The sequence below is a fragment of the Dendrobates tinctorius genome, unplaced genomic scaffold (genome assembly GCF_039654945.1).
Source record: "Dendrobates tinctorius isolate UK_male_01 unplaced genomic scaffold, ASM3965494v1 ptg000093l, whole genome shotgun sequence".
Classification (NCBI taxonomy): Eukaryota; Metazoa; Chordata; class Amphibia; order Anura; family Dendrobatidae; genus Dendrobates; species Dendrobates tinctorius.
Window position 1 is genome coordinate 20,395,169 of NW_027361761.1, and position 1,153,433 is coordinate 21,548,601.

The 1,153,433-nt window shown below is 43.9% G+C and overlaps 3 protein-coding genes across 11 annotated transcripts; 2 read left to right on the forward strand and 1 right to left on the reverse strand.

Annotated features, from left to right (window-relative positions):
- Window positions 1–88,326: 88,326 nt before the first annotated feature.
- On the reverse strand, window positions 88,327–666,954 carry SUPT3H (SPT3 homolog, SAGA and STAGA complex component). Of its 7 annotated transcripts, XM_073586530.1 has the most exons (14): window positions 665,338–665,829; window positions 661,829–661,938; window positions 604,124–604,221; window positions 388,767–388,851; window positions 318,874–319,027; window positions 295,226–295,312; window positions 291,387–291,474; window positions 284,288–284,427; window positions 229,219–229,294; window positions 206,489–206,601; window positions 205,113–205,220; window positions 204,853–205,032; window positions 184,566–184,676; window positions 141,069–141,164 (listed from the first exon to the last, which is right to left on the reverse strand). In XM_073586530.1, exons 5-14 carry the CDS (start codon window positions 318,928–318,930, stop codon window positions 141,084–141,086), a joined length of 1,041 nt encoding a protein of 346 aa, XP_073442631.1. In that variant the 5' UTR covers window positions 318,931–319,027; window positions 388,767–388,851; window positions 604,124–604,221; window positions 661,829–661,938; window positions 665,338–665,829; the 3' UTR covers window positions 141,069–141,083. The 7 variants fall into 7 exon arrangements, with proteins under 7 accessions (XP_073442627.1, XP_073442628.1, XP_073442629.1 ...); XM_073586526.1 differs by lacking the exons at window positions 141,069–141,164; window positions 318,874–319,027; window positions 604,124–604,221 and adding an exon at window positions 88,327–89,200 and having other exon boundaries at window positions 665,338–665,798; XM_073586527.1 differs by lacking the exons at window positions 141,069–141,164; window positions 318,874–319,027; window positions 604,124–604,221 and adding an exon at window positions 111,119–113,247 and having other exon boundaries at window positions 665,338–665,811.
- Window positions 596,361–846,045, forward strand: RUNX2 (RUNX family transcription factor 2). Of its 3 annotated transcripts, XM_073586535.1 has the most exons (8): window positions 596,361–596,531; window positions 596,701–596,855; window positions 763,893–764,185; window positions 779,017–779,173; window positions 796,094–796,198; window positions 820,693–820,866; window positions 828,942–829,103; window positions 839,414–846,045. In XM_073586535.1, exons 2-8 carry the CDS (start codon window positions 596,798–596,800, stop codon window positions 839,887–839,889), a joined length of 1,425 nt encoding a protein of 474 aa, XP_073442636.1. In that variant the 5' UTR covers window positions 596,361–596,531; window positions 596,701–596,797; the 3' UTR covers window positions 839,890–846,045. The 3 variants fall into 3 exon arrangements, with proteins under 3 accessions (XP_073442636.1, XP_073442633.1, XP_073442635.1); XM_073586532.1 differs by lacking the exons at window positions 596,361–596,531; window positions 596,701–596,855 and having other exon boundaries at window positions 762,137–764,185; XM_073586534.1 differs by lacking the exons at window positions 596,361–596,531; window positions 596,701–596,855; window positions 820,693–820,866 and having other exon boundaries at window positions 762,137–764,185.
- Window positions 764,303–767,005, forward strand: LOC141098498 (uncharacterized; the record flags this gene model as incomplete). Its single annotated transcript, XM_073586334.1, has 1 exon — window positions 764,303–767,005. A coding segment is annotated over one exon (1,014 nt), but the record flags the coding sequence as incomplete, so codon positions are not given.
- Window positions 846,046–1,153,433: the final 307,388 nt, after the last annotated feature.

Below are 1,153,433 nucleotides of genomic sequence, written 5' to 3' on the forward strand. Positions count from 1 at the left end.
CGCTCTTGCAGGGACTGTTTTAACAGCACATCTCTCATCTCGGTAACAAACTGGTCTCAAAGCACTACGTTAGTCGGCCCTACTCCCACACCGTCCTTCCTGACTATGGCAGTGTGAATCTCTTGTAATACATGCTGCGTCACCATCTCCACCTCTCTTTAAACCTGGCTACATAGCCGCATGCGCAATTCCCCTACATCTGTGGGGTTTCCATGAGTCTCCTCCAGTATGTGCAATACTTTGTCAAATGTATCCCGTTCTTGAGGGGGTCGCAGCATAACTGAATCCCTCGCCTCTCCCTCCAAAGCCGTCATGGCTCCCTCCGCCTGCAGGGCGGGAAACATAGGGTGTATTCTCATCATCCCTCTAATACGCTCAGTCCAGCTGCATAACATGGTGTTATACCCATTGAACTTCGGAAGATTCCTTAACATTGCCCCCAGGGAGATACTGGACCTAGGACCCTCCCCAGACGCTTGGTCTGCCTCGTCCATATGGGTAGACTGCATCCTGCCGACTACGCCAAGTATAAGGTACAGCAGGAACGTGGGATGGAGTAACAGACCAAAGGCAGAGCAAGGGTTAAAGGGGGTTTAGTAATACAGTGGATACTCCACGCAGGGAGAAGTGGGGAAAGGGCTTACTTCAGTGGGGGTATTATAACTAAGAAAAACAGGTTTAGGTAAATAAGGTAAACAGTTCAGTAGTAATAAACTTATCAAACCAGCGACTTCAGCAGTTGGAGTCCTGGGTGTAAACTTTGGCGCCAAGGCCATGGCGTGTTTGGGGTCCGGTGTAGTCCTGGAGAAGATGGCATCCTTGACCCTGGTGACGGTGGTGATTCCTTGTGGTCCTGGCGATGGTCCTGGTTCCAGAGAATGAAGGGACGGAGAGGATGAAGTCTCTATCCTGGGCAGAGGTTAACACTGCGCGGTGACGGTATGCAGACTTATCAGGGCACAGTTCAAAATGGGCCACCCGGGTTTACTGCTGGTATGGGCGCGTCTCTACATTCCTCCGTCAGTGGTGTCAGCAGTGGCGGCGGTGTCAGTGGTGTCAATAGTGTCAGCGGACACGGGACAAGTGTCTGTCGACGGTTTCTGGTTGTGGCGCTGCGGCCCCTCAGGCTTGGGCCTGCTCCGACGCGATGCTCTGAGGTCGGAGCACTCACACTGTTCACCTGCACGCTGCGCTTTCCCACCAAGACTGTCTCGTTTCCCGAGCGCCACAGCTTTTTAAGCTTAGCGGCACCCACCGCCACTGAGTGCAGAACTGGTCTGGGGCCTTAAGCTTTCTCCCGTGCAACAAAGGTGACAGCCCCGACCGTTCCGGATCCATCAAAAAGGTACGCCTGACCTGGTTCTTCTCCTTACATTTGCTCAGATTGAGATCTTGGGAGCCGAGATCTCAGGAAACAATATATACAGAAAGACAAACAGGTAACCAAGTATGGTCCTAAACACATCGCTCTTTGGGAGTATTTTCTATTGTGTTGATATTAAGAACCATGCCTTCCAAGAGTAGTAACTAACCATTGTGATAACTAGAAATAAGGTGCAGAAATTTCGCTACTGTCCAGATCTCTGAGTGTTCCATATGCCTGTAAGAGGGACCTGCCGGCTGGGGCCAGCCAATGGAGGTGACCACCCTGTTGTATACGTCTGTGTTTAAGGTTCTATGAAGTGGCCCATGCTTTCCAGCACAGTACCACAATGCTCCCGAGGACAGTTCCTGTCCTCAGAGTTCCTTCACTTCAGGTTCTCCCTCACACACAGTTTTCGATAAAAATGGTGCCAAGCAAGTCATAAAGCTTCAAGGAGATACTGATAAAATTTAAAAGATGTAAACCCACCCCAAGATCCTGACTCCGGCAATTTTTGAGCTCCAGAGGCCTCCGATAAGGGGTCAACAGAACCCTTTTCTCAAAGAGCTTCCTAATCAGAGTCCTGATCTCCCACATTATCAGATCCCACCGACGAATTACCTTTAGAACCAGTGTAGCTTAAGCTGGAAGATGTCCATGTGGTGTGCAAAGATCCTTCACTTACTCTCCGGCCCTGACTCCCATTCCAGGAAGAAAGGCAGGAGAATACCCAAAAAGGAGCCCTCTCTCTTCAGAGGTTTGCCATATTGATGTTAATGAAGATAAGTTTTGATCATGTTTATTCTTTCCTTTAGGGTCAAAGACCAACCCTTCCACTGGTTCACCTTCTGAATAGAAAACTCTAGCATGCTGTCTCTATTTTGTTTGGCGTAATATACATGGCCAAATTTGATGCCGGAGACTTTTGAAGAGACCTTGTTGCCTGGAAGGGTTCCCAGTATATTAAAACCAGGATCAACACCTCACAGCCATACACTCTCACACTTATCCCTGTTGACCTTGTACCTGGATGTCTCTGAGTAAGTGATCTACTGCTGACATCAGTCACTGTGCTTCCCCATAACAGAAATCTAACACTGTGACGTCATTTTCATACTCCACCACCCTCAGGGTGGCTTTTGGTGTCACCCAGATCATTCCGACCCCAGCTAATAGTCCACGCTTTTTTATTTTTTTCACTCTATTTTTCCATCATCATTTTTTATTCATTATATTTTTTTCACATATTTAATTTTTCCCATTATTGTTTATCATTTTTTCTCAGTGTTATGTGAGTGCTCAGTAACAATTGTTTTCTTGTCATATTATCATAATCATTTTCCTTCTTTTACTCACTTTAGTCCTTATTATTACATAATTTTAATTGTCTCAGCTGGGCAAGTTCTTTATCTGCTTGCTGGAGTTACACCCAGTCATCCCGAGGTCGTCCTAGCACCCGTTCTCCAGACGCCTCTCTGATCATTCCTCGCGTCACCTCCAATTACATACCAAGGTCCAGAAAACCAGGAATCTCTTCTGCCTCCAGTTCTTCATCTCGGTCTCGTTCAGGCCACTCATGAGTCACTCGAGAGAGAGCATCAGCGTGTGTATTCTTGGCCCTGGCCCTGTAAGCGATCTTGTACTGATATTTTGCCATGCGGGTCATCCATTGTTGTTCCAAGGCTCCCAATTTTGCATTTTCAGGTGGGCTACAAGTTTATTATCGGTGCGCACCAGGACTTCGGACCTCAACAAATACTATGCAAACTTTTCGGTCATTGCCCACACCAATGCCAACAGTTCCAACTTGAAGGAGCCTGTGCAAAAAAGCCCTGTTTGGGAGAGAACAGACAAATCGCGGCGCCCTAAGTGCTTAAACACAATATTGTAGTCTTTAAAGGGTGCACAATTTTATGCACTCACCTGATAGGAGACTAATATGGCTTTAGATTGTGTATCCTCAAAAATCCTTCCCTCTGGGATACTTCTCAGTAGACAGGGCTTGCAGCTTGCCTCGGGTGGATCCAAGTGAAAGAGCCAGGTTCAGGCTCACACAGGATGAGTAAATCAAGAAAGGCACATCCAGCCCATGAATGGCAGCACTTCCCAGGACTCACATCCAAAGATGATATTTCATATTTTTTTATTTCATAGGTTAAAAAAGAAGAGATACCTCTTCTTTTTTAACCTATGAAATAAAAAAATATGAAATATGATCTTTGGATGTGAGTCCTGGGAAGCTCTGCCGTTCATGGGCTGGATGCGCCTTTCTTGATTAACTTGAAGGAGCCTGTAATTGTCCGGGTTCCGTTCCGAGCCGTGAAGACACCGGCTTGCATAGGCTATCACTCGTTCCTTTCCTCCCTGCATTTGTGATAGAACGGCTCCCAGACCATGTAGACTTCCATCAGTGTGAATGATGAAAGTCTGAAGAAGGTGTGAATGAAAATGGCCTCTGTCAAGGCCATTTTCAAGGCTCTGAAGGCTTCTTCCTGGCTGCTTCCCCATTGAATAGCACGATTCTTTGAACCAGATGGCACTCCCTTTAGTAGTTTCAATAGCGGACTAGCTAGACAAGTGAAATTCTTCACAAATCTTCGGTAGTACTCAGTAAGCCCCAAGAAGGCCCAAAAGTCTCTCACTGTTGTCGGGGTGGGCCACTCTTGCACGGCCGCTATCCTTTCACACGCAGACTGCACTCCTTCACCGGATACAATATGTCCCAAATACTCAATTTGTTTGCGAAAAAAGGAGACATTTTTGAGGCTTCACCTTCAGGCCGTGACTCTACAGCCGACTCAACACTTGCTCCAGTCGCCGAAGATGATCTTCAAAGGTGGACACGTAGACGATGATGTCATCGAGGTAAATAAGTGTTGCTTCAAAATTCAAGTCTCCCAAGCTTCTCTCCATCAACCGCTGGAATGTCCCAGGGGCGTTGGTCAGGCCAAAGGGCATCCTATTAAACTCAATCAGTCCCATAGGCAGTACGAACGCTGTCTTTGGCCAGTCGTGTTCAGCCATGGGGACCTGCCAGTACCCGCTGACCAGATCTAGGGATGAAAAGTACTTGACCTTTCCCAAGGCAGACAGTGATTCCTCAATTCTGGGCAATGGATAGGAGTCCCGCACTGTACAAGCATTCAGTCATCTGTAATCAACACAGAACGCAGGGTTCCATCCTTCTTCCTGACTAATATGATGGGAGCCACCCACAGGCTCTGACTTTCCCGTATGACCCCAGTCTGCAGCATGTGAGCCAGCATCTCCTTTACTTCTTTATACATCTAAGAAGGTATCTGCCGATATCTTTCACGAACTGGTGCAGCACTTCCTGTAGGAATTTCATAGGTGATAGCTTGAGTGCACCCGAAGTCACCTTCATGACGGCAAAGACCTCTTGATATCGCTCTAACACAGCTTCCACCTGTTGTACCTGCAGAGGCGAGAGTCCCGTCAATTCGGCCTGCATTTGCTCCAAGGTTTGGTGACCCTCCCTCATGCCTCCAGATGAGTGTTCCGGTGTCATTGTAACGGCTAGGGTCCAGGAATCTCCTTGTATTACTGCCAACTGCATTGCATCCAGTTGCACTTGTTCTTCTGGTATTCCCAGGACTTGAGCCATTTCACTCTTAAGCGAAAGGGTGAGGCTATCAACTCCCAGGTTGACGCACTCCACTACAACGCTACCGTCATAGACTGTGGCTAATGTTTGAGCTAGGAGTTGCTCTATCTGCACCTCCACCCCTCAAGGTGCATTCAGGCTTGTACTGGCAATGTGAGTACCATCTGAGCAGGCGGTAGAGTAAGTTTAGCAGCTGCGGGAATCATCACCTTTCCTAGAACCTTCCCTTTGCTTGATGTTTCCTGAGCCTGAGCAGCTGAAATCAGTTGCTGAAGTACCTTTCTTTGGGCAGTTTGCAGGCTCCAATGGTCCAAAAAGGCCTCTTGCGGCTCACTGATCAGGAGAGTTCCGATTTCTTTCAGTACATTCATCCCAAGAGTCACCACAGGCCCGTCATCGACATCCGCTGAGACCAACACGACTCCTTTTCGGCCTACATCCTTTCCACACACTCTAATCACCATCCAGACCACCCCTGTGACCGAGATGGGCAACTGGTTCACTGCCGTCAGTTTGGAAAATGACGTCTAAAGTAAACTTCTGGCACGCTGGTCACTTGCGATCCGGTATCAATCTAATATATAAAGCTCAAAGTGTATATGTATGTATGTATGTATATATGTGTGTGTACGTCCGGGATAGGCATCCGCACCGTCACAGCTGCAGCCACAAAATTTGGCACAGTCACACGTCTGGACCCCGAGAGCGTCCTAAGCTATGTTGTGAGGTGAAATTTTAACCCCGCGCGTTCCAATTCACCAAACAATTTTGCCCCTATCTACATACTGGGGAAAAAGTGTTTGGGCATCAAGCCCCGCCCCTCATTATGATGTCATAATGCCCCTATCTACATAATGGGGAAACAGTGTGTGCGTATCAAGCCCCACCTCTCATTATGATGTCACAATGGTTGCCATTGGAGGATATGTATGACGGGTATATGGGCACGGGACTATGAGATGGAGAATATATATGATGGGTATATGGGCACTCGACTATGGGATGGCGAATATGTATGATGGGTATATGGGCATGGGACTATGGGATGGAGGATGTGTGATGGGTATATGGGCATGGGACTATAGGATGGAGGATGTGTGATGGGTATATGGGCACTCGACTATGGGATGAAGGATATGTATGATGGGTATATGGGCACGGGCCTATGGGATCGTGGATATCTATGATGGGTATATGGGCACGGGACTATGGGATGGAGGATAATTATAATTTGTTATAACTAACCACAGTTAGTTACTATGCCCGGGCAGCGCCGGGCTCTTCAGCTAGTTAAACAATAAACTACCTGCCCCTTCATTTCATCACAGACAGTAGGGCTCATAGAGATTAAACCTCTGGGACTCCCGTCTCTCCTCCTTGGTCTTTCAGGCTCCGAGATGCGTCCCCCAGCCACGCAGCCCACTAGTTTAACGGCTGTCGTGTGAGGGACCGTCACCGACTCACACAACCTATGGCATAGTGTCCAGTGTTTCCTCACTTGAAGCAAGTCGGATCCCATTCTGCACAAGGCTGTCTCGTTCCCTGATGAGGCTCGACGAACAAGCGGGACTCTGATTTGCTCCTATCTCTTGATGTATTTTGGGCTAAAACGGGGACTCTTCTAAGGCTGGGACACTGTTCTCGCATTTCCAGTATTTCCTTCCGGATTTCCTGGGTCCACTCTGATTCAGCTGCAGGCAAGGTGGGTACCTCATTGCTCCGGACTATCCCTGCTAAGGCCGCCGTACCCTGTTCCTGATCTCTTACGGGCGCTTCCGCCCCTATTTGTAGGAAGGTCATATGCATTTTAGTACTTGGTTGCTCTCGCAAAGCTTGTTAAAGCGGCGCGTCCCTGATGCCCTACACAAACTGATCCCTCAGTATCACATCAGGGGGTCCTGCTCCTATAGCCCACACATCCTGTTTAGTGATGTGCGCATTCACCTCCTGCAATGCATTAATATACTGGGTCACACACTCTCCTTCCCTCTGGATGCGGTGAAGCAGTCGCATCCGTAATTCCCCAACATTGGTGGGATCCCCATGCATTTCTTCCAGGATCTGCATTGCTTTGTCCAGAGTATCCCGCTCGTGGGGGGGACAAAACATAACAGAGCACCAAGCCTCACCATCCAGAGCCATCACAGCAATCTCCGCTTGCATAGCAGGAACCATGGTGTGCATCCTCAACAAGCTTTTAACATGCTCGGGCCAGTTCCACAACATTTTATGACTCCCCAGGAATTTTGAGAGATTGCTGAGCATGGTCCCCAACGGCAAGCTAGACCTCAAGGCACGTCATGATGGATTGGTCTGCTGCATCTGTGTCCAAAGATTGCATCCTGCCGACTACGCCAAATGTAAAGCAGGTAAAAGGATGCAGTAACACAGAGGTGCAGAGCAAGGGTTAAGAAGGGTGTGGTTTAATTAACACAAGAGGGGTTCTCACAAGGAGTCAACAAGGGGTTGAACAACTTAAACAGTGTAAGGGTTATTTTAACTCAATAGTCTTTTTATCAGGTTCAAGTTATCGTGACTCCACTATCCTTTACACGCTTGCAATCCGAAGGGTGATTGGATGCCGGCAGAGGCCAGTGCTGCGTCTTCAGGCTTCTCGTTTCCTGCTTCTGGCACCCACCAATACTTGGATGCCCTCATCGCAATGATTCACTGGATGTCCGACTCTCGGTACACCCGCTGGTATCTGAATAGTCGCACCGTGACTCTTCCCTCGTTGCACACTCATTATTACCTGGGAGTCCCCACTGTGCCCATCCTGGGTCTCTGTTCTGCAGTCTGTCTCTTTCTGCAGCGCGCAGCAGGTCCTTGCTCTCTTCCCTACGATGGGAACTCTCTGCCTTTTCCTGCGCTTGACTCTCCCTCTTCTCCTCGCTTATCACACCCCTTCTCTCTAGGTCACGGGTCCTTTCCAACTACCATTTCCTTCCCCCCTTCAACACTGGATGTGGCCTTGGCAGTTCCAGACCAGGATGCTCATAGGTACCCACAGCCCAGTCTTCTTCCTTACATAGCCACTGCGTATTAGAAGATGACTGAAAATTTCACATCATGGAAAGTAAGTAAAATACAGAATAATAAATAAATTGTATATCTCCACTCTGCAGTCTTCAGGCCTGATCCTCATTGATGTATTATAGGTGAGGGATCATCCATTTAAAGGGAACCTGTCACCAGGTTTGCCTGCTATAAAATACGGCCGCTGCTTTTCAGGGCTTATCTACAGCATTCTATAATGTTGTAGATAAGCCCCTGGTCTGACCTGAAAGATAAGAAAAATAAGTTTTATTATACTCACCTGGGGGGGCGGTCCGATACGGTGTCGAAGGTCTAGGTCTGGCGCCTCCCATCTTCTTGAGACGCCGCCCTCCTGCTTGCTTCCTTGCTCTTGGCATTGCACCTCTGCGCAGGCGTACTTATCGGCCCTGTTTGAGGGCAGAGCAAAGTACTGCACTGCACAGGCGCCAGGAGAGGTCAGAGAGGCCCTGCGCACTGCGCACTGCAGTACTTTGCAGGGCAGAGAAGTGCGCCTGTGTAGAAGTGCAATGCCAGGAGAGATGAAACAAGCAGGAGGACGGCATCACAAGAAGATCGTAGGCGCAGGATCCGGACCTGCAACACCCATTGGACCATTCCGCCACCCCAGGTGAGTATAATGAAACTTATTTTTCTTATCTTGTGGGTCAGACTGGGGGCTTATCTACATCATTATAGAATGCTGTAGATAAGCCCAGAAAGGCAGCGGCTGCATCTTATAGTGGCCAAAACAGGTGACAGGTTCACTTTAAATTGACATGACAACTGAAGTTCACCTTCAAGATAACATCATCAACACATTGCCTGTATTTATGTAATGGGCTTACGGAATGTTGTCTGATTTTAACTTTATCACTGTGCATCTGCTTTATGTACCGGTATGTCTATTTAGGTCACTGTGTGTTCTGGTAAGAGAGTCCAACCTTGTGATATATCATGGAAAGCCAATCCATATATAGTCTTACATAATCTTAACTGATTGTGAGTTCCTCGAAGTGAGGAGGGGAAATATAGAGTGTTCTACTTATGGCTTCAAAATAGAATCTTGTGGTTTGGCAGAAGGAAATGAAAGTCGTTGTATCTCCAGGTCACCACTAAAATGCTGGTAAGGTTGGCAGTAACTGATATTCATTACTGTACAACAGCTGTTGGGGTGCTTATGTAGAAATAGTTTGTGGTCTTGTACTCCATGCACATTAGATTATCCACATCAATGGGACCTCTGTCACAAATGGATCACAGTTCTCAACTCGAGAAACCTGTATGGTTTACGAGAAGATAACTGTCTTTTAGGGTTAAGGAATGAGAAGATTCGGTCTGTGATTTACTTCTGTTTTTTTTTTTCTTTTTTAACCACTAGCATATTTTTAGGATACATTCATCAATGTATTTGGACTTTATCTGAATTATGTGCCTCACTATAGGGATTATACCTTTTAGTAACAAGAGTGATTGAATGTTGGAATTTCAAATTCTTGCCATCCACAAGACCCTTCCAAAGATCTAACAGTGTTCTCCATACAGGTCTCAGGCCAACACTAGGAAGTCTAAAGTTTTCACCAACCCTACAGGCTTTTAACAGAAAATTCCCACTGAAATCTCATATTGTTGTTAACCACTTTGCCCAAGTCCTGTGGCATTCCCCGCAAATATGTATGACCAGAACAAGTTCCACAGCTGGTTGTCAATGGAGAAAATGCAACATAGACTTTTCCTTCCGGTTCTCACCTTGGTGCTTGAGCCTTCTGACTATCATACTTGAATGGTATCAACTATGTCTCTGGTTGCCTCTCAGTTCTTTTCTCGTTACCAACAATTTCAACTTTCATCACAATCTTTAGCTTTCACACTGCTTACATTCTGCTGCACAGTTCATATATTTTTGCATGTGTTTTCCCCAAAACCAAATCAACAGGTGGAGAAACGTGGCCACGGTCAACACCCTAATGATTCTGGAAGTGTTGGTATCCACTGGGGGAGGTAAGGCCCACTGTTGCTCTCTAACCTGTACTTACAAGTCCTATGCATCCTCTCTTACACAGTAGGGTATGAGAAACTACATTGGATATACTGTATGGATTCTTAGGTTCTCAGTAAATACACTGACATGAAAAGATTAATGAGTGGATCTCCCAGCTTTCTGACAGTGCTGAAGGAAGCCTTCATACATTTATTTATTTTTCGGTTTCTTTTTACTTTTCTTTATGTCAGATCCGAATCTCTAACTCAAAACCTACTCGAAATCCAAACAGTTTTTAATACACTTTATGACAAGAACATCAGAAGACAAAAACTAACATATACATATTTGGTATCCTAATTTATGCCCCACTTAGGTGCCTGATGAAGATTGGGGCGAAGCACACTTTGGAGCATACTTGAATACACAGCTCGACACTTCTACCTCGCTATTGTATTTTAAACCATTATAATTGTTGCTTCCTTTGTTACGGTGCACAGGCTGTTTAATAATTAGGTTGACGATTGTCTTTTTTCTATGCTGTCAGGGGTATTACCACACAGTGGTTCAGCCCAATATAGCTACATTGTATTTGCTAAATCCAGGATTTGAAGTATTGTGGCCCCTCTTTTTTGTGGTTTCTGCTAATAGTTAACAATATTTTAAATGTGTATTTGAAAGTCAACTCTTTTTATCATACAGTGCCTTGCAAAAGTACTCGGCCCCCTGGAACTTTTCAACCTTTTCCCACATATCATACTTCAAACATAAAGATACCAAATGTAAATTTTTGGTGAAGAATCAACAACAAGTGGGACACAATTATGAAGTTGAACGAAATTTAATGGTTATTTTAAATTTTTATGGAAATTCAAAAACAGAAAAGTGGGGCGTGCAATATTATTCGGCCCCTTTAACTTATTACTTTGTTGTGCCACCTTTTGCTGCGATTACAGCTGCAAGTCACTTGGGGTATGTCTCTATCAGTTTTGTATATCGAGAGACTGAAATTCTTGCCCATTTTTCCTTGGCAAACAGCTCGAGCTCAGTGAGGTTTGATGGAGATCGTTTGTGAACAGCAGTTTTCAGCTCTTTCCACAGATTCTCGATTGGATTCAGGTCTGGACTTTGACTTGGCCATTCTAACACCTGGATACATTTATTTGTGAACCATTCCATTGTAGATTTTGCTTTATGTTTGGGATCATTGTCTTGTTGGAAGAGAAATCTCCGTCCCAGTCTCAGGTCTTTTACAGACTCCAACAGGTTTTCTTCAAGAATAGTCCTGTATTTGGCTCCATCCATCTTCCCATCCATTTTAACCATCTTCCCTGTCCCTGCTGAAGAAAAGCAGGCCCAAACCATGATGCTGCCACCACCATGTTTGACAGTGGGGATGGTGTGTTCAGGGTGATGAGCTGTGTTGCCTTTACGCCAAACATATCGTTTTTCATTGTTCCCGAAAAGTTCTATTTTGGTTTCATCTGACCAGAGCACCTTCTTCCACATGTTTGGTGTGTCTCCCAGGTGGCTTGTTGCAAACTTTAAACAACACTTTTTATGGATATCTTTGAGAAATGGCTTTCTTCTTGCCACTCTTCCATAAAGGCCAGATTTGTGCAGTGTACGACTGATTGTTGTCCTATGGACAGACTGTCCCACCTCACCTGTAGATCTCTGCAATTCATCCAGAGTGATCATGGGTCTCTTGGCTGCATCTCTGATCAGTCTTCTCCTTGTTTGAGATGAAAGTTTAGAGGGACGGCCGGGTCTTGGTAGATTTGCAGTGGTATGATACTCCTTCCATTTCAATATGATCGCTTGCACAGTGCTCCTTGGGATGTTTAAAGTTTTGGAAATCATTTTGTATCCAAATCTGGCTTTAAATTTCTCCACAACAGTATCACGGTCCTGCCTGTTGTGTTCCTTGATCTTCATGATGCTCTCTGTGCTTCAAATAGAACCCTGAGACTATCACAGAGCAGGTGCATTTGTACGGAGACTTGATTACACACAGGTGGATTATATTTATCATCATTAGTCAATTAGGACAACATTGGATCATTCAGAGATCCACAATGAACTTCTGGAGTGAGTTTGCTGCACTGAAAGTAAAGGGGACGAATAATATTGCACGCCCCACTTTTCAGTTTTTGAATTTCCACAAAAATTTAAAACAACCAATAAATTTCGTTCAACTTCACAATTGTGTCCCACTTGTTGTTGATACGTCACCAAAAATTTACACTTGGTACCCTTTTGTTTGAAGCACGATATGTGGGAAAAGGTTGAAAAGTTCCAGGGGGCCGAATACTTTCGCAAGGCATTGTATTTTAAGGATTTTAGCTTCTTTTTTGACTATTTCAGAATAGCAAACCATTCAGTACAGAGAACACGTTCTTAATGATGACCAGTAAATGGTGTAAATATAGGAATAGAATTATTTATTTTCTGCATTTTACCCATAATAAAAGTAATATAACTTATACTACATTATAATTATATACATTAGGTGTACAGTCAAATGGCGCCTAAAAACCAGCAGAATCTCATATAATGATGTTAACATAAATATAAAAACTTATGGCTGTTATGGCTATGAATATGGAAAGGAAATAACTAAAAAAAATTCTCTCCAGTTCCTAACGAGTACAGCATTCCAAAAGTTAACCGCTTCCCGACCGCACACAGTAGATAAACGTTGGCGCTTGCTGGGCTTTGAGCAGCGCCGACGTTTATCTACTGTCGGCGGTTTTGTGCCCCCCGGGACCCCCACATACCTTACAACGCGGGGATCCCGGTGCACAATGCATGCTGGGACCCCCGACGTCATCGAGACCTGATTGGTTCAGGTCCTGATGACGTCAGCGTCACAGCAGCCAATGGGAGCGATCGCTGGGAAAGCTGCTTGTTTCCCGGCGATCTCCCTCATTGTAACGCGGCTTCTCCCTCTGATCTCACTGACAGATGATCAGAGGTGAAGCAGCGTTACTGTGTGACTAGATCGCTGCCTGGCACAGCTGATCGCTGCCTGGCACAGCTGTGCCAGGCAGCGATCTTGTCACACAGTAACGCTGCTTCACCTCTGATCATCTGTCATTGTGAGATCAGAGGAGAAGTCACGTTACAGTGTGCCAGGCAGCGATCTAGTCACATAGTAACGCTGCTTCTCCTCTGATCATCTGTCAGTGTGAGATCAGAGGAGAAGTGGCGTTACTATGAGTCAGATCGCAGCGCAGCGATCTTGTCACAAAAATAAAAAAAAGTAAAGAAAAAAAAAGAAAAAAGCAGGTACACAGGTTAGGGCTAGGGCAAGGGCTAGGGTTAGGGTTAGGGATAGGGCTAGGGTTAGGGCTAGGGTTAGGGCTAGGGTTAGGGCTAGGGTTAGGGCTAGGGTTAGGGCTAGGGCTGGGATTAAGGTTATGGGTGTGTTGGTGTTAGGTTTGTGGTTAGGGTTATGGTTAGGGCTGAGATTAGGGTTAGGGGTGTGTTGGGGTTAGGGTTGGAATTACAATTGGGGGTTTCCACTGTTTAGGTACATCAGGGGCTCTGTAAATGCAATATGACGCCCGCAGACCATTCCATCAAAGTCTGCATTTCAGAACGTCACTACTTCCCTTCCGAGCCCCACCGTGAGCCCAAACAGTAGTTTTCTCCCACATATGGGGTACCAGCGTACTCAGGACAAATTGGACAACAACTCTTAGGGTCCAATTTCTCCTGTTACCCTTGTGAAAATAAAAATTGGGGGCTAAAAGATCATTTTTGTGGAAAAAAAATGATTTTTTTATTTTCACGCCTCTACATTATAAACTTTACTGAAACACTTGGGGGTTGAAAGTGCTCACCACACATCTAGATAAGTTCCTTGGGGGGTCTAGTTTCCAAAATGGGGTCACTTGTGAGGGTTTCCACTGTTTAGGTACATCAGGGGCTCTCCAAATGCGACATGGCATCCGATCTCAATTCCTGCCAATTCTGCATTGAAAAAGTCAAACGGCGCTCCTTCCGTTCTGAGCTCTGCCGTGTGCTCAAACAGTGGTTTAGCCCCACATACGGGGTATCTGCGTATTCGGGAGAAATTGCACAAAAAATTTTGTGGTTCATTTTCTCTTTTTACACTTGTGAAAATAAAAAAAAATGGTTTTGAAGTAAAATGTTTGTGAAAAAAAGTTAAATGTTTATTTTTTCCTTCCATATTCCATTCATTCATGTGAAGCGCCTGAAGGGTTAATAAACTTCTTGAACGTGGTTTTGAGTACATTGAGAGGTGCAGTTTTTAGAATGGTGTCACTTTTGGGTATTTTTTGTTATATTGACCCCCCCAAAGTCACTTCAAATGTGAGGTGGTCCCTAAAAAAAATGGTGTTGCAAATTTTGTTGTAAAAATGAGAAATCGCTGGTCAACTTTTAACCCTTATAACTTCCTAAAAAAAAAAAATTATGTTTCCAAAATTGTGCAGATGTAAAGTAGACATGTGGGAAATGTTATTTATTAACTACTTTGTGCGATATCACTCTCTGATTTAAGGGCATAAAAATTAAAAGTTTGAAAATTGCAAAATTTTCTAAATTTTCGCCAAATTTTGATTTTTTTAACAAATAAGCGCAGCTCATATCAAAAAATTTTTACCACCATCATGAAGTACAATATGTCATGAGAAAACAATGTCAGAATCTGTAGGATCCGTTGAAGCGTTCTAGAGTTATGACCTCATAAAGTGACACTGGTCAGAATTGAAAAAATTGGCCCGGTCACGAAGGCAAAAACAGGCTCAGGTGTGAAGGGGTTAAATTGCAACTTTGCGGCATACAGAAAGTCTCTTTTTCAAGATTTACACATTTGGTGGAATTCTTTGCTATTCTCTGGTTATATTTAAAACAAAAAAAATAGAAGAGAAAAACTGCAAAAATCTTAATAAATGGTGTCATTATTGGTGCCAAGAAATCGAAGCATCAGGGGGTGCTCTTCTTCTCGTCTCAGGGATTGTACAAAAAACCCATTTTCATATACACTGATGGGGAATTTTGAGTTAATATAGAGGACTCCTCTGTTCAGGATTCTCATCTATCGGCCAGAGTGAAGAACTGTCTCTCATTCCTGAGGACTGGTCCACTGCTTTATTACGCCTCTGGAGGCACTGTGGGAAAACTGAACACTCCCTAAAAATTGAAAATAGTATATTGTAATATATATATATATATATATATATATATATATATATAAAAGTTTTAAATCACCCTACCTTTTCCTTTGAAAAACACGTTGAAAATAAAAAATGCAAAACATAAAATGATATAGATTAGAATAAATAAGAAAATAAAAAATTCAAAACATAAAATGATATAGATTAGAATAAATAAGAAAATAAAAAATTCAAAACATAAAATGATTTAGATTAGAATAAATAAAACTATTTTACAGCTGAATGGAAAAAAGAAAACAAATGAAATGTGAGAATTGTCGCTTTACTTTCCCAAAAATGCCAAAAGAAAGCTTTCAATATGTCTCATGTACCTCAAAATGGTGTCAATAAAAATGTCAGTACTGTATGTAAAAACCAAATGTTCATGCAGGTCTATCAATGGAAAAAAAAAAGTTACACGCGTCAGATAAAGCGAAACAGATAATTTTTTTTTTACAAAGTTAAAATCAAATTTATCCACTAAAAAATAAAAAATGTATAAAAGTTTGGTGTCGCCGTAATCATATTGACTTGGAGAATCATGTCACCAGGTAATTTTTTTTCTCTGCAATGAATGCTGTAAAAACATAACCCAAAAAAACTAAACAATAGTATGGTAAAATATATGGTGTCATTCAAATCTTTAATTTCTTCTGCAAAAATCAAGCTCTTGAACAGCTACGTTGTCAGAAATTTTTTTAAAAAAAGTTTAAAAACAGAGTGTAAAACAAAAGAGCAAAAATTACAAAATTTCCAGATCATTAAGGGTTAAAAACGACATGAGGTTTAGCAGGTTGATCCACTCAAAATCAGGTCTCTTCTGTTTCCCCAGTGCAGCGCTTAGTTTAACATTTACAAGAAAATAATCCAGCTTTCCTTGTATTCCTGAAGCTTTGGTGAGATCTCATCAATCAAAAGGCTGAGTATTGGAAAAGGCACAAGAAAGGCTGCAGTTTGTGCAGTGTAATAACAAACCATCCAAAGCACAATCTATGATAGAGCACCCACTCGACCCATAGCAGTGATAGGTAATAGAGGGCTTCCACAGGACACTCCACATTAGAACTTGATAACCAAAGACACCATAAGGAGTACAAAGTCCAAAGTATATAAAATATATATAATTTTATTAGACATAATTGTCACAAACATGAATACATACAAAAGGATCAGGTAATGAAGGGAAGGTCACAGATAAAACACCATGTAAAAAATGCCAAAGTGCATTATACCACCATGGGAATAGATTATAAAAGTACTAGCCAGTATATATACTAAATCCCCCACTGTTGGAACCGGCCAAAATACAATTAAATATACACCATAAATAAATGCCCCAAGTGCTTACCCATAGGCTATATGAATCACGACCAAAGCCCCACGCCACCGACACGCGTTTCGCTGCTCTTTTTCAAGGTGCCGTACTGTGTGTCACACCAGGCCGATTTTTATATCCCTCCATTTCACAATCTATTAATCACAGCATATGTCAATGGTAACGCCCCCGGAAGTTACATCATCAGCATCATAATGACAGAATGCCAGACACAGCGCATACAATCAGTCACACACCCCGGAAGTTACATCACCAGTGTCATAGCAACATGATGCCAGTCACAACCATACAACCAGTAAAGCTCTGGAAGTTACATCCCAATCGTCATAGTAACATAATGCCAGTCACAGCACATACCACCAGTAACGCCCCCCGGAAGTTGCATCATCAGCATCATGGTAATATAATGCCAGTCACAGCACATACAACTGGTACCACCCCCCGGAAGTTACATCATCAGCATCATAGTAACCTAAAGCAAGTCACAGCGCATACCGGTAAGGCCCCCGGAAGTTACATCATCATCGTCACAGTAACATACTGTCAATCACAGCACATGCAACCGGTACCACCCCCGGAAGCTACATCATCAGCGTCATAGTAACCTAATGCAAATCACAGCGCATACAACCGGCAACGCCCCCGGAAATTACATCATCAGCGTCATGGTAACATACTGACAATCACAGCACATACAACCGGTCACACCCCCAGAAGTTACGTCATCAGCGTCATGGTAACATACTGCCAATCACAGCACAAAGAACCGGTCACACCCCCCAGAAATTACATCAACAGCATCTTATAATATGATGCAAACTCCAGCATACATGACACCCAGAAGAACCTATCAATGATTTCATAGCAACGTAATATTGTGCACCAGATAAAAGAACGGTCACAAAGGGACCACAATAGCAGCGCTGTCCACAAACATTAGCGCATATTTCTGGTAAAACCCCCTGGAAATTACATCACAGGAGGCATGGCAAACGACGTTGTATGTCGGCAAGTCAACAGATATCACCGACACACGCACGTCATCACCCAGCGCCCCCCGCAATGCTCCATGTAAGACACAACCAGAAGTATGCACACTTGTGAAACAACCAAAGGGCACCAAGACATTGATCCAAAATTACATACAATAACCACATATTATAAATAATGTATCGCAAGAATACATATAAAAAAAGTGAAGTGAAAAAACAATTACAATCATATACATAAATGACACAATAAAAAAACCAATATATCATATAATAGAAATGTGAAGTGATATCACCACAAAAAGAATAAATACAATAATATAAAACAGTGTAAAAAATATATATCAGTGCAAAAAATATATATATACATACGGTACATCATATAAATATATGTACAATAAGTGAAAATTATTATATATTATGAATACATAATTATCATGTAGAATAGACGGATCCACGCCAGAGTCGAAAGGATCATGGAAGACCTGCAATGTTATTCATCTCTCCAAAATCCAATCCATCACATATAACAACTAGAAGACTAGAAAAACAACCAGATAAAATACAAGAGACAGAACACAAACAAGGACACAACAATTAAAAGAAAACCAGGATGCTAAGGAGATCAAAAAACCTCCCTAGAGAAACGAGCTAAAACTCAATTGCTCATTGAGACCTGCCGGGGCTACAGTATCCAAAACCGCAATCCACCGACATTCTCGTTGAGCTAATACACGCTTGAGGTCACCACCCCTGATGCCGGCATGAATCCGATCAATTCCCCAGGCAACAAAGCCAGTGGAATTACAATCATGCATAAGGTGAAAATGCTTGGGAATGGCCTTCAAAGAATTGATGTCTTCCACTTCTCGAGCAGCCTCAATGTCCCTAACATGCTCCCTTATTCTTACACATAATTCTCTAGATGTCAAACCAATATATATTAGTCCACATGGACAGGTAGCATAATACACCTCAAAGGTGGTTCTACAAGTAATGTATTCTCTGATCTTATAGACATTGAGGCCACTCGAAGAAGAAAAGGACACAGCACGTTTCAGATTTTTACAGGCCAAGCAATCACCACAAGGATAAAAACCCACCCTCGGTTCGCCTGCACCAAAGAGCATGGGAATGTTCTTCACGAAGTGACTCTTAACCAAAATATCACGTAAATTTTGGCTTCTTCGTGCTGTCATCAAGGGGCGTTTTGGAAGACATTGACGCAATATGGGACCTGTTTGAAGCACCGACCAATGACGATTAAGGATTGTTCTCATCACATCCCATCTGTGGTTAAAGGTTGAAATAAACCGTAAATCAACTTCAGTTTTATCAGACCTCGGACACTCCACCCCTCTCATCAAAAGACCAGCCCTAGTTGAACTCTTCGCCCTCCGATAACCCTTCTTAATTGCCCGATTGCTGTATCCCTTCTCTCTAAATCTCCCCCCAGGTCCATGGATTGTTTTTCAAGCAAGTCATCAGTAGTATAGATCCTCCTGGCCATAAGAAACTGACCAACTGGGATGGAACTGATTGTGGATCGTGGATGGGAGGAGGACGCATGTAAAAGGGCATTCACAGAAGTCTCCTTGCGATATAGGTCAGTATGTATCAGACCATTATCCTGCACCCTTATTGTAACATCAAGAAAAGAAATCTCCTTCTTATCAAAAACATACGTGAGTCGGATATTGGAATCATTGCAATTCAATCCTGTAATGAACGTATGTAAATGCACAATGGGGCCCTGCCATATAAAAAGGATGTCGTCGATATATCTGAACCATCCTATAATTTGGGGAGAGGCGTGTGCACCATCCAAAAATAAACCACGCTCCCAAAACCCTAATAATAAATTAGCATAAGATGGCACACAAGCCGCCCCCATGGTGGTCCCCTGTCTCTGCAAATAAAATTTATCATTAAAAGTAAAAAAATTATGAGTAAGGATGAATTGCAACAACTCCAACACCAACTCACGCATGTCCGTGTCCAGGTTACTATTTTCAAGGAAAAATCTGGAAGCCTTCATGCCGTCTTCATGTCTAATACTCGTGTAGAGTGCCTCCACATCCGCTGTGACAATGACCATATCAGAATCAACAAACAGCCCATCCAGGCGACGAAAAAAATCATTGGTGTCTCTGATATGTGAGGGTAGCGTCTCCACCTGGAGACGCAAATAATACTCAATAAACCTACAAGTAGGTTCACATAACCCCCCCACACCAGAAACAATTAGACGGCCAGGAGGAGAGACCGGATCCTTATGGACCTTGGGGAGGAGATAGAAAGTGGGCAAAACAGGGGCCTGTACACACAATCCCTTCAATACTTTTTTAGAAATTATCCCTCTTTCAAAAGCCATCTCCAAAATGTTAAACAATTGGCTCTGAAAAGTAGATAAAGCGCTATGTGAGAGCAAGGAGTATGTTTCTTTATTACGCAATTGTCGCATAGCCTCCCTTTCGTATTTATCCACTGGTCAGATCACCACATTTCCCCCCTTGTCAGCTGGCTTTATTACCACATCATCCCATTTCTTAATATCCTCGAGAGCCAATCTCTCAGATGATGACAAATTGTCTCTTTTACCTCTATTATTGATTGATCTGAGGTCCTCCGTAACTAGACAGGTAAAGATCTCCACTTGTGGACAAATAGACAATTGGGGAAATGTGGTACATCTGGTCGTAATGGCTTTTCCATGAATCTTCCATGCAGTATGTTACCATTTACGTGATACTTTGGTTAAGAGTCACTTTGTGAAGAACATTCTCAGGCTCTTTGGTGCAGGCGAACCGAGGATGAGTTTTTACCCTTGTGGTGATTGTTTGGCCTGTAAAAATATTACTTGTAGAACCACCTTTGTGGTGTATTATGCTACCTGTCCATGTGGACTAATATATATTGGTTTGACATCTAGAGAATTACGTGTAAGAATAAGGGAGCATGTTAGGGACATTGAGGCTGCTCGAGAAGTGGAAGTCATCAATTCTTTGAAGGCCATTCCCAAGCATTTTCGCTTTAAGCATGATTGTAATTCCACTGGCTTTGTTGCCTGGGGAATTGATCGGATTCATGCCGGCATCAGGGGTCGTGACCTCAAGCATCTATTGGCTCAACGAGAATGTCGGTGGATTGCGGTTTTGGATACTGTAGCCCTGGCAGGTCTCAATGAGCAATTGAGTTTTAGCTCGTTTCTCTAGGGAGGTTTTTTGATCTCCTTAGCATCCTGGTTTTCTTTTAATTGTGTCCTTGTTTGTGTTTTGTCTCTTGTATTTTAACTGGTTGTTTTTCTAGTCTTCTAGTTGTTATATGTGGTGGATTGGATTTTGGAGAGATGAATCACATTGCAGGCCTTCCATGATCCTTTCGACTCTGGCATGGATCCGTCTATTCTACATGATAATTATGTATTCATAATATATAATAATTTTCACTTATTGTACATATATTTATATGATGTACCGTATGTATATATATATTTTTTGCACTGATATATTTTTTACAGTTTTATCTTATTGTATTTATTTTTTTGTGGTGATATCACTTCACATTTCTATTATATGATATATTGTTTTTTTATTGTGTCATTTATGTATATGATTGTAATTGTTTTTTCACTTCACTTTTTTTATATGTATTCTTGCGATACATAATTTATAATATGTGGTTATTGTATGTAATTTAGGATCAATGTCTTGGTGCCCTTTGGATGTTTCACAGGTGCGCATACTTCTGGTTGTCTCTTACATGGAGCATTGCGGGGGGCGCTGGGTGATGACGTGCATGTGTTGGCGATATCTGTTGACTTGCCGACATACAACGTCGTTTGCCATGCCTCCTGTGATGTAATTTCCGGGGGGTGTTACCAGAAATATGCGCTAATGTTTGTGGACAGCGCTGCTATTGTGGTCCCTTTGTGACCGTTCTAATATCTGGTGCACAACATTACGTTGCTATGAAATCATTGATAGGTTCTTCAGGGTGTTACCGGTCATGTATGCTGGACTTTGCATCATATATGATGCTGTTGATGTAATTTCTGGGGGGTGTGACCGGTTCTTTGTGCTGTGATTGGCAGTATGTTACCATGACGCTGATGACGTAACTTCCGGGGGGTGTGACCGGTTGTATGTGCTGTGATTGTCAGTATGTTACCATGACGCTGATGATGTAATTTCCGGGGGCGATACTGGTTGTATGCGCTGTGACTTGCATTAGGTTACTATGACGCTGATGATGTAACTTCCGGGGGGCGGTACCGGCTGTATGTGCTGTGATTGACAGTATGTTACTATGACGTTGATGATGTAACTTCCGGGGGGCGTTACTGGTTGTATGTGCTGTGTTTGGCAGTATGTTACCATGACACTGATGATGTAACTTCCGGGGGGCGATACCGGTTGTATGTGCTGTGACTGGCATTATGTTGCCATGACGCTGATGATGTAACTTCCGGGGGGCGATACCGGTTGTATGTGCTGTGACTGGCATTATGTTACCATGACGCTGATGATGCAACTTCCGGGGGGGCGTTACTGGTGGTATGTGCTGTGACGATTGTGATGTAACTTCCGGGGCTTTACTGGTTGTATAGTTGTGACTGGCATCATGTTGCTATGACACTGATGATGTAACTTCCAGGGGCGTTACCATTGACATATGCTGTGATTCGTAGATTGTGAAATGGAGGGATATAAAAATTGGCCTGGTGTGACACACAGTACGGCACCTTGAAAAAGAGCAGCGAAACGCGCGTCTGTGGCGTGGGGCTTTGGTCGTGATTCATATAGCCTATGGGTAAGCACTTGGGGCATTTATTTATGATGTATATTTAAATGTATTTTGGCCGGTTCCAACAGTGGGGGATTTAGTACATATACTGGCCAGTACTTTTATAATCTATTCCCATGGTGGTATAATGCACTTTGGCATTTTTTACATGGTTTTTAATCTGTGACCTTGCCTTCATTACCTGATCCTTTTGTATGTATTCATGTTTGTGACAATTGTCTAATAAAATTATATATATTTTATATACTTTGGACTTTGTACTCCTTATGGTGTCTTTGGTTATCAAGTTTGTGCAGTGTGCAGCAGCATACATCTCACAGGTGTAGGGACGTGGATTGTCTGACCCTGAAGACAACAATCATGCTGTGTGTATAGTGTCATGAGGTTTCAGATATAATAGTGATCTTATTTAAAGGGAATCTGTCACCCCATTTTTGGCCTATGAGATGCGGCCACCGCCATCAGGGGCTTATCTACAGCATTCGGTAATGCTGTAGATAAGCCCCCCGATGTAACCTGAAAGAGAAGAAAAACAAGTTATGTTATACTCACCGGGGGGCGTGGTCCGGTGCGGTGGGTGTCACGGTCCGGCGCCTCCCATCTTCTAGCGATGACGTCCTCCTTCTTACTTCTGCCACTGCTCCTGCGCAGGCATACTTTCTCTGCCCTATTGAGGGCAGAGTAAAGTATTGCAGTGCGCAGGAGCCGTGAGACGTCAGAGAGGTCCAGCGCCTGCGCACTGCAGTACTTTACTCTGCCCTCAACAGGGCAGAGAAAGTACGCCTGCGCCAGAGCCACGGCAGAAGTAAGGAGAAGGATGTCATCTCTAGAAGATGGGAAGCACCGGACCAGACCGCGACACTCATTAGACCAGACCGGATGCCAGGGTGAGTATAATATAACTTATTTTTCTTAACTTTCAAGTTACATCAGGGGCTTATCGACAGCATTACAGAATGCTGTAGATAAGCCCCTGATGGTGGTGGCCGCAGCTTATAGGCCAAAAATAGGGTAACAGATTCCCTTTAATGCATTTGTCATGGTTTGAGCAGGGTTCTTGCCCTGCACTCGCAGGGTTAAGTGTTCGTGGCCTCTTTCTGGATCTGGGAGGGGTATTTATACTCACTCTTTACCAGGGTTCTCTGTCAGCTATACTGTTGTTCTGGTGTGTCTGACCCCTGGTGTGCATGTATTCTGCGTTGCTTGTTTGCTTCCCGTGTATGACCCGGCCTGTTCCCTCACTCTGTACTCCGTCTCTCGCTTTGGTACTACTGTCTTCTCCGGTTCTGACCTCCTGGCTTGGCTATCGTTACTCCGTTACAGTTTGTCCCTATTGTACTGTCTATTGCCCGTTCTGGTTTTCTGACCTATTGCTACGTCCTGACTATCCTTTCTGTCTAAACCCCGTGGTACTGTATTGCTATCTGGTGCTTTGACCCTGGCTTCGTCTGGTTTCTGTCTCTGTCTATGCCCCTTGGTAACATTGTCCCGTAGTTACCTTTCTAGGAGTTTCCCTGCAGCTCCTAGATCTGTGGAGCTTAGGCCACGCCCCCAGCAGTCATGTGCTTCAGGTCCTGATACTCTGAAGCACGCATCGTCACCGCTGCTGCCCTGCTCCACAGGTATCTTTGAGTACTGTCTTTGTACTCAGGACACCCGCAATGGCTCAGTGAGCAAATGCAGTGCGGTGTTCCTGACAGCATTATGGTAATGTGCAGAAAAAAAAACAAGTCTTTGATAAAGATCCCTTTTTGCGATCGAAACGTGTTGCTTGCTGTCCTCTGTGCACACCTGGTGCGGTCTTGGAGCTTGCCTGCTGTAATGTTTTAATTATTTGAATAAATTCGAAGATTTTTATCCAAGGAGCTGGAACAAAGACTTGTTTTTTTTCCTGCAATTTATCATCTCATCAGGATGGAGTTCCTTTGCACCTGGAAGTTTGGTGAGCTGGCTTTTCGTTTTCTAGTACATTATGGTAATGTACAGCAAATGAGTCATGAAAAGTGTTAATGTATAATGTGAGTAGTGTATAGTGCAGGATTAGCTTCGGAGAGCACAAGCAGTTTATATAGTAAGTAGTTTAGCAATAGTATATAGGACATAGGATAAGAACAATAGGTTTAGTCTATAAGATAAGAAATAGTTAAAGATAGAACTAGCCCTGTAGGTGGGAACTAATATTGATAAAGGGAGGGTGTGGTATTTTCTGATAGGATGTGGTTAGAGAAGTGCAGTGCCAAGGTCAACTTCAGGTGAGATGGGCTGCTAAGGGCAGCATGGGCCAATCGATCGAGGCAGTGGGAGGGAGGCCTTATTGAGTTCTGTGATGGATATTACTGTAACATCTGGAGCCTAGGGCTCAGGCCAGGTGCCAAGGAGTGGGTTTGGTCTTCTGACATTTTGAGGTCGGTGGACATGGAATTACGTTGGAGGCAGGTGGCCGGTCCCAGGTGTACTGCCGAAGTGGACAAGAAATCCCTGAGGCTGATGGAGTCAGTAGGCCTAGGAATAGGCCAGGATGAACGAGTGGTAGGAATGAAGAGGTAGTGTACTGAGGAAGAAACATGAAATACTGTGCCCTATCCCACATGTCACCACCTGATGAACTTGAACTAACCAGAAAACGTTTGCCTGTTGTAAAGACCTTGGTGTCACCTGAATTGTGTGCGGCGGCTCCTGAGGACAGAAGCCTGGAGGCAGCGGAGGCCAGCAGCCTACAAGTGAGTGTGATGCACCCCGCACCCTACAGCACATTGGAAGTGGAACTGGGACACTATTTGTCTGTAAAGTGCCAAAGCGAAACTGGACAGCAGCTCTGTTATGACTACAGCTATGCAGCACTTTACACAGGGAGTGTAGAAACTGCAGCTTACTGCATGGAGAGACAGAAGATTGGAAACAACTACAATCATTCACAAGAAATATCCTTTCTACAGGAAAAAATTTATGTTTTTATACGGCACATGGGTCCATCTACTATGCATTATCAAGGCAGAAAACTTGAAAAATAAGCTTATATATCTATTCTGTCCAGTAGAATCTATTCGATGCAAATTGAATTCATGTTGAATTTTAGGATATTCACTGGACCTGGCGAATTACAACAAATTATTATTATTCGATTTGCATGAATCTCCAAAAAATGCCCACTGCAATTTTTCAGAAAGAAAAAGACTATGCATGAGTCAAAGAAGACACATGTAACCTTAGATACAACTGTGGCACCACAGGAGTCCGGTTGCCACTGTGTCATTGCCTCCCTCACAGGGGGTGTTGTCATGCCTGGAAGCAAGGAGGGGTTCCCCTTGCTAGGTAACACCAACATCCAACATGTTTCCTGACTTCAGACCAGAAGGGGGAGCTCTAACACCTGGTTTCAGGAGAGTTTACCTATAAGTTCTGGCCTGGAAGCGGTTTTAGTCAGTCTGTGAGAGAAGAAGGAGGGAAGTGAAAGAGAACCTAGGGAGTGGAGCTGTGACCAAGCTCACCCCAGAGCTGAGCGCTAGAAACCGGACGATGGAGTCCGCGGCTGCATGGGTACAACAGTCCCAGCAGCTGAATCCGGAGGGTAGGGAACTGCAGGTCCCCTGGCCCATCACACACTAGGGGCACAGCAGCAAATCACAGCCCGGAGCCGCAACAAAGGAGCGACTCCTGCAATAGGCTCAAGCTGCCTGCCATAGGGCAAGTACAGGGACTATAATGAACAGAGACTCAAGCATAGCTATAAGCAGCAAGGACCTCAGAGAACAGCGCAGCAAAGAGGCCTCCAACTCCATCTGGCTTAGGAGACCCTAGATTGCTTCCAGTCTGTCTGGAACTCCATTTCCATTTCTAGCAGTGCTCCGGTCTGCATTCCAAACCATTAAGTTAAGGTAAAGGAAACTATAGTTCATGTATCTGCAGTTATTCATTATTCCCTCAGTACCGCACCCCAACGTCACTATCACTTATAAGAACTATAACTGCCTTGGGGCCTAGCTCTACCTGTGGAGAGCTGTAACAACTCTACTGCATCTACAAAGGCCCCAGCGGTCTCCTTAGGCAGCGTCAGTCATCCCCTTATTGGCAAACACCATGGGTGGCATCACAAATTAATCCCTTATAAACATTCCCCAAAATCATTTTATTGCACGCCCAGGGCCACGGACAGGGTCACTGCTGCAGCGACATCCCCTGAAGAACTGATCGGCCTGGTACCAAGTACCCCCGGCCATAGATGGCGTCGCACAACCACGTGAGATTCCCCTTAATGACTTGCAGCTATCACATTGCACGGTATAGCACCGTCAATCAGGAGGGACTACCATAGCCTGTATAAAAGCCAAGGCAGGGAATGCAGCAAACATTTTGTTGTAAAACTGTATAATGAGATGATGTCACAGCTCATGGTTTAGCTGACCATAGAGAATTCTCAGTGGTTTCTGTCCTAGATAAGGACACCAAAGGTACCATAACTAGTGGCCACTAGAGTTGAGCGAAACAGGTCGAAAAAATTCAAAAGTCCCCGACTTTTGGCAAAGTCGGGTTTCATGAAACGAAACCCGACCCTAGGATGAGGTCGGCCACGAGGTCGGCGACTTACGCGCCAAAGTCGCGTTTCAAAAGTTTGTTTTGCGCTCTTTTTCAGCCAATCAGGATCCACGGACACTGTGGGCAACGTGATGACATAGGCACAGGTCACCACCATCTTTCAGAAGGGCATGCAAGTGATTGGCTTGCTTTGGTGGGCGTCACAGGGGGTATAAAAGGGCATGCACGCCGACCGCCATCTTACTTCTGCCGATCTCAGTATAGGGAGAGGTTGCTGCTGATTCTGTAGGGAGAGCGTTAGGCAGGGAAGAAGCCCAAAAAACTGCTTCTGCTGCTAGCGATTTGGCCTGCACAACACACCAGTCACTGTGTGTGCAGTGCAAGGGGAGGCTATATAGTGGTGTATCAGTGGTGTTGGTTGTTGGGCTGCCTTCTAAGGCTTCCTGACAGGCTGGCATTGCTGTTTACCCACTGCTCCGCAAACTGCTTTTTTAAAAGCAATCCAATCTCCCTTATCCTCTAGTCACTTTGGTCACAGCTGTGCCATCGAGCCTGTCACATAGCGCTCAGATATTCATTGGGCCTCAAACTGCTTTTTTAAAAGCAATCCCAATTTTTTTTTTTTGTCCTGCTGAGAAGAAAAAAAAACTGCTTCTGCTGCTGATAGCAATTTGGCCTGTACAACACACCAGTCACTGTGTGCAGTGCAAGGGGAGGCTATATAGTGGTGTATCAGTGGTGTTGGTTGTTGGGCTGCCTTTTAAGGCTTCCTGACAGGCTGGCATTGCTGTTTACCCACTGCTCCGCAAACTGCTTTTTTAAAAGCAATCCAATCTCCCTTATCCTCTAGTCACTTAGGTCACAGCTGTGCCATCGAGCTTGTCACATAGCGCTCAGATATTCATTGGGCCTCACACAATCCAAAAGTGTCCAGTGTCCAAAAGTGTGTGCAGAGATTCAAACTCTCATTTATCCTCTAGTCACTTAGGTCACAGCTGTGCCATCGAGCTTGTCACATAGCGCTCAGATATTCATTGGGCCTCACACAATCCAAAAGTGTCCAGTGTCCAAAAGTGTGTGCAGAGATTCAAAATCTCACTTATTCTCTAGTCACTTAGGTCACAGCTGTGCCATCGAGCTTGTCACATAGCGCTCAGATATTCATTGGGCCTCACACAATCCAAAAGTGTCCAGTGTCCAAAAGTGTGTGCAGAGATTCAAACTCTCACTTATCCTCTAGTCACTTAGGTCACAGCTGTGCCATCGAGCTTGTCACATAGCGCTCAGATATTCATTGGGCCTCACACAATCCAAAAGTGTCCAGTGTCCAAAAGTGTGTGCAGAGATTCAAAATCTCACTTATTCTCTAGTCACTTAGGTCACAGCTGTGCCATCGAGCCTGTAACATAGCGCTCAGATATCAGTGGGCCTCACACAATCCAAAAGTGTCCAGTGTCCAAAAGTGTGTGCAGAGATTCAAAATCTCACTTATTCTCTAGTCACTTAGGTCACAGCTGTGCCATCGAGCCTGTCACATAGCGCTCAGATATCAGTGGGCCTCACACAATCCAAAAGTGTCCAGTGTCCAAAAGTGTGTGCAGAAATTCAAAATCTCCCCTGTCCTATAGACACCTTGTTTTACATACTATATAGTTTGTTGGATTTTGTCTACATTTCTACCAAAAATGAGCTAGGCTGGTGGAAGAGGCCGTGGAATTGGGCGGGGGTTGGCAGCTGGTAATGATGGTGTTGGTGGTGGATCTGATGGTAGTGGCAAGAGCAAAATAGGACCGAATGCAGGAGGTGTTGAGCCTGCGTCATCGTCTGGCTACATAAGGCCTCGAACGCTTAGTTTTCTAGGAGTTGGCAAACCGCTTTTAAAGCCAGAGCATCAGGAAAAAGTTTTGTCTTACATTGCTGACTCAGCCTCCAGCTCTATCGCCTCCTCTTCTTCAGTTGTAAAAAGTAAAAGCACTGAGTTGTCATTGGAGGCTCATGTTCATGAACCACACCTTTCCTTGTGTCCTTCACCCCAACCAAGATTGAAGGATGACGCAGGCCATACTACTGATTACTCCATGGAGCTGTTTTCACATACCATGCCTGGATTATCAAGTGAAATGGTGAATTACCCAGGCCAAGATGAATCTGACATGGAGTGCACTGATGCACAGCCGCTGATAGATGATTCTGCTGGTACATTCACTCAGAGCACTACATTGTCCTCGCAGTGTACAGAGCCAGATTCTGACCCTGATGAGACTCAGGTGCCCCTTCCCGCACACTATACCACCATACACGGTGACACAGAGGAAGGTGCACATGACATAGAAGAGGAGGTGATGGATGACCCAGTTGTTGACCCAGATTGGCATCCATTGGGGGAAGAGGGTGCTGCTTCCAATAGCTCAGATGAGGAGCATCCACAGCAGACATCGACATCGCAACAGCTGTTATCTGGCAGGCCCGGAGCACTCCAAAGACAGGTTCCAAACATCAAAAGAGTTGCTGGACAGCTTGTCCAGAGGGTCAAAAGATCACAGCGTGCTAGGCCGCAAAATGTCTGCCAAAGTAGGAAGAGTGCAGTGTGGCACTTTTTTGAACAAAATCCTCATGATCAGGCCAAGGTTATCTGTAAGAAGTGCGCAAAGACCTTTAGCCGAGGGAAAAATCTGAAAAATTTGAATACCAGTTGCATGCTTAGACATTTAACCAGCATGCACTTGCAAGCGTGGACACAACACCAAACCTCAAGTGCCACATGTGCAACTGATCACAACGAAGGTAGTCAGCAACGCTACATTGTTTCCCCCACTGTAAGCCCACCGGTTAGCACAGCAGCAAATGTTGAGGTGTCGTTGCAAGGCCACAGCAGTCAGGGAATCCCACTGTTATATCAACGAAAGACTGATTCTAGGCCATCAGAAAGAACACCAACTCCATCACCATCATCAACCCTCTCTCAGTCCGCCCTGTCCACCGCTACTTCCACCATATGCAGCTCTCAAGTCCAGCTCACCCTCCCAGACACTATGAGTAGGTCAAGAAAGTACTCAGTCTCTCATCCGCGTACACTGGGTTTGAACGCCCACATTGCCAAACTAATCTCGTTTGAGATGATGCCCTTTTGGTTGGAGGAAAGCACAGCTTTCCGCGAACTCATGGCCTATGCAGTACCACGCTATGACCTACCCAGTCGCCACTTCTTCTCTCGCAAAGCCATCCCAGCCCTCCACCATCATGTGAAAGACCGCATTGTCCATGCACTCAAGCAGTCAGTGGAAAGGTGCACCTCACAACTGATGCATGGTCCAGTCGGCATGGCCAGGGCCGTTACTTGTCCATCACTGCGCACTGGGTTAATGTGGTGGATGCAGGGTCCACAGGGGATAGCGGTGGTGGGACAGTGCTGCCTAGCCCACGGTATAGGAAACAGTTGGCTGTAGGCGTTCGACCCTCCTCCTCCTCCACTCCTCCAGAAGCGAAAGCTCGTCCACAGAGCGCAGACATACGAGCACTCCATCTGCAGCTGCCACTGTTGCACACGATGTGTCCCCCTATCGAGCAGCTAGTGGAAAGCGTCAGCAGGCTGTGTTGCAGATGATGTGTTTGGGCAACAGACACACCGCAGAGGTGCTGGCCGAGTACTTGAAGCGACAAACTGAGTCATGGCTGGGCAGTGTACATCTTGAGGCAGGCAAGGTAGTTAGTGATAACGGCCGTAATTTTGTGGCAGCCATAGCCCTTTCAAAACTCAGCCACATACCTTGCTTGGCTCACACCTTGAACCTGGTGGTGCAGTGCTTCCTCAAAAATTATCCGGAGTTAACAGCCCTGCTCCAGAAGGTGCGAAGACTGTGCGTGCACATCCGCCGGTCGCCTGTACACTCCGTTCGTATGCAGAAGCTGCAGCGATTGCTCCACCTTCCCAACCACCGCCTCATTATCGACATTGCAACAAGGTGGAACTCCACCCTGCACATGGTGGAGCGGCTGTGCGAGCAGAGGCAGGCCATAATGCATTTGTGGGAGGATACACGGCCAGGCACTTTGAGAGCAGACATGGAGTTGACAGGTGTGCAGTGGTCGAAGCTGAAAGACCTTTGTAAAGTTCTTCAGTGTTTTGAGGAATGCACACGGCTGGTAAGCGCAGACGACGCCATCCTAAGCATGAGCATCCCACTTATGCGTCTGCTCATGCAAACTTTGACGCACCTTAAGGAGCAGGCGTCTGCAGCCAATGTTGATGAGGAGGAAGAGGAGGAGGGAATCCTTGATGACATTCAGCCATTGTCTGCTCAGGGACCTCTCCTGGACGAGGTGGAGGAAGAAGAGGAGGAGGAGGAGGATGATGGGGATGATTACTTAGGGGAGGAGGATGCATCTCGTGGGGCAAGTGAAAATGTTGGCGTGGCAAGGTCTGGTACAGGGTTTGTGCGTGACTGGAGGGATGTGGATTTGCCAGAAAGTGCTCCTCCACCCAGCACTCGCAGTGCATCATTGACACCGGGAACATTGGCCCACATGTCAGATTATGCCTTGCAGATCCTAAAAAGGGACCCCCGCATTGCCAAAATTATGAACGATGACGACTACTGGTTGGCCAGCATCCTGGATCCACGCTATAAAGGCAAATTACAAAACATCATGCCACAGGAGAACCTTGACCTAATATTGGCTAATAAACAAGCAACTCTGGTAAATCGGTTGCTTGAGGCATTCCCAGCACACAGCAGCGGTGATGGTTCTCACACGAGCCGTACGGGCCGGGGGCAGCTTGGCAGAGGTGTTCGTGGTGCACACAGCAGAAGTGGCGTTGGAGACAGGGGTTTCATGACAATGTTGTGGACTGATTTTTCAAATACCGCTTACACAACTGGTAATACTGCATCGATGGAAAGTGACAGGAGACAGCAGTTGTCAACTATGGTAACAAACTACTTTTCCTCCCATATCGATGTTCTCCCACACAGGTCATTCCTCTTTGACTATTGGGCCGCTAAACTGGACACCTGGCCTGAATTGGCACAATATGCCTTACAGGAGCTCGCTTGCCCAGCTGCAAGTGTGCTATCGGAAAGAGTCTTCAGTGCAGCTGGATCAATCCTGACAGAAAAAAGGACCCGTCTGTCAACCCAAAATGTGGATGATCTAACCTTCATTAAAATGAACCACGCATGGGTTTCCAAGGATTTTGTCCCACCTTCCCCTGATGACACATAGGGTGACAGAAAAATGGCTTGCTTTGGTCCACCTCTTCCTGGTACTTCACCTATTTCGCCTTTTGCATCAGCTGAATGTCCAACATCAACATATGCCACTTTCTAAAACTCCCTAACTGTGCTGCCTCCCCCCCATGGCCGGGGTCACCACCTACCGCACGACACCGTGCGAATGCCGTTGCCCTGGACAGGTGGGTAGGCCGACTCTTGGGCGCGGGCACTGGCACAGGGTCCCTCATAGTGCAATCAAGTGTCTCTGACGGTGGTGGTGCACACCCGCCGTCAGACACACCGCTGTACTATGAGGGGCCCAGTGCCAGTACCGACGCCCACGAGTGGGCCCCCCTTGCTTGGGCAGGGCCCCAGCATTTGCAATCTTTACCTCTCCCTGCTCCTCCGCTGTGTAATCTGGGCCGTCAAATCCATACTGTGCCTGACACCGTCTGAGCCTGCCTCCTGAGACATATATTTTGAATGTGTACGCTATCCATACATGTTATCCAGGGATACGGTACCCTTTCTAACCTTTGTGCAATCACGTGCAATCCATACTGGGCCTAACACCGTCTGAGCCTGCCTCATGCTGTATAGACATATATTTTGAATGTGTACGCTATCCATACATGTTATCCAGGGATACGGTACCCTTTCTAACCTTTGTGCAATCACGTGCAATCCATACTGGGCCTAACACCGTCTGAGCCTGCCTCATGCTGTATAGACATATATTTTGAATGTGTACGCTATCCATACATGTTATCCGGGGATACGGTACCCTTTCTAACCTTTGTGCAATCACGTGCAATCCATACTGGGCCTAACACCGTCTGAGCCTGCCTCCTGAGACATATATTTTGAATGTGTACGCTATCCATACATGTTATCCAGGGATACGGTACCCTTTCTAACCTTTGTGCAATCACGTGCAATCCATACTGGGCCTAACACCGTCTGAGCCTGCCTCATGCTGTATAGACATATATTTTGAATGTGTACGCTATCCATACATGTTATCCGGGGATACGGTACCCTTTCTAACCTTTGTGCAATCACGTGCAATCCATACTGGGCCTAACATCATCTGAGCTTGCCTCCTGAGACATATATTTTGAATGTGTACGCTATCCATACATGTTATCCAGGGATACGGTACCCTTTCTAACCTTTGTGCAATCACGTGCAATCCATACTGGGCATAACACCGTCTGAGCCTGCCTCATGCTGTATAGACATATATTTTGAATGTGTACGCTATCCATACATGTTATCCAGGGATACGGTACCCTTTCTAACCTTTGTGCAATCACGTGCAATCCATACTGGGCCTAACACCGTCTGAGCCTGCCTCATGCTGTATAGACATATATTTTGAATATGTACGCTATCCATACATGTTATCCGGGGATACGGTACCCTTTCTAACCTTTGTGCAATCACGTGCAATCCATACTGGGCCTAACACCGTCTGAGCCTGCCTCCTGAGACATATATTTTGAATGTGTACGCTATCCATACATGTTATCTGGGGATACGGTACCCTTTCTAACCTTTGTGCAATCACGTGCAATCCATACTGGGCCTAACACGTCTGAGCCTGCCTCATGCTGTATAGACATATATTTTGAATGTGTACGCTATCCATACATGTTATCCGGGGATACGGTACCCTTTCTAACCTTTGTGCAATCACGTGCAATCCATACTGGGCCTAACATCATCTGAGCCTGCCTCCTGAGACATATATTTTGAATGTGTACGCTATCCATACATGTTATCCAGGGATACGGTACCCTTTCTAACCTTTGTGCAATCACGTGCAATCCATACTGGGCCTAACACCGTCTGAGCCTGCCTCATGCTGTATAGACATATATTTTGAATGTGTACGCTATCCATACATGTTATCCAGGGATACAGTACCCTTTCTAACCTTTGTGCAATCACGTGCAATCCATACTGGGCCTAACACCGTCTGAGCCTGCCTCATGCTGTATAGACATATATTTTGAATGTGTACGCTATCCATACATGTTATCCGGGGATACGGTACCCTTTCTAACCTTTGTGCAATCACGTGCAATCCATACTGGGCCTAACACCGTCTGAGCCTGCCTCCTGAGACATATATTTTGAATGTGTACGCTATCCATACATGTTATCTGGCGATACGGTACCCTTTCTCACCTTTGTGCAATCACGTGTAATCCATACTGGGCGTGAGAACGGCTGGCGAGCTGTTAAGCAAGCTACAGCACCTGTCCAGACAAGTACAGGGATTCCCTAGCGAGGAGACTTATTTGATTGTTTTCAATGTTGGGACAGCAATTTTTGGGGAGCACTATACTCTGGAGAATGATAGATGGGGCCCACCATACACTGGAACATTCCAAAGGTGGACATCAGACACTGGAGCAGCATTTACAGGGCCCATTATACACTAGAGCATTAGAAATGGGGCCCATTATGTTTGGAGCATTATTTGGGCCCATAAGACAGTGGAGCTTCATCCATGGGGACCAACATATACTGTAGCATTATGTGGAGCTCATCATATACTGTTTCAAACATTATATGGGACCAATGATTCTGTATCGAGAAATAGATGGGCCTCGTCATGAGATGTAAAAAGTGAGGTATTTTTCATTGTACTATACCGCTATTTCTCTGCCGTATCGGAGCATGATGAGTTGTGGTATGTGTTAAAGGGGCGCTCTTTCGCCCAGGGCACATGAAAACCTGGAGCCAGCCCTCCCCCACCACAGTTTGTAGCCAAATAACCCCCATTTTTCAGTGCGTAACTTGTATTATGAAGTTAATTAAGGCTGACAAGCTTAAGAAAGAAGAATTGATGCTTTTGGCATTCAAATGGGCACTGTAGGTGTGTTTCCTGTCCTCCTCTCACTGCCGACTTTTATTCCCCATTGACTTACATTGGGTTTTGTGTTTCGGGACGACCCCGACCTTTCCCTATAATCGGACGATCTTGCTCGACCCAACTTTTGGAAAAGTCGGGTTTCACGAAACGAAACGCGACCCTAAAAAACCAAAAGTCGCTCAACTCTAGTGGCCACGTAACAGAAATGATAGCTGATGTCTATGGCTATCGCTACTGTGTATGTCTATGGTTGGGAAATTAGATTTTGCGCTCTGTGGGTGCAGATAAACCATTGTAAATGCATACATACAACAGTTTATAGAAAGATTACCTTTATCATATTGAACTCTGTATTTAGCAGATACCTTACAAGTCCCATCTCCCCACTTTTTGCCTTGTTTCTTCTTGCCCCCCCCCACCCCTTTTTCTTTGAGCTGGCTTAGAAATTTATTAGCTTTACTAATATTTTCTTTCTTAGTTCTCTAAAGCAAGCTCAAACTTTGCTAGCAGCGGCTATGTGAAGGCCTCAAACCACATGTTTATTTTCCTAAGCTATAAAAAGTTTATGGGAGCTGCTGGGATTCTTATAGGCCACTGAGCAGTCATTTAGCCCGACATTCCACATTGATACAGAAGAGCACTGTCCTATACCAGAGGGAAATCCTTGTGACATAGACGATGAGAAGCCAACGAGAACACAAACGCCTCCAAAAATATATCACACGATAAAATATATGACCTAGTCTTCCATCGGAAAAAAATAAAAGTTCCACGTTTTAACCCTTCCAATTTTTTCTTATTTTCTGCCACAACCGACCAGGAGCAATGTCCAGGTGAGGATAATTTCCGCTGTTGCAGCTTTCTGAATAGGGTCCCCGGAGAGACCTGTGGTGTTAACATATAGTAGCCAAAGAAGTTCCTCTTAAATATCGACTTGAAAGCCAAGAAAGCAAGCTCCCTGAGATCTATGTTCTGTATCAACCACATACTTCGCAGAACTTCGGACACTTCCTTATGGCTTCTCTGTGGAAATGTAAAGTTTCTTTGAGATATTTATTTTTGGAAAATAAAGTGGGGTTCAGGCATAACAAGTCTGAAAATGAGGAAAAGCAGACACCTGGCAGAGTGTACAACAGCCACCCAGTTCTTTACAAGGGCGCATTCTTGCAACTTTGCATCAAATGGTAAAATTTTTCGAAAAGTGCATACAAATTTAAGTCTGCGGCTAAAAGTCGAACTCAAGAAGAGATACACAACACCTCCTAAAAATAAACAGTTCAAAATGGGAAAAGTTCAAGAATGACACTTAAGCTTATAAATAATTCTTCGAAAGAAAATTTCCCAAACTGAACAGGCTAAAATATCTCTCATCCTTATGCTAGTAGACATCGGCATCACAAATATCTGAGATGGTTTCAGGAGGTGACTAAATGAATAACTACTAATCCTCTCTCCATTTATTGAATAGAACAAAAACAATGGCCAAGTTCATTTCCTTTGTAATTGATATTGGGAAAGGAAGGTGATAAAATAAGGAAAAGCTCCTGTATGCTCCCCGTGTAAGGCACTCCGGAATACACAATATAATAATTTCAGCAGAACTCCAGAGGAACTGGATACCCGATGTGTACATTAGTTACCAGCTGATCGCTGGTCTCCCGCCTGTCACACGCAGCGATGCGTGCTGGCCAGCGGGAGACCAGCGACAAAAGAAATGTCCAGCGGTTTCCTACAGCGATCAGCGATACCGGCAGGGGGGAAGGTGCTGTTCTGCCATGCGCTAGTATAGACTTACTTGCTGCTGTGTGTATGAGGACGGATGTATGATTCTGGTGAATGACTCATTATAAAACCCCTTCCCTCTGATATTACGTATGTGGCTAGGGACTGAGTCAGAATCAGCGCCAGCGCTCATCTGCTGCAACAGCCACAGCTGCTAGCGTCCGACATTGCGCTTGCGCCTCAGCCTTGTCGTTTAGCGACAGTGTCCACGCCGCTCTGCAGTAGCAGCCCCTTTGCGTTCGCAGTTGCGATGCCGCGCACACGGTAGGTCTAGACGGACATAGTGCCGCCGTCATGGGCTACTTCTGCGACCTGATACCGTGCGTGCGTTTTTACTGAGTACTGTGACCTCAACAGGCTCAGCCCTTTGTGTTTGTACTTATTTGGCATCTCTGTGAATTAACTGAGATTGCTCTGCGCACCTGGGTGGAGTTTAACCCTGTGCGCATTTCCGCCATATTGCTCCTGCCAAGCGGATATATCACCTACTGCACGGTGGACCCCGAGCGCTGAACGCACTGTATTATTATTTTTATTTAGTGCGTTCCGCCGTTCCTAACAGTCACAGCCATATAACTAGGGAGAAGGCCATAAAACACTGAAAAAACTGTACAGATCGTGTGAGACAGCACAGCAGTGAAGAAGATTAGTACGTGAGGAAAACAGAAAGGTGTCATACATGTTTTTTGGAGGCTCTAGAGTTCTTTCGATTTCAAGTGAATTTCCTGGCAAAATTCAGCAAACCTGGCAAATTCGAATTTTAAAAGATTTGCTCATCTCCACAGGTAAATGAGATAAATGTCTGATTGTGAAGACTCCTCTTATCAATAGATAAAGGGTTCCAAGCCCCTACTCCCGCATATGGCTTGACATGAACGGAGAGGTGCATTCATTGTCAATAGGGCCCTTGGAAAAAGCCACATTATTGGGGTACTGAGCAATCAGAAATGCATCACCTACCCTGTTTGTGGATGATGAATGTTCTTTATGAGGGTGATTTAAATATTGGTGATAAAGTCCCAAATGAGGCCAATACATTTTATTCTTCTAGTCTCGTCAACCGACAATTCAAAAAAGTCCACATCTTCTGAGTGATTCATAAAACCGTGCCCTGAGTGGGGTAATGGTATATACATCAAGTTTCCGCTGTTATTTCTTATGTCAGTCACAGGAATCTTGCTGACATCTCCAGATTTCAGAGCATTGTGTTGTATGGAGCGACAATGGCTTCAGGCCGTACTCACATTAAACCATTGTGACAAGCTGCAAATGTGAAAATCATTAACAGACTCCGGCCGGCAGAGAACAGGCCGACGCTTGTGACCTGCGGAAAGTGGAAAGTTATTGTAAAAAAAAAAAAAAATTAAAAATAAAAGTTTAATATGGGAATGATGTCAAGACTGAAGCCTCGGACTGAAGAACCTTCCGACTTCATATTTCTAGTTCACAAGGTCACATATGGTGAATGCATGACGGCTGGACAAACAATAACCTGGGAAGAGTCAAACGATTTCTGTGTGCAAGGATTTTCCAATATTTTAATTTTTCAAAAAGTAATGATAATTTGGTAAGGAACATGAACACTTACATAGCATACTGAATGCAGATTTACTCTGTGTTATACTCCAGAGCTGTGCTCACTATTCAGCCGGTTGACTTTTGGTAGCGCCGACAACATTCTTGACAAACACTCCTCCAAAAGGTAACCTGTCATGTAAAATAACGCTATAAACCTGCAGATATGGGGTTAATCTGCAGGTTAACAGCATTCTGACACCATGCGGCGCCCGCACTGAAAGCACCACTGTCGGGAGAAAATTAACTTTATTCCCCCCATTGTTGACTGAAAGCTCTAGTGCTAAGCCTGCTGTCAGTCAGTGCCGGGGGAGCAGTTACAGCCACCGCTCTCTGTACACTGAGCAGTAACTGAAACTATGCCCGCGTGACCCCTATGGAAAGCAGACGCTGCTGGGGGGAATAAAGTTTATTTCCTTCCAGCAGTGGGGCTCTCAGTGCTAGCACCACATGGTGTCAGAACGTTATTAACTTTCAGATTAATCTCATATCTGCAGGTTAATAGCATTATTTTACATGACCGGTTGCCTTTAATTTAACTTTTGCTTATAGGATTACCAGAACTTTTATTAGCAAAAATATAATTTTTTGAGTCAAAAATTGTCCTAAAATTATGATCACTAAGTGTCTTCTGTCTGGGCAATTTCTTGCTCACTGCCTGTTGTCAGGTCTGATCTACAGACAAGCAGGAATCATAACAGGAAACGAAGATGTGTCTTTACAAGGCTGATACGGTTCCTGACACTTACTCAGACACATGCAGGGCCAATCTTAGCTTTTTTTGCCTGAGGTAAAAATGTAATTGGTCCCTTTCCCCATCCCCCCAAAAAATTACTATTAAAAAATCAACACAAAAAAACCTAATAGAGTCCTCCCATTGGCTGTGGTCTCATGATGCGTGATATCTGCAGCCAATTATGTAATAAATAAATGCATGGATACTGAACCTCACCCAATCCAGGAACCCAGCCAGATTCAACGCTTGCATGCGCTATTGCAAAGAGCTTAGAAGCGCTAGGAACCTGGTCACCTCTGATAGACTGCAGCAGTGTCGGGAAATCTAGGCCACAAGCAGTAAACAATAACATTAAAAATCCCTACATTCTTAAGAATAGGGAGAATTTTTTAATAGGTAGATTGCAAAGTTGCTTGTTTTTACCCTTTTAAGAAGATGACAATGATGCTTTAAACCCTTTAAACACCAGGGAATTTTTTGCACTTTTATTTTTGCCTTGCCTTTTTAAGAGCCATAATTTTATTTATTTTTCCCTCAATATAGCCACACAAGGGCTTATCTTTTCCAGGAGAGGTTGTAGTATTGAATTGCACCATTCATTTTTTCACACTTGTGGATTGTGGACCCAATGCTCCATGGTCCGGACTTAAGGCCCCGTCACACACAGCAATCTCAATAGCGAGATCGCTGATTTTGTGTCGCCACAGCGATCTCACCAGCGAGATGTCTGTGTGTGATGGGGATCAGCAACCGGCCCCCCCGCCAGGTATCATGCACGGCCGTTTTTGATCGTTGGTCTCCCGCTGGCCAGCGTGCATCGCTACGTGTTGCAGCGGGAGCCAACGATCAGCGATGCTCCCAGCGCTCTAAGCAGGCGCTGGGAGCTGGTCTCCAAGGTAAATATCGGGTTACTAAGTGGCGCGTGTCACTTAGATACCCGATGTGTACCTTAGAAACCTGCGTGCTTGCAGCTCCCGGCGCGAGCACGCAGGTTTCTAAGGTACACATCGGGTAACTAAGTGACGCGCGCCACTTAGTAACCCGATATTTACCTAAGAAACCAGCGTCCTCGCTGGTGCTGATCGCTGGTGAAGCTGCCTGTTTGGCAGCTCACCAGCAATCATGTAGCGATGCATTTGCGATCCTGACAAGGTCGTATCGTTGTTGGGATCGCTGGTGCATCGTTTAGTATAACGAGGCCGTTACCTTTGGAGAGGCATGGCTAAACAGTCACCTGGTTTTTGCTAGAGCTCCTGAGTTAGGATTGAGCTGCAGATGGCTAACAGGTACCACTCCAAGAGCATTCCCCTGTAATGTGGAAGCTGACCCCAGGGGTCATGGATCACAGACACGGACTCGGATTCCAAAGCAGGACTGGATACTGATGCAGGTTCAGACAGTGCGGATCCTGTAACACTTGACTGGACGGATACTGGTACTGACTCAGGTACAGCCGGAATGGATGCAGACGCTGGTACCACCGGAGCAGCTTCATGTTCAGATACCGCCTGAGCTGTCTCAGGTTCAGGTAACACTGGAGTAGTTTCAGGTTCAGGTAACATGCATAACGGGAACCGATTCAGGTTCAGACTATACGGGCTCATCAACTGGTCCAGATTCTAATAGAAAACGTTCAGGAACAGGTTCAGGGATACTGTAGGTTCCTTGAACTGACAACTATCTAGCAGGGACAAACTTCAACTAACATTAGAGAGAGTGATGTACAGGCAACTCCCTACAGGGTAGTGTGCCTTAAATACTAGATGCCTCTCAACTCTTGGCAGGGGGCTGATTCAGAGTTTGCATGCCAACCCCTTAAGAAACGGGAAGTGTGCCACCGGGAGACCTGCATGATGTACGCAGGCCAAGGAGACCAGAAAGCCATTTAGCGAACGGAGACAGTATATACCTGTATGTCATCTCCCCCTGTATATAGTATATACCTGTATGTCATCTCCCCTGTATATAGTATACACTTGTATGCAATCTCCCCTGTATATAGTATATACTTGTATGCTCCAAGTAATACCATTTAGTTAGAAATTGTAAAGAAGGACTATTTTAGAGTGGCATTAGTTGTAGCTGTATAAAGAAGTTTAAAGCGAACCAGGCATTGTCGCCATGGCAACCTATTATGACATCATCATCACCATGGCAACCATTATGACATCAAAGTCACCATGGCACCGTGGCTTGATACACACACACATACACTCATCTAATATATAAAGCTCAAGTGTGTGTATGTATGTATGTATGTATGTATGTCCGGGATTGGCATCCGCACCGTCGCAGCTACAGCCACAAAATTTGGCACAGTCGCACGTCTGGACCCCGAGAGTGTCCTAGGCTATGTTGTGAGGTGAAATTTTAACCCCGCGCGTTCCAATTCACCAAACAATTTTGCCCCTATCTACATAATGGGGAAAAAGTGTGTGTGTATCAAGCCCCGCCAATCATTATGATGTCATAATGGTTGCCATGGCGACGCTGATGTCATCATAGGTTGCAAGCCCCACCGCTCATTATCATGTCATAATGGTTGACTATGGGATGGAGGATGTGTGATGGGTATATGGGCACTGGACTATGGGATGGAGGATATGTATGATGGGTATATGGGCTCGGGACTATGGGATGGAGGATATGTATGATGGGTATATGGGCATGGGACTGAGATGAAGGATGTGTGATGGGTATATGGGCACTCGACTATGGGATGGCGAATATGTATGATGGGTATATGGGCACGGGACTATGGGATGGATGATGTATGATGGGTATATGGGCACGGGACTATGGGATGGAGGATATGTATGATGGGTATATGGGCATGGGACTATGGGATGGAGGATAATTATAATTTGCTATAACAAACCACAGTTAGTTACTATGCCCGGGCAGCGCTGGGCTCTTCAGCTAGTGTTTATATATATAGATACAGGGGAGATGACATACAGGTATATACTGTATACAGGGCAGATGACATACAGGCATATACTATATACAGGAGGAGATGACATACAGGTATATACTACATACAGGAGGAGATGACATACAAGTATATACTATTATAATGATTATATCCCCGCCCACTCCGTATAGCCACATTCACTATAATATCCCACATCATCCCATCAGCCAGAGCTACCGGAGTACTACCCCTAATATCTCACATCGTCCTGTCAGCCAGAGCCACCATACTACTACCCCTAATATCCCACATGATTCTGTCAGTCAGAGCCACCAGACAACTACCATTAATATCCCACATCATCCCGTCACAGCCGCCGGACTACTACCACTAATATCCCACATCATCCCGTCAGAGCCACCGGACTACTACCCCTAATATCCCACATCATCACATCAGCCAGAGCCACCGAACTACTACCCCTAATATCCTACATCATCCCGTCACAGCCGCCGGACTACTACCCCTAATATCCCACATCATCCCATCAGCCTGGGGTCAGAACCAGAGTGCTGAGTGGAACGGTCCTAGCTTCCATACCGGAGATCCCTTTAAGAGAGGCATGGTGTCAGAACCAGAGCGCCGAGTGGATTTGCCCTGACTTCCATACCAATGATCCCTTTAATAGAAGCCTGGGATGAGAATCAAAGCGCTGAGGGATTTACCCTAACTTCCATACTGGAGATCCCTTTAAGAGAGGCCTGGGGTCAGTACCAAAGTGCAGAGTGGATTTGCCCTCACTTCCATACCGGGGATCCCTTTAAGAGGGGCCTGGGGTCAGAAACAGAGCGCTGAGTGGAAATGCCCCAACTTTCATACCGGGGATCCCTTTAAGACAGCCTGGGATCAGAACCAGAGCGCGGAGTGGATTTTCCCTGACATGCATAGCAATGATCCCTTTAATAGAATCCTGGGGTCAGAATCAGAGCGCTGATGGATTTGCCATAACTTCCTTACAGGAGATCCCTTTAAGAGAGTCTGGGGTCAGTAACAGAGCGCTGAGTGGAAATGCCCCAACTTTCATACCAGGGATCCCTTTAAGACAGCCTGGGATCAGAACCAGAGCGCGGAGTGGATTTTCCCTGACATGCATAGCAATGATCCCTTTAATAGAATCCTGGGGTCAGAATCAGAGCGCTGATGGATTTGCCATAACTTCCTTACTGGGGATCCCTTTAAGAGAGCCTGGGGTCAGAAGCAGAACACTGAGTGGAATTGCCCTGACTTCCATACCAATGATCCCTTTAATAGAAGCCTGGGGTGAGAATCAGAGAGCTGAGGGATTTACCCTGACTTTCATACCGGAGATCCCTTTAAGAGAGGCCTAGGGTCAGAATCAGAGCGCAGAGTGGATTTGTCCTCACTTCCATACCGGAGATCCCTTTAAGAGGGGCCTGGGGTCAGAATCAGAGCGCAGAGTGGAATTGCCCTAACTTCCATACCGGGGATCCCTTTAAGAGAGCCTGGGATCAGAACCAAAGCGCTGAGTGGATTTTCCCTGACATGCATAGCAATGATCCCTTTGATAGAATCCTGGGTTCAGAATCAGAGCGTTGAGGGATTTGCCCTAACTTCCATACAGGAGCTCCCTTTAAGAGAGCCTGGGGTCAGTACCTGAGCATTTGAAGGCAATTGCCCTGACATTCTTACCGGGGACCCCTTTAACAGAGCCTGGGGTCAGAACCAGAACGCTGAGTGGAATTGCCCTAACTTCCATACCGGGGATCCTTTTAAGAGAGGCCTGGGGTCAGAACCAAAGCGCTGGATGGATTTGCCCTGACTTCGATACCAATGATCCCTTTAATAGAAGCCTGGGGTCAGAATCAGAGCGCTGAGGTATTTGCCCTAACTTTCATACAGGAGATTCCTTTAAGAGAGGCCTGGGGTCAGTACCAAAGCGCAGAGTGGATTTGCCCTCACTTCCAAACCGGGGATCCCTTTAAGAGAGGTCTGGGGTCAGAACCAGAGAGCTGGATGGATTTGCCCTGACTTCCATACTGGTGATCCCTTTAAGAGGGATGATGTGCTTATGGGATGGAGGATGTGTGATGGGTATATGGCAGAACCATAGCGCTGAGTGGAATTGCGCTAACTTCCATACCGGGGATCCCTTTAAGAGAGCCTGGGATCAGAACCAGAGCGCTGAGTTGATTTTCCCTGACTTGCATAGCAATGATCCCTTTAATAGAAGCCTGGGGTGAGAATCAGAGTGCTGAGGGATTTGCCCTAACCTCCATACCAATGATCCCTTTAAAAGAGGCCTGGGGTCAGTACCAAAGCACAAAGTGGATTTGCCCTCACTTCCGAACCAGGGATCCCTTTAAGAGGGGCCTGAGGTCAGAACCAGAGCACTGGATGGTTTTGCCCTGACTTCCATGCTGGAGATCTCTTTAAGAGGTATGATGTGCCTATGGGATGGAGGATGTGTGATGGGTATATGGGCACGGGAGGGGGGATTCATTTCTGTCATGTGCTCTATGCTCCTTTCTGGGGGGCAGACAATGGCTGGGAGCTTATGTTTCCAGGGATGCTAGATTTCTCCCACCCGGTCAGTGTCTGCTGAGGTGGTGTGGTGTGGGAAAACTGTTGCTCATAGCAACCAATCACAGCTCAGCTTCTTTTAAACAGCTTTGGTGAAATGAAAGATGCTTAGTGATTGGTTGGTGATACACACATACATACACACATACATTTGCCTATCACCCATTGATGAGCGAATCTGAACTGTAAAGTTCAGGGATTGTACCAGACACCAAGTATCCGGTGCTGAACTCCGAAAACGGACTTCTGGAAATCAGTTTTAAAGTTCGGGATGCAGAGAGAGAGAAGTCAATGGGGACCCCAACTCTTTTTTTTGTTGTCTCTCCCGCTCATTCCTAGCCACGTTATGATGAGTGTTTGAAAGATCGTCTGATTTCCTACCCCAAAAAATGACAATTGTTTTTCATCCGTATGTTCATTTTTCACAGCAACAATTTAAAATCTCACAATAAGGCTATGTTTTCTGGCCAGAGTTATCAGTGTAAGTAATTGCATTGGATCTCCAAAACCTGGATGTGTATGGTGCCTGTATGGCATCTGTTTATTTTTCTTTAACATACCAACTCAGTTTACTGGGCGAATCTGATCAGAAAACGGACACAACTAGCGCGGGCTGAGATTTCTTACATGCAGACCCTTGGCTCATTTGTAAAAATGCTAAGGTGAGCTATCGCATTAACCTGCCTTTCTCCGCATGCTGTCTGCGTGCTGTTTGTTTTCATTACGAAAGCACATGGATGTATGCCAGTCTGAATTAGCCCATATGGCCATAACTTTTTATCTTGATGATATCGGTTGTTGTGGAGTGGGCCACTAAGTACCATAAGTGACTGAGATTGGTGTTGGGGATAGCTCATTCAGTGAAGGGCGATGATGGTGCATACAGTCAGAAATATAACTTACTCTGCCATCTGCTGCTGCTTACGGGGTACCTGTGACAGCGCACACGTGAAGGGGAGGCCACGTTAGCACCAATCTCGCAGGTTGTCCAAAGCCAGCAGGAGCAGTTAGCATTAGCATAGTAGCCAATCAGAGCTGCAGGTTGCATTTTGGTTAGAGTGCGGAGTAGAAGTTTTATTTTGTTGCCCTCCAAGACACATCAGACTCATTTTTCGTAGCAGATAGCTGTGAAATTCTAATCTCCTCTTCTGCCCCTATGCTTATTTCCAATGTTGCCTCTCCTCAACTTTATTTACCTTGTTCACGTTTCCTACAGTAGATCGTTCCACTTCAACTTTAACCTAGCTTTCCCAATGCCTTGCATGCTAATTATCATATATACAAAAGTGCAGATTGATACATACCTAAAATACATTAATATACAATGCAATATGCTGTGTCCCATGAATGGAACAACTTGTTATATATTTTCTTTGTTATGCATTTCATTTTGCTGTTGCTAGGGAGAAGTCCTGCCCCCTGAAGTTCGTCACTTTGTCTCTCCTGTAGTTGATGATGTTAGCCCTTGCTCCTCCCTTCTTCTTCATTATCAGCCATCTTTGGATGCACATGTATACTTCTCTGTTTGGGATTACTCTTTCCACCTGCTGCATTGTACTTAATACAAGACTTCAGAGAATATCACCTCTGTTTCTCCTGGACTCTTACTACAAGTCAGTGCTGGCTGAGTTGGCACTATCTGAGGAAGCCTGGCATGTGAGTACAACAATCATACAGTTATCTAAGGGATTGATGGCTAAGGATTTAGACTCATTCTGCCTTGAAGAGTCAGAATAGTGGAAAGAGTGGCCTGCCACCAAGAACAGTATACAGCTTACAATCCAGAGAATAGAACATCTATTAAGCTAATTGTGAAGACATATCAGCTTACATAGAGTCTGCAGACACTGCCTGTGCTGCTTATAAACAGCAACATTGTATGTGAGCACCACTGCAGCTAGGAGCAGAATAGCCGCACTCTTGGCATTCCTGTGTACAATGGAAAAGACAGGAAGAATTTCTAATTCTGTGCCTGATTTACAACTGCAAGAAAAAGACACAGTATCAAATGCAGCCTTCAGTGAAAGATCCAAACGCTTCACTAAACCTACATGGAAGGTCAAATACAATCTAGAAACCACCAAATGTGAATTATTTTCCAGTGTATCACCCTGGAGCGATTTTACTCAGTATACCAGTCTTTCAAGGACACTTGTGAGAAATATACCTCCGTCTTGGTTAGACTAAACACACCAGAGTCGCTAAAGGAACTTCAGAGCTTTCAACAACTCAATTCTGAATGTGACTGCACTGTGCGCGACATCATGAAAAAAATAGAAGCAAAAATCGCACAGATGTCGGAAGTATCATCTCACAAATCCAGGTCCGCTAAGTACTGAAAGCACTCATCCAGATCAAGTGCATCAAAATTCTCTACCCTCAGTGAACAGCTTATAAGAGCATGTGCCAAAGCGGAAACTACAAAAGTGCAAGCCGACTTTTCTCAAAAGAAGGCAGACATCGGAGCTGAATCTGCACGCAAGAAGGCAGACATGGAAGCTGAATCTGCATGCAGGAAGGCAGACATGGATGCGTTGACAGAAAGGGCAGAAGCCGAGGCTGCAAATAAGAAAGCGGAAATAAAAGTCCTAGAGAAAGAATGCAAACATGCGACAGCCATGCAAGGTTAAAGATCTTTGAACAAGCTCTAAGTGAGAGTCAAGGGGACAGTATCAGCTTGTGTCAGATAGATAGATAGATATGTAATTGCATGTACTATGCGCTGCGAGGGTTTGCCTCTTCATATGCTGGGGGGATTCATAAGTCTGCAGTTACACAGAGTGATTGTAGACTTAGCGATTTGGACCAGACAACCCCTTTAATCTTTGCTATGGATTCCTCACCACTATATACACTGCTATGCAGACAGGATATCATGGCTTGCAATGCCAAATCTGTGGTAAGCAGCTCATGACATACGGTGTGTTCCAGGGAACTCTAGCCTGCTTCAGGCTCAGGTGGGCAGGTGATACCGTCACTTTTGTGCCCCAGCCCTACATTGAATATTGAGCATGAATAGATCTTAGTAAGCCATGAACCCACTCACATTTTTCTCCACCTAATAGTAATATAAACTTTTTTTTCCAGTAGCTATAATTAAATTTTATAACCGCTGCACAATACAACCCCTTTTCCCCAATCGAACCGGTCAAGGTGAACATGAACTGTGTACAAAGTGCAAACTTCGAAAAAAATCTAATCCGGCCATATGAGAACAATAATCAGGAGATATTTATTGTCTGGTTTTGAAATGTTTCAAATATTCAAAGCTATAAAACGTCAGGGGAAAGTCGACTTCCTGATGTAAAAGACACCATAAATTTCCCTTTCTTTAGACAGAAGATGAAAAAAAAATGGATCAATGTAATATTTTGTTTGAGAGGGTGAAAAAATGCAGAAAATAACAGAGCCAAGCTCGCTGAAAAACCCCAGAGGGCATCCTCGTCCTGCCTTGGGGAGTCTGAAGGAAATCAACAGCAGCCAAGTGAACAATTCCTGCAGAATAAATTGGAATATATTTCCAGGACACATTTGCCGAGCAATGAAGCAATAGAAGTCTGCTTCCCACTACCCGCTGTCACCCCTCGTTCACCGGCCTCTAATTCACTTCACATCAAGTTAGTTATTAACAGTCACATGTTAACAGTGGAAAAAAATGAAGAAGGTATTTATGGATGGATAGATAAAAAAATAGTAGTAAAATTGATATTATTCAACTTGCAAACCTGTGATCTTCTCTTGCTGCACCCATTCTGAAGAACGGACAGTCTCAGATTTTATTTTTCAAAGTAGACCTGTGTCCTGACTTGATCATAGGTATTGCCTCTCCACTACTGATCCACCATGCACCACTCTGCCCTTTTATCCCTGTTGAATAAGTTGCTGGATTGTGCTCATTAGTGATGGCCGAACCCCTGAATGTTCGTGTCTGGTGGGTTCGGTCGAACAATTAAAAAAAGTTTGGTTCGGATACCAGGTCAGTACCCGAACTAGAACCCAGACCCCATTCACATGAATGGGTGGTCCGAACATTCGTTGTTCGCCATGCTGTCATCTACATGACAGTGCGGCAAGCACAGGTTCTGACAGGCGGTAAGATTATTACCACCAGTCAAAGTGCTGTGGTTACCACGCTGGCAGATGACAGCATAAACCATCAGCTCTGACCAGTGGTAAAAAGTTTACCATCAGTCACAAGCAGCTGCTGATGGGAGTTCTACTGCCATAAGTCTACGCCTGCTGTCACTGATAACATCGAGAGCAGGTGGTGGCTGATGGGAGTATTAATCAGCTAGCGCCTGCGCTATAAATAAGTAAAGATAATGGCATGAGTTTCCCTGTATTTTTGTTAACCAGCGCAGGCAAAACTGACAGCTGCAGGCTGTGACCCTCAACTGTCAAATTATCATGGCTGCTTATCAAGAATAGAGGGTCCCCCCATACTGTTCATTAAATTATTTAAATAAATAATTTTAAAAAATGCTGTAAGGTCTCCTCATTTTTCATAACTAGCCAAGCTAAAGCAGACAACTGGGGGTCTGCAGCCTCCCCAGAAAAGGCATATCTATGAAATCTGTTTTGCCCTGCTCTTTGCCACTTGCCCTGTAGTGGTGTCAAGTGGGGTAATATTTGTGGGGTTGATGTCACCTTTGTATTGTCATGTGACATAAAGCCCAGGAGGAACTCATGGAGATGTCTCTATAAGACGCCTCTCCATTACTAACTCTAAAGTCATATTGTAAATAAAAAACACTGTGAATAAAGTCCTTTATTTGAAATAAAAATACGCACTGTTTTACAAATTTATGTAAAAATAAAAAATACAGTTTTATTCACCTTATGCCCATTCCATTGATGCCCTGGTCTCCTGTAAACAAACAGAAAATAATAAGCAATACTACTCACCTAACACCCATTCCATTGAAGCTCTGGTCTCCTGTAAAAAAATAGCTAAATTAAAAAACAACCATATCCCTCACCTGTCCAACATACTGTACTGTCCCATGCTGTAATCCATATCTGCGATAAATGGTTTTCAACCTAAACTGTGCCAAGATACGATGTCCAGACTGAAAACCCCTGGAGAATGAGCTGCTGTGAGCACAACATCAGTGAGCAGCAGTGATGTAATCAAGGTTACTGCAGGTCACTAAGGATGCATTCCCAGCCAGGCTGAACTGCGGTGACCTCAGTGTGAGAAAGTCTCAGTGAGTTCCCCGCAGTTCACCTTCAGAAATTATTAACCTCTGGGCTTGTTGTCACCTGACAATATAAAGGTGACTTGAGCCCCACAAATTTCACCCTACTTGCCACTGCCACAGGGCAAGTGCAAAGATCCTGACAAAGCAACAAAATTGGCATATCTAACAGATGCTCCTTTTCTGGAGTGGCTACTGTTTTTAGGTGGGGAGGCAATATCCATGGCCCCTTACCAGCCTGAGAATACCAGCCATCAGCTGTCTGCTTTAGCTTAGCTGGTTGTCAAAAAGTAGAGGGAACCTACGGCATTTTTTCAAATTATTATAATTAAAAAAACTTCATGGGGTCCCTCTATTCTTGATAAGCAGCCATAATTAATAAATCTGACAGCTGAGGGTCACAGCCCACAGCTGTCAGTTTTGCCTGAGCTGGTTAACAAAAATATAGAGGCTCCAACGCCATTTTTTATCTTTATTTACTTATTATGCAGGCACAAGCTGATTAATACTCCCCATCAGCTGTGCCTGCTCTCACTGTTATCAGTGATTATTTATTTAAATAATTTAAAAAAATGGAGTGGGAACCTGTCTATTCTTGATAACCAGCCATGATAAAGCTGACACCTGAGAGTTGCACCCCACTGTTAGCTGTGTTAGCTGGTAATCAAAAATAGAAATGATCCCACTGCATTTTTTAAAATGTATTTACTTGTAGAGCAGGAGCTGGCTGATAAATACTCCCATCAGCTGGCATCTGTTCTCATTGTTATTAGCGACAGCAGGCGTAGGCTGATGGGAGTATTCATCAGCCGGTGCCTGTGCTATAAATAAGTAAATAAAGAAAATGGCGTGAGGTCATGGCTGATGCAGATGTGGGAAGGTTGAACTGACAGAAAGGTCTGGCTGTGGAGAAAGGCAGAGGGATAGCGCAGTGTAGGCTGAGATACAGAGAAATGGGTGTCATGTGGTAGTTTGACCATTAGAGGGCAGTGGGGAGTGTAGGAGAGAGTGACAGTGTAACTGCCATTGGTCAAAGGTAGCTGTCAGGTGATAGTGGGCGGAGCTACCAGGACTGGGAGTATAAAGGCTGAGGGAAGGTTCTGGAAGGTCCAGTCAGCCAGGGGAGCTCACTAGAGAGGAAGATCTGCCGTAGAGAGAAAGATGGTAAAAGCCTTCAGAGAGTGACTGACAGTGGAGACGGTCACAGGGGGTGACCCAAAAGGACAGTAGCCGCAGATGGAGACGGTCTGGGGGTACCAAGTGGATGGTGTACTTTGAAGGGTGAAACGCTGTGGTGGAAGTGCCTAGGGCAGCCACGGTGGGAAGAGCCACAAAGGACGCCACGATGGTGAAACAAAGAAGTGAAGGTCCTCGGGTCTGTGAGCAAGAGAACAGTGAAATTCCTGCGATGAAGTGCTGTGGCTGTCAGAGAGGCGGCCAATAAAACGGACCTGTTGAATATAACTCCTGTCTATGTCTCGTGTCTGTCGGTGGCAAGAAGAGGGTCACCCCCATTCCTGTTGGATCAGCACTCCCCCCTCACCTATCCTACATTTGGCGTAGTCGGCAGGATCAATTGCCACCAAAACAAAACCTTCAGTGACAAGCCTGCCCCCAAGTACCACAGGCCCCCCCAGCTGTGCGGGGTGAAGGATTTTATTTTTTTTTTGTTTGTCTCTGTGGATTACAATTTGGGACTGTCCTCCGGATTGCTGGCTGCCAATAAGTAAAACCGGAGCAGAAAAGTGTACTGTTGCAATGGCTGTGGCATTTCAGCATCAGGAAAAGACACAGGAGTTTGCAGCTGTAACGGACAATCTAGGACTGTGTCGCATCCGCCCCTGGGGGAGCGGCTTATATCAGGAGACAGCCGCCCTCCCATGCTGGACCTTGGAAAATGGGTGGAGGGGCCAACCAACACCCCACCCCCGAGCGAGCGGGAGTGGCCCTGGTGAAGAGACAGAGTGTAGCTGCTTGGCGCCATTTAGTCTCGGGAACTCGGGCGATATGCGACGCTGCAGTTGCCGTGGCCTCGGACGCCTGGAGTGGAAATGGCGTCAGTAAGTTGAAACCCGTTGGGAGACCTGCCCCTGGGAGCCATTCTCGGTGCCCCGTACCCCGATGCACTTGCCGGTGGAAGAAGTTTGAAAATTATCTCCCGCGGAGCCATTGGGCCTGGAGGCCGACCCTGCCGGACGACAGAGTAAAGATCCATGGTGATTGGAGGAACTGCGGGAAAGCCTGCTGGGAGCCGCAACGCAGGGGAAGGTGAGCGTTCTGGTGGAAGAAGCTAGAAAAGTATCTCCCGTGGAGCCATCAGGCCTGGAGGCCGACCCTGCCGGACGGCAGAGTAAAGATCCATGGCGATTGGAGGAACTGTGGGAAAGCCTGCTGGGAGCTGTGACGCTGGGGAAGGTGAGCGTTCCCCCGGCCTAGCTGGTGGCACTACAGACAGATCCTGCCCCCACGCCCAGTGCACCAGACAAGACCCCGGGCCCTGACGCCAGCCATCGGCCCCCCCGGCCAACCTCCCACTCTCCAGCAACTATGGCCTTGGATGACGTTACTCCTCCTGACCAACATCCCGAGCCGCCCCACCTGGCGACGCTGGTGCGGAGCCAACCTGCAGCTGCCCCTCCCGTGATCTGTCTTCTGGCCGCGGCCTGTTTACCGGAGCCTGCTGCCCCTGCCGTGATCTGCCTTCCGGCCGCGGCCTGTTCACCAGAGCCTGCTGTCCCTTCAGGCCCGCCGCAGGTCACCGTGGCCTACTTACCGACACCCGCGGCCGCCGCAGTACATCAGCGGCCATACCTGCGGCCTACTCATTGGAGCCCACGGCCGCCTTGATTCCAGCTGCGGCCGACTACACAGCCTACCGGATAACACCTGTGGCCATTTCTGCCCCGTCCGCTGCTCCAGTTGCAGCCTGCTCCCCATTGTCTGCGGCTGCCTCTGCTCCACTCTCGGCTGCGGCCCGCCCACCGGACTCTGCGGCCTATACCGGACCCTCTGCTTGGGTTGCAGAAATTATTGAAAAGAAGGCGGCCAAGGTTCCTCGGGTGCTCCGGTTTCCTCCCACATTCCAAAGGCATACTGATAGGGAATCCAGATTATGAGCCCCATCGGGGACAGTGATGATAATGTGTGCAAACTGTAAAGTGCTGCGGAATATGTTAGCGCTATATAAAAATAAAGATTATTATTTATTTATTATTAATGGGAAGTGTGGGCGTTACTCCATGAGAAGGGGGAGGCCGCCATGTCTGTTCCACGGTCACACGGACGGCTGGTATATATGGACACTGGCAAGGGCTACGGGTTTATTAGAGACACCACCGGCTACAAAGTATATCTGAACGTGGCCTCAATTAAGCATGGCCGGGTTCCGCGGGAGGGAGACCTAGTCTCCTATTATAAAGAATATTGCCCCCGCGGCTTCTATGCTGTGGCCATCATCGCGTACCCGAAAGGGTACGAGCCCCCATAAAGAGGTGAGGACTCCTGGGTCTCAAGCATCAGGGACACTCGAGGCCCAGAGATATTGTTGGCATTCCAGAGACTCTACGGCTGTGGAGTCCCCCCGTTTTGGCAAAACATTGGCAGCCAGGAGGTGGCCCGGAGCACATGTATAATGGACTGCCGGGACTGCAGTGCACCGTTGCACAATGAGGGGACTGTCCGGCGTCCCCGTAGGAAGCATATCCTCCTGATGCATCAGGGATTCCTAATGAGAGTGTTTTACTCAAAGGAAGGGGGAGCACCCCTGTCCTCATTTGATTAATATTTTTTTTAGTTTGCTTGTTTGTCTGGAGTGAATTGTTTTTGTTAAAAAAGAAAAAGGTAAAAGGCTAAAACAAAAAAATGTTTTGATAAAAGACGTATTGCAGTAAACGTGGTAAAGTGTGTAGTAAGTTTGACATGTTGAAATGTTATAAAAAAAAGTGTGTGTTCAACAGGTCCCGGGTACTTGGAGCGTGCCGACCATGACGACTTTAAGTTGGCAGGACGACAAGACAAGAAGAGTGTAGACAGACAGTGGTCCTTGAGTCAGGCCCCAGTACCACATACCCCCAGAAGGTTAGGAGGACGTTGACGATGACCTGGTAGGTTAGGGCCTCGATCAAGATGTTAAGAGGGTGACAGAAGGGTAGAGCAGTGGGACGTACACATCTGTAGAGTAGTCCGGATGGACCTAACCCAACCTGAAGGAATTGTCATGGTGGCGTACGCGATGGTGAGTAAGCCGTGAGCTACTCGGAGCTGCTCCCGGTTTGGTTCAGCCCCCGTGTATCGTGGGCTTGGCTCAACAACCGGTTCGACAAAAGAAGGTGGGAAAGTTTCAGAATGGAGAAGAGGAAGACAAGATTGTCGAGGATGACAATGGACAAAGGAAGGGAGAATGTGGGGAGGTTGAACTGACGGACATGTCTGCCTGTGGAGAAAGGCAGAGGGATAGCGCAGTGTAGGCTGAGATACAGAGAAAGGGGTGTCATGTGGTAGTTTGACCATTAGAGGGCAGTGGGGAGTGTAGGAGAGAGTGACTGTGTAACTGCCATTTGTCAAAGGTAACTGTCAGGTGATAGTGGGCGGAGCTACCAGGACTGGGAGTATAAAGGCTGAGGGAAGGTTCTGGAAGGTCCAGTCAGCCAGGGGAGCTCACTAGAGAGGAAGATCTGCCGGAGAGAGAAAGACGGTAAAAGCCTTCAGAGAGTAACTGACAGTGAAGACGGTCACGGGAGTGACCCAAAAGGACAGTAGCCACAGATGGAGACGGTCTGGGGATACCAAGTGGACGGTGTACTTTGAAGGGTGAAACGCTGTGATGGAAGTGCCTAGGGCAGCCACGGTGGGAAGAGCCACAAAGGACGCCACGACGGTGAAACTAAGAAGTGAAGGTACCCAGGTCTGTGAGCAAGAGAACAGTGAAATTCCTGTGATGAAGTGCGGTGGTCGTCAGAGAGGCGGCCAATAAAAACGGACCTGTTGAATATAACTCCTGTCTCTGTCTCGAGTCTGTCGGCAGCAAGAAGTGGGTCACCCCCCATTCCTGTTGGATCAGCACTACCCTCCTCGCCTATCCTACACAGACATCTAATGCCCTTGTGTGCCTTTACTGTTCAGGTTCACCCATCACTATCTGTCATCCCTTATGGCAATAAAAGGTACTTATCTCCTGGTCAATTAGGATTATTGACCAATCATGACACTTATTCCATTCCTTGTAGAGTGCAAGTTTTCATGTGCAAAGACCTCTCTCCTGTATAGTGCCAGCTCTTATCTAGAGGGTCCTCTCTCCTGTAGAGCATCTGCTCTTATGGGCAGGGATCTCTCTCCTTTACATTGTCAGCTCTTATGTGCAAGGAACTTTCTTCTGTAGAGTGTTAACTCTTATGGGCATGGACCTCTCCTTTATAGCGTCAGCTCTTATGGGCAGAGTCCACTCTCCTGTAGAGTGTCAGCTCTTACGGGTAGGGTCCTCTCTCCTATAGAGTGTCAGCTCTTATGGGCAGGGTCCTCTCTCCTGTAGAGTGTCAGCTCTTACGGGCAGGGTCCTCTCTCCTATAAAGTGTCAGCTCTTATGGGCAGGGATCTCTCTCCTTTACATTGTCAGCTCTTATGTGCAAGGAACTTTCTTCTGTAGAGTGTTAACTCTTATGGGCATGGACCTCTCCTTTATAGCGTCAGCTCTTATGGGCAGAGTCCATTCTCCTGTAGAGTGTCAGCTCTTATGGGCAGGGTCCTCTCTCCTATAGAGTGTCAGCTCTTATGGGCAGGGTCCTCTCTCCTGTAGAGTGTCAGCTCTTACGGGCAGGGTCCTCTCTCCTATAAAGTGCCAGCTCTTATGGGCAGGGATCTCTCTCCTTTACATTGTCAGCTCTTATGTGCAAGGAACTTTCTTCTGTAGAGTGTTAACTCTTATGGGCATGGACCTCTCCTTTATAGCGTCAGCTCTTATGGGCAGTTCCACTCTCCTGTAGAGTGTCAGCTCTTACGGGCAGGGTCCTCTCTCCTATAGAGTGTCAGCTCTTATGGGCAGGGTCCTCTCTCCTATAGAGTTCAGCTCTTATGGGCAGGGTCCTCTCTCCTGTAGAGTGTCAGCTCTTATGGGCAGGGTCCACTCTCCTGTAGAGTGTCAGCTCTTATCGGCAGGTTCCTCTCTCCTGTAGAGTGTCAGCTCTTATCGGCAGGAGCCTCTCTCCTGTAGAGTGTCAGCTCTTATCGGCAGGAGCCTTTCTCCTGTAGTGTCAGCTCTTATGGGCAGGGTCATTTCTCCTGTTCTGCTTTGTTCCCAGTCTCCTCAATATTTACCTAGGACAAAAAATGATGTGTAGGTATTTGTCCCTATAATGCCCATGTCTGCCAACCATCCACCAGCATGTACACTAGTAAATGAGGTCAACAAAGTTTTGCCCTAAGCCTCTTATAACCTCAGTAAATTATGCAGCTGCAAGATGAGCAGGAAATACAAGCACCAAGCGCTCCTTACACTCCATCAATCCTTGGTCATGCTAGTTGCATGTCCAAAAAGTGTCAAAAAGCTATTTTGTAGGGCAGTGCCAAGAGCGGGTAATTAGGGGTTTGTTTCCAGGATCACACTGAGAAGGGAACACTATATAGGGATTCATGGCTCCCTGCGTGCAGTTACCTGGCGCATTGTGCGCTCTTCATTACCTGGAGATTTATTGCACTGTAGTGTTGTGCAAACTTGAATAGACAAGTAAAGACGTTTATACCATGTTGTGGCTTTTCTGGTCAGAAAAAGATTTGTAAATAAGCGTCTGTCAGACCGTTCAAGATAGACAAACACAGCGCGGACCAAGGAAAATAAAATCAAGCTTTTTTTTGGAAGAATGCGTGTTAGGTCTTTATATTCTCGGATTGCGCTTGCCTGAGACATATGCTCCTCTGGAGCAGATATTTTAGGCGATGGGCTGAGATAAAGGTGGGGGCAGAAAACATTCAGTGTCAGTGATGTTGCAATAATTTGTGACTAGAGAGGAAAGAATTGATTCGTAATGAATGAAATCAGTTACAAATTTCCCAAAAAATTCAGATTCGGCAATTCTATTTGCACCATTTTGAGGTTCTGCTTGTCTCGCTCCATACTCCTCCCGCCACAGCCGGTCCTCAGATCAGCTTCCTTATCTAGGTCTCTGCTTGGCACCACAATGTCACATAGAATCAGGTGGCGCTAAAGAGTTCAAGTCCTCTTTTTCTCTGAAGAGGCAATTTGCATATTAGGCTGTGTGCACACGCTGCGGATTTTGCTGTGGTTCCGCAGCGGTTTTGGCCGCTGCGGACCCGCAGCAGTTTTTGCTGCGGTGTACAGTACCATGATTCCCTATGGGAATCAAAAACCGCAGTGCAGACGGTGCGGAATTTTCCGCGCGGATTATCTGCGGTTTTCAATCCGCAGAAAGAATTGACATGTCAATTCTTTCTGCGGATTCTCCTGCAGTTTGCCATCTCCTCCATTGAGGAGATGAAAAACCGCAGGGCAAAACCGCAGAGCAATCCGCAGGTAAAACCGCAGGTCTTTTGACCTGCGGATTTTACAAAATCCGCACGGATGAATCCGCACATAATCCGCAGCGTGTGCACACAGCCTTATTTTCCCAGAGGAGCATTGCACGGCGAATAAGCCTCCTTACCTTGACAAGCCAGAGCTGGCATGTCACTCTCCACAAGGAGAGACTTTACCCCTTAGACCTCAGTCCAGAGCCTCTCACCTAGCCAAATCAGTTCTCATACTTTGCACTGACGAGGAACAACTTGTTATGTATTTTCTATGTTATGCATTTCATTTTGCTGTTGCTAGGGAGAAGCTCTGCCCCCTGAAGTTCGGCCCTTTGTCTCTCCTGTAGTTGATGATGTTAGCCCTTGCTCCTCCCTTCTTCTTCATTATTAGTTTGCTGTAGCCATCTTTGGATGCACATGTATACTTCTCTGGGATTACTCTTTCCACCTGCTGCATTGTACTTGATACAAGATTTCAGAGAATATCAACTCTGTTTCTCCTGGACTCTTATTACAAGTTCAGTGCTGGCTGAGTTGGCACTATCTGAGGACGCCTGGCATGTGAGTACAACAATCATACAATTATTTAAGGGATTGATGGCTAAGGATTTAGAGACTCATACTTCCTTGAAGAGTCAGAATAGTGGAAAGAGTGGCCTGCCATCAAGAACAGTATACAGCTTACAATCCAGAGAAAGGAACATCTATCAAGCTAATTGTGAAGACACAGCAGTTTACAGAGAGTCTGCAGACACTGCCTGTAAACTGCAACATTGTATGTGAGCTCCTCTGCAGCTAGGAGCAGAATAGCCCCAATCCTTGGCATTACTGTGTACAATGAAAAAGGATGCATTTCTAATTCTCTGCCTGATTTACAACAGCAAGAAAAAGACAGGATCTCATGCAGCCTTCAGTGAAAATTCCAAACGCTTCACTAAACCTACATGGAAGGTCAAAGACAATCTAGAAACAGCCAAATGTGAATTACTTTTCAGTGTAACTTCCCTATGGGAAAGGGTGCAGAATCAAGTGACTGTCTTATCTATGCCTGGAGCTCATAAGTTACCACCAGAAGGAGCCCTGGAACGATTTTACTCAGCATACCAGTCTTTCAAGGACACATGATAAATATACCTCCATTTTGGTGAGACTAAACATGCCAGAGTCTCTAAAGGAATTTCAGAACTTTCGTCAACTCAATTTTGAACGAGACTGCACTTTGAGCAACAGATCTGCTAAGTACTCAAATAATTCATCAAGATCAAGTGAGTAAAAATTCTCTACCCTCAGTGAACAGCTTAAAAATGCATGTGCTGAAGTGGACAATACAAAGGTGCAAGCAGTGTTTGCCCAAAACAAGGCAGAAATGGAAGGTGAATCTGCATGCAAGAAAGCAGAGATGAAGGCAGACATGGAAGCTGAATCTGCACACAAGAAGGAAGACATGGAAGCTGAATCTGCACACAAGAAGGCAGACATGGAAACTGAATCTGCACGCAAGAAGGCAGACATGGGAGCTGAATCTGCACGTAAGAAGGCGGAGATAGAAGTCCTAGAGAAAGATGCAAATGTGCGACAGCCATGGCAAGGTTTAAGGTATTTGAACAAGCTCTAAGTGGAAGTCAAGGGGACAGTATAAGCTTGTTTGAGATAGATACAGAGGACCCCCTTAAGCGCACAAGAGACTATGTACTAAGCCAAAACAACAAACCACCAACCATCACTAACATTCTTGTCAGTCCCGACACTTCTCCAAGGCACCAAGACGCTGATCTGCCTTCAAGGTCAGTCCAACGCACAAGCAATGTCCAAACCTGGATCTCATTCACGCCCCAACACGCAGCCAAACACTGCACCTCAGCAAACTCCATATGTCAACATCTACATGCAACCTAACGTGACAACAAGTCACTAAACCGTTGACAACCACATGGCTCCAACCTCACATATGACAGAGACTGTATGCATGAAACCGGCTGCTGGGTTAAATCCTTATGCTCTCCATATGTTCCCACATTTCTGAACCAAGAAGCTACAACCAACAGCACTACTCAGCCAGCAAGTGTGCTCCCAATGTAAGAAAATACAGACATGTCAAATTTTGCGAGGTACATGATTCGCCGAGAACTCACCAACACCGGCCTCACAAGGTTCGATGACCAACCTGAAAACTACAGAGGGTGGAAGTGTGGCTTTAAAACTGCAACTAGTGACCTCGGCATTACTGCTGCTGAAGAGCTGGACCTGCTGATTAAGTGGCTGGGACCACGATCCACAGAGGAAATCAAGAAACTCAGATCCGTTTTTATCAGCAATCCAGCGGCTGGTCTCATGACCACATGGGACAGACTAGAGAAAAGTTTCGGCAGTCCTGAAGTTATAGAAGATGCACTGCTCAAACAATTACAGGTTTTTCCTAAAATATTCGGCAAGGTCGCTTCAAAATTCCAGGAACTCAGTGACCTGCTGTTTGAACTCCAGCTGGCCAAGACAGACACACATCTACCTGGCCTCAGATGTCTGGACACCGCACATGGGGTGAAACCCATAGTCTCCAAGCTGCAATATAACGTGCTAGAAAGGTGGACTATGCTAGGGACAAGTTACAAAAAGGAACACCAGGTGTCCTTTCCTTTGTTCTCCTACATCTGTGAGTTCATCAAAGACATTGCAGAGCGTAAGGCCAACCCAAGCTTCACCTGTGAAGAACCCACCGACACAGCTTCACTCGCTCCCAAATATGAGAGCCCTCATCAAATTGACAGAAAACGTAGAGGCCCAGTATCGGTAAAAAAGACTGATGTTCTTCCCACACCAGGATCGGTTCCTGACAAGGACGACAAGGGTGAAGGAGTCGAGAATCCAAACCGTCAGTGTCCCATCCACAAGAAGCCACTTCCGCTGAAGAAATGTATTGGCTTCAGAAGGAAACCACTCCAAGAACATAAGGAGCTTCTAAAGAAGTTTGGAGTATGCTTCAGATGTTGTGCTTCTACCGAACACCTTGCTAAGGACTGTAAGGTTACAATCAAGTGTATGGTGTGTGACAGCGAGGTCCATGTATAAGCGCTCCATCCATCCCAGCTTAACCCTACACCTGGGCCTTCTCCCACCTCAAGCCATGGCGGGGAGAGTACAGGCCAAGCAGCAAGTCATCTCGCAGTATCTTCTTCATGCACAGAAGTCTGTGGAGAAGGTCTTTGGGACAAGTCTTGTGCAAAGATTTGCCTGGTAATGGTATATCCCAAGGGTCACCCAGATAAGGCCGTGATGGTGTATAGCATCCTGGATCATCAGAGCAACCGATCACCAGCAAGGTCAGAATTCTTTGCTCTGTTCGATTTAAAGGGAAGCGCCTACACCTCCACCTTAGGCACCTGCAGCGGCATCTCAGAAGTCTTCAGAAGATGGGCCAGTGGTCTCATCATAACGTCTCTTAAAAATACCATAGAAATACCTCTACTCACAGTCGTCGAGTGCAATCAGATACCATCCAACAATGAAGAGATCCCAAAGCCGGAAGCCACTCTTCATCACCTTCACCTGAAGACTATAGCCAGCAAGATTCCAGCTCTCGATCACAACGCAGAAATCCTGATTCTACTTGTGAGAGACATTCTCTGCTTACACAAGGTACGCCAGCAAATCCATGGCCCAAATGATGCACCATTTGCTCAGTGCATCGACCTAGGCTGGGCGATCATAGGGAACGTCTGCGTAGACAAAATGAAAAGACATAACGCTATTTTCTCCCACAAGACGCACATCTTGCCAAATGGTCACAGTGCTCATTTCCAGCCATGTCCACATCATTATTGGGTGAAAGAGAAACTGAGTGACACCAAGTGGCGACGGCCACCACTTGACGACAACCTCGGGTCAACGGTGTTCAATCCCACAAGTGAAGGCAATTTGGCTCTCACAAGAAAAAATAAAGAGTTTATAAGGGTTATGGACAAAGAATTTGCTCAAGACGACTCCAACAGCTGGGTGGCTCCATTACCCTTTCGTTCTCCAAGACTAGTTGCCAAACAATCTGCAGCAAGCAACTGCAAGGTTCTCTTCTCTAAAGCTCACTTTGAAAATTAGACCAGAGATGGAAAGACATTTCATTGATTTCATGCAAAACATCTGTGACAGAGATCATGCAGAACCCGTACCACCACTGAAGGAAGGAGAATAATGCTGGTACCTTCCGCCCTTCGGGGTCTACCACCCCTCAAAAATCTAACCAGATCAGGGTAGTATTTGACTCCAGTGCTCAGCATGAAGGTGTCTCCCTCAACAACTTGTCAGGACTCTGAACATTTTTTTTATTACCTTTTGCACATTACTGCCCTCTTCCAAGATGGCATCTTTTGTCTCATGTGCCCTGTGGCTTCCTGCTTCATAACTCCACCCCAACCTTTAGTCTGTGCTAGAGTATTCTTTCCTGTGTCCAGCTCCAGACCCCGGTGGCTCCCTGGCTTTGTACCTGCTCCTGTGAACCTGTGTGGAGATCCTACTACTACACTCTCTGAGTTTCTGCTGCATACACCAGTCTCCAGTATTCCTCCTGCTTCTGGCTGCTTGTGTTTTCTCCCATCTGCATTTGTTGGACATGTAAGCTGTTGCTGCTCTGTAAATACCTGAGATTTGTACCCAGGCCTCCCTGGATGAGTTAAGACATTACTTGAAATGGCTTATAATTATATCTTTCTGTGTATGGACTAAACAAAGACTTACTCGTGTCAAGTATCCTCCAGTACAACTGTGCATCATAGACTTTCTGCTCGATTGCATTCCTCTCTGATGTTTCCTACAGACTGTTACACTGCATTTAATATTTACACCAAGTGTTGTGGACTTGAGTTTTTCTCTGCACCTTTTTAAATCACCGTGTGATAACATAGACTTTACTACTTATAAACTGTGTCCTGTAGTTGTCTTGTTCCACACAACAAAACTCCTGAGTTATCCCTTATAATTATTAAATAGCTTCTCACTGAACCCAACATGAACAACAGCCATATAGGAGAGTTGATTCACTTCAGGAAGGAACCCGTGGCGATAATGGCCGATATCCAGCGATGTTTCATTTCACTGTGAAGGAAGACAGTAGAAAATATCTCTGGTTCCTATGGCACAAGGGCAACAACATCCACGATTAGTCATAGACTACCGGATGAAGGTACATGTCTTCGGCAATAGCCCTTCACCTGCTGTAGCGATCTATGGACTGAGACGGGCAGCTCAGGAAGGTGAGAGAGAATATGAAAGCGATGCTTGTCAGTTTGTAGAGGAGAACGTCTACGTAGACGACGGGCTCAAGTCTTTATCCTCGAGTGAAGAGGCTATCGATCTGCTCTCCTGGACTCAGGAAATGCTCTCTTCATCAAATCTCAGGCTCCACAATTTTGTCTCCAATAGTCAAGAGGTAATAGAAGCGTTTCCATCTGAAGACTATGCCATGAGCTTAAGAGACCTTAATTTAGGTTCCGAGGTCCCTCCCACGCAACGCAACCTTGGTCTGCTATGGGATATTAAACAGGATGCATTCACCTTTGAAGTGTCGCCCTGCGACAATCCAATCACCAAATGAGGAGTCCTATCTGTCATAAACAGTATCTACGATCCTCGGGTTCGTCGCACCCATCACCATTCAAGGCAAGATACTGCTAAGACAGCTCACTGCCAAAAATACCGATTGGGATGCTCCGCTGCCGTCCCAAAAAAACAAAGATGGGAAGCCTGGAAGAAATCTCAGAAGGTCTTAGAACAACTTCAAGACCCACATTGCTATACTGTAAAATTTTCTTCAGTTGCCAGCAGAAGAGAAGTCCACATTTTCGGAAGGTAAAAGTCAAGGTGACAAAAGGGGTTCAACTCCAATCTTCTTTCACCCAGTCACTGAACTGGTGCTACTTTTGCCAAAGGAGGACGTCACATGAACTGAGCATTGTTGCTGGACTCCGCAACAGCGGTGAACATACCTCCTCATACCCCAGCTGTGTTAGGACATAAAAATGCTCTGTGCAACTGGACTTGAACACTTCCTCGTGGATTAAACATTACCATTGGATTATTGGGTTGGTGGAAGAGTTGGCTTGTTGTGGCTTTCCCAACCTGAAGATGGGTTTTTCTATTGAACTCTTATTCATTTTTTCTTTTTTCAAGGACTACGCGTCATCACTCAAGTATGGATTTGAATTGTTGCATAGTGTTTTCTTCTCTCTCCTCTTTTCAGGTTCCATGTCGGCGTTGGACAGCAATGACTCATCACGTCATACAGAGACATTGTGAAATCTGAACATGTCAGATGGGGAGTGTTGTGTCCCATGAATGGAACAACTTATTATGTATTTTCTATGTTATGCATTTCATTTTGCTGTTACTAGGGAGAAGGCCTGCCCTCTGAAGTTTGTCCCTTAATGATGTTAGCCCTTGCGCCTCCCTTTTATCAGTTTGTTGTAGCCATCTTTGGATGCACACGTATACTTCTCTATTTGGGATTACTCTTTCCACCTGCTGCATTGTACTTAATACAAGATTTCAGAGAATATCAACTCTGTTTCTCCTGGACTCTTATTACAAGTCACTGCTAATCATACAGCTATCTAAGGGATTGATGGCTAAGGATTTAGAGACTCATACTGCCTTGAAGAGTCAGAATAGGTTCAGACAGGACCGTTGGTTTAGATAGCAAGGATCAGTTTCACAGGTACTGGTTCAGACAGAATGGCTGGTTTAAGCAGGATGGGTTCAGGATTCCAGGTACTGGCTCACACAGGATGGCTGATTTAGACAAGACGGGTTTATAATGACCGGTACTGGTTCACACAGGACAGCTGGCTGGTTTAGACAGGACGGCTTCAGCTTCACACGTACTGGTCCAGACAAGATGGCAGGTTTAAGCAGGAAAGGCTGATGATCAAAATGAGTGGTTCAGACAGGTCGGCTGGTTTAGACTGAACAAGTTCAGCTTGAAGTGAATTCAGCTCCCGGCACAAACAAGCCAGGTTCAGGTACAGACAGGACAGGTTCAGGAACAGTGACCTAAAAACTAAGCAGCAAGTGTAAGGCTAACTAGACACTAAAGCTGCTCAGTCATCTCCCTACAAAAGTGGCTGCCTTAAAAACGTGCAGCCTCCCAACTATAGGCTGGTGACACTTTACAGAGTGCGCGCGCTGCCCCTTTAAGGTGCAGGAGAGCGCTCATCCTAAGTGTGTGGGAGGAAGGGCCCCCGCCGAGTGTCTGGGCCGGAACCAAGGGGACCGTCATCTAGGTTCCAGGGGAAACCGTTTCCGGGGGACAGAGTTCAGGGACGGACCGTGGAGACTGACAGGTGGGCTGGGGGAGGAGCCGATATAAAAGGGGGGGTCACAGTGAGTCAGCAGAACTGGACAGAAAGAGCAGGAGACCGTGGGAGCGACTGAGAGCCAGAGCAACTTACCGGAGCCAGGAAGGAGGACAGAGGCAGGAGAGACACTCACCCTGGACATCAGTGGGACGGCGCCGAGACGACCATCCGAGAACCGCTGCCCCGCGTCGACCGGCGGCCGCTACCGCCTCACTCCAGCCCGCGGCTGCGGCCTGTCTCCCGCCGCTGCAGCCGCCCCGCTTCCACCTGTGGCCACGGCTAGTTCAGTGCCATCGGTGGCCACCACTGTCCCGCTCCAGTCCGCGGCAAGGGCCGGGCCGTTGCTCGCCGCGGATCCTCCGTTGCAGCCACTGGCTGCACAGGTGGGCTGCCAGCCGCCACCCCGCATCACCGCTGCTTGCCCCTATCCGGGGGCTGCGGCCCATCTGTCCAAGGACTCCTCCGGGGCCTGTTGTGCCCCTGCTTCACCAGAGTGTCGGAACGCTCGAAGACTATGACAGATCCTCAGCGACTGGGCCCAGCGGCTGCTACGCCGAAGAACCATCGTCCAGGACGCCGAGGGAGTTCGGGATGGTTAAGTGACACTATATAGCAAAGGACCCGTAGTCAGCCATACCGCGGCCCTATAGTGACCGGCTTTTGCCGGATGTAGTCGTGTGCTCATATTTCAGTGTTTTCTTGTATTGAGTCCCTGCGAGGACAATTCCTGTTATTTGTTCAGTTGCTTAGACTACCCCTGTGGATAGTTACCTATAAACCTATAAAAGTTATTACCAAAAACACAAAACCGTCTCGCGTCTCGTCACTGCATCCCGCGTACCTGCCAGTACCACATTTGGCGTAGTCGGCAGGATGCAGTCTCCGAGCGCGGACAATGAGGGCCCCCAGCCCAGCATTTCTTTGCGGGCTATGCTAAGCAATCTACCCAGGTTCTCCAGCAGCAATACTATGCTGTGGAACTGGACGGAGTGAATGCGTGGGTTATTTAGGATGCATCCGCTAACCCCTGACCTAGAGGCAGAAGTGGCCCTGATGGTGTTGGACGTGGAAGCCCGGGATTCCATAATGTTGAGGCCCTGGGGGCAGCAAAACACCTTCGTCAGGGTGTTACAGATCTTAGAAGAGGCCTATGGAGGAGTTGGAGGAGGCGCTTGGTCAGATGCAAAATGAAAAGGCTCCAGGAATGGATGGCCTGCCTGGCGAGTTTTACAAAACCTATGCACCCTTACTGCTACCTAAGCTACTTAAGGTATTTGAAGAGGCTGAAAGGCAGAGGGTCCTCCCGCCATCTATGAGGGAAGCTTTGATAGTTTTAATATTAAAGCCCGGAAAGGATCCAGAGGTTCCGGATTCATATCGCCCGATTTCCCTATTATCAACAGATGTTAAATTATTGGCCAAGGTACTCGCCAATAGGATGTCCCGAGTTATCTCATCTGTTATACAGAAGGATCAGACGGGATTTATCCCAGGCAGAGCCACATCTATGAACCTTAGGAAACTATACTTGGGGATTCAACATAGTTCTGGGGAGTTGGGGGGAAGAGCAATTTTGTCCTTAGACGCCGCTAAGGCGTTCGATAGTTTGGAGTGGGGTTTTTTGTGGGCGGTACTTCGGAAAATGGGCTTTGGACACAGATTTATAAATTGGGTGAGGCTGTTGTATGCCTCGCCGGTGGCGAAGGTTGGGGCTAATGGCAGGGTCTCTGAGTCTTTTCCTCTTGGGAGAGGTACTAGACAGGGGTGCCCGCTCTCGCCCTTGCTATTTGCTACTGCGGTGGAGCCATTGGCAGTTGCAATTCGGAAGTCCAGAGAAATAATGGGATTCAGATGTGGAACTGTGGAGTTGAGGATATCATTGTACGCGGATGATTTACTTCTATATTTAGATAAGGTACTTTCCTCGATTTTGCCGGCAATGGAGGTCATTCGAGAATTTGGGCTGAGGTCTGGTCTTCGGATTAATTGGTCCAAATCAGCTTTAATGCCGATAGACCCTCTCCCGGCGGATTTCTCAGATTTGCAGATACCGGTCCCTGTAGTTCGGAGGTTTAGGTATCTGGGTATAATTGTTAGTCCTGCCCCGAAGGATTTTCGGGCTCTGAATCTGGAGCCCCTGTTGCAGCGATTTAGAGCAAAAGTACATACTTGGTGTCGCCTGCCGTTGTCGAATATTGGTAGATCTAACTTAATCAAAATGGTAATGATGCCACAATTATTATATTTGATACATAATTCTCCGGTGTGGATCTGTAGGGACTTTTTTGCAAAAATAAATACATTATTCCGGGAATTAATTTGGAAGAAAAAACAGGCTAGGATTCGCTTGGAGATACTGCAGCGAGGGAAGGAGGAGGGAGGATTGGCGGTGCCAAACCCATTCATATACTTTATAGCCTCCCAGATGCAACATCTTAAGGGTTGGGGTAGAGACGGGGCGTGTGACAATGGTGGTGATATTGTGAGGGAAGGATCGGTATGGAAATATCCAGGGTGCCGGTTGGAGGTGGGAAGACGGCAGATAAATGGGGCACGATACCCCACGTTGGCTATGATTTTCAAGGTGTGGGATAGGGGTAAGTCTCTTTTGAAGATAAATGGGCCTACGGAATTGTGGCCATTGTGGCGAAATCCGGATTTGCAAGAGATCAAAAAGCTGGTGGGGTTCGGAAGATGGGAAGATAAAGGGATTTATCTGGTGTCACAAATTTTGCAAAATAATACTCTTAAGAGTTTTGAACAATTGAGAACAGAATTTCACCTCCCGCACGTCTTCTTTTATCAGTACTTACAGCTAAGACATGCATTGGAAAAACAGAGAAGGACAAATCCGGTGATAGTGACACATAATCAAACACTACATATGCTACTTACATCTGAGTCTTCTAGGGGACTTATCTCTGAATTATATAAAAGATTATTACCTGCCCATCTGGAGACATATCCACTGACTGCTGCTAAGAATAAGTGGGAACGGGACGTTGGCCCCCTGACGGAGGACCAGTGGTCCGATATTCTAGAACAGGTCCCTAAAATGGCGGTTTCTGAGTGCCAGCGGCTTTCGCAAATATATCTCATTCACAGGGTATATAAAACACCCAGCTTATTATTTAAAATGGGACTTAGGCCCAATACACAATGTGTTAGGTGTGGGCAGGATAATGCCCACTTGATGCATGTTATGTGGGAGTGCGGGCACATTGGGGATTTCTGGAGGCAGACCCTGGGACTCATAGCCCAAGTATACCATATCACAATACGACCGTCACCTCGTCTATGTTTGTTGAATTTGTGGGAGGAGGGGGTTGACCCGGACTCTGCAGTGGCCCTGGGAATAGCACGCATCCTGTATCAGGCAAGAAAGATACTTGCATATCATTGGTTGGATCCTATGCCACCAACATTGTCAGAGCTTAAAAATAAACTAAATAATGTCATCAGATTGGAAAGGGGGGCTTATTTAAAAAGAAATGCATTAAGAAAGTTTTACAAAATTTGGCAGCCATGGATGGAGTCACCGGGTCTCCCCTCGGGCGCACTGGTACGGGATGCGATGTTGGACCAGTTGCTGTTGTGCTTGCGATGAGGGGATGCTTGGGGGGTGAAAATAAAGTCTAGTGCCCTTTGTGGCGAAGTAGATTTTGAGTGGCGCGGTGGGAGGGAGCTGGGGTGGATTGGACCTGATATCCGTGGGGGGCGGGGGGGGGCGAAATATGATGCGGAGTGGCGCGGCTGGCGGGGATGGTTTTCCCGCTGAAATGAGGCACTGATGTATAATTTTGATTTTTGTTTATTTGTGGAGCCATGTTGTTTATAGGCTCAATTTTATGCAAATATCTGTGTTTTGAGATTTCTTCTTTTTATTTATTGTTACACAGGAAGAGTTTTACCCTTTAAATAATATTTGCTCTCAATGTAAATTTTACTAGCTATATAAGATGTCATATTCTTTCTGTATTGATTCCTGAATGTTTAATAAAAAAGATCTGATTCAAAAAAAAGAAGAGGCCTATGGGGACCCGACCGATGTGGGGGAACTGTGAACCCGGATGTTTAGTCGCAAGCAGAAAGAGGGAGAAATAGTGACCCAGTATATGGGACTGTGGACGTAACATTACGTGACCTGTTAGTGACCAGTTTACGAGACACCCTGACGAGACAGGCTTTGCGAGAGCGGGTGCGAGTGGACCCACATCTGACCTTTTCAGAGATAGGGAAGGAGGCACATGTTCGGGAACAGGAGAAAGAGGTGATGGTCCCTGTGGGGATGGCTCAGAGTATCGAAGTATCCGTAAGCGCCCTGGGCGAACCCCACTGGGTACAAGAGGTGAAGCAAGAGATACAGAGTATTAAAGGCGAATTGGCAGAAGCCAAGAAAGAGGCCACAAGGAGTCGGCCAGGGCTGGGTAAAGGAGGCATGAACCATCGCGGCCCTCACCCAAGTCGGTCCCCACGACCATTAGCCTGTTACGACTGTGGAGAATTGGGACACTCCGCCCGAGAGTGCCCACATTCCAGGAGGAACCCGCCCCACAGTCCAAGAAGAGCAAAGGACCATGAGCGCTGGAGATGCCGCCCGGAGCCCACTACACGGGGTGGTGGAAGTCACGAAGACCTGGTCGCGTGGTGTCCAGTGGTATGGGCAGAGGTCGAAGGCCGTGCCATACTATGCCTAGTAGATACGGGATCGCAAGTAACGACCATGCCAGAGACTTATTTGCGGCAGCATTTTCCCGAAGCAGTGAGACCTCAGTGGGGGTCCATGAAAAAGTTGGTAGCCGCCAACCTCCTACCAGTTCCTGTCTTCGGAGTAGCCTGGATGCAGATTTCGATAAGCGGAAAATCACTTGGCCGCCGGGGAGTGGTCCTGACCCAGGGAGATGCAAACAGCAAACATCGGTTACTCTGGGTATGAACATACTACGAGAGTTCGGCAACCTCCTCCTTAATGAGCCCATGCAAGAGACTCTGAGCCAGTGGGGCTCCCGCACGGCCCAGGGGCGGGTCTTCCAGCAGTTGGTGCGGGGAGCACGAGTCCTCCAGGACTGCCAGGAGGGCGAGGTATCGGGGAAGGTGATCGCACCGGCAGCTCCTCTACTCATGCTGCCACCTGGGCAGACGGTAGTAGCCTTGCCTATTTGGGCCCCTGTGCCCCTGGAGGGAGTAGAGATGCAGGTGGAGTCATGCTTCTCAGAGCGCCTCCCTTCTGGAGTCCTGGTGGCCCGCACCCTAGCCACCATGCGGGAGGGGACTGTCCTGGTGCGCTGCGTCAACCTAGAAGACCAAGACATCGTCCTGAAGCCACGAGCCGAAATGACAAAACTGGTGAGACCTTTGGAAGAGGTGCTGCCGACCCCTGCGTTTCAACTAAAAGTGCAGACAGGGGACCCTTGGGCGGTGTCTATCCGGTCTCTTCAGGCCATCGGGACCTCGACAGAAGAAAAGGTCCGAGCCATCCTGGAAATTATGCGAGCATAACTCTCTGGCCTTACACCAGCTCAAATTCTCCAGATAGAAATGCTTTTGGGCCAGTACCAGGAGTTATTCGCCAACCACGAAGACGATTTTGGATGTACCACAGCCATTACGCACGGCATTCCCACAGCAGGAACCGCTCCCATCAGACAGCGGTATCGGCAGATTCCCCCACAACTATACCAGGAGGTGAAAACTTTACTGGGCCAAATGCTGCGGAAGGGGTTCATCCGAGAAAGCCAGAGTCCCTGGAAAGCCCCATCGTATTGGTTCGCAAAAAGAATGGCACCTTGCGGTTCTGTGTGGACTATCGGAAATTGAACGCATGTATCATCAAGGACTCATACCCGCTGCCTTGGATAGAAGAGTCCCTATCCGCCCTGGGGAAGGCAATGTACTTATCGACTCTACATCTGGCCAATGGGTACTGGCAAGTGCCGATGTCGGAGGAAGACAGGGCCAAGACTGCTTTCTTTCTTCCCATGGGACTGTTTGAGTTCAATCAGATGCCGTTTGGGCTGGCCAACGCCCCGGGGACCTTTCAGCGGCTGATGGAGCGGTGTCTGGGAGATCTCAACTTCGAGGCCACGCTGATATATCTGGACGACATCATCATCTATGCCGCCACGTTTGAGGACCACCTGCGGTGGTTGGGGCAGGTACTCGGCCGGCAGCAGAAGTACGGGTTGAAGGTAAAACCCCAGAAATGACACCTGTCCCGCACCGAGATTGAATATCTGGGGCATACCGTCTCAGCCGAAGGCATTAGACCGTCCCGGGAAAAGGTTGCCGCAATCCAGGGATGGCTTACTCCCGAGACGGTAAAAGACGTGCGGGCCTTCCTGGGGTTAGCCGGATACTACCGTTGTTTCGTAAAGAATTTTGCACGCCGAGCCCGGGCCCTGCAAGACCTGCTAAAGGGTGCTCCTGCCGGGGCGAATGGGCGGAAAATCCAGGGGCAACAACCGCAAGAAGACGCTTTTCAAGACCTCAAGGCTGCACTCTCTTGCGCCCCGGTGTTAGCTTATGCGGACTTCTCACAACCGTTCATACTGCACAGCGACGGGAGCCTCCATGGACAAGGGGCTATGCTGTCACAGGTTCAAGACGGCCGAGATAAAGTGATCGCCTATGGTAGCCGATCACTTCATGACTCCGAACGTAACCCTGACAATTACAGTTCCTTTAAGCTTGAGCTCCTTGCAGTAGTGTGGGCAATGACGGAGCGGTTTGCAGAGTACCTGGCGGGCTCCGAGGCCCTGGAGCAGCGATGGGTGGCCTGGATGGCCAAGTTCAACTATAAGATCATCTATAAAAGAGGAGCTGAAAATGAACACGCCAACGCCCTCTCCAGGATCGGGCACACAACCCCAGGGAAAAGTCGGGATGACGAATTGGAAGGGAAAGAGATGCCGTTCGCCCTCACCACCACCGCGCTTGCAGCTGTCTCACAGGAAGCGTCCCATTCGGGACCCTCATGGGGAATGCTGGAACAGACACGGGACAGATGGATCCAGCAGCAGCAGGAAGATGGAGAAATTGGACTCCTGCGTCGATGGGTAACCACCGGCAAATTGCCCACTGACACACAGAGACAAACTTTGTCCCAGAATATGTTGCTGATGTTGCGCCAATGGGAGAAATTAGTCATCAAGAAGGGGCTATTATATTGTAAGGCAGTGTCACGGGTGACGTCTGATATAACTTGGCAGGTGGTCGTGCCCGAAGCCCAACTAGGTGAACTGGCTCGGGAAGCCCACGAAAAAGGGGCTCACTTTGGTGCTCAAAAGACTTTACAATGGTTACAGCAGATCGTTTACCATCCACGCTTGCACACTGCTGTGGAGGAAGTTTGTCGAACCTGCCGCCCATGCGAGCTCACTAAACCACCCGCGCAACGAGCCCCGGTGCAAACAATAGTGACATCAGCTCCCCTCGAGCTTCTCACGGTGGACTATTTAACCATAGGTCCCGCGTACCAGGGGTATGAGCATTGTCTCGTTATGGTGGATCATTTCACCAAATTCGCCTTGGTAACCCCCACCCAAGACCAAACTGCAGAGTTGGCCGCCTATGCAATTTGTAAAAACTTCATCCAAGTGTACGGCTGCCCGCAACGAATACATTCAGACCAGGGAGCGTGCTTCCTAGGAAAAGTTATGGAAGAATTACATCGTCTCTATGGTATCGATAAGTCCCAGACTACACCATACCACCCGCAGGGAAACGGAGCCTGCGAACGATTTAACCAGACACTAATTCAAATGTTGCGCACCCTGGAGAGTGACCGAAAGGCCCGCTGGCCTAAGTATGTCCCTGAACTGGTGTGGGTTTATAACACTGAAAAAGATAAATTTCAGCTCACCTCTTGTAGGTTCGTAAGAACTATTGAAAAGCTCTGAGCACGGACACGTCTCTGCCAGGACGTATAATAAGTCCATGAAAAGGAAGAAAGGTCCAGCTCCAGAAATGTAAAATCCAGGATTTTTATTGTATCATATTTAAAATACATTCATGGCTGCTTGTGATCAAGTAACGGCAACAAAGTTCACCGCATGGGGATATTCTCCAGGTCTCTTCAGAGTAGTGACTTTGCAGCAGACCCAGTTAGCCCACCAGAATCGACCAACCTACCACCATCCACCACCCCAGAAATCTCCTCCTCAGTCGAACTTAGACGCCCCGAGCAGTCAACAGCTGACAAACCCCCCGAGGGTTACGAACAGGACCAGGTTGTATGGCGACAAGAACTGTCATCTCCAGAGACTAACTCAAGCCTACAAAAGCCCTCACCCGAGGACTGGCGAGCATACAGGATGGGGGAGTGTGGGAGGAAGGACCCCAGCAGAGTGTCCGGGACAGAACCAAGGGGACCATCATCTAGGTTCCGGGGGAAACTGTTTCCGGGGGAGAGTTCAGGGACGGACTGTGGAGACTGACAGGTGGGCTGGGGGAGGAGCTGATATAAAAGGGGCGGGGAACGCTAGTCACAGTGAGTCAGCAGAACGGGACAGAAGGAGCAGGAGACCGTGAGAGCAACTGAGAGCCAGAGCAACTTACCAGAGCCAGGAAGGGCAGAGGCAGGAGAGACACTCACCCTGGACATCAGTGGGATGGCACCGAGACAACCGTCTGAGAAGTGCTGCCCCGCGACAACCAGCGGCCGCTGCCGCCTCACTCCAGCCCGCGGCTTCGGCCTGTCTCCCGCCGCCTGCAGCCGCCCCGCTTCCACCCGTGACCGTGGCTAGTTCAGTGCCGTCGGCGGCCACCACTGTCCCGTTCCAGTCCGTGGCAAGGGCCGGGCCGTTGCTCGCCACGGATCCCCCGTTGCAGCCGCTGGCTGCGCAGGTGGCCTGACAGCTGCCACCCCACATCGCCGCTGTTTGCCCCTATCCGGGGGCGGCGGCCCATCTGTCCAAGGACTCCTCCGTGGCCTGTTGTGCCCCTGCTTCACCGGAGCGTTGGAATGCTCGAAGACTACAACAGATCCTCAGCGGCTGGGCCCAGCGGCTGCTACGCCGAAGAACCATCGCCCACGATGCCGAGGGACGTCGGGACGGTTAAGTGACACTATATAGCTAAGGACCTGTAGTCGGCCATACCGCGGCCCTATAGTGACCGGCTTTTGCTGGACGTAGTCGTGTTCTCATATTTCCATGTTTGCTTGTATTGAGTCCCTGCGAGGACAATACCTGTTATTTGTTTGGTTGCTTAGACTACCCCTGCTGATAGCTACCTATAAACCTATAAAAGTTATTACCAAAAACACAAAACTGTCTCACGTCTCGTCACTGCATCCCGTGTACCTGCTAGTACCACAAGTGCATTGCCAGGAAACCTGCACGGCTTGCACAGGTTCTAGGACCTGGGAGCTGCGAAGCGAGGGGAAGAGCAGAACAACCATGGCGGTGAGCATGTCGGTTTCCCTGCCGGGGGGGATGAGGAAGTACCATGTAGGGACACTGGCTTTACAATCTGCTTCTGTGCCAGTTCCACACACCTGCCCCATACATAGGACATACTTTTACATGCTGCTGAGGGTGTGCATTAAAGAGCTTTGCTCAGTTTAGAAAAATGTTTTTCATATATTTCATTAGTAAATTTGGAGCTAATAAAAAAGGATGTCTTCTGTCAAGGATCCGCCTCACCTATTGGCCAAAGTAGATAGCACATACAAGCAGTGTCTCCTTTGGTGGCGCTGTAGAGAAATTAAACACCGCTGGGTTTCCCCACAAATCACAGGTGATCACTGGAGGTCCCAGTTGTGGGTAACACTATTCCACTTATCATCAAGGGACTTTTCAAAACAAGTATGATTTGACCAAGGTGGAAATGTCTTTATTAGCCTTCAATAAAAAGTGTACAAAAATTGTATGCACCTTAGACGCCATATTGTGCCATACAGTACCCACACTGTTATAATATGCCCAATAAGTCATCATAATGCACAATAACACCTGCTCTGGGGGTAGAACTGGGCCCCTTTACCTCTTAAGCCCCTGTGCGACTGCACAGGTTGCACCAGTGGTATGACCGCCCAATGATATACATCAGAGCTTTCCAACATGGTGAGATGTGAGAAGAACTTAATCTAACACCCAACTATAGGATCTATGCATCATCTGTAACCAGGAAGATAGAGGAGCCCGCACTGGAGCTGTAAACATAAAGCAAGAGGAGAACTTTAATTAAGGCTAGTGTCAAAGTTGCTTTATTTCTCATTTTGGATGCAGTAAAGCTATAAATACCAGGATCCCTAAGATTACATACGCTTTATAATTAGTCGTTTTTACTGTATGTGCCCACACAGAAATATTACTCCTAGTGAAGCCTGTGTGTTCTCATACAGAATAGTAGCACTTCATGGGCTCCAGAGTGCCCACCACACGAAGTATGATGCCCCCACAATATTCCCAACACACAGTATGATGTCCTAGAGTCACCACCCACACACAGTATGATGCTCCCTCCCATAGTGTTCATCACCCTATATATTGCTCCTGTTTGTCCACCACACAGTATAATAACCCAACTGTCTTCCACTACACAGTATTCTGCCCGTACAGCCTCCCACACACAGTTCAATTTCCCCATACAGGCAATCCACTTTCATATGTGTCCTGCTTCTCTGCTGAGCTGGTCTATGCTGCCAGTTACATTACCTGAAGGTTCTTGCAGGTCCTTAACTCTACCTAGACTTTACAATTGTATTTGTGATCTAAACATAGAGTTAGAGTTGAAGTCGGGACATACTTCCAACCTCCCAGGGCAGTACCCTAATTTAGGATTGTGCCACATGATTTGGGAGGGTTCAGACATAAACCTTCATTATCCAAGAACCATCCTATAGACTCTGTGCAAATAAGGCAGGTCATGATCATGGGCCAGGAGGAACCCAGTGCCCACTACCCCAGAAAAAGGTCTGACAATGAGGATTTCATCCTAGTACCGAACAGCAGTTAGAGAACGATTCGCTATCATGTGGAGGTTTGTGTGACCCTCCAAGGCTATGCATCCCCAGGACATCACTGATAGACCACCAAAGCCAGTCATTCTAAATCAGGCCTGGGCAAAGTGCGGCCCACGGGCCACATCCGGCCCTCTGGCTCTCAGTACGGCCCGTGGACCGAGACAGCCGTGGGGCTGGAAACCCGAGGTCTGCGGGCCGCACAGTGCCCACCCGCTCGCTCACTACTCCCGCAGTCAGCTGTGTACCTCCGGAGAGATAGTGCATCGGAGACAGCAACAGAAGCAGAAACGGGGTGCCTGTGAACGGGACGAGGTGAGTATGTGGTGTTTTTTTTTCATGTGTATGAATATGGGGGTGGACATGGGGATTCTATGGGGTGAACATGGGAATTCTATGGGGGTAAACATGGGAATTTTCTATGGGAGTGAACATGGGAATTCTGTGGGGGTGAACATGGGAATTCTATGGGGGTGAACATGGGAATTCTATGGGGGTGAACATGGGAATTCTATGGGGGTGGACATGTGGATTCTATGGGGGTGAACATGGGGATTCTATGAGGGTGCACATGGGTACTCTATGGGGGTGAACATGGGGATTCTATGTGAGTGAACATGGGGATTCTAAGGGGGTGAACAAGGGAATTCTATGGGGGTGAACATGGGAATTCTATGGGGGTGAACATGGGAATTTTATGGGGGTGGACATGGGGATTCTATGAGGGTCGACATGGGGATTCTATGGGGTGAACATGGAATTCTATGGGGGTGGACATGTGGATTCTATGGAGGTGGACATGTGGATTCTATGGGGGTGGATATGGGGATTCTATGGGGGTGAACATGGGGATTCTATGGGGGTGAACATGGGGATTCTATGGGGATGGACAAGGGGATTCTATGGGGGTGGACATGGGTACTCTATAGAGGTGAACATGGGGATTCTATGGGAGTGAACATGGGGATTCTAAGGGGGTGAACATGGGAATTCTATGGGGGTGAACATGGGAATTCTATGGGGGTGAACATGGGGATTCTATGGGGATGGACAAGGGGATTCTAAGGGGGTGAACATGGGAATTCTATGGGGGTGAACATGGGAATTCTATGGGGGTGAACATGGGGATTCTATGGGGATGGACAAGGGGATTCTATGGGGTGGACATGGGAATTCTATGGGGGTGAACATGGGAATTCTATGGGGGTGAACATGGGGATTCTATGGGGATGGACAAGGGGATTCTATGGGGTGGACATGGGTACTCTATAGAGGTGAACATGGGGATTCTATGGGAGTGAACATGGGGATTCTAAGGGGGTGAACATGGGAATTCTATGGGGGTGAACATGGGAATTCTATGGGGGTGAACATGGGGATTCTATGGGGATGGACAAGGGGATTCTAAGGGGGTGAACATGGGAATTCTATGGGGGTGAACATGGGAATTCTATGGGGGTGAACATGGGGATTCTATGGGGATGGACAAGGGGATTCTAAGAGGGTGAACATGGGAATTCTATGGGGGTGAACATGGGAATTCTATGGGGGTGAACATGGGGATTCTATGGGGATGGACAAGGGGATTCTATGGGGTGGACATGGGTACTCTATAGAGGTGAACATGGGGATTCTATGGGAGTGAACATGGGGATTCTATGGGAGTGAACATGGGGATTCTAAGGGGGTGAACATGGGAATGCTATGGGGGTGAACATGGGAATTCTATGGGGATGGACATGGAGATTCTATGGGGGTGAACATGGAATTCTATGGGCGTGGACATGGGGATTCTATGGGGGTGGACATGGGGATTTTATGGGGGTGGACATGGGGATTTTATGGGGGTGGACAAGAGGATTTTATGTGGGTGTTCATGGGTACTCTATGGGGGTGAACATGGGGATTCTATGGGGGTGGACAAGAGGATTTTATGCGGGTGGACATGGGTACACTATGGGGGTGAACATGGGAATTCTATGGGGGTGGACATGGAATTCTATGGGCGTGGACATGGGGATTCTATGGGGGTGGACAAGAGGATATTATGGGGGTGGACATGGGGATTCTATGGGGGTGGACATGAGGATTTTATGGGGGTGGACATGGGTACTCTATGGGGGTGAACATGGGGATTGTAAGGGGGTGGACATGGGGATTTTATGGGGGTGAACATGGGGATTCTATGGGGGTGAACATGGGGATTCTATGGGGTGAACATGGGGATTCTATGGGGTGAACATGGATATTCTATGGGGGTGGACATGGGGATTCTATGTGGGTGGACATGGGTACTCTATGGGGGTGAACATGGGGATTCTATGGGGGTGGACATGGGTACTCTATGGGGGTGAACATGGGGATTCTATGGGGGTGGACATGAGGATTTTATGGGGGTGGACATGGGTACTCTATGGGGGTGAACATGGGGATTCTATGGGAGTGGACATGGGGATTCTATGGGTGTAGACATGGGGATTCTATGGGGGTGGACATGTGGATTCTATGGGAGTGAACATGGGGATTCTATGGGGGTGGACATGGGGATTCTATGGGGGTGAACATGGGGATTCTACGGGCTCGGACATGGGGATTCTACGGGTGTGGACATGGGGATTCTACGAGAGTGAACATGGGGATTCTACGGGTGTGGACATGGGGATTCTACGGGGGTGGACATGGGGATTCTACGGGGGTGGACATGGGGATTCTACGGGGGTGGACATGGGGATTCTACGGGGGTGGACATGGGGATTCTACGGGGTGAACATGGGGAATCTACGGGGGTGAACATGGGGATTCTACGGGTGTGAACATGGGGATTCTACAGGGGTGAATATGGGGATTCCATGGGCGTGGACATGGGGATTCTATGGGCGTGGACATGGGGATTCTATGGGGGTGAACATGGGGATTCTATGGGGTAAACATGGGGATTCTATGGGAGTGGACATGGGGATTCTATGGGCGTGGACATGGAGATTACATGGGCGTGGACATGGGGACTCTATGGAGGTGACATACAGCACATGGGGATTCTATGGGTATGATGTACAGCACATGGGAATTCTATGGGGGTGACATGCAGCAGATGGGGATTCTATGGGTGTAGCATGCAGCACATGGGGAGGCTAGGGGGGTGACATGCTGCACATGGGGAGGCTATGGGAAGGCTGTATACTGTCATGCAGTATATGGGAAGGCTGTGTGGGGCTCATGCAGTATATAGGGAGGCCGTGTGGAGCTCATGCAATATATGGGGAGGCTGTGTGGGGCTCAATCCAGTCGGTACATGGGGAGGCTGTGGGGGCCTAATGCAGTATATGGGAGGCTGTGTGGGGCCTCATTCAGTATGTGGAGAGACTTTAGGGCTCATGCTGTATATAAAACGGCTATGTGGGGCTCATGCAGTATATGGGGAGGCTGTGTGTGGCTCATGCAGTATATGGCGAAACTGGGGCTCATGCAGTACATGGGGAGGCTGTGTGTGGCTCATGTTGTACATGGGGAGGCTGTGTGGGGCTCATGCTGTACATGGGGAGGCTGTGTGGGCTCATGCTGTACATGGGGAGGCTGTGGGGGGCTCATGCCGGATATAGGGAGGCTGTGTGGTGCTCATGCTGTATATGTAGTAGGCTGTGTGAGGCTCATGCCGCATATGTAGTAGGCTGTGTGATGCTCATGCTGTATATAAGAGGCTGTGGGGGGGTTAAAGATATATAGGGGGTGTCAGCATACTTAATTCTGCTCAATATTAAGTGATACAATTAATATTAATAAATTAATATTGAGTAGAATCAATTTCAAGCTATTGGTTCGGCCCTCCACAACAGTCATGGTCTCTCATGTGGCCCCTCGGGAAAATTAATTGCCCACCCGTTCCAGATGAAGTTGCCAGAAACATAATGCTCATCACAGCCAAGCCAGACTCTTTCATAATGGACACTTATGCTCAGTGTGAATCTGCTCTCTCTCACCTGTGAAGAGAACGGGAGCCAATCTGCCAATTCTGGTGATGCCAATTGAGCTGCATAGTGGTGTGCTGTGAGTGCAGTTCCCAATAACAAACATTATCCCTAATGGCCTCATGGAGTCTGTGACAACTTGGTCAGAGACATGCACTCTAGAAGTCATGCAGATCATTCTGTAGGACTCTAGCAGTGCTTATCTTGTTCCTTCTGGCACAAAGGAGTAGATACTGGTCCTGCTACTGCGTTTATGTCATTCTATGTCCGTCTTACCTCCTTTAATGGCTGGTGTCTTGGTATCTGCTTCATGCTCTTGAGACTGTGCTTGGAGAAACACAAAAACTACTTGTGATGGAACGCATGGATGTGCCATCCTGGGGGAGGTGGACCACCTGTGCAACCTGAATGGGCTGCAGGTATGACCTCGCGCTATCAGTAGTGACATGACCATGGGCAAAATGTAAAACTACCGAAGAATCAGTCACCATTTCCCTTTTGGGGGTTCTCCAGTGTTATCCTTCTTATCGGAACCAAAAGCGGTGATTGAGTCACCATCACTTCTGCTCGTAAAGGGACGCACTGATACCCTTGAAGTTTCATTGACTTGGGCTTATACGGTGATGGATGTGGGAAAGGTGAAGAGAAAGAGCTGGCATTTCGAAGAATTGAAATGTACCGTAATTTTGTGATGGACGGTCAAGTGTTCCCCCAAAAAATTTTGAGCAGTGCATATTGACACACCAGCTGCCTCTATGTATATATATATTCTTGGATGGGTTACAACTTACAAACCACAGAACAGTTCAGTTGTATTATAAAGGGTCCAGGATTCATCTATTTTTTGGTATACAGTATATTTACAATGTCACATTTCCAAATGCGAAATAAAAGGAAGCTTCTCCCAGAGAGAAAACAGACATTATGGACTATATACAACAGAACGAAAACACATTGGACCAACGTCTTATATAAATAATCCCACACAGAAAATTATATACACATTGCGGGAAAATTGTAGGCCGGGTTACACAAACAGTGAACGGGATCATTTTATTCTCCATTCTGTTTAGAACTGAGGCAGAACGTGTATAATTTTGCCATACACTGGGCTCCTCAGTGCTAAAATGGTACAGAAAAACGTACCATCATGCAGAGCAAAATGACTATCCATATGCACAACGTACAAGCAATAATTAAAGAGCACTATAGCCCCCAGAATAGTCACCAGTCCCATGTAGGGGTTATCCCAACTCGGACATTAATGGGATATCCTAAGAGCTATGATTCTGGTCCTAGTTGTAGGATCTGCATCTTTCTCTAGAACAGGAGTGGGAAACCTCCGGCCCATGGGTTGTTTATGGCCCGAGATGTCCCTCTCTGGCCCTCCGGGCATATACCCAGGGACCGCGATACTCGGGCAGGCAGACCCATTTTGCCGGCTGCTGGCACTTTAATTCCCCCATAAACAGCGAGCACACACACTACCGAATAATGCAATGTAGGATTACGTCCTGACGCTGGCCAGAATTCTGCCGTAAATTGCTTTGAAGAGTCTCTAATTTTTTTAATAATGTGAAATTGAGCAATAATGTTACTTTTGACGTTTTCACTCCAGTTTCGGCCAGCTCCGCCAAAATGGGTGGAACCGGGATGGAGGTGTGAAACAACAGCTCATCTACTTCATGATGAGTTGCGGCATTCCTTAAGTTAGAAAACTTACTCCGGTCCATGACTGGGGTAAGATTTGTGGTAAAATGCATACAGGCACACACCACTTGTCAGACATTCCTGATTCATTATGGGCTGCGCGTTATACTTTACAAAACTGTACAGCGGAACAGCTTTGGGTGGAGCTGCTTCCAAAATGCTGCCAATACGCCATGTGGAAACATACCCTTAGTTTTTCTGTAATAAGCCCTCCTACTCTGCACTCATTACCTGTATTAATTACACCTGTTTGAACTCGTTACCTGTATAAAATACACCTGTCCACACAAACACATTCCAACCTTTCCACCATGGCTAAGACCAAAGAGTTGTCTAAGGACACAAGGGACAAAATTGTAGACCTGTACAAGGCTGGGATGGGGTACAGGACAATATGTAAGAAGTTTGGTGAAAAGGCAACAACTGTTGGCACAATTAATAAAAAAAAATGGAAGAAACACAACACAACTGTCAATCTTACTCGGTCTGGGGCTCCATCTCACCTCGTTGGGATGATTCTGAGAAAAGGTCAGGAATCAGCCCAGAACTACACGGGAGGACCTGGTCACTGACCTCAAGAGAGTTGGGACCACAGTCTCAAACATTACTGTTAATAACACACTACGCCATCATGGATTAAAATCCTGCAGGGCACGCAAGGTCCCCCTGCTCACAACAGCACATGACCAGGCCCCACTGAAGTTCGCAAATCACCATCTAAATGAACCAGAGGAGGAATGGGAGAAGGTCATATAGACAGATGAGCCCAAAATAGAACTTTTTGGTATCAACTCCACTCACCGTGTTTGTAGGAAGAAGGATGACTACAACCCCAAGAACACTGTCCCAACCGTGAAGCATGGTGGGAGAAACCATCATACTTTGGGGGTGCTTTTCTGCAAAGGGGACAGGACAATAGCACCGTATTGAAGGGAGGATGGATGGGGTCATGTATTGTGAAATTTTGGCCAACAATCTCCTGCCCTCTTTAAGAGCATTGAAAATAGGTCATTTCTGGGTCTTCCAGCATGACAATGACCCGAAACACACAGCCAAGGCACGTAAGGAGTGGCTCCGTAAGAAGCATTTCAGGGTCCTGGAGTAGCCTAGCCAGTCTCCAGACCTGAATCCAAAAGAAGAGTTTTTAAGGAAGCTGAAACAATGTTGCCCAGCGACAGCCTGAAACCTGAAAGATCTAGAGATCTGTATGGAGGAGTGGGCAGGAATCCCTGCTGCAATGTGTGTAAACTTGGTCAAAAAGTACAAGAGACATCTGACCTCTGTAATTGCAAACAAAGGTTTCTGTACCGAATATTAAGTTCTGTTTTTCTTTTGTATCAAATACTTATTTCATGAAATAAAATGCTAATTATGTAAAAATCATACAATGTGATTTTCTGATTTTTTTTTTTTAAGATTCTGTATCTCATAGGTGAAGTATACCTACAATAAAAATTGCAGACCACTCCATTCTTTGTAGGTGGAAAAACTTGAAAAATCAGTAGTAAATCAAACACTTATTTTCCCCACAGTTTATGTAAGGGTGTGACAGGAGAGGTCATACGCCTCTCCCCCTAAAGACAAAGTCTACAAGGAGTGTATATAAATATTGTGCTGTGACGTGGTTTTATTGTATTTCGTGAGTAATTTGTGAATCTTTGTAGAGTTCTATAGGCACTAAGAGGTATGGTAATGTATTGTGATTAGTGTATACGGTAATTTTATGCATGTATAGTGTATAAGGAAATCAGAGTATATGAAGCATAGCATAGGACTTAGGGATTAAGTAAGAAATTGGGATGATTTAGCTGGGGACACATTAGAAATAGGAAGTTCAGTGCATCAGGTTAGAAGGTAGTAACTTAAGTGAAATAGATGAAAGGTGAAGTTGGGGCAGACAGAGAAAGGAGACCGTTAGTGATTGGTCCAGCCCAAAGTGAGAGTGGTTAGGGCCAGTATAAGGAAACCGCTTCCTGGTTTAGTCAGTTTGTGAGGAGAGTTTGTTGGTGACAGTTGCTAGGGCGAGTACAAGGTGCAGTGGGCTGAAGCATGGCGTGGACGAAGACGTTCTGGCGGTATGAGGTCGCACAAAACTCCCTATGGACATTAATGCGAAGTGCAAAGCCTACGTCTCGAGTTGGGGGCTATGGAGAGCATCGACAACCCTTCCGTAGAGAGGAAGATGGGCATGGAACCGTGTGAGGGGAAACAATGCGGATTTCTGGCATACTGCGGACCATGATTATGAAATCCTAGGGCTGACAGGAAGATCAAGTGTAGGGGTAATCCACGCTGAACGTGAGAACAGGAGTGAAATGTTCTGTGTGGAGGAAGCAAGTGGCGGAGGGTGCTGTGCCACATACTGCAGGTTAAAGATGGCTGTACTTGATCTGTTCAGTAAACATTAACTAGTTCCAACGAACCGGATGTCCCCTGTTGACTGTGTGGTTGTTCCTGCATCCGGGATCGTGGATGCCTGCAGCCAAAACACACAGCACATGGGAAATGTGACACCGTTTATTTGTGGGATATATATATATATATATATACACACACATACATAGTGTATATAAATATATATATTATATACACACATATACAGTGGATACGGAAAGTATTCAGACCCCTTTTTCACTCTGTTTCATTGCAGCCATTTGGTAAATTTAAAAAAAAAAATTCTCATTAATCTACACTCTGCACCCCATGTTGACTGATAAAAAAAAAAAAAACAAATGTAGAAATTTTTGCAAGTTTATTAAAAAAGGAAAAACTGAAATATCACATGGTCATAAGGATTCAGACCCTTTGCTCAGACACTCATATTTAAGTCACGTGCTGTCCATTTCCTTGTGATCCTCCTTGAGATGGTTCTACTCATTCATTGGAGTCCAGCTGTGTTTAATTAAACTGATAGGACTTGATTTGTAAAGGCACACACCTGTCTATACAAGACCTCACACCTCTCAGTGCATGTCAGACCAAATGAGGATCATGAGGTCAAAGGAACTGGCCAAGGAGCTCAGAATTGTGGAAAGGCACACATCTGGCCAAGGTTACAAAAGAATTTCTGCAGTACTCAAGGTTCCTAAGAGCACAGTGGCCTCCATAATCCTTAAATGGAAGTAGTTTGGGAAAACCAGAAGTGTTCCTAGACCTGGCCGTCCAGCCAAACTGAAGCAATCGTGGGAGAAGAGCCCTGGTGAGAGAGGTAAAGAAGAACCCCAAGATCACTGTGGCTGAGCTCCCCAGAAAGTCAACTATCACTACAGCCCTCCACCTGTCGGGGCCTTTATGACAGAGTGGCCTGATGGAAGCCTCTCCTCAGTGCCAGACATATGAAAGCCCACATAGTTTGCTAAAAAAAAAAAAAAAAAAAAAAAGCTCATGAAGGACTCCCAGACTATGAGAAATAAGATTCTCTGGTCTGATGATGCAAAGATAGAAGTTTTTGGTGATAATTCGGTGTGTGTGGAGAATACCAGACATTGCGTTGCAGGGACAGCAAGACTGGTTGCAATTGAAGGAAACACGAATGCGGCCAAGTACAGAGATACCCTGTATGAAAACCTCTTCCAGAGTGCTCTGGACCTCAGACTTGGCCAAAGGTTCACTTTCCAACAAGTCAATGACCCTAAGCACACAGCTAAAATAACAAAGGAGTGGCTTCAGAACAACTCTGTGACCATTCTTGACTGACCCAGCCAGAGGCCTGACCTAACCCAATGGAGCATCTCTGGAGAGACCTGAAAATGGCTGTCCACCAACGATCACCATCCAACCTGACGGAACTGGAGATGATCTGCAAGGAAGAATGGCAGAGGATCCCCAAATCCTGGTGTGAAAAACTTTATGCATCATTCCCAAGAAGACTCATGGGTCTGAATACTTCTGACCATGTGATATTTAAGTTTTTGGTTTTTTTTTAAATTTGCTAAAATTTCTACATTTCTGTTTTTTTCAGTCAAGATGGGGTGCAGAGTGTACATGAATGAGAAAAAAAAGAACTTTTTTGAATTTACAAAATGGCTGCAAAGAAACAAAGAATGAAAAAATTATGGGGGTGCTAAAACTTTCCGCACCCACTGTATATGTAGACATATTATATATATATATATATATATATATATATAGATAGATAGATAGATAGATAGACACACACACATATACAGCTCTGGAAACAATTAAGAGACCACCACTATAAATCCCTGCCATGGGCAGCCCATTCTCAAGACCTGAACCCCACTGAAAACCTCTGGAATGTAATCAGGAGGATGATGGATAGTCACAAGCCATCAAACAAAGAACTGCTTACATTTTTGCCCCAGAAGCAGTGTGAAAGACTGGTGGAAAGCAGCCAAGACGCATGAAAGCTGTGAATAAAAATCATGGTTATCCCACAAAATATTGATTTCTGAACTCTTCCTGAGTTAAAACATTAGTATTGTTGTTTCTTTGCATTATTTGAGATCTCAAAGCACTGGTTCTTTCATTTAACCCCTTAGCGACAGAGCCAGTTTGCAGCTTAATGACCAGGCCAATTTTTACAATTCTGACCACTGTCCCTTTATGAGGTAGTAACTCTGGAACGCTTTAATGGATCCCGCTGATTCTGAGACTGTTTTTTCGTGACATATTGTACTTCATGTTAGTGGTAAAATTTCTTCGATAAGTCTTGTGTTTATTTATGAAAAAAACGGAAATATGGCGAAAATTTTGCAATTTTAAAACTTTAAATTTTTATGCCCTTAAATCAGAGAGATGTGTCACAAAAATTTCTTAATAAATAACATTTCCCACATGTCTACTTTACATCACCACAATTTTGGAAGCAAAATTTTTTTTTGTTAGGAAGTTATAAGGGTTAAAAGTTGACCAGCGATTTCTCATTTTTACAACAAAATTTACAAAACCATTTTTTTTAGGGACCACATCATATTTAAAGTTATTTTGAGGGGTATACATGACAGAAAATACCCAAAAGTGGCACCATTCTAAAAACTAGACCCCTCAAGGTGCTCAAAACCACATTCAAGAAGTTTATTAACCCTTTAAGTGCTTCACAGGAACTAAAGCAATGTGGAAGGAAAAAATTAACATTTAACTTTTTTTTGCAAAAAATTTACTTCAGAACCAATTTTTTTTTATTTTCACAAGTGTTAAGAGAGAAAATCAAAACAAAATTTGTTGTACAATTTCTCCTGAATACGCCGATACCCCATATGTGGGGGTAAACCACTTTTTCAGCACACGGCAGAGCTCGCAAGGGATGGAGCGCCGTTTGACTTTTTCAACGCAGAATTGGCTGGAATTAAGATCGGATGCCATGTTGGGTTCGGAGAGCCCTTAATGTGCCTAAACAGTGGAAACCTCCAACAAGTGACCCCATTTTGGAAACTAGACCCCCCAAGGAACTTATCTAGATGTGTGGTGAGCACTTTGAAACTTCAAGTGCTTCACAGAATTTTATAACGTAGAGCCGTGAAAATAAGAACTCCATTTTTTCCCACAAAAATGATCTTTTCGCCCCCAAATTTTTATTTTTACAAGGGTAACAGGAGAAATCATACCCCCCCCCACAGTTGTTGTGCGATTTGTCCTGAGTACACTGATACCCCTTATGTGGGGGGGGGACCACTGTTTGGGCGCATGGGAGAGCTTGGAAGGGAAGGAGTGCCATTTTGGAATGCAGACTTTGATGGAATGGTCTGCGGGCATCATGTTGCGTTTGCAGAGCCCCTGATGTGCCTAAACAGTGGAAACCCCCCACAAGTGACCCCATTTTGGAAATTAGACCCCCTAATGAACTTATCTAGATGTGTGGTGAGCACTTTGAACCCCGAAGTGCTTCACAGAAGTTTATAAACGCAGAGCCGTGAAAATAAAAAGTCTTTTTTATTTCCACAAAGGTGATTTTTTAGACCCAATTTTTAGACCTCCAAAGTTGGTAAATGGTGGAAACCTCTCAATTCTTGCTCCAACCCTAAACCCAACACACCCTTAACCCTAATCCCAACCCTAACCTTAATCCCAACCCTAATCCCTAATCCTAATTCTAACCCTATTCGTAGTTCGCCGTAACCCTAATTCTAACCCTAGCCCTAACCAGAGCCCTAACCCTAGCCCAACCTTAACCCTAACCCTAGCCCAACCTTAACCCTAACCCTAGCCCTAACCCTAATGGAAAACTGAAAAAAAAAAATATTTTCTTTATTTCGTTATGTTGGCCTAACTAAGGGGGTGATAAACGGGGGGCTTATGTACTATTTTGTTTATTTTGATCACGATGATAGTTTATCATCGTGATCAAAATGAATGAATGGAATCTGCCAGCCGGAGCCAGCAGATTCCTGGCGGGCGCACTGCGCATGCGCCTGCCATTTTCCCCGGATCCAAGATGGCAGCGCCCACCGGAGGACGCTGGCGGGACACAGGACCACCGGGAGGGGACAGAGGACCTTGGAGAGGTACCGGGGGGGATCGGGTACCCTCTTTCTCTCTCCTCTGATGTGCGATCACATCAGAGGAAAGAGAAATTAAATGTAAAATCGCGGCTTTTTTTTTTTTTTGCGGACGCCGTTATAGGGTTAATAACGGCGATCGCAAAAGCAGGGTCGGTAAAAACCAACCGATTCATGTTCTCTGGGTTCTCGGCTACCCCCGGCAGCTGAGACCCCGGAGAAAATCTGACACTGGGGGGTGCTATTCACTTTCTCCACAGCGCCGTGAATTAGCGGCGCTGTGGTTTTAGCGCAGATAAATACCGCCGTTAAAAGGCGTATCGGCGGTCGCTAAGGGGTTAATTATGACCATTTCTCATTTTTAGAAAAAAAATACAAAATTTATTGCTTGGAAATTCGGAGACATGTTGTCAGAAGTTTATAGAATAAAAGAACAATTTACATTTTACTCAAAAATATACCTATAAAGAGAAAAAGCAGACAAAATGAAAATTTTGCAGTGGTCTCATTTTTTTTTGCCAGAGCTGAATACATATAAACCCACACACAATATATATATATATTCATTGCCATTCAACACATTTGTGTATTTATCTTTAATGAAAGGTAATACTCAATGATTGAATATAGATTTATTAGAAAGAAAAAAGAACATGTAAAAAATACAGAACTGTCCGATATCCTGAAAAATACAAAGGGAAACTTGACCCTTTTATTAGTTTTCAGTCTAAAGAAAAACCATAAACAAGAAAACATTAGGCTCAGCAGCTCCTCAGCGAGGATCCGTCGTCTCCATGTACGATCACACCGACGGATGTAGAAACATGTAAGCAGAACACAAGCCATGGGAACGGTGCTTTGTGGACACGATATTGATGCACGACTCTCCTACCTATGTATGAGAACCTAGGGGCTGATCTGGACATCAGTAACTGCTGACAACAGGGAACAATAGCTGATATTCTACTACACAGAAAGAAGATACAGTAACAGTAACGCCCCCTTGAAATGTGCTGGAAAAATTAGAAATAGTCGAGCAGTTTTTGGCCGCTCTGATGTGACACATGACACCTGAAAGTATGAAATATATTTCCTGCACAGAATGGAAACCAGAGCATTCCCTTCTCCAGGCCATCTATGTAAACAGGCTCGACCCGACATAAGGGATGACAGCGCGTTTCGCATCCGTGGGCAGATGATGGCAGTGTGCTTTGTGATGTGCATTCTCCTCCACCTACACACAAAGCCCCCAAACATCCTGCCGGTAATGAGCTCAATGCTCCAACTAGTAAACAAGCGTGAAGATTGAGGGGGCTGAAAATGAGACATCCAGCCAGTGCACAGTCACAACAAGCAGCCCACTCACTCCAGGGATCAGGCTCTTCCTTCTTCCATGGAGGCATCACCTTAATGTAACCTTCTTGTTTTCCCTTTTCCTTTCCGGATTTATTAACAGGCTAAAAATGGCATCCCGCTCCTGCGGTAGGCGCTCTGCAAAGAGAGGGGGGAAAAAAAAAAAGAGACAATGTGAAAGAGATGACAACTTGGACCGAGTGGGCCCATCTATTAATAACATGTGGTCTGTATCATGTGGGAGGCCACCTAATAGCTGATGGTGTAGGCGTCACTGACACAAGCGCCACTGCAGCTACAAACATCACATTAGGAGCTTTAGCCCCTATGAGGGACCCATCACGGTTCCTAAGAAATATATTTTAGAAAATTACTTGTATTCCAAAGGAAATAACAATTCTGGAACATCTTTTATTACATCTCTGTATTGTGCCATTCCTCTGTTATTCCTCCTGAAAATTTACAAATAAATTGACAACTAGGTGTTACTAGCTGGAGGAGTGTCCTTACACAGTGTGAAACTGTCCAGTGATGACCATGGCAGGCTGTCTAGGGTCATGTCCCATTGACAAAGCTGTACATTAATTTATATTGATCCAAGTGAAATAACATAGGAGTGGTAAAAGGCGTCATTGACATGAGTAAGCGTCACCACAGCTGCACACGTCAGACAATGTGAAAGAGATGACAACTTGGACCGAGTGGGCCCATCTATTAATAACATGTGGTCTGTATCATGTGGGAGGCCACCTAATAGCTGATGGTGTAGGCGTCACTGACACAAGCGCCACTGCAGCTACAAACATCACATTAGGAGCTTTAGCCCCTATGAGGGACCCATCACGGTTCCTAAGAAATATATTTTAGAAAATTACTTGTATTCCCCAGGAAATAAAAATTCTGGAACATCTTTTATTACAACTCTGAATTGTGCCATTCCTCTGTTATTCCTCCCAGAAATGTACAAATAAATGGACAACTAGGTGTTACAAGCTGGAGGCGTGTCCTTACATGGTGTGACACTGTCCAATCGGTGATGACAATGTCCGGGTGTGTAGGGACACGCCCTATTGACAAAGCTGTACATTAATTTATACTGGTCCAAGTGGAATAACAGAGGAACGGTATAACACAGAGTGATAGGAAAAAAAGCTCCTGAATTTTTATTTCATGGAAAATACAATTAATAAATTGGACTTGAAAAAGTCAGGAAAAAACTGACAGCTCCACTTTAACCCATTCCTAGCCGTTTTGTATTTTTGGAGATTTTTTTTTTGTTATCTCATCTTTTCACGATCCAGAAGTTTCTTATTTTTCAGTCAACATAAATGTGTTTGGGTCGTTGTTTTTTCTCCAAGACTCCAAGATGAGTTGTGGTTTTGTCATCAATTATGTTACTGAGGAATGTAATGAAAATGGAAAAAAAATCTTTGTGGCGTGAAATTGAAAACGAAACATGAGAAAAAAAATTTGTAGGCATTCCCTGTAATGTGTGCGGGTAAATGGTAATGAGATGAGCTGTGACATCGCATATTGTGAATGATGGATTCTGTGTTATTTACTGTATATAGAGGTGTCATCAGACATTGTAAAGGAGGAGGTGAGCTGTGACATCACCTATTGTGAATGGTGGATCCTGTGTTATCTACTATATATAGAAGGGTTATCAGTCATTGTATAGGAGGAGGAGAAGGGGAGCTGTGCCATTACCTATTGTGAATGGTGGATCCTGTGTTATCTACTGCATATAGAGGTGTTATCAGTCATTGTACAGGAGGAGGTGAGCTGTGACTGCTGAGCTGTGTATCTAATCCTATCCTGTGTGATACTGACTGCTGAGCTGTGTGTCTAATCCTATCCTGTGTGATACTCACTGTTGAGCCGTGTATCTAATCCTCTCCTGTGTGATACTGCCTGCTGAGCCGTGTATCTAATCCTCTCCTGTGTGATACTGCCTGCTGAGCCGTGTATCTAAACCTATCCTGTGTGATACTGATTGCTGAACAGTGTATCTAAACCTATCCTGTGTGATACTGTCTGCTGAGCTGTGTATCTAATCCTATTCTGTGTGATACTGACTGCTGAGCTGTGTATCTAATCCTATCCTGTGTGATGCTGTCTGCTGAGCAATGTATCTAATCCTCTCCTGTATGATACTGTCTGCTGAGCTATGTATCTAATCCTATCCTGTGTGATACTGCCTGCTGAGCCGTGTATCTAATCCTATCCTGTGTGATATTGACTGCTGAGCCGTGTGTCTAATCCTCTCCTGTGTGATACTGTCTGCTGAGCCGTGTATCTAATCCTATCCTGTGTGATACTGACTGCTGAGCTATGTGTCTAATCCTCTCCTGTGTGATACTGACTGCTGAGCCGTGTATCTAATCCTATCCTGTGTGATACTGACTGCTGAGCCGAGTATCTAATCCTATCCTGTGTGATACTGACTGCTGAGCTGTGTATCTAATCCTCTCCTGTGTGATACTGACTGCTGAGCTGTGTATCTAATCCTATCCTGTGTGATACTGACTGCTGAGCTGTGTATCTAATCCTATCCTGTGTGATACTGACTGCTGAGCTGTGTATCTAATCCTATCCTGTGTGATACTGCTGAGCTGTGTATCTAATCCTATCCTGTGAGATACTGTCTGCTGAGCCGTGTATCTAATCCTATCCTGTGTGATACTGTCTGCTGAGCCGTGTATCTAATCCTATCCTGTGTGATACTGTCTGCTGAGCCGTGTATCTAATCCTATCCTGTGTGATACTGATTGCTGAACCGTGTATCTAAACCTATCCTGTGTGACTGTCTGCTGAGCTGTGTATCTAATCCTATCCTGTGTGATACTGACTGCTGAGCCGTGTATCTATTCCTATCCTGTGTGATACTGTCTGCTGAGCTGTGTATCTAATCCTCTCCTGTGTGATACTGACTGCTGAGCTGTGTATCTAATCCTATCCTGTGTGATACTGACTGCTGAGCCGTGTATCTAATCCTCTCCTGTGTGCTACTGACTGCTGAGCCGTGTATCTAATCCTATCCTGTGTGATACTGACTGCTGAGCTGTGCATCTATTCCTATCCTGTGTGATACTGACTGCTAAGCCGTGTATCTAATCCTATCCTGTGTGATACTGTCTGCTGACCTGTGTATCTAATCCTTTCCTGTGTGATACTGACTGCTGAGCCGTGTATCTAATCCTATCCTGTGTGATACTGTCTGCTGAGCCGTGTATCTAATCCTATCCTGTGTGATACTGTCTGCTGAGCCGTGTATCTAATCCTATCCTGTGTGATACTGTCTGCTGAGCTGTGTATCTATTCCTATCCTGTGTGATACTGACTGCTGAGCTGTGTATCTAATCCTCTCCTGTGTGATACTGACTGCTGAGCCGTGTATCTAATCCTATCCTGTGTGATACTGTCTGCTGACCTGTGTATCTAATCCTATCCTGTGTGATACTGTCTGCTGACCTGTGTATCTAATCCTATCCTGTGTGATACTGACTGCTGAGCTGTGTATCTAATCCTCTCCTGTGTGATACTGACTGCTGAGCCGTGTATCTAATCCTATCCTGTGTGATACTGTCTGTTGACCTGTGTATCTAATCCTATCCTGTGTGATACTGACTGCTGAGCCGTGTATCTAATCCTATCCTGTGTGATACTGACTGCTGAGCAGGATAGGATTAGATACACAGCTCAGCAGTCAGTATCACACAGAATAGTATTAGATACACGGCTCAGCAGTCAGTATCACACAGGAGAGGATTAGATACACAGCTCAGCAGTCAGTATCACACAGAATAGTATTAGATACACGGCTCAGCAGTCAGTATCACACAGGAGAGGATTAGATACACGGCTCAGCAGACAGTATCACACAGTAGGATTAGATACACGGCTCAGCAGTCAGTATCACACAGGATAGGATTAGATACACGGCTCAGCAGTCAGTATCACACAGGATAGGATTAGATACACGGCTCAGCAGTCAGTATCACACAGGATAAGATTAGATACACGGCTCAGCAGTCAGTATCACACGATAAGATTAGATACACGGCTCAGCAGTCAGTATCACACAGGATAGGATTAGATACACGGCTCAGCAGACAGTATCTCACAGGATAGGATTAGATACACGGCTCAGCAGTCAGTATCACACAGGATAGGATTAGATACACAGCTCAGCAGTCAGTATCACACGATAAGATTAGATACACAGCTCAGCAGTCAGTATCACACAGGATAGGATTAGATACTCGGCTCAGCGGTCAGTATCACACAGGAGAGGATTAGATACACGGCTCAGCAGTCAGTATCACACAGGATAGGATTAGATACACGGCTCAGCAGTCAGTATCACACAGGATAGGATTAGATACACGGCTCAGCAGTCAGTATCACACAGGATAGGATTAGATACACGGCTCAGCAGTCAGTAACACAGGATAGGATTAGATACACGGCTCAGCAGTCAGTATCACACAGGATAGGATTAGATACACGGCTCAGCAGTCAGTATCACACAGGATAGGATTAGATACACGGCTCAGCAGTCAGTATCACACAGGATAGGATTAGATACACGGCTCAGCAGTCAGTATCACACAGGATAGGATTAGATACACGGCTCAGCAGTCAGTATCACACAGGAGAGGATTAGATACACGGCTCAGCAGTCAGTATCACACAGGAGAGGATTAACTACACGGCTCAGCAGTCAGTATCACACAGGAGAGGATTAGATACACGGCTCAGCAGTCAGTATCACACAGGATAGGATTAGATACACGGCTCAGCAGTCAGTATCACACAGGATAGGATTAGATACACAGCTCAGCAGACAGTATCACACAGGAGAGTAATAGATACACGGCTCAGCAGTCAGTATCACACAGGATAGGATTAGATACACGGCTCAGCAGTCAGTAACACACAGGAGAGGATTAGATGCACGGTTTTTATCTGCAATATAATCATAATTTGTTATAACCAACCACAGTAGGTTACTATGCCCAGGCAGCGCCGGGCTCTTCAGCTAGTATATATATATATATATATATATATATATATATATATATATAATCGTTGAGAGTGGAAGACCCCTTTAATAACAAAACATTGAATATTGCTGTAGCCCATACTAGGCGTTGAATATTGGCATTTGAATAACATGGCGCTACATAACTGGCGATGGCTCCTGCTCTCGGTTTTATATAAACGATATAACGCAGCATCTCGTGGCTCTTCCTCCAACCACACAATTCCGATTCCATGTCTTCTATTCCAAAGAGGGAAAACAAGATTTCTCTCCAAGACAAAAAAATAATTTCCTCTGTATTTTTTTTGGTCCTTCCTTTCCAAATGAAAAAAAAATGTCTATAAACTAAGACTCACAGGTTAAATAAGGGTTATTATTATTTAGGGCAGCTTTAAATTATATTTATGGCACTTTACAATTCAATTAGGCAGTGGAATTTGGTCCAATACTGGTTTCTGCTCATGGATAAACACTGATCATTATCATACCCCTCACCCTTTTTAAGAATTGGACGAACCAGGTGATATGAAGCATGACAATTACACTGAAGTAAATACGTTTTGTCACCCATAAAATAAGGCTCCTGCGTTTATTACGCCTCCACATAGTTGAGCTAAATACCCATCCATTCTTTGCTAGTTCCTCAGGGGCGGGGAGTTCTGCACAGGTTCCACCCCTCATAAGTAAATCTAGACTCATTTCTCTTCAAGAACCCCAAAGTATGCTTTTCTGATATGTAAACAGTTTCTTTAACCCAAGGGTCTACAACCTATAGATGTGGCTCGCAGTACTATTAATTGTGGCTCACGGCTGTCTGCCAGCTTGGTGCATTCGCTGTAGGTCTAGCAAACAGGTATGAAGAGCACATCTCAAAATGGTGAATTCTGTGAGTAGACCAGCACAGAAGAGCAGATCTGGATGCACTTATACTGGTCTTAGGGATTTTGAGATAATTTATGTATCGTAGCTGGAGACAGGATGGTACTCCCTGTCAGAGGAGGTCCTTGAAGCTGGATGTGACACTACTATGTTGGGAGTGCATGATGGAAGAATACTGAATGGGAGTATTGTTGGTACCCCTGGATCTTGGTGTACTACTAACAGGTGATTTGTATGGAAAAGCTTTGGTTATCATTATATCTGTTATGGGGACTTTCTTTGCCGTTACTTTGAGGGGGCGAGAGCTGGATGTGGCTCGCAAACCTCTCTTGGAGCTGAATGTGGCTTTCAAGGTGAGAAAGGTTGGGGACCACTGCTCTAAACTGATTGCTATCCACAGCAGAGGGTCTATGTTCTGAGAGAAGTCCTAAACTCCTTGTCCAGAGGCCGTACCCTCTTTGTTTCAGGAGCTCAGGCTCACAGCCCTACTATTCTAGTGAATGCCTCTTCTTCGGGAATTAAAATATTGCAGAAACAGACTCAAATCCTGGATTGTCATGGGCTTTACTGTTTCTGAGATCTCAAATGAGGCATAACCCATTGATTCAACCCCAGTTTTAATAAAAATGTTACCACTTTCATCACTATCATAAACCCCAAAGTTTTAGATCTCAGTGTTGAAGTAGATAGGTCTGTACTGAACAGCCTAGGACCAGAAGCATTGGTACTGTAGGGCTATATATGCAGGAAGGCACCTTGAACAGTAAGGAATAGCAGAGAAGATCTGCTGATCAGTACCTGAAGCAGAATGGAATAGCAGAATTGGATGTGCTGGATGGCACCTAGTGCAGCATAAAACAGTGCTGGATGTGTCATAAAACTGACATGAAGCTTATGAAGTAGAGCACAGTGGTACGGCAGAGCTTGGTATGTCAGGAGCTTTACTCCAGTCCAGTGGTACAGCGCCGTGGCATGGCAGAGCTTGGCATGTCATAAGCTTTACTCAAAGCTTATTGAGCAGAGTCCAGTGGTCCAGCATAGCTGGATATGTTGAGAGGCACACTTTGAAAGAGAAAGGAACCCAGAGGTATGGTAGTGGTGAGGATATCAAACTAACTGAACAATCAAGTGGCAAGCTACCACCTGAGCCAGCCTAAAAACCAAAAGACTGTGATAGGAGAGGTCCGTCATGGGTTACACCATGGTAACCCGACGTGTACATGTGCAGAGGGAGTCCGTCGCCGGAGGAAGAGGATGGAGAACCCGGCGCTGAAGCTGGGGCAGGTGAATAAAACTAAGAATGAGAGCACTTGTTTTTCTGGAAGACCCAAAGAAGAACATTAAGTACTAGATGGTAAGGGTCCATAATATTTTCTAGTTGTGGGATTACTGTGGTTTTTTTAAACAATTAACAAGAAAATACATAGGTTTCGCCAGGAATTTGCCCTGGGAAAAATTATGACATTGTATTATTTTCATACAAATACATATTGGTCCCACCACTGGAGATGATTCTGAGGCCCTCCTTCCAGTCACAGTCTTAAATCTTTGTTTTGATCACTGTATACAGAACTTGTCGTCAATAAGTCCTAAAAACTTACTTATGAATCATCCCAAGAGAAATGGCCCCTGTGACAAGTGATGGACTCTAAAGAGCAGAGCTCAGACCCAAATCCATAATAACTGCTGTCCCGTGGATTCGGCAGACACTACAGAAGACAAGCGCTTTAAGAATAATACATGAATACTGAATGTTTACATAAGAATTTTCTATGGTTTCGGCTCAATATCATAAAGGAAAACATCTGTCTGTTGGGTTTACGTGAGGTCTCCGCATTGGACACTATTGAGTTACTTGGTATCACCTGCGCTATGGTTTCTGCCAGGCAGCCCACATACAAGCCCGTCCTGTAGTAACTTATATTATAACACACAAGATTTATGTCTCAATTTATTTTAACACCTTTTCTTAATCTGGAAATCAGTTGCTCCCAATGGCAACATTCGAGGCTTGAGAATCAGCAGTCTTCTCCAGTTTATACTTGGTCGAGTAACCAGAGAAAGTTTGGATTCCGGATGGGTGGTCCTCCTGCCTTTGTTTTGGAAAGTTTTTTTGGCAAACAGATGAAAATAAAATGGCGGAGTGGGCTTGTGGGATATCAAATAAAACAGGCTTCCAACAGGAGCTGTAAATTGTACAATTACCGGGAGGAGGTAGGTGCACATGTGCAAAGCTCTCCGCTACTAATGTGATTTATATTTTTACTGCTTTGAGATTTGGAACACCTACTTCTGCCAGGAAATTTTCCTCTAAAATTATCACATTAAAAAAAGCTTAAATATCCAAGGCATCAATATATACGGAAACACAGGGCTACCTGTTATAAAACCTTTAAGACTTGATTCACGGTTGGCAAAATAATTCAGCTATCGGTTGGCCTCCAAGACTGGGATGAACAGTTGCCTTAGATTTTAGGATCTAAATTTCGATATTCTCGCAATCATGAAACTAGTGTGATACCAGAATTACTATTTTTATTTTTTTTTTAGAAATGTAGATATCTCAATTTACACAGTTCAGTCCAATTAAAGGAGTTGCTTAATGTCTGCCCAGTTATCGTGCCATCATTTTCCATAGGTTATGTATGGTATTGCGGCTTACCCCCATTATAACCAAATACTTCACAGCCTATGTACTCCAGACTCTTATTCATTCTCTGTCAGCACAAAATGACTGTTTAATAGTGATGAGCGAGTATACTCGTTGCTCGGGTCTCCCAGAGCATGCTCGGGTAGTCTCCGAGTATTTTGGTGTGCTCGGAGATTTAGTTTTCGTCGTCTCAGCTGCTTGATTTGCGACTTCTAGACAGGCTGAATACATGTGTGGAATGCCTGTTTGTTAGGGAATTCCCACATGTATTCAGCCTGTCTACAAGTAGCAAATCATGCAGATGAGACGACGAAAAATAAATCTCCGAGCACACCAAAATATTCGGAGTTCAACTGAGCAACAATGCTACTCGCCCACCACTACTGTGTAACCAAGCACCAGCGCTTGATTCACACTTGCCATGACCAAACACCTTCCAAATTACTTGTTGTTCATCTACTTTCATCCTCCTCTTCCTTGATTGACATCTTTGGCTTTACAGGAGCCACAGAATGGAGGAAATTGATGGAAAACAAATAGGCGGGAAGAAGTACTGAAATGTTTAGCATGCCAAGGGTTTAGTGGGCATCGGTGATTGGTGTGACCAGCCATTTTGTGCTGACCGACTTCATTTAACACCAAACTAAGGCACTACTTGGGTCTTGGTTAGAATGTGCCAATTCTAAAAGTATACAAGAACAATAGGTATTTTTCTTAATTGCTATTCACTTGTGGGGAGAATTTGTGAGGGATAACATACTATTTGGGGGGATGTTAGGATTCATACAGTGTATGGGAAACTATTAGGGCTATCATACCGTGTTGTTGGCGTGCTGTGGAGAGCTCATAGAATGTATTCAGAGCTGTGGGGACATAATACTGGGTGTGGGGCTTTAGAGGTCATCATACTGTATTGCTGAGCTGCACTGGAAGCCATCATATTGCGTAAGAAGAGCTGTGGGGGCATCATACTTACTGTATGAAGGGCATCATACTGTATGAGGATCATCATACTGTGTGGGAACCATCATTCTGTGTTGGGGCTTTGAGGTCCATCATACTGCATGGGGGACTGTGGGGAATAAAACTGTGTGTCGCCGCTAATAGAGCCATCATACTGTGTTGGCGTGTTATTACACTTTGCATTGGGAGCTGTGGGGACATTGTACTGGTGCAGGGTGGTGTTGGGCCATAAAATGTGTGGGAGGCTCTGGAGGCCATCATACGGTATATGGGGAGGTGTGGGGTCATAATACTGTGTGAGGGTCATCATTTTGTGTGTGGGGGTCTGTGGGGTCCATACTGTGTGGGGAGCCATTCATATTGAGTGGAGAGCTGTGAGGTCCACCACACTGTGTGCCATGGAACGGTTGTGGGGACATCATATTGTTTGAGAAGCTGTGCGGGCATTATAATGTGTGAGGAAGGTTGGGGAGGCAACTATGGGGACATCATACTGTTTAGAGGGAGCTGTTGATCAAAGTACAAGGAATAACAGGAAAATAATATTTTAAACATTACAAAAATTTGTCAATTAAATAGTGTTGATTCGCTGCTCCGGGTAAGACTACAGGTTACAATAAGTCCGATTGTAACATGTTTTAGCAGTAGCTGCGAGTTAAGAGACTTAGTTCCACTCAATATTAAGCGATAATAATAATATAAAACAATATGTTAAAGGGTAGTTCGAAATCACTTTTCCTATCTAGTTAGTCCCATAATTCTAAACTAATTTCATTGATGACGCTTCATTTTAGGGAGGCGCAGAGACTATGAAAGTGACCGTAGCCTCTGTCTCCTGCCTGATGATGCTTTGATTATCCCAGCATGCATTGGGGATACTCAAACGAATCGTCATCACGCAGGAAGTAGATAAAAAAAAATACAATAGCAGTTACATATTTAGTTAGGGAGCAGTAGGGAATTTTTAAAGTATATTAGAAAATAGCTTAGATTATTGGACTAAACAGATAGGGAAAAATTATTTGCCTTCGGAACACCCCTTTAATATTATTTTTGAGTCAAATTTGTTTCAGCCCATCGATTCGGCCCTCCACAACAGTCATGTTCACGGAAATTAATTGCTCATCACTAATATAGACGACCCTTTTAAGTAGGAAAACCATTTAAAGGACGTTGCAAGATTTCTTCTCTTTGTTTTTCCTTGCATGTACGGTACACTTTCTGTAATTTTCTTTTACATGAATCGAAATAAAGATTTTTCTTTTCACTCCTTTTCTGAAATTCTGGACCCTTTTTCATACATGGATTTAAAATTTGAGATTTTTTCTGTACATCGGCTTTCCAATTTTTAATTCAACCTTGTAACAAAAGCCAATATATTCTTCAAAAAAGGGAGCCTTTCTGGGTTTTTGGCTGGTTTCCCAATACATTCTTTCCAAGTTTACTATTATTTCCCTTCCATTCATTGAAGTCATGGTTCGTTCTCTTTCTTCTGATTTTCTGTCTGTTCTTCACCTGACCCATCGTGGCAGACATTTCTCCCAACGCTATACGTGTAATTAATACAATAACGATCTGCATCTTGTGACATCTCAACCATGTGATAATGAGTCACTCTGTGCTACAAAACACATGGTGATAATGCGTCAACTTCAGTGATATCGAAATTCAGAATAAAGACTTGTAGCATGAAAGCTTCTTCCGAAGATGAAAAGGCCGCTTCACTGTGTGTGGGCTACTGATCTAATTAGGGAAAATAAGGACAAATGTCATTCATTGAAATCAAAGAACGATGATGGCTGGTCCTGATTAGCCCACCCCAAGCACAAACGGGTTACTGTGTGTCTGCGACGCACAACACTTCTCTCATCTTCATTCCAGATTCCATTGGATTGAACTTATCTGAGAAGATCGATAAAATCTGAAGCACACACTGGTAAACATTACGGGACGTTACGAGAACACCAGTTCGGCAAAGCCTGGTCTACAGAACACTAGGTAGAACATGCTGGAGGTTAGACAATCCCGTAAAATGAACGCCTGGGAGGAAATAGAAATAGTTTTTACAACATTATTAAATTCTTCCTCTTTGGAAGCCAAACTCCAGCATTCTTATCCTCAGTTTTAAACAGAACCTTTGGAAGCCATGTGGAATTGTTTGCATGGATTACCCACAATGACTTCTATTTCCAAAATGATTTTTTTTTTTTTGTTATGGGGGGGGGGGGGGGGGTGTCTATAATTTGGCGTATTGGATATAGCTAAACACCAAACATGCTCCAACTAAGCGTCTCTGAATTTAGCCCTTGGTCAACCATCTGGGTTACAGGAAGAGACTGAAGATTATTTTTTTCCCTATTCATATTGGTCATACATGTATACAGATGGTTTAATGATCATGTAACGGTTGTGGAAGCTATGTTTGGTGGTGGTAGAACCAGGACACTCACAGATGTGTCCTTTCTTACCTTTCCCTCTCGGCTCAAAATATCCCAAGATGAGTGTCATGGGATGACCAGCTTTGAAAGGCAACATCATTTTGTGATACTCTGTTGGGAGATGTTTATGCTAGGAGTGTCTCTATGTGGCCACTCAGAAGTTGTGATGTGACTGGCAGCTGGGCCATGGTTTTGAATTTATATTGCGAAACATTGGAGTCTTCAAAGAAAACCAGAAAATGCAGGCCAAACTGCAGGCAGGACGTTACAGTGCTGCCGGGAGTCCGCCTTTTTCAACTTGTCTTCCATGCAGATTTTAAAGTATGTTATTCTCTGAAAAGCCAAAGGTTTTCAGAGTTAAAACACATGGCTAAAATCATACAGCCAGTGTCCGATACATGCTGCCCATGGACTTAGCAGCTGTTAGGTTCCCTTTAAATACATTATCTTACTAGGTCTATCAATATCATACATATAGATTAGGATTCATGCTCGGCAGTAGGCACTCGCTTAGTACAGCCACAGATCTTGCAAAGCAAGGTAAGGTTTATTGTGTTTCTCCAGCATAAGTAAATAAGAAGACATAACAGCTTTCCTTCAGCCCAAAACGTATAATTAACCACAAAGTCCTTTTGTCAGGGTAGGCACTAGTGATGATTGACCTTGAACAGTAAAGTTCGGGGTCCATACTGAACACCTACTGTTCAGGTATGGCACAGAGGACATCGAGTGTTTCCCATGTGGTCATCTGCATAACAGCACGAGAAACACCGATGGCTCTGATCTACGATAAGATTATTACCACCGGTCAGAGTGCCAGCAGCTGTGACCGGGGTAAAAAGTTTACCTCCGATCACAGAGGCGTCGGTTGATGCAAGTACTACTCCCATTAGCCTACGCATGCTTTCATTAATACCAGCGAGAGCATGTGCTGCTGATGGGTGAATTCATCAACCGGCACCTGCAATATAAAAAAATTTATACAAAACAATGTGGGGTCTGTTCTAATTTTGATAACCAGCATGGCAAAACTGACAGCTGCTGTATCATGGCTGGTTATAAAGAATAGAAGGGTCCCCATGCAGTTTTTGTTTAAATTATTATTATAATTTTAAAACAAGGAGTGCGGTCTTCCCCATTTTTGACAATCAGCCAAGTTAAAGCAGACAAATGGGGGCTGGTATTTTCCTTTTTTAAATAAATTTGTAAAACGGGGTGTGGATTTTTATTTCAAATAAAGGACTTTATTCTAGACGTTATTTATAATATGACTATGGGTTTAATAATGGGTAGGCATCTTAGAAACGCTTCTCTATTATTAACCTGTGGGCTTGATGTCACCAGACAATAGAAAGGAGCCATCAATTTTGTTAGGCTAATTTTTGGGGGTTTTGTGTGAAATGAGGCCCAATTAGCTTTTTTTTTCTTGAGTTGTTCCATTACACAAAAAAGGAAATAAACATGTGTATAGCAAAACATGTGCATAGCAAAACATGTGCAATAATTTTATGGGAGAAAGACTAAACTTTCTGGAACAATTTCAAGAGTGCCAACACTTTTGGCCATGACTGCGTATTTGTATACACAGTGGGTGAAGTATTGAACACGTCACAAAATTTTTCAATCAAATATATTTTTTAAGATGCTACTGACATTAAATTATCACCAGATGTCAAACCCATCCAATCCACAAAGATTGGCAAAGAAATAAAACCACAGACGTCCATAAATTAAGTTATGTGTAATAATAGGAAACGACACAGGGAAAAATTATTGAACACAAGAAGAAAGAGAGGTGCAAAAAGACATGGAATCTATCAGTAATTGGAAAGAAATCCTGCCACTTAGTGAAAAATAATAGCTGGTTCAACTGATGACCTATAAAAAGGTGTCTCATTACCACAGTGACAAACAAGAAACATCTCATGATGAGTAAAGCCAGTGAACTGTCTTAAGGCCCGGTCACACTAAGGCCTGTTTCACACTTCCGTTTTTGACCATCAGTCAAAATCTGCCATTTTTTTTGGCGGATCCGTTTTTTTCCCCATTGAGTTGCATTACCGGAGGATCTTGACGGATGGCCATCCTTTGGATCCATTTTTTTGCGGATCCGCCAAATTTTTTGCATCTGCCGACATGCCTGGACAGACCCTGCAACGTTTTTTTTGCTGCAGGATCCGCATTTTACAGTGCGCATGCCCGGAGAAAGGAAGTCAGCCGGAAATATAACCCTGAAATCCTTTCTGGCGGACGAAAAACACTCTCTCTCTCTCTCTCCTTCCCGGGCAGCGGCTCCTTTAAAATTCTTCGTTCGGCGGATCCGTCAAAAAACAGTCCGGTGGCATCCGTTCACATCAGTTAGCAACGGATCCGCTTTCCGCCATTTTGGCGGATTTTAACTGACCCAAAAAAACGGAAGTGTGAAACAGGCCTAAGCGAGATCGCTAGCGATATCGCTTAAGCGTCACCGATTTTGTGACGCAGCAGCGATATTGCTAGGGATATCGCTATGTGTGATACTTACCTCCGACTGGCTCCCCCGCTGGCTATCGCTGATCGCGAGAGAACGTCCTGGGGCGTTTATCGTCGGCCGCTTCCGGCTGGCGCTGACGAGCGACGCGTGGACACGGGCGGGAGGACGTCTTCATCACCGCGTCTGACAGGTAAGTAACGACCGCCGACCGCTGCTGCATCGCTGGTGACATCTGCCTGTTTGGCAGCTCACTAGCGACCATTTAGCGATGCACCAGTGATCCTGACCGGGTCGTATCGTTGTCGGGATCGCTGGTACATCGCTAAATGTGATGGTACCCTTAAGAACTTCACAACCTTAGTGTTGCAAAACATACTCAATGCTTTGGTTACAGAAGAATTTATAAACTACTGAAGGTTCAAGTGAGCACTGTTGGGGCCATAATCTAGGAGTGGAAGAAACATCATTTCACTATAAATTGGCCACGACTAGGCACTCCTCACAAGGTTTCAGAGAAATGAAAAGAATCAGAATTGTCCAACAGCCAAGGACCATATATGTGGAGAGCTACAGAAAGATCTGGAATCAACAGGTACCATTGTTTCAAATAAAACTATAAGTAATGCACTCCACCTCCATGGCCTGTATGCACGCTCACCAAGCAAGACTCCATTGCTGAACAAAAAGCATGTTCAAGTGTGTTTAAAGTTTGCTCAACAACATTTGTACAAAAGAAATACTGGGAGAATATAGTCTGGTAAGGTGAGACCAAAATTGGACTCTTTAGGTGCCACAATACACTCCATGTTTGGAGACCGAAAGGAACTACATTTGACATTAAAAAGAAAAAAAAAATACCAAAAGTGAAGTTTGGACGTTGGAACACCATGGTGTAGAGCTGTTTTTCAGCATATGGCACTAGCAAACGTCACATGATTCAAGGAAGGATGAACGCACAAATGAACAGAAACCGTCTTGATAAAAATCTGCTGCCATCTACCAGGATGATGAAAATGAAACAAGGGTGGACATTTCAGCAAGACAATGATCCCAAACACACAGCCAAACTCCCTCGGTTTCAGAAAAAGAAAATAAAGCAGTTTGACTGGGCCATTCTGTCACCTAACCTGAATCCAAAGGAAATTTATGGAAGGCAATAAAGCTCAGAGTTCCTAGAAAGAGCCCACTGAGACTTCAGGAGTTAAAGAGTGTTTGCATGGAAAAATGGGCAAAAATCACACATGAGTAATGCATGTGACTAGTTTCTCCATAAGCAAAATTTGCAAAATGTAGCAGATCATCCACTTGTATCTATAAAATTGCTTCTTTATTCCAAGATCATTAAAAGTTCTTTCTTGCTGTCCAAACTTTCATCTATGAAGTGTTTTCGGCACAGATACCGCCCTTTGTCATAAAGATTACATCGGTATACTAAACCGACTGTCATGTCAGCCAATCATATATATTTTGCAAAAATCCCGTGCAAATCTCAAAAACCGAAGTCAATGTTTTTAACTGTTCATCATAGTTTTTAGACAAAATCTGTAGATAATATTTCAATATAAATGAACTATACATTAACCTTGTGTATATATATATTTATATTTATTTCCATAGTGGGAAAATAAGTATTTGATACACTGCCAATTTCGCAAGTTTTCCCACCTACAAAGATTGGAGAGGTCTGTATTTTTTATGATAGGTACACTTCACCTGGGAGAGACCAGAATCTAAAAAACTCATTTTCATTTTACTGCATCAATTAACTATTTGATACAAAAGAAAAGCAGAACTTCATATTAGGTACAGAATCCTTTGTTTGCAATTACAGAGGTCAGACGTTTCCTGTAGTTCTTTACCAAGTTTGCACACACTGACGCAGGGATTTTGTACTCCTCCATACAGATCTACTCCAGATCTTTCATGTTTCGGGGCTGTTGCTGGGCAACATTGAGTTTCAGCTACATCCAAAGATTTTCTATTGGATTCAGGTCTGGAGACTGGCTAGGCCACTCCAAGAACTTGAAAAGCCACTCCTTAGTTGCCCTGGATATGTGTTTTGGGTCATTGTAATGCTGGAAGACCCAGCCAAGACCCATCTTCAGCACTCTTACATGGGGAAGAAGGTTGCTGGTCAAAATCTCACGATACAGGACCCCATCCATCCTCTTTTCAATAAGGTGCAGTCATCCTGTCCCCTTTGGAGAAAAACACCCCCAAAGTATGATGTTTCCCCCACCATGCTTCATGGTTGGGGTGATGTTCTTGGAGTTGTACTCATCCTTCTTCCTCCAACACGGTGAGTTCTATTTTGGTCTCATCTGACCATTTGATCTTCTCCCCATGCCTCCTCAAGATCATCCAGATGGTCACTGAAGAACTTCAAACAGGTCTGGCAGGATTTTAATTAATGATGGCGTAATGTGTTAGTAATGGTAATGTTTGAGACTGTGGTCCCAGCTCTCTTCGGGTCACTGACCAGGTCCTCCTCTAATTCTGGGCTGATTCCTGACCTTTCTCTGAATCATTCTTACCCCATGAAGCAAGAACTTGCCTGGAGCCCCAGATCGAGGACGATTGACAGTAATCTTGCGTTTCTTCCATTTTCTGATAATTGTGCCAACAGTTGTTGCCTTCTCACCAAGCTACTTGCCTATTGTCCTGTAGCCCATCCCAGCCTTGTGCAGGTCTACAATTTTTTTCCCTGGTGTCCTTAGACAGCTTTTTCGTCTTGGCCATGGTGGAGAGTTTGGAGTGTGATTGAGTCTATAGACCGGTTTCTTTTATACAGGTAACAAGTTCAAACAGGTGCAATTAACACAGGTAATGAGTGCAGAGTAGGTAAACGTCTTAAATAAAAACTAACAAGTCTGTGAGAGCCAGAATTCTTACGGGTTGGTCGGAGATCAAATACTTATTTCATGCTATAAAATGCAATTTAGTTATTTAAAGATCATACAATGTGATTTTCTGGTTTTTTTTTTATGTTTAGATTCTGGTCTCTCACAGGTGAAGTGTACCTACGATAAAAATTACAGACCTCTCCATTCTTTGTAGGTGGGAAAACTTGCAAAATCGGCAGTGCATATAGAGTTAGGCCAAGACTGTCAAGTTTGATTAAAGGGCTTGAACAAAAACATGCTGTGAAACGTTTAGGAATTGCAACCGTTTTTCTACAAAGTCTCCTCATTACAGAGGCTGAAAAGTAATTGGACAAATTAACTAAAACAAAATGTTCATTTTTACCACTTTGTAGAGAATCCTTTGCAGGCAATGACCGCCTGAAGCCTGGAAGCCATGGACATCACCAAACGCAGGGTTTCCTCCTCTGTGATGCTTTGCCGCCTTTACCGCAGCCGACTTCAGATGTTGCTTATTTGTTGGTCTTTCTGCCTTACGTTTTGTGCTAAGAAAGTGAAATGTTGCACGATAGGGTTGAGATTGGGTAATTGACTTAGCCATTGCAGAATATTCTACTTCTTTGCCTTAAAAAACTCCTGGATTGCTTTCGTAGTATGTTTTGGGTCATTGTCCATCTGTACTGTGAAGCACTGTCCAATCAATCTTGCTCCATTTGGTTAAATCTGAGCAGAAAGTTTCACCTTGTACATTTCAGAATTCATCCGGAAGCTTCAGTCTTTAGTCACATCATCCGTAAACACTAGTAACCCGGTGCCATCAGAAGCCATGAATGCCCACGCCATCACACTGTCTCCACGATGTGTCACAGAGGATATGGTGTGTTTTGGATCATGAGGTGTTCCAAGCCCTTTCCATTCTTCTTCTTCCCATCATTCTCGTACATGTTCATCTTAGTTTTGGTTTCCAGAACTGGGTTGGATTCTTTAGATGTTTTTTGGCAAAATCTAATCTGGCCTATTTTTAAGGCTGATTAATGGTTTGCACTTGTGGTGAACCCTCTGTATTTGCTCTCATGAAGTTTTCATCTTTTCTTTATGGTAGACTTAGATACTGAAACACCTACTTGAAATAGTGTTCTTCATATGGGTGGAAGTTGTGAAAGGGTATTTATTCACCATGGAAAGGTTTCTGCAATCATCCACCACTGTTGTCTTCTGTGGACGTCCAGGCCTTTTTGAGGTCCCATGCTCACCAGTGCGCTCTTTTTTCTAGCATAATGTAGCAAAATGTTGATTTGGCCACTCCAAACATTTCTACTATTTCTCTGATGGATTTCTTCTTTTTTTCAACCTAATGATGGTCTGTTTCTCTTCCCCTGAGAGCTCCTTTGCATGTAGTGGGTTCACAGCAACAGCTTTCAAAAATGCAAACACCCCAGCTGGAATCAGTTCCAGACCTTTTACCTGCTTAATTGATGGATTAACGAGGGAATAGCTTATGCAATCCATGAAAGAGCATTTGAGATAACTGTCCAATTACTTTGTGTCTCTTTAAAATGTGGCAGCTACATATTAATTCCTAAACCCTTACTCCTATTAGGATGTGAATACCCTCAAATTAAAGCTGAGAGTCTGCATTTTAAGACCATATTGACTATATAAATGTATCCTGAATATGTTTTGGTAAACCGATAAAATAACAAAACTCGTGTCATTGTCCAAATATTTCTGGTCTAACTGTATACAAAGTGACAGGTTTACTTTTAAGTCTTCTCCAAAAAAAAAAATCAACTCCTCAAATCTTGCTTGAGGAATTCACATTTCAGTTTATTTAGCACCTACCAAGTAATTTTGGACAGTCTTATAGCTTGGATGACTTTAAAATCACTCTACCCATGCCAGGTTACTAACATAAAAGAACTAACTTATTACTACACAGTATGAAATATGTTCAGCCGGAGTGAAGACATAAGAAGACACCAATGGATGGAGATCTTGGGAAGACATGTGGTTCCAAATTATAATTTGTAATTTTAGAAAAGACAACATTTTCTTCAACTGACAAATTTTTGCTAAAAGCTGCCACAGTAATCCTTTTCATCAATGAAATTTTTTTTTTTTGTAAATCACAGATGGCCCAAAAGTTGATTTGAGGAGTGGAATCATGGATGTCAGCCCAGCATTTGATTTGTGCTAGGACATAGATGTCAACATCCAATGGCCAGTATACTCGCTCCCCGGTCCTCTTCTGAACCAGGCACTGTGGCTCTGGGTTTTGTCAGAGAAACAGGGCCAAAGAGCTGAAAAGCACCTGGTACGATGAAGCAAAAGAATGCAAAGGTGAGCAATCTGAAGACCATATTTTTTCATATTTGGCTCTGGTCCGGATTTATTTTGGGGTCCAGTTTGAGGGCAAAAGTGACCAAACTAACCAGCCGACATAATCTGTTGAGTCAGTCTGAGACTGCTGATTGCCTAGCTGCGTTGGGCTCCACCTAGTAACAAGAATAAGTGTTGTAAACTGGTAGTGATTCACTGGTGGCATACTCTATATGGGTTACAATACCATTTTAGCAAGTTTCACCATTATTGGTGCTGACTATTGGGACGATAGCAAAGTGAACCTTCTATAGGAACAAACGCAAAACAAATAGGAAAGAACATCAAATAAATATTTAGTCAAAAGAAGTCAAATTGTCACGTTGCCGTCAGACACAGGGACTGCTGTTCCTGCCTCGGCCACTGGGAGGTGCCGGACTGTCACGTCGCCGTCAGACACAGGGACTGCTGTTCCTGCTTCAGCCACTGGAAGGCACCGGACTGTCACGTCGCCGTCAGACTCGAGGACTGCTGTTCCGGTCTCAGCCACTGGGAGGCGCCGGACTGTCACGTCGCTGGCTAGACCACTAGGAGGCACCGTGGTTCGCCCGTGGGTAGTGGTGACAGAGAAGAGGCTCTTGTGCAGGCATCTGGTGGGCGCAGGCTCCGCTCCTCTGTCAGTCATGAAGGGGTTGGTGCATCACCATCTGGCCTGGTCTTGGGGGCGGTCCAAATGAAGTCATCAGACTGTGAACCTGTGAGGGATAGCCTGATCCTTCATATACCTTGGGGCCTGTCTTGCAGGCCGCCAGATATAGTCTTTGTTTCCCCAGTGTGCTAGTTTGTTATTTGCTATTGCTGACTCTGACCTTAGCCTGGATTTTGATTCTGCTACTGCCTAATGATTCTGTACCTCTATTGCCCTCCTGGTTTAAGACTCTGACCTTGGCCTGGATTTTGACTCTGCTACTGTCTGCTGATTTTGTACCTCTGCCGCCCGCCTGGTTTAGACCTGGACTCCTGACTACTCCTTCGGTTCCGTTAATCTATCCCTTTCTGGCGACCGTCCTGCTCTGGTCCACTGCTCTTATACAGACAGCTACCTCCTGGGCTCTGCTGTAATTCCAGATCCCTGTATAGGTGTAAAGGGTCTCGGGGTTGCTCGGGGTGCTGTCTCAATTGCAGTCCAGACTCACACCAGACGGTCGTCACACAAATATTTGCTTGGTGCTTGCTACATCTGTACCTGGCACAATCTTACATGGGTGCTGTCTACTTGGTGCAATTTTTATATTAGGAACAATCTATATTTATTATAGGGCACTAACTGGTTGCATTAAAGTTATGCATTTTGGAGGCCACTCTATCTCAGATCATGGTTTCCACCATCATCTGCAACAATCATCGCCCTTCCACTTCACTCATTTCACTGTCCCAGTTTGCCTTCACGAATTGATGCTAGACTGTTCTCCCCTGTCTCAAAACAACTCTCCAGCACTTCTTTGCACAATCCCCGATAAGGACTGACAACACCACTGTGCGGGTCTGGACCACCCATGAAGATATTCAATGATCACATCAAGAACCACATCACTAGCATAGAGCTGTACGGTTCATCCTTCAATGAAGGTCATGCTCGCCACCTGTGAGGCGCTGTGTGTTCCCCCAACATGCGCACGGAGGCATATGGAGGCCATGAGAGTGCACTGCAGTCACAGGTGTAGCTGTGGATGCAATGCAGACTAAAAATAAGTGTTGGTCTTGGACATGTTAGTGTCCAAGGCAGATTTAGGGAAAACTTGCTCTGGGTTTTTTGTACTTTGAAACAGACTACAGGATGGTAGTTGTGCAGTCTGTTTTATTCCAGGCCTGGGTTTTCCATGTGGCTGAAGGGAACAGATCCCAGTTAAAATCCCTGCAGTATAGGGGTTTAAGTGCGTCAGGTCCGGTGTGAGGGTCAGTGTCAGTCCGGTGTTTGGAGGAGTACAGAGCAGTCAGCTCTGCAGAGCTCCATCTGTGTGAGGCAACACAGGCCGGCGGAGCCAAGCAGCCAAGGCAGCTCAGGAGCCTGGGCATCCATAGTGTAGTCGCCAACAGCGTGTTTAACGGCTGCAAACCGGAGGGTATGGTTCCCGGCTGGATACTGGGTACTATGTAGTGCTGTGAACTGGACATTAATGGTGTATACTTGTGTGAATTGGACATTTTGCTGTGAAGGAACCGCACTAAAAAGACTTTGTGTTGAAGCTTTGCTGGGTCACTGCCTCATCACTGCACAGCGTGCTACCACTGCACTACACACTGTATAGTGAAGATAATATACGATGGCAATCCTTCGCACCATGCTAATTGCATCAAATGGGGAACATAGGGAAATTGTGGCAGGGTGTGTGCATTTCCCACTGTCGTGATTCAGCAGTCAGATAGAGTGGTTGCAGACTTTTTATTTTTTTCGGAGACCGGGTAACCATTATGGGTTTCGCCATGAAATTTAGCATACAATGGAAAAATTTTGCACACAGAATGCATAGCCTTACTAAAAATAAAAGCACAAGAAGTGCAGAGTTCATACTTGTGACAACGCTTAAATTGACAATTTTAACACAATATCAGCAGAACTGAATAGACTAAAAATATCTATCTGGATAATGGCGAACATCTGAGTCAGAGAGTCAAAAAATGTTCTGATTGGGTGCTGGAGTGACTAGGTATGCATGGCTTTACTGAAATAAAAAAGACCCTTAAAGGGAATGTGTCAGCAGATAACCTGATTCCAAGGATGTGTAGCTCATTAGGTTGTGTGCTGTAGTTTCAATACAATCAGTGTTTTATCCATAGGAGATTATCACTGCAGGACTAGGTGTCACGTGCGTGCCAGTCAGGATAATCTTTGTAATCCCGCCCCCCCACTGATTGGCAGCCAGTCATTTGTATACCGAATTATACACAGTTCATAAGTCTTAGCTCTGCTACATATACATCAGACAAAACAGGAATTCTATCAACACTGCACCAAGCAGTCCGTTAATTGACATTGCTGGAGTCAGGGTCTCTGCCTCTACATCATGTTGCTATCAGATTCAATAGCAAAAATCTGTTGACAGATTCCCTTTAAACATACATGTGGGTAAGGAGGGTCGCTCGTAGGTTGCAGAGAGGAAGAGATCATTGATGAACTCCAAAACGCTGGGTGTGAGAAATACACGATCAGGAATGGGCTTTTTTATAGATATTTCCACAAATTGACAAAAATCCTAAATCTATGAGAGTAAATGAACCAAAAACAACAATTTTAGAGAGGTTTACCCACCATAGACCGTAATGGCATATCTACAAGATATGCACAACATGTCAAACAGGTAAGGACACTCCTCTATCGGAAGACCATCTAACTTGACAGAGAAGTATCAGGGAAAAAACCCTTTAACGGCTACGGGCATTAATGATCAGATGTGAGCGACTGACCTGGAAGGAAATACAAGCTGGCTGTGTTGATGATGTAACCTTGGGGTAAAACAGCCATCAGCTTCTTCTTGTCAGAAAGCAGGGAGACATTGTGTTAAGTCCTACTCTGCTTAAACTCTTTGCTAAGAAAACACACAAAAAAAAATCAACAGTACCCAAAATGTCAAACTCCATTTACAGTTCAAAGACATAACCTCTCGGAGAGCGGCAGGTTCTGCCCGCAACTGTATTGTTTAGGCGAGCTCGTTGCACAGTCTGTGTTTGATCAGTTTAGGATATTGGAAAGCCTCGTACATTCTGAAGTGCCTCAATAGTTTCTTCATTCCTCAAACAGGAGTGATATAGACACGGCAGAATACGTTTCCTATTAGGCTGACATTTTTCTAACATCGATGATTACAAACATATGGCTGACTACCTACAGTAGCTTCGTGTGTAAACAGAGGAGATGGACAGTCATAACAGACAAACCGAAAATGTACAACACCAAGTGAGAAGTAACAGTATCTCAACAGATTCTGAGAGCCGAGACAAAAAAAATATTAAGAATATCTACAAAGACATTTTTGACCCTGAAGATGGTGACAATTAGACCAGTAATTCTTCATTATGTTCTGTCTTCTGTTGAGTCTTCAACCTCAACGGCAATGTCTTACTCATCAATCTTGTTGATGATTGTCTTTTTCTTCACATTTTTCGTCAACTCTTCCAAGCAAAGTATTTATTTTTGAAGAGTTTCATCTTGTGATCTGATCAAGAAGAAGCGAAAGTACAATGGTGGTCTCATTTAGTAGAAGATTTGTCTTGTCTTGGTCATTGAACCTCTCGACATGGGCCAATTCTTCTCATGAAATGTACAATTTGGTAAAGCCTTTGGCTAGTTTGTAGTTTTTCAATACTATGTTCTTTATGAAAAGTCTTTGCCACCAAAAATGTTTTGAGGCCAACCATTGAATGGATCTACTACAGAGGTAGCGTTCTGTGTTTGCTGTATAGATGTGATAGAAATATGGCCTTTCCTCCATCTATGGAGCGGTTCCTGACTAGTGGAGCAAGTTGACCGATGGATTGTTGTACTGATGGGTCAAAGCTAAAGGGATAAAACCAAAAAAAAATAAATCTGAAGGCGAGATTATGATTAAGAGAATAGCCGAGGTCAAATCAGGATGTCAGGTTCAAAAACAATCAACAGGCATTAAAAGAGTTAAACAGCCCAAAACTCAAACCGAGTGTCAGGCAAAAGATAACTGGTTAACAAGCCAGGCTGAAAATCAGAATATGAAACAGGCACCAGGAGCCCTAATAAAGTTCATAATGGTATTTACATAGAGTATCAAGCACAATCTTTGGACTTGGTTGTAGACTGTTCCCTTGTGTTGGTTGGTCAACAAAATCGAATTTACATTTTACAAAATGTTATCAGAAGGAGAAACGAAGGCTTGATTGGGTAGCAAATGCACTGCCTAGCCACATATAGTCTCATGAGACAACTGACAGAGTGGGCAAAGCGTGCACCACCCTTCCATTTTAGAGCAGTGGTGCCCAACAGTGGAGATATATGGAGCAGGAAATGGACACAGTCAGTATGTAACATACACTGCAGTGTTCACATTGAAAAGTTGGGTCATGTGTGGTGTTGAGGCTTGGTTGGTTCGGGTGTGGTGTTGAGGCATGATTGGTTCATGTGTGGTGTTGAGGCTTGGTTGAGTCATGTGTGGTATTGAGGCTTGGTTGGTTTATGTGTGATGTTGAGGCTTGGTTGGGTCATGTGTGGTGTTGAGGCTTGGTTGGTTCGGGTGTGGTGGTGAGGCATGATTGGTTCATGTGTGGTGTTGAGGCTTGGTTGAGTCATGTGTGGTATTGAGGCTTGGTTGGTTCATGTGTGATGTTAAGGCTTGGTTGGTTCGTGTGTGGTGTTGAGGCATGGTTGATTCATGTGTGGTGTTGAGGCTTGGTTGGGTTATGTGTGGTGTTGAGGCTTGGTTGGGTTATATGTGGTATTGAGGCTTGGTTGAGTCATGTGTGATGTTGAGGCTTGGTTGGTTCATGTGTGATGTTGAGGCATGTTTGGGTCATGTGTGGTGCAGAGGCTTGGTTGGGTCATGTGTGGTGTTGAGGCTTGGTTGGGTCATGTGTGGTGTTGAGGCTTGGTTGGTTCATGTGTGGTGTTAAGGTTTGCTAGGTTCATGTGTGGTGTTGAGGCTTGGTTGGGTCATGTTTCGTGCTGCTGTAATCAGCCAGTCTGTATACACTACAGTATAATATACCTTTATTTTGCACCTTAGCAGCCCTACTAGAGGTAGTCTCTTCTATTTGTATAGCTCTGCACAATTGCACTATGGTAATGCTTGTAATGCCCTATACATGTATTTATTGTGCTACCTTAACGGCTGATGGTAGCTCATAGGACTTCTGCAACATTGCTAGTTGGCAGAAAAGGAGATCAAATAGAGGTGGGCCGCTGGCCGGGTTTGGAGTGGCACAGGGAAGTTTGCGGATGCTCTGCGCCACTGCACATGGTTTAGTACTCTGACAGCTTTCTTGCAAATTAATAAAATGCTCTAACAGTTTCTGTGCAGATTAACAGTCTTTCCTTTCTCCCTGTAAATGAAGGCTTAGTTTTCCTGCAAACTAACAAAACATACTAAAAAAATCAGCTGGACGGTAAATTATTAGCCTTGCGCCAATAAATCAGTAAAACTGTTCCAGAAAACAGTCCCTGCATGCACCTTAAAGGCAGGACATACCAACATCCAGGGCACAATAAGAAAGACACTAGGTCCTGGAAATTCAGAAGTTACCATTTCTTTATATATACACTCACTGGCCACTTTATTAGGTACACCTGTCCAACTGTGTGTTAAGACTTAATTTCTAATCAGCCAATCACATGGCGGCAACTCAGTGCATTTAGGCATGTAGACATGGTCAAGACAATCTCCTGCAGTTCAAACCGAGCATCAGTATGGGGAAGAAAGGTGATTTGAGTGCCTTTGAACGTGGCATGATTGTTGGTGCCAGAAGGGCTGGTCTGAGAATTTCAGAAACTGCTGATCTACTGGGATTTTCACGCACAACCATCTCTAGGGTTTACAGAGAATGGTCCGAAAAAGAAAAAAAATCCAGTGAGCGGCAGTTCTGTGGCCGGAAATGCCATGTTGATGCCAGAGGTCAGAGGAGAATGGGCAGACTGGTTCGAGCTGATAGAAAGGCAACAGTGACTCAAATTGCCACCCGTTACAACCAAGGTAGGCAGAAGAGCATCTCTGAACGCACAGTGCGTCGAACTTTGAGGCAGATGGGCTACAGCAGCAGAAGACCACACCGGGTACCACTCCTCTCAGCTAAGAACAGGAAACTGAGGCTACAATTTGCACAAGCTCATCGAAATTGGACAGTAGAAGATTGGAAAAACGTTGCCTGGTCTGATGAGTCTCGATTTCTGCTGCGACATTCGGATGGTAGGTCAGAATTTGGCGTAAACAACATGAAAGCATGGATCCATCCTGCCTTGTATCAACGGTTCAGGCTGGTGGTGGTGGTGTCATGGTGTGGGGAATTTTTTCTGGGCACTCTTTGGGCCCCTTGGTACCAATTGAGCATCGTTGCAACGCCACAGCCTACCTGAGTATTGTTGCTGACCATGTCCATCCCTTTATGACCACAATGTACCCAACATCTGATGGCTACTTTCAGCAGGATAATGCGCCATGTCATAAAGCTCGAATCATCTCAGATTGGTTTCTTGAACATGACAATGAGTTTACTGTACTCAAATGGCCTCCTCAGTCACCAGATCTCAATCCAATAGAGCATCTTTGGGATGTGGTGGAACGGGAGATTCGCATCAGGGATGTGCAGCCGACAAATCTACGCCAACTGTGTGATGCCATCATGTCAATATGGTCCAAAATCTCTGAGGAATGCTTCCAGCACCTTGTTGAATCTCTGCCACGAAGAATTGAGGCAGTTCTGAAGGCAAAAGGGGGTCCAACCCCTTACTAGCATGGTGTACCTAATAAAGTGGCCAGTGAGTGTATATTGCAATTTGAAGGCTTGTTAGTAGATTGCAGTTTACCAAAATAGCTGTGATTTTGGCTTGGTGAACCATGTGCTAGTAGAAAAAACTTTCAGCCATGATGTGAAAACCATCAGCAAGTCAATTTTTGCTGTCAACAAAATCTAGAGAGATTTCCTTTTCGAAATGGATGTCCAGGACCACATTAGTCCATAAGCTGTGAATGGGATTAGAGTGACCGTTTCTGCAAACCCTTTTCTTCTATTCTTGAAATAACCCAGGTTTGGCCGATAAAAGATACGGCCACCTCCTTTCAGGGCTTATCTACAGCATTCTATAATGCTGTAGAAAATGCCCCAGATCCGTCCTGATAAGAAAAATAACTTTTGTTATACTCACCTGCGGGGCGGTCCGGTCCGATGGGTGTCGCAGGTCCTGGTCCGGCGCCTCCCATCTTTTTGCGATGCTGCTCTCCTGATTGCTTCTTGGCTCCCCGGCATCACGTTCCTGCGCAGGGGTACTTATCTGCCCTGTTGAGGGCAGAGGAAAGTACTGCAGTGCGCAGGCGCTGGGGTTCTCTGACCTATCCTGGCGCCTGTGCACTGCAGTACTTTCCTCTGCCCTCAACATCTTCTCCCTCATCTTTCTCTACTATCCAACTTATGTGCTCCATTCTGCTAAAGTTCTAAGGCTAAAAGTCTTCATAATCCAAACCTCACACTCCCATTTCATGCTGTACCAGTTCTCTAGAATGCACTACTTGGACAATCAAATTTACTGCCTCTTAAATTGTTACACAATGAGCAAGCAATTATTTTTTGATATTTTTATTTTTTTTATTTTTTCATTGTTAACTTTTTATTTTTACTATTATTATTTTTGAAGACAAAACCTAAGAAACAAAATGAACATATACCTTGCTGTAAGTAAAAGCCATGGTGCATATAAACATAAGGATACTTAGGGTACTTGGTAATCTATTTATGTTTACTAAGTACCCTAAGTATCCTATGTTATTTATATGCACTATTGCTTTCACTTACAGCTGGGTATTTGCTCATTTTGTTTCTAACTTAGATTATATCTTAAAAAATAATAATTTAAATAATTTATTGTAATTTATTAATTAATAATTTATGATTATTATTGGAAAGCTGAAAGTGCAAAGCAACAGAAATTCTGCCATTGACCTTTGAGTTTAACTTTCACGGTGTAAATAACTTGACAACTGTGGGTTGGTAATAATCTAAAGAGTGCTTTTAATCATTTTGTTGTGTTTTTTTTTAGTTGCAATTAACCCCTTACTGAACAGGTGATTTTATGTTTTGCATTTTCTTCTTTTCCTCACCTTCTTAGTGCAAATGGCCGTTGATTCTCTCCTCTGAGAGAATCAGGCCAATTTTGCAAAATTGATCAGAGTGTGATATCAGTGAGATCAGATTCTCTGAGATGAGGATAAGATGGAGAGAAAAACATTCTCCATGTTCTTCATTGTGTGAGTGTGCAGAAATCGGACTGCACTCCGATGTCATCCGAGTGTAGTCTCATGTTTTCCACAGACTCACTATCTTGCATGTCCCAGTGCGATCTGAATACTGGGATCAAGCTTGGGCATGCAGCGATTTTTCCCTCGGACAGTGACTTTCCAATCCGACATGTGCACAGCTCTTTAGACTAACATTGGTCGGAAAGCAATCTGAGGTTTTGTCGGACTGCAAATATGCTCGTCTCCACCTACTCTTAGAGTCATAACTTATTTATTTTTCAGTCAACATAGTTGTATGAAGACTTGTTTTTTTGCAGAGCAAGTTGTAGTTTTACCAATATATTGGAAAATGGGGAAATTGTGCAAAAAAGGTTGTTCTGCAATTTATGTTGTTTTGTTCTTACGGTGTTCGTTGTGTTTTAAAATTGACCTAGCCGTATGATTCTCACAGTCAGTACTTACGGCGATCGTAAACTTGTATCATATTTTTCTGTTTAAGTGGTTAAAAAAGAATTTGGAAATTTGTATGAAATAAAAAAAGTTGCTTGCTTTGAGATGCTGAGGACTTGTTTTTTTCAAGGTGAGCTGACATTTTTAGTGAATGCACTTTGGCGTAGATTTGACATATTGATCTCTTCTTTTTGTATTTGTGACAGTGATTAAGTACCGGTACCTTAATTCTGGCATTTCTTGTGTTTTTGCTTTTTTTTTTATCCTTTATGGCAATTAACCGATCAGTTAATTAGTTTTACAGTTTAATCAATCAAAATTTACTGGGCACAATACAATGTATTTAATTTTTTAATTTCTTTATTGTTAAAGGGCTATAATAGCCTCAAGTTATCGCTTCAGCAGCTCATAACCCTGTAGTGTCTTTATAGTTTCCTTACTATCTGGTTTCATGGAGGTGGTCCTTTCTCCTTGAGCGTCAGTTCTGTTGACCAGCATCATTGTACTACTACCCATTAACGGTCTGTCACGGCACTGTTGCAGGAAATCCTGGGGTTAGGGGCTCCTACCCTAGCTATCCCTGTGCCCAGATCACTTCTGATGGTGAAGATGCTGGGGCCACATGCCTTGCTGAGGTATCCATGGTTATGACCATTAGCAACTAGGTAACTCACTATATCAGTGGTCGTAACCATGGATACCTAAGGTCTTGCAATGCCTGCACATGAGGAAAGAGACATAGAAAATGAGAAGCACTATACTTCATTTCTAATTGGAGGTATTTACTAATAATATTATTATTACACCTACTACATATTGGTATAGGATCTTGGAAATGGGAATACCCCTATAACACAAACACAGCATTAGCAATGTTAATTTGACATCATCACAAATCTGATATTAACCCGGTAGTAAGCAACAATCCATTTAATAACAGTGCACTGACAGATGTACATGCTCTTCAAATTAAACAATGGTCCAAAAATGATCCCTCTTAGTCATTAGTGACCAGGTTGACTGTTCTGTGCATAACACGGACTCAAACTGATGATGTTGCTGTCAGAGGTAACTTCATCTTGATGGGACTGAGACAAATGATGTGCCATATATTTCATAACTGACTCTGCTTCTTCTTAATACACGTACCAGAAGCAAAGGAGGACAACTGTGACATGAGATTGGTAGTACTAGTGCCCAGATGGCTGGTGCCAGTCATGGTGGTAGTGCTTTTGCAAGCCATAGTATGTTTATTTTTCTTTACACTACCCTGCCCATTGCCATTGACACCTTTCTTTTACCATACATTTTTTACATCACTACATTTACGTTTTGGTAATATTTGAAACCCAATGTTATTAAATTCAAACTAAATAAATACTAAGAAATGCTAGGTAGGAAAACGTACAGAAAACTAAATGTGGCAGCAAACCATAGTATAGGCGTGGCGTGTCAAACTGGACTAAATAACAGGTGCAAAAACAAACTGGTGCACGTAACAAAATTCAAAGTCCCAAATGTGTTGTGATAAGAAATCTTAGGCAGATACAAATCCCAAAAGCCAGAACCTGCTCAAGGGCACCGTAGTGGCACAGCGTGTAGAGATGAAAAATTTGATTAATAAAACAGATATGAAAAAAAAAACATTTGTTAGCGGGAAGCACAATTTCTTAGGTAGACAATTGCAGGCTACAGCACTCATCTTCTTCACTGCTGTAGTTGTACAACATATTACTGGCTGGAGTATTTGTCCAATGTTTTTGAGATTTCTCTTCCTCTCGCATAGTCACCCTAAAATGACTGCTGCTTCCCCTTCCTCGGCTTTTATATTGGCTATGATAGACCCTCCTGATTTACTGTGCTATACCAAGCGATGTGATGGCTGCAAGGCATTATAGGGAAACCCACATGGTCAGGCCCTTCATGTAAGCCTAATGTGCTCCAGTCTGCAAATTGGCGGTGGGCATTTTTTGGGTGATTCATGCACATTCAAATTGGAAATTGATCAAGTTTGCTGGGGCCTACAGATTTATTAAAATTCAGCTCAAATTCGATTTGCATTTAGTCCATTCACTAATCTCTAGCAATAGCCATACTCCTCTCTAATCATGTCATATAACGGGATATCAAGTTGACTTAAAGACGAACATCTCATTCGTGGGAATGAACAGAAAGACCAGCCTGGACAGAATGACACCGAGTCCGGCTACTAAATAACATATAGAATTTTCTTCCACACACACACACAGCTACCCTTGTATATTCATCTGTCCATTGGATAATAAAAAACACAGCCGGCCACTACAGGTTGCTTAGATTTCAATTTGGCTTTCAGTTTAAAGATAAGAAGAAGCCTTGAAAAATAAACACAACGTGATATCCCAGTGCTTGTTGTGGCTCTCAGAGCCTTTGAACTGCTGGGAAAGCAGCACTTCCTCTTCCCAACTTTCGGACCCAAATACAGCTTGTCCTAATCAGATCATTGACGTCCAGCTCCTCTCGCCCCGCATTGTGGACGTTCCTGTAAGAAGTATACACAAGGCCTAATGTTCCAGACAGATGCAGCTTGTGTTCCCACACATCAGACGGGAACAAGAAGATCTAGAATATTTGAAGTAGACTCCCAGACATAAGGTCCAGTATGAACGACCAACAAAACATGCCCAACAGATCATAACAAGTGTTACGGGCTCGTAGAATGAAAACAATTCAACCAGCTTTCTGATCTGCTACTCATGGTGCTTACATCTGAGGAGGCAACCTCAGCAAACACTCAATGCACAGGGACCAGAAGTCAAGTTGTAAAGTTGAAGTTTCTTCTTCTATACTTTGTTCACATCTAAAAGAGAGACAACTCAAAGTAACGTGTTTCGACTCTTAGAGTATGCGTCCATGCCCGGTTTAGAACATGGTAGTGTGCCCTCTAACAGAGCCACAGGAAAAGTGTAAGATTGGGACCACATTTCCTCTACGTTCTGGTCTTACATTGGGCAAATAAACCAGTCGGGCAGTTTTAAGGCAGGAAATTGTGTATTTTCCATGCTCCATTGAGACACTCCAGGCGTTTGGGATGATTGAGTCTCTCTGTGCTCCTGGGAAACTAAGCAATTGTTTGGTTGGGATGCTGTGCACTAGAACTAGCTTTTGTGAGTCAGGAATCATGTGTATTGTTAGCGGCCAGTCAGCCTAGGATTTTATTTGATATCATATGTGTTTTTCTTTGGCTGCAAATAAAATGGTTGTGGCCAGTTGCCTCAAGCTTGCTTGGTGTGAACTGTGCCTTGGAGTGCCTGAAGGTGCCAATCTGACCCAAGAGACAGCGAACTCCTATCCTACTGCATAACATATAGAAAATGGGAGCACAGCCTATATGTGAGCACGGGGTGCTGACCACAGGGCGCTCCATCATGCATCAATAGTAAACAGAAAAAAAGGAAAAGAAACACAATACTGATGCGCACACCTAAAATCTGACAAATTTTATTTACCCCTTCACCTCGGAGCCATTTTCCATTTTTTTCTTTTTTCGTTTTTTTTGCTCCCCTTCTTCCAAGAGCCATAACTTTTTTTTATTTTTCGGTCAATATGGCCATGTGAGGGCTTGTTTTTTTGTACTGTTGAAGGACACCATTTATTTTATCACATAGTGCACTGGAAAATGGGAAAAAAAATTACAAGTGCGGTGAAATTGCAAAAAATGTGCAATCCCACAATTATTTTTTGGGTCACAAAATGCTAAAACTGACCTGCCGTTATGATTCTCCAGGTCATTACGTGTGCGCAGACACCAAACATGTCTAGGCTCTTTTTTACGTAAATGGTTCAAAAAAATCCAACATTTGTTAAAAAAATGATAATAAATAAAATGGCACCATTTTACGAGACCCATAGCGTCTCCATTTTTCGGGATCCGGGGCTGGGTGAGGGCTTACTTTTTGTGCGCCGAACTGACGTTTTTATTGCTACCAATTTGGGGTAGATACGAAGTTTTGATCGCCTCTTATTGCATTTTATTGCAATGTTGCGGCGACCAAAAAACGTAATTCTGGCGTTTTGAATTTTATTAACGTTACGCCATTTCCCGATCGTATTAACTCTTTTTATATTTTGATAGATCAGGCAATTCTGAATGCGGCGATACCAAATATGTGTATGTTTGATTTCATTTTATATGAGGAAAAAGGGGGGTGATTTTAATTTTTATAGCAGCTCGGCAATGACAATCTGCAGACCCCGGAATTTGTCATGCCAACCCATCGACGCCATGCGATCATGTGACAGGGTTGCATCGATGTGTGGGGTTAGTGACTCGCTTCCGGCGCGATAATGTTAAATGCCTCTGTCAACGATTGACAGTGGCATCTAATATGTTAACAGCCGCGGGTGGATCGCGATTCCACCCGCGGTTGTTAGGGGCACATGACAGCTGATGTAACCCAAACACCCCACGTGTTTCGCTGCAATCATTGCAGCTTCATCAGGGAATCTGCGGTGCGGTGATTATATCAGATCCTGATTATAATTTACGCAATTCTGATCATGAAAAATTTGCCCTTTTTTTTGCACCTTATTAGATGTGTTTAAGGTTTTTGTACTTACATTATATAGTTTTTATGGATTTTATATTATTAAAATGTCAGATTTTAGGAATGCGCATCAACATTGTATTTCTTTTTCTTTTCTATGCTAACCCCGTAACCTGTCACAGCCCATACAATGTAACTGGAGCAAATAATACTGTTATGACAATGGCTTTATTCGGTATACGCTTACACCCCACATCACTGCCACTAACCCTTAACTCGTTCAATCTGTAATATAGTCCTATGATCAATAATCCTCTATATTCCAGCATTGGCCGAGCCAACTTCCATCTGATTTCTGGTGCCACAAACGAGGCTGAATGTCTGCCGGATTTTGATGGCTCTCCACTTGCTAATTCCTTTTTTATGCCAGATTGCAAACGGCTTGTTTATTACGGGCTCATTTTTGGCACTAACCAATAAAAGCAGAGAAATATGATACGTATGATTAAAAAAAAAAAAAAAAGTTCAGTAGCCGATCCAATGACGGAGACTCGCTGCAGCAGAATGCCAAATCGAACATTAAAGAATGGAGACAGGCTTAACCTTCCAGGCCCCGTGCCAGCAGAATCAAGAGTCTGCAATACTGATATACAATCTAGCCGTAATTATATTTGCAAACATAAGACGGTAACAATGTATCCTCTCCGAAGAATGTCAGCGCGACATGCTCTAATCACGCTCGCCGCACCGGTCAGCGATCGGAGAGTAATCAACGTTGCTACAAAAGTACATGTTTACCAAACACAGGGCATAGCTTTCTATATGGAAAACCGCCGCACGGCTGGAATGAAAAAAAAACCGTACGACATGAAACGACCACAAATACATGCCGTAAGACAAATAAAAAATAAAAAAATAAATGTATTCCCAAAATTCACCTTGCAGAACTAGAAATTTATTGCAAACTAACTCTTCCAGTTTATGGCATATCATGTTCCAAGACCCACACCTTTTTTATTCTCCTGGTTGTTAAATAAGCAGTGGTGCCATGTTGTATGTGTATTTTTCCAATGCAAAATTTTTTTCCTATCAAAATCACCAAGATAGTGATCCAAGCGGTTAAAAATATAGGGTCGGAGTTCTCTCTGATTCCGACCATCGCAGCAGGATGTTGGCTGTGCCATACCGTTACATCTGACTGTTCGAACAAGTTTAATTGGTATTGATAAATGAGGTTTCTAATTTTAGGAATGTACCGGCGTTACGGAGCCCTGTTGGCGAAAATTCTATAATTTAATTGGTAGCAGCTATTCTCTGACGATGGTTTCTCACCCTATGGGAGAAATTCTTGGTGCCGTTTCAGATATTAAATGTTCTTTAGAAATTAGAAACAATCATGATTTTACATAATAATGGTGTCCCTTTTCCAATAAAGCCCCATGTGTTTCATAGCTATCGGTGTTAGGCTAGGTTTATACTTGCATTGGAGCCTCTGTTGAGATGGTATGTTCTGCCATTTTTACCAGAAGAAAAAGTAATCTGTTTTGCCCAAAGAATAGAAAATTTGCAAACAAAAGTTTTTGCTACTTTCTATTTTCTTTAAAAATTTTGAGCCCCTAAGAGGCGGCTTCATCGACACAGAAGATTTGGGGTAGAGTAAATGTCTTGGACTTCTGGCTGGATGCGTGGCACTATGAAGTATATCACCGTTAGGGTTGTGCTCTACTAGGACAGCCCCTTTCCATTGCCCACGCTTGGCCCGGATAAAATAACAAAGCCTACACCTACCTCCCGTGCCAGCGGCGTTCCTGCAGTGTCGGCACTCGTGGTCTCACGGTTGTATGACACATGGTACTCAGCACCCAAATTGAACATGAAGAGAAATCCGAACTGTAGCTGATCTCAGACTTCCTCTTCATGTTCAATTCGACAGAAGACCGGGACAGTGACGCCAGAGCTGATTGGGCGCCGCACAAGAGCCTCAAGGAGAGCAATTGCCAACACCGAGAGAACGGTGCCGGCACGGGAGGTGAGTATAGGCTTTTTTTTTATATTATCTGGGCCAAGCAAGGATTATGAGAAGTGGTTGTCCTAGTAATGGACAGACCCTTTAAAGGGAATCTGTCAACCCTTTTTTCAAATATGAGCTGCCGGTACGGCCATCAGGAGCTTATCTACAGTATTCATTAATGCTGTAGATAAGCCCCCGATGTAACCTCAAAGATAAAAAAAGCGTTATATTATACTCAGCGAGGGGCGGTCCGGTCTTTGTCCGTTGGGTGTTGCTCTGCCCTGTTGAGGGAAGAGCAGAATACGGTAGTGCACAGGCGCCGAACCAGGAAGGAAAGAAGATGATGGCATCGTATGAAGATGGGAGGCGCCGGATTGGATGGTGACACCCATCGGACCTGACCGTACGCCGGGTGAGTATAATCTAACTCTATTTTCTTATCTTTCAGGTTACATCGGGGGCTTATCTACAGCACTACAGAATACTGTAGATAAGCTCCTGATGGCCGTACCGGCAGCTCATATTTGAAAAAAAGGTTGACAGATTCCCTTTAACATGAGGCAGGTAAAACTCTGATTCTGTAGTGGAATCCAGCTTTATCATTATCATTATGTAGGCCATAGGCAGGGCCCAGTTTTACAAAAAGTGGGGTCCTGGGCAAAAGGTATATCTACTAGTAGATAAATCTGTCCTCATACATTATCATGTGATCAGCAGCACATTTTCATTTCATACCAGGCGATGTGCTGCTGAGAACTAGGAGTTCTGTTCCACCATAAACAATCCAGTCACCTGATAAAAGAGAATATTTTGCTCATTTATTGGGCGATTGGCAACATGGTTACACCTCTGAACTCTTCTTGTAGCCTAGATTTACAAATGGATGCTGTATACACACTGTATGGGACACAAACACTGTATGCTACATACACCAAGCACATAATGCACACATATGTACATGCACACATGTATACACAAAGCACATACAGAGAATATACATGTATACAGAGCACATACATAGACATGTATACACAGAGCACATACATACAGACACATGCATGCACAGAGCATATACATATGTAGATATATGTTTATTCACAGAGCACCTTCATAAAGACACATGCATACAAGAGCACATACACACAGGCACATATACCTTCCAGGAGCCCATACATTCTGATGTCTTCTCGAATATCTACAAACAGGAGCCCATACATTCTAGGCTCAATCACACACAGACACACAAATTCACAGACACAGAAGACTAGAAGATTTATCACCAGGTCATCTGCTTTTCAGTTCTTCTGACTCGCACAGAATACAGGACCTGTGGTAATATTACGGTCACATGATTATGATGTCACCAAAGGTCCTGAAACAGTCTCCACATCGGAAGCTACACTGACAATGTTATTACCAGTGCAGCTCTTTTAGATACTGGGGGCCTTCAAAGTGGTGGGGACCCTGGACAATTACCGAGTTCCTACCCCCCCAACGCCACACCTGGCCGTAAGCGGATGTGGGATTGCAGCTAATAATAGGTCAGTGCTTCCCCTGCCCCCATTGTATACAAAGCAGTGATGTAGAAAATTTTGAAAGTTTTTTTTAAAAAAAGGGAATATGACCGTAGCATGATGTAAGGACAGAGATCCTTATTCCTGTGATATATCACTTAGTTTACTGGATGCAGCAGTTGTGATAGAATCACTGTTTTCTCTTTTGCAGATCTAGCAGAGCTCGGGAAAGCTGGGCCCTGTATAACTCCGCCCACACCACTGATTGGCAGCTGCCAATCAGTGGTGGGAACGTGGTTGGACTAGGAGGCACGAGACACCTAGTCCTGTAGAGATAATATCCTGCTGATAAAAAAAAACAAAACATTGTACTGAAACATCACAAACAGCCCAGCAAGTGACATCACTGGAATCAGGGCATCTGCCTCTACGTCATTATAATCTCAGATTATATAGCAAAAAAACTTTAAATTTAAAAAAACTTTATGCAATAATTTCCTAACAGCACTTCCTTCAAAAACAAAGTAAATCAGTATAAAAGCAAGTGAATTTATTTTTCCGATTCCCAGCAAATCTCTCCTGAAGCGACTAGTGAAGTCAGAATCCCAGGAACTTCAGGTGACCCGCTCTTTGCCTCCCGTTTCAGACAAGGCTGCACTCAGTTGTAGTTTTGATTTTTTGACTCGGAGAATATTTGAATTGGGATGGAGAGAGAAATGAGATATTACAGTCCCTGTGTCATGCGTGGACCTAGCACAGATGTGCTGCCAATCTGCCAGGTTAAAGCAACACCGACCGGCAATAATAGGTGCACCGGTCCCAGAGAAACAACAGGGAATGTTCTCTTCAGACAGCAGGAACATTTTCTTCCCCTCCCTGTATGGAAACTTGTTGCTCTCCTGAGCTTTCTCCGCTCTATGTACTGTGTGCCGAGGACTGAACCTCTTTGTAGATTAATACGCGTTCAGGACTGATGCCACCCCGGGCAGTGTTCGCGAATGCAATCACTTTACAAGTGAATACTGAAAGCATTTATATACAAGTTCATAGACATAGACACCCTCCTGCAAACCTTCCAACATATGTGTAGCATTAGTCTAAAGGCATGGTCTCGGATTAGGAAAAAGGGTAGGTTTTTTGTTCTGAGGACAGCGCCACAAGTCTGTCTGGTCATGTCTGGTATTGCGGCTGAGCGCCTTTCACGCCAATGACTGTGAGATCATTTTGCAAAGCTTCTCTCTCTTCTAAGTTGATTTATGGACCCTTGACTTGATGTGACCATAAATTAGCTATGAAGAGAGATAAGGATTAAAGTTACGGCTTATTACTGGTGATTCACTGCTATGTACAATGATACATTGAGGCTGTAAAAGCCAAAAGGTCCAAATTGTTTAATAAAACCCAACTGCCAAAATGATTGCAACCCCCCCCCCCCCCCCCAAAAAAAAAAAAAACATGTCCCCATGGTCTCCAAATTGTCCGCAGTGCTGTACGACCATACATCGCCTCTATCTTGTCCGGGTCTACAAACCTAACCAGATTCTGCTACACTCTGTCAACATTTTAAGGCAAACAGTCTCCATAATCCAAACTTCCCACTCATTTCTTCAAAACTTTTCTCATGTTGCACCAGGTTTTTGGAATGCGCAATCTCAGACCGTAAGATATAGAAAGGACTGTCAGCAGAGAATGACTGGTCAAACTAAGTACATGAGCTCAGCGCACCCTTGGTGTGGCCGATCAGTTCAGTGCTCCTTCCCACCTACTTGTTTTCTCTCTGATCCACCCTTCTTCGTTTCTATGAGGCCACAACTGTCATTCAGAATAGAGTTGGGCGGGGTGGAAATAAAGGAGAAACAAGTAGGTGGGAAGGTGCAATTAAATGTATGGCCGCTCCAATGGTTCATCAAGCATTTATACTTGGCTTGAACAGTCATTTTGTGCTGATAGACTCCCTTTAGCTCCCCCCACATAAGAGTGCCTTTAAAATAATTCTTCATAAGCAGGCCTTGCACATTTTATACATTTATTTTTTTTTTCCTTATTCTTTAATTTTTGCTTCACCGTTATTTATTCATATATTGTAACTAGTGACGAGCGTGAGTGCTGGTTACTCGAGCTGGCCCTGGGTGGTGGGGTATGCACTGAGTATCGCTGGTGATCGAGTCAGATGTCCGCGACCCCACAGCCACAAATCATGAGATTGCCAGTGTTTGTCAGGAAATTCCCGCATGTTTTGTGGCTAACAGCAGCGAAACATGCGGCCGCAAGGACACAAACATCTCACTTGAGCACCCGCTCTACTCAGTGCATACCCGAGCACTCAGGGCAACCTCGAGTAACGAGCACTTACGATCATCTCTAACTGTAACCGCTTGTGAGCAGGGCCCTCATTTCTCTAGTGTGAATTAGTTTATTACTTTTCAAGGGTCTTGTGTGAAGATTGTAAGTAATCCTCTATCCATAAGATACCTATCCTGACAATGGAGTGAAGCTCGAGTATGCGCATTGTTCATGGAACTGCGGGAGAGTCCCAGTCCGGAAGTTCCATAAACAATGAGTAGAATGGAGGTGCGTATGCTTGACCTCCACTCGTCATACAAGGCGCGTCAGAGCCTCAGGATCACTGGGAGTCACAGCATTCAGATATCTGTTTTTCCATGCAGAGGGGATAACTTATATACTTGGGAGTCACCCTTTATTGTCCAATTTTCTTTATACATTTACCCTCTGAAATGTAAAAAGTAATGCATTAGTTTGAGATTATGTAAAAAATCATTATCATTATTAATTGTGAAGTTTATAACGCAATTATCCCTTTAATAAAAAATAGAAATAAGGCTAAATTCATCTCAAGACTCCTGTGTTAGGGATAAGTAACCCAGGAAACTTCCAGGGTAGACCGTCCATGGTCTGGGTGTGGTGCACGGAGTATGGACTGGTCCGGCATCCAGGTCAAATAGCTCTCATTGGTCAAAACATGATGTTCTACAGCATCAAAGGAAAGTAGTTAAAACTTAGCCTTTAATATAGGATAAGAAAAAGAGTTTAAGGGTTTTTCTACCAGAGACTTTTTGTTAATACATGCACATTCTGCCAATTTTTTTTTATCATAAATGATGAAAGGCAAAGTTGAAAACTACTTCCATTTGGTGCTGGAGAACATCCCTATGCGGACCTTTTGCCCTTCCTACAGCTGCTGACAAGTCCATGACAAATCCATGTATGCTCCTTCATTCAGGACTATATATAAACGTATACTATATATACAGTATATATATATAGTGGTGTAGTAACCACTGAGTCCGCTAGGGGGCGCTGTGTGGATGTCCCAGGAGAAAGGATGAATGGCAGAATACGGAATGGCCGTTATGTATTCCAAAGTGGGTGGCTTTGGGATGGAGACTTATGTGTTGTTCAGCAATGATATTGCTGAGGTGTTGCTTCAATGTATAAGGGAGAAGTCTCCAGGTAACTAGAGAGATGGGCGGACCTGGTTACCTACTAACCCACCCAGGGGTGTGTTTAAGAGTGTCATAATAAAGTAGATGTGTGGCTGTGTGTAATAGGACATTTGGTGAGGTCATAGCCATGTGATCACCTGTGGGTGTGGTTATGGACCATATAAGGTACCTGAGGTCTGGTCACATGAGAGAGAGCGCATGGATCTGATTGGTCCATGTGGAAGGTCCCGGCAGGCCAAGGTGGAGGAAGGTGGGCTACCTTCCTGAACACCACGTGCTGAGGCTGCTGACCCGGTGAGGCCTGTGGATATTGGTTGTATGTGAGGACGGATAAGCCTCCTGTGTTTGCTGAGGCTCCAGGACTGAGCCTGAAATCATGGACACTTATGCTTGCTTTTGCCTGAGCTAAAGGCTATTCCTTGTGTTATGTGCTGCTTTATGGGTTATGAAGCAATAAACCGCATGAACTTTAAAGGAACGTGCCTCCTGATTGTCTCCCGTGGCTCCTGAGCGAGTTGAATCCCTACAATATACATACATATAGTGGCTGGTATACTGGGCTTCAAATCCTGGCTCTGCCCTATGGAAAATAAATTAAAGTTATTGTATTTTTCGGATTATATGACGCTCCGGATTGTAGGACGCACCCCAAATTTTGAGGAGAAAAATAGGAAAAAACTTTTTTTTTTTTTAATAAAATGGTGGTGCTTCTTATAATCCATGCGTCTTATTGCTTACCGGAGGTGGTGACTGCAGTGGAGCGGGGTCCCAGGGTTGCTGCTGGAGGAGGCAAGAATGGAGCGTTGCTACAGGCCGCAGGCTGGGATGAGGGGGTGTTCGGATATGCGGCGCACCGCTGCAGCTGTCTGGTGCTGCTGTGGGGGCTCTGTCGATATCTTGCAGTGACATGGTTTCCTATGCGGTGGACTGATTCTGGGAAACTGGCTGCCGGCCGGTGGCGGCGCATAAGCAGATGGAGATCTCGGACACCTGCGGCAGCACCGGACACCCCCTCATCTCAGCCTGTGGCTGGCAAGGTATATGAGCATTATAAGACGCACCCCCATTTTCCCCCCAAATTTGGGGGAAAAAAAGTATGTCTTATAATCCAAAAAATACGGTAAATTATATACCAAGGCTCCTAACACTAGAATACTACCTTAGGTAGCTGTTAAAAGTGCACAACCACTGGCATGGGAGACTTGGGGTTCAAATCCTGGCTCTGCCCTGTTAAACATAATATACCAGTAGTGGTCCTCAATAAACATGAGAGTCTCACGAACAAGGCGAGTCATGCCGGCTCGGAAGTCGTCCGGATTAACAAGGTCCCTGTCAGATGTAGAGGGACCAGGACAATCTGATGATAAATGGGCTACTGGAACAAACCATTTATGAACAAGGCAAGAGAACCTGGAACTGATGAAATGCTTCTATAACAGCAGACCAAATGAGAGAGGATATATGAAGTGTATGAGGAAATTCTGGATGGATACAAGACCTGAATGTCCACTGACTGAGAAACAACCAGTCACCCAACGTTTCAATATCAAAGAGAAAGCTATTATCACAACTTGACATGGATCAACTGCACTGCAGATCCACCCCACATGAAGACCTGGAAGAACACGTGCAACACCCTGAAGATCCTGATCCAATCCTGCAAGTAGACAGCACTGCAGCTGATCTGAAACAGAAGATCATAGATAAAATACCATAAATACCAGAGATCGACTGCCAAGGCCCAGCAAAGGAACACCACCAGACAGTATGCTAGAAGATGACAATAGAGCACTTGCATCAATACCTACCACCACCATAACGCAAACTAATAAACTGATTTATGCTATTCTCTGCCGATGCATGGGATGTAACACTGACAGATAATGGAGGTGACTGACATGGAGAAATCCTACCAATGGCTGGAGAAAGCTGAGAAGGAATTTTACATTATATATATATATATATATATATATATATATATATCTACTATATAATTGTCTAATTCTGTCTGTCTGTAATGGAAATCCCACCTTGCTGAGTGGTCGCGGCAGTTAGGCCGCAACCAATCAGCGACAGTTGCTTAGTCGTTGCGGCAACTGTACAGGCACATTACAGCTGTTAAAGGTATCACTGCTGCGTCGCTCATTACACAGGCACAGTCCTGTACATATTCTGGAGTACAATACATTAGGTAACAGCAGAACAGTCACTGCAGCTCTGGGTGTAACTTGCGTACAATACATTAGGTAACAGCAGAAGAGTGACTGCAGCTCTGGGTGTAACTGGAGTACAATACATTAGGTAAGATCTGAACAGTGACTGCAGCTCTGGCTGTAACAGGAGTATAATACATTAGGTAAGAGCAGAACGGTGACTGCAGCTCTGAGTGTAACTGGACTACAATACATTAGGTAAAAGCAGAACAGTGACTGCAGCTCTGGGAGTAACTCGAGTACAATACATTAGATAACAGCAGCAGCTCTGGCTGTAACTGGAGTACAATACATTAGGTAACAGCAGAACAGTGACTGCAGATCTGGGTGTAACTGGAGTACACTCCATTAGGTAACAGCAGAACAGTGACTGCAGCTCTGGGTGTAACTTGCGTACAATACATTAGGTAAGAGCAGAACAGTGACTGCAGCTCTGGCTGTAACAGGACAATACATTTGGTAAAAGCAGAACAGTAACTGCAGCTCTGGGAGTAACTGGAGTACAATACTTTAGGTAACAGCAGAACAGTGACAGCAGCTCCGGGTGTAACAGGAGTACAATACACTAGATGGTGGCCCGATGCCATCGCATCGAGTATTTTAGAGTCTCTGTTAAAATAAAAAGTAGTTAAATACTCACCTTCCGATGGCCCCCGGACTCTGTCCCGCCTCTCACCACGTTCCCGGCATCTTCCAGTCCCAGTAATGCTTAGCGAGAAGGGCTGGAGATGACGTCACTCATGTGAGCGCGACGTTATCAGCGGTGTTTTGAGCAAAGCATTACTGGGACTGGAAGATGCCGGGAGCGTGGAGAGGAGAGAAAGAGTCCGGGGGCCGTCGGAAGGTGAGTATATAACTATTTTTTATTTTAACAGAGACTCTAGAATACCTGATGCGATAGAATCGGGCCACCATCTAGTATATATATAACCAGCAAATATATAGAAGCCATTGACCTGTGCACCGCACTTTACTTTGTCTGCCTTCTAACCTTGGATGTGTTAATGCGTTTTCTCGCCTTCCCGTATGACTAAACATTTTGTAACCTTTGATGTCCCAGGACAGTCCATGTCCATTTCCCACAAATAAATAATATTCGGGGGATCAGATTTAAGTGTCGGGAACAGAACAATTTTAGCCTGAGCCGAGCGGTATTATTTCTGGCCATCGCCTTCTCCTGTGACGGTATTCTTCTGATAAAGTAAACACAATGCTGCTCGAAGGCACGAAGAATCCAACACGTCGTCTACTTCGCTCACAAGTCTCGAGACCACAAACTCTTAAACACATAACGCTGTCTGCCGCAGCCGCCACACCATGTGATTGTCTTTTAATAGCTCCAATAAAATTTGCAAAGAGAAAAAATATTCTACGGCCTTGGCTTTCCAACCGTGCAATGTGGTCCGTCTCGAAGGGGATCATGTCCGGGGCCATATATGTAGAGTTTGTGAGCTACTTAAGGAGTAAAACAGGAAGTTCTTGTACTCGTTTCGTCTTTTTTATACACAATGTTCCAAGCTGAAGTCAAAGCAGAAGTTATTGATGTCAACAAGCCAAGTCCTTTCTTCTTGTTTTGCTGAACAAGGGCGGAAGAAAATAGTTTGTTCTCCTCTCTTGTCTTCTTAGGTTTCGAAAAACCAGAGCTCAGCCAAAGAGTCAAAAGAGAAGATGATGATGAAGAAGTGAAAAGAGATGATGTTTATCTAGGAAGAATATCCATGCCGGGACGTGGATATAGCATCCAAGACTTCTCATGCATCCTTAAGACAGATCGACTCTTCTCCGGGAGACGACAGACTAATTACAGTGCTGCTGCCAGGAGGGACTCACACATGTAAACCATTACGCACAATATAGATGTTCCCTCTTAGGATACTTAGTCTCATTAGATATGGTTTTTATGAATGTTATAAAATCGGGACCGAATAGAAAAGTAAAAGGTTTTAAATAGACGCAGCGTAATTCCCTTGTGTATTTATGGAACCGGAGAAACTGTGGTTTGACATTTCATTATTCATATTTTCTTTTTCTTTTCCTGCTATTTTTCCATCGGTTCCCATCTCTCCTTTTATCTGATTATATCAGGATATTTGATTTTTGGTATGGGGCACACATCCAGTGAAATAGTTTAGGGGTAACTGCGGGACAAGAAAGTCTGGTAAATGGCAGTCTGGTAAAAGGAGCTTTTAAGACAAATCTGCTACTGTTTTGCAGAAGATGGTTCTGAATGAAGCGGCGTTTATTATACATTCGCTTTTATATAATCCGATGCAAAGGTTTTCTGCCTGCCGTAACATAAATTCAGCAGTCCTTAAAGTACATTTTTGATGTCCCATTATTTCAGTTTGAGAAGGATGTGAAACCCCGCAATGAAAAAGATGACAGCAGCACAAGAGTGTGCTGACCTTGTCTGGAGCCAGTGACCTGTCTATTCTTATGAAGAGGATAGGGAAAAAGTCATAATGTATCAAAAGTTTAATTCACAGATGAACGTTTATAAGGGACAGGATCTTCAGCAGTACGGATTATTTCAAGAGACAAGTGTATCAATTTTGTAGGAGGCAGTGACCGGTCAACCTTTGTGGAATATCAGGGGGGGGGCGTTTGGCAATGACAGTGTTATAAAGTGGGTAGGGATAGAACAATTTACTAAAAAGGACACTGTCATACTTACCAATACCTGGTCACAACACCAATATACTACAGATGCGGACAGGCCCCAATGGTATATGGCGGAGGAGTCACAGGTGCAAAATACTGATGTACAACCACTCATATGCCGACCATTCAGGGAGTGGGTGGCTGTTTAGTATTTTAAATGCACAGAGATAAGGCTTGTATAAGGTGCCAGTCACACATATGTGTAGTGCACCATGCTGCTGACAGCCTATTGATCAAGCCGATAGATCAAGCAGGCTGCCAGAATCACTTAAAGGAACCCCACAAAGTGATTCACCTAAAGAACCCAAGTAGAGGAAATGTGTTTGAAGGCACGTAAGGGAGAGTAAAGGGTCCTGTACTTGTAGTGATAGTTGTGGACTGACTTTGTTACGGGGGAAGTAATTGGGAACCTCAGGTCCACAGTAGAGGAGCATTGCACAGCGAATAAGCCTCCTTACCTTGGCATGCCAGAACCGATATGTCACTCTCTACAAGGAGAAGCGTTACCTCTTAGACCCACTTAATTATATTAAAATACACTGGACTGTATTTGGCAAGATAAAATACCAAGTAGTGAAGCAGATCATGGTAGAGGCAGGAGAGAAATGAGCTGATCTTGTTTGAGACAATAAAATGCCAGTCTGTTTGTAATTAAATTAATGAAACAATCAATTTGTGTGGCAAGGCAGTAAAAGGCATCAACAGAAGGATGAGAATGTGATGCTACCAAGAAATGCAAGCAAAATCAAATTATTGACCTTAAAGGATACTCTACAAAAAGTATTTATTTCGGAATCCCATGTATTAGTTTGTCACCTGTTCTTTTCTCTTTTTTGTTGCTGGTTTGATCACTAAACTTATACTAAAGCCTATCCAGAGCAATCAGAAGCATCAAGTTTCAGAGTTTCTTCTTTATTATTAGCTTAAGCCTAAGGGGATCTATGTATCATTAGAACATTCTGTATGGTAAAAAAAATGCATGGACCTTTGCACAAATCCTCACTGCAGGGAAACAAACTCCTATCACAGTTATTGATGATAATTAGACAGCTGTGGCTCACACTTGCCACTGTTTATAAATTCCTTTCTGCGAGTTTGGGAATAGTGATATACTTAAATTATTGTGTAGCATGTGTTAATGCATTGCTGAATTTATAAGTCAATTTCCCCCCAAAATGCCCCTGAATCTAGAGAAAGATGGAGAAAGAGTCGTGATCTCTAAGTCTTAAAAGATGTTGATCATGTAGTTTTGATGGAAAAAATGCAACACTCACCAGTTTGAAAACATTCCTATGCCCTATGTCCTTTATTTCACCATGCTTGATGTAGACATGGTAGCAGACATACACTTTTAGCGAGGCATGCGGGGGAAAGAGGACGATGGCCGTTTCGCGTATAACGCTTCAACAGGTCCCGTTGAAGCGTTATACGCGAAACGGCTGGCCTTCAAAATTGCATCGATGTATTTGTGTTTTTCCATGCTGAGCACCAATTACCAGTACAACTTTTCCGCTATCTTCAGTGAACAGTTATCTATCGTCTGAAAAGATGTTGTACTAATATCCTTGTTGCCGTTCATATTTTCTTGTATTGGATAAATTGATTTTGATCATGTGCTTCAGTATTTAAAGCTTTTACCACTGTCCATCAATGCATCCTGCTCTAAGTTTTATCTGTCTCTACCGACTGCCAAGTGACCGTTGCTATCAATGTTCCTCAAAGACGTAAATCTTGGAGGCCTATTTAAAGGTGACCCATACTTCACCAAATTGCCTTAATATTAGGTCACATCCTTTCTTTGGCTTTTGCTTCTGAGTGCCTTGGTTTCAATGTAGGATTTGGCTTCTGTCTCACTGTTTTCGGATTTTACCGGGCCTTCCCATAATGTTGTGAATCTCTAGAACTCATCTTCTACAAATGACTACCAGTTACAAATTGAGCAACCGATGAAACAAACGACTGATCAATTCTGAAATTGTAGATGTGGAGGCAGTACCTTTGGAACAGATTAATTCACATCTCAACTATGAACCTATATTCCAAATACATGTGGGCAAGTTGCCCTTAATTACAGTAATTGTTCATTGCATTGGTTTTACTGCAACCATAGAAAGAAAAGTTCTGAACCTATCGGCTAAAAAGAGGTTAAAAACTCAACTTTTAGACCTTCGCCCAAGTTTTAACTCACACGTGATGACATAAAACCGAGAAAAAAAAATAGTTTGGAGTTGAAAATGATTTAAATTTGCCAGCTCCCAGGTTTTCTGGCCATCGGCCAAGACTAATTTGGATCGGGGCATTTCAAAGCTGTTTGTACAGCCTTGCATTTGCCAGAAAAAAGTAGTCTTACAGGAGAGGTTAGAAAAAGTGCAATACAAGAAGAGGTCTGTTCTCCGGTATGTAGGCTTACCGAGGTGTCCAGAATTGGTACAGAAGATAGGCTATGGAAAAAAGAAGAACATGCTGTGGACAATATGGCACCACCATTACTGTACGCACTGAAATGTATGTGGCTATAGAATACAGAACATCAAGAAGAGGATCTGCAGACTGGTCCCATTTAAGAAAATATCAGTATGACGATCTGCAGTATCGGGCATGGCTGCATGTACAGGAGCACTAATGTCTCTGGTGTAACACGACAGACAATCCAATGGGCAATCCCAAAGCCCAGAGCAAACAGAAATATACAGTAATTCAAAGATACAGATAGGGACCATGATCAATATGACAACATTTCAACAACTTTTAATTTTTCAGTTTAAATAACTTCTTTAAACTGAAAAATTGAAAAATCAAGAGTTGTTGAAATATTGCCATATTGATCATGGTCCCTATCTGTATCTTTGAATTACTGTATATTCTTTATTAAAGTCTAAGACCTTTTTAAAACCAGAATAAAGAATTTTAACCATTTAAATGGTTTCTGTACTTTCGGACAACTTAATTTAATTTGATAATATGATAGACAATATGCAAACCCATTTATAAATGAAGTCTTACCCCAGAGAAATTACTCCAAAGTGCCTGCGATAAGGTTTCCCCTGTGTCTAACATTCTGCCCACTGCCTGTAATCATGTGTAATTTGGCTGTAATAGTAGAGATGCTGAGGAGGTTTATAGGAAGTGTGAGTGTGAGAGGGTTAGATTTTTGACCTTCCACAAGCCATGTTTTAACCTTCTACAGGAAGTGCGGGCATGCATTTGTCCTTCCATGGGAAGTGAAGGAGTGTCTTTGCCCATCTATGGGAAGTACGGGTGTGTGTTTGTCCTTCTAGTGGAAGTGCAGGCATGTCTTTGTCTTTCTACAGGAAGTGAGGGTGTGTCTTTGCCCATCTATGGGAAGTACGGGTGTGTTTGTCCTTTTACAGGAAGTGCAGGCATGTCTTTGTCTTTCTACAGGAAGTGAGGGGTTGTCTTTATCCATCTACAGGAAGTGAGGGCGTGTTTTTGTCTTTCTACAGGAAGTGAGGGCGTGCCTGTCTTTCTACAGGAAGTGAGGGCGTGCCTGTCTTTCTACAGGAAGTGAGGGCGTGTCTGTCTTTCTACAGGAAGTGAGGGCGTGTCTGTCTTTCTACAGGAAGTGAGGGCGTGTCTGTCTTTCTACAGGAAGTGAGGGCGTGTCTGTCTTTCTACAGGAAGTGAGGGCGTGTCTTTGTCTTTCTACAGGAAGTGAGGGCGGGTCTTTGTCCTTCTACAAGAAGTGAGGGCATGTCTTTGTCCTTCTATGGGTAGTGCAAGTGTGTTTATATCCTTCAACTGGAAGTGTGGACAGATCTTTCAACTGGAAGTGTGGACAGATCTTTCAACTGGAAGTGTGGACAGGTCTTTGTCCCTCTACAGGAAGTGGAGTTGGGTCTTTGTTCTATGGGAAGTGGATTTGTGTCTATGTCCCTCTGAAGAAAGTGTGCTTGAGTCTTTGTCCCTCTGGGACAAGTGGGCTCGGGTCTTTGTACATCAAAAGGAAGTGGGGTCGGTTCTTTATCCTGTAATAGAAAGTGGGGGTCTGGTATTTGTCTCTCTAAAGGCAGTGGAGTTGAGTCTTTATCCCTCTACGGGAAGTGGTGTTGTCTTTTTCTCTCTATAGGAAGCAGTGGTGGATATTTGCCTCTGCTCCTGCTCTCCTGTCTGTCACAATGTATACAAACATAACAAAAAAGGTTGAATCTAAAATCAGGGCATGTAGGTTTTTTGAGAAATGGCAGGAGCATGCTAGGCGTTGATAGAAAGAAAGTTGCTAAAGCTGTAGTGCTGGCAGAATGCTGATTAACCACTCAAACAAAAATAGTGGTTGGCAAGGTACAGAGTATGAAAATCAGGACTGTTCCTGGACATATTAGAATTGCATGTGCACCAAAAGCAATTTAATTCTGCTGTAATGGATGACAACAGCGAAGTTGTGTATGTACTAAGGTGCAGGTAGACCAGTATATGTCCCTAGAATAAGCAATGGTCTCATAAGAAAACCCAAACAAGTAACTTTCTAAACCCTGATACAGGTTACTGACAAAAGAGAATAGTTGTGCTCTGTTTAAAGTACAGCAACTGTAGGCTGAGGTACAAGACAGCAGTCAGGCATTAAAACATCATTTGACGTGGTTTCAATGCGGTTTATTTTGCAGAAGTAATTATCCTGAACGGTCCCATGTGATGCTGTCTATCCTGGACAAAGTTTAATCGCCATATTTCGATATTTTCATCCAACTTATGTAGCGTTTGGCTTTTTGTTTCGTAGAGTTCATAAACCTGGTATTGCAATAGGAAACATTCATCACTTCTACGACTTTATTATTATTACTAAGTGTGCAGGACTTTACTTCACAGCAAATGTGGAGGTAGTTGGGTGGTAGCTCCTAATCACCGATGGCAGTGAAAAAGACATGTCAACTGGTACAAAGTAATACAAGAAGAAAGATTTACTTTATCCAAAAATGTTCCAATTCTGTTAAGATTAACCCTATATAATCATATATTCAGGAGATCCAGTGTACAGTTACCACTATGGGATATAGGTATGAACAGCACTCAGTTATCTACAACAGTTCCAGATCTACAACATGGAGCATTCACGTACATGGACCACCACCGCAGCTCCAGTTAAACTTCTTCGTAGGTGTTTAAGTGGTGGGATCACCCACGACGCTGATTGTTTTTGTGACACTACGTCTTTAATATTATACAAATCAGTCTTCAGAAAACCCCCCCAAAAAATCGCATTTAACTCTAGGGGATTTGAAAGTCCAGGTCCATCTATCTAGAATGGTCATAAGATAGGCAAAACTATTGTCTGAAAGCTCCTTTGGCCAATAATGAAGAGGTCACACATCCTGTAATTATTTACTGATGAAGCCAGTCATGTTGAAACATGTCGGGAAGGCTATGAGTGAATTTTAATCAGCTCTAGTGGTCTTGCAGCTATAAATGTCCTGGAGAAAAGCTATCCTAAGCTAGTGGACTTCAGCCATTAATCTAGGTAGCAGATATATTAGGTTTAGGAGAGTGATATCTCATAGAGGAGTCCCAAAGAAATACTACACATCAAGTTATTTTAATCTTTATTGGCACACATTTCGACTTATGGCAAGAAGAGAGTACCGAGTAAACAAAAGCCCAAAAGAGTGTATGAAATGTTAGGGATTTTGATTGGATGTCTATCACTAGGTCTCATTTCCATAAGGTAATTGATCAGGGGCAAAAGAAAAAAAAATGATTGAGGTAAAACTAGCTAAATATACATATGCAGTAATTTATACAAGACTACGCACTAGTGACGGACAGGAAGATTTACAAGAGCCTTAAAAGGGATGTTTCATCTGAAACCATGATTGATCAACGGATAATGCTGAGGTGTGTTACGGCCATACATTTTCCCTATAGTGGTCATTACTGGGGAAATGTAGCATTACATGGATGCCAATACTCTTTCATGCTCATAATTCATTGATGGGTGGAGTATGAGCGGGTGGTATGATTTTTTAGCGTCACAGATACCCTACCGAAATGACAGTCAAGTGGAAAGTGGTTGTCTCAGTGTGGGAAAACCCTTCTAAGTCTTAAAATATGCCATTTTCCAGTTTCCAAAGGCCTATAGGGATCAATATACATGTGCAAAATAAATGAGTTGGACAAAGGGTTATTAAGTTAATGATGGCGTACCTGTACCGTTTATGCAAGCCAGATCATTGCTAATCGTTGTTGCATATGGTTGATGACTCCCATGTATAACCATTACAGATGAAGACACAGGATACACATATTATGTGTAGGTGACAAATTGACACCGGGAAACAAAATTGTGCTTTAGATCAGTCGCTCCATTAACACAAATATATTTAAAGTGATGGCCAAATACCACGCATATCATTTCCTGCCTGAAAATTGAGTTTTTGTACCTTCCTGAAATGAATAACCATAATATGTAAGGCTATTTATCATATAACCTTTTCCCTTGGCTGCTCTCTATTTTCGCAACGCTTAAACTATTGCTGTGTCAACAGAAACTTTCCTCTTCAAGCTCAACCCACTTTTACATACAGCAAAGTCAATGTTTTCTCTCACAGGGCGAAGGAAATGGGGTCTGATGTCACACTAGGGTTAGAAAGCCCCGAATCAGCAAAAAATCACAAGTGACTAGAAGTAGTGCTGGAGGGTTATTTGTCAAAGCCTGTAAAAAAAAAAAAAAAATAGTCATATCTCACCAAATGCAAGGAACACCTATTCCACAGAGGGGCCTGCCCTTAATTTTGCTAGAATTTGGCTGGAGATATCTTATGGAAAAGGTCTGAAACAACATCATGACATGCTAGCAAAACCTTCGAAAGGTGGTGACGCGTATCACAACCACTGGGTGGCCACATATGGACAGAAACACCAGAAGCATCTCCCGACAAAGTATCACAAAATCATCTTGTTAAGAAGGTCATCTATAAATATGTTAAATCAATACTAAAGGACACATCTACATTGACAGACCCAAAGGATATTAGGTCTTCTGTCCCGTAGTAAGATACATTTCTTAAAAGTGGTTGTTCTGCCTTGTCAACGCAATTCGTAACACATGTGTTCATCATTACGAGTCTTGCAACTGAAACAAATGGTGGTTATCTGTTATACATAAGAGAAGCTGAAGAAATGAATACATTATTACATGATGACCATTCAAATGAAAGGGCGGCAAAGTGAGTATTCGGGAGATCTCCATAGTAGGAGAAGCTGTACTTAACAGTACTCCAGTCTAAGAGACAGGGATCTTAATAGTTCATAAAGACAGGGACTCTAATTAATTAAGCATACAATTGTCCACCCTCAGCTAGTCACAAATCTCTTAACATGCTTCAATTTCTTGTATCACAAAGTCAATATATTTTAAAAACTCTCTGCCCTCAGGCCATCTCCCCAACGCTCCTCTCTACCCTCGCAACATAGTCCTCTGCTCTCAAACCATCTCCTTGGTGCTCCATTCTGCACTCAGAAGGAGATGTCATAGGGTCATGGTGAAATTGAGGAACATTTAGCACAACACCCAGGACTGCGAAACAGAGACCCAAATTTGTCTCTCTCGTTGTATCCAGGACAATTGAGACCCATGGATTAATTTTTTTTTTATTCAATCCTTCAAACTTGTAAAAGCCATAACTTTAATTTGTAGGTAAGCTTGACTAGCTGAGGTTTTTCTACGTCTTTTATATTAGCTGTAGTTTTTTTTTTTAAATGCCATTCTGCAAACATGTATGCAATACATTTTTATTACATTTTTATCTGTTTAATGGAAAAAAATAAACAAAAAACATCAAGTCTTTTTTTTATGCTATTTGCCAATCATCTTAAATTAATAGATTACTGTATTGTACAGGTTGTTAGGGTTACACGAATGCCAAATAAGTTATGTGATTTGCTTATTTGTGATGTGTATTTGTTTTTTTTTTAAAAAGAGTATTAAGAAATTTGAGAATTGTGATAGAATTTCTTTACTTATTAGTGTGTTTGTCTAAAACCAAAGCTATTTTTAACATTTATATATATATAGAGGTATAGTGGTATATAGAGAGGTTTCTCTATATAACAGTACAATGTGCCTGAAAAGAAGAAAATCATTCACATATTCAGGTAGAGACAATTCTCCCATCCTCGGCACTGCAGCCTGTGGCTCACAGCTAAAACTGCTGCCTGCCCTGCTAGAGGTTGTGAGCTTGAATCCCAGTAAAGACCATTTAAATAAAAGTGAAGACTTATTTAGATGAATATATCTATGTATGTACAAGACAGAGCAAAAGTCAGAGGAGGAGCAGGGACTGAACAATTTCAGCAGTGTCCCCAGTGACACACATGCAGTGAAGCTTACTCGGTCAGGGGACAGTATACACTCCAACGACCAGCATTGTTGTCCCGACTTCATTGGTAGTTTTGTTTTTTTTCTAGGGCCCACAACTCAACTCACAAACCTTTAATTAAGGCATTGCCGATTTTTTTCCTTTCCAAACCAAACATGAACTTTAATACAATTTCATATATGGTACATAATGGTGCACAAGCCCAGAACTGAAAACCGACGTTTCCCCCGTCATAATTTCCTGAAAAATCATGATTAATTATTTGCGGATGACGGAATGGTTTTCACCTTTCCTGTTTTTCCATTTTTCACATCTTCAATTATTATTTCTCCATTAGCCGGCGATTACAAGTATCATCTTTAACCTACACAGTACGGTCTCGTGAGCCAATGTTCATAGGATGCCAAAATGCCTCGTATGACCTTCCGTCTAGAGATAAAAACGTGAATGTTAAGACAGAAGCCTCGCGAAACCTGGAGGAACCAACGAAGTCGTTTGGAATATATAAAATGTACAATTTTTATGTTTCTCCTACTATTCATTTCTTCTTGGCTACTGAGTCAGACCTGAGAGTTGATTTCATGTAAATCTGGTTTATAGCAATGTCCTGTCAATCAGGCTACAGGATATAATGTACCCAGAACACCAAATGCTCTCCATTCCACTGGGGCTGGTGGAACTCCCAAAGCTGGTGAACATATTTCCTGTTACCATAAAATCTGACTGTAGCTGGCCAAGTGTATGTCAGAAGTGACTTCCAATGACCACATGTTCTGTAGTGTTTGCTCAGAGTAATTTTATATGTTTTTCTTCTTGGGTCCTTTTTTTTTTTAATATGCTGCTAAGTTTTGCAAAGTGGCAGTCTTCCCTTCCCTTTTCACTCACTATATAAATTGCAGGAGATGAAGGAAAAGGTTCTCAGTAACATTTCGCATGGCTGATGGTATAACCTCAGGTTTTGGATGGGTCATTTTATGGAGGCACTGGAGTGTGGTGGACCAATCTGACCACTTCATGGTGATAATTCCATGGCACAAAAATGTAATATAGTGGAAAATTCTTTAAAAAGGGAAAACTCCATACCTTGGGCTTTTCATGGGTTACTTCAGCTGCTTGTATATAAAGGAGGCAAAAAAAGACTCTGATATAAAAAATCTAAATACACAAAACTCAAATCTGTAGTAGCAAATCCACAGTTCTCGCCTGATTTGGGTGAAATTTGGCACGCCCCCTCTCCACCCACAGGAGAATTCTGCGTACGTTACATCTCGCTAGTGTCCCCCCCGTCATGAGATTGAGGCCCCCAAAGTTAGGCCCTATACATATAATGGGGAAATGTGAAATCTGTAGTAGCCCGCGCTATACAAATACACAGTTCTCGCCCGATTTGGGTGAAATTTGGCACGCCCCCTCTCCACCCACAGGAGAATACTGCGTACGTTACATCTCGCTAGTGTCCCCCCCGTCATGAGACTGAGGCCCCAAAGTTAGGCCCTATACATATAATGGGGAAATGTGAAATCTGTAGTAGCCCGCTCTATACAAATCCACAGTTCTCGCCCGATTTGGGTGAAATTTGGCATGCCCCCTCTCCACCCATAGGAGCAGAATACGGCGCACGTAAAATCTCGCTAGCGTTCCCCCCGTCATGAGATTGAGGCCCCCGAAGTTAGGCCCTATACATATAATGGAAGAAATGTGAAGGTGAAAGTAAAAGTGCTGAGGGGAAAACAACAGTTGTGATTGACAGGGACGGATTATAGCGACAGCGCCAAAGAGTCGCTGCTAAAGGGGCCGCACCACCACAAACAACACGCAAACCTCATACAAACATCACACAGACAGCACACATACACTAACCCACAAGCACAACACCACACAAATGAAACAACACAAACACCAGACCACTCGACACACACAACACAAACACCACCCCACAATTACCACCCCATAAATACCATATGCACACCATACATGCATGCAAACACTCAGATGGATGCACCCTCCACACACGGATGAACATTACTGAGCAGCAATATTGGTCAGGCGAAAAGTGCCTCATAGTAAGATTGTCATTATTGCTTACTCTACAGGGAGCTTTCATCACTGAAGCTGCTGAGGTAAAGTGAAAGCTGAGCTCTTATTGGTTGCTATGGGCAACTAGACAAGTCTGCCTGTGAGGTGGTTTTCACTACTGAGATGTGAGCTCCTTCAGGTCATAGTAATACTGTGTGATGGCTGCTCTGTATTTACTATTCATCCTATTACATCTCTTATCAGTGTCAGGTGAATACTAAAGGGTCATAATACGAAGGATTGTTTTTTAAAATGTCGCCCAAAAAACGACCATCTATTGGGCAAGTTCATCCAATAGCTAAGAAAGCAAAATTGTGTCAAAGAGCTGAGACAAGTGAACAACGTGACTCGCGGCTTGAAAAGCAACGGATGATACAGGCTAAATGTAAGGCAGCTGAGACATCAGAGCAACGGGAATGTCGTCTTCACAAGAATCGGATAAGGCAGGCTGAAGCAAGGAATATGGAAACATCTGAACAAAATAAAAATTTAAAGTGTGAAAAAAAAATTTACTGTAGCAATCTGAAAATGTCAATTTCAGGGTGACACTGAAAATTGTACTTTAGCTACTATAACCAACAATTTAACATATTTTAAGCGAGCAAAGCTGCGGGTGTTCTACTAGTATATACAGTAATAACATAAAAAAAAATAATACTGACAAATGCAACCAAAAAAGTGCCAGCGGCAAATTCACTCAGCTCTGGGCTTGTGATGTACGGTACTTCTACCAGTACATATGAAGGTGCCTCAAAGTGATTTTCCAGTTTAGAAAATATCTTTCCATATACTGATTTTTAATAGTTAAATTTGAGTAAAAAGGGTTATCCAGGACAATTTTTCTTCTTAAGCAGGAGCTATGTTCTTCTGCCAAGACCTCTCCTGGCGGCGAATCTCGCACTTCGTGTGATGTCACGTTGACAGAGCAGTTCCTTCACTTCTGCTCTGTTGACAGGGCATCACTACCGATGTCATGTTGATGGACAGTCGGCTTCTGGTTGAGTTAGTGTGCCTTACACTGTATGAGCAGTGCAGTGAGATAAGTCTGCTAGTCACCCTAATACCCAGTGTAGATCCTGGAAATTAGGGTAGACAACGGGGAGCTAGCTGTCAATCAACATGACATCAGCAGTGACACCCTGTCGACAGAGCAAAGTGGAAGAGAAGGAACTGCTCTGTTGATGGATCTTACAGCAAGCGGGAGAATGGCCACCTGAGATGGCCTCTGTGACCACTTTGAGAATTGAAAGAGTTGTGCATGGCAGAACAAGCAGGTAATTAGCAACTACCTACTGATAAGAGCTTAGCCGCACAGAAGTCTTCCTTGTCGTACACTCATCTCTTGGCCACAATGAAGAGAAGTTACAAAAAGTCTTTGGAGGACCTGCCCTGTCATGCAATACACTGACAACCTACTAATTTGATTGGGATGTATGTAATGATCAGTTTCACCAGTGATGGCACTGCAGGAAAACTGAACACTTTTCACACATTTCCTTACAGATTGCAGCCGATTTCAGGGATCAGCTCATTGTTGATGGAGCCTTCTCATAAGAAAATAATGTCCAAGGAGGAGAATCCCTTTAACATGAGTATTGCATAAATTATACTCATTCTAAACACTTGTCCAAAGTAAATACGAATTCTACCAGTATGCTTTGTCTTTTAGCATTTTCTTAAGAAGCCTGAATAAGCCCTTAAAGATTTGACCATCTGACTGTATAGGGCTCACACATTACAAATGTCCGTCTACGACACGGCTTTCTGCGGCATTTCTCATACATGTGAAGGTTACCTTCTGCTTAGTAGCAAAAGAAAAACAAAACACTCCAAAGAATCCTAAACCATAGAGAAATACACTTTTCACAAAATCTCCACGTGCTACCGGCTCTAAGTACACATCTCCCAAAAACAACCGTAATTAGCCGACTCCTATCAGAAACTCGACCTTGGAAGATAAAGTTATGTTTGTGAGCGTGAATCTTTTGAGTATCATCTTGTAATTTAGCGGTAAACTTCAGACTAAATTAAGAAATAAGTTAAAATAAGTAGAAATGAGATACAGTATCGGAGTGTTCTTTCAACAAAAACATTCTGCTGCTAAAAACAAGATTATTCTGAGAATCTGTTCCAAATAAATAGTCTATCTGTCTCTTCACATAAACAGCAGACAAAAAAGTCTCACAGCGTGTCCCGCTCCCTGCAAAAACGGCGAAACCCCCCCAGAATTTGAACCATAAAATCAAAAATAGAAAAAACATTTCCAGTAATTGAAGGGCTGGCCGAGCACCGTAGACTGGTTGTTTTTGCCAAGCGTGTGTTCAGAATGGGGAGAGGTGAGTAAGCCTCTCGTAGACATATCCAGCAGCGGCGTATCTTTTGTGAAATCAAAAGGATTGGGTATTGTAAATTAATATGCCAGATCCTTCTCTCTTTTTAACATGCTCTGGTGGGGACTAGTCAAGAGGCCTTCTAGATGGTTAAAAAAAAACGGGTTCAGAAAATATTACTATCGAATAGAATTGCCAGGTCAACTATAAGGCTCAAAAAATATATTTGGCCCCTTCTGATGTCCTCAATTTTTGCATTTTTTTCGTTCTAATGCGCCATTTCAGCAATTTAACTACTGCAGTCACATAAGTGCAAAAATAACAAAAGGTTACAGTCATCCCTCCCCAACATAAAAGGTATGTATGCACGAGGTAGATACTATATACTATAGATTTTCCAGATAGAATTACAACAGCTGTAAATTGGGCAAAATTTTACCAAATTGTATTAAATTTTGCCATAGATTTCACTCTTTGCCATACTGGAAAATCCACACCAAAAGGTTTAACGTTTCATTGCGGCAGATTTTTTCCCCACCTCGTTTAGGTCTCTTGTGGATGTAGCTTATATATCGGTGCACACGTTAGCACAAGGTTGATGAAAAGTAACGATTTTAAAAACAACAAAAGATCGGCATTATTTTGGCCAACATATCACAGATAGTTATCGTGTGAAAAGAAGTCAAATGTGTCAAAAGCTTCCACCCAACAGTAAATGAGTGTGTACCGTATGGTACAAACGTGGGATTGTGTTGGTAGTTGGCTTTTTTTCTAGTTGGACATTCATTCCAACTTTTCATCAACCATAACCAAATCTTTTTTTTTCCAATGTTCTAAGACTACTACATTATATTCACACGGAAAAATTTTAAATCTTCCCAGGAGCAACTAGTCTGCCATAAATACTCCTAAGATGTAGAGAAAGCCAACCACCATTGGTAGCTTATATTATGTGGTCATCAGCTATTGAAATTCAGACAGGCCTCTCACTCAATGCTTTAGTGTCAGTGCAGGTACTTTTTCTTCTGTTTCTTCTGTTACAGGTCCTTTCTTTCTGCCTTATGCTAATTTCACACTAGCGTTTATTCCATGCAGCGCACTGCGCCGCTAAGCCCCGCCCCCTTCCGGCTCCCTGCCCGCCCCATCCGGTCATCGCATGGACGCATGCGATCTCCGCACCCTATCTTTAGCATAGGGTGCGCAGATCGTGCGCTGGCCATGCGCTAGTAGGATTTTAGCGTGCGCTGCGCACTTTTGAAGGTGTGCCCGTGTGCGCTGAACGCAGCATGTTGCATTTTGGCGCGCTCAGCGCACCTTCAAAAGGTGTGATAGTAGGCGGCGATGACCGGATGGGGCGGGCAGGGAGCCGGCAGGGGGCGGGGCTTAGCGGCGCCGTGCGCTGCATGGAATAAACGCTAGTGTGAAACTAGCCTTAGAATGTGTGATACCTTCAAAACAACTACCAGGACCTAGTTCCTTTCCCCTAGCTCCAAAGCTGGTCTTATCTTTTCATTGTTGCTGTGCCTGGTAACTATTTTGGGTCTCTCGACCTGGGCATTTCCCTGTCACCCAGTCCAATCATAGCCACACAAATTCACTATCCAAGTCACAAATTACGTAACTGAAACAAGTCCTCATGAATGTATGATCTGATGATATTTAGTTCCGAACACAGACCAAGAGCCAATATAAAAAAAAATTGTAGTTGACCACCTTAAATCCTCAAAGGGTTTATATTCCATTCTAAGAATTTAAATTAGCTTTAGCTCCAACTACTGCAGGGTAAATGTAAAGGGCGGGCTATTTATATGGATACACCTGGGCGGGCCATTTATATGGATACACCTAAATAAAATGGGAATGGTTGGTGATATCAACTTCCTGTTTGTGGCACATTACTATATATGGGAGAGGGGAAAACTTTTCAAAGATGGGTGGTGACCATGGCGACCATTTTGAAGTTGGCCATTTTGGATCCAACTTTATAAATGGCCCACCCAGGTGTGTTCATATAAATGGCCCACCCTGTAGTATTATACAAGGCTTTCTGAAGAACAGATATCAGTGGCCCTTTGAGAAGCACTTTCTGAGTGGAAGAACCTCTTTTTCATATGTATAGGATGTCTTTTTGATTCAATGGCTTTAAAATTCAAAAATATTGAGGAATCCATGAGAAGTCAAGCACAGAGATACTGTTTGGATACATTAGGAACATTGGACATAGCGTCCTGATGTTGCATGCAGAAAAAAAATACAGACTTTCATCAGTACATTTTTCATCAGTGTGTCAGTTTTCACCCACCAAAAATGGCAAAGTTTCTTCTACCCATTACAATATTAAAACACATGGTATCTATAAGCTGTCCGTGATTTTTGTTCCCAAACAGACTCACATTGGTGACTTTGATCCTTGACTCAGATCAAAGATGGACATGTCTCAGTTTTTGATTTGACGACCATGCGGTCCCCCTAAATACCCTGACATGAGAGAACAGCCACAAAGACAAAAATGGGAACGAGTTCTATCCTTAAACAGCACAGATACAACTCTGTGAAAAATGGACTTGTCATCCGTTCCGAATGTAATTTAATTATATTTTTTATGAACGGTTTAACAAAAAAAAATCTTTTTTTTTTTTTTTTTTTTTTTTAAATAACTGAATTTCCATTTTGGTTCTAGAAATGAAAAATTTTCTTAAAACATTTTTTTAAAGTTATCAGCCACTGCCACCAACTTCTTTGCCTTAATTTTTTAACCGTATCCAATTAATGTATTTGCTGGGAATACTTTTCAGTATCATCTGAACTTAACCAAGTAGCAAAACAAGAAGAAACCATTAATGCTTTTCGTAAAAAAAATAATTCCATGAATGAACTTTCCTTTCAAATCCTATAAAGGTTTTATAGAAAAATAGTAGGGTGCAGGAGTTAATGAATGAATACCAATGTGAACATCATCATCATAATTCTTGTTTAAGAAACTTGCAAAAGCAAATAATTGATGTGGTTATATAGGTTTCACGATAGGTGGTCTAGTAAGAATAGCTCCAAGTTAGAAATATCTCGCATAAAAAGCAGGAAAAAGGGATTTGATTGCAGACCCCCGCTCATGCGGAAAAAAAAAAAGCCTCTGCAACTCGGCTGGCATAAATCTGGCTAAGCATGCCTACATAAAAACAGACGCTGAGGAATTACTCCAGCATATTTATTGTCAAGGTAGGAACATTAATGAGGTGCTTGTTTTTACACTCTATCTGCCTTGTGAGCGCAGTGACCTACTGTATCCTGAACTGCTGTGGAATTAAAAGGAATGATCCCATGAGATTCACAGCTCAAAGCTGAAAGCCTATCGGATAAGTAAGATTGTGTCAAGCTGGTCAGATCAAACTTCGGGCCAACCACTCCAACCCTCAGTCAACGCAATCATTGCTAAAAGACTCAATATCAACAACTTCCCTACTAAACACGAAGATGCGAAGGTGATCACCATTTACTGACCCTATATATGAGGACTTGTTAGTGCTTACAGCCCATATGCAAGATACTACCTCCTAAATCCAGATTTTATACCAAATGTCGAATGTTCTGATATAATTATCATTGACACCCAGTAATAAATCGACCGGCCATAAAAATAAAGCCACCTGCCCAACATTCAGTAGGTGGTCGGTCTTTCTGCCTCCAAAACAGCTTTGACCCATCAAAACATTGACTCCTCAAAACCTATGAAGGTGTCTTGTATCTGGCACCAAAATGTTAACAGCAGAATGGACTTCATTTTTCCAAAAATCATCACTTTGAACTTTTTCATAATCCTTAACTATTCCTGAACAATCTTTGTGGTTTAGCAAGGGCATCATCCTACTGAAAAAGGAGCACTACCATTAGGCAAGACTTGGTCTGTACAATGTTCAGGCAGATGACGTGTGGTACATTCACATGGGTGCCAGGACCCAAGGTTTTCCAGTAGAACTATGTCCAATCACACCGCCTCCAACTGAATCCTTCTTAAAGTGCATTATTGGCTATAACTTTCATAGGAAAGTAAAGTATAACAAAATTCTTCACATAATGTCAAAGACTATGTGGTTTATCAGACCAGGCCACCTTTTTCCATAGCTCCATAGTCCAGACTTGGTGTCCATAGTAGGCACTTTTGGTGGACAAGGGTCAGCATGGACACTCTGATCAGTCCCATGCATTGGAAACTTTTCTTGTGAGACTGGATCTAAAGAGCAACAACACGCCTATGTAACCCATAACCATAACATGGGTTATCTAGACAACAAAATGTTTTAGGCTTTTTTACTGCAAAAATTGAAGAATAGATGACAAAACTTTTTGAGCTTTGTTTTTGTTGACATTAAGGACTTTTTGACACTTGCATTTTTCACTCCTTTTCTTCTGTACGGTTTTCAACTGTAAAGAAGAAAAACCCAGCAGTTTACAGTAGCAGCAAAATGACCATAGCAAGTCATCCAAAGGCTGGGGGGGGATGATGACTCATGAGGCACTAGTGATCTCCTTGTCGAGTAACGTGTGAAGTCTCTTGTCCTAATAAGGACAGCGCCCAAATGTGGTCCTGTCCCACTAAAGTGTCCCTAATTTCCCTCCCGATGGATTTTGTCCACCAGTAGCGAAGGACTCATCAGGGGAACAAGTATATTTGAAGGGAACTAAATAAGAGTGAAAGTGAGTGTAAGAGCCCTAGACTAAATCATGGAACAAAATTAATTGGTGTCTGAGGTAACAGGGACCCTTTTAGTTGGTAAAGTGCTGCTTGGCCCTTCATATATCCTTGTTCCCCTGATGAGTCCTCTGCTACTGGAGTGTGAAAAGCGTTAGGAGGGAAAATATACACACTTTAGTGGTACAGGACCACACTTGGGGGGCACTGACGTCAGAACGGAAGACGTCACACGAGGCACAACAGCAAGATCACTGATGCCTCATGAGTCATCGCTCCCCCTGGCCATTGCATGATTTACTCTGTTCATCAAAAGGGTAAGATTGAATCATTTTTTACCTTGCATTGGTGGTATTGTGCACTTTACTATTGTATTATCTGTGTGGGCTTTTCTTATGTATTTATACAGCTCCGCCCCACGTTTTATTTATTTATTCACCATTAACAGTTCTATTTTAACTTTCCCTACATACATTTATCCTCGCTGACTACATAATTTATGTTTAGATCCACTTTTTTGGAAATTGCTATTTTGGCTTGCAGATTTTAATCATCAAGGCATTTTTTTCAAATCTGCAGCAAAACGATTCTTCCAGTGTTTTTGCAGTGTTTCACATAAAATGCAGCCAAAACGCATGAAAAAAAGCATCAAAAACTTGTAAAAAAAAAAAAAAAAAAAAAGAAGCATGGGCTGTTTCCTGCCAACACCCTGGATTTTGGTGGAGAAAAATCCACTGCAAACCACTCAACTTGTGCACATACCCTGAGAGACAAATTATAACGTCAAATTTCAATGTCTAACATAATCGTATACTTCTGGTGATTTTTTTAAACTTTTTTTTTGCTTTAATTTATTGATGTGTTCTCACACATATGATGATAGCAAAAAAACAACAAAAAAGCACCTGCATAATCTGTGTCTTTTAACCTGAAATGCATTTCCAGCTCTACTTTTAAGTTGCAATTTACATTGATGTTCTGGAGCCGTCTTCACTTTTGATGGCAAGAACAGTTCAAAATCAGAAACATTGATGGAACCCAATGTAGGTCAATGAGGTCCAACAGTCATTGCCTGTATGTACTGTACAAAACCGTCTACGTTTTCTCATAAATTAAAGCCAAGATGTGAACCTAGACTAATTTTATTACTATGATGTATAAAGAAAAAATACAAATGCTTAGAAATTTTGTGAACTTTTGCAGATGCAATCAAAGTGTCTATCAGCCCTATCCCTCTTCCTTCTCCTCTCGCTTCCTAAAACTCAGTGTGGACAAAACTGAAATAATCATCTTTCCTCCATTTCACATAACTGTCCTACCCAATCTATCAGAATAACTGACCCAATGCTTTCCCCTGTATTGGTAGTCCGCTGGTTCAGTGTGACCCTCAACTCTGCCTTGTCCATCAAACCCCAGATCCAAACGTTACCACCTTCTGCCGCCTTCATCTCAAAAATATTTCCAGAATCTGTCCTTTCCTCAATACTCAATCTACTAAAATGTTAGTCCATGTCCTCAACTACTGCAATATCTTCCTCTGTGGTCTGCCTGTTAACACTCTCGCACCTCTCCAGTCCGTCCTTAACTCTGTGGGGCTTGATTAATCCACCTCTCTCCTCACTACTCCTCCACTTTTCCCCTTCACAGATCTCTTCATTGGCTCCCAATTCCCCAACGTACCCAGTTCAAACTAGTAACATTGACCTAAAAATCCATCCATACCCTTTCTCCACCATATATTTCGAAACTAATTGCCCAATATCTTCCAAGACGTAATCTTCGGCCTCCCAAGACCTCCTTCTCTCCTCCACACTTACACGTTCCTCACCTAAACGCCTCCAAATGTCTCCCAGGTATCCACATCCTCTTGAATTCTGTGCCTCATTACGTCCAATTATTCACTATAGTCGGAACTTTAAGCCAGAACTTGAAAACCCATCTCTTCAAAAAGCTTACAGCCTGCAATAACCCACCTCACCATTAACAGAGCTGTTGCAACCCCCCCACCTACAGTCTCCTTCCCCATTACCCTGTAGGCTGTAAACTCGCAATGGCAGGGTTTTCTCATTTCTGTACCAATTAAACAGGAAAGAGAGGAATAAATCCAATAAATCTAATATATAAAGCTCAAGTGTGCGTATGTATGTGTGCATGTCCGGGATTGGCATCCGCACCGTCGCAGCTACGGCCACAAAATTTGGCACAGTCACACGTCTGGTCCCCGAGAGCGTCCTAGGCTATGTTGTGAGGCGAAATTTTAACCCCACGCGTTCCAATTCACCAAACAATTTTGGCCCTATCTACATAATGGGGAAAAAGTGTGTGTGTATCAAGCCCCGCTCCTCAATATGATGTCATAATGGTTGCCATGGCGACGCTGACGTCATCATAGGTTGCAAGCCCCGCCGCTCATTATGATGTCAAAGGTTGATTATGGGATGGAGGATGTGTGATGGGTATATGGGCACTGGATTATGGGATGGAGAATATGTATGACGGGTATATGGGCACGGGACTATGAGATGAAGGATGTGTGATGGGTATATGGGCACTCGACTATGGGATGGCGAATATGTATGATGGGTATATGGGCACGGGACTATGGGATGGAGAATATGTATGATGGGTATATGGGCATGGGACTATGGGATGGAGGATGTGTGATGGGTATATGGGCATGGGACTATGGGATGGAGGATGTGTGATGGGTATATGGGCACTCGACTATGGGATGGAGGATGTGTGATGGGTATATGGGCATGGGACTATGGGATGGAGGATATGTATGATGGGTATATGGGCACGGGACTATGGGATGGAGGATGTGTGATGGGTATATGGGCACTCGACTATGGGATGGAGGATATGTATGATGGGTATATGGGCACGGGACTATGGGATGGAGGATATGTATGACGGGTATATGGGCACGGGCCTATGGGATGGAGGATATGTATGATGGGTATATGGATACAGGACTATGGGATGGAGGATAATTATAATTTGCTATAACTAACCACAGTTAGTTACTATGCCCGGACAGCGCCGGGCTCTTCAGCTAGTAAATATATAAAAATATATATATAATACCATGTGGATAATAGAATAATGTGTATTTATTTCCTCTCCATGATTGGATGGCAGACAATTCGGTAAAATGTGAATAAAAGACGTTGATTAATTCTATCCCAATCAGTCAATTTTTACATCTTCGACACATTTGCTCTACAGAGGCTACCTTTGAAAATCAGGCAGGTCTTTTAAAGGAAAGATTTCTAGAGCGCAGGTATAGTAAACGCTCAATTAAGAGGGCCTATAATGGAGCTAGGCATACTACACGCCATAATGCCCTTTATAGCAGGAATACATCCAAATCTACTAGTTTGGTTCGGTTCATTACTCAATTTAATGGCCAAAGTGATAAATTGAGGTATTATCTTAATAAATATTGGCCAATTTTGAAATCTGATTCAATTTCATCAAAATATATTGGGGATCGTCCTAATATGGCCTTCAGATCTCCAAATCTTGGTGACAGATTGGTCAAAAGTCATTATAATAATGAACCGGTAACCAGTTTTCTTTCTCAATTTCAATTGATCCCAGGGTGTAAACCCTGTGGATCTTGTGTGGCGTGCTGCAATATTATCAGAACTCGTACCTTTACCAATTCAGATAATTCTCGAGTGTATGATATTAAACAATCTATCACCTCTTCGTCTGTCGCAGTCATCTATTACGCCACGTGCCCACGCTCCCTCATCGATGTTGGCCTTACTACCCGCCAGCTTAAGGTGAGGGTGCATGAGCACGTTTTGGGCATTAAAGCTGCCAAGGATGTTGAAGACATTTCCACTATTAAGAAACTTCCGAGACATTTTAAATTACATCACAATTGCGATTCTACTGCATTGAGGGTCTCGGGCATAGACATGATTCGGGGTGGTATTAGGGGTGGAGGTCTCAGTAGACATCTTGCCCAATTAGAGGCCGAGTGGATTTGGACACTCAATACTGTGTCCCCACTTGGTCTTAATGAGAGTTTATCTTTTATCCCATTTCTATAGTTTTATGTGTTAGGAATTTTAATTTTGTTAATATTTTTATTTTATCCTTACCTTAGTTTCGCTGCATTTGGGGTTGTTGTTGTGGAAGAATCGTCACATGAGCTATACTCACGAGGAACAAGAGGAAAGAGAAATATAGGTGGAGCACTTTATTTTGATATTTTTTTTAGTTCACTATTTTTTATGTATTATTGTATCCGTGGATACTTTTATTATTATATTGCACTTTAATTATATTTTATGGCATATTATTATTGTCATTTTAATGTTGCATTATTGTCACTATTTTTTGTGCATCACCCACATTTTTATATTTATATTATTTTTTATTTCTTATTATTTTTTATATCCATTCTCAATATTTTCTTTATTATGTATTAATATTTGATTAGATATTTTCCGTCATCATGTAATGCGCATTATGCTGTTAATATATTTTGCTATGTGCGCCATTATTTAATGCGCATTATGCTAATGCTACCTATGTCTTTCCTTTTGCACGTTCTATGCATGGACATACACTTGGCACTAATAATATATCTACCGCTATATTTCTCTACATTATATAGATATATATTCCTTGATTATTGCTTCTTTATGGCTTCCTTCTGATGTAGTGTAGTGCGCATGCGCTGTCTGGTGTAAGCGGTGGTTCCATGGCGACGGCGTCTTCATGTATATGACACGTCGGGGCTTTGACCTGGTTGAGTTGTATCATATGACGCCTGCCGCCATGTGACTTCCTCCTTGCGCTGGGGGCGCATGTGCCGTTTTAAACTCATCTTTGATGGATGCTTGTATATAATATCCCTTTGCAGCACGCTGTTACCATCCCCCGGACAAAGGAGATACACTTTGAAACGCGCGTCGGGGCGCGTTTGTCTGGCGCACTGCGGGTATTCATTGGCATCCAGGTATTCTGTTGCTCAGATGTATTAGCCATTTTTGCACTAGTGTCTTTCACATATGTTTACCTGTTATCAGCTCACTATTATCAGGTATTCTGTTGCACAGCTGCATCATTAGCTATTTTTTGCACTAGTGTCTTTCACATATGCTTACCTGTTATCAGGTCACTATTTATAAGCACTTTTTGCACATTTAAAGTATTTCTTCATTACATATTATATATTTATTTAATTTAATTTTTTTCTTCTCTTTTATTGCTGTTCAACAAACCTTTACTTCTATTGATGCCTTACCTTTTATGGGATACCACGATTTTGTAATATTAGATTTTTGTTTAGTCTTTTATGTATACATATATTTAATTGTGGTGCCCTATTGTTATATTATTGTAATAGATGTACCTATTTTATGGTAATTTCTTTTATTATACTTAACACACTGTGTTGTTTAAGTGCCATTGGAAAATAAAGGCTATTTTATATATATTTAACTCATTATTATTTTTTATTATTTTTTATTTTTATTCTTCGGTTCTTTGATCCTGCTGTTTTTTTCCTTTCTGTACCAGTCGGTCATTATTAGTTTATTAGTTTCAATCTATACAGCACCATGGAATCTATGATGTTATAAAAATAAAAATATCTTCTTCATCCCCAGACATTTTGAAACTCAATTAAGCCTCAACTGAACTTTACAGTTTTGTGGAATTTCAAAAACGAAATCAAATTTTTGGGAAATCTCATAAGAAGGGATTGTCACTGACAACTTACCGTACTTCCTTGATTTAAAGGAATTTCTACACAGCTTTTTAGATGGTCAAAAATTACAATGAAATGTGAGCATTGGGGGAAGTTTTTATGAGCAAATTTTTTTAACCAGAACAGTATTTTTAATTAGGTCAAATTAACTCTTAGTCAATCGGTAACACCAATTTTAATTACTACACTCTTAAGCTAGCCACATACACGTAAATGTGGTCAAACAGTTTACATGTTTTTGACCACAGTGGCTGACCAGAAGAACAAATTGTCTCGAAATGGTTGTAAAGGCTCGTCTCAAATCACGGGTCCATTTATGAGCCTACATAACACGAGGGTTTTGTAGAAAGACAATCTCTGTGATGGTCACATGGTGGAGCCATTGTGGCTAGTTTTCAGGTTGAAGATTTTTTTTTTAATTTTACAAAAGCCAAAAACAAATCCAGTGGTAACGAGCATAGGACAACATGGTGGTTTCCTTGTGTTTATAGTGGACTGTTAAACCCAGAGTTCCCACAAGCTGGTAAGTCAGTCTTTTTTTTTCTTGAAAAACAAGAATATTTCACCAACTCTTTACTTTTTGCCTAGAATGTGTAAAACGCGAAGACTGTTTATTTTGTATAATAAAGGGTTTTGGCAAGGAAGGAAGCAGTTTGTGTGGTTATTTAGGCGTCTGTCACCAGCTTCAAAAGTCTGGCTATGCGCACGTATTATTTAACAGCTGGGGTCATGTTCAGATCACAGCACAGTTTAGCAGGAGCCGGTTAGCACAATTAACGTGCAGCATGGCTGATGAGTCCTGCAACGTGCTGAAATATACAGGAAGTTACATAGTCTCTGCCGATACACATTAGCCTGATGATTATTCATGAATGACGCCCCCACTCCCACCGGCGGTCACAAATTAGTCTCCATGTCAGATCAAGAACATTTTAAGCAAAACTCTATTTATTGGAGAGCCGGCTACATGACTGTGAGAAGCAAGATTAATTCCATCTGGCATCAATGGGACCTGGCAAGTGAACGATTATCAGTTTTGGAATATTGGATTGAAGACTTCTTTCCCAATAAAATTAAATGCGTTTTCCAATTGTAAAATTGAATTTCCAAAACTGTTCTCTCCACTATTAAAAGACTTCTGAAATGCCTCAAAAATACCTTTTGTTTTACACTTTTGCTCAAAGGTGAAATCCAAGTGTCACGGCCACATCTTTCTGCTCTACAATATCCATTGATCTCCGTATGACCAAGCGTTTTTGTTTGCCGCCTACTGATCCTCACTCTTCTTCTTGGCGCTTCACATTTTCGAAGTTAAGAACAATCACTTTCGAAATCCAAGACATTTGCACAACTGGAAGGGAAGCCTGAAAAGAGTGAGTGGGATGTCACGGGAAGTGCATACCAACGGACTCACGTGACCGGGGCAGATACCTTAAATTTGGCTATAAAATGGTACAGTGAGTTTATTACAGAGGTACTTTTTTATCTGCAGAGTAATACTAAGATTGAAATTTAGAAATGTCTTGTAAAATCTATTTAAAGAGAGCCTGTCATCAGGATCATCAATATTAAACTAAAGGTAAGGACAAAATGGGGCTGACATATTGGTTTAATACCTTTAGAGTAAAAATCTGCAGCCTGGATTTCTTTACATCATTATAAATTTCAATTTTCTCGGTGCTTTTGGGCGAGACTTTGGGTAGGGTCTTCGGCTCAGAGGACTCAGCCACGGCCCCTCTGCTGCCTTTTTCATCATGCATTCATTTAAATTTTGGGCTGGCGCTGTCTTAGCTGTGGGCGGCACTCTCGCTGATGGCAGTCTTCAGGAAAACGGTGTCTGTGCATGCACAGGTTGACCACACGAGGTGGCGCATGCGCAGAATGAGATCTGAGCTCATCATTAAGCCGACATCTTATTCTGCGCATGCGCCACCTCCAGCACCATTTTCCTGAAGACCGTCGGAGGATGATCCGCACATGTGCTGGTGCCATTTTCATGAAGACCGCCACCAGCGTGAAAGCACTGTCCACAGCTAAGACAGCGCAAGACCAAAATTTAAATGAATGCAACGGAGGCAGCGGAGGGGCAGTGGCTGAGACCTGTGAGCTGAAGACCCTGCCCACAGTACCACCCATAAATCCCACCTTGAAGCACAAAGCTAAGAGGAAACTGAAATTTATGGTGATTTAACAAAAAAACAGGTATGACAGTGCCATTCTGCACCATTCTGTCCATACTTTTAGTTTAACATGGATGATCCTGATGACATGATATCTTTAACCCTTTTACCCTCTTTGGTTTTTCCGTTTTTTGCGGTTTCATTTTTTACTCTCCTCCTTCCCAAAGCCATAACTTTTTGGCCATGTAAGGGCTTGGTTTTTGCAAGGTAAGTTGCACTTTTGAAAAACACTATTGGTTTTACCATATTGTGTACTTGAAAACAGGAAAAAATAAATCAAAACTGGTCTGACATTATGATTCTCTAGGTTAATACGAGTTTACAGACACCAAACAAGTATAGGTTCTTTTTTATTTAAGTGATGAAAAAAACATTCAAAGTTTGTAAAAAAAAAAAAAAAGTCAACATTTTCCGAGACCTGTCGTGTCTCCATTTTTCTTGTTTTTGGGCTGGGCAAGGGCTTATTTTTTGCGTGCCAAGCTGACATTTTTATTGACACCATTTTGGCGGAGCTGATGGTTTTATTGGCACCATTTTGGTGTAGATACAATCTTTTGATTACCCACTGTTGTATTTTAATGCAATGTTGCAGCGACTAAAAAAATGTAATTCTGGCGTTTTGATTATTTTTCTTGTTTTGACGTTTACCAATCATATTAATTATTTTTAGATCAGGAGATTCTGAACGCGGCGATACCAAATATGTGAAAATTTTTTTTTTTTTTATTTTGAATGGGTCAAAAGATGGGTTACAGTTATGCTGAAAAGTTTACATACCCCGGAAAAAATGTTGGTTTCCTGGCCTTTTTTCAGAGAATATGAATGATAACACCAAAACTTTTTCTCCACTCATGGTTCGTGGTTGGGTGAAGCCATTTATTGTCAAACTACTGTGTTTTCTCTTTTTAAATCATAATGACAACCCAAACCATCCAAATGACCCTGATCAATAGTTAATAAAAATAATAATCTTTATTTTTATATAGCGCTAACATATTCCGCAGCGCTTTACAGTTTGCACACATTATCATCACTGTCCCCGATGGGACTCACAATCTATATTCCCTATCAGTATGTCTTTGGAATGTGGGAGGAAACCGGAGAACCCGGAGGAAACCCTACAAACTCCTTGCAGATGTTGTCCTTGGTGGGATTTGAACCCAGGATTTCAGCGTTGCAAGGCTGCAGTGCTATGCACTGAGCCACCGTGCTGTCCGGTTAATATACCCTGGTGATTTTGGCCTGATAACATGCACAGAAGTTGACACAAATTGGTTCACCTCAATCCACAAAAAAAGCAAGCCCCACTCAGCACCGTCAACTGTTAACAGAAATATAGGGGGCTTCCACATTACTGATAGTGCAAAGGCTCTGGAAAAGCGCTTTAGCTCTTTGACCCCCAAAGGAAATTCAGCAAATTCTGCACTCCCAAATCCAAATACCCCCTCCCTTCTGAGCCCCAGTGTGCCTAAACGTCATTTAGCATCCACGCTTGGCATTTCTGTAGTGATGAGGGCCTGCCTATTTTACAGGTTGCATGTCTACAGAAGCATGAGCTGAGCATCACAACGTACTGGGCACTACCGTGTTACTAGTGACTACAATGGCAGTTTACAACTTTCACTCAGCAGCATCCATGACTGCTTGTTTCTGGAAAACACCCATGGAGTCAAAATCGTCACTACACCTGTAGGTATATTCCAAAAGGGGTATAATTTCCAAAATGGGTTCACTTGAGGGGTGATTCTGCTATTCTTGCAATTAGGGCCTGTGTATATGGAGTCCGCAAAGTATTCTAGCAAAATCTGCGCTCCAGGAGGAAAATAGCACTCCAGCCCTCCAGTGTCTCGTCGTATAGCTAAGCAGTACTGTATAGTCACATATGGGGTATTTCCACATTCAGCAGAAATTGTCAGACATATTTTGGTGCCAGTTTTACCAATATCCCCAGTGTGAAAATATAAAATCTGGGGCTAAAACAAAATTTTGGTAGTAAAAATGTAATTATTTTGTATTCACTGCCGAATGGTATAAAATTCTGTGTCTCACCTGTGGTGTCGATATGATCACTGCACCCGTAGATTAATTCATTAAGAGGTATATTTTGTGAAATGGGGGTCACTTATGGGGGGTTCTGCTGTTTGGCACCTCAAGGGCTCAAAAAAATGTGACATGGCACCCTCAAACCAGTCTAGTAAAATCTGAGCTCCAATATGGCGCTTCTTCCCTTCTGAGCTTTGCACTGTGCCTCAAAAGTAGTTTTCACCCACATATGGGGTATCTGCGTACTCAGGAAACTGGTAAAACAAACTTTGGGGTCCATTTTATTCTGTTACACTTGTGAAAATAAAAAATGTGGGACTAAAAAACATTTTTGTGTACTTTTTTTATTATCATAACTCAACATTATACACTTCTGGGAAGCATCTGGGGGTTCAAGGTACTTATCAGAAATCTAGTTAAGTTCCTTGAGGGGTTTAGTTTCTAAAATGGTGTCACTTGTGAGGGGTTTCCACCCTTTAGGCACATCAGGGGCTCTCCAAACTCGACATGGAATCTACTAATGATTCCAGCAAATTTTGCATTCAAAAAGTCGAATGGCGCGCTTACAATTCCGAGCCCTGCCACGTAACCAAACAGTAGTTTTTCTCCACATATTGGGTATTGGCGTACTCAGGAGAAATTGCGCAACAAATTGTATGGAGCAATTTCTCCCATTACCCTTGCAAAAATAAAATTGGGGCTAAAAGAACACTGTTGTGGGAAAAATGTGATTCTTTATTATCACGGCTCAAAGTTATAAACTTCTGTGAAGCACCTGGGGGTTCAAGGTACTCACCACACATCTTCATAAGTTACCTGAGGGGGTCTAGTTTCCAAAATGGGGTCACATGTGGGCGGTTTCCACTGTTTAGACACATTAGGGGCTCTCCAAACGCGATACGTCGTCCGCTAACGATTCCAGAAAATTTTGCATTCAAAAGTCGCTCTTTCGTTTCTGAGCTCCTTCCACATAGCATTAATTCCCCTGAAGGGTTAATAAACTACTTGAATGTGGTTTTGAGCACCTTGACTGGTGCAGTTTTTAGAATGGTGTACAATTTTGGGCATTTTATGTCACATAGGTCCCTCAAAGTCACTTCAAATGTGTTGTGGTCCCTAAAAAAATGGTTTTGTAAATTTTGTAGGAAAAATTAGAAATCGCTGGTCAAAATTTAACCCTTATATTCCTTAAAAAAATATGTTTCAAAAATTGTGCTGATGTAAAGTAGACATGTGGGAAATGTATTAACTATTTTGAGTGACATCTCTCTCTGGTTTAAGGGCATGAAAAAAAAAAGTTTGAAAATTGCAAAATTTTCCAAATTTTCACAAATAAATGCAAGCCCTATTGAACAAATTTTACCACTATTATAAGGTACAAAATGGCATGAGGAAACAATCTCAGAATCGTTGGGATCCATTTTAGCGTTCCAGAGTTATTACCATATAAAGCGACAATGGTCAGAAAAGGCAAATTTGGCATGGTCATGAAGGTGAAAAGAGGCTTTGGGCCAAAGGAGTATAAGATAGCGCTCTCTGAGTGTGTTGGGGACACTCGCTTGGCAACGGGATTAAGGCACACAGGAACAGTTTCTCACTTAAACAGTCTATTCAGCTTATTTACTCTGCATAAACCGAATAACGTAAAGTCCATTTCTTTACATCCACGAACATATCATGACCACCAGTCTGTTTATGTAGCAGATAAACCTCTGTGCATTTCTTACAAACCCCCCTTGTCTAAAACTACCTTCCAGGAGCTCTGCTCCACACGCTGACTCTTTGTCAGTCCTGGCTTCCAGGGAAGCTGCCTTACTAGTATCACTGACTGTCCCGTATGATGACTTGCTCAGCAAGGTCCCACATGACAGTTCCAGACCCTTAGAAGGTCGGTAGCTTCCCCAACACAGTTAGCCATCACAGGCTCTGCAGGTACATGGTCTCACCATGTGCTATTCAGGAAGTCTGTCCTCTTGCAGGACCTTCCAACATAGACCATGTGACCACACCAGAGTCTCATTATATCACGTGAGACACTCCTTGATGGGAGATGTGTATTTAGTCACTCCCGCCCAGCTCTCCAGCTAACCCTGTAACCCCAGCCCCTTATAAGCAAAACAAAAGTCATGGAACTACAGGTCCAAGAGCAACATTTCAGGCTTACAGCGCAGAGGACCTCCTCCTCTGTGACACATACCGGCCATTCACAACAACGCCAGTCACTGACTCACAGGGGTTATAGGAAAGCATTGCTCCGTGGGCAGCTCATCACCAATTTCTAATGGAGACTGTATAGCTGTTCAGGAAAGTTGTAGAGCGCCACATTAAGGGACCATATGGCCACAAGCATGAGTTTTTAGTAGAATTTACATAAAATTAAAAAAAAAAAAATCTACAAAAAGATTTTTTTTGTGAATATTTAGCCGGCCGTTCTCATTCCGCTATGTATTTACTATAATGAGAATTAATTAGTCACCAGAGCTCCAAGTTGTTCAGATTAGAACAAAGTTTCCATTGTACCAACATCGAACGCCTGAGTTTTACAGTAAACATTTTACAACTCAAAAGTGGAAAATTAAATAATAAAAATCCGGAGTCATATTTTTTTTTGTTATTTCTACTATTGTCAGGCTGCAAAATAATATTAATCATTTAATAGTCACTTAAATTGGAGAAAGGAGCATTGTTGTCCTATTTGCTTCCCATCCCCCATCGCTCCTTTACATTTCTGGCCATTTAATAACACAAAGTTGTTGTTTTTTTTTCCTTTAGACTCGCCTTGGATGATATTTTGGCCAATGAAGTCATTAGGGACTAATTGTGAAATGACTTCACTTTTATGGGTTTTAAAAATATGGGTTTATGCCTATTCAGTCATTAAACAATAATTATATATGTCTGGATAGGCTCTAACTGGAAGCACATTGCACAGAAATGTTTCAGATTGCATGTGCAGGCAGCATGTTTGGCAAAATATTCGGAAAATTAAGACATGACAGATTGAAAGGAAACAAAAAAATAAAGAGACATATCAGCTTCACAACACCAGGAAGTTCCTTAATTATTTTACAAGTTATTCTCATCATGTAAGAAATGGAAATCTTGCGACTGGAGACAATCAAGTATTATACGTATATATTATACGTGTATATTAGACCGTGGGATGTTAAATTTTAATTTTGTTTTAGCTTTTTTTTTCCCCTTTAAGTTTCCATATTATTGTCGATAATAATAAAAAAAATAATACACTGCCCTACCCTTATTTTAGAAGAAAAATAAATCAGAAATCTTGCAATTTTCACACTAGCGACTAGGCCTTATACTAGACTCACAGGTTCTGTTCTGTAGAGATGATTTTTCAGCACTTTCATTATCATCACAGACTGGATTTCAATGAAAGGAGGGCTCTGGTATTGTTTCTCTTCTATAGTGTAAGTAAGGTGTGGGTACAAAACATGCACAAGATACACAGAGAGAGGAGAAGAGGAAGTTTCCAGGGCGAAGGTGACTTTTTTCACCAAACCTCGGTAGTGGTTGAGATGGGCACTACTGGTGTGGGTTCCCCTGTAATTTTTGATAACAAGCCAGGCAAAGCTGACAGCTGGAGGCTGCAACCCTCAGTTGTTAACTTTAGCAAGACTGGTTATCAAGAATAGAGATTAGATTCGCCAGTTCTGACATTTTGCTCGGCTCTTCCCACTTGCCCTGTAGCGGTGGCAAAAGGAGTTCATTTTTGTGGGGTTGATGTCACCAATGCATTGTCCAGTGACATCAAGCCCACGGATTAGTAATAAAGAGGCATATATATGACACCTATCCATTAATAATCCTATAGTTATATTGTAATTAAAGACACAGCCAGAATAGAGTCATCTCAGGGTGCAGAGAGGAGTTCACCGGGAGAAATTTTTCATGTACCGTGAGATTTTTTCTCTTTGTGCCAGCCGTGATCACCATAGTTCCAGGGCCCGCTCACTGCAGGTCATTCCTCCTTGCTTCTCAGCATAATGCCACCATTCATACTGAAGAGCACGTCGCACAGATGGATTACGTCTTGAGAGACACTATGGATTCCAGCCATCCCTCAATCCAGCCACCCATCCATCAATTCCTCATCTATGAAGTAAGCCATCCTCCATCCATCCATCTCTCATCCATCCATCCCTACATTCTTCATTCATCCAGCTATACCTCCACACATCTCTCATTTATCCATCCATCCCTCCATCCCTCATCCATCCAACCAGCCATCCCTCCATCCCCTCGCATCTTGAACGGTTGCATCTTTGCACGGTCCAGGTTGAAAGCTATTTATCCCTAGACATGGATTAGGCAGCGGGACAGACATGTGAGGGATATGGCTGTTTTTTTATTTTTGTTTAATTACAGGAGAGGTTGGCTTCAATGGAATGTGCGTTGGGCGGGTATAACTGTGTTTGTTATTTTTAAATAAAAAAAAGAAAAAAGTGTCTTTTCTTTTTATTCCAAATAAGAGTTTATATATTTGCTGTGTGTTTATTTAACATACAACTATAGGATTAGACACCACTACATTACTAACCGGTGGGCTTGATGTCACATGAAAATACAAAGTTGACATCAACCCCACAAATATGAACCACACTTACCTCCACTACAGGGTAAGTGGGAAGAACTGGGCAAAGCACCAGAATTGGCGCATCAAATAGATGAGACAATATCAATGGCCCCTTACTAGCCTGAGAATATCAGCCCCCATCTGCCTGCTTTAAGCTTGTCTGCATGTCAAAAATTAAGGGGACCCCACGGTGTTTTTTAAAATTTATTTAAATCTTTTTAAAAAACAGTGTGGGACCCCTCTATTCTTGATAACCAGCCTTGCTGAAGCTGAGAGCTGAGGGTTGCAGCCCCCAGCTGTGAGTTTTGTCTGTCTGGTTATCAAAAATACAGGGGAACCCACACCTTTTTTTTTAAGTTCATTTATGTACAGTAGAGCGCAGGTGCCAACTGATGAATACTCCCATAAGCGGATGCCTGCTCTCATGGTTATTAGCAGCAGCAGGCAAAGGCTGATGGGCGCAGTAGTCCCATCAGCCGACACCAGTGATCAGAGGAAAACTTTTTTGACAGTGTTGGAACCACTGCTGTCTGACTGGTGGTAATGATTTTACCACCAATCAGAATCACTCTTTGCCACGCTGTCATGCACATAATTTATCATAGAATCATAGAATGGTAAAGTTGGAAGGGACCTCCTGGGTCATCTGGTCCAACCCCCTGCTCAAAGCAGGATTCACTAAATCATCCCAGACAGATGTCAGTTCAGCCTCATCAGAGAAATCCGCTTCTCTCTCCTCCTGGACTGCTATCAATTCTTGAGTAAAATATGCATTCAGTAAAGGACAATTTTCCCATTATTGAGATAGGAGATGACAGTTGGTGCCTATAAAATTCTATGGTGAGGTAAGGGACGAGGAGGCAGGAGAAAGAGATCAACACAGAAATTGTATGGCAAATTCTCTTGAAGCAACAGTTACAGTTCTCCATAAAACTTTGAGCACAAACTGTCATCTCCTATCTCAGTACTGTAAAAATCTATATTCACTTAAGACACAATTTATTTGTGAATTGATAATTTGGGGAATGAAAATAAAGTCCAGGAGGAGTAAGAAGCGGATTTCTCTTGCTAACACATATTACAAAATGTCTTATTTTCACATGTACTATTTATGAGAAAGTTAAAAAAAAAAAAAATACACTTTAAAACGCCCAATACACTTTTAAAGGGGTTGTCCAGAATTTTTATATTGATGACCTATCCTCTCTAATCAGTGGGGGTGCGACATCTGACACCTCCACCGTTCGGATTTTCCCAATGTCAACCAGAAGAGCTCAGTTGCAGAGAATCACAGAACAGTATAGTAACAGCGGCCAGTTACTGCAAATCCGCCCCTAGTGACTAAAATCCTGGACATACCTTTTATTAGTTGTTAGATGACTGCTGGTTCAGTTATTTCTAACATGACCCCTAGACATGCATGCTCGGATTAGTTGAGCGTACATCTGAATGAGGAAAAGTGTGTAATCCCTTTAAAATTCATCATACCCGTTTCTGACACAGAAAGATTTGGGTGATGTCTTATAGGTCCCTCCCTCCAATTTCATTTTTTTTTTACTTTTCTTGGACATGTGTCTATTTTTAACCATCTTGACTAAAGCCCTTTACTCATGATTTCTTACTAAACTACAGAATCTTTGGCTGCCATATTTTCTGTTAGGCCCATGAGTTAATGTTCTAGAATCTTTCGCTTATACCTTACATGCACCAACCTGTTTAACCCGGCAGATGTCTTTAATCTGTAGTTGGGTGTGTAGGTAACTTAATACTGGACTATTCAAGCACCGGGGTAGATATGTTTTTTTTTTCCTTTGCTTTTAGGAAATGACCCTAACGGTGTTTTTAAGACTCCGCCAAAAGGAACATGGAAGAAACTGTCAGTCAAAACCTCAACATCGACAGAACCTTCGAAATCTGCTCATTGCTTAAGTGAAATAAAATAAACAAAAAGTCAAGAGTTCTCGAAAGAGAGTCTGGTGCTAAGGAAAAACACGCTTAGACTCGATGTCACGTCAAACAAATAAACACTTCCAGATGGTATGCACTGGGAGAAACTGTATCTTCCATTAATCTAGGGAGGGACTCTGCAGGAAATTAAGTGTATAACCAGAATGAGGAATAGGTACAGGGTATGGTCAATTTGTTTGACATAACAATTCGTTCTTCCACCACTGACTTGTCCTCTCATGGTTTCCTCTTGACCAAAATAAAAAAAGAGCTGGTTCACAGGAAAATTGTTGATGTGGTTTGACATATTCCCTGCTCAGCAAATTAGCATGTAACGCTTATATTTAAAGCGTAACTCCACCCTCCAAATATTGATTCAAGTCTGTAGCCATGTGTAAATGAAGCCTGACCCGGGAGCATGACGCAACCAGAAAAATCAGCTGCGAACAAAAACTGTTTCCATTACAAGGGAGTTTCTGTATCTCAAGATAGAAAATCTCTCAAGGTTGGAAAGGAAAAATCTCCCGGGACACCACAAAGTTGCAGTCAAGAGTACATAATTTGTAATTGTATCCCATAATTTAAAGAGGTTTTTTAGTTTATAAAAAGTCGATAATGGTGGACTCAGGACCCTCATTTATTATCCAGACTGAACAGTAGCTTCAAAGGGTGTTTTTTGCTCTAGAACACCTTGCAGGTTACATGAACAGTCCACGATTAGAACTCTGGAAATTAGCTCTCTTCCAGAAGAGCTCAAAGATATCTACCAAAACAGAGATACCCATCTGTAGAGAGCTGTTTCCGTTTTCTTTCCCCTTGTCAGTAAAGAGCAGGTTATTGGTTGGCCCCATGTCTGCTGGAGAACTAGTGCCCTCCTAGATATGCATTAAAAGCATCTTAACAAGCTAACCAGTACCATGGTTGAAACGGACAAGTAGAAACCCCCAGACAGCTATCCACAGGAGGATGTCTCTCGTTTGTCTGAAAGCCCTATCAAGCCTCTTAAATGGGTAGGGCACTGACTTCCAGAGAAGCCACCTATGGGAATTATAGTGAGAAGTTTTCCATCTTCTGGAGAACTAGTTTTCCAACTCTTTTTTCCCTGAAAGTATTTCCTGTAAGATTCTCTACACCAGATGGATTTCTGTAAGCATTACCAGTACTTTCACTGAACGCTTGAATTCTTTCTTTCATTTACTAAAGATCCCAGGATTAGGACAATGGTAATAAAGGGGATTGGAAGTTGCCAGTTAAGTGACAAGGCGTGTACTAGTATACCAGCCATAGTATGCTTCCTGAAGAAGCTCCAAGAAGAGCTTATCAGCTGAAGATGTCCCCAAAACAGAGGTTTGTGCACAAAAAAGTGTGTCAATTGATCACGACACTTATTGTTTAGTGGATTCTCTAAGCCAAAGCCGGAGTAAATGTTGGCCAGATTGTGGTGAAAACTCCAATGAATCCCCTAGTTCTCTAAACTCAACGTCTGCAAAGAGGTGACCATTTCCAGTTTTTGCAATTGTTTCTAGAATGGTCTACCATTAATGACAGTAGTACTAAAGAAGCAGTAGGCTAGTCAGGAACAGCATTCTTAATCATAGCCAGTGGAAGCACAAAAGGTAAAGCAATATCCAAAAACAAGGCCAATGCAGAAGTCAAAATCCCAACACACAGGAACAGCACACCATCTGCTCAATGAGATTGAATAAATGTCTCGGTAATATTAACTTTTGCTGTGACTAGAGTTGGTGACAACTGATTCACAAAATCTGATCCATCAGCCACACCAGCAATCTGTGGCTACTAGAAGGGAGACTTGAGAACTGTCTCCAATCCGTCCTGAATGCTGCAGCCAGGATCATATTCCTCACCAATCGCTATACCCATGCCTCTACCTTGTGTCAGTCATTACACTGGCTAACTACCCACTCCAGAATTCAGTATAAACTTATTACCCTCACCCACAAAGCACTCCATGGCTCAGCACCACCCTACATCTCCTCTCTAGTCTCAGCCTACCACCATACCCGTGCCCTCCGTTCTGCTAATGACCTGAGGTTAACATCCTCAATAATCAGAACCTCCCACTCCTGTCTCCAAGACTTTTCACGTGCCAAGCCGATTCTTTGGAATGCACTACCCAGGCTAATATGATTAATCCCCAATCCCCATAGTTTTAAGCGTGCCTTAACCCCTTAACCCCCAAGGGTGGTTTGCACGTTCATGACCGGGCCAATTTTTACAATTCTGACCACTCTCCCTTTATGAGGTAATAACTCTGAAACGCTTCCATGGATCCTGGTGATTCTGACATTGTTTTCTCGTGACATATTGTACTTCATGTTAGTGGTAAAATTTCATTAATATAACTTGTGTTTATTTGTGAAAAAAAACGGAAATTTGGCAAAAATTTTGAAAATTTCGCAATTTTCCAACTTTGAATTTTTATTCCCTTAAATCACAGAGATACGGTACACAAAAAACTTAATAAGTAACATTTCGCACATGTTTACTTTACATCAGCACAATTTGGAAACCAAAATTTTTTTTTGTTAGGAAGTTATAAGGGTTAAAAGTTGAGCAGCGATTTCTCATTTTTGCAACACCATTTTATTTTTAGGGACCACATCACATTTGAAGCCACTTTGAGGGGTCTATATGACAGAAAATACCCAAAAGTGACACCATTCTAAAAACTGCACCCCTCAAGGTGCTCAAAACCACATTCAAGAAGTTTATTAACCCTTCAGGTGCTTCACAGGAATTTTTTGATTTAAAAAAAAAAAAAAAAAATGAACATTTAACTTTTTTCACATAAAAAATACTTCAGGTTCAATTTTTTTTTTTATTTTACCAAGGGTAAAAGGAGAAATTGGACTGGAAAAGTTATTGTGCAACTTGTCCTGAGTACGCCGATACCTGACATGTGGGAGACAACCACTGTTTCGGCGCATGACAGAGCTCAGAAGGGAAGGAGCGCCGTTTGACTTTTTCAATGCAAAATTGGCTGGCATTCAGATCGGATTCCATGTCACGTTTGGAGAGCCCCTGATGTACCTAAACAGTGGAAACCCCCCAAAAGTGACCCCATTTGGAAACTAGACCCCCCCCCAAGGAACTTCGCTAGATATGTGGTGAGAACTTTGAACCCCCAAGGGCTTCACAGAAGTTTATAACGTGCAGCTGTACAATTAAAAAATCATTTTTTCCACAAAAAATGATCTTTTCACCCTCAATTCTTACTTTTCCAAGGGTAACAGGACCCTAAAAGTTATTGTGCAATTTGTCCCGAGTACGCTGATACCCCATATGTGGGTGTAAACGACTATTTGGGCGCATGGCAGAGCTCGGAAGGGAAGCAGCGCCATTTAACGTTTTTGGCTGGAATTGAGATCGGACACCATGTCGCGTTTGGAAAGCCCCTGATGTACCTAAACAGTGGAATCCCCCCACAAGTGACCCCATTTTGGAAACTAGACCCCCTAAGGAACTTATCTAGATGTGTGGTGAGCACTTTGAACCCCCCAGTGCTTCACAGAAGTTTATGACGCCCGGGCGTGAAAATAAAAAAATTCTATTTTTTCTACAAACATGATCATTTAGTCCTCAATTTTTTTTATTTTCCCAAGGGTAACAGGAGAAAATGGACCCCAAAAGTTGTTGTCCAATTTGTCCTGAGTACACCGATACCCCATATGTGGGAGAAAACTACTCTACTAAATGGGCACACGTCGGGACTCGGAAGGGAAGTAGTGACGTTTTGGAATGCAGACTTTGATGGAATGGTCTGTGGGTGTCATGTTGCCTTTGGAGAGCCCCTGATGTACCTAAACCAGTGGAAACCCCCCACAAATGACACCATTTTGGAAACTAGACCCCCCCACGGAACTTATCTAGATGTGTGGTGAGCACTTTGAACCTCCAAGTGCTTCACAGAAGTTTATAATGCCCAGGCGTGAAAATAAAAAAAATCATATTTTTTTTCCACAAAAATGATATTTTTGCCCCCAATCTTTTATTCTCCTAAGGGCAACTCCAAAAGTTGTTTTGCAATTTGTCCTGAGTAGCCTGATACCCCATATGTGGGGGTAAAACACTGTTTGGGCGCATGGCAGAGCTTGGAAGGGAAGGAGCACCATTTGACTTATTCAACGCAGAATTGGCTGGAATTGAGATCAGACGCTATGTTGCTTTTGGAGAGCCCCTGATGTGCCCAAACAGTGGAAACCCACCAATTCTAACTCCAACCCTAACCCCAACACACCCCTAGCCCTAATCTCAGCCCTAACTCTAACCCTAGCCCTAACCCTAATGGAAAAATGGAAATAAATACATTTTTATAATTTTATTATTTTTCCCTAACTAAGGGGGTGATAACGGGGGGTTTGATTTACTATTTATGGCGGTTTTTATTTTTGGCAGCTGTCACACGCTAAAAGACGCTTTTTATTGTAAAAATAGTTTTTGCATCACCACATATTGAGAGCTATAATTTTTCCGTATTTTGACCCACCGAGTCATGTGAGGTCTTTTTTTTTGCGGGACGAGTTGACGCTTTTATTGGTATCATGTTCGGGCACGTGACTTTTTTGATCTCTTTTTATTCCGATTTTTGGGACGCAGAATGAACAAAAACCAGCGTTTCATGAATTTCTTTTGGGGGGGGTGCGTTTACACCATTCTGCATGCGGTAAAATTGATAAAGCGGTTTTATTCTTCGGGTCAGTACGGTTACAGCGGTACCTCATTTATGTCATTTTTTTATGTTTTGGCACTTTTATGCCATAAAAACAATTTTATATAAAAAATAATTATTTTTGCATCGCTTTATTCTGCAAGCTATAACTTTTTTATTTTTCTCTGATGCTGTATGGTGGCTCGTTTTTTGCGGGACAAGATGACGTTTTCAGTGGTACCATGAATATTTATATGCGTCTTTTTTTTTTATATCAATAATTTTTATTAAGATTTTATATAAAACAGATTATACACCGCAACAAACATGCGGACAGTTGAAAAATTTGTCCTATAAGAGCAGGACAATAAAATTCAAAGTAAAAACAGATAACAGCTGAAAATTCTGCATAGTAGGGTTAGGGGATACAATGTGCAACATAGGAAGCAAGGGTAGGGATGATAGGTAATAAGATCACAGGTCCACCAATCAGGACTGGAAGGACGAGAATTTGGACACCACCAGGGGAACCAGCGATTCCTTATTTTATTTTTGGTAAACATATCTGAGGTCAGAAGGGGCTCGTATTGGTAATTTGTATTGATTTTTTGGATAATTTCCAATTTAGAGGGGATAGTTATTTCTCTCCAGTGGTCTGCCAGACACATACGTGCTGCTATTAGAAAGTGTGATACAATTGATCTCAAATCGCCAGGGAATATATGTAAACCGATCCCCAAAACCGCTAGCGGACCGCTCAAACTTCCAGCCAGGCCTGTAACTGAGGTAATAATGTTAGACACTACTTCCCAAAAAGGCCGGATGAGCGGGCAATCCCACCACACGTGCCCTAGGGAGCCAACACCCGAGCAGCCCTTCCAGCAGGATCGGGGATAGGAACCATGGAATTTGGAATTCTTCAGCGGGGTGTAATACCAGTCAAAGTGAACTTTCTTAAGCTTCTCAAGATGATTGATACAGGAGGAATATTTCTGCAAGTCGCCAGAAGCGGACCACCATTGGTCCGGGGTTGAGGAGAAAGCAAGAGCCCCTTCCCAGCGCCTCATATACGCTTGTTTAGGACCATTACCAGGGGGAATTATACACTTTATATACTACCGAGAGGCTGTCTTTTTGAGAGGAGGAAGAACTAAAAAAACGCTGTATTGGCGAGCAAACAGCATTATGGCAGGATAAGGGAAATACACATGAATTTAAAAAATGCCGAATTTGCAGGTACTGGTAGAAGTTATTTCTGTGAAGGCCAAATTCATCCATTAGGACAGAGAAAGGTTTCAACTTAGAGGAGGAAGACCTGTGAAGACTCAGACGTCAAGGTTAGATTTCAGAAAGGCAGATTTTAAGGGATTCAGAAAGAGAATTGGAGGGATCCAATGGCTGGATATCCTTAAAGACAAAAATGTCCAGGAAGGATGGGAAATCTTGAAAAATGAAATTCTCAAAGCACAATTGTTAACAATTCCGAAAAGAGGGAAGAATAGGAAGCATTTAAGGAAACCAGGATGGATGAACACAGAACTTAAGCACATGCTAAAAAGGAAGAAAAAAATGTTTATAAAATGGAAAGAGGGAGGCATATCTAAAGAAGAATATAATGCTGTCTGTAGAACCTGCAGGGCACAAATCAGATTATTAAAGCTGACAATGAATTTAGGCTTGCAAGAGATGTCAAAAGCAATAATAAAGGATTTTGGGGATATGTCAAAAGTAAAAGAAAAGTCAAAGATGCTATAGGATTTTTACAGGATGAAAATGATGAAATGGTAAGACAGGATGTTGAGAAGGCTGAACTTTTAAATTCCTATTTTGCATCTGTTTTCTCTCAGAAAGGAAATGTGACATCAACTGTTCTTCACTGTCCTATTAAGGGTATAGAAGAATCCAGGATATCTATAAACAGAAAGATAGTGAGGAAACACTTAGCTAACCTAAATGAATTCAAGTCTCCAGGTCCAGATGAATTACACCCCAGAGTACTGAAGGAGATAGCAGAAGAAATTTTTGAACCCCTCTCCATAATATTTGAAAATTCTTGGAGAACAGGAGAAGTCCCAGAAGACTGGAGAAGAGCAAATGTTGTTCCTATCTTCAGAAAGGGGAAGAAGGTGGACCCAGGCAACTATAGGCCGGTGAGTCTGGCTTCTATACCAGGAAAGATCTTTGAACAAATTATTAAACAACATGTATGTCAGTACCTGGATAAGAATGAAGTGATTAAACAGAGTCAGCATGGGTTTGTAACTAATAAGTCATGTCAGACTAACTTAATTTCCTTCTATGACGGAATCACTGATTGGGTGGATCAAGGAAATGCTGTAGATATAGTATATCTTGACTTCAGCAAAGCATTTGACAAAGTATCTCATACAATCCTTATTGAAAAAATGACTAAGTATGGAATGGACAAGGCAACTGTTAGGTGGATTCATAACTGGCTTAGTGATCGGACCCAAAGAGTGGTCGTAAATGGCTGCACATCCAGTTGGAAGAATGTCTCAAGTGGGGTACCACAGGGCTCTGTCCTGGGCCCTGTATTGTTCAACATCTTTATCAACGATTTAGATGAAGGAATTGAGGGTAAACTGATTAAATTCGCTGATGACACAAAGCTAGGAGGGATAGCTAATACTAGAGAAGAGAGAGAGAGGATTCAAAAAGATATAAATAAACTGGAGAACTGGGCAGCAACTAACAGAATGGTTTTTAACAGGGACAAATGCAAAGTACTACATCTGGGCAATAAAAATGAAAAAAGCATATACAGAATGGGAGGAATAGGCCTAAGCAACAGCACATGTGAAAAAGACTTGGGTATACTAATAGATCACAAACTGAATATGAGTCAACAGTGTGATGCAGCAGCAAAAAAAGCAAATGCAATTCTAGGATGTATTAACAGAAGCATACAGTCTAGATCACGTGAAGTCATTATTTCCCTCTACTCCTCTTTGGTCAGACCTCATCTGGAATATTGTGTCCAGTTTTGGGCACCACATTTTAAAAAAGACATCAACAAACTGGAGCAAGTTCAGAAAAGAGCAACCAGAATGGTGACCGGTCTGCAAACCCTGTCTTATGAGGAAAGGTTGCAGGATTTGGGATTGTTTAGTTTGCAAAAGAGAAGACTGAGAGGAGACTTAATAGCTGTCTACAAATATCTCAAGGGCTGTCACATTGTAGAAGGATCATCTTTATTCTCATTTGCACAAGGAAAGACTAGAAGCAATGGGATGAAACTGAATGGGAGGAGACACAGATTAGATATTAGAAAAAACTTTTTGACAGTTAGAGTGATCAATGAGTGGAACAAGCTGCCACGAGAAGTGGTGAGTTCTCCTTCAATGGATGTCTTCAAACAGAGGCTGGACAGACATCTGACTGGGATGATTTAGCGAATCCTGCTTTGAGCAGGGGGTTGGACCAGATGGCCCAGGAGGTCCCTTCCAACTCTACGATTCTATGATTCTATGAACTCCTGAATTAAGAGGATATCTTTCATGACCACAATACCATTTCTCACCCAATTGCCTAACGTGAGGCCATCCACATGAAGCTCCGAGGCTCTAATAGAGATAGACTCAAATTTATTCACCTGACGAGAAGAGACCAGATCAGACCAGTAAGAAAATGCCACTTTCATTGTCTGCAAGGGAAGAGAGGGGGCAAAGGAACTAAGCACTCGGACCTCCAGTAGGAATCTCAAAGTCCCACGCGGGGCCAAGTATTTCTCCACAAGCACCCATTTGTGAGTACTAGAATCATCATGCCACTCCCTTAACCCCCCTTAGAACTGCTGCTTTATGGTACAAAAAAAATTCGGGACCCCAAGACCACCATGTGAATAACTATAAAATAAGGTAGACATACCAACCCTAGGTTTCTTTCCTGCCCAAATAAATCTGCTCACAACTGCCTGCAGAAGAGAGAGAAACCTCTTGGGGAACCTCAAGGGAAGACAACAGAATAAATAAATAATTTTTGGTAGGAACATCATCTTAACTATCTGAATGCGCGCCATCCAGGAAACATGTATTTGATTGTCTATGTCCTTTGGAATGGAATTAAGCAGAGTATTAAAATTCTGTTTGACAATATTGGAAAGTTTACAAATTCTTAGTCCTACGTACGAGAAGCCATCCTGGGCCCAAGTATATGGGACAAGTGAGGAGATTCTATTTCTAACAGATGGTGGAACATTAACCGAGAAGAGAACCGATTTTCCTTCGTTTAGCTTGTAATATGAAATCTTAGAAAATTCAAGGAGAGCGTTTTTGATCCCTATCAATGATCTTTCACTATCAGTGCAAGAGAGAATTACATCGTCTGCATATAGACCGATCTTATGCTATACAGGGCCTATTTTAACTCCAGAGATTTCTGGGTTGAGCCTAATAGACTGCGCCAGGGGCTCCATGACTAAAGCAAAAATTATAGGGGAAAGGGGGCAACCCTGGCGGGTCCCATTAGTCAGGTCAAATCTATCAGAATAGAAGCCAGCTGCACAGACCGAAGCATTTGGTTTTTTGTATAAGGCCATAATAGCACCCTTTATATTACCAGAGAAACCAAATGTGTCCAAAACGGCGTCCACATAGCCCCAGTGTACCCTGTCAAACGCTTTTTCCGCATCTAGAGACAGGAATACACCGGGGGTACCACTGGACTCAAGAAAATCCATCAAATCTATCACTCTTCTAGTGCCATCTCTAGCCTGCCTCCCTGGGACAAATCACACTTGGTCAGGGGAGACCAGGGCTGGCAAAACTGAGAGGAGTCTATTAGCCCAGACTTTTGCATATAACTTCACATCACAATTCAAAAGAGATAGATCTGAAGTTACCAGGAGGTTGGAGGCTTCCCCGGTTTAGGAATAGTAGTGATTGTCGCAGCCAAGCTTTCAGATTGGATATCAGATGAGTCCCTCCATAGTGAGAACGTTCTAACCAAAAGTGGAGCCAAGATGTGCGCAAACTGACGGTAGTAAGAATTAGAAAAACCATCTGGCCCGGGGGCAGAAAGTCTCTTACAGGAATTAATAACCCAAACTACTTCCTCCTCAGTAAGGGGGGCATTAAGAGCAGCCAGAGCCGTGGGGGAAAGTTTGGGCAAATTTAGTTTAGCAAGGAAAGAAGAAATTTCACCCTTCGTGGGCTGGTGTGTTTTAGGATCTGACTTGAGATTATATAGTTGGGAATAGTATTCTTTAAACTCACTAGCTATATGAGTAGGGTTTAAAACTTTGGACCCGTCGTGCTTAATCAAAAAGGGAATGGCCTTCCGAGCCTCCCTTTTCTTCACTCGACTTGCTAGGACCCTACTGGCTCTATCACCCAAGCTATAGAATTTGGATTTAAGCTTTTTTAGATTTTGTTCATAGGAATACAGCATAATTGATCTCAGCTGATCTCTCAGACCTCTAATAGAGTCAAGGAAAATGTCAGAGGGGTGGGCCTTGTTTGCCCTTTGCAAGAGCTGGAGTTTAAACAAAATATCATTAAATGTTTTTAACCTTTCCCTTTTCTCCATTGCTGCAATTTTGATGAGGACACCTCTAGCAAAGGCCTTATGGGCTGCCCAAAGAGTTTCATCCGAGACCATTTGATTATCATTAATGGCAAAAAATTATTTTAATTGCCGAGCGATTTTATCGCTGGTATCTTGGTTAGTGAGGATATAATCATTCAGTTTCCATTTGGAAGGAGACCGGGTAGGACCCCCCGTCTGAAACTGTTAACATAACGGGCGCGTGGTTCGACCATGTAATGGGGCCAATGTTAATCTGGTCACAACCCAAGAGTATATGCGTCTTTTTGATCACGCGTTATTGCACTTTTTGCTCGGCGGTATGATAATAAAACATTATTTTTTGCTCTGTTTTTTATTTTTATTTTAAGGGGTTCGCTAAAGGGGTTAACTAAAGGGACAGTTTTATAGGGCAGGTCGTGCGGCGATACCAAATAGGGCAGGTATCGCGCGGCGATACCAAATATGTGTACTTTTATTGTTTTTTTTTATTTTATTTCCAAAAAATTAATTTATTAGGGAATATTTTTTACTTTAATTTATTTAGCGATTTTTTTAAAATTATTTTTACACTTTTTTTTTTTTTTTTTTTTTTTTTTTTTTTAACTTTATTACATTGTCCCAGGGGGGACATCACTGTCCTATGACAGATCGCTGATCTGTCACATCACAGATCACTGTGACAGATCAGCGATCTGTCACAGGCATAGACGCAGACTTCCTCATGCCTGCGCTTTGCAGGCACTGAGGAAGTCAGCTCCCTGCAGGCCCCCAAAGGTCCCCGTCGCTATTTTGGATTTGGGGACCTGCAGGGAAGGAGACCCCCGCAGCAGCGCTGCACATTGCGCTGCTGTGGGGGGCTCAGGGAAGCACAGAGGGAGCCTCCTCCCTGCCGATGCTTCCTTTAACCCCCGGTACACCGCGATCGTGTTTGATCGCGGTGTGCAAGGGGTTAACGTGTCGGGGGCGGTCCGTGACCGCCCCTGACACATTGTGTCGGGTGTCAGCTGTGATAATCAGCTGACACCCAGCCGCGATCAGCGGCGCTCACCACGTGGGCGCCGCTGATCGCTGTGACGTACTATCCCGTCCCTGTGAATTAAATCCCAGGGCACATGGACGGGATAGTACGTCACATGGCAGTAAGGGGTTAAAAATGTAATTGTTCACACTGGCCTATCGCCTCAATGCACTAACCTAAATATCCCTGTGTGGCTCATTTCAAAATTTTTTACCATATCCAGGTTCCTCGCATCATGTTCTCACATGCTTTATGCATTTAATAGCCCTCTGTGCCTGTACTGTTACATAATTAGACTGTTAACTGATTCATGCAGCAAAAGGAACACCCGATTCTTACACTAGGGATGGTCCCAACAATAAAAGCAATTGTTACCATCCACCTTTCGAGTTTCCCCTTTTCCCTTATACCGTAGATTTTTAAGCTTGCGAGCAGGGCCCTCATTCCTATTGGTATCTGTTTTGATCTATGTGATTATTGCTATGCTGTAATGTCTATTGTCTGTAGAAGTCCCCTCTATAATGTAAAGTGCTGCGGAATATGTTGGTGCTACAGAAATAAAATTATTATTAACTGTCTTGTATGTCCTGGCATCCATGGTTCCGCTTTTGATCAGTTTGCCTGGCATGAAGTCACAGTTGGTGGTTCTCAGGTAATACGTTCAGTGGCGTCAAATTAATGACTTGGCCGATGGACTTTGTCCAATGGATCAATTCCCACCAATTCTGTGCCTCACTGCGATTTTGACTCCTGATTCAGAAATCTCCCTTATAAATAGGTCGTCAGGGGCTGGCATCATCTCCAGTGACCAACTAACTTGACATAACCAGATGATATTATTATTATTATTATTATTATTATTATTATATTATGCAGAGAAAAGTTGAGGCCCAAAAAAGTAGGGGCTACAAAAGAAGACGAGAACCAATGTTCTATCTGAGGAGGCATGGGAGTACGTCAAGACTGAGTAGCGTGTCAGTAACAGAGCTGTAAAAATACCGATCCCACTTTTTGGAGGGCGGGAGCGAGTTGTATAAAATATTAGGTAGACTAGTGAGTCCATGCTCTTTGACAAGAAAAAAAGATAATGCTTTTTAGCAAGCTCTGAGTTCAACCCATGGGTTACCGATGGGGATTTTTCTGATGAGACAGCACCTTTAAGTGCATTGTGGCAACACATACAGTAGTACCACCATCACCGCAGTATGCATTCTGCGTCAGTGACAGGTCCTCATAAATTAGCATGGCTTACGTAAAGCATGTTGTGTCATCGAATATCCTGGCTGTGGGGCTTAATGAATGTGTGAAAGGCGTATCCCTCAGATTTTATTCATTATGCTCCTCGCTAATAGTGCGGGCTCGAGCTATTTATCGAAATGTCCTTGGTTGTCCCAGACATGTTTAATTTGGATGGAATAAATGGAGGATTCAGATGTGAAGGTCAGCCCCGCTTCCGCCCCATCATCTGCTACATTGATTGAATAACTACTAGTGAGAGAGAAGACATTTCCTAAAACACAAAGAAATGAGAAAAACCTGTTCTTTAGATCTTTAAGCAAGAAACTCACAAAATCAACGTGAACAGAGGAGGGAGAGAGCGCAGATCAGAGCATGTTCCAGCTCAGGAGTGAATGTGAAGCCTCGTCTGGCAGCGATATTCAGTTTTGTCACTGGGTCACACGGACTACGTATAAGATCACATCCCCTTCTATCTATTCCCATCATTGTGACTGTTTTACATGGATATCAATAGAGAGCCGATTCATGGAAATATCATGTACGAAAGGAAAAATGACAGCGGATTGCAATTTTGGATTCCAGATTATGGCCATGTCCACCTTAGTGACAAATTTCTATTACTAGAAATATAAAAAATAAAACTTTGCAAATTTTTCATTGAAAATCGACTAACGTTTTGGGTTTACAGCTCCTACGCAGACATGTGTGTCTCCATGGTAAATCACAAACAACCCCCCCATGTAGTCTGATTCTGCAGTCACACTTCTTACTATTTGGCCCTAATATCTTGCTCACCAACTGTTACCAAGAAATGGGTGACGAAATATGACTGCTGGATCAGACTACACAGGGTTTTCTGGTCGTCTGGAACCATGGAGACACATAGGACTACACAGGAGGTGTAAACACAAAATAAAATATTTTTAATAATTGAAATTAATTAACAAAGCTGCTTCATTTTTCATCCTCAATAAAGAGGAGTAAGAAGTCAATATTTTGCTCTTTAGAAAATGATGCTGAACGTTTTACATGCCGGCAATAGGCGGCACAGCCAATGGTCCTGTTCTACACAGCATTGTCCACAGGAAAGACCCAGTAGGATGACATGAATGCATTAAACCCTTAAATGCCATAGCCAATAGGCACCTCTGCTACTGAATGGTTAGAAAGATGGAGGGGGGATGTGATGGCCTGTGATGTGAGAGTGGGGCATCTATAAGTTGCCGTAGGTCTTACACCTATATTCTGATGTTTCTGTGCCAAAGGTATAGCCTGAAACGTTGTCTTTGAGTCTTAAGGCCCGAATACATATTAGACCAATAACAACTGAACCTGCCGATATTGACGGGATCGGCAGACGGCCTAATGTGTATGAGAGCACGGGCCAACTGATGGTCGGGAGAGATGTCAATTGGTCATGTCCGATTTCAGACTGCCAATTGCGTTGTTCTCCCGGAGAGAAGACAATGACCAACGTGTCAGCCAGTGGCTTTCTCATAAAGAACATAAGAGTGCTCGGCCGAACGAGTGCTCATGCGTATGGGAGAGTCGGCTTAGATGGCTGTCGGCAGACAACTATCAAATGTGGCCCGTTTTACAAGTATAGGCAATATCGCTGTAATATGCTGAGTACACAAAGGTATTTTATCACCAGGTTACATTGTGAAGACCCCCATGTGGAACTAAAAAAAAAAAAGAATTAAATAAAAAAAAAAATGTAAAAAAGTTAATTGAAACTAAAAAATTTATGGCAAAAAAAAAAAATTCTCTCAAAGTGGATTTCTTTTGAAAAAGTAATAAAAAAAAAACAAAAATACACTACAATGCACTAAAATACACTAAAAAGTACACATAATAAAAATACATTACAATAACAACCATCTGTTTAATTAAGTCCATCCCCCGGTATGGACTTACAATGCCCAGGAATAACCACTACACAGTGTAAGGAGCTGCCGGTAGAGCTAATAACAGCTAATCGTGGAGGTGCCGGACCCTCACAGTACTGATGTTGATAATAATCTTCCCTAGAAAAAGGACATCAATAGGTCCTGTCCTGGATAATGCGTTTAAGGGTTAAAGGTTATATTTTCTGTAAGATGAGAGAAAGAATAGTACAGACCTCAGTCTTTATCAGGTAGCGGTGATGTTTTCGTTTTGAGGCCTAATTTGCAACAACTGTACAGGTTAGGTAATTTTAATTAAAATATATCCTCAGACGTCCTCCGCAGATCATATTCCAACACCTGAGTTCAGCCAATTATCTCTTTCCTCTAGTTCTATCACCAACAAAGAAAATGTCAGGAAATGGTCAATCGGTGGCTAAGGTAGGTCCCCGTTGTAGCCACTGATTGGCCTCAACAGTCATGTGATTGGCGGCAAGAATGATGGAGGAGATGAGATCAGTACAGAACCACCAAAAAGGCGGACGGAATCAACAGGTAACTAATGGTTACCATTATATATAAATTATCCAATTTATGCAAATTTTCTAAAAGACTAGAAAATTTCTATAAGGTGACTTTTCATAACATAGATTAGCCAAAATAGAAGATTTAATATATCATAATTACTAGTATTGAACCAATGTAATTATCAGAAGTGTGAGCTTGAAAAAAAAATTGGAACAGATTTACTATTATGTCTCAACCTTTTTTTTATGCATTTTAGAAGCTTTTTAAGATTTAAACAAAGGGATGTGGCTTACATGTGGCACAAAGGAAAAATGGCACAAAATAAGCCAACTAAAAAGTGGTGTAAATCTAGACTGTCTGAAAAAGTCTCAAATTCAATATCCAGCGTAAGCCACTATAATGCAGACATGGAAAGTAATTTGCCCAATTTTATTTATTACGGTAAGTTTATTTGGCCAATATATTTCTTTAGAAACCAAAAATGGAGACTAAAAGGTAGACGGCAGTGTCGGTCTCATAAACAAGAAGCGGTAGAAGAAAAAAAAACGGTTAATATCCCAAGAAGAGTTGCAAATTTTAACAGTAAAATGCAAAAGTGCTTGTTTTTATAAGTACTATCTGACAATATTCATTTATTGGATGGGAAGAAGTTCCCTGTTTTTACTCTTATTTAATTCCTTATGATCCCCTGAGTTTTCCATTATTTGTTTTATTGAAATCTGCCTTAAGGCTTTAGAGATACGGGCCTTTTTATATGGTGGTAATTTTTATGGTCGTTACAAGCAGGCTTGGGTCTGCAGATCCTCAGGGGCGTGTCTTTAGGCTGCTCTGCATAATTACCCTGTGAGCCATGCCCTTTGAGAAAAGACAATACAAAATTTGCACCAATTTCTGGAACCTTATGGCAGATTTTAAAATAAAATAAAATAAAATACTGAATACTTAGGGGAGCAGTAGAAGTAAAAGAAGAACAAAAAGTAGATAAAATACAAAATTTTCAACTATGCGTGCCTAACACATAAACAAAATAGTGATATGGAATAAAAAATGCATTTATGATTCCAAAAGGAGACAGAAATTACAAAGTTTTATTTCCCGGGAGAAAATATTTCATTTTTCTTTTTACAGAGAAAATTACAGTGACCACAAATTGTTCTCAACAATTCCAAGGCTTCTTCATAAGACCACTTGAAGATGAAATCTCCTTAAGATTACAAATATAACTTTTTTTTCTAGTCTGTTATTACGTACCGTGAATGGGGAGAGCGGGCCAATCTTGTGGCCGTAGCGTCGTATGGCCTCTCTGATGTGGCTAGGCTGAATGGCATCGCTGTTTGACTCCATCCCACCAGCTGCGGCGCTCTACAACACAAAAAAAGGACCCGAGCTGCAATTAAATGAGAAACATACAACGGGACCTTGGCACGTAAAGACGTTCAGCTCAGCCTCACTCATGACAGGAGATTTTATTCCCCTTCTGTATTTTTTGCCACATCGTCCTTCACGAAATAATTGCTGCAAGCACCCATGGTGGAATCATGAAATCCTATCTAGTCTTAGCAAAAGAGAACCACACATTCTGAGACCTTAACCAATCAAGAGCACAGGGGGGGGGGGGGCACATGATCAACACAGAGAGATTCAAACAAGTGAGGACACCTATTTTTATGAAGCTGTGTTTCATGTGTTTTAGCGGAGTTGATCAACATGGGTATGGATCCTGGGACCCCTACCATTCGCTCAAAGGAAGAGGTAGAATGACTCAGCTTGTACTCCAGTCTCGGTAAGTGGTATACAGACTCAATAGAAGATCTATGGGTCTTCACAATGGTCTGCTTGAATTTGAGTTGGGCCCTTCAGCCCATTCCCTTAAGAGATTGGTGGTGGTCTCAGAATAGGAGGCCCTACTGAGTAAAAACTGTCAAATTTTGTTAGAAAGGTCCCTTTACGATAAGAAAATAAAAAAGTGCCTCCACCTCCTAGGACCCCTTTTGATCAGCTGCAATCAGTAGGGAAATCTGGTAAATGCTCAATTTTCCTACAGAGACAGGTCAGGGCAAAAAAAACAATACGTAGTGTCCATTTCAATCAATGATTTATTTGTGTAATCCATTACAGGTTGGGTCCTCAAGTGAAAGAGACAATTTGGCCCAGGGATGAAGACCCTGGACAGAATTTCTAGACTGCCCCTATTAATAGGGTTGTCCAGTGAAAACAAGTCTACAGAATAGGTGATGACTTGTTTATCAGTGGGTGTTCCACTGTCGGGACCCGCGCCAATCAGCAGATCATGGAATTTTTATCCCCATTGTAAAATGGCGTTGCAGGTCGTTTTCCCAACAGCTGCTCTATTCATTCCCTACGTGGCTGCTGAGTAAAGACGTGTGTGGCGTTCAGTAGCACCATAGGGTATAAATGAAGCGGTGGTCGAACATGTGCACTGCTGCTCCATTGTAATGAGGATAGAAGTGGTCCATTCTGCTGATCAGTGCGAGTCGTGGCAGTTAAACTCTTACCGATCAAGAAGTGATCACATATTCTGATGCTCGGTGATAAATTGTTCACTCACACATCTGTGAAAAAAAAAAAAAGTGTAAAGTGGACCGTTTTTTCTTCCGTGTTTTTCTTTTTCATCCATTTTTAAGAACTGAAGGCGGGAGCCTGAACTTTTTATATCCACTGACTCTTAGCATTAGCTCAGTTAAAAGGGATGAAATACTGAACTAAATAGATCCCCATAGACTTTAATGACTGATTGTGTTCCACAAAACGGAGGAGGATAGGACATGTTCAGAGTCTCAAGGATCGGAAACATGGATCGGATTTAAAAACTGATGTATCACAGAATGTTAGAGTTGGAAGGGACCTCCAGGGGTATCATGTCCAATCCAGTGTGTGTGGCTCAATGATACTATATATGTCCGAGTGCTGACTGAGAAAAAAAAAATGGACAGCACACGAACATGTATAATAGAAAGGCAACAGACTTTCCAGCGAAACTATAGAACGAGTGGCATCTGGCTCACATGACCTCATCTTACAGGTAATTATCATATATCCTGCAAATACAACTGTACATTGAGACTGCTGAAAAATCTTTCTTAGAGTAGAGGAAACGATACTAAAAACTGCCTTGTATGGTAGAGATTGAGACCTATCAGGTCATACGGAGAATCCAACAAAGGGACTTTAATTTTTTAGCTGAACCTTGGAGGCTTCGTTGAGTGTGCCTCTTCCAATGGTATAACGCTGTCTAGATGACCCAGCGGTCTTTCGATGAGTGCTACTAGACCACCATGACAACAGTTTCAGAGCGAAATCCAAAATTAAAAGGGCTTTCCAAGACAGATGTCCCTTAAATAAAATTTAGAAGTGCTGAGGACAGTTATGATTTCTTTTCCCCTTCCAAGAGCATTGAGTGGCATTCAGAGCTTTGAACAAAACTCAACTCAGGCAAAAAAAAAGTCCTTTCACATGATGGTATGACCTTCCACTTTCTATACAGATTGGAAAAGGCTGCATTGTTATGGTATTCATCCAATCTGACGGTATATGCTGCTCATGGAGTCCCAAAGCGTCTTTATGGGTTGTACCAGCCAAGGGAGACCAAAAGGACACTTATTTAAGACCTTTGGATAGGCTATGTGTTGGGAACTTTTTTGGTTATATTTAATACATTTTGGGATATGAGAAGAATGTAGAGCACCCAAAGAAGCCCAATGTACTCTTAGATAACAGATGTAAGCGCTGGCCACATTTCAGCCCATTTATAGTTGGAAGGCCATGTATCGACGTGAAGGAAGCTCGGAGGAATTGATGACAGATTTAAAAAATGTTGCAAGAAGAAGCATAACATCTTATAAAGAAATGAAGGTCAATATCAGCTACAAATTACGCTCCTAAAATAAAGGAATTATTCAAGGTCATCAAAAATTTCAGTAATAGTTCCAAGCAGACCGCTAGCCATCCTGTTCAGAGGTAGACTAGTATACATTAAAGTTTTCCTGTATTTTTTTCTAGAAACACCTCTGTAGACAACCAAATGCAAATGCAGGGCAGCCAACAAGCAGCCTCGAAGTATAGACGTGAACAAGAACCTTGTTATATATGGTGGAACATTACAAACCACAATCTTCCAGTCTTGGTTTGATCGGAGTCTCAATTGACTACTTTATTCTATGCAGAGTGTTCCAGGTGAATAAATATCTCTATGTATCCATGTCTTATGGCCACATGTACACAAACACGGCATAAATGCCCTATTAAATGACCAAAAGTCTCCTGTCTGTGCCATGTCTAATGACAGAACCAATGAGTCACTTCAGGTCCACTGGCCATGTTATAGTGGTCATTGCACCCTTATTACGAGAGCAAGGTCAGAACTTTCATGAAAAATTAGATTTAAAGCCACTTTATAGAGTTTTTAAAAGAGAGTAAGAAACCTCTATTCATAGGATAACATACTCATCAATGGAGGTCCAAGCACTGGGAGACACAGAAATCCCGAAAACGGTGCTCTGCATGGAATAAAGGTTAGGTATGCGCACGTCCACTCTACTGTCTATTGGACTGCTGGATAAAGCCAAGCGTTGTATTTTGTTCCTAAAAACAGGTGAGAACCATGAGGTCCAAGAAGACAGACTGGACTCCCAGCGAGCCTGGCACTGGTTAGCGGAGTCAGAGGCCTTTGATTCAACTCTCTCCTGATACTGGTCCTCCTAGAACAGACACAGCTGAAGTAGGGCCAATAAGTACCCTGCCTTGAAACAAAGAGAAGGAAACGCCTAACCAATAATGAGCCAAACATTGACTTACAAGGTAGTTACATATAGGGGGCACTATAGAAATTTTGTTTTTCATTCTGAGGACCCTCCTAACAAAGAGGTTATTTGGATTTTGTTTATCCCCAGGCGGAGATGCCTGTAAAAATCGCAGTTACTTACCGTTAACGGTATTTCTCTGAGCCCATGGCGGCACCACGGAGAGAGGGGATCCGCCCCACGGGGACAGGAAACCTACAGATAAAAAGCCGGTACCTCTCTCCCGCATCAGTTGTTTTACAGAGCATTAAAGGAACTTCAGCCTAATACTAACACAACAACTTTAAGAAAGAATTTCTTTAATTATTAATACTGCATAGAGGAGACACCACGGGACTTTTTGACTAAACTATTTACAATAAGTGCGGACCCCACGCATGTAGGGAGGGAATATACGGGTGCCGTCATGGGCTCAGAGAAATACCATTAACGGTAAGTAACTACGATTTTCTCTTTCCCCCATGACGGCACCACGGAGAGAATTGCAGAGACTATCTATTAGGGGGGGAACACTGCCTCCAGCAACCTTTTACCAAAGGTTAGATCTGAGGAGGTGGCTAGGTCCAGCCAATAGTGGTTAAAGAAGTGGTTAAAGTGGTTAATAGCGGCTCTACATATCTGTTCAATGGAGACGCCTGCTCTCTTTGCCCAGGAAGTTGACACCGCTCTTATGAAATGGGCCGTTATTTTGCCTGGAATGTCCGCAACTTGTGACGAGTACGACAAGGTGATGGCGTCTCTTATCCACCTGGCCAGCGTGCTCTTTGATGCCTTTTGCCCTTTCTTTGGCCCCTGGAAGCAGACAAAAAGAGACCTATCCTTCCTACACTCCCTGGTGGCCGCTAGGTATCCAATTAGGCATCTCCTGACATCTAATGTGTGTAGGGCCTCTTCTCCCTTGTTTTTGGGATTGGCACTTCTGCCGCCTCTCCCTCCACACACCCTGGAGGCCCGCTGACCCCAGCGGTGGCGCCTCGGGTAACCGCCCCAGCCGGGACAGGGGGCTCCTGCTGTCATCCTCCAGACTGGTCGGCCCCGGATCCCATGGCAAGTCTGTAGGTTCCCTATGGGGACAGGAAACCAACTGATGCGGGAGAGAGGTACTGCCTTTTTATCTGTAGGTTTCCTGTCCCCGTGGGGAGGATCCCCTCTTTCCGTGGTGCCGTCATGGGGGAAAGAGAAACTTCCTTTCTCCTATTGGAACTATTCCTTTTCTGAAGACGATACTAACCACTAACGCATTTCAGTGTCATCCAATACCTTTCATTATAAACATAATACTGTATCTTTCCATGGGTTTTAATAAGGCTTGTATGTAAAGAGGTATGCCTTAGGCCACATTGACACGGTAGTATTTTGCTGGGTATTTAACATCAGTATTTGGAAGCTAAAACCAGGAGTTGGTGAAAAATAAAGTGGTGACATGTTTCTATTATACTTTTCCTCTGATTATTCCCCTCCTGGTTTTTACTTACAAATACCGATGTGAAATACTGATCAAATAGTGAACGTGGTCTTACAGGGGTTGTCCAGCGCTTATTTTAAATTTTTCAAGGCAGAACACATAAGCTCTAAAAAGCACATACTACTCAACACCGCTCTTCTGTACCACTGCATCGGTTCTCATTGGGTCTCCTCCTTTTTTTTTTCCGAGTGTGGTTAGCTAGTGACGGTCAGTGACTGCTGCAGCCAATGAGTGGCGTCAACCATTAGTCAATAGCATCGGAAGAGAAAGAGAAAAGACCGGCAGGGCACATGGCAAAAGGTCTGGAGATTTGGCAAGAGACTATGTGCGCATTATTGTTTTATAGCACACTTGTTCCCTTTCTTAAATAAAAATTAAGGGTTGGACAACCCCAAAGGTTCACTCAGCACAGGATGTATAACCCAGGTTTATGTTGATTGCATAAATAAAGGTATTAAAAATAGTATATTTGCTATTAAAATTCAGCTACAGATAGCTGATTGCAAATATCCCACTAGTAATGCAGATATCCCCTCCTTCCCGTAGTGATGGTCATTTTTCTTATATAAAGGAGTCTCTATAGAGTTCCCGAACTATAGAGCCAACCAGGTTATCAATCCTGCATGGAAACCCAAAAATTGCTCACCAATGTAAAACACAGCACTTGGACCCATTACACTCTTTATATCATGCTGCTGGTTCGATTGCAGCATATAGGAAATGATATGAAAAATTACCATCCTGCACCGATGTCCTGGTCATTCTCAGACATTGAGCTGAATCTTGCAATCTATGATTTCTCTAATCCGTAGTTAATTATAAAACATGGTTGTGCCATTTATGTTCTGCGTTTATCTCCAAAATCCTCCTCAAACACTGCTTTAAAAACTCCTGGAAAACTCTACCTATTCATTTCTTTGGAAAATCCAATTTTCTGCTGATATGAGGAGTTTCTCAAGTTTTTTTCTCTCCCTAATGGGAGTATGTCAGCCGGATTTAAGTTCATAGGAAGCTCTTTCAAAGACAAGTCTAGCAATGCCTTTACATGGCCGGTCCATTCATCCATTACTGAGAAATCAGTGTTTGAATTGATATGCAAATGAGGCTTAAGATCTATTTGTAGATCTGAAGCCTCTGTCACTCCAGCTCTATTCCACACCCAGCTCCACTTCCTTCTGCTTGATTGACGTCCTCTATGCTGTGTGACTTCAGGTAAAGAAGTCAAAAGTGAAGCAGGAGGCGGCAACTTTAAGCAGGGAATGAAGCTGTAGTGACAGAAGATTCAGATCTATCATAGCCTTTCAGCCTAATTTGCATATAAATTCAAACGCAGTAATGAAGGAACGGACTGACCATGTAAAACTATTGATGCACTTGACTTTCAAAGAGCTATATGCACATATAAAGTTGTTTTGGGTTTTTTTTTGGGTGGATGGGGGGTGAAATCCTTCTGACAGATCCCTTTTAAGAAGCTTTGAAAAATGCTCCGGGGTAAAAGCACATGTCACTTATTTGAAGCAGATCATAAAGAAAATGTCTCCAAACTAAGTACTGCCCAAAACTGAGACTGCACCAAACACTTCAGAAAAAATAAAACTTCCAAAGCCCTTCAGAAAAAAAATTTTCAGGAAAAGAAAAACTTATTAAAAAAACTCCTCTAAAAAAGAAGAGCTGTCTGAGACGGCTTCTGCTTGAAAAATGAACACCCTGTCTGAGGCGGCTTCTGCTTGAAAAATGAACACCCTGTCTGAGGCGGCTTCTGCTTGAAAAATGAAAACCCTGTCTGAGGCGGCTTCTGCTTGAAAAATGAAAACCCTGTCTGAGGCGGCTTCTGCTTGAAAAACAAATGCCTCAAAAAAGTTCTGTGCATAGCCGAACAGTTAGCTCACATCCACAGAACAGGACCAGGTCACTGCAGGCCCGACCACTTGGATTCCCAATAATCCCAAGAACAGGGCTCTGAACGCCACGCTTTTAATTAAGTGGTGGCCACATGTGCGCATGAGGCATTCTCAATGGGACTACCAAGAAAGGTCAAGGGCTGAACTATGCTACCTCCAACAGTCCCGTATGAAATGGACAGAATGGAGACCCCCATGTGCCAGCTGCTCAAATCTGATGGGACAATCAGAGCCCCGTTTTTGGGATTGCTGGAAAATTTAGAGATTGGACACTTACTGATGCATAACTTTTAATATTTGGAAAAACTTTTTAATACCTCAAAAACAGTCTAAAATATTTGCCGCCAGAGTTTTTCCTTCACAAGGCACGACTGCCACATACCGTCCCTTAAAATATAAGTCTACAGACAGAAGGACGCATTTTTTAGCTCATAGGACGCGGTCCCGAGTGAGCTTATTTCCAACAACTGGAATGAATGCAGTAAATCAGTTTAATTTCTTGTCTAGTGAACCTGGAAGAATGAAGTCCCGGTAGAATGGTCGCGAAAACTCAGCTCTGCCAACAGAAATAATTAGCAAACAGTAACTCTTGCAGAGTAGGACAAATATAGTCACAATTAATCTCCTACAAACTGTATAAACCGAGACTCCAAAGCGAGGTAAAAATAACACGCCATTCATGTTTGCACTGCAATTTGCATAAACCACGTAAAAAAAAAAAGAAAAAAAACGTTCAGCTTAATATTTTTCTCATACGGCAAATCTTGGGTAGACCACCAGCGCGCGCCCGGCCTTTGATGACTGTTCCACGGGCTCCTGTAGACTAATTTGCTAACATATTTTTCCTCTATTAAAACACCATTTTTCCTTGATTTCCATTTTTTTTTGTCATGGAATTACCTAGTCTGCTTCTGCATTCATGGGAAAAAAAAAAAAAAAAAAAAAAAAAAAGAGGTCATCATACTAACTTAAAAGAGATTCATTATTGAATGCAAAAATAAAAAAAATAAAAATAAAATAAATGATCCAGCGCCAGTCAGCAGCGGGATAATTGATGCTGTATATGTATATTCCTGGGCAGGAGCCGCTCGCATATACATATCATTACCCTATTGCGTTTCCAGGAAATAGCATTTTATATCTGGCAAAATAAATGGAGTTTCTCGTTCTTTATTATTCATGTTGGACATGGAAAAGAAAATTATATCAAATCTTCTGTAAATTTCACGGTAAAAGTTACATTTACTAGAGAGCAATAAATTAGGGCTAGGCTACTAAATGTTAGGTCCTTACCACCAGCGTAGCTACTGAGAGGGCAAGGGTTTCAACCTTACACTAAGGGGCTCTCCTGGAAAGACCACCACACTTTACTGTATCAGGCTATCTTTCCATACCTGGGGGAATTGAGACCTTACTACTATACGTTGTGGAATCAGAGGACAGCATCACCGGGCGGGGGGGCGATATTTCTATACGTTGGAATAAATAGTGTTCATTATTAGGGAATAAGGAGGCATTATAACTATACAGTGGCATGTAAAAGATTGGGCACCCCTAGTCAAAATTACTGTTATTGTGAACAGTTATGAAATGATCTCTATATGGCCTGAAGTTAAAGATGACACATTTCTTTGCATTTTAGGTAAAATATATATATATTTTCATTATTTACAATGTCAAAATTACAAAAAGTTAAATGGGTCGTTGCAAAACTTTGGCACCCTTGGAGACTAATGTGCACAGATAACTGTGACCAAGGCATCAGACCTTAATTAGCCTGTTAGGGTATGGCTTGTTCACTATCATCATTAGGAAAGGCCAGGTGACGAAAATTTCCCATCTTTATAATTACCCAGTCTTCTTTAACCTTGTGCGAAAAAACAGCAGCCATGGGTTCTTCTAAGCAGCTGCCTAGCACTCTGAAAATGGAAGTGGTGGAGGCACAGAAAGCACGAAAAGGCTATAAGAAGATAGCGAAGCGTTTTTAAGTTGCCCTTTCTTCAGTTTGAAATGTAATTAAGAAATGACAGTTACCAGGAACAGTGGAGGTCAAGATAAGGTCTGGAAGACCAAGCAAAATTTCAGTGAGAGCTGCTCGTAACATTGCTAGAGAGGCAAATCATAACCCCTGCTTGACTGCAAAAAACCTTCAGAAAGATTTAGCAGACCATAGAGTTGTGGTATATTGTTCTACTGTTCAGAGACACCTTCACAAATATGGCCTTCATAGAAGAGTCATCAGAAGAAATCCTCTACTGCATCCTCACCATAAAATTCAGTGTCAGAAGTATGCAAAAGAACATCTAAACAAGCCTGATGCAAAACAATGGAAACAATGATGTTGAAAAGGCAGAACTTTTAAATTCCAATTTTGCATCTATGTTGTTTAATAAAGCAAATGTAAAATCAACTGATCTTCACGGTGCTATCGAAGGAGTAAAAGAATCCACACTATCTATAAACTGTGAGATAGTGAGGAAACACTTAGGTAATTTAAATGAATTTAATAAATATAATCTCCTGGTACAGATGAATTACATCCTAGGATACTGAAAGAGATAGAGAAAATTGCAGAACCACTAGCCAGAATCATTGACAATTTCTGTAGAACAGGAGAAGTCTCAGAAAATTGGAGGGGGGCAAATGTTGTCCATATCTTCAATAAAGTGAAGTAGGAGCCAGGAAATTACAGGCCAGTGAGCCTTACTTCTGTACCACGAAAGATTTTTGAACAAATTATTAAGCAGCATGTATGTAAGTAGTTGGATAAGAATATAGTAATTAGCGAGAGCTAGCATAGGTTTGTAGCAAACAAGTCATGCCAGATTAATGTAATGTCCTTCGATGATTTAATCACTGATTGGGTGGATCAGGAAAATGCGGTAGATATAGTTTATCTTGACTTCAGCAATGCATTTCATAAAGTATCTCATAGCATCCTTATTGAAAAAAAATGACTAAGTATGGGATTGACAAGGCTACGGTTAAGGTGGATTCATAACTGGCTCAATGATCGTGCTCAAATTGTGGTAATTATGCAAATTGTCTCTTCAGAGAGGAAGAGGACTAGAACCTCGAAAACCACCTATCGGAAGTAGCAATCCTAAAAGTCAATGTCGACCCTTTAACGAGTCTTGTTACATGACTTAGGATAAAAGCCAAGCCAGAATCTCAATTTGCAGACACTGTGTTTCGGGGTACTGCCCCTCGTCAGTGCATAGTGTGAGATCTGGTTTGGCTGTGAGAGAGGCGTCTGACCGATATCCAAGAAGTATAATTTCTCCTTGCGGAGAATGACATGCTAAGCATGTCGAGATGAGGAGACTTAAAGCCGCAATGCTCCTCTGGGAAATATGCTAATTATGCAAATTGTCTCTTCAGAGAGGAAGAGGACTAGAACTCTAGTGCCACCTATCGGAAGTAGCAAATTGTGGTAATAAACGGTTGAAAATCCAATTGGAAGAGTGTTTCAAGGCTCTGTCCTGTCCCCATTGTTGTTCAGCATTTTCATAAATGACCTATATAACGGAACTGAAGGTCAACTAGTCAAATTTGACGATGGAAAGCTAGTAGTCATAGCTATCACTAGACAAGACAGAGAAAGGATTCAGAAGGATCTACATAAGCTTGAACAATGGGCAGTGAGTAGGGTTGATCGAATAGCATCGGATAAGTCCTTATCTGAATAGCTATAGCTCTTCCCGAACAGCTGCATCGGGAACCTGGATACCTGGAATGCTCCCAATAATCAGTTGTTCAGCTGACCGGGATGGGGCCAATCATACCAGAATAAGGACGGGGCCAATCATACCAGAATATGGATGGGGCCAATCATACCAGAATATGGATGGGGCCAATCATACCAGAATAAGGATGGGACCAATCATACCAGGAACGGGATGGGGCCAATTATAAGGATGAGGCCAATCATGCCAGGACTGGGATGGGGCCAATCATACCAGAATAAGGATGGGGCCATGCATACCAGAATAAGGATGGTGCCAATAATACCAGGATTGGGATGGTACCAATCATACCAGAATAAGGATGGGGCCATGCATACCAGGACTGGGATGGGAGCCAATCATACCAGGTTAAGGATAGGGATGGGGGCCCTGCATAACAGCATAGGGATGAGGGCGATCATTCCTGGCAGTATAAGGATGAAGGGGACCATTCCTACCAGGATAGGGATGAGGGATCCATGCATACTAGGATGGGGATGAGGGGACCATGCATACCGGGATGGGGATGAGGAGGCATGCATACCAGGGGATACCATAGCTGAATACAGTGTCCGGTATTGTTGTTAAACTGGACGCCTGTAGAAAGAGCTCCACTCATACCATTGTAAGGAGAGTTCCGCTTGACAGCAAGCATTTTAGGATTTCTTCACATGAGACTCCCCAATGGGACCGCAGCCAGTCAGTTGCTTCTGCTGGATCCGTAAAGAATATGGAGAAGCCCTCGTGGACAATCCAGAGTTTAGTTGGATAAATCATTGAGTACATCACATTCTTTTATCTAAGGTGCTTCTTGATTTCCATAAACTGTGCCGGTTGTTTCTGGAGTTCCATAGAAAAATCTGGAAAAATCGAGATGGTAGCATTGTTGAACTTAATAGGGCATTTTTGCTGTGCCAAATGTAGAATAGTATCCCTGTCCTTACAGTTGAGGAGGTGAGCCAGGAAAGGCCTAGGTGGGACACCCGGAGGAAGGGGTCTTGTAGGGACCCTGTGGGCCCTTTCCACAGAGAATGTAACAGAGAATTCATTTCCCAAAGAAGACTTAAGCCAGCCCTCCAGAAATTGCTCAGGTTGCTGACCCTCCGAGTGCTCCGGCAGACCAATGATTCGGATGTTATTCCGATGTAGTCTATTTTCCAGATCGTCCGCTTTTTGTTTCCAGGCGTTTATGGAGCCGGACACTTTGGTCAACTTAACCTCCATAGGCGCAATAGTGTCTATCTGGGACACGCATGTTTCAAATACTGAAATGCGCCCCCCAAGGCCTGCATGTCGTGCCGAAGACGCCCCACCTCAGTGTGCACGTCCTCTATTTTCCCAGTTAGGGATGATCTGGTCAGGGATATGGCCTGCATCAACTGTTCAGACGCGGGTCAGTCCTTCTTGTTCATCTCCCTCCCCACCGTCAGTGGCATGGATTTTGCGCTGATCTGCAATCTTAGTCTGAGGGATTATTTCTGAAGGACCGTTAGATGGATCAGGTCTTGCAAACTCATTTAATTTTTTCAGCTACTCCTGAACCCCTTGAGCGATTCATGATTTAAAACAATATGGTGCAGCAGGATGGATGAACTTATATCCAAGGAGGTTTCACACTCCCGGCAACAGACACAGCAGGGGTATTGAATAATATATAAGTCCTGGAACCGCTCTAGACAGCTCTTATCAAGAATGTGACGTGAGAAATTCTGGGATGGTACCAAGATCCTATGCAACAATGGGGATCTGCAGTGCCTGCAGAGACAGAAATGAGGGTCCAGAGACCCTTAAAATGGCACTACCAACGGATCTGGTGTATTAGATATGGGGAGTGCGGGGCCCGTCTCTCAGAGCACTCACCGCACATCCCTCTTAGATGCCTCCACATTATATTTCCACCGCACAAATGGCCCTTCTAGGATATGATCCGGCGTCACCTCCTTCCTGAAAGAGCACGCCTGAGGAAAATGGCCGCCATCTCACACAGGGCCCGCTGCCACCCCGAGTGTCTTCAGCGGCCTCTGCGCCGAAGTCCCACTCCGCTCTCCCGTGGGGGGCAGGGGCTTCCCGGAGTCCAGAGGGTCCCAGCGCTGCCGACATATTGCTCCAGAAGGGGGTCTCAGACACAGGATGGTCTCAGGATTGCAGGAGCCCAGACAGAGCGCGTCTTCCTCACACTGCTACATAGCCACGCCCCGAAGTTACAATTTTTGAAGAGCATTTAAGCTGATTTGTCAAAAGATTTCAGAACACAAACTGCATATGTGGCTCCCCTGAGGCTCAGTCGCCACAGAGGTACTGCACCTTCTCCTAAGGTGTGGTGCCCCACCATCCAGGTAAGGTGGGAACTCCTGACCACGCTCCAACACTCGCACCCCACACAACAGGGTAGTTCAGCAAAGCCACATTGCGGCTCTTGCTTAGAGTGTAGCAGAGCACCTTTGGTGGCTCCCTGCTTGGAACACGAAATGTGCTGGGAGGTGGGTGGAGTTGAGAATACATAAAAGAGTGGGAAGGTTTAGGATTGAGGTCAGTCAGTCATCAGGAAGTCACTCAGAGAGGATTGAGGGAAGAAGATCCCTCAGAGAAGGATGGAGGAAGGAGTGCTGCAGCAGACCTAAGTGACCCGGGTCTGCTGGCACGGGAAAGGAAAGGAGGAGAAAGACATTGACCTGAAGCCTGAGCTTCCATAGGAAAGAAAGACAAGTACGGAACGTAGGAGAATAAGAGAACACAGAGGACGTGGGTTAGGAAAGAACCCTGCCTAGAAGTTCTAAGCGCAAGGCCGGGGCCCGGTCCCCGAGGTTGTATGGACACTAATGGTTCTGCAGCAGACACCGGTGGAGTAGTGGACTGTAAATGCACTACTCCCATCTAAGACTTGGGGGCACAACAGCAACACGGATAGAGAGCCGGGACTCAGGAGTAAGGAGTCCCCGAAGCAGGCTACAGCTGTCTGCCGTACAAGTAGAGTTCTTGGGAACATCTGACAGGAGGAACTCCAATGTAACTCAGTACTAGGAGATCTTCACACTAAAAGGCGCTATAAGAGGAGACGTTCAGAAAGGCACGTGTTGGCGGAGCGTGGGAAGGGAGCATTCCATCTTGCCTGGAGGTTGGCCGAGTCTCTGACCCGGAGGACATGGCACGGAGGCCGGCACCTGTGTGTATTACAGACTGTGAGTAAAGCTTTGGAACTACAAGCCCTGGTGTCCTCCATTGATTCTTGCACCAACACACTCAGCACCGCTACATCTGGGTACCAGCTTCTACACTGCCTGCGCCTCTCCTCTTCCCCTACATCTACACTGCCTTGGGGCTACAGCTCCACCTGTGGGGAGCTTCACCATCTTTGCTGCAACCCATCACCAGCCCCAGAGGATCTGCATGCAGCGTCGGCTTAACACCTCCCTTGCCGAACACCACGGGTGGCGTCACGAACTATTCATCCAACTACATTCCACTATTCACAATTTCCCCATTACTTGGGCGCCCAGGGCCACGGTCCGGGTCACTGCTGCTGTGACACATACCACTGATACCGGCCCGATACCGAGTACCCCACGGCCCTGGGAGGGCGACCCACATACATTAATAAATAGATCTCGAGGACCAGATGAGGCTGGTGTACTCACTTTCAAAATTCCATGTAAGAATGTCTGGTAAATCTTTTGTTAACATTTCTCTGCCTCAAATGTACTCACAAAATGCTCATTTTGATTTGAGGATTATACCGCTCTTCAATACACTGGCCTCATCAGGTTTGTGAGATCTATTTAATAATGTCTGCAATTTTTATTGGGACAGATCCAGCTTAATACTTTTACTTAATGCCTAGAAAAACTGTGAATTGCTGCCAAATAATACTGCTATACAGTGTGCAAATAATGAGACATGTGAGATTGTCAGATTTTTCTAATCAATGGAAAAAATTGATTATTTTGCTTTATTTACTTTTTTTTTTTACTCTTTTATTTTAATAAAAATAAAACATTACCAAAAATATCTGCTAGGAAAATAATGCATATAGATGACCGAAAATTACATCCATTATCTGTCCACAAGCGGAAGAGTAGGCAGCAGCAGGAACATTTGGTTCGCCATGATCAGGATTAATCATGGGGTTGTGGTGATGACCAGCGCACATCTGTGCCCCGGAGGCTGCTGTGCCAGCTTCACAGTTTTGCTGAGTGACTTTCAGGGTTTTGGTCAGCAGCTGGGATCTTGTGTAATTCACAGCTGGATTCCACTCACCATCGTAGACTGGGTGGGTGTTTAGGTCAACATTTCAATTTTTATTTTTATTTTTTTACATTATTCTGTCTTTTGTAGGCTGTGTCATCATATATTTATCGTCTTTAAGACACCACGATGGAGAGTCGCCTTGTAGATCGATATTAAAATCAGCATGCAGTGTCTTAAAAGTTAAAGGAGTCAGGGCTACGTTTTCTTTTTTTTTTCTTAAAAGAGTTAACCACTACTACTCGGACACCTCCTTCTGAATCCCTTTACTCCCCAAGCAAAACATATACTCCCCTCCAGCGCCATTCGAGCAGTCTTGACACTGGCTCGCATGACATTATTATGTCACGTGATCCCTGCAGCCAAGCGCTGGCTTCATTCTCTCCTCCTATGACACAATTGACAAAAAGTTACTGACCTTGGAAGAAGATGAGGAAAACTAAAAAAACTGAAAACAGCAACGTGAGGTGAAGGGATTAATACATAGGGATTCAGAAGGGGTTGTCAGAGTAGTGGACAACCCCTTTAATTTTAACCCATTCATGACCTTTCACATGCTGGTACGTCAAAGGAGGTGTCCATGCTTTTGATGCAGGCTCCGAGGCCGAGCCCGCATCTTACCCCGCGTACTTGATAGTTGATTTAATCAGCAATCAAGAGTCTTCAACAGCCGCAGGTTGAGCACTGCTCCACCCGCAGCTATTAACCTGTTAAATCCCACTGTCAATCAGTGACAGCGGGATTTAACATGTGCCAGCCAGAAGTGCATTACAAGTCCCAATCATCAGCACCCTGTCACATGATCGTGGGGCGCCGATGGATTCTAACAGCTGGGGGGATGCAGAAGAAACCTATACTTGTCATTGTGAATCTCCTATGAATGCTAGCTCATGGCCAATGAACATAGGAGATCGTGATTTGTGCTATGCATAGCAGTGTTGAAGCCCTGCTATGTATAACACAAGAGATCGGACGATCGCATCTTCAAGTCTCCTAACGGGGATACTGAAGTCAGAAAAAATTGTGAAAAAAAGTTTTTAAAAATATAACACACCAAAAAACCCCACAAAAGTTCAAATCCATTATATCCATCCATTATAAGTTTATACTTAGAACATACAACACTGCCCTTCACCTCTCCAAACAAACCTATTTCAACACCCTCATTACCTCACTGTCCAAGAACCCTAAACGTTTCTTTGATACTTTTCATTCCCTACTCAACTCAACCCAATAGTGCAGGCTCCAACCACGGATCTTCGAGACGACGATCTGGCCAATTACTTCAAAGTAAAAATTGACCATATCCAACAGGAAATTATCTCCCAATCACCTCATACCATGCACTGTCCTCCCTCCCCCACTGCATCTAGCTCACTCTCTGATTTTGAACCAGTCACAGAAGAAGAAGTAAGCAGGCTCCTTGCATCTTCTCGCCCAACCACTTGCACCAGTGACCCATTTCCGTCACCTCTCCTCCAGTCCCTTTCCCCTGCTGTAACCGCCCACAAAAGAAAAATATTTAACCTCTCTCTTCTGGTATCTTTCCCTCCTCATTTAAGCATGCCATCATACATCCACTACTTAAAAAAACATCCCTCAACCAAAACTGTGCCGCTAACTATAGACCTGTCTCTAATCTTCCTTTCATCTCTAAACTCCTGGAACGCCTGGTCCACTCCCGTCTTATCCGCTATCTCTTTGATAACTCTTTTTTCGATCCTCTCCAATCCGGTTTCCGCTCTTTACACTCTACTGAAACTGCTCTTACTAAAGTCTCTAATGATCTACTAACAGCTAAATCTAATGGTCATTACTCCATGCTAATTCTCTTGGATCTCTCTGCAGCATTCGACACTGTGGATCATCAGCTCCTCCTCACTATGCTCCATTGGCCTCAAGGACACCGTTCTCTCCTGGTTCTCCTCCTATCTCTCTGACCGCTCCTTTACTGTATCTTTTGCTGGCTCCTCATCCCCACATTGTCCCCTTACTGTTGGGGTTCCTCAAGGATCGGTTCTAGGCCCCCTCCTCTTCTATTTGTATATTGGTCAAACAATCTGTAGATTTGGTTTCCAGTACCATCTCTATGCTGATGACATCCAGTTATATGCTTCTTCTCCTGACATCACGCCTGCCTTTTTAGAAAACACCAGTGATTGTCTAAACGCTGTGTCTAACATCATGTCCTCCCTTTATCTGAAACTGAACCTGTCAAAGACTGAACTCCTGGTGTTTCCTCTCTCTACTAATGTACCTATGCCCGACATTGCCATTTCGGTGTGTGGTTCCACTATTACTCCCCAGCAACATGCCCGCTGTCTTGGGGTCATACTTGACTCCGAGCTTTCATTTACCCCCCATATTCGATCACTGGCTCGCTCTTGTTATCTGCACCTCAAAAATATTTCCAGAATTTGATCTTTTCTTACTTTTGATTCTGCAAAAACTCTTACTGTTTCTCTTATTCATTCTCGTCTCGACTATTGTAACTCTCTTCTAATCGGTCTCCCTCTTACCAAACTCTCCCCCCTCCAATCTGTCCTGAATGCTGCAGCCAGGATCATATTCCTCACCAATCGTTACACCAATGCCTCTACCTTCTGCCAGTCATTACAATGGTTACCCATCCACTCCAGAATCCAGTACAAACTTATTACCCTCACCCACAAAGCCCTCCACGACTCAGCACTAGTCTATATCTCCTCCCTCATCTCAGTCTACCACCCTACCCGCGCCCTCCATTCTGCTGATGACCTGAGGTTAGCATCCTCAATAATCATACCCTCCCACTCCCGTATCCAAGACTTTACACGTGCTGCGCCAATTCTTTGGAATGCACCTCCCAGGTCAATACGATTAGTCCCCAATCCCTACAATTTTAAGCATGCCCTAAAAACGCATTTATTCAGACTGGCCTATCGCCTCAACACATTAACCTAATCTATCCCTGTGTGGCACAGTCCAAAGTTTTACCATAACCTGGTTCCCCGCATCATGTTCCCACATGCTTTATGCATCCATTAGCCCTCTGTGTCTGTACTGTTACACACTTAACATTATGGCTGGTCCATACAATCAGGGCAACTGTTACCACCCACCTTTCGTGTCTCCCTCCTCATAGATTGTAAGCTTGCGAGCAGGGCCCTCATTCCTCTTGGTATCTGTTATGATCTATGTGATTATTGTTATGCTGTAATGTCTATTGTCTGTACAAGTCCCCTCTGAAATGTAAAGTGCTGCGGAATATGTCGGCGCTATAGAAATAAAATTATTATTAAATTATTATTATTAAATCACCCCCCTTTTGCCCCATTGAAAATAAAAATTACCGTAAATAAAAAATATACATATTTGGTGTCGCTGTGTTTAGAAATGTTCGATCTATCAAAATATAAAGTAAATTAATCTGATTGGTAAATGACATGAGAAAGAAATTAAAACATTAGAATTACATTATTTTTCCCACGCAACATTGCAATAACATCCAATAAGAGGTGATCAAAACTTTGAATTTTTTTTCATACAAATTTCCAAAAATTTTCTCACCACTTAAATAAAAAAAAAAAAACCTATACGCTTGATATCTGCGTACTCGTACTGATCTGGAGAATCATATTGCAGGGTCAGTTTTACCATAAAGTGAACATGGTAGATAAAAAAAAAAAAAATTGTGAATTTGCACTTTTTATTGCAATTTCACAGCCCTTGGAATTTCTTTTCCCGCTTTCAAGTATAATATTTGGTAAAATCAATGGTGTCATTCAAAAGTACAACTCGTCCTGCAAAAAAATAAACCCTCATACGGCCATCTTTATGGAAAAATAAAAAAGTTATGCTCTTTGGAAGAAGGGGAGGAAAACATGAAAAAAAAAAGATACAAAAGGTCTGTGGATGAAGGGGTTAGTTGGGGGAAACAAAGGGATTCAGAAGGGGTTGTCAGAGTAGTGGACAACCCATTTTATTTTAAAGGGAGTATGTCAGCACAAAATGACCTTTCAAAGCAAGCATAGGCACTCAGCGCACCTTCCCATCTACTTGCTATGCATCTATCTCCACCTCCATCTTCCTTGATTGACAGGAGCCACAGAAGGGAGAAGTGCAGAGTAAAATGGAAAATAATTAGATTGGAAGGTGCACTGATATGTTTTGTTATGTTAAGGGTACACCAAGCGTTTGAATTGTCATTTGGTGCTGAAAGACTTCTTTTATAGAGGAGCTTGCACCAAATTTTTCATGTTGAACTGGACACACAATGTCATAGTGGCTGCATAGTAGAATAAAAGGTTGCGAAGATATTGCCAAAGTATTTGGCAGATAATGAGTTAACTTTTGTTAAGTTCAAGCAGGTTTGGACAGTTTTCACTGGGGAGCTGTACTTCTCCTTACATAATATGCTGACCAAGGATAAGCAAGTAGCAACACAGGAGAAAAAGAACACACCCAATGCCATAGCTTAGACCAGGATTATCAGTGTGTGAGATCAAAGAATACAGCGCTGACCTCCGGGTCTAACCTCCTGCATGATTAGAAAACACATCTTTCATTTAATGACCCTACGGAGGGACTGAGTTTAGCTGTGTCACATTCCAAACCCTTTATCATTTTTCTTCCTCTCCAAGCACTGTAACCTTTGATGTACTGCCCCTCCCCCTACACTGCCTGTCCACAGATGTGTCTGTATCACACTTATGTCAAATGAGCTCACATCATCTTTTAATTGCTCTGCAGTTAGAGCAGAGCAGGGTGTCATTATATCTCACACACTAATAGCTCAGAACAGACAGGTTATTCCTGTGGGAGACGTAAAGACAACCCTGATCTCATTGTAGAGCAAGTACAAGTTGCTTGATTACAGTAGACTTAAGTGTGATTACATCTCACATGTTGAGAAACTTGCACTAAGCTATGGTGAGGGCGTGTCTTTTCTCCAGTGTGTAGCTTCCTACTTATGATTGGTCAGCATCATACAGGAAGAAAAAGTACACACCATCAGTGAAAACTATTTTATAACACTAATTTGAACTTAACAAAAGTTAACTCATTAGGTGCCAATTACAAAATAGCGAAATAAAAAAAAGTTTTATTCCACTCTGCAGCCACTACTGCACCGTGTGTCCAATTCAACATGAAAAATTTGGCGAAGGGTGTTTTTTTTAATTTTAACTTAAAGAAGACATCAGCTTTATTATGTAGATCCATTTGGCCTCCTGCATTAAGATGTAAGTGCTTCTGCGAGTGCGGATCACCATAATCACATTTTTTGCCATCATTTGCATTTAAAGGGTATTTCTACAAATATTTAACTTTTTTGTTTTACTATATAAAAGGGAAAAAAAATAAGATTTTATTTTGGTTTCTAAGGCTTGCATTTGTCTTTCTTACCTTCTTCCTTTTTCTCTGTTTTGTCTTAGCTGAATCAGGTGTTTGTGATCCATTACCAAGAGATCCATGTTGGTTCTTGCCCATATGTTGAGCACCGGTTGATGGAGGATTCGGGGTGGCAGGTGGAGTGCTCTCTGGGGTGTCCGGATTACTTTTCATAGGCTGATTCTGAAAAAGGGTCTTTCACGGAAGAGATTTTACATTAGAACGGTCGGGTGATAAAGGGACAGGTGACTCGGTAGACACGGTTTGTGGCTCACCTCTGAAGGATGATGACTTTGGATGTATGTAGCAGACAAGGCATGTGTGAATGGGTCGCTGGTCTTTGGAGACATGTCTTGCTTCACAAGAAGAGCCAAATCCACTAACTAGAACCCAAGAAGTCGAGGGTGGATTAGATAAGCAATGAAAAAACGTCAACCTATTACTATTAGTGATGAGCGACCGTGCTAGGATAAGGCGTTATCCAAGCATGCTTGTGGGCTAACCGAGTGACTTTGGCGTGCTCGAAAAATATGTTTGAGTCCCCGCGGCTACAAGTCTCGTGGCTGTTCGACTGCTGCAACGCGTGCAGGGATTGCCTAACAAACAGGTAGTCCATGCATCTGTTGCGGCTGTCGAACAGCCACGAGACCTGCAGCCACGGAGACTGGAACATATTTTTTAAGCAGGCCGAACAAGAAGCAATCAACACATACTCATCCTAAAACAGCACCACTAAAAACTACAGGCCCGCCAAGCAAACACCGAGAATTGACACAAGTCAAATCAACCAAAAAAATGAAAAACATATAACCTTCAATTGTTGGCAGCTAGGGCATATGCGAGCCAATTAGAAAAACTAAAGTCAAAGCACAAGAAACAATTACAAACCCTACAAGGATGACTACAATTGTATTAAAAATGATGGCTTTATTGTTTGAAATTACATTAAAAAGTAGATAAAAACTAAATAGTGATGGGTGGTATCATCATGGAAAAATAAGTTCTAAAGAAGACATAAAATACAACAACTGGTATGCAGGTAAAATACAGAAACAAGACGTTAAACAACAATCCCAAACACATAGATGAGCCAGGCATGTGGTGAACATTTGCTATAGATAGTAAATAAAATTACAAGGAAACTTAAAAGAAGACATTGGTGCCCAAATAGATTCTTACTCGCCCCTGATGAAGCTCGATGCGAAAAGTGCGTCGGGTTATAGGGAAGGGGTACTCCATACAAGTGTGCATTACTATCATTATCTGAACTTTTATGTGATATCATGCTTACCCTAGTTATCTGTATGTACCTTAAAGTTCCTTAACATACACAACACTGGCTGTTTTATCTTGTACATTTTGAGTATTCGTCCCTCAATACTGTGATTACCCACAATCTAACTCTGTATGGATTTGTAGTAATCACACAAGGGAGTTTTGTTATTTTGCATTTATCGATCGACCACTGACCGCGATCCAAACGGATTGGAGGATTTGTCCAGAAGGGCAGCTGCCCATCTTATTTAGCACCAGCACACCTCCTCCTGATTTCCTCCAAAATACCATAAATTTTATAATAATACTTTATGGAATGTTACAGCAAACCATTCAACAAAGCAAATACTAAAAAAAAAAAAAAAAGAAATAATACCTGCGCCACAGTTTCATAGGCCAGATAGGTGAGTATCTCCATTGCCACAGCGTTTGGCTTAATCTCCATGCTGCTACAGTCCAGCCAGTCTCGGAATTTGGAGGCCTTTTTAGCTGTCAGGTTACACAAAAATATTTGGTGTCATCTCTGTTAATTTTGTATTGTTATCACTAATAATAAAGTAAGAAAGCACCAATATTCCAAAGAATACACATCCTCTATTGTCAACCCTGTATACATTATAGGTCATCAAGATGGAGGCAGTTCATTATGATGGGTGCAACCTACTTTACAACATGTCAAAATTTAATGGAAGTAATGGAGCCAAAATATTTATTTTAGCCTCCATGCGGTAAAATAGAACAGAAAGATCTAGAAGAGTGAGCGCGAGATTGAGTTTGATTATTGTATTAAATGTCCCGTTCTAGAATTAAAGTAACGCGCGCGGTGTAAAAGCACAAAACAGCATAAACCTGCATTTACTGCCTCGCACAACAGGTGTGAAGTAGACCATTCATGTTAATAGGGTGTGAACATCAGTGGTTAGTCTGGGTCACTTAATGGCCCCAATAAACCAGCAGCCATAGCGCGAAAACGTGCGACGCCACAAAGGAACAACATCTTATCTGCAATAAATGAGGTGTATTCAACATTAACAAGGTTTACAAGATAAAGTAGATTTTTAAATAAATATATATGGGTTTATATTGTATATGCATATATAAGTCTGTGTATTATACATATACACACACACAGTGGCATGTAAAAGTTTGGGCACCCCTGGTCAAAGTTACTGTTATTGTGAACACTTAAACAAGTTGAGATGAAATGATGTCTGAAAGTTATAGATGACATATTTCCTTTGTATTTTAGACAAAAAAATGTACACAATGCTCAAAAAAATAAATGGAACGCTAAAATCCCACATCCTAGATAACACGAAATTAAATATTCCAATTGCAAATCTATATTCATTACATAGTGGAATGCGTTGAGAACAATAAAACATCAATGTAAATCAAAGCAAATTAATATCCCACAGAGGTCTGGATCTGGAATGATACTCAAAATCAATGTGGAAAATCAAATTACAGGCGGATCCAACTTCAGTGGAAATGCCGGAAATTCCTCAAGACAAGAAAATGATGCTCAGTAGCATGTGTGGCCTCCAGGTGTCTGTATAACATTCCTACAATGCCTGGACATGCTCTTGATGAGGCGGCGGATGTTCTCCTGAGGGATCTCTTCACAGACCTGGATTAAAGCATCAGACAATGCCTGGATAGTCTGTGGTGCATTGGTTGATGGAATGAGACATTATGTCCCAGATGTGCTCTATTGGATTCAGGTCCAGGAAACGAGCAGGCCAGTTGATAGCATCAACATCTTCATCATGGAGGAACTGCTGATACACTTCTGCCACATGTGGCCTAGCACTGTCATTCATCTGAAGGGACCCAGGGCCCACTGCACCTAAATATGGTCTTAAAATGGGTCTGAGAATCTCATCCCGGTTACCCAACGGAAGTCAAGGTACCTCTGGCCAGAACATGGAGATCTGTGCGGCCCTCCAAAAAATGCCTCCCCACACCATTACTGACCCACTGCCAAACCGGTCATGCTGGAGGATGTTGCAGGCAGCAGATCGCTCTCCACAGTGTCTCCAGACTCTGTAACGTCTTTCGCATTTGCTCAGTGAGAACCTGCTCTCATCCATGAAGAGTACAGGACGCCTATGTCAAACCTGCCAATCTTGGTGTTTTCTGGCAAATGCCAATTGACATGTACGGTGCTTGGCTGTATACCACCCTCATTGAGTCTGTTTCTGACAGTGTGCAATAGGGAATACTGTAGGAAAATAAAAGCGCAAAATAGGGTCTTATCCGATGGAGATAGTAAGGTATGCAATCAGATTGTACTCACCTGAGGTATCTTTACTTTAAAGCATAGAAACTCATCAGATTTGACAGCTGCTGCGGATCCACAGGCCAAAGACTGATGACCAAAGAACGAAGTATCAAAATGGAGAAATTCAGGGATGTCACCCGCACTGCTGTACAAAGTACGATCCACACGATTGTAATAAAGAATTGACCATCAATTCTTTATTACAATTGTGTGGATTGTATTTTGTACAGCAGTGCAGGTAAAATCCACAAATTTCTCCGTTTTTGACAGTTTGAGCGAACACATGGATGATGGTGGCCTGCTGGAGGTGATTTTGCAAGCCTCTGGCACTGCTCTTTCTGTTCCTCCTTGCACAAAGGAGGAGGAAGCGGTCCTGCTGCTGGGTTGTTGCCCTCATATGTCCCCCTCCACGACTCCTGGTATCTGCTCCATGGTCTGGACACTCTGCTGACACACACAGTTACCATTCTTGCCACAGTTCACATTGATGTGCCATCCTGGATGAGTTGCATTATCTGAGCAACTTCTATGGGTTGTAGACACCGTCTCATGCTATTATATAGTACCTCTAGGGGTAAGAGAAATGACAAAATGCAAAAGTGACCAAAACAACAGGCAAAAAGGATGAAAACAGAGAAATAGTCTGGTCACCCCCTGCAGAATCACTCCTTTGTAGGGGTTGTGTTGCTAATTGCCTATTATTTCTACACAGTAGCGTAGCTACCGGGGGGGAAGAGGGGGCGATGGCCCCGAGCCCCGCGCTCTGATGGGGCCCACCTGAGCTATGCTATCTAACTATATCGGCGTGCAGATCGCGCCGTTACAATTACATGCTGCAGCAGGGAGTGAGTCATGTGACCGCTCCTCTGCAGAGGAGAGGGGGAGGGGAGGTCACTCACCCAATCCTGGCTGAGTGCACTCTCCTTGAAAGCTCCCTGCTGCAGAGAAGTCATCAGCTCCAGCAGCAGCCTGGAGGCAGGGGGCTCTGCCTCTGCCTGTGAGCCGCGTTCACTGTCTGCTCTGCACTTGATTGCTTCTGACTGAGAGGAGCCTGAAAGCTGAGGAGCATGCTGCTCCAGGACCAGTGGACACTGCACACAGCATGGGGATTGATGAGTATCTATGTTAATTACTATCTGAAGTGTCTAATCTGTTGCTTTGGATATATACATACAACTTACTGCTATTTGGGGTGTAATATTCATTACATGATGCTCTCCTTACGTGTTACATAGTTTTCAGGCACTTTGCAGCAGTCACTGATGCGCTATATGGCGATGCTTTGTCTTGGCCTGGGAATTTACTGCACTTGGGACTGAGAGAAAAGTGCAAACTAGAGATCGCACTGCTGGCTGCAGTCATTGAGCTGTGCAGAGAAAGCGGCGCATCCTCCCTGGCAGGCAGACGGAGGGTTAAACCAGTGTATCGATCACCTTATCTCTCTGTTTGTGCTGGCGTGTAATTATTAACCTACCTGATACCAGGCTGACAGCGAGTCCTAGAGGATTAGGGTATGTGCACATGTTGTGGATTAGGCTAGTTTCACACTAGCACTTTTGAGCGCAGCGACGGCCTGCGCACGGCCGCCACTAAGCCCCGCCCCCTGCCGCGCCTCCGCCGGTAGCTCCCTGCGTCCCCTATCTATATCACTGGGGGCGCAGGCCGTGCGCAGTATGCGTTTGGCGGCGCATGCGCCTTTTTGACGGTGCGCGGAGCGCAACCAAACTGCAGCAGGTTGCGTTTGGCGCAGGTTGGCGCACCGTCAAAAGGACGCATGCGCCATCAAATGCATACTGCGCATGGCCTGCGCCCCACAGTGATAAAGATAGGGGACGCAGGACGCATGCAGCGTCATGCACCGGTAGGCAGAGCTACCGGCGGAGGCGCGGCCTAGCGGCGGCCGTGTGCAGGCCGTCGCTGCGCTCAAAAGCGCTAGTGTGAAACTAGCCTTACTCTGCGGATTTTTCCGCACGGATTTGGCCAAATCCACAGGTTAAATGACCAGCGTTTTACCTGCGGATTTAGTGCAGATTTTGTGCGGATTTCCCTTGCGTTTTTACACCTGCGGATTCCTATAATGGAGCAGGTGTCAAAACGTTGTGGATTCCGCACAAAGAATTGACATATTGCAGATTTAAATCTGCAGAAAATCCGCAGCGTGTGCACTGTGTTCTTCATTTCTCAGACTGTACTGTACAACGCAGCAGAAACTGCTGCTGATCCGCAGGACCAAATCCACTGCGGATCCGCAGCAGAATCCGCAACGTGTGCACACAGCCTAACTAGTGTTTGCTGCTCCCAGAGTAGAGCTCCTACTGGGAAGTTACAGTAAGTCTGGCACTTGTAGTGCCACAGCAGCAGTTAGTGCTTGATGACAAATAGCTGTGGAATAGTGTGTTTCTATACAGCGATTGTTAGTGGCATGGACATGTTACTAGTGTGATATAATATATTAGTATCAGTAATGCAGGTGACTTATTGTTGGAGTGAATCCTACAATGTGGTAAGCTACAGGGGGGAGGGAGGTCACCCCGGAACCAGCGCTTTGAGGGGACCCACCCACAGCACGCCGATAGTGTTACATTCTGCGGCAGATCAGGCAGAATCGATCTCCCTGCTCTGCCACCCGGCCGCTATGGGGCCCTGCGCCAGCAGTGGGTCCCCACCTGTCATTGCAAAATCAACTGTGTTGGTTGGATGCCATTTCAGCTGACTTCATTGATGAGAGAAGGAGCATTACGCTCCCTCTCCCATCATCCCCTCTCATCAGCTTCTGATGTCACTAGCGCCAACACTGACAGGGGTCGCAATGACGTCACTACTCGGAGCCTACAGTCCGGAGATGTGCGGTAGCTCGCAGCAGTGAAGAAACCAGGAGGAAAGGTGAGTTTTGGATCTATTTTTTATGAGGCTGCCTATGGGGTGCATTATATAAAGGGCTGCATTATTCTATAGGGTCTGCCTATGGGGAGTGCATTATACTATATTGAGGACTATAGTGAACTTGTCTGGCACATTATACTATATGGAGGCTATCTAGCGGGCCATCATACAGTGTTGGTGCTATCAAACAATTTGGGGAATAATAAGCGGTCAGTGTATATACAGTGAGGGGGGATTAGACTGTGTATAAGAGAGCATCATACTGTGTATAGGGGAGCATCATACAGTGTATAGGGGAGCATCATACAGTGTATAGAGGAGCTGTACAGGGGGGAGACTCATGACATTATTAAATGTAAAGTGGGCTCTTATTGTTATAGGGAACTCAGGTAACTGTGACTGTCAAAGGGGCACAAATGGCGCTATTACTTTCTAGGGGACAAAATATGGGCACTGTTTTCGAGAGTTGCTTTAGTATTTAGAGGGCACAGAGAACCACACAGCAGGTACAGTTAAAGGGACACATACAGCAGCAGCGGCTCAGCATTGGGGTATCAGCAGGGTACGGAGTTTGGGCAGGTAGGGAGTAGTCCCATTGGTGACAGTGCTGAAAATATGAGACATGAAATGAATCCTTGTTGTAATCTCTGCAGACGAGTCCTGGCTGGAAGAAGGTGTCATGTTGGTCTGGGCCAGATGGAAAAGTGAACGATTCCATCAGAAAGAACGTCAGCTGTAAGTTACCATCTGTAACTGTGCTGTGATCTCTTATACGGTATGTTGTGTAGGACAGGTATCTACCACTCACTATATGGCGGTAATATCAATATTGGTCATTATTTAGAAACTATATTCAGCAACAGCGCGGTCCTCTGCTGAGGTTCTCCTCCACCATTATTGTGCGTCACGGAGTTGTAATCAAGGTTACCTGGTTGGGGGCCCACTCAGAAGTTTCGCCCCCCCCCTGAACCAAAACCCTAGCTACGCCTGTTTCTACCTGTTGTCTGCTCCATTTACACAATAGCAGGAGAAAGTGTTGCTTCAGAACTGGACAGGTTGATTTCACAGAAGTGTGATTGACATGGAGTTACATTATGTGGTTTAAGTGTTCCCTTTATTTTATTAAGCAGTGTATATTGACATTTTTTACATTTTGAAGCTTAAAAAAAGGGCTGATGAAAAAGTTTGGGCACCCTTGGAGATTTGTATGCTCAGATTTCCTCCTCCTGGACCTGTCTTCTGCCTTTGGCACAGTGGACCATTCCCTATTACTACAGACCCTCTCCTCTCTTGGTATCACAGACTTGGCCCTATCTTGGATTGCATCATACCTAACAGACCGGACATTCAGCGTCTCCCACTCACGCCCCACCTCCTCATCGCACCCCCTATCCTTCAGAGTCTTGCAAGATTCAGTCCTAGGGCCCCTGCTCTTCTCCATTTACACCTTCGGCCTCGGACAGCTCATAAAATCTCATGGCTTTCAGTATCACCTCTATGCTGATGACACACAGATCTACATCTCTGGACCAGATATCACTTCCCTACTAACCAGAATTCCACAATGTCAGTCTTCTCTTTCATCCTTCTTCTCCCCTAGATTTCTAAAACTTAATATGGACAAACAGAATTATTCATCTTTCCCCCATCTCACGTAACCAACAGACCTATCCATTAAAGTAAACGGCTGCCCACTCTCTTTCAAACCACAAATCCAAGCACTTTCCACTTCCTGCCATCTTCAACTCAAAAATATTTCACGGATCCGTACATTCCTACACCAATAATCTGCAAAAACCCTAGTCCATGCTCTCATCATCTCCCGCCATGACTACTGCAACCTCCTGCTCTGTAGCCTCCCTTCTAATAATCATAATAATCTTTATTTTTATATAGCGCTAACATATTCTGCAGCGCTTTACAGCTTCACACATTATCATCACTGTCCCAGATGGGGCTCACAATCTAAATTCCCTATCAGTATGTCTATGGAATGTGGGAGGAAACCGGAGTACCCGGAGGAAACCCACACAAACACGGGAAGAACATACAAACTTCTTGCAGATGTTGTCCCTGGTGGGATTCGAACCCAAGGCTGTGGTGCTATCCACTGAGCCACCATATTTCCCCTCCAATCTATTCTAAACTCTGCTGCCCGACTAACTCACCTGTCCCCCTGCTATTCCCTGGCCTCTCCCCTCTGTGAATCCCTGCACTGGCTCTCCATTACCCAAAGACTCCAGTTCAAAACCCTAGCCATGACATACAAAGCCATCCACAACATGAGTCCTCCATACATCTGTGACCTCGTCTCCCGGTACTTACCTGCACGAAACCTCCGATCCTCACAAGATCTCCTCCTGTACTCCCCTCTTATCTCCTCTTTCCACAATCGCATACAAGAGTTCTCTTGTGCATCCCCCCTACTCTGGAACTCTCTACCACAACATATCAGACTCTCGCCTACCATGGAAACCTTCAAAAAGAACCTGAAGACCTACCTCTTCCGACAAGCCTACAACCTGCAGTAACCACCGATCCACCAAACCGCTGCACGACCAGCTCTACCCTCGCCTACTGTATCCTCACCCATCCCTTGTAGATTGTGAGCCCTCGCGGGCAGGGACCTCTCGCTCATCCTGTACCAGTTGTGACTTGTATTGTTTAAGATTACTGTACTTGTATGTATTATGTATACCCCTCCTCACATGTAAAGCGCCATGGAATAAATGGCGCTATAATAATAAATAATAATAATAATAATAATACTAATAATTTCTTTGACCAAAGTTTCAGACCTTAATTAGCCTGTTAGGGTTATGGCTTGTTGACAACCATCGTTCAGGCAGGCTAGGTGAGGCAAATTTCCCAGCTTTATAAAAACCCAGCCTCCTCTAATCTTGTGCCAAAAACTGTAGCCTGGGGTCTTCTAAGCAGTTGCCTAGAACTCTGAAAATGGAGGAGGTCTACAAAGCAGGAGAAGACTATAAAAAGATAGAAAAGTGTTTTCAAGTTGCCCTTTCCTCAGTTTGAAATGTAATTAAGAAATGGCAATTAACAGAAACAGTGGAGGTCAAGATAAGGCCTGGAAGTCCCAGCAAAATATCACTTGGGGCTGCCCGTAGGATTGCTAGAGCGGCAAATCAGAACCCCGTTGTTAGGCTTCGGATTTCTGACTCTGCACAGCAGGAATCCAGAGCCGTACATCCAGCGGTCTCCCATTCTCCTCCGACCGCTCGAGGTCCTGCTCAGCAATCTCGGCGATCCGGGCGTCCTGCTCAGACCCCCTCTGTGAGTCTGGATGTTGCTGCCACCTCTGGTGCAGCAATGGTAGCGCAACCTGCTTTGCAGGGAACCGCTCCAAAGGCTAAGTCCTCTCGCCGTGCTACTGGGCATGCCCGCAAGATGACCTCTCAGTGGAGAGCAGGGGTCACATGCTCAGGTCCTGCGTCGGATCTGATTGGTCCTTCTCAAAGTACTGGAAGGTCCCGGAAGCACATGACTATAAAAAGCCCGCATGGCGGCTCGGCTATGCGCTAGTGTAGACTTATCTGCTATTTGTGTATGGTGACGGATGCATGTGACTGGTGACTGACTTATTTGAAACCCCTTCCCTCTGATATTACGAGTGGTGACAGAGTGTTGGTATTAGTCAGCGCCAGGTAGTGGCAAGCTATGCGCCACTGTGCTCACCGCGCCCATCACTAGCGTCCGACAGTGCCCGGCACTGTCGTTAATCGGCTGCAGTTACTGCCGCGCTGCGCTCAGCAGCACTTCTTGGCGTTCGCGGCTGCGACGCCACACGCTGGCTGGCTCTGTGAAGTCAACAGGTCCAGCGTTTATACCCAATTTACATTAGGCCTTCTCTGTGCTTTTAACAGAGCCTGCCTTAAGTGCCTCGGGTGACGCTAACCCGAGTGCAGTACTCCGCCTCCTGGCGAGTCTGCCATTATTCTGCAGCGGTCTTTCCATCTACCGCATGGTGGACCCCAGGCTGCGAACGCACCTCTGTTATGAATGAGTCACCGTAGCAGGCAAAAACAGAAATACTAGCTAAGTCCAGAAAACCAGAGAAGTTGGCAGCTATCGGATTGCAGACCCCTGAACCTATCAACAACAACTAGCAGTAGCCGTGGGGGGTTCCTACGGTGCCCTAGACGCCTCGATCACAGCCGGAGAACTACATAGCCTAAAGACAGAAAGGGAAATCTAAACTGCCCCAGAGCAGACCCCAAAGCAATAGGCAAGCCCCCAACATATAATGACTGTGAAGCAAGATGAAAAAACACTCACACAGATAGAAAGATAGGCTGAGCAAATGATGGGGCCCAAGCTAACTAGATAGGACAGGATAGAAAAGCTGCTGTCTGTAATCCGCCAAAACCTTATCAAAACAAGAGCCAACAGCTGATAGGGAAAAAAAGCCCTGAAGACGCTAGGCTTCAAAAAGACTATATCAGTACTCAGGTATTTTCTGAAGACAGAGCAAAAAGGAATTCAGCTCACCCCAGCAGGGAATGGCAGAAATCAAGGAAAACAATGCAAAACAAAACCAAAACACAAATGCAAAAAGTAGAGCAGAAAACTTAGCTTTTGAGGCGCAGGAATCAGACTGGTCTCCTAGAATCCCTCAGAGAGATCACCAGCAAGGCAGAAGGGCGTCGGCTGCCTTATATCCAGTCAGTAATTCCCGTCACCCAGTCATCATCATCCTGCCCAGGTGCTTGGTAATCAGCCTCCCTACCTTCCTTCACCAGAAGAGGGAGTTCATCAGACCTCAATGGTGATGGGGAAAATGGACTCACAACACACCTCCTATTATTTATATTTGGTGCGTTCCGCCATCCCTAACATTACAGTAGCGCCAGGGTCTGGCTGGTAATGGCAGATCTGCAGCAGCTGCAGTGCTACATTCGGCAGCTGGAGACCAGGTTGGCGGCTATTGAGAGCACCAATTAAGCTGCGAATGCTGAGGCTGTCTCACGTGTGCCCACACTTTTGCCCACGCCGACAATTTCTCGCCTCCCGCTCCCCGACAAGTTTTCGGGTGACAGCGCCACCTGTAGGGGATTCGTGAGCCAGTGCTCTATTCAGCTTGAGTTACTGGCCGCACGGTTCCCTACAGAGTGGGCTAAGGTGGGGTTTATTGTCTCATTGTTGTCTGGCAGGGCATTACAGTGGGCTACGCCATTGTGGGAACGTGATGATCACGTGGTTCAGGGTGCTGCTCAGTTCCTCGCGGCCCTGAAGCAGGTCTTTTTGGGACCACGGGTCACGCACGATACCTCACTCCAATTATTATCCCTAACACAGGGGTCGCTCTCGGTTAGTCATTATGCCGTCCGATTCCGGACATTGGCTTCCGAATTAGAGTGGCCGGACAAAGCTTTAGTCCCGGTGTTTTGGAGTGGGCTAGCTGAGCACGTCAAAGATGCTCTAGCTACCAGAGAGGTTCACACAAGTCTGGAGGAGCTGATTGCCGTCTCCACCCGAATTGACCTCCGGTTCACGGAGCGCGGGCTGGAACGTCTGCAATCCAGATGTAGGGTTAACTTGGCTCCCACATTCACCGAGCCGCTAAGATACCCCGCACAGGAGCTCTCATCCTCCGAACCTATGGAGGTGTCTCGCACCGGTCCCAAGTCGCGTCCGATGCGAAGCTCCGTACGTTGCTATCAGTGCTGACAGTTTGGTCACTCGGCTAGCACATGTCCTCTGCGGGCGAAAAAACATCCACGTCCAGTGGCCGTAGGTGGTGGTCCGTCCAACATGAAACCTTCTCACCCAAACCGGTATTCCGGGGCACCTTAGACAGTGGGTCCTCCACCTGGGAGGCAGAGGTTACCGTGGATTCCGGGGCCGAGGGAAACTTTATGTCCTCAACCTTCGCCCAGAAACACGCTATCTCTCTGGTATTACTGCCCCAACCTCTGACCATCAGGGTGGTTAACGGTGCACCATTACCCTCTCAGGTGACCCATCAGACAGCTCCACTCAGGCTTTCTATCTCACCCTCTCATCGTGAGATTCTGTCTCTGCTCATCTTGCCAAATGGCATCGACCAGGTGCTTCTCGGGGTTCCCTGGCTCCGTTGCCATGCCCCTCATATTGATTGGGCTTCAGGGAATATACTGGGTTGGAGCAAGGACTGTGAGGGAAGGTGCCTGAGGGGCAGTGTTCAGGTGGCTTCCACTGAAGTGCCTGCGGATTTCTCCGCGCTCCCTAAGCCCTACCACCAGTACGCGGACGTCTTCTCCAAAAAATCTGCGGAGACGCTCCCGCCGCACCGTCCCTACAATTGCCCAATAGATCTCTTGCCAGGCACAGAACCTCCTAGAGGCTGTGTGTATCCGCTATCTCTCCCTGAGACAGAGGCTATGTCTCAATATATCCAGGAGAATCTGGCTAGAGGTTTTATCAGAAAATCGGTGTCGCCGGCTGGTGCAGGGTTCTTCTTCGTACAGAAGAAGAACGGAGAGTTGCGTCCCTGCATTGACTACAGAGGTCTCAACGCTATAACGGTCAAAAACAAATACCCTCTCCCGTTGATCTCTGAGTTATATGACAGGTTGCGAAGAGCCTGGATCTTTACAAAATTAGATCTACGGGGGGCGTATAACCTGATCCGCATTTGCGAGGGAGACGAGTGGAAGACAGCTTTCAATACCAGGGATGGCCACTACGAATATCTAGTCATGCCCTTCGGCCTTTGTAATGCGCCTGCTGTCTTCCAGGATTTCGTCAACGACGTCTTCCGCGACATGCTTTCTACCTCGGTGGTGGTCTATCTGGATGACATACTCATCTTCTCGCCAGATCTGACCACCCACCGGAGAGACGTCTGCAGGGTCTTCGACCGTCTGCGGGCGAATTCTCTTTACGCCAAGCTGGAGAAGTGTCAGCTTGAGCAGGAGTCCTTGCCGTTCCTGGGCTACATCATCTCGGCCCAGGGGTTGGCTATGGATCTGGCCAAACTACAAGCGGTAATGGACTGGCAGGATCCCCACTCACTCAAAGCGGTGCAGCGCTTTCTGGGGTTCGTGAATTATTAACGCCAGTTTATACCTCACTTTTCCACACTGGTAGCTTCTTTAGTTGCTCTCACTAAGAAAGGAGCTAACCCCAACGCTTGGTCTGAACAGGTCTCCAAGGCCTTCTCCTCTATAAAATCTCATTTTGCTGGCGCTCCCATCTTACATCGTCCCGATGTGGATAAACCGTTTATTCTGGAGGTAGATGCCTCTTCCGTCGGTGCAGGAGCAGTCCTTTTCCAGAAGGATTCTCAAGGTCGGAAGCATCCCTGCTGCTTCTTCTCTAAGACCTTCTCACCGGCAGAGAAGAATTACTCCATCGGCGACAGGGAGCTGCTAGCAATGAAGTTGGCCTTTTCCGAGTGGAGACATCTCCTGGAGGGAGCCCGGTTTCCCTTCCAGGTGTATATGGACTATAAAAATCTGGTCTATTTACAGACGGCCCAGCGCCTGAACTCTCGTCAGGCTAGCTGGTCGCTCTTCTTTTCCCGCTTCTGCTTCACCCTGCACTACCTTTCAGGTGAGAAGAACATCCGTGCGGATGCTCTCTCACGCTCGGTGGTTTCAGCAGAGGAAGGAGAGGCTGAGCCTCGGCTAATTCTCCCGCCTGAGAGCTTTACGACCGTGGCTCCAGTTGCTCTCGAGTCAGTGCCACCGGGCAAGACCTTGGTGCCTCCTCAGCTACGGCCGGAGGTTCTCGCCTGGGCACACGCCTCAAGGGTAGGTGGTCACTTTGGCAATAAACGGACCACAGAACTCCTGGCTAGGTCGTATTGGTGGCCGCATATGACTCGAGATGTTAAGGAATACGTACAAGCATGCGTCTCGTGTGCACGGAACAGACCCTCTAGACAGAGGCCGGCGGGGCTATTGTATCCTCTGCCAGTGGCGGATAGACCTTGGGAGATGGTTGGCATGGACTTTGTGGTTGGCTTACCCAAGTCCGGTGGCAGTACAGTCATCTGGGTGGTCACTGACCATTTTTCTAAGATGGTGCATTTGGTGCCACTCGCACGGTTGCCTTCCGCTCGTGGTCTTGCCACACTGTTCATAAAACACGTATTCCGCCTACATGGCATGCCGGACAAAATTGTTAGTGATCGGGGTCCCCAGTTCGCGTCTCGGTTCTGGAGGGAGCTCTGCAGTCTACTCAGCATCGAGCTAAACCTGTCCTCCGCTTACCATCCCGAGATGAACGGCTTAGTTGAAAGAGCCAACCAAACCTTGGTCACGTACCTGCGACATTTTGTCTCTGCCAGGCAGGATGACTGGGCATCCTTGCTACCATGGGCTGAGTTTGCCCTGAACAATGCAGTGGCCGATTCCACTGGTCAGACTCCCTTTCTTTTAAATTACGGCCAACATCCGTGCGTCCCTGTCCCGATGCCAGTGTCCTCAGCTGACTCCAGGGTGGCAGACTGGGCAGTGGAGGCTCGCGACATTTGGGATCGCACTCAGGATGCTATCCGTCCTCTAAAGAAAGGATGAGGGCGTCTGCCGACACACATCGGCGACCGGCTCCAAGCTTGTCCCCCGGCGACATGGTGAGGCTCTCTACTCGAAATATCAAGCTGCAAGTCGAGTCCCCCAAGTTCACGCCGCGATACATTGGACCTGTTAAGGTTCTCGAGCATATCAGCTTGGTGGTCTACCGCCTGGCTCTTCCTCCACACTTAGCCATTTAGGACGTCTTCCATGTGTCCCTCCTCAAACCAGTTCATATGGCCCGGTTCTCCGAGTCATCTGCCAGGTCATTCAGACTTGTCGTCTGATGAGTTCGAGGTTAACGCCATTATGGGACGCAGGATTGTCCGTAGCAAAAAATTTTTTTGGGTGGATTGGAAGGGTCATGGACCGGAGGCTCGGACCTGGGAGCCGGTGGAGAATATCCATGCTCCACTTCTGATTGCGGCCTTTGAGCGTAGTGAGGCTCGGGGGGGGGGGGCCCTAGGAGGGGGGGCCCTAGGAGGGGGGGTAATGTTAGGCATCGGATTTCTGATTCTGCACAGCAGGAATCAAGAGCCGTACATCCAGCGGTCTCCCATTCTCCTCCGACCGCTCAGGGTCCTGCTCAGCAATCTCGGCGATCTGGGCTTCCTGCTCAGACCTGCTCTGAGAGTCTGGAAGTTGCTGCCACCTCTGGTGCAGCAATGGTAGCGCAACCTGCTTTGCAGGGAACCGCTCCAGAGGCTAAGTCCTCTCACCGTGCTACTGGGCATGCCCGCAAGATGACCTCTCAGTGGAGACCAGGGGTCACATGCTCAGTTCCTGCGTCGGATCTGATTGGTCCTTCTCAAAGTACTGGAAGGTTCCGGAAGCGCATGGCTATAAAAAGCCAGCATGGCGGCTCGGCCATGCGCTAGTGTAGATTTATCTGCTATGTGTGTATGGTGACAGATGCATGTGTCTGGTGACTGACTTATTTGAAACCCCTTCCCACTGATATTACGAATTGTGACAGAGTGTTGGTATTAGTCAGTTCCAGGTAGTGGCAAGCTATGCGCCACTGTGCTCACCGCGCCTATCACTAGCGTCCGACAGTGCCCGGCCCTGTCATTAAGCGGCTGCAGTTACTGCCGCGCTGCGCTCAGCAGCGCCTCTTGGCGTTTGCGGCTGTGACACCACACACTGGCTGGCCCTGTGAAGTCAACAGGTCCAGCGTTTATACCTAATTTACATTAGGCCTTCTCTGTGCTTTTAACAGAGCCTGCCTTAAGTGCCTTGTGTGACGCTAACCCGAGCGCAGTACTCCGCCTCCTGGCGAGTCTGCCATTATTCTGCAGCGGTCTTTCCATCTACTGCACGGTGGACCCCGGGCGGCGAACGCACCTCCTATTATTTATATTTGGTGCGTTCCGCCGTCCCTAACACCCGTTTGACTGCAAAAGACCTCCAGAAAGATTTTGCAGACTCTGGAGTTGTGGTAGATTCTCATACTGATCAGAGACATCTGCACACATATGGCCTTCATGGAAGAGTCATCAGAAGAAAACCTCTCCTGCATCCTCACCATAAAATTCAGCATAAGTATGCAGAAGAACATCTAAACAAGACTGATGCCATTTGTAAACAAGTCATGTGGATAGATAAGGTTAAAATAGAACTTGTTAGCCACAATGATCAAAGGTATGTGTGGAGAAAAAAGGCATAGATTTTCAGGAAAAGAACATCTCATCAACCATTGAGAATGGGGCTGGATCAATCATGCTTTAGGGTTGTGTTGCAGCCAATGACACAGGGAACATTTCACAGGTAGAGGGAAGAATAGATTCAATGATATTTCAACCAATTCTTCATGCAAACATAACACTATGTAAAAAAAAAAGCTGCAGTTGAAAAGAGGATGTCTTCTATAAATGGATAATGGTCCTAAACACACGTTAAAATCTACAATAGAGTACCACATAAAGCTCAAGCTGAAGGTTTTACAATGGCCTACACAGTCTCCTGATCGGCACATCATTGAAAATCTGTGACTAGATCTCAAAATAGCAGAGGATGCAAGACGCCCCAGGAATCTCTCAGAACTGGAAGAATGTTCCAAGGACAAAATGATGAAAATCCCTCAAACAAGAATTGAAAGACTCTTGTCAGGCTACAAAAAGCGTTTACAAGCTGTGATACTTTCAAAAGAGGGTGTTACTAAGTATTAACCATGCAGGGTGCCCAAACTTTTCCATCGGTCCATTTTCTTTTTTCGTAATATTTACAATGTAAAAAAATGACTTTTTTTTCCATAAAATAAAAAGTAATTGTGTCATCTTTAACTTGGGTTACTTGACGCCACCTCATATATTACATATATATAAAAATGTATGTATGTAATATATGAGGCGGTGTCAAATTGTCATCATTAATTTAGCACAACCCCCATCTGTGGACGTTGGGCACTCAGAGCATCCTCATGGAGTCGATTTCTAACCGTTTGTGCAGACACATGCACATTTGTGTCCTGCTGGAGGTCATTTTGCAGGGCTCTGGCAGTGCTCCTCCTGTTCCTCCTTGCACAAAGGCTGAGGTAGCGGTCCTTCAGCTGGGTTGTTGCCCTCCTACGGCCCCCTCCAAGTCTCCTGGTCTACTGGCCTGTCTCCTTGTAGTGCCTCCAGCCTCTGCACACTACGCTGACAGACACAGCAAACCTTCTTGCCACAGCTCGCATTGATGTGCCATCCTGGATGAGCTGCACTACCTGAGCCACTTGTGTGGGTTGTAGAGTCCGTCTTACGCTACCACGAGTGTGACAACCAACATTCAAAAGTGACCAAAACATCAGCCAGAAAGCATTGGTACTGAGATGTGGTCTGTGGACCCCACCTGCAGAACCACTCCTTTATGGAGGGCGTCTTGATAATTGCCAATAATTTCCATCTGATGTCTATTCCATTTCCACAACAGCATGTGAAATTGATTGTCAATCAGTGTTGCTTCCTAAGTGGACAGTTTGATTCCACAGAAGTTTGATTTACTTGGAGTTATATTCTGTTGTTTAAGTGTCTGGGATGATTTAGCGAATCCTGCTTTGAGCAGGGGGTTGGACCAGATGGCCCAGGAGGTCCCTTCCAACTCTACGATTCTATGATTCTGTTCCCTTTATTTTTTTGAGCAGTATATATATATATATATATATATATATATTGTGGTGTAGTGACCACTGTGTCCACTAGGGGGCGCTGTATGGATGTCCCAGGAGAGTGGATGAATGGCAAGATACTGAATGGCCGTCATGTATCTCAAGGTGGGTGGCCTTGAGATGGAGATTTATGTGTGTGTTAATCAGCAGTGATACTGCTGAGGTGCTGGTTCAATGTGTCAGGGACTAGTTACCTACAAACCCACCCAGGGTGTGTGTTTAATAATGCTATTGTAAAGTGTGTGTGTGTGTGTGTGTGTGTGTGAAGGACCTGTGATGAGGTCATAGTCATGTGACCCGGTGGGCGTGGCTATGGACCATATAATGTGGCCAGGGTAGGTCACATGGGGTGAATGCAGGGACCCGATTGGTCCATTTGGAAGGTCTTGTGTGGCTACCTTCCTGACAGCACGTGTGGACGCTGTGTTTTAATGGCTGCAAGTGCCTGAGTTCCCTGGAGGGAATGAATGTCTGCAGTATGGAGAAGCAGCCATGAGAGAACCCTGACGGGGTGAGATACAACTGTGAGGCTCAAAAGCCTGCGTATTGGACATTGCTAACAGAGTGAAGCTCTGTCATGGACGCTATGCCGTTTATATGATCTTTATGTTGCTGGTCATGGTTTATGATGCCTAATAAACCGCATGGACTGTTATGATTTTATGGAAAATCTGTGCCGGATCTGATTTTGTGGCTGCTGAGCGAGTATCCCCTACTTAAATGACAGCGCTACCTCACAATATATACACATACACACACGTGTGTGTGTGTGTGTGTGTATGTGCATAATGTGTATATTATATATAAATATACACAAACATACACACATTATATAGGTATGTAATATATGAGGTTTCAAATAACGTTGTAGTTAAATTGTCATCAATAATATATATATATATATATATATATATATATATATATATATATATATATACATACATACACACACACACAGTATATATATTGTAAATCAGTTTGTTTTTTTTAATAGCCGCAAAAAATTAAAATTATTGCCAATTTTTGATTACTAAAATGCAATCATTGCATAACTGCACTGATATGAAAAACAAAACAAAAATCCAACTGACCAGCTCCTTCAACAGAATGAGGCAAGTCTTTTGATGCATTACAAAACCTATTATATATATATATATATATATATATATATACACTCACTGGCCACTTTATTAGGTACACCTGTCCAACTGTGTGTTAAGACTTAATTTCTAATCAGCCAATCACATGGCGGCAACTCAGTGCATTTAGGCATGTAGACATGGTCAAGACAATCTCCTGCAGTTCAAACCGAGCATCAGTATGGGGAAGAAAGGTGATTTGAGTGCCTTTGAACGTGGCATGATTGTTGGTGCCAGAAGGGCTGGTCTGAGAATTTCAGAAACTGCTGATCTACTGGGATTTTCACGCACAACCATCTCTAGGGTTTACAGAGAATGGTCCGAAAAAGAAAAAAAATCCAGTGAGCGGCAGTTCTGTGGCCGGAAATGCCTTGTTGATGCCAGAGGTCAGAGGAGAATGGGCAGACTGGTTCGAGCTGATAGAAAGGCAACAGTGACTCAAATTGCCACCCGTTACAACCAAGGTAGGCAGAAGAGCATCTCTGAACGCACAGTGCGTCGAACTTTGAGGCAGATGGGCTACAGCAGCAGAAGACCACACTGGGTACCACTCCTCTCAGCTAAGAACAGGAAACTGAGGCTACAATTTGCACAAGCTCATCGAAATTGGACAGTAGAAGATTGGAAAAACGTTGCCTGGTCTGATGAGTCTCGATTTCTGCTGCGACATTCGGATGGTTGGGTCAGAATTTGGCGTAAACAACATGAAAGCATGGATCCATCCTGCCTTGTATCAACGGTTCAGGCTGGTGGTGGTGGTGTCATGGTGTGGGGAATTTTTTCTGGGCACTCTTTGGGCCCCTTGGTACCAATTGAGCATCGTTGCAACGCCACAGCCTACCTGAGTATTGTTGCTGACCATGTCCATCCCTTTATGACCACAATGTACCCAACATCTGATGGCTACTTTCAGCAGGATAATGCGCCATGTCATAAAGCTCGAATCATCTCAGATTGGTTTCTTGAACATGACAATGAGTTTACTGTACTCAAATGGCCTCCTCAGTCACCAGATCTCAATCCAATAGAGCATCTTTGGGATGTGGTGGAACGGGAGATTCGCATCAGGGATGTGCAGCCGACAAATCTGCGCCAACTGTGTGATGCCATCATGTCAATATGGTCCAAAATCTCTGAGGAATGCTTCCAGCACCTTGTTGAATCTCTGCCACGAAGAATTGAGGCAGTTCTGAAGGCAAAAGGGGGTCCAACCCCTTACTAGCATGGTGTACCTAATAAAGTGGCCAGTGAGTGTATATATATATATATATATATATATATATATATATATATATATATATATATATATATATATATATATATATATATATATATATATATATACACACACACACACACACACACACACACACACACACACAGTCAACCAACGACTGTTGATTGGCTGCAGCATTCACATTTTATCAGAGCAGAACAATATTTGCATTGGTTTTATTACATGGCATACTTCTATGCCGCATCTCGCTGCTGCTCACCATTCCATACCTCTCTATGCAGTTTCCTTCAGGTAAACCTGGACCGTGAAGAAGGCGGGTTTTACCGCTGAAACGCGTAGTCCTATCTGCACTACTTTCCTGCGTTATTGCTGTTTTGAACTGCTTGGACCATTGTATTTTAATGGATTTATCAATAAAAAGAAAGAGAAAATAATTTTTTAACAGCATCCTGGATTGCTCACGCTATTGCTGGACTTTGCTTTGTCGTTGTTCACATTTGTATGGATGGACTCCTACATCCAGATCCGGGCACAACGGAGTTAACCAGGTCAGCTGAGGTTCCAGGTGGTTCACAGGAGTGAGCTGGTCTACATTGTTGGATATATATATATATATATTTTTTTTTTTATATCACAGAATTAAAATGTCTTTAACATTATTGAGTTACTGATCATTTGAAATATTTTTCATCGGTTTACTGCTAAGACATGACTCCGATCTCCATGAACCTTGGCTGAATACGGATTTTCCATGGCTACACCATAGTGATTCCATCTTTCGGACAGCGGTGATGAGCGCGGCTTCTTTATCTCAGTGCACTACAATTACACGTGTTTCGCATGGGATAGTGGCCAGTGTGCGGTGGAGTGGACATGTATCGCAGACCACAGATGTCACCGGCCCCTTGGCGTCCACTCAAAATCCTATTGTGACTTCGGTAGACACAAGAATTCGGTAACGTGACTTCCCAATATACTACACAGAAGCCGAACGTCATCTTGTCCGGCAAGGACTCACATGAAACCTCTTATTTCTGCGCCCTCTGTCAATCCGCAGCTCAGCAGTTTTTGTTCTTTTTTAGATATATTTTTCTTCAGCACATTTATACGGAGCCTTGATTATAATTTTTAGGTCTAAAAATGTCTTTATCGCAAACCTCTCATTTACTGGAATCACTGTGATCTCAAGTACCAGTCACTTAATGTTTTGCAGATGCAGCCGGCTACGATTCAACTGAGCTCCAGGGGCGGAATTAAAGTTAGAACCAACTGGGGCTTTGTTTTTTTTTAATTATCTAATTTTTTTTCTCAATTTTCAAAAAGAAATAGAAAATAAAAAAAAAACAAAAACCACCATCTAACATTTGCCACTTATCTATAAACGAGTATAAAGTTGTCAAAAGGACTGAACTGTCCCCGTCGTATGACCGCGCTCCATGTGCTCCTTTCTTTACTACTGTTGCTGTGACCTTTCCGTGCTCTTCGTCACTTCTTCACCACGGTTTGGTCAGTCCTTACTCATTACAATCCTGCCCACAATGTATTTCTAGGAACCGAGCAGTAAGTGTGTGGGAAGCAGCTGATGCCGTCATCGTGTTATTAGATGGAGAAGTAAATTGGGGCTCTATTCAGGGCAGAATACTTGTGACAATGTGCAATTCACTTCATTCTATGATTATAGTTATTTATAGCATTGGGTCCGGAGAAATCTCGCTGCAAACAACTTGTTTTCCACTGAAATGCTGAGTAATAAGCAGATACGGCTTCTGCGAGCTACGAAAAGGTCATCAACAATACAAACAAAAAAAGAGATAAAAAGCAAAAAATCCCGAGTAAAATACAGGCAGTGAAAATGTGCACAAATGTGTGACAGTCAGAGGGCGTAGATAGATAAAGACAGTTGCTATTACATAAAGAGGATAAAAGGAGGATAGATCAATAGATTCACTGTGTGCAGAAACATTAGGCAAATTCTATTTCTGACGACTAATTTTATTAATGCTCAACTCCAGTTCTGTCGTTCAATCCAAAACGTTAATAAAATTGAAACCTGAATATGTAAAGTGAACCAGTCAGCTACAGGCATTGTCAGGTTGGTGTTGTTACACTGATTAAAATGATACCTGGGGTGAAGAAATCAGTCTTGTGGTTCTTGTGTAATCAGTGTTAGAAATTGTCGGCTAATGATATGCCCGTGCTCTGGGGCGGGACTGTAGGAAGAGTCTTATCTTCCTGCTCTAAACGAGAGAAACCAAGTTAAGACCTGCCCACAGGTCACCCCGAAGCACAAACATGTTCCTCATCATAGAGACAGACTGTTTGTGCTCTGGGGCAGACATGTAGGCAAAGTCTTATCTAATGTAGAGCAATAGGCCAGAGAAACAAAGGAGAGACCTTCTCACAGGCTGCCACGAAGCACAACCATGTTCCTCATCATAGAGACAGACTGTTTGTGCTCTGGGGCGGGAATGTAGGCAGAGTCTTATATAGAGCACTAGGCCAGAGAAACGAAGGAGAGACCTGCCCACAGGCTGCCATGAAGCACAACCATGTTCCTCATCATAGAGACAGACTGTTTGTGCTCCGGGGCAGACATGTAGGCAGAGTCTTATCTACTGTAGAGCAATAGGCCAGAGAAACGAAGGAGAGACCTTCTCACAGGCTGCACGAAGCACAACCATGTTCCTCATCATAGAGACAGACGGCTAGCGCTCTGGGGCGGGAATGTAGGCAGATTCTCAGCTAGAGCACTAGGCCAGAGAAACGAAGGAGAGACCTGCCCACTGGCCGCCATGGAGCACGACCATTTTCCTCATCATAGAGACAGACGGCTAGTGCTCTGGGGCGGGAATGTAGGCAGAGTCTTATCTAGAACACTAGGCCAGAGTAATGAAGGAGAGACCTGTCCAATGGCCGCCACAGAGCACAACCATGTTCCTCATCATGGAGACAGACGGCTAGCGCTCTGGGGCGGGAATGTAGGCAGAGTCTTATCTAGAACACTAGGCCAGAGAAATGAAGGAGAGACCTGCCCACTGGCCGCCACGGAGCACAACCATATTCCTCATCATAGAGACAGACGGCTAGTGCTCTGGGGAGGGAATGTAGGCAGAGTCTTATCTAGAACACTAGGCCAGAGAAATGAAGGAGAGACCTGCCCACTGGCCGCCACGGAGCACAACCATATTCCTCATCATAGAGACAGACGGCTAGTGCTCTGGGGCGGGAATGTAGGCAGAGTCTTATCTAGAACACTAGGCCAGAGTAATGAAGGAGAGACCTGTCCAATGGCCGCCACAGAGCACAACCATGTTCCTCATCATGGAGACAGACGGCTAGCGCTCTGGGGCGGGAATGTAGGCAGAGTCTTATCTAGAACACTAGGCCAGAGAAATGAAGGAGAGACCTGCCCACTGGCCGCCACGGAGCACAACCATATTCCTCATCATAGAGACAGACGGCTAGTGCTCTGGGGAGGGAATGTAGGCAGAGTCTTATTTTGGTGCTCTAGGCCAGAGAAACGAAGGAGAGACCTGCCCACAGGTCACCCCCAAGCACAATCATGTTCCTCATCATAGAGACAGAGAGAGAGAGAGAGAGACTGTTTGTGCTTCCGGGCGGTCTTTGCATGTACACTGGTGTCACCCTATTTAGTATTTTCTTTGATGTCACGAACAACTTTGTTTCTCTAGGGGTGTTCTCATTTTCAATCAGTTATTGCAAGTAAGCCGATCTTTGGAGTCTCTTGCCATATTAACTCTTGACTGCCATTGTTTACCCTACAGAAGAGTAATTATTCTACGACTTCGCTCGTATACTCTGTTTTTCTGTATTCACATACAGAATTTCACATTAACTATACAAAACTAAAAAAAAAAATGGAAAAAGGAACACAAACTTACAAAAACTGAGCTGCCGACTTTCACAGAATTCAGCATACTGGGCAGAGTCCATGTTCCGCGTTTGTTTTTCAGCTCTCTAAAGGAAAGAAAAAAAACATACATTTAATTGTTTTAAGATATAAGTTGTCCCAATTTTTTACTGTTCTGTAAATGCAATGGGAATGGTTTACGGGGTACTGAACAAGCTTTTTTTTTAAATACGCTTAAGGCACTGAAACGCCCTGCAGATCAGTGGGGATCCTGATCCTGACACCCTTACCGATCGCTCAAAAGAAGCTTAGGAGGCAGGAGCACAAATAGTGTGGATTTTGGTGCAGATTCTAAAACAGTAGTATCTGTGCCTTGGTTCCCCGGCTGATCTCGATTCTTCTAGCTCCTGTGACAAACCATGCGATTGCTGCAGTGATCATAGCTCGTACCAGCAAACAGTGACCGGCAAAAGACCAAGCAAAGGGAACACCGGAGGTTTAAATCAGCTACTAAAGAATCTGATTGCAGAATTTTTTCCCTTTACCCATCAAAAAAGAAAATTGTTTTATGCAATAGTTATCCCATCTCCACGTCATAGGTCACTTTCCATGGTTTGCAGCATTTGGATGAGACTTGTTGAAATCTCATCGACTTTCCAGCTACTGTATTACCCTATGGAATTAGAGTGCACACATCCCACAGAGACAATCCGCTGCAGGAAAAATAAAAAAAGAGCAGGCGTAGGAAATCAAATTCTCCAGAGCTGCTCTTCTTAATGCAGTCATTAGCTGCAGAATATATTACTGCTATAAAAATAAAAATTCTTCTTCTTCTTCTTATTATTATTATAATAGCTTTAAATAATAGTTTCAATTGTGTCGGAAGACAAAGGAAAGAGAAAAGAGAGAAAAAGGGAGAGGAGATAAGTGAGGGAAAAAAAGAGTAAAAAAGAAAGAGAGGAGGGAAGGGAGGGTAGAACAGAGAATGGGAGGGGACTGGAGAGGAGGGGAGATGAATTCTCCAATAATACATTCCCTTTAACTTTATAACAGCATAAAATATTTTTGGAGGAAATATGAAAAAAATAAAATTGTGAAACTGAACCAACCGTAAGAAAAAGAAAAAGCGTCTTGAAGATGATTTATTTTGCATCTCCTCGGCTGGCCCAGATATTTTAATTCAGGATATAGTTCTGTTTTTTTTTTATGTGGGTTTGATTTGGATGAAGATCAGATGCCACATTATTCTGAAATAAACTGTAACATCTTCTGACAAATATTCACATCCAAATGTCCCATGATATTACATGCTTTTCCTCAAGGAGAGGCAGCATTATTTTATCTCGATCCAACTGGAATTTGGTCTCAAACTTTTGAAATGTGTTAAAAGTCTCGTTTATTCAATAGAAACGGTAACAGATAATTGGATTGCGCCAGTAGCTAAGATGGAAATTCGTTACAAGGATATCATATCACCAAGAAGCTTCCATCTGCGAACAGGCTGGGAGCTCGGTACTTGAAACGCGGCTGAAAATGCATCCAAAGTCCATTCCATCACGTCAAGAAGATTCTGTGTCAAATCAGTTCTTAATCAGATGTGTCACCAACCAGAAAGCCTTTATCGGAGGAGGCCTCGGCAAACTGATCTGAGGATCTGGATTATTTTTCTATTTTTGCTGAATTCTAGATGAAATCTTACATTTTTTCTTGCACTCCAGGGTCCAAATATCGAGAGTCCTTTCCTGCACAAGTATCGCTTACAAAAAGAGCCCCGTCATTTTCTATTGAAAAACCTGGTTGGACATTCATTTTTGCCACCATTTCCAAAACCACTTCTGTACGTGACATTACTTTATTGTAATTTTTTTGTTAAGAGAATTCTACTCAAAAAACCTCATTAGCAGACTTAGTGTGAATATATTTGTACATCCTATTCCATCGGCCATGATGGTGGCCCATGTCTGTGGTGGTCCATGTCTGCGGCACAGTAGCGAGAGTGCCGCCACATACCTGCCGTCATATACGGCTCTTCTATGGATTAATCGGCCTGTCCTGTCACAACATCATCATTATGGCGTAACGTTCAAGTGAGGTTGTGCCAAGCCAGCTATTCAAAAGAAGAGCCGGGGATGATGGCAGGGACGAGGCAGTTCTCCAGACCTTGTGCTGGAGCCACAGGACACCATCTGATGGAATGGGAGTTGCGAATCGATTCATGCCACCTCTACTCATTAGCCGGCCTGACGTGATGTCGCAAGTGTGTCTTGCCAGGCCTGCTCCCACGCGAAGACCACAGGCCATTGTCATGACAGAGAGATTGGGATGTGCAAATAAGCTTTCGCCAACTCTGCAACATGAATTAAAGTTTCTGCCCAAGATAAGTTAGATTTTTACAATTTGGATCCACTTTGTGAGAACATACACGTAGGCTAAACTTCCCGTCATCTTCACCTTTTTTTCAAGAAAATTAATTAATCTAGGAGATGTAGACTTTACAATGCAGCTCAGTATTTTTTAACTGCAGACTTCATAGTTTTCCATTAAACAAAGCACCAACGTTTCTTTTTCACTAGAGAGCAGTCTCGGCAACAGAAACGTCATCTTAAGAAAAAAAAAAATACAAATCTGCTCCTTAATTACGAATCCGTCATTAGGTGTAATTAGCTGGCCTAGCTGCTCCTGAGCCATTTCCTTACATGCAGCTACATAAACATGGAAGCCGGAATACTCTTGAAGTGCTCCAGAACATAAGCGAGGCTCACGGTGGCTCGCCTCGTTGCAGGGCAGAAATCAGATCTAAGCGCTCTCAATCTATTTATTTTTGTTCTACTCCAATGGGCACTTAGCTAGCCAGGAACTGAAACCTACTGAAAGAAAAACAACATTAAGGTAAAAAATTTATCCTAAGAAAGTAATTTAAACCTGAATTAAAATTAAAACAAAACTGGAAATAGTAAAATATTCAATGTCAAAAGCAAATGGTTGTAATGTCTAAAGAAATGGGGGCGGAAAAAAACCAAAATTTCCTGCACAATAATTGGACCTTGTTTGGCAGTGGAGTCACGGGAGGACAGGAATGGGTGGACATTCAGCACACAACATTAGAAGTGGTCTTCAACTATTGGATTTCTAGCTGTTATGAAACAACCAATCGCAAAAGGCCTTGTCCCAAGTCTTATCGTTCATCCACAGGATAAGTAATACATGTCTGATCACAGATTGTCCTACTGCTGGGACCACCAACGTTTTTAGAGACCAGCGATTGCTTATTTTGCCTATCAATGCAAGTGGACTTGGGCTCCATGTACGGATAAGATCTCCACACCCTCACACAATCAGAAAAGTATCCTCCATTTTGACATAATACAAACAAATGTGTCCTCCCTCTGCGGCTGATGTTCCTTCCTGTGCCTATTGGTTTACTATAACTCAGTACAAACCCATGTGGGCACACTGAGGGCCTTATAGGCTGCATGAGTATTCAGGTAGTTTGTGTTCATGCCACTACTGTCATATCTTACCAATTTTCTGGGCACTGGGGCTTTTTCATCTGTGAGTCTGCTGATATACAGCAGAATGCAGTGGAATAGCCGAGCTAGGTATCTTCATCTGTCAGTCTGCTAACATACCCAGTAATGCTCACTGCTTGGCTCTGCTGCATCTTCATCTGTGGGTCTTCTGAAATACCCAGCTCTGCTATTCCACTGGGCTCTGCGGCATCTTCATCTGCCAGTATGCTGACATAATGAGCTGTGCTATTTTGCTTGGCTCTGCTGCATTATCATCTGTGGGTCTGCTGAAATACCCAGGTCTGCTTCATCTTCATATGTGAATCTGCTAAAATATCCAGCTCTGCTATTCTGCTGGGCTCCGCAGCATCATAATTTAGCACTGCTTCACTGCTGAACTCTGCTGAATCTTCATCTGTGAGTCTCCTGACATAGTCTGCACTGGATCTCTGGCTGCCTTATGGTCCACTACAGGATCCATTATTCCAGCTGCCATCCAGACTTTACAACATTCGCTATTTCTACTGATTTATTTCATAGGCTGACCCCTTATTTCTAGCTATTGTCATAAGACATTCCCGGTAAACTAACATTCCGTAACTATATAATCTGTCTTTAAAACTTTATCAGTATACTTATTCATAATTAAAATTTCTCCCAAACACTGGCATTCTAGACCTCTAGTCAGGCAGGTATGGCAATCTGTGGAACCACCGGTGGTGACTTTCCGTTTGTATTCATCTCACCTGAACACGCCGAAAGACTGAGCATTCCCAAATTAATAAGAAACACAGTTATGGTGGACTGCCAATTGTAAGTTTCCAGACAAAAGCTGGCCATACACACATAATAAAATCTAACAACCCTCCCAGATCAGTAGGAGGAGCCGTGACAACCCATAAGCCAATGAAGGACCCATTAGAAATCCTTGAAACATAATTAGGGATATAAGTCAAACTGGATACACCAATTAGTAAAAGCAGCTTTGGGCTTCAAGCCCATCATCAGCAAAAAAAAAAACAGGGACTTAGCTGGGCTAAAAAGCCATTGACTCAACTCTCTCATTAAAAATTTTCCATTTGTAAATCTCTAATACAACAAAAAGTTAAGGCATGGGAAAATAGAGAAGGAAAAAAAAGTAAGTGGGGAGGTGGGATTGTAGAATTGGCTGTTGGTCCCTCCCACCCATTTCCGTCAACTGTTTCTTGCAATGTCCTACATGATGGCAGACATGTCAAAGAGCTTATTGTTAGTGGGCAGTTCAGGGCTAATAAGGGGTTATGTCAGAGTCTTTTTAGGTCCCTTTTAGTAGGAACGCAATAAAAATTGAAATTACTTTAAAAAAGGCAAATTACATAGGTGAACACGTGCCAGCATTTCAGAATGAATTCCAGTAGCAGAAGATTGAGGTTCTATCACGAGGAGCAGTCACGTTGTATTACCAGAATGTGAAGCGCTTTATTCTTTTCTCGTTAGTTTAGACATTAGCTACAAAAGGCAAAACAAAAAGAATCCAGCAAAATATAAAGTATTTTAAAGCATTTTTCAACTGAGAACCAAAGCCTTCATCAGGTGAGGAAGCTCTTTGTCTGATGAAGACTTTGGTTAAAAGTCAAAAACGTGTTAGTTTAGCACTTTTAATTCTTGATATTTTATTGTATTCTTTTGTTTTACCTTTTTATAACTAATGAATAAGCCAACGAGAAAGGAATGAAGAATCTCCTTCTTCTACTATTTCATTTTATCTGCTATATCCACGGTAGTCCAACCAAGGAAACCGAGATATAGAGACAGGTCGCAGCCAATACAGAATGGTGCTTTTTTGCATTGCTCACATCGAGTCTTCTTCTCTTTTTCACTTCTTTATCTGGGGAGCACCTGCCTTCTCCTTTTTTAGATATAGTAATATTTTAGAATGGACTTTCTTAACCCAAATTGGGACAACCAAAATCATTCAAAAGGGAGTTGGTAGACAATTAAGACTCTTCGCTTTTTCACGGTCTTGAGATCCAAAGACTTTTGTTCTAAAAGTCCAAACTACCATACATATTTTCAATCTGTCCAACCAAAATTGCATTTCTTTCAGTTTCTCCGTATGAAGGTCTACAATGTGTAGAAGTTCAGAACTGATATCTTCAGTTGTTACCTCTACAGTCCACCTCACCACAAAGGGAAAATCTTGGCATCGAGAAGGCCCATGTGATTGCTGGGCATGCTTACAAAAACAAACCAAAAGAAAAAGGACCAGCGACCTTGCTGATTTACTCACAACTCAAAGGAAAAGCAAAATACTCCCGAGAAAAAAAAAAATAAAGCAATAAACAAAATTTAAAGAAAAAAAAATCAAAAACATGAGGGAGGTTTCAGCCAATATTAAACCCACAGACTAAACAGCACTAATTATAGTCACAGTTCAGGCCACTATCGTGTGACTGACTGTAAAACGTCTCAAAGTGTGCCCAGATTTATTCCTTGTTTTTGAGAATTTATAGTAAATGAGTAAAGATGAAAAAAAATTGTATGAGAATCACACGTGAGATGATAGCATTTCCCGGCTGTGGACAATCCATACTTGCAAGGAAGCCTTTAAAGAGGACTCTACCAACTTTTTCATGTTGAACTGGACACACCAAATAAGAGCGGCTGTAAAGTGGAATAAACAGTTTTTCTTTGTTGTTTTGTGTTTTTTTTTTTTTTTATTTTGCCTCACCATTATGGATAAATCAAAGTATTGGTACCTAAACAGTTAATTTCTTAGTCCAGGTGCGTGATACCAGAGAGATTTCACTGGGAACATGTAATTCTTCCCGTTTCTGATGCTCACTATTGATAAACAGGTAGCAACATGCTCCCACAATAGCTTAGAACAGGCTCAGTTTGAAACAAGTATTGACTAACAGTCTGCTCTCCCCACTGCAGAGTGATGAACATGTGCAGGAGAAGAGCAGACCAGAGTGCCATTTTCAACTCAGCTCTCATCTCCTGCAGTGTGGGGGGGAAGGACTGTGCTGAAGAGTTAAATTTCATTACAAATATATCTATTATCTCTTGGGGCTGAGCACGTTCTAAGTTATTGTGGGGGCGTTTTCTTTTTTCCCCATTGTGTTGGTGCCTGCTTATGATTGGCTAGCATCAGAAACAGGAAGAAGTACACACCTCCAGTGAAATCTCTCTGGTAATGCCCACTTAGACTTTAAGGGTATGTGCACACGCTGCAGATTCTGCTGCGTTTACAGTACAATGAAAGTGAACCTAAAATCAGAAACGCTGTGCACATGCTGTGGATTTTTCCACGCGGATTTGCTGCGGGTTCAAATCAGCAACATGTCAATTCTTTTTTGCGGATCCACGTTTTTACACCTGCTCCACTATAGGAAAACGCAGGTGTAAAAACGCAGGGGAAATCCGCACAAAATCTGCACTAAATCCGCAGGTAAAACGCCGGTCATTTGACCTGTGGATTTAGCCAAATCCTACAGGAAAAATCTGCAGAGCAATCCGCAGCGTGTGCACATACCCTAAGAATGTTAACTATTCAGGTTTGCAAATACTGTAATATCTAAAGGCAAGTTTCACACTAGCGTTTATTCCATGCAGCGCACGGCGCCGCTAAGCCCCGCCCCCTGCCCGCCCCATCCGGTCATCGCCGCCTACTATCGCACATGGACGAATGCGATCTGCACACCCTATCTTTAGCATAGGGTGTGCAGATCGTGCGCTAGTAGGATTTTAGCGTGCGCTGCGCACTTTTGAAGGTGCCCCCGTGTGCGCAGAACGCAGGATGTTGCATTTTGGCGCGCTCGGCGCACCTTCAAAAGTGCGCAGCGCACGCTAAAATCCTACTAGCGCACCCTATGCTAAAGATAGGGTGTGCAGATCGCATGCGTCCATGTGCGATAGTAGGCGGCGATGACCGGATGGGGCGGGCATGGAGCCGGCAGGGGGCGGGGCTTAGCAGCGCCGTGCGCTGCATGGAATAAACGCTAGTGTGAAACTAGCCTAATATCTCCAAAAGTAAGGGGTGAAATGTAAAAGAAAAAAATAGTATATTTTGTTCTGAAGCCTATTACATTGTGTATCTAGTTCAACATGAAAAATTTGGTGAAAGGTCATCTATAATCATCAGAAAATTTTATGATCATACAGGATATGCAGGTTTAAAGCAAGTAAGTTATACAACTGTATTGTTTCTGGGTTGGTTACATGTTGGTTTGTAATAATAGCATTAGTCAGTATGTACAGTGGGGAAAATAAGTATTTGATGCACTGAAAGAATGGAGAGGTCTGTAATCTTTATTGTAGGTACACTTCAACTGCAAGACACAAAATCTAAAAATAAAAAACAGAAAATCAAATTGTATGATTTTTACATAATTAAATTGCATTGAGCGATTGATTGCTTGTTTCCACTTGTGAAGGGAGTGTAAGGCCTCTTTCACACATCAGTTTTTTGCCTTCAGGCGCGATCCGGCTTTTTTTTGTAAAACCGGATCCGGCGAAATGCAATGCCGGATCCAGTTTTTTCCCATTGACTTGCACTAGCGCCGGATTGCGCCGGATGGCATTGCGTTTCATCCGTTTTTTGCCGGATCCGGCTACTTGTCTCATTCCGGCGTCTGGAAAAAACGGCTACTGTAACGTTTTATGTCTCCGGCGAAAAAGCCGGAAGCGCCGGATCCGACGCTTCCGGCTTTTTGCCACAATGAAAGTCTATGGGCGCCGGATCTAGAAAAAGACGGATCCTGCCACCGGATCCGTTTTTTTAAGTCTGCGCATGCTCAGATCCAATTGGCCAGCCCCCAGGAAACAGATATAACCTGCTAGACGGATCCAGCAGAAAAACGGATCCGTTTCAACAGTTCTCCAAAATTTATGCCGGATCCGTTTTTTCTAAAAATAGCCGGATCCTGCCTGACGGCAAAAAACTGATGTGTGAAAGTAGCCTTACCGTTTAGAAGTGCACAGTGGTGTCATTACTTACGTTTCCTCTTGGAGCGACACGTCCTGGGACTTGTGGCACAAGATGCCCAACCTTATAAAAGCAAAACATGATTTTGTGATACTCTCCTGGGAGGTGTTTATATCCCCCCCATCACTGCCATCTTTATCCCCCCATCACTGCCATTTTCATCCTTCCAGGAATCCTAACTCCCACAGCAGCAGCTACACCACCGACACAAGAGAGCTCCTCACTCCAAGATGGTCTGCATAGAATAACTCTATTACCGACAGTCAGCTGATGGGTCCATGTGACTAAAGGATGATCGGAGTGGTTACCAACCAAAATCAGCTGACCAGCCTAAAAGAAGCTGCCAGAAAGAACCTGACATTAACCAGAGCTGCCACAAATTCCATAATGAATTATGACATCTACCTGCAATCTGCAATAATAATAATTTGTGTAATACTATTAGCAAATACCTCCAGCTAGAAATGTAGTATAGTTCTTCTGATTTGCAATATTACCCCATGTACAGGGCATTGAAGTACCTTATGTATCCATGGTTACAACCACTAAAAACTGTGTCACTATATGAGTGGTCATAACCATGGATACCTGCACATGGGGTAAGAATCATTGCTAATCAGAAGAACTATACATTTCTAACTGGAAGTATTTTTTTATATTATTATTATTCTTACACCTACTACATATTGGAATAGGATCTTGGAGAAGGGAATACCCCTTTAACCCCTTCATGACCAAGCCTATTTTGACCTTAATGACCAGGCCATTTTTTGCAATTCTGACCAGTGTCCCTTTATGAGGTAATAACTCAGGAACGCTTCAACGGATCCTAGCGATTCTGAGACTGTTTTTTCGTGACATATTGGGCTTCATGTTAGTGGTAAATTTAGGTTGATAATTTTTGTGTTTATTTGTCAAAAAATCAGAAATTTGGTGAAAATTTAGAAAATTTTGCAATTTTCAAATTTGAATTTTTATTCTGTTAAACCAGAGAGTTATGTGACACAAAATAGCTAATAAATAACATTTCCCATATGTCTACTTTACATCAGCACAATTTTGGAAACAAAATATTTTTTTGTTAGGAAGTTATAAGGGTTAAAAGTTGACCAGCGATTTCTCATTTTTACAATAAAATTTACAAAACCATTTTTTTTAGGGACCACCTCACATTTGAAGTCACTTTGAGGGGTCTATATGGCAGAAAATACCCAAAAGTGACACCATTCTAAAAACTGCACCCCTCAAGCTAGTCAAAACTACATTCAAGAAGATTATTAACCCTTCAGGTGTTTCACAGGAACTAAAGCAATGTGGAAAGAAAAAATGGACATTTTAATTTTTCCAACAAAAATTTTTTTTAGCATCAATTTTTTCATTTTCACATGGGAAACAGGATAAAATGGATCCTAAAATTTGTTGGGCAATTTCTCCTGAGTACAACGATACCTCATATGTGGTCATAAACCACTGTTTGGGCGCACGGCAGGGCTCAGAAGGGAAGGAGCGCCATTTGACTTTTTGAATGGAAAATATGCTGGAATATTTAGCGGTTGCCATGTCGTGTTTGGAAAGCCCCTGTGTGCATAAACATTGGAGCTCCTCCACACGTGACCCCATTTTGGAAACTAGACCCCCCAAGGAACTTATCTAGATGCATAGTGATCACTTTGAACCCCCAGGTACTTCACAAATTGATCTGTAAAAAAAAAAAAAATACTTTTTTTTCACAAAAATTTTCTTTTAGCCTCAGTTTTTTCATTTTCACATGGGCAACAGGATAAAATGGATCCTAAAATTTGTTGAGCAATTTCTCCTGAGTGCACAGATACCTCATATGTGGTCATAAACCACTGTTTGTGCGCACGGCATGGCCCGGAAGGCAAGGAGCACCATTTGACTTTTTGAATGGAAAATTAGCTCCAATCGTTATCGGACACCATGTCGCATTTGGAGAGCCCCTGTGCACCTAAACATTGGAGCTCCCCCACAAGTGACCCCATTTTGGAAACTAGACCCCCTAAGGAACTTATCTAGATGTGTAGGGAGCACTTTTAACCCCCAAGTGCTTCACAAAAGTTTATAACACAGAGCAGTGAAAATAAAAAAATGATTTTTAGCACACTATTTTTAATTTTCACAAGGCTAACAGGAGAAATTGGACCACAAATCTTGTTGTCCAGTTTGTCCTGAGTACGCTGGTACCCCATATGTGGGGGGGAACCACTGTTTGGGCACACGGCAGGGCTCAGAAGGGAAGGAGCGCCATTTGACTTTTTGAAATGCAAATTACTTCCAATCGTTAGCGGACACCATGTCGTGTTTGGAGAGCCCCTGTGTGCCTAAACATTGGAGCTCCCCCACAAATGACCCCATTTTGGAAACTAGACCCCCTAAGGAACTTATCTAGATGTGTAGTGAGCACCTTGAACCCTCAAGTGCTTCACAAAAGTTTATGACGCAGAGCCGTGAAAATAAAAAAAAAAATTTTTCCCTCAAAAAATTATTTTTTAGTGCGCAATTTTTTATTTTCACAAGGGTATCAGGATAAATTAGACCCCAAAATTTGTTGTCCAGTTTGTCCTGAGTACGCTGGTACCCCACATGTGGGGGGGAACCACTGTTTGGGCACACGTCGGGGCTCGGAAGGGAAGTAGTGACATTTTGAAATGCTGACTTTGATGGAATGGTCTGCGGGTGTCATGTTACATTTGCAGAGCCCCTGATGTACCTAAACTGTGGAACCCCCCCACAAGTGACCCCATTTTGGAGACTAGACCCCCCAAGGAACTTATCTAGATGTGTGGTGAGCACCTTGAACCCCCAAGCGCTTCACAGAAGTTTATAACGCAGAGACGTGAAAATAAAAAATATTTTTTTTTCCACAAAAAAAAAAAATGATTTTTAGCTAGCAATTTTTTTTTTCACAAGGGTAGCAGGATAAATTGGACCCCAAAAGTTGTTGTCCAGTTTCTCCTGAGTACGCTGATACCCCATATGTGGGGGATGACCACTGTTTGGGTACACGTCGCGGCTCGGAAGGGAAGTAGTGACATTATGAAATGCTGACTTTGATGGAATGGTCTGCGGGCATAATGTTACATTTGCAGAACCCCCGATATACCTAAACTATGGAACCCCCCCCCAGAAGTGACCCCATTTTGGAAACTAGACCCCCTAAGGAACTTATCTAGATGTGTGGTGAGAACCTTGAACCCCCAAGTGCTTCAGAGAAGTTTATAACGCAGAGACGTGAAAATAAAAAATATTTTTTTTTCCTCAAAAAAAATGATTTTTAGCCAGCAAATTTTTTTTCACAAGGGTAGCAGGATAAATTGGACCCCAAAAGTTGTTGTACAGTTTGTCCTGAGTACGCTGGTGCCCCATATATGGGGGGGAACTATTGTTTGGGCACACGTAAGGGCTCGGAATGGAAGTAGTGGCGTTTTGAAATGCAGACTTTGATGGAATGGTCTGCGGTCGTCATTACGTTTGCAGAGCCCCTGATGTGCCTAAACAATAGAAACCCCCCACAAGTGACCCCATTTTGGAAACTAGACCTCCCAAGTAACTTATCTAGATGCCTGGTGAGCACTTTGGACCCCTAAGTGCTTCACAGAAGTTTATAACGCAGAGACGTGAAAATTAAAAAAAAAAATTTTTTCCACAAAAATATTTTTTTTAGCCCCCAATTTTTTATTTTCTCAAGGGTACCAGGAGAAATTAGACCCCCAAAGTTGTTGTGCAATTTTTCCTGAGTACGCTGATACCCCATATGTTGGGGTAAACCACTGTTTGGGCACACGTCGGGGCTTGGAAGGGAGGAAGCACCGTTTAACTTTTTGAACGCAAAATTGGCTGGAATCAATGGTTGCACCATGTCGCGTTTGGTGACCCCCTGATGTGCCTAAACAGTGGAAACCCCTCAATTCTAACTCCAGCCCTAACCCCAACACACCCCTAACCACAGCCCTAACCCCAACACATCCCTAACCCTAATTCCAACCCTAACCATAACCCCAACAGACCCCAAACCCTAATCCCAACCCTAACCATAACCCTAACCACAAGCCTAACCCTAATTCCAACCCTAACCCTAATTCCAACCCTAACCCTAATTCCAACCCTAACCCTCTTTCCAACCCTAACCCTCTTTCCAACCCTAACCCTCTTTCCAACCCTAACCCTCTTTCCAACCCTAACCCTCTTTCCAATCCTAACCCTAACCCTCTTTCCAACCCTAACCCTCTTTCCAACCCTAACCCTAACCCTCTTTTCAACCCTAACCCTCTTTTCAACCCTAAAACTCTTTTTAACCCTAACCCTCTTTTCAACCCTAACCCTAACCCTCTTTTCAACCCTAACCCTAATGGAAAAATAAAAATAAAAATATTTTCTTTATTTTATTAGTTCTGCCTACCTATGGGGGTGATAATCGGGGGGTTTATTTACTTTTTCTTTCATTTTGATCACTGTGAGAGTGATCAAAATGAAAGAACGGAATCTGCAGCCGGCAGATTCGGGCGGGCGCACTGCGCATGCGCCCGCCATTTTCAAAGATGGCGGCGCCCATCATCCGGACCCGAGGGACATCGGGAGGGATGGGGGGACTCAGGAGGTACCGGGGGGGGTGAGGGGGGGATCGGAGGCTGGCGGGGAGCAGAGGGAATGGGAGGGGGGCAGATGATGACAGCGGCGGCAGATCGCCGCTGTCATTCAGTGGCGGGGGGGCGATCGCCGGTGGGGGGGGTGGAATCGGTGTCTCCAGCCATGTCCGATGCTACAGCAGCGTCGGACATGGCTGGATTGTAATATTTCATCAATTTTCATTGATGAAATATTACTATCGCTCTGATTGGCTGTTTCACTTTTAACAGCCAATCAGATCGATCGTAGCCACGTGGGGGCGAAGCCACGTCCCCTGTGGTGAATTACAAAGCCCCCTGTATCTGCGGGTCGGGTGACCTTTCAGTGACCCCGGTCACCCGACCCGCAGGGGGGCTTTGAAGTCATGACGCCACATAGGCGTCACTGGTCAGATTTGAACCAGGTTTCATGACGCCTATGTGGCGTCATTGGTCGTGAAGGGGTTAAGTACAGTTCAGTGTTCAGAGGAATAACTCCTGACAGTCTAGTTGCTATGTATTTTTGCTTGTTTTCTAAAAACATATATATTATAGAAATTATAGAAACTTCTAGAGATCTGAGTTGCGAGACTAAGAAATATAGTCTATGCTCAAAAGAAAAAAAAAAAAAAAAAAAAGGGAAAAAATGAATGGAGGCTCGTTCTGCCAGACGTGCTCATTAAATTCCATGCATCTGTTTTACAGCTTCTCTGACCACCAACACAGGCAGACGGTTTCACCAATTGCTTGGAATAATGTCCATGGCAAATTCTGGGGAAAATCCCTGCTTAGTCACACTACGAGGTTAGTCATGGAAAATTAACTATCCTAATAACAGGCATGTTGTGCCGCGTGGAGACCCAACTGGCAATTATTTTACACATGCTGAACAAAAGAGGAAAAAAAGTTGTACTAAACCCTGAGGAGTGTATCCATGTAGATTTTTTTTTTCCTTCTCCTATAATGGAAGCATTTTTAAATGGTACAAACCCTTTAAATGACTGAAGTATGCTTCCACTTCCGTAATCACTGTCATCTCAACAAACTTTGCATAATTTAAAAAGTAGACGCAATAATACAAACTTTGGAATACATCTTTTCTGAGAAATTTGCTTCTTTCTCCACTTACGAGCCACTTCTCCTTATGCACTCATCATTTAGCCTGAATAATAAGTAAAATGTGTCAGATTATCGCTGCCTATATTGAGAGGGGAGGCGGAGAAGGAAGGAGCAGAGTGAAACAGGCGATTTCTAGTAAGCAATCTCTCAACTCAGAGCTGGATTCACAGCTACACTGCTCAATATTGCTGGATAATGTCTTCTATGATGCTGCTTCTTCTGAAAATGTGCAAGATAGAGTCAGGAGAGCACGAATCCCTCAAGTGCGTGTGTACTGTGTGATAGAGACATCATCTCAGTTAGTTTCCACTCACTAGCTCAGAGACAACTGAAGATTACAGATCGAGTCTGCGGAGGGAAAAACTGATAAAAAAAAATGGAGTATACAAGTCATTATGGTCAGAAATATTGTTATTCATCAAGTAAGCAAAACCTCAAACACATACACTACATTAAGGTCTGGGCTGCGGAAGGTGTGTAGACTTTTGAGAGACGGTACTTTTCACTGTCTACAAAACTTTGTGAATGTTTTTAAGTTTTATTCTACTTTTTGAACACACGTTCTAATTTTTTTGTTATTTTTGAATTTCTGTTTTTGTTATGTTTATATTATGATAACATATTTTAACCCCTTAATGTCGAGGGAAAAAGGGAATAGCACCGCATGGCGGCGATTCCAACTCTGTTGTATCGGCCTTGGCCAGTTTTGTGACCAATCAGGGCCAATTAACCCCTTAAAAACAGCTGTCAATCACGAGAGTGGCATTTAAGTTGATACAAGGGGGTCATAAGACCCATTCAGTAACCATCGGACCCCCCCCCCCCCGCAATGAGAATCTCGGGTCCTAATGGTTACCATGGTACCCTGAGGTCAAGTGATGCCCCCAGGGTATGGTGGCCTGTGAGATCCAGCAATAAGCTGGGTCTCACACGCTGTGTCAGTGAGACACTGACAGTCTCAGACACTGCTGTACATGAGTACAGCAGTGTATGAGACAAGTGATCAAAGTAAAAAGTATACATGTCCCACATTTAAAAAGTGTAAAAGTGAAAAAAAAAAATGTAAAAAAAAGAGCACACAAATCACGAAAATCAGTTTTGCCACTCCAAACATAATGTTTCTGATAAAACACAAATAAACAAAAAAAATTGTACACACAATTGGCATCATCGAGTCCGGAATGACCTTATCTATAAAACGGTCAGGTTATTCATTCCATTTCGCAAACGCCGTAAACAAAATTATAAAAAAACGGCACTTTTTCATCACACTCACAAAAAAAGTGAATAAAAAGTGATGAAAGAGTCATATGCAAAAAAAAAATTGTACAAATAAAATAATAAAAATGCCAAACCATCTTGCAAAAAACAAGCCATAACTAATATGACTCATTTGGCAAAAAAATAAAAACGTTACAACTCTAAGAATGTGTTGATGCAAAAACAAATTAATTTTGCTAAAATATTTGTTTTTGGTCTGGAAAAATAGCAAAGAGTAACATAAATAAATAAATCTGGTATCGCTGTAATTGTACCGACCCGAAGAACAAATCAGTCTGATCACTTATACCGCATGGTGAACCGAGCAAAAATAAAAATAAGAATTATTCTTGAACTGTTGTCTATTTGTTCATTCTACCTCCCTAAAATCAGAATAAGGCTCGACTCACATTTACCCTGCACTCTCCGATGAGCTCTTACGTTGGGGTTTCTGTGTAAAATCCCCAGAACCATGATTCAGACAAAACCCCGAACAGAACCAGTCACTTATGAGGCGGATGGAGTCACTTTGGACTGGTCTGTTTAGTGGTGTCCCATCATTTTTGGCGTCTTTTTAGTGCACAAGTGTGGGCGACCACAGATTTGTTTGTGCACACCTAAAAAGATGGGATTCAACCAGAGCAGATGCCAAAAGGAGTACGAAGTGTCTCCATCTGTCTCATTATGGTGGGTGGTTCCATTGGGAGTTTCATCTGAATCGCATTATTGTGAGATTTACATGGAAACCCCGAGTTAAGTGCTCAGCGTAGAACGCGAGAATGTGATCCCCTCCTTATTGTGGAAGTGATCGAAAAGTGTTATGTACCCCAACATGTTACCAATAAAAACCCTAATTTATCCCACACAAAACCAGCCCCCACTCAGGTCCGTCATCTGTCAGTGGAACTATAGGGGGTTGCCACGTTACTGGTAGAACAAAGACTCTAGAAAAGCGACATGGCTTCCGCCCTCTCAAATAAAATCCCATGAATGGGGACACAATGCAACTCTCTCTCGCATGAATACCCAGCACTGCCGCCGGCGGTTCAGACCGGAGCGTTCAGCTGCATAGAAAGACATGCAACTGCACACTCTGGTCCAGAGTGCAGGCGGCAGTGCTGGGCATTGATGCGAGAGACTCACGCAAGTTTCTCGCACTGCACTCGCAAGTGTGACCCCGGTCGAATGTGGATGTAAAAATAGTCACTGCAGCTACAAATAGATTCATTGAGTGGTACAGTTTCTACAATGGGGTCACTTGTTTTTTTTGCTGAGTTGGCACATTTCGATCTCCACATATGTCGCCCGCAAACTATTCCAGCAAAATCTGTGCTCCAAAAGGCAAACAGTGCTCCTTCCTTCTCAGCTCCGACGTGTAATTTCTGACAACATATGGGGCAGCAGCACGTTTTGGAAAAATTGCGCAATAATCATTTTGTACCGACAAATTTGCAGCAATTACATTTTTACTACTAAAATGTCATATTTCCAGGTCTCAATGTTATAAAATTATATGAGGTACCTAAGGGTTAAAAATACTGACTACACCCCTACATTAATTCCTTGAGGGGTCTAGTTTCCAAAATGGGGTCACTTGTTTCCACTCCTTAGGCACATCACAGGCTCTCCAAACACGACATGAGGACCGCAAACCATTCCAGCAAAAGTCTGCATTCCAAAACGTCACGCCTTCCTTTCCGAGCCCTGCCGTGTGCCCAAACAGTGGTTGTCCTCAACGTTGGCTCTATGTTTTAAACTTCTGTGAATCACCTGGGGGTTCCAGGTGCTCATGACACATCTAGATAAGTTCCTTGAGGGGGGCCTAGTTTCCAAAATGAGGTCTCTTGCAAGGGTTTCCACTGTTTAGACACACCAGGGGCTCTCCAAACGCGGCATGACGTTCGCTTTCGAATGCAGCCATTTTTGTGTTCCGAAAGTCAAACGGTGCTATGTCCCTTCTGAGCCCTGCCGTGCGTCCAAACAGTGGATTTCCTCCACATATGGGGTATCGGCGTACTCAAGAGAAATTGCACAACAAGTTTTAGGTTCCATTTTCTCCTGTTATAATTGTGAAAGTAACAAATTTGGAGCTAAAGTTACATTTTTGAGAAAAAAAAATTAAATGTTCATTTTTACCTTCCACATCGCTTTAGTTCGTGTCAAGCACCGAAAGGGTTATGACAATTCTTGAATGCTGTTTTGAGCGCCGTCAGGGATGCAGTTTGTAAACTGGTGTCACTTTGGGGTATTTTATGTCATATGGGCCCCCCAAAGTCACTTCAAATGTGATGTGGACCCTAAAAAAGTGGTTTGGGAAATTTTGTTGGAAAAATTAGAAATTGACGAACAACTTTTAACCCTTCTAACTTCTTAAAAAAAAAAAAAGTTTAAAAAATGATTCACATGTGTAAAGTAGACATGTGGAAAATGTTATTTAAGAACTATTTTGTGTAACAGAACTCTCTGACTAAAACTTTGAAAAATGCAAAATTTTCAAAACTTTCACAAATAAACGCAAGTCATATCGAACAAATGTTACCACTAATATGAAGTACAACCTGTCACGAAAAAACAGTCTCAGACTCAGGAGGGATCCGTTGAAGCGTTCCAGAGTTATCATCACGTAAAAGTGACACTGGTCAGATTTAAAAAATGTGGCCTGGTCAGGAAGGTCAAAATTTGCTTGGCCACTGAGTTGTTAAAGATCCAAATTAGAGAGACCTGGGATACAACAACAATTTTTTTTTTTCTTTCCAGAAAAATTCCCCAGTCTTGGTGACACTTTGTTACCGAGCCAAAATCATTTCAAAAAGGCATCTACATTCCGAGAACTCGCGCCGAACAATATATTACAAAGTTCTAAGAGTACAAATGTCTTTTTGTTTCTATATAGCAATCTTTCACAGTTTATAAATCTCCGAATGAAATCCAAGCCCTGAAATAATGAGACGTTTTCCCCTCCCGAGATCCTCGGCAGTCCGCTTATATTTTAGATGTCGCACGAGTTAGATTTAAGAGCATTTCGGCAAATCCAGGATGGTTTCGGTTTGATTTATATTGCTAATGACACATTATGGATTATTTCTCTAATAGCATAAAACCTAAATGTATGGAATTTCTGAGCTTCGAGGAGGAGGAAGAAAGAATGAAAGAAAGAAAAAAAAAGCGCAGCCCCTGGGGGTACAGACTATTTACTATTATATGTCTGATATACAATGTGTTGCCACGCTGATTACTATGGAGTGTTGGATCGCAACCCAACTATGCTCAATCAGCCATGTTTAGCAGTTGGCACGTATCGCCGAAAAGGATGTTATAAGCTACCAGGCTTCATGCTGAACATCCATTCATCAGCGAAGTGGTTTAACAAGAAAAGCATCAAAGCTCTACAACCCTCCTCATCAGTGCCGCACATGAATAAAGACCCTATAAAAATCAGATGTGGAGACCAAACCCCTGTAATAAGTGCAGGCTAGAAGATTTACGCACAAGATTCCAGACCCTACTTTGTACAAGTTACTCTCGTATCGTATGTCTGAAGCAAAAGAAGACGAAAAAAAGAAAAATATGAATATGGATATGTTTTCTACCGAAAATAAAATAGAATTTTAAGATTCCGTGAGAGTATTCCACAATCTTACATGTATAGTCTATTCCTTGGGATAGGAAATCAATGATTGATTGAGGCGATCCAGCTTCCTGACAGCAGAATGAAGTGGCAGCAACTTGAGCAACGTGGCGTTTCAAGAAGTATGTGAGATGGCACCATCCATACTAAGGAGGCTGAAGGTCAGCCCACTCAAGAAAAGCGGCAGAGATGGGCCCGGACACCACAACATGCATATCATAGAATCATAGTAGAGTTGGAAGGGACCTCCTGGATCATCTGGTCCAACCCCCTGCTCAAAGCAGGATTCACTGAACCATCCCAGACAGATATCTCTCCAGCCTCTGTTTGAAGACTTCCATTGAAGGAGAACTCACCACCTCTCGTGGCAGTCTGCTCCACTCATTGATCACCCTCACTGTCAAAAAGTTTTTTCTAATATCTAAACTGTGTCTCCCCCCATTCAGTTTCATCCCATATGGACATCTCTGAATCAAGGTCAGCAGTATATTAATTCTGTAGATAAAGGAACCCCACTTATTAAACATTGATGTCCTGATAATTACTAGTGGTGGTGAACAGGATGTGAAGTAGAATAAAAAATAGGAATATTTCTGAAATTTTTATTTTTGAATCATTAAAGGGAATATGTCAGCAGTTTTTTTCTGCTTAATCTGAGAGAAGCATGATATAGGGACAGAGAGCTGTGTATTGTAGTTTCAATACAATCAGTGTTTTATCAGCAGGAGATTATCGTTGCAGGACTAGGTATCACATGCCCTGCTAATCTGTTTAACCCAGCCCCTCCCCACTGCTGATTGGCAGCTTACTGACACTGTACAAAGGAAGCTACCAATCAGGGGTGTGGGCGGGGTTATACACAGCTCAACATTCTAACCGCTGCACCATCTAGTGCAAAGAAAACAAGGATTATATCAAAACTGTACCAAGCAGTCCAGTAATTGACATATTCCTGGAATCAGGATCTCTATAGTGTGCTGCTCTCAGATTAAATGGCAACAACCTGCTGACAGATTCCCTTTAATAAAGGTTAGACAACAGTTTATAAGCACTCTGGTTTCCCAAAAGGTTTCTTTTTGCATTAATGGAATTTTCTAAGGATATCAAGTGATGGCACATTGCAAGGATATGGCAGCAGTTTATCATAACCTTAGGCAGCCTAGTGCAATGTTGTAATCCCTTTGCAGTTTTTAACTTCCACCACGGCCCCAGGCTACCTGTCATGTTATTGTCAGGGACAATGGGTACCTACACTTTACATCCAGCTAGAGGAACCCTAGACTATCCCTGTGCCCTGGATTACTCCTGATGGTGGAGATGCCAGGGTCTTGTACCTGGCTATGATCCTATAATAAAATGTATCTGTTCCCTCCCCCACCCAGGAAAGTGTGGGATGGAAATAAGTAGGATAATACAAACCTGAAAGACAGGGGTAAACAGACAGGGATAAAATAAAACTACAATAATACAAACACACTCACAAAAAAATTGAGTGGGAAATAGGAGGTGTAGGTGGGACAAACCAACTGAAACAGTATAGGAAGAAAACTGCACAAACCAACTCCACACAGAAATCTCCCGAGAATCACTCCAAACGCCTGCTAGTAACACTGAACTTCTCCTTCAACTCCAAACCAGGTAGTGGTAACCATCACTGGCAAAGAAGGAAGACAGGAGGTGGATTATTAAACGGGAAGGGAGTAACAAACTCAGAACAGCTGATACAACAAAGACAGAGAACTCCTGGAGTCCAACTAAGCAGATTAACCCTTGCAGTAACAGAGCAGTAAAATCCAGAACTACTAATAGGACGTTGAAGACACTAACTACCGCAGGAGTATGTCTTACTGGACGCTGCGATCGTCTGATCCCACTCTATCGCGGTATCACGGTAACACTACCCAGTAATGCAGGAATCTTTACAGTGGCTAGTAAGAGGCCGGTTACAGCTCCCTGAACAGATGGCTGGTTTAGAGTGGCACTGTGCAGGGAAAAATTAGAAAGGTAAGGAATGCTACACTGTCTCCACAGCCCCTTAAGTCTCAAGATTGGTGGGAGTCCAAGAGGTCAGACCCAGCACGTACCGGGGCCTAGTGCTCCTGGTCATCTATGTTAGGGCTGGCGGAACGCACCAAATAATAAAACAATAGTAAGGTGCGTTCACAGCCCGGGGTCCACTGTGCAGGGGTGGTAAACTGCTGCTTAGTAATGGCGGAAGTATAAAGCGGTGTAGAAAATGTCACACGTGGGGTAACGTCACCCAGTATGAACAGAAGCGAACTCTGTTAACTCACAGAGCTGCGCTACCGCAGAGCATAAATGCCGCTGCCTATTTAGCTCAAAGCCCGGCCACGGAGCGCACAGAAAGTGGTCACAGAACTCTGCCCCAAGGACACGGGGTCAGAGTCCCTCTAGACCTTCTGAGCGAGCGGCGTCGCACCTGCGGACGCCCCTATAGACGCTGACTATGGAATATCGAGCACATGCACCGTGGCGTGCCGGGCCACTGGTGGACACTGATGCCTGTCTCAGACTCTGTCCTACCTACACCTAAGCCTGGGCGCTTAACAGGCTAGGCTGCACAACTCATGCGTACCAAGTGTAGGGGTTTCCAATGAGTCATTCACCAGAGATATTCATACATGCATACTACACTCACTCCTCATAGTCTGATAATGCAGTCTATACCAACGCATGGCCGGCAGAAATGCAAACCGTTTATAGCCGCGTCCTTCCGGGACCTTCCTGACCTTTCAGATGGTCCAATCCGAGCTGGAGAAGGACCTGAGCATGTGACCTCCGATCTCCAATGAGAGATCGTTCCATGGGCATGCTCAGTGGACTGAAAGGAGGACTTAGTCCCTGGAGTGGCTCTCTGCTGGACAGCATGCGTTGCTATAGCTGGACCAGAGGTGGCAGCAGCAACCAATCCCACAGAGCTGGTCTGAGCAGAGCGCCGGGATCGACGAGTCTGCTGAGCAGGCTCCTCTGCAGCCGAAGGGGAATGGGAGACCGCCGAATGCAAGGCTCGGGATTCCAACTTTGCAGCAGCAGGAACCCGATGCCTAACAATCAATTTAGTGTACTGCACACATGGAACAGGCTTAGGCGCTAAGTGTATCTGCTGTAATTGGAGCTAGTGCTGATTGAAGCAGTTGAACCCCTTAAATGCCACCATCAACTAACACAGTGGCATTTAGGAGGTTAGAAATGGGAGGGCTCCTTCTGACGCCCATTGCGCCGAGACCCCCAATAACTATGAAGCCAATATCTGATATTGTGCAGCTGTGCGAACTAAGGCAATATTAATAAAATAGTTATCCAAAACAGTGAACGCTGAAACAAAAGAAAAATTGAAATGGCAGAACTATGCTTTTTTTTCGGTGAATTTGCCTTCCAAAAAAATAAAATAAAGAGATCAGAAAGTAGTATGGACTCCAAAATGGCAATGATAGATTCGACAGCTCGCACAGCAAAAAAAAAAAAAAAAACTCCTACAACTCTATCAACAACAAAAAAATATTTTAAATAATCCCTCCCTAATTATAAAGTGGTTAGAGACAGGAAAGTAAATCCTCCTTTATTGTGTTCCAACCTCACAGTCAGATATTCACAAAAATTCTCCTTAAACACCATTGGGCTTGCAAATTTATTTCTAACACTTTTTCCTTGGAATTACAAAAAAAAAAATCTCAATTATTTTCCCCATCATATAATACTGATCAATATTCCACAAGTTTGCCATGAAATTTAAAAAAAAAAAAGGGTATTTAATCATGTACTGATATGCTAGCTATCTCCGTGTGTCCCTCTTTTTCAAGTTCAGAGGGGTTTTTGCTCCAATTATATGAAAGCTAAAATTTTTTTGAGACATACAACCCTCAACAATGAAACTGTAACACCAGGTTAAAAAAAAAAAAAAAAAAAAAAGTATTGGAACTAAGGAAATCAGAGGATGGAGACATGTTAGAAATGAAAGCAGCATTTTTAAAAGCTCTCGATTTAATCAGTCTGGAGTATGAGCGCTACACGCAGAATTCCCCCGCACTTATAGCCCCGTCTGCTATCAGTGAGATATTCAATGGTTGTCTGAGGATTGCGCTACCGTGTTGAATTTACTTGGGGAAATCATCAAGATCTGCTGCTGGCAGCTCCCTCTGAAATTGTCAACCAATAACATCCTAGATGAGTTTTATGGGAGACAAGTCCAAAGACGCTGCAGGTCATGACAGCATGTTGAGGCTACATGAGTCTTACCATGATGAAAAACAGTTCCTGAGACACTTTGGAGATGTGACCATACTACTGGATCCACAATTGATCCATTCTGTACTGCAAGCGAAATGGGAAATCACATACTGAGGCCAACAACCATCAAGCATTGTCTAGGCAAACCATCAGAAGCCATCTGCACAATATTGGGCTACCACCAGACCTCTGGCTACAGGTGCTCCACTGATCCAACGTCAAATCTCTCAAAGGCCATCATAGAGCAGCACATTATGAGGCAAAGCTGCAATGAAGGTGTAACCTCTTCATCGATGACTTACGCTTTTGTTTTGGAGATTGGTTTGGAGACCACATGGGCAACACCATGAAGATGCCTTCATGAGATACTATCACTATGATGCAAAGCTGGAATGGAAGTCTAATCTCTTCATCGATAACTAACGCTTTTGTCTTGGAGATTGGTTTGGAGACCACATGGGCAACACCATGAAGATGCCTTCATGAGACACTATCACACCGTTCCTACCTCCAGGATTATGGTGTGGGATGGTATAATGTACGGTAACCGGACCTTTATAGTCTTTATTCCAGATACACTAACAGTGCTACGATTAAAGAAATCGTCGTACCACTAATTCCACCACCAAATCTATTAAAGTGTCCGAAGATCCATTTTTCAACACGGCAATGTCAGGATGCATGTTGCTCGTGCTACTGTGAGAAGCCTGTGTTCCCTAAATGTGCTATTATAGCCTGCAGCATCTCCAGGCTTGTTTCCCATAGAAAAAACAAACATTTGGAGTTGATATACATGCAACACAAACGCATTTTTACATCCATTCTGTACTTCAAGCGAAATGGGAAATCACATATTGAGGCTAACAACCGTCAAGCATTGTCTAGGCAAACCATTAGAAGCCGTCTGCACAATATTGGGCTACCACCAGACCAGACCTCTGGCTACAGGTGCTCCATTGATCCAACGCCAAAGCTCTCAAGGGCCATCATAGTGCAGCACATTATGAGGCAAAGCTGCAATGGAGGTCTAACCTCTTCATCGATGACTTACGCTTTTGTCTTGGAGATTGGTTTGGAGACCACATGGGCAACACCATGAAGATGCCTTCATGAGAGACTATCACACCATTTCTACTTCCAGGATTATGGTGTGGGGTGGTATAATGCACGGTAACTGGACCTTTCTGGTCTTTATTCCATATACACTAACAGTGCCACGATTAAAGAAATAGTCGTACCACTAGTTCCACCACCAAATCTATTAAAGTGTCCGAAGAGCCATTGTTCAACACAGCAATGTCAGGATGCATGTTGCTCGTGCTACTGGGAGAAGCCTGTGTTCCCTAAATGTGCTATTATAGCCTGCAGCATCTCCAGGCTTGTTTCCCATAGAAAAAACAAACATTTTGAGTTGGTATACATGCAACACAAATGCATTTTTATATTGGCCATTAATTGGACAAAACTTACATGAAACAAAATAATCATATACCCTGATGTAACTAAGTAAAAAAACAAAAGTGCATTAAAATAACATAGGGTTCTTCGTTTTTATTAAAAAAAAACGCATAAAAGCCATCCCACCAGCGGCAAGGTGACCCTATTTGGGATGGTCCTGTCTAGTACCTGTATCCACAATTCATACAGTGCAGCTCAAATGCATTTGAGTATATAGAACATCGATATAAGAAAAGCCAGCAAAATTAATATATACAAATAAATACACCAGCAAAAAAAGTTTTTTCAATTAAATACCCATGTTATATGGCGACTCAAATATAACAATACAAACAAGGAGAAACAAAGAGTATTTGTTGCCACAAATTATATCAGAAAATTATAATTTATTGTTTACCAAAATGTTGTACAAAATACATGAAATGCCTATCACAAAAAAATACATGGGTTTATTATATGATCATGTGACTAAATCCATGGGTCAAAAAATGACCAAAAGATGCAGGACAGGATAAAGTTATGACACATGCGCAGAACAAATATCATTACATACGGATCTCATATCCTTCCAAGACATGTGCCAAACAATATAGTGAAATCAAGTGAATTAACATTTCAAGTGTTATAAATTTTCTGATATAATTTGTGGCAACAAATACTCTTTGTTTCTCCTAGTTTGTAAAATTAATATATACTTTATTAATAAAAAGGTAAAACCACATACATGAAAAACATACATATGAGAATGGAGCACACAGGTATAGTTATATATGCCTTACCATGGTTCCCCCGCTCCTGTGATTCATATATAAAGTTGGTTAGATACCGCGTCGTTAGTAAGCCATGGTAAGGCAGCCACATGCATTGCTAACTCCCCTGATGAGTATACAATAACGAAACGCGTCGGGAAACGCAACCTTCAAGGCAGGCAACTTTCAATACCACTCAACATGGTTCACAGCATGGTAAAGACTTTTGGACAGAACTCCTCGGCATTGGGTGAGATGTGAACATTTATAGCAGCCATAGTATGTGATAACGCGGTATTTTTGTTTTGTGAACTGTCTACGATCACTTGGAATGCTCACATATTAGGCCTCTTTCACACATCAGTTTTTCGCCATCAGGTGCGATCCGGCTATTTTTACGAAAACCGGATCCGGCGAAATGCAATGTCGGATCCGGTTTTTCCCCATTGACTTACATTAGCGCCGGATGGTAATGCGTTTCATCCGGTTTTGGCCGGATCCGGCAATGTGTCGCAATCTGGCGTCTGGAAAAAACAGCAACTGTAACGTTTTTTGTCTACGGCGAAAAAGCCGGACCCTCCGGATCCGGCGCCTCCGGCTTTTTCACACAATGGAAGTCTATGAGCTCCGCAATGTGCCGGATCTGGCCAAAGCCGGATCCAGTGGCCGGATCCGGTTTTTTTGGTCTGAGCATGCTCAGTTGCCCTGCCCACAGCAAACATATATAAAACCATGACAGTGGGACCCTCAGCCACAGCCAACATGCCACCCAAGCGAGTCGACAGCCGCAGGAGAAGGCAGGAGACCACTGCACCACCAGCACCACCACCCCAAATGGAGCGAAGGGACCATGGTGACCATGCAGAGGGGAGTCCACCAGCAGATGACATACGGTGATTATCAAATCCCCCATTCCTCAAAAATAGGGCCATGGAATATCAATATATTCAGTGGCCCTTTGTTTCTCTTTATTCACCAGCAGAAGACGCCGTATAGATGCAGCAGCACCGGCAGCAGCAACAGCAGCACCAGCAGCAGCATCAGGAGTGAAGACTGGCCAGCAGGAGGACACCACATCTTCTTCTGGGAGCCCTCCCTCACATCGTCAGCGTTTGACGGTAAGTTTATATTTCAAAAATCCATCATCTCTGGAATATATGTCTATTCATTGGCTTTTATTTCAAAACAGGAATCACAAGCTGAAGAGGAGCTCCCAGAAGAAGAAGGAAGGTGTGGACAGATACCCAGAGTGGGCTCGCAATTGGTAAGTTTCCTGCATCAAACGCAGAAACACAACATCACACTACATACAACACATAGAAAACAATGTAGCGCAGATATCACGCAGCAAACACATATGCCTACATCCAACCACATAATTTTTTTGCTTTTCTTTTCTAGTCTTCCCAATCTGGTGATCGGCCAAGAGGTCCTCACAGTGCCTCCCAGGATCGTCGGCGACAGCGACGCGGCGGTCACCAGCGTGTAAGTATAATATTTTTGCTTTGGCTTTTTTGAACTTTTTATTTGATTTCTTGTGGTGGCTAATTATTTTATTTTTCTCTTTTTCTTTAACAGCCTTCACAGCGTGCTCCCGACTGACGGTGAGGATGGAGGGATTGATGTGGACCACCTCATCGATCTTGTTAGAGAAAGGGAGCCGCTTTGGAATATGGCTGACCGCCGGCATGCTGATCTAATTGTGACCTGACGGCTCTGGGAGGAAATCTGTTCGCTCCTTGTGGACCGCTGGGAGGACCTTGAAGCTCGGGCCCAGATTCAAGAGCGTAAGTATATACAGTACCCGTTGCTTGATGTCAAGCAGTGTTTCCCGAACTCCAGTCCTCGTGGTACCCACGGGTCATGTTTTCAGGATTTCCTTTTCAGCAACACTATTGGAATCCTGAAAACATGACCCGTTGGGAACCACGAGGACTGGAGTTTGTGAAACACTGATGTTGTATACTAACCACTTTGTGCTTTCTCGTTTCAGGGGAGAGAATTGTGAAGCGGTGGCGGTCTGTGAGGGATCGTTTCAAGAAGGAGTTCAAAAAAGAGATGCGGGCCCCGAATGGATCTGGAGGACGCAGGAGCAAGTACAAGTACGCACGAGCCCTGTCGTTCCTCCGGGAAACAATGCTCACCAGAAGGTAAATATTACACACCCCATGTCCAAAAGTAATGTTTACATGTCTAATTTTTTTTCAGCGAGGGCCAATGACATATATATATTAATATATATATATATATATATATATATATATATATATATAGTATATTAATTGTGTTTTTTTCTCTTTGTTCCACAGCACGGTGACCAGCACTCGGAAGCCTGCACGGTTGGACCCTTCTGAAGCAATCCCTGAGGAGACCGGTACCGAGGGACACTTCGACCGCCCCGGTACATCTGCACCTTCCCACACATTCGACCCATCTGTCCCATCCACCAGCTTAGGAGCATCGTGGCCGCCTACATTACATGAAGCTGCTGGTGAGGAGATCGCTTTCCCTTTACCCCACCCTTCTGCCCCTGCCACCTCTAGTACACCTGCGGGTACTGGGCGGCAGAGGAGTCAGGAAAAGAGCTATGCCCCAGAGTTCTTGCATCTGAATGCATCTTTCCAGAACTGTCTCAAAGTCTTGTCCGAGCTAATGTCCGCAGGCTTTCAGCAGCTCAACTCCGGCATTCTGGAGGTGAAGACAATTCTGCAAACCATGCATTCAGAAGCAAGATCTTCGCCAAACCACACCTTTTTCAGGTCTGTTGTGGAGCGCATGGCAACACTATCTCCTACCCAGCAGATGCATGTAATGCATTCGTGCCACGGTGCTCTACAGCAGGTTACCTCCCAACCTCCACCTCCCACCACTGTAGTTACTCCACCTGCACCCCCTCCAGCCACTGTCCATACTCCCCCTCCTATTCAATACCAGCCACCTCCTCAGTACCAGCCACCTCCCCAGTACCAGCAACCACCCCAGTACCAGCAACCTGCCCCGTACCAAACTACTTCCCAGTACCAAACTCATTCCCCCTACCACTTCGCAACCACATCATATGCTACTCCATTCCCTGCCCAACCCTCCTCTCCACCACCTGTTCTGCCACCCACATGTCCACCCATTCTCTTGCTTTTTCCACCCCTTCACCTCTAACTGTTCCTTCCCCACCACGATCCCAGTCCTCTCTCCACACTCCCAGTGTCGAAGTGTCCCGCAGCCCCTCCAGCAGTATTTCCACCCCACACTACACTCATTTATAAATGTGTGTATTTAAATAAAAAAGAGAAACATTTTTAGCAATTAAAACAGTTTATTAAAAAAAAAATTTTTTTCAATAAAAGTTAAAGTATTGGTTTACACTGGCTGTCTGTCTTTTATTTCTGCGGCGAACTATGGTATAAAAAAAAGTACAGGGTATACAAAAGGTAAAAAGGTATACAAAACCAGGTACATTACTGTGGGTAAAAGGTAAATAAATTTTACCTTTTGGCCACAGTTGTGTTCCTGGTTGTGTTTTAGACAAAAGTATTTCACCTTTTACCAATAGTTGTGTATCTTGTTGGGGATTTCCTAACAATGTACACAACTTTTGGTAAAAGGTGAAAGACTTTGCCTAAAACACAACCAGGCACACACCTGTGGTCAAGGTAAAAATAGTTAAACCACGACAAGATAGCCAACTTTGTTTGGAAAAGGTATATACTGTTGGTACAGAAGGTACACAACTTTGGTTAAGGGCAGAAATTTATCAAACTGTCATCCTGCCAGTGTACTCTGCCTTGAGGTGACAAAGTATTCTGCAAAATTGTCCCTCATTCGTGACACCGTCACAGAACTTCTATTGGTAATGTTCTGGTAATCTTGCAAGGTGGTTTCTTCAGCGGTGTCCTCAATGGAAATGGGTTCCTTGCACATAACAAAATTGTGGAGTACCACGCAAGCTTTGATCACCTCATCCACAGTTTCGGTCTTGAGGTTGATCGCAGTCAATAGGACCCGCCATTTGGCTGTCAGAATACCAAAGGAGCATTCCACCATTCTTCTTGCTCTTGTTAGCCGGTAATTAAAAATGCGTTTTGGTCTTGTCAATCCTCTGCTACAGTAGGGTTTCAAAAGGTGTTCTGACAGCTGGAAGGCTTCATCCCCTACACAGACAAAAGGCATAGGTGGACCAGATGTTTGCGGCAGCGGTCTAGGTGGTGGGAACTGGAAGGTGTTTCCATACAGTTTACGCCCCATGGCAGACAGTTTGAAAACTTGAGAGTCATTGGAGCGGCCATAGGCCCCAATATCAACAGCAATAAATTTGTATTCCGCGTCAGCGATGGCCATGAGGACAATGGAGAAAAATTTCTTGTAATTGAAATATTCCGATCCCGATCCGGCTGGCTTTACAATGTGGATATGTTTCCCGTCCACAGCGCCCAAACAGTTCGGAAACTGACATATCTGTAGAAACTTTTCAGAAATTTCAATCCACCTCTCTGTTGTGGGCTCTGGTAAAAACTCTTCAGCTAAGGAGTCCCACAGTGCACGGCATGTGTACTTCACTATTCCAGATATGGTGGAAATCCCGAGTCTGTACTGGAAATGCAGTGACGAAAGGGATTCTCCAGTTGCAAGAAATTTGTGGGGAATTAAAAAACAATAAATTAGTTAAAAATCACAGCATTACATACCAAAAGTCAGCTATAACAATTGGAGATACAAACTACCACCAACAAGATTGCAGTGAAAGTGTGCTCTGATGCGAGCATATCCAATAAATGTGGCTTACCTTAAAGTCACCATCAGACGCTCTGCGGGTGACACGGAGAAGCGGCAATAGGTGTCCGATTTTCTTATGAGGTGTGCAATGCGCTCCACCAAGTAATCAAAATTCTCCATTTTCATCCGAACATATCCAAAAAATTTCTCCGGGTTTCGTCTAAGGTCCATGCAGAGTGTAGAATAGACCCCACGCGTCATTCTCTTGGCTGTGATGGGGTGGATCCACAAACGGCGTCGCTGATGCCTGATGCGCTGCTGTCTTGCTCTCTCCTTCTCCAGAACAATCACCCTCAAACGATTCGCCTCCGCTGTAAAATCCACCAAATTCTTCAAAATATTTCCAATGACAACATCCATCTTCGCCAGTAACTTGCTCTTCTCTCCAACCTGCACTTTCTCCTCTACAACCTGTCAAAGATGGGCTGTAGGAACACGGTATATATAGATTTCAGCAGCCAATCCCGTTTCGAAGCCCCCAAGGGGCGTTTTTAAAAACCGGATCCAGCGTAATCCGACGGAAAACGGATGGAAAAACGGATGACACTGATGAGACGGATCCGGTTTATGGTCTGACGACCAAGACGGATCCGGCAGAAAACCGGATCCGTCACATCCGGTTTTACATAACATTTGCTGGATCCGGCGCAATGCCGGATTGCACCTGACGGAGAAAAACTGATGTGTGAAAGTAGCCTTAGTGAGGCAGCATGGTTCCTGAAAAGGGTGATTTCTATGCAATTTTTTGTAGGTAGACCTGCCTTATTTATAGCTGCACTGTATGAAATATTTATTGGGCCTCATGTTTATCATGGTACGCTTTCTACAGTAACTATGAGGGAATGATTCAAGCTTATGAACTTGCTCATTTGAATATTGCTAGTGTTACAATTGGTTTGGAGATTATAATCATCTCCTAAATTTAATAAATAGCTGTATCATTAGTGGCCATAAAGTTACCACTACAGCTTTAGCTTACCATAGGAAATTATTCATCCAGTAAGGAGGCCTCATACTCATTTATGTAGGCAGATAAATACTGCAAGTATTTTTGTGTGTCTTCATGTTCTTGTGGTTTTGGTTTTGTTTTTTTTGAGTCCATTCACATGGGTGTTGTTTACTTTTTTAACTAAAAATTTAATAAAAGGTAATTTTTATCCTCGCTTATCAATATACTGTTGTTCTGATTGTGTGTCTGACCCCCCTGGTGTGCGTGTATACTGCATTGCTTGTTTGCTTCCCGTGTATGACCCGGTCTGTCCCCTCACTCTGTACTCCGTCTCTCGTTTTGGTATTACTGTCTTTTCCGATTCTGACCTCCTGGCTTGGCTATTGTTACTCCGTTACAGTTTGTCCCTATTGTACCGTCTATTGCCCGCTCTGGTTTTCTGATCTATTGCTACGTCCTATCCATTCTGCCTAACCCTTTGTACTGTCGTGCTATCTTGTGCTTTGACCCTGGCTTGATCTGGTTTCTGTCTCTGTCTATGCCCCTTGGTAACATTGTCCTGTAGTTACCTTTCTAGGAGTTTTCCTCAGCTCCTAGCTCTCTGGAGTTTAGGCCACGCCCTCAGCAGTCACATGCTTCAGGTCCTGTCAGCCTGGAGCATGCATCGTCACCACTGCTGCCCCATTCCACAGGTATCTTTGTGCACAGTTTTGTACTCAGGACACACGTACGGGCTCAGTGAGCAGGTACAGTGCGGTGTTCCTGACAGAAGGGAGGCCATGCCCTAACTTGCACAAAATGCAAACATTAAAAGAAAAAAAAAAAAAAAAAAACACAAAAATTGAGCTCATTCTGCCTCCCAAAAAATGGAATAGAAAGCGATCAAAAAATGTAATGTAGCCGAAAATGGTACCAATAAAAATGTCAACTCGTCCCACAAAACATAAGCCATAACACGACTCTGTCGACAAAATACGGAAAAAATATAGCTATCAAAATGTGGTGATGCAAAAATTTGTTTTTGATATAAAAAGCGTCTTTTTAGTGTGTGACAGCTGCCAAACTTAACAATCCGATATAAATCTGTATCGCTGTAATCATAGTGACCCAAACAATAAGGTCGCCTAATTACTAATACCACATGACCTATGACAGTACGTGTCCACGATCAGCAACGGCTGAGGGTTTGACGCTGCGTATTTACGGCGGCAATTTGGACACGGTAAACATGCACTGCATCCAAAGCACTGCTAGTTCTGGATTGTGGTTACCCCACCTAAAACTGCTCCATTAGTTATCCCCGTTACTGAACACCATAAAAAAGAAAAATTAGGCAAAAACAATGTTTTATCATCATACCGCAGAACATAAAGTGTAATAAAACATGGCAAAAAACAAGCCACCATACAGTTCCGTCAGCGAAAAAAGGTTATAGCTCTTAGAATAAAATGATGCAAAAATAATTATTTTTTCAATAAAATAGTTTTTATTGTGTAAAAGGGCCAAAACATAACAAAATATATAAATGTGGTATCGCTGTAATCGTACTGACCTGAAGAATAAAATTGCCTTACCCATTTTACCACAACGGAACGGCAAAAAAAAAGCAATTCCTGAATTAATGTTTTTTTTTTTTTCATTCTGCCTCCCAAATGTGGGAAAAGAAAGCGATCAAAAATTGTAAAGTGACCAAAAATAGTACCGTGAAAAATCTCAACTCGTCTCACGAAATACAAGCCCTCACATGACTGTCGGCCTAAACATGGAAAAATTATAGCTCTCAAAATATGTTGATGCAAAAAAACTTGTTTTTAACAATAAAAAACATTTTTTATTATGTGACAGCAGCCAAACATAAAACATACCAGATACAGTGGGGCAAAAAAGTATTTAGTCAGTCAGCAATAGTGCAAGTTCCACCACTTAAAAAGATGAGAGGCGTCTGTAATTTACATCATAGGTAGACCTCAACTATGGGAGACAAACTGAGAAAAAAAAATCCAGAAAATCACATTGTCTGTTTTTTTTTCATTTTATTTGCATATTATGGTGGAAAATAAGTATTTGGTCAGAAACAAGCAATCAAGATTTCTGGCTCTCACAGACCTGTAACTTCTTCTTTAAGAGTCTCCTCTTTCCTCCACTCATTACCTGTAGTAATGGCACCTGTTTAAACTTGATATCAGTATAAAAAGACAACTGTGCACACCCTCAAACAGTCTGACTCCAAACTCCACTTTGGTGAAGACCAAAGAGCTGTCAAAGGACACCAGAAACAAAATTGTAGCCCTGCACCAGGCTGGGAAGACTGAATCTGCAATAGCCAACCAACTTGGAGTGAAGAAATCAACTGTGGGAGCAATAATTAGAAAATGGAAGACATACAAGACCACTGATAATCTCCCTCGATCTGGTGCTCCACGCAAAATCCCACCCCGTGGGGTCAGAATGATCACAAGAACGGTGAGCAAAAATCCCAGAACCACACGGGGGGACCTAGTGAATGAACTGCAGAGAGCTGGGACCAATGTAACAAGGCCTACCATAAGTAACACACTTCGCCACCATGGACTCAGATCCTGCAGTGCCAGACGTGTCCCACTGCTTAAGCCTGTACATGTCCGGGCCCGTCTGAAGTTTGCTAGAGAGCATTTGGATGATCCAGAGGAGTTTTGGGAGAATGTCCTATGGTCTGATGAAACCAAACTGGAACTGTTTGGTAGAAACACAACTTGTCGTGTTTGGAGGAAAAAGAATACTGAGTTGCATCCATCAAACACCATACCTACTGTAAAGCATGGTGGTGGAAACATCATGCTTTGGGGCTGTTTCTCTGCAAAGGGGCCAGGACGACTGATCCGGGTACATGAAAGAATGAATGGGGCCATGTATCGTGAGATTTTGAGTGCAAACCTCCTTCCATCAGCAAGGGCATTGAAGATGAAACGTGGCTGGGTCTTTCAACATGACAATGATCCAAAGCACACCGCCAGGGCAACGAAGGAGTGGCTTCGTAAGAAGCATTTCAAGGTCCTGGAGTGGCCTAGCCAGTCTCCAGATCTCAACCCTATAGAAAACCTTTGGTGGAAGTTGAAAGTCCGTGTTGCCAAGCGAAAAGCCAAAAACATCACTGCTCTAGAGGAGATCTGCATGGAGGAATGGGCCAACATACCAACAACAGTGTGTGGCAACCTTGTGAAGACTTACAGAAAACGTTTGACCTCTGTCATTGCCAACAAACGATATATCACAAAGTATTGAGATGAAATTTTGTTTCTGACCAAATACTTATTTTCCACCATAATATGCAAATAAAATGAAAAAAAAACAGACTGTGATTTTCTGGATTTTTTTTTCTCAGTTTGTCTCCCATAGTTGAGGTCTACCTATGATGTAAATTACAGACGCCTCTCATCTTTTTAAGTGGTGGAACTTGCACTATTGCTGACTGACTAAATACTTTTTTGCCCCACTGTATAAATCTGGTATCGCTGTAATTGCACCGAAGTGAAAAATAAAGTCGTCTAATCGCTTATATCGCACAGGGAACGACATAAAAGATAAATAAAACCAATTATTCAACTGCTGTTGATTTTTCAGTCTACTTCCTAAAGGTCACAGTAAGACTCAACGCACAACTTATCCTGCGCACTGCACTGAGTGCTTACACCGGAGCTTCCGTGTAATTCTCTGAAATACGTGATTTAGATGGAAGCCCCGGTGGAAGATTCCCTATGATGAGGCAGATGGAGGCACTGCGGATGTCGTCTGGCCTAAGATCTGCAGTGTCTGTCTTTTTAGCTGTGCATAAAAGCAGGGTCCGCCACAGTTTTGAAACTTCTGAAAAGGACATCGGTGAACAGAGATCAGACGGAGTCCAGAGTAACTCTGCAGCCTCATTGTAGTGAATGGATCCCTCGGGGTTTCATCTGAATCACATCATTCAGAGATAAAGATGGAAACCAAGTGCTCAGCATAGTGTGCAGGATAAATGACGTCCAAACGTTATGTAAAATGTTCTTAATAAAAGCTTCAACTCAATCCACAAAAAAAGCAAGTCTCCTCTCAGAACAATCATGTTAATGGAAAAATATGGGACTTTCAGGTTACTGGTAGTACAAATGCACTGGAAAAGCAAAATGGCTCCCCCCACATTTAGCATCCATGTTTGGCATTTGTTTAACAATAAGAGCCCACCTGCTTTACAGGTACGTGTCTTCAGAAACATGAGTTGGCCACTACCACATACTGGTCACTACAGTGTTTGAAATTTTCACTCCGCAACATCCACAGCTGCTTGCTTCTGAAAATCCACCTATGGAGTCAAAATCGTCACTACACCTGTAGATAAATACCCAAAGGAAATCTTTACAGCCACATATAGGGTATTTCTATGTTTAGCAGCAATTGTGGGACAACTTTTGCTGGCATTTTAACCCATTTCCCAGTGTGAAAATGTAAAATATGGGCCGAAAATAGAATTTTGGTGGTAAAAATGTAATTATTTTTTCTTCACTGCCAATGGTATAAAATTCTGTGAAGCACCTGTGATGTCAATATGATCACTGCACCTCTAGATGAATTCATTGAAAGGTGTAGTTTGTAAAATTAGGTCTCTAAGGCTAGTTTCACACTTGCTTTTTTTTGCAGCGCGTTTTTCCCGCAAAAAAACGCATTGAAAAAGCGCATACAAAAGCATACAACTGCTGCGTTTTTTTCAAGCATTTTTATGAGCATGCATGAAAAAAACGCAGCGTTTTTATGCGTTTTTAGTGCGTTTTTACCGCGTTTGCGTTTTTTCAAAACAGGTGGCCCCTCACACTAACCCAAACCATGACTTTACTAACCCTAACCCTGACCCTAACCCTGACCCTAACCCTTAACCAAACCATACCCTGATCCTAACCCTAGCCCTGACCCTGACCCTTAACCAAACCATACCCTGATCCTAACCCTAACCCTGACCCTAACCCTGACCCTGACCCTAACCCTGACCCTAACCCAGACCCTAACCCTTAACCAAACCATACCCTGATCCTAACCCTAACCCTGACCGTAACCCTTAGCCAAACCATACCCTGATCCTAACCCTAACCCTGACCCTAACCCTAAACCCCCTTAACTAACCCTAACTCTAACCCAAACCCCTAAATTCCATTGTCTAAACTAATGGTAAAAAAAAAAAAACGCATGTGAAAAAAAACGCATACATAAGCATGCCAATGCGCACATATGCTCACCATAGACTTATAATGGGTGTCTTGCTGTAAAAAAACGCATTGCGCGCGCATGCGTTTTTTTTGCGGCAAGTCGGACGCCCAAAAAATGCAACAGGTTGCATTTTGTGCGCCCGAGCGCATACCGCAAAAAAACGCATGCGCGGAAAAACGCGTACAAACGCATGTGTATGCGCACATAAGCGCATCCCATGCAAAGTATAGGGAAAAAAAACGCATGCGCTATTTAGCGCTAAAATACCGCTAAAAAAAACGCAAGTGTGAAACCAGACTTATAGGGGGAGTTCTGCTTTTCTGGCACCTCAGGGGGTTTGCCAATGTGACATGGCACCCTCAAACTAATCCACCTCAAACTAGCCAGCCAAATCTGAACTCCAACATGGCGCTAATTCCCTTTTGGGCTTTGTACTGTGTCTCAAAATTAGTTTTCAACCACATTTTGGGTATCAGTGTACTCAGGATAAATTGCACAAAAAATTTTGGGGTGAATTTTCTCCTGCTATCCTTGTGAAAATGGAAAAATATCTGGGGCTAAAACATCATTTTTGTGGGAACAGTTCAATGTTGTGAAGCACCTGAGGGTTCAAGGTGCTCACCACGCATCTAGAGAAATTCCTTGAGGGGTCTAATTTCCAAAATGGGGTCAATGTGGTGGTTTCCATTGATAGGCACATCACGGGCTCTCCAAACGTGACATGATGCCTGCAGACCATTCCACCAAAGTCTGCGTTCCAAAACGTCAATCTTTCATTTCTGAGCCCTGCCGTGTGACAAAACAGTAGATTTCCCCTATATAGATGTACTTGGGAGACATTGCACAACAAATTTTGGGGTCAACTTTGTTACCCTTGTGAAAATGCCAAATTTGATGTTAAAAGAGCATTTTTGTGGGAATACTGTGATCTTTTATTGTCACGGCTTCTAAACTTATAAAACCTCTAAACTTCTATGAAGCACCTGGGAGTCTAAGGTGCTCACCACACATCTAGATAAGTTCTTTGAGAGATCTAGTTTCCAGAATGGTGTAACTAATTGAGTTTTTACTGTTGAGGCACATCAGGGGCTGTCAAAAATTCGGGTAATTAGTCCAGCAGATTTTGCATTCAAAAATTCAAATAGAGCCCCAAGTCCTCCCGTGCACCCAAAAGGTAGCTGTGCCCCACATATAGGTTATCAACAGGCTCTGGAGAAATTACAACTAATTTTGGGGTCCATTTTCCTGTTATCCTTGTGAAAATAAAAAAAAAAATTTGGTCTAAAAACATTTTGTGTGAAAAAAATGTCAATGTTAATTTTTTCCTTTCACATTCCATGAATTTGTGTGAAGCACCTGAAGGGTTAATAAAGTTCTTGAATGTGGTATTTGAGCAACATGAGGGGTGCAGTTTTTAGAATGGTGTCACTTTTGGGTATTTTCTGTCATATAGACCCCTCAAACTCACTTCAAATGTGATGTGGTCCCTAAAAAAATGGTTTTGTAACAAAAAAAAAATATGTTTCAATAATTGAGCTGATGCAAAGCAGGCATGTGGGAAATGCTATTCTTAACTATTTTGTGTGTCTTAACTCTCTGTTTTAAGGGCATAAAGATTAACAGTTTAAAATTGCGACATTTTCAACATTTTTGCCAAATTTCCATTTTTTTCACAAATAAATCCAAGTCATATCGAAGAAATTTCACCGCTATCACAAAGTGCAATATGTCAGGAGAAAACAATCTCGGAATCAGCGGGATCCATTCGAGCGTTCCAGTGTTAGGCTGGTTTCACACTAGTGTTTGATCGCGCATCGTGCGCTATCGGGGGCACGCGCAATGTTCCCCTATCTTTAACATGGTGGTCGCAGGGTCTTGCGCATGTACGCGCTCATCAGCGTTTAGCGTGCACTGCGCATTTTACAGGTGTGAGCCCAGACGCGCCGTACCGTACATGTTGCATTTTTTGTTCCGCCTACATCGTTAAAAAAATCGCGCGCGCACGTGTGCGCTCGGTGTGCGCCCAAAAATAGCATTACAGTCTATGTGGTCGCTGACGAGCGCTTGGCAGCGCGCACGTCAGCGCTTTGTGCGCGCACGCGATTTGAGTAAACAATTAGTAGACACATGTCTAAAACTCCCCCTAAATAAGCAACATTGTTTGGGAGGAGTGTAGATAAAAGAAGGTGTCTTCAGGGCCAGACCAATACTCTACAGACAGCCTTGCAGAGAGCAGACAAAAGCCCAGAAGGGCCTTCCAAGTGTGGATTCAAGCTTCAGGAGCCAAAATGTGAGTATTCTTGAACATAATGTCTGTGTGTCCTGTACAATTTTATAATGTACTAATGTATTTTTTGTTTTCATTTCAGCATGTCTTCTTTTGGATCATTGTATTCACCATCTCGGCAAGAAATGGCCCAAGCTGATCGTGAGGTAAGGATGTTGCTGCCTTTGGGTAAGTTTCGCTGCCTCTAGAAATGTGTTTTCTTTCTTTCTTTACAAACATCGGACACGGGCAGTGAAGATGGAGTGCGGGAGCGGTCTGAGCGGGAGAAGTCTGAGCGGGAGGATTCAGAGCGGGAGCAGCGTAGTGAAGTCATGGCGAGGAGACGCAATGTTAGTATATATTTTATTTTTTTCTGTCTTTATTTTCATCTTTTATCTTGCTTTTTCTCTGTTTATTTTTTTATCTGTTTCATTTTCCAAAATTCAAAACATTATAATATTATTTTTTCTAGGTTCCACAATGGGATGACGAAGTAGTAGTGTACATCGACAACGAGCACCTGATCTGCCTCGTTGAGGAGCGTATCCCGTTGTGGGACAGCCATGACCAGCAGTACAAAGACACAGTGGTGACCCGGCAGCTCTGGAATGAGGTGGCCGCAGCGATGATGGATGCCTGGGACAGCGCCTCTCCAACTTCAAAAAGGGCATTCAGTAAGTATAAAGATGCTCTGTGATACTGCATTGATTTTTGGACCTGATGGTGCTGATGTGTTTTTTGCAAGATATATTCTTGCATTAAAAACACCAATGCCATGTGGAAAAAAGTGATTGCTTTGTCAACTGCTGTCTTGATCCTGTTTTCTCTCTTGCTCCTGATGATACTGTTGTTTTCGCTGCTACATAACAGTGTCCTCAGTATCAACAGTGACTGCATTGTGTCTAGAATCTTATTTGTGCTGCAGCATTGACTGTTTGCAAAGTTCTATCCAGTGTGTGTGCTGATAATTAAGTTGCCTTAAGTGAATTTTCTAATTTTTTTAAAAAATTTTTTCCCCGAACAGTGAACAAAATCCGCACACGTTGGCCTCGATGAAGGACCGCTTCAACACTGATGTTCGTGCTGAGGGACAGGTTCGGAGTGGTTCTGCGGCAAGGCGCAGAAGAAAGTACCGCTATTATCGAGAGTTGGCTTTCCTGAGACCGGTCCCTGCCAGCAGAATGCAAGTATTTTTTTTTGGTTTGTTATTACTATGTGCTTTTCAATTCCAAAGGTGATGTTTCTTGTAAATGCATGGTACTCATGTTTTCCCTTTCTTTCCACAGCACTTGGAGCAGCACCCTGCAACCTGTCCCGGGAGCGGTTCTTCATCGATCGACCTCGGACCCGTCCCAGCCATCCGACAGCCAGGAAGCATCTTGCAGGTCAGCAACACAGACAGCTGGTGACCAGGAAGCTGGTCCATCAGGTGTTCCCCTGTCCCAGGTCTCTGTCACTGGTTATGCGGGCACTACCCGCCAGCGGCAAAGGGCCTCGGACAGGCCTGTCATGCCCGAGTTCATGCTCTTGAGCGAGGCCTTTAAGGGCAGCCTCAAGGCGCTGTCCGCCAGAATGGAAAGCGGTTTTTCCCTGATGGAACGTGGTTTTAACCACATGGAACACCGCTTCCACTCTGTTGACCAGAGCCTTGAACGTCTGGAGGCTGACCTCAACAGACCAGCGCACCATTTTTTCAGTAAAACTGAACAGGGCATGGCGGAACACCTTTGTCCTGAGCAACAGCTGAGTGTGTTACAGGCCTGCAACACTGCTTACATGCAGGCTATGCAGCAGAATCGGTATGTGCAGCAGTCAGTGGTGTCATTTCCCACAGTTCCACCGCTGACTCACTTCACCACACTACCGACTTCTGCTGCATACCACCGCACGGCCAACTGCATTCCCAGCGAAGCCGGACACCACCCCAAGTCTGAGTGCTGCTGGACACTCCTCCGCCACCACCACTATGGTAAGCGCTGCTCCTGTATGGAGCACCACCACCGCCACAGCACCACCAGCTTTGAGCCAAACCACCACAGAACCTGCTTGGGCCACTGGCACCACCAGTCAACATCAAAGGAGCACCGCCAGCACTCCTCAGCAACAGAGCACCGCCAGCACTCCTCAGCAACAGAGCACCGCCAGCAGTCTTCAGCAACAGAGCACCGCCAGCAGTCTTCAGCAACAGAGCACCACCAGCACTCCTCATCAAAGGAGCACCGCCAGCACTCCTCATCAAAGGAGCACCACCAGCACTCCTCATCTTAAGATCACTGCCACCAATACTCCTCCTCGGAGTCCCCCAAGAACTTTGGCTGAGATCCCAGACAGGCAGCCTCCTTCTTGGAGCACCGACCCAACTTTCTCCCCTTCTAGCAGCACTGCCACTGCCACCACAGAGCATCAAAGGGGTGATCCGCATTCCCTATTTTACGGGGCAACGACACAGTCCACCATCACCAGGCGGTCGACCAAAGTAAGGCGGTCACAGGCTGCAAGTCGGTCCGGGCAGGATATTCCTGCGCCAAAGGAAAAAAAAAAAAAAAAAAAATTTGTTCGTCCATCCACCCTCTCCTTCTAATGTGTCTCAACCTGCCTCCATGTCCATTCCAGAGCTCCCTTCCCCCAGTACTTTCGTCGCCCCTTCTCCTAGAACCCCTTCCTCAACCTCCAGTCGTTCCTCGTCTCTCCACACACCCAAAGTATCCCAATCTTCCCCCAAACGTCATTCCTAATAAAAAAGTTTTTTTTATTTTTTGTTACAAAATAAATGTGCACTTGTGCTTTCAAAATATTTGGATTGGTTACTGTGTCAATCGCCGACTACACACACTGCGCCATACACTTGTGTCAGTCTTGGAGATATGTGTTGTCAACGAAACAAATCTACACGACTTGTCTTTTCAACAACAGTCTCTACATTCTTGTAATATTGCACAGACTGGATCCAGCAGGGCTCCCCAACTCCAGTCCTCAAGGTCCACCAACAGATCATGTTGTATGGAATTCCTTTTTTTTGCTCTTGTGAAACCGTTATCAATAGAGATATGTATTTCATTACAACATGATCTGTTGGTGGACCGTGGGGACTGGAGTTGGGGAGCCCTGCTGGATACAGTCTGTGCAATATTACAAGAATGTAGAGACTGTTGTTGAAAAGACAAGTCATGTAGCTTGGTTTCGTTGACAACACATATCTCCTTGACTGACACAAGAAACACCAGTAATGGAGATATCTGGTGTATTGCACACACCAAATCACGGAAGGGTTCCCCAACTACAGTGTTAAAAGCCAACAAACAAATCACGTTTTTAGTAATTCCATTTGAGTTACAAAAAAAAAAAAAAAAAGGAAACATGATCTGTTGGTGGACATTTAGGACTAGATTTTGGAAACCCTGGCATAGAGGGTGGTGTTGAGTGCAAGGCATATCTATTGTTACCTTGCCTTTTTTTTTTCCATTCGCATTTAACTATTAGAGAAAAGGCAAGGAACTATAGATATACCTTGTAATTAACCACATACTCTATTACGTGTTTGAGGAAGAAACACATTACTGATGGTGAAAATAAATGTTATGTATACTTCCCAAATACCCTGACCTTGCATCACTATCACACCTGGGCAGGTGAATTGATTTTGAACCTGCAGTGTTGCTATAACTCTCCATATATTTTGCAGAAGAGTGTAGTGATGCTACAGTTTAATCTGTATTGTAATGGCCACTTGTGATAAGAATTCAGCCATGACACAAGGCCTGGCTATGTTACCTGACACCTGTATTATCTCCACCATCGCTGTTAATTGAACACACTGTAGAGATTATAAAGGTAATACAACGTGTGTGTGTGTGTGTGTGTGTGTGTATGTCACCTACTCAGGAGTATTAGTGAATTCATGATGCACAAAACACAGCATCATAAATTCACTGATACACCTGGCTATTTGCTAATGGTATTGGGAGTGTAAAAACAGAGAATGCACTCAGTACAGGTATCAAAACATTTTTTTTTATTAACATACCAACAACATGCAATAAATTTTTTTTACAGCATTTGCTCTTGCCATTCCACCCGTCCTACATCTGAGTTGAAGTATGCCGCAAATTGGTCCCTCGTTTAGCCAACTTTGACGGATGATCTGAGAGGGTGCTGAGTAAATTCAGGCAATGGGTTAGGAGCAACATCATCAAGATCTAAGTTCGGGGGCTCTCGAGAAATTACAAAATTATGTAGAACAACACAGGCCTTGACCACCTCAGCCACTGTTTCCAGTTTCAGATTAATAGCTGTGCCAAGAATGCGCCATCTAGATACAAGTATACCAAATGCACGCTCTACTGTTCTCCTGGCCCTGGTGAGCCTGTAATAATAAATTCTTTTGTTGTGGTCCAAGTCCCGGCTGGAGTAGGGCTTGAGCAGGTTTTGGCACATCTGGAACGCTTCATCACCAACCATTACAAATGGCTGTGGCGGACCTTCGGTGTTGGGAAGAGGCCGTGGCATTGGGAAATTGAAGTTGTTGCCATACAACCTCATGCCTATGTCAGAGGTCTTAAAAGCCTGGGAGTCATTCCCACGGCCAAATGCCCCAATGTCCACTGCAATAAGCATACAGTCTGCATCCGCAATGGCCATCAGTACAGTAGAAAAGTACTTTTTGTAGTTATAGAACTCAGAGCCTGTTCTTTTGGGCTTGATAATTCGGATGTGTTTCCCATCCACCGTTCCCAAACAGTTAAGGAAATTGCATACAGTCCAGAATCTGTTGGCGATTTCCAACCACTTTTCTGCGGTGGGCAGGGGCATGACTTCGGGACAAAGAACGTTCCACAAAGCCCGGCAGGTGTCCGCTACAATTCCAGACAACGTGGAGATTCCAATCCGGTACTGGAAGTGCAGTGACGAGAGGGTCTCTCCAGTAGCCAGGAATCTGTGGCACAAAGAAAACAAAAAAAATTAATATTTGTGTATACGTAATTTTTTTACACACGTTAAATTAAAAAAAAAAAAAAATCTGCAGCCTTTGGTTCAATACATGGCATCAAAAAAATTACGGCAGCCTATAGTTAACGACATGGCAGAACTGTAATTTTGCCAGATTTGGAAGAGTACATGTCATAACCAAGAAAAATCAACAGACATTGGTTTAGCAAAACTACGTACCTTAATGTGACCAGGAGCCGTTCCTCAGGAGTAATCGCACGCCGGAGTTGCGTGTCCTGTCTCCGGATGACTTCTTTTTCCCGACCAAGCAAATAGTTAAAGGTTTCTTGGGTCATCCGGGTATAATCCGTAAATTTCTCCGGGTTTGCCTGTAGCTCGCTGTAGAGGGTGTGGTACGCTCCACGGCTCTCCCGGAGTTCAATAAGGGGATGTATCCACATACGCCGCCGCTGCCGTCTTCGCTGCCTCTCTCTCTTCCTCTGTTCATGGAAAGCAACAGCATAAGCCTGAGCCGTCCTCATGTCCAGATCCAAGTCAAAGCTCTTCCAGCGCAGATCCATGTTTCTCAAGCAAATGTGAAGAATTCAGCGGTAAACAGGGTCTATATAAAGAATTTCCATAGACACGCCCACTGGTGTCCCATTGGTGGAGTGTGTTGCAAGAATTTTTCAAGGATTTTTTCTCCAGTTTATTGCGCATAAAAAATGCAAACGCATGAAAAACGCTTACAAAACGCATAAAAACGCTGCGTTTTTTTGTAGTTATGCACACAATAATGCTACAAAATAACGCAGCGTTTACAAGCGTTTGCATGCGCTTTTGACATGCGTTTTATGTGCGCTCCAAACGCAGCGCAAAAAAACACTAGTGGGAAACTAGCCTTATTACCTCAAAGTGACAGTGGTCAGAATTGTAAAATTTGTAAAAAAAATTGTAACATTTGAACGTGAAAACGGGCTCCGAGGTGAAGGGGTTAATGTAAACTGAAGAGCGGGTCTTAAGAAATTGGGTCACTGTGACTTGTCAGCACAATTTTTTTTTGTCCTTGGAAACTTCCACTAGCGATGGCTGAACCAGCGGAGGAGGTATAAAAGATGACAAGACCGGGGTCCGGCACAACTTGTGATTTCAAATTCTTTTTGGACATTGCTGAGCTTTCGGAAACATTCCTTAACATTGACTTCTGTAACAAACGTCTCAAAAATAGCCAAGAAAGTAGCAAATGACGATTGGCACCAAAAATACACAAAGTATATCCTGCTTTAATTAAAGAGTCTGCAATTTGCTGGCTCCTAAATGAGCCATTGTACGAAGCATTAAGGCACTAAAACCTACATTTACTAGATTTATACTAATGCAACATCCAAGTGTTGGACGTACAGTGGAAATCACTTAAAGGATTAGCTGCTAAGGTAATAAAATATATTAAAAAAATGCACAAAATTGCGAGAGCCAAGGCTGACGATAAAATACGGGCTGCAAAATACCGCTAACCCAAACTAGAAAATAATCACACACACACACATACCGTTTTCATACATCGTTAAAGTCCAAAACGCATAGATCTGAAGGTCCAGAATAATGTTATAGCTGTATATGATGAGGGTTCTTGTGGCCAAAGTAATGTAATTTTTTTTTTAATGTTTTCATGTTAAAATGATTATCTGAATTCCAAGAGGGGAAATATTTCAAAGGAGATTTATAACATTACAACACGTAAGAACCCCAGTGCACTGTACAAGTAAAAGCAGGGCTGTGGAGTCGGAGTTGTGGAGTCGGACTTGGAGCCCATGTTGGTAGAGGTAGAGTCGGGAGTCAGAGTCGGTGTCATAGAAATTGAGGAGTCAGAGTCGGAGGGTTGGCTTACCGACTTCACAGCCCTGGTATGAAGGAGTTGGAGTCGTGGAGTTGGATTTGGATTCGGTGTCATGGAAATTGAGGAGTCGGAGTTGGAGTCATGGAGTCGGGGTCATGGAAATTGAGTCGTCTGAGATTCGGCTTACCGACTCCACAGCCCTGAGTAGAAGTATTAAAAATATTAATTTAACACAAAATAAAGGTTTCCCCCTCCTCAGGAAACTTACCTATCCGCCATCCCCATTTGTTTGTTTTTTTTCCTTCACTTCAATATTTTTTGGAGAAAATCCTACATTGGTGAGATTGTTACAACAACGCCAATCGTTTTACCATCAGTATTAGAGATATTGTCCGTTCCGCAAGGTTTCTGCATTTACTTTGTTATCTTAAAACTTATTCTACAAATTCACTTTACAGTTTTTTTCATTTTTAAATCACCACCCCTGTTGTCGTTCCAAAGTTAAGAAAATCTTAAAAATGATTAAAAAAAAAAAAAAAAAACATTTGAAATCGTTACGAATAGAAACATTTGAGATTCCAAAATATTCCATAAGAGTAGGTGCACATGTTCAAAATTGGCAGAGCTTTGGAAGCTGCACATGTCCGCTCCGTCCAAAACACAGCCGGTTTTTGAGCGTAGGTGATTCTGCATGTGATCACTGAACCGAGCGGAATCACCGCGTCCTATACATTGTATGGGTGAGATTTATCTTGTGGAGGCTCGCGTCTCCGCAAGATAAATAGACATGCTGGGGTCTGGAGAGACGTGCCGCATGTCCGTCTCCATGGTTGATCTGCGGGCATCTGTGGACACATAGTCGACATGGGATTTCATGAAATCCCATTCACTTGTCACGGTCCTGTTAGGGTCGGCGTGCAGTCACCGCTGAGCAAGGACTCACCCACACTGCAGAGGGGCCCGTGGTCAGACACGGGCCCGGAATCAGACACGGGCGGATAGTTCAGGCAAACAGGACCTGGAGAAGCTGAAGTCAGTGAGCAGTGAAGGACCCACGGTCATGTGACTGCAAAGGGGCGGGGCTTAGCGTCCTGCTGCCAGAGATAGGCAAAATACTATACAGGAATTCTCAAAGTCAGACAAACCGGGTCATACACAGAGATAACAGTAAAGTACCAGGGATGAGACAGAACGGATAGTCGGGGACAGGCAGTGGTCAAAGCCAAACAGACATAGAAGGTACCAAGCAGAATCCAGCAAGCAGCATCCAGAGAACAGGCCAAGTCGTACACCAAGTTATCAGGCAAACAAGAACACAGCACAAACACACTCAGGGATCAACACACTCTGCCAAGGGCGAAAGTATAACTGACGGGGATAGGTGCTTCCTGAGGCCATAAGAAGCCTTCCCAGAATCAGGGAGAGGCCACAATAATGAGCCCCTGGTGTGCAGGTAAGCCTACACTGGGATCATAACCTTTGACCTCAGAAGTGCCAGTCAACAGCACTGGTTCCAGACATTAACCCCACATGTGCGAGTCAAACCCGCACTGAGATCATGACACCACTATGCTGTAACATCTGGCCGCCGCCAGTTGGACACTGCGGAAGTACACAGCGTTTACTGACTATGTGCATCTACCGTCACATTCAGAAACTGGGAGATCCCGAACATTCAAGCAATCAAATTAGAACAAATCTAAACGAAGGCTTGTCCCACAAAAAAAAAGGCCAGCTCCCAGCATGAAAAAAAAAAAAAAAAGAGTATGGGTCCAAGAATATGGCGATACAAACCTAAAATTATATGCCATGGCCAAAAGTGTTGGCACCCTTGATATTGTTCCATAAAATTACGATAAGTATTTCTCACAGAAAGTTATTTCAATTACATATTTTGTTACACACGTTTATTTCCTTTGTGTGTATTTGAACATAAAAAAAGAAAAAAAGCAAATTGGACATAATTTCACACAAATCCCCCAAAATGGACCACACAAAATTGTTGGCACCCTCAACTTAATATTTGGTTACACAACCTTTGGAATAAATACCTGCAATCAATCGCTTCCTATAACCATCAAAAAGCGTCTTACATCTCTCAACTGGAAACTTCAGTCACTCTTCTTTTGCAAACGGCTCCAGGTCTCTCATAATTTAAGGCGCCTTCTCCCAACCGCAATTTTAAGAGCTCTCCACAGGTGTTTAATGGGATTTAGATATGGACTCATTGCTGCCACTTCAGAACTCTCCAGTACTTTGTTTCCATTTATGGATGACTGTGTGTTGAAGTATGTTTGGGGTCATTGTCCTGATGGAAGATCCATTACCTAGGATGCAAACCCAGCTTTCTGACATTGGGCCCTACAATGCAACCCAAAATCATTTGATAATCTTCAGATTTCATCATGCCTTACACACAGTCAAGGTAACTCAGTGCCAGAGGCAGCAAAAGAATTCCTAAACATCTTTGAACCTCCATCATATTTGACTGTTGGTACTGTGGTCTTTTCTTTGTAGGTCTCATTCCCTTTTTAGTAAACCGTAGAATGTTGTGCTTTACCAAAAAGTTCTATCTTGGTCACTCACTTGGTTACTCTAGCTTACTCATGTACATTTTGGAAAACTGCAGTCTAGACTTTTTATGTCTGTGTCAGCAGTGGGGACATCCTGGGTCTCCTGCCATAGTGTTTCATTTCATTCAAATGTAGCTGGATAGTTTGTGCTGACACTAGTGCACCCTGAGCCTGCAGGACAGCTTGAATTTCTTTGAAACTTGTTTGGGGTTGCTTATCCACCATCTGGATTATCCTGCATTGCAACCTTTCATCATTTTTTCTCTGGCATGGGTTGTAAACTTCTTGAGTGGACAAAGGAACATCAAGATTTCTGGAGATGGACTTGTAACCTTGAGATTGGTGATATTTTTCAACAATTTTGGTTTTCAAGTCCTCAGACAGTTCTCTTCTCCTCTTTCTGTTCTTCAAGCTTAGTGTGGCACACACAGGCACACAATGCAAAGATTGAGTCAAATTCTCCAGTTTTTATCTGGTTTCAAGTGTGATTTTCAAACTGCCCACACATATTACTTGCCACATGTGAGTTTGAATGAGCATCACATGCTTGAAACAAAGGCGTTCACCACCAATTTTGAAAGGTGCCAACAATTCTGTCTGTCTCGTTTTTGTTTTTTTTGTAAAATGATGTCCAATTTGCCTTTCTTTGTGTTGTTACAATAGACATACAAAGGAAGTAAACATGTGTATAACAAAACAAGTGTAATGGAAACAATTCTCTGGGAGAAATACTTTATTTTCTGGAACAATTTCAAGGGTGTCAACACTTTTAGACCATTACCGTATGTATATATTTATATAAAAATACATATATGCACACATGTATTAATGTAAAATATATACATATATTTATCATTCAGAACGCAAAGTAACACCACCGCGGTATTATATCATGGCGAGCGCTCCTCGTACACATGGCTGCTGTACAATGCTTTGTAAGTGAAACCATACCACAACAGAACACATCCCGTCGGAGTCGCGCTGACGTCAGAACTGTGTGTTTATCATCTGTTCTGAACGTCCCGTTATGGTTTTTGGCCCCGGGGCGAAGTGGAACGCGAAGTATCTGCAATCGTCCAAAACCAAGATTACCGCTCTCTTTCAAGGTAATTGATATGTAAAAGAAGAGTAATGATTTAACCATATTCCTGGGTTGTAAAACACTTTGGCATTATTTTTTTTTTTAAGTTCTGAAAATAGATTGAAGACCAGACGGAATCTAGAGGAACATCGTAAAAAAAACAAAAAGCTGCAACGCACAAGACGGGCGGTATTAAAAGTTTAGCTTTTTTTTTTTTCAGGGAATAAAGAAATTTTGACAAGGGTGAAAACAGGTTACAAAATGAAAAATTACAGTCCTCACCAGTATCCAACCCTCCCCCGCTAGCGGTCCAGTGATACACTCTACATCCTGGTTCTGTCTCACCACACCGGAAATGGATCAAATGCCCGCTCCTAAATTACTTGTCACAGAGGCAACCTACCTAGCAGTAGGCTGAGCAGGCCTATCCACTGCATTCATCCAGAACCAGATTGTAGGAACCATAGGAAACCCTATAAGTGTCATAATGGGAGTTACAGGGAACCAGTGAGGGGGAAGAAGGTTCACTTACTTTTTTTTTTCTTAAATCTGTCTAAGGCAGCAAAAAATAATTTTTATCGTTTTGAAACCTCCTTTACCTTCTTAAGGCTGCATGACGTCTACATCCATTAATACGGGGTGGATATGTAGGTCATACTGATCGCATGGGTGAAGCTTTTGTACTGATATGATTTGCTGCAGGAGCCCGACAAATATGCCCAACCGGACTCCTTCTAGAACTGTTAGTATCGGTGTTCTCCACGATTCTAGCAGTTTAATTCCTCGTAACATGCTGTTAAAAGTGACAGTGTAACAAAGAATTTGACAGAGGGAGAACGCTCCATCTGTCAGCTCATTGGTAACCCTGCAGGGGTGCCTGTAAGTTGTCGTTGCAATCAGTGGGACAGAGTGGACTCCTAGTCTGCCATAGACTACAGTCCGTCAGATGCCGCCAGAGGCTACCGGTCAGCGGTCAGTCAAACACTGCCCTGCACTACACCAGTAGTGTACTGCATTACCTATACAATCAGAAGATCGCATGTTCATGCTCCCTTGCAAGAATAATAAATATTATTAAAATATATACAGTATATATATATATATATATATAGATATAGATATAGATATAGATATAGAGAGAGAGAGAGAGTAAAGACACCCTCCAAAAATAGAGAGGGAGGGAAGGAGAGAGGGAAGGAAGGAGGGCGGGAGAGGAAGGAGAGCGGGAAGGCAGGACAGAGGGAAGGCAGGAGAGCGGGAAGGCAGGAGAGAGGGAAGGCAGGAGAGAGGGAAGGCAGGAGAGAGGGAAGGCAGGAGAGAGGGAAGGCAGGAGAGAGGGCGGGAGAGGAAGGAGAGAGGACAAGAGGGAAAGGGAGAGGGTAGGAAGGAGAAAGGGTGGGAGGGAAGGAGAGAGGGAGGGAAGGAGAGAGGTAAGGCAGGAGAGAGGGAAGGAAGGAGAGAGGGAAGGAAGGAGAGAGGGCGGGAGGGAAGGAGAGAGGACAGGAGGGAAGGAGAGAGGACAGGAGGGAAGGAGAGAGGACAGGAAGGAGAAAGGGTGGGAGGGAAGGAGAGAGGGCGGGAGGGAAGGAGAGAGGGAAGGAAGGAAAAAGGGTGGGAGGAAAGGAGAGAGGGAAGGAAGGAGAAAGGGCGGGAGGGAAGGAGAAAGGGCGGGAGGGAAGGAGAGAGGACGGGAGGGAAGGAGAGAGGACGGGAGGGAAGGAGAGAGGACGGGAGGGAAGGAGAGAGGACGGGAGGGAAGGAGAGAGGGCGGGGGAGGAAGGAGAGAGGGCGGGAGAGGAAACCTGAATAAAATCTGAATAAATGTGTGCTCTTCCGGTCCTCTCCCCCAACAAAATAAAAGTAGTTTTGGTTCTATAACTGACCATTCATTCTCATTCAGTGAACAGCTCCTCTTAATTAGTATTCTGTCAGCACCATAGGCGTGGGAACTTCCTTTTCTTCACTTCCCATTATGTACTGCTTGCTTCTGCCATTGTCCAATGGCTGGCCTGTTCTGCACTGAAAAGCCTGCCTTTCTGTTATGCCTCTATACAGTTTGACAGAGAGGAGAGCAAGAGCGAAGAGACAAAGACCCATCCATTCACTTCCTGTACAGAGACAAAGACACGCCCCCACTTCCTGTACAGATTAAGAGACACGCCCATACTTCCTATAGAGAGTAAGAGACACGACCCAATTCCTGTAGAGCGTAAGAAACACGCCTCCAATTCCTGGAGAGAGTAAGAGACACGCCCCCAATTCCTGGAGAGTAAGAGACACACCCCCAATTCCTGGAGAGAGTAAGAGACACACCCTCACTTCCTATAGAGTAAGAGACACGCCCTCACTTCCTGTAGAGTAAGAGGCACGCCCTCACTTCCTGTAGAGAGTAAGAGACAAGCCCCCACTTCCAGTAGAGTAAGAGATACGCCCCCAATTCCTGTAGAGAGTAAGAGACACGCCCTCACTTCCTGTAGAGAGTAAGAGACACGCCCTCACTTCCTGTAGAGAGTATGAGACACGCCCTCACTTACTATAGAGAGTAAGAGACACGCCCTCACTTCCAGTAATCCATCTTATAGTCCATCCTGCTAGAGGAAGGTTTACACTTGACAGGAAATGAAAAGTAAATTTAACAGAGAAGCCAGGCCTGGCAAGAGGGCAGCACTGAAAATGGGACAGTTAAGTATTTCTCACCTATGCTGGACGGCAGGGCTGTGGAGTCGGTAAGCCAAACCTGCGACTCAGACACCTCAATTTCCCTTCCACCGACTCCACGACTCCAACTCCAACATATATTGCTTATATTTAAGTGAAAAATGTATTGTAGTACAATGTGAACATCAGACATTTAATCATTTTTATGATACAATAATCAAGATATTTAGATAGAAGATAATATATATTTATTGGAATACAACTTTAGAACAAAAATCTGTAATAAATTGTAAATATGTAATATCGATTACACACACACACATATATATATATACACACAGTATATATATATATATATCTATGTAATAAACTATGTAAGTGGCAAAAAACAGTTTTCAACAAAAACATACTAAATATCATTTGTGCAGTCTATGAATTTGTTCTAAGAAATAGAATTGCCTCCATCAGATCCTCCTTCATAGATGACCTCAAATCTGACCTAATAATTTTAAGGCCAGAGAACAACCTCTCTACACTAACTTGGGTTGGAGGCAAAGCCGTAACCACATGGGCGACATCTCTAACAAAGTCCGGGTATAAAGGAATTGCCTCATGCACAGTCAGTTTTGATGAACGGTTGAATTTTTCTTTTTCTTTGAGAACAAGTGAAACGTTTTGCTGAAATATCGTCAATCTGCTTGCTAGAGGAGACGGAGTGAAATCTTTTTCCTTGCAGCAACGCTTTGCCTGCTCCATGTCATCCAAATACTTGTCAAAGTCAAACTCCTCATCTGATGAGGATGAAGATATGGCAGCAGTAGCACCGTCAGGACCCAAGTCCTCTTGCGCCTGGCAGTCCTCCTGTAGGCCACTCATCCTAACTGCTACCTCAGTCAGAGCTTCTTTTCCTTTAGTAAGCTGTTGATCATCAAGCAATATACGATGACTTGGGTCCACATAAACAGCTGCCAGAAAATTTTATTTTCCAATAGCTGTGTGTCTCTCCGTTTCATTGAAGCAGAAATGCCATCTGCGATTAAATCTCCTCTTTGGGACAGGCAAAATAGCAAGTTCTTCCACTCCCTTATGAAAATGCCAGGAGTTAAATCCTCAGCTTGTAATTTTTTAGTCACGGTAAATAGGTGATTAAGCAATTCCTTCAATTCAGTCACCTGTGTCCATTGACCATCATTTAGGGTTACCTGAGGGTTCGCCATATCTATAATAAACGGTTTTAGCCAGGATCAAAACTGGGGGGGCAGAACCTCATACTGTTCCGCAGAATCTCATACTGCACACCTCAGCTGCTGCAGAGCCTTATACTGCACACCCCTACACTTGAAAATAAAGTCTGCACCTTAAGATGTGGTGAATGCAGTCTATTTATTCCAACTATCAATTGTTGATGTGTTGCTGAAGACGAGCAATGCCTGTCCTGGGCATCCTTTTGGGCAGCTATGAGGTGTACCTGACTGGTGCTAAAAAAAAAAAAGGAGTGTTAGTCTGTGTGCTACCCGGCTTTCATTCTTTTTGGTACAGATAAGATATGGACAGACAAATATGGATAAATGGATAGATAGAGCAGATTTCTAATCTGCTTTTGCTATTGAAAACATTATCTATGAGCTCAAAAACCTTTCAGGTGATGCGGTTTTTTAAAAAGCTGATCTGCTTTTGTAGCTGAAAAACGTATCCTCAAAAAACGCAGGAAAAACGCTGTGTGTGAATGTAGCCTTAGATCAGGAATAGAACAGCCATTTATAGGACATTTCATAACTTTCCCAAATTCCTATGAAAAAATATTCAGCACATTCTGCATTGAACTACTGTACCCAATTTATTATATATTTTAGGAGTCGGAGTCGGTCCACTTTATACCGACTCCAACTCCGACTCCACCAAAATGAGCTCCGACTCCGAAGCCCTGCTGGACGGCACACTCTTTTTCAAGGGGCAAAGTGTAAAAGTTTGTGGATTTTTACATCCAGGGCACACAGTATGTGGGACTACTGAATGAGGTAAAATGTGTTGCACTTTTTTTTGAGAAGGTACATTGTGTAGAACAATTATCATAGAACTTGGAGTAAAATTATACTGAGTCGACATAGTGAGGAGCAGTTTGTTTCAGGGGACACAGTGTATGGCGGTTTTCATTTCAGGGGGCACAGTGTGGCAGTTTTGTTTTCAGGGGGCACAGTGTATGGAAATTTCAATTTCAGGGGCATAGTGTATAGCAGTTTTATTTTCAGGGGGCAAAGTGTATGGCAGTTTTGTTTTCAGGAAGCACAGTGTAAGGCAGTTTTGTTTTCAGCGGCACAGTGTATGGCAGTTCTGTTTTTAGGGGGCACAGTGTATGGTGGTTTTGTTTTCAGGGAGCACAGTGTAAGGAAATTTTCATTTCAGGGGACAGTGTATGGCGATTTTGTTTTCAGGGGGCACAGTGTAAGGAAATTTTCATTTCAGGGGACACAGTGTTGGTAGTTTTGTTTTCAGGGGGCACAGTGTATGGCAGTTTTGTTTTCAGGGGGCACTGTGTATGGAAATTTCAATTTCAGGGGGCACAGTGTATGGCAGTTTTGTTTTCAGGGAGCACAGTGTATGGCAGTTTTATTTTCAGGGGAAAAGTGTATGGCAATTTTGTTTTCAGGGGCACAGTGTATGGCAATTTTGTTTTCAGGGGCACAGTGTATGGCAATTTTGTTTTCAGGGGCACAGTGTATGGCAATTTTGTTTTCAGGGGCACAGTGTATGGCAGTTTTGTTTTCAGGGGACACAGTGTATGGCAGTTATTTCAGAGGCATAGTGTATGGCAGTTATTTCAGAGGCATAGTGTATGGCAGTTATTTCAGGGGGCATAGTGTATGGCAGTTTTCATTTAAAGGGGCAGAGTTTATGGCAGTTTTCATTTAAGGAAGGACAGTGTATAGCAGTTATTTCAGGGCGCAGAGTGTATGGCAGTTTTAATTTCAGGGGACACAGTGTATGGCAGTTTTGTTTTCAGGGAGCATAGCGTATGGCAGTTTTTTTTTCCGAAGGCATACTGTATGGCGGTTTTCTTTTCAGAAGGCACATTGTATGGCGGTTTTCTTTTCAGAAGGCACATTGTATGGCGGTTTTCCTTTTAAGGGGTACAGTATATGGCAGTTTTGATTTAATCAGTTGTTTTGTAGAGTTTGCTTCCCTGCGTACTTAGTAGGAAAAATGAGGTAAAAAATTTGGAATCCCACTCCTGATAATGTGAGAGGGAGTAAAAAGAAACTTTACCTCCATCCGTTCTTGCTTAACTTCATCAACCTCATCGTCTTCCATCAGGGCTAGGAGCTCTCCCGTCTGGTCAATGGAGTTCAGGAAGTCCTGGGCTAGCTTCTGCCGCTTGTTTGCATTACTGTTAGCGGCCATCTTCTCTACACAAACACAGAGAGAAAGATACAGGTTATTCTTCAAGTGATATCAGAACGGCTGTAAAACGAAGCGAGGGGAGAGTGGGCATTTGTAGTGGATCAGGCCTGGTGTGGAAACATCTAGACCCGGCTCTGGGGAGACGTGTGGTGTGGCCCTCTACTAATATTTCTCTACTTAAGCCTCATTCAGACGTCCATGTATCAAGATCTGAGGGCGGACCGCGAAACACAAACTGGCCGAACTCAACGGCCTCATACAGGCTTATAAGGGGCTGTGTAGTCCTCTAATTCTGGTCAGGAGACTCGAGCCCAGTCCTTGTCAGCACTCGGATCGTAATGCACGGACGCCTAAAGGTAGCCGCACAGACCGTACTTATCATCTAAGATCAAACACACCATGAAAGTCTAATTCACGCTGCTGTCCCAGACTACCTATCCTACCAAAAGGTGCATGCTAAACCACCGACCCTGCATCAGCGGTCCTAATGGATGAACCTCTTCGGTCTAGAATTTATCACTCATCCAATGGATGTGTCCACTCTTACATGAATTTAGTTGAGGACCCCAAATTTTCTCAAAACCATATTTAATATATTATCAACATCCCTAACAGGCTGCAATTCGCTTCCCAACCACTGGATGGCCACATCTAGCTACAAATCAGAAACATCTCCTGACAGAGTATCACCAAATCACGTCTTTTTAAAGTTGGTCATCTCGAGTCAAAATGAAAGATAAGGACGGACACATCTGTGTAGGTGACAAATGCTTCCGGCTCCCTTTTTTAAAGATTAACCATCAATTAATCAACAGCGAATGTAAAAAATAAAATACAAAATTGCAATGTATTATATTAATCCATTTCTTTCTGCTCCTGGATTGATCATTCATTCTTAAAATTCTCAATTCACAAATAAAACCTATATTTATTGAAGACAGATTGTTATGTTACTGAGACAGGAGAAGACAGTTGGTGCTCATAAAGTTCTATGCAGCAGGGAGGAGGAACCCTTGATTATTCAGCTTTGTTTGCTTTTTTAAATCTGCCATACATTTCCCCAAATTTTCCTATTTCAGTAAGTGCTTATTTTTACGGTCTTATTAAGTGGTTGAAGCTTACAGGATTCCTCGTGGGAGTGTCTTTAGGCTGTTCTGCATATGTAGACTGTAAGCCACACCCCCAAGGTAACGATAAATACTAGCACTAAATAAAAAGGCTCGTAACTCTAGAATCTAGAAGACATTCAGATAGGGGTACAAATTACTCATCTGTACATATCCATTCTTATAGAGAATCTGTCAGCACAAAAAGACTGGTCAAACCAAGCACAGGGGCTCAGTACACTGTGGGCATGGACAAACCGTTCAGTGCATCTTCCCACCTTCTTCTTTTCCATCTATCTCTGCCTTCGTCTTCATCGATTGAAAAATTTGCCTCTAGAGAAGCCAAGGAAAGCGGGAAGGTGAACTGAACTATTTTGCCACACCACGGGTGACAGAGCGCCCGTAGTTTTGATACAATCTTTGTTTTCTCTGCATAAGATCCAGCAGAGCTTAAATGCTGAGCTGTACATAACCCCGCCCACACGACTGACCGCTTCCTGTGTACAATGCAAGCTGCCAATCAGTGGTGAAGGCGGAGATACACAGATTAGCTGGACTGCCTGGCATAAGACACCTAGTCCCGCAGTGATAATCTCCTGCTGATAAAACACTGATTGTTGTGAAACTAAATCAAGCTACTGAACAAGTGACACATCCCCAGAATCAGGGTCTCTGCCCCTACATTATGCGGTTTTCAAATTAAATTAAAAATTAAAAACTGCTGGCAAATTCCTTGTAAGCCGGTAGGAAAATCTTTAAAAGTGCACTGAAATACTCAATTACATGAGGGGTACATAAAGGAGAATACACCCAAAAGTCACTCCCCGCATCAATGGATGACAAAAGTGTTCTAAAAAGCCAATCAGAAATGGGGAGTTGTTGCTACAGATTTGGCATGAAGGCCAAAAAGGTAAAAATATGGTAATCCCATTGAAAAATAAATGAGTTATACATGACTGATTGAAAACCACTTGAACAGGGACCTTAGGGACCTACGAGAGGAGGAGTTTAAACTCTGAAGTTATCGATTAAATATTGCATTTGCGTCTGTTTTGGTCCACCGAAGTCATCTAGAGCTTTTCATTTACGCCTTATTTTTCTATTAATTTGCGCTTTTCTTAAAGTCTATTTTCTATGTATTTTATTTATTTATTGCCATTGTAGGTGATATTTGGGATTCATAAATTCAGAGTTTTTTAAAAAAAAAAGTCACAATATTTTGGTTCCAGGTGTACTACACTTGACACTGCAGTGACTTTATCGACACCTACTGTACATTTTTTGAGAAAATTTTGCAACATTTCACTAAATCCGACAACTTTTTCCCCTAAAGAGCCGTAAAAAGGAAAAAAAAAATCTTAATTTAATTCAAAATTCAGGAAATACATGCACCATTTTTGAAGAATTTGATGCAAAAAAAAGAAAAAGAAAAAGGCAAATAGAACAGGACAAAAAAAGAACAAAAGAAAAAAGAAAAAATGGCTTTAAAAAAAATGCACAACTTAAAAACGTTTTATAACCATCTTAAAGTTTTAATATAAAAAAACTAATATTTTACTGTTTTACGCTTTTTTAGTTTATATATATATATATATATATACACACACACATATATATATATATATATATATATATATATACACATACACACACACACACACATATATACACACTGTATATATATATATATATATATATATATATATATATATATATATATATATATATATATATATATATAGAACAAGGAAGAAATCCAGCAAGGACTCAGCAAACCAGGATTGGAGTAAAATAATAGTTTTCTTTATTTCTTCAAAAAGTTTAAAAAAACGACCCACAAGGATCAGGAACCAGAGTGCATGGCAGAAATGAACGCAAATGGGACTACGCGTTTCGGCGACTTAATCCGCCTTCTTCACGGTCCAAACCATATATATATATACACACACACACACACACACACATACATGCACAGACACTTATATACACTTTTTTTTCATTTACAGTGTGAACTAAGGCAAGAAGCAAATCCTATCGAGGTTAGGAGGTACAGTAATATTTTAAACAGAGCTATAAAAAAAATAAAATAAAATGAGAACATTCCTTTCAGGATGGTCAAAACTGTGCGAATAATATATATTTTAAACCCTCCTAAGTTATGTTAATTACTGCATAATGTCTTCCAAAAATACGATTTTCTTTCCCGATTCCTTATTATTTCAGGTGTTTTAAATCTCCGCTCAGAGGAGAGGATGGAAAAAGGAAAAATGGCGAGCCCTGAAAGGCTGCTGATGTTTCCCCATCACAACTGACGAATAACCATAGGTCTAGCAAAGGTGAATATGTTTTTACAACGCACTTCTCCTGCGTGCGATATTCCGTATGTAAATCGCAGGAGACGGCGCAAAAAAAAAATCCAGAAAATTCCATATTACATAAAAGTTAATTACCGGTATAAACTTTTGCATAAAAAGATCATTAAATATTACACCGACAAACGTATGAGTTCGTATTTCTTATTTTCAGCAGGACAGCTTTACTGTGTTGCCTGGGACAGAATCCGCAGTTATCTCATCTTTTTTTTTTTTTTTTTTTTTAAGTTAATGATATCTACATTTCAGAAAATTCAATATTACATAAAAAGTCATTATCAACTTGTACATAAAAATATCATTAAATATTACACTGACATGCGCATGAGTTCATATTTCCTGTTTTCAGCAGGACAGCTTTACTGTGTAGCCTGGGACAGAGTCAGCAAAGTTATCTCATTCTTTTTTTTTTAGTTAATGATATCTACATTTTATTCCAGGAAAATTATCTAAGTTAAGGCAGCAAAACGATACACAAACAGATATGGTCCTGTAGGGAGCTCCTCTGATATTTCTTGCTCCAAGACGGTGAGGGAGGATCTCTACCCCAAACTTGCCAGGTTTACTATTGAATGTCTTTAAAGGTGCTAAACTTATCAAAGTGGCTCATAACAGATACATTCTGCACATATTTTACTTTTTTTTTTTCACTTGCACCAAATCTTTATTGGATTTATTTTAGCTCTTTACTTTTTGCTTTTTTCACCTTGTGCCACACGTCTCTACAAAAAGCCGTGCCCACGGGGACAACAATTTACTTTTTTCTTTTAGCTTAAATTTATATATTTGGGAATAAGAATAATTTTTCCAATTGGGTTTCATAAAAAAAATAAATAAATAAAAAAATGAGTCAACTGAGCATCTGTCAGTGAGCTCATTCTGAAATTCTGAGCTGGTGACTCTTATCTGTCTGTTCCCTACGAGCTCTTTTCATTCAATATATGACCACAGACCAAATTAGAATGTGCAGGGAAACAAAAAGTCTGTAAAAAGCAAACTGTGCAACATTATTCATGAAACCCAAATTCACAAATGATTTTTTTAACCCGAAACACATGAAAGAAAAAAAAAAGTCCCCAGTGATGGACAACGCTTAAGGAAAAAATGCAAAAGCTGAAGAGTCCTTATAAATCTACCCTAATGTGGTTTTGGAGACAGAACCTTTTGCCCAATTACTGACATACACTGCATCTTCCATAAAGCCCCCCCAAGATCTGCTGCACTGTATAGACCAGGGACGCACCCGCCTGTACAGCTTTCAAGTTTCTCAAAAACATATGAAAAAGTATCCTCGTCTGGGATGTTTACATCATATGGTTTCTTTTTTTTTTTTTTTTTTTTTTTTCTTTCTTGCTTGCCTCAGTGTAATTTTTACTCAGTAACGCAAGAAATATTTCCAATTTTTAAATTTAATTTTTTTTTTTTTTTTTACATAAATAGCGCCATTATTGCTCAGTGGCTGCGTCTAGAACTGCAGAATTTAAATAATAAAGATGGAAATGTAATACCAAACACAACCACGGGGCATCAATGGCGCTGTCAGCGGAGTATAGTAAATGCCATTTATCATCTCAAAGTTTAAATATTTTTGCAATTTTCAGGTCAGTGTATATGTAAAAGTTGCTTGGTCTGTGGGTAGCTGAAATGTCTTCAAGGGAATCTGTCAGCAAGTTTTTGCTATGTAGGATGAAAAAAAAGCATAATATAGGGGCACAGACCCTGATTCCAGTAACTTAATCAGTAAAATAAAATCAGTGTTTGATAAGCAGGAGATTATCACGAGAGGACTAGTTGTCTCGTGCCTACCGGTCTAACCACGCCCCTAACACTGAATATCACTTTCTGCCTATGCACAGTAGGGTGACCGGATCTCATATGGGGGGAAAAAATGTCGGAATCTTGTTCGTCTGGACCCCACAAAACGATTCCCCTTTCCAGATATTGAGAGAGCCAAAATTTGAGCTCGATCAAACGACGTTAACCCGTGCCGCTCGTCGCTCAAAGTTTGAAAAAATCCAAATTGAGGTATTTTAAGATTTAGGTATTTTGCATAGTCTGTTAGACTATAAAGAATGTGACAACAACATTGCAGAAATAGCCCTGACCAAATTTTCGAACCATTTGTGGTATTTGAATGCAGAGTTGGTGGGATTATCGTTTTTTGATCCCACCATTACAGACAATGAAAAGTTGTTAATGGCTAATAAATTGCTCAGTAGCACAGATGAACCATCAGAGCACGCTAGGGTTGTAAATCCAAAAGTTAGGAAAGAAAAATTAAAAGAGGTAGGAAGTAACCGACTTTAACGACCTTCTGACAAAAGATGAAGAACAAAAGCAATATGTCCTGCAAGTTGTAAGCAAATGCCGAGCATTATATTCTGACGTTTCAAAAACTACTTTAACAAAAGCTCTAGAATAGATTAGATAACTATGTAAAATTATCAACTCATGTAGGTTAGCGTGCTCTGATGGTTTCTGCAATGTTGTTGTCACATTCTTTATAGTCTAACAGACTATGCAAAATACCTAAATCTTAAAATACCTCAATTTGGATTTTTTCAAACTTTGAGCGACGAGCGGCACGGGTTAACGTCGTTTGATCGAGCTCAAATTTTGGCTATCTCAATATCTGGAAAGGGGAATCGTTTTGTGCGGTCCAGACGGACAAAATTCCGACATCGATTTTTTTGCGGTCACCCTAATGCACAGCATACACAGCTGTCAAGAAGTGAAGTGGGTGGGGTTAAACTGGGCTCAGCAATCTGAGCTCTGCTACAGAAATCGGTTATTGTATCAAAATGACAGCAGATGATACATCGCTGGAATCAGGGTCTCTGCCCCTACATTATGCTTCTCTCAGATTACAAAGGAAAAAAAAAATCTGCTGACAGATTCCAGTTAATATTTCTGCGTTTTTTCCAAATTCTGGTGCAGTTTTACAGACATTCACTACAAAAAAAAAAAATTAAATGTTGTTTACATCTTCGGAGGACAGTAGAGAATGATTCCCGTCGAGTGTACGTCACGCTTACAATGGGTCGCGTGGCTCTTTTTATTTCAACGGCAGCTACTGAAAATTGCCTAATCCCAGGGTCATAAAATGAATTATTCCAATGCATGAATCGTCCTGTTGGCACCGGACCCCGCGCACGAGCACACATGGAAAAAGGCAGTCGGCATGTGTCAGCGTCGTGTCTGCTCGGCCGGGATTTTCCTGAATAATGCATTAGCAGCTGTCCTGTGCAATGAAGATCAGAGCGGCCGCCTCTGCCCATTGTCACCGCACTGAAATTACCCCCGCTGAAAGCAATTACGCTCAGCATCACTCCCACTTATGCAAAACATCTCTGGAAGGAAAAAGCGCTCTCATAAGGAGCACGACCGGATCACACCGAGCACAGCAAATCGTAACCCTTCCCAAGCCAACCAAGGCTCCACGCTTAGGAAGAGGACGCACCTGTGTGGGACTAAAAGTCTCCTTACCCTCCAGATCGTCCTCATCAATGCCCTTCAGGACCTTGGACTTGTAGTCCCGAAACACCATGTATTTCAGTAGACGTTTCAGTTTTTTCTGTAAAAATAAGTCAGATGATGCACAGCCTATAAGATCAAAGATAAAAACTGTACCTATAAAAGGGCAGTATTATAGTAGTTACCGTATTTTTCGCTTTGTAAGACGCACTTTTTTTCCCCCAAATTTGGGGGGAAAATATGGGTGCATCTTACAATGCAACATACGTTTTTTGGGCTGCCGCTACGGGTGTCCGTTACTTGCCGCCACCGCGCTGGGTCCTCCGGGTGCTGCCGCCGCGCTGTGTCCCCCACTGCGTGGGGGGCTCTGCCGTTCCATCCATGCCTGCGCGGTGGCTTGCTTCCTGGGAAATGGCCGCCGCGCAAGCGCAGATGGAGATCTCGGCACTGAAATCTCGGGAGATAAGATTTCAGCGCTGACAGAGCCCGGTGGCGGCGTCAGGCACCGGGGGACACAGCGCGGCGGCAGCAGCACTCGAGGGACCCAGCGTGGTGGCGGCAGCACCAGGTACAAAGTGGGCAACAGCATCCAGGGGACAGAGTGGGCAACAGCACCCCAGGGACAGAGTGGGCGACAGCAACCCGGGGACAGAGTGGGCGACAGCAATAAGACGCCTGGATTATAAGAAGCACCACCATTTTATTAAAAAACATTTTTTCCTATTTTTCTCCTCAAAATTTGGGGTGCGTCTTATAATCCGGAGCGTCTTATAAAGCAAAAAATACGGTATATTCTTGTACATAGGAGCAGTATAATAGTAGTTATATTCTTGTACATAGGGGCAGTATTATAGTAGTTATATTCTTGTACATAGGGAGCAGTATTATAGTAGTTATATTCTTGTACATAGGGGGCAGTATTATAGTAGCTATATTGTACATAGGAGCAGTATTATAGTAGTTATATTCTTGTACATAGGAGCAGTATTATAGTAGTTATATTCTTGTACATAGGAGCAGTATTATAGTAGTTATATTCTTGTACATAGGAGAAGTATTATAGTAGTTATATTCTTGTACATAGGGGGCAGTATTATAGTAGTTATATTCTTGTACATAGGGGGCAGTATTATAGTAGATATATTCTTGTACATAGGAGCAGTATTATAGTAGTTATATTCCTGTACATAGGGAGCAGTATTATAGTAGTTATATACTCAAACATAGGAGCCATATTATAGTAGTTATATTCTTGCACATAAGGGCAGTATTATTGTAGTTATATTCTTGTACATAGGGGCAGTATTATAGTAGTTATATTCTTGTACATAGGAGCAGTATTATAGTAGTTATATTCTTGTACATAGGAGCAGTATTATAGTAGTTATATTCTTGTACATAGGGGCAGTATTATAGTAGTTATATTCTTGTACATAGGGGCAGTATTATGGTAGATATATTCTTGTACATAGGGAGCAGTATTATGGTAGATATATTCTTGTACATAGGGAGCAGTATTATAGTAGTTATATTCTTGTACATAGGGAGCAGTATTATAGTAGTTACATACTTGTACATAGGAGCCATATTATAGTAGTTATATTCTTGTACATAGGAGCAGTATTATAGTAGTTATATTCTTGTACATAGGAGCAGTATTATAGTAGTTATATTCTTGTACATAGGAGAAGTATTATAGTAGTTATATTCTTGTACATAGGGGGCAGTATTATAGTAGTTATATTCTTGTACATAGGGGGCAGTATTATAGTAGATATATTCTTGTACATAGGAGCAGTATTATAGTAGTTATATTCCTGTACATAGGGAGCAGTATTATAGTAGTTATATACTCAAACATAGGAGCCATATTATAGTAGTTATATTCTTGCACATAAGGGCAGTATTATTGTAGTTATATTCTTGTACATAGGGGCAGTATTATAGTAGTTATATTCTTGTACATAGGAGCAGTATTATAGTAGTTATATTCTTGTACATAGGAGCAGTATTATAGTAGTTATATTCTTGTACATAGGGGCAGTATTATAGTAGTTATATTCTTGTACATAGGGGCAGTATTATGGTAGATATATTCTTGTACATAGGGAGCAGTATTATGGTAGATATATTCTTGTACATAGGGAGCAGTATTATAGTAGTTATATTCTTGTACATAGGGAGCAGTATTATAGTAGTTATATACTTGTACATAGGAGCCATATTATAGTAGTTATATTCTTGTACATAAGAGCAGTATTATTGTAGTTATATTCTTGTACATAGGGGCAGTATTATAGTAGTTATATTCTTGTACATAGGGGCAGTATTATAGTAGTTATATTCTTGTACATAGCAGCAGTATTATAGTAGTTATATTCTTATACATAAGGGCAGTATTATAGTAGTTAAATTCTTGTACATAGGGGCAGTATTATAGTAGTTATATTCTTGTACATAGTGGCAGTATTATAGTAGTTATATTCTTGTACATAGGGGACAGTATTATACTAGTTATATTCTTGTACATAGGGAGCAGTATTATAGTAGTTATATTCTTGTACATAGGAGCAGTATTATAGCAGTTATATTCTTGTACATAGGAGCAGTATTATAGCAGTTATATTCTTGTACATAGGAGCAGTATTATAGTAGTTATATTCTTGTACATAGGGGACAGTATTATACTAGTTATATTCTTGTACATAGGGAGCAGTATTATAGTAGTTATATTCTTGTACATAGGGGCAGTATTATAGTAGTTATATTCTTGTTCATAGGGGCAGTATTATAGTAGTTATATTCTTGTATATAGGGGACAGTATTATAGTAGTTATATTCTTGTACATAGGAGCAGTATTATAGCAGTTATATTCTTGTACATAGGAGCAGTATTATAGCAGTTATATTCTTGTACATAGGGGCAGTATTATAGTAGTTATATTCTTGTATATAGGGGACAGTATTATAGTAGTTATATTCTTGTACATAGGGAGCAGTATTATAGTAGTTATATTCTTGTACATAGGGGCAGTATTATAGTAGTTATATTCTTGTATATAGGGGACAGTATTATAGTAGTTATATTCTTGTATATAGGAGCAGTATTATAGTAGTTATATTCTTGTACATAGGAGCAGTATTATAGTAGCTATATTCTTGTACATAGGAGCAGTATTATTGTAGTTACGGTATATTATTGTACATAGGGGCAGTATTATAGTAGTTATATTCTTGTACATAGGGGCAGTATTATTGTAGTTATATTCTTGTACATAAGAGCAGTATTATAGTAGTTATATTCTTATACATAGGAGCAGTATTATAGTAGTTATATTCTTGTACATAGGAGCAGTATTATAATAGTTATTTTCTTGTACATAGGAGCAGTATTATAGTAGTTATATTCTTGTACATGGGGGGCAGTATTATAGTAGTTATATTCTTGTACATAGGGGCAGTATTATAGTAGTTATATTCTTGTACATAGGGGCAGTATTATAGTATATACATTTTTGTACATTCAGGCAGTGTAATGGAATGTAGAAGTTATTTTCTTGTCCATAATGGGCAGCAATAACCCATTGTCTTTTATCTTCAAAGAGGAGACTAATAAGACTACAGAATACCAAACACACAATTTTTTTCCCGTTATATTCTGGCATCAGATGTTTTGGATCTGCCAATGTAGATGTCTACTGCTATCATTTATGTTTATATTGCAGAAAAACTGAATTTCCCCAATATTCACATCTGACTCCCTGGCACCGATGGACCGGACTGCTTATATTCTGGTAGAACTATTTTTTATTCATTTATTTTATTGATATATCAGCAGCCCCTTTTCTTACCTTATCTCTGCGCATGAGAAAAAGTATATCTTCAGCGGAGATAACTCTGGCCCCTCTCATCTGAGACACCTCAGCCGCTTGTTGCAACTGAAAAAGAAAAAAGAACAAACTTTTTTTATGTTTTTAGATTTTGTTTTTGTTTTTTGTTTTTTACAAATTTTGTCATTTTTTTTCTCTTTACGGCTACCATGATAACGTACAGGCATTAAAATAAGGGACAGATAAAGAAAGTAAGACAAATCCCTGAAGTTCAGACATTGAGCTTCTTTGCAAAGTTTTTTTTTTTTTTTTGTTTTTTTTTTAAATCATGAAGATCACAGCAATACTAATGGATGTACAAGTGGACAAACCTTTAAAACAAATGTTGCACATTTGTTGTTCATACACCATTTCTGACCATTATATGACTTGTATCTTGCATTTTCCCCAGTTATCTCTTGGCAGGTTCTCGCTTTATTTTCCATTTGACTCTGAGCTGGTGGGTAGAGACTTGCTGCTATGATGTCTCCCATACAGAGGTCACACAGACACGGAGGATTCCTACACTTCTGACTTCATGACCTTTAAACTATCCCAGATCCAGCAGGACAATCTCAAATTAGGAAAGATGCTCCAATTTCCCAAGATGGCTATGTCTCTACTTCAACTCTGTTACCACAGGAATGGTGCTCTGCAATATCTCTCTGTGCCAGCATGGTGATGATTCCATGTAGCCTGGCTTTGTAGCCTCATTGCCTGTATGCTACTGAGGATTCTGCAGTGATTGATCAGTCCTCCTCTGACTCAGGACCATGAGTGAAGAGATGGCTCCTGTATGTGCTCGGTACATTCAATCATTCATTGTGGTCTGATCCAGGATTCAAACTTAAAACCTCTCTCATTCCAGGCAGCAACTTCAGAATTTTCTCTTCTTACATACTGTAACTAAATGATTTTCATTACAGTCACATTGGTCTGATACATCCCTATATACCATTATAACTATATACTAAGCAAGTATATACACACACACACGAGCCCGAGGAGACGGCCCGAAGGCAGGAAGGAACGCCGAGGAGACGGCCAGAGGGCAGGCAGGAACGCCGAGGAGATGACCCAAGGGCATGGAGGAGCGCTGAGATGGCTCGAGGGCAGAGAGGAAAGCCGAGGAGATGGCCGAGGGCAGGGAGGAACGCTGGGGAGCCGGCCCGAGGGCAGGGAGGAGTGCTGAGGAGATGCCCCGAGGCCAGAGAGGAACGCCGAGGAGATGGCCCGAGCACCGAGGAGACGGCCCTAGGGCAGAGAGAGGAAAGCCGAGGAGATGGCCCGAGGGCAGGGAGCGCCGGTGAACTGACCCGAGGGCAGGGAAAAGTGCTGAGGAGATGGCCCGAGGGGCACCGAGGAGACGGCCCAAGGGCAGGGAGAAGCACTGAGGAGCTGGCTCGAGGGCAGGGAGGAGCGCCTAGGAGCTGGCCCGAGGGCAGGGAGGAGCGCCGAGGAGACGGCCCAAGGGCATGGAGGAGCGCCGAGGAGACGGTTCGAGGGCAGAGAGGAAAGCCCTCGAGCCCTCGGGAGATGGCCCGAGCCGAGGGCATGGAGGAGCACCGAGGAGACGGCCCGAGGGCAGAGAGGAAAGCCGAGGAGCTGGCCTGCGGGCAGGGAGGAGCGCCGAGGAGCTGGCCCGCGGGCAGGGAGGAGCGCCGAGGAGCTGGCCCGAGGGCAGGGAGGAGCAATGAGGAGACAGCCCGAGGTCAGGGAAGATCGCCGAGAAGGCCCGAGGGCAGGGAGAAGCGCAGAGGTGACGGCCCGAGAGAAGGGAGGAGCGGAAAGGAGACGGCCCGAGGGCAGTGCAGAAAAGACAGCTTTTTGGCAGAGAGAAACACTGAGGGGACGGCCTATGGGTAGAGAGGAGTGCTGAGGATACAGCCTGAGGGCAGAGAGAAGTGCCGAACAGAAGGCCTTAGAGCAGACAGCAGCCTGAGGCTATGTGCCCACGTATGCAGAAAATTTCTGCATGAAAACCGGACTTCCCAGAAAACGCGCGTTTTTTTTCCCGAGCGTTTTTTGCGCATTTTCTGTGAAAAAAACGTGCGTTTTTTATGCGTTTTTTTTCCACGCGTCCCCAGACTCATAGAAAATAGCTAGAAATGCGGATTTTTCCGCAAAATTGTATTAACAGAAGCATACAGTCTAGATCACGTGAAGTCATTATTGCCCTCTACTCCTCTTTGGTCAGACCTCATCTGGAATATTGTGTCCAGTTTTGGGCACCACATTTTAAAAAAGACATCAACAAACTGGAGCAAGTTCAGAAAAGAGCGACCAGAATGGTGACCGGTCTGCAAACCCTGTCTTATGAGGAAAGGTTGCAGGATTTGGGAATGTTTAGTTTGCAAAAGAGAAGACTGAGAGGAGACTTAATAGCGGTCTACAAATATCTAAAGGGCTGTCACATTGTAGAAGGATCAACTTTATTCTCATTTGCACAAGGAAAGACTAGAAGCAATGGGATGAAACTGAATGGGAGGAGACACAGATTAGATATTAGAAAAAACTTTGACAGTTAGAGTGATCAATGAGTGGAACAAGCTGCCACGAGAAGTGGTAAGTTCTCCTTCAATGGAAGACTTCAAACAGAGGCTGGACAGACATCTAACTGGGATGATTTAGCGAATCCTGCTTTGAGCAGGGGGTTGGACCAGATGGCCCAGGAGGTCCCTTCCGACTCTACGATTCTAATTAATGAGCATGCTGCAGTTTTTACAGTGATGCATTTTTTTGCAGAAAAAAAACGCATCAATATGCACAAAAAGAGCAGAATGCAATAAAATGAATGGGATGCTTCTTTTAAGAGGTTTTTAAGCGTTTTTGCTGGTAAAACCGCTTAAAATACGCAAAAAAAACGCTTACGTGTGCACACAGACTAAGGCTGTGTGCACACGCTGCGGATTTTGCTGCGGTTCCGCAGCGGTTTTGGCCGCTGCGGACCCGCAGCAGTTTTTGCTGCGGTGTACAGTACAATGATTCCCTATGGGAATCAAAAACCGCAGTGCAGACGGTGCGGAATTTTCCGCGCGGATTATCTGCGGTTTTCAATCCGCAGAAAGAATTGACATGTCAATTCTTTCTGCGGATTCTCCTGCGGTTTGCCATCTCCTCCATTGAGGAGATGAAAAACCGCAGGGCAAAACCGCAGAGCAATCCGCAGGTAAAACCGCAGGTCTTTTGACCTGCGGTTTCACCTGCGGATTGTACAAAATCCGCGCGGATGAATCCGCACCTTTTCCGCAGCGTGTGCACACAGCCTTAAGGAGAAGGCCTGAGGCAGAGCGGAATGCAGAGAAGAAAGTCTGAGGGTAGTCTGCTGGGACCTCCATCATTCAACTGACATCTGTAGAGAAACCTGGTTGTAACCATCCGATTTCCCTGCAGCGCCACCACAGGGGAAATGAAGCATTTTAAAATGCCCATTTAAATCAATGGATATTCTGTGTAATACAGGACAGGACAGGTCCTCCAGCGCAAGGGACACTCTTGGGATATATGAAAAGTTATTTTAAGACCAAGAAACCCTCCTACTAATAAAATTGCAATTCTTTTTGCCTTATCTTAATTTTTCATACAATTACTTGTTTCTGAAATTACAAAACTGTCATATACAAGCATCCAAGATACAACGACTACAATATTTGCTACAGATAAATGTAGAATTCACTAAATCCACAACAAAGGTGCAGGAAGCCAAATAAATGGGAACTTCAAACTCACATTACATGAGCTGACGGGAGAAGGAAAAATGCACCTGAAAACGATTTCATGAAATTCTACCGCTCTCCATCTCGCACACTTGGCCAATGTTTCACTCAATATCACTGTCTGAATTGGAGCATTAATAATTCTCAGATCCCATGCTGCTAAGATCTGAATTAAGCCCATTCACAAGTTGAAAAGATCAACAAAAACAGTAGCCGGTTCTAATACCCAAATCGGAAAAAAAAAATGTTAAAAAATTAAAAAAAAAAAAAAAAAAAAAAGGAAAAATTACTTCAGAGCTGGCAAAATGACACCGGGCACAGACTTCAGCCCATAAATCATAATACAGAACTGCATTAATTTTTTTTTTTTCCACACTAATCAGACGCACACAAAACATTAACTGTATCTACGGCAGACAACAGAAAACATACAGCGTGAAACGTTAGCAATATTTTCCCTGTAAAATTCACTTGGGCCCTTACTACTACAACCAGGGCAGGGGCTCGGGGAGTTTGCAGGAACTTATAAGCAACAGTAACATAATCCAACTTGAAACTACCCTGGAAAATGTAAGAATGTGAAAAATGATCGTCCTATTTGCTTGGCAGGAGTAAAATCAACTTTTCTTCTGATTAGATTCAGGGCATGTGAGGTAGTGCTCTTTTTTTTTTTTTTTTTGCAAAGATGGAAAAAAAGGGATTTTAGGAAAAAATTGTAAAAAATAATTAATCCACATCAAGAGCATTGATTAGACATCGATGAGGAATAATCATCGGACTCCATTATGTACGACGTGGCTACACCGCCATCCACAATGCTCTGTATGTTCCGACACCTTTCCATCACAGGCAGTAGCTCTTCTGTGGGGTCAGATCAAATGGACTTATGTTGTGAACACTTTTGACCTGGCTTCTGAGTTTGGGCTCCCTCTGGTGGTTGCTGCTGGTAGTGGAGCTGGTCTGGCTGACAGAAGTCAATCACCTGAGGAGGATAATTGGAGGTCAGGTGTTACAGACTGGAGATTTAAGTGAGCAACCTTCCCTCAGTTGTTGCCGGTGATTTGGTTTTCTTCCTGAGCATTTTGGAAGACTGCTTGCCTCCTGCTTTGTCCTGCATCCTTCAGATAAGTTATTTGTCTATTGGAACCTTTTTGCGTTTGAACCATTTTTTGCTTTTCTCTGATTTCTGCTTTGCTGGTGTGAGTTCAGCCTGGTTCCCTGCTGGGACCTGTGCTGGACTCTGTTCCATATGCCACAACTCATGTCAGTCTTTTCAGTATTTTTAATCCCCTGTTATATCAGTATCTTTTGTTTTGCGTCCAGTTCACACCAGAGTTCTGATTTAGTGGGGGAGAGGTCGTGTGACCTCAGTATTTTTGCATATCAGAGGTGTTGGATTTTTCTTAGGGTTTTTTGCGTGATTGCAGACAGTATTCTTTCCTGTCCTGTTCTATGTAGACAGTTTGGGCCCCATCATTTGCTTACTCTATTTTCTGCCTGTTTTGTGCCTCATCTTGTCTCACTGGCAATATATGTTCGGGGGTTATCTATTCCTTTGGGGTTCTACTCCGGGGCAGTTTAGCTTTCCCCTTTCTCTCTTTAGGCTTAGTTAATTCTTTGGCTGGTACGTCCCACGGCTAATTCTAGTTGTTTTGTCAGTTTAGGTGTCTGAAATCCGCTAAGTTACCAACCTCTCTGGTTATCTGGTTGCCTAGCTAAATTCCCTGCTATCCTCCTCGGTTACCTAATCATAACAGACTTACCTGTGTGCATTAAGGGGGTCGTCTCATGTTTTTAAATTAAAAATCCACTTATTCTAACATTTTATACTTTACCGGCCACCTCTGCAGTCAGCTGTAACTGGTTTCCTAGGCAAGGAGAGCAGCACTTGCAAGCTCTTTTCTATAGAGCTTGAAAGCGCTGCAATAAAGTTGGTTGTATGTGACGCTAGTCACTACTCACAGACAAGCCGTAAGGTTCGGTGTCAGATACCAAGAGGGCTTGTCATAAACAAAGGGGTAAGACAAAGGCGTAGTTAGGTAACAGTCCGAGGTCAGAATTCCGGGAAGGTAGCGGATCAAGTCAAAGCAGCACGGCAAACGGATGGTCAAAGGAAAGGTCCAATATCAGGCAATGAAAGATCAAATACAGGAACAGAGCAAGCACACCATCTGAGCAAAGCTACAACTGGCACAAATTGGAGGTAGAGAGCCAGCTAAATAACCAGGTAATCTGTCAAATAACAGACACATTCAGGAAGCTCCGGCACATCCTGGCTCAGATTGGACAACTGAACTGCCACTCAACACACTGACAGCTCAGCACACCCCATCTCCGATTGGACGCCTGATCTGTCCATCACCATACTGACAGCTCAGCACTCCCCTGTCCTAGGTTGGACGTCTGAACTGTCACGCCGAAAGGTGAGATGATGGCATTGTGTCTGGCCACCTGAAGGCCCCGATGTTGCTGAGACAAAGTTGCCTCTGGATGCAACACTGTTCCAGCTAACAGCTCAGCCATACTGCTGGTCTCTCATGTCAATCATCAGGGGTAAACCAAACCCTGACAAACAGGAAGCAATGATATCATTGAGTGGTGAACTCTTGAAGATAGGATATCAGCTGACCAAAGCCTTGGGTGGCCTGGACCCCATCACCAATTCTTCTGTAGACGTCTTTAGAAGGCAGTTACCACTGCACACCGGTAAAATTTCATAAGACTGACGTTTTGGAGATATTCTGGCTTTTTCAGGGAAATAAAAAATAGTAACATAATAAAGTAGGGAGAGACAGCTGTCCACCGAACAAACTTTCAGCTGACCGCTATCTGAAGAGTGTTGCCAGTTTTAGCACCGGCTCTTGTAAACAGCCATTAAACAAGTACAAATCGACTTATACTGCTAATCTGCGTTCATTCCGCCAGGAAATTTGCACCAGGTGTTTCAACAAGGGTGGAGATAAGAAGCTGCCAGATGCCTCGACTCATCTTTGAAAAACACAACAGATTTTACAACCAGCTGTACCGGTGGGTGCAGAGACAGCAGTCACACCGGGGTGGGGGGCTGAGTGGGCGAAAAGGCTTCGGACATCAGTAGGAGCAATAAAATATAAGGTAAGCGATAGCACTTCTTCAGGTTTGACATCTCCCTTCTGTGCCCACATGCCCAGGAACACCTGAATTTTTCAATCCGATTTTCAGTTTCTCAGTTTGGGAGCAAATTTTTAACACTTTTTTTTTTTTTTTTCATCATTTTGACTGCATCAAAGAAAAGACACGTCACTTCTTTTTACCCCCACTATGCAAGTTTTAAAACTTTGTAAGAAAAAAACTTGTCATATGAACAGCAACAAGGCTTCTTGATTGAAATCAATAGGAAAGTTTCTTTTAGGAGCATGATGGAGCTTTTCAACACTTAAAGGCTGATTTCTACTCATAGCCCAAGTATACCATATCACAATACGACCGTCACCTCGTCTATGTTTGTTGAATTTGTGGGAGGAGGGGGTTGACCCGGACTCTGCAGTGGCCCTGGGAACAGCACGCATCCTGTATCAGGCAAGAAAGATACTTGCATATCATTGGTTGGATCCTATGCCACCAACATTGTCAGAGCTTAAAAATAAACTAAATAATGTCATCAGATTGGAAAGGGGGGCTTATTTAAAAAGAAATGCATTAAGAAAGTTTTACAAAATTTGGCAGCCATGGATGGAGTCACCGGGTCTCCCCTCGGGCGCACTGGTACGGGATGCGATGTTGGACCAGTTGCTGTTGTGCTTGCGATGAGGGGATGCTTGGGGGGTGAAAATAAAGTCTAGTGCCCTTTGTGGCGAAGTAGATTTTGAGTGGCGCGGTGGGAGGGAGCTGGGGTGGATTGGACCTGATATCCGTGGGGGGCGGGGGGGGCGAAATATGATGCGGAGTGGCGCGGCTGGCGGGGATGGTTTTCCCGCTGAAATGAGGCACTGATGTATAATTTTGATTTTTGTTTATTTGTGGAGCCATGTTGTTTATAGGCTCAATTTTATGCAAATATCTGTGTTTTGAGATTTCTTCTTTTTATTTATTCTTACACAGGAAGAGTTTTACCCTTTAAATAATATTTGCTCTCAATGTAAATTTTACTAGCTATATAAGATGTCATATTCTTTCTGTATTGATTCCTGAATGTTTAATAAAAAAGATCTGATTCAAAAAAAAAAAAAGGCTGATTTCTGCATGGTTTTTTTTTTTCGGTTTGGCGTGTTTTGGTTTTTTTTTTGCTTCATTTGATTCAGTTGTCAAACTTGGGGCCGAAACGACTCAAAAACCTACGGTCGTGTTTCACATTGAAACCATTAAGATTATTATTCGGAGAGTAGTTCAAGCGATTTTTCATGTGAATCTGCTCCAAATCGATGTAAAAAAAAAAAATAAAACCTCATTGTGGACATACTCTTCAGAAAACTTCTAAAACTAGACAGCACTGACTTGCAATTTAGAATTATATTGCGACCACCGCCAATTATGGCATAGGGCTACGTTTCGGGAGAAAATACACCCTTCTTCAGGCACTGTACGTTTGATTCACAGGAAAAGAGATTTTATTTTTTTTTTTTTTTTTACCTTTTTTCAAAAAAATTATATTCTGAGCTTTCCTCAAGCCACAAATTATAGGAATGAAATGATGGGACAGACACCCAATGGTCACAGGACATCCATGAAATGCCCCTCTTTATGCTGCAGTGAGGGATGGGATTATTATCACGGTGGAAACATGGAGCACAAGAGTGGATTTGGCCCTAGAGGACAGAACAGGTTTCTTGGCTGTGACGCGCGTTTCATTTCCTTAGCCAATGGATCCATGTTAACTGAACAGAGAACAAGTCCCCTGCGCCATTATCTTCTGGCTGCACATCTTTCCATTGTGTAATGTGCGCTGTTAAACCGCCGTCTGGGAAGGAGCTCCAGTTAATCGCCGACACATGTGAACGTTCCTCGTCAGATGGGGTCACGGCCAGTTTTATTTCTTCTAATTGTACCTATAATAGAGTGCTGACATTTAATGAGCGGCCAGAGCAGGGGAATAAATGAAGCTAATCAGCGCACCAGAAAACTATAAAAACGGAACGGAGCTGGCAATGACAAGACCAATATAACGTGGATGCAGGTAGAGAAGTAGAAGGTCTACATCATACACCCATTGCCCAGAGAGAAAGATATACCAAGACAGAGGTCTAAAAAAAGTTGGATGACAGCTCCTCTAATAGCATGTTGGTTGTCACCCAACTGATGTTCTTAAAGTAGCACTTCCGGATTTTTTCCCTGCCACTACTCCCTCACTATATATGATTCAGCTAGTATTATCTAATTTAGTTGCCCCTGTCTGGAAACTAAAGTCATCCATCTTTTCAGTTAGGTATTGTGATCACATGGTGACCCCCTTGAGAGTTACATGGCTTTATGTTCTGTGAAGGGGTCACCATCTCCTTCACCAGAACTTCCTGTATGATGCAACTGCATGGACTGTACCACTGAAGTTCACCATGGAAGTGCAAAGTGTGATGGACAATCAGATTGACCTATAGTCAAGGAGTTTGTATATTCTCCCCGTGTTTGCGTGGGTTTCCTGCGGGTTCTCCGGTATCCTCCGGGTTCTCCAAATAAACACTAACAGGGGAATCTAGATTTTGAGCCCCAATGGGGATAGTGGTGATATTGTCTGTATAGCGCTAACGAATATGTTGGTGCTATAAAATTAGGCATGATTAATAAAATAAATAAGAAATATAAAACTGGGAACGCTTCTTTAAAGTAGAAGGGAATAACAAGGTCTTATACTAAAGCCAATATGACAAATCCGATATTCTCAGTCTGAATACAGGCCACGATGTCTGGACCGCCTTAGGGTTTCCTGACCCAGAATCGTCAGCCTCATATATACCTACTAGAAGGTGGCCCGATTCTATCGCATCGGGTATTCTAGAGTCTCTGTTAAAATAAAAAATAGTGATATGCTCACCTCCCGACAGCCCCTGGACTCTTTCTCTCCTCTCACCACGCGCCCGGCATCTTCCGGTCCCAGTACTGTTTTGCATGAAACACCGCTGATAACGTCGCGCTCTCGCGAGAGTGACGTTATCTCCGGCCCTTCTCGCTAAGCATTACTGGGACCGGAAGAGCGTGGTGAGAGACGGGACAGAGTCCGGGGGCCGTAGGAAGGTGAGTATATCACTATTTTTATAACTATTTTTTATTTTAACAGAGACTCTAGAATACCCGATGCGATAGAATCGGGCCACCATCTAGTGTATTATACTCCTTTTACACCTGGAGCTGCTGTCACTGTTCTGCTGTTACCTAATGTATTGTACTCCAGTTTCAGGTAGAGTTGCAGTCACTGTTCTGCTGTTACCCAAAGTATTGTACTCTAGTTACTCCCAGAGCTGCAGTCACTGTTCTGCTTTTACCTAAATGTATTGTAGTCCAGTTACACCCAGAGCTGCAGTCACCGTTCTGCTCTTACCTAATGTATTATACTCCTGTTACAGCCAGAGCTGCAGTCACTGTTCAGATCTTACCAAATGTATTGTACTCAAGTTACACACAGAGCTGCAGTCACTGTTCTGCTCTTACCTAATGTATTGTACGCAAGTTACACCCAGAGCTGCAGTCACTGTTCTGCTGTTACCTAATGTATTGTACTCCAGTTACACCCAGAGCTGCAGTCACCGTTCTGCTCTTGATTCAGAACACATGACACATGCACAAAAACTGAACGGGTCATAAGACCCTGTTCACACCACCCAAGAACTAAGACACAAAAACAGAACACAGTAAGACAAACGTGCATAAATACTCTGCTGTAAAACATATGTAACTGTAAGTAGCAAGTGCTAGTAAAAGATGTTAACAAAACCAGGGTATTTTGTTGATACTTTTTTTGCAAAAAAATGTACGCTAAGCCACTCCGCCGCGTCAAGGCATACCCTTCTCGGAGCAGTCCTATCTAATATATTTAAAAACCTGAACATGTGACGCGGCGGAGTGGCTTAGCGTACATTTTTTTGCAAAAAAACGTATCAACAAAATACCCTGGTTTTGTTAACATCTTTTACTAGCACTTGCTACTTACAGTTACATATGTTTTACAGCAGAGTATTTATGCACGTTTGTCATACTGTGTTCTGTTTTTGTGTCTTAGTTCTTGGGTGGTGTGAACAGGGTCTTATGACCCGTTCAGTTTTTGTGCATGTGTCATGTGTTCTGAATCCATTGATTTCTTGCTTATGCAAGCTTTGGGAGATCCCCGCCTCTCTCCTTTGGGACATGCATAAAAAGCCATTTTGCCTAGCGAGCCCATACCGGGCAGCACCTTTCTGAACCCTGCTCATGAAGGTATTATTCACATGTTCAGGTTTTTAAATATATTAGATAGGACTGCTCCGAGAAGGGTATGCCTTGACGCGGCGGAGTGGCTTAGCGTACATTTTTTTGCAAAAAAACGTATCAACAAAATACCCTGGTTTTGTTAACATCTTTTACTAGCACTTGCTACTTACAGTTACATATGTTTTAAAGCAGAGTATTTATGCACGTTTGTCATACTGTGTTCTGTTTTTGTGTCTTAGTTCTTGGGTGGTGTGAACAGGGTCTTATGACCCGTTCAGTTTTTGTGCATGTGTCATGTGTTCTGAATCCATTGATTTCTTGCTTATGCAAGCTTTGGGAGATCCCCGCCTCTCTCCTTTGGGACATGCATAAAAAGCCATTTTGCCCAGCGAGCCCATACCGGGCAGCACCTTTCTGAACCCTGCTCATGAAGGTATTATTCACATGTTCAGGTTTTTAAATATATTAGATAGGACTGCTCCGAGAAGGGTATGCCTTGACGCGGCGGAGTGGCTTAGCGTACATTTTTTTGCAAAAAAACGTATCAACAAAATACCCTGGTTTTGTTAACATCTTTTACTAGCACTTGCTACTTACAGTTACATATGTTTTACAGCAGAGTATTTATGCACGTTTGTCATACTGTGTTCGGTTTTTGTGTCTTAGTTCTTGGGTGGTGTGAACAGGGTCTTATGACCCGTTCAGTTTTTGTGCATGTGTCATGTGTTCTGAATCCATTGATTTCTTGCTTATGCAAGCTTTGGGAGATCCCCGCCTCTCTCCTTTGGGACATGCATAAAAAGCCATTTTGCCCAGCGAGCCCATACCGGGCAGCACCTTTCTGAACCCTGCTCATGAAGGTATTATTCACATGTTCAGGTTTTTAAATATATTAGATAGGACTGCTCCGAGAAGGGTATGCCTTGACGCGGCGGAGTGGCTTAGCGTACATTTTTTTTGCAAAAAAACGTATCAACAAAATACCCTGGTTTTGTTAACATCTTTTACTAGCACTTGCTACTTACAGTTACATATGTTTTACAGCAGAGTATTTATGCACGTTTGTCATACTGTGTTCTGTTTTTGTGTCTTAGTTCTTGGGTGGTGTGAACAGGGTCTTATGACCCGTTCAGTTTTTGTGCATGTGTCATGTGTTCTGAATCCATTGATTTCTTGCTTATGCAAGCTTTGGGAGATCCCCGCCTCTCTCCTTTGGGACATGCATAAAAAGCCATTTTGCCCAGCGAGCCCATACCGGGCAGCACCTTTCTGAACCCTGCTCATGAAGGTATTATTCACATGTTCAGGTTTTTAAATATATTAGATAGGACTGCTCCGAGAAGGGTATGCCTTGACGCGGCGGAGTGGCTTAGCGTACATTTTTTTGCAAAAAAACGTATCAACAAAATACCCTGGTTTTGTTAACATCTTTTACTAGCACTTGCTACTTACAGTTACATATGTTTTACAGCAGAGTATTTATGCACGTTTGTCATACTGTGTTCTGTTTTTGTGCCACCGTTCTGCTCTTACCTAATGTATTATACTCCTGTTACAGCCAGAGCTGTAGTCACTGTTCAGATCTTACCTAATGTATTGTACTCCAGAATATGTACAGGACTGTGCCAGTGTAATGAGCGACACAGCAGTGATGCCTTTAACGGCTGCAATGTGCCTGTACAATTAGCGATGCAGCCGTGTTGCCGCGATGACTAAGAAACTGCCGCTGATTGGTCGTGGCAGTTAGGCCGCGACCAATCAGCGAGGCAGGATTTCCTTTACAGACAGACAGAATTAGACAATTATATAGTAGATAAGAATTCTGGAGATCTGCAGCTGTCCCGGACATGGCCTGTCATATTGGACCTTGACCGACGGAAGCGTGAAGCCGGCCTTATGGTGACTTTATATATGTTTGGGTGGACAGACATAATAATCAAAAAGGAGCATTCAGGAGTGGCAAACTAGGTTATTTGACCTAAGGCAACATTTACTAGAATAATGTGCCTTTTATCATGGGAACCGGAGAAGCAAAATAAAGCCACATAATATTACTTACTGGAGTGTGGCATTACTTGAGAATTGACTTTCAGCACTATGTAGGGACTATGGGGCAGATGACTATGTTGGCTATTTACGGTGGTTTATTGTGGGCTGCAGTTGGCACTATATGACAGCACATAGAGCATGAGAGGCAGCTCTGAACTTATTCTCCTTCAGTCTGGACAGAGCGGTGCTGGAAGAAACTCCAGGTCAAGTGAAACAGATATTATACCATGGCATGAACAGTACATGCTTGAAAGTGCAGAAGAGGAAGTTCCAGCTCCTATAATACTGGCAGAATGCTTATGAATGGGAAAAGCCCACTGAAAAAAAGAGTGGGCGCTAAGTTACAGAGTATGGGAAATGGGATAGTCCTTGCATATCCGAAACCTGGTATCGGCATCAGAGCTATTTTCACCTGGTGGGGGAAGAGGGCAGCAAGATTATGCTTTACTACATGTTTTAAAGTACAGAAATTCTTTAAGGGCCGAAAAATGTGAAGTATTAAGAGATTAATTTGGTAATCAAAACAGAACACTTTGTGGATTCACCTGTTGAGTGAGTGCAGCCCGTCTAATAAACTTTTGGCTGCTATCAGATAAAATTTCCATATATAAAGAGGATTATAGCCAGTCAGCCGAGATCTGAGAGACTCATTGCATCTTGCTGCAGCAAGCCAGTGTTACACTTATAAGCACATATATAAAGTGCCGTCTCTACTAAATCCCATCATTCAACCCACGTATCATCATCATGATCGCAGCAGAAGCACTTACAGTGCCGGCTGATACATTAGTCTCATAATAACAATAAGTGGTATGTGACCGGGTGCCAAGTGGAAGAGACGACTTTCCAGGATTACAAAGATTAGATGCGCGTAAAAGCCGTCTATCAAGGAAGGACGGGATCAAGCCACGTGAACTCCTCAATCCTGTGCTGCTGTCCTAATGCTGCTCATATATCTACAGCTTCTTACAATGTATTGGGGACAGGCAGGAACCATCAGTATTCCAGAGTGAATTCTCCTTTTGCATTAATATACACAACATTGTAAAAACCAGCTTAAATGCGAGTCTCTCGCATCACACACGCAAGTGTAACACCGGCCTAACACGTTAACAAGCAGCAGTATGGAGGAAATTAATATAGAGCATTACTGAGCAGTGTAGCTGGGAATCCAGTTATGTGGTGAGACAAAACAGTAATAGGATATGTGTATTAGGATATGTGTATCCACCAATCTCTTAATATGCTCCTCTCTTCTCCCCATCCTAGACTGTAATCTGATCCCTCTGTTAGATTTACTGTCTTGTCTTACGCAGAATTCATTTTAGCAATTTTTCAGAGTGAATAATGAATTCAGGAGGAAGAAGGGAGAAGAAGTGACTCATAAGTGGAGAAAGAATTAGGGTTTTCTGATAATATGAATTACAAAGTTTCTTATATTCACTTCTACTATTAATTTATCCAAGGTTTGTTGAAAGGACAGTGGCCATATAAATAAAATACATCACGTTGTCCTCTGCTATGGACTTACATTGCGCTGTCCAAGCACAGGGTGAGAAATCCATCCCTTGGAGACATGCTGCCTATTCCTTGCAGTTCATGTATAAGGTGTCAAAAGTCTAGGATCTAGACTGATGAATTGTAAAGATTCCATATGTAGATGGCAGAGAAAGGTAATGAAAAACAAAATGAATCGCAAAAGGTGCAGAACTGCCGCAAGGTGGCTCAGTGGTTAGCACTGTTACTTTTGCAGCGCTGTAGGCCGGGGCTCAAGTCCCACCGAGGACAAAATTTGCAAGGAGTTTGCATGTTCTCCCTGTGTTTGTGTGGGTTTCCTCCCACACTCCAAAGACATACAGATAGGGAAAATATTGTGAGCCCCAATGGGGACAGTGATAATGGCTGTATAGCGCTGTGGAATTCATGGCACTATATAAGTGAGCAAAATAAATAATTTCAAGGCATTTTCCAATCTTGTTGATTGTAAGAACTAGGCACTCCGTACTTACAAGGGTTGTTGACTACTAGGACAACCCCTTCTTGAAATAAATGTTTGGCCCCAATATAAAAAAATCTATACTCACCTCCCGTGCTCGCGCCGTACTAGTGGTGTGGGCACTAGCGGTACCGGGGCTCTTGCGCGGTGGAATGACATGCGGTGTCCGGTAGCCAATCAGCGCTGGTGTCACTGTCCCCGCCTTCATAAGGATTGAACATGAAGAGGAAGTCAGAGATAAGCTGCAGCCCGGACTTCCTCTTTATGTTCAATCCGTACGAAGCCGGGGACGGTGACGCCAACGCTGATTGGGCACCAGGCACCTCGTCTAATTCCACCACAGAGCTCCAGGACTGCGATTGCTGACACCGCTGGAAAGGCATCGGCACGGGGAGTATAGGTTTTTTTTACTTTATCGGGGCCAAACATTTATTTCAAGGTTTGTCCTAGTAGATGAAAACCCCTTAAAATTAATGTGATATTTATTAACGATTCAATACACGTTTATTGCACAGACAACGTTTTAGTCAATAACTTGGACCTTCTTCAGATAAACTATATTATATTAATAAAAAAAAGTAAAAAGATAAATAAATAGTGAAACACAGAAATTAAGGTCAAACAACAAAACATAAGTAAATCTATATATACCCTGTACTCCGTTTACAAACGTTTTGGCACTTGACCTTAAAGGGGTTGTTCACTATTAGGACATTTCTTGATCAAAATGTTTGGCCCCGATAAAATAAAGTCTATACTCGCCTCCCATGCCAGCGCCGTTACCAGTCTTTCCCTAGAACTCTTGTTCAATCAGCGCTGGCGTCACTGTCCCCGCCTTCGGACAAATCGATCATGAAGAGGAAGTACGGCGGCCGCTGATCTCAAACTTCCTCTTCCAGTTCGATTTGTCTGAAGGTGGAGACAGTGACGCCAGCGCTGATTGGCCGTCAGCCTGGGATTGGAGTATAGCCTTTATTATTTTATGGGGGTCAAGTGAGGGGTATGACAAGAAGTTGTCCAAGTAGTGGACAACTTGTTTAATTTCTGTATATTTAACCATTTATGTTTTTATTACTATTTTATTATTATAATCTGCAATTTGCTTAGTTTTCTTGATGCTACTTTGATTTTATAGCTAATCCGAAGAAGGTCTAAGTTATTGAACGAAACGTTGTACAACATACATGCACATTGGATGGCTCATAATTATCACCCCAACTTAACTACGGAGTGCCTAGCTGTCCCGATCTATTCCATGGGGTAGGACCCAAATACTGCACCGTCTTTTTTGGAGATCCATGATCTACACAGAACTTACTGATTTAGAACCCCCTTCTTTAAAAATGAATTTACTGACGAGTATCCCAGCAAAGAGGAAACAGATGAACGGCAGACTAGGGCACACAAATCACCACATTAACAGACAGAGCTATTTATCTGAAGGATTGCGATATATATTTCAGTCAAAAAACGGAGGTGCTCGCATGAAAAAACATGAATATTTCAATGTGAAGCGAAAAAAGGAGAAATATGCAGCACTCACCGATATAGCTGAAAATCTGTGCGTCTTTATTTCACATGAATTCCATCAATAGATATGTGGACATGCAGGACGTTAGAGGAATGCTAGGGGAGGGAGGTGCCGGATCTTAATTTGTCCTTATATTTATGCAAAGGGTTGTCATTTAGCATATAATAGGTATTACTATCGTTCAAGTAATTTAGGGCATCTTGTATACAGTATGGGCCCCGTCACTCATAGCAATCTCGCTAGCGAGATCGCTGCTGAGTCACAACTTTTGTGACGTAACAGTGATCTCACCAGCGAGATCGCTGTGTGTGACAGCGATCGGCCCCCCCGCCGGTATCGCTGATCGCTGCAAGAAACCTCTGGACATTTTTTTTGTCGCTGATCTCCCGCTGGCCAGCACGCATCGCTGTGTGTGACAGGCGGGAGACCAGCGATCAGGTGTAAAATAATAAAAAATAAAAAATAATGTTATTCTCACCTTCCGGCGTCCCGCGCAGTCTTCCCGCCTCTCTCCACGCTCCGGTCCCAGTAATCCTTTTGCAAGAATGACAGTTGAGACTTCGCATTCCGCGAGAACGAACGTCATCGCGGTAATTCTCGCATTTTATTTTTGACACGAATATTTCATCAGCGCTAACGAACACAGCGATGCCGCGCGCTCGACATCACTGTGCTGATCGCTGGTAAGTCTCTATGTGTGACTCCAGCTTATGTCTTATCCAAAATAACCAAATTTCCTCCTTCATCAGATCTCCTGAACACAGTATCATTCCATCCCTTCATTTCTTGCAAAGCTCTCATCTCAGATGCTTCCAAGTTTTTTGCTGACATGGGATAGAGTAAAGCTTCTACATCCTTGATGACCATATCATAGAAAAGATCAATACTGTTCCCAGGAGATATCGGAGGCATGAAATTTGATTTCATTTTTTGGAAATGTTTGTCTCGCAACTCGTTATGTATGTTAATTAGTAAGGTTTGTGGTACTATAAAAGAAATGACCTTAAGCTAATCCCCTCACCTGGACCCGTAGAAGCGAGTAATCGCGCAAAACAGCCATTGTCCGGCACCTCCCTCCCCTAGCATTCCTCTAACGTCCTGCATGTCCACATATCTATTGATGGAATTCATGTGAAATACTGATGAGTATGGATACCTATCCGCACCCAACATAACCATGCACATCCAGCTTACGTCTCCGCTAGAACTAATCTTAATGCATAAATGACTATACAGTATAATGCTAGCGATTGACCCTAATGAACGTGCGAAAATGCAATGGGGCTAGGGAGACGTGTGATAGGGGTGAATGGATATAATGGGGCTGGGGAGACGTGTGATAGGGGTGAATGGATATAATGGGGCTGGGGAGACGATGTGATGGGGGTGAATGGATATAATGGGGCTCGGGAGATGATGTGATGGGGGTGAATGGATATAATGGGGCTAGGGAGATGATGTGATGGGGGTGAATGGATATAATGGGGCTGGGGAGATGATGTGATGGGGTGAATGGATATAATGGGGCTGGGGAGATGATGTGATGGGGGTGAATGGATATAATGGGGCTGGGGAGACGATGTGATGGGGGTGAATGGATATAATGGGGCTGGGGAGATGATGTGATGGGGTGAATGGATATAATGGGGCTGGGGAGATGATGTGATGGGGGTGAATGGATATAATGGGGCTGGGGAGATGATGTGATGGGGGTGAATGGATATAATGGGGCTAGGGAGACGATGTGATGGGGTTAATGTATATAATGGGGCTAGGGAGATGATGTGATGGGGTGAATGGATATAATGGGGCTGGGGAGACAACGTGATGGGGTGAATGGATATAATGGGGCTAGGGAGATGATGTGATGGGGTGAATGGATATAATGGGGCTAGGGAGATGATGTGATGGGGGTGAATGGATATAATGGGGCTAGGGAGATGATGTGATGGGGTGAATGGATATAATGGGGCTAGGGAGATGATGTGATGGGGTGAATGGATATAATGGGGCTAGGGAGACGATGTGATGGGGTTAATGTATATAATGGGGCTAGGGAGATGATGTGATGGGGTGAATGGATATAATGGGGCTGGGGAGACAACGTGATGGGGTGAATGGATATAATGGGGCTAGGGAGATGATGTGATGGGGTGAATGGATATAATGGGGCTAGGGAGATGATGTGATGGGGGTGAATGGATATAATGGGGCTAGGGAGATGATGTGATGGGGTGAATGGATATAATGGGGCTAGGGAGATGATGTGATGGGGTGAATGGATATAATGGGGCTAGGGAGACGATGTGATGGGGGTGAATGTATATAATGGGGCTAGGGAGACGATGTGATGAGGGTGAATGGATATAATGGGGCTAGGGAGACGATGTGATGGGGGTGAATGGATATAATGGGGCTGGGGAGACGATGTGATGGGGTGAATGGATATCTTGGGGCTAGGGAGACGACGTGATGGGGTGAATGGATATAATGGGGCTGGGGAGACGATGTGATGGGGTGAATGGATATAATGGGGCTAGGGAGACGACGTGATGGGGGTGAACGGATATAATGGGGCTGGGGAGATGATGTGATGGGGGTGAATGGATATAATGGGGCTAGGGAGATGATGTGATGGGGGTGAACGGATATAATGGGGCTAGGGAGATGATGTGATGGGGGTGAACGGATACAGCTTTGTGCATAAAGAAAACATTTCATAAAAACCTAACCCAATGTCAGGTCGTTCTTTACTCATTTGGGACTCTGACAGCATTCCTGGTCCCGTCACACCTCCGGATTCAGGTGTTGGCGCCTCTCTGCACAGTGTAATAATTACGTGCGGATGACGAATCGGTAAGCTGCGAGTACGAACAATACGGAGGGGATAACAACGCACTTTTGACCTTGGGGGGAAAAAAAACCAAAAAACCTCGAGCATTAAGGAGTAACTAAAGAGGGAGCGCTGCTGCCAGCACATTCATTAGCCCCGCGCAGCGATCGCCCCTAATGCTCCGTAATCCCGTTAAGCTTCACGGCTACTGCTGGGATACAGCGTTACTGTAAATAGGCAATTACGGCTTTGTACAAACAATGAGCGTATTATAAAAATCAGGAATATTTCCTCATAAAAACACTTTTCAGATTTCATCTTGAAGGCTCGGAACTTGAGAATTTTTTTTCTCCCAAATAGCTTTTCACGTTCTGAAGGAGTTTAACACGTTCTGCGCTTTGAAGCAAAAGTCACTGGAAAACCCCATAAAGAGTACATCAAAAAGTGTATAAAATGAGACCATCGGGGTATCATTTTATGGGGTCTACATAGTGCTGTTGCTCTATAATTCCTCCAGGAAATATAGGAATAAACTGATAACATCAATTTAGGTTCCTAGAGTCTCAGACTATGTTCAGACACGCACCTTTTTGACAAGGAAATGGTAACAACCAGTTGTAAATTAATATTCCTTAAAGAGAATCCGTCAGCAAGTTTTTGCAATGTAATCTAAGGTCAGCACCGTGCAGGGGAAGAGAGCACGATTCCAGCGATATATCACTTATTGAGCTGCTTGCGGTCATTTTAATACAATCCAGATTTTCTCTGCTGCACATCTAGCAGTGTTCAGAATGCTGAGCTCTGCATAACCCCGCCCACACCACTGATTGGATGTTTTCTGTGCACAATGTAAATTGACAGAAAGTTGCTTCCAATCAGTGGTGAAGGCAGGGTTAGACAAAGCAGGAAGACTACATGGCACGAGAAAACACTGATTTTAATTAGACAACAACACACAGCCCAGTAAGTGACATCACCGGAATAAGCGTCTCTGCACCTACATCATGCAGCTCTCAGACTACATGGTAAAAAACTGATGACAGATTCCCTTTAAGGGGTTATCTTCTTTGAACAATCACTAAGTCTTAGAAGAATCCCAGAAAGAGGACCTATCACCCAAGTCAAAATTGGTTACTTCACGCTATTTCCAAGAAATGTTTTTTTTTTTTTAATTTATTTTATTAAAATCATATTTTGTCAGACAAAGACCTGCCTTCATATTAAATGCTCCCAAAATGGACATTTTTATGGTCACTTTGGAAAGTTGAGTCTGGAGGTGGGGATAGGCATTCTGATGCATGTACAAATAGTTTTACGCATATGTGAAACCAGCCTAATCTGTGGGAAAACCTGGTAGCAAGTGGTCAATTTTCCCTGCAGCACCCCCAGAGGAGGGATGAAGTATTACACACAATCCATTCCTATCTGAGTAATACAGGACAGGTCCTACAAAGAGAGAAACCTTCTTTGTAACTTTTCGCCTCGGGTGCACTGAAAGAATTTCCCAGCAACTTTCCAAAGTAAATACATCATCTTGCTGTCAGTGAATGGAAACATTAAATCTATATATTGTTAGATATCATTAGATCTCTCCGATATTTTACCTGCACTGCTACATTGCAGCAAACTATCAGCACTGGGAAGTGACTTGTGTTACCGATGTGTTTAGCCCAGAGAATTATCGTTTTTTGCTCCCGTCTTCCAAGAGCCATAGCTTTTTTTTTATCTTTCCGTCAATATGGCCATGTGAGGGGGCTTGTTTTGTTTGCGGGACGAGTTGTACTTTTGAACAACACCATTGGTTTTACCATTTTACCATGGTTTAAGTAAAAATGGGAAAAAAAATTCCAAGTGTGGTGAAATTGCAAAAAAGAAAAAAAAAAAGTTTGTTTTGGTTTTTTTTCTTTACCATGTTCACTAAATGCTAAAACTGACCTGCCATTATGATTCTCCAGATCATTACAAGTTTGTAGATGCCAAACATGTCTAGGTTCTTTTTTTTATCTAAGTGGTGAAAAAAAATTAAAAGTTTGTAAAAAAAAAAAAAAAAAAGCGCCATTTTACGAGACCTATAGCGTCTCCATTTTTCTTACGTGCCGAGCTGACGTTTCTATTAATACCATTTTCGGATAGATACAATTTTTTGATCGCGCGTTATTGCATTTTAATGTAAAAAAAGTTAGTTCTGGTGTTTTGATTTTTTTTCTCATTACGACGTTTAGCGGTTTCTTTTTATATATTGATAGATCGGGCGATTCTGAACACAGGAATACCAAATATGTTTGTTTTTTTTTATTATTGTTTTATTTGGAATGGGGCGAATGGGGGTGATTTAAACGTTTATTTTTTTAAAATGTTTTTAAAAATTTTTTTTTTTTTTTACTTTTTTATACTTTACTAGATTCAATAGTCTCCATAGAAGACTAGAAGCTGCGACCATCGGATCGCCTGTGCTACACATAGCAGGGCTTCAGGTCTGCTGTGTGTAACTAAAATGATCACCTGCTATGTGCGGTGGCCACAGGGGGGCGTTTATAGCAGTTCGGCCATGGCAACCACAAGGGTCTCCTGCAGACCCCAGGTTGATATGACATCCCATCGGCAACTCGCGGTCATTTGACACGGGCGCCGATGGCTGGGGTTTGTGACACGCTTTCCGTCACGATAATGTTAAATGCAACTGTCAGAGATCCACGGCGGCATTTAACATGTTAACAGCCGCGGGTGGATCGTGATTCCACCTGCGGCTGTTAAGGGAACATGTCAGCTTATGAAATCAGCTGACATGTGCCAGAAAAGATGTGGGCTCAGCACTGGAGCCTGCAGCAAACATGGGGCAGTGACCTTAGACGTACTTATATGTCCAAGGTTGTGAAGAGGTTAAAGGTTATCTTTCATTGTACAGGAGGAGGAGGTGAGCTGCGATATCATCTATTGTGAATGGTGGATCCTGTGTTATCTACTGTATATAGAGGTGTTAACACAGGATCCACCATTCACAATAGGTAATGTCACAGCTCACCTCCTCCCTTCACAATGACCTTTGCACACGCTCATTAGATGCTTCCATACAAAGATAGGGTCTGATTCTGTTTATTGCTACTAATGTACGTGTGAATTCCCTGAAACAAGAAGGCGGCTGAAAAGCCCTAGTGGCCAGTGTGAGTGTTCCAAGATGTGTAGGGTAATTATTATTCTTAATAAAGAATGTGATTATAGTAAAAAAAAAAAAAAAAAAAAAACACACATTGTCAAAAATATTTAAAAATACCTTCAACAAGAAAAATTCTGTTTTAAACAATAGTTCATTTTCTGGGGACACATTTCCTTTAGGGTGTGTATAGATGTGTAGAACTTTGGCATGATTTTGAAAACTTTTGGCATGTATTGCCTGAAAAATTCATGTATGAGCAAAATTATTTAAAAAAAAATAAAATAAAAAAAAAAATAAAAAAAAACAACAACACATTTTTCATCCAGAATTCTCCAAAACCAATCTTCTGTACGGGAGAAAATGTTTTAGCTCCTTGTAAATCCTAAGTAACACAGAATGAATTGGGTTTCTTTACAGCTCCAGCGGCGTCGGATCTGGCGGATTGTCCTCCGACATACACAATTCGTTTTCTAGTCTACACGAGCTAAGTGTAAAGAAGGCGGTAATGCTGTAATGTATGCGAGGAGCAGCCGTTCCCTCCGTGTAGGAGCCGGCCCGTTACACATGGATTTCATTTCGGAGCTTCTGGTATACACACAGCACATCACTTAGACCAAATGAACTTTTAAATCAATAACATGTACGTCGAGGTTCAGTAGACTCGAGGAAATTCTTAAAAAATAAACATTTGTGTCAAAGATGAAAAATACAATCCCGGCCCGTATATTTTTTACATTATCCAAAAAGCTTTCATGTGCACAAAACACTAAGGCCATTACTTTAAGACGCCAGTCAAAAACGCGCTGGGCACACTTTCAAAAGTTCACATATTAAAAGAAAAAAAGTTTTGAAACCCAGATTGCTTGAGACGTTTTTCGTCTAGTCGGCAAAACAGTGAAAGTCCCTTCCCTCCCCTCCCCCCCCACCAATGAAAGAATTAATTCTTACGAGCGAGACCTGGAAGGTTTATAAGGTACCTGTTGTTGTAAATGTGTCTTTAGAAATGCGCACGTCAATAAATTGCTGCACGTCATAAAAATGACAAAGTCTTCGGTGCTTCGTGTATAAGAGTAGTGTGTTAGGAAAGGTCTTCAGGGGCAGTCTGGGGAGACAATGTCCCAAACCCGCTGGCTATAAAAAAAAAAAACTTATTAACTTTCTTTTTTTTTTTTATTATATTGCTAGTTTGCTCGCTTTGCTTTAATTATACATCACAACTTTTGATCATAAATACCACCATATTATTACCATCACAGGAGAAGTCCACCAAGTCTTGGGTCACCCGATAAAAAGTAGTTTATCTCTACGAACCCAATTGCTTGTAGTTTTTAATTATTCCATCCTTGATATAAAGGGAAACCAGCTCCCAATGTCTCAACTTCCTACGGAGAGAATGGTGGTCTTCTACGTCTATAGAGCAGCCAATCCGAGAGTACAGAGCTTCGGTATAAGGCATGACACCCTTGATGACACTACCGTCGAATCTTGGATTTCCAATAGCAATCACGAGTTAGTAGTGTCCTAGAGAAGGTGTGTGGATTACACCTACGTGACGGTTCATTATTATTCCGTAAGGCCAAGTACTGCCAGGGCTCAGACAATTCAGAACCACAAGGGTCAATGTTCCAATACTCTGGGTCCCCAAATATCCCAGGCCCATTGTTACAGAACCCTAAATATCTCTAATCCCAAACATTCCAGTAGCATTGTTCCAGGTCCTCAAATGTCACAAGGTCAATGAGACCGCAAAATCCCAGTGTTACTGCTCTAGGACCTCGATATCCCAATGTTCTTCTTCTAGGACCCCAACATCCCAGTGTCAGCATCCTAGGCCTTCATAATTCTAGGACCAGAAAACTCCCAGTGTCATGGTTCTAGGACCTCAAAAGGACTGTGTCATTATTCTATCAATCTAAACATTTATGTTATGGTGTTCCAAGTCTATGAAATCCCAGTGTTATCTTTCTGGGATCCCAAAATCCCAGTCTCAATGCCCTAGAAGCCACAATATTCCAATATTGCTATTCAGGAAAACATAACAACCCAATGACATTGTTAGGAACCCCTGAAATCCCCAAATCATAGTGTCATTGATTTACTACCCCAAAAGCAAGGTCATTCTTCTAGGATCCCAATATGTAAATGAACTTATTCTAGGACCTCAAAATCCTAGTGTGATTGTAGATGGAGCACCAAAATTCCAAAAAATTATAGAGTCACTGACATAGAACCCCCAAATCAGTGTTATTTTTGCAGACTTTTGATTGGACAGTGCATAGTTTGGGGCATTTTCCATCAGGAACCCCTTCAAAAAAATTTAGTGACCTTCACGCTCATTTTTACAGCCGGGTGTTTTTCAAGAAGTGACACAATCACTAAACGTCTTTGTGCACACGCAGTTATTTGAGGATGTAGTAAAGCAGAAACTGAGTGGAAACTACAAGTTTTTGAGGTGTTCTGAGATTTGATGGAGAATTTGGGGAGATTCCACTCAGTTTCTGCTCATTGGCTAGGTGCACAGGCAGGGCCGGAATGGGACTAAAATTCAGCCCTGGCATTTGAAGTTACACAGGCCCACTAGTCACATGGTGACTATATAATATCTTTGTACACTTGTAGGTTACAAGAAGTGAGAGGAGATTAACACGACTATACAACATGTAGTCAGAGCTGTGCCCAGGATTTCAGCTCAGTCCTATTTATTGCTCTTAGGTACAGTACTCCTCCCAAAGCTCTGTCCCCTTTTGTATGCACAGTGACAGAATTCCTGGCAGAGCTGCTATCCATTGGGCAACCAGACCCCCTGGTCATAGCCGCCCCTATCATACCTCCCAAGTTTTGAAGAAGGGAAAGAGGGACAAAGACTGCATCGCGCGCAGCGCGCCGCTGCAAATTTTAGGCCACGCCCTGGCCACATGAATTTCGCAACTAGTCACACCCATGTCCACGCCCAACCGCACCCATTTAGCACTGCTGATCACACTGACTGGTACTGAGGGCACAGTGGCTGGCATTATGGGCACATTTGCTGGTACTGTGGGCACACTGATTGGTACTAAGGAAGAGAGAAAACAGAGAGAGAGAGAAAGAAAGAAAGGAAAGCCTGTGCACAGGACATCTTTTTTGCTGAGTTTTCAGAACCGAAACTGAGCAGAGCCTATAATTTTTTGAGGCGTTTTGAGATTCGGAGGAGGATTCAGAAGAGTTTCCGCTCAATTTCTGCTCCAAAAACTCCACGAACAACTTCATGTGGATATACAGTGCCTTGTGAAAGTATTCGGCCCCCTGGACTTTTCAACCTTTTCCCACATATCATGCTTCAAACATAAAGATACCAAAAGTAAATTTTTGGTGAATAATCAACAGCAAGTGGGACACAAGTGTGAAGTTGAATGAAATTTATTGGTTATTTTAAATTTTTGTGCGATTACAGCTGCAGTCGCTTGGGGTATGTCTCTATCAGTTTTGTACATCGAGAGACTGCAATTCTTGCCCATTCTTACTTGGCAACAGCTCGAGCTCAGTGAGGTCTGATGGAGATCGTTTGTGAACATTTTCAGCTCTTTCCACAGATTCTCGATTGGATTCAGGTCTGGACTTTGACTTAGCCATTCTAACACCTGGATACGTTTATTTGTGAACCATTCCATTGCAGATTTTGCTATGTTTGGGATCATTGTCTTGTTGGAAGACAAATCTCCGTCACAGTCTCAGGTCTTTTACAGACTCCAACAGGTTTTCCTCAAGAATGGTCCTGTATTTGGCTCCATCCATCTTCCCATCAATTTTAACCATCCTCCCTGTCCCTGCTGAAGAAAAGCAGGCCCAAACCATGATGCTGCCACCACCATGTTTGACAGTGGGGATGGTGTGTTCAGGGTGATGAGCTGTGTTACCTCTACGCCAAGCATATCGTTTGGCATTGTTGCCAAAAAGTTCGATTTTGGTTTCATCTGACCAGAGCACCTTCTTCCAGATGTTTGGTGTGTCTCCCAGGTGGCTTGTCGCAAACTTTAAACGACATTTTTTATCGATATCTTTGAGAAATGGCTTTCTTCTTGCCACTCTTCCATAAACGCCAGATTTGTGCAGTGTACGACTGATTGTTGTCCTATGGACAGACTGTCCCACCTCAGCTGTAGATCTCAGCAGTTCATCCAGAGTGACCATGAACCTCTTGGCTGCATCTCTGATCAGTCTTCTCCTTGTTTGCGATGAAAGTTTAGTTTAGAGGGACGGCCGGGTCTTGGTAGATTTGCAGTGGTATGATACTCCTTCCATTTCAATATGATCGCTTGCACAGTGCTCCTTGGGATGTTTTAAGTTTTGGAAATCATTTTGTATCCAAATCCGGCTTTAAACTTCTCCACAACAGTATCACGGTCCTGCCTGTTGTGTTCCTTGGTCTTCATGATGCTCTCTGTGCTTCAAACAGAACCCTGAGACTATCACAGAGCAGGTGCATTTATACGGAGACTTGATTACACACAGGTGGATTATATTTATCATCATTAGTCATTAAGGACAACATTGGATCATTCAGAGATCCACAATGAACTTCTGGAGTGAGTTTGCTGCACTGAAAGTAAAGGGGCCGAATAATATTGCACGCCCCACTTTTCAGTTTTTGAATTTCCACAAAAATTTAAAATAACCAATAAATTTTGTTCAACTTCACAATTGTGTCCCACTTGTTGTTGATTCTTCACCAAAAATTTCCATTTGGTATCTTTATGTTTGAAGCATGATATGTGAGAAAAGGTTGAAAAGTTCCAGGGAGCCAAATACTTTCGCAAGGCACTGTAGCCAACGTATGAAGGGCAAAGTGGTATCACAACAAAATAAAACTGAATAGGAAGAGTCTTTCAATAAGTTTTTCAGGCTTTGTTTGGAGTGGTCTTGCTCAAAACAACTCGTTTGCCAATAGCCTAGAAGCTTGGTCGTCACTGAGGGGGGCAACTGGTCAATTTTGGGGTAAAACGTACATTGATACTTGGTTTAGATTTTCAAATGGGCCCGAAACCAAAGCAGAGGAAGCTGCGGTCCAGGGTAAACATCACCTGCCAATTTGCATGCCATGGTAAACTTTGTGGTGAGGAATCGAAGGGATTTATTAACACAGAGAAAACATCATTCAGCCGCTACCTGGGTCACAGAGAGTCAGATTATATCAATTCTGTTATGTTCAGTGAAGGGAGAAACGATGACGTTTATTAAGCTCCAGGGTCTCGGGTTACCATGAAGAATGGCCTCGTTATATCATGACTAATAACCCGATAGACTAATTTGAGTAAAACAGTAGCACTATGGACTGATGCTGGCAGCGCTCCAAACCAATGGATGGATTTAATGTGGAGACGTAGGTGCAACTTCAGGATACATCGCATTAACTTGCTGTGTGGAAAGCCCAAAAAGAAAAAGAGGTGGCTTTCACTCCGACCCTTCCCAGGACAATTACACAAACTTTAAGCTCATTGTTTATCGAGGAGGGATATACAGTATATATCATAGGTGGCTCCTCCGCTAGGAGAAATCCAGGTCACTCATGTAAAGCCACAGGAGGCCAGAAAGCTGGCCAGGTCTACAGGGGCACATAGTATAGATCTTCGGCTTTGATGCTCATTGTATGGCCAACAAGTGGATACAGCGTTCTATCAGTAATATGCCTAGCATTCATACTGTAACATGGAGCAGCAGGTTACTGTCAGATTGCTGCTCCGGAGGCACGATCACCCGAGTCCTCCAATCACTCTTACTGTATTGTTAGGATCATGGATCGTAGAGGGAGGCGGATGGAAATGGATTCAAAACATACTACTAGATCCAGCAATAACCAGATTATCACAAGCAAATAACATTTATTAGGCTACTTTCACACTAGCGCTTTTAGCGCTGCGCTTCGTGCGCACTAGAAACGCATGCAAGAAAACGCATCATGCGTTTTGCATTTGGTTGCTTTTTTTTGCGCATGCGTTTTAGCCAGTTTGGAGGCATGCTAATTCTTAAAACGCATGCGTTCTTAAATGCAGGCGTGCGCATGTCCATGCGCACGCCAGCGTTCCCATAGACTGTAATGTGATATTTGTTTTGCGCATTCCGTGCACATGCGTTTTTTTGACACAGGTTGGACGCACAAAAAATGCAACAGGGTGCGTCCAACGAGCCTAGGCGCACACTACAAAAAAAACCGCATGCGCACAAAAACGCATACAAACGCGTGCAAACGCTAGACCGTGCGCCCCTGTGTTAAAGATAGGGACTCAGGAAGCATGCGCATGTATGCGCACGATGCGTTGCGCTAAAAAAACGCTAGTGTGAAACCAGCCTTAGCCATACAAATTTCTATTTAGATATTCTGCAGTATTGTATAGAATATTCACTATTAACAACATACTTACATTACTGATACTGTACCAATCAGGAGTTATTATACTCCAGAGCTGCACTCACTATTCTGCTGGTGCAGCCACTGTGTACATACATTACTGATCCTGTACTGATCCTGAGTTACATCCTGTATTATACCCCAGAGCTGCACTCACTATTCTGCTGGTGCTGTCACTGTGTACATACATTACTGATCCTGAGTTACATCCTGTATTATACTCCAGAGCTCCACTCACTATTCTGCTGGTGCAGTCACTGTGTACATACATTACTGATCCTGTACTGATCCTGAGTTACCTCCTGTATTATACTCCAGAGCTGCACTCACTATTCTGCTGGTGCAGTCATTGTGTACATACATTACTGATCCTGAGTTACCTCCTGTATTATACTCCAGAGCTGCACTCACTATTCTGCTGGTGCAGTCACTGTGTACATACATTACTGATCCTGAGTTACCTCCTGTATTATACTCCAGAGCTGCACTCACTATTCTGCTGGTGCAGTCACTGTGTAAATACATTACTGATCCTGAGTTACATCCTGTATTATACTCCAGAGCTGCACTCACTATTCTGCTGGTGCAGTCACTGTGTACATACATTACATTACTGATCCTGAGTTACATCCTGTATTATACCCCAGAGCTGCACTCACTATTCTGCTGGTGCAGTCACTGTGTACATAGATTACATTACTGATCCTGAGTTACATCCTGTATTACACTCCAGAGCTGCACTCACTATTCTGCTGGTGCAGTCACTGTGTACATACATTACATTACTGATCCTGAGTTACATCCTGTATTATACTCCAGAGCTGCACTCACTATTCTGCTGGTGCTGTCACTGTGTACATACATAACATTACTGATCCTGAGTTACCTCCTGTATTATACTCCAGAGCTGCACTCACTATTCTGCTGGTGCAGTCACTGTGTACACACATTACATTACTGATCCTGAGTTACCTCCTGTATTATACTCCAGAGCTGCACTCACTATTCTGCTGGTGCAGTCACTGTGTACATACATTACTGATCCTGAGTTACCTCCTGTATTATACTCCAGAGCTGCACTCACTATTCTGCTGGTGCAGTCACTGTGTGCATACATTACATTGCTGATCCTGAGTTACATCCTGTATTATGCCCAGAGCTGCACTCACTATTCTGCTGGTGCAGTCACTGTGTGCATACATTACATTGCTGATCCTGAGTTACATCCTGTATTATGCCCAGAGCTGCACTCACTATTCTGCTGGTGCAGTCACTGTGTACATACATTACATTACTGATCCTGAGTTACATCCTGTATTATGCCCAGAGCTGCACTCACTATTCTGCTGGTGCAGTCACTGTGTACATACATTACATTACTGATCCTGAGTTACATCCTGTATTATGCCCAGAGCTGCACTCACTATTCTGCTGGTGCAGTCACTGTGTGCATACATTACATTGCTGATCCTGAGTTACATCCTGTATTATTCCCAGAGCTGCACTCACTATTCTGCTGGTGCAGTCACTGTGTACATACATTACATTACTGATCCTGAGTTACATCCTGTATTATGCCCAGAGCTGCACTCACTATTCTGCTGGTGCAGTCACTGTGTACAGACATTACATTATTGATCCGGAGTTACATTCTGTATTATACCCCAGAGCTGCACTCACTATTCTGCTGGTGCAGTCAGTGTTGTGGGCATGGCTGGATCAGGAGACATGCCACACCTAGTCCTGCAGTGAAAATCTTGGGCTAATAAAATACCAATTGTGTTGAAACTACGGCATCACGCTGAGCAAGTCATGCTTCCCCGCAATCAGTGTCTCTGACCCTACATTATAACATTATACTGGTCTCCAATTACAAAATCTGCTGACAGATTCCCTTTCATATTAGCTCAAATAAAATCTTTGATGAACTAAAACATATGACAAATTACACCATTATTTACAAGCCGAAGGCTGCAACGCAGAAACAGTGTGTAGAAAATTAAGTGCCCCCTGCAGAGAAATTTAGAAGGTTACAGCCAGGTGCTGCCAATCACATGCCTGTGATACCAGATCAGCAAACGTGGCCACTGCTATAACAGAACTGCTGGTCTAGACCAGTAAGGCGAGTGTTAATACAATGCCCAAAAAGGAAAGACCTCACTGATCTTAGCGGGTCAGTTGTTGCAGACAGTCAGTCTGAGAAAGGTTTGGGCACCTGGAAGTTGTAGAAGTGCGACGATTCCCAAAAAAAAAAAGCCACAAAATTTGCTTAATATTCATATGAAAGACGTTCCCTTTTCATTTCCATTGTAAAACCACTTTGCTCTTTAGGTTTTCAGTCTTTTGAGTGTTTTTTTTTCCGGCTTTGAAAAACGCCAGGTGGGAAATAAGAAAGCGCATGTCACTTCTTTAGAGCAACTTCTGATGAAATTTGCTCAAAACTAGGCACTGTCCAATCATAAGGCTGAAAAATCACACTTCAAGAAGAAGTGAAAAATGTATCCAAAAAATCCTCAGAGAAGGAATATTTCCTGAAGTAGTGTCTACTAATAAGCTGGTCCTTTTCAAAGGTCTCAAAAGAAAAAAAAAGCAAGTAGAAAACATTAAAACATTCAAGACAGTTAACAAATCTTCCCAGGAGCGGACATCCCCTGTAAAATCGTGCTCAGAATCAGACCATGCAATGCTCAGAGAAATTTATAGAATCCTCCGAAAAAATGCAAAAATCTCAAGAGCTACAGCTCAGACTCCAAAGGCCTGAAGTAGCATGCTAAATATAAATGACAGTACAAATAGAAAAATACTGAAAAATTATGGCTTGTTTGGAAGGGCTGCCAGCAGAAAGCCTTTTCGTTCTTTAAAAGAAAAAAAAAAAAAAAAGTAAGTAATAACCAGCATAGTGGCTCAGTGGTCAACCAGCACTGTGGCTCAGTGGTCAACCAGCACTGTGGCTCAGTGGTCAACCAGCACTGTGGCTCAGTGGTCAACCAGCACTGTGGCTCAGTGGTCATCCAGCACTGTGGCTCAGTGGTCATCCAGCACTGTGGCTCAGTGGTCAACCAGCACTGTGGCTCAGTGGTCAACCAGCACTGTGGCTCAGTGGTCATCCAGCACTGTGGCTCAGTGGTCAACCAGCACTGTGGCTCAGTGGTCATCCAGCACTGTGGCTCAGTGGTCATCCAGCACTGTGGCTCAGTGGTCAACCAGCACTGTGACTCAGTGGTCAACCAGCACTGTGGCTCAGTGGTCATCCAGCACTGTGGCTCAGTGGTCATCCAGCACTGTGGCTCAGTGGTCATCCAGCACTGTGGCTCAGTGGTCATCCAGCACTGTGGCTCAGTGGTCAACCAGCACTGTGACTCAGTGGTCAACCAGCACTGTGGCTCAGTGGTCATCCAGCACTGTGGCTCAGTGGTCAACCAGCACTGTGGCTCAGTGGTCAACCAGCACTGTGACTCAGTGGTCAACCAGCACTGTGGCTCAGTGGTCAACCAGCACTGTGACTCAGTGGTCAACCAGCACTGTGGCTCAGTGGCTAGCACTGTTGCTTTCCAACAATGGCGACCTGGGCTTAAATCCCACCAAGGACAACATCTGCAAGGACTTTGTATCTTCTCACTGTGTTTGCGTGGGTTTCCTTCAGGTTCTCTGGTTTCTTCCCACACTCCAAAGACAACTGATAGGGACAATGTATGTAAAGCGCTGCGGAATATGGTGGCGCTATATAAGCCAAGCCTGGTCAATAATAGCTACACCACCATACATGCAGGCGGGGCTGGCACATACGGCAATGGTTGCCACCAGAGGATATTAGATCATACTCGATTTTCCCCAAGGACGGACGATGAGAGATAGGCGATTGCTTCTGCTGTAAGTAGAGCCGGCTCCATTACTCCGGGCACTTACATAGCGAGCGCCACTTAAGTCTCAAGTATGTAGTAATGTTTCTAATTAAATCACTTTGTGGTTATTTGCCGCCATCCACCTCGCGGCCTCCTGACATGATTCAGTGTGATGTGACATTGTTGGCAGCCTCGCCAGCATGGCATGGTACAAGCCTAATTATCTCCTCTCCAGCGAGGGGCTGAGGTCACGGCTGGGATGCCGAGGAGATTACATGTGCACTTGCTGCTACTGCAACCTCCACATCCGAATACTTCATCTCCTCCGTGGCTCTCGAGGAGCCGAGCTTCCAGGGAATCAGCCGAGAAAGAAAAAAGAATAGCAACAAACTAGGGAAAGCGTCAGAAAGTCCGAGGATCATACTCCTAGATAAATGCAGCAGATTCGCAGTATACATCTCATGTTCTACAACTTTGTAACATGTAAAATTTCTTATAGGGAGAGGGGTGCCACCATTATTTTACTATAAATTGGTGATAGATTTAGATAATTGATAGATGACAGATAGATGCCAGATAGATAATAGATAGATAATAGAGAAAGATAGATAGATAATAGATAGATAATAGAGAAAGATAGATAGATAATAAATAAATAGATAATAGATAATCTATATAAATAAATTTGAACGTATGTGTGTATCATCAACCAATCATGAAGCATCTTTCATTTCACCAGAGCTGTTAAAAAAACAAAGCTGAGCTGTGATTGGTTGCTATGACCAACAGTTTTCCCACTCAACAACACCTCAGCAGACACTGACATGGTGGGTGAAATCTACCACCCCCGGAAACATAAGCTCCCAGCCATTGTCTGCCCCCCTGAAAGCAGAGAGCAAATGACAGAAATGAATCCCCCCTCCTGTGCCCATATACCCATCACACATCCTCCATCCCATAGGCACATCTTACCTCTTAAAGGGATCATTGGTATGGAAGTCAGAGCAAATCCATCTAGCGCTTTGGTTTTGACCCCAGGACTCTCTTAAAGGGATCCCCGGTATAGAAGTTTGGACAGTTCCACCCAGCTCTGTGGTTCTGACCCCAGGGTCTCTTAAAGGGATAATTGGTATGGAATTTAGGGCAAATCCACTCTGTGCTCTGGCTCTGACCCCAGGTCTCTCTTAAAGGGATCCAGGCTGATGGGATGATGTGGGATATTAGGGGTAGTAGTCCGGTGGCTCTGGCTGATGGGATGATGTGGGATATTAGGGGTAGTAGTCCGGTGGCTCTGGCTGACGGGATGATGTGGGATATTAGGGGTAGTAGTCCGGTGGCTCTGGCTGACGGGATGATGTGGGATATTAGGGGTAGTAGTCCGGTGGCTCTGGCTGACGGGATGATGTGGGATATTAGGGGTAGTAGTCCGGTGGCTCTTGCTGACGGGATGATGTGGGATATTAGGGGTAGTAGTCCGGTGGCTCTGGCTGACGGGATGATGTGGGATATTAGGGGTAGTAGTCCGGTGGCTCTGGCTGATGGGATGATGTGGGATATTAGGGGTAGTAGTCCGGTGGCTCTGGCTGACGGGATGATGTGGGATATTAGGGGTAGTAGTCCGGTGACTCTGGCTGATGGGATGATGTGGGATATTAGGGGTAGTAGTCCGGTGGCTCTGATGGGATGATGTGGGATATTAGGGGTAGTAGTCCGGTGGCTCTGGCTGATGGGATGATGTGGGATATTAGGGGTAGTAGTCCGGTGACTCTGGCTGATGGGATGATGTGGGATATTAGGGGTAGTAGTCCGGTGGCTCTGGCTGATGGGATGATGTGGGATATTAGGGGTAGTAGTCCGGTGACTCTGGCTGATGGGATGATGTGGGATATTAGGGGTAGTAGTCCGGTGGCTCTGGCTGACGGGATGATGTGGGATATTAGGGGTAGTAGTCCGGTGGCTCTTGCTGACGGGATGATGTGGGATATTAGGGGTAGTAGTCCGGTGACTCTGGCTGATGGGATGATGTGGGATATTAGGGGTAGTAGTCCGGTGGCTCTGGCTGACGGGATGATGTGGGATATTAGGGGTAGTAGTCCGGTGACTCTGGCTGATGGGATGATGTGGGATATTAGGGGTAGTAGTCCGGTGGCTCTGGCTGATGGGATGATGTGGGATATTAGGGGTAGTAGTCCGGTGGCTCTGGCTGACGGGATGATGTGGGATATTAGGGGTAGTAGTCCGGTGGCTCTGATGGGATGATGTGGGATATTAGGGGTAGTAGTCCGGTGGCTCTGGCTGATGGGATGATGTGGGATATTAGGGGTAGTAGTCCGGTGGCTCTGACGGGATGATGTGGGATATTAGGGGTAGTAGTCCGGTGGCTCTGGCTGATGGGATGATGTGGGATATTAGGGGTAGTAGTCCGGTGGCTCTGATGGGATGATGTGGGATATTAGGGGTAGTAGTCCGGTGGCTCTGGCTGACGGGATGATGTGGGATATTAGGGGTAGTAGTCCGGTGGCTCTGACGGGATGATGTGGGATATTAGGGGTAGTAGTCCGGTGGCTCTGGCTGATGGGATGATGTGGGATATTAGGGGTAGTAGTCCGGTGGCTCTGGCTGACGGGACGATGTGGGATATTATAGTGAATGTGGCTATGCGGCGTGGGCGGGGCTCTACACAGATATATATATATATATATATATATATATATATATATATATATATATATATATATATATTCATTATAATTTGCTATAACTAACCGTAGTTAGTTACTATGCCCGGGCAGCGCCGGGCTCTTCAGCTAGCAATAGATAATAAAGAGATAATAGATAGATAGATGGATGATAGATAGATATTACATTTGTAGGCTTTGATTAAGGAGAGGCAAGATTATATATATATATATATATATATATATATATATATATATATATATATATATATATATATATATATACATACACACACACACACACACACACACACACACACACACTGCATAGTAACCAAATGTGATTAGTTGTAACAAATTATAATGATCATATTGCACATAAAAACATTTCACATCATATATTCAACACTACAGATTTGCAACACAAATTAACTAAATGATTACCCAAGTTATTGATAGTATTTTATTTTCAACTCATCCAAGAGCCTTTTGATATAACATTTTTGGTTTTTCCTTTCGGTGCAAAGATGAACAGATTTTTGGCAGTTCCAACTCTTGAACAGATCACATAAAGTTGACCATGAGAAAAGCATGGAGATTGCAAATCGATCCCTACTACTTTCAAGGACTGTCCCTGAGCATTGTTAATGGACATTGCAAATAGCAATTGAACTGGAAAATGGAGGCGTTTAAAATCAGAAAATAAATCAGATGGAATGAGTGGAATTCTTGGAATTAAAATGTCCTCTCCTTTGGCACATCCTGTTTCTGAGCTGTGTATCTAATCATATCCAGTGTGATAATGTCTGCTGAGCTGTGTACCTAATCCTCTCCTGTGTGTTACTGACTGCTCAGCCGTGTATCTAATCCTATTCTGTGTGATACTGTGTGCTGAGCCATGTATCTATTCCTCTCCTGTGTGTTACTGACTGCTCAGCCATGTATCTAATCCTCTCCTGTGTGATACTGACTGCTGAGCTGTGTATCTAATCATATCCTGTGTGATACTGACTGCTGAGCCATGTGTCTAATCCTATCCTGTGTGATAGTGACTGCTGAGCTGTGTATCTAATCCTATCCTGTGTGATACTGTGTGCTGAGCTGTGTATCTAATCCTCTCCTGTGTGATACTGACTGCTGAGCCATGTGTCTAATCCTATCCTGTGTGATACTGACTGCTGAGCAGTGTATCTAATCCTATCCTGTGTGATACTGGGCTCACCCTGCAGTCTGTGTCAGAGGGTAGTCTGTGTCGGCATGGTAATAAATTGTGTTATTTCCAGCTTTACAGAAGGACGATAACACCATAGAAATGATAAGAATAATAGGCCTCAGTTACCACAACTGTCTACAAAGAAAACTGTTGCTGATAGCAACCAATCACAGCTCATTTTTCATCTTTTAACCCCTTCCTGACATCCGACGTACTATCCCGTCCATGGGACCTGGGCCCCTATGCCCATGGACGGGATAGTACGTCTACCGCGATCAGCGGCGCCCACGTGGTGAGCGCCGCTGATCGCGGCCGAGTGTCAGCTGATTATCACAGCTGACACCCGGCACAATGTGTCAGGGGCGGTCACGGACCGCCCCCGACACGTTAACCCCTTGCACACCGCAATCAAACATGATCGCGGTGTACCGGGGGTTAAAGGGAAGCATCGGCAGGGAGGGGGCTCCCTCCGTGCTTCCCTGAGCCCCCCACGGCAGCGCAATGTGCAGCGCTGCTGCGGGGGTTCCTTTCCTGCAGGCCCCCGGATCCGAGATGGCGACGGGGGCCTGCAGGAAGCTGGCTTCCTCAGTGCCTGCAAAGCGCAGGCATGAGGAAGCCTTCTGCACTGCCTGTGACAGATCGCTGATCTGTCACAGTGATCTGTGATGTGACAGATCAGCGATCTGTCACAGGACAGTGATGTCCCACCTGGGACTATGTAATAAAGTAAAAAAAAAAAGTGTTAAAATAATTTTTAAAAAAATCGCCAAATAAATTAGAAAAAAAAAAAAAAAATATTCCCCCAATAAATCCATTTTTTGGAAATAAAAAAAAAATAAATAAATAAATAAAAGTACACATATTAGGTATCGCCGCGTCCATAACAACCCGCCCTATAAAACTGTCTCATTAGTTAACCCCTTTAGCGAACCCCTTAAAAAATAAAAAACGAAGCAAAAAATAATGATTTATTATCATACTGCCGAACATAAAGTGCAATAACGCGCGATCAAAAAGACGCATATAAATAGCAATGGTACCGCTGAAAACGACATCTTGTCCCGCAAAAAACGAGCCACCATACAGCATCATCAGCGAAAAAATAAAAAAGTTATAGCTCGCAGAAAAAAGCGATGCAAAAATAATTTTTTATATAAAATAGTTTTCATTGCAAAAAACCGACAAAACATAAAAAAAGACCTAAATGAGGTATCGCTGTAACCGTACTGACCCGAAGAATAAAACCGCTTTATCAATTTTACCGCACGCGGAACGGTGTAAACGCACCCCCCAAAAGAAATTCATGAAACGCTGGTTTTTGTTCATTCTGCGCCCCAAAAATCGGAATAAAAAGCGATCAAAAAATGTCACGTGCCCGAAAATGGTACCAATAAAAACGTCAACTCATCCCGCAAAAAATAAGACCTCACAAGACTCGGTGGGTCAAAATACGGAAAAATTATAGCTCCCAATATGTGGTGATGCAAAAACTATTTTTACAATAAAAAGCGTCTTTTAGCGTGCGACAGCTGCCAAAAATAAAAACCGCCATAAATAGTAAATCAAACCCCCCGTTATCACCCCCTTAGTTAGGGAAAAATAATAAAATAAAAAAAATGTATTTATTTCCATTTTTGCATTAGGGTTAGAGTTAGGGCTAGGGTTAGGTCCAGGGCTAGGATTAGGTCCAGGGCTAGGGTTAGGGCTGAGATTAGGGCTAGGGGTGTGTTGGGATTCGGGTTGGAGTTAGAATTGGGGCTTTCCACTGTTTGGGCACATCAGGGGCTCTCCAAATGCAATATGGCGTCAATGGGGGTTCAAAGTGCTCACCACACATCTAGTAAGTTCCGTGGGGGGGGTCTAGTGTCCAAAATGGGGTCACTTGTAGGGAATTTCAATAGTTTAGGTACATCAGGGGCTCTCCAAACGCACATGACACCCGCAGACCATTCCATCAAAGTCTGCATTCCAAAACATCACTACTTCCCTTCCGAGCCCCGACGTGTGTCCATACAGTAGTTTTCTCCCACATATGGGGTGTCAGCGTACTCATGACACTTTGGACAACAACTTTTGGGGTCCAATTTCTCCTGTTACCCTTGGGAAAATGAAAAAATTGGGGACTAATTGATCATGTTTGTGGAAAAAATACGATTTTTTTATTTTCATGCCCGGGCATTATAAACTTCTGTGAAGCCCTTGGGGGTTCAAAGTGCTCACCACACATCTAGATAAGTTCCTTAGGGGGTCTAATTTCCAAAATGGGGTCATTTGTGGGCGGTTTCCACTGTTTAGATACATTAGGGGCTCTCCAAAGGCAACATGACACCCGCAGACCATTCCATCAAAGTCTGCATTCCAAAAGGTCACTACTTCCCTTCCGAGCCCCGACGTGTGCCCATACAGTAGTTTTCACCCACATATGAGGTATCAGCGTACTCAGGACAAATTGGACAACAACTTTTGGGGTCCGATTTCTCCTGGTACCCTTGGGAAAATAAAAAAAAATGGTGACTAAAAGATCATGTTTGTAGAAAAAATACGAATTTTTTATTTTCACGCTCGGGCGTTATAAACTTCTGTGAAGCACTGGGGGGTTCAAAGTGCTCACCACACATCTAGATAAGTTCCTTAGGGGGTCTAGTTTACAAAATGGTGTCATTTGTGGGGGGTTTCCACTGTTTAGGTACATCAGGGGTTTTCCAATCGCGACATGGTGTCCGATCTCAATTCCAGTCAAAAACGTCAAATGGCGCTGCTTCCCTTCCGAGCTCTGCCATGCGCCCAAATAGTGGTTTACCCCCACATGTGGGGTGTAATATCCACATGTTATGAAGAATTCAAGGTATTAAACTTTAGATATGTTTTATTCTTCATCCTCCAGCACACAGCATAACAGTTGCATTCCCATGCTACACAGAAGTGAAACTGAAACTTCCCTTCTCATCCCTCTTGTCTCCACCCCCCAAGTCCCATAAGTCTGGCTTGCTTAAAGAGACAGATCTAATTATTATACATTACATCATCCCCTTTTTTTTTATAAATAACCCATATTACTGATAAATGCAACAACATGAAAACGTCCAAAGAAATCATATGTCCGTTTTGTCTCTTATTTGTTCAATTCCAAAACCAGAGAAACAAACAAAAAAAAAACAAAAAAAACTGTAATTACACTTCTTCAATAAGCCTCGATGGAGCTCTTCTCTCTCGTGTAGGATAACGTCTGGGCTCATTGAGAGGGTTCATTATTGATGGACCAGCTACCTCTTGTTGGTCCTCTCCACCATCGGATACCAAACCTTCCACCAAAGAGAGTTCATTGTCATCATTCTGCGGTATGACTTTAAAATATGAAGAATTTTGCGTTATGGAGTGTCCATCTCGTTCAGCTGTGATCATGCTGCCTTTCCTTTTAGTAACATAATATTTTGCAGGACCATATACAGGTGAGGTCTTGTTGGTTGGTCTTTGACTTACCACCACGACATCCCCTCTTTCGATGGCACTTGACTGTGTCCTTCGCCTTTGGTCTGCATAAGGTTTCATGGCTTGTTTGTTGGAGAAATCTGTGGATCTCACTGAGGAGTCACTCGGTCGGGGATGGCTGGTCACATCAGGGAGACATATACGCAGGGTTCTGCTGAACATTAAATGAGCTGGAGCAGCATTAGTAGTGGAGTGTGGCGTATTGCGGTAATTACGCATGAATTTGTATAATGACTGTTTCAGTGGGATGTGCTCCAGACTCGCTGCCTTGATACGCTTCCCCAGAGTGCGCATAAAACGTTCCACAATTCCATTGGCTTGCGGCCAGCAAGGTGTGATTTTCCTGTGATTGAATCCCAAGTATTCAGAAAATTGTGTAAACACATGTCCATTGAATGGAGGTCCATTGTCTGTTTTGACCACTCTTGGAATACCATATGCCGAGAAAATGTCGTCCAGCTCTGGTATAACATTATTAGCAGATGTTGAAGAGATAAATGAAATGACAGGGTATCGAGAATATTCATCAATTGTTACGAGAATGTATTGGCCATTTGGCAATGGTCCATATATATCGACTGCCACTTCCTCCCAGACAGCAGTGGGTAACGGAGACATTTGTAATGGCTCTAAGGTTGATGATGGAGTGATTAATTGACAAGTAGAACAGCGTCTAATCTTTTCTTCCACCAAGTGATCCATATTTGGGAACCACACTTTTTCTCTGAGTAACTTCTTTGTGCCAACAATTCCTAAATGACCTTCATGTGCTATCTGTATGACTAAGTTACGCAAAGTCTTAGGTACAACTAGTTTGGTACCTCGAAGAATGAGGTGTTCTTCAGTGACTGATAATTCCACACGTACATTTGAGAATAGTTTTAACTCCTTCAGATCAATCTCAGAATCAGGAAATTTTTCCTTTTGAATTTCATGCCACCTTCGATTTTGGATGATTTGTATTAGGGCACAGAGTGTCTTGTCTTTTGTTGTTTCATTTATAAATTGATCAAGAGAAAGTGCTTTTGGCACGGCATGATCTGTAACAAAACGTAGGTATTCTTCAATGGAGGAATGCACAGGTATATCATCATTAGTAGGATGTCTTGAAAGATAATCAGCCGGATTGCTGTATTTTCCAGGTTTGTGAACAATGTTATAGTTGTAGTCCTGTAGACGTAGGCCCCATCGTTCAATTCGTGCAGGCATTTTAGCTCTGGGATTTCCAAAAATTGTAAGAAGTGCTTGATGATCTGTGACAATGGTGAAGGGAGCTCCATAGAGAAATAAGTGAAAGTGTTCACATCCCCAGACAACTGCCAAGCTTTCTTTTTCAGGTTGAGAATATTTTCTTTCAGTGTTTGTTAAGCTCTTACTTGCATAAGAAATGATGTGAGGATTTTGATTGTTATCCTTGTACTGCGCTAGAATAGCACCCAGTCCCACGGGACTGGCATCCACAATCAGTTCAGTTCGAAGAGCTGGATCAAAATAAGCCATAGTGGTTGTCGAGCAGAGTTCATTTTTAATTGTTTCAAAAGAGGCCTGACAGTCTTGAGACCATTGAAAAATACAACTTTGTTTTGTAAGTTCCCGTAGTGGATTGCTGATTGTTGAAAAATTCGGAATATATCTAGCACAGTAACTTGCCATTCCAAGGAAAGAACGCACTTCACTGGCATCCTGTGGAATTGAGGCTGTTCTGATAGCTTCCACTTTCTTGGGGTCTGGTTGTACTCCTTTTGCCGAGAAGATGTGACCATAGAATTCTAATGAACCCTTGTCAAACTCGCACTTGTCTTTGTTTAAAGTGAGTCCAGCAGAAAGCAGACATTCGAAGATAGCATATAGAGCACGATTATGCTCAGCTTGAGTTTTACCAAAAACCAATATGTCATCACTGTAATTAAAGGCATTTGGGATGTGTTGAATGACACTCCTTATTGCATCCTGAAAAATTTCTGCTGCTGAGCAGACTCCAAAAGTCAATCTTTTGTATCTTCTGAGGCCCACATGGGTGGAAAATGTGGTCAAGTATCGGGACTCTGGACTCAGTTCTAATTGATGATATCCCTTATTGAGGTCGAGCTTTGAGAAGACGGTGGCTCCATTTAATAAATGAATAATGTCATCAATCGTAGGTGAGATATGTCTTTCCCTCTGGATAGCGGTGTTGGGCAGGCGCATGTCAACACACAGTCTCACTTGATCAGGAGTCTTTGGTTTTGGAACTACCACAAGTGGAGAGACCCACGGAGTGGGACCAGTAACAGTTTCAATAACGTCCTCATCCATGAGCAATTGGAGTTCCTTTTCTACCTTCTGTCTCAGGTGAAATGGAATACGCCTGTGAGGCTGGGCTACTGGACGAACATTGTCGTCCACATGAAGGTGTACTTGAGAGTCCTTTAGTTTTCCCAAACCACTAAATAGGGAGGGAAAACTGTTCACCATAGTTTGTACATCCATATCCGCAGGGTCAGTTATGGTATGAATAATCTGGATGAGCCCTAGCTCCAAGGCAGTGTGATAGCTGAGAAGACAGCCTCCCGATCCTTGTAATGTGTGGAAAGTGGTTTTCTGCCTGTTTTCTTTATATCTAATTTCAGCATCAAATTGTCCCATTATACCTAGAAGTGTTTTAGATCCATAAGGAAAGATTTTAGTCTGCACTTGTTGTAAGACTGGCCTTGTTTTCAATTGTTCATATGTAGTGCCATCTATGATATCCACTGAAGCTCCTGTATCTATTGTAAAGGTAATGTCAGTGTTGCAGATTGAGAGTGTAACACAGGGAGACTGTACTGAACCAGTGACAGAGGTAGTGAACACATAGTTCTCAGTCGCAGACATTTCTTCTGTGTCCTGATTTATCACTTTTACATCTGCAGATTTTGTCATAGGCAGCGGAGGCTTGTAGTGCGCTGATTTGCAAACAGCTGCAAAATGATTCCCTTTTCCACATTTACTGCAGGTTTGTCCCATAGCTGGACATTTGTTCTGGTGGTGAGGGAAATCCTGTCCACATCTATAACATTTCTTCTGTTTCTGGGCTTGTTTTTCTGGTAAATTTTTCTGTTTGAGATTATGCACATGTAATTTATCCCCATTCTCCATTACGGTAGCCTGATGATCTGCTATTTCTATAGCACGGGCCATTTTGAGCAAATCATGTAGAGAGATATCCTGCTGCAGAGCCTTACGCCTTAGGTTATTAGACGAGCAGGTGACAATTATTTGAGTTAGGATTTCATCATCTACATCTGTAAAGGCACATCCATGTGCTAACTCTTTCAGCCGTGTGACATAAGTGTCTATGGACTCTTCTGGAAGCTGCTTGGCAATCCTGAATTTATATCTTTCATATCTGATGTTCTGTTTGGGGTTGAAGTAGCCAGTGAGAGCTTTAGTGCAGTTGCTGTATGTGTCTGTTTCTGCTGCAGGTAACGTACTGTATATGTCATAGACTCCTGTGCCTGCACAATGCAGGAGCAAAGCTCTCTTTCTTTTCTCCTCCTTTATGTCCATGGCTTCTAGGAAATTCTCAAATCTGTTTAGCCATTTTCTCCAGTTATGGGAGAGATTAATGACATCAGTCATATCAAACTGTGGGAATGTGTGTAAGTAGTCAGCCATGATAGAGTCTCTCAGTGGTGCTGGCGTGTGAAGCGGTAAAATATAGTCTGTACTCACAGCAGTAGGTGATTATATCCCATCCTCGTCGCCAGTTGTAATATCCACACGTTATGAAGAATTCAAGGTATTAAACTTTAGATATGTTTTATTCTTCGTCCTCCAGCACACAGCATAACAGTTGCATTCCCATGCTACCAGAAGTGAAACTGAAACTTCCCTTCTCATCTCTCTTGTCTCCACCCCCCAAGTCCCATAAGTCTGGCTTGCTTAAAGAGACAGATCTAATTATTATACATTACATGGGGTATCAGCATACTCAGGACAAATTGCACAATAACTTTTAGGGTCCTGTTACCCTTGGAAAAATAAGAATTGGGGGTGAAAAGATCATTTTTGTGGAAAAAATATGATTTTTTAATTGTACGGCTGTATGTTATAAACTTCTGTGAAGCCCTTGGGGGTTCAAAGTTCTCACCACACATCTAGATAAGTTCCTTAGGGGGTCTAGTTACCAAAAGGGTGTCATTTGTGGGGGGTTTCCACTGTTTTGTTACATCAGGGGTTTTCCAATCGCGACATGATGTCCGATCTCAATTCAAGCCAAAAACGTCAAATGGCGCTGCTTCCCTTCCGAGCTCTGCCATGCGCCCAAATAGTGGTTTACCCCCACATGTGGGGTATCAGCGTACTCAGGACAAATTGCACAATAACTTTTAGGGTCCTGTTACCCTTGGGAAAATAAAAATTGGGGTGAAAAGATAATTTTTGTGGAAAAAATACGATTTTTTAATTGTACCGCTGTACGTTATAAACTTCTGTAAAGCCCTTGTGGGTTCAAAGTTCTCACCACATATCTAGATAAGTTCCTTGGGGGGTCTAGTTTCCAAAATGGGGTCACTTGTAGGAGGTTTCCACTGTTTAGGTACATCAGGGACTCTCCAAACGTGACATGGCGTCCGATCTGAATTCCAGCCAATTTTGCATTGAAAAAGTCAAACGGCGCTCCTTCCATTCTGAGCTCTGCCATGTGCCGAAACAGTCGTTCCCCCCCACATATCAGGTATCAGCGTACTCAGGACAAATTGCACAATAACTTTTGCAGTCCAAGTTCTCCTGTTACCCTTGGCAAAATAAAAAAAATTGAACCTGAAGTATTTTTTTTGTGAAAAAAAGTTAGATGTTCATTTGTTTTTTAAATATTCAAAAAAATTCCTGTGACGCACCTAAAGGGTTAATAAACTTCTTGAATGTGGTTTTGAGCACCTTAAGGGGTGCAGTTTTTAGAATGGTGTCACTTTTGGGCATTTTCTATCATATAGACCCCGCAAAGTGGCTTCAAATGTGATGTGGTCCGTAAAAATAAAATGGTGTTGTAAAAATGAGAAATCGCTGGTCAATTTTTAACCCTTATAACTTCCTAACAAAAAAAAAATTTTGGTTCCAAAATTGTGCTGATGTAAAGTAAACATGTGGGAAATGTTAGTTATCAAGTTTTTTGTGTGCCGTATCTCTGTGATTTAAGGGCATAAAAATTCAAAGTTGGAAAATTGCGAAATTTTCAAAATTTTCGCCAAATTTCCATTTTTCTCACAAATAAACGCAAGCTATTTGAATAAAATGTTACCACTAGCATGAAGTACAATATGTCACAAGAAAACAATATCAGAATCACCAGGATCCATGGAAGCGTTCCAGAGTTATGACCTCATAAAGGGACAGTGGTCAGAATTGTAAAAATTGGCCCGGTCATGAACGTGCAAACCACCCTTGGGGGTGAAGGGGTTAAACAGCTCTGGGACAGCGTGGTGAGTTTTGAGTGGCGACTTTTGTGTTTCGACTTTTATGTGGCAGGGTTGGTGTATGTGTGGTGAAATGTGTGCTGAGGGTGGTATATGTGTTGAAGAACGTGGTAGTGTGTGGAGCATTTTGTGTGTGTGTTCATATCCCAGTGTGTGGTGAGTATCCCATGTCAGGGCCCCACCTTACCAACTGTACGGTATACACTCTTTGGCGCCATCGCTCTCATTCTTTAAGTCCCACTTGTTCACATCTGGCAGCTGTCAATTTGCCTCCAACACTTTTCCTTTCACTTTTCCATTATGTAGATAGGGGCAAAATTGTTTGGTGAATTGGAACGCGCGGGGTTAAAATTTCGCCTCACAACATAGGCTATGATGCTCTCAGGGTTCAGACGTGTGACTGTGCCAAATGTTGTGGCTGTAGCTGCGACGGTGCAGATGCCAATCCCAGACATACACACACACACATTGAGCTTTATATATTAGATATACAGTATATACATATTTATACATACGCCTTGTTATGGCTGATGGGCTCTCATGAATTGGCCAATTTGTATGCCAAGTACCTTTATTTGGTAAGTATATTTTATATGGCGGTAACGGAATTCACAATGTAGATAGTCTCGGCTCAGCTATACCTCAGTGCTGCTGCACTTGTGTGTAGATAGATACGTGTCTGAAAGAGAAGTCATCAATAACAAATCATTAGAGGTCTGACAGCCGCCGTCCCCATGTCATCAGCTGTGGTTGTGACTGGTGTACCGTGCGGTAAAGCGTGGCTATGGTCAATACATTGTGCCTGCTGCTGAGATCACGTCCACTTGAATATCAAAATTGTGGCCGACCTCCTTTGGCACCGGTGTGCTGCGTTTTTTGTGAAACTGGCCATATAATTACAGAAATTAGCAAAATGCAACCAAATTAGACTTTGTGAAAATAATATGACATTTCAATGGCCATCTGCTCTTCTGGGTTATACAATAATATTGGCCGTCGGCAGCATCAGATCTACCGGCCACCGGGTTTTGTTTTCTTTTTTTTTAGGACTGGTTATTGCTCAGAAATTGCTGAAGATCGGCAAGTGGGGCTGCAGCAGACAGGCAGCTCAGTGTCCGCGCTCACATCTGCGATGATGAGAAACAGGAAAGAAAATATTTTCAAAACATTTCGGACAGAGGGAGTTTTCAACGAGGCAATTAGCGCGGAGCATTGAGCAGCGAGAGATACGAGATATCGGTGATCCTGCTGACGAGGCTTGGAGGCTCTTTATCATCGGAGACGGACGTACAGATCCAAAACCTTACCGCGAAGCCTCGTCATTGTCTCGTCACACGCACATTTCCTTCGCGTTTCCACGGGACCACATTCGGTCCATGTCCATCGTGGTATCTCAGAATATTCTTTACCCAATACTGGATGTCCTGTATCTTAGAAGATGATGCAGCACAGTTGAGGTCATCATTTCAGGTCAAGTTTTGACTTTGAGGACACAAAACACTTTTTTCTTTTTCATACAGAATGTTCCATTGAGCGACTTGGAGTTGTATATGAAATTCTGAAGGTTCTCCAGCCATGATTTGTGATGCTTCCCCATAGAAATTAGGTTCCTTACTCCCACACGTGAAATGGAGAGATTCAACAACCATGGTGTGACTTCCGGAGCCATCTGCTCTTGACGTAGATATTTGCTGCATCGGCCACTGCAACCATATAAAGATCTGTATACATGGGACGGAATTACTGCACATTATGGCATTTGACACGTGGAGGAAATTTTACAAATAGTGTATTTTTTTTCTACCCAGATATGGACACGTTGTCCACATTTTAGAGTCCACAAGCGTCAGTTTTCTTTGGCGATTTTCTCCATGGATTTGATCCTTTCTAATATAGCGGGGGCATAAACGGTACTAATGCCACATGTACATATGGATTTTGCTACAGGGTCACCAAAAATTTGCAATGAAATCCACAGTGGATTTTTATTTTCCAGTATGTGTGGACTTAAGGGGCTATTGCCATCTTTTGAAAAAGGTAATTTGATATGGCTTGTGAAAAGAAGCAATTTTCCAAAATTTTAATGTTTACCGGACATTTCCAAGCAGCCGCCGACCAAACACATGCAGTACTTTGAAAATCTTTTGAGCTTGTAAGCACTGTGCTGAGGTCGGCTAGAATTTCTGGACCATACTGGTAGCTTACAATCCCGGACAGCTTAAGTCCAAATATGGTTCCAGTACTTAAAGAGGTTGTCCATTACTTTTTCATTGATGCCCTCGGCACTGGCACCCCCTCTGATGAGCTATTATCGGTGTTGACGACGTTGGCCGCTGGCTGGAAGTACTTACTTGGAGAACTTGGCTGTCTACTTGCAGTGACCGCCATGGGGTGCTACACTATTAAATTGGAGGTGGATGTGTAGCACCCCACGGCGGCTACTACAAGTAGAAGACCAAGCTCCGCAAGTAAGTACGGCCATTGCCGTCAGCACCAATACCATCGATAGTGGACCACATCTTTAAAAAAAAACCTCATATAGCAACATCTGGAGAACACAGTTCAGACCAGCAGCATGACAATCCTGCTCATCTGTACCATCACTCAATCAACCCCATTCACCGGCCAGCAATTTGGGAGGTTGAGGAACAGATCTCTTCTGATGGATAACAGAAGTTTAGCATTGCTGCTTAAATCGTTGTGCTGTATCAGTATAATCCATCAACAATGGCTGGTGGTATAATTTCCCTATACTAAAATGATGCTTTTCATTTTTTTCTTTGATGATGCAGATTTGCCCAATGTACACTTGAATAGACGCCACGCATAGGAAACCCCTGTAAAAAAACAAGATTATTAGGGGTTAGGATTCAGAAACCCTTTTAAAGAGGACCTAATACCAGGTCAAAAGTAACCAGTTTTTGCTCTTATTTTATTCTCGCTGTTCCACTAAGTATTAAGTTTCCTTTTTTTTTTTTTTTTTTAACTTCACCCATAGGCTTCCAGAAAAATGAGCCTTTTTACCTAATGCTTATTTTATGGTCTTTAACATAAAGGCATTGCCCACAAGCTCCTCGTGGGCGTGTCTTTAGGCTGCTCTGCTATTATCCTTAGAGTACCGCCTCCTTCATAAAGGAACCATATTTCTCAGGGGCGCAGGGGGAATAAAGAATAGAAAATGGCCACAATAGTAATATCCAGTACCGTTGGGGATGTGTAACACTTGCACACGACTTTATTTGGACGCCTTGTTGAGGCTTTGATTATATAACATTATCAACCTTCCTATGAAGACATCATTTTGCCAATGGAGGGCCGGAAATTATTATTTATTTTTTTTGCTGTCACTAGAAAAAAAAAAAACAGAAATTGTAATTCCGAGTCTAGCACATGAGGAAGGTTAATCTTTAGATGGAAATTTATTTCTTGGCCGCCCATTCTGACTAGCTACATTTTTTTCTTTGAATGGTGATCGGCACATCTTGAGAGCACGTGTGCCGTGTTACAGGAGATGTTTCTCCACCACCACAAAGTTTCCGTCTCTTGTTCTGCTACGAATTGGATATGAATCATCAGAATGTTTCAGAATGAATATCCACATAATAGGATTAGTTTTTTTTGTGTTTTTTTTTGGCTTTGGAGACCTGTAAGTAAGTCAACATTAAATGGGCCCTCCAGGACTTACAGGCTGATGGACCCATCCTTAGGACAGGTCCGATGTACACCAGCGATCAGCTGTTTGTAGGTCCCATGGCGTACGGATGCAAACACTGTAAGAAGAGTAGATGATACACAATCTAGTGGCCTTTCTCGGGTACTGTAGCTCAGCTTCCAATCACTTTAATAGGAGCTTAGCTACAGTACCCGAGAACTGTGTATAGAGCTGTGGTCTCCCAAGGCCATATACTGTTCATTCCAGCCAGCTTTACAACTGATATCAGCTCTATATAGGGGTGCCGCCTCTCTGACTCTCACCGATCATTCTGAGAGGTCATCAATATCAAAATTCTTGGATAACCACTTTAAAAGCAGTCCGACACCATCAAAAATCTGTACTCTGCATTCCCATGAGTCATGGAAAATGCCTCTGGGCACCCATGTACAGGCTTAAAGTGTGGTAGGAAGACAAATGTGGTCGCCCCAGGCACCAAATTATGTGGGAAATCAAAATTTAGGGTTGGGGTTAAATTTAGGGCTAGGTTAATAGTTACACAAAAAATGTACTAAAAAGGTAAAGTAAAAATTAATGCTTACTTTATAAAATTTGTTTTCTGATTTTAGCAAAAAAACACCAGCAGACACTAGATTCACAAAATATTTGTGCTTGGAAGATGGGGGGTCATTAGTAGGAAGGGACTCAAGAAGTATTTTCTCTATGGGGGTTAGAGGACACAAATGTCTTGCCTTGCCCTGGGTCCTGCAACATACTACACAACACTTCATTTATAGTATGCAAAGGTGTGTCCATGTTGGCTCCATATACCTCTCGTCTCTAGGAATGGAGGAGGACTAGAAGGTTAACATTTTGCCACAATTCAGTTACCATTTGCAAATCGTAGGAGGCAAAAAAGTATAGACAAATTACTTAATTCTTCTATGGAAATGGATGCAATACAATCTTATCATCAACATAGCATGTGATATACAGCTGTGTGAAAAAGTATTTGCCCCTTCTTGACTTTCTATTCTTTTGCATGTTTGTCACACTTAAATGTTTTAGATTATCAAGCAAATTTAAATATTAGACAAAGATAACTCAAGTAATCACAAAATGCAGTTTATAAAGAAGGTCTAAAGTGTTAAAGGAAAATGAAATTCAAACCTACAGGGCCCTGTGTGAAAAAGTGATTAGCACCCTCCTTAAAACATAAAATAACTGTGGTTTATCACATTTTTGGGCGGCAGAGTTATAAAATCCCTAGCCACACCTGTTCTCAATCAAGAAATCACTTGTATGGGACCTGCCTAACAAAGTGAAGAAGAGCAAAAGATTTTCAAAAGTTAGACATCATCCTGCAATCCAAAGAGATTCTGGAACAAATGAGAAACAAAGTAATTGAGATCTATCAGTCTCAAAAAGTTATAAAGCCATTTCTCAAGCTTTGGGACTCCAGCAAAACACAGTGAGAGCCATGACCCACAAATGGCAAAAAAACATGGAACAGTGGTGAACCTTCGCGACTAAAATTACTGCAAGACCAAAGCGACGACTCGTCCAAGAGGTCGCAGAAGACCCCACAAAAACATCTAAATAATTTCAGACCTCACTTGCCTCAGCTAAGGACAGTGTTCATGACTCCAACATAACAAAGAGACTGGGCAAAAATAGCCTGCATGGTAGAGTTCCAAGATGAAAACCACTGCTGACCAATAAGAACATAAATGCATGTCTCAGTTTCGAAAGTAAACATCTTGATGATGCCCAAGACTTTTGGGAGAAGACTCTGTGGATTGACAAGACAAAAGTTGAACTTGGAAGGTCTATGTCCCATTATATCTGGCGTGGAAGTAACAAAGAATTTCAAAAAAGGAATATCATACCAACAGTAAAATATGGTGGAGGTAGTGTGATGGTCTGGGGCTCTTTTGCTGCTTCAGGACCTGGAAGACTTGCTGTGGTAAATGGAACCATGAATTCTGCTGTGTACCAAAATATCCTGAAGGAATATATCCAACAATCTGTTCGTGAAGCGCAATTGGGTTATGCAGCAGGACAATGATCCAATAGACAACAACAAGTTCACCTCTGAATGGCTTAAAAAAAAATAAAAATAAGACTTTGGAGGGGCCTGCAATTTATTTTATGTGGCCATTCAGCTGATGTAAAAAATAAAAGTCATCAGAAAAGCCTAGTGGGATAACATTTGTCCAAGTCCTGTCCATACGATGGAGAGCACGCACCCTGGAGAATAAGTGTCCCGATCTGGTACTACATTTAATGACCCAAATGAAAAGCGTCATACGGACCTTATGATGCTGTTAGTTTGGGTCATTACTATTGAGTAAATTCACACTTGCTTTATTACTTGTGGAATTTTGATGCATAATCCGCACGGAGTATCCATAATAATTTGGATACAAAGCCCTTGGATAAAGATTCTAGAAACCTGTGCACAATTTAGGGTGAGCAGCATGTTTTCGGTTCCATCACACCTCAACTTTGCTGCTGATTTCGCAAATCAAAGAGCGATATCTGAGGGAAATCAGCATCAAAAACGGCAGGGAACAAATACTAATTTTTCCGCAAAGGAATTTTTCTTCAATGGTGGATAAATAAGACAGATGTGAATTGTCTCAGTTGTATCGGATAATATTTGTGTGAGCGTTTATGTGTGAACTGGTTGATCGTTTTTTGGGGGTTTTTTTTGCTGCTGCTGCTGCAATTTCTGCAAATTTACAGTAAAAAAAAAAAAAAAGTAAAATTTATGCCCAGAAAAACACCCTGGTTAATGAAAAAAACTGATGCAAAATTTAAAAGAAAAACAACCTGTAAGATAGTAATAAACGCCAACACAAGCACTGACCAGCTCATTGGCAGCTGCTACGTTCACAGACGCATTATATATATATACACACACACACACATGTGTATATATATATATATTATATATATATATATACACTAAGCATCCATTAATGTATAAAGTGAATGATTTCACACAGGACTAAAGTGCTGCGAAATGTTTTGTTTCTTGTGGAGATAATGTACAAAAAAAAAAATACGCAGACATCCAGTGACCGTAATCTGCATGAATGTGACGTGTATTTAGACTTTTATGTAGAAATCACCTACAGAAATGTGTCACAAGTGTAAATGTTCCAGGTAAATAATCTGCAGAAATGCAATGTGCATGTAGGCTGAGGAAATAATCTGGATTAAAAACACATGTGACATGCACAAATGTGAACAAGTCTGTTGGACAATGTTCACACCACCCACTGACCAAAACACAAACAAAGAGCACAGAATTACAAATGTGCAGAAATACCTTGCAGTAAGACATATGACAGTAGTCAGCAAGTGCTGATAAAAGGTACCAACAAATACAGGGTATTTAGTCGATACGTTTTTTTGCAAAAAAAATGTATACCAAGCTGCTCCACCTCATCAAGGTAACCCATATTGAAGCAGTCCCGATCTAATGTATTTAAAACCTGAACATATGAACAGTGTCTAAATGAGTAGGATTAAGACAGGTGCTTTCTAGTATGGGCACGTGGTGTAAGACAGCTCCTTATGTGCATGTCACACAAGAGAGGGGTGGGGTCTCTCAATTCATGCATAAGCACGAAAAAACTGGATTAAACACACATGTGACATGCACAAATGTGAACAAGTCAAATGTGAACCACCCTGACAGAAACACAAACAAAGAGCACAGAATGACAAATGTGCAGAAATACCCCACCCCTCTCTTGTGTGTGATATGTGATGTGCGATGTGAATGTAGGCTGAGGAATAATCTGCAGAAATGTGATGTGCATGAAGGCTGAGGAATAATCTGCAGAAATGTGATGTGCATGAAGGCTGAGGAATAATCTGCAGAAATGCGATGTGCATGAAGGCTGAGGAATAATCTGCAGAAATATGATGTGCATGAAGGCTGAGGAATAATCTGCAGAAATGCGATGTGCATGAAGGCTGAGGAATAATCTGCAGAAATGCGATGTGCATGAAGGCTGAGGAATAATCTGCAGAAATGTGATGTGAATGTAGGCTGAGGAATAATCTGCAGAAATGCGATGTGAATGTAGGCTGAGGAATAATCTGCAGAATTGTGATGTGAATGTAGGCTGAGGAATAATCTGCAGAAATGTGATGTGCATGTAGGCTGAGGAATAATCTGCAGAAATGCGATGTGCATGAAGGCTGAGGAATAATCTGCAGAAATGTGATGTGCATGTAGGCTGAGGAATAATCTGCAGAAATGCGATGTGCATGAAGGCTGAGGAATAATCTGCAGAAATGCGATGTGCATGAAGGCTGAGGAATAATCTGCAGAAATGTGATGTGAATGTAGGCTGAGGAATAATCTGCTATGCGATGTGAATGTAGGCTGAGGAATAATCTGCAGAATTGTGATGTGAATGTAGGCTGAGGAATAATCTGCAGATATGCGATGTGAATGTAGGCTGAGGAATAATCTGCAGAAATGCGATGTGAATGTAGGCTGAGGAATAATCTGCAGAATTGTGATGTGAATGTAGGCTGAGGAATAATCTGCAGAAATGTGATGTGCATGAAGGCTGAGGAATAATCTGCAGAAATGCGATGTGAATGTAGGCTGAGGAATAATCTGCAGAAATGTGATGTGCATGAAGGCTGAGGAATAATCTGCAGAAATGCGATGTGAATGTAGGCTGAGGAATAATCTGCAGAAATGTGATGTGAATGTAGGCTGAGGAATAATCTGCTATGCGATGTGAATGTAGGCTGAGGAATAATCTGCTATGCGATGTGCATGTAGGCTGAGGAATAATCTGCTATGCGATGTGCATGTAGGCTGAGGAATAATCTGCTATGCGATGTGCATGTAGGCTGAGGAATAATCTGCTATGCGATGTGAATGTAGGCTGAGGAATAATCTGCTATGCGATGTGCATGTAGGCTGAGGAATAATCTGCTATGCGATGTGCATGTAGGCTGAGGAATAATCTGCAGAATTGTGATGTGCATAAAGGCTGACGAATAATCTGCAGATATGTGATGTGAATGTAGGCTGAGGAATAATCTGCAGAAATGTGATGTGCATTCATATCGCTTCCCATTGCCCTGTAGCGGTGGTGAGTGGGTTAATCTAACAAAGGGTTAATGTCACCATTCGATTGTAAGATGACATTAACCCTTTGTTAGATTAACCTACGAATTAACCCCTTAAAATAACAACTACAACTCCCAAATTTTGCACACAAACCCTCATCTAATTATTAGTCAGGGACATATTAAAAAACATGAAATGAAATGCTTTACTGAATGTGAACCATGTGTCATTTCATGTCGGGTTGGGGAATGATTTGATAGAAGCCGGCAATTTAATTACAGGCTATTCTGCTATGAAGAACTCTGTGAAATATAAATATATATATATGTTTGTCACAATAACTTGTGTGTGTATATATATATATATATATATATATATATATATATGCATTCTATGTGTCTATATCTATTCTTTGGTTTCTTTATTAAAACTGTCATAGGGCTCCATTATATGTCCATTTTGCAAGCCGGCGAGAAAATCTCAGCATACGGATTACATACGGATGCTGACATGCACAAAATACGCGACCACACCTTGCTTACGGATGACATACGGAGCACTGTTTAGGGGTCTGTCATCCGTATTACGCCTGTAAACTACGGACCGTATTTTGCGTCGGTTAGTGTGACCCCGGCCAAATGAAATAAATCATAATCCAGACGATCTATAACCGGGAATGATGTGATTCCGCGCTCTCTCCCGGACTCGCTCGCTGATGCATGCCGATAACATGAATAAGAAAAGGAGCCAAAACGAAAAACGATTTCAGGACATGATGACTCAATAAATGCTTCTTCGGCCGTCTGAGGGGGCGAAACGCGTCTTTTTTTATTCCTGTCCTGTAGCGTTTTCTCGGCAGACATGCAGTCATCAGCAGGACGGTAATATAATATGCAGTGTATAGAGCGCGGCCAGTAACACCGGCTCCCAGCTGCTTCTGATCAGCTCCTTCTGTATAACAATGCCTGTTAACCTCCGCAAGACACGAACAGAGCGAACATCTTACAGGTAATGGTAACCACATGGCGCAGCGCCTCTGAACTTTACGCTTAAATTATGGTGTGAAAAAAAGAAATTAAAAAAAAAACCTGGCGGAGCGCATTCTGTAAAATCTTCACAGCTTCTGTGGCACCATAACCAGTAATATATTTTCCAAGGGGAAAATCATTTCTCTGGACACGTGGATTGGAAAGGTTGTTTTTTTTTTTTTGGAAGGGTAGTAGAAGAGGGGGGGGGGATGACTTGTGCACGCCTTCAGGAGTTATTAGGCGCTTGTCAATGCGCTTGGTTGAGTGCGTTTCACGAGGGATAATGGGGCGAGTCACACACCACACAAGGGATCACTGAAGTCTATGGCGATAAAGGAACTATTGTGGAGCTATTCAAAAGGAGGACAATTAAGTAAAAAAAAAAAAAAGTATGTATATAAAAAATGATTCATAAAAAAAAAAAATCTTCATAAAAAACCCAAAAATCAGACTTCACTCAGTGTATCACTCATAGGGTCCCAACCAATCTCTATCAGTTCCTGTTCCATCACACCCAGGGCCCCTGCTGGTTGGTAATGATTAGCTCCCATTCCATCACTTTTTGGGCCCCCGCCAGTGTCTTCCAGTCAGCTCTTGTTCTATCACCCTCGGGGTCCCATGCTGAACTTACTGAATATGGTTTATACATTTAAGTTTGTAAAATAAGTAGTAAGCGTCACCTCCTCCTAGCGCAGAAATCTCATGGTGTCTCTGCCGTCATCTCCTTCTAGTGTCGGTTGCAGAAATCTCATTTTGTCTGTGCCGTCATCTCCTTCTAGTGTCAGTTGCAGAAATCTCATGGTGTCTCTGCCGTCATCTCCTTCTAGTGTCAGTTGCAGAAATCTCATGGTGTCTCTGCCGTCATCTCCTTCTAGTGTCAGTTGCAGAAATCTCATGGTGTCTGTGCCGTCATCTCCTTCTAGTGTCGGTTGCAGAAATCTCATGGTGTCTGTGTCGTCATCTCCTTCTAGTGTCAGTTGCAGAAATCTCATGTTGTCTGTGTCGTCATCTCCTTCTAGTGTCAGTTGCAGAAATCTCATGTTGTCTGTGCCATCATCTCCTTCTATTGTCGGTTGCAGAAATCTCATGGTGTCTGTGCCGTCATCTCCTTCTAGTGTCAGTTGCAGAAATCTCATGGTGTCTGTGTCGTCATCTCCTTCTAGTGTCAGTTGCAGAAATCTCATGGTGTCTGTGTCGTCATCTCCTTCTAGTGTCGGTTGCAGAAATCTCATGTTGTCTGTGCCGTCATCTCCTTCTAGTGTCGGTTGCAGAAATCTCATGTTGTCTGTGCCATCATCTCCTTCTATTGTCGGTTGCAGAAATCTCATGTTGTCTGTGCCGTCATCTCCTTCTAGTGTCGGTTGCAGAAATCTCATGGTGTCTGTGTCGTCATCTCCTTCTAGTGTCAGTTGCAGAAATCTCATGTTGTCTGTGTCGTCATCTCCTTCTAGTGTCAGTTGCAGAAATCTCATGTTGTCTGTGCCATCATCTCCTTCTATTGTCGGTTGCAGAAATCTCATGGTGTCTGTGCCGTCATCTCCTTCTAGTGTCAGTTGCAGAAATCTCATGGTGTCTGTGTCGTCATCTCCTTCTAGTGTCAGTTGCAGAAATCTCATGGTGTCTGTGTCGTCATCTCCTTCTAGTGTCGGTTGCAGAAATCTCATGTTGTCTGTGCCGTCATCTCCTTCTAGTGTCGGTTGCAGAAATCTCATGTTGTCTGTGCCGTCATCTCCTTCTAGTGTCGGTTGCAGAAATCTCATGTTGTCTGTGCCGTCATCTCCTTCTAGTGTCGGTTGCAGAAATCTCATGGTGTCTGTGTCGTCATCTCCTTCTAGTGTCGGTTGCAGAAATCTCATGTTGTCTGTGCCGTCATCTCCTTCTAGTGTCGGTTGCAGAAATCTCATGGTGTCTGTGCCGTCATCTCCTTCTAGTGTCGGTTGCAGAAATCTCATGTTGTCTGTGCCGTCATCTCCTTCTATTGTCGGTTGCAGAAATCTCACGGTGTCTGTGTCGTCATCTCCTTCTAGTGTCGGTTGCAGAAATCTCATGGTGTCTGTGTCGTCATCTCCTTCTAGTGTCAGTTGCAGAAATCTCATGTTGTCTGTGTCGTCATCTCCTTCTAGTGTCGGTTGCAGAAATCTCATGTTGTCTGTGTCGTCATCTCCTTCTAGTGTCAGTTGCAGAAATCTCATGGTGTCTGTGTCGTCATCTCCTTCTAGTGTCAGTTGTAGAAATCTCATGGTGTCTCTGCCGTCATCTCCTTCTAGTGTCGGTTGCAGAAATCTCATGTTGTCTCTGCCGTCATCTCCTTCTAGTGTCGGTTGCAGAAATCTCATGTTGTCTCTGCCGTCATCTCCTTCTAGTGTCAGTTGCAGAAATCTCATGTTGTCTGTGTCGTCATCTCCTTCTAGTGTCGGTTGCTGAAATCTCATGTTGTCTGTGCCGTCATCTCCTTCTAGTGTCGGTTGCAGAAATCTCATGTTGTCTGTGTCGTCATCTCCTTCTAGTGTCGGTTGCAGAAATCTCATGTTGTCTCTGCCGTCATCTCCTTCTAGTGTCAGTTGCAGAAATCTCATGTTGTCTGTGCCGTCATCTCCTTCTAGTGTCGGTTGCAGAAATCTCATGTTGTCTGTGTCGTCATCTCCTTCTAGTGTCGGTTGCAGAAATCTCATGGTGTCTCTGCCGTCATCTCCTTCTAGTGTCAGTTGCAGAAATCTCATGGTGTCTGTGCCGTCATCTCCTTCTAGTGTCGGTTGCAGAAATCTCATGTTGTCTGTGTCGTCATCTCCTTCTAGTGTCGGTTGCAGAAATCTCATGGTGTCTCTGCCGTCATCTCCTTCTAGTGTCAGTTGCAGAAATCTCATGTTGTCTGTGCCGTCATCTCCTTCTAGTGTCGGTTGCAGAAATCTCATGTTGTCTGTGTCGTCATCTCCTTCTAGTGTCGGTTGCAGAAATCTCATGTTGTCATCTCCTTCTTGTGTCGGTTGCAGAAATCTCATGTTGTCTGTGCCGTCATCTCCTTCTAGTGTCGGTTGCAGAAATCTCATGTTGTCATCTCCTTCTTGTGTCGGTTGCAGAAATCTCATGTTGTCTGTGTCGTCATCTCCTTCTAGTGTCGGTTGCAGAAATCTCATGTTGTCTGTGCCGTCATCTCCTTCTTGTGTCGGTTGCAGAAATCTCATGTTGTCTGTGCCGTCATCTCCTTCTAGTGTCGGTTGCAGAAATCTCATGTTGTCTGTGTCGTCATCTCCTTCTAGTGTCGGTTGCAGAAATCTCATGTTGTCTGTGTCGTCATCTCCTTCTAGTGTCGGTTGCAGAAATCTCATGTTGTCTGTGTCGTCATCTCCTTCTAGTGTCGGTTGCAGAAATCTCATGTTGTCTCTGCTGTCACACTGTTATAGTGTCGGTTGCAGAAATCTGCATAGAATTTGGAGCTCTCTTTCAGAACACCATTTCATTAGTAGGAAGGGTAAGCATGGGAGCATACTGGAGTGTATGGAGGAAACCAAGATTTTGCCTTCACTCCCCATTTATTACCACCGTATTTTAAACAGTGTCCTCCAACCTGCAGTGGCAACTCCTAGCATGTTCTGAAAGCCCAAGGCTTGGAGTTGTAGTATTGCAGTGGGTGGAATGACCAAAGAATCCAGTACTTCAGCAAAGGAACAATATCTCACAGAGTACTGACAATAAAGGAAAGTGCTCCGGAGTTGGAGTATCACAATTTTTTTCCCTTTTTTTAAAAAAAACAAAAAAATGAAAACAGCTGTATATTTTTTTTTTTAAAAAAAATAAAAAATTCTCCCCCCAAAAAATTTCCAACAATGAAGTAAAAAACAAACCTAAATAAAAGAAAATTGAGTTTTCTGCAGACACTGGGATGCATGACAAGAAGCAGGAATTTTTGAGTGTGAAGCGCTGGATATTAATTTTCCCCCAGTGCTGCCAAACAGAAACAATACTTGGCAATCTGACACTGGTGCTCTTAGGCGTTAAACGTGTCAAGTCAGCGGCACAGGCTCTCCCCATGTAAGACGGTGCCACCCAGAAGCTGGAGTCAGCACGGACGCACCTTAAAACATGTAAATCCCCCACAACTAATAATGTATGGAGACCCTTGCAAAAAAAAAGTCAGGGATGCGTCCCAATAAATACATGGCCGTTGTGGCCATCCAAAAAGCTCCCGGTGTATTTATACACTGGCAAAATCTGTTCTGAGCTTTACAGAGAAAACACAGAAGATTGTATCAGGACAAGAGAACAGAAAACACATGCACTCGATATCTGGAAATCAAAGACCTGCTCCGCCGGATTAATCCATAAGAAAAGCCAGCTTAATGTGTAACTCCGCTCGCGAAGGTCCCGGCTGTGGAAATAAATAAAACCCTGTAAGGAGATTTACTGGCCGGCGTTTGAGCTTTGCCGGAGCCTGTAATGAACGGTAATTAATATTATGCATTAACTCGGTGGCCGCATGTAACATAAGACAGGAAAATGGTCATTACAATAGTAGACACGTGCCATCGTAGTTTCCAAGAGTTCTTTAGACTTTTATGGCTGGCATAGAAATTCACCGAGAGCACCACACATGTGTAGTCACCTCTTTATTCCCAAGAGAGTGTCTTGGAACCCCATTGCAAAGTCTAGGTTCTCTCCCATGAAGAAAAAAAAAAGACGGGGCACGCTAGAATTTAATACGCCCAACTCTTCGTTCCTGTGACAAAATCTGTAGGGAGGCCCATCACGCACGTTAGATGGTCACAGGATGTCATCAAAATCAACTGGTTTGAACATGGCCACCTTTCGAGACAGTGATGATAATGTCGGTAAAGCACGACGGAATATGATGGCGTTATATAAGTAATGCATAATAAATTAACTAAATAATTGCAAAGAGCTGATTGGAGAGGGTACCAGGTCTCCGACTCCCATCGATCTGATATTACTGACAAAACCAAGAGATAGTCATCAATATCTCAGTCCTAGAAAAAAACGTTATTATTAACATTAGGGTCTGAAACACAAGTAGACTGCACTCAGTGTTGCTCCATGAGCTCACATTCTCTCCATAGACTCAACCTATTTATTATGCCTTGCTTATATAGCGCCATCATATTCCATAGCTCTTTACAGACATTATCATCACTGTCGCCATTGGGGCTCACAATCTAGATTGGAGTGTGGGAAAAAAATAGGAGAAACCAGAAGCAACCCGTGCAAATATGGGGAGAACATACAAACTCCTTGCAGATGTTGTCCTTCATGGGTATGAACCCAGGACCCCAGCGCTGCAAAGCAACAGTGTTAACCACTGATCCACAGAAATAGAGCAATCTAAAAAAAAGAGATCATTATTAATTTGCCCATTATTCGCGACAGGGATGTGGAGTCGTCTGAGTCGTTGTCCATTTTGGTGGAGTCGGTATGAAATGGACCGATGCCAACTCCTAAAATATATAATATATTGGATTCAGTAGTTCAGTGCAGGATGTGCTGTAAATGTTTTCATAATAATGTGGGAACGTTATGAAATGTCATATGTCTGTTCTATTAATGATCTCAGGATCGGTGCTGCACTATATGCACATGCTCAGTAGTGATCAGTGCTGTGGAGTCAGAGTCATGGAGTGGGAAGTCATGGAAATTGAGGATTCGGGAGTCAGAGTTTGACTCGGTGGTTTGCCACAGTTTAGCCCAATTTAATGATAATGGAACTAATCCACATGGGGATCTGCAGGCACATCGATGGGGAAAAAAAAGGAGAGTTTTGGCCTTGGGTTTTGTCAGTAGCGGTCCTCATTGCACCACTCTAGAATCTTTGACTTTTAAAAATTATAACAAGGAAGGAAGGTGATACTACGAAATTAGTGGCGGTACCCCAATAGATTACCAGAAAACAGTCAAGTATGTCACTCGGCTATCACCGGGAATCCCTCTCCGACAACTAGTGTGGGTCTCAGCAATCAGATCTCCACCCCTGTAGTAGTTATTGCCAATTTTTTAACTTGTCAGAACTGGAGTACCACTTTAAGTTTGAGAACCTTTGTGTTTATTGCAGCACCATGAAGAGGAGTATTTAGAAGGTCTTCAAAAGTCTATAAAAAAGGTCCCCTAGTATCAAGCCATTGGAACTGACGTCATGGAAGGATTTCGGCTTTCATGGACTTCAAATCTGGTACTATAGGCTTTTAATTGTGTTAAACCACTGAAAAAGTTTGGAGTTCCTGAACTAAAAACTATAGAAGCATGGTCAAAGGAAGATCACCGCAGGTCCCTTTTATTTGTTGCAACCCTGTGGGTCCCCAGCCATGATCGAAGAGAGCAGCATCTGACTTGTTTAATTAGAGTGATGGCTCCTGTGTATCTTACTCGGCTGGAAAAGTACAGCAACGTTCAACAGCTTGATTCCTAGGACTCCACATGTTTAGTGAACAGCAGCTTTGACAAAAATAGATGTCGATTGCAAGTATACACTGGCTCAATGACCCGCGCAGATCGTTACTACATTTCAAGGGAGAATTTATATACAAAACTTTTGTTTATGAAGTCGGAACAGGGTTCTACCTTAGAAGCTGCGCCGAAAAAAAAAATACCGCACTTGCAAAATTCTAAAATTTACTCCTTGGTTTGATTACATACCAAAAATGCAAACGTTTAAAAAAAAAAAAATAAATATAGCTGCCAAGATGATCTGGGCCAATTTTTACACCTGGAGTAAGGGAAAGAAAAAAAAAAAGGAAAAGCCAAGTGAACTTTCGCTCACTCGGGACCTGTCAAATGAAACTTAACGTCTTTCTTCTGTCGCCGCTTCTCCGGTGATGAGAAACATTGAAGCGTGAAACCAACAATAATTAATTGTTTTTAATCTATTTTGCAGAGTGTACCCAGAACCCCACTGGTAAAGGGGGATACTGAACCTAATGGAGCCATATTCTACTTCTCTGCACCATCTACATGGAAGTCTGACAGAACCTAATGGACCCATAGTCTACTGCTATGTGCTGTCTATATGGAAGTCAGACAGAAGTAAATTATGAGTCCATTAGGTTCTGTGTTCCGTCTACATGGAAGTCAGACAGAACCTAATGGAGCCATACTTTACTGCGGTGTGCCATCTACATGGAGGTCAGACAGAACCTATTGGACCCATACTTTACTTCTTTGTGCCATCTACATGAAGTCTGACGGAACCTAATGGAGTCATAATTAACTTCTGTGTGCCGTCTACATGGAAGTCAGACAGAACCTAATGGACACATACTTTACTGCGGCGTACAGTCTACATGGAAGTCGGATAGAACCTAATGGAGCCATACTTTACTGCTGTGTGCCATCTACATGGAGGTCAGACAGAACCTAATGGACACATACTTTACTTCTTTGTGCCATCTACATGGAAGTCTGACGGAACCTAAAGGAGTCATAATTAACTTCTGTGTGCCGTCTACATGGAAGTCAGACAGAACCTAATGGACACATACTTTACTGCGGCGTACAGTCTACATGGAAGTCGGATAGAACCTAATGGAGCCATACTTTACTGCTGTGTGCCACCTACATGGAAGTTGGAAAGAACCTAATGGATCCATACTCTACTCCTGTGTGCAATCAACATGGAAGTTAAACAGAACCTAATGGACCCATACTCTACTTCTGTCTGCAATCAACATGGAAGTTGGATAGAATCTAATGGAGCCATACTCTACTCCTGTGTGTCGTCAACATGGAAGTCAGACAGAACCTAATGGAGCCGTACTCTACTCATATATGCTGTTGACATAGAAGTATGACAGGGGCTACATGGCAGTAGACACAGAACACAGGATACCAACCAGCAAATATTTAAGAGTATTTACTGTGACTACTATAAGTTTATCACCTTAGGATTAATATTCTGAGGATCAAAATCCTGAGCCGGACTCCTGGCACTGCTAGTAAGTTGTAGACTGAAGGGACCACATCATTTCGGGGAGTGCCTAGCCTTTTTTTTTTTTTTTTTTTTTATTACTAGGCCTTAGCACCCTGTTCACATTAATCTGAGGTTTCTTCAACATGGATAACTGATTCTTTGTCCGCACAAACCATTCAATTAAGATAATGAAGATTCAGATGTGTATATTTGGGTGTGGTTTTCATCTGGGGGGGTGGCGTATTTTACTATTGGAGAGTAGATACTTTTCATCCACATATCCAGACTGTATTTCATCATTATTGAGAAAACAAATAGCATCTGAAACGCGTTGCTGATCAGTATACAGTCACTGCTCTTCTATGGATCTTAAATGTTTGAAATAAAGTGCTAATTTTAACCTATTTGGATCGAACTGGAAAAACCAACTCTTTTTTTTCCAGACATCCTCATCGCCTCTTCTGATTAGAAGTCCATACGAGACATCATTGTAGGAGGCATGATGTCGCAATGGTCAACTAGTCAGAAGAGGGATGTTGCAGAGTAGGACATGGCCGCTAAATTAGGGTCTTGAAATCTTTTAGCTCAACTCAAATATACGACTTTTGCTGATGTGCCACAGACCTTTCAAGGCAGGGGTGCCAAGAGCTGGAACTCCAAAGATCTTGAGATGGTATTCTTAGGGCAGGCTATCAAAGAATGTTCGAGTTCGAAGGGACCTCCAGTTCGGTCAACGGCCACTGTTTCTAAACGCTTGCTAGTTCTTCATCCTTTCAAACACAGACATAATCAAAAGTAGGGTGGTGTCGCGGGAAACCATAGAAATGTATGCCATTCTCATCAAAACACCACAGCCCTTTCAAGGCATGGATGCCAAGAGATAGATCTCCATCGATCATATGTTGATAGTCTATCCTAAGGATAGGCCACAAATTAACCTGAAAAACCCCTACAAGCTTAAATTCAACAGAGACATGAAGTTACTCATGAACTTCAACACTTCTTTATGTAAAAGGCACTCGAAACAGGTCTTATAAAAATAACAAAAATATCTAGAATGGCCTTAAAGTGCATATCCAGGAGAAAGCCCAACTGTCTTGGCGCCAGTAGCGGCTTTCCCACTTCGCTCTACACATTGATTACAAAATTCAGTACTCTCTTCTATGGTCGTCCTCCCGACCCTCATAGGTCAGCTCAGTGTTCAAGTAGTTGTTGTGCAAGCCATCACTTCCTATACTATTGTCCCACTCTCTTAGTAAGGAAGACAAGCAATCTCCCGAGATACCAAGCTCTGCTGCAACGATCCACTCTGCTACAATGAACTACAGCAAGTCACCAAACCTACTCAATGTGGCGACATCACTGGGCTCTACTACAGCTCCACAGTGAGCATCCTGACCTATTCAACTCTTCTCTAGTAGTACAGTTGCTCTACTGATCTTCCTGATGATCTCAGTGTTGTTACATTGGCAGATCTTCTTTGCCATGTAATTTACTCAACTATGCTTTAAAGTCTAACCCATGCTGAATCTCCGACTTCCTTGTGTTTACTCCTCCAGCTGCCATCCAGCCTCCATTTCTCCAACCTGTATACCTGGCTACATTGATGTCATCTGTCCCGGCTGCCCATCAACTGCCTGGCTGTTGTGATGCAGACCTCTCATCCGCTATATTTCTTTATCAGGAAGTTATCATGGTCTTCATTGTCTTACAAACATGGTGGAGCTGCCGACGGTCACCGGCCACTCTTTTTACCTCTCCTACCCTTTCACATTGCAAAGTACCAGTCTCAACTTCTTGGTGGGTTTCATCAGCTTTAATAAGTTAAAGTACTGACTGTTTGCATAGCTCCATATTGGTCCATGACATCCTTTTCATAGGGCTGAAGTGGGAAGCCTTGAGGCAGTTACAATACACTGAAATATACTGCAGAAAGCACCCACAATGCACACTGGTGTCAGAGTGTGAGGTAGGTACAGGGTGGTAGTCGTGGCGGTCAGCATTTGCGTTAGCACGCCCTGTCACATACACATACTGTCCATAGCCCTGCATACCTGTGGTCTCTTCATCGGCACCGTCAGGGTCCTCTATCCGCTTCTGGAGGCCTACATGGTCCGGTTTAGCACAAAAAGAGCCACAGTCCAATTCAACTTTCAAACAGGTAACTTTACTGATTCTGGTACACAGCATACTAGTATTCTTTTCAGCATCAACATCAGGTTTCACAACGTGCAACTTCTCCTCTGTTCCTGTCCTTCCTTCTGTCACTAAGCTTGCTTCCGGGATGGACCGCACCTTTCGATCCTTCAACGTCCTTCCTGTTCAGCCTTACTTCATTAGGGGACTCCCTCAGCCATTTCGCCCCGGTCCTGAGGGCATCAGCCCACGCAATAAGCTGCCACATAATGAGAGACCTGCCCGTACTGCTTAGTCTACGCCGGCAACTGCAATCCCACTAACACTGCACCGCTAGCACGGTTGATGTTGCTCCGTCTGGTGAAACCCTGGCCACGAACACTATATGGCTGGGCATTAATATTCAGCAAAGTTACGTGACGCGGTGTGGCCCGGGGCAGGTTAGCCCAAGTGAGCTGCATGGGCGCCCTGGCCCCAACTGACTTCTATAAGTCCTTACTACATTATACCCCGTGCCCCTCCTATCTTAACTATTTACACTGCTATTCCTACCACTAAACTGTACCCCATCTTGTGGCCAAACCTAGGCACTACACTCACCCTACCCGTACAACAGCATGTACACATCTAATATATACTTACCTTGTAATGTCTTCACATCCTGTTCCGTCCAGATCGCAGAATTCCAAGCGGCGGAAGTTCACCGACCGCCATATTGGGACACCCAAGTGATGAGTGCCTCAATATGGAAACTGCTGGTGGTACCAGCCTCTTGCGCGGTACCAGCAGTGGAACACCGTCGCACCACACACACACACACTGTATACGCCATATGCACCACACACACACTCTGTATATGCCATATGCACCACACACACACTCTGTATACGCCGTACGCAGCCTCTTGCGCGGTACCACCAGTGGAACACCGTCGCACCACACACACACGCTGTACGCATCACACAAACACATACTGTATATGCCGTATGCACCACACACACTGTATACGCCATATGCACCACACACACGCTGTACGCATCACACACACAAACAGATACTGTATATGCCGTATGCACCACACACACTGTATACGCCATACGCACCACACACACACGCTGTATATGCCGTACGTACCACACACACACTGTATACCGTACGCAGCCTCTTGCACGGTACCACCAGCAGAACACAGTCACAAACACGCCGCCGCCGGTATCAGCCGAATGATTCACTAACCACTGCCATCTTTGTACACTGCAGGCGCAGTGAATCATTCAGCTGATCCTGGCGGCAGATGTGCGACATGTCTACAGGCAGAGGAAGCCGATCACATTAAAGGGGTTTGCCCACAAACGAAAGTTCATTTTAAAAATTGTCTGTCTTGACCGTGTATGGAGCATACCATAGCTCCTGGGCAGGGGAGGAAGCAAAAGACAATACTGATATTACAGCAGGGGATCACAGAGGATTCATTTTGTGAGGTAAAATATTTTAATGACGGTCGTTAAATAATATTTTACCTCACAAAATGTATCCTCTGCGATCTGCTGTAATGTCAGTACTGTCTTTTGCTTCCTCCCCTGCCCAGGAGCTGTGGTATGTTCTGTACACGGTCAGACACAGACAATTTTTGAAATACCTACTTTGCTTTCATTTTAACACGGGGTAGGGGTGAGTGCACATAGGAAAGAGGACACACAGGGGGGAGACAGCTCAAACGAGAGAACACATTAATGGGAACCTGTCACCCCCCCAGGGCGTTTTTAACTAAAAGAGCCTCCTTCAGCAGCACTAACGAGACTTTTTAACCCCTTACAGGGCTGCACTGCAATATTACACATAAGTGATGGATTTTCAGTTTCGATTAAATTGCGGAAAATCAGCTGCATTGTGCAGAAGCAGTATCGCTCCAGATTTCAAGCCAATGCAAAAGGGAAGATGGCGTTAAATCAACATCATTTCCACTGTGAATTATATACTTCCAAAAGTGCACAGCTCTGGGCTCATTCAGACGTCAGTTTTTCACCTACAAGCGCTATCCACATATTTCACAGGTAACACTTGTACCTAGTGTAGTCTATGGGGCCGGTCACAAGTCCAATGTTTTCCTTGGATCGAACGGTTTGCACAAAGGCACCGAGACTTGTTAGATATTGATGCAAATGTCGGATCACACTCACCAATGCAAGTAAATGGATGGGTGAAAAATTCGGATAGCACTCGGATGCCATCCATGATCTTTGCATTTTTCCCAGACTGTTTGATAGGAGGAACTTGAGGAACCTCATCAGTATTTTTTTTTTCATCCAACAAAAGCTGATGAAACTCTGAGAAAACTCTTATGGTAGAAACCGGCACTGATCAAACTTATCAAAATAACCGATGATACTCGGACAGATTTTTTATACGTATTGGAAAGATCACTTACGAGTGGGGGAGATCTAAATCGGGCATGCAGTAATGTACAACTTTCCATTAGACCATGTTTACACGTTGCGCTTTTGCAATTTTTTTTTTTTTTTTTGTTTTGAGAAAGAACAAGCTATTGTTCGAAACGCGTAATCTACTACTTGTTACTCATGTGATCACACCATTTTTTGCTCTGTTTTGGACTTGTTTTTAACAATAAATTGGACTTGAATTTGCAAAGCTGGACCTTTTTTCTTTTTCCTTGTTTAGTCAAAGAGCTGTGTTTTTTGTAAAATGCATGATGTCGCTTCTTTCAGCGTTTTTGCTGCATTTTTCACCCATTAAAAGCAATAAGTGCAAAAAAACGTCGCAAAAAAAAAAAAATACTCCAAAAATGCAGGTATGAGCTGTTGCTGCATTTTTGGTGCCAAAACTTGATGAAGTTGAATCGGATTATTTTTGTATGCACTAAACTTTATTAGCATGCACAAGAGACAGATGTACCCTGGCAAAAACGTAGCAAAAAAAGCACGCACTAAAAACGCTGCAAACACTCAGAAAAACCTGCTTTTTTGACGAGAGCAGATTTTGCCTGCATGAAAACTGCAAAGTGTGAATGTAGCCTTACCGTAGTTTTGGAAAAGTTATTAAAATTTGCTCCATGAAAAAAATGACTAATATGAAATACAATGTTCCCATGACTTGTGATGAAACCCAAGGCAGTGACCACTAGAGGTCGCTGTACAAAGCTCAGACGCTGCGAGAACCTGTTGCTTCCAATCAGGTGGATTAAACACAAAACCAAAGTCAGCTGTGGCCACTTTGACTGCACAGTTTTTCTAACAAGATGATCTTCTGAACACACACCGACACAAAAACCATCGATTTTGGTTGAAATCAGATAAGGTGATGCTCTGCGGCGTTCTGCGAGCGGCTGCGGGGACCGTGCACAGTGAGCTCACAGCCCGGCTGCTGCCTCTCCGATATCTGCTGGTCTCTGAGGTTTCACCTGGACGTTCCGGCCGAGGGACACTGCAAATAAACCAGGCGAGCAGCTGAAAAACAGATCCTATGGAATCTGGCATTCCAGGGCAGGAATGTCTAAATGCACATGTGTCCCCAAAGTACAAAAAAAAAGTTTTTTTTGTTTTTTTTTTTAATTCTGAAAACTAAAATAAAAATTATGTATTTTTTCCCTGGCCTACAAATAAAAAAAATTTGACATCAGTTTGCACTGAGAATTATGGAGGACAGGGAGGTCCATCCCACATTGAGAGGGTTGGTTGCATCCCAAATTTTAATGCATTTGATAAAGAGGGTTTTGGAAAATGACTGGGGCAGTACACATGTCAAACTATAACTTAGGTGTCCTAAGGTGAGCTCAATGAGGCCAGAGACCCCATGTAGAGCAGAAGGTCTCCTCAGGAAGTCTCTGGCCTCCCTGAGCCCACCTACGTTACAGTTTGGGCATCCGGAAGTTCGTAAGGGCCAAGATGGAGAATTTTTCTTGTATAAAATAAGCAACTGAGGGTGTTGAGTTTGGGCAAGGAAACAAGTGGTCGCCGGATTGAGTTGTCGAAGTGGGAGGTACAGACGACCACATTTGACCTAAAAATGGAGACAATGCAAGTGGAAAAAACTGACCTAATACGGACATGTATACAGGTGAAAAACGCACCTCATACAAACGACAAAATGAATGTTCTTTTCAGGATGGAAAATGGACAAATTACTAAATACAGTAATCCCTTGGCTTCTCTTCAGATCGGCATAATGGCTTCAGTGCTGCCAGATGGAAGACATTTAGGCTTCGTTCACACATTAATTTCCCTTTTTACATCTATCAGAACGAGCCATTTTTTCCTCACGGGTCATATGTGTTGCATCCACTTTTTCCTCATCCTTTTAAAAACCTGAAGCAGGTAGATGGACCTTGGTTGGAAAACTGAAACATATATGATATCTTCAGTTTTTAATGGATCCCTATAGACATTAATGGTTGAGTATGATTTGCAGACCAGTTGAGTACAGGACAGCAGATTGGGACAGCCAAAAGACTGGAAACAGTGGGGTACTGCACCACACAACTGTCCCCCACCTGGGGTTTCTATTTCAAAGTTATCTCTGCAGCCTCAAGATGCAGGTACAGTGAAATACAATGGTGGGGGAAGGTCCTCTGGTCCACCATTCAGCCTTTGTTCTTGAGGCTCAGGGCAGCAGGTGTCACTAGATTGTGGTCTGAAGGTCCACTCAGCAGGAACAAACAGCACAGACTAAAGCAGTTCATATGGGAAACAAGGTAGGTTTGTTCTTGTTTTGCTATTGTTAGTCAGTACTTGTGGAAAAAACCTGTGAGGGCCATCATACTGTATGTGTGGATCTGTAGGGGCCATCATACTGTGTGTGTGGAGAGCATGTGGGCACACAACACTGTGTGAGGGTAATTGGGGACATCATATTGTGTGTTTGAGACTCATACTTTGTTGAGGGCAGTGAGAGTCTATGGGGCATCATACTGTGTGGGAGACTGTTGGGGCATCACACTGTTTGTGGAGCTGTGGGGATATGAAGCTGTGTAGGGTTACTAAGGGCATCATATTCCGTGTGGGGGGGATCAACAACACTGTTTGTAGAGCTGTGGGGACATGAAGCTGTGCAAGTGACTAGGGGCATATTGCGTGTGGGGGCATCACACCATTTGTGGAGCTGGGGGGGGGACATGAAGTTGTGTGAGGGTGACTAGGGGCATCATATTGCATGTGGGGGCATCACATTGTTTGTAGAGTTGTGGGGGGGGACATGAAGTTGTGTGAGGGTGACTAGGGGCGTCATATTGCGTGTGGGGGCATCACACTATTTGTAGAGTTTTTGGGGGGACATGAAGTTGTGTGAGGGTGACTAGGGGCGTCATATTGCGTGTGGGGGCATCACACTATTTGTGGAGTTTTTGGGGGAACATGAAGTTGTGTGAGGGTGACTAGGGGCATCATATTGCGTGTGGGGGCATCACATTGTTTGTGGAGTTGTGGGGGGGACATGAAGTTGTGTGAGGGTGACTAGGGGCATCATATTGCGTGTGAGGGTATCACACTGTGGAGCTGTGGGGACATGAAGCTGTGTAGGGTGACTAGGGGCATCATACACGCATTATACTGTGTGGGAGACTGTCAGGACATCATACTGTGTGTGGAGCTGGAAGGGCATGAACCTGTGTGACGGTGACTGGGGGCATCATACTGTATGTGAAAGGCCATTATACTATGCAGGGAGTTGTAGAGGAATCACCTTGTGTGTAGGATCCTCTACTGTGTGAGGAAAGCTGTTGAACATCTATACTTATATACATAAGGAAGAATATCAGTAGCAGTATAAACTTTATAAAGAAAACAGTAACTTTGAAAGTCAAGTATAGGAACCGCTCTGGATATGGGTTTCTGCTGCCATGCGAATGAGCCATAGATGGGTAGATTTCAAGTTTATCATGGACCTGTTTTGCAAGGGTCAATACACTATATGAGGTCAGGACTTTCGTTAATGCAATTGCTCTGTCCTCATACAGCATGCTTGTGGTCGGCAGCATATCTCCTGTCACACAAGGCAAACTGCTGCCAACAAAGAGGATTATTATGCCGGCATTAAAAATCAAACCTCCAGATGCACAAGCGATCCTCCATTCGTCTGTTGGTCGATCGGCAGCATGTTTGTACAGGCCGATATTAAGACGAGGTTGAAAATGGATTTGTGAACAAGTCCTTGTAATATGCTCCAGGTTGCTACCAATGGTGAGCAGTCCTCACATGACCTGAAGAACGTTTCTGCATCTCAGCCAGCTCACATGTCGCAGAACATTAAGCATCAAATACGAAACAGGAACATTCTGTCAAAATGACATTCTACCTTTTTGATCCTTCAACCTCGATGGAGACAACATCAATTTTTAAGCTGGTGTGTTGACATCTACTGCCAAATATAAGGCCCCGTATGCCTGCAGCCAATTATAGAGCGCTCAGACAGAAAGGGAACCAGCGCGGAGGATCTGCAAGCACTTCTCCACGCTCTTCACACATCCTCCAGACTACCAGTCTTGGATGGAGAAAACGAGTATTTATCCAATTATAGCAGCCTTGTCCATGGCGCTTATGTGTAATCAGACAATGCAGATAATGGATAGGATCAGAGTGGATAGATTATATTTCAGAAATACAGATACTTTGAGTCAAGGCAGCGTTCGGAAATACCATAAATTCTAAATGCAGTCTACACAGAATATTTGTAGTCTTCACAAAAGAAAAGCTTTAACGGCAATTAAAGCGCTTCATATCTACATCAGAAGGCTCTTTCCCAGATTCTGTCATATTTGAAGGTCAAAAGAGCACCCCTGATCGCCCTGGGTCCAGATCCTTGTATGCTTAGAAAACTGAAAGTTTTGTCTGGGTGAGGCCATGGCCAGTCGGGTGTATGTAGTATTACCAGCAAACAATTGATTTGAGTGATGGTTCTTGTAAGTTAAGGACAATTTGAGACCACCAGAAAGTTGGCTGATCTTCGTTCTGGCTCTTAGGCAGGGGTCATCTCTATGATGTCTATATCCTCTAAATGGCATATGAGCAGGGTAACTCTTCTTGAGAAACCCCCGTTCGGAATGGGGAACAAGAACATAGGTTACAGGGTAGGCTAGTAAAAGCAAGTTAAGAAAATAAAACTCAGGAAATAGGCCTGAACAGAAATGATGGTACTCCTGAAAATAATGTGACAAAAGGGACATGTTAAATCGCGGTGAGTCCACTAATTAGCATCACAGGTGTCTACAATCTTGGAATCAGTGAGTGGCCTGTATAGAGGGCTACAGATACTCACTGAGCTGGTGACATGGTGTGTATCACACTCAACATGGACCAGAGGAAGCAAAGGAAAGAGTTGTCTCAGGAGATTAGAAAGAAAATTATAGACAAACATGTTAAAGATAAAAGTTAGACCATCTCCAAGCAGCTTGATGTTCCTGTGAATACAGCTTCACATATTATTCAGAAATTTAAGCTCCATGGGACTGTAGCCAACTTCCCTGGAAGTGGCCGCAGGAGGAAAATCGATGACAAATCAAAGAGACGGATAATACGAATGGTAACAGAATAGCCCAGAAAAACTTCTAAACAGATTAAAGGTGAACTTCAAGCTCAAGGAACATCAGTGTCAGATCGTACCATCAGTCGTTGTATGAGCCAATGTGGACTTCATGGGAGACGACCAAGGACATCAATGTTGAAAAATATCATAAAAAAGCCAGACAGGAATTTGCCAAACTACATGTTGACAAGCCACAAAGCTTCTGGGAGAATGTCCTATGGACAAATGATACAAAATGGCACTTTTTGGCAAGGCACATCAGCTCTATGTTCACAGACTGAAAAATTAAGCATATCAAGAAAATAACTGTCCCTACTGTGAAACATGGAGGAGGCTCTGCTATGTTCTGGGGCTGCTTTTGCTGCATATGGCACAGGGTGTCGAGATTTCATTGTAACCTGCACAGATTCTAAAGACTATCAAGGGATTCTATAGAGAAATGTGCTGCTCAGTGTCAGAAAGCTTGACCTCAGTCGTAGGTCATGGGTTTTGCAACAGGATAATGACCCAAGACACACAGCTAAAAACACACAAGAATGCCTAAGAGGAAAACATTGGACTATTCTGAAGTGGCCTTCTATGAGCCCTGACCTAAATCCTATTGAGCATCTTTGGAAAGAGCTGAAACATGCCGTCTGGAAAAGGCAGCCTTCAAACACAAGACAACTGGAGCAGTTTGCTCTTGAGGAGTGGGCCAAAATACCTGTCGAGAGGTGCAGAATCTCATTGACAGTTACAGGAATCATTTGATTGCAGTGATTGCCTCAAAAGGTTGTGTAACAAAATATTAAGTTAAGGGAACCATCATTTCTGTCCAGGCCTATTTCATGAGTTTTATTCTGTGGAAGCATGGCTGAAAAGCAATGTCTGACTTTCATTTGTTCATTTTCATAGATTTTTTATTATTACTTTTGTCAGATTATTTCTGTGACCATTGTGGATTTTTCGGTCATTAAATGAGGGGTACCAACAATTTTGACCACGTATGTATCTGTTGTAGAGAGATCATCCTTATTCTTGTGTGTACAAGGAAACACAAGAAGCAATGGGATGAAACTGAAAGGGAGAAGATACAGATTAGATATTAGAATAAAACTTTTTGACAGTGAGGGTGATCAATGAGTGGAACAGGCTGCCACGAGAAGTGGTGAGTTCTTCTTCAATCGAAGTCATCAAACAGAGAGGCTGGACAGACATCTGTCTGAGATGCGTTAGCAAGTCCTGCATTGAGCAGGGGGTTGACACGATGACCCTGGAGGTCTCTTCCAACTCTAAAATTCTAGGATTCTATAGATTTTCTCAGTCTACAGAAATTCTCAACGTAGGAGTCTCTAGGCAATGGAATGTTCTCGACTGGTGAGAATGACTGCTGGTGGCTTTATATCCACAAATATGTATGACAGGTGTGCCGCAACCTCATCATAGATGTCTACAGGGCGCTTCATTTAGCTTATAGGAGGAGTTAATGGGATATTGCAGGGATTTGTCTCAGATGGTTTCTATGAGCTTCTTTATCCCAGTCATATAAACACAGGGCAGGTTCCGGTTTGCCGAGTTGTGTATACACCAAGTGACTTAGTACAAAGTCTTAATGTTTAGTTAGCCAGCAGATTGCTTCCATCCTGTGACTCATTAGCTCCCAGTGGTACCTCCACTTCCTTTATTTTATACAATCACAAATTATATTAGTTTGTCTTATTTTGATAACCTCGCTAATTAATGTCCTGCACAAGGAAACTTTACGAGTCTTTTAAAGCAAACCCCATAAAACAGGGACTTATTTCAGTCACTCGGGTGGCAAGCGGGTCTGTTTGCAAATACCAGACGGAGGAGCGAGCGGTGCCTGCTATTTTACCATTGTTTATCCCTCTGGATTATATAAGTTAATGCAGGCAGTGTTTTCATTTTTAAAATCGCCTCTTCTGGGGAATTTCAGAAATGTGGAAATTGAGTGTCTAGTGTTACCGTCTGAGGTGGAGGTGGGGTGGACAAGCTGGAATTAAGAGCAGGGGGGCTTGCGGATCATATTTATAGTACTGGTAGCAGGGACGGGATAATAAAATGGATTAGGGGAAGAAATGAACTTTAGGAGCTGGATGAACACCAATGTCATGGCTCCGCTACAAGAGGATGAAACTGATCTTGTGGTAATGGGTGTCGATATGTCATGGCGAGACCAGAAATGGATGAGATATTCAACTTTTATTATAAAATGTTTCTGCTCTACTGTACTGAACCAGCTCTACCTCTTGTCGTTCCTCCGAGCCAATGTTTTCTCCCGGAAGAGAAGTAGAGTTGGGGTAAATCGATTTGCTTGTCTTTGGCTGATCAATGGGAGCTTCGCGAATCGCTTCTAGCCCGCTCTTCCTAAGTTTAGGTGATCTGGCGCAACGTCAATGGCTGTAGCGTGAGGCACACGTGACATGGCACCAGGACAGCTAAACAAAATAAGAGCCGTGGATACCGTCACGCAAGTTGTGGTTCTCAGTGATCCCATAGCGGCAGATGGAGGGGGTCATGCCAGTCCATTTGTACCAACTCTACCAACAAGTGATTTGTCAAGTTCTTCAATCACCTGGCTTGCTGAGGCCAGTGATTGGCTGAAGTGGTCAGATGACTGGAAGTAGGAGTCAATGAATCTGAACCTGCATCCAATCACAGGCCTCAGCAGTCACGTGACCGAAGAACAGACATCATCACTCAACTTCAATCACCAAAGCAACCTGTGCTCGATCATCAGGGGTTAAAGTTTACCTACATCTTTAAGCTTTTCTAAACCTTCCCTTTTAAAAAAAAAAAAAAATATGTATTCTTCCAAGTCGAGCAACCCCTTCTGTTATATTAAATAGAAGACATGCACCAAATTTAAGACTTGTTTTTGGTTTTTTGTTTTTGTAATATGCTATGACTGACCGTTATTGACATCTAATGTTCATCACATGCGCAACACCGCAAGTCGATTTTTCCTTTTATTTTAGTATTTCTTTTTTACAATCTGTGATCTCTGCAGTAGCCACGTCTGAACTTCTGTGTCCCGACTTTGAATAAGGCAGCACACACTCTCCTTTCCCTAGCGAGGAAATCCCAGCACTATCTTAAAGGGTTTTGCCACGTTTGGAAGGTGTCCACTATCCAAATCTGACTGTGGTTACTAACCACTGGGACCTCCACCAATTCCGAGAACAGGCCCATCTGAATGTGTATCTGCACTTCTGTACAATTCATTAACTATGGGACTGGCGGGGAGTACCAAACACCACAATCACTGATTCTTGAATCCTTATCTTAAGATTATTGTCCAACTAGTTAAAACTTGAAAAAAAGGTTAAAATTGTGTAATATTATGGAATATTAGTATGCAATATGTGGAATATTATGTATTAGAAGTAACACTCAGCTTAACGTTACCAAGCCATCCCAATGATTCTTGGGCCCCATGCCGGTCTCTGTTTTTTCAGCCCTCTCTGGACACACATGTAATGGTTGCTGACAATCACTGGCTATAGCAGTGATCACTACAGCCAAGTGGATTGGTCACATGCAGGGTTATTGAGTCGGTAAGACAAACCTCTGGCTCCGACTCCACAGCACTGGTCACTACTGAGCATGCAAATAAAGTGCAGCACAGATTCATCTCATCTACATCTCCACAGCAGTGGTCACTACTGAGCATGTGCATAAAGTGCAGCACAGATTCATCTCATCTATGACCCCACAGCACTGGTCACTACTGAGGAAGTACATAAAGGGCAGCACAGATTCATCTCCACTAAGAATCCACAGCGCTGGTCGCTACTGAGCATGTACATAAAGTGCAGCACAGATTCATCTCAACTACGACTCCACAGCACTGGTCACTACTGAGCATGTGCATAAAGTGCAGCACAGAGTCATCTCATCTATGACTCCACAGCGCTGGTCACTACTGAGCATGTACATAAAGTGCAGCACAGAGTCATCTCATCTACAGCCCCACAGCACTGGTCACTACTGAGCATGTACATAAAGTGCAGCACAGATTCATCTCATCTACAGCCCCACAGCACTGGTCACTACTGAGCATGTGCATAAAGGGCAGCACAGATTCATCTCATCTATGACTCCACAGCACTGGTCACTACTGAGCATGTGCATAAAGGGCAGCACAGATTCATCTCCACTACGACTCCACAGCACTGGTCACTACTGAGCATGTGCATAAAGGGCAGCACAGATTCATCTCATCTATGACTCCACAGCACTGGTCACTACTGAGCATGTGCATAAAGGGCAGCACAGATTCATCTCCTCTACATCTCCCCAGCACTGGTCACTACTGAGCATGCACATAAAGGGCAGCACAGATTCATCTCCACTAAGAATCCACAGCGCTGGTCGCTACTGAGCATGTACATAAAGTGCAGCACAGATTCATCTCAACTACGACTCCACAGCACTGGTCACTACTGAGCATGTGCATAAAGTGCAGCACAGAGTCATCTCATCTATGACTCCACAGCGCTGGTCACTACTGAGCATGTACATAAAGTGCAGCACAGAGTCATCTCATCTACAGCCCCACAGCACTGGTCACTACTGAGCATGCACATAAAGTGCAGCACAGATTCATCTCATCTACAGCCCCACAGCACTGGTCACTACTGAGCATGTGCATAAAGGGCAGCACAGATTCATCTCATCTATGACTCCACAGCACTGGTCACTACTGAGCATGTGCATAAAGGGCAGCACAGATTCATCTCCACTACGACTCCACAGCACTGGTCACTACTGAGCATGTACATAAAGTGCAGCACAGATTCATCTCTAATACGACTCCACAGCGCTGGTCACTACTGAGCATGTGCATAAAGTGCAGCACAGATTCATCTCAACTACGACTCCACAGCGCTGGTCACTACTGAGCATGTACATAAAGTGCAGCACAGAGTCATCTCATCTACAGCCCCACAGCACTGGTCACTACTGAGCATGTACATAAAGTGCAGCACAGATTCAGCTCCACTACGACTCCACAGCGCTGGTCACTACTGAGCATGTGCATAAAGTGCTGCACAGATTCATCTCAACTACGACTCCACAGCGCTGGTCACTACTGAGCATGTACATAAAGTGCAGCACAGATTCATCTCAACTACGACTCCACAGCACTGGTCACTACTGAGCATGTGCATAAAGTGCAGCACAGAGTCATCTCATCTACAGCCCCACAGCACTGGTCACTACTGAGCATGTACGTAAAGTGCAGCACAGATTCATCTCAACCACGACTCCACAGCACTGGTCACTACTGAGCATGTACATAAAGGGCAGCACAGATTCATCTCATCTATGACTCCACAGCACTGGTCACTACTGAGCATGTACACAAAGTGCAGCACAGATTCATCTCATCTATGACTCCACAGCGCTGGTCACTTCTCAGCATGTGCATAAAGTGCAGCACAGATTCATCTCAACTACGACTCCACATCGCTGGTCACTACTGAGCATGTACATAAAGTGCAGCAGAGTCATCTCATCTACAGCCCCACAGCACTGGTCACTACTGAGCATGTACATAAAGTGCAGCACAGATTCATCTCCACTACGACTCCACAGCGCTGGTCACTACTGAGCATGTGCATAAAGTGCAGCACAGATTCATCTCAACTACGACTCCACAGCGCTGGTCACTACTGAGCATGTACATAAAGTGCAGAACAGATTCATCTCAACTATGACTCCACAGCACTGGTCACTACTGAGCATGTGCATAAAGTGCAGCACAGAGGCATCTCATCTACAGCCCCACAGCACTGGTCACTACTGAGCATGTACGTAAAGTGCAGCACAGATTCATCTCAACCACGACTCCACAGCACTGGTCACTACTGAGCATGTACATAAAGGGCAGCACAGATTCACCTCATCTATGTCTCCACAGCACTGGTCACTACTGAGCATGTACACAAAGTGCAGCACAGATTCATCTCATCTATGACTCCACAGCCCTGGTCACTACTGAGCATGTACATAAAGTGCAGCACAGAGTCAACTCATCTTTGACTCCACAGCCCTGGTCACTACTGAGCATGTACATAAAGTGCAGCACAGATTCATCTCATCTTTGACTCCACAGCACTGGTCACTACTGAGCAAGTGCATAAAGCGCAGCACAGATTCATCTCAACTACGACCTCACAGCACTGGTCACTACGTCACACTGGAAGCAAGGACGGGGGCGCAGAAGAGGCTAATCCCAGGGTCCTGCACTCATCAAGGTGATACACATTTCACATCTAATTGATTTAATTCAGGAGCCCAATTAGACATTTGGTTCAGGTGATGGAGGAACTAATTGACCCAGCGCTGCTACAAAAGGATGGTATGCACACCAATTGGCACAACCCTGATGAAGAGGGAAGTATTCCCTTGAAACACGTTGGTTTTGTGCCTCTTCTGCGCCCCTGTCCTTGCTTCCAGTGTGACGTTACACAAGCTCCGCCCCCACCACTCGCCGTGCCCCTCTGCGTAGCTTCCGGCCGGAGCGCGCGAGGTTACGGCGTCCTCCACGTGCAGCCGCAGCAGCTGCAGGATCAGCGCTCCAGCCGAGCACCATCACCCAGCCTACCTCACCGAGCACCAGCCACCCCAAGTAAGTGCACCAACCCAGCAGTTCGTTTCCACAGCTGGCCTAGCCTGTCATTCACCCACATCTACCACACGGGGCCTGAGCTCCAACCGCTCTCCTTCTGGATAAACTAGCGGTCACTAGCAGGCTCTCCTAGCCCAGCACCTCGTTCCATCAGCGGACACAGACCGCTACTCATCTATAACCTTAATTCAGCGCTTCACTTCCAGCAGCGCTCCTAAGGAATCAATCATTTAATACTGCAATTTATACCATTGCACAGCAAGTGCAGCTTCCAGTTACTTAACTATTATCTCTACCTCAGGCCAAACTTGTCATTGTCACTTCTTACTGTCACTGCCATATCCCCAGTTAAGAATCAGATTATTCTGGATCTAAAGTCACCTAAATCTGACATCGGTATCATTCACCATTGGACCTGGACATACTCGAGTACCATCTGTCCAGGTAGCAGCTTGCTACCTTTTCTATTGGTCAGTACAATCCTAAAAATTCTTACTACTTTATCCAGCAGTTTTTCCTATATACGGATCACCAAACAGAGTGAAGCATCCCTGATATCAAGATTCACCTCTGACCTTGGGTTCCTTCTCACACCATTAAGTGAGTATCCGTGTAATCGGATTTTTTTTTTCTCTCTGTTAGCGCGGTGAATCCTTTCCAATTTCAAATATTAAAAATTCCTTATCAGCATGAAACTTTGAATATATATATGTACACATACACACACACACATACATATATATATATATATATATATTTAAAAATAAAAAACATACAAAAATTATAGCAGAACAAAAAACAAAGTATGGGACTCATCCACACTATTTTGTTTTTGTTTGTTCCTGACATTGGCAATAGATAGAAATGAAAGTGATCCTGAAAGTCTGACCTCCATGGGAAGAAACAAAAAACAACAGAAATATCATTTGTTATCTGTCTAATTAAATCTCTAAATAGATTTGCTTCCTTTCCTACTTATGAAATTCCTTTTGCTCACTGCCCCATAATCTTTAATAAGAATGTCCGGCATGGGGCACGTAGAGGCCGCGTAGAGCCAAACATGTGAATGTCCTACAAGGAGCACGTAGAAACCTTGTAGAGTGGAACATGTGAATCTCCGTCATGGGGCACGTAGAAACCTTGTAGAGTGGAACATGTGAATCTCCGTCATGGGGCACGTAGCGGCCTTGTAGAGTGGAACATGCGAATTTCCTGCATGGGGCTCGTAGAGTGGAACATGTGAATGTCCTGTATGGGGCACCTAGAGCTCTCAGAGTGGAACATGTGAAGGTCCTGTATGGGGCACCTAGAGCTCTCAGAGTGGAACATGTGAAGGTCCTGTATGGGGCACCTAGAGCTCTCAGAGTGGAACATGTGAAGGTCCTGTATGGGGAACCTAGAGCTCTCAGAGTGGAACATGTACTAAGCTACAGCGCCACTTTCCAATTCTACCCCATTTCATAATGTGTGTCAACTCTTTGAATTTCTTTTAAATAGTAAAAATGTGAATATTGTTTATATTTCTGTTTCTCTTTTGAACACGCCATGTTTTTATGAAGCCAGGAAAGTTATCTGCTCTTTCCCAATGAGTTAAACAATTCTACATAACAGGAAGCTCATATTCACTTCGATAGATGAGCTGCAGTACCTGTGAACGGCCACTACACAGTATACGGCGCTGTGCTGTTCTGCCTGTGTATACTGTGTACATCCGATCCAATGAGGAAGCTACAAACAGCTGATCAATGGGGGTGTAGAGGTGCTAGGGGCAAGCTGGGGGGTGGTCCCTCTTCTTACCGCGCAGAGATGTAACAGAGACAAGATGAGGCAGGTTCTGGGTGCAACAGGTCCAAGTTTATTCACGCTCGCCGTCCGCCTGACGGCCTCAAAAGCACACTGTACTTCCTTCAACTCACGGCCCTCCTTTTCCAGGGCCGCTTCTCACACACCGTACGTTACACTGGGGACGCGTATGCACACACCGTCCCCTACTCACTCGTCGACGCTCCTGACAGGTCCGACACTGTGGCCGCCTTAGGCCCGTAAACCAACAGCGCTTCCACTGATCAGTCGTCGTGTCAAATATGGTGTCTCACACCCAGTGCCTCGTCCCTTCTGCGGTTCTTCCCCCCTGACGTTCTCTCTCCTCAGACCCCCTGGTTTAGATTTTCCTCACAGCGCACAGACTGTCGCAGTCCTCCTGTCACTGGAGCTCCACCTGGGGACTGGAACCTTCTGGAACCCTCCCTCAGTATTTATAGCTCTCCCGGTCCCCCCATGACCAACGGTTTCTAAAGCCCTAAGCTGTTGTCAAGTCCTTTGCTCACACTCCTCCCTGCCATCTAATGGTCAACCCAAGGTACTGCACGTCCACTACACTTTCCTAGCTGTTTCCCCACTGCAATAACTGACACCTACCTACACTGTGCAAACCTTTCCTTCTTCACTCTGACTAGTCCGTCCGTCACGTCACCTTCCCAACACTCCCCCTTCCTTTGTCCATTGTCATCCTCGACAATCGTCATCCCTGCCTTCGTCGTTCTGAAGCTACACCTACACTCTGTTGTCGGACCAGCTGTTGGGCCAAACCCACTATCTGCTCTGAGCAGCCTACTGCTACTCACCAGTGCGCACGACACATAACAACGTCTTTCAAGTTGGGCTAGGTACACCCATATTCTCTCTAGAATAATAATAATATAATAATCTTTATTTTTATATAGCGCTAACATATTCCGCAGCGCTTTACACACATTTTCATCACTGTCCCCGATGGGGCTCACAATCTAAATTACCTATCAGTATGTCTTTGGAATGTGGGAGGAAACCGGAGTACCCGGAGGAAACCCACGCAAACACGGGGAGAACATACAAACTCCTTGCAGATGTTGTCCTTGGTGGGATTCGAACCCAGGACCCCAGCGCTGCAAGGCTGCAGTGCTAACCACTGAGCCACCGTGCTGCCCTATGCTCTATGGCGTGTACCTTCCCCTACTGTCACGTTCCACTATTCGGTACGCCATGATCGAGGTCTCATACCTTCCAGATCATTACCAGCGCCCGCCTTCCTCCTTCAGGGGTGTCCGTGGTGTTGGGGACCTGACCTAGGACGGCTGTCTCTCTCACGTCTTCCAACTCATTTACCCTTCTTTCAATTATATGTCATGGTCGGCGTCCCGGTCTCCCAGACCTCCTCAACTCTTAGATCCCTACCAGATCTCACACTTTCCTTTGGTCCCGCAGACCTTCCCTTACCCGGAGCTGTTGCATTTTACTTTATATTATACATTAAACAACTTTATAATAGCACAAGTATCCATTTTAATATTTTTATTTTTCATTTTCTTTTGCTCATTTTCTTTAAACCAGCATTTAACAAATAAACATCACGTGCACAAATCCCCTCCAGAAAAAGACTAGTCCAAAAACTCCCCATAGAAAAGCCTTTCTAAATATGTTGTTTTTCACAACCTAAAAAAAATAATAACTGTGCGCACATAGCTAAAGTCGAATCAGTTCTATGTAATGCTTAATTTTACCTTTCGTGTCGCTGCAGTGAAACCCGCTGAGTTTTTCAAGTGGAAGATGCTTTTAGGAAATTAGTTCTCAGTTCTTTTAACGAACAGTCCTTTTTTAGATTTTTTTGGGTCATTTTCTAAGTGCTTTTTCACCTTTTTTTGACTGCTGCTCAAAAAGATGCCCAGGCATACAGTACAGACCAAAAGTTTGGACACACCTTCTCATTCAAAGAGTTTTCTTTATTTTCATGACTATGAAAATTGCAGATTCACTCTGAAGGCATCAAAACTATGAATTAACACATGTGGAATTATATAATTAACAAAAAAGGGTGAAACAACTGAAAATATGTCTTATATTCTAGGTTCTTCAAAGTAGCCACCTTTTGCTTTGCTTACTGCTTTGCACACTCTTGGCATTCTCTTGATGAGCTTCAAGAGGTAGTCACCGAAAATGGGTGTGCCCTGTCAGGTTTAATAAGTGGGATTTCTTGCCTTAAAAATGGGGTTGGGACCATCAGTTGTGTTGTGCAGAAGGCTGATGGATACACAGCTGATAGTCCTACTGAATAGACTGTTAGAACTTGTATTATGGCAAGAAAAAAGCAGCTAAGAAAAACGAGCGGCCATCATTACTTTAAGAAATGAAGGTCAGTCAGTCCAAAAAATTGGGAAACTTTGTCCCCAAGTGCAGTGGCAAAAACCATCAAGCGCTACAAAGAAACTGGCTCACATGAGGACCGCCCCAGGAAAGAAAGCCCAAGAGTCACCTCTGCTGCGGAGGATAAGTTCATCCGAGTCACCAGCCTCAGAAATCGCAGGTTAGCAGCAGCTCAGATTAGAGACCAGGTCAATGCCACAGAGTTCTAGCAGCAGACACATCTCTACAACTGTTAAGAGGAGACAATAAACTTTGTGCAGCAGGCCTTCATGGTAAAATAGCTGCTAGGAAACCACTGCTAAGGACAGGCAACAAGCAGAAGAGACTTGTTTGGGCTAAAGAACACAAGGAATGGACATTAGACCAGTGGAAATCTGTGCTTTGGTCTGATGAGTCCAAATTTGAGATCTTTGGTTCCAACCACCGTGTCTTTGTGTGATGCAGAAAAGGTTAACGGATGGACTCTACATGCCTGGTTCCCACCGTGAAGCATGGAGGAGGAGGTGTGATGGTGTGGGGGTGCTTTGCTGGTGACACTGTTGGGGATTTATTCAAAATTGAAGGCATACTGAACCAGCATGGCTACCACAGCATCTTGCAGCGGCATGCTATTCCATCCGGTTTGCGTTTAGTTAGACCATCATTTATTTTTCAACAGGACAATGACCACAAACACAACTCCAGGCTGTGTAAGGGCTATTTGACCAAGAAGGAGAGTGATGGGGTGCTACGCCAGATGACCTGGCCTCCAAAGTCACCAGACCTGAACCCAATCGAGATGGTTTGGGGTGAGCTGGACCACAGAGTGAAGGCAAAAGGGCCAACAAGTGCTAAGCATCTCTGGGAACTCCTTCAAGACTGTTGGAAGACCATTTCCGGTGACTACCTCTTGAAGCTCATCAAGAGAATGCCAAGAGTGTGCAAAGCAGTAATCAAAGCAAAAGGTGGCTTCTTTGAAGAACCTAGAATATAAGACATATTCTCAGTTGTTTCACACTTTTTGTTAATTATATAATTCCACATGTGTTAATTCATAGTTTTGATGCCTTCAGAGTGAATCTACAATTTTCATAGTCATGAAAATAAAGAAAACACTTTGAATGAGAAGGTGTGTCCAAACTTTTGGTCTGTACTGTATATATAAACAAAAAATAAAAAATAATATAATATATAATGTGTAATGAAGAAATTCTTTAAATGTGCAAAATAGAGCTACTAAATGGTGACCTGATAACAGGTAAACATATGTAAAAAACCACTAGTGCCGAAATGGCTAATGATGCAGCTGAGCAACAAAAATACCTGGATGCCAATGAATACCCGCAATGTGCCAGTCAAACACGCCCCGACGCGCGTTTCGGAGTATATAATTTGATTAAGTGCTTTTTCACTTTTTTGACTGCTGCTCAAAAGATCCCGGGCATCTATTGCGTCTTCCCACTGACTTCTGTTCTAAAGTATAGGACATCTTCAGAGCAGAAAAAGCTTGAAGAATGGTTAGAGCACTTCTTTTGAAGGCTTAGCGTCTTTGGGAACCGTTAACGGTTAAAAAAAAGGCCCAAAAGCCTGAACATATGAGCAGTGAGTCCTCCTTACAAAGAAATGCAGGAGTTCAATTTTTTAAATATTTAGGTAGTGCTTTTTCAGGTGGGTTTTGCAGTGGAAATCCACCTAAAAAAGCCTCGGTTTCTATCCAAATTTTAGCAGATCACTGGAACTTCTAGACGGGACACATTTGTGACATTTTTATTGTCGAAGGAACTTTTATAATAAGTAGGGATTGTCAAAATAGAAGAATCCCTTTAAACACCTATTTTACAAAAAAATAATAGGCATGTTATTTTAAGCGCTGTTTAAAATTGCCTGGAAACTCATGAGTGGTTTTCTCTTTTACCCACCCATGTGGTTTTCAGACAAAGAGAAAGGAAAAAAAAACCATGTAGAACAATAATGGCTTTAGAGCAATAATGAGAGTGACCGCAATGTTGTCAAATTAGAGAACAGTGGTCTTTATGAGTGGTGGGAAGCGTGCCTCTGTGGAGTGGATTGTTTTTGGCCGGGTTTGTGGGTAGACACCTGTTGAAACACTGCAACCTTGCAACCGGGGGTCAGCTCCTGTCAAGTCTCGTTATCAATCCCGCCGTGTTTCCTAGTGTTCTCCAGACGACCAATGTGCAAGGAGTCATTACTCTCTCTGCCCTGAGGGACAGTCATGTTACATGGATATGATTTGTGTTACGACCCCACAGGGGAAGTGGCCTCATGATGTGCTCGCTAGAAGACTGGGAAAAGAATACCTAGCGGTAATAAATCTTCCCTCCGAGAAAGAGCTAAGAGGTAAAGAGCAGAGGAAGGAGAACATTAAAGAGAAGTTTAAAACACACAAAGCTTCTGATAGAGCAAATGTCAAACACAATGAGGTAATCAAAAGGGAAATCTAAGGGGTCTGGAAATAGTCAAGAGTGCAAGGATTGTGTCCGCAATCACCAAAATACCTAGGAGCACCTACACCTCTCTAAATTCTGGAAATCAAAGGGTTATTATAGGGCTGATCAGCAATCAGAAGATGGAACATCTGAAGAGCCCAAAGCGATGGATGTCGGATAGAATAAAAAAAAAAACCTAAAGGAAAAATCTAATTTCATAAAAACATTAAACAGGCATTTCCCTACATTATGTGGTATTAAAATAATAAATTGTGATAAAATTTAAATTAAAAATCAGACAGAAAATAATCAACAATTCAAACAATGAGTAAAAGGGGTGACACAGAAGGTAAAAATCGGTATTGAGGTCAGGACCCTGGTCTAGTGGCACACTTGGCAGCCAATGGCCACTAGACCAAAGCCCTGCTCATAAATCCTGCACAACGTCATTGTTACGGCACTGGGTCTACGGATATGGAGAATCCCTACTGGAACAGCAGAGGCTTGAGGAGAAGATCAGTGTTCGATTGTCACCGGAATTAATGGTCTGTGCTTTCCTCCAAGATCGTCAACTACCTGCCTGTCAGTTCCTCTGCCCATAGTGTCATATCTGTAAACTCGTAAAGAGCTGGATATTGACTTAAAGGGCCACTTAATATGATGGTAATGGTGGTTTCCGAAAGGAGCCACTCCTTGGCTGGGTCCTTCCCTGGAGGAAGATCTGGCTAGTCCCGTGTTTGAGACTCTTAAATGAGGCTCCATGGACTTTATTTGCATATTCGTATTTCCCAGGGAGCAATGCACCTAGGATTTCACTGATTGATCGCCTTCGCCGGCTGCAGCAGTGTTTTCTTTGACTGGTCTCCCTGAGGTCAGTGATTGTTTCGTGATCATAGTAAAAAAAATGTAATAGTGCTGGATGAACCCTTTACACACTTGTTTGCCACCTTATTAGCCCATTTATCTGGGCCTAAAAAACATTAATGTTGTAAATCAGGGGTGGGGAACCTCAGAACCGAGGGCCATGTAAGACCCGCGATGACCTTTACTCCGGCCCCAGGACAGATTCCTGGGGACCGCAGTGCTTGGGCCAGCAGCTGTGTTTTGATGGACACCGATCTTGCAGTGTTCACTACTGCATGCTGAGGCACGTGCAATGAAAGATTACGCCCCAACACCAGGGACATCGTCAGGACGTACTTTGTGGGTGGAGATAGAACGTGATTTATACAGCCCCAGAGGGGTGGCTTAAATATCCAAATGGCCCTTGGCAGAAAGAAGGTTCGTCACCCCTGTTGTAAATGACGAAAATAGCGCTCTTCTCTCTGCAACGGCCACTGTAATCAAGCCTTGGACTATGTGCTATGAGTTTGTTTTTTTAAGGAAAATGAGCAGAAACGTTAATTTTTTATTTAAGAGGATTTGGGGAGTTTTTGTTCAGATTTTGCTTAAAACCTCCTCAAAAAACTCTGTGTATAGTCATAAAACACTATTCCGGTTTTGGAAACCCCTCTTCCTGGGTTTCCCTTAGCGTTGAGTTTCCACTGCTGCTCCCAGTGTCTGCTATTTTCTGCAGCAATGATGTTATATCGACAGCGCTGCAGCCAATCAGCTCAACGGCACTGAGCAGCTCTACTCAGGCAGATTTGCGGAGCTCAAATATTGGCTGCAGCGCTGTCAAGATCACATCAGCGCTGCAAACAATTACAGACACCGGGAGTAGTGGTGAAGACTCGGCATTGGACCCTGGTAGGGGGAGTAAAGCTCAGATTACTTTCTAAAACAATGAACAAGAGTTTTCTGGAAAATCCCTCCAAGGAGGATTAACGGAGTTGTTATATTGTTGATTAGCATTTGCTCAAAACCCTCAACCTGCTAAGAGGCCACCAAACATGGAGGTTCCTGTTCCCATTTTCCGCTTGTTTTCTCTCTCTTTACAATAAGCCTCTATTGGATCCCGAGCACATGACGCTGGATTGAACGTACATGCAGATCTAATTTAAGCGCTTCCTCCAGTCTCAATCAGAGGTCAAAACAATGAGTTACTAAAACTGCTTTCACTTCCTCTACACCAAAGGCCTGTCTAGAGCCTGGAGGCAGTAGGTTAAAAAAGCAATTTGTCTGCCTGCTGTCCTGTCTCTTCTCCCTCCGATCCCCCTCAACCACTTGCCTACTTCTTGTTTGGGGTTAGGAGATGTCACGGCAAAAGAGAACCCTGCATGAGAAATGTCTGCTACTTCCCGGCACAGGCTTAGCGGGTGATAGGTTAAGAAAACGTCTGCTATTCTATTTATCTACTCAGGATAGTACATAAACACTTAGCTACAGGAAGCTCCACGAGTCTTCCTAGGAAAATAGTGAGGTCCGGTCACAGCCAACAGTGATAAAGTTTCATGTTCAGCAGCCACCTGCTTCATGGAAGGACGTGAAATAGGAACCGCCATCAGACATTAGTCAGTGCACAATTTTATCAATCAGTGGCTCAGAAAGAACAGAGTCTACTGCAAGCCGTTTCCAAAAGCTTCTGGTCTCTTTATTGTAACTGATCCAGAAGGCCCTACAAAAAGTCAGGGCCTGGTAGCCTCTCGTCAGCAAATCTGAGGGAGAACAAATGTGTGTTCCAGTATTTTCATGAAGTGCCACCCCCAAGTCTGTTAAGTCTCAATATCTCGGTTTTGCTCCTCTAGAAGGAAGAGCCAGGTTGTATGTGGCCTAGGAACCCAATGCTCACATGCACAACCCCTAAACTTTCAGGAGGGACACCAATAACGGCACACTACCATAAAGAGTCTTTGATTAATCCAGATTTTGTTCCTTTAGAACACTGCTTCCCAAAACCCCATCCTCATGGCTCCAAAACACATCAGGGTTTCAGAATTTCCTTAGTATTGCACAGGTGAGAGAACCTGTGGCAGTTTCTGATACCTTAATAATAATTCCATCACCTGTGCAACACTAAAGAAATCCTGAAAACATGTGTTAAGGGCCATGAGGACTGTAGTTTGGGAGGCACTGCTTTAGGCTGGTTTCACATTTGCGTTTTTTAGCGCTGGAAAAAAACGCATATGTGCGCATGCGTTTTTTCCCCTATATTTAACATGGGTGCGCATACCTGCGCGCTTGTAAGCGCATGTATGCGATTTTCATGCGCTGCGTTTTTTTGGGGTGTGCGTTTGTATTTTCCAGACGCAGCATGTTGCATTTTTTGGCCCTGCAAAAAAGCGCATGCGCACATATGCGCACGTTTTGCGCTAAAAATGGCCATTATAGTCTATGGATGCGCATATGTGCGCACTGGCATGCTCATGTATGCGTTTTTTTGCACATGCGTTTTTTTTTGTTAACCATGGAATTTAGGGGTTTGGGTTAGAGTTAGGGTTAGTTAAGGGGGTTTAGGGTTAGGGTTAGGGTCAGGGTCAGGGTTGGGGTTTGGGTCAGGGTTAGGGTTAAGTATGGTTTGGTTAAGGGTTAGGGTCAGGGTTAGGGTTAGGGTCAGGGTTAGGGTTAAGTATGGTTTTGTTAAGGGTTAGGGTCAGGGTTAGGGTTAAGTATGGTTTGGTTAAGGGTTAGGGTCAGGGTTAGGGTTAAGTATGGTTTGGTTAAGGGTTAGGGTTAGGGTCAGGGTTAGGGTTAGGGTCAGGGTTAGTGAAGTCATGGTTTGGGTTAGTGTGAGGGGCCACCTAATGTTGGAAAAAAACGCAAACGCGGTAAAAACGCACTAAAAACGCATACAAACGCATAAAAACGCTGCGTTTTTTTCATGCATGCTCATAAAAATGCTTGAAAAAAACGCAGCAGTTGTATGCTTTTGTATGCGTTTTTTCAATGCGTTTTTTTGCGGGAAAAACGCGCTGCAAAAAAAAGCAAGTGTGAAACTAGCCTTAGAAGGAAGAACCAGATGGTAAAAGGAAGAGGAACCAAACAGTCACATGTCAAACCTAAAGATCCTCAAGAGGGACATCAATAATGACAGACCTCAAAATTAATCAGTGGGATTATATATTCAATAATAACACCAGAAGCACAAAAAGAATAACCCCTAAAATTTAGCTTTTAATTCAAAGACTAAAAACATTAGTGAAAATGACAAAAAGAAGGAGTAGTAGAGGACAAAAAATGAAGGGAGAAAAAATTGTTTTTAGTTCTCTTCAGTATTCAAATATTGGGCCAATGGCTAAGTTACCCTAGTCAGCCCTAATTTCACCCTTCCTAGCCGCGGAGGTTGGCACCCTAGTTGTAGACGATATGGCGCCCCCGCTCAACGTCGGTACCCCTAATGACCCCTACGTCTCCCTGCATATACAAAAAGGGACACAAAAAACACACACACACTTATAGTACTGAAAGAATAATGAGACAAAAATGGTCTCATAGATAATACTAAATTGCTATGAACTTATCTCGTAGTATTTCTAATAGTATAAGAACCCCAAAAAGACTTATCTCGGAGTCAAAAGAATATAATGGGGTTAATATCCGGCAGCTTAGAGAAGGACTTATCTCGTAGTCACAAAAATGCTAATAAGCTGCAAATGGCAGACCCAATTACCAGATAGCAAAATTAAAAAACGGCTACAAGAAAAAGCACATCACATTGGATAAATATTGCACACTAGAGGCAGTGAAAAAAAGCCTATATAGCACTTGCGGCAGCCATTACCTTGCAAGTGAGGGCAGAATCACCCTAATACAGTAAAAAAATAAGGCTAGCATATTCATCTGATTATACAGCGTGGTACACCAATATTCAAGTAGCAATGCATACAAAGTCACATAGCATAATTGCTCTAGATAGTGCCACCGCAGAATCTGCCAAAAATAATGTATAATATTATACTTATCAGCCACTTGATGCATATGGAAACCCGACGCGTTTCCCCCTCTTAATCCGCTGAGGGTTCATCAGGGGTCAAAAAGTGGGGTCTCATTACCCCTGGCCGAGAGAGCAATACAGTGTGCCAGGGGTAATGCTGTATTGCTCTCTCGGCCAGGGGTAATGAGACCCCACTTTTTGACCCCTGATGAACCCTCAGCGGATTAAGAGGGGGAAACGCGTCGGGTTTCCATATGCATCAAGTGGCTGATAAGTATAATATTATACATTATTTTTGGCAGATTCTGCGGTGGCACTATCTAGAGCAATTATGCTATGTGACTTTGTATGCATTGCTACTTGAATATTGGTGTACCACGCTGTATAATCAGAGATGAATATGGTAGCCTTATTTTTTTTTACTGTATTAGGGTGATTCTGCCCTCACTTGCAAGGTAATGGCTGCCGCAAGTGCTATATAGGCTTTTTTTCACTGCCTCTAGTGTGCAATATTTATCCAATGTGATGTGCTTTTTCTTGTAGCCGTTTTTTAATTTTGCTATCTGGTAATTGGGTCTGCCATTTGCAGCTTATTAGCATTTTTGTGACTACGAGATAAGTCCTTCTCTAAGCTGCCGGATATTAACCCCATTATATTCTTTTGACTCCGAGATAAGTCTTTTTGGGGTTCTTATACTATTAGAAATACTACGAGATAAGTTCATAGCAATTTAGTATTATCTATGAGACCATTTTTGTCTCATTATTCTTTCGGTACTATAAGTGTGTGTGTGTTTCTTTTTTGTGTCCCTTTTTGTATATGCAGGGAGACGTAGGGGTCATTAGGGGTACCGACGTTGAGCGGGGGCGCCATATCGTCTACAACTAGGGTGCCAACCTCCGCGGCTAGGAAGGGTGAAATTAGGGCTGACTAGGGTAACTTAGCCATTGGCCCAATATTTGAATACTGAAGAGAACTAAAAACAATTTTTTCTCCCTTCATTTTTTGTCCTCTAATACTCCTTCTTTTAGTCATTTTCACTAATGTTTTTAGTCATTGAATTAAAAGCTAAATTTTAGGGGTTATTCTTTTTGGACATCAATAATGCCACAAAACCTTGAAAATTTTTTGCTTAATCTAGATTTGGCTCCTTTCGAAATAAAAAGCCAGGTGGCAAGGTGAATAGGAAACCAATGGTCACACTGCCTAGACAATCATGAGGATTACTCATAATGTCACACCACCTTGAGAACTTGGATTTTAACCCCGATTTGTCTTATGTAGAAGGAAGAGCATGGTTTCAGGGGGCCACATGCACACTCCCTAGATCCACAAGAGGCACACCAATGATGGCATGGCATGATGAAGAGTCCTCGTTTCATATGCCTTTAACCTCAGGACTAGACTCCATGGTCATTTCGACAGGAAGTGATGTAATTTATTTGGTTCTCACCTCCTGGACTGGTGAAATTCATCTACACTCTGTACAGTGTCCCCCACTGGTCTCCTGACATTAAAATCTGGTGTTGGGCGTCGTGTGACCGCTGCAGCCTTCACAATTCTTCCGAAGAGGAAGAGTTTTCTTGATATTTGGATGAAATGTGAAGACTGCGGCTGATGAGTGGTCATATAATTCCCTCCCTGACGGAAGTTGATGTTAGGAGACTACAGGGGGACAAAGTACCAAGTGTGAGGGAATGGCACTGGTTTGGGATATGAGCATAATTTTTGGTCTCTTATGCGCTTTAAGTTTAACCTTTAAAGAACAGGACAAATTAAATTTAATGGATAGTCATGAGGATTGTACTTCTCTTTTTAAAGATGTCCTGCAGCAGTTAGGAAAATATATTGTATACCAAGGAATCCATCTGGTGAAAAAGCTTCAGAATAAGAGGGCCTTCATTTAAAAATGTTAGCCACCTATAACAATGGATTTATGTTGACTTGTTTAAAATGGATGGCATCAATGAGACCAGTCAGGGTAAATGAGGATCAGACAAGGCAGAATTGAACATGGCCGTTCGTTAGTCCAGCTGAGAAGGTTGGTATTGATGGCAACTTGGCCTTCTCCGAACTTTGGGTCAAGAGTGCGCGTTTACGAGCGGAAAGTTGTGGACCGTCTTATGTACGGCCCAGTTTAAATCATGATTTTTTAATAAAACAAAAGAAAAAAAAAAAACACAAAAGAACACAATAACACCCCTCACTCACAGGTGACTGTACTTAGTTTGCTTTTTAAGAAAGGGTGTTCCCGACCCTATAAAGTCACATAAATAAACCTGCCGAATGAATGTAGCTGCCCAATTATTTGTCCACCAAGGTTCTTATCTCTTTTTCTAAAATATTTAGCATCAAAATCACAAAAAAATGATAAACCTAAAAAGAGAAAAAAATATATATTTACCAAATTTATGAGCTGAGTGTGAACAATGTCTTCCACCAGCACAGCAGTCTCCTGCAGCGGGCGACGCGCATCACCAAGGGAAAACCTAAAACACAAAGCAGATATCAAGAAGAAATTAAACAAAAATAGTTATGAAAATAAGGCTAAAAGGCTATAAAGTCGCAATGTCAAAGATCATAAGATGCATGTTTACGAAGCTCTGTCTCACTGGACAACACCGTATTAGTGGTCTCTTGGATGCCACTAGAGGACAACCCATCTATGTTGAACCCTATGGTGGTTGCAACCAATTTTACTCAAAAATACACATTTTTCCTGATCATATAAGCATGTTTGATAATACCAGCAACAAAAAAGACAACTTTCTGTAGCCCTGAAAAGTTCACAAATGATCCAAACCCTAGAGATGACTCTCAGAAACCTCCGTCGTAAACGACGCTCCTTGAATGCTTTCCTGTACCCAAACATGGCGGTGAAAAGAACATGGCATATAAAAATGTGGTTTTCATACACCCCCCCTCTACCTGAAACTATATCTAACTCTGAAAATTATTAAGAACAATTCAAACTACGATCAATTTATCAAGTGAGGATGTCTTTTACTATACTTCATGGCCAGGCCCCGGTACCCCGGCCATGATCTTTTATTGTACCTTGGGCCCTTGTGTAAAAGTAGAAAATATGAAAGCTGGCCTCACAATAAACAACATAGGATACCATGCATTACTATTTCAAAATAGATATATATTAAAAAAAGAATATAAGAAATTAATTTTTTACTGAAATTCGTCCACCTCCGACAACAAATGTAGTAGCAAGAAGCATCTCAGTGTATTGACACATCACAGTGCACTGACACAACCCCAATGCATTGACATCCCCCCAGAGTACTGACATAACCCCAAATGCATTAACACGCCCCCAGTGGACACAACCCCATTACAGGGACACGACCCCCATTACATGGACACACACCCGAGTGCACTGACACAACCTCATTACATGGAGACCCCCAGTGCACTGACACAACCGCATTACATGGACTAGCCCCTCAATACACTGACAACCCCATTACATGGAAAAGCCCCCAGTGCACTGACACGACCCCATTACATGGACAAGCCCCCCCAGTGCACCGACACAACCCCATTACATGCACAAGCCCCCCCAGTGCACCGACACAACCCCATTACATGGACAAGCCCCCAGTGCACTGAAACGACCCCATTACATGGACACGCCCCCCAGTGCACTGACACAACCCCATTACATGGACAAGCCCCCAGTGCACTGACACGACCCCATTACATGGACACGCCCCCCAGTGCACCGACACAACCCCATTACATGGACAAGCCCCCAGTGCATTGACAACCCCATTACATGGACAAGCCCCCAATGCACTGACACGACCCCATTACATGGACAAGCCCCCAGTGCACTGACACGACCCCATTACATGGACAAGCCCCCAGTGCATTGACAACCCCATTACATGGACAAGCCCCCAGTGCACTTACACGACCCCATTACATGGACAAGCCCCCCAGTGCATTGACACAACCCCATTACATGGACAAGCCCCCAGTGCACTGACACGATCCCATTGCATGAACAAGCCCCCAGTGCACCGACACAACCCCATTACATGGACAAGCCCCCAGTGCACTGACATGACCCCGTTACATGGACAAGCCCCCCAGTGCATTGACAACCCCATTACATGGACAAGCCCCCAGTGCACTGACACGACCCCATTACATGGACAAGCCCCCCAGTGCACTGACACAACCCCATTAAATGAACAAGCCCCCAGTGCACTGACACGACCCCATTACATGGACAAGCCCCCAGTGCACTGACACGACCCCATTACATGGACAAGCCCCCAGTGCACTGACACGACCCCATTGCATGGACAAGCCCTCAGCGCACTGATGTCCCCATTACATTCTCACCCCCCCAGTACACTGTACATGCCCTCTAGCGCACTGGCACAACCCCCATTACATGTCCACGCCCCCCAGTACACTGCCATGAAAGTACTACAAGGGCATGCCCCTAGTGCACTGACACGCCCTCATTACATTCTCACGCCTTAAAGTCCACTGAAATGCCCCCACTCATCTGAACCGCCCTATTCACTGTTCAGCAGCATTAGTCCACGTGCAGTTCGGATGATTCCCAATGTCAACACAGACAGCACCGATATGGGAAAAATGTTTGTCTGAACACGCCCTTAAAAAAATATTACCAGAAAATCCTTAATGTGGACAATTTTAATTTTTGTGATTTTGTTTTTTCCCCCCCAAGAGTCAGAAATGTTTTAATTGTCGGCTGACATATTAGTGTGTGGTGAGGGTTTATGTTTTGTGGGACACGTTTTACATGTGATTGGCTTCATTCACTTTACCATGCAATGAAATTAAAATCAAGGAAAAAAAATTCCATGTGCGGGGGGGGGGCAATTCCTCCACAGATTATTGGATTTTGATTTGATGACGTTCATTGCGCGGGAAAGATGACTTGGAGACAGGACCCCCCCTTGTCAATCGGATTACGCCAACACCAGTCCTGTCTAGCTTGTATAGGTTTATTTCGTTAAGTGGTGAAAAAATGTATAATTTTGTAAGAAATAAAAAATATTAAAAAAAAAAATACTAATTTTTGGAGACCCATAACTTTTCTATTTTTCAGTCAATGGACCCGTATGAGGACTAGTTTTTGGCATTGTGATATTTGCATGGATTCTATTTTGGGGTACATATGACGCTTTTTATTACATTCTTCTGGGGAGAGGTACAGCCACAAAAAACAGCAATTCTGGTATTTCTATTTTTTTGTTGCTTTATGGCACTTACTTTACGGGTTGAATAATTTTGCATTTGTCCAGTAAAATTCATGAAGTTTGTTTAAAAACTACGGTCCCCAAAAAGCCACAATTCTATAAAAAAAAACAAAAAAAAAAAACCAAACCACTTGACTATTTGGTGGACCTCTTATCTAAAACGGTAGTCGAGGCATTTCATGTCAACGACATATCACACTTATCTTTCCCACACTCCGGCCGCCAGCTCCTTCTCACGCTTTGAACACTTGTCGACATCCGTGCGTTGGTTTTTAGAAGAAATAATGAAAAAACCCACATAGACCGGCCGCAAGCGCTTCCTCTCGATTCTCACAGGGTAAGGTCTGACTCATATATGTTGACAGTGCCCCTGTAAACCGTTTGCCTCGGAATACCTCAATCACACCCAAATTTGTCATTTTGTTCTACTGTTTTCTTTGTGGTTACGGCGCAAAACAAAATAATCTAAAGGTAACTTTCTCAGAACTGTGTTAGTTTCGCAGGAAGAGCATATGTACGCTGAGGAAGGGTTACAGTGAAAATATCTGGGGAGTGGTCCACCTCTGACAACTCTGCTATAAATCAGTCATTGGCTGCAGCAGTCAGTGCCTGTCCGGGCACAAAATGAAGAATTAGTACACAGTGCGGTACTACAGTAAAAATAGATCAGTTATATTCTTGTACATAGGAGCAGTATTATAGTAGTTATATTCTTGTACATAGGAGCAGTATTATAGTAGTTATATTCTTGTACATAGGAGCAGTATTATAGTAGTTATATTCTTGTACATAGGGGGCAGTATTATAGTAGTTATATTCTTGTATATAGGGGCAGTATTATAGTAGTTATATTCTTGTACATAGGGGGCAGTATTATAGTAGTTATATTCTTGTACATAGGAGCAGTATTATAGTAGTTATATTCTTGTACATAGGGGGCAGTATTATAGTAGTTATATTCTTGTATATAGGGGCAGTATTATAGTAGTTATATTCTTGTACATAGGAGCAGTATTATAGTAGTTATATTCTTGTACATAGGAGCAGTATTATAGTAGTTATATTCTTGTACATAGGAGCAGTATTATAGTAGTTATATTCTTGTACATAGGGGGCAGTATTATAGTAGTTATGTTCTTGTACATAGGGGGCAGTATTATAGTAGTTATATTCTTGTATATAGGGGCAGTATTATAGTAGTTATATTCTTGTACATAGGGGGCAGTATTATAGTAGTTATATTCTTGTACATAGGGGGCAGTATTATAGTAGTTATATTCTTGTATATAGGGGCAGTATTATAGTAGTTATATTCTTATACATAGGGGGCAGTATTATAGTAGTTATATTCTTGTATATAGGGGCAGTATTATAGTAGTTATATTCTTGTACATAGGGGGCAGTATTATAGCAGTTATATTCTTGTACATAGGGGCAGTATTATAGTAATTATATTCTTGTACATAGGGGGCAGTATTTTAGTAGTTATATTCTTGTACATAGGAGCAGTATTATAGTAGTTATAATCTTGTACATAGGAGCAGTATTATAGTAGTTATATTCTTGCACATAGGAGCAGTATTATAGTAGTTATATTTTTGTACATAGGGGCAGTATTATAGTAGTTACATTCTTGCACATAGGGGCAGAATTATAGTAGTTATAATCTTGTACATAGGAGCAGTATTATAGTAGTTATATTCTTGTACATAGAGGAAGTATTATAGTAGTTATATTCTTGTACATAGGAGCAGTATTATAGTAGTTATAATCTTGTACATAGGAGCAGTATTATAGTAGCTATATTCTTGTACATAGGAGCAGTATTATAGTAGTTATATTCTTCTACATAGGAGCAGTATTATAGTAGTTATATTCTTGTACATAGAGGCAGTATTATACTAGTTATATTCTTGTACATAGGGGCAGTATTATAGTTATATTCTTGTACATAGGAGCAGTATTATAGTAGTTATAATCTTGTACATAGAGGCAGTATTATAGTAGTTATATTTTTGTACATAGGGGCAGTATTATAGTAGTTACATTCTTGCACATAGGGGCAGAATTATAGTAGTTATAATCTTGTACATAGGAGCAGTATTATAGTAGTTATATTCTTGTACATAGGAGCAGTATTATAGTAGTTATATTCTTGTACATAGGAGCAGTATTATAGTAGTTATATTCTTGTACATAGAGGGCAGTATTATAGTTCCTATATTCTTTTACATAGGAGTAGTATTATAGTAGTTATATTCTTGTACATAGGAGCAGTATTATAGTAGTTATATTCTTGTACATAGGAGCAGTATTATAGTAGTTATATTCTTGTACATAGGGGCAGTATTATAGTAGTTATATAGTTATATTCTTGTACATAGGAGCAGTATTATAGTAGTTATATTCTTGTACATAGGAGGTATTATAGTAGCTATATTCTTGTACATAGGGGGCAGTATTATAGTAGTTATATTCTTGTACATTGGGGCAGTATTATAGTAGTTACAGTGCCTACAAGTAGTATTCAACCCCCTGCAGATTTAGCAGGTTTACACATTCGGAATTAACTTGGCATTGTGACATTTGGACTGTAGATCAGCCTGGAAGTGTGAAATGCACTGCAGCAAAAAAGAATGTTATTTCTTTGTTTAATTTTTTTTTTAAATTGTGAAAAGTTTATTCAGAGGGTCATTTATTATTCAACCCCTCAAACCACCAGAATTCTGTTTGGTTCCCCTAAAGTATTAAGAAGTATTTCAGGCACAAAGAACAATGAGCTTCACATGTTTGGATTAATTATCTCTTTTTCCAGCCTTTTCTGACTATTTAAGACCCTCCCCAAACTTGTGAACAGCACTCATACATGGTCAACATGGGAAAGACAAAGGAGCATTCCAAGGCCATCAGAGACAAGATTGTGGAGGGTCACAAGGCTGGCAAGGAGTACAAAACCCTTTCCAAGGAGTTGGGCCTACCTGTCTCCACTGTTGGGAGCATCATCCGGAAGTGGAAGGCTTATGGAACTACTGTTAGCCTTCCACGGCCTGGACAGCCTTTGAAAGTTTCCTCCCGTACCGAGGCCAGGCTTGTCCGAAGAGTCAAGGCTAACCCAAGGACAACAAGGAAGGAGCTCCGGGAAGATCTCATGGCAGTGGGGGCATTGGTTTCAGTCAATACCATAAGTAATGTACTCCACCGCAATGGTCTCCGTTCCAGACGAGCCCGTAAGGTACCTTTACTTTCAAAGCGTCATGTCAAGGCTCGTCTACAGTTTGCTCATGATCACTTGGAGGACTCTGAGACAGACTGGTTCAAGGTTCTCTGGTCTGATGAGACCAAGATCGAGATCTTTGGTGCCAACCACACACGTGACATTTGGAGACTGGATGGCACTGCATACAACCCCAAGAATACCATCCCTACAGTCAAGCATGGTGGTGGCAGCATCATGCTGTGGGGCTGTTTCGCAGCCAAGGGGCCTGGCCATCTGGTCCGCATCCATGGGAAGATGGATAGCACGGCCTACCTGGAGATTTTGGCCAAGAACCTCCGCTCCTCCATCAAGGATCTTAAGATGGGTCGTCATTTCATCTTTCAACAAGACAACGACCCAAAGCACACAGCCAAGAAAACCAAGGCCTGGTTCAAGAGGCAAAAAATCAAGGTGTTGGAGTGGCCTAGTCAGTCTCCTGACCTTAACCCAATTGAAAACTTGTGGAAGGAGCTCAAGATTAAAGTCCACATGAGACACCCAAAGAACCTAGATAACTTGGAGAAGATCTGCATGGAGGAGTGGGCCAAGATAACTCCAGAGACCTGTGCCGGCCTGATCAGGTCTTATAAAAGACGATTATTAGCTGTAATTGCAAACAAGGGTTATTCCACAAAATATTAAACCTAGGGGTTGAATAATAATTGACCCACACTTGTATGTTTAAAATTTATTAAAATTTAAATGAGCAACATAACTTTTTGGTTTGTAAGATTTATGCATCTGTTAATAAATCCTGCTCTTGTGTGAAGTTTGAAGGCTCTAACTTATTTGCATCTTATCAAACCTGCTAAATCTGCAGGGGGTTGAATACTACTTGTAGGCACTGTATATTCTTGTACATAGGGGGCAGTATTATAGTAGTTATATTCTTGTACATAGGGGCAGTATTATAGTAGTTATATTCTTGTACATTGGGGCAGTATTATAGTAGTTATATTCTTGTACATAGGGGGCAGTATTATAGTAGTCATATAGGGGAAGTATTATAGTAGGTGAAGGAGACAACCTTTTTTATACAATGGCCTATTTCAAGTGCACAGAGCAGGTTCTCTATCCTTCCCTTTATAGGTTAATGGGACCTTTTCAGACTGGGGATGGATGGGCATATTGAATTTTTATCTGTCAGTTTGCTGAAACTTCCATAAAAAAGGTAAGTATTACTGCAGTTCTATTACATGATTACATGAATTACATAACACATTCTTTCAGCACCAGGCAGGTTTTTCTATTTTATTACACTTTACTAGTTTGTGAAAAGAAAAGGGGGAGACAGGGCGCTTCCAATGCGTAGGACTGTATGGAAAGTAGATGAGTGCACAGCAAGTGTTAGGCTCACCTGATAGGGTTGTGAGAGTCACAACACCTATAATCGCATAAAACAGCTGCCGCAGGCTGCACGAGGTCCAAGGACTTGGTACAAAGAGAAGGCTGGTAGTGCAATAAGAGACTGCGCTGCTGTAGTAGAATTCAAGGTATCTTTATTTCCAACGCGTTTCCTGAGCCAGCCCTGATGAAGTGAGCTGGGACTGGCTCAGGAAACGCGTTGGCAATAAAGATACCTTGAATTCTACTACAGCAGCGCAGTCTCTTATTGCACTACCAGCCTTCACTTTACTAGTTTGGTTATTCTACAGCATTTGTTTTTTTTTCCCCCCTACATGAAAAATGTGGGCTGTGGCTAGAAAATTTCAGTAGAAATTCTGGACATTTTTTTTTTACCTAAGAAAAAACTTGGGAAAAACTGTAGTTAAAACCAAAAGGAATCTAGAAGCTATATTATTTATATGTATAATTTTTTGTTACTTTTTTTTTTTTTTCTAAGGAGGACAAGAAGATAAAAATTGAAAGAAAAAAAAATGCACAGGGAAGCTACGGACGCCTTTCACATGGATGCATTTTTCTTAAAAGCATCTGTGTGAAAAAGCTGGTGAACCCGGAGGAAACCCATGCAAACACGGGGAGAACATACAACTCCTTGCAGATGTTGCCCTGGGTGGGTTTTGAACCCAGGACCCCAGCGCTGCAAAGTAACAGAGCTAACTACTGAGCCACTGTGCTGCCCGTAAGGGCTCATACTCACTTGCGAGAGACTCGCACGATTCTAGAGTATGAGCCCTAAGGCAGAGACTATCCATATGAACAATTTTACAACTAATGACGGAGATGCACAAGACCAGAATAATGGCGCTATCCCATATATCTGCACCTATTTGGCAATTTTTTAGACTGCACTACCAATGATTGGAGAAAATCAGCCAAGTGCAGCCACCCAGCGCCACACGGCACGTCTTCATTCACAGAGGCGAGACCGGAGTCTATCACAAATTTACGAGACATCCTGTGGATGTGCATGGTAATAACCCATGACCAGGTCTAAAAGGGTCTAAATGATTTTTTATTTAGCTGCTGCATTTTTGCCGCTTTTTTTTTTTTTTTTTTGAGAACTTGATTTTACGTGGGATAAATTGCACTATTTTACCTCACTGGTTGAGGGTGCAAAAAGTATTTTTAAATTAATATATAATGAGGTAAAAAAAGAAAGAAAAACTGGAAACTGAACAATGCATTTCTTCATTCCTCCACTGACTCCATCCCCATCACCTTATTTACTTAAAGGGGTTTTCCACTGCTAGGGCAACCCCTTCTTGAACTAAATGTTAGGCCCCGATAAAATAATAAAGCCTGTACTCATCTCTCATGCCGGCTCCATTCCAGCGGTGTCGGTACTTGCAGTTCTGGGACTGTGATGAAACGGAATGACACGTGATGCTCGGCGCCCAATCACCGCTGGCATCACTATCTCTGCCTTTGGACATATTGAACATGAAGAAGTAGTCCTGGATGAACTGCAGCCCTGGCTTCCTCTTCAAGTTCAGTTCGTACAAAGGCGGAGACAGTGATGCAAGCGCTAATTGGGCGCAGGCGTCACAACGCATCACAGCCCGCCGGGACTGCAAGTGCCGACACAGCGGGAACAACGTTGGCATGGGAAGGGAGTATAGGCTTTATTATTTTATAGGGCCCGAACATTTAGTTTAAGAAGGGGTTGTCGTAGTAGTGGACAACCCCTTTAAGCCTCATTCAGGCGTCCGTGCACGGACTGTGATGTGCGGACTGTAGACTGACCACGGATTACTCGTCCTGAATTCAACTGCCTGATTTATGTCTCGGACCGTGTTCCACTCATTGAACGCATCATTGAATTCGCGCTTAGACTCAACCTTGGCTTTTATTACAGGTTTTGGCATCTGAAGCAAAAGGATTGGGCGATGTAATTCAATCCTTTTCTTCTCCGACATGGTCTGCTGGTAGTTTCCCATACTAGAGATGAGCGAATTGATTCACAGGACTCTAATTCAGTGGCCACATCAGTATTCTTTGTCCACTGGTCAGAAACCCTCCGAACCATTTTCTCCCTTCCGGCATCCTTGATGCCTCCTGTGATTTGTAGGCCTGGTGCAACACAAAGAGGACATTGCCCTACAGTACTAATGAGAAAACGCTCCAGAGTTGAAGTCTGCAGGATTGACGTTGGGGAAAGTCATCGATTTCAGAGGAACCGGCCGACCATCTCATATGGGGCTTCCCGACTCTTTCTGTGAAGATGTCAGGAGAGAGCAGGATTAGGCAGGATGAATTACAACGGCCACACATTTTCTTTACACCAGAGATATGATGCTGCTAAAAGCTGCTTACCCCAAACTCTACATTGAAGGCCGAGCGTGCATACGTATGAGGGAGTCAAAAATGATGGAAGCCTCCATCTATGGGCACCTTTACATTACCACTTCTCCCACTGGAGGGAAGCATTAGGCCGGGGTCACATTTGCAAGTACAATGCGAGAAACGCACGTAAGTCTCTCACCTCAATACCTGCCACTGGCGGTTTGGACCGTTGCAGCCACACACTCCTGTCCCGAGTGCCGGGTATTGAGGCGCGTCCCTGGCCTTAGTTTGAAAGTCATGCCACCATCTTACCGCCACCATTACTATTGGTGGGATCCTAGTGAAAACGGATGTCTGGGCCAATGACAACTATCCAGTCCATCAGTTTTTGTATTTTTGGATTTTTAGCATTGCAACGGCTCTCATACCTCCGCTCTCCGGATCTCCGCGAGGGTGACAAGGAGAAGGGGAGATGACCGCAATAAGAAAGTACATGTTTAAGATTTGGAATGTGACAAAGCAAAACGAAAAGTAAATTTCTCATAAATCATGTGAATAAAAAAGGCACAAAAAAAGCACAGTCAAACTATGCAATAAAAAAGCACAAATTTTTGACTTCTTTCTTTCGCACATTCACATCAGTGACACAGTGGATTTTATCAACATGGGAAGAGCCATAAACATGAATGATTTGTAGGCAGCTGCCGATGAGCGGGTGAATAATCTGCTCCAGTTGTGTAATAAGTTCCATTTGCTCACTCACAATGGGGGCCGCAGCTTTGATCAGGAAGCACACGAGACAATTATCCTCCGAGAGAATCTGAACTGGACACTGATCACTCATTTTCTTTTCTGATGAGGAGACACACAAGACTCGTCACCCACCCAACAAAGTGCCTCATTGAGAGATGCAACCCCAGGCAGCAGCGGCAGCAGAGGAGGGAGGAGGGGGGAGAAAATTCATCTGAGGCCAACATGAAAAGGCACGAGGCTTACTGGTGTATACACATTGAGGGTGTTGCTAACGATACACTTGAATTCCTGGGATGGCGGCCGCTGCGGGGGGTCTGTCCCATAAACATTTTTTTGATGATTACCAATACAGTATGCGCTTTTTTAATATCACTCGAAAGTCATTTTCTAATTTAACTAATTAAACACAGGCCGACAATTTGGTGCAATCTTGCTTTGCACTGCAGCCGCCTCTTGTGAGGAACGCTCTGAGTTAACCTTTATGGCACCAGAGAGAAGCAAAACGCAACAACAAAGTGCGTGACCGACCCATCATCATGTGTGATTTAAGAGATCCTCATGGGCAGAGCAAACAATGGACGAATGAAGAGCTCAAATACATCCAACAGCTATTTGTTTTTTTGTTTGTTTGCTTTTTAAGTGCAGGAGCAAAACCTCCCAAAAACAGAATGATTAGCTTTCTTATAGCTATAGATGGCTCATGGTCTATGCTAAATGTTAAACACAAGGATACTGTGATAGGGAGCGGTCAGAAGACAGCAGTGTCTGGTTTCCCACAATCCTGCACTGGTTAGAAGTTCTTCACCTTCTTTTTAAACAGTGCAGTCTTTTTCCATGCTAAGAGTGAAAGCGTTAATCTGTTTAGCTGAAGCTCCTGGAGCTTTCCTACTTGGATTGTTCCAGCTGTTGTGTTGGCCACTCCCCTCTGCTATATATGCTCACCTCTGGCACTTACTGCCCGGTTTGGCGTTGTAGGTGTAGTCCATGGTTGGAGTTGGCGTTTGGAGACTGTTTCTTGGCGTTTCTTTGTGTATACATCCTCATCCTCTCTGATTTGGTTCCTCCTTCCTTTAACTCCACTCTGTTGTTTGGGGAGTGTATTTTGTATGATTGGTATTTTCATTTATCCCTGTCCATCTTCCCTGGTACGTCTGGTTAATATTATCCTATACATTTCAGCTTCCTCCCTCCCTGGGTGGGAGAGGGGACAGGTAAGGGTTGATATAGGAGAATAGCAAGGCACATGAACCCGGCATCTCCATCTTCAGGAGTAATCCCAGGGACAGGGATAGACTAGGGTACCCCTAGTTCTAAGGACCTAGTTAGCGCCCACAGTCTCAAGGTACTGTGTGACACACACTCATCTTTATGGCTTTTTGCAGTTAAAGATGGCTTGTCACATACTCTAAATGTTTTTTTTTTTTCCGGTGTAAATGCTGCTGTTCTTCTGAATCTTGCATTGTTTTCCTTTTGATCCCATGCCTCTCCATTCTTGATATGGTATCCTCTTCCCTATATGCGAATATTTTTATTTTTTTTGCCAAATGGGTTAGGACCTCGAGAAGACGTCCCTATAGAACTCTAGCCAAGGCTATGGCTAATTGACTAAGACTAAACTTACCGTACATAAAGGGAAGTGGAGGCCGTATCTAAGAAACGGAAAGGCGCAGGATAAAAAAAAACAAAGCCGGATTCAAGAGAAGAGCGGCACTAACATCAGGTTAAAAAAAAAATGCATATTTATGACAAGTACAGATTCTGTAAAGGTAATTTTATGCAACTTCCCGAGCTTCAAAAGGTGATTAAAAAATTTGGCACTCACAGAAAATTCCTTATATATTGGAAAATGAAAGATTATTAACCCCTTCCCAACAAACGTCATGGTCCTGACTTTGATGTGGACTCGCACGCCAATCCCACATCTTTCCCGGTACATGATGGCTGATTTAATGATTTGCCCCATTAAAAAAAATCAAACAATTAAAATAAAAAAAATACACATATTTGGTATTGCTGTGTTCATAAAAAGTTAATTATCAAAATATAACAAAAATTAGTCCAATTGGTAAATGGCATAAAGAAAGAAAAATTGAAATGCCAGAATTACATTCTTCAAGTCGCTACAATAATGCAACAAGAGGCGATCAAAAGATCGTGTCTACCCCAAAATGGTATCATTAAAAACGTCGGCTCAGGGTGCAAAAATAATCCCTCACACAGCCCCAGATCCCAAAAATTGAGACCGTTATGGATCTCGGAAACTGCCGACACAAGCAAAAATTTTACTTTTTCTTTTACAAATTTCTGGGTTTTTTTTCACCACTTAAAAGGGAACCTGTCACCCCCCTCCAGGCGATTTTAAGTAAAAGCGCCACCTTGTGCAGCACTAATGCTGCATTCTGTCAAGGTGGCTCTTTTATTTAGGGTACCTTCCACTGCAGAAATAATCTTTTTTAAAATTAGTCAGACATACCTGATATTTGACAGGGGGGAGGTCTTTCCCCAACTGACCAAGACGTCTCTCATCCATCACTCATGTCTTCCTGTGTTGTTTGCTCCGCCTCTTCATTTTTGTTTTCAAATCATGGCGCCTGCGCTGTAGTATGTATTCTGGGGCATGCGCAGTGACCGCTGCCTGTCCTCTCTCATGACTTGGCACTCAACTTCTAGAATATTTTTTGGATTTTTTAATGCAACCAGAAAAGACGTTTCGGCCTCACTGGCCTTCATCAGTAACAGACTGCAGTATAGTAGTTAATCGCAATCAGCTGACCAACAGTGGATTCTGGGTTGCTGATGTCTGCACGGCACCCCCACCCACCAAGGTACTATTTGATTCAGGCTCCATGCCCAGCGCCTAGTGCGTTACCAGGCACATTTAAAGTGACTATGGTGTCACTTCTACTATCACACTGAATGCGATTAACTACTATACTGCAGTTTGTTACTGATGAAGGCCAGTGAGGCCGAAACGTCTATTATTTTCTGGCTGCATTAAAAAATCCAAAAAATATTCTAGAAGTTGAGTGCCAAGTTTTCTTTATTATTAATGTATGGTGTGGGGCCCTACTTGAGCACCTTCTGAAGTTGTGCATACGGTGTTTTTCTTTTACTTGTAGTAACCAAAATATAATGATTGGAAACGGATGCGGTGTAGAAGTCTTTGCCTTTGTTTTTTCTAGATCCTCGTTCTAAGTGAGAAGGCTTTGAAACCCTAAACGTTTCGTCCTTACTTTTCTTATTCTTTTATTCTACCCTAAATTGCACTAGTGCGTCTTTATTTTATTTGTTAAAGGGGGGGGGGGGAGAAGATTAAAGGAGAACAGTTTCTGGAAGTTTATTTACACAGGTCATGATTGCAGAGTGGTTAGCTAAAAAACAAGACCTTCCTGACGACGTTACCTGAGGTGACTTCCTATCTTCTAGGTTTCGCAATGTTCTCGTGAAATTGTTTCCAGAACAGTCTGACCCTGTAGTAGTATTCGTACAAAACAGCTCTGCCACCTACTTGTAAACTTAACATCTATAAACAAAAAAAAGTTTTCATCTCTTGCTGAAGACTGTCTGGTCGTTGGGAGATTTTCATATCTACAGATTACATGTTTTTGAGTAAGGTGGTGGTTAACCAAAAGTGTCAACGGTAGAGCTTTCAAGGAGCAGTGTTATACGATCAAAAGTGGAATCTCTAAGCCGCGATTCATTTGACGATGGGTGACTGGTAGAGATGAGCGAATTTGTTCGTATTCGGTTCCGAATACGATCGAAATCGAATATTGTTTTTGCAATATTCGGCGAACACAGCCGAATTTCATTAGAGTCAATGGGAGTAGAAATTACCGATTATGTTCGGAACCGATCATAAGACAAACAATTGGCACGAATATGTCAAAATCAGATTCAGAGCCAAAATCCGAACAAATTCGCTCATCTCTAGTGACTGGGGTGTAGAGTCTAAGGAATCCCTCGATGTTCGAAGTAGAAATTACCGATTATGTTCGGAACCGATCATAAGACATACATTCGGCACGAATATTGTTCGAATATGGCACGAATATGTCAAAATCAGATTCGGAGCCAAAATCCGAACAAATTCGCTCATCTCTAGTGACTGGGGTGCAGAGTCTAAGGAATCCCTCGATGTTCACTTTTAACCACCGTGAACATTATTTCTACGAGAAGTCTTAGGCCATGGTTTCCAGGAAAGACCTAAATTGGTGGTAAGTGCTGTTGGGGCTCTGGTGTAGACCAGAGTCAAACTGAGGGTCATCACCAAGAGATCACTCACAATGTGACAAACCAGAAAACACATCTTGAGCATATTCTGAGAATAACCAAGATTCAAGATGAAGCTTAAAATGGACTGATATGAGACAAGAAAATGACCAGGCCAAGGCTAGGATCACGGGCAGAAGACTACGTTATGTTCACATGACCAGAGACATGGTGTCTCTTTGTCAGCGGCATACCCGGTGACAATTTCACGCAGATGATCATTCAGGAAAATGCCGGACCCAATCTAATTTTAATGGGTTATTCCCATCTTGATAAATGGATATTGTTGGATAGTGCTTGTAAAAGCAAGCAATTTTGAAATTGAACTCTTACTCCTTTTTTCAGCTGTTCTTGAGATATTGGCGCTTTCTCTTTAGTTTACAGCTAGTTGCCTTGGAGACAGACCGTTTGTGCCAGACACTAGGATATGCACAGTGCTTACAATCTCTTTTCTATTGAGCTTGTAAGCGCTGTTTTGAAGCTGGCCATGATCGCTGGAGCGCATGGTTATTTCCGGATTCTGACCACCTTCAGCAGTGCTTACAAGCTAGACAGCAGAGTTGTTCGGCCACCTCGGCAGCGAGCTGTAAATGGCTAAAAAGTTTAATGAGCAGTAAATTGAAAAACTGATTAATTTTACAAGTACTATCCGAGAATGTCTGTCTATGAAGATGGGATGAACCCTTTTATGAGCCGGTTGCTTTTGCAATCTGACGCAGCCGCAAGGAAATAGGCATCGCTAGCAGAGACTCTGCGCAGGGAGTAGGGAAGGAACAAGTAGCGAGAGATAGTGATGAGTGAACGAGCCCAGAAAAAGTGTTATCCGGGGGGGGGGGGGGGAGTTAAAATTGCATTTCAAACTTTGAGGAAACCATTTTTTTCTTGTCAATTTTGTGGCATATTTTTGTGTAAACCGGTCACAAGTGTGTCACGCCAACCTGGGAGATCTGGGGGTAGAAGATCACTGCGTATTGTTGAAGAGGTTAACGACCCTTTCTATGCTGGTCAGAAACATTAGCTCCATTTCAGCTGCTTCTGATCTATTTGTTAACACTTCCTATAAAACCTGACCAGACCTTCTCCGTCCTGCCAGTGAAAGCTCGGCTTCCTTGCTCTTAGGAGATGCTGTGCTGAATAGAAGTTTGTTGTTGCTATTGGAGCTCCGTCTTCCTGTGCTGTGTGGTAAAGCTAAGTAGTTGAAGTTTGGAGTTGGAGTTGTGGAGCTCTGTAGTATGTGCGTGATTATCCCTTGGTCCTTTTTCCCCCCATTTAGCTTATTCCTCCCTGTCCCTATCCTCCTCCCTAATGTTGGTTAGCTTTTGTAAGGGGGTGAAGAGGAAGAAGAGCCTGAAAGGGGTTACCTTTCCTGCTCCGTATCCGGAACCACCTAGCCAGACAGCAGGATTGCCGGGGGGGGGGGGGGGGGGGACATTTGGGCCTGGACCGACTGAACCATGTGACCACAGGGGACTGTGAAAGAGGGGGGATGCTGGACAGGAAGATGTGCAGGGAAAGGGTGCCAGTCTGCAACACCACGCTCCCAGAGAACGAGAACCCCCCATCCAGAGACCGAAGGACGAGGTGTAGAGAGCGCCATATGCAAGTACGTGGACCCAGTAGCCTCCGTGACTAGAGGGGACGTCCCCCCTGACGGTGCAGAGATAGTGACCCAAGAGCGCAGTCCCGGAGACCGCAGTGACAAGCTGGGGCCCCTGAGTATGGCAGAGAGACTTCCCAGCGTGCGCAGCATCGTTCCTATGGAGAGACAGTCGGGGTATCATACAGAGACTCAGAGCAGGGGAGACTCAGGTTCGCAGCGGCTCCCTGCTTCAGCTTTAACTACTGAGGTCCAAACTTCATTTAGAGAAGAGACTCTAGAGACTGCAAGCGCCGCTGCTGTCGGTGCCAACGTGGGAGTAGATCCCTTCAATCAAGCTTTCCCCGGACTGATAAATTCTATTTTTCTGAGTTTAACCATTTCAACGCCTGCATAACTGTTTCGTTGCTTTCTACAGCTCCATTGTGCTGTTCTCCTGTTTTATACTGTCACCTTTAACCCCCAACTGCTCCTCCCAGCGTGGAGAGAAAATGCTTGTAAATAAACCTTTAACTCTTGGTCTGTCTCAGATCTGTGGTGACATCCCCAGTACCTACAGTTTAATACACTTTTGTATGATATAGATTTTCTGCTATCCCTGCTTTGCCTTGTGTCTGGTGTACCTTACATTTCTGTCCCATGCCAAATGGGGAGGGGTAGGTGACAAATTAAGGTTTTTACAGGAGTATAGCTAGGTCAAGCCTCGGGACGCTCTACCATTAAGAGTACCCCCGAAACAGCGATAGTTAAGATCCCACCTCCAGCAACAGTCTACGGCCTCTCTTCCTTACTGAAGACAGTTACAGCATAACAAAAACCTGCAAGGCAAGAAAAAGCCTTGAGGCTATGTTCAATCCTGCATCTTGGCTTCCATTAATAACAGAAGCCATGAAGCTCTGAAGAATCCATGGTACCAGAGGAACCATGGGTTTCACACAGACTTCACATCAACTTATTATGAGGGCTGTCATGTCCTGGTTTAGTTTCTTAGTATCAGACTGGACCCAGTATTGTTTTTCCAGACGCCTCAAACATGATAGGGAATAACAGGATTCCCTAGTAGTGGGCTTGTGGTGTCCAACAGAGGCGGAGACGTACTGAACACCGACCAGAGTGAGTTTAGCTGTCAAAATATTTATCAACACCTCCATTAATCTCACAGAGCATACCCATGTTGTCAGCCCTCATTGTTAATTACACCGCAAGGGGGCAGATTTATGAACCCTAGTTCTAAAGTGAAGCTGGTCAGAGTAAACTGCTCCAACTTTAACAGGTGTGCACCTTTTTCAGAATTTTGGCACATGTTGGGCTGTCGAAAAGATGAAAAATTAAATCTGAGAGCTGACAGAGATGGTCATAAAAATTTGGGTGAAATTTGTGCTAACAATTGTCAGCATTTAGTAACAATACATCTGTCAGAAGATTACTAGCGATAATCCCTCGTGGCTAAGTGTGCCAAAATAGGAATATTTTATATCACAAAACCTAAAAAAGTCACCACAATGTGCAACATAATTTTTACATATAATGATGTATAGGTGGTAAGCCTTCCATTTTTTTAATGTTTGTAGTACGTCTTTCTAACTACAATGGCTCATTCACGCCAGGGTATAACATGGTCGAATGCTACCGGCTGTTTTATAGAATAGCATTCGTCCCAATACTATTTTGTGGAGCAGTGCAGATAAGCCATAAGAAAATAGCAGCATGCTGTTAGTACATACGATATTCAAGTCAGTGCGCATGTGAATTATCAGTCTGCACTCGGAAGTCATCAGAGTTCAGCCCAACGTCAGTGGACACAGAGAATGGAGAAATTAAGTTCTCTGTCTCCTCCACACCTACAATACGACTCTCTCATGTGAGAGAATCAGATCACACTAAGGTGACACTCAGATCACACTGTGACAGAGTTTCATCTGAGTGTCAGTAGCACAATCAGCCAGAGAGCGCAGACAGCCATGTGACCTGAACCTAAGGGCTCATGCACACATCAGGGATTTTCTTGAACAAGAAAAAGGGTCAGAGCTTCAACAGAGCTTTAGATCAGAGTGCCGACAAGGGTGCCGACAAGGGTGCCGACAAGGGTGCCGACAAGGGTGCCGACAAGAGTGCCGACAAGAGTGCCGACAAGAGTGCCGACAAGGGTGCCGACAAGAGTGCCGACAAGGGTGCCGACAAGGGTGCCGACAAGGGTGCCGACAAGGGTGCCGACAAGGGTGCCGACAAGGGTGCCGACAAGAGTGCCGACAAGGGTGCCGACAAGGGTGCCGACAAGAGTGCCGACAAGAGTGCCGACAAGGGTGCCGACAAGGGTGCCGACAAGGGTGCCGACAAGGGTGCCGACAAGGGTGCCGACAAGAGTGCCGACAAGAGTGCCGACAAGAGTGCCGACAAGGTTTCTCTAATGAGAAAGAAAAGTTTCTCCACCTTCTCTTATCAGTCAGTGGAAAAAGGACAACAATCAGATTTCATCCGACTGCTGTACGATTCTTTCATGGACTCAGATTTAGATGCGACATTCGGATGGATGAATATCGTACACGTCTGCACAATCTTGCACAGACCACAACATATCACAACATGTGAATAGCCTTATAGACGATCAGAGCAAGAAATGATATCTGTGAAAACCGTGGATAGCGTTCATAAGCACAAAACTGATAAGGACAGAACATGAGCCCCAAGTGGTAGCTGTAGTCAAAGAAAGTCTACTTGTGCAATGCGATAGCTAAGACTGTAAAGTCACGCTACAAAATGTAATTAGGGGAACAGTAGAAGGGTCCCCGAATGTTGAGCTTATCCCAGAGATCAATGGTGGATAAACCCAGAAACATGAGATTAATTCCCACTGTTGTGCCACCAGGAGGGACTAAAAGTATCACTCTGTGCTGTAAAATGGGCAAAGATGTAGAGGCCGTCAGTGCAATAGAAGCTTTTCGAAAAAATATTCAAATGCCAACTCAGAAACAGATGTTCCTCCAGTTTCCACTTGGATATTTATTAAGATTGCCTAAATGAGCCGTAAAAGGTCAGTGGTCCGATTATTAAAAGGCAGAGATTCCATTTTATTTCTCTACACAGTTATGTAATTAAACCAATACAAACAGGAAGATGCCTCAGAAAGACCTTCATTCACTATTATGTGTCGGAACGGCGAGCTGCCACTAATGAAGAGATTGTGCCAAATAAAAGAGAAAACATGAAGCCTCCATGTCACATTCTTCTCTGTTCATTTAAAAAATGAAGTGTAAACTAAATTATAGTAGTTATATTCTTGTACATAGGGGCAGTATTATAGTAGTTATATTCTTGTACATAGGGGCAGTATTATAGTAGTTATATTCTTGTACATAGGGGCAGTATTATAGTAGTTATATTCTTGTACATAGGGAGCAGTATTATAGTAGTTATATTCTTGTACATAGGAGCAGTATTATAGTAGTTATATTCTTGTACATAGGAGCAGTATTATAGTAGTTATATTCTTGTACATAGAGGCAGTATTATAGTAGTTATATTCTTGTACATAGAGGCAGTATTATAGTAGTTATATTCTTGTACATAGGAGCAGTACTATATTAGTTATATTCTTGTACATAGGGGGCAGTATTATAGTAGTTATATTCTTGTACATAGAGGCAGTATTATAGTAGTTATATTCTTGTACATAGGAGCAGTATTATAGTAGTTATATTCTTGTACATAGGAGCAGTATTATAGTAGTTATATTCTTGTACATAGAGGCAGTATTATAGTAGTTATATTCTTGTACATAGGAGCAGTATTATAGTAGTTATATTCTTGTACATAGGGGCAGTATTATAGTAGTTATATTCTTGTACAAAAGAGCAGTATTATAGTAGTTATATTCTTGTACATAGAGGCAGTATTATAGTAGTTATATTCTTGTACATAGGAGCAGTATTATAGTAGTTATATTCTTGTACATAGGGGCAGTATTATAGTAGTTATATTCTTGTACATAGAGGCAGTATTATAGTAGTTATATTCTTGTACATAGAGGCAGTTTTATAGTAGTTATATTCTTGTACATAGGAGCAGTATTATAGCATTTATATTCTTGTACATAGGAGCAGTATTATAGTAGTTATATTCTTGTACATAGGGGCAGTATTATAGTAGTTATATTCTTGTACATAGGGGCAGTATTATAGTAGTTATATTCTTGTACATAGGAGCAGTATTATAGCATTTATATTCTTGTACATAGGAGCAGTATTATAGTAGTTATATTCTTGTATATAGTGGCAGTATTATAGTAGTTATATTCTTGTACATAGGAGCAGTATTATAGTAGTTATATTCTTGTATATAGTGGCAGTATTATAGTAGTTATATTCTTGTACATAGGAGCAGTATTATAGTAGTTATGTTCTTGTATATAGGGGCAGTATTATAGTAGTTATATTCTTGCACATAGAGGAAGTATTATAGTAGTTATATTCTTGTACATAGGGGCAGTATTATAGTAGTTATATTCTTGTACATAGGGGCAGTATTATAGTAGTTATATTCTTGTATATAGGCGCAGTATTATAGTAGTTATATTCTTGTACATAGGAGCAGTATTATAGTAGTTATACTCTTGTACATAGGAGCAGTATTATAGTAGTTATATTCTTGTACATAGTGTGGTGTAGTTACCACTGTGTCGGCTAGGGGGCGCTGTGTGGGTGTCCCAGGACGGGTGTACAGGCACATTCAGTGTGGTAACAGGAGCAGGGTCCTAAATGACCATTGTGGGTCTCAAGGTGGGTGGCCTTGGGATGCAGGCTCCAGGGTGTATTGATCAGCAGAGGTACTGCTGATCTTTCTGTTACACTGTGTCAGGGAAGCCTGTGTGTCTATACAACCTTTGGTGATGTCATAGCCATGTGATCACCTGTGGGTGTGGTTACAGGGCTATGTAATTGAGGTGTTTGGCACATGTGAGAGAGTGTGGAGGGAGTCTGTCAGAGTGTGGACAGACTTCCATGTGTCCAGGTGGGACACTACAGAGAGTGGCCTGTGTGCTAAGGAAGGAGAAGCCTTCCTGTGTCTGCGGCTGCAGATGCAGCGCTGCTCTGGACATTGCCCTGGCCTATGTATATTAGTTGTATATGGGGAGGACTACACCTCCCAGCATGTGCTGAGACTCTCGGTCCGAGTCTGAAGCCACGGACGTTTATGTTCTTTTGTGCCTAAGCTAGAGGCTATTTTGGTGATATGCAGATATATGGTTTATGGAGCAAATAAACCTCATGAACTTTGGGAAGAACCTGCCTCATGATTGTCTCCCGCTGCACCTGAGCGAGTCACATCCCTACAATAGGAGCAGTATTATAGTAGTTATATTCTTGTACATAGGGGGCAGTATTATAGTAGTTATATTCTTGTACATAGGGGCAGTATTATAGTAGTTATATTCTTGTATATAGGCGCAGTATTATAGTAGTTATATTCTTGTACATAGGAGCAGTATTATAGTAGTTATATTCTTGTATATAGGCACAGTATTATAGTAGTTATATTCTTGTACATAGGAGCAGTATTATAGTAGTTATATTCTTGTACATAGGAGCAGTATTATAGTAGTTATATTCTTGTACATAGGAGCAATATTATAGTAGTTATATTCTTGTACATAGGAGCAGTATTATAGTAGTTATATTCTTGTACATAGGAGCAGTATTATAGTAGTTATACTCTTGTACATAGGAGCAGTATTATAGTAGTTATATTCTTGTACATAGGAGCAGTATTATAGTAGTTATATTCTTGTATATAGTGGCAGTATTATAGTAGTTATATTCTTGCACATAGGAGCAGTATTATAGTAGTTATATTCTTGTACATAGGGGGCAGTATTATAGTAGCTATATTCTTGTACATAGGAGCAGTATTATAGTAGTTATATTCTTGTACATAGGGGGCAGTATTATAGTAGATATATTCTTGTACATAGGGGCAGTATTATAGTAGTTATATTCTTGTACATAGGGGCAGTATTATTATAGTTATATTCTTGTACATAGGGGCAGTATTATAGTAGTTATAGTTGTACATAGGAGCAGTATTACAGTAGTTATATTCTTGTACATAGGGAGCAGTATTACAGTAGTTATATTCTTGTACATAGGGAGCAGTATTATAGCAGTTATATTCTTGTACATAGGGGCAGTATTATAGCAGTTATATTCTTGTACATAGGGGCAGTATTATAGCAGTTATATTCTTGTACATAGGAGCAGTATTATAGTAGTTATATTCTTGCACATAGGAGCAGTATTATAGTAGTTATATTCTTGTACATAGGAGCAGTATTATAGTAGTTATATTCTCGTACATAGCGGCAGTATTATAGTAGTTATATTCTCGTACATAGGGGCAGTATTATAGTAGTTATATTCTTGTACGTAGGAGCAGTATTATAGTAGTTATATTCTTGTACGTAGGAGCAGTATTATAGTAGTTATATTCTTGTACGTAGGAGCAGTATTATAGTAGTTATATTCTTGTACATAGGGGGCAGTATTATAGTAGCTATATTCTTGTATATAGGGGCAGTATTATAGTAGTTATATTCTTGTATATAGGGGCAGTATTATAGTAGTTATATTCTTCTATATAGGAGCAGTATTATAGTAGCTATATTCTTGTACATAGGAGCAGTATTATAGTAGTTATATTCTTGTACATAGGGGGCAGTATTATAGTAGTTATATTCTTGTACATAGGAGCAGTACTATAGTAGTTATATTCTTGTACATAGGAGCAGTATTATAGTAGGTATATTCTTGTACATAGGAGCAGTATTATAGTAGTTATATTCTTGTACATAGTGGCAGTATTATAGTAGTTATATTCTTGTACATAGGAGCAGTATTATAGTAGTTATATTCTTGCACATAGGAGCAGTATTATAGTAGTTACATTCTTGTACATAGGGGGCAGTATTATAGTAGTTATATTCTTGTACATAGTGGCAGTATTATAGTAGTTATATTCTCGTACATAGCGGCAGTATTATAGTAGTTATATTCTCGTACATAGGGGCAGTATTATAGTAGTTATATTCTTGTACGTAGGAGCAGTATTATAGTAGTTATATTCTTGTACATAGGGGCAGTATTATAGTAGTTATATTCCTGTACATAGGAGCAGTATTATAGTAGTTATATTCCTGTACATAGGAGCAGTATTATAGTAGTTATATTCTTGTACATAGGAGCAGTATTATAGTAGTTATATTCCTGTACATAGGGGCAGTATTATAGTAGTTATATTCTTGTACATAGGAGCAGTACTATAGTAGTTATATTCTTGTATATAGGGGCAGTATTATAGTAGTTATATTCCTGTACATAGGGGCAGTATTATAGTAGTTATATTCTTGTACATAGGAGCAGTACTATAGTAGTTATATTCTTGTACATAGGGGCAGTATTATAGTAGTTATATTCCTGTACATAGGGGCAGTATTATAGTAGTTATATTCTTGTACATAGGAGCAGTATTATAGTAGTTATATTCTTGTACATAGGGGCAGTATTATAGTAGTTATATTCTTGTACATATGAGCAGTATTATAGTAGCTATATTCTTGTACATAGGAGCAGTATTATAGTAGTTATATTCTTGTACATAGGGGCAGTATTATAGTAGTTATATTCTTGTACATAGGAGCAGTATTATAGTAGTTATATTCTTGCACATAGGAGCAGTATTATAGTAGTTACATTCTTGTACATAGGGGGCAGTATTATAGTAGTTATATTCTTGTACATAGTGGCAGTATTATAGTAGTTATATTCTCGTACATAGCGGCAGTATTATAGTAGTTATATTCTCGTACATAGGGGCAGTATTATAGTAGTTATATTCTTGTACATAGGAGCAGTATTATAGTAGTTATATTCTTGTACATAGGAGCAGTATTATAGTAGTTATATTCTTGTATATAGTGGCAGTATTATAGTAGTTATATTCTTGCACATAGGAGCAGTATTATAGTAGTTATATTCTTGTACATAGGGGGCAGTATTATAGTAGCTATATTCTTGTACATAGGAGCAGTATTATAGTAGTTATATTCTTGTACATAGGGGGCAGTATTATAGTAGATATATTCTTGTACATAGGGGCAGTATTATAGTAGTTATATTCTTGTACATAGGGGCAGTATTATTATAGTTATATTCTTGTACATAGGGGCAGTATTATAGTAGTTATAGTTGTACATAGGAGCAGTATTACAGTAGTTATATTCTTGTACATAGGGAGCAGTATTACAGTAGTTATATTCTTGTACATAGGGGCAGTATTATAGCAGTTATATTCTTGTACATAGGGGCAGTATTATAGCAGTTATATTCTTGTACATAGGGGCAGTATTATAGCAGTTATATTCTTGCACATAGGAGCAGTATTATAGTAGTTATATTCTTGTACATAGGAGCAGTATTATAGTAGTTATATTCTCGTACATAGCGGCAGTATTATAGTAGTTATATTCTCGTACATAGGGGCAGTATTATAGTAGTTATATTCTTGTACGTAGGAGCAGTATTATAGTAGTTATATTCTTGTACGTAGGAGCAGTATTATAGTAGTTATATTCTTGTACGTAGGAGCAGTATTATAGTAGTTATATTCTTGTACATAGGGGGCAGTATTATAGTAGCTATATTCTTGTATATAGGGGCAGTATTATAGTAGTTATATTCTTGTATATAGGGGCAGTATTATAGTAGTTATATTCTTCTATATAGGAGCAGTATTATAGTAGCTATATTCTTGTACATAGGAGCAGTATTATAGTAGTTATATTCTTGTACATAGGGGGCAGTATTATAGTAGTTATATTCTTGTACATAGGAGCAGTACTATAGTAGTTATATTCTTGTACATAGGAGCAGTACTATAGTAGTTATATTCTTGTACATAGGAGCAGTATTATAGTAGGTATATTCTTGTACATAGGAGCAGTATTATAGTAGTTATATTCTTGTACATAGTGGCAGTATTATAGTAGTTATATTCTTGTACATAGGAGCAGTATTATAGTAGTTATATTCTTGCACATAGGAGCAGTATTATAGTAGTTACATTCTTGTACATAGGGGGCAGTATTATAGTAGTTATATTCTTGTACATAGTGGCAGTATTATAGTAGTTATATTCTCGTACATAGCGGCAGTATTATAGTAGTTATATTCTCGTACATAGGGGCAGTATTATAGTAGTTATATTCTTGTACGTAGGAGCAGTATTATAGTAGTTATATTCTTGTACATAGGGGCAGTATTATAGTAGTTATATTCCTGTACATAGGAGCAGTATTATAGTAGTTATATTCTTGTACATAGGAGCAGTATTATAGTAGTTATATTCCTGTACATAGGGGCAGTATTATAGTAGTTATATTCTTGTACATAGGAGCAGTACTATAGTAGTTATATTCTTGTACATAGGGGCAGTATTATAGTAGTTATATTCCTGTACATAGGGGCAGTATTATAGTAGTTATATTCTTGTACATAGGAGCAGTATTATAGTAGTTATATTCTTGTACATAGGGGCAGTATTATAGTAGTTATATTCTTGTACATATGAGCAGTATTATTGTAGTTATATTCTTACACATAGGGCACTTTTAAAGTACTGTAATTATGCACACTTGCTATAGTAAACATTTTACATACTTTATGTCTAGCAGTTCAATGAGTCTTATGAAAGAAAAAAGAATATTAGGCCTCTTTCACATATCAGTATTTTATATCCTAAACATGGAACATGTGAATCTTCCAAATGAGGTTTTTGTCTGTAAATTCCTCTCCTTGGCATACAAACACTGATGCGAAAATAATGCCATGTGAATGAGGCCTTATGAATAGTGAATGCTGAGTACACTATACTATATTGTGACTATTCCTATGGGTTCACTATGTAAATTTTGCTTGTAAAATCTTTGACATTTCAGAAATTGTTTGTGCAGCTTGCAGCAAGTGAGAAAGGAGGATGGTGTAGTGAAACGTGTCCGTCAGACAGCGCGCCGCTCGTCAGCATTAATACGCCTTCCTCTATTCCTCTTTCCCACGACGCACTTAGCAGAAGTCACATCATGACAATTGTTGTGTCTAGATCTCAGACTGGGAAAACACCAAGTAACTTGGGGTCACATGCAGAAAAGGAAAATCTCCAGAGCGTCTTTTGCTGTCCCCGATATAGACAGACGCAAGGCACGGACTGTTCCCCCTAGGAAATGAGGACGCGGAGATTATCAAACACCTGCGGCATGTACGGCTTCTCCTGACCTCGCACACAGCAGTGCGGTACACTACATGCAGATCTCAGCCCGGATTCATCACTGTCGTCTCTTCAGAGTCATTTGCTGTGTATTGCTTAGTATTGTGTCATTTTTTTTTTACTTTTTTTTTTCTTTCATTTTTCCTCTTTTACCCTCGACAACTTTGCTTATCCTGATGTTGTAGCCGGATGGATAAAGAGCTACTTTTAACAAATGTCACTTTTGTTTTTACTTGGGTCAATCAGAATTGACCCATCACAGTATATTGTCTATAAAGTTTTTAAAAAAAAATTGACGGTGGCAGTAGCGGACGTCGCAGTGTTAGTGATGTCCAATTTTTTGTAGGAAAAAACAAAAAAAGATCATACCTAGGAGCTTTATAGGTAGGGAACTGGGGGATTGGATCTACCAGTGCTAATTACGTCTTTTTTTTTTGGGGGGGGGGGTGGTTGCAGAAAAAAATGCTAGTACAGGGTTGCTTTATTATAGGTAGGGTATTAGTGTAGTGAACATCATTGTAATTATTTATATCATTTTTTTATTTCTACAAATTTTTTTCTTTTTTATTCCTAGTGTTCTTTTAGTGCTCTAAATGTTACTTTTTTCTCTACTTTTCTACCTCTTTTCTCTGCTTACCTGTTATACACGTATAAAACCACCACTCACATAAACATCCTCAGTATTTAGAACAACAGAATAAAAATGGCCCAGTCGTCAAGAAGACTCTTCAGCAGAGGAGGCATACGATTTTCTTGCCTCCGACATGGATTCAGGCAATGAGGAAGATCCTCCCCAATCCTCTACCTCCTCATCTAGTGAGGAACTCCCAGCAAGGCGTCCAGGTACGGACTAGGGCTGAAATTCAGCCATGGCATTTGGAATCACACAGGCCCATGTTGTTCCCATCCTCAAGAACCAGATGGGATATATTACTAATATTACCCTGGATGGAGGAAAGCAAGAATTACTATAAGACCAAAATTTGTAATGATTCCTGTGGCCTGCTGGGGTAAGTGACGGAGTCAGCGACTTTGTGCTTCATCAAAACTCTTAACAGTATGGGTGTCGTGAGAACACCGATTTTTTTAACAATGTAGCAGACAAGGCGGCCCATGACCAGAGAGGCCCTTCTAGCATTTGCCAGAATTGCCAGTCCGGCCCTGCAAGCAACCCATCCCGCAACTGATCCCATATGGACTTCACCCCCTGAAAACTCTGTCAGAGGTAGAGTTGTATGCGGCACCGTGTGAAAAAAAAAAAAAAAAAATCAGCGAGGCCTCCGTAAGCCGCTAACTGGGAAACTGTTCAGAAAGGTTGAGACCAGAGCCCAATGTAGCAACAACAAGCTGGTGGTCAAGTATAAGGACAAGATGGATAGCCTTATCTTGACCACCATACACTGTGACAACTGCTCCCTTGTCACTGTCCAAGGTACCGCAACAGAAGTCCCAAAACCACATTGTATCCTGGATTATAGGGGGGTGTAGATCTCTCAGGTCAGGTCCTCAAACCATTCAGTTGGACCTGCACAAAGCTTTTATGTTTGTTGGATGTGCAGGCGGCAATACAGTGAGATTCCTTCAGGTTCTGGAGGTAGTCATCAAGGGTCCTACTGTTTGGCGGTAAGGGTCCTATTACTTCTGAAACTGATGGTGCCCATATTGTACCAGGGAAACATTTACTCCATGAGGTTCCCCAACTATGAGGAAAGGAAGAACACAGAAAAGGAGGAGAGTTTGCGACAAAAAGGGAATACGAAATAACTCAATTTACCATTGAGAAATCTGCCCTGAGAAACCGGGCCTTTCCATTCAAGATTGCTGCAAAAGCGTACTACATGTTAATGAATTCATACACCAGGAAAACCACAAGCATTATCATCATTATTATAACTATGCCCCTAGATGAATTCCTAGAGCACTGTAGTTTCCAAAATGGGGTCTTGTGGGGGGGGGGGTTCGCTGTTTTGGCACCTCAAGGGCTCTGCAAATGCGACATGATGCCCGCAGACCATGCCACCAATGTCTGCTTTAAAAAAAAAAAAAAAAGTCCTTCCTTCCTTTCGAAGCTCGGCAGTGTGCCCAAACAGTAGTTTCACACCACATATGGGATATTGGCGTACGGAGGAGAAATTGCACAACAAATTCAGGGGTCCACTTTCTTCTGTTACCCTTGTGAAAATTTAAAATATAGGGCTAAAGCAACATTTTTGTGGGAAAAAAATTTAATGTCCATTTTCCCAGCTGAACATTATAAAATTCTGCGAAGCGCCTGTGCGCTCAAGGGGCTTACAACACACCTAGATAAATTCCTTGAGGGGTGTAGCTTTCAGACTGGGGTCACTTGTGGGGGGGGGGGCTTCCACTATTTAGGCACATCAGGAGCTCTGTAAAAGCGACATTGCGTCCCCTATCTATTCCAGCCATTTTTTAGCTCCAAAAGTCAAATGGTGGTCCTTTACTTCCTGCCGTGCGCCCAAACAGTATTATTCCATCACATATGAGGTATCTGTGTACTCAGAAGAAACTGCACAACAAATTTTGGTGTATATTTTTCTCTTTTTGCCATTGTGAAAATGAAAAATTTGGGGCCAAAGCAACATTTGTGTGAAAAATTAAAATTTAGATTTTTTTTTCCCTTCCATATTGCTTTAATTTCTTTGGGACATTAAGGGTTAATAAACTTCTTGAATGAAGTTTTGGAGTAGAGTTGAGCGAATTTGTTCAGATTGGGTTCCGAATACGATCGGCAGCAAATACTGTTTTTGCAATATTCTTCGAACACAGCCCATCATCATTAGAGCCAATGGGAGTAGAAATCACCGAATATGTTCGGAATCGATCATCAAACATGACATTCGGCATGAACTGGGCGCCAATATGGCAAATTCAGATTCGGCGACCGAATCCGAACAAATTCACTCAACTCTAGATTTGAGCACTCTGAGGGGCGCAGGTTTGAAAATGGTGTCACTTTGGGGTATTTTCTGTCACATAAGTTCCTCAAAGTCACTTCAAATGAATGTGACCTGGTCCCTAAAAGAAAATTGGTTCTGTAAATTTTTGTGGAAAAATGAAATATAGATGATAAACTTTTAACCCTTCTAGGAAATTTTAGTTATTACCTGTATTGTGATACTACCATCTGGTTTACTGGCATAAAAATAAAAAATTTGAAAATTGTGAAATTTTCATTTCTTTTTTTCTAAATTTTTTTATATATTTTCATAAACGCAAATCATATTGACCTATATTTACCTGATATTAGACCCAGTCTTGTTGCTCTTTTTTAGAAGCCGAATGGAGACGGGCAAAAATGGATTTACAGCGTTTTCTGGAGATGCTCTGATCAAGGCAAAAGTCACTGAACAGGATGGTGAGGAGGTGAGCTGTGACATCGCCTATTATGAATGGTGGATCCTGTGTTATCTACTGTACATAGAGGTGTCATTGTACAGGAGGAGGAGGTGAGCTGTGACATCACCTATTGTGAATGGTGGATCCTGTGTTATCTACTGTACATAGAGGTGTCATTGTACAGGAGGAGGAGGTGAGCTGTGACATCGCCTATTGTGAATGGTGGATCCTGTGTTATGTACTGTATATAGAGGTGTTATCTTTTTCTGATGATAATGAAACTAGAGAAAAGACTTGAGAAGAGCAGGAAGTGTGAGACTAATATTAGATGTAACGGCCAGTGTTAAATTAAAAATTAAACCTAAATAATGATATTGAAAATAATAAAATAATAAAATCATTCCGTTTTATAATAACTCCCCTTATCCCTTTCCTGGCCCACAATGTCTCACTTCTCATCCCTGTGAACCTATGAGCTGCCATAAAGGTGTATTCCCTTCTGTACCGCTCACACCTCGGATTCTATGAAGACAGATACTTCACCAGTGACAGAAAGACCAAACCACAGACAGGATAAAAGCCGAGGCAGCGGGAGAAGGCCCGGCGCAGACTTTGCATAACTCCGTCAGCTGCCGTCTGCTGTGACTGACAGGTCTAATGAAAGCCACATCCTGGGCCGCAGCCTGCAGGCACCTGGGCTCGCCGTCCGCGGAGGATGACGGAACGCTGGGAGTTTGTCAGTCTCGCAGGGGCATCCTCCCAATTTGTTTATCTCCTCGTCGTCCTTCCTGTGTTGTGCTCGGTGGAGTAACAGATTGCAAAGTCCTTCATGTCCTTTTCAATTACAAGCAAAAAGCTTTACAGAAGACTTAATGGTGAAATCCTGAAAATAAATATCAAGAAACGGTTTTGTGTGCGAATACATGATGATACGCTTCATAGATACAGAGATGGTGGGTCAGAGTCAATGGTTGGCACAAGTGTGCGGATAAGGTGTTATCTGAGCATGCTCAAGTGCTGCCGAGAGTCTTCGGCATGCTCAAAAAATATGGTCGAGTCCCCGCAGCTGTTCGATAGCCGTAACACCTGCAGGAAGACTCACAAACAGGCAATCCCTGCATGTGTTGCGGCTGTTGAGCAGCTGCGGGGAATCAAACATATTACTCTGATAACACCCGAGCATGCTCAGATAACACCTTATCCAAGCGTGTTCCTCATCACTACTTTGCACCATTATGATCTTTCTGACCAAGTACAGGTGGTATATTATATTTATACACAAAGAGCATCTATAGTGGATGATGCAACTTTCCTACTGACCTAGCAATAAGAGAAATACATGTAAAAAAAAAAAGCAATGAAGAAAAAACAGAGAAGTAAGGAAAGTAAAACAGACTGAAAGACAGAAAAAAACAGAAAAAGAAATAAGAAACTAAAACAAAAAAGAAAGGGACCAAAGGGGAAAAGAGAAAGAAACAAATAAATCACAGGAAAGCATAATGGTAGCATTTCAAAATGCCCAACATTTAATTTTAAAGATGTTGCCCACTACATTAAATAATGCCCCCATCAATTGAAACAGTGGAAAGTAGTATTTTTGTATCTCTGGTTGCCTGTGAGTGGCATTATCTCTTCACGGCTCATTCGGCATCATCTGATCCCAGCTGCAGCTGTCACTGTCATCCACTGCTGTTACGTCAAGTTCCGGGAGCCCAGAGGTGACCCAGTCCCGCACACCCCTCCTGATGGACTTGAAACTCCACGCACAGCCCAAGTCAATCAGGAGAGGTGCGCGGGACTGGTTCACACCTCTGGGTTCCCAGAACTTGACGTAACATCAGCTGATGTCAGAGGGGGCTGCAGCTGTGGTCATGTGATGCCCAGGGCCGGTTTTGAACAAAGTGGGGCCCCAAATGCTCACATATTGCACATCACACAGAAACATTTCTGTTGTATTTACATTTGCTGAGTTCAGGCCATTAAACGAGTGATCGACAATAATGAAGTCACTTGACGCTTGTTTCCCAGCCTCTTTACCCCTAATGAGGAAGAATGATTGGTACAGATCGTCCTCGATACAGTATAATGCAGACCTCATATAATACATATAGTATAAAGCACTCTTCATTTTTCTTGAAAGAATATAATGCAGCCTCCCCTCAGAACATAATGCAGCCACCTCAAAGAGTATACTACAGCCCCCTCAGAGTATAATGCAGCCCCACACACACACAGTATAATTCAACCCCCCAAACATACAGTATAGTGCACCCACCCACACACAGTATAATACAGCCCCCAGAGTATAATGCAGCCCCCAGAGTATAATGCAGCCCCCCACACACACACACACACAATATAATGCAGCCCCCCTACACTGTATAATTTAGTCCCCCCAAACACACACAGTATAGTGCAGCCCAGAAGAGTATCTAGGGGGGCAGCCGGGGCATGTGCCCCAGGCGCAGACAGCAGGGGGGTGCAGTTGAGCAGTGTCTCTCTCGGCAGCCACATTTGGACACCCCCCCCGGACCGGGAGCCGGCTGTTCTCTGTGCCGGCTGTCAATCTGACAGCCTGCACAGAGAAGCTGCAGTGCGCAGGCTCCCAGTGATCAATTATTATTATTATTATTATTATTATTATTTATTGTTATAGCGCCATTTATTCCATGGCGCTTTACATGTGAGGGGGGTATACATAAAAACAAGTACAATAATCTTAAACAATACAAGTCATAACTGGTACAGGAGGAGAGAGGACCCTGCCCGCGAGGGCTCACAATCTTCAAGGGATGGGTGATAATACAGTAGGCGAGGGTAGAGCTGGTCGTGCAGCGGTTTGGTCGATCGGTGGTTACTGCAGGTTATAGGCTTGTCGGAAGAGGTGGGTCTTCAGGCTCTTTTTGAAGGTTTCGATGGTAGGTGAGAGTCTGATATGTTGTGGTAGAGAGTTCCAGAGTAGGGGTGATGCGCGAGAGAAATCTTGTATGCGATTGTGGGAAGAGGAGATAAGAGGGGAGTAGAGAAGGAGATCTTGTGAGGATCGGAGGTTGCGTGCAGGAAAGTACCGGGAGACGAGGTCACAGATGTATGGAGGAGACAAGTTGTGGATGGCTTTGTATGTCATGGTTAGGGTTTTGTAATGGAGTCTCTGGGCAATTGGGAGCCAGTGAAGGGATTGACAGAGGGGAGAAGCTGGGGAATAGCGGGGGGACAGGTGGATTAGTCGGGCAGCAGAGTTTAGAATAGATTGGAGGGGTGCGAGAGTGTTTGAGGGGAGGCCGCAGAGCATGAGGTTGCAGTAGTCAAGGCGAGAGATGATGAGGGCATGGACTAGGGTTTTTGCAGATTCTTGGGTGAGGAATGAACGGATGCGTGAAATATTTTTGAGTTGAAGTCGGCAGGAAGTGGAAAGGGTTTGGATATGTGGTTTGAAGGAGAGATCAGCATCAAGGATTACTCCGAGGCAGCGAGCTTGTGGGACTGGGGAGAGTGGGCAGTCATTTACTGTAATTGATAGGTTCGTAGGGGGGGTCACGTGAGATGGGGGAAAGATGATGAATTCTGTTTTGTCCATGTTGAGTTTCAGATATCTAGTGGAGAAGAAGGATGAAATAGTGGACAGACATTGAGGGATTCTGGTTAGTAGGGAGGTGATATCTGGTCCAGAGTGTAGATCTGTGTGTCATCAGCATAAAGATGATACTGAAAGCCATGAGATTCTATGAGCTGTCCCAGGCCAAAGGTGTAAATAGAGAACAGCAGGGGCCCTAGGACTGAACCTTGTGGGACTCCGACAGATAGGGGGCGAGGTGAGGAGGTGGTGTGTGAGTGGGAGACGCTGAATGTCCGGTCTGTTAGGTATGATGAGATCCAGGAGAGGGCCAAGTCTGTGATGCCGAGGGATGAGAGGGTCTGTAATAATAGGGAATGGTCCACTGTGTCAAAGGCAGCCGACAGGTCCAGGAGGAGGAGGACAGAGTAGTGTCGCTTGCTCTTGGCAGTTAAGAGGTCATTGGTGACCTTAGTAAGGGCAGTTTCAGTGGAGTGGTGTGACCGGAAGCCAGATTGTAAGCGGTCGAAGAGGGAGCAAGAAGAGAGATGGGAGGACAGTTCAAGGTAGACGTGTTGTTCCAGTAGCTTGGAGGCGTATGGGAGAAGTGATATAGGGCGATAGCTAGATACAGAGGATGGGTCAAGAGAGGGCTTTTTGAGGATAGGTGTGATGGAGGCATGTTTAAAGCTTGAGGGGAAAACACCAGTTGTTAGTGATAGGTTGAAGAGATGGGTTAGGGTTGGGATGAAGACTGTGGTGAGGTTTGGGATGAAGTGGGATGGGATCGGGTCGAGTGCACAGGTGGTGAGATGTGATCTTGAGAGTAGAGTGGAGAGTCGATCTTCTGTAATGGTGGAGAAGTTGGTTTTGAAGGTGGAGGGCTGGGAAGTCGGGAGGAAGGGCTCTGGGGGTTGTTGACCAAAACTGTCCCTGATGTTATCAATTTTCTGCTTGAAAAATGAGGCAAAGTCTTCAGCTGAGATGAGTGGGGAGGGAGGAGGTGCTGGGGGGCGGAGGAGAGAATTGAAGGTGTTGAATAACTGTTTAGGGTTGTGAGACAGGGAGGATATGAGAGATGAGAAGTAGGTTTGTTTAGCTGTGGCGAGTGTGGTCTTGAAAGTAGTGAGGGACTGTTTGAATGCGATGAAATGCTCGTTGGAGTGGGATCTTTTCCATCTGCGCTCAGCAGCCCTGGAAGCTCGCCTCAGCTCTTTGGTCAGGCTGGTGTGCCAGGGCTGTCTGTTGATTTTGCGAGTTTTGGTATGTGTAAGTGGGGCAGCGGATTCCAAAGCTACAGCTATTGTGGTGTTATATAGAGCGGCAGCGTCATCCGCATTGTGTAAGGAACTTATATCTGTAAGAGGGAGGAGGGATTCGGAGAATGAGTGTAGGTCAAGGTGTTTAAGATTCCTGCGAGGGTGTGAAAGTTTGTGGGGTGGGGATTGTAGACATGGAGTGAAGAGGGAAGAGAATGTGAGCAGGTTGTGGTCAGAGAGAGGAAGAGGTGAGTTAGAGAGGCTAGATAGGGCGCAGAGGCGGGTGAAGATGAGGTCTAGTGTGTGGCCATCTTTGTGAGTGGCTGCAGAAGACCATTGAGTGAGGCCGAAGGAGGAAGTGAGAGATAGAAGTTTAGTGGCAGCTGAGAGGGAAGTGTCAATGGGGATGTTGAAGTCGCCCATGATGATAGTAGGGATGTCCGCGGAAAGGAAATGAAGTAACCAGGTGGTGAAGTGGTCAAAGAAGGTGGTGGCTGGCCCTGGGGGGCGGTAGATGACAGCCAGTTGGAGGTTGGAGGGGGAGTAGATGCGCACAGAGTGCACCTCAAAGGAAGGGAGGGTAACAGAGGGTGGCAGTGGGATTGGGGTGAAGGAGCAGGTATCTGACAGGAGAAAACCAACTCCTCCACCATGTTTGCTGCTGGGGCGGGGGGTGTGAGAAAGGTGGAAGCCGCCATACGAAAGTGCAGCAGGAGAGGCTGTGTCAGAAGGGGTGAGCCAGGTTTCGGTGATGGCGAGGAAGGAGAGTTTGGTAGTAACAAAAAGATCATGGATGTAGGAAAGCTTGTTGCAGACAGAGCGAGCGTTCCACAGAGCTCCTGTTAGTGGGACTGGGGAAGCGGGGGCTGGGTGAATGGGTATAAGGTTGGAGAGGTTACGGAAGGTTGTGATAGAGCGTGGATGGGAGGTAGAAATGACTGTGGGAATGTGGTGAGGAGGACCAGGATTTGGAGAGATATCACCAGCAGTGAGAAGGAGCAGAGAAAGTGTTAGCAGGTGGGAGCAGGAGAGGGCATGAGGGGGCTGTCTGTGTTTGGAGACAGAGGATTGTATGTTAAGGAACAGTTTTGAGGCGGAGGTGAGGTGGATGGGGAGGATTGAAGAAGAGATGAACAGTTCCTTACTAGGAGTAGGGATTAGGGGAATTAGCAGAAAGTGAAGGATTATTGGGGTGAAAGTGAAAACAAACAGAAACATTGTTTACAGTGACTGTGTCCAGTTACCTTCAGTTCCCTTCTGGTCCAATTCTGGTTTTAATTCTTAAATTAATCTTCACACTTCTAGCACACACTTATAGCAATCACAATGCAGACTGAAGTCTATGCAGACTTGTACTCTGCAATATATGTACAACTAAGTGCAGTCAGGTGTGAAGCAGAGAGGAGTGGTCTCTGCTCATCTTGGCCAGACAATTAAGAGTGGACCAGATGTATATGATCAAGCCAGAGTAAACAAGGTCATAAATAACACTGGGGTAAGCTGGGGTTAGCTGAAAGGCATACCATGTGAATGCTAGGTGCAGAGGCAAGTCTATGTGCAAAGCTGGGTGACGCACTGTGTGTCCTTCATAGACAGACAGCAGGAGAGCAGGAGAGCTGGGTGGATGGACATACCATGTGAATGCTAGGTGCAGAGGCAAGTCTATGTGCAAAGCTGGGTGACGCACTGTGTGTCCTTCATAGACAGACAGCAGGAGAGCAGGAGAGCTGGGTGGATGGACATACCATGTGAATGCTAGGTGCAGAGGCAAGTCTATGTGCAAAGCTGGGTGACGCACTGTGTGTCCTTCATAGACAGACAGCAGGAGAGCAGGAGAGCTGGGTGGATGGACATACCTGTCGGAAGAATTGTACTTACTTCATACAGACGCAGGTGTGAAGGGTTAAAACTAAAATCAAAGCTGAAGTTTCGTTTTATCCATTCTCTGAAGGTTTTGTTTCTTCATTTTTGTTGCTGTAAGATAAATTTTTGTAATTGGCATGGGCTGTCATGAAACCAGACTGTTCCCATCAGGTGCAAGATAAGGGAGGCGGGGGTGTAAAACTCTGAAGAATATGCCATTATACTATTTTCTACGCTATTTAGGTACGGACATATATGCAGTTCCGGTTTTCTTGCAATATTATTGGCTTACAAAGTGAAGCATTACCATGATGTTATTGGTAGTTGAGAAACTTGCATAATTAAGTAAAATATTATAAAAGAAGTGACTAAAATAAAGGGGCTTGGTGATCTGCCTTGATCCTCCCGTACAGAGACCCCAGTCTCCATGTGGTCATTTGAGTTGCTAGCAACACTGTGGAATACTTTGGAAATCACTGGATCAACCGTGAAGGGTTAATTTAGCCCTCCCAAAATAGCTACCTCGACACAGGTACCATTGAAACTCTGACCACTGGGACAGAGCGACGCCAGCAGCGTATTCAGATCATGTGATCATGCTGCCGAGATCACTCGCCCACCCTGCAGAGTCGCACATTGATGGTAAGTGATCCAGTGGAGCTGAAGACAAAGAAGATTAAGTGCACGGGGGGGGGGATTTTGAATGGGGATTTAATGTGTGGGGGAGATTTGGAGTGGGGATGGGGGATTTAATGTGTGGGGGGAGATTTGGAGTGGGGATGGGGAACATAATGTGTGGGGGAAGATTTGGAGTGGGGATGGGGGATTTAAAGTGTGGGTGGGGATTTGGAGCGGGGATTTGAGGATTTCATGTGTGGGGGGAGATTTGGAGTGGGGATGGGGGATTTCATGTGTGGGGGGAGATTTGAAGTGGGGATTTGAGGATTTAATGTGTGGGGGAGATTTAGGGTGGGGATGGGGGATTTGAGGACACAAAATGAGGAGCAAAGGGGGAGATGCAGAGCATGTGTGAGGAAACTGTATGGGGGGCATGTATGAAGAAACAGTACAGGGGAATGGGCTCATATGCGAGGAAACAGTATGGGTGATTGGGGAGCATATAAGAGGAAAGAGTATGAGTGGATGGGTGCCGACACACTATGGTGAGTGGGGGGATGGGTGCACACAGTATGGGGAGCGAGCGTGTGAATGTATGTGGACACAGTATGGGGAGTGATGGTAATGGGATGTGGACACATAGTATGGAGTCAGGGGTATGTGTGAGTAGGCAGTATAGAGAGTGAGGGGGTAAATATATGAGGAGACAGTATGGCGAACCGGGGAATGTGAGAGGATACAGTATGGGGGAGAAAAGTGAGTGGGCACAGAATAGAGACTGAGTAGTGGGGGCATAGTTTGGGGGACAGTGTAAGGGTACAGCCAGGAGGGGACAGTATACCAAGGAGGGGGAGTGTCATGAAAGGGTACAGTATAGAAACTAAACCCTATAGGGAGGACTCTGTGTGAGAGGACAGTGTGAAGATGGTTTTCAGTATGGAAAGGAGAGGTCAGTGTGAACACCATGTACTAAAAGAAGGACAGTGTGGGGTCATATTTTCTGCAGACAGTTTAGTGAGGGGCAATTATTTATTCAGGTGCTCGGCGTAGGTCAGATATTTTTATTCAGGAGCATTATATTGACACTTCTATCTTAAAGGGGATTGTGTGGAGATTTGCTGCAGAAGACCGGAGAAGATGGAAGTCTGCAGAGACGAGATGTGGATGAGAAAACTCATCATGGAGTCCGGACAAGATGAAAAAAAAAGGAGAACGACTCCAGAGATTACGTCATATGTAAATGCTGTGATACGGACTGATTTTCATGTTTTTATTCATGTTAGGAGCATTATAGGGGTTGTCCAGGTTTGTGATGAGTCTGCAGTCATTCTATGTGACTGCAGACTTCTGAATTCTCACAGTGCGCACACTGCACGCTGTCAGGATTATCTCGTGCTGGCGATTTGCATACATGCGGTCACATGCTGACTAGACATGTGTGGCCTCACTCAATGAAAATGAACTGAGTAAGGCCGGGCACGTCTAGATGGAGTGTGGCCAGAAGTATATAAATCACATGCTTGTGCTGACATGACTGTACATCGGCAAGGGAGAATCCTAAAAGTGTGCAGTGCATTAGTTGTGAGAATTCAGAAGCTGCAATGTCAGGATTCAGCTCTGCAGGTTGCCGTAGTCATCACATGGACACTTCACTCATATGCGATTTTCATACTTATGGTCCTGTGACAACGAGCTCCTCTTCCTGCTTCTCTCAGATTTTCACTGAACATTGAGAGCATTAGGAAGAGCAGCTCGTCATAGGTACATGACTAAGTGTGCAAGTCGCATATGTACTTGGGGGGGCGCCAAACTGAATTCTTGCTCCGGGAGCCAGAAAAACAAGATACACCTCTGGTGCAGCCCCCCACACATACAGTATAATGCAGCACCCCCACGCACACACAGTATAATGCAGACCCCACAAACACAGTATAGTGCAGCAGCCTCCCCAAACAAAAGTATAATGCAGCCCCCCACAAACACACAGTATATTGAAGTCCACCACACACACACTACTTACCTCTCCTCGTTCCGCCACTGTTCTGGCTTCTGCAGAGCATCACATTAGCTCCACTGCTGGCACACGCTGCTGAGTCAGAGGCAGAGTGATGGGAGAGAGATGACGCTCTGTCCTCCATCACTGCTTTCAACTGTATCGGCATGTATGATGGCACGCCTCGGGCTGGGGGGCCCTTCCTGGAGGAGCAGGGGCCCTAGGGGCAGGCAGACCAGGTAGCTACCGATCACCGGCCCTGGTGATGCAGAGTTAGTAGTCAGATAGCTCTTGTTGTCTGTGAGCTGCGCTATTTACAAAAATATTTCTTTCCACTGTTGAAATTGATGGGGGGCATTATTTTTGCAGTGGACCACTTCTTTATTGCAAGGCAGACCACTGTCAGAAATCCTAGACTGCAGATCATCGCTCTTTCCTCAACTCGATGGTGAATTTACGCGGCACGATAATTGGCAAGTCTGAACAGGCCTCCGATCATTCCACAATAGAGCAAGACGCTCATGCGTTGGGTGAAGCGATCCTTCGGTGTGCGCAAAAGATCATTATTCTCGGCAGCGCATCGCGCGAAGTAAACAGACCTTGTGCTGCCGAGGACAGTGGCCATCTCTGTGCATCTATTACAGATCATTCAGGGCGCATCTGAAGCCTGGTCGGGCAATGCAGCTGTTAGTCGACGGTAGCGGAACGCTGCACTTTGCGCAGTTCACCTAGAAGGACTCAAATGCTCAATGGAAAAGATCAAATTGACTCCGTTTCTTCTACATCTATGAAATTGTATTCATTATCATTACCAACATTTTAATTTTTAGACTTTAGGTAGCGATTCTAAATAAAACAAAGTGGGCAAATAAAAACTTATAATATGATCGTTTTTGTTTTATTTTTTATACTGCAATTCAAATGAATTAGACTAAGGTGCAATACCAGGCTCAGCCTCTGGACTTGAGTGGTGCTGTTTCTAGGGAAGGAACAGCTCTTTGTTTCTGATCCCGGACAATCCCTACGAGATCTCACTTTACAGTAACTTATTTTTCTATATCTCTTCTCTTATTTGTCGCTTCTCCTCCCAAGATTTTAAAGAGATCGCCGGCATCATTCCATAAATCACATAAATTGTGACATTAATGGCAGCGTATTACATTACCCTACTCTACAAGTACGAGCGAAAGCCATAAATTGACACTGCCAGGAGTGAATCAAACCTAGATCATCTGCGTGAGATCTTCGTGAACACAACGTTCTGACACGTCCTATACAAGGTGCCATCCTAGGACGCAGGGCAGCTGTTTGGTGTAAACAGGTCGCACAAAGTCCTAAAAACAAGAACATTTTCTTCTCAAACGATAGGTGTCCGGCCTAATAAACTGGACTTTACTGCCCCCATATTTGTATCCTGTTTTTCTTTCATCATCAAACTATAAAATGCTCAAAAACAGCTAAAAAGGCGTCAAAAAACACCAGCAAAGCAAAACAGCACGAGTACAACAACCAAATAAACAATACAAGTAGAAATCACCTAAAAGTCTCACCCTTTCCCGACCAAGTCTGCAGAATAAAAGATGATGACAAACACAAGAATAACTTGAGTTTCTGCAATCCTTGCAAAAATCAGCCCCCAAAAACGAAAAAAGAAAAAGAAAAATTCAAAATATTATTTTAGCTGTCGAGAACAACGTTTTGCATGTGTAAGTATATTATCACGGGTTTTTCCCCCGCTGCTTGTAATTTAGCATGTGTAAAGGCAACGGGCTCGGAAAGCAATCTGTCTACTTCTTTTAGACCCGGAGCAAAGAAAAATGAAACAGACAAAAATGAGGTGATAGAAAAGGCAAGAAAAACAAAGAAACAGGCAAAAGCAAAGAGATGGCAGAGGCGGGTACGGAGCCAGCGTGGAGTAGATGGGCCGGGGATGAATGGAGATATTCTGAGGTCTCCGCGAGAGAATAAATTAAAATGAAATTAAACTCTGGAGAAGGCGACGAGGACAAATATGTTTGACGCTTCGGCTCGAGCATCAGCCAACGCTTCCCGCTATCGCCTCCGACCGCTCCTTCCAGTATTGGAAGTGAATACAGGCGATCATGGGTTGGATGTGATCAACCACAAGTCACCCGCTAATATCCCCACAGTGCTCTAGAACCCAGGATCCAGTACACCCCGGACATTCGTGGCTTACTTGCCACTCGCATCCACAGGACCACTGCAGCCAATCACTGGCATTTCATGCTCTTTTTAGGCTATTTTTTTATTTAATTCCCAGACAATCCAATTAAAGGGAATGTGTAATTGAAAAATGACTGTTTGAATCATGTTTGTGTTATATATACACAATACTTTAAAAAAAAAATCTAATTTTTTTATTACACAAGCCACTAGGCAAAATATTAGACTTCTACTTACAGAGGTAGAAGTCTAATATATAATTGTGAAGGGAGGGGGAGGAGGTGAGCTCAGACATCACCTATTGTGAATGGTGGATCCTGTGTCATCTACTGTATATAGCGGTTATCAGTCATTGTACAGGAGGAGGTGAGCTGGGACATCATCTATTGTGAATGGTGGATCCTGTGTTATCTACTATATATAGAGGTGTTATCAGTCATTGTACAGGAGGAGGTGAGCTGGGATCACCTATTGTGAATGGTGGATCCTGTGATATCTACTGTATACAGAGGTGTTATCAGTCATTGTACAGGAGGAGGGGAGCTGTGACATCACCTATTGTGAATGGTGGATCCTATGTTATCTACTGTATATAGCTGTTATCAGTCATTGTACACGAAGGGGAGGAGGTGAGCTGTGACATCTCCTATTGTGAATGGTGGATCCTGTGTTACCATTCACTGTAATCCTGTAATAAGACTGCACCCGTTTTTGGTCTGTTTGTAACGGATCCGTTTTTACTAGAAATGTCTTCGAAAAACCATCCTTTATATAAAAAACTTATCTGTTTGCCATCTATTTTTTTTTGCTAGACAAAGATATGCAGACTACAGGGCAAATTCATCAAAACTTTTACGTCACAAAAGTGGTGGAAAATGCTTTAAAAATACATGGAGTTGTGGGAAGAGTTTGTAACTTTTGATGTTTTCGCGTGGCAAGGGTTGTGGAGTCGGTAAGCCAAACCTCCGACTCCAACTCCTCAATTTCCATGTCACCGACTCCAACTCAGATTCCACGACTCCGACTCCACAGCCCTAGTGGCTGTGTCTACCCATCAAATTCTGTAAGCCAAAAATGAGCCCAACCACGGGCTGGAGTAGCATTTCTGGCGAGGCTCATGGAGACGCATACCGCTGAAAAGATGTGCCGAATTCATGAAGTGGTGTGGGCCTCCTAATGAATCTGGTGCACTGTACTTCAGCGACCACTTCACGGAGACTGACGCGCACAATGTCAGTCTGGACCAATCACCCCCATTGTGTTTTGTTCTGGCTAAAAAATGCATAGCTGTTATAATGGTGGCAAATGGAAGACGTTCGAAGACATTTTAAAATGAATGGGTCCTGTACAGGAACACTTTAGTTCCATTCTTACGATTAAAAAACTGATCAGAAAATGATTAAGTAATTGCTTCTTTTGTTAAAGGAAATGTTAGCTTTTTTTCCTATCCGTTTTTTTTGTTAAAGACTTGTGTTCAAAAAATAAGCTACTCACTGGTTAACCCAATACTGCGAATCCTATGAACTCTGGAAAGACCAAGTAGTAACTGCTCAATTTCCCTGCAGTGCCCCCGCAGGAGAAATGTTAGAATTACACTTTTTTTTAATGAATACTCAGGTTGGGTCCTGTACACCTATGATGCAGTTGAATTGGTCACCTCTATTACCACTGACCTTCCTAAACTGATGACTTTTTTTTCTAAACTAGACAAACTCTGAATCTGTCACCTCGTTTTTGGCCTATGAGATGCTGCTACCGCCATCAGGGGCTTATCTACAGCATTCTGTAATGCTGTAGATAAGCCCCCAATGTAACCTGAAAGATAAGAAAAACGAGATATATAATAGTCACTCGGGGGTCCGATCCGATAGGTGTCGCGGTCTGGCGCCTCCCATCTTCTAGCGATGACATGCTCCTTCTTACTTCTGCCGCGGCTCCTGCGCAGGCGTACTTTATCTGCCCTGTTGAGGGCAGAGCAGAGTACTGCAGGTCAGAGAGGTCCGGCACCTGCGCACTGCAGTACTTTACGCTGCCCTCAACAGGTCAGAGTAAATGCACCTGCGCAGGAGTCCCCGCAGAAGTAAGAAGGAGGACGTCATTGCTACAAGATGGGAGGCGCCGGACCGGACCGCGACACCCACTGCACCCGACCGCGCCCCCCGGTGAGTATAATATAACTCGTTTTTCTTCTCTTTCAGGTTACATTGGGGGCTTATTTACAGCATTACAGAATGCCCCTGATGGCGGTGGACGCATCTCGTAGGCCAAAAATGAGGTGACAGATTCCCTTTAAGTAATTTCATCTAGTCCTATTAACACAACTAAAACAACACTTCTCCTGTGACATTCAGTTTGGCCATGAATGTAACCTTCTCCTCTGCCACAACGAGGTGTTAGAAAAATAGGGAACTACCAGTAATCATCCAATCCACGCACCACGGCCAACTCCAGGCTGTTTTGACAAACATTTAATGGTTTCATAAAGTCTCCCAGCTTTGTCACTCACTAATTTTTCCCCTCCCGGGTCATATATCCTAAATGTTATTAGTGTAATTTAAACCCCTAATGCTTCAAATCCCACCCTCTGCTTTCGTCTGAACACCGGGTCTTTAAAAATAAAAATTCCCTTTATTAATGCCTAAACGGCCAACAATGTCACTACCAATTTGGCTGCACAATATCCACGTTCAGCAAATGAAATATCTTTCTTGGCTCTCGCGTAAAGCCCAAACGCTGGGAGGGACGGATCGGGAATAAACTAACACAGCACGCACTTGTTTTGGACACCAGGATTAGCCCAATATTAATGTTTTCCTTGCTTTTTTTAGGCTGTAGCTTGTTACACCTTCTGTCACCGGGCGATGACAAATTTATTCAACTCGTCCATGTCGGTCTCAGAACGTTGCAAGTCGACCACATCAGTCGCTAGGAACCGGCTGTGTTCTGCACAGCTTCTAATTAATTTGCCCATGTTCTATTGGCTGAGGTTTGTCCTGTTTCCTCGGGTACACACACACACATCACCCGTATGTTCTGGCGACTAATGAGAATTGTGCCGTTTTTCAAATTATTATTTTTTTTTATTATTATTTTCTCCATCGTAGGAATCTAAGACTTGTTTAACAGTTCTGTTTTCCTGGTAAACTACAGGTCTGTTCCCAATGTCAGCAGCTCTTGGTAATGTTTTGAAGCCATAATTTATTGACGGGTGAGGAGTCATGGTTGACGCCAAGTCGATGGTACGCGAGTCAACAATTTACTTAAAGTAAACTACATACAGTATGCCATTATACTTGGCTGCAAGATAACCCTACCTCACACCTAGCTTTTAGTTTAGGCAATAAATCTTTGAAAACTATTTAAAATGAGGCAAAAAAAGCAACTACAGTAGCTTCTAGTATACAAATCTCAGATCTATCATATTTTCCAAAATTTGATATCTCCAATTTTATCCATTCGTTGAAAAGATGGCCTTTTATAGCAAACCTGTCAGCAGTATTTTGCTAAATAATCTAAAGACATTGTCAGGTTGCTGCTGTTATACTGATTAAAATACGAAATCTGTCTTGTGGTTCTTGTGTAATCAGCGTTAGAAGTTTTCAGTTAATGAGATGCCCGTGCTCCTGGGTAGGACCGTAGGCAGAGTCCCATCTACCTGCACTAAACCCATAAGAAACCTGCCCACAGACCGCCTTGAAGAATAAACATGTTCCTCATCATAGAAACAGACTGTTTGTTCTCTGGGATGAGACTGTAGGCAAAGTCTTATCTTCCTGTTCTAAGCCAGAAAAATCAAGAAGAGACCTGCCCACAGGCCATCCCGAAGCACAAACATCATAGAGGAACATGTTTGACTACATTATGGATTCTCGACTTTGACCTCTTGGATTTGGACAATAGGCTAGGTCACTCCACCAGCCAGAAGTCACTCCACCGGACACAAGTCAGACAGCCCTACATATGGCTAAATCTATGTATAAAGATTAAAAAGTGTGAAAGCCAGGTTTTCCCTGGGATCTAATAAGTGGAATGGCTAGTGTAAAGCCTATCCGTGGAAGCCCTTTTGAAAGCTACTAGGTTTCCTCAGACATATGCACTATAACATGAAATCTATGCCAAGGGAAAGAAAGTGGTTCCTCTGTGCTACAGGTTGAAAATCCAAAGGAATGATCCAGGAGGCTCAATAAAGGATATGCAGTTTTTAATATTTATATGATTCAAAGTTCACCAACGAATTCATCAGGATATAACCAAGAAGTCGGTGGACTTTGAAATGCATAGATAATAAAAAAAAGTATATTTATTGAGTCTCCTGGGTCATTCCTGTGGATTTTCACAAGGATCACAGAGGAACTTGATTTTTCCCTTGGCATTTCTAGTTTTACCGGTGGATCTGCAGCAGCTGATTACTTCCAACCTTTAATATTGTTGTAATTTAATACACAACTGTACCAGGTAAGAAAATTTTTTTGTTGCATTTACCATTGCTCACCACCAGACAAGAGCCTATTGAACTTTCATTGCTTCCCAGTTTTCACTCTACTAACTGAAGTCTATGATAAGGACTGAAGATAATGGCACAGAACATAACCCAGACACTCACAGGAATTGTAGACGTGCAGACAGTCAAAAATCTGCAAAAAAAGTTAAAAGACAAAAGTTGGATGCAGGGTCAAAGGCAGCCGTGATGAACATGCAAACTGAATATTTGCTTGTAGAGATGATCAACACTGTTGCGGCAAGGTTTTAAAGAGTGAACCTCACTATCAGAGAAAAGTTTGTAATGCTTACAGCAGATGAAGTTCTAATCAGCATGTCTGAGCCAGGATCTAATCGCAGATAGTAGAGAACAAAGAAGTTTTCTGAAGAGACAATTGCCAGCTGAAAAAACTCAATGGTGAGGGAAAACTAGAACGCACATGGTAACTTGAACACAAAACTTACTGAATGTTCAGACACATGCGAGCAGGTTGCGGGGGATTTACTCCTCGCAGGGAGATAAATGGTTAAACGAGGGAATAAACAGTTCAGGTGTAAATAATATGCAGAGACAATGAAAAGGTAAGGGCAGTTCTGTTGTACACTTATCGTGTCAGAAGTTTCCCCGACTGTACATGCTCCTTGAAAGTCAGAACGCCGACAACAGCTGGCACGGTGCTTGTCCAAGAAGGTCAGGCTGGTAAAGGTGGTCTGTCTTCTGGCGGCAGTGGTCGTGTCCGGTACCTTCCACTGGGTCCCTAGTCCATATACTGATGTGGCCGGAGGAACGTGGGCCACGGCACTGTCTGAGCCTGATGTGGCCCGGTAGATATACCCTGGTAAATCCGGGCGCAGATGGCAGTCCTGCACCCGACCTCTCTCTGGCAGCATGCATGCAGTACTCACTAGCCCGGGACATTCAACACCTTGCTCCGTGGTGACCAACGGGCACACTGCACGTCTCCTCACAGTCTCTGTCAGCGGTGGCAGCGCTTAGGCGCGGGCCTGCGATGTACGGATGCTCCGGGGCCGGAGCACGCACTGGTCCATGCTGCTCACTGTTCCCACCAAGTCACTCTCTAGGCCACTGGATCTGTCTGCTGCAGTCCATCGCAGCGCCAGCGGATCAGGTGCAGAGCGCGCTGCCTGCCCTGCTGCTCGGACACTGACGGCGGGGGCCTCTCTGCAGCTTCGCGCGCTTTCTCCCTCAGCTTCCGGCTGGGTTCCTTCTCTAAATATGCACCCTCTTCCTGGGTCATGGGGCCTGTCAGGTCCCCTATTCTTTCCCCAGGAAACAGGGGATGCAGCTTCAGTAGTTCCGGACCCGGATCAAACAGGTACTTGCAGCCTGGTCTTCCTCCTTACACACACATGGGTGTCACAGTCAGCTTTAAACAACCTTAAGTGATGATGTCACTTGAGCTCGCCGAGCAACTTGTAAAACTTGACGTGGACGACAACAAAGGGTGGCAGTTAGAGATAAAGGAAACCGGGCTTGGCCCTGATGTCAAGTCAGGTGAATAATAAAGACTAGAAGCTGGCAATGGCTGGAAAAACGAGGTCAAATCTGACTAAGAAAATTATTCTCATGGATTCGCCCATGACCACCAAGCAGAGCTTGCCTACTTTTAGTGCTGTAAACCTGGAGCAGTGATCTGTAACCCCCATGACCTTCTAGCTGCAAAACTACAACTCCCAGCACCATACAGTGATAAAGTTGGTTCATATCGCCATATATTTATGTGCACATCAAGGTTCTAAAGTCTGCTTAACTCACATCAAAAGTTGCAGACTTCCTAGATACGACCATTAAAGATCCCAAAAAATTCTCTATACCAGACTAAAGACATGTAAGGTTCAAGACAGGAGGAACTAGATTTTCACTAGAGCGTTAGTTTTAGCAGGAACAAAGTCTCTGCTTAGAAGCAATGTCAGATTTCAATGCAAAAACGTGAACCAAAGACATCAGAAATGCCTGGGCTTTCTGTAACTCTCCAAAAATAATCTAGCTGTAAAAGTTACTTCCCAACAAACTAGAATCTGCTCCATCAGCTTCCGGGTATAAACTTAATGCCACCACAGCCCTCTGGACATCCTTTTCCTCATGGGCCACAGCGCAATGAAAATAGAACATGAAGTCTATGTGAGGAAATAGAAGCCGTCCATGGCAGGAAAAATTAGGTCAAATCTGGTAAAAACAGTCAAGTATTCATTATTCTAATATTTTTGTCTACGACCACCAAGTAGCGCCTGTCTACTTTTAGTGCTGTAAACATCGATTAGTGGTCTACAACCCATGGCTTTCAAGCCGCAAATCAACAACTCCCGGCATCTGTGGGAAGAGATGGAGAAATCCATTTTACAGACCGGTGATAAAGGGGCAGCAGTCAAATAGGTGGGCCATAGACAAACTTGAAAATAAGTAGGACACATTGTGTAATTTCAACAATGACGTAATCAGTGGCTTCACATAAATGTATGACATATGTGATGCATGTGATGTCAAAGCCAGCTAAAAATCCACGGATGACTTTAGCACCGGGGCCCTCTGGCTACAAGCTAGCCAAGTTTCCAAGTTTTACACAATTGACATAAAATGGACCTTGTCCCCATTTTTGTTCTTCTGATAATATATCTTGCAGAGTATTTGTCCCGTTCTTAGAGTAGAGTACAGACCACTGTAAAGGGCAGTCTGGTATAAGCAGAGGTCATGTAAGCAACTTACATAGTTAATACAAACTCTCAAGAAGGGAACTTTTGAGGCCAGTTTTGTTTGAGTTCCTTATGTTTGAACAAGAATTATCGAAGAGTTACACGATGTTTGACAATTTTGGTGCATCTGGTACATTAACTCAACCAGAGTGAAAATTGAAGGAAAAAACAATTCACGGTTTTGGGCTGTGCTAACCAAAATGATGATCCTTGATATAAAGAAGTGGTTTGTACTCCACAATGCATTTCCATGCTGGACTGGCGTCTTTCTCAAGTGTAAAAACCAACTGTACCTATTGTGGCTTAGCGCCTACTATGTGTGTTGGGGGACACTCGCTTGGCAGCGGATTAACGTAGTCAGGCACAAGGGTTTATTACAAAACAGTCCATACGCTTCATTTAAACCTCATAAACCACACCGTAAGCCAGGTTTCACATCACCGGCTTACACATAGTCCATTACTTCATCACGTGTGGCTTTATAAAGCATTCACTAGACACGCCGAACTCTCTCCAGTCACCGGGTGACCGCACAGTTCAGTAACAGACCATGCACATAGTTCTTTTCCCATACCCGGGGTTACCTCTCAGGAGCTCCCGCTCCACAGGCTGACTCTTCATCAGTCCAAGGTCCTCAACAGAACAGCGTCTTTCACCGTTTGGGGCCGTCCCAGGCTCCGCACACACATGTGGTCTGTCCAGGTGCTATTTAGGACACTTGTCCAACACCCAGGCCACCAGGTCCAAAGTCTCACCGTGTGCTCCAGGAATCCGATCCTACTCCCAGGATCTTCCAGCACAGACCTTCCATGACATTTCACCCTGAACCATTCAGGTACACACACAGTACATGTGACCAGACATCAGTCACATTATATGGTTGTAACCACCACCATGGATGGGCGGTACATGTGTGGTTAGTCAACTCCTGCCCAGCTCTCTGACTAACCTTATAAGCCACTCTTATAAGTAATACACAAATACTTGTGGAACTATAAGTCATAGCATAACCATATCACCACAGTGGGTTTGTCCTGAAGAAGTTTGAAACTTCAAAATGCGTTGACTATTAATACCGCATTCCTGGACACTTTCTTCTCATAGCCTTCCTATCGGTAGTGCAGAATTAACCCTTCATTTCATTTGATTTTTCTCCAAGCTGTGGCTTTGCAGCACCCTTGAGCCTTTTAGTGGTTGTGGGTACAAAACCACAGCAGATGAGTACCATTACCTTTGGACTCTCTTTGGAACTCGGGAAAAAAAACTCTATTGCGCTTTTGTTATTCCAGTTTCTTCAAGTTATAAATCTGGCTTAGTCCTTGTTGCAGAGTTATCCAGCCTAAATTTTAAACCATATATTCAAAAGTGGAAAGACTAGTGTAAAATTACAAATTCATGTAACAAATTTTGTAACTTTTTGGTGGCAGAAAATCTTGATATATTCCCCGCAATGTGTTTTTAGTAGGAAATGATACCATCCAAACATATCAAGAACATTCCCATTACAATATGGCTTAATCAGAATTACATCAATGATAACCAATTATAAGTATGCAATGAACCAAGACACTGAATCAAAACGTTGCTACCATTATGGTCAGATGTGGTTAACAAAAATAGTAATTAACATATCTGCTACACTTACTTTGAGCAAAATGGGAATTATTTGGCACTCTGTCATAGGAAATCTATATTGTCTAAACATGCTTCTGTCTACTAAGGCCTTTTGTACATCTCTGAACGGCAACTCTGTACATGCCTTGATTGCTATAGAGCTGTAATCTAGCAGCTATGATGTAAAGCTGCCAACTGTCCAACTAAAAGAGTATTAAAAATGGGTCCATTTCTATTTAATTGTACTCAGTACCGGCTGGGTGTCTTATGGTTGATTCGGCAACTACACATCCCAGCAGACACTGGAGTCGAGTCTTCCAAAGTCAGAGCTAGCTGTAGGGTGTCACTGGAGGATCTCGGTAACCCAAGTTGAATTGGATTTGGAAGCAGTATTCATGAAAAGTAGCCATTGGGACCAAGCAGTAATACTAGTTACAAGGGGGGCAATATTTAATTCCAAGAGAAGGGCATCCATGCACTAAATCGAATTATAAAAAAAACAGCGCATTGTACTGACGTGACCTACAAATGTCAGCTACTCTCCCGAAACTTTCTCATTTTTTCTGACTAAGCACTTAAGGCTCCTTCACAATCACCTAGTGTATTTCTAGAGTTTATTTATCCAATATACGCCTGATACATTCCTACTGCACATTTGCAAAAGATGAATGTTTTTCTGACAGTGTCTGTGATTTGCTGTGACATGAACCAGCACACGGGCAAGTTCTACAAAGAGAAAGGTGGGGAGGTGAATCCCTCAGATTCCTGGATTGAGTTGCGGCACAAAGCTGTCCCGAGTTCGACTTTCAATCACCACCGAAGGAACTGCATGTTACGTGTGGTTATAGAAATCCACACATCAATCCTTTTAGACCTGAGCCACCAGATGGTTTTCACTTTGACCCTGGCAAGCTGCATGGTTCAGCCACAACTAAAGAGGTTAGTATAAAATTACATAACAAGCTCAAGGTACTTGGCAATGGAGATGACCTATTTGGGTTTATCAAAAGAACTTCTTAAAATATATATTATGCAAATGTAAAATATACTGAATCACAATTACGGGGTAACAAAGTACTATCAACCGTCAGGTGACTGTGTGAGAGTCAGCGATACATTCAAAGGAGCTTAACAAAATGAAAAAAAATGGTAACTGATCCACATAGGAAGCCATGGATTGTCACTTTATAAAAAGCTGGTAGACACAAAAAATTAACATTATGTAGTGTGAAGAAACTTTTCCATTCTTGGGAGACCCCACTTCTGTTCTGTAAATTTAGCTAGGGAATGGCAAACTCTTGTGAACTGTTACTGAAACCCAGCAAAGGATCAGTTTCACATTTAGCTTTTTCTTTGCCTTGGCATATGTCCACCACACACGTCAAATGCTTCAATAGGCCTCACGGTACCATGGAACGCGAAAAGAGTGTCTTTTTGGCATATTCGAGAATAGTAATCATTAGAATTCAGATGTGTCCACCCTAACCTTTGCTTAAATTCATTCAAAAGGTATTGTCATTGCTGTAGGACTTCTAAACAGAAGAACTGCTACCAGAGCCTGCCCCACACCTGTGAATGCAAGCCATATCCACCACCAGGGTAGCATGGACCTCACTTACAGCTTGCCCTACTGCAACTCAATGCAGACATTCGTGAGGGAAGACTGAAGCTGATTCAGCAATACCATGAACGAGAGGCGCAAGAGTGACAGACAGACCATCAACCAGCATCAGCCCAACTCCAGAAGGACCAATTTACCCGACTTAACAGTGAGTCAAGCAATGCCATCATTATTGAACCCTGTCACGAGCATTTTCCAGTCATGGAAAAGGACACAGATCTGGACACAAGTTTGAGGGTGATTGAAAAGACCTGCAAACAGTACCACTTGCCCAATAACCTGTGCACTCAATGTATTTAATTCAAGGTCTACGAGGCAAAGCTTTGGAGGTGTTCGACGCTCTCCCTCCAGAACAAGATGGAGACTATGAGACCATCAAGCAGACCCTGATAAGGAAATGGATCTCATGACAGCTACAATGATGTGGTAGACAGGCTCAGCACCAACTTCAAGCAGTGAGTCCAAGGACCATTGGTTACCACTATCGAGGAGCAGAACCAATTTCTTCATGTTTGCCCTGTGGAGGATCGACAGTTCGTGATGGACTGGGAGCCAGAAGAGGCCACAAAGATTGCCGATACTTTGATATCTATGAGGCCAACCATATGCCTGTTAGCCGTCGCCAGCTTGAAAGGGGGTAAGCAGACAACAAATGCCCCTGCCATTTGGTCCTCGGAGGATGTCGCCCCATCTTCCAGCACCCAGCCTGTATCTGACTCCCGCCAGTTCTTTACTTGCTATTGGCCTAGACATATCAGCACCTCCTATCCAGAGAGGCAGAAGAAGAAACCCACGTCCAAGGCCCAGAGGCATAATGCAGCAGTTTTTTATTGTGGGAAGGGTGGGTGAGAGGGTTTCTAACTTGCAGTCCGTTACTGTGGACGACACAGTCACTGTGGAGCTCAAGTACACAGGTGCATAGAGAACCCTCACCCACCCTAAATTGGTTCACCTACCATTGCTGATGGCCCAGATAGACTGGGGTGCCAGGAGGGGGATGAGGGAAGTAGGGATGTCCGAGAACCTCCCAACAAATGTTTTATTAGGAACCGATCTGGGACAGTTGGTCGCTCAATGGATTCCTGACAATGCTCCCAGATCTGGTACTTCCTGTGATTCAGATTTTAATTATGTGGATGTCAGTGTTACGCATAATGGTGACGTGTTTCATAGTACAAGAGAACTCAACCACTTCACGCTTCGGGGTGATGCTGCTGAGCATCCCCTCAAAGGAATGAAAAACAGTGGTAAAGGCGATAGGGACAGGAATGAGAGCCATGAAGAAGGCGGTCCCATGAAGCTGGCCAGTGTCACGATGAACAGTGACATGGCAAGTGGTAGCTGTCTCATGATTAGCACTGCTACTGAGGTAATAGAAGACAATGGGAAAGTGGTACCCATAGCCTATCAGGATGGTGGAAAAGTGAAATCCACAACCAGTCAGGTTGATGGTGAAGTGGTGTTATCCCCCGTGGAGACAGCATAGATAGCTGCTGTCACCTGTAGTCATAGTGCCCAGAATGTAGGTAACTCATTGCTTTCTGGACCCTCATCATCCAGCGGGATAGCAGAACCAACTATGGACTCAGAGCAGGTCACAGAAAGTTCCAGCAAGGTTGAGACCTTAACATCGCTTCTGGTTGCTTCTAGCCAAGAGTTCCAGGCGACTCTGCCCTTAGATGACAGTTTAGAGGCGTTGACGGACCACGCAGAGAAGTCCATCTCCTGGTTCAGCAAAGAAAGGGTATTCTGAGACTAGGAGAGGTTGTACCGAGAGATGGTTCCCTGTAACCCAAAATAGGAGTGGCTGAGGGAAAGACAGCTGTCCGAGCCCTACAATTTTGGGGAGGAGTTGTAGACTTCACATAAGATTCCGTTAGCTGGACACTTGGGGGACAGATGTTGCCAACTACGACTACTCCTGTATCACATGTCAAAGAGTGGGAAAGTCAGGGACTGTTCCCAAAGCTCCTCTGATATCTTGCTGGTGATAGAGGTGCCTTTCCAGAGGATTACTGTTGATATCGTAGGGCTGCTGGGTGTTACTGTGGTAGACTATGGTACCCGGATGCACTGGGTCCACCTTCAATTAGAGCCAATAAGGTGACAGATGTCTTTTTCAACATATGTTCTACAGTAGGATTTCCTATTGAGATGCTTATAGATTAGCGGGCTCAGTTCATGTTTCGTTTATTGCAAGCATTCTGTAAGAAAATGCAGGTGTAGCATCTGGTATCAAGCTTTTATTACCCACAAATCAATGGCTTGTCTAAACAATTCAATGGCACCCTTGGACTTTACGGGACTTAACAAAAAAAACATGTACCTAAGCACTAACCGGCAGGTAATTGCAACTTACCTGCCTGTTGTGCACAGTGTCGTTCTTTCCACACAGAGTGGTCACAGTGCGCTCCTGCCAGGGATTTAGTTGCCTCTGCTGACGTGACAGGGCAGCACTTCTGAGGTCATTCTGATTGACAGCCAGATCCCCGATGCCTAACTGGGAGAGCCAGTTGCCAATCAGAATGACCTCGAAAGTTCCACCCCATCTACAGAGCGGACCGGAAAAGTGTCTGCTCTGTAGCCAAGATGTCAGCAGAGGCTTCTAAAACTCCTGCACGAGCGTCTGTGACCGCTCTGTGCCGGGGAAGAACAGTGCCATGCACAACAGGCAGGTAAGTAGCAATTACCTGCCCGTTAGTGATTAGATTAAATTTTTTTTGTAAAGTCCTGGATCTATCCCTTAACTAGATGCTGGTTGAGTCCCATGGGTGCGACTGGGAATAATACTTCCCACACTTGCTGATAAATCGGTCGCTCAAAACCAGGGGAAGAGTCTTGAGGAGATCATTTGCATATTCCCAGTGCCTTCTGGGATAAGTGAAGAGTCTCCGCGAGCTCAACGATCACTGGGTTTTGGCCGTTGCAGCTGAAAAGAGGAAATCGGAAAACCAGGGGAAGAGTCTTGAGGAGATCATTTGCATATTCCCAGTGCCTTCTGGGATAAGTGAAGAGTCTCCGCGAGCTCAACGATCACTGGGTTTTGGCCGTTGCAGCTGAAAAGAGGAAATCGGAAAACCAGGGGAAGAGTCTTGAGGAGATCATTTGCATATTCCCAGTGCCTTCTGGGATAAGTGAAGAGTCTCCGCGAGCTCAACGATCACTGGGTTTTGGCCGTTGCAGCTGAAAAGAGGAAATCGGAAAACCAGGGGAAGAGTCTTGAGGAGATCATTTGCATATTCCCAGTGCCTTCTGGGATAAGTGAAGAGTCTCCGCGAGCTCAACGATCACTGGGTTTTGGCCGTTGCAGCTGAAAAGAGGAAATCGGAAAACCAGGGGAAGAGTCTTGAGGAGATCATTTGCATATTCCCAGTGCCTTCTGGGATAAGTGAAGAGTCTCCGCGAGCTCAACGATCACTGGGTTTTGGCCGGTGCAGCTGAAAAGAGGAAATCCGAAAACCAGGGGAAGAGTCTTGAGATCATTTGCATATTCCCAGTGCCTTCTGGGATAAGTGAAGAGTCTCCGCGAGCTCAACGATCACTGGGTTTTGGCCGTTGCAGCTGAAAAGAGGAAATCGGAAAAACCACGCGCCTATCGGCGCGCGAAATTTGGCTCATCTTTCATCGTTTTTAAGAAATCTCAAGATGGAAGAGGCCAGGAGCCATTTGGTGAGCTGCATTTCTTGCTACATGTTCACAGATTTACCAGTGGAAAAGCCAAACTTCACATGCCACAAATGCAAGCTTGTGTCCCTGTTGGAGGAAAAGTTGCAAAATCTCGAAGAGAGGTTAGCTACGTTGAAGATCATTAAGGAAGGTGAAGAGTTCTTGGACAGAGCAGAATTATCTCTTCATGTTACAGAAAGAGAAGAAATTCGAAGTGCACCTGAAGAAACAGAGGAATGGAGACATGTGACCCAGAGAAGCAGGAGGATCAGGAGGCAGTCAGCACCCATACTTCTCAGCAACCAGTACCAGGCTCTCACGCAGGAAAACGATGAAGAAATACATCAGGATAAGACTTTGCCAACAAACAGCAACCTTGTACGCCCTCAGAGTCCTCCTGGATGGAGAAAGAAAAATGTTGTGAAGAAACGGAGAGTGGTGGTCATGGGGGATTCCCTGCTGAGAGGAACAGAGGCCGCTATCTGCAGACCGGATATAACTACAAGAGAAATGTGCTGTCTTCCAGGTGCAAAAATTAAAGATGTGTCTGACAGGATATCAGGACTCTTCAGACCTACAGATGACTACCCATTCCTGCTACTACATGTGGGGACAAATGACACCGCAAGAAACGACCTGGAAACCATCTGCAGAGACTTTGAAGACTTAGGCAAGAAAGTGAAAGAACTGGGAGCGCAGGTGGTCTTCTCTTCCATCCTCCCAGTGGATGGCCATGGAACAAGGAAGTGGAATAAGATTCTGCAGGTGAACAACTGGCTACGTCGATGGTGCCGTCAGCAACGATTTGGATTTCTGGATCACGGAGTGAACTACTTATACGATGGACTACTTGCTAGAGATGGGGTGCACCTTACGAAGACTGGAAAGCATGTATTTGGAAGTCGCCTTGCTACACTTGTAAGGAGAGCTTTAAACTAGAACAACATGGGAAGGGAAGCAAAAGACCAGAAAAAGCCATACACCTGACAAATGCTATTGAGAACTCTGCTATTAGAAGTGGAAAGGAAGAACAAAGACGAAAGAATCTAATTAATAAAAATATTGGAGAAAGAGAAACCAATCACAAACTAAAATGTTTCTATACTAATGCACAAAGCATGGGCAACAAACAAGGAGAATTGGAACTACTAACACAGGAAAAGAAATATGATGTAATTGGAATCACTGAAACTTGGTGGGACAATACACATGATTGGAATACAAGACTAGAAGGATACAACTTATTTGCAAGAAACAGACTTGATAAACGAGGAGGGGGTGTCGCATTGTATGTTCGAAACGCGTATATCTGCACAGAGATTGAAGCTTCAGAGACTGGGAGTTCTGTGGAAACTGTTTGGGTAAGAATACAAGGACAGAACAATGGAAAGGACACCATTGTAGGCATTTACTACAGGCCGCCTGTGCAAGCCGAAGATATAGATGAACTCTTTATGCATCAGATGGCCAAGTTCTCCAAAAAATATGACATAGTTGTCATGGGAGATTTCAACTATCCAGACATTTGTTGGGAATCTCTCTCAGGCAAAACTAACAGGTCAAGGAAATTCTTATCCTCTCTTGCTGACAACTTTATCTTCCAAAAGGTAAGGGAGAAAACAAGGGGAACTGCTACCTTGGATCTAATCCTTATAAACAGGGAGGAAATGGTTGAGGAGGTAAAAGTGGCTGGGACCCTAGGAGGTAGCGACCATGCTATTTTAGAATTTTGGATAACTAGAGGTGGAAGACCTGTGAAGACTCAGACGTCAAGGTTAGATTTCAGAAAGGCAGATTTTAAGGGATTCAGAAAGAGAATTGGAGGGATCCAATGGCTGGATATCCTTAAAGACAAAAATGTCCAGGAAGGATGGGAAATCTTGAAAAATGAAATTCTCAAAGCAAAGTTGTTAACAATTCCGAAAAGAGGGAAGAATAGGAAGCATTTAAGGAAACCAGGATGGATGAACACAGAACTTAAGCACATGCTAAAAAGGAAGAAAAAAATGTTTATAAAATGGAAAGAGGGAGGCATATCTAAAGAAGAATATAATGCTGTCTGCAGAACCTGCAGGGCACAAATCAGATTAGCTAAAGCTGAAAATGAACTGAGGCTTGCAAGAGATGTCAAAAGCAATAATAAAGGATTTTGGGGATATGTCAAAAGTAAAAGAAAAGTCAAAGATGCTATAGGATTTTTACAGGATGAAAATGATGAAATGGTAAGACTGGATGTTGAGAAGGCTGAACTTTTAAATTCCTATTTTGCATCTGTTTTCTCTCAGAAAGGAAATGCAACATCAACTGTTATTCACTGTCCTATTAAGGGAATAGAAGAATCCAGGATATCTATAAACAGAAAGATAGTGAGGAAACACTTAGCTAACCTAAATGAATTCAAGTCTCCAGGTCCAGATGAATTACACCCCAGAGTACTGAAGGAGATAGCAGAAGAAATTTTTGAACCCCTCTCCATAATCTTTGAAAATTCTTGGAGAACAGGAGAAGTGCCAGAAGACTGGAGAAGAGCAAATGTTGTTCCTATCTTCAAAAAGGGGAAGAAGGTGGACCCAGGCAACTATAGGCCGGTGAGTCTGACTTCTATACCAGGAAAGATCTTTGAACAAATTATTAAACAACATGTATGTCAATACCTGGATAAGAATGAAGTGATTAAACAGAGTCAGCATGGGTTTCTAACTAATAAGTCATGTCAGACTAACTTAATTTCCTTCTATGACGGCATCACTGATTGGGTGGATCAAGGAAATGCTGTAGATATAGTATATCTTGACTTCAGCAAAGCATTTGACAAAGTCTCTCATACAATCCTTATTGAAAAAATGACTAAGTATGGAATGGACAAGGCAACTGTTAGGTGGATTCATAACTGGCTTAGTGATCGGACCCAAAGAGTGGTCGTAAATGGCTGCACATCCAGTTGGAAGAATGTCTCAAGTGGGGTACCACAGGGCTCTGTCCTGGGCCCTGTATTGTTCAACATCTTTATCAATGATTTAGATGAAGGAATTGAGGGTAAACTGATTAAATTTGCTGATGACACAAAGCTAGGAGGGATAGCTAATACTAGAGAAGAGAGAGGATTCAAAAAGATTTAAATAAACTGGAGAAGTGGGCAGCAACTAACAGAATGGTTTTTAACAGGGAGAAATGCAAAGTACTACATCTGGGCAATAAAAATGAAAAAAGCATATATAGAATGGGAGGAATAGGGCTAAGTGACAGCACATGTGAAAAATACTTGGGTATACTAATAGATCACAGACTGAATATGAGTCAACAGTGTGATGCAGCAGCAAAAAAGGCAAATGCAATTCTAGGATGTATTAACAGAAGCATACAGTCTAGATCACGTGAAGTCATTATTTCCCTCTACTCCTCTTTGGTCAGACCTCATCTGGAATATTGTGTCCAGTTTTGGGCACCACATTTTAAAAAAGACATCAACAAACTGGAGCAAGTTCAGAAAAGAGCGACCAGAATGGTGACCGGTCTGCAAACCCTGTCTTATGAGGAAAGGTTGCAGGATGTGGGAATGTTTAGTTTGCAAAAGAGAAGACTGAGAGGAGACTTAATAGCTGTCTACAAATATCTAAAGGGCTGTCACATTGTAGAAGGATCAACTTTATTCTCATTTGCACAAGGAAAGACTAGAAGCAATGGGATGAAACTGAATGGGAAGAGACACAGATTAGATATTAGAAAAAACTTTTTGACAGTTAGAGTGATCAATGAGTGGAACAGGCTGCCACGAGAAGTGGTGAGTTCTCCTTCAATGGAAGTCTTCAAACAGAGGCTGGACAGACATCTGACTGGGATGATTTAGCGAATCCTGCTTTGAGCAGGGGGTTGGACCAGATGGCCCAGGAGGTCCCTTCCAACTCTACGATTCTATGATTCATGCCGGCTCTAAAAGGGGGAGGTATCAGGAATAATTGCAAATCTATAAGCCATGGTTATCATAGTGAGTACCTGAATACTTAAAGGATTGCATTCTATTAACCTTTATATGACCCTTAACTGCAACTGAGACCCCCTACCTCCCCCTCCAGGAAACAGGTAATTAAAGTTGGTCATCTGATAAATCACAGACACAAATTCCACCTTCGAGTTTGCCTTCGAAGGGAGGTTACAAACTTATGGCCTTTGCTTCCCTAACCGCACAGAACTGCAGACAGACTGATGCAAGTTACTTTGTTCCATTCAAGTTATGAATATTGGGGATTTTTTCGGAGTCGTGACGAAGTGGCAAACGTAACGCGTTGTCTTACGTCACTGCGTGGTTGTGGTAACACTTCTAAATTAATAATCGGGCAGAAGGATGACTATATGTATGCCATGTTTCTTCTCTATGGATAGAAAAAATTGTGATAGAAACATGACAGTAATATCTCCTGCCTGGGACCTCCAGGAGCGAAGATATCATAGAAATTGGGGATCCCATAATTTTCTAAAAAGAACTAGCCAGGTCCCTGACTAGCCCTAATATTAGCCACCGGAGAGGAGGTATGTGGGCGTTACTTGTGTTAATAAAAGGAAATGCCAAACTGCAATCTGTCAGTCCTGGGAGATACAGTTCACTGCAGTTCTGTCCATTTCCAAAAACGAAGAGCTCCCCATCATAAAAATGAGAGCCAACCATGCGACACCAGGCTTATTATATTTATTCAGTGTATCCTTTTTATTTTATGTAATTGTATATACTGTATTGTTTTGACCATTTGCCATGAGTAAGACCACCTAGGTCGAAATGCGTTGGTTTCTGACCACTAGAGACCCCGTCTGCCAGCTCTTTTTTCATTATGTCCATTTTTTGCCTTTCAATAAAATATGTTTATTTGCATGTAGTTTTGGACTCATTTTCCTCCTATTTTTTCCAGTCTTGTTTGAGTCGTCCTACTCCCTACTTTTTTTTTTTGGGGGGGGGGGTTTACATGTGCACTGGCATAATATGAATAATTATGTTTTCTGAGGGTATCTGGTTTATTGTATTTTTAACTATGCATAATAATTTTTTTGTTTTTTTTAAAAAATACTATCATTACGCTGGAGATTCTTCCTTCAAGTATTGCTTTTGTCCATTTTGTAATATTTTTATCAACACTGCCTACTCTTCAGATTAAATAAATAAAATATAATGGCTCCTTTTCTCTTGCTCTATAAACAGCACCCCTGAAGCAATACACCATTTGTAACGGGTGTCTAGTCAGCTCATATAAATGCTTGGCGGTGTCAGCTAGTTCCTTTTGCTATTGTGAAGGCGCCAGTGACTGTAAAGGGGGCCTACATAGCTAAACCACCAACTCTGACGCCGATTCCTCAATTTCAGAGACTTGACTTAGACTCCCAACTCCACGGCACTGCCTCACTACTCAGCATGTACATAAAGTGCAGCACAGATTCATCTCAAATATAAGCCGGGATTCCTTAGATCAGAAACAGAACCGACATTTATAGGACATTTCATAATTTTCACAAATTTATTGTGAAAACATTTACAGCACATCCTGCACGGAACTACTGAACCCAATTTATTATATATTTTAGGAGTCAGAGTTGATCCATTATATACTGACTAACTCCACCAAAATAGACACTGACTCCAACTCCACAGCCCTGCTGTATGCTCACCGTGAGTCCCTCAATAACTGGCCTAGTAGTGAAAACCACCACGGCCTCGTCTATCACTTGTCTGCCAACTAATTGTCCTGACAATTTGAGGTAGCGGAGTGTTGTTCCTTGAAATTAGGGTTCTTCTTGACAATTTGGTAGCAGCCGGAAGATCTCTAATCTTTCCTTGCCGTTATACCTGACAATGGGTAGGTGATAACTTTATGACATGGGACCCCCACCGATCCCAAGAATGTGGCTCGGAAATATTCCAATGGAATAGAGAAGTTTTTCTACTTATATGCTGCCACTTCATTCAGATGGAACTTCCAGAGATAGTTGACCTCTGTACTTGGTTATGTCTGGCACCATTGTTACAAGGCATTTCAAAGCCCTGTTTCAGGTAACAATGGGGGACCAGTACTAGAAAGTGACAACGATAAACTTTTAAGAGGCCATACTTGACTGGGAAGTGATTGGATCTTCACTGATTAAAAAGTTTTCACCTATCCACGGAGTCATCTTTCAAAGCCAATAATGATCCTTTAATAAGGTTTACCGATAGACAGGGGTCTTCTAGAAAGTAGGAAAAAAAATCCCGGTAACAGATCAAAATATTGTATTGTAAATGCTGAACACTATCGGGTCTTCTTTGGGAGATTATTTGCCTGAAATGACTGTCTCCAATAAACGGTCAGTCGAGATCTTTATATCTTGATTGATTTACATTTAGTCCAAAATTCTTGTTTAAAGATATACCTTGTTGTCTGTGCAAACTGCCCTCACTAAAGTAAACGGACTGTGGAGAAGAGCTGTCTGTACTCCGGAAGGCACAGTGGTCGTCTAAAAATGTATCTATGTTATTCCACGTCAAGGTGACAGCTGCAGACATTCAAGCGTTTACAGAAGGCTAACTTTATCGGGACCATCAAATATTAAAAAATTGGAGTCGGAAACTCTTGGAGTGCAGAGAAAGATTGCAGTATACAAGAATACGCTGTAATCAAAGGTCTCGGTCAAGGGTCGTAATCAGAAGATTGACAGCTGATGAAGTCAGTAAGTGTTCTATTGATTATTATTTTGGTGGGTTATATTTATTATTTTTGTTTTTCAGTTGGCAAATAAATCTCTTTCTTTAAATTTTGGAATAAAAGTAGAGGGAGAATATGGTAGAAGAGAAGGTAGGAAAGAGAAACATGAAGAAAAACAATGGAGGGAAGACATGTGAGAAGATATCGGATGCAAACTCAAAGGCAGAAAAGTAGGCAGATCAAGAAAATGTAAAAAAGAAAAGGATGTATGAATGAATTGTTGCACCATGTCTGTGTCTGCTCGGCCATAAATAGTGAAAGCTATCAAGAATGAGCATCAAATTCTGTCAAAGAAAAAAAATGCTTAAAGGGATATTTTTAGATTAATACATTTCTTTAGTAAGACAACATGAAAATACGCAAGTTTACAACTGGCTTGCTTTTGTAGCTGCTCTGGTTCTTCTGTTGAGAGAACTTTTATCTTACATAGTGCACAGCTTGTTTCAAAGGAGCTCGGGTAACAATGCATGGCTGAGTGTGCGCCGTAATTGAATTTCAGGAAAAGAGTTAACTCCTAAGATCCCAACCACTTCTCTCCAGTTCATTGATTCCTATAAAGAAGCTATCTGATCACTTCCATCTCTCTCCCCTCAGCTCCTGACAAGCTACTGTTATAAACCTTGAAAAATCATCAGTCCCACAGCTTTCAGAGCAGTTCTCCTAAGTAAAGGCCCCGTCTCACATAACGAGATCTGTTGTGAATACGCTTTCTGGCCTACCTCTGGTTACTACTGAAGGTAGTGAAGCTGGTCAAATTGACAGAGGTGTTGCGAGTTCTTTTTCTGGGCTCCCTTTGGTGGTTACTGGAGGTAATGGAGCCGATCTGATTAACAGAGGCTTGCCATCTGATTATGAGGACAACGATTGGAGATCTGGGGTTTCAGACTGGGATTTAAGACAGCCGACTCCCTCTATCCCTGCTGGTGATTTTCTTCCTGTGCCTCCTGAGGACTTAAGTTTCCGGCTCAGTCCCTGCATGTTCAGCTAAGTGTTCATTTGCTATTCTGTTTACATTTGATCTGGTTTTGTCTATTTCAGTTTTGTGTGGGTCAGCCAGCTCCGGCTGGGGCTGTGCTGAATAACCATCCATATGCTACTGCTTGTGTCAGTTTGTTTTTGTCCCTTATTAGATTGGCCTCTTTTTGCTCTGCTTTCAGAATATACCAGAGTGCTGATATAGTGGGCAAAGTCGTGCAACTTCAGTATTTTTTGCATCAGACGTGTTGGACTTTTTTGCAGGGTTTTTTGCACGATTGCAGACAGTGTCTTTCCTTTCCTGTCCTGTCTAGTCAGTGTGGGCCCCATCGTTTGCTCAGTCTATTTTCTTACCTGTGTTTGTGTTTTCATCTTGTCTCACCAACAATATATGTTTGGGGGCTATCTATTCCTTTGGGGTCTGCTCTGGGGCAGTTTAGTTTTCCCCTTTCTTGCTTTAGGCTTAGTTAGCTCTCCGGTTGTGCCGAGGCGTCTAGGATCATCGTAGGCACGCTACACGGCTACTGCTAGTTATGTGGATAGGATCAGGGGTCTGCAATCTGCTTAGTTACCAACCTCTCTGGTTTTCTGTGGCTTAGCTTGGGCTTGATCTCCTGTTGTGAGTTCATTTTCTGGTCTACCAGTCAGGATCCCTCTGGTGGTAACAGGAGGTAGTGAGGCTGATTTAATCAGTAGAGATCTGCCACCTGATAATGAGGATGACGACTGGACCTCACGAATCTCAGATTGGATTTAAGACAGCCGACACCCTACTCTGGTGCTGTTGATTCCTTCTGCTTGTCAGGTCTTGGTTCTCAGCTCTCTTCCAGTCAGCTCAAGCTAAAGTTTCTTTGCTAATGTTCACACTTGATTTTGTTGTTCTATTCAGTTTTTTGTGTGGTCAGCCAGCCCCGGCTGGGGCTGTGCTGAATTTCCACTTTTATTTATCTGTATTTGCCAATTTGCTTTTTGTTCCTTATTAGATTGGCCTCTTTTTGCTCTGTCTCAGAATATTACAGAGTGCTGATATAGTGGGAGAAGTCTAGTGACTGCAGGGTTAATTTTGTTATCAGAAGTGTTGGACATTATTTTGTAGGGTTTTGGGCAGATTGCACACAGTGTCTTTTCTTTCCTCTCCTTTCTAGTTAGTTTGGGCCCCATCGTTTGCTCAGCCTATTTTCCTACCTGTGTTTGTGTTTTCATCTTGTTTCACCGTCAATACATGTGTGGGGGCTGTCTATTCCTTTGGGGTCTGCTCTGGGGCAGTTTTCCCTTTTCTTGCTTTAGGCTTATTTATTCCTCCGGCCATGACGAGGCGTCTAGGTTCATCGTAGGCACGCTCCACGGTTGCTGCTAGTTGTGTGGTAGGATCAGGGATCTGCAATCTGCATAGTTACCAACCTCTCTGGTTTTTCTGGGCTTAGCATGTTTAGGTTTTTTCCTCCTCGGTGACCCATTCATAACACTCTCCTCGGTTACCCAATCATAACAGAGATCGTTAGCGAGATAACTGAAACGTCACAGATTTTGTGACGCGCCAGCGATCTCGCTACATGTGACACATAGTGGCGACCGCCCCCCCTGCTGGATATCGCTGATTGTGCTCGAATGTCCTAGACCATTTTTTGATCGTTAGCGTCCCGCTGGCATGCATCACTGTGTTTGACGCCGATGAGCGACCTTGTTGGCGACGCAGAACTCAGGGACGCAGGCGTGAGTCGTCAGAATAGCTGCTGTGTGACAAGGTACCAACTACCGCCGAGGTCGTTATACGGATCGCCGTATCGTTGCTGCGTTGTTGAATAGATCTGCATGTTTGACAGCTTACTAGCGACCATGTAGCGACGCACCAGCGATCCTTACCAGGTCGTATCGTTGTCGGGATCGCTGGAGCGTCGCTATGTGTAACGGGACCCTAAGGCTCTCATTTTCCTAAGCCATGTGCTTGTTCAAATGCCTTGTTATTTGTAAATGTAGTGATAGCAGTGTGCAATTCAGAACAAACTACTGGGAGCTGAATGTGTTGCAGTAGAACCATAAAGCTCAGCATAAGTTTTGCTAACGCTACAGTTCTGCTATTGTCATTCAAGGAGGAGTGGCCGCACCCCAAAAAAACAAAAAACAAGGAGACACAAAGCTGTGAGATGCTGAATTCACCAGTTATAATTAACCCTTTAATGTGGCATACTTTCAATGTGGTAGGATTGATGGAAAAAAAATAGAGAACATCCATTGGTAGGCCGATTTAGGGTGTTGATAATTGAGGCTACAGCAGAACATAAGCATAAATTTCACCTGACAAATGGACCTTACTTTACGAAACTTTATACTAGGTCACGATAGGCCAAGGCAGCAGAAGACTTTATTGTGTTCATCATAATATGTAGGTTATTTAAGGTGGCAGAAGTATCAAACCTAATCCAAATAAAATCAGAAAAGATGTCCTGCATCAAGGTGACATATGCTCAGATGCAAATTACAACATGAACCTGTGGAGAAAGCGTAATGTACATCATGAATTATGTTCAAAGGGTTTTTGGTGTTTTCTCTTACTGAAAAATAGTAGTTTTAAAAATGTTACCAGTCTGATTCAATGGTTTTAACAATCAATGATAAACTGGAAACTATTCCATTAAACTTGGCATTTAAAACTGGTAGACAACACTAAAATTGTATAGTAATTTCGTGTAAAGTCTAACATTTGTTGTAGAAGACTAAGTTAATTTTTTCAAATTATTTAGATCATATGAATATCATAAATCGGTTTCTGCCATCAGAACCTTCCGTTAGAAGAGCTTAGATCATCTACAGATCTGGCCTTCCTTGCCTTTACTCTTGACTAAAGATGAGTGGATTCATGCATCCATGGCCCACTGTCCAGGTCTATGCTCTCTGACTGTGGATAGAACCCACACAAATTTACTGAGATTTCGACTTCCCTAGAGCAGAGTTTTATTCTCCAGCATTGCATAAAGTCTTTTGTGCAGCACATAGAGGAAGTCTTGCCAGCCGAGCTAATCAAACTAAGCCTGGGATCCTGGAGGATAAGGAAACTTGCACGGCTTCTGTCCACAGCCAGAGAGCATTGCCCTGGACAGTGAACCGGGGTTGCATCCGAGAGATCCACTTATTTCTACTCTAGACTCAACAAACTACATTCCAAAATGCATGGTCCAAGGGGAACAGCTTTGAAAAAACCATGTGATGCTCTGTCAAAAGAGGTCTATGTTATTTGTATCCATATGTGGCTACAGCTTGTCAAGAGTATTGCTAGAATATCACAGGGAATATGCAGGGAATGCCTAACAGCCTCGAGACCTGCAGGGATTGCCTGCCTACCAGCCGAGAGACATGCAGGGATTGCCTGCCTACCAGCCGAGAGACATGCAGGGATTGCCTGCCTACCAGCCGAGAGACATGCAGGGATTGCCTAACAGCCACGACACATGCAGGGATTGCCTAACAGCCACGACACATGCAAGGATTGCCTAACAGCCACGACACATGCAAGGATTGCCTAACAGCCACGACACATGCAAGGATTGCCTAACAGCCACGACACATGCAGGGATTGCCTAACAGCCACGACACATGCAGGGATTGCCTAACAGCCACGACACATGCAGGGATTGCCTAACAGCCACGACACATGCAGGGATTGCCTAACAGCCACGACACATGCAGGGATTGCCTAACAGCCACGACACATGCAGGGATTGCCTAACAGCCACGACACATGCAGGGATTGCCTAACAGCCACGACACATGCAGGGATTGCCTAACAGCCACGACACATGCAGGGATTGCCTAACAGCCACGACACATGCAGGGATTGCCTAACAGCCAGGACACATGCAGGGATTCCCTAACAGCCACGACACATGCAGGGATTGCCTAACAGCCAGGACACATGCAGGGATTGCCTAACAGCCAGGACACATGCAGGGATTGCCTAACAGCCAGGACACATGCAGGGATTGCCTAACAGTCAGGACACATGCAGGGATTGCCTAACAGTCAGGACACATGCAGGGATTGCCTAACAGCCACGACACATGCAGGGATTGCCTAACAGCCACGACACATGCAGGGATTGCCTAACAGCCACGACACATGCAGGGATTGCCTAACAGCCACGACACATGCAGGGATTGCCTAACAGCCACGACACATGCAGGGATTGCCTAACAGCCACGACACATGCAGGGATTGCCTAAGAGCCACGACACATGCAGGGATTGCCTAAGAGCCACGACACATGCAGGGATTGCCTAACAGCCACGACACATGCAGGGATTGCCTAACAGCCACGACACATGCAGGGATTGCCTAACAGCCACAAGACATGCAGGCGCTAGGGCTCAAAAAAATTTTTTCCAAGCATGCCAAAGACACTCGATTAGAACCCGACCGTGGCAGATAACTCCTTAAGGCTCATCACTAATGGACACATCTATATAAAGAGCACCGGCAAGGACCCAGGGTGGACATGTATTAAATGTCTCCCATTTACTTGAGTATGAGACGTGTAATACTACACTTGTGGTGTTGTGAACACTATAGATAAAATGCATCGCTGGTCATATATATTTTTTTTTTTAAATTAGATTTTATTTTTTCCAGGACTTTCCAGCTTTGTATACACAATCAACGGTCCTACAAACTATTAGGTAACATTCATAGTCATAGAACACAAGTTAGAAATAGAGTACCACTCCATGATGTTTGGATACGTCTGTTACAAAGCCACACGTACTTCATTTAAAACCGGATTCCAAAATAAGGCTTCTGGACTAAAATTAATCAGTCGAAAAATAAATTCATCAAATGACCACCCATCTCTAATCCCAGAATTTGTGGGATTGTCTGTTTATTTTATTTTAAAAAAAAAGAAAAAATAAGTTAAGTTTCTCTCTGCAGCTTCACTGTTTTTCCCTCCAGCTGGAAGGGGCAATTGCTGAGAAGTCTTCTGAATCTTAATGGTGCCGATTTACTTAAGTAAAACCTCAGGCGGCCTTTTACGTCTTTGCTTTGCCACAAGGATTTCATTTGGCCAGTTTGTATTTATTTATCTACAAATTACCCCATTTTTCTCTCCTCGGACTCGAACAAAGTTTTCAGACCAAGAAATACAAAGATTGTTAATTTTTTCACATGGTTAATGATTATTGTCTTTGGCGTAAATGTGCATTATTTACTGTAATATGGTTATTGGACATATCGACACTATTTTCTTGTTGGGTCCAAGATTTTGTGCGGATTCTTATTTTTTTTTTTATATATTTTAGTATTTTTCTGGATGTCTTTTCTCAGTAATGGAAAAAGCTGACTTCACTGAAAACAGATTTTACCTGTGAATTGAGCATTTTGAGAATAAATAAACCAGTCCAGGAGCAGGAAAAAGCAGATTTCTATGATAAGATATAAAGTTGCTTATCTCACGACTACTTTTGATTTAGGAAATAAAAATTAAAACATCCACATGCTTTAAAGAGCTATTCCAGTAAGCTCAAGTTTTCATCTATCCCCAATATAAGGGTCAACTACTCAACCAATAACCATCCGACTGCTGGATGGAGCATGCCCATCCACTCATTCTCCATGGGAGAGGTGGCTCAGGCATGCCCCTCCACTCATTCTCCACGGGAGAGGTGGCTCAGGCATGCCCCTCCACTCATTCTCCGCGGGAGAGGTGGCTCAAGCATGCCCCTCCACTCATTCTCCGCGGGAGAGGTGGCTCAAGCATGCCTCTCCACTCATTCTCCGCGGGAGAGGTGGCACAAGCATGCCCCTCCACTCATTCTCCGCGGGAGAGGTGGCTCAAGCATGCCCCTCCACTCATTCTCCACGGGAGAGGTGGCTCAAGCATGCCCCTCCACTCATTCTCCACGGGAGAGGTGGCTCAAGCATGCCCCTCCACTCATTCTCCACGGGAGAGGTGGCTCAAGCATGCCCCTCCACTCATTCTCCACGGGAGAGGTGGCTCAAGCATGCCCATCCACTCATTCTCCACGGGAGAGGTGGCTCAAGCATGCCCATCCACTCATTCTCCACGGGAGAGGAGGTTCAAGCATGCCCATCCACTCATTCTCCATGGAAGAGGTGGCTCAGGCATGCCCATCCACTCATTCTCCATGGGAGAGGTGGCTCAAGCATGCCCATCCACTCATTCTCCATGGGAGAGGTGGCTCAGGCATGCCCATTCACTCATTCTCCACGGGACTGCCGGAGATAACACATAGCAGAACACTGTGCTCGCCTGTCTCTGGCAGTGTCTATCAATAAATAGGAGCACTAGTAGCCAGACACCCATTAATCTAGTAGTTAATGCCTATTCTGTGGATATATATTTATACACACATTCACATATGCTATGCAACAGAACTTATTCCACTATTGCCACATACAAATAGAAAATGGTGTGGTCTCAGGGGTAATATTTTTCCTTGTGGAAAGTGACATGTGAGAGTGAGGAGACTTAAAAGCCATGCATGAAATCTCATACTTTGCAGTGACAAAAGGCAATACCCAGAAATATTATCTGCATACGGAGATTCTGGTTCTGGCTCCAAGTTGAAGGGTCGATATTGCCTTTTAGCATCACTGCTTTCAATAGGCAGTGCTAGGATTCAAGTGCTCTTCCTCTCTGATTTGATATGCAAATTGTCAATAAAAGTGTCCAAGGCATCTAACAGCGCCAAGGTTAACTCAATGGATAGACCCTAACTAGGTGCCCAACCATGCCTCAGACTTAGGAAGAGATAGGTTCTGAATTAACGCTAATTAAAAACTTTTTAGAACAGCTCAGGACCACATAGGATTTAGTTGTTGTGCTTTTGCTTTCCCTTCTCTGCTTTCAAAAGCCTTTTTTTTCCATTAACATAGTCATATGGGGGCTTCTTTTTTGTGAGAGGAGTTGTAGTTTTGAATGATACCATTAACTTTATCATAAAATGTACCGAATAAAGAGGAAAAAATTACAAGTACAAGGAAAAGTTGAAAACTATGTATCCCGGACAGGACTTGGCACCTGTCCACACTGCCAAAAGTACCAATACCTGGTTTACACACAACAGTGTCACTGTGCTTGATTAGCCAGCAAACTCTCCTGACCTTAATCCCATAGAGAATCTATGGAGTATTGTCAAGAGGAAGATGTGAGACACCAGACCCAACAATGCAGACGAGCTGAAGGCTGCTATCAAAGCAACCTGGGCTTCCATAACCCCTCAGCAGTGCCACAGGCTGATCACCTCCATGCCACGCCGCAGTAATTGATGCCAAAGGAGCCCCGACCAAGTATTGAGTGTATTCACTGAACATACATTTCAGTAGGCCAACATTTCGGATTTTAAAATCATTTTTCAATCTGGTGTTATAAAGTATTCTAATTTCCTGAGATAATGACTTTTGGGTTTTCATTGGCTGTAAGCCATAATCATCAACATTAACAGAAATAAACACGTGAAATAGATCACTCTGTGTGTAATGACTATGTTCAAGTTTCACTTTTTGTATTGAAGAACTGAAATAAATTAACTTTTTGATGATATTCTAAGTTAGTAAGAAGCAGCTGTATATAGTTTAAATCCTGGTCTCCTTTGAGGCTCAGCCCATAGCGAAGTTTCAGACCTAAATATGGCCGTCATGGGGGCCCCTAAGATCGCATCACGAGAGTAGACCGAAGAGTGCTGACTAGTGATGAGCGAGTATACTTGTTGCTCGGGCTTTCCTGAGCATGCTCGGGTGTCCTCTGAGTATTTTGGCGTGCTCGGAGATTTAGTTTTCGTCGCCTCAGCTGCATGATTTGCGACTTGTAGACAGGCTGAATACATGTGGGAATTCCCTAACAAACAGGCATTCCACACATGTATTCAGGCTGTCTACAAGTCACAAATCATGCAGCTGAGGCGACGAAAACTAAATCTCCGAGCACACCAAAATACTCGGAGGTCACCCGAGCATGCTCTGGAAAACCCGTGCAACGAGTATACGCGCTCATCACTACTGCTAACGTTTTGCAAGCGTTTTTCACTTGCAGAATGCTTGTGCATTCCAAGAGATTTGAAGCATCGCTTGGAAATGTGATTGACAGGTTGGTCACACTTGTCAAGCATAGTGCTTGACAAGTGTGACCAACTTTTTACTATTGATCCTGCCTATGCAGCGTCAATAGTAAAAGATAGAATGCAAAAAATAATAAATATTATTCTCACCTTCTGAAGGCCCCCGATCTGCTCTGCGGCTCTCCCGGCATCTTCTGGTCCCAGTAATGCTTTGCGCGAAGGACCCGAGATGACGTCACACTTGTGAGAGCGCGACGTCATCAGCGGTCATTAGTGCAAAGCATTACTGGGACCGGAATATGCCGGGAGCATGGTGAGAGGGAAAGAGTTGATTATCTCTCCATTTTTTATTCTATTTTTTTTACAGGATTATGGTACCCAGGGTCTGGAGGAGAGTCTCCTCTCCTCCAGACCCTGGGTACCACCCGCGCATGAAGCGCTCACTTTACTCATGGTGGGCATATCTATATGCGTAAAATGAGCGCTTCAATGCAATCCTATGGGTCCAAAATCGCCGCAATTCCACAAAAAGAATGAGCATGCTGCATATTTTTCCACTATGTGATTCCACAGCGGAAAAATCCGCAGCATTAGCACAGCAATGTTAAATCCCATAAGATTGCATGGGATGCGTTTTCTTTGCGTTTTTGCGGCGATTCCGCAGCGGAAAAACGCTGTGAAAACGCAAAAAAAAACCGCAACATGTGTACACAGCCTTAACAACCGACATTACGCCTTTTAATGACGGCAGTTAAAGTACTTTATTCCTTAGCGCTGCTTTTTATCGACATTGAGAAATAAGGGTATAGCGCACCCAGCGTCAGTAGCTGAGACCCCGGAGAACTGTGAAAGCAAAAAAAGAAAAAAAAAAAGAAGTCCGATTTCCCTGGAGCGTGGCCAGGTAAGAATAAAGTTTTTTTTTTTTTTAATTATTGAAAGCATCCAATATGTTTCCCTGGCAGGATGGAGACACATGGACCATGTGTCTCCATCCTGCCAGGGCAGACTGAAGGCACACGGGCAGATTGCAGTGTGACACTGGGGGCAGGATGGAGACGGGGCATGATTGGAGACACGGGGCAGGATTGGAGATACAGGGGGCAGAATGGAGACGCGGGGCACGACGGGAGACGCGGGGCACGACGGGAGACGCGGGGCACGACGGGAGACGCGGGGCACGACGGGAGACGCGGGGCACGACGGGAGACGCGGGGCACGACGGGAGACGCGGGGCACGACGGGAGACGCGGGGCACGACTGGAGACGCGGGGCACGACTGGAGACGCGGGGCACGACTGGAGACGCGGGGCACGATTGGACATGCAGGGCATGATTAGAGACACGGGGCAGAATGGAGATATGGAGCTTGATTGGAGACACGGGGCAGAACGGAGACACGGGGCAGAACGGAGACACGGGGCAGAACGGAGACACGGGGCAGAACGGAGACACGGGGCAGAACGGAGACACGGGGCAGAACGGAGACACGGGGCAGAACGGAGACACGGGGCAGAACGGAGACACGGGGCAGAACGGAGACACGGGGCAGAACGGAGACACGGGGCAGAACGGAGACACGGGGCAGAACGGAGATACGGGGCAGGACTGGAGATACGGGGCAGGACTGAAGATACAGGGGGCAGAATGGACATATGGGACATGATTGGAGACTCGGGGCAGAATGGAGACACGGGGCAGTATTGGAGATACTGGGGGCAGGATGGAGACATAGGGGGCAGAATGGAGATACGGGGCATGATTGGCGATACGGGGCAGAATGGAGATATGGGGCATGATTGGCGACACAGGGGGCAGGATGAAAGACATGGGGGCAGGATTGGAGACACTGGGGGCAGGGTTGGAGACACTGGGGGCAGGGTTGGAGACACTGGGGGCAGGGTTGGAGACACTGGGGGCAGGGTTGGAGACACTGGGGGCAGGGTTGGAGACACTGGGGGCAGGGTTGGAGACACTGGGGGCAGGGGTGGAGACACTGGGGGCAGGGGTGGAGACACTGGGGGCAGGGGTGGAGACAGACGAGGCAGGGTTGGAGACAGACGAGGCAGGGTTGGAGACAGACGAGGCAGGGTTGGAGACAGACGAGGCAGGGTTGGAGACAGACGAGGCAGGGTTGGAGACAGACGAGGCAGGGTTGGAGACAGACGAGGCAGGGTTGGAGACAGACGAGGCAGGGTTGGAGACAGACGAGGCAGGGTTGGAGACAGACGAGGCAGGATCATGTTCTGCAAGTAGAGCTCTAGATAACTGTTATTTCCTGCAGAGAATAGTCCTGGCTGGAAGACGTGATGGTGATCTGTTCTGGATGAAAGATGAAAAGCAAAGATGAAGGACTTCACCTAGAGACGTCACTGGAGAGTTAGTGTTACCTATACACTGACACTATACACAGAGCTCCTGTGTATAATGTTATGGATCACTGTATTACCTGTACACAGACACTGCATACTAAGTACAGATCTCCTGTGTATAATGCCACTTATGGTTGGCACTTATGGTGACATTAGTATTTTTTTTTTTTTTATTACTGATCAGTATTGTAGTATTCATTTACTATGTGGTGGTAATACATGGTCTGGACATGGTGTAGCGGTATTTGTTCTTTGTATGTGGTATTATTTGGTCATTATGTGATGGTAATATGTGGTCTGGTCATGGTGTGGCTGTATTTGTTCCTTGTATGTGGTATTATTCGGTCACTGTGGTGGTAATATGTGGTCTGTACATGGTGCAGTGGTATTTGTTCCTTGTATGTGGTATTAGTTGGTCACTGTGGTGGTAATATGTGGTCTGTACATGGTGTGGCGGTATTTGTTCCTTGTATGTGGTATTAGTCGGTCACTGTGGTGGTAATATGTGGTCTGTACATGGTGCAGTGGTATTTAATACCACATACAAGGAACAAATACCACTGCACCATGTACAGACCACATATTACCACCACAGTGACCGACTAATACCACATACAAGGAACAAATACCGCCACACCATGTACAGACCACATATTACCACCACAGTGACCGACTAATACCACATAAAAGGAACAAATACCACCGCACCATGTACAGACCACATATTACCACCACAGTGACCGACTAATACCACATACAAGGAACAAATACCACTGCACCATGTACAGACCACATATTACCACCACAGTGACCGAATAATACCACATACAAGGAACAGTCGGTCACTGTCATGGTAATATGTGGTCTGTACATGGTGTGGCGGTATTTGTTCCTTGTATGTGGTATTATTCGATCACTGTGGTGGTAATATGTGGTCTGTACATGGTGCGGTGGTATTTGTTCCTTGTATGTTGTATTAGTCGGTCACTGTGGTAGTAATATGTGGTCTGTACATGGTGTAGCGGTATTTGTCCCTTTGGATGTGGTATTAAATACCATTGTATTAGTTTCCCGGGTCTCCCCGGGTGCCGGAACGTTTCCCCTTCTCAGGACGCTGGAGGCCGCAAACCGGAAGTGCGCGTCACCGCCACTTCCGGTCAACTGCCCGCCCCCTCTGACGGGCGTGCCGCGGCTCCAATGTGGCGCTGGGAGGAAAGAGGAAGCCGGGGAGCTGTGCAGGACCCCGGCAGGTACCGTACCTCCCCGCTTTACCCCGGAGGGGGCGGAAGGGGCTGCAATGTCCCGAGCCACACCCGCGGTGGAGACGGGAGCAGTCCATGGAGGAGAGGCGAACCCCCCGACCTCGGCTGCCCAGCTTCGGTAAGTAAATAGGGCTCCGCTCGCTGGCCACGGCAGCCCCTTGTGACCTCTTCATGCTCCGATAGGGGACAGGAAAACACTGAGGTAGCAGGAAGGGGAGGGTTATTTAACTTCTTTGTGTTCCTGTACCCTATTAGGGCGGAGAGACAACCTCCAAGGTGGCTGTCGTGGAAGGTGACTAGAGAAAAATAAATAAAAAGATATCTAAATTGTATTGCATATTTTAACAAATATTTAATAGGTTACAGTAGAGTAGAGCTCGGCCAAAAGTGTCTACCATTTTATGGTGGCGGCTTAAAAAAGCTGCTAGCTATATGTGTGATCTGGAGATGGGAACTGTTAATATGTGATTGGTGAGAAGTGGAGTTTTCCCAAGAGAGAGCGATGGGACTGTGGACAGTTCGTGGGGTGGAGGGCGGGGCTGGGCTGGAGCCTGGGCGGAGTCTCAAGGGGGCCCCCAAAATTTTGCCAGTATGGGGCCCCAAAATTCCTAGTGGCAGCCCTGCCTGGCAACAATAGGAGATTTTTCCTATTGGTTCATTTTCATTACTGTGATAGGATCACCCCCTTGGTTAGGTAAAAGTAATAAAATAAAAAAAAAGTATTTTTTCCATTCTTTGCAGTTAGGTATGGGGTTAAAGCTAGGGTTAGGGCTGTGTTGGGGTTACAGTTGGGGTGTTGAGGCTACAGTTGGGATTAAGGGTAGGGCTGTGTAAGGTTGGAGTTAGAATTGGGGGCTTTAAACTGCTTAGGTACATCAGGAGGTCTCCAAATGCAACATGGCGCCCACTATTGATTCCAGCCAATTTTGCATTCAAAAAGTCAAAAGGTGCTCCTTCCCTTTTGAGCCCTGCCATGCGCCCAAACAGTGGCTTTCCCCCACATATGGGGTATGTGCATACTCTGAAGAAATTGCACAACAAATTTTGTGTCTAAAGTACATTTTTTGTGAAAAAAGTAAAATGTTCAATTTTTCCTTCCACATTTCTTTAGTTCATGTGAAGCACCTGAAGGGTTAATAAACTTCTTGAATGTGGTTTTGAGCACCTCGAGGGATGCAGTTTTTACAATGGTGTCACTTTTGGGTATTTTCTATCATATAGGCCCCTCAAAGTGACTTCAAAAGTGAGATGGTCCCTAAAAATAATGGCTTTATAAATTTGGCTGTAAAAATGAGAAATCTCTGGTCAAATTTTAACCCTTATAGCGTACTAACTAAAAAAAAAAATTATGTTTCAAAAATTGTGTTTTTCTAAAGTAGACAAGTGGGAAATAAGTATTTTATGTGACAAAACTGATTTAAGGGCATAAAAATTAAAAGTTTGAAAATTGCAAAATTTTCAAAATTTTCGCCAAATTTCTGTCATATCAAAGAAATTTTTACCACTATCGCAAAGTACAATATTAAATGAAAAAAAGACTCAGAATCAGTGGGATTTATTGAAGCGTCCCAGAGTTATGACCTAATAAAGTGATAGTAGTCAGAATAAAAATTGGCTTGGTCAGGAAGGTCAAAACAGGCTGCGGGGTGAAAGGGTTAGATCAGGATATAGGTTGGACGTTCATTTGAAGACCATAAATTTTCATAGCAAACTGCGGTATGAAGAGGAAAAATAATATTGTGTACACATACACAACCACCCAGACACACTACCAATAAGTGACGGTGGTGATTGACCGTCTGCCTTGGCGCGATACAATCTCCTAGGGAAATAACCGTCAGTGGGAGACAATAGGCCTCACATGAATGAATGCAGCTTCTGGTCGTAGACAAAACGCTGCCTTCGGAAAAGAACTGCAACCAATCTAAAAATACTGTCCCACAGCTGTTTAAAATTTATATATATATTTATATATTTTATTTTTTTTTTATTTTTAGACCATAGAAACACTGTTTGGTTGTTTCCAATTTTTCAAACCACAAAATAGTAAAAAGTGTACTCAGTCTACTGCAAACATAAATAGCAACTGCACGCTTCAGCACTTTCAAAAGGATATGGAAATTGGCAACGAAAATGCAGCCCATGTCGAAAAATTTACGAGGCCTCTGCCATATTTTGAGAGAAATACAATCAGGTAAAAATTAGGAAGATCTCTACCATCTGGGTGGCATTTTTTTTTTTTTTTTCCATGTTTTCAGTTTTACATCCCCCCCCCTTAAATGAAAGACTCTCATTATATAATCTTCTGGCTCTTGATAAAATAGGCCAATGGTAACCGTCGTATTTTTTTTTTTTACCGCAATATCGCTGCTTATGTTTAACTTCTGCAAACATTTTTCACCTTAGATATCCTCTGGAATCAAAATGTTAAGACTCTAAATTCTCCGGGACGTGTTACAGAAGCTTGGGCTCAATCGATGTCTTTTAGAGCTTTAAAGGTTTTGTTGCACAAATTAGTTTTAGTATCGTGTTCCGTCCCGAACTCCCAGAGCTGCATCTATCCCGTCTATGGAGGCCATGAATGCACGGAATAGGCTTAGAGCTCACGTCTTTGGCTGGATGCTTACATTGCTTTATCACCCCCCTCCTTACAATTCGGAGGAACACTTTTAGTTCTGTATCTCCATAGATTTAGCACGCTCGCACAAACTATCCCAGGTCCTGTGGTTACGACATCTTACCTATGATACGTTGAGCACCGTCCAGCCCTTAGTCAAGGTTCTGATGTGAAGCCAATGGGAAAAGGCTTTGACTCACTTGTACTTGCCTCTCCATTCACCATCTGCCAATTTTTTTTTTTTTTTACTGGGTCCTATTCAAAAGATTTTATAGACTTCTAATGCTACTTCAGCTCCAGGCTCATCCTGGACCATCCTTATGCCGCGTTATGAAAACGTATTCCAAGGATGGCTAACAACTAGACTTCCGAAGAGGATAAATCACTACTGATGACTTTTTTTGACATGTGAAAAAGAAAACCTGAACATCTTACCATGACTATGGTAAAAAATACTAAAGTGTTAATACTTTAAAATGTAATTTATACAGAAAGAGAGCCATGCTGACAGATGAAAGCTGGCTTAAAAATTCAGCTCCTGTCCTTATGCTTGGTTCAACCCCAACTAAAATCAAAAGAGCTGAAGACATTTTAGAAGTTACCGAATATCTTCTCTACAAACATTTTTCATTACATTATTTATTACATTCAAGAGCTTAGTTCACAATTCTGCATGCAAGAGTCACTGTGTCACATATATTACAATACTTAATTAACTGCACTGATCCGGAGTTACATTATTCTGCTGGTTCAGTCACTGTATACAGTGCTTTGCGAAAGTATTCGGCTCCCTGGAACTTTTCAACCTTTTCCCACATATCATGCTTCAAAACATAAAGATGCCAAATGTAAATTTTTGGTGAAGAATCAATTACAAGTGGGACACAATTGTGAAGTCGAACAAAATTTATTGGTTATTTTAAATTTAAATAACACTCATTATGTGCTTATAATGAAATCCTAGGATAGTCTGCGATCTTCCTTAGCCTCCCCCGGTAGAAGGCACACAAGCCGAAACGCGCGTAGGGGTCGTGGCACCGCAGGCCTGAGGCAATTACTGAATCGCATGTTTTACTTGCCCCTTTCATCTTTTTACCACTTAATTTATAAGTTATTAATACTTAATTATATAACATTTGCTACCTATTTGTATTGTTACTTGATGTCCGGAGCAGCTTGTTGCACTGAATCTTTACCTCTTTGCCTCTGATCTTCGGTGTCAAATTCTTGGTATTTTTCACTGTTTTACCATTCCTTACTAATTATGTGGATATGTGTGTTTCAAATAATTGTTTAATAAAAATCATATTTTTTTTTTACTAATTTCTGGTTCTGCATATGCGATTTTTCTTTGTATGGGTCCCTTAGATCCCATTGATCAGCATTTAAGGAGAGGTTCCATTTAGCTGAAAGGCTTTTTTGTGTTAAATGTGTGACAAGGAAGAGGAAAATCCCTGTATATTAAATAATCTGTCTCTAATGAAGATACCACCAACGTCATGAAGCACAAGATGAATAGGCGCTGTATGCACAACACCCCTTTTCACCCCATTAATTGGCCAACACACACATACATTTATGTCCTCACTACAGACCACGCCAGGGAATACGGCTCCCGGCTCCCCACCTCTCGTCAAAATAGAAATATTTGTACAAAGTTCATAAAACAACTTTTATACCCTATAATATAAAATGCCGTGTACTATGCAATTTTGTTTTTACATTCTTGGCTTATGATTTTCTCAGTCAAGGATCATAATCTGCTAGGTATGCAAATTTTATTTTTAGCTGGGTCGAGAGGAGACGATGAAACAACATGGCCGTAAAGTTCTGTGCCAGCTCCGGTTTGATTCATAAATACAGATCACCGCAATTTTAATGATGGATATCTTAGGCTTGTATATTTAGCAGTGACCAATAAAGGGTCTAGTGAAGTATAAGGTGATAAACCTCATATAAGGCATGAAGGAAAGACCTACAGCGATGATTTCCTCAAGTCATCGGCAAAGCGGGGGCAATTACATCTTCATTATATTCATATTTACTGCTTCTAGAAGACCATCCACTCAACCTTGGCATCTGAGGTTCCTCCAACATGGATAACTGACTCTTTGTCCACACAAACCATTCAATTAAGATAATGAAGATTCACATGTATATATTGGGTGCAGATTTTACCATTATATACTTTTCATCCACATATCCAGACTGTATTTCATCATGACTGAGAACACAAATAGCGTTTGAAACGCGTTGCTGATCAGTATACAGTCACTGCTCTTCTATGGATCGTAAATGATTGAAATAAAATGCTAATTTTAACCCATTTGGATCGAGCTGGAAAAACCCACCTCTTTTTTTTTTTTCCCAGACATCCTCATCACCTCTTCTGAGTAGTAGGCCAGGCAAGACATCATCGTAGGAGGCACGGCATCGCAACGGTCTACTAATCGGAAGAGGGATGTTTGCAGAGTAGGACATGGCCGATAAATTAGGATCTTGCAAATCTTTTAGCTCAAGATTTTGCTATGGTTAGATGTAGCCAAACCACCCAAAATATTGAGATGATAGATTTTAAAGGATGCGTCCACTCAAAATATTAGAGTGTCTTATAGGTAAGGCTGTGGAGTCGGGGTCGTGGAGTCGGAGCCCATTTTGGTGGAGTCGGAATCATGGAAATTTAGGAGTTGGAGGCTTGGCTTACCAACTTCACAGCCCTGGCAGGGCTGTGGAGTCCGAGACGGAGTCAGAGAGAGGTCACTGAAGAAATAACAATGTCAGAGATAAACACCTGAGCATCCCACGTTAATAAGAATACAGCCAATACAGGAAAACAAAATCCTGGCTAGTGATGAGCGAATAAATTCCTAGAACCTTTGTCAAGCGGTCTGGTCAGTATTCCATGGTTGCAGAATGAGGGTACACCAAACCACCTCTTACCTGTCAACATCTGAGAATCGTCTTTTGATTAGCCAGATTGATGCAACGTCATTTGTTTGTCCTACCACAATAATAATGTTGCACCAGGCCAGCTAATCAAAAGAGGAGCCGGGGATGCCAGCAGGTAGAAGGTGGTTCGAAGGGATCCTGATCCATCAAGCAACCATGGAATACTAACGCGCTGCTAAGCCTCAGGCCTGAAATGATTTGCTCATCTCCAAAAGCTGGCCTTATAGCATTCTTAAAAAAAAAAATAAAAAAAACACATCTTAAAAACATTTTTACTTTATTTTTAGTCTGTCTAGGGTACTTGAATCTACTAGGGGTTGTTCTATGTTCACAGAAGAAATGATGATCTCTGATGAAGCCAAGCCTGTGGCATCATATAAAAAAAAAAAAAAACTGGAAGAAGAATTTCATGAACCATTTTAAGTGAAGAACACAATGAATAATCATCAGTTCTGTGTCCACTGGTTCAAGCATAATAACCCAATCAATACCAGCTATTAGTAAAAATGAGGAGAATGATTATAAAACAACCTAATTGCACAATTTAGTAATGGAGCCCTAGGCTTCTCCAATCTTCTGGTGCAGGCTGAACATCTCCACTTTTTGTAATTGCTGACATTATATTACTCAGTGCACCCTCGTTACTTCTAGAAGCTCGGTCCATGTCCTGGACAGTTGGATAGGATGACGGCATTTCCAACGAGTTACCCAATTTTTATTTTATAGCCAAATGTGAAAAATGAAAAAAAAAAAAAAAAAAAACGAATAGTTTTATTTAAAATAATATTATATTGTCTGGGACAAAAAGCTGTGTGTGCCAAGTAGCGTCCAGATTTTGTATGTCGAGTACTCCAGCACGTTCATTTTTGAATTTCTTGGGCCGTTCAAACATCCGTGTTTTTTTATTTTTGCGTTTTGAGAATAAAATCGACCATTTTCCATCAGTGTGCTGCATCCGATTTTCTTACGGTTAGGGTCGGTGTGTCCATTTTTCTCATACGCAAAGAAAGAAAGTTTTTCAAACTTTTCTTGCCCAGTACACAGTTAAAAAAAAAAAAAAAAAAAAAAAAAGGACAGTAGATTGCATATACATGGTGTCTGAGTGTTTTTAGGTTTTTTAGGCATACCCACTCGAATGAGTTGGCTAATTTTGGCAAGTTTGAGCCGTAAAATTGGATGGTTATTTTTTTGCAATTGGTCAAAAAATTTTTTTAAAAAAATGACATGCCCATTATGACAATGATTACCCCAATGACATTATGGGTACATAATCTTTCAGCGAAAAACATGAATGCATCACACACCCCCAAGGTTGTTTGAAACTTTCATGACCAGGCCAAATTTTACAATTCTGATCAAATTTTTTAAATCTCATCAGTGTCGCTTTATATGGGAATAACTCTGGAAGGCTTCACCGGATCCAACTGATTCAGAAACATATTGAACTTGATGATCGCGATAAAATTTCTTCAAAATGACTTGTGTTTATTTATGAATAAAACGGAAACTTGGAGAAAATTTTTTGAATATTTAACAATTTTCAAACTGTTAATTTTTATGCCTCTAAATCAGAGAGTTAGGTCACACAAAATAGTTCAAAAATAACATTTCCCCAATGTGTAATTTACATCAGTACAATTTTTGAAAATAAAGAAACCCATTTTTCTTACGAAGTTATAAGGGTGAAAAGTTGACCAGAGATTTTTCATTTTTTCATCAAAAGTAGTGAAGGGACTTTTAGGAGTTAAAACCCAAAAGTGACACCATTCTAAAAACTACATCCCTCAAGGTGTTCAATACCACATTCAATAAGTTACCACATTCATTAATTTTGTTAACTCTTCAGGTTCTTCAAAGGCAGTTTTAGAATGTGGAAGTAAAAAATTAAACTTTTTTCACAAAAATTTGAATTTAGACCCCAATTTTTTATTTTCATAAGGGTACCAGGAAAAATGGACCCTAAAATTTGGTGTGCAATTTCTACTAAGCATGCCAATAACCTAATGTTTGGGTGCATGGCAGAGTTTGGAAACGAAGAAGCGTCATTTCACTTTTTGACTGCAAAATTTGCTGCAATAATAAGCGGACGCCATATCGCGTTTGGAGAGCCCCTGATGTGCACAAACAGTGGAAATAACCCACATGTGACACCATTTTGGAAACTAGACCCTGAAGGGAACTTAACTAGGTGTGTCGAAAAACAAAAAAGTTGAATGGCACTCACAGGGTATAATTACATGCTTTATTGGTACATCTTCAACGACAGAATGGGAGCAGGAGTGACAACGGCTGTTTTGCGCTACTGCGCTTCCAAGGGTCATGGTAGCGCGAAACGGCCATCGTCACTCCTGCTCCCATTCTCCTGTTGCAGATGTACCAATAAAGCATGTAATTATACCATACCATTATGCCATTCATCTTTTTGTTTTTCTTGAATGAGCATGCGAGGGTTGGTGGTATTTCCCGGCTGCAGCTCATGTACAGCAATAAATGCTGTTACTTATGGTGTCATAGCGGTGCGGATCTTCAGTTTCTTCGTTGCACTACTTGGATTTTGGCATTATCTAAATGTGTGCTGAGCACCTTGAACCCCCAAGTGCTTCACATAAGTTTATTTAAAAAATATCTAATTTTTCCACACAAAACTTTTCTTTCAGTCCCGAATGTTTTATTTTCACAAAGTAACAGGAGAGCACAATCCCAAATTTTCTTTTATTTCTGCAGAAAAATGGAAAAATTATAGCTCTCAAAATATGGCGACGCAAAAACTAGTTTTTGCAAAAAAAAAAGCGTCTTTTACGGTGTGACAGTAGCCAAACATAAAAACCAGCTATAAATTCGGTATCGCTGTAATCGCACCGACCCAAGAAATAGAGTTGCCTAGTCACTTATACCGCATGAGGAGTGGCATAAAAAATAAATAAAAACAATTCTTCATCTGCTGTTGAATTGACTATTCTGCCTCTCAAAGATCGCAGTAAGGCTCGGTGCACATTTATCCTGCATTCTACACTGAGCACCCACCTTCTACCCAAGGATCAACTGAAGAGGGAGTGCCTTTTTTAATTTTGCATTTTCTTTGGGGTCCTGTAAGGCTGAATCATAGTAAGCCTTTTGTGGCTCCCCCATTACGTATGGCGCCAGGACTTCCACCCACTGCTCTGGGTGGAGATTCTCCCTTTCGGTGACCCTTTCAAAAACGGTTAACAAGGCCTCTATATTGTCACCCAGGATCATTTTCTGGAAGGCTCTTCTCACCGCTTTTAGGATAGCAAAATCATCAAGTGACCTTGCAGTCGGAGCTGCAATTGTGCCACGAACTGCCACTGTGAGTAATTCAAATCTGCTGCTGTTGCTGGAGCTGTTGCTGCTGGAGCTGTTGCATCAGCAGCTTGTCTTTTGCTGTGCCAGCTGTTGTGCTGCTGGGCTAGCATCAGATGTTTAATCAAGTTCTCCATGCTGTCTGACGTTGCTCCCTAGCTTATAGCTGCCTTCATCAACGACATTCAGTGCTTCTGTAGCACTTCTAACACCAAATGTAAAAATACTACTCACTTGGGAACGATTGGAGGTATCACAGGAACCGTTTCTATAAGTCTAGCTGGTTTATTTGAGTCCTCAAACCACATCACAGGAAACTCAAATACAGCTCTTGTCCAATATAAAATAAAACAAATCCATACAATAGTGCTAGTTAGTCTGCCTGGCTTAGAGTTCAGCTTCTTATTCTTTTAGCAAAGGCACTCAATCCAGGAGATCTGCACACCTCCACACACACAGCCATGTGTGAGACAAACACATCTCATTTTACCAAGTGAACCACACCCAAGGGTGGAGATATGGTGAGCAGCCATTCAACTTCTCATAAGCAATCTGTCATAGCCGATTAACCCCTGTTAATCCTATATCTAATAAAGCATTACTCCAGGTACAACTTCCATCCACTATGTGTTTAACAGCCACCTTTTAGTATGTTCACAGGTTTTTTTTTGTATACCATTGATCCACAGATAAAAACAAAGAAATATCTGATTTTGATCCAGTTTGCAAATCAAAATCACCCATACAAGTCAAGGGATCCATGAAAAACAGTGTAGCACTTCAATGTTATCCGTGTTGCATCCTATTTCTGGCCGTTTTTCACATCCTACTAAAGATGAATGACTATTTGCAAGACACAGCTCCAGTAGACAGGTTAGCAAGCATCATGTGATCACTGGATTGGAGCCCATCGAATCGCCAGCTACTTGCAGTCGTCGTCGGATCCCATTTTGATTAGCCGGCTGGGTCAATGTTGTGATGTCAAGCTCAAGCGAAGTTGCGACAGTTTGTACTAACCTTCCCTGGGTCTGCCGGTAAGCCTTCGCCACTATTTCTTGTGGATGGCCTTGGTTGTGATGCCGACATCACGTCAATAGTTCAGCAGCCAATTAGTGTGCTCAGTGGTTCTGAAGGAGGTGATCTGTTTACACTGGTGGAGCCACTGAGATCACCGATTGTAACACTGCGGGAGCCAGTGACGTCAGGAGAGCTAACAGCACAATGTCCGACACCATGAACATCGGCACAGATTTACCAGTGGATCCAGGGAAGGCGAGTTCCGCACGGTTTGCTCCATAAAATCCTGCAGCTGGGGATCAACATTTACTGAAACAATGGGAACAATCCATTTAGCAAGTAACTCTACTTTAAAAACAAAACAGGGCTAATTTATTAGGATAGCTCATTGCTTACTATTCAATATGATTCTATTAACAAAATCTTAATTAGAAGAAAAAAAAGACAGCCGAGAATCCCATCTGCCCTCTCTGAAAGTAGACTATTTATATTATAGGGCAATTCTGTAATATTGGTATAATGAGCAGAATGTTCCCTTAACACAAGTATGTCAAAACATACTTCATCCAGTAAAATAAAAAATCATTTTTTATTTTCTTTTTTCTTTTTTTTCAGTTGTGCTCAACAGCTTACATAGCCCAACCGAATTTTTGCTTTCTTGGCCTTTTTTCAGAGAATATGAATGATAACACCAAAACTTTTTCTCCACTCATGGTTAGTGATTGGGTGATGCCATTTATTGTCAAACTACTGTGTTTCCTCTTTTTAAATCATAATGACAACCCAAAACATCCAAATGTTCCCGATCAAAAGTTTACATACCCTGGTGATTTGGCCTGATAATAACAAGTACCGTATTTTTCGGACCATAAGACGCACTTTTTTTCCCCAAAAAATTTTGGGGGAAAGTGGGGGGTGCGTCTTATGGTCGCAATGCACGGTACCTGGTGCGTTGGTGGCAGCGGGCGAGGCTCTGCGGTGCGGTGGTGGCAGCGGGCAGCGCTCTGCAGTGCGGTGGTGGCAGCGGGCTGCGCTCCGATGCAGAGGCGGCGGCTCCGCCGGCGTTTCTTCGCAGCCCGGAGGCCCCCCGCACACCCCTTGCTGGGCGCCGCCATGTTGCGGTGGCCTCCGGGAGCATGGACGCCGGCAAGATGGCCGCCGGTCCGGGGACTGCGCATGCGCAGCTTCAGATCTGCCACCACCGCACCGCAGAGCGCCGCCCGCTGCCACCACTGCAGAGCCCACCTGCCCCAGCACAGCTGCCCCTGCCCCAGCCCACCTGCCCCTGCCCCAGCCCACCTTCCCCAGCACAGCTGCCCCAGCCCACCTGCCCCAGCCCAGCTGCCCCTGCCCCAGCACAGCTGCCCCAGCACAGCCCACCCGCCCCAGCGCACCTGCCCCAGCACAGAGCCGCCGCCACCGCACGAGCCTGGACCACTGAATGGCCCCTGTGACTACTTCTCCACCTGTGCCGGATCCCTTCCCAGGTAAGCTGAATTCGGACTGTAAGACGGACCCCCATTTGACACATTATTATTTTTTTCCCTATTTTCCTTCTGAAAATTGGGGTGCGTCTTATGGTCCGGTGCATCTTATAGTCTGAAAAATACGGTATCAAAATATGACACAGATGGGTTTGAATAGCTACTAAAAGTAACATCCTCACCTATGACCTGTGACAAATGCCAGGAACATTGTTCCGGATGCAAAGAAAAACCCACAAATAACATCAGCTGAAATCCTGGACTCTCTGATATCTAGCGGTGTGGCTGTTTGAAGATGCACAATAAGGAGGCACAAGAAGAAAAATGGGCTGCATGGTCGAGTCGCCAGAAGAAAGCCATTACTGCGCAAATGCCACAAAGTATCTTGCCTACAATACAGAAAACAGCACAGAGTCAAGCCTCAACACTTCTGGAACAAGGTAATTTGGAGTGATGAGACCAAAATTGAACTTTTTGGACACAGCCATAAACGTTACATTTGGAGAGAGGTCAACAAGGCCTATGATGAAAGGATCATCATTCCTACTGTAAAGCATGGAGGTGGGTTGCTGATGTTTTGGGGATGTGTGAGCTACAAAGGTACAGGATACTTGGTCAAAGTTGAAGGAAAGATGAATGCAGCACGTTATCAGCAAATACTGGAGGCAAATTTGCAATCATCAGCCCGGAAGCTGCGCATGGGACGTACTTGAACGTTCAAACATGACAACGATCCATAACACAAGGCCAAGTTGACCCGTCATTGGCTACTGCAGAACAAAGTGAAGGTTCTGGAGTGGCCATCTCAGTCTCCTGACCGCAATATCACTGAGCCACTCTGGGGAGATCTCAAGTGCACAGTTCATGCTAGACAGTCCAGGAATTTACAGGAACTGGAGACATTCTATGGAGGGGAGGAGCTAGAGGAACACAGACATTCTATGGAGGGGAGGAGCTAGAGGAACACAGACATTCTATGGAGGGGAGGAGCTAGAGGAACAAAGACATTCTATGGAGGGGAGGAGCTAAAAGCAGACATTCTATGGTGGGGAGGAGCTAGAGGAAAACATACATTTTATGGAGGGGAGGAGCTAGATGAACACAGACATTCTACTGCACAAGCTTCTCAAAAGACAGATATAAAGTTCTTTGGAGAACTGTGAGTACCAACTATCATTTCCTATCTCAGTAACGGGAAAATTTGGACTCACTGAAGACAGTTTTTACCCAGGAGTTGAGAATTTTGAGAATGAAAAATCAACTCAAAGAGACGAAAGAAGTAGATTTCTTTGACAAGATATATTACAAAGTTTCTTATTTCCAAGTGAACTATTGATTTATGGAAAAAAATTAATAAAAAGACGGCTACTTTTTAAATACTTAATTCAAAATAAGTTTTTTTTCTTTTTCTTTTTTTTTTTAAGGGGTGAAGCGGGATTTACCTCGACTGGCTTTTCAACATATATGTAGAGTTTTGTTTCACAGCACATATGGATTAGACAGAAGTTTGTGGGTTCGTTGTACTGAAAAGCTTTAAAGAAAGTGTTCACCATTAATTCTTCCCTCAAACCCTGTGCCACAGAAGCGCTCAGTCATTCAAAGTTACAAACTCGCCAAGGAATCTTAAAATTAGGTGATAATAGGAGCAGTTCTCGGGATTAAAAAAAAAAAAAAGTTGTCATAATTACAAAATATTCCATTTTTTGCCGGTATGATTCAATGAATCATGAAGAAATATGAGAAATATGTACAGCAAAACCCTAATGATGGGCACATCAAAGAGCCAAGATTTACTGCCCAAGATGGCATAGGATAAAAAAACTATATATTTAATGCGCCTCCAGATGCCAACCACAGTGTAACTGCAATGCCTCGGTACGCTCATCCAGCACCAGATATTACTAAACGATTTACAACATGTACAGAGAAGCCAGAGCGTTCTGCAATTAAACAGAAGCTGCCATGTGGAGAATATTAAGAGTCGGTAGCATCTCATGTAAAAAAAAACCTAAAAGACTCTATTCCTCCATAGAACACAGGCTCCTTTCATGTAACGTTCATTTATCTGAGGGGTGAAGAAAGATGTGTGGTCTCCACAAAGATCTTCAAAGCCGGTGTGAAAACTCAATCTCCTTTAAAAAGGGGTCTATCTCATTCATTTAACACGTTGCCTGGCGTTACCCAAAAAATGGACGGTTAGAAAAAAAACAAGAACTATAGCGACCGGCAATGCAAAACAAATGCAGGCTATAAGAAACAAGCTTAGGCGAAACTCGAAAAAGTTATATTCTAAAAAAAAAATGTATATAACCCGTGCCAAAATAATTAAATTGAACTCAACTTAAAATTGTAATTTGGGACTTTTATCTAAATATTCAAATACGGGAAAGATTTAAAAAAAAAAAAAATTCTAACTTATTATACTTAAAGACATTTTTAAGCAGAACGCGAAAAAAAAGTACATTTAAAAAACGAGTTTAAAGAACTGGGAAAGTATAAACCATTACTAAGTTGGTCAACGTATGAAAATAGAATTAGACTTACCGGTAATTCGGTTTCTAGAAACCTTCCACGACAGCGTGGAGACAACCTCCTATGCTGTCGTGGAAGGTTGCTAGAGAAATATCTGTTAAGCACAAGGGCAAATTGGGCAAATTTGTGTCTAAATTGGTCAAAATTAGTTTGGCTAACCTGATCGATCTTCACGCTTCGTTTGGAAAAAACGATCGAAATGAAACGCTTGGGGTTTTTTTTTTTTTTTATCAAAATGACTTTTCTCATTAGATGCAAGGATTGTCCTACAAACCTTTTTTTTTTTTTAAATGGAAAGAAATTAAAAAGAAAATTATATTGAAATATTCTTAGCAGGTAATTTCTCAAATTAATTTGCTCGAGGGTGGGTTGGTAGAAGTACAAGTAAACAGTACTAATATATATATATATATATATATATATATATATACAGAGAGAGAGAGACACAGGGTATATATACATTTCATATTTTAAAAGTCTTCTTGCACGATTTCTACAATCTATGCTCAACTATCTTATTAACAAAAAAAAAAAAAAAAGGTAAAAAATAAAGGTATGATGAAAAACAGACGAGTACAGTATCCCGGATTGTATCGTTACAGAGCACTTTCCAGCTAATTACTCTAGCATGCTTATCGAGAGTAACCTGAGGGTTTAGCCTTTGAAAGACAGACAAATTACATGCAGCCCCTTCCTTGTCAGTGACTGCTTGGGAGAGCCCCGCAGCACGGAAGAAAATCATGTAACAAGAGCAAATAATTAAGTGCGTCTTGTACGGTCTACTGTACAAATGACAGAACACATGTTCATCAGTAAGAATCCGGTGGCTGGACGGATTACCATTCAGGAGAATCCATCACTTTGCCATGTTTATCTGGGGATGAACGCACACTCACTCCCCGATGTTACATGATCTTCTTGAGTAGACATTGTTTAAGTGTCTAGTTCCCGGTAGGCATTGGCTTGATTGAATAATGCAGCGTTTTATCCCCTTGAGTTTTCTAATATTCCCATTAGTCCTCTTAAATCCAAGCTAAATATACTCAATGTAACCAATCTTTCCATGTCGCTCGCACCTGAAAAACCACTAATTATTTTTCTTACTCCGAGCTGTTCTTTGGGAAGACTTCTAGGCCTCTCAAGGGCCGGAGGAGTTAGTGATGAATCAGTAAGACTAACAATCCTGGATCTTCCATGGCAGGAGGACTTAATTACAGGTTTGAAAAGGATGAGTTATGGGAAATGAAGAAAAAAAAAAAACCTCAAAAGCAACGTCGTCGAAGTGAAAGAAAAATATATAAATAAAAAAATATATGTATAAATACTCTTGATTAAATTCTTGAAAATAGACTTCTCGTAAGTTACATGGGACTTTTCAAATGTGTATTTCATTGGGGGTGAACTAACAACCGTATGGAATGTAGACTTGCATTGTATTTCTACCCATATCTTTGTGGTTCAGCAATTAAGGTATGTTCGAATTATGTCTATTTTTGAAAGTCAAAAATTCAAGTTTTTCAAGAGGAAACCACTTAAGTGAATACCCACTTTTTTTAAATCCTGAAGTCCTTTGTTAACATTTCTTGAAGTGTTTTGGCAATGTTTTTCTTTGGTGTTTTCTGGAAGCTTAATTTTTTTATTGTTTCTTTTTGTGGGTAATTATTATTTTTTGAGATCCATTAAGCAACGAAAAATAAGGAGTTTTTTAAGCAAAAACACAAAAAACGATCCAAAAGGTGCACAGGCATTTTCCATTGTTCTTTAACCAACCTTCCAATTGACTTTTATTATAATGTAAAGAGCGCCATCCTAACGGAATTATTATGCATACTTATATAGCGACATCATATTCCACAGCGCTGTCCAGACATCATCACTGTCCCCATTGGGGCTCACAATTTACATTCCCTATCATGTTTTGGCATGTGGGAGGAAACCCACGCAAACATGGAGAGAACAAATAAACTCAGACATACCGGTATCACTTGTTTTAGAAGCTTAGCAGTTTTAAAAGACTGAAGCATGTAAAAGATCCTCAAAAGCCTGAACATATTAACATCAAGTAGTTTTTTTGTATAAATAAGATAATTTTTGGAGTGTTTTGTGAGCATTTTTCTGACCATTTTAGGAGCAGACCTACTCAAAGAAACACCAGAAAAAAATGCAGTGTGAACATTCTCGTGCTCCTATATTTTTTCCCTTACACATCTCTAATTAATGAGAAACTTGAATTTGGTAAAGGGTTCAAATTTCTTGAGAAAAATTCAATAAAATATCAGAACTTGCAAACAAAGACCCACACAGGCTGGATTTCTTCGACATATTTTAGACCTTGCAAAATTATAGTTTGAGAGATTTTGAGACATATTGGGACTGTTCAGCCAAGAACAAAAGGTAAGGAATGACCTCTGTATAAAAGTTGGAATTCAATGAGCGTTCGAAAACTTTATGGTTGACTTTATGTTCCTGTTAACAATGGGTTTGTCTAAAAAAGGAACCTGCACAACTTATATTTATGTTGGACTATCCTACCTGAAGATCCACTGGTGGATTGAATCTCTCGAGCAACAATCCATATACAACAACTGCAACCACAGAAAGTTTGTAAATCATGCAATTAAGCCAGGTAAGGTATGGAAATTCTTCCTATAAAACTGAACCATGGATATCTACTAGCTAAAAGAAACTAAAATTCTGATCCCCAATAAGACTAAGGTCAGGTTGAAATGGAAATTATTAATGAACATCCAGATTGCTGGAAAGAGAACCCTTGACTGGCATAGTTCTCCTTCTTATCCTTATCTGATAGCCTATGCAAACCTCAATCAATACTCCTAAACTCCACATCCGAGTGTCATATGATACTGGTACTCTAAAGTCAAAAAATCTTTTGCACCATGAAACTCAGAAGAAACTGAAAAATGGAAGCTTAGGACGATGAGGGAGATCAACATAGGATAATGGCTTTTCGCAATAGTAGGTTCAGATAAAAATCTATTCTATTATTTCTAAACACTGTTTTTTGGCGATTACTTTGTATCTCCGTTCATACTGCACTCACACACACACAAATGATACACTATTTGAAAGGTAAACTTGCCCCCTTCAACAAGAAAATAGCCAAACAAACCACACATCAACGATTTGATCACAAAACACAGTTTAAACATTAATTTTCATAAACCTGCAGTAAGGAAAAATGACCTGCAGTGGCACCAAACTACCCCAAAGCACACTACTACAAAGCTGCTTACAGACATCACAAACAAATCCAAACATTTGCCATGGGGGCTTTCCAGCTTGCCGAACTGCTTGCCAAGCCTATTTCAGCCAAATTGGAGGATGAGGATTGCAAACTTCACTGCAGGTGAGGCACATATGCAAACACATTTGTAAACATGCACTGCCTATTGAATTGCACACTTGCTCCGTTCATACTCCACCCACACAAACAAATGATACACCATTTGAAAGTTCACATTACCTGCAGGTGGCAGTACACTACCCCAAAGCTGCTTACAGACATCACAAAGAAATCCAAACATTTGCCTTGGGGGTCTTTCCAGCTTGCCCAGCCTATTTCAGGTACATTGGAGGATTGCACACTTCACTGCAGGTGAGTCATATATGCTAACACATTTGTATACATGCATTGCTTCTTCTGTGATTACTTTGCCCCACACACAAATGGTGAGTCACATATGCAAACACATTTGTAAACATGCACTGCTTATTCTGTGATTGCTTTGCCCCACCCACAAATGATACACCATTTGAAAGGTAAACTTGCTCCCTTCAGCAAGAAAAGAGACAAACAAACCACATATCCACGATTTTATCACTAAATACAGTTTAAACTTTCATTTCCATAAACCTGCAGAAAGACACAATGACCTGCAGGTGGCACCTCAACCGGAAGACATTTTTTGGCCTCTACTTATCAAACCAATTTATTTTATTACCAATTTACATATATAAATACCTGTCTGTGTTCATCAGCTCATGAAATACATTTACATTTGACCAGCTTGCTTTTTCTGAAATTGCCTGTGCTTCCGACGACCAATGTGTGAAAATTTGGAAAATTTCGCACGGGCCAAGCTATTCTATTACAAGTTTCAAAACGATCGGTACAAGTTATCATGTGCAGATTTCGAACTACATGGTTTCTCCTCTCAAAAAAACTGCATCCTGTGGGCAAGCTGGTCTCAAACGTTTCCCTTTTCCCTGATTCTGTGAAGCTGCATATTTCTACATGGTTCACTGCATGACGGGCTATCTTGCTCAATTGAAAATCGAATTCTGCAAAAATTCCCCAAAGTCGAGCAGGCCTTTTTGGCTTGTTTTGTAGGTGTGCCTTTCTATTTTATTTTTCTTGTTATTTAAAGTTATTTCTTTAACATTAACTTATTGTAACCAAAAAGCAAACATTACTGCAAAGCATATCACTACTAAAATAGTAAACTTATTTCTATTTGCTGGAGACAGACTACAGAACAGAAAATTGTAGGTTTAACCAAGAAAAAAAAATAAACTATTTGAATGTAGCAAAGATTACAGAAAGATCTGTGGTGTAGTGACCACTGTGTCCGCTAGGGCGCGCTGTGTGGATGTCTCAAAAGAGAGGATGAGTGGCAGAATACGGAAGGACCGTTATGTATCAAGGTGGGAAGCCTTGAGATGGAGACTTGTGCGTGTATTGATCAGCAGTGATACTGCTGAGGTGCTGGTTCAATGTGTCAGGGAGAAATATCCAGGTAACTAGGGAGACAGGCAGACCTAGTTACCTAAAAATCCAGTTACCTACAAACCCACCCAGGTGGTGTGTTTAGTACACTTTGGTAGAGTGTGTATGAGTGTGTGAAGGACCTGTGATGAGGTCATAGCCATGTGACCCGGTGGGCGTGGCTACGGACCATATAAGGTGGCCAGGGTAGGTCACATGTGGTGAATGCAGGGACTTGGTTGGTCCAGTGTGGAAGGTCCCACTGGGAGAAGTCTCTCCTGGCTAACAGCCTGCGGAGCGGCTGTGTGTAATGGCTGCCAGCGTCTGAGAGTCCCAGAGGAGAGAGTGGATGTCTGCAGCGTGGAGAAACAGCCATGAGGAAACCCTGACATGGGTGAGATAACTGTGAGGCTGAAGAGCCTGTGTATGCCAACCTGTGTGACCACAGGGAGGACAGAGAGAAGCTCTGTCAAGGACGCTATGCTGACATGAACTTTGTGTTGCTTGCTTTGGTTTATGCTGTATAATAAACCACATGGACTATACTGGTTTTATGGAAAACCTGTGCCGGATCTGGTTTTGTGGAGGCGAACCAAGAATCCCCTATGTGAATGACAGCGCTACCTTACAGATCTTATATATTTGTGTTCCTGGAGTTATAACATATCATTTAGGATACGATATCGTAAAAAGGACAGTATAAAAGATCTCATTTATGGCCAGGAGTACCATTGAAAAGTTAAATACGAAATTAATCAGGTCACTCACACAAATAAGCGTGTAGTTCCAGATAAAAGTAAATTCAAAAGCCAATATTTTTTTTCTTTCCGGATACTATTGATATTATGGCATAAGGACATGTCAGTCTTCATCAGGCCTCCAATTTTAGGCACACGAAACATATGGACATTATTGATTGGGACTCTTCTCTACTAACCACAGCAGAGACATACTAGCAACTCTTGTTCTGATGGACTCAAACATGACCATTTCCTGGGGGGGGGTGATGAAACACGGCCCAGTGTGACCAGCGGATAATTCAGGCAAGATTTTAGAAAAAATGGTCAATGAAGAGACTCTTCGGACAATCCTTGCTTATATTGGAATGGTCATTGGTTTCTCATAAGGTGTCTCTGCTTGCATTCTCTGTCAGGGAACCTGGTACAAAAAAAAAAAATCTTCTGAAGCTCCACCACATGAAAAATTAAACGAGTGTTCTTACATCAAAAAGATATGGCAGATCACTAGGACATGCCATCACTTTATGATTGGTGGAGTTTTGAACTTTAGGCCTTCATCGATCCTCAAAAAAAAAAAGGGGAAGTGCCCATCCATCACTGCGGCACCTTCAAAGTTTCTCTCTTCACAATGGCACCTCAGGGACATGCTGTAAATAACAGATGGAAAGCTTTGTGGCTGGAGGAGGCACTGAGAAGGTGAAGACAGGGGCCGACATACTGAATCAGCAATTCTTCAACCTAAAAAAAGATCCCAGTGCTCGGACCTTCACTGAGAGTAATATTCAAGCAACAAGATGGAAAATACTTAAATGAAAGGTTCGTCCATGAAATGAAAAGACGTAAGCAAAGAGAGGGATAGTCTTAGATATGTGTCACAAGTAGAAAACAGCTACATTTAAATAAGGCCCACTGACTTCAGTGGAGGACATCCATATTGTCACACCGCTAACATTTACAGGAGCTCATAATAGTCATGGAGAATCCTTGTCTGTAGCATTAAGAGTGCATTACTATGGGCAAGTCTTTCAGAAGCTTCAATGTGTCCTCAAGTGCACTGTGATTCTTTATAAAGAGTCCGGAGGGAACTGAAGACTGAACATTTATGATCTACGGATTCCGGTGGCTGTCACCACAGAACATCGCAATAAATTAACTAACAAGTATGCCAACTTTCGGAGTATGAACTCTGAGAACAGGTAGATTATTTATGTGTATACATATTACAATAGTTTACAATATCAAGGGATATTTTTATTACAATTATTAGTGTTCTCACTTTGACATAATTCAAAAGATACTGTCTATCCTGCTGAAGTGAGCCTTCAAACTCCTCCGGTATCCAATTTTGAGATAAAGAGTTTTGACATCTCATACAGAAAGGAAATGTAATTAAAACATCTAATAAAAAAAAAATCTAATAGGTGCGAGTCGCATGGCTACACATAACCATGCACCGCAATTTCCAGAACTCCTGGAAAGGGCAGCACGTCCGTAGCCAATGCTGGCATTCTTGACGGCGTGCAACAACACCCTGTTCTCGAGATGTATGCGGATCCCAAAAATGAGACCTTCGTATATCATAGATTAATGGTCAATCCTGAGCTATGCCATAAATGTACGAGTTGGGAAAACTCATTTAAAACGTCACCTGTCTTTTCAGAAGAAGTCACGTGGAGGAATAACACTATTTCTGGCCATTATAGGTCTTGCATTTTTCAAAACTTTTCTCCTTTCTTGTTCGTGTTCTGATTTTCTGAGCTAGTGGGTAGAGACTAAATGAAGGAGTCCTGCTCTTTGTCTCTATGGAGCAAATATTCAGAAACAGCAGCAGCATGGAGGACATGATGGAGCAATAATGAGCAGTTGTGAATTGACCTCTGGGGTAAACACATTCAGTAGAAAGACAGCACAATCTGTGCCTGCTCCTCCAACCTCCTTCCCTCTCCATAGACTTCTATAGGCAGTTGGAATCCGATCCCTGTAATCTGATTTTTTTTTTTATCAAGTCGGATTTTACCTGTATTTTCAGTAGTTAGTTCAGAAACATGGGGGGAGAAGAAATAGCTCAAAAGTGGAGAAAGTAGCATATTTCTTTGAAAGGATATAGTACGTTTCTTCTTGGACTATTGATCTACGCAAAGTTTTTTTTTTTTTTAAATGAGAGCGACCTTTTGTGAATAATGCAATATAAAGTTTCACCTCAATGTAATAGGGTTTATAAATAAATCTCAGTAACCATAATTAGGGGGCCATGGCGGTAGTCCATCCACAGGAAAATAATTCCTGTAAACCTCCTCCCACCTATCAGCATCCCGCTAGCCTCTCCTGATTAGTATTATGAAGTCTCATTGGGCTTACTAATGGCTACCATGGGACAAAATTTAAGAAAATCATCACAGAAAAAGATACAGCCTTGCCAACACCAAGTCGGATACCCACGTTAAAGGCGGGGGGCAGCACACTATTTTCCACCTGTGCTGCCTCCGCCTTTATCATGTTGGTCTACTAGTGCATTGGTAGTCGAACCTGGTGTTGATAAGGCTGTTTCTGTGATGTTTTTTCCATCGGGCTTACCAATCACAAGAGGAGCTGAAGATGTTGGGTGGTCAAAGGAGGTTCACAGGGCTCTGGTCCGGCAACCACGGACTACAAGCGTGGCCACTGAGCTAGGGTCTTACAAACCTTTTCGAACTTGATCTTTGATATTGTCTACTCTCATATCGCTATCTTCTTGGCTAACATGGTGCGGGAGGTCTCTTAGCTGAACGTGAACCAATAAGATAAAAGAAAGAAAACAAGTTGCATGCAGCCGGGTATAATTTTATACCATGTTTAATCATTTCTTGCTGCCTTTTATGACTCTATATGGACTGTATTATGGGAAATATAATTCACACATGCTGTTTTTCATTCAGAGGAAAAATACAGATGCGGCTACAGTGAACAGCGAGCCAAATCTTCATTCAGATCCAGGATCCATGGACGCCACTGTAATTGAGAGACATTCCCTACCAGATAACTATAGACTTTCATTTTCCTTTCAAATAATAGCTCTTCCGAAACGGTTCCAAGGAAAACATTCGATGTTCTTTGACTTACTAGCTTATTGCCTTGAGCTGAATTTCCTACAGATTACGGCTCCTTGCTTTCATTTGCCAGAGTACGGTTTATAGACACACATTGCTTAAAGCTTTTAAACATGTAAGCTCGTTTCACAATATTTCCGTTCAAATGGTTTCTGTCTAATGAAACTCAATGTAAAAGCAATAAAAAAAAAAGCACTTTATTTTTTTATTTTTTTTGCCGGCTACACTTCGATCCGCCTCTCCATCGGGTCATAATGGGAAATGCTTTCATCTTGCACAAAAGGGATGAAGAAATATTAGCGTTTCCTAAGAAGATTGGCATTGTCTCATTGAGGCGAGATATACAAATCTATTAACCTCTCATTATCATATGATGAAGTCATAGGAATCCCGGTCTGTAATTGTGATTTCTTGTTCCAGCAGAAAAACATATGAACTAGGCTTAGTAGCCACAGATTTGTGCTACTTTATGAGAGTAAAACACGTGGTAATGGGCTGGATCCCTCAATACAAGTTTTCTGCTAAATTAACAAGTTGATGGGTTACACAAATAAAGCCCCATGTACTAAACTTTCATGGGGCTCAAAAGTTTACATACTCCGACAGAATTTTTGCTTTTTTGGCTTTTTTCAGAGAATATGATAACGCCAAAACTTTTTCTCCACTCATGGTTAGAGGTTGGGTGAAGCCATTTATTGTCAAACTACTGTGTTTTCTCTTTTTAAATAATAATGACAACCCTAAAAATCCAAATGACCATGATCAAAACTTCACATACCCTTGTGATTTTGGCATGATAACATGCACAGAAGTTTATTAAAGGTAACATCCTCACCTGTGACCTGTTTGCTTGTTATCAGTGTGTATGAATAAAAGCGGAGTGAGTTTCTGGGATCCAGACAGACTCTTGCATCCTTCATCCAGCCACTGACTTTTCTGGATTGTTAGTCATGGAGAACGCAAAAGAATTGTCAACGGCTCTACGGGAAAAGGTAGTTGAACTGTATAAAATAGGAAAGGGATACAAAAAGATATCCAGGTAATTGATAATGCCAGTCAGCAGTGTTCAAACTGTGATTAACAAATGGAAAATCAGGGGCTCTGTAAAAAACAAAACCATGGTTAGGTAGACCACAAAAAATTTAGTCCACAACTGCCAGGAATATTGTTTGGAATGTAAAGATAAACCCACAAATAACATCAGTTGAAATACTGGACTCTCTGAAAACTAGCGGTCTGGCTGTTTCAAGATGCACAATAAGGAGGCACATGAAGAAAAATGGGCTGCATGGTCGAGTCGCCAGAAGAAAGCCATTACTCTGCAAAGGCCTAAAAGTATCTCGCCTGCAATACGCAAAACAGCACAGAGTCAAGCCTCTAAACTTCTGTAACAAGGTAATTTGGAGTGGTGTGACCAAAATTGAACTTTTTGGCCATAACTATAAACGTTACATTTGGATAGCGGTCAACAAGGCCTATGACGAAAGGAACACCACTCAAAGTAAAACAAGGCGGTGGAGCGAAGATGTTTTGGGGATTTGTGAGCTACAATGGCACAGGAAACTTGGTTAAGGTTGGAGGAAAGATAAATGCAGCATATTATCAGGAAACATTGGAGACAAATTTGCAATCATCAGCCCGGAAGCTGCGCATGGGATGTACTTGGAAGTTCCAACATGACAACAATCTAAAACACAAGGCCAAGTCGACCTGTCATTGGCTACAGCAGAACAAAGTGAAGGTTCTGGAGTGGCCATCTCAGTCTCCTGACCTCCAGGGCTGTGGAGTCGGAGCTCAATTTGGTGGAGTCGGAATAAAATGGTCCGACTCCTAAAATATATAATAAATTGGGTACAGTAATTCAATGCAGAATGTGCTGAATATTTTTTCCACAGGAATTTGGGAAAGTTATGAAATGTCCTATAAATGACTGTTCTATTCCTGATCTAAGGCTACATTCACACACAGCGTTTTTGCTGCATTTTTTGAGGATACGTTTTTCAGCCGCAAAAGCAGATCAGCTTTTTAAAAAAAACGCATCACCTGAAAGGCTTTTGAGCTCATAGATAATGTTTTCAATAGCAAAAGCATGTTAGAAATCTGCTCTATCCATCCAATTATCCATATCTGTCTCCATATCTTATCTGTGCCAAAAAGAATGAAAGCCGGGTAGCACACAGACTAACACTCCTTTTTTTTTTTTTTTTTTTAGCACCAGTCAGATAAACCTCATAGCTGCCCAAAAGGACGCCCAGGACAGGCATTGCTCGTCCTTAGTAACACATCAACATCAATTGATAGTTGGAATAAATAGACTGCATTCAACACCACATCTCCTTATGGTGCAGCCTTTATTTTCAAGTGTAGGGGTGTGCAGTATGAGGTTCTGCAGCAGCTGAGGTTCTGCGGAACAGTATGAGGTTCTGCCCCCCAGGTTTGATCCTGACTACGCCCATGGTGTGAATGTAGCCTGAGGATCTAGGGTTTGTCTTAGCTGAGATAAGTCATAGTGTGTATATATATATATATATATATATATATATATATATATATATATATATATATATATATATATATATATATGTGACGAACAGCCCACCGCCGTTCGTCCACTTACGGGCGACACTAACGGGAGTCCCGCTGCCACCAAAACGCGACGGACAGCGGACCCTGTGTCACCACTATGTCACAGTCCCACCACTGACACGGGTGTATCAGCGGACGGAGGGGCGTGACACAATGCCGGCACACGGCTATCACAGGCGCAGTGGGGCTTATCTTAGTTATCCCAACACTGGCACCATGTGACCAAAAATATCCAGCAAGCTAATCTCGCTCTACAATTTGCCGCAGGGGGAGTTTAATTTGGATGCCCCACCACTGCTATCAATCTTCCAAGTACTGCGGGGATTTATGTATATCCCACTTTCTCAGTTCCACTTTGGAACTCACAGCTCTCCGGCGCCCCCCTTACCCTCAGGTCAGTCAGGGAACTGCACCTAGGATAATTGGTCGCCGGACGGGCTGCCTGTTGTGAACCGGCAATTAGGCTTCTGCAGTAAGGGAATTATCAATGCTGTGGCTGCAGACCCTTATTCAGCAATATAAGACCCTTCTGTACTGCCAGCAAGCCGTAATAGCCGTACACAACGCGCTGCCACCAGTCACGGTTACTTAATTCACAGTGTTAAATTAAGAGGGTCCGTGGCAAACCCTTTGAATTAGTAGCGATTATCTATCAAAGGCGTATAGTTCGAGTCTTAGAGCATGGAGACAGATCTAAATAATTATTTCATTTATTTTCCGAAAGAGGACAGTGATTACAGATAAAAGTTGCTACAAAATTGAGACATAAAATATGTACAGTACAGGTATAAAATAAAAGTGGAGAAAACAAAGAGATTACACTCACAGTTCCATATTGTTCCTTAGGCAGACCATGCGGCTAAGGTGGGTGGAGGCGGAGCTGCACTTCTCCGCTCATCTGGATCTTTCTAGCACGACGACTTGAGCTGTTCTGAGCTGGTTCTGCCAGGGAATGCCTTATAGACTTTCCTATGTGACATCACAGAGAGGTGCATTCTGGGTTGATCCCACCTCTCTTATCCAAGTTATGTTTTGGCTACAAAACTTAGATTAGCTATAACTTTATGGGAGAAGCTGGTATGGACTCATCAGTGGTATCATGTTTCCCAGCGTAATGAGCCCATCAAGAAAACATCAAACATCTATGCGATATGACCGTCCATTTGGGCGCAAATCATATCTCAGGTTCTGGACATCCGAGAGTTTTGCAACAGGCACCACAGCGAAGCTGGGTCTGCTCGGATCGCAGAAATATGATTTTTATATTTCTGCTGGGTATGGTTTTCGCGGGACAATCCCTTATTGTTTTATTCAAACTCCTGGTTTCAAACAAAGAGTTTAGTTCCCGCACTTTTTTTTCTCTTTCAGCTGAGAGAAGCCAAATGGTGTGAGGAAGATGGTCTAGCTAATTAACATTCCTGCTCTTCCAGAGGAAGTGGCAGGGTTGATAAAACCTGGGGGGAAAGAATTCCTACTACTGACAGTTTACAATGTCCTAGGATGGAGGATTTGTTAGCACATTGCAACAGAAAACATATCTTCGGGCATTGTACATCACATATATATATATTTATATATATATATTTTACAGACCAGAAGTTTGGACACACCTTCTCATTCAAAGAGTTTTCTTTATTTTCATGACTATGAAAATTGCAGATTCACTCTGAAGGAATCAAATCTATGAATTAACACATGTGGAATTATATAATTAACAAAAAAGTGTGAAACAACGGAAAATATGTCTTATATTCTAGGTTCTTCAAAGTAGCCACCTTTTCCTTTGATTACTGCTTTGCACACTGTTGGCATTCTCTTGATGAGCTTCAAGAGGTAGTCACCGGAAATGGTTTTCACTTCACAGGTGTGCCCTGTCAGGTTTAATAAGCGGGATTTCTTGCCTTTTAAATGGGGTTGGGACCAGCAGCTGTGTTGTGCAGAAGTCTGGTGGATACACAGACGATAGTAATACTGAATAGACAGAATTTGTATTATGGCAAGAAAAAAAGCAGTTAAGTAAAGAAAAACGAGTGGCCATCATTACTTTAAGAAATGAAGGTCAGTCAGTCCATGAAATTGGGAAAACTTTGAAAGTGTCCCCAAGTGCAGTGGCAAAAACGATCAAGCGCTACAAAGAAACTGGCTCACATGAGGACCGCCCCAGGAAAGGAAGACCAAGAGTCACATCTGCTGCGGAGGATAAGTTCATCCGAGTCACCAGCCTCAGAAATCGCAGGTTAACAGCAGCTCAGATTAGAGACCAGGTCAATGCCACACAGAGTTCTAGCAGCAGACATCTCTACAACTGTTAAGAGGAGACTTTGTGCAGCAGGCCTTCATGGTAAAATAGCTGCTAGGAAACCACTGCTAAGGACAGGCAACAAGCAGAAGAGACTTGTTTGGGCTAAAAAACACAAGGAATGGACATTAGACCAGTGGAAGTGTGCTTTGGTCTTATGAGTCCACATTTGAGATCTTTGGTTCCAACCACCGTGTCTTTGTGCGACGCTGAAAAGGTGAACGGATGGACTCTACATGCCTGTTTCCACCGTGAAGCATGGAGGAGGAGGTGTGATGGTGTGGGGGTGCTTTGCTGGTGACACTGTTGGGGATTTATTCTAAATTGAAGGCATACTGAACCAGCATGGCTACCACAGCATCTTGCAGCGGCATGCTATTCCATCCGGTTTGCGCTTAGTTGGACCATCATTTATGTTTCAATAGGACAATGACCCCAAACACACCTCCAGGCTGTGTAAGGGCTATTTGACCAAGAAGGAGAGTGATGGGGTGCTACGCCAGATGACCTGGCCTCCAAAGTCACCAGACCTGAACCCAATCGAGATGGTTTGGGGTGAGCTGGACCGCAGAGTGAAGGCAAAAGGGCCAACAAGTGCTAAGCATCTCTGGGAACTCCTTCAAGACTGTTGGAAGACCATTTCCGGTGACTACCTCTTGAAGCTCATCAAGAGAATGCCAAGAGTGTGCAAAGCAGTAATCAAAGCATAAGGTGGCTACTTTGAAGAACCTAGAATATAAGACATATTTTCAGTTGTTTCACACTTTTTTGTTAATTATATAATTCCACATGTGTTAATTCATAGTTTTGATGCCTTCAGAGTGAATTTACAATTTCCATAGTCATGAAAATAAAGAAAACTCTTTGAATGAGAAGGTGTGTCCAAACTTTTGGTCTGTACTGTATATATGCAATCGATATTACATAGTGTATTACATATTTACAATTTATTACAGTTTTTTGTGTTCTAAAGTTGTATTCCAATAAATATATATTATGTTCTATCTAAATATCTTGATTATTGTATCATAAAAATGATTAAATGTCTGTTGTTCACATTGTACTACAATACATTTTTCACTTAAATATAAGCAATATATGTGGGAGTGGGATTCAGAGTCGGTGTAAGGGAAATTGAGGAGTCGGAGTCGGTATAAGGGAAATTGAAGAGTCGGAGTCGCAGGTTTGGCTTATCGACTCCACAGCCTGTGACCTCAATATCATTGAGTCACTCTGGTGAGATCTCAAGCACGCAGTTCATGGTAGACAGCCCAGGAATTTACAGGAACTGGAGGCTTTTTGCCAAGAAGAGTGGGCAGCTTCACCATCTGAGAAAATAAAGAACCTCAACCACAACTACCACAAAAGACTTCAAGCTGATTGATGTTAGAGGGGGCAATACACGGTGTTAAGAAATGGGGTAGGTAAACTTTTGATCAAGGTTATTTGGATGTTTTGGGTTGTTATTATGATTTAATAAGAGAAAACACAGTAGTTTGACAATAAATGGCTTCATCCAATCACTAACCATGAGTGAAGAAAAAGTTTTGGTGTTATTATTCATATTCTCTGAAAAAAGGCCAAGAAATCAAAAATTCTGCTGGGGTATGTAAACTTTTGAACACAACTGTACATATTCTATTTTCCTGCTTCCAATAAGTGGCACTAGAGTTCTAGTCCTCCATTTCTCTGAAGAGACAATTTGCATATTTAATTTCCCAGAGGAGCATTACATGGCCTCGAAGTCTCCTCACTCTGACATGACAGGCTTGCCTTGTCACTCTTCACAAGGAAAAACGTTACCTCTAAGACCTCAGCTTATTTTCTTGCTAATATTTTCTGTTGACCTTAGATGTCTACAGCGCGATGTGCAAAGGTAAAGTCACCTCTGTGACGCAGGAACAGTAGTCGTACCTTTGCAGCTCTTTGTATGTAATTTCTTCTAAAGATAGTTGGGTTTGCCCCCTCTGGAGCATGCGCGCTACCACCTTATCTGCCCCTCCCCCTCCAGCACTACAAAATTCTGCAATAGCCAAAAAATCTGTTCTACAACACTGATGCCTCATTTACTGGATCCGAGCACGGCACAGATGCCCTTGAATGACATTTGGGGGCATACAGTAAGTAGACAGTAAAACAAAAAATAAAGAAGAGAAGTGAGACAGCGATGTGGGACAAAGTCTTTTTTTTCTTTTACTCTACTTAAAGTCCACCTGTTTTGCCCACTATAAGATGCGGCCAATGCCTTTCAGGGGTTATCTACAGCACTCTATAATGCTGTAGATAAGCCCCCGGTCTGACCTTCAAGATAAGAAAAATAAGGGGGGCGGTCCAATGTGGATCAGTCCGATGGGTGTTGCAGGTCCGGCACCTCCCATCTTCTTGCGACGCCGTCCTCCTGCTTGCTTCATTGCTCCCGGCATCGCAATTCGACACCAGAACGTCAAATAACAGTATACCCACCGAGTCATTATGCAGATATTGATGTCTGTAGAAAGTCTAAATGTTGGGATACTTTTAGAACTAAATCAAAGTGGTCTTCTAAAGTACACAGTCATTTGTCAGCCCCTGCTACAGGGAATGCCATGAACATCTGACAAATCAATATAAAATGTTCAACGACAGTGTGAATCCCAACTAAATTACTACAACACAGATTAGGCAAAGAAAATCATCAAAACCTATAAGATCTTACAATTTCTGTGGTCCAGCTGACCATCTGTGATCTAGATGATGGGTCACTGGAAGCTACCAACCCATATACAGAACAAGGAAGTACAACTTTTCGAATGTCACTCCGAATCCCAGGATTCAGACTACATGAAAGCCCTGGTCTTTGAAGGTCCATCACGTCTTGCCATTCTCTTCCAATTTACCCTTCTTCATGTGAACATATATTTGCTGGGTTAGCAAAAAAATAAGGAAGATTTTTGAAGGTGGTTCTCCTGCCTTGACGATAACCATAACCGAATTTGTGTTGGAATCTTATCTATTGTTCAGGACTGAACAATGCTTTGTAAGGCACGTAAGAAATAAAAAAAGTTAAGGTTCTGTAAACACCAAAAGTTAAATTACAGAGTTTTAAAGAACTAGAAACTCAGCAAAACAGCCGTCTACATACATATACCGGTAACGTGGCATGGGCAGGTTATTCGCTCTCATAACACAGCTGTGTCGTCTCACTTCAACTTCTCAACAGCAGTAAATCGTGGATTAGCGCCACTTAACTACTAATTGAATGGATGCGGCAGTCATGGTTGGTGGGTCTCAGAATATATAGTAGAGAAGGGAGAACATTACTCTAAAGACAGGAAGAGCAGTGTCCAATATTGTGAGCTGCAATCAACTTCTAAAACTATGACTTGTCCACGGTCTTAATTTCCAGGTGGTATAACCTATATAAGAATTTGAATTAATCAAAAAAGCCAATCAAACAGACGTTTTTGTACTGTTTCATGGAGGAGGGGGTCCCAAGAGTGAGATTCCCCTTGCTTTATGTCTATATGCATTAACAGAGCATTTGGACAAAGGTCATCTTCACGACAACCCTTATAACTCTTCTTGGTTAACTTCCCCATTACTAAAAAGGGCTGTTCACTTAGAATAACTTCTTTTAAAAGAAATTAGCAGGTGCAGACCCCCTCTCAAACGCTAGCCATCAGTTGCTTTTGTTTAGAGGTGGGGGTTCACAAAAGAATGGTAGACTATATGATACAAGAACTTGCCAAATCCACCAGATCAGCTCTGTGTTTTTGGTGTGGCTGCCTCCATTTCGTTTACCATGGATTGGTCCAGTCTTGAGCTCACAGAAGAAAACAAGAAGGGAAGACGTGGTTCAGACTTTGCTCAGTGCTCACAATGCTACCCCTAGCAGACATTTTGGAAAAAATCAATAGCGGTTCTCCAAGCAAGCAAAACGGGCTGCAGCAAAAACGAGGGTACTAGGTGTGATGACTGCATATCAGAACATTTTTAATTCCATAGGGTGGAGTGTCGCCTTCAGTAATCAGATGGCCTCAAAGTCCAATACCAGATACAAAGTTTCAGATTAACACTTTTGCTAATCTTTACAGACATCATCCCCAATTTATCATTTGCATTTTTAAAGCAAGTCGTTTTGTCTTGTGGCATTCCTTGCCATGTTTTTTTTTTTTAATTTTTCAAAAAGGCACATCTGGTTTGATGATCTCTAACCAGATCAAAAGATGCTCTCTTTTTTTCGTTTTACTTATTTGTGCCTTTTTATAGAAATTAGTCGTTTGATCCTTTAAATGTTACAAGTTAGTCTGAGCAAGAAAATAAAAAATAGACATATCTTGTACTCTTGAAGTGCAATAAAGTGCAATATTAAGTTATCAAAAATGTCCAAACAAATCAAATAACGGCACTTCAAATAACTAGATCTACACCTATTCCAGTTACAAGTACTTAAAGAAGTTGTCCACTACTTGGACAACTTCTTCTCATACCCCTCGCTTGGACACAATAAAATATAAAGCCTATACTCACCCTTTGTGTCGGCACTCGTTCTCCCAGGGGTCCGATGCTATTGTTGCGACACGTAACGCCAGAGCCCAATTCGCGCTGGCGTCACTGTCCCCACCTCCTGTCAAATTGAGCAGGAAGAGGAAGTTCGAGATCATCTGCAGCCTGGACTTTCTCTTCATGTTTGATTTGTCCGAAGGCGGGAACAGTGATGACTGGGCGCCGTCGTTACGTGCCCTGGGGGAACGAGTGCCGACACCGTGGGAAAAGCGCCGGCACAGGAGGGGAGCATAGGCTTTATTATCATACATTTTCTTTAAGTGGTTGTCCTAATAGTGAACAACCCCTTTAACTAGAATAATGAAAAGATTCACTGGGTTATTAAAAATATAAATCTATACTATGAATAATAAAATCAGTCAATTTAAAAACAGGAAATGTCTCGAAAAGGGGACGATAATTGATGATAAAAAAGGTATACTCAACTGCACACTCTACCTTAGAGGCATAAATTATGCACTGTCAAGTAAAAAAGTGAAGACGGTCTAATGACTCACCGATATGGTAGACTAATGCAAATAAAAAAAAATTAGAATTACCCTGATCATATATTTACAAATATATCAAAAATAAACCTTGTCATCAAAAAAATTAGGAAAAGAAATATCCCAAAGGCAGTATACAGTGGCATGTCAAATTTTGGAAACCCCTGAAAAAGGAAATGGGCGGATGAAAAAGTTTGGGCACCCTGGACTAGACGTAGATAAAGTACAATATTGCAAACATTTTTTTGTCTTTTTGAAAAGTCGCAAATGTTGAACCAGGCTGAAAAATCTGTATAATGAAAATGAAGGCCTCATTGTCAAGCAAAAGACAGAAAAATAAAAACAACATGGACAAAACCAATTAACGTCAAAAATGAAAGGCATAAACTACAAAAAGAATGAAGCAGAAAGATAAGAGTCGGTATTTTAACCAATATTACTCCAGAAAAAAGGCGCAGAGGCAATGATGTATTAGGGCCATAGTCTTAGCCTGGTTAAGCAAAAACATCATGATATTCCATACAGGAGTCATATGCAAGGTATTCTTCTTGGTCTCTCCAATAGATATAAAAAAATTGCTGGACCAAATGAACATTGCATAGGGTTACCGTGTGAGATACAGAAACTGGTAATCCAACCACACTTGAAAAAACGGCTTCTCTGCGTGTCTCAGGGTCCTAGAGATATCAAACTTGAGAACATCTGACAAGTACAACTCGATTACAAAAATACAATTTTCAAAAAATAAATAACGCTCACCTCTCTGGGTACCCCACTGCCTGACATCTGGTCCTCTTCTTTTCGCCGTTGCGCAACGCATCTTTGGCCTCTTTGCTATAGACCAGGACTTCCAGCCACATCAAGGTCTCGGAGGTCACAATGTGAAGATGTGTGCCCCAACCTTATGATGCTCGGTGACCTCCAATGTCTGAAGGCTGCTGGATGTCCTTACCTATAGTGAAGAGGTCAGAGATTCGGCACATGATGGTGGAAAGAACAAGGATGGGTGGCCGAAAAAGTGAGCATTTGCCTAATTAAAAAAAAAAAAAAAAAAAGGTAACTCACTGGCCACTCCTCTGATCGTCCTATGATCCTCTTCTTTATGCCATCACACATTGCATCTCAAGTCTCTTCACCAAAGGCCAGAACATTCAGCCAAGCCCGGGTCTCGGAGGTCATTGAATTCCATAGGGTGGTGATGCCCATCTTGACGTCAAGACCTTACAACATGAAGAGACTTATTAGCAGGGCTGAGGAATTTCCATGACACCGACTCCACCAAAATGGGCTCCGACTCCACAACTCCGACTCCACAGCCCTGCTTCCTAGGCTTGGAAGCGGCAATAAGTCTTGGCCTATAGGTGATGCAGCAGGCCACGGCATAAAGAAGAGGACTGGATGACAGTAAGGGAGTAGAGGGGCGGCCAAAGAGGTTAGTTGTGAGATGAGGATTAGATTTGTTTTGTTTGGGAGCTCTGTTCCAACTCACATACAAACTTAGGTGAGGACCAAACCTCCAGAACCTATCTAGTTCGTAAACCCTTGGAGTGCCGGTCCTTATTGCTCTACTTAAAAAGGTTGTAGAGGATTATAAACTGTGCAGCATTAATAGCATCTGATTTCTATGGATGCACTGCAATTCTCAAACATAGGAAATTGTATTTGGTCTTGTATATTTTTAATAACAGCTGCTGTAAAAAAAAAAAATAAGAAAAAAATAACAGATTGAATGCGGATGACAAATGAGAAAAAAAAAATCATCCCAAGATTTCTGGATGAAACTCAGATTTTTTTTTTTTTTTTTAACAACGATTCTTTGAACTCAGCCGTACAATGACATAAGCTTATCCCATAGGGGAAATTAAAACATCTCGCCATAGCTATTAAGATATATTACTTTTTTTTTTTGTTTCTTGCATAAAAGTATAGAAGGCCTTACTCTACACAGTTTCATCTGGCAAATAACTTGTTAAATCCCAAATATTTTCTGCAGCCAATGAGTCTGACAGTAAATTAAGGCGAAGGCCAAAACAGTGAGCAATGCTCATAAACCATAATTGCTATGGAATAAAACATGAGAACTTTGACAAGAATAAAAAAAAAAATAAAAATAAAAAAAATTCTCCCAGATCCTGGAGTTCTAATAATAAAGGGGGCTCCGATGCTTTACAATGCTGCAAAAAAAGATTTTTTTTAGAAATGTATGCATAAAAAAAAAAAAAAAAACACAACAGTCAAAAGTTTAGATAACAACCAACTTTAGAACTGGATAATTCCATGTAAAAGTAAAAAATACGGTAACTTCATAAGCTTTTGCGATACATCCAAATTTCTGTTTCTTTTTCACTATCCGTCCAAAAGGCGATCCAAAAATTCAAAAAGTATGCATTTACATACAGATGTGATCAGAATTTGTTGTAGAATGTTATAGGAATATTTTCAGATGAAACTAATTTTACACACAAATACATTTTCCCAGCCTCTAAGAGTCAGAGATGAGCAAATCAATTTGTGTGACCCAGGTTCAGTGGCCGCGCCAGTAGTCTATGGCTGCCGGACAGGCGCCCTGTGAATCGGAGCCTCTTCTGATTTTTAGTCTTCATAAAAAAAAAAAAAAAATTATAATATATATATATATATACACACACTCACACACACACACTTGTACTGTTTTGTTGCAGTAGACTATCTGTAAAGTTTATTTTCTACCTGAATGCTCTAAAAAATGTTACAAATGCATCAGAGCTTCTGGTTCTGAGGGCAGAAAGGATGGTAAGCAGGTTATACAATAATTCTCACAGTGTGGAGAGGGGAGAAAACATGTACAGTCTCTGTGAGGGCAGAGAAAACAGGTTGTTGATAAGGAGGAAAACCACATGAAGTAGAAATGAGTTCCAGATAGATGTTGTGTCAATTTATAAACTAAATGAGTGAACACAAAAGCACCATGAATACACACAGCCTTCATATACAGTATACATTGCTGGGAGAGACACTCACAAGATAAAAATCTGAAACTTGGATCACGCAATTATATCAATCTTGATATTGAACGAAGATCACAATTCTGGATCATGTTTTTTTTTCCCCTTATGACACTATTGCTATGCCGTTCTGATACTCCTCCAAAAGATTTACTAACAAGAGGAATGGTAACAAGAAATTGAAAATTATTGAGAATTTCATCTCACAGGAAAAGCAATTGTCTACTATAACATACATGTCAGGAGAGTTGAGAGCGCTGTTCGATCCTTTGGAACAACCAATGACACATTATTTTCAGAGGTTGCTAAAAAAAAAAAAAAAAAAAAAAAAGGTACGAAGCCGGCTCAGGAACTGAGCCCGCTACATACGCAGCTAACTGCAAATACAGCGATAGGTGACTCATACATAAAATTTTAAATCATACCCTTTTCTTCCTTCAAAAATAAAAATTTAAAAAAAGAAACAAAAATAAAAATTTGACATTTTGTATCCAAAAATACCTGATCTATTAAAATATTAAATTAATGAACGGCATAATAACAAAACTCAAAAAGTAATTGTAAATTGCGGCATTTTTTCCTCCTATTTCACCAAACTTAATTTTTACCATGATGAACTTCTTTATCAATTCTCTAATCAGATTTGTAACATTTCCGTGAAAAAAAAAAAATATAGGATCAATTTTTATTTCTCATACAACCTAATAAAAAGGAGGAAATATGGGGGGGGGTTAGCCTTTTTTTGGGTTCTCAATAAGATCACAATTGCATTGGAATTTAATGATTGGCAGTATATACAAGTATATATAAGGAATTACCGTATTTTTCGAATTATAAGACACACCCCAAATTTTGAGGAGAAAAATAGTAAAAAAAATAACTTTTTTTAATAAAATGGTGGTGCTTCTTACAATCCATGCGCCTTATTGCTTACGGGGGGGGTGTGGTTGCGGTGAAGCGGGGTCCCAGAGTCTCTGCTGGCGGAGACAGGAGTGGGGGCGATGCTGCGGAACCCATACTGGGAGAAAGGGGTGTTCGATTGTGCGACACTGTAGGTGTTCGGTAGTGCAGGCCGCAGTGGAGCAAGGTCCCAGGGTCGCTGCTGGAGGCAAGAGTGGCGCTGCGGGTGTTTGGTAGTGCAAGGCCTCTGACACTTTGGGCTTTCACGCACTGTTTACTATGTGGTGGACTCTGGGAAAATGGCTGCCGAGGCGGCGCATGCATTTTCCAAGATCTTGCTGCCAAGATCGCCATCTGCGCCGCATCCACGGCAATTTTCCTGGAGACCGTGTAGAGGCAGGCACGAGTGGAGATCGCCGCAAGGCTACCATTCGCCGCCGTGCCACACCGCTTGTTGCCGTACCACCACAGGACCACCGCTCGCCGCCATACCACCACAGCACACCGCAGGATCACCGCAACACCCCCAGCCCCGGGTCCGCAGCATTGACCCCTCGGTAAGTACCGTGTTCGGTTTATAAGACGCACCCCCATTTTCCCCCTAGTTTTGGGGATCATAAAAGAGCATCTTATAATCAGAAAAATACGGTAACAAATTCACAACAATGTCAAAACTAGAGATGAGCAAATTTTTCAAAACTCTGTTCCGATTACGATCGCTGGCCAACATTGTATTTGCAATATTCGTCGAATGTCTTTGGAATCAATGGGAGTAGAAATGACCGAATATGTTCGGAATCGATCGTCAAACATAAATTCGGCATGAATAGGGTACCAATATGGCACAAATAAGGCAAAATAAGATTTGGTGACCAATTCTGAACATATTTGCTCAACTCTAGAAAACATTCTTCGTATGGCGCGAAGCGGCTAAAAGAAGTGACCGGGCCATTCTTCTGTCGACGTCTATTAGAAAGCCGCTAAGATGTTAAATAAAATGCTGGCGGGACAGACATCCAAAAAAAAGTCAGAAAAGTCAAGTCAGGGAGAACACTGTAGGCGTGCTTCGTCTGCTTCAAAAACGATGCGCCTAGAAGACGCTGTGTGCACATATCCTTAGAACGTTTCCGTTCTTTCACACCAAGCAGTGATCTTCAAAGAAATGGTCCACGAATTGTGAAAATCCAATAAAATCAACACTATTTTTTCACTTTTTTCTCAAAAACATTAACTAAAGGGGGTTTTACACATAGCGATATCGCTAAAGCGTCACCGATTTTGTGACGCAGCAGCGATATTGTATCGCTACGTGTGATACTTACCTCCGACCGGCTCCCCCGCTGTCTGTCGCTGATCGCGTGAGATCAGCCGGGCCCATTTCTCGTCGGGCGCTTCCTGCTGGCGCCGTCGAGCGACGTGTGGACGCAGGCGGGAGGACGTCAGCATCGCTGCGTGTGAAAGGTAAGTAACGACCGCTGCTGCGTCACTACATCGCTAGCGAGATCTGCCTGTGTGGCAGCTCACTAGCGACCATTTAGCGATGCACCAGCGATCCTGACCGGGTCGTATCGTGGTCGGATCGCTGGTGCATCGCTAAATGTAAAGGGGCCTTTAGACTCAGAAATTAATCTGGGGATTGAAAATGTTTCACCCCATTCATTTTCTTTAAACCATTCACATTTGGAACATAAATTATCCAAAAAGTTTCCTCGGGAAGGTGGAAACTGGAATTTTGTGATTTTAACCTTCCAACTGCACGAGAGGTGTGCAAAATACTTGAGGTAAGACTGTTAATCTGGGACTAGCCTATAAAGCAGCTCAAGTAACGGGACTTAGATCTGTTTGAAGTGAGCAGTGTTAGAGAGGGCAGCAAGTGCCCACGGAGGCAGTCACCGCACATTCTTCCCCCTCCAAAGTCAATAGACCGGAGAGAAGTGTAGAGCTTCAATGCTCACATTCAGCCTTGTGTGTGTTAATTCAACAAATTGCTGATCTTCCAGCGTATTCTCGCCTGCAACAATTTAAGTCCCGTGGGCGCCAACAGACCTTCCGACCCTTAAAAGCCATCCTCTATTGGACTACCTGGTATTGGTGCTTACAGAACAACTCGTGAAGCACAGTAACCTTAAAAATATTCAAGGCTAGCCGAGTTGATGTGGATCAAGCAACATCGGAGACATCAGTAATTTGTTGACGTTGGGTGGGAGCCTTGAAGGCCGCCTTTTCCCTGATGGCATTTGTGACTCCTCTCTTGATTTGCCGGTACGGCACAACACCATCATTGCAGTGTGACACATGTGGTGTCATGCCTGGCCAGTTAATCAAAAGAAGAGCCGAGGATGCCGGGAGATAGGAGGTTCTTGGGGCTAACTTCTAGCAGACATGGCCGATGGACTGGGTCTTGTGAACCTAGTGGTTGGTTACCTTCAAGATGTCTCTCCTGGAAGTTCTATATACAAGTAGATAGGAGCTTGTTTAAGAACTTTTTAAATGGGTCAACGCAAATGTATAGAGATGAATAACCATTACTAAGCATGCTTTCAGCAGCACAACTCCACTTTTTAAAATGGAAGTGTGCTGCTGACAACTATAATTTTTTTTTTTGGCCACATTGGCTTATAATTTCCACGAAGATTTGAGTCGATGATAAGAGCCTTAAGAAGAAGTCACTATCGCTATAATGATGGAGGCTGTTCATCAATTAAAACATCATTGATGAATATTTGTGCCTGTTTTCTGGCAGAAAAAAAAAAAAAAGTTGTAATTTCCTACTTTGCTGAAAAAAAAAAAAACAAACTTTTTCTTTTATGCCACAGAGCTTCAGAATTGTCCTAAAAAGTCAACTGCGCTCATCCTGAAAGCACGTGCATGCGGTTTGATGATACCTTAATCATTAAGACGGAGTTGTAGCTCGCTGCGGTTTTTTCTTAGGACAGAAATTATGCAGATTTTGAGTGCATATTTGCCCGTGTGGTCATACTCTTAACTGGAGTTGTAGGTGGTGATTCCTTTTTTATTGTACAACTTCACAGATCACAAATTCAAGCTTTTTTTTTTTTTTTTTTATTATTTTTAACTTGACATCGTTCACCTCTTGTCTCCCTGCCGTGTAAAACCGCACAAAAACCTGGGTCCACAACTTACTAAGTTAACCAACTACACTACTTGGTGAAACTGTGGTTGGCTTTCTGTTGACTGCAGTTTTACAACAATTTCAGTTTACTACCTGCTGCAAAGAGTTATGTCCAAGATCATCTCATTCTAAGACTTCATTCACACATCTGTGTGTCACGGACTGGCCGAGGCTCCTCTGACTCAAACTCAACGGCCTTACAAAGCTTATATAAGGCTGTCAAGTTTGGGTTAGGAGAACCATGGCCGATCCGTGCATCCCAGTCTGTACTCGGACCATGATACTAACTTAACGGACTGCATTTCGAAAGGCTGTTGTTCTACAAAGGTGCTCCTCTTTAGGAAATTATTTTTTTTTACTTCATGGCTCCATAGAGAATCAGATATATGACTTTGCTGTTCTAAAAAGCAAGTAAAAGGTATTGTATATTTCTGTGCTGTTCTGTCTAAGTTATTCTTTTATGTTCATAGATTGTGTTATTTTTTCATGTTGTGTATAATAGTCCTGCATTTGCTCTGCTGCCACCTGCTGGTCTTTTTTCTGTAAGGCAGCCTGCAGCTAATTAATTCTTGCACATGCCTTTCACATCCGGGTCAAGGTTCAGGGCTTCTCTTCCTGTTAGCAGCCATTGTTAGTTTCATTTTCTGTGGGAGAGACGCGCTTGTACCGAGCTGTGAAAGGCATCAGTTTTTCGACCACTTTGCTCACAACTTGCTGCACACTTTGCTTACACTTCGTTGCTCACATCTTGTTGTTAACATTCTGCACATCTGGAGAACCTACTGCATTACCAACCATACGCTGTATGTCCAGATTTCCAAATAAACAAGTCTGGACTTCACAATCCCTGGTGTGTATCATCTCTCTGGACACTGAACAGCAACAATGGTCCTGTCTGCCCTGCATTAAGGAAACAGAAGGTAGGAATCTCTCCCAGCCCCAATCAACTACACCTCCAGTTGCCTCATGTGGGGACAGAACAATTTCCAAGTCCGACCAATGCCGTAGAACACATGTCAGGTGAATTTGGGCCAACAGTTCCGTCATTTACTAGTTAGAAACGCACCCAGTGCATAAGTCAAACATACAAAGTCAAAGGAAATGGGTTAATGTGAACCTGTCAGCAGGATTGAGCTCAGTAAACTACAGGCATTGTCAGGTTGGCGCTGCTAAACTGATTAAAACGATACCTGAGGTGAAGAAATCTGTCTTGTGTAATCAGTGTTAGAGGCTTTCAGTTAATGAGATGCTCGTGCCCCGAGCCAGGACTGTAGGCATAGTCTTATCTTCGTGCTCTAGGTCCGAGAAATCAAGAAAAAACCTGCCAACAGGCCGCCCCTAAGCATAAACATGTTCCTCACCATAGAGCTAGAGACAGAATGTGTGTGCTTCGGGATGGCCTGTGGGCAGGTCTTTTTTCGGTTTCTCTGGCTTAGAACAGGAAGATAAGTCCCGCCCCGGGCACGGGCATATCATTAGCTGAAAACTTCTAAGACCGATTACAAAAGAACCACAAGACGGATTTCTTCACCCAAGGTATCATTTTAATTAGTGTAACAATGCCAACCTGACAATGCCTGTAGTTTACTTAGCAAAATCCTGCTGACAGGTTCGCTTTAAGTGCTCTGCTAATGATAATCAATTGAAGACTCTAGGCGAATGAAAAGGATTCTGTTCGGATTATCACTACGTTTCAAAGTCACTCACTTCTTCATTAGGACCAAACCACAAGTAAAACCATCAGATGAGCACCCATTTACACCCTATCAGTCTCCATCACTGGATAAGACACTATTGCGCTTTTATAGTTTTATTCCATAACCTTATTTTTGGAGAACAATAGTAACAATTTCTCACTTGATATTCATAAGAATTACCTGTATCTTCTTTATGTATCTTTGGTCGATAGAAAAGCAGTGCCTGTTACAGCACCTGCAGTTCCTTGAGACAGAGCTTAAAGAGTTATTCTCCTCTTCACACATGGGCAAAAACCAGCATTTTTGCAATTTGATGCTTGTTAAAATTTGCTCAATTCATGATACGTTAACACTTTTCATTTATAGTTCATTGCCTAGGAAACCGACCACGGCCACCTTGTAAGCGCTGCTCATGTTCTGCCGTCTAGCAGCAGTGGTCGGTCTCCAAGGCAACGGAGCTGCAAACAAAACGAAAAAGTGTTAATATCTCATGAATGGCTGAACATTTTAATAAGCACTAAAAGGCAAATTATCATCTTCAAGTGATGACATCTGGCTGCGGTTACGTTATTTTAGAAGTAGTTTCCCCATTGAAAGTAACGTTGACCCGTTTCTTGTGCTCCCATGTCCTCCTGTATTTAAGGACGATACATTTTATTACATCTCAAAAGGGTCAAGTCTGTTCCATTATTTTTGTCAATAAAATCTTCTCAAGAAAAAATAGATTTTTTTTTATGTATATGAGACAGAGGCCACAATGAGATGAGAAATAATCATTACCGGTAAAACAACGTCACAGTGACCACACGCTGCTGGAACGGTCAAGAGTTGCTTCTGTTCCAAACACACAAACCCGGGAACTGCATGAAGTGACCGACGTAAAACACCTCCACCCAGTTTTAGTAGCTGTGCGATAAATAAAAAAAAACAAAATATGGGACTGATACCAAAGATATTTAGCTGCAGGCATCTTTGACTGTTCGTTATATAGTATAAAATGATGAGGATTTAGTAGCGGATCAAAAAGCTGGAGACATTTCTGACATCAACCAACAAGAGCAAATCATATATAAAAAAAATACAAATTTTTATTTAAAAAAATTCCAAATATACGACAACATGATAGAATACCAAAAAACAGGGACAATAAGACACAATAAAGTACACAGGAGGTATGGCCCCCAGGGGCTACATTATTTCAAGGTATGCGTATACAGATAAAACGCATATATACCTAGCTATCCAAATTAGCATGAAAAGGGATATATAACCACCAATAGCAATAAGATTGAATACCACCCATAAAGATATATGGATGGTTGTAGCACCTATCAAAGATAAACTAGACACCACCAGTAGAGTGCATACACATTCAAAATATCCCTTAATCAAGAAACATCAGACGCTGCTAAGGATATATAAAAGGTCGAAACTGCAAGCACCGGTGAAACGCGCGTCGAGGTGTTCTACCACAGGTGGTTGCCCCTCACTACATCACGACTGCAGGTAAAAAAAAAAATTTGAATTGTGTAGCTATTTTCCAAGACCCATGAAATTTGTATTTTTTGTCCGACGGAGCTATATGATGTCTTGCCCCACAAATAAGTTACAGGCTATATTAGTACCATTTTATGACTAATGCAACTTTTTAATCGCTTGTTACAGCATTTTTGTGGAATTGTGGAGACCAAAAAAATGTAATTTTGGAATTTTTCAACTTTTTCAGTTTACAGCGTTTACTAATTGGAATAATTGTTTTTATATTTTTATAGATTGGACTTTTCTGTACGTGGTGATAACAAATATGGCTAGTTTTTATTTTTAATACCTTTATATTCAATGGGGGAAAGGGAAGTGATTTGAACTTTTTTTATTGTGGGGGAGGGTGTGAAGAAACCTTCTCCTTATCTTTGAGGGTGGACTGAAGGACACTGGATAAATCTAGAGATAGGTTACATGCCTCTGTGTAAAGAGACCCCGAAACAGAGAGAGAGACACAGCCGGACATTCTGCAAAACACCCAATGGACGAGAGACAGGACAGTAGCCAATTCATCATGGCACCATCACGAGGGACATGGATCTATCATTCTATAGAAAACAACCTAGGGATTTTCAGCTCCAGTTGGAAGGATACAGATCTGCTCCATTGACCATTGCTGAACCATGGATATGTTTGGAGAAGGCCAAGATTGGGACCCTCTGGTCGCCTGGCTCCATGGAGATGTTCGGATAAGCCAGGTGATGACTCTCGTGTCAACTGGTTTTGGACCTTGTATGGAGTCAATAGATTGTCATCTCCCTACGCTTGTCGTTATCTCCTCTCTGTGTGCATGCCACAGGTGGAGTAGTGACCCTGGGAGCTCTGACGTAACATCTGCCATTGTCCCGGCGGGTCAGTGGACGGGTGAGACTTTAATGTGCACCATCTTGGGTACTGTGCTGGGACTGTTGTATGTGTTATCTGCCTCTTTTGCGGTTCAAAAAACATTGCCACACTGTTTTACACTCACCCTGTGTTGTTTGAGTAGCGTTATGCCCACGTTAAATGGAGAGCGGGCATTAGGCAGGAAGATCCATGGTCCATGCAGTTTCGCCTAGCGGACCTGGGTGCCCATCGACCCACCGTGTCTCCGCAGGGGGGTGTTTTTTTTTTTCTGATTTTGTTAGCCCGCTTAGGGTGCTTGAAGATGCTTAAGCATCAATGCATAAAGAAATCACAGTTTCCTTTGAAGCCCGGCCACAAGCAGGTTTCAGAGGAGTTCCGTAATGACAGCTGACCTCCAGCTGTCATAACAAACAATCGGCATCCCACGATCATGTCACATGCATACCTATTGGTGGAAGTAATGACAAACGGGCATATGTGATAAATGCCGCTATCATAGATTGACAGCAGCATTTAACACCCGCGATTGTTAGCGGCAGGTCCTGGCTGTAATACACAGCCATTGCCTGATGGGTGTGGGGCGTGCACGCTGTGTGAGCCCGCTCCACACACCCAGTTCCGAAATGTGCCGTATATATACAGTGGGGAAATTAAGTATTTGATACACTGTCGATTTTACAAGTTTTTCCACCTACAAAGAATGGAGATCTGGAGCTTTAATCAAGTACACTTCAACCGTGAGAGACAGAATCTAAATATAAAAACCAAAAAAAATCACATTGTATGAGCTTTAAATAATTAAATTGCATTTTATTGCATGAAATAAGTATTTGATCCCCGACCAATCAGCAAGAATTCTGGCTCTCACAGTCCTGTTAGTTTTTCTGTAAGTAGCCTCCTATTCTGCGCTCATTACCGGTATGAATTGCACCTTTCTGAACTCGTTACCTGTATAAAAGACACCTGTCCATACACTCAATCACATTCCAACCTCTCCACCATGGCCAAGACCAAGGAGCTGTCTAAGGACACCAGGGACAAAATTGTAGACCTGCACAAGGCTGGGATGGACTACAGGTCAATAGGCAAGCAGCTAGGTGAGAAGGCAACAACTGTTGGTACAATTATTAGACAATGGAAGAAACCCAAGATGACTGTCAGTCTTCCTTGGTCTGTGTCTCCATGCAAGTTCTCACCTCGTAAAGTAAGGATTATTCTGAAAAAGGTCAGGAATCAGCACATAACTGCACGGAAGGACCTGGTCAATGGCCTGAGGTGAGCTGGGACCATAGTCTCAAACATTACCATTAGTAACACTACGCCATCATGGATTAAAATCCTGCATGGCACGCAAGGACCCCTTGCTCACAAAAGCACATGTCCAGGCCCGTTTGAAGTTCGCCAATGACCATCTGGATGATCCAGAGGAGGCATGGGAGAAGGTCATGTGGCCAAATGAGATTAAAACATAATTTTTTGGTACTGTATCAACTCCACTCGCTGTGTTTGGAGGAAGGATGAGTACAACCCCAACAACACCACCTCAACTGTGAAGCATGGTAGAGGAAACATCTTTCTTTGGAGGTGTTTTCTGCAAAGGGGACAGGACGACTGCACCGTATTGAAGGGAGAGTGGATGGGGTCATGTATTGACCAACAACCTCCTTCCGTCATTAAGAACACCGAAGATGGGTCGTGGCTGGGTCTTCCGGAATGACAATGACCCAAAATACAAGCAGGGTAACTAAGGAGTGGCTCCAAAAGAAGCACTTCAAGGTCCTGCAGTGGCCTAGCCAGTCTCCAGACCTGAATCCAAAAAAAAAAATCTTTGGAGGAAGCTGACACTCAATGTTGTCCTGCGACAGCCCCGAAACCTGAAAGATCTGTATGGAAGAGTGGGCCAAAATCTCTGCTGCAGTGTGTGCAGACTTGGCTAAGAACTACAGGAAACGTCTGACCTCTGTAGTTGCAAACAAAAGTTTCTGTGCCAAATATTAAGTTCTGTTTTTCTATTGTATCAAATACATATTTCATGCAATAAAATGTAAGTGAATTATGTAAAAATCATAAAATGTGATTATCTGTTTTTTATTTTTGGATTCAGTCTTCCACAGCTGAAGTGTAACTAGGATAAAAATTACAGACCTCTCCATTCTTTGATGGTGGGAAAACTTGCCGAATCGGCAGTGTATCATATACTTATTTTACCCACTGTACGAGGTTAAAGGGATTGTCCAAGCATGGGGCTCAAGTCTGCAGTCAGTTTATGTATATCCTCACAGCTTGCACAGTGCATGTTGCCAGGACTCTCAAGTTTCAGTGGTGGGAGTGGGTGGTCATGTGAACACAAGTATGCGATCTGACTAGACTAGACGTGCCTGGCCTAAACTCATTTCACTTGTGCATGTCTAGTTGGCACATGACCGCACATCTGCAAATCGAAAACTTGCGGTTACACGACTGACTGCTCCCAAGCACCAGAGAGAGCTGACGGCACACTAGGAGGATTCACAAGTCTGCAGTTACCTAAAGTGACTGTAGACTGGAGCTCCTGGACAACAACTTTAAAAAAAGTAAACTTCAAAAATTTTAATAACTATGTATATATTAAAGCGTATAAAATATTTTTTATTCCAGTGTAAGGCAGTATATCTTTACCTAAAAAAAAGACAATCCCTGCATGTGTTGTGACTGTCGAATAGCCGGGAGACATGCAGCTGAGGGGACATATTTTCTGAGCACGCCGAAGACACTAGGTTAGCACCCGAGCATGCTCAGATAACACCTAATCCGATCACGCTCGCTCATCACTAATAACTACCCTAATAAACTGATGATCATTTATATTTTCTGTTCCTTGAAAAGCGACAAAACCACAACATAATGGCAACCAACCACAAACGATGAAGAAGAAAGGAATAAAGAGCGTCGCGCTTCGACAGAACACGGTTTTCCATTGGAAACACATCCACTTTACATTATTTTCCATATGTATAATAAAAACGTAAGTCAGATACCTAATTGTGCATGATTAAAGGTCTTCTGACCCTCTACGTTTAATTGACATCATTAAACTTTTTTTTTTTTTTTATAAATGTGTTTTTTTCCCCCTTTTTTAACAAGAAAAAGTCTGAGCAATAAAGCTATATATACATACACACATCTAAAAACATAGCTTAAAGCTACAGTATCAAAACGATCCATGACCACCCAAGTACTGTAAAGACATAAAAATAAAAAAAATAAAAAAATAAAAAGTTGTGCTTCTTATAACAATTTAATGTAGCCCGACCACACACAGATTGTGGCAATGTATTTATGCATATTAAGGGAAATCGTACAACAATGTAAGGGAACATAAATGTTGAATGTGTGCCATTTCCTGACTGATAGCTTTCAGGAGGGTTCAAAACTATAAAATTACGGTAAGGAGGAAAAAAAAAAAAAAAAAGAGAAAAAAAAAAAAAAAGAAATTCCAGCAGCTGAAAAATCAAGTCAGACTTACAAACAAACAAAATTTAAGATGGATTTTTATTTTCTAGGATGCGTTTTTTTAACATTTTATTAAGAAAAAAAAATTATTATTTCCAAGATGTAAAATTATATAATAACAATAAAAATAAATTCTAAAAAAAATATAATTTTTATAATTTTATTTGATATTATAATATTAGAAATTATAATCAAAATTTTAAGTAATTAAAGTCTCCCGCAATGTTCTGGAAAACTAAAATAATGTTTAAAAAAAAAAAAAAAAAAAGTTACGCACAAAATTAAATTGCGCTGCGGCCAAAATATTAGATTTACCCGAAACGAGATCCTAAACTAATTCTTATTTATTATATTATTCTGTAAGAAAAAAAAAAATAATAATAATAATAATAATAATAATAATAAAACAGGGAAGTTTATGGGAGAAGGAAAAGTTTGTGGCGTCACAATATTAATTACCTAACGGATGCGAGTTTGCACAAAGTCCACAAATTAAAAGGCGGTATAGGAAGCTCGGAGTTCGCGGTTTGTTCGGAGCAGACTCTACAAATAGTCGCCTCTGTGTAATGGACAATGTTTTATGGTAAAGGGATTTCATGTTTCGGCATATTACACTGACCATTTATTTGTTTTTTTTACTCCCTTTAATTTTTTTATTTTCATGACACTCGACAAAACAAGTATAAAACAGAGGGGCTATTTATACTCACGGTAAAAGGAGACATGGCGCCTTCAGGAGAAAAAAAAAAGCCAATGCAGAATAGTATACGGACAAAAAAAAAAATTGATAAAAATACAGTTTTTTAAAAATATGATTGTAAGAATTTCTAGATATGAAGGGACAGAACTGGTCTAATTTATACATTATATTCACTACTAAGTCACAGCATTAATAAATCAGAGGATCTGCAGCGGCTTGGATCGCACACAGTCAGAGCAGAGAATCATTTCTCACACTTTCAAGTCTGCCACGAGGAAGGAGATCAGGGAAAGTCTTCTCGTGGTCTCATGCGACTTTCATTAAGGGAATCTGCATAGAACTTCAGAGGCATTAATATGCAAGTAATTAGAGGAAGTCGTGAAAAAAACTATTGATTTCTAGGGAAGAAAAAAAAAATGAGGTGGGATAAGAAGGAAAGAAAGGAAAAACGAAAGAGTAAAAAAGAAAGAAGGAAAGAAAGAAAATCAAAGAACGAAAGAAAGAAGGGAAGGAAAGAAAGAAGGAAAGAAAAAAAGAAACAGACAGAAAGAAAGGAGAAGAAAGAATAAAGGAAAGATAAGAGGAGAGAAGGAAAGAACAAAAAAGGGAAAGGAGAAAAGGTAAGAATGAAAGAAAGGAAAGAAAAATTAAGAAAAAGAAAGAAAGAAGAAAAAGAAAAAGAAAGAAAGAAAGAAAAGAAAGAAAAGAAAGAAAGAAAGAAAAAGAAAAAAAAGAAGAAAAAGAAGAAAAAGAAAAAAAAGAAAAAGAAAAAGAAAAAAAAGAAAAAGAAGAAAAAAAGAAAAAGAAAAAAAGAAAAAGAAGAAAAAAGAAAAAGAAAAAAAGAAAAAGGAAAAAAGAAGAAAAAAAGAAGAAAAAAAGAAAAAGAAGAAAAAAAAAAAAGAAAAAGAAAAAAAAGGAAGAAAAAGAAAAAAAAGAAGAAAAAGAAAAAGAAAAAAAGAAAAAGAAAAAAAAGAAGAAAAAGAAGAAAAAGAAAAAAAAGAAGAAAAAGAAAAAGAAAAAAAGAAAAAGAAAAAAAAGAAGAAAAAGAAGAAAAAGAAAAAAAAAGAAGAAAAAAAAGAAGAAAGAAAAAAAGAAGAAAAAGAGAAAAAGAAAAAAAGAAAAAGAAAAAAAGAAAATGAAAAAAAGAAAATGAAAAAAAGAAAATGAAAAAAAGAAAGAAAAACAAAAAAAGAAAGAAAAACAATACAGGAAAGAAAAGTAAACGGAAAGAAAAAGAAAGAACAAAAAAGGAAAGGAGAGAAGTTAAGAATGAAAGAAAGAATGGAAGAAAAAGAAAAAAATTCAAACGAGAGAAGAGTTAGGCCACATGCACACATTGAGTATTTGGTGAGTTTTTTACCCCAGTATTTGTAAACCAAAACCAGGAGTGGGTGATAAATGCAGAAGTGGTGCAAATGTTTCTATTATGATTTTCCTCTGTCCGTTCCACTCCTGGTTTTGGCTTACTAATACTGGGGTAAAAAAAAACTCACCAAATACTGGATGCGTGCATGAACCCTTAGAAAGAAAGATGGAAAGCAAGAAAGTAATAATGAAAAGAAAGAATGATGTAAAATAGATGCAATGAAATAAAGAATGAAATAAAGAGACAAGAAAGGTAGAGTGGTTTGGATAGCCGGATGGACATAGACCTATGAGTAGGGCTCACAGGAGACCACATATATTGGCTTCGGTCTCTCAGGTGTCAGATACAATGCGGAGACACCTCAGAATACATGAAGGGATGCGTGTCCTTGTTCTGTAAGCACCAGACCACAGTCCTGACCCAACAAGCCCCAAATCATTTGACTAATAAGTGAAAAGGAGACAAGGAACGAGAAAAGAACCGTAAATACAGAAAAACTACCGTAGGAATGATCGGTGCTACTGCGTCCAAGCCGTCCATCAGAGGTCCATGTTCTAGGGGCTCCTAACCCGGACCGCTGACCCACGCCACTGTATAAGCCTCCTATGGTGCACAGCCCACAGCCGACATTACAGGGACGCCTTTCAGAGTAAGATTTTTAATATTTTAGTTGAATGTATTTTTTTACTACAATCTAATTTTGCAATAAGAATAAAATTGACCTTCTGCAGCCTTTACGTATCACAGTGCACAGACTACATCGTGAGATATCCATGAATCCGTCAGTGAGCTCATTATGTCAGGAACCTTCTCCCCCTGAAAGGCAATTTATGGCCACAGCATAGATCAACTCTTATGGTTTACTCACCCTGCTGCCAAATGAGCTCCCTGACAGATTCACTGGTAACTCATTCTACAATCTGCTATGTACCAGTACTGAGGCTGTAAAAAGTCAAACTGTCCAACCATTGAAATAATTTTTAACCAAAAATGCTTATGTTGAAATATATGGCTACGTTTCAAGGGCATTTTTGGTTTAATTAAGCAATGCTTAATGAATACATTGGATTTCAACCGCAGCGCTCATATCAGGCAGCAGTTCTACTTCAGCAACAGTTGTAGTGACGGAGTCCTAGTCCTGTTGCTCTGCAGGGTCCAGTATCTTGTGCAGGAGACAAAGAGAAGCCTTGCTGCTTTCAAAATTTTTTTTTTTTGAGAAATGTGATAAGTTTTAAGAGTTCCCCATGAAATAACAATGATAAAGCATCCTTTCTCATGAATCAGTGCAGTCATCCATTATTCCTCCTGAATACTTAGTCCCGCCAAAGAGGCGTGTCTGAATTTATCCAATAGGTCTAGAGTGTTTGTATTTGTCCAATAGGATTAGAGTGTAAGGACACGTCTGTATTTGTCCAATAGGATTAGAGTGTAAGGACACACCCCCGATTAGTAGCGGTCAATTCATCGATTTCAAAAAGGAATCATAGGAAAAGCTCAATTCAAAATTTAAAAATAAGATTCTCCAGAATCAATATGTGATTAAAAAAAAAGCTAATATTTAATAATACAGACAAGTTAATCTTAAAAAGGAATGCCCGGCACAAACAAGTCATAAATAGTGATCAGTCAGGATCTGCACCGATTGGCAAAATGGGGCACTGCTATCCTTGTTCTAGAATGGAGAGGCGATGTACAAGCTCTACCTCAAAACCATTAATTCCTTAAGGGGCTGCCGGCTGCGGAGCTCGGCTTTTCCCGGCAGCTCCATGGTGAATGAATAAAGAGGTGGTGGGGTAACCAATCAGTTCCTCTATTCCACGATGGGGAGAAAAGTCCCTTATCAGGATGAAAAACCCTCATTCTTCAGATCAGCATAGACTCCCACTGATAAATGTTATCGAGTAGGAGACAGCTTAAAGGGATTGTCTGGTGAAAACGACCAATCACATACTACGGCTAAATATATTAAATATTATATACGCACACACAACACATCTGTGATACCGAATACTTTTGAAGAGTCTGACTGTCGGCAATTAACCTGTCAAGCTCCGCTAACCTCAGATCGCGAATCTCCAAAAACCAGACTGTGATAAGGCGGATTCTGGGGTCTGGAGTGTGGAAGCTTTGTCGGAGTTTTGTGTGTGGTTACAGATGAAGAATTCTAGTACATTCATTGTGGCGAGAAGAAACCCAAAAGTAGGATTACCTCGTCTATCAGGACGAGGCTGCTGCATCTCGTCAAAAACATTACACGGTCTTCAGAAACAAGGAGCGAGAGACGACTATCAACTGCCTTTCCATTCAAATCGGAATTCCAGGCTTGGCCAGCCATGTAATACATGATTGTGTGGAGTCTGCCGAAACCCAAGCTGCTTATCGGCACTGGCTCCATAGGGCCTCTTTCAAGTACAAATAAAGTGACAATCAGAATAATGATCCCTCTAATTCGCATAAAAGGTGTCTAAAATGGTAGGAAAAAGCAAGGAAAGTCTTACAATCTTAAACATGGATCATGCTGCGAACTGCAAATTAGGGGGTCTGAAAACGAATTAAAGGGAGCCTGACAGCGGATGTATGCTGCCCGATCCCCGGGCATATATGCTTAACGCTGAATCGCTGTAGAACTTTATTGCCTTTAATAGCTAGATTCTCCCCGCACCCTCACTGGCATTGACAGGTCTCTCCCTGTACAAGGACTCAAGGAAAGACCGGTTACTCGAGGGCAGTGGGCGGGGAGAAGCCTTTGGAGATCCGCTTGTCTGACCAGTCTCCCATGCAGCTCGGTCCCTGGCGGTTATTAAACTGTTTAACTCTGAAACACTGCTGCATTTCAGAAAATGTCAATGAGGCTGAAGATCTGACGCCTCTGTCACTCCAGCGCCACCTCCTCCTCTTGCTTGACTCACAGCCTCTATGCTGTGTGACCTCAGGTAAAGGAGGCGTCAGTCAAGCAGCAGAAGGCAGCACTGGGCGGGAATAGAGCTGGAGTGACAGAAGCTACAGCTTAATTTGCATATAAATTCAAACGATGATTTCTCAGTAAAAGGAGGAACTGACCGGCCATGCAGTACTTGTGTTTGAAAGAGCTACTTGCACATATAAATAATTTAAGGGGTGAAATCCTGCTGACACTCCCTTAAACTTTACTTTTGGCTATATTTGTCTATAGCACTACTATCAAACTCTAAAGTGCTTCAACCTGTCCAAAAGTAATTATACTGAAAACATTGTGCTGTTCTCCGCCCCCCCAAAAAAATTCAGGATCCTCTGTGCATGGTAGCCTGGCAGTTCTTAATAGGGCTCCCACAAACAAATTTGCACTAATCACTGTCTAGCATATTCCAGGGATCGCCTGGCCATCACCTTTTAGCCTCTATATAGGGACGTGGGTTGGGTTGAGGGAGTAGGTGAAGCGGGCTGACAGTGTATGGACTGAAGGTCGAAGAAATGCCACTAGGTAAGGATCAGGAATAGAATAGTCAGGCAGCAGACTAGGTGAACCATGGGCTGAGGACAGAAACAGGAGTCAAACTAGTTCTAGGCCATAGCAGAGAAACAGGACTTAAGATAATTAAGGAGTCAAGATAACTTATAGCTGACAAATGGAGGCAGAGAGCCAAGGTTTTATATAGTATTCAGCCTCACCCAAGGCTCACAGAAGTTATTCCTCAAACCTCCCTGCATGGAGGCCACCACTAGTCCTACAATGTCAAGTCAAACAGCTGCACCATCACCCAGTGACGTTAGTAACGATGGTGCAGCATTTCTGATAAGGGCCCAATTGCTGGATCTATTCAAGAATTGGACCAGTCAGAATTGAGCAGGCGTCATGCATTGCACCACTCTACCTCTAGGTGGGGAATGAATGATGCAGAGTACAGAAAATGGCCATCTCCATAAATCCCATAAAGAATGAATGGAGCGCATGCGGGAATGACTTTTGGTCAAGAGCTCTAGTTCTCCGGATTCAAAGGGTTCCCAGAAGTTGGGCCCCAGCGATAAGGAAGTTATCCCTATCCAAGACAAAGAATAACTTTCAAACTTGAGACCTGTTAAACTACACACAAAGTTGTAGCATTCACCTTATAAAATGGGACCTGCCTACTGTCTCCAAACTCCAGATTGACCTACCTAGCTTTACTTTACTTTCTTGTATCCTTTCACCCATCTACTTTGAACCATTCTCCCTTGACAGTTACGATTCTATTGTCAAAGTCTGATTGAGAAATTGTGATAAATTTTTTAAAAATGTGTATTTTATAAAAGAAATTACAGAAACTATAAGTTCTTCTCGAATATGGACATTGTCAGACATGCGTGATGGGTGGCTGCCGGCCAAGCCAGATATAAAAATGTGAAAATGAGGATTGGCAAGAGGATGGCTCTTTAGATTTCTCTTCCACACATTGTTGTGATATTGAAAACGACGGCTTACAGAGACTTTCCTCCAAATACCAATAAACACATCCATCACTTGTGTAATCCAGTCTTTTGAAAGTCTAGAGTCCTGTTGATTTAACTGGGAAAGTTGTCACAAATTAAACCTTGTAACACGAGTAGCTGGCACCGGCAACTTTTTGTAACCGAACCCTAGAAGACCGACGACGTGATCAGCGGCAAAGTAAACAAACTTCAGATGAACGAGTCGCCCGCAATAATCACATGATTGCATTTCTCTGAGGAGAAGACACTCAAATTGTAGTGTTTCTGTTTCATCAGCTCCCATCCCAGACAGCTTGCCCCTCAACTTCACATTCACCGGCCCCTTGAAATATCAAGTCTGAATATGCAGGAGGTATAAGAATGTGGAGCTCGACAGTAACAAAACCTGTGAAGAGAGAGACCTACAATCTCATATGAATACAATGCAGCACTGTTTTGCCAATTGTTTGGGGGTAAAAAAAAAAAAAAAAAGAAAAAATTACTACAAGGGTTTTATTACCCATCAGAGGTGTTCAGGGTTGAGTTCAAATTGCCAAAACTCCACCTAAAATACATTTTTATACTAATCCAACCTTAGATCAAAATCTAAAAACTTTCCAAAAACTTTTTAAAACACTTTAACATTTTATCATTTTTAAATTATGGTTTTTTTTTTGTTTTTTTTTTTTTGGGGGGGGGGGGGGGGGGTTCAGGAATATTTTTCCATTCAGAGAATACCTGGCTTCCTTTTCCCAGTGCATTGTGGGAGCTCAGATGACAATACAAGTTAGGTCACATGTCTAAAAGGAGAAATTTGGAGCTTAAAGTGGGTTGGACAGGATTAGAAAAAGATGGCGGCTTTATTTGAAAAAAAGAGTTCCACAATTTTCCCCAAGGGTTGTACCTGGTATTGAAGTTCAAGTTTTATTACAGTAAATGAGACAGAGCTGCAATACCACGCATATGCTGTGAACAAGTGTGGTGCTGTTCTGTTCATAACAAGCAGCCCCAATTTTTGTAAAGCTATAGAACCCCTCTAAAAACTACCCAGCCCATGGGTTGTGAACATATGCTTTATTAAATATATAAATTGTAGGTGCACAAAAACACACGCTATATAATATATTTATTTATTATGAAGGACTCTTATACAAACACTTTTTGCAATTTTCTTATTAAATTATGAGTTTGACTCACGAAAAATTAAATCGGAATTATGCTCTTAAATTTTAAAATAAAGGTATATGATGTGCGTGCTGCTATGAGAAATCATCGTTATTATTGTCTACCTGCTAATCTATGCAGAACTACTTCTGGATGACTGGTTTGTCAAATGTGACTTTTTATCTGTAGTATTACCCTGGCTTTAGTTTTGTGGCAAAACATTTAAAACTTTTGTAATTAAAACCAAAACTTGGGAAAATTCAAAAATGATAAAAAGTTACAGCATTCTTTTTTTATTTTAAGCAAACAAGGTTTTCTTGCTCAATCTCCGATTTAATAAAATACTACATATGTAAATCTGGAAACAAATCTAGAAAGTCAGATGTTGAGCGACGGTTCAGCTTCTACCCGAGTAATACACAAATCCACATATCCGCGTCTTCGTACTCGGGTACAAATCATTGGCTCCATAGTTCATACTGTCATATTGTCTCACAAAGTAACTCTTGTAAATTGAATTTGCTGCCTCCTCAACCCCTTTTGTGGTTTTTGATGTGTTTTACTTGCTCGGAGAGTCAAGTTTCAGCGTTCCCTCGGTTCAGAGGCTGCGTGCAGCGAGACTGCAGAGGCATACGACTTCCTCAATATAAAAGTCCATATGAAATTATAACTGTGAAACACTACATTCAATAAATCAGAAAGCTGCCGGTGAAGTCGACAATTAGGAGGAGCTCCCCGATATAGCTTACATGGGACCTACTGCTTAATGAGACCATCCCCACTCCCGTTTCCCCCTCCTGACTTCTCCTGTGAAGGCTGGGTGGTCTTCACCCGCTTGCAGCCCTCACTGAGCTTGTAAATATCTTTTGCTAAGAGGTGGAACTTTTTGGTTTTCCCCTTCCTTGGACAAAGGATCCAAATTCTGGTCTTCTTGTTGCATAACCGCTTCTTGCATCCAAGCAGTTCAGATTTCCTGGCCTTTAAACAAACAGGATCATTATAGTACTTCCCAACTCTTTCCCTGGCAGCGAGGCCCGACTACTCATCTGCCTAATCAATTCATGTGCTGTTGGGCTTCTCTGAAAGGGTGCCACAAGCCCTGCTACATGCTCATCCAATTCAAACAAGATGTATTTATTAAAGTGGTTGCTACAAATGCCTCAAGAACCAAGGCAGTCCTGTGCAGAGCCCCAAACAGAACGGCTTAAAAGACTCCGGTACTGTCAGCAAAACATGAAATTGGCGTGGGTCGTCTTCGTTAATCCTTATTATACAGTGAACTAAAGACATTACAGATATTCCCTCACAGCTGCGGAGGTGGGCGACTACAATGTTTTAGATTTCGATTAAAAAAAATAAAGGGAAATTTAAGGTAAAATTTTAGCATATGTTAAAAAAAAAAAAATGTATATTAACAGTACTGTTTCAAAGGGATGTCCAAGGAAGAACACAATGGGGGATTCACATTTTGCCTAATTTACATAAAGGCATTACTGGGTTTGCAATATTACAATTCTTTTTGAAAACAAAAATTCTTCGGGCTCAAATTCTTTTTTTTCCCCAAAAAATTAGATTTGCAGTAAATAAATTTGCCATAACTCACAATGAGAGATCGAAAGGAGAGAAAAAGTACTAATAATCGGATCACTGTCATACAGTGTAACTAGACTATTTAGCAAACATTTTAGGGATCGCCTAACCATCCCGATGGCTAGGCTCCTAACAATATATTTCTTTTTTTTTTTTCTTCCTTTTACAAAAAAAAAAGATTAAGGCTAAGGTAGTGGCTAACATATAAAGGCTATCTCCTAACAATAGCCCAAAATCACCATAAAATGGCTGCTGGATCAATATTTTGTCTAATAATCTCCAATTGGCTGCAGTATAACAACTTTATATCTATCAAAATGTTATTGCGTGCCCACATCTCCCGCCTCAACTACTACAACATTCTCCTCTGATGCCTTTCGAGTAACATTCTCACACCTCTCCAGTCTGTCCTTAACTCTTCTGTCAGGTTAATCCACCTCTCCCCATGCTACTCCTTCACTTATCCTCTCTGCCAATCTTTTCACCGGCCTACTATTCCCCAATTAATCTAGTTTCGAATCCCAACACTGACCTACAAAGCCATCCATAATCTGTCTGCGCCATATATCTCCAAACCAACCTCTTCACTAATTTCCATGTGTAACTCCTCTACCCACAAGACCGCCTCTCTTCTGCTCTTGTACGTTCCTCACCCAACCACCTCCAATAATTTTCCTGAGAGTCCTCCATCCTCTGAGACTGAACACTTTAGCAGGTTGGACTGTCTCCCACAATTGAAGAAACCTCAAAACTCATCTCTTCAGGAAGCCTGCAATGATCCCACTGCCTCCTCACCACCACCCGAGCTGCTCCAAACCCCTCACCTATCTCCTTCCCATTACTTTGTAGATTGTAAGACCGCGATGGCAGATCACTCTCCCCTCTGTTCCAGTATGTCACTTTGAGTTTATTTTACGTATGTGATCTGTACTATATCCTGGAATTAAGGTATTAAAAATAAATATCCTTATGCGACAGCTGCCAGGAATTAAAAGAAAGCGCAGAATGATTACCTCGCTCTCTGATGCTTTAGCAGTGTGTGAAATGGCACTGGGAATTTTTTCTTTGCCGGTAGTTGCTGATCATGCGTCCAAATTTCAGGAAATTCAACTCAAAGTTGATCGCGCTTTGAAAATTATTTTTTACTTTTTAATTTTGTCAAAGTTCTGTATTACATTACGAATGTCAACAAAATGCCAAATCTGGAGCGCCACTGGTAATTCTAGACAGCACCTTCCCTCATTATCAGTCAGCCTTTAGAAGGCGGAGTTGAACGGTAGGACAGTATAGGATCTTTTTTTCTGTTTGAGCAGGCATATGACCGACGCAGCCGCCGATCACTGGCCATAGCGGTCACAGGTTGTCCTTTGCCAAAAGGAGGAAGCAAGATCGGTGGGTGACATTGGTAGTAATAAAAGAGGGGTGGCAGGGGATTTGTAAGCGAATAGGTATTTGTTAATTTTACACAATGCTGGGATGTTTTCAACTAGAAAAAAAAGTAATGGATGGTTAAATATATATCTTTTCCAACTAAAGATGTTTTCACCACTGACAACTCACTTCATCAGGGGTTCAGGAGAATAGCTTCCATTTTACCATTTTTTTGTGGGAGGTATTTTTGTTTTTTGGGGTGTACCTTAACATTTCAATGAAAAAAAAAAAAAAAAAAAAAAAAAAAAAAAAAAAAAAAAAAAAATATATATATATATATATATATATATATATATATATATATATATATATATATATATATATATATATATATATATATATATATATATATATACACACACACACACACACACACACACACATACATGCATACACATCACAGTATTTCGTTTTAAAACTTGCAAATAACCCCTAAATGCCAGGGTGGTGTTATTCACTCTTGCCCTTCATTTTTTCCCTCCCCCTTCATCCCAGTACTCTTTCACACAAACATATGCATTTAACCACTGTTATCTGATCCTTTTTATCGGATCGCACCCACTGACCCATATTATTCAATGAGGCCGTAGAGATGACAGGTTCTTTCACTGACAGAATAAGACTGATCAAAATCGCTGCGATTTGACTCTAAAATCGGACGACACTTATTCAAATTTATAGGTGCGATAAAAAAGAAAAATCAGATGCCACAGTATGGCGTATGACTTTTTTTTTTTTTTTTTTACAGATGCATTGAAATTCTTTCACATAGGAAACTGTTAATTGTTGTGTAAATGATTGCTGTAAAAAAAAAAAAAAAAAAAAGAAAAAAAAACCACAATAGAGATTGTATACAGAATGCACAAGGATTACAAGTGAGAGGAAAAATTGTCCCACTTTTCTGGATGAGAATGGCACCGATATTTCACACTGTCCAGAGACCCTAATTATGATTTTTAGCCCTATAAAGGTATGCTTTTTCTTTATGGCTTTTTTTTTTTTTTCCGGGATGATCAGTAGTTTTGGATGAAGTAGTAAAAATAAAAAAAAAGTTTTCGTCAACATTTTTCCGACACCCATAAAATTTTTATTTTTCCTTTGGTGGAGCTGTGTGAAGGCTTATTTATTGCACGGTAAGCCGCCAGTTTTATTGGTACCATTTTCGGGTAGCTACGAGTCGACGTTTTGATCACTTATTATAGGGAAGTGTGCTGCCCCCCAAAAAACGCAATTCTATAAAAAAAAATAAATAAATTTTACGCTTCACAGCATTTACCCTCCAGGTTAAGTTTATATTTTTACAGAAAAGACTTTCATGGACGCCGCGATACCAGATACTTAGTTTTTTTCAATTTCTTTATTTTTAATGAGGGGAAAAAAGGGTTAAATAAATATATATATATATATATATATATATATATATATATATATATATATATATATATATACACACACACACACACACACAAACACACACACATTATACATACATACATACATGTACACACCATATATATATTACTCATTTTTTCACTAGTAAGAACAAATTCATCAAAGTAAATATATTCATTATACCTTTTTAGTTTTATTTCTCAATAAGTAGGGGCTTTAGATTGAATATATATTTATATTAAAAGAGAATCTAAATTTTTCCAAATTCCTTTTAAAGATTACTAAATTAATTATACAATACTAATACAGAATTAAAATCATATATAAAAAGTAATGATGCACGGTTATGTCCTGGAGAGGAGGTTTGGAACACCTTTCGAAACGCGTTGACAAAGAACCATAACTAAAAATAAAATAAACCGCAGTACCTTCATCTCACAATCTGGATCTCCATTACTGATCAGTAGAGTGTAAAATCTACAACTTTGCTCCTTTTCACTTGTATATAAATATCATAGCATTTTTAGTATTGGCATTTAAAAATAAAAAATATCTAAAAAGAAGAAAAAAAACAAGGAAACGACGGCAGAATTAAATACAAACAGAAGAAAGTCACAAAAGAAAACTCATCCAGAATGGGAGATCTTGATCAAGAAACCCAGTAAAATAACTTCAACTGGAAGTAACTAGAGTTGAGTGAATTTTGCAAAATTCTGTTTGGATTACGATCGCCGGCAAATATTGTATTTGCAATATTTGCCGAACTCAGCCGAACGTCATTGGAGTCAATGGGACTAGAGTTGAGCGAATATGTTCGGGACCGATCGTCACACATAAATTCGGCATGAATAGGGTACAAAAATGGCAAATTTGGATTCGGCAACTGTTTCCGAACATATTCACTCAACTCTAGAAGTAAACGTGGTGAGATATTCGCTCAACTCTAGAAGTAAACGTGGTGAGATACCAAAAGGACTAGATGAAAGACAAGTGGGGAAACACGACCAAATCGCTGCGAATGTTTACTTCCCCTCCACCCCCGGTAGGCCACAACAATGGAATTTCACAGACTGAATATTTGACCAACTGGAAGAGCCGAAGTTCCGTCAGAACAATGAGCCATGAAAAATTACCTGCTGGCCCATACCGAGCAGATAATTGGAGGAAAATAAAAAGTTCTTCTTGGTGTTTAAACAAACATAACATAAAACATAGTGATGAGAGAACGTGCTCGGATAAGGAGTTATTGGAACATGCTCGGCTGTTATCAGAGTGACTTTGGCATGCTCGAAAAATATGTTAGAGTCCATGCGGATGAATGTCTCGGGGCTGTTAGGCAATCCCTGCATGTGTTGCTGTTAGGCAATCCCTGCATGTGTTGCTGTTAGGCAATCCCTGCATGTGTTGCGACAGTTTGTTAGACCCCCTGCATGTTTTGCGGCTATTGAACAGTTACGAGACATGCATCCGCAGGGACTCGAACATATTTTTCGAGCATGCCAAAAACACTTGGTTAGCACCTGAAATAAAAGCTTATTCAAGCACATCTGCTCATCATTAGTATGGCAAAAAAGACTAAAGGACACATACCTAAACTCAGCCACCCTCTATCTTATGCTGCGATGAGAAATTAGGTTTCTTTTAAATTTCATATTTTTTTGTAAATATAGATTTTTTATGTATTTACTTTGTTAAAAGCCACTGTATAACGAAAGAAAAAAACAAATATGGGCAACCTTAAGGGTTTAAAACCTGTAAGACCAGACCAGACGTGGGTCTCCCGACCTGAACTTGAACTTAACAGCCTATCATTTTTTTTTTATTTTTCCTTTTTATTGTTTTCTATAGGAGATGTGAATTTGGTTGCAGATCTGCACATAATCCATAAGAAAATGAGCTAAATTGTGGCACATAATGGGGAAATGGTGCAATAATTCTACATTACTGTCCACAAATATAAACGGACATGCTGTTGTTTCCAAGTTTCTTTTACTCGTCAAGCATTAATTAAAAAAAATGGATAGTACTTGAATGACACAAATTTGGGATCTTAAAAATAAAAAAGACAAATGAAAAGCCCCATAAACTATAATGGCAATATGTTCTGTGTGTGAAAAACAAAGAACACTGTAATATGGACGTCTGAATCAGGCTTTACATTCTCTTTTCAGAACCTCCCCTCTAAGGACTCCTTCACACGTCGTGATATTTCCAGTACTAGAAAAACCGGTATCGGCGCTATACGTGTCTGTGTGTACGTGAGTGCCATCTGCATGTACGTGTGTGCCATCCGCGTACCGGAATAGAATGCAGAATAGAAACGACAAATGTTTAGGTGTTAAATGTGCAAAGATAGCTCGATAATAGATATGGTCTAGGTAGATATCTATGAGATATATAATTAGTGCCTTGCGTGTGTTGATTATTGTATATGTATTAAGCTAATAAATAAATGAAAAAAAAATAATGTGAGGTTACCCTTTTTTTTTTTTTTTTTTTTTTTTTTTTTATAACCAGCAAAGGTAAAGCAGACAGCTGTGGGATTATATTATCAAGCTGGAAAGGTCCCAGGTTATTGGACCTTTCCCAGCCTAAAAATACAAGCCCACATCTGCCCCAGAATTGGTTTCATCACATTAGATGCACCAATTCTGGTGCTTTTCCTCAGCTCTTCCCAATTACATTGGTGCATCAGCAATTGAAATAATGGGGCTTGGAGTACATATCACAGGTGTACTTTGTCAAAAAAAAAAAAAAAAAAATAATCACAGCTGGCATCAAACCAAGCTAGCACGAAGCTCAGAAATAAGCTGAGCTGCAAAGGACACCACAATTTATATACCGCAATACCATATAAGTAATATATGTTCAAACAAACAGCAGGGCTACAGGGGCTGAAAATAGTAAATACACTTTTTAAAAAGATGTAAAAAAAAAAAAAAAAAAAAAAAATTAAAATATTTGAATCACTGCCTTTCCCCCTAATAAAATTAAGCATTTTAAAAAAATTAAGTAAACATCTGTAATTGCCGCTTTCATAAAAGTCCAATCTATTAAAGTATGAAGTTACCGTAATTAACCTGATCGGTAAATACAGTAAAGCCAAAAATCAAAAACACCAGAATTGAGGTTTTTCGTCAAAAATCCTCTAAGAAAATTCAATTTAAACAGATTAAAACACTGCATCTACAGCAATTTGATAGTAATAAAATAGATTGCCATCCAAAATATAAGCTGCAACACAGTTCAAGCGGCTGAAAAATAAAAATGTTATAGAAAATGGCGTCAAAAACCAAAACATACAGTCATGGCCAAAAGTATTGACACCCCTGCAATTCTGTCAGATAATACTCAGTTTCTTCCTGAAAATGATTGCAAACACAAATTCTTTGGTATTATTATCTTCATTTAATTTGTCTTAAATGAAAAAACACAAAAAGAATTGTCCTAAAGCCAAATTGGATATAATTCCACACCAAACATAACAAAGAGGGTGGACAAAAGTATTGGCACTGTTCGAAAAATCATGTGTTGCTTCTTTAATTTGTGTAATTAACAGCACCTGTAACTTACCTGTGGCACCTAACAGGTGTTGGCAATAACTAAATCACACTTGCAGCCAGTTGACATGGATTAAAGTTGACTCAACCTCTGTCCTGTGTCCTTGTGTGTACCACATTGAGCATGGAGAAAAGAAAGAAGACCAAAGAACTGTCTGAGGACTTGAGAAACCAAATTGTGAGGAAGCATGAGCAATCTCAAGGCTACAAGTCCATCTCCAAAGACCTGAATGTTCCTGTGTCTACCGTGCGCAGTGTCATCAAGAAGTTTAAAGCCCATGGCACTGTGGCTAACCTACCTAGATGTGGACGGAAAAGAAAAATTGACAAGAGATTTCAACGCAAGATTGTGCGGATGTTGGATAAAGAACCTCAACTAACATCCAAACAAGTTCAAGCTGCCCTGCAGTCCGAGGGTACAACAGTGTCAACCCGTACTATCCGTCGGCATCTGAATGAAAAGGGACTGTATGGTAGGAGACCCAGGAAGACTCCACTTCTTACCCCGAAACATAAAAAAGCCAGGCTGGAGTTTGCCAAAACTTACCTGATAAAGCCTAAAACATTTTGGAAGAATGTTCTCTGGTCAGATGAGACAAAAGTAGAGCTTTTAGGGCAAAAGCATCAACATAGAGTTTACAGGAGAAAAAAGAGGCATTCAAAGAAAAGTACACGGTCCCTACAGTCAAACATGGCAGAGGTTCCCTGATGTTTTGGGGTTGCTTTGCTGCCTCTGGCACTGGACTGCTTGACCGTGTGCATGGCATTATGAAGTCAGAAGACTACCAACAAATTTTGCAGCATAATTTAGGGCCCAGTGTGAGAAAGCTGGGTCTACCTCAGAGGTCATGGGTCTTCCAGCAGGACAATAACCCAAAACACACTTCAAAAAGCAATAGAAAATGGTTTGAGAGAAAGCACTGGAGACTACTAAGGTGGCCAGCAATGAGTCCAGACCTGAATCCCATAGAACACCTGTGGAGAGATCTAGAAATGGCAGTTTGGAGAAGGCGCCCTTCAAATATCAGGGACCTGGAGTAGTTTGCCAAAGAAGAATGGTCTAAAATTCCAGCAGAGCATTGTAAGAAACTCATTGATGGTTACCGGAAGCAGTTGGTCGCAGTTATTTTGGCTAAAGGTTGTGCAACCAAGTATTAGGCTGAGGGTGCCAATACTTTTGTCTGGCCCATTTTTGGAGTTTTGTGTGAAATGATCAATGTTTTGCTTTTTGCTTCATTCTCTTTTGTGTTTTTTCATTTAAGACAAATTAAATGAAGATAATAATACCAAAGAATGTGTGTTTGCAATCATTTTCAGGAAGAAACTGAGTATTATCTGACAGAATTGCAGGGATGTCAATACTTTTGGCCATGACTGTATTTCTCTTTTACAGATTTCGGAATTCATTTTTCCTTCACATAAATGGAAAAAATATATACAGTTCGCTATGTCCATAAAACATACTGATTTGGAGAATCAATCGAGTCATTTTTTTTTACAAAAAGAAACATTGTAAAAACAAAACCTAAAAAACACAACCACATAATGTAAAATTGCATTTTACAATTTTACCGAGTTTGAAATTTTTGTCCTGTCTTCCAGTACATTATATGATAAGGTGAATGATGCCACTCAAAACTACAACTAGTCCTGCAAAAAATAAGCCTTTACATGGCTATGTCGACGGAAAAATAAAACAGTTATGGCTCTTAGAAGAAGAGGGGAAATAAAAAAATCTAAAGGGTACAAGCAAACATTGGCTGTGGCGGCAAAGGGCGCAACAGGTGTCTCCATGATTGCGTGTGATAGTACATGGCCTAGGATTTGTGATCACTGATTGAACGCTAAAAAACAAACTACAGGGATCCCCAATGTTCTTCAGAATGGAAGGACCACAGGAATTTTAGACACCCTCTGTGCAGGGAACTACAACACAAGACCAGTGAATTACCATATTTTTCAAACTTTTCCCAAAAATTTTTTGAAGGAAAATGGGGGGGGGGGGTCTTATAGTCCGAATGTAGCTTAGCGGAGAAATAAGCAGGGTCAAGAGAAGGGCAGAACTGCGGGGCCTGGGCTGGGAGGATGTGTTCGAGTTTGCGTCGCTGCGTGGCGATGCTACCAAGTCCTAGGCTAGTAGGAAGGGGTGTTCGCGGTGGCGGGGGTGAAATTTTGTGAAAAGCCCAGAGCCCCAGCACTTTAGGAAAGTGGCCACCGGAGATGGCGCGTGCAGGTTGAGATCTCAGCTCCACCACATTGAAACTATGAAAGTGCAGGGGCTCCAGGCTTTCACAAAATGTCAGCGGAGTCCGCGCACTGCTGAACACCCCCTTCTATCAGCCTGGGATGGGACTCGTAGAATCACTCTGCAGTTTGCACGTCCTGTGACCTCGCTCCGCTACCGTCGCCGCACCCCGCCGGTAAGCTGAATTCGGACTGTAAGACAGACCTCCATTTGATGCATTACATTTTTTCCCTATTTTCCTCCTCAAAATTTGAGCTGCATCTTATGGTCCGAAAAATACGGTAAAATACATAGCACTGCAGGCTGCTGGGATTACCAAAAAGCGGAGAAAGAGATCGGCACTAATCCCAGTGGCCAGAGAGCCCGGCCATTCCTTATTCTATGGCATAGACTAACTTAACGATGGCATGTGATCTCCTTCTAGATCATCCAGTACATCAGACTAAATCCTAATTTTAATGGGGACACTGCCTTTTGCTCCCACATTGGACGCAGAGTCATTTCCTAAGACCGACATCTTTTTTTTTTGTTTATATTCTTAAGAAAGAACATTCTGTGTAAAGAAAAATAAAAAATAAAAGAAGCCAACCACATTTTCACAGTAGACTGAGCTACAAACCTGTAATTGACATTTTTCTGGATTCGTTTATGTTACCTATTTTCATCCAACCAGAAAACAGCAACAATGTGGTTGAAAAAAACAAAATGCATGCCTTATTGCCGGCTAATATGAAGGCATCGTGTTGTTCCTGGCACTCGCACCTTCTTTGTATGTGGGAATGAAAATAAAGGTCCTTTTTGCTTTGCCCCACACAGAAGCTGCTATCAGGTAAGGTCGGGTCTTCTTTCCCATCCTTGAGGTTGATGTGACTTGTACCTACAGTGTCTGTCGAACTGGCAGGCAATAAGGATAATGCAAGATGGAAAAGCTCAGCATTTCTAATTAAAAGGGTCCAGAAATCTCATTCTGCATTGGGTTATTAAAGATATGATATGACTATGTTTGGAGGAGGTCTGAAAATGTCAATCAGAAGAACAAAACAACGCCAGCCCCTGTTGATAACCGCAGCATAAAGGGGTTGTCCGGGCAAAACAAAACCCACTGGATATATACAACACAAACTCAGTCCTACTCACCAAGCAGCACCCACCTGGGTACAGTGGAGAAAGAGCATAGAAAGCGGTGAGGTCACAGTCCCACCAGCTGCTAGAAAGGTGTGGCCTGTGACTGACTGCTAAAGGACGTCATCATAAAACATTGGACAAGCTACTCAAGTCACCCAAGCTCTGCAGCCAGTCAGTGCTGTAGCCAATAACAGGGCACAGGTGGAATAATGGCATCCTGTCTCTATGCAGACCATGGAGTGACCTATGTTGGGACCAGTTGGGTGCTCGTAGGCGAGTGGGTGGGTGGCTACTCGTAGACGAGCATGATATATCCAGTCCCAACTTAATCAGCAGATCAGCACAGACACTGCAGCCGCACTCACATAGCATCATGTTGGCATGTTGCTGGTTGCTCCTGTCTACAGCATGGTACTGCAGACAGGAGCCGGTGAGGAGAGGCAGCAACGACACTATGTGAGAGCGGCTGCACTGTCTGTACAGAGGTACAAAGCCACTGAGTGACAGCGCTACACACGTGCTGCGTCAGATCATCCAAAAAATTAGTGCTTAGTATAAAAATTGAGGGGGGTGTAATGGTTATCAGTGCTGTGTAACTGAGCCCTTGACCACATTAATGATGCACCGAAACTCTCTACTTTTCATACAGTATAAGTTGCTTTTCTTTTGTAGCAACTAAATCACCAAGATCTATACTATAGAACTGACTTTTATGGGGGCCAAGTACCTTACCTAGGAGTATTAGTAGTTTGCCTACCATTTTGGGGGGCGACAGGTACCATTTTTGATGTTTTGTTTTTTTTTTCCTGCATGAAATACAAAGGACATGACCAGAAAACCTAAGCAGTAGTTATGGCTTGGCTTTTTTGGGTAGTTTTTTGATGCTTAGACATTTTGATCTCAATGATATAAAACTGCATTAAAAAAGCTGAAAAAAAATCTGCGCTTTCAAAAAAAAACAAAAAAAAAAAAACAGACAAATCAGAAACGCACCGTGTGGATGAGGTTTTAGAGATCTAGTTTTGCTTCTACTGTAAAACACCAAAATGCTGCATTTTCTTCCCACTTTAGCAAAAATGGCAAGAGTGAACAAGCGCTAACGTAGTAGGAAATGATCTGCTTTTCTATGTGATGCTGCATATACCGAGCGTGTAACATAGGAAGATGTAGAAGTGTGGAATTGACACAACACAATGACCAGATCCTGTTTCCTCAACAGTTTTCCAGACGACTAAAGGTGATTTGTCACAACAAAGCAGCTCCATAACTAAATGTCAAGGTCAGCTCTGCGCGGTACAAATACAATATCTATGACGTGACCCCGCTGTGCTCTTCAAGGTCATCTACTCCCCCCCCACCCAACATGGGAGTCTAGCCTGTTCAATTTCAATGGACAATCCTTTAGTTCTCCAGGAGATAAGCTGCCGTCAGAGGAGTCTAGCAGCGGGTCTATCGTAGAGGACACAGCTGAGCGTTCCTATGTATGAGAGATTTGGGAGAGATAGCTGTCACTCGACAGCCATCTAACGTGTATGGCAAGCTTTAAGCTATCGGAGACTGAGTTTTAAAGGAATAGCGCAGGCTGAAGAACAGGAAACTGTATATTGAGCATCAGAATGACCCAGGCAGAGAGTGTGAAGCCAAACCCCCGAAACAACCCCAACATACTTTTGTCGAGTTTGATAATTGGTGTCTTATCAGCCAAAAAAGAATTTGTGAGGTCAACCGATGAAGGTTTGGTTCACAGTCTTTGACCCAAAAAAATCCCATAGTTGTTGGATGGGGATGAGGTCCAGGACTTTAAAGAGGTTGTCCACTACTTTTACATTGATGAGATATCCTGGGGATAGGTCATCAATGTCTGGTCGACCGGGTTCCGATACTTGGCACCCCCCTGCCGATTAGCTGATATTGGTGTCGGCCACTGGCCAGAAGTACTCACTTGCCAAGCTGCTCCGTCTTCTGGTAGAGGCCTTGGTACTGCACAACCACCTCCTAAACAAACCAATAGGAGGCAAAAGTGTAGAACCCTGCAGTAGGCCACTATAAGACGGCCAGCCGCACAAGTAAGTAATTCTGGCAGGTGACCACCGCCAACAATTAGAACAGCTGATCGGTGGGAGTGCCGGGTGTTGGACGTCAGCCAAACAGACATTGACCTAAGGACAGGTCATTAATGAAAAAGTAATTGTCAACCTCTTTAAAGCAAACTCATGAAGAAGTGTAAATGGCAGTTTTTGGAACTTCCATCCAAGTCAATCAATTGTGACGCGCCATCACTGACAAAGTGTGTACAACCAAGTCACATGGAAGGTCTTTGGTATCAATATTGGTGCGTGTCCAAAAACTTGCAACCATCCACAGGATATTCTATAAAATATCAAAAATGCAAGCTAGTATCACTACCCCTCCATATTTGATGGCTTCTCAATCGGGTGGACATTTGATGATCTGGCTACAGTGCAGTTGAAGCCTGAATAGCAGCATCCTCTATATAGTTTCCTTGCGTTCCTCGATGATTCTTATCTGTCGTCAATTTCAGTATTTCCATATGTTTATTTTTACTAACTCCCATTTTACTTTCGGTAGGGTATAGAAAGGTTGCTGATTTTTTAATAGACTTGGAGAAAAAGCCCTCTTTTCATCGTATGTGCCGATGAATTATTACCAGTTGGACTCGTGTACAGAAGCTCTCTGACACCGTTTACCCAACAGTATTACAGTAGGAATAATATTGTTTCTCTCTCCTCTGCTCCCACATCAGAAGCTGACCTGCTGTGCACTGGCCCCGAAAAAAAAAAGTGTCCCACCCCTCCTCTCCCAAGGTGACTTCATGTGAGCGTTTTACCCAACTGTGTCTGCAAATTGCACTTGGATTGGGGTAGAAGGAAAAAAAAGGGAACAGAATAAAGGATCACATTTTTAATACAACATTAGAGGATGTGAATTATAAATGGCACGCTTTTCATATGATTAGAGGAAGGCTTGTACATGCCGGGGTCCGCACGCTGTGAGGGCAAACAGACAGCCCGTAACACGGACTTTTAATGCTGTATTGTGGTTTCCAGCTGGATGTTAGTTTTTTGCTCATTAAACATTTTCCGTGTTTTTAATAAGAAACAGTTTGTCTCCATCCAATAGCTGGTACGCGCTCTAATTGCTCAAAGTTAGAGACTAGTGATGAGCGAGCGTGCTGGGATAAGGTGTCATCTCAGCATGCTCGGGTGCTAACCGAGTGTCTTCGGCGTGCTCGAATAATATGTTCCAGTCCCTGCAGCTGCATGTCTCGCGGCTGTTCAACACATACAGGGACCCATTTGTTAGGCAATTCCTGAATATGTTGTGGCTGTCGAACAGCGGAGAGACATGAAGCCGCGGGCACTCAAACTTTTTTTGAGCACGCCAAAGACACTTGGTTAGCAATCAAGCATGCTCAGATGATGCCTTATTGTTTGATCATCCCCACCGGAGATGTGCCCTTCCATACTTTTCCCACTGATGCCACATATACCGAGATGAGCGACACAAAATGTAAACAGCCAGTGGTTGTGATGTGAACTGCATCCTGCTGAGGGCTTTGTTAAATTGTGTTACTCTATAAAGAATTTGCATTAGATGTACTTTTTAGCAAAAAGGGAAATATTTCTTATAAGTGTGTGCATCTTATAGCACACAGGAAGGTTTCCCTGTGATCGGGACAGGCGCTTACGCAGCATCCCTTACTGAGAGAACTGGGCATCAAAACAGTTCTCTCTCTCCTCCTACCCCACAATGATCTGTATGATCCGGGCCAGAGAGGAAGCTGAACCTGACCATCACTAAGGCTATGTGCACACGCAGTTTTTTGGGTCTGCGGATTTTGTAGGGAAAACCGCAGGACAAAAGTCCTGCGGTTTATCTGCGGTTTTACACCTCATAATGGATGAGGTGTAAAACTGCAGCGTTTCTGCACCAAACAATTGACATGCTTCGGATTGTAAACCGCAGCAAAACCGCGCGGGAAAAAAACGCAGCATGTGCACAGCTTTTTTTTAATTTCCATAGGAAATAAAGGTACTGTACAACACAGCAGAATCTGCTGCGGACCCGCAGGTGTAGAAACGCTGCGGAACCGCAGCAGAATCCGCACATACCCTAAAGCTGAGCGAGACCTGCACAGCCCTCGCCAGGCTGCAGGTCCTGCCCGCACAGCCCTCGCCAGGCTGCAGGTCCTGCCCGCACAGCCCTCGCCAGGCTGCAGGTCCTGCCCGCACAGCCCTCGCCAGGCTGCAGGTCCTGCCCGCACAGCCCTCGCCAGGCTGCAGGTCCTGCCCGCACAGCCCTCGCCAGGCTGCAGGTCCTGCCCGCACAGTCCTCGCCAGGCTGCAGGTCCTGCCCGCACAGTCCTCGCCAGGCTGCAGGTCCTGCCCGCACAGCCCTCGCCAGGCTGCAGGTCCTGCCCGCACAGCCCTCGCCAGGCTGCAGGTCCTGCCCGCACAGCCCTCGCCAGGCTGCAGGTCCTGCCCGCACAGCCCTCGCCAGGCTGCAGGTCCTGCCCGCACAGCCCTCGCCAGGCTGCAGGTCCTGCCCGCACAGCCCTCGCCAGGCTGCAGGTCCTGCCCGCACAGCCCTCGCCAGGCTGCAGGTCCTGCCCGCACAGTCCTCGCCAGGCTGCAGGTCCTGCCCGCACAGTCCTCGCCAGGCTGCAGGTCCTGCCCGCACAGTCCTCGCCAGGCTGCAGGTCCTGCCCGCACAGTCCTCGCCAGGCTGCAGGGCCTGAAATACTGGAGCTGAAGAACAGAATATCAGTGTCGTGTGATCAGTCACATGTCTTGAGGAAAAAGGAAACTTCATACCTGCTAATAAACTGCTCATGATTAAAATCAATGCAGGATGCCTGCAGCAGAGGTACTGTATGTGTTTATACAGCAGAGCAGTGTGTGTATGCAGCAGAACTGAATGTGTATATGTTTACATGCAGCAGAACTTCATGAATGTATATCAGTATGTAGCAGAAGTATGTGTGTGTGAATATAGCAAAGCAGTGTGTCTATGCAGCAGAACTGTATGTATATAGGTTTATATGCAGCAGAACTTTGTTTATGTATATCAGTATTTAGCAGAAGTGTACGTGTGTGTATTAAGCAGAGTTGGGTGTGTATGCAGAACTGCATGTGTAAAGGATTAAATGCAGGAGAACTTTATGTATGCATATCAGTATGCAGAAGTGTGTGCGTATGCAGCAAAACTGCATGTATATCAGCTATATCAGTATGCAGAAGTGTTTGTGTTTACAGCACAGCAGTTTGTGTTTGCAGAAGAGCTAGATGTGTAAATGCTGATCTGCATCAGAACTGTGTTTGAATATATAGTAATGGCCAAAGGTGTTGGCACCCTTGAAACTGTTCCAGAAAATTAAGTATTTCTCCAAGAAAAGTATTGCAATTACCCATGTTTTGTTACCATGTTAAATTTTCTTTGAGTGTTAAAAAAGAAAAAAAAAAAAAAAAAGCAAACTAAACTGGACATAATTTCACACAAAACCCAAAAAATGGGCCAGACAAAATTGTTGGTCCATTCCAAAATTGTGGGTAAACAATTTTGTGTCAAGCATGCGAAGCTCATTCAAACGCACGTGTAGCAAGTAACAATGTCCATGAAAATCACACCAGAAACCACACACCAATGGAAGATGTTGACTCAGTCTTTGAATTGTGTGTCTGTGTTTGCCACACTAATCATCGAGAACAGAAAGAGGAGTAGAGAACTGTCTGAGGACTTGAGAACGAAAATTGTTGAAAAATATCAACACTCTCAAGGTTGCAAGTCCATCTCCAGAGAGCTTGATGTTCCTTTGTCAACGACACGGAACATAATCAAGTTTACAACCCATGGCACTGTAGCTAATCTCCTGGACGTGAACAGCAGAGAAATATATCTATGAAAGGTTGCAACGCAGGACAGTACGGATGGTGGATAAGCAGCCCCAATCAAGTTCCAAAGAAATTCAAGCTGTCCTGCAGGCTCAGGGTGCATCATTGTCAGTGTGATCCATCTGTCGAAATTTGAATGAAATGCCAAGGCAGGAGACCAAAAATGACCCCCTCATGACACAAAGGCATAAAAAAGCTAGATTGCACTTTGCCAAAATGTACATGAGTAAGCCAAAATCCTTCTGGGAAAGGGTCTTGTGGACAGATCAGATGACACCAAGATGGAGCTTTTTGGTAATGTACATATTTCTACTGTTTACTGAAAACAGAATGAGGCCTACAAAGAAAAGAACACCGTACATAAAGTTAAATATGGTGCAGGTTCCAAGAGGTTTTGCTGCCTCTGGCACTTCGTGCCATGACTGTGTGCAAGGCATCATGAAATCTGAAGAGTACCAAATGGTTTTGGGTGGCAATGTAGTGTCCAGTGTCAGAAAGCTGGGTGTCCATCTTAGGATTATGGGTCTTCCAGCAACACAATGACCTCAAACATGCTTCAAGAAGCACCCACAAATGGATGTAAACACAGTGATGGAGAGTTCTGAAGAGGCCAACAATAGGTCTGATCTAAATCCCATTGACCACTTGTGGAGAGATCTTAAAATTGCTATTGGGAGAAGGTGCCTTCAAATATGAGAGACCTGGAGCAGTTTGCAAAAGAAGCATGCTTCAAAATTCCAGATGAGAGATGTTAGAAGCTTGTGGATAGTTATAGGAAGAGACTGAATGCAATTATTTATTCGAAAGGAAGTGCTACAAAATATCAAATTGAGGGTGCCAACAATCTTGTCTGGTCCACTTTCGGCATTTTGTGTGAAATTATGTCCTAAAAGTGCTGTGTGTTTTAGGCCACGTTCACACGTTTAGTATTTGGTCAGTATTTTACATCAGTATTTGTAAGCTAAAACCAGGAGTGGAACAATCAGAGGGAAAGTAGAATAGAAACAAGTCACCACTTCTGTATTTATCACCCACTCCTGGGTTTGGCCTACAAATACTGATGTACAGTGGGGACGGAAAGTATTCAGACCCCTTTAAATTTTTCACTCGTTGTTTCATTGCAGCCATTTGGTAAATTCAAAAAAGTTTTTTTTTTTTTCCATGTCATATTATATCACCTATCCAGGGGCGCCATCAAGGCATTAATGTGTGGGGCCCAGTGAGCAGAAGGAGCACCAGGCCCCAGATTATAATGTACTTTTGGTGCAGGGAGCTTTCCTGCCTGGTGCTGCACAGTCATCAATACAGAACAGATGCGCAGCTCCAGGGCCCGCTCCTCCTCTTCTGTTGCGCCCTAATGACGGTGCCGGCATGTACACGTTATTCGCCAAGAGGACAGTAGAAGCATAGATGCGCCTGTAGGGGGATTAGGGGGATCGTCTGAGAGGTAAGTATGAAAAAACTCTTTTTTTGAAAATTAATTAAATGAATGAGGGAAGAGGGGAACAAATGAGCATGAATGGAGACTGGGGGTGGGGTACAGTGAATGATGATGAATTGAGACTTGGTGTTGGGGAAAGCAAATGGAGATGAAATGAAACTGGGGGGTAGGGTACAGCAAATAGTGATGAATTGAGACTGGGGAATGGGGTACAGTGAATGATGATGAACTGAGACTGGGTGGTGGGGACAGCAAATGGTGATGAATTGAGACAGAGGTATGGGGTACAGTAAATGGTAATAAACTGAGATTGGGGTGGGGAAAGCAAATAATGATGGAGACTGGGGGTACAGCAAATGGTGAACTGAGACTGGGGAGAGAAAATAATGATGAACTGATACTGGGGAATGGGGTACAGCAAATGATTATAAATTGGGACTAGGGGTGGGGAACAGCAAATGGTGATGACTTGAGGGTGGGGGAGAGCAAATAATGAATTGAGGGGGCCCTGTTACTGTGCAGGACGGCACTATGTCAGTTTTTTCTCTATCTGGCTTAGTGTAGAAGTTGGGGAAAAAGTGGGGAATATGCTCTCTGGAAGAGAGGCTTTAGATAACTGTATGTTATTTTCTGCAGGGACAATTCCTGGCTGGAAGAAGTGATGGCGGTCTGCTCTGGATGAAGAAAAGCGAAGATGAAGGAATTCAACTACAGCTGTCACTGGTGAGTCAGTGTTACCTGTACACTGACACTATACACTACATAGTATATACAGAGCTCTTGTGTATAATTTCACAGATGATCCCTGTATTACCTGTACACTGACACTATAATACAGCGCTCCTGTGTATAATGTCACTGGTGATCACTGTATTGCCTGTACACTGACACTGTATACTATATACAGAGCTCCTGTGTATAATGGCACTGGTGATCACTGTATTACCTGTTGTGAGACAGTCATCCCTGTTACAGCTAGGGGATGCTGTGTAGTCTCCCCCGGACATGCATGGAGGCGTATTGAGGCTATGGGAATGCATTGCGGACACAGGCATAGCTGGGATTGCAATGATGAAGCAGTGACCGATGTCACAGGTAGGAGTCGCTGTGTGTTCTCCCCTGGTTGTGCATGGAAACGTATGAAGTCCATAGGTGTGCATGGCAGTCAAGGGCAGATTGGTGACTGAAATGCAGTTTAATAATAAAAAACAAGTGTAGTCTTGCACAGGCTATTGTCCAAGACAGATGAGGGGAAAACCTGCTCTGGAATAGGTGTTTTGAAACGGATTGCAGTATGTCAGTGGTGCAGTCCATTTTATTTCCGGTCCGGGTTTGCCATGTGGCTGAAGGCCACAGGTTCTGAGTTAAAATCCCTGTAGTAAGAGCTATGGGTGTGTCAGGTGTAGAATCAGTGTCAGTCTGGTGTGTGCTGATGTGCAGAGCAGAGGCCTGCAGAGCGCTGGCTGTGTGGGTGAAGCAGCGCAGGCCAGCGGAGCCAGCAGCCATGGCAGCTGAATAGCCTGGCACCAGCAGCGTACACAGCGATGCAAGTCATACACGGTAACTGGTCTCGGATGTGGACAATCCTGTGCCCGGAGGTGAACCAGAGGGGGGGGATGTCCTGTGCCCGAAAGACTGGCGTTTGTAACGATTGCAAAACAGGTGGATATAGTGCCCGGCTGTGATCCAGAGGATATCCTGGACTGTGTACGGCTGTGTGAGTAAAGAGACTGTGATGCAGCAGTGCAGGACACCCACGGGAACTAGTCAGAGGAAGACTGGCGTGTGTAGTGTCTGCAACACGAAATGCTGTGTGAACAGAGACTGGGATACAGCGGTGCAGGGCACCCACGGGAACTAGTCAGAGGAAGACTGGCATGTGTAGTGTCTGCAACGCGAAATGCTGTGTGAACAGAGACTGGGATACAGCGGTGCAGGGCACCTACGGGAACTAGTCAGAGGAAGACTGGCGTGTGTAGTCTCTGCAACACGTGTGTAGTGTCTGCAACACGTTATATGTACTGAAGTTATATACAATGAAGTTATATACACTTGTGTGGATTGGACTTTTAAATGCTGTGAGGAAACAGACTTTTTTGTTTGAATTTTGTTGGTCACTGCCTCTTCACGGCGTACAGTGCTACCGTGGCACTACACTGTACACTTATATACAGAGCTCCTGGTGATTACTGTATTACCTGTATACTATACACTTATATAGAGTGCTCCTGTGTATAATGTCACTGGTGATCACTATATTACCTGCACACTATATACAGAGCTCCTGAGTATAATGCCAACAGCGATCACCTGTACACTGACACTATATACAGAGCTCTTGTGTATAATATCAACGGTGATTACTGTATTACCTGTATAGAATACACTTATATAGAGTGCTCCTGTGTATAATGTCACTGGTGATACCTGTGCACTGACACTATATGATGTATACAGAGCTCCTGTGTATAATGTCACTGGTGATACCTGTACACTGACACTATATGATGTATACAGAGCTCCTGTGTATGATGTCACCGGTGATCACTGGATTACCTGTACACTGACACTATATACAGAGCTCTTGTGTATAATATCAACGGTGATTACTGTATTACCTGTATAGAATACACTTATATAGAGTGCTCCTGTGTATAATGTCACTGGTGATACCTGTGCACTGACACTATATGATGTATACAGAGCTCCTGTGTATTATGTCACCGGTGATCACTGTATTACCTGTACACTGACACTATATAGAGCTCGTGTATAAGTTCTATGGTGATTACTGTATTACCTGTACACTATACTTATATAAAGAGCTCCTGTGTATAATGTCACTGGTGATCATTGTATTACCTGTACAGTATACTTATATAGAGAGCTCCTCTGTATAATGTCACTGGTGATCACTGTATTACCTGTACACTATACTTATATAAAGAGCTCCTGTGTATAATGTCACTGGTGATCATTGTATTACCTGTACAGTATACTTATATAGAGAGCTCCTCTGTATAATGTCACTGGTGATCACTGTATTACCTGTATACTGGCACTATATACAGAGCTCTTGCATATGTCACTGGTGAGTCCCTGTATTACTGTACATTTACACTTTACACTGTATGCAATGCAGAGATTCTGCATTTAATGGCACATATGGTAATATTAGCCCTTTAGTGACGGAGCCATTTTGCAGCTTAATGACCGGGCCAATTTTTACAATTCTGACCACTGTCACTTTATGAAGTCATAACTCTGGAACGCTTTAACGGATCCCGCTGATTTTGAGATTGCTTTTTCGTGACATATTTTACTTCATGGTAGTGGTAAAATTTCTTCAAAATGACTTGTTTATTTATGAAAAAAAAAACGGAAATATGGCGAAAATTTTTAAAATTTTGCAATTTTCAAACTTAAATTTTATTAGCTTAAATAAGAGAAATGTCACAAGGAATACTTAATAAATAACATTTCTCACATGTCTGCTTTACATCAGCACAATTTTGGAGACAATTTTTTTGTTAGGAAGTTAAAAGGGTTAAAAGTTGACCAGCGATTTCTCATTTTTACAACAAAATTTATAAAACCATTTTTTTTTTTTTTTTAGCGACCACCTCACATTTGAAGTCACCTTAAAAGGTCAATATGACAGAAAATACCCAAAGTGACACCATTCTAAAAACTGCACCCCTCAAGCTGCTCAAAACCACATTCAAGAAGTTTAGTAACCCTTTAGGTGCTTCACTGGAACTGAAGCAATGTGGAAGGAAAAAACTAACTTTTTTTTGCAAACATTTTACTTCAGAACCAATTTTTTTTATTTTCACAAGTGTAAAAGGAGAAATTGAACCAAAAAATTTGTTGTGCAATTTCTGCTGAATACGCAGATACCCCATATGTGGGGGTAAACCACTGTTTGTGTGCATGGTAGAGCTCAGAAGTGAAGGAGCGCCGTTTGACTTTTTCAATGCAGAATTGGCTGGAATTGAGATCGGCCGCCATTGTCGTGTTTGGAGAGCCCCTGATATGCCTAAACAGTGGAAACCCCCAACAATTGACATCATTTTGGAAACTAGAGCCCTTAAGGAACTTATCGAGATGTGTGGTGAGCATTTTGAACCCCCAAGTGCTTCACAGTAGTTTATAAAGCAGAGCAGTGAAAATAAAAAATCATTTGTTTTTTCCCAAAAATGATTTTTTAAACCGCTATTTTTTTTTCCGAAGGGTAACAGGAGAAATTGGACCATAAAAGTTGTTGTGCAATTTTTCCTGAGTACGCTGATACCCCATATGTGGGGGAACCACTGTTTGGGCACACGTCAGGGCTCGGAAGGGAAGGAGCACCATTTTGGAATGCAGACTTTGATGGAACGTTCTGCGGGCATCATGTTGAGTTTGCAGAGCCCCTGATGTGCCTAAACAGAAGAAACCCCCACAAGTGACCCAATTTTGGAAACTAGACCCCCCCAAGGAGCTTATCTAGATGTGTGGTGAACACTTTGAAAATAAAAAAAATCTTTTTTTTTCCTACCAAAAAGATTTTTTAGCCCCCAATTTTTTTATTTTCTCAAGGACAACAGGAGAAATTAGACACCCAAAGTTGTTGTGCAATTTGTCCTGAGTACGCTGATGCCCCATATGTTTGGGTAAACCACTGTTTGCGCACCCATCTGGGCTCGGAATGGAGGGAGCATCATTTGACTTTTTGAACGCCATGTCGCCTTTGAAGACCTCCTGATGTGCCTAAATAGTGGAAACCCCTTAATTCTAGCTCCAACCCTAACCGCAACACACCGCTAACCCTAATCCCAAACCTAACCCTAACCCCAATTCTAACCAGAATGGAAAAATGAAAATAAATATATTTTCTTTATTTCATTATATTTCCCTAACTAAGGGGGTGATAAAGGGGGGGGGGGTTATTTATAATTTTTTTTTATTTTGATCACTGTGATAGGGTTCATCACAGTGATCAAAATGAATGTATGAAATCTGCCGGCCCGCAGATCTCGGCGTGCGCACTGCACATGCGCCTACCATTTTCTAACCGGAAGATGGTGGTGCCCAAGGAGAGGGGAGCGCACGGGCTAAGGACTACCGGGAGGGAGGGGATCGGGGACCCTATTTCTCTCTCCTCTGATGTGCGATCACATCAGAGGAGAGAGTAAGTAAATGCAAATTCGCGGCTTTTTTTGCGGTTGCCGTTATACAGTTAATAACGGCGATCGCAAAAGCGGGGGTGGTAAAAACCAACCCGAATCATGTTCTCTGGGGTCTTAACCACCTCCGGCAGCCGAGACCGTGGAGAAAATCCGACTCTGGTGGGCGTTATACACTTTTTCCACAGCGCCGTTAATTAACCCCTTAACGACCAGAGGCATTTTTGGTTTTGCATTTTCATTTTTTGCTCCCCTTCTTCCCAGAGCCATTTTTTTATTTTTTTGGTCAAAATGGCAATGTGAGGGCTTTTTTTTTGTGATATGACTTCTACTTTTGAACAACACCATTGGTTTTACCATGTTGTGTAAACAGGAAAAAAAAAAATTCCAAGTACGGTGAAATTGCAAAAAAAGTGCACTTCATTTTTTGATTTGCTTTTTAATTAGGTTCACTACATACTAAAACTGACCTGGCATTATGATGGCAACTCCATGATTAAGAACTGCCTGGGTCGAAACATGTTGGTTTCTATGCCTTTTTTTAAATCATGAGTGTATCCAAACTGCCTGACATTTTTTTTTTTTTTTTTTAAATCTGTTTTTAACCCCTTAACTCCCAAGAATGGTTTGCATGTTAACTCCCGGGCGAATTTTTACAATTCTGCCAACTGTCCCTTTATGAGGTAATAACTCTGGAACGCCTTCATGGATCCCGGTGATTCCGACATTGTTTTCTCGTGACATATTGTACTTTATGTTAGTGGTAAAATGTCATTCATGTAACTTGCATTTAATTTGCGAAAAAAACAAAAATGTGGCAAAAATTTTGAAAATTTCACAATTTTCCAACTTTGAATTTTTTTGTCCTTAAGTCACAGAGATGTCGCACTCAAAAAACTTAAATAACATTTCCCACATGTTTACTTTACATCAGCACAATTTGGGAACCTAATTTTCTTTTTGTTAGGAAGTTATGAGGGTTAAAAGTTGACCAGCGATTTCTCATTTTAATTTTAATTTTAGGGACCACATCACTTTTGAATTCACTTTGAGGGGTCTATATAATAGAAAATACCCAAAAGTGACACCATTCTAAAAACTGCACCCCTCAAGGTGCTCAAAACCAGATTCAAGAAGTTTACTAACCCTTCAGGTGCTTTACAGGAATTTTTTGAATGTTAAAAAAAAAATATGAACATTAAACTTTTTTTCACAAAAAAATTACTTCAGGTTCAATTTTTTTATTTTACCAAGGGTAACAGGAGAAATTAGACTGGAAAAGTTATTGTGCAGTTTGTACTGAGTACGCCGATACCTGATATGTGGGGGGGAACCACTGTTTGGGTGCATGGCAGAGCTCGGAAGGGAAGGAGCGCCGGATGACTTTTTCCACTGCAAAATTGGCTGGAATTCAGATCGGATGTCACGTTTGGAGAGCCCCTGATGTACCTAAACAGTGGAAACCCCACAAGTGACCCCATTTTGGAAACTAGACCCAGCAAGGAACTTATCTAGATATGTGGTGAGTACTTTGAACCCCCAAGGGCTTCACACAAGTTTATAACGTACAGCCGTACAATTGAAAAATCATATTTTTCCACAAAAATGATCTTTTCACCATCAATTTTTATTTTCCCAAGAGTAACAGGACCCCAAAAGTTATTGTGCAATTTGTCCTGAGTACGCTGATACCCCACATGTGGGGGTAAACCACTATTTGGGCGCATGGCAGAGCTCGGAAGGGAAGCAGCGCCATTTGACTTTTTTGGCTGGAATTGAGATCGGACGCCATGTCGCGTTTGGAAAACCCCTGATGTACCAAAACAGTGGAAACCCGCCAATTCTAACTCCAACCCTAACCCCAACACACCCCTAACCCTAATCTCAGCCCTAACCCTAGCCCTAACCCTAACCCTAACCCCAATGGGAAAATGGAAATAAATACTTTTAATTTTATTATTTTTCCCTAACTAAGGGGGTGATAACGGGGGGTTTGATTTACTATTTATGGCGGTTTTTATGTTTGGCAGCTGTTACACGCTAAAAGACGCTTTTTATTGTAAAAATAGTTTTTGCATCACCATATTTTGAGAGCTATAATTTTTCCATATTTTGACCCACCGAGTCATGTGAGGTCTTATTTTTTGCGGGATGAGTTGACGTTTTTATTGGTACCATTTTGGGGAACGTGACATTTTTTGATCAGTCCGCGTGCGGTAAAATTGATAAAGTGGTTTTATGCAATGAAAATAATTTTATATAAAATAATTATTTTTCCATCGCTTTATTCTGCGAGCTATAACTTTATTTTTTCGCTGATGACGCTGTATTGTGGCTCATTTTTTGCAGGACAAGATGACGTTTTTAGCGGTACCATGGTTATTTATATCCGTCTTTTTGATCGCGCGTTTTTGCACTTTTTGTTCAGCGGTATGATAAAGCATTATTTTTGCTTTGTTTTTTATTTTTATTTTTTAAGGGGTTCAAAAAAGAGGTTAACTAGTGGGACAGTTTTATAGGGCGGGTCGCTACAGAAGCGACGATACCAAATATGGGAATATTATTTTTTTAATTTATTTAGCGATTTTTGTATAATTTATTTTTACACTTTTTTTTTTTTTTTTTAAACTTTATTACATTATCCCGGGGGGGGACATCACTGTCATGTGACAGATCGCTGTGACAGATCGGCGATCTGCAGGCACTGCACAGGCTTACTCATGTCTGCGCCCAGCTGGCAGTGAGGAAGCCAGCTCCCTGCAGGCCCCCGAAGGTCCCCGCCGCAATATTGGATCCGGGGACCTGCAGGGAAGGAGGCCCCCGCAGCAGCGCTGCACATCGCGCTGCTCCGGGGGTCTCAGGGAAGCGCGGAGGGAGCCTCCTCCCTGCGCGCTTCTCTCCTATCCTCCCGCTACACTGCGATCATGTTTGATCGAGGTGTGCCAGGGGTTAATGTGTCGGGCGCGGTCCGTGACCACCCCTGACACGTAGTGCCGGGTGTCAGCTGTGATAAGAAGCTGACACCTGGCCGCAATCAGCGGCGCTCCCCACGGGGGGGGGGGGGGGCGCCGCTGATCGCTATGACGTACTATTCGGTCCTTGGGACTTAGATATCAGGTCACATGGACGGAATAGTACGTCTAATGTAGGAAAGGGGTTAATATGAAGAAATAGATGTTTTAAGAAACCTTGGATTTCGTGGGATCATTAGTCCAAAGAGGCACTGGATGTTATCTATTTGACATTGTGTAAACGGGAAAAAAATTCCAATTGCGGTAAAATTGCAAATCAAATGCAATCCCACACTTCCTTTTTTTGTGGTGCTTTTTAACTAGGTTCACTAAATGCTGACACTAACCTGCCATTATGATTCTCCAGGTCATTACAAGCTCATAGACACCAGACATGTCTAGGTTCTTTCGTATCTAAGTGGTGAAAAAAAATTCCAAACATTATTTTAAAAAATTGCGCCATTTTCCGATACCCGTAGAATCTCATTTTTTGTGATCTTGAGTTGGGTGAGGATTTATTTTTTTGTGCGCCAAGCTGACGTTATTAAGGATACCATTTTGGTGCAGATACGATCTTTTGATCACCTGTTATTGCATTTTAATGCAATGTCGCAGCGACCAAAAAAAACATAATTCTGGCGTTTTGATGTTTTTTTCTTGCTATGCCGTTTAGCGATCAGATTAGTCCTTTTTTTATTAAATAAATCAGGAGATTCTGAAAGTGGCGATACCAAATATGTGTGCTTGATTTTTTCTTTATTGTTTTAATTTTAAATGGGGTGAAAGGGGGGTGATTTGAACTTTATTTTATTTTTTTATATTTTTAAAAAGTTTTTATTTATTTTTTTTTAACTTTTCGCATGCTTCAGTAGTCTCCATGGGAGACTAAAAGCTGCCATAACCCGATCGTCTCTGCTACATACAGGCGATGATCAGATCACTTGTATGTAGCCAAATTACTCACCTGCTATGAGCACCGACCACTGGGCGACACTCATAGCAATCCGGAACTGACAACCATAGAGGTCTCCAGGAGACCTCTGGTTATCATGTCAACCCACCGGTGACCCAGGGTCACCGATCGGCGGATTTCCGATCCAATGGCAGGAGGCGCAAGTTAAATGCCGCTGTCAGAGTTTTTTTCTCTATCAATCTATTCGGGTTAAATTAAAGGGGTTGTCTGGACTTATTACGTTTAGGAGTCCTACCTCAGTAAGTCATCAATATCAGATCCCCCTCCATACTGATATTACTGACCTAAGCCAAGGATAGGCCATCAATATAATAAGGCCGGACAACCCTTTAAAATTTATTTAAAAAAAAAAAAAAAAAAAAGGAATTCACTTTTTGATTCCTAATTTCACCTAAAACAAAACTGTAGAAAATTAAAAGATTCTGTTTCAGCATCATGATAAGGCCTTAACGGTGATTCAAAACAAAAACATTTGGCAGAAGTATTGAATAAAAGTAAGAAAATTCTGGAATCTGAAGGCCATGGTCTCAGAAGGGTTAAATGAGAAAGCGGTCAATAGCAATCATTCAGGATCCAGCTTTAACGTTTTTTTTTTGTTTTGTTTTTTTAAACTGCTTAGGAATAATGTGACACCTTGATGCAGGAATGAGAAAATGGAAACGGTCTTAGGAGCGCAGGAAAAAGACTCAGACAAGAGATGGGGTTAAACCACAACGCGTTTCGACGGAGGATCCGTCTTCATCAGGTGGAAGTTTAAAACCTCCACCTGATGAAGACGGATCCTCCGTCGAAACGCGTTGTGGTTTAACCCCATCTCTTGTCTGAGTCTCTTTCCTGCGCTCCTAAGACCGTTTCCATTTTCTCATTGCTCCTATCCTCCATTGGAGGTTTTCGGCTGGAGCTGTGGTGGAGACCTGACATTTTTGTCTGCCCCTGGGTTGCTTCCTAAGCGCTCCTCTATGACCGCTCATCAATGACTCTTACCTTGATGCAGGAGACCCTTGATGCCTCCTCGACTAGCTATGATGATATGCTTATTTTAATTTCAGGTAGAAAAATACATGTTTGTAAATCCATTCTGGCATAGATTTTTCAAAGTAAGTACATCAGCCCCATCAGGTGTAAGAGACGTGCTTGAATATAATCCATGCAGCTTGTGTTATGGGTGACTGATTTGCCTTCTAGCTTTTATTTCAGAAGTTAACTCCCTCTCCTATTGGTTGCCTATTAACAAGTTTTTGAGGGTTTTTTTTTTTGTAAATGACAAGATGAAATCCTTTACATTATTGTTGGCAGCGCATCCTTCCCTGTGTACATGACAGGATGTGCTGCTAACAAACGATAGTTTTACACCCGCATAAAACTATCTACCATGAGCAACTCCTCATTTGTCGCTTTATCATGGGGCCTGATTTATAAGGAAAAATGGTAATGAGTGAAGCTTTGTACAAAATGATCATTTGGGTGATCACCATCCAGTGTACAAGGCCAATGGGGTAACTGACATTAACACCCAGCGCGCTCCCACCAGGAGCTTCATGGCTTAGAAGCTGCATGCAGCCTTACATCACCAAGCACAATGCAGAGTGTCTGATGAAGTGGTGTAAAGCCGCCACCACTAGACCCTGGAGGAAACGGGCTCTGGGCAGTGATGGATCACATGTCTCTATCTGGCGGACGAATCTGGGTTTGATCAATGCCAGGAGAACGTTAGCCAGCCGACTACATTGTGCCCGCTGTACGGTTGGTGAAAGAGGATTATGCTATGGGCTTGTTATCAGGAATCAGCCCCTTCGTTCCAGTGAACGGAAATCTTAATACTTTAGTACACGACATTGGGGACAGTTGTAGCTTCCAGCATTGTGGGAACAGTTTGGGGAAGGCCCTTTTCTGTTCCCCATGACTGTGCTCAGTGCCCAAGGTCAACACAGATATGGTTTGGGGGTGTTTGGTGGAAGAACGTGGCCAGCCACACAGAGGGCAGACCTCATCCCCATCCGATACTTATGGGGGAGATTCTGAGCCCGGCCTCTCCCCAACATCAGTATCTGACCTCACAAATGGTATTTTGGATGAAGGGGCAAACATATGCACACACACCTCCAAGATTTTACAGAATTTCTAACTAGAAGAGAACAAGAAGTTATACCTGCATGGGGGACAACTCCATATTAATGTTTATGGATGTGGGATGGGAGGTCAGAATAGCTCCTGAAGGTGTAATGTTGAGGCGTGGGGATCATATACACTGCAAAAAAAAAAAAAAAGGCAGACATTTCCACCGAAGTTGGATCAGCCTGTAATTTGATTTTCCACTTTGATTTTCAGCATCATTCCAAATCCAGACCTCCATGGGATATTAACTTTGACATACAGACATTTTTTTTGTTTTATTGTTCTCAACGCATTCAAGATTCAGTAATATCTAGGATGTGGGACTTTAGTGTTCCCTTTATTTTTTTGAGCAGTGTACTTTTGTCCATATTGTGTATACAGATACACATACACAAGCATTACACAGCAATAGAAAATAAAAATTAGAAATGTAAGAACTGAACAAAAGATGGGAACAGTACAAAACAGTTATCATTTCAACCGAGATTGAGACACTTAAAGGGAATCTGTCACCTTTTTTTGGCCTTTCAGCTGCCGGCATAGACATTGGGGGCTTATCTACAGCATTCTGTAATGCTGTAGATAAGCCCCCGATGTAACCTGAAAGAGAAGAAAAACACGTTATATTATACTTACGGAGGTGGGCGGTCCGGTCCAATGGGTGTCGCCGTCCCATCCGGCGCCTCCCTTCTTCATGCGATGACTTCCTCTTCTCCCGTCCTGTAATGGCTCCGGCGCAGGTGCACTGCCCTGCCCTGTTGAGGGCAGAGCAGAGTCCTGCAGTGCGCAGGCGTTGGGAGAGGTCTGGAGCCTGCGCACTGCAGAATTCTGCTCTGCCCTCAACAGGGCAGAACAATGCGCCTGCGCCGGAGCCATTTCAGGACGGGAGAAGAGGACGTCATCGCATGAAGAGAGGCGCCGGATGGGACGGCGACACCCATCGGACCGGACCGCCCACTTCGGAGAGTATAATATAACATGTTTTTCTTTTCTTTCAGGTTACATCAGAGGCTTATCTACAGTATTACAGAATGCTGTAGATAAGCCCCCGATGTCTATGCCGGCAGGATGACAGATTCCCTTTAAGATTCCTCACGGTCCAAGCATAAATGATGCACAAGTTTATAGCACAGAAAACTGAACATTATTAATGTGGGGATGCTTTGTCAGAAACCCTTATTTCTATACTGTATAGAAGTCATTACTATCACTGAGTAATACAGGCATCAGGTGGCTAGTAACGTCAATGTGACCAATTTTCCTCAAAAAAGAAAGGAACAATTGTGCTTCTGGCCGTAACGATATTGTCCCACCATTTGGAGTCTCGTGTGAAGGAAAACATCACACATCTCTCAGATTTATTAGCATTTACATGTGGAATGAATGTGTCCATTATTAAGTCTAATAGCTGATCATCTTCTACTCAGACCCCGGAACAAAGAGATTGGTGACTCCACGACCTTCACAACACCATAACTATTGACCGAGGACGATAAGTGACTCAAAAGACGGAGTGTTGTGTCACAAACTATCAGCGGACGCAACAAAGAAACTTGTTGAGGAGGACGAAGTGGACTTCAAAATATTCTAAAATTGACTAGAACCAGAAAATAGAAAATAGACTTTTGTTAGCTAAAATAAATAAAAACAAGTCTATTAAATGATGAGCTCACGATTACAGCACAGAAGACTCTTTGGAGAGGCCATAGTTCTTCTCCACAAAGCTTTACATCTACTGCTGCAATATGGTTCCCATGAAGTAATCCTACAATTTAAGTATAAGGGAATACGGGGGAACATTTTTAGTGCTTTAGGGGGGTTTCACAACATGATGAAAATATGATCATTTTACAATAATTAAACCATGGTCACTTCAAAAGAGTTTTATATTGTAACTGTCAACTGGCAAGAAAAAAACATTTGTTAAAAAAATAAAATGTGTACAAGTGAGGATAACAGACTAATGGATTTATAAAAAATAAAATTATAGTAAACTTCTTAGTTTCTTAAATTCTAACGGCAAGTGCCCGCAAGTGTGCAGGTAAGAGAACGATTCAAGGAAAGGCTATGGGTCCATGCTCCTACTGAGGGGTTCCTCCTATTGATGGGGTCTTTTGTGCTACTGTGTGGGGGAGAGAGGTCTGCAGAAGATCGTCATAGACTTTAAGGGCATAAAAATATATTAAGAAAAAAGTTAACAAAATGTAGTTACACTTTAACCCCTTAACAACCAGATGTATTTCAGTTTTTTTGTGTTTTTAATTTTTGCTCCCCTTCCTCCCAGAGCCATAACTTTTTTTATTTTTGACTCAAAATGGCCATATGAGGGCTTGTTTTCTGCGGGACGAGTTGTATTTTTGAACATCACCATTGGTTTTAACATCTCTTGTACTGGAAAACGGGAAAAAAAAAAACTCCAAGTGCAGTGAAATTGCACAAAAAGTGCAATCCCACAGTTGTTTTTTGCTTTTGTTTTTTACCATGTTCACTAAAATGGTAAATCTGACCTGCCATTATGATTCTCCAGGTCATTACGAGTTCATAGACACCAAACATGTTTAGGTTTAGTGGTGAAAAAAAATTCCCAAATTTGGTAACAAAAAAATGGCGCCGTTTTCCAAGACCGATAGTGTCTCAAATTTTCGTGATCTGGGGCTGGGTAAGAGCTTATTTTTTGCAAGCAGAGCTAGGTTTTTATGGATACCATTTTGGTGTAGATACGATTTTTAGATCGCCTGTTATTGCAATGCTGCGGTGACCAAAAAACAATTCTGATGTTTTTAATTGTTTTCTTGTTACGCCATTTAGCGATCGGGTTAATTCTTTTTTTTATATTGATAGATCAGGCGATTCTAAATATGTCTTTTTTTTTTTTGTATTGTTTTATTTTGAATGAGGAGTGATTATTTTTAATAATTTTAATTTTTTTTTTTGTTTTTTTATGATTCAATAGCTTCCCGATGGGTCGGCATGACAACCAGAGGTTTGAAGCAGACGTCTATGGTTGTCATTGCAATGATTAGCAACACGCTTCTGTTAAGCGTGAATTACCGTAAATGCCGCTGTCAGAAATTGACAGCAGCATTTAACTAGTTAACAGTCGCGGGTGGATCGCGATTCCACCCGTGGCTGTTGTGGGCACGTCAGCTGTCATGAGCCCGGAAACGTGCGGGCTCAGGGGGAGTTCGACATCGGCATACTATTACGCCCAATGTCGGAAAGGGGTTAATAAAACGTTATGACAACTCTCAGTACAGTTATCACTTATTCACAGGATAAAAGATAAATGCCAAGTAGGTGAGGTCCGGCAGATGAAACCACTCCAGTCAGATGATTGGGTCCATCACATGGTTGCACTCAATTATTGACCACCATTCCATACAACTCATCTCCAGTGAGGCAGTTGTGGTGAGGAGAAATGGTGGGTCACCATTTGGGAAATTAGCCTGGGTCTCACATAAAATAATACATTTAGGATACACTTTTCAATAAAAAAAAAAAAAAAAAAAAAGCAAAAATTAGAAAACATATGAAATAGTTAAAAATCAAGTGCTTGAACAGATTACCGATAAAGAACAGGTATAACACAATAAATCAACTAACAGCTGAATAAACCAGGATATGGCACACTATGCTGTTTTAAGAGGCTATAAAAAGGGGATTTTCTTACTTAGCCCGCCGCTTTCATCTACTCTATTGTCATTGCAACAAAGTGGCGCACAAAAGATATGGTGCCAGACCAGACTAATCAAAAAAGGAGCTGGAGATGCTGTCAAATGGGAGAAAGTTCACAAGGCTCCCACCCAGCGGTCACGGTATACTGACCTGACCACTGCACAAGGGTCTTGCAACGCATTTGCTCGTGACTATCATATGGACTTCAAAGAGGAGGGGGTCACCATTCAGGTCTTTTTTCTTTAAACTAGATTTGAGAGTCATTAAGTATCACCTTCTGAAGCAATGGTGGACCCAAACTGTCCATATATTACATGGTCATTTCTTCTTCTGAATAACCGCTAATTTGACTACCATAACTCAAATAGTGATCGATTTTACCCTCCCTACACTTTCCCATCTCTAATCTATCCTAAATGCGGCAAACAGATTCAGCTTTATGTCCAACCACTACATCCGTGCTTCAACACTGTGCCAGCCTTTGCACTGGTTACTTTTCCACTGCAGAATACAACATAAACTTATCACACTCACTGACAATGCTGCACTGCCTACAACTCCTCCCTTATCTGTTTAGCACACTCCATGCTCTCTCCACAGTGCTGAAACACTCTACATCTTCTGCACATCTCTGTCTACCACCCTAGTTTTCCACCCCACAGCGCTGCACCTTCCTACATCTCCCTCATCTGTCTATCATCATGCTAGTCCTCTACATAGTGCAGCACTGCCCTACATCTTCAACTCATTAGTCTACTACCCTACTCACCCTCTCCACAGGGCTGCACCACCCTACATCTCCTCCTCATCTGTCTACCACCTTACCCGTACTCTCAACAGTGTTGCACCGCCCTACATCCTCTCCGTCTTCTCTGTCTAGCATCTTACCAGTCCTCTCAACAGTGCTCTACTGCTATACATACCATCCCTCATCTCTGTCTAGCATCCTATCAGTCCTCTCCACAGTACTGAACTACCATATATTCTCTCCCCCCTCATCTGTCTACCAACTTACCAGTCCTCTCTAGTGTTGCATCTCTCTACATTACCTACCGTATCTGTCTACCACTCTACACATTCTCTTCACAGGGCTGCACTGCCTTACATCTCCTCCTCATCTTTCTACCACCCTACCCGTCCTCTCTACAGTGTTGCACCACCCTACATTGCCTCCCTCATCTCTGTCCAACATCCTACCCATCCTCTTCACAGTGCTCCTTCGGAAACACATCCCCACCCTCATCTCAGTCCTCTCCAGTGCTGAACCATCATTCATCCCCTCCCTCATCTGTCTAGCACCCTTCCCGTCCTCTCCAATGTTACACTGCACTACAGCCCTACATCTCCTCTGTCATCTCCAACTGTCCTCTCCACAATGTTGCACAACCATAAATCTTATAAATGTCTACCACCCTACCTGTCCTCTCCAGTGCGGCACCACCAAAACTCTCCTCTATGAGCTCTGTCTACATATCCACCCATCCTTGCCACAATGTACCCCGCCTTACATATCCACCCTCACCTCTGCCCACCATCCTTCCCTTCTTCTCCCCGGTGCAGCACTGCCCTACATTCTGACCACCTCTCCAATGACAGCGACATGAATCAGGGTTCTGTACACAATATGGATTCCGGCACTAGTGGAAGCCGCATCTAATATACATGTATGGCAAGGATTCAGATATGCCAAAAATGAACAAGATGACAGAACCACTTTAACTGCCAGGCAGACTCCAATGTAAATTAGAGGAATCTGTAAAAATCTTCCCCGAGTTGAATCTGTGAATTACTAGTTCAATGTTCTACTTAGAAATATTTCTTCCTTACCTTTTCACAAAAGAAATCAAATATATTTTTGCATATTGTCCGCAGCACCGGTTCATTGGCCAGCTGACATTGGCTCGATCATGAAAAGCATGGTTATGTCCGATTGAGCGTTAGTCCCAGGCTAAGATGCCATTTCTGTGGTATTACTGCCTTCTTATTAAATAAATACTTCTGTACATACCACCCAACTTGTCGACATGTTTCGACTGCCGCAGACAGATTCCTGCCTTTGGTGTTTTTTTTCCAGTTGCCTTTAATGCTAATGAATATGGATAAGTGTAAGAAAATAGAATCGTTTCCTCTTATCTACACTGTCTCCAGAAAATAACCTTCCTCTTCCCTGACCTCGCAGCATGTTGGTCAAACACTTGTAACCAGCAAAAGGAACATTAAAATGTTTCAAGGGTAGAAGTCAAAATACAAGGAATAAGCGGGTCAGTGTTCAAAGGCTAAGGCCGGCTTCACACTTGCGTTTTTTTTCCTATACTTTACATGGGTGTACATACACATGCGTTTGTATGCGCATGCGTTTTTTGTAGCGTGCGCTCGGGCGCACAAAATGCATCTTGTTGCATTTTTTGTGCGTCCGACTTGTCCCAAAAAAACGCATGCGCACGCAATGCGTTTTCTTCACCCAAACACCCATTATAGTCTATGGGTGCGCTGACGTTTGCATGATAATGCGCACGTCAGTGCAAAAAAAGCATGCTTTTCTTTAAAAACATGCTCAAAACCGCAAAAAACGCACACAAACGCATGATGCGTTTTTTATGTGCGTTTGCACTGCGCACGGTGCGCAGCGCAAAAAAACGCAAGTGAGAAAGTAGCCTAAGAATGGGCTAAAGTGTAACCCAAGAAAGAAATGTCCTAAAAACAGAATCAGCTTACAGACCATCAGTACTACAAGGTATTTATATCTTCCAAGGCTGTCATTTTTAAAAAAAAACAACTTTTTTTAGGGTTTACATGCAACAACTGAAGTACCCAAGAGAAACCTGTATACTAACCAATATAACAGTTTGTTATGAACCAAATGGAACGTCAACCATTCACCTCTAATATATCCTATTACGGCTCACCTAGTGAAGTGGAATCTACGCGGTATCAACATTTCCAACGGTATTAGAGCGGACTTCACTTAGGTGAAGGGAGTTCATTGGCTGTGAGCTCACAGGACCTTTCTGACGGCACCGTGGGCATGAGAACTTTCTCACATTGGTGGTGATGTTAGCCAGGTTACAGCAGTTCACCGTGAGACACTGAGCAGCAGTAGCAGACGCTGCTCAGTTTCTCTGCTGTATGGCAGGCTGTATAGTCGCATCATGTAACCATGCAGCCTGCCATCTAGATGGAGCAGAGCTAGACCCGTCGTGGGACAAATGGATTATCATTTTCTTAGCGGACAGGTGAAGAATATTGCTGTTTGTTATTTTAAATCTCTTGCAGGGGACAATGGCATCTGTGGAATGTATGATGCAGTAAGTATGGTTTAATTAAGATTGATTAAAGGAGTCTGCGTCATTGTTTCAATTAAAGGACTTTATTCTGGGTGTATGTGTTTATATACAATTTGACTATGGAATTAGTAATGGGGCGTCTTATTAAGACCTCTCCATTACCAACCTCTGGGCTTGATATCATCTGATAATACAAATATGACATCAACCCCCAAATATTACCGCACTTACCACCGCATCAGGGCAAGTGGCATGAGTGGAGCCAAGTGCCAGAATTTGCACATCTTAGGCCGGGTTCACACTTGCGTTTGGCTCATTTGTGTATGGCTGCGTACCTCCTCCCTTAAGATCCACCTACTTCCGCATGCATCCTGCATTTTCCTGCCTACCTATCTTTAACATTGGGTGCACAGGGGCAAGTGTATGTATGTGGATGCGTCCGCATGCGGCGTTTTGACATGCCCTCCGAACGCACAGAAATGCAACATGCTGCGTTCCCGTGCGGTGGGCAGGCAGGTCAAAACGCCGCATGTGGACGCATCCGCATAGAACGCATGTCCCTCTGTACCCAAGGTTAAAGATAGAGACACAGGACGCATGCAGAAGTAGGCATAGCATTGGCGAAGCTTAAGGGAACCTGGCCTTATAGATGTGCCTTTTCTGGGGTAGCAGAGAGCCTGGGGGGGGGCAATATCCATGGCCTCTTCCTAGGCTATTAATATAAGTCCACAGCTGTCCGCCTAGCCTTCGCTCGTTATTAATTATAGGGGGACTGTCATTTTTTTTTGGGGGGGGTCCCCATTTTAATAGCCAGTGACGGCTAATTATACAGCTGTGAGCTGTTAATAGCCTGGGAAGCTTTATGGGTATTACCCCCTTCCCAGGCTATAAACATCTGCCCCCAGTTGATGGCTTTCTCTCTGCTGGATAAGAAAATAATGTGGGAGCCCGTACCATTTTTTTTTTCAGAAAAATAATCTTTTAATAAAATACATGTACAGTAAGCTACACACTGTACTAATCATATAGGTCACTGACATCTATATATTCTATATGTGTATATACTGTATGTAATCCATTTTATCCTGTTGGGTTCTGCTGTGATTTTACAGTACACGGCTGCAGAATTGCTGGCTTTCTATCTATGTGTGTTTGTAAGAATATTTCCTTTGAAAACTGTGTAAATGACAGAGCAATTCTCTATGGAAAAGCTCACGTTAAAATCACATTGCAATCGGATAGCAATCGCACTGCATTCGGATGTGTATCAGATGCTAGGTGTGAAAAATCCAATTGTATTCGCATGATGCTAGTCAGTTTTTGCAGTCCAGATATCAGAACATTTTTTTTTTCATACATACAGGTATGAGCCCTTACACATGGAAAGGCAATGGTGAGTATGCAGGACAGCACCTTGAATATGGAATATAACAGCTTATAATGAGGGACAACACCTTACACATGGAAAGGCAGAGATGAGATTGTAGGGCAGCACCTTGGATGTGGAATACAGTGGCATGTAAAAGTCTGGGCACCCCTTGTCAAAATTGTTAAGCAAGTTGAAGATATCTAAAAAGGCCTAAAGTTAAAGATGACACATTCGCTTTGCATTTTAGGCAAAAAAAAACAAATCTAGTTATTTTTTATTTTAAAAATTACAAAAAGGGAAGTGGGTTGATGCAAAAGTTTAGACACCTTTGAAGAATGGAGTGCTCAGATAACTTTGACCAAGGTTTGAGACCTTAATTAGCCTGTTAGGGTTATGGCTTGTTCACCATCACCATTAAGAAAGGTCAGGTGAAGCAAATTTCCCAGCTTTATGAAAACTATCATCTCTAACCTTGTGCCAAAAAACAGCAGCCATGGGTTCTTGTAAACAGCTGCTTAGCACTATGAAAATGAAAAGGGTGAAGGCCCACAAAGCAGGAGAAGGCTACATATAAGAAGAAATCAAAGCGTTTTCAAGTTTCCTTTTCCTCACATTGAAATGTAATTAAGAAATGGCAGTTAACAAGAACAGTGGAGGTCAAGATAAGGTCTGGAAGACCAAGCAAAATTTCAGTGAGAGCTGCTCATAGGATTGCTAGAGAGGAAAATCAGAAACCCGACTGATTGCAAAAGACCTTCAGAGAGATTTTGCAGACTCTGGAGTTGTGGTATATTGTTCAGAGACACCTGTACAAACATGGCCTTCATAGAAAAGTCAACAGAAGAAAACCTCTCCTGCGTCCTCACTATAAAATTCTGCATCAGAAGCATGCAAAGGAACATCTAAATAAGCCTGATGCATTTTGCAAACAAGGCCTGTGTACCAATGGGATTAAAATAGAATTCTTTGGCCACAATGATCAAAGGTATCTGGACAAAAAAGTGCACAGAATTTCAGAAGAATATTTCATCAACCATCGGGGTGGATCAATCATGCCTTAGAGTTGTGTTAAGGCCAATGGAATGGGGAACATGTCACAGGTAGAGGGAAGAATGGAGTCCATAAAATTTCAAAAAATTATTGATGCAAACATAAAACCATCTGTAAAAAAGCTGAAGATGAAAAGAGGATAGCTTCTACAAAAGGATAATAATCCTAAACACACTTCAAAATCCACAATAGACCCTACCATCTGGAGTACTCCTGAGAGAAAACATACGACAATTTCTGGCTTCAGGATCTTTAAACAGATTATTAAACAACATGCATGCAAGTACCTGGATAAGAATGAAGTGATTAACCAGAGTCAGCGTGGGTTTGTAACTAATAAGTCATATCAGACTAACTTAATTTCCTTCTATGACAGAATCACTGACTGGGTGGATCAGGGAAATGCTGTAGATATAGTACATCTTGACTTCAGCAAAGCATTTTACAATGTATCACACACCATCCTTATTGAAAAACATGGATTTTTGTGAGTACTCACCGTAAAATCCTTTTCTCCGAGATGCTCATTGGGGGGACACCTGTACTGTGGGTGTATGCTACCGCCATCTGGAGGCTGACACTAGGCAAACACCACATGGTTAGCTCCTCCCCTGCCGTATACACCCTCGCCCTGATTGCGGGCGGAAGTCAGTTTAGTGTAAAAGCAATAGGAGAACAACAACAATCAGCCTTAATGCAGTAAACAATATGTCTGGCAAGGGACCACCCTGATACTTATGAAAAAAAGGCACATTAAACAAACACGAGCCAACCGGCTAACAGGGTGGGTGATGTGTCCCCAATGAGCGTCTCGGAGAAAAGGATTTTACCGTGAGTACTCACAAAAATCCATGTTTCTCCTTCGTCTCATTGGGGGACACAGGTACTGTGGGACGTCCTAAAGCAGTCCCTGGGTGGGAGATTGACACACCGATCCAAGCTGCATGCACCTCTTTTGTTCAAAGGTGCGCCACTGCTGCTTGGAGTATCCTTCTACCCAGGCTCGCATCCGCCGAAGCCCGAGTATGGATACTGTAATGTTTAGTAAATGTGTGCAGGCTGGACCAGGTTGCTGACTTGCATACCTGTTCCGCCGAGGCCTGATGCCGAAGCGCCCAAGAGGCGCCCATTGCCCGAGTAGAATGCGCTTTGATCCCTGCTGGAACTGACGCACCTCTGATATGATAGGCCTCCTGAATAAACGGATCCGTCTGGCTATGGTCGCCTTTGAGGCCGCGAGCCCCCTCAGGGAGCACAAACAGCGTATCCGTCTGGCGAAAAGGTGCCGTCCGCGACACATACCTCCTGAGTGCTCTCACCAAGTCTAAGGTGTGAAGAGCTTTCTCTACGCGATGCACCGGTGCCGGACAGAATGAAGGCAAGACAATATACTCATTGATGTGAAAAGAGGACACCACCTTCGGAAGAAAGGGGGGAGCTGGTCTAAGGCACCACCTTATCCTTGTGGAAAACGAGAAAAGGTGCTCGGCAAGACAGGTCCGCCAACTCCGAAACTTGCCTAATGGAGGTAATGGCTACCAAAAAAAAAACACCTTCCAAGAAAGGAACGATAAGGAAATATCCTGCAGCGGCTCGAAGGGCGCTTCCTGCAGAAAACTCAGGACCAGGTTAAGATCCCAGGTGTCCATCGGCGCCTTATAGGGGGGTACTAGATGAGAGACTCCCTGGATGAAGGTCTTTACCTGCATATTAGTACCAATCTTTCGTTGGAACAGGACGGACAGTGCCGATATCTGTCTCCTAAGGGAGCTCGGGGCCAGCCCCGAGTCTAGGCCTGATTGAAGAAAGGCCAAGATGTTGGGAATAGAGAACGTCAGGGGCGAATGACCCCGCTCTCGACACCAAGTGAAGAAAATTTTCCAGGTGTGATGGTAAATTCTCGCTGAGGTCGGTTTCCTGGCACTAACCATTGTGGCGACCACCTCACGCTCAAAACCTGCTTGGAGTTAGAATTCAAGATTCAACGGCCATGCCGTCAAACACAGGGCCCCTGAGCTTGAGTGGAAGATCGGTCCCTGGTGCAGTAGATCTGGGTGCTCTGGTAGTCGCCATGGGACGTCGGTGAGCAGCCGCACAAGATCTGCGTACCACGCCCGTCGGGGCCAGTCTGGTGCCAGCAGAATTGCTGGGACCCCCTCTGCTTTGATCTTCCTGATGACCCTCGGAAGTAATGGCAACGGAAGAAACAGGTATGGAAGGCGAAACTGGTTCCATGGTAAGACCAAAGCATCCACCCCGAACGCTCGTGGGTCTCGTGACCGAGAGACGAACACAGGCACCTGGGCGTTCGTTCTGGACGCCATCAGGTCCACATCCGGTGTTCCCCACCGTTGGCAAATTTGCTGGAAGACCTCGGGGTGCAGGGCTTATTCCCCAGCCATGACCTATTGTCGGCTGAGGAAGTCCGTTGCCCAATTTTCTACGCCTGGGATGTAGACTGCCGAATTTATCGACTGGTTCTTCTCGGCCCAATGAAGCACCTGTGCTATCTCGCGCATGGTTGCCCTGCTGCGCGTGCCTCCCTGATGATTTACGTAAGCCACAGCCGTGGCGTTGTCTGACTGTATCCGAATGGGCCGCCCTGCTAGGAGGTACTGGAAATGCTGCAGCGCCTGCCAGATCGCTCGTACTTCCAACAAGTTTATCGGAAGACGAGCTTCCTGTTGCGACCACTGGCCTTGTGCTGTGTGGTGGCGAAAAACCGCTCCCCAGCCGAGGAGACTGGCGTCGGTTGTGACCACTAGCCAGTGGTCTGGGGGAAACGGCTACCCCTGAAGAAGGGAGGATCTGGTCGTCCACCACTCCAGCGATTGCCTAACCTGAGAGGATAGCCGGCATCGCTGATCGAGGGTGAACGGATTCTTGTCCCAGGCTGACAAGAGAGCGTCGAAGATGAAATTGAGCAAACGGAATTGCTTCCTTTGCTGCCACCATCTTCCCCAGTATCCTCATCCCAAACCGAATGGTGTGAGCGACCGGCTGCTGGAGCTTCAGGACTCCCTGTCGGAGCGCTAGGGCCTTGTTTTGAGGGAGACGTACCAACCCTTGGGAGGCATCGAAGACCATTCCTAGAAAAACAATCCTCCGAGCTGGGACCAGAGATGATCTCTTCCTGTTGACCAACCAACCTAAGCGGGAGAGTGTATCCAGTGTAATGCTGACATTCTCCTTGCATGCCCGAAACGAGGGACCCTTCACCAAGAGGTCGTCTAAATATGGCAAGACGACTATGCCCCTCGAGTGTAAGACGGCCATCACGACTGCCATTACCTTCGTGAACACTCTGGGGGCGGTGGCTATCCCGAATTGGAGTGCTGCGAATTGAAAATGTCGCCCATTGATGGCGAACCGAAGAAACTTTTGATGCGGAGGAAAAATGGGAACGTGCAGGTAGGCATCCTGAATGTCGATCAAGGCTAAGTACTCTCCCTGCTCCATGGCTGATATAACAGAACGGAGAGATTCCATCCTGAAATGTTTGACTCTGATGAACCTGTTTAAGAGCTTCAGGTCCAAAACTGGTCTGATCGTCCTGTCTTTTTTGGGGACCGCGATCAGATTGGAATAAAAACCTTGAGCTTTTTCGTGCTCTGGTACGGGAACAATAACTCCGTTGTCTAGGAGTGAATCGATGGCCCCTAGCAGGGCTTTCGCCCAAGACTCCACCTTGGGAAGTCGGGAGAGAAAAAACCGTGTTGGAAGGCACCTGATGAACTCTATCTTGTACCCTGAAGTCACCAGTTCTACCACCCATAAGTCGTGTGCTACCTCGGCCCAGATATGGCGAAAAAGGAGCAGGCGGCCCCCCACCCTGCTGCTGTCGCCTACCAAAGGCTCCGAGTCATTTGGCTGAGGGCCTCTGGGTCCTGGCTCCTCTCGACCTGGGCTGGCAAGCGCGCATCCTTCCCACCGGTATGGATCTATTTGAGACCTGTCACTCCCTATCCTGGTTGAAGCGAGGTGGGCCGGTTGAACTGGCTGCTGCCATCCATCCAGTGTTGCGAAAAGCTCAAACGTGTTGGGACCTGATGAAAAGGCTGTTTCGCCTTTTGCTGCAGGAGGAAGCTACTTTTCCCTCCTGTCGCATCGGAAATGAGCCGATCCAACTTCTCCCCGAACAGGTGGCCTCCCTGATAGGGCAAGGAAGTCAAAGACTTCTTGGAAATTGAATCGGCTCGCCAAGTTCTCAACCAGAGGGCTCTCCTAATGGCTATCGCGTTAGCGGCCGCAAATGCTGCACAATTAGCCGCATCCAAAGACGCATTAAGTAGTCTCCAGCCATAGCAATCTTACTTGCGACCTCAGACACCTCCGCAGGTAGTCCTCTATCCTGCAAGGCGTTATTTACAGACTCTGACCATGACATCATGGCCTTGGCTACCCACGTCGCCGCGAACGAAGGGGCGAGCGCCGAACCTGATGCCTCAAAAACTGATTGCGCCAAACCCTCTATGAGCCGATCCTTGGGGTCCTTAATGGACGAGCCGCTAGGCACCGAAAAACAAGGACTTCGAGGCCAGGCGTGACACTGGCGGGTCCACCACTGGGGATTCTGCCCATTTCTTACAGAGTTCCGGGGCAAATGGGTATCTCACCTCTATAGGTTTCTGACCCGAGAAGCGCTTGTCTGGGCGTTCTCTGTGGCGCTGCACTATATCCATAAATTCTGGGCGAGTGCCAAATACTCTATGCGGGTGCTTGGCCCGCTTAAAGGCTACCTTATAGCTCGCAGCCAAGGTAGCATCATCTTCAATCCCCAGGGTTTGATTGACAGCTTCAATGAGGCTGTCCACTGTCTCCCAGGGTATCTAGATCAAGTGGCTCGTCTGAGTCACGATCCAAACTCTGCCCGCTCCCGCTCGCTGGTGAAAAGGAGCGTGATGCTGGACTACCCGATGCCGAGGCACCGGATAAGCCGGGAGACCTCGTATGGGTTTGTTTCCTTTGCCTTTGTCTGGCATGGGAATGGCCCCTGCAGGCCGAAGGTTCCTGTGAGGTGGAGGACCCTTCCCAGATAAGCGAGCCACTATCCTTGCCTCCCTTTGGGGCGTGAAGGGACTCGATCGCCCTTGTAAGCGAAGCCATAGACTGGGACAATGATAGCGCCCATTCCGGATCAGTCGCCAAGGGAGGCTCCTGGGCGCGTTCGGAGTCGCAGGCCTCGCACACTTTGGCGCTCTGCGCTCGTGGAAATGGGGCCTTACAAGAAGTGCATGCAGCGTACAGAAAAGTGTGTATCTTCCCTTTCCCAGCCATATTGAGCCTGCTAGGCGCTTTATATATCCAAACCAAAAGATGCTTTTTTTTTTTTCTTTTCTTTCTTTCTATATGGGAGGGGAGGGGTGGGGGAGGAGAGGCCCCCTTGCTGTTTTAGCGGTCTCCGCAGCCTGCACTTACCCGACCTGTGCCCCCCGACTGCATGCCCGACCTTCTGAGTCTCCGTGGGGTAAGACGACCTCTTTCCCGGTCGTGGCTTACCCCGCACTAAAGCCGGGGCCTGGATTTATCCGGCACCCGCCCGGCGCTCCAAGGGGCGGGCCACCGGAAGTGACGTATCGCGCCGAGGGCGGTACTTCCGCGGCCTACACTGGAAAAGAGCCGGGGGCTCAATTCCCCCCCAGCGGCGCCAGCTACTGTCCCCCGCCCCGCGCGACGAAGGGGCTGCGGCGATGGCGCGCCGCGGCCTAACCGTGGCAAAAAAGCCGGGGGCTAAATTTTTCTCCGCCGTGCGCCGTGAAATGCTGCGGCGGCGGTGGCGCGCCGCGGCGGCTGACGCAAGAACTGCTACTCTTCCTCTGGATACGAGGAGGCCCTAGGGAGACGCACACCGCTGCCTGCCGCTGCCGCCCAGGAGCCCCCCGCACGCCCGTACCTTGAGTCGCTGAAAACAGGATCCAGGTAGGCTCTTTAGGGCGGCCAGGGAGCGGGGGCTGGTGAGGGGATCCTGGACGGTGCAGGCACCCTAACTCCGTCCAGCTTCAGCCGAGGAGAGGGACCGTCCGCATCCTTGCAGCACCTTCGTCTTGCGTTGGTGGAGCAGTGGGGGCCGCTCGGACTGTCTTGTGCCTCTGAATAGCCCATAGTTTCTCTACCAAGGGGTGGTCAGGGCTAGGTCCGGCATCATGTCCCACGTCGCGGGAAAGGATACGTGGAGACGACACTCGCACGTGCTCGCCCGTTGATAGTTTGGGGAAATCGGACCCTTTCAATAGGATCCGTTGCCTCTGTCTCCTCTTCTTAGGAAAAAAAAAAGAAAAGAAAAGAGTTCTGGGGAAAATGCCCAGATTTGTCCCACGTCGCGGGAAAGGATACGTGGAGACGACACTCACACGTGCTCGCCCATTGATGGTTTGGGGAAATCGGACCCTTTCAATAGGATCCGTTGCCCCGGTCTAATCTTCATGGACAAAAATAAGTCTGGAGAAAAAGGACCAGACGTGTGCCTCCATAGACACTAAGCAAAAAACTGGCTTCCACCCGAAATCAGGGCGAGGGTGTATACGGCGGGGGAGGAGCTAACCTTGTGTTGTTTGCCTAGTGTCAGCCTCCAGATGGCGGTAGCATACACCCACAGTACCTGTGTCCCCCAATGAGACGAAGGAGAAAAATGACTAAATAAGGAATGGACAAGGAAACTATTAGGTGGATTTATATTTGGCTTAGTGTTCGGACCCAAAGAGTGGTCATAAATGGCTGTGCATCCAGTTGGAAGAATGTCTCAAGTGGGGTACCACAGGGCTCTGTTCTGGGCCCTGTATTGCTCAACATCTTTATCAATGATTTAGATGAAGGAATTGAGGGTAAACGGATTAAATTTGCTGATGACACAAAGCTAGGAGGGATAGCTAATACTAGAGAAGAGAGGATTGAAAAGATATAACAAGGAAAAATGCAAAGTACTACATCTGGGCAATAAAAATGAAAAAGCATATACAGAATGGGAGGAATAGGGCTAAGCAACAGCACGTTAAAAACACTTGGGTATACTAATAGATCAGAAACTAAACATGAGTCAACAGTGTGATGTAACAGCAAAAAAGGCAAATACAATTTTTGGAATGTATTAACAGAAGCATACAGTCTAGATCACGTGAAGTCATTATTACTAACTCTGTTTAAATATTTTTGTAATCGGATTTGTGTGTGATGCATCAGCACTAAATAGTTTAAGGTGGCGAAATGAGAAAAATTATTGTTGGCATAAATTAAATACATGGGATCAAACAACTACAAATTGGCATATGTATATATAGTGACATCTTTTGCAATGAAGCCTCTAAAAATTACACTTTACCCTTTCTGAAAAGCCACAGAGGCTGAAACAGAATTAAGCAAGAGGCACCACTAACCAAACACCATGAAGACCAAGGAGATCTCCACACAACACGATGAAGAACAAGGAGATCTCCAAACAAGTCAGGGGCAATGCTTTTGAGAAGTACAAGTCGGGGTTGGAAAAAAAATATATGCATCTCAATCTCTGATGATACTCTGGAGCACAATCAAATCCATTATCATCAAATGGAAAGAACATGGTAACTCAACAAACCTGCTAAGAGAGGGCTACCCACCAAAACTCTCAGCCCAGGCAAGAAGAGCATTAATCAGAGAGGGACTGGGAACATGGTCCGAGTCGAAGGGAAGATGGATGGTGCAAACTACAGGGATATTCTTGAGCAAAACCTATTTCAACCCTTTATTGATTTGAGACTGGGACGGAGGTTCACATTCCAACAAGAAATGACCCAAAGTATACTGCTAAAAGAACACTCCAGTTGTTTAAAAGGGAACCTTAATCCAATTGAGAATCTGTGGTCGGACTTGAAGATTGCTGTTCACCAGAGGAAAGCATCTAATTTGAAGGAGCTGGAGTAGTTTTGCATTTAGGAATGAGCAAAAATCCCAGCGGCAAGATGTGGAGAGCTCATAGAGACTTATCCAAAGCGACTAGCAGCTGAACTGACTTTGGGGGTGTGAATAATTATGCACACTGATGTTTTCAGTAATTTGTTCCTATTTTTTTGTTTGCTTCACAATAAAAATAAAACCAAATGTTCACTGTTGTAGGCACCTTCTTTACATGATCTGATGCAAGCCCTCAAAAAAGGAAAAAAGGGAAATTCCAGGTTGTAAAGTAGCAAAACACAGAAAAAGCCAAAGGGGTGAATAATTTCCCAAGCCACTGTATATACATACAGTCATGGCCAAAAGTGCTGACACTATTGAAATTGCTCCATAAAATGAGGCATTTCTCAAAAGAAAATTATTGCAATTACGCATGTTTTGTTATACTGTTTGCTTGTTTCCTTTGTGTGTATTGGAACACCAAAAAAAGAGAAAAAAAAAAAAAGCAAGCTGACTTAATTTTGCACAAAATCCAAAAAATGGTCAGGACAAAATTGTTAGCAACTTTCCAAAATCGTCAGTAAACAATTGTTTCAAGCATGTGATGCTCAAACTCACCTCTTGCAGGTGTGGGCAATAAGAAAAATGACTAAATCTGGAATGGACAAGGCAACTGTTATGTGGAATCATAACTGGCTTTGTGATCGGACCCAAAGAGTGGTCGTAAATGGCTGCACATCCAGTTGGAAGAATGTCTCAAGTGGGGTGCCACAGGGCTCTGTCCTGGGCCCTGTATTGTTCAACATCTTTATCAATTAGTTAGATGAAGGAATTGAGGGTAAACTGATTAAATTTGCTGATGACACAAAGCTAGGAGGGATAGCTAATACTAGAGAAGAGAGAGAGAGGATTCAAAAAGATATAAATAAACTGGAGCAGTGGGCAGCAACTAACAGAATGTTTTTTACCAGGGAAAAATGCTAAGTACTACACCTGGGCAATAAAAATGAAAAAAAAAGCATATACAGAATGGGAGGAATAGGACTAAGCAACAGGACATGTGAAAAAGACTTGGGTATACTAATAGATCACAGACTGAACATGAGTCAACAGTGTGATGCAGCAGCAAAAAAGGCAAATGCAATTCTAGGATGTATTAACAGAAGCATACAGTCTAGATCACGTGAAGTCATTATTGCCCTCTACTCCTTTTTGGTCAGACCTCATCTGGAATACTGTGTCCAGTTTTGGGCACCACATTTTAAAAAAGACTCAAACTGGAGCACGTTCAGAGAAGAGTGACCAGAATGGTGACCGGTCTGCAAACCATATCCTATGAGGAACAGTTACAGGATTTGGGAATGTTTAGCTTGCAAAAAAGAAGGCTAAGAGGAGACTTAACAGCGGTCTACAAATATCTCAAGGGCTGTCACATTGCAGAAGGATCATCTTTATTCTAATTTGCACAGGGAAAGACTAGAAGCAATGGGATGAAACTGAATGGGAGGAGACACAGATTAGATATTAGAAAAAACTTTTTGACAGATTGATCAATGAGTGGAACAGGCGGCAATGAGAGGTGGTGAGCTCTCCTTCAATGAAAGTCTTCAAACAGAGGCTGGACAGATATCTGTCTGGGATGATTTAGTGAATCCTGCTTTGATCAGGGGGTGGGACCTAATGGCCCAGGAGGTCCCTTCCAACTCTACCATTCTATGATTCTAAAACCATACCAGAAACCAGATAAAAATGAGAAAAGTTGACTCAGTCTTTGTATTGTGTGTGCCACACTAAATTGATAACAAAAAGAGAATGTGAACACTTGAGAACCAAAATGGTCGAAAAATATCAACAATCTCAAGGTTACAAGTCCATTTCTAGAGGTTTTGATGTGCCTTGTCCACAGTGCGCAGCATAATCAAGACGTTTACAACTCATGGCACTGTAGCTAATCTCCCTGGATGTGAATGGCAGAGACTGGTGAATAAGCAGCCTCAATCAAGTTCCAAAGAAATTCAATATGTCCTGCAGGCTCAGGATGCATCACTGTTAGCGCAAACTATTCATTGACATTTGAGTTAAATAAAACACTAGGGCGGCAGACCCAGGAGGACCCCACTGCTGCCACAAGAGACATAAAAAAAGCCAGACTACAGTTTGCCAAAAATGTACATGATTAAGCCATAATCCTTCTTGGAAAATAGCTTGTGGATAGACGAGGCCAAGATAGAGCTTTTTGGTAAAGCACATCATTCTACTGTTTACCGAAAACTGAATTAGGCCTACAAAAGAAAAGAACACAGTATCTGAAGTCAACCATGGTGGAGGTTCAAAGACGTTTTGGGGTTGTTTTGCTGCCTGTGGCACTAGGTGCCTTGACTGTGTGTAAGGCATCATGAGATCTGAAGGGATTTTTTTTGGTCACAATGTAGTGCCAAGTGTCAGCAAGCTGGGTGTGCAGCCTAGGTCTTCCAGAAGGACAATGACCCCAAACACACTTCAAGAAGCACCCAGAAATGGATGGAAAAAAAAAAAGTGCTGCAGAGTTCTGAAGTGGCAAGCACTGTGTTGGGATCTAAATCCCACTGAAAACCTGTGGAAAGATCTTAAAATTGCTGTTGGGAGAAGGTACCCTTCAAATATGAGAGACCTGGAGAAAACTGCAAAACACGAGAGGTCCAGAATTCCAGTTGAGATGTGTAAGAATCTAGTTCATGGTTACAGGAAGCGACTGATTGCAAGTATTACAACACAACGATGGTCCCGCTATGTGCAAACCAGATATGATGGTGTGTCATTACAGATCCTTGAAGTGGACATTGTGGAAAAGGGTGTGTTTAATTTGTAATAAATCAAACAAACAACGTCACCAGCAAAGCACCCCCACCACAATGCATCACAGTGGGAACCACCAATAAAAGCATCAACTTACTTTTCTGCATCTCACAAAGGAATGGCGATTAGTACCAAAAAGATCAAATTTTGACTCATCAGACCACAGTAAAGCTTTCTACTTGCCCAACATCCAATCTTATGTTGCTTGGCCCTATGAAGCCTTTTCTTCATGTTTGTGGTCTTCAGTATTGGCATCTTTTCAACAATATGGTCAAAAGGTCTTTAATGGGGCGGTCCTCATGACAGCCAGATTCATCAGAGTGAGTGTTTTCATGACTGCATTTGAGGATATCTTCCAAGATTCTGGCAATTTTTCAGATTAACTCATGAATGTCAGTCAAAGTAGTAGTGGCCTAAAGTAATAGTGTCATGTTTCTCTTTACAAAGCTCAGTGGTTCTTGCCATATTCTGGCCTAGAACAGCTGTGGAACACGGCTCAGCACAGTATGGAGTATGTACCAACGCGGCCTCTGCAAAGCACATCTGATGGTCACAAACAATGACTAAAGGCCGGAGTTTCAACAAATCAACTATTGAAGAGACGACCTATCCATTGGAAGCCATTACAGGTGATGACTGGATGAAACTCCATACAGTTATTAAACATTGTGGCTACAGAGAAATTCACTTAAATAGTGATATGCAAATAAGACTGGAAGTGCTCTGGGCGGGACAAGCACATCCTTTGCCTTGGCTACCATCTCCATTCTCAGCCCTGCAGTTGGTGATTGACATGCTGCTGCAGTAAAGGGTGGAGTTAGGCTGAGAAAGGAAAAGAGTGCCACGGCATTGTATGTGCCAAGTCCCGCCCAGAGCACTTTCAGCCTTACTTGCATATAACTCCTAAAGTGGATTTCTATGTAACACAGCAGCTCAAATATTTAATAAGGATTCACTTGTGTCCCTAAAACAAGTTTTTAGGGCTATTTTGATGGGGGGGGAGGGGAGTATGAGCCTACAGAGTCCCATTAAAACTGTTCTGTAAAACCACTCATTGATGAACATATGAATATACTGCTACCTTAGAAACCAGCCACGACATATACAGTACAGAGCAAAAGTTTGGACACACCTTCTCATTCAGTTTTCTTTATTTTCATGACTATGAAAATTGTAGATTCACTCTGAAGGCATCAAAACTATGAATTAACACATGTGGAATTATATAAATTAACAAATAAGTGTGAAACAACTGTAAATATGTCTTATTCTAGGTTCTTCAAAGTAGTCACCTTTTGCTTTGATTACTGCTTTGCACAATCTGAAAGTATTAGGATCAGCAGCTAGTACAGCGCTAAGGAAGGAGCTAGGATGCACATTCAAAGGGTATGAATTAGGCGGCATTCATAACTCACGCGCAACAATTGTCCATAAGCGGCCACATTTCTTTTCAGGGACAGCACACAAACCCATTGAGCATCAGATTAGAATGGATGTTTGAATAGATCCAGGAGAAAAAAAAAAAAAAAAACTTTAAAAAGGACAGTACAGGGACTTTTCACACCAATGTGTGAATGTAGCATAAGGGTAAGCTCTCACCAAAACTAACCATCAGAAGAGATGCAGATATGTGAAGAAGACGACTGACACTGTGGCATATATCAGTGAATTTTATTGCAATAACAATATCTGAAAATCCCTAAATTAAATGGTTAATAGTTGATAAGTTCCAAACTTGAGCGTACCCCTTTAAGACAGAAATGTACTCCAGCCCATGATTCTAGGACAATTTTAACACTGGAACCAAATTCATTAAATAGGTGCTCTCTAGTGAACCTAACACCTGTACTTATAAAATTGACCAATACATTTTGATCACCTAATGAAATGGTTGGAATCAACAGCGTACACCATGTCAAATTTGAAAAGCCATTGATGTGCCTAAACAGTGGACCCCCCAAGTGACCCCATTTTGGAAACTAGATGCCTTAAGAAATTTAACAGTGTGGTGAGCACCTTGAACCCCCAGGTGTTTCACAGAAGTTTATAGCATTGAGCAGTGAAAATAAATAAAATTTTTCCCACAATTTTTTATTTTTACAGGGGTAACAAGTAGAAAACGAACCCCAAAATTTGTTGTGCAATTTCTCTATGGAGTATGCCGTTACCCCATATGTGGGGGAAAACTACTGTTGGGGTGCACAGCAGGGCTCGGAAAGGAAGGAGTGACATTTTGGAAAGTAGACTTTCATGGAATGGTCTGCGGGCGTTATGTCGCGTTTAGAGACCCCCTAATGTGCCTAAACAATGGAAACCCAAACCAGAGACCCCATTTTAAAAGTTACACCCCTCAACGATTTTATACAGGAGTATAGTGAGCGTTTAGAACCCATAGGTACTACACAGAATTTGAAAGCATTAGGTCGTCATGTTGATAATTTTCATTTTTTCAATGAAATGTTGTTTTAGCACCAAATTTGTAATTTTCACAATGGATAACAGGAGAAAACGGACACAATTTCTCCTGAATGCGATGATATCACATATGTAGTCTAAAACTTTTGTTTGGATACATGGCAGGGTTAGGAAAGGAAAGTGCACTATTGGTTTCCAATAGATTGTGAATGCCATGTCGCATTTAGAGAGCCCCTGACGTGCAAAAATAACAGAATCCCCCCCCCCCCACACACACACACACAAATGACCTCATTTTGGAAACTAGACCCTTCAAGGAATTCAGCTAGGGGGTGTACTGATAATTTGTAACTTACAGGTGATTCACAAAACTTTATAAACATTTAGATGTGATAAAACAAAAATTCCACTAAAATACTGTTTTAGCACAAAATTTATAATTTACACAAGGAGTAATGGGAGAAATTGGACCCCACAAATTGTTATGCAGTTTCTCCCGTGGCAGTGGCCCACATGGCAGGGATCAGATGGGAAGGAGCGCTACTTCGCATATAGAACTCAGATTTTGTTTGAATAGAATGTGGGCTCCATTAGCCAAACCCCTGAGGTGCCAGAACAGCAGAAATCCTTACAGGTGACCCCATATTGGAATAATGTTGGAAACTTCACTGACTAAGGAATTGATCTAGGGGTGTAGTGAATATTTTGAACCCATCGGTGCCTCACAGAATTTTATAACATTGAGATGTGGAAATTACATTTTAGTAGTAAAATTGTAATTTTTGTATTTGCTGTAAATCTGTCAAAGTACTCAAGAGTTAATAGGTGAATCAGGTGTCCAGATAGGACCCCAAACCGTAATATAGAGGCCATTTGAAGAATCCGGCACTGGCTTTTATTTGAGGTAGTGTTGGAGACGTGTCGCTTTTCCAGAGTCTTTTCTTTGCCAGTAACGTGGCATCCCACTATAGTTCCAGTGACAGACCTGAGTGGGGGCTGGTTTTGTGAGAGATAAATTAGAGTTTTTATTGGTAATATTTTGGGGTACATAACATTTTTTTGACAAGCCTGTATCGCATTCTTGCGTTCTACGCTGAACACTTACGTTGGGGTTTCGTGTAAATCCCACAACAATGTGATTCAAACAAAACCCCCAATGGAACCACCCACCATAGAGTCAGATGGAGACAATTCGTACTCAGTTTGATTTCTGCTCCGGTGGTATCCATCTTTTTAGGCATGCACAGATCTGTGGTCGCCCACACTTGTGCTCTAAAAAGACGCCTAAAATGATGGCATATTGCCGAACACAGACCAGTCCAAAGTGACTCGATCTTCCCCATAAGTGAGTGGCTCCGTCTGGGGTTTTTGTCTGAATTGTGGTTTTGGGGAATTTAGATAAGCGTCATAAGCGCTCAGCGGAGAGCGCAGGATAAATGTGAGAATGTGAGCCGAGTCTTATCATAGTTTTTGGGAGATAGAATGAACAAATAGACAACCGTACAAAAATAGTTCTTATTTTTATTTTTGCGCAGTTCACCGTGTGGTATAAGTGATGAGGCAGATTTGTTCTTCGGTACGATTACAGCGAATCCAGATTCTGAGAGCTGTAACTTTTTTCTTTTTTTTGCCAAATGAGCCATATTAGGGCTTGTTTTTTGCAGGATGGTTTGGCGTCTTCATTTATATCATTTTTTTTTCTTTTTTACACATTACTTTTTGATCTCTTTATTCACTTTTTTGCGAGTCAGTATGACGACAGTGTGAAATGTTTGCCTTTTTTTATCTTTTTTTTATGGCATTCGCCATATGGAATAAATAAATGTGCCAGTTTTATAGAACAGGTTGTTCAAGACACGAATCTTTGTACTTTGTTTATTTTTGCTTTATCACAAATCACATTTCGAGTGGCGAAAAGGCGAAATTTGTGATTTGTATGTGCTTTTTTTTTCCTTTTTATGCATTTCATGCAACTTTTCACTTTTTAACATAATCCCACTGTGGGACATGTCTAATTTTTACTTTGATCACTGGTCTCATACACTGTAGCATTCGTGAACTGCAGTGCATGAGAGCAGTCAGTGAGTCACTAACTGTGCCTGTGAGACTCAGCTTATGGCCAGGGTCACACACTTGCTACTGCATTGCGAGAAACTCGCGCCAGTCTCTCGCATCAATACTCCGGTCAGGAGTGCCGTCGGCAGTGTCGGGTATTGATGCGTGAGTTTCTCGCATTGCACTCGCAAGTGTGACCCCGGCCTCTAGCTAGATCTCACAGGCCACCATACCCTGGGGTCCTCACATGACCTAAGGGTACCGTTACACATAACGATGTCCCAGCGATCCCACCAATGATCCAACGTGGATAGGATTGCTGGGACATTGTTAGCTGATCGCTGGTGAGCTGTCACATAGACAGCCCCTCCAGCGATCAGGACCAGCAAGCACGCTGGTTACCAACGTAAACATCGGGTTTCTAAGGGCTGTGGGGCCCTTTGAAACCCGATGTTTACCCTAGATACCAGCGTGCACTGCAGGCAGGGCGGGAGGTGGAGGCAGAGCGGCGCAGACAGACCGGCGTAGCTCTGCTATCTGCTACGCCAGTCTGACAGACTGGAGTAGCAGATAGCAGAGCTACTCCAGTCTGTGTGCCGCTCTGCCTCCACTTCCCGCCCTGCCTGCAGTGCACGCTGGTATCTAAGGTAAAAATCGGGTTTCTAAGGGCCCAGCAGCCCTTAGAAACCCGATGTTTACATTGGTAACCAGCGTGCAGCGTCGCTCATCGCTGGATCCTGCTGCCACACGCAGCGATGCGCGCTGGCCAGCGGGAGACCAGCGATGAAAAAATGGCCCAGGACGATCCAGCACGATCAGCGATACCCTGCGGGGGGGCCCCATCGCTGCTGGATGTCACACTGTCATGATCCATGCTGGATCAGGACTGATAAATAGCACAGGTAACCTTTTTTTTTTTTTTTTTTCTTAAGCTGTGCTTAAGCTTGGTTTTTGCCCCTGGTGGCCATTAGGATTATTGCACTTTGGTGTCTTTTGTTCTAAATTTGCCCCCCGGTGGTGGTGAGCATCATTGCACTCTGGTTTCTTTAGTTTGTGCACATGATTATAATGCAGGTGTGATTGCTCTGGCTCTGCTATAAAAGAGTCACAGGTGTTGCAATAAGTGTTGGTGATCGTGTTCATTTCAACCATCCTTGGTGGAGGAAGGAGCTGGAGAGCGTTCCTTGCAGCACTGTCTTAGCCCTGGTGTGGAAGGAGTCAGAGGGGATTTCCTTGTAGCTCTGACAGAGCTTGGTGGCAGCTATTCAGGAGGAGAGCTGCATTCTGGTGGAGGACTGTTGCCAAGAGCAAGTGCAACAGAGCAAAGCTAAGTGGTGTTTCCCTGTTTGTGTTTTTCCTTAGTGTGTATTAGTACAGCAGTGAGGCCAGTGCCTGCGCCACCCAGCTCCCTAGCAAGGGATAGGTGTAGGGTGTGCTAGGGCGACAGGTTCCTGATTGGCGCCCGGTGCGTAACCGGTATAGGGAACGTTAGGAGCGTTAGGGACACTGACTCAGGGGAGTGCAGGAGGTCTCCACGTCCCCTTTCCCTATCGCAGGGCCCACCGTTGTAACCGTTTCCCCTTTCCCCGTGTCTTGTTGTTGTAGTACCGGCCGGCTGGCCGTGTCACACAGGACAGTATCACGTGCCGCGTCTTGTAGTTTCAGTTACCGGCCTGCAGGTCGCATCACACAGGACGGGTCATCGTGACACACACACAGCGATCTCGCTGGAGAGATCGCTGATGTGTCACAAAATCAGCGATCTCGCCAGCGAGATCACTGTGCGTAATGGGCCCTTAAGGGCACCATGGTAATCGACACCCGCAATCCTCTTTTAACCCATTTTAACCAATTAAATTCCGGAGTTGCTATTGACAGCGGTATTTAAGAGGATAATCAGCCCCTCAGTTATTTAAGCACCTACCTAGCAAAGATATTTATCAGATAATCATTTTTTAACTCCAAATTAGGATTTTATTTTTTTTTTTTTTTTTTTTCATTTTTATATTTTTGTCTTTGGCTCTTGTGTATGGGCACAGAGAAAAATATCTTGTACCCAGTATTAAAAGAGGAGGAAAAAAAAAAAAAAAAAAGAGCCGACTGACAGCTGGAGGCCATTCTACTTATTGACATCTAAATAAAATGCATCTTATATTCACCTCTAATATACAAAAAAAAAAATTGTTCTAATCACAGAAACTTGTCTCTCCAGACTAAAAGATATTTAGAACTCCACTTATACAATCAAAGGACCTTCCTAGGTAAGAAAGCCTTTATTCACATCTGCCCACCGCAGACATTCTCCAAGCAGGAGAACTTTTTTCTTTTCTTTTTTTTTTTTTTACAACAGACATGCATTTAAGAGAGCCGAAGTTAATTGGTATCTAGCAAACATAGCGAACATGATTCACTGAGGTTATGCTGATTGCATCAAGTTGGGAGATGCAATTTCATTGTGAATGCCGAATAATAAAAACAAAAACAAAACTTTATTTAACATGTTAAAAGGAAAAAAAAAAAAAAATATTGTTATCAATTGGATTTACTACAGAACAGAAAACAAAAAAAAAAAACAAAAAAAACAAAAAAAAAAAAAAAAACAGCAGAGGTCAGCAGACCACATGGGTCCGGCTCCTTCACGGTTTATTTGGCCACACATCGTTTGTACAATGAGAAACCATTTAAAACAAAGTGGGGGGCGAACTGTAGAGTAGCTGCTATTACAGATCTACCCGAAAAAAAACAGCAGTCACAGTGTCTTACCCTATGAAGTTTAAATAGTAAAAAAGCAAATGTATAGAGGTCATCGTCTGCTGAGGTAGATGACATGAGCTATTGAGCTCCGTGATTGGCTGCTGTTGATGTGATGTCAGGGCAACAGGCAGATAAAGCCCAGGGAAGGGACAGACTCAGCACTGCACCCTGGGAGGGTGAGTAAAGCAAGTTTATTGTATAGAACAATCAGCAACAGGGGACAAAACTTTTCTGAAACCAGAAAAACCCTGAATGGGGGAGTTCATGAAAGTCCGGCTTTCTCAAAAGGATATTTGCATTACTGGAGATCATTTTTGATGTGCAGTTCTGCCATTAAATACATCCTTTCAATGGATTTTCTTTTATTTAAACAGTGTACCTCCTGCAAATGCTGCTGTTCCAAAGATTCTGGAACAGCTGTTCTTTTTTTTCTGTGCCATTCTATTGCAATGTTATGCAATAAAGGGCAAACAATGTGCAATTTTTGACCATCTAAAAACTGGGCGTATAACAGTATTTTTTTTTAGGGGCGTTTCCATTTTCTCCTCTCTGAGACCGACCAATCAAAACACAACAGCAGCATAGAGATGGAAAAATGCAAACACCAAAAGAGGAGGTCACAACTTCAGCCTTATTCAACGTGACCACGGTGATAACTTCAGACACATCATCCATTTCCGCGATTGGGTCGCTGGACCCAACTGTTACTGTTGCTTTTCTCCTGTGCTCTGAAGCTGTTACTTTCCTATGCATCAATAGTAGGAAAGGGTGCAGGGATAACGCAAGTTCGTTCAAGAGAGGCAAATCTTGTCTCAGGAGAACACACTGAGCCAGGCTGCAGCAGTGATCTTTTCTGTGGGTGTTAGCTTTTCCCTCTCTATACTACGGCCTTATTTTGATTGGACAGTGTCAGAGGAGAAAACGCAAACGCCCACAGAAAAGCTCTGTGGTATACACCCAGTCGCTAAAGGTGGAAATTTTCATATTGGGAGCTCTTTATCATCGTCGGCCATTACTTTGGAATGGAGGGGCACAGAAGAAAAACGGTTTTAGAATCAGTGGAGCAGCGGAGGCACTGAGCTTACATTAAAAAAATCCAGCAAAAAGTCCTCTAAGAGAAATCTAGATATTCTCTTTGAGTGTCAGAGGTCAAATAAATTACCTTCAAAATTTAATTCTGAATGACTTTAGGCACCTGCATTGCTGGCGGCTCAGCCACATCAAAAGTAACCATGCTAAATCTTCATAGGTTTGTAAATCCAAGAATATGCACCTTGTAAATGTATATTAAAGGGATTATCAGGGCTGAGACTGCAGTCACCTGCTGAGAAGACTCACTGAGTTTCCTTCAATAAAAGAGAATAGAGAGAAGCACAGGAGTCTAGTTGATAAGGGACTGCAAATCGCATGCATACATTCACAGGACCACCTGCCCACCCAAATCAGGACTACAGTGTAATCGTGACAGTATGCGCATCCCATAATGTCTTGATGATAGTAAAATGATTCCATTATATCTGCGATCCAATGTTTTATTCCAGAGTAATACACAATTTACTTAATATGTAAATGAGCTGTTAAGATCTATGAGCCGGACATACAGGGGTTGGACAAAATAATGGAAGCACCTAACGTTTTGGCATCATAATCTTCGAACATGTTATAAACATGCAAACCGTGACATATGGTAATGTTTTGTAGTTGATTATTTGTGTTATGTGATATGTGTATGTAAATTAACTGTTTGTTTTGCAGAATTGTAAGAACATTGATGAGAACCTGATACCAATGGCAGACCTCTCGGATTTTCAAAGAGGCCAAATTGTTGGTGCTCGAATGGCAGGCGCTAGTGTAACAGAAAGTGCCCGAATGCTTGGCGTGTCAAGAGGTACTGTCTCCAAAGTAATGACTGCATTTGAAAGAGAAGGAAAAACGTCCGCAGCAAAGCACAGGTCCGGCCAAAAGTCGAAGTTGACTGAGAGAGACCGTCGGACTCTAAAGCGAATTGTGAGAGAGGATCGCAAGACCACGGCTCCGAAAATCACTGATAAGCTCAATGATCACCTACAGAACCCAGTTTCCACGAGAAATGTTCGTCAGGAGCTGCACAAATCTGGATTACACGGAAGAGCTGCAATTCGAACACCGCTGCTCTCAATGACAAATGTTTCCAAGCGTTTAGAGTGGTGTAGAAACCTCCAGAATAGGTCCCTCGAGCAGTGGAAACATGTGATATTCTCAGACGAATCATCGTTTACCCTATTTCCGACCTCCTGCCGAGTGTACGTTTGGAGACAGCCGAAAGAAGCATTCCATCCAGACTGCCTTCTCCCAACCGTAAAACATGGCGGAGGTTCTGTGATGATCTGGGGTGCTATTTCATGGAGATCCGCTGGGCCAATGATATCCCTTCATGGAAGAATTAACAGCCGCGATTATTTAGGCATTTTGGGCGACCAAGTGCATCCTATGGTTCAAGCACTGTTCCCGGAGGGGAACGCAATCTTTCAGGATGATAATGTACCAATTCATACAGAGAATCGTTAAAGCATGGCACGAGGAACATTCTAATGAAGTTGAGCATCTCATCTGGCCCCCACAATCCTCAGACCTCAACATTATTGAGCATTTATAGTCGATTTTAGAGATTCAAGTTAGACGTCGATTTCCGCTGCCATCGCCGCTCAAAGAACTGGAGGGTGCTTTAAGTGAAGAATGGGCTATAATTCCTTTGGAAACAATTCACACCTTGTATGAATCCATACCTCGGAGAATTGAGGCTGTAAGCGCCACAAAAGGTGGACCTACACCATATTAAACTAACGTTTGTTGATGTTTCCAGGTGTTTCCATTATTTTGTCCAACCTCTGTAGATCTCCCTGAGAATCTGCCTCCAGAGCTTATTTTAAATGAAAGGAGGCGTTACCAGTGTGAGACATGTAGATTAGGAGAGCAGACCGTCAGTCATTAAATGTCATTAAAAGGACAACAAAGCTTCACACAGGGCCATAATCAGGGTCTCTGCCACTCCTTTATGCTGTCCTCAAATAACAATTCAGCTGTAATGGGAATCTGACCTTAAGTGTTTCAAATGTTTGGGCACCACATTATAAGAAAGACATCAACAAACTGGAGCAAGTTCAGAAAAGAGCGACCAGAATGGTGACCGGTCTGCAAACCCTGTCTTATGAGGAAAGGTTGCAGGATTTGGGAATGTTTAGTTTGCAAAAGAGAAGACTGAGAGGAGACTTAATAGCTGTCTACAAATATCTAAAGGGCTGTCACATTGTAGAAGGATCAACTTTATTCTCATTTGCACAAGGAAAGACTAGAAGCAATGGGATGAAACTGAATGGGAGGAGACACAGATTAGATATTAGAAAAAACTTTTTGACAGTTAGAGTGATCAATGAGTGGAACAGGCTGCCACGAGAAGTGGTGAGTTCTCCTTCAATGGAAGTCTTCAAACAGAGGCTGGACAGACATCTGACAGGGATGATTTAGCGAATCCTGCTTTGAGCAGGGGGTTGGACCAGATGGCCCAGGAGGTCCCTTCCAACTCTACGATTCTATGATTCTATAAAATCTAACCATGCTTCTTCATTTCTGGTGGGTACGACGGTAACATACTGAGTATTAACTGCATTTTCATGATGCAGTAATAATAATATTAATTTTTATTTCTATAGCTCCAACATATTCCACAGCACCTTATAATTCAGAGGGAACATGTAGAAACATGATGACATTACTGAGAAACACAATTCAACCAAGAGGATACCAAGAAGAGTAAAGGCCCGGCTCGCAAGCCTACAATCTGAGGAAATAGCGGAGACCTAAAAAATATAAAAAGTGCTTGTTATGCAAGGTACAGATATCAATGTCATAGGGTATTCACATAACGCTGCATGAACCAGTCATCAGCCAGTGTGTGTACAGTACAGATATAAGGTGGTACTGAGCACATGGAAGATAGAACAGGCAAGTGATAGGCGAGTCTAAAGGAATGTGTTTTTACCGCTCGTTTTAAACTGTGAATACTGGGAATTAACTGGATTGTCGGGGGGGTAGCGCATTCCAAAAACCTGGCACAGCACGAGAGAAGTCCCAAGATGGGAATGTGAGGTCCGGATTATAGAAGCTGCTTTTCTTTTCTTCGCCTTGAAGAATGAACCATCAAGGGTAATAGCTATAACAAACCGACGCGTTTGATCAAAAGTCTCCCGATAACAGAATTAATATTTTTTGGTTTGTTAGCTTTTCATATTCCAAAAAAGTAATCATCTTCATCCCAAATTTTATGACGCAAGAACCCGGAAGGGGTTAACTTACAAAGAGAAAAAGTTCACCTAAGGTACTAGAAAAAAAAAAAAAAAAAAAAAAAAAAAAGACACCTTTCAAATCTAAAAATACATGCAAGATGTGTAAGTTGGCTATGAAAGTGCCAAAAAAGAAAGGGAGGGGAAAAAAAATACCTGTCAGGGCAGTTATCACACCGGGTCTAATTGATTACAAATGTTTGAAGGTCCGTGCTATAAATCAGCACTTTAATTCCACATTAACCTCTCACCATCGTCCCCGTTTCCTACCCCCTCTCTACTGAATGGGGGGGGGGGCTGGTGTCTGAATAAAAAGAACCGATTCCACCAGCGCGTCTCCGGGACTTTCTACACCGATCCGCAGCAAAGCCAATAAAATATAACACTTCCTCTCTGATTAGTCGCCTAATAATTTTCGATGACCCTTGACATAACTCCCTTGTTGTATCAGGAACCATAAAAAATTAAGACGCACACCAACTAAAAATAAGCCTACAATGACTATTTTAAAGACTGTGTGTGGCCTTACCCATATATTTTTGGCACGTTGCTTATTCTCCAACCACAGCTATATTCATCCAAGAGCAGTGGCACTGGAGAGTCTCTGTCTCACCTGTCAAAGCTGAGGAACGTTCCTCTGAAGACCACCAAGAGTCCGTGGACCGGGTCCATCGTTCTACCGCAGTAAGCCCCGATAAGCCCCTACTAACAAGGGAATAATCTGCTTAGTCCGGGACATCGAGATCTCAGAAAACAATCAGTTTAATGAGAATGCGCCCATCTGACAGAAAGAACATCTATAGAAAAAAATAAAGTTCAAATTAAAAAAAAAATTTTTTTTTTTTTTTTTTTTATAGAAATCGAGGATATTAAAAGGTAAACTTTACTGGTATAAGACATTATTGAAATTTATGAAAAAAAAAAAGGATGTTCTAATAAACCAGAAGGGCAAAGAGGAACCCTAATAAAAAAAAACAAAAAACAACTATGTATGTATATATGTATTTAAGTAGACACTAAAGATAAATTGGAATCAGGCTGCCGACTTCACCACTGACTATAAAATAAAACATATTTAAACTATACAATAGAAACATAATATAGACTAGTTATTACGCGTACAAGGTGCCGCGGTTTTACTTCCAAAGAAATTTAGAAACAGGTTAGAAATTTTAATCATCTAAATATTATGTTTTACCAAATCGAAGGCAGGTCCAGCAATTCTGCTATTACCAGCCATAGGCGCGCCATTCATGGAGGAGTCGATCTGTGGACTATTATACACACATACATCATACACACTGTATATATAAGCACACGAGTATGTGTATATATTACACACAATGCTGTATACGAGTGGACAAAATATTATATATTTGTAGATTGTGAGTCCTCGCGGGCAGGGTCCTCTCTCCTCCTATACCAGTCGTGACTTGTATTAAGATTACTGTACTTGATATATATATATATATATATATATATATATATATATATATACACATATACACACAAAAAAAAAAAATTATATATATACATATACTCAAATTCCCCAAAACTTACCGTTAACGGATCACTCAAAAAAGAAGAATTGAGGTTTGTTAACATTTAGACTGGATTCATGTCAAAGATATGAAATCAAGAAAGAAGAAGAAATATTCCAAACAACCACAAAAATTAAGAGTAAAATTTTGCGGGGGTATATTAAAAAAAAAAAAAATAGATTAATATGTATTCACACAAAATTCTTCAAAGATAAATATCAGCTATTACTGATATGTAATATTTTCATCGTGAAAAAGACCTAGTAAATCTATATTATATAGTTTTATAGAATTTACCAAAGAATCATAAAAAGTCTCAGCAATGCAGCCAGACAGATATTTAACCCTACTCATCATGATTAAGGGACTCTATAATTTAGACTACCTTTATTACTACTATTTACACTGATTGTACCCACAGGGAAATTACAGAAACTACTCTTCTCAGTCAATGTAATTCAGTAGAATAATCACGGCTTGTTAGAATATAATAAATAAAATGCTTATCTCCAATATTCAATTACAGAATTTTTTTTTTTTCATTTTCATTTCTTTTTTCACTGAAAATACGATATATATATAAAATTTACTATGACTTTTTATTTTCTATTTATTGCTTGTCTATGCATAAAAAGCTGTATAGCATTTCTACACCCCCCCCCATACTAAGGGGGGGTGGGGGAAGAAAAATCAGTAGTTCTATTTTAGAAATTACTAATTTCCCTGCTAAAGTCACTAGGGGCCAATATAAATCATATCAGTGGCAGAGAAATAAAGGTCTCCATTATGCCCGTTTTCACACGTAGCCTGTACTCTGTGTGATATATTCTTACACCGGAGGAGAATGTGCGGCTAGGTAGAAACAGGGTCAGTGTACGTTTTAGAAAAGCAAGAGAGCTGCACTCGGCAGTAAAGTATCCGTGACAACGGTTATAACAATGAAGAACGCAACCTGAAAGGGGAAAAAAAATAATTTTTTTTTTCTTTTTAATTTTCCAAGCTCTGAAACTTTGATATAAAGGAGTTAAGAACAGACAAGCATGTGTTTCCATTTATCCAAAGAGCCAGAAACCATTTCATAGGCCTTGAAAAGCATCACAATCATATTTAAATAGCTATTATCTTAATATCCAGACAGCTGAAAAGGAGGTGAGAGAATGTCAGAGCGCACAAAAAAAAAAAAAAAAAAAAGACTCACTACAAGATCAACTTTCTTAGATCACAATGAAATATAGAAATAATTTGGGAATTTTTTCCTCAATATTTGGAAAAATATCTGAAAACTTATTTCCGATCAGCAACATCACAGAGATGGACTGGATTGTAAAGCACTGCGGAATATGTTGGCGCTATATAAAGATTATTATTATTATGGACCTAATCAAATATTGTATAGACTAATACAGAAGTTTTATAGAGGTATTTAGTCGGAATTTAGATTTTTTTTTTTTTCTTTTTCGAACGCGGACCATGTAAGTCAAATGTCTCTGATGACGAAGCTCGATGGCGCAGATCCCAGCGAAGGATTAGAAGGTTCCTATTATCGTAAGCCAAGTCTAGTGTATAGAATTTTTTACAAAAAAAAAAAAAGAGAAAAAAGTATTGTTATTTTATTAACCCCTTCTACAAAACAAAAGCATCAAAGCACCCCCCCCTCCAAAAAAAGAAAGAAAAAAGTACTACACAAAGGCTAAATGGTCAATGTGACGACCTAAAATATCTACAGTAGGTAATAGTTGGTTTATTCGTACCCTGAGCAGAAGCCTCCATTAAAGGAATTATCACACTGTATTTTTTTGGACTTCTGAGTCTTAGTTTTTGGATTTTTTTTTTCAAATAAGCTATATAAAATTAGAAAATGAAAAAGGCAAAAAAAAAAAAAAAAATATGAACAAAAACTTATAAAAAAAAAAAAAAACAACAACATACCTTCAAAGAAATAATTGGTAGCGTTGATAGATGTTGTTTCTGAACGTCAGATTCTCTGGTATTCATAGCAGCTCATTTTGATGAACTTCTTGAAGAAATCAACTTGAATGAAAATAGATTTCGATGATTTTATTTAAGAATTGTTTTTTTTCTTTTTGCAATAGGACTCCTGTGAAGCTCCGTCTGAAAGACTCCTAGACTATAAAACGTGCAATTTAAGGCATAGGGAAACCATGCAATTAACGAAAAGTGCTATTTTGGACGGCTTGGGAATTGATGGCATGCATTTGCTTCGAGTAAAACAAAAAAAAATTACAGGTAAAAACAGTAAATAGAAAAAAAATCAACTATTAAAATATTGGATCTGATTAAATATCTCTCCTTCAAAAGATCACAAGACAGGCTCCTTCAGTCCAAAAAGTACAAAGGATTTATACAAAAAACTTGCTCCTGGTTGCAGAAGATAGAGTGAAAGAAGAGGCCGAACAGTGGACGATTCTGCTGAAAGTAGATTGTACAGAGCTCAATATTATAGGAATTGGGAGTTACATAATCACAACCTTCAAACTGTGATCGTCCGCAAATGGCAACTAGAACATGAGCTCTTCCTCATGGTTGTCATTTCATAGCTGTCCTATGAAGGCCCTAATCTTTGAGTCCCTCATTCGTAAGGGATTCTGGAGGACCAGGAACCCAAATAAATCCAGTGTAAAATTTGTTTTTCTTTTTCCTTTGGAGGAACCTTCCTACTAGAGCTTAAGACCTTTCAGTCTTCTCTGCTTTGGACCCTGTGCAGATGGCGACGTGAATATTGTCACAATGGCACCAGAGAAGGAATGGGAAATATTAGGCTGAACGTTAACTGTCAGTTCATGAAGATGGGATCAAATCTAACGGCTAAATAGATTTATAAAACCTATTTAAGATTATGTGATCAAAGTGTACCCAGTATACGACAGGTTTTGTGGCCTATTCCCCCTAAAAGACAGGTCCTGTATGATGTATCCTGTATATTGGCAGATCTTGTAGGGTCTACCAAGTATACGGCAGGTCTTATGTGGTCTGCCCAATAAAAGACAGGTCTTGTGCGGGGTAACTAGTATATGTCAGCTCTTGTGGGGTTTACCCAATATACAGCATGTCTCATGGGGTGTTACCCAGTATACGGCAGTTATTGTGGGGTGCAGCTGGTAAATGGCAAGTCTTGTTTAACCAGTACACGAGCAGGTCTAGAAGGGTGTAGCCAATATATGACTGGTCTTGAGGGCGGGGCTGTGGAGTCAATAAGCCAAACCTCCAAACTCCACAGCCCCACCTCACTACTGAGCATGTACATAAAGTGCAACACAGATTCATCTCAACTAAAAGCAGAGATCAATACATCAGGAACAGAACAGACATTTATAGGACATTTCATAATTTTCTTAAATTCTTATCAAAACATTTACAGCACATCCTGCACTGTAGTACGACTCCACAGCACTAGTCACTACTGAGCATGTGCATAAAGTGCAGCACAGATTCATCTCATCTGCGACTCCACAGCACTGGTCACTGCTGAGCATGTGCATAAAGTGCAGCACAGATTCATCTCATCTATGACTCCACAGCACTGGTCACTGCTGAGCATGTACATAAAGTGCAGCACAGATTCACCTCATCTACGACTCCACAGCACTAGTCACTACTGAGCATGTGCATAAAGTGCAGCACAGATTCATCTCATCTATGACTCCACAGCACTGGTCACTGCTGAGCATGTACATAAAGTGCAGCACAGATTCATCTCATCTATGACTCCACAGCACTGGTCACTGCTGAGCATGTACATAAAGTGCAGCACAGATTCACCTCATCTACGACTCCACAGCACTAGTCACTACTGAGCATGTACATAAAGTGCAGCACAGATTCATCTCATCTACGACTCCACAGCACTGGTCACTACTGAGCATGTGCATAAAGTGCAACACAGATTCATCTCATCTACGACTCCACAGCACTGGTCACTACTGAGCATGTACATAAAGTGCAACACAGATTCATCTCAACTAAAAGCAGAGATCAATACATCAGGAACAGAACAGACATTTATAGGACATTTCATAACTTTCTTAAATTCTTATCAAAACATTTACAGCACATCCTGCACTGTAGTACGACTCCACAGCACTAGTCACTACTGAGCATGTGCATAAAGTGCAGCACAGATTCATCTCATCTGCGACTCCACAGCACTGGTCACTACTGAGCATGTGCATAAAGTGCAGCACAGATTCATCTCATCTACGGCTCCACAGCACTGGTCACTACTGAGCATGTGCATAAAGTGCAGCACAGATTCATCTCATCTACGGCTCCACAGCACTGGTCACTACTGAGCATGTGCATAAAGTGCAGCACAGATTCATCTCATCTATGACTCCACAGCACTGGTCACTACTGAGCATGTACATAAAGTGCAGCACAGATTCATCTCATCTACATCTCCACAGCACTGGTCACTACTGAGAATGTACATAAAGTGCAGCACAGATACATCTCATCTACGACTCCACAGCACTGGTCACTACTGAGCATGTACATAAAGTGCAGCACAGATTCATCTCATCTATGACTCCACAGCACTGGTCACTACTGAGCATGTACATAAAGTGCAGCACAGATTCATCTCATCTACATCTCCACAGCACTGGTCACTACTGAGAATGTACATAAAGTGCAGCACAGATACATCTCATCTATGACTCCACAGCACTGGTCACTACTGAGCATGTACATAAAGTGCAGCACAGATACATCTCCACAGCACTGGTCACTACTGAGCATGTGCATAAAGTGCAGCACAGATTCACTTCAACTAAAAGCCGAGATCCTTAGATCGGGAACAGGACAGACATTTATTAGGACATTTCATAACTTTCTTAAATTCTTATCAAAACATTTACAGCACATCCTGCCTTGTACTACTGTCGGACTGGGGTGCCAAGGGCCCACCAGTAACATTGACTTTGGAGGCCCACTTTTCACCTGCATACAAATATTACATGACCCTCATTCACAAATGTACCTATATCTCTATATCAGCGGTGGGGAATCTTTTATCTGCGAAGGGCCATTTGGATATTTATACCATCATTCAGGGGCCGTACAAACTCCGCCCACAAAGTACATCCTGACTCTGGCACTGGTTTCATGACTTAATCTTTCATTGCATGCCCTTCAATGTTCAGTGAGTGTGTGTGCCAACACAGCAAGAAGAAATTAATGAGCTTGTGGCAATCAAATTACAGCACTCCCTGCCCAAGAACGCGGTCCCTGAGAATCTGCTCGGGGGCCTGATAAAAGGTCATCTAGGCCTGAGGTTCCCCACCCCTGCTCTATATAATAAACTGGATAGTTTCGTTAATGAATGAGATGCTGCTCTTTCTGTACAGAGAGAATCAAGTGAATTATGACAAGTACTGCCCATACAGTAGGGTTTGGGGGGGGGGGGCCTAGATTTGCACAGGGGCCCACCAGGGGATTCCCCTGTGGGCCAATCCGAGCCTGTACTACTGTACCAAATTTACTATACAATTTAGGAGTTGGTCCATTTTATAAGACTCCGATTCCACCTCGACAGCCCTGCTTGCGGCATATTCCTGGTAAAGGGTGTATCTTGTGCGATGTTCCCAGTATGTAGAAGTTATTGCCTGCCACAGGTGTTTCTAAGGACAACTAGTGGACTAACAAGAGGCTCATTTGCACCTAAGGCTCACTGATGTGCATGGGGGGGGGATTATGATCCCACGGAAGACCTACTGTTTCCCCAATAGCTTAAACAGTTCATGCTAGCTAATACAAATAAGTACCGTATATACTCGAGTATAAGCCAACCAGATTATAAGCCGAGGCACCTAATTTCTCCACATAAAATTGGGTAAGCTTCTTGACTTGAGTATAATCCTGGTATGCATTGTCCCCTCATCCCCATCCTGCTATGCGTGGCTCCCCCCCTTCGCTGTCCTGTCATGTGTGGCTTCCCCCATCGCTGTCCTGCTATGCGTGGCTCCCCGGTCCTGTCCTGGTATGTGTGGCTCCCCCCCGTCGCTGTCCTGCTATGCTTGGCTGCCCCGTCGCTTTCCTGCTATGCATGGCTCCCCCCATCGCTGTCCTGGTATGCGTGGCTCCCCCCCGTCCCATCATTGTATGCATAGTCTTTCCCCGTCCCGTAATTGTATGCATGGCTCCCCCGGTCTCGTCTTTGTATGCATGGGATACCTGATCCCATCGCTGTATGCATAACTCCCCCCGTCCCATAGTTGTATGCATAGCTCCCCCCTCCCGTCCTGGTATGCATGCTTGCCGTTACAGAAAAAAAAAGAAAACAAAACATCCTACTCACCCTCCTCCAGTGTGCCCTCACAGCATCTCGCTTTTGCCAGCTTCCAGCAGCTCTTCCTGCTGAGCAATCACGTGGCACCGCTCATTAAGGTAATGAATATGTGCTCCACGCCTATATTCCTTACCTTAATGAGCGGAGCCACGTGATCACTCAGCACAGGAAGAGCTGTCGGCGCTGGGACCAACAGAGATGCAGCAATGGCGTGGGGGAGGGCGAGTATGGCGTCTTCTGGAAGCCTGGCGGCTGCAGTGGTCACTGTTCACGCTATTTAGAAGCGGCACAGGCTTTGGCCACAGCTCCGCCGGCTTTCTGGACGATGACTCGTGTATAACTGAGGGGGGTGTTTTCAGCACAAAAAAAAAATGCAGTAATCTTCCACGCTGCACAAACTGCCCTGAAATAGTTTGATGAACATGGCAAGGTGATGACTTCTCTCCAAATTGTCCAGATCTCAGCCCATCCATGGGGTAGGCTGGAAAGACATGTCAGAGCCATGAAGGCAGCACCTCACAACTTACAAGACTTAAAAAGGTGTATTAAAATAAGGTCAAGTAATCAGCTATTCACAGGATAAGTCATAACTAGTAGATACAGAATAAAACTAGGAGGAAAAAGTGCAATAGGGTTTTATCCAAGGGAGATAAAAGGTGTTTAAATAAGGGTCTACTAACCTGACTTAGTTATGTATACACATTTCCATCACTCATCATCAGATTGGAAAACACAGATAAGGAAGATTTGCGGATAATCTGTGTTGCTGGTATCCCATATAATAAATCCAAATCCAGACCGAAAGTACATGCATTTTTTGTTATTTAGTCAACGCGTTTCAAAGTACTATAGGCTTCTTCATCAGGACAAGAAGAAAAGCATAGTTCACACCACAATGCAGGTACATTTATAGTGATAAAAGTTCAAATTTTGGACTCTCAAAATTTGGCACAGTCACACGTCTGGACCCCGAGAGTGTCCTAGGCTATGTTGTGAGGCGAAATTTTAACCCCGCGCGTTCCAATTCACCAAACAATTTTGCCCCTATCTACATAATGGGGAAAAAGTGTGTGTGTGTGTGTGTGTGTGTGTGTGTGTGTGTGTGTGTGTGTGTGTATCAAGCCCCGCCCCTCATTATGATGTCATAATGGTTGCCATGGCGACGCTGATGTTATCATAGGTTGCAAGCCCCGCCGCTCATTATGTCATAATGGTTGACTATGGGATGGAGGATGTGTGATGGGTATATGGGCACGGGACTATGGGATGGAGGATATGTATGATGGGTATATGGGCACGGGACTATGGGATGGAGGATGTGTGATGGGTATATGGGCATGGGATTATGGGATGGAGGATATGTATGATGGGTATATGGGCACGGGACTATGGGATCGTGGATATGTATGATGGGTATATGGGCATGGGACTATGGGATGGCGGATATGTATGATGGGTATATGGGCACGGGACTATGGGATGGAGGATGTGTGATGGGTATATGGGCATGGGATTATGGGATGGAGGATATGTATGATGGGTATATGGGCACGGGACTATGGGATCGTGGATATGTATGATGGGTATATGGGCATGGGACTATGGGATGGCGGATATGTATGATGGGTATATGGGCACGGGACTATGGGATGGAGAATATGTATGATGGGTATATGGGCATGGGACTATGGGATGGAGGATATGCATGATGGGTATATGGGAACTCGACTATGGGATGGAGGATATGTATGATGGGTATATGGGCACGGGACTATGGGATCGTGGATATGTATGATGGGTATATGGGCATGGGACTATGGGATGGAGGATGTGTGATGGGTATATGGGAATGGGATTATGGGATGGAGGATATGTATGATGGGTATATGGGCACAGGTCTATGGGATGGAGGATAATTATAATTTGCTATAACTAACCACAGTTAGTTACTATGCCCGGGCAGCGCCGGGCTCTTCAGCTAGTAAATTATATTTTCTGATTAACTTCTGGGTTACTGTCCCTTTAAAGAACACGTTTGATTTATAGTAGACGGAATACATTTTGGATTACCCTTCCTTTGGAAAGTATAAAAAACGGGATATAATTTATACACTGGCGGTTGCCAGGGAGAAAATATTTTTCTAGAAGATAATCATAGACTTGGTTTTTGCAGCAGAACATGAAAGAAAGCTACATTATGTGCATGAAATAAAATGTGCTAAACTATGGTATGAAGACGACCGTCATCTGATATCAGATACTTCGGACATTTCTAGGAGGTTACCATACATTCTGATGAGTGTATCATATACCTGACATATTCTACAGTAGTAAAAATACATTTATAAGTAAAATTTTAACTTTCTATTACATTTGGATGGGTACAAGAGCTGCCTACTATTTACGTGCACTAGTATGGTCCGGAAAACCAGACTAGGGCATGCTGCAAATTTTGTACCATGGACCTCAGGTACAGGTGAAAAGTAGCCCATGTGCATGCAATGTGTTGCATTTTTGGAGCGTTTTCCTCCCCCCAAAAAAAAATGAATGGGAAAAAAATGCAAGTAAAAATGCACACAAACATGTGTGTATTTTCGGCAGCGTTTTTCCTGCCAACTAGTGATGAGCGAACGAGCGCGATAAAGTGTTATCTGAGCATGCTAGTGTGCTAACCGATATTCGAGTCCCCGCGGCTAACAAACAGGCGATTCATGCATGTGTTGCGGCTGTCGAACAGCCGTGGGGACTCGAACATATTTTTCGAGGATGCCGAACACACTCTGTTAGTACCCGAGCATGCTCGGATGACACCTCATCCCAGCATATTCGCTCATCACTACTACTGTACCAACACATTTTTGGGTATAGGCACACGGTTAGTGTTTGCATCTCGATATTTCGGCGGCAAAATCCACAGCATTGACAGTAAAAGTGCTACATAAAATACGATCGGTTTTGCGTGGGTTTTTTTTTCCCTTTTTATTTGAATAGGGGTGAAAAATGCAAAAAATGATTAAATAATTGACATACTCCAAATTTGAAAAATAGGCTTTGCTGGTTGAAATCTGCAAGGAAAAATAAGCAGCATTGACATGAGAGATCAGAAATCTCATTCACTTTTCTGGTACTATAAAACACTGCATTATGTTCTGCGGCAAAAAGGAGGGAAAAATGCGCAAAATTGAAAGGTGTGACAAAGCCCTTAGGGTGTTGGAATTCTCACAAGAACACAGATTTAATGAGGGATGTGACCAAGCTGGGTAGACACAGGGAATATCTTTTACTTATTGTGCCGCTATGTATTCTGCCATCATGTATGAAATGCCTGTATTCATGACGCCTATAAATAAACCAACACTCCAGAACCTTCCGGAGGTGGATGTCTTCTATTCTCACCAGCGGTACACGAAATCAGAGAAACTTGTAAATTGGAGTGGTTACTACTCTGACAAAGGCTTCCAAGAAAATGATCTTATCGCAGTATATTCCATAGCTAAAAGACCCAGTATTCAGCTTTATTAGAGTCAAGGCTCCATTTTTGGGATATAGAGCTCCAAATCCCAGCAAATCTATAGCATTAAAGGGGTAGTCTCATGACAGATATTTATGGCATATGAAAGGGTTACTGGTACTAACTTTGCTACCTTGGCATCCTGATCCGAAAGTGACAGGAGGGACAGAGTAAGGATAGGCGCTCATTAAGATTTTTGAGGAGTCGTTGGAAAATGGTATGTCACAGAGAAAAATTTAAATCCATAAAGACATCACAGGAAAGGGGATAGATCACCCTCACATGGATTAATTATAACTGGGAAAGTGAGAAAGACCAGTCACTTCAACTTCCATTGAAGTAGGTAACTCCTTTCATGAACAGGTAATTACAGAAGAGATTTGCTCTGAGAACCAAGACTGGGATTTGTTTACTCAGAGGCGGAGAAGTACTCTTCCAAGGCAAGAGCTTCCTCTGTTCAAACCACTGATTGCAGACTTTTTGGAACCAGTGGTCAGTTATGAATATTGCAGTTTGGATATTAAAGTAAGGTATATTTTCGCTGTCGTAGCGAAGGGACGAACATAACTTATTCACTCACATCATTGTAAGACCATTCTAAACCCCCAAACTTAATATCCCAGTATGATGGATGATGATATCCATGCCATGTTTTAGCTAGAAAGGTAAAATTGCGGTAGGAAGCATGACGACAATATTTACCGCCTGGGACCTACAGGGGCAAAGATATCTTGAAAGTTGGGGATCTCTTTAACTTCTAAAGCACCTAGCAAATCCTAAAACTAACCCCTACATGAGCTCACCAAGGGAAGGTATGTGGGCATACCCTATATCTAATAAAAGCAGAGTTTGGCTTTTGGTCATTTGTCAGTCGTGGAAGGTACAGCATGCCGTGGGTTTTGTCCTTTTTCCTAAGTAGTACCTCTCTTCACTAAGCTCTGAGCCATTTCCATGACAGATTAATTTTCTTTTGTTACCCCTTTTATTTTATGTAATTGTATATACTTTATTGTCTTGTTCACATCTAGTATCATCTTTGAATTTATTTTTATTTTTTAAAAACAATGCCTACGTTTCAGAATTACATATATAAAATTGAATAGCTCTGTTCCTCTTGCTCTGTAAACCGCACCCCTGAAGTCATACACTACCTTGTAACAGGTGTCCAATCGGCTTATGTAAACAATTGGTGGTGGCTGCTAGTAGTTCTCTTTTGTTATTCTGGAGTTGGCAGGGTATTCTAAAATATATATATTCCATGAGTTGGAATCGGAGGTGTATATATACACCATACGCTCACTATGAGTTCTCCAATAACTGGTCTAGTAGTGAAAGCAGCTGCGGCCTCATCCATCAATCACCAGACAATTGCCTAATTGTCCGGATGATTGGAAGCAGCAGTGTCCCTTGTTAAACTGGTGGCAGTGGAAGGATCATGCATGATTCCCCCAGCTGTTATCTGTGGCATGGTATTATGCACACAATTTTTTTTTTTTTTAAATGGTGGTCAAAAATTATGAGCTTTTTGGCTGGAACCGCTTAAGGAAACGCTCCTACTTTAGGGAGGATTTCATGAAGCGGTTTTGAAGAGTCTTTGAAGTGTTTTAGAAGAGGATTTTTCCTGATGATTTTTTTTTTCCATCCTTTTGATTAGACAGTGCCTAGTTTGGAGCAGATTCCATTAGGGGCCACCTCTCAGAAGTGACACACACGTTCATTTTTCAAAGCTTAAAGATGACAAAATATGCTCAAAACACCGAACATATGAAGAGCAAAGTTTTACAATAGAAATGAATAGTAAAAGTAATTCAGAAAACCTATAGCAATGAATGGAGGGAGCAGAGTATGCGCGGATGCCCCTCCTGGAGTGCGACCAGCGCACTACACAGAACAGGGAATCTGAGGGAGACAGACGAGGGTCCAAAGGTGGGATGTGCATCTATTACACATGGGGAGATCCCATTAATAGTATATAGGACCTGCTCAAACGCTGAGGAATGGTCAATCACTTCTGTCTCTTACTTTAAATTATCAGTGCGGATTTCTCTGGAAACGGACCACCGCTGTTCAAGACTTCTAACATATGAAGTCAAAAACTTTACTTACCCTTTCACACTACTTATATGTAGACGATGAGGAATTTGCTTGAAAAAAAATAATGAAGATTTATTAAAGAGATTTTCCACTACTTTATTATTGATGACCAATCGGATAGGTCCTCCATGTCTGATCGATCGAGGTCAGACACCCGGCACCCCCACCGATCAGCTGTTCTTTGTGTCTGCGGCTGGAAATGCTCAATTGCGGAGCAGCTCAGCCTTCTGATAGTGGCCGTAGCGGGGTACAACAGATCTGTCTCCTACTGATATGAATAGGAGGCAGATGTGCAATACCCAGCCGCGGCCACTATCGGAAGATGGAGCTACTCCACAATTGGAGCATTTCTGACTAGGGGCCGCCGTCGAGACTGACTGAGAACAGCTGATCAGCAGGGGTGACAGGTGTCGGCCCTTCACCGATCAGATATTGAGGACCTATCCGGAGGATAGTTCATCAATCAAAGTAGTGGACAACCTCTTTAAGGACTCAGAATGAAATGGAAAGTGATCTAGATGATCCGATGTTGGATGCGGATGCGACATTCATGTAATCAGTGCTCACAGGACTTCAAAGATATGAAAGAGCCATTGTCTGAAGATAAAAAAAAAACGGGAAGAAAAAAAGAGAGAGACTCGGAATTCTACACTTTTAATTAACAGGTTGTGGGCCACTGAGTATCAGGTAGATGTCACGATGGGCAGAACACGCAGGAACGGAACAACAATACTAACGACGGAGTTCTGCAGAATCTATATTTTCAGCTGTTTAACCCTTTAAATTCTGCAAGCACAATAATCACAGCATTTAAAAGAAAAAAAAAAAAAAAAAAAAAGGGAGGGAGAACATAAAATAGGGGGATCCATTTATTTCATTTTAATTGTGTCACAGGGAATCAAGGGCCTCATGACGTACCCGACAGATGACATAAGTGGAGAGAGGGATCTGTACGCTGGAATTATTTTGGCTGACAGCTATCTAACGTGTATGGTGACCTTATGGCCAATTCTGATTTTGTGTACAGTCGTGGTATTTCCTAACATAAACCTCTGATGTATCCAGTAGAATGCAAAGTAATGTGTTTTTGGCTTAACGTCTCCACAGCCCTGGCTAAAACTGCAACTCGACAGCTCGGCTTTTAGCGGCCACATTACTTTTTTCACAGTATAGAAAAGTTAAATCTACTACACTTTTCTGCCTAGTATAAATGAACATTTTTGCCCTTATTCATCATTACATTTGCACCTTTTTAGTTGCTTTTCACCTTATCCATTCATTTGCATTTTTTATAAGGTTATATTTACATGGTTTTGCCTTTTTTTTTCTTCTCTTTTTACCACAATTACGGATATAGTTTTTCATTATCCAAATCTTTTCGCCCAATTTGTGACCTTTCGAAACGTTGCTAAATATTTTGAACGATGGTGCCCCAACTGGAGAACAAAAATCTCTTTTTTTATGCACACTTGATGACTAAACATGTGACATTTTAAAGGATCTTGCAAAAATTTACTGTAAAAATTAAAAACTTTCTTTTTTTAAAGAATTCGGTTCCGGGGGGGGGGGGACATACCACAAAACAAAAGAATCTTTCAAATTATTATTAGTTTTTCTGCCGTGGTATTTGTTGGGAGTTCCTTCCAACATAGGGAGAAAAGGAGACGTGAACCTCTACAGCCCGACAGGTGGTGGTCCAGTTGGGTCCACGTTTCAAGTCAACTCTTGAATTTCCTCCAAAAGCATTAAAAAGGGGTTTTCTGCCTCTAACATTAAATAGGTCACCCAGTATGGAAAAAAAAAAAAAAAATAGGCATATACTCATACTCACCTTCCGATAGCTCGCCAGTCCTCCATTCCAGGTGACCATATTTCCTGCTGGTCTTCTCTTTTGGCACAGTGACTACCTGCAACTGTCTGTGATGGAATGACAAGGGAGAACATGGGCACCATGGAAGGGGGTACGTGGCCAAGGATCCACACAGAAGTTTACGTTGCTTTACAATATCAGGGCCATATGTAAAGCTAAAAAGAGCACACAAAAAAAAAAAACTTATAAAAAGACAAGCAAAAAAAAACTTTGCTGTAGTAGACAACGGCATAAACTAAACCAACATGTACACTAAATATAGCTTAATAAGAACGAGAAGTACGATCGCTTCCTCTCGGTAACCACTCCAAAGTCAGATTAACGGGTGACTGCAAAACCTGGCCAACACCGCCAGAACACAGCACAGCAAAAACACCCAGAGCTGCTGAATCGGAGGAGCAACGAGACCAGAAATTCATCCTTTCCCCCCCCCTCTCATAGACAGACGAGATTTAACCTCTGCAGAGGAACATCGTTGCCAGCATTTCTGTGACAGTCAGTCAGAGACCAGACGGAGATGAGAGGCTTTTTATAATATAAAAAATACAAAAATAAGAAAGACAACAAACAAAAAAAAAAAACAAAAAAAAAAAACACCCAAAAGCAAATTCTGCAATTCCAAAGCAGAACTTAGTCCCTATTAAATGAATTATTAGTCCAGATAATAAAAAGGGGGGGGCGCAAGAACAAAAAATGGCAGCCAGGGATATTTTAGAACATCCCCGCTTTGCTCCACAAGCTTTTTTCTGCTGTATAAGTTTGAGCTGATGCTGAATTTGTCCTCTCTCCAATTCTTCATGAGTCAGAAAAATTAAAAAGCTATATCCCCTCTGGATGCCAGGAAAGGCCTTACCACGATCCTTTTGTCAAAATAAAAAAAAAAAAAATAAAAAAAGGGGGAGAGAGGGAGAGAGAAAGCCACAGACGAAGGCTGTCCCACTTGGAGTAGCCCGACGTCATCAACCACATGATTTTGCCTCTCCAGTAACGTTGCTTGCAGAAAAAAGGAGTTTTAAAAGCTTTTTGCTTTTTTGGATTGTGTGAATGCTTCATTCGCCTCACAAACAACCACAGAACCACAAGTGCGGTGCAAAACTTTCTCCTGGAGGGACAGCACGGAGCCTCTGGTTTTTAAATGGTTAATCTCCGCAGGTCACTACCAGTCGTCAAGACCATCATTGTCAGTAAGTGCTCCTTAACCGCATTCTATGTAGTAATAGTAGTCTGGCGTTTCTTCTTCTTTTTTTTTTTTTTGGTGGGGAAAGGGGGTCAAGCATGGCATTTCGGGCAAAGTCGCGTCCTCGCCCCCGGTCGGAGACTCGTGTTTAAAGGTTCCGCCATTTGTATTTGCAGTTTGAAGCCTCGAAAAGGGATTTTACAAAATCGGGAAGTACAAAAATAGGCAAAGCACCTGTCGGGTGAGCCACGCAGGAGATCGCACCGGGCGGCCATGGCGTCTAACAGTCTGTTCAGTTCTGTGACTCCGTGTCAGCAAAACTTCTTTTGGGGTAAGTACCTGATCTAATCTTTCATCGGGGGCGGTGATATCGATTCGGGGATATTCTGCAGGCCGCAGGTAGCGCAGCACCCATGTGACAATGACGGGCACACAAAAAGTAACGCTGGTCTGGGGGGCGTCCTGCCAGGTGAAGCACCTGGAAAGCTCCTCGCGAGCAGCGCCGGCACAGTCCTGACAGCACAGTCTATTAAGTCACCTAATCACTGCAGCCGGCAGCTCGCTGTAATTCCCCTCCTATTTCCAGGCACCCCACTGTTTAAAGGAAATTAGTAAAAATAGGACCTGACCGCAGAGGCCCTAAAACACATCGGTAGATTTGATGCAGTGTGAGCTGAGCTGCTATTTGGCAGGACCACTCCTGAGCTCACAGGCTGCATGTGCACCCCCTGCTCCTCCAGCCATCTACTACGGCCCCCCGGACAGGAGCAGTCCCTCTACCAGCTGCAGCAGAGCCTCGCTGACAACTGACCGGCCCGTCCAGGAGAGCGCTGGGACACAGTCACAGAGCGTGTGACCCCGGGGCGAGGGGAGAGGAAACACGTGGGGAGCAACACATTCCCAAACCGGTCACAGCTGACTTCTCATACACTACTTCCACATCTGTGCAGCTACCCATCTGACATACCCTATTATTCATGCATCATCTTATTTTCTGTCTGTCTTAATATCTCTGTAGCCAAGTATACATCTATCTCTCCATTTATCTTTGTATCTACCTGAATATCTATGTATAGAAGTCTCTCGGTGTACATGTATCTATCCGAACATCTGTCTTATTATCTCCAGCCGTCTTACAATGTTTCCACACATCATCTCGCCATCAATGTCTATTATTTCTCCATCAATCTGTTTATCTATTCATTCACCCTTTACTTTATCCATTCATTTATCCTTCACTTTCTGACTAGATTTATCTATTTATCTGTTACTTTATCTATCCATCCGCTCCTCCGTCTCCCTACATCACCTATAGATCGCTGGTATCTACCAATGTTACCCATTTACATCATCATCTTCATCATTAAAAAAACGGAATAGCGATCATCTTCTCCATCATTCTTTATTCACAGATCGGAATTATCCATGTATCTGCCCATTATCAGAGATGTATCTGCAGCTTGCCCACATTATCTGCCCACCGTATGCATGTAGGCACCTAGCTAGATCATCTCTGCATCTCATCATACGGCTCTAGGATCCCAAGAGCACATCGCTCATTAGTGATCCCACTGACCCCCATTATAGGGCCACACAACCATCTATGCTCAGCGCCATCTCCAAAGTCTACTGTACAATTCCCACCCACAAGGCGCAAAACACTACAGACAGTCTGTGTGTCCAAATACACTATGTATAGCTATTAGTATGACAGATTAGATAGCTATCCCATAGATAAATAGATATATATGCGATAGATATCGATAATAGATACATAGTAGATAAATAGATAATAGAAAGATAGATAATAGATATATAGATAGATGATGGGTAGATAATAGATAAGATAATATATAGACTCATAATAGATAGATAAGATAATAGATAAATAGATAGATGATAGAAAATAGATATATATAGATAATAGATAAATAGATAAATACGAGATACATAGATAATAGATGATAGGTAGATAATAGATAGATACATAATAGATAGATATGAGATAGATAATAGATAAATAGATAAATAGATACATAATAGATAGATAATACATACATAGATAATAGATAAATAGATAGATACGAGATAGATAGATAATAGATAAAAGGTAGATAATAGATGGATATGAGAGATACGAGATAGATAATACATATATGATAGATAAACAAGAGATCAGAGATAGATATATGACACATAAATATGTGATCGATACCAGATAGATATAACACTGGTCAACAGCATTTTTGGTGCCAAAGATATTTCATCGAATTTAGGGTATTTTTGGGGTGCTGATTCTGAATATGTCATCAGTTTTGCCAGATTGGCTCAAGTTTTTGAGATTTTTGGTATCTTATTTATAGCACTTGTTGGTAAATGCGACGCATCATCTCATTAATTTCTTTGGATTAGTACTTGAACTGAGCAGTTCTCAATATAGTTTTGTGTTAATTAGTGTTCTAAAAGTTTGTTCATAGCTTGATTTTTGCACTAACTTTATGTTGTTGTCTGTTTTCCAGTGAAAAGCATGAACTCATCATGAAGAAGTTGTCTTAACGATCCAGACTCATTCTGTTACATTTGTGGTGAATATACACTGCCAAAACATAGAAGAAACATAACACACTTCGTAAAAAAAGTGTATTTTGCCTATTTTGGGGTTATGCTTGGGGACCAAGACAAGTTTTGGGCACCACACATAGTGTGCAAAGCATGTATCGAATTATTACGAAAATGGAGCAAAGGACAAAGAAAAAGCTTCAAATTTGGTGTTCCAATGGTGTGGAGAGAGCCAAAAAATCATCATGATGACTGTTATTTCTGTGCAGTGCAAGTACAAGGATTCAATAAGCATAAGAAACGAAAATGGGAGTATCCTAACATGGAATCTGCAAGAAGGCCTGTCCCTCATTGTGAAGATGTGCCTGTACCTGTGTTTACCATAAATAACAGTCATCATGATGATTTTTTGGCTCTCTCCACACCATTGGAACACCAAATTTGAAGCTTTTTCTTTGTCCTTTGCTCCATTTTCGTAATAATTCGATACATGCTTTGCACACTATGTGTGGTGCCCAAAACTTGTCTTGGTCCCCAAGCATAACCCCAAAATAGGCAAAATACACTTTTTTTACGAAGTGTGTTATGTTTCTTCTATGTTTTGGCAGTGTATATTCACCACAAATGTAACAGAATGAGTCTGGATCGTTAAGACAACTTCTTCATGATGAGTTCATGCTTTTCACTGGAAAACAGACAACAACATAAAGTTAGTGCAAAAATCAAGCTATGAACAAACTTTTAGAACACTAATTAACACAAAACTATATTGAGAACTGCTCAGTTCAAGTACTAATCCAAAGAAATTAATGAGATGATGCGTCGCATTTACCAACAAGTGCTATAAATAAGATACCAAAAATCTCAAAAACTTGAGCCAATCTGGCAAAACTGATGACATATTCAGAATCAGCACCCCAAAAATACCCCAAATTCATTAAAATATTTTGGACACCAGAAAAAAAATTTTTTTTCGTTGACCTGTGTAATCGATGGATATTTCCCTACTTCTTTACATCAGACCCAGTAGCTCTTCCTTCCACTTGCTGATCCACGACTGTCCGCCGCAGCCCTATCCTCCCCATTCCTGAATGTCACAGCTCAGACATATCTACAGACATCGCCGGTGAATCTCTCGGATAGGGTCACTTACAGAATTTTCTGCATCCTCTCCATCTTCAGAAGCTCGGATTTTGCCAAACAGAATTTTTTTTTTTTATCTAGATAAAAATAACAGACCCCGTGCTGTCGCCATCACCTTGTGAGATAAATGCCTTGTGGTTGGGTTATTTCTCCGCCCTCCCACCACACCGCCCCCCGCCATTGGTCACACATGAGCGTACGCAGTCACAGTGCACTACGGAGGGTCCGTGCCCCTGGGGTCTATCCCCTACCTCCACATCATTTTTTAGACTTTTCGAAAATAAATTCCTCCTACAGAATATAGGAAGAATTACAGCATTTAGATAAACAATTAAAAAAAAAAAAAAAAAAAGCAAAAACAACAAAATAGTCTGAAGGTTAAAATTATTATAACTTTCAATAAAAATAATATAATATTTATATTCAGTATGGATATTCTGCTTAGTATTCTATTTAGGGGGAAAAACTGAAAAAAGGGAGGAAAAGTAAAATGAATGAATCAGTGCACAGAGGAGAGCCAGACCACATGATCCCAGTGTTTAGAAGAGGAAGCACAGTTTACATGTAGGGCTGATAGTGAGCGGCAACCTCCACCGGAGATTAACTCACATGCAGCTGCCGGAACAGGACGGAACACCGGGGGGATCCTGCCCAATACAGAACTAGATAGATAATAGATAATGGATAATAGATAGAGAGATAATAGATAGATAAAGATACATAAACAGACTTAGATCAATAGATAAAGCAGCCCTTTTTATGCAAAGATGGGTGCAAAGCCTCCAAGGTTATCACCAAAAACTTCTTAGACATAAAAAAAAAAAAAAATGGGAGCAGCACTCCTAAGTCCGATGTAAAAAAACAAAAATCGATTTTTCCAATCCATTTTTTCCATTATGTTTTTGAATTTTGTGACTAAATAGACAGATATCGGAATTATGAATGAAGATAGAAAAATAGATATTTATGACCAATAAACAGTAATGGGCAGGTAAATTGACAGATGGTTGATGAATAAATGATAGATGTACCAGATGTACCAAACATAATATATATATATATACACACACGGCTAAAAAAATAGAAAGACTCTACAATGAATCCATGGAAAAATATGAGTTCTGAGCCATTTGTCTCCGATTTACAGCAAATTTCACAATATCTGCTGCAATTTGTCAAAATCCGCAGTGACCTCTGCTGCTTTGCACCCAATATTGGTGCAGTGAGTTTTTTTTTTTTTTTTTTTTTTTAACATGTCCATCTATCTGCTATCTCCACCTCCCTGTACCCGGCCGTGCAGATTGCTCCATCTTGTAAGAGCGGAGAGATCAGAGGCTTCCGGCGCGGCCACTTGTGAGATGACAGCGGGGCTTCCCGCTCCGGCCGCTGTGGATTTTTCCTGCCTCTCAGCCTTTTAAGCCCTAGACTGGTGTTTATTTTCCTTCTAGCAATCGGACTAATTGTTGGGCCGACTTCTGAAGAGCAGATTGTATCTGGCATGTTTGTCTACAGCCACAATTTACAAGGAACCTGCTCACGTTGGCTCCACCGGGGCAGACGATATCAGAGATGTGCGCCAACTACATAAGCTGGTCCAGAGGTTCCCTGAAATCGGCATCTTCCGGTACACGGATACGGCTGACCTATCACCGGACGACAAAGGCAAAAAATAATACAATCCCATGTTTTATCCTTACACGACTTATCGAAGGGCGAGAAGCGGAAATAGCGGATCATCATAAAATAATGGAGAGGCTGGCGGCCACACCGGGACCGGCAACACAAATACTAAGGATAGGCTACGTATCTAAGATAGATAGATAGATAGATAGATAGATCGATCTCTGGCAAAAATTAAGAGACCACTTCCAAATGATCAGTTTGTCTGATTTTTCTCTTTATAGGTATATTTTTGAGTAAAATGTAAAAATTGTTCTTTTATTCTATAAACTTCTGACATGTGTCTGAATTTCCAAGCAATAAATTTTGTATTTTTTTTTTTCCAAAGAAAAATGGTCAAAATAAAAAAAAAAAAAAAAAAAATGAAAACAGTGCTTTCAGACCTGAAATAATGCAAAGAAAACAAGTTCATAATCCTTTAGAAACAACAATACTAATGTTTTAACTCAGGAAGAGTTCGGAAATCAATATTTTGTGGAATAACCATGATTTTTAATCACAGCTTTCAGGCGTCTTGGCTGCTTTCCACCAGTCTTCACACGGCTTTTGGGTGACCTTATGCCACACCTGGTACAAAAATGTACGCAGTTCTTCTTTGTATGATGACTTGTGACTATCCATCTTCCTCTTGATTACATTCCAGAGATTTTCAATGGGGTTCAGGTCTGGAGAATGGGCTGCCCATGGCACGGATTTATAGTGGTGGTCTCTTAATTTTTGCCAGAGCTGTATAATAGATAGATGATAGATAGATAGATAGATAGATAGATAGATAAATCCATAATAGATAGATAATAGATAGATGGATAGATGATAGATTAATAGATAGCTAGATAAAAAGATAGATCCATAATAGATAGATAGATAAATAAATAGATAGATATAACATAGATAGATGATAGATAGATAGATACTGTAGATAGACAGATGATAGATAGATATATAGATAAATAGATAGATATATAGATAAAAAGATAGATCCATAATAGATAGATAGATAAATCTGAGATGGATACATCAATCTATCGGTGTCTGAAATTTATCTCAGCCAGATCTGATGTGTCTATCATTTTATAGCCCTCCGTTACTGCGAGTCTCCCCATTTCCCGGTGGCACAGGCCTCCGGTACGGTGATGGATCGGGCACCGCATGGATTGTGGCCATTCAGGAAGAATAATCTAATAAGTTGACAAATAAGCTGAGAGCCGCACTGCACAGGCCGCGCACACGATAACATTCAGGGGAGAGAAGCCGAGGCGGGAACGGGCACATTTCTGTGGAATTTAAGTACATTTAAACAGGAAATCAAAATATTAAATCACGAGCTTTCACATTTTTTTTTTACACTGCCAGAGTAACCCAAACAAGCCCTCTATCCTCACAGCGGGGGTCCCAATCCTGCGCCTCGGGGTAGGGTTACATGTTCTGTTACATCTGTATAATCCACAAAAAACTAGTAATAAATAGTGACAGAGTCGTTGATGAAGGCCGTATACATCAGAGATCCACAATGGGTATGGGAACTCACGTCTGTTCTGGTGAACCTGCTGCTCGGTAACAGACATTACACAATTTATTTACCGGTATAATAAAAAAAGATTCATATTAAATTTAAAACAATAAATAAATGACCCCAGAAATTAATACCGTCAATACATGTCAATAGTTAAAGCTGCTTCTCTAAGCTTAAAGACACTTTTACCAAAGTGGCAGGATTCCGGGACATACCCAATTCCACAGCGAGTATAAAAAACAAAAACCTATCGGGGACCAGGAAGGTTCGGATGTAATACCGCCACATCCACGTTATTACGCCACATAAATCTGGCTGAATAGATCATTCACAAATCAGCCTCGCACAACTTCAAACCCCTGAACAATTAAGGGCCTTTTTCGGCTGCCGCAGAGGACATGTGCTTTTAATTTTTAGAACATCGGTGGTCTCCAAATAATGTATTGAAGCCGGGCCGGGGTAAAGAAAGAAAAAAAAAAAAAGTACACACAGCTTGTAAGAGCAATTTGTATTCTTCTATAATACTGTAAGTCGTGTAAACACACAAAAAAAAAAAAAAAAAAAGGATTCTTAATACTGTGCAAACACGCGGAGTCATCCAAACACCGCTACTATGTAAACCAGCGGAGGACGGCCCTCAGCCGCTAACACCGACGCGCAGGCTCGTGTAATAGACGGAAAACGGAAGAGCTCACTGAACGTACCTCTCTGGAATCACTGCTATTGGACTTTTGTGTTGCGATTTTTTTCTTTTTTTACTATTAGGTTTATTTCATTTTTCAAAGTCATTTGTGTCCAAAAACTAAAAGGGAAAAAAAAAAAAAAAATCAAATCGTTGTCTTCGAGGCTTTTCTTTCAAGACTAAAAATACTTCCAATAGTGACTTTTTTCTAAAAAAATTTCAACTTTATTATGTAATTTACAAGTTTCAAGTTATCGATTTTTGCCTTGCAGTTTTCAATCTGTAGCAAATCAATTCTTTCAACGCTTTTGGCAATGCAACCATTCGGGTAAATGGGGGAGGTATGTAGCGCTTTTTCTACCAACAAGACAGTAGTAGTTGCAATTTTTTCTGCTGCAAACATTGTACATACCCTTAGGTTATGTTCACACGTTGCGTTTTTGCTGCTTTTTTTTTTTCCCCACGTAGAAAAAAAAACTTGCTCTCTTGGCAGTAAAGAAGCTGCTTACAAATAAAAAATTTTGCTGCGCATTTGCTCCTTTTTTTTTGCGCTGTGTTTTTATCAGGTACATTTGTCTTTTATGCATGGTGATAAGGTTCAGTGCACAATATAAAAAAAAAAAAAATTATGCAACTTCCTGAGGTTTTTGCACCAAAAAAGCAGCAAAACCTGATCCCTAAGAGGTTTGCTTTTTTTTTTTTTTTTTTGCTGCGTTTTAGTACTTACTCATTGCTTTCTATGGGTGAAGAAACGCTGCAAAAATGCTGAAAGAAGCGACATGCTGCAGTCTGCAAGAGCGCAGCAGTTTTCCAAATCAGTCAGGGCAAAAAAAACAAAAAAAAAAACGTGTGTGCAGGAGATTTCTGAAATCTCATAGCTTTTCCTCGTACTGTAAAAAAAAAAAAAAAAAATAAAAAATAATAATATTGCATAAAAACAGCAAAAATGCCGAGTGTGAACCAAGCCTTAGAGTAGGTCCACAGTGAGTTTTTAGAGCAGAAGTGCTTCAAAAACCACAAGGAATTAAAAGGCCACAAATGTTGATTGAGAGAGTTCTCCCAATTATTTGGATGGCTTAAAAAAAAAAAAAAAAAACATGAAAAGAACTGACGTGCTGCAGAATAGAAAACGAACCCCGTGATGGTTCAAATCTGAAAAAAAAAAAAATGTACAAAATGTTTGCACAATTATACTCTGGTTTCCAATGTTGTACAAAATGGGGGGGATCGTGCAAATGTTTGCTCTAAAAAGACACCAAAAGGAAAAAAAAAAGTTTTTGTTTTTTTTTTTTGCTTTGCACAAAATTCATCAACTCTCGTGCAGAATTTTGAGGAAAAACGAAAAACAAGAGAAGTGACTTTAATTAACCCCTTCATGACAGCCAATACGTCTTTTTACTGACCTGAAATTTAAGGGAATATCTCCATACAGGTGATGATCCAGCAGCTGTCGGCTGTCCACTATAGCTGACAACTTGCTGTATCACAAATGATCGGTGTTGGCGCCGTCCAGATCTGTTTAGCCCCTTAGTTGCTGTTGTCAAAAGTGACTACATCAAATAAATGGTTAATAGATTATGGGGGCTTCCGTTTTAATCTAATTGACACACCGAGATTATGATTGTGTGGTCCTGATGTTTGCCGTAGCAGTTCATGGCAAAATAGCGGCCTTAAGGCCCCGTAACACATAGCGTTCTCGCTAGCGAGATCGCTGCTGAATCACAACTTTTGTGACACAACGGCAATCTCACCAGCAAGATTGCTGTGTGTGACAGCGATCAGCGACCGCCCCCCTGCCGGTATCGCTGATCGCTGCAGGAAAGGCCAGAACTTTTTTTTGGTCGCTGGTCTCCCACTGGCCAGCACGCATCGCTGCGCGTGACAGGCGGGAGACCAGCGATCTGCTGGTAACTAATGTACACATCGGGTATCCAAGGGACGTGCGTCCCTTAGATACCCGATGTGTACGTTAGTTACCAGAGTGCTGATGCAGGGAGCTGGTAACTAACGTACACATCAGGTATCTAGTGACGCACGTCCCTTGGATACCCGATGTGTACGTTAGTTACCAGCTTCCTGCATCAGCACGCTGGTTACTAACGTGCACAGCGACGTCGGGCGCTCGGCGTCGCTGGTGCTGATCGCTGGTGAAGCTGTCTGTGTGACAGCTCACCAGCGATCCTGACACATTGATATCGTTGTCGGGATCGCTGGTGAGTCGCCATGTGTGACTCCAGCCTTAGAGTCTCCCGGCTACAGCGGCCAGTTCAGAAGTTAGTGACATTTAGGGGGTAAAAAAAAAAAAAAAAAAAAAAAAAAAAAAAAAAAAATCAACTTTTTCATTCCGGCTATACCACTTTGTATTAATTCCTGAAAAGCACCTGAAGGGTTAATAAACTACCTGACAGCAGTTTTCAATATGTCAGGGGGTGCTGTTTTTAAAATGGTATCATGTTTGGGGGTTTTCCAATATAGAACACCCCTAAAGTCACTTCAAACCTGGATAGGTCCTTCAAAAAAATACATTTTGTAAATTTCCTTGATAAAAATTACTGCTACATTTTTAAAACCTCCTAACAGGCTAACAAAATAAATCAGCGCTTTAAAAAATGGTCCTGATGTAAAGCCGCCATGTGGGAAATGTTATTTATTCATCTTTTTCTGGGGTATGACTATCTGCATTAAAGGGATATTAATTCAAAGTTTGAAAATTGCAATTTTTTTTTTTACATTTTTTTTGTCAAGTTTCTGATATTTTTTTATAAATAAACACAAAACATAATCAATGTAAATTTACTATTATCATAAAATATAATGTGCCACAAAAAAAAAAAACAGTCTCAAAATCACTGGGATTTGTTGAAGCGTTCCAGAGTCATGACCACATAAATTGACATTGGTCAGAATTTAAAAAATAGGCCCGGTCACGAAGGGGTTAACTTAAAAATGCAAATAATGAATCAGTGTCATACTCTAGAATTCTAAACTCATATCATCTGGAATTAATCTTACAACTATATCTCATAAAGGGTAGATTAAGTTTAAAAAAAAAAAAAAAAATTGATGCAAAAAGAGAAAAAAAACAAACAACAAAAAAAAAACTTTGATTTTGTTTAATTCCATCGAGAATTTTCCCACAGAAGGCTTCCCGGTTTAGGGATTACGCTTTAAGTCACGCCGTCCGAATGTATACATTGGTAATTTTTTATTTCCTATAGATACTAGAAGTATTAGATCACAGATCACTATGATATTTGCTCGAGGTCGCTACTTTTGAACTTTTTTGGCCGAAGGTTTACAGAAAATTTTGCATTTGCTTTGTAGACTAGAACGCCATGATGGGTCATCGGGTCCTACAAGATGTTGGTAATCTTAGAACTTATTTTTGAAAGTTACTTCTTTTTCTTACAGTATATTAGCCTGTACTATACATGCAGAGATCACGCTGCTGTCACTACGGGCTGCGTTAATGTTCCTAGTTGGTGTCAGGAGCTTCCAACATAGATTTTGTGATATTTGACAAAAATTTTTTTTTAAAAAGTCTTGCATTAAGCACTATCTTACCCACCAAAGAGGCAAATAATATGACCGGACTGGATGAACATGGTTTAAGTGAAGGGTGTCCAAAGGACATTGTTGGTATCCAGTTGTGCCATGGATCTGATAGGAGCTTGGAACGTTATACGGGATGTCCAGCAAAAACAGCATGCTCAGGCGCTAACGGAGCGTCTTTGTTAGCACCCGAGCATGCTTGGATGATAAAACGCTATCCGAGCATGTTCTTTCATTAATAATAATAATAATAATAATAAATTTTATTTCTATACCGCCGACATATTCCGCAGCACTTTACATTTCAGAGGGGATTTGTACAGACAACAGACATTACAGCATAACAATAATCACATAGATTATAACAAATACCAAGAGGAATGAGGGCCCTGCTCACAAGCTTACAGTCTATGAGGAAAGAGGTGGACACGAAAGGTGGGTGGTAACAGTTGCCCTGATTGTATGGACCAGCCATAATGTTAAGTGTGTATCAGTACAGACACAGAGGGCTAATGGATGCATAAAGCATGTGGGAACATGATGCGGGGAACCTGGTTATGGTAAAACTTTTGGCTGTGCCACACAGGGATAGATTAGGTTAATATGTTGAGGCGTTAGGCCAGTCTGAATAAATGCGTTTTCAGGGCAAGCTTAAAATTGTGGGGATTGGGGACTAATCGTATTGACCTGGGAAGTGCATTCCAAAGAATTGGCGCAGCATGTGTAAAGTCTTGGAGACGGGAGTGGGAGGTTCTGATTATTGAGGATGCTAACCTCAGGTCATCAGCAGAATGGAGGGAGTGGGTAGGATGGTATACTGAAACAAGGGAGGAGATGTAGGGTGGTGCTGAGCCATGGAGAGCTTTGTGGGTGAGGGTAATAAGTTTATAATGAATTCTGGAGTGGATGGGTAGCCAGTGTAATGACTGGCACAAGGTAGAGGCATCGGTGCAACGATTGGCGAGGAATATGATCCTGGCAGCAGCATTCAAGACAGATTGGAGAGGGGAGAGTTTGGTAAGAGGGAGACCGATTAGAAGAGAGTTACAATAGTCGAGACGAGAATGAGAAACAGAGAAACAGTAAGAGTTTTTGCAGACTCAAAAGTAAGAAAAGGTCGAATTCTAGAAATGTTTTTGAGGTGCAGATAACAAGAACGAGCCAGTGATCGAATGTGGGGGGCAAAGGAAAGCTCGGAATCAAGTATGACCCCAAGACAGCGGGCCTGTTGCTGGGGAGTAATAGTGGAACCACACACAGAAATGGCAATGTCGGGTATAGGTACATTAGTAGAGGGAGGAAACACCAGGAGTTCAGTCTTTGACAGGTTCAGTTTCAGATATAGTGAGGACATGATGTTAGACACAGCGTTTAGACAATTTACTAGTTATCACCTATCAGCAGAACGGGTGCTAACTTGTTGATCGGAGGATGACCCGAATCCATAGGCAGACCAGGGAAGTTTTATCCCCATTCCAAAATGGATTGTCCAACCTGTGACTCCATTCATTCTCTATGGGGCTGCTGGAAAACGATGAATGCAGAACTCAACAGCCCCATAGGGAATGAGTGGAGTTGGGGTCGAGCAGGTGCACTGCCACTCCATTCTAAAAGTGCCCTATTCTGCCCATCAAGGCAGGTCCTTGGCGGTCGAACGCCCACCAGTCATCAAGTTACCCCTTATACGATGGATAGGTGATGACTTGTTTTCGCCGGAAAAGACTTTAAGCTGGACTTACACGTGTGACGGTTGAACGTTCATTCCACCATCAGCCATCTCCTCCAACTCCCACAAGCATAAAAATACGGATCTGGCGAGTGTTCCAGAAAGAGCGGAGAAAGCCACTGTCAAACATGGGCTCATCTCTTGAAGGAAAAGAGGGTCAGGTGTGAAAATTAAAACTTTCAGACCCTTAATTCCACCTGCCCCATCAACATTGATTGGGAGAGTGGGAAGACCTCTCACACATTAGAATATCGGCTGATCCCAACTTTAATATGTATGGGGGGGTTAGCACTAAGTAGAACCCCACTCTCCACCGATCTACTAAACTCAGACAACATCCATGTCTAGATACAACTCTGGGCGATAGCATTCTGTAAATGATTAACACAAAAAAAACAACAACTAAAAAGAAGAGAAATGTAAATATAAAAGGTTTGTCCAGCAGTGTAATAAGAATCTGCATACGTGAAAGTAAAGGATGATGGACACCAGGTCAGTGGAGTCTTTGGTGGATTGGGTCATACACAATTTAAGGGCTTACACAAGCAATAATGCTCTCTTCGGAGAGAATCTGATTGATTATGGTAACGACACTCGGCTCAAACTGGGGAGTTTACTGTGAACCGATTCTCTCGCATGAGACAACAGCAGCACGGGTGCAGAGACAAAGGAGAACTTAACTTTTCTATCTTTTCCATTGTCTCTGTCCGCGCAAATCTAACCAAACGCCTATGTCATCGGAGCGCAGTCAGATATTTTACACGCACTCAAAAACGTGAATGGGTGAGCATGATACAATTTGTGGAGCCACTTGCTGGATGCAACGATTGTTTTCTCATTTCTCAACTCTTATTTAAAAAAAAAAAAAAAAAATAATAAAAATGAAGAAATGGAGGGATTTTTAATTCTATTCTTTACTGCTCATTTCCAAGGTTACAGGCCACCTCAGTAGTCTACCAAGAGTAGCCAGTCTCCTACGCAAGGAGCGCAGCGCTTGCAAGCTACTTGCAAAAGAGATTGTAAGTGATGCTTTGAATCCAGTCACCTTCAGCGACCCGGCACAAAGGGAAGGCTGTCTCTGCTTGTAGAAGCAGAGAGTGCAAAATTTGGGCCAAATTCGCAATCGTGCCGCAGGTCTGAACGGTCAATCAGGAGGGCATGGCTTCCTGGCAAGCAGGACGCCAGAAGGAAGAGGAGCGGAAGGGCTCCTCAACCGAAAAATACAAAAATAACAATAGTACCTAATGGATGTTCTGTCGTGTTAGATAGAAGCATCATCCATTCTAGGCATTATCACACCGGCACAAAACCTCTCTCGATTATCTTTAACTCCATATTTGCAGACTGGAAATATAATTTGCAGAGAAGATCATACATTAGAGCAGCTTAATAAAACTTAAGGACTACGATAGGAAGAATAGTTATTTTTTACAACTTGCTACAATCATCTAAAAACATAAATCACGTTATCGAACAGAAAATACGATTTCTAGGATCTCAGTTAATTAGTGAGCAAAAAAAAAAAAAAAAAAAAAAAAAAAAAAAAAAAAATGATTACCACACAGATCATTAGGAATGAGCCTCAAAACTCTCTTTGGGTCTTGGAAGGTCATCTGGCTGCCGCAGATAGCACCGCAGTGCCTTCAAGTAGACCAGACATCCTTCCTCCAAACCACAGAGACCCTGCACATGACACTTTCAAAGTCACTCAAAGTTTAGTCCCGGGTTCCCCAAATCCAGTCCTCAAGGCCCACCAACAGATCATGTTTTCAGGATTTCCTTAGTATTGCTCGGGTGATAATTGCATCACATGTGCAATACAAAGGAAATCCTGAAAACATGATCTGTTGGTGGGCCTTGAGGACTGGAGTTGGGGAGCCCTGGTTTAGTCAACCAGATATTGCATCCACACATGGTTGCTGGAAGGTCTTGAGATTCCTGCAGATCTGCTAAATGGATTTCTGGCCTGGACGTTGACAACCATCTGAAGAACAAGCCAAATTTTTTTTTATTATATTTCTTAATAAATTAAATCAGTTTCCTCAAAATGCAAACCTTTAACTGAGAAGACACCACGGGACATAGAACATGCTCGATAAGGAAGGTGTCAAGATCAACCCAACAGCGCAATGTTGGAGCGGACATTCCGCACTTGAACGTGCATGGTCCACCTAAGGCTGTGTGCACACGCTGCGGATTTTGCAGCGGTTTCGCAGCGGTTTTGGCCGCTGCGGACCCGCAGCAGTTTTTGCTGCGGTGTACAGTACCATGATTCCCTATGGGAATCAAAAACCGCAGTGCAGACGATGCGGAATTTTCCATGCGGATTATCTGCGGTTTTCAATCCGCAGAAAGAATTGACATGTCAATTCTTTCTGCGGATTCTCCTGCGGTTTGCCATCTCCTCTATTGAGGAGATGAAAAACCGCAGGGCAAAACCGCAGAGCAATCCGCAGGTAAAACCGCAGGTCTTTTGACCTGCGGTTTCACCTGCGGATTTTACAAAATCCGCACCTAATCCGCAGCGTGTGCACACAGCCTAAGGCTGCATTATCTGAGGGAAAAGATACTATATTTTAAGTTTTTAAGTGTTATCCTAGTTTCTTCAGGTTTTTTTTCCCCCTCAGTGGAGCCGGTAGGATGTATGAACAATGGATCAAACTGAGATAGAACTCTGGAGAACAAGCTTTGTTCTCCAGTATTCCATCCGTGTTTCACAGTTTCCCGCAGACTTTAATGGCAGAATCTGATCTGCAAATATCTTGGGAAGATTTTCTTTTTCTGCAGCGATTTTTAAGAGTTTTTGAAATGTTTTGGAGGACTTTTTTTTTGTCCCCGGCTTTTCCATTTGACAATGCCTAGATTGGAGCGAATTGCATCAGGAGTCGCCTCAAAAAAGCGACATCCGCTTCCCCCCCCCCCACAAGGTATTTGTTACTACATGAAGTACAAAAAATACATTAAAAAAAAAACTATGTATGAAACACAAAGCTGATTAACAGTTTTTAGGCAATTTTTGTGACTTTTTTGTTTTTGGGGGACAAGTTTTAAAGCCTCCCCTTAAACTACTCAGTCCACACATAGCCCAAGGACTCTCATCAGACGTACGTTTTTTTTCCCCCCCCATGTACGAGAAAAATGATCCTAATGTCATAAGTGATCATGTTCAGAGTTTAATCAGTTTTGCTCAGACAAAAAAAAAAATATATAAAAAAAAAAGTTTCTCTACTTTCTTTTATCAGTTCATGAAAAAGACGGCACGGTCTGATTTTTTTCACGGACCCACTGTCTTGCGTTGATTATTTCGATTCGACATCTCCGGAATTTTGCACAAACCACTTAATCCACAAAAAAAAAAAAAAAAGTATATCTACAACATTCTCGCCCCTACATATACAAACGGTCTGCGGATAATTCCCCAAATTTGTCGTTCTGTTCTTCGCTTTTCAGCGAGTGCAGTGTTAATATGGAGAGCGGGCTTCCTTCAGAAAACATGGTTTCTTCTACAAATAAATACAAGTCCTGCTACTTGAGGAATAAAATGGTTCACCCCAGGAGAACGTAAACGACGAGAGGAGGAAAAAAAAAAAAAAAAAAAAAAAAGGAGGCAAGACGGCGCAGCGAGAGAATTTGTAAACTAGGAATACATTACGGGAGCATTCACCGTAGATCGTGAATGAACTCTTACCCCAAACAATTGAGAAAAGGGAGAACAGCAAAATAACTAAGAACTTCCAGTCCGTTCCCTAGCATAAACATTGCGTGCCGTGTAGTGACAAGCAAACGCGCTTGGATAACGCGTTATCCTAGTGTCTTCGGCATGCTCGAATATAATGTTCCAGTCCCCACGGTTGCATGTCTCTGGGCTGTGCTATAGCCGCAACACATGCCGGTATTGTCTAACAAATACCCAATCCCTTTCAGTGTGGCGGCTGTCGAACAGCCACGAGACATACAGCCGTGGGGACTCAAACATTTTTCGCACACGCCCAAGATACTCGGATAATCCAACCACGCGCATCACTAGTGACGTGGTACAATTAGCACTCAATACTATGAATATTGCAACATGGCTTGGCACATGGAGATTCAGAAATATTGCCCCCTAAAGCTCTGTAACGTGGACCTCCAAATACCAGAGGCACTACATACCCCCAACATCTGTGCAATTCAGAGTTTTTTGGGTTTTTTTTTGCTTCTATGAGATATTGTCAGCGCTTTACAGATGATATCGCTGTCCCCATTGGGGCTCACAATCTAATTTCCCTTTCAGGATGTGGGAGGAAACCCACAAAAAACACTAGGAGAACATACAAACTCCTTGCAGATGTTCTCCTTGGTGGGATTTGAACCCAGGACCCCAGCGCTGCAAGTGATAACCACCGAGTCACCGTGCCACTCATATTTGTGGAGAGGTTTTTTTTTTGTTTTTTTTCAAAATTGTGGATAGGTCACAGTAAATATAAAAAGTTTAAAAACATTACACTTTGTCCACACAACTGCATTTTTATTTTTCTGAAAAATTGTAAACTCATGCAAAAAAAGAAAGAAAAAAAATACACAAGTCTGTCTTTTACCGTCATATGTAAAAGTTTGGGCACCCCTATTAATGTTAAAATTGTTATAAAGAAAAAAGGTTGTTTTTTGCAACAGCTATTTCAGTTTCATATATCTAATAACTGATTGACTCAGTTATATTTCTGGATTCAAATGAGGTTTATTGTACTAACAGAAAATGTGCAATCTGCATTTAAATAAAACTTGACCAGTGCAAAAGTATGGGCACCTCAACATAAAAGTGACATTAATATTTCGTAGATCCTCCTTTTGCAAAAATAACAGCCTCTAGTCGCTTCCTGTAGCTATTAATAAGTTCCTGGATGAAGGTATTTGTGACCATTCCTGTTTACAAAACAATTACAGTTCAGTTAAGTTTGATGGTGGCCGAGCATGGACAGCCCGCTTCAAATCATCCCACAGATGTTCAATGATATTCAGGTCTGGGGACTGGGATGGCCATTCCAGAACATTGTAATTGTTCCTCTGCATGAATGCCTGAGTAGATTTGGAGCGGTGTTTGGGATCATTGTCTTGCTGAAATATCCATCCCCTGCGTAACTTCAACTTCGTCACTGATTCTTGCACATTATTGTCAAGAATCTGCTGATACTGAGTTCAATCCATGCGACACTCAACTTTAACAAGATTCCCGATGCCGGCATTGGCCACACAGCCCCAAAGCATGATGGAACCTCCACCAAATTTTACTGTGGGTAGCAACTGTTTTTCTTGGAATGCTGTGTTTTTTAGCCTCCATGCATAACGCCTTTTTGTATGACCAAACAACTCAATCTTTGTTTCATCAGTCCACAGGACCTTCTTCCAAAATGTAACTGGCTTGTCCAAATGTGCTTTTGCAGACCTCAGGCGACTGTTTGTGGCGTGCTTGCAGAAACGGCTTCTTTCGCATCACTCTCCCATACAGCTTCTCCTTGTGCAAAGTGCGCTGTATTGTTGACCGATGCACAGTGACACCATCTGCAGCAAGATGATGCTGCAGGTCTTTGGAGGTGGTCTGTGGATTGTCCTTGACTGTTCTCACCATTCTTCTTCTCTGCCTTTCTGATATTTTTCTTGGCCTGCCACTTCTGGGCTTAACAAGAACTGTACCTGTGTTCTTCCATTTCCTTACTATGTTCCTCACAGTGGAAACTGACAGGTTAAATCTCTGAGACAACTTTTTGTATCTTTCCCCTGAAAAGCTATGTTGAATAATCTTTGTTTTCAGATCTTTTGAGAGTTGTTTTGAGGAGCCCATGATGCCACGCTTCATAGGAGAATCAAATAGGAGAACTACTTGCAAGTGGCCACCTTAAATACCTTTTCTCGTGATTTGATACACCTGGCTATGAAGTTCAAAGCTCAATGAGGTTACAAAACCAATTTAGTGCTTCAGGAAGTCAGTAAAAAGTAGTTAGGAGTGTTCAAATCAAGAAAATGATAAGGGTGCCCATACTTTTGCACCGGTCAAATTTTGTTTAAATGCAGATTGCACGTTTTCTGTTAGTACAATAAACCTCATTTGAATCCAGAAATATAACTGAGTCCATCAGTTATTAGATATATGAAACTGAAATACCTGTTGCAAAAACCAAAATTGTTATAAAGAAAAAAGGTTAACATTTATAGGGGTGCCCAAACTTTTACATATGACCGTATACTTTTCCTCCCACTGGAAGAGTTATCTGATTAAAATACTGATTTGTGAGTCTGGCCATGAAGCAATTCTTACATTTTTTGGAATTAGTACTAAACGGTACAAAACAATTCTACAATTATTTTCTGAGAACTAAATTTATAAAACATGACAACGAATTTGCCTAAACATTTTGTTTCAGGGGGAGCAGGGGAAACAACCTTAGGGAACCAACTGAGCCGTAAAGGTGTGGACGTGTACCGCACCGGTATCCCTCGCTCTAATACAACGGACGCCGGCAATCCTTGTAAACACAGATGTAGGTGTGGAAGAATTCACACTCAATGGCTGAGCTTGTGGCTTTAACCCCAGTCCTTCTGTCAGCGTCTGATTTATCTTAAGAGACCCCCAAAAAAATGTCTTCTACGGAAATTCACACACAGGAGCCAATCTTCCTCCCGGAGATAGACTTGTGATTGTGAAAAATGCTCTTTTCTCTCTAGGTCTAACGGAATAAATTAAGATGCATATGCCTCGGCAAGACGGCAGCTTGTGTGTGTAAGAAATGTTCTCTTTAGGCAAATCGTGATTCATTCTGTGGGTTGGGGTGTGGGGTAATTAATGCCTCATGAGATGTAGTTTCCAGCTTTATTGCTGGTTATGTATGGTTTCCAATGTTTTACTCTTAAGGGACCAGTTTCACCAAGGCTGCTACTTTAACAAAAAGTGGATCAGCAGATCAGCTGATCTCTATAGGTCCTCCTTCTCGAGCGGCTGGCCATACATTAACCCTGGAGAAACATTGGGATTATTTTCAACAAATGATCATTGTAAGCATTGCTCATAGATCTTGCTTACTGAATCCTCCTAAACATGCAGACTCACACTCACAAGTGTGTCTAGCGGTCACATGAGTATCCTGAGACTACCGGATGAAAGCCATACAAACCACCTCCTACCAACTGGCATCTTCAAGTCAACTCCTCATTTGATTAGCCAGACTGTATGCGTACCATCACAATAAGGACCCCAGGTCAGGCTGGCTAATCAAAAAAGAAGAGTCAGGGATGCAGGCAAGTAGGAGATGGTGCACTGTACTCGTGTCCGGTGGCCACAGAATAATGACCTAGGTGCCAGTTCAGGGTACTGCAAGTTTATTTGCTCATCATGTCTACATATTTCCATAAGTAAATACCAGACACAACTGGGGATATTCACGAGAGTTATGGCCCTGGCATGCTAAGCTCCTTAGACAGAAGTCAAAATATCTTAGAATCCTAGAATGGTAGAGTTGGAAGGGACCTCCTTGGTCATCGCGTTCAACCTCCTGCTCAATGGAGGATTCACTAAATCATCTCAGACAGATCGCTGTCCAACCTCTGTTTGAACACTTAAAGGACAACTCACCACCTGTCGTGGCCGCCTGTTCCACTCATTGATCACCCTCACTGTCAAAAAGTTTTTTCTAACATCTAATCTGTATCTTCTCCCTTTCAGTTTCATTCCATTGCTTCTCGTGTTTCCATGTGCAAATGTGATTAAGGATGATCCCTCTACACTGACATCCCGTCAGATATCTATAGACAGCTATTAAGTCTCCTCTCAGTCTTCTTTTTTGCAAGCTAAACATTCCCAGATCCTTTAACCGTTCCTCGTAGGACATACTTTGCAGACGCTCACCATCCTGGTCACTCTTCTCTGAGCTTGCTTCAGTTTTTCAATATCTTTTTGAAAATGTGGTGCCCAAAACTGAACACAGTATTCCAGACGAGGTCTGACCAAGGAGGTGTAGAGTGGGGATAATTACTTCACGTGATCTAGACAATACTCTCTTAATACTTCCTAGAACTGTGTTTGCCTTTTTTGATGCGGCATCACATGTTGACTCATGAGCAGTCTGTGATCTATCAGTATACCCATGTACTAAATATTATAAATATATATACAGTGGGGCAAAAAAGTATTTAGTCAGTCAGCAATAGTGCAAGTTCCACCACTTAAAAAGATGAGAGGCGTCTGTAATTTACATCATAGGTAGACCTCAACTATGGGAGACAAACTGAGAAAAAAAAAATCCAGAAAATCACATTGTCTGTTTTTTTTTCATTTTATTTGCATATTATGGTGGAAAATAAGTATTTGGTCAGAAACAACATTTCATCTCAATACTTTGTGATATATCCTTTGTTGGCAATGATAGAGGTCAAACGTTTTCTGTAAGTCTTCACAAGGTTGCCACACACTGTTGTTGGTATGTTGGCCCATTCCTCCATGCAGATCTTCTCTAGAGCAGTGATGTTTTTGGCTTTTCGCTTGGCAACACGGACTTTCAACTCCCTCCAAAGGTTTTCTATAGGGTTGAGATCTGGAGACTGGCTAGGCCACTCCAGGACCTTGAAATGCTTCTTACGAAGCCACTCCTTCGTTGCCCTGGCGGTGTGCTTTGGATCATTGTCATGTTGAAAGACCCAGCCACGTTTCATCTTCAATGCCCTTGCTGATGGAAGGAGGTTTGCACTCAAAATCTCACGATACATGGCCCCATTCATTCTTTCATGTACCCGGATCAGTCGTCCTGGCCCCTTTGCAGAGAAACAGCCCCAAAGCATGATGTTTCCACCACCATGCTTTACAGTAGGTATTGTGTTTGATGGATGCAACTCAGTATTCTTTTTCCTCCAAACACGACAAGTTGTGTTTCTACCAAACAGTTCCAGTTTGGTTTCATCAGACCATGGGACATTCTCCCAAAACTCCTCTGGATCATCCAAATGCTCTCTAGCAAACTTCAGACGGGCCCGGACATGTACAGGCTTAAGCAGTGGGACACGTCTGGCACTGCAGGATCTGAGTCCATGGTGGCGTAGTGTGTTACTTATGGTAGGCCTTGTTACATTGGTCCCAGCTCTCTGCAGTTCATTCACTAGGTCCCCCCGCGTGGTTCTGGGATTTTTGCTCACCGTTCTTGTGATCATTCTGACCCCACGGGGTGGGATTTTGCGTGGAGCACCAGATCGAGGGAGATTATCAGTGGTCTTGTATGTCTTCCATTTTCTAATTATTGCTCCCACAGTTGATTTCTTCACTCCAAGCTGGTTGGCTATTGCAGATTCAGTCTTCCCAGCCTGGTGCAGGGCTACAATTTTGTTTCTGGTGTCCTTTGACAGCTCTTTGGTCTTCACCATAGTGGAGTTTGGAGTCAGACTGTTTGAGGGTGTGCACAGGTGTCTTTTTATACTGATAACAAGTTTAAACAGGTGCCATTACTACAGGTAATGAGTGGAGGAAAGAGGAGACTCTTAAAGAAGAAGTTACAGGTCTGTGAGAGCCAGAAATCTTGATTGCTTGTTTCTGACCAAATACTTATTTTCCACCATAATATGCAAATAAAATGAAAAAAAAAAAACAGACAATGTGATTTTCTGGATTTTTTTTTCTCAGTTTGTCTCCCATAGTTGAGGTCTACCTATGATGTAAATTACAGACGCCTCTCATCTTTTTAAGTGGTGGAACTTGCACTATTGCTGACTGACTAAATACTTTTTTGCCCCACTGTGTGTGTGTGTATATATATATATATATATATATATATATATATATATATATATATATATATATATATATATATATACATACATACACACACACACACACACACACATTCATATACACAGCGCATGTTGACCATTGTTCAGTGTCTTCTATCTCCCCAACCGGATGAGATTCAAACGGAAAATCTGCAGCACAAATTGACTTGCACTGCAGATTGTCATGTGTATTTGGGTAAATTCAGCCCCTTTCACTCACTCTTTGGTGTGGATAGTGTATACCCTAGCACCTTTTTGCACAGACTACATCTACTTGTAGAATAAATTGAAATCCTGGTGCTCCATAGAGAAGGGCTATATAAGGACCCAAGCTGCTTTGACAACAACCCACCAATGAAAGGTGACAAAAGGTATTATACCTACTGTCTAACCAACTAAGATACCGTGGTCGATGTTCACCACAGCAACTAAGGGGGTTAAACTGCTGTGATCACCGCTAGCTCCAATCACAGCAGTTACCGATCGGCGTCTCCTGTACCCTGGCTCCATTAAACTCCTTCTGACTTCTGCCATACATACATACATACATGGAGAAAGTAAAAGACCCTAGCCAGGCCATATGGACTGACGTCATTGACTGTACACCACTTACATAAGGGCACTGTGCATTAGAAGTGGATTTTTTTTTTTTTTTTTTTTTAAGCATCTTGAGAAAAGAAAGATTTACCTTGGAATGAGATCTTCTCTTTGATCAAAAAGACGTATGCAAAGTCAAGTCTTCCAATTGTGATGTAAGAGAGGCTTGAAGGGTGGCCGTACACTAAATAGTAAACCAACGGCTATTCCTATGCCTGTATCCCTCACACACGTGCACGCTCCCATTGGCCGGGTGCGCATGACTTCTCAATAAGGAAAGGGGAATAGAGGCCGCTATCAGATACTTCTAGTGAACTAAGCTGGGCGTGTTGAAATCCAATATGGCCCGATCCAACTTTCTCCCAAGTGTTAAAAAGAGTGGGGAAACCTCTATAAATAATAAACGCTCGGCCAGGTACAACCGGATGACACTTGGGCAACTTAAAATACAAAGTTTTGGTTGGCGATTTTACAGTAAAAAAAAAAAAAAAAATCGATCTGTAATAAAAGAAGTCAGACTTTAGTTGGTCAAACTGTTTAGGTATTTCTGTAACCATAAAGTCAAGACCAACGTTTGACCTTCCGTAGATAGCGGGGCGTCACGTTGTGCCGTGTCATTCACTACACCCGGACTTTACCATCCGTCCACTCACTAAAAGTCTAATAAGTTCATTTCCCGCCCAACACCGGCAGGAATACACGTGAGCTCAGCAAGTTATTAACTACCACACACACGCACAAAATTAGAACTGTGACAACAAATCGGGACCAATTTCGACTCCCAGAAATGAGACGAAGGAAAACACACATTTTTCATAAATCCTAATAAATGATCAGTTTTCTAAAACAACCCGTCTTTTCCAAAAATAGCAAGCGTGTCTGAAAGTCTCAGCAAATTGCATTCATTAATATCCACAGATTTTAGACACCCGTACAGTTCGTTTTCTTTTTTTTTTTTGTGCCTGACGGTATTTTTATAGCCGGGGGATAAGATTTCAGTCTCCCGTACGAATGCCGTCCCCTCACAACTTTGTAGGACTAGCTGTTACACATTTAATACCCAGTAAAACCTCACAAATCCATAAGAAACAAGTATGAAAGGGCAATCCGGGAGGCAAAACATTCGGGGACACCGGAAAAAAATCCGGCTGGTCATTAGCACGTCTTCCTGATAATGGCCGACATTACTCATATGTGGAGGGTGATTTAAAAGCCATTAGTACAAGGGGATGGACGCCGGATTTATACTAAATGCGAGGCTTGCAATCGGCTCCATGTGCGACGAGTGAAGAATGTTCTGTGTTCCTATAAAACAGGGGAGGTTTTTTCCTAATTGCCACCTACCTGAGTTTAACCAATATTATGACCCTCCATTAAACCGTGAAGCCTTTACTACACCCCACCCTGTGTACGTTACATCAACATCCTCCGAGCCAAGTATTTGGACTGTTATAAAGAGGTGTTAAAACGAGGGGAACTGTAATAGGATTTAATGGGGTAAGGTGCCAAAACAAAGGAAGCCATATAGCTGAGAGGAGTAGCACAAGAAGTGCGGGGAGGTGAAAAGGGGAAACGCTCAGACGCATGGAAGAGGAGGGGGGGCGAGCTACAGAACAGCGAACGGTCCCAACTACTGACATGCAAGACACCTATCCCATGTATAGAGAGTCTTACTCTACGATAACACTGATCCACATCCACCATGTCCATCTGATTATCCACTGCACCTCCACTCCATGTCTATCGGATCCATCCAGCTAACGTGTAACTCATATCAATCCCTTTAATATCTATGCATCAACCCATCTCATATCCACTAGATCTATATATCCAATATCTATCCTTCTATATCTAGCTTACATAGAATCATAGAATCGTAGAGTTGGAAGGGACCTCCTGGGCCATCTGGTCCAACCCCCTGCTCAAAGCAGGATTCGCTAAATCATCCCAGTCAGATGTCTGTCCAGCCTCTGTTTGAAGACTTCCATTGAAGGAGAACTCACCACTTCTCGTGGCAGCTTGTTCCACTCATTGATCACTCTGTCAAAAAGTTTTTTCTAATATCTAATATGTGTCTCCTCCCATTCAGTTTCATCCCATTGCTTCTAGTCTTTCCTTGTGCAAATGAGAATAAAGTTGATCCTTCTACAGTGTGACAGCCCTTGAGATATTTGTAGACAGCTATTAAGTCTCCTCTCAGTCTTCTCTTCTGCAAGCTAAACATTCCCAAATCCTGCAACCTTTCCTCATAAGACAGGGTTTGCAGACCGGTCACCATTCTGCTCGCTCTTTTCTGAACTTGCTCCAGTTTGTTGATGACATTGATCTATTTATCTAATATCTACTATAATGCATCCTCTGATATCTATGGATCCATCTAACATCTATGTATATATCATCTAATATCTATGGATTCATCTAATATCTATGCATCTATAAAATCGGTCTAACATCCATGTACCCAACTGATATCTACATATATACAGTATGTATCCGTCTTAGGCTCTGTGCACACGTTGCGGATTCTGCTGCGTTGTACAGTACCTTTAAATGCAATGGAAATTAAAAAAACGCAGTGCACACGCTGCCGATTTTTCAGCGCGAATTTCCTGCCGTTTTAAATCCGCAGCAGGTCAATTCTTTGTGCGGAATCCGCAGCGGTTTGACACCTGCTCCATTGTCCAGGCGTCAAACCGCAGGGGAAAACCGCAAGCTAATCCGCAGGTCTTTTGACCTGCGGATTTTGCCAAATCCATGCAGAAAAATCCACAGCGCAATCCGCAACGTGTGCACATGGCCTAATATATATGATACAGCAAGCTGGCCATCCGTACAGTGCCCGGGGTTATACACAGCTCAACATTCAGAGAACATGCAGATCTGCAGCAGATAAGGCAGGGATATTCTAAAATCTGTCCCCGGCAGCCCAGTGACCCTGCTCCATCCCACTGCTCTCAGACAGATTCCCTTTCTAATGAGGAGAAGTGTAACAGAATTTAATGGAGTAAGGTGCCAAAACAAAGGAAGAAGCCACATAGCCGAGTATATGTAACATCCACACATGTATCCACCTGTGTATCTTCAGGTATCCTCACTTTCCTCTACCATATCTATGTATTCTTCCATCTATTCCCATCTATGTACTCATTCACCCATCTTCAGCGCTACTGAACAATGTCTTACAAAGCTTCATTAAGGCCCGCAAGGATAAAATAAAAGACTTCGGGACAGGCCGCGAGAAACCTGCCACACATTTAACTCTTTGCTCCGCAGCTTGGCCAGGTCGGCCCTTGCCCTCTCCATCTGTGATGTACTAACAACGTTGCATTTCACAAGAAAAATCGAATTCAATTTCGGTTTGGCAAAAAACGGGTAAAAAAAAAAATAAAATAAAGCACCAAAATGCTACAGTTCTGTCTGCACACGAAAAGAATATACTAAGAGAAACAAGTTACGTTATATATATGGCTATTACAAAGAGAAGAAAAATATAGTTATAGGGAAGGCGTTCTCCCAAAACTTCTTTTCCTCCAGGGAGCGGAGATTTACAGTAGGGGTATATACTGAAGAATGATTGTAGAACAGTAAAAAAAAGTACGAAAGCGTGACGGTACGGCACCACGTCAAATAGTATGTCCCGCCAAGTGGGCTCCGGATCGTGCGGGTCTTCCTTTTATGCATTAAGGAATCCATCCATAATGCAACACTTGATGACAACGATTTTGTAGCCCGGACTCGTCTGCTGAGAGTTGGAACATTTCCCCCCCCCACATACACAATTTTTTTTAAACTGAGCGATTAGAAGTAAATTTTTGTTTTTAAGTTATACACAATACTGACACAGTCCGGACTCTTAACTTTCCAAGTTTTGAATTCTTCATAAAGTAGAAAATAATGATTAGCGATGAGCAATCGTGTTCTGATAAGTTGTTATCCGCCATGCTCGGGTGTTAACGGGGACTTCGGTTTCCTCGAAAACCGTGTTCGAGTCCCCGCGGCTGCATGTCTCGCGGCTGCTCGACAGGCGCAACACATGCGGGGATTGCATTGTGCGGGAACTTGAACATATTCAAGTACGCCAAAGTCACTCGGTTAGCACCCGAGCATGCTCCGACAACTCCTTATCATGTTCACTCATCACTAATAATTAGTGATAAAATAATATTATTATTATTATTATTATGCATTTATATAGCACCATTTATTCCATGGCACTTTACATGTGAAAAGGGGAAATATAGACAAGTATAATAAACATGTGTAAGACAAGGGACACACAAGTACATAAGGAGAGGGGACCCTGCCCGCGAGGGCTCAGTCTACAGGGATGGGTGAGGATACAGTAGGAGAGGGTAGAGCAGGTCGTGTGGTGGTTCAGTAGACCGAGGATCATTGTAGGCTTGTCGGAACAGGTGGGTCTTAAGGTTCTTCTTGAAGGTTTCCGTTGGTGGTGAGAGTCTGATGTGTTGCGGCAGAGAGTTCCAGAGTATGGGGGAAGCACGGGAGAAGTCTTGTATGCGGTTGTGGGAAGAAGAGATAAGGGGGGAGTAGAGAAGGAGATCTTGAGATGATCGAAGGTTGCGTGCGGGTAGTTATCTAGAGACCATGTCACAGATGTATGGAGGAGACAGGTCGTGGATTGCTTTGTATGTTATGGTTAGGGTTTTGAATTGGAGCCTCTGGGCGATAGGAAGACAGTGAAGGGCCTGGTATGGGGGGAGGCTGGGGAATAGCGGGGAGACAGGTGGATGATAAAAAAAATTATAGAAACAAATTTTATAATTTGTTTTAAATATTACTATATATATATATATATATATATATATATATATATATATATATATATATATATATATATATATATATATATATATATATATATATATATTTTTTTTTTTTTTTTTTAAAAGAAACTGGAATCGGATTCATTTCCATCAACTCCGATTACATATAAAACCAGCTCCGACTCTAAGACTGACTCCACGGTTCCAAGTAGATAGCCCTTGGTAGTACAGCGAGTCCACCGCTGCCGTTATTGACAGCTCATTATTTTAGAATCCTAGGGGGATTCACAATGCGCCACTGGCTCGTCTGCTCTACAATGTGACACGAGGGACTTTGTGGACATTCAGTTGAGTGGCTCGTTGACGGTCATCTATTTTAAGCATCAAGTGCAGAATGTCGATTCTTTCAAGGGTTTTACTGTAGTTTATCTCCATCACAATCAAAATGGTTTAGTTAAAAAAAAAAAAAAAAAAAGCATAAAAAGGTACAATAAAAAAGTTCAATTTCTATTGCTTTTTCATGCAGAAAACAAAAACACTACATGTGAACAGAATTTAAGTTAACAATTGGAAACGAAAACTTTTCAAAAAAGTTACAATTCCTTTCAGTCTAACCATTTAATACAAAACTTTCTAAATATCATTCAAAACTTAAAACCCGTCGGGTCAAAAACGGTATTCGATAGAAAAGGAGTTGAAAAGGGGGTTAAATCCAAAAACCACAGTCAATTTGTAGCCTCCGAGATTGCGATCAGCCTCCCACACATTAAGAATAATAGTCTATCCTTTTAAAGAAAAGCTGGGAGGTAAAGTCCCGGTATGTGTTACCTCCTAGCCGTTCCTACTTGTGTTTACACACTCGGCCAAAAAAAGCGCAGCCCCCGTGTGCTAATTTGCTGTCCGCATCATTATTTTCCTTCTATTCAAGTGGCGTGAGGTTGCAAATATTTTCAGAAAGCGTGCCCCGGCTTTATAGGGCCCTGGTTATAGGTACTTCAACGTGGGTGGCAAGTGGAGGAGGTCTGCCCCGGTGGAACCACAATGCAACTATATGCTTTATTGCACAAAGATTCCTTTTTATAGATATGCAGACTGTATTACTTTCTTCCTCAAACTTTCGCAGCCGGGTTAACCCCCTCTGCTCCCTCGGGGGGGGGGGGGGGGGGGTGCAGCGTCCTCTCCATCGATTCTGCATTTACACTTTTTTTTTTTTTTTTAATAGAAATTCCGTTACTGTTAATATTAAGGAGAGCGACTGGGCCTCGAAAGTAGAAGAGAAGGAGCATTCAGGGAAAAAAAGGCAGAGAGCTTGTCTTACTTCAGGAGGGTGAGGGTCAGAAAATTAGGGTGTTGACAGCACTACATGATCGATAGGAAGCTGCGTGAATATCGTGTAACGCGAACACATCGAGCGCAAGTCTAAACTATTACTTCTCCGAAACGGAAGCTTCAAGATTTGACACAATCTTGCCAAATCAAAACTCATTCAGTAAAAGGGGTGGCGGAGCGTGCACGTCCAACCTCTGCAGCTCCGACTAAGATCTAACCTCGAAAAAGAAGAGGTTTAGTCTGTTTTTGCATTAAATTATGTTTTGGGATTTATTTGCTTAATATAGTATGTCACCCGCAATGGTTAAATCTAAACAGGCCATAACCGGAGTTACGATTGTGCGTGAAACATTCAATATGGTTTCTCTTATTACATGACCGTTATTGTATATTTTGTATTTTTTTATTTATTCTCGATGTCACTTCTTGTTTGGTTTTCACAAATCGACACGTTATTCTAATACTTCTTTTCGCGCTTCAGCTCGCGCACACTACGGCGTCGTTGTCATCTCATCTGCGGAAAAGGGCAAAGTTAAAATAAAAGGAAAAAACTAGCGATGAGCGAACGGGCTCAGATTAGGCGCTCTCTGAGCATGCTCGGGTGCTAACGGTGTCCTCGGCGTGCTCGAAAAGGATGTTCGAGTCCCCACAGCTGCATGCCTCGCACGCAACACATGCAGGGATTGACTATTTGTTAGTCCCGACAACGATACGACCTTGTCAGGATCGCTGGTGCATCGCTACATGATTGCTGGTGAGCTGCCAAACAGGCAGCTTCACCAGTGATCAGCACCAGCGAGGACGCTGGTTTCTAAGGTAAATATCGGGTTATTAAGCGGCGCGCGTCACTTAGTAACCCAATATTTACCTTAGAGAACAGCTCCCAGCTCCTGCTTAGAGCATCGCTGATCGTTGGCTCCCGCTGCCACACGCAGCGATGCGCGCTGGCCAGCAGGAGACCAACGATCAAAAAACGTCCGTGCATGATAGTGCACGATCAGCGATACCCCGGGGGGGGAGCAGTCGCTGATCCCCGTCACACACAGCGATCTCGCTGGTGAGATCGCTGTGGCGTCACAAAATCAGTGATCTCACTAGCGAGATTGTTGTGTGTGACGGGGCCTTAAGCCGATTTCCAGAGACAGACAGAGGATCATACCTTTGATAACAGATACTGAGAACTGCTCCCTCTCCCATACCAGAAAAGCATTCCCATTATTCACTGACATACACTTTTTTTTTCTGTGTCTACTATAAAGCAAATCTCGAACACCGGATGACAGTCCAAAAATCACATAACGAGACAATGCAAGAAATTGAGGAAAAAAAAAAAAAAAAAAAAACTAAACTGAAAAGCGCTAAAGAAGGAACAAAATAGTATAGTAAAATAAAAAAAAAAGAATGCCATTACCGAGTGATATACGGTGACCGGCCAAGGCACCTTTAATAACTACTGCATACAGGGGGGGGTTTTTGGAGAGGTTTACGACAAATATTTTTCCTGGGTAGAGAAATGTATAACTAAAGCCGGGGATGTCAAAGTATTCAAAAAGGGAGGACAATGCTACATGGTGGTAACTAGCTTCTACTGACACTACTGAGGAACCGAATGACGGAAAGTGGAGTGAATGTGAAGCGGCCGTAATAATATTGTTTTTTATAGTCCGCGTTGTAGTTTAGCCAAGCACAAAGCACAGCAGTCGACTCTGTGGTCTCAAACTGTTTCTTTCGGTCAATGCTCATTAGTTCATTGAGGTTTTTGTACAGCTAATGCTACCAAATTACACAAAGTGCTCTTTTTTTCCCCCCATGTTGTGTTTTTTTTTTTCTCTTTTTTTAGCTTATGGCAAAAAAAAAAAAAAAAAAAAAAAATCTCACATTAGAAAAATAATCAGTAGCTAATAACTGGGGGCTGTGTGTTTACAGCAATAAAGCAAAGCGATGACTATGCCCTGCGATGCACTACCCAGAAATATGCAGCTTCATCGCTTATAAAGAAGTAGTGAACAGTAGATAAAAGGTAGTATTCATTACCGCGACTTATTGTTATGGAAAAATCTTTTATGTTGTTGGAACAAAAAAAAAAAAAATCTGCAGCGCTCACATGTACTGTTTGGCACCTACTCCTATAATGTGCTGTATGGCATAGATATAAGAAATGTGACTTTAATTAGCGCAAATATTAGTCTTTTAAAATGTTTTTCAAATCTTGAGGCATCCAATAACTGAAAAAAGACATTGTCATTTCAAAATTTTGGCAAAAAATTGTCAAAATGTTTAAAAAAAAAAATAAAATAATATAAAATAAAATAAATACAGATGGCAGAAATTAAAAAAAAAAAAAAAAGGACAATGAGGTTCACCTAGACAGGTTTTATTTTTTTTTCTTAAGATGTTTGGAATTACCAAAAACAAAAAATACACTTTAAAAAAAAAATTCTGAATGGTTAATCTCATCATCAACTCAAATTAAAATTTTCAAATTAAGAAAGACAGCGATCGTATAAGATATTAAACTAAATGACGTATTGAATCCCCCAGATAACGTCCTCTTTGAAAGAGGTTGTACGAGTTATTAAAAGCGAAAATACGTCGCAAAAATATTGACAAAACTTTTCTGAACAATTTTTTTAAACTAATTTTTTACGATCTTTAATTTTTGACACAATGCTAAAGAGAAAGGGCCAACTGCAGCCAACACGATCATGTCACCCAAAAGAAAGAAAGAAAAAAAAACAATGGCACAAAAAAAAAGAAGAATATGATATCCAAGTGAAGCAAAAATGAATGTGGAATTTCACTTTTTCGGAGCGAAAAAATTGTCGTCGTCGTTTCTAAGGTCAACTCTTTGGAAAAATATTTTTAAAAGGAGGACGAGTCTATACAAAAGAATGAAATCAGAATATATCAAAATATTCTGAAAAGTAAAAGGAATAAGCTATGGAAAATAAAAGAATACAAATAAGAATAAATGTAAAGTTTAAAAAAAAAAAAAACAACTAAGGGACAAACCAGGCAAACTAGAGGATCTCTAAATAAGAAAAAAAATAAAGAAAAATTTCCATAGGAAAAGGACCACAGGGGTTAACAACACCGAAAAAAAAAAAAGACAGGCACCTTCCTGATTCTTCAAATAAAAAAAAAAAAAAAAAAAAAAAAAAAAGTTTACTTTAGGTTACACAGAAAAAAAAAAAAAAAAAGTGCATCAAGCAGTTTTTGTAAGTGCCAGAAACAACACTCAGGGTAGTAATTCAGTCAGCCGAAACAGAAACGCAAGATATTGAAAATATTAAATCAACATGCTCGATGTGAGGTGTCACTTGGAAATAATTTAATTTTTTTTTTTCTTAGACTATATGCCTCCACAGTGCAAATGAAACTTATTAAAAAAAAAAAAAAAAAAGAAGCAGAAACCCATAAAATACACTTAAGAGAAAAAAAAAAAAGTACGGGTGTAAATCTTGTACTGCAAGGTGTAACGGAGCTATGAAACCTTACCTTTAATGGATTAATGCACAAGAAAGATCGTGAGGTCGGCTTTGTCCATTTTTTCAGTACTGGAAATCAGACACTGCAGTGACTTCTGGATTTAGCACCTTTACGCGGGCAGAAAATGAATTTTTTTTTTTTAATCATTTTCTGATTTACGTACCAGAGACTCGTGATGGATTGCAAAAATAAAAATAATATGGTGCCGTTCTAGAGCATCGTCATGCCGTTCTCATGAGCTCGGCTCATGCATTTTGTAAAGCAGCTTTATTTTCGCAGCAGCGGTGAAGGGTGTATCAATGGCCGTCCTCCGCCCCCCCTCCTGCAGAACTGATAGCATCTCGGAAAATAAATAGATATGTGCACGGTTCCTGCACGGAGGAAACGCTCACAAATTCTTCTCACTGCACTGCCTGATCTGATGGAGCGAGCAACGCGCAAATTAAACAAGGGCCTACCTGTTCTCGCTACGCTCAGGACGGGGGCCAAGGCATTTTTTTCTTTATTGATTTAACCTTTCCAGGAATGTCACACATCCTCAATGTGAAGCTCCGAGGTATAAATAAAAAAGCGTGATACACCTTGGCCCGAGAGCGGCGCAAATTATTTACACTGAGAATATCCTCCGCGCACTGTCATCAAATATAACACCAGGTGTGCGGGAATCAGACGATGATGGGGAACGGATGAGACTTCACTCTGGACCAATATATAGTAACTAGCTGAAGAGCCCGGCGTTACCTGAGCCTAGTAACCAACTGTCATTAGTTATAGCAAATTATAATGATTATATTGCACACAACATTTCACATCATATATTCAACACTACAGATTTGCAACACAAACTAACTAAACGATTACCCAAGTATTCATAGTATTATATTTTCAACTCATTCAAGAGCCTTTTGATAAAAATGTGTATCTGTGTATCTAACCCTATCCTGTGTGATACTGACTGCTGAGCCCTGTATCTAATCCTATTCTGTGTGATACTGACTGCTGAGCCCTGTATCTAATCCTATCCTGTGATACTGTCTGCTGAACCGTGTATCTAATCCTATCCTGTGTGATACTGACTGCTGAGCCGTGTATCTAATCCTCTCCTGTGTGATACTGCCTGCTGAGCCGTGTATCTAATCCTATCCTGTGTGCTACTGACTGCTGAGCCGTGTATCTAATCCTATCCTGTGTGATACTGACTACTGAGCCGTGTATCTAATCCTATCCTGTGTGATACTGACTGCTGAGCCGTGTATCTAATCCTATCCTGTGTGATACTGACTGCTGAGCCGTGTATCTAATCCTATCCTGTGTGATACTGACTGTTGAGCTGCGTATCTAATCCTATCCTGTGTGATACTGACTGCTTAGCCGTGTATCTAATCCTATCCTGTGTGATACTGACTGCTCAGCCGTGTATCTAATCCTATCCTGTGTGATACTGACTGCTGAGCTATGTATCTAATCCTATCCTGTGTGATACTGACTGCTGAGCTGTGCATCTAATCCTATCCTGTTTGATACTGACTGCTGAGCCATGCATCTAATCCTCTCCTGTGTGATACTGACTGCTGAGCTGTGTATCTAATCCTATCCTGTGTGATACTGACTGCTGAGCTGTGTATCTAATCCTATCCTGTGTGATACTGACTGCTGAGCTATGTATCTAATCCTATCCTGTGTGATACTGGGCTCTCCCTGCAGTCTGTGTCAGAGGGTGGTCTGTGTTGGCACGGTATTAAGTTATTTCCAGCTTTACAGAAGGACGATAACACCATAGAAATGATAAGAATAATAGGCCTCAGTTACCACAACTGTCTACAAAGAAAACTGTTGCTGATAGCGACCAATCACAGCTCATGTTTCAGCTTGTAAACAGCTCTGGGACAGCGTGGCGAGTTTTGAGTGGCGACTTTTATGTGGCGAGGTTGGTGTATGTGTGGTGAAATGTGTGCTGAGGGTGGTATATGTGGTGAAGCACATGGTAGTGTGCGGCGCATTTTGTGTGTTCATATCCCCGTGTGGGGCGGAGTATCCCATGTCAGGGCCCCAGCTTAGCGACTGTACGGTATATACTCTTTGGCGCCATCGCTCTCATTCTTTCAGTCCCTCTTGTTCACATCTGGCAGCTGTCAATTGCCTCCAACACTTTTCGTTTGACTTTTTCCCCCATTATGTAGATAGGGGCAAAATTGGTGAATTGGAACGCGCAGGGTTAAAATTTCGCCTCACAACATTGCCTATGACGCTCTCGGGGTCCAGACGTGTGACTGTGCCAAATTTTGTGGCTGTAGCTGCGACCGTGCGGATGCCTATCCCGGACAGACACACATTGAGCTTTATATATTAAATTACATTACATTCTGTAATGCTGTAGATAAGCCCCCGATGTAACCTGAAAGATAAGAAGAAAGAAGAAAAAAAAAAAAGTTAGATTATACTCACCGGGGGAGGTCCGGTCTTGGTCCGATGGGAGTTGCGGTCCGGCGCCTCCCATCTTCATACGATGCCGTCCTCTTCTTCCCTTCGTGTCGCGGCTCCGGCGCAGGCGCACTGCTCTGCACTGTTGAGGGCAGAGCAGAATACTGCAGTGTGCAGGCGCCGGACCTCTCTCGCGCTTTCTCTGCGCCACGAGAGGAAGGGAAGAGGACTGCATCATATGAAGAAGGGAGGCGCCGGACCGGACCGCGACACCCATCGGACCGGACGCCGGGGTGAGTATAATCTAACTCTTTTTTCTTATCTTTCAGGTTACATCGGGGGCTTAGCTACAGCATTACAAAATGCTGTAGATAAGCCCCTGATGTCGGTGCCGGCAGCTCATAGTCCAAAAAAAGGGTGACAGATTCCCTTTAAGGATCCGAAGCTGCACTCACTACTCTGCTGGTACAGTCACTGTGTACATATAGTGTTATTAATATTTCTTATTATACAGCCAATTATTCCATGACGCTTTACATGTGAGGAGGGGTATACATAATACATACAAGTACAATAATCTTACACAATACAGGTCACGACTGGTACAGGATGAGAGAGGATCCTGTCCGCGAGGGCTCACAATCTACAAGGGATGGGTGAGGATACAGAAGGTGCGGATAGAGCTGGTTGTGCAGCAATATGGTGGATTAGGAGTTGTGGTAGGTTATAGGCTTGTCGAAAGAGGTGGGTCTTCAGGCTCTTTTTGAAGGTTTCCATGGTAGGCGAGAGTCTGATATCTTGGGGTAGAGAGTTCCAGAGTAGGGGGGATGTGCGGGAGAAATCTTGAATGTGATTGTGGGAAGAGGAGATAAGAGGGGAGTAGAGAAGGAGATCTTGTGAGGATCGGAGGTTGCATGCAGGAAAGTACCGGGAGACGAGGTCACAGATGTATGGAGGACACAGGTTGTGGATGGCTGTGTAAATCATGGTTAGGGTTTTGAACTGGAGTCTCTGGGTAATAAGGAGCCAGTGAAGGGATTGACAGAGGTGAGAGGCAGGGGAAGAGCGGTGGGCCAAGTGGATTAGTCAGGCAGCAGAGTTTAGAATAGATTGGATGGGTGCGAGAGTGTTAGAGAGGAGTCCACAAAGCAGGAGGTTGCAGTAGTCAAGGCGGGAGATGATGAGTGAATGGACTAGTGTTTTTGCATATTCTTGGTTGAGGAATGTACGGATCCGGGAAATATTTTTGAATTGAAGTTGGCAGGAAGTGGAAAAGGCTTGGATATGTAGTTTGAAGGAGAGATCAGAGTCAAGGATTACCACTAAGCAGCGAGCTTGTGGGACTGGGGAGAGTGAGCAGCCATTTACTTTATAGGATAGGTTCATTGTGGGGGTCAAGTGAGATGGGGGAAAGAAGATTTCTGTTTTGTTCATATTAAGTTTTAGAAATCTAGCGAAAAAGAAAGATGAAATAGCAGACAGACATTGTTGGATCCTGGTTAATAGGGAGGTGATATTAGGTCCAGAGAGGTAGATCTGTGTGTCATCAGGTGATACTTAAAGCCGTGAGATTCTATGAGCTGTCCCAGACAAAAGGTGTAAATGGAGACGAGCAGGGGCTCTAGGACTGAACCTTGCAGGATACCGACAAATAGGGGGTGAGGTGAGGAGGTCGTGTGTCAGTGAGAGACACTGAATGTCTAATCTGTTAGGTATAACGAGATCCAAGATCGGGCCAAATCTGTAATGCCAAGAAATGAGAGGGTCTTTAGTAGTAGGGAATGGTCCACTGTGTCAAAGGCAGAGGACAGGTTCAGGAGGAGGAAGACAGTAGTGTCACTTGGTTTTGTCGGTTAATAGGTCATTGGTGAATTTAGTTAGGGAACTTTCAGTGGAGTAATGAGGTTGGAAGCCAAATTGTCAGCCGACGAAGAGGAAGAGAGGTGGGAGGACAGTTCAAAATGGACGTGATGTTCCAGTAGTTTTGAGACATTGGGGAGAAGTGATATGGGGCAATAGTTAGATACAGAGGATGGGTCAAGAGAGGGCTTTTTGAGGATGGATGTGATTGAGGCATGTTTGAAGCTTGAGGGGAAAACACCAGTTGTTAGTGACAGGTTGAAGAGGTGGGAGGAAGACTGTGGTGAAGTTTGGGAAGATGTGGGATGGGATCGGGTCAAGTGCACAGGTGGTGAGATGTGATCTTGAGAATAGAGCGGAAAGTCGATCTGTAATGGTGGGAAGTTGGTTTTGGAGGAGGAGGGCTGAGTAATTAGGAGGAGGAGCTCTGTGGGCTGTAGGCCAAAGCTTTCTATGATGTTATCAATCTTCTGCTTGAAGAATGAGGAAAAGTCTTTAGCTAAGATGAGTAGAGAGGGAGAGGAGGTGCTGAGGGACGAAGGAGAGAATTGAAAGTGTTGAATAGCCGTTTAGGGTTGTGAAACAGGGAGGATGAGAGATGAGAAGTAGGTCTGTTTTGCTGCAGCGAGTGTGGCCTTGAAAGCAGTAAGGGACTATCTGAATGCAATGAAGTCCTCATTGGAGTGGGATCTTTTCCATCTCCACTCAGCAACCCTAGAAGCCCGTCTCAGTTCTTTGGTCAGGCTGGTGTGCCAGGGCTGCCTGTTGATTTTGAGAGCTTTGGTATGTGTGAGAGGGGCAACCGATTCCAGAGCTACAGCTATTATTTTGTTATATAAAGCGGCAACAACGTCCACATTGTGTTAAGTGACTTATGTCTGTAAGAAGGAGGAGAGATTCAGAAAGTGAGTGTGCGTCGAGGTGTTTAAGATTTCTGCGAGAGTGTGCAAGTTTGTGGAGTGGGAATTGTGGACAAGTACCATATTTTCCAGACTATAAGACACACCTCAAATTTTCAGAAGGAAAATAGGGGAAAGAAAAATAATGTCAAATGGGGGTCCATCTTACAGTCAGAATTCAGCTTACCCAGGGGGATCCGCAGTGTTGGTGGAGCGGGGGTCACAGGGGGTGTTCGGTGGTCCGGCGATACAAATCCCATCCCAGACTGGCGCGGCGGCCTCCAGGAAATCCCATCCTAGGCTGGTGCAGTAGGTTCGGTGGTGGCGCGGGGGGTCTCTGCCGGCATCTTGTGAAGCCCGGAGGCCCCACATTTCCATTGCTGCGATGCGGTGGCCTCCAGGAAATCCCATCCAAGGCTGGTGCAGCAGGTTCGGTGGTTGTGCTCTGAGGTGCGGGAGGGCTCCGCCGGCATCTTGTGAAAGCAGCCCAGAGGCCCCCGCATATCCATTGTTGCGATGCAGTGGCCTCAGGGAAAAAGGTCGCCGGAAGTGGCGTATGCTCAGACTGAGATCTTGGCAACGAGATCTCATCCCGAGATATTGGGAGAAAAGATCTTGGGACGAGATCTCATTGCCGAGATCTCAGTCTGAACATGCGCCGTCCCCAGCGACCAATTTCCTGAAGGCCACCGCATCGCAGCAAAGGATATGCGGAGCCTCCAGGCTTTCTGAAGATGCCGGCGGAGCACCCATGCATCACAGAGCACCACCGCCGAACCAGCCTGGGATCATCGCCCAGCAGTGTTGGACCAGGACCGCTGCAGAATCGCCCAACTCCTGCTGCCACCACAGTATTTGTAAGTATATTCCAACTACAAAAGACACACTCCCATTTCCCCAAAAAAATTTTTGGAAAAAAAGTGCGTCTTATAGTCTGAAAAATACGGTATATTACATTACTGATCCAGAGTTACATCCTGCATTATACTCCAGAGCTGCACTCACTATTCTGCTGGTGCAGTCACTGTGTACATACATTACTGATCCCGAGTTACATCCTGTATTATACTCCAGAGCTGCACTCACTATTCTGCTGGTGCAGTCAATGTGTACATACATTACTGATCCTGAGTTACATCCTGTATTATACCCCAGAGCTGCACTCACTATTCTGCTGGTGCAGTCACTGTGTACATACATTACATTACTGATCCTGAGTTACATCCTGTATTATACTCCAGAGCTGCACTCACTATTCTGCTGGTGCAGTCACTGTGTACATACATTACATTACTGATCCAGAGTTACATCCTGTATTATACTCCAGAGCTGCACTCACTATTCTGCTGGTGCAGTCACTGTGTACATACATTACTGATCCAGAGTTACATCCTGTATTATACTCCAGAGCTGCACTCACTATTCTGCTGGTGCAGTCACTGTGTACATACATTACATTACATTACTGATCCTGAGTTACATCCTGTATTATATACCCCAGAGCTGCACTCACTATTCTGCTGGTGCAGTCACTGTGTACATACATTACATTACTGATCCTGAGTTACATCGTGTGTTAAGCTTAAGAGTTGCACTTAATATTCTGCCATAAATCAAATGGTCTCACTGAAAAAGCCCTGTGGAGTATATACCCATAAAAACGTATGCATATAATAAACTATAAGGTAAAGTGACTGGTGCATAAGGGCATATATTCAAGGACCAAATATAAGGCAAAGACAAACCGCACATCACATGGAGAAAAGAAAAAAGCAATGAGCCCACAAATATACAGAAGGTAACAAAATCCTTATTGGGTTAAAAAAAAAAAAAAAAAAAAGGGGGTCAAGGTCCAAGTGATCACATCATCTACAGCAGAAGACGACAAAGTAAAATGCATATATTCTTATAAAACAGTGTGAGGGCACTGCATAAATAAAAAAGTTCACGTACAACACTAACAACAGTAGTGTTAGGGAGTGAAAACATACATTTTCACATAAACGCCCTCTCCTACTGGAATGGCGCTAGCCCCCCAAGCGCATCTCGGCGCAATGCCTTCATCTAATGTAGCTGTGAATCCAGCACTGGGGCTAAAACACTTACTAAAATACAGAATGGAGGACTTTATACTGCAATAGTAAGCAGTGTAGCTGTGCCTCCAGATCTCTGGTGACAAAAAATAATCCTTTCACCTCCGCTCTCCATAGCCTTTAATAAGCTCCTTTTCGTTGGACAACCCTTTTAATGCTCAGTATCAGGGTAGCGATAAAAATCCAAATAAGCGGCTAAAACAGCAGGTGAAAAAGGAACACTAAAAAGAACCAAAAACAATGTCTCCGCTTTCCTATATGTGAGCTACATATAGGAAATGTGTCTGCAAGCTGCCGCAACCTTTAACATGTGAATGAAGCCCACGCGTGAAAACATTACAAATGCAAATCCTTACCATGGAAGAGTTAATCCAGGAATGTGATTCATTGCTGGGGACACACAGCATTTCCAATAGGAAGCAGCAGGGCTCCACGGGGCGTAAAGGTATCCGGTGCTTTACAATGGCACATAATCAATCCTTTTATCCATACACCCCAGCAGCTGCACCGGAGTGTCACATTCGCATTGCACAATCCCTCCATTTGTAGGACCAAAATGGAAAAATAAGTCTCAGCAGGGCAGAAAAGACGTAAAAGATAAGGGGCAATGGCAAGTTCTTATTGGCGGGGTCTTGGAGACGATGTTGGCGTTCCTCCGGACGTGGGACTTCCCATGGGTGAATGTTGTACATATATAAAGAAGACTATTGAAATGCGGCTCTTTTAGGTCAAGATCTGTTTCATTATTGGTAGACTATGTCTGTAGTCATGTGTGCAAATTAATTACAAACTGGTAAATTTATAGATTCTCAGGCCCCAAAAAAAAAAAAAAAAAAAAAAAGTCCTAGCAGGGAGAAAAGAAGCTAGAATTACCCCCTGGGAATGCACTCTCCAGTGTTTCCATTTTGATGGTTTCCACTGGACCAGAAGAGGTGACCTCATGATTGGCTACAAGGTCAAAAGACTGGAGGCGCAATTGGTCCCCCCAATGACAGGAAAGATCTTAATTTTTTAAGTTTTGGATAATATAAAATATTTTAGCTAGAAGTATTTTGATAGGACTCGCACACTGTAGATCTGTAGTTCAAAGCCCAAGGGGGATTCACTTTTTTTTTTTCCTTGAAGTACAGGCTTCATAACTATGCTCATCAAGGGGGGGGGGGGGGGGGGGGGGGATTACAAACCCTGTATACCCCACACAGTGGGGTTAGAATCTTCATGCGTAGCCATGGGGCTTACATTTTTGCTGTACAGGCTTTAAAAGGAGCACCAAGGACACAAAGTGGTACGCGAACAGGCTATGGATTTTAGGGCATGCCATAGGGCCTCCACTTTTTGCTATACAGGCTTTGTAGTTATGCACATCTTCTAGGTGATAACATGGTGCCACCAGGAGACATCACACAGCAGCACGAGTCGCCTACGGATTTTAGTTTGTAGCCATAATGGCTCCACTTGTTGCTTATATAGGCTTTGTAGTTATGCACATCTTCTAGCTGAGGTTACGGAGCCTCGAGGACACAAAACACAGTGATAAGCGAATGGCCTATGGATTTTAGTACATAGCCATGGGTCCTCCACTTTTTGCTGCACCAGCTTCGTAGCTATCCACTTCTTCTAGGTGAGAAAATGACATCACACAGCAGCACATGAATCGCCTATGGATGTTAGTTTGTAGCCATAAGGGCTCCCCCATCTGCCATATAGGCTTCGTAGTTATGCATATCTTCTAGGTGAGAACATGGTGCCGCCAGGAGACACCACACAGCAGCACATGAATCGCCTATGGATGTTAGTTTGTAGCCATAAGGGCTCCCTTTTTGCCATAGAGGCTTTACAGTTATGCACATCTTCTAGGTGAGGTAACGGAGCCTCGAGGAGATCAAACACAGTGGTAATCGAATGGCCTATGGATTTTAGTGCATAGCCATTGGGCCTCCACTTTTTGCTGCACCAGCTTCGTAGCTATCCACTTCTTAGAGGCTTTGCAGTTATGCACATCTTCTAGGTGAGGTTACGGAGCCTCGATGAGATCAAACACAGTAGCACTCAAATGGTGTAATTGGCCCCACTTAGTGCTTTACTGGATTTGTAGCTATGTACATAGAAATTTGTATTTTCTAGGAGAGAAGACTAGACACCATTCAGTAAGACACAAAATGTCTAGTGGTTACACTACATCGCCATACACTTCCACTTGCCACCAGTTGGATGCAAAACATGTTCCCATAGAAATGTCCCCGCTTCTTCACACAAAACCTAATTATTTCACAGCGTTTTCTGGGAACAACGGGGACGGCTGAGCCAGCCTTACTTCCTGACTTGTTAACAAATGTTTGATGAAAGCTTACCAGACTCTCTCACGTAATCCTTATACGGTTGGGCCAGCCAAAGTTTTTGCACGTCCAAGCTTCCTTAGAGAAATACAGACCGAGCTAATTCAAGGTTGTGTTCTCGGACCATATGTTTGCATTCCTTGAAAAACTGAATAAGCCGCACAATTTATCCATATATTAACTGTAATCACTTACCTAATGTGTTTTCGCATGCTCCTAATTTTTTGGAAATTGCTAACATGCCAGAGTTTTGGGGAAGCCGGCCGGCCTGTTATGGATCGTGGCCGACAACAAACGTGAAGGATTAACGTTCAAACACAATTTACAGCAATAGTGTTTAACCCTCAAGGTCCTGCAGAGACCAAAGGGGCTTTTCGTTCTAAATAGTTTCTGTTTGAGCAAAAGTTTTAGGACTTAGAAAGCCATCGGTCAGTGGCCCTTAAGGAACCCCTATTTAAAAGGGGTTGTCAAGGCTTGGGGGCTTAAGTCTGCAAAAACTGTATGTGACTACAGATTTGTGAATATTCAAGGTGCATAGTGTATGCGCTGTGAGGATTCTCCGATCATGTGCGGACTAGTCTTCACAACTGAACTGATCGAGGCCGGACACGACTAGTAGGAATGTGGCCAGAAGCATGCAAATCACATAAGTGCTGTCACATGATCTCCCAGTGACGGCATCTGAGACTCCTGACAGCGCGCAGTGTGCCCACTGTGAGGATTCACAAGTCTGCAGTAACTGCAGAATGGAGCCCCAAGCCTGGACAACCTATTTAATTACGGGACTTCCAGACAGCAACTACACCCATGTCATGTGCTCTTATGACTTAATGAGTCTTAATTATCCAACCTTTTTGTTAACTGATGAGAGGATATTAAATCCAGCATGTTCAGTTGAAGGCCAAACCTTATGCTGCCTCAACCTCTTCTTAAACCAAATGTTTTGCCCTGATAAAATAATAAAGCTTATACTCAGTAACTCCAATGCCGGCACCATTCCCACGGTTTTGACACTCTCTCCCCAGGGCTGTGTGTTGTGATAAGTGACGCCGGCGCCCAATCAGCGCTGGCGTCACTGTCTCCACTTTTGGACATCACCTATTGTGAATGGTGGACCCTGTGTTATCTACTGTATATAAAGGTGTTATCAGTCATTGTACAGGAGGGGGAGGTGAGCTGTGACATCACCTACTGTGAATGATCCTGTGTTATCTACTGTATACAGAGGTGTTATCAGTCATTGTACAGGAGGAGGAGGTGAGCTGTGACATCTACTGTGAATGGTGGATCCTGTGTTATCTACTGTATATAGAGGTGTTATCAGTCATTGTACAGGATGAGGAGGTGAGCTGTGACATCTACTGTGAATGGTGGATCCTGTGTTATCTACTGTATATAGAGGTGTTATCAGTCATTGTACAGGAGGGGGAGGTGAGCTGTGACATCTATTGTGAATGGTGGATCCTGTGTTATCAGTCATTGTACAGGTACAGGAGGAGGAGAAGGGGAGCTGTGACATCACCTATTGTGAATAGTGGATCCTGTGTTGTTATCTACTGTATATAGAGGTGTTATCAGTCATTGTACAGGAGGAGGTGAGCTGTGACATCACCTATTATGAATGGTGGATCCTGAGTTATGCACTGTATATAGAGGTGTTATCAGTCATTGTACAGGAGGGGGAGGTGAGCTGTGACATCACCTACTGTGAATGATCCTGTGTTATCTACTGTATACAGAGGTGTTATCAGTCATTGCAATTTTGTTTGTAATGACGAAACTGTTCAAAGGACTTCTGTAAAGATCAAAAAGTGTGAAGGCCCCGTCACACTAAGCGAGATCGCTGCTGAGTCACAAGTAACGCGATCTCACCAACGATATTGCTGCCGGGTATCGCTGATCGTGCCCGAAAGGTCTGGACTTTTTTTTTGGTCGCTTGTGTCCCACAGCATGGCATGCATCGTCACGTTTGACACCTCGCCCAACGACCTCGTTAGCGACTCAGAAGCGAGACAAGGCGTGAATTTGTGTTCCCGTTTCCACGCCTCCCTCTGCTCCGACTGGTGGTCACTACAGCGTCCTGATTGGCGGGCTGGCTTTTAAAAGAAGGTAACATAATAGCGCTTCAGTGCTTTGTTCCTGACCCGGGTGTGTCCTAGTTCAGATCCTGTGCGCGTTCAACGGCTGCGACTCCACATTGTCTCATCTGCCTTTACATCTGAATTCAACGGTGCTTCTATAGCCTGTGTTTATGGTAGGTATATTTTTTTGGGGGGGTCTCAACAGTTTTCCACTTTTTTATTGTCACCTTCTTTTAAAGGCAAGGCCGCCAATCTTGACGCGGAAGCGACCACCAATCAGAGCTGAGGGGCGTGATAAAGGGAACGCAATCCCCGCCTGTGTAAATACAGCGTCACACAGTACATCCCTCATCAAGCTGTGAATCGTCAAGAGAGCCTGCCATGTGACAGGGTCCCAAGGACCGCCGACATCGTTACAAAGGTCGCTACGGCACGCCGGATCGTTGCTGCGTCGTTAGGTACATCAGACTGTTTGACATCTCAATAACGACCACACAGCGATCCGGCAACGATCCCTGCCATGTCGTATCGGTGTCGGGATCGTTAGAGCGTCGCTAGGTGTGACGAGACCTTGAGTCTCTAGAGGTCAGTTTAAAAAAAATGCAAGATTCCAATTTTGTGTTGTTTCTTTTTAGACATGAAAGAAAAAAATCAACTTTTTTTTTTTTTTTTTTTTAAATGGAACCTGTCAGGAACTTTTACCCACCCGCTCAAAACCGTTAATGTGTTTGATAGCCCTTTAAAAAGAGAAGACAAGCCAGTTGACCCTTCTATGCGACCAAAGTACAGCTCTAGCAATGAGAATTCATGTTTTGAAGTTGTGTCTGGAACTGCGTTGGGGTGAGACAATGCTCTTACAGATCCTCGCGTACTATTCCCTAGCTAGCAGCATCCTCCCCTGGCTGATTGACAGATCAGTGGCCACGTACCACAAAAACGACAAGCCAATCAGCCTGGGGGGGGGGGGGGGGAGAGGTGCTGCTAGCTAGGAAATAACAGCGTGAAGCTGAGAAACGGGAAGTGCATCATCACGCCCCAATGCACTTCAAGACAACCTCAAAATGTGATTTCTCGCTGCTGGAGAAGAAGTGCTTTGTGCTCCAAAAGAGATCGACAGGTGTAGGTTTTAAAGAGCTACACAATCACAGCAATGGTTTAGGGGGGGGGGTGTCAAAGTTTTGGACAGTTTCCCATTAACATAAAAAAAACAGATTTAAACAATTTTTCATTTTCTGAGGACACATTCCCTTTACTAGTAAAAACCCTACATTTCCAAGAATGGTCTTCAGTCAGTGCTGTAGTAGTTCGGAATTAGACAGTACTATTTGAATGCAGCTCTGGAGGTAATTGCAGAACAGGTCTACTTGCGGTAGTTTTGATAAAAATCAGTGTTTTATCATCAGGAGATTATCACTATATGACTAGTAAACCTGCTGTCATGTCATCCATATTCATGAGCTCTGTATAACCCCGTCCCAACACTGATTGGCAGCTTTGTGTCTATGCACAGTGTACACAGGATCAGTGGTGTGGGCGGGGTTAAACTGAGCTCAATATTCAGAGAACTGGTAGATCTGCAGCAGAGAAAACGGTGGTTTAAATCAAAACTGCAGCGACCAGTAAACTAAGTGGCGCATAACAGGAGTCAGGGTCTCTTCCCCTAAACCATGCTGCTCTCAGATGAGGGAGTTAAAAGGGAATCTGTTACCAGGTTTTAAGAGAATCAGTTTTCTTTAGAGGGTCCATCGGAAGAAGCAGCAAGCGAAACGCGCGTCAGGGTGCTTCTATAGCTGCCACACAAGTTGTACGCAATGCTCTTTTGATTTAATAATATTGTCATATTTTTTCAGCATTTGTACTGCATTTTATGATCACATTGGCTTCGCTGTTATTGCGTATATAGCCGCACAATGTTTATTAGCAGCAATAACATGTACATTTAGGAGCTTTCCATTTACTACTATTTAACATAATCATTTCCTAGCTCCTTTATTACTTCAGTGGCTATATACACTTGTGACATATTCTGGGAAGTATTTATGAATTTTTGTAGGCTAATATTCAACAATATTTTCATTATCCTTTGGTGCAATCACTTTCTGTCTGTAATCAATTCCAAATTTTTGTGCACCTAGTATTTGCACACACACAAAAAAAAAAAAGAAACAAAATTCTTGTATGACTTTCGTTGTTTCAATGCTAGTCCTGTCCATTTCTGGCAACTTTCTGAAAGTAGGCAGAACTTTACCAAGAGGAAGCACGGCCAACAAATTCATCATCTTTTCTGGCACAAAAGAGTGGAGTAAATTCCGACAAACGCGCCCCAATGTCACATTTCTTTAACTGATGCTCGGCATCTAAAAGATGCGTCACATTCAGTAATAGGCGAAAGCTTCAAAATTAGTTTTGCACCTCTGACACCGGCCCATTCTACCTAAACGTCTGGTGCACCAAACACCAATCTTGATTAATTAGGGGTCTATATAGCAGGTCAGATTTTTTTTTTTTTTTTTTTTTTTTTTAAACACACAAAGGGCTCGATTCATCATAAAGTCCCTTTTGCTATTCGGTTATATGATATTCATTGCTTATTTAGTCACATTTAAAAAAAAAAAAAAAAAAAAAAACAAAAAACGGTCTGTGTAGTTTCATGAAATTGGCGCAAAATAAACATTGCTCTTTTATTTAGTTTTTGTCTTTTAAAGTTGCGCAATCCATTAAAAATGTTGCATGCGTCACGCTGCCGGCATCCAAAAATCCAGGAAAAAAAAAAATGAGAGAATGAAATACATCTACGCAAAATGTTTTGCGTCTTTAAGAAATTGAAAATAATGAATCGGCGGCAACTATCTGGATTACAAAAAAAATAATAAAGAAAACACACACACACACACACACACACACACACACCCCCCCCCCAACAACAACAGTAACAACACCAGCACCAACAGCAGCAGCAGTACCAACACCAACAGCAACACCAACACCAACAGCAGCAGCAACACCAGCAGCAGCACCACCAGCAGCACCACCAGCAGCACCACCACCAACAGCAGCAGCAGCACCACCACCACCACCAGCAGCACCACCACCACCAGCACCACCAACAGCAGCACCACCACCACCACCAACAGCAGCAGCCACAACAACACCAACAGCAGCAGCAACAACACCAACAGCAACAACAACACCAACAGCAGCAGCAGCAACACCAACAGCAGCAGCAGCAGCAACACCACCACCAACAGGTCCACAATGGCACAAAGAACAGAACAGACAGGCAAGTAGAAAATAAGTGAGGCTTAAGAAAAAAATTTCCGTGTCCAAAAAAAAAAAGGCTTTAAAAACAGGAATAACTAGACAAAAATAAGCGTAAAAATCAACAACGAATGAGGCCCTAATAGTGATAGGCAAACGTATTGGGATAAGGTGTTATGTGAGCATGTTCCTGTGCTAATTGAGCGATTTTGGCGCTCTTGAATAGTATGTTCCAGTCCCCGCAGCTGCATGTCGAACAGCCGAGAGACATGCAGCCGTGGGGACACAAACAAATTTTTCAAGCGTGCTGAAGACACTCGGTTAGCACATGGGGTAGCACCTTATCTGAGCACGTTCGTCGCCCTAAGTGTTAGTGCAGTAAACGCACTTCCCAGGCATTACGAGAGAACACATCAACCTCCTTTCGAAGCCAAATCCAGAGCTACCGGCAAACACCAAGAGCTTTACTAACTCCGCAAAAGGTAAAGTCTCAGTCGTAGGGTTTGACGATGTGTTAAGAGTGAATTATGACCCATCTTCAATCCAAAAACCATATCCCTGTGGCCCGGCCATAAACATCTTGAAAAGAAAACCACCTGTGAGCGCTCGACTCGGCTCCGCTGGAAACAGGTGGAACAGATTGTAAATGATTTCACCCCAGCGGGCCGATCAGCGTTTGTATGAATCATGCCTTAATAGTTTTCTGTATTATAGAATTTCCTCTTTGCATTAACGAGAGGAGATCCGAGTGCGTTATCCCTTAAGCGCTGGATAGCAGTTACACAACATTTATTTGCTGGGACTGGGGAAGCGCTCGCAGCTTAACTACTTCACAGCTGGACAGTAGCAGCGTGCGCTACAGAAACATTAGAAAGTAGGTTTCACTTGTGCTGACATTTGGGTTTTTTTTTTTATATAAATTAATCAAAATCTATATAAATGTTGCAAAAAAGAAAACAGAAACTTAGAATATTTTCAGCACTGCTCAAATAGTTAACTGATAATCCGTCAGTGAGTTTATGACGCTTATCTTAATTCTTCGGACCTCCTTTCAGATGACTTGTGATACGAAAGTGACAATTAACTATGTAGTCATACATAGCTCAGAAAGAAGGAATATAAGAGTAATAAATAGTGATGGGCGAGCGTGCAGGGATAAGGTGTTATATGAGCATGCTCGTGTGTGAACAGAGTATCTTCAGGTGTGCTCGAATGCTATGAACCAGTCGCCGCGGCTGCATGTCTCGAGGATGTTCGACAGTCGCAACATACATATAGGGATAGCCCGTTTGTTGGGCAATCCATGCATGTCTCGCAGCTGTCGAACACCTAAGAGACATGCAGCCGCGTGGTCTCGAACATAGTGATCAAGCACGCCGGAGATACTCTATTAGCACACGAGCATGCTCATATAACACCTTATCCCTGCACGCTCGCTCATCACTAGTAATTGCCTCCCTTGTCACAATGAGCTCACTGATGTGGATTCTCAGCCAATTCATTCTGCAGCCAGCCATACACAGAGCAACAAAAGTATAAAAGGCAAATGGTGCCATATTACCAACTGTAAAATGACCTTTTAGAGAAAAATGCAAAAATGTAAGAAAAACAAACTGCCCCTCACCCCACACTTCTTCTTTATCTTTAAAAAGCAAATCACAATTGTTTTGCTTAGACAAGTAATCATTGTACTACTTCAAAATGGCCGCTGTTTATTAGACGAACAGAAACCTGTCCTAGTATGTTAATAGCACAGGCGCCTGTGAGTAGGTGCAGCAAGAAGGTCTGCTGTTGTGATCTTGAGATCACCAATACCACGTACTGTCAAGCTATATGCAGATCAAAGAAGCTGTAAGAATTCACAAAGTCAGGGTGGACAGCAATGTGAGGAGCCTCTTCTTACCTCAGCACCCCTGGTATCTCCAGCATCAGATCAGATAGACATGGTGGACAGCAGTGTGAGGAGCCTCTTCTTACCTCAGCATCCCTGGTATCCCCAGCATCAGATCAGATAGACAGAGGACAGCAGCATGAGCAGCCTAATCTTACCTCTGAACCCCTGGCATCTCCAGTATTAGATCAGATAAACAGTAGTGTAGCCAGCCTCTTCTTATCACAGCACTCCTGTTATATCCAGTATTAGCTCAGATAGACATGGTGAACAGCAGGGTGAGAAGCCTCTTCTTACCTCAGCAACCTGGCATCTCCAGTCTTAGATCAGATAGATAGGTGGACAGCAGTGTGTGCAGCCTCTTCTTACCCCAGCACTCCTGGTATCTCTAGTATTAGATCAGATAGACATGGTGGACAGGAGGGTGAGGAGCCTCTTCTTACCTCAGCACCCCTGGTATATCTAGTATTAGATCAGATAGACAAGTGGACAGCAGTGTAAGCAGCCTCTTCTTACCCCAGCACTCCTGGTATCTCTAGTATTAGATCAGATAGACAAGTGGACAGCAGTGTAAGCAGCCTCTTCTTACCCCAGCACTCCTGGTATCTCTAGTATTAGATCAGATAGACAAGTGGACAGCAGTGTGAGCAGCCTCTTCTTACCCCAGCACTCCTGGTATATCTAGTATTAGATCAGATAGACAAGTGGACAGCAGTGTAAGCAGCCTCTTCTTACCCCAGCACTCCTGGTATCTCTAGTATTAGATCAGATAGACAAGTGGACAGCAGTGTGAGCAGCCTCTTCTTACCCCAGCACTCCTGGTATCTCTAGCATTAGCTCAGGTAGACAGGGTGGACAGCAGCGTGACCAGCCTCATCTTACTTCAGCATTCCTGGTATCTTCAGTATTAGATAAGAATATCTACAGGGATCACATCTTTCCACACATGAAGGTGGGGGGGGGGAAATATGCCTACTGCATATGCTCACAGGCACCTATCCCATTAACATTTTACAGATTTTAACAAGTGTAACAAGGCGAAGGCCATTTTGATGCACAACAGTGATTACCTCTTTAGAGAAAACAAATCTGACATGCTAATTATAGGTATTTAGGAATGTATTTAGGATGACATCTCTATTCTCTCTCTTCCGGAATAATCCCTTTAAAATAGGTTTGCTTGACCTCTGTGTCTAGTGGTAATCTGAGAGCATGACCCTGCTGTGCCCCCACAGACGGAATAAAGTATTACATGACACCAGATAAAATCAATAGTCTGTATAACATACAAACAGAAGACATGATTGATTTTCTAGTCCCATATTACACTACAGATAAGCCATTGATTTTCTATTCCCAGATTACCCTACGGATAGGCCATTGATTTTCTAGTCTCAGATTACCCCTACGGATAGGTCATTGATTTTCTAGTCCCAGATTACACTATGGATAAGCCATTGATTTTCTAGGCCCAGATTACCCCTACGGATAAGCCATTGATTTTCTATTCCCAGATTACCCTACGGATAGGCCATTGATTTTCTAGTCCCAGATTACCCCTACGGATAGGCCATTGATTTTCTAGGCCCAGATTACTCTACGGATAAACCATTGATTTTCTAGTCCCAAATTACCCCTACGGATAGGCCACTGATTTTCTAGTCCCAGATTACTCTACGGATAGGCCACTGATTTTCTAGTCCCAGATTACTCTACGGATAGGCCATTGATTTTCTAGTCCCAGATTACACTATGGATAAGCCATTGATTTTCTAGGCCCAGATTACCCCTACGGATAAGCCATTGATTTTCTATTCCCAGATTACCCTACGGATAGGCCATTGATTTTCTAGTCCCAGATTACCCTACGGATAGGCCATTGATTTTCTAGTCCCAAATTACCCCTACGGATAGGCCATTGATTTTCTAGGCCCAGATTACTCTACGGATAAACCATTGATTTTCTAGTCCCAAATTACCCCTACGGATAGGCCATTGATTTTCTAGGCCCAGATTACTCTACGGACAAGCCATTGATTTTCTAGGCCCAGATTACTCTACGGATAGGCCACTGATTTTCTAGTCCCAGATTACTCTACGGATAGGCCACTGATTTTCTAGGCCCAGATTACTCTACGGATAGGCCACTGATTTTCCAGTCCCAGATTACTCTACGGATAGGCCATTGATTTTCCAGTCCCAGATTACTCTACGGATAGGCCATTGATTTTCCAGTCCCAGATTACTCTACGGATAGGCCATTGATTTTCCAGTCCCAGATTACTCTACGGATAGGCCATTGATTTTCCAGTCCCAGATTACTCTACGGATAGGCCATTGATTTTCCAGTCCCAGATTACTCTACGGATAGGCCATTGATTTTCCAGTCCCAGATTACTCTACGGATAGGCCATTGATTTTCCAGTCCCAGATTACTCTACGGATAGGCCATTGATTTTCCAGTCCCAGATTACTCTACGGATAGGCCATTGATTTTCCAGTCCCAGATTACTCTACGGATAGGCCATTGATTTTCTAGGCCCAGATTACTCTACGGATAAACCATTGATTTTCTAGTCCCAAATTACCCCTACGGATAGGCCACTGATTTTCTAGTCCCAGATTACTCTACGGATAGGCCACTGATTTTCTAGTCCCAGATTACTCTACGGATAGGCCATTGATTTTCTAGTCCCAGATTACACTATGGATAAGCCATTGATTTTCTAGGCCCAGATTACCCCTACGGATAAGCCATTGATTTTCTATTCCCAGATTACCCTACGGATAGGCCATTGATTTTCTAGTCCCAGATTACCCTACGGATAGGCCATTGATTTTCTAGTCCCAAATTACCCCTACGGATAGGCCATTGATTTTCTAGGCCCAGATTACTCTACGGATAAACCATTGATTTTCTAGTCCCAAATTACCCCTACGGATAGGCCATTGATTTTCTAGGCCCAGATTACTCTACGGATAGGCCATTGATTTTCTAGGCCCAGATTACTCTACGGATAGGCCATTGATTTTCCAGTCCCAGATTACTCTACGGATAGGCCATTGATTTCCTAGTCCCAGGTTAACTTAAGCGCCTAGTTTGCCTTCATACAGTAGGTTGTATTTCAGCGACTCTTATTTTTATACTTTAATGTTAGGTATTAAACTTGTCGTAGTCTACACATAGATGTTATATGCAGTATAACTGTAGCCAGACGCTGACATCACTAGTAGATGCTGATTCACAGCTACTGCTGCCAGGACTCCGAGTAAAGAAACAAGCTTTTGTCTAAAGGGTCCAAATAAATACAAAATTATTTAAAAAAATTTCCATATAACCAAATGGCTGAGTCATGAAGGGTTTCACAGTGCTCTGTGTGTTCCAAGCCTACAAAAGCTCAATAAAGGCACATAATAATGTACACATTGTCCTGTCTACAGACGCCATATACCATGTCAAGGGTAGTAAGAAAATGTCTTTCTTTGGAGGTTATGGCTCACTTTAATATGACACTGCAGAAACACTTACTGGAAAATTAAAGACATGACGTCACTCGTTATAGAAAACACATGCTAAAAGCAAATGTAATCGCTTCTACAAAAACTTGCTTAATAAATCATTGCACCCAGAAACTATTAGTCATGAACTCTTCTAAATTAAAGTCCTAAAGGTCATTGCAAGGATTAAGTTAAAAAAAAGTCTAAATTATTCCATCTCAAAAGACAATCAAATGCACTTTTCCTCTGTTTGCCCTAGGAAGAAGCCGACCGGCGAAACCAAAAGGTCGACAGTGAGCCGGCGTACCACTTTTTTTTTTGTTTGTGACTTTATACTGTATGTATTTTAACAAACTAATGGGTATAATTAAACCAGTTTGATCGACCTGTCTGCTGTTCAGTTGCTTTCTTAAAAGTTTTCCCTATATGTACAGTTTGTTGTAAAACCCCACAAATAAGCAAAAACAGTTCTACTCATCCTTCATCAGGACTAGCTCTGTGTCTCTGCACCGGAGATTGACTTTGCTGAAGCTAACCAGCGACCTCAGTGGCTCTGCCGCTGTAGATGGCACGGGCCCACCTTATTCAAGGGGTAACTGGCAGTGTGCAATTCCATAATACAATGCCTTGAAAAAGTCTTCATACCCTGTGAACTTTTCTACATTTTGCCACGCTATACCCAAAGACCTAAATGTATTATATCTGAATTTTATGTGATACTAGCTGAAGAGCCCGGCGCTGCCCGGGCATAGTAACTAACTGTGGTTAGTTGTAGCAAATTATAATTATCCTCTATCTCATAGTCCCGTGCCCATATACCCATCATACATATCCTCCATCCCATAGTCCTGTGCCCATACACCCATCACACATCCTCCATCCCATAGTCCAGTGCCCATACACCCATCACACATCCTCCATCCCATAGTCCAGTGCCCATATACCCATCACACATCCTCCATCCCATAGTCCCGTGCCCATATATCGGTCATACATATCCTCCATCCCATAGGCCCGTGCCCATACACCCATCATACATATCCACCATCCCATAGGCCCGTGCCCATATACCCATCATACATATCCTCCATCCCATAGTCCTGTGCCCATATACCCATCACACATCCTCCATCCCATAGTCCAGTGCCCATATACCCATCACACATCCTCCATCCCATAGTCCCGTGCCCATATATCGGTCATACATATCCTCCATCCCATAGGCCCGTGACCATATACCCATCATACATATCCTCCATCCCATAGTCCAGTACCCATATACCCATCACACATCCTCCATCCCATAGTCCCGTGCCCATATACCCATCATACATCTCCTCCATCCCATAGTCCCATGCCCATATACCCATCACACATCCTCCATCCCATAGTCCCATGCCCATATACCCATCACACATCCTCCATCCCATAGTCCCGTGCCCATATACCCATCATACATCTCCTCCATCCCATAGTCCCATGCCCATATACCCATCACACATCCTCCATCCCATAGTCCCATGCCCATATACCCATCACACATCCTCCATCCCATAGTCCCGTGCCCATATACCCATCATACATCTCCTCCATCCCATAGTCCCATGCCCATATACCCATCACACATCCTCCATCCCATAGTCCCATGCCCATATACCCATCACACATCCTCCATCCCATAGTCCCGTGCCCATATACCCATCATACATCTCCTCCATCCCATAGTCCCATGCCCATATACCCATCACACATCCTCCATCCCATAGTCCCGTGCCCATATACCCATCCTACATATCCTCCATCCCATAGTCCCGTGCCCATATACCCATCACACATCCTCCATTCCACAGTCAACCATTATGACACCATAATGAGCGGCGGCAGGGCTTGCGACCTATGATGACATCAGCGTCGCCATGGCAACCGTTGTGATATCATAATGAGGGGCGGGGCTTGATACGCACACACTGCTTCCCCAGTATGCAAATAGGGGCATTATGACATCACAATGAGGGGCGGGGCTTGACACGCACACACTTTTTCCCCCCAGTATGTAGATAGGGGCAAAATTGTTTGGTGAATTGGAACGCGCGGGGTTAAAATTTCGCCTCACAACATAGCTTAGGACGCTCTCGGGGTCCAGACGTGTGACTGTGCCAAATTTTGTGGCTGTAGCTGCGACGGTGCGGATGCCTATCAAGGACAAACACATACACACACTTTGAGCTTTATATATTAGATAAGAACACAAAGTAGCAAGTATTTGTGAAGTGTAAAGGAAATGATACATGATATTGTAATTAATTTTAAAAATATAATCTGAACATTGTGACGTGCATTTGCATTCAGTCCCCTGTAGTCTGACACTGTGTAGGACCATCTTTTGCTTGGGTCTGTCTCAATTAGTTTGCACATCTAGAGGCTGAAATTTTTGCCGCTTCTTTGCAAAAATAAATCTAGATCAGTGAGATTGGATGGAGATGTCAATTTTCAAGTCAATTGGATTTAGGTCAGGATTTTGCCATATAGGGGATACAGGGAACATGTGGAAGACGCTCTGGTTAAATGAGACCGAACTAGAACTTTTGGGGATAAATGCTATGTGTGGTAGAAAATGAATACTGCACATCACCCTGAAAACACCATCCCCACCGTCACACATGGTGGTGGCAACATAATGCTGTGGGAGGCTTTTCTTCAGCATGGACAGGGAAGATGGTCAGAGGTGATGGGATGGGAAGATGGATGGAGCTAAATACAGGGAAAACCTAGAAGAGAGTGCAAAAGACTTGAGACTGGAGGGTAGGTTCACCTTCCAGCAGGACAATGACACTAAACATCCTGCCAGAACTACAATAAATGGTTTACATCACAGTATATTCATGTGTGTTAATGGCCCAGTCACAGTCCAGACAAAAATCCCACTGAGAATCCGTAACAAGATGTGAAAATTGCTGATCACAGACGTCTCCATCCAATCCCACTGAACGAGTGTGCAAAGACGAAGGGGCAAAAATGTCACTTCTAGATGTGCTAAGCTGATAGAGAAAGACCCCAAAAGACTGCAGCAGTAATTGCAGAGAAAGGTGGTCCTAAAAAGTATTGATTCAGGGGCTGAATACAAATGCAAGTGACAATTTTTAGGATTTGTATTTTTAAAAATACTTAGAAAACCCTGTATCATTTCCTTCATGCGTCACAAATACTTGCTACTTAATAATGGTATCACATAAAATCCCAATAAAATGATGTAAGTAAGTCTGTGGGTGTAACGTGAAAGAAATGTGTAAATGTTCAAAGGGTATGAATACTTTCTCAAGGCACAGTATATAAGGTGAAGACACCTTGTAAAAGACAGCGCTGGAAGATTTTCACACAGGGTAAAAAAAAAAAAAATTACAGGGGGAACAAAAAAAAAAAAAATAAATTGCAGAATCTGCATGTTTTATAAGTTTTTTTGCAGCAGTTTTTCCTTTTTTTATGTAATGCAAGTACCTGACCTCAGAGAACATGGAGCATAAAACCAAAGAGCTACAAACCTCATTTGTACATTTTGCACCGGCATGAGAAATTCCTAATATTTAGCACGTTCACTACAACATTCTGCTGTCTACAAAAAAAAAAAAAAAAATATCACCTGGGAACAAAACACAAGATGACGAGTCAACGGGAAGTTACGGGATGATCACATACGAGAGCCCGGAGAGAGAGTGACAGGACGGTCTATTCCTTCCAGACGGGAGTAATGAGGAGTGCTGTCCTCAGATAACTTGTGAGATGCGCACACATTCTGAGCGGTCAGGGACACGGTGATAATTACTAGGATTCCACCTGTCCGAACACATGCATTGCAACACAGTGGGGTCTCCTCGGTTGAAGTATGCACGTAGTGAAACGTGAGGTCACTCGCTCTCAGACTGGGGAGACGACATACCCTTACAGCTAATGTGTCTAATATTACCTTCCTGTAACGAGTGCTTTTAATAAAAAACACTTATCTTTTTTTTTGGTGCATTTATTTCCTAACCAGTTTGATGGGTTTACTCTTTTTTTGCTATCCCCTCCCCTTTATCCCTTCTTTTTCCTCCATCTCCCGTATGCATTAAAAAAAAAAAAATAAATAATTGACACATTCATTTACAATTTTTTTTGCTATCCTATTTAAATATCAAGTATTTCGGTTTTACAATAACTGGACTAAGTTTCCTGAGAGCACAAGGGTGAAAGGGTATCTTTTGCTACAGAAGACCCTAGATATCCAAGCATTTAAATGGAACAGCCCACTGAATTCAGTAAGGATTGCAAAGTTTTCAACGGGTTTAATTTGTAAAAAGAGGGATCAGAATTGAACACCAAAAAAAAAAAAAATTTCTAATTAAAAGTGGTGATACTTTTTTTATTTTGTCAATTTCATTGTATTGAGGCCTCCATCAGTCAGTGATTTTTCTTGTGTGTGAAGGAAAAAAAAAAAAAAAAAAAAAAAAAAAAAAAAAAAAAAAAAAAAAGAGGACAGTTTGCTGGATCAAATTTCAATCAGCGTTTGGCCCGTTTTTACCATCAGTTTCATCGGATTTTCTAACAAGCATCAAATAAATAAATAAAAAAAACGATGGAGGATTCTCAAACTTCAATCAAGTAGTCAGTGAAAGCGCTTTTCACGGATCCACAGACCTGAATTTGATCGGTGACTAGGATCAAAGCCTGACATGTCTGTGCTCATGAAAAGCAAGGACTTGTGAACAGTCCAGCAGACTATAATGGATAATCGTTCTGGGTAAAAACTGATCGAACACGTACATAAAAAAAAAAAAAAAAAAAAAAAAAACACTGACATCTGAATAATATATTTTGATTTTATAGTAATTGGACTAAGCTCCCTGAAAGCACAAGGGTAAAATACATCAGTCGCATTCAGCTTTTTGAAATTCAGCACATTTTGGGAGAGATACGATGGTTTGATTGCCTGTTATTACATTTTATTGCAATGTTGCGGCGACCAAAGAAACGTAACTTTACCATTTGGATTTATTTTCTCATTTTGGCGTTTATCAACTGGATAAATTTACTTTATATTTAGATAGATGGGCGCAGCGATACCAAATATGGGTATTTTTTATTTACATTTCACTGACTTCAATAATCTTCTTTAGGTGGATTGAAGCTGTGATCTAGCGCTGCTCTGTGTAGAACAAATCATCATCTCCTATAAACACCGGCTATGGGCCTGAGTCCATAGGAGATCTGCAATGCCAGGAACAGGGGTCATCTTCAGCCCCCCGCCTGTCATCATGGAAACCCACCGATGCCTCGCCATCATGTGACGGGTGCCAATGGGTGTTTGTGACGCGCTTCTGGTAAGCACGAGTTAAATGCTGCTGTCAGTGATTGACAGCGGCATTTAACATGTTAACAGCCACAGGTGGATCACGATTCCACCAGCGGCTGTTCAGGGCACAAATGTACACCTTGCTTCAGAGACGCATTGAAGCTGTCGGAATGAGCACGCTAGGTTTGCATGAGCTGGCTTTGAGGCCGCTCGTGCAAGTTATGCTATCACGCCCACAAACCCTATTTGGCTCCTGCACGTCATACCATAAGGTCGCTTATGTACTGCCGACAGATCAGCACTGTCACAGTGTCTTTTTTTGGGTATCACATTAGCTTTTTCACACCGCTGAAGGAGATTATTGCAGTACGGTCATTACTAAAGAGGAGCAAATAAATTTGGAAAACACTGGTTCAGTTCAGCGGCCCTGTTAGCAGTCCATGGCTGCCGGATAGGTAGTCATGGTTTTAAATTAACTGGACTAAGTAATCTGCAAACACAAGGGTGTAAGGCTAGTTTCACACTAGCGTTTTGGAGCGCAGCGACGGCCTGCGCACGGCCGCCGCTAAGCCCCTCCCCATGCCGCGCCCCCGCCGGTAGCTCCGCCCACCGGCGCATGACGCTGCATGCGCCCTGCGTCCCCCATCTTTATCACAGGGGGTGCGCCGAGCTGCGCCAAACGCAACCTGCTGCATTTTGGTTGCGTTGGCGCACCGTCAAAAAGGCGCATGCGCCGCCAAACGCATACTGCGCACGGCCTGCGCCCCCTGTGATAAAGATAGGTGATGCAGGGCGCATGCAGCGTCATGCGCCGGTGGGCGGAGCTACCGACGGGCGCGGCATGGGGCGGGGCTTAGCGGCGGCCGTGCGCAGGCCGTCGCTGCGCTCCAAAACGCTAGTGTGAAGCTAGCCTAAGTTCTCAACTGGGCTAAGTTCCCAAAGAACACAAGGCTGTAAGCTATGAAGCATGAAATCATCTTTTCTCATTCTTTTGGAGGGCTCACATGGGTCTACTGTTCTCATGATAGGTGGAGGACCAGAAATTGGTCCCCCATTGATGGTACATTAAAGGGAACCTGTGCGTTAATTCATCCTGTAAACCTATTTTGATCAGCCAGCTGGTTACTATAGGTAGAGATGAGACTAGTGCACAGTGCATTCCCCGGCCTGCTTCTCCCCGCACAGGGTTTATAATGGTGCAGTCAGGCATAGAATGGTTTGGGCAACACGAACTGACTGGCAGGTTCCCTTTAACTCCTGTCCGCATTTAGTGTATAAAAGGTTTTTTTGTGGGACAACCACTTGAAGAAACACTACATAAGACAGAAAAGGTAGCAGAGATCCTCAGTCTATTTCAACCATCATCACAATTTTGCTTCTCAGTACTGAAAATGGTCTACCGGGTGCCACTTTCTCTCCCACCCCCCACGATATGATGTTGATTAACTATTCTAAAAAAAGAAATGCCGGCTGTATTAAAGCCACAGACAACCCCTTTACGAGGAATAGGTCATCAGAAAATGTCCTGTTAAAATCTTGTTTGTACAGGTATTTTTCAGGATTATTATTCACATTAAAAAAAAAAAATCTTGAAATTTTCACACTTTCCACTAGGCCTACTGAGAGAATAATAATAATAATAATAATAATAATTTTTATTTATATAGCGCCAACATATTCCGCAGCACTTTACAATTAAGCGGGGGTACATACCTTCTGTTCTTCACATCAACATGAGCAGCAGCAGACTGACTCAGACCCTATAGAAACAATATGGGGGCATGCTCTAATACAGAGAAAGGACACTGAAGGATTGAGGAGGTGAGCTGTGTGTGTATATAGAGGTGTTATCAGTCATTGTTCAGGAGGAGGAGGTGAACTGTGACATCACCCATTGTGAATTCTGGATCCTGGGTTATCTACTGTATATAGAGGTGTTATCAGTCACTGTACAGGAGGAGGAAGTGAGCTGTGACATCACCTATTGTGACTGGTGGATCCTGTGTTATGTAATGTATAAAGAGGTGTCACATACAGTTAGGTCCATATATATTTGGACAGAGACATTTTTCTAATTTTGGTTCTAGACATTACCACAATGAATTTTAAACAAAACAATTCAGATGCAGTTGAAGTTCAGACTTTCAGCTTTCATTTGAGGGTATCCACATTAAAATTGGATGAAGGGTTTAGGAGTTTCAGCTCCTTAACATGTGTCACCCTGTTTTTAAAGGGACCAAAAGTAATTGGACAGGTTAAATAATTGTAATAAAATGTTCATTTCTAGTACTTGGTTGAAAACTCTTTGTTGGCAATGACTGCCTGAAGTCTTGAACTCATGGACATCACCAGACGCTGTTTCCTCCTTTTTGATGCTCTGCCAGGCCTTCACTGCGGTGGTTTTCAGTTGCTGTTTGTTTGTGGGCCTTTCTGTCTGAAGTTTAGTCTTTAACACGTGAAATGCATGCTCAATTGGGCTGAGATCAGGTGACTGACTTGGCCATTCAAGAATATTCCACTTCTTTGCTTTAATAAACTCCTGGGTTGCTTTGGCTTTATGTTTTGGGTCATTGTCCATCTGTAGTATGAAACGACGACCAATCAGTTTGGTTGCATTTGGCTGGATCTGAGCACACAGTATGGCTCTGAATACCTCAGAATTCATTCAGCTTCAGCTTCTGTCCTGTGTCACATCATCAATAAACACTAGTGACCCAGTGCCACTGGCAGCCATGCATGCCCAAGCCATCACACTGCCTCCACCGTGTTTTACAGATGATGTGGTATGCTTTGGATCATGAGCTGTACCACGCCTTCGCCATACTTTTCTCTTTCCATCATTCTGGTAGAGGTTGATCTTGGTTTCATCTGTCCAAAGAATTTTCTTCCAGAGCTTTGCTGGCTTTTTTAGATGTTTTTTTAGCAAAGTCCAGTCTAGCCTTTTGATTCTTGATGCTTATGAGTGGCTTGCACCATGCAGTGAACCCTCTGTAGTTACTTTCATGCAGTCTTCTCTTTATGGTAGATTTGGATATTGATACGCCTACCTCCTGGAGAGTGTTGGTCACTTGGTTGGCTGTTGTGAAGGGATTTCTCTTCACCATGGAGATTATTCTGCGATCATCCACCACTGTTGTCTTCCGTGGGCGCCCAGGTCTTTTGCATTGATGAGTTCACCAGTGCTTTCTTTCTTTCTCAGGATGTACCAAACTGTAGATTTTGCCACTCCTAATGTTGTAGCAATTTCTCGGATGGGTTTTTTCCTGTTTTTGCAGCTTGAGAATGGCTTGTTTCACCTGCATGGAGAGCTCCTTGGACCGCATGTTTCCTTCACAGAAAAACCTTCCAAATGCAAGCACCACACCTCAAATCAACTCCAGGCCTTTTATCTGCTTAATTGAGAATGACATAACGAAGGAACTGCCCACACCTGTCCATGAAATAGCCTTGGAGTCAATTGTCCAATTACTTTTGGTCCCTTTAAAAACTGGGTGGCACATGTTAAAGGGAATCTGTCACCCAAATTTAGTGATATCATGTAAAGATCTCACTAAATTGTGCGTCCCATAAGGATTCTAGTAGGGCTTTTGACTCTCCCCGACCCCGCACCTTTGAGGCATAAATACCTTTTTTAGCTTGTTGGGGATGCATGCAAATCGCCGCGGTCCTAAATGGGCTAAAACTCCTAAACCCTTCATCCAATTTTAATGTGGATACCCTCAAATGAAAGCTGAAAGTCTGAACTTCAACTGCATCTGAATTGTTTTGTTTAAAATTCATTGTGCTAATGTCTAGAACCAAAATTAGAAAAATGTTGTCTCTGTCCAAATATATATGGACCTAACTGTAGAAAACTAACTATTACTGAAGATAATGAAAGAAAAGTCTAGCATAAAGCTTATTTGCCAGTGTGAAAATTGCAATGTTTTTTTTTTTTTCATTCTATTTTTGTTGATATGAAAAACTATATGGGAAACTAAAGAAAAAAACAAAACAAAACACATTTGATAAAAAAAACAAAAAAAACCCCACGTTTAGAACAATGGGTCATTATGCAACGACAGCAGTTAGTCCATCCGTCTTCCCTGACTCTAGGTGGAGTATGAAGACCCCCAGGTCACATTCTACGAGTCAGAGAATAAAGCACAAGATCTCCTGAGGGACGCGGCCCACTATGGAGAACAGCTAGGAAACTCCAAAGAATAAACCACGCTTTATATTCCTGCATGATATAAATATAAACTCCGAGACCGAAAAGGGTTTCCGATACCAAAATAAAATGTCGATCTCCGGATCACACAGGCGGCTACGTCCGGATACGTGCTGATGGCGTTTCAGGAGAATTTGCCTTTCTTTCCTAATCTAGGAGTTGATCAATACAACATTAGTTCTTTAAGGAACTACGTGCACCCCTGTTAGGTGACGAATATGAAAGGGTTTGCCCAAAATGGGAACTTATCCCCTATCTATAAGATATAGGATAACTTCTTGATAGCTGGGGGGCTGACCGATCTGGGCTGTCCCCATCATCCCCATTGATAATGAATGAAGTGGCGGTGTGCACAATCGTCCAGACGAGGCTCTTCCCCGCAGCGTTCAGAAAGTTGCCCTTTATCTAGTGGATAATTTCCAATAATTAGCTTACGACCAATCCTCTATGCAAAAAAAAAAAAAAAAAAAAAAACACAACAAGCCTGCTGTAGAAAATTCCATCAAGTCACTGCTCTTACAGTAAAGAATCCACATTTATGATGAAGTAGGAAGCTACCTGCAATGTTAGGTCATTTAAGACAAGGCATCCAGATTCCTTTAATAAAGAATCAACCATTCCAAAAGACCGCGGCTGAAAACGTTATTGTGTCACTGCTCTTACAGTAAAGAATCCACATCTGTGATGACAGAGACGCGTGTAATGTTACTTCAGAATCCAGTCCTCCGGGATTAGTGGGGTCTCAGAGACTGGGCCCACAATGATCAGGAAGTTATGCATTATCTTGTAGCTATACGATAAAGCCCAATAGTAGGGACAACTTCATGACTTCAGATAATCCCACAGGGGAAAAAAAAAATAGTAGGAAAAAAACTCACGCCTGGAATCTAGTACATATAACTTGCAATGTTACTTCATTCAAGACAGACATCCACATCACTATCAAGATGAATCAAGCATTTACAAAATTCTGTGAAAATTCCATTTTATCACTGCTCTTACCGTAAAGAATCTCCATCTATGATGAAGCACCTGTGGCCAATACGCCACGCATGTTCTGATAAGTGACTTGTAACGTGGTAGAATTATGTTCTAATCCTGAGTATCGATGCCATTTTTATGCATCCTATAATATCATATGCCTTGGCAGCAGCTGCCTGGCACTAGCTGCTACAGCTAAAGTCTATGGACACAACTCTGACATGGGAAAATGTATTTTTACATAATAGTAGAAATTAGTATAGGGTAAGTACACAGTGCACACTGAGTATCGGATGGCAGAAATTTCTGCACCCCTTGGCAGGATAATGCAGCCTCAAAAACGTTGCTGTTTTTTATGCGTTTTTGCCTGCGCTTTTCTAAGTGCATTCAGTGGGTGAAAAACGCACAGAGGATTGACACGAACCAGATTATTTTCTGCACCAAACCTGCAAATCAAAATTACTCAATGTGTGCATGACACGTCAAGGTTTCTCATTCACTTTGCTGGAATCAGGATTTGTCACAAATCCCCGCAGGAAAAAAAAAAAAGCGTCAAAATCGCACCAAATCTGCAACGTGTGCACACGGCCTTAGTGTAATTTCATTACCTAAAGTCAACCACTACGCTTCAGCTAGCTTGCAATCTGCTTTCCTTTATTTTAAAATCCCCTGACATGTATTTTGCTGCATGATTCAAGTTTCAAAATTTTCCTCTTGGGGAAATTTCTCTACCAGTAATATAGGCTGGATATGATGTCTGCACACCCTGAGACTGTAAATGCTTTCTCCTCTCTCCACATTGTGGAGATCTTTATACTGTCCTCCCAGCAATAATCCTACAATTGCTAGCTGCAAGAACCTGTGTAGTACAGTCATACTAGAACTCTATACGAGGGTGTTCAATAAATTTACCTAACAGAATATGAAAACAGAATTTTCTGAGTTAGTTGAACTTACTACTTGTCAATGTAATCCCCCCTTGACTTCAAAACACATTCTTTTTTGCCTCCAGTGATCAGATACTCTCAGAATAGGTGACTTCTAGCTGCAAGAGCAGTTAGTGCTCGGATTCTAACAGAGTGTCTTCGGCGCGCTCGAATAATACGTTCAAGTCCCCGCTGCTGCATGCCTCGCGGATATTCAACAGCTCCGACACATGCAGGGATAGTCTAACAAATAGACAATCCCTGCATGTGGCTGTCGAAGAGCCGCAAGGACTCGTACATATATTTCGAGCACGCTGAAGTCACTCGGTCAGCCCACGAGCATGCTCAGATAACACCTTATCCCAGCACGTTCGCTCATCACCATTTTCTACAACATTTAAACTGCTTAGCCCAAAACAATACTTGGTAGTAGGAAGGTGATCATCCCCAAATACATCAATCATCCTTTCATGGATTTCTTTAGGCTCCTTTGTAAGGAATTTAATCACGGACCGAAGCTCCAGATCCCTCCCTTTCTTTGGAGATCCGCAATGTACTGCACTTGCCATCCTGTCACTTCCAGTGCTTGCACCAGACTGAACTTCTACTGCTTCCGTCGCCGATCCACACGTCTCACCATGCACAGAGAACACGGACAGTAATACACATATAAAACACGTCACTCACATCATGCTCTGGAGCTCGGGGACAAAACTGGTCAGCTTTCCTGCTCCCTTCCCAGACGATGCGGTGGCCGATGACGACATGGTGTTAGCTGATGGAGTGCCGAGGCTCATCTATGAAAAATAAAGAGATCGTCAAGCGTCCTGCCACCTCACCGACGTGTCAGACAAAGGGGCAGATGCCCAAACCCACCCATCAGCTGTCATTCTACATTCCACATCTTGATAAATCTCCTGTTATTTAAGTCATTTATTTAAGTAGCTTGTAAAGCACAGCATGGTGGGAGGTGTCCGGGGCTGAAGAAGTGACCACCCTGCTCGAGATCAGAAGAGTCCTTAGAGTGGCTGGTTGTCACCTGCTCTCCCTGCACAAAGGTAAAGCAGATAAGTCCTCCCAGCCCTCGGAGGCAGGCCCAGGGCAGCATTCACACCTCTGTGTGCTAGCATCCGAAAGAAACAGACTGATTTCATCTCAGGTGTAACTTTCTTCTCCTTAAGCAAGCACTGCATGAACATTTTTTTTTTTTTATCTCCTTACACTGAAAGGGAATCTGCCAGCAGTTGTTTGCTACCTCATCTCAAAGCAGCCTGCTGTAGAGAAGAGAAGCTGAATCCAAGGATGTCTCACTTAGCTTACTGGGTGCAGCTGAGCAGCAGCGCTCCCGCCTCTAGAATACCCAGCCAGAGCAGCGCTCTTGCCTCTAGAATACCCACCCGGAGCAGCGCTCCTGCCTCTAGAATACCCAGCCAGAGCAGCGCTCTTGCCTCTAGAATACCCACCCGGAGCAGCGCTCCTGCCTCTAGAATACCCACCCGGAGCAGCGCTCCTGCCTCTAGAATACCCACCCGGAGCAGCGCTCCTGCCTCTAGAATACCCACCCGGAGCAGCGCTCCTGCCTCTAGAATACCCACCCGGAGCAGCGCTCCTGCCTCTAGAATACCCACCCGGAGCAGCGCTCCTGCCTCTAGAATACCCACCCGGAGCAGCGCTCCTGCCTCTAGAATACCCACCCGGAGCAGCACTCCTGCCTCTAGAATACCCACCCGGAGCAGCACTCCTGCCTCTAGAATACCCACCCGGAGCAGCGCTCGTCTCTGCAAAATAACCACAGCAGCGCTCCCGCCTCTAGAATACCCAGCCGGAGCAGCGCTCTTGCCTCTAGAATACCCACCTGGAGCAGCGCTCCTGCCTCTAGAATACCCACCTGGAGCAGCGCTCCTGCCTCTAGAATACCCACCTGGAGCAGCGCTCCTGCCTCTAGAATACCCACCTGGAGCAGCGCTCCTGCCTCTAGAATACCCACCTGGAGCAGCGCTCCCGCCTCTAGAATACCCACCTGGAGCAGCGCTCCCGCCTCTAGAATACCCACCCGGAGCAGCGCTCCCGCCTCTAGAATACCCACCCGGAGCAGCGCTCCTGCCTCTAGAATACCCACCCGGAGCAGCGCTCGTCTCTGCAAAATAACCACAGCAGCGCTCCCGCCTCTAGAATACCCAGCCGAAGCAGCGCTCTTGCCTCTAGAATACCCACCTGGAGCAGCGCTCCCGCCTCTAGAATACCCACCTGGAGCAGCACTCCTGCCTCTAGAATACCCAGCCGGAGCAGCGCTCGTCTCTGCAAACTAACCACAGCAGCGCTCCTACCTCTAGAATATACTTGTGCAGCAGCGCTCCATAGTACAGCAGCATAGCAATGCTCCTGGCTCTGTATAGAACTCATCTTTTTTTACAGCAGTCTCTAAAAGAAAGCCTGAGATACTAGTGCATGTCTGGCCACCGATTCATTGAGACGGAGCTCGACAGAACTGGGAATCATTGCGGCTCCCAATGTTCAGAACCTGAAGATCAAAAAGTTATTACTAATCCTATGAAGGGGTGTTAACTTCTAAAGATGCAGCAACACCGTGGTGTAGAGAATAGCTACTGCAGCATCCCGGCTCTAGAAGCAACTTGCCCGCGGCACCCTAGCTCTAGAAGCTACCTGCCCGCGGCACCCTAGCTCTAGAAGCTACCGGCACCCCAGCTCTAGAAGCTACCTGCCCGCGGCACACCGGCTCTAGAAGCTACCTGCCAGCGGCACCCCGGCTCTAGAAGCTAGTTAAGTCACAAATATGCTAGGTGCATACTTCACACAAATGATTTTTAGTTTTTTACTTTGATGCGTTTTCAGAAATTAGCTTGCCTCCCAGCAGTCATCAGTGGGAGCAGAGAGGGGATTTGGAATTTACCATAGGGAAAAAAAAAAAAAAAAAAAAAAAAAAAGCATGCCATGCCCTTATTAAACTCACAAGTGGCAGATCTGTTGCAGAAATTCCTCGGACTGTCCCTTTACATGAGACTTGTAATTCTCCATAAATACCGTATGCTGCGGAGGTTTCTGCACCAAATCTGCCAGGTGTGAACTTAAAGGGAATCTGTCTTATCCTCAACCATTATTATCCTGCATACATGGAGATAATGTGCAGGTTACTACCCTTCTAAACCTGCCGGGCCACCACACAGATGCCCGGCTACTGGGAGGAAATCTTTTTATGCCTCCTGCGAGCCGCCAGTGTTCAGCCTTAGGATGGAGTCACACTGCCGAATTTCTCCTGCGATAATCACATGACATAGCACGGACTGGCCGGCACCTCTCCTGACCTGAGCATGACAGCGTGAAGGATTACTCTGCAGCTGCCAAGCTCAGGTCAGGAGAGCAGACAGCCAGTGCGAGTTTTACGATGCGATTCTGTCTCTGCCCTTAGAGATGAGGCCGCTGCGGTTTCAGACTGAAAGCTGGCGGCTCCAGGGAGGAATAAAGATCATTTTCTCATGGTAATAGGGCTTTTAATACTGTGATGGGGCAACTTCAAAACACTATCAACCTGCAGATTTACTCCTGGCTACAGGATGGGTGGAAATGTATTGATCGGTGAGGGTCTGACTGATGAGACTTGTACCAATAGGCAAAAAGTGGCAATTATACCCCCAGTCATACACGCACACCGCTGCTCCCTTCTTTCCCGATGGGGATGCAGAGTGCTGCGTTCAGCTTTTCCCAGTAGTCTATCAGAAAGAATAAACTAAACAGAGTTCGGCCTCCGATCTGCCCCTCTGCTCTGCAATAGGGATAAAAGTGCCACGAAGGGGAATAAAATTCTCCATTCTACCAGTCGAACGGTCTGACGCCACCGATCAGCAAATTATTAGAACTTGCTTTCACTGGACAGTCGCCTTAGATGCCGCTGTCACTCTCGGCCTGGGCTTCATAGGTCATGATGATTCCTATACTGCAATACTGAATCATTTCACTGCACAGTGTAAAAATGATCATTTGATTGTCCTACGCGGATAAAAAAAAAAAATATATATATATATAGTGAAAAATAATAACAGAAAAGGTTTATCAAAATATTAAGAGTTGGAATCCTCATTCTCAGTATCGCCGCAGAGTCCCATCTATCAAAACATAAAAGTCTGGAACCCGAAAGGTGAACGCCGCACAGAAAAGCAAGATCAGAAGGACAGAATTACCGGATTTCCATGGGTGAACCTCATCTCCCCCGTGTAGCAGGAAAAAAAAAAGCGATCAGCAGTATGAACACTTTTGTCAGCTTGCCACATAAAAATAAATATATATATTACTCTTGTAAGAAAAAAAAAGGGAAGGATAGAAAAACTATAGTTGTAAATACCAATAATGTCAGGGCTGTCCTTTTCTGCACCAATAACACTCAGCACATGCTTGTCATGGAATAGCAGGGATGAGTTTGTCATCTTACACTAACAGTGTGCTTCCCAATAGATGAAAAACAATGTCTGCAACAAGAGTGAGCTCCGCTACACCGGCAGGCACTGCAGCTCCGCTACACCGGCAGGCAGTGCTACACCGGCAGGCAGTGCTACACCGGCAGGCAGTGCTACACCGGCAGGCACTGCAGCTCTGCTACACCAGCAGACACTACTACCCCAGCAGGCACTGCAGCTCTGCTACACCAGCAGACACTACTACCCCAGCAGGCACTGCAGCTCCGCTACACCAGCAGACACTACTACCCCAGCAGGCACTGCAGCTCCGCTACACCAGCAGACACTACTACCCCAGCAGGCACTGCTGCTCCGCTACACCAGCAGACACTACTACCCCAGCAGGCACTGCAGCTCCGCTACCCCAGCAGGCACTGCAGCTCCGCTACCCCAGCAGGCACTGCAGCTCCGCTACCCCAGCAGGCACTGCAGCTCCGCTACCCCAGCAGGCACTGCAGCTCCGCTACCCCAGCAGGCACTGCAGCTCCGCTACCCCAGCAGGCACTGCAGCTCCGCTACCCCAGCAGACACTGCAGCTCCGCTACCCCAGCAGACACTGCAGCTCTGCTACCCCAGCAGACACTGCAGCTCTGCTACCCCAGCAGACACTACTACCCCAGCAGGCACTGCAGCTCTGCTACCCCAGCAGACACTACTACCCCAGCAGACACTGCAGCTCCGCTACACCGGCAGGCACTGCTACACCAGCAGGCACTGCAGCTCTGCTACCCCAGCAGCTCTGCTACACCAGCAGGCACTGCAGCTCTGCTACACCAGCAGACACTGCAGCTCTGCTACACCAGCAGACACTACTACCCCAGCAGGCACTGCAGCTCCGCTACCCCAGCAGGCACTGCAGCTCCGCTACCCCAGCAGGCACTACTACCCCAGCAGGCACTGCAGCTCCGCTACCCCAGCAGGCACTGCAGCTCCTCTACCCCAGCAGGCACTGCAGCTCTGCTACCCCAGCAGGCACTACTACCCCAGCAGGCACTGCAGCTCCGCTACCCCAGCAGGCACTACTACCCCAGCAGGCACTGCAGCTCCGCTACACCAGCAAGCTCTGCTACACCAGCAGGAACTGCCAGGACTCTCACTAATACCTACTTTTCCATGACTTGGAGGTTAATTGCACAGGATGCACTGTGGAGAGCTGAGGACGCAGCCGCTCCGCAGTCACTTACCGCCTTTATTAGAAGCTCTGTAGCAGATCTATAAGCAAAACTGCCCATATGGACAGCAAGCTGCCCTCAAAAAATATGGCCGGGCCTTTCCTACTCCCTAACTAAACATGGCGGCGGCCAACTAATCAGCATCGCGAACAGCCTTCAACTTCCTCTTTTTTGAGTACGGTGGGCGTAGAGGATCAAACGTCTTTATGTCAAATCAATTAGCGACCTCGTAAAATACCAATTGTGGGTCTCTTTCTCAGTTTAGCGTTTAGTTTACCTGTAGCGCGGTGACAGAGTGATGAAAACAGTGTGACGGAAGGCAGCATGGCTTGGTCTCCCGTAGCAACCAATCACAGGGCAGCTTTCATTTTTCAACAGGGTTGCAAAATGACATCTGCTCTGTGATTTACTGGTTCTCTTAGTGTCGAATGTAGGAATTTATTTTTTTAGTGTTTAAAAAATGCTTTTAAAAAATAAATATTTAGTATTTTTTATATATATGTTTTAATGTTATTTTTTTAAATTTTTTTCTGGTCATGTCTGAGAGAAACTGGGTTGTTATAAAAAAAAAAAATTACTGACACAAAATGGCTCCTGTGATGAGCGAACGTGCTGGGATAAGGCGTCATCTGAGCATGCTCGGGTGCTCACCGAGTGTCTTCCCTGCGCTCGAAGACACACAGACAGTCCCTTCTTGCGTTGCGGCTGTCTAACAGGGGTGAGACATGCAGCCATGGGGACTCGAACACGGCTTTCGAGTACGTCGTAGACACTTGGTTAGCACCCGAGCATGCTCAGATAACGCCTTATCCCAGCACCATCGCTCATCATTAGCAGCCGCAAAATATATAAGGCCGGGATCACACATGGGAGGAACACGGCCGAGTCTCGCATGTTAATACCCAGCACTGCCGCCAGCCACATAGCAATACATGGAGCCGCACGCTCCGCTCCTGAGTGCCGGTGGCAGTGCCGGGTATTAACATGCGAGACTTGGCCGTGTTCCTCCCATGTGTGATCCCGGCCTAAAAAGAAAAATGGTGCTAGGGTACCGTCCACACAACGTCTTAATCAGGCGGATTCCGGCTGAAAGAAGCAACCGCTGGCATTTTCCCAAAGCTCGACGGTCGCGCCAGTGTCTACTAGACTCCGTGTGCACATACCCTTCATAGGTCTCTTCACATTGCAGCATTTTTTTGGGCCAAAGTCTTCTTTGCAAAAAGGCGGATCAATGTTATTCAATTCAACTTTTTGACAGTTAGAGTGATCAATGAGTGGAACAGGCTGCCATGAAAGGTGGTGAGTTCTCCTTCAATGGAAGTCTTCAAACAGAGGCTGGACAGACAGCTGTCTGGGATGATTTAGTGAATCCTGCTTTGAGCAGGGGGTTGGACCAGATGGCCCAGGAGGTCCCTTCCAACTCTACGATTCTATGATTCTATAATGTGGGCATGCAGATGTAGGGGTTTTTTCACTTAGCGAATCTGCACATGGAAAAAAAATCGCAACATGCATCATTTTCCTCCGAAAATCGGATGAGACTCACACATTCGAATCTATGGGTGTGCAATAAACATGGGCCACCATACGGAGCCTCAGTGCAGCATCCAATTCTTACCGATACATAGTAAATTGGAAATGAAATGATTAATAGCCGCTGCTGTAAAAAGAAAAAAAAGTGGATTGTATATGGACGACAAATGAGAAAAAAAAAATCACCCTGTTCTTTTAAAAAATTAAAAAAAAAAATTGCATGAAAAATGCAAAAAAAAAATATTCCTTTTTTTCAGGTACAATCTTGTCTGTGAAACTTTTAGGCTGTGTGCACACGTTGCAGTTTTGTTGCGTTTTTTTCCTTGCTGATTTTCTAGCTGAAACCCGAAGCAATCCTGATGCCAGCAAAGTGAATGAGAAACCTGATGTGTCATGCACACGCTGAGTACTTTTGACTTGTAGGATTGGGGCAGAAAATAATCTGCAGCGTGTCAATTTTCGCTCACTCAAATAAGTCAAAAACGCAGGGAAAAGCGCTTGTTTTCTCAGCTACGTTTTTTCCTGCCGAAAGCTGCAGAAATGGTGCAGAATTTTACTTTACTGTTCACACGAAGCGTTTTTGCTGCGTTTTTTTTGTTTAGTTTGTTGGGGGTTTTTTTGCAGCAATACCTGAGTGCTGGGCAGGAAAGAAGCTTAGGCAAAAATTCAGGTTTTGCTGCGTTTTTGGTGCGGTTTTGGTGCAATTTCATGCTTGTTTTTTTTATTCAATTCAATGGGTGAAAAACGCAGAAAGAAGTGACATGCTCTATATCCAAAAAAGCATGCAAAGCACAAACTACTGATGACAAAAAAGACAATGTGTGTGCATGAGATTTCTGAAATCTCATAGGCTTTGCTGGTACTCTGAAAAGCAGGTGAAAATTAGCATAAAAAAAACGCATCAAAGAAAGCAACAAAAAAAAAAACTCAGTGTGAACTTTTCCAAAGTAGGGTTGTGTGCGCACATTGCAGATTTGGTGCATTTTTGGAGCGCTTTTTCCTTGCAAATTTTGTAGATAAACCAGAAGCACTCCTGATGCCAGCAAAGTGAATGAGAAGCCTGACGTGTCATGTACGCGCTGCTTATTTTTGACTTTCAGATTTGATGCAGAAAATAATTTGCATTGCCAATTCTCTGCCTTTTTCCTGCCAAAAGCTGCAGAAATGGTGCAGAAATTTCCTCCAATGGGGCCACCGAAGAGTCGCCTGAACGAATTGGGAAAGCACCCATAGGGTATGTGCACACGCTGCGGATTCCGCTGCGACTCCGCAGCGGTTTTGGCCGCTGCGGACTCGCAGCAGTTTTAGCTGCGGTGTACAGTACCATTCAAATGAATGGTAGAAAAAAAACGCTGTGTAGACGTTGCGGAAAAATCCGTGCGGATTTGCTGCGGTTTTGAAACTGCAGAAAGAATTGACATGTCAATTTTTTCTGCGGAATCCGCAGCGGGTTCCTATCTCCACCATTGTGGAGATGGTGAATCCGCAGGACCAAACCGCAGGCAAAACCGCAGATAATCCGCAGGTCTTTTGACCTGTGGTTTATCTGCGGTTTTTGCAAAACCCGTGCGGATTAATCCGCAGCGGATTCCGCAGCGTCTGCACACACCCTAATAGAAATTAAAAGAAAAAGTCTTTTAAGTGATTTTTTTTTTTAGAGTATTTTTTTTTTTAAAAGACTCCTATAATAAAAAAAAAACCTTAGTGTGCACTTACCCTTAGGGTAAGACTCGTTTTCCTGATTTTTTTGCGCTTTTTTTTTTTTTTTGCTGCGGTTTTGGCATGCTAGATTTGGATCTTATGCATGCCGAGAAAGTTTAGTGTTGGAAAAAAAAAAAAGTCCTATTCTATAGAATCAGGTTTTGGAACAAAAAATGCAGCAAAATGCATTTCAAAGGGTGAAAAACGCTGGAAAAAAATGCTGAAAAATGCATAAAGAAGTGCCATGCTCCAATGTGGAAAAAAAACCTGCAAAGCACAAAATACTGATGACAAAAAAAAAACAAAGTGCTTGCATGAGAGTGCTAAAATCTCATAGACTTTGCTGGTACTGTAAAACGCAGCTGAACATTTGCATTAAGAAACGCGTCGAATAAAATGCTGCAAAAACGCCTAGTCTGAACATAGCCTTAGGCTTCATGCGCCCAGCAGTACATTTTGCATGCATGACTCTACTCGGATGAATGTTCTTGAATATGAAACACGAGCTTATAAAAGTGCAGAGAATTTACAATTTACTACTATATCACTGATTTATAAAGCAAAAACCAATGAGCCTTCCTATATAAAAGTCCAGGAATGCAAATGCTATTCCCATTTAATTTGCCTTCCCGGCAATGAACGTGGATAGAGCGCGTATAACCGGGTGGCCTCTTAATGACCAAGAACTGATTCAGCCCATTTTAGATCGACATCCCACAGCCCAACAAAAATGTTCCAGTAAAAGGATTGTGCTCTACAGCGACGTGCGGGGAGTCAAGGCACTGAAAGAATTTTTCGTTTTCTTCATACAGCCACAAGGGAAACCTCTAAACTATGTAATTAAAGTCTTAAGCCTGGCAGCACCAAACATATTTGTAGTGTAAATGGGCAGTCTAGGTGGGCCAGATGGCCCCTATCTAATGTCTGCCTCCGTGTCTCCGGTCGTGTACATAGAAATAGGCCTGTATTCCCTGCAAGATACACGATCCATTCATCAAACACCAGAACAATTTGCTGAGAGTCTATCTTCATAGTATATTAAAAAAAAAAAAATCACAATTCCGACCATTGTCTGTCGACATTAAGCTTGAATTCCCAAAACGGGCCGGGAATTAAGCTTTGTAGGTTTTGTGCGGACATCCTGGAGCTCATTATCCGGGTCATAAGATACCTGATACGTGTTTTTCATCCACGTGCTCTTCCCTCTTTCCACCGGTAGTCCACAGAACTCAAGAAAATGAAGAGTATATGATCCAGCTGTGAAAAAGTTCCTTGAGAACGAAACGCGTCGCTGCATGTGCACTCTCACTATTGAGGAAATTGGTGAATTGATCTATTTTATGGATCATATACTCTTCATTTTCTTGGATGCTGAACGTCTTGTCCAGATGAGGTTCCGGGCTCCATGGCTTGTCGGTGAGCTGGTTGGGGCATATTGCCCAAGTTTTTTTCTTTTTTGCATGTAGTACACAGAACTACATTCCCATGATGAGTCTTTGATGATTTTTTTACGCTACATATTTATGACAAAATGCAAGGAACCTATTTTACTTTATGGGCAACATCAAAAGCTCATCGTAGGAACGTAGCCTTATAGTCTGAGGGCCTATTCCCATGTCATGTTTTCACGTAAACTGGTGGTCACCTTAAAAACAGAAAAAAATGGAGACATGTCTACTCTAGTTTGATTTGCTGGACAAACTAATACAAATTCTGGACAGCACACCATACCCACCAACATTTGTGTTGGTACCATTTTAGTCCCACCAGGACCACCCCCTATATACCTGCCAACTGACCTAAAATGGCCAGGATAGTCCAGAATTTTTAGTCTCAAACCTAGCAAATTTGAGGCGTCCTGGTCCAAAATGTGTCAAAGTTTACATAACCCAAAACTGGACGGTCTAGATTGTACAAAGGTGTTACTGGGAAGGTCGGCAACATTCGTGGACAAAATTGTTGAGGGGGACTTATTTGTCTCCATTCCACCATAGAAGTAAAAATTGCCCCTCCCATATAGGAAATCTGCCAACCTGAATGGACTACCCACTTTTTTGTTGGATCTTATGGAAATGCCACCCCTTTTAGCCCAGATTGGCTCCAAATTTGGTCGGGATTGAAAAGGATAATTGGGCAACTTTGCTAGAAGCAATGGGATGAAACTGAATGGGAAGAGACACAGATTAGATATTAGAAAAAACTTTTTGACAGTTAGAGTGATCAATGAGTGGAACAGGCTGCCACGAGAAGTGGTGAGTTCTCCTTCAATGGAAGTCTTCAAACAGAGGCTGGACAGACATCTGACTGGGATGATTTAGCGAATCCTGCTTTGAGCAGGGGGTTGGACCAGATGGCCCAGGAGGTCCCTTCCAACTCTACGATTCTATGATTCTATGGTACAGCTGGCAGCTATGGTTCACGGATAGACTTGCTAGGAGAACCTAAGGAGACCTCCTCTTGGGCTTCCTTCAATTTTTTTAGCCTCTATAAAAACAGATGACCCTATAGCAATAAAAAGGGAAGATCTGTGGATGCTATATCAATGTTTTAGTTGACTCATGCCATTCACACTTTAGGTTGCGTTCACACTTTTCGACAAAAGAAACGCACAATGTACTTTTTAGCTTGATTTTAAACCATTATGGCAAAATGTTGCATGTTTACCCTGAGTGTAGCAAAACAAAAAAAGTATTCAACTGCAAAGAAAAAGAAGGAAGCAGCACTCACAGTGTCCAAAATCTCATTACTTTAATGCCATAAGCAAACAATGCTGGCGGCTTGGAAGGGGGGAAGGGGGGAACGGGGGAATCAAAGAAGAAGGTGTGAACACAACCATAGAATGTAGTTGTTTTTTTACACTGTTTTATTCACTTTATATAAGATTACTTCAGCAGCATTCATTTTGCTTGCACACTAGGATTGTTTTTATTCTTTTGCATGTGTATGTTTGACCTTTTCCAGGATTTTTCCTGCATGCTTCCTCCGGCATATTCCACCATATGTAGGGCAAGTGCAACAGATCCAACAATTGTAGCTGACATTATAATTAGAAGCCATAGTGCAAATGTGAATTCAACCTACAAGATAAACACGGCATACAAAGTGAACACATCCTGCAAGGTGAACACAGCCTGCAAGGTGAACACATCCTGCAAGGTGAACACAGCCAGCAAGGTGAACATATCCTAGGAGGTGAACACAGCCTACGAGGTGAATACAGCCTACGAGGTGAACACAGCCTACGAGGTGAACACAGCCTATGAGGTGAACACAGCCTACCAGGTGAACACATTCTACAAGGTGAACACAGCCTGCAAAGTGAACAGAGTCTGCAAAGTAAACAAAGCCTGCAAGGTGAACACAGCCTGCAATGTGAACACAGCATGCGAGATATACACAGCCTAAAAGGGTGAACACAGCCTACAAGGTGAACACAGCCTTGCGAGGTGAACACAGCCTACAAGGTGAACACATTCTACAAGGTGAACACATTCTACAAGGTGAACACAGCCTACAAGGGGAACACAGTCTGCAAAGTGAACAGCCTACGAGGTGAGCACAGCCTATGAGGTGAGCACAGCCTACTAGGTGAGCATAGCCTACGAGGGGATCACAGCCTACAAGGTGAACACATTCTACTCGGTGAACACATTCTACAAGGTGATCATAGCCTACAAGGGGAACACAGTCTGCAAAGTGAACAGCCTACGAGGTGAGAACTGCCTACGAGGTGAGCACAACCTACGAGGTGAACACAGGCTGTGAAGTGAACACAGGCTAAAAGGTGATCACATCCTACAAGGTGAACACAGGCTGTGAGGTGAACACATTCTACAAGGTGAACACAGCCTACAAGGTGAACACAGCCTGCAAGGTGAACACAGCCTACAAGGGGAACACAGTCTGCAAGGTGAGCACAACCTGCAAGGTGAGCACAGCCTACAAGGTGAGCACAGCCTACGAAGTGAGCACAGCCTACGAGGTGAGCACAGCCTACTAGGTGAACACAGGCTACGAGGTGAGCACAGCCTACGAGCTGAGCACAGCCTACGAGGTGAGCACAGCCTACAAGGTGAGCATAGCCTATTAGGTGAACACAGGCTATGAAGTGAACACAGGCTAAAAGGTGATCATATCCTACAAGGTGAACACAGGCTGTGAGGTGAACACATTCTACAAGGTGAACACAGCCTATAAGGTGAACACAGCCTGCAAGGTGAACACAGCCTACGAGATGAACACATCCTTCAAGTTGAACACAGCCTACAAGGGGAACACAGTCTGCAAGGTGAGCACAACCTGCAAGGTGAGCACAGCCTACAAGGTGAGCACAGCCTACGAAGTGAGCACAGCCTACGAGGTGAGCACAGCCTACTAGGTGAGCACAGCCTACAAGGTGAGCACAGCCTACAAAATGAGCACAGCCTACAAGGTGAGCACAGCCTACGAAGTGAGCACAGCCTACGAGGTGAGCACAGCTTACTAGGTGAGCATAGCCTACAAGGTGAGCACAGCCTACGAGGTGAGCACAGCCTACTAGGTGAACACAGGCTATGAAGTGAACACAGGCTAAAAGGTGATCACATCCTACAAGGAGAACACAGGCTGTGAGGTGAACACATTCTACAAGGTGAACACAGCCTACAAGGTGAACACAGCCTGCAAGGTGAACAAATCCTTCAAGTTGAACACAGCCTACAAGGTGAGCACAACCTGCAACGTGAGCACAGCCTACAAGGTGAGCACAGCCTACAAGGTGAGCACAGCCTACGAAGTGAGCACAGCCTACTAGGTGAGCACAGGCTATGAAGTGAACACAGCCTAAAAGGTGATCACATCCTACAAGGTGAACACAGGCTGTGAGGTGAACACAAATTACTTTCATACTTGTGTAAGCACAAATTAGAAAAGGATGAGAAAAACAAAGACCTCGATTACGACAGGCTGGAGTTTACATCCAGTGAACCTGACTAAGAGGAGTGTGTTGTGATCCATTATAAGAAATGTACTCCAATAAGAAACCAAAGTACATTTTTTGCTGCAATTTACACCATTATGATGAGTTTGGTGGCTGCAGTCAGCCATTTCTCCCTTAAAACCTCCAACAAGTTTTCAAAAAGTTGGCAGTGCTGGCCGTAATTGACGAAAAAGTGCCAAAAGTAGCAACATTTTTGTGCAGATACGAGTTTTTGTGCAACTCAGAATTCAGGTGAGCGTGTTTGATGAATCTGGTCCAAAAACTTAGATTGGAAAGATTTGCTCCTCTTTCACATTTTGGAACCGTTCCTGGTTTTGTATTAAGTTTTGCTTATATATTTTACCTTAGGCTCATGCATCAGGAAACCTCCCTGCACACGTGGATTGTCCATAGGCGCCCAAGCACCCAGTTTTTGGCAGAAGAGTGCACTTTTGACATTTGCTGGACCGGCATGCACCACCTTTTTCACTCTATAATAAAGTGTAATTTGCTGTAAAAAAAAAAAGTATACCGAACAATAGAAGGCTTTTTTTTTTTTTACTATAGGAGATAATTGAGGACAAATGGTACGCCATTGTTGGAGGCTTTCGGCGGAGGTGTATTGGGGGGGGGTGCTCCTGACAACTGACCGAGCGTCTACAAAAATCACCGACATGTCCTTTTTGGCTCTGAGTCAAGGATCAAAGTAACCTTTAGGCTATGTGCACACGCTGCGGATACACCAGCGGATTTTTCCGTGCAGATCCGCAGGTAAATTGACCTGCGAATTGGCCTGCGGTTTTCCCCTGCGGTTTGACACCTGGACAATGGAATAGGGGGCAAACATTGACATGTCAATTCTTTCTGCGGATTTAAAACCGCAGCTTTTCCGCCAGAGGCGTATCTAGGCTTTCTGGCACCCGGGGCAAGAATTCGGTTCGGCGCCACCCCCCCCCCGCATATGCGACTTGCACAGTTAGTCATGTACCCACGAGCTGCTCCTCTTAATGCTCTCAATGTTCAGTAAAAAACTGAGAGAAGCAGGAAGAGAAGCTCGTTGTCACAGGATCATACCTATGAAAATCGCATATGAGTGAAGTGTCCATGTGATGAGTACTGGAACCTGCAGAGCTGAATCCTGACACTGCAGCTTCTGAATTCTCACAACGAATGCACTGCACACATTTAGGATTCTCCCTTGCCGATGTACAGTCATGTCAGCACAAGCATGTGATTTATATACTTCTGACCACATTCCGACTAGACGTGCCCGGCCTCGCTCTGTTCATTTTCATTGAGTGAGGCCACACATGTCTAGTCAGCATGTGACCGCATGTATGTAAATTACCGGCACGAGAGAATCCTAACAGCATTCAGTGCGCACTGTGAGAATTCAGAAGTCTGCAGTCACATAGAATGACTGCAGACTCAGCACAAACCTGGACAACCCCTATAATGTTCCTAACAAATAAAAACATGAGAATTAGTCAGTATCACAAATAACATTTACATCCAAGTACCTTATAGATGACGTCGTCTCTGCAGTCAGTCTCCTTTTCTTCTAGACCCCATGATGAGTTTTCTCATCCACATCTCGTCTCTGCAGACTTCCATCTTCTCCGGTCTTCTGCAGCAAATCTCCACACGACGCCCTTAAAGATAGAAGTGTCATTATAATGCTCCTGAATAAAAATATCTGCAATATACTGTCACCTCACACTATTCCCCTCTAGCATCCCACCTGTTCACCATACCGTCTCCTCATATATTTACCCCCTCACTCTCTATACTGTCTGCTCACACATACCCCTGACTCCCCATACTGTGTCCATCCACATACATTAACCCATTCGCTCCCCATACTGTCTGCACCAATCCCCCATACTGTTTCCTCATACATAGTCTTTATTTTGTGTCCTCAAATCTCCCCACACATTAAATGCCCCCATCCCCAATCCCTCACACACATTAAGTACCCCATTCCCATTCCAAATCCCCCCCACACATTAAATAACCCCCCATCCCCACTCCAAATCCCCCCACACATTAACCCAATCCCCACTCATTAACCCCCATCAGCACTCCAAATCCCCCCACCCCCACTCCAAATACCCCCACACATTAACCCCAACCCCACTCATTAACGCCCCCATACATTAACCCCCATCCCCATTCATTAACCCCCGCGCACATTAATCCAATCCCCACTCATTAACCCCATCACCACTCCAAATCCCCCCCACACATTAAATAACCATCTGCACTCCAAATACCCCCACACACATTAACCCCCATCCCCACTCATTGATGCCCCCACACATTAATCCCCATCCCCATTCATTAGCCCCCCCACTCATTAACCCCCATCACATTAAATAACCCCCCATCTCCACTCCAAATCCCCCCACACATTAACCCCATGGCATCCCCACTCATTAACCCCCATCCCCACTCTAAATACCCCCACACATTAACCGCCATCCCCTCTACAAATCCCCCCCATCTCCACTCATTAACTCCCCCTCATCTCCCATCTTCGGTGGTTCTTCAGCTCCACAGAGGAGCACACTTACCACCAGCGTTTGCTTTGGGCGCAGGGGAGTGACGTCAGCAGCGTGATCACATGACCTGATCACGCTGCTGATGTCGCTCTGGCCCGGCGGTCAGAGCTTCAATTGTACAGGCGTCTGTATAGACGCCAGTACAATTGCTCCCTGGGAGCTGGCACGGCCTCCTTCTCTGCGCCGGCTGTCAGCTTGACAGCTGACACAGAGAACCGCCGACTCTCAGGCGGGGGGCGGCAGAACGCAGCCGCCAGGGAGGACACTGCGGACCGCTGCATTAGCCGGCCCGACTGCGCCCCCCTGCTGGCTGCGCCCGGGGCAACTGCCCCGGCTGCCCCCCCCTAGATACGCCACTGTTTTCCGCAGTGAAAAAAACCCAGCCTGTGCACTGCGGATTGTAAATCCTATAGACTTACATGGTACTATACACTGTCTGCGGAATTGCTGCGGATCCGCAGAGGCCAAATCCGCTGCGGATCCGCAGCAGAATCCGCAGCATGTGCACACACCCTTACAAGTCCATGAAAAGTCTCGGCCCGCGCGCCCGTTCATCAGTCCGCAGTCCGTGCGCTGATGGTTTTTAGCATAGTAATAGATTGGAGAAGCTTTGCAATTTTTCTTTTTGGGGGGTGGGGCATCCCAAAAATAATTGGGGGTAAAAATTGGACACACTGACCAAGCCAAAATGAAGATCTGACCTAGTTCATAGACGAAGAAAATCTGCACATCTGAATGAGACTTGAGACATATTTGCGGTATTTTCATCAGTCTACGTGAAGATTCAGACACGTAAATAGCCACGTAGATTATAATCGATCCACGTGCCGTCTATGGACGGAAAACTTTAAGGGCTCATTCAGACGTCCGTGGATCTATGAGGCTGTCATGTTCCGGCCTTGAGATCTGCGGCCAGTCCGTGCGTTGTCCGAGATCCACCAATGTGTGAACGAGCCCTAACATTGGAAGAAGGCAGAATACAAAACACTGCCACGTGAACGAGGCTTAAATCGGGGCCAATTTTCAGCATCGGAATAAAAAGAGGAATGTTTCCATTTTATCTTTGGAAGCGATGAGAATTAAATATAAAGTATGTTAGAAAGTTGCATAACTTTTCATTGTGCAATCTTGGAACTTTCCAATTTCTTCAGTCCCGCGAACATTTGGACCATCTGAACCTTCTCACGTTTCCATCAGATAGACCTGCCATTATTCCTCCCCTGCTGGAATTGCAGAACATGGTCATTTGGAATCTGAATGTTTTCCGGCAGGTTGAATCGCAAACATGATTTTTTTTTTTTTAAATTTGCGAACGTCATTTTCAGAGTGGCATATTTCTAGAAATTCCACCCCAACTTGTTCTAAACACACCTGGCAAAACTCAAAAGGCTCCGAACCCGAATGCAGGACAGCAGCACCCCTGACTATAGAAGACTTTAATTAACCAATATATATGTTCTCTCTAATCAAGGCCAAGTCAAAACATCTTTAAGTTATTTCATCCCAGACAAATTAAAGTCGCTGGGAGCAGACCGGCCGTCTGGGGGAGAAAAGAACGAGGCGAAACATCAAATCGTACAACAGAGAGCTTTCTGAAAACTGGGAGCAAACTGCAGAACTATCTCATAAAGGAGATCTTTCAGTGGCATTTTCTACAGAATTAGGAACATGAAAATAAAGAAGGCAGAACTGTACTCGCATCGCTTTGATCAACATTCGCTGCCAATCACATAATGGCTTCTGAGGAGGCTAAACAGGCAATTTAGAGGGACGGTGAGGATCTCGAAAGGGTTTACACCGTGTCTTTTATAACACTAATTTAAGAAGACCTCACACGTATTCCGGGACCACAGAGAGAGTGCCGAGTAATACAGGGTCCGGCTGTCGACTGAAGGAAATTAATAAACAGGATGTTATTATGATGATACCTCTAACTGCTGGGGAAAGGCATAGGCAGGGTGTAGAGCGTCATGGATCTGATGAGCCAAAACAGATTTCTGGCTGGTCAGGAGAATGAGGAGTAGAAAGATTAAAGTAGTAATTTTTATTTAACAAATTTCTTTAAAACTCACAATTATGAAAAAAAAAAAATGTGGAAAAGGCAGACAAACGAAGGTCAGCCATGAGTACACAAAGAACGCGCCAAATCAAGTGACATGTATGTGGACTATAATATGAGTAAGAGCAACCCAATGCCAGCCCATAAATGCATATCTATATTAGACCAAGTGGGCATGAATGCAGGATTGGGGAGGGTACATCTTACCACAGATGGAGAAGCTCAGTCTGGCAAAGAAACCCGGATGGCAGGACCCTGACGCACGTTTCGCATGTAAAATACTGTTTTCTCAAGGGGATATGTGAGTGGTCAAATGGCTAGCCAACCAGTGTCAGACTGGGATCAATTATACCCAGCAAGACTAAGGTCTATGTGCACCTTAATCTTGAGACATATCGAACACCAAGAGGAAGTGAGATCAGCCGCAGCCCGGACTTCCTCTTGATGTTCGATTTGTCTGAAGGTGGGGACCGTGACACCAGCGCTGATTTGGCACGGGCCTCACGTGTCAGAAAAAACCACCTGTGCGCACTGGAAACGCGAGTGCTGACACCGCTGGAACGGAGCAGGCACGGGAGGTGAGTGTAAGCTTTTTTTTTAATTTTATCAGGGCCAAACGTGAGGTATGAGAAAGGGTTGTCTAAGTTGTGGAGAGCTTCTTAAAGGGAATCTCTCACCTTATTTTTGGCCTATGAGCTGGGCCAGCACCATCAGGGGCTTATCTACAGCATTACAGAATGCTGTAGATAAGCCCCAATGTAACCTGAAAGATAAGAAAAACAAGTTAGATTATACTCACCGGGTGGCGGGTGCGGTGGGTGTCGCAGTCCGGTCCGGCACCTCCCATCTTCTACCGATGACGTCCTCCTTCTTACTTCTGCCGCGGCTCCTGCGCAGGCGTACTATATCTGACCTGTTGAGGGCAGAGCAGAGTACTGCAGTGCGCAGGCGCCGGGAAAGGTCAGAGTGGTCCAACGCCTGCGCACTGCTGTACTTTACTCTGCCCTCAACAGATGACGAAGGTGATATATTCTGAAACACGTATCGGGGCGATTTTGACAGGCACATTGCGGGTATTCATTGGCATCCAGGTATTTCTGCTGCTCAGCTGCATCATTTGTCATTTTTTGCACCTGTGGTTTACCACATATGTTTACCTGTTATCAGGTTATTATTCATTAGCACTTTTTGTTGCTTAGCTGCATTATTGTCACTTTAGCACCAGTGGTTTTTGCACTTTTTGCACATTTATAGAATTTCTCTATTATATATTATATTCATTATATATTATTTTCTTCTTTTTATCGCTGTCCAACAGACCTTCACTCCTATTGAAGCCTTATCTCTTATGGGATACCACAATTTTGCAATATTAGATTTTGTTTAGTCTTTATGCATACATATATTTAATTGTGGTGCCCCATTTTTATATCATTGCAATGTATGTGCCTATTGCATGGTAATTTATTTATTATATTTAACACATTGTGTTGTTTAAATGCCATTGCAAAATAAATCTATTTTATTTTTTTTAATTAATTTTATTCATGTTTTTTATTTTAATTATTTTGTATTCCGTTTTTTTTGTCCTGCTGGTTTTTTACTCCACCTATTCCTTTAGTTTTTATCTACATTTTACCGGATGGCTTGCCATCCAATCATGGAGAGGAAATAAATACGCACTATTTTATTACTTATATAGTATTATATATATATTTATAAAGATTTATTGGTTTTATTCCTCTTTCCTGTTTAATTCTATACTTCAGGGAGAAATACACAGACCTTACATCCTACCTAAACTACAGATAGAGACACATCCAGCCTATAACACATCCAGCCTACACCACAGGAAGAAACACATCCAGCCTACACCACAGGGAGAAATACACAGACCTTACATCCAGTCTTTACTACAGATAGAGACACATCCAGCCTATAACACATCCAGCCTACACCACAGGAAGAAACAGACAGACCTTACATCCAGCCTATAACACATCCAGCCTACACCACAGGGAGAAACACACAGACCTTACATCCAGCCTATAACACATCCAGCCTATACTACAGGGAGAAACACATCCAGCCTATTCCACAGGGAGAAACACACAGACCTTACATCCAGTCTTTACTACAGATAGAGACACATCCAGCCTATAACACATCCAGCCTACACCACAGGAAGAAACAGACAGACCTTACATCCAGCCTATAACACATCCAGCCTACACCACAGGAAGAAACAGACAGACCTTACATCCAGCCTATAACACATCCAGCCTATACTACAGGGAGAAACACATCCAGCCTATTCCACAGGGAGAAACACACAGACCTTACATCCAGCCTATAACACATCCAGCCTATACTACAGGGAGAAACACATCCAGCCTACACCACAGGGAGAAACACACACACCTTACATCCAGCCTACACCACAGGGAGAAACACACAGACCTTACATCCAGCCTATAACACATCCAGCCTCTTCTTCAGTGAGAAACAAACACACCTTACATCCAGCCTATACTACAGGGAGAAACACACAGAAATTACATCCAGCCTATACTACAGGGAGAAACACATCCAGCCTACACCACAGGAAGAAACAGACAGACCTTACATCCAGCCTATAACACATCCAGCCTACACCACAGGGAGAAACAGACAGACCTTACATCCAGCTTATAACACATCCAGCCTACACCACAGGTAGAGACACATCCAGCCTATACCACAGGGAGAAACACACAGACCTTACCTCCTACCTATACTACAGGTAGAGACACATCCAGCCTATACCACAGGGAGAAACACACAGACCTTACATCCTACCTATACTACAGGTAGAGACACATCCAGCCTATAACACATCCAGTCTATACTACGGGGAGAAAAACACAAACCTTACATCCAGTCTTTACTACAGGGAGAAACACATCCAGTCTATTCTTCAGGGAGAAACACACAGACCTTACATCCAGGCTATACTACAGGGAGAAGCACACTGACCTTACATCCAGCCTATACTTCACAGAGAAACACACAGACCTTACATCCAGCCTATGCTAGAGGAAAAACACATATAGTGTATTCTTCAGAGGCAAACACACACCTTACATCCAGCCTTTACTACAGGGATAAACATACAGACCTTACATCCAGCCTATACTACAGGTAGAAACACATCCAGTCTATATTTTAAGGAGAAATACACAGAGCTTACATCCAGTCTATACTACAGAGAGAAACACATATTTCTTACATCCAACCTATACTACAGAGAGAAACACATTCAGCCTATATTTCATGTAGAAACATATAGACCTTAAATCGAGTCTATAATATAGTCTCGATTTAAGGTCTATGTGTTTCCCCATGAATTATAGGCTGGATGTAAGGTCTGTGTGTTTCTCCCTGTAGTATAGGCTGGATGTAAGGTCTGTGTGATTCTCCCTGTAGTATAGGCTGGATGTAAGGTCTGTGTGATTCTCCCTGTAGTATAGGCTGGATGTAAGGTCTGTGTGATTCTCCCTGTAGTATAGGCTGGATGTAAGGTCTGTGTGATTCTCCCTGTAGTATAGGCTGGATGTAAGGTCTGTGTGATTCTCCCTGTAGTATAGGCTGGATGTAAGGTCTGTGTGATTCTCCCTGTAGTATAGGCTGGGTGTGTTACTCCCTGTAATATAAAATCTATACTACAGGGAGAAACACATCCAGCCTATACTACAGGGAGAATCACACAGACCTTACATCCATCTATATTAATGTGAAAGCCCATATTACTGCAAAGAATGTCAGTGATAGAGTGTTATTGACCCTTCTCCTCCAGACATATTTTATGACTCACATTATATTGTAAGCAGCAATAATATCTACAAAAAAAATAAAAAATAAGATATATGAAAAGAAGAATAAATAGAAAATAAATAAATGCAAATAAAGACAAAAACCACCGCCCATGTCAACCCTGTGGTCCTCTTCTCCCAAGTTTATGGAACCTTTACATATTAAAGTAACCAAATCTATCAATCTATATACCGTATCTATCCCATATCAGTCTATTTGTTATCTATTGTATATATTATCTATCTATTATCTGTCCCATGTGTATCTCATAGCTGCCTGTCTGTGCTCAGCCACAGTAGACGCGTGCATGTATAATATATATATCAGTATAATATGTAGTGTATGCTGTAAATTCCTATGTATACATGACTATGGCCGCTCCTGTAAACTTGGCGTTCATGTATTTATTTGCTGCCGGCCGCTCCCGCAGTGCGGTGCATTTGGGGATACCTATATATACAGGACTCGCTTCCTAGCATTTAGCTGTTTATAAACTCAGCTCTGAAATAGGTTTCTATGAAAAGTTTATAAGAAGGAAAAATAAAAGATGGTGCAAATATATAAAAGATGCATTTGCCACCCAAAATGTATCAATATTTAAATACTCATTACAAATTTGGAAGTGGTTTGGAGAGGTATGTTTTCCTCCTCTAGAATAAACTCCTTACACTGTCTGCTATATTCTGGCTTTGCTATATTTATGTTTTTGCCAGAAGTCCCAATATTTATTTAAACAGCGCTCCTCTCCCCTGTGGCTCTATGGTATATGCCTTAAAGGGCTCCAGCACTCGCACTTTAGATGCATCTTTTGATATCCAGCTGCCTGTATGGGACCTGTCTCCCCGATAGTTACACAGTAATATAAGAGTATATTTAACTCGATGTAAATAGGTAACAAAAATAAATTCAAACTTGTCTTATGACCTAAAATAAGATTTAATTGATACATAAAATTACTAATCTCTGTAACTTTCTGTTTCCACGTCAGTTCCCGTCTGCCCCTCGCTGCCAGGTCCTGTCACTTCTTATTTTTAATGATATGAAATTATGTGACTACAAGAGCCCAGTGATATCACTATAGATAATGCGTCTGTTATTACGGGAAAACTACTTTAACATGTTGATTTTGGTTATCATTGATCGTTTCCATTCACACTGGCATTATGGCGTGCACTGTTAATATATTCTCTATCGTAATCCATACTTATATCCATAGATACTGTATTTGCTTTAATATTTCATCTATCTATCTATCTATCTATCTATCTATCTATCTATCTATCTATCTATCCAGGGGCGGACACACCGCATGTGCAGCAGGTGCGGCTGCATCGGGGCCTGAAGGTGGAGAGGGGCCCCTGCAGGACGGCTAATAATGAGGGCATTCTGGCCTGATTATCCAGCCCCGAGGCTCCAGGGGGCCCCTGGCCATATTGTCCTCATGTGCGACAGGCAGGGAGAGATCCCTGCAGCTCCGCTGCCTGCAAGAGAAAATTGCCAGCAGAGTGAAGCTGCAGCGATCCGTCCTGCTCACTGCCCGCGCTTCCTGTCTCTCACACAGTCAGCAGCTCGGCTGGATGACGTCATCACCAGAGCGATGATGTCTGTGCGACAGAGAGGAACCTGCCAGCGATGGTGATGCTGTGGGAAAGCGCACGAAGAGGTGAGAGGTGCTGTGTGTGTAGGTGGATGAGAGGGCAATGATAGGGGAGAAGGCACTGGTGGGGGTGAAGTCAATGATGGAGGTGGTGGAAAGGACAATGATGGGGGTGGTGGGGAAGGAGGTAATGAAGGGGTGGTGTAAAGGACAATGATGGGGGTGGTGGGGGAGAAGGCAATAAAGGGGTGGTGTAAAGGACAATGATGGGGTGGCGGGGGAGAAATCAATGATGGAGGTGGTGGAATGGGCAATGATGGGGGTGGTAGTGGAAAGGACAATGTTGGTGGAAAGGGCAATGATGGGGAGGTGGTGGAGAAGGCAATGATGGAGGTGGTGGGGGAGAAAGCAATGATGGGATGCGGGGGGAGGAGGACAATGAGGGGTGTGGGGGATTGGGACGGGAGGAAGGGGGATTTATAATGGATTTAGGAACAGGGGAAGGTGGAGGAAGACGTTATTATCGCTTATTATGTCTAACACAGTCCCTTAGTATATAGTGTACTCGCTTATTATGTATAGCGCCATCACTCAGTATATAGTGTAGTCAATTTTTATGATGCCGTCCCTTATTATATAGCTTCCTCTGCTGTTATGTACAGTGCTGTCTCTTACATAGTGTATTCTTGTTATTTTTGTTATTCACAGCGCCCTCTTTTATTACATAATCCCCTCTCTTGTTAGATATAAAATGACTGCTGATCGAGGAGCCGGTGACCAGACAACCAGTCCATCATCTCCTCCATTAGAAAGGAAGCTTTCCCATGCTCTATCAGCCGTCATTGCATTATAAAAGCCATGGCTCTATATAATCTAATATGTAAGGGACGGTGCTGTACATAGCAAGAGAGGGCACTGTATAATAAGGGATGGCAATATACATCAATATACATAATAAAGGAGACTATGTAATGTACATGTATGTGTGTGTGGCTATATATACTGTGTGTGTATATATATATATATATATATACTAGCTGAAGAGCCCGGCGTTGCCTGGGCATAGTAACCAACTGTGGTTAGTTATAGCAAATTATAATGATTATATTGCACATAAAAACCATGCATCTAATCCTATCCTGTGTGATACTGACTGCTGAGCCGTGTATCTAATACTATTCTGTGTGATACTGTCTGCTGAGCTGTGTAACTAATCCTATCCTGTGTGATACTGCCTGCTGAGCTGTGTATCTAATCATACAGTTGTGGCCAAAAGTATTGACACCCCTGCAATTCTGTCAGATAATACTCAGTTTCTTCCTGAAAATGATTGCAAACACAAATTCTTTGGTATTACTATCTTCATTTAATTTGTCTTAAATGAAAAAACACAAAAAGAATTGTCCTAAAGCCAAATTGGATATAATTCCACACCAAACATAGAAAAGATGGTGGACAAAAGTATTGGCACTGTTCGAAAAATCATGTGATGCTTCTCTAATTTGTGTAATTAGCAGCACCTGTAACTTACCTGTGGCACCTAACAGGTGTTGGCAATAACTAAATCACACTTGCAGCCAGTTGACATGGATTAAAGTTGACTCAATCTCTGTCCTGTGTCCTTGTGTGTACCACATTGAGCATGGAGAAAAGAAAGAAGACCAAAGAACTGTCTGAGGACTTGAGAAACCAAATTGTGAGGAAGCATGAGCAATCTCAAGGCTACAAGTCCATCTCCAAAGACCTGAATGTTCCTGTGTCTACCGTGCGCAGTGTCATCAAGAAGTTTAAAGCCCATGGCACTGTGGCTAACCTCCCTAGATGTGGACGGAGAAGAAAAATTGACAAGAGATTTCAACGCAAGATTGTGCGGATGTTGGATAAAGAACCTCGACTAACATCCAAACAAGATCAAGCCGCCCTGCAGTCCGAGGGTACAACGGTGTCAACCCGTACTATCCGTCGGCGTCTGAATGAAAAGGGACTGTATGGTAGGAGACCCAGGAAGTCCCCACTTCTTACCCCGAGACATAAAAAAGCCAGGCTGGAGTTTGCCAAAACTTAACTGAAAAAGCTTAAAACGTTTTGGAACAATGTTCTCTGGTCAGATGAGACAAAAGTAGAGCTTTTTGGGCAAAGGCATCAACATAGAGTTTACTGGCGAAAAAAAGAGGCATTCAAAGAAAAGAACACGGTCCCTACAGTCAAACATGGCGGAGGTTCCCTGATGTTTTGGGGTTGCTTTGCTGCCTCTGGCACTGGACTGCTTGACCGTGTGCATGGCCTTATGAAGTCTGAAAACTACCAACAAATTTTGCAGCATAATGTAGGGCCCAGTGTGAGAAAGCTGGGTCTCCCTCAGAGGTCATGGGTCTTCCAGCATGACAATGACCCAAAACACACTTCAAAAAACACTAGAAAATGGTTTGAGAGAAAGCACTAGAGACTTCTAAGGTGGCCAGCAATGAGTCCAGACCTGAATCCCATAGAACACCTGTGGAGAGATCTAAAAATGGCAGTTTGGAGAAGGCACCCTTCAAATATCAGGGACCTGCAGCAGTTTGCCAAAGAAGAATGGTGTAAAATTCCAGCAGAGCATTGTAAGAAACTCATTGATGGTTACCGGAAGCGGTTGGTCGCAGTTATTTTGGCTAAAGGTTGTGCAACCAAGTATTAGGCTGAGGGTGCCAATACTTTTGTATGACCCATTTTTGGAGTTTTGTGTGAAATGATCTATGTTTTGCTTTTTGCTTCATTCTCTTTTGTGTTTTTTCATTTAAGACAAATTAAATGAAGATAATAATACCAAAGAATTTGTGTTTGCAATCATTTTCAGGAAGAAACTGAGTATTATCTGACAGAATTGCAGGGGTGTCAATACTTTTGGCCACAACTGTATCCTGTGTGATACTGTGTGCTGAGCTGCGTATCTAATCCTATCCTGTGTGATACTGACTGCTGAGCTGTGTATCTAATCCTATCATGTGTGATACTGACTGCTGAGCTGTGTATCTAATCCTCTCCTGTGTGATACTGTCTGCTGAGCTGTGTATCTAATCCTCTCCTGTGTGATACTGTCTGCTGAGCCATGTATCTAATCCTATCCTGTGTGATACTGACTGCTGAGCCATGTGTCTAATCCTCTCCTGTGTGATACTCACTGCTGAGCCGTGTATCTAATCCTCTCCTGTGTGATACTGACTGCTGAGCCGTGTATCTAATCCTATCCTGTGTGATACTGACTGCTGAGCCGTGTATCTAATCCTATCCTGTGTGATACTGACTGGTGAGCTGTGTATCTAATCCTATCCTGTGAATCCATGCAAAGAGGATGCATGGATTGCATGGATTCCCAGGATTGACTGTTTCCAGGTCTGGCACCCGAGATTCCCAGCTGCTGGGCTTCTGTATGCCACACATCATTTGAAGATACACGGTAACAGCGGTGCCGTCCGCTTTTTATCTTGAGTTTTGTGATTTAATCCTATCCTGTGTGATACTGTCTGCTGAGCCATGTAGCTAATCCTATCCTGTGTGATGCTGACTGCTGAGCTGTGTATCTAATACTATTCTGTGTGATACTGCCTGCTGAGCCGTGTATCTAATCCTATCCTGTGTGATACTGACTGCTGAGCTATGTATCTAATCCTATCCTGTGTGTTACTGACTGCTCAGCAGTGTATCTAATATTATTCTGTGTGATACTGCCTGCTGAGCCGTATATCTAATCCTATTCTGTGTGATACTGACTGCTGAGCCATGTATCTAATCCTCTCCTGTGTGATACTGACTGCTGAGCTGTGTATCTAATCCTATTCTGTGTGATACTGTGTGCTGAGCTGCGTATCTAATACTATTCTGTGTGATACTGCCTGCTGAGCCGTGTATCTAATCCTATCCTGTGTGATACTGACTCCTCAGCAGTGTATCTAACCCTATCCTGTGTGATACTGACTGCTGAGCTGTGTATCTAACCCTATCCTGTGTGATACTGACTGCTGAGCTGTGTATCTAATCCTATCCTGTGTGATACTGACTGCTGAGCTGTGTATCTAATCCTATCCTGTGTGATACTCCCCCTGCAGTCTGTGTCAGAGGGTGGTCTGTGTTGGCACGGTAATAAATTGTGTTATTTCCAGCTTTACAGAAGGACGATAACACCATAGAAATGATAAGAATAATAGGCCTCAGTTACCACAACTGTCTACAAAGAAAACTGTTGCTGATAGCAACCAATCACAGCTCATTTTTCATCTTTTAAACAGCTCTGGGACAGCGTGGGGAGTTTTGATTGGCGACTTTTGTGTTTCGACTTTTATGTGGCGAGGTTGGTGTATGTGTGGTGAAATGTGTGCTGAGGGTGGTATATGTGGTGAAGCACGTGGTAGTGTGCGGCGCATTTTGTGTGTTCATATCCCCGTGTGTGGCGAGTATCCCATGTCAGAGCCCCACCTTAGCAACTGTACGGTATATACTCTTTGGCGCCATCGCTCTCATTCTTTCAGTCCCCCTTGTTCACATCTGGCAGCTGTCAATTTGCCTCCAACACTTTTGTTTTCGCTTTTTCCCCATTATGTAGATAGGGGCAAAATTGTTTGGTGAATTGGAACGCGCGGGGTTAAAATTTCGCCTCACAACATAGCTTATGACACTCTCAGGGTTCAGACGTGTGGCTGTGCCAAATTTTGTGGCTGTAGCTGCCACGGTGCAGATGCCAATTCCGGACATACATACATACAGTACATACATACACACACACATTCAGCTTTATATATTAGATATATATACTGTATATATATACTGTAGCTTTGTCACCATAGAAGGATGAGGGCCCAGACATGTTTCTTGCACAGTGGCCCCAAGCTGTCAGTGTCCGCACCTGCATCTATCTATCTATCTATCTATCTATCTATCTATCTATCTATCTATCTATCTATCTATCTATCTATCTATCTATTATCTATACGTTATCTATGTCCATTACTTAAAGACTAGAGTTGAGCGACTTTTGTTTTTTTAGGGTCGCGTTTCGTTTCGTGAAACCCGACTTTTCCAAAAGTCGGGTCGAGCAAGATCGTCCGATTATAGGGAAAAGTCGGGGTCGTCCCGAAACACGAAACCCAATGTAAGTCAATGGGGAATAAAAGTCGGCAGTGAGAGGAGGACAGGAAACACACCAACAGTGCCCATTTGAATGCCAAAAGCATCAATTCTTCTTACTTAAGCTTGTCAACCTTAATTAACTTCATAATACAAGTTACGCACTGAAAAATGGGGGTTATTTGGCTAAAGTTGTGGGGGGGGGAAGGGCTGGCTGCAGGTTTTCATGTGCCCTGGGCGAAAGAGCGCCCCTTTAACACATACCACAACTCATCATGCTCCGATACGGCAGAGAAATAGCGGTATAGTACTATGAAAAATACCTCACTTTTTACATCTCATGACGAGGCCCATCTATTTCTCCATACAGAATCATTGGTCCCATATAATGTTTGAAACAGTATATGATGAGCTCCACATAATGCTACAGTATATGTTGGTCCCCATGGATGAAGCTCCACTGTCTTATGGGCCCAAATAATGCTCCAAACATAATGGGCCCCATTTCTAATGCTCTAGTGTATAATGGGCCCTGTAAATGCTGCTCCAGTGTCTGATGTCCACCTTTGGAATGTTCCAGTGTATGGTGGGCCCCATCTATCATTCTCCAGAGTATAGTGCTCCCCAAAAATTGCTGTCCCAACATTGAAAACAATCAAATAAGTCTCCTCGCTAGGGAATCCCTGTACTTGTCTGGACAGGTGCTGTAGCTTGCTTAACAGCTCGCCAGCCGTTCTCACGCCCAGTATGGATTGCACGTGATTGCAGAAAGGTTAGAAAGGGTACCGTATCCCTGGATAACATGTATGGATAGCGTACACATTCAAAATATATGTCTCAGGAGGCAGGCTCAGACGGTGTCAGGCCCAGTATGGATTGCACGTGATTGCACAAAGGTTAGAAAGGGTACCGTATCCCTGGATAACATGTATGGATAGCGTACACATTCAAAATATATGTCTCAGGAGGCAGGCTCAGACGGTGTCAGGCACAGTATGGATTGCACGTGATTGCACAAAGGTTAGAAAGGGTACCGTATCCCCGGATAACATGTATGGATAGCGTACACATTCAAAATATATGTCTCAGGAGGCAGGCTCAGACGGTGTTAGGCCCAGTATGGATTGCACGTGATTGCACAAAGGTTAGAAAGGGTACCGTATCCCCGGATAACATGTATGGATAGCGTACACATTCAAAATATATGTCTCAGGAGGCAGGCTCAGACGGTGTTAGGCCCAGTATGGATTGCACGTGATTGCACAAAGGTTAGAAAGGGTACCGTATCCCTGGATAACATGTATGGATAGCGTACACATTCAAAATATATGTCTCAGGAGGCAGGCTCAGACGGTGTCAGGCACAGTATGGATTGCACGTGATTGCACAAAGGTTAGAAAGGGTACCGTATCACTGGATAACATGTATGGATAGCGTACACATTCAAAATATATGTCTCAGGAGGCAGGCTCAGACGGTGTCAGGCACAGTATGGATTGCACGTGATTGCACAAAGGTTAGAAAGGGTACCGTATCCCCGGATAACATGTATGGATAGCGTACACATTCAAAATATATGTCTCAGGAGGCAGGCTCAGACGGTGTTAGGCCCAGTATGGATTGCACGTGATTGCACAAAGGTTAGAAAGGGTACCGTATCCCCGGATAACATGTATGGATAGCGTACACATTCAAAATATATGTCTCAGGAGGCAGGCTCAGACGATGTTAGGCCCAGTATGGATTGCACGTGATTGCACAAAGGTTAGAAAGGGTACCGTATCCCTGGATAACATGTATGGATAGCGTACACATTCAAAATATATGTCTCAGGAGGCAGGCTCAGACGGTGTCAGGCACAGTATGGATTGCACGTGCTTGCACAAAGGTTAGAAAGGGTACCGTATCCCCGGATAACATGTATGGATAGCGTACACATTCAAAATATATGTCTCAGGAGGCAGGCTCAGACGGTGTCAGGCACAGTATGGATTTGACGGCCCAGATTACACAGCGGAGGAGCAGGGAGAGGTAAAGATTGCAAATGCTGGGGCCCTGCCCAAGCAAGGGGGGCCCACTCGTGGGCGTCGGTACTAGCACTGGGCCCCTCATAGTACAGCGGTGTGTCTGACGGCGGGTGTGCACCACCACCGTCAGAGACACTTGATTGCACTATGAGGGACCCTGTGCCAGTGCCCGCGCCCAAGAGTCGGCCTACCCACCTGTCCAGGGCAACGGCACTCGCACGGTGTCGTGCGGTAGGTGGTGACCCCGGCCATGGGGGGGGAGGCAGCACAGTTAGGGAGTTTTAGAAAGTGGCATATGTTGATGTTGGACATTCAGCTGATGCAAAAGGCGAAATAGGTGAAGTACCAGGAAGAGGTGGACCAAAGCAAGCCATTTTTCTGTCACCCTATGTGTCATCAGGGGAAGGTGGGACAAAATCCTTGGAAACCCATGCGTGGTTCATTTTAATGAAGGTTAGATCATCCACATTTTGGGTTGACAGACGGGTCCTTTTTTCTGTCAGGATTGATCCAGCTGCACTGAAGACTCTTTCCGATAGCACACTTGCAGCTGGGCAAGCGAGCTCCTGTAAGGCATATTGGGCCAATTCAGGCCAGGTGTCCAGTTTAGCGGCCCAATAGTCAAAGGGGGATGACCTGTGTGGGAGAACATCGATATGGGAGGAAAAGTAGTTTGTAACCATAGTTGACAACTGCTGTCTCCTGTCACTTTCCATCGATGCAGTATTACCAGTTGTGTGAGCGGTATTTGAAAAATCAGTCCACAACATTGTCATGAAACCCCTGTCTCCAACGCCACTTCTGCTGTGTGCACCACGAACACCTCTGCCAAGCTGCCCCCGGCCCGTACGGCTCGTGTGAGAACCATCACCGCTGCTGTGTGCTGGGAATGCCTCAAGCAACCGATTTACCAGAGTTGCTTGTTTATTAGCCAATATTAGGTCAAGGTTCTCCTGTGGCATGATGTTTTGTAATTTGCCTTTATAGCGTGGATCCAGGATGCTGGCCAACCAGTAGTCGTCATCGTTCATCATTTTGGCAATGCGGGGGTCCCTTTTTAGGATCCGCAAGGCATAATCTGACATGTGGGCCAATGTTCCCGGTGTCAATGATGCACTGCGAGTGCTGGGTGGAGGAGCACTTTCTGGCAAATCCACATCCCTCCAGTCACGCGCAAACCCTGTACCAGACCTTGCCACGCCAACATTTTCACTTGCCCCACGAGATGCATCCTCCTCCCCTAAGTAATCATCCCCATCATCCTCCTCCTCCTCCTCTTCTTCCTCCACCTCGTCCAGGAGAGGTCCCTGAGCAGACAATGGCTGAATCTCATCAAGGATTCCCTCCTCCTCTTCCTCCTCATCAACATTGGCTGCAGACGCCTGCTCCTTAAGGTGCGTCAAAGTTTGCATGAGCAGACGCATAAGTGGGATGCTCATGCTTAGGATGGCGTCGTCTGCGCTTACCAGCCGTGTGCGTTCCTCAAAACACTGAAGGACTTTACAAAGGTCTTTCAGCTTCGACCACTGCACGCCTGTCAACTCCATGTCTGCTCTCAAAGTGCCTGGCCGTGTATCCTCCCACAAATGCATTATGGCCTGCCTCTGCTCGCACAGCCGCTCCACCATGTGCAGGGTGGAGTTCCACCTTGTTGCAATGTCGATAATGAGGCGGTGGTTGGGAAGGTGGAGCAATCGTTGCAGCTTCTGCATACGAACGGAGTGTACAGGCGACCGGCGGATGTGCGCGCACAGTCTTCGCACCTTCTGGAGCAGGGCTGTTAACTCCGGATAATTTTTGAGGAAGCACTGCACCACCAGGTTCAAGGTGTGAGCCAAGCAAGGTATGTGGCTGAGTTTTGAAAGGGCTATGGCTGCCACAAAATTACGGCCGTTATCACTAACTACCTTGCCTGCCTCAAGATGTACACTGCCCAGCCATGACTCAGTTTGTCGCTTCAAGTACTCGGCCAGCACCTCGGCGGTGTGTCTGTCGCCCAAACACATCATCTGCAACACAGCCTGCTGACGCTTTCCACTAGCTGCTCGATAGGGGGACACCTCGTGTGCAACAGTGGCAGCTGCAGATGGAGTGCTCGTACGACTGCGCTCTGTGGACGAGCTTTCGCTTCTGGAGGAGGAGGAGGAGGAGGGTCGAACGCCTACAGCCAACTGTTTCCTATACCGTGGGCTAGGCAGCACTGTCCCACCACCGCTGTCCCCTGTGGACCCTGCATCCATCACATTAACCCAGTGCGCAGTGATGGACACGTAACGGCCCTGGCCATGCCGACTGGACCATGCATCAGTTGTGAGGTGCACCTTTCCGCTCACTGACTGCTTGAGTGCATGGACAATGCGGTCTTTCACATGATGGTGGAGGGCTGGGATGGCTTTGCGAGAGAAGAAGTGGCGACTGGGTAGGTCATAGCGTGGTACTGCATAGGCCATGAGTTCGCGGAAAGCTGTGCTTTCCACCAACCGAAAGGGCATCATCTCAAACGAGATTAGTTTGGCAATGTGGGCGTTCAAACCCAGTGTACGCGGATGAGAGACTGAGTACTTTCTTGACCTACTCATAGTGTCTGGGAGGGTGAGCTGGACTTGAGAGCTGCATATGGTGGAAGTAGCGGTGGACAGGGCGGACAGAGAGAGGGTTGATGATGGTGATGGAGTTGGTGTTCTTTCTGATGGCCTAGAATCAGTCTTTCGTTGATATAACAGTGGGATTCCCTGACTGCTGTGGTCTTGCAACGACACCTCAACATTTGCTGCTGTGCTAACCGGTGGGCTTACAGTGGGGGAAACAATGTAGCGTTGCTGACTACCTTCGTTGTGATCAGTTGCACATGTGGCACTTGAGGTTTGGTGTTGTGTCCACGCTTGCAAGTGCATGCTGGTTAAATGTCTAAGCATGCAACTGGTATTCAAATTTTTCAGATTTTTCCCTCGGCTAAAGGTCTTTGCGCACTTCTTACAGATAACCTTGGCCTGATCATGAGGATTTTGTTCAAAAAAGTGCCACACTGCACTCTTCCTACTTTGGCAGACATTTTGCGGCCTAGCACGCTGTGATCTTTTGACCGTCTGGACAAGCTGTCCAGCAACTCTTTTGATGTTTGGAACCTGTCTTTGGAGTGCTCCGGGCCTGCCATATAACAGCTGTTGCGATGTCGATGTCTGCTGTGGATGCTCCTCATCTGAGCTATTGGAAGCAGCACCCTCTTCCCCCAATGGATGCCAATCTGGGTCAACAACTGGGTCATCCATCACCTCCTCTTCTATGTCATGTGCACCTTTCTCTGTGTCACCGTGTATGGTGGTATAGTGTGCGGGAAGGGGCACCTGAGTCTCATCAGGGTCAAAATCTGGCTCTGTACACTGCGAGGACAATGTAGTGCTCTGAGTGAATGTACCAGCAGAATCATCCATCAGCGGCTGTGCATCAGTGCACTCCATGTCAGATTCATCTTGGCCTGGGTAATTCACCATTTCACTTGATAATCCAGGCATGGTATGTGAAAACAGCTCCATGGAGTAATCAGTAGTATGGCCTGCGTCATCCTTCAATCTTGGTTGGGGTGAAGGACACAAGGAAAGGTGTGGTTCATGAACATGAGCCTCCAATGACGACTCAGTGCTTTTACTTTTTACAACTGAAGAAGAGGAGGCGATAGAGCTGGAGGCTGACTCAGCAATGTAAGACAAAACTTTTTCCTGATGCTCTGCCTTTAAAAGCGGTTTGCCAACTCCAAGAAAACTAAGCGTTCGAGGCCTTATGTAGACAGACGATGACGCAGTGTCAGCACCTCCTGCATTCGGTCCTATTTTGCTCTTGCCACTACCATCAGATCCACCACCAACACCATCATTACCAGCTGCCAACCCCCCGCCCAATTCCACGGCCTCTTCCACCAGCCTTCCTCATTTTTGGTAGAAATGTAGACAAAATCCAACAAACTATATAGTAATGTAAAACAAGGTACAAGGTGTCTATAGGACAGGGGAGATTTAGAATTTCTGCACACACTTGTGGACAGTGGACACTTTTGGATTGTGTGAGGCCCACTGATATCTGAGCGCTATGTGACATGCTCGATGGCACAGCTGCCTGTGACAAAAGTGACGAGAGGATAATGGAGATTTTGAATCTCTGCGCACACTTTTGGACACTGGACACTTGTGGATTGTGTGAGGCCCACTGATATCTGAGCGCTATGTGACAGGCTCGATGGCACAGCTGCCTGTGACAAAAGTGACGAGAGGATAATGGAGATTTTGAATCTCTGCGCACACTTTTGGACACTGGACACTTGTGGATTGTGTGAGGCCCACTGATATCTGAGCGCTATGTGACACGCTCGATGGCACAGCTGCCTGTGACCAAAGTGACGAGAGGATAATGGAGATTTTGAATCTCTGCGCACACTTTTGGACACTGGACACTTGTGGATTGTGTGAGGCCCACTGATATCTGAGCGCTATGTGACACGCTCGATGGCACAGCTGCCTGTGACCAAAGTGACGAGAGGATAATGGAGATTTTGAATCTCTGCGCACACTTTTGGACACTGGACACTTGTGGATTGTGTGAGGCCCACTGATATCTGAGCGCTATGTGACACGCTCGATGGCACAGCTGCCTGTGACCAAAGTGACGAGAGGATAATGGAGATTTTGAATCTCTGCGCACACTTTTGGACACTGGACACTTGTGGATTGTGTGAGGCCCACTGATATCTGAGCGCTATGTGACACGCTCGATGGCACAGCTGCCTGTGACCAAAGTGACGAGAGGATAATGGAGATTTTGAATCTCTGCGCACACTTTTGGACACTGGACACTTGTGGATTGTGTGTGGCCCACTGATATCTGAGCGCTATGTGACACGCTCGATGGCACAGCTGCCTGTGACCAAAGTGACGAGAGGATAATGGAGATTTTGAATCTCTGCGCACACTTTTGGACACTGGACACTTGTGGATTGTGTGAGGCCCACTGATATCTGAGCGCTATGTGACACGCTCGATGGCACAGCTGCCTGTGACCAAAGTGACGAGAGGATAATGGAGATTTTGAATCTCTGCGCACACTTTTGGACACTGGACACTTGTGGATTGTGTGTGGCCCACTGATATCTGAGCGCTATGTGACACGCTCGATGGCACAGCTGCCTGTGACCAAAGTGACGAGAGGATAATGGAGATTTTGAATCTCTGCGCACACTTTTGGACACTGGACACTTGTGGATTGTGTGAGGCCCACTGATATCTGAGCGCTATGTGACACGCTCGATGGCACAGCTGCCTGTGACCAAAGTGACGAGAGGATAATGGAGATTTTGAATCTCTGCGCACACTTTTGGACACTGGACACTTGTGGATTGTGTGAGGCCCACTGATATCTGAGCGCTATGTGACAGGCTCGATGGCACAGCTGTGACCAAAGTGACGAGAGGATAATGGAGATTTTGAATCTCTGCGCACACTTTTGGACACTGGACACTTGTGGATTGTGTGAGGCCCACTGATATCTGAGCGCTATGTGACAGGCTCGATGGCACAGCTGCCTGTGACAAAAGTGACGAGAGGATAATGGAGATTTTGAATCTCTGCGCACACTTTTGGACACTGGACACTTGTGGATTGTGTGAGGCCCACTGATATCTGAGCGCTATGTGACACGCTCGATGGGACAGCTGCCTGTGACCAAAGTGACGAGAGGATAATGGAGATTTTGAATCTCTGCGCACACTTTTGGACACTGGACACTTGTGGATTGTGTGAGGCCCACTGATATCTGAGCGCTATGTGACACGCTCGATGGCACAGCTGCCTGTGACCAAAGTGACGAGAGGATAATGGAGATTTTGAATCTCTGCGCACACTTTTGGACACTGGACACTTGTGGATTGTGTGAGGCCCACTGATATCTCAGCGCTATGTGACACGCTCAATGGCACAGCTGCCTGTGACCAAAGTGACGAGAGGATAATGGAGATTTTGAATCTCTGCGCACACTTTTGGACACTGGACACTTGTGGATTGTGTGAGGCCCTCTGATATCTGAGCGCTATGTGACACGCTCGATGGCACAGCTGCCTGTGACCAAAGTGACGAGAGGATAATGGAGATTTTGAATCTCTGCGCACACTTTTGGACACTGGACACTTGTGGATTGTGTGAGGCCCACTGATATCTGAGCGCTATGTGACAGGCTCGATGGCACAGCTGTGACAAAAGTGACTAGAGGATAAGGGAGATTGGATTGCTTTTAAAAAAGCAGTTTGCGGAGCAGTGGGTAAACAGCAATGCCAGCATGTCAGGAAGCCTTAAAAGGCAGCCCAACAACCAACACCACTGATACACCACAATATAGCCTCCCCTTGCACTGCACACACAGTGACTTGTGTGTTGTGCAGGCCAAATCGCTAGCAGCAGAAGCAGTTTTTTTGTCTTCTTCCCTGCCTAACGCTCTCCCTACAGAATCAGCAGCAACCTCTCCCTATACTAAGATCGGCAGAAGTAAGATGGCGGTCGGCGTGCACGCCCTTTTATACCCCCTGTGACGCCCACCAAAGCAAGTCAATCACTTGCATGCCCTTCTGAAAGATGGTGGTGACCCGTGCCTAGGTCATCACGTTGCCCACAGTGTCCGTGGATCCTGATTGGCTGAAAAAGAGCGCAAAACAAACTTTTGAAACGCGACTTTGGCGCGAAGTCGCCGACCTCGTGGCCGACCTCATCCTAGGGTCGGGTTTCGTTTCATGAAACCCGACTTTGCCAAAAGTCGGCGACTTTTGAATTTTTTCGACCCGTTTCGCTCAACTCTATTAAAGACATGTATTGTCTATTGAATCCAAAGCCTCTAGCATCCGTTTTGTTCCCATATATTTCACTATTATAGTGCATGACGACGATCACAGGTCGTTGTGTTTTTTTCTGGCCGAAGTAGCTGCAAAAAAAATTACAGCGACATGTCCATTTTTTTTGATACCTTTGTCACAAATAAAGATCCCCAATAGAAGTCGATCCTAGTCATTTCCGTGTTTCACTAACTGTTAGGATACGTTCACATGCAATGTTTTTGCAGTGTTATTTTTTGCTGCATTTTTACTGCAAATTAAAAGCTGATTTTTGCAGCACCAGCAAAGGCTAGGAGATTTTAGAAATGTCATGTGCACGCTTGTTATTTTTTTTCCTGCATTTCAGCATTTTTGCTTCGTTTTTTCTGCGTTATTAAACATGTACTGTACACAAATCACACATGTGGTGAGGTGAGCACCAAAAAAACACATCTTGAATCTTGAATGCTCCCACTTTGTCACACTACCAGCGTTGGTGTATTTCATCCAATGATGTTGCTATCAGTATTGTCGAGACCAGTAGTTCTACTATCGGCCAACAATGCTGCCAAGTTTCCCTTAACTGCTACGCAATTATCTTACAATCACCGTATTATTATTTTTTGTCCCATGAAGAAGCCAACAAGCGAAACCCAGGACTGGGTAGAAGCTGATGTGATGTGTGTTTGATATACCTTCGTTATTGTGAGTGTAATAAAAAAAAATCCCAAAACACATAGTGGCACACCAGCTTCTACGCAATCCAGGGTTTCGCCTGTTGGCTTCTTCCTGGGGCAAGCTGTGAATAATAATTGTGGGAAACTCCTGACGGTAAATCTGTATTTTATCTGTTTTACTGAACTTTTTTCTTGGATTTTTCTTTGCTCTGATGTCCTTGCGATGGAATTAATGCCCGGTTAAATAATTGTAGCAGTAAAATCATCAGTAGATTACAGTCAATGTTGGACTGGGTTGGCAAAGGCCCACAGTAACATTGATTCTCGGGGCCCGCTGTTCAGTTACATGAAAAAATAACCTGACCCTAGTGCACACATATACTTTTGCTTCTATGTAATATCATTTTGGATAGCTTTTTTAATTTTCTGCAAGAGTAATAGCACGGCTCATCAGCACTCCATCACAGGGGCGGCCTACTGGAGGATTCTCCTGTCCTCCTGCGGGCCAGTCCGGGTCTGATTACAGCACCCGACGTCTGGATTAGGAGAGCTAAATCTCATCCACATGGAAACCGGATTCCCCCATTCAGTCTTGGATTTGCTGCGTATTTTACAGTGAAATCTGCTGAGGATTTGTGGCAGAAACACTCCAATATTTGGACCCACCTTAAACAACAGTGTCGGTCAAAAAGGAAAAGAACGCAGACAGAACACCGCATTTTATATGAAGCCGTTTCGAGCTGTAGTCGCAGATACTTTTCTGTAAACTTTGCAACATTCTTTCCGTGTTGTTACTATGGGACAAGGTTCCACAAATTCCAGCAATTTCCCATAAATTGCACGTTTTAGATGCAGATTCTATCTTCAGTCCCCACTGGCAGCTCAGGGGTTACACAATCAGCCCTTTCATTTCGTTTGTCCTTGTGCGTTCCTTCCAATTCCTGAACATTTTCAGGAGAGAAAGTTTTAAAATAGAAGCCTCATTTGTGGGTTTTCTGCTCACGCTGAATGAGCCGTGTGTGGCCGAGCGGTCATGTTTTGTTACAATCACTGCTTGCTTTATACTGTCCTCCGTTTAACCCTTTTCATCTGACTGGTAGGAGTCAACAATTATTGTGTTTTCGACACTAGTTCATGTCAATAACCAAAGCTTGAAAACTTATCATTCTAGAATTTCTCTTGGGCTTGTATAGATGTGTTTTTTTTATATTTGTTCTTGGTTCAAAGATGACCAGCTTTTTTTTTTATTATTAATATTCAGGATACTCTGTCTGGAGATGTTTATGCTATATGTGTCTTTATGTGGCTACCCAGTGGTCATCTTGTGAATTGCAGCCCTTTAAGAGTTTTCATAACATCAGCAAAAGCACTATGTATTGTTTGTGAGAAGTCACAGTAACATTTTTTTTTAATATGCAGCAAAGATATGAAGTTTTTTTTAATATGCTTCATTAAAGGGATCCTGCCACTAGATTCATGCTGCCCGAATAATGGGCTGTATAAATCAGCGTTTGGCAGTGCGATTGCAGCCTGGTGTGATTAAACATAGCTTGAAAAGCTGGTTGTTGAAAATAGGGAGAGACTTGACCAGTCCGGTGATGTCCCAGATCATCTTCCCTCCGGTCTGCTCCAGATGATTGGCAGGTGTCTCCTATGTGTGTATGGGTCGCCCCTCACACCCAGGGCAGCGGGGTACTCGGTATCGGGCCGGTGTCAGGGGGATGTGTCACAGCAGCGGTGACCCGGTCCGTGGCTCTGGGCGCCCAATATCAATGGCGGTGATGTTAATAGTATAGTTTATATGGATAGTTCGTGACGCCACCCGTGGTGTTTGGCAAATAAGATGTTGAGCCAACGCTGCATGCAGATCCACTGGGACTGATGGTGTGGTGCAGCCAAGATGGTGTAGCTCCCCACAGGTGGAGCTGTAGTCCCAGAGCAGTGTGGGTGCAATGGATGAGGAGAGGCGCAGAATGGTATAGATGCTTGTACCCAAATGTAGCGGTGCTAAAGGTGTTAGCGGCGAATGAATGGAGGACACCAGGGCTTGCAGTTTCAAAGCTTTACTCACAGTTCGTGGTACCCACTGGTGCCCGCCTCCGTGCCGTGTCCTCCAGGGTAGAGGCTCAATCAACCTCCCGGGCAAGTCAGGGTTCTCCTCTCCAACACTCCGCCAACATGTGCCTTTCCTGAACGACTCCTCTATTGCGCCTTTTAATGTGAAGAGCTCCAGTACCGTAGTTCTCTGGAATTCCTCCTGTCAGATGTTCCTAGAACCTTACTTGTATGACAGACAGCTGTAGCCTCTATCGGGGACTCCTCTCTGAGTCCTGGCTCGCAAATCGGTTGCTGTTGTGTCCCAAGTCTTGGATGGGAGTATTGCATTTACAGCCAACTACTCCACCGGTGTCTGCTGCAGAACCATAAGTGTCCACACAACCTCGGGGACCGGGCCCCGGCCTTGCGCTGAGAACCTATAGGCAGGGTTCCTCTTCCAACCCACAACTCCTTTCTGTTCTCCTACTCCTTCGTTCCGCGCTGTTCCTTCTCCCTCTTATGGAAGCTTAGGTTGCAGGTCTACGCCTTTCTCCTTCTCTTCTCTTTCCCATGCCAGCTGGCTCAGATCACTGAGGCAGCTGCAGCACTCTTCCTAAACTGAACTCAAACTGAACTCAAAACTAACTTCATAACTGAACTCCTGTCGCCTGACCTCCTGTCAGACTGACCTTCTGTCAGCCTGCCCTCCTGTCAGACTGACCTGCAATGATAAACTTTCCCTCTCTTTTATACTAACTCCACCCACCTCCCAGCACATCTTGTGTTACGAAGCTGGGTTCCACGAAGGGTGCTCTGCTACCCCCAGCCTGAAGCTGCTAGGTGGACCTACTGAACTATCCAGTGTCTGGGATGCAGGTGTTGGAGTGTGGAAAGGAGTTCCCAACTTACCTAGGCGGTGGGGCACTACACCTTAGGAGAAGGTGCAGTACCTCTGTGGCGACTGAGCCTCAGGGGCGCCACATGTACACAGTGAAAGATTTGTCAATCAAGTGGAACAGCGTGGAGAGAAACCGCTGGAGATAACAGTGGACAAGTCAGATCTATAGCTATGGTCCCTGACTGGATTATCAAACTGTCTTCTCTGAAACACATTTCAAAAAAGAACATACCTTGCAATTGTGCAGCAAAGCTCTGATTCTACTTATTATCTAATGGCCTTCAGCTCGATCTTGAGCCATGGGAACTTGATGGATGAACGATCTGAAGGAAGATCAATCTTCTGCAAGCCTAGATAGATCCACCAGGGTCTTCTCTACTGTTATCTAGATTGTATCAAGCCATCAGGTTCCCGGTCTTCCTCTTCACCTTGTTCCTTCTATTCTTCCGACCATGATGTCCTTCTCCGGTGATCACTCTCTTTGCATGATATGTTCAGAGTAGACAAGTCGTAGCTTGGTGATCTTTGCTTCAAGTGACATGTCTGGCTTAATTTGTTCCATAATTGGTTTGCTTGGTCTTCTTGCTATCCATGGTCTTGATAGCATCCTTCTCCAGCATCACATTTCAAAGGCTTTGATCCTTCTTCCGTCTTGTTTCTTTACTGTCAAAGCTTCGCATCCATATATTACTACAGAAAATACCAGACTATGTATGTACTAGCCGTGTCTTCATCGTCAGTGAAATATTCCTCAATTTGAAGACCTTGTCCAGTGACTTCATTGTTGACTTCCCTACATCTGTTCTCCTATTGACTACCTGTTGTGAGTTCATTTTCCCCTTCGTCACTGTGGTCTGGTGAACTCCCTATTCTGGTAAAGGAAGGTAATGAGCCTGATTATCAGGCACCTGAGTCTAATGAGGATGACTGGCTGAGTGGAGTCACGGACTGGATATAAGGCTGCCGACGCCCTTCTGCCCTGCGGGTGATTTCTCTGTGGACTTCTAGGACACCAGTCTGATTCCTGCTCCTCTAAAGCTAAGTTTCTGTTTTGCCTGTTAGCTTTTTGTTTTGTTTTTTGTTTTCCTTGCTTTTCAGTATTCTGCCATTCCCTGCTGGGGTGAGCTGAATCTCCTTTTGCCTGTAGCTCTGTCTTCAGTATATTCCTGAGTACTGACATAGCTTTTTTGAAGCCTAGCGTCTTCAGGGCCTTTTTCACTGTCAGTCTTTTGGCTCTTATTTTCATAGGGTTTTTCACGGATTGCAGACAGCAGCCTTCCTGTCCTTTTCTATTTAGTTAGCTTGGGCCCCTCTTTGCTCAGTCTATCTTTCTGTCTGTGTTAGTATTTTCATCTTGCTTCACCGTCATTATATGTTGGGGGCTGCCTATTGCTTTGGGGTCTGCTCTGGGGCAGTTTAGATTTCCCCTTTCTTTCTTTAGGCCTATTTAATTCTCCGGCTGTGATCGAGGGGTCTAGGGCATCGTAGGAACCCCCCACGGCTACTGCTAGTTGTGTTGATAGGTTCAGGGGTCTGCAATCCGATAGCTGCCAACTTCTCTGGTTTTCTGGACTTAGCTAGCATTTCTGTTTTTGCCTCCTACGGTGACTCAATCATAACAGAATCACCCGCCATACCGCAGATCCTAGGGTACTCAATAGCAGGAAAGAATTGTGTTAAAAAAAAAAAAAAAAAAGTGGTTGTATATTCTTTCCTCTGTATCTCTGAGGCCGTAGGGGGAATTTTTTTTTTCTCTCAATGGAGATAATGCAATTATCTGATCGTGTGGAGCAGCTCGCTGCGGAAGTGCGGGGAATTTCCGCCTACCTTGCTCGTTCGCATGCTGTTGAACCAAAGATCCCTACACCTGATGTATTTTTTGGGGATCGATCTAAATTTTTGAGTTTCAAAAATAATTGTAAATTATTTTTTGCCTTGAAGCCTAACTCGTCAGGGAGCTCCGCGCAGCAGGTTAAAATTGTCATCTCTTTGCTGCGTGGCGATCCCCAGGATTGGGCGTTTTCTTTGAAACCAGATGATCCTATTCTGACTAATGTGAACGCATTCTTTCAAGCTTTGGGGTTGTTGTATGACGAACCTAATGCTATTGATCAGGCTGAAAAGACCCTGTTGGCATTGAACCAGGGTCGAGATTCTGCAGAGTTGTACTGTCAAAAGTTCCGAAAGTGGGCGGTCCTTACTATCTGGAATGATAATGCCTTGGCTGCTCTCTTTCGGAAGGGTTTGTCAGAAGCCGTAAAAGATACTATGGTGGGATCTCCTGTTCCCTCTGGTCTGGACAATTCTATGTCATTAGCCATTCAGGTTGATCGGCGTTTACGTGAACGCAGGATTGCACGAGAGGTGTTGCCACCGGTTGAACAGACGTCTGAACCTATGCAATGTGATAGAGTTTTGTCTAGGGCGCAACGTCAGGAGTTCAGAAGACGTAATAAGCTGTGTTTTTTCTGTGGTGATGCCTCGCATATTCTTTCTGTTTGTCCTAAACGAGAGAAACGCTTTGCACACACGTTTTCTGTTGGTGGTGTTCAACCTAAGTTTCTTCTGGCAATTACTCTGATCTGCTCCCTGTCCACATTTTCCACCAAGGCTTTTGTGGATTCGGGAGCAGCGCTAAACCTAACGGACTTGGATTTTGCTAAACGTTGTGGATTTCCGATGACACCTCTGCAGACGCCTATCCCTTTGAGGGGGATTGATGCTACTCCTTTGGCTAAAAATAAACCTCAGTTTTGAACCCAGGTGGTCATGCGGGTCGCCCCAGACCATCAAGAAAATTGCAGATTTTTGGTATTGCATGGTCTGCATGATGCCGTTGTTCTGGGGTTTCCCTGGTCCCAAATTCATAATCCAGTTTTGGATTGGAAATCTGTGTCTGTGGTGAGTTGGGGTTGTCGGTGTGCCTTTAGTGAGGCTCCGTTTTTTTCCACCTCTCCTCAGTCGCATGATGTTCCTGACTATTTGGCGGACTTTTATGATGTATTTAGTGAGAATGAGTGTGCGTCCTTACCTCCTCATAGGAGTTATGACTGTGCAATTGAACTAAGCTCGGGGTGTAAATTTCCCAAGGGTCGGCTCTTCAATTTATCTGTACCCGAGCACGAGGCTATGCGGTCCTATATTAAGGAGGCGTTGGAGAAGGGTCATATTAGACCATCCTCTTCACCCTTAGGTGCCGTTTTTTTTTTGTGGCCAAAAAGGATGGTTCTTTAAGGCCTTGTATTGATTATCGTGCCCTCAATAAAATTACTATTAAATATCAGTATCCGTTACCCCTGATTTCGGATTTATTCTCTAGAGTTAGAGGTGCTTGCTGGTTTACCAAGCTTGACCTCAGGGGGGCGTATAATCTTATCCGCATTAAGCAGGGGGATGAATGGAAGACGGCGTTTAATACTCCGGAGGGACATTTTGAGTACCTGGTGATGCCTTTTGGGCTCACTAATGCCCCTTCTGTCTTCCAGTGCTTCATGAACGATATTTTCCGAGACTTTGTCGATAAATTTTTGATTATCTATCTGGATGATATTTTGATCTTCTCCAAGGATTGGGATTCTCATGTGGAACATATTCGGACTGTGTTCCGGATCTTGAGGGAGAATTCCCTGTATGTCAAAGAATCGAAATGCCTTTTTGGAGTACAGAGGATTTCATTTTTGGGATTTATTTTGTCTCCGTCAACTATTGAAATGGACCTGGCCAAGGTACAGGCCATTTATGATTGGGTTCAGCCCACTTCTTTGAAGGCCCTCCAGAAGTTTTTGGGTTTTGCTAATTTTTATCGGAAATTTATGGCAAAATTTTCTAGTATTGCCAAGCCATTGACTGATCTGACTAAGAAGGGTGCTGATGTGTTGAATTGGTCTCCTGAGGCTGTTGCTTCCTTTCAGGAGCTGAAGCGAAGATTTACCTCCGCCCCGGTTTTGCGGCAACCTGATGTCTCACTCCTGTTCCAGGTAGAGGTGGATACTTCTGAGATTGGTGCAGGAGCTGTTTTGTCCCAAAAGGATCCTGTAACATCTAAAATGAATCCCTGTGCTTTCTTTTCCCGAAAGTTCTCTCCATCTGAACGTAACTATGATGTGGGGAATCGGGAACTGTTGGCCATGAAATGGGCATTTGAGGAGTGGAGACATTGGTTGGAGGGAGCTAAACATCAAGTTGTGGTCCTCACTGACCACAAGAATTTGATTTACCTAGAGTCGGCTAAACGCTTGAACCCTAGACAGGCTAGGTGGGCCTTGTTTTTTACACGTTTTGATTTTGTGGTCTCTTTTCTTCCTGGAACTAAGAATGTCAAGGCAGACGCCCTCTCTAGGAGTTTCTTTGCTGATTCTCCTGTGGTGACCAAGCCTGCTACCATCTTAGGCGAAGGGGTAGTTCTTTCTGCCATCTCGCCCGATTTGAGACTTGCTCTGCAAGAGTTCCAGGAGGACAAACCTGAGCGTTGTCCCAGTGTAAAGTTGTATGTTCCTGACCAGTGGAAGAAGAGAGTGATGTCTGAAGTTCATTGCTCTGCATTGGCTGGTCATCCAGGTATTTTTGGTACTAGAGATCTGGTGAGTCGCTCTTTTTGGTGGCCCACCTTGTCTCATGATGTCAGGAATTTTGTGCAGTCCTGTGGGACTTGCTCCCGGTCTAAATCTTGTTCTCGCTCTAGTGGGTTGTTGATGCCTTTGCCGGTCCCCAGGAGGCCATGGACCCATATTTCAATGGATTTCATCTCTGATATGCCGGTCTCTCAAAGAATGACTGTTATTTGGGTGATTTGTGATAGGTTCTCTAAGATGGTTCATCTTGTACCACTCCCTAAGTTGCCATCTTCCTCTGAGTTGGTGCCCCTGTTTTTGCAACAGGTGGTTCGCTTACACGGGATTCCTGAGAACATTGTGTCTGACAGAGGAGTTCAGTTTGTGTCTAGATTTTGGAGGACTTTCTGTTCCAAGCTGGGAATTCAGTTGTCCTTCTCCTCTGCTTTTCACCCTCAGACCAATGGGCAGACAGAGAGAACAAACCAGACCTTGGAGTCGTATTTGAGATGTTTTATTTCCGCTGATCAGGATGATTGGGTTTCGTTTTTGCCCTTGGACGAATTTGCTTTAAATAATAGAGCTAGTTCTGCCACTTTGATGTCACCTTTTTTTTTGTAACTTTGGGTTTCATCTTCGATTTTCTTCAGGGCAGGTGGAGCCTTCTGCCTGCCCAGGTGTTGACACTGTGGTGGAGAGAATGCACCAGATCTGGGACCAAGTGGTGGATAAGTTATCTCTCTCCCAGGAAAAGGCCCAGCGGTTTTCCAATCGACATAGGACCATGGGTCCCCAGTTTAAGATTGGTGATATGGTGTGGTTATCATCAAAAAATATTGCTATGAAGGTGGCTTCTCCTAAGTTTAAGCCTAGATTTATTGGACCTTACAAGATTTTGGAGATTATTAATCCGGTCTCTTTTCGTTTGGCTCTTCCTGTCACATTTAAAATCCATAATGTGTTCCATAAGTCTTTGTTGAAGAGGTTTGTTGAACCAGTTGTTCCTGGGGTGGCACCTCCAGACCCTGTATTGGTTGAAGGTAACATGGAATATGAGGTAGAGAAAATACTGGATTCCCGTCTGGCTAGACGGAGACTCCAGTATTTGGTTAAGTGGAAGGGTTATGGTCAGGAGGATAATTCCTGGGTCTCTGCCTCTGATATATAACGTAGCAGGTTCCCCCCTCTTTTGTATTAACTCAGTCCAAACATTGGGGTCCAGTTGCCGCAGATGTTGGCGTGCAAATTAGAACTGTAGGTGCACGTAGATGAATATTACTGTCAATAGTCTGGGTTGTAGTGTACTCACTGTAAATAGCACTGGTAGAACCACAAGTCTCAGAAGGGCACTCACTGTGTGTCTCAAACGGTCGGAGGGTTCTCTGGACACCAGCTGGGGGCGGCAGGATTTAGGCCTTTATGCGGTGGGAGTGCCGGCAGAACTCTCCGGGTCTTTGATGTTAATTGCCTCAAAGGTTGACAGGACCACGTTCTCTCCAGCAGCACGAGTATCTCAGCGGGGGCCGCCACACTCTGCAGAGGAATGCAGATCCACACCGCTCCATCTCTCACAGCAAGCTGCCACGCTCCTTCTCCTCTGAACATTTACTTTCACTTCCTGCCCAGCTCCCTCCCCCAAGTCCCTCCTCCTCCAATTCACTCTCTCTCCTTCTATCCTTCCAGGCTGTGTCATCTGACTGAAACAAGGGTCCCTGGGAATTGTAGTTCACTGCCGCTCAGGGGAAAAATGGTTAATGTCTGTAGGTCTCTGTTTAACAGCCGCTGCAAAACTCTTCTTAGTGTCTGTAAGCTCCAGTATACCGGTAGCTGCTCTGACAGTTCCCTGTGCAGGTGTTACATTCAGACAGAATTACTCTGACAAAATGTTTGAGGGTTTTATTCAATACCGTAGTTCTTTTGATTTTTGCAAAGTTTGTTAAAATGACAGTGACCATTTAAATGAATTGTTCCATATCCATAGTTCATGCAGCTCATACACCACGTGTCGGCCATCATAACTTTGACGTTATTGGGTTCTGTTTTTGTACTTGTATCTAAATGCTGCTACTTTTGGTGCGATGGGAAGCAGTGATATTATTATTATTATTATTATTATTTATTGTTATAGCGCCATTTATTCCATGGCGCTTTACATGTGAGGGGGGTATACATAAAAACAAGTACAATAATCTTAAACAATACAAGTCATAACTGGTACAGGAGGAGAGAGGACCCTGCCCGCGAGGGCTCACAATCTTCAAGGGATGGGTGATAATACAGTAGGCGAGGGTAGAGCTGGTCGTGCAGCGGTTTGGTCGATCGGTGGTTACTGCAGGTTATAGGCTTGTCGGAAGAGGTGGGTCTTCAGGCTCTTTTTGAAGGTTTCGATGGTAGGTGAGAGTCTGATATGTTGTGGTAGAGAGTTCCAGAGTAGGGGTGATGCGCGAGAGAAATCTTGTATGCGATTGTGGGAAGAGGAGATAAGAGGGGAGTAGAGAAGGAGATCTTGTGAGGATCGGAGGTTGCGTGCAGGAAAGTACCGGGAGACGAGGTCACAGATGTATGGAGGAGACAAGTTGTGGATGGCTTTGTATGTCATGGTTAGGGTTTTGTAATGGAGTCTCTGGGCAATTGGGAGCCAGTGAAGGGATTGACAGAGGGGAGAAGCTGGGGAATAGCGGGGGGACAGGTGGATTAGTCGGGCAGCAGAGTTTAGAATAGATTGGAGGGGTGCGAGAGTGTTTGAGGGGAGGCCGCAGAGCATGAGGTTGCAGTAGTCAAGGCGAGATATGATGAGGGCATGGACTAGGGTTTTTGCAGATTCTTGGGTGAGGAATGAACGGATGCGTGAAATATTTTTGAGTTGAAGTCGGCAGGAAGTGGAAAGGGTTTGGATATGTGGTTTGAAGGAGAGATCAGCATCAAGGATTACTCCGAGGCAGCGAGCTTGTGGGACTGGGGAGAGTGGGCAGTCATTTACTGTAATTGATAGGTTCGTAGGGGGGGTCACGTGAGATGGGGGAAAGATGATGAATTCTGTTTTGTCCATGTTGAGTTTCAGATATCTAGTGGAGAAGAAGGATGAAATAGTGGACAGACATTGAGGGATTCTGGTTAGTAGGGAGGTGATATCTGGTCCAGAGATGTAGATCTGTGTGTCATCAGCATAAAGATGATACTGAAAGCCATGAGATTCTATGAGCTGTCCCAGGCCAAAGGTGTAAATAGAGAACAGCAGGGGCCCTAGGACTGAACCTTGTGGGACTCCGACAGATAGGGGGCGAGGTGAGGAGGTGGTGTGTGAGTGGGAGACGCTGAATGTCCGGTCTGTTAGGTATGATGAGATCCAGGAGAGGGCCAAGTCTGTGATGCCGAGGGATGAGAGGGTCTGTAATAATAGGGAATGGTCCACTGTGTCAAAGGCAGCCGACAGGTCCAGGAGGAGGAGGACAGAGTAGTGTCGCTTGCTCTTGGCAGATATCCCACTGATATGCTCTGCAATGGCAATCCTAACCTCACATGATCCTTAGTCATCACCAAACTCCATAAATGATAAAAAGTAAAAAGAGGGAAGATTGTGTGAGTTGGCCATGAGGGCATGTCACAAGGTCAGCCCTGGCATTTTGCCTCCTTTGGGGCGCAGCTTGGGTTACTAAGCGGTAAGATAATTCCAAATATTCCATGTAATGTACTTGATACATAGAAAAGTTGCAGGAATACAAAGGTAAAACATTTTATGCAGGAGCGTCAAAGAAAAAGTTTCCGCTTTGAGAGCTCGGGAATGGTGCATTTGTGAGTAACGTCTTGACTTCTTGGCTCTGTATTAAACACTTATACACACGGGATTATCATCCCCTTATTCGCAGATGAGTCATCTGAGACTCAGACAGTGATGTGAAAGGTAGCGTCTCGTCTGACGAGGAGACTTGGGACAAATTTCTTTTATCAGCCGAGACGTAAAGAAAGAGGAAGTCGTGTATTTGCAAATGGCCCACAGTATTTTACACCATGGGAATAGGGGAAGAGGAAGCCGCAGCGCGTCCCACTTCTTCATCACACAGCTAAGGGATGCCAAACAAAGAAACACAGTCGGGGCTGCAGTGAGATGCTACCTCCCCCCCCCTCCTCCTGTCCACACTTGTTGAGAACCTTCTGTTGACTTGCGAGACCAGATTATTATAGGGTCTGGAGCAATCTCTGCACCAAGCACCTCTCCCCCATGCACAATGTACCCAAGCATTCTATATTACAGTGACCCCCTCTGGCTTAGGCCAGCAGACATTAATGGGATCCACATTTTTACTTAGCCTCTTCTCCTCCAATAACAATGATACCTTTTTTTATGAAATCCGATGTGCCAGTCATGAGAAATCTAACATAGAAGCCATATGCAAATCATGGTGGAAGTGCACTGGAGGCGTGTCAATGCAGTTGATCTGCTTTCCAGTGCAGTGACACGCCCCCAGTGCACTTCCACCGTGATTTGCATATGAACTCTACGCTAGACTACTCATGGCTGACACAATGGATTTCTATTAAAAAAAAGGGATCTCTCTTTATTGGGGAAAGAAGCAACTAAATGGTTATTCCACCACTTCCATATGTAAAAACTTGCTGACAGCATTCTTTTAAACAAAGCAAAGCATTGTCAAGAGCTCAGTGCTGAGCATGCGATTAAGCCAAGAGATGACAGTGCTGCAGAAGATACGCTGCCACTGATGAGATAGAAGCAACCCTGATAGGCCCCACCATGAGTGATCAGCCGCTTAGCTCGTATGCACGGCACTGCTGCGTATGCATGTAAGCAAGCTGAAAAGGAAAATGCTGATGCGCCATTGCAGGCCACACTGCCAGCAGGGGGTATGACTGTGATTGTTACAGACAGGGGTGTAACTACAGTCTGATGGGCCGTGGTGCAAAATTTGGGACATGCCCCCCGCCTTTATGTTGGTTAGATGTATGTGCTCTTGTAACATAATGGATCCTACAAAGACATGCTTGTTCGCCCCACATGTAGTAATGTCCCCTGTCCTGGGTGTTTCTTGCAATAATTTCCCGTATACTGGGCCCCTTCTAGGACTAATGTCCCTCCATCCTAGGCCCATTCCAGTAATCATGCCCCATGGCCTGGTCCCTTCCAGTAATAATGGCCCCATAACCTGGTCCCTTCTAGTAATAATGTTCCCTATCCTGTGCCCCTTCCAGTAATGGCCCCAGTCCTGGCCCTTTCCAGTAATAATGTTCCCTATCCTGTGCCCCTTCCAGTAATGGCCCCAGTCCTGGCCCTTTCCAGTAATATTGTTCCCTATCCTGTGCCCCTTCCAGTAATGGCCCCAGTCCTGGCCCTTTCCAGTAATAATGTTCCCTATCCTGTGCCCCTTCCAGTAATGGCCCCAGTCCTGGCCCTTTCCAGTAATATTGTTCCCTATCCTGTGCCCCTTCCAGTAATAATGGCCCCAGTCTTGGCCCTTTCCAGTAATAATGTTCCCTATCCTGTGCCCCTTCCAGTGATAATGTCCCCATCCTGGTCCTTTCCAGTAATAATGGGCATCCTGGGCACCTCTGGAATCACCAATTATGAGATTGAAGGGGCCACAGCATAGGCTCAGTGCTATGTCTCTGCATACAAGTGAACATAGCACCTGTGACTGCACCAGGAACCATTCCACTGAGTAGAGTCATGTTGAAGCAGTTGACCAGAAACACACATATACTGAATCAGCACTGTGACCCCGTCACTTGCAGGAGCTGTAGCGGTACCAGAGGGCAAACTGTAAGGTACAGCAGGTACGCTGGATGCAGTGACGAGCAGGAGGCAGATCAAGAGTTAAATGGTATTTAATACAGGGAATACGCCACGCAGGGAGAGAATAGGGGAGGTATGGGGGGTTAAGGTTCAGGAAGAGAAAGTGTTCAAATAACGGGTAAACTTATCAGTCTGATGTTTCCAGAGGATGGAGACTTGGAGATCCCGCGGTGGTGTCATAGGAGATGCCTGAAGTCTCTGGAGGAATGTGAGGCAGCCGCGTCGTATCGTGGCTCTCCTAGGTGTAGTCTTGCGGTACCGGTGTGAGGTGTCCGTGGAGGAGGCATCTGTGGCGCCGGTGCAGAAGGATGGAGATCAGCGGTGGGGCCGGGAATATCCTGCCAGTCTCTGCATGTTTACCCCGGTCAGGCCTACAGTGTGTACCAGTGTCATGCAGCGGTACAGTACGGGATGTCTCCCCAGTGTCAGAGGGGAGAGAGACCACAGTCACGCGCTACTTGCAGCCTGGCTGTGCGTGTGTCATCCGTCGGCAATGCGGCCTGGTCTCCTGGCGTCACGCTGTGGAGAGCAAGTCAACCTTCTCCTGCTGCGCTCGCTGTCTTCCCGCCAAAGAGGCTGCTTTGGCGCGCTCGTCCCTTTTATAACGGACCCGCCCCCTGTAGTCAAGTGCAAAGGTCTGTCCAGGTCAGAAAGTCCTTCCCCCAGAAACAAGGGTGACAGCCCCAATAGTTCCGACTCTGATACGAGAGAGGTACCACTAGCCTGGTCCATCTCCCTACAAAACCATCAGCAATATTCTAGTAACATTCCATTACTTAGTGAGATGGGAACAACTCTATATGTGGAAAAGCCACAAGGCACCCAGCAATGTTTCCAGGAAAAAAACCCTGCATAACTCTGGAGACATTCACCAAACCCAGACTCCTCCATCACCAAACCCAGACTCCTCCATCACCAAACCCAGACTCCTCCATCACCAAACCAAGACTCCTCCATCACCAAACCCAGACTCCTCCATCACCAAACCCAGACTCCTCCATCACCAAACCCAGACTCCTCCATCACCAAACCCAGACTCCTCCATCACCAAACCCAGATTCCTCCATCACCAAACCCAGACTCCTCCATCACCAAACCCAGACTCCTCCATCACCAAACCAAGACTCCTCCATCACCAAACCCAGACTCCTCCATCACCAAACCCAGACTCCTCCATCACCAAACCAAGACTCCTCCATCACCAAACCCAGACTCCTCCATCACCAAACCCAGACTCCTCCATCACCAAACCCAGACTCCTCCATCACCAAACCCAGACTCCTCCATCACCAAACCCAGACTCCTCCATCACCAAACCAAGACTCCTCCATCACCAAACCCAGACTCCTCCATCACCAAACCCAGACTCCTCCATCACCAAACCCAGACTCCTCCATCACCAAACCAAGACTCCTCCATCACCAAACCAAGACTCCTCCATCACCAAACCCAGACTCCTCCATCACCAAACCCAGACTCCTCCATCACCAAACCCAGACTCCTCCATCACCAAACCCAGACTCCTCCATCACCAAACCAAGACTCCTCCATCACCAAACCCAGACTCCTCCATCACCAAACCCAGACTCCTCCATCACCAAACCAAGACTCCTCCATCACCAAACCAAGACTCCTCCATCACCAAACCCAGACTCCTCCATCACCAAACCCAGACTCCTCCATCACCAAACCCAGACTCCTCCATCACCAAACCCAGACTCCTCCATCACCAAACCAAGACTCCTCCATCACCAAACCCAGACTCCTCCATCACCAAACCCAGACTCCTCCATCACCAAACCCAGACTCCTCCATCACCAAACCCAGACTCCTCCATCACCAAACCCAGACTCCTCCATCACCAAACCCAGACTCCTCCATCACCAAACCCAGACTCCTCCATCACCAAACCAAGACTCCTCCATCACCAAACCAAGACTCCTCCATCACCAAACCCAGACTCCTCCATCACCAAACCAAGACTCCTCCATCACCAAACCCAGACTCCTCCATCACCAAACCCAGACTCCTCCATCACCAAACCCAGACTCCTCCATCACCAAACCAAGACTCCTCCATCACCAAACCCAGACTCCTCCATCACCAAACCCAGACTCCTCCATCACCAAACCCAGACTCCTCACCAGATGCCAAACAAAGAAGTGAGAGCTATCACTGCACAGAACACATTATACTAGTAAGGAGGAGGACCTGTAATACTCATACATTAGTAAGGAGGAGGACCTGTAATACTTATATATTAGTAAGGAGGAGGACCTGTAATACTCATACATTAGTAAGGAGGAGGATCTGTAATACTTATATATTAATAAGGAGGAGGACCTGTAATACTTATATATTAGTAAGGAGGAGGACCTGTAATACTTATATATTAATAAGGAGGAGGACCTGTAATACTCATATATTAGTAAGGAGGAGGACCTGTAATACTCATATATTAGTAAGGAGGAGGACCTGTAATACTCATATATTAGTAAGGAGGAGGACCTGTAATACTCATATATTAGTAAGGAGGAGGACCTGTAATACTTGCATATTAGTAAGGAGGAGGACCTGTAATACTCATATATTAGTAAGGAGGAGGACCTGTAATACTTATATATTAGTAAGGAGGAGGACCTGTAATACTTATATATCAATAAGGAGGACCTGTAATACTCATATATTAGTAAGGAGGAGTACCTGTAATACTTATATATTAATAAGGAGGAGGACCTGTAATACTCATACATTAGTAAGGAGGAGGACCTGTAATACTCATATATTAATAAGGAGGAGGACCTGTAATACTCATATATTAGTAAGGAGGAGGACCTGTAATACTCATATATTAGTAAGGAGGAGGACCTGTAATACTCATACATTAGTAAGGAGGAGGACCTGTAATACTTATATATTAATAAGGAGGAGGACCTGTAATACTCATATATTAGTAAGGAGGAGGACCTGTAATACTTATATATTAATAAGGAGGAGGACCTGTAATACTCATACATTAGTAAGGAGGAGGACCTGTAATACTCATATATTAATAAGGAGGAGGACCTGTAATACTCATATATTAGTAAGGAGGAGGACCTGTAATACTTGTATATTAGTAAGGAGGAGGACCTGTAATACTCATATATTAGTAAGGAGGAGGACCTGTAATACTTATATATTAGTAAGGAGGAGGACCTGTAATACTCATATATTAGTAAGGAAGAGAAGCTGTAATACTTGTATATTAGTAAGGAGGAGGACCTGTAATACTTATATATTAGTAAGGAGGAGGACCTGTAATACTTATATATTAGTAAGGAGGAGGACCTGTAATACTTATATATTAGTAAGGAGGAGGACCTGTAATACTTGTATATTAGTAAGAAGGAGGACCTGTAATACTTATATATTAGTAAGGAGGAGGACCTGTAATACTAATATATTAGTAAGGAGGAGGACCTGTAATACTTATATATTAGTAAGGAGGAGGACCTGAAATACTTATATTTTAGTAAGGAGGAGAAGCTGTAATACTTATATACTAGTAAGGAGGAGGACCTGTAATACTTGTATATTAGTAAGGAGCAGGACCTGTAATACTTATATATTAGTAAGGAGGAGGACCTGTAATACTTACATATTAGTAAGGAGGAGGACCTGTAATACTCATATATTAGTAAGGAGGAGGACCTGTAATACTTATATATTAGTAAGGAGGAGGACCTGTAATACTTACATATTAGTAAGGAGGAGGACCTTTAATACTCATATATTAGTAAGGAGGAGGACCTGTAATACTTATATATTAGTAAGGAGGAGAACCTGTAATACTTATATATTATTAAGGAGGAGGACCTGTAATACTTATATATTAGTAAGGAGGAGGACCTGTAATACTCATATATTAGTAAGGAGGAGGACCTGTAATACTTATATATTAGTAAGGAGGAGGACCTATAATACTTATATATTAGTAAGGAGGAGGACCTGTAATACTTGTATATTAGTAAGGAGGATGACCTGTAATACTTATATATTAGTAAGGAGGAGGACCTGTAATACTCATATATTAGTAAGGAGGAGGACCTGTAATACTCATATATTAGTAAGGAGGAGGACCTGTAATACTTACATATTAGTAAGGAGGAGGACCTGTAATACTCATATATTAGTAAGGAGGAGGACCTGTAATACTTGTATATTAGTAAGGAGGAAGACCTGTAATACTTATATATTAGTAAGGAGGAGGAACTGTAATACTTGTATATTAGTAAGGAGGAGGACCTGTAATACTCATATATTAGTAAGGAGGGGGACCTGTAATACTCGTATATTAGTAAGGAGGAGGACCTGTAATACTTGTATATTAGTAAGGAGGAGGACCTGTAATACTCATATATTAGTAAGGAGGAGGACCTGTAATACTTATATATTAGCAAGGAGGAGGACCTGTAATACTTGTATATTAGTAAGGAGGAGGACCTGTAATACTCATATATTAGTAAGGAGGAGAAGCTGTAATACTTATATACTAGTAAGGAGGAAGACCTGTAATACTTATATATTAGTAAGGAGGAGGACCTGTAATACTAATATATTAGTAAGAAGGAGGACCTGTAATACTTATATATTAGTAAGGGGGAGGACCTGTAATACTCATATATTAGTAAGGAGGACGACCTGTAATACTTATATATTAGCAAGGAGGAGGACCTGTAATACTCGTATACTAGTAAGGAGGAGGACCTGTAATACTTATATATTAGTAAGGAGGAGAAGCTGTAATACTTATATACTAGTAAGGAGGAGGACCTGTAATACTTGTATATTAGTAAGGAGGAGAAGCTGTAATACTTATATACTAGTAAGGAGGAGGACCTGTAATACTCATATATTAGTAAGGAGAAGGACCTGTAATACTTGTATATTAGTAAGGAGGAGGACCTGTAATACTTATATATTAGTAAGGAGGAGGACCTGTAATACTTACATATTAGTAAGGAGGAGGACCTGCAATACTGGTATATTAGTATGGAGGAGGACCTGTAATACTTATATATTAGTAAGGAGGAGGACCTGTAATACTCGTATATTAGTAAGGAGGAGGACCTGTAATACTCATATATTAGTAAGGAGGAGAAGCTGTAATACTTATATACTAGTAAGGAGGAGGACCTGTAATACTTATATACTAGTAAGGAGGAGGACCTGTAATACTTGTATATTAGTAAGGAGGAGGATCTATAATACTTATGTATTAGTAAGGAGGAGGATCTATAATACTTATGTATTAGTAAGGAGGAGGACCTACAATACTTGTATATTAGTAAGGAGGAGGACCTGTATTACTCATATATTAGTAAGGAGGAGGACCTGTAATACTTACATATTAGTAAGGAGGAGGACCTGTAATACTCATATATTAGTAAGGAGGAGTACCTGTAATACTCATGTATTAGTAAGGAGGAGAACCTGTAATACTTATATATTAGTAAGAAGGAGAAGCTGTAATACTCATATATTAGTAAGGAGGAGGACCTGTTATACTTATATATTAGTAAGGAGGAGGACCTGTGATACTTATATATCAGTAAGGAGAGGACCTGTAATACTCATATATTAGTAAGGAGGAGTACCTGTAATACTCATATATTAGTAAGGAGGAGAACCTGTAATACTTATATATTAGTAAGAAGGAGAACCTGTAATACTCATATATTAGTAAGGAGGAGGACCTGTAATACTCATATTAGTAAGGAGGAGGACCTGTAATACTTATATATTAGTAAGGAAGAGGACCTGTAATACTTCTATATTAGTAAGGAGGAGGACCTGTAATATATAATAGTAAGGAAGAGGACCTGTAATACTTCTATATTAGTAAGGAGGAGGACCTGTAATACTTATATATTAGTAAGGAGGAGGACCTGTAATACTTATATATTAGTAAGGAGGAGGACCTGTAATACTTATACATTAGTAAGGAGGAGGACCTGTAATACTTATATATTAGTAAGGAGGAGGACCTGTAATACTCATATATTAGTAAGGAGGAGGACCTGTAATACTTATATATTAGTAAGGAGGAGGACCTGTAATACTCATATTAGTAAGGAGGAGGACCTGTAATACTTACATATTAGTAAGGAGGAGGACCTGTAATACTCATATATTAGTAAGGAGGAGTACCTGTAATACTCATATATTAGTAAGGAGGAGAACCTGTAATACTTATATATTAGTAAGAAGGAGAAGCTGTAATACTCATATATTAGTAAGGAGGAGGACCTGTAATACTTATATATTAGTAAGGAGGAGGACCTGTGATACTTATATATCAGTAAGGAGGAGGACCTGTAATACTCATATATTAGTAAGGAGGAGTACCTGTAATACTCATATATTAGTAAGGAGGAGAACCTGTAATACTTATATATTAGTAAGAAGGAGGACCTGTAATACTCATATATTAGTAAGGAGGAGGACCTGTAATACTCATATTAGTAAGGAGGAGGACCTGTAATACTTATATATTAGTAAGGAAGAGGACCTGTAATACTTCTATATTAGTAAGGAGGAGGACCTGTAATACTTATATAATAGTAAGGAAGAGGACCTGTAATACTTCTATATTAGTAAGGAGGAGGACCTGTAATACTTATATATTAGTAAGGAGGAGGACCTGTAATACTTATATATTAGTAAGGAGGAGGACCTGTAATACTTATACATTAGTAAGGAGGAGGACCTGTAATACTTATATATTAGTAAGGAGGAGGACCTGTAATACTCATATATTAGTAAGGAGGAGGACCTGTAATACTTATATATTAGTAAGGAGGAGGACCTGTAATACTTATATATTAGTAAGGAGGAGGACCTGTAATACTTATACATTAGTAAGGAGGAGGACCTGTAATACTTATATATTAGTAAGGAGGAGGACCTGTAATACTCATATATTAGTAAGGAGGAGGACCTGTAATACTTATATATTAGTAAGGAGGAGGACCTGTAATACTTATATATTAGTAAGGAGGAGGACCTGTAATACTTATACATTAGTAAGGAGGAGGACCTGTAATACTTATATATTAGTAAGGAGGAGGACCTGTAATACTCATATATTAGTAAGGAGGAGTACCTGTAATACTCATATATTAGTAAGGAGGAGAACCTGTAATACTTATATATTAGTAAGGAGGAGGACCTGTAATACTCATATATTAGTAAGGAGGAGTACCTGTAATACTCATATATTAGTAAGAAGGAGAACCTGTAATACTCATATATTAGTAAGGAGGAGGACCTGTAATACTCATATTAGTAAGGAGGAGGACCTGTAATACTTATATATTAGTAAGGAAGAGGACCTGTAATACTTCTATATTAGTAAGGAGGAGGACCTGTAATACTTATATAATAGTAAGGAAGAGGACCTGTAATACTTCTATATTAGTAAGGAGGAGGACCTGTAATACTTATATATTAGTAAGGAGGAGGACCTGTAATACTTATATATTAGTAAGGAGGAGGACCTGTAATACTTATATATTAGTAAGGAGGAGGACCTGTAATACTTATATATTAGTAAGGAGGAGGAGCTGTAATACTTATACATTAGTAAGGAGGAGGACCTGTAATACTAATATATTAGTAAGGAGGAGGACCTGTAATACTCATATATTAGTAAGGAGGAGGACCTGTAATACTTATATATTAGTAAGGAGGAGGACCTGTAATACTCATATATTAGTAAGGAGGAGGACCTGTAATACTTATATATTAGAAAGTGCCACAAAATCACAATAAAGTGGCGTAGCCATTCAGTAGAGCTGACCAATATTTCTGTGGAATGAAGCACTGGACCTCGGCCTGTCCGGGCTCATATTAGAGACATCTCCTCACAGAATTTCCCTGTTTTCTTGTTTACTCTTCCATTTCAGTGTTTAATTTGAGCATTTCATCGATATAAACTAGTGTAAGCTTTTGTTTTTGTGCGACTTCCTGACCATAGTTTATAAACTCCGAGCGATTCCAGAACTTATTATACACTCCCCAATTAGATTGGAACATGAAAACAAGCATTAATAGTAATGAACGAGCCTCGTCTTCTGCACAAGTTGGTAGGTTTCCATAGCTATATTTTGGTTGTTTAATGGGGTTTGTCAGATCTTAAAGGGGTTGTCTGGGATTTTCTAACAATTGTCAGACAGCTGGAATAACTAGAAAAAAAATAAATAAAAAAGACTTGGTAGTCCGTGCCAGTCTCTAACGATAACCTAACATACACCATTTAGTCCTGCGGTGGTCAGAAGTAAATAGTGTACGGGGTCAGGCCTGCACAGCTCCGTACACTGTGTAATGGCCGCTCATTACAGTTGAGCGACTTTAGTTGGATACGGTTTCATGAAACAAAATTTGTTTCAGATGAAACTGGTCCGACTAGGGCAAAAAAAGTCGGAGTTTCGTCCAAAACCCAACCCCAATGCAAGTCAATGGGGAGTAAAAGTCGGCATTGAGCAGATGAATGTCATCCGCTCAATGCCGACTTTTATTCCCCATTGACTTGCATTGGGGTCGGGTTTCGGACGAAACTCCGACTTTTTTTGCCCTAGTCGGACCAGTTTCATCTGAAACAAATTTTGTTTCATGAAACCCGATCCGACCAAAGTCGCTCAACTCTACCGCTCATGTGTCCTGCAGCTCATTCATTTCATTGGGCAATGATCTTCAGTACCCGACGACAGTCACTGTATGGTCTACGGAGCTTTGGTATTATGGCTCCACACACTGTTTATTTCAAGCCACTGTGAGAGCTTGTACCTACTGATTGGTAGAATTGTTGGACCCCCACTGATCTGATATTGATCAGCTTTCCTAAGTATATCGTAGTCCTAGACATCATATTGCAGTCCTAGACCATCCCTAAAGTCAAGGATACAATGTAGAAAGTAAGTGCACTTGGCAACATCCGTGAGTGGAATGAGTGGATGACCAATGAGTGGAACAGGCTGCCATGAGGGTGGTGAGTTCTCCTTCAATGGAAGTCTTAAAACAAAGGCTGGACAGATATCTGTCTGAGAAAGGTTAAAGAGTCCTGCATTGAGCAGGGGGGTGGACCAGATGGCCCAGGAGGTCCCGTCCAACTCTACCATTCTATGATATCCCCTATTTAATTTACCATGATTTTGTCCTCTCGGTAACCCACCAATGATCACCATGGGAAGATCCATATGGCCACTTAGTTCCACTGCAGGAGAAATGTATTATTACAGCCATGAATGGACATCTATTTAATATAGAACTGAGGCTTATAGAAAGGAGTGGCCACCAGCAGGAGGCCACCCTCCATTGGACTGGAGCAAGACCTCAAATGATCAGCCAGTCTACAAGGAGTCTGAGACCTTGAGAAGGGGATAATAAATTGGGATAATACTAGACTTGACATTCACCAATTGTTTAGGCCCACCTGGTGAGATGGGTTCTCTAAGCCTAAGGTCCGGGTGAGCACTCGGACCCTGGCAGTTGATCCGGCAAACAAGGAGACACGTGGGAAGTGAGGACTTGGCACACTTAGGAAACAGCGAGACGAAGTGTTGTCTAGTAAAGCACGACGTGCACAGGTGGAGTGCACCAAACAAAAGTCTTGAGTTTCAGTCCTAAAACACAGATGTGTGTCCTAATGAACCTTATGCAGGATTAAGGAGATGACATTACTGAGCCATGCCGGGCAACCTGCAAAGATCCAACGTGAAGCAGAGGGCAACGGACTGGGCTGAAGGAAGCAGAGCCCAGGCTTTTGGTTAGCTGGCTTGGCGAGACGTCACATGTGCAGCATAACGCAACAATGACATTGTGCTAAGCCGAACCAAAAAGCAGCAGTGAATACTGTCAGATTGGAGGTTGTTTAAAGGGCTCCCATCCAACGGCCCCAGATTACTGGCGTGGCTGATAGAATAGGTCACGCGATTAGAGTCCCACCAACTCTTCTATACCCATTTCTAGTGTTCAAGTACTACTGTAGACTTGCCAACAATCTAACATGCATGGAGGGTGTCTTGACATTCCCCAGTGGCAGAAGTCTAAAAAAAAACAAATAAAAGGATGGGTTATGTGGAATTTCAAAATGGCTGGTCCATTTGTCAGGCTTTTTTTCCAATGAAAATTGTCTCTTCAGAGAGGAAGAGGTCTGGAACCCTAGCGCCACCTATTGGAAGTAGCATCCCCAAAAGTCAATATCGACCCTTTAACGAGCCTTAGGATAAAAGCCAAAACCAGAATCTCAATTTGCAGACACAGTGTTTCGGGGTACTGCCCTTCATCAGTGCAAAGTGTGAGATCTGGTTTGGCGGAGTGAGAAGTGTCTGACTGGGATCCAAGGGGTAACGTTTCTTCTTGAGTAGAGTGACATGTCAAGCCTGACATGACAAGCTGAGGAGACTTCTAAGCTGCAGTGCTCCTCTGGAAAATATGCAAATTGTCACTTCAGAGAGGAAGAGGTCAGGAACTCTAGTGCCACCTATAGGAAGTACCATTCCTAAATATCAATATTGACTCTCTAACGAGCCTCTTCACATGACTTCAGATAAAAGCAAACAGCAAATTGAGATTCTGGTTTTGGCTTTTATCCTAAGTCATGTGACGAGGCTCGTTAGAGAGTCAATATTGATATTTAGGATTGCTACTTCCTATAGGTGGCGCTAGAGTTCTAGTCCTCTTATTGCATGTTTCCCGGAGTAGCATTGTAGCTTATTTGTCTCCTTGCCTCGGCATGTCAGGCTTGACAAGTCACTCTCTGCAAGGAGAAATGTTAATAATAGAGTTGAGCGACTTTTGGTTTTTTAGGGTCGCGTTTCGTTTCGTGAAACCCGACTTTTCCAAAAGTCGGGTCGAGCAAGATCGTCCGATTATAGGGAAAAGTCGGGGTCGTCCCGAAACACGAAACCCAATGTAACTCAATGGGGAATAAAAGTCGGCAGTGAGAGGAGGACAGGAAACACACCTACAGTGCCCATTTGAATGCCAAAAGCATCAATTCTTCTTACTTAAGCTTGTCAACCTTAATTAACTTCATAATACAAGTTACGCACTGAAAAATGGGGGTTATTTGGCTAAAGTTGTGGGGGGGGAGGGCTGGCTGCAGGTTTTCATGTGCCCTGGGCGAAAGAGCGCCCCTTTAACACATACCACAACTCATCATGCTCCGATACGGCAGAGAAATAGCGGTATAGTACAATGAAAAATACTTCACTTTTTACATCTCATGACGAGGCCCATCTATTTCTCCATACAGAATCATTGGTCCCATATAATGTTTGAAACAGTATATGATGAGCTCCACATAATGCTACAGTATATGTTGGTCCCCATGGATGAAGCTCCACTGTCTTATGGGCCCAAATAATGCTCCAAACATAATGGGCCCCATTTCTAATGCTCTGTATAATGGGCCCTGTAAATGCTGCTCCAGTGTCTGATGTCCACCTTTGGAATGTTCCAGTGTATGGTGGGCCCCATCTATCATTCTCCAGAGTATAGTGCTCCCCAAAAATTGCTGTCCCAACATTGAAAACAATCAAATAAGTCTCCTCGCTAGGGAATCCCTGTACTAGTCTGGATTCCTCGTCGTCCCCATCTTCCATCTCACTGCACAGTATTTCAACTTTGCAAGTGCTGTGATCCTGAGCAAGCAGGGGGGGCCCACTCGTTGGCGACGGCACTGGCACAGGGCCCCTGATAGTACGGTGGTGTGTCTGATAGCGGGTGGGCCGAACCTGCACTTTCATCTGCAGCTTCCTCTTTGTCACCGTGTAAGATGGAACTGTATATGGGAAGGGTAACCTGAGTTTCATCAGGGTCAGATTCAGGCCGTGTAGCGTGCGAGGTGAATGTAGTGGTCTGGGTCAATGTACCAGCAGATTCATCGAGCAGTGGCTGGGCATCAGTGCACTTGTGTCGCCCCCAGGAGTACGGTCGCCACAGTGGCATTACCTTCCTCCTAGGGAGTGTGATGTCATGCTTGGGAGCAACGAACGATCTCTCTAGCAGGTTAACTGATTGGGCGGCGTTATTCCCACGAGTCATGACCCTCCAAACAGCGTTCATGAAGGCAAAGTGTTTGTTTTACGTGGGCAGTATGGTTGCAAAGCTGAACCTTAAAGGAATGTCCAGAAGGGCACCACCAGGAGTGGAGCCTACGGTTAAATTCGACTCCACCTGGGAAACCTCAACCATGCCAGCTACAGAAAAGATGCACACATTGCAAGCTTAATTCCGTTAACGAACGAGACTCCGTCATGCCCCGCGGTCCGAGTCCGGCTTACTAGAGGGACACGTGAGGCTCTGGCACATGAGATTGGCCAATAACTGGTGTGTCATGCCCTTACATGTCCGTGGCTGCATGTGCGCTACACTGAAAAGGCCAGCGTTTGTCGTTTACAGGTGCAGATAACCCGCTGAACAACGTTAGTGATGGGGATCACTGATTACAATTATTACCCGTGAACAATGATTTCCCAGTAAGTGCAGGTCAACCGCAGTTCCGGAATTAGGCCTAACCGTCATTCCTGAAAAAATGAAAAACTTACGTGTGCAAACCACAGGTGCTGTAACTTGCTTAACAGCTCGCCAGCCGTTCTCACGCCCAGTATGGATTACACGTGATTGCACAAAGGTGAGAAAGGGTACCGTATCCCCGGATAACATGTATGGATAGCGTACACATTCAAAATATATGTCTATACATCAGGAGGCAGGCTCAGACGGTGTTAGGCCCAGTATGGATTGCACGTGATTGCACAAAGGTTAGAAAGGGTACCGTATCCCCAGATAACATGTATGGATAGCGTACACATTCAAAATATATGTCTATACATCAGGAGGCAGGCTCAGACGGTGTTAGGCCCAGTATGGATTGCACGTGATTGCACAAAGGTTAGAAAGGGTACCGTTTCCCCGGATAACATGTATGGATAGCTGTAATATCCACACGTTATGAAGAATTCAAGGTATTAAACTTTAGATATGTTTTATTCTTCGTCCTCCAGCACACAGCATAACAGTTGCATTCCCATGCTACGCAGAAGTGAAACTGAAACTTCCCTTCTCATCCCTCTTGTCTCCACCCCCCAAGTCCCATAAGTCTGGCTTGCTTAAAGAGACAGATCTAATTATTATACATTACATCATCCCCTTTTTTTTTTTTTTTTTTTCTATAAATAACCCATATTACTGATAAATGCAACAACATGAAAACGTCCAAAGAAATCATATGTCCGTTTTGTCTTATTTGTTCAATTCCAAAACCAGAGAAACAAACAAAAAAACAAAAAAAACAAAACAAAACTGTAATTACACTTCTTCAATAAGCCTCGATGGAGCTCTTCTCTCTCGTGTAGGATAACGTCTGGGCTCATTGAGAGGGTTCATTATTGATGGACCAGCTACGTCTTGTTGGTCCTCTCCACCATCGGATACCAAATCTTCCACCAAAGAGAGTTCATTGTCATCATTCTGCGGTATGACTTTAAAATATGAAGAATTTCGCGTTATGGAGTGTCCATCTCGTTCAGCTGTGATCATGCTGCCTTTCCTTTTAGTAACATAATATTTTGCAGGACCATATACAGGTGAGGTCTTGTTGGTTGGTCTTTGACTTACCACCACGACATCCCCTCTTTCGATGGCACTTGACTGTGTCCTTCGCCTTCTGTCTGCATAACGTTTCATGGCTTGTTTGTTGGAGAAATCTGTGGATCTCACTGAGGAGTCACTCGGTCGGGGATGGCTGGTCACATCAGGGAGACGTATACGCAGGGTTCTGCTGAACATTAAATGAGCTGGAGCAGCATTAGTAGTGGAGTGTGGCGTATTGCGGTAATTACGCATGAATTTGTATAATGACTGTTTCAGTGGGATGTGCTCCAGACTCGCTGCCTTGATACGTTTCCCCAGAGTGCGCATAAAACGTTCCACAATTCCATTGGCTTGCGGCCAGCAAGGTGTGATTTTCCTGTGATTGAATCCCAAGTATTCAGAAAATTGTGTAAACACATGTCCATTGAATGGAGGTCCATTGTCTGTATGACCACTCTTGGAATACCATATGCCGAGAAAATGTCGTCCAGCTCTGGTATGACATTATTAGCAGATGTTGAAGAGATAAATGAAATGACAGGGTATCGAGAATATTCATCAGTTGTTACGAGAATGTATTGGCCATTTGGCAATGGTCCATATATATCGACTGCCACTTCCTCCCAGACAGCAGTGGGTAACGGAGACATTTGTAATGGCTCTAAGGTTGATGATGGAGTGATTAATTGACAAGTAGAACAGCGTCTAATCTTTTCTTCCACCAAGTGATCCATATTTGGGAACCACACTTTTTCTCTGAGTAACTTCTTTGTGCCAACAATTCCTAAATGACCTTCATGTGCTATCTGTATGACTAAGTTACGCAAAGTCTTAGGTACAACTAGTTTGGTACCTCGAAGAATGAGGTGTTCTTCAGTGACTGATAATTCCTCACGTACGTTTGAGAATAGTTTTAACTCTTTCAGATCAATCTCAGAATCAGGAAATTTTTCCTTTTAAATTTCATGCCACCTTCGATTTTGGATGATTTGTATTAGGGCACAGAGTGTCTTGTCTTTTGTTGTTTCATTTATAAATTGATCAAGAGAAAGTGCTTTTGGCACGGCATGATCTGTAACAAAACGTAGGTATTCTTCAATGGAGGAATGCACAGGTATATCATCATTAGTAGGATGTCTTGAAAGATAATCAGCCGGATTGCTGTATTTTCCAGGTTTGTGAACAATGTTATAGTTGTAGTCCTGTAGACGTAGGCCCCATCGTTCAATTCGTGCAGGCATTTTAGCTCTGGGATTTCCAAAAATTGTAAGAAGTGCTTGATGATCTGTGACAATGGTGAAGGGAGCTCCATAGAGAAATAAGTGAAAGTGTTCACATCCCCAGACAACTGCCAAGCTTTCTTTTTCAGGTTGAGAATATTTTCTTTCAGTGTTTGTTAAGCTCTTACTTGCATAAGAAATGATGTGAGGATTTTGATTGTTATCCTTGTACTGCGCTAGAATAGCACCCAGTCCCACGGGACTGGCGTCCACAATCAGTTCAGTTCGAAGAGCTGGATCAAAATAAGCCATAGTGGTTGTCGAGCAGAGTTCATTTTTAATTGTTTCAAAAGAGGCCTGACAGTCTTGAGACCATTGAAAAATACAACTTTGTTTTCTAAGTTCCCGTAGTGGATTGCTGATTGTTGAAAAATTCGGAATATATCTAGCACAGTAACTTGCCATTCCAAGGAAAGAACGCACTGCACTGGCATCCTGTGGAATTGAGGCTGTTCTGATAGCTTCCACTTTCTTGGGGTCTGGTTGTACTCCTTTTGCCGAGAAGATGTGACCATAGAATTCTAATGAACCCTTGTCAAACTCGCACTTCTCTTTGTTTAAAGTGAGTCCAGCAGAAAGCAGACATTCGAAGATAGCATATAGAGCACGATTATGCTCAGCTTGAGTTTTACCAAAAACCAATATGTCATCACTGTAATTAAAGGCATTTGGGATGTGTTGAATGACACTCCTTATTGCATCCTGAAAAATTTCTGCTGCTGAGCAGACTCCAAAAGTCAATCTTTGGTATCTTCTGAGGCCCACATGGGTGGAAAATGTGGTCAAATATCGGGACTCTGGACTCAGTTCTAATTGATGATATCCCTTATTGAGGTCGAGCTTTGAAAAGACGGTGGCTCCATTTAATAAATGAATGATGTCATCAATCGTAGGTGAGATATGTCTTTCCCTCTGGATAGCGGTGTTGGGCAGGCGCATGTCAACACACAGTCTCACTTGATCAGGAGTCTTTGGTTTTGGAACTACCACAAGTGGAGAGACCCACGGAGTGGGACCAGTAACAGTTTCAATAACGTCCTCATCCATGAGCAATTGGAGTTCCTTTTCTACCTTCTGTCTCAGGTGAAATGGAATACGCCTGTGAGGCTGGGCTACTGGACGAACATTGTCATCCACATGAAGGTGTACTTGAGAGTCCTTTAGTTTTCCCAAACCACTAAATAGGGAGGGAAAGCTGTTCACCATAGTTTGTACATCCATATCCGCAGGGTCAGTTATGGTATGAATAACCTGGATGAGCCCTAGCTCCAAGGCAGTGTGATAGCTGAGAAGACAGCCTCCCGATCCTTGTAATGTGTGGAAAGTGGTTTTCTGCCTGTTTTCTTTATATCTAATTTCAGCATCAAATTGTCCCATTATAGCTAGAGGTGTTTTAGATCCATAAGGAAAGATTTTAGTCTGCACTTGTTGTAAGACTGGCCTTGTTTTCAATTGTTCATATGTAGTGCCATCTATGATATCCACTGAAGCTCCTGTATCTATTGTAAAGGTAATGTCAGTGTTGCAGATTGAGAGTGCAACACAGGGAGACTGTACTGAACCAGTGACAGAGGTAGTGAACACATAGTTCTCAGTCGCAGACATTTCTTCTGTGTCCTGATTTATCACTTTTACATCTGCAGATTTTGTCATAGGCAGCGGAGGCTTGTAGTGCGCTGATTTGCAAACAGCTGCAAAATGATTCCCTTTTCCACATTTACTGCAGGTTTGTCCCATAGCTGGACATTTGTTCTGGTGGTGAGGGAAATCCTGTCCACATCTATAACATTTCTTCTGTTTCTGGGCTTGTTTGTCTGGTAAATTTTTCTGTTTGAGATTATGCACATGTAATTTATCCCCATTCTCCATTACGGTAGCCTGATGATCTGCTATTTCTATAGCACGGGCCATTTTCAGCAAATCATGTAGAGAGATATCCTGCTGCAGAGCCTTACGCCTTAGGTTATTAGACGAGCAGGTGACAATTATTTGAGTTAGGATTTCATCATCTACATCTGTAAAGGCACATCCATGTGCTAACTCTTTCAGCCGTGTGACATAAGTGTCTATGGACTCTTCTGGAAGCTGCTTGGCAATCCTGAATTTATATCTTTCATATCTGATGTTCTGTTTGGGGTTGAAGTAGCCAGTGAGAGCTTTAGTGCAGTTGCTGTATGTGTCTGTTTCTGCTGCAGGTAACGTACTGTATATGTCATAGACTCCTGGGCCTGCACAATGTAGGAGCAAAGCTCTCTTTCTTTTCTCCTCCTTTATGTCCATGGCTTCTAGGAAATTCTCAAATCTGTTTAGCCATTTTCTCCAGTTATGGGAGAGATTAATGACATCAGTCATATCAAATTGTGGGAATGTGTGCAAGTAGTCAGCCATGATAGAGTCTCTCAGTGGTGCTGGCGTGTGAAGCGGTAAAATATAGTCTGTACTCACAGCAGTAGGTGATTATATCCCATCCTCGTCGCCAGTTGTAATATCCACACGTTATGAAGAATTCAAGGTATTAAACTTTAGATATGTTTTATTCTTCGTCCTCCAGCACACAGCATAACAGTTGCATTCCCATGCTACACAGAAGTGAAACTGAAACATCCCTTCTCATCCCTCTTGTCTCCACCCTCCAAGTCCCATAAGTCTGGCTTGCTTAAAGAGACAGATCTAATTATTATACATTACAGATAGCGTACACATTCAAAATATATGTCTATACATCAGGAGGCAGGCTCAGACGGTGTCAGGCACAGTATGGATTTGACGGCCCAGACTACACAGCGGAGGAGCAGGGAGAGGTAAAGATTGCAAATGCTGGGGCCCTGCCCAAGCAAGAGGGGCCCACTCGTGGGCGTCGGTACTGGCACTGGGCCCCTCATAGTACGGCGGTGTGTCTGACGGCGGGTGTGCACCACCACCGTCAGAGACACTTGATTGCACTATGAAGGACCCTGTGCCAGTGCCCGCGCCCAAGAGTCGGCCTACCCACCTGTCCAGGGCAACGGCACTCGCACGGTGTCGTGCGCTAGGTGGTGACCCCGGCCATGGGGGGGGGAGGCAGCACAGTTAGGGAGTTTTAGAAAGTGGCATATGTTGATGTTGGACATTCAGCTGATGCAAAAGGTGAAATAGGTCAAGTCCCAGGAAGAGGTGGACCAAAGCAAGCCATTTTTCTGTCACCCTACGTGTCATCAGAGGAAGGTGGGACAAAATCCTTGGAAACCCATGCGTGGTTCATTTTAATGAAGGTTAGATCATCCACATTTTGGGTTGACAGACGGGTCCTTTTTTCTGTCAGGATTGATCCAGCTGCACTGAAGACTCTTTCCGATAGCACACTTGCAGCTGGGCAAGCGAGCTCCTTAGGCATATTGTGCCAATTCAGGCCAGGTGTCCAGTTTAGCGGCCCAATAGTCAAAGGGGAATGACCTGTGTGGGAGAACATTGATATGGGAGGAAAAGTAGTTTGTAACCATAGTTGACAACTGCTGTCTCCTGTCACTTTCCATCGATGCAGTATTACCAGTTGTGTGAGCGGTACTTGAAAAATCAGTCCACAACATTGTCATGAAACCCCTGTCTCCAACGCCACTTCTGCTGTGTGCACCACGAACACCTCTGCCAAGCTGCCCCCGGCCCGTACGGCTCGTGTGAGAACCATCACCGCTGCTGTGTGCTGGGAATGCCTCAAGCAACCGATTTACCAGAGTTGCTTGTTTATTAGCCAATATTAGGTCAAGGTTCTCCTGTGGCATGATGTTTTGTAATTTGCCTTTATAGCGTGGATCCAGGATGCTGGCCAACCAGTAGTCGTCATCGTTCATCATTTTGGCAATGCGTGGGTCCCTTTTTAGGATCTGCAAGGCATAATCTGACATGTGGGCCAATGTTCCCGGTGTCAATGATGCACTGCGAGTGCTGGTTGGAGGAGCACTTTCTGGCAAATCCACATCCCTCCAGTCACGCACAAACCCTGTACCAGACCTTGCCACGCCAACATTTTCACTTGCCCCACGAGATGCATCCTCCTCCCCTAAGTAATCATCCCCATCATCCTCCTCCTCCTCCTCTTCTTCCTCCACCTCGTCCAGGAGAGGTCCCTGAGCAGACAATGGCTGAATGTCATCAAGGATTCCCTCCTCCTCTTCCTCCTCATCAACATTGGCTGCAGACGCCTGCTCCTTAAGGTGCGTCAAAGTTTGCATGAGCAGATGCATAAGTGGGATGCTCATGCTTAGGATGGCGTCGTCTGCGCTTACCAGCCGTGTGCATTCCTCAAAACACTGAAGGACTTTACAGAGGTCTTTCAGCTTCGACCACTGCACACCTGTCAACTCCATGTCTGCTCTCAAAGTGCCTGGCCGTGTATCCTCCCACAAATGCATTATGGTCTGCCTCTGCTCGCACAGCCGCTCCACCATGTGCAGGGTGGAGTTCCACCTTGTTGCAATGTCGATAATGAGGCGGTGGTTGGGAAGGTGGAGCAATCGCTGCAGCTTCTGCATACGAACCGAGTGTACAGGCGACCGGCGGATGTGCGCGCACAGTCTTCGCACCTTCTGGAGCAGGGCTGTTAACTCCGGATAATTTTTGAGGAAGCACTGCACCACCAGGTTCAAGGTGTGAGCCAAGCAAGGTATGTGGCTGAGTTTTGAAAGGGCTATGGCTGCCACAAAATTACGGCCGTTATCACTAACTACCTTGCCTGCCTCAAGATGTACACTGCCCAGCCATGACTCAGTTTGTCGCTTCAAGTACTCGGCCAGCACCTCGGCGGTGTGTCTGTTGCCCAAACACATCATCTGCAACACAGCCTGCTGACGCTTTCCACTAGCTGCTCGATAGGGGGACACATCGTGTGCAACAGTGGCAGCTGCAGATGGAGTGCTCGTATGACTGCGCTCTGTGGACGAGCTTTCGCTTCTGGAGGAGGAGGAGGGTCGAACGCCTACAGCCAACTGTTTCCTATACCGTGGGCTAGGCAGCACTGTCCCACCACCGCTGTCCCCTGTGGACCCTGCATCCATGACATTAACCCAGTGCGCAGTGATGGACACGTAACGGCCCTGGCCATGCCGACTGGACCATGCATCAGTTGTGAGGTGCACCTTTCCGCTCACTGACTGCTTGAGTGCATGGACAATGTGGTCTTTCACATGATGGTGGAGGGCTGGGATGGCTTTGCGAGAGAAGTGGCGACTGGGTAGGTCATAGCGTGGTACTGCATAGGCCATAAGTTCGCGGAAAGCTGTGCTTTCCACCAACCGAAAGGGCATCATCTCAAACGAGATTAGTTTGGCAATGTGGGCGTTCAAACCCAGTGTACGTGGATGAGAGACTGAGTACTTTCTTGACCTACTCATAGTGTCTGGGAGGGTGAGCTGGACTTGAGAGCTGCATATGGTGGAAGTAGCGGTGGACAGGGTGGACTGAGAGAGGGTTGATGATGGTGATGGAGTTGGTGTTCTTTCTGATGGCCTAGAATCAGTCTTTCGTTGATATAACAGTGGGATTCCCTGACTGCTGTGGCCTTGCAACGACACCTCAACATTTGCTGCTGTGCTAACCGGTGGGCTTACAGTGGGGGAAACAATGTAGCGTTGCTGACTACCTTCGTTGTGATCAGTTGCACATGTGGCACTTGAGGTTTGGTGTTGTGTCCACGCTTGCAAGTGCATGCTGGTTAAATGTCTAAGCATGCAACTGGTATTCAAATTTTTCAGATTTTTCCCTCGGCTAAAGGTCTTTGCGCACTTCTTACAGATAACCTTGGCCTGATCATGAGGATTTTGTTCAAAAAAGTGCCACACTGCACTCTTCCTAATTTGGCAGACATTTTGCGGCCTAGCACGCTGTGATCTTTTGACCCTCTGGACAAGCTGTCCAGCAACTCTTTTGATGTTTGGAACCTGTAATTGGAGTGCTCCGGGCCTTCCAGATAACAGCTGTTGCGATGTCGATGTCTGCTGTGGATGCTCCTCATCTGAGCTATTGGAAGCAGCACCCTCTTCCCCCAATGGATGCCAATCTGGGTCAACAACTGGGTCATCCATCACCTCCTCTTCTATGTCATGTGCACCTTCCTCTGTGTCACCGTGTATGGTGGTATAGTGTGCGGGAAGGGGCACCTGAGTCTCATCAGGGTCAGAATCTGGCTCTGTACACTGCGAGGACAATGTAGTGCTCTGAGTGAATGTACCAGCAGAATCATCCATCAGCGGCTGTGCATCAGTGCACTCCATGTCAGATTCATCTTGGCCTGGGTAATTCACCATTTCACTTGATAATCCAGGCATGGTATGTGAAAACAGCTCCATGGAGTAATCAGTAGTATGGCCTGCGTCATCCTTCAATCTTGGTTGGGGTGAAGGACACAAGGAAAGGTGTGGTTCATGAACATGAGCCTCCAATGACGACTCAGTGCTTTTACTTTTTACAACTGAAGAAGAGGAGGCGATAGAGCTGGAGGCTGAGTGAGCAATGTAAGACAAAACTTTTTCCTGATGCTCTGGCTTTAAAAGCGGTTTGCCAACTCCTAGAAAACTAAGCGTTCGAGGCCTTATGTAGCCAGACGATGACGCAGGCTCAACACCTCCTGCATTCGGTCCTCTTGCCACTACCATCAGATCCACCACCAACACCATCATTACCAGCTGCCAACCCCCGCCCAATTCCACGGCCTCTTCCACCAGCCTTCCTCATTTTTGGTAGAAATGTAGACAAAATCCAACAAACTATATAGTAATGTAAAACAAGGTACAAGGTGTCTATAGGACAGGGGAGATTTTGAATTTCTGCAGACACTTGTGGACACTGGACACTTTTGGATTGTGTGAGGCCCACTGATATCTGAGCGCTATGTCACAGGCTCGATGGCACAGCTGTGACAAAAGTGACGAGAGGATAAGGGAGATTTTGATTTTCTGCACACACTTGTGGACACTGGACACTTTTGGATTGTGTGAGACCCAATGAATATCTGAGCGCTATGTGACAGGCTCGATGGCACAGCTGTGACCAAAGTGACTAGAGGATAAGGGAGATTTTGAATTTCTGCACACACTTGTGGACACTGGACACTTTTGGATTGTGTGAGGCCCAATGAATATCTGAGCGCTATGTGACAGGCTCGATGGCACAGCTGTGACCAAAGTGACTAGAGGATAAGGGAGATTTTGAATTTCTGCACACACTTGTGGACACTGGACACTTTTGGATTGTGTGAGACCCAATGAATATCTGAGCGCTATGTGACAGGCTCGATGGCACAGCTGTTACCAAAGTGACTAGAGGATAAGGGAGATTTTGAATTTCTGCACACACTTGTGGACACTGGACACTTTTGGATTGTGTGAGACCCAATGAATATCTGAGCGCTATGTGACAGGCTCGATGGCACAGCTGTGACCAAAGTGACTAGAGGATAAGGGAGATTTTGAATTTCTGCACACACTTGTGGACACTGGACACTTTTGGATTGTGTGAGGCCCAATGAATATCTGAGCACTATGTGACAGGCTCGATGGCACAGCTGTGACCAAAGTGACTAGAGGATAAGGGAGATTTTGAATTTCTGCAGACACTTGTGGACACTGGACACTTTTGGATTGTGTGAGGGCCACTGATATCTGAGCGCTATGTCACAGGCTCGATGGCACAGCTGTGACAAAAGTGACGAGAGGATAAGGGAGATTTTGAATTTCTGCAGACACTTGTGGACACTGGACACTTTTGGATTGTGTGAGGCCCACTGATATCTGAGCGTTATGTCACAGGCTCGATGGCACAGCTGTGACAAAAGTGACTAGAGGATAAGGGAGATTGGATTGCTTTTAAAAAAGCAGTTTGCGGAGCAGTGGGTAAACAGCAATGCAGGAATGTCAGGAAGCCTTAGAAGGCAGCCCAACAACCAACACCACTGATACACCACTATATAGCCTCCCCTTGCACTGCACACACAGTGACTGGTGTGTTGTACAGGCCAAATCGCTAGCAGCAGAAGCAGTTTTTTTGTCTTCTTCCCTGCCTAACGCTCTCCCTACAGAATCAGCAGCAACCTCTCCCTATACTGAGATCGGCAGAAGTAAGATGGCGGTCGGCGTGCACGCCCTTTTATACCCCCTGTGACGCCCACCAAAGCAAGCCAATCACTTGCATGCCCTTCTGAAAGATGGTGGTGACCCCTGCCTATGTCATCACGTTGCCCACAGTGTCTGTGGATCCTGATTGGCTGAAAAAGAGTGCTAAACAAACTTTTGAAACGCGACTTTGGCGCGTAAGTCGCCGACCTCATGGCCGACCTCATCCTAGGGTCGGGTTTCGTTTCATGAAACCCGACTTTGCCAAAAGTCGGCGACTTTTGAAATTTTTCGACCCGTATCGCTCAACTCTAGTTAATAATAATAATCTTTATTTTTATATAGCGCTAACATATTCCGCAGCGCTTTACAGTTTGCAGACATTATCATCACTGTCCCCGATGGGGCTCACAATCTATATTCCCTATCAGTATGTCTTTGCAGTATGGGAGGAAACCGGAGTACCCGGAGCAAACCCACGCAAACACGGGGAGAACAGACAAACTCCTTGCAGATGTTGTCCTTGGTGGGATTCGAACCCAGCCTTTTCCAAAGAAAATGCACGCACTCGATGAAGGATTCAATAGCGGAAGCAGAAGGAACAATGGCCGCCAGCTCCCTAGTATGTATGGGCAGCTTCAGTTGAGCTAGTGGTCTAACGAACGAAATATCGGGGGGATCTAAAGCAAGTGGCTTCCGGTAGGGCAGTTGCTTCCATGTGCCTGATCTTGAATGGCTCCAATCCTCAGCAGATTCTACAGATAATGATATATATGGATTTATAGAGACGCGGCCTCCCACACACATTGTCTGCCTACTGTACATCTGTGCACTGTGTGTCTGCAGCCCGGCCGCCCGGCTCTGTCTGACCGAGTTCTGTCAAACCAAGACGTACAGTTCTTGAAGATCACACGTACCGCAAATGTATGTGTCACCATGACGCACTGCACGGGGTAAGATTCCTGCAAACTCAAGTAAAGGCGGAATTGATTGCAATGTTCTGGATGACTGCAGGCGTCACTGCTTCTAAAACAATAATGTTTTTTGGTTGGAAACCTATAAATTCAGTATTGAGTGCATGGCTCTAAGGCTGCGTCGCCCACCGTTGGGTAAGGGCACACATGTGGCTTTGGGCCCCATACATTGGTAGCCCTAGATCTACCATGGTAGTAGGCATGGATCGCTGTACCTGACACTCGGCACCAGGTAGACCGACCCAAGTTGCATATGGTAATGCTTAAAGGGGTATTCAAGTGCCATCCGTGACCCAAATAGCATATCCATAAATGTCTGCCAGCAGCAGGTCCCACATCTGGGATCCGCTTGTATCTCACAAAAAGGGACTTGCCTAATATCACTGTAATATTTTTTTTTTTTAACTTGTGGTAGTGTTTTTATTTTTTTTATTTTATGCTATCAAAAATTATAAATACTACATTTTTACCTTTCCATACGCAAGATGCCCTCACATTTCCTGTTTAGTGCAGGCTGTGCAGCTCACTTGTTTGCTTTGCTGTGTAGACTAGGCCGGAGATACACAAGATACCTTGAAATGTACTGCTTTCTGCAATTCACTTGTTAGCTTTGCTGTGTAGACTTGGTCAGAGGTACGCAAGATACCTTGACATTTCCTGCTTTGTTTTCTAGACTGGGGCAGAGGTGCTTAAAATACCTTGACATTTCCTTTTTTGAGTAGATAACTTGTTTGCTTTGCTATGTAGACTTGGCCAGAAAAATATGAAATACCCTGGCATTTCCTGTTTTCTGCAGCTCACGTGATAGCTTTGCTGTGTAGTCTTAGGCAGAAATACATAAGATACCCTGACATTTCCTGTTTTCTGCAGCGCACTTATTAGCTTTGCTGTGTAGACTTATCAAGATATACCTAACATACCCTGTTTTCTGCAGCTCACTTGTTAGTATTGCTTTGTCAACTGAGCCTGAGGTAAACAAGATTCCTTGGCATTCCCTGTTTACTGCTACTTACTTACTTGTTAGCTTTGCTTTGTAGACTGGGCCAGATGTGCACAATATACCCTGACATTTCATTTTTTTGTGTAAATCATTTGGTTGCTTTGCTATGTAGACTTGGCCAGAGATGCATAAGATACCCTGAAATTTCATGTTTTCTGCAGCACACTTGATTGCTTTGCTGTGTAGACTGGGGCAGAGTTGGGAATTTAATGAAAAATGACTCATTGAACGCTATCGCCCTACTAGGTGCGTTGGTATGGAATGTTATGAATGAATCTCGGCACAATAGGTACGTCAAGAAGTAGGACTTGGCTTCATGGGACATTGTGATTTTTTTTTAAAGTATTGCAGCATACAGTACAAGCGATTGTAGAAAAAAAGGTATAAAAAGTATAAAAGTAAAAGTTTTAAAAAATATGAAAAAATTGAAAAAAGACAATCGTTTGAACCACTCGTGATTTCCAATTAAAAAAATAAAAACATAAAAGAAATTTAAAAATAAACATATTTGATACCATCATATACATTTTTTTTTACTGGTATGGTTAAATCTGTAAATAAAAAAAAAGGTAATTACAAAATTGCTGTTTTTTAGTAGTCACATCTCCCACCAAGAATGCAAATAAGAACAGTCAGAACATTTTATATGTACCCCAAAATGGTATAGCTGACAAATAGAGCTCCCAAGACAAAAAACGAGCCCTCATTCAGGATTATTGATGGAACAATAAAAAAGTTACAGCTCTAAGAATTTGCTCACGCAAAACAATTTTTTTTTTAAATACAATTTTAAATTTTCTTATTACTTAAATTAAAACAACTTATACAAGTTTGGTCTCGCCGTAATCTGGAGGATCATATAGCCAGGTCAATTTTACAATATATAAATTATAGTAAACCCCACCCCACCCCAAAAAAAAGAAGGGGGCGGTTACAGTTTTTTATTCACCGATTCACCACATTTGGAATTTTTTCTTTTTTTAAAATTAATGGAATCAATGGAAACTACAACTAGTTCTGTAAAAAAATCGAGTCATCCTGTTGAGGCTATGATGATGGAAGAATATTAAAAAGTTATACTTTTTGGAAACAGAGGAGGAAAAAAACTAAAAACCCTCAGCCAGAAGGGATTAAAGGAGTTTTTTTTTTTTTTTTTTTACGTTTTGTACAATTCCTATGTGGCAGAAGAGTCCAGTCACAATAGGCAGATGACAAAGCGTCACTCCAGCGATCAGCTGGAATCTGTAAGGAAACCAAGTGTTTCATTTCCGTGTAGCGCCCCCAGAGGGGAAATGAGGTATTATTATATTATTATTATTTATTGTTCTAGCGCCATTTATTCCATGGCGCTTTACATGTGAGGAGCGGTATACATAAAAACAAGTACAATAATCTTAAACAATACAAGTCATAACTGGTACAGGAGGAGAGAGGACCCTGCCCGCGAGGGCTCACAATCTTCAAGGGATGGGTGATAATACAGTAGGCGAGGGTAGAGCTGGTCGAGCAGCGGTTTGGTCGATCGGTGGTTACTGCAGGTTGTAGGCTTGTCGGAAGAGGTGGGTCTTCAGGCTCTTTTTGAAGGTTCCGATGGTAGGTGAGAGTCTGATATGTTGTGGTAGAGAGTTCCAGAGTAGGGGTGATGCGCGAGAGAAATCTTGTATGCGATTGTGGGAAGAGGAGATAAGAGGGCAGTAGAGAAGGAGATCTTGTGAGGATCGGAGGTTGCGTGCAGGAAAGTACCGGGAGACGAGGTCACAGATGTATGGAGGAGACAAGTTGTGGATGGCTTTGTATGTCATGGTTTTACATGTATTACACAGTGTCAGTTCACTCCTGCGATCTGTCTATGTAATGCAGGACAGGAAAGGTCTTCCAGAGTGAGAGACCCGCTCTCCATTCTGGTTAAGAGATGATGATCCTTCCCTCCTTTATTCACTCGGAGTTAACTCTTTAGGTAGTTAATTGATGGTGATGATGATGGAGTGGGGACCTCATTTCATGTTTTACTATAGGGTGTTAATCCATAGACATAGAAAACCACAATGCGACATTCCTCAGGATGGACGATTGTGAGGTCTCCTTATGGGGGCGCTGTCTCGCTCTGTTTACCTGTTTAGAAGCTCCCTTTATCTACGGAAATAATGAAAGCAGGACTGTGCGGACAATGGGACTTTTCTGCCTTCAATTTCTTTAATTTGTTGGCAGGGAGATCGGACATGATACAGGAATGTAGGATTTGTAGTCACAGCAAGGCGCTTCCCGTTTTACCATTTGGAGGTGACTTGTTTTTTTTTTTCGTAGAGAACACATCCAGGAGGGGATCAAGGTCTGATGCAAAGTATAAGAGCAGACATTTCAGAATATGCAGCATGGATAACACGTGTTCTTTCTATACACTCGGCAGGCTTATAGGAAAAGCATTAGAAGAGCAGCTCCGGGACGGCATAAAAATTCCCCAACCGGCTCAGGTCGTGACGGGACGGTGTTATTATAGTGTTGCTGCACTAATATTTCTCTTAAAGGGATTTTCCATGCCTAAAATATTGATGAGCCATCTTAAGGATAGGTGTTCAATATCAGACCAGCTCGGCCATGACATCCCGACTGCCCCTCTGACCAGCTGGGACATTGAGGCACGGCCATTGGAAGTACACATTGCACAAGCCGACACAGCTGAGCTTCGCACACTTCATTTTGGCCTTTGTCGAGCGCCCAGATCAGCTCCCTTTTGCTTAAAGGGAACCTGTCACCGGGATTGTGCACAGTAACCTACAGACACTGTCAGGTCGGCGCCGTTATACTGATTACAATGATACCTGGTGATGAAATCTGTCTTGTGGTTGTTGTTTAATCTTAATTTTCAGTTTTCAGTTAATGAGAGCCTCATGCTCTGATCCCTCACTGACCTGCCCCCTATTTTACATTCTGAATATAACATGTATTGAAATAAAATCACATTCAGCAGGCAGGCGGCGATGGCGGTGGTGCCTGTGCTGTAGCATGATCGCATGTATAATATGCATTATATTTGATTTGGTGATTTTTATCCTGAAAAAATATATTTTTTTCTCAAAATGGCGCCTGCTGCGTCTGTGCAGTAGCATGTATCGGCGATCCGATAGATGCTACTGCGCAGGCACCATCGGCGCTTTTTTGCTAGAGAAAAGAAAAATGTCTCCACCAAGGTGGCACTCCACCAGATCGCCAATAGTTGCTGCTGCGCCGTTAGTGTCCTGCCAGCACAATAGGTGCTGGAACTTTCTTTTCCCAGTATGCATTGCTGATGCTACAGTCCAATGGCTTGCCTTGCAAGGAACTAAAAGCCTACCTGCTCTCTAATATGACTTCATGAAGTTTGTGTTTCTGTTCTTGCTCGCCCTTCTGTCACATATCCACCTCACTTCCTGTAGTTATCCGAAGATATGTCCCTACATCTGAGAGGCAAAACCTGATCATACTTCCTGTAGAGAAATTTAAAAAATCTTTACCCACTTCCTGTGCAGAGATAAAAAGACCTGCCCCCACTTCCTCTAGAGAGACAAACACCCGCCCCCATTTTCTGTCTAAGGACAACTACCCACCCACACTTTTTCAAGAGAGTGACAATGACCCTCCCCCACTTCCTGTAGAGAGACAAAGACCCTCCCCCACTTCCTGTAGAGAGACAAAGACCCTCCCCCACTTCCTGTAGAGAGACAAAGACCCTCCCCCACTTCCTGTAGAGAGACAAATACCTGCTCCCACTTCCTGTAGAGATACAAATACCTGCTCCCACTTCCTGTAGAGAGACAAATACCTGCTCCCACTTCCTGTAGAGATACAAATACCTGCTCCCACTTCCTGTAGAGAGACAAATACCTGCTCCCACTTCCTGTAGAGAGACAAATACCTGCTCCCACTTCCTGTAGAGAGACAAATACCTGCTCCCACTTCCTGTAGAGATACAAATACCTGCTCCCACTTCCTGTAGAGATACAAATACCTGCTCCCACTTCCTGTAGAGAGACAAATACCTGCTCCCACTTCCTGTAGAGATACAAATACCTGCTCCCACTTCCTGTAGAGAGACAAATACCTGCTCCCACTTCCTGTAGAGAGACAAATACCTGCTCCCACTTCCTGTAGAGAGACAAATACCTGCTCCCACTTCCTGTAGAGAGACAAATACCTGCTCCCACTTCCTGTAGAGAGACAAATACCTGCTCCCACTTCCTGTAGAGATACAAATACCTGCTCCCACTTCCTGTAGAGAGACAAATACCTGCTCCCACTTCCTGTAGAGAGACAAATACCTGCTCCCACTTCCTGTAGAGAGACAAATACCTGCTCCCACTTCCTGTAGAGAGACAAATACCTGCTCCCACTTCCTGTAGAGAGACAAATACCTGCTCCCACTTCCTGTAGAGAGACAAATACCTGCTCCCACTTCCTGTAGAGAGACAAATACCTGCTCCCACTTCCTGTAGAGAGACAAATACCTGCTCCCACTTCCTGTAGAGAGACAAATACCTGCTCCCACTTCCTGTAGAGAGACAAATACCTGCTCCCACTTCCTGTAGAGATACAAATACCTGCTCCCACTTCCTGTAGAGAGACAAATACCTGCTCCCACTTCCTGTAGAGAGACAAATACCTGCTCCCACTTCCTGTAGAGATACAAATACCTGCTCCCACTTCCTGTAGAGAGACAAATACCTGCTCCCACTTCCTGTAGAGAGACAAATACCTGCTCCCACTTCCTGTAGAGAGACAAATACCTGCTCCCACTTCCTGTAGAGAGACAAATACCTGCTCCCACTTCCTGTAGAGATACAAATACCTGCTCCCACTTCCTGTAGAGAGACAAATACCTGCTCTCACTTCCTGTAGAGAGACAAATACCTGCTCCCACTTCCTGTAGAGATACAAATACCTGCTCCCACTTCCTGTAGAGAGACAAAAACCTGCTCCCACTTCCTGTAGAGAGACAAAAACCTGCTCCCACTTCCTGTAGAGAGACAAATACCTGCTCCCACTTCCTGTAGAGAGACAAATACCTGCTCCCACTTCCTGTAGAGAGACAAATACCTGCTCCCACTTCCTGTAGAGAGACAAATGCCTGCTCCCACTTCCTGTAGAGAGACAAATACCTGCTCCCACTTCCTGTAGAGATACAAATACCTGCTCCCACTTCCTGTAGAAAGACAAAAACCTGCTCCCACTTCCTGTAGAGAGACAAATACCTTCTCCCAATTCGTGTAGAGATACAAATACCTGCTCCCACTTCCTGTAGAGAGACAAAAACCTGCTCCCACTTCCTGTAGAGAGACAAATACCTGCTCCCACTTCCTGTAGAGAGACAAATACCTGCTCCCAATTCCTGTAGAGATACAAATACCTACTCCCACTTCCTGTAGAGAGACAAATACCTGCTCCCACTTCCTGTAGAGAGACAAATACCTGCTCCCACTTCCTGTAGAGAGACAAATACCTGCTCCCACTTCCTGTAGAGACAAATACCTGCTCCCACTTCCTGTAGAGATACAAATACCTGCTCCCACTTCCTGTAGAGAGACAAATACCTGCTCTCACTTCCTGTAGAGAGACAAATACCTGCTCCCACTTCCTGTAGAGATACAAATACCTGCTCCCACTTCCTGTAGAGAGACAAAAACCTGCTCCCACTTCCTGTAGAGAGACAAAAACCTGCTCCCGCTTCCTGTAGAGAGACAAATACCTGCTCCCACTTCCTGTAGAGATACAAATACCTGCTCCCACTTCCTGTAGAGAGACAAAAACCTGCTCCCACTTCCTGTAGAGAGACAAAAACCTGCTCCCGCTTCCTGTAGAGAGACAAATACCTGCTCCCACTTCCTGTAGAGACACAAATACCTGCTCCCACTTCCTGTAGAGAGACAAATACCTGCTCCCACTTCCTGTAGAGATACAAATACCTGCTCCCACTTCCTGTAGAGAGACAAAAACCTGCTCCCACTTCCTGTAGAGAGACAAATACCTTCTCCCAATTCGTGTAGAGATACAAATACCTGCTCCCACTTCCTGTAGAGAGACAAAAACCTGCTCCCACTTCCTGTAGAGAGACAAATACCTGCTCCCACTTCCTGTAGAGAGACAAATACCTGCTCCCAATTCCTGTAGAGATACAAATACCTGCTCCCACTTCCTGTAGAGAGACAAAAACCTGCTCCCACTTCCTGTAGAGAGACAAATACCTGCTCCCACTTCCTGTAGAGAGACAAATACCTGCTCCCAATTCCTGTAGAGATACAAATACCTGCTCCCACTTCCTGTAGAGAGACAAATACCTGCTCCCACTTCCTGTAGAGAGACAAATACCTGCTCCCACTTCCTGTAGAGAGACAAATACCTGCTCCCACTTCCTGTAGAGAAAGATCCATCCCCACTTCCTGTAGAGAGACAAAGACCCACTCCAGTCCCTGTAGTTAAAGACAAGACCTATCCCCACTTTCTATAGAGAGATATAAATACCTGCCCCTGCTTCCTGTAGAAAAAGACAAAGACCCGCCCTCACTTCATGTAGAGAGACACAGATCTGTCCACACATCCTGTAGAGAAACAAAAAGCTCCGCCCGTGCTTCCACTAATCCGTTTCTACACTGTTAGGGATTCCTTACATTCTTTTGGTGGTGGGCAGCCTAATAGACAAAAGGGAGAGACCTTACGGCCGAGCACTCTGGAGTCATGGAGTCATTTTTTATTGTGAAAATATATAGGATTTGATACATCATTTTGCGTTTATTTCTTAAATGGAATTTGTCAGCAGGTTTTTGCTATTTAATCTGAAAGCAATATGATGTAGGGGCAGAGAGCCTGATTCCAGGATGTGTCACTTGCTCAGCAGCTTGCTGAAGCTTCAATACAAACAGTGTTTTATCAGCAGGAGATTATCACTGCAGGTGTCCCATGCCAGGTAGTCCATCTAATCTGTGTAACCCCACCCTCCACCACTGAGTGGCAGCTTGCTGACAGTGTACACAGGAAGCTGCCAATCAGGGGTGTGGGTGGGGTTATACACAGCTCAGCATTCCGAGCACTGCTACATCTACAGCAGAGAAAATAGGAATTATATCAACACTGCAGCAAGCAGCCCAGTCAGTGACACATCGCTGGAATCAGAGTCTCTACTCCTACATCAGATTCCATAGAAAAAAATCTACTGATTCCCTTTAAGTCCATTTAAATGTTTAAATAGGGAAATGTACAAAGTTACTTTTTGTTTTGTACTTTGATGGATTAGACTAATACAATACATAAAGTAGATTGCAAAAGTATACATATATATAAGTATAAAATATTGGTGTACGGATAGACAATTGGACTTTTCAGGTTGGAGAAGCTGTTTTTGGGAGGGGGCATAAGGGGTTAAATGCCTTTCTTTTAGAATTACCCTCTTTAGTTTTGCAAATAGACTTATAGTTTTCAAGCAAATACTCCAGAGAGGAGCAGCGCTCAACCAGAGAGAGAGCTCCGCCGTCCCCGAGCCGGTAGGAAGTCACGATTTGTATATCTCCACGCTCTGTGCACGGCGAAGGAGAACAACTTTGCTTATATGTCGCTTTTTTCCTTGCAAAGCAAAGTGAGAATTAATGAACGGAACTGTATCCGTAATGTGCGTGGAAGGCAAATGTAACACTCGGCGTCACGTGGAGGCGATGCAAATGCTAAAAACAACAGCGATAAGGCGACTGTGCCACGCTTTACCCCCATCTACACCGGACAATTACACTTCATGCAATATCAACAAGAAGCGCAATAAATGAGAACCAGACAAACAGAGCAAATTACCCTCATTAAGCAACGGGGAAAATATTTCTGTAGCTCAGGAATGGTTTCATAACGTCTGGAATGTTTTTGTATTATCCTAGCAAAACAAAAACCAGGGATTGTCCGGTATGAAGAAGTGCGGAGCAGCCCGGGGGCGTAAATAGGTGAGAAGACGCTGCGTGAAGACTAGGATAGGAGGAAGTAAGGTTCCTTATGTAAATAAACCCTTTGTAAATTTGGACACATAATCATTATAGGGACAAAAATGTTTTTACACCGACCCCTGATAACAGCCCATAGCATTATCCTCCTTCACCATCTATATAGCGGGCACACTGCAGTCAGGGGGTAACGTTCTCCTGGAGTCACCAAACCCAGACTCCTCCATCAGATGCCAGATAGAGGCGTGCGATCCGTCACTGCACAAAACACGTCTCCTCCGGAGTCCAGTGGTGGCGGCTTTACTCCACTGCATCCATTGCTCGGCATTATTATTACATATTATTGTGCTTGGTGATGTAAGGCTGCATGCAGCTGATCGGCCTTGAAGCTCCTGGCAGGGGCGCAGTGTTTGTGATGATGTTATACCAGATGAGGTCTGCAGTTATGGAGTGAGTCGATCGGTGGTGACCTTTCTTCCCTCTGCTCCTCAGCACTCGGCCCCCTGCTCTGTAACATTATGGGGTCTCCACTTTGTGCCTGCGTTGCTGAGTTTCCACTTCCCAGTAATATCACTCACAGGTAATGGGGGAAAATTCAGGAGGAAGAAATGTCATGGACGGACTTGTTACCACATTGTCTTCTATTACAGGACCGCGTTGGTATCAGTGAGCTCTGCACCGCCAACCATTGTGTCACATGTTAGTAAAGGCAGGGGGGCGGGAGGTTAAACACCAGGGAGGTGAAGGGCCGGAGGTTATACATCAGGGAGGTGAGGGACTGGAGGCTATACATCGGGGAGGTGAGAGGCTGGAAGTTAAACACCGGGGAGGAGAGGGGCCCGAGGTTATACACCAAGGAGGTGAGGGTCCGGAGGTTATACACCGGGGAGGTGAGGGGCCCAAGGTTATACACCGGGTAGGAGAGGGGCCGGAGGTTATACACCGGGGAGGTGAGGGTCCGGAGGTTATATACCAAGGAGGTGAGGGTCCGGAGGTTATATACCAAGGAGGTGAGGGTCCGGAGGTTATACATCAGGGAGGTGAGGGACTGGAGGTTATACATCGGGGAGGTGAGGGGCCCAAGGTTATACACCGGGTAGGTGAGGGGCCGGAGGTTATACACCAGGGAGGTGAGGGGCTGGAGGTTATACACTGGGGAGGTGAGGGGTCGGAGGTTATACACCAGGGAGGTGAGGGTCCATAGGTTATACATCGGGGAGGTGAGGGGCCCAAGGTTATACACCGGGGAGGTGAGGGGCCCAAGGTTATACACCGGGGAGGTGAGGGGTTGGAGGTTATACACCGGGGAGGTGAGGGGCCGGAGGTTATACACCAGGGAGGTGCGAGTCCGGAGGTTATACATCGGGGAGGTGAGGGGCCCAAGGTTATACACCGGGGAGGTGAGGGGTCGGAGATTATACAGCAGGGAGGTGAGGGTCCGGAGGTTATACATCGGGGAGGTGAAGGACCGGAGGTTATATACCGGGGAGGTGAGGGGTCGGAGGTTATACACCAGGGAGGTGAGGGGTCGGAGATTATACACCAGGGAGGTGAGGGGTCGGAGGTTATACATCGGGGAGGTGAGGGGCCCGAGGTTATACACCGGGGAGGTGAGGGGTCGGAGGTTATACACCGGGGAGGTGAGGGGCCGGAGGTTATACACCAGGGAGGTGCGAGTCCGGAGGTTATACATCGGGGAGGGGAGGGGCCCAAGGTTATACACCGGGGAGGTGAGGGGTCGGAGATTATACAGCAGGGAGGTGAGGGTCCGTAGGTTATACATCGGGGAGGTGAAGGACCGGAGGTTATATACCGGGGAGGTGAGGGGTCGGAGGTTATACACCAGGGAGGTGAGGGGTTGGAGGTTATACACCGGGGAGGTGAGGGGTCGGAGGTTATACACCAGGGAGGTGAGGGTCCGTAGGTTATACATCGGGGAGGTGAGGGGCCCAAGGTTATACACCGGGGAGGTGAGGGGCCGGAGGTTATACACCGGGGAGGTGAGGGGCCGGAGGTTATACACCAGGGAGGTGCGAGTCCGGAGGATATACATCGGGGAGGTGAGGGGCCCAAGGTTATACACCGGGGAGGTGAGGGGTCGGAGGTTATACACCGGGGAGGTGAGGGGTCGGAGGTTATACACCGGGGAGGTGAGGGGCCGGAGGTTATACACCGGGGAGGTGAGGGGCCGGAGGTTATACACCGGGGAGGTGAGGGGCCGGAGGTTATACACCGGGGAGGTGAGGGGCCGGAGGTTATACACCGGGGAGGTGAGGGGTCGGAGGTTATACACCGGGGAGGTGAGGGGCCGGAGGTTATACACCGGGGAGGTGAGGGGCCGGAGGTTATGCACCGGGGAGGTGAGGGGCCGGAGGTTATGCACCGGGGAGGTGAGGGGCCGGAGGTTATGCACCGGGGAGGTGAGGGTCCGGAGGTTATACAACGGGGAGGTGAGGGGCCGGAGGTTATACACCGGGGAGGTGAGGGGCCGGAGGTTATACACCGGGGAGGTGAGGGGCCGGAGGTTATACACCGGGGAGGTGAGGGGCCGGAGGTTATACACCGGGGAGGTGAGGGGCCGGAGGTTATACACCGGGGAGGTGAGGGGCCGGAGGTTATACACCGGGGAGGTGAGGGTCCGGAGGTTATGCACCGGGGAGGTGAGGGTCCGGAGGTTATACATCGGGGAGGTGAGGGGCCGGAGGTTATACACCGGGGAGGTGAGGGGCCGGAGGTTATACACCGGGGAGGTGAGGGGCCGGAGGTTATACACCGGGGAGGTGAGGGGCCGGAGGTTATACACCGGGGAGGTGAGGGGCCGGAGGTTATACACCGGGGAGGTGAGGGGCCGGAGGTTATACACCGGGGAGGTGAGGGGCCGGAGGTTATTCACCGGGGAGGTGAGGGGCCGGAGGTTATACACCGGGGAGGTGAGGGTCCGGAGATTATGCACCGGGGAGGTGAGGGTCCGGAGGTTATACACCGGGGAGGTGAGGGGCCGGAGGTTATACACCGGGGAGGTGAGGGGCCGGAGGTTATACACCGGGGAGGTGAGGGGCCGGAGGTTATACACCGGGGAGGTGAGGGGCCGGAGGTTATTCACCGGGGAGGTGAGGGGCCGGAGGTTATACACCGGGGAGGTGAGGGTCCGGAGATTATGCACCGGGGAGGTGAGGGTCCGGAGGTTATACACCGGGGAGGTGAGGGGCCGGAGGTTATACACCGGGGAGGTGAGGGGCCGGAGGTTATACACCGGGGAGGTGAGGGGCCGGAGGTTATACACCGGGGAGGTGAGGGGCCGGAGGTTATACACCGGGGAGGTGAGGGGTCGGAGGTTATACACCGGGGAGGTGAGGGGTCGGAGGTTATACACCGGGGTGATCAGTAATGATCATGGCCTATACTATATACTCATGAATCGGGGAGGAGCTTCCACGGAGCTCCCGCTCTGGATAATGATGGACCGGGGCGGTCTAGGATAAGTGGCTCCTTAGACACAAGTTAGGTATAATCAGATCCTGCCCACTTTCTGGGTCAGTCCATTGGAAAGTGTCTCTTTGCTTTTCCCTCTTCATATTTCCGCAGCCTTGATGATTTTTTAGTGGTATGAGGTCTTGTTTTATGTGGGAGAGATTGATTGTTGGCTCAATGACTCGGTCACATACATCTTTTTCTATGGCACAATTATATAGTAAAAATCAGCTATTTTGGAGCAATATCTTTGTTTTATTTTTCGCCGTTCCCATTTCACACCATGTAACCTGTTGGATGAATCATTCAGGACATTCTGGTCACGTGTACAGGTATTCGTGGAAGGTTTTCTTGCATTTCTGCAACATATTTTTCTGAATGAAATCCATTTGCTTCCTGCCCAAACATCCCATTCAGAGAGATGAAACCGATTTTCCATCATGGAATATATTTCTGCTGTTTGTGAATATAAGTTTAAAAAGCAAAAACAATAGAATTCCCAGTGGGGAAAAAAGCATAAAACTTTATTTTTATTAAAATATTATAATTATGTATATATAGATATTAAAAAAAATGGTAAAAGCTAAATTAAAGGGACTACCAAACAAACAGACAATTCCTGCATGTGTTGCGGTTGTCGAGCAGCGGAGAGACATGCAGCCGCGGGGACTTGAACATATTATTCGAGCACGCCGCAGACACTCAATTAGTACCCGAGCATGCTCAGATAACACCTTTCGCTCATCACTAGTGACGTCACATCGACAGCGCAGCGTCTTCTCTTCTGCTATGCTCAGTCTATGTGGTGTCACTGCCGATGTCAAACTTATTGACAGTCAGCTCCCTGCTACCTAACTGCGGGAAGCCACCTGTCAATCAGTGTGATGTCGGCAGTGGTGCTGCATCAACGGATTGGAGAGGAAAAGGAAGAAAGTGTCACGGGGTTGCAGCAACGGAGTGGAGCCAGAAGACCGCAGTGTCTGCTTGCTCCTACTACACTTAGAAGAAGCACTTCTCCAGTGTATTAAATGTTTTTATTTCTTCCAGCAGAACAGGGGTTAATCGGCCATATTGGAAACTCCTACATTCAGTTGTGCTGGGTTAGCCACTCTTTTTCCCTATAAAGTCTGGACTCGATTACCAAGTCCTTGTCAGGGTTAGCACTTGCTGCATGACATTGGAGTGGGACAGGTTGCTTTTGAGGAGTGCTGGAGTTTATTAGCAACTGTTGCTTGGAAATTCCTTATCCTTCCCTATTTTGCTTTCTTCCCTCTCCCTACACACCCTGGTGAATACCTCTATTATAGGTGAGTGTACAGGGTGGGCCATTTATATGGATACACCTAAATAAAATGGGAATGGTTGGTGATAACAACTTCCTGTTTGTGGCACATTAGTATATGTGAGGGGGTAAACTTTTCAAGATGGGTGGTGACCATGGTGGCCATTTTGGAACCAACTTACTTTTTTTCAATGGGAAGAGGGTCATGTGACACATCAAACTTATTGAGAACTAGATGGTGGCCCAATTCTAACGCATCGGGTATTCTAGAATATATATGCAGTTTATTTTTGAAGATTTAATAATAATAATGTAATAATGCACCCCCCCATCCTGATATGTATGGTTCTCTCACCCCCAATCCTGATATGCATGCTACCCCTCAACCCCCTATCCTGGTATGCATGGTGCCCTGACCCCCCAATCCTGATATGCATGGTCCTCTCACCCCCCAATCTTGGTATGTAAGGTCCCCTCACCCCCCTATCCTGGTATGCATGGTCCTCTCACCCCCCAATCCTGGTATGCATGGTCCTCTCACCCTCCAATCCTGGTATGCATGGTCCCCTCACCCCCCTATCCTGGTATGCATGGTCCCCTCACCCCCTTTCTTGGTATGCATTGTCCCCTCACCCCCCTTTGCTGGTATGCATGGTCCTCTCACACCCCAATCCTGGTATGTATGCTCACCGCCACCCCCCTTTCCTGGTATGTATGGTCCCCTCACCCCCCTTTCCTGGTATGTATGGTCCCCTCACCCCCCTTTCCTGGTATGCATGGTCCCCTCACCCCCCTATCCTGGTATGCATGGTCCCCTCACCCCCTTTCTTGGTATGCATTGTCCCCTCACCCCCCTTTGCTGGTATGCATGGTCCTCACACCCCAATCCTGGTATGTATGCTCACTGTCACCCCCCTTTCCTGGTATGTATGGTCCCCTCACCCCCCTTTCCTGGTATGCATGGTCCCCTCACCCCCCTATCCTGGTATGCATTGTCCCCTCACCCCCCAATCCTGGTATGCATGGTCCCCTCACCCCCCAATCCTGGTATGCATGGTCCCCTCACCCCCCTTTCATGGTATGCATGGTCCTCTCACCCCCCCTATCCTGATATGCATGGTCCCCTCACCCCCCTTTCCGTGTAGCCGCGACCAATCAGCGTTGCGGCCCCTGTCCGCGACCAATCAGCAACGCGGCCCTGTAGCCACGACTAATCACTGCCACGGCCCTGTACAAAAATAATATTAAAAAATAAAAAAAAGTTATTCTCACCTTCCGACGGCCTCCTGTCTTCTTTCCACGCGCCCGGCCTCGCGTTCCCAGTAATGCTTTGCGGCTTAGACCGCTGATGACGTCGGTCCTCTTTCTCGCTCTCGCGAGAGTGACGTCATCAGCGGTCTAAGCTGCAAAGCATTACTGGGAACGCGAGGCTGGGCGCGTGGAAAGAAGACTGGAGGCCGTCGGAAGGTGAGAATAACTTTTTTTTATTTTAATTCTCTTTTTTACAGATTAAGGCCTGCGCCTGTCGCTGATTGGTTGCGGCCTGGCGGCCGCGACCGATCAGCGACCCGCGATTTCGGTTACAGACAGACACGATAAGGCGTTTATATATATATAGATTTCACAAGATAAACAATGATGTGCTTGGTTTTAACGTAACTTTATTCTTTCATGAGTTATTTACAAGTTTATGACCACTGATAAAATGTCTTCAAAGTGCTGCCCACTGTGTTGGATTGTCAATGCAACCCTCTTCTCCCACTCTTGACACACTGATAGCAACACCGCAGAAGAAATGCTAGCACAGGCTTCCAGTATCCGTTGTTTCAGATGCTGCACATCTCGTATCTTCACAGCATAGACAATTGCCTTCAGATGACCCCATAAATAAAAGTCTAATGGGTCCCATTTTATATAGGTGTATCCACATAAATGGCCCACCATGTATATTTTATGTGTGTACAGTTTTCAGTTTCCCCTTGTCTTTGTTACCCCGTCTGTCGGGTTGGTGTACTGCGGTGTCCCTGGGTGGGGGAAGGGGACAGACGAAGGGCTAACTTAGGAGATAAGGCAAGGACGGAGGCCCCAATGCCTTCGCCATCTGAGGTATCCTGGATTACAGGGCGAGCTAGGGCGCCCCCTAGTGTTTGGGCCAGGAAAGGTGCCCCCTGGTCCCAGGTCACTTGTTGAATCATGAAGAGGATGAATGAACTCATGGAGATCAACATCCGACACTGCGGAGACACCATCACGTGTTTCTCAACGCAGTGATTCTAGAGCACTGCCCCCATCCCTTATGGGAAATGTGTAAAACATGCAAAACAGAAGCTGCGGAGACACCATCACGTGTTTCTCAACGCAAGCAATGACCAGCCAGGTCTTTGCCCGGGAAGGAACAAACATGGTATCCATCCACAGACAGCTGTTTCGGGGTACCCTGAAACAGCTGTATGTGGATGGATACCATGTTTTGGCATAGGTGGTTTCCTTCATTGGAGACTGCCCTTCCCGTGGTTGTTCCTTCCCGGGCAAAGACCTGGCTGGTCATTGCTTGCGTTGAGAAACACGTGATGGTGTCTCCGCAGCTTCTGTTTTACTCGTTGAATCATGACAGAACATCTCTGCTGATGTCACCTGAAATGAAGCAGCAAAATCGCTGGCAGGAGAGGACGGTGGCCTGTGAGTTGGTAAGAGATTGGCGTCGGGTAAAACAGGCAAATTGTCCTCCCTGCAAGTACTTAGCCCTATAGGGAAAAATAAGCAAAGTCCCGGATACTGTGCTCTAAATCATCATAGAAAGTACTGCTTGTGTCATAAAGAAGAAACAACCCTCGCACCCTGTACAATTGCTTTAGTGCAAAAATTATAATGTTGACAGCAACAGGATGAAAGGACGCCAAGACACTCAACGTTTCTTCCAGTCCTGTAATCATGGGAGTTGTCCTTAAGGGGTTAATATAAAACAATGTAGAAGGCTAAATACATAAAACTGTGCGCAGAACCCTCTATATACTGTACACTACTGTGCCCCTTCCAGTAATAATGTTCCCCATCCTGATATGTTCCCCATGCAGGGGCCCTTCCTGATATAATATCCCTCATCCTGAACCCCTTCCAGTAATAATGTTCCCCATCCAGGTATAATGTTCCCCATGCAGGGTCCCTTCCTGGTATGTGTTCCCCATCCTGAACCCCTTCCAGTAATAATGTTCCCCATGCAGGCCCCCTTACTGATATATCCCCCATCCTGGGCCCCTTCCAGGAGTAATGTGCCCCCATCCAGGTATAATGTTCCTCATACAAGACCCCTTCCTGGTATAATGTTCTCATCCTGAGCCCCTTCCAGTAATAGTGTGCCCCCATCCTGGGCCCCATCAAGTAATAAAGTGCCCCCATCCTGGATCCCTTCCTGGCATAATATCCTCCTTAATGGGCCTCTTTCTGGTGTAATGATCTCCATCCTGGGCCCCTTCTTGATATAATGTCCCCCATCCTAAGCCCCTTCCAGTAATAATGTCCTCTATCCTGGCCCCTTCTAAAAATAATGTCCCTCACCCTGGGCCGTTTCCTGATATAATGTCCCCCATCTTGGCCCCTTTCACCAGTAATGCCCCCCATCCTGGTATTTTGTCCCCCTTCCTGATAAAGTGGCCTCAATTCTAGGCCCCTTCTTGGTATAGTGTCCCTAACCCTGGAACCCATCCAGTAATAATGTCCCCCCATCCTGAGCCCATTCCAGTAATTATTTCCCACATCCTGTGCCTCTTCTTGGTATAATGTCCACCATCCTAGCACACTTCCAGTTAATAATGCACCCCTTCCTGGGCCCCATCCTGCTATAATGTTCTCCATCCTGGTTTAAAGTCCCTCACCATAGGTCTTTTATTGGTATAATGTCTTTAAAAAAAAACCTGATTCTTCTTACCCCTCTCTGCTGCCACGACGCGTGACGTCCTCTTTTGTAATCCATTCAGAAGCCGGCAGCTGACTGTAGGGTGTTAGCCATGGGCGGCACATGACGTTCCTGCTACGCTGCGTCAGTGATGTCAGCTACCAGCCTTTCATTGGCCGGCGACGTGTACTGCAATGTAGGGAGCTGGCGAGTCTCTACGCCACTATACATTGCAGACAAATGTGTGTCCAGCTGACATAGGAGCTGAACCAGGCAGGCCCCCTCTCACATGGGCCATATTGCGGTCGCACCCTCTGACACTGCGATCGTTACGCCCCTGCATGTGGCTAAGTCGGTGGGAAAATGTTTAAAAAGTACGGCTCTGGGAAGACGAAAAGAAAAAGAACAAAAGTAAAAAAATGTCTGGACCTTTAAGGTATTAATTACAAATGTTATTATTAATATTATAAAGTAAAAAAAAAATATTTTTATTAATAATAGCAAAAAAAAAAAAATTCCTCCGACGCGACATAGAATGAGGCCCGAGATCTAATTAGCCTTCTTCTTGGCACCGGTGGCACCTTGTTATTAGCTCACTGTTTTAATATTGGCAACATGTTTTCTTACAAAAGATACATTGCAATAAATAAACAGAGCGGCAATAGCTGATCAAGGAAGGAGAACGGCGGCGTCACACGGGGGGGAGGGGACGCCGATTAATAAGGGATCCCGCCACATTGTGCAACACTTCACTCTTCACGTTCCGGCTCGGGAACGCGGTGTAGCGCTGGCTCGGTGCAGACTCGGAACACAACACCTCTCAGTTCTCCATTCACTCCCGTGGCCTGAGTTGGGCGAGAGCTCTCCCCTGTGACGGAAAAGTTAATTTTTTTTTAAGACTTTATTCTAGCGGAGGATGGAGATCAGGACGCCAGGAAATGTAGATCTGGATTTAACCCCATGTGAACACAACAGGCCACGGCTTTGTAATCCTCCATTTGTCTGCAAAATCCACAATTATCCACATCACTAAACAGAGTGTGACGTGTAATGTATACCTCCTGTATATGCATATAGTGACAATGGTATAACCTGGGCATCCTCTGTAAAGATTTATACAAGATGGGCAACTTATACCAGCAGTACATATGTAAGTATATACAGAGGATACCCGGGTTATACCGGCTGTACATATATAATTATATACAGGAGATGCCCAGGTTATACCAGCTGTACATATATAATTATATACAGGAGATGCCCAGGTTATACCAGCTGTACAGATATAATTATATACAGGAGATGCCCAGGTTATATCAACTGTACATATATAGTTATATACAGGAGATGCCCAGGTTATACCAGCTGTACATATATAGTTATATACAGGAGATGCCCAGGTTATACCAGCTGTACATATATAATTATATACAGGAGATGCCCAGGTTATACCAGCTGTACAGATATAATTATATACAGGAGATGCCCAGGTTATACCAGCTGTACAGATATAATTATATACAGGAGATGCCCAGGTTATATCAACTGTACATATATAGTTATATACAGGAGATGCCCAGGTTATACCAGCTGTACATATATAGTTATATACAGGAGATGCCCAGGTTATACCAGCTGTACATATATAATTATATACAGGAGATGCCCAGGTTATACCAGCTGTACAGATATAATTATATACAGGAGATGCCCAGGTTATACCAGCTGTACAGATATAATTATATACAGGAGATGCCCAGGTTATATCAACTGTACATATATAATTATATACAGGAGATGCCCAGGTTATATCAACTGTACATATATAGTTATATACAGGAGATGCCCAGGTTATACAAGCTGTACATATATAATTATATACAGGAGATGCCCAGGTTATACCAGCTGTACAGATATAATTATATACAGGAGATGCCCAGGTTATACCAGCTGTACAGATATAATTATATACAGGAGATGCCCAGGTTATATCAACTGTACATATATAGTTATATACAGGAGATGCCCAGGTTATATCAGCAGCTGTACATATATAGTTATATACAGGAGATGCCCAGGTTATACCAGCTGTACATATATAGTTATATACAGGAGATGCCCAGGTTATATCAGCTGTACATATATAGTTATATACAGGAGATGCCCAGGTTATATCAGCTGTACATATATATATACAGGAGATGCCCAGGTTATACCAGCTGTACATATATAGTTATATACAGGAGATGCCCAGGTTATACCAGCTGTACATATATAGTTATATACAGGAGATGCCCAGGTTATATCAGCTGTACATATATAGTTATATACAGGAGATGCCCAGGTTATATCAGCTGTACATATATAGTTATATACAGGAGATGCCCAGGTTATATCAGCTGTACATATATAGTTATATACAGGAGATGCCCAGGTTATATCAGCTGTACATATATAGTTATATACAGGAGATTCCCAGGTTATATCAGCTGTACATATATAGTTATATACAGGAGATGCCCAGGTAATACCAGCTGTACATATATAGTTATATACAGGAGATGCCCAGGTTATACCAGCTGTACATATATAATTATATACAGGAGATGCCCAGGTTATACCGGCTGTACAGATATAATTATATACAGGGAGATGCCCAGGTTATACCAGCTATACATATATAATTATATACAGAAGATGCCCAGGTTATACCAGCTGTACATATATAATTATATACAGGGTGATACCCAGGTTATACCAGCTATACATATATAATTATATACAGAAGATGCCCAGGTTATACCAGCTGTACATATATAATTATATACAGGAGATGCCCAGGTTATACCGGCTGTACAGATATAATTATATACAGGGAGATGCCCAGGTTATACCAGCTATAAATATATAATTATATACAGAAGACGCCCAGGTTATACCAGCTATACATATATAATTATAAACAGGAGATGCCCAGGTTATACCAGCTATACATATATAATTATATACAGAAGATGCCCAGGTTATACCAGCTGTGCGTATATGATTATATACAAAGGATACCCAGGTTATACCAGCTATACATATATGATTATATACAGAAAATACCCAGGTTATACCAGCTATACATATATAGTTATATACAGAAGATGCCCAAGTTATACCAGCTGAACATATATGATTATATACAGGGAGATAACCAGGTTATACCAGCTATACATATATCATTATATACAGAAAATACCCAAGTTATACCAGCTTTACATATATATAATTATATACAGGAGATTCCCAGGTTATACCAGCTGTATATATATAATTATATACAGGAGATGCCCAGGTTATACCGGCTGTACAGATATAATTATATACAGGGAGATGCCCAGGTTATACCAGCTATACATATATAATTATATACAGAAGATGCCCAGGTTATACCAGCTATACATATATAATTATATACAGGAGATGCCCAGGTTATACCAGCTATACATATATAATTATATACAGAAGATGCCCAGGTTATACCAGCTGTGCGTATATCATTATATACAAAGGATACCCAGGTTATACCAGCTATACATATATGATTATATACAGAAAATACCCAGGTTATACCAGCTATACATATATAATTATATACAGGAGATGCCAAGGTTATACCAGCTATACATATATAATTATATACAGAAGATGCCCAGGTTATACCAGCTGTGCGTATATCATATACAAAGAATACCCAGGTTATACCAGCTATACATATATGATTATGTACAGAAGATGCCCAGGTTATACCAGCTATACATATATAATTATATACAGGAGATGCCCAGGTTATACCAGCTATACATATATAATTATATACAGAGGATGCCCAGGTTATACCAGCTGTGCGTATATCATTATATACAAAGGAAACCCAGGTTATACCAGCTATACATATATGATTATATACAGAAAATACCCAGGTTATACCAGCTATACATATATAGTTATATACAGAAGATGCCCAAGTTATACCAGCTGTACGTATTTGATTATATACAGGGAGATGCCCAGGTTATACCAGCTATACATATAACATTATATACAGAAAATACCCAAGTTATACCAGCTACACATATATAATTATATACAGACGATGCCCAGGTTATACCAGCTATACATATATAATTATATACAGGAGATGCCCAGGTTATACCAGCTGTGCGCATATCATTATATACAAAGGATACCCAGGTTATGCCAGCTATACATATATGATTATATACAGAAAATACCCAGGTTATACCAGCTATACATATATAATTATATACAGGAGATGCCCAGGTTATACCAGCTATACATATATAATTATATACAGAAGATGTCCAGGTTATACCAGCTATACATATATAATTATATACAGGAGATGCCCAAGTTATACCAGCTATACATATATAATTATATACAGAAGATGCCCAGGTTATACCAGCTGTGCATATATGATTATATACAGGGAGATGCCCAGGTTATACCAGCTATACATATATCATTATATACAGATAATACCCGGGTTATACCAGCTGTACATACTGTCTATAATTATATACAAAAATACCCAGGTTATACCAGCTTTACAAATATAATTATATACAGAAGATGCCCAGTTTATACCAGCTGTACAGATATAATTATATACAGGGAGATGCCCAGATTATACCAGCAGAAGATATATAATTATATACAGGAGATGACCAGGATATAAGTCATACATCGTCCTAGATATTCCAGGAGCAAAACTATCTATTTTCTTTCATTAACAGTGCCACACTTCTCTACAGGTTGTGTCTGGTACTGCAGCTTAAAGGGGTTGCCAGGTGAAAACAATTAGTAGCCTATCAGAAGGATAGCTTGCTAATCAGTGGGGTCCGACTGCTGGGACCCACACAAATTGGCAGAAGAGGGAGCTTTTACCACCATTACAAAACGGAGCATTAGGTCAAATATCCGACCACTGCTGCATTCACTCTCTAGGGGGCTGCCAGAAATAGCAGAGCGCGACGCTTGTCAGCCCCTTAAGGAATGAATGACGTGCACCGTCACTCCTTCTAAAACAGGGATTAAAACTCCCCTGGTCCCAGAATGAATAGGGATGAGTTGTAATACCACACACAACCTGAGGACAGGTGTGGCGCTCTTTTATAACTAAAGCAGCCTTGGATTTTCTAATCATGGCCATCTTCTTAAGTGGAGAACCAGAGTGTGTTATTTTCTTTTTTTTCAAACTGTCAGCACGCCTGAAATAGCGGGAACTTTCTGCTACTGCGAAACACGTTGGCGCTGTATAAATAAAGAGGATGATTACTATTATTACATTTACTTTCAGAAAAATGAAGAACACCGCAGACTAGTATTAGGAACAGGGGCGCCACGACTTATGCCGGGAGGCTTTTACCCTGTCTCTGCTCTGTTCAGAACGTTAAGGGTTACAGAATTAGATACATTGTAACAAGAAGAAAGTTATTTGTAAATAAACGGTTCTTTAAATTTAAGGCTGGAGTCACACTAACCTGCGCAAAATACGGTCAGTAGTTTACATGCGTAATACGGATGACAGACCCCTAAACAGTGCTCCGTATGTCATCCGTAAGCAAGGTGTGGTCGCGTATTTTGCGCATGTCAGCATCTGTATGTAATCCGTATGGCGAGATTTTCTCGCAGGCTTGCAAAATGGACATATAATGGAGCCCTATGACAGTTTTAATAAAGAAATGAAAGAATAGATATAGACACAAAGAATGCATATATATATATATATGTATTCTATGTGTACAGTATATATCTATTCTTTCATTTCTTTATTAAACCTGTCAGTGTGAGTTTACTGTATCGCGCACTGAATTGCCGGCTTTTCTAAAAGACACCGGGTGCGTATTTCTCGCAAGTCACATGTGTGCTCCGTGTGTAATCCGTATTTTTTGCGCACCCATAGACTTGCATTGGCGAATTACGGCCGTAGTACGCTGACAATCGCAGCATGCTGCAAGTGGCACGCAGCGTAGGATACGGAGGAGAAATATACGCCTGGTGCGAGTGACCCCATAGAGAATCATTGGTCCGTGTGTAATGCGGGCTTTTTGCGCCTCTCACGCACCCGTATTCCTCGCCAGTGTGACTCCGGCCTAAAGTGACGGTACCGTATAACGCATCGCCTGCGTGTGATCACTGCAGAGCATGCGGTATACTGCTGGAGGACATGGTTACTTCAGCAGCCTGCCACCTGGGCCTGCCCAGCTGTTGTGGAACTACAACTCCCAGCATGCCAAGGAAACTCCATGCAGGCCTCTCATCCTGGGTCTCATTCTTTGCATTAAACCTGCTGAGGTCACAGTAAAGTATAAACTCCAGCAATGACGTCATCAAACGTAATTAACCCCTGCAGTGCTAGCCAGACCTTTGCAAAACATCCTTTGGCTTTAAAAGAAAATAGTGACCCCCCCACCACCACCTCCAATGGACAGGAACAAGAGATGCTGGGACTTGTAGTTTCATCCGCCATCAGGGCATCTCATCCTATTAACCCTTTTAATGTCAGATATTTAGTAAAAAAAAATGCACAAGGACCAAGATGGGAGATGCTGGGAGTAGTAGTTTTGGCTTGTAGATTTCTGGGCAATATATTAACCCTCGCAGTGGAAGACACTCAATGCAATGTGATACTACAGGAGATGCTGGGAGTTGTAGTTTTACCTAGAGGGTAGAGCAGGTTGGCAATTCCTGTACAATGACCTCATCCGCCATCCTATTAACCCCTGCAGATGCCTAGCTAGAAAAAAAAATTCCTGAGACGCTACAGGCCCCAGGATGGAGGATGTTGGGAGTTGAGTGACAGGGTGGGTCATTGACATGCTTTGCTTCCCATCCAGTAGGCTTAACTGGCAGCTCGGGGGGGCCCCAATGCAAAATATCCCAACAAGACCCCCAACTATTGCAGTCTTTTCATATGGACCAAATGGACCTTTTGCCCCCCCCCAGACATGATTACAACCAGTGCCCTTAATATAGCTACACCCTTGCTTGATCCCATCCTATTAACCCCTGCAGATTCTTAGTGAGAAAAGACAAACAATAACCATGAGCTGCCACAAGGACCAGCATGGGAGATGCTGGGAGCTGTACTTTTAGGGAGAGATGGACAGGTTGGGTCATTTACATGAGTGGCATCCCGTGCTATTAACCCTCGCAGTGCAGGGGGGAGTCTCTCAACAGGTTGCAGATCCTTGTATAATTATAATAATTATTGGATCCTATTAACCTCTTCAGCGCCGGCCGGTGTGTCAAAGCAATGCAATCTGGCGACACAGTTATCTAATGATGGCAGATATCATTTGTGATGTTTTTAGAACTATAAGGTATCACCCCCTCCCCCCCCTAAGAACTAGATTCAGCCCCCCCCCCCCCCCCCCCGGAATAGCACAGGGCACAGTAGATTTTTCCCCAAATCTCCCTGCAGCTTTTCATAGGCCCTTTATCTGCGGTGGGAGGGCAGCACCACTACTATTGGGTACAGAAAATGCTTCTTTTTCTAAGATCTGCCCTTTTTTTTGTAGCATAGACACAAACAAGCAGAAGCCTCCTGTGAGCCCCGGCAGCTGCTGCTCGCTCCTTCTCGCCTCTCCTGCTCTGGCTTCCTTGCAGCTGGTGATGAGCTCAGGGCATGGGGGGCAGCAGGCTGGGCAGCACTCCTGCTGATCAGCCCGATCCTGTCCCGTCAGGACACCACGTGTCTGCTGTGTGGCTCAGCAGAGGACTCACTATATAAACCACAAACCCCCTAATCATTCACAAAGCCAGCCTCCTGCAGAAAAAAGCTCCTCCACCACCATCACCTCCTCCACCACCACTGGGGCTGAGGAGCACCACCACCACATCCACCACCACTGGGGCTGAGGAGCACCACCACCTCCACCACCACCACTGGGGCTGAAGAGCACCACCACCACTTCCACCACATCCACCACCACTGGGGCTGAGGAGCACCACCACCACCTCCACCACCACCACCTCCTCCACCACTGGGGCTGAGGAGCACCACCACCACCACCTCCACCACTGGGGCTGAGGAGCACCACCACCTCCACCACCACCACTGGGGCTGAGGAGCACCACCACCACCTCCACCACTGGGGCTGAAGAGCTTTTTTTTTTCTTTTCTCTTCCTCCTGCTTCCTTCATGGAGAAATCCTGACAGATCTTCAGAAGAAGAAGACGTTTTTACACTTATCATAAAGGAGATCACAGAAGACTTGGAGGAGGCTGTACTGATCCCTGGATCCAGCAGATAAGATTGTGGGGGGACAGGCTACTGACAGCCAGCAGTGACCTGGTGGGGAGGGGGGCTCATTCATATTAATTAGGGACTTTCTGCAGGGCAGGGGGGGTCCTAGACATAACCCAGGTAGAGGGACGGGACCAGGGGCTGCTGCCGATCACATAGTATATAAGGACTGAGAGGAGACACCTACCGGACCTGACTGATCTCCAGCACACAGGGATCCAGGACTGATCACCTCCAGAGACAGGGATCCACAGATACAGGGAGTGATCACCTTCAGGAGCCAGGGGTCCAGGGAATGATTATCTTCAGGAGACAGGGATCCACAGATATAGGGAGTGATCACCTCCAAGAGATAGGGATCCAGGACTGATCACCTCCAGGAGATAGGGATCCACAGATACAGGGAGTGATCACCTCCGGGAGACAGGGATCCAGAATACAGGGACTGATCATCTCCAACAACAAAAAGATCCAAAAATACAACCGATCACCGAAAAAAAAGATCCAGAAACACAAGGACTGATCACCATTAAAAAGGGATCCAGGGATACAAGGACTGATCATCTCCAGCAGACAGGAATCCAGAAATACAAAGACTGATCTCCACTAAAAAAGGGATCCGCTAATTCAAGAACTAATCTCCAGCAAAAAAGGGGGATCCAAAAGACATGATCTCCTGCAGAGAGGGATCTGCTAATGACCTGAACTGATCTGGAGAGCGAGTTCTCCTCTCATCCATCACTGCTTCTCCCACTTCATCCAGCACTTGATCACCAGATCCATCCATTGCTCCCGACACAAGCAGTGATCTCCAGAAGGATCCCTGAAGAGTTGATCTCCAGCACACAGTGGATCCCTGCAGCCACCCTATAGCCCACAGGGACCCCTCATTCCCTGAGCTCACCGCCAGCTGCCATGCCCCAGTAGTGCCCCGTTAACCCCTCCACTGCCCGCCGCTCCTCCGTCCTCCCCTCATCGCGCTGACAATAACCCCCGGCTGTTGTGATGCGTATTCCCGTAGATCCCAGCACCAGCCGGAGGTTCAGCCCGCCCTCCAGCAGCCTGCAGCCCGGCAAGATGAGCGACGTCAGCCCGGTGCCCGGCGGCCCGCAGCAGCCCCAGAGCCAGCAGCAGCAGCAGCAGCAGGAAGCGGCGCTCCCGGTGCCCAGGCTACGGGCACACGACAACCGCACCATGGTGGAGATCATCGCCGACCACCCGGCCGAGCTGGTCCGGACTGACAGCCCCAACTTCCTGTGCTCAGTGCTGCCCTCTCACTGGCGCTGCAACAAGACGCTGCCCGTCGCCTTCAAGGTGGGTGCTGCATGTGTGTGCATGGGGCTGAGGGATGGTAATACTGTGTGACTGCGACTGTCAGCGTGCGGGGAGACCGGTGCCGGGTCAGCCGGGGTGTGCGGCAGGAGATGACAGCCTCCGACCTGCTCTGCGGCTCCTCCTGCGCTGCCAAAGCTCCTGCACCTCCTCCTGCCCGGTCCTGCACCCTCCGCTGCCAAAGCTCCTGCACCCTCCGCTGCCAAAGCTCCTGCACCCTCCGCTACCAAGGCTCCTGCACCCTCCGCTGCCAAAGCTCCTGCACCCTCCGCTGCCAGAGCTCCTGCACCCTCCGCTGCCAAGGCTCCTGCACCCTCTGCTGCCAAAGATCCTGCACCCTCTGCTGCCAAAGATCCTGCACCCTCCGCTGCCAAAGCTCCTGCACCCTCCGCTGCCAAGGCTCCTGCACCCTCCGCTGCCAAAGCTCCTGCACCCTCCGCTGCCAAAGCTCCTGCACCCTCTGCTGCCAAAGCTCCTGCACCCTCCGCTGCCAAAGATCCTGCACCCTCCGCTGCCAAAGCTCCTGCACCCTCCGCTGCCAAAGCTCCTGCACCCTCCGCTGCCAAGGCTCCTGCACCCTCCGCTGCCAAAGCTCCTGCACCCTCCGCTGCCAAAGCTCCTGCACCCTCCGCTGCCAAAGCTCCTGCACCCTCTGCTGCCAAAGCTCCTGTACCCTCTGCTGCCAAAGCTCCTGCACCCTCCGCTGCCAAAGCTCCTGCACCCTCCGCTGCCAAGGCTCCTGCACCCTCTGCTGCCAAAGCTCCTGCACCCTCCGCTGCCAAGGCTCCTGCACCCTCCGCTGCCAAAGCTCCTGCACCCTCTGCTGCCAAGGCTCCTGCACCCTCTGCTGCCAAGGCTCCTGCACCCTCTGCTGCCAAAGCTCCTGCACCTCCTCCTGCCTGGTCCTGCACCCTCTGCTTCCCAGTCCTGCACCCTCTGCTGCCTGGTTCAGTATCCTCCTGTTGCTCTGTTCAGTACCTTTTGCTACCTGGTCCTGCACCTTCTGCTGCCTGGTCCTGCACCTCCTCCTGCCCAGTCCAGCATCTTCTGGTGCTGGGTCTAGCGCTGCAATGCATGATAATGGGCTCCTGTAATGTAAGGTATCTGCAATAAAACAGCTGCAGCTAAGATATATATATAGTATATGTATATATCACCATCTGTCTCTATATCACACTGATATATATAGAAAAATATTCAGGATTGAGAGTCCTCAGTAGTTGATACCTTTTAATGGTTAACTGAAAAGATGGTAACACATTGCAAGCTTTCAAGACTACTCAGGTCTCTTCTTCAGGCATTGGCTAATACAAAATCTGAAGTCACATATTTATGCACAATACAACACAGAAAAAATGCAATAGTTGAGAGAAGTGACGTGAAGCAGAATTATGATTATGGTAGAGGGAGAAACATAAATATTGGACCAGTTCATAGATAAGGAGTCTGGATGTTTTATTGTCCTCTGATTGGGGTCTCCTAATGTGTTGTGATGCCCCCACAAGGTCTTAGGAGCAAATTCCTTAATTGGTGTAAAAAGACATAAATCCATGCGACACATTCATTCCAGCACTGAGAGTGTCAAAGGTCGTCATAAATTTATACTCACAGACCCATATGTTATATATATATACAAACACACAGATACATATAATATATGTAACATTGCAATATAGAGATATATGGTGAGAATACATTACAATGGAATCACAGAACTGTGCACTTGTATGTACACTTATTTAGCAGACTCAGTCCTAAAACAGCTACCCCAGAAGGGGGCCATGTGCTTATGTATCTATCTATCCATCTATCATCTATCTATCTATCTATCTATCTATCTATCTATCCATCTATCTATATATTATCTATCTATCTATCATCTATCTAGCTAGCTAGCTATTATCTATTTATCTATCATCTATCTATCTATCTATCTATCTATCTATCTATCCATCTATTATCTATCTATCTATCTAGCTATCTATCATCTATTTATCCATCTATCCATCCATCTATCTATCAATCCATCCATCTATTATCTATCTATCCATCTATTATCTATCTATCCATCCATCCATCTATTATCTATCTATCTATCTATCCATCTATTATCTATCTATCTATCCATCTATTACCTATCTATCTATCTATCCATCTATTACCTATCTATCTATCTATCTATCTATCTATCTATCCATCTATTATCTATCTATCCATCTATTATCTATCTATCCATCCATCTATCATCTATCTATCTATCTATCTATCTATCTATCTATCTATCTATCTATCTATCTATCTATCTATCTTTCCCTTAGCAGTGTACTAGTTCCTTCTCCTTTTGTTCTCTGTGTTTTCCTGCTTTATGATTGGAGCCAAGTATTGTAATGTACAGTAAATATCCCCGGAGGGGTTTCTGCAGTAACTCTAGGATGCATCAGAATGTTTCTCCAGGGGCCACATGTATCATGTATGACACTACATGCACTGCGGCATCAGACTAACAGGATGGGAGATGTCTTGGGGGAATCGCTGTGGCGTTTCTGTCCAGTGCTGCACTCTCACAGACACTGGCCAGGATGCAGGAGATGCAGAATCATCTATTGTTGTTTTCATAGAGAGCCAAATTGCTGTAAATTATTAGTACCAGGGTTCGGTCAAATGAGCTCAATAGGAAAGCCACAAATGGATGGTGGGATTTTAAGCTAAAATGTTTTTTTTTTCCACTGGATAATCATCAGTTCATTTTCAAATGAAAAAAAAAAAAAATAGCCTTAATTTTCAGTTCCATTCTTTAGTGAACGTGGCCACAAAATAAATAAATAAACAATATATGTTGTATAATAATAATAATAATAATAATAATGTAATTATTAACTATTGTAGTTTAGTTTTACTTGGGACATAAACAAACAGAGAAAACACATAAACAATATTCTTTAAAATAGGAGTCTATATGTTTCAGGAAAAATAGAGACGACCTCTAGAATCCTTGCTTGAAACTACAAAACTGTCTATATAATGTGTGTGTGTATATATATATTTACAGATCATATGTATATGCATGTCAGATACATATATATTTATATAAAGATAATATATTTACTGTATATATATATATAGGCATGTGTCATATACATATATTTAGTTATATATTTATATTATTAATATATTATTATTATTTATATATATGCATTAAATAAATATATTGTGAACAATTGTTTATATAGTGATTTTTGTGAATGATCAATTTATATTTAATTTAATTGTAAATATAGGACATATTTGCATTGTCTAGAGCATCAAGCCAGGTAGATAATAATAATAATAATAATAATAATAATAATAATAATAATAATAATAATAATAATAACAAATATATACAATAGTGTGATATCTTATTCTTGGAAATAATATTGGACAGAGGTTAACATAGGCATCATTTGGGGATTAGTTAAAACCAATAAACCTATGTAGCCGTATCTATAAATTATGTTAATATGTAAAAATAGAGAATAAAAAATAAAATAAAATTAGACAAAAAAAAATTGCACTGTCAATTTTTTTTTTATGCTAACTGCTTTAGCTGAGCGGGTGTTTGTGGGCAGTGGTTACAGGAGAATTATTTCCTAAAGCCTGGCTACTGTACCAGTGGCAAACTACTGGTCGGTAAAACAATGACTCCCTTCTACGCAACCTCACTAAGAATTCCTATGAGTCACCCGTGAAAATTTGCAAGACAGAATAAGTGGCAAAAGTTAGTTTCTGATGTATTTGTCCTTAAATTTCTGTGTCATATTTTTTCTTTTTTAATTTCCTCTTTCTCATTTTAGTTTGTTACATTAAAATCCATATTATTACTATTATTACTTTTTTTTTATTTATAATATCTTCTAATACAGTGCAAGGACGCATTCTTCAAAAATAGTCAATAAACATTGACGTGACCGCCCGACAATAAAAAGTAATGACATCTTTGTTATTTTTATAATGACGTTTTTATGCTTTTAAACTGATATATTGTAACTATAGTATTTTTTAGTCTTCAAAACAGCTCAAATGTTATTTTTTTCCCTATTTTTTCTCATAATATTTTTAGAGTTTTACAGTTACACAAAAAATACTGTTGAAAATGTCCTGGGAAAGAAAAAAAAAATCTGAATTTATATTTATTCAACTACTTATTTTATTACATTTTTTTTACATATTTATATATTTTTACCCTGTTTTTTTAGTGTGTATTTTATGTGATCATGCAGGTGCAATATTTTATTGCTTCTTTTTTAGTTTATTTAGTCTAAGCATATAAATGGCCTATGAAGCTTACTCTATATAACTGAACTAATGCAGACACACATCACGGTTTTGATGTGTTTATTTCGCCTAACCAAGGATGGATGATAAAGGAAAATCTCCTCCTGGCTTTGGCTAAAAAGCAAGGAAAAAAAGCCCAAACTACTGCACATCCAAGTTAATAGTGGTCAATACAATGGACAGTTTACTCGATTCTTGTGTTCCCATGTATGTCTTGCTTATTTGACTTGTTCCTGTGTATGTCTTGCTTATGTCTTGCTTATTTGACATGTTCCTGCATATGTCTTGCTTATTTGACATGTTCCTGTGTATGTCTTGCTTATTTGATATGTTCCTGTGTATGTCTTGCTTATTTGACATGTTCCTGCGTATGTCTTGCTTATTTGACATGTTCCTGTGTATGTCTTGCTTATTTGACATGTTCCTGTGTATGTCTTGCTTATTTGACATGTTCCTGTGTATGTCTTGCTTATTTGACATGTTCCTGTGTATGTCTTGCTTATTTGACATGTTCCTGTGTATGTCTTGCTTATTTGACATGTTCCTGCGTATGTCTTGCTTATTTGACATGTTCCTGCGTATGTCTTGCTTATTTGACATGTTTCTGTGTATGTCTTGCTTATTTGACATGTTCCTGTGTATGTCTTGCTTATTTGACATGTTCCTGTGTATGTCTTGCTTATTTGACATGTTCCTGCGTATGTCTTGCTTATTTGACATGTTCCTGCGTATGTCTTGCTTATTTGACATGTTTCTGTGTATGTCTTGCTTATTTGACATGTTCCTGCGTATGTCTTGCTTATTTGACATGTTCCTGTGTATGTCTTGCTTATTTGACATGTTTCTGTGTATGTCTTGCTTATTTGACATGTTCCTGCGTATGTCTTGCTTATTTGACATGTTCCTGTGTATGTCTTGCTTATTTGACATGTTCCTGCGTATGTCTTGCTTATTTGACGTGTTCCTGTGTATGTCTTGCTTATTTGACATGTTCCTGCGTATGTCTTGCTTATTTGACATGTTCCTGTGTATGTCTTGCTTATTTGATATGTTCCTGTGTATGTCTTGCTTATTTGACATGTTCCTGTGTATGTCTTGCTTATTTGACATGTTCCTGTGTATGTCTTGCTTATTTGACATGTTTCTGTGTATGTCTTGCTTATTTGATATGTTCCTGTGTATGTCTTGCTTATTTGACATGTTCCTGTGTATGTCTTGCTTATTTGACATGTTCCTGTGTATGTCTTGCTTATGTGACATGTTCCTGCGTATGTCTTGCTTATTTGATATGTTCCTGTGTATGTCTTGCTTATTTGACATGTTCCTGTGTATGTCTTGCTTATTTGATGTGTTCCTGTGTATGTCTTGCTTATTTGACATGTTCCTGTGTATGTCTTGCTTATTTGATATGTTCCTGTGTATGTCTTGCTTATTTGACATGTTCCTGTGTATGTCTTGCTTATTTGACATGTTCCTGTGTATGTCTTGCTTATTTGATGTGTTCCTGTGTGTCTTGCTTATTTGATATGTTCCTGTGTATGTCTTGCTTATTTGATATGTTCCTGTGTATGTCTTGCTTATTTGACATGTTCCTGTGTATGTCTTGCTTATTTGATGTGTTCCTGTGTATGTCTTGCTTATTTGACATGTTCCTGTGTATGTCTTGCTTATTTGATATGTTCCTGTGTATGTCTTGCTTATTTGACATGTTCCTGTGTATGTCTTGCTTATTTGACATGTTCCTGTGTATGTCTTGCTTATTTGACATGTTTCTGTGTATGTCTTGCTTATTTGATATGTTCCTGTGTATGTCTTGCTTATTTGACATGTTCCTGTGTATGTCTTGCTTATTTGACATGTTCCTGTGTATGTCTTGCTTATGTGACATGTTCCTGCGTATGTCTTGCTTATTTGATATGTTCCTGTGTATGTCTTGCTTATTTGACATGTTCCTGTGTATGTCTTGCTTATTTGATGTGTTCCTGTGTATGTCTTGCTTATTTGACATGTTCCTGTGTATGTCTTGCTTATTTGATATGTTCCTGTGTATGTCTTGCTTATTTGACATGTTCCTGTGTATGTCTTGCTTATTTGACATGTTCCTGTGTATGTCTTGCTTATTTGATGTGTTCCTGTGTGTCTTGCTTATTTGATATGTTCCTGTGTATGTCTTGCTTATTTGATATGTTCCTGTGTATGTCTTGCTTATTTGACATGTTCCTGTGTATGTCTTGCTTATTTGATGTGTTCCTGTGTATGTCTTGCTTATTTGACATGTTCCTGCGTATGTCTTGCTTATTTGATATGTTCCTGTGTATGTCTTGCTTATTTGACATGTTCCTGTGTATGTCTTGCTTATTTGACATGTTCCTGTGTATGTCTTTCTTATTTGACGTGTTCCTGTGTATGTCTTTCTTATTTGACGTGTTCCCGTGTATGTCTTGCTTATTTGATATGTTCCCGTGTATGTCTTGCTTATTTGACATGTTCCTGCGTATGTCTTGCTTATTTGACATGTTCCTGTGTATGTCTTGCTTATTTGACGTGTTCCTGTGTATGTCTTGCTTATTTGACATGTTCCTGCGTATGTCTTGCTTATTTGACATGTTCCTGTGTATGTCTTGCTTATTTGACATGTTCCTGCGTATGTCTTGCTTATTTGACATGTTCCTGTGTATGTCTTGCTTATTTGACATGTTCCTGCGTATGTCTTGCTTATTTGACGTGTTCCTGCGTATGTCTTGCTTATTTGACATGTTCCTGTGTATGTCTTGCTTATTTGACGTGTTCCTGTGTATGTCTTTCTTATTTGACGTGTTCCTGTGTATGTCTTTCTTATTTGACGTGTTCCTGTGTATGTCTTTCTTATTTGACGTGTTCCTGTGTATGTCTTTCTTATTTGACGTGTTCCCGTGTATGTCTTGCTTATTTGATATGTTCCCGTGTATGTCTTGCTTATTTGACATGTTCCTGCGTATGTCTTGCTTATTTGACATGTTCCTGTGTATGTCTTGCTTATTTGTCGTGTTCCCGTGTATGTCTTGCTTATTTGATATGTTCCCGTGTATGTCTTGCTTATTTGACATGTTCCTGCGTATGTCTTGCTTATTTGACGTGTTCCTGTGTATGTCTTTCTTATTTGACGTGTTCCCGTGTATGTCTTGCTTATTTGATATGTTCCCGTGTATGTCTTGCTTATTTGACATGTTCCTGCGTATGTCTTGCTTATTTGACATGTTCCTGCGTATGTCTTTCTTATTTGACGTGTTCCCGTGTATGTCTTGCTTATTTGATATGTTCCCGTGTATGTCTTGCTTATTTGACATGTTCCTGCGTATGTCTTGCTTATTTGACATGTTCCTGCGTATGTCTTGCTTATTTGACATGTTCCTGCGTATGTCTTGCTTATTTGACATGTTCCTGCGTATGTCTTGCTTATTTGACATGTTCCTGTGTAAGTCTTGCTTATCTGACATGTATTTTTTTATTATTAGATGTATACTTGTTTGTTTTTTGTTGTCGTTTTTTTCCTATTTCATACAATTACCTATCAAAAATGGTTTGCAGGAATCGGAATTTGATTGATCCATTCTCCATTTACGACTTCCTGACAAAGCTATTATGATAAACTGATCTTTAGAATTAAGCAAACGGTTAAAGTACCTCGAGAAATTTACCACAATTTATTTTTGCAGCCCTTTTATGTTTCTATTATCAACTAGAAGTAGTTTATCACGTGATAGTGACGTGGACTTCTCGCATGTCTGCTCCATTCATTACAGCGTCATTCATTCACAATAGAAGATATTATATTATGTTTATTATATCAGAATTTTTAAATATCATGCTATTACTGTTGTATTTTATATTATTTTACACAATTTAATATCAAATGTCACAATTGTAATATAGACCGGTTATTTAACAATGTAGATCATGTCCTTAACAATAAATATCCATCACCTTTTTCTATAATAAAATGTACTATAATTAAAGGGATTTTCCAGGAGTCCAAGAAGTGTAAACCTTACTTGCAGACTGTAGGGGCATAGACTTGAAAATTGTAATCGACAGATTTCTGAAATTTAATCCAGTTCGTAAAAATATTAAAACTATTGTCCAGTGTCAATAATAATAATAATAATAATATAGAAAGATGCACCTGTGAATATTTTAGGAACTGGAGGTTATTGTGATCCTAATGATCTTTTCAGTGCCAATATCTTAAGATCTGAGCCATCATTAATTTTTGGGTTTCTAAATGTACGGTATGTACATTTTTTACTTGTCATTGATTTTTTTTAAATAAATTTTCCACAGATAAAAATAAAATCACAAAAAAAGGGTTTTTTTCATCCAAGGGTCAACATGTATGTAAGTAGTCACACTAATCTACGTACATCACAGTTCTTTAGATCTTGCCTTGAGGAATGATCGCATCTGGGATAAATGTTTGCTCCATAAATGTCTTACTTTTTATATTGTCAGTGATCCTGGGATTTCCAAATTAAATGTAGGAAAATAATGTGCAATCTGAGATCTGGGGAGACCCCTCCAGGAGCCACGGGCGGACCACTTCAGGAGCTACAGTAGATCTCTCTAGTAGCTACCGGTAGACCTCTCAAGGAGCTACAGGCAGACCATTCCAGGAGCTACAGTAGATCTCTCCAGGAGCTACCGGTAGACCTCTCCAGGAGCTACAGGTAGACCATTCCAGGAGCTACAGGTAGACCTCTGCATGAGCTACAGGCAAACCAGGAGCTACAGCTAGACCTCTCCAGGAGCTACCGGTAGACCTCTGAAAGAGCTACCGGTAGACCTCTCTGGGAGCTACAGGTAGACCACTCCAGGAGCTACAGGCAGACCACTCCAGGAGCTACAGGTAGACCTCTCCAGGAGCTACAGGTAGACCTCTCCAGGAGCTGCCGGTGGACCTCTCCAGGAAATGCCGGTGGACCTCTCCAGAAGCTACAGCTAGACCTCTCCTGGAGCTACAGGTAGACTATTCCAGGAGCTACAGGGAGACCTCTCCAGGAGATACAGGTAGACCACTACAGGAGGTACAGGCAGACCACTCCAGAAGATTCAAGTAGACCACTCCAGGAGCTACATTTAATTCATAAGTTCCCTGCAATAGACTTTAGTACAAAAAAATCCCCAAACTTTATGGCCCACTTACAAATGTCTTAAAGCGTTTGCCCCCCTCCTGGCCTCTTGGATTTGTCCCAGCCCATTGTGAATAAGGACAACTCATGACCTCACTTGACTTTTGAAGCTCAAGATCAGAGTAGATGGTAGAGATTTGTTCAAAAGACTCAAATTATTATTTTTTTTCCCATGGTTTGCATTGTGGGCAAGAAGAGTAGGTGGATGTATAGATGGGAGGATGCAGGGTTAGTTTGCAAATATTCTTTGTGTGAGATGTAATGTATTGAGTCTTTTACTGATGAGTGCACGATTCTGATTGTGGTCAGCTGTCAGGTCTCCTATAATGAGCAGTGATGGGGATGGTATAAAAAACCATGGACACACATCTTCACTATATGGCAAATTTTGGTTCACTGTTTGGCGGGTTTTCAATTATGGAACCATATTTCCAGTGTATAAGACAAAGGAGGATGAAATACTTCATTTCTGGCCCCTATTTACCATTCTTGGTGGAAATATGGCTCCTTGGTTGGAAATGTGGCGTCTGGGAAATCAACAGTAAATCCAATTTTTTTTTAACTTATTTGCTCATTTTTTGTCTTGGCTTTTAGAAACATTGTTGTTAACGTTATCTAAGTAGGATATAACAATTTATGAAAGAGGTTGTCCACTGCTTTAACATTGATGAGCTATCCTTAGGATAGAACGTCAGTGTATCGTGGGGTTGCAACACACAGCACCCCCGCCTATCAGCTCCTGCCGGAAGTGCTCAGTTTCAGAGCTGCGCCGTCTCCTGATAGTAGCTGTGGCTGGATACGGCACATCTGCCCCCTATTCAAATATATAGGGGGTCCGGATGTGCAGTATGCGGCCTCGGCGACTAACAGTAGATGGAGCACCTCTGTAACTTAGCACTTTTGGCAGCTGCTGGCACCGAGAACAGCTGGTCGGCTGATGTGCCTTGAGTCGCACCCTCACCGATCAGACACTGACGATCTATCCAAAGGTTAGGTCATCAATGTTAAAGTAGTGGACAACCTCTTTACGTAAATGCCTCTCTTAAGCTTTGATCACACTGTTTTCTATGTTTAGGTTTTGAAGTTTATAGTATTTCGTAAAAAAAAATTATGAAATTTGCTTCCATCGTATCAGGATCTAATTTTTACAAAATTTACGGAAAATAAAAATATTTGTACAAACGGGGTGACCTTACTTCTAACGAGATGGTTAGCTAAATTGCTACATAGTTTAGCCTTTTTATGCCTTACTGTCTTCCTATGATGGAACAGCTGTCACGAATGTGACAACTCCCCGAATTAAACATTTTGTATTCCCGCTTCTGAAATTTGCGGCATATCGATCGAATCTGCAATAAATGCCTGTTGTGTAGACATCAGGGGTCTAATAGCTCCAATCCTTTAAACTAGGTGTCCTACTTGTAACGGAAACCCGTTTTCCATAGGTCAAACCCTCGATTTAGTGGCAACTCCTTTTTACCTTCATTTTTTTAACTATAGTTTTGTTTTGTTGTTTTTTGCAGTTTTCTTCTTTTTTATCGTAGTAAGTACTACATAGAAATATGGCAATGTCTGTACATTCGAGGTTGTTCAAGTAGAGATGGAGTGAAGGTGGCCGATCTATGGGCAGCACGGTGGCTCCCAGTGGTTGGCACTTATGCTTTCGGTCCTGAGTTAAGATCCCATGAAAGACAACATCTACAATGACTTTGTTTGCTCTCCCCGTGTTTGTGTGGGTTTCCTCCGGGTTCTCCGGTTTCCTCCAACACTCCAAAGACATACTGATAGGGAATCTAGATTGTGAGCCCCAATGATAATGATGTCAGTAATATGATGGCGCAATAAGTGAGTAAAATAACAAAGCTAAAGAAATGTGTCAGGAGGCTGCTGGTAAAGCCACCTCATAACTTATGGATGCGAGATGTGTGTTAGCTCAGGTGCTAGAATAGTTTCCAGTAGGTTTGCTAGGAAATAATAAAAAAATGATCCTTTTGATGATTAAAAGCCTGATCTGAGTCCACCTCTAAAAGACCCTATGAGCTGCCGTGGTCTGCACTGTTTTGGGTTTATAACTTTTGTAAGGAAATTAAACTTTTTTTTTCTTTTTTTTTTTGTATTTGTTCTCAAATCTGATCTCTGAGTGCTCGAGCCTTCCTGGAAAATGACATGTACGTTTTTATCACGATTCTCGGAATGAACGATTTTCATTGCTCCCCATGAGATATTACACCGGACTTGCTTTAGCCATTTTAGATTTCTGAATATATATCTTTATATAGTGTTTATTACAGGTTTATCTGATGGCAGACGATGGTGAGATATTAGAAATGTGTGTGTATAAAACCTACATAAACTCTTTGGCCCCGATTCATCATTGCTTGTCAGCAAACATTTTTTTTTTTTGGTGTGAATACCTCTCAATTACTGATTTTTTAAATTTTTTTTATTTACGGCAATTTCATCAAGTTTTTTGCGCCTTTTTTCAGCTTGTCTTTTGTGGTTCATTTGCTTTTCTAAATTTTACATCGGTGTGACATTTTCAGATGTTTTATGCAGATTCCTGAAATGTGAGTTTTCTTTTAAAATAAAAAAAGAGTGGCAAAATCTGGTGCAGCTCCACACTTCTATGTGCGCCAGTTATTTTGACACGTTTTGCGACATCGCACGTGCCATTTGATGAATTTGGCGTAAGAAATGACAGTGAAAACCACAAGTCAAAAAAGAAAAGTGACTTAAAAAACTGGAAATGATGAATCGGGCCCTTTGTGTATAAAATCTATGTAAATCTAACAAATTGTATACATACATTACTGATCCTGTACTGATCCTGAGTTACATCCTGTATTATACCCCAGAGCTGCGCTCATTATTCTGCTGGTGCAGTCACTGTGTACATACATTACATTACTGATCCTGAGTTACATCCTGTATTATACCCCAGAGCTGCACTCACTATTCTGCTGGTGCAGTCACTGCGTACATACATTACATTACTGATCCTGAGTTACATCCTGTATTATACTCCAGAGCTGCACTCACTATTCTGCTGGTGCAGTCACTGTGTACATACATTACATTACTGACCCTGTACTGATCCTGAGTTACCTCCTGTATTATACCCCAGAGCTGCACTCACTAATCTGCTGGTGCAGTCACTGTGTACATACATTACATTACTGATCCTGAGTTACAACCTGTATTATACCCCAGAGCTGCGCTCATTATTCTGCTGGTGCAGTCACTGTGTACATACATTACATTACTGATCCTGAGTTACATCCTGTATTATACCCCAGAGCTGCACTCACTATTCTGCTGGTGCAGTCACTGCGTACATACATTACATTACTGATCCTGAGTTACATCCTGTATTATACTCCAGAGCTGCACTCACTATTCTGCTGGTGCAGTCACTGTGTACATATATTACATTACTGACCCTGTACTGATCCTGAGTTACCTCCTGTATTATACCCCAGAGCTGCACTCACTATTCTGCTGGTGCAGTCACTGTGTACATACATTACATTACTGATCCTGAGTTACATCCTGTATTATACTCCAGAGCTGCACTCGCTATTCTGCTGGTGCAGTCACTGTGTACATACATTACATTACTGATCCTGAGTTACCTCCTGTATTATACTCCAGAGCTGCACTCACTATTCTGCTGGTGCAGTCACTGTGTACATACATTACATTACTGATCCTGAGTTACATCCTGTATTATACTCCAGAGCTGCACTCATTATTCTGCTGGTGCAGTCACTGTGTACATACATTACATTACTGATCCTGAGTTACCTCCTGTATTATACTCCAGAGCTGCACTCACTATTCTGCTGGTGCAGTCACTGTGTGCATACATTACATTACTGATCCTTAGTTACATCCTGTATTATACCCCAGAGTTGCACTCACTATTCTGCTGGTGCAGTCACTGTGTACATACATTACATTACTGATCCTGAGTTACATCCTGTATTATACTCCAGAGCTGCACTCACTATTCTGCTGGTGCAGTCACTGTGTACATACATTACATTACTGATCCTGAGTTACATCCTGCATTATACCCCAGAGCTGCACTCACTATTCTGCCGGTGCAGTCACTGTGTACACACATTACATTACTGATCCTGAGTTATATCCTGCATTATACCCCAGAGCTGCACTCACTATTCTGCTGGTGCAGTCACTGTGTACATACATTACATTACTGATCCTGAGTTACCTCCTGTATTATACCCCAGAGCTGCACTCACTATTCTGCTGGTGCAGTCACTGTGTACATACATTACATTACTGACCGTGAGTTACGTCCTGTATTATACTCCAGAGCTGCACTCACTTTTCTGCTGGCGCAGTCACTGTGTACACACATTACATTACTGATCCTGAGTTACATCCTGTATTATACTCCAGAGCTGCACTCACTATTCTGCTGGTGCAGTCACTGTGTACATACATTACATTACTGACCGTGAGTTACGTCCTGTATTATACTCCAGAGTTGCACTCACTTTTCTGCTGGTGCAGTCACTGTGTACATACATTACATTACTGATCCTGAGTTACATCCTGTATTATACTCCAGAGCTGCACTCACTATTCTGCTGGTGCAGTCACTGTGTACATACATTACATTACTGACCGTGAGTTACGTCCTGTATTATACTCCAGAGCTGCACTCACTTTTCTGCTGGTGCAGTCACTGTGTACATACATTACATTACTGATCCTGAGTTACATCCTGTATTATACTCCAGAGCTGCACTCACTATTCTGCTGGTGCAGTCACTGTGTACATACATTACATTACTGACCCTGTACTGATCCTGACATCCTGTATTGTGAGTGATTCCATTAAATGCTGTGGGTCATTGTGCTCTCCGTTTTAGAAGTGGACAGCACCCAGATGGGAGAAAAACAAAATGTGTAAATGTAGCGTTTGTTGCAGGTTGTCCAGATTTGTCATTGCATTTAAAGGGGTTGTCTGGCTTCATTCTACAAGTCTGCAGTAACTTTATGTGGGAATCCTCACATCGTACATATTGCACCCTGTGAGGATTCTTCGGCTCCGGGAGCGGGTGGTCATGTGACTGCAAGAATGTATTTTGCATACTCCCGGCCACATTCCGACTAGACTGTGTCCAGCCTTGCTCAATATACTTGCAGTGAGAGAGTCCACATACGTCTAGTCGGCATGTGACTGCATGGTATGCAAATCCTATTCTTTGTGGACACATAGTGGAACTATAACTCTTATCCTTTATTTTCTACATCCACCATTAGATTGCATCTGAGTAATTGTCTAAAATGGTATCTTCACAGGTGGTTGCACTTGGAGAGGTGGCGGATGGCTCTGTGGTCACGGTCATGGCGGGGAACGATGAAAACTATTCTGCCGAACTCAGGAATGCTTCTGCTGTCATGAAAAATCAAGTGGCGAGGTTTAACGACCTGAGATTTGTGGGCAGGAGCGGAAGAGGTAGGTTCTCTGCTTCTGTCACTGATGATCTTGTGGCTAAACCCTTTTTCCATCTGACGAGGCTCTCCTACGTCACTGCTGTCCGTCCCGTCAGATACACAACATTCTGCCATTTCCTTATTGTTGGAAGAACTCATATTTTCTCTTATTTGTAGCCATGCATTGTCAGATTCATTTTTCATCCCTGTTTTCTCTTTAGGAACTTTAATTGATTATATATCAATATGGAAATAAGATTTTTTTTTTAAAGTGATGATGCACATTCATGGCTTTATGTTCTGGGCTCTCGTCTTTATATAATTGCTATGCTGGAATGTTACTAATCTAGTGGTGATACACTGACACTTGGGGATCTAAGACAAAGGCAAATTGTCACATCTTGATTTCACAGTTTTATGGTATGTGTATGGACCGCTATTGTGCTTCTCCTCAAATCTTCTAGGGATATATAAGACTATTCATTTCAGACAGAAGATCAGTGGTAGGTCCAGGAATTGAGATCCATTCATGAACCATGAAACTCAGATCTGTGAATCTGAGAATTCACAGCAATGACACCAAAGAAACAAATGCAGTGACACACTGAGGCATAAGGAGTAAGTGCAAGGACACGCTGACCCAAGGAGCAGGAGCAGACACAGTGATCGAAGGAGCAAGAGCAAAGACACACTGACCCAAGAAGCAGGAGCAATGACACACTGACCCAAGAAGCAGGAGCAATGACACACTGACCCAAGGAACAGGAGCAATGAAACACTAACCCATGAAGCAGGAGCAATGACACACTGACCCAAGAAACAGGAGCAATGACAAACTGACCCAAGGAACAAGAGCAATGACACACTGACCCAAGAAGCAGGAGCAATGACACACTGACCCAAGAAACAGGAGCAATGACAAACTGACCCAAGGAACAAGAGCAATGACACACTGACCCACGGAGCAGGAACAATGACACATTGACCCAAGGAACAGGTGCAGTGACACACTGACCCAAGGAATAGGAGCAATGACACACTGACCCAAGGAATAGGAGCAATGACACACTGACCCAAGGAACAGGAGCAATGGCACACTGACCCAAGCAACAGGAGCAATGGCACACTGACTCTAGGAACAGGAGCAATGACACACTGATCCAAGGAACAGGAGCAATGACAAACTGACCCACGGAGCAGGAACAATGACACACTGACCCAAGAAGCAAGAGCAATGACACACTGACCAAATAGGAGCAATGGCACACTGACCCAAGCAACAGGAGCAATGGCACACTGACTCTAGGAACAGGAGCAATGACACACTGACCCAAGGAACAGGAGCAATGACAAACTGACCCACGGAGCAGGAACAATGACACACTGACCCAAGAAGCAAGAGCAATGACACACTGACCGAATAGGGGCAATGGCACACTGACCCAAGCAACAGGAGCAATGGCACACTGAATCTAGGAACAGGAGCAATGACACACTGACCCAAGGAACAGGAGCAATGACAAACTGACCCACGGAGCAGGAACAATGACACACTGACCCAAGAAGCAAGAGCAATGACACACTGACCGAACAGGAGCAATGACACACTGACCCAAGGAACAGGAGCAATGGCACACTGACTCTAGGAACAGGAGCAATGACACACTGACCCAAGGAACAGGAGCAATGACAAACTGACCCACGGAGCAGGAACAATGACACATTGACCCACGGAGCAGGAACAATGACACATTGACCCAAGAAACAGGAGCAATGACAAACTGACCCAAGGAACAGGAGCAATGACACACTGACCCAAGGAATAGGAGCAATGACACACTGACCCAAGGAACAGGAGCAATGGCACACTGACTCTAGGAACAGGAGCAATGACACACTGACCCAAGGAACAGGAGCAATGACAAACTGACCCACGGAGCAGGAACAATGACACACTGACCCAAGAAGCAAGAGCAATGACACACTGACCCAAGGAATAGGAGCAATGACACACTGACCCAAGGAACAGGAGCAATGGCACACTGACTCTAGGAACAGGAGCAATGACACACTGACCCAAGGAACAGGAGCAATGACAAACTGACCCACGGAGCAGGAACAATGACACACTGACCCAAGAAGCAAGAGCAATGACACACTGACCCAAGAAGCAGGAGCAATGACACACTGACCCAAGAAGCAGGAGCAATGACACACTGACCCAAGGAATAGGAGCAATGACACACTGACCCAAGGAACAGGAGCAATGGCACACTGACCCAAGCAACAGGAGCAATGGCACACTGACTCTAGGAACAGGAGCAATGACACACTGATCCAAGGAACAGGAGCAATGACAAACTGACCCACGGAGCAGGAACAATGACACACTGACCCAAGAAGCAAGAGCAATGACACACTGACCAAATAGGAGCAATGGCACACTGACCCAAGCAACAGGAGCAATGGCACACTGACTCTAGGAACAGGAGCAATGACACACTGACCCAAGGAACAGGAGCAATGACAAACTGACCCAAGGAACAAGAGCAATGACACACTGACCCAAGAAGCAGGAGCAATGACACACTGACCCAAGAAACAGGAGCAATGACAAACTGACCCAAGGAACAAGAGCAATGACACACTGACCCACGGAGCAGGAACAATGACACATTGACCCAAGGAACAGGTGCAGTGACACACTGACCCAAGGAATAGGAGCAATGACACACTGACCCAAGGAATAGGAGCAATGACACACTGACCCAAGGAACAGGAGCAATGGCACACTGACCCAAGCAACAGGAGCAATGGCACACTGACTCTAGGAACAGGAGCAATGACACACTGATCCAAGGAACAGGAGCAATGACAAACTGACCCACGGAGCAGGAACAATGACACACTGACCCAAGAAGCAAGAGCAATGACACACTGACCAAATAGGAGCAATGGCACACTGACCCAAGCAACAGGAGCAATGGCACACTGACTCTAGGAACAGGAGCAATGACACACTGACCCAAGGAACAGGAGCAATGACAAACTGACCCACGGAGCAGGAACAATGACACACTGACCCAAGAAGCAAGAGCAATGACACACTGACCGAATAGGGGCAATGGCACACTGACCCAAGCAACAGGAGCAATGGCACACTGAATCTAGGAACAGGAGCAATGACACACTGACCCAAGGAACAGGAGCAATGACAAACTGACCCACGGAGCAGGAACAATGACACACTGACCCAAGAAGCAAGAGCAATGACACACTGACCGAACAGGAGCAATGACACACTGACCCAAGGAACAGGAGCAATGGCACACTGACTCTAGGAACAGGAGCAATGACACACTGACCCAAGGAACAGGAGCAATGACAAACTGACCCACGGAGCAGGAACAATGACACATTGACCCACGGAGCAGGAACAATGACACATTGACCCAAGAAACAGGAGCAATGACAAACTGACCCAAGGAACAGGAGCAATGACACACTGACCCAAGGAATAGGAGCAATGACACACTGACCCAAGGAACAGGAGCAATGGCACACTGACTCTAGGAACAGGAGCAATGACACACTGACCCAAGGAACAGGAGCAATGACAAACTGACCCACGGAGCAGGAACAATGACACACTGACCCAAGAAGCAAGAGCAATGACACACTGACCCAAGGAATAGGAGCAATGACACACTGACCCAAGGAACAGGAGCAATGGCACACTGACTCTAGGAACAGGAGCAATGACACACTGACCCAAGGAACAGGAGCAATGACAAACTGACCCACGGAGCAGGAACAATGACACACTGACCCAAGAAGCAAGAGCAATGACACACTGACCCAAGAAGCAGGAGCAATGACACACTGACCCAAGAAGCAGGAGCAATGACACACTGACCCAAGGAATAGGAGCAATGACACACTGACCCAAGGAACAGGAGCAATGGCACACTGACCCAAGCAACAGGAGCAATGGCACACTGACTCTAGGAACAGGAGCAATGACACACTGATCCAAGGAACAGGAGCAATGACAAACTGACCCACGGAGCAGGAACAATGACACACTGACCCAAGAAGCAAGAGCAATGACACACTGACCAAATAGGAGCAATGGCACACTGACCCAAGCAACAGGAGCAATGGCACACTGACTCTAGGAACAGGAGCAATGACACACTGACCCAAGGAACAGGAGCAATGACAAACTGACCCACGGAGCAGGAACAATGACACACTGACCCAAGAAGCAAGAGCAATGACACACTGACCGAATAGGGGCAATGGCACACTGACCCAAGCAACAGGAGCAATGGCACACTGAATCTAGGAACAGGAGCAATGACACACTGACCCAAGGAACAGGAGCAATGACAAACTGACCCACGGAGCAGGAACAATGACACACTGACCCAAGAAGCAAGAGCAATGACACACTGACCGAACAGGAGCAATGACACACTGACCCAAGGAACAGGAGCAATGGCACACTGACTCTAGGAACAGGAGCAATGACACACTGACCCAAGGAACAGGAGCAATGACAAACTGACCCACGGAGCAGGAACAATGACACATTGACCCACGGAGCAGGAACAATGACACATTGACCCAAGAAACAGGAGCAATGACAAACTGACCCAAGGAACAGGAGCAATGACACACTGACCCAAGGAATAGGAGCAATGACACACTGACCCAAGGAACAGGAGCAATGGCACACTGACTCTAGGAACAGGAGCAATGACACACTGACCCAAGGAACAGGAGCAATGACAAACTGACCCACGGAGCAGGAACAATGACACACTGACCCAAGAAGCAAGAGCAATGACACACTGACCCAAGGAATAGGAGCAATGACACACTGACCCAAGGAACAGGAGCAATGGCACACTGACTCTAGGAACAGGAGCAATGACACACTGACCCAAGGAACAGGAGCAATGACAAACTGACCCACGGAGCAGGAACAATGACACACTGACCCAAGAAGCAAGAGCAATGACACACTGACCCAAGAAGCAGGAGCAATGACACACTGACCCAAGAAGCAGGAGCAATGACACACTGACCCAAGAAGCAGGAGCAATGACACACTGACCCAAGGAACAGGAGCAATGACACACTGACCCAAGGAGCAGGTGCAATGACCCACTGACCCAAAGAGCAGGTGCAATGACACACTGACCCAAAGAGCAGGTGCAATGACACACTGACCAAGGAGCAGGAGCAAAGACACACTGACCCAAATAGCATATAAGGAGCAAGGACAATGTCACATAAGGATTAATGACAAAAACACCCTGACATATACGGAGTAAGAACAATGACCCCCTGACATATAAGGAGTAAGAACAATGACCCCCTGACATATAAGGAGTAAGAACAATGACCCCCTGACATATAAGGAGTAAGAACAATGACCCCCTGACATAAAAGGAGTAAGAACAATGACCCCCTGACATATAAGGAGTAAGAACAATGACCCCCTAACAAATAAAGAGCAAGTGCAATGGCCCACTGATATATAAGGACCCAGGGCAATGGCCCACTGATATATAAGGAGTGAGTGCAAAGACATGCTGACTCATAAGCAGTAAGAGTAATGACCACGGATATGTAAGGAGGGAGTGCACTGACACATAGGGAGCAGGAGCCAAGACCTGCAGGCACATAAGGAGCAAGAGTACTGTCGCGCTGATGATAAAACTGGGTTGAGTTATAAGTGTGCCAAGTGGCCAATTATCCTGAGTCAAAAACTATGCATTTTATCACAAATTTTACGGTTCTGCAAAACAGCGCAAAACTGATACGATAACTGAAACACCATTAATCCCAACAGTAACGTGATATACTCTGATGGTGGAAGTGCATGGACACCTTTAGGCTGAGTGCAGACGGACTTTTTGGCCCTGCGGATTTTTCCGCGCAGAATGGAAGAAATCCGCAGGTCAAATGACCTGCATTTTTCCTGCGGATTTCTTCCATTTTTCCTGCGGTTTTATTGCGGTTTTTGTGCGGTTTTCCCCCTGCGGATTTGGTGACAGGGGAGATGGAAAACCGCACAAAAGAAGTAACATGCTGCAGATTTTGTACCGCAGGAAAACTGTGCAGAAAAATCTGCAGCGTCTGCACAGCGGTTTTTTTTTTCATTGATTTTAAGGCTACTGTACATCACAATGCGGATATGCAACGTTTCTGCGCGGTAAAATCCGCTGAGGATCTGCTGCAAATCTGCATCGTGTGCACACAGCCTTAGGGACACAGAGTAATCACACAATGACATTTGGGCTCACAGGACAATGAGAAAATGACATTTGGGAACACTAGTAATGACATATAAACACCCGGGATCCCTTATTTCTAATTATTCTTAATGCTGTAGCACCCAGAGGCAAGGCACCCTCAGACTGTGCACCCACAGGTCTGGTATCTAAAGTCTCTGCACCCACAGGACTGGCACCCACAGGCTAGAGACTCACAGGCCTGGCACCCACAGGCTAGAGACTCACAGGCCTGGCACACATTCTCTGAACATGCAGGTCTGGCACACACAGTCTTTGCTCCCACAGGCCTGGCATCCACAGTCTCTGCTCCCACAGGCCTGGCATCCACAGTCTCTGCTCCCACAGGCCTGGCATCCACAGTCTCTGCTCCCACAGGCCTGGCATCCACAGTCTCTGCTCCCATAGACCTGCCATCCACAGTCTCTGCTCCCATAGACCTGCCATCCACAGTCTCTGCTCCCACAGGCCTGGCATCCACAGTCTCTGCTCCCACAGGCCTGGCATCCACAGTCTCTGCTCCCACAGGCCTGGCATCCACAGTCTTTGCTCCCACAGGCCTGGCATCCACAGTCTCTGCTCCCACAGGCCTGGCATCCACAGTCTCTGCTCCCACAGGCCTGGCATCCACAGTCTCTGCTCCCACAGACCTGCCATCCACAGTCTCTGCTCCCACAGGCCTGGCATCCACAGTCTCTGCTCCCACAGGCCTGGCATCCACAGTCTCTGCTCCCACAGGCCTGGCATCCACAGTCTCTGCTCCCACAGACCTGGCATCTACAGTCTCTGCTCCCACAGGCCTGGCATCCACAGTCTCTGCTCCCACAGGCCTGGCATCCACCGTCTCTGCTCCCACAGGCCTGCCATCCACAGTCTCTGCTCCCACAGACCTGGCATCCACAGTCTTTGCTCCCACAGGCCTGGCATCCACAGTCTCTGCTCCCACAGGCCTGGCATCCACAGTCTCTGCTCCCACAGGCCTGGCATCCACAGTCTCTGCTCCCACAGGCCTGCCATCCACAGTCTCTGTTCCCACAGGCCCGGCATCCACAGTCTTTGCTCCCACAGGCCCGGAATCCACAGTCTTTGCTCCCACAGGCCTGGCATCCACAGTCTCTGCTCCCACAGGCCCGGCATCCACAGTCTCTGCTCCCACAGGCCCGGCATCCACAGTCTCTGCTCCCACAGGCCTGGCATCCACAGTCTCTGCTCCCACAGGCCCGGCATCCACAATCTCTGTTCCCACAGGCCTGCCATCTACAGTCTCTGCTTCCACAGGCCTGGCATCCACTGTCTCTGCACCCACAATCCTAGCATCCACAGTCTCTTCTCCCACAGACTTGGCACACACAAGCTAGGAACTCACAGGCCTGTCATCCACTGTCTCTGCTCCCACAGGCCTGGCATTCACAGTCTCTACTCCCACAGGCCTGGCATCCACAGTCTCTGCTCCCACAGGCCTGGCATCCACAGTCTCTGCTCCCACAGGCCTGGCATCCACAGTCTCTGCTCCCACAGGCCTGGCATCCACAGTCTCTGGTCCCACAGGCCTGCCATCCACAGTCTCTGCTCCCACAGGCCCGGCATCCACAGTCTTTGCTCCCACAGGCCCGGTATCCACAGTCTTTGCTCCCACAGGCCTGGCATCCACAGTCTCTGCTCCCACAGGCCCGGCATCCACAGTCTCTGCTCCCACAGGCCCGGCATCCACAGTCTCTGCTCCCACAGGCCTGGCATCCACAGTCTCTGCTCCCACAGGCCCGGCATCCACAATCTCTGTTCCCACAGGCCTGCCATCCACAATCTCTGCTTCCACAGGCCTGGCATCCACTGTCTCTGCACCCACAATCCTAGCATCCACAGTCTCTGCTCCCACAGACTTGGCACACACAGGCTAGGAACTCACAGGCCTGTCATCCACTGTCTCTGCTCCCACAGGCCTGGCATTCACAGTCTCTACTCCCACAGGCCTGGCATCTACAGTCTCTGCTCCCACAGACCTGGCACACACAGGCTAGGGACCCACAGGCCTGGCATCCACTGTCTCTGCTCCCACAGGCCTGGCATCCACAGTCTCTACTCCCACAGGCCTGGCATTCACAGTCTCTGCTCCCACAGGCCTGGCATCCACAGTCTCTACTCCCACAGGCCTGGCATCCACAGTCTCTGCTCCCACAGGCCTGCCATCCACAGTCTCTGCTCCCACAGGCCTGGCATCCACAGTCTCTGCTCCCACAGGCCTGCCATCCACTGTCTCTGCACCCACAATCCTAGCATCCACAGTCTCTGCTCCCACAGGCCTGGCATCCACTGTCTCTGCACCCACAATCCTGGCATCCACAGTCTCTGCTCCCTCAGGCCTGGCATCCACAGTCTCTGCTCCCACAGGCCGGGCATTCACAGTCTCTACTCCCACAGGCCTGGCATCTACAGTCTCTGCTCCCACAGACCTGGCACACACAGGCTAGGGACCCACAGGCCTGGCATCCACTGTCTCTGCTCCCACAGGCCTGGCATCCACAGTCTCTGCTCCCACAGGCCTGGCATCCACAGTCTCTGCTCCCACAGGCCTGGCATCCACAGTCTCTGCTCCCACAGGCCTGGCATCCACAGTCTCTGCTCCCACAGGCCTGGCATCCACAGTCTCTGCTCCCACAGGCCTGCCATCCACTGTCTCTGCACCCACAATCCTAGCATCCACAGTCTCTGCTCCCACAGGCCTGGCATCCACAGTCTCTGCTCCCACAGGCTTGGCATCCACTGTCTCTGCACCCACAATCCTGGCATCCACAGTCTCTGCTCCCTCAGGCCTGGCATCCACAGTCTCTGCTCCCTCAGGCCTGCCATCCACTGTCTCTGCACCCACAATCCTGGCATCCACAGTCTCTGCTCCCTCAGGCCTGGCATCCACAGTCTCTGCTCCCTCAGGCCTGCCATCCACTGTCTCTGCACCCACAATCCTAGCATCCACAGTCTCTACTCCCACAGGCCTGGCATCCACAGTCTCTGCTCCCACAGGCTTGGCACACACAGTCTCTGCTCCCACAGGCTTGGCACACACTGAATTAGATACATGACTCAGCAGACAGTATCATACATGATAGACTTAGATATTCCAGCTTAGCAGATACATATAGTATGGTTTCTGATAGGATTAACAGATAGTATTGCATGTAAAAGGATTAGAAACACCAGGTTATTACACAGTATCACACATCATGGTCTTAGATAGAGGTGGCATAACAGATAGTATCATAGATTATAGGCATAGATATGGCAGTTCGGCAGACAGTGTCACACAAGATGGGATTAGATACAGCAGCTTAGCAGACAATATCACCAAAGATAGACATATTTACACCGGCTCAAGAGATGTTATCATACATGATATGCTTAGATGCAGCATCTCGACTGACGGTATTGAACATGGCGATCTGATATACAGAAGCTTGGCAGAGAGTATCGCACAAGATAAAATTAGATACCTTGGATAAGTAGACTGTATAACATATGATGGGCTTAGATACATCAGTTCAGCAGATAATATTGGACATATTAGGTTTAGCGGCCTCACGTGATAAAATTATATATAGAGGCACAGCTGACTTCATTGCTCTTGATAGGCTTAGATACATTGGCTCAGCATTACCCATAGTGGCACCTCAGAGAGTATCACACATTGTAGGCATAGCTAGGTTTAGATACGGAAGCTCAGCAGACAGTAGCGCAAATGAGAGGTTGGATACAGCAGCGCATCAAACAATGTGACACATGATAGGCTGAGATACATGGGCTCAGCGGACTGTATTATACATGATAGGTTTAGATACACCGCCTCAGTAGACAGTATCCCACATCATATTCTTAGATACACCACCAACAATATTACATGTGGTTCTTTCAGGGTGTATCACACATGATAAGTTTAGATACACCGCCTCAGTAGTCGGTATCCCACGTCATATTCTTAGATACACTACCAAATATATTACATGTGGTTCTTTGAGGGTGTATCACACATGATAAGCTTAGATACACCACCTCAGAAGTCAGTATCCCACGTCATATTCTTAGATACACCACCAACAATATTACATGTGGTTCTTTGAGGGTGTATCACACATGATAGGCTTAGATACACCGCCTCAGTAGACAGTGTCCCACGCCATATTCTTAGATACACCACCAATAATATTACATGTGGTTCTTTGAGGGTGTATCCCACATGATAGGCTTAGATACACCGCCTCAGTAGTCAGTATCCCACGTCATATTCTTAGATACACCACCAAATATATTACATGTGGTTCTTTGAGGGTGTATCACACATGATAAGCTTAGATACACCACCTCAGAAGTCAGTATCCCACGTCATATTCTTAGATACACCACCAACAATATTACATGTGGTTCTTTGAGGGTGTATCACACATGATAGGCTTAGATACACCGCCTCAGTAGTCAGTATCCCACGTCATATTCTTAGATACACCACCAACAATATTACATGTGGTTCTTTGAGGGTGTATCACACATGATAAGCTTAGATACACCACCTCAGAAGTCAGTATCCCACGTCATATTCTTAGATACACCACCAACAATATTACATGTGGTTCTTTGAGGGTGTATCACACATGATAGGCTTAGATACACCGCCTCAGTAGTCAGTATCCCACGTCATATTCTTAGATACACCACCAACAATATTACATGTGGTTCTTTGAGGGTGTATCACACATGATAGGCTTAGATACACCGCCTCAGTAGTCAGTATCCCACGTCATATTCTTAGATACACCACCAATAATATTACATGTGGTACTTTGAGGGTGTATCAGGCTTGATAAGCTTAGATACACTGACTTAGCAGGCCAAAAAAAAGTACAGATGTTTCCCCCACCGTTCTATTAGGTATCTCAGCTGCTGTGACCCGCAGTGTTTATAACGCTGCTGTGACCCGCGACCTAAGGCAGTTATAACGCACTAGGAAAGTGCGCTCCTCGCCAGAATGTATTTATCCTAAAGACTTAAAAGAAAAACAAAGGATGTTCTCCTTGTTACCGTATAGACCCGGGGCTTTGGCCGTGTCCCAAGTAGTCATTTTAATATTTCGGAAAGAGGGGGGAAAGAGGCAGACGTAGCTGCCAGCAGGGTTTTCACGCATGGGAGATGAAGAAAGGCTCTTTTGATGGGGAGTAATTATGTCCAAACAGAAGTGACCCCCTCCCCTCCGCCATTCTTATGATCTTAATGGAGAGAAAACAGGGCTTTTTTCGCTTCGCCTTTGAAGCGGGCGGGAGTTTGCGGAAGATTGGAGATTCCTCTAGTGTCTGATGATGGAGATATGGGCCCGTACTTGCCCTCCTATACTTCACTGCACTTCTTACACTGCGAGGGCCCCCCGGGACCTCCTCTCCAGCACCTCTTGCTTTATGTCATTCATCTGGCGTTGTATGCGATTTACAAAATATACATGAAATTCTATGATTTTGAAGTAAATTTTAATTTTTTTGGTTGGGGGATTATTCTGGATTATTGGACTGCTACAGAAATATATGCAAAAATCACTAATACGGACAGAGGCCGTAATAAGACCCCAAGATATGTTCATTATAGGCACATGGATGCCGGATTATCAGACTTTCTGGATCATAGGTTACTAGATTAAAGGAATTTTAATCTACATCATACGTCAGCCGTCCCAGAAAAGTCAACAAATCCCCCAGGCCTCTCAAACATTTGCCACAAACCACCCTAAAACCAACTATTTTGGGTTTTCGGGAATGTTAAAAGTGTGTATCTAGGCTTGTACAATGCTGATGTAGCAGAGCTGAAAGTGTTACTGAAGGTAATGCAGAATTCTTAGCTGCAGGCCGTATTTATCAGTGCGGCCTAACAGAAAAAGTTAACCTTGTTGCCCATAGCAACCAATCAAAGCACAGCTTTCATTTTCACAGAGCTCTTTGCAAAATGAAAGCCGAGCTCTGATTGGTTGCTATGAGCAATACTAGCTTTGTTTTAGTCACTTTTGAAGACATGAGGCCTATTAGGACTCCTTTAGCAAAACTGGTTGGTATGAGCAACAGTTTCACTTTCAATCAGTTTTGATAAAGGAGTCCTAGTAGGCCTCATGTTGTCAAAAGTGACTAAAACAAAAGCAAAATGAAACCGTAAATGCTCTTTATTTTCGTCTTTAACCTTTTTTGTAACTTTCAGTACAGAAAAAAAGTCACACGTTCGTCTAAAATATTGCAAAATTTACATAAATTCACTCTAGGTAGGAGTGCGTCAAATAAGTAAGTTTTTACCCATTTGAAGGGGTGTAGGTATGGACCCTTTCTGGTTTTTACCCATTTGAAGGGGTGTATGTATGGACCCTGTCTGGTTTTTACCCATTTGAAGGGGTGTAGGTATGGACCCTGTCTGGTTTTTACCCATTTGAAGGGGTGTATGTATGGACCCTGTCTGGTTTTTACCCATTTGAAGGGGTGTAGGTATGGACCCTGTCTGGTTTTTACCCATTTGAAGGGGTGTAGGTATGGACCCTGTCTGGTTTTTACCCATTTGAAGGGGTGTAGGTATGGACCCTGTCTGGTTTTTACCCATTTGAAGGGGTGTAGGTATGGACCCTGTCTGGTTTTTATCCATTTGAAGGGGTGTAGGTATGGACCCTGTCTGGTTTTTACCCATTTGAAGGGGTGTAGGTATGGACCCTTTCTGGTTTTTACCCATTTGAAGGGGTGTAGGTATGGACCCTGTCTGGTTTTTACCCATTTGAAGGGGTGTAGGTATGGACCCTTTCTGGTTTTTACCCATTTGAAGGGGTGTAGGTATGGACCCTTTCTGGTTTTTACCCATTTGAAGGGGTGTAGGTATGGACCCTTTCTGGTTTTTACCCATTTGAAGGGGTGTAGGTATGGACCCTTTCTGGTTTTTACCCATTTGAAGGGGTGTAGGTATGGACCCTTTCTGGTTTTTACCCATTTGAAGGGGTGTATGTATGGACCCTGTCTGGTTTTTACCCATTTGAAGGGGTGTATGTATGGACCCTGTCTGGTTTTTACCCATTTGAAGGGGTGTAGGTATGGACCCTGTCTGGTTTTTATCCATTTGAAGGGGTGTAGGTATGGACCCTGTCTGGTTTTTACCCATTTGAAGGGGTGTAGGTATGGACCCTTTCTGGTTTTTACCCATTTGAAGGGGTGTAGGTATGGACCCTTTCTGGTTTTTACCCATTTGAAGGGGTGTAGGTATGGACCCTTTCTGGTTTTTACCCATTTGAAGGGGTGTAGGTATGGACCCTGTCTGGTTTTTACCCATTTGAAGGGGTGTAGGTATGGACCCTTTCTGGTTTTTACCCATTTGAAGGGGTGTAGGTATGGACCCTTTCTGGTTTTTACCCATTAAAGGGGTGTAGGTATGGACCCTTTCTGGTTTTTACCCATTTGAAGGGGTGTAGGTATGGACCCTTTCTGGTTTTTACCCATTTCAAGGGGTGTAGGTATGGACCCTTTCTGTTTTTTACCCATTTGAAGGGGTGTAGGTATGGACCCTTTCTGGTTTTTACCCATTTGAAGGGGTGTAGGTATGGACCCTGTCTGGTTTTTACCCATTTGAAGGGGTGTAGGTATGGACCCTGTCTGGTTTATACCCATTTGAAGGGGTGTAGGTATGGACCCTTTCTGGTTTTTACCCATTTGAAGGGGTGTAGGTATGGACCCTGTCTGGTTTTTACCCATTTGAAGGGGTGTAGGTATGGACCCTTTCTGGTTTTTACCCATTTGAAGGGGTGTAGGTATGGACCCTGTCTGGTTTTTACCCATTTGAAGGGGTGTAGGTATGGACCCTTTCTGGTTTTTACCAATTTGAAGGGGTGTAGGTATGGACCCTTTCTGGTTTTTACCCATTAAAGGGGTGTGGGTATGGACCCTTTCTGGTTTTTACCCATTTGAAGGAGTGTAGGTATGGACCCTTTCTGGTTTTTACCCATTTGAAGGGGTGTAGGTATGGACCCTTTCTGGTTTTTACCCATTTGAAGGGGTGTAGGTATGGACCCTGTCTGGTTTTTACCCATTTGAAGGGGTGTAGGTATGGACCCTTTCAGTTTTTTGGTCATGCCATAGGTCACCCATTCCTGGAATTTTAAGGGGTGAGAAGATATTGATCCTTTCTAGTTTTTACCCTTTTGAAGGGGTGAAGGTATGGACCCTTTCAGTTTTTTGGCCTATGCCATGGGTCACCGTTACCTTTAATTTTAAGGAGGGTGGGTAAAGAGCCTTTCTGGTTTTTGCCCATGCCATGGGTCACCCATAGCTATCTGCACTGTATTCATTATAGATAGTAGTCTTGTATTAACGCCAGTCCTATAGACAATGAATGGAGTCATGGCGTGCATGAGCATCCACTGCTTTTTTACGTCTTGGCACTTTAGCCCTCTGTTTTCCGAATCGGTGGGGTTCTCAGTGATGGCAACCTTCAGCGATCCCCAAGTCATCACCTATCGGAGGTCCAAAAGACATTTTTTTTAATATCTGTTAGGCAAATAGACACCTATAGGAATTTAAAGGGGACCTATCATATTATCAAAAGCGACCACTTTTTGCTCTTATTTCATTCTTGCTCCTCCCCTGAGCAATTAATCTTTAGTTTTATTTAAAGCTGCCATTTGGTTCCAGAGATATTGGCCTATATATGTGGTGCTAATTTGTATGGTCTTTCTAATGGGGCGTGGCTCACGTGGCAATCATGGAGAATAGTCTAAAGACACGCCCCCGCGATCCTGTGAGCCACACCCCTTTGCAAAGACCATAAAAATGAGAACCACATGAAAAGACCCATATCTCTGGAACCGTATGACGGATTTTCAAAAAACAAAAAATGGAATACTCAGATGAGCAACGAGAATAACATAAGTGCAAAAACTGGACACTTATGACCTGGGGACCAGTCCTCCTTAAAGTTGTAAAGTTTGATATTTTAAGCCTAAATTGATCAATTTGTTTTAAGATTTTTGCATTGTAGCTTGAGGCGGTGCTGACTAACGAAGTATTCTATGAAATGTGAGGATTTCATATCTCAAGTACTCCTAGGAGTGCTGACAACGTGCTGGACGCTGACACTAGACGCAGCGGGAGCAGCAGTATCCCCAGAGATGTGTTATGATGATGGTTTATTGAGTCACTGCTTCCCGCCCACATCTTCCTCTACTAAAACAGTTTTCAGAAGTTTCTCTCACAGGAAAAAAAAAAAAAACCCGCCATACATTTAACAGATTACAACCGTCATGGCCCCTGGAGTGCAGACTCCTTACTGACAGGGAGGGATCCCAGATTATCAGACAGTATTTCCTATGGAGGAAACCAATGTATAATGAGAGGAGGAAGCCCGGTGGCTCTGTGTCAGTAAATTTTCCGACAGGTAAAATCTGTAATGATGACGCTATCATCCATCATTCATGTTCATTCCCCTTTTCTGCGAAATAACTAAAGGTGATGGGCAATTTTAAGGGGTTTTCGGCACTCATGGGGACCATCAGGTCTGCCAAAGATTATGTTTTTTCCAGGGTCTTCTTTTCGGTCTATTATAAGGGGATGATCCCCCTTCTGCGATGTAGATTGGTGCTTGACAGTCGCTCCATTCATTCTTTTTGGGGCTGAATTTAGCTTTTTCCATCAGTCCTATGGAGAATGGATGAAGCGGCGGTCCTCCATGCTGACTGCCCCCACATCATCAGAGGGATAAAATTTCCACATGTTGCCAATCATTGGGATCCTCGTGGTCAGACCCCCACCAATGTAAAAGTTATTACTTATCTTATGGGTAGAGGTAGCTTCCACCTACCAGGACTCCCCTTAAAGTTTTTCAGTGTAGAAACAACTTTTTTGATTACTTGTAGGTTACTGTTGCTGTTAATGGAGCTTAATAATATTTTAGATTTTTATTGTCATTTTTTTCTATTTCGTAGTTACGTGAGAATCATTCCCATGTCTCACCGACAACAGGGCAGCAACTTGCACTTAAAAGTGGGGATGCTTTTTTCATCTTTAAATGCATGTCATTATGGCTAAAGAAATATTTTTGCAATTGGGTTTCATAAAAAAGTGGCCTTCTATAGCCTTCTGTGTTGCACTTTCAAACGCTGGCTACACAGTGAGTTAACTGAGAATCCGTCAGTGAGCCCGCTACGACTATCTGAAGAGGAGTTTGTAATCCAACTTTTTTTTTGAACTCCTGTTAGCTCATATATGACCACAGACCGCACCAAGCTTTAATATAGAGATAAAAAAGAGCCAAAAAAAGTAAAAAAAAAACTAAAAAAAGAAACGAGAAACATAAAAAACAATTTCTAATTGCAAAAATTAATTTATTTTTAGCCTTCAATACATGGATTTAACTAAAAATAAATCAATTTATTCCGCAACCCCACATAATTGCAATAATAGATCTGTTAACAGTTTTTGCAGGAAGAAACATAATTTTTGGGGAGAGAAAAGTCAAACTGAATAATAAATAAAAAAAATTATATACCGTATATACAAATACTTTAAAGGGATATTCCGACTGCAGACATACCCATGTGTAACATACTGTAATATTGGAATATATAGTACTATAACCCCTATTCTCCGTTGCAGGAAAGAGCTTTACATTGACCATTACTGTCTTTACCAACCCACCTCAAGTCGCCACCTACCACAGAGCCATAAAAGTGACGGTGGACGGGCCGAGGGAACCAAGACGTAAGTCCCATATCACTGTGCTATCATCTCAATGTAAATATTACCTATTTCATGAGATTCTCCTTTGCTTTTTTGTGTTTCCGGTACCATTTGAAGGTCTCTGCTTGCTGTCAGTGAATGAGATTATTCCTGCATACACTCAAAGTGTTGAAGCCAGGCTTGGCCGAGTTCTCTCTTTCACCAGTGTGATACCCCATAGCATTGTTTCTTAACACTTTGGCCACAGCAAAATGGCTTGTTGCCCCCCTACCTCAAGCCCCCTTCATTCATTCTCAACCCTGATATATCCAGTGAAGCCAATCCTTTGTTCATGAGTCTCTGTCGACGTAGCCAAGGATATTTCCATACGCTGACAGCAAGCGGAGATCTTGGAAATAGAAAGGAAAGTTGCAGGACTCTTTTTCACACAATGATTCTAAGAGTCACACAAGATCGGAAACAATATCCTTCTTTCCAAAAAACAGCGCCGCTTTTGTATTTAGGCTGTGCCTGGTATTGCAGTTCACTCGCTTGGACAAGATTGGCGCTGTTTTTGATTTGACTATTTACAACCCCCTTTAAAGGAACTGACCCTATTTCTAAGGAGTATTCCCTAATAATATGGGCATTTAAATTCTGGCGATCAGCTATTATCTATGCAAAACCTGTAAGTGTTCAATTATTCTGCACTGCCCCCACGGGCTAAATGAGGCATGACAGTCTTGATTATCTAACTTGGAAAGTGATAAATTGGTAATACTCCGCAGGTCTGTGCAGATCGGTAGACATTACTCCGGAGGTTAAATTGTACCTAGACTTGTTAAAACCGCCAGTTAGCGATCAGCTGTAATCTCTGCGAAACCTGTAAGTGTTCGATTATTCTGCACTGCCCCCACAGGCTAAATGAGGCATTACAGTTTTAGTTATCTTATTTGGAAAGGGATAAATTGGTAATACTCCGCAGTTTTATGCAGATTGGTGGACATTACCAAGGAGGTTAAATTGTACACAGACTTCTTAAAAAACGCCAGCTAGCGATCAGCTGTAATCTCTGCGAAACCTGTAAGTGTTCTGTTATTCTGCACTGCCCCCACAGGCTAAATGAGTCTTTACAGCTTTGCTTATCTAATTTGGAAAGTGATAAATTGGTAATACTCCGCAGTTCTGTGCTGATCAGTAGACATTACCCAGGAGATTAAATTGTTCCCAGACTTGCTAATAATGCCAGCTGGCGATCAGTTGTAATCTCTGCAAAACCTGTAAGTGTTGAGTTTTTCTGCACTGCCCCCACAGGCTAAATGAGGCATTACAGTCTTGTTTTTCAAATCTTGGAAGTGATAAATTGGTAATACTCAGGAGTACTGTACAGATCTATACACATTACCCAGGAGCTTAAATTGTACCCAGACTTGTTAAAAACACCACATTTATAGCAGTCATCTGATAGCGGAAATAATTGCTTCATATGCAGAATTAGGAGCCATTACCGCGGTTGGATGCAGCTGAATGAACCGGGTTTCCTTGCATTCGTCTAGTGATGTTTCACGGAAATCTCCCTGGACTGACACAGTGCAGCCCCCGTGTGTACAGCAGATAGCAGAGTGTCAGAGTGACTCTTTAAGGTCGAATGCCCAGATTCTGCGAGAAATATTTATATTCTACCGATAAGACGGGAAAATGTTATGAAAGAGATTGATTTATGCCAGACAGATAATCGTAAGGAGAAGGAATAGTTCTCAGTGTGGAGCAGTGAGGATGCCGATGTGAGAAGTTCAGGTCAGTTTGGGAAACTTTGAGCCCGATCCATCATTTGCATTTTTTTTTAATCTCATTTTTCTTTTTTTTGCTTTGTGGTATTTGATGACATTTTTTTGGTCCTAATAATTTGTACAGCAGGTGGTTCAGTGGACGATGTGCAAATTGAAAAAAATACTCTTTATTTTTGTCTTTAACCTGTTTTGTATCTTTGTAGCCCCAAAAAGTCGATTATTCAGCGAATATGTTGCAAAATGTTGTCCCAAAAAGCGTCAAATGCACATAAAACCGCTCCAGTTTGGGTACTATAAGATAAAAATGATTGTGACTTTTTCCAAAGTTGCACTGATAAATTGGTCACAAAAGTCTGGAAACTCCAAACCATGACCACAATGATGAACATTAAAAAAACAAACAAACAAACAAAAAAAACAGACGAACGCATAAAGACTATCCTTTAAAAAAGTGCGAATTAAAAGAATAATAAGGCGCAAATAAAAAAATAGGTGAAAAACACCAAAGACAAGACAAAAAAAATCTAGATGAATGCAATAAGAAATTTGTCCCATTGTATCTGGGGAAAACGGGAGTCCCAAAGGGCCCTGAGTGAGTAAAATGTTACTGAGCATGTGCGACCAACACTAATTGATCAGTGGTCGCACATGCTCACTAAAGCTTCATTCATACAGAGGTCTTTGGGACGCTTGTTCTTGGGAGCAGCCGGACCCCAGCGATCAGAAACATGCAAGAGAGGTGATATATGTTATTTATGGGACAAACCTCACAAGTGGTTTCCGTAAGTGCTTTCTATATTGGGAGGCACACTTGACAACTTTTAAGAAAAGTTTTGCATAACTGTGTCCCCCCCCATTTCCTGTCCCCTGAGGTCAGTCTGATGAAGGGAGTTCTGGGCGCTATGCACAGGAAACATTCAGAGAGCTCTGCTAATTAACTCTTTCTAACCACTGTGGCTGTTGTGGACCCCAGAAGGGCAAGGGGCTATCTCTGGCCGGCCACTAAGCAATACCTTTATTAGTAGAAGGTAAGCAAACCAGAAAAGGGTCAGCATACCTGAGCGTCTCGTCACCAATCTCTCCTATAAAGTAATGATAACTGGGAACTAGTGCTGGTTCCTCCTGATGTTGGATAAGATTTCGAAGGGCAGTTATGGGGGGCCTACCACCTACAGGTGGGATTCTGTGTTACTATCACAGTGGCTCCAGCATTATATAGAGGTTGTGTTAGCCATGTCAATCACAGAATTTGTGGCAGAAAGTATATGTATATCAACAGGGTAGCAAGAAATAATTAAGAGACGGAGCATGACGACACAATGTTTATTTGTAGTCTGTGACCACGAAGACACATAGGTCTGATAGGAGCTGTGTACAGAAAACGGCAGGATGTTTTTAATCAAAGCTGCTCGCAAAGTTGTTTTGTTTCTTATCTCAGATGTATCGGAACAATAGAAAATAATGTAGAAAAGGGTAAAGCCTTCAAAAGGATAAATGTGATGGTTTAGTGAATCCTGCACTCAGCAGGGAGTAGGGCACTGAGGGGGTTGGACACTGCATTGAGCAGGGGTTGGGGTTGCATTGAGCAGGGGGTTGGACACAATGACCCTGGAGGTTCCTTCCAACTCTTAACATGCTATGATTCTATGTGCAATAAAGCTTAAATTGGCTGGCTGACTACTTATTTTGCTAGTTAAAGAGAACCTGTCATGTACCCAAATGCTATTAACCTGAAGATATAGGGATAGGATAATATGCAGGTTAATAGTGCTACAAAATTGCCTTACTGATAGCCTAGCTACCGGGAGAAAATGAACTTTATTCCTTCTGGGAGCTGCTGGCTCTCAATCATAGAAGCACGGCCGATGTGGCTCTGGTCACTGCTCAGTACTCAGTGAGCATCAGCTGGAAGCACGCCTTGGCACTTTGATTGACAGCTTGAATCAGTGCTGAGCCAACTGTCAAGTAAGTGCTCACAGCAGCTGATCACTACGTACTATGTGATTGTAGCCGTGTCGGTCACGCCTCTATGACTGAAAGCCGGAGGGTGTTGGCCGCGCCTCTATAACTGAAAGCCGGAGGGTATTGGCCGCGCCTCTATGACTGAAAGCCGGAGAGTGTTGGCCGCACCTCTATGACTGAAAACTGGCGGGTGTCGGCCGTGCCTCCATGACTGAAAGTTGACGTCTTCTGGGACAAATAAATGTAATTTCCTCCCGATAGCCACTCTTTCAGTAAGGTGGCCAGACAATATTGTAACAACCTACAGATGACCCATATATCTGCAGATTATTAGCGTTTTAAGGCATGACAGGTTGCCTTTAACTGTAGAAGTAAACAGTCAGCCAGCCCCCTTCAGACACAGAACCAATGTGTGCACTCCTAATGATTGACAGCTTAGGCCACCAGCATGGTCGAGCCGCCGGACCAAACTGTTCTCTCTCTGATGCCGCTCCTCTTCAATTCAGAACCCCAGCGCTGCAAAGTAACAGTGCTAACCACTAAGCCACCATACTGCGCTGTCTTCCAAGCAAACAGCTTGCAAGGGTGCACCTTACATAGGAAACAGGCCACCTCTGAGGTGGCCAGTAATCTTGGCAATGAGGCGTAAACTATAGACTGAAAAATTACTTGGGTGTTTAGAAAGGAGGGGATTTTTAATAAAAGGAAAATTACAAAGTTGCTTTTTTTTTTTTTTTTTACAAGCATTTTTCTATTTTAACCATTTATCATGTTGAGCCGACTTGCAAAAGAATGCAAAACTTTTCAGAATCTAAATCCAGAGATGGAGATCCACCTTCGGAGGAGGAGACGGAGATCTGTCCACTGCGGGATATACTAATTTTTTTTCTTGACAGACAGAGAAACTGAAAACATCCGTGAACTCCCTCGACATCTACATCCCAGATGAGAAAGAGGAGAGACCGGAATCCAGATTGCTTCCCCATGGCATAAAAATAAGGGGGGGGCGACCGTGGAATGATTCACACACTCGAGGTCCAGAAGCGCCAGAAGTCCCAAATACAGATCATAGAGAACGATTTCCTGTGTAATGCGTCCACTCAAGCCCTATGGACCGGGGGTGAAAAATAATGCACGATCCTCAGCTCCACATTATTTTTTTTATTGCTATAAAATAGGAAAATCAAACAAATTTGATTGAAAATCTGCAACCGTTTTGTGTATGCAGCTACAATGCAAATCTGAGTGTCTCCCTGGTACCAGACTACCAACAAACTTTGTGCCATAACTGGCTGTAATGGGAGCCCCCTTTAATATTGAATGTGGTATTGCAGATTCTGCCCCATTCACTTAAGTGGAACTGAATTGCAGTACCAGACACAACATGAAGATGGAGGGGTGGCGGTGTTTTTTGGGGAAAAAAAGTTTTTGTGTCTGTCCTCCAGCCTCATCTGTGCACACAGCAGTGTCTGTCCTCCAGCCTCTTCTGTGCACACAGTGTCTGTCCTCCAGCCTCGTCTGTGCACACAGTGTCTGTCCTCCAGCCTCTTCTGTGCACACAGTGTCTGTGCTCCAGCCTCTTCTGTGCACACAGTGTCTGTCCTCCAGCCTCTTCTGTGCACACATTGTCTGTCCTCCAGCCTCGTCTGTGCACACAGTGTCTGTCCTCCAGCTTCTTCTGTGCACACAGTGTCTGTCCTCCAGCCTCGTCTGTGCACACAGTGTCTGTCCTCCAGCCTCGTCTGTGCACACAGTGTCTGTCCTCCAGCCTCGTCTGTGCACACAGTGTCTGTCCTCCAGCGTCTTCTGTGCACACAGTGTCTGTCCTCCAGCCTTGTCTGTGCACACAGTGTCTGTCCTCCAGCCTCTTCTGTGCACACAGTGTCTGTCCTCCAGCCTCGTCTGTGCACACAGTGTCTGTCCTCCAGCCTCTTCTGTGCACACAGTGTCTGTCCTCCAGCCTCGTCTGTGCACACAGTGTCTGTCCTCCAGCCTCTTCTGTGCACACAGTGTCTGTCCTCCAGCCTCTTCTGTGCACACAGTGTCTGTCCTCCAGCCTCGTCTGTGCACACAGTGTCTGTCCTCCAGCCTCTTCTGTGCACACAGTGTCTGTCCTCCAGCCTCATCTGTGCACACAGTGTCTGTCCTCCAGCCTCGTCTGTGCACACAGTGTCTGTCCTCCAGCCTCGTCTGTGCACACAGTGTCTGTCCTCCAGCCTCGTCTGTGCACACAGTGTCTGTCCTCCAGCCTCGTCTGTGCACACAGTGTCTGTCCTTCAGCCTCTTCTGTGCACACAGTGTCTGTCCTCCAGCCTCATCTGTGCACACAGTGTCTGTCCTCCAGCCTCTTCTGTGCACACAGTGTCTGTCCTCCAGCCTCGTCTGTGCACACAGTGTCTGTCCTCCAGCCTCATCTGTGCATACAGTGTCTGTCCTCCAGCCTCTTCTGTGCACACAGTGTCTGTCCTCCAGCCTCGTCTGTGCACACAGTGTCTGTCCTCCAGCCTCGTCTGTGCAGTGTCTGTCCACAGTGTCTGTCCTCCGGCCTCGTCTGTGCACACAGTGTCTGTCCTCCGGCCTCTTCTGTGCACACAGTGTCTGTCCTCCGGCCTTGTCTGTGCACACAGTGTCTGTCCTCCGGCCTCGTCTGTGCACACAGTGTCTGTCCTCCGGCCTCGTCTGTGCACACAGTGTCTGTCCTCCGGCCTCGTCTGTGCACACAGTGTCTGTCCTCCGGCCTCGTCTGTGCACACAGTGTCTGTCCTCCGGCCTCTTCTGTGCACACAGTGTCTGTCCTCCGGCCTCTTCTGTGCACACAGTGTTTGTCCTCCAGCCTCGTCTGTGCACACAGTGTCTGTCCTCGAGCCTCTTCTGTGCACACAATGTCTGTCCTCCTGCCTCATCTGTGCACACAGTGTCTGTCCTCCAGCCTCGTCTGTGCACACAGTGTCTGTCCTCCAGCCTCGTCTGTGCACACAGTGTCTGTCTTCCAGCCTCGTCTGTGCACACAATGTCTGTCCTCCTGCCTCATCTGTGCACACAGTGTCTGTCCTCCAGCCTCGTCTGTGCACACAGTGTCTGTCCTCCAGCCTCGTCTGTGCACACAGTGTCTGTCTTCCAGCCTCGTCTGTGCACACAGTGTCTGTTCTCCAGCCTCTTCTGTGCACACAGTGTCTGTCCTCCAGCCTCTTCTGTGCACACAGTGTCTGTCCTCCAGCCTTGCTCAGGGTCTCAGGACTCATCATTCAGTCTGCTGTTTTCTCGGTTTGACTGTCAGGGGCTCGGCTGTTGTCCAGGCAGGAAATGACACATCAAGAGGCATTTTTATTGAGCAACCTTCTGAGAAAACTGATACAAGGATACACAGGCTGTTTACACATTCCTGCAGGGCTGCAGGCGGCATGGCAGAGCAAGACACATGTACAGGACCCCCAGGCCTGTCCACTAATTCCCCCCCCCCACCACCACAGAGAAGATGTATAAACCCCATTACTGCATAATACTCAATATACATAAGATATAGAATATACAATGTACAGCGCATATAATACACAATATACATAAGATATATAATATATACCGTACAGTGCATATAATACACAATATACATAAGATATAGAATATATAATGTACAATGCATATAATACACAATATACATAAGATATATAATATATACCGTACAGTGCATATAATACTCAATATACTGTACATAAGATATAGAATATACAATGTACAGCGCATATAATACACAATATACATAAGATATATAATATATACCGTACAGTGCATATAATACACAATATACATAAGATATAGAATATATAATGTACAATGCATATAATACACAATATACAAAAGATACAGAATATATACCGTACAATGCATATAATACACAATATACATAAGATATATAATATATACCGTACAATACATATAATACACAATATACATAAGATATATAATATATACCGTACAGTGCATATAATACACAATATACATAAGTTATAGAATATACAATGTACAGCGCATATAATACACAATATACAAAAGATACAGAATATATACCGTACAATACATATAATACACAATATACATAAGATATATAATATATACCGTACAGTGCATATAATACACAATATACATAAGATATAGAATATACAATGTACAGCGCATATAATACACAATATACATAAGATATATAATATATACCGTACAGTGCATATAATACACAATATACATAAGATATAGAATATATAATGTACAATGCATATAATACACAATATACAAAAGATACAGAATATATACCGTACAGTGCATATAATACACAATATACATAAGATATAGAATATACAGTGTACAATGCATATAATACACAATATACATAAGATATAGACTATACAACATACAGCACATATAATACACAATATACATAAGATATATAATATATACCGTACAATACATATAATACACAATATACATAAGATATATAATATATACCGTACAGTGCATATAATACACAATATACATAAGATATAGAATATACAGTGTACAGTACATATAATACACAATATACATAAGATATAGACTATACAACATGCAGCACATATAATACACAATATATATACCGTACAGTGCATATAATACACAATATACATAAGATATATAATATACAACATACAGCACATATAATACACAATGTACATAAGATATATAAACCTGTAGACTGTGAGCCCTCGCGGGCAGGGACCCCTCTCCTTATGTACTTGTGTGTCCCTTGTCGAACACATGTTTATTATACTTGTCTATATTTCCCCTTTTCTCATGTAAAGCGCCATGGAATAAATGGCGCTACATAAATGCATAATAATAATAATATACAACGTACGGTGCATATAATACACAATATACTTAAGATATATAATATACAGCGTACAATGCATACTATACACACTATATATAAGATATATAATATACAGCGTACAGTGCATATAATACACACTATACATAAGATATATAGTATACAGCATACAGTACATATAATACACAATATACATAAGCTATATAATATACAACATACAGTACATATAATACACAATATACATGATATATAATATACAGCATACAGTACATATAATACACAAGATATATAATATACAGCGTACAGTGCATATAATACACACTATACATAAGATATATAATATACAGCGTACAGTACATATAATACACAATATACATAAGATATATAATATACAACATACAGTACATATAATACACACTACACACTATACATAAGATATATAATATACAGCATACAGTACATATAATACACACTATACATAAGATAATATACAACATACAGTACATATAATACACACTATACATAAGATATATAATATACAACGTACAGCGCATATAATACACAATATACATGATATATAATATACAACATTCAGTACATATAATACACACTATACATAAGATAATATACAACATACAGTACATATAATACACACTATACATAAGATATATAATATACAACGTACAGCGCATATAATACACAATATACATAAGGTATGTAATATACAAAGTACAGTACCACTAATGTCATTATCTAGTGTTAGGGTCATTATCATGTTCCCCAAGACTGTCAGTGACATTATTCTGTACCCCAAGTTTCAGTGTTATTATCCTGTACTCCGAGTGCCAGTGTCATTATCCTGGCAGGTAGATCAGGCCAGTCTACTGCAGCCCCATTGGCCAAGGATATGTTGTCTCTTCATTATTTTCCACATTTTATTCTGTGTTTTTTGTTGTCTTCATATTTATCTCCTGAGCTGTTTCATAGAGAGGACAAGTGGAGGACGGGAAGAGAGGAGGACAGGAAACAGCTGCCTGGGAGGAATGACTCCAGGCATTGAGTAATATCAGAGCGAAGAAAGACAATGCTGGGGGTAGTTGTTCTATACAACACTTACTACATCTATCATCTATCTATTTATCTATCTATCATCTATTATCTATCTATGATCTATCTTTCTATCACCTTTTTATCTATCTATCTATCTATCTATCTATCTATCTATCTATCTATCTATCTATCTATCTAGCCATTCAAGTAGAGATCTTTACAACCTTCAGTACTTTGGTCCCGATTCATTATTTCCTTTTTTTGTCTCATTATGTGTTATTAGTTGACGTTTTTTTGCTCCAAATTCTTCAAAATGGCTCAAGAGCAAAATATAGTACACAATCCCAAATGCTCGTTATTTTTCTCATTAACCTTTTAGGCTCGTTTTTAGTCTAACAAGTTGCATGTTCATCCAAAATACCACAACATTTGTACAAAATTTTCAGGCATACATAAATTCATTCCGGGAGTGTGGGGGGACTGGGGGACTGAAATAAATTTGTGCAAAAATGTTGAATCTTTTTCAAAATTGATGAATCTACCAAAAATATTTGGAAACTCGAAATATGGCACCCTGAGATAACCAGCACAAGCGATCCCCTTTTCAGGGCATTTGGATAGAAGACGTCCTTTGATCACTTGAGATCGCCCTAGAGGTGTTTTCCTGCGAAACCCCACAGTGATATGTGATCGCAATCAGCTCTTCTCTCATCGACTTTCTAGTATTTTTTTCGGGCGAGACAATATTGAATCTGTCGTTCTTCTCAGAGGGCCTGTATCTGAGCCCCATCTTTGTGTACACTTCATTTTTTAGATACCGGCGTTCCCGAATCATTTTTGGAGCTGAAGACTCTTCAGGGAAAACAAGTTTTCACTCGTCTCTTTGGACGTTGTTTGCGGTGGCTTTGCCGCTGGCAGTTTTATTTTTTTAAACTCCATATATAACAGCAGTGGCTCCTAAGGAGAAGCCACCAAAAATGGTCAGGTCACTTCTTTTAGCTACTTCGCGGCTTTTGAAGCTAAAGGAAAGGACAAAAGGCGGTACACATGCGCATCAAGTCATTTTGACATTGCGGTGCACTATGTTCATTCTTTTTGGTGGGTTTTTTTAGCGCTTTTTCAGGTGAAAGTTGTCGTGTGCCCACGTTCTATGAAGGCCAAAAAAAGGACAAGTTCCAGCTGTTCTCTTTCCCCTTTAATGACAGGGTATAAATATAACATCTTGGAAAAGAAAAATGTGGCTGCCAGCACAACTGTTCCAAGCGCGTCCATTGCAAATCATCCAGATCGTGACCCTCTGTATCGGCCCCGCCGCGGGAAATTATCCACCGGGACGTCCTGCGTTCTGGGCCTCGACAACGTGCACTGGAAATTATTTTGTAAATGATTTTTTGGCAGATAAGTCGTGTTGAGTTTGTCACACGCCGACTCCGTGGACGAAGTGAAATGAATAACTGGGGACGATCTGGGAGCCCAAAGGTGGGCTGGTAATTCCTCACGTCACCAAGTAGCAATTTAACGTGGATATCTCGTTGCAAAGAAAATGACTATTTTGATAATATGGTTTAAAGAAAATGTCGAAAGTCGTAATTGTTTTGAAGGAAAAGCAGAGAGGAAATCAGTACCACACATAAATCTCCGGGTTGTGCAAGACACGGTCCTGATTGTAATTTACTGTGGTCTTGGCTTTCAACACCGCGCTCTAGATATGGAAGCGAGTCTGTGGTTGGATCGTGAACGGTACTTGACCATTAACACCGTTGGATACTGGGAAGCTGCAACCAGTTAGCCCCTGCCTGCCATATTAGTGCCTGCTCTGTATATCCACAAAGTCATACAGTTACGTAAAAAAAAAAAATTAATGATGCATATTTATCATGCTAAAAAACACCAGAGTTCTGGCCTAAATTCGGCAAACAAAACTGCCTTTCATGACTGCCTCCATATCTTTCTATTATGTGATTTAGTCAATTTTTACGAGTTACCATAGAAAGGGGCCTGGCCTTTCTGAAATTGTCGTGGATTAACGTGCTCCACAATTCGTCAAAAATATGTGCAGATCGCTCTCCACGGCGTCTCCAGACTCTGTCACATCTGTCACATGTGCTGAGTGTGAACCTGCTGCCTGCAACATCCTTCAGCATGACCAGTTTGGCAGTGGGTCAGTAATAGTGTGGGGTGGCATTTCTTTGGAGGGCCGCACAGCCCTCCATGTGTTTCGAAGTTGGGCTAACTTATTGTGGTTCTCCTGATGAAGTTAGTCCAACTTCAAGACGCGTTGAAAATAAACCACATTGTTCTTCTTTTACCACGTCCTTTGAATTTTTATTGGGAATACCTCATGGGCAGTGCAGATCACCGGTCCGATCCTCCGTGCTCGTGCTATACACAGCAGGTTTTCTTGTCCTGAGAGTGCTGCAGTAGCAGACCTTCTCTTAATTCGTCAGTTGTGGGTTGCACAACTTCAAAAAGTGAGCAGTTACGTGTTTATTCACCTTTTACTTTTTATACTTTTGATAAAATCCTATTGCGCTGTTTACCTAGGGTTTTTGTTTTCTGCAGCTTCATCCCCCTCCTCCCTATTATTTTGTACTACATTACTGCAAATAGACTTTGAGGGCAATTGGACTTAGGACTTTTTGAAAATTGCACAAAGATCCAACAGACATGAAAAGGTTTGTGTGTTCTAGGCGTTAACTGTTATCGTGCACCATAGGATCCCCCAGTCAATAGAATATGAAGGTGTGACCAGGAGAATTTTTGGTAGTTTTGTGTCATGGCTTTGTATGTGGTCTCATGAGACTGTACAAATGGTCATTGAGCTTCTTCCTATACGGTTCATATTGAGGATTTCTGTATTGTGTGGGTGCTCATTGTGCATTGGTCCCTACTGGGACTTTTTGAAGGTGGCCATCCATCAGTTTGTAAACCCCAGATCAGTCTTTACCTACGAATAGTCATTTGTGAACGCATCTTTAATATAATAACCTGTAAACATTTTGTGACCATACACATGAATTTGCAATAGTATAATTACTTTTAGCAGGTCTGTTTTAGTATCCGCAGGGTTTATTTTTCACAACTTTTTGCTTCTTTGCACCATCAGGAGAGAAATAGTTAAGCTGAATCTCTGTAGACATGGGAAATCAGACGTGTTCTGGAGCACAGTTTGTCAATTACACCACATCGCGCAGATTCTTAGTACTCGAAACCTCAAAACCACCACAGAGAATTCGCCCAGAATCCATCACTGACATTAATGTCGCATCGGGCCAAAAACTAAAAGAGGCGGCAGGAGAGGGCACATATTGAAGGAAGTGGATCAGAGGGTTAGCGGTATCGGAGATGTTTGGTAGGAGACATGTCGCCCTCGGTGGGCAGACCACTGTGAAATCTGATTTTGGCCAGGATTTATAAGATTGATAAAACTGAGTATCTGGAGATTAATGAGAGATGGTGGCTTATCATTATTTATTTATTTATTTATTTTTTTTTATAACATCTGAACCGTACATTTTTTTTCCTTAAAAATTAAGAAAACCCTAATTATTGGCCCCTGAAGTAAGGAGCAGATATTGTGGTTGAAACGAGACCTCAAGTATGAGGACTGATTAGACCTTTATCATGTACATGTTAAGATAGAGCTACATATAGATTAGATAGATTACCACAAGCAAAAGTGCTCAAGATCTCATCCTTACGGGACACAATTCCTGACTGATCTGGTCACAATATCTGGCTGTGAATGGTTGAATTCACACTTGTGTGGCTCCATGAAATTGGTGCATTCATGATGATAACCCTAGAAAATTGAAGGACAGATTGTGGGTTGCAGAGGTAACATTCCTTATAAGTCCCCAACACCTTAGAGAACAAAAGGACTCATCTTGTAAACTGTGTAGATCATTTAAGAACCACAAGTGCTGACGAGCTTTTAAGACGAAGACCTACTCAATGGTTGACTAAACACTTGAAATTGGTACATTTATGATGATAGCGTTAGAAAAATGAAGTACTGATTGTGAGTTGAAGAGGTAACATCTCCTACAAGGCTCTAACACCTTGGAGGAAAATTGGACCCATCTTGTAAACCGTGTAGATCATTTATTGACCACAAGTGGTGCTCAGCTTGTAAGACTCAGATTTCCTACTGAAACATTTGTATGTTCTTCTGTTCTTCGAGGTCCTTCGTGCTTTGAGCTTCTAGGAGGGGGTCTCGGCTATAACATTTTATTATCCCTTAGAAACTCCATGTCTTCCAGCAGTCTCAGGAGCAGCCTGTAAAAGCTGCTGAGACATCGCCCCAGCCTAACCTAAAGCTCGTTCCATGTGTGATTATGTGAGTCTTCCAGGCGATGGCATATTTAATGTGACAGGTGCTAATCTTGCAGCGCATTCATCTTCATCCCGACCCGCACATTAATTACACACGTACATGAATATTATTTTGTGTTTCCCTGAGGTGCAGGAGAAATACATATGGACCACACAGGTTAAGCTCTGTTGAAAGCAATCAGGTCACATTGTCTGCACAATTATTTTAGTTGGACCGAAATTCTGCAGTTGAATTACTTTTGTGAAATCTCATTTGTGCGGTAAGAATGTGGAAGTGGGCCTTCGCTGGGTTTTAAAAAGAATTGCTAGCATTAGGAAAACGGCCAGTTTATACATGTTCCTCAGGCAGCTGTAGCAAATCTGTAGGTGACCATTCATCGTTCTGGTGGACTGCTGACATTAGCATGTGTTTTAGCTGGATCAGACTGGCTTTTTGGTTGGTACAATTGTTTCTATAAGGTACATTAATGGAGTAAGTCTGGTCTTTTTTGCTACTGTGGAATTATGTGCTACATCTTGAGGTTGCCAATGCAAACTAAGATTGGTGGGTTTATGATAGCTGTTTATTCATGGGTATATCCCAGTATGATCCTCGAAGAACAACCAGACCCAAGTTCCCACCAAGGTTGACTTTAATTGAGTCTGTCAAACTGATTCATGCTACCCAAACCACGGACAGCATGAATCAGAGTCTGACTCCAATATTACAACCATGTATGTTCTGCATTGAAACGTGGCACCTTTTTACAAAATAAATAGTTTAAGAAGCCCACCAGAGACTTTGCGTATGGAATGTTTAGTCTAAGGCCGGTCCCCAATGGTTTTTCCATGCCCAGCTCCCCTAGATTGAAAGATTTGACCCTATATATGTGTATAGGGAGAGACCTGTCAGACAAAGTGATTACGGGGAGGAGAAGATGCAAAGGAGTTGCCTCGGGCTTATCATCTGAGATTCATAGTCTCCAGCTGGCTTCCCAATGTATGTTTTCCCATAAACGCTGCAGCGTAAAACTTACATAGCCGCAATAAGGCAGCAAGAGTCTTATTCATGCGGTTCAGGCACATGAAATCAGCTCTACGGGTTCCCAATAAGTATATATAGAGCTACATCATACGATAATGCTCAAAAATGCGTAGGCAGTCCCGACCTGGTGTTTTAGCGGCAAAACACAACTTCTGATTGTTAGTCTATTAATTATGTACTTCATGTGACTTGAGTGCATTCCGTGATGGAGTAAAGGCCCTTATGGATGTTCATAGAAAGGCCAAAGTCTGTAATATGTTGGCACTATATAATAATTATTAAACTATGTTTAAATTCAGATTTTGAGCAAAAGATTAGTTTTCCTTGCGACCTACACGTAGTGGACATTTTCCAGAATCTGGTTGTGCATACACATTAAAGAAAATTTGGCTGAGCTAGCACATTTGAGAGGCGGCAGCTGAACACTCGTTTAACCAACCGTCTTTCCTACCCTCCATAGATTAATAAGCCAAGCAGGGATGTGTTTTGAATGAGGAGAAGGGACTGCTACTCTGCTAGAGGCAATTGATGTCAGTTCACCTCCCATAAGGACAAAACTTTGTCGAGTTAAGGTTCACTGTGCCCAGTCCTTCTTCTCTCAGCATTGTATGTCTGCATGGGGGAAACAAACATCCATGTTATTTAGATGGTTGGTGTGTTCTTCCAAAATTCAAGAGTTTGGCCGAGATTAATTTCTATGGCCAACTTTTGAAGTTTACTGTGAAGAACTCTAGGAAGTGCTTATCTTATCAAGCTCAGGTTTCCTCTATTGCTTACTGATTTTGGTACAAAAAACATGGATATCTCACTATAAGATTCCTAGGCATCTCACCGTAGAAAACACATAGACATCTTGTAATAGAACACCCAGGAACATCTCACCATAGAAGACCCATCTTGAAATAGAAGACCCAAAGGCAACTCAAAGAAGACCCATCGAAGGCCATCCACCTCGTAAATTGCAAATTGCCCAGAATATGTTAGCACTTGACAAAATATGCATACGTTTCTAGATGTTTTACGTGTAAAGGGCATCATATTTTAGTTTAAAGATTGCAATTACCATATGAGATCTTCCTAGATATTGTGCTGGTGTAGAGAGAGTCTTGCAGCTTATGCTCCTATAGAAAAAAAGTAAATCTTCTCCATTACATAGCCTTGAAACATTCTGGTTTGGGTGATATCCCTTGTCACGTTTCAAGACTCTATAATATGTTGTGTATTGACTTACTGTGTAGCTACCTATTGGTGAAACTAGAAAGATAATCTTCTTTATTTTGGAAGATAAATAACTTTTTCTGAAATGTTTCCATAAAATCAGGTTGCTTATAGCTTGGCATCCAGGCTTGCAGCATCAAAAACAGAACGATGCACATGTTTATCTAGATCAGGTTTCTTCTAGTCATCTGTCATGTAGGGAAATAGACCATCTGCTTTTAAGGTTATCAGTGAAGGTGGACACTAAAATTAAACCCGTCATTTACAATGTGCAAAATGTTAAAAGTAATACATGGTTGTCAGGTGATATTTTTTCCCTTGTGAACAATGTATTTCAGGAGTAGTCCCAGTGGACCAGAGGATTTAGTGTTGGCGAAGCACATGATGAGTCATTTACCATTTTTGCATTTGATATGCTATTTTGGAGGAGGTCCTACCACCTCCTACTAATTAAGGAACTATCTGGGAGCTTGCCCGAATACTCTGTTCAATGTTCTCCCGTCTTCTCCAGTCATCTCCATGGATAATTTGTACATGGGGAACATATATTTTTGGTTCAAGGTCCACTTAGAGTATGTTGCTTGATTAAACCTAAAATGGTTGAATGCCCAAGTCAACCTCTATATGACTATACAATAGAAATATTTCTTAGCTTTGCTCTTGGGCTGAACAGCTATGGGTTGCAGCTTATCTGGGGTTTTGTTAGCATGTCGTGGTAACATTGAATTTGGTTGGATTGTTTTTCCGCTCCTGTTAAAACCTTCAACAGTTGATAACCATGCTTTAAAAGACAAGAAAAAGCCCCCCATATTTCACCTTTTGTTCTTAAGATCTCTGGCACATCTGTAAGAGATGATGTTATAGCTATGAAAGACCTGACTGCTAAGGCCACCGATTGGCTGCAGGGTCAGGAGACTAATGGGCTGGACTTCATCTCGTCCGGTCCAACAGAGACCATCGAGGCAGAGGATCGATTTGGGGGCTTTTTTTTAAAGGATTTCCATTGGGAAGATTTAAACAAGATGGAAAACCTCTTTAAAAATTTAAGAACAAGTAAAGGTGGACACATCTGTATAGGGCATATGGATTTAATATGGAAAGGTTCTTGGTGGCAACTTTTCCTTCTTTTTGGAGGACCTAACTCATTAGCGCATTCCATGTTCATCCCTGGCGCCATGTATTCCCTCATTTTCCCTGCATCATCTAACGCCACAGCCTGGCCACTGATCGTAACATTCACTGATGGCATGGCCTATCAAACATGATGCACTCCGGTTGTTCAATGATTGACTGCACTAGGCAAGGGTTCCTTCTCCGTAGACGTGAGTTTACTGGAAGAAGTAACGTTGGGTTATTTTTTTCATTACTACTATGAGTATATTGAGAATATTTGTGTTTCCTGACATTCTGTATAGTAAAAGAATTTTCTAAATCGGACCTTAACTCTCGTGAATGTCTGATAATAGGTAAAGATAGTTGAAATGTTATGTTTTGGGCGACTTTTATTGTATTTCTATGGTTACTGTGAATGAGTATTTACATGGAACAGTACATTGCTAGCAAAAGGACATAAAACAAAATTTATGAACCTGTCCATCATTGTCTCCTGCAGTATATAACTGGTGGGAGAATAAGTCGCTCTCCAGAGCGAGTGATATTTGTTTGGCCTGTGAGTCTTTAGTGTTTTTATTGCTTGTGCCAGGACCTTGCTTGATCTTTGTTTTGCACATTTCCTGTTTCTAAACCGCAAGAGACCCTGCTGTCTCTTTATGACATTTCGGGGGCCCCTCCTCACTGTACTGCTTGCACCAGTGTGTGAGAAGGACCTATCACTCACACACAGATGTTTATTGCAGAAGGGCTTTATCTGACTTCCACCTCAAATATTGTGAGAGGAACAGATGTAGCCGTCCCATGCCGCTCGCAACGCTGGGAGCAACCGCAGCATCTTATCTGTTATTGCAAGCAGCATTGGTAATAAATATGGCTGAAGTCTGAGTGACACCTTCCACAGTTATTGTATTATTTTTGTTTTTGAAACAGTTGCCTGATACGTTAATGGCAAAAAAAAAAGGAAAATATGAGATGTGGAGCTCACGTGTGGCAATTATGGTGTCTGAGCCTAGCCGCTCACTACTGATCTGGAATTAAATTGAATTACTGTATTTTTCGGACTATAAGACGCACTTTTTCCCAAAAGAATTTGGGAGCAAAATGGGGGATGCATCTAATAGTCCGAATGCAGGCTTACCGGGGGTTGCGGCAGTGGTGTAGCAGCGTCCCTTCCTCGGGAAATCGGCGGCGACAGAAGTCTGGGAATGCTGAAGCGCGGTGTCGGTGGTGAGCAGTCGGGAGTGCATCATTAGCTTCCCTGTTGCCATCCTCCTTATGCCGTGGGCCGCCGGAGGCGGCACGGATTGAGATCTTGGTGGCCCTCGGCTTCAGGAAAATGTCCTCCGAGAAACCAATGATGCACTCTGCTCTGCTCACCGTGGACATCGGGACGCAGCATCGCCACATTTTTGCCACCGGCATCCCGAGGAAGGGACCCTGCTGTGCACTCTGCTCTGCCTCACCGCCGACACCGGACTGCAGCACTGCCCCACTTCTGCTGCTGACTTCCTGAGGAAGGGACCAGGCCCCCTGTGACCCTGCTCTACCACCGCCGGCCCTCAGGTAAGATACGTTAAATTCAGACAATAAGACCGACCCCCATCTTATAAAAATCTTTTTTTTTTCTATTTTCCATCCCAAAATTTGGGGTGCGTTTTATGGTCCGGTACTTCTTATAGTCTGAAAAATACGGTAATTTTTTTAAAGATTTTTTTTTAGTTAAGCCCCCTTTAACTGGTTTTATACTATCTGCACTTTTCCATTTGATCTGAAGAAAATCAAGACTGTTTATACGTTTGATCAGGCGTAGACTACTTTAAATGAAAGCAAACCCAACAATATCGATGGGTTAAGCAAATCATCTGATGTGTATGGTGGCCTCTTGATTCTTCTCTTTCTCTTCCTGTTGAATTGCAATGGCTGATTCTTTGGTTTGGTGCAGAGATAAGCTGCTTTTAGAAGATTTTGACATCGGCTAGCTCATGGTGAACACAGGAACACCAAGCATTCATGTGTATGAATCGAAGAGGCCGAACAAACCTTCGGCCAACAGCTGTCTACTATGTATAGTGGTCTTTGTCCCTGGAAGTAAACTAAAATTTACCTAAAAGTCACCGCATTTTCATATGGAATTGTCGCGTAGCATGTCCAAAGTAACTAATCTGTCTGGGTTTCTTTTTTTTTTCAAAAAACTTACATTTGTGGCCTCCCCAGGATTCACACAATCATCAAAATTCAGCAACTGTAGCACTACAATGTTCATTCAGCTCTCCTTGAGGATAGCGCCATCCTGATGTTTGTAGACTTATAGGATAGGTAGTGCTTTTTACCTTTTTCCCAGGCCGGTTATTGCCTAGCCAATAAATCTGTGTCAGCTTGGTGCTCTCCTCAAGGAGAAACCATACGTCGTTGTCCTCCGTCAAAGACCGCATAATCCGCCAAACAGTCTCCTATTTTGCACTGACAAGAGGCAAGAACCTTGACAAAGGTGGATTTTTCTTTTCTTCTCGGACAATATCCTAGCTCTTTAAAGATTAATTCCTAGTGCAAAAAAAATAACAGCTATCCACCTTCTATACCGGCACCATCATACCAGCAATCTAGGTCCCAGGGCTCACGTAACATTCTTATGCCAAGTGAATCCTGCATCCAATCAGCAGCCACTAGTGATCTGAAGTTCTCACACTCTCTACGGGTTCCCAAGGGTCATCCAAAGAAAATATGAGAGAAGTAAGCTTAACATTGAGCCCCTGATTGGCTGCAGTGCTCATGTGGCATAAGAATGTTAAGCGAGCCCTGGTGATGGCATCGCAGGAATGGCACCAGTGTATTGACGAATATCTGTTATTTTTATTTTACACTGGGGAATATAATATATAAAAAGGAGTTTTCCGAGTCATGGACAACTCCTATTAATGATTAGTATTGATATTTACTTGCAGTAGGTGTCAGTAGAGCCCTTTTTTTCATTTTTCACCCATGGTTCATCTTCTCATAGGGCTGTATCTGGTAAAACATTTTACAGATCATGAAAGTCGCAGGATTTGAATCCCAGTCTATCACGCATTGTTGGCAATTTGTAAGGATTTGTGCATTGTGGGAAACCACCTTTAATTTAAAAGTAGAATAAGAAATAAGCTGATGCCGGTGGAGGATCAAGCTGATTTTTCTCTTACTCCATCTCAGGTCGCCCATTAGAAAACTGCTATGGCTATGTTCTCACTTCTTGTGTGTTCTGTTTAGCCAGAATTTGAATCTTTAGGACTTAGGCCATAACTAGGAGTTTCTGGGACCCACTGTCACTAGCCCTACACATAAATTTGGCTGAGCAGTAGTATGCAGAGTCTATATATAAAAAATAGAGAAAGTGAACTAGTTCACCAGAGGGATGGGTTGACTGACCATGACAGTGGCGGACCCAGATAAAAAAGATCCCCTGTACGAAAACATTATATGGGCTCTTTGCAGGACCACATTTCTGTCTATTAGAGATGCTACTGATGAAGGAACTTGCTTCCAAAACGCGTGTCGAGGTGCGCGTTATCAAGATCTGGCGGCTCTTAATGGTATATCCCCCCCTATTTTCATCCTGTGGCAATTCTTGCACTATGCACTTTTGATATGCAATTAAGGCACTTTGTTAACCTTGACACATGTGCACTTTAGTTTGTGGCCTTTGCAATTGATTATAAAATTGATTCTTTACATATTTGTTATGATTTTTTTCTTTGGTCACTATTATTATTAGCTTTGACACTGGTGCACTGTTTAATTACTGCCTTTATATGTGGCTCCTTTTTGATTCCAGTACACATTTGGAATAATCTGATTTTTTTATTGGTGCCTTTTGATTAATTTTTGGGTATTTTTTTTAATTATAATTACATATACTTATGTCACCCATACCTTAAATCTGCCATATGTAATATTGTTTTTTATATATACATCATATTCTTTTATCCCCCTTTTTTATGCTAAACTATTTATGTATCTTGGTACGTGCACATTCACATTGTGCCACTTTTTTTGTCATTTCTTCTCATTTTATTGAATAAAGATATATCTTTTTATTATATGTTTCCTGTCTGGATTTCCCTTGGTTTGCTGTGTTTTAGGCTCCTGATTAGTTCCCTCTCTGAGTGGTTTCCACTCTTTTCACAGTACATCACGGTTATTTCATGGATAACTGATTATATGTTTGAATTTTTAATTATCTATATATAAATATATAATTCCGTAGGGTGTTACTGTCGTGCTTATCTAGAGGCTCTACTTGTGGCTTTGGAGGTAGAAGTGAGTCCCCCAAGCTCTTGGGCCCCTGGGTGGTTCCATAGGTTGCACTAATGTTATGTTCACCCCTGGACCGTGCCAATAATGAAGGTTCAAGCAAACAGTGATCCAGCCAAAAATAAGGATAAAGCCAAGCTTTTTTATTTCACACAGCCTAAAAGCCACATGGGGGGAAATAGATTTTTTGTTCACAGACGTAGAGAAATATGCATTAATCTATATGTCTCTGATGTCAGGAAAGGACAGTCCCTTGAGATTGTAGGGTCCATGAAGATCTACCTAAACATGTTCTATACTGGTCAACTCATAGTTTGATTTTCTTACCCAAGAGTTTACAAACCCTGGCACCCACGTCTCATTTTACCAACACTTTTTTTTAGCCTGTTAAAACATGATCTACTGTAATTAGAAAAAACAAACAGACTCCGTATGGTTAAAAATAGAATAACAGAACAAGATGTAACCTCGATATTTATTTTGGAAAGCCGAATGGAAGACTTGAGGATGCCATTGTCCTGTCTCCTTCCTCGAGGACTCAGAGATGGTAGAGTGGGTTGGGAACATGGCGTGACATTCTCGACTTGGCTGTGCCGTCTTTGAAATCTTTTTAACAACAATAATACCCATCGTGCATGTTTGATTTTCAACCCCCTGGCACAGAAACACTCCAACTTTTATATTCTCTTTTATTAGTTTCACAGAGGCGCAGAGGAGTTTAGCAAGTTGTTGTTGCCCGAGGGCGATAGTGCGAAGACTTTCTGTATTCTTTGGCCCAATCGCCACCAAGCCTCTTATGTAATATGTTATGCTAAACTGCAGGTCACAAGAGTTATTGCTCCTATTCCCACCCATGGTAAAGCTATTCTTTTCAAAATGGACTAATTTCCTGTATATAGAAACAAGTTTTGAAACTTTTTTCAGAACAAGTGCCTATTAGGTTAAAACAATCTTCTTTTGTTAGAAGGGGTCCCTCAATGACTAGATGATTACAGCTGCAGGTAACCCCAATGATCGGCTTTAACTCTGAAGGAAACTAGTTTTAGCTGCAGAGCCCCCACAGGAGAAATGAGGCATTACACAGTGTTCAATAAAAACACTGAAGTTTATGTGTAATGTATTGTCATGGTGGGTCCTCCAGAGATGCTTTTTGTAGTCAATCTGCCTAATAAATTGGGGTCCTCAGTAGAGTTGAGCACAAAGATTGGCATGAGCTTGGTCCATCAGCCCAAGGAATCTGATGGCAGCTTCTGATTACTAGGCCTGTTAATTTGACTAAGTGCTAGGAATACCTGCAGGTAGGAGGAGGTTCGCTTGGCTCAGGCCATGGACTACCAATGTAGCCGCTAGGCTAGGGTCCTGAAAAAATGGGTTTTTGATTCCAGACAAACCTTCCAAATACAGGAAGGATAAATGTCCCCACCTGTCATGTGGCCAAGCAGGCAATCACTGACCTCAGTTGGGATGCCTACATGTACGACACATGATTGTTGAGGTCAGTGATTGGCTGCAAGGTAGATAGGGACATTATGACTGCAGCAAAATCCAGTAGGGACCACTAGAGCTTTGGAAGATTTAACAGGTGTATTGCTTGTTTTTTTTTTTTTAAATTTTGTACTATTTACTGCTGTTAGGCCGGGTCACACATGCGAGAAACTCAGACGAGTCTTGCACGTCAATACTCGGCACTAGGGAGAGGTGCGTGCGGCTGCTTGTATTTCTATTGACGTGCGAGACTCGTCCGAGTTTCTCACATGTGTGACCCCGGACTTAGACATTTTATTATTCATGTATTTTTTTTTTTTTAAATCCTAGACAATCCCTTAAAATCCTCATAATTCTTATTACTAATCATAATTAGTATGTTCAATTTGCCATAGTTTTCAGAAACACTTACACCCAAATCAAAATCCTTAATTTAATATATATTTTTCATTTGAGATTTATAAATAGTTTTTTTTTTGTCTATTGAAGTCCAAATCAAAGGGCAAAATGTTTTTAATGCCTCGAGCCTCTTTTTCTTTCTTTTCTTTTTTTTTTAGTTTTTACATTTTGAATGTTGATACAGATTCAGATGTCGATGGCCTTTTTTTTTCTTCCAGTTTTATTTAATCCAATATTTAAAAAAAATAATAATAATTTATATATTTTGTTTTACCTGAACAAACTAAATGTAGGACATTATTTTTTTTTAATGCCTTGGGTCCCTTTGTAACATGGACTAAGGCTGCATTCACACATCCATGGCCCGAGTGTCCAAATCTCAACTCAACGGCAACGTAGGTATATAATTATAATTATATAGGCATTCTAATGCATCGGGTATTCTAGAATCTCTCTCTCCACGCCACCGCGCCACAGATATCCCGACGGAGGCGTGCGTCGTTCGCACTAATTGGTTGTGGCTGTCTGGGCGCGACCAATCATCGCCGCGGGATTTCCGTTACAGACTGAATAAGACGATAATATAGTAGATTACTTTACGTTTTTTTATTATTTTTATATGTTGTTTTTTTTTATTTATTTCATTTATTAGAATTTTTAATGCCGCTTTACAAATTGTCTTATACAACATACTGACCTTGTTCTTGAAGAACACAGAGCAGGTTTTTACTACTGACCTAGATCTTTCCCTGATAAAGCCATTATTATAATGAACAATCCATGATGCAATAAACTTTTGGGATTTTTTTTTAATTAAATAATTTGCAATATTGAGTTAATTTGTGTTATGCATTTATCAAAGCTGAATGCTAGGGACATTTTTTTTTTAAAGATCCCCGGCTGATTGTACTTTTTTTTTTACCAGCCAAGTGTTTTATATAGTGTTTTGTGTGGTAGGTTTGTTGTGGGCAACAGTAATATTAATAATTCTAATTCTATGATTTGCTGTTTCTAGGGCACAGACAGAAGCTTGATGACTCTAAGCCTAGTTTGTTCTCTGAACGCCTCAGTGATTTAGGGCGCATTCCTCATCCCAGTATGAGAGTGGGTGTCCCAACTCAGAGTCCACGACCCTCCCTGACCTCTGCATCAAGTCCTTTTAATCCACAAGGACAGAGTCAGATTGCAGGTAAGGGGCAGATATACTTTTTTGGTCATTTTTTTTATAGACATTATCGTTGAGATTATAGAGAGGTTTACATGTCCTGTTCATTGGTCTCGTAACCGGTGAAGATAGGCCTTCATTTCTCTGTTAGCAGTGTTAGAATTGTAGACAGTCCTCGGGGATTCCTGGTGGTCCTTTCCCTACTATTGATCCAATTTATTTCGTATATTTCTAGATAATTGACTAATAAATGAAAATCAAACAACTTTTATAGAGTAGAGGTGTTGACAGGATGGGGAATTTACATTTTAACACTATTTTTCTGGTAGTGACTATGTAAAATGGCTAGTTCTTCATGTTAGTTGGTCCTTGTTGTGTGAAAGGTATTTTAGATAGCAACACATACACATTGTGATTATGACCCATAAATCCCACCTGTTACTTGTACCGGAACCCGGTAATTTTATCATCTTTTATCTCTTGATGAAGACAGTCCTAGAAAATAATCTTCTAACGTTGTGCTGAGCATAGAAAGTTGGTGTTCTGCATGAGGTCATGTCCATGGAAAAGAAGGGTGAGGTAAAACTAAATTGAGGGATCACTCTTTACTTGGACTCAAGAGCAGCGACATAGGTTGACTCAATCACAGATGGCTTTAGTGATTGCTAGCTAATGTTTTTGTATAGTGGACTTCAAAATGGGTTCATTCAACTTGTGTTTCTTGAAGAAGATAGACATAGACAGTAATCTTCTAACATTGTGCTGACCTTGGAAAGTCGGTGTCCTACACATGAGTTCATGCCATAGAGAAGTAGAGTGAGGTAAAAAAGGCTCACTCTGAACATGGGCTCAATAGCGACCATATCGGTTGGCTCAGCCCAACATGGCCTTAAGGGCCTGTCAGACTAAGCGATATCGCTAGCAATATCGCTATAACTTGTGACGTTATAGCGATATCGCTGTGTCTGATACTTACCTACGACCCGCTCCCCCGCTGCTTATCGCTGATCGCGCGAGATCAGGCTGGACTGCTTCTCGTCGTCAGCTTCCTACGGCGCTTCCTGTGGAGAGACGAGCGACGAGCGTGGAGCCGGGCGGGAGGAAGCAGGATCGCCTAGTGTGACAGGTAAGTAGCGACCCCCGTCCCCAGCGATGTCGCTGGTGAGATCTGCCTGTGTTGCAGCTCACTAGCGACCACTTAGCGATGTACCAGCGATCCTGACCGCGTCATATTGCTGGTCGGGATCGCTGGTGCATCGCTAAGTGTGACAGTACCCTTAGTGACTCTTAATCTCTTAGCTAATCATTTTGGATAGTAGACTTCAACAGGGTTTTTATCATCTTGTATCTCTTGAAAGAGAAAATCTTTGAAGGTAATCTTCTAATCTTGTGCTGACCATTGGAAGATGGTGTCCTAGATGAGTATCTATGTCCTTTCATGTACATGAAGAAATAGGATAAGGTAAACCTACGTCTTGGTGACTCTTACTTACTTAGCTAATGTTTTTGTATAGTGGCCTTTAACAGAGTTTGAAATCATATTGTGGGCCAACATAAAGAAAGAGTGTGTTGGTGAAGAGGAAGACATCTTGACCAGTTCTCCTTCTACTCCATCATAAAAATCTTAACGTCTGGGAAAGGAATTGCAAAATGACTAGTTAATTTCACACAGAACAACCCCTTCAACCACCTGTCATCACTTTCCATTTTTAAAATGCTCTACCTTCTCATGGCAGTGTCAAGAACTGGTTGTTCATGTTGGCTGGTCATTGTTGTGTAGAAGGTGTTATTGCTAGCACCACAGAGATATAGTACTTTTGACCCATTAAATCCTATGTGCTACTCGTACTGGGACTTGAAGATTGTATCGTCTTCTATTGCTTCAAAGAGATTATCTCAGAAGGTAATCTTCTAATGTTATGTTGGCCATGGAAAGTTGGTGTGCTGCATGAGGTCATACTATGATATCCATAGGGAAATAGGATGAAGTTAACCTATGTTGGGGTCTCACTCTGTTCATGGGCTCAATAACAGCCATGTGGGTTGACTCAAACCTTCATGGTCTTATTGCCTCTTAGCCACATACTTAATATTTTTGTATAGTGGACTTTAACAGGGCTCCATTCTCATTCTCGTATTATTGGTCACTCTCAAGTAGGATTACAAAGGAAGAGGTCCTAAGACCAATTCATCACCTACTCCATCACAGTATAGGTGATACCCTGGTGGGATCCACACCGATTGGCAAAATGGACAACTTTCATCCCTGTTGTGGAACTTTTATCCCTGTTACAAAATGGAGCTACATGTTGGACACCTGTCCCCTGCTTTATACATTCTCTATAGGAATGCCGGGAGGAGCTGAGCACAGCACTTGGCAGCCCCATAGTTAATGAATGGAGTAGCGGTAGAAGATGTGAAATTCTGCTCCAATCTTACTGGGATAAAAGTTCCCTGTTCCCAGCGCGGCGGACAGCCACCTAGCAATATCCTGTAGGAAGGTGATGATTTGTTTTTACCGGACAACCCCTTTACCGTCTAGGAAAGGAATAGGAAGAAGACTGATTGACATCAAACAGGCCAACTCCTACAAACTCTTGCACTCTGATTACATCCATTGACGTTCACTTTCATAATGGCCAGTTTTTGTTTTCCAATGTCAAGAGCTTGGCTCCCACCTTTAGCTAACGGAGCGCATTGTCAAGCTTTTGGCCGCCTTTAAGAAGGTAAAATATGTCCTTCAACGAGGTCACAATAATTTTGGAAACTCCCTACTTGTGTGCCTCATCTAATAGTGCCAGTTTACAGTTTTAATACTTAATGACCGGCCCTTAGGTACATAAAGCTCTTTCTAGAACGATTACGTAGAGATGTGCCTCTGCGTAGGAGCTTTTCTATTTTTAGTGGTGTTTTATATTTTTTTCGTTGTGTGTGATTGCAGCCTTGTTTTATTGTCCATGAAGATAGTCACGTCACATTAACTTTTTGTAAGGTGCTAATTTTTTAATATATGCACCGTAATCTGCGACTGTGTTTTGTTTTGCTTTTACTGTAATGTTTGTGTTGTTGTTTTTTTTAGATTTCTATCTTTGTGTTAAATTTAAGATTTACCTACGAATGAGAGATATGTAAGAACGTGTGTCAATGCGTAAAAGTAATGGAAATACGGAAGTCAGTGCTTTAGTTGTTTAGGCCCATACACACGTTGAGGATTTGACACGGCTTTTGTCTCAGATTCAGCACCAGTCACTGGCTTGGGTTTCCCAGCTCGGGTCCATACACTTCGTTGTGGCTGTTCCTAGGTAATTTAGTTAATCTCCCATTGAAGTGAATGGAAGCAGAACTGTAGTACTAGAGAACGACCACTATACGGTGTAGCGAGCTGTGTGTACTTTCTTCTGCTGGGCAGCCAGGTAACATCTGATCAGTGGGTACCGGGCGTCTGGACTGGAATATTTTTTGTGGGTCGTATTTTAGAAAGATCCATATATACAGGGTACGTGGTACCTGTAAATGCTACGTTTGACTTCCTTGCTTGGTAATTCGATGATTTCACAAGCAGTTTTAGGATAAAATCCCAGCACGGTTAGCTATTTAATTAACCAACAATGACCCTTTTTGTGGCATGTCCCAGGACTCAACTCCCTACCACCAGAAAATATGGGCATCACTGGCAGCTGATGAGTTAATTTTATTCTTCTATTTTTTTTGCTTGCTCAAATTGTCAGCAGCCTAGATAAAAAGAACCTCAGATCGTTAGCATGTGCAGCACACAAGCACGGGGGACTGATCTTCAAAGTCACAAGTCAACTTATTTGGAACGAGATAACTTGCAGAGTTGACGTTTGAAGCTCCGTGAAACGCGCTCTCGCTGCACACACAGGAAGGAGATGTTTGCAGGCTCGTTCAGGCCTCGCTCGTGCAAGCGTGCCCTGCATGGCATGTACCGGAAGCGGAGAAATACACGCGTCGCCTGTCTGCTGTGTAGGGCGATACGGTCTCACGGTGCACCTGCAAAACGGCCGTCTGGGCAACGATAATATTACCAGGGATGTGCGCCTCCTCACTGACATTGTGCACTCATTGTGATCAGGAAAGATGGGCGATCCACACTATGTCTCCATAATAACTATACATCTGTAGGCACACACAGTATAGAACCACTGTCAGCTCTACAGAGCCTGGAATATTATAGGAAAGTAAGGAAAAGCAAAGCAGAGTGTAAATGTAAGGTCTGCAGCTCTCACGTTATAGTCCGATATCGGCTTAATCTCAGGAATATGGATTACATCTATCTATCTATCTATTTATTATCTATCTATCGATCTATTATCTATCTATTGCTGTATCCTGGAGAAATCTTGTTACCTATTCTATAGATCATTTAGGTGACAGGATACCATCCTTTATAATGCATTCAGGTGGTTTTCCCCTATTTTAGGGACCCTGTAAAAATTGGCATTTTTTAAAATATTTTTTCAATTGGGTGACACACACTTATTAGATTTTTTAATCAACAGATTAAAAGTTATATTTTAATTCCACCTTTTTCTGTTTATATATAGATTTTATGTTGGCATTTTTGCTCTTTCTTCTTGAAAGGCTTTTTATCTTTACCGGGACGTTTCATATGCTTTCTAGATACATCCAATAATCCAGAATTTTTCAGGTCAAATTAATGTTAGATTATAGATTGCTGATAGATAGATAATAGATAGATAGATACATAGATAGATGGATAGCTAGATAGATAATAGATAGATGATAGATAATAGATAGAGAGATAGATAGAGAGATAATAGATAGATAGATAATAGAGAGATCATAGATAGATAGATAGATAGATACTAGATAGATTATAGAGAGATCATAGATAGATAATAGATAGATAGATAATAGATAATAAACAGATAGATAGATAGATAATTGATAGATAGATAATAGAGAGATCATAGATAGACAGATAGATAGATAATAGATAGATAGATAATAGATAGATTATAGAGATATAGATGATAGATAGATAATAGATAGATAATAGAGAGATCATAGATAGATAATAGATAGATAATAGATAGATACGGTAGATAGATAATAGATAGATACGGTAGATAGATGATAGATACGGTAGATAGATAGATAATAGATATATAATAGATAGATAGATTTGAGTGATGTAGACAATGCCAGTATTTAACTACGACCTGTAACAGGGCATCCATCGAATGTACCATACGTCGCCCATAGGGTCACAATTGTGTTTTTTATGTATATGAAGCGCAGTCTGAATAAGAGGTATGGTAACCCACCAGGACACAGAGGTGAGCGGAGCCCTCTGAATATGTTGTTTTTTTCCGCCTAGGCTTATACGCAAAGCGTCAGGGTACGAATGTAACTCCGGTTGCAAACACCCGGGGCAAGACAAGAATATTTCATTTTATTACCTTAACCTAATCCATGTCCACACCCTAATACTAGCCTTAAGGTTCCAAAAAGTATGTTATATCATAGAAGTTTTTATATTGTTAGTATTTTTATGTATTTTGTACAAGTGCCACTTTTTATAAAAAAAAAAAAAAAATTGGGGACAATTCTCCCAATAGGTCTCTGTGTTTCCTCTTACAAAATGACAAGTGACAGGAGAGGGAGGCAGTACGGAGATCACAGTGCAGCTCTTGTGCAGTGCACAGCATCCAGTTCTGTGACTGCATATGCTTATATATGAGTTTTATATAGTTTTCTATGAACCCATAATCTAGAATATTTGAGAATTTGGCTCTTCATTGATCCCATTAAAGCCAGATAAAAAAAAAAATACTGTAATTTTTTTTTTTAACCACTGAAAGGGAGTCTATCATCATGTTACATTGTAGGTCCATCGTTACCCGATCCCAAACCAATGTTTCACTCAGGATTATTAATATTATGTAACTCACCATATTGTTGATGCTGGTCCATCCCGGTTTTGTTGAACACAAATTTCCTACGGTCCTGCTATTTCAGGGCGAGGAGGGCGAGGCCCGGCTGTACACTTGGCAATGACGACGACTATGATGTTTCCATAAGTCACATTGTTTGTTTTATTTTATTTTTATTTCTTCCACTTTTTTAACCAGAGGAAATCCAAGCGACACACTCAAATGCCCGGCCAACTTATGTAAGAGCCGAGCAAATTCATCCAGCTCTTTATAGGACGGACTAATGAGGTCTGGTTTAGTAATTGATCTAATAGCGGTTCCCCATCCGGCTACTGGACGTACATAAAACCCAGGAAGGTCGGAGGATGGACCAGGATGGCGTCCTACCTGTTTTTTACGTATTTCTTGGACACTTGTTAATAGGATTAAGGGTAGTCCTCCTCTTGGAACAACTTCTCTGAATACTCCTGGTTAATGTTGAAATTGGATAATAGCTTTTTGGCAGACTCTACAAGGCGGGCGTACCGATATGAGCTCCTTGTTCTATTAGCTTTTTCATGTGGTTTAGCTGAAAACCAGACGATGTCAGATCAATTGGCAAATCCCTTCTGAGAGACAAATATTAAAAGATGCCAACTGCTCCACCATTAAATGAACGATTAGTGTTCGTAAAGAGAAAACTCAGCCATTTCACCTGTGTGTCCGGCAAGTCACATATCTCACATGATGTACTTGAGGTAAAATTTAAGGTTAACATGTCCACCTCAGGACTTTAAAGAAATTCTTGCAACTGTCAAACAAGTTCTTCTCCCTACGGTAACATTGATATCTCATGAGGTAGACCACGATTTCGCCATGATCGTTACTTGAATATAAGCTGATTGAATGGCTACTATATGATGTCAGGGATAAGCACCCCATTTGACCCACCAATTACAGCCAGATGTAGAAGAGGTGGTGGTCCATGGGTATCACCTTCTCAATTAAAGTCAGTAGAGGTTATGGAGACAGCTAAGTCAATGCTGATTTCGGTGGGACTAGCCAACCATCTTTTGTATATGGAGACCTCCCAAATTACACTGGATAGATGATATCGGGGAGACCCACCCATTGTAGCCTCATATAAAAGGGGTGGGGTCCACGTGTGTCACCCTCTCAATTGAAGTCTGTAGAGATTATAGAGACAGCAAAGCCAATACTTATTTTGGTGGTACTAGCCAACCAACTTCTGTGTATGGAGAACTCCTCATTTCCTAAAAATGATATTGGGGAGACTCACCCATTGCAGCCACATATAGAAGAGGTGGACGTCCATGTGTGTGATCATGTCATTTGAAGTTAGTACAGGTTATGGAGACAGTTAAGCCAATGCCTATTTTGGTGGGACTCGTCAACCATCTGACCTATATGGAGACCTCTCCACTTTCTGCCAAAAGATAATTTAGGGGGAAACCCACTCATAGCATCCACATTTAGAAGAGGTAGATGTCTATGTGTGTGGCTCTCTCAGTTGAAGAGGTTATTGGAGACAGCTAAAAAAAATGACTCCCTCAGACATAACATTTTAGATGAAAGTTGGCCAAATGCGTCAATTTCAGCTGGACCATCTCATGTTTGGAGACTTCCTCACTCTCCCCCAACAAATGAGACAAAGATCAAACAGTTGGAATTTCAGTGTCCGATTCTTTTCTTTTCAGGGCAGGTGTTTGGCAATGCTCTTCACCTCTCTCATAGCCGAGCGCTCATGTGCATGAGGAATCGGGAGAGATTGCGATCTGTCAAACCAACATTCTGCTGACGGCCATCTCATGTATTTGTCTAGCTTTAACTTCTCTCTCTACAGTACCAGATTTATGGATAACTCAGGCAGCCTATGAAAATGGTGTAATATTTTAGTTTTCCTGCTTCTTCCCCCCAAAAGGGAAATAAACACTTCCAGATTCCTAATAAAGATTACATTGAATAATTGGATTTACTAATGAACTTGATTTTTCTGTGTATCGTCTTAACCATTGATGTCTTCTTGTTCTTTTGGACTTTCCTAGACTATATGCACTAACAAAAGAAGTCAAGCAAGAGTACCATCGAGAGATTCATCCTATGTGTTGGAGATTTTTATTATGTTTTATGGGATAATTTCAGATGTAGTAGAAAAATCTCTTTTTCCTTTTTTTTTTCTAGACCCCAGACAGACGCAGTCATCCCCTCCATGGTCGTATGACCAGTCGTATCCATCGTATCTGAGCCAGATGACCTCTCCATCCATTCATTCCACAACCCCCTTGTCCTCCAGCCGAGGGACAGGGCTTCCTGCTATCACCGATGTTCCTCGTCGCCTCTCAGGTACTGGTCACTAAGTGAATACTTGTATATTTATCTGTGCCATCTGTATGTCCTCATATATTAAACATGATTGTCTTCAAGACCATACCTTCAGGAAATATCAATGGCGAGTAAACATAAGATAATTCTCTTTGCGTTGGAGGGATGTGGTTTTAAGCTCACGCTACAAAAATATTGTGGCACATTAAAGAGTCAGATTGTATATTTATTGTTTTACAGCGCTAATGACATTATTACATCGTTGTGTGGGTGTACTAAAATACCATATGGCCCGTCACACCCAAAATATGCCCACGTCTGACCACAGGTGAAATATCCCCTCCGACGGCTAATGTTTTTCATTGAGATGACGTGGAATTTTGGGATCAGTGATGACAAATGCGGACACAGGCGGTAAATGATTGCACAGGTGTCACGTACTCGGACCTCACATACTGTATATGCAGCTTTTTGAATCATTTTAGGCGGCATTTAAAGGGAACCTGTCACCCCCCCCAGGCGTTTTTAACTAAAAGAGTCACCTTGTGCAGCACTAATGCTGCATTCTGTCAAGGTGGCTCTTTTAGTTGGGGTCCCTTCCACCGCTGAAAGAATCGTTTTTATAATTTGTCCCTCATATCTCTAGTTTGTCCGGGGGGCAGGTCTTTCCCCCCCGGACACAGACGCCTCACATCCATCAGTCATTTCACTGACATCACATGATGTCTTCCTTCTCGCACCTGCGTGGACGCGCGGCCCGAGATCCTGCCCCGCAGTGTGAATAAATCAGAAGAGACTGCGGGCCGGGATCTTGGGCTGTGCGTCCATGCAGGCGCGATAAGGAAGACATCATGTGATGTCAGTGGATGGGCAGCACTAACTGCGCATGCCCAAGAAACAAGATTACAGCGCAGGCGCCAGGAAAATAAATGAATGCTGAGGAGGCGGCGCCAAGAGGAAAGGAGGAAATGGCTGATGGATGTGAGGCGTCTGTGTCGGGGGGGGGGGAACCTGTCTCCCGGGCAAACTACAGGTATGAGGGACAAATTATAAAAATGATTCTTTCAGCGGTGGAAGGGACCTCAACTAAAAGAGCCACCTTGACAGAATGCAGCATTAGTGCTGCACAAGGTGGCTCATTTCGTTAAAAATGCCTGGGGGGTGACAGGTTCTCTTTAAAGAAAAAATACAATGTTTTTGCAACAATGTTAAAAGACGGCAGCAAAACTGACATCTGGGAGAGCATCCTAAGTCCTGTACAGTTATTACACACCGTTTTTATAGTAAGAAATGGGCTGCCTTTGAAAAATCCCAGAACCTTAAGGGAATATTCACACTTGGCGGATTTTAGCACCGATTTCGTTCACAGGGTAACGTGATCAGATGCTGGGTCCAATAGGACCGGGGGGGGGGCAAACTCACCCTAGGTTTCAATTTAAGACATCCATCATACATGTACAATAGATGTGCACCCTGAACCTATGGCGAAGGGTCAGAAACTGATCATGCTCCATACAGAGCGGATGTTGACTGTTTTACACAGCTGGCACCCGAGCCTAACAGTCTAACTGCTAGGATCAGAACTAGCTCCGATCACAGCAGTTTAATCTCGTAGATGCCACTGTCAGTCATAACTGTTGCATTTACGGGGTTAGAAATGGGGGAAATTGTGCCTTCCAACCTCATCAGTAGCTTTGAGACATAATTGCAAGGTGTTAATGGCATTGTCATTGCAGCCGGAGGGTCTACTGAACCGTCGTACAGGTTTTTACAGCTTTGAAGCCCAGCCTGTGCCTTAGCTTCAGAGGAGATACTTAATTCTCCAATACACTGCAATATTACAAGATTTCAGTGTATTACACAAGAAATCAAGTAATACCAGCTTCAAGTCCCCTGGTGAGACCATTAACAATGTATATATATTAAAAAAAAATAAAAACATGTTTTTTTTAATATAAAAGTTCACATCATATATAAAAATTCACATTTCCCAGAACATAAAATCTTGAAAAAATAACAAAGTTACAGCTCTTAGAATAAAAGGAGGGAAAATCGAAAGCTAAGAGGAGGCCATTCTTTCCTGTGCTACACCCAAGCCAAAAGTTACCGTGCCTTAACCCTCGTCTGGTTCGGATATTGTTTGATCGGAGAACTTTTCTTAATTTAAAGGGAGCCCGATATCTAATACACGTTGCCCGATACACAGACATGTACAGGAGAGGACCTATCACTCCAGGGCAGCGGGTGGGGACAAGCTAGCTGGACCCACTTGTCCGACTTACTGCTGTGTCTCGGGCGTCTATCAAACTATGTCTTTCCGATTTTTCTTGTATTTTTCGAGCTCCATTAAAATTCGCCTTTGGTTGCCACTCATTCAAAATGACAATAAAGTCGATCATCAATCATTCCCCGGCACGACACGTCAGATTGTCGTGTGGTCTCTCGTGAACCCAAAGCCCTTCACGTGTTGCTCCACGACGTTGATACAGATTAACTGCACACGTTGCGTCGTCTGCTGGAAGAGTCTGCACCGTGACAGCCCTAATTCCCTTCCTTGATCCACGGTAACAAATGTTGCCTCTCAGCGCCCCCCGCAGACGATAAATCACATGGATCTGACACTATAGCGTTTTAAATTCGTCTTATCAAAAAAAGCAGATTAAACACGCAGCTCTCACCCCCCTCCACCCCTCCAACACCGCCATTACTTATTTTCCTGGAGGTTTAACTTTTCACTATTCGATCAGAGTTATAAATGAAGGTTGATCCGGCGCACATGTTGTAAGAGCCGCCGCCTTTGTAGTCTCGTCCGATGCAGAATTCCTATACGTTATCTGATCGGGCCGTGACTGACAAGTGTTCGCCGATTAGCCACTTGACCATCAGTTGCTTTTTCCTTTTTTTTTTTTACTACGTTGTTACCTTCCCCATATTTGGATTTTTTTTTGCTTTTTAAAGGCATAGACAGCGAGGGGAGTCTTGTCGTCTGTCCTTGTTTTAAGGGTCTTATCTCAGGCTCCTAACCACATCTGAAACTTCTTGCTCATTATGAATTTCATGGCAGCGGATTTACTAAAAGTGTTTCCATATGTTGCTTCCTAATATATCTCGTCTTTTTTTTTTCTCGGAGCGGAATAAGAACGCACGCACGCTGGCTGGAAATGACTGCAGGATGTGACAGAGCAGTCACATGGCTACATTGCCACTGTGTGTGGGCTCTCCGCGCAGCCAGCTGCCCGAGGACTAGCTTTTGTAGTGTCGCGGATCTAGTTTCAAAGTCAAAAATACTCCACCCTCCCTTACTTCACTTTTTTTTTTTGCCCAAACTTTTCCTAGTTTGTAATCAATCTGTCAGGGAGCCCTGCTGATTTCTGCTTAATGAACATTGTCCTGTGTGGAGGAGACTTTGTCGTGAAGCAAAAATTAAAAAAAAACCCTAAATATTCAATTTAAGAGCTGGATTTATGTAGAATTGACATGAATATTCTTGTGATGTCGCGCACATGGTCCATCTTTTGTCACTTCTGAAGCCTTCAAAAGCGGCTTAAAGAAGTGACTGGTTCATTCTACTTGGAGGCTTCTGCTTGGATGCCGCAAATATGTTATATATGGGATAAAAAAGAAAAAAATTGTTTAAAAAAAGACGCCGGAAACAAAGCTACAAAATAAAAAGACAAAACAGATCTCAGAAAAGCATTTTCCTGAATCGTTTTTGCCTCAAAAATTACAACTAACTTACACCGTGTACCCTTGGGGTACGTGTCCACAGGGTGTTTTTGCAGAGTTTTCAGAGCGGAAACTGAACAGAACCTCCAAGTCTTTCAAGAGTTTTGAGTTTTTGAGGAGGATTTGGAGAGTTTCCACTCAGTTTCTCCTCAAAAAACTCTGAGCACACATTACCAATTTGCAGAAACTGAGCTAAAACTCTCCAAACAAGTCCTCCTCTAAAGCTTTGAGGTTCTGCTTCGAAAACTCTTCAAAAAGACTCCGTGTTCACATAATCTGAGTCTATGTGCAAGCGACGTCTTTTTCCGCCCGGAATCCACCTTAAAAAGCTCTGCAAAAGAGCAATATAAAATGGACATAGTGCACTGCAATGTGGAAATCATACCTATACACATGTTCTGTCTTACTTCACTTCTTTTAACCCTTCCAAACCCTGAGGCAGTTGGAAGAAGTAACATGGGTCTATAACCCGGCACCCCCACCTATTGGCTGTTTGCATCTGCTGGGTGTACACAGTGTACTGAGCTTAACATCACAGCCCCATACACCATGTAGTGACTGTTCTGGGGTACTACAGTCCTATTATACATGTGATCTGAGATAAAGCATCCAAGAACGGCTGCTACTCACTTCACTATGTACATCTTGCATCCCAAGGAGCTGCAAATAGTTGGTTGGTGGAAGTGCCACTTGACAGACCACCACAGATCTGATGCTGATGACCTATCCTTTTAATCTGAAGGATGGGTCATCAATACATCTGAAGGATAGGTCATCAATATATCTGAAGTATAGGTCATCAATATCTCCAAAGGATAGGTCATCAATATCTCCAAATGATTGGTCATCAATATCTCCAAATGATTGGTCATCAATATCTCCGAAGGATAGGTCATCAGTATCTCCAAATAATAGGTCATCAGTATCTCCAAAGGATGGGTCATCAATATGTTCAAAGGATTATCAATATATCTGAAGGATAGGTCATCAATATATCCAAAGTATAGATCACCATTATATACTATAAGTCCTGTAAAAAAATATCCTTAAGCGAGGTCTGTTAGGTTTCTGTAAGGGTTCTGTTCTGTTGATTTGAAGTCTATATTAGCGCCTCTCATCTTATCGGAAGCCCAACGTGATATTTATTTTCTACCCGTATTTTTCCTATGTTTGTCAAAAATGACAACAAAAAGTGTCTGAAATGACAGCTCCTCCTAGGGTTGTCACCATTCTGTTCAAGCTTTTGATTAGCAGATGTGGCTTTTCATCTAGTGTATATTATTGCAACTTACTGTGGTTTTTTGGGTGTTTCTGAGAAGACACCAAATGGTCTTCTCAGCACTACATTTTAGGAATTGAGAGGAAACCCATACAAACAAGGGAGATCACACAAACCTCTTGGTACAATTTTGAATTCAGGACCTCACGTGGTCTTGGTGCCTTTGGAGGCCTAAAGGATCATATAGCCGCACAGCAAGGCTATAAATGACACATTATTATTGGTAGTCCCCATGTACGTTGGACATGGAGACTCATGAGTCCATGTTCAGTCTAAAGGTCAACTTTTCTTCGGAAGCTCAGTTCCTTTGTGAGAACCTCGTCTTGTGACTCTTGTGCAGTTAAAGACTTTATATACTGCTCAAAGAAATAAAGGGAACACAAACAGCCTGTTCCAAATGGAATAGCGTTCCCTTTATTTTTTGAGCAGTATGTTAAGCAAATATTTGATCAAAGAATGTCTGCATCTCTTTCCTCTCCACATTTTGAGGCTTCTATGTCACCGTGTGCTGCATTTATCAACGCACAGTAAGCAAATATCACTTTATTAACCCCAGGCAAAATCGTAAATATTATTCTGTGACTGGATGGTGCAAATAGCTTGGAGAGCATGCGTTTGCCTTTGCACGGACCAGTCTGACCTTTTGTTTATGATGGGGAGGAGGAACGGTTCTCTACCTCTGCTCATGTGACGGGGCCTTCAATGAAATGGCCTCCTTACTTCAGGACACAGTTTGTTTATGGTGTTTACTCGGAATTTGTAAATAACCATCATCTCTGATTTCCTGTTCTGCGCCTGTAAACGTTCTCTTCTTATTTCCTTCTGTAGGGGGAGGTCCACTTGCTTGGTTTGTTAACAGCAGTATTGTCCCTGAAGGCCAAAATTTGTACAACTCATAGTGGTCAGATGTCTTAACCAAATTACCCAAAGTAAAGTTGGCCAGACATAGGTGTCTACCTAATCTCAATCCTATATGTTGATGGCACATATTAGTCCTGAACAGTCACGTAATGACAGTGGGTGTAGAAGGTTGCAGTCCCACCTGGGCCTACTGAGTCAAGTGGTGCCCAAAAGACCCTTTCGGCCCATATCATAGAATTTTAGATTTAGAAGGGACCTCCAGGGTCATCGTGTACAACCCCCTGCTCAATACAGGATTCACTAAACCATCTCAGACAGGTGACTGTCCAACCTTTGAAGACTTCCATTGAAGGAGAAACCAAATCCTCTCGTAGCAGCCTGTTCCACTCATTTGAGAAGTCCAACACTATAAAATACAATTGTTGAAGGTCCTGATGTAGAGTATGCATTGGGATCTAAGAGCTTCAAGTTAAACCACTGTGTCTGATCAGTGAATGTTGGAGATGTCAGCCTGAATCACAATATGTGACCAGGCTCTTACCCTTTGGACTACTTTTAAATATACAATTCCCCTGATGAATCCTCATTGAGGAAGCGCTCAAAGAGTATTTATAGGGACACCTGTGGACTGCCCTCGTAAGGGTGGGAGTTTATGGGACCACAAGGAGAGGCATTACCTGTTTTGAGGGACTGTTAGGGCTTACTTATGGATGCCTCTTATGTGACTACTGCTACCCACGTATCCCACCAGCAGGATCAACTAACTGGGTGAGATTATTGTATTTATTTCTGCTCAACCGTTTTTTTTCCATTGAATGGAACAAAGTGTACCTGATAGCAGCACCAAGTCTTACGTAAACCAGTGTTGGGTATCATTCCTTTCATGGTGAATTTGTATGCAGTCTTGTTCCATTAAAGGGATTAGTATATCTTATAATGGTACTCACTGGATGCCTCCATTTTTGATCGATGGTTTAGTCACCATTTTAGTGGGGTTTTTTTGTGGCTATTATTAAGGTGATGTTCATTATAAGTTTAGTTTCAATACCTCTCGTTTTGGAATCACAGCCTGAACTATCAGCCTGATTTTTGGCCAAATAAGATGCTTATTACCTAGTTTACTTGCTCATGTGTTTTTCGCACACTTGCTGCTTCAGCTGCCATTCAAGTCAAAGCCGGATGGCGTTGTGCCGTCTTTTGCCATCTCCTCCACAGTTTGAAATCTGGTTACAATGGCAGTAACAGAGGTAATACTACAGTTATAATACTTCTGCCCCTTCTTACTTGCTCCTTTTGCAACCAAACTGCCCCCTTGTCAATCAGGCAAAACTGGATGGTGCTGTCATCTCGGCAACCGTCGTACCTTGCCCTCTGGAACCACAGGCTGCTCTGTTAATCAGATTTTTGTAAATGTACATTTAAATGGAAAACCTTATTGTCAAGTCTGCTTGTCCATTCTCAGGCCATGTATTCCATGCAATTAATCTGTTTCTGCTAACAATGAGTCTTGTGCTTTTCAAGATGGCATAAGTCTTACGTTGGCCTTTGTCATCTCAGGCTGCGCTAGTACTCCAATTTTTTTAAAAATTACATTTAGATGGCGAACTTTATTGTCATACCTACTTGCCTCTTCTCAGGCCATATATTCCTTGCAAATAATCTGTTTCAGCTAACACTGAAGTCAGGACTGGATGGTCTTATGCTTTCAAGAGGGCATGAGTCTCACGTTGCCCTTTGTTATTTCAAGCTGCGTCAGTACTCAGATTTTTCTAAAATTACATTTTCGGTAGATCGAGATCCTTATTGTCACACCTACTTGCATCTTCTCAGGCCATGTATTCCTTGCAATTAATCTTCTTCACCAGCCATTGAGGTCAGGACCGGATGGTATTGTGCTGTCAGGATGGCATTAGTCGCACGTATCCCTTTGCCATGTCAGGCTGCCTTAGAAATCAGATTTTTCGAAAAATAAATGGAGATGGGAAAAACCTTCAGTCTTGTTTCGTTCCAATATTCGACTTTTCATGGTTGCGTTAGCCTAATCGAATGCAAGAGTACACGAAAATGACTTCGTAATAAGCCGGCGAATTAATATAAGGATCATTATACAATTACGTTGACAAGCCGGCGCAGCGCTCGCTTTACGTCCGCTACCGTAATTGAGAATGAAAGACCAAAGCTTGGCAAACCAGGGACGCATTTGTTCTCCATCACTTCCCGTAAACCGCATGATTTGGCCAGTAATTGTTACATGAATGGCAAGTGACATTACCTGGCATAAGTGAGTGTGTGTGGAGAACGGTCATGACACGGTTGTTAGGGCTCCGAATTCTGCAGACGACAACAGGTAAAAGGGTAAACGAGAAGAATTAGCCATTGAGAAGCAGACAGACCGAGCTGGAGCCGAGCCAACCCTGAGACTTTAATGAGATTCCTGCAACAAACTAACTGGAAACACATGCCGTTTAATTGTTCCTCGTTTCTGACCGGCGCAATATATTTCGTAGTAAAGGGAAGGTGTTGTAGCTGCAGTTTGAATACTTCAGCGTTTAATTTACTTATTTATTGCCCTTTCAATTGACTTTTTGGGTTACAAGTGAGCGTGGATAACACAAATATGTGCCATTTACATTTACTGGCTGCAGAGTTGTTCCGCGACTCCCTTATTATACGGTACTGCGGTCTCCATGGCTTTAACGTATTAATCCTAACCTGACCCACCTGAACTGTTCTGAAGGCTAGCCCCTATGCAGTCGCCTCTTAGAAAGCAATTACCGGCTCCGTCAACCCTTGAAAATATTTTTATGGCCAATTTTATGAAAAAAAACAAAAAAAAAAACTGACCACTGGCACTTTGACATGTTATTGACCTATTATCGTTTTATAGCGCAGCTTCAGCACCACCGCCGCTATCGGTGTAGAAGAGAAATGCTGCCTCTTACAGGTCGGGATTGCAAAAATTATAACAAAATATAAAAAAAAATATAAAAAAAATACAAAGTTCTGGGCAAGTGAAGGTAAAAGATTGCAATTGGTATGTGAATCCGAATATGGAAGACATGGAAATAGAATGGGTTGTTATTACAGAAACAGTCAGAGGGGAGGAGAAATTCTAGGGGCTCGGCCCCCTCAGTGTGTCTTTTTTTAATCATAAATTAATTAATGCTCTCAAATATTAAAGGACAAATACTTTGTTGATCGGTGTAGGGTCCTTCCGCTGGAACCCGCACCAATCGACATAATGGGATTTCTTTATCCCTGTTAGATTGGAATGACAGTGCATATGTGCAATTGCCACTCCATTTATTCCCTAAGGGGCTGCTGGGCACTGCTCTTGGCTTTTTCCAGCACCACAATAGGAAATTAATGGAGTAGCGGTCAGGCAAGTGACTTGTCATTTCACTTTGTAACGAAGATAAAAAATTCCCCCATTTTGCCCGATCGGTGCAGGTCCCAGCGCTCAGACCCCCACTGCTCAGTAAGTTATTGCCTATTCAGAGGATAGGTATAACTTTCTTTCTCTGGACAACCCCCTTAAAATACATTATTTCAGTGATATTCGTTTGTAACTATCGTCAAACATTTTAAACAAGTATGTATCACAGACAGAATTACAATGACAGCAAACACCTCTAATATAAACTGGGAGGAGGCAAGTAACGGGAGCCATCACTGACAATAGGTAATAAGTCAGTGCCTTCCCCCTCCCTGCACGATGACCTCAGCTCAGATCACAGAGCATGCCCACAACACTCTGTGATAGAAGTCAAGGATCTATATGTTCCTATGGTCCTTGTGACATCCAAAAAAATAAATCTCTGGACTGTTTTGTAACAATGATTCGGGCAAGATGGTCATCCCCATAGTCACGGAACAGAAAAATGAGTAATCACAAAATAAAAGCAGATTGCACAAAATGTGTCAATATCTAATTTTCATTAGAAAAAATACCGGTATATGGTGATAAATTTTGTACAAATTTGCCAGGACTGTTCCGAAATTAGATACACGATCCCAGTTTTTGCAGGGTGCTCTGATTGGTTTATATAAACCCCACCCCATATTAGTGTTACGGGAGGGCTAGGGCATTAGGAGGAGGGCGTTCTCAGGTAGACTTGGGGTGGGACTTAAATCTTTACATTCCCCCATAGAAATGTTGGTAAGCAGGCAGTAAAATATTCAGTGTCCATTCCTGGTGGTCACTGGTCCTCATTTACTCCTAGTCTAAATCATTGCTGAACTTTTGTCCCTTAACTGGTTCTCTTAAGTCACTTTTTTTGGTTTGGAAAAATCTGATCAACGTGTGGTAGAACAAAAGGATGAGCTAAATTGACTTCTCGTAAATCCATATTTCCAGAACTTTTTTCTTCTAAGTTGAATTTACATTACTTGGTGTAAAGTGTAGCCTGATTGATGTTGACCATGCTCAAATAACACATTTTTGTCTTTCCCTTTTTTTTTTTAGGTGCCTCAGACTTGGGTCCATTCTCTGATCCCAGGCAGTTTACAAGTATTTCCTCACTAACGGAAAGTCGATTCTCAAACCCACGAATGCACTATTCTGCCACATTTACATACACGCCTCCGGTCACCTCAGGGATGTCGCTGGGTATGTCACCAACCACTCACTATCATACGTATCTACCGCCTCCGTATCCAGGCTCCTCCCAGAACCAAAGTGGACCTTTCCAAACCAGCAGCACTCCCTATCTTTACTATGGTACATCGTCCGGATCCTACCAGTTTCCCATGGTTCCAGGGGGTGATCGTTCTCCTTCTAGAATGCTTCCTCCTTGTACAACAGCCAACGGCAACACGTTGCTCAACCCAAACATGGGCAGCCAAAATGATGGCGTGGATGCGGATGGCAGTCATAGCAGTTCCCCCACTGTTTTAAATTCTAGCGGTCGAATGGATGAGTCAGTATGGAGGCCATATTGATCCCAACTCCACTCCTGGAGCTATATAATTTCTAAGACTAATAGAAAACAAATGGAAGTGCCTTAACCATTCAAGAAAATGCCTTTTTTTTATACGGTGTCATATTCTATATGTGACGCCAAGACTTTGTTGCAATAGAACTTTCTGATAATTACCGCGATCATTTTTGTATAAAAAAAAAAATAGATGGCTAAAAGCACACTTTGCCTTAAACTATTTCTCTTTATTTCTTTTATATTTATATTGAACAAAAAAAAAACATTCCAAAGTAAATGGTTAAAAAAGAAACTCAGTTATTCTCTCAAGAGGGAAGAAAGAAAAAAAAAAAATGTAGGAATCTAAGAAGACTTGTTCATTCCAGTACCAAAAATACAAAAAAAAAAGATGCTATAAAAAAACTGTGCCTTATTTACAAGGGGGAAAAAAAAGGGAAAACCTCACATGCATCAAAAAGCTGCACAAAACAATGATCAAAATGTTTTCACAATCGAATTTTGTTGGACGGTACAGACTTGGAACAATGCAAATGCACTTCTCTCGAAATTTTCATTTCGCCAACTTACAACTGTAACGAAAAAAAAATCATACGAGCAAAAAATTTTTTCCTATGCAACAGCAAATGTAACAATATCAGCTCCAATGGTATGAATTGTATTGTTCTTTAATTTTTAATTTATCGGTATGTGTAATCTTTTTTGTTTTTTTGGTAAGTTTGAATCATCTTAATGTTTTTTTTTTCTTTTAATTTATAATTATTTAATAATATTTGGACCCTCAAGTGTTTCTTAATATAAAATTGTGTAGACAGGTCCCTAAACGTATATATATATATATTTTTTATTATTTTTACAAATCACAGATATAAATACTTCCAAAAATATCGATTTTTTTTTTTTACGTCCAGATAAAAATTAAATAGAAATTCTAAAAGTACCCAAGACACGCTGTGGAAGTTGACGTTTGATGGGTCGAGATGAAATGGGTGAAAATTAGTTGGAAGCATCATGAAACTCGATATTGATTAGCTGTTTCACAATATATAAGCCGTGACGCTGTAACGGAGACCTCTTTGGTGACTGTTGCTCGAAATCTCAGCTGGTAAAAGGCAAGGTGGTCCGCCACTGTGCCAACATTCGGTAAGTGGCTTCAACCTCATGGTTTTGCCACTGTCCCCCATTTTTCTGAACCATAATGGGCCAGCAAAAAGTTAAACTTTTTGTTTTTTAAATCCTTCCACTCACAGTTTACTACTCTGGACCATCCGCCACTCACCGCCACCCATTTGGTCCACTCCACGTCTTCTGATGTCTCACTGCTCGTGTTGGAATCTTGTGGTTTCCCAAACTGTGCCAGACTTCTGGCTGTCAAGTCACACGGGACCCTTCTGCATATGCGAGCAGGAAGGTCACAGTGCACGTCGTAACGTCATGACATCCTATGCTCTTGCGCAGAACCCTCCTGGACGCCATGACAGCCGGGAATCCAGCACAATGTGAGAGGCCCGAAGATTCCAGCTTGAACGGTGAGGGATCAGAAGATGCAGTGAGGACCATTTGAGTATCGGTGAGTAATGGAGGGGCCTGAGATGTATTTTTTTTATTTTTTACATATTACGTTTATTATGTTCTGGGATCTGGAGAGACCTCAGAGCATGATAAGGGACATTAAATTTGCGGAGAATAACTTTTCCGCTAATCAAATTTTTCAGGAAAACCTGTTCGAATTTTGCTTGAGCCACTCTTCTCTATAGTTCTGCCCATTGAATGCCCGCTTCCACAGCATATAGGCATCAGGTATTTAAGCATGACATTTGTAAGACAAGGAATCTGGTATTGTTTTGTGCCTTCTTTTATCTTTTTGCGTCTCTTTTTGTTGAGCCTATGGAGTTCTGTTCTGAAATATACCAGGGATATCTGTACAATGTGCTGGAGTTGGTCATAAAATGACAAAGTACATTAAAAATGATTTTGGATACAGGTGTATAGTGAAATGATGATGTAGCGATGAGCAAATAAATGAACTAAAGAGCTTTAAAGCAACTTTAAAGCCAAGGGCACTATATTTTATATCTAAATTATATCATGTTCTTGTAAAAAAAAATAATGCACTGCGACCTTTGCTATGATTTCTATCTTGCACTTCTCAGTTCCGAAATTTTTGTTCTATTTGTCTTAAAAAGTTTAAGATGATTGGGCCGGTCTGTAAAAGGTGCATGCACTTAATGTTTTTCCTTTAACATATTAGCACCGATGCCTCAATATCTGTTCTCCGAGGGTTACGTCAATGGCAATAATGGAAAGGAAAAATGGAGGAGATGACCATTACCCATGGTGAATGCCCAATATGGACACCATTGATTCATACGCACTTGACTTTATCACCTTTTCCCAATGTATTCTAGAAGATGATGCCATAGTACAATTGATATTGTCTACAAGTAGGCATCTGCCAAGGACACCTCGTCGACAGGGGTCTCTACTCCGAACCAAGTCTTGATAATTTTGTATTTGTCAACACAAGACAACCACATATTGATGATATACCACAGTGTGTAGCTTAAGGCCTCCATACACAGTAGACAACCAACGTCCGAACCCACCGATATGAAAATGGTGATGTCGGAGAGATAATCAAGTTATGATAAAGGGTGCTGTGCTCCTCTGTACCCCAGAGAGAATTTTCATGGTGATGGCCAATCTCTCAATGCCATTTTTTTGAGGATTGTTTTAATATTGTTAGAAATCTGTCACAATCTGTAACAATGTCAGACTGGCACATCAGCAGCCCTTTATTTCACCAAATTGCACAGAAAAGTTGAGCAGCTTTAGAGGCCATACACTTCTGTTTTATGGTTCGTAGTCAAAATTTAATGAAACCCTAAACTCATCAAGTTTAAGTATTATACGATGAGATTTGGATTTGATATGAAATACTGATTATACAAACCATCCTGGCCTTCTGGGGGAAAAAAAAACTAGTGCCAAGATTTAAGCTGGTCGTAATTTTTAAGGTTTTTCTTGGTCCGATCTTGACACTCAGATCATGAGCTGCCAGCAGTTTGATGCCTAAGGCCTCATTCAGATGTCAATGAGTCTTCTTCTAGTCATCGACTTGCGTTGATGAGTTTGATCCATGACTCAGATGAAAATCAGACATGTCTCCGTGATTTGGTGCAGAGCATTTGGTCTGCAAAAAAACACGGACATTTCTACAGCCTCATAAACCATCATAGGTACGAGTTTTACCTGAAAAAGACACATATAGAACACAAATGAGAAAAACTGATGTCTGAATGAGCCCTAAATTAGGAAAAATAAAACTAAAAAAGCTTGTTTGATCCAATTTTACCAGAAAGATGCAAGTTTGGCAAAGCGCATATTATTCTTGACAAGGAGAGTAAAATAAGACCCCTCAGGCAGTAGTTTATCCTTCCTATCAACAAAAGATTGGACATCTTGAAAACCAATCAGTCGTATTGCTTTTCTGAGACGCCTGGTAGTCACTTGCATACTTTCCACGCACCAATAAGGCATGTTAATGGAGAAATTGAGGAGATCGCTATTGGCCAGCGGTTGATTGATCAACTGCTTTCTTAGATTTGTGACCAGCATGAGCCGTGAGCTCTTTGCTTTATTTGCCTGTGCCTTACACATCCTGCTTGAAAAATAATAAAATCTATCATTTACCTCTTTATAGTCATAATCTCCATTCATTTTATCTGCATTTGGTTCAATTCATTTTTCAGTAGAGCTTATTAAGCACAATTGCATCCTTTCAAGCTATAATATCAGCACCAACCTACATTGCACCTGAGTCTACCCCAAAAAAACCCTAGTTGATGATGACAAAAACATTTGGAGAACCCTGGTCTGGTGGCCCGGTGTCTATAGCACTGGAAACCTCCTATTATATGTGGCATCCTTGGCATCCACTTCTGGTTAGTAGGTCCCACAACCACATTATGTTGCAGTTGCGACGCACTCACGATTCGAGTATACTAATCAGAAATGGCACCGGGGTGCTGCAGACAGGTAGGAGGTTCGTAGGGCTCTGGACCAATGCTGACAGGCTACCAACATTGGCTGCTGGACCACGGTCCAGCTGATCTTTTTGCTCAATTCTGACAACCCCAAATTTCTTGTGAAGTACAACAATTTTTAAGCCTTGTCGAATTCTGTGATTAGTTGCTCTAGGCTACAGAAGCCACAGTAAATTCAAAAATGGACTGTCCTGTGATCCACAGGTGGGCTTGGTCATCTGAGTGCTCTGTTTATGGGAGAATCGGGGAACAAAGCCATTGGCCGAATGATCGGTCAAACCGTCTTTTGGCCAATAGTTATGTAAAGTGTATTAGGGGCTTTAGAAAGGGGACATTAATTTAGTATGAAAACCAATCTCTGGCAGGTTTGCTATGCATATTAGATAGCTGTCAGCCAATCGATGCTTCAACCGATTGTTCAGCTAACAGTCATCTCAGCTCACTCTCTCATATAAAGCAACACTCAGTTGGCTGAGCACTCTTGTGTTCTCCATGACAAAGCCACCAACTACACATGAAATTGGACATCCTTGATCATCATCTCTCCCGACTATCAGTCAACCGGTGCCCCCATACATATTGTACCGTCGGCCAAACCCATCGATATAGGCGGGTCCAGCTGACATTAGTCTAATGTGTATAGGGGCCTTTATACATTCCCATGACCACCTCTTTAGATGTTTACATCTCATCTCCATCCAATTCTAAGCCCTAGTGTGATTTTCTTTGTACAATCTTTATTCTTTAGAACTGGATTTCTTTTTAATGTAACGATATACAGTAACACATAAAGCTAAGCAGTAATTTTAACTTTTCATATTTGGTAATTTTTAAAAAAAAATATTGTTATTTTCTACAACCTATTATTTTACTGTAATTTCATCCTAATATTTAGGCGTTGAGGTCAATAAGGAGCAGTAAAGCCGTACATAGACGTGAACTTACTTCCCAAACTAATAGATTTTTCCTATTAACAAAGATATCCCACTAGCTGAGTGTGGATATAAAAAATATATACGTCCAGAGGTGAGGAAGGCTTGACTATAACCAAAGTAGTGACTTACCGTATATTACTCTTACAGCTGTGCAATGATCATTGACTGGGAACAATCCAGTTATTGCGCCTTCTCCTACCATGGACTTGAGGTTTTTTGACAGCCCCCATAGTCATTCATTTTTTCTAATGTTTTTTCTAACTCATGAGCCAAAATTATTCTACTTTTTATGTATTAAAGGAATAATGTCTTCACCTTAAAGGGATTGTCCAGTTTAGAAATCCAATTTTCGTGTATCCTTTTAGGGAATTCTGGATTAGTAGAGGAGGCCCTCTGATTAGGTTCCTAATCTTTTGGCCATGGTAGAGATTGGTTATCAGTGGTGACTCTCAGTCATTTTTACTTGAGAGTTCTTTTAAGTTTTTTTTATGACTTTTTATTTTACCATTCTAGAAAACTGAAACGCCATGTCTGTTTGTAGTGATAACTTTACTGTGTCAGTTCTCAGGAAGCCGATGATACTCAGAGATTTATCACATTGTCAACTTTACATTCCAAAAAGTTTGGTCAACCCAGGAAACTCCTGCACCGAGCAGCCACCCGAAGCCTTTTGTCTGGTGTTTTTATCTAGCGCACGGTACATTTGGTACAAATTTTATCTATGCTGAAGTTCGAAATATTTGAATATTTCATGTTTACAAAGGTCTGTGTTTTTTCTATTTTTTTGTACTTAACTTTATATGATAGCACATATCGGCCAAAAATACAATTTTTTATGCAATTTTGTTTTATGCAATTTTTTATGCAATTTGTTATTTCCCAATTTTTCCTGAAAGCAGAATACTTGCGACGTCTTGTACATAGAAGCTTTTGGTCCATTTGGCGAGTTATATTTGCTTTACCTGCACATGTTTTATGTTGTATTTTTCACGTCTCTGCTTTGCGTCTGTGGAAACGTTTACTATCATATGAAAAAGGGACTTTTGTTTTTCTTTAACGTTTTTTTTTTCTTGAGCGTTTGTAAATGATATTTTGTTGCTCTGCTCCTGATTATAATTATTATTGTTATTATTGTAAGTGGATGTTTGAATTTTATTTCCAATAAATTTCTTTTTGATAAAATTTGTTGTGTTAGTTTTGAATACAGCGGAAATATAGTTTTAGGCTATGCCCACACGATGTCGTTTTTTTTAGGCAGATTACGTCTGGAACCCATCTGAAAAAGCACCGCAAAACCACCTAAGAAAGAGAACATAATGAACAGCAGTGTAAAAACAACATATTCAGTCTTTCGTTACTTCTTTTAACCTTTTCAAGGTTCGTAAACAGCGAAGTGGTTAAAAGAAGTAACACGTTCATTCATCAGTTGGCTTCTAAAGAGAGAAAGACGCCGGTGGCGGAGCCACCACAAAGACACAAAGGAACCTCCAGTGATGCGGCTTTGAGATAAAAAATTAATTTGTGTGTGCCCACCAGCCATGACAAGGCATACCTTTCTTACATCAGGAGTCTTTGGCCGCTGGACAGGAGCTCTGGGAACCGCCTCCTACATCCCGGCATCCGCATTTCGTCTTTTGATTACTTGGCCTGGCGCAACATCATCTTTCTGGTGTGATCCACATGTGAAGTCTCACCAGGCCGACCATTCAAAAGAAGAGCCGCAGGTTCCATTAGGTAGGAGGCAACTCTCAGAGCACTCATCCAGCAGATATTAATGATGTGGCCACAGGACCAGGTCCTGTGAATCCATTCACGCCAACTCTGATAGTTTAGGTAGATATGAAATAGATGGAAATAGAGAATACAAGATATAGATATGTGATAGATGTAAGATAAGAGATCAATACAAATTTAATTAATCCATAACAAAACAACACACAAAAACCTAGAAATTCAGACAATCTGGCTTGTTTCTTTTACAGCAGTATATAAAGATCAACATCAAAGATAGTTAATTATTAAAGGGGTTATTTGGGACAGTTTTTTTTTTCACTATAGACCTAAGAACCAACAGGCAGCTAAGAGTGGTCACAGACCACTCCCGCTGCCGATTACCCGACTTCCATTGCTGACGTCACGTCAACAGAACAATGGCTTCTCATCCGCTCTGCTTCTGGAAACTGTGTGACTGCCAACGTCTTGTCGTTTGACAGCCGACTCCCAGCTGCCTAACTCCGGGGAGCCGGCTGTCAATCAGCATGACGTCAGCAGTCACGACCCATCAATAGAGCAGCCCATACAGGCCAATTGTCTAAATGGTGTAATCCCCTCATTAATACATAACTATCACACAGGATTTATGCAAAAGCTCTCAACAGCCATAAATATTAGATACCTTTTTACGTGTCTGCAGATACCTCCTGACAATTGTGGGAATAGGATAATTTTGTTATTCCCATGCTACCAAGATATTTTATTGCATGAAATGGCGTTATCTTTGGTGCACATTGAATCAAATGGGTTACGGTAGCAAATTTATATCCCAGGCTTAGGTCTTGTATTCTACAGTAGTCCTAAGGCCAAAATTTGTGCCAATGGTGGGTTATCGAGACAGTTTAGCCTTTGCAGGGCATGAGACAGGGATGTCCCCTGTCACCGTTACTGTTTTCCCTGGCCATAGGGATGCATGCAGCAATCATGAAACTACAACTACAGAAAAGATTCAGGGGTTTAGATGTGGTCCCACTGCTCTAAATGCGGATGATGCCCTTCCCTTTTTAGGTGTTACAGGTCCATCTTTGGAAATGACCTTGGCATTATTTGGTGAGGTTGGCTATCAGGACTCACTATTAATCGTCAGAAGTCAGTCCTAACACTGGTGGACCCAACAACAGATCTATTAATATTTAATGGGGTGCAAATTACTTGTGTAGATCAATTTAAATATTTAGGTATTATCATCTATGTGAATATATATATATATATAGTGAATCCTGCACTGCATTGAGCAGGGGGTTGGACACGATGACCCTTGAGGTCCCTTCCAACACTAACAGTCTATGTATGATTCTATGGTCTCTAATAGAAATTGAATCCTAGAATGGTAGAGTTAGAAGAGACCTCCAGGGTCATCGTGTCCAACCCCCTGCTCAAGGCAGGATTCGCTAAATCATCCCAGACAGCCTCTGTTTGATGACTTCCATTAAATGAGAACTCACCACCTCTCGTGGCAGCCTGTTCCACTCATCTGAGAAGTCCAACATTATAAAATACCCACAAAAGTTGAGGGTCCTGATATAGAGTATGCATTGGGATCCAAGAACTTCAAGTTAAACCACTGGGTCTGATCAGTGAATGTTGGAGATGTCAGCCTGAATCACAATATGTGACCACGCTCTAACCCTTTGGACTACTTTTTAAATATGCAATTCCCCCGATGAATACTCGTGAAGGAAGGGCATATAGGGTATTTATAGGGACAGCTGTGGACTGCCTTTCTAAGGCTGGTTTCACATTTGCGTTTTTTAGCGCTGGAAAAAAACGCACACCTGCGCATGCGTTTTTTCCCCTATATTTAACATGGGTGCGCATACCTGCGCACTGGTCAGCGCATGTATGCGATTTTCATGCGCTGCGTTTTTTTGGGGTGTGCGATTGGATTTTCCAGACGCAGCATGTTGCATTTTTTGGCCCTGCAAAAAAGCGCATGCGCACATATGCGCACGTTTTGCGCTAAAAATGGCCATTATAGCCTATGGATGCGCATATGTGCGCACTGGCATGCTCATGTATGCGTTTTTTTGCATATGCGTTTTTTTTTTTAAACCATGGAATTTAGGGGTTTGGGTTAGAGTTAGGGTTAGTTAAGGGGGTTTAGGATTAGGGTTATGGTCAGGGTCAGGGTTAGGGTTAGGGTTAGGGTCAGGGTTAGGGTTAAGTATGGTTTTGTTAAGGATTAGGGTCATGGTTAGGGTCAGGATTAGGGTTAAGTATGGTTTTGTTAAGGGTTAGGGTCAGGGTTAGGGTTAGGGTTAGGGTTAGGGTCAGGGTTAGGGTTAGGGTTAGGGTTAGGGTCAGGGTTAGGGTCAGGATTAGGGTTAAGTATGGTTTTGTTAAGGATTAGGGTCAGGGTTAGGGTCAGGATTAGGGTTAAGTATGGTTTTGTTAAGGGTTAGGGTCAGGGTTAGGGTTAGGGTTAGGGTTAGGGTCAGGGTTAGGGTTAGGGTTAGGGTTAGGGTTAGGGTCAGGGTTAGGGTTAAGTATGGTTTTGTTAAGGGTTAGGGTCAGGGTTAGGGTTAGGGTCAGGGTTAGGGTTAGGGTTAGGGTTAGGGTCAGGGTTAGGGTTAGGGTTAGGGTCAGGGTTAGGGTTAGGGTTAGGGTTAGTTAGGGTTTAGGGTTTGGGTTAGGGTTAAGTATGATTTGGTTAAGGGTTAGGGTCAGGGTTAGGGTTAGGGTTAGGGTCAGGGTTAGGGTTAGGGTTAGGGTCAGGGTTAGGGTTAGTAAAGTCATGGTTTGGGTAGTGTGAGGGGCCACCTAAAAATGTTGGAAAAAAACGCAAACGCGGTAAAAACGCGCTAAAAACGCATACAAACGCATAAAAACGCTGCGTTTTTTTCATGCATGCTCATAAAAATGCTTGAAAAAAACGCAGCAGTTGTATGCTTATGTATGCGTTTTTTCAATGCGTTTTTTTGCGGGAAAAACGCGCTGCAAAAAAAAGCAAGTGTGAAACTAGCCTAAGGCCGGGACCACACATGCGAGAAACACGACCGAGTCTCGCATGTTAATACCCAGCACTGCCGCCGGCACTCGGATCGGAGCGTGCGGCCGCGTAGCAATACACGACAAAATAAGATGCTTATTACCTAGTTTATTTGCCAGTGTATTTTATGCAACTTTTCTGCCTCAGCTGCCATTCAAGTCAAAACCGGATGGCGTTGTGCCGTCTTTTGCCATCTACTCCACAATTTGTAATCTGATTACTATGGCAGTAATAGAGATAATACTAAAGTTATAATACGTCTGCCCCGTCTTACTTGCTCCTTTTACAACCAAACTATCCCGCTTGTCAATCAGGCCAAAACTATATGGTGTTGTGCTGTCATCTCGGAAACAGTCACACCTTGCCCTCGGGAACCACAGGCTGCTCTATTAATTAGATTTTTGTGAAATTACATTTCGATGCAGAATCTTATTGTCAAATCTACCTGTCCATTCTCAAGCCACGTATTCCTTGCAATGAATCTGTTTTACCAGCCATTGAGGTCGGAAATTGTCATAACTCAGCATTTTTTACAATATAATAGTGAATGTCATTCACGTTTCCAATTTTTTTTCCACAATCTGTGAGGTCCACGCAAAATTGCAGTGACATGTTTGATTTTGACCCAAGTGTTGGATCAAAATCAGCAAAGCAAGTCTAAGGGTCCGTGAAAAAATCGGATGTCATCTGAGTGTGGTCTGATTTTTACGGACTGTTAGAAGATACGTATGAGAAAAACTGGCAAAACTCAAAGCAAACTGATGAAACTCTGATCGAAATCACTGATGAAAGCCGGGCAGTTTTTCTAAACTGATGCGTGACTGAGGCCTTAGGAGAATATTTTATTCTCCCTGTCTTTTCAGTCCGTCTACCCTATCTATCTAACCACACATATTCATCTATAAAACATTAAAATAACCCTGTTCGGTGGCCATGCTGTCACTTATAGCAGAGGTTGCTGACTCCTTCCATAGACAGAGTATTACATGCCGTGCTCAGAATGACTTCTGCCCTTTAATGAAGGCTGATTGTATTCTAGGTTGAATATTTTTTAAACATTGATCCATCGGAGACTTCTTTCCAGACAGAACACGTCTCCATTTCCTATGTTATCCGCTACAGAGGGATTTAACACATTACCCCATGAATAGTGAATGGGCTTTGTAGAATAACACAGCTGGCCATAGACGTCTCCTATTTATTATGATTATCCTCCCTAATTTCATATTTTTCCATAATTATTCTCACCCTCACCCCTAAGCAGCGACCCCTAAGTACAAGTATTAACAATAAAAGAGTGTTAGAATGGGGACGTTCCAGACGTCCGTCAGATGGAAGATTTGTGCCATTTCCCTATGGCAAATACCTATCAGATCTATATAATCATTATTACATAGGTAAAGGATGATGAGCGGGTTCTCTCTGGCTGCAAAACGCGTTGGTTTTATCTTAAAAGGGTTTGTTAACCACAGGATATGGCTATGTGGGAGTCCGACCGCTCAGTCCCAAACTGATCGACAGATCATGCAGCTTTTATCTCCGACAGGAGGAACTTTTATCCTCGATATAATGGATGTCATGATCCATGCTGGATCAGGACTGATAAAAAGCACAGGTAACCTTTTTTTTTCCTAAGCTGTGCTTAAGTTTGGTTTTTGCCCCCGGTGGCCATTAGGATTATTGCACTGTGGTGTCGTTTGTCCTACTGTAAGTTTGCCCCCGGTGGTGGTGAGCGTCATTGCACTCTTGTTTTTTTAGGTAAGTGCTCATGAATATAATGCAGGTGTGATTGCTGGCTCTGCTATAAAAGAGTCACAGGTGTTGCAATCAGTGTTGGTGATAGTGTTCATTTCAACCAGCCTTGGTGGAGGAAGGAGCTGGAGAACGTTCCTTGCAGCACTGTCTTAGCCCTGGTGTGGAAGGAGTCATAGGGGATTTCCTAGTAGCTCTGACAGAGTTTGGTGGCAGCGATTCAGGAGGAGAGCTGCATTCTGGTGGTGAACTCTGTTGCCAGGAGCAAGAGCAACAGAGCAAAGCTAAGTGGTGTTTCCCTGTTTGTGTTTTTCCTTAGTGTGTATTAGTACAGCGGTGGGGCCAGTGCCTGTGCCACCCAGCTCCCAAGCAAGGGATAGGTGTAGGGTGTGCTATGGCGACAGGTTCCTGATTGGCTCCCGGTGCGGAACCGGCATAGGGAACATTAGGAGCGTTAGAGACACTGACTCAGGGGAGTGCAGGAGGTCTCCACGTCCCCTTTACCTATCGCAGGGCCCACCATTGTAACTGTTTCCCCTTTCCCCGTGACTTGTTGTTTTAGTTACCGGCCTGCGGGCCGTGTCACACAGGACAGTATCACGTGCCGCGTCTGGTTGTTTTAGTTACCGGCCTGCGGGTTGCGTCACACAGGATGGGTCATCGTGACATTATCACCAACCAATAACTTTTTTTCTGCTGAGCCATGGACCCAGTTCAGCCCTTTGCCCAAATGCTGCAGATCCTTACTAATGAGATTAGGGGGCTGCGCGGCGGGCTGGTGCGGCAGCTGCGGCTGATGGTGGGCTCTGGGGGCTTGGTTCAGGAACAGGCTCAGCCAGAACCCAAGATAGCCCTCCCTGACAGATTTTCTGGAGGGAGAGATCAATTCTTCGTGTTTCAACAAGCCTGTAAATTGTATTTCAGGCTGCGCCCTCGTTCATCAGGGAGTGAAGAGCAACGCTTGGGAATCATTATGTCCCTTCTTAAAGGGGATGCTGTTATGAATGGGTCACCGAGGAGAAAAAAGCAGAACAAACTAAGTCACAGAAAACCAGAGAGGTTGGTAACTATGCAGAGTGCAGATCCCTGATCTTACCACAACAACTAGCAGTAGCCGTGGAGCATGCCTACGATGTTCCTAGATGCCTCGTCACGGCCGGAGGACTAAATAAGCATAAAGCAAGAAAAGGGAAAACTAACTGCCCCAGAGCAGATCCCAAAGGAATAGATAGCCCCCACACATGTATTGACGGTGAAACAAGATGAAGGCACAAACACAGGCAGGAAAATAGGCTGAGCAAATGACGGGGCCCAAACTAACTAGACAGGAAAGGAAAGGAAAGACACTGTCTGCAACCTGCAAAAAACCCTACAAAAATCATGTCAGAATTTTCAGGTGTCAGAGAAAAAGTCCAATCCTGGAGATAGCTGCGCAGCAAGGAGATGACGATTTTAACCTGCTGCACAGAGCTCCCCGATGAGTTAGGCTTCAAGGCCAGAAATAATTTACAATTATTCTTAAAATTCAGAAATTTAGACCGATCCCCAGAAAACACATCAGGAGTAGGGATCTTAAGTTCAGCAGCATGTGACTGAATGAGATAGGTGGAAATTCCCTGCACTTCAGCAGCCAGCTGCTCCACACGATCAGACAATTGCTTAATCTCCATTAGGAAAAAGAAAATAAAAAATTCTCCTACGGCCCCAGAGAAAAAAGAGGAAAAAATATAAAAAAAATTATTTTTTCTCTTTTAACAACTTTTTCCTGCTTTTGAGTACCCTAGAATCTGCGGTATGGCTGGTGATTCTGTTATGAATGGGTCACCGAGGAGAAAAAAAGCAGGAAAATAGGCTGAGCAAATGACGGGGCCCAAACTAACTAGACAGGAAAGGAAAGGAAAGACACTGTCTCCAACCTGCAAAAAAACCCTACAAAAATCATGTCCAACACTTCTGATAGCAAAATTAACCCTGAAGTCACTAGACTTCTCCCACTATATCAGTACTCTGAAATATTCTGAGACAGAGCAAAAAGAGACCGAACTAGTAAGGGACAAAAAGCCAATTGGCAAAATACTGATAAATAAGAGTGGAAATTCAGCACAGCCCCCGGCAGGGGCTGGCTGAACACACCAAAAAACTGAATAGATCAACAAAAGCAAGTGTGAACATTAGCAGAATAACTTAGCTTTAGATGACTGGAACAGAGCTGAAAACCAAGAGCTGACAAGCCAGAAGGAATCACCAGCAACTGAATAGGGCGTCGGCTGTCTTAAATCCAATCTGAGACTCCTGAGATCCAATCGTCATCCTCATTCTCAGGTGGCAGATCTCCACCGATCAAATCAGCCTCTCTACCTCCTATTACCACCAGAGGGAGTCTGGAAGGAGAACTCACAACTCCTGAACCAGAGAATGAACTCACAACAGTACCTCCCCCTTGAGAAGGGGTCACCGAACCCTCATCCACGCCACCAGGCCGATCAGGATGGGCCCGGTGAAAAGCACGAACCAATCTATTGGCATGAATATCGGAGGCAGAGATCCAAGAATTATCCTCCTGACCATAACCCTTCCATTTGACCAAATACTGGAGTCTCCGTCTAACCAAACAAGAATCCAATATTTTCTCTACCTCATATTCCACATTGCCTTCAACCAACACAGGGTCAGGAGGTGCTGCCATAGGAACCACTGGCTCAACAAACCTCTTCAACAGAGATTTGTGAAATACGTTATGGATCTTGAACGTAACTGGAAGAGCCAATCGAAACGAAACAGGATTAAGAATTTCCAAAATCTTATAAGGACCAAAAAATCTTGGCTTAAATTTAGGAGATGCAACCTTCATAGGAATATTCTTAGACGTCAACCAAACCATATCACCCACTTTAAACCAGGGACCAATGGTCCTATGCCGGTTGGAAAATCGCTGGGCCTTTTCCTGAGAGAGTGACAACTTATCCACCACTTGGTCCCATATCTGCTGCATTCTATTAACCACAGTGTCCACACCTGGGCAGGACGAAGATTCCACTTGCCCTGGAGAGAATCGAGGATGAAACCCAAAATTACAGAAAAAGGGTGACATCAAAGTGGCAGAACTAGCTCTATTGTTCAGTGCGAATTTGGCCAAGGACAAAAATGAGACCCAATCATCCTGATCAGCAGATATAAAACATCGCAAATAAGACTCCAAGGTCTGGTTTGTTCTCTCAGTCTGTCCATTGGTCAGGGGATGAAACGCGGAGGAGAAGTATAACTGTATTCCCTGATTGGAGGAAATGGCTTTCCAGGATCTGGAAACAAACTGGTCTTCTCTGTCGGACACAGTGCTCTCAGGAATCCCATGTAACCGAACCACCTGTTGTAAAAACAAGGGCACCAACTCAGTGGACGATGGCAACTTTGGGAGTGGTACAAGATGGACCTTCTTCGAAAATCTATCACAAATCACCCAGATAACAGTCATTCTCTGAGAGACAGGAAGATCCGAAATAAAATCCATTGAGATATGGGTCCATGGCGTCTTGGGCATCGGCAAGGGCATCAGCAACCCACTAGAGCGAGAACAGGGTTTAGACCGAGAACAAGTCCCACAGGACTGTACAAAATTCCTGAAGTCACGAGATAAGGCAGGCCACCAAAAGGACCGACTCACCAAATCTCTGGTACCAAAAATACCTGGATGACCAGCCAATGCGGAGCAATGAATTTCAGTCATCACTCTCTTTCTCCACTGGTCAGGAACATACAATTTTCCCATAGGGCAACGCTCAGGTTTATCCTCCTGAAATTTCTCTAGGGCGCGTCTCAAATTGGGCGAAATGGCAGAGAGAACTTCCCCCTCACTTAGGATGGTAGTAGGCTCGGTCACACTAAGAGAATCGGCGAAGTAACTCCTAGAAAGGGCGTCTGCCTTAACATTCTTAGTGTCCGGAAGAAAAGAGACCACAAAATTAAAACGCGTGAAAAACAAGGCCCATCTAGCCTGTCTAGGATTCAAGCGTTTGGCCGACTCCAGATAAATCAAATTCTTGTGATCGGTGAGGACCACAGCTTGATGTCTAGCTCCCTCCATCCAATGTCTCCACTCCTCAAATGCCCACTTCATGGCCAACAATTCCCGATTCCCCACGTCATAGTTGCGTTCAGATGGGGAGAACGTTCGAGAAAAGAAGGCACAGGGATTCATCTTAGAAGTCACAGGGTCTTTTTAGGACAAAACAACTCCTGCACCAATCTCAGAAGCATCTACCTCCACCTGAAATGGAAGTGAGACATCAGGTTGCCGTAAAACTGGAGCTGAAGTAAATCTCTGCTTAAGCTCCTGAAATGCTGAGATAGCCTCAGGAGACCAATTCAGCACATCAGCGCCCTTCTTGGACAGATCAGTCAGTGGTTTGACAATACCAGAAAAATTACCTATAAATTTGAGATAGAAATTAGCAAAACCCAAAAACTTCTGGAGGGCCTTCAAAGAAGTAGGCTGAACCCAATCATAAATGGCCTGTACCTTGGCCGGGTCCATTTCAATAGTCGATGGAGATAAAATAAATCCCAAAAATGAAATCCTCTGTACACCAAAGAGGCATTTTGATCCCTTAACAAACAGGGAATTCTCCCTCAAAATCCGGAACACAGTCCGGACGTGTTCCACATGAGAATCCCAATCACTAGAAGAGATCAAAATATCATCCAGAGAGATGATCAAAAACTTATCCACAAGGTCATGGAAAATATCATTCATAAAGGACTGGAAGACAGAAGGGGCATTAGTGAGCCCAAAAGGCATCACCAGGTACTCAAAATGTCCCTCCGGAGTATTAAACGCCGTCTTCCATTCATCCTCGTGCTTGATGCGAATAAGATTATACGGTCCCCTGAGGTCAAGCTTAGTAAACCAGCAGGCATTCTTAACTCTGGAGAATAAATCAGACATCAGAGGTAACGGTTACTGATATTTAACAGTCATCATGTTAAGGGAACGATAATCAATACACGGTCTTAATGAACCATCTTTTTTGGCCACAAAAAAAACCCAGCACCTAAAGGTGACGAGGATGGTCTAATATGACCTTTCTCCAATGACTCCTTAATATAGGATCGCATAGCATCATGTTCGGGTACTGATAAGTTGAAAAGCCGACCCTTGGGAAATTTACACCCAGGCATCAACTCAATTGTACAGTCATAACTCCTATGAGGAGACAAAGATGCAGACTTGCTCTCACTAAATACATCAGAAAAATCGGCTAGATAATCTGGAATATCATGAGACTGAGGAGAGGTGGAGAAAACAGGAGTGTCCCTAAGAACACACTGACAACCCCAACTCACCACAGACCCAGATTTCCAATCCAAAACTGGATTATGAGTTTGCAGCCAAGGAAAACCCAGAACAATAGTATCATGCAGATTATGCAGCACCAAAAATTTACAATTTTCTTGGTGGTCTGGGGCAACTCGCATTGTCACCTGGGTCCAAAACTGAGGTTTATTCTCCGCCAAAGGAGTAGCATCAATACCCCTCAAAGGAATAGGCATCCGCAGCGGCGTCATGGAAAAACCACAACGTTTAGCAAAGTCCAAATCCATCAGATTCAATGCTGCTCCTGAATCCACAAAAGCCTTCATGGAAAACGTGGATAAGGAGCAGATCAGAGTAATTGCCAAAAGAAACTTAGGTTGTATACTGCCCACAGCAAAAGTGTGTGCAAAATGTTTCTCTCGTTTTGGGCAGACAGAAATAATATGAGAGGCGTCTCCACAGAAAAAAATAAAGCTTATTATGCCTTCTAAACTCCTGATGTTGTGCCCTAGACAAGACCCCATCACATTGCATAGGTTCAGACGTCTGTTCAAAAGGCGGTAGCGCCTCCCGTGTAGCTTTACGTTCACGTAAACGCCGATCAACTTGAATGGCTAATGACATAAAATCATCCAGACCAGAGGGAACAGGAAATCCCACCATAGCATCTTTTACTGTCTGTGATAAACCCTTCCGAAAGAGAACTGCCAATGCACTATCATTCCATGTAGTAAGGACCACCCACTTTTGGAATTTTAGACAGTATAACTCTGCAGAATCCTGACCCTGGTTTAATGCCAACAGGGTTCTCTCAGCTTGATCAACAGCATTAGGTTCATCATACAACAACCCCAAGGCTTGAAAAAATGCATCCATATTAGTTAGAATAGGATTTTCAGGTGTCAGAGAAAAAGCCCAATCCTGGGGATCGCCGCGCAGCAAGGAGATGACAATTTTTACCTGCTGCACAGAGCTCCCTGATGAGTTAGGCTTCAAGGCCAGAAATAATTTACAATTCTTAAAATTCAGAAATTTAGACCGATCCCCAGAAAACACATCAGGAGTAGGGATCTTAGGTTCAGCAGCATGTGACTGAATGAGATAGGTGGAAATTCCCTGCACTTCAGCAGCCAGCTGCTCCACACGATCAGACAATTACTTAATCTCCATTAGGAAAGAGAAAATAGAAAATCCTCCTACAGCCCCAGAGAAAAAAGAGGAAAAAATATAAAAAAAATAAAATTTCTGACCCTTTTTTTTTCTGTTAACAACTTTTTCCTGCTTTTGAGTACCCTAGAATCTGCGGTATGGCTGGTGATTCTGTTATGAATGGGTCACCGAGGAGAAAAAAAGCAGAACAAGTTAAGTCACAGAAAACCAGTGAGGTTGGTAACTATGCAGATTGCAGATCCCTGATCTTACCACAACAACTAGCAGTAGCCGTGGAGCGTGCCTATCATGTTCCTAGACACCTCATCACGGCCGGAGGACTAAATAAACCTAAAGCAATAAAAGGGAAAACTAACTGCCCCAGGACAGACCCCAAAGGAATAGATAGCCCCCACACATGTATTGACAGTGAAACAAGATGAAGGCACAAACACAGGCAGGAAAATAGGCTGAGCAAATGACGGGGCCCAAACTAACTAGACAGGAAAGGAAAGGAAAGACACTGTCTGCAACCTGCAAAAAAGCCTACAAAAATCATGTCCAACACTTCTGATAGCAAAATTAACCCTGAAGTCACTAGACTTCTCCCACTATATCAGCACTCTGAAATATTCTGAGGCAGAGCAAAAAGAGACCGAACTAGTAAGGGACAAAAAGCCAATTGGCAAAATACTGATAAATAAGAGTGGAAATTCAGCACAGCCCCCGGCAGGGGCTGGCTGAACACACCAAAAAACTGAATAGATCAACAAAAGCAAGTGTGAACATTAGCAGAATAACTTAGCTTTAGATGACTGGAACGGAGCTGAAAACCAAGAGCTGACAAGCCAGAAGGAATCACCAGCAACTGAATAGGGTGTCGGCTGTCTTAAATCCAATCTGAGACTCCTGAGATCCAATCGTCATCCTCATTCTCAGGTGGCAGATCTCCACCGATCAAATCAGCCTCTCTACCTCCTATTACCACCAGAGGGAGTCTGGAAGGAGAACTCACAACTGGTGAACCAGAGAATGAACTCACAACAGGATCCCCAATCCTGGGCCTTCTCCCTACCGGACGATTCTCCATCATTAGAGTCCGTGGACGAGTTTTTTGCGGCTTTGGCGCTTGTGTATGGGGATCCTGATGGCATCGCCCTGGCGGAATCCCGACTCCGTAGGTGTAAACAGGGAGCCCGGGTTGCTGAGGAGTACTGCTCATAGTTTAGGAGATGGGCCACTAACACTCAGTGGAATGACCCTGCACTTAGGAGTCAATTTGTGCAGGGTTTGTCTCCAAAGTTGCAGGATACTCTGGTGCAGTATGCCGCCCCCATCGCTGGAGGCTGCCATGTCCCTTGCCATCCAGGTGGATAGACGCCTTAGGGAAAGACATATACAAAAAGTGCCCCCTGATGTCCTCGCTAGGGAGGAAGACCCACCAGTGCGGACGAAGGAGCCCAGACAGCCCGGTGTTGTTGATAGAAAAAGGGGGTGTCTGCGGCTCGTCGTGGTGGGGGGTATGTTTTTCCTGTGGGAAGCCAGGCCATTTTATGAGAGCCTGCCCAGTTCATGCCAAGTCTCCAGACGAACCCATGCAAGTAGGAGGAGCTAGTTTGTATTCGGAGCTGCCTACGGTTCGGGAAGTGGTGTCGGCATGTTTGTACTGTGGGCAGACTGGTCATATCCTGAAGGCTTGCCCATTGTGAGCCAAATTATCTGTGCCATCTGAGACGCCGCATTCCCCTGGTCACTTGGAGGGAGGCGACCAGGGAGTATACATTTCCTCCATTTTGCCATCCCAAGGTACCATGTCAGCAGAGGTGTTGGCTGGCGGGGTACCGGAGGTGATACCGGTGCTTGTGGACAGCGGAGCAGGAGTCAGTCTGATGGATGCTCACTTTGTCCAGACTCATGGTCTGAGGTGTAGGACGCTAGCTCAACCTATTAGCGTCCAGGCCATAAACTCTGTTCCACTGAGCCAGGGGAGCTTGACCCAAGTCGTAGAGAATGTCCATCTGCTTATTGGACATCATGAGGAGTCCTTGTCATGCTATGTCTTGGAGGGAATGCCAATACCTATTGTTTTAGGCCTCCCTTGGCTGAAAAGACACAACCCGGTAATAGATTGGCGGACGAGGGAAGTGGTCAGCTGGGGGCACTCGTGTGAGGGCTGCTACCTAGGAACTACTGTCTCTGCCGTCTCTCTTCAACGGACCCCAACCTCTCCGGTGAGGGCAGCAGATGTGCTGCAGGAGAGTAAGGGCAAGTCTCAACCCTCGCCATTGTCCAACCCTGGGAGGCACAGGCCTCATGGTGGAAGGGGTTGGAGGGTGGTGTACCCCTTGGTGAAGTGCAGGGGTGTGAGTGTGGTGACACAGGGGGACGCCTCTGTTGTCAATCCCAGAAAGAGTTCTCCAAATGGTGACAAATGAACGAGTGGCAATAAACGTTCAGGTCCGGACCTGTGTGTGAACGAGCTTGTATGGGTGGCCACCAAAAAACATCTAGTGGAAGTGTGTTGTGGAGTGTTACCAGCTCATACCAAACATACACATACACAACTCGTTCCCCAGGTCAGCGCTTTGGAGACATGTGGTTCCTCCAGAAACGTTGCCAATACCTGCAGGCTCGTTTGTCATCAACCTGACGTGCAGGTAGTTGCTGAAGTGAACTCTGGGTCTGGGCGTCCCCACTGTAGGTGGTTCCCTGATGAGGAGCGGTCTTGAGGGTCCAGAGGCCCCTCATTAAGGGGAGGGTACTGTCATGATCCATGCTGGATCAGGACAGATAAAAAGCACAGGTAACCTTTTTTTTTCTTAAGCTGTGCTTAAGTTTGGTTTTTGTCCCCGGTGGCCATTAGGATTATTGCACTGTGGTGTCGTTTGTTCTAAGCTTGCCGCCGGTGGTGGTGAGCGTCATTGCACTCTTGTTTCTTTAGTTAAGTGCACATGATTATAATGCAGGTGTGATTGCTGGCTCTGCTATAAAAGAGTCACAGGTGTTGCAATCAGTGCTGGTGATAGTGTTCATTTCAACCAGCCTTGGTGGAGGAAGGAGCTGGAGAGCGTTCCTTGCAGCACTGTCTTAGCCCTGGTGTTGAAGGAGTCATAGGGGATTTCCTTGTAGCTCTGACAGAGTTTGGTGGCAGCGATTCAGGAGGAAAGCTGCATTCTGGTGGTGGACTCTGTTGCCAGGAGCAAGAGCAACAGAGTAAAGCTAAGTGGTGTTTCCCTGTTTGTGTTTTTCCTTAGTGTGTATTAGTACAGCGGTGGGGCCAGTGCCTGCGCCACCCAGCTCCCTAGCAAGAGATAGGTGTAGGGTGTGCTATGGCGACAGGTTCCTGATCGGCACCTGGTGTGGAACCAGCATATGGAACATTAGGAGCGTTAGGGACACTGACTCAGGGGAGTGCAGGAGGTCTCCACGTCCCCTTTCGCTATCACAGGGCCCACCATTTTAACTGTTTCCCCTTTCCCCGTGTCTTGGTGTTTTAGTTACCGCCCTGTGGGTTGCGTCACACAGGATGTGTCATCGTGACAACGGAGACACAGGTTGGATGCTCGACTGCCTCGCCATTCATTCTCTCTGTGGCAAAAAGCCGAATGCGGGGAGTGAATGGAGAATGCTAACCCTGTCTATAGATAACGAGCTGCTTATCACAGAAGGGGGTGGAGTCAGGCTACCAGGCATGGGCTGCTCCAATTACAGCCATGATATGCTTGTGGTGCTAAAACAATCATCGCATATAGGAGCATGAGAAGCGAGGCATCGCTGAAATCTGTGTTTTAACCTCTACTGCATGCTGTCTTCAGATTACATAGCAAAAATCTGCTGACTGATTCCCTTTAAGCTTGGCAGATTAGATTATGTTTGCGTATTGTTTATACGCTTTGTCCAGAAATGTTCCTCAAATATTTTTAACACCTTTCGCACCCTGCACAATGTATAAATATTAGTGATGAGTGAGTGTGCTCGGATAAGATGTATCTCAGCATGCTTGGGTGCTAACTGAATGTCTTCGGCTTGCTCAAATAATATGCTCTAGTCCCTGCGCCTGCATGTCTCGCGGCTGAGCGAAAGCTGCAACTCATGCAGGGATTGCCTGTTGTTAGACAATCCCGCGAGACATGCAACCGCATGGACTAGAACATATTTTTCAAACACGCCAAACACGCATGCTCGAATAGCGCCTTATCCCAGCACGCTCGCTCATCACTAACAAACATATAAACAAAACAAAGGTCTAGTAATTAACACAAAGCACCTTAATTACACAGCACTGGAACTGTGCGGGTACAGGAGCTGTGCCCGCACCATCAGCAGCAGAGAAAAAAATTATGACTTGCTTATGCGGTGCATTTTTGCAGCATTTTTTCTGTGAATTTTTCATGTGCTAGAATTGCAATATTATAAAGTGATAGCATAATGAATATCATTTAAAAAAATCATACATATCCTCCATCCCATAGTCGAGTGCCCTTATACCCTTCACACATCCTCCATCCCATAGTCCCATGCCCATATATCCATCACACATCCTCCATCCCATAGTCCCATGCCCACATACCCATCATACATATCCTCCATCCCATAGTCCCAAGCCCATATACCCATCACACATCCTCCATCCCATAGTCCTGTGCCCATATACCCATCATACATATTCGCCATACCACAGTCGAGTGCCCATATACCCATCACACATCCTCCATCCCATAGTCCCGTGCCCATATACCCATCATACATATCCTCCATCCCATAGTCCAGTGCCCATATACCCATCATACATATCCTCCATCCCATAGTCCAGTGCCCATATACCCGTCATACATATCCTCCATCCCATAGTCCAGGGCCCATATACCCATCATACATCCTCCATCCCATAGTCCCGTGCCCATATACCCATCATACATATCCTCCATCCCATAGTCCAGTGCCCATATACCCATCATACATATCCTCCATCCCATAGTCCAGTGCCCATATACCCGTCATACATATTCTCCATCCCATAGTCCAGGGCCCATATACCCATCACACATCCTCCATACCATAGTCCCGTCCCCATATACCCGTCATACGTATCCTCCATCCCATAGTCCAGTGCCCATATACCCATCACACATCCTCCATCCCATAGTCCCAAGCCCATATACCCATCACACATCCTCCATCCCATAGTCCCGTGCCCATATACCCATCATACATATTCGCCATACCACAGTCGAGTGCCCATATACCCATCACACATCCTCCATCCCATAGTCCCATGCCCATATACCCGTCATACATATCCTCCATCCCATAGTCCAGTGCCCATATACCCATCATACATATCCTCCATCCCATAGTCCAGTGCCCATATACCCGTCATACATATCCTCCATCCCATAGTCCAGGGCCCATATACCCATCATACATCCTCCATCCCATAGTCCCGTGCCCATATACCCGTCATACATATTCTCCATCCCATAGTCCAGTGCCCATATACCCATCACACATCCTCCATCCCATAGTCCCGTGCCCATATACCCGTCATACATATCCTCCATCCCATAGTCCAGTGCCCATATACCCATCATACATATCCTCCATCCCATAGTCCAGTGCCCATATACCCGTCATACATATCCTCCATCCCATAGTCCAGGGCCCATATACCCATCATACATCCTCCATCCCATAGTCCCGTGCCCATATACCCGTCATACATATCCTCCATCCCATAGTCCAGGGCCCATATACCCATCACACATCCTCCATCCCATAGTCCCGTCCCCATATACCCGTCATACATATCCTCCATCCCATAGTCCAGTGCCCATATACCCATCACACATCCTCCATCCCATAGTCAACCATTATGACATCATGAGGGGCGGGGCTTGATACACACACACTGTGGATAGGGGCAAAATTGGTGAATTGGAACGCGCGGGGTTAAAATTTCGCCTCACAACATATCCTATGATGCTCTTGGGTCCAGACATGTGACTGTGACAAATTTTGTGGCTGAAGCTGCGACGGTGCGGATGCCAATCCCGGACATACACACATACATACACACACTTGAGCTTTAAATATTAGATGGTCTCCTATCCTGCTATGTACTGCCACTCTCCTATCCTGGTATGCATGGCACCCCTCATTCCTATCCTGGTATGCATGGTACCCTCCCCCCCCAATCCTGGTATGCATAGTACTCACTCATCCCTATCCTGGAATGCATGGTCCCCTCACCCCCTATCCTGGTATGCATGGTCCTCTCACCCCCCAATCCTGGTATGCATGGTACTCCCTCATCCCTTTCCTGGTATGCATGGTACCCCTCATCCCCTATCCTGGTATGCATGGTACCCCTCATCCCCCAATCCTGGTATGCATGTTACCCCTCATCCCGCAATCCTGGTATGCATTATCCTCTCACCCCCCTATCCTGGTATGCATAGTCCCCTCACCCCCTATCCTGGTATGCATGGTACCCCTCATACCCCAATCCTGGTATGAATGGTACTCCCTCATCCCTCTCCTGGTTTGTATAGTCCCCTCTCCTGGTTTGTATAGTCCCCCAATCCTGGTATGCATGGTACCCCTCATTCACCAATCCTGGTATGCATGGTACCTCTCATGTCCCAATCCTGGTATGCATGGTACCCCTCATCCCCCAATCCTGGTATGCATGGCCCCCTCACCCTCCTATCCTGGTATGCATGGTCCCCTCACCCCCTATCCTGGTATGTATGGTTCCCTTCCCCCCTATCCTGCTATGCATGGCACCCCTCATCCCCCAATTCTGGTATGCATGGTATCCCTCATCCCCCAATCCTGGTAGGCATGGTACCCCTCATCCTCCAATCCTGGTATGCATGGCCCCCTCACCCTCCAATTCTGGTATGCATGGTCCCCTCACCCCCTATCCTGCTATGCATGGCACCCCTCATCCCCCAATTCGGGTATGCATGGTAACCCTCATCCCCCAATCCTGGTATGCATGGTTCCCTCATCCCCCAATCCTGGTATGCATGGTTCCCCTCATCCCCCAATCATGGTATGCATGGTACCCCTCATCCACCAATCCTGGTATACATAGTACCCCTCATCCCCCAATCCTGGTATGCATGGTACCGCTCATCCCCCAATCCTAGTATGCATGGTTCCCCTCATCCCCCAATCCTGGTATGCATGGTACCCCTCATCCACCAATCCTGGTATGCATAGTACTCCTCATCCCCCAATCCTGGTATGCATGGTCCCCTCACCCCCCCTATCCTGGTATGCATAGTACCCCTCATCCCCCAATCCTGGTATGCACGTTCCCCCATATCCCCCAATCATGGTATGCATGGTCCCCCATATCCCCCAATCATGGTATGCATGGTAACCCTCACCCCCCCTATCCTGGTATGCATGGTACCCCTCATCCCCCAATCCTGGTATGCATGGTCCCCTGTTATGATGAGTCACCGAAGGAGGAAAAAACAAAATACCAGAAAGTCCAGAAAAACCAGAGAGGTTGGCAGCTATCGGATTGCAGACCCCTGAACCTATCCACAACAACTAGCAGTAGCCGTGGGGGGTTCCTACGGTGCCCTAGACCCCTCGATCACAGCCGGAGAGCTAAATAGCCTAAAGACAGAAAGGGGAAAAACTAAACTGCCCCAGAGCAGACCCCAAAGCAATAGGCAGCCCCCAACGTATAATGACGGTGAAGCAAGATGAAAACACTAACACAGATAGAAAGATAGGTTGAGCAAATGATGGGGCCCAAGCTAACTACATAGGACAGGAAAGGAAAGCTGCTATCTGCCATCCGCAAAAACCCTATCAAATTGAGCCAACCGACTGATAGGAAAAACAGGCCCTGAAGACGCTAGGCTTCAATAGACTATATCAGCACTCAGGTATATTCTGAAGACAGAGCAAAAGATCAACAGATCAGAGACAAAAATGGAATTCAGCTCACCCCCGGCCGGGGATGGCAGAACTCCCAAAAAACAAGGCAAAACAAAAACAAAACTGAATAGTACTAAGTAGAGCAGAAAAACTTAGCTTTGAGATGCAGGAATCAGACTGGTCTCCAAGAATCCAGCAGGAAAATCACCAGCCAGGAAGAAGGGCGTCGGCAGCCTTATATCCAGTCCTCAATTCCAGCCACCCAGTCATCATCTAGCTGCCCAGGTGTTTGGTAATCAGTCTCACTACTTTCCTTCACCAGAGGAGGGAGTTCATCAGACCTCAGTGATGAAGGGAAAAATGAACTCACGACAGTACCTCCCCCTTGAGGAAGGGTCACCGAACCCTCATCCATGCCACCAGGGCGATCAGGGTGAGCCCGATGAAAGGCACGCACCAATCTTTCGGCATGAATATCAGAGGCAGAGACCCAGGAATTATCCTCCTGACCATAACCCTTCCAATTAACCAAATACTGGAGTCTCTGTCTAGCCAGACGGGAATCCAGTATCTTCTCTACCTCATATTCCATGTTACCTTCAACCAATATAGGGTCAGGAGGTGCCACCACAGGAACTACTGGTTCAACAAACCTCTTCAACAAGGACTTATGAAACACATTATGAATTTTAAATGTGACAGGAAGAGCCAACCGAAAAGAGACCGGATTAATAATCTCCAAAATTTTGTAAGGTCCAATAAATCTAGGCTTAAACTTAGGAGAAGCCACCTTCATAGCGATATTTTTTGATGACAACCAAACCATATCACCCACCTTAAACTGGAGACCAACGGTCCTACGCCGGTTGGAAAACCGCTGGGCCTTTTCCTGGGAGAGAGACAACTTATCCACTACTTGGTCCCAGATCTGGTGCATTCTCTCCACCACAGTGTCAACACCTGGGCAGGCAGAAGGCTCCACCTGCACTGAAGAAAATTGAGGGTGAAACCCAAAGTTACAAAAAAAAGGTGACATCAAAGTGGCAGAACTAGCTCTATTATTTAAAGCAAATTCGGCCAAGGGCAAAAATGAAACCCAATCATCCTGATCGGCAGAAATAAAACATCTCAAATACGACTCCAAAGTCTGGTTTGTTCTCTCCGTCTGCCCATTGGTCTGAGGGTGAAATGCAGAGGAGAAGGACAACTGAATTCCCAGCTTGGAACAGAAAGTCCTCCAAAATCTAGACACAAACTGAACTCCTCTGTCAGATACAATGTTCTCAGGAATCCCGTGCAAGCGATCCACCTGTTGCAAAAACAAGGGCACCAACTCAGAGGAAGATGGCAACTTAGGGAGTGGTACAAGATGGACCATCTTAGAGAATCTATCACAAATCACCCAAATAACAGTCATTGTCTGAGAGACAGGCATAGCATATCAGAGATAAAATCCATTGAAATATGGGTCCATGGCCTCCTGGGCACCGGCAAAGGCATCAACAAACCACTAGAGCGAGAACAAGGTTTAGACCGGGAGCAAGTCCCACAGGACTGCACAAAATTCCTGACATCACGAGACAAGGTGGGCCACCAAAAAGACTGACTCACCAGATCTCTAGTACCAAAAATACCTGGATGACCAGCCAATGCAGAGCAATGAACTTCAGACATCACTCTCTTCCTCCACTGGTCAGGAACATACAACTTTCCACTGGGACAACGCTCAGGTTTGTCCTCCTGAAACTCTTCCAGAGCACGTCTCAAATCGGGCGAGATGGCAGAAAGAACTACCCCCTCGCCTAAGATGGTAGCAGGCTTAGTCACAACAGGAGAATCAGCAAGGAAACTCCTAGAGAGGGCGTCTGCCTTGACATTCTTAGTGCCCGGAAGAAAAGAGACCACAAAAACAAAACTGAATAGTACTAAGCAGAGCAGAAAAACTTAGCTTTGAGATGCAGGAATCAGACTGGTCTCCAAGAATCCAGCAGGAAAATCACCAGCCAGGAAGAAGGGCGTCGGCAGCCTTATATCCAGTCCTCAATTCCAGCCACCCAGTTATCATCTAGCTGCCCAGGTGTTTGGTAATCAGTCTCACTACCTTCCTTCACCAGAGGAGGGAGTTCATCAGACCTCAATGATGAAGGGAAAAATCTCACAACAGTCCCCTCACCCCCCTATCCTGGTATGTATGGTACCCCTCATCCCCCAATCCTGGTATGCATGGTACCCCTCACCCCCCAATCCTGGTATGCATGGTCTCCTCACCCCCCTATCGTGGTATGCATGGTAGCCCTCATCCTCCAATCCTGGTATGCATGGTTCCCCTCATCCCCCAATCCTGGTATGCATGGTACTCCTCATCCACCAATCCTGGTATACATAGTACCCCTCATCCCCCAATCCTGGTATGCATGGTACCTCTCATCCCCCAATCCTGGTATGCATGGTCCCCTCACCCCCCCTATCCTGGTATGCATAGTAGTCTTCGAAAGAATTATGATGTCCCACCTGATAAAATTCACGCAGAAGCTATGGGACCCGCTTCAGTTTGCCTATAAGGAGAATTGTTCGGCAAACGACACTGTCAATCTGGCACTGAAGTACATTTTGGATCATACAGATGAACTGCACTCATATAACTCTGCCCTTCACCTCGCCAAACAGACCTACTTCACCACCCTGATCTCCTCACTATCCAACAACCCCAAGAAACTTTTTGACACCTTTCACTCCCTCCTCAGGCCAAAAGCACAAGCCCCTATCACAGACATTTGCGCTGATGACCTTGCCTCCCACTTTATAGAGAAAATAGACAATATCCGTCAGGAAATCCGCTCCCAATCACCAAATTCAGTGACTCCCATCCCTCCCTGCATTTCCCCTGGCTCACTCTCCACATTCGATCCCATCACAGAAGAAGAAGTCTCCAGGCTCCTCTCCTCTTCTCGTCCGACTACATGCACAACCGACCCCATTCCCTCACATCTCCTCCAGTCTCTCTCCCCAGTCGTCACAACTCACCTAACTACAATCTTTAATCTCTCCCTCTCCTCTGGCATTTTCCCCTCCTCCTTCAAACACTCTGTCATTACTTCATTACTAAAGAAACCCACCCTCGACCCATCCTGCACAAACAACTACAGACCAGTCTCCAATCTCCCCTTCATCTCTAAACTCTTGGAGCGCCTGATATACTCACGCCTTACCCGTTACCTCTCCACTCACTCCCTCCTAGACCCTTCACAGTCCGGTTTCCGCCCCCTACATTCGACAGAAACTACACTCATCAAAGTGACCAATGACCTTCTGACAGCAAAACGTAATGGTGACCACTCTCTGCTCATTCTTCTCGACCTTTCTGCAGCTTTCGACACTGTTGACCATCCTCTCCTACTCTCTAGGCTCCAGTCACTAGGCATTAAGGACACTGCTCTTTCCTGGTTCTCCTCCTATCTTTCCGACCGCTCCTTCAGTGTTCTGTTTTCTGGCTCCACTTCATCTCCTCTTCCTCTCACTGTTGGGGTACCTCAGGGCTCAGTCCTTGGCCCCCTTCTCTTCTCTCTCTATACGGCCCCAATTGGACAGACCATCAGCAGATTTGGCTTTCAGTACCATCTTTATGCTGATGACACACAACTGTACACATCATCCCCTGACCTTACCTCCGCTGTACTACAGAACGCCACTGACTGTCTGTCTGCAGTCTCCAACATCATGTCTGCTCTCTATCTGAAACTCAACCTCTCCAAAACTGAACTTCTTCTGCTCCCACCATCTACTAACCTCCCTAAATCTGACATTTCCCTCTCTGTGGGTGGCACCATAATAACACCCCGACAGCAGGCACGCTGTCTGGGTGTTATGTTCGACTCCGATCTCTCCTTCACCTCCCATATACAATCTCTTGCCCGCTCATGCCGCTTACACCTAGAGAACATCTCTAGAATCTGCCCTTTTCTCACCATGGAAACAACAAAAACTCTCACTGTCGCCCTGATCCACTCCCGCCTGGACTACTGTAATGCTCTATTAATTGGCCTCCCTCTCACTCGACTCTCCCCTCTCCAGTCTATCCTTAATGCAGCAGCCAGGGTTGTCCATCTGGCTAATCGTTACTCAGACGCGTCCGCTCTTCGCCAGTCGTTACACTGGCTGCCAATTCATTACAGGGTACAATTCAAAGTACTTGTTCTCACCCACAAAGCTCTCCACAGTGCGGCACCCCCTTACATCTCCTCCCTCATTTCTGTCTATCGGCCTAACCGACCGCTGCGCTCTGCAAATGACTTTCGACTAACCTCTGCCCTAATCCGTACCTCCCACTGCCGACTCCAAGACTTCTCCCGTGCTGCGCCAATCCTCTGGAATGCTCTACCCCAAGATATTAGGATCATCCACAATTTGCATAGTTTTAGGCGCTCGCTCAAAACACATTTGTTCAGAGCGGCCTATCACATTCAGTAATCAAAGTCATGTTATGTTTGTGTGTGTGTAGCCCATTCACTATCTCCATCTAACCCGCACCCCCTGAAGATGGCTGGACCGTCATTGTAAATACATCATTGTAAATACAAACCTATGCTTTGTATCTCCCCCACCTCATTGTAGATTGTAAGCTCCACAAGCAGGGTCGTCTTATTTCGCTTTAATTATTGTATTGTTAACGTTGTTACTTATGACTGTTGTGTTTGAAACTGTTCAACTGTAAAGCGCTGCGGAATATGTTGGCGCTATATAAATAAAGATTATTATTATTATTTATTATTATATGTCCGGATTCTTTTCATGGACTTTAGCTCAGCGTTCAATACCATTGATCCGAATTTTCTTCATAAGAAAATGGTAGCTCTTGGAGTCCCTCTTAACTTATGCTTGTGGATTTATAACTTCCTGACAGCCAGGATACAGAGTGTAAAAGTTGGACCATTCACTTCGGACACCTTGGTCACAAACATCGGGGCACCTCAGGGGTGTGTTTTGTCCCCGTTACTGTTTTCTCTCTATACGAATGATTGCATCTCTTCAGCAGACTCAGTAAAAATCTTGAAATTTGCCGATGATATGACACTGATTGGTCTCATCAGGGGAAATGCTGAAGACTTGTATCGGAGTGAGGTGGAAAGAATATGTGACTGGTGTAAAGCCAATAATCTTGTACTCAACACTAAAAAAACTGCTGAGATGGTTGTGGATTTTAGGAAAGATCAACATGAGATACTTCCAATCTACATCCATGACGAAGTGGTTCTTAGGGTCACAGAGACCAAATTCCTTGGTGTTATCATCTCTCATGATCTTAAATTGGGGAAAAACGTGGATGCTGTTATAAGAAAAGCACAACAGAGGATGTTCTTCCTGCGTCAGCTGAAAAGATATGGTTTGTCTAAGAATCTGCTGATCTTATTCTTTAATGCTGTCATCAGATCTGTGATTTGTTCCTCTCTGATAGTCTGGTATGGGGGAGCCACTGCGCATGACAAACTCCGCTTACAAAGGACTTTCAGAACAGCAGAGAGAATTATAGGTTCCCCTCTGCCTAAAATCCAGGATCTTTATGATAAGAGCATTCGATCCCACGCATTGAAAATTTCATCCGATCCCTCTCACCCGGGACACTCCTCATTCCAACTACTCCCTTCAGGACGTCGCTTCAGAGTCCCCAAATGCAGCACCAACCGCCATATGAACAGCTTCTATCCACTCTCTGTTCAACAATTAAATCGTCATGTGTAGACTATATACTGTATCTGTCTTGTTAGATGTTACTTGTTGTATCTGTTGTTATATATTATGTTGCCTCTTTGCCACAAAGAATTCCTTGTATATATGTAATATGTACTTGGCGATAATAAATTTGATTTGATTGATTTGATTGATTGATTATCCCCCAATCCTGGTATGCATGGTACCTCTCATCCCCCAATCCTGGTATGCATGGTAGCCCTCAACCCCCAATTCTGGTATGCATGGTCCCCTCACCCCCCCTATCCTGGTATGCATGGTACCCCATATCCCCCAATCATGGTATGCATGGTAACCCTCACCCCCCCTATCCTGGTATGCATGGTACCCCTCATCCCCCAATCCTGGTATGCATGGTACCTCTTATCCCCTAATACTGGTATGCATGGTCCCCTCACCCCCCTATCCTGGTATGCATGGTACCCCTCATCCCCCAATCCTGGTATGCATGGTACCCCTCACCCCCCAATCCTGGTATGCATGGTCTCCTCACCCCCCTATCGTGGTATGCATGGTACCCCATCCCCCAATCCTGGTATGCATGGTCCCCTCACCCCCCTATCCTGGTATGCATGGTCCCCTCACCCCCTATCCAGGTATGCATGGTCCCCTCACCCCCCTATCCTGGTATGCATGGTCCCCTCACCCCCTATCCAGGTATGCATGGTCTCCTCACCCTCCAATCCTGGTATGCATGGCCCCCTCACCCTCCAATCCTGGTATGCATGGTCTCCTCACCCACCCTATCCTGGTATGCATGGTACCCCTCATCCCCCAATCCTGGCATGCATGGTCCCCTCACCCCCCAATCCTGGTATGCATGGCCCCCTCACCCCTCTGTCTTGGTATGCATGGTACCCCTTATCCCCCAATAATGGCATGCATGGTCCCCTCACCCCCCAATCCTGGTATGCATGGACCCCTCACTCTCCAATCCTGGTATGCATGGTCCTCTCACCCCCTATCCTGGTATGCATGGCCCCCCATCCCCCAATCCTGGTATGCATGGTCCCCTCACCCACCTATCCTGGTATGCATGGTCCCCTCACCCCCCCTATCCAGGTATGCATGGTCTCCTCACCCCCCTATCCTGGTATGCATGGTACCCCTCACCCTCCAATCCTGGTATGCATGGTCTCCTCACCCACCCTATCCTGGTATGCATGGTACCCCTCATCCCCCAATCCTGGCATGCATGGTCCCCTCACCCCCCAATCCTGGTATGCATGGCCCCCTCACCCCCCTATCCTGGTATGCATGGTACCCCTTATCCCCCAATCCTGGCATGCATGGTCCCCTCACCCCCCAATCCTGGTATGCATGGCCCCCTCACTCTCCAATCCTGGTATGCATGGTCCTCTCACCCCCCTATCCTGGTATGCATGGCCCCCCATCCCCCAATCCTGGTATGCATTGTCCCCTCACCCACCTATCCTGTATGCATGGTCCCCTCACCCCCCTATCCTGGTATGCATGGTACCCCTCACCCTCCAATCCTGGTATGCATGGCCCCCTCACCCTCCAATCCTGGTATGCATGGTCTCCTCACCCCCCCTATCCTGGTATGCATGGTACCCCTTATCCTCCAAATCCTGGTATGCATGGCCCCCTCACCCCCCAATCCTGGTATGCATGGTACTCTCACCCCTTTATCCTGGTATGCATGGCCCCCCATCCCCCAATCCTGGAATGCATGGTCCCCTCACCCCCCTATCCTGGTATGCATGGCCTCCTCACCCTCCAATCCTGGTATGCATGGCCCCCTCAACCTCCAATCCTTGTATGCATGGTCCTCTCACCCCTATCCTGGTATGCATGGTACCCCTCATCCCCCAATCCTGGCATGCATGGTCCCCTCACCCCCCAATCCTGGTATGCATGGCCCCCTCACCCCCCTATCCTGGTATGCATGGCCCCCTCACCCCCCTATCCTGGTATGTATGGTACCCCTTATCCCCCAGTCCTGGCATGCAAGGTCCCCTCACCCCCCAATCCTGGTATGCATGGCCCCCTCACCCCCCTATCCTGGTATGCATGGTCCCCTCACCCCCCTATCCTGGTATGCATGGCCCCGTCACCCCCCTATCCTGGTAAGCATGGCCCCCTCACCCTCCAATCCTTGTATGCATGGTCCTCTCATCCCCCTATCCTGGTATGCATGGTACCCCTCATCCCCCAATCCTGGCATGCATGGTCCCCTCACCCCCCCAATCCTGGTATGCATGTCCCCCTCACCCCCTATCCTGGTATGTATGGTACCCCTTATCCCCCAATCCTGGTATGCATGGTCCTCTCACCCCCTTATCCTGGTATGCATGGCCCCCCATCCCCCAATCCTGGTATGCATGGTCCCCTCACCCCCCCTATCCTGGTATGCATGGCCTCCTCACCCTCCAATCCTGGTATGCATGGTGCCCCTCATCCCCCAATCCTGGCATGCATGGTCCCCTCACCCCCCAATCCTGGTATGCATGGCCCCCTCACCCCCCTATCCTGGTATGTATGGTACCCCTTATCCCCCAATCCTGGCATGCATGGTCCCCTCACCCCCCTATCCTGGTATGCATGGCCCCCTCACCCCCCTATCCTGGTATGCATGGTCCCCTCACCCCCCTTTCCTGGTATGCATGGCCCCCTCACCCCCTTATCCTGGTAAGCATGGCCCCCTCACCCCCCAATCCTTGTATGCATGGTCCTCTAACCCCCACTATCCTGGTATGCATGGTACCCCTCATCCCCCAATCCTGGCCTGCATGGTCCCCTCATCCCCCAATCCTGGTTTGCATGGCCCCCTCACCCCCCTATCCTGGTATGCATGGTCCTCTCACCTCCCCTATCGTGGTTTGCATGGTCCCCTCACTCCTATTAAAAGTACACACAAAAAAAAAACAATTATACTCACCCTTCTTTCCTGTGCTCCACTGCAAGTGTTTCTTCAGTAAAATGGCGCCGGATCGCGCATGCGCAGCGCGATTCCGGTCGCACTCCAGCCCCGGTCCCCGGGCGAAGAGAAGCGCCGCGGCAACGCTCCTCCCGGTCAGGTAAGTATGTAAGTATGGCGTCGGAGATGGCGGTATGCAGTGTGTACGGTACCACCATCTCCGACGCCATACACACTCCTCACCGCTGGCTGCCTCACTCTGTCTGGAGCCAGACTGCGCAGGCGCGTCGCGCTTACACAGTCTATAAAGGCTTCGGACAGAGTGACGCTTACAGCGTTATATTATAGATTAACCATCCTAAACAGAAGACTGGAAGCTGCTGTGGAGGACGTCCCCACTAGTGATGAGCGAACTTGCTTGGATAACGTCTTATCCGAGCACGCTCGGTTGTTATCCGACAATCTGGGAGTGCTCATATATAATGTTGGAGTCCCCGCTGCTGCATGGTTTGCAGCTGTTAGACAGCCTGAACACATGCAGGGATTGCCTGTTTGTTAGAGAATCCCCATGTGTTGAGACTGTCTAACAGTCGCAAATCATGCAACCGCAGGGACTCAAACATAATATACGAGCTCACCGAGATACTCGGATAACACCTGAGTATGCACGGGCGTGCTCATGTACTATGTTCGAGTCCCGGCTGCTGCATGATTTACGGCTGTTAGACAGCCTGAACACGTGGGGATTGTCTGCTGCTGCATGATATAAGGCTGTTAGGCCTCTTTCACACATCCGGTGTCAGGGGTCCGGTGGCGTGCGGCGAAAAGCCGGGCCGCCGGCTCCGGCCTGCAGCAGTGACACCGGATATACATGTGGCGCTTGATGCGGCTTGGAGGACATTTAAAGGAGCCGCAGCACCGGGGGACGAGAGAGCCAGCCGGAGAGAGATTGGGAGACGAGAGAGCAGCCAGAGAGACAGCGGGGGACGAGAGAGCAGCCAAAGAGAGAGCGGGGGACGAGAGAGCAGCCAGAGAGACAGCGGGGGACGAGAGAGCAGCCAAAGAGAGAGCGGGGGACGAGAGAGCAGCCAGAGAGACAGCGGGGGACGAGAGAGCAGCCAAAGAGAGAGCGGGGGACGAGAGAGCAGCCAAAGAGAGAGCGGGGGACGAAAGAGCAGCCAGAGAGACAGCGGGGGACGAGAGAGCAGCCAAAGAGAGAGCGGGGGGACGAGAGAGCAGCCAGAGAGACAGCGGGGACGAGAGAGCCAGCCAAAGAAAGGTATGGAGCGTATGGAGAGAGAGAGGGAGAGAGAGAAGGGGAGGGGGAGAGAGAGAGATGCGCGCCGGGCACTTGTGGGGTTAAAACTCACAGTGCCCGGGCATGCGCTGTTGAAAAAGCCGGTCCGGCGCTGCAAAAAAACGTTGCAGCCAACGTTTTTTGCAGATGCCGGACAGCGCATGTTTGCCGTATCCGGCAAAACTCGGAGGCGCCGCATGTCCATCCGGCACGATGCGGCGATCATTATATTCTATGTGAAAAAATCGGATCCAATTCAGGATCCGGTTTTCACGATTTTCGCCGCATCCGGATTTAAAAAAACGGATGTGTGAAAGTAGCCTTAGACAGCCTGAACACATATGGGGATTGCCTGTTTGTTAGGAAACCCCCTCATGTGCTGAGGCTATCTAACAGCCGCAAACCATGCAGCAGCGAGGACTGAACATGATACACGAGCACACCCAGGCACACGGATAACACCAGAGCGTTATCAGAGCACGTTGGCTCATCACTTGTCTCCACTTATTACTGCCTGTCACATAATGAAATCCTGCGCTCTAAAAATGAAAAAAAAACAACAGCACGTCTTGAACGTCACTGGATACGCTGCTTTATCCACAATGCCATGTCGTTTGATATTTCAGGCCCAGTAAAAGCAATGCGTCCCACCGCCTCTTCTTACTCTTCTAGCCTTTTGATGTGTTCAACTTTCTGAGAATACAAAAGTTGAGTGTGGTAAGTCGCCCATCATCATCCTGCAGAGACACCACAGCACAGCCTGGCATATAGAGCACATGGCGTCAGTGGATTCTTACATGTTCTTGTTGATGTGTAGAAGGTTAATGTAAACCTCTCATTATGCATCATCTTTTTTTTATCTCAGTCCCCTAAATTGTAAATGACAGCCCAAACCACGAGGATGGAAAACTCAATGTTGATTAATAAATTCTACTAGTTGTGGGTTTTTGGAAGGCGATGTCATAGTACATATTTCTGTATCACCCTGAGCGCCTACATATTCCGAAGCGCAGCATACTTATTATACTCCCTCCTTACAGACTCACAATGGTTTTTCCACAAATAAAGAATATTTGAATTAATAGATCTTGGAATAATAATAAGTTCCACATTTGGATGCGTTAAAAAAATGTTCCTGTCCTGAGATAATTTTATAAATGTCTTATTTGCTGTGTCCAACTATGCAGAGCTTGTCCATGATCAGCACATGCAACAGCTCCTGGCAGGGGTGGAAGGAGAAGCCACTTACGGTATATAATTTTGCATACAGATAGGAAACAGTAGGGACTCACTACTGCTTCTTTACAAGGCAATCAATTATCCTGCCTATTACAGTTGTGCTCAAAATTTTACATGCCCTGGAAGAATTTTTGCTTTCTTGGCCTTTTTTCAGAGAATATGAATAATAATAATAATTTTATTTCTGTAGCGCCAACATATTCCGCAGCACTTTACATTATAGAGGGGACTTCTACAGGCAATAGACATTACAGCACAGCAATAAACACATAGATCAAAACAGATGCCAATAGGAATGAGGGCCCTGCTCGCAAGCTTACATTCTATAAATGATAACACCAAAACTTTTTCTCCACTCATGGTTAGCGGTTGGGTGAAGCCATTTATTGTCAAACGACTGTGTTTTCTGTTTTTAAATCATAATGGCAACCCAAAACATCCAAATGACCCTGATCAAAAGTTTACATACCCCATTTCTTAATACCATGAATTGCCCCCTCTAACATCAATGACAGCTTGAAGTCTTTTGTGGTAGTTGTGGATGAGGTTCTTCATTTTCTCACATGGTAAAGCTGCCAACTCTTCTTGGCAAAAAACCTCCAGTTCCTGTACTGTCTACCATGAACTGCGTGCTTGAGATCTCCCCAGAGTGGCTCAATGATATTGAGGTCAGGAGACTGAGATGGCCACTCCAGAACCTTCACTTTGTTCTGCTGTAGCCAGTGGCAGGTCAACTTGGCCTTGTGTTTTGGATTATTGTCATGTTGGAACATCCAAGTATGTCCCATGCGCAGCTTCCGGGCTGATGATTGCAAATTTGCCTCTAGTATTTGCTGATAATGTCCTGCATTCATCTTTCCTTCAACTTTGACCAAGTTTCCTGTGCCTTTGTAGCTCACACATCCCCAAAACATCAGAGATCCACCTCCGTGCTTTACAGTAGGAATGGTGTTCCTTTCATCATAGGTCTTGTTGACCTCTCTCCAAATGTAATATTTATGGTTGTGGCAAAAAAGTTAAATTTTGGTCTCATCACTCCAAATTATCTTGTTCCAGAAGTTTTGAGGCTTGTCTCTGTGCTGTTTTGCGTATTGTAGGCGAGATACTTTGTGGCATTTGTGCAGTAATGGCTTTCTTCTAGCAACTTGACCACGCAGACCATTTTTCTTCAAGTGCCTCCTTATTGTGCATATTGAAACAGCCAGACCACTAGTTTTCAGAGTCCACTATTTCAGCTGATGTTATTTGTGGGTTTTTCTTTGCATCCCAAACAATTTTCCTGGCAGGCGTGGATAAAGTTTTTGTTGGTCTCCCTGACCGTGGTTTTGTTTTTACTGAGCCCCTGATTTTCCAGTTGTTAAAGGGAACCTGTCACCTCCCCAGGGTGTCTTTAAGTAAAAGAGCCACCTTCAGCAACACTAAGGCTGCATTCTGTGAAGGTGGCTCTTATGTTTCTTATCCCTAGGAACGCTGAAATACAGACTTTTATAAATTGTCTGCCATACCTCTATTGTGTCCGGGAGGTATGTTTTCTCCCGCCTGTGTCAACCGCCTCAGAGCCGTCAATCGTCTCCCTCTTGCATCTGTGCGCCGCCTCCTGTGTTTTCCTGTTACATGCCCGGTGCCTGCGCTCCGCCAACATTTCTGGGGCATGCGCCATGCGCGCTGCCCAGGAACTTACATCAGGCGATGATTTAATTATCTGCGTGGAGCAGAAGCCACAGATCCCGCCCTGCAGTGTGTTATGATGTATTCACACTACGGGGCTGGGAATCTGGCGTCTGCGCAGTGAGGGTCTCTGCACCTGTCCCCATCTCCCTCCTCCTTTCCACTTCAGCTCACTAAGATGCTGCCAAGTGCCGATGTATTACGGTGGAGGAAAGAGGACTTTTTTAGGCGGATTCAACCATGGAAACCATCTGAAAAACCTATCAAAAAATGTTCAAAAGAATGATCATAAGCAATTCTATGTAAAAACGACTTGCTGTGTCCAGGCTTTTGAGCTTCTTTTAACCACTTTTTAACTTCATGTTAGAGTTGGAAGGGACCTCCCTGCTGTGGGATTCACTAAACCATCTCAGAGTGCCGCTCTGTACTTTACAATAGATGTTAATGGAGAGCTGAAAAGAAGATTGGAAAATGGCCAGAAAATGACTGAAAACTATACAAAATATGCTTCAGGGAAAAAAACTCTAAAGTTTCCTGAAGAATCCTCTGCATAAAAAATTAATCTGGTTCGTCTGAGTTTACAAGATTTCACGCACACATATTCGTCAAGGGTTGTTCATCAGAAGACAACCTAATTTGGAGATGACTTTGGAACCAATGACTTGTCAGAAAGGTCTAATAACCTTATGTCTTGGAGAGTATGACCTCAAAAGAATCTTTTCGAGTGTGTCCAGGGAACCTTCTCCTGGCACTGGGTAGGTTTCCCTGCTGAAGCCAACAAAAGAGCGTCTCTATACAGTCCATGGGCTAGCCTGTGAATACACTTGTGATTGTTTTATCGTCGTTCATGAGTTGTTTTTGGCTTTGTGTACAATTATTCCTTCTTTTGCTTATGTTGTTCCATTTCCCACAGCTATTAACCTATTGCGACACTTTATGGGCACGTAATGTCTCCCTGTCTCATGGCGGAGTTTTTGTATCATCGAAGGAGCGGCACAGACAGAAGTCTAATAAATAAATAAAGGGACACAATAATAACACAAGATTATTACATCACGATTTACGGACACTTTATATCTTTATTCTTTAGGCTTTATAATTAGCTTGGTGCAAGATAAAAATCATTGATATCATAGATCTTCTACCCTGCTCAAAAAAAGAAAGGGAACACTTAGCCCATTCCCGACATGTGACATATATGAACGGCGCTGCAAGAGCTGCGTTCCAGCTACACATATACTTCTTGATCACGTGGGCTCACGTTGAGTGCCGCCGCGATCTAGTGCGGGTGTCAGCTCTATATGAGAGCTCACATCCTGCAGCAATGCCCACGATCGGTGCTAACACCGATCGTGGACATTTAACCCCTCAGAATGATGCCGCTGTCAATATTGACAGCAACATTGAGGAGCATCGCAGAGGGAGTGAGCTCCCTGTCTGCTTCCATGCACAACGCGATGCAATCACTTTGTGCTGAGGGTCTCCATGGTCAACTCGGACCGCAAGATGGCCGTGGGGTCCTTCAGGGTCCTTTAGGGAAGATGGCCTGTGAACGCCTGCTAAGAGCAGGAGCTCAGACGCCTCCTCCCTACCTGTCAGTCGCTGCTCTGATGCCCTGCCTTCACTGCTGAAGCATTACAGAGTATCAAATCAGCGATCTGTCAATGTAAAGATGATGATGTAAAAAAGTTTTAAAAAAAGTTATTAAAAATTTTAAAAATATCTTTTGAAAAATCCAAATAAAGTACAAAAAAATGAAAAAATGTTAATCAAATAACTACATTTCAACCAAGAAAAAGTGTGCGCTTGGATAGTCCCTAAAAGACTATATTGTTAGTGCCCCTTTTGAGGCCCTTTAACTATTACTGTTATTACTCAAAAAAAAAAAAAAAAACCTCTGCTATTAGTCAGATTCACAACGTCCTAATCAGTTTTATTCTTACTTATCCCCCCCTTCAGATACCACCCATATTTGAGTTTATCCAAGCGCACACTTTTTCTTGGTTGATTTACTAGTATTTTTTCTGACACTGCAGTGACCGGTGTCTTAGTGCTGCTGCTGGAACTAATCTCTCACATAAGCGCCACTGAATCTCCATTTATAAGTAACTACATTTATTTATGTAAAAAAAGAATAAAAAGTACACATATTTGGTATCACCGTGTCCCAAATGACCCAGCCTATAAAACTGTCCCACTAGTTAACATCGAAAAAAAAAACGAAGAAAAAAGCTTTGCTTCATCATCATCATACCACAGAACAAAAAGTGCAATAAAACATGATTAAAAAGACGAATGTAAATAAAAATTGTAACAGTGAAAACTTAATCTTGTCTCACAAAAAACAATCCGCCATACAGCTTTGTCAGTAGAAAAATTAAAAAAGTTATAGCTCTCACAATAAAGTAAGACAAAAATAATTATTTTATTCTATAAAATAGTTTTTACTGTGTAAAAGCGCCAAAACACAAAAAAATGACATACCGGTAAGTGTGATATCGCTGTAATTGTACTGACCTGAAGATTAAAGCTGCCTTATCCATTTTTCCACACAAGGAACAGCATAAAAAACACCAAAAGCTATTCCTGAATTGGTGATTTTTGTTCTTTCTGCCTCCCAAAAATTGGAATAGAAAGCGATCCAAAAATGTAATGTGCCCAAAAATAGTACCAATAAACAGTGGCGTATCTACAAAGTTATGGGCCCCATTGCAAACTTTCAAATGGGACCCCCCCATGCCAAAATACATGCACATTTCCGCTCCGTACACCTCATAACACACGGCTGTGCTCCGTACACCTCGTACACACACGGCTCCGCTCCATACACTTCGTACACACACGGCTCCGCTTCGTACACCTCATACATACACGGCTCCGCTCCGTACACCTCATTCACACACGGCTCTGCTCTTTACACCTCGTACACACACGGCTCTGCTCCGTACACCTCATACACACACGGCTCTGCTCCATACACCTCATACACACACGGCTGCGCTCCGTACACCTCGTACACACACGGCTCCGCTCCGTACACCTCATACACACATGGCTCCGCTCCGTACACCTCGTACACACACAAGGCTCTGCTCCGTACACCTCATACACACACGTCTCCACTCACCCCGTACACACACAGCGCCGCTCAATACACTGGATACAAACAAAGCTCTGCTACATCCACCTTGTAAACCCCCCCTGACCTCACACATAAACTTACCCTCATCCGGCACCATGGCAACCAACACAGCAGAGTCCTGCATCAGGCTTATGATCATGTGACCCCTGACTCCTCCCCTCCTGTGACCTCATCACAGGTCCTGTGTTCACAGAGCAGCCATCGCAAAGCACAGAGCTGCACAGCCAATGAGCGGCTGTAGCTCCCAGAGCCTGCTACTCCCCTAACTCGCGATTGGGCCCCTAAGCACTGCGGACACTGCTGCGACCGCGGTGTTTACGCCCCTGCCAATAAAAACGGCAGCTCGTCCCTCAAAAAAGAAGCTGTCACATGAATTTGTCGGCCAAAATATGGAAAAATTATAGCTCTCAAAATATGGTGATGCAAAAACTAGTGTTTTTAAATAAAAAGCATCTTTTAGTGTGTGACTGCAGTCAAACATAAAAACCCAATACAAATCTGGTATCGCTGTAATCACACTGACCCGAATAATAAAGTCGCCTAATAACTTATACTGCATGCGGAACGGCGTAAAAAATGAAACCATTTCTTCACCTTCTGTTGATTTGTTCATTCTGCCTCCAAAAGATCACAGTAAGGCTTGGCTCAGATTTATCCTGTGCTTTACGCTGAACGCTTACACAGAGGTTTCTGTGTAAATCTCTGAAATATGGGATTCAGACAGAACCGAAGGTGGAAGATTCCCTATAATGAGGCAGATGGAGGTACTGTGGATGCCATAGCACCTGTGATCCGGCGGTGTGCGTCATAGGAGGCGTGCATAAAATCGCTGTCGACCACAGTTTGTGCACTTCTGACAGACGTGACAGAGAGTGGAGACGACATCGAGAATGTTCTGCTGCCTGCAACATCCTCCAGTATGACCGGTTTGGCAGTGAGTCAGTAATGGTATGGGGGGGGGCATTTCTTTGGAGGGCCGCACAGCCCTCCTTGTGCTAGCCAGAGGTACCCTGACTGCCATTAGGTACCGGGATGAGAACCTCAGACCCATCGTGAGACCATATGCAGGTGCAGTGGGCCCTGGGTTCCTTCTGATGCATGACAATGCTAGGCTTCATGTGGCTGAAGTGTGTCAGCAATTCCTGCATGACAAAGTCGTTGATGCACTGAACTGACCTGACTGTTCTCCAGATCTGAATCTAATCGAGCACATCTGGGACATCATATCTCGTTCCATATCGGTTGCCCTCGCACACCCAGGGCAGTGGGGTACTCGGTACCGGGTCGGTGTCAGGCGGGAATGTGTCACAGCAGCGGTGACCTGGTCCGTGGCCCTGGGCGCCCAATATCAATGGCGGTGATGTTGTTAATGATGTTAAAGTTTATTAGAATAGTTTGTGACGCCACCCGTGGTGTTTGGCAAGTAAGGTGTTGAGCCAACGCTGCGTGCAGATCCGCTGGGACTGATGGTGTAGTGCAGCAAAGATGGTGTAGCTCCCCACAGGTGGAGCTGTAGTCCCAGGGCAGTGTAGGTGCAATGGATGAGGAGAGGTGCAGAATGGTATGGCTGCTGGTACTTAGGTGTAACGGTGCAGAATAACTGGAGGACACCAGGGTGTGCGGTTCCAAAGCTTTACTCACTGTTTGCAGTTCACTCAACTGCCTGCTTCCGTACCGTGTTCTCCAGGTCAGGGCTCCAGCCAACCTGCAGGCAGGATAGGATTCTCCCTTCCACACTCCGCCAACATGTACCTAACTGAACGACTCCTCCAATGCGCCTTTAGGTGCGAAGCACTCCAGTACTTAGTTACCCTGGAATTCCTCTCTCTAGGTGTTCCTAGTCTTTACTTGTATGACAGACAGCTGTAGCCTGCTTGGGGGCCTCCACTCTGCGTCCCGGCTCTCTATTCAGTTGCTATTGTGTCCCAAGACTATGATGGGAGCAAGGCGTTAGCGGCTCACTACTCCTCCGGTGTCTGTTGCCAGACATAAAGATCCAATCAACCTCGGGGACCGGGCCCCGGCCTTTGCGCTCTCTGGACTGGAAGGGTTCTCTATCTTTCTTCAACCTTCTTCCCACCGTCCTTCTATTCTCCTTCATTCCGATCTGTTCTATCTCTCTTATGGAAGGTTAGGTTATCAATCTTATCAGTCTCTTTCTCTGGTCTTTCTCGTGCCAGCAGCCCAGATCACTGGGACCTGCTGCAGCACGTCCCTCTGTAAAATAATGCATATCCTGTAAAATACTCAGGACTAGTTACCAGATAAAAATATAGTGGTTTATTTGGTTTCTTCCATCAAAGAAAGGTTATTACAGAAAAACAGGTGAATAAAAATAGGTGAGAGATTGTCCATCAGTTCATAGCAAAAGCTTTCCATCTTCATTCTCTGAGATCCCACATGGCAAATGGCGTCTGTCTCTCAGTTCGGCTTGTTCGTAGTAAAGTAACATACCAGCTGTTGAGTTATGTCATCTTGCGTCTGTGTCTCATGATGGTGAGGGAAGAAGAAGCGCGACCTCTACAGTTAGCCATGAATTATATACGTCTCTTGAAGCACGTGATCTCTACATATATGGAGCTGTCTTTCTACCATGAGCCAAGCTTAAAAATAGCCTATGTCATGTAAGCTAAAGCATTCTACAGAACTGAGTCTTATAAGAAATTAACGGATTATTAATATTTAACAATTCCCCCTTTTGAGGGAGACAGACATTAATTGGAACCCTCAAATATAACAAGATCTTTTTCTTCTTTTCTTCTTCTTTGACAAAATAATTTAATATCAATAATAATAATAATAATAATAATAATAATATCAGATTACCGTTATAAGTACTCAATGACATAATTGACGTGAATTCATGTTATGGTAAGCCGTGAACAATATTCATATAAAATATGTATAATTATACTTCCCTAAGTCTAAATTGAAGCATCTCAGGTCCAGTCATCATCTGATGTCATCTGGTCTTCATTTTGATGTCTTCTGTCCTCTTCTTGGTCCTTTTAAAAATACAGTTTTCTTATAGCATATAGATGTTGTAGGAATTGTGTGGTGTATCAAATCAAAGTCCATAAATTCAAATGTTGATAAGAAACAAAGTCTATAGATGAAATGCAGCTTTAATATCTGTGCAGTGTCATCTTTAAAAACCTGGGCTTACATTGGCTCGCCTTGGATATTCTGGAATCCTCCATCGGCACTGGTCTTTGAACAGGTGTGACGTCTTTGGTCAGCAAAGCAAGGGTTAAAATGACTCTTCCTTGCTAAACATAGCACCATAACCAGTCCTTGTCCTAATGCACAGGACATATGTCAGGGTTAATTACCTTCATTGTTCACCAGCTTTCATCGAAGCTTTTCAGGTGATTGAAAACCTCTGGAACTTGATAAGAACGTGATAACACAGTTCATCTCAGCATCATAGGATCATCGTCCTCTGGTTGTCAGGTTAGACACTTTAATCGTGACTGTCAGTGGTGGATACTGCGCTTGTGACTGTCAGTGGTGGATACTGCACTTGTGACTGTCAGTGGTGGATACTGCATTTGTAATTAACACAGTTACTCAGTAATCATAGCTTTGTTACCTTCTGGGATTTCTGGAACGCGGCATTCTTCTTCTTGCAACTGATAAGAATCAATGAAGTTTAGAAATGTGAAAAGTCTTTATTAACATAATTTCAGTATCTTGCTTGAAGTCTTCATTCCCTATTCTATACCAAATCTGGTAATTTCCCTATCCCATAATATCACAGCGTACCATAGCAATCAGTAATATCCATATAATTATTATCAGAATTTGTACCATATATGGATTTCAATATTTGAAATAATAAACGATAATACATTATTATCCGCATTTTTCATGTGATAGAACATTTTTTTTATGTCATAGGTGTAATTACCTTTTTCAACCCATAGGTGTCACTGTGTTTTATGTAACCAGTGTTATCATCTTTATTAATAAGGAATATATTTATTATACTAATAATATGTAGGAATGTATAGCCATGAACCAAAATAAGAATATATGAGTGAGCGAATGAATGAATAAAAGAATTGTTGCATATAACTCAGAAGTGAAACATTTTCCTTAGTAATAGAACCATATAATTGCTATATTTAATGAAGCAATATTCTCAGTAGATATTACTTTACTAAATATTGGTGAAAGAATTAAAAATAATGAAAAATAAGAATAAAAATAAAAATAAGAATAAGGCCTTTATGTTGATGCAGAGTAGTTATGTCTTCAGTAACATATACCCTTAATATTTCCATGATCTGGATTATTTCATAATTGTCATAAACTTGTGTTATCAAAATATTCAAATCATGCAACTTTGCATGTAATTCCTCTTAGTGTAAAGAAATGACTCTTTATAATACTTGTTATTATACCCAATACTTATACCATTGTACCTTATTAATATTTTTTCCTATTAAAATGTGTGAAGAAGAGGTATTAATCAAATGTGATGATGTAGTCAGGATCAAAAAACATATTTTCCCCCTTAATACCAAAAAATATTGTTTCATGAAATAATTCATTTATCAAAACCAAAATTAAAAATAATTAATGTATAAATTATGTGAATTTATACTTGCTTATACCATTATTTGTCTGAAGATGTGTAACCATTAAAATTAATTTGAATATCATAAAATTATCCTTTGGAAAAATTAATTTAAATGTAGTTTAAGATTAACACACTTGGACAGAGAAGGAAGGTCCACTATTCCCAGATGCAGCTGGTGAATACCAGGCTCTGTGCTGGTGCCTGTTTAAAAGAGCTAAAGCTGATAAGGAAAGAATAGATTTTCTTCCTAAACTATTTTCTATTTTGTTGTGCGATTGCACTTATCCACAATTAACTAAATCAAGAAATAATTACTATAGAAATACAGAAATATATATTGTGTAGATAATATTTCATTATGTATCTTAATATTCTAATAATTTATCTGATCTGCATATTTCTCCTAAAGATAAAAGCTTTGGGGTTTTTTTTTTCTTTCCTCATTCAGAATCCTGAGGCCTCTTACAAACGTATCGCATCACTCGCTCAGCAGCTGCTCATACACTCAGTCACTGTCACTCAGACTGTGTCACATATTAAGTTTAAACCAAATACCTCACATACGAAGGTGTGATGAATACACGTATTTTAACCCAAATTATCCTAATTATCAATGCATTGTAAACTATTTCAATTTAGTCTCTTAATATTTCTTTGAATATTCCCCAAATACACATGACATAAATATATATGTATAGCTATACTTGACATTTAGGCCTGGAAAAAAAATTCCATTGCTTTGCAAAAGTTGAGACCCCCTTTAAAATTCTTTTCCTAAGGAACAGGGACATAGTATACTGGTATACTTGTATTATTAGAACAAGGTTCAAATTCCCCTGCTGTGGTTGTCATTCAAACCATGCAGTAAAGCACACACCCAGAACATTTTAAAAAGCAATTAGTTATTTCCTTTTAAGGGTTAGATATATAAAATCATGCAATATTGCAACTTCCTGTGTAAATAAAGGCATAAATCCTTGGAATAGAATTTTTCCCGATTAAGTCCTGCTTTGAAATGAAAATTCTAAGGAAACATAAAAGATAAGGTTAATATCATATTCATAATTCTAAATTATTACTGATGTAGATTTTAATTTTCATTAAAAAATACAGTTCTACTATTTCTACTTCTACAAACACTCTATATATACTGTATGACTATGTATATATCCACAAACCATTGAACTACAGGATTATACTCTATAAAATAATTACATATAACTCACTAATTGTATAACACTGTTACACAAAATATATTACTTTTTCTAGCCAATTCCTACACCCATACTTATTTCTCTGCAAAAAATATCCTGAAAGGTTCTTGCCATTTTAAAGCTGATAGATTCTTGGAGCAGAGTATTCAGTTTACAGGCCATGATATCACTCACCACCTGTTTCTGTCTGTCAAATTCAGCCATCTTAGTTACAGAAAGAAAATCAGAACTCATCATTTTTCTTAATTCAATTTGTGTCTTTTCGGTGTTCTTTTGCATCATTCCATATGGCTTATAACAAACATGTGATTTTCTTTTTCTTTCTTCGTAGATTTGATTTTGGGGAAAACTCATTTTAGAAGGTTTTGCTAATACAGGCTTCTGATAAAATTTTACTCTGCCTGTCTTCACAAAATTAGCACAATTTACTTTCCTTTCACGATTCTCGTGTTTTCTGGCAAAATCAAGGGATTGCGCACATTCAAACAAAGAATCTTTTTGTGACGCAATAACACGAGATGCAGGATTTAGAAACCAAAATTTGCTTACAAAACTCCTTATGAGGGACGGTGTTTTGACATTCTCACTCAGCATTTTGTACAAACGTTCATATATGGACATGAACGTAAAAATACATTCCTTCCGACCAATTCTTAATTTTTGAAGAATATCAATATCTGGATGATTTTCATTTGATGAACAAAAAATGAGAATTTTTAATCTGTCTTTATCAGTTAAATTCTCATGTGTTTCACCAGATAACTTTAAAGACAATCTCCTAGCAAAATTTACAGGGATCCACATTTTGAACAACTGATTCTTCTCCTCGTTAGATAAATCAAATTTATCAGCACAACTTTCAAATATCTCAGAGCTTCTACAAACATCTATTTTGTTGTCATAAGCAGGAATTATTTGGCATATCTTTATCAAATCCTTCCTCACGCTACTTCGGATTTGGGCCTGTGAGTCTTCTATTTTTAGTGGTACGTCTTTCCCTTGTACGTCCTCTACGTCAGTTCTGAAGTCTCCTCCTACTTCTCCATCTTGTTCCACGTCTGCAAGGTCACCTTCAATGGCTGCTACTGACACTTGATTACAGTCAATCTCCCTAACTTTACAGCCAATCTCGAGAACATCACAACAATCATTTTTGGATTTCTCTGACACAGATCTATGAAATATATCTACCATCTGTAGAATATTTTTTAATCTCTCTCTTTCTCTATTGAAAAACTTAGAATCCAACCTCTGATTCTCGAGTTCACACTCGGCATATAAACTTAACCATAAAACTTCTGAATTAGAATTGTCTACAGACTTAAATTTCAATTTACTCTGCTTAGCAAGACAATTAATGACATCCATTTTATCTTACCTTGAAATGTCTCAGCTCCTTTGATGGACAACGCTGGGTTCCTGTCTTTACACGTCTGGCTTACGTCTGGTACTTTTGGCACTTGTAGTACTTCTCAATCTATCTGGTACTTCTTACTTCTAGGTTCTATGTGATTCTTGTAAGTAGTGGAATTCCCGATAACTTGCACATATGATTTGACGTTAGCAAAGTCCATTCCCCCGTGTGAGGAAGTTGAGGGAAATCCGCAAAAAAGTACAAAAATTCAGATCTGGCTGGCTCTCCAATGTAAAATAATGCATATCCTGTAAAATACTCAGGACTAGTTACCAGATAAAAATATAGTGGTTTATTTGGTTTCTTCCATCAAAGAAAGGTTATTACAGAAAAACAGGTGAATAAAAATAGGTGAGAGATTGTCCATCAGTTCATAGCAAAAGCTTTCCATCTTCATTCTCTGAGATCCCACATGGCAAATGGCGTCTGTCTCTCAGTTCGGCTTGTTCGTAGTAAAGTAACATACCAGCTGTTGAGTTATGTCATCTTGCGTCTGTGTCTCATGATGGTGAGGGAAGAAGAAGCGCGACCTCTACAGTTAGCCATGAATTATATACGTCTCTTGAAGCACGTGATCTCTACATATATGGAGCTGTCTTTCTACCATGAGCCAAGCTTAAAAATAGCCTATGTCATGTAAGCTAAAGCATTCTACAGAACTGAGTCTTATAAGAAATTAACGGATTATTAATATTTAACACCCTCAGACACCCATCTTCTCTCTTCTCTCTCCTCTAACCAACTCCCTAACTCACTGTCACTCTTCCCACTCTTTTATATCATCTCACTCCACCCACCTCCCAGCACATCTCGTGTTACGAAGCAGGGTTCCACGAGGGGTGCTCTGCTAACCCCCAGCCTGAAGCTGTTAGGTGGCCCCACTGAACTATCCTGTGTGTGGAATGCAGGTGTGGAGTGTGGTCAGGAGTTCCCACCTTACCTGGATGGTGGGGCACTACACATTAGGAGAAGGTGCAGTACCTCTGTGGCGACTGAAGCCTCAGGGGTGCCACACATACACCAATGCCACATTGCATCACAGACTGTCCAGGAGTTCACTGATGCTTTAATCCATGTCTTGGAGGAGATCCCTCAGGAGAACATCTGCCACCTCATCAGGAGCATGCCCAGGCATTGTAGGGAGGTCATACAGGGACCTGCAGGCCACAAACACTACTGAGCATGTTTTCCTTGTCTTGAGGCATTTCCACAGAAGTTGAATCGATCTGTAATTTGATTTTCCACCTTGATTTTGAGTATCATTCCAAATTCAGACCTCCATGGGATTTTCATTTTGATTTACATTGATCATTTTTATCTTTTCTTGTTATCAATGCATGCCACTATGTAATGAATAAAGATTTGCAACTGGAATATTTAATTCAGTGATATCTAGGTTGTAGTATTTTAGTGTTCCCTTTATTTTTTGAGCAGTATATATCAGACAGGTTTTTTTCAACTGCATTTGGGCTAGTAACAGCAATTTTGTACTTGCAGAGGTTTGTTTATTTTTTCTACTGCTTTATTATATTTATTCATTTATTTATTTCACACATTCTGTTTTCAATAAGGTCTCAAAGGACCTTTGGGGGATTTTTCAACATTCCAATACTTTTTCTTTCTATACAATTTTCCCTGTAACTGGGACTAGTATATTAACCCAAGTTACAGGACAACTTTAGCTTCCTTGGGTGCATAGCAGAGTTGATCTGAGTATGTAAGGGGTAAATGCTTCATATATTGTATACATGGCATTTGCTCAGTATTGTGTGCAGTGATCAGGAAGACAGTAATGGTAATAAACGTTTTCAATAAAAATTGTGTAATGCTTCATTTTTCATCTGGAGGCACTGCAAGTGCTCCTTGGTTTACGCACAGATTACAGCTGATTGCTAGGAGTCCTACCAGACATAAACTTTTTGATTGTCTTAGCCTCACAGAATAATTCTAATGAAAAGGTAATGTCAATAGCAGGGAGGTACAGTTGTGCTCAAAAGTTTACATACCCCGGCAGAATTTTTGCTTTCTTGTCCTTTTTTCAGAGAATATGAATGATAACACTAAAATTTTTCTCCACTCATGGTTAGTGGTTGGTTGGGTGAAGCCATTTATTATCAAACTGCTGTGTTTTATCTTTTTTAAATCATGATGACAACCCAAAACATTCAAATCACCCTGATCAAACGTTTACATACCCTGGTGATTTTGGCTTGATAACATGCACAGAAGTTGACACAAATGGGTTTGAATGGCTACTAAAGGTAACATCCTCACCTGTGACCTATTTGCTTGTAATCAGTGTGTGTGCATAAAAGCTGAGTGAGTTTCTGGGATCCAGACAGACTCTTGTATCTTTCATCCAGCCACTCACATTTCTAGATCGTGAGTCATGGGGAAAGCAAAAGAATTGTCAAGGAATCTATGGGAAAAGGTAGTTGAACTGTATAAAACAGGAAAGAGATACAAAAAGATATCTAAGGAATTGGAAATGCCACCCAGTAACAATCAAACTGTTATTAACAAATGGAAGGTCAGGGGCTCTGTAAAAACAAAACCACGGTCAGGGAGACCAACAAACATTTTGTCCACAACTGCCAGTAAAATTGTTTGGGATACAAAGAAAAACTCACAAACAACATCAGCAGAAATACTGGAATCTTTGAAAACTAGCAGTGTGGCTGTTTCAAGATGCACAATAAGGAGGCACTTGAAGAAAAATGGGCTGCATGGTCGAGTCGCCAGAAGAAAGCAACTACAGTGCAAATGCCACAAAATATCTCATGTACAATACGCAAAACAACACAGAGACAAGCCTCAAAACTACTGGAACAAGGTAATTTGGAGTGATGAGACCAAAATTAAACTTTTTGGCCACAACCATAAATATTGCATTTGGAGAGAGGTCAACGAGGCCTATGATGAAAGGAACACCATTCCTACTGTAAAGCACAGAGGTGGATCTCTGATGTTTTGTGGATGTGTGAGCTACGAAGGCACAGGAAACTTGGCCAAAGTTGGTAAAAGTTGAAGGAAAGATGAATGCAACATGTTATTAGCAAATACTGGAGGCAAATTTGCAATCATCAGCCCAGAAGCTGCGCATGGGATGTACTTGGACGTTCCAACATGACAACGATCCAAAACACAAGGCCAAGTCAACCTGTCATTGGCTACAGCAAAACAAAGTGAAGGTTCTGGAGTGGCCATCTCAGTCTCCTGATCTCAATATCATTGAGCCACTCAAGACAGTCCAGAAATTTACTGGAACTGGAGACTTTTTGCCAAGAAGAGTGGGTAGCTTTACCATCTGGGAAAATAAAGAACCTCAACCACAACTACCACAAAAGACTTCAAGCTGTCATTGATGTTAGAGGGGGCAATACACGGTATTAAGAAATGGGGTATGTGAACTTTTGATCAGGGTCAGTTGGATGTTTTGGGTTGTCATTATTATTTAGCCCCTTAATGACCACCAATATGTCTTTTTACTGTCCTGATATATAAGAGAATATCGTCCCCATACAGGTGACAATCCAGCAGCTGTCGAATGTCCGCTATAGCTAACAACTTGCTGCATTAGCCACAATCAGTGTTGGCACTGTCCATATCTGTTTAACCCCTTAGGTGCTGCTTTCAAAAGTGCCTACATCATCTAAATGGTTAACAGAGTGTGGGGGTTTCCTCTTTAACCCCATCGGCACCCAGAGATCATGATTATGTGGTCCTGATGTTTGCCGTGGAAATTCACTACCAGATAGCGGCCTTAGAGTCTGATGGCTATAGTGACCTGTTCATAAGTTAGCAACATTTAGGTGGTAAAAATACACTTTTTCATTTCTGCTATGTCACTTTGCATTAATTTCTGAAAATCACCTGAAGGGTTAATAAACTACCTGACACCAGTTAACAATACATCGAGGGGTGCGATTTTTAAAATGGTATAACTTTTGGTTTTCCAATATATACAGTTGTGGCCAAAAGTATTGACACCCCTGCAATTCTGTCAGATAATACTCAGTTTCTTCCTGAAAATGATTGCAAACACAAATTCTTTCGTATTATTATCTTCATTTAATTTGTCTTAAATGAAAAAACACAAAAGAGAATAAAGCAAAAAGCTAAACATTGATCATTTCACACAACTCCAAAAATGGGCCAGACAAAAGTATTGGCACCCTCAGCCTAATGCTTGGTTGCACAACCTTTAGCCAAAATAACAGCGACCAACCGCTTCCGGTAACCGTCAATAAGTTTCTTACAATGCTCTGCTGGAGTTTTAGACCATTCTTCTTTGGCAAACTGCTCCAGGTCCCTGATATTAGAAGGGTGCCTTCTCCAAACTGCCATTTTTAGATCTCTCCACAGATGTTCTATGGGATTCAGGTCGGGAGTCATTGCTGGCCACCTTAGAAGTCTCCAGTGCTTTCTCTCAAACCATTTTCTAGTGCTTTTTGAAGTGTGTTTTGGGTCATTGTCCTGCTGGAAGACCCATGACCTCTGAGGGAGACCCAGCTTTCTCACACTGGGCCCTACATTATGCTGCAAAATTTGTTGGTAGTCTTCAGACTTCATAATGCCATGCACACGGTCAAGCAGTCCAATGCCAGAGGCAGCAAAGCAATCCCAAAACATCAGGTAACTTCCGCCATGTTTGACTGTAGGGACCGTGTTTTTTTCTTTGAATGCCTCTTTTTTTCTCCTGTAAACTCTATGTTGATGCCTTTGCCCAAAAATCTCTACTTTTGTCTCATCTGACCAGAGAACATTCTTCCAAAACGTTTTAGGCTTTTTCAGGTAAGTTTTGGCAAACTCCAGCCTGGCTTTTTTATGTCTCGGGGTAAGAAGTGGGTTCTTCCTGGGTCTCCTACCATACAGTCCCTTTTCATTCAGACGCCGACGGATAGTACGGGTTGACACTGTTGTACCCTCGGACTGCAGGGCAGCTTGAACTTGTTTGGATGTTAGTCGAGGTTCTTTATCCTACATCCGCACAATCTTGCGTTGAAATCTCTTGTCAATTTTTCTTTTCCGTCCACATCTAGGGAGGTTAGCCACAGTGCCATGGGCTTTAAACTTCTTGATGACACTGCGCACGGTAGACACAGGAACATTCTGGTCTTTGGAGATGGACTTGTAGCCTTGAGATTGCTCATGCTTCCTCACAATTTGGTTTCTCAAGTCCTCAGACAGTTCTTTGGTCTTCTTTCTTTTCTCCATGCTCAATGTGGTACACACAAGGACACAGGACAGAGGTTGAGTCAACTTTAATCCATGTCAACTGGCTGCAAGTGTGATTTAGTTATTGCCAACACCTGTTAGGTGCCACAGGTAAGTTACAGGTGCTGTAATTACACAAATTAGAGAAGCATCACATGATTTTTCAAACAGTGCCAATACTTTTGTCCACCCTCTTTTTTATGTTTGGTGTGGAATTATATCCAATTTGGCTTTAGGACAATTCTTTTTGTGTTTTTTCATTTAAGACAAATTAAATGAAGATAATATTAACAAAGAATTTGTGTTTGCAATCATTTTCAGGAAGAAACTGAGTATTATCTGACAGAATTGCAGGGGTGTCAATACTTTTGGCCACAACTGTAGCACCCCTAAAGTCACTTCAAACGTGGATCGGTCCCTCAAAAATATAAATTTTTTAAATTTCCTTGAAAAAATTGAAAATTACTGCTACCTACATTTTTAAATCTCCTAGAAGGCTAACAAAATAAAATAACATTTTATAAATGTTGCTGATGTAAAGCGGTCATGTGGGAAATGTTATTTATTAATGTTTTTCTATGGTACGACAATGTGGATTAAAGGGATAATCATTCAAATTTTGAAAATTGCTAATTTTTTAAAATTTGTCAAATTTCTGATATTTTTTTTTATAAACAAACACAAAACATATCGACCTAAATTTACCATTATCATAAATTATAACGTGCCACGAAAAAACAATCTCAAAATTACTGGGATTTGTTTAAATATTTGCGGAGTTATTACCATATAAAGTACTCTGGTCAGATTTAGTGATGAGCGAGTGTGCTCGTTACTTGAGTTTTCTGAGTATGCTCGAGTGTTCTCCGAGTATCTTGGGCATGCTTGTAAATTAAGTTTGAGTCCCTGCAGCTGCATGATTTGCGGCTGCTAGACAGCCTGAATACATGTGGGGATTGCCTGTTTGTTGGGAAATCCTCACATGTATTCAGGCTGTCTAGCAGCCGCAAATCATGCAGCTGTGGGGACTCCAACTTAATTTACGAGCATGCTCAAGATACTCGAGAACACCCGAGCATGCTCTGAGCACACTCGCTCATCACTAGTCAGATTTTAAAAATTTGGCCCAGTCACTAAGGGGTTAAAAAGAGAAAACACAGTAGTTTGACAATAAATGGCTTCACACAACCACTAACCATGAGTGGAGAAAAAGTTTTGGTGTTATCATTCAAATTCTCTGAAAAAAGGCCAAGAAAGCAAAAATTCTGCCAGGGTATATAAACTTTAACGCAACTGTAGCTAGCCTATGGGGCATCATACTTTGTGGTGAGGCTGTTGTAGCTATCAAACTGTGAGTATGGGACATAATTCTATTTATCGGTAGCTGTGTGGGCCATCAAACTATGGCTGTTGGGAGGACTGAGGATTCTAAAAGTTGTTGGGTGGCAACTGGACAAGTCCAGGATAGAGTACAAGCATCACCGAAGTGCTTGGTCTTGGTGATGTGAAACCTGGAGAGCAGTCTCCATCACAGTGAGTGCTGAGAGGTTTTTTTTAATAGGGGACCATGGGTCCAGGTTTTTAGGAGCAGTAAGATGGACGGGGCTGGCTGCTCCTATGTCTCCACCCTGGGATATACACTCACTGGCCACTTTATTAGGTACACCATGCTAGTAAGGGGTTGGACCCCCTTTTGCCTTCAGAACTGCCTCAATTCTTCGTGGCAGAGATTCAACAAGGTGCTGGAAGCATTCCTCAGAGATTTTGGACCATATTGACATGATGGCATCACACAGTTGGCGCAGATTTGTCGGCTGCACATCCCTGATGCGAATCTCCCGTTCCACCACATCCCAAAGATGCTCTATTGGATTGAGATCTGGTGACTGAGGAGGCCATTTGAGTACAGTGAACTCATTGTCATGTTCAAGAAACCAATCTGAGATGATTCGAGCTTTATGACATGGCGCATTATCCTGCTGAAAGTAGCCATCAGATGTTGGGTACATTGTGGTCATAAAGGGATGGACATGGTCAGCAACAATACTCAGGTAGGCTGTGGCGTTGCAACAATGCTCAATTGGTACCAAGGGGCCCAAAGAGTGCCCAGAAAAAATTCCCCACACCATGACACCACCACCACCAGCCTGAACCGTTGATACAAGGCAGGATGGATCCATGTTTTCATGTTGTTTACGCCAAATTCTGACCCTACCATCCGAATGTCGCAGCAGAAATCGAGACTCATCAGACCAGGCAACGTTTTTCCAATCTTCTACTGTCCAATTTCGATAAGCTTGTGCAAATTGTAGCCTCAGTTTCCTGTTCTTAGCTGAGAGGAGTGGTACCCAGTGTGGTCTTCTGCTGCTGTAGCCCATCTGCCTCAAAGTTCGACGCACTGTGCGTTCAGAGATGCTCTTCTGCCTACCTTGGTTGTAACGGGTGGCAATTTGAGTCACTGTTGCCTTTCTATCAGCTCGAACCAGTCTGCCCATTCTCCTCTGACCTCTGGCATCAACATGGCATTTCCGGCCACAGAACTGCCGCTCACTGGATTTTTTTTCTTTTTCGGACCATTCTCTGTAAACCCTAGAGATGGTTGTGCGTGAAAATCCCAGTAGATCAGCAGTTTCTGAAATACTCAGACCAGCCCTTCTGGCACCAACAATCATGCCACGTTCAAAGGCACTCAAATCACCTTTCTTCCCCATACTGATGCTCGGTTTGAACTGCAGGAGATTGTCTTGACCATGTCTACATGCCTAAATGCACTGAGTTGCCGCCATGTGATTGGCTGATTAGAAATTAAGTCTTAACACACAGTTGGACAGGTGTACCTAATAAAGTGGCCAGTGAGTGTAAATGGCCTATATAAGGCGGCTTCAGTGCTTCATTCCCTGTCCCAGAGTAGAAGTGGAAACACTTCTGGAACTTAGGTCTCTGAGTGAAGGTGGAAGGTGATCCTTTGCAAATATGTGTGGAATCCTTAATTGAGCCCCGTACTTGCTGCAGGACTGTTTATTTTTATCTTATGCCGATTATGCTGGAGAAAGGCTGTTTATTATCTGTGGAGTTTTTGGGCTTGAATAACTCTTTAACAAACAGGGATGGACATCCAATATAACACTATTCACGAGCGAGCGACAATTAATGTACCTACTAATCAATATAGTTGACAATTGCTGGATTTGTCCTACAACCGATCTAATGACAACCAATGTACCCTATTAACTTTGGATTTCCCCTTGGATTTTTATAATGGGTTGACATTAAATTCATGCAGTGCTGACTTTTACTAATCAGACCCCTTGAAATTTTTCACTCTTTGTTTCATTGCAGCCATTTGGTAAATTCAAAAAAGTTCATTTTTTTCTCATTAATGTACACTCTGCACCCCATCTTCACTGAAAAGAAAAGAACCAAATTGTTGAAATTTTTGCAAATGTATTAAAAAAGAAAAACTGAAATATCACATGGTCATAAGTAGAGTTGAGCGAAACGGGTCGAAAAATTTCAAAAGTCGCCGACTTTTGGCAAAGTCGGGTTTCATGAAACGAAACCCGACCCTAGGATGAGGTCGGCCACGAGGTCGGCGACTTACGCGCCAAAGTCGCGTTTCAAAAGTTTGTTTTGCGCTCTTTTTCAGCCAATCAGGATCCACGGACACTGTGGGCAACGTGATGACATAGGCACGGGTCACCACCATCTTTCAGAAGGGCATGCAAGTGATTGGCTTGCTTTGGTGGGCGTCACAGGGGGTATAAAAGGGCGTGCACGCCGACCGCCATCTTACTTCTGCCGATCTTAGTATAGGGAGAGGTTGCTGCTGATTCTGTAGGGAGAGCGTTAGGCAGGGAAGAAGACAAAAAAACTTCTTCTGCTGCTAGCAATTTGGCCTGCACAACACATCAGTCACTGTGTGTGCAGTGCAAGGGGAGGCTATATAGTGGTGTATCAGTGGTGTTGGTTGTTGGGCTGCCTTCTAAGGCTTCCTGACATTCCTGCATTGCTGTTTACCCACTGCTCCGCAAACTGCTTTTTTAAAAGCAATCCAATCTCCCTTATCCTCTAGTCACTTTTGTCACAGCTGTACCATCGAGCCTGTCACATAGCGCTCAGATATTCATTGGGCCTCACACAATCCAAAAGTGTCCAGTGTCCAAAAGTGTGTGCAGAGATTCAAAATCTCCCTTATCCTCTAGTCACTTTGGTCACAGCTGTGCCATCGAGCCTGTCACATAGCGCTCAGATATCAGTGGGCCTCACACAATCCAAAAGTGTCCATCCAGTGTCCAAAAGTGTGTGCAGAGATTCAAAATCTCCCTTATCCTCTAGTCACTTTTGTCACAGCTGTGCCATCGAGCCTGTCACATAGTGCTCAGATATCAGTGGGCCTCACACAATCCAAAAGTGTCCAGTGTCCAAAAGTGTGTGCAGAGATTCAAAATCTCCCTTATCCTCTAGTCACTTTTGTCACAGCTGTGCCATCGAGCCTGTCACATAGTGCTCAGATATTCATTGGGCCTCACACAATCCAAAAGTGTCCAGTGTCCAAAAGTGTGTGCAGAGATTCAAAATCTCCCTTATCCTCTAGTCACTTTGGTCACAGCTGTGCCATCGAGCCTGTCACATAGCGCTCAGATATCAGTGGGCCTCACACAATCCAAAAGTGTCCATCCAGTGTCCAAAAGTGTGTGCAGAGATTCAAAATCTCCCCTATCCTCTAGTCACTTTTGTCACAGCTGTGCCATCGAGCCTGTCACATAGCGCTCAGATATTCATTGGGCCTCACACAATCCAAAAGTGTCCAGTGTCCAAAAGTGTGTGCAGAGATTCAAAATCTCCCTTATCCTCTAGTCACTTTGGTCACAGCTGTGCCATCGAGCCTGTCACATAGCGCTCAGATATCAGTGGGCCTCACACAATCCAAAAGTGTCCAGTGTCCAAAAGTGTGTGCAGAGATTCAAAATCTCCCTTATCCTCTAGTCACTTTTGTCACAGCTGTGCCATCGAGCCTGTCACATAGCGCTCAGATATTCATTGGGCCTCACACAATCCAAAAGTGTCCAGTGTCCAAAAGTGTGTGCAGAGATTCAAAATCTCCCTTATCCTCTAGTCACTTTGGTCACAGCTGTGCCATCGAGCCTGTCACATAGCGCTCAGATATCAGTGGGCCTCACACAATCCAAAAGTGTCCATCCAGTGTCCAAAAGTGTGTGCAGAGATTCAAAATCTCCCTTATCCTCTAGTCACTTTGGTCGCAGCTGTGCCATCGAGCCTGTCACATAGCGCTCAGATATCAGTGGGCCTCACACAATCCAAAAGTGTCCATCCAGTGTCCAAAAGTGTGTGCAGAGATTCAAAATCTCCCTTATCCTCTAGTCACTTTTGTCACAGCTGTGCCATCGAGCCTGTCACATAGCGCTCAGATATTCATTGGGCCTCACACAATCCAAAAGTGTCCAGTGTACAAAAGTGTGTGCAGAGATTCAAAATCTCCCTTATCCTCTAGTCACTTTGGTCACAGCTGTGCCATCGAGCCTGTCACATAGCGCTCAGATATCAGTGGGCCTCACACAATCCAAAAGTGTCCATCCAGTGTCCAAAAGTGTGTGCAGAGATTCAAAATCTCCCTTATCCTCTAGTCACTTTGGTCACAGCTGTGCCATCGAGCCTGTCACATAGCGCTCAGATATCAGTGGGCCTCACACAATCCAAAAGTGTCCATCCAGTGTCCAAAAGTGTGTGCAGAGATTCAAAATCTCCCTTATCCTCTGGTCACTTTGGTCACAGCTGTGCCATCGAGCCTGTCACATAGCGCTCAGATATTCATTGGGCCTCACACAATCCAAAAGTGTCCAGTGTCCAAAAGTGTGTGCAGAGATTCAAAATCTCCCTTATCCTCTAGTCACTTTGGTCACAGCTGTGCCATCGAGCCTGTCACATAGTGCTCAGATATCAGTGGGCCTCACACAATCCAAAAGTGTCCATCCAGTGTCCAAAAGTGTGTGCAGAGATTCAAAATCTCCCTTATCCTCTAGTCACTTTTGTCACAGCTGTGCCATCGAGCCTGTCACATAGCGCTCAGATATTCATTGGGCCTCACTCAATCCAAAAGTGTCCAGTGTCCAAAAGTGTGTGCAGAGATTCAAAATCTCCCTTATCCTCTAGTCACTTTGGTCACAGCTGTGCCATCGAGCCTGTCACATAGCGCTCAGATATCAGTGGGCCTCACACAATCCAAAAGTGTCCAGTGTCCAAAAGTGTGTGCAGAGATTCAAAATCTCCCTTATCCTCTAGTCACTTTTGTCACAGCTGTGCCATCGAGCCTGTCACATAGCGCTCAGATATTCATTGGGCCTCACACAATCCAAAAGTGTCCAGTGTCCAAAAGTGTGTGCAGAGATTCAAAATCTCCCTTATCCTCTAGTCACTTTGGTCACAGCTGTGCCATCGAGCCTGTCACATAGCGCTCAGATATCAGTGGGCCTCACACAATCCAAAAGTGTCCATCCAGTGTCCAAAAGTGTGTGCAGAGATTCAAAATCTCCCTTATCCTCTAGTCACTTTTGTCACAGCTGTGCCATCGAGCCTGTCACATAGCGCTCAGATATCAGTGGGCCTCACACAATCCAAAAGTGTCCATCCAGTGTCCAAAAGTGTGTGCAGAGATTCAAAATCTCCCTTATCCTCTAGTCACTTTGGTCACAGCTGTGCCATCGAGCCTGTCACATAGCGCTCAGATATCAGTGGGCCTCACACAATCCAAAAGTGTCCAGTGTCCAAAAGTGTGTGCAAAGATTCAAAATTTCCCTTATCCTCTAGTCACTTTTGTCACAGCTGTGCCATCGAGCCTGTCACATAGCGCTCAGATATTCATTGGGCCTCACACAATCCAAAAGTGTCCAGTGTCCAAAAGTGTGTGCAGAGATTCAAAATCTCCCTTATCCTCTAGTCACTTTGGTCACAGCTGTGCCATCGAGCCTGTCACATAGCGCTCAGATATCAGAGGGCCACACACAATCCAAAAGTGTCCAGTGTCCAAAAGTGTGTGCAGAGATTCAAAATCTCCATTATCCTCTAGTCACTTTTGTCACAGCTGTGCCATCGAGCCTGTCACATAGCGCTCAGATATCAGTGGGCCTCACACAATCCAAAAGTGTCCAGTGTCCACAAGTGTCTGCAGAAATTCAAAATCTCCCCTGTCCTATAGACACCTTGTACCTTGTACCTTGTTTTACATTACTATATAGTTTGTTGGATTTTGTCTACATTTCTACCAAAAATGAGGAAGGCTGGTGGAAGAGGCCGTGGAATTGGGCGGGGGTTGGCAGCTGGTAATGATGGTGTTGGTGGTGGATCTGATGGTAGTGGCAAGAGCAAAATAGGACCGAATGCAGGAGGTGCTGACCCTGCGTCATCGTCTGGCTACATAAGGCCTCGAACGCTTAGTTTTCTAGGAGTTGGCAAACCGCTTTTAAAGCCAGAGCATCAGGAAAAAGTTTTGTCTTACATTGCTGACTCAGCCTCCAGCTCTATCGCCTCCTCTTCTTCAGTTGTAAAAAGTAAAAGCACTGAGTCGTCATTGGAGGCTCATGTTCATGAACCACACCTTTCCTTGTGTCCTTCACCCCAACCAAGATTGAAGGATGACGCAGGCCATACTACTGATTACTCCATGGAGCTGTTTTCACATACCATGCCTGGATTATCAAGTGAAATGGTGAATTACCCAGGCCAAGATGAATCTGACATGGAGTGCACTGATGCACAGCCGCTGATAGATGATTCTGCTGGTACATTCACTCAGAGCACTACATTGTCCTCGCAGTGTACAGAGCCAGATTCTGACCCTGATGAGACTCAGGTGCCCCTTCCCGCACACTATACCACCATACACGGTGACACAGAGGAAGGTGCACATGACATAGAAGAGGAGGTGATGGATGACCCAGTTGTTGACCCAGATTGGCATCCATTGGGGGAAGAGGGTGCTGCTTCCAATAGCTCAGATGAGGAGCATCCACAGCAGACATCGACATCGCAACAGCTGTTATCTGGCAGGCCCGGAGCACTCCAAAGACAGGTTCCAAACATCAAAAGAGTTGCTGGACAGCTTGTCCAGAGGGTCAAAAGATCACAGCGTGCTAGGCCGCAAAATGTCTGCCAAAGTAGGAAGAGTGCAGTGTGGCACTTTTTTGAACAAAATCCTCATGATCAGGCCAAGGTTATCTGTAAGAAGTGCGCAAAGACCTTTAGCCGAGGGAAAAATCTGAAAAATTTGAATACCAGTTGCATGCTTAGACATTTAACCAGCATGCACTTGCAAGCGTGGACACAACACCAAACCTCAAGTGCCACATGTGCAACTGATCACAACGAAGGTAGTCAGCAACGCTACATTGTTTCCCCCACTGTAAGCCCACCGGTTAGCACAGCAGCAAATGTTGAGGTGTCGTTGCAAGACCACAGCAGTCAGGGAATCCCACTGTTATATCAACGAAAGACTGATTCTAGGCCATCAGAAAGAACACCAACTCCATCACCATCATCAACCCTCTCTCAGTCCGCCCTGTCCACCGCTACTTCCACCATATGCAGCTCTCAAGTCCAGCTCACCCTCCCAGACACTATGAGTAGGTCAAGAAAGTACTCAGTCTCTCATCCGCGTACACTGGGTTTGAACGCCCACATTGCCAAACTAATCTCGTTTGAGATGATGCCCTTTCGGTTGGTGGAAAGCACAGCTTTCCGCGAACTCATGGCCTATGCAGTACCACGCTATGACCTACCCAGTCGCCACTTCTTCTCTCGCAAAGCCATCCCAGCCCTCCACCATCATGTGAAAGACCGCATTGTCCATGCACTCAAGCAGTCAGTGAGCGGAAAGGTGCACCTCACAACTGATGCATGGTCCAGTCAGCATGGCCAGGGCCGTTACGTGTCCATCACTGCGCACTGGGTTAATGTGGTGGATGCAGGGTCCACAGGGGACAGCGGTGGTGGGACAGTGCTGCCTAGCCCACGGTATAGGAAACAGTTGGCTGTAGGCGTTCGACCCTCCTCCTCCTCCTCCTCCAGAAGCGAAAGCTCGTCCACAGAGCGCAGTCGTACGAGCACTCCATCTGCAGCTGCCACTGTTGCACACGATGTGTCCCCCTATCGAGCAACTAGTGGAAAGCGTCAGCAGGCTGTGTTGCAGATGATGTGTTTGGGCGACAGACACACCGCCGAGGTGCTGGCCGAGTACTTGAAGCGACAAACTGAGTCATGGCTGGGCAGTGTACATCTTGAGGCAGGCAAGGTAGTTAGTGATAACGGCCGTAATTTTGTGGCAGCCATAGCCCTTTCAAAACTCAGCCACATACCTTGCTTGGCTCACACCTTGAACCTGGTGGTGCAGTGCTTCCTCAAAAATTATCCGGAGTTAACAGCCCTGCTCCAGAAGGTGCGAAGACTGTGCGCGCACATCCGCCGGTCGCCTGTACACTCCGCTCGTATGCAGAAGCTGCAGCGATTGCTCCACCTTCCCAACCACCGCCTCATTATCGACATTGCAACAAGGTGGAACTCCACCCTGCACATGGTGGAGCGGCTGTGCGAGCAGAGGCAGGCCATAATGCATTTGTGGGAGGATACACGGCCAGGCACTTTGAGAGCAGACATGGAGTTGACAGGTGTGCAGTGGTCGAAGCTGAAAGACCTTTGTAAAGTCCTTCAGTGTTTTGAGGAATGCACACGGCTGGTAAGCGCAGACGACGCCATCCTAAGCATGAGCATCCCACTTATGCGTCTGCTCATGCAAACTTTGACGCACCTGAAGGAGCAGGCGTCTGCAGCCAATGTTGATGAGGAGGAAGAGGAGGAGGGAATCCTTGATGACATTCAGCCATTGTCTGCTCAGGGACCTCTCCTGGACGAGGTGGAGGAAGAAGAGGAGGAGGAGGATGATGATGGGGATGATTACTTAGGGGAGTAGGATGCATCTCGTGGGGCAAGTGAAAATGTTGGCGTGGCAAGGTCTGGTACAGGGTTTGTGCGTGACTGGAGGGATGTGGATTTGCCAGAAAGTGCTCCTCCACCCAGCACTCGCAGTGCATCATTGACACCGGGAACATTGGCCCACATGTCAGATTATGCCTTGCGGATCCTAAAAAGGGACCCCTGCATTGCCAAAATGATGAACGATGACGACTACTGGTTGGCCAGCATCCTGGATCCACGCTATAAAGGCAAATTACAAAACATCATGCCACAGGAGAACCTTGACCTAATATTGGCTAATATACAAGCAACTCTGGTAAATCGGTTGCTTGAGGCATTCCCAGCACACAGCAGCGGTGATGGTTCTCACACGAGCCGTACGGGCCGGGGGCAGCTTGGCAGAGGTGTTCGTGGTGCACACAGCAGAAGTGGCGTTGGAGACAGGGGTTTCATGACAATGTTGTGGACTGATTTTTCAAATACCGCTCACACAACTGGTAATACTGCATCAATGGAAAGTGACAGGAGACAGCAGTTGTCAACTATGGTTACAAACTACTTTTCCTCCCATATCGATGTTCTCCCACACAGGTCATTCCCCTTTGACTATTGGGCCGCTAAACTGGACACCTGGCCTGAATTGGCCCAATATGCCTTACAGGAGCTCGCTTGCCCAGCTGCGAGTGTGCTATCGGAAAGAGTCTTCAGTGCAGCTGGATCAATCCTGACAGAAAAAAGGACCCGTCTGTCAACCCAAAATGTGGATGATCTAACCTTCATTAAAATGAACCACGCATGGGTTTCCAAGGATTTTGTCCCACCTTCCCCTGATGACACATAGGGTGACAGAAAAATGGCTTGCTTTGGTCCACCTCTTCCTGGTACTTCACCTATTTCGCCTTTTGCATCAGCTGAATGTCCAACATCAACATATGCCACTTTCTAAAACTCCCTAACTGTGCTGCCTCCCCCCCCATGGCCGGGGTCACCACATAGCGCACGACACCGTGCGAGTGCCGTTGCCCTGGACAGGTGGGTAGGCCGACTCTTGGGCGCGGGCACTGGCACAGGGTCCCTCATAGTGCAATCAAGTGTCTCTGACGGTGGTGGTGCACACCCGCCGTCAGACACACCGCTGTACTATGAGGGGCCCAGTGCCAGTACCGACGCCCACGAGTGGGCCCCCCTTGCTTGGGCAGGGCCCCAGCATTTGCAATCTTTACCTCTCCCTGCTCCTCCGCTGTGTAATCTGGACCGTCAAATCCATACTGTGCCTGACACCGTCTGAGCCTGCCTCCTGATGTATAGACATATATTTTGAATGTGTACGCTATCCATACATGTTATCTGGGGATACGGTACCCTTTCTAACCTTTGTGCAATCACGTGCAATCCATACTGGGCCTAACACCGTCTGAGCCTGCCTCCTGAGACATATATTTTGAATGTGTACGCTATCCATACATGTTATCTGGGGATACGGTACCCTTTCTAACCTTTGTGCAATCACGTGCAATCCATACTGGGCCTAACACCGTCTGAGCCTGCCTCCTGAGACATATATTTTGAATGTGTACGCTATCCATACATGTTATCCGGGGATACGGTACCCTTTCTAACCTTTGTGCAATCACGTGCAATCCATACTGGGCCTAACACCGTCTGAGCCTGCCTCCTGAGACATATATTTTGAATGTGTACGCTATCCATACATGTTATCCGGGGATACGGTACCCTTTCTAACCTTTGTGCAATCACGTGCAATCCATACTGGGCCTAACACCGTCTGAGCCTGCCTCCTGAGACATATATTTTGAATGTGTACGCTATCCATACATGTTATCTGGGGATACGGTACCCTTTCTAACCTTTGTGCAATCACGTGCAATCCATACTGGGCCTAACACCGTCTGAGAATGATAGATGGGGCCCACCATACACTGGAACATTCCAAAGGTGGACATCAGACACTGGAGCAGCATTTACAGGGCCCATTATACACTAGAGCATTAGAAATGGGGCCCATTATGTTTGGAGCATTATTTGGGCCCATAAGACAGTAGAGCTTCATCCATGGGGACCAACATATACTGTAGCATTATGTGGAGCTCATCATATACTGTTTCAAACATTATATGGGACCAATGATTCTGTATGGAGAAATAGATGGGCCTCGTCATGAGATGTAAAAAGTGAGGTATTTTTCATTGTACTATACCGCTATTTCTCTGCCGTATCGGAGCATGATGAGTTGTGGTATGTGTTAAAGGGGCGCTCTTTCGCCCAGGGCACATGAAAACCTGGAGCCAGCCCTCCCCCCCACAGTCTGTAGCCAAATAACCCCCATTTTTCAGTGCGTAACTTGTATTATGAAGTTAATTAAGGTTGACAAGCTTAAGTAAGAAGAATTGATGCTTTTGGCATTCAAATGGGCACTGTAGGTGTGTTTCCTGTCCTCCTCTCACTGCCGACTTTTATTCCCCATTGACTTACATTGGGTTTCGTGTTTCGGGGCTACCCCGACTTTTCCCTATAATCGGACGATCTTGCTCGACCCGACTTTTGGAAAAGTCGGGTTTCACGAAACGAAACGCAACCCTAAAAAAACAAAAGTCGCTCAACTCTAGTCATAAGTATTCAGACCCTTTGCTCAGTATTGAGTAGAAGCACCTTTTGAGCTAGTACAGCCATAGTCTTCTTGGAAATGATGAAACAAGCTTTTCACACCTGAATTTGGGGATCCTCTGCCATTCTTCTTGCAGATCCTCTCCAGTTCCGTCAGGATGGATGGTGAACGTTGGTGGACAGCCATTTTGTAGTCTCTCCAGTGTTGCTCAGTTGGGTTTAGGTCAGGGCTCTGGCTGGGCCAGTCAAGAATGGTCACAGAGTTGATCTGTGGCCACTCCTTTGTTATTTTAGCTGTGTGCTTAGGGTCATTGTCTTGTAGGAATGTGAACCTTCAGCCAAGTCTGAGGTCCAGAGCACTCTGGAAAAGGTTTTCATCCAGGATACCTCTGTACTTCATGGCCGCATTCATGTTTCCTTCAATTGCAACCAGTCATCCTGTCCCTGCAGCTGAAAAACACCCCCATGGCATGATGCTGCCACCATCATGTTTCACTGTTGGGATTCAATTGGGCAGGTGATGAGCAGAGCCTGGTTTTCTCCACACATACCACTTAGAACTTTTTGGTGATAATTCTATCTTCGTCTCATCAAACCAGAGAATCTTATTTTTCATATCACATAAAGAATAGAGACAGCACCTCATGGGTTGGTGAATTTTACATCTCCTTTATTCTGCCTTCTGTAGCGATGTTTCGATCCAACATGATCTTTACCAAGCTTGATAAAGATCATGTTGGATCGAAACGTCGCTACAGAAGGCAGAATAAAGGAGATGTAAAACTTATCAACCTGTGAGGTGCTGTCTCTATTCTTTATGTGATGTTTGGACGCTTTCCAAGAAGGACTCCTTGGATTTGACGTGTGCATCCATTGTGGGTAAAGTTAACCCTGTGATGCTATGAGGAGCTGTGGGCTATCACTTATCTCATTTCTCATAGTCTGGGAGTCCTTCATGTGTTTTTTAGCAAACTCTATGCAGGCATTCATATGTCTGGCACTGAGGAGAGGCTTCCATCAGGCCACTCTGTCATAAAGGCCTGACTGGAGGAGGGCTGCAGTGATAGCTGACTTTGTGGAACTTTCTCCCATGTCCCTACTGCATCTCTGGAGCTCAGCCACAGTGATCTTGGGGTTCTTCTTTACCTCTCTCACCAAGGCTCTTCTCCCACGATTGCTCAGTTTGGCTGGACAGCCAGGTCTAGGAACACTTCTGGTTTTCCCAAACTTCTTCCATTTAAGGATTATGGAGGCCACTGTGCTCTTAGGAACCTTGAGTACAGCAGACATTCTTTTGTAACCTTGGTCAGATCTGTGCCTTGCCACAATTCTGTCTCTGACCTCCTTGGCCAGTTCCTTTGACCTCATGATTCTCATTTGGTCTGACATGCACTGTGAGCTGTGAGGTTGAAGGGTCGGTGGGCCGGACTGGGGGTGGTCCCTCGCTTACCACGCAGAGACGTAACAGAGACACGATGGAGGCAAGTGTCGGGTACAACAGGTCCAAGTTTATTCTCTTGCCGTCCGCCTGACGGCCTCCGAAGTACACCGCACTTCAATTCACTTTACTTCACTTATCGGCCCTCCGTTTCCAGGGCCGCTTCACGCACACCGTACTTTACACCGGGGACGTACATATACGCACCGTCCCCTCTTCACTCTTCGACGCTCCTGTCAGATCCGTCACTGTGGCCGCCTTAGGCCCGTAAACCAACAGTACTTTTACTGGTCAGTTGTCTCTCCCAATACGGTATGCTTTACCTCATTGCCTCGTCTATGCTGCGGTACTTTTGTGTCAGGACCACCCCCCTGACTTTCTCTGTCCTCAGTCCCCCTGGTTTAGTTTTCCTCACAGTGCACAAACTGTCATAGTCCTCCTGTCACTGGAGCTCCCCCTGGGGACTGGAACTTTCTGGAACCCTCCTGTCAAATTTATATCATTCCCGGTTCCCTGTAACTCAGCCCCCCCATGACCAACGGTTTCCTAAGCCTTAAACTGATGTCAAGTCCTTTGCTCACACTCCTCCCTGCCCTCTACTGGTCAACCCATGGTACTGCACGTCCATTACACTTTCTCAGCTGTTTCCCCACTGTAGTAACTGACACCTGTCTAAACTGTGCAAACCTTCCTTTCGCTATTCTGACAAGTCTGTCCGTCCGTCAGGTCACCTTCCCTACAAGGTCTTATATAGACAGGTGTGCGCCTTTACAAATCAAGTCCTATCAGTTTAATTAAACACAGCTGAACTCCAATGAAGCAGTAGAACCATCTCAAGGAGGATCACAAGGAAATGGACAGCATGTGACTTAAATATGAGTGTTTGAGCAAAGGATCAGAATACTTATGACCGTACAATATTTCAGTTTTTCTTTTTTTAATAAGTTTGTTTTTTTTTCAGTCAAAATGGGGTGCAGAGCATACATTAATGACAAAAAAAGAACTTATTTGAATTTACAAAATGGCTGCAATGAAACAAAGAGTGAAAAATTTAAAGGGGTCTGAATACTTTCTGTGCCCACTGTAGATATGAACAGAGCCTTAAGTCCCCATAACATGAGTTGATAAGAACTGTGTTCCCAATCATTGGTCTGTTTCAATATAAATAACCTTATGTAGGCTGATCGGGTGGTATATGCCGGCATAGAATTGTTGACGGCAGCACATCCCCATAGTTTACTAGGAACATTTTTTGAAGGATTGATGTTGGTATTAGTAGTGACTGGAGTGGCTCTTTAGTGTGTCAGATTCTTTATACACAGTCGTTCTATCCCACAGAAGTGCCCTTGGTATTTCACTCCACTGCGTAGAGCCGTCATCTGCGGCAGCCCCAGTCAAGGGTTACATGTCAATTCTCTTTCAACGTTGGCATTGATCAAACTCCTCATACGTTCCAGATCTAACACACTTGCTCTTTCCACTAGACATTTTGTCTAATATCCATTTAATACATAAGAAGTCTGGATCCCTACAGAAGATTTCTCCTTCAATAGTCATAAGAGGGTTTAATGTTTCACTAAATCAACAATTGTTAGTGCAGCTGAGTCGGTGGCTGGTTTTATGAGGAACATCAGACGGATGTGTGCCCTATCATTGGGCATCTGCAATGCAAACTCTGAACATACGGCTCAGCATATAGTAACCTTAGAGAATGAAAACAGCATGATCGGGTTACCACAAAGTATGGAAAACGTTGCCCATACACGCTCTGTTTCCATCCTCGTCCGTGGAGCCCATTAAGCTAATGATAGCAATGGATTCCATACTCCTTGGGTTTTCGAGAGAGAGGGATGCCGATGTAGAGTCAAAATAAAGACTGTGGTGAACTTGACAAAGACGTTGGCTTCATCCAGCAATGCCCGCATTAGTGAATAATAAGTCCTGATGATGAATGTTGGCAGATCATGAAATAAAAGAACCAAATAGTTAGAGAGAACTCCTAATGAAATCAGACCTTACTGATCAATGGTGGAAAGTTGTATGGCGAGAAGAAGAGGGTTTAGCACCATCTATAGATGGAATTAATGGCCGCAGACATGAACCCCAAAACGATCCAGATGTATCTCAGAAGGTTAGACTGACTATAACGGGACAAAAACATAACTAATGGGATATTATGTGTATTGCGTGTCTCCTAAAAATTCACATTTTTGTCTACAGGTTATGTGTTTTTGAAAGGTTTGGTATTTTAGAATTGTAAGTAAGGAAACTTTTCTTTTAGTGCTGGAAGAATTCTTCGAATCACTTCTATTAACCATGAATTGTATGGATAAGTTAGAAAATTTTAACTATAAAGTATATATATCGTTATTAGCTGAGTAATCGTCTACCATATCCCTCGACTGACAGATATCTTTCCCTGGTCTCCCATACACAGGAACAATCAGTTTGGCTAAGTACTCCCGTAACTCTATGAAAGAGAAGCAGCCAGACTCTTCTGGTGGTGGCTCATCTCCCAAAGAACATAAAGATCAATAACTGATAAACCATCAAATGTGTCAGATCTTTTTCTCACCCCAACATCATCTGACGGTGTAGAGTTGAGAGGTCCCCATACAAATTATACTGTCAGTTAATATCAATGAGTTCAACAGACAGCAGTCTAAAATGTTTGGTGAGCCTAAAGTAGATAATGTTTAGGTTCACAAGCATTTAACAATTAAACATAGAATCAACTACATCAATTTTTGGTCCTTGGCACCAGTTGTGTTGTGTCCATTGTATAATATGCCATCTCAAACAAATTCAAGCTATCCACAGTCAGAAAGTCATTTAAATCCATCAGTTAATTCCAAGATCTATTAAATGTTATAAACTCAAATTGGCCACATATACTTACATAGATAACCCAATGCTTGATTCAGCAACTAGTGAAAGGCCGCTGACTGTGACCGTTTCCACAGTGCTAATAGTTTGACTCCAGATGCTAGTAATCCACAAGATGTAATGAAGAACCAGACTAAAAAACAGTCAGTAACTTTACTGTTGGCCCACCAGACATCTTCTTAGTAAAAACAAACAGCCTAAACAACTCCGTAAAAGAAAGACGAGGACCTCACATGGTCAGAATAGAAAGCATCAAGCTCTACAGTAGAGGAGACTTTACCAGTAGAGGAGGTCCTTGTATCCATCTTTTTTTGTGTCCTACAAAACAGGAAAAAAGATGTTCTCCCAGAAGAATAGATTCAGGGGAGGAGGCTGGTCTGAAGAGGGCATCAGTAGAAAGTGCCAAACAGGAAACTTGGTAAATAGTAGGCCATCAAGGTAGAGCGTAACGAAGGAAATATTGTCTCCATTGTAGGGAAGTTATCAAAATGGATGACTTGTATGATAATGTATTCTTTAACACTGCCTGAGAGATTAATTTGAAAGTCATCTGGATTTAAACCACTAGAACGGCAATGAACTTTTATTTCTCCGAAGTCCAGACCATTGTCAAACGGAAACGGCCTTAGCTTGGACTGACCCGATTGCCGTGGGAGCTGAGAATAATAAGAAAAGGGTTGCTAGTATACAGTACCCTGACATTTGTACCAGACTCCACCATAAGGGCTCATTCAGATGTCAGTGATTATTCTTATATGAATGAAACGGTCCCAGTTTCATTAATATGTTTGATCAGAGTGTCATTAGAGTTTGACCAGTTTTCCTTGGATAAAAAAACAAACTGATGGAGCTTTCTCAAGCTTCTTGTATCAAACAGTCTGAACAACAGGCAGCACACAGATGGCATCTGAACGCTGTCCAATTTTTTTTATTGACCCATTGACTTGCATTGGCGAATCTGATCCGAGACTCGGATCAAAATCAGACATACAGTATCTCCGTAGTTTTGTGTGGACCACTCAAGCCACAAACATTCATGTGAAAAACTCCACAAACTATAATAGGTGCTATCCATGAAAAAGATGGAAGAACTCTTCCAAGAAAAACTGACAGCTGAATGATCCTAAACAGAAATTGAGGGACTCGGTTTTTTTTTGGTTTTTTTTTTAATTTATTTTTTTTTATTTTAGCTTTGCAGTTTTGAATTTTAGTGACTGTGCCCTATTTTACATCGACCCTCATACCAGATCCAGGTGACACAATCTCAAGTTTAGACTTAGGGAAGTCTACCTAACACTTACTAATTAAACAAGGAGCAACCTGTGAAACATCAGTGGGGGCTGAGTTACCGATAGACTTATATTGCATTTTATAAAGCCCCCACAAACACAGGAATGGCACCCCAGAGACTCGCAAGTTTGCCGACTCCTGAGCTATAGACGTTTCCTCACCTCATAAACTTTATTGTAGTGTCGCTGTTTGATTTTATTTTTTTTTTAGTGTTTTTATGAGTGAGTATAGAATAAAATATATGAATAAAGGAATCACAATCAAATGTAATTTTATCTTTTGGTAATAATTAAAAAACAAAGATTCATATATCTTCATGCCTTGGCTTCCAGGGAATGTTTTACCTGTTTTTTTTATGATCTGAAAGCAAATATTAGCACACACTCATCTTCTCTAATCTGCTTTTATTTTCTGATTAAAAAAACAAAATTAGAATTTTTTAAATTTGATTTTGATTATTGAATTATTACGGATTATGGGGTCAACTATTTTACTTGAGCTGTTAGCAGCATTTAGAGATATGCTTCACTGCAGCCATGTGGATAGGGATTCTGTAATCTGAAGAAGACGGTTGACTTCTATAGGAGATTGTGCTTTTCATGATCTGTGTCGGGAGGAGAGAGAAGATGTCTCCCAGCACTTCTTCTCAATAATGACACCTGCCTTATCTCTCTCCAACTTCCTGATAGAGTTGCCTGTTATTGCAATTCTTTCTGCGATAATAATGAGACCGCTGAGAAGTGATCTCTACAGAGCAAGAAGTGTCAGCCTTATATGAGGCTCAATGGCCAGAGCGAAAACTATACAAGGTCAGAGAGAAACTCAGCTGTGATAGAGGAGGAGGGGGATGCAGCTGCAGAGAGAAAAGAAGCTGTAATAGAGGTGGAGAGGATGCAGCTGCAGAAATAAATTAAGCTGTGATATAGGTGGAGGGGGATGCAGCTGCAGAAAGAAACTAAGATTAATAATGGAGGAAAGGAGTTAAGCTGAAGAGAGAAAATAAACTATGATAGAGAAGGAGGGAGATAGATAAGGATGAAGCTGCAGTAAGAAACTAAGCTGTGGTGCAGGAGGAGGGATGCAGCTATAGAAAGAAATTAAGATGTGATAGAGGAGGAAGGGGATGCAGCTACAGAGAAAAACTAAGTCTAATAAGGAAGGAAGGGAGTGCAGCTACAGAGAAAAACTAAGACTAATAAGGAAGGAAGGGAGTGCAGCTACAGAGAAAAACTAAGACTAATAAGGAAGGAAGGGAGTGCAGCTACAGAGAAAAACTAAGACTAATAAGGAAGGAAGGGGGTGCAGCTACAGAGAAAAACTAATAAGGAACGAAGGGGGTGCAGCTACAGAGAAAAACTAAGACTAATAAGCAAGGAAGGGGGTGCAGCTACAGAGAAAAACTAATAAGGAACGAAGGGGGTGCAGCTACAGAGAAAAACTAAGACTAATAAGCAAGGAAGGGGGTGCACCTACACAGAGAAACTAAGCTGTGATAAGGGAAGAAGGGTAGGCATCTACAGAGAGAACCTAAGTGATGGTAAAGAAAGAGGGGATGCAGCTGTAGAGAGAAACTAGGTTGTTACAGAGGAGGGGAGAAGAGGGGGCTGGAGCTGCTGAGAAACTAAGCTGTGAAGGAGAAGGAGAGAAGAGGGGGATGAAGCTGCTGAGAGAAGCTAGGCTCTGACAGAGGAGGAGAGAAGAGGGGGATGCAGTTGTGGGGAGAAAGTGAGCTGTGATTCAGGAAGAGGGAGGAGGGGTATGCAGCTGCAGAGAGAAACAGTTGTGATAGCAGAGGAGGGGGATGGATCTGCAGAGAGAAACTAAGCTGTGAGAGAGAGAATGAGTGTAATGCAGCTGCAGAGAGAAACAAGGCTATGATAGAGGAGGTAAATGTAATGCAAGAGAGAAACTAAGCTGCGATATACAGTATGAGAGGATGCAGCTGCAGAGAGAAACCAAGCTGTGAAAGAGGAGAAAGGAGGTGCAGCTCCTGAGAGAAACTAAGCTGTGATAGAGAAGGAAGAGGCTGAATAGAAAAACTAAGCTGTGGTAGAAGAGGAAAGGGGTGCAGCTGCAGAGGGAACATTAGCGATGATATAAGAGGAGGTGAAGCAGCTGCAGAAAGAAACTAAGATTTTGAGTGGGGAGGAGGGGATGTAACTCCAGAGAGAAACTAAGCTGTGATATAGGAGGAGTAATGAGGGGGTGCAGCTGCAGAGAGAAACTAAGCTGTGATAGAAAAGGAGGGAGGTAAAGGATGCAGCTGCAGAGAGAAACTAAGCTGTGATAGAAAAGGAGGGAGGTAAGGAATGCAGCTGCAGAGAGAAACTAAGCTGTGATAGAAAAGGAGGGAGGTAAAGGATGCAGCTCCAGAGAGAAACTAAGCTACGGTAGGGGAGGAAGGGGATGGAACTGCAGAGAGAAACTAATCTGTGATAGAAAAGGAGGGAGGTAAGGAATGCAGGTGCAGAGAGAAACTGAGATGTGATGGGGAGAGGGACGCAACTGCAGAGAAGTGGACATATACAGTGGGTAGGGAAAATATTCAGACCTCTTTAAATTTTTCAGTCTTTGTTTCATTGCAGCCATTTGGTAAATTCAAAAAAGTTCATTTTTTCTCACTAATGTACACTCTGCACCCCATCTTGACTGAAAAAAACAGAAATGTAGACATTTTTGCAAAATTATTAAAAAAGAAAAACGGAAAAACGGAAAAATCACATGGTCATACGTATTCAGTCCCTTTGCTCAGTATTGAGTAGAAGCACCTTTTGAGGTAGTACAGCCATGAGTCTTCTTGGGAATGATGCCACAAGTTTTTCACCCCTGGACTTGGGGATCCTCTGCCATTCTTCCTTACAGATCTTCTCCAGTTCCATCAGGTTGGATGGTGAACGTTGGTGGACAGCAATTTTCAGGTCTCTCCAGAGAAGCTCAATTGGATTTAGTACAGGGCTGTGGCTGGGCCAGTAAAGAATGGTCACAGAGTTGTTCTGAAGCCTCTCCTTTGTTATTTTTGCTGTGTGCTTAGGGTCATTGTCTTGTTGGAAGGTGAACCTTCGGCCAAGTCTGAGGTCCAGAGCACTCTGGAAGAGGTTTTCATCCAGGATATCTCTGTACTTGGCCGCATTCATGTTTTCTTCAATTGCAACCAGTCATCCTGTCCCTGCAGCTGAAAAGCACCCCCACAGCATGATGCTGCCACCACCATGTTTCACTGTTGGGATTATATTGGGCAGGTGATAAGCAGTGACTGGTTTTCTCCACGCTTAGATTTATCACCAAAAAGTTCTATCTTTGAGATCATCAGACCAGAGAATACTATTTCTCATAGTCTGGGAGTCCTTCATGTATTTTTTAGCAAACTCTATGCGGGCTTTCATATGTCTGGCACTGAGGAGAGGCTTCCGTAGTGCCACTCTGCCATAAACGCCCGACTGGTGGAGGGCTGCAGTGATAGTTGACTTTGTGGAACTTTCTCCCATGTCCCTACTGCATCTATGGAGCTCAGCCACAGTGATCTTGGGGTTCTTCTTTACCTCTCTCACCAAGGCTCTTCTCCCACGAATGCTCAGTTTGGCTGGATGGCCAGGTCTAGGAAGACTTCTGGTGGTCCCAAACGTCTTCCATTTAAGGATTATGGAGGCCACTGTGCTCTTAGGAGCCTTGAGTACAGCAGACATTCTTTTGTAACCTTGGCCAGATCTGTGCCTTTCCACAATTCTGTCTCTGAGCTCCTTGGCCAGTTCCTTTGACCTCATGATTCTCATTTGGTCTGACATGCACTGTGAGCTCTTATATAGACAGGTGTGTGCCATTACAAATCAAGTCCTATCAGTTTAATTAAACACATCTGGACTCCAATGAAGGAGCAGAACCATCTCAAGGAGGATCACAAGGAAATGGGACAGCATGTGACTTAAATATGAGTGTCTGAGCAAAGGGTCTGAATACTTATGACCATGTGATATTTCATCTTTTATCTTTTAATAAATTTGCAAAAATGTCTACATTTCTATTTTTATCAGTCAAGATGGGGTGGGTGCAGAGTGTAGATTAATGAGAAAAAAAAGAACTTTTTTGAATTTACCAAATGGCTGCAATGAAACAAATAGTGAAAAATGTAATGGGGTCTGAATACTTTCCATACCCACTGAATCTTTGTATGCTGAGCACCAGAGAAGCACCCTGCCCTTGGCCCATAAGTGTAGATACAGTGCTAGGGCAACAAAATTTGTTAAAATTACTATAAACCTGGAGAACAAGGCACCATCATTCTATCTGTACACGTAGGGATTAGTGATAGTGCCAGGAGCAGACACAGTGCAGCGACCAGACGAGTGCACATAGTGGGAGCGCAGCAGAGGGCAGTGCTTCACCACATTGCACTGCACATACAGACACAGGCCGGGGCGGCGCACTCTCCATAGGTTACAGGCTAACAGCCGAGCGCTGCGACTTCACACAGAAGCGTATGAGCGAGCAAAAGAATAACTGCACAACGTGCACAGGGAAAATATATCTGTACACGAAATGTGTGGCTATATGCAGATCTATTTATCTATTATCTATCTATCTATCTAGTATCTATTATATACATATATTATCTATCTATCATGTATTATCTATTTATCTATCTATCTATTTATTATCTTCTATCTATCTATCTCATTCAAAGAAGCTTTATTGGCAGTACCAAAAACACGCTAGTATTGCCAAAATATGTGTAAATTAGGGAAAATGGTCTGTTGGGGTGAGGGGTAGGCAGATTAATGTTACTAGAGTGTAACGTGCCCCTCTAGAAAATTTGGACCTGGGCCCCCACCTGCATGTTGTTCAGATGTATAGGCCCTTGTAGCGCTCTAGATACTATAAAGACATATGTGTTTGCCACCTATATTATGATGTCCACCATCCTGGTGCATTCCTGTAATAATATCCCCCATCCCACTCTTCTTTCTTGTATAATGCACCTCATTTCAAGACCCTCCCTGGTATAATGTCCCCCATCCCAAGCCTCTTATTGGTATAATGCCCCATTACTATAATAATGCCCCCATCCTGGGCCCCTTCCTTGTAAAATGCCCCCATCCTTAGTCCCTTCCTGGTATAATGCCCCCATCCTGGACCCCTTTCTATAATATGTATCCCATCCTGGCTCCTTCCTATAATCATGTTTCCCATCTCGAGCCTCTTCCTGGTATAATGTTCCCATTTTGGGCCCCTTCCTGCTATAATATCCCGTATCCCATTAAAGTAATAATGTTGCTCGTTCCATTCCTACACATTTAAAAAAATAAACAATTTTTCTTACCTTTCCGTGCTCCCACAACACACGGCATCCTTTTTCCTTGACGGCGCAGGAGTCGGCAACTTCTTCTTTGCTATGAGCCGCCTGAGATGGACATGCCGACGTCAGCCGCCAGCCTCTAATCAGCCGGTGGCATGTACTGCAGTGTAAGGAGCCACGATACATTTCAGCTGGATATGCGTCCTCGGCCGCACATACAACAAAATTGAGCGCTGGTATCGGCAGGGCCCTCTCCTGCACAGGCCTGGTCAGGTGGCACCTTTTGTGATAACTGCAGTGTATTTGGTGTGAATGGCTTGTTTGAATCTCCCTGACTGATGGATTTTACCCGTGGTGGGGAGTTGCAGAAATGCTGAAGACAATTCTGCAGCATTTCTGCAGCGTGGGCACATAGCCTAATAAGTGCCCACAATATTTAACAGGTTCGGCTGTCAGTTTTACATTTTTGTTTTATGTGAACTTCTGACTGTTTATTGTCAGGGCAGATAAGGATTCGGCATTTCCAATTTCAGACTGCAGATTTTTTTTTTCTCCAAGCCACTTACATTGATGTCAAGCAGCGTCTCTCTCAGGGAGAGCACAGGAGCACTTGGAATAGCGAGCTATCCTGTGTATGGCAGAGTTGGGTGAGATAATTGTCAGCTGAACAATTTTACAGCTGTGTAAAGTGTATGGAGGCTTTAGCCAAACGTTTGTTTGGCTGACATATATGGCTTCATTCTGACAGGTGTTTTTTCAGTCTTTGTGTTGTCAATGTGTACAATGAACAGAACAATGCTTCTGTAATGATTTAACATAAAGCCTAATAAATTAATGATTACTACATCTTCATTAAAATAGGATTATAACTACAATAATTACATAAATGCATCACCAGGTGCACCATCATTACATGAATACATCACCAGAACCACCATCATTACATGAATACATCACCAGAACCACCATCATTACATGAATACATCACCAGAACCACCATCATTACATGAATACATCACCAGAACCACCATCATTACATGAATACATCACCAGAACCACCATCATTACATGAATACATCACCAGAACCACCATCAGCACATGAATACATCACCAGAACCACCATCAGCACATGAATACATCACCAGAACCACCATCATTACATGAATACATCACCAGAACCACCATCATTACATGAATACTTCACCAGAACCACCATCAGTACATGAATACATCACCAGAACCACCATCAGCACATGAATACATCACCAGAACCATAATCAATTGAAGTACAGCACCTGTACATGAATACAGCACCAGAACCACAGTCAGTACATGAATATATCAAGAGAAACACTATCACTACATGAATATAGTACTAGAATCACCATCAGTACAGGAAAGAATCACCAGAACCATAATCAGTTATGCTGCTCCTTCTTTATACTGAGCCCCTCTTCACACTGTCCACCTCATGCTGTTCCTTCTCCATACTAAGCCTTTCATGTTGCCCCATCTTTATACTGAGTCCACCATACTGCCCCACTCTCCATAATGAGAACCCATGCTTTCAGCTCTCCATACTGAGCCCCCCATAGCGCCTCCCTCTTCACACTAAGCCATCAGTGCTTATTCTTCTCCATACTAAGTCCCCACATTTCCTGCTCTACATACTGAGCCCCTCGTACTTCCCCTTCTCCATACTGAGCCCCTCGTACTTCCCCTTCTCCATACTGAGCATTCCACACTTCCCCTTCTCCATACTGAGCCCCACCCATTGCCTTTTCTCCATTCCAAGTCCCTCACTTTGTCCTTTCTCCATACTGAGCTCCCCTGCTGTCCCTTCTCCACACTAAGCCCCTACTATTCCCCCTCTCCATAAAGGCCCCCCATGCTGCCCCTTCTCCATACTGAGCCCTCATGCTGCCCCTTCTCCACAAGGAGCACTGCATGATGCTTCTTCTCCATATTGAGCTCCCATTTTTCCAGTTCTCAGTAATGAGCCTCCCACACTGCTCTCTCTCCATACTATCCCCCTCCATGATGTCTCCTCGTCACTATTCCCCACACTATACATCACTCTGTAAGTGCCACTACCCCTGTCTATAGCAAAAGTCCCCCTGAATCTTTGGTTTTACCAGCAGGAGCTAATTGGAGCTGCTGTGACCCTGGAAGTGCCAGTGTCCAAATTTATTAGATCCAAATTGAATTTCCTGGCTGAATTTGAATCATCTCACATTCTATCATCTCTTATCACCTATCCAATGTTAATATTGGGAAAACTATTAAGAGTTATTTTTTATGAACTGCACAGTCTGTACCACATCACCTGATCATGGCTCCATCAAATGGATTGAAACAGAACTGAATTACTGTTAAAATGACCAATTGAGGCACCTTATAAAACCTTTATGACAGATCTGGCCAAAAATACTCCACAAAATAGCACAATAGTATATTGATTTCTGAACTCTTCCTGAGTTAAAACATTAGTATTGTTGTTTCTAAATGATTATGAACTTGTTCTCTTAGCATTATTTGAGGTCTGCAAACACTGCATTATTTTGTTATTTTGACCATTTCTCATTTTCTGAAAATAAATACAAAATTTAGTGCTTGGAAATTCGAAGCCATATTGTCAGTAGTTTATAGAATAAAAGAGCAATTTACATTTTACTCAAAAATATACCTATAAAGAGAAAAATTAGACGAACTGAAAATTTTGCAGTGGTCTCTTAATTTTTGCCAGGGCTGTAGATAGATATATATATATATATATATATATATATACACTCACTGGCCACTTTATTAGGTACACCTGTCCAACTGTGTGTTAAGACTTAATTTCTAATCAGCCAATCACATGGCGGCAACTCAGTGCATTTAGGCATGTAGACATGGTCAAGACAATCTCCTGCAGTTCAAACCGAGCATCAGTATGGGGAAGAAAGGTGATTTGAGTGCCTTTGAACGTGGCATGATTGTTGGTGCCAGAAGGGCTGGTCTGAGTATTTCAGAAACTGCTGATCTACTGGGATTTTCACGCACAACCATCTCTAGGGTTTACAGAGAATGGTCCGAAAAAGAAAAAAAATCCAGTGAGCGGCAGTTCTGTGGCCGGAAATGCCTTGTTGATGCCAGAGGTCAGAGGAGAATGGGCAGACTGGTTCGAGCTGATAGAAAGGCAACAGTGACTCAAATTGCCACCCGTTACAACCAAGGTAGGCAGAAGAGCATCTCTGAACGCACAGTGCGTCGAACTTTGAGGCAGATGGGCTACAGCAGCAGAAGACCACACTGGGTACCACTCCTCTCAGCTAAGAACAGGAAACTGAGGCTACAATTTGCACAAGCTCATCGAAATTGGACAGTAGAAGATTGGAAAAACGTTGCCTGGTCTGATGAGTCTCGATTTCTGCTGCGACATTCGGATGGTAGGGTCAGAATTTGGCGTAAACAACATGAAAGCATGGATCCATCCTGCCTTGTATCAACGGTTCAGGCTGGTGGTGGTGGTGTCATGGTGTGGGGAATTTTTTCTTGGCACTCTTTGGGACCCTTGGTACCAATTGAGCATCGTTGCAACGCCACAGCCTACCTGAGTATTGTTGCTGACCATGTCCATCCCTTTATGACCACAATGTACCCAACATCTGATGGCTACTTTCAGCAGGATAATGCGCCATGTCATAAAGCTCGAATCATCTCAGATTGGTTTCTTGAACATGACAATGAGTTCACTGTACTCAAATGGCCTCCTCAGTCACCAGATCTCAATCCAATAGAGCATCTTTGGGATGTGGTGGAACGGGAGATTCGCATCAGGGATGTGCAGCCGACAAATCTGCGCCAACTGTGTGATGCCATCATGTCAATATGGTCCAAAATCTCTGAGGAATGCTTCCAGCACCTTGTTGAATCTCTGCCACGAAGAATTGAGGCAGTTCTGAAGGCAAAAGGGGGTCCAACCCGTTACTAGCATGGTGTACCTAATAAAGTGGCCAGTGAGTGTATATACTGTATATATACACACACACACACACACACACACACACACTTAGGCAGCGTTCTCACAGGCACTGCAGTTTTGGTACAAACACGTGCAGTTTTTATTGCTTTCCACAGTTTACACGGCATTAAACAACAAAATCACAAACATAAATTCCTAGCCCTATCCAGAAACTAAACATTATAGACCTTGACTACTTCAGACACTGCTGAGCTAGCCCCATGTCGGTCAACCAAAACTGCTATCATCCATAGCAACCCCTGATAGTTGTAGTTTGGTGCATAAGGCCTGTGCAGCAGACTCTTCTCAAAGAGATTCTGGCTTGTTTCTTTCCTCAACTTCAAGACCTCTCCAGTCTGCTCAGCCTCCCCAGCAGACTGACCTAGATGAACATATGCAAAGCTAGCCAGATGTATTAATCAAAGCCTGCAGAGCTAGTATTTAACCCTAGCCTACCTGGCATTGCTAATATATATAGATATATATGTAGTAAGATGACCGCCTGACAGGTCGTCAAAGGGAGACATGTATCATCGAGGCTGGTAGCCTCAGTGATATAAGCCCGCAAAAGTATGCTCCAGCACGTATAGTGCTAAGAGAGTTAATAGGGTGTGTCAATGGCCGAGTTTACCAGCATAGAGGAGGGTGAGACTGGCTGCTCACACACATATCCCCCCCAGGGTGTGGTACAGCAGATAAAAAGGAGACCTGTTGTTTCATTCAGTGTCCATATGTGGAGATATGCAGACCTCTAGTGTTATTTGTGTTTGCTAAGGACTAAATAGCTGCACACTAAACCTAAGTGGCATATCTAATGATGGAGTGACAGAAGGCCTTTTATGACCTGGCCTTGCAGAAAGCAAAAGAACACGCCAAAGTGAAAACAGGGATCATGGCACAGTCCACATAAAATTTCACAACAATTATATGATCACACACTATATAAGATAAGATAAGATAATCCTTTAATCGTCCCACCATGGGGAAATTCAGAGCATTACAGCAGCAAGGCAGGAACAAGTACAGACACAGATGCATAAAGGCATTACATTGACAGTAGGTAGGTACATATAGGAAAAAAAAAAAAAAAAAGATATAACCAGACTATCACAACTTTGGATCTATCAGTTCACTGTTTGGGTCGTTCTCCGTTTTGGACAGTGCTGGTTATACAGCCTAACTGCAGCAGGAAGGAAGGACTTTCGATAGCGCTCCCTCTCACATTTAGGATGAAGTAGCCGGTCACTGACAGTACTGCACATCTTTGTCACGGTCTCATGCATGGGATGGGAATCATTCTGCACCATGTAGCTCACCTTGGCCAGTATCCTCCTGTCGCCTACTTCCTGAACTGGATCAAGGGGGCATACCAGGACAGAGCTGGCCCTTCTAATCAGTTTGTCCAGCCTATTCCTGTCCCTGGTTGATATGCCACTACCCCAGCACGCCACACCAAAGAAGATGACTGATGCCATAACAGAGTTGAAGGATGCAAGGAGTGCCCCCCTAACTCCGAAGGCTCTCAGCCTTCAGAGAAGATAAAGCCTACTGTGGCCCTTCCTGTACACTGCATCCAAGTGATGGGCCCAGTCAAGCTTATTATTGAGGATCACACCAAGGTACTTATAGGTGTCGACTATCTCAATGTCATTTCCCTGAATGTTCACCACTACTGGTGGATTTTTTCCCTTGCGAAAGTCCACCACCAATTCCTTGGTCTTCCCGGAATTAATCCTAAGGTGGTTCCTCTGACACCACTCCACAAAAGCTTGGTTAGTATCTCTGTACTCTCTTTCATCTCCTCCTGTGATGAATACTTCTGCAAGTAGTAGCTAGATGAGTTGCACTTAAAATCCGCAGTGTACAGTGTGAAGAGAAAAGGGGCAAGAACTGTACCTTGATGAGCCCCTGTATTGCAGATCACCGTGTCTGACACACTGTCCCGAACCTTTACAAACTGAGGTCGGTTCGTGAGGTAGTTAAGGATCCAGGTGGATAGTTGGAGTTCCACGCCAACAAGGCCCAGCTTGTCTCTCAGTAGACCTGGCTGTATGGTATTAAAAGCACTAGAGAAATCGAAGAACATTATTCTCACAGTGTTCCCAGGTTTCTCCAGGTGAGAGAGAGTCCTATCTAGAAGGTGGATAATGGCATCATCCACACCAATGCCCGGCCTGTAGGCAAACTGGAGAGGGTCCATATCCGAGCTCACTAGAGGACGGAGACATGTGAGAACCAATCTCTCTAGTACCTTCATCAGGTGTGATGTCAATGCTACAGGTCTATAGTCATTAAGGTCTTTCGGATAAGGTTTCTTCGGAACTGGTACCACACACGATAATTTCCACAGTTGTGGTACTATACCTATTCTCAGGCTCATATTGAACAGATATGTAATGATCTCACTCAGCTGGTGCCCGCAGGTTCTGGTTAGCCTTGCACTGATGCCGTCAGGACCTGCAGCCTTCAAAACTTTGATTTTATCCAGTTCTTTTGCAACCTGGGTACTTGTGAAGAACAGACCCTTGCTCAGTTGACAAGTTGCAGCAGGGGGTCAGGTTATTGTAGCAGAGAGGTGTGAATGGTATGCAGGGGCAGGAGCAGCCAGTGTGTGATTAAATCTGTTAAAGAATAGATTAAGTTCATTAAGCCCCTCTTTATCTACAACCATCCTGGAGACAGTCTGTCTATGCCCAGATATAGACTTTAGGCCCTCCCAGACTTCATGAATCCTTTTCTGTGACAATTTCAGTTCAATCTTTCTCTTATAATTAGCCTTTCCCTGCCTGATTAGATTCTTCAGATCTTTCTGCACCTCTCTCAGCCTGCCCTTGTCACCTGAAGGCCAACTTCTTCTCTTTGAGAAGAGCCTTTATTCCGGAGCTGATCCATGGTTTATTGTTAGAGAAGCACCACACTACTTTTGTGGGTACCGTGTTGTCTACACAGAAATTAATGTGGTCCGTTATACAGTGTGTGAGACAATCCATGTCATCATCATAGGAATCTTGCAGCACATCCCAAGTGGTTGTTTCAAAGCAGTCTCTCAGAGCATCATCACTCTCCTCAGTCCATATCCTCACTGTGCGAGTGACAGCAGGTTCTCTCTGTACAAGTGGCTTGTACACGGGTTGGAGGGGCACTAGGTTGTGACCCGATCTTCCAAGGGGCGGTAGGGCTGACGAGGCATATGCCCCTCTCACATTGGCAAAGAACAAGTCCAATATTTTGTTGTCTCTAGTGAGGCAGGTAATATACTGTGTGCAACCAGGTAGTATGGATGCTGGAGACACATGATTGAAGTCTCCCGAAACCAGAAGGAGTGCTTGGGAGTGAAGGGACTGCATCATGCTCACTGTGGATTGTAGGACCTCAGTGGCGGCATCAGCTTTCGCAGAAGGGGGGACATATGCAGCTATCATGATTACATGCGATAGTTCCCTCGGTAAATAAAAAGGTCTCATGCCCACAGCTAATAGCTCAATGTCCTTACAGCATGTTTGCTCTTTGACCACGATATGCCTAGAGTCACACCATCTATCATTCACAAATAATCGCCAGCCCTCCGCCTTTCCTCTTACCGCTCTCACTTGTCCTGTCCGCGCGAATGAGTTTAAAGCCATCCAACGAAACAACAGTGTCCGGAGTACCTACGGTGAGCCAGGTCTCTGTAAACAGCAACATACTGCACTCCCTTAATTCCCGATGATGTCTGGTCAGCGCCGACAGTTTGTCCATCTTATTCCCGAGTGACCTCACATTGCCCATAATGACGGAGGGAAGAGCAGGTCTATAGCGCCTTCTTCTAGCTTTCCTGAGGGCTCCAGCTCTGCAACCTCTTCTCTTAGTCCTGCTTATTTCTGGTAGAATGTCCTCTGGTCTATTAGCAGCATGCTGCCTTGCTGTATCCCTAAGCAGCAGTATAGCTTCTCTGGAGTAGACAATAGGGTCTTTTTCAGTTCCTGGATTTCCCAACACAATAGATCCAAGTAAAAACAAGGTAAAAAGTCCATCGAAGGTCCAGGTCCTCTTATGGTTTTCCATAGTGCAATGTCCTTTGGAGTAACAATAAAAAAGAGCAAGGAAAAATAGAAAAAAAATAGAGAAAAAAGGAGAGCTAAGAAGGAGCTACTGTAACAGGCTGCCACTCCAGCGGCGCCAGGAAGTGATAATCCGGTAGTGATATCTGGTATCCCATAGATATGGCCACTTTGTGGGAAGCCACATTAGCAGTGACACTGACTGTCAGTGGTGCAAAGTGTGCACCACTGGGCCTATCACAGTGACAAATCTCCCCGGTCTCAAATGTTTTACTTATTACATCTGGTTCAAAAGTGTTTGCAACTGGAATCCTCCTCCCCAGTGCAGATGGTGGAGCCTATCATCATGGACAGGTTCATACATTCCCTTCGGAGGCCAGTGCATTCATGGGTTGTCAAGGAAGATCCCCAGAATGCCGATGATATGGTGGGCCTGGTGGAAAAGTACCAAGCAGCCTAGAGTCCCTTAGGGAGGCAAGTAGTTTTAACATCTCCATACTGGGGTTCACAAAGGGGGCTGACACACAAAAGAAGGGAACTAGAACAACATCCAAGGCCTAGGAAGCATCTGATTTGTTGCCAAAGACCCCTCCTACTAGCATGATTTATTGGAGGTGTCACACCGCAGGCCACAAAGTCGCACATTGCGCCATGACCACCCAGCCAATGGACTGCAGCATAGGACGGCGCTGCTCATATTTTGCATACCCTGCCTGCAGTGCTGTCCCTCAACCAGGTGTGGGGCCACATGCATGTCTTGTATCAGTGAACTGAAAGCAAATGATTGGTCTGTTGGACTTGGAAAGTCTGGTAACCCTAGTGAGGGCCACAATTCCTTATCAGCTGATTCCTGGGAAGATGTTGGACGTCCACTGCATCCATTGGGAAACTAAAGACTACCTTGTGGACTGAGTGGACATAGACACAACCTGTGGCACAGAGTCCCATGAGGTTGGCGTAGTCAATGACCTATTACACCCTGTTATAATTGAGCGGGACTTTGCTTTGTTCTAAGAGTTATGGTGGAAACAGGTCGCTCCTAAAGAAACCTTGTTGCAGGCTGCAGCTGATGGGGTTCCCTTTTGTGTGCTTTTTGGCAATTAGGATGAAGCAGCATCCTCAGAGGCCAATATCCCTGAGCTGGAGGTGTCCTAGGGAAACTTTGGCACCTCCCAATTCAGGGACTTAACTCTAAAATGGGCTTTGATACTGTGATTGTACTTAATGGTGTTGCTCAAGAGTTAGGGGCCATCATCCGATATCCATTTTTTAACGTAAATGGGGAGTTGCAATATTGAGTTACAAAGCAGAGAGGTGAGGTAATCGAGCATTTACTGGTGCTATGGCCGTATAGACACAAGGTGTTAGTAATGATCCACAGTCATGTGAAAGCCGGCCATCTGGGGGCACAAAAAAAACCATGAACGAATCCTCCATAGGTTGCTCTGGCTAGGTTGTAACTGAGAAATCATGAACTATTGTAGGTCATGTCCCACCTCCCAGTTAACCTCCCTCACTTCCGTAGCCCCATAGTGCCGTTGCCCATCACTGAGGTCCCATTTGATCGCAGACTGAGACCCCTGGTAATGTCTGCCAGAAGGCATCAGTCTATCCTGGTAGTACTGGATTATGCTACGTGGTGTCAGGATGCCATACCACTACGAATTTCCTCCACCAAGAGTATAGCTCGAAATTTGATGCATATCTTTTCCAGAAGGGGATTGTCTAAGGAATTTCTAATGGACCAAGGGACTCTATTCATGGCAAAGATGATGAGAGAGTTGTGCAAAACCATGCAAATCACACAACTCAAGACCTCAGTCAACCATCCATAGACGGATGGTTAGGTGGAGAGGTTTAATGAAACATTGAAAGCTATATTAAAGAAGGTTGTAGAGAAGAAAGGATGAGACAGGGACTCTTTACTGCCATACCTTTTATTGGTTTCTCCTCATTTGAATTGTTGTATGGTAGACACTCCCATAGACTCCTGTAAGTAGCAAAGGAGACCTGGGAGGCGAAGTCTATACCCTACAGAAGTGTAATTGAACATATGGTCAGATGCAAGGGAGAATTGCAGAGATGCCCATTGTGAAAGAACACCTCCTCAAAGCAAAAGAGGCACAGTTGAGGGTGTACAATAGATCGGCGAGAGTGAGACACTTCAGCCCAGGGGATCGGGTACTGGTGCTGGTACTTATGGTGGAGAGCAAGTTTCTGTGCAAGTGGCAGGGCCCCTATGAAGTAGACAAAAAGTTCAACTATAAAGTCCTCTAACCAGGTAGAAGGAAGCCCTACCAGGTGTACCATGTCAACCTGATTAAGTCATGGCAACATAGAGAGACGGGGAAGCTCCGTATTTGGTGGCCAAGTCTGAAGCTGATGTGAAAGACGCCAAGGTGGCAAAGTCACTGTCACGTGCTCAAAACAACAGTGCCGAGAATTGCTACATGGGAACCTGTTCTCAAAATTGCCAGGTTGTACTCAGATCATAGAGCATGAGGTTCTCACAGAGCCTCATGTTCAGATGGACTTGACGTCATATCAGATTTCAGAAACCTGCTGAGAGATGATCTCGAAAGAGGTGAAATGGATTCTGAGCCTGGGAGTCATGCAAGAGACCAAAAGTGGCTGGTCCAGTCCCATAGTCTTAGTGACGAAACCAGATGGAGAATGGCGGTTTTGCAGTAACCATAGGAAGCTGAATGAGGTCTCAGTTCGATAGGCATCCAATGACCCATGTTGATTAACTGATTGAAAGGCTAGTGCCTGTCTGATACATTACCACCCTTGACCTCACAAAAGGGTATTGGCAAATTCTCATGTCCCAAGACGCCAAAGAGAAGACAGCCTTCTCAACACCAGAAGGATGTTTCCAGTACCCAAGCATGCCATTTGTGTTGCAAGGAACTCCGGACACCTTCTAGAGAGCCTTGGACTGGATCCTAGCTCCCCACAAGAAGTACGCAGTGACCTACCTGGATGACATTGTGATATTCAGCCAGGATTGAGGAAGCCATCTGAGCAAAGTGCAGGTGGGGTCTAAGAATGGCTGGGTTTTCCAAAACCGGGAAGAAATGTACTATGGGGATGGAGGAAAACAAACACTTAGGCTGTCATGATCCTTGTTTGGATTTGTGGCAGATCCGGGCTCATATATAACCTTTTTTTTCTTTCAAGCCTCTGGCTTAATGTTAGTTTTTCCCCCGGTGGCCGCCGGTGTTACTACAACCTTAGTTGCTCTGCTAATGGGTTTTTGCCCCCGGTGGCCGCTGGGGTTACTACACGTTAAAATTAGCCAGCAGGTGTTACCACCTCCCTCTCCTTCCTATAAAAGGTTGTCAGGTGCTCTGGATCACTGTTGGTGATACTGGTCATTCCCTAACCAACCAAGGAGCTATTTGGAGCAGTGCTATTGCAGCTCATCTGAGAGCCTTGGTGCTTCAGCTGGAAGCTGTGTCCGGGTGCCGTACTCTGCTGCCTCATGGAGTATTGGCAGCAGAGCAAACCAAGTGTTGTTTGTTTTTCCCTGTTCGTTATTTTCCCTGGTGTTATATTAGTACAGCGGTGGGACCAGTGTCCGCACTTGCCAGTTCCCTAGTAAGGGATAGGTGCAGGGCTAGTGAGGGACTGAGGTATCCTGGTCGACGACAGGTTGAAAGAACCTGTATAGGGAACGTGAGGAGAGTTCAGGGCTCTTCCTTAAGAAAGTGCAGGAAGTGCCCACTTACCAGTTTCCTATTGTAGGGCCCACCGTTGTAATTGAGTCCCCAGTGTCCCCTTGTTTGTCTTGTTTTAGTTACCGACCAATCGGCTGGTCATGTCACACAGGTCAAGTCACTTCGTGACATAGGCTATGTCATAGGAAGGAGAGAAATCCAGCCCAAAATAAATAAAGTTAACGTGATCCAGACTTGGCCACAATCTGTATCAAAGAAGCAGGTCAGAGTGCTCCTGGGCATTGTGGGCTACTACTGCCGATTTATCAGTTACTTTGCCATGATAGCCACCTCTCCAACAGAACTCCTTAGGGACGACGTTGGCTATGGCTAAATGGGTTCCAGAAGCTGAGAAGGCCTTCCAGGAACTGAAGCTAGCCCTGTGTAAACAACCAGTGTTGGTGGCACCGGACTTCTCAAAGGAGTTTGTGGTTCGAGCGGATGCATCAGATGTCAGCCTGAGAGCTGTCTTGTCACAAGAGGTGAACAGGGTAGAGCACCCCATAATGTATCTAAGTTGGAAACTGTCATCCTGCAAGAACTACTCCATAGTGGAGAAGGAATTTTTGGCCATCAAGTGGACGTTGGAAACTCTAAGGTACTACTTCTAAGGCTAAGTTCACATTAGCGTTCGGTGGCTTTGCGAAGGGCTGCGTACTTTTTTCGCTAAGCTTCGCCTACTTCCACATACTTCTGCATGCGTCCTGTATACCTATCTTTAACATTGGGTATGCAGGACATGCGGATGTATGTGGATGTATGCGGATGCGTTGTTTTGACGTGCCCGCAGACGGAATGGGAACACAACAAGTTGCATTTTGTGCGGATGGCGGGCGCATCAAAACGATGCATCCGCATACATCCACATGTCCTGCGTACCCAATGTTAAAGATAGCTACACAGGACGCATGCAGAAGTATGCGGAAGTAGGCGGAGCTTAATGGTGGAAGTACGCAGCCCTCCACAAAGCCCTCGAATGCTAATGTGAACTTAGCCTTAGGCAGGAAATTCAGGCTAGTCGGATTACTCAGGTGTGTTCTCTGACCTATCACTTGATTTCCCTTGAATAACTACTTCGGAGGCCAACATATTAACCACTAGGGCACACAGCATGTCATGTAATATCTACCATGCTTTTCAAAGGGGATGTATAATGTGACTTATGAAATTATAAGTGCCGAGTTCCCAGCACGAGGTTGTGTTCATCGACAAAGGAATGTGTAAATATTTATCAACAGCCCGGAAGAAACGCAAACTACTCCCTGTGTGTCTACTGGCACAGACAATGGGAAATCTTTGGGGCTCCTTTCTAAGCCTCAGAGTCACCATCGATCCTCTGATTTGTAAACAGCACTCTTTTTCCTCTTAACCTTGTGTAGGATCTCGAGGAACGCGAATATTGAAACTTTTCTGGGAAATTTTTGTAGTACACAGATTTGTGACCCTTTATTGGTGTTGGTTAGTGTCTTACTAGACTTGACATCATCAACACTACAATTAATAGTACAGATAGCAGTGGGAAGCATAGACTTGTATTGGACTGACCGTGACTAGGATGAGATGGGGACCGAATTCTAGGGTGGACAGGCTTAGGCAGTGGGGGTTGATGAGAAAGCTGGGGACTGGTAAAGACGAAGAGTCCAGAAGATGTACAGAGAATCCTATGAGGAGGGAGTGATCGCTTCTTTTCCCCAGTATCAGAACCAATGCACTGGCAGGCATCGAAAAGCTTGAGCTTCATTTGAATTTTCCCATTTTCTCCTCTGCAGGTTCTATCTCAAATTTTCAGTTAACTCTGAGCTGCTGAATAGAGCCTAGCTGATATGATATCTCCCATTCACAGCATACATAGAGAACTAAGGGATTCAAGCTCTCCTTTCTTTATATAGTGCATTTTCGGAAGTAGCAGCAACATGGAGGACATTATACAGCAGCACTGAGTAGTGTAGCTGTGAAACCAGCTCTGGGGTGAGATAAACACTTACTAGAAAACTACAGTTCCATCTCCTAAGTGTTTTCCTTGGTCTCAAAATGAGGTAGGATAATGGGGAACCTTTTTAATAGATTATTACCTCTGTGTCCTAGACTTGCTTTGCTTTTGTTATTTCTTATAGTTGTCAAGACTATTTTGAACAATGCTTTGCGAGTACAGTGATGAGGGAATCCATGGAAAACAATACTCACATCTTGTCTACAAAGTCAGGAAACTGTGTTTTCTTATGTGGAGAGTTGACGCTTATGATTTTCATTAATATTTTATTTTTACTCCCTTTGTGTCTTGTCTTAAAATAATACCCAATTTGTCCCATTAACAGAGGAATACCCAATGTACATTAATTAACACATGAGCCTCCAAATAGGTGCACACAATACTATAGGGTTATTGAGCATTGCTCTGAGGCATGTTTCAGTGTTAATGATTCTTTGATAGTCCCTTCCATAAATATTTAAAATCCTCAACTCTGGGATATAATGGTGATAGCTCCATCAGCAGCAGATTGGCGATTGTTTGCACGCAGATGTAAGGGATTGAAGAAGAGTATCCCTTTAATGCTACCTCCCCTTTAAGAGTTCTTATATATTGTAAATATTGTATAGATATGATTATGCTTCGGTACTGCTATATTACGGTGTATTACCCTATGTTCATTGGTACTGCCACAATATGTGTTACCATGATGTAATATATTATATAATAAATTTTATTTCTATAGCGCCGACATATTCCGCAGCACTTTACATTTCAGAGGGGACTTGTACAGACAATAGACATTACAGCATAACAATAATCACATAGATCATAACAGATACCAAGAAGAATGAGGGCCCTGCTCGCAAGCTTACAGTCTATGAGGAAAGAGGTGGACACGAAAGGTGGGTGGTAACAATTGCCCTGATTGTATGGACCAGCCATAATGTTAAGTGTGTAACAGTACAGTCACAGAGGGCTAATGGATGCATAACGCATGTGGGAACATGATGCGCGGAACCTGGTTATGGTAAAACCTTTGGCTGTGCCACACAGGGATAGATTAGGTTAATGTGCTGAGGCGGTAGGCCAGTCTTGAATAAATGCGTTTTCAGGGCATGCTTACAATTGTGGGGATTGGGGACTAATCGTATTGACATGGGAAGTGCATTCCAAAGAATTGGCGCAGCACGTGTATAGTCTTGGAGACGGGAGTGGGAGGTTCTGATTATTGAGGATGCTAACCTCAGGTCATCAGCAGAAAGGACGGCACGGGCAGGTGGTAGACTGAAACAAGGGAGGAAACAAGGGAGGAGATGTAGGGTGGTGCTGAGCCATGGAGAGCTATTGTATTGTATGCCGTATATTGATGTTTAGATTAGGGTAAGCCAGTGCATTCTTCGGGTTCAATAGTGGAGGGCACTGTTAGTATATAGTTCCATAGAATGGGTAAGTGTAGTTTTGTTGTGGGCCACTAGGTGGGGGATACTAGTGGGCCTTGTTAGGTATAGCTGATAGGTAGTTCACATAAGGGTTAATAGTAGGAGGAGCTGCTATGGGTTACGCAAGCGTAGTTTATAGGAATAAGTCAGAAGGGCGAGCACACCCGACACGTCCACAAGGGCTCTAAGCCCAGGACACCATAGCAGCTACGCAACGTTGTAGAAAAGAAGCAGAGCACGGGCGCAGTCAGATGGGTGCTGGATAAGACCGGAGCACCCTGGGAAATTGCAGTTTATGACGGCAGCAGGAACAGAAAGGAATACGTGGTCCAGAAAGTCATGCTGGGCGCAGAGTATACACCATGTGGCAGATCTTAAATAGGGCTGAAGCCTGCAAGTCTGAGGCGAAATGGATGAACGGGTTCCCCTATGTTCTGAGGTCCTACAGGAGTGATGCTGCGGTACTGCCAAGGGCGCTACTACCCCGGAATGTGCGTGAGGATGTAGAAACTAATCAAGGGGAAGTGCAGGAGGAAAAGCTGTGTGAACTATAATGTAACTGATGTGTCCGGGACCGTTGAAGAAGAAAGTAAAATCGTTGATTTGGCATCAGAACCGGTATTTGTGTCCGTTATTTCAACCCTGAGCACTGGAACCAAGTGCAGGAGCTGGGTTGCACCGCAGTGGAATCCCTGACCGTGGACCAGCACCCCAAACAGGTACGCGGGTAGAAGTTGATGGTTTTTCTGTGGGAGGAGGTCATTACACCAGAGCCCGGTGTCCTCGGCTGCGACTACCGTCCGGGCCATGTCTTACTTAGAAACAAAAGATTTTCACCTTTATACACTTCATACATGGAAACTATTTTACTGCACATCAGTGACATCTTTACATCAAAGCCAACACATGATGCTGAACCGCCCCAATGCACATTGCAACTCCGATCAGGCAATACATTAGTGGACGCTCAAGTTTCAGTGAAGCTACTGAAACTTGAGCGTCCACTAATGTATTGCCTGATGTATTGCCAGTTAAAGTTTTTGTCACCTTGACCTCAGCTAATTACCTTGGCTTCCTGCAGCTTCACTTCTACCAGTACTTGACCAGGACTTTTCAGATTGCTAATGTCCATGTCTACCTGCCATGCTAGGTTTTCTGACTAGATCTGTTGACTTTCCCCTAATACAGGCATTCAAATAGGCGGGACCGACATGATGGTGAAATGTGTGTGTGATGTTGTGTGTGACAGAGCACGCAGGGACAGCAGACCGGTGAACATTTGAGCAATCTTTATTGCGTCAATTGGAGAATATCCTACCAAACATAGATATAATTCCCCAGAGTCTCTATCCCAGCTACAGGAACTAATACCACCCGGTAATTCAATGCCAAGGAAAATACAACAGTGGTCCTTAGAATAACTTCTCAAATCCAGCACGGTGGACAATATCATGTGGCTGATGATCCCCAGTCTCTAATAGTCCAAGTAGTGGCACCAGGATCTCCCTCAGCAGCAGACTCTAGCCCTTACAAGACACAGCATCAGCAACAAGCTCCAAACATGTGTCTTTCATTTTCTACCTTCTTCTTGGGATCAGCACCCTGGCTGGGTAGAGATACTCACACCTAACCCCTTAACCATCTGGTACATTTAATTGAAAGACTAAAAGAATGTCATTGAAGTCCAGTCTCAGGTCAATCTGCAAAGTTGTATATCAGGTAGGCCCCTTGCAGAGAGGAACTGTCATGATCCAGGTTGGATTATGACAGATAAATGCACTAGTAACGTTTTTTTTTCCTGAAGCTGTGTGCTTAAAGATAGTTTTGCCCCCGGAGGGCATTAAGGTCATTGCACTGTGGTGGTTTCAGTTCTAGTTTTGCCCCGGTGGTCGTTAGGGTCATTGCACACTGGTTACTTTCGTTTAGTGCACGTGATTATATAGCAGGTGTGATTGCTCTGGCTCTGCTATAAAAGAGTGTCAGGTGTTGCAATCACTGTTGGTGATAGTGGTCATTTCCAACCATCCTTGGTGGAGGAAGGAGCTAGAGAGTTCCTTGCAGCACAGTCAGAGTCATGGTGTGGAAGGAGGGATTTCCTTGCAGCTCTGACAGAGCTTGGTAGCAGCTATTCAGGAGGAAAGCTGCATTCCGGTGGTGGACTCTTGCTGGGAGCAAGAGCAACAGAGCAAAGCTAAGTGGTGTTATCCCTGTTTGAGACTTCCCTTATGTGTGTTTCAGTGCAGTGGTGGGATTAGTTTCTGCACCGTCCATTTCATTAGAAAGGGCTAGGTGCAGGGTGAGCTAGGGTTCTTAGGTTCCAGCTCGGTGACAGGTGCGGAGCCTGTATAGGGACTGTTAGGAGTGTAGAGACTGGCTCAGGGGAGTGCAGGAGGTCTCCAAGTCCCCGTTCCCTATCGCAGGGCCCTCCATTGTATCGGTTTCCCTGGTGTTTCCCATTATTATTTAAATTTGCCCTGCTGGAGGTGGTGTATCCAGTTTCACGTGTAATTCTGAAATTTGCCTGCTGGAGGCTGTGTATCCAGCTGCACGTTATATTATTTAAATTCGCCCTACTGGAGGCGGCGTATCCAGGGTCACGTGTGTCAGAGAAATTCGCCCTGCTGGAGGCGGTGTGTCCAGTCACACGTTGACCATCACAGGAACAAAGACACACATGCCTCCATCAGATGCAGGACAGGGAATACTAATGGAGGTCTATTTACATTATCCTTCATGGAGGACTAAAGGGAGGTGACTCACTGTTACAGTGTCATCCAAATAGCTCTCTTTCTGATTATCTAAGAAACAGATGTGGTATCATGCCTGTCCTCACAATTCTCTTTTTATTGTTCACCAGTCACCACCTTTATGACAAGTCTCTTTTTTGAGTTATTTCTATTTACCCTTTATCCAAATATTTTGAAGACTTCATATTGTCAAGCTAACCAAAATATGGGACTCCATAAGCACGGCCTTGATCTAGCCGCTTTGTACTTGGATGGGATTATTACCTTTTACACAGCAAGCACAAGGGCTATTCCCAACTTTGCAAGTTATCGCCTATTCACAGGATATGATAGATGTATAACTTGTTGATTGCTGAAAGTCTGACTACTTGGACAACCACCTATCTCGAGAGAGCTTGTCTCTGCTTTCTCCTGCAGTCTGATAAACAATAAATAGAGCACTAGTCCACTCGGATGGCCAATGTTCCAATCCAAGGGGCATTTCAGAGTGCAGTTCATGAGACCATTAGGGGTCATAGCAATGGGATCCCCAATGATCATCCAGTTGTGGATGGAGGATGGGGTTAAATCAAACTAGGAAAAGAAGGGGAATTATCTCACACTCATAACCTAGCAACAGTCACAGATAAATCCACCAAACGCCTTCTCCAATAACAACCATCACCAACCTCCAGCCATTCAGCATAAGCTACTCTGACAATGAATGCTTGTCAGGGCCCAGATTATATAGGAGATGGGAGTGCACAACTGAGCCTTAAAGCAGGAAAGCTTCCAGGAGCTCTCAACTGAGCAGATTAACCCCTGCACTGCTAAAAGAAATTTTCACCTTTAAATATGAAGGTGAAGTAGTTCTAATGAGTGCAGGAATAGGAGCAATCAGACGCTGCGGTCTTCTGGCTCTTCTCTGTCTCGGTAAACCAATGACAGCTGGGTTAATCAAGACAAAGCCATTACTTTTCTCTTATGGAAAACAATTGTGGGTAGCCTTCAATGTAATGGGCACTGTGCATTTACAACACCGTGACCCAAGTGATAGCTGTTGATCCCGGCAGAGCTAATCAATTTTTTTATACACACAATATAGCATAGCGTTTTTCAAAGTGAAAACTACCTTTAACCTCATTAATGGTCCGACTTTGGTCCTGTTGTGTTACCCAAATGGTCAATGGACAGTACGGTAAACACAGACATTATTATTTTGTGATGGAAATATATACATTTCATATAGATCTCACTTGCATATATTCTTATATACTGATATACACATGTATACATATATATATTGTGATAAAACACTCCGGGATCGCCTTTGCTGGGGTCAAAGGTCACGTGCATTCAGCATGAAACTCAGGCGCAGAGCTGGGATTCGGGTGTAACTGACCCTGGGTCAGGTTTATTAACGGTGAAAGCAATGCAAAAAGGAAATAAAACATAAAACAAATCCTTGCCTGTCCGGCACTAACTAAACAATGGACAACCGAACTACCAACTGGCGGGCTTCTCCCGTCCAGCCAAACCACAGTTGCTGTGGGCACTGCTTCCACTCACGTGTGTCTCTCACACAGACAGGCTCTCTGTGTTCCCAGGCTGAGACACTCACACAACCACCTGGCATCCTTTTATATCCACCTCCCATTATTCATTAGCAAGCAGGTGCGATACTGACCAGACTAGGCCACATAGGAAAGGAATCTGGGCGAGATATACCTGCCCTCATCCACTATTCCCACATGATTCTCACATATCCCCCCCTCTGCCCAGACCACTCTGATCGAGCAATGACACCCGCCAAACAGTGCACTCGGGACAGGGCATCTGCATTCCCCATCTGTACCCCTGGGCGGTGCTCCACCGTAAAAGTGTAGGCCTGCAGGGCAAGGAACCACCGGGTCACCCGGCTATTCCGTTCCTTGTTCAAGTGCATCCACTTGAGAGGGGCATGGTCAGTGATCAGCCTGAACCTTCGGCCCACCAGGTAATATTTGAGGGCCTCTAGAGCCCACTTAATGGCGAGGCACTCTTTTTCTACGACTGCATACCTTTGCTCGTGTTTATTCAGCTTCCTGCTGAGATAGAGGACTGGGTGTTCCACTCCGTCCCTCACTTGTGAGAGTACGGCCCCGATACCGGTATCAGAGGCATCCGTTTGTACCACAAACTCGCTGCGGAAGTCCAGAGTCACCAGTACGGGCTGAGAGCAAAGTGCCCGTTTTAGGCTATGGAAGGCTTCTTCAGCCGCTAAACTCCATTTAATCATGACGGAGTCTTTCCCTTTTGTAAGATCCGTCAGGGGGGTAGCGATGGCTGCAAAATTGGGTATGAACCGGCGATAATAGCCGGCGATCCCCAGGAAGGCTTGCACCTGCTTCTTGTTGACAGGTTGTGGCCAGTCCTGAACCGCCTGAATCTTATCAACTTGGGGTTTAACAACACCCCTCCCAATTACATACCCCAAATACCGGGCTTCTTCTAGCCCGATGTGACATTTCTTGGGGTTCGCGGTTAGACCTGCCTCCCACAGGTCGTCAATCACAGCTTGTACTTTCTGGAGATGAGTCTCCCAGTCCAAGCTGTAAATGACAATGTCATCCAAATAGGCCGAAGCGTACCGCCTATGTGGCCTCAAGACTCGATCCATCAGTCTCTGGAAGGTCGCCGGTGCCCCGTGCAGTCCAAACGGCATATACACATACTGAAATAAACCTTCCGGCGTGGCAAATGCCGTCTTTTCTCTGGCAGCCTCAGCCAGAGGGATCTGCCAATACCCCTTTGTTAGATCTAGGGTCGTAATATACCGGGCTTTTCCTAACCGATCTATTAACTCGTCGACCCGGGACATAGGATAGGCATCAAATTTTGAGACAGCATTCAGTTTCCTGAAGTCATTGCAGATCCGGATGGTGCCGTCCGGTTTAGGAATTAGCACAATCGGGCTGGACCATGCACTGTGCGATTCCTCAATGACTCCTAACTCTAACATTGCCTTCACTTCTCGGGAAACGGCTTCACGGCGCGCTTCCGGGATTCGGTAGGGCTTTACGTGAACTGTGACACCAGGTTCCATTACGATGTCATGTTTCATTAGCATAGTCTGCCCGGGTTTTTCTGAGAAAAACTTTTGGTTGTGAAGTAGAAACTGCCTGACCTCAGTCTTTTGCCGCTCCGAGAGAGTCTCTGCAACCCGTACCTCCGGCACGGTATGCGGGCAGACAGGACGGGCCAGCTCCGCTGACAAGGCAGACCGATCTTTCCAGGGCTTTATCAGATTTACATGATAAATCTGTTCAGGTTTCCGTTTACCTGCCTGGTATACTTTGTAGTTTACTTCACCAACTCTTTCCTTGATCTCAAAGGGGCCCTGCCACTTTGCCAGGAACTTACTGTCCACCGTGGGGACCAGGATCAACACCCTATCTCTGGGTGCAAACGTACGGATCTTGGCGCCCCTATCATAAATTCTTTTTTGGGCTCCTTGAGCCTGTATCATGTGTTCTTTGACGATAGGCATAACAGCCGCAATATGGTCCTGCATTTGTGTGACGTGATCTATCACTGTTTTAAATGGAGTGACCTAACCCTCCCAGGTTTCTTTTGCAACGTCTAACAGTCCGCGAGGACGTCGGGCGTACAATAACTCGAAAGGCGAGAATCCCGTGGAAGACTGGGGTACTTCCCTGATGGAAAAAAGCAAATACGGAAGTAAATAGTCCCAGTTCTTCCCATCCTTGTCTATCACCTTTCTCAGCATCTGCTTCAGAGTTTTATTGAACCGTTCAACCAACCCGTCTGTTTGAGGGTGATACACGGATGTGCGTAACGGTTCGATTTGTAACAATCGGCAGAGCTCCTTCATTATCCTGGACATAAAGGGGGTCCCCTGGTCGGTGAGTATCTGTTTTGGTATACCGACCCGACTAAACACATGCACCAGTTCCTTGGCAATCGTCTTGGTGGCCGTGTTACGCAAAGGGATGGCCTCCGGGTAACGAGTGGCATAATCCAAGATGACCAGGATATGTTGGTGTCCACGTGCAGACCGTGGAAGGGGCCCAACTAAATCCATCCCAATCCTCTCAAACGGGACTTCAATAGTAGGTAGGGGTACCAAAGGGCTACAGAACCGGGGCTTAGGTGCAGAGGCTTGGCAGTCAGGACAAGACTCACAATATACACGAATATCGTGATGCATGCCTGGCCAAACAAAACAGTGTAATATCCTTTCGGTGGTTTTCTGGACTCCCAGGTGACCTCCCATCACATGTCCGTGGGCCAGGTCCAGCACCTGCCGCCGGTAGGGTTTTGGCACGACTAATAGTTGCACCGTATCTTCCCCCTTTTTCTCTATCTGATAGAGTAAATCATTCTCCAGAACCATGTAAGGATAAGCCAGCCTAGAGCCAGGTTCTACGGGTACCCCATTTATCACTTTTACATTTGTCCTAGCCTGAGAAAGGGTAGGATCCTTTATTTGCTCGCTTTGGAAGTCATCTTTCTGAACTTCTAAATCCGGCAAACGGGGAGGTGGACGGCTGTCGGCCTCCTCCTCTTCCCCGGTCTCCTCCGTATCACCCGCCATGACTGAAAACGGGAACGGCAGATCATTTCCCGCAGACTCTTCCCTAGAGTCTTCCGGGGAGACCTCTTCCAGGGGTTCGGGACCCACACGCGCCCTGGGAGAAGAATCATGTACACTATTACCCTGGGGTATCAACTGATTCTCCCACAATTGCCAGAAGTGGGGAAAATCCCGGCCCAGGATAACATCATGCAATAACGCCGGGACGAGTCCCACTTTATGTTGCACAGACCCATAGGAAGTAGTAATGCATATGACCGTGGTGAGGTACGAACAGGTGTCTCCATGCACACATGTTACAGAAAATTTGTCTGATGGTCCAGTCGGGGCTGACACCAGACTGGCCTTCACCAGAGTCACCACACTTCCCGAGTCTAACAACGCCACCACATTTTTGCCATCAACAGTTAAATCACACAAGTGTTTTTCCACATCCTTTTGACCGGCATTCACATTCACTACCCGTGCAACCATAGACATGCGGTTTTTAGAGTATGTGACGTCGCACTGCATGGGTTCAGTAGTGACCGGACAGTTCGCAGCAATATGTCCCATCTCTTGGCAGCGGAAACACCTAACGGGCCCCTTGCTTAGAGCAGTGCGGGCAGTCCCGTTTTCCTCCCCCACTGTCTTAGGGATTTTTCCATCTCCCCTACTCCCTGGAACAGTCTTACCGGTTCCACGTGGAGATGATGAAGAACGAGGTGGGGTAGCATCGTCTCGGAGTCCTTCCGCCACAGAGTAACGTTCAACCAAATCCACCAGTTGATCTGCCGTCGTAGGATTTCCATGGCTTACCCACTTCCTCAGGGCTGGCGGTAGAGCTCTCAAGTACTTGTCCATGACGACTCTCTGGATTATCTCTGGCGCTGTCAACACCTCGGGTTGTAGCCACTTCTTCGTCACGTGGATCAGGTCGAACATCTGTGACCGCGGTGGTTTATCCGGCTGATAAGTCCATTGATGCACTCTCTGTGCCCGGACAGCGGTCGTCACTCCCAGCCGGGCCAAGATCTCGGCTTTCAGTTTGTCAAAGTCCTGCGCGGCTTCAGGCTCTAAGTCATAATAAGCCTTTTGGGCCTCACCGGAAAGAAACGGGGCAATCAGGCCGGCCCATCGTGCCTTCGGCCATTTTTCTCGCACCGCCGTCCGTTCAAACGTGGTCAGGTATGCCTCGACGTCATCATCAGGCGTCATTTTCTGCCAGTACCGACTCACGTGAATCACTCTCGACTCGGCTTCCAGGTTAAGCTCAGGTAAGCTTGCCAAGCGCTGCGCCACCTGCTGGAGAAGCGAACGATCGGTAACTGTCATGTCCACCAACTCCTTCAGCTGGGCCATCATCACCCGATTAGCTTCTTGCTGGACGGCGGTGGACTGTACCAGAGCTTTCACCACGTCCTCCATGCTCATGCTTGCAACGTGATGCCCGCATTCTCCACCACAATGTGATAAAACACTCCGGGATCGCCTTTGCTGGGGTCAAAGGTCACGTGCATTCAGCATGAAACTCAGGCGCAGAGCTGGGATTCGGGTGTAACTGACCCTGGGTCAGGTTTATTAACGGTGAAAGCAATGCAAAAAGGAAATAAAACATAAAACAAATCCTTGCCTGTCTGGCACTAACTAAACAATGGACAACCTAACTACCAACTGGCGGGCTTCTCCCGTCCAGCCAAACCACAGTTGCTGTGGGCACTGCTTCCACTCACGTGTGTCTCTCACACAGACAGGCTCTCTGTGTTCCCAGGCTGAGACACTCACACAACCACCTGGCATCCTTTTATATCCACCTCCCATTATTCATTAGCAAGCAGGTGCGATACTGACCAGACTAGGCCACATAGGAAAGGAATCTGGGCGAGATATACCTGCCCTCATCCACTATTCCCACTTGATTCTCACAATATAGATGATCACAGCCATCTTGAACTTTATAATCAATTGCTCAGAATGGCTCAGTGACCTCGTCAGCTATCCAGCTCAAACCAGCATTGTCTTGTGATATATTTGCCAGACATGAGAAAGAGGAAGTTGGACCAGATGCACCAGCCGATGTCGGAGTTTTGCTGACATTGCAGAACAATGGATGAAGTAAATTATATTGCTAGAATCAGCCTTTTGTCAAACGCTTCCATATATGTTCATGTATTCAAACCAGCCAATTAGATAAGAAGTTCAGCCTTATGTTAATTGACTAACCACTCCTGTCTGTACGTAATTATAAAACCATGTATGTGCAATAAACCGGCAGAGTCCTGTTGGAAAGAGATGCTCTAACAGGAGTTTAGCGTCTTCTTTTCCTTTGAGCACTCAATGACACTCTGTTCTAATTAGGACAGGCCGCAGCACACACAGAGATATAAATATCTATGCAAATTTCCATATCAATTTTGCATAATCAATGTTGTATTTTGCATATTCTATAACGTTTGCTTTGAGGTTAAGGGTTTGGTGTCTTACTAAAATAATATTACTGTAAAAATATGGAAATTGTAACAGTGTAAGCTCGTGTTGAGCATATAACTTAGACCAAACGAAATACAATCTTGTAGGTTCGTGTGAAATGGAAAATAGTCAAGAAATGGACCATATGGCTTTTGTCATGGAGCTCCTCGTCTCTTCCTGTCTGAGTGGGCACTTGAGTATTTCTTTCCAGTTTCTTGCAAACTTGAGCGGTATGTGGTCATCCTCGAGAAGACTATTCTGGTCTCCTAGACTAGATTATGGTAATGCTTTCTACGGAAAGAGACTTTTCAAAGTCCATGTTAAAGCTGCCGGCTTGCGTAGCTCATACTGTGAATGGGAATTAGCTGGAATGGGCCAGCCAGAGCGACGCTGCAGGGTTTATATTGGCTGCCAGTAAATGATGGATTGAGATCAAGGTCTTGTCAACTGCATGTACGGAGGAATCTCATCAACATGTAAATAACTCCTAAAATAACAGTTTTTGTATTGAGGAGATACAATCTTAATTCTTCTCTTCTGCAGTTTCCAGATCTTTATTATAGTTATTTTTGACTTTGAATAGTTTTTTAGAAAAAAAAAAGCATGAAAAATCCAACAGTTCATGTAATCTCACTGGTGAATATTAGTTACATATGTAGGAAGAGGCCAAAAAAAAAAGAAAAGTATCAAGAAAATAAAATTTTGACTTGTCCGAATTGTGCATTTAAAGAAATTATTTTAGCTGTTCACTGTACTTTCATGGTAATAGGCTTGAGCATGGCCATAAGCTTGAGATGAAAGTTATGCTATACTGTAGAGCAGGGGTCCCCAACCTGAAGCTCGGGAGCCACATGTGGCTCGCCGTCCCAGGAATTGTGGCTCGCGACTGTCTGCCAGCTTGGTGCGTTAGCTGCAGGTCTAGCAAACAGGTATGAAGAGCACACCTCAAAATGGTCCATTTTGTGAGTAGCCCTTCATGGAAGAGCAGATCTGGATGCACATTTACTGGTCTTAGGGGTTTATGGTTAATTTAAGTATGGAACATAGTTTTGAAGGCTGAAGGAAGACCTTATGTCCATCTAGTTCAGCCTATGTTTAGTGCAGCTGTTCTGCATTGTTGATCCTGGGGAAGGCAAAAAACCCACAGAGTAGAAGCCAATTTTCTCCATAGGGGAAAAAAATTCCTTCCCCTAAGCTGGGTCAACCATCTACCTATAATATTCTGTTATTCGTAACCTTCTATACTGTTACAAGAAAAGCATCCATTCAGTGAGTTGGCCATCACCACTTCCTCAGGAAGAGAATTCCAGAGCCTCACTGCTCTTACCGTGAAGAACATTGGAGACAAGATGATACTACCTGTCACAGGAGGTGCTTGAAGCTGGATGCGACAATGTGTTGAAAGTGCTTGATGGGAGCATATTGAGTGGGGGTATTGTGGGAAACCCTGGATTTTGGTATACTGTTTCGGGGTTATTTCTGTGGAAAAGCTTTGGTTACCATTAAACCCGAATTGGGGGCTTTGGTTGCCACTAATGTGAGGAGGACCATAGCTGGATGTGGCTCACGATCCTCTCTCAGAGCTAAATGTGGCTCTCAGGGTCTGAAAGGTTGGGGACCACTGCTGTAGAGTAATAACTAGACGGGCATTCACCCGTGGCTGAGGTTGAGTAACTTGCCTTATAGACATCCGAGGTCACATATCCCTCTCAAGTTTCCTCTAGCTATGGTTGTAGTAGACCAAAAATCAAATTACTGGGTACGAGTTAGGAAAAACTGGGTTATAACTAAAATGGTTTCTTGTTAGGTTATATTCGGAGTATGGCCAGAGAAGCTCCGAGCACATAAACCAGATGTATCCAAATGACCTTATTGACTTCATGGATGGCCAAAGAGTGTTCTTCTGACATAAACTGACCCAGTTTATATACCTATAATTTTTTACTCTGTAGGGAATAGCATGATAGTAAAAAAAAGCAATAATTGGACTTGGTTTTATAATTGGACCCTAAGGACAACAGTTATCACTTTATATCTATGCAATGTCATACATCAGAGACTTCCAATTGAAGTAAAGGTTGAGAAATCCTCCTGATGTACGGATGTCTCTATTCTAAGATTTCCTCCTAATTCAAGATTCCCTCACCTAAATGTCGTGGGAATGAGCATTTTATAAAAATAATGTGCTGTTCGGTTGATTATGCTATATGTCTATGCACTAAAATGTATCAATGTTACAATGTTGAGAAAATTGTATAGAATTGTTCAAGAAATTTTCAAAAAAGAAAGTGTAGACAGATCCGTATACCTCTGATGGAAGCCTAAAACAATAAGTGCTGAGGATCACTCAAGATGCTGATTTTACTTTAAAAAAAAAAAAATAGATCCTTCCGCTAATTTCGATTCGTTTTACTGGAATTGGCTAAAATGGCCACAACCATTTTACACATTGCAGAAAATTGCATCAGCAAGAGAAGGATTGCATGACATTGATTGTGTGGGTTTGTCTATAATGTCTTGTGGCTATCACATCACATGACATAGTGCAGCCAATCAGCAGGGATTATCATAGCCTGTATAAAAGCCGAGGCAGGGAATGCAGCAGCATTCTCAGGTTGGATAGGGATAGTCAGACTTCATCACAGGTCACAGCTTAGCCATAGAGATACTGAGAGAAAGCCATAAAACAATAGAGAAACTGCACAGATAGCATATGACAGCACAGCAGTGAAGAAGATTAGTGTGTGAGGAACAGGTTGTTGATTACCACCGATTAATATCTGTCTTATACATAACCATATATCTTGAGGTTACTATGACATTACTAAGGTTGTGCTTGAGTTAATGAGCTTAAAAGGGTCTGGATCCAGTCCTAGGAGACTCCAGAGTGTTACATGTGTCACATCAGGGCAATTAGAGGCTTTGGAGTACTTTTGATTCTCGGCAAAAATCGTCAAAGCTAATGAAGTTGATTTTCAAAATATTCGTTCATCACTAATATTTAATGTTCCAAACTGTATGGCTTAATTTATTCTTTGTGGTTAATCTTCATTGGCTATTGTCATTCATTTAACTTGTAACATGGTATGAGTGAATTCGTGAATTATAACTTAAAGAGAACCTGTCATCATGATTTAACCTGTAAAAGTAAAAGGTATAGCTATAATGGCCCTATTATACTGATTTAATGGACACCTGTAGTGAAAAAGTCCATAGCCTGGTTCTTGTTTCATTCACCTTAGAAATTTTGGTGCAATAGCCTCTTTGTGCATCGGGGCGGGGGACTGTGGGTAGGGTCTTCGGCTCTACCATGGAACCTCCGCATTTATATAAGCCTCCTTATTTAACACGGGCGGCCCTTGCACACATTCATGTCCCGACATTCTCTATCAAAATGGCATCGGAGGCGGCGCATGCTCAGATTAACCTCCGGTGGTCTCCAGCAAAATATTGTGATTGCTTGTTACTTTTGACTTTTTCTTTTTTTGCAGAAATTTTCTGGTCATTTTTTTTACTTTTGTTTAATCACAAAGGATTTTGATTAATTACTTATCACTAAAATTAACTTTTAATTTCACTACAATAGACCCTATGATCGAAGAAGGATCCTTCCTTTGCTTTCCCCTTGTATACGCTCATCGCCTTTGAATGTGGCATACAAGAAGTGGAAATAGTTTTTATTTACAGACTAGCTGAAGAGCCCGGCGCTGCCCGGGTATAGTAACTAACTGTTACCATTTCTTTTCTTTGTTAGCTAAATACATGTACAGTAAGCTACACATGCACAGCTTTAATTATCTATCCCACTGACATCTTTCTATGTACAGGTGCCAGCTGAAGAATACTCTCATCAACATCGCCTGCTCTCAGTGCTATTAGCAAGACTAGGGGACGCTGATGACAGTAGTAGTCATCAGCCAACGCCTGTCCAGTGGTAACCTTTTCACCGGTGATCATAACAACTGGTTCACACGCTGTCCTGTGTGACAGCATGGGAACCCACAGCTGTCTGCGATACCCAGTGGCTGTGACCGACAGTGACTTCAGTAAGGTTACCGCTGGTCAGAGCCGGAATCTCCCTCGCTGTCACACAGAGGACAATGTGGGAATCGCCAGATGTTCGGGCCTCCCATTCACTTGAATGAGGTTGGGTTCAGGATCAAGTTCGGGTACCGTTCTGGTACTCAAAGTAAACTTTTTTAAACAGTTCAGCCGAACCCCACGTACTCGAATATCCATGGGTCCACCGATCCTTATTTAGGAGGTGTAGTGCACAAAAATCCCAAGTGGCTTTGTCGTCAAATAATTCACAAATGAAAAAATAATACATTCCAGCATCATCATTGGCAGATGTGGAAAAAAGCTGCGACGAATGCCTTAAAAATAGAACATTTTCTAGTTTAGTTTTAGTAATTAACAAAATGCAAAGTGAATGAACAAAGGAGAAAGCTAAGTCAAATCAATATTTCATGGGATCGAACTTACAAAACAGCTTTAAAGCATCACTTCTAGTATGTACTTTTCACTTTCACACAGTTTTTGAAGGCTCTCTACAGGCAGGTTGTTCCAAATAGCTTGGAGAACAAACCACAGATCTGTGCATGTCATTTGTGCAAATCCTTCTGTCTCTTCATATAATACCAGGCATATTGGATGATATTGAGATGAGAACTCTGTGGGGCCCTTCCATGACTTCCAGGCACCCTCATTCTTATGTACTCTGTAGATAGTTCTTGATAACATTGGCTGGATGTTTGGGATCATTGTTTTGCTTTAGACTAAATTTGGAGCCAATAAGACGCATCCATTATGGTTTTCAATGATGGATAAGTATGTGCCCATATTTCTCACCATTGAGGATACCATTAGTCTTGGCTAAATTCCTAATTCTATTTGCTGGAATTCAGCCTCAAACGTACAGGACCCTGCACCATGAATCACTTTTACTACAGACACTTTTACTTCAGGACCAAACTTAGTTCTGTCACAGCCAAATGTTTCACACTATAATTAATCAGTCCAGAGCACCTGAGGTCATGTTTCTGCATCCCAGTTCCTAAGTTTTCATGCGCAGTTGAGTCACTCGGCATTGTTTTCATGTTGAAGGTATGTTTTTTTTGCACAATATTTCCATGAAGACGACTTCTGGTCAGACTTCTCTGAACAGTAACTGGATGTAGTTGGATCCCTCTGGTTGCTGCCAGTTATGAGTTGATGGCACTGCTAGATATCTTATGATTATGAAGGGACGTATGATGTGTCTTTCATCTGCAGCACTAAGTTTCCTTAGCCAACCACTGCGTCTACAGTCCCTAACTTTGCCGATTTCTTGGTGCATCTTCAAAAGAGCTTGACCAGCACATCTTGAAATCTCAGTCTGCTATTAAATCTATGCCTGGGAGAGAACTTACTGGTGCACTATAACTACCTTGCATCTTTTTGCTGTGCTAGTTCTTGCCATGGTGTAGGAATCATAACTGTCTTGCACAGCCTCACATTTGTAGCAGAGTTTGGCTGTTGTTCACCCAGGTTTAAGCCTCCTACACAGCAGATTCTGTGTCATTTGATGACTTTGTTTGAAAATAATAATCATTATCACCTGTATATATCGCATATACTTGTGTATAAGCCGACCTGTGTATAAGCCGACCCCCCTAATTTAGTTACAAAAACTGGGAAAATTTATTGACTCTCGTATAAGCCTAGGGTGCACAGTGAGTGGCCCCAGATAATGCTGCACAGTGTGTGGCCTCAGATAATGCTGCACAGTGAGTGGCCCCAGATAATGAGGACAGTGAGTGGCCCCAGATAATGAGGACAGTGAGTGGCCCCAGATAAAGCTGCACAGTGTGTGGCCCCAGATAATGCTGCACAGTGAGTGGCCCCAGATAATGCTGCACAGTGAGTGGCCCCAGATAATGAGGACAGTGAGTGGCCCCAGATAATGAGGACAGTGAGTGGCCCCAGATAATGAGGACAGTGAGTGGCCCCAGATAATGCTGCACAGTGTGTGGCCCCAGATAATGCTGCACAGTGTGTGGCCCCAGATAATGCTGCACAGTGTGTGGTCCCAGATAATGTTGCACAGTGTGTGGCCCCAGATAATGCTGCACAGTGTGTGGTCCCAGATAATGTTGCACAGTGTGTGGCCCCAGATTATGCTGCACAGTGTGTGGCCCCAGATAATGCTGCACAGTGTGTGGCCCCAGATAATGTTGCACAGTGTGTGGTCCCAGATAATGCTGCACAGTGTGTGGTCCCAGATAATGTTGCACAGTGTGTGGCCCCAGATAATGCTGCACAGTGTATGGCCCCAGATAATGCTGCACAGTGTGTGGTCCCAGATAATGTTGCACAGTGTGTGGCCCCAGATAATGCTGCACAGAGAGTGGCCCCAGATAATGCTGCACAGAGAGTGGCCCCAGATAATGAGGACAGTGAGTGGCCCCAGATAATGCTGCACAGTGAGTGGCCCCAGATAATGCTGAACAGTGAGTGGCTCCAGTTTTGCTACACAGTGAGTGGCCCCAGATAATGCTGCACAGTGAGTGGCCCCAGATAATGCTGCACAGTGAGTGGCCCCAGATAATGCTGCACAGTGAGTGGCCCCAGATAATGCTGCACAGTGAGTGGCCCCAGATAATGCTGCACAGTGAGTGGCCCCAGATAATGCTGCACAGTGTGTGGCCCCAGATAATGCTGCACAGTGTGTGGCCCCAGATAATGCTGCACAGTGAGTGGCCCCAGATAATGCTGCACAGTGAGTGGCCCCAGATAATGCTGCACAGTGAGTGGCCCCAGATAATGCTGCACAGTGAGTGGCCCCAGATAATGCTGCACAGTGAGTGGCCCCAGATAATGCTGCACAGTGTGTGGCCCCAGATAATGCTGCACAGTGTGTGGCCCCAGATAATGAGGACAGTGAGTGGCCCATATAATGCTGCATAGAGTGTGGCCCCAGATAATGCTGCACAGTGTGTGGTCCCAGATAATGAGGACAGTGAGTGGCCCCATCATCTTGCTGATGCTGCCGCTGCCTCCATTACAAAAAAAACCTGTATACTCACCTCCATCACTGTCGCTGCTCATCAGCGTTGCCGGCTCTGGAACAGCTGAATATGGCTCCCCCCGTTCATACTCACCCCCTCCTGGTGCACCTCTCTGCAGCCTCCCTGCTTGTTCCATGTTCTCGGTGCTGCTGCTCTTCCTGCTTCAGCGGTCACATGGTACCACTCATTAAAGTCATAAATATGCGCATATTCATGACTAACGAGCGGTACCATGTGACCGCTGAAGCAGGAAGAGCAGCAGTGCCGAGAACATGAAAGCAGCAGGGGGGCTGCAGAGACTAGGAGGGGTGAGTATGATCTCTGACACCCCTGCTCCCCTTCCCAAGCCGACCCCCCAGTATATGACTGGTGTATATGCCGAGAGGGGGACTTTCTCTGTGTATATATATATATATATATATATATATATATATATATATATATATATATATATATATATACACACACACACACACTACCTTTCAAAAGTTTAGAGTAACAGAAGTTTCCTTATTTTTGAAAGGAAAGCACAGTTTTTTCCAATGAGCTAACATTAAATGATTCAGAAATACACTCTATTCATTGTTAATGTGGTAAATGACTATTCTAGCTGCAAATGTCTGGTTTGTAATGCAATATCTTCATGGGTGTATAGTGGCCCATATCCAACAACCATCACTCTAGTGTTTTTAAGGTACTTTGTGTTTGCTAACTGCGTAGGAAGGCTAATGGATGGTTAGAATACCCTCGAAAACCCTTATGCAAGTATGTTAGCACAGCTGAAAACAGTTTGGCTGATTAGAGAAGCTATAAACTGGAGCATTACATTTGTTGGTTCTATTAAACTATCAAAATGGCCAGAAAAAAAGAAATTTCATATGAAACTCGACAGTCTATTCTTGTACTTAGAAATGAAGGCTATTCCATGCGAGAAATTGCCAAGAAACTGAAGATTTCCTACAGCGGTGTGTACTACTCCCTTTAGAAGAGAGCACAAACTGGCTCTAACCAGAGTAGAAAGAGAAGTGGGAGGCCTCACTGCACAACTGAGCAACAAGACAAGTACATTAGAGTCTGTAGTTTGAGAAATCGACGCCTCACAGGTCCTCAACTGGCAGCTTCATTAAATAGTACACGCAAAACGCCAGTGTCAATGTCTACAGTGAAGAGGCGACTCCAGGATGCTGGCCTTCAGGGCAGAGTGGCAAAGAAAAAGCCATATCTGAGACTGGCTAATAAAAGGAAAAGATTAATTTGGGCAAAAGAACATAGACATTGGACAGAAAAAGATTGGAAAAAAGTGTTATGGACAGACGAATCCAAGTTTGAGGTGTTTGGATCACACAGAAGAACATTTGTGAGACGCAGAACAACTGAAAAGATGCTGGAAGAGTGCCTGATGCCATCTGTCAAGCATGGTGGATGTAATGTGATGGTCTGGGGATGCTTTGGTGCTGGTAAAGTAGGAGATTTGTACAAGGTAAAAGGGATTTTTAATAAGGAAGGCTATCACTCCATTTTGCAATGCCATGCCATACCCTGTGGACAGCACTTGATTGGAGCCAATTTCATCCTACAATAGGACAATGGCCCAAAGCACACCTCCAAATTATGCAAGAACTATATAGGGAAGAAGCAGGCAGCTGGTATTCTATCTGTAATGGAGTGACCAGCACAGTCACCAGATCTCAACCCCATTGAGCTGTTGTGGGAGCAGCTTGACCGTATGGTATGCAAAAAGTGCCCATCAAGCCAAACCAACTTGTGGGAGGGGCTTCTGGAAGCATGGGGTGAAATTTCTCCAGATTACCTTAGCAAATTAACTGCTAGAATGCCAAAGGTCTGCAATGATGTAATTGCTGCAAAGGGAGCATTACTTGACGAAAGCAAAGTTTGAAGGAGAAAATTATTATTTCAAATCTAACATAAAGCTCAAGTGTGTGTTATGTGTGTGTGTGTGTGTGTGTGTGTGTGTGTGTCCGGGATTGGCATCTCCACCGTCACAGCTACAGCCACAAAATTTGGCACAGTCACACGTCTGGACCCCGAGAGTGTCCTAGGCTATGTTGTGAGACGAAATTTTAACCCCATGCATTCCAATTCACCAATTTTGCCCCTATCTACATAATGAGGAAAAAGTGTGTGTGTGTGTGTGTGTATCAAGCCCCGCCGCTCATTATGATGTCATAATGGTTGACTATGGGATGGAGGATGTGTGATGGGTATATGGGCACTGGACTATGGGATGGAGGATATGTATGACGGGTATATGGGCACGGGACTATGGGATGGCGGATATGTATGATGGGTATATGGGCACGGGAATATGGGATGGAAGATATGTATGATGGGTATATGGGTATGGGACTATGAGATGAAGCATATATGATGGGTATATGGGCACTCGACTACGGGATGGCGAATATGTATGATGGGTATATGGGCACGGGACTGTGGGATGCAGGATGTGTGATGGGTATATGGGCACGGGACTATGGGATGCAGGATAATTATAATTTGCTATAACTAACCACAGTTAGTTACTATGGCCGGGCTCTTCAGCTAGTATATATATATATACACACACACACACACACACACACAGACGTTCAAAATTGCTGGTAAGTCAGACATTGCTTTTCAACCATGCTTCCACAGAATTTTTTTTTTGTAAAAAAACTCATGAAATAGGCCTGGACAGAAATGATGGTACCCCTAAAAATAATGTGACAAAAGGGACATGATAAATCACAGTGTGTCCACTAATTAGCATCACAGGTGTCTACAATCCTGGAATCAGTGAGTGGCCTGTATAGAGGACTACAGATACTCACTGTGCTGTGTGGTGACATGGTGTGTATCACACTCAACATGGATCAGAGGAAGCAAAGGAAAGAGTTGTCTCAGGAAATTAGAAAGAAAATTATAGACAAACATGTTAAAGGTAAAAGTTATAAGACCATCTCCAAGCAGCTTGATGTTCTGGTGACTACAGTTGCAAATATTATTTAGAAATGTAAGCTCCACGGGACTGCAGCCAACCTCCCTGGACATGGCCACAGGAGCAAAAATTGCTGACAAATCAAAGACAGATAATACGAATGGTAACCAAAGAGCCCAGAGTGTCGTCAGACACTCGTACTTAGTGTCTACCGGAGCCGGCCATCTGGTTCCAGCAGTCGTGGTGGCTCACCCCCTTGGTCTTGCCCCTGACACTCCCTCTATAGGGGGTAGTTCCTCACAAGGATAGCTCGCCCTAGGTGGGTGGGTGCCAGGACCCAGAGGGTCCACTCTAAAGAAAACGACTCAGCGTAAGCTGACTCCGTCACATAAGCTAAGTGCTGTCCTCTTGTTACATCGCCCTGTGTTTGTTTCCCTCCCCTTGTGTTTCTTAGGCCTCTTTCACACATCAGTTTTTTGCCTTCAGGCACGATCCGGCTTTTTTTTTTGTAAAATCGGATCCGGCAAAATGCAATGCCGGATCCAGTTTTTCCCCATTGACTTGCATTAGCGCCGGATCGTGCCGGATGGCATTGCGTTTCATCCGTTTTTTGCCGGATCCGGCAACTTGTCTCATTCCGGCGTCTGGAAAAAACGGCTACTGTAACGTTTTTTGTCTCCGGCGAAAAAGCCGGAAGCGCCGGATCCGGCGCTTCCAGCTTTTTGCTACAATGAAAGTCTATGGGCGCCGGATCCAGAAAAAGATGGATCCAGCCACCGGATCCGTTTTTTTTTAAGTCTGCGCATGCTCAGATCCAATTGGCCAGCCCCCAGGAACAGATATAACCTGCTAGACGGATCCAGCAAAAAAACGGATCCGTTTCTACAGTTCTCCAAAATTTATGCCGGATCCGTTTTTTCTAAAAATAGCTGGATCCTGCCTGACGGCAATAAACTGATGTGTGAAAGTAGCCTTAGTAGTAGTTGCTAGACTAGCGCCCTAAGGCCTCTTTCACACATCAGGTTTTCGCCGTCAGGCACGATCCGGCGCTTTTGACAAAAACCGGATCTGGCGAAATGCAATGCCGGATCCGGTTTCCCCCCCCATTGACTTGCATTTGCACCGGATGGCCATGCGTTTCATCCGGTTTTCGCCGGATCCGGCAATGTGTCTCAATACGGCGTCTGGAAAAAACGGCTACTGTAACATTTTTTGTCACCGGCGAAAAAGCCGGACACGCCGGATCCGGCGCGTCCGGCTTTTTCACACAATGAAAGCCTATGAGCGCCGCAATGAGCCTGATCCGGCGAAAGCCGGATCCGGTGGCCGGATCCGTTTTTTTTGGTCTGAGCATGCTCAGTAGCTCTGCCCACAAGACACATATATAAAAGCAAGACAGTGGGACCCTCAGCCACACCCAACATGCCACCCAAGACAGCAACCAGGCGCAGGAGAAGGCAGGAGACCACTGCAGCACCATCAGCACCACCACGCCAAATGGAGCAGCAAATGGAACATGCTGAGGAGGGGAGTACAGCAGCAGATGAGAGACGGTAATTATCAAATCCCCCATTCCACCAAACTAGGGCCATGGAATATCAAGATATTCATTGGCCCATGGTTTCTCTTTATTCAACAGCCGCCCAAGAGATGCAGCAGCAGCAGCAGAAATGGCATCACTGGCAGCAGCAGCAATACCCACAGCCATGGAGTCTGGCCATCAACAGGACAGCACATCTTCTGGGAGCCCTCCCTCGCATCGTCAGCGTTTGACGGTAAGTTTTTATTTCCAAAATCCATCATCTCTGTAATATATGTCTATTCATTGCCTTTTATTTCAAAACAGGAATCACAAGATGAAGAGGAGCTCCCAGAAGAAGGAAGGGGTGGACAGACACCTGGAGTGGGTTCACAATTGGTAAGTTTTTGGCATCAAACGCAGAAACACAACATCACACTACATACAACACATAGAAAACAATGTTCTGCAGACCACACACAGCAAACAAATGCCTACATCCAAAGACATAACATTTTTTGATTTCTTCTCTAGTCTTCCCAATCTGGTGCTCGGCCAAGAGGTCCTCGCAGTGCCTCCCAGGGTCGTCGGCGACAGCAACGCGACGGTCACCAGCGTGTAAGTATAAATATTTTTGCTTTGTTTTTTTGCACTTTTTATTTCATTTCTTTTGTGGAGGCTAATTATGTTATTTTTGTCTTTTTCTTTAACAGCCTTCACAGCGTGCTCCCAACTCTGACGGTGAGGATGGAGGAATCGATGCGGACCACCTCATCGATCTCGTCAGAGAAAGGGAGCCGCTCTGGAATATGGCTGACCGCCGCCACGCTGACCTGATCGTTACCCGATGACTCTGGGAGGAAATCTGTTCGCTCCTTGTTGACCGCTGGGAGGACCTCGATGCTCGGGCCCAGATTAAAGAGCGTAAGTATATACAGTACCGGTTGCTTGATGTAAACCAGTGTTTCCCGAACAACAGTCCTCGTGGTCCCCACGGATCATGTGTTCAGGATTTCTATTTACTATGGAAATCCTGAAAACATGACCCCTGGGGACCATGAGGACTGGAGTTTGGGAAACACTGATGTTGTATACTAACCACTCCTTTCTCGTTTCAGGGGACAGAATTATGAAGCGGTGGCGGTCTGTGAGGGATCGTTTCAAGAAGGAGTTCAATAAAGAGATGCGGGCCCCGAGTGGATCTGGAGGACGCAGGAGCAAGTACAAGTACGCACGAGCCCATGTGAAAAAACAATGTTTAGATGTAACAATTTTTTTTCAGCCAGGGCCATGCCATGTCACTTTAATTGTTTTTTTTTCTCTTTATTCCACAGCGCGGTGAGCAGCACTCGGGAGCCTGCACGATTGGACCCTTCTGAGGCGATCCCTGAGGAGACCGGCACCGAGGGACACTTCGACCGCCCCGGTACATCTGCACCTTCCCAGCCTTCCCACACATTCGACCCCTCTGTCCCATCCACCAGCACAGGAGCATCGTGGCCGCCTACATTACATGAAGCTGCTGGTGAGGAGATCGCTTTCCCTTTACCCCACCCTTCTGCCCCTGCCACCTCTAGTACACCTGCGGGTACTGGGCGGCAGCGGCAGAGGGGTCAGGAAAAGACTTATGCGCCAGAGTCCTTGCATCTGAATGCATCTTTCCAGAACTGTCTAAAAGTCTTGTCAGAGCAAATCTCCGCAGGCTTTCAGCAGATCAACTCCAGCATTCAAACCATGCATTCAGAAGCAAGATCTTCGCCAAACCACACCTTTTTCAGGTCTGTTGTGGAGCGCATGGAAACGCTATCTCCTACCCAGCAGATGCATGTAATGCATTCATGCCACGGTGCTCTCCAGCACCTTACCTCCCAACCTCCTCTTCCCACCCCAGTAGTTCCTCCACCTGCACCCCCTCCAGCCACTTTCCATCCTCCCCCTCCTATTACATACCATCCACCTCCCCAGTACCAGCAACCTCCCCAGTACCAGCAACCTCCCCAGTACCAGCAACCTGCCCCATACCAAACTCCTTCCCCATACAACTTGCCATCAACATCATCTGCTCCTACAGTCCCTGCTCAACCCTCCACTCCACCGCCCACCACCTCTTCTGCCTCCCACATGTCCACCCATTCTGTAGCTTTTTCCACACCTTCACCTCTAACTGTTCCTTCCCCACCACGATCCCAGTCCTCTCTCCACACTCCCAGTGTCGAAGTGTCCCGCAGCCCCTCCAGCAGTATTTCCACCCCACACTACACAGATTTATAATATGTGTGTATTTTAATAAAAATGACCAGTTTTATGGTTTCAAAGCTTTATTAAAAAAAGTTTATTAAAATTTAAAAACAGTTTACAAAAAAAAACATTTTTCAATAAAAGTTAAATTATTTTACACTGGTTATCTGTCATTTCTTTCTGCGGCCAAAAAGATTAAATACAGGGTATTTAAAAGGTGAAATGGTATTCAAAACTAGGTATATAACTGTGGGTAAATTTTAGCTTTTTGCCACAGTTGTGTTCCTGGTTGTGTTTGAAGCAAAGTATTTCACCTAAAAAGTTGTGTTTATTGTTGGTGATTTCCTAACAATGTACACAACTTTTGTTAAAAGGTGAAATACTTTGCATAAAACACAACCAGGTACACACCTGTGGCCTAAAGCTAAAAATAGAGACCATGACAAGATAGCCAACTTTGGTTGGCAAAGGTATATACTGTTGGTACAGAAGGTACACAATTTTGGTTAAGGGCACAAATCTTTCACACTCTGTCATCCTGCCAGTGTACTCTGCCTTGAGGTGACATAAAGTATAGTGCAAAATTGTCCCTCATTACTGAAACCGTCACAGAACTTCTAGTGGTAATGTCATGGTAATCTTGCAAGGTGGTTTCTTCAGAGGTGTCCTCAATGGAAATGGGTTCCTTGCAGATAACAAAATTGTGGAGTACCACGCAAGCTTTGATCACCTCGTCCACAGTTTCTGTCTTGAGGTTGATCACAGTCAATAGGACCCGCCATTTGGCTGTCAGAATACCAAAGGTACATTCAACCATTCTTCTTGCTCTTGTGAGGCGGTAATTAAAAACGTTTTGTTCTTGACAATCCTCTGCTACCATACGGTTTCAAAAGGTGTTCTGACAGCTGGAAGGCTTCATCCCCTACACAGACAAATGGCATAGGTGGACCAGATGTTTGCGGCAGCGATCTAGGGGGTGGGAACTGGAAGGTGTTTCCATACAGTTTACGCCCCATGGCAGACAGTTTGAAAACTTGAGAGTCATTGGAGCGGCCATAGGCCCCAATATCCACAGCAATAAATTTGTATTCCGTGTCAGCGATGGCCATGAGGACAATTGAAAAATATTTCTTGTAATTGAAATATTCCGATCCCGATCCGGCTGGCTTTACAATGCGGATATGTTTCCCGTCCACAGCGCCCAAGCAGTTGGGAAACTGACATATCTGTTGAAACTTTTCTAAAATTTCAATCCACCTCTCTGTTGTGGGCTCTGGTAAAAACTCTTCAGCTAAGGAGTCCCACAGTGCACGGCATGTGTGCTTCACTATTCCAGATATGGTGGAAATCCCGAGTCTGTACTGGAAATGCAGTGACGAAAGGGATTCTCCAGTTGCAAGAAATCTGGGAGGAATTAAAAAACAATCAATTAGTTTAAAATCACAGCATTACATACCAAAACTCAGCTATAACACTTGGAGATACAAACTACCACCAACAAGATTGCAGTGAAAGTGTGCTCTGATGCGATCACATCCAATAAATGTGGCTTACCTTAAAGTCACCATCAGACGCTCTGCGGGTGACACGGAGAAGCGGCAATAGGTGTCTGCTTTTCTTATGAGGTGTGCAATGCGCTCCACCAAGTAATCAAAATTTTCCATTTTCATCCGAACATATCCCAAAAATTTATCCGGGTTTCGTCGAAGGTCCATGCAGAGTGTAGATTAGACCCCACGCGTCATTCTCTTGGCTGTGATGGGGTGGATCCACAAACGTCGTCTACGATGCCTGATGCGCTGCTGTCTCGCTCTCTCCTTCTCCAGAACAATCACCCTCAAACGATTCGCCTCCGCTGTAAAATCCGCCAAATTCTTCAAAATATTTCCAATGACAACATCCATCTTCGCCAGTAACTTGCTCTTCTCTCCAACCTGCACTTTCTCCTCTACAACCTGTCAAAGAAGGGCTGTAGGAACACGCTATATATAGTTTTCCAGTAGCCAATCCCGTTCGGAAGGCCACAAGGGGTGTTTTTAAAAACCGGATCCGGCGTAATCCGTCGAAAAACGGATCGAAAAACAGATGAACCGGATGAGACGGATCCGGTTTTGTCTGTCAAGAACGACGCCGGATCGCACCTGACGCCGAAAACCTGATGTGTGAAAGTAGCCTAAGCCAGCCAGTGCACTAGCAAGGGCTGTTGGAGGTGACAGTTTAGGGACGAGGTATCCTGACGTTGGCAGGGGGTAAGGACCTGCTTAGGGTGATAGGTGAGAGAAGGGACAGGCTCAGGTTGGAGCTCAGGAGGTGATCGATCCTGGTTCCCTATTGTCAAGGCCTTCCTCTCCCCTATTCCATCGGTGTTGAGTCGCTTAATTTTTTGGTGACCGACCAATCGCTGGGTCGTGTCACACTGGGTAAGTCACTCAGTGACATTATCACCAACCTGCCCATTTTTTTCTGGGGGACCATGGCCCAAATGCAGGCCTTTGCTCAACTGCTCCAGACCCTCACCAATGAGCTCAAGGTGCTGCGTGGTGAGGTAGTGCAGCAGCTGCAGCAGTTGACGGGGATCTGGGCCATGGCTCAGTTGCAGGTTCTACCAGAGCCCAAAATATCGTTGCCTGACTGGTTCTCTGGAGGGAGAGATACATTTTTGGTATTTAAGGAAGCCTGCAAGTTGTACTTCAGGCTCCGCCCTTGTTCATCAGGGACTGAGAAACAGCGTGTGGGGATTATAGTCTCCCTTCTCAATGGTGATCCCCAATCCTGGGCCTTGTCCCTTCCGACTGGTTCTCCATCTTTACGGTCGACTCCCGGTCTCAACTTACTGGCAAGTGTGGGGTGCATCACATTCACCTGTAGACCGCAGACCTCTGCTTTCCCCAGATCTCCCTCCTCAGGACATGCCACACATAACTAAGTGAACACCAGTTCATTGTAACAAGCAAACATTTATTGGGAAGTATATGTTCATCAAACTGTAACATGCAGTTTTTGGCACAACACTTCTTATTCTTTGTTCCTTTAATACAGTATGTCTCCAGATTCGCTCTCCGTTCCTCCTGGACTATCCTCACGTTAACCGGTTTTCCAGGGATTTTCTGCCCAGTTCCTCAGTGCACCGGGCATCCGTTACCTTCTCTTAACACAATTTCACACCCACTTTCCCTGTACAATAGAGGATAAGGTGCTCTTGGCAGTATCTGTACCGAACCCTAGGCGCCAGATGTTTCAGGAATGTCCGCAAGAGATTCTAGTAAGGCCTCCCACTGCCTTAAATAATAAGTGCCAGCCCAATACAACTTGGACTTGACCTTGGTTACTGTACTTCACTATCTGACTATCAGGAAATAGTCCTCTTTTACTGGGGGGTTCCCCTCCCACTATGGGTCAGTCCTAACCTTTAACTATGTCTGTTCTTACAGTATGCAGCTGCGCAGATCTCAACCACAAACACAAGGTATTACATTTACATATAGTACACATATAGGCTTGGACTGGCCCACAGGAGAATCCTCTGGTGGGTCACTGTGCATTGGTGGGCCACCACCCTCTTATATAGCAATATTTAGAAAAATATCCTTTATTCACTATGCACTTACAGATGCAGAATCTTATTCATGTAACAATCTTCCCAGTTCATTGTTATATAAATTTGTGATTGAGGATAATGTCACATTTGCATGTAGCTGTAAAAGTGAGGCCCTGGAGTTGGTTACTAGTGCGTCCTTGGCATCCCAGTCCTACACTGCTTGTGTCGCTTGTATTCTGCAGCTCTGTGTCTCTGTCTTCAATCTTCTATTGGGTAGTTTTTTGTGTAGGACATATACTATTTTAGGGCACTGCCTCCATAACAATTTTAATGTAACTTGGGACAGGAGTTGACATTGCGATACCACAATGGACGGAGATTGATGTGGTATGTCTTCAGTAAATGGTGCCCCCCATAATTCCTGGCTCAATTTGTGGAGTACTGAGGGTAGTAATGATCACTCCCATCATTGTAACTGTATAAAAATAAAGTGAATAGAAAAAAGCTCCCATGACACATTTATTTTCTTTTTGTTTTTTTTTTTATTGGAATAGCAATAAGCAACACTGTAATAAAATTATTACCGTCCCTTTAAGAAATTAAATCATGATCACAATGACTCTCAGGTCAGTCTCTATACAGACCACAGAACTAGCTGTGGGCATTGTGGACCTGCTGAGAGCCACTGGACCACAAGATCCAGAGGAAGGCGAAGAAACCCCCGGAGAGTTCTGCCTCAGGGGGGGAAGAAATTCCTTCCTGACCCCAGTTGTGGCGATCGGATATTTCCCTGGATCACATCTATCCTGCTGCATATTGCTGTATATCTGCAAGTATCATAAGCACAGGAGAGTCGATCTGGAAGGGAAAAGATAAATGCACCCTGCTCCTAGGAGCTTACAATCTAATATACACCATACAATAGACATATACCATACAATAGACATATACGAATACTATACAATAGACATAGTATATGTGTACTGTATAATATTCGTATATGTCTATTGTACAGTACATGTATATGCGTCATGATCCAGAATGGGGTTTCGCTTTGGCCCATCCTGATCAGACTGGGGGTTAATTGTTCCGCCTCTCTCTGGCAGAGGGCGGCTATTTAATGCTCACTGGACCTAGGTCCGGTGTCAGTTATACTCCTGCCCTCGGCTGAGTTAGTTGACCTTGTGCGTACATGTGCCTTGTGCCTGATATCTTGCTTGCTTGTTTGGTTTTGATCCGGTTCTGTCCCTGTTACGAGTTCTGCCTGTCCCTCTTGTAATGCACTACCTCTCGTGTATGACTCTCTGCTTGTGACCCGACTTCTCTCTGCTCGTCCCCTTGGTACCACGTTGCCCTCTTGTGTATGACCTTTGGCTTTGTCTGACCACCCGTCTGTTTGTCCCTCCTGTGCCTCGTTTACCCGTACTGTTGTGACCTCCGTTTTGCCTGACTCTGAGTTGTTGTATGGTGTCCTGTCATCTCTGAAAGCAGGATGCTAAGCCCCTCCCCCTTGCAGTCACATGACCATAGGTCCTGTGCCAGCTTGCTAACTTCAGTGTCTTCACTTCCTGTGCATCTTTACTTTCCGGCGCTGACAGGATCCTGACACTGATAGTTTGAAGCACGCATTGTCACCTCTGCTGCCCTGCTCCACAGGTATCTTTTAGCACTGTTTCTGTACTCAGGACATGCGCACTGGCTCAGTGAGGGAGTGTAGTGCGGTGTTCCTGACATATGTCTATTGTATAGTATATGTCTATTGCATAGTATTCGTATACGTCTATTGTATAGTATTCGCATATGTCTATTGTGTAGTATACGAATGAGGGGTGTGAATATTGTATATTCATGGCTACTTTATTGACATTGCTTTATGTTAGAGTTGTTGGGTCAGGCGCGTCTTTTCAGCACTGTTGCACTTTATCTCCCCTGCACATGTTCCCCCACTTCCCTGTTCGGTCCATGTTTTCCAATAAATGGATTTTTTGCCAATAATTTGGATCTGCATGTCGTATTTCTGTGGTTACCATACCCCCTTCTCAGCATAATCTCCAGCACAGACCTCCCATCAGCAGCCACATCCCCCACCAACAACATCACAAAGTCCTGACACCGTCCTCATAATGGACTCAAATGGGAAATACCTGAATACAAGACGGCTATTCCCTGGAAAAAGGGTCAATAAAATCCACTGTGCAACTATTGAGCAGGTGACAGCGGTCATCAATAATCCACGGTTTTCCAACCCAAACCATATAATTATACACACCGGCACAAACAATCTGCCAGACCAGCACCAGCAGATCTCAGGACTACTGGCCCAACTAGCAAAGACGGCACAACTAAAATTCCCTGACAGCAAAAGCATCCTGTCATCTCTGCTCCCAAGAAAGGACATATCCAACCACACCATCCAGAACATCAATATGGACCCAACAGCAAGAGTGAAATCTGTGCCAGGAGTGATTCTGGCACAACACCCCTCCATAAATTATCATCACCTCTATGACTGTAAGCACCTGAACAAATCAGGGGTCAGCCTTCTGGCCAAAGAGCTGAAGGACATTGTACTAAACAGGGACCAGGCCTGGATCCAACACTAACCAGAAACCCATGAAAAGACCCCGAACAATAAGAAGGAAAGAAACAACAATTATATCAAAGGAAGCTGAAAACATACACCCTCACCAAAAATTGGAGCATCAGAGGAGGAGACCACCATGGAGGAGTTCACCGACCTCACACAGAGACATGCAAAACAGAGGCATCCAGAGCAGAGATATGGAGGAGATAAAGACTCTGCTCAACACAGTGTGTAGGAAACTAATGTGACTGGACGGAACCAACATCATTAATAGATCAGTCAGAGATCCGGTGTGTCCTACACAGCCATACTCATTACAAAGTATATACACCCAAGATATATAGAAAAATGACTTCACTTACAATCAGCAGCTGGAATATTCAAGGTCTCAACACCTCGGCCTTTGGATGTAAAACAAATGACCCTGAGTTTATACAAAGACTGAGAAATATAGACATTCAGATCCTCCTGGAAACATGGACCAGAGCCGAAAATGAATCTCTGGTGCCCATCTGATACAGGGAAATCTCTGTCACTGCCCTGAAAAATAAAAACATCAAACAGGGACAGAGCACAGGAAGAATACTGATCTGGTATAAAGAGGAGCTCCACCAGTACATCAAACCGGTGAAGAGAGGAAGCAGCCACATATGGGTCAGGATCAGCAGCTCCATCCTCACCTCTCAGTCTGATGTCCACCTCTGCGCCACCTATATACCACCACCAGAGTCATCCTACTTCAATCCAGACTGCTTCGAGATCTTACAAAGAGAAGCCGCCCACTATCAGGGCCTGGGCAATGTTCTCATCTTTGGAGACCTCAATCCAAGAACAGGGAGAGAAAACGACTTGACCACGGATGGGAACATCTACATATTTGGAGCAGAGAATGACGGCCAAGACTCAGTAGTCACAGAGAGAAAACAGCTATGACAGTACAGTCAAAAGTGGTAAAAAGCTCCTGAACATATGTAGAAGTTTAGGACTTCATATTCTTAATGGACGAATTAAAGGAGACTCCTTAGGGAGGTATACACTAAACTCCTATGTAGGGAGAAGTGTAGTAGATTATGCCATTACAGATATGAACCTGGCAAATATCAGCGCCTTCATAGTCTTCCAACAAACGCACCTTTCAGACCACAGCCAACTTCTTCTGTACTTGAAATCTACAGAGAAACCATCCACTCAAAAGCCTCAGCAGAGCGGCCTCTTCACACGGCCTCCATCCTATAAATGGCACAAAATGTCGGCATTAAAGTATAAAGAGGCTCCCAGCAGACCTGAAATACAGCGGATGTGTGGCTCCCCTGAGGCTCAGTCGCCACAGAGGTACTGCACCTCCTCCTGAGGTGTGGTGCCCACCATCCAGGTAAGTTAGAGGCTCCTGACCACGCTCCAACACTCGCACCCCACACAACAGAGTAGTTCAGCAAAGCCACATTGCGGCTACCTGCTTGGAGTGTAGCAGAGCACCTTTGGTGGCTCCCTGCTTGGAACACTAAATGTGCTGGGAGGCGGGTGGAGTTAGAACACATAAAAGAGTGGGAAGGTTTAGAATTTCAGTCAGTCAGTAGGTTAGTCTGAGAGAGGAAGCCACTCAGAGAGGAGCGAGGAAAGAAGATCCCTGAGAGAGGGATGGAGGAAGGAGGTGCTGCAGCAGACCTAAGTGACCTGGGTCTGCTGGCACAGGAAAGGAAAGAAGGAGAAAGACATTGAACTGAAACCTGATCTTCCATAAGAAAGAGATTAGTACGGAACGAAGGAGTAAAAGGGAACAGAGGACGTGGGTTAGGAGAGAACCCTGCCTAGAAGTTCTAAGCGCAAGGCCGGGGCCCGGTCCCCGAGGTTGTATGGATGCTAATGGTCCTGCAGCAGACACCGGTGGAGTAGTGGGCTGTAAATGCACTACTCCCTTCTAAGACTTGGGGGCACAACAGCAACTTGGATATTGAGCCGGGACTCAGGAGTAAGGAGTCCCCGAAGCAGGCTACAGCTGTCTGCCGTACAAGTAAAGTTCTTGGGAACATCTGTCAGGAGGCACTCCAGTGTAACTCAGTACTAGGAGTACTTCACACTTAAAGGCGCTATAGAGGAGATGTTCAGAAAGGCACATGTTGGCGGAGTGTTGGAAGGGAGCATTCCATCTTGCCTGGAGGTTGACTGAGTCCCTGACCCGGAGGACACGGCACGGAGGCAGGCACCTGTGTGTACTAAAGACTGAGTAAAGCTTTGGAACTACAAGCCCTGGTGTCCGCCATTGATTCTTGCACCAACACCCCCAGCACTGCTACATCTGGGTACCAGCTTCTACACCACTTGTGTCTCTCCTCTAATTCCACATCTACACTGCCCTGGGGCTACAGCTCCACCTGTGGGGAGCTTCACCATCTTGGCTGCAACACACCACCAGCCCCAGAGGATCTGCAAGCAGCGTCGGCTTAACATCTCACTTGCCGAACACCATAGGTGGCGTCACAAACTATTCCATTAACTACATTCCACCATTCAATCTCCCCTGTTAATTGGGCGCCCAGGGCCACGGACCGGGTCACCGCTGCTGTGACACATCCCGCTGACACCGGCCCGGTACCGAGTACCCCACAGCCCTGGGAGGGCGACCCAGATGCTCCACCACTTCTACAACTACGAGTACCAGCCTAACCCAAAGGGAGTGAGTCAAGCTGCAAAAGACCTCAACAATATATTCTATGCATTGGCCAGACTGTCCGACCTTAAAAAAAGTCAACTACAAGAGACCAAAAGCAAAACAGATCAACGGATGGTTTGACAGAGAATGTAGAGCCGTACGGAAGACCCTGAGAACAGCCTCAAACAAGAAACACAGAGACCCCAACCACCCGGGTCTAAGGGAAGCCTATGAAACCATACAAAGGCAGTACAAAACCATCCTCAGGAGGAAGAAGCAGAGTTACATCTCCACCAAACTTAACCAACTCCAAGATGCCCTCCAAGACAACTCCTTCAGGGAACTATGGAACCACATGGGCACAAAAGACAAGAAAAACAACATCCATATCCAAACTGGCAACATCTGGCTCCAGTACTTCAGAGACCTCTATAAAGACATTCCAAAGGAAGAACTAAGCCAAGAACAGGAAAGCATAATGGCAAAACTAAATGCAATGGAGGAAAAAGTAAAAAACTTCCAAAACCCCGTGGATACACCTATTACATTACAGGAAGTAGCAGAGAGAATCTCTTCCATAAGATGTAGAAAAGCCGGTGGCCTGGATGGAATCCTACCAGAAATGCTGAAGTACAGCCCACCAGAAATACAGGCCGCAATGGTCAAACGCTTCAATATTGTGCTAATTGCCGGCTACTTCCCTCGTCCCTGGAACCAAGGCCTCATCACACCCATCCACAAGAATGGGGACAGGTATGACCCTGCCAACTACAGAGGCATATGTGTTAGCAGCAACCTGGGAAAACTGTTCAACAGCATCCTGAACAAGAGGATACTCAGTTTCATCACCGAGCACAACGTCCTCAGCAAGAGCCAAGCAGGATTTATGCCAAACCGCTGCACTACTGACCACATCTATACCCTGCACAGCCTCATTCAGAGACACGTCCACAATACAAAGAACGGGAAGATATACGCCTGTTTCGTGGACTTTAAAAAGGCCTTTGATTTGGTGTGGCACCCAGGCTTATTCCTGAAACTGCTGGAGAGCGGAATAGGAGGAAAGACCTACGATGTTATCAAAAGCTCCTACACAGAGAACCTCTGCAGTGTAAGTGTGAATGGCAGAAGAATGGCCTATTTCCAGTAGAGCCAGGGAGTCAGACAAGGCTGCAGCCTAAGCCCAACGCTCTTCAACATTTACATCAACGAGCTAGCTAGCGCTCTGGATTCTTCCACAGCAACAGGTCTCACCCTCCACGATGCGCAGGTGAAATTCCCGCTGTATGCAGATGACCTGCTGCTTCTGCCACCAACCGAGAAAGGCCTCCAAGACAACCTGAAAATCTTAGAGAAATTCAGCTCCACCTGGGCACTACCAGTCAACCTAAAGAAAACCAACATCATGGTGTTCCAGAAGAGAAAGAGAAAATCAGACCAGCACCCTTCATTTGTCCTGAACAACTGCGCCCTTACAGGAACGGACAAATATACCTACCTGGGCCTAGAGATTCACCGGTCAGGGAGCTTCAAACAAGCCATAGAGACCCTGAAAGACAAAGCATGCAAAACCTTTTATGCCATCCGAAGGAAATTCTACCATTTGAAGCCACCAGTGAGGGTCTGGTTAAAAATCTTCGACTCTATCATCGCCCCAATCCTCCTGTATGGCAGTGAAGTCTGGGGTCCTCACACCTACCCAGACTGGTCAAGGTGGGATTCCAGCCCAACAGAAATATTGTACCTAGAATTCTGCAAGCACCTTCTCCAAGTCCATTGGAGCACCTCCAACAGTGCTTGCCGGGCCGAGCTGGGCAGATTCCCTCTACACCTAACGGTTCTAAAGAGGGCACTGTCATTCCGGGCTCACCTACGTAGGAGCAATCCAATCTCCCATCACCATAAAGTCCTGACACATGTAGGTGAAACAGAAAAACCAGGACCCTTGGAACAGCTCACCCAAACCCAACCTGACCAGAACACCAATCACAACAACCTGACAAAATCCAGAATCAGGAAGATGTTAGACGAAGGCCAGGAGATGTACGCAAGTGATTGGAAGAACGCCATCATCAGCTCACAGAAACTGACCATGTACCGGAGTCTACAGAGAGACTACAGACTGGCCCCATACCTGGGGAATCTCCCAGACCCCAGAGACCGCAAGATCCTGAGCCGATATAGACTCAGTGCCCACAGTCTGGCCATCGAATCTGGCCGACACAGGCAGAGCTACAAGCCCAGGGAGGAAAGACTGTGCCTACACTGTGACCAGGAGGCCCTGGAGGATGAGACCCACTTCCTGCTACACTGCCCCAAATACTCAGCAGTGAGGGACACTCAATTCAGGAGACTCACATCTCTTCCCAGATTTCATCACCATGAAGGAGGAAGAGAAAACATATATCCTGCTGGGGGAAGAAGAGAGAGCAGTGGAGATAGCAGCGCAATATGTGAGCGCATGCCATAGACTGCAAGAAAGAGAACTATGATATGCCATGGACTTCTATGGCCCCCACCCTGGATCTGCCCCATGCCCCCCCATTCACCTTCCCTATGCCATGGACTTCTATAGCCCCATCCTGGATCTGTCCCCATCCACCTTTCCTACAGCCCCTACCCAACATCCCTACAGTCCCTATCCCCATTCCCTTCTGTACACTTGCTTTGGCAAAACTAATGTGTATTTAGTCCTGCCAATAAAGCTTATTTGAATATGACATATACAATAGACATATACGAATACTATACAATAGACATATGTGGCGCCCCCAGGAGTATGGTCGCCACAGTGGCATTACCTTCCTCCTAGGGAGTGTGATGTCATGCTTGGAAGCAATGAAGGGTCTCTGTCAGTTAATCACAACACAGTTCTCATTCCAGGCCAGCAGAGGGAGCTCTGAACCAAAACTGGGGGAAGAGCTACTCTATGGGGGCCAGGAAGGGGAAATTAGGAGTTGGTGTGAGGAGGGCAACGTGTGTGGACGCGGAGGAGAGCAGCTGGAAGATTGAGCAGAGTTGAGTGCTCACTTCCAGCTATAACGCATAATCTGGAGCCCGGTCTCCAAGGTTGTATGGATACGGATGTTCCTGCAGCAGAAATCGGAGGAATAGGAAGCTGTAAATGCTCTGTTCCCATATAAGACTCGGAGGCACAACAGCAACGGGTGAGCCAGAAGAAGAAGGCTACAGCTGTCTGCCATACGAGGGAGTTCTAAATGAGAACAAGCAAGTGGAACTTCAGTGTAACAGTACTGCAAGTACCTAAGATAAGCGCTAGAAAGGAGCAACCATCTGATAGAGAGATTCCCAAGTTGCTTCCAGGCCGGCCAGCCTCTGTTCCATCTGTAATCTGGAATTCTGGACTAGATTTACCAAGCAAAGTAAAGGTAAAAGAAAGAAACTGCACCCTATTGTGTACTTGCCTTCTTCCTACAAACTCTCCAGCACAGCTACATCTCTGTGCCAGACACTACACCCTCTTCCTCAACACCTATCCTCTTCATCTACTCTGCCCTGGACTGCAGCCCTACCTGTGGAGGGCTACAACATCATTGCTGCACCACACCATCTGTCCCAGAGGATCTGTTTGCAGCGTCGGCTTAACCACTTTATTGCCAAGCACCACAGGTGGCGTCACATATCATCCACTCATAAACTTTAACCAGCTACGCTTTAACCCCTTTTTACATGGACACCCAGGGCCACGGACTGGGTCACCGCTACTGTGACACTTCCCTCTGAGATACCGGCCCGGTACCGAGTACCCCACTGCCCTGGCGGGCGATCCATTTTGGCGTAATGAACAGGATTTATGGAGCCCAGTGTCCCCGGTTCCTATGTGCCAGAGACTGTGTTGTGTGCCATAGACTATTTGCGCAATTGCCGCCATTACCCTGCCGCTTGGCACGCGCGGGAAACCAAAAGGGGCGGGCTGTCGTGGGCGGAGCCAGCCGAAGAGCGCAAAAAAGTGAAGCGCTGCGCGGGAAGAGACCAGCGCGCAGGAAGTGAGAAGCAGAGGCCTGAAGCCCCGGCGTCCCCCCGACCATCCAACCTGCAAAGCAGCAACCGGTAAGCCAGCGCAACCCAGGGCCTGGCCAAAGTTAACTAGGGGGGGGGTGGAGGAGGAGGAGGAGGATGTCTGAGGCAAGAGCAAATGCAGCGCTGGACGCCACCGCACCCCCCACAGCGCCGCAAGATGAAGGGGCCAGCGCAGCTGCGGCTCTAATGGGGCCACTGAACCCAGCGCCACCGCCAGAGCGCAGCAGGAACAAGCGCCCACTGCAACAGTCCCCATAATGCCGCTGTCTATGCCCTATATACCGGGAGCGGCCTGGCTACCGCAGTATTCAGGGGAGTCACATACCCTGTGTGAATTTGAAGAGAGACTGTGCAGTCTGTTTGAGGTGTATCCTCTGTCTGAAAGTGAACATCCTTATTGGGCAGCTAACTGGTGCAGCACAGAGGGAAGTAAAAGCCTGGCAGGACACTGATAAAGAGACTGTTAAAAAGATTCTGGCTAAGCTAAGAAGCACCTTTGACACCGGCACTGCAGCTGAAATAAAAATGAGATTCTTTGGGTGTAAGCAGAGAGTGCAGGACAGTATACGGGACTATGCTCTTAACCTACAGGAGGTGCTGCGAGCCATAAAGCAGATTGACCCAGACAGTGTGAAAGATGGAGACAGACTGCTAAAGGAGCAATTTGAGGGACTCCTATCCAGTACCCACAGAGCACAGCTGCGCATCATAGCCCTACAAAACCCTGACCTAGACTTTGCAGACTTCAAAGACAGGGCTATTCGGGTGCTGCATGAACCAAATGTCAGCCGTCCAGGGTCCCCTAGGCGCCCAGCGATCACATACCACCAAGAAGCACCATCTTTCCCTCCCAGTCCTGTGGAGGCTGATGCACAGACTCTGGACAATGATCCATGTACAGAACTGTGCCTTCAGGTCCAAGAGCTGACCAAAAATATGGCTGCACTTGCCAAAACTGTGCAGTCACTGCAGGTGTCAAAGGAGAAGATCCAGCTGGCCTCCAGTCCAGAGGATGTCCCATGGCTACGGAAGAAGAGGATCCCGCCACGCAGAGAGAGAGACAACGATCGCTATGACCAGAACAGACGTCCCATCTGTCGTCACTGTCACAAGGCAGGCCACATTGCAAGGTTCTGTTATTTAAACGAGCAACCCCTGGGGCAGAGGGCCAACCCCCAGGAGTAGGACCACAAGGCCCAAAGAACTGGCGGGCCAAGTATGTTGGAGGGCGACCGGTCCTCCCAGTGGTGATTGACGGCATCCCCATGAATGCTTTGCTGGACACTGGCTCTAAGGTGACAACTATGCCATATATCCTTAACAAGCAGTATTGGGCTGACTCTGAACTTACTCGCGGCCCAAGTGATGAACTGACAGTAGTTGCTAGCAATGGTCAGTCTTTACCGCAAGTAGGATGTAAAGAGATTACCATTAAAGTGGGGCGAGTAGAGTTAAAATCTCAAGGTCTGATAGTTGTAGACATTAATCGACGAGAATGTAACCCAATGATGACCCTAGGTACTAATGTGATTGAAAATTGTCTTGCCGAGGTTATTGTTTCGTTGCAACAGGTAGCCGAGACTGCTGGTTCCAGTGAACAACGAGTCCTGCAGAAGGAGATCAAGGCCCTGATGCAAAGACAGCAGGTAGAACTGTCTGGAGGGGAAATTGGCAGCGTCAGAGTGAGTGATTCTTTCCCCATTGCGATACCCCCCCCAGATGTGAAATGTTGATTTGGTGTCGGGCAGCCATCGGCCTCAGAAGAAAAGATTACCAAGCATTGGTAGAGCCAGTGTACTCTGATAGCTGGCCCACTGTCCTGACAGCCAGAGGGGTAGTCGATGTCCGCAAAGGGAGAGTACCTGTATGACTCTTGAATTGTGGGGAAGAGGAGGCCACAATACCTCGGTATGCCACAGTTGCTAAGCTGCCTACTGTCAGTAACAATGCAATATGGGCAGCAGAGCCCTTGGTCTCATCGACCAGGCAGGGGACAATGACTCTGTAAAGCAGCTGGAGGAGTGGTGTCAGCAGCTGCAGGTGGGAACTGACTCCATCCCTTCATACCAAAAGAGTGGGGTTTACCGAGTGACTCAGGAGTATGAGCGGGTATTCAGTAAACACCCTCTAGACTTTGGGAAGGCAAAAGGGGTTCAACACCATATCCCCACAAGAGATCATCCACCCATTAAAGAAAGGTACCGGCCTATACCCCCAACACAATATCAATGTGCCAAAAGTATGTTGCAGGAAATGAAGGAGGCTGGGGTGATCAGAGACAGTTGTAGCCCCTGGGTAGCTCCAATAGTCTTCGTGAAAAAGAAGGATGGTACCATGAGAATGTGTGTTGATTACCGAAAAATTAACAGCATTACACATAAGGATGCCTACCCATTACCCAGAATTGAGGAGTCACTAGCCGCACTTAAAACTGCTAACTATTTTTCCACCTTAGATCTCACTAGTGGGTATTGGCAGGTTCCCGTGGCAGAGGCAGACAAGGAGAAAACAGCGTTTACTACACCAATGGGTCTCTGCGAGTTCAACTACATGCCATTCGGGCTCTGCACCGCCCCAGGGACATTTCAACGGCTAATGGAGTGCTGTCTTGGACACAAGAACTGCGAGACAGTCCTGTTGTACCTTGATGATGTCATTGTTTTCTCCAAGACTTATGAAGACCATCTGAAGCATCTGGCTGAGGTGTTTGAAGCCTTGTCCAACTTTGGCCTGAAAGTGAAACCTTCCAAATGCCACCTCCTGAAGCCCAAGGTACAGTACCTCAGTCATGTAGTGAGTGCAGAAGGTGTGGCACTGGATCCTGACAAAGTCACTGTTATCGGGGACTGGCAGAAGCCCAGCAACCTCCATGAGGTACGTCAATTCCTCGGGTTGGTAGGCTACTACCGAAGGTTCATCAAAGGCTTCACTGAGATAGCCACGCCTATGCAAAATCTTCTGGTGGGCCAGCCCAAGAAAGCCAGGAAGAAGAGCCCTACATTTGAATGGAATGAGGAACTGGAGAGGTCATTCACTCGACTGAAGATGGCTCTCACAGGAGATGAAATTCTGGCCTACCCATATTATGACCAACCATTTGTATACTGATGCCAGCAACGTGGGACTGGGAGCAGTACTGTCACAGGTACAGAATGGCAAAGAAAGAGTGATCTCCTACGCCAGTGTAGCGCCCCTGAGGGTTCAGTTGCCACAGAGGTACTGCACCTCCTCCTGAGGTGTGGTACCCCACCATCCAGGTAAGTTGGAGGCTCCTGACCACGCTCCAACACAACACTGTAGTTCAGCAAAGCCACATTGCGGCTCCCTGCTTGGAGTGTAGCAGAGCACCTTTGGTGGCTCCCTGCTTGGAACACGAAACGTGCTGGGAGGCGGGTGGAGTTAGAACACATAAAAGAGCGGGAAGGGTTTAAGATTTCAGTAAGTCAGTGAGTCAGTCAGTGAGAGAGGATCCCGGAGAGAGGGATGGAGGAAGGAGGTGCTGCAGCAGATCTCAGTGATCTGGGTCTGCTGGCACGAGAAAGGAAAGAAAGAGAAAGACATTGAACTGAAATCCGATCTTCCATGAGAAGGAAAGACTAGTACGGAAAGTAGGAGTAAAAGGGAACAGAGGACGTGGATTAGGAGAGAACCCTGCCTAGAAGTTCTAAGCGCATGGCTGAGGCCCGGTCCCCAAGGTTGTATGGACTCTAATGGTCCTGCAGCAGACACCGGAGGAGTAGCAGGCTGTAAATGCGCTACTTCCATCTCAGACTTGGGGGCACAACAGCAACATTGATAGTGAGCCGGGACTCAGGAGCAAGGAATCTCCGAAGCAGGCTACAGCTGTCTGTCGAACAAGGAAAGTTCATGGGAACATCTGTCAGGAGGAACTCCAGTGTAACTCAGTACTGGGAGTACTTCACACCAAAGGCGCTATAAGAGGATACGTTCAGAAAGGCACATGTTGGTGGAGTGTTGGAAGGGAGAATTCCATCTGGCCTGGAGGTTGACTGAGTCCCTGACCCGGAGGACACAGCACAGAGGCAGGCACCGGTGTGTACCACAGACTGAGTAAAGCTTTGGAACTGCAAGCCCTGGTGTCCACCATTTATTCCTGCGCCAACACACCCTGTACCACTACATCTGGGTATCAGCTTCTACACTGCCTGCGCCTCCCCTCTACCCCTACATCTACACTACCCTGGGACTACAGCTCCACCTGTGGGGAGCTTCACCATCTTGGCTGCAACACACCACCAGTCCCAGAGGATCTGCAAGCAGCGTCAGCTTAACATCTCACTTGCCGAACACCACAGGTGGCGTCACGAACTATTCATTCAATTAACTACATTTCCACCATTGCAATTCTCCTTTTACTTGGGCGCCTAGGGCACGGACTGGGTCACTGCTGCTGTGACACATCCCGCTGATACCGGCCCGGTACCGAGTACCCCACAGCCCTGGGAGGGCGACCCACCAGCAGGAAGCTTCGTCCCACTGAAAGGAACCCTGACAACTACAGTTCCTTCAAACTGGAGTTCCTCGCCATAGTCTGGGCTGTGACTGAACGATTCAAGCATTACCTAGCTTCAGCCAAGTTTACCATCTTCACAGACAACAACCCATTGACTCACTTGGAAACTGCCAAACTAGGTGCATTGGAGCAGCGATGGATGGCCCGGCTGTCTAACTATGAATTCACCATCAAGTACCGAGCGGGGCACAAGAATGCCAATGCTGATGCGATGTCCAGATTGCCTAATCTGCCAGATGCAGGAGAAGACCCTGAGGCACTCGAAGAAATAGAGTTACCTGTCTTCCACCGGCCGATTGCGGCCCAACGTGCCCAAGGAGTGAGAAACAGACGGTCTATCGTGAAAGAGGCCACCCTAAATCCATTGCCTCATGACTGGGCAGAAACGCCAGAAAGCGACCCCGCAGTCCACCTGGTAAAGGAGCTACTGTCACAAGCTGACTCACGCCCAGGTCGAGATGCTCCTGAAGAAACTCAGCATTTGTGGAAGGAAAGAGGCAGGCTGTTCCTCTATGAGGGAAAGCTGTGCCGTAGGAGTATCAATGCCCGCACTCATGAGTTGGTCTGGCAGGTGGTAGTCCCAAAGAGGGAGGCATCAATGGTCTTGGAAGCATACCACAATGGAGCTGGACACTTCGGATGGAAGAAGTTGGAGGCCTTGCTCCGGGAGAGATTCAACTGGGCTGGAATGAGGAAGGCCATTGAAAATTGGTACCGGGAGTGATGACAATGCAATCTGTGCAGAAAGAACCGTAACAGCCAGAGAGCTCCTTTGCAGCCAATAATAACCAAGCAACCACTCAAGTCGGTAGCCCTGGACCATGTGAAGCTGGCTCCAAGCCGTTCAGGCTACATTTATGCTCTTAACATCGTTGACCACTACTCGAGATTCCTGGTAGTGGTGCATGTCAAGGATCAAACAGCCAGGACAGCAGCCAGAGCATTCCAACATCACTTTTGTAGACCACATGGATATCCCGAGCGAGTGCTTACAGATCAAGGTCCAGCCTTTGAGGCAGAAGTGTTCCAGGAATTCTGTAACTTGTACGGTTGCAAGAAGATCAGGACAACACCGTACCATCCACAGACCAATGGCATGTGTGAAAAGATGAATCAGGTGGTGATCGACCTACTGAAGACCTTGCCTTTGGAAGAGAGGAATCTGTGGCAAGAGAAGTTGCCAGATCTGGTAGACCTCTACAATCACATACCTGTGAATTCCACCAACTGCACTCCAGCCTACCTAATGAGAGCAAGGCCTGGCAAGTTGCCTATTGATTTGGATATGGGAGTCCTTACACCTGAGGTGACATCACCAGATGCTGACTGGGATACAGAGCGGCAGCAGCAGTACCGCAGAGTACAAGAGTGTGCAGAAAAGAGTCTAGCTCAGGCGAGACAAAAAACAAAAAAAGAACTACAATCAACATGCACCTGCAGTTCCCTGGTCACCAGGATAACAAGTCCTAAAGAGGAAAAGAAGGATGCATAAATTGGATGACCAATGGGAAGCTGAACCTTACACCATCTTACCATCAAACTTTGACAACACCAAAGTGTGCCTTATCAGTAAGGATGGAGGAGAATCATCATCAGCAGTATTGAGGGATCATCTGAAACTGTGCCCTGACCAGCTAAAGGAAAGGATGGGAGAACAAAACAACCTTCAACCCCTAGAAGAAGAAGAAGTCAGCACTGTACTCGGAGAATTTCCTGCAAACTGGACAAGAATGGATAAAGCCATCGTAGTTCCTGTCCTAATCTTTCCCCAGCCTACTGTAACTGAAGTAGCAGAGACTCAAGACAACTCTGAAAATCAGGAAGTTCAGGCAGCGGATGCTACACCAGCAGTGGAGTCAGAGAATCTTCGCCCTGCCAGTGGTGAATCTGTCATGCCCACAGTGAGTCTAAGAGTTCGCAGACGGCTACTACCCAATTTACCAATGCCAGTGCTACGTAGGTCTGTCCGTAGTACCCAAGGTATACCACCCCTAAGGTTTCGTATCTAAATAAGTTATACAAAATGGTAAAATGTAAATATGCAACTGTTTAAGTTTATGTGCCTACAGAGACTCTGTAAGAACTTTTGAAGATCTTATTTTGTTTTGATGGACAATTGGACCACAGGACTATATGTGGTCAAAACTTAACTTGTACATAGTTACCATGCTCAGGAAATGGACCATGGACATTGACGCATGGACTAATCTAATCGTCATCAGGACTATTTTTGAGCTTTGGTTTTTGTATTTTTCACTTTTTGGAAATCTTGTTACATTTACAATTGTTCATTTGTTTATATGTTTTGCATGTTTTTCGTCTGTGTGGGAGTACTGAATTGCACTAGGGGGGAATGTGGCGCCCCCAGGAGTATGACTCGCCACAGTGGCATTACCTTCCTCCTAGGGAGTGTGATGTCATGCTTGGAAGCAATGAAGGGTCTCTGTCAGTTAATCACAACACAGTTCTCATTCCAGGCCAGCACAAGGAGCTCTGAACCAAAACTAGGGGAAGAGCTACTCTCTGGGGGCCAGGAAGGGGAAATTAGGAGTTGGTGTGAGGAGGGCAATGTGTGTGTACGCGGAGGAGAGGTGTTATGATTTCCTCCTCGGTGACTCAAAAACAAAACACAAGCTCAGCCCAGAAAATCAGAGATGTTGGAAACTAGCAGATTGCAGACCCCTGATCCTATCACACAACTAGCAGTAGCCGTGGAGTGTTCCTATGGTGATCCTAGACACCTCGTCACAGCCGGAGATCTACACAAGCCTAAAGAGAGAAAAGAGAAAAACTGACTGCCCCAGAGCAGACCCCAAAGCAATAGGCAGCCCCCAACATATAATGACGGTGAAGCAAGATGAAAACACTAACACAGATAGAAAGATAGGTTGAGGAAACGATGGGGCCCAAGCTAACGAAAAAGGACAGGACAGAAAAGCTGCTGTCTGCAATCCGAGTAAACCTTGCACAAACTAATACTACCAACACAACTGATAAGCAAAAAGGACCCTGAAGTCACTAGACTTCAAACCCTATATCAGCACCCAGAATATTCTGGAAGCAGAGCAAAAGAGAACAATAATCAAGGAAAAAGAATGCAGCACACCCCCGGCCGGGGATGGCTGAACTCAAAAAACAAGGTAAACAAAACCAAAAATTAATAAGTTCAATAGCAGAGCAAAAACTTATCTTTGGGAAGCAGGAATCAGACTGGTCTCCAAGAATCCAGCAGAGAAATCACCAGCGACTCAGAAGGGCGTCAGCTGCCTTATATCCAGTCACGATCCACCTGATCAGGTGTTTGGTTTCTTTCATCCAAATCATCCTCACTACCTTCCTTTACCAGAAGAGAGAGATCCTCGGACACAGAAGATGAATGAACAGATGAGTTCACAACAGAGGAGCTGGAAAATTGAGCAGAGTTGAGTGCTCACTTCCAGCTATAACGCATAATCTGGAGCCCGGTCTCCAAGGTTGTACGGATACTGATGTTCCTGCAGCAGAAACCGGAGGAATAGGAAGCTGTAAATGCTCTGCTCCCATATAAGACTCGGAGGCACAACAGCAACGTGTGAGCCAGAAGAAGGCGGCTACAGCTGTCTGCCATACGAGGGAGTTCTAAATGAGAACAAGCAAGTGGAACTTCCAACCCACATCCTCTCTGTTCTCCTACTCCTTCGTTCCGTACGGATCTTTCTCTCTTATGGAAGCATAGGTTTCAGTTCTACGTCTTTCTCCTTCTTTCCCTTTCCCGTGCCAGCTGGCTCCGATCACTGAGGCAGCTGCAGCACTCCTTCCTCCATCCCTTCTTCCAGGGATCCCCACTCCTCCCGAGTGGCTTCCTTCCTCACTGACCTCCTGTCAGACTGAACCCCTTGTCAGACTGCCCGGTAATCCTACACTTTCCCACTCTTTTATATAACTCAACTCCACCCACCTCCCAGCACATCCAGTGTTCCAAGCAGGGAACCACCAGAGGTGCTCTGCTACTCTCTAAGCCAGGGGTGGGGAATCTTTTTTCTGCCAGGGGCCATTTGGATATTTATACCATCCTTCAGGGGCTGTACAAACTCCGCTCACAAAGTACATCTAACTCTGGCACTGGTGTCAGGATGTAATCTTTCATTGCATGCCATTCAGTGTTCAGTAGTGAACACTGTATGTGTGTGCTCACTGAGGTAGAAATTAATGAGCTGGTGGCAGTCAAAATATAACTCCCTGCCAATGTACTGTGGTCCCTGAGAATCTGCCCGGGGGCCGGATTAAAGGTCATCGAGGGCCAAAAATGGCCCTGGGGCCTGAGGTTCCCCACCCCTGCTCTAAGCCCTGAGCCGCAATGTGGTTGTGCAGAACTACCCTGTTGTGTGGGGTGCGAGTGTTGGAGCGTGGAAAGGAGTTCCCACCTTACCTGGATGGTGGGGTACCACACCTTTAAAGAAAGAGGAAAATGCAGTACCTCTGTGGCGACCAAGCCTCAGGGGTGCCACAGACGGGGATATGGAGGAAATATACTGTTGGAATAATGCATATTGATCTGTATGAATTGCAACAACTACTACTGTACTGTTTTATATATTGTGCATATTGTGAGATTGTTAACAAAGTTCAGTGACAAAAAAAAAAGGAACAGACAGGATGCCCCCTCCTTTTCTTTTCCTTTCTTGTTGTTGTAATGCTCCCATGCTGCAAGCCACAGCAGATACCAGACTGATCACATTTCATGCTGTAAGCTGTTCAACCTGGATATGAATAAATCTACATTCTGTGTTGCTGACTCTGGATGTTACGCTGATTAATCCGCTGCTAACAGGTTATGGGCCCAGAGTCCTAGAGTCCCAGATCCCCAGAGCACAGAGAAAAGAAAAGAAAGGAAGACAGCAAAGATGGCCACCAGCAACTCCATGAAGTTTACAGTACCAAGTCTCACTAACCAGAATTATCAATCCTGGAAATTCAAAGTGAAAATGCTGCTGATAAGCAAAGGTACGTGGAAATACACACAGGAGCCTAAACCTGACCCAGTATCACAGGAGTGGATAGAGATGGATCAGAAAGCACAAAGTACCATATCACTCAGTATAGATGATGATCAGATTGTGCATGTGTGTAAAGGGCATGTCACACTAAGCGATATCGCTAGCAATATCGCTATAACTTGTGACGTTATAGAGATATTGCTAGCGATATCGCTGTGTCTGATACTTACCTACGACCCGCTCCCCCGCTGGTTATCGCTGATCGCGCGAGAACGTCCTGGACCGTTTCTCGTCGTCAGCTTCCTGCTGTGACGACGAGCGACGCGTGAACGCGGGCGGGAGGACGCAGGATCGCCTGGTGTGACAGGTAAGTAGCGACCCCCGTCTCCAGCGATGTCGCTGGTGAGATCTGCCTGTGTGGCAGCTCACTAGCGACCACTTAGCGATGTACCAGCGATCCTGACCGCGTCATATCATTGTCGGGATCGCTGGTACATCGCTAAGGCTGTGTGCACACGCTGCGGATTAGGTGCGGATTCATCCGCGCGGATTTTGTAAAATCCGCAGGTGAAACCGCAGGTCAAAATACCTGCGGTTTCACCTGCGGATTGCTCTGCGGTTTTGCATCTCCTCAATGGAGGAGATGGCAAACCGCAGGAGAATCCGCAGAAAGAATTGACATGTCAATTCTTTCTGTGGATTGAAAACGGAAGATAATCCGCGTGGAAAATTCCGCACTGCGGTTTTTGATTCCCATAGGGAATCATGGTACTGTACACCGCAGCTTTCTGCTGCGGGTCCGCAGCGGCCAAAACCGCTGCGGAACCGCAGCAAAATCCGCAGCGTGTGCACACAGCCTTAGTGTGACAGTACCTTAAAAGTGAAACTGCAAGAGAAATGTGGGAGCAGCTGCAAAAGGTGCATGAGAGGATAAATTTAAGCAATAAACTTTATCTCATGAAAAAATTGTACCAGTCTAAACTACAGAATAGCCAGGATATGCAGGACTACATAACAAGCATTCTAGAGATTGTAGAACTCCTGAGAGGCATTGGGGAAGATTTGAAGGACTTTCATGTAGCCGCATTACTGCTTAGCAGTCTTCCAGAAAACTATGACACGATTGTAACCGTACTAGATGCGCGCGGCCAGATGATGAGCTTACATTGGAGTATGTCAGAGGGAAGCTCAGATGAATATAAGCGGAAAGTGTAAACAGCAGGACATGCGATGCAGAATCTGCTTTACAGACAAAATCTGAATGATAACAGAAAGCACCTAAAAGAAACACGTGAATGTTTTGTTTGCAAGAAATCAGGACATTTGAAAGCCGACTGCAGAGTCTGGAAACCTAGAATGAATCAGCTGAAAAAGCAAAGCAGTCTTCAAAGGGTTAAAAGTGCTGTGTCTGCAGAAAATGATTCTGTGAATACTAAAACTGCATTTACTGTCAGTGTAAATACATCAAAGCATGCATGGTGTATAGACTCTGGAGCAACTAGTCACATGACTAATAACAGGGACTTCTTTTCTAAGCTTAACCAAAGTAAGTCAGAGAAAGTGATTATGGCTAATGGTCAGTACATGACTTCACAAGGTATAGGAGATGGTTATATTGATTGTCAAATCTCACCAACACAAAGCAAGAAGATCCCAGTAAGAGATGTGCTCTATGTGCCTAGTCTTGAGAGTAATTTACTATCTGTGAAGAAACTCACAAAACAAGGAAATGAAGTTGCAGCTATCATGCTTAAATGTATCATCTCAAAAGAGGGCCACACACTAGCAGAAGGAAAAATCACAAATGAACTTTACCAGCTTAAATGCAAAGAGTGTGTGTACACTGCTCAGGAAGAAAGGCACAATAACTGCATTCATGTATAGCATAGGCGCCTAGCACACAGAGACCCAGAAGCAATAAGGAAGTTAGTTCAAAAGCAACTAGCTGAGGACATTACAATTGATCTATGTAACCATATAATGAAATGTACTAGCTGCATCAAAGGGAAAATGTCTAGAAAAGCTTTTCCTAAGAAGTACTACAAGAACAGAACAGACACTAGATTTAATACATACAGATGTCTGTGGTCCAATGAGCACTCAAACTCCTGGGAAGAAGAGATATTTTCTCACATTTATTGATGATCATTCAAGATATACAGTTGTCCATCTGCTTCACAGCAAGAAAGAAGTTCCAGAGAAACTTGAAGTATATCTAGCTGAGGTATATAATAAATTTGGGAGAATGCCAAAGATTCTACGTGCAGATAATGGGACTGAATACAGAAGTAATGAGACACAGAGCATTTTAAAGAAAAATGGAATCCTATTTCAGACCACTGTACCGTACAATCCTGAGCAAAATGGTGTCGCGGAGAGAAGGAACCGAACACTCTGTGAAAGTGGAAGTAGTATGTTGCTTGATGCAAATCTACCCACAGCATATTGGGGTGAAGGAATCATGACAGCTTGCTATCTTCAGAACAGACTACCAGGTAAAGCTACAGAGAGCAATGGAACAGCAGAAAGCCAAAACTACATCATATAAGAATATTCGGAAGTAAAGCGCTTGTACATGTTCCCAAAGAAAGGCGAACTAAGTGGGAATCTCACGCTAAGGAAGGGATCCTGGTAGGCTACAGTGAAACTCAGAAAGGTTATAGGATTCTACACCCAGAAACAAACAAGGTCACAATAAGTAGAGATGTAGTGATTGATGAGAACTTTGTGTCCCCCAAGTTTTGTGACGTCACGCCAGTAGTCCAGCTGAAGTCACAATTACAAGACAATAACAAGGAGGATGTAGAGGTCTGGCAGGATTCTTCAACCACTGAAGGAACAACAGAAAAATCAGGTGAATCTGAAATCAGGAGATCTTCAAGATCAAACAGAGGCGTACTGTTGTGAGTTCATATTCCCCTTCACCATTGAGGTCTGATGAACTCCCTCTTCTGGTGAAGGAAGGTAGTGAGGCTGATTACCAAGCACCTGTGCAGGATGATGATGACTGGGTGACTGGAATTGCTGACTGGATATAAGGCAGCCGACGCCCTTCTGCCTTGCTGGTGATCTCTCTGACGGATTCTAGGAGACCAGTCTGATTCCTGCTCCTCAAAAGCTAAGTTTTCTGCTCTGCTTTTTGCATTTGTGTTTTGGTTTTGTTTTGCTTTGTTTTTCTGGATTTCTGCCATTCCCTGCTGGGGTGAGCTGAATTCCTTTTTGCTCTGTCTTCAGAAAATACCTGAGTACTGATATAGTCTTTTTGAAGCCTAGCATCTTCAGGGCTTTTTTTCCCTATCAGTCTGTTGGCTCTTGTTTTCATAGGGTTTTGGCGGATTGCAGACAGCAGCTTTTCTATCCTTTCCTATTTAGTTAGGCTGAGCAAATGATGGGGCCCAAGCTATCTTTCTATCTGTGTGAGTGTTTTTTCATCTTGCTTCACCGTCATTATATGTTGGGGGATGCCTATTGCTTTGGGGTCTGCTCTGGGGCAGTTTAGATTTCCCTTTCTGTCTTTAGGCTATTTAGTTCTCTGGCTGTGATCGAGGGGTCTAGGGCACCGTAGGAACCCCCCACGGCTACTGCTAGTTGTTGTTGATAGGTTCAGGGGTCTGCAATCCGATAGCTGCCAACTTCTCTGGTTTTCTGGACTTAGCTAGTATTTCTGTTTTTGCCTCCTACGGTGACTCATTCATAACAGAATCACCAGCCATGCCGCAGATCTTAGGGTACTCCATAGCAGGAAGGAAATGTAAAAAAAAAAAAAAAAAAAAAAGTGTTTATTTTTTCCTCTATATCTCTGAGGCCGTAGGGGGATTTTTTTTTTCTCTCAATGGAGGTAAAGCAATTGTCTGATTGGGTGGAGCAGCTGGCTGTGGAAGTGCGGGGAATTTCCGCCTACCTTGCTCATTCACATGCTGCTGAACCAAAGATCCCTACTCCTGATGTGTTTTTTGGGGGATCGGTCTAAATTTTTGAATTTCAAAAATAATTGTAAATTATTTTTTGCCTTGAAACCTAACTCATCAGGGAGCTCCACGCAGCAGGTTAAAATTGTCATCTCTTTGCTGCGTGGCGATCCCCAGGATTGGGCGTTTTCTTTGAAACCAGATGATCCTATTCTGACTAATGTGAACGCATTTTTTCCAAGCCTTGGGGTTGTTGTATGACGAACCTAATGATATTGATCAGGCTGAAAAGACCCTGTTGGCATTGAGCCAGGGTCGAGATTCTGCAGAATTGTACTGTCAAAAATTCCGAAAGTGGGCGGTCCTTACTACCTGGAATGATAATGCCTTGGCAGCTCTCTTTCGGAAGGGTGTGTCAGAAGCCGTAAAAGATACTATGGTGGGATTTCCTGTTCCCTCTGGTCTTGACGATTCTATGTCATTAGCCATTCAGGTTGATCGGCGTTTACGTGAACGCAGGACTGCATGAGAGGTGTTGCCACCTGTTGAACAAGTGTCTGAACCTATGCAATGTGATAGAGTTTTGTCCAGGGAGCAACGTCAGGAGTTCAGAAGGCGTAATGAGCTGTGTTTTTTTTGTGGAGATGCCTCGCATATTATTTCTGTCTGTCCTAAACGAGAGAAACGTATTGCACACACGTTTTCTGTGGGTGGTGCTCAACCCAAGTTTCTTCTGGCAATTACTCTGATCTGCTCCCTGTCCACATTTTCCACCAAGGCTTTTGTGGATTCGGGAGCAGCCCTGAACCTAATGGACTTGGATTTTGCTAAACGTTGTGGATTTCCGATGACACCTCTGCGGACGCCTATCCCTTTGAGGGGGATTGATGCTACTCCTTTGGCGAAAAATAAACCTCAGTTTTGGACCCAGGTGGTAATGCGGGTCGCCCCAGACCATCAAGAAAATTGTAGATTTTTCGTATTGCATAATACCATTGTTCTGGGGTTTCCCTGGTTGCAAATTCATAATCCAGTTTTGGATTGGAAATCTGTGTCTGTGGTGAGTTGGGGTTGTCGGTGTGCCCTTAGTGAGGCTCCGGTTTTTTCCACCTCTCCTCAGTCGCATGATGTTCCTGACTATTTGGCGGACTTTTATGATGTATTTAGTGAGAATGAGTCTGCGTCCTTGCCTCCTCATAGGAGTTATGACTGTGCAATTGAACTGAGCCCGGGGTGTAAATTTCCCAAGGGTCGGCTCTTCAATTTATCTGTACCCGAGCACGAGGCTATGCGATCCTATATTAAGGAGGCGTTGGAGAAGGGTCATATTACACCATCCTCTTCACCCTTTAGGTGCCGGGTTTTTTTTCGTGGCCAAAAAGGATGGTTCTTTAAGGCCTTGTATTGATTATTGTACCCTCAACAAAATTACTATTAAATATCAGTATCCGTTACCCCTGATTTCGGATCTATTCTCCAGAGTTAAAGGTGCTTGCTGGTTTACCAAGCTTGACCTCATGGGGGCGTATAATCTTATCCGCATTAAGCATGGGGATGAATGGAAAACGGCATTTAATACTCCAGAGGGACATTTTGAGTACCTGGTGATGCCTTTTGGGCTCACTAATGCCCCTTCTGTCTTCCAGTGCTTCATGAACGACATTTTCCGAGATTTTGTGGATAAATTTTTGATTATCTATCTGGATGATATTTTGATCTTCTCCAATGATTGGGATTCTCATGTGGAACATGGTCGGACTGTGTTCCGGATCTTGAGGGAGAATTCCCTGTATGTCAAAGGATAGAAATACCTTTTTGGGGTACAGAGGATTTCATTTTTAGGATTTATTTTGTCTCCGTCAACTATTGAAATGGACCCGGCCAAGGTACAGGCCATTTATGATTGGGTTCAGCCCACTTCTTTGAAGGCCCTCCAGAAGTTTTTGGGTTTTGCTAATTTTTATCGGAAATTTATAGCAAAATTTTCTAGTATTGCCAAGCCATTGACTGATCTGACTAAGAAGGGTGCTGATGTGTTGAATTGGTCTCCGGAGGCTGTTTCTTCCTTTCAGGAGCTGAAGCGAAGATTCACTTCTGCCCCGGTTTTGCGGCAACCTGATGTCTCACTCCCGTTCCAGGTAGAGGTGGACGCTTCTGAGATTGGTGCAGGAGCTGTTTTTGCCCAAAAGGATCCTGTAACATCTAAAATGAATCCCTGTGCTTTCTTTTCCCGAAAGTTCTCTCCATCTGAACGTAACTATGATGTGGGGAATCGGGAACTGTTAGCCATGAAATGGGCATTTGAGGAGTGGAGACATTGGTTGGAGGGAGCTAAACATCAAGTCGTGGTCCTCACTGACCACAAGAATTTGATTTACCTGGAGTCGGCCAAACGCTTTAACCCTAGACAGGCTAGGTGGGCCTTGTTTTTTTACACGTTTTGATTTTGTGGTCTCTTTTCTTCCTGGCACTAAGAATGTCAAGGCTGATGCTCTCTCTAGGAGCTTCTTTGCTGATTCTCCTGTGGTGACCAAGCCTGCTACCATCATAGGCGAAGGGGTAGTTCTTTCTGCCATCTCGCCCGATTTGAGATGTGCTCTGGAAGAGTTCCAGGAGGACAAACCTGAGCGTTGTCCCAGTGGAAAGTTGTATGTTCCTGACCAGTGGAAGAAGAGAGTGATGTCTCAAGTTCATTGCTCTGCATTGGCTGGTCATCCAGGTATTTTTGGTACTAGAGATCTGGTGAGTCGGTCTTTTTGGTGGCCCGCCTTGTCTCGTGATGTCAGGAATTTTGTGCAGTCATGTGGGACTTGCTCCCGGTCTAAACCTTGTTCTCGCTCTCGTGGGTTGTTGATGCCTTTGCCGGTCCCCAGGAGGCCATGGATCCATATTTCAATGGATTTCATCTCTGATATGCCTGTCTCTCAGAGAACGACTGTTATTTGGGTGATTTGTGATAGGTTCTCTAAGATGGTTCATCTTGTACCACTCCCTAAGTTGCCATCTTCCTCTGAGTTGGTGCCCCTGTTTTTGCAACAGGTGGTTCGCTTGCACGGGATTCCTGAGAACATTGTATCTGACAGAGGAGTTCAGTTTGTGTCTAGATTTTGGAGGACTTTCTGTTCCAAGCTGGGAATTCAGTTGTCCTCCTCTGCTTTTCACCCTCAGACCAATGGGCAGACGGAGAGAACAAACCAGACCTTGGAGTCGTATTTGATATGTTTTATTTCCGCTGATCAGGATGATTGGGTTTCATTTTTGCCCTTGGCCGAATTTGCTTTAAATAATAGAGCTAGTTCTGCCACTTTGATGTCACTTTTTTTTGTAACTTTGGGTTTCATCCTCGATTTTCTTCAGGGCAGGTGGAGCCTTCTGCCTGCCCAGGTGTTGACACTGTGGTGGAGAGAATGCACCAGATCTGGGACCAAGTGGTGGATAAGTTCTCTCTCCCAGGAAAAGGCCCAGCGGTTTTCCAACCGACATAGGACCATTGGTCCCCAGTTTAAGGTTGGTGATATGGTTTGGTTATCGTCAAAAAAATATCGCTATGAAGGTGGCTTCTCCTAAGTTTAAGCCTAGATTTATTGGACCTTACAAGATTTTGGAGATTATTAATCCGGTCTCTTTTCGTTTGGCTCTTCCTGTCACATTTAAAATCCATAGTGTTTCATAAGTCTTTGTTGAAGAGGTTTGTTGAACCAGTTGTTCCTTGGGTGGACCCTCTTAACCTTGTTTTGTTTGAAGGTAACATGAAGTATGAGGTAGAGAAGATACTGGATTCCCGTCTGGCTAGACGGAGACTCCAGTATTTGGTTAAGTGGAAGGGTTATGGTCAGGAGGATAATTCCTATGTCTCTGCCTCTGATATTCATGCCGAAAGATTGGTGCGTGCCTTTCATCGGGCTCACCCTGATTGCCCTGGTGGCGTGGATGAGGGTTCGGTGACCCCTCCTCAAGGGGGAGGTACTGTTGCGAGTTCATTTTCCCTTCACCATTGAGGTCTGATGAACTCCCTCTTCTGGTAAAGGAAGGTAGTGAGTCTGATTACCAAGCACCTGTGCAGGATGATGATGACTGGGTGACTGGAATTGCTGACTGGATATAAGGCAGCCGACGCCCTTCTGCCTTGCTGGTGATCTCTCTGACGGATTCTAGGAGACCAGTCTGATTCCTGCTCCTCAAAAGCTAAGTTTTCTGCTCTGCTTTTTGCATTTGTGTTTTGGTTTTGTTTTGCCTTGTTTTTCTGGATTTCTGCCATTCCCTGCTGGGGTGAGCTGAATTCCTTTTTGCTCTGTCTTCAGAAAATACCTCAGTACTGATATAGTCTTTTTGAAGCCTAGCGTCTTCAGGGCTTTTTTTCCCTATCAGTCTGTTGGCTCTTGTTTTCATAGGGTTTTGGCGGATTGCAGACAGCACCTTTTCTATCTAGTTAGCTTGGGCCCCATCATTTGCTCAGCCTATCTTTCTATCTGTGTGAGTGTTTTTTCATCTTGCTTCACCGTCATTATATGTTGGGGGCTGCCTATTGCTTTGGGGTCTGCTCTGGGGCAGTTTAGATTTCCCTTTCTGTCTTTAGGCTATTTAGTTCTCCGGCTGTGATCGAGGGGTCTAGGGAACCGTAGGAACCCCCCACGGCTACTGCTAGTTGTTGTTGATAGGTTCAGGGGTCTGCAATCCGATAGCTGCCAACTTCTTTGGTTTTCTGGACTTAGCTAGTATTTCTGTTTTTGCCTCCTACGGTGACTCATTCATAACAGCGTACCAGCTAAACGTCTATCCTACATAGTCAAGACACTACCTGAATCAGAGCCGCAGTCATGAGATGAAATGCAAGAACTACCTGTCCATGAAAGAACAAAGTGGATCAATGCTGCTAATGAGGAAATCAAATCGCTTCATCAACTTCAAACTTGGAAACTCGCCAAGCTGCCACAGGGCAAAAAGGCAATCAAGTGCAAGTGGGTCTTCAAAACCAAATATGACTCTGAAGGTAAAGTCCACAGATTTAAAGCAAGGTTGGTGGCAAAAGGATATTCTCAAAAGTATGGCGAAGATTGCGATGCTACGTTTGCTCCAGTCGCTAAACAGACCACGTTCAGAGCTTTGTTAGCTGTAGCTGCTGTACAAAAGATGAATGTCAGACATTTGGATATAAAAACTGCCTTTTTAAATGGTGACATTGAGGAGGACTTATACATGACTCAACCTGAAGGTTATGTAAAAGGGGGTGAAGAGAATCTTGTGTGCAAAGTACAAAAACCCCTTTATGGTCTTAAGCAATCAGCAAGAGCATGGAATACCAAGATGAATAAGGTCTTGTTGGAAGAAGGTTTTAAAAGAGGTCAAGCGGATCCATGCTTATACACAAAATATACAGATGGAAAGTGGATGTATATTCTCTTACAGTCATGGCCAAAAGTATTGACACCCCTGCCATTCTGTCAGATAATACTCAGTTTCTTCCTGAAAATGGTTGCAAACACAAATTCTTTGGTATTATTATCTTCATTTAATTTGTCTTAAATGAAAAAACACAAAAGAGAATGAAGCAAAAAGCAAAACATTGATCATTTCACACAAAACTCCCAAAATGGGCCAGACAAAAGTATTGGCACCCTCAGTCTAATACTTGATTGCACAACCTTTAGCCAAAATAACTGCGACCAACCGCTTCCGGTAACCATCAATGAGTTTCTTACAATGATCTGCTGGAATTTTAGACCATTCTTCTTTGGCAAACTGCTCCAGGTCCCTGATATTTGAAGGGTGCCTTCTCCAAACTGCAATTTTTAGATCTCTCCACAGGTGTTCTATGGGATTCAGGTCTGGACTCATTGCTGGCCACCTTAGAAGTCTCTAGTGCTTTCTCTCAAACCATTTTCTAGTGCTTTTTGAAGTGTATTTTGGATCATTGTCCTGCTGTAAGACCCATGACCTCTGAGGGATACCCAGCTTTCTCACAGTGGGCCCTACATTAAGCTGCAAAATTTGTTGGTAGTCTTCAGACTTCATTATGCCATGCACACGGTCAAGCAGTCCAGTGTCAGAGGCAGCAAAGCAACCCCAAAACATCAGGGAACCTCCGCCATGTTTGACTTTAGGGACCGTGTTCTTTTCTTTGAATGCCTCTTTTTTTCTCCTGTAAACTCTATGTTGATGCCTTTGCCCAAAAAGCTCTACTTTTGTCTCATCTGACCAGAGAACATTCTTCCAAAATGTTTTAGGCTTTTTCAGGTAAGTTTTGGCAAACTCCAGCCTGGCTTTTTTATGTCTCGGGGTAAGAAGTGGGATCTTCCTGGGTCTCCTACCATACAGTCCCTTTTCATTCAGACACCGACGGATAGTACGGGTTGACACTGTTGTACCCTCGGACTGCAGGGCAGCTTGAACTTGTTCGGATGTTAGTCGAGGTTCTTTATCCAACATCCGCACAATCTTGAGTTGAAATCTCTTGTCAATTTTTCTTTTCCGTCCACATCTAGGGAGGTTAGCCACAGTGCCATGGGCTTTAAATTCTTGATGACACTGCACACGGTAGACACAGGAACATTCTGGTCTTTGGAGATGGACTTGTAGCCTGGAGATTGCTCATGCTTCCTCACAATTTGGTTTCTCAAGTCCTCAGACAGTTCTTTGGTCTTCTTTCTTTTCTCCATGCTCAATGTGGTACACACAAGGACACAGGACAGAGGTTGAGTCAACTTTAATCCATGTCAACTGGCTGCAAGTGTGATTTAGTTATTGCCAACACCTGTTAGGTGCCACAGGTAAGTTACAGGTGCTGTTAATTACACAAATTAGAGAAGCATCACATGATTTTTCGAACAGTGCCAATACTTTTGTCCACCCTCTTTTTTATGTTTGGTGTGGAATTACATCCAATTTGGCTTTAGGACAATTCTTTTTGTGTTTTTTCATTTAAGACAAATTAAATGAAGATAATAATACCAAAGAATTTGTGTTTGCAATCATTTTCAGGAAGAAACTGAGTATTATCTGACAGAATGGCAGGGGTGTCAATACTTTTGGCCATGACTGTATATGTGGACGATGTGATTGTAGTTCATCAGGAAGACGCAGAAATTGGAAAAATGGCTGAAATTCTGAACCAGCATTTTGAAACGAAAGATCTTGGAAATGTGACATATTATCTAGGAATCCAAATCCAGAGAGAGGAAGATGGAAGTTTTCTTCTAAACCAAAGTGCAAAAATTAATTCGATTCTGAATCAGTTTAGAATGTCAGAAGCCAAAGGTATATCAACCCCAATGGAACCATCCTACCTGAAGCTGGAAGGAGAAGATGACCTGTTGCCAAACAATGAGAAATATCGTCAGGCAGTGGGGGCACTTCTATACATATCAACTATGACTCGACCGGATATCACAACAACAGCTGGAATCCTTTGCAGATATGTGGAAAAACCACGCCAAAGAGACTGGAATGCTGTTAGACTTCTCCGATATTTAAAAGAAACGCAAGCTGTAAATTTAAAGCTGTCTACAACGGGAGATGTAGAACTCACCGGCTATGTAGATGCAGATTGGGCTGGTGATTCGCATGATCGTAAATCCACAAGCGGATACTTGTTTAAAGTTGGAGAAAGTTTAATCTCCTGGTCTAGTAGGAAACAAGTGTCTGTTGCCTTGTCATCTACAGAAGCGGAGTATGTGTCCGCAGCCTATGCTAGCCAGGAGGTCATTAGGCTAAGACAATTGGTGGATGATCTTGGCACACATCAACTCAGCCGACGGTGATTTATGAGGACAACCAAGGATGCATTCAACTTGCATGCAGTGAAAAGATCAGTGCTAGAACCAAGCACATTGACGTCAGACATCATCATTTACGTGACTTGATAGATCGTGGCATAATTCAGTTCATCTATTGTGAAACTGATAAGATGGCAGCTGACATTATGACAAAGCCATTGCCACGAGCCAGGTTCCAAGAATTGAGAACCACACTGGGACTAAGAGGATAAGTAGTTGTTGAGTGGGGGTGTTGGAATAATGCATATTGATCTGTATGTATTGCAACAACTGCTACTGTACTGTTTTATATATTGTGCATATTGTGAGATTGTTCACAAAGTTCAGTGACAAAAAAAAAAAAAAAGGAACAGACAGGATGCCCTCTTCTTCTCTTCCCTTCTTGTTGTTGTAATGCTCCCATGCTGCAAGCCACAGCAGATACCAGACTGATCACATTTCATGCTGTAAGCTGTTCAACCTGGATATGAATAAATCTACATTCTGTGTTGCTGACTCTGGATGTTACGCTGATTAATCCGCTGCTAACATATACACTCCTTGGTCATCTTCCTCCACACGACCAGGAGGGGGTGGCTTCTTAGATGGTAAAGAATTTTCGGCGTGAGCCCCGCGGACCATATCACCAGTGTGCTCACTACAGAGACGTACCCCTTCACCTCGGGGAACCCCAGACAGCACTACGGGGACACCAACTCCTCCCACCTGCCTGGGTGGGTCCGCGTCTATGAGCAAGTCCTGCTCCCTGGCAGAGACCACAGGGGGCTTATTCGCCAAAGCCGCAAAAAACTCGTCCACCGACCGTAGAGATGGTGAATCGGCCGGCAGAGAGAAGGCCCAGGATTAGGGATCACCTTTAAGGAGGGCTATATTGAAACCCACCCGCTGTTACTCACTCCCTAATGAACGAGGGTGGAGCCTGAAGTGTAGCTTGCAGGCCTCCTGAAAAAACAAAAAATTCTCTCTCCCTCCAGAAAACCTGTCTGGGAGAGATAACTTGGGCTCTGGTTGAGCCTGCATCTGAGCTGAGGCTGCGTACCCCTCCCACTGCTGCAGCTCCACCACACCACGCTCCTCAGTGAGGGTCTGCAGCAATGGGAGACAGGTCTGCATTAGGGCCATGGCTCACCAGGAAAAAATTGTGATGGTTGGTAATAATGTCACGGGGTAGTAGGGGAAAAACAGGAGACGTGGAACCTGGGCCCCTGAACTGCCCCTCAGGCTAAGGAGGTGCCCTGACTTTCCTTAACTTGGGGGTACACTTGAAGGTAGTGAGGCCCAAGTCCCCGACTTGTCCCTATCTCCTGTTTAGCCCTGAGCTTAACCAACTCCCTCCCCAGGAGGTGAGACAGGGATTAAAGTGTACTGCACAACACCCAAAGGAAAAAACACCAAAACACTTATCTTGCTCTGCTGCAGTCATCAGGCAGCAGAGTGAATCACCGGATAAACTTTTCGCAATGGCTCAACACCTAAGAGCCAGCTGCCACCTTCACCATCTAACTCTGCTGCGGACACCGGGCAGTCAGCGTTCACACCAGTTTCAGCAGTGGCTCTTCACCTCAGAGCCCGCCGCTCACTTCACTGTGGTTCGCATCCAAAAGGAAACTGCTGCTATTACCAATACCTGCTCATAGACCTTGTGACCCTATATAGGGAATGGTCAAATGATCAGGGGCCAAAAGCTGCTATAACCCCAATCACCACCAGGGGCAAAAGGTAAACTAAAGAAAGTATCAGATATAATGACACTTGTGGCCACCAGGGGCAAAAACCCATATCAAGCCCCCAGAAGCCTGAAAATAAAGGTTTTCATGAGGGAACCCAGACTCTGACACGGATCCAAGAATTGGACCGTGACAGTACCCTTCCTTCAATGAGGCGCCTCTGGACCCTCAACACCGTATTACACTGCATAACACCTACAGTGCAGATGCCTTATTCCATGAGAGTTCACTTCAACCATCATCTGACACTCCGGGTCATGGCAAGAGAGGGTAGATGGAGGCGAAGACGTATACTCTGGAGGCACCACAAATCTCCAGAGTGCCGACCTGGGGAACGAGCTAGGCCTGGGTACAACAAAGGATAACTCAGACACCCATGGAAACACGTACCCACCCAGGTCCAGACCTGAACGTTTATTGCCATTCACTCTCTTGCCACTAGATGGTGAAATCCTCACAGCACCGACAACAGAGGCGTCCCCCGTGTCGTTACACTCCCACCCCCACAAGGCTCAGAGGCAAACTCTCCTCTCTGCCCCCCCTTCTAGGAGGACTCCGACACCCAGGGTTAGCATGTGGTGAGGGTTGCGACTTACCCCTACTCCCTGGCAGCACCCCTGCTGCCATTACTGGAGAAGGGTCGGGGATGTGGAGGAAATATACACTCCTTGGTCGTCTTCCTTGATGGTAAAGAATTTTCGGCGTGAGCCCCGCGGACCATATCACCAGTGTGCTCACTACAGAGACGTACCCCTTCACCTCGGGGAACCCCAGACAGCACCATGGGGACACCAACTCCTCCCACCTGCCTGGGTGGGTCCGCGTCTATGAGCAAGTCCTGCTCCCTGGCAGAGACCACAGGGGGCTTATTCGCCAAAGCCGCAAAAAACTCGTCCACCGACCGTAGAGATGGTGAATCGGCCGGCAGAGAGAAGGCCCAGGATTAGGGATCACCTTTAAGGAGGGCTATAATGAATCCCACCCGCTGTTACTCACTCCCTAATGAACGAGGGCGGAGCCTGAAGTGTAGCTTGCAGGCCTCCTGAAAAAACAAAAAATTCTCTCTCCCTCCAGAAAACCTGTCTGGGAGAGATAACTTGGGCTCTGGTTGAGCCTGCATCTGAGCTGAGGCTGCGTACCCCTCCCACTGCTGCAGCTCCACCACACCACGCTCCTCAGTGAGGGTCTGCAGCAATGGGAGACAGGTCTGCATTAGGGCCATGGCTCACCAGGAAAAAATTGTGATGGTTGGTAATAATGTCCTGGGGCAGTAGGGGAAAAACAGGAGACGTGGAACCTGGGCCCCTGAACTGCCCCTCAGGCTAAGGAGGTGCCCTGACTTTCCTTAACTTGGGGGTACACTTGAAGGTAGTGAGGCCCAAGTCCCCGACCTGTCCCTATCTCCTGTTAGCCCTGAGCTAAACCCCCAACCCCCTCCCCAGGAGGTGAGACAGGGAATAAAGTGAACTGCACAACACCCAAAGGAAAAAGGGAAAACACCAAAACACTTATCTTGCTCTGCTGCAGTCATCAGGCAGCAGAGTGAATCACCAGATAAACTTTTCGCAATGGCTCAACACCTAAGAGCCAGCTGCCACCTTCACCATCTAACTCTGCTGCGGACACCGGGCAGTCAGCGTTCACACCAGTTTCAGCAGTGGCTCTTCACCTCAGAGCCCGCCGCTCACTTCACTGTGGTTCGCATCCAAAAGGAAAATGCTGCTATTACCAATACCTGCTCATAGACCTTGTGACCCTATATAGGGAATGGTCAAATGATCAGGGGCCAAAAGCTGCTATAACCCCAATCACCACCAGGGGCAAAAGGTAAACTAAAGAAAGTATCAGATATAATGACACTTGTGGCCACCAGGGGCAAAAACCCATATCAAGCCCCCAGAAGCCTGAAAATAAAGGTTTTCATGAGGGAACCCAGACTCTGACACGGATCCAAGAATTGGACCGTGACAGTACCCTTCCTTCAATGAGGCGCCTCTGGACCCTCAACACCGTATTACACTGCATAACACCTACAGTGCAGATGCCTTATTCCATGAGAGTTCACTTCAACCATCATCTGACACTCCGGGTCATGGCAAGAGAGGGTAGATGGAGGCGAAGACGTATACTCTGGAGGCACCACAAATCTCCAGAGTGCCGACCTGGGGAACGAGCTAGGCCTGGGTACAACAAAGGATAACTCAGACACCCATGGAAACACGTACCCACCCAGGTCCAGACCTGAACGTTTATTGCCATTCACTCTCTTGCCACTAGATGGTGAAATCCTCACAGCACCGACAACAGAGGCGTCCCCCGTGTCGTTACACTCCCACCCCCACAAGGCTCAGAGGCAAACTCTCCTCTCTGCCCCCCCTTCTAGGAGGACTCCGACACCCAGGGTTAGCATGTGGTGAGGGTTGCGACTTACCCCTACTCCCTGGCAGCACCCCTGCTGCCATTACTGGAGAAGGGTCGGGGATGTGGAGGAAATATACACTCCTTGGTCGTCTTCCTTGATGGTAAAGAATTTTCGGCGTGAGCCCCGCGGACCATATCACCAGTGTGCTCACTACAGAGACGTACCCCTTCACCTCGGGGAACCCCAGACAGCACCATGGGGACACCAACTCCTCCCACCTGCCTGGGTGGGTCCGCGTCTATGAGCAAGTCCTGCTCCCTGGCAGAGACCACAGGGGGCTTATTCGCCAAAGCCGCAAAAAACTCGTCCACCGACCGTAGAGATGGTGAATCGGCCGGCAGAGAGAAGGCCCAGGATTAGGGATCACCTTTAAGGAGGGCTATAATGAATCCCACCCGCTGTTCCTCACTCCCTAATGAACGAGGGTGGAGCCTGAAGTGTAGCTTGCAGGCCTCCTGAAAAAACAAAAAATTCTCTCTCCCTCCAGAAAACCTGTCTGGGAGAGATAACTTGGGCTCTGGTTGAGCCTGCATCTGAGCTGAGGCTGCGTACCCCTCCCACTGCTGCAGCTCCACCACACCACGCTCCTCAGTGAGGGTCTGCAGCAATGGGAGACAGGTCTGCATTAGGGCCATGGCTCACCAGGAAAAAATTGTGATGGTTGGTAATAATGTCCTGGGGCAGTAGGGGAAAAACAGGAGACGTGGAACCTGGGCCCCTGAACTGCCCCTCAGGCTAAGGAGGTGCCCTGACTTTCCTTAACTTGGGGGTACACTTGAAGGTAGTGAGGCCCAAGTCCCCGACCTGTCCCTATCTCCTGTTAGCCCTGAGCTAAACCCCCAACCCCCTCCCCAGGAGGTGAGACAGGGAATAAAGTGAACTGCACAACACCCAAAGGAAAAAGGGAAAACACCAAAACACTTATCTTGCTCTGCTGCAGTCATCAGGCAGCAGAGTGAATCACCAGATAAACTTTTCGCAATGGCTCAACACCTAAGAGCCAGCTGCCACCTTCACCATCTAACTCTGCTGCGGACACCGGGCAGTCAGCGTTCACACCAGTTTCAGCAGTGGCTCTTCACCTCAGAGCCCGCCGCTCACTTCACTGTGGTTCGCATCCAAAAGGAAACTGCTGCTATTACCAATACCTGCTCATAGACCTTGTGACCCTATATAGGGAATGGTCAAATGATCAGGGGCCAAAAGCTGCTGTATCAAGTTTCCAACATCAAGAGTAGAATTAATAAAGCAAAATCACAGGCCGCAAATAACCACCAGCCTCATTTTTTATTGAGTCATGCTGCATATTAAAACCTAAGCATTTGCACCCATTTATTCTTATCTCTATCACCTACTTTTCTATGAACTACAGGAAAACACAAGATGCCATACTGCAGCTCCTGATCACGGTAAACCGTCAGTTCCCGGTCACCCCTGATCCAACAGGACCAAGAGAGCTGACAATGGAGAACTGTAGCAGTCTGGAATTAAATTTATGTTATGATAATGTTTTCACAACATTAATGGCAAAGCTACCCAAAAATGGAACCAAGTGGATTTGCCTCACTGGCCCACGCCTTTTATATGCTTTTATTAGAGCACATGGGTGCCATAGAGGGCAAAACCAGCCGACTGCTGAGGGTCTTCAAGACCAGTGACAATGATCAGTTGATCGCCAGCAAGTCCTTATTTAGGGAAGGGGTGGTCCAGATTGGTAACTCCTGTTAGGCTGGGCGCACACTGGCTTAGTAAAGTACCCAAATGTGCAGATCTTCCTTAGAATCTGATTAATAGCATTCTTTTAATCATAGAATCATTATAAATTTCACAGGATATAGCACTTTTTGATAAGATTTTCAGGTGAATGATCCAGTTCTGAATCCCACTTCTAACCCCCATCTATTCAATTTGTGAGTGAGGTCATAAGTGAAGAGTTCCCTACCTGGACTTGTTTCCTTCAAGCTGTCAGGCTCAAATGATACAAGATGGCTCATGTGCTGCACTTTCCTCATTCTATGCCCATTGTGATGTCATATGATGTCTATGTGCTTTGTGATGTCATCAAAACTGACTGTTTAACCCTTGCCCACCCAATGACATACTTTGATATTGTGAACAGGCTATTTGGATGCAACGGCGCCGACAATGAAGGGACTATGGTAATCAATCATCCAAAACTATTTATGTTTCTACCACAGACAGGAAATCTAACTATAGGGACACATACTGTATATACTGTATGTATGAAACCAGAAGTTTACATACACTATATAAAAACACATCTGTATGTTTTTCTCAATATCTGACATGAAATCACAAGAAACCTTTTCCCGTTTTAGGTCAATTAGGATTACCATAATTATTAATATTTGCCAAATGAGAGAGACAGAATATTTTTACGGCATTTTATTTATCTAGATTCAACTGTAGTATAATGCTCCCCATAGGCAGACTCTGTATAGAATAATGCACTCCCCATAGGCAGACGCTATACTGTATAATGCACCCCCCATAGGCAGATTCTATATAGTATAATGCACCCCACATAGGCAGATGCCATATTGTATAATGCACCACCCATAAGCAGACTATATTGTATAATGCACTCCCCATAGGCAGACTATATACTATAATACACTCCATATAGGCCTCTATAGGCAGACTATGCAGACTCTATATTGTATAATGGACATCCCAAAAGCAGACTCTATACTGTATAATGCACCCCCGTAGGCAGACTCTATATAGTATAATGCACCCCCCCATAGGCAGACTATATTGTGTAAAGCACTCCCCATAGGCAGACTCTATATGGTTAATAAGCACCAGGAGACATTTATCATTGAGTTTGTATCAAAATGTGGGTGCCAATCTCTACTATATTATTAAGAAGTGTGCTACCTTATATTATACCCTGATATTAGCATGTATAACAGTACAATTGGTGGTATTGTATTTACTTCTTTGTAGCTGCAAAGTGGGCCCCAAGAATGATTTTCTATGGTAGGCCAAGGGTGCTCAAGTCCGATGCTTACTGGAAGAGTGGTGCCCCAGGAGTATGGTTGCCACAGTGGCCCTTGCTTGCCTCCAGGGGGGAATGATGTCATGCTTGGAAGCAGTAAGGGTACTGTCACACTTAGCGATGTACCAGCGATCCCGACCAGCAATATGACGCGGTCAGGATCGCTGGTGCATCGCTAAGTGGTCGCTAGTGAGCTGCCACACATTCAGATCTCACCAGCGACATCGCTGGGGACGGGGGTCGCTACTTACCTGTCACACCAGGCGATCCTGCGTCCTCCCACCCGGCTCCACGCGTCGCTCGTCGTCACAGCAGGAAGCGCCGCAGGAAGCTGACGACGAGAAACAGTCCTGGACTGGAAACAATCCAGCGGGGGAGCCGGTCGTAGGTAAGTATCAGACACAGCGATATCGCTAGCAATATCGCTATAACGTCACTAGTTATAGCGATATTGCTAGCGATATCTCTTAGTGTGACATGCCCTTAAAAGGATCTCTTTATCAGGTAGTTCCAGCACACAACACAGTTCCTACTCCAGGCCAGCACAGGGAGCTCTGAACCTAACTGCAGAGGAGCTGCTCTCTGTGGTCAGGAATAGGAAGTTACGGAGTTAGAGTGTGGAGAAGGAAGGAGGATGTGGGAGAAAGAAGCTGGGGACTATAGCTATAGCAGAGCTCGTCCCCAAGCTGAAGCGCAGAGGCCGGACGCCGGAGTCCGAGGTTGTGTGGATACTAAATGTCCCACAGCAGAAACCGGAGGAATAGAGGCTGTAAATGCTTTATTCCCAACTGAGACTCGACAACACAGTAGCAACGTGTGAGCCAGAGACGCCATTAAGAGCAGTTCATGAAGGAGGCTACATCTGCCTGTCATGCGAGTGGAGTTCTAAGTAACAGACAGAAAGAGGAACTTGTGTGGAGTTCAGAACCGCAAGTACTTCAGAAAAGCGCTAGAAAGGAGACCTCACAACCCACCTGCATAGAGAGATTCCCAAATTGCTTCCAGGCTGATTAACTCCTGTACATCTGTAATCTGAATCCTGGACTGTACCTACAAAGCACAGTAAAAAGTAAAAGAAACTGCACACTGCTGTGTCCTTTGAATTTTCCCTGCATCACCTTCTCAGCACTGCTACATCCCTTGCTCCATACTACATCACCATCCATATTCTTCAACATCTTTCATCTGCCCTGGAACTCAGCTCTGCCAGTGGAGAGCTATTCCACCTCTGCTGCATCACACCATCTGTCCCAGAGAATCTGCACTGCAGCGCTGGTCGCCTCTGACCGGATACCATAGGTGGCGTCACGAATACGCTTTACAAAAACTCTTTATTTTTCATCCCTTGTAAATATACCCCTTTTTATTGGATGCCCAGGGCCACGGACTGGGTCACCGCCAGTGTGACACTGCCCCTTTAAGAAGTGGCCCAGTACCGAGTACCCCACTGCCCTGGCAGGCGCTCCAGAAGTGTAGGTAGATAGTGAGAGAACATTTCACATGGAGGGCAGGTAAAGAGAGTTAAAATCCACCCTACATATAGAGTTCAGGTAGAGAGTTCGAGACATACCCTGCACTACACAGAGCGCAGGTCAAGAGTGAAAGAAAAAACACAAAAATTGAGCTTGGTTTGAATTGGTACACATGCAACATATAAACGCATGTTCACATGGCCAAAAAAGCATACAAAACCTACAAAAGACAAAATGAAAAAAACCCTGCTATAATTTAATAAGTAAAAAGCAAAAGTGCATTTAAATCATACAGAGTTCTTAGTAATACTGTATTTGATCAAACATAGCATAAAAGCCGTCCCACCTTCGACTAGGTGACTCTGTGGTCGGAGCGGTCCTACACTGTCTAGTATTAATAACCTTATCTTGTGTCAATGTTGACGTCTGTGTGAATAAGGGCAGACAAGGATCGGGTCCCAACCACTGGACACCAGTCATGGGAAGCCTTTAAATACAATTTCCAAGAGTGAAAGAACCCCGCAGTACACATGGAGGGTCAGGTTGGGACTGACAGACCCCACACTACACATGGAGGGCAGGTAGAGAGTGAGAGACAGACCCCGCACTACACAGAGGGCAGGTAGAGAGTGAAAGAACCCCACAGTACACATGGAGGGCAGATAGAGAGTGACAGACCCCACACTAAACATGGAGGGCAGGTAGATAGTGACAAACTCCTGCACTACACATGGAAGGCAGAAAGGGAGTGACAGACCCCATAATACATATAGACAGCAGGCAGGTAGATAGTGACAGACCGCTGCACTACACAAGGAGGGCAGGTAGAGAGTGACAGAACCCCACAGTACACAGAGGACAGGTAGACAGTAACAGACCCCATACTACACATAGCGGGCAGGTAGAGAGTGACAGATCCCACACTACACATAGCGGGCAGGCAGAGAGTGACAGACCGCTGCACTACACAAGGAGGGCAGGTAGAGAGTGACAGAACCCCACCGTACACAGAGGGCAGGTAGACAGTGACAGAAAAAAATAAAAAGTTTTCCAGCTTCCAAAAATTCAAATTTATTGCAGATAAAAACAGAGTCACACAGGATACAGCTCACAAGGTAGTGAATAGAGTAATGCATTTCGAACATTGGAATGTTCTTTCTCAAAGCTGCTCAACATAGGTAACGGCATGATTAAATACCAACTCCAGCCAATGAGCATTTGTAACAATCACATAATGGATCACATAAAACCACAAAAAAACAATAGTATATATACAAATCAGACAAGAAAAATAAAATGAACAAGACATAAAACTAAATCTAATAGTGGAACATAGTTTCCTTTCTCGCATTCAGGCTATCAGGGTAACACGTATTTAGGCAGAACATCCAATATGCTTCACGCATCATTAGTTGTACACCCTATATAAAGGAGATTATATTTAGTACACTTGATTGAAGATACCGCATTTTTGCTGTTGCAGTTAATAAATTGTTGAATTTTATATTGTTTGTTTTTTTATTAAAACTATCACAAAATGTGTGTGCTATCTCCAAATAGGCACATGTTCTGCACCTTAAGGCTATGTGCACACGTCCGGAATTCCAGTGGATTTTATGCGTTTTTGCTGCGTTTTGTATTCAATGGCATTCTGCACATGCTGTGCTAATGCTGCGTATTTTTCCGTGGCGGAAAAATACGCAGCATGCTCATTCTTTGTGCGGAATCACGGGAATTCCGCACACATAGGAATGCATTGTCCCGCTTAGGCTGGTTTCACATTTGCGTTTTTTAGCGCTGGAAAAAAACGCATATGTGCGCATGCGTTTTTTCCCCTATATTTAACATGGGTGCGCATACCTGCGCGCTTGTAAGCGCATGTATGCGATTTTCATGCGCTGCGTTTTTTTGGGGTGTGCGTTTGGATTTTCCAGACGCAGCATGTTGCATTTTTTGGCCCTGCAAAAAAGCGCATGCGCACATATGCGCACGTTTTGCGCTAAAAATGGCCATTATAGCCTATGGATGCGCATATGTGCGCACTGGCATGCTCATGTATGCGTTTTTTTGCATATGCGTTTTTTTTTTTTAACCATGGAATTTAGGGGTTTGGGTTAGAGTTAGGGTTAGTTAAGGGGGTTTAGGGTTAGGGTTAGGGTCAGGGTTAGGGTTGGGGTTTGGGTCAGGGTTAGGGTTAAGTATGGTTTGGTTAAGGGTTAGGGTCAGGGTTAGGGTCAGGATTAGGGTTAAGTATGGTTTGGTTAAGGGTTAGGGTCAGGGTCAGGGTTAGGGTCAGGGTTAGGGATAGGGTTAGGGTCAGGGTTAGGGTCAAGTATGGTTTTGTTAAGGGTTAGGGTCAGGGTTAGGGTCAGGATTAGGGTTAAGTATGGTTTGGTTAAGGGTTAGGGTCAGGGTTAGGGTTAGGGTTAGGGTCAGGGTTAGGGTTAGGGTCAGGTATGGTTTTGTTAAGGGTTAGGGTCAGGGTTAGGGTCAGGATTAGGGTTAAGTATGGTTTGGTTAAGGGTTAGGGTCAGGGTTAGGGTTAGGGTTAGGGTCAGGGTTAGGGTTAGGGTTAAGTATGGTTTTGTTAATGGTTAGGGTCAGGGTTAGGGTTAGGGTCAGGGTTAGGGTCAGGGTTAGGGTTAGGGTCAGGGTTAGGGTTAGGGTTAGGGTTAGTTAGGGTTTAGGGTTTGGGTTAGGGTTAAGTATGATTTGGTTAAGGGTTAGGGTCAGGGTTAGGGTTAGGGTTAGGGTCAGGGTTAGGGTTAGGGTCAGGGTTAGGGTTAGTAAAGTCATGGTTTGGGTTAGTGTGAGGGGCCACCCTTATGTTGGAAAAAAATGCAAACGCGGTAAAAACGCACTAAAAACGCATACAAACGCATAAAAACGCTGCGTTTTTTTCATGCATGCTCATAAAAATGCTTGAAAAAAACGCAGCAGTTGTATGCTTTTGTATGCGTTTTTTCAATGCGTTTTTTTGCGGGAAAAACGCGCTGCAAAAAAAAGCAAGTGTGAAACTAGCCTTACTTTCCACATTTGGCTATGCCCACCATGCGCAAAGTAAGCGGAAAATGTGCGGATGGTACCAGGGTCTGAAGGAGAGGAGACTGTCCTCCAGGCCCTCGGTACCATATCCCTGTAAAAAACAGAATTAAAATAAAAAATTGTGATATTCTCACCTTCCGGTGTCCCACGCAGCATCCCCAGGCCTCAGCGATGCTCCCCGCAGCTCCCGTTCCCAGTGATGCCTTGCGACAATGACCACTGATGACGTAGCGGTCTTGCGAGATACTACGTCATCTGGGGTCATTGTCCCAAAGCATCGCTGGGAACGGGACTTGCCGGGAGCATCGCTGAGGCTTGGGGACGCTGCGTGGGACGCGGGAAGGTGAGAATAACACAATTTTTTATTTTTTTTATTATTTTAAACTTTATATCTTTTTACTACTGATGCTGCATAGGCGGCCTCAATAGTAAAAAGTTGGTCACACTAGTCAAACACTATGTTTAACAAGTGTGACCAACCTGTCAATCAGTTTTCCAAGCGATGCTACAGATCGCTTGGAAAACGCTAGTATTCTGCAAGCTAATTACGCTTACAAAATGCTAGTTTTTCAAGGGAAATACGCGGGAATTATTCATGCGGATTTCTCGCGTATTTCCTGCAGCAGGGAGTTGCGGAATTTCCGACGTTCTATCCATAGAGTTCTCTAAGTGCCCCGTCACACATAGCGACTCACCAGCGATCCCGACAGCGATATCAACTTGTCAGGATCGCTGGTGAGTTACTATATGATCAAACAGACAGCCTCACCAGCATCAGCACCAGCAACGGCGAGCGCGCGGCATCGCTGTGTACTTTAGTTTCCAGCGTGCTGATGCAGGGAGCTGGTAACTAAGGTACACATCGGGTTTACCTTAGTTACCAGCATGCTGATCGCTGGTCTCCCGCCTGTCACACGCAGCGATGCGTGCTGGCCAGCGGGAGACCAGCGATCAAAAAAAATGTCCTGGCTATTCCAGGACGATCAGCGATAACCGGCAAGGGGGCCGGTCGCTGGTCAGTGTCACACACAGCGATCTCGCTGGTGAGATCGCTGTTGCGTCACAAAACTTGCTATGTGTGATGGGGGCTTAAGATTTGGGAAGAGACCAAGAGAGCCCTGGTTAACGCAGGAGATAGGATGAAGAGATATGCTGAAAAACGGCACCTGGATTCTCCCCCTTATCGTCCTAGTGATAAAGTCTGGTTCTCTACCAAATATATCAGACTCAAGATGCCTTCTTACAAGCTGGGTCCCCGATACATTGGTCCCTTCAAGATTCTGGCCCGAATTAATGACATTGCCTACAAATTGAGGTTGCCTGCCTCGCTCCGTATTCCTAACTCCTTCCATACCTCTCTCCTCAAGCCCGCGGTGTTCAACCATTTCCATTCCTCTTCCGGTAGCACTTCCCATCCTGTCAGCATCGAGGACGTTTTTAAGGTGAAGGATATACTAGCCATGAAGAAAGTGAGGGGGAGAACATTTTTCTTGATTGACTGGAAGGGGTTTGGTCCTGAGGAGAGGTCGTGGGAACCCCGGGAGAACATCTCGGCACCACCCATCCTTGAGAGGTTTCTTTCCCGCCTGAAGGAGGGGGGTAGAGAAGGGGGTACTATTAGGGTCACCCGGTCCCACGATACTTATCTGGGCTCCCGCCGCGTCACTGGAAGAGGTCTGTGCCGCGCTGGCACTTCTGGGTCCTCGAGGGGTCCGCTGTCCACGCATGCGCATGGGGTCACAGCGGCACGCTTCTGTTACATATTATACTGTGGGAGGGTCATGACCTGGAAGCTCCGCCCTGTCATGGCGGTCGCCACCGGGTATATCAGACTGCCTTCTGCCCCGGGTAAGCACCTGAGTATTGTCTGCATGTCTGTGAGGTACCGTTTCGTATGCTGGCGGTCATTCCCTGTATTCAGGTCCTCTCTGCTCTGTCCTATCCTCAGCCCAGTACGCTTCCCAGCAAGCGCTCTGCCCTGTCCTCATTCCAGTACGCTTCCCAGCATGCGCTCTTCCCTGTGCCCAACCCAGAACACCTCCTGCCTATGCTCTTCCCTGTCCTGGTCCTGTTCCCAGAGATCCTAGCTTTGTTCCTGACCAGTGTCCATGGCTTCCCTGACCCTGTTCTCCCACTCCTACTTCCAGTCCTAGTCTCTAATGTTCCAGTCCCTCACACCTTATCGGTCCTTCCTGTCTCCTTCGAGCCGGCCCTCTGGTACTAGCTATCGAGGTATACTTTCCCCCTGGGCCTGCTCCTAACGGTCCCTGTATAGAGGTCGGTTCCACCTGGTCAGTTAGCCCAGGGACACTTGGTTCCATGATCCAGTGGGTCTACTCCAGGATTCTTGACACTCCAGCATCTTGGGGCGGTAGGAGAGGTCTATCTAAACTGATTCTTACTGTGGCCTTGGCAACCGGTGAATCCCACTTTGTTGAGTCACCATATTTGGATTACGGGGCAGCCGGAAATGTCATCCTTCAGGCTGTAGTGGATCGGTTCCAAATCCCAGATCATCCACTCCAGAACCCCCTGGCAATAACATCTTTCAATGGGAGAACTCTTCGGGAGACAGTTTGTTTGGCTACTGAGCCGCTTGAGGTCCATATTGGGATGCTCTATACAGAAAAAATGGCCATCTATGTCCTCTCCAACATGTCTCACATCTTTCTCTTGGGCCTACCATGGCTGCATCAGCACACACCTGTGTTGAACTGGAGAAGTGCTCCGCTGGGGACATTTCTGTCATGGGAGGTGTCTGGCTTCTCTACACCCAGCAAAGGCCCCGTCTAGTGCACCATCGCTGCCCGGTTTGCCGTCTGCCTATTGGTCCTTCGCCGACGTATTTGGCAGAGACTTTGCCGCCCCACAGGCCGTATTACTACCCTATCAACTTGATTTCCAGGTCTACACCCCCTAGAGGCTGAATTTACCCTCTGTCCCCAGCTGAGACCCCAGCTATATCGGACTACATCCAGGAGAATTTGGCTAGGGGGGGTTAATTCAGAAATCCTCCTCTCCTGCTGGGGCCAGGTTTTCCTTCGTCAAGAAGGACGGATCTCTACGACCCTGTATAGACTATCAAGGTCTCAACCAGATCGCGGTGAAAAATAAATATCCTGTCCCACTGATTCCAGAGTTGTTTGACCAATTAAGAGGTGCAATGATCTTCACCAAATTAGATTTCAGAGGCGCCTATAATCTAATCCGCATTCGCCGTGGAGACGAATGGAAGATGGCTTTCAACACCATTGACGGACATTATGAATACCGAGTGCTGGCCTTTGGTCTCAGTAATACACCATCCGTTTTCCAAGAGATTGTCAAAGATATCTTCTGGGACCTGCTTTATATCTGCGTTGTGGTGTACCTGGACAATATTCTGGTATTTTCCCCGAATCTGGCCTCCCACAGATGAGCAGTTCGGCAAGTTCTTCAGCTTCTTAGGGAGAATCGAATTTACACCGAGTATGAGAAGTGCATTTTCGAACAGTCCCCTCTTTCCTTCTTGGGACACATTGTCTCAGATACCGGACTCAAGATGGATCCCGAGAAGGTCTCTTCCATCCTTAAATGGCTGCTACCTGTGGGAGTCAAAGCAATCAAAAGATTCCTTGGCCTTGCTAATTATTATCAGCAATTTATTCCGCACTTCTCCACTCTGATTGCTCACATCTCTGCCATGACCCGAAAGGGAGCCGATCCAAAAGCACTGGTCCCCCGAGGCTGAAGAGGCCTTCCACTCTCAAACGGTGCTTCTCCACCACACCCGTTCTACATCGTCTGGATCTGAATAAACAGTTCTTCCTTGAGGTGCACGCATCCTCATTATGGGCTGGAGCTGTGCTTATACAGAAGTCCTCCTTGGGTCGCCGTGTGTCCTGTGGCTTCTTCTCCAAGGCCTTCTCTGCTCCAGAATGTAACTACTCCATCGGGGACCGGGAGTTGCTCGCCGTTATGATGGCTCTGGAGGTGTGGCGATACCTGCTGGAGGGCGCAGTTTATCCAGTAGTGATCTACACAGACCATAAGAACCTGGCATATCTCCAGTCCACTCAGAGTCTTAATCTTTGCAAAGCCACCGGCGTTTGTTTTTTGTCCGCTTTAACCTTCTTTTGTATTTCAGATTCGGTGACAAGAATGTCAGAGCTGATGCCCTCTCTCGCTCATTTCTGTCTGGGGATCCTCAATTTGTCATTGAACCCTCTAAGATGGTTACGGTCACCCTTGTCTGCCTGTCGCACGCAAATTCCTCCAGGAAAGACCCTTGTGGGTGAATCTGAGAAGGAGCGGGTTTTGTCATGGGCTCACTCGTCCAAGGTGGCTGGTCACGCGGGACAAAGGAAGACATTATAATTGATCTCGTTATTACTGGTGGTCATCCTTGAGTAGGGAGATGTATGCTTATGTGACTGCCTGTCCGACTTGTGCCTAGAAGACTTCCTACTGGTTCTGGGTTGCCCTCCCAGGGCTGTGGGGTACTCGGTACCGGGCCGGCGTCAGGGGGATGTGTCGCGGCGGCGGTGACCCGGTCCGTGGCCCTGGGCGCCCAAATCAATGGTGGTTGTAATTGTTAATGGAATAATAGTTCATGACGCCACCTGTGGTGTTCGGCAAGGGAGGTGTTAAGCCGACGCTGCATGCAGATCCACTGGGACTGATGGTGTAGTGCAGCAAGGATGGTGTAGCTCCCCACAGGTGGAGCTGTAGTCCCAGGGCAGTGTAGGTGCAATGGATCTGGAGAAGTGCAGGATGGCGTGGATGCTGGTACCCAGATGTTGCGGTGCTGAAGGTGCTAGCGACGAACGAATGGAGGACACCAGAGCTGCAGTTTCAAAGCTTTACTCACAGTTCGTGGTACACACTGGTGCCTGCCTTCGTGCCGTGTCCTCCGGGGTAAAGACTCAAACAACCTCCCGGGCAAGTCAGGGCTCTCCTCTCCAACACTCCGCCAACATGTACCTTCCTGAATGATCCTCCAATGCGCCTTGTGGTGTGAAGCACAACCCAACCCACACAACAAAGGTGGAGATATGGTGAGTAGTCGTCCCGCCCATCTCTGACAACTACTCACAAAAAGACCAACCCTGTCATGGCTGATTAACCCCTCAGCACCTAACATGCTGAAGAGAAACTTCTGGGTTTCACATCACGGAAGATAGCAATCTTAGTGATACATATCTCCCCTCACATACTTTGCCAGTGACCCTGTCATATATCCCCCCCTCTGGCCAAACCAGGAGTTGGCACCTTCAGACACCAAACAGGGAATTCTGGAGAGGGTATCAGCGTTATCTTATAACTTCCTGGGTCTATGTTCTACTTGGAAACTAACATCCTGGAGACCTAAGAACCACCTAATGGTCTCACAAAAGTTTAAACCTTCGAGTAGGTAGTAATTCAGCTTATCCTCAGCCTATTTGATGGTTAAGCACTCTTTCTTGACAATGCCATAGTTTTTCTCGCAGTAAGAGAGATTCTGACAGATACAGGACTGGATGTTCTTCACCATTTATCTCTTGAGACAACATGGCTCTCAATCCAACTTCTGAAGCATTTATCTGGACCATAAATTCTTTATTGAAATCCGGTGTGACCACGACCGGCTGTTTACATAGGAACAGCTTCAGCTCTTGGAATGCCATTTCTGTTTCAGACGACCATTTGGCCATCAATGACTTGATGCCTTTAAGGAGATCCATCAGTGGTGCGGCAGTTATGGATGAAATTTGGGATAAACTGCTGGTAATATCCCACAATTCCAAGAAATGCTCTCACCTTATTCTTCAAAAGCGGTTGCAGACACTTCTGGATTGCCTCAACCTTGTTTACTTTAGGTTTCATTTCATCTCTCCCAACGATGCAGCCTAAGTACTTGGCCTCTTCCTTCCACATGGCACATTTTTTTGGGATTCATGGTAAACCCCGCCTTTCTCAGAGCATCCAGAATCGCCTCTACCTTTAGTAGATGACTACCCTAGAATGGGCTGAAGACTACAATGTCATCTAGGTAGGCTGCGGCATACTTCTTATGCGGAACTAGAATCTGCTCCATGGCCCTCTGGAAGATGTCTGGGACTGCAACCCGAAATGAATTCTGGTATACTGAAAACACCCATCAGGTGACAAGAGGCTGCCTTCTCCTTTGCACTCTGGGACATGGAGATCTGCCAGTATCCCTTTGTCAGATTGAGGGAGGTAATCTACATCGCAGGTCCAAGACTCTCAATTAGTTGATCGACGTGGGGCATCAGTACGCTTCTAATTTGGACACTTCAATTAGTCTTCGGTAGTCATTACAAAAGCACCACTCACCGTTGGGCTTTGGGATGAAGACGATGGGACTCGACCATCCGCTTTAGGACTCCTGTATCACGCCAAGGTCTAGTATTCTCTTCATCTCGCTTGAGATTATCTCACGGCGTGCTTTAGGAATCCTCTATGACCTAAGATTCCCCCTTATGTGCTGCTCTGTCAGAACATCATGCTCCACAACCAGTATGCGCCCAGGCAACTCCGAGAACAGGTCACAGTTCCACTGCATTGGTTCTTTACACTGTTGCTTCTGGGCCAGTGATAGAGTCTCTGCAATCATGACATCCTCCACTTTGGTTTAAGGAAGGGCTCCCAGGCAAGGAGCATACAGTATCTTTTAAGGTCTTATTAAAGTGCTCCACTAGGCCGGCCGTCTGCGGATGGCATACTGAGGTACGCAGCTGGGCAATCTGGAGGACCTTACACAGCTCCTTCGTCACCTAACCTTCAAGGTTTGTATTCCAATCATGTGTATCATCCCTAGTTTCAGTGATAAAAAAAACCCCAAAGGTATGAACTGGGATATAAACTGGTGTGCATGCAGCATGTAAGGGCACGTTCACAGTAGGCCACTGCACAGAAAAGAACAAAGACAGAAACATGATGATTGAATACCCTACAGTAAAGAAACAGCAATAGTGCATGAAAATAATATACAGTACTTAGTCAACATGTTTTTTGATTTAAAAAAATGCAAAAGCCATCCCACCACTTCACGGTGACCCTAATGGGACAGACATAACTGTAATATTAAAAACCTTACCGTTTGTCAAGTGACATGCATTTTTCTCTTTATGCATGTAGATAAGGGCTGAGAAGGACTGTGCCCAGCTAGTAGACACACAGCCATGGGACACCACATCAGTCTAATGCCCAGCTTAAGGAAAGGCAGACCACACCTTTATGTGCACATGATGGAAACAGACTGAAAACATGATGGAAACAGACTGAAAAAAACCCAAAGGTATGAACTGGGATACAAACATGTGTGCATGCAGCATGTATTTGCATGTTCTCACCGGCCACTGAACAAAAAAGTCCAAAGACAGAAACATAATGATTGAATACCCTGCAGTAAATAAACAAACAGAAATAGTGCAAGAAAATAATATAGGGTACTTATTTTACATGTTTTTTGATAAAAAAAAAAAGCAAAAGCCATCCCACCACTTACCCTAATTGGGACAGTCCTAAAGCTAATATTAAAAACCTTACCATTTGTCAAGTGACATATGATGCGATATGATACACTTTATTGATCCCAGGGGAAATTACGGATCATGCATGTGGATAAGTGCTGATAAGGACTGGGCCCAACTAGTGTTCACACAACCATGGGAGACCACATCAATGTAATGCCCAGCTCAAGGAAAGGCAGGTCACACCTTTGTATGAACATGATATAGACTGAAAAAAACTGGTGTGCATGCAGCGTGTAAGCGGTAAGGTTTTTAACATTAGAGTTAGAACTGTCCCAATTAGGGTCACCGTGAAGTGGTGGGATGGCTATTGCATTTTTTTTTAAATCAAAAAACATGTTAACTAAGTACACTATATTTTCATGCACTATTGCTATTTAGTTACACTGCTCAAAAAATAAAGGGAACTCTTGAACAACAGACTATAACTCCAAGTAAATCAAACTTCTGTGAAATCAAACTGTCCACTTAGGAAGCCACACTGATTGACAATCAATTTCACATGCTGTTTTGTAAATGGAATTGACAACAGATGGAAATTATTGGCAATTATCAAGACACCCTCAATAAAGGAGTGGTTCTGCAGGTGGGGACCACAGAACACATCTCAGTACCAATGATTTCTGGCTGATGTTTTGGTCACTTTTGAAGGTGGGTTGTGCTTTCACACTCGTGGTAGCATGAGACGGACTCTACAACCCACACAAGTGGCTCAGGTAGTGGAGTTATATTCTGTTCTTTAAGTGTTCCCTTTTTTTTTTTGTGCAGTGTATTTACTGTAGGGTATTCAATCATTATGTCCCATGCTGCTCCTGTCCTCTGGAATGCTCTACCCCAAGAAATTAGGACTAACCACAATTTGCATAGTTTCAGGCGCTCCCTCAAAACACATTTGTTCAGAGCGGCCTATCACGTTCACTAATCAAAGTCATTCTATGTGTAAGTGTGCATGTGTAGCCCATTCACTATCTCCATCAATCCTTCATTCCCTCAAGATGGCTGGACCTTCATTGTAAATATACAATTGTAAACACACACCTGTACGTTGTATCTCCCTCACCTCATGGTAGATTGTAAGCTCTCACGAGCAGGGGCGGCTTATTTCGTCTTATTTTGCTTTAATTATTTTATTATTAACATTGTTACTTATGACTTGTGTTTTGAAACTATAAAGCGCTGCGGAATATGGAGGCACTATATAAATGAAGATTATTATTATTATTATTAGTATGTTTCTGTGTTCAGTGGCCAGTGAGAATGTGCGCTTACACACTGCATGCACACCAGTTTATATCCCAGTACATACATTTGTATTTTTTTCAGTCTGTTTGCATCATATGCATATAAAGGTGTGGCCAACATTTCCTTAAGCTGGGCATTATATATTGATGTGGTCTCCCATGGCTGTGTGTCCATTAGCTGGGCACAGTCCTTCTCAGTCCTTATCCACATGCATGTCACTTGACAAACGGTAAGGTTTTTAATATTAGAGTTAGGACTGTCCCAATTAGGGTCACCGTGAGGTGGTGGGATGGCTTTTGCTTTTTTTTTTGCAAACGTACCCTATATTATTTTCATGCACTCTAGCTTTTTGCTTATTTACTGCAGTGTATTCAATCATTATGTTTCTGTCTTTGTTTTTCTCAAGTTTCAGTGTTGCCTATGACATCATATCTCTCTTCCTATGCTAGGAGCTTGTGGTAATGCGACTCACTCAGCTGCTTCACAGAGATAGACACAGGAACGTTTCTTTTGCTGGTTAATTTTAAACATGGCATAAACCAGTGCAGAGTTCACCGAAATAGACACGGGGAAAATGGGGATCAAAAAGATAACGTATATCTCAGTCCATTTGCTTTCGGGAATCCGCCCGATCAGTGTACAATCAACAGAGTCCAGCACAGTTACACATCAACATTTCTCAGGAGCTCTCAACTCCAAACACACAGAGAATAAAACCTCAGTAACTAAACACTTAACCTGCCCAACCACCCCCTTGAGGTGGAGATAAGGTAAGTAGTCGTCCCTCCCATTTCTGACAACTACTCACAAAAAAAACAACCCTGTCATGACCAATTAACGCCTCAGCACATAAATGCTGGAGAAAAACTTCTGGGTTTCTTCATGATACATATCTCCCTTCACATACATTACCTGTGACCCTGTCACAAGCTCCAATTCTCCTTGTTTGTTTCCCTTGCTCTGTGCATTTGTATAGACACATTTTAGTGTGTAGTCAGCTTCTCTTGCTCATCTATTTTTATTCAGTTTATTATTATTTATTTCTATAGCACCATTGATTCCATGGTGCTGTACATGAGAAGAGGTTACATACAAATTACAGATATCACGTACAGTAAACAAACTAACAATCACAGACTGATATAGAGGGGAGAGAGTGTAAAAAGCGTGCAGGAATAGGTATGTCACCACGGAGCAGACGGACCAACAGTTAAAGGGGAGGTTTATTTACAGGGAATAATACTGGTAAAGTTAACAGTATAGAAATGAATATAATGTGACCGGGTTTGGTAAACAGCCGAAAAGCATAAACAGTATTCAACGATAATAAGAGTTATTTTCCTATGGTGAAAACTTATCAGTCTGCAGGGGTCTTTATTGAAGGGGTCACTCTTCTCCAACGTTGGCACCGAATCACCTGCGGCGATTGTAGTCCGTAGTCCTCTGTGTCCTGGGCCTTTAACTTTGTCCAGCTGGGGTACGAGGGGTTAACGCGGGAGCCGGAGGGGTATGAGACTGACGATATCCCCTTTGCTCCAAGTCCTTCTCTCTTATTCTGCAGCGGTGCTCTCTCACCGGAATCAGGGGCTCTGCATTAACACATAAGTCTATAAACAGGTCACAGCTCTGTTACTGAATGTAGCCTCTTTGGAGGGAAGCATCTTGCCACAGAATACAGTCTCTCTGCAGGGCAGCGTCTTATCACAGGACACAGTCTCTCTGCGGGGAGTGTCTTGTCACAGAACACAGTCTCTCTGCAGGGCAGCGTCTTATCACAGGACACAGTGTCTCTGCGGGGCAGCATCTTATCACAGGACACAGTCTCTCTGCGGGGCAGCGTCTTATCACAGGACACAGTCTCTCTGCGGGGCAGCGTCTTATCACAGGACACAGTCTCTCTGCGGGGCAGCGTCTTATCACAGAACACAGTCTCTCTGCGGAGAGCGTCTTGTCACAGAACATAGTCTCTCTGCAGGGCAGCGTCTTATCACAGGACACAGTCTCTCTGCGGGGCAGCGTCTTATCACAGGACACAGTCTCTCTGCGGGGCAGCGTCTTATCACAGGACACAGTCTCTCTGCGGGGCAGCGTCTTATCACAGAACACAGTCTCTCTGCGGGGCAGCGTCTTATCACAGGACACAGTCTCTCTGCGGGGAGCGTCTTGTCACAGAACATAGTCTCTCTGCAGGGCAGCGTCTTATCACAGGACACAGTCTCTCTGCGGGGAGCGTCTTATCACAGAACACAGTCTCTCTGCGGAGAGCGTCTTATCACAGGACACAGTCTCTCTGCAGGGCAGCGTCTTATCACAGGACACAGTCTCTCTGCGGGGCAGCGTCTTATCACAGGACACAGTCTCTCTGCGGGGCAGCGTCTTATCACAGGACACAGTCTCTCTGCGGGGCAGCGTCTTATCACAGAACACAGTCTCTCTGCGGGGCAGCGTCTTATCACAGGACACAGTCTCTCTGCGGGGAGCGTCTTGTCACAGAACATAGTCTCTCTGCAGGGCAGCGTCTTATCACAGGACACAGTCTCTCTGCGGGGAGCGTCTTATCACAGAACACAGTCTCTCTGCGGAGAGCGTCTTATCACAGGACACAGTCTCTCTGCAGGGCAGCGTCTTATCACAGGACACAGTCTCTCTGCGGGGCAGCGTCTTATCACAGGACACAGTCTCTCTGCGGGGCAGCGTCTTATCACAGGACACAGTCCCTCTGCGGGGCAGCGTCTTATCACAGAACACAGTCTCTCTGCGGGGCAGCGTCTTATCACAGGACACAGTCTCTCTGCGGGGAGCGTCTTGTCACAGAACATAGTCTCTCTGCAGGGCAGCGTCTTATCACAGGACACAGTCTCTCTGCGGGGAGCGTCTTATCACAGAACACAGTCTCTCTGCGGAGAGCGTCTTATCACAGGACACAGTCTCTCTGCAGGGCAGCGTCTTATCACAGGACACAGTCTCTCTGCGGGGCAGCGTCTTATCACAGGACACAGTCTCTCTGCGGGGCAGCGTCTTATCACAGGACACAGTCTCTCTGCGGGGAGCGTCTTGTCACAGAACATAGTCTCTCTGCAGGGCAGCGTCTTATCACAGGACACAGTCTCTCTGCGGGGAGCGTCTTGTCACAGAACACAGTCTCTCTGCAGGACAGCGTCTTATAACAGGACACAATCTCTCTGCGGGGCAGCATCTTGTCACAGGGGGGAGTGCGCAACCTTCACTGCAGTCCCAGGCTTCACATACTCACGGTCTGCAGTCTTTGTCCGCAGTCTCTCTGACTCTGGTGGCTGTACCAGAGTTCTCTCCCCGCCTGCATCAGCGTCCTCCCCTGTCTGATGTCTGCGCTGCTCTGAGGAAAGCGCTTGATGTTTTCCTGCTCTCAGTTCTCCTCCCTTCCTGTTCCTAACTGCTGAACAGGCTGCTAAAGTGTCCCCCGGGGAACCTGCTGCCCTGCTCAATGGTTCCGGGCACAGAGCAGAGGAGGCAACCCTCCCTTGGCTCCTTCTGTACCTCACCCCCATAAAAGAGGACCCTGCCCTTTCGGGCTTACATTCTACAGGATGGTGGAGAAGGAGACAGTAGGTTGGGGGGCTGCAGCAGCTCCGGTGTTGGTGAGGAGGCAGCGGGGATCATTGCAGGCTGTAAGTTTTCCTGAAGAGGTGGGTTTTCAGGTTCCGTCTGAAGGATCCGAATGTGGTTGATAGTCAGACGTGTTGAGGCAAATAATTCCAGAGGATGGGGGATACTCGGGAGAAGTCTTGGAGGCGGTTGGGTGAGGAGTGAATATGTGTGGAGGAGAGAAGGAGGTCTTGGGAGGACCAGAGATTATGCGAGGGAAGATATCAGGAGATTAGTTCAGAGATATCTAATACTAGCTGAAGAGCCCGGCGCTGCCCGGGCATACTAACTAACTGTGGTTAGTTATAGAAAATTATAATTATCTGCCATCCCATAGTCCCGTGCCCATATACCCATCATACATATCCACGATCCCATATTCGAGTGCCCATATACTCATTGATGGTTACCGGAAGCGGTTGGTCGCAGTTATTTTGGCTAACGGTTGTGCAACCAAGTATTAGGCTGAGGGTGCCAATACTTTTGTCTGGCCCATTCTTGGAGTTTTGTGTGAAATGATAAATGTTTTGCTTTTTGCTTCATTCTCTTTTGTGTTTTTTCATGTAAGACAAATTAAATGAAGATAATAATACCAAAGAATTTGTGTTTGCAATCATTTTCAGGAAGAAACTGAGTATTATCTGACAGAATTGCAGGAGTGTCAATACTTTTGGCCACAACTGTATGTCACTAAAAATGCATTTTCTACATTCTCACTTGGACTTTTTTCCAGCCAATCTTGGTGCCATTAGCGATGAACACGGTGAAAGATTTCACCAAGACATTGTGCTGATGGAGAAAAAGTACCAGGGAAAGTGGAGTACGTCAATGTTGGCTGACTATAGCTGGAATCTTATTCGAGAAGCCTCTGATACGGATTATAAAAGAAAGTCGTCTGCAAAACACTTTTGAACAATTCCTTTTGCTACTGACATTGATGCACATGTATGTAGTGTCTCGGACGTCATAATGAAGACTATAAACTATTGTTTCTTAACACCTTACTGCCAACTGACTGAATTGTACGTCAGCTGACAGTATTCCCCGCTTTGAGGTGGGCTCCGGCAGTGAGCCCACCTCAAAGCCGCGACATGTCAGCTGTTTTTAACACGTCTATTAAGTAGTTAAATGCCGCTGTCACACTTTGACAGCGGGCATTCAAATGCACTTCCGGATGCCGGTCCGGAAATACGCGCAGTGACGATCCCCGTCACGTGGTCGGGGGTCATCGCTGAGTTGCCATCACAACCAGAGGTCTCTTCGAGACCTCTATGGTTATTGATGGCAGGTTGCTATGAGCGCCACCCTGTGGTCGGTTCTTATAGCATTGCTTTCATTCAACTACATAGAGGTGATCTAGCAAGCCTGTAATTCTGCTGCATAGAGGTGATCTGAACATCACCTCAATGTAGCAGAGGAGATCACGCTATGGCAGCTTCTAGCCTCCTATGGAGGCTATTGAAGCATGCCAAAAGTAAAAAAAAAAGTGTTTAAAAATATAAAAAAATAAAAAAGTAAAATATTCAGAATTGAGAGTCCTAAGTGGTTGATACCTTTTAATGGCTAACTGAAAAGATGGTAACACATTGCAAGCTTTCAAGACTACTCAGGTCTCTTCATCAGGTATCGGGGATCGTCACTGTGCATATTTCCGGACCGGCATCCGGAAGTGTATTTTAATGCCCGCTGTCAAAGTGTGACAGCGGCATTTAACTACTTAATAGACGTGTTAAAAACAGCAGACTTGTCGCGGTTTTGAGGTGGGCTCACCGCAGGAGCCCACCTCAAAGCGGGGAATACTGTCAGCTGACGTACAATTCAGTCAGTTGGCAGTAAGGTGTTAAGAAACAACAATTTATAGTCTACATTATGACATCCGAGACACTACATACATGTGCATCGATGTCAGTAGCAAAAGCAATTGTTCAAAAGTGTTTTGCAGACGACTTTCTTTTATAATCCGTATCAGATACTTCTCGAATAAGATTCCAGCAACAGTCAGCCAGCATTGATGTACTCCACTTTCCCTGGTACCTTTTCTCCATCAGAACAATGTCTTGGTGAAATCTTTCACCGTGTTCATCGCTAACGGCACCAAGATTGGCTGGAAAAAAAAGTCCAAGTGAGAATGTAGAAAATGCATTTTTAGTGACATACAGTTGTGGCCAAAAGTATTGACACTCCTGCAATTTTGTCAGATAATACTCAGTTTCTTCCTGAAAATGATTGCAAACACAAATTCTTTGGTATTATTATCTTCATTTAATTTGTCTTAAATGAAAAAACACAAAAGAGAATGAAGCAAAAAGCAAAACATTTATCATTTCACACAAAACTCCAAAAATGGGCCAGACAAAAGTATTGGCACCCTCAGCCTAATACTTGGTTGCACAACCTTTAGCCAAAATAACTGCGACCAACCGCTTCCGGTAACCATCAATGAGTTTCTTACAATGCTCTGCTGGAATTTTAGACCATTCTTCTTTGGCAAACTGCTCCAGGTCCCTGATATTTGAAGGGTGCCTTCTCCAAACTGCCATTTCTAGATCTCTCCACAGGTGTTCTATGGGATTCAGGTCTGGACTCATTGCTGGCCACCTTAGAAGTCTCCAGTGCTTTCTCTCAAACCATTTTCTATTGCTTTTTGAAGTGTGTTTTGGGTCATTGTCCTGCTGGAAGACCCATGACCTCTGAGGGAGACCCAGCTTTCTCACACTGGGCCCTACATTATGCTGCAAAATTTGTTGGTAGTCTTCAGACTTCATAATGCCATGCACACGGTCAAGCAGTCCAGTGCCAGAGGCAGCAAAGCAACCCCAAAACATCAGGGAACCTCCGCCATGTTTGACTGTAGGGACCGTGTTTTTTTCTTTGAATGCCTTTTTTTTCTCCTGTAAACTCTATGTTGATGCCTTTGCCCAAAAAGCTCTACTTTTGTCTCATCTGACCAGAGAACATTCTTCCAAAATGTTTTAGGCTTTTTCAGGTAAGTTTTGGCAAACTCCAGCCTGGCTTTTTTATGTCTCGGGGTAAGAAGTGGGGGTCTTCCTGGGTCTCCTACCATACGGTCCCTTTTCATTCAGACGCCGACGGATAGTACGGGTTGACACTGTTGTACCCTCGGACTGCAGGGCAGCTTGAACTTGTTTGGATGTTAGTCGAGGTTCTTTATCCAACATCCGCACAATCTTGCGTTGAAATCTCTTGTCAATTTTTCTTTTCCGTCCACATCTAGGGAGGTTAGCCACAGTGCCATGGGCTTTAAACTTCTTGATGACACTGCGCACGGTAGACACAGGAACATTCAGGTTTTTGGAGATGGACTTATAGCCTTGAGATTGCTCATGCTTCCTCACAATTTGGTTTCTCAAGTCCTCAGACAGTTCTTTGGTCGTCTTTCTTTTCTCCATGCTCAATGTGGTACACACAAGGACACAGGACAGAGGTTGAGTCAACTTTAATCCATGTCAACTGGCTGCAAGTGTGATTTAGTTATTGCCAACACCTGTTAGGTGCCACAGGTAAGTTACAGGTGCTGTTAATTACACAAATTAGAGAAGCATCACATGATTTTTCGAACAGTGCCAATACTTTTGTCCACCCTCTTTTTTATATTTGGTGTGGAATTATATCCAATTTTGCTTTAGGACAATTCTTTTTGTGTTTTTTCATTTAAGACAAATTAAATGAAGATAATAATACCAAAGAATTTGTGCTTGCAATCATTTTCAGGCATAAACTGAGTATTATCTGACAAAATTGCAGGGGTGTCAATACTTTTTGCCACAACTGTATTGCATTTCATCAAATGATATGCTGTGAGCATGTTGTCCACGAGTTGTTCAAAGTTCGGTGCCGTGCTGTTGCCAAGGAAGTTGAAGGACATATCTTTAAAGGCTCTCCATACCACTTGTTCAGCACCTTGCAAAAGACCATCAAAGCTATTGTCATTCATTATATCTCTGATCTGTGGTCCAATAAAAATACCTTTTTTAATCTTTGCATCACTTATTCTTGGAAATTTCTGTTGAAAGTAAGAAAAGGATTCCGATTCTTTGTTCATTGCATAGACAAATTCTTCATAAGCCCATGTTTAATCTGCAAAGGATGGAGAAATATCTTTGCTGGATCAATGAGAGGATTATGTTTAACATTCTTCTGTCTATCAACCAGGTTTTTGCGAAGTGGCCAGTCCTTTCTGAAATAGTGCATTTCTCGTGCACGACTGTCCGACTCACAAATAAAGCAACAATACTTGGTATATCCAAGCTGCAGTCCAAGAAGGAGTGCAACAACTTTTAGATCACCACATATGTTCCAGTTATAATTTCTATAATTAATGTGGGTCAACAGCAACTCGGCATGTGTATGGCATGTCCAATAGGTATGGAAGGATAGATATTTCTGTTGTGTAGTAAAACAACCTTCAGACTTAAAACTGACTAGTCAATGAACAGTCACCATTCCTTCGGGTCATGTTTACATCCAAGAGCACCAAACAACCCCAAGACGTTGTTGCAAAAGGTTAAACTGTCGACATGGTTGAAAAATTGGTTAAGATTTTCTTGACGACTGCGAAAAACAGAAACTCTTGTTCCTGGTAATAAGAGATTCCGTTCTTGTAGCCTTGATCCCAATAATTCTGCTTGAGTCTTTGACAATTTAAAATCTCTGACCAAGTCACTCAGATCAGCATGACTGAATAGATGTGGATTAGATGTAGAAGGCTCAAAGTCTGGCTCTGCAGCAGTTTCATTTTCCACTGACATTGTTAGTTCATCTTTGTCGTTCTCCATTGTCCATACTTTGGGCGGCTTTGGAACACAAAGACTTTCATCATGTGGCACTGGTCTTATGACTGAAGGAAGATTAGGCTGTTCAATTCATTTCTTGTTTTTTGCTGAATATCCTGTTACATTTGTAAGGCAGAAGTAGCAATCTGTTACATGATCTCTCTGTTCTCTCCATATCATTGGGACAGCGAACGGCATTGAAGGTCGTGATCCATTCAGACATGCACTAAGTATGTCAGTATTGTCTTTGGATTCCTCCCCTGCCCAGGAGATGTGGTATGCTCCGTACACGATCAGCCGAATGATTCACTGCGCCTGCGCGGAATTCGCATATGTGCTTGCATATGTGTATATCAGCAATTCATGTTATTTCAGTGGAAAATTCAGAATATACTGTTTCAGAAAAAGTTCATATATGAGTTTTTAGAATTATAACAGAATATTATAATGTTTCGTATCATTTCTCAAAAACCTTACGTGATAGGAAAAATCTGAAGTCATTTCTGAAATCAGCATGAAAAACTATCAGGAACACTCAAATTGTCAGAGGGACAAAACCTTGGTAACACAGTGTAATTAAATTTAAAAAGGCAGGTAAAAAATAATAAATAAATCAACAGCTCCCAGTCTGTATGGTTGTCCTTAGTGCCGCTCCCGTAAAAAAAAACAACCTATGTATCCAATATATAAAAATTATTGTTATAGAAAGGGAAACAAAATGTAAAATATATTTTAGTGTTAATTTGTGGTCATAAAAAAAAATGTGAAAAATAGATGTGTGTTTCCTCCTTTTGATATCTGTTAAAAAAATGTAAAGTATGCAAAAACATCAGAAACATTAAGCCCCACATATCAGGAAAAACATGAAAAAAAATGTAAATATCCGAACAAAAATTTTTTTTAGAGCTCTTAAAATTTTATGGAGGAAAAATTCCGAAAATGTGCCAGGATTGAGGGGAAATGGCCTGGTTTTGAACTGGTTAATAATAATAATTATTATTATTTTTAGTCTAAATATTTGATTGGCTTTCATTAATTTTTGAGCTTTTCTACCAAAACAATTTTTTGCTTTTTTGATGGGGAAAATGTTCAAATTTCCAAAAGGTGTCCTTCTACAGTGCAACCTGGTGGCACTTATTTCTTCCTTTTTTTTCCTTCTTTTCTCCAGGACGACCCATGTCAAACTCTTTATGAAATTCAGAGCTGGTTTCATATTTCATTAAAACGTCTATAAGAAAAGCCACTTTTCATGCTTAAGTCCTTTTCAAATCCCTTCAAACCAGCGACTGTACATTCTGCATTTTATCTTTTTCTTTCTGGCCAAGGGCCAAACATAATCCTTCTACTCTCCTTACGCTTCTTAAGGAAAATACAAGCCCTCATTTACCAGTGGATCCAGTCTGAGAATAAAAGCTTAATACCTTGACAGGCCTGGATATTATTTTGGGTCCTAAGTCTGATTTATAGCGGTAGCCGGCAAGCTCGGCTGGTGAAATATTTGCTGCTGCTCGCAAGGATCTGGAAAAATGAAGTGTGAGATTCTGAAGAGAGCAGGCGGCAGTCTTCCAGTCACTAAACACTTCTAAGGAGTTGGCAGGGGAACAGAGCTGTGGTTTCAAACCAGGAGCCTCAAAGGAATACGGGTGGAGTGCTGTACTGTGAGAAGCGACAAAATATTGCTTGGGCTTTAACGCAATCTTTCAGGGCCCGTGACCCCCACATGAAAATGAACATGTTGTGGGATCCTCTGATATGGAAGGATGCCTACAAAGCTTACAGCTGCAAGACGGTTTGCCAGAGAGCCCAAACGTAAGAGAACAGGTTGATCATTTACTTTTCTTTCTTCTCCTATAATTCGCAAGGAGACACCGGAGAACATCTTGTCTCAATAACGCCAAGAGGGTTGTAAAACGCAACTTTTTTATAAAAACCAAATCTCCTGACATTCAGTATTTTCAACATACGGTTTGATGATTTCTCGACTTCTTGAGACATTTGATGAACATCTCCTACAGCTATTCAAAGACCAAAAACTAAGAGACCAAGAGAAGGACATCAACACATATCGGTACTCCAAAAACGTTGCCAAAAGCACCCAATTTCTCATTGTAATTTAATTATTTTGTTTGCCTTTTTATAACTTTACTATTCTCTTTAGAACTTGTCCAAAGGGGAAAAAATATTATTAAACAGAGTACTACAAAATCCTTTAGGTACCTCACATCAAGAGTCTTAAATTCTACTTCTAACACTGGACACGAACATAATGTAACGCCTTCCCAATACATTTTGCAATTCTAAAAGAACCTATCGATAGAATCAACCCAAAATATAGCTGAGTGCTAAAGCTAAGTGTTTGGAGTGGAGTTGTTGTACTAGTGATCTGTGGTTGTTATAGTATGTGTGTTTATCTCCTGGTCCCTATTCCCATTTAGTTTATTCCTCCCTGTCCCTATCTTCCTCCCTATTGTTGGTTTGTGCTTTTGTATGATAAAGGTTTTCTGTTATTCCTGTTTTGTCTTTGTCTCTTGTTTACACTGAATTTCTGTCCCATGCCTCATTGAGTGGGGGAGGCGACAAACTAGGATTTAACAGGAGCATAGTAAGGTCGGAGACCCAGGCCTCTCTACCTTCAAGAGTATACCCAGGGCAGAGATAGTTAGGGTCCCAGTTCCAGGGACAGTTTGAGACCCCTCTCCCTTACCAAAGGCTATCACAGTTTGACATATATGTACTACATAAATGAAAGAGGCCCATAAAAAGGGCTAAAGACTAAAATGAACCCTCTGCTGCAGTTCCAGATTATGTCACCCAGGGCAAAAAAAAAGATTGGTATTTGTTATCCTCCCTACAAGCTTTCTATGACACTTGGGTCAATCACCAGTGGGTTCTTGTTTGCAGGCTGAAAAGGGAACAAACCATTGAGTTTCAACTTCATGACCCTTATTTCCCTCAATGCCACCTGTTGAGGTCAGGAGTCCACCATTCACATTAATAAGCCAGGTGAAACAATTTTGGTCATTTTGGCCTATCTATTTTAATCCAATGTTTTTGGGGCCCATAAGATTAGACAGAGCAAGTAGTGGCCAATATATTGTCAAAAGTGGCTGTTGGCGTAGAAGGGTGAAAGAACTTTCACAAGAAAGAATGATCTGTCATAAAACCCTTATTCATGTATCGACCATGTGACCCAAATTAGGTCAACTTATAGTGACATTGACCATTTTAATGTTCTTTAATGACTTTACTGGACTCCTAACATTATAATTCTTTGATGGAATTCACCTGATGGACATTGGTTGTGGTTGAAATATTTTATTTTCATCAGCAATATTCTAACGTGTTTGGGCACCTTTAGGAGATATGGGTTTACAACTGCCAGACCACATAACATACTATAACTGTCTTCCATTGCCAACTATGGCAGTGGGTTATCTCAAAGGAGAACAAAGGAATCAGGTGTTGAATTTCAACATGTAAGATCTTTCTTTACCCAGAAGTCATCTGTTGGGACAGTTCGGAGCTCTCCATTTACATTAGGTCCTGCCAAAATCTGTAATTTCGGCAACTTTATTCTAATGTGTACGTGAAACTCAAGTGAAAAATCTCACTATGTAGGGACCGTTCCTGACATGTGATATACTTGTATGTAGTGTGTCGGGTGAAGGTGTATGGATTGGACTCAGGAGCTAAGTCCTCAACAATCCAGCAGGTGCCAGATGTGTTATACAGCCAGCATTTGCATTTAACAGCGCAGATCAGATCTAGCCAGTCTCTGCTGTTAAGTAACTATGCAAAATGCCACCGTTCTCAATCTCTTATTCCAAAATCTTATTTATGAAAATATATAATTCAGTAATTAAAATAGTGTACAAAGATATATAAACATATATATATATATATATATATATATATATATATATATATATATATATATATATATATATATATATATATATGCCACAATTTTTGTTTTTCGGCTGTTGAGCATGCCCCAAACATTCCATGAATAGCAATCAAAACTTTTTATATACATGAAGATGGTACCAAGTAAAATGACATCTCGCCATGTGAGAAGTAAGCCATTACACATAGCTACATTGTCGAAAAAGCTAAAAAGTTATGGTTCTCCGAAATGGCAAAACAAAACAAATTTTCTTTACAAGATTCTGCAAAATTTTTTTTAAAGGTGATGTGTGATCAAGTCAAAAGTGTCCATTTTTTCTCTTATTTTATTTCTGTTGCTCCCTTAATCTATTCACTTTTATCTTATTTATTTGCCACGTGGCTCCAGAGTTATGGGCGTTTGTATTTAGTGCTCATTTTTTAAGAGCTTTAATAAGGGGGCGTGGCTCCCAGAGTAAGTATGCAGAACAGCCTAAAGACACGCCCCCCAAAGTCACACCCCTAGAAAAGACCATAAAAAATGACCACTAAGTAATACTTCTGGACCGGTATGATGGCTTTGAAAAAAATAAAAAAAAAATGCTCAGGAGATCAATAGGAATAAAATAGGAGAAAAAGTGGCAACTTATGAACTGTGTCAGGTCCTGTTTAATTACTACAATACAAAAAAACTATATAGGTTTGTTATCACTGTATTTGTAATGACGTAAAGATTCATCATGCTGCCAGGTCTTGCTCATTGAACGGCATAAAAATAAAACCTAAAATGGAATTGAAGAATCATTTTTTTCCTATTTTTCAGTAAATTATATGGTAAGAAATGTGAAGCTGTTAAAAGAATTAAGATGCTCATTTTTGGGGCAAAACCAAGTATTTTTGCAGAATTTTCAGAGCAGAAAAGTTATTGAGGAGTTTTGAGATTTGAAAGAGAACTTGAAGAGTTTCCACTCAGATTCTGCTCCAAAAACTCATCGAAAATACAAGTGTGCACATAACCATATAGTGTGTTCACACTGAACCTTTTTTTATGAGATTTTGAAATGGAAACTGAGTTAAAACTCAAAAGTTTTAAGGAGATTTGCGTTTTTGAGGAGGATTTTGTAGAGTTTCCGCTCCAAAAACTCATCGAAAATGTCAGTGTGCACATAGCCATAGGGTGTGTTCACACTGAACCTTTTTTTCTGAGATTTTGAAGTGGAAACTAAGTTGAAACTCAAAGTTTTTGAGGAGACTTGAGTTGTTGAGGAGGGTTTTGAAGAATTTCCGCTCAGTTCCTGCTCTAAAAACTCATAGAAAATATCAGGGTGTATATAGCCATTACATGTGCTCACACTGAATCTTTTTTCTGAGTTGTTGAAGCGGAAACTGTGTAGAAACCCAAAGTTTTTGAGTTTTGAGCTTTAGAGGATTTGGTAGAGTTTCTGATCACTTTCTGTTCCAAAAAAAACCCCTTAGGCCACATGCACACATCCAGTAATTTGTGAGTTTTTTACCCCAGTATTTATAAGCCAAAACCAGGAGTGGACCAGTCAGAGGAAAAGCATAATAGAAACATTTGCACCACTTCTGCAATTTTCACCCACTCTTGGTTTTGGCTTGCAAATACCGGGGTAAAACACTTACCAAATACTGGATGTGTGCATGTGGCCTTAAAGAAAACTCAATGTGAACTGAGGTGTAAGGGGGTGAAGTACAGGAAGAGCTGAGGGAGGGTTGCCTCCTCTGCTCCATGCCCGGAACCATTGAGCAGGGCAGCAGGTTCCCTGGGGGACAGTTTAGCAGCCTGTTCAGCAGCCAGGAACAGGAAGGGAGGAGAGCTGAGTGGGAAAACAGCGCATGCTTTGCTCAGTGCAGCGCAGACATCAGACAGGGGTGGACGCTGATGCAGGCGGAGAGAAAACTCTGGTATAGCTGCCAGAGTCAGAGAGACCGTGGACAAAGACTGCAGACCATGAGTACGTGAAGCCTGGGCCTGCAGTGTCAGGAAGGTTGCGCACTCCCCCCTGTGATAAGACGCTGCCCCGCAGAGAGACTGTGTTCTGTGACAAGACGCTCCCCCGCAGAGAGACTGTTATGTGGCGAAACGCTTCCCTGCAAAGAGGCTACATTCAGTAACGGAGCTGTGACCTGATTAGAGATACTGAGCCACGTACAAGGTTGCGGTGACTTATGTGTTAATGCAGAGCCCCTGATTCCGGTGAGAAAGCACCGCTGCAGAATAAGAGAAAAGGACTTGAAGCAAAGGGGATATCGTCAGTCTCATACCCCTCTGGCTCCCGCAGTAACCTCTCGTACCCCGGCTGGACAATGTTAAAGGCCCAGGACACAGAGGACTACGGACTACAAGCGCCGCTGGTGATTCTGCGCCAACGTTGGAGAAGAGTGACCCCTTCAATCAAGACCCCTGCAGACTGATAAGTTTTCACCATAGGAAAATAACTCTTATTATCGTTGAATTCTGTTTATACTTTTCGGCTGTTTGCTAAACCTGGTCACATTATATTCCTTTCTATACTGTTAACTTTACCAGTATTATTCCCTGTAAATAAACCTCCCCTTTAAGTGTTGGTCCGTCTGCTCCGTGGTGACATACCTATTCCTCCACGCTTCTTACAGAGGCTGGACTGTTTTACCACACACAATTGTAAGACAGGTGTGGTGCTGTTTTTTAAAAGAAATCAGCAATTTTAACCCCTTCAAACTCCAATAAAACAAACAAAAGAAAACTTTGACCGATAAAGTAATATCGTCCCATAATCACAACCTCCCCAGTTCTTGCTACCTTCACATGTCTCCCCCCTCGTCAATCAGTCATCTGCCTCCCCTCCAATTAGAGGCAGCGTAACACTATAAAAGAACCGATTATCAACTTCAGATGGCGAATTTATCTTGCGGATTTCCAGTTGAGATTCTCAGAACTCTTTACAACATCAAAATAAAAGAAAAAAAGTTTCATCCCCAGAAGATGATTAAAAAAAAAACAAAAAAAAAAAAAACAACTTCACGGAAGAATCTATCATTACAATTATTCCTTTGAAAGTGTTTTATTTGCGGCAAAGAAAGCCATAAGGAGCGGGGGAGCTGGCGTTGTGAGCAGAATGGAGCAGAGCTTGGCTGGTTGAGTGACTACAGAGACGAGTATGTCACATTAAATAAGACCAAATGGGAAACATGTGGTTTGCACATCGAGAGCCTGGTAACCGGAGGCCTTGTCATCTGAATCCATTTTACTCACTGTATATGGCGTGGTAATATTTTATGCCTTCTAATAAACCTAATATGTCTCTGTCTTTATGGGGTAAACATGTCATGACATACATGATATAGATATTCCATCAGGTGAAAGCCACCGGTGGCGGATCGTGCCTTCGAGCAGGATGTCCGCAGGAGGGGAGAAGAAATCATAACATTTCAGTTTTTCGGGATCCGTCAAAATGTACAAAGCTTTTCAGAGGTGGCTACTGACTGCTTCATAGAGAAGGTGTAAGGGACATGTTAACTCCAGAGGGTTTGTGCCGTGAGCCGAAAAACCATTAGTGGACTACAGGGTTTTTTAACGACGCAGTTATTTACATGGCAGGAAGGAATTATATATCTTTTCAGCATTGCAAAATTAAAAGGGTTAACCGGTGAAAAGAAGTAATGACCTAGCCGCAGGACGGACGTACTGATAAGTGGGTGTCTGTCCAACCAATTGGCAGAACGAAGGACTTTTTCTATCACTGATGGATCTCTTTTATCTCTGTTACGGGATAGAGCGACAGGTCAGATGCCTGACTGCTGCTGCATTCATTGTTTAATGGGCTGCCTGAAAAATCCAAGAGCAGCCCTTTTGAGAATTAATGCAGCGGCGGTCAGTCATACACACAGGTATGCAAGTTCCCCGTTTTGCTGATCGATGTGGTTCCCAGTGGTTGGACCTCCACCGATCAAAAAATCATTGTCTATCCAACGGATAGGTGAAAACTTTGACAACCTCCTTTAAGTCTGATTTTCTTCCACACTTCAAAGTCGAAGTAATAGGAAATGTAGATTGTGAGCCCCAATGTGGACAGTGATGACTTCTGTAAAGCCTACGGAATATGATGGCGCTATTTAATTAAGCATAATAAATAGACCTGGTGCTCTTTTATTTCATCATGAATGGAGCTATGTGAGAGCTTGCTTATTTTTGATCCTGATATTTTTATTACCTCCATTTTGGGTTCCATCCTATGTTATGATCGCTTCGTATTGCATTTCTTGGTGGTGTGCTTTAAACAAAAAACAGCAATTCTGGCTTTTTTAATTTTATTTTTTTCTTATGAAGTTTACTTTATGGTTTAGGGACATGGCTTATTATTAAATTTATTTTTATTACTTATTATTTCTATACTTTCGAACTTTAGATGTGATGGGGTGATTCAAGCTTTCTTCCTTTTTTTTTTAAATAATATATATTATTTTATTATGTTACCTTAAATTTTTAATTCCCTTAGGGGACTTGAACCTATGATTGTTTGACTGCTTGTACTATTATTCTAAATACTTATATACTGTGTGGCTGTATATAATAAAAGTCTGTAATTGGGTTTTAGACGAGTGACGTGGGACACTATTGGCACTCTCTTATTGCAAAGGGTCTGATGGATGCCCCACCAGGTTCGTTAAATGCAGCTGGGCATGTAAGTGGTTATACAGCAATGATCAGAGTCAGGTTGTGGCAGTATAACACAGCCTGCACCTGCCCTGTGTGGATGGCTCAGCTCCTGAGCCCGCTCCATACACCCGCGCTCACTCCATGAAGGGTACATACATTATTGAGCTGGAAGGAGTTAATAATGTGGCCTCTTTGTATATCCCATCCACACGCTTTGTTCATTTTGCTGTATTAATCTTTTTTTGAGAATTCGTTGTCTTTCCATTTTCCGATAATTTTTTTTACCCCCAAATGAGGCAATCTGGAGAGCATGAACTTGATTTAACCGAATCCTCTGGATATGTTGAGAAAATAAAGCATACACGTGAGTAGAGACGCCATCCCGCCATTAGTTTAATCCTTGTTCTTTCCAAAAATGTTTTAATACATGCCTTCCTCAAGGACGTAGAATTATCTGACCTTCATCGTGAGCTCAGCAATTTCCAATTGGAGCCGAAAAAACAAGAGGTGGAGGGGTAAATATAATAAGTAAAAATAAAGAAACTTCTAACAAAAATTACTGGAAGATGTGACATTAAGTCGTACAGAATAGTAGGGGGATTATCACGGCTTATGAGAAGAAGGAATGAAATGATTGGTGGGGGAGATTTACAGCTTCAACAAGGGAGATTCTTATCCTTGTTAATTCTCCCAGGGAAGAGCCAATCATGAAAATATCCACAGCCTGACGCCATCTGGCCAGAGACTCAGCGAGCAGGAATCTGCTCAATAAACTTTATTATGTGTCCTAATATAGCCCAACTTAAATTACGGCGCTGTCACCCCACCGAACATACTGTATGGTACTAGGAGAGGCAAAAATTGTGTGATCAACAGCTCTTCCTTAGTATCAGTCAGGATCTGAATTCAGCAGCTAAACCTAGTAGAGTTGAGCAAATTTATTACCCAGCAGCCATGGTGGTAGTCCGATGGTACAGATGGCTACCGGACTAGAAGCTTACAGACATCTGCCTAACTGCCAGCATCCCTGATGCCTCCTTTGATTAATTACACCACAATGATGACAATAATGACACCACCTACTAATCAGAAGATGAGCTGGGGATGCAAACAGGAAGGATGATGTTCGGAGGGCGACATAGCCGCTAGACCTGTGTTCTGCGAATCATTTTGCTCACCTCTAAAACCTAGCTGATTTCTTTACTCAAGCACAAAACATGGCAGCGTTATACTGAAAACCATGCAAATTCCCACCTTGATATTTGTAGTAAATATCAGTGAACAGCACTCAGAGGTGAGTCCAAATATGAAATGGTCTATACTTTTACTAATACTTGACAACTTGTACAAACTGCTGTGTAAGGAGATGGACATGTTGCCCGGGTTTCACCTTTGAATAGCTAGTGTGTTAAAATGTTGAAGGAGTGCTGCCTTTCATGTGGTGACTGGGGCAGTTGCTAATTCTTCTGGGAGATCATTCTACTTTCTGGGAGATGCCCAGACATTCCCGGCAATTTTTCATGACATATTGTACTTCATGTTGTAGCAGAGTGTATCTTTTGAGAATCCACCGGTACACAGGAGAACTTCATAGACCAAGTTATCTTGAGTAAACAGCATTTACTTCTTATGGGTAAACATGAGATAAGAATTCAGAAGCACACAGCCGGTGCTGCTGGCATAGCACAGTAAACAGCGAAAGTAAAATGTAACAACAACAAGAGAGCTTCCCTCCCCACAATACAGCAAACATTTAACTTTACACTATCGCCATCTGCTGTCAAGCTAGTGTAAAGTCCTCCTTTACATAAACAATAAGTCAATTTCTGTTGCATATGCCAACACCCTTTCTCAACAGTAAGGACTTATTCAGTCAAATCCAACTTTTTTTTAGTCTCTGGTGTTTATCAGCATTCAACGCCTTCTTGAAGAGGTCTGCTGTCATTTCTTCAGTAGGATAATCATTCAAGAAATTATACTTCACATTTCCCAAGTCTTTGATTTCAAAATGTTGCTTCAGGACTTTTAGAATGTTTTCTTTATCCCTTTCTTGTTCAGAACAAATCAAAATGTCGTCTACATATATGAGTGCATAAATCCATCTATTCAGCCGCCTTTTGGTTTACAAGCAAGGATCAGCTTTGCTTCTTTGAAAATTTTCATTTGTAAGCACTTCCGTGATTTTGTCATTCCATGCTTTAGCTGCTTGCTTTAAACCATATATGCTTTTCTGTAGTTTTCAAACTTTGTTTGGGTTTCTTTCTTTGAATCCTGGAGGTTGTTCCATGTAAATGTCTTCTGTTAAATCTCCATTCAAAAATGCTGTCTTTACATCCAGATGTATCAGTTCCATCTGTTTCATTGCTGCAACTGTAAGTAAAGTTCTTATTGTAGTATGTTTGACAACTGGAGCAAATGTCTCATCATAGTCTTCTCCATATTTTTGAGAATACCCTTTAGCTACAAGTCTTGCTCGGTATCTTTCAGGTGTGCCATCTGTTTGCTATTTTACTTTAAAAATCCATTTACATCCTATGGCTTTTCTTCGTTCTGGTAAATCTGTCAGTGTCCATATATTTGAGTCATGCATGGATTTAATTTCTGTTTCTGTTGCTTCTATCCATTTATTAGTTTATTATTTAGGGAGTTTAGATATGTCTTCCCAAGTAGTAGGTTCATAAATTTTACTTGTGCTTGTCTTGTATGAGAGATGTTTTGGTGGTTTACCTTTGTTTTCTCTCATTGAATGTCTTGGTTCTGTGTCTGTTTGTAGTTGTATTTCCTCATTTTCAGTATTCTGTTCTTGATCAATTTCAACTACTTTCCTATCAGATACCTCTTCAGCTATGTCACTGCTGTTTTTCCTCATTTTTTGTGTCAATTGAAATCATACTGTCTTCATTTAGCTCCTCAATGAATGTCACACTGTTACTCACCGTGACTCTGTCTGTTTTGGGATCTAGGATTCTGTATCGCTTGCAATTTTCACTACATCCAACAAATATTCCCTCCATGGATCTGTTTTGAAGTTTGGAACATTTCTCTGTCGGAATGAATACAAAAACTTTACATCCAAAAACTTTTAAATGATTGACACTTGGTTTCATACCTTGCCACAATTCATATGGAGTTTTCGTCAGTTTTCTGAAAAAAAGTCTTTTCTGTAGATATGTAGCTGTCATTGCTGCCTAACCCCAATATTTCTCTGGTAGTTTAGAATCTGTCAGCAAACATCTCATCATTTCTGTCAGAATTCTGTTTTTCCTTTCTGCTACTCCATTTTGTTCAGGTGTGTACGGAACAGTTTTCTGGTGTTCTATTCCATTTTGTCTTAAGTAGTTTTCTATTTTGTGACCTGTAAATTCACCTCCATTATCACTTCTGATGACAATTGGCTTTCTTTGAAATTTGTTACTAGACCTTGTTACGTAGTCTACAAGTTTATCAAAAGCTTCACTTTTGTTCTTAATTAAGTATGTGACTGTGTATCTTGAGTAGTCATCTATTAAAGTCACCATGTATCTATTTCCTCCTGATGTAGTCACTTGCATGGGTCCACATACGTCAGTATGCACCAAATCAAGTGTTCTTTTGCTTTTCACTTTCTTTTGGAATAGATATTCTTGTGGCTTTAGATTTTATACAACATTCACATCTTACGGTAATTGAGCAATCTGATATCTATAGATCTTTTGTCAATTCTTTTCTTTGTAGTTCCCTTGTACTGTCAGGGTGTCTGTGTCCTAGATGTCTATGCCACACGTGAATACAGTTCTTGTGATCATGTGTACATACCTCATCTGTTCCTTTGGTGTGTCAAGATGATATAATTGTTCATCTGCCTTGACATTGGTTATCACCTTGATTCCTGCTAGAATTGCACACTCATTGTCTTTGAATTTTACAGTGAGTCCATTGGCTGTTAAACGCTTCACAGATAACAATCCGCCTTCCAATTTTGGAACATACAACACATCCTGTACAAGTATCTTTGAATGTTGTCCGAACTTAAAATGTAACAACAACAAGAGAGCTTCCCTCCCCACAATACAACAAACATTTAACTTCACACTATCGCCATCTGTTGTCAGGCTAGTGTAAAGTCCTCCATTACATAAACAATAAGTCCATTTCTGTTGCATATGCCAACACATGTTAGTGGCAAACTTATAACAATATTTTTTGTGTTTATTTTTATTTGAGAAAATAAAATAAATTTGGCGAAAATTTACCCCATTTACTTTACATCAGCATGATTTTTGAAACATAAGTCTGTTTGTTAGGATATTAGAAGGGTTAATAGTTTAAAGCACCCATTTTTCATTTTTCCCCACAAAATTTACAAAACCATTTTTTAGGTACAACATCATATTTGAAGTGACTATGAGGGGCCAATGTGACAGAAAGTATACAAAAATGACACCATACTAAAAACTGCACTACTCAAACAACATTCAAGAAGTTTATTAAGGGTGAGTGCACACGCTGCGGATTCACCTGCGGATTTTTCTGTGCGGATTTGCAGGTAAAACCACAGGTAAAGTGACCTGCGGTTTTCCTGTGGATTTGACAGCGGTTTTTCCCTGCGGTTTGACACCTGAACAGTAGAATAAGTGTCAAACCGCTGCGAAATCTGCAGAAAGAATTTACATGCTGCAGATTTAAAACTGCAGCAAATCAGCACGGAAAAATCTGCAGCATGTGCCCTGCGGTTTTGAAAACCCATTGAATTGCATTGCACTGTACAATGCCTGCAGATCTACAATGGATCCGCAGAGGCAAATCCGCTGCGGATCCGCAGTAAAATCCGCACTGTGTGCATATACCCTAACTAGAGTTGAGCGACTTTTGGTTTTTTAGGGTCGCGTTTCGTTTCGTGAAACCCGACTTTTCCAAAAGTCGGGTCGAGCAAGATCGTCCGATTATAGGGAAAAGTCGGGGTCGTACCGAAACACGAAACCCAATGTAAGTCAATGGGGAATAAAAGTCGGCAGTGAGAGGAGGACAGGAAACACACCAACAGTGCCCATTTGAATGCCAAAAGCATCAATTCTTCTTACTTAAGCTTGTCAACCTTAATTAACTTCATAATACAAGTTACGCACTGAAAAATGGGGGTTATTTGGCTACAGTTGTGGGGGGGGGGGGCTGGCTCCAGGTTTTCATGTGCCCTGGGCGAAAGAGCGCCCCTTTAACACATACCACAACTCATCATGCTCCGATACGGCAGAGAAATAGCGGTATAGTACAATGAAAAATACTTCACTTTTTACATCTCATGACGAGGCCCATCTATTTCTCCATACAGAATCATTGGTCCCATATAATGTTTGAAACAGTATATGATGAGCTCCACATAATGCTACAGTATATGTTGGTCCCCATGGATGAAGCTCCACTGTCTTATGGGCCCAAATAATGCTCCAAACATAATGGGCCCCATTTCTAATGCTCTAGTGTATAATGGGCCCTGTAAATGCTGCTCCAGTGTCTGATGTCCACCTTTGGAATGTTCCAGTGTATGATGGGCCCCATCTATCATTCTCCAGAGTATAGTGCTCCCTAAAAATTGCTGTCCCAACATTGAAAACAATCAAATAAGTCTCCTCGCTAGGGAATCCCTGTACTTGTCTGGACTCCTCGTCGTTCCCATCTTCCATCTCACTGCACAGTATTTCAACTTTGCAAGTGCTGTGATCCTGAGCAAGCAGGGGGGGCCCACTCATTGGCGACGGCACTGGCACAGGGCCCCTGATAGTACGGTGGTGTGTCTGATGGCGAGTGGGCCGAACCTGCACTTTCATCTGCAGCTTCCTCTTTGTCACCGTGTAAGATGGAACTGTATATGGGAAGAGTAACCTGAGTTTCATCAGGGTCAGATTCAGGCCGTGTAGCGTGCGAGGTGAATGTAGTGGTCTGGGTCAATGTACCAGCAGATTCATCGAGCAGTGGCTGGGCATCAGTGCACTTGTGTCGCCCCCAGGAGTACGGTCGCCACAGTGGCATTACCTTCTTCCTAGGGAGTGTGATGTCATGCTTGGGAGCAGCGAACGATCTCTCTAGCAGGTTAACTGATTGGGCGGCGTTATTCCCACGAGTCATGACCCTCCAAACAGCGTTCATGAAGGCAAAGTGTTTGTTTTATGTGGGCAGTATGGTTGCAAAGCTGAACCTTAAAGGAATGTCCAGAAGGGCACCACCAGGAGTGGAGCCTACGGTTAAATTCGACTCCACCTGGGAAACCTCAACCATGCCAGCTACAGAACAGATGCACACATTGCAAGCTTAATTCCGTTAACAAACGAGACTCCGTCATGCCCCGCGGTCCGAGTCCGGCTTACTAGAGGGACACGTGAGGCTCTGGCACATGAGATTGGCCAATAACTGGTGTGTCATGCCCTTACATGTCCGTGGCTGCATGTGCGCTACACTGAAAAGGCCAGCGTTTGTCGCTTACAGGTGCAGATAACCCGCTGAACAACGTTAGTGATGGGGATCACTGATTACAATTATTACCCGCGAACAATGATTTCCCAGTAAGTGCAGGTCAACCGCAGTTCCAGAATTAGGCCTAACCGTCATTCCTGAAAAAATGAAAAACTTACGTATGCAAACCACAGGTGCTGTAGCTTGCTTAACAGCTCGCCAGCCGTTCTCACGCCCAGTATGGATTACACGTGATTGCACAAAGGTGAGAAAGGGTACCGTAACCCCAGATAACATGTATGGATAGCGTACACATTCAAAATATATGTCTATACATCAGGAGGCAGGCTCGGACGGTGTTAGGCCCAGTATGGATTGCACAAAGGTGAGAAAGGGTACCGTATCCCCAGATAACATGCATGGATAGCGTACACATTCAAAATATATGTCTATACATCAGGAGGCAGGCTCGGACGGTGTTAGGCCCAGTATGGATGGCACAAAGGTTAGAAAGGGTACCGTATCCCCAGATAACATGTATGGATAGCGTACACATTCAAAATATATGTCTATACATCAGGAGGCAGGCTCAGACGGTGTCAGGCACAGTATGGATTTGACGGCCCAGATTACACAGCGGAGGAGCAGGGAGAGGTAAAGATTGCAAATGCTGGGGCCCTGCCCAAGCAAGGGGGGCCCACTCGTGGGCGTCGGTACTGGCACTGGGCCCCTCATAGTACAGCGGTGTGTCTGACGGCGGGTGTGCACCACCACCGTCAGAGACACTTGATTGCACTATGAGGGACCCGGTGCCAGTGCCCGCGCCCAAGAGTCGGCCTACCCACCTGTCCAGGGCAACGGCACTCACACGGTGTCGTGCGCTATGTGGTGACCCCGGCCATGGGGGGGGGAGGCAGCACAGTTAGGGAGTTTTAGAAAGTGGCATATGTTGATGTTGGACATTCAGCTGATGCAAAAGGCGAAATAGGTGAAGTACCAGGAAGAGGTGGACCAAAGCAAGCCATTTTTCTGTCACCCTATGTGTCATCAGGGGAAGGTGGGACAAAATCCTTGGAAACCCATGCGTGGTTCACTTTAATGAAGGTTAGATCATCCACATTTTGGGTTGACAGACGGGTCCTTTTTTCTGTCAGGATTGATCCAGCTGCACTGAAGACTCTTTCCGATAGCACACTCGCAGCTGGGCAAGTGAGCTCCTGTAAGGCATATTGGGCCAATTCAGGCCAGGTGTCCAGTTTAGCGGCCCAATAGTCAAAGGGGAATGACCTGTGTGGGAGAACATCGATATGGGAGGAAAAGTAGTTTGTAACCATAGTTGACAACTGCTGTCTCCTGTCACTTTCCATCGATGCAGTATTACCAGTTGTGTGAGCGGTATTTGAAAAATCAGTCCACAACATTGTCATGAAACCCCTGTCTCCAACGCCACTTCTGCTGTGTGCACCACGAACACCTCTGCCAAGCTGCCCCCGGCCCGTACGGCTCGTGTGAGAACCATCACCGCTGCTGTGTGCTGGGAATGCCTCAAGCAACCGATTTACCAGAGTTGCTTGTATATTAGCCAATATTAGGTCAAGGTTCTCCTGTGGCATGATGTTTTGTAATTTGCCTTTATAGCGTGGATCCAGGATGCTGGCCAACCAGTAGTCGTCATCGTTCATCATTTTGGCAATGCGGGGGTCCCTTTTTAGGATCCGCAAGGCATAATCTGACATGTGGGCCAATGTTCCCGGTGTCAATGATGCACTGCGAGTGCTGGGTGGAGGAGCACTTTCTGGCAAATCCACATCCCTCCAGTCACGCACAAACCCTGTACCAGACCTTGCCACGCCAACATTTTCACTTGCCCCACGAGATGCATCCTCCTCCCCTAAGTAATCATCCCCATCATCATCCTCCTCCTCCTCTTCTTCCTCCACCTCGTCCAGGAGAGGTCCCTGAGCAGACAATGGCTGAATGTCATCAAGGATTCCCTCCTCATCAACATTGGCTGCAGAAGCCTGCTCCTTAAGGTGCGTCAAAGTTTGCATGAGCAGACGCATAAGTGGGATGCTCATGCTTAGGATGGCGTCGTCTGCGTTTACCAGCCGTGTGCATTCCTCAAAACACTGAAGGACTTTACAGAGGTCTTTCAGCTTCGACCACTGCACACCTGTCAACTCCATGTCTGCTCTCAAAGTGCCTGGCCGTGTATCCTCCCACAAATGCATTATGGCCTGCCTCTGCTCGCACAGCCGCTCCACCATGTGCAGGGTGGAGTTCCACCTTGTTGCAATGTCGATAATGAGGCGGTGGTTGGGAAGGTGGAGCAATCGCTGCAGCTTCTGCATACGAGCGGAGTGTACAGGCGACCGGCGGATGTGCGCGCACAGTCTTCGCACCTTCTGGAGCAGGGCTGTTAACTCCGGATAATTTTTGAGGAAGCACTGCACCACCAGGTTCAAGGTGTGAGCCAAGCAAGGTATGTGGCTGAGTTTTGAAAGGGCTATGGCTGCCACAAAATTACGGCCGTTATCACTAACTACCTTGCCTGCCTCAAGATGTACACTGCCCAGCCATGACTCAGTTTGTCGCTTCAAGTACTCGGCCAGCACCTCGGCGGTGTGTCTGTCGCCCAAACACATCTGCAACACAGCCTGCTGACGCTTTCCACTAGCTGCTCGATAGGGGGACACCTCGTGTGCAACAGTGGCAGCTGCAGATGGAGTGCTCGTACGACTGTGCTCTGTGGACGAGCTTTCGCTTCTGGAGGAGGAGGAGGAGGAGGGTCGAACGCCTACAGCCAACTGTTTCCTATACCGTGGGCTTGGCAGCACTGTTCCACCACCGCTGTCCCCTGTGGACCCTGCATCCACCACATTAACCCAGTGCGCAGTGATGGACACGTAACGGCCCTGGCCATGCCGACTGGACCATGCATCAGTTGTGAGGTGCACCTTTCCGCTCACTGACTGCTTGAGTGCATGGACAATGCGGTCTTTCACATGATGGTGGAGGGCTGGGATGGCTTTGCGAGAGAAGAAGTGGCGACTGGGTAGGTCATAGCGTGGTACTGCATAGGCCATGAGTTCGCGGAAAGCTGCGCTTTGCACCAACCGAAAGGGCATCATCTCAAACGAGATTAGTTTGGCAATGTGGGCGTTCAAACCCAGTGTACGCGGATGAGAGACTGAGTACTTTCTTGACCTACTCATCGTGTCTGGGAGGGTGAGCTGGACTTGAGAGCTGCATATGGTGGAAGTAGCGGTGGACAGGGCGGAATGAGAGAGGGTTGATGATGGTGATGGAGTTGGTGTTCTTTCTGATGGCCTAGAATCAGTCTTTCGTTGATATAACAGTGGGATTCCCTGACTGCTGTGGCCTTGCAACGACACCTCAACATTTGCTGCTGTGCTAACCGGTGGGCTTACAGTGGGGGAAACAATGTAGCGTTCCTGACTACCTTCGTTGTGATCAGTTGCACATGTGGCACTTGAGGTTTGGTGTTGTGTCCACGCTTGCAAGTGCATGGTGTTTAAATGTCTAAGCATGCAACTGGTATACAAATTTTTCAGATTTTTCCCTCGGCTAAAGGTCTTTGCGCACTTCTTACAGATAACCTTGGCCTGATCATGAGGATTTTGTTCAAAAAAGTGCCACACTGCACTCTTCCTACTTTGGCAGACATTTTGCGGCCTAGCACGCTGTGATCTTTTGACCCTCTGGACAAGCTGTCCAGCAACTCTTTTGATTTTTGGAACCTGTCTTTGGAGTGCTCCGGGCCTGCCAGATAACAGCTGTTGCGATGTCGATGTCTGCTGTGGATGCTCCTCATCTGAGCTATTGGAAGCAGCACCCTCTTCCCCCAATGGATGCCAATCTGGGTCAACAACTGGGTCATCCATCACCTCCTCTTCAATGTCATGTGCACCTTCCTCTGTGTCACCGTGTATGGTGGTATAGTGTGCGGGAAGGGGCACCTGAGTCTCATCAGGGTCAGAATCTGGCTCTGTACACTGCGAGGACAATGTAGTGCTCTGAGTGAATGTACCAGCAGAATCATCCATCAGCGGCTGTGCATCAGTGCACTCCATGTCAGATTCATCTTGGCCTGGGTAATTCACCATTTGACTTGATAATCCAGGCATGGTATGTGAAAACAGCTCCATGTAGTAATCAGTAGTATGGCCTGCGTCATCCTTCAATCTTGGTTGGGGTGAAGGACACAAGGAAAGGTGTGGTTCATGAACATGAGCCTCCAATGACGACTCAGTGCTTTTACTTTTTACAACTGAAGAAGAGGAGGCGATAGAGCTGGAGGCTGAGTCAGCAATGTAAGACAAAACTTTTTCCTGATGCTCTTGCTAGAAAAAGCGGTTTGCCAACTCCTAGAAAACTAAGCCTTCGAAGCCTTATGGAGCCAGACGATGATGCAGGCTCAACACCTCCTGCATTCGGTCCTATTTTGCTCTTGCCACTACCATCAGATCCACCACCAACACCATCATTACCAGCTGCCAACCCCCGCCCAATTAATCATAGAATCGTAGAGTTGGAAGGGACCTCCTGGGCCATCTGGTCCAACCCCCTGCTCAAAGCAGGATTCGCTAAATCATCCCAGTCAGATGTCTGTCCAGCCTCTGTTTGAAGACTTCCATTGAAGGAGAACTCACCACTTCTCGTGGCAGCCTGTTCCACTCATTGATCACTCTAACTGTCAAAAAGTTTTTTCTAATATCTAATCTGTGTTTCCTCCCATTCAGTTTCATCCCATTGCTTCTAGTCTTTCCTTGTGCAAATGAGAATAAAGTTGATCCTTCTACAATGTGACAGCCCTTTAGATATTTGTAGACAGCTATTAAGTCTCCTCTCAGTCTTCTCTTTTGCAAACTAAACATTCCACCAGCCTTCCTCATTTTTGGTAGAAATGTAGACAAAATCCAACAAACTATATAGTAATGTAAAACAAGGTACAAGGTGTCTATAGGACAGGGGAGATTTTGAATTTCTGCTCACACTAGTGGACACTGGACACTTTTGGATTGTGTGAGGCCCACTGAATATCTGAGCGCTATGTCACAGGCTCGATGGCACAGCTGTGACCAAAGTGACTAGAGGATAAGTGAGATTTTGAATTTCTGCTCACACTAGTGGACACTGGACACTTTTGGATTGTGTGAGGCCCACTGAATATCTGAGCGCTATGTCACAGGCTCGATGGCACAGCTGTGACCAAAGTGACTAGAGGATAAGTGAGATTTTGAATTTCTGCAGACACTTGTGGACACTGGACACTTTTGGATTGTGTGAGGCCCACTGAATATCTGAGCGCTATGTCACAGGCTCGATGGCACAGCTGTGACCAAAGTGACTAGAGGATAAGTGAGATTTTGAATTTCTGCAGACACTTGTGGACACTGGACACTTTTGGATTGTGTGAGGCCCACTGAATATCTGAGCGCTATGTCACAGGCTCGATGACACTGCTGTGACCAAAGTGACTAGAGGATAAGTGAGATTTTGAATTTCTGCAGACACTTGTGGACACTGGACACTTTTGGATTGTGTGAGGCCCACTGAATATCTGAGCGCTATGTCACAGGCTCGATGGCACAGCTGTGACCAAAGTGACTAGAGGATAAGTGAGATTTTGAATTTCTGCAGACACTTGTGGACACTGGACACTTTTGGATTGTGTGAGGCCCACTGAATATCTGAGCACTATGTCACAGGCTCGATGGCACAGCTGTGACCAACGTGACTAGAGGATAAGTGAGATTTTGAATTTCTGCAGACACTTGTGGACACTGGACACTTTTGGATTGTGTGAGGCCCACTGAATATCACAGCGCTATGTCACAGGCAGAAATTGGCTAGTGTATCACAAACTACAAGGTGTATGTAGAATTGGGCAGAGTAGGAATCTCCCTAGAGTGCAGGTCTGTAAGAACGGAACATGTCCTCGACTTATTCTCACAGAGTGACACAGATAGCTTCACTGTGGCTGTGATAACAGCCGTTACACGGTACTGTGTGAGGAGCGTACACCGCTGTATGGTGTGAAAACATGCACGCTCAGTACCTCAGCAGGACAAAAAAAAAAAAAATTGGGATTGCTTTTAAAAAAGCAGTTTGCAGAGCAGTGGGTAAACAGCAATGCAGCTGTCAGGAAGCCTTAGAAGGCAGCCCAACAACCAACACCACTGATACACCACTATATAGCCTCCCCTTGCACTGCACACACAGTGACTGGTGTGTTGTACAGGCACAATCGCTAGCAGCAGAAGCAGTTTTTTTTTCTTCTTCCCTGCCTAACACTCTCCCTACAGAATCAGCAGCAACCTCTCCCTATGCTAAGATCGGCAGAAGTAAGATGGCGGTCGGCGTGCACGCCCTTTTATACCACCTGTGACGCCCACCAAAGCAAGCCAATCACTTGCATGCCCTTCTGAAAGACTTTGGCGCGTAAGTCGCCGACCTCATGGCCGACCTCATCCTAGGGTCGGGTTTCGTTTCATGAAACCCGACTTTGCCAAAAGTCGGCGACTTTTGAAATTTTTCGACCCGTTTCGCTCAACTCTAACCCTAACCCTTCAAGTGCTTCAAAGGAAATAACGCAATGTAGAGGGAAAAAATGAAAATTTAACATTTTCCTCAAAAAATGTTACATAAGCCCAAAATTTAACATTTTCACAAGGGTAACAGGAGAAAATGCACCACGCAACTTGTTGTGCAATTTCTCCTGAGTATGCTTATATCCCATATGTAGTGGAAAACTACTGTTTGGTCACACGGCAGGGCTCTGAAGGGAAGGAGCGCCATTTAACTTTTGGAATGCAAAATTGACTGGAATCGATAGCGGACATCAAATTTCCTCCTACAGCCACATCCAGGGAGGTTGGCTACAGTCCCATGGAGCTTAAATTTCTGAATAATATGTGCAACTGTAGTCACAGGAACATCAAGCTTGTGGAAGCATGATTGAAAAGCAATATCTGACTTTCATTTGTTCATTTTCATAGATTTTTAATTTATTATTACTTTTGTCAGAATCAAGTAATTTCTGTCACCATTGTAGGTTTTTCTGTCATTACACAAGGGGTACCAACAATTTTGACAATGTGTGTAATTTCCAAAAGTGGAACCAGCACAGCGACATAGCAGAGTTCAATATCAGAACTGACCCACCACTGTAATGAAGTTAACCCAGCGGCCAGATAGAGCTGGCTTTGTAATAATGCCTAATAAACTTTTCTGAAACAGAGAAATGGCGCTTAGTCCATAGTGGCAGTGAGGAAGCCTACTACCTAAATTTTCGACAGCATCCTTAAGAAAGACCTAGGTAGGACGCAACGTCCAGCACTGTATCCAGGAGAGGTGAGTAACCGTTTCCTGTACATGGAGGGAGCATAGAGAGGTGTGGTGGAGAGTAAAAAGGGAGCATAGCAATGGTTACACTTTACCCTCTACAATTGTACACCACCACGAAAGTCATCACTCAATGCTAGCAACTATATACTTGGATGATAGAGTCACACCTAACCTCAGCTTGAGAACTGTGGAGGAAAGTTAACCAAAACAACATGGACCCTTCATCCCAGTGGTCTTTGCCATCTATCTAAGAAATTGATAGTTTCAACTGTGATTTTGGAGCAATACATTCGCCCAGCCTTACCCTAAAGTATTCCAACAGTGTTTGGCATAAATTTCAAGAATTGTTTTTTCCCTAAATCAGGGCAGACATATCCGGTGATACAAGTTCTTTTTGGCATTTTTGTTGCATAATTTGTTCCTTCACAATCAAAAATAATCTGAAAGATCGATGACAAGATGTCAATGTCAAACGTATAGTGCCAAACTTGAGGCTGAGAACCTTATGTAAGACCGAACTCTCTTCCTCTTCCAATGGCAGATGAAGGAAAACACATCAGTCGGAAAAGAGCAACATCTTTTTTTTAACAAAAACTTCAATTACTCTGAGTAGTTGGCGCCTTTGTGAAGTGCAACAAGTATTGAAATTGAATTCTCAGTTGCATATCCAGGGATCAGTCAAAATGTGGAACTGATGCTTAGATTATTAGATGTGGTTAATATTTCAAAGTATTACGTAACAATACCACCCTCATGTTGATGGTTTGGGAAAAAAAGAAAAAAGAAAAGAAACCCCCGCCCCACTCTTTTCTTTTTGGCATCCAAACAAGTGTGTTTGTTTTCTCTTAATGGTCTGGCTTTCATTACTTGTGCTCTGCGTGGCTTCACGCTCAGGACTGTTGCTGTTTAGCGCCTTTATTAGTACTTTATTATAGCCATTATTTATAGAATTGCTACCCAGAAGTTTTTAGAAAGTGTTGAGAAGAATTGTACATTTTTGGACGGCTTAAAAATAGTCCAGTTTGAAACTGCTGCCCATGGAAATAAATTAGAAGTTAAGCAAGGCTGGTAATAATTAATTTTTTTTTATTAAACACATAGAGAATATTTATTAAAATTGTCACTAGTTAAGCTCTTCTGCCTGGATGTGATTTCCAGAGACATAAATATAACTATTAAAAAGTTACGATCAACATAAATTCAACAAAATAAAGTTTGAAGATTGTTTGCTTTTTTGGGAATGGGACAGGAGAGTGGACACATGATTTGGCTGCCGCACACAGGAGTGTTTTGGTTCAGGTTTACTCCAAAAAACAACCCCAAAAATTTAAAAATTGCTTGAAAAACATGTGAAAGACTCCCCCTCTTAATTTCTATTGTGAAATCACTTTGCTGTTTATACGTTTAGCATTTTGTGCATTTTTTGTCCACTTCATGTTTTCAAAAATGCCTAACCATGTCAGTTCTCTGAAGCGGTTCCTGCTGTGACCTAATCAAAAAGAGGTACTGTCCAAGCAAAAGCCTACAAATAATGCTTCAGGAAAGAAACTCTTCAAAAATGCTTCTAAACTTTTTCATAAAACACTATAGAAAATTAAAAACTCCTCCAAAATCTTCAAAAACTGTATTTCATGAAACAGTTTCCACTAGAAAGCATCAGTCTTTTTTGACTGCTTTAACCCCTTCACCCCCAAGGGTGGTTTGCACGTTCATGACCTGGCCAATTTTTACAATTCTGACCACTGTCCCTTTATGAGGTAATAACTCTGGAACACTTCCATGGATCCCGGTGATTCTGACATTGTTTTCTCATGACATATTGTACTTCATGATAGTGGTAAAATTTCTTTCAAATAACTTGCGTTTATTTGTGAAAAAAACGGAAATTTGGCGAAAATGTTGAAAATTTCGCAATTTTCCAACTTTGAATTTTTATGCCCTTATATCACAGAGATATGGCACACAAAAAAACTTGATAACTAACATTTCCCACATGTTTACTTTACATCAGCACAATTTTGGAACCAAAATTTTTTTTTTGTTAGGAAGTTATAAGGGTTAAAAATTGACCAGCGATTTCTCATTTTTGCAACACCATTTTATTTTTACGGACCACATCACATTTGAAGCCACTTTGAGGGGTCTATATAATAGAAAATACCCAAAAGTGACACCATTCTAAAAACTGCACCCCTCAAGGTGCTCAAAACCACACTCAAGAAGTTTATTAACCCTTTAGGTGCGTCACAAGAATTTTTTTGAATATTTAAAAAAAAAAAAATAAACATCTAACTTTTTTTCACAGAAAAATACTTCAGGTTCAATTTTTTTTATTTTACCAAGGGTAACAGGAGAAATTGGACTGCAACAGTTATTGTGCAGTTTGTCCTGAGTATGCTGATACCTAATATGTGGGGGGGAACGACTGTTTCGGGGCATGGCAGAGCTCAGAATGGAAGGAGCGCCGTTTGACTTTTTCAATGCAAAATTGGCTGGAATTCAGATCGGACGCCATGTCACGTTTGGAGAGTCCCTGATGTACCTAAACAGTGGAAACCCCCTACAAGTGACCCCATTTTGGAAACTAGACCCCCCAAGGAACTTATCTAGATATGATTTTCCACAAAAATGATCTTTTCACCCTCAATTCATATTTTTCCAAGGGTAACAGGACCATAAAAGTTATTGTGCAATTTGTCCTGAGTACGCTGATACCCCACATGTGGGGGTAAACCACTATTTGGGTGCATGGCAGAGCTCGGAAGGGAAGCAGCGCCATTTGACGTTTTTGGCTGGAATTGAGATCGGACACCATGTTGCGATTGGAAAACCCCTGATGTACCAAAACAGTGGAAACCCCCCACAAATGACACCATTTTGGAAACTAGACCCCCTAAGGAACTTATCTAGATATGTGGTGAGCACTTCGAACCCCCAAGGGCTTCACAGAAGTTTATAATGCCCGGGCATGAAAATAAAAAAATCGTATTTTTTCCACAAACATAATTAATTAGTCCCCAATGTTTTCATTTTCCCAAGGGTAACAGGAGAAATTGGACCCCAAAAGTTGTTGTCCAATTTGTCCTGAGTACACCGATACCCCATATGTGGGAGAAAACTATTGTATGGGCACACGTCGGGGCTCGGAAGGGAAGTAGTGACGTTTTGGAATGCAGACTTTGATGGAATGGTCTGCGGGCATCATGTGCGTTTGGAGAGCCCCTGATGTACCTAAACTATTGAAACTCCCCACAAATGACCCCTTTTTGGACACTAGACCACCCATGGAACTTATCTAGATGTGTGGTGAGCACTTTGAACCCCCAAGTGCTTCACAGAAGTTTATAACGCTCGGACGTGAAAATAAAAAAATCATTTTTTTCCACAAAAATGATATTTTTTCCCCCAATTTTTTATTTTCCTAAGGGTAACAGGAGAAATTGGACCCCAAAAGTTGTTTTGCAATTTGTCCTGAGTAGGCTGATACCCTACATGTGGGGGTAAAACACTGTTTAGGCGCATGGCAGAGCTTGGAAGGGAAGGAGCACCATTTGACTTTTTCAACTCAGAATTGGCTAAAATTGAGATCAGATGCCATGTTGCATTTGGAGAGCACCTGATGTGCCCAAACAGTGGAAACCCCCCAATTCTAACTCCAACCCTAACGCCAACAAACCCCTAACCCTAATCTCAGCCCTAACCCTAGCCCTAACCCTAACCCTAGCCCTAACCCTAGCGGGAAAATGGAAATAAATACATTTTCTTTTAATCTTATTATTTTTCCCTTACTAAGGGGGTGATAACGGGGGGTTTGATTTACTATTTATGGCGATTTTTATGTTTAGCGGCTGTCGCACGCTAAACGACGCTTTTTATTGTAAAAATAGTTTTTGCATCACCACATATTGAGAGCTATAATTTTTCCTTATTTTGACCCACCGAGTCATGTCTTATTTTTTGCGGGATGAGTTGACGTTTTAATTGGTACCATTTTCGGATATGTGACACTTTTTGATCGCAGAATGAACAAAAACCAGCGTTTCATGAATTTCTTTTGGGGGGGTGCGTTTACACCGTTCCGCGTGCGGTAATTGATAAGGCGGTTTTATTCTTCGGGTCAGTACGGTTACAGCGATACCTCATTTAGGTCATTTTTTATGTTTTGGTGGTTTTATGCAATGAAAACTATTTTATATAAAAAAATAATTAGTTTTGCATCGCTTTATTCTGCGAGCTATAACTTGCTGTATAGAGGCTCGTTTTTTGCGGGACAAGATGACGTTTTCAGCGGTACCATGCATGTTTATATGCATCTTTTTGATCGCGCGTTATTACACTTTTTGTTTGGCGGTATGATAATAAATCATTATTTTTTGTTTCGTTTTTTATTTTTATTTTTTAAGGGGTTCACTAAAGGGGTTAACTAATGGGAAAGTTTTATAGGGACGCGGCGATAGCTAATGTGTACTTTTATTGTTTGTTTTTTTTTATTTCCAAAAAATGGATTTATTGGGGGGAATATATATATATATATATATATATATTTTTTTTATTTTTTTTTCTAATTAATTTGGCTATCTTTTTAAAATTATTTAAACACTTTTTTTTTTTTTTTTAACTTTATTACATAGTCCCAGGTGTGACTTCACTGTCCTGTGACAGATCGTTGATCTGTCATCACAGATCACTGTGACAGATCAGCGATCTGTCACAGGCACTACTGCAGACTTCCTCATGCCTGCGCTTTGCAGGCACTGAGGAAGCCAGCTCTCTGCAGGCCCCCGAAGGCCCCCGTCACCATCTTGGATTCGGGGGCCTGTAGGGAAAGAGACCCCCAGAGCAGCGCTGCACATTGCGCTGCTGTGGGGGGCTCAGGGAAGCACGGAGGGAGCCCCCTCCCTGCCGATGCTTCCCTTTAACCCCCGGTACACCGCGATCGATTTGATTGCGGTGTACAAGGGGTTAACGTGTCGGGGGCGGTCCGTGACCGCCCCTGACACATTGTGCCGGGTGTCAGCTGTGATAATCAGCTGACACCCGGCTGCTCACCACGTGGGCGCCGCTGATCGCGCTAGACATACTATCCCGACCATGGGCATAGGGGCCCGGGTCCCATGGACGGGATAGTACGTCTGATGTCAGAAAGGGGTTAAACAAACTTAGTGTGCTGATACCCTAAAGATATGTTCACACTGTGTCATTTTCACAAGTCAATAATGTCCATTTTTCATGCAGAAGATGCTTCAGTTAGTGGTGTACACCCAGTGGCAGCAGACGATGTGACTGTTATGGGGCCTGTAAGACAGGGGGGCCTGGTGCCCAGCCCATTATCACAGGTTCAACTATATCTGGAGGGGGGGGGGGAGCAAGGAGAAGTGAGTATTTATTTTTTAATCAATAATGGGCATTATACTGTATGGAAGGCAATGTGGGGCCATTATACTGTATGAATGATAATAGGGGCCCATTATACTACATGGAAGACTATGTAGGATCCATAATACTGTTTGGAGGACTATGTGGGGTCCATTATGCTACATGGAGGACTATGTGGGGAGTATTATACTACATGGAGGACAATGTAGAACTGACGGCTAGCCGATGCTGAGTGGGGGCACCATATCAACTCTTAATAATATTAATAATAATAACAATAATATAATAATAAATTTTATTTCTATAGCGCCGACATATTCTGTGTCGAACGTCAGCTTATGCTGAGTCATTTTCCTTTTTAGAGTGGACCCTCTGGGCCGTGGCACCCACCCACCTAGGGTGAGCTGACCTAGTGAGAACCCACCCCCTGTACAGGGAGTGTCAGGGGCAAGACCAAGGGGGTGAGTCACCACAGCAGCAGGACCAGACGGCCGGCTCAAGGAGACACTATTGAGTGTCTGACAACAGGATGGACAGGATACCAAACATAAAGCGAAGTCACAGTTTCTTCATCAAATGTGGTTTCACACTTTATTCAGGTGCAAGGCATAAACAGGGAATCAGGTGCAGGGCACAAACAGTGAAACACGGCAAGATGAGTGCAAGGGCACGCCAAATGTTCCAGGCATAACACGTGCACGAAAACATACCAGGGTCCAGGGCAGGGTACGTGTTAGGGATCACACAAGAGTTCCTAGAAGGGATGCATACTAGGACATGCCAGAGTTCAAGACAAGGTGCACGCCGAGAGACACGCCAGAGTCCAAGGCAGGGTGCGCGCAAGGACACGCCAGGATCCAAGACGGGGTGCAATGGCATTGGACTCCGGACTACTGGCAACAACCGACAGGGTCCAGGCATCAGGCTGCGGACATCAGTTCCGGACATCAGGCCGCAGACATCTGGTTCTGGACCTCTGGCAGCGGTCGGCAGGTTTCGGGAATCCGGCAGGCAAGCCAGGGCTCAAGGCAGGGTGCGTGCTTGGAGCCAAGCCAGGGTTCAAGGCAGGGTGCGTGCTTGGAGCCAAGCCAGGATCAGGTTCACAGGATGGAGGCCTGCGCATGCCAAGGGGCATGCCAGGGACAGGTACGAGGACGGAGGCCTGTGCGTGCAGAGAGGCACACCAGGGACAGGTACAAGGACGGAGGCCTGCGCGTGCAGAGGACATGCCAGGGACAGGTACAAGGACGGTGGCCTGCGCGTGCGAGGACACGCCAGGGACAGAGTACGAGAACAGGGTTAGGGCCTGTGCGTGCAAGAGGGCACAACAGGATACATGACAAAACCTGCGCGTACTTTTATAGAAGCACGGGGAGGTATGCCATGGGCAGGCGAGGGCTTGCGCAGGCTTTAGAGAGCACGGAAGCACAGTGCGGAAACAGCATGAAGTGCAAGGAAGCACAGAGAGCACGGCTGGGGCACTGGCTAGCTGATCAGGCTGCGGCACTGACAGACGGGCAAGACTCCAGCGAACCCGACTGAGGCATGGCAGGCAACACAGCTGTCACTGACCGACGAGCACGGCTGAGCACAAGCAGGCGGGCACGGTTAGGGCGCGCACGGCTGAGGCACAACAGGAGGCTAGGAAGGCCAGGTGCATGCAAAGGGCGCACGAAGCAACAGAGCAAGGCAAGACAAGAAACCAGGCAGAGCATAGGCAGAGTACGGAACCAGGAACAGAAGCGTAGGCAGAAACACGGAGTCAGATCAGAGCGAGAACGGAGCTAGCAGCGAAGCGTAGGCCGAAGCCCAGAGCCGGGCCAAGGGAGAGCCTTGGGACTAGCCTAGAAACGTGCAAGAGAGCACAATAGGAAAGAGGAGGAATGGTGCGTGTGCCAGAGGGCACTGCAGAGCACCATAGGAGAGAGCGAGGCAGAGCAAGCAAAGACTGAGACCATAGGGAGGAACAAGGCAGAGCAAGGCAAGGTATGGAACAAGGCATAGCGAAAACAGGCAAGGAACATAGAAAGTACTACAAGGCAAAGCAAGGCACGTACAAACATTGCACAAATTACAAACACTAGACAAGACACGAGACAAGAGATGGAATACGAGCACGGAGCGTGTGCAGAGACGCACGAAAGAGCAGAGTGCAAGGGCACAGAATAGAGGGAGCAACCCAGCAGACCAAGCAGCCATGCAGGGAAGCAGCACAATACTAAGGCCCTGAGCAAAGGAAGGGGCGGTCAGATATAGGGCATAGCACCTCCACTTCCGGGTCAGGACCAAGGGAGAACTTCCAGTTCAGTTCCTCCAGGATCACAGGGAGCAGTCACATGATCAGGATTCCAGACATGCAGGGATGATTGCAGAACCAGTGCTGAAACCTAGGCAGGTCACATGATCAGAGTTCCAGACATGCAGAGATGAATGCAGAACCAGCCTCTGCTGGAACATAGGAAGGACACATGATCAGGGGTTCTAGACATGACAAGACGATCACAGAAGGCAGAGCAGAAACGCAGGCATCCTGCAGCTCAACAGTCATGAGGTAAGTGTGCACACTGCTCTAGTGCACATGCAGGATAGCAGACATGAGATGCCTGTGCACAAACAGACATGGCAGACATGACAGACATGGCGAGCATGACATATTCCGTAGCACTTTAAATTTCAGAGGGGTCTTCTACAGACAATAGACATTACAGCATAACAATAAACACATAAATCATAACAGATACCAAGAGGAATGAGGGCCCTGTTCACAAGCTTACAATCTATGAGGAAAAAGGTAGGCACAAAGGTGAGTGGTAACAATTGCCCTGATTATATGGACCAGCCATAATGTTAAGTGTGTAACAGTACAGACACAGAGGGCTAATGGATGCATAAAGCATGTGGGAACATGATGTGGGGAACCTGGTTATGGTAAAACTTTTGGCTGTGCCACACAGGGATAGATTAGTTTAATGTGTTGAGGCAGTAGGCCTCTCTGAATAAATGCGTTTTCAGGGCACTCTTAAAATTGTGGGGATTGAGGACTAATTGTATTGCCCTTGGAAGTGCATTCCAAAGAATTGGCGCAGCACGTGTAAAGTCTTGGAGATGGGAGTGGGAGGTTCTGATTATTGAGGATTCTAACCTCAGGTCATCAGCAGAACGGAGGGCGCGGGTAGGGTGGTATACTGAAACAAGGGAGGAGATGTAGGGTGGTGCCAAGCCATGGAGAGCTTTGTGTGTGAGGGTAATAAGTTTATACTGAATACTGGAGTGGATGGGTAGCCAGTGTAATGACTGGCACAAGGTAGAGGCATCGGTGTAATGATTGGTGAGGAATATGATCCTGGCTGCAGCATTCAAGACAGATTGGAGAGGGGAGAGTTTGGTAAGAGGGAGACCGATTAGAAGAGAGTTACAATAGTCGAGACAAGAATGAATAAGAGAAACAGTAAGAGTTTTTGCGGAGTCAAAAGTAAGAAAAGGTCGAATTCTAGAAATGTTTTTGAGGTGCAGATAACAAGAGCGAGCCAGTGATTAGATGTGGGGGGCAAAGGAAAGCTCGGAGTCAAGTATGACCCCAAGACAGCGGGCCTGTTGCTGGGGAGTAATAGTGAAACCACACACGGAAATGGCAAAGTCGGGTATAGGTACATTAGTAGCGGGAGGAAACACAAGGAGTTCAGTCTTTGACAGATTCAGTTTCAGATATAGTGAGGACATGATGTTAGACACAGCGTTTAGACAATTGCTGGTGTTTTCTAGAAAGGCAGGCGTGATGTCAGGAGAAGAAGCGTTTAATTGGGTGTCATCAGCATAGAGATGGTACTGGAACCCAAATCTACTGATTGTTTGACCAATAGGGGCAGTGTACCAAGAGAATAGGAGGGGGCCTAGGACTGATCCTTGAGGGAACCCCAACAGTAAGGGGAAAATGAGAGGAGGAACCGGCAAAAGATACAGTAAAGGAGCGATCAGAGAGATAGGAGGAAAACCAGGAGAGAATGGTGTCCTTGAGGCCAATGGAACGGAGCATAGTGAGGACGAGCTGATGATCCACAGTGTCGAATGCTGCAGAGAGATCCAAGAGAATTAGCATGGAGTAATGACTAGTGTTGAGCATTCCGATACTGCAAATATCGGGTATCGGCCGATATTCACTGTATCGGAGTTCCGATACCGAGTTCCGATATTTTTACAATATCGAATACCGGAATCGGAAGTTCCCATAATGCAATGAGCCAGTTGTGTTAGCCATGTTAACTAATGGTATGGCTGTGATTTGCTGCTGAAATGATGTCATCATGATGCGCAGTCTGTGCGGGCCTGCCGGGTGTCTGGGCGGGCCTGCCGGGTGTCTGGGCGGGCCTGCCGGGTGTCTGGGCGGGCCTGACGGGGGTTGTGTGTGTGTGTGCAGGCATCGTCCGATGGGACTACAAGTCCCATCGGGCTATGCCTGCTACAATGACAGAGATTGACACATTAGCCACTGATGGGACATACTACATACTACATACTACATATTGTGAGGTAGCGCTGTCATTCAGGGTTGGGGGACACTCACTTGGCAGCGAATAATCACGTCCGACACAGGTTTCCATAAAGCAATATCACAGTCCATGAGGTTTATTCATTATCATAAACCAAAACGATATGCAGCAGTCTTATAGCAGACAGCAGGGTATCTTCACACTGGAGCTCTGCTCCCCTTTAGCCCTCCTAGTCACACAGGCTGTGCTTCATCTAGCCAACAGGCTACACAGTCTCTCAGTAGCAGTCCCGTCTCCGGGTTACCTTGCATGCTGCTTTACACTGCAAACGTTCCTTCCCTCTCCCTGGGAACTGTCAGGCACACTTCGCCATTAGTCACAGCGTCCACACGTGCTGTTAGGCAGACAGACATCTCTTTGCACGAGACCTTCCAAACGGACCAATCAGGTCCCTGCATTCACCACCTGTGACCAGACCTCAGGTACCTTATATGGTCCATAACCACACCCACAGGTGATCACATGGCTATGACCTCACCCAAGGTCCTATTGAACACAGCCACACACAGGCTTCCCTGACACATTGTAACAGAATGTACTATTCAGCAGTACCTCTGCTGATCATTATGATCTTTCAGTATCCTACACCTATCAGGGCAAAGGAAATGCTTATACGGCTGTCCTGGGACACCCACACAGCGCCCCCTAGCGGACACAGCGGTCACTGCACCACAATACATACAACATACATACATACTTCATATATACTACATTCATACAACATACATACAGTACATGCTACATACATACTACATATATACTACATTCATACATACTACATTCATACAACATACATACATACTACATACATGCTTCATATATACTACATTCATACAGCATACATACATACTACATAATACATACATACTACATTCATACAACATACATACATACATACTACATACATGCTTCATATATACTACATTCATACAGCATACATACATACTACATGTATACTACATTCATACAACATACATACATAATACATACTACATATATACTACATACAGTATATACTACATTCATGCAACATACATACATAAATACTACATATATACTACATTCATACAACATACTACATAATACATACTACATATATACTACTGTACATTCATACAGCATACATACATACTACATACATACTACATATATACTACATTCATACACCATACATACATACTACATACTACATGCATACTACATATATACTACATTCATACAACATACATACTACATACTTACTACATACATAAAACATACATACATAGTACATACTACATACATGCTACATACATAAAACATACATAAAACATGCTACAGACATACAACATGCATATTACATACATACTATATACAATACATTCATACATTCATACAATACATACATATAGACATACAGTACATATAACATAGAGTACATACCCACCATCACTTGTCACTTTGATCCCCGATCTCTGCGGATCAGGGAGTATATTGGTTGTTTGTTATTTTAATATTTTTTACAGATGACACTGGCTTCGGGGATCAAAGTGACAAGTGATGGTGGGTATGTACTCTATGTTATATGTACTGTATGTCTATATGTATGTATTGTATGAATGTATGAATGTATTGTATATAGTATGTATGTAATATGCATGTTGTATGTCTGTAGCATGTTTTATGTATGTTTTATGTATGTAGCATGTATGTAGTATGTACTATGTATGTATGTATGTTGTATGAATGTAGTATATATGTAGTATGTATGTAGTATGTAGTATGTATGTATGTTGTATGAATGTAGTATATATGTAGTATGTATGTATGTTGTATGAATGTAGTATATATGTAGTATGAATGTAGTATATATGTAGTATATATGTATGTATGTTGTATGAATGTAGTGTATGTAGTATGTATGTATTATGTAGTATGTATGTTGTATGAATGTAGTATGTATGTATGCTGTATGAATGTAGTATGTATGTAGTATGTATGTATGTTGTATGAATGTAGTATATATGAAGTATGTATGTAGTATGTATGTATTGTGAGGTAGCGCTGTTATTCAAGGTTGGGGGACACTCGCTTGGCAGCCACACAATCAGATCCAGCTCAGGTTTTCATAAGCCATAACAGTCCATGAGGTTTATTTGCCATCATAAACCACAGCAGCAATATACAACAGCGCAGCTTCCATTATATAGCTTCACATGACAGCATAGCGTCCATTATACAGGCTATTTAGCCCCAGGGTTATCTCACCCACGTCAGGGTTCCCATATGGCTGTTTCTCCAGGCTGCAGACATCCACTCACTCCTCAGGGACTCTCAGACACTGGCCGCCATTACCCACACAGCCGCTCCACAGGCTGTTAGTGAGGAGATCCTTCTCCTCACGGGACCTTCCAAACTGGACCAATCAGGTCCCAGCATTCACTCCTTGTGACCTATCCTGGCTACGTTATATGGTCCGTAGCCACGCCCACTGGGTCAGATGGCTATGACCTCATCACAGGTCCTTCACCTACTCACATAGCCTTTTACTATAGGTGTTATCACACACACCCCTGGGTAGGTTTGTGGGCAGCTAGAACCCACCCATCTCTCCAGCTGCCTGAAGGCTTCTCCCTAACACATAGGCATGACAGATCAGCTGTGATGATCAGCACATAACCAAGCCTTCATCTCAAAGCCACCCACTTTGAGACACACCACGGCCACTCCGTATTCGGCCACTCATCCTCTCTCTTGGGACATCCACACAGCGCCCCCTAGTGGACACAGTGGTCATTACACCACATACCCCACCCCTCTGTTCAAACTTGTGGGGTTGAACACACAATCTTACACCAGGATCTCGAGACCGGGCACACATTACACCTTGCCCCACAGGTCGAGAGAACCGTCTCCATCTGTCATATGGCCTCATCTCTACATTAGGCCTCCCCCGCCCCAAGCGGTCAGAATATCGGTCATTGTCTTTGACCCTCCATTTGCAGTCTGTCTGCGTCAGACACTGTTTAGTCACCACCCTCCTAGAGTGCGCTTCGTCACCTGACCATTCTCCCGCTGACCGGCTCTCCCGGTTGGTACTGTCACCAGTCATAATCGGCCCTACTGTCTGGCCTGAGTCTGACTCATTCAGCATCTCACAGGAACTACGGTCTCTCACCGTCATCCTGCCAGTCGAACTACCACTTGCTGACATTCTTCGGCCATCTGCCCTGTCACTTCTTGTCGGAACTCTTCGGGTCCTTACATCTTGTTGAGTTGCAGGCGGCTGCCACCTGGTATTCCGTACTTCTTTATTAATTCGCCGGCGGTCCTGCCTCAACTGCTCAATCTCTTGCAGGTACCCCACTCGATACTCTACGAGCATCCGAAAGTCTCTCAGGCTCTCCATGGAGCCAACCACCATGATGGGAATCCTACCCACTTCACTGGATATCTGGTCTTCATCATCATGAGGGATCCTCACTCTCACCACTCCGGAGATATTCACAAGGTCTTGCATTACCTTCCCGGATCTTCCAATGATTCTCCCAATCAGAGCTTTGGGTACCGGAACCACATCTTTCCGCAAACCGCTCCGATCCATAGCCTCCCTGGCTAACTCCAGGCGTCGAGCAGCTTTCACATTACTCTGCCTGACCAACTGTGTGATGTGGAGACACTGCAAATGCATCTCTTTCAGGACAGATACCCGGTTTGCTGTATCTTCTCTGGTGGATATTATCACTAACTGCTGAGTCTCAGGTTCCCAGTGCACCTCACACGCCTTGACTGCCTCTTTGAAAGCCTCATGTACTCCTTCCTCCGCACAGGCATCTTGCATGTCTTCTGGAACGTCAATCACAGTCTTGAAGGACATGGTCTTGCTCTCTTCCAGGCCAGGAGGCTCTGGCCTTACCACGGACACTTCCCTCACTACAGTTGACCCGACCGGGTGACTGTCTTCTTCAGTTCTTAACTCATCAACTTCACATGATTGGATCACTTCATGACCCTTGGCGACTATGTCCACTGGCAGTTCTGTCTTATTATCACTCACGCTCACCCGCGGTAAGTCTTCGTCCAATTTCTCCCGCAGAAGACTTTTTACTACTCCTCTGAGTTCCTCCATCTCTTCCTTGAGGTTCTTGTTCACACTTTGCCAGGTGGACAGGTGACCTCTGAGCTCCAAGATCTCTTCCTTGAGCTCCTCGACCCTGTGCTCGGCCGTTTGTCTCAGGATTCTTTCTCGCTTACCATGTTCATCCACCTCTTCTCTGAGGGCCTTATTCAGTCCTTGCCACGTTATCATGTGACCTTTGAGCTCAGAGACTTCTTTCTCTAGCTCCTCTAGTCTGTGCTCCCTGTCTCTCTCAGAGCCACAGTCACCCCCAGAGTCTGAGTCATCCCTCCAGTTACTCACTAACCGTGTGACTACTTCAGCCGTCTTATCCACCAGGTCAGCGACAGTTTTGTCACGAGATGTCTGGTCCGTCCGTTGGGCTGACATACCCCTTTTCCCGGTCACTTCCACCTCTGACCTTTCCACGTCAGGAGCCGTCACCGTCTTCGTATTGGTTAGCCCAACAGTAGGAACGTCTCCACCCTCCTGGCATATATCATCAAACCTGACAAAGTCCCGGCCCCACTCCAAGGCATACACTAAGTCTGATGGTATACTGCCCCCTTGGCACTCACTGCCTTCGAGACCCTCAAACATTATTCTGTCTACCGCATAGTTCACTGTGACCCCATGTGCACAGCGAACCTGGACCATTTTCTCGGTCAGACAGAAAGTGAGAGGAGTTCCTACCAGCGTCACCTGACTCTTTGAGTCCAACTGTCCCGAGATCCCTTCCCGGTGTAGCATCACGGAACACACTTGCGGCCAGTCATCACTCGGAAAGAATATCCCACATTCTGGAAATGACATACATGAACACTGCAGTTTCCCAGACATACCCACTGAGCCAACCAGTGCTGCCATTTCATCAAACTCGGCCCCTTTCTGGACCACCACCCCAATTTGGGTTACTGCCTCCCTCTGAGACTCCACCCCTTTTTGGGTTACCACCCCAATTTGGGACTCAACCCCCTTTTGGGACTCCACTTCTTTTTTGGTTACCACCCCAATTTGGGACTCCACCCCCTTTTGGGCTACCACCCCGATTTGGGTCACCGCCCCCTTTTGGGACTCCACCCCCTTTCGGGATCTCCCCATGTCTGTTGTACCGGTCTTCTCAGACCACAGTTCACACCACACAGTTTATGTCTCTTACGATACCACACAAGTCTTTGTTGGCACCACCACAGCTCCTGCTGTCACCGATCACCGTCACCACCGGCTACTGTTCACACACACAGCGGCTGGAGTCACTGCAGCTCCTGCTGCGCCGTCTTTGTGGACCCGCCGATCCACCGGAAGCCGCTTGTCACCTTCGTGGCCCCACTGAGCCACATCAAGCCGCTTGTCACCTTCTTGACTCCCACTGAGCCACCGCAGGCTGAATCGAGAAAAAAGAAGAAAAAACACACCACAAAAAACTCAAAACTCACGTGTCCTGACTGTGTGCTATTCAGGACGCTCCTGTCTCCACCTGAGACCGTCCAACACACAGGGCGCACTGGGTGCGATTCAGGGAGCGACCCTCCTCCCAGGGTCTCCCCACACACCGGCCTCACCAGGTCCAGGGGCTCGGCGGGTGCTCTTCAGGACATCTGTCTCCACCTGAGACTGCCCAACACTCGCGCCTCACCAGGTCCAAGGTCACACCACGTGCTCCTGGGATCCGACTCTGCTCCCAGGGCTGACCCTCCAGGACCTTTCCTCACTGAACCCTCCAGGTACACTGTCTTCCTCACTGACCCAGGTCAGTACCACACGAACACCAGTCCGATACCTGTGTCGGCCACACGTGTCACCGATTTACTCATGGACCCAGGTCAGTACCGCACGAACACCAGTCCGTTTCTCCTATGTTGCCTACACAGGTCCTCGGGTACCTCTTCTCCGCAGAGGCACACTAGCAATTACCAGTTTCTTTCTCCTAGGGAAGCAGCCGCACTGAGCTCATCGATTCGGACAGTGTCTTACTCACTAGGCCGCCCCATGGTTTCCAAAACCACAGACGGATAGCGGCCAGTCAGCAGCACATCACACGGCATCCAGAACCGTCAGCCCTCCTGGCTCAGCGTTGCTCTTTGCCACCGAATTTTGCAGTCCTTATCCGTTGCTCCCAGCAACAAGGCTACACTATTGCCCATAGCTTCTCCACCAATTGTGAGGTAGCGCTGTTATTCAAGGTTGGGGGACACTCGCTTGGCAGCCACACAATCAGATCCAGCTCGGGTTTTCATAAGCCATAACAGTCCATGAGGTTTATTTGCCATCATAAACCACAGCAGCAATATACAACAGCGCAGCTTCCATTATATAGCTTCACATGACAGCATAGCGTCCATTATACAGGCTATTTAGCCCCAGGGTTATCTCACCCACGTCAGGGTTCCCATATGGCTGTTTCTCCAGGCTGCAGACATCCACTCACTCCTCAGGGACTCTCAGACACTGGCCGCCATTACCCACACAGCCGCTCCACAGGCTGTTAGTGAGGAGATCCTTCTCCTCACGGGACCTTCCAAACTGGACCAATCAGGTCCCAGCATTCACTCCTTGTGACCTATCCTGGCTACGTTATATGGTCCGTAGCCACGCCCACTGGGTCAGATGGCTATGACCTCATCACAGGTCCTTCACCTACTCACATAGCCTTTTACTATAGGTGTTATCACACACACCCCTGGGTAGGTTTGTGGGCAGCTAGAACCCACCCATCTCTCCAGCTGCCTGAAGGCTTCTCCCTAACACATAGGCATGACAGATCAGCTGTGATGATCAGCACATAACCAAGCCTTCATCTCAAAGCCACCCACTTTGAGACACACCACGGCCACTCCGTATTCGGCCACTCATCCTCTCTCTTGGGACATCCACACAGCGCCCCCTAGTGGACACAGTGGTCATTACACCACAGTATGTTGTATGAATGTTGTATATATGTAGTATGTATGTAGTATGTATGTTTTTTTTTTATTTTTTACATTCAACACATTAGCCGGAAGATGGGACTACTGCTGTCCCATCATTGGCTAATATGTCAATCACTGTCATTGTAGCAGGCATAGCCCGATGGGACTTGTAGTCCCATCGGACGATGCCTGCACACACACACAACCCCCGGCAGGCCCGCACAGACCCCCGGCATGCCCGCACAGACCCCCGGCAGGCCCGCACAGACCCCCGGCAGGCCCGCACAGACCCCCGGCAGCCCGCACAGACCCCCGGCAGCCCGCACAGACCCCCGGCAGGCCCGCACAGACCCCCGGCAGCCTGCACAGACCCCCGGCAGGCCCGCACAGACCCCCGGCAGGCCCGCACAGACCCCCGGCAGACCCGCACAGACCCCCGGCAGCCCGCACAGACCCCCGGCAGGCCCGCACAGACCCCCGAGAGGCCCGTACAGACCCCGCACACACACACACGCACAGTCTCCGCGCACACACCGCCCACACTCTTCCCCCCTCCTGAACTGGATGTGAAAGGAAAGTAAGGGTTTATTTTCATTCCGATATTTGTGCCCCATTGATTTGCATGGGTTTCCGGTATCGGAATCGGCGATACCCGATATTTTTGGTGTATCGGTTCGATCCGATCCGATATTTCCCGATATCGGAAGGTATCACTCAACACTAGTAATGACCATTTGATTTAGCTGTTAGTAGATCATTAGAGACTTTAGTGAGGGCAGTTTCAGTAGCGTGTAAAGAGCGGAAACCGGATTGGAGAGGGTCGAGAAGAGAGTTATCAAAGAGATAGTGGATAAGACGGGAGTGGACCAGGCGTTCCAGGAGTTTAGAGATGAAGGGAAGATTAGAGACAGGTCTATAGAGAGCAGCACAGGTTTGGTCGAGGGATGGTTTTTTAAGTAGTGGATATGATGGCATGCTTAAATGAGGAGGGAAAGATACCAGAAGAGAGAGAGAGGTTAAATATTTTAGTTAGGTGAGGGGTGACAGCAGGGGAAAGGGACTGGAGGACATGTGACGGAAATGGGTCACTGGTGCAAGTGGTTGGGCGAGAAGATGCAAGGAGCCTGCTTACTTCTTCTTCTGTGACTGGTTCAAAATCAGAGAGTGAGCTAGATGCAGTGGGGGAGGGAGGACAGTGCATGGTATGAGGTGATTGGGAGATAATTTCCTGTCGGATCTGGTCAAATATTTCTTTGAAGTAATTGGCCAGATCGTCAGTTCGAAGCTCTGTGGTTGGGGCCTGCACTCTTGGGTTGAGTAGAGAAATAAAAGTGTCAAAGAGACGTTTAGGGTTATTGGACAGTGAGGTGATGATGGGGTTGAAATAGGTTTGTTTTGAGAGGTGAAGGGCAGTGTTGTATATTCTAAGCATAAACTTATAATGGATGAAATCTTCGTGTAGATTGGATTTTCTCCACAGACGTTCGGAGCACGTGGAGCACCGCTGCAGGAAACATATTTGCAGGGTGTGCCAGGGTTGTCGCCGTCTGTGTTGTGGTGTTCTATTTATAGGAGGTGCAAATTCATCCAGGGCACTTTGAAGTGTTTCATTGTAATGCTTCAATGCAGAATCAGGACATGAGAGGGAGGAGATAGGGGCCAATGAAGACTGCAAGTTCTTCATAAGTTTCTGGGTGTTAATGGCCTGTATGTTTCTATAAGTATGGACAGTGGGGGTGACCTGAGCAGCCTGGTAGTTCTTGATAGAGAATGAAAGAAGATTATGGTCAGAGAGCAGGAGAGGGGAGTTTGCAAAATCATCCACTGCACAAAGCCAGGAGAAGTCGAGGGAGTTTCCGTCTTCATGTGTTGGAGAATTAGTAAGCTGCGAAAGGCCAAACGAGGAGGTTAGAGATAAATGGTGAGTAGCAGATGGGGAGAGGGGAAGAGCAATGGGGATGTTGAAATCGCCCATGATGAGGGTAGGGATGTCACTGGAGAGAAAATGTGGAAGCCAAGTGGCAAAATTATTATTATTATTATTATTATTTATTTTTATAGCGCCATTTATTCCATGGCGCTTTACATGCAAGGAGGGGTATACATAATAAAAACAAGTACAATAATGTTAAACAATACAAGTCATAACTGGTACAGGAGGAGAGAGGACCCTGCCCGCGAAGGCTCACAATGATCCAGGAACTGATGGGAGTGGCCAGGAGGATGATACACCACCGCCACTCGCCTGGAGAAGGGGGTGTAGAGTCTGACGGCATGGACCTCAAAAGAAGGGAAGACAAGTGAGGGTAGTTGAGGGATAACCTGAAAGGTAGATTTTGGTGATAGGAGCAGACCAATGCCTCCACCTGCTCTATTGTCTGATCTTGGGGTATGAGAGAAGTGTAGCCCCCCCGTATAAAAGAGCAGCAGCAGCGGTAGTGTCTGACTGCTGGATCCAGGTTTCAGTAAGAGCCAGAAGGTGAAGAGAATTAGAAAGGAAAAAGTCATGGATGAAGGAGAGCATGTTACACACTGAGCGAGAATTCCAAAGGGCTCAATTAAGAGAGACAGATGGCATGCAGGGAATATTAATAAGATTAGAGGGGTTTCTGAGTGTAGCAGTTGGGGGGTTTGACTTTCTATAACATGGGGACCAGGGTTGGGAGCAATGTCTCCTGCGACTAGGAGAAGGAGGATAGAAAGAGTGAGCAGATGGTTACGTGATTTGTGAGAGCGTCTCTGATGTTGAATGGTGGAACTGAATGGATCTGTGCTGTGTAGCAATGTGAAAAGAGCGTGAGTGCTATACATAGGAGAGGAAAGGAGTGAGGGGCCAATATGGATGGAGTGTAGAGAGTTAATGCCAGGGAGGTGGATTTGTGTGAATGCAGCGACCAGGATATAAATTACACAAATGCATATGGTACATATTTGTTGCAATCCAAATGTACAGGGAGTAGATGTATATAAATGTCTTACCTGTCTCCTGCCCTGTCTAACTGCCATGTTAGAACTGCCTCATACTTTGATTAAATGTACTTTGATTAAATGTGCCTCTTAGGGTGCCAACCTCCACAACAAGGTAGGGAAACTATTAGGCCATAAAATAGGGTCAGGATCCTGTGTAACCATTTTTATGATATATCTGTGGCATACCTTACTTATTTACCTCAGTTTCCTCCCACACAACTTGAAACTGTTTTTTGGCACCTATGACTCTGTTCACCTGATGAGGTATATGTTTACTATCTACCAGGAATTTATCTGATATGATTGACATTTTTGTGCCTTTATTATGGTTCTCATGTATGTCCATATGTGTGCTTGCTGTTTAATGTTCACAGTGATGGTATTCTTTTGCAGTGTTTAACAGGGTCAGTGAGGGATAGCCAATGTTGCCACTTCATTCCTTAGGGTACCAACCTCCGTGGTTAGGTAGGGAAGCCATTAGACCGGAATTAGGGTCAATATCCCTATTCACCCATCTCCTTGACTAACCTCTGCACAAAAGCCCACTTTTTTACTATTGATTGATTACAGTTTGTGTAAATAGTAGGAGGGTCTTTTTTAGAGTGTTTTGAATGATTTGGGACTTAAGTAGATATCAGAATTTTTGTGGTTTTTGCATATGTTCAATCTGCTACGTCTTCTACAGAAGTGGTTGTAGCCAGAGTCCTCTACCCCAGCGCAGGGAGACCCCGGGAATGCGAACGACCTGGTTGGCCTAGTGGAAAGGTTCCAAGCGATCGAGAAGTCCTTAAAGAAATCGGGTGCTGTCGCATCCCCTAACTGGGGTTCCCAGAAGGAGCCTAACTTTTAAAAGAAGGTGAATAGAGCCACAATTGGCGAAGTCCAAGGTCCCAAAGGGTAGCTGGTAAGGACTTAATTTGCTAGAGGTGTCATGGTCCTGGGTACATAGCCATCGGTTGTCCTATGTCCACCGAACATATGGGCTGTAGCATAGTGAGGCGCTGTTCATATCAGGGGCCGCAGGCATGTCCCATGACAATAAATGGAGTACTGGGATCTAGACTCTTGGAGTCTGGTAACCCTTGTAAGGGCCACACTCCCCCACTAGTTGATCCCCTGGAAGTTTGTGTGCATCCACTGTATTCATGGGGACTAGGACCAAGGACTACCCTGTTGCCAGAAATGAACTATGGCACTGAGTTACATGAGATGGGAGCAGTTAGAGACCTGCTACACCCAGTTTTAATAGGGCGAGACTCTCGCTTATTCTGGGACTTATGGCAAAATGCAGCAATGCCATAAGAGCCGGTTCAACCATGAAGGATCCACATCGCAGTCAGTGGAGGATGAGGCCTAGGCAAGAATCTATACTGCTCAAAGAAATAAAGGGAACACAAACAGCCTGTTGCAAATGGAATAGTGTTCCCTTTATTTCTTTGAGCAGTATACAATCGGTTGCAAGGCTGAGACAGTTTAGCCCTGGAGATCGGGTGCTGATTCCCTCTGTCAAAAGTACATTTCTGACCATGTGGCAGGGGCCAAACAAGGTCGTCAAAAAGCTGGGTGACATCAACTACAAGGACCAACAGCCATGGAGAAGAAAACCAGATAACCCTACCAGATGTACCACCTTAACGTGCTTAAGCCGTGGCGAGATAAGGAACAGGTGGAAGCAAAGTGCCTGTAGGTAGATGCCGAAGCCAAGGTTGAGGATGTCACTGTGGCAGAGAAATTATCATGGGCTCAGAAACAACAGTACCTAGAACTACTTCATGTAACCGAGACCTGTTTTCAGACTTGCCAGGGTGTACGCAGGTCGTCGAACACGGAATCCTGAGGGAACCTTATGTTTGGGTAAACCTAAAGTCATATTGAATTCCCGATGCCCTCCACAAAGTGATTTTGAAGGCGGTGAAAAGAATGTTGAGCCTGGGTGTCACTGAGGAGTTAAATATCATCTGGTTCAATCCCATCGTCCTTGTTCTGAATCCCAATGGAGAATTGCGCTTTTGTAATGATTATAGGAAGCTGAATGAGGTGTTCAAGTTCAATTTGTATCCGATGCCCCATGTCGATGAACTCATTGAGCAGCTAGGATCAGCCAGATACATCAACACCCTTAACAAGTCATCTGCAAAAGGTACAGGCGGTACTGGATTTGCTGAGGAGGGTGGGGTTTACCATATCCCAAAGAAGTGCACCATGGAGAAGGACAAGGCAAAATACTTAGGCTATATCGTTTGAAGGGGCGAAATAAATCCGCAAGTGAACAAAGTAGAGGCAATCCAAAATATTTAGCAACCGATCTCCAAGAAACAGGTTAGGTAATTTCTGAGAATTGTGGGATACTATCAGTGATTCATCTCAAATTTCGCCATAATAGCTGTGTGGGAGGAACGGCCCCCTTCGAGTGCCCGGGCCAGAACCATGGGAGCCGTCATCTAGGTTCCGGGGGTAGCTGTCCCCGGGGGACAGGATTCAGGGACGGACCACTGTGACAGACAGATGGGCTGGGGGAGGGACCAATATAAAGAAGGCGGGGAATTCCTGGGGCGATGAGTCAGCAGACCGACACAGAGAGAGCAGGAGACAGTGGGAGTGGCTGCAAGGGAGAGCGACTCACCAGTGCCAGGGAGGACGCTCACCGAGGACTCCAGAAGGATGGTACCGAGGCGACTATCCAGGACTTGCTGCCCTGCTCCAGCCCGCGGCCACTGCGGCCCCAGTTCAACCTGCGCCGCTGCCGCTTCCCCTCAGCCCGTGGCTGCGGCCTGCTCGCGGTCACCCGTGGCCGCTGATGTCCCGCCCGAGCCCGTGGCTGTGGCCCGTTCCCCGCTGCCAGCAGTCGCCCTGTTCTCACGAGTGGCCGCGGCAAGTACAGCACCGCCGGCGGCCATCACTGTCCCGCTCCGGTCCGCAGCAGAGGCTGGGCCTCCGTGGACCCCCCGTCGCAGCCGTTAGCTGCAGTGGTGGCCTGCCCTTCGCCACCACACATCGCTGCCGCTTGCCCCAGGCCAGGGGCTGTGGCCCAACCGTCCAAGGACCACGCCGGAGCCTGTGGGGCTCCAGTGTCATCAGCGCGCCGGAGTGCGCGAAGACTTCGTCATCGTCTCAGCAACTGGGCCCAGCAACTACTACGCCGAAAGACCACCAACCCAAATGGCGAGGGACATCTGGACGGCTAAGTTGACTTTATAATTAAGGACCCGTAGTTGGCCATACCGCGGCCCTATAGTGACCGGCTATTGCCGGAAGTAGTCGTGTTCTACCGTTTTGTGTGTGCCTGTATAGAGCCCCTGCGAGGGCAACCCTTGTTACCTCTGTGTTTGGTGATCAGGCCGGGACTGAGGAAAGTTCCCTCTGGCCCTATAAATGTTAATACAGAAATCACCTACTTGACTCACGACTCGTCAATGCATCCTGCGCACCTGCGAGTACCACATTTGGTGTAGTCGGCAGGATGCAGTCTCCGAGCGCAGACAATGAGGGCCCCCAGCCCAGCATTTCTTTGGGGGCCATGCTAAGCAATCTATCCAGGTTCTCCGGCAGCAATACAATGCTGTGGAACTGGACGGAGCGAATGCGTGGGTTATTCAGGATGGATCCGCTTACCCCTGACCTAGAGGCAGAAGTGACCCTAATGGCATTGGATGGGGAAGCCCGGGATACCGTAATGTTGAGGCCCCGGGGGCATCGAAACACCTTCGTCAGGGTGTTACAGATCTTAGAAGAGACCTATGGGGACCCAACCGATGTGGGGGAACTGAGAACCCAGATGTTTAGACGCATGCAGAAAGAGGGGGAAAGAGTGACCCAGTATATGAATGTTTTGCAGGAACTGTTTTCAGCCATTGAAAGGAAGGATGGAGTCGGTGTGGGGACCGTGGACGTAACATTACGTGACCTGTTAGTGACCGGGTTACGAGACACTCTGACAAGTCAGGCTTTATGAGAGCGGGTGTGAGTGGATCCACATCTGACATTTTCAGAGATAGGGAAGGAGGCACGGGTTCGGGAGCAGGAGCAAGAGATGACGGTCCCCGTGGGGATGGCTCGGAGTATCGAAGCATCCGTAAGCGCCCTGAGTGAACCCCACTGGGTACAAGAGGTGAAGCGAGAGATACAGAGTATTAAAGGTAAATTGGCCGAAGCCAAAAAAGCGGCCACAAGGAGTCGTCCAGGGCCGGGTAAAGGGGGCATGAACCATCGCGGCCCCCACCCAAGTCGGTCCCCATGACCATTCGCTGGTTACGATTCTGGAGAATTGGGACGCTCCACCCGAGAGTGCCCACGTTCCAGGGGAAACTCGCCCCGCTGGTCAAGAAGAGCAGAGGACCCTGAGCCGTGGAGATGCCGCCCGGAGCTGGAGCCCATCACACGGGGTGGAGGAAGTCACGAAGACCTGGTCGCGTGGTGCCCAGTGGTATGGGCAGAGATCAAAGGTCGTGCCGTGCGATGCCTAGTAGATACGGGATCGCAAGTTACGACCATGCCAGAGACTTATTTTCAGCAGCAATTTCCCGAAGCAGTGAGACCTCAACTTTGAAGCCATGTTGATATACCTGGACGATATTATCATCTATTCCGCCACATTCGAGGACCACCTGAGGCGGTTGGGGCAGGTGCTCGGCCAGCTGCAGAAATACGGGTTAAAGGTAAAGCCCCAGAAATGTCACCTGTTCCGCACCCAGATCGAATACCTGGGGCACACCGTCTCAGCAGAGGGCGTTTGACCATCCCTGGAAAAGGTCGCTGCCATCCAGGGGTGGCCTACCCCCGAGACGGTAAAGGATGTGCGGGCCTTCTTGGTGTTGGCCGACTACTACCGTCGATTCGTGAAGAATTTTGCACGCCGAGCTCGAGCCCTGCAAGACCTGCTGAAGGGGTCTCCCGCCGGGGCGAATGGACGGAAGATCAAGTGGCAGCAACCGTAGGGAGGATGCGTTTCAAGATCTCAAAGCTGCTCTCTCGGGTGCCCCGGTATTGGCGTATGCGGATTTCTCGCAACCGTTCATCCTGCATACCGACGGGAGCCTCCAGGGACTAGGAGCTGTGTTATCACAGGTGCAGGACGGCCGGGAGAAAGTGATCGCCTACGGTAGCTGGTCGCTGCACGACTCAGAATGTAACCCGGACAATTACAGCTCCTTTAAGCTCGAGCTCCTCGCGGCAGTGTGGGCAATGACGGAGCGATTCTCAGAGTACCTGGTGGGCTCCGAAGTAGTAGTGTGGACCAATAACAACCCGTTAGCCCATTTGGAGAATGCCAAACTGGGGGCCCTGGAGCAGCGGTGGGTGGCTCGGATGGCCAAATTCAAGTATAAGATCATCTACAAATGGGGTGCTGAAAACGTGCACGCCGACGCGCTCTCCAGAATCCGACACACCACCCCAGGAAGAAGTCGAGACGACGAATTAGAAGCAGACGAGACATCGTTCGCCCTCACCACAGCCGCGCCTACAGTCAACACGCAGGAAGTGCCTCATCCAGGGCTCCTCGGAGGGATGCTGGAACAGCCCCGTGACAAATGGATTCAGCAGCAACAGGAAGATACAGAAGTCGGACTCCTGCGCCGATGGGTGGCCACCAGTAAATTGCCCATGGGCTCACAGAGACAGGCTTTAACCCAAGATATGCTGCTAATGTTGCGCCAGTGGGAAAGACTAATCATCAAAAAGGGACTTTTATATCGAAAAGCCATGTCACGAACCACGTCAGCTACAATATGGCAGGTGATCGTGCCAGGAGCCCATCTCAACCAACTGGCCCGGGAAGCCCATGAGAAGGGGGCTCAATTTGGGGCTCAAAAGACTTTACAATGGTTGCAGCAGATAGCATACCACCCACGCTTGCACGCTGCTGTAGAAGAAGTTTGTCGAACCTGCTGCCCGTGTGAGCTCACTAAACCCCCCACGCAACGAGCCCCGGTGCATACTATCGTAACATCGGCCCCTCTCGAGCTTCTTACGGTGGACTATCTGAATATAGGTCCGGCCTATCAGGGGTATGAACATTGTCTCGCTATAGTGGACCATTTCACCAAATTCGCCGTGGTCACCCCCACTCGAGACCAAACAGTGTAGTCGGCCGCCTATGCGATCTGTAAGAACTTTATTCAAGTGTACGGCTGTCCACAACGAATACATTCGGACCAAGGAGCATGCTTCCTAGGAAAAGTCATGGAAGAGCTACACCATCTTTACGGCATCGATAAGTCGCGGACTACGCCGTACAACCCGCAGGGAAACGGAGCCTGCGAACGATTCAATCGCACGCTAATCCAAATGCTGCGTACTCTAGAGAGCGACCGCAAGGCCCGCTGGCCTGAATATGTCCCCGAGCTGGTGTGGGTATACAACAATCGGGTGCATCGAGTGACTGGTTACACCCCCTACTCATTGTTGTTCGGACGGGAAGGCAAAGGAATTACGGAGGTGTAGTTGAACTCAGAGGAGCCCCTACCCTGGACCGGGGTATCCTCATGGGTCTGAAACCACTGGCACTGGCTGCAGACCCTTCACCGTAACGTCCACACGAAACTTCAGGATCTAGAACACCAGGGGGGAGCACTGCCTCCACCCATTGACTTTCAGACTGGGAATCGGGTCCTCGTCCTTGATCAACATCCCCAAAGCAAGTTAGAGCCACGGTGGGATGTGAATCCGTACCGAGTGTTGCGCTGAATAAGCCCCGACAGGCCTATGCACAAAATACAATCAGAACGAGACAACGCGCCTCTCACTCGAGTTGTGCACCGCAACATGTTACGACCTTGTACGTCTACTGATCCCCCGCGGCTCGAACCGACGCTCAAGGACCCGGAACCCCTACCCACAGTCTGGGACCTGGATGACGAAGAGGACTCGCCCATCACATCTGCGGGTCACCCCAGTAGTGGCACTCCAGTAGACCCGGACATCCCACCAGAACCCACTATGCGACCACCCTCCACCACCCCAGAAGATTCCATGATACCCGAGCTTCGACGCTCCGAGCGGTCAACAGCTGGCAAACCCCCTGAACGTTACGAACAAGACCAGTTCGTATGGCGACAAGGACTAGCGTCCCGAAAGATTAGCCCGAGACTACAGAAACCCTCATCCGAGGACTGGCGAGCATACAGGGTGGGGTAGTGTGGGAGGAACCTCCCCCGTCGAGTGCCCGGGCCAGAACCATGGGAGCCGTCATCTAGGTTCCGGGGGTAACTGTCCCCGGGGGGACAGGATTCAGGGATGGACCACTTTGACAGACAGATGGGCTGGGGGAGGGACCAATATAAAGAAGGTGGGGAATTCCTGGGTTGATGAGTCAGCAGACCGACAAAGAGAGAGCAGGAGACAGTGGGAGTGGCTGCAAGGGAGAGCGACTCACCAGTGCCAGGGAGGACGCTCACCGAGGACTTCAGAAGGACGGTACCGAGGCGACTATCTGGGACTTGTTGCCCCACTCCAGCCCGCGGCCACTGCGGCCCCAGTTCAACCCGCGGCCGTGCCGCTTCCCCCCAGCCCGCGGCTGCGGCCTGCTCGCGGTCACCCGTGGCCGCTGCTGTCCCGCCCGAGCCCGCGGCTGCGGCCTATTCCCCGCCGCCAGCAGCCGCCCTGTTCTAACGAGTGGCCGTGGCAAGTACAGCACCGCTGGTGGCCATCCCTGTCCCGCTCCGGTCCACAGCAGAGGCCGGGCCTCCGCTGACCATGGACCCCCCGTCGCAGCCGTTAGCTGCACAGGTGGCCTGCCCTTCGCCACCACACATCGCTGCCGCTTGCCCCAGGCCAGGGGCTGTGGCCCAACCATCCAAGGACCCCGCCGGGGCCTGTGGGGCTCCAGTGTCATCAGCGCGCCGGAGTGCGCGAAGACTTCGTCATCGTCTCAGCAACTGGGCCCAGCAACTACTACGCCGAAAGACCACCAACCCGAACGGTGAGGGACATCTGGACGGCTAAGTTGACTTTATAATTAAGGACCCATAGTCGGCCATACCGCAGCCCTATAGTGACCGGCTGTTGCCGGAAGTAGTCGTGTTCTACCGTTTTGTGTGTGCCTGTATAGAGCCCCTGCGAGGGCAACCCTTGTTACCTCTGTGTTTGGTGATCAGGCCGGGACTGAGGAAAGTTCCCTCTGGCCCTATAAACGTTAATACAGAAAGCACTTACTTGTCTCGCGACTCGTCACTGCATCCTGCGCACCTGTGAGTACCACAGCTGCACTTCTGACAGATCTCCTTAAGGGCACAAAGATGTCAATGACCAACTGGTCTTTTGAAGCTGAGACGGCGTTCCAATAGTTTAAGCTCGCCCTGTGTAAACAATTGGTCTTTGTCGCACCTGACTTCAGTAAGGAATTCGTGATCCAGACAGATGCTTCAGAGGTCGGGTTGGGAGCCGTGTTGTCCTAGGAAATAAATGTAAAAAAAAGTATGCAATCTTAGAAAAAGAATGATTGGACATTAAATAGGCAATTGACACTCTGAAGTATTACCTGCTAGGCCGAAAGTTCAGGCTAGTGTCATACCATGTACCTGTGGGGAAGGTGACTTGACGGACAGACGTGACTGGTAGAAGGAGGGGACGGTTTGTGCACTAGTGACAGAGATTGACAGGTTAGAAAGGTAAAAGCAGGGAAAGACAGAAAAGGGAGTGCAGTACCGTGAAATGACCACAAGATGGCAGGGGAGAGTACTACAGGACTTAACATCAGCTTAGGGCTTAGAAATCCGCTTAGTCATGGGGGGCAGGGAGATAGGAGCCCGGGTGGGAAATTCCCCTGTGAGAGAGGGGATAAATAGAAGAAGGCGGGGCTCCAGGAGAGTTTAGTCCCGGGAGGAGCTCAGAAGAAGACGGAGAAAGTGAGAAGCACTCGGCCAGGGGGACGGACAATGGAGAGACAGTCAGGGGGGGTGGCCCTGACCCGACGGACTGCAGGACAGGCAAGGAGAAGAGGCAGCCAGGGGGGAGACCCTGACTTAACGTACCGCAGAACAGACGAGACCACGGGGGTACCGACTGGAAGACGACCTCGGGCAGGTGAAGAGCTGGGGGTAGATTGGTCTAGGACAGCCCCCAGTGAAAGATCCGCGAGGTGCGTTACTGCGACTGGAGCTGAAGAATAGGTACCCGGGCCTGGCAATACAGTGGTGTAAAGAAGCTGTGGTGCGTGTTTGGTGGTCGTCAGGAGGACGACAAATAAATTCGGAACTGTTACAAGTGGAAGCTGTCTCCGTCTCATCTTTGCCTCGTCTAGTAAGCAGTGGTCCACCCCCTTAGCCCGGCCCCCTACCACATGCCTCTGAGATGGATTAGGGAAAAGAAGAGGAAGAATGCCCGGGTGACTATGTAGTACGTGTGCCAACCTGGGGGTGGTCCCTTTCGGCTGCAGAACAGACGGGAGAGTGACGCAGAAATCCGTTCAATCAGGTCCAAACTTTATTGGGTGTCCTCTCAACATCCACAGCAGGCACAAAAGCTTCTGCTCCCTGGCCTGGGTACCTGTCACCTTCCTTCAGCTTCTTTTCGAAAAGACCCCTGGGTTCCTTCACTGTGGCTGCCATTAGGCCCACGGCCATAGCGCTTCTCCTGTCTGAGTCTGCTTGCTGCAACACCTACTCACTCTTTGGTGTCCAGCTGTCCTGTACCCAGAGGCGTATCTAGGCTTCCTGGCACCCGGGGCAAGAATTTGGTTCGGCGCCCCCCCCAAGTACATATGCGACTTGCACAGTTAGTCATGTACCCACGAGCTGCTCTCCCTAATGCCCTCAATGTTCAGTAAAAAAACTGAGAAGCTCGTTGTCACAGGACCATAACTATGAAAATCGCATATGAGTGAAGTGTCCATGTGATGACACTGGAACCTGCAGAGCTGAATCCTGACATTGCAGCTTCTGAATTCTCACAATGAATGCACTGCACACTTTTAGGATTCTCCCTTGCCGATATACAGTCATGTCAGCACAAGTATGTGATTTATATACTTCTGGCCACATTCCGACTAGACGTGCCCGGCCTCGCTCCGTTCATTTTCATTGAGTGAGGCCACACATGTCTAGTCAGCATGTGACCGCATGTATGTAAATTACCGGCATGAGAGAATCCTGACAGCGTTCAGTGAGCACTGTGAGAATTCAGAAGTCTGCAGTCACATAGAATGACTGCAGACTCAGCACAAACCTGGACAACCCCTTTAATGCTCCTAACAAATAAAAACATGAGAATTAGTCAGTGTCACAAATAACATTTACATCCAGGTACCTTATAGATGACGTCGTCTCTGCAGTCGTTCTCCTTTTCTTCTTCTTGTCCAGACCCCATGATGAGTTTTCTCATCACCAGCCGTCTCTGTAGACTTCCATCTTCTCCGGTCTTCTGCAGCAAATCCCCACACGATGCCCTTAAAGATAGAAGTCTCATTATAATGCTCCTAAATACAAATATCTGCAATATACTGTGGCCTCACACTATTCCCCTCCCTCCTCATACTGTCTCCTCATATATTTACCCCCTCACTCTCTATACTGTCTGCTCACACATATCCCCGACTCCCCATACTGTGTCCACATACATTCACCCGTTTGCACCCCTTACTGTCTGCACCCATCCCCCATACTGTTTCCTCATACTCTTCATTTTGTGTCCTCAAATCTCCCCACACACATTAAATACCATCCCCACTCCAAATCCCCCACACATTATGTACCCCCACTCCAAATCCCCCCACACATTATGTACCCCCACTCCAAATCCCCCCACACATTAACCCCCATCCCCACTCATTAACCCCTCCACACATTAACCCCATCTCCACTCATTAATCCCCCCACTCAGTAACCCCCATCTCCACTAGTTAACTCCCACACTCATTAACCCCATCTCCACTCTAACCCCCCAATCATTAACCCCCATCTCCACTCATTAACCCCCCACATTAACCCCCATCACCACATCAATCCCATCTCCACACATTAACCCCCATCTCCACACATTAACCCCCATCCCCACATTAATCCCATCTCCACTCATTAACCCCCCACTCATTAACCCCCATACATTAACCCCCATCCCCACATTAACCCCCATCTCCACCCATTAACCCCCATCTCCACTCATTAACCCCCATACATTAACCCCCATCCCCACATTAACCCCCATCTCCATCCATTAACCCCCATCTCCACTCATTAACCCCCTGGCCCCATCCCCACATTAACCCCCATCTCCACTCATGAACACCCCCCCCATCTCCTATCTTCGGTGGTTCTTCAGCTCCACAGAGGAGCACACTTACCACCAGCGTTCGCTCTGGGCGCCGGGGAGTGACATCAGCAGCGTGATCACATGACCTGATCACGCTGCTGACGTTGCTCTGACCCCGCGGTCAGAGCTTCAATTGTACTGGCGTCTGTATAGACGCCAAGTACAATTGCTGCCTGGGAGTCGGCGCAGCCTCCTTCTCTGCGTCGGCTGTCAGCTTGACAGCCGACACAGAGAACCGCCGACTCTCAGGATGGGGGGCGGCAGAACGCAGCCGCCGGGGGGGAGACACTGCCGACCGCTGCAAGGCGGCCGGGCGGCCCGACTGCGCCCCCCTGCTGCCTGCGCCCGGGGCAACTGCCCCGGCTGCCCCCCCCTGGATACGCCACTGCCTGTACCCCAGACCTCCATTAGACACTATGATAAACAAAACAACTGAGTGTAAATCCAATAAAATACAAATTTTATTAAGTATTCAATATACAAAAATTCATATAGATTTACATAAAAGCATAAAAGGGTTCACATACGGGGAAGGAACAGACAAGCAAATATATAGAAACTGGACCCTAGACAAACAACAAGAGGTGGAAAGAAGGCTTAAAGTCATATAGATTATATATATATGTATCAAAATGCACGGCTTTAAAGTGCATGTGCCAAAATGTAAACCATAAAGAAAAGTAAATTCAATAGCCGTGCCATATGCAGGGTCTCCTGTGAGATCCCTAGCAGTTTCTCATATATCAAATATGCATATTGTAGCAAGTGCCACTCTTATCCATAATTCCTCACTAAGGGTTCCCGGAGTACGCAGACCTAACGCGCGTTTCGCGTTTGAACAGCTGACATGTGCCCACAATAGGCGCGAGCGGAATCACAATCTGCCCGCACCTATTATCTAGTTAAATTCCGCTGTCAAATGCTGACAGCGGGCATTTAAGTAGAGCTTCCAACGCGCGGCTGGAAATACACGCATCGCCGACCCCATCACGTGATCGGGGGTCAGTGATGTGTTGCCATAACAACCTGAAGTCTCCTCGAGACCTCTATGGTTGTTAATGGCAGATTGCTATGAGCGCCACCCTGTGGTCGGCGCTTACAGCAATGTTGTAATTCAACTACATAGAGGTAATCTATGCATCACCTCTATGTAGCAGAGGCGATCGCGCTATGGCAGCTTCTAGCCTCCTATGGAGGCGATTGAAGCATGCCAAAAGTAAAATAAAAATGTGCTTAAAAATTTAAAAAATAAAAAATCATAAAAGTTTCCCCTTTCGCCCCAATCAAAATAAAACAATTAAAAAATCAAACCTACACATATTTGGTATTGCCGCATTCAGAATCACCCGATCTATCAATAAAAATAAGGATTAACCTGATCGCTAAATGGCGTAGCGAGAAAAAATCAAAACACCAGAATTACATTTTTTTGGTCACCGCTAAAGTGGTATCATTAAAAATGTCAGCTCGGGACACAAAAAATAAGCCTGCACCCGACCACAGATCATGAAAAATGGAGACGCTACGGATCTCAGAAAATGGCATATTTTTTTTTTTTTTTTTAGCAAACGTTGGAATTTTTTTTCACCACTTAAATAAAAGAGAACCTCGATATGTTTGGTGTCTATGAACTCGTAATGACCTGGAGAATCATAATGACAGGTCAATTTTAGCATTTAGTGAACCTAGCAAAAAAGCCAAACAAAAAACAAGTGTGGGATTCCACTTTTTTTGCTATTTCACCGCACTTGGAATTTTTTTCCCATTTTCAAGTATACGACGTGTTAAATCCAATGGTGTTGTTCAAAAGTACAAATCTTCCCCCAAAAAATAAGCCATATTGACAGAAAAATAAAAAAGTTTTGGCTCTGGGAAGAAGGGGAGCGTAAAACGAAAAAACGAAAAAAGCTCCGGTCATGAAGGGGTTAATAAACCAGTTGAAACCTTAAACAGAGAGTGTTCCTTTGATAACCCCTTTTTGGAGCCGATTGAGTCAATCTACCACAAGGTGTAAACAGATGATAACCAACCATATTTAAAAACACACTGCCCTGACGTAAGCTTTATGCTTTTAAAAATGCAATAATGGTCTAAAATCTATCCCTTTTGGAAGGGAAATGACTGCCGTGAGGACAAGCGGTGGTCTAAAACAGTTATGCAAAAGAACAATAGTTTACGATACACAGTCAGAAAATTGCAGTGAAATCTCTGAATATTATTACATTTTTTACAGTAATTTTTAAACACAATTTTTCTTCCTTTCTAATAAGGAATGAACAAAAAATGGTAGGTACGTGGCCAAAAACAGCAGGAGCAGCAAGAGGCCGCTGTATTGGTGTGGCATGTGCGGAGGTCAAATTAGACTAATATTACAGGTATGCAAAAAATCCGTCCCATAATTTGTGACATGCACACTTTCTTTGGCTCAACTTAGTGTGAAGAATGAAAAGAAAATGGTCAGTCACTGATAGCAAAATAAATTGTGAGGATTTTGTGAGGGTCTGTCATACCCAGAGACCATAATGCTTGGGTGCTCACTGGAGAGGAGTATTCCGTGACCTCCAGATGGCAGACCTACGAAATGCGTCGTACCTTCCGATCATCTCCAGCGCCTCTTGTGAGTCTTTTTTTTAGAACAGTAGTGGCCACTTTTGCAATAAATGAGAACATGGATCTAAAAACGAAGGAAAATTTTCCTGTCTGGAGTTTCTGGTCTTTGTTAAAAAAAACCCCAGTAAGACAAAACAGGATTAACGTCAGTCCTAAAGCAAATAAAATCCCTCCACTATTGACTCAATTCTGCTCAACACTTTTTATTTGCATGGCGACCTCTTAATGTTTAGTTGTCTGTCTCCTCATTTAGCCCATTTATTATTTGGCAGTGAAGTGACTCAACGATTCGAGCCAAGGAGAATATCATAATACAATGTCAACAATTATCATGGTGTAACTGTTAGCCTTTATACAAAAATTATATGCAAAATCATGCAGAAAGGAGAGGTCAGAGACCCACGAAGGAAAAGTATTAGACATTTGGAAATGTAAGTTCTGGTAGCATTGACCTTGGAGTTCAGAAGCCAAATATCCTGACACATATAGCAATGTATTCTCCGAGAAAATGTGAAAGTACTTACCAGCTGTGAGGAACACATTGTACATTTTCAAACTACAGGATGGGCCATTTATATGGATACACGGAATGGTTGGTGATATCAGCTTCCTGTTTGTGGCACATTAGTATATGGTAGGGGGGAAACTTTTCAAGATGGGTGGTGACCATGGCGGCCCTTTTGAAGTTGGCCATTTCAGATCCAACTTTATTTTTTCAATAGGAGGAGGGTCATGTGACACATCACACTTATTGAGAATTTCACAAGAAAAACAATGGTGTGCTTGGTTTTAATGTAACTTTATTCTTTCATAAGTTATTTACAAGTTTATGACCACTTATAAAATGTATTCAAAGTGCTGCCCATTGTGTTGGATTGTCAATGCAACCCTCTTCTCCCACACTTGACAGACTGATAGCAACACCGCAGAAGAAATGCTAGTCTAAGGAGGTCAGATTCCATGTAGGAATGCTCGGACCTGACACCCATAATTGATGGTATGGTGTGGTATATGGGGTACAAAGATAGTGGGGCCATTCTTCATCAATAGAAACCTCAATGCCACAACTCCAGAGACACCTAAACCTTTTTGAAGGACTTTTGCAGTCAAATGGGGTTCTGATTTGCCTCTTTAGCAATCCCATGAACAGCTCTCACTGAAATTTTGCTTAGTCTTCCAGACCTTATCTTGACCTCCACTGTTCCTGGTAACTGCCATTTCTTAATTACATTTCAAACTGAGGAAAGGACAACTTGAAAACACTTTGCTATCTTCTTATAGCATTCTCCTGCTTTGTGGTCCTCCTACATTTTCATTTTCAGAGTGCTATGCAGCTGCTGAAAAGAATCCATGGCTGCTTTTTGGCACAAGGTTAGAGCTGGGTTTTTATAAGGCTGGGACATTTGCATCACCTGGCCTTTCCTAATGATGATAGTGAACAAGCTATTACCCTAACAGACTAATTAAGGTCTGAAACCTTGGTCAAAATTATCTGAGCCCACAAATCTACAAGGGTGTCAAAACTTGCATTAGCCCATTTTCCTTTTTGTAATTTTTAAAATGTAAAAAAATGACAATATTTTTTGTTGCCTAAAATATAAAGGAAATGTGTCATCTTTAACTTTAGACCTTTAAGAGATCAATTTATCTTCAACTTGCTTCACTGTTTACATTGACAGTAATGGAGTGCCCAAAGTTTTGCATGCCACTGTACAAAGGCTAAGGGTATGTGCAGGGCAATAGCCAGATACACAATACATTTTATCTAATGCGCGTTACAGTACCAGCATTTTCAATGTTTTTTTTTCTGAAAACTAATCCACTTGCTGCATAAAAATTCTGTAACGGAAATTACCTGACCTATAGTTTTGTAAATGTCAGCTTGTCCCAGGAAGAAGCCTATAGGAGGAACCCATTTTCAGATAGAAGCTGGCATGTTTTGTGCTTGAGATACTTTTTATGTGTATAAAACTCCTGACAGTATTGTTGGTGGTGATCACTTGTGCAAGTATTGGTCTTGGAAGGGCTGATACAGTAGCAACATAGTAACATAGTTTTGAAGGCTGAAGGAAGACCTTATGTCCATCTAGTTCAGCCTATTTTTAGTGCAGCTGTTCTGCATTGTTGATCCTGGGGAAGGCAAAAAACCCACAGAGTAGAAGCCAATTTTCTCCATAGGGAAAAAAATTCCTTCCCCTAAGCTGGGTCAACCATCAACCAGGGGAAGAGTCTTGAGGAGATCATTTGCATATTCCCAGTGCCTTCTGGGATAAGTGAAGAGTCTCAGCGAGCTCAACGATCACTGGGTTTTGGCCGTTGCAGCTGAAAAGAGGAAATCGGAAAACCGCGCGCCTGTCGGCGTGCAAATTTTGGCTCAAATTTCATCGTTTTTAAGAAATCTCAATATGGAAGAGGCCAGGAGCCATTTGGTGAGATGCATTTCTTGCTACATGTTCACAGACTTACCAGTGGATAAGCCAAACTTCACATGACACAAATGCAAGCTTGTGTCCCTGTTGGAGGAAAAGTTGCAAAATCTCGAAGAGAGGTTAGCTACATTGAAGATCATTAAGGAAGGTGAAGAGTTCTTAGACAGAGAAGAATTATCTCTTCATGTTACAGAAAGAGAAGAAATTCGAAGTACTTCTGAGGAAACAGAGGAATGGAGACATGTGACATAGAGAAGCAGGAGGATCAGGAGGCAGTCAGCACCCATACTGCTCAGGAACCAGTACCAGGCTCTCACGCAGGAAAACGATGGAGAAATACATCAGGATAAGACTTTGCCCACAAACAGCAACCTTGTACGCCCTCAGAGTCCTCCTGGATGGAGAAAGAAAAATGTTGTGAAGAAGAACCGGAGAGTGATGGTCATGGGGGATTCCCTGTTGAGAGGAACAGAGGCCGCTATCTGCAGACCGGATATAACTTCAAGAGAAATGTGCTGTCTTCCAGGTGCAAAAATTAAAGATGTGTCTGACAGGATATCAGGACTCTTCAGACCTACAGATGACTACACATTCCTGCTACTACATGTGGGGACAAATGACACCGCAAGAAACGACCTGGAAACCATCTGCAGAGACTTTGAGACTTAGGCAAGAAAGTGAAAGAACTGGGAGCGCAGGTGGTCTTCTCTTCCATCCTCCCAGTGGATGGCCATGGAACAAGGAGGTGGAATAAGATTCTGCAGGTGAACAACTGGCTACGTCGATGGTGCCGTCAGCAACGATTTGGATTTCTGGATCACGGAGTGAATTACCTTTACGATGGACTACTTGCTAGAGATGGGGTGCACCTTGCGAAGACTGGAAAACATGTATTTGGAAGTGGCCTTGCTACACTTGTAAGGAGAGCTTTAAACTAGAACAACATGGGAAGGGAAGCAAAAGACCAGAAAAAGCCATACACCTGACAAATGCTATTGAGAACTCTGCTATTAGAAGTGGAAAGGAAGAACAAAGACAAAAGAATCTAATTAATAAAAATATTGGAGAAAGAGAAAACAATCACAAACTAAAATGTTTCTTTACTAATGCACAAAACATGGGCAACAAACAAGGAGAATTGGAACTACTAACACAGGAAAAGAAATATGATGTCATTGGAATCACTGAAACTTGGTGGGACAATACACATGATTGGAATACAAGACTAGAAGGATACAACTTATTTGCAAGAAACAGACTTGATAAACGAGGAGGAGGTGTCGCATTGTATGTTAGAAATGCGTATATCTGTACAGAGATTGAAGCTTCAGAGACTGGGAGTTCTGTGGAAACTGTTTGGGTAAGAATACAAGGACAGAACAATGGAAAGGGCACCATTGTAGGCATTTACTACAGGCCGCCTGTGCAAGCTGAAGATATGGATGAACTCTTTATGCATCAAATAGTTCTCCAAAGAGTATGACATAGTTGTCATGGGAGATTTCAACTATCCAGACATTTGTTGGGAATCTCTCTCAGGCAAAACTAACAGGTCAAGGAAATTCTTATCCTCTCTTGCTGACAACTTTATCTTCCAAAAGGTAGGGGAGAAAACAAGGGGAACTGCTACCTTGGATCTAATCCTTTTAAACAGGGAGGAAATGGTTGAGGAGGTAAAAGTGGCTGGGACCCTAGGAGGTAGCGACCATGCTATTTTAGAATTTTGGATAACTAGAGGAGGAAGACTTGTGAAGACTCAGACGTCAAGGTTAGATTTCAGAAAGGCAGATTTTAAGGGATTCAGAAAGAGAATTGGAGGGATCCAATGGCTGGATATTCTTAAAGACAAAAATGCCCAGGAAGGATGGGAAATCTTGAAAAATGAAATTATCAAAGCACAATTGTTAACAATTCCGAAAAGAGGGAAGAATATGAAGCATTTAAGGAAGCCAGGATGGATGAACACAGAACTTAAGCACATGCTAAAAAGGAAGAAAAAACTGTTTATAAAATGGAAAGAGGGAGGCATATCTAAAGAAGAATCTAATGCTGTCTGCAGAACCTGCAGGGCACAAATCAGATTACTAAAGCTGACAATGAATTGAGGCTTGCAAGAGATGTCAAAGCAATAATAAAGGATTTTGGGGATATGTCAAAAGTAAAAGAAAAGTCAAAGATGCTATAGGATTTTTACAGGATGAAAATGATGAAATTGTAAGACAGGATGTTGAGAAGGCCGAACTTTTAAATTCCTATTTTGCATTTGTTTTCTCTCAGAAAGGAAATGTAACATCAACTGTTCTTCACTGTCCTATTAAGGGAATAGAAGAATCCAGGATATCTATAAACAGAAAGATAGTGAGGAAACACTTAGCTAACCTAAATGAATTCAAGTCTCCAGGTCCAGATGAATTACACCCCAGAGGTACTGAAGGAGATAGCAGAAGAAATTTTTGAACCCCTCTCCATAATCTTTGAAAATTCTTGGAGAACAGGAGAAGTCCCAGAAGACTGGAGAAGAGCAAATGTTGTTCCTGTCTTCAAAAAGGGGAAGAAGGTGGACCCAGGCAACTATAGGCCGGTGAGTCTGACTTCTATACCAGGAAAGATCTTTGAACAAATTATTAAACAACATGTATGTCAGTACCTGGATAAGAATGAAGTGATTAAACAGAGTCAGCATGGGTTTGTAACTAATAAGTCATGTCAGACTAACTTAATTTCCTTCTATGACGGAAACACTGATTGGGTGGATCAAGGAAATGCTGTAGATATAGTATATCTTGACTTCAGCAAAGCATTTGACAAAGTATCTCATACAATCCTTTTTGAAAAAATGACTACGTATGGAATGGACAAGGCAATTGTTAGGTGGATTCATAACTGGCTTAGTGATCGGACCCAAAGAGTGGTCGTAAATGGCTGCACATCCAGTTGGAAGAATGTCTCAAGTGGGGTACCACAGGGCTCTGTCCTGGGCCCTGTATTGTTCAACATCTTTATCAATGATTTAGATGAAGGAATTGAGGGTAAACTGATTAAATTTGCTGATGACACAAAGCTAGGAGGGATAGCTAATACTAGAGAAGAGAGAGAGAGGATTCAAAAAGATATAAATAAACTGGAGAAGTGGGCAGCAACTAACAGAATGGTTTTTAACAAGGAAAAATGCAAAGTAATACATCTGGGCAATAAAAATGACAAAAAAGCATATACAGAATGGGAGGAATAGGGCTAAGCAACAGCACATGTGAAAAAGACTTGGGTATACTAATAGATCACAGACTGAATATGAGTCAACAGTTTGATGCAGCAGCAAAAAAGGCAAATGCAATTCTAGGATGTATTAACAGAAGCATACAGTCTAGATCACGTGAATTCATTATTGCCCTCTACTCCTCTTTGGTCAGACCTCATCTGAAATATTGTGTCCAGTTTTGCGCACCACATTTTAAAAAAGACATCAACAAACTGGAGCAAGTTCAGAAAAGAGCGACCAGAATGGTGACCGGTCTGCAAACCCTGTCTTATGAGGAAAGGTTGCAGGATTTGGGAATGTTTAGTTTGCAAAAGAGAAGACTGAGAGGAGACTTAATAGCTGTCTACAAATATCTAAAGGGCTGTCACATTGTAGAAGGATCAACTTTATTCTCATTTGCACAAGGAAAGACTAGAAGCAATGGGATGAAACTGAATGGGAGGAGACACAGATTAGATATTAGAAAAAACTTTTTGACAGTTAGAGTGATCAATGAGTGGAACAAGCTGCTACGAGAAGTGGTGAGTTCTCTTTCAATGGAAGTCTTCAAACAGAGGCTGGACAGACATCCGACTGGGATGATTTAGCGAATCCTGCTTTGAGCAGGGGGTTGGACCAGATGGCCCAGGAGGTCCCTTCCGACTCTACGATTCTATGATTCTATGATTCTATGATTCTATGATCTACCTATAATATTCTGTTATTCGTAACCTTCTATACTGTTACTCACAAGAAAAGCATCCATTCCTTTCTTAAATTCATTCAGTGAGTTGGCCATCACCACTTCCTCAGGAAGAGAATTCCAGAGCCTCACTGCTCTTACCGTGAAGAACCCTCTTCTATGCTGGTGCAGATATTGTCTTTCCTCCAAACGAAGAGAATGCCCCCTTGTTATTGTCACAGTCCTTGGTACAAACAGTTCATTGGAGAGATCTCTGTATTGCCCTCTGATATATTTGTACATATATATTAGGTCTCCCCTAAGTCTTCTATTTTCTAGAGTAGATAGACCTAATTTTGATAACCTTTCTGGGTATTGTAGTGAACCAACTCCATTTATCATTTTAGTAGCCCGCCTTTGAACCTTTTCAAGTTCAGTAATGTCTTTCTTGAGCACCAGCATCCAAAATTGCACACAATACTCCAAGTGTGGTCTGACGAGTGATTTGTACAGAGGGAGAATTAAGTTTTCATCTCGTGTCCCCAGACCTCTTCAAATGCATACCATGACCCTATTTGCTTTGGTGGCAGCTGCCTGACACTGGACACTCCAATTTAGCTTCTTATTGACTAAGATGCCTGTCTTTTTCCATGTCTGATTTCCCCAGCAGTTTCCCATTTAGTAATTGTAGCATCTGTTTCTCCTTCCCATGTGCATAACCTTACACTTATCTGTGTTAAACCTCATTTGCTATTTTTCAGCCCAATTCTCCAATTTACTCAAATCTGTCTGTAGTTGCAAACTATCCTCCTTTGTGTTAACTACCTTACATAGTTTTGTATCATCTGCAAATACTGATATTTTACTGTGTAAGTCATCCACTAGATCATTAATAAATATATAGGGGGCCCTGTTATGAATGGGTCATCAAGGAGAAAAAAAACACAACAAGCTAAGTCACAGAAACCAGAGAGATTGGTATCTATGCAGATTGCAGATCCCTGATCTTACAACACAACTAGCAGTAGCCGTGGAGCGTGCCGGAGGACTAAATAAGCCTAAAGCAAGAAAAGGGAAAACTAACTGCCCCAGAGCAGATCCCAAAGGAAGAGATAGCCCCCACACATGTATTGACGGTGAAACAAGATGAAGGCACAAACACAGGCAGGAAAATAGGCTGAGCAAATGATGGGGCCCAAACTAACTAGAAAGGAAAGGAAAGGAAAGACACTGTCTGCAACCTGCAAAAAACCCTACAAAAATCATGTCCAACACTTCTGATGGCAAAATTAACCCTGAAGTCACTAGACTTCTCCCACTATATCAGCACTCTGAAATGTTCTGAGACAGAGCAAAAAGAGACCGAACTAGTAAGGGACAAAAAGCCAATTGGCAAAATACTGATAAATAAGAGTGGAAATTCAGCACAGCCCCCAGCCGGGGCTGGCTGACCACACCAAAAAGCTGAATAGACCAACAAAATCAAGTGTGAACATTAGCAGAAAAACTTAGCTTTAGATGACTGGAACAGAGCTGAAAACCAAAAGCTGACAAGCCAGAAGGAATCACCAGCAACTGAATAGGGCATTGGCTGTCTTAAATCCAATCTGAGACTCCTGAGATCCAATCGTCATCCTCATTCTCAGGTGGCAGATTTCCACCGATCAAATCAGCCTCTCTACCTCCTGTTACCACCAGAGGGAGTCTGGAAGGAGAACTCACAACTGGTGAACCAGAGAATGAACTCACAACAGTACCCCCCCTTGAGGAGGGGTCACCGAACCCTCATCCACGCCACCAGGCCGATCAGGATGGACCCAGTGAAAAGCACGAACCAATCTATTGGCATGAATATCGGAGGCAGAGACCCAAGAATTATCCTCCTGACCATGACCCTTCCATTTGACCAAATACTGGAGTCTTCGTCTATCCAAACGAGAATCCAATATTTTCTCTACCTCATATTACACATTGCCTTCAACCAACACAGGGTCAGGAGGTGCTGCCATAGGAACCACTGGCTCAACAAACCTCTTCAACAGAGATTTGTGAAATACGTTATGGATCTTGAACGTAACTGGAAGAGCCAATCGAAACGAAACAGGATTAAGAATTTCCAAAATCTTATAAGGACCAATAAATCTTGGCTTAAATTTAGGAGATGCAACCTTCATAGGAATATTCCTAGACGACAACCAAACCATATCACCCACTTTAAACCGGGGACCAATGGTCCTATGCCGATTGGAAAATCGCTGGGCCTTTTCCTGAGAGAGTGACAATTTATCCACCACTTGGTCCCATATCTGCTGCATTCTCTTAACCACAGTGTCCACACCTGGGCAGGACGAAGATTCCACTTGCCCTGAAGAGAATCGAGGATGAAACCCAAAATTACAGAAAAAGGGTGACATCAAAGTGGCAGAACTAGCTCTATTGTTCAGTGCGCATTCGGCCAAGGGCAAAAATGAGACCCAATCATCCTGATCAGCAGATATAAAACATCTCAAATAAGACTCCAAGGTCTGGTTTGTTCTCTCAGTCTGTCCATTGGACTGGGGATGAAACGCGGAGGAGAAGGATAACTGAATTCCCAGATTGGAACAAAAGGCTTTCCAGAATCTGGAAACAAACTGGACTCCTCTGTCGGACACAATATTCTCAGGAATCCCATGTAACTGAACCACCTGTTGTAAAAACAAGGGCACCAACTCAGCGGAAGATGGCAACTTTGGGAGTGGTACAAGATGGACCATCTTCGAAAATCTATCACAAATCACCCAGATAACAGTCATTCTCTGAGAGACAGGAAGATCAGAAATAAAATCCATTGAGATATGGGTCCATGGCCTCTTGGGCACCGGCAAGGGCATCAGCAACCCACTAGAACGAGAACAGGGTTTAGACCGAGAACAAGTCCCATAGGACTGTACAAAATTCCTGACGTCACGAGATAAGGCAGGCCACCAAAAGGACCGACTCACCAAATCTCTGGTACCAAAAATACCTGGATGACCAGCCAATGCGGAGCAATGAATTTCAGACATCACTCTCTTTCTCCACTGGTCAGGAACATACAATTTTCCCATAGCGCAACGCTCAGGTTTATCCTCCTGGAATTTCTCCAGGGCGCGTCTCAAATCGGGCAAAATGGCAGAAAGAACTACCCCCTCACCTAGGATGGTAGTAGGCTCGGTCACACTAAGAGAATCGGCAAAGAAACTCCTAGAAAGGGCGTCTGCCTTAACATTCTTAGTGCCCGGAAGAAAAGAGACCACAAAATTAAAACACGTGAAAAACAAGGCCCATCTAGCCTGTCTAGGATTCAAGCATTTGGCTGACTCCAGATAAATCAAATTTTTGTGATCGGTGAGGACCACAACTTGATGTCTAGCTCCCTCCAACCAATGTATCCACTCCTCAAATGCCCACTTCATGGCCAACAACTCCCAATTCCTCACGTCATAGTTGCGTTCAGATGGGGAGAACTTTCGAGAAAAGAAGGCACAGGGATTCATCTTAGAAGTCACAGGGTCTTTTTGGGACAAAACAGCTCCTGCACCAATCTCAGAAGCATCTACCTCCACCTGAAATGGAAGTGAGACATCAGGTTGCCGTAAAACTGGAGCTGAAGTAAATCTCTGCTTAAGCTTCTGAAATGCTGAGATAGCCTCAGGAGACCAATTCAGCACATCAGCGCCCTTCTTGGTCAGATCAGTCAGTGGTTTGACAATACCAGAAAAATTACCTATAAATTTACGATAGAAATTAGTAAAACCCAAAAACTTCTGGAGGGCCTTCAAAGAAGTAGGCTGAACCCAATCATAAATGGCCTGTTCCTTGGCCGGGTCCATTTCAATAGTCGATGGAGATAAGATAAATCCCAAAAACAAAATCCTCTGTACACCAAAGAGGCATTTCGATCCCTTCACAAACAGGGAATTCTCCTTCAAAATCCGGAACACAGTCCGGACGTGTTCCACATGAAAATCCCAATCACTAGAAAAGATCAAAATATCATCCAGATAGATGATCAAAAACTTATCCACAAGGTCACGGAAAATATCATTCATAAAGGACTGGAAGACAGAAGGGGCATTAGTGAGCCCAAAAGGCATCACCAGGTACTCAAAATGTCCCTCCGGAGTATTAAACGCCGTCTTCCATTCATCCCCGTGCTTGATGCGAATAAGATTATACGCCCCCCTGATGTCAAGCTTAGTAAACCAGCAGGCACTCTTAACTCTGGAGAATAAATCAGACATCAGAGGTAACAGGTACTGATATTTAACCGTCATCTTGTTAAGGGAACGATAATCAATACATGGTCTTAATGAACCATCTTTCTTGGCCACAAAAAAAAAAAACCCAGCACCTAAAGGTGACGAGGATGGTCTAATATGACCCTCCTCCAATGACTCCTTAATATAGGATCGCATAGCGTCATGTTCGGGTACTGATAAGTTGAAAAGCCAACCCTTGGGAAATTTACACCCAGGCATCAACTCAATTGCACAGTCATAACTCCTATGAGGAGGCAAAGACGCAGACTTGCTCTCACTAAATACATCAGAAAAATCGGCTAGATAATCAGGAATATCATGACACTGAGGAGAGGTGGAGAAAACAGGGTGTCCCTAAGAACACACTGACAACCCCAACTCACCACAGACCCAGATTTCCAATCCAAAACTGGAATATGAGTTTGCAACCAAGGAAAACCCAGAACAATAGTATCAAGCAGATTATGCAGCACCAAAAATTTTCAATTTTCTTGGTGGTCTGGGGCAACTCGCATTGTCACCTGGGTCCAAAACTGAGGTTTATTCTCCGCCAAAGGAGTAGCATCAATACCCCTCAAAGGAATAGGCGTCCGCAGCGGCGTCATGGGAAAAACCACAATGTTTAGCAAAGTCCAAATCCATCAGATTCAACGCTGATTCTGAATCCACAAAAGCCTTCGTGGGAAACGTGGATAAGGAGCAGATCAGAGTAATTGCCAAAAGAAACTTAGGTTGTATACTGCCCACAGCAAATGTGTATGCAAAACGTTTCTCTCATTTTGGGCAGACAGAAATAATATGAGAGGCGTCTCCACAGAAAAAACACAGCTTATTACGCCTTCCAAACTCCTGACGTTGCGCCCTAGACAAAACCCCATCACATTGCATAGATTCAGGCGTTTGTTCAAAAGGTGGCAGCGCCTCCCGTGTAGTTTTACGTTCACGTAAACGCCGATCAACTTCAATGGCTAATGACATAGAATTATCCAGACCAGAGGGAACAGGAAATCCCACCATAACATCTTTTACGGTCTCTGATAAACCCTTCCGAAAGAGAGCTGCCAATGCACTATCATTCCATGTAGTAAGGACCACCCACTTTCGGAATTTTTGACAGTATAACTCTGCAGAATCCTGACCCTGGTTTAATGCCAATAGGGTTCTCTCAGCTTGATCAACAGCATTAGGTTCATCATACAACAACCCCAAGGCTTGAAAAAAATGCATCCACATTAGTCAGAATAGGATTTTCAGGTGTCAGAGAAAAAGCCCAATCCTGGGGATCGCCGCGCAGCAAGGAGATGACAATTTTAACCTGCTGCACAGAGCTCCCCGATGAGTTAGGCTTCAAAGCCAGAAATAATTTACAATTATTCTTAAAATTCAGAAATTTAGACCGATCCCCAGAAAACACATCAGTAGTAGGGATCTTAGGTTCAGCAGCATGTGACTGAATGAGGTAGGTGGAAATTCCCTGCACTTCAGCAGCCAGCTGCTCCACACGATCAGACAATTGCTTAATCTCCATTAGGAAAAAGAAAAAAATCCTCCTACGGCCCCAGAGAAAAAAGAGGAAAAAATATAAAAAAAAAAAAAAATTCTGACACTTTTTTTTTTAACAACTTTTTCCTGCTTTTGAGTACCCTAGAATCTGCAGTATGGCTGGTGATTCTGTTATGAATGGGTCACCAAGGAGAAAAAAAACACAACAAGCTAAGTCACAGAAAACCAGAGAGGTTGGTAACTATGCAGATTGCAGATCCCTGATCTTACAACACAACTAGCAGTAGCTGTGGAGCGTGCCTACGATGTTCCTAGAAGCCTCGTCATGGCCGTAGGACTAAATAAGCCTAATGCAAAAAAAGGGAAAACTAACTGCCCCAGAGCAGATCCCAAAGGAAGAGATAGCCCCCACACATCTATTGACGGTGAAACAAGATGAAGGCACAAACACAGGCAGGAAAATAGGCTGAGCAAATGATGGGGCCCAAACTAACTAGAAAGGAAAGGAAAGAGACTGTCTTCAACCTGCAAAAAAACCCTACAAAAATCATGTCCAACACTTCTGATAGCAAAATTAACCCTGAAGTCACTAGACTTCTCCCACTATATCTACACTCTGAAATATTCTGAGACAGAGCAAAAAGAGACCAAACTAGTAAGGGACAAAAAGCCAATTGGCAAAATACTGATAAATAAGAGTGGAAATTCAGCACCGCCCCCGGCCGGGGCTGGCTGACCACACCAAAAAACTGAATAGACCAACAAAATCAAGTGTGAACATTAGCAGAAAAACTTAGCTTTAGATGACTGGAATAGAGCTGAAAACCAAGAGCTGACAAGCCAGAAGGAATCACCAGCAACTGAATAGGGCATTGGCTGTCTTAAATCCAATCTGAGACTCCTGAGATCCCATCGTCATCCTCATTCTCAGGTGGCAGATTTCCACCGATCAAATCAGCCTCTCTACCTCCTGTTACCACCAGAGGGAGTCTGGAAGGAGAACTCACAACTGGTGAACCAGAGAATGAACTCACAACAGGGCCCTATACAGAACCCTGTGGTACCCCACTAGTAACCCTGGCCCAATCTGAGTATGCACCATTAATAACCACTCTTTGTTTTCTATCACTAAGCCAGCTACCTACCCATCTACACACATTTTCCCCTAGCCCAAGTTTTCTCATCTTACTTACCAATCTTTTATGTGGGACAGTGTCAAATGCTTTAGAGAAGTCGAGATAAATGACATCCAATGATTCTCCTTGGTCCATTTGAGAGCTTACATCCTCATAGAAGCTGATCAGGTTAGTTTGACAGGAGCGATCCTTCATAAATCCATGTTGATATGGAGTTAAACATTTATTAACATTGAGATATTCCATAATGGTATCCCTTAGAAACCCTTCAAAAATTTTACCCACAACAGATGTTAAGCTTACCGGCCTATAGTTTCCAGGTTTCCTTTTACACCCTTTTGAATATTGGTACCACATTTGCTTGCCGCCAATCAAAAGGAACAGACCCTGATCACTGAAAGAATACACTAATATTTGAAGTGTGACGAAGAGGAAGCTTTTTGGATGATGTGAATTATGCTCTAAAGATAATTGATGAGGTGAAGGTACAGCCAGCATGCTTACGTACCAAATTCTGAAGGGGATTGTAAGGATCCGTCCCTTGTTTATGTACTCTTAAACATTAGAGGCTCCCCTGTTGTCCATCACTGGATCAGGGCTGCAGCTGTACAGTACAACCATTGCTCCTCTTCTGGCTATGTGGACATTGTAGTAGTGTGACCACAAGAGCACAATCTGCATGATGAGTTTAGTCATCATGCGTGGATTGAAGAACTATACCAGTTGTAGTGTACCTTTGGTTACCTTCTGTATGTAACAATGAGTTTTGTCCCCCTTCCATCTGGTTACTCAATGGGCACTCTGTGTAAATATTGTGAGTTGGGGGGAAGGCAAAAGTGTAGAAGGAATCAGAGGGAAGAGCTCTTAGGAGCCAGTAGCAGTTGGTGAGGAGCCATTTTGAAGGCAAAAGGGGTTCTTCGTCAAGATCAAGTTATCACCATTATTCAGGGTAGATGATAACTTGTTGATCGATGGGGGTCCAAGTGATGGAACTTGCAAAGATCAGCACAACAGGGAGCTTTAATCCCCTTAGAATAAAGCAACTTTGCACATGCTCCATTCTTTTCCAATGATGGCTCCACAGAGGATGAATGGAGTGACAATCGGGCATCCCAGTTGTCATTCCTTTTTGTAACCAGGATAAAAGCGCCTCATCGGAGATAAAAAAAAAAAAATGCCTTTTTGCTAATCGGAACGACTTCCAGCAGTCAGACACCCCCCACCCATCAGTGAGTTATCATTTATCCTATGGATAATAAGTTTTCACCCATTTAGGGAGCTCCTGGTGTCATAGTGAAGGATGAAGCCCTGTGCAAAATTGGACTTCATCTACTTCTGCAAGGCCGAGTTCTAAGACCTTGTTCGCCTGGAATAATGCACAAGCTTCAACCATATTGTGTCCATATCACATTTTATTCATCCTAAACTCATGACGAGCTCTTCATGGAACTTTTTTTTATTTAAATAAATGTATTTTCGGCCAAATATATATTTCACTTCTATAGCCACTATGTTAAACTATCAATTGCTGGTTGTAGAATGAGTTACCTGAAAATCCATCCGTGAGCTCATTCCTACAGGAACCTTGAGATCTCTTTTCCTCTATCTTCTGAGCTGATTTAAGATAATTTGAAAGGTGAGCTGAACTTAAAAGGTCAGAAGAAGGAAGATAAACTCTACTGTTAGATGATCTCACCGACAATTTTTCAGTTAATTAATTCTGCAGCCAATAATTAAGGAAGCAAAGAGCCATAATAACACCAAATGGTATAAAACATATAATGGAACTCCATTGCAAAAAATGATTTTTATCCAAACAATTCAGAGGAGGAAGAGTTTAAAAGAAGAACATGTACACAATTTATCTCACCTGGTGGTAACAAGATAATAATCAAGCATCAGACAGAGAGGAAACTGGGTGCGGATAGCAGATTGTGGTTATATAAATACGTCATATCTTCAGTAAGATGCAGAACATCCGGCCTGAAAATGTATAGACGACAGTTCAGTACAAGCTCTATACAAATAAAGATGTACATTTTGAAACAGAGGCTATGGTGGGAGCAGAGACAGTATGTTTCGCATGGCCAACCATAGGGTGATTAGCTGATCGCCTCCGCAGGCACATTTTGGAATAAGTCATCTTTTATTATTCATCTTATTGTCCAAACCAATGGCACCATTTTTAGGTACATAGCAATATTACTTTTTATAAATTGCACTTTTTAAGTTCTCAGGAGAGGCTACAACTTTTTAAATTAAACTTTATAAAAATGATATCCCATTTTTTTCCCTTATGGACTTGTAGCTACAATAATCCTTTAAAGGACACAACGTCTTGAAACCTATAAAGGGAAACCATAACTATAGTTCATTCTCAAATATACAGTATATACACTACCGTTCTAAATTTTGGGGTCACCCAGACAATTTTGTGCTTTTCATGAAAACTCATACTTTTATTAATCAAATGAGTTGCCAAATGAATTTAAAATCTAGTCCAGACATTGACAAGGTTCGAAAAAAAGATTTTTATTTGAAATAATAATTTTCTCCTTCAAACTTGGCTTTCATCAAAGAATGCTCCATTTGCAGCAATTACAGCATTGCAGACCTTTGGCATTCTAGCAGTTAATTTGTTAGCCTGCTTCTTCCCTAAATAGTTCTTGCATAATTTGGAGGTGTGCTTTGGGTCATTGTCCTGTTGTAGGATGAAATTGTTTCCAATCAAGCGCTGTCCACAAGGTAAGGCATGGCATTGCAAAATGGAGTGATAGCCTGCCTTATTCAAAATCCCTTTTACCTTGTACAAATCTCCCATTTTACCAGCACCGAAGCAACCCCAGACCATCACATTACCTCCACCATGCTTGACAGATGGTGTCAGCCACTCTTCCAGCATCTTTTCAGGTGTTCTGCGTCTCACAAATGTTCTTCTGTGTGATCCATACACCTCAAACTTGGATTCGTCTGCCCATAACACTTTTTTCCAGTCTTCCGCTCTCCAATGTCTGTGTTCTTTTGCCTATATTAATGTTTTCCTTTTATTAGCCAGTCTCAGATATGGCATCCTGGAGTCGCCTCTTCACTGTAGACGTTGACACTGGCATTTTGCGTGTACTATCTAATGAAGCTGCCAGTTGAGGACCTGTGAGATGTCGATTTCTCAAACTACAGACTCTAATGTACTTGTCTTGTTGCTCAGTTGTGCAGTGGGGCCTCCCACTTCTCTTTCTACTCTGGTTAGAGCCTTTTTGTGCTCTCCTCTGAAGGGAGTAGAACACACCGTTGTAGGAAATCTTCAGTTACTTGGCAATTTCTTGCATGGAATTTCCTTAATTTCTAAGAACAAGAATAGACTGTTGAGTTTCACATGAAAGTTCTTGTTTTCTGGCCATTTTGAGAGTTTAATGGAACCAACAAATGTAATGATCCATATTTTCAACTAGCTCAAATGAAAGTCAGGTTTATAGCTTCTCTAATCAGCCAAACTGTTTTCAGCTGTGCTAACATACTTGCACAAGGATTTTCAAAGGTATTCTAACCATCCATTAGCCTTCTTACACAGTTAGCAAACACAAAGTACCATAAGAACACTTGAGTGATGGTTGTTGGAAATGGGCCTCTATACACCTATGAAGTTATTGCATTACAAACCAGACTTTACAGCTAGAATGGTCATTTCCCACATTAACAATGTGTAGACTGTATTTCTGAATCATTTAATGATAGCTTCATTGGAAAAAACTGTGCTTTTCTTTCAAAAATAAGGACATTTCTAAGTGACCCAAAACTTTTACATGGTAGTGTAGTTAGGAACGCTAAAAAAAATATGTGCAATTTAATAATAAAAGCTCTGGGCTGAAGGCTGAAGTTTGGTGTAACGCTGGTGGGTGTGGACAAACTGCGCCATGAGCAGGGCTTAACATGGAGGGGCGTAAATAAGTGACTACCTGGTACTCACTTGAGCCTCTAGTGGTGAGGATAGCCTTGAGCCACAGGTATTCATCAGGTATTGCTCCAGGGTAGTGCCTGGACCTGCAGCAGCTGACCAGAGGGTCTGAGACACCAGTATGAGGTACAGGAGAACAAATGCAAAGATGTGGTCAGGCAATCTGGGATCAGGGCAGGCAGCACATGATCAGAGTACAAAGCCGAGGTCAGGAGTAGAGAGGTCAGACAGAACGGGCATATAACCCTGGTCAATAAGGCACAAATCAACAAAAAAGCGTGTAAACAGGATAATAGCAGATGAACTATCTAGGAACCAACATTCAGGCAAGGAGAGGTGAGAAAAGCTGCCTCTTAAATGCACTGCTGCCTAGGGCTAGGCTGGGGAGTTTAAACCCTGCAAGACACAGCAGAGTTAAGTTCCTGCAGCATCTGGCCGCGCCTCTCTGTAGCCAGTTGGAGACAACAGGGATGTAAAGCAGAACTGGAATAGCGTGGCAGCCAGACATGGGAAGAAGCAGAGTGCCGAACGCAGTGAGTAGCACGGCTCTGGGAATGCGTGTTTGTTACTGCCATGATATTGGACTCTCGGCTTTCTCATTATTTTGACAGCTGAGACAAGTCTTATAATTGCATGTACTGTCACGTTTTATAATTTTTCTCAAGATGAGTAGATCTGTCTAAAGGGATTGTCCCCTCCTTTGGATGTATAAATAATCAAGAGGATGTGAGAGCTGCAGCTGGCTGCTCACTTTATCTGGATTACTATTATGTCCGAAGGTGTGGACAGTGATGCTAGCGCTGATTTAGCGCAGGGATCACATGTCATAAAAACTGCAGTTAAGCCCCAGGAATGCAAGTGCCGACACTGCTGGAATGGCGCCGGCATGGCAGGTGAGTGTAACCTTTTTTATTTTCATGGTGGCTAATATTCAGATCGTGAAGGGGTTGTCCTAGTGGTGTGTAAAGGTTTTTCGGATGTAGGAAACAGCAGGAGGCAGAGAAGGGGTTAACAAAAGTTTACTTAAGTAAATATTGAATATGTATTAAAGGAAGCCTCCGCGCAGGGAGGTGTTAAGGCAACTAGTGAACTATGCAGCAAAACACAAGAGGCGTAAAAGTGAAAGTAATGACTTATCGACTGGAAGTTTTGTTGGAGAGTGGTTGGAACAGCTCCTCTCAGCGTCGCAGTCCGCGAACAAAGTCTCTGGCTCAGCTGTGTAGTAATGAGATGCACTGTCTCCTGACCGTGACGAAGTATCCACGTCCACTAAACTTGAGTCCATTGAACTTGGGATCCATTAGAGAGAGAGTACAGTTCCTTCTGTGGGTTCCTAGAGTGTGATGCGGTACACTGGGAGCACAACGCCGCACAGGCCGCAGGGGTGACAAGGCCTCATGCAGGATCCCAATGTCCAGGGAAGGTTGGTAAGTCTGCTGCACTACCTGTTATGGGTCTCGTTCGTGGAAGGACACTGGGTAAAGGGAGTAAGAGGTGGACAGTCTGTAGAGGGCTGGTGTCAGTGGCAGCAGTTGACGAGAGGGAGTCAACCTTTGTTCTACTCTGTAGTCGCCCTCCCGCCAAGTCTGTCCCCTTCCTGTGCTCTGCTCCTTTTAAGTCTCCCACGCCCCATTCTGTCAGGTGCTCGAGCTCTCCCCGCCCAGGCAAGTCACCCCCCTGCAACAGTGATGACGGCCCCGATAGTTCCGGCTCCAGAGTGTATTCCGCACCGATGGCATTGGTTCTGTTCACCCCCTTACACTCTCCCTTTCCTTTCACTCACCATTCCACGGGCAAGACATCCTGGAACACGTTACGTCTGTGTTGGTCTTTCTCAGCTGCCTGTTGCCAAATGAATTGGTCCTGGTAGTATCGGTTGGGGGGCTGTCCAGCCGTTGTACTTTCAGAGCGGCGTATATTGGAAGGAGAAATGGAGTCCTCAAGTGTGGTTGTACCTGGCTATTCCGATGTAGGGGAAGCCAGGTCAGTGCCCGCCGTAACAGTCCCTTCTGAGGTTCCAGGGTCCTGATTCTCAGACAGATTTTCAAGCTGCTGTTCCAGACCCTCTTCCTCTTCATCTTCCTCCACTGTGGGAGAGAGCACCTCAGTAACCTCAGCTGTTTCTTCCTCTGGTATGGGATCCTAAGAGAGGCATGGCTGGAGCAAACTTCGGTGCACTACCTGAGTGGGACCACTCCCCTCTCCTTCTGGTTGAATTTCATAGACGGGTCCTTTCCCATCGACCGGGCACTTCACTTGGTATGGCCGACTCTCCCATCGATTCTCCAGTTTGTCCTGTGGACGTTTTTCCCTTACCAACGCTCAATCTCCGACTGAGAGATCTGTCCCACGCAGAGGGAGTCTCTCAGGGAGCTCCAGCTTCTGAAGTCGAGTTTGTACCAGCCAATGTAAGGTCTGCAGATGATAGCAATGTTCTTGAACCCAGGTAGACACACCTGTCTTTGGGTAGTCCTCCCTCGGGTCCAATTCCACCTCCGTGACTCCTTTCCCATTGTGGCTGAACAAGACAGAGTAGGGCATGAAATCGGTGGTCTGGTGCACTCGACTATTATAGATCCACACTAGCTCAGACACATACTTGGGCCATCTGGCCTTACGATCCTCCTCCTCAGTTCTCAGCATTTGTATAAGGGTTCGGTTGAAGCATTCACAGGCCCTGTTTCCTTGTGGATGATATGGTGTGGTGTGGGACTGGTCAAACTGGTAGATCTGTTGTAACATCCATGACTCTTCCTAAGAAGCAGGCTCCCTGAACAGAGTGAATCCGTTGCAGGCATCCGTACACCTGAATAAAGTTTTTACAGATGGCGTGGGCCGCTGACTCTGCTGTTTGATCTTGAGTGGGTGTTACCACAGCGAACTTCGAGAAGTGATCAACCATCACCAGACAGTGGTCATATCCCTGATGTGCCGGTCCGATAGTCAAGTAGTCAACAGTCAGCAGTTCCAGGGGAGCTGACGTAACTATAGTCTGTATTGAGGCCCTTTGTTCTGGAGATTTGGCCAATTCACATGCCTGGCAGAGTTTGCAAGCTCCCTCTACCGCTGCTCTGAAACGAGGATGATAGACAAAACGTTGTAGCCATTGGAAGGTTTTCTCCGCACCAAAGTGGGCGCATCTCTCATGAGCTTCTGCGGCGATTTTGGACAGCACCGTCTCGGGGATCACCACCTGCCAAGAGGCTCCCAATTCTTTCTGCAGCTTGACCTTTCGATACAGCAGACCATTCCTCATCTGGAGTCGTTCCCACTGTCGAAGTATTTTTAGTGCTTTGGGAGTCAGAGTGCTTCTTTGTTCTTGCCTGGGCAACCGTTTCGCAGTCACCCATTGTCGAAACAGGGCATATTCACCGTCCTCCTGCTGTAAGCGGACCCACTCGTCCCTGGATCTTCCCAACACTCCTTTGCACGGGGAGGTCCAAATTTGATCCAGCATCGCTGCCATCATCCCAGCAGTCTTTCAAAATCAGGGAACTTCCTCATCCTCTAACATCTCATCAGGGTTCTTCCCAGGGGTTGCATGCCTCACTCTGGAAAAGGAGTCGTCATGGGTGTTTTCGGCCCCCCTCCTGTAAGCAATCTTATACTGAAACTTCGCCATCCGGGTTACCCAGCATTGCTCAAGGGTCCCTAACTTAGAGTTTCCAGATGCACCAACGGATTATTATCAGTGCTCACCAACACTTCCGAGCTGGCCAAGTATTCAGCGAATCTCTCCGTCATAGCCCACACCAGTGCCAGCAACTCCAGCCTGAAAGAACTGTAGTTGTCCGGATTGCGTTCGGAATTGTGAAGGGACTGACAAAAGTAAGTGATCACCCTCTCTTTTCCATCCTGCATCTGTGACAACAAAGCACAGAATGGCACAGAAAAGTCTGCGTAAGCCAGTAGTACCGGTGCTTCAGTCAGCGCCTTCTTCAAGTCCCATAAAGCTCCTTCTTGTTTCTTTCCCCAACAGATGGGCCGCACCTTTTGCATTCGGGAGTACCCCTTTCAAGAGCTCTTACAGGGGCTGCACCACATGGGCAAAGTTCTTCACAAACTGACAGTAGTAGTCAATCCTAGGAAGACCTGGACGTCCTTCACGGTCTCAAGAGTTGGCCAGTCCTGGATCACCTTGATCTTCTCCTGGGACGGTTCCACTCCCTCCGCTAAAATGACGTGATCTAGATACTAAATTTGAGTCCGGAAATGGTGGGACTTCTGGGGTTTCACTTTCAGTCTGTACTTCTGCAGGCAGCTCAGCACCTGCTCTAGTCTCCGCAGGTGATCTTCAGACGAGGAAGCATACACTATGATGTCATCCAAATATATGAGCGTGGCCTCACAATTCAGGTCTACCAAGCACCTTTCCATCAAACGTTGGAACGTACCGGGGACGTTGGCCAGGCCAAAGGGCATCCTGTTGAACTCGAAGAGTCCCATGGGTAGAATAAAAGCAGTTTTCGCCCTGTCCTTCTCTGACATGGGCACTTGCCAGTACCCGCTCACGAGATCCAACATCGAGAAGAATTTGGCTTTTCCCAAAATGGGCAAGGACTCTTCAATCCGAGGCAAGGGATATGAGTCCCACACGGTGTAAGCGTTAGGCTTACAATAGTCTACACAGAACCTCAATGTCCCATCCTTCTTTCATACCAGCATGATGGGGGCCACTCACTGACTTTGGCTCTTCCTCATGACACCTGCCTGTAGCATCTGACCAATCATCTCTCAAACTTCCTGGTACAGCTGAGGGGGAATCTGCCGGTAACGCTCTCTGATAGGCGCTGTGTTCCCTGTTGGTATTTCATGAGTGATATCCATAGTGCAGCCAAAGTTGTCCTCATGACTCGCAAACACGGACCGGTATTGCCCTAATACTGTCTCCACTTGTTGAACTTCAGCGCGCATCTGTTCTAATATGCGGCACCCCTAATGGATGTATTGGGGCCCTGGCGTTGGAGGCATGGTGACTGTCACTGAACAAGGGTCTTCCTGTTTAACTGACAACTGTACGATTTGGGGCAGAAAGATTTCCTCAGGCATCCCCACTATCCGTGGAACTTCACTCCTTGGTTACAATAATACTTCTTGATCGGTCAAAGAAAAGCTGTTGGGTGCAAATATTTTGACCAGGCCTCAGTGTTATACAGCAGTGACCAGAGCTACCTCTTACTGCTGTTGTTTCATCATTTAATTGTGCTGTCAATCACTGGCAGTGGCATTTAAATGACCTGATTGCATGGTGCTATTGTTCTCACCCCTTTTGTAATGAGGTTGAGGGGTGCCAATGGGGTGTATTGACAGCTTAGGGTTTTCTGAAGGTTCCTGTCATTGTCAACATAGGAGATCAGTAATTTTACTACATAATGTCCTGAAGTGTTACAGGCATGTAGTACAAGGGATTTAACAGGTTTATGTGTCCTAGGGATTAAAAAATAAAGTGGATATTAAAAAAAATGTTTTTAAATATTTTTTAAAAATTATAAAACTCAATATTAAATGAACTATCTTTTCTCAATTAAAAAAATAAAAACCATATTTGGTATTGTCAGTAAAAGCCTATGTAGCGCTATTGCTGGAGTCACTGCATGGTGACCCCTTCTCCCTCCATGCAGGGATGCTGCTTTGGCCTTTGGCATGGTCCCTGGCGTGTTCCAGATTCCTGTGTGTGTGCCGCATTTCCAGCAGCGAACCAAGTAGTGCATGCCTCCGTTCTTTAAGGAACAGCGTGCGCAGATACTAAATGCCAGTAGAAAGCACACAGATGAGCGACAAACTAGGGCACACAAATCACCACATTAACAGCATTCCTCTAACGTCCTGCATGTCCACATACCTGTTGATGTGAATTTATGCGAAATAAAGACGCACAGTTTTTCTGCTCTACTGGTGAGTGCTGCATTTTTCTTCTTTTTTCACTATACATCGCACATACTAAATGCCCTCAGCTTGTAACTGAGACGCATAATCAGAACACTTTCTATGAGTCATCCTGTATAGAAGACTCCCTTAGGGAGTCGTCAAGCAACATGTTTAATCATTAGGTCCCCTGGTCCCAGTGCGGCCAGTGTCCTGAACCTAAATCCGTGGTCCCTGTGCGGCCAGTGTCCTGAACTCGAATTCCAGGTCTCATTGTGGCCAGTGCCTGAATGTAGTCCCCTGGTCCCGGTGCGGCCACTCATGTATCCAAAGTCCACTGGTTCCGGTGCGGCTAATAATAATCTTTATATAGCGCTAACATATTCCACAGCGCTTTACAGTTTGCACACATTATCCTCCGGGTACTCCAGTTTCCTCCTACATTCCAAAGACATACTGATAGGGGCTCACAATCTATATTCCCTATCAGTATGTCTTTGGAATGTGGGAGGAAACCAGAGCACTCGGAGGAAACCCACGCAAACACAGGGAGAACATACAAACTCCTTGCAGATTTTGTCCTTGGTGGGATTTGAACCCAGGACCCCAGCGCTGCAAGGCTGCAGTGTAAACCACTGAGCCACCATGCTGCGGCTAGTCTTGTTCCTGAAATCTCCTGGTCACAATGCGGCCAGTGCATAAACATTGTTCTATAGTCTGTGTGCAGCCAGTGCATAGACTTCGTCCCCTGTGCCCAGAGTGGCCAGTGCCTCAACCTCGTTTCCTGGTCCGTGAGCAGCCAGTGCCTGAACATTGTTCCCTGGTCCGTGTGCATCCTGTCCCTGCTCCACTATCCTAACCAGTGTCCGTGAACCTGTCCCCTGGGGTCATCAGCTGCAGTACCGGGTTCTGCCTAGGAGTGCTACCTGGAGGCTACCTGCAGCCCAGTCTGTCTCCACCATGAGGAGCTCCAGTGAACACCTGGCAGCCGCTTAACTTCGCCCCTTTCTGGGCAGGCCTGGAAATGATTGCAATGATTAAGAACTGCAAGGTTTGAAACGCGTATGCTACTATACATTTATACCTCCCCATAGGGGGCTTGTGACATTTATGCCAATTGTATCAAAAAGATTTTTTTAGTGAATTATGAATAAAAAATAATTTTTATGTATATCATGGAGCTGGACCTTCCTTCGTGATCGATTGGTTTTTGCTGCTGCCCCACTGTCTTCCGTGCTCCAGATTCCTGTCTACATGTGGGTGAGCTGACAAAACAACTTTTTTTTTCTATCAAAATATAACTTTATGTTAAAAAAATCAAAACTGAAATTGCCAGAACTTCCATTTTTTAATCCCCATAAATCTTTTAAAAAATACAATAAAAAAGTAATCAAACAAAGTATGTACCCCAAAATGGTATCAGCAGAAGCTACATGCAAATAAATAGCTCTCTCAAAGGTCATTGACAAAAAAAATAAAAATAAAGGTCTGAGAAAATGGTGTAAGAAAATAAAAATGTTTTACATGTTTTTTTTAATTCCTAAAATTAAAAAAAAGTTTGAAATCAACATAATTGTATTGACCTAGAGATGTTAAAAAGTTATTTTCACCAAACAATAAATGCAATGTAAACAAAACCCAAAACCCAAATCACTTTGTTCTTCCATTCAGCTCTTCATCCAACTTGGAATTTTTATCCTATTTTCCAGAAAGTTTGTAAGGAAAATAAATGGTGTCATTCAAAAACTAAAACTTGTTGCTTAAAAAATTGCCTTCATACCATTATATTCATAAATACAATAAAAAGGAGTAAAAAAACAAAAGGGCAAAAACAAAAAAAATTGGTATGCTGGGAAAGGGTTAAGAAGTTGACAGCTCTGTTAAAAAATAAAATAAAAAAATTGACCTCCAGGATGTGAATTGGTCTTAGTATTGACTGCCTATGGGCCGATATAGATCTGAGGCATAAAAGTTTGCACCCCCTTTAAATAAACAAATAGGAGAGGGTGGCGGGTGCATGACAGACGCCTGTGCTACGTGAAGAATTTCTATACACTGACTACAAGAATTCACTGGCTTCCTAAACCTGTGATGTCTCTTCCTGAAATATTAGATTTCACATGTTCTTCCAGACATAATCTGTTCTGTATTTTTGCAGATTTCCTGCTCTCAGAGAACATTGATTCTGCATTTGTCGCGGACTGATTATAAACAATCCTCTCGTATAGCGTGCGCTTGGACCACACACAGAACTCCTGACGGCTCCTTTTTTTATTAACGAGTCGCTCATTATTTTTCTATAATACAGTATCTGTGTTCCTGATGGATGTTCCTGTGTGATGTTGTAATAAGCAGGTGCTGGGATGCAGTAACACAAATGCTGCAGAGCAGAGATTAACTAAATTTAATTATCCAACAGCAATAAACTCCTCACCGGGAGATAACAGGAGAAAAGAGGTACAAAACTAAACTGAGTAATGGTTGTTGAACTAGAGAGTCTTTTGATAACAGTTCACTTATCGCGGCTCCCCAGCCCGTCACTCTCTGAAGGTTTCGTGAGTAGGAGAATGCTGAAGGCGGTCAGAGCAGCGTCTTCAGGCGTCCCCACCTAACATACGGTCCTGCTTCTGGTGGCATCAGGCAGTCTCCGGTTTTGCCCACCGAGCACCTAGTCCATGTAGCTGCGGAGTGATTGGATCGAGCTCTCCGCAAGGTTCCACTCAGCGAGTGTCTCTATGAGCAGCCGCCATCACCCGAATGGCTGCGCTGCAATGCTCTACCCAGCATGCGCCTCCCTGGATGTCAGCCGACACCCGGATGTCTGTACTGCGATGCTCTGTCCGACATGTTCACCAGCATTCCCGCTGATATGGGTGAGTCTCTCACGCTTCCTCCCTGTCTCTGCATGCTGCGGTCTATCGCTCTCCTCACTGCGGGTGCGATCCGCACCTGCTCAGCCATCTAGTGGTAAACTTTCCTCTGTTCCCACGCATCCCCTTTTTTCCCCCCTCACCACGCCCCCTTCTTGCCGGTTACCGACTCGCTCCAGCTGCAATTGCATTCCCTCCAGCAACATGAGGTGCGGCCCCAGCAGATCGGACCCGGCACTTCAGCAGCCTTGGCACCCCGGTCCTCCCTTCTACACTGTTATCCGCCATGCTCTGTTTTTCAGATACTGCCCCTGCTTTCTTTATAGCAATCTAGTGTCCTTTTCACATGACATTTTACAGCAAATAACTGGAGAAACAGTTTTTATTTTTCTGTCTGACGATGAAAGTAGATCATTTTGAAGGAGTAGTGTGTAGACACGGTGTCACGCTTACCGCTGCTGGCTCCGCCCCGCTACCTACACAGTCACTGTGGCCGCTGCTCCTGCCGCCTCTGCCTCCGCTCTTGTGTCTGCGCCGTCCGCGGCACCCTGGCTCGCTCGTCGCTCCCGGAGCGCTCATGCGGCAGGCACAAGTCTTCCTGCTCCGTTGCTTCTGGTCCCGCGGTCGGCCTCGGTGTCCCGTTGGGTGCGCATGCGCACCTCGCACCATAGACGACAGCACAGGCCGAACCGCTCTATCCCTTTTCCTCCGTGACCCTGGAGGACCCTGACCCGGAAGTCCTGCAAGCACGTCCTATATAAGGTAGCCTCGCCCCCTGCTCGCTGCCTGATTATCATTTGTGTCTAATGACGGATTTTGGGTCCACTCTCTCCTGCGTTTCCCCTGCCTAGTGCCTTGTTCTGTGCCTATTGCCCTGTCTTGTCTCTCCTGGTGGCCTCATTTGTATTCCCTTCCAAGGTCCGCCGTTTCCTGCCTTCACCTGCATCTTCAACAGTGTTTGTCCATCTCAACTCGTGCCTGCCTCCTCCTGTGCCTCCTGCCCTCCTCTCCTCCCGATCCTGCAGCAGTCTCCCCTGTGGTCGCCGGTCCCTCCTTTCTGTCTTCCAGCCCGTTACCCATCTGACTTCCTCTCCAGCTGTCCCCAGGTATCAGCTTCCGCGGTGATAGTCTCCTCAGGGCCTGCCTCTAACGCTCCCTGTATAGGGGTTGGTACACGTGGCCAGCTCGTCCGGGGGAGGTTCGTCGTCGCGGTCCTGAGGGTTCATCTCTGGAGTCTACCTAGCCTCACACACCGGGGTCAGTGGGTGCTCTCGTCCACTGACTTGGTTGTCTTTAGAAAGACTTCATGGACCAGGGCTCATCCCACTTAAATGCTCGTACTCTTTTCCCATGGTCATAATACTACTCAGACAACACAGGATGAGGGTACCACAATGGGGTGATACTTTATTGGATCACCAACAGTCAATATCATATGTTTCAGTCCCAGCAAGTACATAAGATGGCGTAAATGACAGAGACTCATCATTCCGCTGGCTCATTGGGAATTAGAACATCTGCGGCTTCGGGTCTTCCAGGACCAACTACCCCAACCAGTGGAACCCCACTTTTGGCGGACACCCACAAAAAGGAGGTAGAGGCAAGCTTAGGAAGCTAACAGAGTCCCTTTTGAGGTACATGGCCAGGTGACCTGATTGTTCCAACCGTCTCCGTAGGTTCATTGATGTGCAGTGTATGAAATCTGTATTCCTCCAGTTGGAGCCATAGTGCCTTGGCTGCTGTCCTCTAGAGTCCCTCTGTTGAAGGAGAGAGGTCCATCATTATACTAACAGCTATCCTTCAGGCTATTATCCACAAGTTTGGGGGGAGGTGAGAGGTGGTAGTCTCTCATTGGTCTTGTGTTCAATTAGCCTGCATATGTTCACAGAACTTCAATGTTCGAAGAACAACAAGCTGCATGGACTGATATAATGGGTATTCAGAAGGCATTCAGCAAATTAACAATCATCGATTGTATCCTGTGCCTTTATTCCCCAGGGACAGCAGAACAATAAGATGCAGGGACTGATAAAATAGGTAGTCAGCAACCATTCAACAAATCAACAAGCATAAATTCAACCTACAACAAGAGTCAACAATCAGACTCATATGAACAACAGCGATGTCCCTGGGCCCACTGAAAAATGAATAATGAATGAGTGGTCATCACAAGTAACATTCATTATAGTAGTCATAGTTATTAAAGATTAGAAAAAATGTTCTCCTTTTTCAAGAAACAGCGCCACCCTTGATTTATGGACTGAGTTGGCATTACAGCCTAGATCAATTAATTACATCATTGTAGTCACGCCAGCTCCATTTGATACACACTGTAAACACAGTCTGGCTAAGGGACTATCTGGCATTAATTAGACTATTGGTGCAGATATGGCAAATAAGTCTTTTCTACCTTACCCCATATACTTTAAAAAAAAAAAAAAGTCTGAATAACCCATTTAAAAGCTTTGTTAGAACACGTAAATGATTTGTGATAACTGGGGGTGCAAATTCTGAGATCTTAACTGACAGCACTGAGCAGGTCAAGCAGCTATTTTGGCAGGTTGTGGCAACTGGACCAGGGCCCTGTGAACCTCATTGTCCCTGCCTGCATCCCCGAGTTATGAACTCTCCATCAGAACAAGCTCCCTGGTGGACTCTCAGTTAACTTATTCAATGTGCTGGCCAGCAATGATCAGAGAAACAAAGAACCCGAGAAAGCCAACAATGCAACACTTTTAATGAAACCCTTTTTAAAAAAATTATTTTAAGCACAAAATACTTAGACGTAAATAAAAAAAAATGGTCTTGTCTCCCTTCCTCTGTGCTGTAGCAAAGATGGTTGGTGAGGCAAAGCTGGGTTTTCAGTGGTGGTACAGTATAGTGCCAGGAAAGCCAAATACCTGAATACTCATGTGGCAACCTGCTACCTGAGCCAGCTTAAAAGACCCAGTGAGATGGATTCATCATTGTAGCACATTGTTTTGCGACATGCAGAAGAACAGAGAACTATGACCAAAATGGATGGAGGATGGAGGGAAAGGAACTAGTGATAGGACAGATGAATAACACTAGTATTATTTAATGGTGTGTGGTAGGATCATCTGAGAACTATATGGCAGTATTATGTGGGCAGTGTATGGAATATCATTTGGACTGTCTACATTATTTGGGAATTATACAGTTGCATTATGGGGGCTTGAAAAGTAGTGGGAGCCATAAGCTCATGGATGCAGGGTGTTTCATAATTGAGATTGTTTGGGGTAAATTATTTTATCACATCACATTTCAACACTTAATCCCTTCACCCCTAATCCTGTTTTCACATTCCTAACTAGGCCAGTTTTTTCAATTCTGACCACTGTCACTTTATGAGGTCATAACTCTGGAACACTTCAATGGATCCCACTGATTCGGAGAATGATTTTTCATGACGGTGGTCAAATTTCTTTGATAAGACTTACGTTTATTTGTGAAAAAAATAAAAAAACTTGGCAAAAATTTAGGAAATTTAGCAATTATAAAAATTAAATTTGTATGCCCTTAAATCAGTCATGTCACACAAAGTAGTTAATAAATAACATTTCCCACATGTCTACTTTACATTAGCACAATTTTTGAATCATTATTTTTTTTTGTTAGGAAGTTATAAGTGTTAAAAGTTCACCAGCGATTTCTCATTTATACAACAAAATTAAAAAAAAAACATTTTTAAGGACCTCATCATATTTGAAGTGACATTGAGAGGTCTATATGACAGAAAATGCTCAAAAGTGACATCATACTAAACACTGCACCCCTCAAGGTGCTCATAGCGACATTCAAGAAGTTTATTAACCCTTCAGGTGCTTCACAGGAATGAATGGAATGTGGAAAGGAAATATGAACATTTTCCTTTAGACCCAATATTTTTTACTTTCACAAGGTTAGCAGGAAAAAAATAGATGATACAACTTGTTGTGCAATTTCTCCTGAGAATGTTAATACCCAATATGTGGGGGAAAAAACACTGTTTGGGTGCACGGCAGGACTCAGAAGGTAAGGAGGGCCATTTGACTTTTTGAATGTAAAATTTGCTGGCATAATTAGCGGAATTGCGGACACCATTTTGTGTTTGGAAAGCCCCTGATGTGCCTAAACAGTGGATCCCCCACATGTGACACCATTTTGGAAACTAGACTCCTCATAGAACTTATCTACATGTGCATTGAGCACCTTGAAACCCCAGGAGCTTCACAGAAGTTTATAACGTTGAGCCATGAAAATGAAAAAATTCTCATCTTTCCCACAAAAATTCCTTTTAGCTCCAAATTTTGCATTTTAATAAGTGTACAATATAAGTGCATATTAACACATGACCATTAACCAGAGAAAACAAAAAGCAAAAAACACAAATATCCTAAACTAAAAGTAAAAAATATACTGCAAATAATGCATAAAAGGTTTTAAATACTAGAGTAGGGACTGTCCCACAAGGGTTGCCGTGACGTGGCGGGATGGCTTGTACATTATTTTGATCAAAATTATGTTTACTAAATACCCTTATTATTATTATTATTATTATTATTATTATTATTATTATTATTATTATTACCTTTATGCATTATTTGCAGTATACATTTTTTACTTTTAGTTCAGGATATTTGTGTTTTTTGCTTTTTGTTTTCTCTGGTTAATGGTCATGTGTTGATATGCGCTTACATTGTGCATACACATTAACTTACTTTTCTCAGTTCAGATTTGTTTTTTATTCATTTCATTGTGCATTCAGTGCATATATGGGTGTGACCGCCCTCTTTCTGAGCTGGGAAAGCCATCCAGTCTGGCCTACACTGTTACTAGTGGTTCAGCCGCTCGACCCTTATTCACATTCACGCCACTTGGCAAGTGAAAAGGTTTTAAATACTAGAGTAGGGACTGTCCCACAAGGGTTGCCGTGACGTGGCGGGATGGCTTGTACATTATTTTGATCAAAATTATGTTTACTAAATACCCTTATTATTATTATTACCTTTATGCATTATTTGCAGTATATTTTTTACTTTTAGTTCAGGATATTTGTGTTTTTTGCTTTTTGTTTTCTCTGGTTAATGGTCATGTGTTAATATGCACTTACATTGTGCATACACATTAACTTACTTTTCTCAGTTCAGATTTGTTTTTTATTCATTTCATTGTGCATTCAGTGCATATATGGGTGTGACCGCCCTCTTTCTGAGCTGGGAAAGCCATCCAGTCTGGCCTAAGCTGTTACAAGTGGTTCAGCCGCTCGACCCTTATTCACATTCACGCCACTTGGCAAGTGAAAAGGTTTTAAATACTAGAGTAGGGACTGTCCCACAAGGGTTGCCGTGACGTGGCGGGATGGCTTGTACATTATTTTGATCAAAATTATGTTTACTAAATACCCTTATTATTATTATTATTACCTTTATGCATTATTTGCAGTATATTTTTTACTTTTAGTTCAGGATATTTGTGTTTTTTGCTTTTTGTTTTCTCATTTTAATAAGTGTAGCAGATGAAATTGCACCACACAATTTCTTGTGCAATTTCTCCTGAGTACGCGAATACCCAATATGTGGAGGAAAACTACTATTTAGGTGCACAGCAGTGCTTGGAATAGAAGGAGCATCATTTGACTTTTTGAATAATTAGTAGACACTATGTCGCATTTGGAGAGCCCCTGATGTGCCTAAACTATAGAAAGCCCCCACAAGTGACACCATTTTACAAAGTAGACACCTCAGGGAACTTATCTAGATATGTATTGAGCACCTTGAACCCCCAGGTGCTTCACAGAATTTTCTAACGTTGAGCTGTGAAAATACAAAAAATCTAATGTTTCCCACAAAAGTGTTTTTTAGTCCCAAATTTTGTATTTTCACAAGTGTAACAGGACAAAATGGGCCCCAAAATTTGTTGTGCAATTTATCCTGAGTTCTCCATTACCTAATATGTGGTCAAAAACTTCTTCTGAGGCACAGTGCAAAGCTCAGAAGTGAAGTTGAGTCAGATTACAGTGCAGATTTTGCTGCACTGGTTTGAGAGTGCCTTGTCACAATGGTAGAGCACCTGAAGTACCAGAACAGCAGAACCCCCCAAAATGACCCCATTTTACAAACTAAACCTCTCAATGAATTCATCAATCGGCGCATTGATCATATTAACACCACAGGTGTTTCACAGAATTTTATACCATTGGACAGAGAAGAAAAAATAATTTACATTTTTTACCACCAAAATTGTGTGTTAGTGTTAGCCCAAAGCTTTACATTTTCATATTGGGAAATTACTAAAATGTCAGCAAAATTTGTACCACAATTTCTGCTGAATGCAAAAATACCCCATATCTGGCTGTACAGTACTGCTTAGCCACACAGCGAGACTTGAAAGGGATGGAGCGCTATTTGCCTACCGGAGCGCAGATTTTCCTAGAATAGTGTGTGGACTCTATATACAGAGCCCCTAAGTGCTAGAAAAGCAGAATCTCCCCTCAAGTGACCCCATTTTGGAAAAGATACCCCTTTGGGAATTTATATACAGATGTAGTGACGATTTTGACTTCATGGGTGTTTTCCAGAAACAATTGTAGTGACCAGTACATTGTAGTGACCAGTACATTGTGCCCAGCTCATGCTTCTGTAGACACGCACTCGTAAGTTAGGCGGGCTCTCATCACTACAGACATGCCAAACATGTGGTGCCAAATGTGGTTTAGGCTCACTGAGGCTTAGAAGGGAGGGGGCATTTGGATTTGGGTGCCCAGTATTTGCTGAATTGCCGAGGAGCCATTTACCTTTTCTAGAGCTTTTGTACTATGAGTAACGTGTAAGCCCACTATATTTCCGATAACAGATGATGGACCTGGATTGGGGGCTTTTTTTGTGAATTGATTTGAAGCTTTTGTTGCTAACATTTTACATAACATTTGGGATTACACTTAACCTGCGCTCTACGCTGGGCACTTACTTTGGGGTTCCCATCTAACTCTCCGAGTGACACGATTCAGATGAAACCTCCTGACGGATCTATTCACTGTAATGAGGCTGCAAAGTTACTCTGGACTCCGTCTGGCTTCTGTTCAGTGGGGTCCTTCTTTTCACCCGAGCTCCCGCCGAGCAACCCCGGAAATGCTTGGCACTCGCAAGCAGCACGATGCTCGGACGAGCACTGCAGAGCATGCTTGCTTGCTCATCACTAGTTACTATATTCTTATAACGGTAATGTTATCTTGGCACTATGTGATGATATTATGTGAATTTTTATTATAATTTTGATAGTGTGCTGAATGTTTTGACACAAATATAATTAGTGGGCTTTATATGACAATATTTTTTGGCTCCATGTGGCTTATTAGCTTCTGTTAAAAGAAAAAATGATTGTCGAAATGAAACAACCCCTTTAAATGCATTTCCATGACAGATTAATATATGTCAGCTACATTATGGGAATGTACTGTACTGAATGTGCTGTAAATTTCCAGCTCTGGTAATGTGCATCTTGTTATGGCCGGGGTGGCGCTACTACTGTATGACATGACATTAACTAACAAAACGATTCCAAGAAACAGCGGAAACCACAGAGGTTTATAAGCTGCTGCTGCGTCCAAAACAACCTGTATGAGGCAGCCTGGCGTTCTGAGCGCTGCTCCGGATGAACTTGCTCTTGTCTGAGCAGCACATAGTAAAACACAAAACAGCATCCTAATACCCCGCGCTGACAACCAGAGAAGTAGCAAGTCAACTGCCCGGTGCCAGCCACTGCGCCCCTCGTTAAAAAAAAATCCCGAAATATTCACTGTCTGAAAATAAAATCTTGTGTATTCTGCTATTTTTATACTATTGACCGTGAGGAGCAAATAAATAACTTTTACGGCAGCTGGAAAATTCCTGTAGGAGGGTTTTATATCCAGTTGAAGAGAATAATACATCAGGTGATGATCATAGCAGGCAACCAAATGGTTAACTCACACACCATAAGTTTATGTTGCTGTGACCGATTGGCCAAACAATAATTAAGGGGGAGGATTCAATTGGCGCTTGTGATTGACCTCTGGCAAGAGCCGGAATCAGAGAAAAATTAGACTCCGATGCTCACAATCAATATCAATCAGGTAACGAGGGTCTTTTATTACTCACACACTAAGCCCCTAAATGTAATCAGACCCCAAAATAAATCATTCAAGCCTGAAGATCAAGTCCACAATTCTTTAAAATCCAAAAACCAGACCCAAAAATTCAATCAAACTCTAGACCTTTAAATTTATTCAGACCCCCCAAATCTGATCCAAAGTTCATTCCGACTCCAAGACTAGACTTCAATCAGAAAACAGATTGTTTCTCCAAAATTTGCCCCAAAAGACCCGAACCCCAAATATGTCTGTCAGTCCTGTTCCCAAAATTAATGACAAGGGTTCATTCAATTATCAAAATGAAGTAAGTCCTTAAACCAGACCCAAAAAATCCTTTGTCTCTTTCCAGTTCCCAAAATTAATTTCGAACCCAAATCACACTTCGAACCATACCTTAAAATTAATTCAAACCTTAAACCATACCTCAAAATATTTTGTACCTTTGACCAGCAAAAGTCAATTAGATTCTAGACCTACAGTTGTGGCCAAAAGTATTGACACCCCTGCAATTCTGTCAGATAATACTCAGTTTCTTCCTGAAAATGATTGCAAGCACAAATTCTTTGGTATTATTATCTTCATTTAATTTGTCTTAAATGAAAAAACACAAAAAGAATTGTCCTAAAGCCAAATTGGATATAATTCCACACCAAACATAAAAAAGAGGGTGGACAAAAGTATTGGCACTGTTCGAAAAATCATGTGATGCTTCTCTAATTTGTGTAATTAACAGCACCTGTAACTTACCTGTGGCACCTAACAGGTGTTGGCAATAACTAAATCACACTTGCAGCCAGTTGACATGGATTAAAGTTGACTCAACCTCTGTCGTGTGCCCTTGTGTGTGCCACATTGAGCATGGAGAAAAGAAAGAAGACCAAAGAACTGTCTGAGGACTTGAGAAACCAAATTGTGAGGAAGCATGAGCAATCTCAAGGCTACAAGTCAATCTCCAAAGACCTGAATGTTCCTGTGTCTACCGTGCGCAGTGTCATCTAGAAGTTTAAAAGCCATGGCACTGTGGCTAACCGGAAAAGAAAAATTGACAAGAGATTTCAATGCAAGATTGTCTGCATGTTGGATAAAGAACCTCGACTAACATCCAAACAAGTTCAAGCTGCCCTGCAGTCCGAGGGTACAACAGTGTCAACCCGTACTATCCGTCGGCGTCTGAATGAAAAGGGACTGTATGGTAGGAGACCCAGGAAGACCCCACTTCTTACCCCGAGACATGAAAAAGCCAGGCTGGAGTTTGCCAAAACTTACCTGAAAAAGCCTAAAACGTTTTGGAAGAATGTTCTCTGGTCAGATGAGACAAAAGTAGAGCTTTTTGGGCAAAGGCATCAACATAGAGTTTACAGGAGAAAAAAAGAGGCATTCAAAGAAAAGAACACGGTCCCTACAGTCAAACATGAGGTTCCCTGATGTTTTGGGGTTGCTTTGCTGCCTCTGGCACTGGACTGCTTGACTGTGTGCATGGCATTAGGAAGTCAGAAGACTACCAACAAATTTTGCAGCATAATGTAGGGCCCAGTGTGAGAAAGCTGGGTCTCCCTCAGAGGTCATGGGTCTTCCAGCAGGACAATGACACAAAACACACTTCAAAAAGCACTAGAAAATGGTTTGAGAGAAAGCACTGGAGACTTCTAAGGTGGCCAGCAATGAGTCCAGACCTGAATCCCATAGAACACCTGTGGAGAGATCTAAAAATGGCAGTTTGGAGAAGGCACCTTTCAAATATCAGGGACATGGAGCAGTTTGCCAAAGAAGAATGGTCTAAAATTCCAGCAGACCATTGTAAGAAACTCATTGATGGTTACCGGAAGCGGTTAGTCGCAGTTGTTTTGGCTAAAGGTTGTGCAACCAAGTATTAGGCTGAGAGTGCGAATACTTTTGTTTGGCCCATTTTTGGAGTTTTGTGTGAAATGATCAATGTTTTGCTTTTTGCTTCATTCTCTTTTGTGTTTATTCATTTAAGACAAATTAAATGAAGATAATAATACCAAAGAATTTGTGTTTGCAATCATTTTCAGGAAGAAACTGAGTATTATCTGACAGAATTGCAGGGGTGTCAATACTTTTTGCCACAACTGTATATAAACTCTAGACCAGGCTCAAAATTAATTCAGAAACCAAACTAAATCCCTAAATTCATTTAGATCCTAGACCAGACCCCAAAATTAATTTAGACCCCATATCAGACCTTGGACCAGGCTCTAAAGTTAAGTTAGACATCAAACTAGGTCCCCAAATAATTTGGATTTTACACCAGGCTCCAAAATTAATTTACACCATATACTAAACCCTAAGATTTATTAAAATCCAAACCAGACCTCAAAACTAATTTAGACCCTAAAATTTACTCAGATCTAACACAAGAGCCCAAAGTTAATTCAAATATCAATTTAGACCTTGAATTAGGTCTAAAAATCCATTAAGACCCCAGGCCAAACCCCAAAATTAATTCAGACCTCAACCAAGACCTTAAATTAATTTCCAGAAAATTAATTCAAAACCCAAATCACACTTCAGACCAGACCTTAAAATTCATTCAGATTTCAGACCAAATTCCAAAATATTTTGTACCATTGACCAGGTAGCAAAAGCCAACTAGATTCTAGCTTGGACCTTAACATTTAGATAAACGTTAGACCAGATCCCAAAATTAATTTAGATCCCATAGCAGACCTGGGACCAGGCCCTAAAATTGAGTCAGATGTCAGATCAGATCTCCAAATAATTCAGGCTTTACATCAGGTCCCAAAATTAATTTATACCCTAAACTAAACCCTAAAACTTATTAAGACCCCAAACCAGTCCTCAAAATTCTTGTATACCCTAGACTCTAACATTCATTCAGCCCTCAGACCAGACCCCAAAATGATTTAGACTCCTAACAGATCTGTGAACATTCCCTAAAATTGAGTCAGATATCAGACCAGATCTCCAAGTAATTCAGACTTTACACAATGTCCCAAAATTCATTCATACCCTAGACTAGACCCTAATATTTACTCAGAACTAACACGAGAGCCCAAAACTAATTTAGACCGAAAATCAGACCCTAAAATCCATTAATTTAGACCCTAGACCAGACTCTATCACTTTTTCATCCCTCAAAAGAGATTCGAAAATTAATTTACACCCCATAGTTGACCTAACACCAGGCCCTAAATTTGAGGCCGACATTAGACCAGGTCCCCAAATAATTCGGACCTAACACCAGGTCCCAAAATTCATTTACACCCTGGACTAAACTCTTGAATTTAATAAAACCCCAAACCAGTCCGGAAAATTCATTTATACTCTAGACCAGAGACTAATATTCGCTCAGACCCAACACAAGTTCCAAAAATTAATTCGGACCCTCAAATCAGACCTTAAACTAGATGCAAACATCAATTAAGACCCCAGAGCAAACTCACAAATTAATTCAGACCCCCAAGACCAGACCCTGAATTAATTTCCAGTAAGCTCTTAAGCTCCCTCTAGAGGTGGCAGGTAGCTGATATTTTATGATTGACTTCATTGTAAAATGAAATAAAAAGTGAAATAAAGAAATAAACCCCCCATCACTACGAGCAGATTACTTCTTAATCTCTGTCTGAAAATCCAGGTTGTAGCAAATTTAGCAGTAATGGAGCAGCCGCTAAGACGCACGTCTCACCTCCACCAGACTAATCGCCCTCCACGGGGTTTGATTTAGGTTTTTGAGATTGTGCAGCACATGAAACACGGCAATCAGGAGGGAAAGTAACGTGTAACAGGGAATTTCCTCGCGAGGTGTCGAGACTTCTGGCCTCACGTGTTATATTACTTACATAAAACATCTGTCGGCTCACGTCACAAGCTGCAAACTGTAACTAACGTGTGCGTAACCTGGATCCGGAACTAAAACAACAAAGTTCTGGTGCTACTTATCCACCACAAGGTGGCGCTATAAAGCTCCCCGTACTTGTATAAAGGACAGGACAAGAGAGCAAGAGAGATACATGAGATATTATAGATAAATAGATGGATAGAATATACTGAAGAATGAAACAGAGAGAGAAAGAAAAAAAGAGGTATACACTATGTAATGGCATGAAGTTGCATGTTTAAGATGTAGCAGAGCTAGCTGCTACCTCATTATGTTTGCACAATGGTCACATTTCCTTTGCAGATAATGTACCTTAGAATCTAGTACATAGAAGTGGTTAAATATGCATGCTACCAGGAGATTCCTAAAGAGTTAAAGGGAATCTGTCACCTATTTTTTCGCCTTTAAGATGCGGCCACCGCCATCAGGGGCTTATATACAGCATTCTGTAATGCTGTAGATAAGCCCACGATGTAATCTGAAAGATAAGAAAAACGAGTCATATTATACTCACCCAGGGGCGGTCAGATCCGGGTCTGATGGGTGTCGCGGTCCGGGTCCTCCCATCTTCTAGCAATGACGTCCTCTTCTTTGCTTCCTGTCATGGCTCAGGCGCAGGCGTATTGCTCTGTCCTGTTGAGGGCACAGCAGAGTACTGCATTGCACAGGCGCCGGGAAAGGTCAGAGAGGTCCGGCGCCTGCGCACTGCAGTGCTCTGCTCTGCCCTCAACAGGACAGAGCAGTACACTTGCACTGGAGCTGCGACGGGAAGCAGAGAAGAGGACGTCATCGCTAGAAGATGGGAGGTGCCAGACCGGACCGCGACACCTGTCGGACCCGGACCGGACCACCCCAGGGTGAGCATAGTGTGACTCGCTTTTCTTATCTTTCAGGTTACATCGGGGGCTTATCTACAGCATTACAGAATGCTATAGATAAGCCCCTGATGTCGGTGGCCGCATCTTATATGCCAAAAAATAGGTGACAGATTCCCTTTAATAAGTCAACCCTGCTTTCGATATATGGCAAAAAGGTCACATGGCATGGTTAGACCACGTGACCAAGTCCTGAGCTTAGCACACAAGGAAAAGGAGACATCTTGTGTGAGGACATGTAGTGTCTTTGTCTCTAAAAGCTGGAGGAGCAGGTAGGGAAGCTCCGAGCTCCTGTACATGAGAGACTGTGCATATAAGCAGAAGATAGCACTCCGGACTCGCTGCACCATAAACGTACCTGCGTTACTAGACTGGATAATACCTGTGCTTGCTGCATTGGAATTGAATCTCTGCTGAATCACCGTTTGTCTGGATTTACCTGTGTTTGTCTGTACCAAGTAAAGCTTATCAATAGCCTGTTGGTCTCTCTGTGTTTTTGGACAATCGGGTGCATTACATATCATCATACTTCCAGGAAACAGATGCGAATACAGTGCAACCTGGCGTCACGAATGACATTTTCTTTTTATTTTTGCTCCTGCCATAGCGCGGTGGTAACATCCGCACACCACATGGTACAGGACCTATGGCAGAGTAGTGCATCACTGTCATTACAAATGGATGGGTGGATAGTGTAGTGCAGCGGGGTGGGTACAGTGTGACAGGCAGTGACCACTGGGAAAGTTCACAGCAAAATGTGTTTAATGTCAAAAACTTACATAAATGTACAACACTCAGTATCCTCCAGATCGTAGCCGGAAAACGACAGTCCATAAATGTGACCGGTTGCTGAGGGCGATTGCACCACCATATCCCGCTGTGGGGTACCAGGAGTTCACTCTTCTTGGCCCTGCTTTCCTGCATTCCCTCACGCAGGTAGAGCTCTGCAGAGCCGAATGCTCTGCTTGCTGCAAACTCCACACTGACACATCCAAACACTTCCTGCAGGGTTTTTTCTAAACTGGAATCTGTGGCCATGGGCCACTTGTAAGATCCGGCCTGGAGGGAGGAAATGGACCGACCCCACTACCTTACTGCAGTCTGTTTAAAAAATAAAAGCCCATGCTGGGTTTTCCTGAACAATGCCTTGGTCAAATAACTTGACCAGATTCACGCTTACTTTTATTCTGCCTTGTGACTCACAGGCGTCCTGCTGTGACCACAAGACACTCCAACGGGTCTAATATGCTTCTGAGCACATCCTGGGGGACACATAGCGACCCTCGCAAATAACACCTCTCCGTCCACCTCCTGCAACAGGACCGCTCATAGGCCCATGTTAGAGGCATCTGTCTGTACAATGAAGTGTTTCTGAAAGTAGGGGCTAATGAGGACGGGCTGTCCACACAGCGCCACCTTCATGGATTGGTATGCTTCTTCCGCCTGGAGATTCCACTGAACCATGGCCGACTTCTTTCCCTTGAGAAGATTGGTCAGGGGTGTTGTTCTCCCTGAAAAATTGGGTATAAACCTCCGGTAATACCCAATGATCCCAAAAAATGCTCTCACCTGTTTGGTGGTAACAGGTTGGGGCCAGTTCTGAATGGCCTAAATTTTATTTATTTGGGATTTAATCACCCCACAGCCGATCACATCACCCAAGTACCGGGATTCCTCGAGCCCTATTGCACATTTCTTGGGATTTTTCCGTCAACCCTGTGGCTCTCAGCGAATCTACTACTGCTTTTACCTGAGATAAGTGGGTATGCTAGTCAGTACTAAAGATGAGGATGTTATCTAAGTACGTTGACGCATACTTCTGATGGGGTTCCAGCACTATGTCTATCAGCTTCTGGAACGTAGCAGGGGCTACATTTAGATCAAAGGGCAAGACTACATAGTGGTAAAGACCCTCTGGTGTTATGAAGGCAGTCTTTTCCTTGGCAGACTCCTTAAGCGGCACCTGCCAATAACCCTTGGTCAGATGGAGCTTGGAGAAGTACTGGGCCTGACCAGGTGCTCGATCAGCTCGTCCACCGGAGCATTGGATAAAGGTTAAACTATGACACCTCATTCAACTTTTGGAAATCATTACATAACCCTAATGACCCGTCCGTCTTTGGGATTAGCGCAATGGGGCTAGCCCAGTCACTCTGGGATTCCTCAATTACTCCCAGCTGGAGCATGTGCCTCACCTCACTCGCAATGGTTTGTCTCCATGCCTCAAACATTCGGTATGGTTTCATTGGTATCCTTACTTAAGGCTAGGTGACAATGTCATGTTGGATGACGGAGGTACGACCAGAATACGTCTGCATTCTCTTGGACTGATTTCCTAACCTCTTGATGCTGTTGTTTTGAGAGAGTGTCTCCTATTTTTTACCTCTCTCTCTGCCTCATCCGGGGCCAGTTTCTGAGGGTTTCCTGTTGGTATGACCGGGGTCACCTCCATGACTAAACATTCTTTATCCTTCCACGCTTTCAACAGGTTGATATGATACAGCTGTTCAAGCTTTCAATTCCCGGGCTGGTGCTCTATAATTTACTTCTCCCACCTTCTCCCATATCTTGTATGGCCCTTGCCACTTGGCTATGAGCTTGCTCTCTGTGGTGGACAATGGTACCAACACACGGTCCCCTTCTTTAAAGGTCCTGTCGGTGGATCTTGCATTATATACGTGGCTCTGTGCAGCCTGGGTATCCATCAGAAGCACCTTTACGATGGGCCGTACTGCCGCAATCAGGTTCTGCATGCTTGCCACATACTCAGTGACACTCTTATGTGGAGTGGGCTTCTGTTCCCATGTAGCCTTGTCTATGTCCAGCAGTCCCCTCGGGTGCCTGCCATACAATAGCACAAATGAGGAAAACCCTGTGGATGCCTGTGGTACCTCACGGATAGATGGGGAAGTAATAAGTCCCAATCCCTCCCATCCTTGGTGATCACCTTTTTTTAGCATGGATTTGAGGGTTTTATTAAACCTCTTCACCAATCCGTTGGTTTGTGGGTGGTACACTGATGTACGTAGCGCTTTAATCCAGAGCAACTTACATAGCTCCCTGGTCACCTAGGACATGAAAGGAGTCCCCTGATCCATAAGGATCTCCTTTGGTAGCCCAAGGTGACAAAATGCTGCAAATGGCTCACGGGCTGTTAGCTTGGCCGAGGTGTGATAGAGAGGTATTGCCTCTGGGTACCTGGTGGCATAGTCCACTATGACCAAGATACTGTATGTTGATGGCAACAGGCGGATTTCACTATGGGGCCTACCAGGTCCATTGCTATCCACTCAAAGGGTACCTCTATGATGGGCAGAGGTACCAATGGACTCCGGTAGTTCACGGTGAGGATAGTTGTACTCCAGACACATGTCACAGTATCTCAGGACCTCCACGTAGACCCTAGGACAAAAAAAACACTGCAGAATACGCTCCTGTGTCTTTTTGGCAACCAAGTGCCCTCCTAGCATGTAAGGGTGAGCCATGTCGAGCACCACCAGATGGTAGGATTAGGGCACCACCAGCTGTTCTACCACCTCATCCTGGACTTTATCCACCCGGCATAACAACTCCTGGTGGGTAACCATACGGGGAAAAACTGTCTTAGCATCTGGTTGCTGAGCTGCCCCACCCTTTCTTGTGCCCGGGCCAGGGTGAAATCCTGAAGCGGAGCCACTTCCAGCTCTGGGATTTGTGGGGTTTCCTCTACCTATCCTGCCAATGCCTCTAGGGGAAGCCTATTGGGGTTACACTCTGTCCCTATGTTGGCAACCCCTACGGCAGGTATCCCTGTTTCGGGATCCTTGGGTTCTGTGCCCACAATAGCATTCACATCGGGCGGGATAACCCTGGTCTCCCACAGGGACCAGAACAGGGGCAAATCTCTTCTCAACAGTCCCATATGGAAGAGTCTTTGCCACTCCCACCACATGTCTTATTTCACGACACAGGGTATAAAACATAACCTCCGTGGTTGGGTACTCTCGGAGTTCCCCATGTATGCATACCACTCCTACTTTCCATCCATTGCGGTTGTTCCCAGCAACAAGGGACCCATGAACCAGACTAAGCTCTATAAGCTCCCCGAGTCCAAGAGAGCCTCCTTCTGGTACCCATTGATGAGCACCTGGCACAATTGAAGCTCACTGCTGGTGGTGCCTGTAGTTGTGGTGCAGAGGGGCTGGGAGTACATAGACACTCGGCGAGTATACCCGCAGTCCATGGGTTCAGTTGTTAGGGGGCAGTTTGCAGCCACATGTCCAGGCCCTTGGCACTGCTGTGGCATGAGGGAAACTTGGGGCCAATTTATGGCAAAGAGGTTTGTTGTCACTCTCCTTCCGGGATACCCCCTTAGCACGGGCATGGTCTAGGTTGGCTCCAGTGGAGGGTTGTGGACTTTTCCCAGGCTCCTGTGCTGATGGGCCTTATGGGACAGCCGAAGTGGAGCAGTGTCCCATACAAAGTCCTGAGTGGCTGTATACCACTCAATTAGTCATACCACCTGGTCCAGAGTGTCTGAGTCCCCTTGACCCACCCAACGCTGTATGGCTGCTGGCAGAGCCCTCACCAGCCTGTTGACCACCACCCTCTCTACCATCTGGAAAGGATTTAAGGTCTCAGGCTGGAGCCATTTTTTAACCAATTGCAGCAAGTCATATGTCTGAGACCTGATGGGACGCAACTCCACAAAAGACCACTAGACTACCCATTTTGCCCACACATAAGTATTAACCCCCAGTTGGGCAAGGATCTCAACTTTCAGCTTTCCATAGTCCAGGGCATCATCCCGTCTGAGGTCCATGTGGGCATCTCTTGTCAGGAAGGGGTCCACCACTTCAGCCCACTGGGTCAACGGCAAGTTCTCCCACTCTGCTGTGTGAAGATGGTAAGGAAGGCCCTCCATGTCGTCCTCAGGACCCATCTTCCGCAGCGCTGACTGGACTTTATACCGTGCCGCCGAACAGATTGAGGTTGCTGGTAGGGCTGCCTCTCGCTTAGCCGCAAACTGCTGCATTAGCAAGTTATTCGTCTGTTCCTGCTGCTGTTGCTGCTGCTGGTGCTGCTCATATTGCCGCTGCTGAGCGAGGACCAACTGCTTCAAAAGTTCATCCATCTTGTCAGCAGGTTTGAGCTGTTAGGTTGCAGGCTTAACTACTGACATGCAGCACGCTTAACGTATGCCTCAGTTTGCACTACCCACATTCTCCACTATATGTAGTGCAGCGGGGTGGGTGCAGAGTGACAGGCAGTGACCACAGGGAAATTTAACAGCAAAGCATGTTTAAAGTTAAAAACTCACACAAGTGTACAGCACTCGGTATCCTCCGGATCGCAGCCGGGAAAGAAGACAGTCCATAAATGCGACCAGTTGCCGAGGGCAATTGCACCACCGTATCCTTCTTCGGGGTGCCAGAAGATCGCTCTGCTTGGCTCGGCATGCCTACGTTCCCTCACACAGGTGGAGCTCCACAGAGCCGACTGCTCTGCTTTCTGCAAACTCCACACTGACACACCCAAACCCTTCCTGCAGGGTTTTTTCTAAACTGGAATCTATGGCCATGGGCCACTTGTAAGATCCGGCCTGGAGGAAATGGACCGACCCCAGTACCTTCCTGCAGTCCGTTTAAAAAATAAAAGCCCATACCGGGTTTTCCTGAACAATGTCTTGGCCAAATAACTTGACCAGGTTCATACTTATGGAGCGCCCCGCGGGGCCGGGGGGGGTACTCGGTCCCGGGCCTGTCGACTTCAATGGGGGACGGTGTCACGACGGCGGCGACCCGGTTCATGGCTCAAAGGCATCCAGTAATAAAATAGGGGAAAGTTGTTTGGTATTTATGTGGTAAAAATGAAAATAAAGTTTATAGATGGTTAAATACGCGACGCCACCTGTGGTATTCTGGTCAGAGGTGACCAGCGCTGCGGTGTTGTTCCCCTGAGATTGTTGGTGTGTCGCAGCTGAGGTGAAAATAGCCCTCCACAGGTAGAGCAATAGTCCCAGGGCAAAGATGTTAAATTAATGGTAAAAATGGCTGTGAACATTGGGGTGCAGAGAAATGAGAGAAAGACACAGAGAGGTGCAGTTTCTTTACCTTTTACTGGTAATTGGTTGCAATCCGGAGTACCACATACAGGTGATGGAATGAGTCCGGCTCGCCTGGAGGCATTCAGGGGATCCACCTTGCCAGGTGGGGATTTTGACCTTCCTTCTGCGATTTGTGTGTGGGTCTCCGTTGTTTATAACTATGCTGCGACCCTCTATTGCGTGATGATTTCACTAACCTGTACGGCTGTCAGCATGAGCCTATTCCACGGGTACCGTCCTTTTCACCATCGGCCCCGGGCTCCTTATCCGCTGCTGTGCCCTCAGGTGTTCAATGTCACACAGGAATTTACAATTCCCTGTACTTTCAGATCCAGTGATCAGAACATACAGTTCCTGACCACCCAGGACTCTGACGTCCCTTTTCTCCCTATTAGCGCTTCGCTCAGGGGTCTGCTATATGCAGTATTTTAGCTTCCCCATAGTCTCTCTGTCTCTGCTCTTGTCCTTTCCCTCTTCACAGATCAGCTGCCTGTCTTGAACTCCTCTCAGATCAGCTCCCTCCTGAACTGACTGGACTTTCCAGAAAGATCTCTTTACCTCACGTTTTTAACTGCCTTGTCATTACTCCTCACAGCTCACAGCTGCCCTCCTTTCCATGACAACCCCCTCAGCTGACCTCTAGCTGACTCACCAACCCCCTCTGCTGGCCAGAAATTATAAAGCATCTCCTTTTTCTGACCTACAGCAGGAATTGTGATATTTAATCTATGCTGCCTGGAATCGGGGTCCCTTTTCTGCCTCCAAGCATGACTTCACCTCATAGAGGGAGGCGATGTCACTGTGACAACCGGACTCTGGGGGTGTCACACTTACTTTTATTTTGCCTTTTGACTCACAGACATCCTGCTGTGTAAGTTATTCCAAAGATGATAGATAGATAGATAATAGATAAAAGATAGACAAATAATAGATAGATACTAGATAGATAATAGATAGATAAATAATAGACAATAGATAAATAAGTAGATAAATAGATAATAGACAGATAGCTATGAGATAGATACTAGATAGATAGATAATAGATAAATAAGTAGATAAATAATCAATAGATAAATAGATAATAGACAGAAAGCTATGAGATAGATAGACAGATACTAGACAGATAGATAGATAATAGATAAATAAGTAGATAAATAGATAATAGATAAATAGATAATACAGTAGATAGCCATGAGACAGATAGATAGATAATAGATAGATATTAGAGAGATAATATATAGATAATAAATAGATAGCTATGAGATAGATAGATAGATAGATAGATAGATACTAGATACATAGATAGATAATAAATAAGATAGAAAATGATGTGTTTTGCATTATTCATCTATCAGACTCGGACATTCTCCGGGCACAGTGCTGTGGAAGTATGTTACATCCATAACTCGCCCCATATCTGTCAGCAGCTTTTCCTGGTCAGTGTAGTGTTAATGGTCGGAGCGCGGCCGTCTTCCAGGCGGAGGTGTTTGGGCCGGTAACACTGCGTCCTCATTAACTGTTGATTTTAATGGGGCCGGGAAATGGAGCATTACTGAAGGAAGCCTGAAGAATGTGTATTATGCCACAGGCTATGGAGCGCAGATGGGGAAACATGGCGGCTGCTGCAAGGAGCTTCTGTTATGTTCATAAACGGTTTATGGCAAAAAGGGGAAATGATTTTCATCCAGCATGTTCTGAAAGTCAGACACCTATTTGTCAATGTTAATGTGTCTCTGGACATTAACCCTTTTTAGGCCTTATGTAGATATCACTCCCCCTTAGTTTCTGAGTCATAGCTAAATTCCTTGACAGCACTTTTACTGAGAGTCACCACTAGGGGAGCTGTTCATGTCTGTGATTATACTATGTTACTTGCCTTTCTTGGGTGCCACACCGGGCGCTGAATCCTCCTCTTACGGCAACCTGATGCACTTCTGTAACGTCACTCTCTCAGGCCATATTGCCCAGCTCATCTACCTGCCTAAATATTCAGTAAATATAGTTGGCGTCCTTCTACTACTTAGTAATTGGAAATTCCTATACATCAGTTTCTTATAAACAACTCTGCCATTCCATGGTTCCAGCTCTGCTACATTAGGCTCTGCTATGCCAGCTCTGCTACATTGAGCCTCTGTTGCATTGTGCTCAGTATTTCAGCATTGTGATGTCAGTTCCTTATCACTGAGTCAATTCTGGTAAATTCCAGTTCAGGCTCGGCTGCATTGAGCCTCTGTTGCAAACTCAGCACTGCTATGTTGGTTGCTCTTCGCTGAGACAATTCTGGCAAATTCCTATGCCAGCTCTGTTGTATTGAGCATCTGTTGCAAACTGTTACACCGATACAGCAATGCCGATCGAGTCAACTCTGCTTCATCACTGTTCCAGCTCTGCTGCCATTGTCCCAGTTAAGATGCAGGATAGGAAAAAAAGTGGTCAGACAATCCACGCTGCGAATCACTATGAACAATTATTATTACAGTTCAGTGGTCTTTATTTGACGCGTTTCAAAGTTTCACAGAACTCCTTCCTCAGGAAAAAACCACCTGAGGAAGAAACGCATTGAATAAAGACCACTGTAATAATAATTGTTCATAGTGATTCGCAGTGCGGATTGTCTGACCACTTTTTTTCCTATCCTGCATCTTCTACATCGGTCCCTCGTGGATCTGTGGTTTCTGCAGCAGTGAATCTTCCATGCTTATTACAAGCTCCATCTGGTGAGTGTATTATTTTTAAATTGATATACCTACACTGGATAATGCAATATTGCGCTATTTCTCTTCAATAGTATCGCTATTGTCCCAGTTAAGCGACTCCAGTTGTCATTGTTCCAGTTCTTACACATCTACTACCATTATCCCATTTATTGACTTGCTACAGAAGTGGCATCTGTTTGAGTTACATTATAACCTGGGCTGTGGAGTCAGAGTCGGAGTTGTGGAGTCCATTTTGGTGGAGTCGGAGTCGGTATAAAATGGACCGACTCCAACTCCTAAAATATACTGCTCAAAAAAAATAAAGAGAACACAAACAGCCTGTTGCAAATGGAATAGTGTTCCCTTTATTTTTTTACGCAGTATATATAATAAATTGGGTACAGTAGTTCAATGCAGTTTGTGGAGAATATTTTTTTCAAAATAATTTGGAAAAGTTATAAAATATCCTATAAATGTCTGTCCTATTCCTGATCTAAGGTCTAGACTTTTAGCTGAGATGAATCTGTGCTGCAGGTTATGTTCATGATAAGTAGTGAAGCTCCTCCCCTACAGATAAGGGTGAAAAAATAATAAACACACAGGGAAGGAATGCCTGCATTCATCTCAGAACTTCTGGAGTGAACAGGAAAGCAGGATTAAGGTAAGTACTTCTGAAAGCATATCTAAACTTTCAATAAACTGTGCATAAATCAATAGTCCAGTATATATTGTCTCTGTATGTTTGATGTTTTAGTTTGTTTTTCCTCTTAGTTCATGTTTGGAGAAATTAGTTGCTCTGATGACTTATATACACTATACATAGACTATAAGGGGAAAAACTGTTTTCTAACATCTCAAATTCGGAATTACACTAACAGGATCGATGAGGACATATATATTTTTGTGCGTGTGTGTGCTCTGGAATATGATTCAGCACAAACGTGCTCTCTCCCTACTCCCCTCTTCATAAACTGTGAAGAAATATGATGTGACACATTTAGTGAGCTGTACCCTGAGACAAGCCTAACATTGAAAGTTCAGAATAAAGCTAACAACATATTTTACAAACGTTATACTTATCAGCTGTCCTATTGATTTATGCAAAGATTGTTTTATTTATATCCTAAATTATACAGTGCATGATTCCCTATTCTTGCAAGAATTACAACATACATTTTTTTTTTACAGGACAAAATTATTTTGAGAGAAAATTTACATAATTACAAAATGTCTAAGAAGCATCTTATGAAGTCAGCTGTATTTGAGCATTTCACAGTGACTCAAGAGAAAAAAACATTTTGCGTGTCAGTGTATAAGTGATCCAGATGAAAACAAATGCTGTGATGCCAAAATCAGTGCATACTCAGGCAGTGATACAAAAGCTCCTTCAAGAGCTTCCAATCTAAAAAGACATTTACAACACTGCCACCCAGAAGTTTACAAAGCTGTGATTGAAAAAGATCACAGCAGCACCAAGAAACCAGAGTCCAGCGCTTCCCACCAGGCAAATGAGGAGGAAAGAGCGTCTCATACATCAGTTACAAGATATTTTGTAAGTGACAAAGTTACTGTAACAGTGACAGCAGATGTATTTAAAAGACAGCTCGTTGAGCTTGATGTGAAGGACAGTGTACCACTATCATTATTTGCATGACCAGCTTTTATAGCTCTTAATGGAGAAATGGCCCGCAAACTTCGTGTTTCTCTGGAAAGAGAAAGTATTAGAAAATTAGTGATTGAAGAAGCCCTTAACCAAAACCCTTAAAAAGAATCTCAAGAGAGGCCTTGTGCTTCTTAAAATGGATGCCTGGACACGTCACAGATTGAACTATTTTGCTATCAATATGCAAAAGTTTTTTGTTCTAAAGTTGTATTCCAATAAATATATTTTATTTTCTATCTAAAAGGCTTGATTATTGTATCATAATAATGACTAAAAGCCTGATGTTACCATTTTACTACAGTAAATTTATCACTTAAACATGAGGCATGTATGAGGGAGTCGGATTCTTGGAGTCGGAGTCGGTATCATGGAAATTGAGGAGTTGGAGTCGGAGGTTTGGCTTACCGACTCCACAATATAACCACTCATCTAGATCAAGGGCTTTGAGCATCTGCCTCTCCAGGTAAGACATAGCACTATAAATCCATATGCAACGAGCTCGCCTTCAAGAAGGCTGTTAGTGATGGGAAGTTCGGCTCTTTTTGGTGATCCGGCTCATTCGGCTCTGCTCACCATAAAGAGCCGGCTCTTTTGGCTCTTTAAACGGCTCTTTTTTAAATTGAAGTATGTTTTCCACAGTCCTTGTTCTAGGTCCTTGCCTGTACAGTGAGAGCCTCATTATTCCCCTGTATAAGGATCTAGTGACGCAGTGTAGACTGTTATTCAGCATTGCTGTTTCCTCAGATTGTCAGCTCTTGTGATCAGGCCCCGGCTCCTCGCTCCGGTCTCTCCTGTACAGTGAGGCCTCATTATTCCCCTGTAAAAGGATCTAGTGACGCAGTGTAGACTGTTATTCAGCATTGCTGTTTCCTCAGACTGTCAGCTCTTGTGATCAGGCTCCTGATCCTCGCTCCGGTCTCTCCTGTACAGTGAGGCCTCATTATACACCCGTATAAGGATCTAGTGATGCAGTGTAGACTGTTATTCAGCATTGCTGTTTCCTCAGACTGTCAGCTCTTGTGATCAGGCTCCTGATCCTCGCTCCGGTCTCTCCTGTACAGTGAGGCCTCATTATACACCCGTATAAGGATCTAGTGACGCAGTGTAGACTGTTATTCAGCATTGCTGTTTCCTCAGATTGTCAGCTCTTGTAATCAGGCCCCTGCTCCTCGCTCCGGTCTCTCCTGTACAGTGAGAGCCTCATTATACCCCTGTATAAGGATCTAGTGACGCAGTGTAGACTGTTATCCAGCATTGCTGTTTCCTCAGATTGTCAGCTCTTGCGATCAGGCCCCGGCTCCTCGCTCCGGTCTCTCCGTACAGTGAGGCCTCATTATACCCCTGTATAAGGATCTAGTGACGCAGTGTAGACTGTTATTCAGCATTGCCGTTTCCTCAGATTGTCAGCTCTTGTGATCAGGCCTCTGCTCCTCGCTCCGGTCTCTCCTGTACAGTGAGAGCCTCATTATACCCCTGTATAAGGATCTAGTGACGCAGTGTAGACTGTTATTCAGCATTGCTGTTTCCTCAGACTGTCAGCTCTTGTGATCAGGCTCCTGATCCTCACTCCGGTCTCTCCTGTACAGTGAGAGCCTCATTATACACCCGTATAAGGATCTAGTGACGCAGTGTAGACTGTTATTCAGCATTGCTGTTTCCTCAGATTGTCAGCTCTTGTGATCAGGCCCCTGCTCCTCGCTCCGGTCTCTCCTGTACAGTGAGGCCTCATTATACCCCTGTATAAGGATCTAGTGACACAGTGTAGACTGTTATTCAGCATTGCTGTTTCCTCAGACTGTCAGCTCTTGTGATCAGGCTCCTGATCCTCGCTCCGGTCTCTCCTGTACAGTGAGAGCCTCATTATACACCTGTATAAGGATCTAGTGACGCAGTGTAGACTGTTATTCAGCATTGCTGTGTCCTCAGATTGTCAGCTCTTGTGATCAGGCCCCTGCTCCTCGCTCCGGTCTCTCCTGTATAGTGAGGCCTCATTATACCCCTGTATAAGGATCTAGTGACGCAGTGTAGACTGTTATTCAGCATTGCTGTTTCCTCAGACTGTCAGCTCTTGTGATCAGGCCCCTGCTCCTCGCTCCGGTCTCTCCTGTACAGTCAGGCCTCATTATACTCCTGTATAAGGATCTAGTGACACAGTGTAGACTGTTTTTCAGCATTGCTGTTTCCTCAGACTGTCAGCTCTTGTGATCAGGCCTCTGCTCCTCGCTCCGGTCTCTCCTGTATAGTGAGGCCTCATTATACCCCTGTATAAGGATCTAGTGACGCAGTGTAGACTGTTATTCAGCATTGCTGTTTCCTCAGACTGTCAGCTCTTGTGATCAGGCCCCTGCTCCTCGCTCCGGTCTCTCCTGTACAGTCAGGCCTCATTATACTCCTGTATAAGGATCTAGTGACACAGTGTAGACTGTTTTTCAGCATTGCTGTTTCCTCAGACTGTCAGCTCTTGTGATCAGGCCCCTGCTCCTCGCTCCGGTCTCTCCTGTACAGTGAGGCCTCATTATACCCCTGTATAAGGATCTAGTGACGCAGTGTAGACTGTTATTCAGCATTGCTGTTTCCTCAGACTGTCAGCTCTTGTGATCAGGCCCCTGCTCCTCGCTCTGGTCTCTCCTGTACAGTGAGGCCTCATTATACTCCTGTATAAGGAGCTAGTGACGCAGTGTAGACTGTTATTCAGCATTGCTGTTTCCTCAGATTGTCAGCTCTTGTGATCAGGCCCCCGCTCCTCGCTCCGGTCTCTCCTGTACAGTGAGGCCTCATTATTCCCCTGTATAAGGATCTAGTGACGCAGTGTAGACTGTTATTCAGCATTGCTGTTTCCTCAGATTGTCAGCTCCTGTGATCAGGCCTCTGCTCCTCGCTCCAGTCTCTCCTGTACAGTGAGAGCCTCATTATACACCTGTATAAGGATCTAGTGACACAGTGTAGTCTGTTATTCAGCATTGCTGCTTCCTCAGACTGTCAGCTCTTGTGATCAGGCCCCCGCTCCTCGCTCCGGTCTCTCCTGTACAGTGAGGCCTCATTATACACCTGTATAAGGATCTAGTGACGCAGTGTAGACTGTTATTCAGCATTGCTGTTTCCTCAGACTGTCAGCTCTTGTGATCAGGCCCCTGCTCCTCGCTCTGGTCTCTCCTGTACAGTGAGGCCTCATTATACTCCTGTATAAGGAGCTAGTGACGCAGTGTAGACTGTTATTCAGCATTGCTGTTTCCTCAGATTGTCAGCTCTTGTGATCAGGCCCCCGCTCCTCGCTCCGGTCTCTCCTGTACAGTGAGGCCTCATTATTCCCCTGTAAAAGGATCTAGTGATGCAGTGTAGACTGTTATTCAGCATTGCTGTTTCCTCAGATTGTCAGCTCCTGTGATCCGGCTCCTTGCTCCGGTCTCTCCTGTACAGTGAGGCCTCATTATACCCCTGTATAAGGATCTAGTGACGCAGTGTAGACTGTTATTCAGCATTGCTGTCTCCTCAGACTGTCAGCTCTTGTGATCAGGCTCCTGATCCTCGCTCCGGTCTCTCCTGTACAGTGAGGCCTCATTATACACCTGTATAAGGATCTAGTGATGCAGTGTAGACTGTTATTCAGCATTGCTGTCTCCTCAGATTGTCAGCTCTTGTGATCAGGCCCCTGCTCCTCGCTCCGGTCTCTCCTGTACAGTGAGGCCTCATTATACCCCTGTATAAGGATCTAGTGACGCAGTGTAGACTGTTATTCAGCATTGCTGTCTCCTCAGATTGTCAGCTCTTGTGATCAGGCCCCTGCTCCTCGCTCCGGTCTCTCCTGTACAGTGAGGCCTCATTATACCCCTGTATAAGGATCTAGTGACGCAGTGTAGACTGTTATTCAGCATTGCTGTTTCCTCAGACTGTCAGCTCTTGTGATCAGGCCCCTGCTCCTCGCTCCGGTCTCTCCTGTACAGTGAGAGCCTCATTATACACCTGTATAAGGATCTAGTGACGCAGTGTAGACTGTTATTCAGCATTGCTGTGTCCTCAGATTGTCAGCTCTTGTGATCAGGCCCCTGCTCCTCGCTCCGGTCTCTCCTGTATAGTGAGGCCTCATTATACCCCTGTATAAGGATCTAGTGACGCAGTGTAGACTGTTATTCAGCATTGCTGTCTCCTCAGATTGTCAGCTCTTGTGATCAGGCCTCTGCTCCTCGCTCCGGTCTCTCCTGTATAGTGAGGCCTCATTATACCCCTGTATAAGGATCTAGTGACGCAGTGTAGACTGTTATTCAGCATTGCTGTTTCCTCAGACTGTCAGCTCTTGTGATCAGGCCCCTGCTCCTCGCTCCGGTCTCTCCTGTACAGTCAGGCCTCATTATACCCCTGTATAAGGATCTAGTGACGCAGTGTAGACTGTTATTCAGCATTGCTGTCTCCTCAGACTGTCAGCTCTTGTGATCAGGCTCCTGATCCTCGCTCCGGTCTCTCCTGTACAGTGAGGCCTCATTATACACCTGTATAAGGATCTAGTGATGCAGTGTAGACTGTTATTCAGCATTGCTGTCTCCTCAGATTGTCAGCTCTTGTGATCAGGCCCCTGCTCCTCGCTCCGGTCTCTCCTGTACAGTGAGGCCTCATTATACCCCTGTATAAGGATCTAGTGACGCAGTGTAGACTGTTATTCAGCATTGCTGTCTCCTCAGATTGTCAGCTCTTGTGATCAGGCCCCTGCTCCTCGCTCCGGTCTCTCCTGTACAGTGAGGCCTCATTATACCCCTGTATAAGGATCTAGTGACGCAGTGTAGACTGTTATTCAGCATTGCTGTTTCCTCAGACTGTCAGCTCTTGTGATCAGGCCCCTGCTCCTCGCTCCGGTCTCTCCTGTACAGTGAGAGCCTCATTATACACCTGTATAAGGATCTAGTGACGCAGTGTAGACTGTTATTCAGCATTGCTGTGTCCTCAGATTGTCAGCTCTTGTGATCAGGCCCCTGCTCCTCGCTCCGGTCTCTCCTGTATAGTGAGGCCTCATTATACCCCTGTATAAGGATCTAGTGACGCAGTGTAGACTGTTATTCAGCATTGCTGTCTCCTCAGATTGTCAGCTCTTGTGATCAGGCCTCTGCTCCTCGCTCCGGTCTCTCCTGTATAGTGAGGCCTCATTATACCCCTGTATAAGGATCTAGTGACGCAGTGTAGACTGTTATTCAGCATTGCTGTTTCCTCAGACTGTCAGCTCTTGTGATCAGGCCCCTGCTCCTCGCTCCGGTCTCTCCTGTACAGTCAGGCCTCATTATACTCCTGTATAAGGATCTAGTGACACAGTGTAGACTGTTTTTCAGCATTGCTGTCTCCTCAGATTGTCAGCTCCTGTGATCAGGCCTCTGCTCCTCGCTCCAGTCTCTCCTGTACAGTGAGAGCCTCATTATACACCTGTATAAGGATCTAGTGACACAGTGTAGACTGTTATTCAGCATTGCTGCTTCCTCAGACTGTCAGCTCTTGTGATCAGGCCCCTGCTCCTCGCTCCGGTCTCTCCTGTACAGTGAGGCCTCATTATACACCTGTATAAGGATCTAGTGACGCAGTGTAGACTGTTATTCAGCATTGCTGTTTCCTCAGACTGTCAGCTCTTGTGATCAGGCCCCTGCTCCTCGCTCTGGTCTCTCCTGTACAGTGAGGCCTCATTATACTCCTGTATAAGGAGCTAGTGACGCAGTGTAGACTGTTATTCAGCATTGCTGTTTCCTCAGATTGTCAGCTCTTGTGATCAGGCCCCCGCTCCTCGCTCCGGTCTCTCCTGTACAGTGAGGCCTCATTATTCCCCTGTAAAAGGATCTAGTGATGCAGTGTAGACTGTTATTCAGCATTGCTGTTTCCTCAGATTGTCAGCTCCTGTGATCCGGCTCCTTGCTCCGGTCTCTCCTGTACAGTGAGGCCTCATTATACCCCTGTATAAGGATCTAGTGACGCAGTGTAGACTGTTATTCAGCATTGCTGTCTCCTCAGACTGTCAGCTCTTGTGATCAGGCTCCTGATCCTCGCTCCGGTCTCTCCTGTACAGTGAGGCCTCATTATACACCTGTATAAGGATCTAGTGACGCAGTGTAGACTGTTATTCAGCATTGCTGTTTCCTCAGACTGTCAGCTCTTGTGATCAGGCTCCTGATCCTCGCTCCGGTCTCTCCTGTACAGTGAGAGCCTCATTATACACCCGTATAAGGATCTAGTGACGCAGTGTAGACTGTTATTCAGCATTGCTGTTTCCTCAGACTGTCAGCTCTTGTGATCAGGCCCCTGCTCCTCGCTCCGGTCTCTCCTGTATAGTGAGGCCTCATTATACCCCTGTATAAGGATCTAGTGACACAGTGTAGACTGTTATTCAGCATTGCTGTCTCCTCAGATTGTCAGCTCTTGTGATCAGGCCCCTGCTCCTCGCTCCGGTCTCTCCTGTACAGTGAGGCCTCATTATACCCCTGTACAAGGATCTAGTGACGCAGTGTAGACTGTTATTCAGCATTGCTGTCTCCTCAGATTGTCAGCTCTTGTGATCAGGCCCCGGCTCCTCGCTCCGGTCTCTCCTGTACAGTGAGGCCTCATTATACACCTGTATAAGGATCTAGTGACACAGTGTAGACTGTTATTCAGCATTGCTGTCTCCTCAGATTGTCAGCTCTTGTGATCAGGCCCCTGCTCCTCGCTCCGGTCTCTCCTGTACAGTGAGAGCCTCATTATACCCCTGTATAAGGATCTAGTGACGCAGTGTAGACTGTTATTCAGCATTGCTGTCTCCTCAGATTGTCAGCTCTTGTGATCAGGCCCCCGCTCCTCGCTCCGGTCTCTCCTGTACAGTGAGAGCCTCATTATACCCCTGTATAAGGATCTAGTGACACAGTGTAGACTGTTATTCAGCATTGCTGTCTCCTCAGATTGTCAGCTCTTGTGATCAGGCCCCTGCTCCTCGCTCCGGTCTCTCCTGTACAGTGAGAGCCTCATTATACCCCTGTATAAGGATCTAGTGACGCAGTGTAGACTGTTATCCAGCATTGCTGTTTCCTCAGATTGTCAGCTCTTGTGATCAGGCCCCGGCTCCTCGCTCCGGTCTCTCCGTACAGTGAGGCCTCATTATACCCCTGTATAAGGATCTAGTGACGCAGTGTAGACTGTTATTCAGCATTGCCGTTTCCTCAGATTGTCAGCTCTTGTGATCAGGCCTCTGCTCCTCGCTCCGGTCTCTCCTGTACAGTGAGAGCCTCATTATACCCCTGTATAAGGATCTAGTGACGCAGTGTAGACTGTTATTCAGCATTGCTGTTTCCTCAGACTGTCAGCTCTTGTGATCAGGCTCCTGATCCTCGCTCCGGTCTCTCCTGTACAGTGAGGCCTCATTATACCCCTGTATAAGGATCTAGTGACGCAGTGTAGACTGTTATTCAGCATTGCTGTTTCCTCAGACTGTCAGCTCTTGTGATCAGGCCTCTGCTCTTCGCTCCGGTCTCTCCTGTACAGTGAGAGCCTCATTATACACCCGTATAAGGATCTAGTGACGCAGTGTAGACTGTTATTCAGCATTGTTGTCTCCTCAGATTGTCAGCTCTTGTGATCAGGCCCCTGCTCCTCGCTCCGGTCTCTCCTGTACAGTGAGGCCTCATTATACCCCTGTATAAGGATCTAGTGACGCAGTGTAGACTGTTATTCAGCATTGCTGTTTCCTCAGACTGTCAGCTCTTGTGATCAGGCCCCTGCTCCTCGCTCCGGTCTCTCCTGTACAGTGAGAGCCTCATTATACACCTGTATAAGGATCTAGTGACGCAGTGTAGACTGTTATTCAGCATTGCTGTGTCCTCAGATTGTCAGCTCTTGTGATCAGGCCCCTGCTCCTCGCTCCGGTCTCTCCTGTATAGTGAGGCCTCATTATACCCCTGTATAAGGATCTAGTGACGCAGTGTAGACTGTTATTCAGCATTGCTGTCTCCTCAGATTGTCAGCTCTTGTGATCAGGCCTCTGCTCCTCGCTCCGGTCTCTCCTGTATAGTGAGGCCTCATTATACCCCTGTATAAGGATCTAGTGACGCAGTGTAGACTGTTATTCAGCATTGCTGTTTCCTCAGACTGTCAGCTCTTGTGATCAGGCCCCTGCTCCTCGCTCCGGTCTCTCCTGTACAGTCAGGCCTCATTATACTCCTGTATAAGGATCTAGTGACACAGTGTAGACTGTTTTTCAGCATTGCTGTTTCCTCAGACTGTCAGCTCTTGTGATCAGGCCCCTGCTCCTCGCTCCGGTCTCTCCTGTACAGTGAGGCCTCATTATACCCCTGTATAAGGATCTAGTGACGCAGTGTAGACTGTTATTCAGCATTGCTGTTTCCTCAGACTGTCAGCTCTTGTGATCAGGCCCCTGCTCCTCGCTCCGGTCTCTCCTGTACAGTGAGGCCTCATTATACTCCTGTATAAGGAGCTAGTGACGCAGTGTAGACTGTTATTCAGCATTGCTGTTTCCTCAGATTGTCAGCTCTTGTGATCAGGCCCCCGCTCCTCGCTCCGGTCTCTCCTGTACAGTGAGGCCTCATTATTCCCCTGTATAAGGATCTAGTGACGCAGTGTAGACTGTTATTCAGCATTGCTGTTTCCTCAGATTGTCAGCTCCTGTGATCAGGCCCCCGCTCCTCGCTCCGGTCTCTCCTGTACAGTGAGGCCTCATTATACACCTGTATAAGGATCTAGTGACGCAGTGTAGACTGTTATTCAGCATTGCTGTTTCCTCAGACTGTCAGCTCTTGTGATCAGGCCCCTGCTCCTCGCTCTGGTCTCTCCTGTACAGTGAGGCCTCATTATACTCCTGTATAAGGAGCTAGTGACGCAGTGTAGACTGTTATTCAGCATTGCTGTTTCCTCAGATTGTCAGCTCTTGTGATCAGGCCCCCGCTCCTCGCTCCGGTCTCTCCTGTACAGTGAGGCCTCATTATTCCCCTGTATAAGGATCTAGTGACGCAGTGTAGACTGTTATTCAGCATTGCTGTTTCCTCAGACTGTCAGCTCTTGTGATCAGGCCCCTGCTCCTCGCTCTGGTCTCTCCTGTACAGTGAGGCCTCATTATACTCCTGTATAAGGAGCTAGTGACGCAGTGTAGACTGTTATTCAGCATTGCTGTTTCCTCAGACTGTCAGCTCTTGTGATCAGGCCCCTGCTCCTCGCTCTGGTCTCTCCTGTACAGTGAGGCCTCATTATACTCCTGTATAAGGAGCTAGTGACGCAGTGTAGACTGTTATTCAGCATTGCTGTTTCCTCAGATTGTCAGCTCTTGTGATCAGGCCCCCGCTCCTCGCTCCGGTCTCTCCTGTACAGTGAGGCCTCATTATTCCCCTGTATAAGGATTTAGTGACGCAGTGTAGACTGTTATTCAGCATTGCTGTTTCCTCAGATTGTCAGCTCCTGTGATCAGGCCCCGGCTCCTCGCTCCGGTCTCTCCTGTACAGTGAGGCCTCATTATACACCTGTATAAGGATCTAGTGACGCAGTGTAGACTGTTATTCAGCATTGCTGTTTCCTCAGACTGTCAGCTCTTGTGATCAGGCCCCTGCTCCTCGCTCTGGTCTCTCCTGTACAGTGAGGCCTCATTATACTCCTGTATAAGGAGCTAGTGACGCAGTGTAGACTGTTATTCAGCATTGCTGTTTCCTCAGATTGTCAGCTCTTGTGATCAGGCCCCCGCTCCTCGCTCCGGTCTCTCCTGTACAGTGAGGCCTCATTATTCCCCTGTATAAGGATCTAGTGACGCAGTGTAGACTGTTATTCAGCATTGCTGTTTCCTCAGATTGTCAGCTCTTGTGATCAGGCCCCCGCTCCTCGCTCCGGTCTCTCCTGTACAGTGAGGCCTCATTATTCCCCTGTATAAGGATCTAGTGACGCAGTGTAGACTGTTATTCAGCATTGCTGTTTCCTCAGATTGTCAGCTCCTGTGATCAGGCCCCTGCTCCTCGCTCTGGTCTCTCCTGTACAGTGAGGCCTCATTATACTCCTGTATAAGGAGCTAGTGACGCAGTGTAGACTGTTATTCAGCATTGCTGTTTCCTCAGATTGTCAGCTCTTGTGATCAGGCCCCCGCTCCTCGCTCCGGTCTCTCCTGTACAGTGAGGCCTCATTATTCCCCTGTATAAGGATCTAGTGACGCAGTGTAGACTGTTATTCAGCATTGCTGTTTCCTCAGACTGTCAGCTCTTGTGATCAGGCCCCTGCTCCTCGCTCTGGTCTCTCCTGTACAGTGAGGCCTCATTATACTCCTGTATAAGGAGCTAGTGACGCAGTGTAGACTGTTATTCAGCATTGCTGTTTCCTCAGACTGTCAGCTCTTGTGATCAGGCCCCTGCTCCTCGCTCTGGTCTCTCCTGTACAGTGAGGCCTCATTATACTCCTGTATAAGGAGCTAGTGACGCAGTGTAGACTGTTATTCAGCATTGCTGTTTCCTCAGATTGTCAGCTCTTGTGATCAGGCCCCCGCTCCTCGCTCCGGTCTCTCCTGTACAGTGAGGCCTCATTATTCCCCTGTATAAGGATTTAGTGACGCAGTGTAGACTGTTATTCAGCATTGCTGTTTCCTCAGATTGTCAGCTCCTGTGATCAGGCCCCGGCTCCTCGCTCCGGTCTCTCCTGTACAGTGAGGCCTCATTATACACCTGTATAAGGATCTAGTGACGCAGTGTAGACTGTTATTCAGCATTGCTGTTTCCTCAGACTGTCAGCTCTTGTGATCAGGCCCCTGCTCCTCGCTCTGGTCTCTCCTGTACAGTGAGGCCTCATTATACTCCTGTATAAGGAGCTAGTGACGCAGTGTAGACTGTTATTCAGCATTGCTGTTTCCTCAGATTGTCAGCTCTTGTGATCAGGCCCCCGCTCCTCGCTCCGGTCTCTCCTGTACAGTGAGGCCTCATTATTCCCCTGTATAAGGATCTAGTGACGCAGTGTAGACTGTTATTCAGCATTGCTGTTTCCTCAGATTGTCAGCTCTTGTGATCAGGCCCCCGCTCCTCGCTCCGGTCTCTCCTGTACAGTGAGGCCTCATTATACCCCTGTATAAGGATCTAGTGACGCAGTGTAGACTGTTATTCAGCATTGCTGTTTCCTCAGATTGTCAGCTCCTGTGATCAGGCCCCCGCTCCTCGCTCCGGTCTCTCCTGTACAGTGAGAGCCTCATTATACACCTGTATAAGGATCTAGTGATGCAGTGTAGACTGTTATTCAGCATTGCTGTTTCCTCAGACTGTCAGCTCTTGTGATCAGGCCCCTGCTCCTCGCTCCGGTCTCTCCTGTACAGTGAGAGCCTCATTATACACCTGTATAAGGATCTAGTGACGCAGTGTAGACTGTTATTCAGCATTGCTGTTTCCTCAGACTGTCAGCTCTTGTGATCAGGCCCCCGCTCCTCGCTCCGGTCTCTCCTGTACAGTGAGAGCCTCATTATACCCCTGTATAAGGATCTAGTGATGCAGTGTAGACTGTTATTCAGCATTGCTGTTTCCTCAGATTGTCAGCTCTTGTGATCAGGCCCCTGCTCCTCGCTCCGGTCTCTCCTGTACAGTGAGAGCCTCATTATACCCCTGTATAAGGATCTAGTGACGCAGTGTAGACTGTTTTTCAGCATTGCTGTTTCCTCAGATTGTCAGCTCTTGTGATCAGGCCCCCGCTCCTCGCTCCGGTCTCTCCTGTACAGTGAGGCCTCATTATACACCTGTATAAGGATCTAGTGACGCAGTGTAGACTGTTATTCAGCATTGCTGTTTCCTCAGATTGTCAGCTCTTGTGATCAGGCCCCTGCTCCTCGCTCCGGTCTCTCCTGTACAGTGAGGCCTCATTATTCCCCTGTATAAGGATCTAGTGACGCAGTGTAGACTGTTATTCAGCATTGCTGTTTCCTCAGATTGTCAGCTCTTGTGATCAGGTCCCTGCTCCTTGCTCCGGTCTCTCCTGTACAGTGAGGCCTCATTATTCCCCTGTATAAGGATCTAGTGACGCAGTGTAGACTGTTATTCAGCATTGCTGTTTCCTCAGATTGTCAGCTCTTGTGATCAGGTCCCTGCTCCTTGCTCCGGTCTCTCCTGTACAGTGAGGCCTCATTATACCCCTGTATAAGGATCTAGTGACGCAGTGTAGACTGTTATTCAGCATTGCTGTTTCCTCAGATTGTCAGCTCTTGTGATCAGGCCCCTGCTCCTCGCTCCGGTCTCTCCTGTACAGTGAGGCCTCATTATTCCCCTGTATAAGGATCTAGTGATACAATGTAGACTGTTATTCAGCATTGCTGTGTCCTCAGATTATCAGGTCTTGTGGTCAGGCCCCCGCTCCTCGCTCCGGTCTCTCCTGCTAATGCTATGTAACAGATGCATTAACGCACCCTTTGGCCGTAATGATACTAATGCATGCCAAAATCGGCATGATGCATTACTTCATGACACACCCTCAAACGCGGTCTGCAGCAGTCGGGGGTGCATCATGAAGTAACGCATCATGCCGATTTTGGCATGTGTTTGGATGCTTTAGTATCGTTGCGGCCAATGGGTGCGTTAACGCATCCGTTACATAGCGTTAGTGCCGCTATGTAATGAATCCCATTGAACGCAGGGCCATTAACGCAATGTGAACCTGGCCCAACACTATGAGATAATATACCAAACAATTTGCTGAGTCTCTCGTTCTACACATACCATATACTGTATGTATACGCCATGGATGAGGGGCCAGTAAAGTAGATCTTTATTTGGGACTAAAGGTGACGCACAGGTCATTGCAGATGATGATGATGACAAACAATGTGCTGAGTCTCTCCTCCTACACACCGTCACTCACACACCATACAGTGGGGCAAAAAAGTATTTAGTCAGTCAGCAATAGTGCAAGTTCCACCACTTAAAAAGATGAGAGGCGTCTGTAATTTACATCATAGGTAGACCTCAACTATGGGAGACAAACTGAGAAAAAAAAAATCAAGAAAATCACATTGTCTGTTTTTTTTTCATTTTATTTGCATATTATGGTGGAAAATAAGTATTTGGTCTGAAACAAGCAATCAAGATTTCTGGCTCTCACAGACCTGTAACTTCTTCTTTAAGAGTCTCCTCTTTCCTCCACTCATTACCTGTAGTAATGGCACCTGTTTAAACTTGTTATCAGTATAAAAAGACACCTGTGCACACCCTCAAACAGTCTGACTCCAAACTCCACTATGGTGAAGACCAAAGAGCTGTCAAAGGACACCAGAAACAAAATTGTAGCCCTGCACCAGGCTGTGAAGACTGAATCTGCAATAGCCAACCAGCTTGGAGTGAAGAAATCAACTGTGGGAGCAATAATTAGAAAATGGAAGACATACAAGACCACTGATAATCTCCCTCGATCTGGTGCTCCACGCAAAATCCCACCCCGTGGGGTCAGAATGATCACAAGAACGGTGAGCAAAAATCCCAGAACCACGCGGGGGGACCTAGTGAATGAACTGCAGAGAGCTGGGACCAATGTAACAAGGCCTACCATAAGTAACACACTACGCCACCATGGACTCAGATCCTGCAGTGCCAGACGTGTCCCACTGCTTAAGCCTGTACATGTCCGGGCCCGTCTGAAGTTTGCTAGAGAGCATTTGGATGATCCAGAGGAGTTTTGGGAGAATGTCCTATGGTCTGATGAAACCAAACTGGAACTGTTTGGTAGAAACACAACTTGTCGTGTTTGGAGGAAAAAGAATACTGAGTTGCATCCATCAAACACCATACCTACTGTAAAGCATGGTGGTGGAAACATCATGCTTTGGGGCTGTTTCTCTGCAAAGGGGCCAGGACGACTGATCCGGGTACATGAAAGAATGAATGGGGCCATGTATCGTGAGATTTTGAGTGCAAACCTCCTTCCATCAGCAAGGGCATTGATGATGAAACATGGCTGGGTCTTTCAACATGACAATGATCCAAAGCACACCGCCAGGGCAACGAAGGAGTGGCTTCGTAAGAAGCATTTCAAGGTCCTGGAGTGGCCTAGCCAGTCTCCAGATCTCAACCCTATAGAAAACCTTTGGAGGGAGTTGAAAGTTCGTGTTGCCAAGCGAAAAGCCAAAAACATCATTGCTCTAGAGGAGATCTGCATGGAGGAATGGGCCAACATACCAACAACAGTGTGTGGCAACCTTGTGAAGACTTACAGAAAACGTTTGACCTCTGTCATTGCCAACAAAGGATATATCACAAAGTATTGAGATGAAATTTTGTTTCTGACTAAATACTTATTTTCCACCATAATATGCAAATAAAATGAAAAAAAACAGACAATGTGATTTTCTGGATTTTTTTTTCTCAGTTTGTCTCCCATAGTTGAGGTCTACCTATGATGTAAATTACAGACGCCTCTCATCTTTTTAAGTGGTGGAACTTGCACTATTGCTGACTGACTAAATACTTTTTTGCCCCACTGTATATGCCATGGAGGAACTGGCAGTGGTGTATTTGGCACTGAAGGGTTAACTCAAGTGCATTTAGTTACAGTCCACAATCACCTCTCCTTCTCTCCTGACTGCCCCCCCCCCACAGTCAGGCTTCAGTAAGCTCAATCTGATAAGCTGCTGCCAGGCGCCAGAAAAAAAAAACTCAGCTCTTTCTCCCTGCAGAGCCGGCTCATTTCGTTCACAGCAGGGAGCCAGTTCTTTGTATCGGATCGGTCACGAACGACACATCACTAGAGGCTGTAAGCAGTCAGAATATTGGATATTTAACATGATGTGTGAAAGTAGGTCTGCTAACATCATTATGCAAACTCTGCTGCATTAAGACTCTGATGAAAACTCAGCACTGCTACGCCGATTCCTCATCGCTGAGTCAACTTTGATGCATCACTGGTTCAGCTTTGCTGCCATGGTTCCAGTTGGGCAACAAGCCCATCAAAGCATGGCACATAGCTTCCTGTCCCACTTTGCAGGGCGTCACGGCACACCACTTCTGAAGCCACACCACTGCAAACAGGTGGTCGGTTGTATAGAAGATAACGCTTCTAGCATGCTTGCCAGCACCACCCAGTCTTCCACATGGCCCCGTCTCACCACCTAAAAGTCTGGATCACTTAATCCTCACCCTGATCCTCCTTCCTCTTACCATGTCGAGTCCCAGGAGAACAGTGATAACACTCCAAGGAGCTCTTTACATCATCATTTCTTGATTGTGGCCTCTCACCCTCTATGTTCCAAGAGGGACTGAAGGACATGCTGTTTAGTGATGCGCAAAACTTAGAGGAGTCATGGTCACAAGACGATGATGGTAGGAAACTGCAAATTTTTGTCTAAGAAGGTAGTTGACGAGGAGACACAGTTGGCGATAAGTCAGGTTGTTGTTAACCATGTCACCATGTCAAGAGGACCAGGATGAGGAAGACAAGGTGGTGGATGACAAAATCACTGAACCAACCTGGGAAGTTGGCATGCATAGCAAGGGCAGCAGTGCTGAAGGGGAGGGATCTGCAGCACCGAAACAGGCAGGAAGAGGCAGTGGGGTGACAAGAGGGATAAGATGGGCAACTTTTCTGCCCAGCGTCTACACTCGTGAATTTCTCCATCGAAGAGATAGGTGTTCCGCAGTTTGGAACTTTTTTAAATAGAATTCTGAGACAAAAAAATGGTCATTTGCAAGATCAGCAGGGGCCTGAACACTAAGAGACTAACCATCACCAGCATATTCTGGCACATGCCATCTAAGCTTCCGACTTGGTGGGCCGAACACCTAGGTCCACAACTGGTGCCAGTGGGTGACACCGCTTGCCCTGTGTTCGATGCTTGCCAATCCCCTGTCCATGACACTGGCACAGATGCTTCCCGCCCTGCACCTGTCCTTGCATATCCTGAGGCACCATCATCAGGCACTTCTATATCCTTGTCCCATAACAGCGATGATCTGCACCTACCCCAGGCCTTGGTACAAAAAGAAAATTCTCAGCCACCCACTCACAGACACAAATACTAAACGGACACATTTCCAGATTGTTTGCTGTGGAAATGTTGCCATTTAGGCTTGTAGACACAGCAGCCATCCCTCGATACTCAGTCTCCAGCGGCCACTATTTCTCAAAGTATTTTGTCCCTGCTTTGTACTAGCATGTGTCCAGGAACATTACCCTTACCAACGTGGGTACTGGGATTTTCCACTTAACAACAGCAATGTGGACAAGCTCTTGTGGTCAGGGACTCTATATTTCCCTGATGACACACTGGGTGAATGTTGTGGAGGCTGAGGCAGAGCAACACCCTGGCACGCCACATGTGCTACCAAAGCAGAGGATTGCTAGCCCTACTTCTGTCAGTATTTCCCCGACCTTTTACACAAGTTCATGCACCCCTTACTGCTCCTCTTCATCCTCCATCTCCGTTGTGTTATCTCAAAGCATGTCATTCACATCAGCCAGAAGTTCTGCAGCACTGCCTCAACAAAATGGCAACAGGCTCTGCTGAAGCTGATTTGTCTAGGAGACAAACCACACTCTGTAGCAGAATTATTGAAAGGTATAACAGACCTGACAGATCTGTGGCTCTCGCCGCTGAACAGGCATTGTCATGTGTGATAATGGCCATAACCTGGTGGAGGCTGTGAAGCTTGGCAAGCTCACACAAGTACCATGCTCAACTTGGCAGTTCAGAAGTTTCTGAAAACCTACCCAGATTTGCCAGAGCTACTGGTCAAGGTATGCCATGTCAGCTCCCATTTCCGCAAGTCAGCTACAGCTGTCAGCTCACGAACTGGTGTGTGACATTACCAAGGGCTGGAATTCCACAGTGCACACGCAGGCAAGGCTTTGTAAGCAGCAGAGGCCAATTGTGGAATACCAGCTCCAACATGCCAATCCTTATTCTGGTCAGCCTCTGCACATAGAAACAGAAGAGTGGGATGAATGTCTGACATTTGTGTGGTTCTCCAAGACATTGAGTACTCCACAAAGATGATAAGTGGTGATGATGCCATAATCAGCACAATGATGCAACGTCTGTGCCTACTTAAAAAGTCGCTGCTGACTACTATAGGTCTACTAAAATGGTGATATATCAGAAGGCAATTGAGGAAAATCATTATAAAAATTTCCATCAGACCATGCCAGCGGCAGGGGGCAACATTCTTGCCCAATCAAAGAGGAGAGGTGAGGGAGACACACAGCAGGTGGCAAGGGTACACTGTCAAAGGCTTGTTCCAATTTCATGACACCCTCCCAGCGTCCAGGCCCTAATGACTCAGTGTTTTTGATAAGGAGAGAAAAGTTTTTAAAGATGGTCAAGAAATACCTGGCCGACAAAACCAGCATACTCCCTAATTCCTCAGCAACCTTCAACTATTGGGTCTGAAAGCTGGACACCTGGTGTTCTGTCCTCACTGAATGAGACAGACTTCATTGCAGCTTATACAGGCAGCTAAACCGCTATTCAGGGCCCAATAAGGAGACTGTAGGTTGAATTTGTGCTTTATTGAACGTGATGGTATATTGGCGCGGTGAAACTACAAGCAAAACATATATATCCATTCAGTCAATACAGGGTACATCAGGAATTCATATATACATAATACATTATAAATCAACATCTGCACTAATAGCTAAGGCCTCTTTCACACTTCAGTTTTTTGCATCAGTTATAATCCGCCAAAAAGGCGGACAAGCGGATCCGTTTTCAGACGGATCCTGAAAATGAAGAAATTTAAAGGAATCGCTGGCCGGGGAGAGAGAGAGAGAGAGAGAGAGAGAGAGAGAGAGAGACGGATGCAACGGACATCAATCCGTCACAATCCGCCATTAATGCAAGTCAATGGGAAAAAAACGGATCCTCAAAAAAAAATTGAGGATCCGTTTTTTTTCAAAACCTGGCGGATTGTGACTGATTGTAAAAAACGGAAGTGTGAAAGAGGCCTAACCAGGGGAAGGACTGGAATTAGCTACAGGAAGCATAAATACGTACCAGCGATCCTATCACAAGGGGAGAAGAGTAATGAGATGCTTCCTGAATGCAGGCTGAAGGAAAACGGAGAACTGGAGGGAAAGTACCATAATCCTTTGCAAAAGGCTACCAGAATGCACTGTAAAACTTACCAGAATGCACTGCAAAGCTTACCAGAATGCACTGCAATGGAGGGAAAAATACAAGCAAAGTGAAAGTAAAATAAGAGAAGACTGCTATTAAGACTCTGGTCACTAGAGGAAGCCAAAAACACTGAAAACATTAACAAGCAGATAATCAAGGATTATAAATCAGATGTCGGAGACAGAACACCTGGCATGAGCTGTCCCTCTATGTCTTAGATGTGTTGTGCTGCCCTCTCGCTATCGTCTTGTCTGAGTGGATTTTTAGTGACTCAGTGGGAATCATAACAGACAGACACTTGGCCTGTCAACAGAAAATGCTGACAGATTCACTGTAATAAAAATGAACAAAGCCTGGATTAGCCTTGACTTTTCCACACCACCAGATGACAGCAGCACATAAAGTGTTTTTAATCTTCAATATTTGAATGAGGCCTTCCAGTTGTTGCCTTCAATGGTATATGGATTACCCTCCTTATAATTTTTTTTCTTGCTTTGCACTGTGTGCATAGCCTTTATGAGTGTAGAAGTACCGCAACTACACTTTCTTAATTTTTTTATGAGGCACTCCAGTTGGTGTCTTCAAGGGTGCATGTGACACAGGGTTACCGTGACAGTGTGGAGCCAGAATATCACAACATCTGATTGCTCCTACTCCGGCACTGAGAAGAAGCACTTCTTCATTTCAAATGTGTTTATTTCTTCTGGCAGAACAGGGTATAATCGGCTATGTTGGAAATCCCTGTCCTCACAGCTGAGCTCGGTTAGCCACTCCTTTCCTCTTCATAATCTGGGCTCTGTTACAAATCCTTGTCAGAGCAAGCATTTGCTGCATGGCTAATGGAGGGAGAGGAGTTCATATGAGAAGGATAGTTGAGGGACTTATCTGTGCCTGTTGTTTGGTTTGTATGTGTGGTATTTCCCTAGCTTTCTCTATTTTGGTTTAATCCCCTACCTCCACTCCCCGGTGCATTCTTCTGATAAATGTGAGTGAATATTTTGTCTGCCTGAAGTTTTCTGTTAACCCTTGCTTGTGTTGCCTTCTTTGTCGGGTTGGTGTACTACGGTAAACAGTACCGCCCCTCTTCCCTGGGTGGGGGAAGAGAACAGATGGAGGGCTAACTCAGGAGGATAAGACAAGGGTGGAGGCTCCGGCATCTTCACCTTCAGAAGTATCCCGTGGAGTAGGGAGAGCTAGGGCGCCCCCAAGTGTTAAGGACAGGGAAGGAGCCCCTGGTCCCAGGTCACCCTGCTTGAAATTTTAGACAGACTTTGCACTGTGTTCCGAGATTTTATGAGTGTAAGAGTACCACAACTACACTTTGTTCACAATATTTGAATGAGGTACTACCGTTGGTGCCTTGAGGGGTGTATGGATGACCCTGCTTGTAATTTTTGTCAGGCTTTGCACTGTGTGCAGAGCTTTTCTGAGTGTATAAGTGTAGAAGTACCACAACATTACAATTTGAACAGAATATGTATGAGGCCCTCCTTTATGTCTAATACAGAGTGTATCTGAGTCCCTCTTACATCTAATTTTTGGCAGTTCTTGCTTCCTTCATAAATTACACTGAAATTTCCAATGTTTTAATTAACATTTACATTTTGGTTTACTTAAATTAAGATTATTTTTTAGGGTTAATCAAATAACTTTGGATAAGTGCTTATCCGAATAGCTATAGTGCTTCCCGAATAGCTGCCTCGGGAACCTGGATACCTGGAGCACTCCTCATAATCAGCTGTTCGGCGCCGCAGCTGCATATGTCACAGCTGTGTGACAGTCACAACACATGCATGGAGAGCCTATTTGTTGTGACTGTCACACAGCAGCGACACATGCAACTGCGGCTCCGAATAGCTGGTTATTGGGAGTGCTCCAGGTTACCGAGGAAGCTATTGGGTAAGTCCTATAGCTATTATTTTTAAATCCTTTTTAAATTTTGCCTTATATACAAGTCATTATACAGGAAAGAATGTTTCTTGACATTTTTTTTCTCCTGTAAACTCCAATTTCTCTTAGATTTTGAATGTTTTATTGACTGTCCATAAAGTGGAGTAAAAGTGTGACACCATTGTTCTCAGCAGTGAGCTGGGAGTCAGAGATGCTTCCAGAGGTCTTCCCCATGCTTCTTTCCTTCCATTCAGCACTTTTTCCATCCATTTTAACATTTTCACTTCCTCCTAGACCTGCTTGTAGGGTGTGCCTTGAAAATACTCGGATTTCCTATTAACTCTCATTATACTTACTTGAAACGAGCATCCAAGCATCAGGAATTGCTCGGTTCAAGTAAGAAGCATCTGAGCATTTTAGTTCTCGCTCCTGCCTACTATCGACTTAACTTTACCACTATCATAAAGTATAAGATGTCATGAAAAAAACAATCTCAGAACCACTAAAATATGTTGAAGCATTCCAGAGTTATTACTATTATAAAGTGACACATGTCAGATTCCAAAATTGGGCTTGGTCATTAGGTTCAAAATTATCTATGTCACTAGGAGGTTAAAGGGATTATTTGGTCAAAATCGATAAGTCTGCGATCAGTCTGTGTGTCTGCAGACTTATGAATAACCCCAGCTGTCTAGTGGGCATGGCCTCGCTCCATACTCTTGCATTGAGAGAGGCTGCACCTCATCTAGTGACGCGGCTGTGCATTGGGCGTGGCTGACTAGAGAATGCAGCCTTGCTGGGAGAATGTATGATTCATACATACCCTTCGGTGACCGGCTCAGAAACTGGCGAATCCCTGCAGCGCTCAGCGCTATAGCATGAAGAGATCAAATATGTGAAATTGGAATTGTACTACTGCTCTAGAAAATAGGTTAAAAAGAAGATACTTAGCGCATAAATTGACCAATTCATGTGTACCCAGCAGCCAACAACAAGGTGATCCTCTTTCCTGGAAACCTACCCTAATTAATACCTCTCCTGGGCTGCTAGCCCACAATTATATCGGTAGGTCGGATTGAGTTGTGGCGTAACAGAGAGCAGCTTTATTTGTTGATTATAAATGCAAATGGCTACTCTAAGCATGCACCTGTTCACACCTGTTTTCTGTTTGGATGTGACAGGCAGCCTTTGATATTTACACATAGGCTCTCTAATCTAGAACTCCACCCCTCAGCACTCAGCACTCAGATTGTACCTACCCATATAGTTGTAGGCTAGCAGTCCAACCCAGTGATCGGAAGGTATGTATGAATTATACATACTCCCAGCCAGGGGGCGCGACCTCGCTTACATGCACTTGCATGGAGCGAGGCTGCGCCTTTTAGTCAGCCACTCCCAATGCATGACTGCGTCAATTTATGCGCTAAGTATCTTCATTTTAACCTATTTTCTAGAGCTGTAATGCTAGTTATATTTCAAGTTTTCATGGTATAGCGCTACAGAGTGCTACTTTATTTGTTGGTTATATATGGAGATGGCTACTCTTAGCTTGCGCCTGTACACACCTGTTTTCTATTTGGAAGTGACAGTCAGTCTTTCATATTGATAACGTACTAGTTGTGGCAGCATTATCTAAGTACACTGTAGGGTGACATAAAATATTTTTCTGACAGATATCTAAGGAGTATGCACATCTTTAGCCTGCTGCAAAACTCCATTACCCAATGGCGTGGGCCCTGGTGCCGGATTTGGACTGGGTCCCCCACCATCCTGGTATATATATCCTCCATCCTGGAATATATGTCTTTTATCCTGGTGTATATATCCTCCATACAGGTATATATGTCCATTATCCTGGGCCCCATACTGATACATATACATATATACTATATATCCCCCATCCTGGTATATATGTCCCTAATCCTGGGCCCAATGTTGGTGTATGTCCCACTCTGCCGCTGTTCTTTAATGCATAGTAAAAAAAACCCCATTATACTCGTCTTCCCTCCCCTTCTGCATGATGTCCTGTTCTGAAGCCGACAGCTGAATTCAGCATGCAAATGATGGGAATGCATGGTATCACTGTCATGTGCTCCCAGTCACGTGCATGCCAACGTCAACTGCTGGCCTCTGATTTGCCAGCAGCATGTATTGTGCGCACCGACCTGATGGGTTAGCGTGCTGCAATGCACTACAACTGAATGCGCGCCCAAGAACACACATTCACTGAAGTTACTGCTGGTGTCGGGCGCAACTTCTGTGACCACGATCATTATGCCCCTGACATTACTTTAGGTTAAAAGTATCTCGTTGACATGGCCAATTAATGAATGATGTAGGAAATGTTTGATGTGCAAGACTGATGTGTCTGCTTCACCCTATGATCTTTCTACATTGTGTTTTTTGTCTTTGCAGACGCTAAAAGTAGACATAGCATGCGCTTCTTTATAAGAAGCATCATTATCATATAAGATGCAAGAAGATGTAATAACTGTTCCAGAAACTTTTCTCCAAGTCAGTAAAGTTATTTGAATTACCAAGAGCCTCCCACGTTTAATGAATAGGCTTCACATAAACTTAAGGTTGTAGTGGTCTTTAGTCAACTCTGTACACACATGGAGTCATCGGGTTGGTGAGTTATCGTTCCTCTACGACTAGAGTTGAGCGACTTTTGCTTTTTTAGGGTCGAGTTTCATTTCATGAAACCCGACTTTTCCAAAAGTCGGGTCGAGCAAAATCGGCCGACTATAGGGAAAAGTCGGGGTCGTCCCGAAATACGAAACCCAATGTAAGTCAATGGGGAATTAAAGTCGGCAGTGAGAGGAGGACAGGAAACACACCTACAGTGCCCATTTGAATGCCAAAAGCATCAATTCTTCTTACTTAAGCTTGTCAACCTTAATAAACTTCATAATATAAGTTACGCACTGAAAAACGGGGGTTATTTGGCTAAAGTTGTGGGGGGGTAGGGCTGGCTCCAGGTTTTCATGTGCCCTGGGCGAAAAAGCGCCCCTTTAACACATACCACAACTCATCATGCTCTGATATGGCAGAGAAATAGCAGTATAGTACAATGAAAAATACTTCACTTTTTACATCTCATGACGAAGCCCATCTATTTCTCCATACAGAATCATTGGTCCCATATAATGTTTGAAACAGTATATGATGAGCTCCACATAATGCTACAGTATATGTTGGTCCCCATGGATGAAGCTCCACTGTCTTATGGGCCCAAATAATGCTCCAAACATAATGGGCCCCATTTCTAATGCTCCAGTGTATAATGGGCCCTGTAAATGCTGCTCCAGTGTCTGATGTCCACCTTTGGAATGTTCCAGTGTATGGTGGGCCCCATCTATCATTCTCCAGAGTATAGTGCTCCCCAAAAATTGCTGTCCCAACATTGAAAGCAATGAAATAATTCTCCTCGCTAGGGAATCCCTGTACTTGTCTGGACTCCTCGTCGTCCCCATCTTCCATCTCACTGTACAGTATTTCAACCTTGCAAGTGCTGTGATCCTGAGCAAGCAGGGGGGGCCCACTCGTTGGCGACGGCACTGGCACAGGGCCCCTGATAGTACGGTGGTGTTTCTGACGGCGGGTTGGCCGAACCTGCACTTTCATCTGCAGCTTCCTCTTTGTCACCGTGTAAGATGGAACTGTATATGGGAAGGGTAACCTGAGTTTCATCAGGGTCAGATTCAGGCCGTGCAGCGTGCGAGGGGAATGTAGTGGTCTGGGTCAATGTACCAGCAGATTCATCGAGCAGTGGCTGGGCATCAGTGCACTTGTGTCTCCCCCAGGAGTACGGTCGCCACAGTGGCATTACCTTCCTCCTAAGGAGTGTGATGTCATGCTTGGGAGCAACGAAGGATCTCTCTAGCAGGTTAACTGATTGGGCGGCATTATTCCCACGAGTCACGACCCTCCAAACAGCGTTCATGAAGGCAAAGTGTTTGTTTTACGTGGGCAGTATGGTTGCAAAGCTGAACCTTAAAGGAATGTCCAGAAGGGCACCACCAGGAGTGGAGCCTACGGCGTAATTTGACTCAACACGGGCAACCTCAACCATCAAGCAACAAAAAAGATGCACACATTGCAAGCTTAATTCCGTTAACGAACGAGACTCCATCATGCCCCGCGGTCCGAGTCCGGCTTACTAGAGGGACATGCGAGGCTCTGGCACGTGAGATTGGCCAATAACTGGTGTGTCATGCCCTTACATGTCCGTGGCTGTATGTGCGCTACACTGAAAAGGCCAGCGTTTGTTGCTTACAGGTGCAGATAACCCACTGAACAACGTTAGTGATGGGGATCTGTGATTACAATTATTACCCGCGAACGATGATTTCCCAGTAAGTGCAGGTCAACCTCAATTCCGGAATTAGGCCTAACCGTCATTCCTGAAAAAATGAAAAACTTACGTGTGCAAACCACAGGTGCTGTAGCTTGCTTAACAGCTCGCCAGCCGTTCTCAGGCCCAGTATGGATTACACGTGATTGCACAAAGGTGAGAAAGGGTACCGTATCCCCGGATAACATGTATGGATAGCGTAAACATTCAAAATATATGTCTATACATCAGGAGGCAGGCTCAGACGGTGTCAGGCCCAGTATGGATTACACGTGATTGCACAAAGGTGACAAAGGGTACCGTATCACCGGATAACATGTATGGATAGCGTACACATTCAAAATATATGTCTATACATCAGGAGGCAGGCTCAGACGGTGTTAGGCCCAGTATGGATTACACGTGATTGCACAAAGGTGAGAAAGGGTACCGTATCCCCGGATAACATGTATGGATAGCGTAAACATTCAAAATATATGTCTATACATCAGGAGGCAGGCTCAGACGGTGTCAGGCCCAGTATGGATTACACGTGATTGCACAAAAGTGACAAAGGGTACCGTATCACCGGATAACATGTATGGATAGCGTACACATTCAAAATATATGTCTATACATCAGGAGGCAGGCTCAGATGGTGTTAGGCCCAGTATGGATTACACGTGATTGCACAAAGGTGAGAAAGGGTACCGTATCACCGGATAACATGTATGGATAGCATAGTGTACACATTCAAAATATATGTCTATAGATCAGGAGGCAGACTCAGACGGTGTCAGGCCCAGTATGGATTACATGTGATTGCACAAAGGTGAGAAAGGGTACCGTATCCCCCGGATAACATGTATGGATAGCATAGTGTACACGTTCAAAATATATGTCTATACATCAGGAGGCAGGCTCAGACGGTGTCAGGCCCAGTATGGATTACACGTGATTGCACAAAGGTGAGAAAGGGTACCGTATCCCCGGATAACATGTATGGATAGTGTACACATTCAAAATATATGTCTATAGATCAGGAGGCAGGCTCAAACGGTGTCAGGCACAGTATGGATTTGACGGCCCAGACTACACAGCGGAGGAGCAGGGAAAGGTAAAGATTGCAAATGCTGGGGCCCTGCCCAAGCAATGGGGGCCCACTCGTGGGCGTCGGTACTGGCACTGGGCCCCTCATAGTACGGCGGTGTGTCTGACGGCGGGTGTGCACCACCACCGTCAGAGACACTTGATTGCACTATGAGGGACCCTGTGCCAGTGCCCACGCCCAAGAGTCGGCCTACCCACCTGTCCAGGGCAACGGCACTCGCACGGTTTCGTGCGCTAGGTGGTGACCCCGGCCATGGGGGGGGAGGCAGCACAGTTAGGGAGTTTTAGAAAGTGGCATATGTTGATGTTGGACATTTAGCTGATGCAAAAGGTGAAATTGTTCAAGTCCCAGGAAGAGGAGGACCAAAGCAAGCCAATTTTCTGTCACCCTATGTGTCATCAGGGGAAGGTGGGACAAAATCCTTGGAAACCCATGCATGGTTCATTTTAATGAAGGTTAGATCATCCACATTTTGGGTTGACAGACGGGTCCTTTTTTCTGTCAGGATTGATCCAGCTGCACTGAAGACTCTTTCCGATAGCACACTTGCAGCTGGACAAGCAAGCTCCTGTGAGGCATATTGTGCCAATTCAGGCCAGGTGTCCAGTTTAGCGGCCCAATAGTCAAAGGGGAATGACCTGTGCGGGAGAACATCGATATGGGAGGAAAAGTAGTTTGTAACCATAGTTGACAACTGCTGTCTCCTGTCACTTTCCATCGATGCAGTATTACCAGTTGTGTGAGCGGTACTTGAAAAATCAGTCCACAACACTGTCATGAAACCCCTGTCTCCAACGCCACTTCTGCTGTGTGCACCACGAATACCTCTGCCAAGCTGCCCCCGGCCCGTACGGCTCGTGTGAGAACCATCACCGCTGCTGTATGCTGGGAATGCCTCAACCAACCGGTTTACCAGAGTTGCTTGTTTATTAGCCAATATTAGGTCAAGGTTCTCGTGTGGCATGATGTTTTGTAATTTGCCTTTATAGCGTGGATCCAGGATGCTGGCCAACCAGTAGTCATCATCGTTCATCATTTTGGCAATGCGGGGGTCCCTTTTTAGGATCTGCAAGGCATAATCTGACATGTGGGCCAATGTTCCCGGTGTCAATGATGCACTGCGAGTGCTGGTTGGAGGAGCACTTTCTTGCAAATCCACATCCCTCCAGTCACGCACAAACCCTGTACCAGACCTTGCCACGCCAACATTTTCACTTGCCCCACGGGATGCATCCTCCTCCCCTAAGTAATCATCCTCATCATCATCCTCCTCCTCTTCTTCCTCCACCTCGTTCAGGATAGGTCCCTGAGCAGACAATGGCTGAATGTCATCAAGGATTCCCTCCTCCTCTTCCTCCTCGTCAACATTGGCTGCAGACGCCTGCTCCTTAAGGTGCGTCAAAGTTTGCATGAGCAGACGCATAAGTGGGATGCTCATGCTTAGGATGGCGTCATCTGCACTTAACAGCCGTGTGCATTCCTCAAAACACTGAAGGACTTTACAGAGGTCTTTCAGCTTCGACCACTGCACACCTGTCAACTACATGTCTGCTCTCAAAGTGCCTGGCCGTGTATCCTCCCACAAATGCATTATGGCCTGCCTCTGTTCGCACAGCCACTCAACCATGTGCAGGGTGGAGTTCCACCTTGCTACAATGTCGATAATGAGGCGGTGGTTGGGAAGTTGGAGCAATCGCTGCAGCTTCTGCATACGAATGGAGTGTACAGGCGACCGGCGGATGTGCGCGCACAGTCTTCGCACCTTCTGGAGCAGGGCTGTTAACTCCGGATAATTGTTGAGGAAGCACTGCACCACCAGGTTCAAGGTGTGAGCCAAGCAAGGTATGTGGCTGAGTTTTGAAAGGGCTATGGGGCTGCCACAAAATTACGGCCGTTATCACTAACAACCTTGCCTGCCTCAAGATGTATACTGCCCAGCCATGACTCAGTTTGTCGCTGAAAGTACTCGGCCAGCACCTCCGCGGTGTGTCTGTCGCCCAAACACATCATCTGCAACACAGCCTGCTGACGCTTTCCACTAGCTGCTCAATAGGGGGACACCTCGTGTGCAACAGTGGTAGCTGCAGACGGAGTGCTCGTACGACTGCGCTCTGTGGACGACCTTTCACTTCTGGAGGAGGAGGAGGAGGGTCGAACGCCTACAGCCAACTGTTTTCTATACCGTGGGCTAGGCAGCACTGTCCCACCACCGCTGTCCCCTGTGGACCCTGCATCTACCACATTAACCCAGTGTGCAGTGATGGACACGTAAAGGCCCTGGCCATGCCGACTGGACCATGCATCTGTTGTGAGGTGCACGTTTCCACTCACTGACTGCTTGAGTGCATGGACAATGCGGTCTTTCACATGATGGTGGAGGGCTGGGATGGCTTTGCAAGAGAGAAAGTGGCGACTTGGTAGGTCATAGCGTGGTACTGCATAGGCCATAAGTTCGCGGAAAGCTGCGCTTTCCACCAACCGATAGGGCATCATCTCTAACGAGATTAGTTTGGCAATGTGGGTGTTCAAACCCAGTGTACACGGATGAGAGACTGAATACTTTCTTGACCTACTCATAGTCTCTGGGAGGGTGAGCTGGACTTGAGAGCTGCATATGGTGGAACTAGCGGTGGACAGGGCGGACTGAGAGAGGGTTGATGATGGTGATGGAGTTGGTGTTCTTTCTGATGGCCTAGATTCAGTCTTTCGTTGATATAACAGTGGGATTCCCTGACTGCTTTGGCCTTGCAACGACACCTCAACATTTGCTGCTGTGCTAACCGCTGGGCTTACAGTGGGGGAAACAATGTAGCGTTGCTGACTATCTTCTTTGTGATCAGTTGTACATGTGGTACTTGAGGTTTGGTGTTGTGTCCACGCTTGCAAGTGCATGCTGGTTAAATGTCTAAGCATGCAACTGGTATTCAAATTTTTCAGATTTTTCCCTCGGCTAAAGGTCTTTGTGCACTTCTTACAGATAACCTTGGCCTGATCATGAGGATTTTGTTCAAAAAAGTGCCACACTGCACTCTTCCTACTTTGGAAGACATTTTGCGGCCTAGCACGCTGTGCTATTTTGACCGTCTGGACAAGCTGTCCAGCAACTCTTTTGATTTTTGGATCCTGTCTTTGGAGTGCTCCGGGCCTGCCAGATAACAGCTGTTGCGATGTCGATGTCTGCTGTGGATGCTCCTCCTCCTCATCTGAGCTATTGGAAGCAGCACCCTCTTCCCCCAATGGATGCCAATCTGGGTCAACAAATGGGTCATCCATCACCTCCTCTTCAATGTCATGTGCACCTTCCTCTGTGTCACCGTGTATGGTGGTATAGTATGCGGGAAGGGGCACCTGAGTCTCATCAGGGTCAGAATCTGGCTCATTACACTGCGAGGACAATGTAGTGCTCTGAGTGAATGTACCAGCAGAATCATCTATCAGTGGCTGTGCATCAGTGCACTCCATGTCAG

Excerpts from the sequence above, each read along its gene's own strand:
- RUNX2 (XM_073586535.1), top strand. The coding sequence starts at position 596,798 with ATGGCGTCTAACAGTCTGTTCAGTTCTGTGACTCCGTGTCAGCAAAAC. Across the intron at positions 764,186-779,016 it reads CGCTGCCCGTCGCCTTCAAG|GTGGTTGCACTTGGAGAGGT; the intron begins GTGGGTGCTGCA and ends GTATCTTCACAG. Across the intron at positions 829,104-839,413 it reads TGTTCCTCGTCGCCTCTCAG|GTGCCTCAGACTTGGGTCCA; the intron begins GTACTGGTCACT and ends TTTTTTTTTTAG.
- SUPT3H (XM_073586525.1), bottom strand. The coding sequence starts at position 665,580 with ATGACAAACTCATCCCTGCTATTCCATGACAAGCATGTGCTGAGTGTT. Across the intron at positions 295,313-388,766 it reads ACACTCAGCTCATAAATTTG|TTGCAACAAGCGGCTGAGGT; the intron begins GTAAATATATAT and ends TTTCTTTTTCAG. Across the intron at positions 229,295-284,287 it reads TTAAGCAAGAACGGATGGAG|AGAGCTGAAAAACAAACGCG; the intron begins GTAAAGTTTCTT and ends TCTTTCCTTTAG.